Source organism: Schistocerca gregaria, chromosome 10 (genome assembly GCF_023897955.1).
Source record: "Schistocerca gregaria isolate iqSchGreg1 chromosome 10, iqSchGreg1.2, whole genome shotgun sequence".
In the NCBI taxonomy this organism is placed as follows: domain Eukaryota; kingdom Metazoa; phylum Arthropoda; class Insecta; order Orthoptera; family Acrididae; genus Schistocerca; species Schistocerca gregaria.
This window is the reverse complement of record NC_064929.1, coordinates 204,140,541-205,293,973: the sequence shown is the minus strand read 5'-3', so window position 1 is coordinate 205,293,973 and position 1,153,433 is coordinate 204,140,541. Positions and strand designations below refer to the sequence as shown.

General features: G+C 43.7%; 3 protein-coding genes, 4 non-coding genes and 2 pseudogenes across 8 annotated transcripts; 8 read left to right on the top strand and 1 right to left on the bottom strand.

Annotated features, from left to right (window-relative positions):
• Nucleotides 1-300,046: 300,046 nt before the first annotated feature.
• Nucleotides 300,047-879,941, top strand: LOC126293535 (neuropeptide F-like). The gene is made up of 5 exons (XM_049986803.1): nucleotides 300,047-300,145; nucleotides 673,209-673,402; nucleotides 858,533-858,682; nucleotides 876,754-876,805; nucleotides 878,653-879,941. The coding sequence occupies exons 2-5, from the start codon at nucleotides 673,209-673,211 to the stop codon at nucleotides 878,701-878,703; spliced, it is 447 nt and encodes a 148-aa protein (XP_049842760.1). The 5' UTR covers nucleotides 300,047-300,145; the 3' UTR covers nucleotides 878,704-879,941.
• Nucleotides 485,861-485,934, top strand: Trnat-ugu (transfer RNA threonine (anticodon UGU)). The gene has a single exon. It is a non-coding gene; the product is annotated as a tRNA-Thr (tRNA).
• Nucleotides 596,548-596,622, top strand: Trnas-cga (transfer RNA serine (anticodon CGA)). Its single transcript has one exon. It is a non-coding gene; the product is annotated as a tRNA-Ser (tRNA).
• Trnam-cau (transfer RNA methionine (anticodon CAU)) lies at nucleotides 609,892-609,965 on the bottom strand. The gene has a single exon. It is a non-coding gene; the product is annotated as a tRNA-Met (tRNA).
• On the top strand, nucleotides 722,215-722,332 carry LOC126293879 (5S ribosomal RNA; annotated as a pseudogene).
• On the top strand, nucleotides 802,508-802,625 carry LOC126293798 (5S ribosomal RNA; annotated as a pseudogene).
• A 120,930-nt stretch (nucleotides 879,942-1,000,871) lies between the features above and the next one.
• LOC126293609 (epidermal growth factor-like protein) lies at nucleotides 1,000,872-1,091,326 on the top strand. 2 transcript variants are annotated; one of them, XM_049986893.1, is made up of 3 exons: nucleotides 1,000,872-1,001,167; nucleotides 1,081,147-1,081,266; nucleotides 1,090,935-1,091,326. In XM_049986893.1, the coding sequence occupies exons 1-3, from the start codon at nucleotides 1,001,031-1,001,033 to the stop codon at nucleotides 1,091,116-1,091,118; spliced, it is 441 nt and encodes a 146-aa protein (XP_049842850.1). In that variant the 5' UTR covers nucleotides 1,000,872-1,001,030; the 3' UTR covers nucleotides 1,091,119-1,091,326. The 2 variants fall into 2 exon arrangements, with proteins under 2 accessions (XP_049842850.1, XP_049842851.1); XM_049986894.1 differs by lacking the exon at nucleotides 1,000,872-1,001,167 and adding an exon at nucleotides 1,074,273-1,074,399.
• A 13,548-nt stretch (nucleotides 1,091,327-1,104,874) lies between these two features.
• Trnat-ugu (transfer RNA threonine (anticodon UGU)) lies at nucleotides 1,104,875-1,104,948 on the top strand. The gene has a single exon. It is a non-coding gene; the product is annotated as a tRNA-Thr (tRNA).
• Nucleotides 1,104,949-1,122,232: 17,284 nt separating this feature from the next.
• LOC126293472 (epidermal growth factor-like protein) lies at nucleotides 1,122,233-1,130,641 on the top strand. Its single transcript, XM_049986714.1, has 3 exons — nucleotides 1,122,233-1,122,413; nucleotides 1,127,646-1,127,765; nucleotides 1,130,218-1,130,641. The coding sequence occupies exons 1-3, from the start codon at nucleotides 1,122,292-1,122,294 to the stop codon at nucleotides 1,130,384-1,130,386; spliced, it is 411 nt and encodes a 136-aa protein (XP_049842671.1). The 5' UTR covers nucleotides 1,122,233-1,122,291; the 3' UTR covers nucleotides 1,130,387-1,130,641.
• Nucleotides 1,130,642-1,153,433: the final 22,792 nt, after the last annotated feature.

Here is a 1,153,433-nt window from a genome sequence, read left to right as displayed (position 1 = left end):
TGAATTGTGCAGGAAGAGAGGACAAGGCCAGAGACACTGAATTTGACACTGGATACAATACATATCGGGCACCGCGCGCCGCGGAATTTGAAACCGTGCCTCACGGCATCGTCTTCGAAGATCCCTAGAATTCTGTGCACCATCGCGCTGTAAGCCTCATGGCCTGCTTTTAGTGTGGGGGCGCCACTGTGGAACACGTGGTCCCAGCGGCCAATAGCGGCGCCCCCGATCATGTATTTAAGCGCCTACCTCTCGCTCAGCCAGATACCTCATCATTTATGGCCATCCTATCCACCTCAGTCCTGCCCTCAAATAGCTTGGGCTCACAATCGACTACCGCCTCACCTGGACTCCCCATCTCCTTACCTTCCAAAACAAAGCACACAACAGACTCCGCCTCCTGAAACTCCTGTCCAGCCAGACATGGGGTCTGCATCCTTCCACCATCCTTCACACCTACGGATCCTTGATTTGCCCCATCCTCTGTTATGCCAGCGTAGCTTGAATTTCCGCCCCTCCCAGGTTCTATAAATCCCTCCAAATCCTCAAATGCCATGCTCTCCACCTCGCCTTCCACATCCGCCTTTCATCCCCCATGCACATCGTCTATGACCTCATCCCCTTCCCCTACCTTCTCCTTTTCCTTGAACACATCCGCACACCACATATATTCTGCCCCCTTCATCCCCCTCACCCCCTGGTGTCTCCCTTCCTTTCCACCCCCAGCCCATTGCCTCACCTTTACCATTGTGTCCCACCCTCTCTCCATCTCCACACCCTCCACTTCCTTTCCCAACACAACTTCCACCATCTACCCCTCCTGGATGAGCTTTGCCCTGACATCTACTCTTCCTACCAACTCTAACCCCATCTTCCTCCATCTCTTGTGCTCCCTTCAGTGTCTCTGCACTCCCTCCTGCCTTGTCTTCCCCCTTCATCTCCTGCCCCACCAGTCTCCTGCCTCTTAGTCTACCCACTGATGCCCCTACTCTCTTCATCCTGCCGCTTCCCCTGCTGCCCCATGCTCTCCCCTTCTTTTCCATCCTCTGTCATCTCCCTCGGCAGGTCCCGCCTGGCAGTTTTATTCTTCATTGTGTGTACTCCAAGTGGGTTTTAAGTGTGTTGTTATGGAGTGTTTTTAATACAGTGGCCAACTCTTAACGTGTGCGTGTGCCTTCAGTGTCTTCTTTGTGTTTTTTTATCGGTATGTCAACTTTTTTAATTGTCCTCCCACGAACGTTTCCATGTCAGTGTATTTTTACCTCCATTATCTCCCCTTACTCTGTTTTATCTTCCCCTTCTTTATCACCTTATATATGTAACATTTTATTCTTGTCTTAGTTGTCATGTCACTCAGCTGAAGAGAAGGGGATTGTGCCGCTGACAGCCCTCCCCTGCCCATTTGGGTCATGGGAATGAAATCACAATAAAGGGAAAAAAACAGCTCACGCAGTCAGTCTAATCTTTGCATGCATCTCTTGACATATCGCCTCGACAACAGACAGCGTGTTTACCGTTTTCATTACTAGTGGACGTCTTGGATTCGTTTGGTTGTCCCTGTCACCTTGTTGCTTCTTGCGTATCGTCGTCGTGAGGTCTCGCTCGATCATCCGTCCCTGTTTCGTGTCCGTCCTTTCCATTCGTTTGTTTGTTCACGGGCCACGGTCTGTTTGGTCCCACTGTGCTTTCCCAGCCACCCTGCAACCGTTCTGGTCACGATTACAACAACATAGATGGAAGAAAACATAATAAATGTTGAGTAATGAAAGCTCGCAAATACATCTAAGTAACATATTTAAGATTACAAGATCACAGGTTAATGTAAGTGCGAGATAAGCTATTGCAACTGTGCAATGCTGTTACATTAATAGCCAGCGTAATCGGCAGACTGTTGAATGCAAGCATGCAAACGTACCGTCATTGTGTTATGCAGTTGCCTGATGTCAGTTTGTGGGCTGCAGTTCGATGCCTGTTGCTGTTGTCCCATCAACGCAGGGAGGGTTAACACAGGATGTGGATGACAATGGAATTGTCGTCTAATGATGTCCCATATGTGCTCAACTGGAGACTGATATGGTAGTCGAGCAGGCCAAGGCAAGACGTCAACACTGTGTAGAGCATGTTGGGCCACGAGAGCGGTGTACGGTCTAGCGTTATCGTGTTGGAAAACTGCCTCTGGAATGCTGGTCATGGCAACACAGTAGGTCGAATTACCATACTGACGTATAAATTTACAGCGAGGGTGCGTGGGGTAACCAAGAGAGTGCTCCTGCTGTCATATGAAATAGCATCCCAGACCATAACTCGAGGTGTAGTTCCAGTGTGTCGAGCGTGTAGACCAGTTGGATTGTAGGCACACACTTGGCGTGCTCCTAACCAACACACGGCCATCGCTGGCACCAAGGTGGAACCGGCTTGCTTCAGTCCGGAACTGCGCTGCTGCTATGGTCGCAGGTTCGAATCCTGCTGGGGCATGGATATGTGTGATGTCCTTAGGTTAGTTAGGTATAAGTAGTTCTAGACATGTACTGAGGCATCAAGGGATCACCAATTTAGTATTGGACGGCAGAGTGGTGGGTAAAAATCGTAGAGGGGGACCAAGAGATGAATACACTAAGCAGATTCAGAAGGATGTAGGTTGCAGTAAGTACTGGGAGATGAAGAAGCATAGAGAGCTGCATCAGACCAGTATCAGGACTGAAGACCACAACAACAACAAGTAGTTTTAAGTCTATCGCACTGATGACCTCGGATGTTAAGTCCCATATTGATTAGATCCATTTGCGCCATTTGGAACCGGCTTACATCAGAAAACACGACAGACCTCCACCCTTCCCTCCAGAGAGCTCTCGTTTGACACCGCTGACGTCACAAATTGATGGTGATTTGGGGCCAACGGGATACACGTTACTGGGCGACTGGCTCAGACCTGTCCTTGCAGCAGCTGATTCGTAAAAGTTCGTCGTCTCACTCTGGTGCCAACTGCTGCTCAGATTGCTGCTGCAGATGCAGTACGATGCGCCAAAGGCATACACCGAGCACGATGGTCTTCCCTCTGGGTACTGCCATGTGGAGCCCCGTTCTCTTGCTACTTTAAATTCTCGTGATCACCGCTGCCAGCAGTCATGGACAGTGGCTACTCTCTTTGTCCAGTATCGCAGGTGGAACACTCAGCTTCTCGCAGCCCTCTTACACGAGCCCGTTTTATCTCAGTGAGGCGTTGATAATGGCGTCTTTGTCGCCTTAAAGGCATTCTTCACTAACATCAGCTCACCACTTCCAATCTCTAACTAATGCTCACGACTATTACTGCGTGTATTTAAAGTAAACCTCATTCACATCTTCATAGTGGCGCCACTAGCGAGTGGCGCGAAATTTCAACAGACGTCATCTTTCAGATGTAAAAACACGCCTACCAACTTTCATTTATGTCGCTCAACTCCTCCTTGGTAGTACGATTTTTTGCGTCATTGTACATACAGTACATACAAAGGCGAAGAAATGTAGTACCGTTCTACTAAACCATCGCTGGAGACAGTAGCTGCCGTATAAATACCTTGGAATGACCAACCTAAAGCGGAACAGGTACATACGGCAGAAACAGTGCCGAGCTGAGAAAAATGTACTTCATCCACGAAAGACGTGGTTTCGAAAACACTGCAACTGATAAAATAGCGTTACATGTTTGGTTGTGGCTAACCTGCAAAACATTACTACATGTCGGTACTAAGATGGTGGTAGGTAAGTACTATCCATTAGAATACGTTACGGAGAATTCTCGGGGAATAACGACGCGTTTCTAGCGAGACAAAATAGGCATTATAGGAGTAAAGCTGTATAAAAAATGGTTCAAATGGCTCTGAGCACTATGGGACTTAATTTCTGAGGTCATCAGTCCCCTAGAACTTAGAACTACTTAAACCTAACTAACATAAGGACATCACACACATCCATGCCCGAGGCAGGATTCGAACCTGCGACCGTAGCGGTCGCGCAGTTTCAGACTGTAGCGCCTAGAACCGCTCGGCCACTCTGGCCGGGAGGGCTGCATACCGCAGCTGTAATTATTAATTTCATTAATTTCATTACCTTTCAATAATACAAATGTATGATAGTTTTTTTACCTGTCAAAACGAGTACTATACACTGCGCCACGTGTGTGGAACGAATTACCATTGGATACCCTCTGCACTAACGCTCATTTCTTGAGACATATGTGGGAGGAAGTCACGTCACCCACATTGTTGGGGATCCATGGCGCGAACATCCCGATCGAGCTGGTCCCACAGATTCGCAACTGGATATAAGACAGGGGAGTTTGGTGCCCAGAGAAGCACGGTAAACTCAGCCTGATGCTCTCTGAACCACGCAACCACTGCGAGCTGTGTGACACGTAGCGTTGTCCTGCTGGTAGGTGTCACCGTGCCGAGGGAAAACAAACTGCATGCAGAGGTGGCCACGGTCGCCAAGTATGGATGCACCCCTGTGTTGATCAGCTGTGTCATCCAGAGTCGCGAAATCACCAACGGAATGCGACGTAAGCATTCCTCAGATCAAACTACAACCTTCGTCGCAGATGGACAGAAGTCAGTACAACCTGGCGCCTGCTGCGGAGTCACATATGTGACAACCTTCGCCAAATAGTCGCTGAGGAGTTTCTGTTTGTAGCACCTTGGTTCATCTGCGCTGTCATTTGCTCATCACGTCTAGTCGCCCATACATATCTCTGCAGCCGTCATTCTCCTGTGTCATCTACGGCCCATTGTGGACCACATTTGCCCCATCGCCATGTACCGTCCCCAGTGAAATACTAAGAAAACACTTAAAAACAGTATTTGTAAAGAAGAGACATTTAAAAATTGAATAATAAGTGTAGACTAGCTCTCAGGCGAAAGTGTATTTTTCTCATGTATCCGTATTATAATAATTTCTCTGTTTAAGTTTCAAGGGCAAATAAATATAAAGATGCACTCGAAACAAAATGATGTAAAGAGACCACAAGATGCACTCTTTTCTTTCGTCATCTTCATCTTGTCTCTTGTCTTGGCTGTGTGTAGACGGACATCTTGAGAGTGCTGGCAAATGTAAACATATTTGTACTAATTAAGCAGATAATATATTGATTTAATATTATTGTTCACTTTTAATTTGTAAGAGGTGATCCCGATTTCATGTCCGCCTTCCTCGAGTTAACCTGCATTCCAGTAATTTACAACGCAGCATCTGATGAAGCCAACGACGCCATTACGTGGCGATATTAACTCAAAATTTAGGGGAAGCGGAAAACTTGCCCGCTATTAACATAATATACATTTTCCTCCACAGACGCCCGACGTTGCAGAAAATACATAGCTTTAAGATTCTTATTTTCGGTACAACAGCCGAGAGCCACAGCCAGGACTCCGACTACAATGCAATGGTTAACAGACTCTCACGCGTGTGTGGGCTGCAATTGTAATTAATAACTGAAGATTTTTTGCTTTAAAGTGAACTGACTAGCCGAGGAAATTAATATGATAAGTTTATTTCATTGTTCAACTTACATGCTCATGTTTTAAGATTCAGCGAGTCTTACGTTCATTAATGTAACAAATCATTTCCACTGAAGTTGTTGAAAAAAAGAGGCAACTTCACAAAAGCATTTAATTGCAAATCAAAATTAAATGAAATATCATTTTGATTAAGGTCCAGCACATAAGTTGGCAACAATCACCATTACAAATCAATTTGTGTTGTAAATAATAAATTAAATTGCAACGGCCAACGGACGCGAGAGCCGGTTTCGGGTAGCGCCATTTCGCCACGCACGGTAAACCTTAACCACAGCGGAAAGCGAACAGTTTAAGAACTTAGCCGTTTCGGAAATGCGTCCATTCTTGTCCCTTTTGGACGCCGATAAATCTTTCCCTTGACAGATTATGACGAAGACTGCACTGGTTTCTGGGTTCCCTCGACGGGGTTTGTTTACCATGTACTGCTATTGCTGCCATCTGTGAGTGGTTGTTTCACTCTGACGTCGATCATAGGCGATCGTCATATTAATGTGACCAGACCGTGTATAAAGAATACATAAACAAAACTAAAGACAGGCTCTCCACATTTAGTATTGACGTTGTGAGGCTTAATAGTTTTTACTTCAACTGCTGAGTGAAATTGAATGCAAGTGAACCTTCTGTCTCTTTACTTGTTTTTATCAGTTCAACACTGACCTACAGAATTTGCCCTCACGAACAGAACTCAAACATTTCCTATTCATTAATTACTCACAATATTCAAAGATAACGCGATCTGACTGCTTTGAAACCGATAACCTAACTTCAAATAATTAATACAAAAGAATGGCACTGAATTAGTAGAAATCCTAACAATAACCCATACACATCATAAGTCACTTACCTCACAAAAATCTTCATTACACGAACTACTGCAATACAGCAAGCACCAATACTGCCAGCTGAATAAAAGATTCCAACTACTGAAGGCTCTAACTACTGATGGGCATGTGGTTAGCAAAGGAAAGATTTTGTTGCAGAGCAAACAATGCATTTACGAAATTTTACCTTAATCAAGTGACACCCAGTTCAATATATATATATATATATATATATATATATATATATAATAAATCTCCATGCTCCAACACTGCTAATTATTAACCTCTTGAGAGGTGGCATGAGCCCCCTCTCATATTTCTCTGAGTAATTCGATCTTCCTATCTAGTTGTATGCGGCGAAATGTCGCTATTCCTTCACACGCGGACTTCCCATGCAGCCTCTCTCGTCACCCGGGTGGTGCAGTGACAGGTGGGCTCTGCTGATCTTCAAAGTGTTAAGCCAATAGGTGTGAGCGAGTTGACTGAATGCTTTCCAGACGTCGACATTGTCATAACAGCGGCGAGGACACGCCCACAGGGGCCTGACGGAGTGGCTGGGCTAGAGATTCCGTTACTTCAGAGACTTAGTGAAAACCGTTTCTGTCGGGCTACCAGCGAGGCTTGGGAAGGACTTTTGTTCCCAGGCAGTCTTGGCGGGCAAATTTCCGCGTTTTCTGCAAAATCCTACCTGTGATTGGCTTGCTCAGGGCATAGCTCCGTGACGTAGCAAAATCGACGCAGAAATTGGCGCCAAGAATCTCCATTGGTAGAAAGGTAGTGCTTCAGCAATAGAGTGGAATTTTCCGCCAGTTTTCGAGTTGCTGATTGGAACGTTTAACCACGGCCGCTGTCGTGGGGGCGGGAATGCTCTGTGTTCGGTTTGTACGGGTGCTGTTGAGAGAGTCGGCTCTGGACTTTTGGTCGGAGTAGGTTACAAGACTGAGCTCTCGCTGCTCTGGACAGCCTGCCTTCCGCTGGCTGTCTAACATACTTTTATTTGATTGTAACTGTTTAACGAAGTTGCTGAAGTTTCAGCTTCAATGTAACTTTCCGAGTACAGTTGGCAATTGAGCGTTCTGCGTACAAGCGGCCTATGTCTTGGGCAGTTTTGGCTAAAGTTGACTGTATCGAAGTTACTGTGTGACTTCGCTTCTTAAAATCAATCACTGTACCGTCAGTGATTGTGTGGTGAGCTTTCTTCGTCTCCCTCAGAGGCGCATTTGTATTGCTAGGAAGTCTTTAGTCTGGAACAACCAGACCAGGATAATTTGTGTTGGGCAATACTCGCGACATTATCATCACCACGACGGGACGTCAAAGAAATCAGCCATTGCCTTCGGTACGCCAGATCGTGTTCGTGCAGTTAAGAAGACAGCTTTGTAATGTATGTCCGCAGCACCGGCAGATTAGTGATTTTCCTAGGTGATAATCAGAGCTCAGCAGAGCGCGCCTGTTCGTCTTTTACTAACTCTGTTCTGTCTTGGGTGTTCATTGTCTGAGTTCTCATTTCTGTATCAGCAATTAATTGTTGGGTTGTCTGTGTGTTTCTCTTAAGATTTGAGTTGCAAGGAATTGGCTCCACATACCACTTCGTCATAAATGTAACAATCTAGTTTAGGGACAACTTCACCTTCACAGCATTTATTTGAGTATCCAAAATGAGCCAATTTGATGTATTGTAAATGTTTCATGTGTTTTGTTTATTATTTTGAGTTTACTCATAATAAATCATATTATTATTCTGTTAATCAGTAGAGCAACCCTTTCATTTCTCACTACGTTAATGAAACTTCCCTTTATTTAACTTATTTATCAAATTAATTATTGAAGGTGCCAAACTCTTTTCTACTCCACTTGCAGGGTCGATTACAGTCAGTTCGCGTTTGTTTTTAGTCCATGTGCAACAGAAAAAGGTGGAGTCAGAATAGGGGGGGGGGCTTAGAGCTTCATTTATTTATGATGATTCTAGAAGAATTTAGTGTTAAATACACTGCCAGCCCCGGCATCTCGCACTCTAACCCCCATCACTGCTGACTACTCACTCCAAACTTCCACCACTGCTGGCTTTCACCTCCAACTTCCATCACCGGTGACAGGTTAACTTACAGCTGCTAGTGCGACCAGCCACAGACTCTCTTACAGAGTGCGCACAGCACTGTCAGAGATTTTGATATAGTCTGCAGCGCTGCCAACATACAAACACATACACAGCCTACTTACACTTGGAGAAAATCAAGCCTTAATGCGAGACACAAGCACTAATATTCAGAGGCAAAAAATGACTCTACTTGAGCGTCTAGAAGAAAATATAAGTGCAGACATATTTTCCACAAAAATCCAAATAGCATCCTAAATGAAGAAACAGAAGTGGACAAATAAAACACACACACACTCACATGTATGTTGTTGTTGGTGTGATCTTCAGTCCAGAGACTGGTTTGATGCAGCTCTCCATGCTATTCTATCCTGTGGAAGCTTCTTCATTTCCCAGTACCTACTGCAACCTACATCCTTCTGAATCTGCTTTCTGTAAACATCTCTTGGTCTCCCTCTCCGATTTTTACCCTCCACGCTGCCCTCCAATGCTAAACTGGTGACCCCTTTATGCCTAAGAACGTGTCCTACCAACCGATCCCTTCATCTAGTCAAGTTGTGCCACAAATTTCTCTTCTCCCAAATTCTATTCAGTACCTCATCATTAGTTACGTGGTCTACCCATCTAATCTTCAGCATTCTTCTGTAGCACCACATTTCGAAAGCTTCTCTACTCTTCTTGTCGCCACTGTTTATCATCCATCTTTCACTTCCATACGTGGCTACATTTCATACAAATACTTTCAGAAACGACGTCCTGACACTTAAATCTATATTCGATGTCAACAAATTTCTCTTCTTCAGAAACATTTTATTTGCCATTGCCAGTCTACATTTTATATCCTGTCTACTTCGACGATCATCAGACAATTTTTTCGGCAAATAGCAAAATCTCATTTCGTAATCTAATTCCTCCAGCATCACCCGATTTAAGTCGATTATATCCCATTATCCCCGTTTTACTTTGGTTGAAATTCATCTTATATCCTCCTTTCAAGACACTGTCCATTGCATTCAGCTGCTCTTCCAGGTCCTTTGCTGTCTCTGACTAAATTACAATGTCGTCGGCAAACCTCAAAGTTTTTATTTCTTCTCGATGGATTTTAATTCCTACTGTAAATTTCTTCTTTGTTTCCTTTACTGCTTGCTGCTATATACATATGAGAAAATAAAATCCGCGTCAATGGCAGATAATTCAGAACAAAAGACAATCCTAATTTTATGTATGATACAAATCAATTTTCATTAAAGGCAAAGATTTAAAGCAAGTCACATCTATGCGACATACATCGATAATGTAATAACGATGCACGGAAGTTCATCGTATATTTTAAAAAACAGCGTAAGTGAAAAATAATTGTAATTCAACAAAATATTAGACACACACACACACACACACACACACACACACACACACACACACACACACACACACATATATATATACGAGTGTGAGTCAAACAAATCTAAATTTCATGCCACTATCCTGTGAGTTGCTAAGCGTGTTACAAACAGCGTGCAGAATGGCCTGTAGGTGGCAGCTTACTGCAGATGCACACATACCATCGCAGTATCAGTGTAAAGGTGACCGCCCCACTTGCGACTTGCGCCAGGGAAGAGTTTTGTTATTCGGTTTTTGCGTAGTGAAGGTGTGAAACCTATTGAAATGAAGGTTCAGTACTGTGATGCATAAATGTCACAGCAGCAAGTCTACGAATGGAGTAGGACGTTCGCAAATGGTGTGACTACAGTCGAAGATTTTCCTCGTCCAGGTCAGGCACAGTGAGTTATGACTCCACAGAACATTACAGCAGTTGTTTGGACCACTCAAAGACGCAATGGGAGGGAAGAAGTTCCGTTCTGATGAAGAGGTACGCCACGCGGTGCATGAGTGGTTGCGCCGACTACGAAAAGAATTTTTTTCTAAAGGAATTTGTGCACTTTGTAAGGGCTGGAGGACTTGCATTGAGCGTGGGGGAGAGTATGTTGATAAATGATACAGCTTTGTACCACTTCTGCACAATAAATAATACTTTTTTTTTAAAAAAAATTAACGTTTTCATTTGCCTCTTGTGGCATATGACAACAATGCATTTCATACTTACAAGTTCGTTGATATGAGAAAAAAGCAGTCATGACATGTAGTGCAACATTCTGAGCAACTGTATGACATATTTAGAAACAAAGTTATTAAAAAAATAAGAATTCGTCTGTTTTTACTATGTGATTCACAAATAATCCTTATTACCTTATCGAGGATTGTTTTCTACAATTTCCATTGTTACACTTGTTTCTGTAGGTACTGGATGGTGTGAAAAGCTACTACTGTAAAATATAGAAATATTTTTTTTTGTTTTCCAATGAGGAGAGGATTTTTTTTTTTTTAATTTAACTCTGGTACAGAATCGTCTGCTCATATAATTTGTTTATATCAACATATTTTCAGTTAGTCGTCTATTCAGAGATATCGGTAGACGCAGACGCTTTGCAAGAAATCGTTAAACACGATTTCTCATCTGCAGAGAAAATGACTTAGTGGGCAGCTCGTGATGGACGAACATGTGGCCTCAATCACGAACGACTGCGCTAAGGAAGATCACAATTCAGCAGAAATGAGTGCTGAATGTCGATCGGAGGACAAAAGACTGCAGCATGCTGTTCTAACAAAGTACACTGCTGGCCATTAAAATTGCTACACCACGAAGATGAAATGCTACATGGGCATAATTTAACCGACAGGAGGAAGATGCGGTGATATGCAAATGATTAGCTTTTCAGATCGTTCACACCAGGTTCAAAAATTGTTCAAATGGCTCTGAGCACCATGGGACTTAACATCTACGGTCATCAGTCCCCTAGAACTTAGAACTACTTAAACCTAACTAACCTAAGGACATCACACAACACCCAGCCATGACGAGGCAGAGAAAATCCCTGACCCCGCCGGGAATCGAACCTGGGAACACGGGCTTGGGAAGCGAAAACGCTACCGCACGACCACGAGATGCAGGCGCACACTACGTTGGCGCCGGTGGCGACACCCACAACTTGCTGACATGAGGAAAGTTTCCAACCGATTTCTCATACACAAACAGCAGTTGACCGGCGTTGCCTGGTGAAATGTTGTTGTGATGCCTCGTGTAAGGAGGAGAAGTGCGTACCATCACGTTTCCCAGTTTGATAAAGGTCGGATTGTAGCCTATAGCGATTGCGGTTTATCGTCTCGTAACATTGCTGCTCGCATTGGTCGAGTTCGAATGACTGTTAGCCGAATATGGAATCGGTGGGTTTAGGAGAGTAATACGCAACACCGTGGTGGATCCCAACGGCCTCGTATCACTAGCAGTCGAGATGACACGCATCTTATCCGCGTGGCTGTAACGGATCGTGCAGCCACGTCTCGATCCCTGAGTTAACAGATGGGGACATTTACAAGGCAACAACCATCTGCACGAACAGTTCGACGACGTTTGTCGCAGCATGGACTATCAGCTCGGAGACCGTGGCTGCGGTTACCCTTGACGCTGCATCACAGACAGGGGCGCCTGTGATGGTGTACGCAACGACGAATCTGGGTGCACGAATGGCAAAACGACTTTTTTGGATGAATTCAGGTCTTGTTTACGGTATCACGATGGTCGCATTCGTGTTTGGCGACATCGCGGTGAACGCACATTGGAAGCGTGTATTTGTCATCGCTATACTGGGGTATCATCCGGCGTAATGTTATGGGGTGCCATTGTTTATACGTCTCGGTCTCCTCTTGTTCGCATTGACGCCACTTTGAACAGTGGACGTTACATTTCAGATGTGTTACGATCTGTGGCTCTACCCTTCACTCGATCCCTGCGGAACCCCACATTTCAGCAGGATAATGCACGACCGCATGTTGCAGGTCCTGTGGGGCCTTTCTGGATACAGACATGTTCGACTGCTGCCCTGGCAGCACATTCTCCAGATCTCTCACCAATTGAAAACGTCTGGTCAATGGTGGCCGAGCAACTGGCTCGTCACAATACGCCAGCCACTACTCTTGATCAACTGTGGTATCGTGTTGAAGCTGCATGGGCAGATGTACCTGTACACTCCATCCGAGCTCTGTTTGACTCAATGCCCAGGCGTATCAAGTCCGTTATTACGGCCAGAGGTGGTTGTTGTGGGTACTGATTTCTGAGGATCTATGCACCCAAATTGCGTGAAAATGTAATCACATGTCAGTTGTAGGATAATATATTTGTCCAATGAATACCCGTTTATCATCTGCATTTCTTCTTTGTGTAGCAATTTTAATGGCCAGTAGTGTAGTAGCTCAGTCACTAAGTTACCGAGTTTCACAGTACGTGTTGTGTTTGCATGTGACCGGAGGCACACTGAGTTATTCCAGGTTCACAGGTTCACCCATGCAGACTGGTCTCCAGAAATTTCGCCGACAGCTCTCGCTCTCAGACCGGAAGCAATACGCGACGTCCCGGCTGGATTATCGGGGCTAATTTGATTGTGATTGCTGCCTACAGAGCTTCCCTTCCCCCAACTCTCTTACCTCCCCCCCCCCCCCCCTCGCAACTGCATGTCCTTACGGAGCAGGTCGGGCCTCACTTCACCCCCGCCTCCTCCCTCCCCCCATCCCATTCTCCTGGCGGCATCTGGAATCCAACTTCTCTGCCGTGGCGACGTGGGGATGGGGGGGAGGAGGGGGGACGACAACTTTTTTTTTGTACCTGTTGGGACGACGCTCAGGCATACAAATAGCCCTGATCGAATGGGGCGTCCCGGATCTTTGCTGCAGTGCAGCGGAAGGCCTCACCGCCCAAAGGAAACTGGAGGAACGCGAATCTCAACCACATACTGTTTTGACAGTAAGCTATGTAAGGTTCCTAGCTTATTTTTAGTATTCAGGAAAAATGTGGAGGATCTGTATCCATTGACTGCGTCAGTACTTCATATGTGTATACTGCATATTTTTCGGACAGATGTTTCAGGTGGCATCATGTTACGTCACAGAGGTTCTTAGTATGAGCAATGTTATCTTTGGTTGTGCCAGTAGCATTGTCGTAGCTGTAAAATTCTAAGAGAAGCTAATGAGTGAGTGAGGTGTTCGTCATGCTATTGAGCAGTGTGGAAGTAGTAGAGAGATAAAGGTACGGAGCATGTGTGGTGGAGATTAATTTGCGAAGTGCAGGTTTTCAGGTAGTGCTTGCTTCCTTGTAAATGTGTGGTACGTTCGGAAAATGGCGAGTCTTAGTCTGTATTGCTTTGAATTACTTAGTTCCAGTATTCAAACGTGTTTAAGTTGTCAGTTTACATGCCTTACACTCACAAGTTACCAGTGGTGACACGTGCGTATAAATTCTGGATGTTCACAAATTTTTAGATTCAGATAAATTTGAGACTGTGAAATTAATAGCATCTGTTGTGTAGCAAAATGCTTTAAATGTCTCTGAGCACTACGGGACTTAACTTCTGAGGTCATCAGTCCCCTAGAACTTAGAAGTACTTAAATCTATTTAACCTAAGGTCATCACACACGTCCATGCCCGAGGCAGTATTCGAACTTGCGACCGTAGCGGTCGCGCGGTCCTAGACTATAGCGCCTAGAACCGCTCGGCCTCCTCGGCCAGCGCCGTGTAACTGTTATGCTTAACAAGTTTATAAAACTACAGTCACTGTCAATAATAATAATAATAATAATAATAATAATAATAATAATAATAATAACAACAGTTAATAACAATAATAGTGATATGATGATAACAATAATAATATGCATAGCTTAACTGACGAAAGAAAGAATGGTTTTCTGGAATTTTGTTGTTATGTACATAATGTAGTACAGAATAGGACAATAACGAAATAATGCGCAAGCTTTCGCAACTCTCCGTTACGCATTTTTGTGTAATCGAGAGTTCTCGTACTCTTCCATTTTTTCGGACAAACGTACAAGATCCCCAACAGCTGTATTAGTCCACGGTTTTACTTTCGGGCTGAAAATCAGATAGTGTTACGCTGCACGCACACAGTAACTTGTGCTACGTGTACACTTCCTTGTTAAATGTTCGCTTCTAGATACACTTACTTACTTTCGTCACTCTCTCTATCAAAGGATGTGTTCTCGGAGGCCCTAGTTCCTTTGCGGCTACCTTTTTCTGGTAACTTACTTTTCAGTTTCCACAGTGAGATTTTAACTCTGCAGTGGAGTGTGCGCTGATGTAAAACTTCCTGGCAGATTAAAGCTGTGTGCGAAACCGAGACTCGAACTCGCGACCCTTGCCTTTAGCGGACAAGTGCTCCACCGACTGAACTACACGACTCACGATCCGCTCTCACAGCTTTGCTTTTCTGGCAGCATTTAAAATAGATTCAACGTAGTTCACGTTTACACTGCACACGAAAGCCGATTCCTGCACAGTACACAACCAACTCCCAACACAAAGTGTCATTTGTGGAAATAATTAAAGTGAAGTAGTAATGTCTACCGACATTGTCACTTGACTAGAAAGCAAATGGGGTACAGAGATCCATAAGGACATAACGCAAACATTTAAGTGAATATCAGAAACCAGTGATACAGCTTTTCGTGACTTATCATGTGTACAATGTGGGCCTACAGCACAGATAAACCTGACTCACCATAAGATCGACAGATTTCACAAGCATCAATAACTGCTGTAATCTCACAATCGATGGTGACGTTCGATAGGCTCTTTACGATTCTCAGTTCCTCAATTGGATTACTATATGATAAAATTTATAACTTAGTATACTATAGCTCACTCAGAAACCCACAAATTATGTTTAGTATCAGTACAACCTTAACATATACTGACGTCAAATATAATTTTACTACGGTATGTAGTATGTGAATTACCATATCTGAGGAATGTGCTATCATCAGGATTTATGCTGAGCGTACGGGCAAAAAGTCTGCCACAGTGTGCTGCTACCTGGTGGAACTGGTATAAACTTCCAATTGAGTGGCATGGACTAGCTGCGCACATTGTGAACCGTGCATGTCGGGTATCAAATCCGTATGTATTTGGCCCGTAAGGCAATTACGTCACGCCAGTTGCACAGGCGCAAAACGTCCTTATACCTTGCACAACTGAAACTGTGCTTGCGTCCCTGAGGCCACGTTTCATGGAGTTTAGATGAGCACTAGTGCGATAGATTTCATTGCCGTGACTTTAAGATTGTAGCATCTATGTTACCTCCAACAGCATTCAAAGAAACTTAGGGTGTTCACGTCCTCTTGTGCTCTTCCACAGCAGCCGCCACTGGAAGTTATAAAGAGTATTCAGAAATTCCCAAATGTCTGCGAATTCCTAAGGAACCAAACTCTTTAGATCATCGGTCCCTAGACTTACACACTACTTACACGAACTTAAACTTACTTATGCTAAGAACAACACACACATCCATACCCGAGGGAGGACTCGAACCTCCGGCGGGAGGGGCCGCACAATCCGTGACATGGCGCCTCAAACCGCGCGGCCACTCCACACCCAGTAATTCTCCTTACAAATTTCGAGGACTTGTAGAGGGGAGCGAATACGTAATACACTACGTTTCAAAAAGGACTTTACAACTTTGGAGCCGCGCAAGATTAGCCGAGCGGTCTAAAAATGATTCAAATGGTTCTGAGCATTTTTTTTTTTTTTTTTTTTTTTTTTTTTTTTTTTTTGTGTGTGTGTGTCATCAGTCTGACTGGTTTGATGCGGCCCGCCACGAATTCCTTTCCTGTGCTAACCTCTACAGTTCCCTCTAGTACCATGGAAGTCATTCCCTCATGTCTTAGCAGATGACCTAACATCCTGTCCCTTTCCTTATCAGTGTTTTCCACATATTCCTTTCCTCTCCGATTCTGCGTAGAACCTCCTCATTCCTTACCTTATCAGTCCACCTAATTTTCAACATTCGTCTATAGCACCACATCTCAAATGCTTCGATTCTCTTCTGTTCCGGTTTTCCCACAGGCCATGTTTCACTACCATACAATGCTGTACTCCAGACGTACACCCTCAGAAATTTCTTTCTCAAATTAAGGCCGGTATTTGATATTAGTAGACTTCTCTTGGCCAGAAATGCCTTTTTTGCCACAGCGAGTCTGCTTTTGATGTCTTCCTTGCATCGTCCGTCATTGGTTATTTTACTGCCTATGTAGCAGAATTCCTTAACTTCATTGACTTCGTGACCATCAATCCTAATGTTAAGTTTCTCGCTGTTCTCATTTCTACTACTTCTCATTACCTTCGTCTTTTTCCGATTTACTCTGAGCACTGTGGGACTTAATATCTGAGGCCATAAGTCCCATAACTTAGAACTTCTTAAACCTAACTAACCTAAGGACATCACACACATCCATCCCCGAGGCAGGATACGAACCTGCGACCGTAGCGGTCGCGCAGTTCCAGACTGTAGCGCCTAGAACCGCACAACCACCCCGGCCGGCGAGAGGTCTAAGGCTCTGCAGTCATGGACTGTGCGGCTGGTCGCGGAGGAGGTTCGAATCCTCTCTCAAGCATGCGTGTGTGTGTTTGTCCTTAGGATAATTTAGGTTAAGTAGTGTGTAAGCTTAGGGACTGATAACCTTAGCAGTTACATCCCATAAGATTTCACACACATTTCAACATTATTGAACAGCTTTGGAAATCCATATGAATTAATTCATCGTACCTACAGGGGTGTAGGGAAATGCATCAAGTTTTGTCTCGCGTAGTTAGCTAGTGTCGAATCGCACCGTAAGGAGCGCTAGCCACAGTTGCTTTAAAGATGGCTGCCTTCACTTAACCCGAGCGTGCTAGCAGTGTTTTTTGGTTTGAAGAATCGAAATCGGCAACAACAGTTCAGTGTATTTTCCGTATCAAGTACGCTAAAGATCCTCGTAGTGGGCCTACAATTTATGAGTGGCGTAAATGTTTTGTAGAAACAGGGTGCTCGGTAAGACACGAGAAATCATCACGGGTCCGCATCTCGTGGTCGTGCTGTAGCGTTCTCGCTTCCCGCGCCCGGGTTCCCGGGCTCGATTCCCCGCGGGGTCAGCGATTTTCTCTGCCTCGTGATGACTGGGTGTTGTGTGATGTCCTTAGGTTAGTTAGGTTTAAGTAGTTCTAAGTTCTAGGGGACTGATGACCATAGGTGTTAAGTCCCATACTGCTCAGAGCCATTTGAACTTTTTTTTTTTTTTTTTTTTTGAATCATCACGGGATCATGACGGGGTAGTGTAACTGGATATGTTGCAACAATTTTTGATACCAGAGATCGATGAGGATGACCAAGAACGAAATATTTACTTCATGCAAGATGGTGCACCATCCCAGTACCTGGCTGACGTCCAGGATTTTCTTAGTGACCGCTTTCCAGTCAATGGATTGGTCCTGATGCGCCACTGCAAGGCCCCCACGTTCTGGAGACCTGACACCACTCGATTTTTTTTATGGGGACTCATCAAGGATATCATGCTTATAACCTCCTGTGCCGGTTTCTCTACTGAACTTGGAGCAACAATTCACGCCGCCACTGAGCAAGTTACACCTGCAATGCTACAGCAAGTTTGAGAAGAAATTGACTTCCGATGGTATGTGTGCAGGATAAGCCGCACACAACATCTTTAGTTTAAGGTAAAACAATTGATGTGTTTCCCTACAAAATAACACTAAACCCAGTCTGTATCTTCTTTCTTTCTTTAAATTTATATGATTTTTTAAAGTTACAAAGTCCTTTCTGAAACACCCTGTATTTTGGATAGGAACCCCTGTCCAGAAACGTCATCTAACGACGCCAGAAAGTGTGAAAGCTACAGGCGCCGACGCCTGTAAATGTACGTATATACATGGTGATTCCGTGATGGTGTTACAGACTTTCTAGGGTGATGGAGGGTGATAAATGTATCGATTTGAGGCAAGGGCTCCTTTACCGGAAACGAACCATTCAAGAAAGTTGCAAGCGAAAAGCATTCTGATACCTCTGTCAGTGGAATACATGTACTGGTACTGTTGTTGCTATGATTATAGGGTAGACCACTTTCAGAGGTGGTAGTGTGGACCCAAACTAGGAAAAATGTCCACACTTGACGAGCCTTTGCTATTGAACAAGTGCTCATAGCTCATACGGTATACAGTTTAGAGCCCAAGTTTATTAGATATTTTTTCTTGTCTTGGACCACACTACCACCGTGGAAAGTTGCATACCATACAGACTTAGCACAACAACAGCACCGGTTCATCTATTACACTGACGGAGGTATCAGAACGGTTTTCGCTTGCAACTTTCCACTCTTTCATTTCCAGTACGGGAACGCGTACATTAAGCTTTCCGGTCACGAATTATTTTTTTTCCTAAAAAAAAAATCATGGCTTTGCTATCCAGTTCTTCGAACTAAATTATGATTTTTAAGATGTATAAAATATTCCGAGGGGCCCCTAAGGGGGGACAGAACGCGTCCCCAATTGTGTTCAAGTGGGTGCAGTATAAGCCGAAAACTCAAAGTATTTTTTTAATCAAAATTACACAAATCTTACTTAATGATTGTATAAATAAACTGTGGTACACTTACGAAGAATGATAATCAAAGAAACATTTCTTTTTCTATAGAGACGTAAGTGAATGTTACATTTTACACAATAACATTTAGTTTTGCCTTTGCAACCTTTCTTCTTGCACCTTGTCAAATGGTTTTTTGTCACTGACCACTGGAAGATGCCCAACGTTGTCCAAACGAACGTCAGCTTCTGGACGAACTTCTGCATTGACTCGTTTTCAAGTACTTGGAGATGGCATTGGACTCTCGCTAGTGGGACACCCCCTTTTCGTGGCAGTTGGATTATCTATGTTTGTCAGTACTTTGACCTCAGTTTCCCTAAAGTGAATCAAATTAAGTGTCTTATTCTTACGAACTCCTGTGACGCGTTTTTCTTGTACTAGTGCATTTACACAAGCAACATTAATTGCATGAACAGATATGGCTGTCCAGAATCGTGTTCGGTTTCAAAAGCAGCTAACTGCATGTTGTCTTCGGGTGGAAAGCCCGCTAAATGCCCAGTAGGCGTGGCTGTGGTTCTGCTCTGTCCGGACGCAAAGCACGTGAACAGACATCAGACTTACCAATCCGGACATTCAAAGCTACTTTTCAAGCTGTTACGATTAAAATGGGTATCTTTCTTATTCAGCTTTAGGTTGGCTGTGCTGTAACAAATTAGTACGCAGCAATAACATTATCGCTGCCAAGGCATTGTCGTTTGGATGGGAAGAGTGTTTCGTGATTATCTTAGTGTCACTTATTATGCAGTTGAAGGGGTTTGCGTCTAGACTACTCATCTTACAGTATACCGAATGGTATAAAACATCTAACATTACTTCCATCATTGTCCCTTGTTCAAAATTATAGCCAGGATCATGGAATAGATTGTCATTTTCAGATGAATAAAGGAGCTCTATAATTTCTTCTTCTGTAAGTGGCCTCCGTCTATCTTAGCAACAGCGAAATAATGTCCTAAATTTCTATGCTGTTATAACCTTTCAATCACAATGTCCTCATTTGGAGACATGTATAAAGTTATAAATATGTCACTTACCTTACGTTCTGAAACACGCCAGTAGTTTTCACCTTTAAGAATGCACCTTTCTACGCACAAATATTTTTTTTTACCTTAACTCAGAAGATATTAACCAGCTGATGGAAGGTACAAAGATTACTGGTAAGCATCCGTATGACTGAGCAATAAGTTTTGTTTTGTGGTAACACAGATTAACAGATTTCGACACTGTTCTCAAACTCTCTGCTTGTGACGATACGAGGACAACAATCACAAATGGTAAAATTTAACGAATTTTAATATACCAAGCATTTATTTGGTATGTCCTTATATGAGGACGCCATGACCGAAAGGGTTAAAATGATACATGTTTTCTCCTCTGTCGTCCTAGAAAGTTCGTAACATCATCAGGAATCACCCTGTGTATACATACCGGCGCTTATATCTTTGAAGCTTTGCAGCGTCGTTGGATGACGTTTCTGGACAAGGGTTCCTGTCGGAAATATACATTCGCTCCCCTCTACAAGGCCTAGAAATTTGTAATGGGAATTTCCAAACACGTTGTAGAGTTACCACTCCTTTACCATTCCAATAATTAATTTCGTCGAACAGTAATTTTTGTAAATAGAATTGTAATATCGAAAAAGTGACTTTCCTTATTTAAAAAAATGTTCAAATCTGCGTGAAATCTTATGGGACTTAACTGCTAAGGTCATCAGTCCCTAAGCTTACACAATATTTAACCTAAATTATCCTAAGGACAAACACACACACACCCATGCCCGAGGGAGGACTCGAACCTCCGCCGGGACCAGCCGCACAGTCCATGACTGCAGCGCCTTAGCCGGCCCGGGTGGCCGAGCGGTTCTAGGCGCTACAGTCTGGAACAGTGCGACCGCTACAGTCGCAGGTTCAATTCCTGCCTCGGGCACGGATGTGTGTGATGTCCTTAGGTTAGTTAGGTTTAAGTAGTTCTAAGTTCTAGGTGACTGATGACCACAGAAGTTAAGTACCACAGTGCTCAGAGCCATTTGAACCATTTTGCAGCGCTCTAGGCCGCTCAGCTAATCCCGCTCGGCCCTTCATTCACAAAAGGTTAGTTTCTTTTCAGTCATTTAACAAGTTTAAATTTTACCACCTTCTCCTCGCGGAAATTTATTTTCCGTTTACGTGTGTCGTCACACTGCACTTCTAGGAACACAGAGGCTGAAACTAAAGCATGGTGTGCTTTGAACAGTTGCACGTTCTTGCATTGCACTGCTCAAGACTTTCTTTCCATTTTCTTACTGTGTTGGTGTCCTGTTTTTTTTTATGTTCCTCACTTCGACCACAACCGAGTTTCCGTTGTCACGTGTAAGCTATTACATTTGTTAGGGCCAGTTGTTTTCCTCATTTGGGAAACAGTAAGATCATTCAGTGTTAGATGTTGCATTTCAAAATTATTATCCTGGTCAGGTTAAGTAAAGTTCGTTTCAGATCTCATTTCTTATGCAGACAGCACAGTGGCACAGCTCAGTGTGTGTCATTTCGTCTTTGGAGATTTGTTTAGTCAGTTTGCTGTTCGCAAAATTACAGGGCGGTTTCGCAGAAACATATTCGGTTATTTATTCCTCCACAATTCGTTTCGTAATTTGCATGTAGCATGTTTCGTTCTGTACGTTTTGTGGGTTGGCAAGCGGCGTACTATGACGTGATGCATTGTAGCGCTGTTCGCCGCCCTGCACAAGACACAGATTCAGAGGAGAACTTATTTAATATACAGTAAATATTAATTCAAAACCAGCTACACAGCTTGAGATAGTTTTGCGACTCATTTTACTAGCTACTGCTTCGTAATAACACCGTTTGCATCGTTCGGGATGACAACAGAGACACACGAAGTTTGAGATAGGAAATAAATTAAGGATTAGTACACAATATCAAATAAATATTTTTTATTCAGAAAAGTTACTACTGCAGCCACTTTTATACCAGCTGTTTCTTACTGTCCGCAAAGCAGTTATAAAATTTTATTGTAATCAAATAGGAAACGTACAAGAACATCATTTTTCGACATAGTCTCCTTGCGTTTCAACGCACTTGGTCCATCGTTGTACAAGCTTCCTGATGCCCTCATAAAAGAAGGTTCTTGGTTGAGCTACGAGCCAGGAATGCACCGGTTATTTTCGTAAAATAAAGAACAAACCGCCTTCAGTCACAAGTTGCATTTATTTATTGCACTATGCATTTCGAGCCCTGGAGGCTCATCTTCAGGTGCTTTTTAGTGACTTTATTTCATGTGTTTTAGTTGTTTGCCTGTTGATATTACATTTTTGGTTACAACATGGTGTATTGTAAATATAAGTTTGACAGCGTTAATAATATGAAAGTAACTTACAGTTAACATTGTATACTGTCTGCTTCCGTTGTCCAGTAGGTATACACAATACACATCTTTAATTTTACGGTACATACTGGTATATATAGATATTCACACACTTTTTTGCACATTGTGTTAGCAGAACGTAAACATGCCAAAGATTCTCGTTCATACAGATATTCTACTTCTAAATATAATCGATTTTTAGTACACAGGTAGTATTAAAATAATTATTTGGTACCATGTTGTAGGTTGTCAACTGTTTGTACTATTATAGATTTGATTCCTTAGGAAAAAATAAACTTTTGAAGGTGTAGAAAAAATTGTGGCTGTTAAACTCTGTTTGTTCATTCAACAAGTTTTGAGGATATTTTTCTTTGTGTAGCATTATTTCTAACTGTTCTAGTAGGCTAAGTTTTTTACTGTTGGGTTCTGTGTGAAGTACAGTTAGGCTGTTGTGGATGTTGTCAAGTCTGTGTTTATTAACATACATGTGGTTAGCTATTGTAGATTTTTCAAAATGGTTTAGTCGAAAGGCGTCGGTGTGTTCTTTATACCGTGTGTGGAAGGTTCTTCCAGTTTTTCCTATGTAAAATGCAGGGCAACTGTTACATCGTAATTTATATATTCCACTGTGTTGTGTTATTGGCTTGTTTGTGTTCACTGTGTGAGGTAAGTGGTATCCAAGTTTGCTGTTTGTGGAGAAAGATATTTTAATATTGGTTTTTTTGAATAGGTTAGCTATTTTTTGTGATACTGTGCCTAAGTATGGAATGCTTGTGAAGATTTGTTTTGTGTCGGTAGTTATCTTTTCAGTGTTTTTGTGGATGATGTTGGTCTGAATTTTTTTAGATAGTTTATCGATTGATTTTACAGAGTAACCATTATTTACTGCAATTGTTTTGATAGTATCTATTTCTTGTGTTAGTGCTTTGGGTTTTAAAGGTAATGTATGTGCCCTGTTCAACAATGATCTAAATGCAGCATACTTATGTGTGTTCGGGTGGTATGAAGATTCATGTATTGTTATGTCAGTATAGGTTGGTTTTCGGTAAATGTACAAGTTATGTTCTTGTTGTTCATTCACAATTGTGAGGTCTAAGAAATTTATGGATTGATTAGTTTCATGTTCTATTGTGAACTTTATTTTATTGTGGAGTGAGTTGAATGATGTGAGGAGTTCTTCAAGTTCATCTTTAGTGCCATCAAATAAGAGTAGAGTGTCATCTACATATCTCTTGTAATATACAATTTTTTGAAAATTGTATATTACAAGAGATATGTAGATGACACACTACTCTTATTTGATGGCACTAAAGATGAACTTGAAGAACTCCTCACATCATTCAACTCACTCCACTTCCATTTTGCGTAACACTTGTGCGTCTATCCATTCCGGAGTAAAGTAGTTTTTAACAATCACGTGGACAAAGACACAGATGAACAACTAAGTTATCCCGTGAGGGTACCGTTTTCACCGACGGAGCTACGGATATGACAACAAGATATGCGTAACTAAATTCACTGAAGCTATGGTTTTGACAACCTGCTTGGAGCTTGAACGTTCGCTTATTGTTATAAGCAAATATGGACCAAACTTAAATATGCACGTAAGTGTTAATCTTGGTATTATGGAATGAAGTGTCTGATGAACAAAGAGTGAAAAACTTTGTTTTGAATAATGATAAATATCTGAAATTTTTTTATAAATGTAATTTCAATTTATGTACTTAGTACGCCAGTAACATTATGTAAATGTCACACCAAAACTCACGAATATCTCATGAGGACATGAGGATCGAGGTAATCCTTCGGCATTCCCTCTATCCTCATGGGAGGCGCTGTGATATTCGCTATTTTTGACTTCATTAAATCAGCAAATAGTTAATACCTTCAGCCACAAGGCAAATACTTGTTTATAAAGAGCGATTAATGTATAATAAGGCGTCGCATATTGATGGTGGAATTTTCTAAATAATGTAATTCGTCGACTTTGGGCGGCAATATAAATAGAAAAATACGAATAGATATGCGATCCTTCACTATTTTGTTGGCTCCAGAACAAATGAAGCCTTGAGCGCTAAAGACTTGTACTGTTTCTATTAAGTAAGACGGACGCAGATTTGTGGCAGTCTGATCTAATTTTTACTAAATGTATAAAGACGTGTTGTGCCTAAGTTTGAGTGAAGTGTAAAAAGAACTGTTATAACTTATCGTGACGGCGCACGAGCGACTCAAAGAGGACAATGCCTATATAAGAGAGCGCTCAATGGGCATGAAACGGACATAAAAATCTACCGCCATTGTATTAGTAAGGTTAAGGTACGACATATGTTTTAGTTACAATAAATATTTGTTCTGGGAATAGTGAATCAATTAGCAGTCCTCATTCCTATCATCTACTCAGTACTATTTTAATTTTAATTATGCATTTTGCTAAGATTACAGACACCAAGATCAGCAGTGCAATGTGCGTGTTACGTTGATAAAAAGATAACTGTTTGATCGTCTTCTTGCAACAGCTTTAAAATTGAATTTTCCCTTTTGTGTGATGTTACAGTTGTTTTTGCGCCCTTAAGAACTTTCTGGTCCCTTAGGAAATTGTTTTATCATAACAATAACTTCACAACCGTGTATGACCGTACCTGCGATCATGAAGTAATTAGATAGACGATAATGTAATTTCTTAATCAATAGCACGCTAGCTGTGACTGCTTCAAGCCACGCGAAGCTGCAAGTAAAGACTATTCACATCTCATAATGCAATATTTTATGACAATGGTCAATCCGTGATTCTTACGCCAATTGTGATTGATAAAACAGTAAGCGAAATCTCAAACTCTTAACTTTTCAATTGAATAACAACATCACTTTCATTTTGTAACGTCACAATCTCCACGTTCATAAGTAAGAGAACATAGTGCAGGTGCATGTAAAACTCTAGCACATGGTTTGATAACTTACGACTCCTCTGTTTTTCTTACCTTTCTCAGCCGTACCTTGCAACACGAGTACTACTGCCAAGTTTACAAGCCCAATTCGACTCGCGGCAGTACGGAACTGACTAACTCGTTTCATTTCTCGGATAATCTCCGAGAGGAAAACTCCTCCCTTCTAGGCCACGGGGAAACAGAATTACTGTTGTCTCTTTTATGCGGTCGTGAGCTGCGGCACCGCTTCACAAGATGAGTGGTACCGGGGAGTAACTACGTTAGCGACCGCCGACATGCGTCCCCACAGCCCCCCTTCAATCTCGCAGCTTTCCACCTCACTCCGTGCTCCACCTCCGACTGCTCGCGCCACACCAACCTACGCCCTTCCGCTTTTAATTCCCGACTCCCACTGCGCTCCCGGTTGCCAGGCGTCTGTAGAGAGCTCCTTCAGGTCAGCAATTACACTATACGGGTCTTACAAAAAACCTATTCCTTATCCACAATTTCGTTCGTCTTTCCGACGATGTAATTCCACTTTTTCCTATTTACAGTTCAGCAGCTCATTTTTACGTACAGAGGGCGTTCAAAAAGTTTTGCACAGTTTCTGAGGTGTGGGGTTGATTTGCTATTCTGTTATTCTGCGCAACGGATTAACCTGAGATGTGCCCTGTACCCTGTGGCTCCTGCAAGATGCAATTTACACCCCCACACTACTACAGAAGTCAGACAGACGCTCCTAACGTTCTAAAGAGGAATGACTTTTAGCAACAAATATCTTCTGGAGTCGTCCGCTGTAAGGAAATGACACAAAAATTCACAAAATTTCTTACGTATCTAGTGGGATACTTGGGTACTGGGGTATTGAAACTAGCGAAAGTTATTATTTACGAGGGTCGGTCAAAAAGTAATGCCTCCCATTTTTTTCTACTTAAAAAAATTAAGTTAAGTGAAAAATTTGAATTTGGCGCCATTCCTCCAACCTTCTTCTGCAATCCACTGCAGTAGTAACTTTCTGTGTCAACAGGTGGCAGCACAGCAGAAGTTTGTAAGACGGCCGACATCGATGTTCGTTTGAGACAGCGTTGTGTGATTGAATTCTTGAATGCAGAAGGTGAAACGCCCATACGCATTCATGAAAGACTGAAGAAGGTGTATGGTGTTGTGACAGTGGATGTCAGCACTGTTAGACGATGGGTTCGTCGTTGTAAGGAAGCTGAAGGGCAAACACCGTTGACTGACGAAAAGCGGAGCGGCAGGCCGGTGAGTGCAGTGACTCCACACAACATTCAGCAAGTTGATGACATCATTCGTGGTAACCGTCGGGTGACTGCAGATGAAGTGTGTCGCATTATTTCTCTTAGTAAAGGCAGTGTGATCACGATTATTAAACAATTGGGGTACTCAAAAGTTTGTGCACGGTGGGTTCCAAGAATGTTAACCGATCAGAATAAAGAGGCAAGGAAAACAATAGCCTCCCAACACTTGCAGCGCTTCCGTTTGGAGGGAGATGAGTTTCTGAAAAAAATTGTGACCGGGGACGAAACATTTTTTGAACCCGAATCAAAGAGGCAGTCAATGGAGTGGCGTCACACAAGCTCGCCGAGGAAGAAAAAATTCAAAACTGTGCGATCGGCAGGGAAAGTTATGGCAACAGTTTTCTGGGATACAGAGGGTGTGATTCTGGTTGATTTTTTGGAGCAGGGATGCACAATAAATTCTGTTCAATATGTCACAACCCTAAAAAAACTTAAAGCACGTCTTCAGCGAGTTCGCCCAACAAAATCAATGGCAGATGTTCTTCTTTTGCATGACAATGCAAGACCACACACCAGTGTCACACCTCTGACGAGATTGTCAAAATTGGATGGGAAGTTTTGCCTCATCCCCCATACAGCCCTGACCTGGCACCATCAGACTTCCATCTGTTTGGGCCACTAAAAGAAGCTCATCGTGGGATTCATTTTGAAGATGAGGAGGCCGTCAAAACATCCGTGCGTCAATGGCTTAGGAAGTAGAGCTGTGATTTTTACCGTGCTGGGATACATGCCCTTGTTCAAAGACGGACCAAAACTGTAGAGATGGGCGGAGATTACATTGAAAAATGACAAAATGATCCTCAATGTTGTGGTTTTCAACCTATGTAATTGCATTTAAATTTCCTGACAATTAAATGCAGAAAAAAAAAATAGGAGGCATTACTTTTTGACTGACCCTCGTATTTAGCAAAAATTCTGAGAAATCACAATGACACTTTTAGTTATGAACTGAACAAGTTTTTTTTCGGAATGTGAAGTTACCTTTCAAGGATAGGATTCTCTAATGAAATTCCTACACAAAGTTTAAGATGGTTGTTAACTTGGCAGAATGGCTGAGAACCGCGCCTACTCAACTCGAATAATTATCCTTTAGAGTGTTGCTAGGTACGGTCGAGGCTGCCGCGTGTCAAATGCAGTGAAGTGTACTGTTGTGGAGGAAATATGGCGCTCGCAAGGGCTGTAGCGCACAATACCGTAAGCTGCGATGACTGCTCTCTGTGCTGCTCGCTGCTGACAAATAAGATAAGTCTCGTTCTATCTGGACTGTCCTTCGCCAGTCAAACTCTCCCTATGCCTTGTTGAAGTCAAGGATTCCTATTCACCCCTAGTCTAACTATTTGCGTGGTACACCGGTCTGATAACCACTCCACCGAGATGCCACTCAAAATTCGCTCGGAGGCGTTTAACTATAGCTCTGTCCGTTCACACCGCACAATAAGTGTGTCGGCCAACACAGTGAACAACGCTTAATCGCAAGGACTCAATATAGAGTCGCCCCTTGATTCGCTCTCGACAGAGGTGCTCTCCCAGTGAAGTACTGAGGAGAGACTTGTTCCTCGCTCTTTTGAGTACAGGTACGAGCGCGCACGGTCTCGTTACGTGTTCTCGCTCCAAGAGCGGCAACGGAATCGCTCCTCTCCACGCCAGACGTGAAGGGGTACATCTTTCAGTCTCTTCCATTACTGCTTCTGCTCAAGCTGTCAGAAATATCGTCTGCCAATCAGCATTGCTCTTCTAAAACGGGAGAATGACGTTTCGTTTAAGGCGACCAATCTGAAAGCTTGTAGCTTTGGTGTTTGCTGTCTCCCTGTGAAAATCTCTGGAACTGCGTGCTATGTGTAAAGAATGCTTGGTCTGGCCGCTCCCACACAATGTAGCGGAATTTGATTTTCAGCCGAACACGGGGTTGTTCCCCTGTTTCACTCGGGCCCACGCTGTCCGCTACACGGGCGGTCACGGGCCGACATGGGCCGGGTCGTCCTCTGAAGGGCCAGGCGTCCCGCTGTGCGGCCTCTCTCCGGAACAAAAAGCCTCTGTGACCGTCGTGTCTGGAATGTACACTCCTGGAAATTGAAATAAGAACACCGTGAATTCATTCCCCCAGGAAGGGGAAACTTTATTGACACATTCCTGGGGTCAGATACATCACATGATCACACTGACAGAACCACAGGCACATAGACACAGGCAACAGAGCATGCACAATGTCGGCACTAGTACAGTGTATATCCACCTTTCGCAGCAATGCAGGCTGCTATTCTCCCATGGAGACGATCGTAGAGATGCTGGATGTAGTCCTGTGGAACGGCTTGCCATGCCATTTCCACCTGGCGCCTCAGTTGGACCAGCGTTCGTGCTGGTTGTGCAGACCACGTGAGACGACGGTTCATCCAGTCCCAAACATGCTCAATGGGGGACAGATCCGAAAATCTTGCTGGCCAGGGTAGTTGACTTACACCTTCTAGAGCACGTTGGGTGGCACGGGATACATACGGACGTGCATTGTCCTGTTGGAACAGCAAGTTCCCTTGCCGGTCTAGGAATGGTAGAACGATGGGTTCGATGACGGTTTGGATGTAGCGTGCACTATTCAGTATCCCCTCGACGATCACCAGAGGTGTACGGCCAGTGTAGGAGATCGCTCCCCACACCATGATGCTGGGTGGTGGCCCTGTGTGCCTCGGTCGTATGCAGTCCTGATTGTGGCGCTCACCTGCACGGCGCCAAACACGCATACGACCATCATTGGCACCAAGGCAGAAGCGACTCTCATCGCTGAAGACGACACGTCTCCATTCGTCCCTCCATTCACGCCTGTCACGACACCACTGGAGGCGGGCTGCACGATGTTGGGGCGTGAGCGGAAGACGGCCTAACGGTGTGCGGGACCGTAGCCCAGCTTCATGGAGACGGTTGCGAATGGTCCTCGCCGATACCCTAGGAGCAACAGTGTCCCTAATTTGCTGGGAAGTGGCGGTGCGGTCCCCTACGGCACTGCGTAGGATCCTACGGTCTTGGCGTGCATCCGTGCGTCGCTGCGGTCCGGTCCCAGGTCGACGGGCACGTGCACCTTCCGCCGACCACTGGCGACAACATCGATGTACTGTGGAGACCTCACGCCCCACGTGTTGAGCAATTCGGCGGTACATCCACCCAGCCTCCCGCATGCCCACTATACACCCTCGCTCAAAGTCCGTCAACTGCACATACGGTTCACGTCCACGCTGTCGCGGCATGCTACCAGTTTTATAGACTGCGATGGAGCTCCGTATACCACGGCAAACTGGCTGACACTGACGGCGGCGGTGCACAAATGCTGCGCAGCTAGCGCCATTCGACGGCCAACACCGCGGTTCCTGGTGTGTCCGCTGTGCCGTGAGTGTGATCATTGCTTGTACAGCCCTCTCGCAGTGTCCGTATCAAGTATGGTGGGTCTGACACACCGGTGTCAATGTGTTCTTTTTTCCATTTCCAGGAGTGTATGTGTGCACGCCAGCCTCGAGTATTTCAACCACGGTGCGCTCACTTGTCAATTTCATATAATTTACATGAATTCATACAACATTGACTTTATCTTATCGAATTTGGGTTCGAATGAAGCGTCTTGATGTGCGGAATATGATTGTGAGGGCGGAATATGTAAGCAATGGTCAGGAGACCGCGACATCTTAGAAGTAGTCTCTAATTTTTTTATTTTTTGCAGGAGAAGAATGAAATTTTTTGTGAACATGCTTGGAACATTTAGCTATACGCTGGTGTATAAAAGTATTTTCTTTTATTTTCAGGTGAGCCATGATGGACCGTGAAGTAGATGTCAGGTTGCGACAACGGTCCTCTTCAACAATGGCATCTAGTGTTATAGATTTTGCTATTCACTCACATTTAATCAAATACAACAGTAAGGATGATAATGTCTAGCAATGTTTGCCGACAAGATAAAGACTGCAACCTGTAACACTAGATTCCGTACCCACTGCAGTTCTGCTTTGCCGGTTTTGATACGACTTGGAAAGAGAGAAAAATTCACGTATGATCGCCGATGCGTCGGTTCTCGATTCAGGAGACGTAAGGTTTGATTACGCGAAGGCGGTTTAGTGACTGACCTTTGACCTGGATTGCCTTCACGCTATCAGAATCTTCGATGAAAATACCTAAGGGACCTGTTTGAATTATAAAGAAATGGAAATGAAGGCAAAACACTGATTGTTTGTAAAAAGTTATCAGACTGGAAGTTGAACACATTAATGTCCTGAATACGATACCGTGATGAAAAGCGAACCTGTAACAAAGATCGCATACATTGAAAAATCATGGTGAGTTTAAAGAAAAGAATAAGCAGAGATTTTCTTTAAAGTGAAGCATAGGCTAGTAGGATAAATTAGATGCATCTTAATAACAGATTTTAGAGAAAGATATACAATAACCAATACTTAGACATAGGTAGTAACTGAACAATAGAAGACTAGAGATCCCTGTAGTGGTAGAGTAATTAGAAGTTTTACCTGTAGTGTAGAAACAATAGCTGCAGAAATGTAAAGTATGAAATTAGGACCCACTAATGTATTTAGGTAGTGGGGTAACGTGTATAATTACAATAATTGAATAAAGAAATAAAAAAAATAAAAAAAAGTGAAGCATAGATATATTCTCAAAGAACAAAGGCGTTAAACTAATAGATATTAACAAATATACAATGAATACAAAACTTACATTTTTATGTTTCTCTCATACATGGAGAAGTTCAACAATCGCTTTTTTGTCTGTCCGAGATTTCTTGAAAATTAAATGTTCTGGCGTGCGCGTAAGTACGTTTTGGCGTCACACGGTTTACCGAAGCGTTTTGCTTGCTGATTTACATGGTTTTTGACACTAAATAAAATATAACGTGTAGCGGTGCTACACAACACGTCTCAACAAGTCGACGACCAAACATAAAAAAGGTAATGAAGTCCCTAGAACATTTCTTAACAAATGATGGATTGTTCTTTCAAATGTTTCACAGCTTACTCCTATCGAGCGCTGTGGAAATGATTTAAATATCTGCGCCCAGCGCGTCATAGTGTTTATTTGAAAAGTTTTAAGGCTGGGCGCGCGTCTTGGTGTAGACGCACATTACGAAGCATTTCGTCTCTTTACAGATGCGCTGTGATGCTTAATATCTTTACGAACTACAGCCCGATACATGGTCCTTTCTTTTATGACAAATATCTCATTTGCAAAGTGCCTGAAATCCAATAATATTACAACCGGCGATGACTCTGCCACATAGAGTCACAGGAAATCACTCCCTGTTTATGGGTAGGACACAGTGGATCGCAGCAGTATCCAGCGGTGCTTGCAGAGTTTTAAAGAAGGCGATTTCTGTCTACTGGACAATCCGCTATGCGGTAGACCATCGACGGCCGTCAGTGATGTGAATAAGGAGACCATTGATCAAATCATCCAAAATGACAGATGTGTGACGACACGACAGCTTGCTGAAATGACTCGTTCGTCATTGGGTAGTGTGGTATCACTGGTACAGTCCGCCCCCGTTGGCTAGGTGGTCAGCGGGGCGGAATGCAACGCCAAGAAGACCGGGTTCGATTCCCGGCCGGGGAAGGAGATTTTCTCCGCTCAGGGACTGGGTGTTGCGTTGTCATCATTTCATCCCCATTTCCGAAGGGCAAGTCGCCACATGTGGCATCGAATGCAATAAGTGCTTGCCCTCGGCGGCCGAACTTCCCCGAATGGGGTACTCCCAGCCCACAATGCCGTACGCTCATTTCCATTTCACTGGTACAGTCACTAGCGTACAGAAAAATCTGTGCACGTTGGGTGCGTAGATTATTGACAAGAGAAATGAAAACTATGAGGAACAATGCGTGTGAGGGTCTCATGAAGACCTGTACTGAAGAGTGGAAAGAGTGTTTTGACGGCGTCATTAGCCAGGATGAAACATGGTTGTTTTTGAAACTTCCTGGCAGATTAAAACTGTGTGCCCGACCGAGACTCGAACTCGGGACCTTTGCCTCTCGCGGGCAAGTGCTGTACCAACTGAGCTACCGAAGCACGACTCACGGCCGGTACTCACATCTTTACTTCAGCCAGTATCTCGTCTCCTACCTTCCAAACTTTACAGAAGCTCTCCTGCGAACCTTGCAGAAGTAGCACTCCTGAAAGAAAGGATATTGCGGAGACATGGCTTAGCCACAGCCTGGGGGATGTTTCCAGAATGAGATTTTCACTCTGCAGCGGAGTGTGCGCTGATATGAAACTTCCTGGCAGATTAAAACTGTGTGCCCGACCGAGACTCGAACTCGGGACCTTTGCCTTTCGCGGGCAAGTGCTCTACCATCTGAGCTACCGAAGCACGACTAACGCCCGCGAAAGCCTTGTCCCAAGTTAGAGTCTCGGTCGGGCACACAGTTTTAATCTGCCAGGAAGTTTCATATCAGCGCACACTCCGCTGCAGAGTGAAAATCTCATTATGGTTGTTTTTGTTCGAACCTGAGAGCAAAAACCAATCCATGGAGTGACGTCATCCGGGTTGCCCTCGGAAGAAGAAACCAAGACTTTCACGAACAGCAGGCCGAATGGTGATGGCCTCCTTCTTCTGGGATCAGTGTGGTGTCATTTGCATTGAGTTTTTGGAACCTGGCTCCCCAATTAACCGCGACCGTTACTGTTTGTCACTGGACAAGCTGCGACGTGCCATCAAGACCCACAGACCACAGCTTCAGGGTCAGCTCATCATACTACACCATGACAATGCCAAACCCCATACTGCCCTTACGACGCCGGAGAAAATCAGGAAAATCGGTTGCCGGCCAGGGTGGCCGAGCGGTTCTAGGCGCTACAGTCTGGAACCGCGCGACCACTACGGTCGCAGGTTCGAATCCTGCCTCGGGCGTGGATGTGTGTGATGTCCTTTGGTTGGTTACATTTAAGTAGTTCTAAAATCTAGGGGACTGATGTCCTCAGAAGTTAAGTTCTATGGTGCTCAGAGCCATTTGAACCACTGAAAATGGGTTGGAAAAATGTTCCTCATCCTCCTTAAATTTCGGACTTTATCTCTTTGGCCGTCTGAAAGCCGACCTGCGCGGTAAAACATTTGATAAAGACCTTACTTCCTATGGCAAGAGACGGTGTAAAAGTCAATCCCCAGTATTTTACCAAAGTGCATTTACATCATGGAAAGAAATTGAGCCAGATGCGTCACAGCTCATGGAGGCTACATTGAGTAAGCTCAATGTATAGCTAAATGTTCCAAGAACGATCATAAAAAATTTCATTCTCCTCCTGAAAAAAAAAAAAAAAAAATTAGCGACGACTGTGCAAAACTTTTTGAACGCCATTTGTTCGTACGAGGTCTGTTCAAAAAATTCCGGAACATTAGTAATTTCGCGAACTGCGGCTGGCATCCCTGCACACGCGTGTCCTTAATGTGTAACTGCCGGAGGTTTCATTGTTGTATCTCTGTTAGTTATTGTTGAGTGCTGTATTGAGAGAATGTTGTGTCGCTCACTTTCGCAAATTTCGGCATGGCAGAGTTCGATGAGCAACGCGCCTGCGTTATATTTTGCATGAAACGCAAGAAAGACTTTACAGAGACACACCAAATGATGCAGGAAGCCTACGGTGATGAATGATTAAGCCGTACTCGGTGTTACGAATGCTTCAGACGGTTTAGAAACGGCCGGACAGAAGTTAAAGATGAGCCTGGTTCAGGACGCCCTTCGACGTTTACCGACGACGCTCATTTCAGCAACCTTAACGAAACTGTGTGTGCCAATCTAAGACTGACTCTCCGAGAGATCGTGGAAGAATGTAACATACGAGTTGGATCAGGTCGTGAAATCCTGACACAGCATCTTGGACTGCGCCGTTTTGCCGCCACGTTCGTCCCACGGCTCATGAGTCAAGACCAGAAAGACTTTTGCCTCGTAGTTTGTGAAGAGCGTCTGGATCTCGCAAATGAGAACGAGGTGTCAAGGGAATCGTAACTGGTGGTGAGACGTGGATCTCCGGTTATGATGTTGATACCAATATTCAATCTTCACAATGGGTCGCGAAAAGTTCACCGTAAGAGTTAGAGCAATGCGTGTTCACCCGCACAGAAGAAGAACGTCAATGGCCGGTTAGCCTTAACTACACTCCTGGAAATGGGAAAAAGAACACATTGACACCGGTGTGTCAGACCCACCATACTTGCTCCGGACACTGCGAGAGGGCTGTACAAGCAATGATCACACGCACGGCACAGCGGACACACCAGGAACCACGGTGTTGGCCGTCGAATGGCGCTAGCTGCGCAGCATTTGTGCACCGCCGCCGTCAGTGTCAGCCAGTTTGCCGTGGCATACGGAGCTCCATCGCAGTCTTTAACACTGGTAGCATGCCGCGACAGCGTGGACGTGAACCGCATGTGCAGTTGACGGACTTTGAGCGAGGGCGTATAGTGGGCATGCGGGAGGCCGGGTGGACGTACAGCCGAATTGCTCAACACGTGGGGCGTGAGGTCTCCACAGTACATCGATGTTGTCGCCAGTGGTCGGCGGAAGGTGCACGTGCCCGTCGACCTGGGACCGGACCGCAGCGACGCACGGATGCACGCCAAGACCGTAGGATCCTACGCAGTGCCGTAGGGGACCGCTTCCCAGCAAATTAGGGACACTGTTGCTCCTGGGGTATCGGCGAGGACCATTCGCAACCGTCTCCATGAAGCTGGGCTACGGTCCCGCACACCGTTAGGCCGTCTTCCGCTCACGCCCCAACATCGTGCAGCCCGCCTCCAGTGGTGTCGCGACAGGCGTGAATTGAGGGACGAATAGAGACGTGTCGTCTTCAGCGATGAGAGTCGCTTCTGCCTTGGTGCCAATGATGGTCGTATGCGTGTTTGGCGCCGTGCAGGTGAGCGCCACAATCAGGACTGCATACGACCGAGGCACACAGGGCCAACACCCGGCATCATGGTGTGGGGAGCGATCTCCTACACTGGCCGTACACCTCTGGTGATCGTCGAGGGGACACTGAATAGTGCACGCTACATCCAAACCGTCATCGAACCCATCGTTCTACCATTCCTAGACCGGCAAGGGAACTTGCTGTTCCAACAGGACAATGCACGTCCGTATGTATCCCGTACCACCCAACGTGCTCTAGAAGGTGTAAGTCAACTACCCTGGCCAGCAAGATCTTCGGATCTGTCCCCCATTGAGCATGTTTGGGACTGGATGAAGCGTCGTCTCACGCGGTCTGCACGTCCAGCACGAACGCTGGTCCAACTGAGGCGCCAGGTGGAAATGGCATGGCAAGCCGTTCCACAGGACTACATCCAGCATCTCTACGATCGTCTCCATGGGAGAATAGCAGCCTGCATTGGTGCGAAAGGTGGATATACACTGTACTAGTGCCGACATTGTGCATGCTCTGTTGCCTGTGTCTATGTGCCTGTGGTTCTGTCAGTGTGATCATCTGATGTATCTGACCCCAGGAATGTGTCAATAAAGTTTCCCCTTCCTGGGACAATGAATTCACGGTGTTCTTATTTCAATTTCCAGGAGTGTATATATGAAGATGGTATCTGTTCTTTCTGACACGTCTTAACTTTATATATTAACTAGATATTCAGACAAGTCCGAATCAAGCACTAAGGGGGTAAAATAGTGGTTGAAAGTGTTTTTAAAAGTAACTAATTACTAAGGAGCTATTAAAGGATTTTGAAGGCTACATCTATGACATCTGCTTCTTGACTCTTCGGTTATAAATAAAAAAATACGTGTTTCAGTGGTTCTGGAAATTCAACCCATAAGGGTGTACAATAGGGGATGAAAAATTTTAAGGAAATTTTTCGTTACATTAAAAAACTTTAACGCTGAATTTATAAAAATTGGTAGTTGACTTTTGCGTTTGATAAAAGGCAATATGTGTTGGGGAAATGAAAGTTGCTACGGAAATATCACCACAAAAACTCAGAAGGCATGATTAACGAAAACTCTGGACTCCTGCTGCCAAAATTGCTTTTTGGAGAGAAGTGCATGCGAAAAAGATCGTGGTTACACGGTCTTAATTATCGCGAAATGCTTAGAAGATGTTGTAATTTGTAAACAACATAAAAATTCGATTAAACAGAAAATATCCTTGCAGGCCATATAATCTACCTGAGCAAAGCAGCGGGCATAAGCTATTTCTTCTGTAGAAAGTAAATACGTGACCTATGTTAGCAGCAATGTACATAACAGAACATACATTCCAAGATGATTTATGGACGCCACTCCATCTAGAATTAACTAGGCCTATACTATAAGATAAAATATCATAGTATTATTACATAAACGTAGAATAAAACAAGATAAAAATGTAATAATAACAGGACCACTTGATAGTGGTACAAATGCGGAAATAAGCTTGTCGTGAACTTATGTGATCAATAAGAAATAAACAATTTGCAGCTAATTTTGTCGAAAATATGAAGGAGATGTGAGGTTATGCATAGAGTTTACAAACGTATCGGGATCATATGTAATGAAGCTGACTGGGATAGATATTAGTGTTATAGACCTTGAAGAAGCTAACATAAATGGCATGGGAATGAAAGCATCAACAACAGGCACCTTTCAAGGTAACCAAATGTACAAAATAAAACATAGGCATAAGGCAATCTTCAGCTGCTAAATGCATACATTTTAGTCAGAACATTGGGCGTAAGTCAATCACGAACTGAATCACGCATATATTTTCGTTACAGCAATATTCAGTATCTGGTGCGCACTTTTCTTCTTCGTCTCTGGCCACACATCGCTGCGAGTCCTCCCTTAGTAAGGCTATTATCAGCACACAGTGTGTGTATGTGTGTGTGTGTGTGTGTGTGAGTGTGTGTGTGTGTGTGTTAGAGAGAGAGAGAGAGAGAGAGAGAGAGAGAGAGAGAGAGGGAGAGCTGGAGGCAGAGCTGGTGAAAACGGATTACGTCCAACAGGTCAGGGAAATGGCTTCCGGATGTGGAGAGGGACATTTAATCCGCGCTCCTGTTTAACTGAGCCGAGTGTAAAACAATTACTCCCCACTTGACGCTCTTATTCAGCCCTGACGCTCGGCACGTGCCACTAATGCAACAAGTTAGATTCTTCAATAATCGCATTAAATTGGAGTCCAGTTATGTATATAGTAATCCACTTGAAGGCGAAAGGTCAGGGGTTAAATCCTTGTGCAGTACACATGACCATGTAAACTGGACTCTTAAGTATGAGGCCGTTTTACTGCCAAATAACCAATATTTTTTATGCGCAGTTCCGTTTGATAATGAGGCATTGGCACTAACATTACTACGGAATTTTTTGTGTTGTGATAGAGTGAAATCTATATTCCTTTGCGTCGTTCTCTCATAGGAGAGACAGCGAATACAAACTGAAAATGCAAACAGCTTCTAACAACCCTACCACAACAAATGTCAAAATTTTAATAACTATTGTGGTGTTGCTCACGCTGCTAAATACTTCATTATCGGGCAACAACAGTCATATTATGTGGCAGGTGTCATTAGAGCACAGTTAATAGTCATTTCATGTAATAATGAAAAAACTAGGCACTCATCTTTTTGCGTTTCCCACGCAGGTCTCGTCGTAAAATCATGGCTCAATCGTTGAAAATCTAGGTGGTTATGATTCCAAGCTCGGATGCAAAGAGACCTAGGTTTTATCCTGCTATATTCAAAAGTTTTGTAGATGCGCTTCACAAATCATTCGTGAAGATTACACTTTTACAGGGCAATGGTGATGTAAAAAAAGCAATCAGCACTCCGAATTTAAGTTACACTTCCTTTTAATTGCAATGTCACGTAAACACAAAACATCACTTCACAATACAAAACATACTTGAAAACATCTTCCTCACAGTCACTGTTAAAGTTCACATTTTGTAAGTTCACTACAATATGCGTCTTTCCTACATTACGTCCAAGACTTGATTTTTTCAAGGACCGACTCTCTCACAACTTAACAACTAACTAACTATCGCTTACGCGCCAAAAATCAGAGTTACAAGTACGTCAAAGATCATAGTGACAAAAGAAAGAATACACATAAGAATAATACCATTGCAATATAAACATATCGATGTATCACAAATGAAATCAAATCTGAATGTTGTCTCAGAAATATGTTAACTACTTTACAGAAACACGGTAGAATATTACTGGTATCGAGAGGTTCAGGAGAGGTACCGTAATGGTTGCGTAATTCAAGTACCATTCACAAGGCAAAAAATTAACTAACAGAGACTTCTGCGTGGCTCATAAGGAATTTTACGTCACAAATCACAACACTATTTAGGAACAAATTAAAATTGATGGCACTAAAAGAAAAGTAATAACTGTTTTACTTTATAAGTAATTAGTAGAGAGCAAAGAGTCAAATCGAGAGCTTCAGTTAGTGTGGAAATAGTCACCTTCTGCTTGTGAGAAAGTAGCTACTTGTATACCACAGGGTTCAATGTTGAGTCCAATATTAGTCTTATAGTATGTAGACGACTTCGCAACTGGTTCGCAATGAACATAAGTATTTCTTATTACTGGCGATACACGTGTGGTAGATAATTTCCAACAGATGCGGACCAGTACGAGGAATCGTACAGTGAAATAGCTGATTCGTTTTCCGTAAATTAACAAATGCTTAACGTAAAAAAAGCGCATTCCATACAGTTCTGTATGACTGTAACACTAGAACACCAAAAAAGGGCAGTACATGAAGAAGAATGTACCAAGCTTCTCCTTAATAAGAACGTTGATAAAATTAGAATTTCTAACCATTTTGTACAGACCATTTTACGTGAGTTACTTTAGGAACCTTTCAACTGCATGTGGTTGCCGAGTTTGTTTTATTATTAGCTACCAACTGAAGAGCTCGTTTAAATTTGTGTAGCACTAATTTTCTTCTTTTCCTGCCAAAAAGTCTTCGTTCTGTTTCATGTTCCATTATTGCGTCCATTGTGTAGGTTGTCGAAAATGCGTCTTGAGTATTTAGTGCTTGTTAATCGTGGTTTCCAATTTTCTTCCGTCTTTAATAATTACCCCATGGATGTCAATTTAGTGTAAGTCCTAATGAACTTCTGCTAGACAATTTTTTTCTTTGTTCGTCGATAATCTTACGATCAGAATTTTTTTTTTTGGTGACCTGTTTTTCATTCTGTGTAGGAGAACATGAAATTGCAGTGTCCGTTACCTGATCACTTTTTCTGGGACTTGATAAATTTCCTTTAATTTCTTCTTCATCCAAATTCCGTTTAGGTGTTTTGGTTGTATACTATGTGATCGAAAGTCTCCGGACACCTTGGCCATTATGCCTTGAACTCGGTTACGATGCACTTTCAGTCAAGTTTCTGAATGTCTGTGGGAGAGTGCCAGCTTATTTTCCTCCAACAGACGAAACTACAGAAGGTAGCAATTTATTTATTTATTTATTTAGTTAATCTTCATAATTACATCCTAATATCTCAATAGCTGGAATAGGCGATACAAATCACATTTTCTCTAGGTAATTGTAAGTTGTATGTGAACTATTTATTTCGGATACTTAATTTAAAGAAAGAGAGCAAAAAAACAACTACTTCTACTACTACAAAACTACGAATACATTACAACCCTTAACCAATTACCCATCTAGTAATCTATTACACTACAGAATTTGTTCTCTGTTTGTTTATTTATTATGGTGCATTTAACTTGTAAACTGCTGGCCATTAAAATTGCTGCACCTCGAAGATGACGTGCTACAGACGCGAAATTTAACCGACAGAAAGAAGATGTTGTGATATGCAAATGATTAGCTTTTGAGAGAATTCTCACAAGGTTGGAGCCGATGGCGACACCTACAACTTGCTGACGTGAGGAAAGTTTACAACCGATTTCTCATACACAAATAGCAGTTGAGCGGCGTTGCCTGGTGAAACGTTGTTCTGATGTCTCGTATAAGGAGGAGAAATGCGTACCATCACGTTTCCGACTTTGATAAAGGTCGGATTGTAGCCTGTCGCAATTGCGGTTTATCATATCGCGACATTGCTGTTCGTGTTGATCGAGATCCAATGACTGTTAGCAGAATATGGAATCGGTGGGTTCAGGAGGGTAATACGGAACGCCGTGCTGGATCCCAACGGCCTCGTATCACTAGCAGTCGAGATGGCAGGCATCTTATCCGTGTGGCTGTAACGGATCAGCCACGTCTCGATCCCTGAGTCAACAGATGGGGACGTTTGCAAGACGAGAACCATCTCCACGAACAGTTCGACGACGTTTGCAACAGCGCGGACTATCTGCTCGGAGACCGTGGCTGCGGTTACCCTTGACGCTGCATCACAGAGAGGAGCCCCTGCGATGGTGTACTCGACGACGAACATGGGAGCAGGAATGGCAAAACGACATTCTTTCGGATGAATTCAGGTCTTGTTTACAGCATACGTGTTTGGCGACATCGCGGTGAACGCACATTGGAAGCGTGCATTCGTCATCTTCATACTGACATATCACCTGGCGTGATGGTATGCGGTGCCATTGGTTGCACGTCTCTCGGTCACCTCTTGTAACGTCCAGTTTGAACAGTGGACGTTACATTTCAGATGTGTTACCATCCGTGGCTCTACCCTTCATTCGATCCCTGCGAAACCTTACATTTCAGCAGGATAATGCACGACCGCACGTTGCAGGTCCTGTACAGTCCTTTCTCGATACAGGAAATGTTCGACTGCTGCCCTGGCCAGCACATTCTCCAGATATCTCACCAACTGAAAACGTCTATTCAACGATGGGCGAGCAACTGGCTCGTCACAATACGCCAGTCACTACTCTTGAAGAACTGTGGTATCGTGTTGAAGCTGCATGGGCAGCTGTACCTGTACACGGCGTCCAACCTCGGTTTGACTCAATGCCCAGGCGTATCAAGGCCGCTATTACGACCAGAGGTGGTTGTTCTGGGTACTGATCTCTCAGGATCTATGCACCCAAATTGCGTGAAAATGTAATCACGTGTCAGTTCTGGTATAATATATTTGTCCAATGAATACCCGCTTATCACCTGCATTTCTTCTTGGTGTAGCAACTTTAATGGCCAGTAGTGTAGATGGTTGTTCCTGCTACTGGATCCAGCCGCATACTACCCGGTCAACAGCCAGATTGTGCTGGATTCCGTTGGCGTTGGGCAGCCCATCAGGAAGGTTTCCACTGTAGTGAGTGCTCTCACGCACCACTGTGACTTCTTAAAGTCCGCACTTCCGTGATCAGCCGCAGCATCGCTCTGTAGATTCCTGGGACTCTATTCCATTCAATGGTAGCCGGCCTCAGTTAGCTTCTCTCCACCTACACAGGTTGCTGACTAGCCTGGATGGCGGCATGCTGACGTCTGGCTGAATGCCTCGTGAAGTCTTGCTCGGCCTCCCTGCATACTGCGGCTGCCTTATCGTCCGAGATGCGCCAGGGCTACTCGCTCCTTAGAGCTGCTTTGAGATCCAACATTCTTAATACCTGGAGTCCATTACCCGCCACAGCTTCGTAGAACGCGCGGTCCCCCAATGTGTGTTCTCGTCGTGCCCACACTGCTGCAGACGCGGCTATCATTCATCTGTCTTCTGATTTTGTATAGATACCTGGCATAAAAGCCATGGCCAGTCAGGTAATGTATCAGTACAGTCGATGGGTTAAAAACTCTCATTTTGAAGTCCTCTCTGATGTTAGGGAGAAATTCGTATGTTCTCCTCCCTGTGGCTGAAGCGTCCCATTTATTTTGCTACAGCTGTAATATGCGACCTTTTATCGTCTTTTTGGTACTGGTCTCAGTTCCATGCACCCTTCGTCCTTCCATTTGATTGCCTTTCTTTAACCAGTGATTTCCAAGTGCAGTGGGCATGTACCTAGAACTACTAACAAAGACAACATTCGTGATAACACAGTAGGCGCCCGTTAATGTTAGTAGCACACATCGTTGAACTCTTCTCGCAACTGACGCAGGCTTCACTAACTTCAAATACAGAGAGATGTAAACAGCCAGAATATGACACTGCGATCGGCAACGCCTTTTAAGACAACAAGTGTCTGCAGCAGTTTCTAGATCGGTTACTGCTGCTACAATGGCAGGTTATCAAGATTTAAGTGAGCCTGAACGTGGCGTTATAGTCGGCGCACGGGCGGTGGGACCCATCATCTCCGTGGTAGCGATGAAGTGCGGATTTTCCCGTAGGAACATTTCACGGATGAGCCGCGAATATCAGAAATCCTCTGAAACATCAGATCTGCGACATCGCTACGCCAGAAAAAGATCCTGGAAGAACGGGACCAACGACGACTGAAGACAATCGCTCAGCGTGACAAAAGTGCAACCCTTCCGCAAACTGCTACAGATTTCAGTGCTGGCCCTTCAAATAGTGTCAGTGTGCGAATCATTCAACGAAACATCATCGATATAGGCTTTCGAAGCCGAAGGCCCACTCGTGTACCCTTGATGAATGCACGACACAAAGCTTTACGCCTCACCTGGGCCCGTCAACACCGACATTGGACTGTTGATGACTGGAAACATGTTGCCTGGACGGGCGAGTCTCGTTTTAAATTGTATCGAGCGGATGGACGTGTGCGATTATGGAGACAATCGTATGAATCCGTGGACCCTGCATGTCAGCAGGGGACTGTTCAAGCTGGGGGAGGCTCTGTAATGGCATCGGGCGTCTGCAGCTGGGGTGATATGGGACCCCTGATAGTCTAAATACGCTACTGGCCATTAAAATTGCTACACCAAGAAGAAATGCAGATGATAAACGGGTATTCATTGGACAAATATATTATACTAGAACTGACATGTGGTTACATTTTCACGCAATTTGCGTGTATAGATCCTGAGAAATCAGTACCCAGAACAACCACCTCTTGCCGTAATAACGGCCTTCATACGCTCAAACAGAACCGGGATGGCGTGTACAGGCACAGCCGCCCATGCAGCTTCAACACGATACCACAGTTCATCAGGAGTAGTGACTGGCGTATGTGACGAGCCAGTTGCTCGTCCACCATTGACCACACGTTTTCAGTTGGTGAGAGATCTGGAGAATGTGCTGGCCAGGGAAGCAGTCGAAGATTTTCTGTATCCAGAAAGGCCCATACAGGACCTGAAACACGCGGTCGTGCATTATCCTGCTGAAATGTAGGGTTTCGCAGGGATCAAATGAAGGGTGGAGCCACGAGTCGCAACAGATCTGAAATGTAACGTCCACTGTTGAAAGTGTTGTCAATGCGAGCAAGAGGTGACCGAGACGTGTAACCAATGGCACCACACACCATCACGCCGGGTGATACACCACTATGGCGATGACGAATACACGCTTCCAATGTGCGTACACCGAGATGTCGACAAACACGGATGCGACCAGCATGATGCTGTAAACAGAACCTGGATTCATCCGAAAAAATGAAATTTTGCCATTCAGATGTTTTATGACTTGTAGCTCTATCCTTCATTGAATTCCTACGAAACCCTACATTTCAGCAGGATAATGCACGACCGCATGTTTCAGGTCCTGTACGGCCCTTTCTGGATACAGAAAATGTTAGACTGCTTCCCTGGCCACCACATTCTCCCGATCTCTCACCAACTAAAAACGGGTGGCCAATGGTGGCCGAGCAACTGGCTCGTCATAATACGCCAGTCACTACTTTTGATGTTCATCTTATATACTCCTTTCAAGACACTGTCCATTCCGTTCAACTGCTCTTCCAAGTCCTTTGCTGTCTCTCACAGAATTACAATGTCATCGGCGAACCTCAAAGTTTTTATTTCTTCTCCATGGATTTTAATACGTACTCCGAATTTTTCTTTTGTTTCCTTCACTGCTTGCTGAATATAGAGATTGAATAACATTGGGGAGAGGCTACAACCCTGTCTCACTCCCTTCCCAACCACTGCTTCCCTTTAATGTCCCCTGACTCTTATAACTGCCATCTGGTTTCTGTACAAATTGTAAATACCCTTTCGCTCCCTGTACTTTACCCTGACAAAATGGCTCTGAGCGCTATGGGTCATCAGTCCCCTAGAACTTAGAACTACTTAAACCTAACTAACCTAAGGACATCACACAAAACCCAGCCATCACAGGCAGAGAAAATCCCTGACCCCGCCGGGAATCGAACCCGGGAACCCGGGCGGGGGAAGCGAGAACGCTACCGCACGACCACGAGATGAGAGCTAGAAATAAAACCTTTGAGGTTCGCCGATGACATTTTAATTCTGTTAGAGACAGCAAAGGACTTGGAAGAGCAATTGAACGGAATGGACAGTGTCTTGAAAGGAGGATATAAGATGAACATCAACAAAAGCAAAACGAGGATAATGGAATGTAGTCGAATTAAATTGGGTGATGCGGGGGAATTAGATTAGGAAATGAGACAAAGTAGTAAAGGAGTTTTGCTATTTGGGGAGCAAAATAACTGAAGATGGTCGAAGTACAGAGGATATAAAATGTAGACTGGCAATGGCAAGGAAAGCGTTTCTGAAGAAGATAAATTTGTTAATATCGAGTATAGATTTCAGTGTCAGGAAGTCGTTTCTGAAAGTATTTGTATGGAGTGTAGCCATGTATGGAAGTGAAACATGGACGATAAATAGTTTAGACAAGAAGAGAATAGAAGCTTTCGAAATGTGGTGCTGCAGAAGAATGCTGAAGACTATATGGGTAGGTCACATACGTAATGGGGAGGTACTGAATAGAATTAGGGAGAAGAGAAATTTGTGGCACACCTTGACTACAAGAAGGGATCGGTTGGTAGGGCCCAGCTTGGAGGGTAAAAATCGTAGAGGGAGACCAAGAGGTGAATACACTAAGCAGATTGAGAGGGATGTATGTTGGAGTAGGTAGTGGAAGATGAAGAAGCTTGCACAGGATAGAGTAGCATGGAGAGCTGCATCAAACCAGTGTCTGGACTGAAGACCACAACAACCGATCACTGAAAACCATTCAATTAAACTCATACATCTACTATAATAGTACTCGTGGAAGTGGCACAACTTGTCCTAACATCTTTTGTTCGTAGAGAGGGGTGGTTCCAAGTAATTTATACGGCGTGTGTCGATGACGCAGTCGCGACGGCGTGCCTCGTGAGGGTTCCGCGTTAGCGGAAGTCTCTCCAGCGAGTTTCCAGCTAGCGCGCTGGAGCGATGATCGACCCCCGGGTTCGCGGGTCGCGGGAGGCGTCTGCGCCCCCTCGACGCGACAATGGCTCTGCGCGACGCGCGATTAGCTGCGCAGATTACATTGTGTGGCGTAGCGGGGGCGGCGGGGGGCGGCGGGGGCGGCGGGGGCGGCGGTCAGCCCCGGCTACGAGCGCGGCCCGGAAGCGATGCGTGGCAGGGGAATTCCCTGGCTCTGCGGCAGGACGTACAGCCGACGCGGGGCTATCGAGAAATACGGGCCCCACAACGGACCTGTGACGTCACGCCAGTCGGCTCGTGCGACACACTTTGCCATCGCTCGGCTGCGCTGGGTGATTGGTTGGCCGGTTTGAGGGAGAGCACCAAACAGCGAGGTTGTCGGTCCCATTGGATTAGGGAAGGATGAGGGAGGAAGTCGGCTGTGTCCTTCCAAAGGAACGGTCCTGGCATTTTCCTGAAGCAATTCAGTGAAATCACAGAAAATCTCGCGGCCGGCCATCCTGATTTAGGTTTTCCGTGATTTTGGCTAAATCACTCCAGGCAAATGCCGGGGTGGTTCCTCTGAAAGGGCACGGCCGACTTCCTTCCCCATCCTTCCCTAATCCGATGAGACCGATGACCTCGCTGTCTGGTCTCCTTCCCCAAACAACCCAACCCAACCCAACCCCCACAGAAAATCTAGATGAGGATGGATGGATGCGGATTTGAACCGTCGTCCTCCCGAATGTGCTAACCACTGCGCCACCTTGGCTCTGTGCAGGGAACACGGGAAATCAGTATTTAACTGAACGAGTGACCACTAATGGTCTTAACTTTGTTGTATGCCGTCAAGAGCTTGCATGCATTTAAACACACAGTCAAGATTTACAACTCTGACCCAAAATATTATGACCACCTGTTTACTAGTGTGTTGGTCCACTTTTAAAACACAATATAGCAGCAGTTCTGCTTCGGATGCGTTCTGCAAGTCTTTCGTAGGTTTCCTGAAGCGGCTATAGGCGATGAGTCACAGGTATCAAGTACATTTAACAATCGCTTCTTGGATATGGTAGCAAGCACAGGCACAAACAATTGAAGAGCACAATCACAGCAGTATGTTGAAAGTGTAACTTTCACAAAGTTCAGTCATATGAACGTGTCAGCAACTTCTCCTTCTAAAATTAGGAAAATGACTCTAAAAAGTAAAAGCTCATCTGGGTTTGCTGATGTTTCCGATAGAGTACTACAAATTTTTTCCCATGTAATGAGCCCAGTCTTATCTGAAACATGTAATGAATCATTGACTCAAGACATTGTTCCAGGGAGACTGAAATACGTCGTTGTTCTATAAAGGCACACTTGCATGCCGTGAGTGAGTTTCCTCGGAAATGCGAAATCTTAATTAAATAATTAACCTCTGACAAATAAACAAAGCCTATGGCACAGAACTGCAGCGCTATGCCGCTGATAAAACAAAATGCAATTACGACACTCTTGTGTTTCATTAAGAAGAAGTAGGTCTGGAGAATAGCTGGTGCGGGAAGAACGTATATTTCATTAACGGGCACACCGCCATATTTGATGTTCTATAAGAACACAGCGAGTTGCAATCTCACTAGGCACTCGACTCTGTAAAGATTCTATATTTATGAAAGTAAGTTGAATTATTTAACTGTAGGCTTATTCTTTGAATATATCTGATTTAACTAACTGTGTAAACTGTTTAGTAGACAGTCTCCTCTGTACGACGTATTGACATGGCTGCCAAATTATTCTAATATTGAGATTTTGAGTCCGCACCTACCGCAGCAGTCTCTGGAAACGATTTAAATACGAAGTCCGATTATTTGAGTTACATTTCACGGTCAACTACGAATAACATTGCATTACGAAAAAGCCATTGTCAAGCGTCTGATACCAAATAATTAAACGTCCACGTTCTAGATAAGCAAATATTAATTACAACGAATCACTGTCATACATATACAATAATTAATATTTTATTTTATTTTTTTATTTACTTATTTTATAGTTCAACCCCTATTTAAGAAAGATGATAAGAGAGATTTTAGTAATTAGCGACCTGTTTCACTGCTGACATCATTCTCTAAAATTTTTAGAAGGTGATGTATTCTAGGATAGTATCTCACTTTAGCAATAACAGTGTCGTCAGCAAATCACAGTATGAGTTTCAGAAGAGTTGCTCTGCAAAGAGTGCCAATTACATCTTCACTCACCAGGTTGTAAAAAAAAAAAAAAAAAAAAGCACTCCGTCATCAGGCCACGAGTGGCCTACCGGGACCATCCGACTGCCGTATCGTCCTCAGTAGAGGATACGGATAAGAGGGGCGTGGGGTCAGCGCACCGCTATCCCGGTCGTTATGATGGGATTCTTGACCGAAGCTACTACAATTCGGTCGAGTAACTCCTCAATTGGCATCACGAGGCTGAGTGCACCGCGAAAAATGGCAACAGCTCATGGCGGTCTGGATGGTCATCCATCCAAGTGCCGACCACGCCCGACAGCGCTTAACTTCGGTGATCTCACGAGAACCGGTGTATCCACAGCGGCAGGGCCGTTGTCCCACCAGATTGTAAAGCATTAAATAATAAAATATCACCAGTTGGTTTTCTCTACGACCTGTCTAAGGCATCTCCTGGATACATTAACACTTTATGGGATTGGTGGTACAGTCAAGCGATAGGTAATGTCATATCTAATCAAAAGAATGCAGAAAGTTGTACTTAGTAATTGAAGCAATATAGTCCAGGGACATAATTCTTAATTGTTAAGCCGTAAAATCAAGCGAGGACACGCCAACCGGGAACGTTAGAGCAGAAAGGGCTGTGAAGAAGACATCAGCCAATTGCACGCTGACTGACCGACCACTCTCCAGGATGATAACGCGACAGCACTGGACCCTATGCGAACTGGTCGCAGTGTCAGTTCTGCAAGACTGAAAGACCAGTGACTTGAATAGAAGTGTCAGAGCTCATTACTTTAGCTCGTACGTTTTATATAGCTCAGACATGGAATTACACTACTGGCCATTAAAACTGCTACACCAAGAAGAAATGCAGATGATAAACGGGTATTCATTGGACAAATATATTATACTATAACTGACATGTGATTACATTTTCATGCAATTTGGGTGCATAGATCCTGAGAAATCAGTACCCAGAACAACCACCTCTGGCCGTAATAACGGCCTTGATAGGCCTGGGCATTGAGTCAAACAAAGCTTGGTTGGCGTGTACAGGTACAGCTGCCCATGCAGCTTCAACACGATACCACAGTTCATCAAGAGTGGTGACTGGCGTATTGTGACGAGCCAGTTGCTCGGCCACCATTGACCAGACGTTTTCAGTTGGTGAGAGATCTGGACAATGTGCTGGCCAGGGCAGCAGTCGTAAATTTTCTGTATCCAGAAAGGCCCGCACAGGACCTGCATTATCCTGCTGAAATGTAGGGTTTCGCAGGGATCGAATGACGGTGAGAGCCACGGGTCGTAACAAATCTGAAATGTAACGTCCACCGTTCAAAGTGCCGTCAATGCGAACAAGAGGTGACCGAGACGTGTAACCAATGGCACCCCATACCATTACGCCGGATGACAGGCCAGTATGGCGATGACGAATTCACACTTCCAATGTGCGTTCACCGCGATGTCGCCAAACACGGATGCGACCATCGTGATGCTGTAAACAGAACCTGGATTCATCCGAAAAAATGACGTTTTACCATTCGTGCACCCCGGTTCGTCGTTGAGTACACCATCGCAGGCGCTTCTGTCTGTGATGCAGCGACAAGCGTAACCGCAGCCATGGTCTCCGAGCTGATAGTCCATGCTGCTGCAAACGTCGTCGAACTGTTCGTGCAGATGGTTGTTGCCTTGTAAATGTCCCCATCTGCAGACTCAGGGATCGAGACGTGGCTGCACGATCCATTACAGCCATGCGGATAAGATGCCTGTCATCTCGACTGCTAGTGATACGAGGCCGTTGGGATCCAGCACGGCGTTCCGTATTACCCTCCTGAACCCACCGATTCCATATTCTACTAACAGTCATTGGACATCGACCAACGCGAGCAGCAATGTCGCGAAACGATAAACCGCAATCGCGATAGGCTACAATCCGACATTTATCAAAGTCGGAAACGTGATGGTACGCATTTATCCTCCATGCACCAGGCATCACAACAACGAGTCAACAGGCAACGTCTGTGAACTGCTGTTTGTGTATGAGAAATCGGTTGGAAACGTTCCTCATGTCAGCACGTTGTAGTTCTCGCCACCGGCGCCAACCTTGTGTGAATGCTATGAAAAGCTAATCATTTGCATATCACAGCATCTTCTTCCTGTCGGCTAAATTTCGCGTCTGTAGCTCGTCATCTTCGTGGTGTAGTAATTGTAATGGCCAGTAGTCTGTAATACTGAAGAGATTTCTCATTTTGTCTGTCGCCCTTTGTTTGCTTCACATTTGTAATAAAACTCACTGATACGATTTGTCTGAATGTCATCTAGCTATTCGAGAAAGTAGGTTTCCCAGACACTTGACATTCGACGATCAGGCAGGACTGAACAGAAGTCGTATATGGAGTTCCCCAAGGTTCCATCTTACTGTTCTTCGTATATCTAAACGATCTTCCGTCTAGTATACAAAAAGCAGATTTAGTTCTTTTTGCAGATAACACTAATACTGTAAGCCGGCCGCTGTGGCCGAGCGGTTCTAGGCGCTTAAGTCCGGAACCGCGCTGCTGCTACGGTCGCAGGTTCGAATCCTGCCTCGAGTAAGGTTGTGTGTGATGTACTTAGGTTAGTTAGGTTTAAGTAGTTTTAAGTCTAGGGGACTGATGACCTCAGATGTTATGTCCCATTGTGCTTAGAGCCATTTGAACCATTTGAACTAATACTGTAACCAATCCAAGCAAACATACAGAAACAGAAGAAAAGGCAATCTAAATTCTTAAAAGTATCATTGAGTGGTTTTCCTCGAATGGTCTCATCTTTAATTTTATTAAGACTCAACTTACTCATTTCTGCACGTCTAGAGGTACTACACCAGTGGAAACGCATGGTGATGAAATAAAAAAAACAGAGTGTTAACTTAAAGCTCTTAGGGGTCATATATATGAGCATTTAAATTGCAAAAAACACATCTTGGAACTCTTAAAATAACTTAATTCTGTCACATTTGCGATTAGAATCATCGCTGATCTTGAAGAGAGACAAAAATCAATACGTTGACATATTTTGAAGTCAATAATATCATGTGGGGGTAAGGTTGTGAGGTAATTTATCTTTAACAAAGTCTTTATTGCGCAGTTGTGAGGTAATTTATCTTGAAGAAAGTCTTTATTGCGCAGTTGTTGGGTAATTTATCGTGAAGAAAGTCTTATTGCGCCAACAAGTGCTGTGAGGATATTATATGGTGCTTACCCCCTATCATCTTGTAGACACGTGTTAAAGGAGGTGGCCATCTGACTACTGCTTTACAGTGTATTTATTGTCTCATGAAGTCTGTTGTAAATAGTCCACTACAGTTCAAGTGAACAATGAGGTACGTAACTGCAATACCAGAAGGAAAAAAGACATTCATTACTCCACATTAAAGCTGTCTTTAGCAGAAACAGGAGTGCGCAATGCGGCAACAAAAGTTTTTGACCATCTACTGAGTGGTATAAAATGTCTGACAGATGTCAAAAGAAAGACAGAAAAGGAAAAAAAAAAACAGTTAGATATGTTTTCAGAATGTAACCGTACATACAAATTAATTTGCGGTGTGAATGTGTAATGACTCGCTCCACATCATTACCATCTATCATGCAAAATGAGCCATTGAATATGTAAATAACTAACTAAATGTGGCACCAGATGTCTGTGGACAGGTCACGGAATTCCCTCAAATTACGGGACGGTCATTTGTGGGCGCGCTGCAATCGCCTGATATGTGTTCCAGTGGGTAGAGATCAGGGGTATTTGCTGGCCAAGTCTTCAGTGTCAGTTGACTATGGCGGCCGGGGTGGCCGAGCGGTTCTAGGAGCTTCAGCCCGGAACCGCGCGACTGCTACGATCGCAGGTTCGAATCCTGCCTCGGGCATGGATGTGTGTGATGTCCTTAGGTTAGTTTGGTTTAAGTAGTTCTAAGTTCTAGGGGACTGATGACCACAGCAGTCAAGTCCCATAGCGCAAAAAAAAAAAAAAAAAAAAAAAAAAAAAAAAAAAAAAAAAAAAAAAAACGACGCAGGCGGTCCGCAATAGTGTTCATTCAATTCACTGCTGTCATTATGACCGCCATAGATCTCCTGGAAGCCCAACTGAATGTAAACCATGGCATAACTCAACACTCATCGGCATGTGTGTGTGGCGTGGTGCATATTTCGTGAATTTGGCAGGGTTTTAAAGATCCAAACATTGACCGGATATAACCAGAAACTCAATCCATTCGGCAGGCGACATCTACATCTACATGATTACTCTGCAATTCACATTTAAGTGCTTGGCAGAGGGTTCATCGAACCACAATCATACTATCTCTCTACCATTCCAGTCCCGGACAGCGCGCGGGAAAAACGAACACCTAAACCTTTCTGTTCGAACCCTGATTTCTCTTATTTTATTTTGATGATCATTCCTACCTATGTAGGATGGGCACAACAAAATATTTTCGCATTCGGAAGAGAAAGTTGGTGACTGAAATTTCGTCAATAGATCTCGCCGCGACGATAAACGTCTTTGCTTTAATGACTTCCATACCAACTCGCGTATCATATCTGCCACACTCTCTCCCCTACTACGTGATAATACAAAACGAGCTGCCCTTTTTTGCACCCTTTCGATGTCCTCCGTCAATCCCACCTGGTAAGGATCCCACACCGCGCAGCAATATTCTAACAGAGGAAGAACGAGTGTAGTGTAAGCTGTGTCTTTAGTGGACTTGTTGCATCTTCTAAGTGTCCTGCCAATGAAACGCAACCTTTGGCTCGCCTTCCCCACAATATTATCTATGTGGTGTTTCCAACTGAAGTTGTTCGTAATTTTAACACCCAGGTACTTAGTTGAATTGACAGCCTTGAGAATCGTACTATTTATCGAGTAATCGAATTCCAACGGATTTCTTTTGGAACTCATGTGGATCACCTCACACTTTTCGTTATTTAGCGTCAACTGCCACCTGCCACACCTTACAGCAACCTTTTCTAAATCGCTTTGCAACTGATACTGGTCTTCGGATGACCTTACTAGACGGTAAACTGCAGCATCATCTGTGAACAACCCAAGAGAACTGCTCAGATTGTCACCCAGGTCATTTATATAGATCAGGAACAGCAGAGGTCCCAGACGCTTCCCTGGGGAACACCTGATATCACTTCAGTTTTACTCGATGATTTGCCGTCTATTATTACGAACTGCGACCTTCCCGACAGGAAACCACGAATCCAGTCGCACAACTGAGACGATACATCATAGGCCCGCAGCTTGACTAGGAGTCGCTTGTGAGGAACGGTGTCAAAAGGTTTGCGGAAATCTAGAAATACGGAATCAACTTGAGATCCCCTGTCGATAGCGGCCATTACTTCGTGCGAATAAAGAGCTAGCTGCGTAGCACAAGAACGATGTTTTCTGAAACCATGCTGATAACGTATAAATAGATCGTTCCCTTCGAGGTGATTCATAATGTTTGAATACAGTATATGCTCCAAAACCCTACTGCAAACCTACGTCAATGATATAGGTCTGTAGTTCGATGGACACGTTTCAACTGATCCAAGGTGAAAGCTCGGTGATGCTGTGCCCACTGCTATCGTAACTGACGGGGTCGTTGAGTCTGCACAGCAACGCACAGAGATCGAGTGCTCATTTTCAACAATGGCATTTGAACGCCGTGCTCCGAAACGCTTGTGCCTGGACCAGCATAGCGCCCTGTCGTCAGATGTGCCACAGATCGCTGCCGATCCTGTATTACACAGCGGCATTTCCTCCAATTTCTACATTTTGTGATGGGATGTGGACGTCCAATACCATACCGCCTACTCGTTATTTCACCGTCCAACAACCACTTCCCACAGATGCTCACGAAAGTAGCACGTGAACAGTCAACGAGGTTCGCCGTTTCAGAGATTCCCGTTTCCAGCCGCCGGGCGATAACAACGTACCCTGTGTCAAAACCGCTCATATCAGTTGGTTTCCGAATCTGCGTCCCGTTTCTTCGCTATTGTGACTGGCCATTCGTATCTCTTCCGCTTATTTCTTTTTTCACTGCGTTACGTGGCCGCAACACCAGCAGGAGGCATTCGATTTCTTGGTGGGCAGTGGTCGTAATGTTTTGGCCCATCAGTGTATCAAACTGCTACTCTCTTCTTGACGGATACTATAAAATATAAAATGACTTTTATCTTAATAAAATGTATATTAAAAAACGGAGGCACAAAGGCCAAGGAAAGAACAAATTTGAAGTGAAATGTTTAGCCGTTGCGGATGATATGGCATTGACAACTGAAAAGCGAACAACGCAACAATTATGCTTGATCTGTTACACGAGATTGCAGAAAAGACTGGGCTAAACATGTCCTATGAAAAAACCGAGCATATAGAACACAAACATAATACAGAAAAGTTTATGAAAACGAAGTATGGAAAAATTAAAAGAGTTGATAGATTTAAATACCTGGAGGAGTGGATCCAAGCCAATGGACTGGATAACACAACAAATAAACAAAGAATAAAAAAGTTAGAATTTGCATATAAATTAACACAAAAGTACTACAATAAGAAATTAGTATCCATACAAGCAAAGATTAAACATTATAATTTAGTTATTAGGACACAAGCAACATATGGATCAGAGTACGTAACATTGAATAAGGAAGGCGAATTAAGAGAACTAGAAAAAAGAGAGAGAAAAATATTAAGAAAAATTCTAAGTCCTGAGAAGAATAAGGAAAATGGGTGGATTAAAAGGAGAAATGAAGACCTATACAAAAATACAGAAAAGATCGCAGATACAATGAGGAAGAGACGGCTAAAATTTTATGGACATTTAAAAAGAATGGGAGAAACACAGATTACAAAGAAAATTTTTAATTACGTTAGTAAGCTGTAAATAACTGTAGGATGTATAGAAGCAGTAAAGAAAGACGCCAACAAAATATGTGTTACAGAAGAAATAATATGTGACAGGAATAACTTTAGGCTACTTATAGAAAACACAAACTATGAAGAAGATGAGCCAAAACCTCGACCCAAGAGAGTGTAGACAGATGAGCAGAGACGAGCAGTTGGCGAGACAATGAAGAAGTACTGGGAAGAACGGAAGAAAAAGAAACACCGTAAGTCTTAAGTTGTATGCGGTCCATAGCTGGCCAAATTCATAAATAAAAATATATATGTGTTTGGAGAGAGAGAGAGAGAGAGAGAGCGAGAGAGAGAGAGAGAGAGAGAGAGAGAGAGAGAGAGAGAGAGAGAGACAGACTGATTTTTTTATTGAGATTTTTACTTTAAGTCGTAACTGGTACCTGAATTTTGGTTGCTGCCTCGTTGAATGAACAGCCTCTGCACCAGTTGGTCACGTATTATAATTATAATTTGGAGCAAGTTATTGTTCTTTAAGGTTTAATATACGACTCTGATAGTTACTTGGCCGTATTGCAGATAGCTTGGAACCCAAGTTTTCGTAGCTTTTCATACCTAAGGGACCACTGTTGTAAGTAAATAAGATCAAACAGCAATCTGCTTTTCGTGAGAAAAGGAGGTTCCTTGGCGCACAAACTTCTTTCAAACTACACGCCCTGCTACATCAAAATTGGTCAGTGGAGTTCAGCACCATACTATTGTACAAGAATATAATCCAATTACTGTAATTAGGAAATTATGAGAGGTTGTTACTTACTGAATGAAAACTGTAGAGAATGCATTTTTTGAAACGTCCCCTTAGAAAAATTATTGAATTACTGTGCTAATAAACCTCTTACGTTATTTCATTTCCAAACAGCTGAGCAAAACTGAACGTACTCAGACAGTTTTCTCTTTACTTATTCTGATCAACAATAAACTGACAATCTCACTTTCAAAAATCCCTACAAAAGAATGGTCCTGACTAACAATAACCTATACCTTCCATGAATCACTTACCTCACAAAAATCTTCATTACTCGAACCTCTGCAGTACAGCGAGCGCCACTACTGTCAGCTAAATAAAAGATTCAAACTACTGAAGGCACTAACTACTGGTAGGCATAGTTAGCAAATGAAAGATTTTAATAGAGAACAAACAATGTATTTACCTTAACAGTGTTCAAAAGTCATAATATATATATCAGTTCATGACAGCCAGTCTTACAAATTTACTGTCTCTGACGGACACACATCCAGATCTTCCGCTCTCGAAACTCCTCCATCTCTCTCCCCACACCCACCACTGCTGTCGGCTCACCTCCAACTGCGCAACGCTACGCGCTGTTCACATCCAACTGCCCAACACTACAATGGTGAATATTACAACAATGCTAACGAGTCACAGACTGCACACAGCACAGCCAGTGAGTTCCATACAGAGCGCTACGTGTCGTTACCTATATAAAAAACCTAAACAGCCTACTTACAATTTCTTTTCCTGCGTTTTAGTGAATTTCGTGCACTTACAATTCTGTCGATTGCTAGACGGCGATGACAATGAAGTTCACCTCCTTTTCCAAAAACAAGATATTTCTATTCTTCACTTCCAGAAAATTTGTATACATAAATGTTTGGTAAATCTTACACATACTTTACTCGGTTTTATCACTAAAATATAAATTTTCATTAAATGTAACAATACGTTCTGAGCGACGGCCTCACGTCCTCTTTCTACAAGATACAGATTAACAGTCCTCTTTTTTTTAAATAAATCATTTTATTATTATTATTATTTTGAGAGTCCATACTCAAAGATTCACAACTACTATAGTTGCGAGGATTGCGCGCTAAAGAGTTCTTGCGGTCCAGCTGCGCTTCACTTCACTTTAACAACTTTTTGAATCACATTTACATTTACGCTCTTTACATACATTACTGAGCTTCTCACAGTAAATTCAGGCACAAATTAGTTAGAAAACAAAGCAGTGTGGCACACATAACATTGACAAACTGCCTATTGGCTTCTGTCTCGGGTTCTTCAGCCGACGTTCATCTAATGATTTTACTGACGTTTCGCCAGCACGAGTGGCTGGCATTGTCAAAGCTTCACCCTCCATTGCCGGTGGTGAACTGGAGCCGAGCTCGCGGCCACAAACTGTGTGCGGTTCTCCTCTTGCTACCTGCGACGGTCGTTCGCTGCAGTACGGGAAGCGAGGATCAGTTTACCTTAAGGCTTTCTTCTTTCTTGTTCAAACTGTCCGCGTGTTTTTGTATTTCTACAGCTTCTCTGAACAAGCGCGTGTGATAGTGCTTCTCTACAGCCAGAACTTCCGTGTCGGCGAATTTTATTACGTGGTCGGTCTCACTCAGTGCGTGCTCTGCCACGGCCGATTTCTCCACCTGCCCCCCAACCTGCAATGTCGCTCATGCTCTTTGATCCTGGTGTTAATTGATCGTCCAGTCATTCCGACATAAACTTTTCCGCATATGCATGGTATACGGTATATTCCCGACTTTGCAAGTGGGTCTGTTTTCTCCCTCGCCGATCTAAAACACTCTTTGATCTTCCTTGTCGGTTTGAAAATCGTCTTTACGTCATGTTTGCGCAATATACGGCCGATTCTGTCCGTCACTCTGGGAATGTATGGCAGAAAGGCCGTACCCGACATTCCTTTTTCTGGTTCCTTACTTCGCCGAGTGTTTGGCTCTGTTACACTTCTAATATAATTTGTGGAGTGCCCATTGCTCCTCAGGACAGTTTCCAGGTGTTGCATTTCTGGTTTGAGGTGTTGCTGCTGACATATTCGTCCTGCTCTCGTTACGAGGGTACTAATCATGCCTCTTTTCCTGGCTCGGGTGGTGGTTTGACAGTTTGTGCAGGTATCGGTCCGTGTGTGTCGGTTTCCGATACACGCCGTGTCCCAAGTTTTCGCCGTCCCTCGTGACCAGCACATCTAGAAACGGCAGTTTCTTGTCCTTTTCTACTCCCATGTTAAATGTTATGTTGGCATAGAGGCTGTTCAAGTGTCTTAGGAAGCCACCGAGCTGTTCTTCACCATGGCTCCACACCACGAAAGTATCATCGACGTACATTACAAGACGGCTACTGGCACCAGTAAGACCTGCAGTGTCACGTGACCAACTCTCCCGCATTTACTGGGCTCTCTCGTATTACAGCAATATTTTTAAAATCCTCTTGGTACCCTTATAGAGCGCTTGTTTAACGATTAATCCGGCAAAGTACTATAAATAGTTCAGCTTCCCTGACCGACAGATCTCTAAAAGTTTTCTTACAGTATCTGATACTAATGTCAACATGTAATCCTTTTTACTTTCGTGTTTCTACAGAAAGCAGACTGTTGGTCTCAAGGCAATGCGAGGAGAGGAGAACGAATGATATAGCCTACACGACTAGAGGGATCGTGAGGGGGTGAACGTTTATTTGTTTCTCGCTCAGCAGCTATAATACGAGGATAAGTGAATTATTATCAGCAAAGCAGTTATAAAATGTTATTGAAATCAAGTAGGAAACTTATAAGAACATCATTTTTCGACATAGTCGCCGCACTTCGTCCATCGTTGTGCCAGTTTCCTGATGCCCTCCTAAAAGAAGGTTCTCGGTTGAGCTGCGAGCCAGGAATGCACTGCTCTTTTCGCTGCTACGTCCGAGTCAAATCGACGGCCCCTTAATGCCTGTTTGAGTGGACCAAACAAGTGATAGTCAGAAGGGGCAAGGTCGCGATTATATGGAGGATGATCCAGGACTTCAAATTTGAGTTTCTGGAGCATCTTAGCAGTGTGGGCAACAGTATGCGGACTGGCATTGCCGTGCAACAGCATATAAAATAAATAAATAAATAAAAAATAAAATAAAATAAAATATTAATTATTGTATAAGTATGATAGTGATTCGTTGTAATTAATATTTGCTTATCTAGGACGTGGACGTTATTTGGTATCAGACGCTTGACACTAGCTTTTTCGTAAATGCAGTGTTATTCGTAGTTGACCGTGACATGTAGCTTAAATAATCGGACTTCATTTTTAAATAGTTTCCAAAGATTCAAATGGCACTATGGGACTTAACATCTATGGTCATCAGTCCCCTAGAACTTAGAACTACTTAAACCTAACTAACCTTACGACAACACCCAACACCCAGCCATCACGAGGCAGAGAAAATCCCTGACCCCGCCGGGAATCGAACCCGGGAACACGGCCGCGGGAAGCGAGAACGCTACCGCGCGACCACGAGATGCGGTAGGTGCGCACTCAAAATCTCAATATTAGAATAATTTGCCAGCCATGTTAATACGTCGCACAGAGGGGACTGTCTACTAAACATAAAAAAGTTTACACCGTTAGTTATATCAGATCTATTCAACGAATAAGCCTACAGCCAAATAATTCAACTTACTTTCATAAATATACACTCCTGGAAATTGAAATAAGAACACCGTGAATTCATTGTCCCAGGAAGGGGAAACTTTATTGACACATTCCTGGGGTCAGATACATTACATGATCACACTGACAGAACCACGGGCACATAGACACAGGCAACAGAGCATGCACAATGTCGGCACTAGCACAGTGTTTATCCACCTTTCGCAGCAATGCAGGCTGCTATTCTCCCATGGGGACGATCGTAGAGATGCTGGATGTAGTCCTGTGAAACGGCTTGCCATGCCAATTCCACCTGGCGCCTCAGTTGGACCAGCGTTCGTGCTGGACATGCAGACCGCGTGAGACGACGCTTCATCCAGTCCCAAACATGCTCAATGGGGGACAGATCCTGAGATCTTGCTGGCCAGGGTAGTTGACTTACACCTTCTAGAGCACGTTGGGTGGCACGGGATACATGCGGACGTGCATTGTCCTGTTGGAACAGCAAGTTACCTTGCCGGTCTAGGATTGGTAGAACGATGGGTTCGATGACGGTTTGGATGTACCGTGCACTATTCAGTGCCCCTCGACGATCACCAGTGGTGTACGGCCAGTGTAGGAGATCGCTCCCCACACCATGATGCCGGGTGTTAGCCCTGTGTGCCTCGGTCGTATGCAGTCCTGATTGTGGCGCTCACCTGCACGGCGCCAAACACGCATACGACCATCATTGCCACCAAGGCAGAAGCGACTCTCATCGCTGAAAACGACACGTCACCATTCGTCCCTCCATTCACGCCTGTCGCGACACCACTGGAGGCGGGCTGCACGATGTTGGGGCGTGAGCGGAAGACGGCCTAACGGTGTGCGGGACCGTAGCCCAGCTTCGTGGAGACGGTTGCGAATGGTCCTCGCCGATACCCCAGGAGCAACAGTGTCCCTAATTTGCTGAGAAGTGGCGGTGCGGTCCCCTACGGCACTGCGTAGGATCCTACGGTCTTGGCGTGCATCCGTGCGTCGCTGCGGTCCGGTCCCAGGTCTACGGGCACGTGCACCTTCCGCCGACCACTGGCGACAACATCGATGTACTGTGGAGACCTGACGCCCCACGTGTTGAGCAATTCGGCGGTACGTCCACCCGGCCTCCCGCATGCCCACTATACGCCCTCACTCAAAGTCCGTCTACTGCACATACGGTTCACGTCCACGCTGTCGCGGCATGCTACCAGTGTTAAAGACTGCGATGGAGCTCCGTATGCTACGGCAAACTGGCTGACACTGACGGCGGCGGTGCACAAATGCTGCGCAGCTAGCGCCATTCGACGGCCAACACAGCGGTTCCTGGTGTGTCCGCTGTGCCGTGCGTGTGATCATTGCTTGTACAGCCCTCTCGCAGTGTCCGGAGCAAGTATGGTTGGTCTGACACACCGCTGTCAGTGTGTTCTTTTTTCCATTTCCAGGAGTGTAGAATCTTTACAGAGTCGAATGCCTAGTGAGATTGCAACTCGCAGTGTTCTTATGTAACATCAAATATGGCGGTGTGCCAGTTAATAAAATATACCTGCTTCCCGCACCAGCTATTGTACAACGCCTACGTCTTCTTAATGAAACATAAGAGTGTCGTAATTGTATTTTGTTTCATCAGCGGCATAGCGCTGCAGTTCTGTGCCATAGGCTTTATTTATTTGTCAGAGATTAATTATTTAATTAAGATTTCGCGTTTCCGAGGAAACTCAGGCACGGCTTGCAAAAGTGCGTTTGTAAGCAGAACACCTTTTGACAGCAATCCTCGGCGTTAGCTTAGGCTTTAGCCTGGCAGTAAGCGTCTCACTCTAACGTACACTGTTTATTGTTGTTCCCCTTTCCCCATAATGCTCCAGTACTGGACCTTGTGAGTCCCAAAAAACCTTAAGTATCAGTTTTCCTGCAGACGCTTGGGACTCGAACTTTATCTTGCACGGCGAATTTGGATGTTTCCATTCCGTACTCTGCCGTTTGCTCTCCGGCTCGTAATGATGGATCCACGTTTTGTCACCAGTAACGATCCTGTCTAAGAAGTTGTCCCCTTCGTTACCATAGCGATCCAAATGTTTGTTGCAGATATCCAAGAGTGTTTGTTGTCCCGATTTTCGGCACGATTGTGTTCCGGCCGCGAGTCTTAAGGTCGATATTGGCCTCGCCAGAGATACAGGGGCGCAGAGTTGGCGGAGAGTGTTTCTGTGGCGGCGAGGGGTGGAGGAGTAAACAGTACCGAGCGGGGAGGACAGAACGGCAGGGTGTTGGGGTCCGGAGGGTCCGAATTGTGCATCACTCATTTTGGCACTCTGTGGTTGTGGACTGATGGTGAAACCGAGACGCTTGGGAATTCAACGCCGCTTTGGAACGATAAGGCGTGGGCTCTGCAATTGTATGGACGCAATTACGCCGAGCTGTGGCCGATGTCGTTTGTGGGTGTTTTGCCACGGCAGATAAAACAAGACTGCTTTGGTCCAACCTGAACACGCTGTGGTGTAGCGTGTTCGCCCACAATAAGGATGTCATGATATTGGAGAAGGAAGCAGGGGAATACGGTACGTGTATTAACCTTCAGTGACTTCTACGGTGTTAGTCTGTTTAAGTGTATGGAGATTGAGCAGTAACTGTCACTTTACAAAGGAGCTGATGCGTGTGTAAAGGCGTGGCCAATGGCGGATAAGCGTTGTCGTAAAGTTACTATATTTCTTATTTGTGAACATAATTTTGTTATCAGGATTACTCATTGGGCAGATTAGAAATTCAGTGCTGCGCTGTAGTTCAGCTAGTTATAAATAGTGAAATTTACAATATCTGCTAACTGTGAGTTTTGTATATGTTTTTATATCTGCGTGTTAAAGCAAAGCCGGCCGCGGTGGTCTAGCGGTTCTAGGCGCGCAGTCGGGAACTGTGCGACTGCTACGGTCGCAGGTTCGAATCCTGCCTCGGGCATGGATGTTCGTGATGTCCTTAGGTTAGTTAGGTTTAAGTAGTTCTACGTTCTAGGGGACTGCTGACCACAGCAGTTGTGTCCCATAGTGCTCAGAGCCATTTGAACCATTTTGTTAAAGCAAAGTTAATTTTGAAGTTTGAAAGGTACCTTTCTATCATTACGACTCTGTAAGATTTTATTTGGAAGTGTTGTTGTTTGATGTTATTGGCTGAGAATTTATTACCCAAAGGAACAGTTATTTAAACAGTCTTTTATGAAGTCTTTCAAGATTTGTTTTTGGTGAACTATTGCTGATAAATTACGTAAATTAGTAATGTTGTGTAACCAGTTATGGAAGCCACCCATCCCCATTAGCCAGTCAACCATGGCCAGTTGGGAAGGGCCATTGATGTCACATTAGGGAACTAGAGGCTGTTGGCAACGCTGTTGGCAACGCTAATCCTGTTGTTTGTTGTTACTGTGCACATTGCTTATGCAAGCGTGTGAGTTGTTTTGGGACCCATATTGCACGACCTTTATGAAACCCAAGTCTGTTGTGGATGATTTCGTAGGCAGAACCGTGACTAATTTGCAGACGATGTGCCACTTCGAACACAAGCAAACATTGCTGGCGACAGAAAACATTGCTGCCGACGTAACAGTGTGACCGTAAGCCCCAGAAAATCGGTTCGCCGACTAGCTCAACAATTAAATTTACTACCAAGTTCACTACATGAAATTTTTTCAAAAGATCTGATAGTACAGACATACAAGATTCAACTTACAGAAGAGTTGTAGCCTGCACATCATGGAAAGAGACATCGATTTGCTCAATGTATCTTGGCTCGCCAAGCGGACAGTGAGAACTTCACAAAAACAGTTAATTCCCTCAGATGAGGCGCACTTCCACCTCAGTAGGTACGTCAATGAGCAGAACTGCAGAATATGGGGTGACGAAAATCCGCGAGTGACTGTGGAAGATGTATGTACAACGCTGGACTGTGTGGTGTGGGTTCTGGGCAGGAGTGATCGTCCTGTACTTTTTTTGGAAATGATGAGGGAGCTGCTGTTTTCAATAAATTTTGTATGTTCTATTGTACTTTAATATTCGTCCCAACTTCCTGGACACCCTCCAGTTAGCGCGTAGGGACCGAGAGGATACCAAGCTCTCGCCTGTGTTTTACGAATGCCAGCTAGAACATTTCGGGTAGCATGAAACGACAGTGGTAGCGGCACCTGAATAATCCTTCATACCCTTTGCACAGAAACCAGACTGTGTATGTAAGTCTCGATGAAAATCAAAGGGAAGCAGTGGTTGCGAAAAGAGCTAGATGGGGTTCTATCGTATCCCCAATGTCATTCACTCTATTAAGCAGGGAGGAAAGGAAACTAGGAGAAATCGGGAAAGAAAGTTAATGTTGGGGAAAAGAAATGAGGAATTCAAATTAGAATAAATCCCTTTGACCTTCGCATATAAACTTTAAAGTTTATTGATGACTCTTTAATTTTTTCATAAGCAAACGACTGGCAGGATGAGCAGTTGCACGGAATGGATGGTGCCTTTACATGAGGTTAAAAGATAAACGTCAGAAAAAGTGAATTAAGCATTTTTATGGAGGATACTTTGTTATATTGCAGAATGTCATGATTCTAAAAACAACAAAATGGTTCAAATGGCGCTAAGCACTATGGGACTTAACATCTGAGGTCATCAGTCCCCTAGAACGTAGAACTACTTAAACGTAACTAACCTAAGGACATTCGAACCTGCGACCGTAGCAGCAGCGGGGTTCCACACTGAAGCGCCTAGAAGACAACAAATATGATTCTTTGACAACTGCTGTTTTGCGGGTTTATTGTCGTGTGGTTCGTTCGATTTACTCTAATACTGTGCTTATACTGTGGGTATGGGAAAACGAATTTGGCTAGAGAACATTCCCCAGGTCTGACTTTTTACGATTTTAAACCGTTGTCAATGCCTAAATAACGTTAAGATTGATTTAGAAGTCCATTTGACGAAAAATCCCCATCTAAAGCAACAATTTATAAATGATACAGCGAATTCAAAAAGAGATCGGTTATTGCATAGTGAAGAATTTCGTAAAGGACGCTGAAGAAGTGCTGTTTCAGATGAAAATAGTATCACCGATCGAGCAAAGCTTGATTAAGATCAACTGACATCGTATGAATTTATTCGGGTAGCACTGAGTGTGGGCATGAGTTGAGTTCAAGGCTCCAACAGCTAGACAGGAGAAAACTGTGTTGTCGATGGATTCCATAAACAGTTACTTTCCATCAAGAACTACAACACATTGACTGGAAAAAAATACCGTTACTGACTACAAATTTTGGATGTATGTGTACGATCGCCTCGTGATGACTGGGTGTTGTGTGATGTCCTTAGGTTAGTTAGCTTTAAGTAGTTCTAAGTTCTAGGAGACTGATGACCATAGATGTTAGTGCTCAGAGCCATCTGAATCATTTTTTTGTACGATCCTGAAAAGAAAGGTCAATTGGCTCAATGCGTATTTCGAACGGAACCTATCCTAGAAAACTCCGACGAATTCGCGGCAGTGGTAAGAAGATATTTTTCCGTAAAACGTGCCATATTATCACCACAGCGTTAGAAAACAGACCTACGGTTACTGCATACTGGTACACAAATGCATCTTTATTTTTGAAAAACTCACTGAAAACCGCCAAATAGAAAAAAATAATTTTACATCGTCAGATATAGAAAAACTAACAACTGTGTGCAATAGATTAGATTAGAGATTAGATTAGTACTTGTTCAATAGATCATGAACACGTCACTTCCCTAAAAGAATCTTTTTTCTTTTTTTTCCCTCAAAGACTCATTTAGGGAAAAAAACATGTGTCCACTTTCAAATTTAAACAATGTTTATATTGTAATAGAAGCTCCTTGTGTTTCAATTTTCATTATGTTATGTCTGTTCTTTAATAACATACTGTGAAATCAAACAATCTGTATATTGGAATATCTCTGATAGAGAACATCTCTGGCACTGTTGTGTTTGTAAACCTTCAATCTTTGTGTCAACACATGTGGCAAATACTTTTAGGTGTGTGTGTCTTACTTTGCACAATATGGTCATTTGCAAATCAAATAAGTGCCGCATATACTATACAATATTTGAAAAATGCAATCCTGCAACTTCGCAAAAAATTTCCGCGGAATTTTCGATCTAAGTACTGTAACCACTTAACCTCACATATTTGTTTACTCTGTATTTCATCGTTTGGAGGTTAGTATGTTCACATAGGACGCTTATAACACTGTTTTCTACCGTAGGCCGCCAACACACCAAGAATATTTCGCTGCAGTGGAAGCATAAATATAAAAAACTGATAATTATGTAAAGTACGTCTTATAAATATTGTGAACAGCCGTCTGAAGATGAACTTCTCAGTTCGAAACCGGTTACGGCGCTATTTACTTAAATAAATAGCAGTATTAATAGTGGCTGGTTGCTGTTTTCTTCTTTGTAAGAATCAACCTACGCAATAAACAAAGTTTGAGGGAAAATTGTTTATAAAATTCAAGAGAAAATTCATGACGTAAAGAACGGCACTATATAATAGTTTGGGTGGCATCACACGTATTTTAAACTAGTTAAGTTATACTATACACTTAACTAGCAATAGTTTTCATGGTTTGCAAATTATTATTAACATTTATCGCCCATAATTAATTAATTCTTATACATATGCAGATTTTGAGCAGCGCAATGTGTAGATCGCTGTAGATTACTTCTAAAAACGGTGCTGTATGGAGTTCCATGTTAAAATTTTGCAGCGAAGATGTAAACAAACAAATCTGCGCTAAGTAGCGAAATTTTGCAAAAACTAAAACTTGATTGACGGGTTCAGAATAATCCTAGAAATTAATGTGAAATAGAACGTAAGATGTACTATTTAGCGCGGGTCCGGAAGCGTACCTACTTCTGTCGAGGGATGTATGTACCAAAATTTGTAACCTTAACTGGTGAGACTGGTACTTCAATAACCAGGAGTTTGGACATCCGAGCCTACATAAGCGAGCGGCCATCTTGGCCAGGGGTCAGTCGTTGGACAGACGTTTTGGAGTGTGGGTGGCGAGCAAGGCTCGCTTGAGGGTGGCCCATGTGGTCGTTTGAGAATTCTTTTTCGCGCCGATTTACTTCGACAAAGAGTATTGTTCAATAGTACAAGTGTGCAAGCATATGTTTGGTGAACTGGAAGTGCTACGATTATTTGTGTGGGTGCGATTTACGAGATATACATCGTCGTAAGTGAACATGTGGCGAACTGGGATTTCGCGCCAAATCTGCTGGAACAAAGAGGACAGCGGGACTTGAGGTTCTGTTCGTATTATCTGGACAAATTTCGTTTATAGCAACCTACATTACTGCTATTGGGGGCTCGGAGTCAAATTATTATTAAAGTAAAACTGTAAACCGTCTCACCATAGCTAATTTCATTGTGTGAAAGAAAAGGACAACGCCAATAAATAGTGACTGAACAGTGTCGTGAAAAACTGATTTTAGTGTAATAATCTCCTAATTCTTGTTCCCTAGCATAAACTGTACTTACATCTGAGTGAATAATTAATTCGGAAACTATAACAAATGCTCGGCTGTGGAACTGTACTAATGCACCAAGTGTGGAAATCGTCCCATGAGACTTACGTGAGAGCCAAAATTTGCAGTAACATTTTTCAACCAACGTTTGTATATGCACATTTCGTGGCAACTCTCCAACTGCACTTCTTCTTTATTATTTTACCGCCCCGTCGCAACATTCATTGCCCACTTACATGCAAGTAAGAAATTCTGGTGCGAAAGTTTGTCTTGCTGGCAGGTCAGTATGAAGCAACTCCTGAATGTGGGTAATTTTGTACGGACAGTAATGCAGTATGTGTCATAGGATTTTATGCACTGTGCTTGTAGGCATGTTCAACGTTCGGGTAATTCCTTGTACGGTGGCTGTTTCCAAACCACTGACCGATCGCTCCTGCAATGCTGTGATGACGTCTTCGGCTGATGCAAAAAAAAGGGCCAATTGTACCGACCGGCCGCCATGTCATCCTCAGTCCTTAGCCGTCCCCAGACGCAGATACGGAGGAGCCTGTGGTCAGCACACTGCTGTCCCGGCTGTTGTCAGTTTTCGTGACCGGAGACGCTACTTCTCAGCCTCACAGGGGCAGAACGCAACCCGCATGCCAACAGCAATCGCCAGACCCGGTCGGCAACCCACCCGAATGCTAGCATAAGCCTGACTTCAGTGATTTGACGGGAACTCGTGTTGCCTCTGCGGCGAGGCCGTTGATCTTCGAGTAATGTCGGATCGTTTTCATCTCTCAGCTACACTATGCTTCAAACGAAGCAGTCATTTCGAATTTTGTAATCGTTTACTCAAGACCCTTAGCAAAACATCAGACGAATGCGTCGTTTCATACACTCGATTGTCCGCAACACTGCACAGGTACTGTCGCACAGTCACCATTCTTGTGAAAGACAGCACGCGATCCTTAATCGAGACAGCCACGCTGGGTGTTCTGGACGCAAACACAGGAACTGAAGCACGGTGCGCGTCTGTTGGCGTACATATTCTGTCACTTACAGCGCCACCTATTGGTCACATTTTCGATAGTTTTACTTGTGCTCCATGACTTCTCCCATTGCATCAGTTGTATGCTGTTCAAATCTGACAGTCATTCTGAGTAGCGCTTGTGTATCTGCAGCGTTTAGAAACTGGAACTTTAATTATGGGCACCCCATGTATAGAAACAGGAAGCAGTCATTTAGATTGCATACAGGTAAAATTTATTATTTCGAAGGCAAAGATACGTCGATGTTTTCTGTGAAAAAAAAGGGCCGATTTAACACGTTTACGTAAATACACTAAGATGACGTGCTACAGAAGTGAAATTTAACCGACAGGAAGAAGATGCTGTGATATACAAATGATTAGCTTTTCAGAGCATTCACACAACGTTGGCGCCGGTGGCGACACCTACAATGTGCTGACATGAGGAAAGTCTCCAACCGATTTCTCATACACAAACAGCAGCTGACCGGCGTTGCCTGGTGAAACGTTGTTGTGATGCCTCGTGCAATGAGGAGAAATGCGTACCATCACGTTTCCGACTTTGATAAAGGTCGGATTGTAGCCTATGGCGATTGCGGTTTATCGTATCGCGACATTGCTGCTCGCGATGGTCGAGATCCAATGCCTGTTAGCAGAATATGGAATCGGTGGGTTCAGGAGGGTAATACGGAATGCCGTGCTGGATCCCAACGGCCTCGTATCACTAGCAGTCGAGATGACAGACATCGTATCCGCATGGCTGTAACGGATCGTGGAGCCACGTCTCGATCACCAGGTCAACAGATGGGGATGTTTGCAAGACAACAACCATCTGCACGAACAGTTCGACAACGTTTGGAGCAGCATGGACTATCAGCTCGGAGACCATGGCTGCGGTTACCCCTGATGCTGCATCACAGACAGAAGCGCCTGCGATGGTGTACTCTACGACGAACCTGGGTTCACGAATGGCAAAACGTCATTTTCTTCGGATGAATCCAGGTTCTGTTTACAGCATCATGACGGTCGCATTCGTGTTTGGCGACATCGCGGTGAACGCACATTGGAAGCGTGTATTCGTCATCGCCATACTGGCGTATCACCCGCCGTGATGGTACAGGGTGCCATTGGTTACACGTCTCGGTCACCTCTTGTTCGCATTGACGGCACTTTGAACAATGGACGATACATTTCAGATGTGTTACGACCAGTGGCTCTACCCTTCATTCGATCCCTGCGAAACCCTACATTTCAGTAGGATAATGCTCGAGCGCATGTTGCAGGCTCTGTAGGGGCCTTTCTGGATACAGAAAATGTTCGACTGCTGCCCTGGCCAGAACATTCGCCAAATCTCTCACCAATTGAAAACGTCTGGTCAATGGAGGACGAGCAACTGGCTCGTCACAATAGGGCAGTCACTACTCTTGATGAACTGTGGTATCGTGTTGAAGCTGCATGGGCAGTTGTACCTGTAAACGCCATCCAAGCTCTGTTTGACTTATTTCCAGGCGTATCAAGGCCGTTATTGCGGCCAGAGGTGGTTGTTCTGAGTACTGATTTGTCAGGACCTATGCACCCAAATTGCGTGAAAATGTAATCAAATGTCAGTTGTAGTATAACACATTTGTCCAATGAATACCCGTTTATCATCTGCATTTCTTCTTGGTGTAGCAATTTTTATGGCCAGTAGTGTAGATGAGGAATCAGTTTGTACTCCAGAACATATTGTTCAAAAGGACTTGTTACTCCTTGGGGTACGAGTTGCAGATTAGGAGACATCTTTTTAAAACATGATATGTTTGACTTAATGTAGTACCAAACAAGCCAAGTTCATCAGTTTAATATAGTTCCAAACATAGTATTTTTTTGAGAAACAGAATAAAAAAGACACAATTAATGGAATATTTTTAGCTTTTGTGTTGATTAACATCGTTAATGAAATAGATAAATTTTGCTTCTTATTCTCCCAGTGGAAAAGAGATTATGAGATTTACCTTATTCTCTACAAAGCCCAACAAATAGAAAAAAAATCAGATTAACGAGATGTTTCTATTTACCTCTCTCTGTGCAGTGAATGGAAACGCCAAATTTTTATTTTCATATGTTACAAAAGCGTGATCTAGGCTTCAAATCTAATTATAAGTGTGAAGTTAGTGACCCCATGACCTATAGTTCCATGTGATTTTGAGTTCCATATTTGTTTTTAAACATATTGGCTTTCTTCTTTTAAGTTGTTAACTGTTTCTATTCACCCAGTTTTAGGGTTTCTCGATGCCCAAAAGATAAGCACCGCAGACTTTCCACCAGACCAGCCCTGATCTAGTAACTCCTGATTTTTTTTTGTTTACAAACATTAAAGATGAAGTGCATGGAATCAGTTTTTAGTCATCAGACGATTGGATAGCTGTATGCAAAACGTGAAACAAATATGTAGAAGCAATACATTAAAACGCCACGCTTGGTCTGGAGTTTTGCTGCATTAACGGCAAAAATGTAACCAGGAATGAAGGTTTTTTACTTTCATCATTTTGTGGCAGGTGTCAGCGAGAAAAAGTATGGTGAAAGTTTGGCATTGTAAGAAACAGTAAAATGGAAAAGAGACAAATGGAAGAAAGTAAGTAAAATGTTTATTTAGTTGCCGTCTCTGTTAATACGAAGGTCGTTCAATAAGTAATGCCCCACATTTTTTTAAAATGACGCCTTTAGTATACACAGACAAACGTCCTTGTTGATGCTTCACATTTGACGTTTGCTCTATGAGTCGGTGAAGTTTCGGACCGTTCTGGCAGATGGCAGGACCGTATTACAGCGTCAAAATGGCGTAAAAAAACTATTATAATGGAGACCAACCAAATACCGATAAATACGGTTATCAACAGCTAAAATAACGGTATCAGTTTTAACCGCTGGGTTTATCCCATCGCTAACAAAACGGTGTTGTCTCGGGAAACTCAAATCTCGTAGCAATTCGTCGTTTTACAATGCTATTCAGGCCCACCTTCTATCAAGGAATCTGCAGTGGCCTCATCCTGACATTTTCCCACGTGATGACCAAGGTTGGTGGCTGGTGGTAGATTGGGGGGGGGGGGGGGAGAAATGTGGGTGGAAGTGGGTGTCTCCTAGAGGAGCTCTGGCCACGCAAGTGACCGAACTTCGACAGCCAACCGGCGTCATTAAAAACGGATTACCGCCGTGGCGACACGAAGTTGGCAGCACTGTTTACGACAACTTGGGCGGGGAACTACCGCCCGTCTTCTCGCTCCTCAAGTTCTGATTGCGTGGGCGAACTGCGGGGGAGGGGAGGGGGAGGAGGTAAACAAGTGTTGTGTGCTCTTGAGATACCTGCCTGATAGGTGCGTGCAGGACAAAAGTGTACTTGGGTTCGTCAGCGGCTACAGGCGAAGGAGGCAGATTGCAGCTAGCATTCCACGCCCTAATCACAATTGAATTACGGCTAAAGACGAAAAAATATAAGGTGGGGGGAGGTGGAATCTCCTGTGGCTTATGATGCAACTCATATTCCAAAACTGAAGATGTTAATGTTTTTTAGGATTAGGTACGGCAAAACGACGAGTTAAGATCGACGCACACTACACATAAGCAGAATAGAAGCGTAGTCTACATCACCATGCAGTGCAGGTCTACTCATAACAGACCGAACGCCTACACAGTACACTTCCCTCCCGTCGGGGTCAGGGATTTTCTCTGCCTCGTGATGGCTGGGTGTTGTGTGATGTTCTTAGGTTAGTTAGGTTTAAGTAGTTCTAAGTTGTAGGAGACTGATGACCATAGATGTTAAGTCCCATAGTGCTCAGAGCCATATGAACCATCTGAACTTCCCGCAGCCCACTACCACACACTTATAAGATACTGTCTGTCATTCAAAAAGTCGTAATATCTGCACTGAAGCGCCAAAGAAACTGATACAGAGATATGTAAACATGCAGAATACGGCGCTGCGGTCGGCACCGCCTATGTAAGAGAATAAGTGTGTGGTGCAGTTGTTAGATCAGTTACTGCTGCTACAGTGGCAGGTTATCAAGATTTAAGTCAGTCTGAACGTGGTGTTACAGTCGGCGCACAAGCGATGGGACACACCATCTACGAGGTAGCGGTGAAGTGCGGATTTTCCCTTATGACCATTTCGTGAGTGTACCATGAATATCAGGAATCCGGTAGAACATCAAATCTCCTACATCGCTGAGGCCGGAGAAAGATCCTGCAAGAACGGGACCAATTTCGACTGAAGAGAATCGTTCAGCGTGACAGAAGAGCAACGCTTCCGCAAATGTCTGCAGATTTCAATGCTGGGCCAGCAACAAGTGTCAGCGTACGAACCATCCAACAAAACAACATCGATCTGGGCTTTCGTAGCAGAAGGCCCAATCGTGTACCCTTGATGACTGTACGATATAAAGCTTCACGCCTCGCCTGGGCCCGTCAACGCCGACATTGGACTGTTGCTAACTGGAAACGTGTTGCCTGGTCGGACGAGTCTCGTTTCGAATTGTATCTAGCGGATGAAGGCGTACTCGTATGGAGACAACGTCATGAATTCGTGGAACCTGCATGTCAGCAGGGGACTGTTCAAGCTGGTGGAGGCTCTGAAATGGTGTGGGGCGTGTAGAGTCGGAATGATATGGGACTCTTACAGGTGACAGGTAGGTAATCATCCTGTCTGATCACCTGCATCCATTCATGTCCATTGTGCATTCTGACGAACTTGGACAAATCCAGCAGCAAAATGAGACACCCCACACGTCCAGAATTGCTACAGAGTTTATCGAGGAACACTCTTCTGAGTTTAAACATTTCCACTGGCCACCAAACTCCCCAGACATGAACATTGTTCAGTACATCTGAGATGCGTTGCAACGTCCTGTTCAGAAGAGATCTCAACCTCCTCGTACTCTGACGGATATATGGACAGTCCTTGAGAAGTCATGGCGTCACTTCCCTCCAGAACCACTTCAGACATTAGTCGAGTTCATTGCATGTCGTGTTGCGCCACTTCTTGCGGGGGCCTACACGATATTAGGCTGGTGTACCGTCGTCTGTGTCTCTTCATTGTATATACAACATCGTCTCATTGTTTACCTTCTTCAGACAGTAATAAAATATGTACAGTGAGTTATACATGACCCCCGCGTACCCACAGTTAAAGTACTGACCGTTGTGTTTACATGCAAACGGTATGTTAACAGTTACAGAAAGTGCTAGTAGTTAGTGTTTTGGTACACAAGCAAAGAGTGTGAGAAAATAATTTCTTTTCTTTCTTTTCCTTTTGGAAGTAAAACTGTGTGCCTGATCGAGACTCGAACTCGCCCACGAAAGGCATAGTACCCGATTTCGAGTCTCTGTCTTGTAAGGTGTCAGGCAAATCCAACACCTTCCATGAAAACCCTGACATGATAAGCAAATCCAGTAGTATGTTACATAGCTCTGAATAAACCGTGACATTAAATTAACCAAAGTAATACGAGTAACGAGTGAGCAAATGGAATACCACAGAGTAACACAAGAATGCCTAAATGCATGTCATACCTTCCCACCGTGAGACAGACGCAGTTCCGAAGGGAGAAACGAGAACAGAAGCCGAGAGCAGAACCGTGTTAAGCTAGAAGGCCCTACGATAAGGGACGGACTGGACACCCACGTCGCCAGCTAACCACTAGGACAACGCCAGCTGCAAGTTTTTAGCGTGAGACTTTTTCGCGTCTCTGTTATGTCAAGGACCACCCCCAGCCCATGTTAAAAGATAGAGCCCTCCAGAAGAACAGTATAGATCCTACGATAACGCTAAAAGGACCACACCAGCTGCAAGTTTTAGCGTGAGACTTTTTCGCGTCTCTGTTACGTTGCAAACTTTAAAAACATTGCCCCACCACGAAAAGTATAACGTTTCTCATTGGATAGACAGAATTTTTGCAGGCGGAGCTTAAGGTTAACATTGAGACCCTGATTGGTCAGATGAAAACACAGCCAGATAGTTTTTTTTTTAAACCAATTTCGGTAAATTGTAGTAAGGAGAAGTTAGGAGAGGAGTTGCTTCCGAGATGCCGAGGTGAGCGGAGCTGTGGTGCCCGCCGCCATCCTGACGCTGCCTAAACACCGACAAGGTAATGAACGCACGCGATGCCGCATTTTTGAGCGCATAAGGCTTCACTCAGAACTGCAGAAGTCTGATCTGTTACACCCCCTTTTTGCGTAATACTAGTGTCGATCGTCAATTAAAGCTCATGGTGTTCACATTTGCCACTTGAAGTAAAAATCTGAAACGCGATGATTTTTCATTTATATAGTTATTGAGAAGCCACATCAGCCACTGTAATTTACGACAAGTTAGATAAGTAATTAAAGATAATTGAGGGTCACTGTAGACCATTTTGATAGTTTGCTCTTTTGTGAAACTTAATTTAAACCTAGATTATAGATGTGATATGGCATAGGTCATTCTTCGATCCATTTTAGAACTTGAAAACCCACTCAGGGAATATTCGTTCACATTTTTGTTGAACGCAGTTGGTTTTTACGATCCTGTATTAAAACATTTCCTTTTATCAATAGTGCAATTTATAAACAATGTTTTGTGAGTAGAATAAAATTACCATTGGTAAACTTAACTGCTTTTTCGACGTTATTTTACCAGCTAACTAAAAATAGGAAAACCTTGAACCTCTTCCACTAAATTTAGTTAGTATTAAGATTCTTTTGCAGGGAGTGCAGTGGAGCTGACGCTGAATTCTTTAAGCATTTGGTTCTATCATCGCTAGTCTCACTGAACTCTTCTGAATTCTACACGTCATGTGTGGCCTGGCGTCTCCTTACCAGCAACAGGTCCCAGGTTCAAACTAGTCAATTCCCTAAAAAACACGCTCGGAGCGTCGTTGCGCGAAAGTGGTAGGGAGACACGATACAGAACAAACAGACACCACCCAGAATGTTAGAGCCTGGCACACAGTTTTAAATCTGCCAGGAAGTTACGTCTAGATAATAGTCAAGCTTTATCAACGAGGCAATACGAGATCACATTGTCCGTGCTGTCCAGTTACACCTCCACCCAGAGGGTATGAGAATGTTCTCCAGGTGTCCCACCAACTGAAAACATGTGGTCACGATTTTCCATCCCAGATTTGGCGGCTCTGCGTACAAATCTTCGTTCCTCGCCACCTACAAATCTGATCGTGTATAATTGCCACTCTTGCATTCCCACAATATGTTATTTGTGGTGTACACAGTGTTACTGAGTAGCAGTTTATTTCCGGCTGATCCTGTATGGGTAGACAAACAGCAAGCTTCCAGCAGTAGTAAAAGCGTGCCCGCCTATGGACTGCGATCGGAAGTACTTCAGTTTGCTATACTGGCAACGTGGAGTCTCTGTTTGCGTGGATAGAGAGACACATTCCGCGCTGTTTGCGTATCACGTCGGCCGACGGCGGAAACGAGAATCGTATTTCTGGGAACGTCCCTAATGGCAAACATTTCACTGTCCCGACTCTTTTGCGCCTGCACTGTTAACAAACACACTCAGTCGCCTTTCTCGGAAAGAAAAGCGTTGCCCTTCCGAGTCTTGTACTCGCATAAGGTCAGCGGTAACGTCTTCGTGGCCGTGTTTAAACACAACTCCCGACATAGCGAGAAGCAGTGAAGGGAGTCCGCTTTCCTAGGAGTTCTGTAAGACATCCAATAAAACCACAAACCACTCCCAGAGCCCTTTCTCATTCATGCAAACTAGTTTGAATTACTCCAGGGGAAACCACCACCGTTAAAATGGTTTTTGCGTAAATGTTCTGGAGGCGCATAAAAGGAGATTTCATTGTTTTATGCAGCGAGAAAATTTCGCCGGTCGCTGGTGGCCGAGCGGTTTAAGGCGCTTCAGTCTGGAACCGCGCGACCGCTACAGTCGCAGGTTCGAATCCTGCCTCGGGAATGGATGTGTGTGATGTCCTTAGGTTAGTTAGGTTTAAGTAGTTCTAAGTTCTAGGGGACTGCTGACCTGAGATGTTAAGTCCCATAGTGCTCAGAGCCATTTGAACAATTTTGAGAACATTTCGGAGATTAATACGCGATTATTTCTGAATATTCTAGTACAAGAGATCTTCGGACTACAGTCACAGAATAATCGCGTTTTCTTTGATTTCTTGCCTCCGTTCACCTCTGCATCGATATTGTACTGAAAAGTCTCGAAATCTGGCGAAAAATCCGAAGGCATTCTTTCATATGTAAGTACACTAGCGGGAAGACACCATCAGTACCTTCACTGCGCGATAGCAATGGTAATGTTACCGATGACAGTGTCCCTAAATCGGGGTTGCTAATCACGTCTTTCCGAAATTCTCTCACCAAGGAAGGTGCAGTAAACATTTCGCATCAACAACTGTTGCCAACGTAAGTAATCTAGAGGTAGATGCCCCGGTGCAGCGAAGGAACTTAAGTCGCTTAATAAAGGCAAGTATTCCGGCCAAGATTGTATTCCAATTACGTTCGGAGTATTCTGCCGAAATAGCACCATTCTGATCAGTCACATACAACTGCTTTCTACACGAAACATCCGTGCGTTCAGACGGAAAAGATGCACATGTCACACCGCGACACAACACAGAATCCTCTGAATTACAGACCTATACCACTGACGTAGATTTTCCGCAATATTTTCGACTATATATTGTGTTCTAACATTATGAATTACCTATAAGAAAACAACCTATCGACACACTGTCTACGCGGAATCTGAAAATATCATTCTCGTTGGACACAATTAGCTCTTGCGAAGTAATGAATGCTATAGACAGGGGATCCCAAAGCGATTCCACACGTCAAGGTTTCCAGAGAGCTTTTAGCACGGTTCCTCACAAGCGGACTGTAATCAAATTCCGTGCTTGCGGAGCATCGTCTAACGGCCGCAATTGGATACATAATTTCCTGTTAGAGGGGTTGCAGTTCGTAGTAACTAAAGTCATTGAGCAAAACAAAGGTCATATCTGTTGTTTCCCCGACGAAGTATTACAGGCCCTCTGTTGTTCCTTACCTACACTGAAGCGATAAAGAAGCTGGTATACGCATATGTATTAAAAATACAGAGATATGTAAACAGGCAGAATACGGCGCTGCGGTCGGCAACACCTATATAAGACAAGTAAGTGTCTGGCGCAGTTGTTGCATCGGCTACTGCTGCTACAATGGCAGGTTATCAAGATTAGTGAGTTTTATGGGGTGCTATAGTCGGCGCATGAGCGATGGGACACAGGATCTTCGAGATTGTGACGAAATAGGGATTTTCCCGTACGACCATTCCACTAATGTACTTTGAATATCCGGTAAAACATCAAATCTCCGAAATCTCTGTGGCCGGCCCGCATCTCGTGGTCGTACGGTAGGGTTCTCGCTTCCCGCGCCCGCGTTCCCGGGTTCGATTCCCAGCGGGGTCAGGGATTTTCTCTGCCTCGTGATGGCTGGGTGTTGTGCGTTGTCCTTATCTTAGTTAGGTTTAAGTAGTTCTAAGTTCTAGGGGACTGATGACCATCGATTTCAAGTCCCATAGTGCTCAGAGCCATTTGAACCATTTTTGAATCTGTGGCCGGAAAAAGAACGGTACCAACGAAGACTGAAGAGAATCGTTCAGCGTGACAGAAGTGCAACCCTTCCGCTAACTGCTGCAGATTTCAATGCTGGGCCATCAACAAGTGTCAGCGTGCGAACCATTCAACGAAACATCATCGCCAGCCGTTGTGGGCGAGCCATTTAGCCGCTTCAGTCCGGAAGCGCGAGGCTTTGCAAAGCGACATGAAATGGAACGAGCTTGTGAGAACTGTGGCAGGGATGAAAAATAGTCGCCTTCGGTTTATTGCGAGAATTTTTAGAAAACTGTGGTTTACCTGTGAAAGAGACCACATATACAATACTGGCCATTGAAATTGCTACATCACGAAGATGACATGCTACAGACGCGAAATTTAACCGACAGGAAGAAGATGGTGTGATATGCAAATGATTAGCTTTTCAGAGCATTCACACAAGGTTGGCGCCGGTGGCGACACTTACAACGTGCCGACATGAGAAAAGTTTCCAACCGATATTTCATGCACAAACAGCAGTTGACCTGCGTTGCCTGGTGAAACGTTGCTTTGATGCCTCGTGTGAGGAGGAGAAATGCGTACCATCGCGTGTCCGATTTTGATAACGGTCGGATTGTAGCCTATCGCGATTGCGGTTTAACGTATCGCGACATTGCTGCTCGCGTTGGTCGAGATCCAATGACTGTTAGCAGAATATGGAATCGGTGGGTTCAGAAGGGTAATACGGAACGCCGTGCTGGATCCCAACGGCCTCGTAACACTAGCTGTCGAGATAAAAGGCATCTTATCCGCATGGCTGTAACGGATCGTGCAACCACGTCTCGATATGTGAGTCAACAGATGGGGACGTTTGCGAGACAACAACCACCTGCACGAACAGTTCGACGACGTTTGCAGCAGCATGGAGTATCAGCTCTGAGACCGTGGCTGCGGTTACTCTTGACGCTGCATCACAGACAAGAGCGCTTGCTATGCTATACTCGACGACGAACCTGGGTGCACGAATGGCAAAACGTCATTTTTTCGGATGAATGCTGGTTCTGTTTACAGCATCGTGATGGTCGCATCCGTGTCTGGTGGTGGTGGTGGTTAGTGTTTAACGTCCCGTCGACAACGAGGTCATTAGAGACGGAGCGCAAGCTGGGGTGAGGGAAGGATTGGGAAGGAAATCGGCCGTGCCCTTTCAGAGGAACCATCCCGGCATTTTCCTGAAACGATTTAGGGAAATCACGGAAAACCTAAATAAGGATGGCTGGAGACGGGATTGAAGCGTCGTCCTCCCGAATCCGTGTCTGGCGACATCGCGGTGAACGCACATTGGAAACGTCTACTCGTCATCGCAATACTGGCGTGTCACCCGGCGTGATGGTATGGGGTGTCGTTGGCTACACGTCTCGGTCACCTCTTTTTCGCATTGACGGCACTTTGAACAGTGGACGTTACATTTCAGATCTGTTACGACCCATGGCTCTACCCTTCATTCGATCCCTGCGAAACCCTACATTTCAGCAGGATAATGCACGAGCGCATGTTGTAGGTTCTGTATGGGTCTTTCTGGATACAGTAAATATTCTACTGCTGCTCTGGCCAGCACATTCTCCAGATCTCTCACCAACTGAAAACGTCTGGTCAATGGTGGCCGAGCAACTGGCTCGTCACAATACGCCAGTCACCACTCTTGATGAACTGTGGTATCATGTTGAAGCTGCACGGGCAGCTGTACCTGTTCACACCATCCGAGCTCTGTTTTTGGTTCAATGCCCAGGCGTATCAAGACTGTTATTACGGCCAGAGGTGGTTGTTCTGGGTACTGATTTCTCAGGATCTATGCACCCAAATTGCGTGAAAATGCACTCACATATCAGTTCTAGTATAATATATTTGTCGAATGAATACCTGTTTATCATCTGCATTTCTTCTTGGTGTAGCAATTTTAATGGCCAGTAGTGTAAATACACTCCTGGAAATTGAAATAAGAACACTGTGAATTCATTGTCCCAGGAAGGGGAAACTTTATTGACACATTCCTGGGGTCAGATACATCACATGATCACACTGACAGGACCACAAGCACATAGACACAGGCAACAGAGCATGCACAATGTCGGCACTAGTACAGTGTATATGCACCTTTCGCAGCAATGCATGCATTGACATTTTTTCCTTGTGTTGGTCCTTGCCACCACCTCTGAAAACATGGAAAACAGAGGGCTTGCAGTAGAAGAGACTTGTGTCACAATGCCGAAGATGACGAATTGTTCATAGCTCTTTAAGAATGCACTGTAGAGCCCATATGTACTAGACGTCCGCGTCCGGCCACCCTCTTCTAGGTTTTCCTTGATTTGCCTAAATCGCTTCAACCAAATGCCGGGATAGTTCCTTTGAAAGCGCACGGCAGACTTCCTTCCCTACCCTTCCCAAATCCGATGGGACCGATTGCCTCGCCGTTCGGTCCTCTCGCACAAAACAACCAACCAACCAACCAACCAACTTCTGTGTTTCGAAAAACCTTTTCAGGCGTACCCCTGAATATCGATCGTTCCTCCAGGAATTCCCTGTATATTTTCCAGTGCCTCTTACTAGTTCATTGTGACTGATGCGAGTGTAACATCTATGATGCTTCAGAAATAGCGGTAGTCGCAGAAATCGTGTTTCAACGTTGGTAAGTCGCGGATGTATGTATGTTGTGAATTCGTCAACTGCCATTTTAAACACTGAGAAAATCGCAACTAATAATCGTTCTTACGGAAACTTAACATTCAAAGAAATCACTGATGTCGGAAAGTCACTGTATAACCGACCCCTATAGGAGAAGTGCTCAAGACGTTTAAATGTCGGTCGTTCGGCGTGATGAAGCCATGTAAGACAGGCAAAATTCCGATTTTAACGTTGGTAGTATTCGGAGTGATAAAAATTGTGAATTCACGAACTGCTGTTTAAAATTGTGCGAAAAACGCGACTAAAATTAGCAGAAATCAATAATATTGGCGCGCGACCGCTACGGTCGCAGGTTCGTATCCTGCCTCGGGCACGGATGTGTCTGATGTCCCCGGGTTAGGTTTTAGTAGTTCTAAGTTCTAGGGGACTGATGACCTCAGAAGTTTAGTCCCATAGTGCTCAGAGCCATCCGAACCCAATAATATCAGAAAGTTACAGATTAGCTCCTCTCTATACGAAAAATGCAGAAGACATCTAAATGGTTGGTCGTTCGCCGCGATGACGCCATGTTAGGCGGGCGAAATTCCGATTTTAACGTTGGTAGAACGCAAAGTGTTGCAAGTTGTGTGAAATCCTTAACTGGGATTTTAAACTGTGACAAAATTGCAACTAATAATTGCAGTTACCGAAAAGTAACATTCACAGGAATCACAGATACCGGACAGTGACAGTTTAGCCCATCCCTGTATGAAAACTAGAGAAGACGTAAAAACGGTCGGTCCTTCGGTGTTGTTGTTGTTGTTGTTGTTGTTGTGGCCTTCAGTGCAGAGACTGGTTTGATGCAGCTCTCGATGCTACTCTATCCCGTGCAAGCGTCTACATCACCCAGTACCTACTGCAACATACATCCTTCTGAATCTGCTTAGTGTATTCATCTCCGGGTCTCCCTCTACGATTTTTACCCTCCACGCTGCACTCCAGTACTAAATTGGTGATCCCTCGATATGTCCTACCAACCAATCCCTTCTAATAGTCAAGTTGTGTCACAAATTTCCTTTCTCCTCAATTCTGTTCAATACCTCCTCATTAGTTGTGAGATCCACCTATCTAATCTTCAGCATTCTTCTGTAGCACGACATTTCGAAAGCTTCTGTTCTTGTCTTGTCTAAACTATTTATCGTCGACGTTTCACATCCATAGATGGCTACTCTCAATACAAATACTTTCAGAAACGACTTCCTGACACCTAAATCTATACTCAATGTTAACAACTTTCTCTTCTTCACAAACGCTTTCCTTGCCGTGGCCGATCAATATTTTATATCCTCTCTACTTCGACCATCATCAGTTATTTTGCACCCCAAATAGAAAAACTCATTTAATACTTTAATTTTCTCATTTCCTAATCCAATTCCCTCAGCATCACCCGACTTAATTCGACTACAGTCCATTATCCTCGTTTTGCTTTTATTGATGTTCATCTTATATCCTCCTTTCAAGACACAGTCCATCCCATTCAACTGCTCTTCCAGGTCCTTTGTGGTCTCGGCAAACCTAAAAAAAAGTTGTTATTCCTTCTCCATGGATTTTAATTCCTACTCAGATTTTTTTAATTTCCTTTACTGCTTGTTCAATGTACAGATCGAATAACATCGGGGAGGGTCTACAACCCTGTCTCACTCCCTTCCCAACCACTGCTTCCCTTTCATGCCCCTCGACTCTTGTAACTGCCATGTGGTTTGTGTGGACATTGTAAATAGCGAATGATCCAGTCCACATTGTAAAAAGCTTTCTCTAAGTCTACAAATGCTAGAAACGTAGGTTTCCCTTTCCTTAGACTATTTTCCAAGATAAGTCGTAGGGTCAGTGTTGCCTCACGTGTTCCAACATTTCTACGGAATCCAAACAGATCTAGGTAGGCGTCTAACAGTTTTTCCACTCGTCTGTAAAGAATTTATGTTAGTATTTTGCAGCCTTAACTTATTAAACCGATAGTTCGGTAATTTTCACATCTGTCAACACCTGATCTCTTTGGGACTGGAATTATTATATTCTTCTTGAAGTATGAGTGTATTTCGCCTGTCTGATACATCTCGCCCAGCAGATGGTAGAAGTTTGTCAGGAACGCCATATTAGAAAAGTTAAATTCCGTTTTCGACGTTAGCAGAGTGTGGATCAACACAAGTTGTAAATTCATGAACTGCTATTTCAAACTGTGCAAAAATCGCATCTAATAATCTCACTAACCGAGAAGTAACACTGACAGGAATCACTCATACTGGACAGTCACAGTTTACAGAATGAGATTTTCACTCTGCAGCGGAGTGTGTGCTGATATGAAACTTCCTGGCAGGTTAAAACTGTGTGCGGGACCGAGACTCGAATTCGCGACCTTTGCCTTTTGCGGGCAAGTGCTCTACCATCTGAGCTACCCAAGCACGACTCACGCTCCGTCCTCATAGCTTTACTTCTGCCATATCAGCGCACACTCCGGTGCAGAGTGAAAATATCATTGTGGTAACATCCCCTAGGCTGTGGCTAAGCCATGTCTCTGCAATATCCTTTCTTTCAGGAGTGCTAGTTCTTCATGGTTCGCAGGAGAGCTTCTGTAAAGTTTGGAAGGTAGGAGACGAGGTACTGGCAGAAGTGAAGCTGTGAGGAGGGGGCGTGAGTCGTGCTCGGTTAGCTCAGGTGGTAGAGCACTTGGCCGCGAAAGGCAAAGTTCCCGAGTTCGAGTCTCGGTCCGGCACACAGTTTTAATCTGCCAGGAGGTTTCAGTCATAGTTTAGCCCATTCCTTTCCGAAAAGTGGGGAAGATGTCTAAATGCTCGGTCTTTCGCGGCGATGGCCGCCAGGTCGTCACCATGTTAGGTAGGCTGAATGCCGATTTCAACTTCCGCAGAGTGCGGAGTGATACAAGGTGTGAAATCGGAGGACTGTGATTTTAAACTGTGGCCAAATCGATACTAAAAATCGCAGTTACCGAAAAGTAGCATTCACACCACGCACTCATACCGGAAAGTCACGGTTTAGCTCAACCGCATATGAAAGATGGAGAATACGTCGTAGTGGTCGTTAGTTCGCCGTGACGGTCGCCAGATGGACCCAGCGTTACCCAGGCGCTGCACGTACGTGATTGGAGGATTTCACTCCTACGCACGGACTGATGGTCCTCCACGTGTTGCGTAAACATGTCCCCCGATGTCTGGCAGCGCCGTACGCACATGCGTGAACTTGTCCACGCAGCGTCCAGATTTCCCACGGGAGCACTGCCAACTCGCGAAGCGACGCAGAAAATTCCCGTCCCTCAGTAGGGTAGGCAACTAAAGTTACCTCTACCGGGTGGCGGCTCCGTAAATCTGGCGAATGCTGGCCGTTCCTTATCTCGCAAGTTTACTCTCGAAAGTGTTCGCGTTTTCATCTGAATCTTGTTGTCCCTTTCGTCCTACTGTGTGGCACAAAAACAACGGTTCAGTTTTACGGGAACACTAATCGGATCTACTCCGCTTCCACAGGTCTTTGAGATGCTCTTGCAGAGGAAGGAATAGCCATTGTTCACTGCAGACTTCTACATCTACATGGTTACTCTGCAATTCACACTTAAGTGCCTGGCAGAGTGCTCATCGAGCCATTTTCATACTACTCCTCTACCATTCCACTCTCGAATGGCGCGTGGGAAAAAGGAACACCTAAATCTTTCCGTTTCTATCAGTACCACCACTTGCAAAGTAGGTTAGAAATCACATTAATAATGTTGCTGATGCAGCATATGTTCGCTTTATCGGGCAATAACAGTTATTGACTGTGGATGGTATCGTCAGAATGGAAATAATGAAGTCACCGTAAAAACGTCATTAATTTTGACACTTATCTTGAATGTATTCCCACGTAGTATTCGTCGAAGCTGTTATGGCTCATCTGTTTGATTGTAGGGAGATTCCACTTTGACTGCTAGAAGGTCCAGATCTGTATTTTAGCAATATTTGAAGACCTAACAAATGAGTTTTTCAGGAAACTATTAATGATCAAACAATACCAGTTCAGAACAATGGTAAGATAGAAATAATTTTTGACTTGGTGCTCACGATACAGATTTTTATTAAACTTCTTGTAAATTCACATATAATTCTTCTTAATTGTCACATCATAAAAAAACAGATTTTGTATCAATCATCATAAATTTAATTTCCACTTTAACCAAACACAAGACTTGACTGTTCTTTTACAAAGCGGAATAACAACTTAACTTCTGCAAAGTGAAACAAAGACTGCTCTGTGCGCATTCGCGCCAAAACGGTTACAAGTAAGTCAAAGATTATGACAGTCTCACAGAAATGAATACACACAAGAACCGTATCACTGATATATATCGATACATCGGAGTAACTATACATTAATAAAACCAAATGTGAATATTAGCACAAAAATATGTCTGTTACTTTGCAGAAAATTAGTACGATATTACTGGTATCGAGAACTGGGGTTGGAGTGCCGTAATGGTCACGTAAATAAAGAACCATTACACGTTTGACGTCTGACTTCTCTTATTTTATTATGACGATCATTTCTCCCAACGTATGTGTGTGTCAACGAAATTTTTTCGCATTCGGAAGAGGAAATTGGTGACTGAAATTTCGTAAATAGATCTCGCCGCAAAGAAAACCGCCTTCGTTTCAGTGACTGCCACCCCAACTCACGTATCATATCAGTGACACTCTCACCCCTACTGCGCGATAACACGAAAAGAGCTGCCCTTCCTTGCACTTTTTCGATGTCCTCCGTCAATCCTACCTGATAAGGATCCCACACCGCGCAGCAGTATTCCAGCAGAGGACGGACAAGTGTAATGTAGGCTTTCTCTTTAGTGGGATGGTTGCATCTTCTAAGTGTTCTGCCAACAAAGCGCAATCTTTGTTTCGCCTTCCCCACAATATTATCTATGTGGTGTTTCCAATTAAGTTGCTCGTAATTGTAATTCCTAGGTATTAAGTCGAATTGGCAGCCCTTAGATTTGTCCGATTTATAGTATGTTTGTTGTTGTTGTCTTCAGTCCTGAGACTGGTTTGATGTAGCTCTCCATGCTACTCTATCCTGTGCAAGCCTCTTCATCTCCCAGTTCTTACTGCAACCTACATCCTTCTGAATCTGCTTAGTGTATTCATCTCTTGGTCTCCCTCTACGAGTTTTACCCTCCACGCTGCCTCCAATGCTAAATTTGTGATCCCTTGATGCCTCAAAACATGTCCTACCAACCGGTCCCTTCTTTTTGTCAAGTTGTGCCACGAACTCCTCTTCTCCCCAATTCTATTCAATACCTCCTCATTAGTTATGTGACCTACCCATCTAATATTCAGCATTCTTCTGTAGCACCACATTTCGAAAGCTTCTATTCTCTTCTTGTCCAAACTATTTATCATCCGTGTTTCACTTCCATACATGGCTACACTCCATACAAATACTTTCAGAAACGGCTTCCTGACACTTAAATCTATACTCGATGTTAACAAATTTCTCTTCTTCAGAAACGCTTTCCTTGCCATTGCCAGTCTACATTTTATATCCTCTCTACTTCGACCATCATCAGTTATTTTGCTCCCCAAATAGCAAAACTCCTTTACTACTTTAAGTGTCTCATTTCCTAATCTAATTCCCTCAGCATCACCAGATTTAATTTGACTACATTCTATTATCCTCGTTTTGCTTTTGTTGATGTTCATCTTATATCCTCCTTTCCAGACACTGTCCATTCCGTTCAACTGCTCTTCCAAGTCCTTTGCTGTCTCTGACAGAATTACAATGTCATCGGCGAACCTCAAAGTTTTTATTTCTTCTCCATGGATTTTAATACCTACTCCAAATTTTCTTTTGTTTCCTTTACTGCTTGCTCAATATACAAATTGAATAACATCGGAGAGAGACTACAAACCTGTCTCACACCCTTCCCAACCACTGCTTCCCTTGCATGTCCCTCAACTCTTATAACTGCCATCTTGTTTCTGTACAAATTGTAAATAGCCTTACTATCCCTGTGTTTTACCCCTGCCACCTTCAGAATTTGAAAGAGAGTATTCCAGTTAACATTGTCAAAAGCTTTCTCTACGTCTACAAATGCTAGAAACGTAGGTTTGCCTTTTCTTAATCTTTCTTCTAAGATAAGTCGTAAGGTTAGTATTGCCTCACGTGTTCCAACATTTCTGCGGAATCCAAACTGATCTTCCCTAAGGTCCGCTTCTACCAGTTTTTCCATTTGTCTGTAAAGAATTCGCGTTAGTATTTTGCAGCTGTGACTTATTAAACTGATAGTTCGGTAATTTTCACATCTGTCAACACCTGCTTTCTTTGGGATTGGAATTATTATATTCTTCTTGAAGTCTGAGGGTATTTCGCCTGTCTCATACATCTTGCTCACCAGATGGTAGAGTTTTGTCAGGACTGGCTCTCCCAAGGCCGTCAGTAGTTCTAATGGAATGTCGTCTACTCCCGGGGCCTTGTTTCGACTCAGGACTTTCAGTTCTCTGTCAAACTCTTCCCGCAGTATCGTATCTCCCATTTCATCTTCATGTGCATCCTCTTCCATTTCCAGAACATTGTCCTCAAGTACATCGCCCTTGTATAAACCATTTATATACTCCTTCCACCTTTCCGCCTTCCCTTCTTTGCTTAGAACTGGGTTTCCATCTGAGCTCTTGATATTCATGCAAGTGGCTCTCTTTTCTCCAAAGGTCTCTTTAATTTTCTTGTAGGCAGTATCTATCTTACCCCTAGTGAGATAAGCCTCTACATCCTTACATTTGTCCTCTAGCCATCCCTGCTTAGCCATTTTGCACTTCCTGTCGATCTCAGTTTTGAGACGTTTGTATTCCTCTTTGCCTGCTTCATTTACTGCATTTTTATATTTTCTACTTTCATCAATTAAATTCAGTATTTCTTCTGTTTCCCACGGATATCTATTAGCCCTCGTCTTTTTACGTACTTGATCTTCTGCTGCCTTCACTACTTCATACCTCAGAGCTACCCATTCTTCTTCTACTGTATTTCTTTCCTCCATTCCTGTCATTTGTTCCCTTATGCTCTCCCTAAACTCTCTACAACCTCTGGTTCTTTCAGTTTATCCAGGTCCCATCTCCTTAAATTAGCACCTTTTTGAAGTTTCTTCAATTTTAATCTACAGTTCATAACCAATAGATTATGGTTAGAGTTCACATCTGCCCCTGGAAATGTCTTACAAGTTAAAACCTGATTCCTAAAACTCTGTTTTACCGTTATATAATCTATCTGATACCTTTTAGTACTTCCAGGATTCTTCCATGTATACAACATTCTTTTATGATTCTGGAACCAAGTATTAGCTAGGATTAAGTTGTTTTCGTCTCCCTTCATTACTTGAATAATTTTTTTTATCTCATCTTACATTTCCTCAATTTCTTCATCATCTGCAGAGCTAGTTGGCATATAAACTTGTACTACTGTAGTAGGCGTGGGCTTTGTGTCTATCTTGGCCAAAATAATGTGTTCACTATGCTGTTTGTAGTAGCTTACCCGCACTCCTATTTTTTTATTCATTATTAAACCTACTCCCGCATTACCACTATTCCATTTTGTATTTATAACCCTGTATTCAACTGTCCAAAAGTCTTGTTCCTCCTGTCACCGAACTTCACTAATTCCCACTATATCTAACTTTAACCTATCCATTTACCTTTTTAATTTTCTAACCTACCTGCCCGATTAAGGGATCTGACATTCCACGCTCCGATCCGTAGAACGCCAGTTTTCTTTCTTCTGATAACGACATCCTCCTGAGTAGTCCCCGCCCGGAGGTCCGAATGGGGGACTATTTTACCTCCGGAATATTTTACCCAAGAGGATGCCATCATCATTTAATCATACAGTAAAGCTGCATGTCCTCGGGAAAAATTACGGCTGTAGTTTCCCCTTGCTTTCAGCCGTTCGCAGTACCAGCACAGCAAGGCCGTTTTGGTTGTTGTTACAAGGCCAGATCAGTCAATCATCCAGACTGTTGCCCTGCAACTACCAAAAAGGCTGCTGCCCCTCTTCAGGAACCACACGTTTGTCTGGCATCCAACAGGTACCCCTCCGTTGTGGTTGCGGCCATCTGTATCGCTGAGGCAAGCAAGCCTCCCCACCAACGGCAAGGTCCATGGTTCATGGGGGGCGGGGGGGGGAATTTATAGTATACCCAAAAACTTATTTTACACTATAGGCCATTAAAATTGCTGCACCACGAAGATGACGTGCTACAGACGCGAAATTTAACCGACAGGAAGAAGATGCTGTGATATGGAAATGATTAGCTTTTCAGAGCATTCACACAAGGTTGGCGCCGGTGGTGACACCTACAACGTGCTGACATGAGAAAAGTTTCCAACCGATTTTGCATGCACAAACAGCAGTTGACCTGCGTTGTCTGGTGATACGTTGTTTTGATGCCTCGTGTGAGGAGGAGAAATGCGTACCATCACGTTTCCGACTTTGATAAATGTCGGATAGTACCCTATTACGACTGCGGTTTATCGTATGGCGACATTGCTGCTCGCGTTGGTCGACGTCCAATGACTGTTAGCAGAATATGGAATCGGTGGGTTCAGGAGGGTAATACGGAAAACCGTGCTGGATCCTAACGGCCTCGTATCACTAGCATTCGAGATGACAGGCATCTTAACAGCATGGCTGTGACGAATCGTGCAACCACCTCTCGATTCCTGAGTGAACAGATAGGGACGTTTTCAAGGCAACAACCATCTGCATAAACAGTTCGACGACGTTTGCAGCAGCATGGACTATCAGCTCGGAGACCATGGCTGCGGTTACCCTTGACGCTGCACCACAGACCGGAGCTCCTGAGATGGTGTACTCTACGACGAACCTGGGTGCACGAATGGCAAGACGTCATTTTTTCGGATGAATCCAGGTTCTGTTTAGAGCATCACGACGGTCACTTCCGTGTTTGGCGACATCGCGGTGAACGCACATTGGAAGCGTGTATTCCTCATCGCTATTCTGTCGTATCACCCGGCGAGATGGTATGTGGTGCCACTGATTACACTTCTCGGTTACCTCTTGTTCGCATTGACGGTACTTTGAACAGTGGACGTTACATTTCAGATGTGTTACGACCGGAGGCTCTACTCTTCATTCGATCCCTGCGAAACCCTACATTTCAGTAGGATAAAGCACGAGCGCATGTTGCAAGTCCTGTACGGGCCTTTGTGGATACAAAAAATGTTCAACTGCTGCTCAGGCCAGCACATTCTTCAGATCTCTCAGCAATTGAAAACGTCTGGTCAATGGAGACCGAGAAACTGGCCCTTCACAAAACCCCAGTCACCACTCTTGATGAACTGTGGTGTCGTGTTGAAACTGCATGGGCAGCTGTACCTGTACACGCCATCCAAGTTCTGTTTGGCTCAATAACCAGCCGTATCAAGGCCGTTATTACGGCCAGAATTGGTTGTTATGGGTAATAATTTCTTAGGATCTGTGCACCCTAACTGTGTGTAAATGTAATCACATGTCAGTTCTAGCAGAATATATTTGTCCAATGAATACCTGTTTATGAACTGCATTTCTTCTTGGTGTAGCAATTTTAATGGCCAGTAGTGTAGTACCTATGTGGATGACCTCGCAGTTTTCTTTGTTTAGTGCCAATTGCCACTTTTCGCGCCATACAGAAATTCTCTCTAGATCATTTTGTAATTAGAATTAATCGTCTGATGATTTTACTAGTCGGTAAATTACAACATCATCTGCAAACAATGTAAGGGGGCTGCTCCGATTTTCACCTAGATAATTTATGTAAATCAGGAACAGCAGAGGGCAAAAGACGCTATCTTTCGGAACGCGAGATATAACTTCTGTTCTACTCGATGATTTATCGTCTTGGCAGTAAAACATTTGAGAAGTGAGTTGTATCGTCGAAGGTAAAAGTACCAGAAAGAAATATAAGGCTTCCTGTCAAGAAATTCAGAGGAAAAGGAAGTGCATTTGATATAGAACGTCTTGGAACCATGAACATCTGAGAATGCAGTCCAGAACATTGAGGTGGTCGCTGAAGTGACACCACGCGCTTCTGTTAGTCTGTTGAGCCACGAGGTGAAGAGTACGTGATCCACTCTCTCGCGTACTCTCTGGTCTACGCTGAAGAGGACGACGTACCACACCCAGGTAACATACATATCTCCTGGAGGAGAAATGCACTGCCGCCCATATGGAAATGTGTTGTGACCTTTCAGAGGCTGCGGAAAATGAGAACCAGTTAGGTATGTTCCCACGCTCATACGTGCCCGTGTTTCACACACGTGGTTTTGTTAACAGCTTCTGGATACGAACCGTTAACAGTTCTCATGCGGTGCAAGAATAGGGAACAGCCCCAAAGTGTGGACGTACAATGTTGACCGGAAACCTTATGACCAGCTACTTAATAGCTTGTTTGACCGTCTCTGGAACGAAATACATCACTAGTTGTGTCTATTAGGGAGGCGATAGATTTTTGGCAACTTTGCGGAGGTATGTGGCTTTGGACGACTACGCACAGGTCACGTGATTCGCGTAAATACCGGGCCACTGATTTACGTACACGGTGATGGCGCTCGACAGCGACCCAGATGAGTTCCACTGGATTTGCGTCAGGCTAATTTGGTCGCCGAGACATCAACCCGAGTTCACTGTAATGCTCCTCGAGCCAGTTTAGCAGGTTCTGTCTGCGAGACACGAACACTAATAGTGGTCACAGCCGTCGGTGAAGAGATCAATCGCGAAGGGATTGAAACACCTCCCGCTATGTCTCTGATTCGGTGTTGCGTGGTTTACCGAAGAGGCCAAACAATTAATTATTATCATTATATGACCGTATGCTTAATGGATGAAAGGGCATCTGTTTTTTCTGCTGCGGTTTCTGGGGTATTTCAACCGAGTATGGCTATTCTGAGAGGGAATCGTTAATAATTGAAAGTCTGTCCATTATTAAAGACCATAAAGGTTGCGATGTATAAACTGATGACAAAATAAAAAATGGCTGACATCGAAATAAGTGTCCTAGGAATAGAAAAGCTTCTGAAATCACTCAACAGAGGGAAGTCAACTGGGTCTGACGGGATAGCAATACGCGAAAGAGCTTGCCCCCCTCTAACAGCCGTGTACCGCAAGTCGCTAGAGGAACGAAAGGTTCCAAATGATTGGAAAAGAGCACAGGTAGTCCCAGTCTTCAAGAAGGGTCGTCGAGCAGATGCGCAAAACTATAGACCTATATGTCTGACATTGATCTGTAGTAGAATTTTAGAACATGTTTTTTGCCCGCGTATAATGTCATTTCTGGAAACCCAGAATCTACTCAGTAGGAATCAACATGGATTCCGGAAACAGCGATCGTGTGAGACCCAACTCGCTTTATTTGTTCATGAGACCCAGAAAATATTAGATACAGGCCCCCAGGTAGACGCCATTTTCCTTGACTTCCGGAAGGCGTTCGATACAGTTCCGCACTGTCGCCTGATAAACAAAGTAAGAGCCTACGGGATATCAGACCAGCTGTGTGGCTGGATTGGTGAGTTTTAGCAAGCAAAACACAGCACATTGTTGTCAATGGAGAGATGTCTACAGACGTTAAAGTAAAGTTAAGGGAGTGTTATGGGACTATTGCTATTCACTATGACCTAGTAGACAGTGTCGGAAGTTCCATGCGGCTTTTCGTGGATGATGCTGTAGTATACAGAGATGTTAAAACATTAGTGAATTGCAGCGAAATGCAGGAAGATCTGCAGCGGATAGGGACTTAGCGCAGGGTGTGGCAACTAACCCTTAACATAGACAAATGTAATGTATTTCGAACACATAGAAAGAAGGATTTTTTATTGTATGATTATATGATAGCGGAACAAACACTGGTAGCAGTTATTTCTGTAAAATATCTGGGAGTATGCGTGCGGAACGATTTGAAGTGGAATGATCATACAAAATTAATTGTTGGTAAGGCGGGTGACAGGTTGAGATTAATTGGGAGAGTCCTTAGAAAATGTAGTCCATCAACAAAGAAGTTGCCTTACAAAACACTCTTTCGACCTATAATTGAGTATTGCTCATCAGTGTGGGATCCGTACCAGGTCGGGTTGACGGAGGAGATAGAGAATATCCAAAGACGAGCGGCGCGTTTCGTCACAGGGTTATTTGGTAAGCGTGATAGACTTAAGGAGATGTTTAGAAAACTCAAATGGCAGACTCTGCAAGAGAGGCGCTCTGCATCGCGGTGCAGCTTGCTCACCAGCTTTCGAGAGGGTGCGTTTCTGGATGAGGTATCGAATATATTGCTTCCCCCTATATACCTCCCGAGGAGATCACGAATGTAAAATTAGAGAGATTGGAGCGCGTACGGAGGTTTTCCGGGTGTCGTCCTTCACTCGAACCGTACGCGACTGGAGGTAATGACAGTGGCACGTAAAGTGCCCTCCGCCACACACCGTTGGGTGGCTTACGGAGTATAAATGTAGATGTATATATGTTTTTTCATATGACACACAGATTGTGAGGCAGTTGCTACCTTCGCCTTTCACGTCTAACTACGGTCATATCTTTTATTGGTTGCTGACGTCAGGTACTTCGTCCCACGGAATAATGATGGTTAACATTCACAACAATTCTCACAGCAACCCGTGGTTGTTGCTGGTCGACGCGGTTGACGCGAATTACGTAATTCGGCACTTGTCACTTTCTGTTTCATATCACTCGCGAGTCAGTATTAGTGAGGGTCAATCCCACGACGCTCAGGGGGGCGCGCTCATTTGTCATATCCCGGTGATTTTACCGTTTACTACTTACTCACTCACTAAAAATTTGTTAACGCCGAGTATAGACTTAAATGTCAGGGAGTCGTTTCCTGAAGTACACTCCTGGAAATTGAAATAAGAACACCGTGAATTCATTGTCCCAGGAAGGGGAAACTTTATTGACACATTCCTGGGGTCAGATACATCACATGATCACACTGACACACCCACAGGCACATAGACACAGGCAACAGAGCATGCACAATGTCGGCACTAGTACAGTGTATATCATCCTTGCGCAGCAATGCAGGCTGCTATTCTCCCATGGAGACGATCGTAGAGATGCTGGATGTAGTCCTGTGGAACGGCTTGCCATGCCATTTCCACCTGGCGCCTCAGTTGGACCAGCGTTCGCGCTGGACGTGCAGACCGCGTGAGACGACGCTTCATCCAGTCCCAAACATGCTCAATGGGTGACAGATCTGGAGATCTTGCTGGCCAGGGTAGTTGACTTACACCATCTAGAGCACGTTGGGTGGCACGGGATATATGCGGACGTGCATTGTCCTGTTGGAACAGCAAGTTCCCTTGCCGGTCTAGGAATGGTAGAACGATGGGTTCGATGACGGTTTGGATGTACCGTGCACTATTCAGTATCCCCTCGACGATCACCAGAGGTGTACGGCCAGTGTAGGAGATCGCTCCCCACACCATGATGCCGGGTGTTGGCCCTTTGTGCCTCGGTGTGGCGCTCACCTGCACGGCGCCAAACACGCATACGACCATCATTGGCACCAAGGCAGAAGCGACTCTCATCGCTGAAGACGACACGTCTCCATTCGTCCCTCCATTCACGCCTGTCGCGACACCACTGGAGGCGGGTTGCACGATGTTGGGGCGTGAGCGGAAGATGGCCTAACGGTGTGCGAGACCGTAGCCCAGCTTCATGGAGACGGTTGCGAATGGTCCTCGCCGATACCCCAGGAGCAACAGTGTCCCTAATTTGCTGGGAAGTGGCGGTGCGGTCCCCTACGACACTGCGTAGGATCCTACGGTCTTGGCGTGCATCCGCGCGTCGCTGCGGTCCGGTCCCAGGTCGACGGGCACGTGCACCTTCCGCCGACCACTGGCGACAACATCGATGTACTGTGGAGACCTCACGCCCCACGTGTTGAGCAATTCGGCGGTACATCCACCCGGCCTCCCGCATGCCCACTATACGCCCTCGCTCAAAGTCCGTCAACTGCACATACGTTTCACGTCCACGCTGTCGCGGCATGCTACCAGTGTTAAAGACTGCGATGGAGCTCCGTATGCCACGGCAAACTGGCTGACACTGACGGCGGCGGTGCACAAATGCTGCGCAGCTAGCGCCATTCGACGGCCAACACCGCGGTTCCTGGTGTGTCCGCTGTGCCGTGCGTGTGATCATTGCTTGTACAGCCCTCTCGCAGTGTTCGGAGCAAGTACGGTGGGTCTGACACACCGTTGTCAATGTGTTCTTTTTTCCATTTCCAGGAGTGTATTTGTATGGAGTGCAGCCATGTATTGAAGTGAAACGTTTACGATAAATAGTTTGGACAAGAAGAAAATAGAAGCTTTCGAAATGTGGTGCTACAGTAAAATGCTGAAGATTAAATGGGTAGATCACATAACTAATGAGGAAGTACTGAATAGAATTGGGGAGAAGAGGAGCTCGTGGCTCAACTTGACTAGAAGAAGGGATCGGTTGGTAGGACATGTTCCGAGACATCTAGGGATCACCAATTTAGTATTGGAGGGCAGCGTGGCGGGTAAAAATCGTAGAGGGAGACCAACAGATGAACACACGAAGCAGTTTCAGAAGAATATAGGTTGCAGTAGGTACTGGGAGATGAAGAAGCTTGCACAGGATAGAGTAGCATGGAGAGGTGCGTCAAACCAGTCTCAGGACTGAAGACCACAACAACAACAACTCACTCGACCACCATTCTTGCCCGTCTCTCCAGTACCACTGCTCTCTCGACACTCATCACACTGCCCCCTGCAGCATTCGACTATCGACTCCTGTCTGCTATCGACCTGGGTGTCGGAGACTAGCATCTATGTTCATGGGATCACGGATCCCTTACAGGATGCAGGTGGTTTGCAGCTGTCAACGTGTCTTCCATTTTTATCACAGGTCCCATGGAGGTGAAGGAGGCTGTCTCCCATAGCATACTACTGCTCCCAGTAGATTCTGTGCCGCACTGCACTGTTCGAGCGCCGGTTCACCTCGGTGAAGCCATTTGTGGAGACGACCACCAACCTGGTGTAGCAAAAATGTGATTGGCCCGAAGAGCCTACACGTTCCAGTTGATCGATGGTCGAATGGCCATCGTCACTTGCACACTGCATTCGTAATTAACGATGCTGTTGCGTCATCATGTGAGCACGTATGGGTGTTCTACTGCGGAGCTCCGCATTCTACAATGTACGGTGAACGGTGTGCTCTGAAACACATGTGTCTGCACCAGCATTGTGCTCTTTCGGCGGAGATTTCACAAATCAGCATCTGCCTTACTTTACGGAACAGACAAGCTTCCGAATCCCACGTTCTGTGAGGAGTCGTGAACGTCCAACCACTTAGCGGCTAGTGGTAGCTTCACCGTCTTCCTACCTCTTTCCGCACATGCTCACGGCAGTAGAAGCGAAATTGAAACGGCTTCGCCGTTTACGAGATACTCGTTCACAGATTCTGCGTAGTAAGAATCTGCCTTTTCTCGATTATCTCAATGGATTTCCCCATTTCCATCTCATATCTTTGCTAGGGTGATCAATATTCCGTGTCTGCTCCCTTTACATTACTTTTGTTACACCGTCACTTGCCCGCAGCAATGGTCATAATGTTTCGGCGTATGGGCGTAGAGACGACCGAGAATAACTTCTACATCTACATCTACATCTACACTCCTGGAAATGGAAAAAAGAACACATTGACACCGGTGTGTCAGACCCACCATACTTGCTCCGGACACTGCGAGAGGGCTGTACAAGCAATGATCACACGCACGGCAAAGCGGGCACACCAGGAACCGCGGTGTTGGCCGTCGAATGGCGCTAGCTGCGCAGCATTTGTGCACCGCCGCCGTCAGTGTCAGCCAGTTTGCCGTGGCATACGGAGCTCCATCGCAGTCTTTAACACTGGTAGCATATCGCGACAGCGTGGACGTGAACCGTATGTGCAATTGACGGACTTTGAGCGAGGGCGTATAGTGGGCATGCGGGAGGCCGGGTGGGCGTACCGCCGAATTGCTCAACACGTGGGGCGTGAGGTCTCCACAGTACATCGATGTTGTCGCCAGTGGTCGGCGGAAGGTGCACGTGCCCGTCGACCTGGGACCGGACCGCAGCGACGCACGGATACACGCCAACACCGTAGGATCCTACGCAGTGCCGTAGGGGACCGCACCGCCACTTCCCAGCAAATTAGGGACACTGTTGCTCCTGGGGTATCGGCGAGGATCATTCGCAACCGTCTCCATGAAGCTGGGCTACGGTCCCGCATACCGTTAGGCCATCTTCCGCTCACGCCCCAACATCGTATCAGCCCGCTTCCAGTGGTGTCGCGACAGGCGTGAAGGGAGGGACGAATGGAGACGTGTCGTCTTCAGCGATGAGAGTCGCTTCTGCCTTGGTGGCAATGATGGTCGTATGTGTCTTTGGCGCCGTGCAGGTGAGCGCCACAATAAGGACTGCATATGACCGAGGCACACAGGGCCAACACCCGGCATCATGGTGTGGGGAGCGATCTCCTACACTGGCCGTACACCTCTGGTGATCGTCGAGGGGACACTGAATAGTGCACGGTACATCCAAACCGTCATCGAACCCATCATTCTACCATTCCTAGACCGGCAAGGGAACTTGCTGTTCCAACAGGACAATGCACGTCCACATGTATCCCGTGCCACCCAACGTGCTGTAGAAGGTGTAAGTCAACTACCCTGGCCAGCAAGATCTCCGGATCTGTCCCCCATTGAGCATGTTTGGGAGTGGATGAAGCGTCGTCTCACGTGGTCTGCACGTCCAGCACGAACGCTGGTCCAACTGAGGCGCCAGGTGGAAATGGCATGGCAAGCCGTTCCACAGGACTACATCCAGCATCTCTACGATCGTCTCCATGGGAGAATAGCAGCCTGCATTGCTGCGAAAGGTGGATATACACTGTACTAGTGCCGACATTGTGCATGCTCTGTTGCCTGTGTCTATGTGCCTGTGGTTCTGTCAGTGTGATCATGTGATGTATCTGACCCGAGGAATGTGTCAATAAAGTTTCCCCTTCCTGGGACAATAAATTCACGGTGTTCTTATTTCAATTTCCAGGGGTGTACATACATACTCCACAAGCAAACGGAGTGTGGCGGAGGGTACTTTGAGTACCTCTATCGGTTCTCCCTTCTATTCCAGTCACGTATTGTTCGTGCAAAGAAAGATTGTCGGTATACCTCTGTGTGGGCTCTAATCTCTCTGATTTTATCCTCATGGTCTCTTCGCGAGATATACGTAGGAGGGACTCTTGCAGAGTCTTCCACTGGAGTTTGTCTATCATCTCCGTAACGCTTTCGCGATTACTTAATGATCCTGTAACGAAGCGCGCTGCTCTCCGTTGGATATTCTCTCTGTCTTCTAGCAACCCTATCTTTTACATATCCCACACCGGTGAGCAGTATTCAAGCAGTGGGCGAACAAGTGTACAGTAACCTACTTCCTTTGTTTTCGGGTTGCATTTCCTTAGCATTCTTCCAATGAATCTCAGTCTGGCATCCGTTTTACCGACCATTAATTTTAGCTGCGCAGGATTAGCCGAGCGGTCTAGCTACTGCAGTCATGTACTGTGCGGCTGGTCCCGGCGGAGGTTCGAGTCCTCCCTTGGGCATGGGTGTGTGTGTTTGTCCTCAGGATAATTTAGATTAAGTACTGTGTAAGCTTAGGGACTGATGACCTTAGCAGTTAAGTCCCATAAGATTTCACACACATTTGAACATTAATTTTATAGGCCATTCCAGTTTAGATCACTCCTAATGCCTACTCCCAGATAATTTATGGAATTAACTGTTTCCAATTGCTGACCTCCTATATTGTAGCTAAATGATAAAGGATCTTTCTTTCTATGTATTCGCAGCACATTACACTTGTCTACATTGAGATTCAACTGCCATTCCCTGCACCATGTGTCAATTGGCTGCAGATCCTCCTGCATTTCAGTACAATTTTCCATTGTTACAACCTCTCCATACACTACAGCTTCATCCGCAAAAAGCCTCAGTGAACTTCCGATGTTACCCACAAGTTCATTTATGTATATTGTGATTATCAAAGGTCCTACGACACTCCCCTGCTGCACTCCTGAAGTCACTCTTACTTCGGAAGAATTCTCTCCATTGAGAATGACATGCTGCGTTCTGTTACCTAGGAACTCTTCAGTCCAATCACACAATTGGTGTGATAGTCCATATGCTCTTTGTTCATTAAACGACTGTGGGGATATGTAACAAACGCCTTGCGGAAGTCAAAACACACGGCATCTACCTGCGAACCCGTGTCTATGGTGCTCTGAGTCTCGTGGACGAACATCGTGATCTGGGTTTCGATCGTCATTTTCGAAACCATGCTCATTCCTGCAGAGTAGATATCTACTCTCCAGAAAAGTCATTATACTGTAACATAATACGTGTTCCAAAATTCTACAATTGATAGACGTTCGAGATATATGTCTATAGTTCTCCACATCTGTTCGACGTCCTTTCATGAAAACGGGGATGACCTGTGGCCCTTTTCCAATCCTTTGGAACGATACGCTCTTCTAGAGACCTACGGTACACCGCTGCAAGAAGGGGGGCAAGTTCCTTCTCATACTCTGTATAAGATCGAACTGGTATCCCATCAGGTCCAGCGGCCTTTCCTCTTTTGAGTGATTTTAATTGTTTCTCTATCCCTCTGTCGTCTATTTCGATATCTACCATTTTGTCATCTGTGCGACAATCTAGAGAAGGAACTACAGGGCAGTCTTCCTCTGTGAAACATCTTTGGAAAAAGACATTTAGTATTTCGGCCTTTAGTCTGTCAACCTGTGTTTCAGTACCATTTTGGTCACAGAGTGTCTGGGCATTTTGTTTTGATCCACCTACCGCTTTGACATAAGACCAAAATTTCTTAGGATTTTCTGCCAAGACAGTACAGAGAATTTTACTTTCGATTTCATTGAACGCCTCTCGCATAGCCCTCCTCACACTATATTTCTCTTCGCGTAATTTTTGTTTGTCTGCAAGGCTTTGGCTATGTTTATGTTTGCTGTGAAGTTCCCTTTGCTTCCGCAGCAGTTTTCTAACTCGGTTGTTGTACCACGGTGGCTCTTTTCCATCTCTTACGATCTTGCTTGGCACATACTCATCTAATGCATATTGTACGATGGTGTTGAACTTTGTCCACTGATACTCAACACTATCTGTACCTGAGACAAAATTTTTGTGTTAGCCGTCAAGAACTCTCAAATCCGCTTTTTGTCACTTTTGCTAAACAGAAAAATCTTCCTACCTTCTTTAATATTTATATTTACGGCTGAAATCACCGACGGCGTAACCGCTTTGGTGATCGGACGAGAACAGCTACGAATTAGCTTAACATACTTCAGAGTTTCCTTGACCGGACTTTGGAAGGTTGACGGAATTCTGAGTTTCGTTGTGTACCAGCAGAAACGAGGCTTCTCCCCATTTTGTTACCACTGTTCGGGATTAACTTGACCACGTGTTCCCTGGACGGTGGATAAGTAGAGGTTCGGCGCATACGCAGATTCCAAGGTCAACTGACTTACACCTCTTCACGTGGGGCTACCTCGACTCCCATGTGAACAGGTCTAAAATCAATAACCCGCGTCAGCTGTGCGGTCGAATTGTACAGATGGTTAACAGCATCACACATGATCTACCAGCAGGTTGCTGTGGCCTAGCGGTTCTAGGCGCTTCAGTCCAGAGCCGCGCTGCTGCTACGGTCGCAGGTTCGAACCCTGCCTCGGCCATGGATGTGTGTGAGGTCCTTAGGTTGGTTACGTTTAAGTAGTTTTAAGTCTAAGGGACTGATGATCTCAGAAGTTAAGTCCCATAGTGCTCCGGACCATTTGAATCATTTGAACCTGATCTACCATGTTACGTGTTCTGGGATGTGGTGGAAAGGTGGTCCCTCTTTGTTGACTTGCAGGATAGCCACGTTGGACTATAATCATTTCTAATCTTTCATGTGTGCCGTTGTAGTATAGTTATATGTGTTCTAGTTAAACACTACCTAAATACGTGCATTGCAGGAATGTATTTATTACACTCTTCTCCCTCTCTCTGTCCATTTCCTCCAGCCCCCTCCCCCCTCTTTGTCATATTTTACCACCTCCTACCCAACAGGACTTGCTACTTCTCACCTTCACAGTATTTCTTTCCAGGTAGTCAGTGCTGATGATGATAAACGGAAGGGCGGAATTCCAATCCTAGCTTTCAAAAACTCGTTTACGGTAGAGGACTGCAGCACCATTCCCACTTTCAATTATCGAACAAACGAAAGGATGGCTGACATAGTGTTTAGTGTATCTGGGATTGTAAAACAGTTAAGATTATTAGACGCCAGGAAGACATCTGGCCCAGACGGTATCCCCGTAAGATTATATGTTGACTATGCTACAAATACAGCACCATTCTTATCCATCAGCTTTCAGAGATCATTGGAACAGAGGAAAGTTCCACGGGACTGGAAGAAGGCCCAGGTCATAGCAGTCTATAAAAAGGGTAGAAAATCGAATGCCCATAATTACCGGCCAATTTCACTGACACCGATTTGTTGTAGAAGCAGGGAGCATATTTTGTGTTCCGACACAATGACCTTTCTACTCCCTGAGAAGCTCATCTGCAGAAACCAGCACGGTTTTAGGAAACAGTGGTCATGCGAGACACAGCTAGCCCTCTTTGTGGATGATACACAACAGGCTCTAGATACCGGCTCCCAGGTTGATGCCGTATTTCTCGACTTTCGAATGGCGTTCGACTCAGTTCCGCACTGTCACTTGCTAAAAAAAGTGCGCATTTACGGTCTATCCGATGACATGTGTGGTTGGATGGAAAGTTTTCTAACAGACAGGGAGCAGTATGTCGTCCTGAACGGGGTGACTTCAACAGAAACAAGCGTAGCTTCAGGATCGCCCCACGGCAGCGGAATGGGTTCTCTGCTTTTTACGATTTACATAAACGATCTGGTTGATGGTATTGACAGCGGCCTTAGACTGTTTGCCGATGATGCTGTAGTCTACAGGAAAGTAGTATCACAAAGAAGTTGTGAACAAATCAATGAAGATTTGCAGAAAATAAATGTGTGGTGTAATGACTGGCAATTATCTCTCAGTATTAATAAGTGTAACCTACTGCTTATAACAAGGCGAAAATCCCCATCAATGTACGAGTGCAAAATGAATGCCCAGCCTTTGGAAGCGGCAACATCCGTCAAGTATCTGGTTGTATTATTCGAAATGATCTCAAATGGAATGATCAGATTACACAAGTAACGGGTAAGGTTTATTGGTAGAATCCTGAAGCGATGCAGTCCTTTAACAAAGCAAATTGCTTACAATACGTTAGTTCGTCCAGTCTTGGAGTACTCTTCGTCTGTATGGGGCCCTTACCAGTTGGGTCTGATTCAAGAGATTGAGAAGGTCCAAAGAAGAGCGGCAAGATTCGTGACTGGTGCATTTAGCCATCGCCAAATCTCATGGAAAGTCTGAAGTGGGACACACTTGCAGATAGACGACGCGCTAAACAGAAGGGGCTGCTCACTAAATTCTGTATTCCGATGTTCACCGAGGATGTATATTCTTACCACTAACTTTCAAATCGTAAAATGATCACGATTCAAAGATAATGGAAATAAGAGCTCGTACTGAGGCGCTCAGACAGCCGTTTTTCCTTCACGCGATCCGCGAGTGGAACAGAGGGGGGAGGGGGGGGGGGAGACTTTACTTTGGCGAGAATTGTGCCCTCCGCTTGGTTATATACACTCCTGGAAAACTAAATAAGAACACCGTGAATTCATTGTCCCAGGAAGGGGAAACTTTATTGACACATTCCTGGGGTCAGATACATCACATGATCACACTGACAGAACCACAGGCACATAGACACAGGCAACAGAGCATGCACAATGTCGGCACTAGTACAGTGTATATCCACCTTTCGCAGCAATGCAGGCTGCTAATCTCCCATGGAGACGATCGTAGAGATGCTGGATGTAGTCCTGTGGAACGGCTTGCCATGCCATTTCCACCTGGCGCCTCAGTTGGACCAGCGTTCGTGCTGGACGTGCAGACCGCGTGAGACGACGCTTCATCCAGTCCCAAACATGCTCAATGGGGGACAGATCCGGAGATTTTTCTGGCCGCGGTAGTTGACTTACACCTTGTAGAGCACGTTGGGTGCACGGGATACATGCGGACGTGCGTTGTCCTGTTGGAACAGCAAGTTCCCTTGCCGGTCTAGGAATGGTAGAACGATGGGTTCGATGACGGTTTGGATATAACGTGCACTATTCAGTCTCCCCTCGACGATCACCAGAGGTGTACGGCCAGTGTAGGAGATCGCTCCCCACACCATGAAGCCGGGTGTTGGCCCTGTGTGCCTCGGTCGTATGCAGTCCTGATTGTGGCGCTCACCTGCACGGAGCCAAACACGCATACGACCATCATTGGCACCAAGGCAGAAGCGACTCTCATCGCTGAAGACGACACGTCTCCATTCGTCCCTCCATTCACGCCTGTCGCGACACCACTGGAGGCGGGCTGCACGATGTTGGGGCGTGAGCGGAAGACGGCCTAACGGTGTGCGGGACCGTAGCCCAGCTTCATGGAGACGGTTGCGAATGGTCCTCGCCGATACCCCAGGAGCAACAGTGTCACTAATTTGAGGGGAGGTGGCGGTGCGGTCCCCTACGGCACTGCGTAGGATCCTACGGTGTTGGCGTGCATCCGTGCGTCGCTGCGTTCCGGTCCCAGGTCGACGGGCACGTGCACCTTCCGCCGACCACTGGCGACAACATCGATGTGCTGTGGAGACCTCACGCCCCACGTGTTAAGCAATTCGGCGGTACGTCCACCCGGCCTCCCGCATGCCCACTATACGCCCTCGCTCAAAGTCCGTCAACTGCACGTACGGTTCACGTCCACGCTGTCGCGGCATGCTACCAGTGTTAAAGACTGCGATGGAGCTCCGTATGCCACGGCAAACTGGCTGACACTGACGGCGGCGGTGCACAAATGCTGCGCAGCTAGCGCCATTCGACGGCCAACACCGCGGTTCCTGGTGTGCCCGCTGTGCCGTGCGTGTGATCATTGCTTGTACAGCCCTCTCGCAGTGTCCGGAGCAAGTATCGTGTGTCTGACACACCGGTGTCAATGTGTTCTTTTTTCCATTTCCAGGAGTGTATTTAGATGTAGATACTATGTGTCTCAAGTTTGGTTGAATCAATTCTGGGTTTTAGGAGGAGCTTTTTATCCGCAGCTTTGCTCGCTTGTGCAGATGTCACATGTTGTTGACATGTTTCACTCATATTTGTACACATATTTTACCTGTATCTTCAGCGAAATTCACTCTACAGTTTCGTTTTGACGTAGCTCAAGGTTTACCACGTTGTATCGCATCAGCTATGTGTCGTACATAGTTTTGCAGGTACATCCAGTGGTATTTGTAAATATTGTCTGTAAAAGTGTCGCGAATACAATTAGTACTAAAGAAGTAATAAGTTAAAACGTCATACCTGACGCTGCAGTTTTACTGCATGAACAGCGAAAATGAAGTAAGCAATAAACTTTTATCCTTTCATCATTTTGTTGCGGATGTCAGCGAGAAAATATATCGTAAGGGTTTGAAATTGTGTGTAAAATTTGTTGCAAATCACTAAGTGCTCACATTCTGAAACACTGGATGCATAAATTCTGGGTATTCGTGCCCACACCTTTTATAGGTGGGTGGTACTTACCCCAGAGCAGATCTTTCCAAACAGTAAGGAATGTGTGTACCAAATTTAGCTGAAATCGGTCCAGGTGTCTAGGAGTAGATGTGGATCGTACAGACAGTTGTGCCGTCTTTAAATGTTTCTCTCGCTCGTCTCGGAATTGCATAGTAATCAGAATTTTCATTTGCATTGACGTGCTGACTAAATTTTTCGTAATAGTAAGATGTTAGGCCTTTCTCTTGTACAATCAATTCTAGAGGGAAACGCTTCAACACACACACACACACACACACACACACACTTAAGTGCTCGCAGTAACGTGACTTTCATCGGGTGGCGCCTGGAAGAGACTTAGCGACAGCTTAACGGCGTGTGACGTGACGTGCAGCTTAAGACACCCCTCCCTCTCCCCTCTCCCCCCGTCACCTCCCGCCAACCGTCTTATAAAGTCGTCCAGCCATCACACAGGAAAGCTGGCGCATCGACAGAGTTCCCTTCTCCCCCCCCCCCCCCCCCCCCCCCCGTATCAACCCAGGAACTTACATCCGCCCTCGGCGAAAGTCGCTACTTGTCTGCTACGTCACGGGAACTTCTCCCGATGCGATTCGCGGGCTTGCGCTACACTCTAGGGATGAACCTGTCGCCGCGGAAAGCGCGGTGGGCCGAGACAGTGGCTAAGGTAGTGCTAAGGACACTGGACTCGCTTTGTAGAGGACGCCGGTTCAAATCTGTCTTGCTTCAGAGCACTGTTGGCTACGTAGCTGCAAAATCAGGGTGGATACGTTGCGCTCATCACATTCCTGAATGTGGAACAGTGCTCTGCGTAAGAATGCATACACAACACAGCATGCTGTTCTCAATGGACAGACGTCTACAGACGTTACAGAAACCTCTGGCGTGCCACAGGGAGGTGTTATGGGACCATTGCTTTTCACAATATATATATAAATGACCTAGTAGATAGTGTCGGACGTTCCATGCGGCTTTTCGCAGATGATGCTGTAGTATATGCAGCATTAGAAAGCTGCAGCGAAATGCAGGAAGATCTGCAGCGGATAGCCACTTGGTGCAGGGAGTGGCAACTCACCCTTAACATAGATAAATGTAATGTATTGTGAATACATAGAGAGAAGGATACTTTATTGTATGATAATATGATAGCGGAACAAACACTGGCCGCAGTTATTTCTGTAAAATATCTGGGAGTATGCGTGCGGAACGATTTGAAGTGGAATGATCATACGAAATTGGTAAGGCGGGTGCCAGGTTGGGATTCATTGGGAGAGTCCTTAGAAAATGTAGTCCATCAGCGAGGGAGGTGGCTTACAAAACACTCGTTCGTCCTATGCTTTATTGTTACGGATATATTTAGCAAACTCAAGTGGCAGACTCTACAAGAGAGGCGCTCTGCATCGCGGTGTAGCTTGCTGTCCAGGTTTCGAGAGGGTGCGTTTCTGGATGAGGTACCGAATATACTGCTTCCCCCTACTTATACTTCCCGAATAGATCACGAATGTAAAATTAGAGAGATTAGAGGGCGCACGGAGGCTTTCAGACAGTCATTCTTCCCGCGAACCATACGCGATTGGAACAGGAAAGGGAGGTAATGACAGTGGCACTTAAAGTGCCCTCCTCCACACACCGTTGGGTGGCTTGCGGAGTATAAATGTAGATGTAGAATCCACTGTATCTTGTTGAAGGTCTACAAACGCCTTCTGTTTCATACGCGCCGTGTTGAAATGAAATATGGCTCGTGTGCACCGCACAAGTGTGACAACATGTACTAGAAACACGAGGAAACACTCTTCAGTGTTGTACCCTGGGGTTAGTGAACCGTCTACAGCTCCGCTACCGCTCAATCGAATGGCCATGTAAAATTCTTCGTTAAAAATCATTTGCTCGAAACGGGAAACAAACCGACGCTTTCTGTCTGCACTGGACACCTGTTGATAGACTTGATGAGAAGAAGGTGCTTAGGCTGGGTCCAACTGCACCCTACAAAAAAGAAACTCCAAATATCTGACTAAATACCGGAGAAAATGCGCGTGACGACCCAAGGGAGAGACTCTCTCTCTCTCTCTCTCTCTCTCTCTCTCTCTCTCTCTCTCTCTCTCTCTCTGATCGTGATCAGGCCAAATATCTCACGAAATAAGCGTCAAACGAAAAAACTATAAAGAACGAACCCCCATTTTTATTACATATTCGTGTAGTACGTAAAGAAATATGAATGTTTTAGTTGGACCACTTTTTTCGCTTTGTTGAAGGTGTCGCTGTAATAGTCACAAACGTTTAAGTACGTGGTATCACGTAACATTCCACCAATGCGGACGGTATTTGCTTCGTCATACATTACCCGTGTTAAAATGTACCCTTCACTAATTGCGGGAAAGGTCGGTATCGTGTTGATGTATGGCTGTTGTGATCAAAATGCCCAACAGGCGTGTGCTATGTATGCTGCTCGGTATCCTGAACGACATCATCAAGTGTCCGAACCGTTCGCCGGATAGTTACGTTATATAAGGATACAGAAAGTGTTCAGCCACACATGAAACGTCAACCACGACCTGCAACAAATGATGATGCCCAAGTAGGTGTTTTAACATCTGTCGCGGCTAATCCGCACATCAGTAGCAGACAAACTGCGCGAGAATCGGGAATCTCAGAAACGTCGGTGTTGAGAATGCTACATCAACATCGACTGCAGCCGTACCATTTTCTATGCACCAGGAATTGCATGGCAATGGCTTTGAACGTCGTGTACAGTTCTGCCACTGTGCACAAGAGAAATTACGAGACGATGACAGATTTTTTGCACGTGTTCTATTTAGCGACGAAGCGTCATTCACCAACAGCGGTAATATAAACGGGCATAATATGCACTATTTGGCAACGGATAATCGACGATGGCTGCGACAAGTGGAACGTCAGCGACCTTGGCGGATTAATGTATGGTGCGGCATTATGGGAGGAAGCATTATTGGCCCCCATTCTATCGATGGCAATCTAAATGGTGTAATGTATGCTCATTTCCTACGTAATGTTCTACCGATGTTACTACAAGATGTTTCACTGGATGACAGAATGGCGATGTACTTCCAACATGATGGATGTTCGGCACGTAGCTCGCGTGCGGTTGAAGCGGTATTGAATAGCATATTTCATGGCAGGTGGATTGGTCGTCGAAGCACCCTACCATGGCCCGCACGTTCACCGGATCTCACGTCCCCGGATTTCTATCTGTGTGGAAAGCTGTAGGATATTTGCTATCGTGATCCACCGACAACGCCTGACAACATGCATCGACGCATTGTCAATGCATGTGCGAACATTACGGAAGGCGAACTACTCGCTGTTGAGAGGAATGTGGTTACACGTATTGCCAAATGCATTGAGTTTGACGGACATCATTTTGAGCATTTATTGCGTTAATGTGGTATTTACAGGTAATCACGGTGTATGAGTATGTGTTCTCAGAAATGATAAGTTGACAAAGGTACATGGATCACATTGGATCAACCGAAATGAAATATTCAAACGTACCTAAGTTGTGTACTTTAATTTAAAAAACCTACCTGTTACCAACTGTTCGTCTAAAATTGTGAGCCATATGTTTGTGACTATTACAGCGCCATCTATCACAAAACGAAAAATGTTGTCCAACTAAAACATTCATATTTCCTTACGTATTACACACATATGTAAAAAAAAATGGGGGTTCCTATTTAAAAAAACGCAGTTGATATCCGTTTGACCTATGGCAGCGCCATCTAGCGGGCCAACCATAGCGCCATCTGGTTTCCCCCTTCAATCTAGACAAGTTTCGTTCTTTGTAGGTTTTTCATTTGACGCTTATTTCATGAGATATTTGGCCCTGTCACGATCAATGGACCTCCCTAATGGACAGAGGAACAGTTTCAATAGGTTGTAAGGGTGTTGCATGGTAGGTGGTGCTGATAAATAATTGTTAAGAAAAAAATTCGATACATTGCACTATTTCCGACTTAATCAGCACTGGAGTTATCCAATGAGGTTGTTGTGCATTGAAATTCAGCAGCCTGCTAGAGACAATCTTACCAAACGTGTTCTTCGTTTGTTTCCTAACTTAAATTTAATGCTTACAAAAAAAGCACGTGTTAACTGGCAATGAGCATTTGACCTAGTGGTAACTCACGGACTCACAGTCCTGACTGGCTAACTTCAACGCTAAATAACTCGGAAATGGCGCAACCTATCAATTTTTTTTAACAATTGTTTGTCAGTGTAACCACCCTTGCAACATCCTTACAGGCTTTCAGGCTGTTAATGATCATCCATTATATATATCGTGTCCCATTTGTCTTGACCACCCTAAATAACTGTTTGTCCAGATGCAAATTACAAAATGTTTCAAGCAAATGTTCTTTAGCCGTCAGGGGAACATCAATCAGCATGATAGCCTTCGTTGTAGCTTTGTATTTTACAGAGATATGAACAGCGGTATGCCTTTTTTTTAAATGGCACCCTGTATTTTTTATTCGGTAATTTATTTCCTCTCCTAAAGACCTATTCAAAAATGTATCACAGTGTACCATTCACTAAAACACAACGTTATTAATTACATAACACAACACTGACGTAGACGCTCCCAGCGCTTAGTGCAGCTACTCGGGGTAATGAAACACATCCACGTGCTGACATTGACAGAGGACAAATGTAAACATAAGTAGGATGCACACCCGTCATTCCGTCAACGATCGTCAGTTGAAGAGTTGTGTGAGTAGAACGTACACCAACGTAGAAATTCTACTCATCTATGGGGAATGTAAGTTAGCAGAACAATAATTGCAATACTCTTTCCTTTTGCGCGGGTACATTTAGTACAGTATTTAGCCCTTCTAAATACTGTAGCGCAGAATAGGCTTACAGTAAAGGCTGTCCTTTCTACAAACTGCATCAACATAACGTTTCTTTGGTTGTTGTTGGATGTTGGTGAAATGCTACGGAGGCAGCGGAACTGTACACAGAGCGATATCCTGACAAGAACCCACCTCCCCGAAGGATGTTTTCGCGTCTTCTTGCGACGCTTCGGGAAACGGGAAGTGTCAACCCATAACAACGCAATCGTCGTAGCACTCGCACGGACGAAACTTCCGTTGCTATGAATCCACATGTGGGCACACGACAGCTCAAACACGAGATTGGCATTCCTAAAACCAGTGTACATCGTATTCTTACGAGTCACCGGTTCCATCCTTACCATGTACACCTACATCAAGAATTGCATGGGAATGATTTCCAGAATCGTGTATAGTTCTGTCAGTGGGCAGGGCAGCAAATCTTCGCCAACTCGAACTTTGCAATGTTCTATTTACCACTGAATGTTCTTTCTCAAACAAAGAACAGGTAAATACAAGGGACAAGCGACAACCCACGACGGCTTAGACAGGTGGAACACCAGCGTCAATGAAGACTTACGTCTGGTGTGGGATGCTTCGTACAACAGTTATTGGCCCTTTATTTCATCAATGGTAGTCTAAACGGCACAGCGTATGCCAACTTCCTCAGACGAATTCTTTCTCCTCTTCTGGATGAAGTGGTGCTAAGAACCAGAATGCTTATGTGGTATCAACACGATGGATGTCCAGCACATAATGTCTTGCATGCACGTCGTGTTCTGAACCGAAGGTATCCTGCCAGATGGATTGGTCGTTAAGGAACAGTTACTTGCGCTGCTAGGTCTCCTGATTTAAATCCTCTGGACTTTTGTCTTTGGGAATGCATTAAAGACTTTGAATATCGCGATATTACAACTCCAAAGGACATGCAGGAACGTATGGTGCATGCTTTTAATACTCTTCAGCAGGCAACACTGGAAGTAGTAAATAATTCTTTCATTCAACGAGTGCATCAGTTTATCGGTGTCCAGGGTCACCACTTTGAGCACCTGTGAATGTTCTACTCCCGGGCAGTGGTACAGGAGAGTCAAAGTCAATTTTGTATTATGTTTTTACTTGGTTTTCATTTGTTTCCTGACGAGTTTGTGATCCCAGTCACTACTGGCCATTAAAATTGCAACACCACGAAGATGACGTGCTACAGACGCGAAATTTAACCGACAGGAAAAAGATGCTGTGATATGCAAGTGATTAGCTTTTCAGAGCATTCACACAAGGTTGCGCCGGTGGCTACACCTACAACGTGCTGACATGAGGAAAGTTTCCAACCGATTTCTCACATACAAACAGCAGTTGACCGGCGTTGCCTGGTGAAACGTTGTTGTAAGGAGGAGAAATGCGTACCATCACGTTTCCGAATTTGATAAAGATCGGATTGTAGGCTATCGCGATTGCGATTTATCGTATCGCGACATTGCTGCTCGAGTTGGTCGAGATCCAGTGACTGTTAGCAGAATATGGAATCGATGGGTTCAGGAGGGTAATACGGAACGCCGTGGAGGATCCCAATGGCCTCGTATCACTAGCAGTAGAGATGACAGGCATCTTATCCGCATGGCTGTAACGGATCGAGCAGCCACGTCTCGATCCCTGAGTCAACAGGTGGGTACGTTTGCAAGACAACAACCATCTGCACGAACAGTTCGACGATGTTTGCAGCAGCATGGACTATCAGCTCGGAGACCGTGGCTGCGGTTACCCTTAACGCTGCATCACAGACAGAAGCGCCTGCGATGGTGTAGTCAACGACGAACCTGAGTGTACGAATGGCAAAACGTCTTTTCTTTTCGGATGAATCCAGGTTCTGTTTACACCATCGTGATGGTCGCATCCGTGTTTGGCGACATCGCGGTGAATGCACATTGGAAGTATGTATTCGTCATCGCCATACTGGCGTATCACTCGCCGTGATGGTATGGTTCGCATGGACTGCACTTTGAACGGTGCACATTACATTTCAGATGTGTTACGACCAGGTGGCTCTACCCTTCATTCGATTCCTGCGAAACTCTACATTTCAGTATGATAATGCACGACCGCATGTTGCAGGTCCTGTACGGGCCTTTCTGAATACAGAAAATGTTCGACTGCTGCCCTGGCCAGCACATTCTCCAGATGTCTCACCAATTGAAAACGGCTGGTCAATGGTGGCCGAGCAACTGGGTGGTCACAATACGCCAGTCATTAATCTTGATGAACTGTGGTATGGTGTTGAAGCTGCATGGGCAGCTGTACCTGTACAAGCCATCCAAGCTCTGTTTGACTCAATGCCCTTGTGAATCAAGGCCGTTATTACGGCCAGAGGTGGTTGTTGTGGGTACAGATTTCTCAGGATCTATGCTCCCAAATTGCATGAAAATGTAACCACATGTCAGTTCTAGTATAAGATATTTGTCCAATGAATACCCGTTTATCATCTGCATTTCTTCGTGGTGCAGCAGCTTTAATGGGCAGTAGTGTATAATTAACAACGTTGTGTTTCAGTGAATGGTACGCTATGATACATTTGTGAATCTGTCATTAAGGGAGGAAATGGATTATCGGATAAAAAATACAGGGTACCATTAAAAAAAGTCATACTGCTTTCCTATCTTTGTAAAAAACAAAGCTACAACGAAGGCAAACGTGCTGATTGATGTCCCCCTGACGGCTAAAGAACATTTACTTGAAAAAGTTCGTAATTTGCATCTGGACAAACAGTTATTTATGATGGTCAAGATAAATGGGATGTGTGTGTGTCCGCGCGCTTGTGTGTTTATATTGGACTATGATATGTAGGAAGTATGTGGTGTGTTTGATTGTATGTATGCATAAATATTTTAATTCATTAAACAAGAATTCAACTGTTTTGTTTGCATAGGGTGAACTATGTATGTTTCCGTTTGAAGTGTGAACTGACGCATCATACTTTTACCACCAGGCACTTTTCCCTGTATGGAGCAAATTTGCATCTCAACACTCCACATTACTTTTTTTTCGCCTCCCACCATCCACAGTATTACAAATCACAGGTTTGTTTGAGATCATCTCATTCCAAGATTCGCCCTATGACTAATACACTACAACAGCAAGATCGAGTACTCGACTTTTTTGGTACATCACAGTTTTCCTCTTTTGCATGCTTCTGTAGCACAGAATGAGGTGATGTGTAGGAAGCAGCCACAGAGCTCCTGTTCTCAGACTCTCATAACTATGGCGGGAAGCCAGTACAGCGCTGATGTAACTGAGGCGCCTTGATTTCTAACTTATGCAACCCTCAACACTGGACTCGTACTTGGCTGGTTAGTTCGTCAAAATCTTGAGCTGGCTTGAGGGCCCTGCCCTGGTACTCCAAATTTTCGCAACAGGGGAGAGATCTGGCGACATTTTGCTCGAGGTGGGGTTTGACAAGCGCGAAGACAAGCAGCAGAAACTCTTTATGTGTGCGGGTGGGTATTGCCTAGCTGAAATGTAAACCCAGGATGGCTTGCCTTAAGAAGCAAAGAAACAGGACCTGCTGTAAAGGTGCAGGTGTGACAACCAAAGGGACACTGCTATGAAACCCCACACCATCACTCGAGACTGTTGGGCCATATGGCAGATATGTCTTTGCACTGGAATATCATTGACTGGAGTACTGTCTTCAGTGATCAGTCACACTTCAAACTGAGCCCCGATAACCAGTGAAGACATGTCTGGAAATGGCCCAGACGGTGGTCAGATACCAACCTGACTGTTACCCATCATGTGTCCCAACTACTAGGAGTGAAGGTCTGGGATGCCACCACTCTTCAAAGCATGAGCCCTTTTGTTGTCATTCGCGACACCCTTACACCACAGTGGAACGCCGATGACATTGCATCCCCGTTTTACTGCCCTTGATGCAAGCCATTCTAGGTTTACATTTCAGCAAGAGAAATCCTACCCGTAGATGGCGAGAGTTTCTTGTTTTTGAGCTTCCCAAACAGTACCTTGGTCTGCAAGGTCACCGGATCTCTCCCCATTTGAGAACGTCTACAGCGTCATGGGTAGAACCCTCCAACCAGCTCACGATTTTGACGATATAACGCGCCAATTGGACAAAATTTGAGATGATATCCATGAGGAGGGAATCCAACAATTCTATTAATCAATGCCAAGCCGATTAATTGCTTACGTAAAGACCAGAAATGGACCAATGGGTTAATGACTTACTAGATTTGAAACGAATGCAAACGTCTAAAAAATGAGATTGACAGTAAATGCAAAATGGCGAAGCAGGAATGGCTAGAGGACAAGCAAATGTCGCCAGGGGAAAGAATGATACCGCTTACGGGAAAATTAGGGAGACCTTCGAAGCAATTTGTATGAATATCAAGACCTCAAATGGAAAACAAGCCATGAGGAAAGTATGGAAAGCTGAAAGGTCGAAGGGGTATTTAGAGGGTCTGTACAAGGGCAATATTAGAGAAATGAAAAAAATGCGTAGATGAAGATGAGGTAGGACATACGGTACTGAGTGAATAATTTGACAGAGCACTGAAAGACCAGAGTCGAAACAAGACGTGGGAGTAGACAACATTCAGTTAGATTTATCGATAGTTTCGGGAGAGCCAGCCATGACAAAAATCTTCCAGCTAGTGAGCAAGATGTATGAGACAGGCGACTATCCTAGAAGGTAGTGACAGATGTGAAAATTCTGTCAGTTTAATCAATGATGGTTGCGAAATACTAACACCAGTTCTTTACCGAAGAATGGAAAAACTGGTAGAAGCTGACCTTGGGGAAGATTTATCTGGATTCTGCAGAAACGTAGCAACATGCAAGGCAATACTGCCCCTACGACTTATCCTAGAAAATAGGTTAACGAAAGGCAAACCTTTATTTCTAGCATTTGTAGACTTGGAGAAAGCGTTTGACAATGTTGACTGGAATGCTCTCTTTGAAATTCTAAGGGTAGCAACGGTAAAATTAAGGGAGGGAAAGGCTGTTTATGATTCGTACAGAAACCAGATGGCAGTTATAAGAGTCGAGAGACATGAAAGGGAAGCAGTGGGGCTGGCCGGTGTGGCCGTGCGCTTCTAGGCGCTTCATTCTGGAACCGCGTGACCGCTAAGGTCGCAGGTTCGAATCCTCCCTCGGGCATGGATGTGTGTGATGTCCTTAGGTTAGTTAGGTTAACGTAGTTCCAAGTTTTTTTTTTTTGAGCAATGGTTGGGAAGGGAATGAGACAGCGTTGTAGCCTATCCCTGATGTTAGTTAGTCTGTACATTGAGCAAGCAGTTAAAAAAAAAGTGTGGAGAAGCAATTAAAGCCCAGGGAGAAGAAATAAATACATTGACGTTTGCCGATGACATTGTAATTCTGTCAGAGACAGCAGAGAGCTTAGAAGAGCAGTTGAACTGGTTGGATGTAACATGAACAGTAACACAAGGAAATTGAGAATAATAGAATGTAGCCGAATTAAATCACGTGATGTTGAGGCAATTCGATTGGAAATTAGACACTGATAGTAACTGATGAGTTTTGGTATTTGGGCAGCAAAATAACTGATGGTGGCGGAAGACTGGCAATGGCAATAAAATGTTTCCTGAAGAAAAGTAATTTGTTGACGCTGAATATCGACTTAAGTGTCAGGAAGTGTTCCCTGACAGTATTTGTATGGAGTGTAGCCGTGTATGGACGAGAAACATGGGTGATAAACAGTTTAGACAAGAAGAGAATAGGAGCTTTTGTAGTGTGGTGTTACAGAAGAATGCTGAATATCAGAGGGGGAGATCACGTAGTTGATGAGGAAATGGTTCAAATGGCTCTGAGCACTATGGGACTTAACATCGATGGTCATCAGTCCCATATGCCGGCCGCGGTGGTCTCGCGGTTCTAGGCGCGCAGTCCTGAACCGTGCGACTGCTACGGTCGCAGGTTCGAATCCTGCCTCGGGCATGGATGTGTGTGATGTCCTTAGGTTAGTTAGCTTTAAGTAGTTCTAAGTTCTAGGGGACTGATGACCACAGCAGTTGAGTCCCATAGTGCTCAGAGCCATTTGAACCATTTTTTTTTGGTCATCAGTCCCGTAGAACTTAGAACTACTTAAACCTAACCTAAGGACATCACACAACATCCAGCCATCACGAGGCAGAGAAAATCTCTGACCCCGCCGGGAATCGAACCCGGGAACCCGGGCGTGGGAAGCGAGAACGCTACCACACAACCACGAGACGAGGGTAGTTGATGAGGAAGTACGCATCACACAGTGTGATTAGGAGAAGGGATTGTTTGGTAGGACACATTTCGAGACGTCAAGGGATCACCAATTTAGTACTGGAGGGAAACGTGGGGGGTAAGCTGATTCACAAGGACGCAAGTTGCAGTAATTACTCGAAGATAAAGAGGCTTGCAGAGGATAGAGTAGCATGGAGAGCGGCATCAGACCAGTCTTCGGACTGAAGGCCACAACAAGAATTTTGCAAGGCTCTTTCTACTGAATTAATCAATCAATTTTTCTGAAATTGTAATGATCTGTTTGTGTGTGTAAGTACACCCCGATTTGCACCACATTCGCATAATTCCTATGTGGTGCATTGTTTTATTTTGTGTTAGAGTGCACTTACACAGTGGCCTCATGACAGTACACGTGTTGCATTAATGATGAACGCCGTGTAACATCCTGCTTGTTTCATGGTATAGCATTTGTCAATTGTTAATTTTTAAGCGGTTGCAACGTCCTAGGCGGACATTTTCCGTTTGGCTCCAAGCATCGTGTCTTTGTTCATTAGGAGTAAGCTAGCGGCAGGTATCAACCGACATGGTGTCCTGGGACGTGCGTGTCCAGGTGACAGCTCCGAGTATTAATGTTGGCCGCACTCATACCACAGTCGGTGTGATTACGTTAGGGTTTCTATTAGCCGCGATGGGCTTCTAGCTGTGCGGCCTCATTTCCCCTGCTGTTCACCTTTTTGTGATCTCGAAGTAAAACTCCCACCCATACCTTGTCGTTTGTCCCCATGGTACCAACTGACGCATTACCATGTTTTCTTCAGTCCTTACGTGCTAAATTACAGGCTTCTAGTGTTTTTTGCGATTTTCAAAAAACGTTTATGGCGTCAATCACATCATATTTTTTTGAAAAAATTTGAAGTTCGAGGAATCACCTGGAATGATGTGCTTGTGCATAGCGAACGAATGCGGTTGGCAAAAAACTAAGTGCGGTATCCCCCCAAGTTTCCATAGACGCTAATTTTGTTTAGTTTTCAGCTTATACAAAGATTCTAACTAACAGCAGCAAATCTATACTAGGCCTACTTTGTAAAGAAAAGTTGTGGTTTAATGTTGTTACCAAAAATCTCGAAAATTTCTTGACCAATTTACTTCACTTTTTTTTACACTATACTATAATAAACGTTCGAGCGACCATAGGCTACACACTTTTTGGTGTATGCGATGTATAAATATAATATACATATTCTACAAAGTTGAGAGCCTTTGGCAAAAATCGCTCTAAGTTCTTGATACATTTACCTCGCATTTTTACACGAAACTTTAACAAAACTTCGCCCGACGTGAGCTGTAATTTTTAAATATATACGGTATATATGTATAAAATTGCTTCTACAAAAGTTGTAGTTTAATGTTGTTCCCAAAAATCTCGATGAGTTCTAGACGGATTTACTTGAAATTTTTACACGATGTTCTAATAATTGTGCAGACGGGCATACACACCTGGCCATTAAAATTGCTACACTAAGAATAAATGCAGATGATAAACGGGTATTCATTGCACAAATATATTATACTACAACGACATGTGATTCCATTTTCAAGCAGCTAGTGTGCATAGATCCTGAGAAATCAGTACCCAGAACAACCACCTCTGGCCGTAATAACGGCCTTGATACGCCTGGGCATTGAGTCAAACAGAGCTTGGATGGCGTTTACTGGTACAGCTGCCCATGCACCTTTAACACGACACCACAATTCATCAGAGTAGTGACTGGTTTATTGCGACGAGCCAGTTGCTCGGCCACCATTGACCAGACGTTCTCAATTGGTGAGAGATCTGGAGAATGTGCTGGCCAGGGCAGCAGTCGAACATTTCCTGTATCCAGAAAGGCCCGTACAGGACCTGCAACATGCGGTCGTGTATTATCCTGCTGAAATGTAGGGTTTCGCAGGGATCGAATGAAGGGTAGAGCCACGGGTCGTAACACATCTGAAATGTAACGTCCACTGTTAAAAATGCCGTGAATGCGAACAAGAGGTGACCGAGACGTGTAACCAATGGCACCCCGTACCATCACACCGGGTGATACGCCTGTATGGCGATGACGAATACACGCTTCCAATGTGCGATCACCGCGATGTCGCCAATCAGGGATGCAAAAGCGCTCCTGTCCGTGATGCAGCGTCAAGGGTAACTGCACCCACGGTCTCCGAGCTGATAGCCCATGCTGCTGCAAAGGTTCGTGCAGATGGTTGTTGTCTTGCAAAAATCTCCATCTGTTGACTCAGGGATCGAGACGTGGCTGCACGATCCGTTACAGGCATGCGGATAAGATGCCTGTCATCTCTACTGCTAGTGATACGAGGCCGTTGGGATCCAGCAGGGCGTTCCGTATTACACTCCTGAACCCACCGATTCCATAGTCTGCTAACAGTCATTGGATCTCGACCAACGCGAGCAGCAATGTCGCGATACGATAAACCGCAATCGTGATAGGCTACAATCCGACCTTTATCAAAGTCGGAAAGGTGATGGTACGCATTTCTCCTCCTTACACGAGGAATCACAACAACGTTTCACCGGGCAACGCCGGTCAACTGCTGTATGTATATGAGAAATCGATTGGAAACTTTCCTCATGTCAGCACGCTGTAGGTGTCGCCACCGGCGCCAACCTTGTATGAATCCTCTGAAAATCTAATCATTTGCATATGACAGCATCTTCTTCGTGTCATTTAAATTTCGCGTCTTTAGCAAGTCATCTTCGTGGTGTAGCAATTTTAATGGCCAGTAGTGTAGATAATATCCTCTGAGGAATGGGTCGCAGAGGTTATGAAACTTACAGCGTGCACCTTTAGTGCTGAAATCAACGTCACTTAACCAAGTACGAAAAACAGAGTGGCGGTCCGGATGGGGGTGGTTTGCAGTAAATCCAAAATACCAGCGGTTTCTGGAGCACCTGGAGCTGTCAACACGCACTGTCAATTACACCCTTCTATGCGAAGGAAAACGTGAGGGTTGGAGTCTCCACAACTTTTCACTTTTTCCGGAGACGTTCAATTTGAAGAGGAACGTCTGCATCACGGAAGAAAAGTGTAAAAAAATAATTCTCTGGGCTGTCATTATCAAAGCGGCCGCTCCTTAATCAGATTACTGGAGGTCCTTGCCTGCTCAAAATTCCAGCACGAATCTGTCCACAGCGGGAAGTAGTACTTTTTGAAATCTTCCCCCTCTTATGCCTCGAGATGTGACCGGAATACCGGAATCGTTACATTCTCGTCTGGCTTTGCTTCGCCCCTCTGTGTAGTATAAAAGTTGTCAGTAAGTCACGTTTGAAGACCTCGGTTGTAAACAATGGTAAGAGACAGTTGGCGTTAAACGGAGTTATCTGTATATATAAAAGGCATTGTACTGTTTCACTGATTCTTCATCGCCCAGTCCAAACAGGTAAGGATAGAATCTTGAAATTTGGAGAGGGTGGTGATCTCATACTTTCGGCGTCGTTGCAGAAGGGATTTTTGTAAATTTCGTCATTGAGGTGGTGAAATAGGGGATAAAAGGATTTATGAAAATATATCGCTGTTAAGGTAATTTTCCTCCCCCCATGAACCATGGACCTTGCCGTTGGTGGGGAGGCTTGCGTGCCTCAGCGATACAGATGGCCGTACCGTAGGTGCAACCACAACGGAGGGGTATCTGTTGAGAGGCCAGACAAACGTGTGGTTCCTGAAGAGGGGCAGCAGCCTTTTCAGTAGTTGCAGGGGCAACAGTCTGGATGATTGACTGATCTGGCCTTGCAACATTAACCAAAACGGCCTTGCTGTGCTGGTACTGCGAACGGCTGAAAGCAAGGGGAAACTACAGCCGTAATTTTTCCCGAGGACATGCAGCTTTACTGTATGATTAAATGATGATGGCATCCTCTTGGGTAAAATATTCCGGAGGTAAAATAGTCCCCCATTCGGATCTCCGGGCGGGGACTACTCAAGAGGATGTCGTTATCAGGAGAAAGAAAACTGGCGTTCTACGGATGGGAGCGTGGAATGTCAGATCCCTTAATCCGGCAGGTAGGTTAGAAAATTTAAAAAGGGAAATGGATAGGTTAAAGTTAGATATAGTGGGAATTAGTGAAATTCGGTGGCAGGAGGAACAAGACTTCTGGTCAGGTGACTACAGGGTTATAAACACAAAATCAAATAGGGGTAATGCAGGAGTAGGTTTAATAATGAATAGGAAAATAGGAATGGTGGTAAGCTACTACAAACAGCATAGTGAACGCATTATTGTGGCCAAGATAGATACGAAGCCCACACCTACTACAGTAGTACAAGTTTATATGCCAACTAGCTCTGCAGATGATGAAGAAATTGAAGAAATGTACGATGAAATAAAAGAAATTATTCAGATAGTGAAGGGAGACGAAAATTTAATAGTAATGGGTGACTGGAATTCGAGTGTAGGAAAAGGGAGAGAAGGAAACATAGTAGGTGAATATGGATTGGGGCTAAGAAATGAAAGAGGAAGCCGCCTAGTAGAATTTTGCACAGAGCACAACTTAATCATAGCTAACACTTGGTTTAAGAGTCATGAAAGAAGGTTGTATACGTGGAAGAACCCTGGAGATTCTAAAAGGTATCAGATAGATTATATAATGGTAAGACAGAGATTTAGGAACCAGGTTTTAAGTTGTAAGACATTTCCAGGGGCAGATGTGGACTCTGACCACAATCTATTGGTTATGACCTGTAGATTAAAACTGAAGAAACTGCAAAAATGTGGGAAATTAATGAGATGGGACCTGGATAAACTGAAAGAACCAGAGGTTGTACAGAGTTTCAGAGAGAGCATAAGGGAACAATTGACAGGAATAGGGGAAAGATATACAGTAGAAGAAGAATGGGTAGCTCTGAGGGATGTAGTAGTAAAGGCAGCAGAGGATAAAGTAGGTACAAAGACGAGGGCTGCTAGAAATCCTTGGGTAACAGAAGAAATATTGAATTTAATTGATGAAAGGAGAAAATATAAAAATGCAGTAAATGAAGCAGGAAAAAAGGAATACAAACGTCTCAAAAATGAGATCGACAGGAAGTGCAAAATGGCTAAACAGGGATGGCTAGAGGACAAATGTAAGGATGTAGAAGCTTACCTCACTAGGGGTAAGATAGATACTGCCTACAGGAAAATTAAAGAGACCTTTGGAGAGAAGAGAACCACGTGTATGAATATCAAGAGCTCAGATGGCAGCCCAGTTCTAAGCAAAGAAGGTTTATACAAGGGCGATGTACTTGAGGACAATGTTATGGAAATAGAAGAGGATGTAGATGAAGACGAAATGGGAGATACGATACTGCGTGAAGAGTTTGACAGAGCACTGAAAGACCTGAGTCGAAACAAGGCCCCGGGAGTAGACAACATTCCATTAGAACTACTGACGGCCTTGGGAGAGCCAGTCATGACAAAACTCTACCAGCTGGTGAGCAAGATGTAGGAGACAGGCGAAGTACTCTCAGACTTCAAGAAGAATATAATAATTCCAATCCCAAAGAAAGCAGGTGCTGACAGATGTGAAAATTACCGAACTATCAGTTTAATAAGCCACGGCTGCAAAATACTAACGCGAATTCTTTACAGACGAATGGAAAAACTGGTAGATGCAGACCTCGGGGAGGATCAGTTTGGATTCCGTCGAAATGTTGGAACACGTGAGGCAATACTGACCTTACGACTTATCTTAGAAGAAAGATTAAGAAAAGGCAAACCTACGTTTCTAGCATTTGTAGACTTAGAGAAAGCTTTTGACAATGTTGACTGGAATACTCTTTTTCAAATTCTAAAGGTGGTAGGGGTAAAATACAGGGAGCGAAAGGCTATTTATAATTTGTACAGAAACCAGATGGCAGTAATAAGAGTCGAGGGGCATGAAAGGGAAGCAGTGGTTGGGAAAGGAGTGAGACAGGGTTGTAGCCTCTCCCCGATGTTATTCAATCTGTATATTGAGCAGGCAGTAAAGGAAACAAAAGAAAAATTTGGAGTAGGTATTAAAATTCATGGAGACGAAGTAAAAACTTTGAGGTTCGCCGATGACATTGTAATTCTGTCAGAGACGGCAAAGGACTGGGAAGAGCAGTTGAACGGAATGGACAGAGTCTTGAAAGGAGGATATAAGATGAACATTAACAAAAGCAAAACGAGGAAAATGGAATGTAGTCAAATTAAATCGGGTGATGCTGAGGGAATTAGATTAGGAAATGAGACACTTAAAGTAGTAAAGGAGTTTTGCTATTTAGGAAGTAAAATAACTGATGATGGTCGAAGTAGAGAGGATATAAAATGTAGACTGGCAATGGCAAGGAAAGCGTTTCTGAAGAAGAGAAATTTGTTAACATCGAATATAGATTTATGTATCAGGAAGTCGTTTCTGAAAGTATTTGTTTGGAGTGTAGCCATGTATGGAAGTGAAACATGGACGATAACTAGTTTGGACAAGAAGAGAATAGAAGCTTTCGAAATGTGGTGCTACAGAAGAATACTGAAGATAAGGTGGATAGATCACGTAACTAATGAGGAGGTATTGAATAGGATTGGGGAGAAGAGAAGTTTGTGGCACAACTTGACTAGAAGAAGGGATCGGTTGGTAGGACATGTTTTGAGGCATCAAGGGATCACAAATTTAGCATTGGAGGGCAGCGTGGAGGGTAAAAATCGTAGAGGGAGACCGAGAGATGAGTACACTAAGCAGATTCAGAAGGATGTAGGTTGCAGTAGGTACTGGGAGATGAAGCAGCTTGCACAGGATAGAGTAGCATGGAGAGCTGCATCAAACCAGTCTCAGGACTGAAGACAACAACAACAACAACAAGGTAATTTTGAAGCTAGACCTAAGCAAATTATCATTTGTTTTCTCAGTGAGAAATAAATACGTGTTTAAGCATTTTAGGAAATTTAACTCATGTGAAGGTGCAATAAAGGGTGACCGTTGTTTGAAAATAAATCATTGTTAAGGAACTACTAAATCGTTTTTAGTGCTACTCGTACATCTATGAAAACTGGTATTTGACTTCAGGGTTGGAAATTTTTAGACAATGTCAGTACATCGGAAAGCCAGCCAAACTAACAAATTTCAGTTGCTTTTGTTTACTCGATAACCATTGTCGCGTTGATATCCATTTTCAGACGAACCGGATAGTCAGAACGGTGCCGTCCAGGGTGGCCGAGCGGTTCTAGGCTCTTCAGTCTGGAATCGCGCGACCGCTACCGTCGCAGGTTCTAATACTGCCTCGGCATGGGTGTGTGTTATGTCCTTAGGCTAGTTACGTTTAAGTGATTCTAAGTTCTAGGTGACTGATGACCTCAGATGTTAAGTCCCATAGTGCTCCGAGCCATTTCAACCATTTCAGAAGGGTAGTTTCAAAAATACGAAAACCATGTCTAAAATGTTTTAGTATTATGAAGTACAAATGAATAGTTACAGCACATACAGATATCCTACACGATATTAAGCAGGCGTACCAGTTTCTTTGGCTCTTCAGTGTTGAATGACATCGCAATGTAAACACATTATTACGTGCTGCAACGTCATAATTTAATATGAACAATTTTTATTAGTGAAATGACTGACACTGTGCGATGTAAGTAGGAACCAAAGACGCTATAATCTTGCAGAGAGACACGAACAGTAGTGTCATCTCTGATTTACATATAATTTTTGTTATCTTCCTGCTACTGTGCCTCGTTAAGATTATCGTGAAACTACTACAGCTTTATAGATATATTGCATTGTGTCAGAAGAAATAAGAGCTCATCTCAAATGATTAATAGATGAGACTCGAAATTCTTTATTCTTCTACAATTACATTCCCATAAATATCCAGAGAGATCCAGATATCCACGTCGACGTTGAAACATCCCCTTTGAAAAATTAATGGTTCAAAAGGCTCTGAGCACTATGGGACTTAACATCTACGGTCATCAGTCCCCTAGAACTTAGAACTACTTAAACCCAACTAACCTAAGGACAGCACACAACACCCAGCCATCACGAGGCAGAGAAAATCCCTGACCCCGCCGGGAATCGAACCGGGGAACCCAGGCGTGGGAAACGAGAACGCTTCCGCACGACCACGAGATGAGGGCTGAAAAATTAATGATTACTGTGCTCTAATGACCAGTTATGAGGAAAACAATGAGAGAATTGATGAAGCCACGCTTGCGGATGAATCTCGTTGACGGAATTCTTGAATGTTTTGAATTTACGTGTAGTAATAAACAGCTTATAATCAAAATCAAAAATCATAATGTTGGCGAATCGCATGTCGGTCATTATTACGTCGTTTCGGCGGTTTCATCTCAAAATACGGTGTACCTTGCCAATTTCTTTCATAATTTCCGAAGTGCCCTGTGTTATTATTTTGTGGCTGTTCCGTATTTCTACGTCCCTCTTCCCGTATTGAAGCGCGAGTGTTCTCTGAAATATGTAATTCTTGTATTACCTGTGTCAACTGATCTTGTTCTTCCCGGATTTCTCTTTTGTACTGTGTATTGATTTGATTCTGATTTTGGTTGAATTTTCTAATTTGTTCATACTCTTCTGTGTCAGTGAAGGATACCGGTGTTGTGTCATTCAGATCATCATCTACATTTGTAGATAAGTTAGTGAATTGATCCGAAAGTTCGGCTACTTTCTCCGATAATGAACTGATTTCCTCAGTGTGTTTTTCTGAACCAAGTTTCAGAGTGTCCATTTGTGCAGAAAACGTACCTACTATGTTTTTGAAAGTTGCGTAACCGAAGAGGTAGATGCAATTGTGTCAATTTTAGCTTGCAAGGTGTCGTGATTTTCATGAACAATAGTTTGCAGTTCCTTTATACCTACTTCGTGATTCTGTAATGGATTTTCATGACTCGAAAAAATAGGTTGAAAATGCTCACAAATTTGTGTTTTTACGTAATTACAGACTTTTTGACATTTTGATTCGATTTTAAGTAACTCAGCAGTTAAACCTTCACGTGTTTGTTCAAGCGTGGTGTCTAACTTTTGAACATTTTGTTCCATTGTGTCTAACTTTTTCTGTGTTTGTCTCTGATTTTATTTCATTTGTTGCATTAATTGCAATAATGATGTATTAGTGTCTGGAATCTGTTCCTCTATCCTTTTCGGCAGTGCATTTGCACCGGCAACATTCACATTATGACAAGTAGGAAATGTGTTGACTCATTTGAGAAAACGGCGAGGACCCAAAACCTGAATCTGCAGTATTTGCAAAATTGTGTCCTGTTATTTCGGATTCCTGAGGCGAGCTGTTGCCGACCGATCGATCGATAATGCTTCCCTGTTCACTAATTGTTTCACTGTCTACACCATCATTTGCCGCCCGCTCTATTTCCCTATGCACAATTACCAAGAAAAAAATGGTTCAAATGGCTCTGGGCACTATGGGACGTAATATCTGAGGTCATCAGCTCCCTAGAACTTAGAACTACTTAAACCTAACTAACCTAAGGACATCACACACCCATGGCCGAGGCAGAATTCGAAACTGCGATTCCAGCGGTCGCACGTTCCAGACACAATTACCAAATTACTACGTTGAATGTCTGTTAATTCATTACACGGTGATGCTGATAAGCTACGCTCGTCGTCATTATCATTTCTCAATTTATTTTGGAGCCTAGTGTTACTTTCTTCACACGGCATAATTATCACGTATTTCACACGATAATAAGAAAAGCACAATGTGAAGAGCAAAAACAAGAAAACACATTAGCATAGCACTGAAAATAAAATCACGTTAATTACAAGCGCAGATGCGAAATACTTGGTACAAATCTACATGCATGCCACAACTGTTTTACTGTACAACAATGAAAAACTACAACTACAAAGGAAATCTTTCTATAATTACGCGCTAGCAATAAACAATAGCTACACTAATTACACAAACTACGAGAAAAAATCAGAAGATTCCAGTGAGGTATCCTTGGCTAAGGGTCGCCATATGAAACATCCCCTTTGAAATATTTATGAATTACTGTGCTGATAAACCTCTATGTTATTTGATTTCCAAACAGCTGAACAAAACTGAACGTAGTCAGACATTACTCTCTTTCTGATGGACACACGTCCAGATCGTCCGCTCTCAAAATTCTGCCCTCTCTCTCCCCACATCCACCACTGCTGGCGGCTCACCTCCAACTGCGCAACGCTACGCGCTGTTCACATCCAACTGCCCAACACTACAATAGCGAATATTCCAAGAATGCAAACCAGCCACAGACCTCACACAGCAGAGACAGTGATTTTCATATAGAACGCTACGTGGCGTTACCACCATAAAAACCTAAACAGCCTACTTACAATGTGCATTTGGAGAGATGCTGGAGACGTGGCGAACGAACCTGCAGTGGCATGGAGATTCTTTACAGCTTCGAGAACCCGCGGTTGTATAGTGTTAACAGCGCTTTACCAAGATTTCGTCACTCAGCACGTAACGCAAACTACGAGTTTAGTTCGCAGTACATCAATTGTAAGCCAACAGTATAAATCAAAATCTCGTTCAAGTAATATTTCAGCACAAAATAAAACACCACAACCAATGAAATTGTATGACAGTATGTCAGGAGGAAGCAAGCAGGGAGTGAGTGATACAAGAAGTCAAAAGCAAGTTGATGCTCTACACTCACCTCTCGTCCATGGCTGGCTCTGACAAGACCTTCATCCATCAGCTACCGCAGACGTCGTTCCGTGTTATTCCGCATCTTCGCTCCCTTGTCGCTCCTCATACCCCAAGTGTCAGCGAACGCACAAATTATCCATCTCTAGGGCCATGACGCGACCCCGTCTATGGAGAGAATTAGCGTGTCACATTTTTCACGACACTCTCCCCGCTTTAGTCAGGGGACTAACGCTGACACGTTGCCTAGCAACTGCATCTTCCTCAGCAACAAACACGCAGTTTGAATTACATTCGCTAAATACGACGGCATGCTGAAAAGTATTGCGTCCAAATTATCAATGTCAAATTTCTTAAAGCTTTTTGGTCTAGGTGGTCAGGAACAGTTTGAAAAGCTTGTAAATGTGTTGCAGGGTAGGTTTTACTGAGAAATTATTGTCAAAAAATTCGATGCGATGTGTCGTTTCCGAGTTTATTAGCACTGACCTTATCCAATCAGGCCGATCGCGCTTGTAAATCAGTGTTCCGCCAGATAGAATTAGCGTTAGTGGTTCTCGTAGCGTAGGTGACAGCGCACGAGACTGCTCAGCCTTTGGCTCTGGTTCGATCCTTACTGCAATTCCATGTCCAGCTTTTGTATCGCTCTCTTATTTGGTTTCAGCAAACCAGACGGTGAAAAGTTTGGCGACAGCTTCTCTGCGGGTCCGCTTTCATTGGCGCTCGCAAACGACCTGTTTGGCTATCTTCAGTGCTAGTCAATTCGGAAACTACGCTACATATCGAATATTTTTTTCTTTATACACTACTGGCCATTAAAACTGCTACACCAAGAAGAAATGCAGATAAAAAACGGGCATTCATTGGACAGATATATTATACTAGAACTGACATGTGATTATATTTTCAAACAATTTGGTTGCATAGATCCTGAGAAATTAGTACCCAGAACAACGACCTCTGGTCGTAATAACGTCCTTGATACGCCTGGGCATTGAGTCAAACAGAGCTTGGATCGCGTGTACAGGTACAGCTGCCCATGCAGCTTCAACACGATACCACAGTTCATCACGAGTAGTGACTGGCGTATTGTGACGAGCCAGTTGCTCGGCCACCATTGACCAGACGTTTTCAGTAGGTGAGACATCTGGAGAATGTTCTGACCAGGGCAGCAGTCGAACATTTTTTGTATCCAGAAAGACCCATACAGGACCTGCAACATGCGGTCGTGCATTATCCTGCTGAAATGTAGGGTTTCGCAGGGATCGAATGGAGGGTAGAGCCACGGGTCGTAACACATCTGAAATTTAACGTCCACTGTTCAAAGTGCCGTCAATGCGAACAAGAGGTGACCGAGACGTGTAACCAATGGCACCCCATACCATCACACCGGATGATACGCCTGTATGGCGATGACGAATACACGCTTCCAATGTGCTTTCACCGCGATGTCGCCGAACACGGATGGTTCCATCATGATGCTGTAAACAGAACGTGGATTCATCCGAAAAAATGACGTTTTGCCATTCATGCACCCAGGTTCGTCGTTGAGTACACCATCTCAGAAGCTCCTGTCTGTGATGCAGCGTCAAGGGTAACGGCAGCCAAGGTGTCCGAGCTGATAGTCCATGCTGCTGCAAACGTCGTCGATCTGTTCGTGCAGATGGTTGTTGTCTTGCAAACGTCCCCATTTGTTCACACAGGGATCGAGACGTGGCTGCACGATCCATCACAGCCATGCGGATAAGATGCCTGTCATCTCGTCTGCTAGTGATACGAGGCCGTTGGAATCCAGCACGGAGTTCCGTATTACCCTCCTGAACCCACCGATTCCATATTCTGCTAAGAGTCATTGGATCTCGACCAAGTCGAGCAGCAATGTTGTGATACGATAAACCGCAATCGCGATAGGCTACCATTCGACCTTTGTCAAAGTCGGAAACGTGATGGTACGCGTTTCTGCTCCTTACACGAGGCATCACAACAACGTTTCACCGGGCAACGCCGGTCAACTGCTGTTTGTATATGAGAAATCGGTTGGAAACTTTCGTCATGTCAGCACCCTGTAGGTGTCGCCACCGGCGCCAACCTGGCGTGAATGCACTGAAAAGCTAATCATTTGCGTATCACAGCATCTTCTTCCTGTCGGTTAAATTTCGCGTCTGTAGCACGTCATCTTCGTGGTGTAGCAGTTCGAATGGCCAGTAGTGTATTTCACAGAACAAACTAGCCTGTAACAGCCTTACAAGCTTCTCAGTGAGTTTCTGGTCACCCTCTATAAAGCAAACTTTATTAAGTCTCCATTTTAATTCTTCATGTCAACATATTCATTTTTCAGCATAATCAGTTTGGCATTGAACACATTTCTCCCAAGGGGGAGAGGTTCTTTGATAGCGCGACGAGATAGTCTGACTTGGTTCATGGAGCCGCAACCTCTACTCTGCTTGCACTGCATCATCGCTATCAAAGGGAAGTCCTCAAACGCGTTCTCTAAATTGTGGAAACAGATGAAAAACGTATGTGGCCGAGTGGAGATTGCGCGTAGGATGACCGAAGACAGTAAGCCCAAGGTGTCGGATTGTTGCAGATGTCGAAACGCTGGTGTGTGCTCTGGGGTTGTCGTGCTGAAGGACAGGGTGCCCCGTGTGTGACACGTTTTCTGCAGTTAGAAACTCGGTTACAGTACGATGTTTCTTACGCCTCGACAAAGTTACGTCACACATCGCCACGTTGAACGCTGCAATTCGGGGCCCTCTAGCGCAGAAGCCTGCAAATACGTAGCCATTAAGAATAAACCTGTAGAATGTTAATAAAGTTTGCTTTATTTAAGAAGCTTTAAGAGCTTTCTCATTAGATATTGAGAGGCATCGTATTGTCGTGATGCTGTTGCACTGTCAGTCGTTTGTCGGAAAAGATGGCTTTTAAGCTTAATGAAGAATATATATTATAAAATTATGTCTATAATGTGTGTGCCGCCGAAACTAACAACTGCCGCAAATGCCGAAATACGCCGACTTAAAGGAATTTAGCAGAAGACAGATTGTAGAGGTCCAGTCTATGAGAGCGAGCATTTCGTTAATGGTGGAGGTAGTCGCCTGTTTGAGTGCTACTGTCGTGAGCGTCTTCGGAAAGCGGTTGAAGAATGCTGAAAACACGGGTAGGCGACGAGAATTTGGACATTCGTACCTCATCGCAGAACATAGGGGTCGAAGGCTTGACCGCTCTCTGAAGCAGGATATGTGGCGACCTCTGGCGGATCTGGCGACAGAGTGCAGTTCTGGTGCAGGCACAGGTGTTTTGGAGCATAACGTCCAGCGCACAGTGTTGACCCTGGTGTTCCTTAGCTGAGGTCCCCTACGTGCACCCATGACCCAACAACATCGTCAGTTATGATTATAGTGGGCACGGGGTCATCGACATTGGACCGAAGATCAATGGAATCCTGTCGCCTGGTCAGATGAATCCCGTTTATTGTTAACCCAGGTCGATGGTCGTGTCCGGATACGTCATCATCCAGGGGAATGGCTGCTGGAAACATGCAGCGCGCCACGGAAGCAGGCCAGTTGGGGCAGTGGTATGTTATAGGGGTTATTCACATGGGCTTTCATTCGGCCTGCGGTATTAGTCGAAGGCAACGTGATAACTGTGCACTATGTGAACATTATTAAGGACCCCCTGTAGCCCCTCATGCATGATGTCTTCCTCAACAACGATGGCATCTTCCAACAGAATAACCGTTCGTGTCACAAGGCCAGAATCATCCTGCAGTGGTTCGAGGAGCATGACAGTGGACTCACGTTGATGTTTTCGCCATCAAATTCGGCTTATCTGAATCCCATGAAACCCAACTGGTACGATATCGGACACCAGCTCTGCGCCCACGAACCAAGCGCTCGTAAATTAAGGGGAGGCGTGTGACCTATGCGTATGTAGCTTGTGCCGCAAACCTCTGGAAACGTGTCAGGTAGGAGTCATGTGTCGCCTGGCCACTAAGAGCTTTTGCATAACGATTTGACTCACGGATCCAATTATATGGCTTCTTCCATGAATAGTGATTTGACGCCTATGACATGTGGGGCCTGAAGATGGCATCAATGTAATGCCGAAACTGGTAGCAGATAAGTAGTTCATAAAATAAATTTCTGCAGTACATACAGCTGTTAGTAAATTATTGCATCAAGAGATCTCAGGTAGTTGTCGAATCCGTGCCACTCAGAATCACAGCTGAATTGCATTCCAGAAGTGGATCAACGTGATTTTAAATGGGTGGTTATAACGTTTTGGCTCATGAGCGTGGACTGCGTCAGTCAGATGATGGGGGCTTGCACAGGACACAGTGGCTTGAACAGCTGCATGAAAGCAGTGTTCAGGGTGAAAGCCACAACAGCAACAGGAATATATGGCAATTTCGTCCATGAGACACACATAAATAATAAAAATCATTGTTACGTCTGCCACACACGGCCACTGCCAGGCAGACTACACTCAAGACACCCCTGTGTACCATATAACATACACGAGGCCTTGCAGGCGCAACCAGGAGGTAAACAGTTCTTCACAACTTGCTGCAGACTAATGCGAACCTTTTTTCTGCAGAGGTCGCCTCACCGGCTTTGTAAGGCCAGCTCAGCAGCAGTACAGCCAGTTCTTTGCCGAGCTGTGACCAGCTCCGACGGACCTCACCGACACCCTACAAGTTTGTTTTTGTGTGTATGTAGTGATTGTTCGAGAAGTGTAGTTGAGTTTAAATAAAAGACATTATACTGAGTGTTCTACAATAGTGAGTATTCTCCAATCATCATCATCATCATCATCATCATTTTCCTTTCAAGCATTAGACTGTTGCCTGTTCCGAACACACAAACAAAATCATTCCCATCTTTTTCGGGCTCTTTCACTATCTCTGTTTCCATTGGGCTTGTAGATCTGGTCCTTCCGAGGAATGGACTGTCATTCTCATGTGGTGCTACCTCTAATCTTCTCGATATTTTCCAATTTATTGTTTCAAAATATTTAATTCTGTTCTAATATCTTCGTTTGTAATCATATCTCACCTTGTGAAGCTCTTCGTCTTTCTTAGGAACTACATTTCTCCTGTTTGAATTTTATTTTCTTTCTCTTTTTTTTTCGTGGCAACTCAGCTTCCATAGTATAACACAGGAATCACCATTACTTCATAGAATTTCAGGATGGTTTCTTTTTGTAGTTTATGGTCTAATGTTCTGCTAACAGTACCACACACAGCTAGCAATTTGTGTACTTTTTTTTCAGTATCAGAGTCGAAATCAGAACCAATAGCAGAGCTTGAATAGTAAACCTGAGAACTTGTTCTAAATTCTAAAACTGAATAATTCAAAACAGTTTTTGCTCTGACTGGATATTTTCCTCGCAATACTGTTTATTTTCTGCTAGAATTTTAAAGTTGTACTTCTTACAAATTTCCTTCAGCAGGTCATCTTCATTCTTTTGAATAAGAACAATGTCATCAGCAAACAAAAGTACATTCAGGTATTCCTTTGTATACTTTACATTCCCATTTTCGGATAATGAAGTCAGTGTAAATACACTCCTGGAAATGGAAAAAAGAACACATTGACACCGGTGTGTCAGACCCACCATACTTGCTCCGGACACTGCAAGAGGGCTGTACAAGCAATTATCACACGCACGGCACAGCGGACACACCAGGAACCGCCGTGTTGGCCGTCGAATGGCGCTAGCTGCGCTGCATTTATGCACCGCCACCGTCAGTGTCAGCCAGTTTGCCGTGGCATACGGAGCTCCATCGCAGTCTTTAACACTGGTAGCATGCCGCGACAGCGTGGACGTGAAAGGTATGTGCAGTTGACGGACTCTGAGCGAGGGCGTATAGTGAGCATGCGGGAGGCCGGGTGGACGTACCGCTGAATTGCTCAACACGTGGGGCGTGAGGTCTCCACAGTACATCGATGTTGTCGCCAGTGGTCGGCGGAAGGTGCACGTGCCCGTCGACCTGGGACCGGACCGCAGCGACGTACGGATGCACGCAAAGACTGTAGGATCCTACGCAGTGCCGTAGGGGACCGCACCGCCACTTCCCAGCAAATTAGGGACACTGTTGCTCCTGGGGTATCGGCGAGGACCATTCGCAACCGTCTCCATGAAGCTGGGCTACGCTCCCGCACACCGTTAGGCCGTCTTCCGCTCACGCCCCAACATCGTGCAGCCCGCCTCCAGTGGTGTCGCGACAGGCGTGAATGGAGGGATGAATGGAGACGTGTCGTCTTCAGCGATGAGAGTCGCTTCTGCCTTGGTGCCAATGGTGATCGTATGCGTGTTTGGCGCCGTGCAGGTGAGCGCCACAATCAGGACTGCATACGACCGAGGCACACAGGGCCAACACCCGGCATCATGGTGTGAGGAGCGATCTCCTACACAGGCCGTACACCTCTGGTGATCGTCGAGGGGACACTGAATAGTGCACGGTACATCCAAACCGTCATCGAACCCATCGTTCTACCATTCCTAGACAGGCAAGGGAACTTGCTGTTCCAACAGGACAATGCACGTCCGCATGTATCCCGTGCCACCCAACGTGCTCTAGAAGGTGTAAGTCAACTACCCTGGCCAGCAAGATCTCCGGATCTGTCCCCCATTGAGCATGTTTGGGACTGGATGAAGCGTCGTCTCACGCGGTCTGCACGTCCAGCACGAACGCTGGTCCAACTGAGGCGCCAGGTGGAAATGGCATGGCAAGCCGTTCCACAGGACTACATCCAGCATCTCTACGATCGCCTCCATGGGAGAATAGCAGCCTGCATTGCCGCTAAAGGTGGATATACACTGTACTAGTGCCGACATTGTGCATGCTCTGTTGCCTGTGTCTATGTGCCTGTGGTTCTGTCAGTGTGATCATGTGATGTATCTGACCCCAGGAATGTGTCAATAAAGTTTCCCCTTCCTGGGACAATGAATTCATGGTGTTCTTATTTCAATTTCCAGGAGTGTATTAAAAGGCGTAGGTGATTGTCCACACCCTTTTCTAACACCTTGGTTAATACTTTTTTTCTGTAATTGCTTCCTATCTGTGTTGGTTACAATGCGTGTAGTGTTGTAAAGCGTTTTCACTACTTCTACACACTAAATAAAAGCCGTCCGGTTCTAGGCGCTACATTCTGGAGCCGCGCCACCGCTACGGTCGCAGGTTCGAATCCTGCCTCGGGCATGGATGTGTTTGACGTCCTTAGGTTAATCGGGTTTAAGTAGTTCTAAGTCCTAGAGGACTGATGATCTCAGAAGTTAAGTCCCATAGCGCTCAGAAGTTGGACCATTTTTAACCAAACAAAGAAATTGCGCATATTTGTTCAGCGAGCACTAAAGTGACTGTACATAAGAACAAATGTACGTACATAAGACGTAAGCACTGACAAAAAATAGAAGAATACAATTATTAGCTCCTGTTGTGCCTTCGTTCGTCGCGGACCTGGTGTGACGAGTGCAGCAACTGGGGCGCACTGCACACTGGGTAATACGACGTAAAACTAATAATTTTAAATTGATGCACGCGAACAAGCCCATATCGGCCGTAATGCGCGTTATATCGCTCCAAAGCGCTTTTAGCGGGCCTAGTTGATCAATGATTACCGAAAAGCTCTGCCTCATCTCTTGCCAAAATGCCAAACAAGCAGTGAGGATTTTTTTGATGTGTTATTTATGTAAAGTACTATTACGATATCCGTCACGCTGTGTGTAAATCGCCAGCCGGTGACATGTATTAATAAAATTTGTTTCTGTTTCTCAATTACTGTATGAAACAGTAAGCATTTGTTGTGCATCGGTATTTCTCTTGTCCGGTACAGTATACGGTTGTTAGTGGCTGGATTTCATCAGATACACTGTTTGATTGTTCACTTTGTTTATCTTTTTCTCTTTTTCGTCAACTGAAATCACTCAACAGAGGAAAGTCCACTGGACCTGACGGGATACCAGTTCGATTCCACACAGAGTACGCGAAAAAACAGCCGTGTACCGCAAGTCTCTAGAGGAACGGAAGGTTACAAATTATTGGAAAAGGGCACAGGTAGTCCCAGTCTTCAAGAAGGGTCGTCGAGCAGATGCGCAAAACTACAAACATATATCTCTGACATCGATCTGTTGTAAGATTTTAGATCATGTTTCTTCCTCACGTATCATGTCATTTCTGGAAACCCAGAATCTGCTCTGTGGGAATCAACATGAATTCCGGAAACAGCGATCGTTTGAGACCCAACTCGCTTTATTTATTCATGGGACCCAGAAAATATTAGATACAAGCTCCCAGGTAGATGCCATTTTACTTGACTTTTCGATACAGTTCCCCACTGACACCTCATAAGCAAAGTAAGAGCCTACGGGATATCAGACCAGCTGTGTGGCTGGACTGATGAGTTTTTAGCAAGCACAACACAGCATGTTGTTATCAATGGAGAGACGTCTACAGACGTTAAATTAACTTCTGGCGTGCCACAGGGGAGTGTTAAGGGACCATTGCTTTTCACAATATATATAAATGACCTAGGAGATAGTGTCGGAAGTTCCATGCGGCTTTTCGCGGATGATGCTGTAGTATATAGAGAAGTTGCAGCATTAGAAAATTGCAGCGTAATACAGGAAGATCTGCAGCGGATAGGCACTTGGTGCAGGGAGTGGTAACTGACCATTAACATAGACAAATGTAATGTATTGCTGATAAATAGACAGAAGGATCCTTTATTGTATGATTATATGATAGCGGAACAAACACTGATAGCAGCTACTTCTGTAAAATATCTGTGAGTATACGTACGGAACGATTTTGTTCAAATGGTTCAAATAGTTTTGAGCACTCTGGGGCTTTTCATCTGAGGTCATCAGTCCCCTAGACTTAGAACTACTTAAACCTAACTATCCTAAGGACATCACACACAACCATCCCCTTAGCGGTCGTGCGGTTCCATACTGTAGCGCCTAGAACCGCTTGGCCACGTTGGCCTGAGGAACGATTGGAAGTGGAACGATCATATAAAATTAATTGTTGTCAAGACGGGTGCCAGGTTGAGATTCATTGGGAGAGTCCGTAGGAAATGTAGTTCGTCAACAAAGGAGGTGGCTTACAAAACACTCGTTCGACCTATACTTGACTGTTGCTCATCAGTGTGGGATCCGTACCAGGTCGGGTTAACAGAGGAGATAGAGAAGGTCCAAAGAAGACAGGTGCGTTTCGTCTCAGGGTTATTTGGTAAGCTTGATAGCGTTACGGAGATGTTTAGCAAACTCAAGTGGCAGACTCTGCAAGAGAGGCACTCTGCATCGCGGTGTATGCTTGCTGTCCAGGTTTCGAGAGGGTACGTTTCTGGATGAGGTATCGAATATATTGCTTCCCCTACTTATACCTCCAGAGGAGATCACGAATATAAAATTAGAGAGATTCGAGAGCGCACGGACGCTTTCCGGCAGTCGTTCTTCCCCCGAACCATACGCGACTGGAACGGGAAAGGGAGGTAATGACAGTGGCACGTAACGTGCCCTCCGCCACACACCGTTGGGTGGCTTGCGGAGTATAAGTGTAGGTGTAGATGTAGACATGCAAGGCATGACTGGTTCCTGCAAAGTGTTATTAGACCCGTTCTTTTGGCGTTGTTGCAGCAAGTAGGTGATGTGCTGCTCCAACAGGATAACGCTCGCCCATATACTGCCAGTGGCACGGGCAACAATTTCCTGGCTAGCACGATCTCTGGACTCGTCTCCAATCGAGCACGTGGGATCTGATGGGACGAGAAGTTACTCGTGCGGTTCGTCAACCGATAACTCTTACAGAACTACGTGAATAGGTGGAACTGGCATGGCATGACGCATCCCAGGACGGTATTCGCCATCTGTACTACAGTGGGGATGCCAGAGTCAGCGCCTGCATTGCGGCTCGTGAAGGCTACATCTACATCTACATGGATACTCGGCAAATCACATTTAAGTGCCTGGCAGAGGGTTCATCGAACAACCTTCACAATTCCCTGTATTTCCAATCTCGTATAGCGCGCGAAAAGAACGAACACCTATATCTTTCTGTACGACCTCTGATTTCCCTTCTTTTATCATGGCGATCGTTTCTCCCCTTGTAGGTCAGTGTCAACAAGTTATTTTCGCATTCGGAGGAGAAATTTGGTGATTGGAATTTCGTGAGAATATTCCGTCGCAACGAAAAACGCCTTTCTGTTCATAATGTCCAGACCAAATCCTGCATCATTCCTGTGACACTCTGTCCCATATTTCGCGATAATACAAAACGTGCTCGCTTTCTTTGAGCTTTTTCGATGTACGCCGTCAGTCCTGTCTGGTAAGGATCCCACACCGCGCAGCAGTATTCTAAAAGTGGACGGACAAGCGTAGTGCAGGCAGTCCTCTTAGTAGGTCTGTTACATTTTCTAAGTGTCCTTTTAATTTAAGTTGTTCGTAATTGTAATACCTAGGTATTTAGTTGAATTTACGGCTTTTAGATTAGACTGATTTGTCGTGTAACCTAAGTTTAACGAGTTCCTTTTAGCACATATGGATGACCTCACACTTTTCGTTATATAAGGTCAACTGCCACTTTACGCACCATTCCGATATTTCTTCTAAATCGTTTTCCAGTTTATTTTGATCTTCTGATGACTTTATTACTCGATAAACGACAGCAAACAACCGAAGGCGGTTGCTCAGACTGTCTCGCAAATCGTTTATATAGATAAGGGCCTATAACACTACCTTGGGGAACGCTAGAAATCACTTAAGTTTTATTCGATAACTGTCTGTCAATTACTACGAACTGTGACCTCTCTGAAAGGAAATGACAAATCCAGTCACATAACTGAGACGATATTCCATAGGCATGCAATTTCACTACGAGTCGCTTGTGCAGTACAGTCTCAAAAGCCTTTGGGAAATCCAAAAATACGGAATCGACCTGAAATCCCTTATCAATAGCACTCAACACTTCATGTTAATAAAGAGCTAGTTGTGTTTTACAGGAAGGATGTTTCCTAAATCCGTGTTGACTGTGTGTCAATAGACCGTTTCCTTCGTGGTAATTTATAATGTTTGAACACAATATAAGTTCCAAAATCCTGCTGCATATCGACGTTAACGATATGGACCTGTAATTTAGTGGCTTACTCATACTACCTCTCTTGAATATTGGTGTGACCTGTCCAACTTTCCAGTCTTTGGGTATGGATTTTTCGTCGAGCGAATGGTTGTATATGATTGTTAAGGTTGTATATGATTGTTAAGTATGGAGCTAATGCATCAGCATACTCCGAAAGGAACCTAATTGGTATACAGTCTGGACCAGAAGGCTTACTTTTATTAAGTGATTTAAGTTGCTTTACTACTCCGAAGACATTTACTTATACGTTACTAATGTTGGCAGCTGTTCTCTATTCGAATTCTGGAATATTTACTTCGTCTTCTTTTGTGAAGGCATTTCGGAAGGCTGTGTTTAGTAACTCTGCTTTGGCAGCACTGTTCCATACTATCTCCATTGCGATCGTGCAGTGAAGGAATTGATTGTTTCTCACCGCTAACGTATTTCACATACGATCAGAATCTCTTTGGATTTTCTGCCAGGTTTCGCGACAAAGTTTCGTTGTTGAAACTGTTATAGGCACGTCGCATTGAAGTCCGCTCTAAATTTCGAGCTTCTGTAAAAGAAAAGATCTTGGGGATTGTGTCTGTTTAAATTTGGCATGTTTGTTTCGTTGTTTCTGCAACAATGTGCTAACCCGTTTTGTGTACCAAGGGGGATCGGCTCCGTCGTTTGTTAATTTTTGATATAAATCTCTCAGTTGCTGCCGATACTATTTCTTTGAATTTAAGCCACATCTGGTCTACACTTATATTATTAATTTGGAGTGAGTGAAGATTGTCTCTCAGGAAGGCGTCAAGCGAATTTTTATCTGCTTTTTTGAATACGTATATTTTTCGCTTACTTTTCGAGGATTTGTGGATTACAATAGTCAGTCTCGCTACGACAACCCTGTGTTCACTAATCTCTGAATCGATTTTGATGCTCGTTATTAACTCAGGATTATTTGTTGCTAGGAGGTCAAGTGTGTTTTCACAACCGTTTAGTATTCGCGTGGGCTCATGAACTAACTTCTCGAAATAATTTTCAGAGGAATGCGTTTAGCACAATTTCGGATGATATTTTATGCGTACCTCCGGAATCAAACACGTATTTTCGTCATCATATGGAGGGTAAATTAAAGTCACCACCAACTATTATCGCATGAGTCGGGTACGTGTATGAAATCGTTTATGCGTACCTCCGGAATTAAATACGTATTATCGCCAACATATCGAGGGTACATTAAAGTCACCACCAACTATTATCGTATGAGTAGTAATGTGGGTGTTTCAGTATAAGTCGATACCTGATACCTCGGAACGGCTTGTGCTATTGATCTTCAAATGTAATCACTTCATGTACTCCATACGCATTGATGCAACAATAAATCATGATTGAATGGAAATCTATAAAAGAATGCACTAATTTGTTTCCGGCGCTGTATTTGGAATGCCCTGGATTAGCTGCTTTGCCCTATATAATGCACAGGCTGTCTACGGTACCTTCGCTTTGCGTATCTTGTTTCTTATGAGTTCGCGCGTCGCTATCATATTCCCACAAAATGCCTGAGGGATGCCTGTTCGATCTCTGACGACGTATTACAAGCAAGCGCGTTTGCGCCCGCGCACACACACATGCTCACACACACAAACCAGACAGACAGACAGAGAGAAACGGTGATGAGCTGTAATCAAAAACGGCGCCTGGGGGTTTCATCACCTCATTCCCTCTGTCCCCCCTACTCCACCCACCACCCTCCCCCACATCGGACAAAGCTTGTTCTGCTCCTGACGCAAGGCCATTAAAATCCACGACAAACTTACAGAAATAGGGATTCGTCTGACGCCATGTGTATCTATCACGAGGTAGCACTATCGCTGACGAAGTAACGAAACTATGATAGTGTGGCGTACCGAACGAAATGTGTGTCTCCTCTCAGGAGATCTTCCAACGTAATACGCATTTTGTTGTCTTGAGTAAAGAATCAGCGGCAGAAGTAAGAGGGAGTGTGTCGGGATACGCAGTGTTCATAATGTATATTAAATAACTGGCAGATAATATTAATAGCAACCTCAAGCTTTTGTAGACGATGTACTTATCAATAATGAAGTACCATCTGTGCAAACATCCTGAAGATGTTAAAAAGACCAGCAGTGTTGAACAAGTAGCACACCACTCTTTTTTCCTCGTCCAATTTGTGTTGAGAAAATGTGGAATTCGTTGTCGGGCATCGCGGAGTGTTCACGCGTCAAGCCCTATAGTTAAACTAACGTCCGGCAGGTGGCAGGGTAGCCTCCAGAATAGTGTTTGTGACCGAGGTGCATTTCAAACAGAGGGCTGCCACTGAGTTTCTTTTGGCAGAAAACCAAAGCATGGCGCTAATTCATAGGCCCTTGGAGAATGTCTACGGAGACCTGGTGATGAACAAAAGCACGGTGAATCGTTGGGCGAGGCGTCTGTCATCATCGCAACATGGTCGCGCAAACCTGTCTGGTCTCCGCGTCCCGGTCGGCGGCACACAGTTGTGACTCCGGCAATGTTGGAACGTGCGGACACACTCATTAGATTTGATCGGCGGATCACAGTCACGACTGGACGTCTCTGTTGGTAGTGCTGGCACAATCGTCCATGAGCTGAGGTACTCAGAGGTACACTACTGGCCATTAAAACTGCTACACCAAAAAGAAATGCAGATGATAAACGGGTATCCATTGGACAAATATATTAAACTACAACTGACATGTGATTACATTTTCACGCAATTTGGGTGCATAGATCCTGAGAAATCAGTACCCAGAGCAAACACCTCTGGCCGTAATAACGGCCTTGATACGCTTGGGCATTGAGTCAAACAGAGCTTGGATGGCGTGTACAGGCACAGCTGCCCATGCAGCTTCAACACCATACCACAGTTCATCGTCTGTAGTGACTGGCGTATTGTGACGAGCCAGCTGCTCGTCCACCATTCACCAGAGGTTTTCAGTTGGTGACAGACCTGGAGAATGTGCTGGCCAGGACGGCAGTCGAACATTTTCCAGAAAGGCCCGTACAGGACCTGCAACATGCGGTCTCACATTATCCTGCTGAAATGTAGGGTTTCGCAGGGAACGAATCAAGGGTAGAGCTACGGGTCATAACACATCTGAAATGTAACGTCCACTGTTCAAAGTGTCGTCAATGTTATCAAGAGGTGACCGAGACGTGTAACCAATGGCACCCCATTCCATCACGCCGGGTGATACTCCAGTATGGCGATGACGAATACACGCTTCCAATGTGCGTTCACCGCGATGTCGCCAAACACGGATGCGACCATCACGATGATGTAAACAGATCCTGACGTTTTGCCATTCGTGCACCCAGGTTCGTCGTTGAATACACCATGCAGGTTCCTGTCTGTGATGCAGCGTCAAGGGTAACCGCAGCCACGGTCTCCGAGCTGATACTCCGTGCTGCTGCAAACGTTTTCGAACTGTTCGTGCAGATGTTTGTTGTCTTGCAAACGTCCCCATCTGTTGACTCAGGGATCGAGACGTGGCTGCACGATCCGTTACAGCCATGCGGATAAGATGACTGTCATCTGGACTGATAGTGATACGTGGCCATTGGGATCCAGCACGGCGTTCCGTATTACCCCCCTGAACCCACCGATTCCATATTCTGCTAACAGCGCATTTCTCCCTTCTCTATCTCTATCCATCTCCTCCTCCTCCAATCTATCTCGTCCTTCCCTCTAGCTGTCTGTCCCCTCATCCCAATAAGAGCCTGTTGCCGTTACCTCCACAGAATTTTTCTGCATTGTAACTAGTTGTGTACCAAAATTGGACTGAGATCGTTCCAGGGGTTTAGAATGAGCTTCTTGCCTGTGGCTTTGCTGGCATACTCAGATGTCAGATATATTTAACACATATATAACATATTTAATGCGTTTTTACACATATTTCTGCTGTATGTCTTGCGAATTTGGCCCTGCAGTTTCATTTTAAAGCAGCTTAACGTTAATGAAGTCGTATCTCCTTAACTATGTGTCGTACGATAACATAATTCTGCTGGTACATCCATAGGTATATGTGCCTACTGTCTACTAAATGTGTTGTCAACAGAGTTAGTAGTAAAGATCTAATAAATGCAAACATCGTGCGTCACGTGGCAGATGTACTGCATGAACAGGTAAAATGTAAGAGGGTGAGTCAAATGAAAACCTTAAATTTCTAATAACAAATCTAAATTTCGAACCGTTATCCTGTAAGTTGGTAAGCGTGCTACAAACAGCGTGCAGAATGGCCTGTACGTGGCAGCATAGTGCAGATGCACACATACCGTCGCTGTATCAGTGTAAAGATGGCCGCCCCACTTGCGACTTGCGCCAGGGAAGAACAGCGTTGTGTTATTGGGGTTTTGCGTAGTGAAGGTGTGAAACCTACTGAAATTCATCGACGAATGGAGGTTCACTACGGTGATGCATGTTTGTCACAGCAGCAAGTCTACGAATGGAGTAGGAAGTTCGCAAATGGTGTGACTCCAGTGGAAGATGCTCCTCGTCCAGGTCAGGCACAACGAGTTGTGACTCCGCAGGACATTGCAGCAGTTAAAGATATATTGAAAGAAAACCGCCGACTGAAACTGAATGACATTGCAGCATGTTTACAGATTCGTCACGGGTCAGCAAACAACATCGTGCATGATGTGCTCCAGTTTCACAAAGTGTCTGCAAGATGGGTGCCACGGAAGCTGACTCCTGAAATGAGAGAACGACTTGTTGATGCTTGTGAAGAACTTCTTCGGCGCTTTAAACGAGAAGGTGGTGACTGCTTTCCAAGAATCGTTACTGGGGACGAAACCTGGGTTCACTTCCACCAACCGGAAACGAAGAGAGCGAGCAAGGAATGGCGCCATCCCTCATCAAAACCAAAAAAGTTTCGAACAGAACCATCATCAGGGAAGATTATGCTGACTCTCTCTTGGGACGAAAAGGCATCATTTTGGAGCATTACATGCCTAGAGGAACCACTGTAACCAGTGTATCATACACAGATCCCCTAAAAAGTCATATGTGCCCTGCAGTCAAATCAAAGCGACGTGGATTGCTGTCAGCAGGTATCCTTTTACAACATGACAAATCAAGGCCCCACACTGACCGTACAACAGTTGCAACAATCACAGACCTGCATTTTGAGTGTCTTCCTCGTCCACCATATTCACCAGATCTTGCCCCAAGTGATTTCCATATGTTTGGACTACTCAGAAACGCAAAGGGAGGGAAGAAGTTCCGTTCTGATGAAGAGGTACGCTACGCAAGTGGTTGTGCGGACTACCAAAAGAATTTTTTCTAAAGGAATTTATGAGCTTTGTAAGCGCTGGAGGACTTGCATTGAGCGTGGGGGAGATTATGTTGAAAAGTGATACAGGTTTGTCCAACTTCTGCACAATAAATAATATTTAAAAAATATTTAAGATTTTCATTTGACTCACCCTCGTAGTAAGCCATAAACTGTTTTCTTTCATCATTTTGTGGGGTCGTCAGCGCGAGAGTGTTTCTTACAAGTTGAAAATAATGTGCAAAGCTTGTTGCAAGTCTCCAAGTAATTTCATTCTAAAATATTGGATGCCTAAAGTATGGGTATTTTTGTGTATTGGGGTACACTGCTTTTTCACCCCCACCCTTGGGTAGATAAGTCGTTGTGAACAACACAGTGATTTTTTCCACACAGTAAATGATATGTGTACCACGTTTCTTTCAAAGAGGTCCAGTGGTTTAGGAGGAGACATGTAACACACACACGCACACACACACACACACACACACAGTGTTTCCGTAAGCGTATGCAAAGAATGCTTGTAGGTATGATTATATGATAGTGGAACAAACACTGGTAGCAGTTACTTCTGTAAAATATCTGGGAGTATGCGTGCGGAACGATTTGAAGTGGAATGATCATATAAAATTAATTGTTCGTAAGGGGGGTACCAGGTTGAGATTCATTGGGAGAGTCCTTAGAAAATGTAGTCCATCAACAAAGGGGGTGGCTTACAAAACACTCGTTCGACCTATACTTGAGTATTGCTCATCAGTGTGGGATCCGTACCAGGTCGGGTTGACAGAGGAGATAGAGAAGATCCAAAGACGAGCGGCGCGTTTCGTCACAGGGTTGTTTGGTAAGCGTGATAGCGTTACGGAGATGTTTAGCAAACTCGAGTGGCAGACTCTGCAAGAGAGGCGCTCTGCATCGCGGTGTATTTTGCTGTCCAGGTTTCGAGAGGGTACTTTTCTGGATGAGGTATCGAACATATTGCTTCCCCCTACTTATACCTCCCGAGCAGATCACGAATGTAAAATTAGAGATATTCGAGCGCGCACGGAGGCCTTCAGACAGTCGTTCTTCACGCGAACCGTACGCGACTGGAGGTAATCACAGTGGCACGTAAAGTGCCCTCCGCCACACAACGTTGGGTGGCTTGTGGAATATAAATGTAGATGTAGATGTAAATGTAGCTGTAGGTAGATGTAGATGCTCCATTGAACAGTTTAAGGTAGGGTCAGAGAGGCCAGCTTAAGGAGATAATACTAATAACATCGCAGTACTATGTATTTTTTTTATTTTCATGAGTTACAGTTAACAGCAAATACCACTATTGAAACAATGAACATATAATTTGTACCGCATCTTACAAAATGTACTGAAAATGACGGCTATCAACTTCAATGCAAGCGTGACATCCGTCAACCAGATTCTAACGCACCCTGACAAATATCCCTGGTGTATTTCGAATCATATCACAGGCAGCTGCAGTTGTGTCAGCTAATTCCATCTACGCTTGCACTGGGGTCTCACACACAAGTAGTATTAGATATCCCCGTAGGACATAATCAAGTGGATTCAGCTCATGTGACCTCGCAGCCCATGGAATAAGATCTCCACTTCCAGTCTACCGACTAGGAAATACTGTACCAGTACTGCTCCATCGTATTGTACTGTACGTCTCTGAATAGCTTTGGGTAATGAATGGGTGTGTAGTTCATAGCACTGCTAAGGTCGCAGGTTCGAACCTTGCCTCCGACATCGATGTGTGTGATGTCCTTAGGTTAGTAAGGTTTAAGTAGTTCTAAGTTCTAGGGGACTGATGACATTCGATGTTAAGTCCCATAGAGCTCAGGGCCATTTGAACCATTTGAAAACCAGATTTGTACACAAACTATTAATCTCAAGATTCAGCAGCAAACATTTTCTATGAACATGCAATATGGAATATTAATTAATATTTATGATTGTAATTGTTGTTGATGTTAATCAAGACATTTTCGATGTTTACGATGGTCCTCGTTATCATCATTTTCATTAAACACATTCTCTGGCTTGGGATTCAGATAAAACCGCAGATACACCTCCTATTACAAACTACTGCTCCTACATACATGACGTAGACACTAACTTATGTAGGAAATCCTAGATAACAATTGACCAGAGCATAGTTACAAAATTATGCTTTGTGCTTGAGGCTCATATGGAAAAATCTGAGAAATTGGTGAGACAACTTTTCGTGAATGTTCGCATATACAGCGTGGGCCTACAGATATAGATGCACATGACTCATCATAAGATCAACACTTGTCAGTAGCATGGACAGACTCGCAAGTCTCACAATCGATGGTTGTCTGATTTACACCCTTGTAGTCCTGGACGCCTCGGTTGTAAGGCTTTGTAATAGTAGTACAGTAGTTATTGAAATACAAAATTCAACATGTCCAATATTAAAATGTGTATTTGTTACTTTTGTAAGTAACTGTCTCAGAAGCAAAATTGCGTAGTATGATAGTCTACTTACAGGGAAGTGAATATTGAGTGTGCTCACACTTTTGTTCTTCTTTCACTCTCCTCTTTCCAAAAACAATATTTCTTCAGGTCAAGGGCATATCATTCGCAGAGGGGGATAAAATAAATCCCTAGTTAATTAAAATAATGGCCCTGACTAATAATCTCCACTTCACTGTTTTAAATTAAAGTTCACCCTACACACGATTTTAAAAGCTTCAGTTCTTCAACAGTTTTTAGAGTTTCCCAGGAATAAACGTTTAGCATCGCTGGTTACTATTTTTCACGCACCGAATTATATGAAACTGTTCAGTGCTAAGCTTCTATCAATAATTACTGCAAAATACTACCACTTTAGTAAAATTAAAATTGGGCATCACAAGAGGATAAATGCAGACACGCGTTGGTGCGTATATTCTGAAAAACACAACTGACACGTTATGCGCCGTTAATTCTCTCACTATACTCTAAATAATTCAGTATAAGTTAATTTGAATGAAAAACGGCGCAAAATCTTGGCTTGGCGCAATGTAAGTGGATTACGCCGGTCAACCGAAAATCCCATTTCAGCGGTGACCGAGTGTACATCGTTTCAAATTATTTTTCACATCCACCACCAGTGGCGTCCGCTGTTCTTCGACTGCCGGTACATTGTCGCCCTCCTGTCTGTGCTCTCTCACACTCTTGCTACGTGACGTCATACTCCCCAGCACTTCTGGACTCGTTACAATAAATAAACTCCTGCATAGTAGGTAACGGAGATAAATCCACCACTCATAGTTTCGCCTGGCCACTCTCCGATATTTCTTTGTGTTAGGATGGTGCATAAGTTAGTATTTATTATCCCTAACTATAATGAACATAGGAATGGTAAGACATGGATCCAGGAACCAGGTTTTAAATTGTAAGAAATATCTAGCGGCAGATGTGGACTCTGACCACAATCTATTGGTTATGAACTGTGGATTAAAACTGAAGAAACTGGAAAAAGGTGGGAATTTGAAGAGATGGGACCTGGATAAACTGAAAAAAAACCAGAGGTTGTACAGAGTTTCAGGGAGAGCATAAGGGAACAATGGACATGAATGGGGGAAAGAAATACAGTAGAAGAGGAATGGGTAGCTTTGAGAGATGAAGTAGTGAAGGCAGCAGAGGACATAGTAGGTAAAAAGACGAGCGCTAGTAGAAATCCTTGGGTAACAGAAGAAATACTGAATTTAATTGAAGAAAGGAGAAAATATAAAAATGCAGTAAATGAAGCAGGCAAAAAGGAATACAAACGTCTCAAAAACAAGATCGACAGGAAGTTCAAAATGGCTAAGCAGGGATGGCTACAGGACAAATATAAGGATGTAGAGGGTTATCTCACTGGGGGAAAGATAGATACTTCCTACAGGAAAATTAAAGAGATCTTTGGAGAAAAAGAACCACTTGTATGGATATCAAGAGCTCAGACGGGAACCCAGTTCAATGCAAAGAGAGGAAAGCAGAAAGGTTAAAGGACTATATAGAGGGTCTATACAAGGGCGATGTACTTGAGGACGATATTACGGAAATGCAAGAGGATGCAGATGAAGATGAAATGGGAGATATGATACTACGTGAAGAGTTTGACAGAGCACTGAAAGACTTGAGTCGAAACAAGGCCCCCGGAGTAGACAACATTCCACTGGAACTACTGACGGCCTTGGGAGAGCCAGTCATGACAAAACTCTACCAGCTGGTGAGCAAGATGTATGAGACAGGCGTAATACCCTCAGACTTCAAGAAGAAAATTATAATTGAAATCACAAAGAAAGCAGATTTTGACAGATGTAAAAATTACCGAACTATCAGTTTAATAAGTCACAGCTGCAAAATACTAACACGAATTCTTTTCAGACGAATGGAAAAACTGGTAGAAGCCGACCTCGGGGAAGATCAGTTTGGATTCCGTAGAAATGTTGGAACACGTGAGCCAATACTGATCCTACGACTTATCGTAGAAAATAGATTAAGGAAAGGGAAACCTACGTTTCTAGCATTTGTAGACTTAGAGAAAGCTTTTGACAATTTTGACTGGAATACTCTCTTTCAAATTCTGAAGGTGGCAGTGGTAAACACAGGGAGCGAAAGGGTATTTATAATTTGTACAGAAACCAGATGGCAGTTATTAGAGTCGAGGAGCACGAAAGGGAAGCAGTGGTTGGGAAGGGAGTGAGACAGGATTGTAACTTATACCCGATGCTATTCAGTTTCAATCTGTATATTGAGCAAGCAGTAAAGGAAACAAAAGAAAAATTTGGAGTAGGTATTAAAATTCATGGAGAAGAAGTAAAAACTTTGAGGTTCGCCGATGACATTGTAATTCTGTCAGAGACGGCAAAGGACTTGGAAGAGCAGTTGAACGGAATGGACAGTGTCTTGAAAAGAGGATATAAGATGAACATCAACAAAAGCAAAACGAGGATAATGGAATGTAGTCAAATTAAATCGGGTGATGCTGAGGCAATTAGATTAGGAAATGAGACACTTAAAGTAGTAAAGGAGTTTTTCTGTTTGGGGAGCAAAATAACTGATGATGGTCGAAGTAGAGAGGATATAAAATGTAGACTGGCAATGGCAAGGAAAGCGTTTCTGAAGAAGTGGAATTTGTTAACATCGAGTATAGATTTAAATGTCAAGAAGTCGTTTCTGAAAGTATTTGCATGGAGTGTAGCCATGTATGAAAGTGAAACATGGACGAGAAATAGTTTAGACAAGAAGAGAATAGAATCTTTCGAAATGTGGTGCTACAGAAGAATGCTAAAGATTAGATGGGTAGATCACATAACTAATGAGGAGGTATTGAAGAGAACTGGGGAGAAGAGAAGTTTGTGGCACAACTTGACTAGAAGAAAGGATCGGTTGGTAGGGCATATTCTGAGGCATCAAGGGATCACCAATTTAGTATTGGAGGGAAGCGTGGAGGGTAAAAATCGTAAATATCGTAGAGGGAGACCAAGAGAGGAATACAATTAACAGATTCAGAAGGATGTAGGCTGCAGTAGGTACTGGGAGATGAAGAAGCTTGCACAGGATAGAGTAGCATGGAGAGCTGCATCAAACCAGCCTCAGGACAGAAGACCACAACAACGACACTGTCGCTGCTCTCGCAGACTCTTGCTTGGTGACGTCACACTTCCCAGCACTTCCGGAGTCGTTACAATAAATACACTCCTGCAACATATTTCTTACAAACATTAACGCAGATAAACCCACCGCTCGTAGTTTCGCCTGGCCACTCTGTAATGTTTCCTTGTCTTACGATGGTGCGTAAGTTCGTAGCGTTTATTCCTAACTCTAATGAACATAAGAGTTACACATAACAGAGACTTGAGTCACCGGTAATATATTCTCCTTCACTATTTACAACAGTCTGCCAACGCGGGGTAGCTTTTGGAATTTGCGACTGCCGACATCGCGTGCTTTTGAGGCGAAGGACTCGTCAAGCCATCTTCGGAGGGCAATTTCATCCGGAAAGGAAGTTCCCTGAAAGTTGTCCAGTCGGGAGCGAAAAAGTGAAAGTCAGTGGCGTGTGATCAGGTGAATAAGTTGGGTGCGGAATAACTTCCCACTCAACTGCTGTAAAGTGTTTTTTTTTTGTCAGTCTAGCATAATGTGGGTGGGCGTTACGGTGGTGTAACGTCACTTCACTTTCTCCTAATCGCTCTTCTCGGACTGCGTCTCCAAGACGTCTTAGATGTTGACACTAGGTGTCAGCAGTGATGGTCACACCAGGGGGAGACAATTCGTAGAACAACACACCGTCGCTGTTTCACCAGTTGCAGAACGTTATTTTTCGTGGATACGCGCACGTCTTTATATGGGGAGTCGCTGCTTTGTTTGGGATCAAACATTCCTTTCTTTTCTTATGTCACCACAAAGACGCCATTTCTGTCACCACAAACGATCGGAATGGTCGGTGTTGTTCACGAGCCAATTGATGACGACGCAGCAGAGGTATGGCCACCAGCTGATTTTTGTGATTTTGGTTTACAGCATGTGGTACCCATTAAATGCAATTCTGTAAGGGAAGGTACCATACTATGTGCTTCTACATGAAATTATGCCACGAACTTTGAGATTTTTCAAAATCAAATTAATCACAAACGTCTGCCAAGGTTTCTTCAAACTGAAAACCTGTGTACAGGGTGTCCCACTCACACCTCCCTCATTTCAAACACCCAGGAGAGAAATACCACAGTAGATACGACAGTGAAAAATACACCACATTGTAGAAAATCTTTAGGAATTTATATTCCCGCATCAGAAGTGACAAGTATCGTCACCAGAGTGCAGCATTGTCGCATGAAGTGGAAATGGCGACTCCACAGCAACGCGCGCAAGCAGTAATGTGGTTTGCAGAAACAAAATCGCCGATTACTGTGCAAAGAAATTATCGTCGTGTGTACGAATGTGATCCACGTATTGCGAAAACAATTAAGGATGGGAATAGGCAGTTTCTGGCAACAGGAAGTGTTCTGAAACATTCTGGCGGTGCACGTTAAGGAGTTTCAGAAGAGACAGTGGAGGACATCAGACAAACGTTTCTCAGAAGTCCACATAAGACAGTTCCTCAAGCATCTAGGCCGCTTGATGTACCTCGATCAACACTGCATCGTGTAGTTCACCAGAATCTTCGTATCTGTACTTACAAAGTGCACTTTCTACAACATCTGACACCGAACGACAAACCACGCCAACAACAATTTGCTGTGGACATGCAGCCGTGGCATTGATTCAAAGAAATGTTGGATGTCATCCTGAGGGATATCGGCCCATATACGGTCCATTTGGTACGTAACATAGTCCAAATTTCGAGGGCCCTGCCCATAATGTTCCAAACGTTCTCAGGCGGTGAGACATTGGGCGACCTTGCTGGCAAGGTAGGGTCTGGCAAGCACGAAGACAATCGATAGAATCCCTCGTCGTGTGCCGTTAGGTCTTACCTTGCTAGACTCTAAATCCAGGATGGAAACAAAACTTGGCGCAGAATAGCGTCGACGTGATGCTCTGCGGGCGGAAAGGAAGGCAGGTTGGGTTTAACGTCCCGTTGAGATCGAGGATGGAGAAGGAAATCGGCCATGCCCTTTCAAAGAAACATCCCGGCATATGCCTGGAGCAATTTCGGAAAATCACGGAACACCTGAATCTGGATGGCCAGTCCCGTCGTCCTCCCGAATGTGATTACAGTGTGCTAACCACCGCGCTACCTGTCTCGGTGTCGCTGTGCTGTAGGTGTGCTGTGGATGACAACCAGAGGCAGCCCAGACCATGACACATGGTTGTCGCGCGTATGGCGGGCCACAGTCAGATTAGCTGCCCGGATCGCCTGCAGACACATCTTCACTGCTCATCCTGGGCTTACATTTCAGCAAGATAATGCCCGCCCGCACTCGGCGAGACTTTCTACTGCTCGTCTTCGTGCTTGTCAAACCCTACCTCAGCCAGCACGGTCACCGGATCTCTGCCCAATTGAGAAAGTTTGGAGAATTATGGGCAAGCCCCTCCAATCAGCAAGGGATTTTGTCTACGTATCGCGCCAGATACACAGACCTTTGCACGATATCCCTCAGGGGCACATCGAACAACTCTTATCAACCAATGACAAGCCGAATAACTGATCGGATAAGGGCCAGAGGTGCCCAACACGTTACTGACTTCCTCAATTTGTGATGTTTTTCTCTTGAACCAATCATACAATTTTTCAGAAATTGTAAGCATTTGATCGTCTGTACATGTGCATCCTGTCTATCTGAATCGGTCCCGTTCGGATAATTTCTTCAAGGTGCGCCCTTTCCTCTGCTTCAAACTGTGTGTACGTACTGTGGAAACGTGCTCTTTGGTTTTCCACCCCGCACTTGGTTTTAACGATAGAAGGGCATTTGCACAACTAGAAAATAATTTTTGCTTAGTCAGTTACATGTTGCCTTCCGATAAATTGTTAGTTCACAAAACGAGTTGACGCCGTTACCACACAGTATCCAAATAACAAAAAAAAAAAAAAAAAAAAAAAAAAAAAAATGTACATTCTGAAATTTTGTCGTTCCACTGTGTACAAAAAACTGAAAACGATGTGTAAAACATTAAAACACCAAAAACGATAACAGAGGAGTCTTTTTCATTAATATTCTAAACTATTCACTTATATTTTCAATACCATAACTACACATTCCAATGCCAAAGAAAGAAGGTACTGGCAGGTGTCAGTTCTTGTTGTGGCCTTCATTCCAGAGACTGGTTTGATGCAGCTCTCCAGGCTACTCTATTCAGTGCAAGATTCTTCATATCCCAGTAACTACTGCAGTCTACATCCTACTGAATCTGCTTAGTGTATTCACCTCTTGGTCTCCCTCTACGATTTTCACATTCCACGCTGCTCTCCAGTACCAAATTGGTGATCCCTTGATGCCTCCGAAACATGTCCTACTAAGCGATCCCTTCTTCTAGTCAAGTTGTGCCACAAACTCCTCTTCTCCCCAATTCTATTCAATACCTCCTCATTAGTTATGTGATTTACCCATTTAATCGTCAGCATTCTTCTGTATCACTACATTTCGAAAGCTTCTATTCTCTTCTTGTCCAAACTATTTATTGTCCATATTCCATTTTCATACATGGCCACACTCCATACAAATACATTCAGAAAGCACTTCCTGACACTTAAATCTATACATGATTTTTACAAATTTCTCTTCTTCATAAGCGCTTTCCTTGCCATTGCCAGTCTACATTTTACATTCTCTCTACTTCGACCATCATCAGTTATTTTACTCCCCAAATAGCAAAACTCATCCACTACTTTACGTGTCTCATTTCCTAACCTAAATCTCTCAGCATCCCCCGATTTAATTCGACTTCATTCCATTATCTTCGTTTTGCTTTTGTTGATGTTCATCTTACATCATCCTTTCAAGACACTGTCCATTCCGTTCAGCAGCTTTTCCATGTCCTTTGCTGTTTCTGACAGAATTACAATGTCATCGGCGAACCTGAAAATTTTTATTTCATCTCCACGGATTTTAGTTCCTACTCCGAATTTTTCTTCTGTTTTCTTTACCGCTTGCTCAGTATACAGTTTGAATAACGTTGGGGATAGGCTGCAACCCTGTCTCACTCCTTTCCCAACCACTGCTTCCCCACCATGCCCCTCGACCCTTATTAGTGCCATCTGGTTTCTGTACAAATCGTAAATAGCCTTTCGCTCCCTGTATTTTACGCCTGCCACTCTCAGAATTTCAAAGACAGAAAACCACTTACCATTGTCAAAAAATATTTCTAATTCTACAAATGCTAGAAACGTAGGTTTGCTCTTCCTTAATTTATCTTCTAAGATAAGTCTTAGGGTCAGTATTGCCTCACATGTTCTAACATTTCTACTGAATCCAAGCTGATGTTCCCCAGGGTTGGCTTCTACCAGTTTTTCCATTCGTTTGTGAGGAATTCGCGTTAGTATTTTGCAGCCATGACTTATTAAACTGATAGTTCGGTAATTTTCACATCTTTCAACACCTGCTTTCTTTGGGATTGGAATTATTATATTCTCCTTGAAGTCTGAGGGTATTTCGCCTGTCCCATACATCTTGGTCACCAGATGGAGATTTGTCAGGACTGGCTCTCCCAAGGCCGTCAATAGTACTAATGGAATGTTGTCTACTCCGGGGGCCTTGTTTCTACTCAGATCTTTCAATGCTCTATCAAACTCTTCACGCAGTATCGTATCTCCCATTTCGTCTTCATCTACATCCTCTTCCATTTCCGTAATATTGTCCTACATCTACATCTACATCCGTACTCCGCAAGCCACCTGACGGTGTGTGGCGGAGCCCTTGTATAGACCCTCTATACTATATACCTTCCTGTTTTCCTTTCTTTGCTTGGAACTGGGTTCCCGTGTGAGTTCTTGATACTCATACAAGTGGTTCTCTTTCCTCCAAAGGTCTCTTTAATTTTCCTGTAGGCAGTGATGTATGTCTCTACATCCTTACATTTGTCCTCTAGCCATCCCTGCTTAGCCATTTTGCGCTTCCTGTCAATCTCATTTTTGAGACGTTTGTATTTCTTTTTGCCTGCTTCATTTACTGAATTTTTATGTTTTGTCCTTTCACCAATTAAATTCAGTATACCTTTGTTACTCAAGATTTCTAGTAGCCTTCGTCTTTTTAGCTACTTGATCCTCTGCTGCCTTCAGAATTTCATCTCTCAAAGCTACCCATTGTTCTCCTACTGTATTCCTTTCCCCCGTTCTCGTCCATCGTTCCCTAATGCTCTCCCTGAAACTCTCTACAACCTCTGGCTCTTTTAGTTCATCCAGGTCCAATCTCCTTAAATTCCCACCCTTTTGCAGTTTCTTCAGTTTTAATCTACAGGTCATAACCAATAGATTTTGGTCATAGTCCACATCTGCCCCTGGAAATGTCTTACAATTTAAAACCTGGTTCCTAAATCTATGTCTTTCCGAACTACCAGTTCAATAAGTCATGGCTGCAAAATATTAACACGTAATCTTTGCAGAAGAATGGAAAAACTGGTAGTTGGCCTCAGGGAAGATTAGTCTGGGTTCTGCGACTATCTAGGGACACGAGAAGCAATTGTGACCCTGCAACTCATCTTAGGAGATAGCTTAAGGAGAGGGTAACCTACGTCTGTAGTATTTGTAGACTTGGAGAATGCGTTGAGTGGAATACTCTCTTTGATATTCTGAAGGTAGCAGTGGTATAATACAGGGAGCGAAAGACTGTTCACAACTCGTACAGAAACCAGACGAGAGTTTTAAGAGTCGAGACGCATGAAAGAGAAGCAGTGGTTGAAAAGAGAGCGGGACAGGGTTGTAACATATCGCCGATATTATTCAGTCTGTAGATTGAGCAAGCAGTGTGGGATCCGTACCAGATAGGGTTGATAGAAGAGATAGAGAAGATCCAACGGAGAGCAGCGCGCTTCGTTACAGGATCAGTTAGTAATCGCGAGATGATAGATAAACTCCAGTGGAAGACTCTGCAGGAGAGACGCTCAGTAGCTCGGTACGGGCTTTTGTTAAAGTTTCGAGAACATACCTTCACTGAAGAGTTAAGCAGTATATTGATCCCTCCTACGTATATCTCGCGAAGAGACCATGAGGATAAAATCAGAGAGATTAGAGCCCACACAGAATCATACCGACAATCCTTCTTTCCACGAACAATACGAGACTGGCATAGAAGGGAGAACCGATAGAGGTACTCAGGGTACCCTCCGCCACACACCGTCACGTGGCTTGCGGATTATGGATGTAGACGTAGATGTAGAGGTAGAAACAAAAGATAAATTTGGAGTAGGAATTAAAGTCTATATAGAAGAAATGAAAACTTTGAGGTTTGCCAATGACAATGTAATTCTGTCAGCAACTGCAAAGGACTTGGAAGAGTAATTGAACGGAATGGACAGTATTTTGAAAGGTGGATATAAAATGAATATCAACAACAGGAATACAGGGGTAGTGGAATGTAGGCGAATTAAATCAGTTGATGATGAAGGAATTAGATTATTAAATGAGTAGTTGAGTTTTGCTATTTGGGCAGCAAAGTAACCGATGGATAGTTTTTCATTATGTTTTGTGTTTATTTTTTCTTCCATTATTTCTTTGTGTCTATGTTTAATGCTAATACAGGGGTAGTGGAATGTAGGCGAATTAAATCAGTTGATGATGAAGGAATTAGATTATTAAATGAGTAGTTGAGTTTTGCTATTTGGGCAGCAAAATAACCGATGGATAGTTTTTCATTATGTTTTGTGTTTATTTTTTCTTCCATTATTTCTTTGTGTCTATGTTTAATGCTAATTGTTTTATAATGGCTAACTGTTTCTGGTAATTAGAAGTGTTTAGGGGGATCCTCTACAACCAGTTTAACATGAATCTGATTGCTGCTTATTTCACTTCTCGCTCCTCAAAATCCCTCCGCTATTCCTTCTCTACTCTTATACAGTACATAAATACACAGAAACATAATGAAATAGAATTACACACGTACAATAATTTAATTTTTTTAAAAAATGTTGTAGGTGAAACACAAAGTAGTGGACAAGTTACGTTGGCAACTCTACAAAAAACACAAACAACAACACATACTTGAAGTATCAAAGCCAAACAGAATACAGTGATGTGCATAAAAGTGTGTTGTGAAAAACGTAAGAAATGCATTGTGCTGCACAAAATCTAAAAATTAGACCAAAGTTATCAGTGTCTAACACAGAAAGACAATGACGTGCGAACAGACGGTATTTTCCGATGTAAATAAGAAATCAGCGGAAAAATCGCCGTAATTACAAATCAACCTATTCTCAACGAACTGTTTTTCGATCTAAAAGCAAATCGAAATGTAAATAATTAAAGAACACTGATGATGCTTTACCTCAATAAAGCGAAACGCGTCTGATGAAAAAAATCACGCATTTTTGTAGTTGCAACGACAGAACAAAAATACCCAAACGAGTTATAAAGCAACTACGGACACTATAACCACACAAATGAAGAAGCATCATCGATACGGGCTTTCGGAGGCGAAGGCACACTCGTGTGCCTTTGATGATTGCAATACAGAAAGCTTTACGCCTCGCCCGGGCCCGTCGGCACCGACCATGGACCGTTGATGACAGGAAACGTGTTGCCTGGTCGGACGAGCCGCGTTTCAAATAGTACTGAGCGGATGGACGTGTGTGGGTATGGAGACAACCAAACGAATCCGTGGACCGTGCATGTCAGCAGGGGACTGTTCAAGCTGATGGAGGCTCTGTAATGGTGTGAGGCGTGCTCAGTTGGAGTGATATGGCACTTCTGATACGACTCTGATAAGTGGCATGTACGTAAGCATCCTGTTTGATCACTTGCACCCATTCATGTCCATTGTGTATTACGAAGGACTTGGGCAATTCCAGCAGGACAATGCGACAAGCACCAAGTCAAGAGCAGCTGCAGAGCGGCTCCAGGAAAGCACTTCTGAGTTTGAACACTTCTTCTGGCCTGACACGCACATTATTGAGTATATCTGGGATGCCTTGCAATATGCTGTTCAGAAGTGATCTCCATCCCCTCGTACTCTGACGGATTCATGGACAACCCTGCAGGGCTCATAGTGTCAGTTCCCTCCAGCAGTACTTCAGACATTAGGCAGGTGTAACTGTGCCGTGTGCTCCTGAGATTTGATTGTTCCGGTGTAGTGTGTTCGAACTCTTTCGATTCGCTTTGCGGTGCGCGGGTTGGTGCGCCCTCTGGGATTCCGTGCTGGATGCCGAAAGGGAGTCTCGGAGAGAGAGAGAGAGAGAGAGAGAGAGAGAGAGAGAGAGAGAGAGAGAGAGAGAGACGAGCGGGTCTGGGCGGAGCGACGCCGGAAGATCACGGAAGTCGCGTCGGCAGGTGGTGTGAGTGTGGCAGCTGCATTGGGGCCGGCCGAGCAGCGGAAATGTAGGTGCTGCAGTGACTCGCTGTCGTTCGTCCTGTTTACCAGTTCAGCCTTCCGCACTCTGGTGTTATTCAGGTCATTACGTTATTAGCGGCATTTGCATTAATATTGTTAAAGGTGAGCTATTAGTCTGCTGCATCTTCATCTAGTGGAGTTACAGCGAGGCTTCTTTCTGTCGTATTCTGGCTTGCGCTGCTGAGCAGTGAGTGTTCCCACGTCGCTTGTCGAAATTCTGACTTGTGCCCCGGTTGATTTACGTATGAACTGGAGTACCTATGTGGGCATGTTTGCTTAAATTGTTCATGAAGTGTTTCACAATACCCTTACGTGAGTGTCTTTAAATTGCATTTCCAGTTTGTTACTCAACTTATGTCAGTTGAGGGACGCCCACATTGTCACGCTCGTCAAGTTAAGTTTAAGTCTACCGTGACACCACTGTTTACCTGTCGGCCTACGACAATTGATGGATTTTTGTGGTAAAATTCAAATGGAGACACCGTCTTGTTAACTTGTCGGTACTGAATGTGCTTGCTTTCTAAAGCAGTTCATTACTGATTATGAGTAGTTTAATCAGTGGTAGGGCACTCGTTATTCTGGACCAGACTGTACTTGGCATTAATGGCATTGTCTTGGTAAATCGGTGTGCTACGTAACATATTGAGCAAGCAGTAATGAAAACAAAAGAAAAGTTCGGAGTAGGTATTAAATCCCATGGAGAAGAAATAAAAAACTTTGAGGTTCGCCGATGACATTGTAATTCTGTCAGAGACAGCAAAGGAGTTGGAAGAGCAGTTGAACGGAATGGACAGTGTCTTGAAAGGAGGATATAAGATGAACCCCAACAGAAGCAAAACGAGGATAATGGAATGTAGTCGAATTACGTCAGGTGATACTGAGGGAATTAGATTAGGAAATGAGACACTTAAAGTAGTAAAGGAGTTTTGCTATTTGGATAGCAAAATAACTGATGATGGTCGAAGCAGAAAGGATATAAAATGTAGACTGGCAATGGCAAGGAAATCGTTTCTGAAGAACAGAAATTTGTTAACATAGGGTATAGATTTAAGTGTCAGGAAGTCATTTCTGAAAGTATTTGTATGGAGTGTAGCCATGTATGGAAGTGAAACATGGACGATAAATAGTTTAGACAAGAAGAGAATAGAAGCTTTCGAAATATGGTGCTACAGAAAAATGCTGAAGATGAGATGGGTAATTCACATAACTAACGAGGAGGTACTGAACAGAATTGGGGAGAAGAGAAATTTGTGGCACTACTTGACTAGAAGAAGGGATCGGTTGGTAGGACATGTTCTAAGGCATCAAGGGATCACCAATTTAGTACTGGAAGGCAGCGTGGAGGGTAAAAATCGTAGAGGGAGACCAAGAGATTAATACACTTAGCAGATTCAGAAGGATGTAGGCTGCAATAGGTACTGTAAGATGAAGAGGCTTGCACAGGATAGAGTAGCATGGAGAGCTGCATCAAACCAGTCTCAGGACTGAAGGCCACAACAGCAACAACAACAACAACGTAAGATTATGACGCAAGCGCCATTGTGGGTAACATTTAACATTTAACTATATGAGGTTACGTAAGACAGTGCTGTAGTGGACAGATATTGCTATACGTGCAGCGCGGGATTAGCCGAGCGGTCTGGGGCGCTGCAGTCATGGACGATGCGGCTGGTCCCGGCGGAGGTTCGAGTCCTCCCTCGGGCATGGGGGTGTGTGTTCGTCCTTAGGATAATTTAGGTCAGGTAGTGTGTAAGCTTAAGGACTGAAGACCTTTGCAGTCAAGTCCCATAAGATTTCACACACATTTGAACATTGCTATACGTTGGTGATATTATTCACTGTAAGCCATTGTGCCCATTAGGTTATGTAAGGCTTAAATACAGTGACCAGTTTGGTAATTTTTCTGTGTTTTGTAATAACATTTTAAAATCATTATAACTTTTTGAAAGGTTTAAATCTCATATTTGCTGATTATTTGATATTACATACCTTGTTGATGACTCCTGTTAAATCAGCTGATGTACATTTAAATTGAACAAGTTATACGTCAATATGTTGTTACCAGTACCTTGCACAGCTTTTCTTGGGCAATAAATTAAAATTTATATTCTATCCTCAATTTGTTGCTCAACCTTCCACTCCAGCAGCACCTGTATCCTGCTCTCAACCATATTAGTAACAGTTACTTTGGCTCTTCCGTGTATTTTCTCCGCCCTGTACCAACAATGCCATTTCGACGTTTGTTGCACACCACCTTTATGGAGTAGCTACTTTCTAACATTCATGGTGGTGTTCTTTTACGTGTCTCCCTACCACTTTCGCGCAACGACACTCTGAGCGTGTTTTTTAGGGAATTGACTAGTTTGAACCTGGGACCTGTTGCTGGTAAGGAGACACCAGACCACACTTGACATGTAGAATTCAGAAGAGTTCAGTGAGACTAGCGATGATATAACCAAATACTTAATGATTTCAGCGTCAGCTCCACTGCACTCCCTACAAAAGAATCTTAATTCTAACTAAATTTAGTGGAAGGGGTTCAAGGCCTTCGTATTTTTAGTTTGCTGGTAAAATAACGTCGAAAAAGCAGTTAAGTTTACCATTGGAAATTGTATTTTAGTCACAAAACATTGTTTATAAATTGCACTATTGATAAAAGGAAATGTTTTAATACAGGATGATAAAAACCAACTGCGTTCAACAAAAATGTGAACGAATATTCCCTGAATGGGTTTCCAAGTTCTACAATGGATCGAAGGATGACCTATGCCATATCAAATCTATACTCTAATTTTAAATTAAGTTTCACAAAAGAGAAAACTATGAAAATGGTCTACAATGACCCTCAATTATCTTTAATTACTTATGTAACTTGTCGTAAATTACAGTGGCTGATGTGGCTTCTCAATAATTATATAACTGAGAAATCATCGCGTTTCAGATTTTAACTTACATAGCAAATGTGAATAGCATGAGCTTCAATTGACGATCGACACTAGTATTACGTAAAAAGGGGGTGTAACAGATGAGACTTCTGCAGTTCTGAGTGAAGCCTTATGCGCTCAAAAATGCGGCATCGCGTGCGTTCATTACCTTGTCGGTGTTAGTCAGGGGTGGCGGCCGGTGCAGCTCCATACAGCTCGCTATCTCTCCCCTAACTTCTCCTTACTACAATTTACTGAAGTTAGTTTAAAAAAACTATCTGGCTGTGTTTTCAGCTGACCAATCAGGGTCTCAATGTTAACCTTAAGCTCCGCCAACAAAAATTCTGTCTATCCAATGAGAAACGTTATACTTTTCGTGGTGGGGCAATGTTTTTAAACTTTGCAACGTAACAGAGACGCGAAAAAGTCTCACGCTAAAATCTGCGGCTTATGTGGCCCTTTTAGTGTTATCGTAAGATCTATACTGTTTTTCTGGAGAGCTCTACTTTTAAAAATGAGCTGGGGGTGGTCCTGGTGGTTAGTTGGAAGCGCGGGTGTCCGTCCCTTATCATAGGGCATTCTAGCTTAACACGGTTCTGCTCTCGGCTTCTGTTCTCGTTTCTCCCCTCGGAACTGCGTCTGTCTGACGTTGGGAAGGAATGACATGCATTTCGGCATTCTTGTGTTAGTCTCTGGTATTCCATTTGCTCACTCGTTACCCGTATTACTTTGGTTAATGTAATGTCACGATTTATTCGGAGCTATGTGACAACATACTACTGGATTTGCTTATCATGTCAGGGTTTTCATGGAAGGTGTTGGATTTGCCTGACACCTTACAACTTTAATGGCCAGTGACGTAGAAGAAAAGCCCTTTTCAGCCAAGTGTATCGCTGACACTTGGTTAGTTCGCGTTCGCTGGTTCACCTGATCGTCTGATCGAAAGCTGCGTACCCTGTCGGCCATTACCGGCGCGGCTAAACTCGCCATCCTACGAGTAGCGGCCAGGATCTCCCCGATTATTGGACACAATGGCCGCAGGTGCCAATTAGCGGTGGTGGATTTGTGTAGCGCCGGCCGGCCGCCCCCGCTACAATGCCGCCATATACACCCGCTGGGATTACACCACCTGTGCTGTAGGGATCACCACGGCGATCCATTATTAACCGCAGGAGAGGTACCAGGGAGGGGGAGTAGGGGAGATTCCTAGAGCAGTCTGCCGTATCACTACAGTTAGCACTTCCTCTGAGGACAGCATCTGTAGCGTCCTATCAAACAACATTTAGAATACGACACTTTACGGAGAGCACATATCATATCCGTGGTCTGGCAAGATATTCCCGCTTTATTAGAGACAGTGAGGGGAATTTAAATCTCTCCTTCTCTCGCAGACGTAAATCTCGCAGAAGAAGAGGAAAAGTAACATAACTACCTTTTGAGCTATTATACTGATATGGCGCAAATATTTGTCGAGTGATGCTCCAAATCCATGGTTTTGAAGGTATGGCAAAGTAATTTTATATCATGCTTTACATGAAACTATCATTTACTGTTAAGTTCCTTGAGTTTTATATATTCAACTTCTAACAACCCTACCACAACAAAGGTCAAAAATTAATTATAATTGTAGTGTTGCTCACGCTACTAAATATTGCATTTTAGAGCAACAACAAAGTTGCATTATGTGGCAGGTGTCATTAGAGCACAGTTAATAAAGTCATTTCATGAAATTATGGATAAACTAGGCACTCATCTTTTCGTATTTCCCACGCTGGTCTCGTTGTGAACTCATGGCTCGATCGTCGAAAATCTAGGTGGTGATGATTCCAAGCTCGGATGCAAAGAGGCTTAGGTGTTATTCTGCGATATTCAAAAGTTTTATAGATGTGTTTTATAAACATTCTTGAAGATTAAACATTTGCAAGTTAGCACAATGGTGATGTAAAAAAAGTTATCAGCACTCCGAATTTCCGTTACACTTCTTTTTTATTACTTTTGTTGCAATATCACGTAACTCACAAAACATCACTTCACAATATAAAACATACTTGAAAATATCTTCTTCACTGTTAAAGTTCACATTTTATAGACTGACTACAATTTGCGTCTTTTCAACATGACGACCAAGACCTGACTCTCTTTAATAACCGCTTACGACCCAAAAAATCAGAGTTACAAGTACGGCAAAGATCATAGTGACAAAAGAAAGAATCCACATAAACCTATCGATGTATCGAAGTACCTCTACATTAATAAAATCAAATTTGTATGTTGTCTCAGAAATGTGTTTACTACTTTAGAGAAACACAGTAGAATATTGCTGGTATCGAGAGGTTGAGGTGAGGTGCCGTAATGGTTACGTAATTCAAGTACCATTACAAACTTTTTATGGAATTAAAAGCATAATTTTCAAAAAGTAATACATGTACCTTTTCCTCAGAAACAATTTTTTAGATTTCTAATAAATTTTCACTGTGTAATCCCCTTGCATATAGTAAACTCCTCTCTTGAGTTTTATTTTAATATATCGAATAGGATAATTTTAGTAATTTTTAAATTATAACTCTGTAAGTATAATATAAAACCAATGCATAATTCCAAGCACTTTGCGCCATGTCTCAAGTTACACTAAGAATTTCGAAATTTACTCTTGAGACAATACAGGGTGAAGCAGTAGTCCATCGACAAATTTTCGGAGGTAATAGTATGGACGAAAAGAAGAAAAGAAATATCTAGCAGACATGCGCTCGGAAATGCATACTTTAAGAGGTACGAGCGCTTGTTCATTATTGATACTGTGAAACACATCTCTTCCATTAAAAGCTCTTTGCTTTATGTGTTTTGGGAGGTGGTAGTAGCAAGACGAAATTTTCCAGTAAACATGAACTCCAAAATGCATACCTTATGTGTTCAGTAGAAAATATGTGTTTCACAGCAGAAAAGATGAACAAGTGCTCATACCTCTTAAGGTATGCACTTTTTTGTCTATTTTGTCTTGTTTTGGTCCGGTCTACCACTTCTCCAAACATAAAAAGCAAAGAAACTTCAGTAGAGGAGACGTGTTTTGCAGTAGCGAAGATGAACAAGTGCCCGTAGTTGTAGAGGTATGGATTTTGTAGCCAACTTTTACGAGACCTTTTTTCTTCATTTTGTTCATATTATCACCTCTGAAAGTTTGTCGGTGTACTTATGGTTCACCCAGAATTTATTGCATTCACAGGAATAAGTATACAAAATTTTATGATTTTAATCTTCGTAAGCTCTGAGAAAAAGGTACATAAACTTAAGAACATATAATTTTCAGGAAATGCAATTTACAGCTCAACCGAACCTTTTTTTCTTATGCCACCTCTTCAGAAGGCCCCAGATTTGTACTCACGGTCAACTTTCCCTTCAAAGATCCTCCTTTGGTTTCTTGTTTTCTGCCTTATTTCCTTTATGAGGTCATGAACTGGCTTTTCAGTTGCAGAGAGGCGCTGTAAATCCATGTTTGTCAACATGTTTTGAATGAAATTTCTTATCTTAAAGCCCATTCTCTCTAGTACTTTCACCTTCCCTTTGTTACCATAATTAAATACAAGAACTGGATCATAAGTTGCAATTCCGAGAACAAGGGCAGGTGAAAAGTGGCAAAAAAGCTGCTTCTACACAAACAAAGTAGCTGGTTTTCTTAGATAAGGAACAGAGCCTCAGATGATCTGCAAAACCAAACAGTTTATATGACAATGTTCTAGATGTTCTCTGTGCAAATTTGCTTGAAAGTAATCCACGGAATCAATGTTGACAGAGCTAGTATTGAAAGGTTGCTTCGAAAGGTGGGCATGGCAGGAAGATCGCATCACAGATTTCATTAGTTTTCAGTCAATTCAGATTCGATTTCCTTGTTGAAACTATGGAAACTTATTGTCCATGAGTTCTACTAATAAACAAATAGTACGTTGAAAATTGACATTTTCAGTCACTTTCATGAATGTCGCCTCATAAGTCCCCATACTGCACACAAAGAATAAATACACCTTTATATTCTCTGCCTCGTGACGACTGGGTGTTGTATGATGTCATTAGGTTAGTTAGGTTTAAGTAGTTCTAAGTTCTAGGGGACTGATGACCTCAGAAGTTAAGTCCCATAGTGGTCAGAGCCATTTGAACAATTATAATCTCTTTTATATATATATATATATATTAAAAACAAAGATTCCAAGACTTACCAAGCGGGAAAGCGCCGGCAGACAGGCACATGAACAAAACACACAAACACACACACAGAATTACTAGCTTTCGCAACCGATGGTTGCTTCTTCAGGAAGGAGAGGGAAAGACGAAAGGATGTGGGTTTTAAGGGAGAGGGTAAGGAGTCATTCCAATCCCGGGAGCGGAAAGACTTCCCTTAGGGGAAAAAAGGATATGTGTGTGTGTGCGAGTGTACACCTGTCCTTTTTTTCCCCTAAGGGAAGTCTTTCCGCTCCCGGGATTGGAATGACTCCTTACCCTCTCCCTTAAAACCCACATCCTTTCGTCTTTCCCTCTCCTTCCTGAAGAAGCAACCATCGGTTGCGAAAGCTAGTAATTCTGTGTGTGTGTTTGTGTGTTTTGTTCATGTGCCTGTCTGCCGGCGCTTTCCCGCTTGGTAAGTCTTGGAATCTTTGTTTTTAATATATTTTTCCCATGTGGAAGTTTCTTTCTATTTATATATATATATATATATATATATATATATATATATATATATATATATATATATATATATGTGTGTGTGTGTGTGTATATGTGCTTGTAGCTCGTACTCTTTAATCCCTTACTATATAGACTGCCCTGCACAACTGCCTTATCAACTTGCCTTACATCAGGGGTAAGAAACAGATTCCAGCCCTGACATGTAGAATTAGCAGCACAACGGGCGTGTTGTGTTGGAGTAGTATTGTCCTGATTTGCATGGCAGTCTACATTTGTTAGGAAAAAGGGGTTTCCAAGCCCTTGGCATGTAGACAGTGTTGCACAAGAGGCGTGTTGTGGGAGTAATGCCAGCCTCCTCTGTCGAGCTATTTCACAGTTGGTACATGTGTCGATCGGGATGCCTGAGGGAAGGCCGAGATGGAAGAAAAACTGGAGAGAGACTGGGCTGGAGAGGCTTGTTGGAGTGAGAGGAGAGTAGGAGCGGAATAAAAGGGAGAGAGGGGGGCATGAGGGGTTGGGAAAAGAGAGCGGGACGGACGACATGGACAGTGAGAGGGGAGGGCAGAGAATATGAACTGGAAGGTGGAAGGGCGACAGACAGGGAGGTAAGAACGTGATAGGAAGACAGGGGTGGGGGGAGACGGACTAACAGATGTGTACAATAGCGATCTAAGTCATTGGATCAATTTCAACCAAACTTTGTACACATATTCCTTACCATCTGTATAGGAGCATTGTTGGTAAAAAGGTGCTGACACACACACACACACACACACACACACACATATATATATATATATATATATATATATATATATATATATATATATATATATATATATATATATACTCCTGGAAACTGAAATAAGAACACCGTGAATTCATTGTCCCAGGAAGGGGAAACTTAATTGACACATTCCTGGGGTCAGATACATCACATGATCACACTGACAGAACCACAGGCACATAGACACAGGCAACAGAGCATGCACAATGTCGGCACTAGTACAGTGTATATCCACCTTTCGCAGCAATGCAGGCTGCTATTCTCCCATGGAGACGATCGTAGAGATGCTGGATGTAGTCCTGTGGAACGGCTTGCCATGCCATTTCCACCTGGCGCCTCAGTTGGACCAGCGTTCGTGCTGGACGTGCAGACCGCGTGAGACGACGCTTCATCCAGTCCCAAAAGATGCTCAATGGGGGACAGATCCGGAGATCTTGCTGGCCCGCATACGACCATCATTGGCACCAAGGCAGAAGCGACTCTCATCGCTGAAGACGACACGTCTCCATTCGTCCCTCCATTCACGCCTGTCGCGACACCACTGGAGGCGGGCTGCACGATGTTGGGGCGTGAGCGGAAGACGGCCTAACGGTGTGCGGGACCGTAGCCCAGCTTCATGGAGACGGTTGCGAATGGTCCTCGCCGATACCCCAGGAGCAACAGTGTCCCTAATTTGCTGGGAAGTGGCGGTGCGGTCCCTTACGGCACTGCGTAGGATCCTACGGTCTTGGCGTGCATCCGTGCGTCGCTGCGGTCCGGTCCCAGGTCGACGGGCACGTGCACCTTCTGCCGACCACTGGCGACAACATCGATGTACTGTGGAGACCTCACGCCCCACGTGTTGAGCAATTCGGCGGTACGTCCACCCAGCCTCCCGCATGCCCACTAAACGCCCTCGCTCAAAGTCCGTCAACTGCACATACGGTTCACGTCCACGCTGCCGCGGCTTGCTACCATTGTTAAAGACTGCGATGGAACTCCGTATGCCACGGCAAACTGGCTGACACTGACGGCGGCGGTGCACAAATGCTGCGCAGCTAGCGCCATTCGACGGCCAACACCGCGGTTCCTGGTGTGTCCGCTGTGCCGTGCGTGTGATCGTTGCTTGTACAGCCCTCTCGCAGTGTCCGGAGCAAGTATGGTGGGTCTGACACACCGGTGTTAATGTGTTCTTTTTTCCATTTCCAGGAGTGTATATTACAATTCTATGAACACCTATACAGAATGCCATCACACAGACTGACCAAACAGATCTTTGACTGGGTAACCACTAGAAACAACAAATGGGTGGCAGAGGTAGAAAACGACCTGAACCAACTCGACATAGCAGCAGACACAATAAACGACAGAATAAAATTCAGAAACATCATTAAGAAGAGTAAACTACGTGAGATACAATGTGACAAACGAACAGGCGTAAAATCGACCGAAGAACGCAAGCAAGATCACAGCCAGAAGATGAAAGAAATATGGGCAAGCAAAAAGGCAATCAAGATGAAGACGAAGACACAAAGCGGACAAGAAGCATGGACAGAGGACCGGAAACAGAAACACAGCGAGCGAATGAGGGAAGTTTGGGCAGCAAGGAAGGCAGCAAAAGGAACTGGCCATGTAGTTTAGTCCAAATGCGCTCTTTAAGGGCAAAACACTGAACTGGAAAAGAAACTGCTATAGACAGGTGTATTAAAATGCAGAGATATGTAAACTGCGCAATACAGCGACAACGCCTATATAAGACAACAAGTGTCTGGCACAACTGTTAAATCGGGCACTGCTACTACAGTGGTAGGTTATCAGGACTTAAGTGAAACTTCCTGGCAGATATAAACTGTGTACCGGACCGAGACTCGAACTCCAGACCTTTGCCTTTCGCGGGCAAGTGCTCACCAACTGTGCTACCCGAGCACGACTCACGACCCGTCCTCACAGCTTTAATTCCGCCAGTACCTCGTCTCCTACCTTCCAAACTTCGCAGAAGCTCTCCTGCATACCTTGCAGCAGTAGCTCTCCTGGAAGAAAGGATATTACGGAGACATGGCTTAGCCACAGCCTGGGGGATTTTTGCAGAATGATATTTTCACTCTGCAGCGGAGTGTGCGCTGATATTAAACTTCCTGGAAGATTAAAATTGTGTGCCAGACCGAGACTCGAACTTGCCCGCGAAATGCAAAGGTCCTGAGTTCGAGTCTCGGTCCGGCACACAGTTTTAATCTGTCAGGAAGTTTAATATCAGCGCACACTCCGCTGCAGAGTGAAAATCTCATCCAGGATTTAAGTGAGTTTGAACGTGGCGTTATAGTCGGCGCACGAGCGATGGGCACAGCATCTCCGATGTAGCGATGAAGTGGGGATTTTCCCGTACGACTATTTCACGAGTGTACTGTGAATATCAGGAATCAGGTAAATCATCAAATCTCCGACATCACTGCACGCCGGAAAAAGATCTTGCAAGACCGAAACCAACGACGACAGAAGAGAATCGTTGAAAGTGGCAGAAGTGCAACCCTTCCGCAAATTAATGCAGATTTCAATGCTTGTCCATCAACAAGTTTCAGCGTGCGAACCGTTCAACGATATACCATCGATATGGGCTTTCGGAGCCGAAGGCCCACTCGTGTACCCTTGATGACTGCACGACACAAAGCTTTACGACAACATTGGACGGGTAATGTGTTGCCTCGCATGACGAGTCTAGTTTCAAATTGTATCGAGCGGATGTACGTGTACAGGCATGGATACAACCTCATGAATACATATGGTAAATGAAGATGGTATCTGTTCTTTCGAACATATCCGAAAGAACAGATACCATCTTACCGGCCAATGATCTTCTTCAGTGCGGAACTACTACGGGAATCGGTAGATTGCCTGCCGCGAGTAATGAGAGTAGACGTCAGGAGCACTACGAACGTATTGTGTGGACAGTAAACAACCTACATTTACATTTACATCTACATATACATTTATTCTCCGCAAGCCATTCAATGGTGTGTGGCGGAGGGCACTTTACGTGCCACTGTCATTACCTCCCTTTTCTGTTCCAGTCGCGTATGGTTCGCGGGAAGAACGACTGCCGGAAAGCCTCCGTACGCGGTCGAATCTCTGTGATTTTACATTCGTGATCTCCTCGGGAGGTATAAGTAGGGGGAAGCAATATATTCGATACCTCATCCAGAAACGCACCCTCTCGAAACCTGGACAGCAAGCTACACCGCGATGCCAAGCGCCTGTCTTGCAGAGTCTGGCACTTGAGTTTGCTGAACATCAAATAACCCTGTGACGAAACGCGACGCTCTTCTTTGGATCTTCTCCATCTCGTGTGTCAACCCGACCTGGTACGGATCCCACACTGATGAGCAATACTCAAGTACAGGTCGAACGAGTGCTTCGTAAGCCACCTCCTTTGTTGATGGACTACATTTTATAAGAACTCTCCCAATGAATCTCAACCTGTTACCCGCCTTACCAACAACTAATTTTATATGATCATTCCACTTCAAATCGTTCCGCACACAAACTCCCAGATACTTTACAGAAGTAACTGCTACCAGTGTTTGTTCCGCTATTATATAATCATAAATACAGGATCCTTCTTTCTATGTATTCGCAATACATTACATTTGTCTATGTTAAGGGTCAGTTGCCACTCCCTGCACCAAGTGCCTATCCGCTGCAGATCTTCCTGCATTTCGCAATTTTCTAATGCTGCAACTTCTCTGTATACTACATACAGCATCATCCGCGAAAAGCCGCATGGAATTTCCGACACTAACTACTAGGTCATTTATATACATTGTGAAAAGCAATGGTCCCGTAACACTCCCCTGTGGCACACCAGAGGTTACTTTAACCTCATATGGTAAATGAAGATGGTATCTGTTCTTTCGGACATATCCGAAAGAACAGATACCGTCTTCATTTAGATAAGGCACACCAGGCAATGATCTCCTTCAGTGCGGATGCACTCACATTGCCCGGACTCTTACGGGAATCGGTCGATTGACTGCCGAGAGTAATGATTGTAATGGACAGGGGTACTACAAATGTTTTGTGTGGACAGTGAGTTGGAAATGTGGGTTTCACGGGGAGTGTGCTAGAGGTAAGTCCCTGCAGCCGCGCTATCGTCTCTGTTTCTCGCTGGCTCAGTCGCAGCTCCGCTTCGAGTGCCGAGCGGGAAGGTTCTTGTTTATTCCACTTGCCGCAGCGTCGCTTGTGTGGAGCTTTCCTAGTCAGTGTTGTTCTTCCTGCCGAGTGACTCGTAGCGCGTCCTCTCCGCCCTAGTGTCTGTGTTCGTCTTCGACCATAAATATAGTAGACTGGCCCTGACGTCATTTTCGTGGCTCCAACATCTCTAGGCTAAAGTCACGTGAATGTTGGCAAAACATGGTTGTTTCGTGTTGCACTTACGGCTGTACTCAGAGCTTTGTCGGGGGGAAATGGCATTACATTTCATGTGTAAGTGTTTCTATGATAGTGCAGATGCGTTTATTCAAATCTGATGAAGTGACTTTTATATGTTTTTTACACTTGAAATAGAGTATCACGTAAGATAAAGTGTTGAAAGTGATGCCTGTAAAGTCAGACTCATATTACATTTTGGAAAGTATCTGCGATAATTCGGTTACAGAAGCAATTATAATTGTTTCTCGCTCCTACTCATAGGTTCCCTAAGGATGAAAACCGAAGGCAGCTTTGGATACAGACCCTGAAACGGAAAAACCTTAAGTCATCTTCACGTACGCGCCTTTGCTCGATGCACTTCGCGGAGAAGTGTTTTGATAGGTTAGTTATTATTTACAATGTATGTTTATAATTTATATTTACAGTGTCTGTCATTTTTAAACCTAGGCTCTAAAGTTATTTTCTGGAACTTCAAAGTTTCACCTCGCATCTAAAATATCATTTTTTTTTTAAACTGATAGTTTAAACTTTTGTAAAAATAGTGGAAACTGAATCTTTGAAGTGCACCTAAAATTGATACTCTAAAATGGACCTGCTCCTAAAGCCGACAATTTTAGCACCTATAGTTGACATAATTGCCATATCCCATTTTCTTTTATAAGTGACTAGAGCTCAAAACGCGGCGAATCCAATGTTTAAAGTTTTGACACGAGCCCACTCTTACTGTTTAAAAGGATTTTAACGACATTTTACTTTAATTGATAGTTTATAGTAATTTCGTCCCGCTGCCCACCAGAGTAGCGTTCGATGTATTTGTTAGATTCTATAAATGGTACTGTGAACAAATCCAGGTCAAATGTAGTTCTGGGATAATTTTTCGCAAATATAAAAGTAATTTTTGTTGGAAGCGTTTGGTAGTCAATTGAGAAATGCTGGTAAAATACGATACAAACATAGGATGGCACACCGCTGATTTGAAATCACGCCACGTTTTGCCAACAGTCACGTGGTTTATGTTGGAGCCACACCACCCCTATAGGTTCTGCACAGCAAGGCCAGTCTACTAGTACCTATGGTCAAAGGTGTTCGTCTACTTGTAGAGGCGTCGGCCGCTCCGTTATGGCTACCATGGTTTCCACGTCTACTATACGGAAAGGTACTGTGAGCCTCACTTTCGATAAAACAACGTGACATGTGCAGCCCGGGTCTCTAGAAATCCACGATTGTCTCGTCGATATGTGAACTCTAATCAGCTGCACACCGCTTATTTTGACGCACACGAGTACGTGTTTTGGTTCAAATGGCTCTGAGCACTATAGGACTTAACTTCTGAGGTCATCAGTCGCCTAGAACTTAGAAATAATTAACCCTAACTAACCTAAGGACATTACACACATCCAAGCCCGAGGCAGGATTCTAAGCTGTTACCGTAGCGGTCACGTGGTTCCAGACTGAAGTACGTGTTTCATTTGACGTTTATGGATCCCCTTCACTTTGAAAGATTATTGTCGCGACATGGTTCTCAAGTTCCCTTAAAGCATCGCGATAATTGTGTTAGCATGGTGTCACTGAGCTGGCCGGAGTGGCTGAGCGGTTCTAGGCGCTACAGTCTGTTCTAAGTTCTAGGGGACTGATGACCACAGCAAAGTCCCATAGTGGTCAGAGCCATTTGAACAATTTTTTTGGTGTCACTCGCAGATGCTGAAATTTACTATACCTATGTTCGAGTGTTCAAACTCCCGCCGGAGGTTGACTCCGTGGAAATGCATGTCAAGCGCAATATTTACTGGTGTGTAGTTATCGCGTTCGTGTCATGTATACTGGTCAATAGGGAACCTGCTTCCTGTGTAATGAAAGTGGAAACGTAAAACTTTGAACATAGCTGCTAAGGTTCAGTGACTGTGTCAGAATTATATTGTAACAAATAAGCCGCCGCTCACAAATATTAAGTCAAAATTGACCTGGTTTCGACGCTACTATGAGCGTCGTCTTCAGAATTAGACTAAATGCAATAAAAAATTAGGTATATAGTACATTAATAAAATTAAAGTTTGCAACCCTTGTTCACAGTACGAGCAGCCCTTAGCGACTCGATATCTCAGAACTGTTCATGACGTCGCCTTTCCGGCTCAGATCTTTTTTAATATGTGACTTGTAGGTACTGCATCTTTTCGCGTCAGTACAAACTTTAATTTTATTAATGTACTAGATACCTAATGTTTTAGTACAGCTAGTCTTATTCTGAAGACGACGCTCATAGTAGCGTCGAAACCAGGTCAATGTTGACTTAATATTTGTCACCGAGGACTTATTTGTTGCAATATGAAAGTGGACACGTTCGGTCTAATTGCCTCCGGGGTGTTTATTAAAGCCGTCATTGATGCAGTGTTGCAAATTGACGGTTTCTGACCATGTCCCTTCACTCCCGACGTCGGACCTACTTCTGCTACAGATCATAATGAACAAAAAGTCAGTCATGATAATCGTGTAACTGAATTTCCGCCTTTACCTCCGCGAGCGGTTCAGAATGCTATTGCCCCCAGGATAGAACCCATAACAGTGACAAACAAGCGACGTCGCACTAAAGATGGTGAGGGTGAGGGTGAGGGTTTGGCTGTGCCTTCTGCTGCAACCTCCTCCGCGTCGACTGCGTCCCCTGCTCCTCTCGGTGCTACGACACCTCCAGTTCGTGGTGCGGTGAGTGGCGCAGAAGTTATCTCCAGCATCCCTCCTGCTCGCGAGGTGTGCAGAGGGAGTGGAGCCCCCCCTCCCCCCCTCTCCTTCGTCTTTGTGTACTTCGTTACAGTCTGAGACAACGCAAAGTCCTCCTGTTCCTTCGTCTTCAAACACCGACGGTTTCCCGAATTCGCCGCCTACAACTCCTGAGGAGAATAAAATTAGCGACCAGGTATCACCTGTTGTATTGGTTTTGTTGTTGTGGTCTTAAGTCCTGAGACTGCTTTGCTGCAGATCTTCATGCTACTCTATCCTGTGCAAGATTCTTCATCTCCCAGTAGCTACTGCAGCCTACATCCTTCTGAATCTGCTTAGTGTATTCGTCTCTTGGTCTCCCTCTATCATTTTTACCCTCCACACTGCCCTCCAATGCTAAATTTGTGATCCCTTGATGCCTCAGAACATGTCCTACCAACCGTTCCCTTCTTCTAGTCAAATTGTACCACCAACTCCTCTTTTCCCCAATTCTGTTCAATACCTCGTCATTAGTTATGTGATCTACCCATCTAATCTTCAGCATTCTTCTGTAGCACCACATTTCGAAAGCTTCTATTCTCTTCTTGTCCAAACTAGTTATTGTCCATGTTTCACTTCCGTACATGGCTACACTCCATACAAATACTTTCAGAAACGACTTCCTGACACTTAAACCAATACTCGATGTTAACAAATTTCTCTTCTTCAGAAACGCTTTCCTTGCCATTGCCAGTCCATATTTTATATCCTCTCTACTTCGACCGTCATCAGTTAGTTTGCTCCCCAAATAGTAAAACTCCCTGCTTTAAGTTTCTCATTTCCTAATCTAATTCCCTCAGCATCACCCGACTTAATTCGACTTCATTCCATTATCATAGTTTTGCTTTTGTTGATGTTCATCTTATACCCTCCTTTCAAGACACTGTACATTCCATTCAACTGCTCTGTCAAGTCCTTTGCTGTCTCTGACAGAATGACGATGTCATCGGCGAAGCTCAAAGTTTTTATTTCTTCTCCATGGATTTGAATACCTACTCCGAATTTTTCTTTTCTTTGCGTTACTGCTTGCTCAATACACAGATTGAATGTCATCGGGGAGAGGCTACAACCCTGTCTCACTCCCTTCCCAACCACTGCTTCCCTTTCATGTCCCTCGACTCTAATAACTGCCATCTGGTTTCTGTACAAATTGTAAATAGCCTTTCGCTCCCTACATTTTGCCCCTGCCACCTTCAGAATTTGAAAGAGAGTATTCCAGTCAACATTGTCAAAAGCTTTCTCTAAGTCTACAAATGCTACAAACGTAGGTTTGCCTTTCTTTAATCTTTCTTCTAAGATAAGTCGTAGGGTCAGTATTGCCTCACGTGTTCCAACATTTCTACGGAATCCAAACTGATCTTCCCCGAAGTCGGCTTCTTCCAATTTCTGCATTCGTCTGTAAAGAATTCGCGTTAGTATTTTGCAGCTGTGACTTACTAAACTGATAGTTCGCTAAATTTCACATCTGTCAACACCTTCTTTCTTCGGGATTAGAATTATTGTATTCTTCTTGAAGTCTGAGGGAATTTCACCTGTCTCATACATCTCGCTCACCAGATGGTAGAGTTTTGTCGAGGCTGGCTGCCCCAAGGCTGTCAGTAGTTCTAATGGAATGTTGTCTACTCCCGGGGCCTTGTCTTGTTGTATTGGTAGTTTCACAAAGTACTTCCGCCTTAGTGACTGGACCTGTAGTACATGATCCTTGTTCTGAGGGACAGGAGGCTGTGCCTGTAACACCTTTCACACCCCCGTCTGCAGAGGCCGCTATGCCGTGTAGCAGACAGAAACAGCGTATACAACCTGATCGTGCGATGACACTTAAGAAATTTATGAAAAAAGGTTGTGATGATGGGGGTTCTGTTCCTTCGATGTCTGATTAATCTGTGTACTCCGCAATGGACCTTGACGCTCACCTGCCTACTTAATTCTCCTTAATACGTTCCGTACATCCCTGTATAGCTGTGATCAATGACCCAAGCCTGCACATTCCTTGCCTTAAATGTTAATCGTGTGGAATCAGAATTGCGATTGGCTTTGCTGCGTCAGTTCATTTATGTGCGGACATAGTTTTCTTACAAGAGGTGTTATTTAGTAATTTCTCCTTACCTGGTTTTCGTATGTTCTTGAATGTAGCACGCGAGTATTCTACGGGGACCGCCCTATTCTTTCACGAAGGCATTCCTGTTGCTGAGGTGGAAATGTTGGATTCTGACAGGGGCATAGGTTTTGAACTTTTTGATCTTACCTTATTTCCTATATATACCCCTTCTGGCACTGGTCGCTCAGTGGATCGTTCGCGTTTATACAAAGAGGATAATGTTTATCTGTTGCGTAAGAAAATGGCTCTGAGGCCTGTGGGACTTAACTTCTGAGGTCATCAGTCCCCTACAACTTAGAACTACTTAAACCTAACCAACCTAAGGACATCACACACATCCATGGCCGAGGCAGGATTCGAATCTGTCGCGCGGTTCCAGACTGAAGCGCCCAGAACCGCTCGGTCACTGCAGCCGGCTGTTGCGTAAGAGTCCTCCGAGTATTCTGTTGGGTGGTGATTTTAAGTGTGTATTGCAGCCTGCAGATCAGTCTCCAAATTTAAATTCTCTCCCAAATCACATGAATTGGTTAGCTCCTTACGCCTAAAAGAGGTCTGGATATGTAAACACCCGACGTTAGTTAAATTTACCCACCTTACTGCGACTCCTAGTAGCAGGTTACAAACGTTTTATTTATCAGACTGCCTGAGCAATAGTATTTTTAATGTTGAAGTCGTCCCAGCTTCCTTTACGGATCACTGTACTATGACCTCAACTCCCAATCTTGAACGGCAACCAGCCAAATTGTTTCGCCCTCCGTGGAAGCTAAACGACGCTCTCCTCTCTGACCCCTCTCTCGATGACGTGATGCGAGTCGTGTGCGAGCGTACTCTACGATCGTCTGGGAAATACTCTTCCACTCTTGACTGGTGGGCACAGCTAGCAAAACCGAGGCTCAGGCAAACTTTCGTAGCAAAGGTTGAAAATACCGCTTCGGTTGTAAATAACTTTATTTTCACACGACCAGTTTCGGACTGTTATGAGCCCATCCTCAATAGTCGTAACTGTGATGTCCACGAGCGCCTGGAGTACCAGGCGCGGTGTGCTGCTTATGACCGCAGAACACGGAGTCCTTGATGATACCGAGATGATACCAAACTCTGATACTTTTCTGTGCTGCCAAAGAGAGACACTTTCGGAGAATTTATGAATATTGCTATTCCATCCTGTGTGAACTTCATACTGCTTCGGATCACGTATCTCTGTGAATTTGCGGATGTTAGGCGTGTAAAGACGGAATTTTTGACCTTGAAGAGAATACAAATGGAAGGGTTGAAAATCCGATCGAAGCCGTGTTCGCTGGTTACGGAAGAACTGACTTCCTCATATCATTTGCTTCGGCATCATTCTCTCACGACAAATGATGTATCGTAATGGCGCAAGCTGAGAAGTTGCAAAGGTGGTATTGAGGCTTTTGACAGGTTCTCACTTTAACGTGATGGACGGCGTATTTGACGAAAGAGAGAGTACAGGGAGCTGAGAAGGTTTCAGCTTTTCCTCTGGCATCTTCAGGATATAATGCCTACACTGCCGACGTTGTCCGCAAACAGGTGGGCACTTCTCCACCTGCCGCTCCCACCGACCAGCTCCACGTCCGCCTTGCACACAGCGCCCTCTTGTGGTGGGTGGGGTGTCACAAGACCGGTCCACCACCTCCAGTCTGACACACCACCCCTCGTCTGAGACAGCGCTATCGGTAGCGGCGTCCCACTAATGGATGGCGGCGTAATTGATCTCCTTGGGAGCCAGCAGCGATTCAATAGCGACTCTTAAGGGGACTCTGTACTCATCGCCGCAACGCGAACTATCGATAATTTCTGGCGAAGTGTGGCTTCTTGCTAAGCGACAAGCTCTACACTAATTTCTCATCACACACCATGTCTACTGCAATCTCTTTTAATGTGTTACAGGTCATGAAACCGTCGTTTTGGTTACGTAATGAATGCCATGTTATTGTGTTTCTTTGAGACATTAACGGAATATGCGGCGATATGTTGACATAATACACTGTGGCAGCGGAAACAGCACTTAGTGCATGGAGTGGCAACTGACCCTTAACATAAACAAATGTAATGTATTGCGAATACATAGAAAGCAGGCTCCTTTATTGAATGATTATATGATAGCGGAACAAACACTGGTAGCAGTTACTCCTGTAAAGTATCTGAGAGTATGCGTGCAGAACGATTTGAAGTGGAATATTCATATAAAATTAATTGTTGGTAAGGCGGGTACCAGGTTGGGATTCATTGGGAGAGTCCTTAGAAAATGTAGTCCATCAACAAAGGAGGTGGCTTACAAAACACTCGTTCAACCTATACTTTGAGTGTTGCTTATCAGTGTGGGATCCGTACCAGATCGGGTTGACGGAGGAGATAAAGAAGATCCAAAGAAGAGCGGCGCGTTTCGTCACAGGGTTATTTGGTAACTGTGATAGCGTTACGGAGATGTTTAGCAAACTCAAGTGGCAGACTCTGCAAGAGAGGCGCTCTGCATCGCGGTGTAGCTTGCTCGCCAGGTTTCGAGAGGGTGCGTTTCTGGATGACGTATCGAATATATTGCTTGCCCCTACTTACACCTCCCGAGGAGATCACGAATGTAAAATTACAGAGATTCTTGCGCGCACGGAGGCTTTCCGGCAGTCGTTCTTCCCGCGAACCATACGCGACTGCAACAGGAAAGGGAGATAATGACAGTGGCACGTAAAGTGCCCTCCACCACACACCGTTGGTTGGTTTGCAGAGTATAATGTAGATGTAAATGTAGTTGAAACAATAGGTCTATGTCCGCCAGCTTTCCCCTCGCAATACCAAGCAGGGGTACTATATGGCCACTTTTTGAAACTATTGTAAGCCAGCCTATTCTTTAAAATTTTTCAGTAAAACGTAACCCAAAAATTTAAGTCTTACTAGTGAAAGTGACTTTTCACAGAAAGTGTCATATTCATATTTTCAGTTTCAGAATCCTCCTTGTACGTCTATATAACTTTAAAAAGCATACTGTGAATAAAAATTAACGAAATCAGTGTTTAAAAAAAATTCTGTTAGCTATAAAGCATTCGTGCTCTTGATATACACGTTACAGAGAACGCGTTTGTATTTCTTAGACTGTGCCAAAACACATTTTGAGATTCTGGGCCCATTTAATCTACATCTGCATCTACATCTACATGTTTACTCTGCAATTCACATTTAATTGCCTGGCAGAGGGTTTATCGAACCATTTTCACACTACTTCTCTACCATTCCACTATCGAATGGCGCGTCGGAAAAAGGAACACTTAAATCTTCCCGTTCGAGCTCTGATTTCTCTTATTTTACTATTATGATCATTTCTCCTCACGTAGGTGGGTGACAAGAAAATATTTTCGCATTCAGAAGAGAAAGTTGGTGATTGAAATTTCGTAAATAGATCTCGCCGCAAAGGAAACCGCATTTGTCTCAGTGACTGCCACTCCAACTCGCGTATCATACTACTGACACTCTCACCCCTATTACGCGATAACACGAAACGAGCTGCCCTTCTTCGCACTTTTTCGATGTCCTCCGTCAATCCTACCTGGTAAGGATCCCACACCGCGCAGCAGTATTCCAGCAGAGGACGGACAAGTGTAGTGTAGGCTGTCTCTTCAGTGGATTTGTCGCATCTTCTAAGTGTTCTGTCAACAAAGCGCAGTCTTTGTTTCGCCTTCCGCACAATATTATCTGTATGGTCTTAACAATTTAAGTTCTAATTGCTATGTATTTAGTCGAATTGACAGCCCTTAGATTTGTGCGATTTATCGTGTACCCAAAATTTATCGGATTTCTTTTAGTACCCATGTGGTTGACCTTGCACTTTTCTTTGTTTAGTGTCAATTGCCATTTTTCGCACCATACAGAAATTCTTTGGATCATTTTGTAATTGGAATTGATCGTCTGATGATTTTACTAGACGGTAAATTACAGCGTCTTCTGCAAACAATGTAAAGGGGCTGCTCAGATTATCACCTAGATCATTTATGTAAATCAGAAACAGCAGAGGGCCTATGACACTACCTTGCCCGAACGCCAGATATCACTTCTGTTCTACTCGATGGTTTACCGTCTGTCACTACGAACTGTGACCTCTCTGTGAGGAAATCACGAATCTAGTCACAAAACTGAGACGATACTCCATATGCACGCAATTTGTTTAATAGTCGCTTGTGAGGAACGGCATCAAAATCCTTCTAGGAATATGGAATCGATCTGATATCCCTTGTCGACAGCACTCATTGCTTCATGGGAGTAAAGAGCTAGCTGTGTTGCACAGGAACGATATTTTCTGAATCCGTGTCGGTTATATTTATTTATTTATTTATTTAACCTGATCAGATTAGGGCCATCAGGGCCTCTCTTACATCGGACCAGTGTTCCACACATGCAGCATTTCACACATCAGAGTTACATCATGACCATAGTTTAAATAAGAAAATTAGCTTACTCTAGTGACAATATGAATAAAGAGTAGTGACTAAGACCTAATAAAGTAAATGCGGTAGTATTTTTACAACAGTTGCTTTACATACAGATTATGATAAAAGCAATAATAATAACAGTAAAAAAATGTAATGATAAACATGACAAGACTTAATAAATTAAATGCTGGCAGTATTTTTACAGGAGGTGCTATACATACAGATTATGATAAAAGCAATAATAATAACAGTAAAAAAATCAAATAATAATGACAAACATGAGAGGAATTGGCAATAGTAATGAAGGTTTGTGCAGATGTACATAATATCTTGGTGTGTAAAGTAGATGTTTACTAGTTTAGCGTGTTTTGGGGAATGGAGATTTAAGGAGGGGGAAAGAGGGAAGTAATGAGGTGAAGTGCATTCATGTACAGAGGAAGGCGTTACTGTTGCTTAAGTAGATACGTCATTAACTGTTTTTTGAAGCTGGACATGTTTTTAAGTTCTCTAACATAACGAGGGAGGTTATTCCAGAGTCGGGTTCCCGCTACTGTAAAGGACTTGGAGAAGGTGACTGAGCGATGCAGTGGAACGGAGAGGATTTTATTACAATGGGAACGTGTGTTTCTGTCATGTTGTTCCGACATGAGCGTTAGGGACGAGGAGAGATATGAGGGACAGTTTACATTTATAAGGCAGTAGATGAGACAGAGTGTATGGAAATTTCTGCGTTTGTCTCCACGCAGCCAGGACAATTTTGCATATGCTGGTGAAATGTGATCAAAAAGTCGAACGTCACAGCGCAGGCATTCATGACCAATTCTAGACGTCGGAAATTTTCCTGAGAGAGGTCTTGTAGGATAATATCGCTGTAGTCAATGATTGGGAGTATAAGCGTTTGTACTAATTTCTTTTTCAGATCGAAAGGGAAGAGTTTTTTATATTTTTGTAGGACATGAAGGGATGCTGATGCTTTTTTGCACACTGAAGTTACGTGCTCTGTCCAATTTAGATTTTCATCTATTATTACTCCCAAACTCTTTGCTGAGGGAGAGAAGTTAATATTTGTTCCATTTAGGATAAGAGGTGGTAAGGATATATATCAATAAGCCATTTTCTTCAAGGTGATTCGTAATGGTCGAGTATAGTATATGCTCCAAAATCCTACTGCATATTCTTAATAAAATTAACAAAAACTGAAGAAATTTGGTTTTTTATAATTTTTTTGTGCTGGAAGTACCCTTTGGTATTGCATGTTATCGAAAATGCAGTGTAGCAATTTTACAATTTGTAAACAGAAGTCTGTGCTGAAAAGAAATGTCTCCAAATTTTTATGTGAAAACTCTTAGAGCTTTTTAAATATTAACATCATGCGTCTTTATTCTTCTTGTCTGCATGTTTCCTCCGAACTGCAACGTGTAAAATGGCGATGTGTAATTTAACTATATCGGTGACTGAGAAACAGACATTCGAAGAATTCGTGCACGTATGTCACACCCCAATGAGCGCTGAGGCATCTCCCACAATCCGACGCCTCGGCTTCAACCTCATCGGTCATCCTCCACACGGTCCCGACTTGGTCCTATACAATTTTCATCTGTTTCCCCAACTTGAAGAACACCATCGAGGACTTCACTTTGATAGTGACGAGTCGTTGCAAGCAGAGGTGGCTCCGTCAACAGCGTCAAACATTCTGCATACCGTGACGTTATCAACAGACCGGTCTCTCGTTGGGAGAAATGTGTTCGTCGCCAGCGTGGGTATGTCAGGAAGTAAAGATGTAGATATGAAGAATAGAGGTGTAGAATATAAATAAAATCTGTTTCATTTAAGAAAGCTTCTAGAGAGTTTTCACATAAAAAATTCTGAGGCATTACTTTTCAGCACGAATTCGTATTTGACCATGAAAAGTGCTATTTTACCTGTTTGTGAAATGCAGAACGTGTTTGATGTATATGCCAGAAGTTCCGATTGACGAAAAATATGACAATGTGGCGAACATTTTTCGGGTCGATGTTTCGTCGCATATATTGTGTCTAAAATAGTTTTATCACAATTTATCTCAGTGCATTGTGAGTGTCCACAACTATGCAAACGACGTTCACGGATAAAAACAAACTAGTACTGGCAGTTAGCAAAATAGTAGCCGTGTTCCATCTCTTCTAGCCGTCTTTCCGTTGATGACAAGCTTAAAACACATTGACCTTTGCGCGCTTAAATTTTTTTGGAAATCCTCTATTTTGCCGTATCGTTCCACGAACTCGAATTTTCTTTTCAAGTAACTTCTCTGGAAGTTCTACATTCTTATAATAATTACACATGTAGAGGTCATGCCACTTTCCATCAGAAGGTGTCAATAGTTCCATCACTGTTTTTGCTAAAGGTTGTCCAGCGCCGGAATATATCTTGAACGAGGAAATGTATCCCGTACTCGAATCACACAGCATCCGAATGAGTACGCCATATTTCGTAATTTTCGGCGGGTTGTAAACTTTAAAATTTAACTGACCGCGCCACGGCATCATTCCTTCAACAATTGAGATGTTTTGACTTAGATTAAACGTTTCTTTAAACTTTTTGGAAAAATAATCAATTACGAATTGCACTTTGAAAAGCCGGTCGCCCACGCCCGGGTTCCCGGGTTCGATTCCCGGCGGGGTCAGGGATTTTCTCTGCCTCGTGATGGCTGGGTGTTGTGTGCTGTCCTTAGGTTAGTTAGGTTTAAGTAGTTCTAAGTTCTAGGCCTCACAGTTTAAGTCCCATGGTGCTCGGAGCCATGTGAACCATTTGAACCTAATCAGCCAAGTCTTCCGGAACGTCAGACATGATGTCCGCGCATTCGTCGTAAATAATCGTATCGTCTCTTTCGTCTGCCGCCAGGAAAGTGCACAAGTACTTATAAAAACAAAAACACTTGTTGACGTTTGAAACTTACAAAACACGAGCAGAATCAAAAAGATACTAAAGTGCTGCCACTCGCCATTGCACGATACTATGTACACGACACCAGATTGCTGTCGCCGGCCGTTGAGCGCTATTCCTCCCAAAACTGCACTGTGGTGTCGCCGGACGGCAAAGTGTTAAGCAGGAAAGGGTTAAGAAGAAAATAAATTTCCGCCTATAACATACAAACAACAGTGCAATCAAATAAATAGAATCGAACTTCTCCTGTTCTTCCACAGACGATGTGGGCTATGTGTTCCCACTCTGTGGTATTTTAACGAACTAACTTTAGAGGACAAAGTAGAAGCGAATAAATTTCCACACACTCGTGTCATCTTTTCCATGTGAGGGTGGAGTAATTGTAAACATGATATTAAAAGTTTCACTGTCCATTTGCAGAAAGCTGATGTACTCGTGAGGTTCCGGTGTATCATTTCCTTTAACAGGTTATCTACATCTACATCTGCACGGATACCCTGCATATCACATTTAAGTGCCTGGCAGAGGGTTCATCGAACCACCTTCACAATTCTCTATTATTCCAATCTCGTATAGCGCGCGGAAAGAAGGAACACCTACAACTTTCCGTACGATCTGTGATTTCCCTTATTTTATCGTGGCGATCGTTTCTCCTATGTAGGTCAGCGTCAACAAAATATTTTCACATTCGCAGGAGAAAGTTGGTGATTGAAATTTCGTGAGAAGATTCCGCGCAGCGAAAGACGCCTTTCTTTTAATGATTTCCAGCCCAAATCCTGCATCATTTCAGACTCTCTCTCATATTTCGCAATGATACAAACCGTGCTGACCTTCTTTGAACTTTTTCCATGTACTCCGTCAGTCCTTTCTGGTAAGGATCCCCCACCGTGCAGCAGTATTCTAACAGAGGACAGACAAGCGTATTGTAGGCAGTCTCATTAGTAGATCTGGTACATTTTCTAAGTATCCTGCCAATAAAACGCAGTCTTTGGTTAGCCTTGCCCACAACATTTTCCCATTTAAGTTGTTCGTAATTGTAATTCATAGGTATTTAGTTGATTTGAGCATTTAGATTTTTATTGCGTAACCGAAGTTTAAGGACTTCCTTTTAGCAATCATGTGGACGACCTCACACTTTTCGTTATTTAGGGTCAACTGCCAAGTTTCACACCATTCAGATATCTTTCGCAAATCGTTTTCCAATTTATTTTGATCCTCTGATGACTTTATTAGACGGTAAACGAGAGCGTCATCTGCAAACAACCTAAGACGGCTGATCAGATTGTCTCCCAAATCGTTTATATAGGTAACACTACCTTGGAGAACGCCAGAAATGACTTCTGTTTTATTGGATGACTTTACGTCAGTTACTACGAACCGTGACCTCTCTGACAGGAAATCACAAACTCAGGCACGTAATTGAGACGATGTTCCGTAAACATGGGATTTCACTACAAGCCGCTTGTATGGTATAGTGTCAAAAGCCTTCCGGAATCCAGAAATATGACATCGATCTGAAATCCCTTGTCAATAGCACTCAACACTTCATGTGAATAAAGACCTAGTTGTTTTTCACTAGAACGATGTTTTCTAAGCCCCTGTTGACAGTGTGTCAATAGACGGTTTTCTTCGAGGTAATTCGCTATGTTCGAACATGTTCCAGAATCGTGCTGCATATCGACGTTAACGATATGGGCCTGTAATTAAGTGGATTACTCCTACTACATTTCTTCGACATTGGTGTGACATGTGCAACTTTCCAGACTTTCGGTACGGATCTTTCGCTGTAACGGAGTTTTGTTTTCTTCTTCAAACACCGTGCCAGAGCCAATGTTAGAAATCCTTTATCTGCATTTGTAACCATTCTGTCTAGAGTCAAAATACAACATACATGAAAATCGTCTGATTCAAAAGTAAGGTTAAATTGCCAAAGTTTGTACGTGTATACACATGTTTGACACATCCGTGGCTAGATAAAAAAGAATTTCACAAACAAGTTCATTCTTTTGCGAGAGTTTCGCTCTCCATTGCAAGGAAGCTGATGTAATGAACGCGTTCTGAACATATACTTTAGCAGATTTTCATGGGTAAATCTACCATTTAAAGAACCAGCGTTTGGTTTTAGTCTTCTTCTTTCAGCACAGTGCCAGACTGAACGTTACAAATGCTTTGTCTGCGACTGTGGCTAACATTACTTCTGTTAAAAAACTTATGAACACGCTTGCTTCAAAGTGACATTAAAATGACGAACTTCGTACGTGAGGGCTTGTTTGGCAAACCTGTGGCTGCACGAGGGGCTATGACAAATTTTGTGTTAGCAGAAGAGCCAACAGCGTGTTACGAGTGGAGACCGAAATGCACGCGTTTAGCTCACGCAGGCTGGCGTGAGAACAGAAGAATCATACTGACGTGAGGTCTGGAACACGACAAGGAATGAGAATTCAGAAAGCGCACGTAATTAGTTTCATACTTAACTTTATTCAATTATAGATGAACGTCGCTGTCGCTGATGACGGTACATGATTCACAGTATTATCTGTTCAGAATACATTCTTGAAGTAATTATAGTAACGGAATATGGTGCCTCGATAGGTCGTAGCTGAAGGCTTTTCTAAACTGTCGCCTCTGCAAATGAGAGCGTATGTAGTAGTGAACCATCGCTAGCAAAGTCGGCTGTACAACTGGGGCGAGTGCTAGGGACTCTCTTTAGACTAGACCTGCCGCGTGGCGGCGCTCGGTCTGCAATCACTGATAGTGGCGACACGCGGGTCCAACGTATACTACCGGACCGCGGCCGATTTAAAGGCTACCACCTAGCAAGTGTGGTGTCTGGCGGTGACACCACAACAAACACGTTTGCTGGTTTCTGGGGCCTTTACGCTGTGTTGGTCCAGCTTTGGAACTCAATACGCCTGCGACGTCTGCGTAGCATGGATTTTGCAAGTCCTTGGTACAGTGCCAGAGGTACACGTCAGTATATATATCTGGACAGCTCACTCAGTCCGCGTAAATTAAGGGCCGTTAGTTTGTGTGTGCAGAGATGTCACCTGATCCATAGGACCCACACTGGGCGGATTTTGCACCCACGACGTCACCGACATTTCACTATAATGCTCCTCGAGCCATTGTACCTCGATTACAGTCGTGTCACAGGGACAGTTATCATGCTGGAAGATGTCCTCGCCCTCGAGGAAGGCACAAAGTACGAAAGAGTGCAGTGTGTCGTAATACGTATGAGACCTGGGTTCGAATCCTGTTCCTGGTAAAAATTTTCATGACAGCATAGTTCACAGATGTCATGGTGTCTTCTGTTCCTGAATGTTCCTGACCTACTCTGTCTCAGATGAGCCACTCGTCTCACTGTTTCTTCGATGGTCTGAGTTTCGAATTGTGACTCCAGTGATGTCTCCAGCACTTATCGTCTCTCCTCGTCACATACGACTCCATTTTCCCCTCAGCCTGTCTACTGTGGGATTATCTCTCTGCACTTTCATTATGTTTCAACCTTTGTTCATGTTCCGCTCCGTTTCTTCGAGCCTTTCGTACCTCTGTGCTTCTGGAATCTCTTTTTCACCTGTTCCTCCAAGCAGACGAAGATTGACAGGATGGTGACTATCAAGTCGCAGCTGTCAGGGGTCGCATCCCTAGCACCAGATTACATTATCTGACTGGTGCCTGTCTCTCGAGCATGGGTCTGGAGGACTGTTGTAGAATACTCATCTGCCGAGTCCACTTCTCTTTCGTTTCGCTTCTTGGTATCATCTCCAAGTGGTGTCGTACCAGGATGTTATATTGCACCACTCAGTGGTATATATTGTATCTACCATTCTCCTGTCCTCAAACTAGCCTTTGGTCTGAGTCCAGCTCACCACGGTGTGTAGATTGGCGACTCCATGGAGTGCGGTGTGCACAACCACCATATATGTTAAATTAAAAGGAAGGTCAGCGTTGGCCGTAATATTGATGTTTTATTGATAGCATAATCGATTTTCTATCACATACTGATCATCTTCAGTGATGTACAAATTAAACTCAGACACTGACATCAAGCTATCAATAACCAAAACTGAGAACCGATCACAATAATTTGTACAGCACTTAAGATGATCACTATGTGATCGAAAATCGATTACGCTAACAATAAAACATCAATATTACGGCCAACGCTGACCTTCCTTTTAATTTTAAGATGTGTGTAGCCTCCTCGGGAACGATTATCCTTTACGGAAGGGTGACGCCCGACGAACTGCCTCACTTCAGTCAGCAGAACAAAAACAGTGTACTTGTGGTTCAACCTTAAATACGGATTTGTTCAACCAAGAAGTAATGGATGAATCCATAAATAGAAAAATAAGATAATTTATTACTGACATTAGTAATATCGTTACAGCACGGAATTTCTGTAACACACATGTATGAAAAGGCCGCACTCAGAATCATGGTTTGGAGGGGGGGGGGGGGGGAGTCTTGGTGCTCGGTTCCTACACTACTGGCCATTAAAACTGCTACACCAAGAAAATGCAGATGATAAACGGGTATTCATTGGACAAATATAGAACTGACATGTGATTACATTTTCACGCAATTTGGGTGCATAGATCATGAGAAATCAGTACCCAGAACAACCACCTCTGGCCGTAATAACGGCCTTGATACACCTGGGCATTGAGTCGAACAGAGCTTGGATGGCGTGTACAGGTACAGCTGCCCATGCAGCTTCAACACGATACCACAGTTCATCACGAGTAGTGAACGGCGTATTGTGACGAGCCAGTTGCTCGACCACCATTGACCAGACGTTTTCAGTTGGTGAGAGATCTGGAGAATGTGTTGGCCAGGGCATCAGTCGAACATTTTCTGTATCCAGAAAGGCCCGTACAGGACCTCCAACATGCGGTCGTGCATTATCCTGCTGAAATGTAGGGTTTCGTAGGGATCGAATGAAGGATAGAGCCACGAGTCGTCACACATCTGAAATTTAACGTCCACTGTTCAAAGCGCCGTCAATGCGAACAAGAGGTGACTGAGATGTGTAACCAGTGGCACCCCATACCATCACGCCGGGTGATATGCCAGTATGGCGATGACGAATACACGCTTCCAATGTGCGTTCACAGCGATATCGCCAAACACGGATGCGACCGTCATGATGCTCTAAACGGAACTTGGATTCATCCGAAAAACTGATGTTTTGCCATTCGTGCACCTAGGTTCATCGTTGAGTACACCATCGCAGGTGCTCCTGTCTGTGATGCAGCGTCAAGGGTAATGACAGTCCCTGAACTGTTCGTGCAGAGGGTTCACATCTGTTGACTCAGGGATCGGGACGTGGCCGCAAGATCCGTTACAGCCATGCGGATAAGATGCCTGTCATCTCAACTGCTAGTGATACGAGGCCGTTGGGATCCAGCACTGCGTTCCGTATTACCCTCCTGAACCCATCGATTCCATATTCTGCTAACAGTCATTGGATCTCGACCAACGCGAGCAGCAATGTCGCGATACGATAAACCGCAATCGCGATAGGCTACAATCCGACCTTTATCAAAGTCGGAAACGTGATGGTACCGATTTCTCCTCCTTACACGAGGCATCCCAACAACGTTTCACCAGGCAACGCCGGTCAACTGCTCTTTGTGTATGAGAAATCGGTTGGAAACTTTCGTCATGCCAGCACGTTGTAGGTGTCGCCACCGGCGCCAGCCTGGTGTGAATGCTCTGAAAAGCTAATCATTTGCATACCACAGCATCTTCTTCCTGTCGGTAAAATTTCGCGTCTGTAGCACGTCATCTTCCTGGTGTAGCAATTTTAATGGCCAGTAGGGTATTTGAGCTAGAGACACGAGGTAGAAGTTCTTGATTTAGTCTGTAGGTGCAAAAACAGGTTTTTCTGGGACGTTTCTGAAGAGCGCCGCTTCTATACTTTAACCCACTAAGTGCCAGTGTCCTATTTTGAGGACAGAGCACATATTTATTTATAAATACACAATAAATAATCAATTTGCAACTATTACTGTTCTACGTCATTTATTGATGATTTTTATAACAAATGTATGCTTACAGGAAACTAAAAGCAAAAACTCATACCATTAATTGATTATTGAATACTAAGGCACACTTTTCGTTATTACAGGTATTTACTTTATCGATTAGTAATATTTGAATTATGTGGCAAAGATCTTTTTGTGATTATTTATAGTCAACAATGTGTCTTTTAAACAACTTGCATTGTTAGCTCAATTGGAGTTATATTCATTGCTTTCCATTGTTATAAAATTTGATTTGGTGTACTCGAAATAGGACACTGGGACTTGGTGGTATCCTTTCAGTTATTTGTATTGCTGCACACTGTGCTACTGCTGATGTGTTAGCTTTTTAGAATGTGGTAATTTTACCAGATTTTGTTGCTGAGGTAAGTAACGACGCCTCTTATATATATATATATAAGTTACTTTGAAATTTGCACCGTATTATGTGAGTATATTTATGAATATGTTACCCATTAGTAAATAATAGAGTTCCAGATGGACAGAGGTATTTACACATTCCCTTTTCTGTAGTTTGTGCTAATGTGTTAAATGTGTTATTCTTTCATTTCACTTTATTTTATTACATTTTATTTCATTTCATTTTATATAGATTATAATGATCAAGAGTAGTCCTAAACATGCTGGACTGCATTGAAAAACCCGAGAATCATTGTGTTTAGTTTGACAATTTCGTCACTAGTAGAGATCTTCTGATTCATCTGAGAAATTTGGGTTTTCGAGCAACTGGGACTGTCAGAGGGAATCGAGTTGGTGACTCTCCACTACTGAGCAGCAACCAACTGAAAAAGACAGTTCGAGGAAACTACGACTACCAGCTCGACAGGAATGTTGAAGTCTTATTTGTTCGATGGCCACGACAACAGATGCGTTACAATTGGTTCACATTTTGATCAAGTTGAACCTTTGGGAGCAGCTACGCGGTACAGTAGACAAGCAAGTAAGAAGACGCAAGTGCAACAACCTGCCGCCGGCCGCGGTGGTCTAGCGGTTCTAGGCGCTCAGTCAGGAACCGCGCGACTACTGCGGTCGCAGGTTCGAATCCTGCCTCGGGCATGGATGTGTGTGATGTCCTTAGGTTAGTTAGGTTTAAGTAGTTCTAAGTTCTAGGGGAATTATGACCACAGATGTTGAGTCCCATAGTGCTCAGAGCCATTTGAACCATTTGAATTTGAACAACCTGCCGTTTTGAAGTCGTATAACGCGTACATGGGAGGTGTTGACCACCGTGACTGGTTAGTTGGAAAATGTGCGACGGTAATTAGAGGGAAAAATGGTACTGGGTCCTATTTACACGTACGTTGGAAGTGGCCCTCGTAAATGCCTGGCTCTTCTACAGACTAGTACATGGGAAAAATGCACAGGATTTACTGGATTTCAGACGTGCTGTTACAGTTACATACCTGAAATTGGACACTGGAAGACCGAATATTAGACGTCCAATGGAATACCCATCAAGTCAGTTGAGAGTGATACGAGACATCAGGTTTCATGGAATTGATCATATGATTGACAAAAGAAGCACGCAAAGAAAATGTGTAAGAGCTAAATGACACGGGAAACCAAAAACATATTGTGTTAAATGCCGTGTAACACTGTGTGTGAAGTGTTTTGTACCATTTCACAAGAAATAAATAGTTAAGACCTGAATACAGTTTAGTATGCTGTACGATACTGTTAGATCCCAGCGTCCTACTTTCAGGACGGCCATTATATCAGTATGTATAAACATTCTTTGGGTATTTTTGTACTTACTGTGGCTCATACACTATGTACATTATAATTAAGGAACAAAAAATTCAATTAAAAATAATTTGGCACTTAATGGGTTAAATTTGAACAAATCAGTTCAAACTTTGAACGAGGGTTGCTACATGGATGAAGTCAAAACGAAACTTTTTTACCCAATAACCTTTATCCGTTATGGAGATACGATGGTTTAAAGTCGAGCTCAAAGTAGCCCGTAAAGTCGTTCTTACCTGAGCCGATTGCGTGGGAAGGTTTAAAGTGAATGAATGTGCACGTTAACACCCTCGCATGTACCCCAAATATAATTATGTAGGAAATGAAAAACACCTACAGGCGTCCTTATGAGGTCATTTATTGTACGGCTACCGGTTTCGGTGCTTTAGGCTTGTATGCATAAAAAGTAATAATTTCATCATCAGATTACTCACCACACAATACAATGACGGATTAAAAACAGAATAAGAATCAAGGACAAGACTCTAGAAGTGAATTTACAGTAATCATTTGATAAAACGCACAGGTTCATTCATTGTCACATACCTGAAGTATACCATAAAGAATTTCCTCTCTGTACATTGTACAAATATACCATTTATTAATAACTTCATTAATTAAGTATTCCATGATTATTATTGGCCAGTTGGACTATACATTATCTGCGCAATCCTGAAATAAAGCACTAAAAGACAAAAATAACTGTGGAAAATGATAAAAGTATGGAAGAAAGTACAACCTAAAGTTGTGCTCGTAGTGCTGGCACAAGGACACCACAAGATATGAAATGCAATACTAAAAAACGAATTCAGGCACATTTATGTCATATGTATAAAATGAATGTCCAAAACCGAAAGTGTCAAGAGACCAAATGTAGAGAATCACCTATGTCATTTCATACACTGAATGTATACAACTCAAAGCAACTGGAATCACTCAACAGAGGAAAGTCCATTGGACCTGACGGGGTACCAATTCGATTCTACATATACGCGAAAGAACTTGCCCCCCTTCTAACAGCCGTGTACCGCATGTCTCTAGAGGATCGGAAGGTTCCAAATGATTGGAAAAGAGCACAGGTAGTCCCAGTCTTCAAGAAGGGTCGTCGAGCAGATGCGCAACACTATACACCTATATCTCTGACGTCGATGTGTTGTAGAATTTGTAGAACATGTTTTTTGCTCGAGTATCATGTCGTTTTTGGAAACCCTGAATCTGTTGAAATTAACATGGATTCCGGAAACAGCGATCGTGTGAGACCCAACTCGCTTTATTTCTTCATGAGACCCAGAAAATATTAGATGCAGGCTCCCAGGTAGATGCTATTTTTCTTGACTTCTGGAAGGCGTTCGATACAGTTCCGCACTGTCGCCTGATAAATAAAGTAACAGCCTACGGAATATCAGACCAGCTGTGTAGCTGGATTGAAGAGCTTTTAGCAAACAGAACGCACCATGTTGTTATCAATGGATAGACGTCTACAGACGTTAAAGTATCCTCTGGCGTGCCACAGGGGAGTGTTATGGGACCACTGCTTTTCACAATCTATATAAATGACCTAGTAGATAGTGTCGGAAGTTCCATGCGGCTTTTGGCGGATGATGCTGTAGTATACAGAGAAGTTGCAGCATTAGAAAATTGCAGTGAAATGCAGCGGATAGGCACTTGGTGCAGGGAGTGGCAACTGACCCTTAACATAGACAAACGTAATGTATTGCGAATACATAGAAAGAAGGATCCTTTTTTGTATGATTATATGATAGCGGAACAAACACTGGTAGCAGTTACTTCTGTTAAATATCTGGGAGTATGCGTGCGGAACGATTTGAAGTGGAATGATCATATAAAGTTAATTGTTGGTAAGGCGGGTACCAGGTTGAGATTCATTGGGAGAGTCCTTATAAAATGTAGTCCATCAACAAAGGAGGTGGCTTACGAAACACTTGTTCGACCTGTACTTGAGTATTGCTCTTCAGTGGTAAGCGTGATAGCGTTACGGAGATGTTTAGCAAACTCAAGTGGCAGACTCTGCAAGAGAGGCACTCTGCATCGCGGTGTAGCTTGCTCGCCAGGTTTCGAGAGGGTTCGTTTCTGGATGAGGTATCGAATATATTCCTTCCCCCTACTTATACCTCCCGAGGAGATCACGAATGTAAAATTAAAGAGATTCGAGAGCGCACGGACGCTTTCCGGCAGTCGTTCTTCCCGTGAACCATACGCGAGTGGAACAGGAAAGGGAGGTAATGACAGTGGCACGTAAAGTTCCCTCCGCCACACACCGTTGGGTGGCTTGCGGAGTACAAATGTAGATGTAGATGTAGAAGATAATGTTCAGGATGAACGACATATAGACATCTGTGAGAAAGTAGCCCTTGCTGCAAGAAAACCTCAACAAAAACTAAATGTCAGTATCGTAAGCTCTCAAAAAGACAATATAAACAAATCTATGTGTCATTCCAAAGAATAAAATGCTGAGGTGTAAACCATTAATGAGAATACTTACATCATATACATAAAATGAATGTCTAAGACGTGTCAGAGGACGAAGTATAGGACACCACGTATAATCATAACATATGGAGAATATATGACAAAACCTTTATATAATACAGCAATTCTTCTAGCTTCAGGAGTAATTGTAACATGAGCACACCACAGACTTGTAAATCTAATCACACCCAAGCATTACAAGGGCTCGTCTATCAACATCTACACGAAACTGTTCTTGGTGAAGAACGCTCATGCGCTGAAGAACCCAAGGTGGTAGCCATACAATAAATGGCATCATAAGGACGGCTGTAGGTGTTTCATTTCCTTGCATAAATGAACGGCCAAAGTCTCCCAGACCTCAGGTCACAAGGATCGACGTACAGAAGCCAAATATAATTACACACGAGACACAGGCCTTATAAGGCATATAAATGATGTAATAATGTGCGCAAGCAGATAACTACATAACTGAGTAAAGACATAAATGACTTTTGTTCGTATGATTTGCAATGTATGGATGCAGCTTTAGATATTAATTCACAAGAAAACTATACAAACACTTTACTACAGCAGTTCAACAATATCAAGAATGACGTTTCACATGCTCGCTATCGCACAGTCACATAAATGTACTTAAACTACGGCATGCGACGCGAGATTACACTGTTTAATTGGCGAACGAAATATGCAAATTTACCTGATTAGAAACCCTTTTTGATTTGTTTCTCCTTTCAGGGAAGAATGGAGAAACTTTATCAGAGCATCCACACCATCCTGCAGTTCCTCATTTGAGGAATGCATTTTACTGTCTCAACCACCGCACACGTTACGAGTATAGGCAGCCCAATTTGTGGCACTTACTACTGTTTACATGCACCTCGCCGCTAGCTAGAATCTAAATTTCGAGCCAGAGCTGCTGTTGCTCGGATTATTGTCGAAGTTTCAAGTAATAAGACCAAGTAACATCATTTAATGTGTTTCGAATGCAACTACTGTTACCATTGCTCGAAGGACACACCCATCCTTGTAGGCAAAGGATCTCTTTCAGTAAAGCTGGAAGTTCGTTTTCGAGATATTGTGTCGCTGATAGGTTTGCGGAGACGTATCGCTTCACGGTGGGTAATTAATGTCTTCCGCGCCAAATTTATTTTCTAAAACTGTTGCACTGATGCAAAATGAGAATGAAACAAAATTTACATTTCTTTTAGTTGCTGCGGCGAAGAACGTGGGGGAGAAAAGTACGAAACACGATAACTGCTCCGGGTGATGCACCCTTATGATGAATGTCGTTTACGGATGAACTTTAAATTGAGTTGAAATTCTATTTCGCGATTATTTTATTCGCAGGTTAAACACAGAGACACTGCATGTCGGTGAATACCACTTATTTTGCCTTTCACTACAGCATCTGTGTCTGGTAGCACTTTGTGAGCGCTGCTAATTCGAAGATAAGCTTTTGAATTGAGGTCTGTCAGTGAGCTTCGATGGCAGATTTCGTTCTCTTCATTGCACACAGAAGTATATCACACAGATGTGTGGGTCCAAATGTGGACGTAATCGTAGCTGCAAAATTGTGAAGATGTACAAATTTATGTTAAAGGAAAAAACATTCAAACGAGTCTGCAAAACTTATTTCATCGTGTAACTTAACACTCAGCTGCGTTTCTCAACGGAGGACTATAAGTTATAACAGCAGATAGGCGTCCTGTCCTGGCGTGTTATAAATTCATACTGCTGCACCTGACCTGCGCTTTGAAGTTCATAACCCGGCTATAATCCTAGTCTCCGTCGATTTAGAAGAGCCGCTCTCCACTTTAAGTGCAGCGCCATTAAGTATATACACTTGCGTTTAAAACTACGGCGAGCTTAACATGTCGTCATTCCTGTGAATGCACTTCCCCTGCGCTACGTAACGACGTCTGACAGCTATATTTCGCAGTGAGCCTAGCCGCCCCCTGAACAGAGCTGTTCTCATTCATTTCCACGTTCACATGAAATATGACCTCTGGGAACAGCACCATTCCCAAGCAGTTTCTGCAACCACGAGTGAACACTCTTGAACCTGGTACTCAGCTGTTAGTAAACCGATAGTGGCTGGGGTACCAACATCTGAAATGAAAACCTGCCTCTGAAAGCGGCTGTATCTCTCTGAACCATTAAAAACTGGACATATGTTATTTGGAATGTTGTAGCTAAACTTCAATGTCCTAAACTATTTACTGTTCTCCCCAAAAGATTAGGTATATAAAAATCTTCTTGTGCATTTACTAACGTCCCATTGTCTGCTGTATACATTACCCTGATTTATCGCTTGAGCCTTGTCCCGCAGTGACGCAGGCTCAGCCATGGTTAATCGGATTTGGCATGTTAATGTTTAAGAGGTGGCCAGATGCCCTTTCTGCCACCGCCCGGAATTTGTGTACCCCAACTGTCTGTGTCGAGTGTAATCCATGGAACTGTGCGAATGTGCATGCATCTATCTGTGGGACCATGTGCACCACTACATGCACTCGGCTTTTTCTCGGCATGATGGCATCTACCAGCATGACAATGCAACGTGTCACACAGCTCGCAGTGTACGGGCGTGATTCGAAGACTACCAGGATGAGTTTACTACCCTGTTCCAGTAAACTTCCCAGGTTCCAATCCAATCGGGAATCTGTGGGAATACCTCAATCGGACTATTCACACCATGGACACCAAACTGGGAACCTAGCGCAGCTGGTCAAGGTTCTCTAGTCCCCAGGTTCCAATTCAGTCAGGAATCAGTGGGACTACCTCAATTAAACTATTTGCGCTATGAACCCCCAACTGGGATCCTAGAACAGGTGGTCAAGGTTCCATAGTCCCAAGGCTCCAATCCACTCAGGAATCTGTGGGACTACCTTGATCAGACTGTTCGCACCATGGACCCCCAACTGGGAACCTAGCGCAACTGGTCAAGGTTCTGTAGTCAGCACGGCTCCAAATCCTTTTCAGTCTCTTCCAGAACCTCTTTGACTCTCTTCCTGGACGTCTGGCGCAGCGAAAGATGTTTATTCAGGCTATTGATAGGTGTTCACGTTAAGGTCACTGGACAGTGTGTAACGGAATTTGCGGTACCGTAATTTGCTTGCCAACTATGGTATTAGCACTGAACACATACGAGTAAAAGCAAAACTTAAAACTATGACAATGAACAGCTGCTATCAGACATTATGTGTCAAGATAAAGTATTACTCTGAGAAATGATACACTTTACCATCAATGCCACCAACTTAAAATATCTAGAATCTTTAATCGAAGATATATCTCCGCAAACCTATTAGCGGCACACTTTTTAGAAAACGACCTTCCAGCTTTATTGAAAGAGATCCTTTGCCTACAAGAATGGGTGTGTCCTTCGAGCATGGCGGAACGTTTTAATCGTCGGTGACACGTCATCTGAATATAGAATTCTCCGGAATATGGACCTACAGAAATCATAAAGTCTCTTGACCACCTATGTTTCCGCACATTTGCATCTACATGGCTGCTCTGCAGATCACATTTAAGTGCCTGGCAGAGGGTTCATCGAACCATTTTCACGTTAATTATTTGTTATTCCACTCTCACACTCTCGAATAGCCCGTGGAAAAATCCTAGATCTTTTCGGCCGAGCGCTCATTTCCCTTGTTTTATTACGATGATAGTTCCACCGTACGAAGCTCGGCGTCAACAAAATATTTTCGCATTCGGAGGAAAAAGCTGGTGATTGAAATTTCGTGAGAAGATGCCACCGCAACGAAAAACTCCTCTGTTTTAATGATTTCCACCACGAATCCTGTCTCATACACATAACACTCCCCCCCCCCCCCCCTCTATAATACAAAACATGCTGCCCTTCTTTCAACTTTATCAAAATACTTCGTCAGTTACACCTGGTAAGTATCGTACATCGCGCAGCGGTACTGCAAAAGAGGATGAACTAGCGTAGTGTAGGCACTCTCTTCAATACATCTGCTAGATTTTCTATGTGTTTAGCTAATAAAACGCAGTCTTTGGTTGCCCTTCCTTTCAATATTTTCTGTGTGTTCTTTCCAGTTTAAGTTGTTCGTAATTATAGTTCCTAGGTATTTAGTTGAATTTGGGCCTTTAGATTTGATCGATTTATCGTGTAACAGAAGTTTAACGCATTCCTTTTAGCACTCATGTGGATGACCTCACACTTCTCGTTATTTACGATCAATTGCCAATTTTGCACCATAGAGATAACTTTTCTAAATCGTTTGGCAATTTGATTTGATTTCCTTATGACTTTGCGAGACAATATACGAGAATATCATTTGCAAGAAACCAAAGACGGCTACTCAGATAGTCTCCTACATCGTTTATATAGATAAGGACCAGCAGAGGGTCCTTAACTGTGCGTTGGGCAACGCCAGAAATCACTTCTGTTATGCTCGAAGACCTTCCATGAATTACTTCGAACTTTGACCTCTCTGAGAGAAAATCGCTAATCGAGTCACATTACTGAGACGATACTCCGTGAGCACGCACATTCACTACAATCCGCTTGTGTGCTACGGCGTCAAAAGTCTTCCTGGAATCCAGAAACACGGAATCAATCTGACATCCCTTGTCAGCAGTACTCAACTCTTCGTGCGAGTAAAGAGCTAGATCCGTTTCACAAGAACGACGTTTTCTAAATCCATGTTGACTGCGTGTCAATGGACCGTTTTCTTCGAGGTAATTAATAATTTTCGAATACAGTACATGTTCTAAAATCTTGCTGCATATCGACGTTTATCATATGGGCCTGTAATTTAGTGGATTACTCCTATTGCCTTTCTTCAATATTGGTGTGACCTGTGGAACCTTCCAGTTTTTGAGTAGGGATCTTTCGTCGAGGATCCTTAAGTGTGGAGCTAGTGCATTAGCATACTCTGAAAGGAAAATAAATGTTTACACTCTGGACAGGAAGACTTGTTTTTGTTAAGTGATTTTAAGTTGCATCATTACTCCGATGTTATGTCCTAAGTTTCTCATGACTTGCAGCTGTTCTTGATTCGAATAATGAATTTTTATATCCTCTTCTTTTGTGAAGGTATTTCGGAAGGCTATGTTTAGTAACTCTGCTCTAACGGCACTGCCATCGATAGTACTCTCATTGCTATCGAGCAGAGAAGGTATTGACTGTATCTTACCGCTAGCATACTTTACATACGACCAGAATCTCTTTGTAATTCTGCCAGGTTTCAAGACAGTGTTTCATTGTGGAAACTATTATAAACATCTCGCACTGAAGTCCGCGTTAAGTTTCGTGCTTCTTTCGCATTTTAGTTTTATGCCAGGGGGGATGGTGGTATGGTTGAAAGGCGAAATCTAGAAAGAAACAATAAACACGACGTACGAATTGAGGGTTCTGATTGTAAATAATTCTGATCCTATCAAAGATTGTCGAGAAGACCTCATAACAGCCAGACCTTGTGTTGTCACGAGAGTTCTGAAGTCCAGGGTGAGTGAAAAAGAACTTTACAACTTTGGAATTGTATAGAAATTAAGTGAGATAACATGCAGAATTCTCAAGTGTGTGATTTTGCAGCAAACAAAAGTTCTTCGTAAAAGCGTCAAGCGTCATTTTAGTTCGTGTGACTACCATTTGTAAGTGGTAGCCTGGTGATCTGTTTCATCTCACACTCACTGCATAAAATTGGGCATAACTTGTGCGACAGCAGTGTACAGCCGATTTTTCAGGTCAGCTAAACTGTTTGGTAGGGGAAGAACATACAGACTTTACTATAACCCTGGAGAAAGGAATCCAGTGGTTCCAAATCTGGGTAGTGAGGCGATCACGAAACTCGTCCTTAATGGCCAATCCAACGACCTGCGAAGCGATTATCGAGGAAACCTCGAATTTCCGCGAGGAAATGAGATGGTGCAGCGTCTTGCTGGTAGAAAATCATACTACCGAGGTTATCTTCATCGATATGCAGAAGTTTTCAGGCATATCGTGGTACGCAATAGCAGTGACAGTTTTCTCCATGAAAAAGAAAGGGTCGTACACTTTCAATTACCTAAAAAAAGGTTCAAATGGCTCTGAGCACTATGGGACTTAACTTCTAAACTCATCAGTCCCCTAGAACTCAGAACTACTTAAACCTAACTAAACTAAGGACATCACACACATTCATGCCCGAGGCAGGATTCGAACCTGCGACCGTAGCGGCCGCGCGGTTCCAGACTGTAGCGCCTTTAACCGCTCGGCCACCACGGCCGGCTTCAATTAGCTAACTTTGGGGCTATCACGATAGTGTTCCCGCGTTGCATGTGGATTTTTACTGCCCCAAATTCTGCAGCTGCGGGAATTTCTACATCTACATTTATATTCTGCAAGCCACCAAACGGTGTGTGGCGGAGGGCACTTACGTGCCGCTGTCATTACCTCCCTTTTCTATTCCAGTCACGTATAGTTCGCGGGAAGAAAGACTGCCGGAAAACCTCCGTTAGTAATCTCCTCGGAAGGTATAAGTAGGGGGAAGCAATATATTCGATACCTCATCAAGAAACGCACCCTCTCGAAACCTCGACAGCAAGCTACACGGCGGTGCACAGCGCCTCTCTTGCAGAGTCTGCCACTCGAGTTTGCTGAACATCTCCGTAACGCTATCACGCTTACCAAATAACCCTGTGACGAAACGCGCCGCTCTTCTTTGGATCTTCTCTATCTCCTCTATCTCCTCTGTCAACCCGACCTGGTACGGATCCCACACTGATGAGCAACACTCAAGTATACGTCGAACAAGTGTTTTGTAATCCACCTCCTTTGTTGATGCACTACATTTGCTAATACAGCATCAACCGCGAATAGTCGCATGGAACTTCCGACACTATCTACTAGGTCGTTTAAATATATTGTGAAAAGCAATGGTCCCATAACACTCCCCTGTTTCACGCCAGAGGTTACTTTAACGCGTGTAGACGTCTCTCCATTAAGAACAACATGCTGTGTTCTGTTTGCTAAAAACTCTTCAATCCAGCTACGCAGCGGGTCTGATATTCCGTAGGCTCTTACTTTGTTTATCAGGAGACAGTGTGGAACTGTATCGAACGCCTTCCGGAAGTCAAGGGAAATAGCATCTACGTGGGAGCCTCTATCTAATATTTTCTGGGTCTCATGAGCAAATAAAGCGAGTTGGGTCTCACACGATCGCTGTTTCCGGAATCCCTGTTGATTCCTACAGAGTACATTCTGTGTTTCCAGAAACGTCACGATGCCCGAGAAAATAACATGTTCTAAAATTCTACAACAGATCGACGTCAGAGATAGAGGTCTATAGTTTTGCGCATCTGCTCGACGGCCCTTTTTGAAGACTGGGACTGCCTGTGCTCTTTTCCAAGTATTTAGAACCTTCCGTTCCTCTAGACACTTGCGGTACACGGCTGTTAGAAGGAGAGGGGGGGGGGGGGGGGGGAGCGGGCAAGTTCTTTCGCGTACTCTGTGTAGAATCGAATTGGTATCCCGTCAGGTCCAGTGGACTTTCCTCTGTTCAGTGATTTCAGTTGCTTTTCTATTCCTTGGACACTTATTTCGATGTCAGCCATTTTTTTGTTTGTGTGAGTATTTAGAGAAGGAACTACAGTGCGGTCTTCCTCTGTGAAACAGCTTTGGAAAAAGGTGTTTAGTATTTTAGCTATATGCGTGTCATCCTCTGTTTCAATGCCATCATCATCCCGGAGTGTCTGGATATGCTGTTTCTAGCCACTTACTGATTTAACGTAAGACCAGAACATCCTAGGATTTTCTATCAAGTCGGTACATAGAATTGTACTTTCGAATTCACTGAAGGCTTCACGCATAGCCCTCCTTGCGCTAACTTTGACATCGTTTAGCTTCTGATAATGCTGAGTCATCGTTGACCATTACTGTGTTCAGGAATGTCTCGTCGTCCTCTATCGGATGCAACATTTCTACACATTATTCCCCATGAGGAATGTTATCTGCATCACCAATGTGCTGTACCAGTGTGAATCTGTACCGTTTCAGGTGTAAACGTCTACTAGGTATTCGCCAGTCTTTTGTGGAATGCCAGTCTCGCGAGACGCAAATCGCGTTGATTTTTGTCGACTGCTATGAAAGCTTTCCCTGCCCTGTTCTACGTAATCATGAACAGGCTGGCGACCTGGTGATTTATCATGTCCCAGTGAACAACCTGTCTCAACAAAGTAGCAATTTTAACATCGCACTACGCCGGCGTTTCTGGTGGGCGAATGGGCCACTGATGCTCTACGTGAATATAACTTGAGTCTGTTTGCCACAAAATAACACACCCACCGATTCTGTAATTTATCTGAGTAAATTTATGTATTATTTCAAAGTCAAGTAGTAAAGTCCTTTTTGACTCACCTTGTAGATTGAGGTTGAATTTATCAAAACATCTCCGAATTTAATCATTTGCCTTTGCTCAACACCATTTGTGAGTAGTCGTTTGGGGGCCATTCCAAGGTCTGTGACCCATACAAATGCATAAAAAAATGTGAAGCAAACGAATTTCTGTTAGCCTCATACCATGTACAACTATATAAAGTCTCAAACGAATTTCTGTTAGCCTCATACCATGTACAACTATATAAAGTCTCAAAAATATATTGAAGTATAGAATTCGTTTTATACAAACAGCACATGCTGCTGTAGCAGGTGGAAGAAGGGAACTACTGAAAAAAAGCGGTTACGTTTCCTGTTTAAAAGACAGAAAAATATTCATTCCTCCCATCGTACCAAAACTTTTGGCATGCTAACATATTAGCGCTTTATGTACGGAAAGCGAGTACAAGAGAGACAATGATGGTGGAAGAAAGATGAGTCTATGTGAGAAAGAGAAAGTGATGCTGGAAGAGAAAAAATGGCAGTGAAAAAGAAAAAGAGATGAATGGAGGCAATAGTAGTGAGAGCAAATGAGAGAGGAGATATTGATGCTCACTGAGAGACAATCGCAGCAGATGGGAAAGACAGATGTGTGGAGATACATGCAGTGGGAGCAAAACGAAGAGGAGACAATGGAAGTGAAAAACACAGGAGACCATACATAGGCTTGTAAGCTGTTGACCCTCGCAAACCAGCGAGCTTTAACATGTACCTGTAGGGGAGGGCACATTTTGGATCGAAATTTTTTAAGTCATAGGTGTAGTGGAAAAATACATTGGACGCTAAGTTCTGGTCAACTTGATTTACACTACCGCCTCATAAAAACATTTACCAGTTTTCCTGAAATACAGAGATGCCCAAAATTTATTAACCATACTACAGTGTTTATTTTGCACATAAATTTGAGATGGTCAGATCAAAAGAGACATGGTTAATTTTCTGTTTCCTATAGGTATACTTTCAGACATTTGTGAACTGACATCATGAATACAGTTATAATTTAGACAGTTCAATACAACAACAAAATCATCGAATATTGTAATTATGTGTGTGTTGATTTTACTTCACTATGCCTAACTTTTCGTAATGGTTTCTAAGTGTGTTGAGAGGCGGCATGCCACTCTCTCACTTTAAGAACATTGTCACTCAAATTACTCATTATACTTTAGGTCAAGATCTCGGTGTTCCACAGTACTACATTTGTTATGTGTGGTTTATGACTTTTTTACACGAGGAAATTGAGGGCTGAATGTTCTTATAACTGATTGTGTAACCTGTGGAGGAATTGCATCGAGACGCCGTAGTAGAGGCGATGGAGAACAGGGGGAGAGAGGAATTGGGGTCCATAAATATTGAGTCCATCGACTTGGCTGTGTCAGTGATTTTGGGAAGCAGCGCTTCGTGGATCATATCTGCAAAGGGACTTCTGTCAGAAGCCCTCTATTCCTTTCCGTTTAGGATCAGCCAGGAGGGCCCCAGTTGACAAAAAATTTTACTTGAGCCAGGTGGAAAGTGGGTAGAGGAAGCCATTTATGAGAGACTGCTGTAAACAGAGCCCTTGTGCCAATGGTGTGAAGGTCTAAACATTCATGGTGGTGTCTATTTGTTCTATATCGTGTCTCCCTATCACTTTCGCCCAACGGCGCTATGAGCGTGTTTTTTAAGGAATTGACTAGTTTGAACCTGGGACCTGTTGCTGGTAAGGAGACGCCAGACCACACATGACATGTAGAATTCAGAAGAGTTTAGTGAGACTAGCGATGATATAACCAAATACTAAATGATCTCCACTGCACTCCCTGTAAAAGAATCTTAATACTAACTAAATTTAGTGGAAGGGGTTCAAGGCTTTCCTATTTTTAGTTAGCTGGTAAAATAACGTCGAAAAAGCAGTTAAGTTTACCATTTGAAGTTTTATTGTACTCACAAAACATTGTTTATAAATTGCACTGTTGATAAAAGGAAGTGTTTTAATACAGGATGGTAAAAACCAACTGCGTTCAACAAAAATGTGAACGAGTGTTCTCTGAATGGGTTTCCAAGTTCTACATTGGATCTAAGGATGACCTATGCCGTGACCCTCAGTTATCTTTAATTACTTATCTAACTTGTCGTAAATTACAGTGGCTGATGTGGCTTCTCAATAACTATATAACAGAGAAATCATCGCGTTTTAGATTTTTACTTCAAGTGGCAAATGTGAACACCATGAGCTTTAATTTACGATCGGCATTAGTATCACGCAAAACGGGAATGTAACAGATGAGACTTCCGCATTTCTGAGTGAAGCCTTATGCCCTCAAAAATGCGTTCATTACCTTGTCGGTGTTTAGGCAGCGTCAGGGCGGCGGCAGACAGCACAGCTCCGTTCACCTCGCCATCTCGGAAGCAACTCCTCTCCTAACTTCTCCTTACTACAATTTACCGAAGTTGGTTTAAAAAAACTATCTGGCTGTGTTTCCATCTGAGCAATGAGAGTCTCAATGTTAACCATAAGCTCAGCCTACAAAAATTCTGTCTATCCAATGAGAAACGTTATACTTTTCGTGGTGGGGCAATGTTTTTAAAGTTTGCAACGCAACAGAGACGCGAAAATGTCTCACGCTAAAACTTGCAGCTGGTGTGGTCCTTTTAGCGTTATCGTAAGATCTATACTGTTGTTCTGGAGGGCTCTATCTTTTAACATGGGCTGGGGGATGGTCCTAACGTAACAGAGACGCGAAAAAGTCTCATGCTGAAACTTGCGGGTGGTAGTGGCTCTTTTTGTGTTATCGTAAGATCTATACTGTTTTCTGGAGGGCTCTAGCTTTTAACATGCGCTGGGGGGTGGTCCTTGATGTAACAGAGACGCGAAAAAGTGTCACACTAAAACTTGCAGCTGGCGTTGTCCTAGTGGTTAACTGGCGACGTGGGTGTCCAGTCCGTCCATTATCGTAGGGCCTTCTAGCTTAACACGGTTCTGCTCTCGGCTTCTGTTCTCGTTTCTCCCCTCGGAACTGCCTCTGTCTCACGGTGGGGAGGTACGACATGCATTTAGGCATTCTTGTGTTAGTCTGTGGTATTCCATTTCCTCACTCGTTACTCGTATTACTTTGATTAATTCAATGTCACGATTTATTCGGAGATATGTGACATACTACTGGATTAGCTTACCATGTCAGGGTTTTCATGGAAGGTGTTGGATTTGCCTGACACCTTACAAATGTCATGAAACTCCGTGCATTCTCATTTTAGAAGCTGGGACGATGTGGACTGAATAACTCTTGTAGATGTTTAGTGGAGGCAAGACAACAACCCCCCTACCCCTAAACACAGAAAGTCACCAGGTTCTTCTAGTGAAAGGAAAAAAAAATCACAGGCATGACTGACTGGGAAGCTTAACAGCTTTCTTTCAGAAATTAGAAATTGGCAGCCCAGAAAGGTTAGATCTCTCCGTGAATGAGGGACTGTGGTCCGTCTATGTAGAAGGTTAGATCTCTCCGTGAATGAGGGACTGTGGTCCGTCTAGGTAGATGTGTTATGCCAAAACAAGGCCATGCTTATTGTGAGAATGACGCCTCTCTACTCCAAAATCTTATTTTTTCAGGCAGGAGAGGTTAGGAGTGGCTGATTGGTTCTTCTCAGAATATAGAAAGTGGAGGCTCGCTCCCCTAGCATGGGAACGACAGAGCTGCGCCTAGGCTGACTACCAGGCCAACACAAGAGAGGAGATTCAGTGCAATTGTGCAATCACGACATCAACACAGAATTTCTGTGAACGTTTGGGCAGGCATTATTGGTGATGTCTCGATTGGGCCCCATGTTCTTCCACCTACGCTCAATGGAGCACGTTATCATGATTTCATACGGGATATTCTACCTGTGCTGCTAGAACACATGCCTTTACAAGTACGACACAACATGTGGTTCATGCAAGTGGTCGTACGCTTCTCAACAACAGATTCGGTGACCGATGGATTGATAGAGGCGGACCAATTACATGGCCTCCACGCTCTCATGACCTCAACCCTCTTGACTTTAATTTACGGGTGCAGTTGAAAGCTCTTGTCTACGCAACCCCGGTACCAAATGTAGAAACTCTTCGTGCTCGTATTGTGGACGGCTGTGATACAATACGCCATTCTCCAGGGCTGCATCAGCGCATCAGGGATTCCATGCGACGGAGGGTGGTTGCATGTATCCTCGCTAACGGAGGACATTTTGAACATTTCCTGTAACAAAGTGTTTGAAGTCACGCCGGTACGTTCTGTTGCTCTGTGTTTCCATTCCATGATTAATATGATTCGAAGAGAAGTAATGAAATGACCTCTAACATGGAAAGTAAGCGTTTACGGACTCATGCCCACATAACATATTTTCTTTCTTTGTGTGTGAGGACTTTTTCCTGAAAGTTTGGCCGTACCTTTTAGTAAGACCCTATATACACTGTCGGAAGAAAAAAATCGCAACACCAAGAAGGAGATATGCGACATAAACGTAAGTTGGTAGGCGTGTTTCTACACTCCTGGAAATTGAAATAAGAACACCGTGAATTCATTGTCCCAGGAAGGGGAAACTTTATTGACACATTCCTGGGGTCAGGTACATCACATGATCACACTGACAGAACCACAGGCACATAGACACAGGCAACAGAGCATGCACAATGCCGGAACTAGTACAGTGTATATCCACCTTTCGCACCAATGAGGGCTGCTATTCTCCCATGGAGACGATCGTAGAGATGCTGGATGTAGTCCTGTGGAACGGCTTTCCACGCCATTTCCACCTGGCGCCTCAGTTGGACCAGCGTTCGTGCTGGACGTGCAGACCGCGTGAGACGACGCTTCATCCAGTCCCAAACATGCTCAATGGGGGACAGATCCGGAGATCTTACTGGCCATGGTAGTTGACATACACCTTCTAGAGCACATTGGTTGGCACGGGATACATGCGGACGTGCATTTTCCTGTTGGAACAGCAAGTTCCCTTGCCGGTCTAGGAATGGTAGAACGATGGGTTCGATGACGGTTTGGATGTACCGTGCACTATTCAGTGTCCCCTCGACGATCACCAGAGGTGTACGGCCAGTGTAGGAGATCGCTCCCCACACCATGATGCCGTGTGTTGGCCCTGTGTGCCTCGGTCGTATGCAGTCCTGATTGTGGCGCTCACCTGCACGGCGCCAAACACGCATACGACCATCATTGGCACCAAGGCAGAAGCGACTCTCATCGCTGAAGACGACACGTCTCCATTCGTCCCTCCATTCATGCCTGTCGCGACACCACTGGAGGCGGGCTGCACGATGTTGGGGCGTGAGCGGAAGACGGCCTAAGGGTGTGTGGGACCGTAGCCCAGCTTCATGGAGACGGTTGCGAATGGTCCTCGCCGATACCCCAGGAGCAACAGTGTCCCTAATTTGCTGGGAAGTGGCGGTGCGGTCCCCTACGGCATTGCGTAGGATCCTACGGTCTTGGCGTGCATCCGTGCGTCGCTGCGGTCCGGTCCCAGGTCGACGGGTGCGTGCACCTTCCGCCGACCACTGACGACAACATCGATGTACTGTGGAGACCTCACGCCCCACGTGTTGAGCAATTCGGCGGTACGTCCACCCGGCCTCCCGCATGCCCACTATAGGCCCTCGCTCAAAGTCCGTCAACTGCACATACGGTTCACGTCCACGCTGTCGCGGCATGCTACCAGTGTTAAAGACTGCGATGGAGCTCCGTATGCCACGGCAAATTAGCTGACACTGACGGCGGCGGTGCACAAATGCTGCGCAGCTAGCGCCATTCGACGGCCAACACCGCGGTTCCTGGTGCGTCCGCTGTGCCGTTCGTGTGATCATTGCTTGTACAGCCATCTCGCAATGTCCGGAGCAAGTATGGTGGGTCTGACACACCGGTGTCAATGTGTTCTTTTTTCCATTTCCAGGAGTGTATATCTGAAATACGACGTCTGTTTTGGTTTCATGCTAGTCGCATAAGATTGGTTTTAGTATCGCTGCTGTGAGGATAGAAATCAGGTTTGCTTTAAATGCACGCTGTAACGGTTGTGAGCGTTACTCAACAATGCCTTTAAGACGACGAAAACATTGTTATCAACAACTTACTGAGTTTGAACGAGATTGTGTCGTAGGACTACGAGAAGCTGGGCGTTTCTTCTGCGATACTGCACAAAGACTTGGCAGGAATGTAGCCACCGTTCATGATTCATGGCAGCGATTGTCATCAGAATGTACGCTTGCAATAAGATCGGGCGGCCATGTACCACTGTAGAGAGGGAAGACAATCGTGATCGGCGTATGGCTCTGGTGCAGCGTACTGCACCTGCGCCAGAAATCTGAGTACCACAGTGACACAATGAACTGCTACAAAACCGTTACTTCAAGAACAGCTCCGAGCCAGACACCCTGTAGCGTGCCTTCCACTGACCCCAAACCACTGCCATTCGCGGCTTCAGTGGTGCCAACCTAGAGCTCGTTGTAGGGCACGGCGGAGGTCTGTTGTGTTATATGTCGAAAGCTGGTTCCGCCTCTGTGACACTGATGGTCGTGTGTTGGTTAAGAGGAGGCGAGTTGTGGGCCTGCAACCAGCCCGTCTGCACGCTAGAGGCATTGGACCAACACCTGCAGTTATTTACTATCAAAAACAGTCTTGAATTTATTTATTACGGTGACCGGTTTCGACCCCTAGTGTGATCATCTTCAGACCAATGAGTAAGGACCTCCTCCTGCTCGAGAATCACCTGCAGTTATGGCCTGGGATGCGATTTTTTATGATGGCAGGAGCTCTTTTGTGGTTATCCCATGCACCCTGACTGCAAATTTGTACGTCTGGTGATTCGACCTCTTGTGCTGCCCTTCATGAACAGCATTCCAGGGGATGTTTTACAACAGGATAACGCTCGCCCACACACCGCCGTTATAAACCAGCACTTTCTACAGAGTGTCGCCATGTTGCCTTGGCCTGCTCCATCACCAGATCTGTCTGCAGCCGAGCTCATACGGGACATCTTGGGACGACAACGCCACTGCCATCCACAACCGTCCCCGTATTGATCGACCAAGTCCAACAGGCACGAAACTCCATCTCACGAACCGACATTGCATGCACGGTTGTATTATTGTTTGAACATTCTAACGGTTACGCATTACACATTAGCAATCGCTTATCTCGCAGACAACGGCCTTGCCGGAGTGTTAACACCGGTTCCCGTCAGATCACCGAAGTTAAGCGCTGTTGGGCTGGGCTACCACTTCTATGAGTTCTAACATTCTGCGTGGTCTCTGTTGTTTTGTATCGTGTCTCGCTACCACTTTCGCGCAACGACGCTCTGAGCGTGTTTTTTAGGAAATTGACTAGTTTGAACCTGGGACCTGTTGCTGGTAAGGAGACGCCACACCACACATGGCATGTAGAGTTCGGAAGAGTTCAGTGAGACTAGCGATGATACAAGCAAATACTTAATAATTTCAACGTCAGCTCCACTGCACTCCCTGTAAAAGAATCTTAATACTAACTAAATTTAGTGGAATGGGTTCAAGGCTTTCCTATTTTTAGTTAGCTGGTAAAATAACGTCGAAAAAGCAGTTAAGCTTACCATTGGAAATTTTATTCTACTCACAAAACATTGTTTATGAATTGCACTGTTGATAAAAGGAAGTGTTTTAATACAGGATGGTAAAAACCAACTGCGTTCAACAAAAATGTGAACGAATGTTCCCTGAATGGGTTTCGAAGTTCTACAATGGATCGAAGTTTCACAGAAGAGAAAACTATCAAAATGGTCTACAGTGACCGTCAATTATCTTTAATTACTTATCTAACTTGTCGTAAATTACAGTGGCTGATGTGGCTTCTCAATAACTATATAACACAGAAATCATCGCGTTTCACATTCTTACTTCAAGTGGCAAATGTGAACACCATGAGCTTTAATTTACGATCGACACTAGTATTACGCAAAAAGGGGGTGTAACAGATGAGAATTCTGCACTTCTGAGTGAAGCCTTATGCCCTCAAAAATGCGGCATCGCGTGCGTTCATTACCTTGTCGGTGTTTAGGCAGCGTCAGGGCGGTGGCAGACAGCACAGCTCCGTTCAACTCGCCATCTCGGAAGCAACTCCTCTCCTAACTTCTCCTTACTACAATTTACCGAAGTTGGTTTAAAAAAACTATCTGGCTGTGTTTTCATCTGAGCAATGAGAGTCTCAATGTTAACCTTAAGCTCCGCCTACAAAAATTCTGTCTATCCAATGAGAAACGTTATACTTTTCGTGGTGGGGCAATGTTTTGAAAGTTTGCAACGTAACAGAGACGCGAAAAAGTCTCACGCTAAAACTTGCAGCTGGTGTGGCCCTTTTAGTGTTGTCGTAAGGTCTATACTGTTCTTCTGAAGGGCTCTAGCTTTTAACATGGGCTTGGAGGTGGTCCCAGCGGTTAGCTGGGAACGTGGTTTTTCCGTCCGTTATCGTAGGGCCTTCTAGCCTAACACGGTTCTGCTCCCGGCTTCTGTTCTCGTTTCTCCCCTCAGAACTGCGTCGGTCTCACGATGGGAAGGTACGACATGCATTTAGGCACTCTTGTGTTAGTCTGTAGTATTCCATTTGCTCTCTCGTTACTCGTATTACTTTGGTTAATGTAATGTCACGATTTATTCGGAGCTATGTGACATACTACTGGATTTGCTTATCATGTCAGGGTTTTCATGGAAGGTGTTGTATTTGCCTGACACCTTACAGAGTGACCATCCGATCTGCCGAGCGCTGTTGGCAAGCGGGGTGCATTCAGCCCTTGTGAGGCTCACTGAGGAGCTACTTGACTGAGAAGTAGCGGCTCCGGTCTCGGAAAATGACATTCGGCCGGGAGAGCGATGTGCTGACCTCATGCCGCTCTATATTCGCATCCAGTGACGATTGTGGTTTGAGGATGACACGTCGGCCGGTCGGTACCCGTTCGACCTTTTGAGGCCTGTTCGGACGGAATTTAGTTTAGTTTAAACGCATATGTCGAATTTACTTTAACCTGTGATCTTGCAGTGTTAATCAAATATGTTTCCAAGACTAATGTATTCCCTAAAGTTCATTACTTTAGATCAATTATTGTTTGGTGTTGCAATTTTTTTCCGTCGACCTTTCTGCTTTGTTATCTTTGCTTTGCACTGGATTACCATGTGAGTTCTTGCTGTTCGTAGTGTTCCTGAGATGCTAGATGGGCTATTGAATGGCCTACCTTCTTACGACATGCTGTGTGGCGTGTCAATTTTCATACCTCTTTCACGCAGAATGACGGAATTGGGTTTTTGCAGACTAGCAACTAATTTCTTGCCCTTATTTTGCTACAAATCTGAATGAATCCATCTCTCTCTCTCTCTCTCTCTCTCTCTCTCTCTCTCTCTCTCTCTCTCTCTCTCTTCCCCCTCCCTCCCTCCCCCTCTCTCTCTCTCTCTCTTCCCCCTCCCTCCCTCTCTCTCTCTCTCTCTCTCTCTCTCTCTCTCTCTTTCTTTCCCCCTCCCCCTCCCTCCCTCTCCCTCTCCCTCTCTCTCTCTCTCTCTCTCTCTCTTCCCCCTCCCTCTCTCTCTCTCTCCCTCTCTCCTCCCTCTCTCTCCCCTCCCTCTCTCTCCCCCTCCCTCTCTCTCTCTCCCTCCCTCTCTCCTCCCCCCCCTCCCCCCTCTCTCTCTCTCTTTGTGAGACCGATACCCATACGGAGTGCTGGAACGTAAAAGCGGAGATTAAGAAGTAAAATCAGTTGCGTAGCAAGTGTTTTCATTCACTGCGAATTTGGCGGTATTTGCGTGGCCCCTGCAACATCGCTGGCAAAAGAAAAAAAAAAACGAATGAAAAACGAAAGAAAAGTAAGGAAGGAATGAAGACGAAGTAAAAGTCAGCTCACTTGGCATGCAAATTGCGGGGCCCATCTGCAAGTTTGATAAGGCGGCAACAGACGCAGGAAGCACGCGCTTCCTAAGCGGATGTCAGGGCGTAACGCAGCGGAGGAGAGACTGTAACAGTACGAAGAAGAGTACACGCAGCTCGTAACGGCGGTCAACGAGTCGAAAAAGCGGGCAGCCGGTAGCTACTGTACTGACTGTATCGCTGAAATATCGACCTTGCGGGCTTTCAAACATTATGAAATGACGTGATGGCGTGGTGGTTCTGAACTACGTACCCTCCGACTCAGTGTTGAAATGTTAAAAGTTTTGGCTGGTTTCGTTGTCTAGGGGCTGGGGTACGAAGTTGGCGCATTACAGGTAAAATACTGCTGAGTCTACAGTATACGATAAGAATACAGACATGAATCGAATGGTCGAAGATTTCTATCACTCGGCAATTGCAAATTATAAAAGTAACATATAAATTTATAAATGGAAGATCTCAATTAAATAAAATTTGTAGGCACTGTCGAAACGAGTTTAAATTATAAGTACGGTTGTGGTTGGCAAGAGAGCCAACACCGTGTTACTAGAGGAGGCCGAAATGCACGCGTTTTATCTCACGCAGGCTGGCGTGAGGTCTGGAAGAGGAAAAGGAAACTAGAATTTAGAAAAACGGACGTAGCTGGTGGAATACTTAATTTTAATCCATTAATGACGAACGTCGCTCTTGACGGTACATGATTCACAATATCAATAGTAGCCTTGCTAGGTCGTAGCAAATGACGTAGTTGAAGGCTATGATAAACTATCGTCTCGGCAAATGAGAGCGTATTTTGTCAGTGAACCATCGCTAGCAAAGTCGACTGTACAACAGGGGCGAGTGCTAGGAAGTCTCTGTAGACCTGCCGTTTGGCGGCGCTCGGTCTGCAATCACTGATAGTGGCGACACGCGGGTCCGACGTATACTAACGGACCGCTGCGGATTTAAAGGCTACCACCTTGCAAGTGTGGTGTCTGGCGGTGACACCACAAGTAATTAGTGGTGTCGATGATCCAGCAATTAAATAAAATAGAAGTTGAAAAAGAATGTTCAAATGTGTGTGAAATCTTATGGGACTTAACTGCTAAGGTCATCAGTCCCTAAGCTTATACACTACTTAGCCTAAATTATCCTAAGGACAAAAACACACACACACAGACACACACACACCCATGCCCGAGAGAGGACTCGTACCTCCACCGGGATCACTATAAGTTGAATAACAGGAGAGCAATAGATTCCTACTGCACGTAATTAGTTATGAACAACGCAGCTCGCGAGATATTCACTTCTAAACGCATACTGCGACTTCACTGCAGAAGCCATGGAAATCAGACTCCACTGTCCATTTTTTTTTTCCGCTGACTGTGCATCCGTCGCGCTGTAGTGTCCGTATCCAGCACTTACCCCCGTGTGTCGTGTGCCGTGCTGTCCAGAACAGCCACCCTGCTCAGAACTCCCGAAACCGATGGTCGCCACTTCCATACACTCTCTGCACGTGTCTTCTTTTTGCAACGATCGCTGTGGTTGGCTAGAGCGCTGCCGCCCTGTCTTCAAACCAACGCACACTCACAAACATAGTGAAACATGTTCGGAATACTGGAACTACGTTTAAATACTTCAAGTTAAATAAATATTCCTACGACTGGAACATAAAAACGCTCTAACACAAATAATTAAATGCATAAACAATTAAATATACATATATCAAAGGAACAGTAAGCAAATATATGCTAGAAAGCCTAATGTGTCTGTGCTTTCTAAAACACAGTAAATTATTGACAAGTTTCTTCACGAATAGCATATATCGGATATTAACAAAGACATGGATGAATAAATATATTTACAAGCATGCAGATATCGCTTTTTCGTGTAGCTGTGGAGAACTTATGGCCTGACGCGATAGATATTAATCGACCACTTTGACCTCCAATAACACATTTAGGGCCTACTGTTTAAGTTACATGCCTGTAATTCATACCAATTTAGGTTTACATAATAGCTTTCTAAACACAGGGCGATCGACAAAATCGGATGACCTGTTTACATTTTGGAAATTCTTTGCTGGGTGTAATTTCCAAGGATGACTGCCTATCGAAGTCGCTCGCTACAAACGATACATATCGAACGTGTGATCGGAAACCGAACATGCGACTCTAGTGGCGGGCGTTATGAGTGTGTTTACGTTGGTCACTACAGCAACGACAAAAGAAGAGCGTTACAAAAATACTTGTAATTGGTTTACATAATAGCTTTCTAAACACAGGGCGATCGACAAAATCGGATGAACTGTTTAGATTTTGGAAATTCTTTGCTGTGTGTAATTTCCAAGAATGATTGCGTATCGAAGTCGCTCGCTTCAAACGATACATATCGAACGTGTGATCGGGAACCGATCATGCGACTCTTAGTGGCGGGCGTTATGAGTGTGTTTACGTTGGTCACTACAGCAACGACAAAAGAGCGTTACAAAAATACTTGTAATTGCAAAGGAGACGTCTTACCTTAGTCGTCGGTGTTGTCGTCAGGTGAAGGTCCAGTACGGTGGCGTGGATGGATAATTTTGAAGAGACGAACCACGTATTCTTCCTGATACTCGTTCGTTTTTCCCACTGTCCGAAATGAAATTGTTACGGTATTTCAACATCGAAATTGTTCTTACCAAGTTTTACACACTTTGCACCACCAAAGTCTATACAGTCCCTTCTTTCCTCGTCCGGTAGTACAGTGTAAGACGCCTGAGTTGTGAGGGAAGTGGGGGGAAAGGAGGAAGCAAGCATTGGCTGGCGAGGGATGAGGAGCCGTTGTTCGTAAACGAAACTGAAATCGTCACGTACATTAAAATCTATAAATATAAAAATGAATGTATGTATGTTTGTCTAGTATGCGCTCACAAACCATTCATCCGATTGCAATGAAACTTTAGTGAGTTGTTCTCGAACGCCCAAAAAGAGTAATGAACAATGCTTCAACAATCAGGTCATAGTAGCTTGCGTAGCGCAATTGATTAGGTATAGGCTTGTCATACACCGGACCCAGGCTCGATTCCTACTGCTCGCAATGTTTTTTACAGTTAATTTCATACCCCGCAAATTTTAAACTATTAATTATAAAATTTAAATATACTTAAACAGGTCATATAGTATAACGTAACTGTCAATCTCTATATATAAAAATGAATGAATGTATGTCTGCCCTCTGTGCGTTCCCAAACCATTCATCCAGTTGCTATGAAATTTTGGTGATTTGTTCTCCGTACGCCCACGAAGGTTCCTAGCCGAAAAAAAAGAAATGACACATTCTTGAGGAGATATGACGTCATAAACAATGAGATGCCACCGCGGGAAAATAACCAGATTTATGCATCCACTATTTGAGAATGAGAGCATTTAGCGACTAGCAACAAACGTTACATACAATTTCCTCGCTGACCCCCCACTAAATAATGAAAGTAAAAAAGGTTGTCGCTTACCACATTTTCTCAGTACATACTGTAAATCTGCCGCAGTAGGCATGACGTTTTAATGAATTACTTCGTTACTATTAACTCTAATCTCAACATATTTCCCATACAGTATCCACATATATCAGTAAACGCGCAGGCAAATTTATGTCTCTTTACGACATATACATTCCTGGAAATGGAAAAAAGAACGCATTGACACCGGTGTGTCAGACCCACCATACTTGCTCCGGACACTGCGAGAGGGCTGTACAAGCAATGATCACACGCATGGCACAGCGGACACACCAGGAACCGCGGTGTTGGCCGTCGAATGGCGCTAGCTGCGCAGCATTTGTGCACCTCCGCCGTCAGTGTCAGCCAGTTTGCCGTGGCATACGGAGCTCCATCGCAGTCTTTAACACTGGTAGCATGCCGCGACAGCGTGGACGTGAACCATATGTGCAATTGACGGACTGTGAGCGAGGGCGTATAGAGGGCATGCGAGAGGCTGGGTGGACGTACCGCCGAATTGCTCAACACGTGGGGCGTGAGGTCTCCATAGTACATCGATGTTGTCGCCAGTGGTCGGCGGAAGGTGCACGTGCCCATCGACCTGGGACCGGACCGCAGCGACGCACAGATGCACGCCAAGACCGTAGGATCCTACGCAGTGCCGTAGGGGACCGCACCACCACTTCCCAGCAAATTAGGGACACTGTTGCTCCTAGGGTATCGGCGAGGACCATTCGCAACCGTCTCCATGAAGCTGGGCTACGGTCCCGCACACCGTTAGGCCGTCTTCCGCTCACGCCCCAACATCGCAGCGACGCACAGATGCACGCCAAGACCGTAGGATCCTACGCAGTGCCGCAGGGGACCGCACCACCACTTCCCAGCAAATTAGGAACACTGTTGCTCCTGGGGTATCGGCGAGGACCATTCGCAACCGTCTCCATGAAGCTGGGCTACGGTCCCGCACACCGTTAGGCCGTCTTCCGCTCACGCCCCAACATCGTGCAGCCCGCCTCCAGTGGTGTCGCGACAGGTGTGAATGGAGGGACGAATGGAGACCTGTCGTCTTCAGCGATGAGAGTCGCTTCTGCCTTGGTGCCAATGATGGTCGTATGCGTGTTTGGCGCCGCGCAGGTGAGCGCCACAATCAGGACTGCATACGACCGAGGCACACAGGGCCAACACCCGGCATCATGGTGTGGGGAGCGATCTCCTACACTGGCCGTACACCTCTGGTGATCGTCGAGGGGACACTGAATAGTGCACGGTACATCCAAACCGTCATCTAACCCATCGTTCTACCATTCCTAGACCGGCAAGGGAACTTGCTGTTCCAACAGGACAATGCACGTCCGCATGTATCTCGTGCCACCCAACGTGCTCTAGAAGGTGTAAGTCAACTACCCTGGCCAGCAAGATCTCCGGATCTGTCCCCCATTGAGCATGTTTGGGACTGGATGAAGCGTCGTCTCACGCGGTCTGCACGTCCAGCACGAACGCTGGTCCAACTGAGGCGCCAGGTGGAAATGGCATGGCAAGCCGTTCCACAGGACTACATCCAGCATCTGTACGATCGTCTCCATGGGAGAATAGCAGCCCTCATTGGTGCGAAAGGTGGATATACACTGTACTAGTGCCGACATTGTGCATGCTCTGTTGCCTGTGTCTATGTGCGTGTGGTTCTGTCAGTGTGATCACGTGACGTATCTGACCCCAGTAATGTGTCAATAAAGTTTCCCCTTCCTGGGACAATGAATTCACGGTGTTCTTATTTCAATTTCCAGGAGTGTAATTCAGGAGATATGACATGGTAAACATCGAGATGCGTGAAAAAGTGCCGCGTCAGGCATGACGTTTTGTTCTAATATTTCTTCACTATTATTTCTTCACTACTAACACTATTCGCAACACGTTTCGCAAATGTGTTAAAAAAATATATAAAACCACGGGCGTATTCCTAAAAAATTCCCGCATCTCGTGGTCGTGCGGTAGCGTTCTCGCTTCCCGCGCCTGGGTTCCCGGGTTCGATTCCCGGCGGGGTGAGGGATTTTCTCGGCCTCGTGATGGCTGGGTGTTGGGTGTTGTCCTTAGGTTAGTTAGGTTTAAGTAGTTCTAACTTCTAGAGGACTGATGACCATAGATGTTAAGTCCCATAGTGCTCAGAGCCATTTGAACCTAAAAAACGTTGTGCCAAAATTTTAAATCAATTGGTCAACAACTTTCCGAGATTTCTTCCGTTGCGAAGCATGGGAGTACAACAGATGGGCCAGCAACTGCCTCTTAACTTATTTTGATAATGTTTAGCGCGACTGCACAATAAAAATACGCAGAACAGTGCAGCGCAAAACAATAACGAAGCTGACGACAACGGCTACCATGCCATGTTGGCAGCAGTTGAAACTGCGTGCCTACCGAAGCCTTCCGACGTTTACCGACTTCTACCGATTCAGGACTAGGGAGAGGTCTGCATCTAAAAGTTTACACACTGTACTCCATATTTACGACAAAAAGTAAACAATTGTCTACGATGGTTAAACGTGGAATTAGATTCTATCATGTGAGAGAATCTCATTGTTGATGTCCGTTAGTTATTGCTCAGTGCTATATTGCGTAGAGCGTTCTGTCGCGCAGTTTGCGAATTTCGAGATGGCAGAGTTAGAAGAGCAACGCACGTGCATAAAATTTTGCTTAAAGCTCAAGAAAACCTTTATAGGGACATGTAACTCCTATCTACATAACGGCAGGAAACTATCAGACAGGAGTTACTCCACCAGCAGTCGACCAATGGTGTAAACGCCCAGAATATGACGCCTACGTCGGGTTGAAACCGGTTGGCGGTATAATAATAATAAATGCGATTAAGAATGTTTTTGAATAATTGATTAATCATACCAATCGCTGCCTCATCTCCACAACCATGTTGTCCAAAAATTAATGTCTGATGTTAGTTCGTCGCCTGCTCCTGTTTTACCATTCTGCTCAACCTACGACATCTGACATCTGTAAAGATGGGTAGCCATCCAGTCTCACGACATCTGGACGTGGTCTCACCTTGGTTTCGCCAAGTGTTGAAGACACTCCCCACAGCACTCGACACCCGACAAGTGGTGCAGTTAAAAATGCTCGTGCCGAGCCTCTGGGCCAGCACAATCTGCCCTCGGTCACACTCAGGCAGATCACAGGCCGTCCCCGCTCTACATGCAGACAGCACGCTCGCCGGTACCACATGCACTGTGCCGATCTCTAAGCAGCAGCCATTCCTCGCCAGGAGACGCTGCTATAGCTTGGAGGGGTTTATATCGACAGTGAGTTGGTGATCACAATGTTCTGGCTAATCAGTGTAGACACATTGAATAGTCCGCTGCGAAACACCAACGAATCCAGCAACTTCACACATTATACAGCCTTTGGCAAGTCTAATAACGGTGGTCCCTTTCTGCCACTCTGTCACGTCCTCACATTTACCCAAATTTACGTACGTTGTCCGCTTGAAACATAAATGTCTCACTGATCGCTGCTGCCTTTTGCTTACGTAGAGGGAGTGCGAGCACTGTGGAGCACGTGACGCAACTGCTGTGATGGCTTAACGATTCGTCTCTGGGTGCGCATTCATGTGACTAATCTTTTGTGCGTTGTGCTTGTGTATCTTTAAAATCTTTCCGCGCAAAAAACACAGCCGTAATCTGTTTCGACGGAGAAGAATAACGAAACGTGGTGTTCAAATACTGGTCAACACCATTAATATTCATCTGTTGCATATGTAGTTCAAATGGCTCTGGGCACTATGGGACTTAACATCTGAGGTCATCAGTCTCCTACAACTAAGAACTACTTGAACCTAACTAACCTAAGGACATCACATACATCCATGCCCAAGGCAGGATTAGAACCTGCGACCGTAGCAGTCGCGCGGTTCCGGACTGAAGCGCCTAGAACTGCTTGGTCATCGCGGCCGTGTTTGCAGTTATTTAACAGGATGTAGGTTCCGCATTTTTTCAAACACACTTTCTCTTTTTACTCAAACATGTTTCAGCACCTCTGTGCCATCATCAGTAGGTTTTTATTTAGTGAAAACTTCAAAAAGTGAACATACTTTAGGTCTAAAGTGACACCTAAATAAAGTTTTTGTTCGTTTTGCTTCGGCCCCCATCTCGTGGTCGTGCGGTAGCGTTCTCGCTTCCCGCGCCTGGGTTCCCGGGTTCGATTCCCGGCGGGGTCAGGGATTTTCTCTGCCTCGTGATGGCTGGGTGTTGTGTGATGTCCTTAGGTTGGTTAGGTTTAAGTAGTTCTAAGTTGTAGGGGACTGATGACCATAGATGTTAAGTCCCATAGTGCTCAGAGCCATTTGAACCATTTCGTTTTGCTTCCTACCGTAATTGTACATTACCTGGTTTTGCAGGATCAACTGTATGCTGTCGTGCACTGCATCTGCAAACGAAACGATGTAAATTTGAATTTCACCTGTGATTTTTGCGACTGATTCTTCTTCTTTTGCGTGCTGAGCTCACTGCACTGTACTTTGTGTAATTTCGTTCTTTTATAAATGCCTATTTGTTCAGAAAACACGGTGAGCACTATATTGTTGTCTTTCCTATCCCCATCGGCGTTCATTTGCTCCCGAAGGAGTTTGGCGCAAAATTGGAAATTAGTTTGCATTCTCTCTCTCTCTCTCTCTCTCTCTCTCTCTCTCTCTCTCTCTCTCTCTCTCTCTCTCTCTTTGTGTGTGTGTGTGTGTGTGTGTGTGTGTGTGTGTGTACGCCGCAAACTGACAACAGAAGTGAACTTCCGCATAGAAGAGTCTACAGCGGAAGGTAAACAAGTCTTAAATGAAAACTGTACAGTATGTAAAGGTACGTTATTTAACACTTTAAAAGAACTTTACAGAAAAGGCAGCACAAATAGCTAAGGCAGCTTACACACACACACACACACACACACACACACACACACACACACACACACACACGGAAGGAGAGAGAAAAAGAAAATAAAATTCAGCTTCGGCGCGAAACTCTCTCGGGAACAAATGAAAGCCGACGAATTTGGGGAACACAATAAAATAGCGCTCACTGAGTTTTGCGAAGTAAAAGGGCGTTTATAAAGAAAGAAATTGCACAGACTACATTAATACGTGTGTGCAGCGTTCTCTGAATCGCCGCGCGGTCTTGGGCGCCTTGTCCCGGTTCGCGCGGCTGTCCCTTCCGAGATTCGTCCTCCCTCGGGCATGGGTGTGTGTCGTGTTCTTAGCATAAGATAGTTTAAGTAGTGTGTATGACTAGGGACCGATGATCTCTGCAGTGTGGTCCCCTAGGAATTCACACACACACACACACACACACACACACACACCACACACACCACACACACACACACACCACACACCCTACCACAGTTTTGCAATGTTTCCTCTGAACCAAAAAGCAGAAGAATCAGCAGCGACGAAACTTGAGTAGCAAAAAATAATCACGCAAAACAGTTTGATAAGCCTAAATCACATCATCTTAAAAATGAACATGCGTCATCTCGCCAATGAAAATTGTATTTACTTCGTTTGGTTTGCAGATGACAAGCAAAACCAGATAATGTAATATCACACTAAGAAGCAAAACGAAAAAAACCTTTCCTTAGGCCACACTTTGTTAGATCAGTTACATCCTAAAATCTGTTCACTTTTTACTGTTTTCAGTTAACAAAAATCCACCGATGATGGCAAGGAGGTGCTCAAATCCGTTTGGGTAAAAAGAAAAAAAAATGGGGCTTGGCCAAATGCGGAACCGTATCCTATAAAGATATTAATGTTCCAAGAAGGACAGAACCTTTGCAGAGGCTGTTCGTTTAAAATTTTGGTGGTGTACCAGTCAGTTGCGGCACAAGTAACTGTAACACTGATTCTTTAAAGAATTAGACTCTCGTGTATAGATCAGGTTAAAACGTCTGATTACCTTACAAATGCCTTAAATATTTCGTGTTAAGCATGTAAAACCTTTATGGTTGATGACGAAAACCCCTAATTATGTTTGCTTCATTCGTTTCGAAATATTCACCCGCAGAGTAATTAAAACTTCGTTGCAACACCACTAGCGCAGAAACTGTTAGAGCCGTATGTGATGCTCCTGTACATTCATTACATTCATTACTGGCAAAGGGACCGCGCCTACCCGTCTAAATTTATGGTTTATGCAGGACTTGGCAGGAAATGACAGTGGGATCTCCAGATGAGCAAGCATTTAGAAAAAAGAAATCATTCTAGGCATGGGTTAGGCAGGTCATGAGCCACCTACACTGAAGAGCCAAAGAGGCTGGTACAATAGCCTATCATCGCGTAGAGCCCTCGCGAGAACGCATAAGAGACGCAACACGACGTGGTATGGACTCGACTAATGTCCGATGTAGTGATGGAGGGAACTGACAGAGCTGTCCATAAATCAAAACGAGTACGAACGGGTCGAGATCTCTTATGAAGAGCACGTTGAAAGGCATCCCAGATACGCTCAATAACGTTCATGTCTGGGGAGTTTAGTGGCCAGTAGAAGTGTTTAAACTCAGAAGAGTGTTCCTGGAGCCACCCTGCAGCAATTCTGGACGTGTGAGGTGTCGCATTGTCCTGCTGGAATTGCCCAAGTCCGTCGGAATGCACAATGGAGATGAATGGATGCAGGTGATCAGACAGGATACGTACGTGTCACCTGTCAGAGTCGTATGTAAACGTGTCAGAGGCCCCATATCACTCCAACTGCACACGTCCCATACCATTACAGAGCCTCCACCAGCTAGAACAGTCCCCTGGTGACGTGCAGGTTCCGTGGATTCATGAGGTTGTCTTCATAGCTGTACACGTCCATCTGCTCGATTCAATATGAAACGAGACTCGTTCGACTGGGCAACATGTTTCCAGTCATCAACAGTCCAATGTCGGTCTTGACGGACCCCGGCGAGGCTTTAAAGCTTTGTGTCGTGCAGTCATTAAGGGTACACGAGCGGGCCTTCGGCTCTGAAAGCCCACATCGATGATGTTTCGTAGAATGTTTCGCACGCTGACACTTGTTCGTGGTCCAACATTGAAATGTGCAGCAATTTGAGGAAAAGTTGCACTCCTGTCACGTTGAACAATTCTCTTGAGTCGTCGTTGGTCCCGTTCATGTAGTATCTTTCTCCGGCCGCACCGACGTCGGAGATTTTAATGTTTCATAGGTTGTTCACATTCACATACAGTCGTGAAATGGCCACATGGGAAAATCCCCACTTCATCGCTATCTCGGAGATGCTGTGTCTCATCGCTCGAGTGCTGACCATAACACCACATTAAAACTCACTTAAATCTTGTTAACCTACCCTTGTTAACCGATCCAACGATTGTGCCAGACAGTTGTTGTCTTACGCATAGAGTAAATTTCTCTGGAGTGAGCATTCACATGCGCAGAACAGATTTTGTGTTGTCAACATACATTGCAGGCCTGGTCACGTGTTCTCGGGACGTCGTGTTTGTCCGTATAGCGCCCTGTATATTTAGAATGTCACTACATACCTAGTACAGACGGATTCTTTTCGTACGTGCCGTGGATTATTTACATATGTTGCGCAGACTTTTTTACAGTGTCCCATTTGATACCGGGAATGAACCAGCTACGTAACTTTTAAGGGCAAGTGATACTATCTTCTGCTTCTTTGCGATAGGTGTCACAGTTCAGATGCACTCGATTTTTGGTAGTTTTCCGTATGATACGGCACTTCATAGTATTACAGAGCCTGACGTACATTTTTGCAGTGATAGCCCTGCAAAAAGACTTGACAGTTCGATAGTACTTTTGCAAGTGTCCGAAAAACACCGAATTTGCCACACATTAGCGATTATATCCCTGCTAATTCGTTCTTTTTTCTTGTTTTTCTGCGTATTTATTTTCTCGTTTTTGCGACCTAAAGCACAATTTTTCTTACTGGTGGCACTTTGAGATATTTATTTAACGCACTTTAAGTACTTGCTCCCAGTTTATTAAATAAATAGTAGACTGAGTAATCTGTATACATAATCGACAAGTCACTGATAAATGCATGGAGGATAGTATTTACTGAAACAACTAACCAATCCCTTTCCTGTTCCACTAGCAAATTTACGAGGCGAAGCGATTGTTTGTAAGCTGTTATATAATCATAAAATCGTAGAAAAGTAGGTCTACAGAATGAAGCCTTAATTACAAGGCGTCTTGAAATATTTTAAACATATACATTGTCTCCTACTAATATGATAACTACATTCCTGGAAAGAACACATTGACACCGGTGTGTCAGACCCACCATACTTGCTCCGGACACTGCGAGAGGGCTGTACAAGCAATGATCACACGCACGGCACAGCGGACACACCAGGAACCGCGGTGTTGGCCGTCGAATGGCGCTAGCTGCGCAGCATTTGTGCACCGCCGCCGTCAGTGTCAGCCAGTTTGCCGTGGCATACGGAGCTCCATCGCAGTCTTTAACACTGGTAGCATGCCGCGACAGCGTTGACGTGAAAGGTATGTGCAGTTGACGGACTCTGAGCGAGGGCGTATAGTGAGCATGCGGGAGGCCGGGTGGACGTACCGCCGAATTGCTCAACACGTGGGGCGTGAGGTCTCCACAGTACATCGATGTTGTCGCCAGTGGTCGGCGGAAGGTGCACGTGCCCGTCGACCTGGGACCGGACCGCAGCGACGCACGGATGCACGCCAAGACCGTAGGATCCTACGCAGTGCCGCAGGGGACCGCACCGCCACTTCCCAGCAAATTAGGGACACTGTTGCTCCTGGGGTATCGGCGAGGACCATTCGCAACCGTCTCCATGAAGCTGGGCTACGGTCCCGCACACCGTTAGGCCGTCCTCCGCTCACGCCCCAACATCGTGCAGCCCGCCTCCAGTGGTGTCGCGACAGGCGTGAATGGAGGGACGAATAGAGACGTGTCGTCTTCAGCGATGAGAGTCGCTTCTGCCTTGGTGCCAATGATGGTCGTATGCGTGTTTGGCGCCGTGCAGGTGAGCGCCACAATCAGGACTGCATACGACCGAGGCACACAGGGCCAACACCCGGCATCATGGTGTGGGGAGCGATCTCCTACACTGGCCGTACACTTCTGGTGATCGTCGAGGGGACACTGAATAGTGCACGGTACATCCAAACCGTCAACGAACCCATCGTTGTACCATTCCTAGACCGGCAAGGGAACTTGCTGTTCCAACAGGACAATGCACGTCCGCATGTATCCCGTGCCACCCAACGTGCTCTAGAAGGTGTAAGTCAACTACCCTGGCCAGCAAGATCTCCGGATCTGTCCCCCATTGAGCATGTTTGGAACTGGATGAAGCGTCGTCTCACGCGGTCTGCACGTCCAGCACGAACGCTGGTCCAACTGAGGCGCCAGGTGGAAATGGCATGGCAAGCCGTTCTACAGGACTACATCCAGCATCTCTACGATCGTCTCCATGGGAGAATAGCAGCCTGCATTGCTGCGAAAGGTGGATATACACTGTACTAGTGCCGACATTGTGCATGCTCTGTTGCCTGTGTCTATGTGCCTGTGGTTCTGTCAGTGTGATCATGTGATGTATCTGACCCCAGGAATGTGTCAATAAAGTTTCCCCTTCCTGGGACAATGAATTCACGGTGTTCTTATTTCAATTTCCAGGAGTGTATAATTAGAGCTACATGGTACGTACCCATGGAATGTTACTATCCCCCCTTTCACATATTTTTATTTGCATCTGTAGCAACAACATCAATTCACCCTCGCTACTACACATCAACAAGCGGTGAAACACAACAAAAACTCTTGATATTATAAACTTAAAACGCTGCAGAAAGCACACACGCACAGCGAAGTCCCGAAAACACATGACAATCCTGGTTTAATGTTGACAACATGCGCAGAACGCAATGCTCACTCCAGAGATATTTACTCTATGGTCTTACGTAGGTGTTGCCAAACGCAGCGCTGTATTCTGCCTGTTCATACGTCTCTGTATGTGAATACGCATGCCTATACCAGTTTCTTTGGCCCTTCAGTGTATGTCGGCATATTCTGCAGGCAACGGTTCGGGCAGTGTAAAGAAAACTGCACGGTAGTCACAGGTTTGACTGGACCACTAAAGATACCAAAGAAACTGAAAGGCAGACGTTTGAAGACATGGCCAGTTGTCCCGCGAAAGCCTGCTTACGAAGTTTGGAGAACCATTAACAGGGTTTAAGTGAAGAATATACGATATTCAATATACTATATTCAATAAGTAATGTCACAGGTTTTTCCCTCGGAACATTTCTGTTGAAAAAAGTTCGGAATTTGTTGTGGTACAGCTAGGAGTATTCACGCTTCAACCCCTACAGTTTTTGAAGAAAAAAGAGTGTGGAATAATATCGGGTATGGGAATCCTGAATGAAACAAACCTGCCTTCAGAAAAAAAATGTGTTGCATTACTAATTGAAAGCCTATTGTACGTTAGCGTCTCTGTATCACCCCTCATATCTTTATTTGACGACGTAGCTCTGTAGCAGTTAGTTTTGCCTTAATGCCAGTGGTATTTTCATTTTGTGAACTAATACCTCTTACCAGATAGATACCTGTAGTTATATTGTTATAGATTTATTAACAAAATGCTGTCTGTCCCCGGTAGCTGAGTGCTCAGCGCCACAGACTGTCAATCCTAAGGGCACGGGTTCGATTCCTGTCTGGGTGTTGTGTTGTCCTAATCATTATCATTTAATCCCCGTCGACGCGCAAGTCGCCGATGTGGCGTCAAATCGAAAGACTTGCACCCGGTGAACGGTCTACCCGCCGGGAAGCCCTAAATCTAAATGTATGTGTATACTCTGCAAATCACATTAAAGTGCCTGACAGAGGGTTTATCGAACCACCTTCGCAATTCATTATTATTCCAATTTCGCATAGCACGCAGAAAAAACGAACTCCTATATCTTTCCATGCAACCTCTGATTTCGCTTATTTTATTGTGGTGATCGTTTCTCCCTATGAAGGTAAGGGTCAACAAAATATTTTCGCATTCGGGAGAGAAAGTTGGTGATTGAAATTTCGTGAGAAGATTCCGCTGCAACGTCGACTTGCTGTGTTAAGATTCGTTGCTTTCTTGTGTCAGCAGCGGCTCAATTAAAGTAGTAACGATAGGAAATGATAAGATCTACATCTACATCTACATGGTTACTCAGCAGTTCACACTCAAGTGCCTGGCAGAGAGTTCATCGAACCATTTTCATACTACTTCCCTACCATTCCACTCTCGAATGGCACGTGGGAAAAAGGAACAGCTAAATCTTTCCGTTCGAGTCTGATTTCTCTTATTTTATTATGATAATCATTTCTCCCTACGTAGGTGGGTGTCAACAGAATATTTTCGCATTAGGAAGAGAAAGTTGGTGATCGAAATTTCGTAAAAAGATCTCGCCACAAAGAAAACTGCCTTTGTTTGAGTGACTGCCACCCCAATTTGCGTATCATATCAGTGACACTCTCACCCCTATTGTGCGATAACACGAAACGAGCTGACCTGATTTGCACCCTTTCGATGTCCTCCGTCAATCCTACCTGGTTAAGGATCCCACACCGTGCAGCAATATTCCAGCAGAGGACGGACAAGTATAATGTGAGCTGTCTCTTTAGTGTGTTTGTCGCATCTTCCAAGTGTTCTGCCAACAAAGCATAGTCTTTGTTTCGTCTTCCCAACAATATTATCTACGTGGCCTTTCCAATTTAAGCTGCTCGTAATTGTAATTCCTAGGTATTTAGTCGAATTGACAGCCGTTAGATTTGTGTGATTTATCGTATACCCAAAATTTATCGGATTTCTTTTAGTACCCATGTGGATGACCTCGCACTTTTCTTTGTTTAGTGGCAATTGCAACTTTTCGCACCATTCAGAAATGCTCTCTAGATCATTTTGTAATTGGAATTGATCGTCTGATGATTTTACTAGATGGTAAATTACAGCGTCATGTGCAAACAATATAAGGGGGCTATTCAGATTGTCACCTAGATCATTTATATAAATCAGGAACGGCAGAGGGCCTATGACACTACCTTGCCCGAACGCCAGATATCACTTCTGTTCTACTGGATAGTTTACCGTCCATCACTACGAACTGTGACCTCTCTGAGAGAAAATCACGAATCCAGTCACATTACTGAGACAATACTCCTTATGGACGCAATGTGATTAATAGTCCCTAGCCACAGGACGAGCGAGATTCACAAAATGCTGACATGAGTGACTACTCTACGATTCTTTCAACTTTATTAACTGACCATACGTTCTTTCATCACCAGATTTTATAGGCTGACGCAATTTCTCGACAAATAACAGTTTATGGGCTCCCAAGAACAGTGTTTTTTTTGTGGAAAAATAGTTATGTATTAAACAATATGACCAGAATTCCAGTTTCATTGTATGACCATACACTATTTTATACTCAGATTTTAAAACGTTGTCATAATTTCACCACAAGTAACGGTGTATTGCTTCCAAGTACTATTGTCCTTTCATTGAACATGTCTGTGTTACTAGCTTTTTGTTGGCAACTTATAGTGAAAATTGTACTGGCGTCACTTCAGAAGACACCATCCTGATTATCTGTGACAGCTGTGATCGACTTAGGTCGCTATGGTAACACATGGCGTCCAAGATTAATATCTTTGATACATGCCGACCATCTTAGAACGAGGTCTCCATCGGCTATTTAATCAATAGATAAAATAGCCGACGCTATGGATATATTATAATGGTTAAATAAATAATTTCCGACAGATGGTACTACAACATATAAGAGGAATAATTTTTAAATAACACAGGGTGTCCCAAAATGAATGACCCAATTTTAAAAAGAATTATTTATTAGGAAGAAGGCCTTAACACCAACAAATTGCATACTAAATTACTCAGAGAAGACAGAAGTATATAAAAATCCATCATAAATGTTCAATATGTCCTCCATTGGCTGCATGGACGACATCTAGCCGATACCAGAATTCATCCCAACCTGGGGGTAAGGTGTTTTCTGTCTCTGAAGTTACAGCAGCTGTTATTCTGGTTTTTAGCTCATCAGTGTCACGAGGTTAGGGAGGAATGTAAACACATTTTTAACGTATCCCCACAGCAAGAAATCACATGGTGTTAAGTCAAGGGACCTAGGAGGCAAAGAGTGTAAAGCCTGGTCTCGCAGTCCTGTACACCCTATCCAATGTCGAGGCACGTTGGTATTGAGGGAACTGCACACGTTGTTGTGCTCCAACTTGCTGATAGAGAAATTGTCAGAGTCACGTTGTGGGAATAACCAATTCTGTAGTATTGCAAGATATGATTGTCATGTTACGATTTCTTCCTCAAAAAACTAGGGTCCATAAACCTTGCTTTGCGAAAGCGGAAAAAAAATTCACTTTTGGTGAATCACCTTCGTGTTGAATTGCTTCATGAGGATTTTCGAGCCCCCAATATACCCATATTATGACGGTGAATCTTACCGCTAATATGGAAAGTTGCCTCATCGCCGAATATCAACTGTGATCTAAAAGTGTCATCTTCCATGTCCTCAAGAATAGCATTGCTAAAGTCCACTAGCCTCACTTTGTCACTATCTCGAAGAGCTTGTACCACTTGTAGTTGGTATGGTTTGAGGGCTAAACGACGCCGTAACACACGCCACACTTTCATGCGCGGTAACGCAAGTTCTCGGCCGGCACGACGCGTAGACTTGCGATGTGTCCTCTCAAATGCTCGTCGGATTTGTTCCACTGTTTGTTCAGGAACGTGTGGCCGGTCAGGACTTTTGCCTTTACAGAGGCACCCTGTTTCTTCAAATTGTTTATACCACCGTCAAATGTACTTTGGCGATGGTGGTTTAGCACGAAATCGAATACGAAACGCTCGCTGAACTGTTATCACTGTACGACTAATTCAATAAGACATTTCGCATTCTGTTACGCGGACGCCATATTGCGCGAGACTGGATGCACGCTCTTGGTCAGCGCTCAAAGAGACATCTAGCGGATTTTTTCTGACGCTCTAGACCACGCCGATTACATCTAGCGCTGTTTCAGTTACCTAGTGACATTTGTCTCAATATTGTTACATTTTTAACAATCTGTTCTGTCCTATAGGCTCTACTTCTTATACTTATTCGCTTAAGATAAGCTGTATCTTCAAATGATCTGTAATTTATGTAAATAGTTGCTCATTGGCTGACGTTTACGTCATACAGGGCAAACACGCCCTTACCAGATATATACAGTGCAGTGGCGCCTAGGCAACAGCAGCAGTTTCAGCGACTGAGATCTGTTGACTATTCTGGACAAAGTCAACTTCCGATTACGGATAACGACTCTCGATTTTAATAAGCATAAATTACTTTTTTTAAGTCACTGAGTTCTTTATCTAACTGGCACTATTTCTATCCGTCACAGTGCTGTTCTGAAGACGGCGTAGGGCTACGCGATGGCGATCTAGCTGTTTTTTTCACTAATTTTAGTTAGAGGCAATTTAGAGAAACGAATACACTCTACGACTCCTCCTTTGGTTATTATTGCATAACAACAACATTTGTTATCTGTGATGGGGACATACACTGGTGTGCAAAACTTCAGGAAGAAAGTAAATCTCGCCTGACGTGTGACTGCCAAGTAACATAGCTCGATGAAACCTTGAACCATGCGTAGAAAAAACTTCTACACTACAGTAGAGGATGTACACTACTGGCCAATAAAATTGCTACACCAAGAAGAAATGCAGATGGTAAACGCGTACTCATTGGACAAATATATTTTATAGGACTGACATGTGATTCCATTTTCACGCAATTTGGGTGCATAGATCCTGAGAAATATGTACCCAGAACAACCACCTCTCGCCGTAATAACGGCCTTGATACGCCTGGGCATTGAGTCAAACAGAGTTTGGATGGCGTGTACAGGTAGAGCTGCCCATGCAGCTTCAACACGATACCACAGTTCATCAAGAGTAGTGACTGGCTCATTGCGACGAGCCAGTTGCTCGGCCACCAATGACCAGACGTTTTCAATTGGTGCGAGATTTGGAGAGTATCCAGAAAGGCCCGTACAAGACCTGCTACATGCGGTCGTGCATTATCCTGCTGAAATGTAGGGTTTCGCAGGGATCGAATGAAGGGTAGAGCCCCGGATCGTAACACATCTGAAATGTAACGTGCACTGTTCAAAGTGCCGTCAATGCGAACAAGAGGTGACCGAGACGTGTAACCAATGGCACCTCATACCATCACGCCGGGTAATACGCCAGTATAGCGATGACGAATACACGCTTCCAATGTGGGTTCAGCGCGGTGTCGCCAAACACGGATGCGACCATCATGATGCTGTAAACATAACCTGGATTCATCCGAGAAATGACGTTTTGCCATTCGTGCACCCAGGTTCGTCGTTGAATACTCCATCGCAGGCGCTCCTGTCTGTGATGCAGCGTCAAGGGTAACCGCAGCCACGGTCTCCGAGCTGATAGACCATGCTGCTGCAAACGTCGTCGAACTGTTCGTGCAGATGGTTGTTGTCTTGCAAACGTCCCCATCTGTTGACTCGGTGATCGAGACGTGGCTGCACGATCCGTTATAGCCATGCAGATAAGATGCCTTTCATATCGACTGCTAGTGATACGAGGCCGTTGGGATCCAACACAGCGTTCCGTATTACCCTCCTGAGCCCACCGATTCCATATTCTACTAACAGTTATTCGATCTCGACCAACGCGAGGAGCAATGTCGCGATACGATAAACCGCAATCCGGATAGGCTACAATCGGACCTTTATCAAAGTGGGAAACGTGATGGTACACATTTCTCCTCATTACACGAGGCGTGACAACAACGTTTCACCAGGCAACGCCGGTCAACTGCTATTTGTGTATGAGAAATCGGTTGGAAACTTTCCTCATGCCGGCACGTTGTTGGTGTCGCCACCGGGGCCAACCTTGCGTGAATGCTCTGAAAAGCTAATGATTTGCATATCACAGCATCTTCTTCCTGTCGGTTAAATTTCGCGTCTGTAGCACGTCATCTTCGTGGTGTAGTAATTTTAATGGCCAGTAGTGTAACTCAAAGGAACACATCATGAGACCAACACTAATTGCACTTTTATTGTATGATGATAATGACACTGAAGTCACCTTGATTCGTGATGGTAACCTGGACATTACACAAGGCGATACAGAGTTCTTTATATGGTGTGTGATCGCCACGGTAGTGCATGCTTCTATGCTAGCCACAAACTTGACAAGAAGTTCCTATGCTATGGCGTTGCCTTCCTCTACCAGCTCTGGGTGGTTCTTCCTGCACGTGGAAGTGCTACAATGCGGCTCCCCAACGCACTGCACACGTGTTAAATAGGATTTAAGTCGTGAGGAACTGGCAGACCAATCCATTCGAAGAACATCATCTCGTTTGAAGAACTTGTCCACTTGCGCTGTTCGAAGCGGTCGCAAATTGTCATCCATTAAAGCACTAGGGGAAGGAAAACAGTGTCAAAATAACGCTGACCGTGTTCAAAGATTCGGGGGTCACTACGCCCGTGGAACGCTAGACCACCGAAACGATCATGTTCGACAATATTGCAACGTACTCTCATATTCCGAGATGTGTGAACACGTTGTGCAACCAGGAACATTATCGAACAAAAACTCCTTGCCAACTAAGTTTTGTACACCAGTCTGTTTATTATTCGTAGTTGCAAACTTGCCAGTTGGAGTCTTTGCTTGGATGTCTGTACGATGTCTGTTCAAAATACACTCCTAGAAATGGAAAAAAGAACACATTGACACCGGTGTGTCAGACCCACCATACTTGCTCCGGACACTGCGAGAGGGCTGTACAAGCAATAATCACACGCACGGCACAGCGGACACACCAGGAACCGCGGTGTTGGCCGTCGAATGGCGCTAGCTACGCAGCATTTGTGCACCGCCGCCGTCAGTGTCAGCCAGTTTGCCGTGGCATACGGAGCTCCATCGCAGTCTTTAACACTGGTGGCATGCCGCGACAGCGTGGACGTGAACCGTACGTGCAGTTGACGGACTTTGAGCGAGAGCGTATAGTGGGCATGCGGGAGGCCGGGTGGGCGTACCGCCGAATTGCTCAACACGTGGGGCGTGAGGTCTCCACAGTACATCGATGTTGTCGCCAGTGGTCGGCGGAAGGTGCACGTGCCCGTCGACCTGGGACCGGACCGCAGCGACGCACGGATGCACGCCAAGACCGTAGGATCCTACGCAGTGCCGTAGGGGACCGCACCGCCACTTCCCAGCAAATTAGGGACACTGTTGCTCCTGGAGTAACGGCGAGGACTATTCGCAACCGTCTCCATGAAGCTGGGCTACGGTCTCGCACACCGTTAGGCCGTCTTCCGCTCACGCCCCAACATCGTGCAGCCCGCCTCCAGTGGTGCGACAGGCGTGAATGGAGGGACGAATGGAGATGTGTCGTCTTCAGCGATGAGCGTCGCTTCTGCCTTGGTGCCAATGATGGTCGTATGCGTGTTTGGCGCCGTGCAGGTGAGCGCCACAATCAGGACTGCATACGACCGAGGCACACAGGACCAACACCCGACATCATGGTGTGGGGAGCGATCTCCTACACTGGCCGTACACCTCTGGTGATCGTCGAGGGGACACTGAATAGTGCACGGTACATCCAAACCGTCATCGAACCCATCGTTGTACCATTCCTAGACCGGCAAGGGAACTTGCTGTTCCAACAGGACAATGCACGTCCGCATGTATCCCGCGCCACCCAACGTGCTCTAGAAGGTGTAAGTCAACTACCCTGGCCAGCAAGATCTCCGGATCTGTCCCCCATTGAGCATGTTTGGGACTGGATGAAGCGTCGTCTCACGCGGTCTGCACGTCCAGCACGAACGCTGGTCCAACTGAGGCGCCAGGTGGAAATGGCATGGCAAGCCGTTCTACAGGACTACATCCAGCATCTCTACGATCGTCTCCATGGGAGAATAGCAGCCTGCATTGCTGCGCAAGGTGGATATACACTGTACTAGTGCCGACATTGTGCATGCTCTGTTGCCTGTGTCTATGTGCCTGTGGTTCTGTCAGTGTGATCATGTGATGTACCTAACCCCAGGAATGTGTCAATAAAGTTTCCCCTTCCTGGGACAATGAATTCACGGTGTTCTTATTTCAATTTCCAGGAGTGTATTCCGGAACATTCGTAATCACACGCCAATGGTGAGTTGGAACGAAATGCGGTTGGCATCCCTGCACACGCCTGTGTTTAATGTGTAACTTCCGGACGTTTCATTGTTGTATGTCTGTTAGCTATTGTTCAGTGCTGTATTGAGTAGAACGATGTGTAGCACAGTTGCCGAACATCGAGAGGGGATAGATAGAGGAGCAATGCGCCTGCTACAGATTGTAGTTGAAACTCAAGAACTGGACTCGCATTCGGGAGGACGAACGTTCAATCCCGCTTCCGGCCATCCTGATTTAGGTTTTCCGTGATTTCCCGAAATCGCTCCAGGCAAACGCCGTGATGGTTCCCTTGAAAGGGCACGGCCGACTTGCTTCCCCGTCCTTCCTTAATCCGATGAGATCGATTACCTCGCTGTCTGGTCTCCTTCCCCAAAAAACAACCCAACCCAACACACTCAAGAAAATCTTTACACGACACACAAAATGATGCAGCAAGCCTAGGGTGATGAGTGCTTAAGCCGTACTCGGTGTTACGAATGCTTCACACAGTTTAAAAAAGGCCGGACGGAAATGACGATGCTCATGTTAGAAAGGTCAACGAAATTGTGCGTGCCATTCGGAGACTGACTGTCGAAGAGATTTCATAAGAATTCAGGATTTCAGATTGATCACGTCACAAAATCCTGACTCAGCACCTTGGCGGCCACGGTGTTTCAGTCACGTTCGTCCCAGGGCTCATGAGTCAACACCAGAAAGACTTCGCCTCGAAATCTGTGAAGAGGTGTTGGATCGCGCCAATGACAACGAGGTGTTCCATAAGTGAATCGTAACTGGTGAGGAGACGTGGATCTACGGCTATGATGTTGAGAACAGGGTTCAATCTTCACAATGACAAACAGAACACAGCACGTTGTTTTCAATGGAGAGACGTCTACAGACGTTAAAGTAAACTCTGGCGTGCCACAGGGGAGTGCTATGGGACCATTGCTTTTCACAGTATATGTAAATGACCTAGTAGATATTGTCGGAAGTTCCATGCGGCTTTTCGCGGATGATGATGTAGTATACAGAGAAGTTGCAGCATTAGAAAATTGCAGCGAAATGCAGGAAGATCTGCAGAGGATAGGCACTTGGTGCAAGAAGTGGCAACTGACCCTTAACATAGACAAATGTAATGTGTTGCGAATACATAGAAAGAAGGATCTTTTATTGTATGATTATATAATAGCGGAACAAACACTGGTAGCAGTTACTTCTGTAAAATATCTTGGAGTATGCGTACGGAACGTTTTGAAGTGGAATGATCGTATGAAATTAATTGTTGGTAAGGCGGGTGCCAGGTTGAGATTCATTGGGAGAGTCCTTAGAAAAAGTAGTCCATCAACAAAAGATGTGGCTTACAAAACGATCGTTCAACCTATACTTTGAGTGTTGCTCATCAGTGTGGGATCCGTACCGGGTTGGGTTGACAGAGGAGATAGAGAAGATCCAAAGAGCGGCGCGTTTCGTCACAGGGTTATTTGGTAAGCGCGATAGCGTTACGAAGATGTTAGCAAACTCAAGTGGCAGACTCAGCAAGAGAGGCGCTCTGCATCGCGGTGTTGCTTGTTGTCCAGGTTTCGAGAGGGTGCGTTTCTGGACGAAGTATCGAATATTTTGCTTCCCCCTACTTATACCTCCCGAGGCGATCACAAATGTAAAATTAGAGAAATTCGAGCGCGCACGGAGGCTTTCCGGCAGTCGTTCTTCGCGCGAACCGTACGCGACTGGAAGAGGAAAGGGAGGTAATGACAGTGGCACGTAAAGTGCCCTCCGCCACACACCGTTAGGTAGCTCTTGTATCACGCACGCATCCATCCCTGCTGGTGCCTGACTATTGCACTAAAAAAAAAAAAAAAAAGAAATCAGTGTTGCTGCTTCATCCAAAGCTGGAAACCTCGTTGGAAGGACGAAGTTTTGAAACGAGATAAAAGAAAATTCGCAGATGTCACTTCGTGCGATGCAGTAAGAGTCTTACCAAGACTGCTTCCGGAAGTGGAAACAGCGGTAGGAGCCGAGTAAAAATACTGTGGAGGTGAGTATTTCGAAGGAGACCATGCGCAATAAGTAAAAGGTAAGCGCAGAAAAATATTTGTGCACTAATATCCGGAATGTTTTGAACAGAACTCATCTGAGTTCAAATGGCTCTGAGCAGTACGGGACTTAACATCTGAGGTCATCAGTCCCCTAGAACTTAGAACTACTTGAACCTAACTAACTTCATGACATCACACACATCCATGCCCGAGGCAGGATTCGAACCTGCGACCGTAGCAGTGGCGCTGTTCCGGACTGAAGTGCCTAGAACCGCTCGGCCACACCGGTCGGCCTCATCTGATTCCACTTACCTTTTTTTTAAAATCTGTATGTCTTCTGAACCGCAATAATTCTTGCATTTATTTAGTAGCAGAATTTCTGATATTGAGAATTTCTGATGCCAGATGTCTTAGACCTGTACACTTCGGAATAGATAAAACTACTCATGGAAACGAATGTAGTTTGCAGGCAAAATAACCCGTCTACGGTCAATTTTAGTTTTCGTCATTAAAATCATGTTGCTTATAGAAAATATTTCCAATCAGTGGTTATTACATGGCGAAAAGGAAGCACAATCCTAGTGTGGCACAAGAAGGTATGATATCTCCTGAAACTTCATTTATGTCTGATAGTGGTCCGGAGGTAGAATCCGAAACTGAAATCCTAACATACGTCAATGACTCTGTTCTCGCCTACATGTAGCCTTTTCGTTGTAGGAAATCTGGCATTACGACAGAACAACCACATACGGGACCAAAAAGTGACACTGTTCATTTTGAAGAAACTAATGCTGCAGTGTTGGATACTTCGTCTCGTACTTCGGGCTGTGACTGAACTAAGCGCCAGGGGAAGAAAAAATTCAACCGTAGTGTATAAGTACGTAAAACATGACATCTCTTCAGACTCAGACGGAGCAAGAGATTTCGCTGTTAGACTGTGTTAGCGGTGCACCAGTGCAATACTTCAAGTAGTTCTTAGACTGTGTACCAATGGAGTCAGTACTTGACGGACAGGTCAGCAGACATCATCTGATAATTTGAGTAGAAATGAGGCGGGACACCAATATTTTTGTACCAGCTTAGCAACCGCTGCTTCGCTCGCCTAGATTGGATAATCCGCTCAGATTTTCTTCGATTTTTTATGATGTTCACAAACTACAACACCTTCTAAATTTTTCGCGCTAATTAAGGCCATAGAAAGGATGGTCTTCTCCGAATGTAGTTCCGTTCAAAATGGGATTCTAGTAGCTAGAGTCAAAAGGTTTTGTTCATCATGCCTTTTGCGTTCTTGTAAAGAATTTCCGTAGTAATTTCGAACCCCTAGCAGATATTTATTTGTTAATTCACTGAAAAAATACGGCAACCTTTAAAAAGTGGCTGATTGCCGTATTTTTTCATTGAAATATCATTATCCACGGCCACGGAGCTCAACAGTCTAAATAAAATGGACAAATTGTTATTTATTTGTATCTAACCGAAATGTGAAATATCAAGTTTCGTAAATTTAGCTTTAAATTTTTTTTAATATAAGGAAATACTTTCCCAAATTTTTCGTCCCCTTAATATAAGAAAATATTTTCACAATTTTTGCATCCCCTTATGGATTGAACTTGCAGAATGTGTAAAACACATTCTTTTAAATTTCTAACAGAGAAGCCAAATTCGAATCTAATAGTTTTAGCTTTAAAAGTGCTTTTACAATGAAATAGTTTCGTAAGACTTATCATTCCTTCTTTCGCTGCCTTAAGTGCTTTAATTTAAAAAAATGGAAACACGAATTTTTTATTTCTAACCGACAAGGCAAATACCAATTTTTATAGATGTAGCTTTAAAAACACTCTAGTACTTTCTTTAATAGCGATTTATTTTTCAAAAATACTTTCACTCGTGTTACCCCCTTAGTGGATGAATCTCCAAAAATATCGAAACACGTGTTTTTTATTCCTAACTGGGAGACCAAATACATTATTTAGCAGTTCTAGCTTCAAAGTGCCCTTAACAGCGACAAATTAAAAAAAAACACTCATCTCCTATTTAACCCTTCCTAGTAGTGGAATTCTGAGGAATCCGTTCTTAAACGGTGCCTACAAAGTAAGATCCACACTCTCCCCAAATTTCAAGTTTCTATCCTTAGTGGTTTGAGCTGTGGATCTCGTGTCAAGTCAGTCAGTTATTCAGTCGGAAAACCATCGTTTATATATCGAAATTGCGATGAGAAGGAAGACTTAGTGTTGTTGCGGTGTATGGGTATGATAAGCACCTCATATTGGCAATGTTCCTTATAACCAGCATCATGCATTTTCGAAAAACAGAAACTGCATTGCAAAAAAATCTTATGACATTGTTCAGACGACTAAACAGTGTGTTTACGTGAGAGCGTGCAAAAGTGTAACGGGACACGGAGAACGCTCCACTGAATAATTTGAGGTACTGAACCTGGGGTCGGAGAAACCAGTATAAGAAGAGATGGAAGTAAACTTATCTACCGCTTTGTCTTGCATTACTCTTTTCCATGTTAGGAGAATCTTCCGTCGGTTCTTGGTAGAACAGCATTATAATAAATGAAAAGCACCAGTTTGTTTTTGTTCCGGAGTATTACTTTTATTGTGTTAACCGGTTTTCGGCTTACAACGCCATCTTCAGACCTTTACTTTTACCAAAGAAGTTACAATGTTTGCAAACAACATTGGAAGAGAAGTAACACGTCTAGACTGAAGCAGAAACATACAGTAAGTGACATCTTGGACAGTGTGGTGGTAATTCAATGAAAAGTAAAAAATTGAACAGTAAATAAATAAAAATAGGGTAGACAGTAAAAACATTAACACAAAATAGGAACAGCATGCCTATGTAACAGTATCTATTAGTAAACCAAACTAATAAAATAAAATTAGTATTTAACAAGGCTACATCAGGAGATACAAAACATCGAGAGTGATACACAAACCAATTAATACAAGAAACAGTTATCAATGTAACTACAAAATACATAAGGAAGTTAAGCAAGATCAGTAAGATAAATAGAAATAAACAATTGCAGGAAAATAGAGGAGTTTGAAGGAACATACAGAAATGCAAACTTACGTTTCTAGCATTTGTAGACTTAGAGAAAGCTTTTGACAATGTTGACTGGAATACTCTCTTTCAAATTCTAAAGGTGACAGGGGTAAAATACAGGGGCCAAAGGCTATTTACAATTTGTACAGAAACCAAATGGCAGTTATAAGAGTCGAGGGTTCATGAAAGGGAAGCAGTGGTTGGGAAGGGAGTGAGACAGGGTCGTAGTCTCTCCCCGATGTTATTCAATCTGTATATTGATTAAGCAGTAAAGGAAACAAAAGAAAAATTCGGAGTAGGTATTAAAATCCATGGAGAAGAAATAAAAACTTTGAGGTTCGCCGATGACATTGTAATTCTGTCAGAGACAGCAAGGGACCTGGAAGAACAGCTGAACGGAATGGACAGTGTGTTCAAAGGAGAATATAAGATGAACATCAACAAAAGCAAAACGAGGATAATGGAATGTAGTCGAATTAAGTCGGGCGATGCTGAGTGAATTAGATTAGGAAATGAGACACTTAAAGTAGTAAAGGAGTTTTGCTATTTGGGGAGCAAAATAACTGATGATGGTCGAAGTAGAGAGGATATAAAATGTAGAGTGGCAATGGCAAATAAAATGTTTCTGAAGAAGAGAAATTTGTTGACATCGAATATAGATTTAAGTGTCAGGAAGTAGTTTATGCAAGTATTTGTATGGAGTGTAGTCCTGTGTGGAAGTGAAACATGGACGATACATAGTTTGGACAAGAAGAGAATAGAAGCTTTCGAAATGTGGTGCTACAGAAGAATGCTGAAGGTTAGATGGGTAGATCACGTAACTAATGAGGAGATATTGAATAGGATTTGAGAGAAGACAAGTTTGTGGCACAACTTGACCAGAAGAAGGGTTCGGTTGGTAGGACATGTTCTGAGGCTTCAAGGGATCACCAGTTTAGTTCTGGAGGGCAGCGTGGAGGGTAAAAATCGTAGAGGGAGACCGAGAGATGAATACACTAAGCAGATTCAGAAGGATGTAGCTTGCAGCAGGTACTGGACGATGAAGAAGCTTGCACAGGATAGAGTAGCATGGAGAGCTGCATCAAACCAGTCTCAGGACTGAACACCACAACAACAAGAACAAGTACATTCAAAAGTGTGGCTTTGTAACAGTTTGCATTAAATAAATAAACCAAGTAAAATATAAACAATATTTGATGAGGCAAGAAAGCCTTAACTATTAAAACTACAGTCCACATGGAATGCATAGACAACTTCAATAAAATAAAAGAACTTAATGAATGCAGGAAAATGGGAATATGTAGGACCAGACAGTGTGGGAAATAATGAACAGGAAAATGGGAATATTGTTCATTATTTCCCACACTGTCTGTTCCTACATATTTCCATTTTCCTGCATTCATTAAGTTTTTTTTCGTCTATTGAAGTTGTCTATGTATTCCATATGGACTGCAGTTTTAATAGTTCGGGCTTTCTTTTAACTGCCACTTGTATTACTGTCCATGTTTAACACCTCTTGTAGTTGTCTCATTAAATATTGTTTATATTTTACTTGGTTCATTTATTTAATGCAAACTGTTACATAGCCACAGTTTTGAATATAATGTTAATGTTAAGATGCAGTGCCACGACACTCTCAAAGATTGCAATTACTGTATGTTCCTTCAAACTCCTACATCTTCCTGCATTTCTTTATTTCTGTTTATCTTATTGATATTGTTTAAGTTCCTTGTGTATTCTGTAGTTACATTGATAACTGTTTCTTCTTTTAATTGATCTGTGTATCACTCTCCATGTTTTATACCTCCTGCTGTAGCCTTGTCAAGTAAAAATTTTACTTTATTTTATTACTTTTGTTTATTAATAGAAACTGTTATGTAGGCATGCTGTTCCTATTTTGTGTTAAAGTTTTTCCTGTTTACCCTATTTTTATTTATTTACTATTCAATTTTTTACTGTTTCATTGCATTACCACCACACTGTCCAACATGTTACTTACTGTATATTACTGCTTCAGTTTAGACGTGTTATTTCTCTTACAATGTCGTATGCGAGCATTGTAACTTCTTTGGTGACAGTATTCAGTAAATGTCTGAAGATGGCCTTGTAAGCTGAAATCCGGTTAACACAATAAAAGTAATACTGTGGAACAAAAGTAAACTGGTGCTTTTCAATTATTACTCTTTCCCAACTTATTTACTACTAACATGCGTACAAGTTCACAGGTACTGTGCTGTTTATTTGCAAGTACATTCATAATTTCCTGCAAGGAAACAAGGAGACCGAACCTGATTACTAGGGGGGTACCTGGCCGTCTCGATGGCCTTCTATACGTGATGTTCGTCAAAAGAGTTGTACTTGAGTTGTTGGCTGTTCGTGAGAGGATGTGGATACAACATGGCGTTGCACCATCTCATTTCAGCGTGGATGTCCGCAACCATCTCTGTGCTGTGTTTCTTGGTAGATGGATTGGAAGGAGAGGTCCTATTTCATGGCTTCCGAGGGCACCTGATTGTTCCCTATGGGGATATCTAAGGTCACTTCTGTATGGGGTCCCAGTGGATATGGGGATGAAATTACTTGCCAGAATTATAGCTGACTGTGATGTGATCCGAGATGGACTGGGTGTATCTTTGAGGGTGCCTCAGAATCATGCTCACCGATTTCATTCTAGCATTGCGGTTGATGGCCGTCAGTTTCAGCACATTTTGTAACATGCAGTGCAAATAATACGTTAATTGTGTCAATGATGGTATCTGTAGTTAACTGTAATTAATGAGAATAAAAAGGTATACAGTAACGTGATTTTATTCCTATTATTTCCTTAAGCTGGCTTCTCCAACCACAGGTTCCCTACATCAAATTGTTCAGTGGAGCGTTCTCTATGTCCTGCTGCAATTTTGCACGCTCTTATGGAAACAGCCTGTGTACAGTCGAAATAACTGTCTAATTAGTTTCTCAGATGTATGGTTTTGTGTTTGCTAAATATAAGTTTGGGGACCGCGAATAGAATAATACACTATTCATAGGACGCACGGAAACACGTAGACAGTGATTTTTTCCGCACTCTGCACACTTCTGCAACGCGAAAAAACATCAAGAGATAGTACACGGGACCTTTGCCACGCGGTTCGCAGAGTTGAGTTGAGTTGTTTGGGGGTAGAGACCAAACAGCGAGGGAATCGGTCTCATCGGATTAGGGAAGGATGGGGAAGGAAGTCGGCCGTGCCCTTTCACAGGAACCGTCCCGGCATTTGCCTGGAGCTATTTAGGGAGTTCACAGAAAACCTAAATAAGGATGGCCGGACGCGGTATTGAGCCGTCGTCCTCCCAAATGCGAGTCCAGTGTGCTTCGCAGAGGTTTACATTCTATCTACACTGTTATACGCGCAGAAGTAGAAAGGGAACGATTTCCTAACCTGAAAACAAGTACAATCCAAAACTGTAAGAAAGCACTAATTAAAATTCCATTATGAGATTTTCACTCTGCAGCGGAGTGTGCGCTGATATGAAACTTCCTGGCAGATTAAAACTGTGTGCCCGACCGAGACTCGAACTCGGGACCTTTGCCTTCCGCGGGCAAGTTGGTAGAGCACTTGCCCGCGGAAGGCAAAGGTCCCGAGTTCGAGTCTCGGTCGGGCACACAGTTTTAATCTGCCAGGAAGTTTCTATAGTTCAATTATAAATCGAATTAGCAAGCACTAACGCACAAAACACCGTTATCCAATTTATTATTCAGCAGTTATTCATTTTAAAACGTAACAGTTCATTTAGAGAGACTGAATTTCGTTTCCACTGACGTAATGCACGTGCCGTAAATTTTTTTAATTTCACATGTAAATTCTCCCCACGTAGCATATTAATATTTCTCGACTAAATTAATATAACTGATTATATTTCACGCTGTGTTGACACAGATATCGAAACACTGTAAAGTATTTGTCACAGTCATCTGGCTAATCACTGAGAAAGCAAACAGAAATATAATTATTAATCAACACATTTTATTATTTTAACGTAGTTTTAAAAACCTATGCTTTATTGACCACAGTGTAAACGTCAGCCATACTAAATTTTTGACTTAATCGCATTCTGCCAGCGATATTTACGAATGTTTAGGCACGTGCCTTCACATCAGTTGATGTGAACTCATCCTGGGCAAAGCAGCCGTGTACTAACTTAGGTCGCTGTGTACCGTAGTGAGGTTCGTGTCCGACAAGTCCACTGAAGTTCACTTCGGTCGTTACGCAAATCCAGAGACAGCAAACTATGACACATAAAGAAAAAGTACACCTATCGGCGTACATTAATATGGACTACGTCCACTCAGTCTGTATATTGAGCAAGCAGTAAAGGAAACAAAAGAAAAATTCGATGTAGGTATTAAAATCCATGTAGAAGAAATAAAAACTTTGAGGTTCGCTGATGAAATTGTAATTCTGTCAGAGACAGCAAAAGTGTCTTGAAAGAAATGTATAAGATGAACATCAACAAAAGCAAAACGAGGATAATGGAATATAGTCGAATTAAGTCGGGTGATGCTGAGGGAATTAGATTAGACACTTAAAGTAGTAAATGAATTTTGCTATTTGGGGAGCAAAATAACTGATGATGGTCGAAGTGGAGAGGATGTAAAATGTAGACTGCAATGGAAAGGAAAGCGTTTCTGAAGAAGAGAAATTTGTTAACATCGAGTATAGAGTTAAGTGTCAGAAAGTCGTTTCTCATGTATGGAGTGTAGCCATGTATGGAAGTGAAACATGGACGGTAAATAGTTTGCACAAGCAGAGAATAGAAGCTTTCGAAATGTGGTGCTACAGAAGAATGCTGAAGGTTAGATGGGTAGATCACATAACTAATGAGGAGGTATTGAATAGAATTGGGCGGAAGAGGAGTTTGTGGCACAACTTGACTAGAAGAAGAGATCGGTTGGTAGGGCATTTTCTGAGGCATCAAAGAATCAGAATGGTTCAAATTGGCTCTGAGCACTATGGGACTCAACTGCTGTGGTCATTAGTCCCCTAGAACTACTAAAACCTAACTAACCTAAGGACATCTCACACACATCAAAGGATCACCAATTTAGTATTGGAGGGCACCGTGGAGGTTACAAATCGTAGAGGGAGACCAAGAGCTGAATACACTAAGCAGATTCAGAAGGATGTAGGTTGCAGTAGGTACTGGGAGATGAAGAAACTTGCACAGGATAGAGTAGCATGGAGAGCTGCATCAATGATAACAACGTCCACTCTTTGCCTCTACGTTGACTTGAACTCTGCTAGGGACGCTTTCACTGAGGCTGTAAGTAGGCTGTTTAGGTTTTTTTATTGGTAACGCCGCCGCCACGTAGCGCTCTGTATGAAAATCACTGGCTGTACCGTGTGCAGTCGGTGGCTGGTTGGCATTGTTGTAATACTCGCCATTGTAGTGTTGGGCAGCGGCAGCTAGATGCTAACAGCGCGTAGCGTTGCGTAGTTGGAGGTGAGCCGCCAGCAGTGGTGGACGTGGGGAGAGAGATGGAGGAGTTTAGAAATTTGTAAGAATTGGTGTCATGAACTGATATATATATTATGACTGTTAAGGTAAATACATTGTTTGTTCTCTATTAAAACCTTCCATTTGCTATCTGTGCCTCAGTAGTTAGTGACTTCCGTAGTTTGAATCTTTTATTTAGTTGGCAGTAGTAGCGCTCGCTGTATTGCAGTAGATTGAGTAACGAAGATTTTTGTGAGATAAGTGATTTGTGAAACGTATAGGTTAATGTTAGTCAAGGCCATTCTTTCGTAGGGATTTTTGGAAGTCACATTGCTTTGCGCTAAAAATATTGTGTGTCAGTTTAAGCACAGTCTTGTATAATTGTTCAAAGGGGACGTTTCATAAGGTGTTTGAATATCTGCTGAGGAATGGGTGCCCATTTTTCTGAAGGGGCTCCGGAAAGCTTTAAAATCATCAAATGTTCAATTTTTACTTTTCTTGCGTTTTAATAATCTACAGGCTTTCCCCTTTCAATTGATATATAATTTATTCATTCAGAAAACTACAATTATTTTTAAAATATTTTTGAAATAGTCTCTGCATGGGCATGATTAACTTTGACACTGTTAAACTGCTGTCGAATGTTGTACTCGTGAATCTACAAGCTCATCACGTACAGTTTAGTGATGTTAAAGAAAATAAGCGTCACAAAATATGTGTTGTGGCTAAGCTGTGATAGGTCGACATCTATCGCTATCTCAGTTGTCGTGTGTTTCATGTTCGTTTATTCTTTTCTAATCCTCAATATATTCGTAGTGAATTCTGTTCATTGACGTCTCTTTTTTATTGATGGATAATCATGGGTGAACGTAAAGTGAGTAGAAATCGTCTGAATGTTTTTAAGAAAAGGAAAATGTTGGAAAGCTAAAAGTAGATGTCATAACCTTAAGCAATAAAGACGATAAGCAAGTGTGTGAGCATAACCTTGCCCATGGCAATGAAAGTGAGAAAGAAAGTACTTTCTCAGAGGAAACTTGACTCAGTGAAGAGTATGAATGCTTGAAAGGTGGCTACACTGAGCCACAGCGCCAGAGATTGCGCCAAAGAGTATTATTCAGCCGCCTCCACTGGCAGTGCTTGTTGAGAAGTTGCTGAGGGCAGTTGTAGTTCTGAGGTAGGCGTGATGTGTGCTTGTGGAGACGTCGATAAAGTAGTAGTTGTTCTGTTGGGCAAGACACCATATGTTATTCGATTAGGGATGTTGTAATGATCAAATGTGTATTTTTCGTCAATATATATGAAGGCAGAGAAAATTTTTTATTTTAGACGTCCTAAATAACAATGCCTCTTGGTCACAGGTTGAGTCAAAAAAGCATCTGGCTCGTGTTCTTGTATTTGACTGTAATTCTGGTTTCTATGTGCAATCATAGTATTTCTGGTTTTTTTAATTACTTCATTGTAAATGGCGTTTAAACCATCTTGTCGTATTGAGGAAGAACAGTGCCAGATGTGTACGTTGAATCACACTTCCACACACAGAACAGTTATACTTGTGCTTTGTTGTTTCGTAGCTTTTATAGTTGCTGGGGACTTAATTAATTAATTGTGTTAATACAAAGTTACTTTCATTCTTTGTTGTTGTTCTATGCAGTCATATTGCAGCGCAATACTAATATTATTCAGGGCCAAACGGTTACGAGAGTGCGTAATCGGACAAACAGCGACTAAAATTAAAATTATTAGCATTCAATTTAATTAAGCCCTCATGCATGCTTTATGGGAATCGTATGTGAATGAAATATTTGATATGTAGTTCTCAACAGAATTTTTCCAAACTGTATAAAATGTACTGGTCTGGAACTTTCTATAAAAAAAATAACGAAGGACTTGTCAGTGAAACGGAACTGAAGTGTGGTAGGTGTTTATATGTGGCCAGCTTTTGGAAAAGTGTTGCAGTAATCCTAATGAAGAAAATGGTAAGAAAATCTATCAACACAACGTTATATTTGTTTTTGCCTTGCGTACAGTTGGTAAGGGTCCTACTGCAGGTAGGATCTTTCAAATCCTCCAGTCAGGTTCACAAACTATAATAGATTTATGGGGTATAAAGTAGAAGATTCCACGCCGCTGCAGAGTGAAAATCTCATTCTGGAAACATCCCCCAGGCTGTGGCTAAGCCATGTCTCCGCAATATCCTTTCTTTCAGGAGTGCTAGTTCTGCAAAGTTCGCAGGAGAGCTTCTGCAAAGTTTGGAAGGTAGGAGACGAGGTACTGGCAGAAGTAAAGCTGTGAGTACCGGGCGTGAGTCGTGCTTCGGTAGCTCAGCTGGTAGAGCACTTGCCCGCGAAAGGCAGAGGTCCCGAGTTCGATTCTCGGTCGGGCACACAATTTTAATCTGCCAGGAAGTTTCAAAGTAGAAGATGTCTTTATAGAATCTATGAAGACAAATGGGGACACACATATCTTAATGGTGTAGCATTTGCCATCAGTATGTGGACAGAGAGAGTTTTAGATGTAGCAATAATATCTAAATATTGTACTTGTACACAAAGAAATGAAAGTGCACACGAAAATAATTGCTCTGCTAACTATAGTGGCAGTAGTGGAAGAATGGATGTTGCTGGTGTTGCTAGTTTGTTGGGTGTGATAAAGTGCGATATGTGAATTACCTTGGCGACGGTGATTCTAAAATCTCAGACATATTCAGGGGCTGCCCTATGGTAACGATCTTGTAGTGCAGAGTCTGTTGGATACGTACAGAAACGAATAGGATCAAGACTTTGGCGACTCAAAGCGTCGTACAAAAGAAAAACAAAAAATCTGTGATGGTAAAGTATTGTATGGGAAGGGAAGGTCAACTGACAGTGTAATTGACGAGGGTTGGCACCTTAACAGTGGCAACTATTTGTTTACAGCTCGTACAAAATACATACGTGTTCCAAAGTTTTACTGACCTTCAAAGTAGTCACCAGTGTTGTGTGTAAGCTGGTCGTTGGTTGTGTTCCAAAAACGAACAGCACAGAGACAGAAGTGATGACACTTTCTCCAGGACCTCACCATCTTTTTTTTTTTCAGGACAACGATCAAGCACGTACAGTGCAAGCAGTTACTGATTTGTTTGACTGATGGGGCTGCTAGGTGCTATACCACCTACTGCACTCCCCAGACTTAATCCCTCCCGTGAGTTCAACTAGATTTCTAAACTGAAACAAACACTTCACGGCATTCGCTTCAGAACTGATACAAATTCATCGGACAATAGACCGCTCCGCTCGAACTGTCAACACAACTGGCACTGCTAAGATTATCCAACGACTTCCACATCGCTGGCAACGGGCTATACACAAATCTGGTGACTACTTTCAAAGTCTGTAAAACTTTGAAACACGTATCTATTTTGTACGAGCTGTAAATAAATAGTTGCCACTATTAAAGTTCCAACCCTCGTGTTCTACAGGGTGCTACAAAAAGGCACGGCCAAACTTTCAGGAAACATTCCTCACACACAAAGAAAGAAAATATGTTATGTGGACATGTGTCCGGAAACGCTTACTTTCCATGTTAGAGCTCATTTTATTACTTCTCTTCAAATCACATTAATCATGGAATGGAAACACAGAGCAACAGAACGTACGAGCGTGATTTCAAACACTTTGTTACAGTAAATGTTCAAAATGTCCTCCGTTAGCGAGGATACGTGCATCCACCCTCCGTCGCATGGAATCCCTGAAGCGCTGATGCAGCCCTGGAGAATGGCGTATTGTATCACAGCCGTCCACAATACGAGCACGAAGAGTCTCTATATTTGGTACCGGGGTTGCGTAGACAAGAGCTTTCAAATGCCCCCATAAATGAAAGTCAAGAGGGTTGAGGTCAGGAGAGCCTGGAGGCCACGGAATTGGTCCGCCTCTACCAATCGATCGGTCACCGAATCTGTTGTTGAGAAGGGTACGAACACTTCGACCGAAATGTGCAGGAGCTCCATCGTGCATGAACCACATGTGTCGTACTTGTAAAGGCACATGTTCTAGCAGCACAGGTACAGTATCCCGTATGAAATCGTGAGCGTAGGTGGAGGAACATGAGGCACAGTCAAGACATCACCAACAATGCCTGCCCAAACGTTCACAGAAAATCTGTGTTGATGACGTGATTGCACAATTGCGTGCGGATTCCCGTCAGCCCGCATATGTTGATTGTGAAAATTTACAATTGGATCACGTTGGGATGAAGCCTCATCCGTAAAGAGAACATTTGCACTGAAATGAGGATTGACACATTGTTGGATGAACCACTCGCAGAAGTGTACCCGTGGAGGCCAATCAGCTGCTGATAGTGCCTGCACACGCTGTACACGGTACGCAAACAACTGGTTCTCCCGTAGCACTCTCCATACAGTGACGTGGTCAACGTTACCTTGTACAGCACCAACTTCTCTGACGCTGACATTAGGGTTATCGTCAACTGCACAAAGAATTGCCTCGTCCACTGCAGGTGTCCTCGACGTTCTAGGTGTTCCGCAGTCGCGGGTCATAGGCTGGAATGTTCCGTGCTCCCTAAGACGCCGATCAATTGCTTCGAACGTCTTCCTGTGGGGACACCTTCGTTCTGGAAATCTGTCTCGATACAAACGTACCGCGCCACGGCTATTGCCCGTGCTAATCCATACATCAAATGGGCATCTGCCAACATTGCACTGACTGCAAAACCACGTTCGTGATGAACACTAACCTGTTGATGCTACGTACTGATGTGCTTGATGCTAGTACTGTAGAACAATGAGTCGCATGTCAACACAAGCACCGAAGTCAACATTACCTTCCTTCAATTGGGTCAACTGGCGATGAATCGAGGAAGTACAGTACATACTGACGAAACTAAAATGAGCTATAACATGGAAATTAAGCGTTTCCGGACACATGTCCACATAACATCTTTTCTTTATTTGTTTGTGAGGAATATTTCCTGAAAGTTTGGCCGTACTTTTTTGTAGCACCGTGTAGAATGTGTGTATCATGCTGTTGTTACTTTCAGTGATGGCAACGTTGTAAGGTGCAAAGTATTTCGAAATATGGGAATGAAGATAGCTTTAAACATGGTACGAACGATGCTTGCTTTAGACAAGGAACGTCTTCGGGCTGCTGAGAGGGCTGTAAGTAGCCTAGAAATACATGCCAAACACGAGGAGGACAAAGAGGTGAAATGATCGTATGACATTGTTGGCCGGGACGCCCCGTCCGGGGAAGTTTGGCCGCCGGGGTGTAAGTCTTATTTCATGAGACGCCACGTGGGGCGACTTGCGTGTCGATGAGGATTAGTTGGTGACGAGGACAACACAACACCCAGTCCACGGGCGGAGAAAAATCTCCAGCCGCCCCGCTAATGGAACCCGGGCCCGCTGTGTGGGAGACTAAGCATGTAACCACTCAGCTAAGCAGGCCGACTATGTACCTGGAATGCAATAATAAGGTAATCCAAACTTCGTCGCTCGATGCCGAAAAGTATTATTTTTTTCATACAATTTACATGTTTTCTCAGGATTTACAGAACCAATTCGCTCCAGATTTTCAGAAAATGTTACACAGTCCCTTCTGGGCAACTTAACACAGCCTTTTTCCCCCAAAAACCTGTATACTGTTGAATGTACAAACAAAAATGCCACAAAAAGTAGCGAACTTTCATTAGAGGAGAAAAATTAACCTCTATCAACTGAATTCAAATTTTTAAAAATCCCTGTGTCAATACTCTAATAAATCACCTGTAAGAATTGCAATTTCCTAGCTCAAATACTTTCTGGGAAAATACATTTATAAGCGCTATTTTAATATTGGAAAAATAGGGATTTCCAGAGCCCCTTAACAGTCCAAACCAGAGAACGTAGTGATTTTGGACGCTCGGGTCTGGAGCTCTAAGTCACTCCACTGGGATCAGGTCGGCATTCTACAACGTAGCAGGTCAGCAACTGGAAGCAGTCAGTTCCACAAATCATCTGAGCCGGCCGGAGTGACCGTGCGGTTCTAGGCGCTACAGTCTGGAACCGAGCGACCGCTACGGTCGCAGGTTCGAATCCTGCCTCGGGCATGGATGTGTGTGATGTCCTTAGGTTAGTTAGGTTTAACTAGTTCTAAGTTCTAGGGGACTGATTACTTCACAAGTTAAGACTCATAGTTTTCAGAGCCATTTGAACCATTTTTTTTACCAGAGAGTAGGCATTAGGAGTGATTTAAAATCGTCGGTATAGCAGATGCCAGACTGAGATTCATTGTTTCAAATGGTTCAAATGGCTCTGAGCAGTATGGGACTCAACATCTGAGGTCATCAGTCCCCTAGAACTTACAACTACTTAAACCTAACTAACCTAAGGACATCACACACATCCATGCCCGAGGCAGGATTCGAACCTGCGACCGTAGCGGTCGTGAGTTTCCAGACTGAAGCGCCTAGAACCACTCGGCCACGCTGGCCGGCCGAGATTCATTGGAAGAATCCTAAGGAAATGCAGTCCGAAAACAAAGGAAGCAGTTCACAGTACACTTGTTCGCCCACTGCTTGAATGCTCCTCAGCAGTGTGGGATCCGTACCAGATATGGTTGATAGAAGAGATAGAGAAGATCCAACGGAGAGCAGGACGCTTCGTTACAGGATCATTTAATAATTGCGAAAGCGTTACGGAGATGATAGATAAACTCCAGTGGAAGACTCTGCAAGAGAGACGCTCAGTAGCTCCGTACGGGCTTTTGTTGAATGAAGTTTAGAGGACATACCTTCAGCGAGGAGTCAAGCAGTATATTGCGCCCTCTTACGTTTGTCCCGCGAAGAGACCATGAGGATAAAATCATAGAGTTTAGAGCCCACACAAAGGCATACCGACAGTCTTTCTTTTCACGAACAATACGAGACTGGAATAGAAGGGAGAACCGATGTACTCAGGGTACCCTCCGCCACACACCTTCAGGTGGCTTGCGGAGTATAGATGTCGATGTAGACGTAGATGTAGATGTAGACGTAGACGTAGACGTAGACTTCATCGCTACCTCGGTGATGCTGTGTCGCATGGGTCGTGCGCTGACTATAACACCACGTTCACACACTCTTGATAATCTTTCATTGTAGCAGAAGTAATCTATCTAACAACTGCACCAGGTCCTTGTTGTCTTATATAGGCGTTGCCGACTGCAGCGCCGTATTCTGCCTCTTTACATATCTCTGTATTTGAATAGGCACGCCAATATCAGTTTCTTTGGCGCTTCAGTGTACATGTAGTGAAGGATGCGGGCATGATTCGGAATTGCTAAGTATGTATGGGAACTGGACATACGTCCCAGTCTCCTTCTCCCCCCCCCCCCCCGCCCTTCTATGTCCATTTTCCCCTCCCCTCCACGTCCTCTGCCTCGCTGCCTGTGGCCAAGATCCTCGTTTATTCTTACTGCCAACGAAAGCCTGATTGCGAATTCAAGTCGCTTAAAATGATGGGACATATAGGTTGGGATCATTTGTTTACGGGATATGAGAGAGACCTCTCGAGTTGCTACATCTGTAAGGGTACTACCTTCAGTGACAGAATTTCACGTAGTTTTAAACTGTGTGTCGGCAGGTTTTCAATTTCGGATCGTTTACATACCGTAGAAGTATTCTAATCTCAAGCAGATACGCCATAAATACAACTTTCCCTTTTTCTCTTTAAACCGACTGCGAGAAAGAAAACGAAAGACCACATTGCTATTTTCACAATTTTTGCATAGAAACGGATACAACATATATCAGGTAGACTTGGCCACTGTTTCTATGTTTCGATACAGTGTATCGATACGTGGAACTGTCTCAGTGTTTCGGTACGGCTGTGGTTCACTGTTTCGAAACAGTGGTGTTTCATTCCGCCCCTGTCTCGGATAACTGGACCAGATTCGATCTCGAGCCAGACAGAGAAACTATACTCCTGGAAATTGAAATAAGAACACCGTGAATTCGCCGGCCGCGGTGGTCTCGCGGTTAAGGCGCTCAGTCCGGAACCGCGTGACTGCTACGGTCGCAGGTTCGAATCCTGCCTCGGGCATGGATGTGTGTGATGTCCTTAGGTTAGTTAGGTTTAAGTAGTTCTAAGTTCTAGGGGACTGATGACCTAAGACGTTAAGTCCCATAGTGCTCAGAGCCATTAGAACCATTAGAACACCGTGAATGCATTGTCCCAGGAAGGGGAAACTTTATTGACACATTCCTGGGGTCAGATACATCACATGATCACACGGACAGAACCACAGGCACATACACACAGGCAACAGAGCATGCACAATGTCGGCACTAGTACAGTGTATATCCACCTTGCGCAGCAATGCAGGCTGCTATTCTCCCATGGAGACGATCGTAGAGATGCTGGATGTAGTCCTGTGGAACGGCTTGCCATGCCATTTCCACCTGGCGCCTCAGTTGGACCAGCGTTCGCGCTGGACGTGCAGACCGCGTCAGACGACGCTTCATCCAGTCCCAAACATGCTCAATGGGGGACAGATCCGGAGATCTTGCTGGCCATGGTAGTTGACTTACACCTTCTAGAGCACGTTGGGTGGCACGGGATACGTGCGGACGTGCATTGTCCTGTTGGAACAGCAAGTTCCCTTGCCGGTCTAGGAATGGTACAACGATGGGTTCGATGATGGTTTGGATGTACCGTGCACTATTCAGTGTCCCCTCGACGATCACCAGAGGTGTACGGCCAGTGTAGGAGATCGCTCCCCACACCATGATGCCGGGTGTTGGCCCTGTGTGCCTCGGTCGTATGCAGTCCTGATTGTGGCGCTCACCTGCACGGCGCCAAACACGCATACGACCATCATTGGCACCAAGGCAGAAGCGACTCTCATCGCTGAAGACGACACGTTTCCATTCGTCCCTCCATTCACGCCTGTCGCGACACCACTGGAGGCGGGCTGCACGATGTTGGGGCGTGAGCGGAAGATGGCCTAACGGTGTGCGGGACCGTAGCCCAGCTTCATGGAGGCGGTTGCGAATGGTCCTCGCCGATACCCCAGGAGCAACAGTGTCCCTAATTTGCTGGGACGTGGCGGTTCGGTCCCCTACGGCACTGCGTAGGATCCTACGGTCTTGGCGTGCATCCGTGCGTCGCTGTAGTCCGGTCCCAGGTCGACGGGCACGTGCACCTTCCGCCGACCACTGGCGACAACATCGATGTACTGTGGAGACCTCACGCCCCACGTGTTGAGCAATTCGGCGGTACGTCCACCCGGCCTCCCGCATGCGGACTATACGCCCTCGCTCAAAGTCCGTCAGCTGCACATACGGTTCACGTCCACGCTGTCGCGGCATGCTACCAGTGTTAAAGACTGCGATGGAGCTCCGTATGCCACGGCAAACTGGCTGACACTGACGGCGGCGGTGCACAAATGCTGCGCAGCTAGCGCCATTCGACGGCCAACACCGCGTTTCCTGGTGTGTCCGCTGTGCCGTGCGTGTGATCATTGGTTGTACAGCCCTCTCGCAGTGTCCGGAGCTAGTATGGTGGGTCTGACACACTGGTGTCAATGTGTTCTTTTTTCCATTTCCAGGAGTGTATATCGTTGTTTCAAAATAAGGCTGCTTCAGTCCATCTGTGCTTCGAACGGCTAATTGTATCGAAACAGTGATGTTTCATTCCGGTCTGTGTCGGACGAGATTCGGGCTCGGTACAGGTACTGAAACACAACATACCACATCATAAAACACTTTTAAGAGTGTCGAAATCTTTTTGACAAGCAATAGCATAACGCTTAAGATATCCAAAAATAAAGCTTCGTTTCTAGCTGACTATCCTATTCTGAAATGGCGTAACATCTGCTTTATAAACACTAACCAAACAATAAAACGACTCATACTATTCACATTCAAAAATAATAAATATGTGAACATCATTCAGTTAAATTACACTTTTTTTATAACATACACTTCTCTGTTCATGTACCGTAATCATATTAAGAAACGCAAGTAAGCCTACAACATTTTGAATAAAAAAGGGCATAGAGTGACAGTTATTAGACATATACATATATTTGATGTAGGTATAATTGCAAAAATGGTTCAAATGGCTCTGAGCACTATGGGACTCAACTGCTGAGGTCATTAGTCCCCTAGAACTTAGAACTAGTTAAACCTAACTAACCTAAGGACATCACACACATCCATACCCGAGGTAGGATTCGAACCTGCGACCGTAGCGGTCTCGCGGTGCCAGACTGCAGTGCCTAGAACCGCATGGCCACTTCGGCCGGCGTGTAACTGCAAGCAAACTGTTTGATATATCACTGATAGTGTAATGGTGAACGGGAAGGGCTGGGAAGCATGGTGAATTTATAGTAACGGGTTGAAACACCTTGAAAGACAAAATTTTTTCTGTTCTATTTTGTCATACATACGAATTATTTGGCGTTATTTGTGAGTCTATAGTCACTGTGCCTATTATCCATAATGATTTCCTTTGTGTGCATGGAAATTAGCAGGATGGGTATGTTACACATATTAACGGAATGTGGGAATCCCAGTAGCATATCCGTTGTCTCTGCAGTTTGCTCCCACCTCCGGTTCCGTTCGTGGTGGTTCTTCTGTCTTCATCCAATTGAAAAGTATGAAAGCAACGCATTTACTGCAGGAAATACGAAACTGTCAAGACGCGTAAGTGATAGTATCATACTTTCTGCGACATGATTAGCGCTCTCGCACCTCATTTGTGTTAATATTGGCAAACTTACATAGAAGACATTGAATGTGATAAAATGTGTTGGTTTACTCGATTTCAAAACACGAACTGTTTCACTATTTCGAAACCGCGTATGAAAACATTTCGTTGGACTGTGCAATCTATTCCGAAACAGTTATTTTCAGTTCGCTAACTTTCTCGCGATTTTAAATCCCCGGTATCGTTAAAACTGACTGCGGGAAAGAAAAAGAAACGGCCGTACAGAAGATACCGTCGCCGTTCCAAACAGAAAGTGTACAAAACTATCGAAAACATGAAGTTTGCTACAACATCTGGAGACAAGGAGAATCGTATGCCAGTCAAGTCTGTCGCTGCTCAAGCCTTGCTGGACGGACCTTCAGTTTTCTGTGGTTGCCGACTCAATTTTAGCTTAGATATTAATGATTCATTTGGTCATGGTAACGGATGGTTCACTGTAGCCATTGTTCGTGGAGGTTCTGGAGTACCAAATGTTCCTGGACTCGAAAGTTTTGTTGACAGAGACATTATTGCATTTCGCACCTACCATATGGCCGAACTTGCTATTAAAGACTTTGGTAAATCTGTTTATACGTCCACATCGGCTTTGTCTTTGTATACTCGTTATAGGAGGAAAATATCTGTAAATGAGTCTGTATTCATTTGGGTAAAAGGTAAAGGAGTTTGTGAATATGAAAAAAGTTTGTTGGTGATTGTACTGTATATTTTCATAAATAAATTATTTGCAAACTGATCTGTAGCGTAGCTGAGAACCGGACAAGGGTACATCTAGAACCGGGTGCTCAAGGATGTAACAGCATGTTACGCCTACTAAGGCGGCTAGTAAAAATGGCATTGGGACAACAGAAAGCGTTTTGTGTTCTACGTTTTGCACAGTGCAGGTGAGCAATAACTGTTCAGTGTGACTTTCGGACAAGGTATTGTGTGGATCCTCGTACAGCACGGAGCATTAGACGATGGGGTGAACAATTCCGAGAGACAGGTTGTTTGTGTAAAGGCAAATGACCGGGCCGTCCCCGAGTGTCTGACACAGACGTCGAACGCGTCGGCCGTAGTTTTACAAGGAGTCCGCAGAAATCCGTTCGCCGTGTGGCTCGATAGCTCCTCGATGTCCGTCTGGCGTGTGTTACGTCGACGTTTGCACGTGAAACCGTACAAAATTCAGCTACTCCAAGCTCTTATTGAACGTGACAAACAACAACGTGTGCTATAACTTCCTTCTTGGCAAGATGGAGGTTGACAGTTTTCTTCCACTTGCGCTGTTTAGTGACGAGGCAGCATTCTGTTTAAATGGCGAACCGCCATAATGTGTGACTATGGGGTACGGAACAACCACACGAAGTTGTACAACATGAGAGGGACTCTCCAAAATTTAATGTGTTTTGTGCATTTCCCCTAGGAAAATGTGTATGGTCCATTTTTCTTTGCCGAGAACACTGATACATGAAGCACATATCTCGATATGCTTGAGAACTTTCTTTTCTCACAACTGGAGACTGCTTGGAATGATTTCATTTACCAACAGGATGGGGCACCGCCACACTGGTAGGGAATCTTTAAATCAAAACATTACTGAAAGATGGTCGCACTGGACAAAGTGCTTGAGCCGTACGTTACTGACCTTCAAGGTCACCGGACCTGACTGTATGTGATTATTTCTTGTGGGGGCTTATAAAAACCTCTGTTTATGTGCCTCCGTTACCAGCGACAATGAATGAACTGAGACTTCGCATAACAGCAGCTGTGGAAGCTGTAACTCGAGACACGCTCGCTGCAGTGTGGGATCAATTTGAATGGCGCACTGATGGACGCCTTGCATCTCAAGGGGGGCATATTGAGCATCTACGAAAAGGTATCAAGAGATAAAAATCACTGTATATGTTTATTAGTTTCAGAAATACAAACGTGCCAAATCGGATGATTGTTTTATATACAACCTGTAACATACAGCCTGTATCCGTCTGTATGTTTATTGAAGTATTGTGTAAAAATTTTGAAGTAAATCCGTGAAGTAGTTTTCGAGATCTTCGCCAACAACATTTTCCTATTGCATGTTACGTATGTGTTTATGTATTATGCATCTTAAACAAATATAAAGTCTGTGTCTGCCTGAAGGTTTATTAGAGCATTGTGTAAAAGTATGAGATAGACTGGTGAAAAACGTTTCGAGAGTTTTCCCAACAACGTTTCTCGGTTATGTATTGTACATACACTACTGGCCATTAAAATTGCTACACCACGAAGGTGACGTGCTACAGAAGCGAAATTTAACCGACAGGAAGAAGATGCTGTGATATGCAGATGATTAGCTTTTCAGAGCATTCACAGAATGTTAGCGCCGGCAGCAACACTTAAAACGTGCTGACATGAGGAAAGATTCCAACCGATTTCTCATACACAAACGTTTTTGTGATGCCTCGTGTAAGGAGGAGAAATGCGTACCATCAGGTTTCCGACTTTGATAAAGGTCGGATTGTAGTCTATCGCGATTGCGGTTTATCGTATCGCGACATTGCTGCTCGCGTTGGTCGACATCCAATGACTGTTAGCAGAATATGGAATCGGTGGGTTCAGGAGGGTAATACGGAACGCCCTGCTGGATCCTAACGGCCTCGTATCACTAGCAGTTGAGATGACAGGCATCTTTTCCGCATGGCTGTAACGGATCGTGCAACCACGTCTCGATCCCTGAGTCAACAGATGGGGACGTTTGCAAGACAACAACCGTCTGCACGAACAGTTCGACGACGTTTGCAGCGTGGACTATCAGCTCGGAGACCGTGGCTGCGATTACCCTCGACACTGCATCACAGACAGGAGCGCCTGCGATAGCGTACTCGACGACGAACCTGGGTGCACTCATGGCAAAACGTCATTTTTTCGGATGAATCCAGGTTCTCTTTACAGCATCACGATGGTCGCATCCGTGTTTGCCGAAATCGCGGTGAACGTACATTGGTAGTGTGTATTCGTCATCGCCATACTGGCGTATTACCCGGCGTGATAGTATGGGGTTCCATTGGTTACACGTCTCGGTCGCCTCTTGTTCGCATTGACGGCACTTTGAACAGTGGACGTTACATTTCAGATGTACTACGACCCGTGGGTCTACCCTTCATTCGATCCCTGCGAAACCCTACATTTCAGCAGGATAATGCACGACCGCATGTTGCAGGTCCTGTCGGGCCTTTCTGGATACAGAAAATGTTCGACTGATGCCCTGGCCAGCGCATTCTCCAGATCTCTCACCAATTGAAAACGTCTGGTCAATGGTGGCCGAGCAACTGGCTCGTCACAATACACCAGTCACTACTCTTGATGAACTGTGGTGTCGTGTTGAAGGTGCATGGGCAGCTGTACCTGTATACGCCATACAAGCTCTGTTTGACTCAATGCCCAGGCGTATCAAGGCCGTTATTACGACCAGAGGTGGTTGTTCTGAGTACTGATTTCTCAGGATCTCTGCACCGAAATTGCGTGAAAATGTAATCACATGTCAGTTCTAGTATATAATATATTTGTCCAATGAATACCCGTTTATCATCTGCATTTCTTCTTGGTGTAGCAATTTTAATGGCGGGTAGTGTATTAAAAATATATAGCCAATGTCTGTCCAAAGGTTTATTACAGAAACACGGCGTTCCGCAGTTATTTATTTATAGCTGTGTGTCCAGGCCTATACAACGCAGCATCTGGTGCTATGCTTAATGTTCATAGAGACATATCTCCTGAACTATGTATCGTACAGCGGTATAATTGTGTAGGTACATTCAGCGGCATATGTGGATACTGTCTGAAATTTATTGCGAATGGAGCAATTAGCAAAGACGTAATAAATTTAGACGTCAGGCGTGGTGCGTCAGTTTTACACGCATCTCAATGTTTATGACGTGAAACCCCTGAGCTTTTTGGCGCCAAGGTGTATAATTTTGCTGGTTCATTCGTGTGTGTGCAAAGAGTGTCGCACTAGTAAAGAAGTAGTAAATTAAAACGCCATGCCTCAGGCTTATCTCACTAGAGGTAAGACAGATACTGCCTACAGGAAAATTAAAGAGACCTTTGGAGAAAAGAGGACCACTTGTATGAATATTAAGAGCTCAGATGGAAACCCAGTTCTAACCAAAGAAGGGAAAGCAGAAAGGTGGAAGGAGTATATAGAGGGTCTGTACAAGGGCGATGTACTTGAGGACAATATTATGGAAATGGAAGAGGATATAGATGAAGATGAAATGGGAGATACAATACTGAGTGAAGAGTTTGACAGAGCACTGAAAGACCTGAGTCGAAACAAGGCCCCCGGAGTCGACAACATTACATTGGAACTACTGACGGCCTTGGGAGAGCCAGTCCTGACAAAACTCTACCATCTGGTGAGCAAGATGTATGAGACAGGTGAAATACCCTCAGACTTCAGGAAGAATGTAATAATTCCAATCCCAAAGAAAGCAGGTGTTGACAGATGTGAAAATTACCGAACTATCAGTTTAATAAGTCACAGCTGTAAAATACTAACGCGAGTTCTTTACAGACGAATGGAAAACTGGTAGAAGCCGACCTCGGGGAAGATCAGTTTGGATTCCGTAGAAATGTTGAAACACGCGAGGCAATACTGACCCTACGGCTTATCTTAGAAGCTAGATTAAGAAAAGGCAAACCTACGTTTCTAGCATTTGTAGACTTAGAGAAAGCTTTTGACAATGTTGACTGGAATACTCTCTTTCAAATTCTGCAGGTGGCAGGGGTAAAATACAGGGAGCGAAAGGCTATTTACAATTTGTACAGAAACCAGATGGCAGTTATAAGAGGGACATGAAAGGGAAGGAGTGGTGGGGAAGGGAGTAAGACAGGGTTGTAGCCTATCCCCGATGTTATTCAATCTGTATATTGAGCAAGCAGTAAAGGAAACAAAAGAAAAATTCGGAGTAGGTATTAAAATCCATGGAGTAGAAATAAAAACTTTGAGGTTCGCCGATGACATCGTAATTCTGTCAGAGACAGCAAAGGACTTGGAAGAGCAGTTGAACGGAATGGATAGTGTCTTGAAAGGAGGATATAAGATGACCATCAACAAAAGCAAAACGAGGATAATGGAATGTAGTCGAATTAAGTCGGGTGATGCTGAGGGAATTAGATTAGGAAGTGAGACACTTAAAGTTGTAAAGGAGTTTTGCTATTTGGGGAGCAAAATAACTGATGATGGTCGAAGTAGAGAGGATATAAAATGTAGACTGGCAATGGCAAGGAAAGCGTTTCTGAAGAAGAGAAGTTCGTTAACATCGAGTATAGATTTAAGTGTCAGGAAGTCATTTCTGAAAGTATTTGTATGGAGTGTAGCCATGTATGGAAGTGAATCATGGACGATAAATAGCTTGGACAACAAGAGAATAGAAGCTTTCGAAATGTGGTGCTACAGAAGAATGCTTAAGATTAGATGGGTAGATCACATAACTAATGATGAAGTATTGAATCGGATTGGGGAGAAGAGAAGTTTGTGGCACAACTTGACCAGAAGAAGGGATCGGTTGGTAGGACATGTTCTGAGGCATCAAGGGATCACCAATTTAGCATTGGAGGGCAGCGTGGAGGGTAAAAATCGTAGAGGGAGACCAAGAGATGACTACACTAAGCAGATTCAGAAGGACGTAGGTTGCAGTAGGTACTGGGAGATGAAGAAGCTTGCACAGGATAGAGTAGCATGGAGAGCTGCATCAAACCAGTTTCAGGACTGAAGACCACAACAACAACAACAACATGCGGTACTTTTACTGCACGAACAGTGGAAAGTATTAAGCAATAAACATTTTTCCTTTCATCTTTTTGTATTAGATATCAGCTAGAAAACATTTCGTAAATGAATGAATTCATAAGTGAAGTCTTTTTCAAGCCGCTAGTATACTGGATGAATAAAGTTGGGTATTCAAGCGTGGCGGGTTACACTTCCACCTGTCCCCAACCCTATACCCGTATGATAGGTACGTCGTTCTTACCTACACACCAACTGTCGCTTGACACACACACACACACACACACACACACACACACACACACACATACACAATTATTTTTATAATATGCATGGATTGTGTAAAACTTTAAAGTAAATTGGCAAGAAACATTCGAGATTTTTCGTAACAACATTAAACAATGTCTCGTCTTTACACCGTAATGTAGATAAAATTAGTATCTGTGTCATGGAAATCTAATTGTACGGGCCGTTAAAAAAGTCTCTCCGCAGTGCCGTATGATTGTTAGCCGCGCGTAACGTATAATTGTTCGTCTGCCTGGGTTATCTCGCTTCCGTCGTAATTTAATGTATTATTATTGTTATTATTATTTTTTGATTGTTGCCGACTTACGTGGTGCGCCTTAATAAAAATGATATTTCATTTAATTTTGATTTACGATTAAGTACTTTCCTGAAGTTCTCCTTTTTAACAATATTAATTTCAAATTATTTGTAACGTTAATCTATGCTAGACGTACTGAATCTTAAAACACGGGTATATAATCTGAACAATGTAATAAACTTCTCATATTAATTTCCTCGGCTAGTCAGCTCACATTAAAGCAAAAGATCTTTAGCTATTACTTACAATTGCGGCCCACACACGCGCGAGAGTATTTTTTGTCTTACCTCCGTTAACCATTGCGTTGTAGTCGGAGTCCTGACCCTGGCTCTCGGCTATGGTACTGAAAATACGAATCTTAAAGCTACGTATTTTCTGCAGCGTCGTGCGGGTGTGGATAAAAATTAATATTATGTTAATAGCGGGCGAGTATTTCGCTTCCGCTAATTTTTCTTAAGTTAATATCGCCACGTAATGGCGTCGTTGGCTGCATCGGCCGCTGTGATTGTTGAACCGTAAATTACTTGAATGCAGGTTAATTCAAGGAAGGCGGATATGAAATCGGGATCACCTCTTACTAATTAAAAGTGCACAATAAGATTAACTCAATATATATTATAATTTGCTTAACTCATACAAATATGCTTACATTTGCCAGCACTCGCAAGATGTCCGTCTATATACAATCAAGACGAGAGAAGAAGTGAAGACGACTAAAAAATTGACAGAAGAGCGTATCTTGTCACCTCTTTAGATCATTTTGTCATAAATTATTTCTTTGCAATCGAAACTTACATAGAGAAATTATTATTTTACGGCTACATGATAAAAATATATTATTCAATTTTTAAATGTCTCTTCTTTATAAGTACTGTTTTTTAAGTCTTTTCGTAATATAGCACTGGGGACGCTGTAGTTACTTTCCTTCAAGTGGACTCTCCCAACATTCCACTGTTTCGTTTATCTCAGCTAGCGTTCCGTGTTGACGTGAACGTTTAAGTTTAGTTCCTTTGTTCGTTTGTTTAGTTTTTTGTCACTGTTAAAATGCTAACTATTATAGAACGTGTGTTTAGTCGAACAAATGTTCAAAGCGAGCGGTAAATACACAGTTTCAGGTCGCCAAACATTTAATTCAGTTTCCCCAGAGGCAACACCCCCACATCGCGATAATTTTCGATATTTGATTAACAAATTTCGAAGTACGGGTTCAGTGACAGATGCACCGAGAAGTGGTCGCCCTAGCGTTTTTTCTGAGGATGAACTACTCGATATTTCCGATAAAATGTCCATGGGTTCTAACACGTCAGTAAGAAAATTCGTCCAGGAAATCGATGTTAGTGTCGGAACGGCCCACACAGCTGTAAGGAAAAACTTTTCCCATTCAAAGAGACATTATTGTCCACGGTTCAAAAATTTTGTTCAACGAAATGGAAGGAATATGATTAATGAAGCGTTTTTCACTGACGAGGCGTGGTTTCATTTACCAGGGTACATAAACTCGCAAAATTCTCGTGTGTGGAGTGCTGCAAATCCATTGTGTATTCACGAAGAACGACTTCATTCTGTGAAAATAGTTTGGATTGCAATTTCTAGGCGTCGGATTGTGGGTCCGACATTTTTCACCGAAACAATAAACGCACAGCGGTACTGCAGTGATATTGTGCACCCACTCATAGGAGAACTTCTGTTAAGTGAAATCCTGAACGGTTATTTTCAAGAAGATTGTGCAACCGCACATACAGGTCGCGTTTCAGTGTCACTGCTTACTGATGTTATTGATGATCGCATAATTTCACAGGGACTTTAGCCTCGACGATCGTCTGACGTAACACCACCTGACTTTTTCTTCTGGGGTGCAGCGAAAGCTACTATCTATAAAAGTGGCTCTGAGCACTATGGGACTTAACATCTGAGGTCATCAGTCCCCTAGAACTTAGAACTACTTAAACCTAACTAACCTAAGGACATCACACACATCCATGCCCGAGGCAGGATTCGAACCTACGACCGTAGCGATCGCGCCGTTCCAGACTGCAGCGCCTAGAACCGATTGGCCACTTCGGCTCGCAAACTGTCTATAAAAACAGTCCAAAATCCATCTCTGAATTGAACAGTGGATTATCCACTTTCACTGCTTCTGTTACACAAGAAATGTTAGGGCTTGTGTTTGGAAACATGATTAGACGAATTGAATTGTGTATTCAACAACGGGGGGGGGGGGACACTTTCAACATTTAATGTGATAATTTGAAAGTAAAAATTAATAATCAATAAATTAATAGCTTGTATTTCACTGGGAGTTTCATTTTGGTATGTGCACTGCATCGTACAGCACTAGCTGCTAACAATCATACGGAACTGCGGAGAGACTTTTTTAACACCCATATGTTGCTACTCAGTTGTAATGGCTGTATTGCTTGTTACAAGAGGACAGTAAAATTAAATTGAAAAAATAGATATACTGCTGGCGTTCCATCTTTTGCAACCGAAGTGATGGGGTACATAGACAGACAAAATGACGGATGTGGTAGGTGGATATTTCCTGGTGCATCACCGAGAGTCATAAGTGTTCCGAATGAGCGTGGGAGGATCCTATGTGTGTGTGTGTGTGTGTGTGTGTGTGTGTGTGTGTGTGTGTGTGCGCGCGGTGGGGGGGGGGGGGGAGGGAGGGGTACTTTTGGGGAGCGATCGACGCAGGGGCCGTGAAGTGATAACGCGACTGTAACAGACGACCGAATGTGACGTCAGGGGGGCGACCTCTTTCGGCGCCGCTAATGTTGCGTCAACATGGGGAGGACTGAGGGTCCGAAAGTGAGTTAGAGGGACAGAGCGGTAGGGGGGAGGGGGGAGCAGGTCATGCATGTGTGCAAGCGTGCACGCTCCCCCGACGTTTACCTCTCGCTTCATCACCGCCGTCACAGATAAAAGCTGCAAACCGACTATTTCCATTCCGGCTATCTGACCTTGCCGTGTTTGTTCAGCACACACTCGAACTTCTTCTCTCAGTTCCGAGATTTTGTTTCACTTCTCGTGTGGCCACCAACCGATCTTGCTGTCATTACTGGGCGACATTACATTTCTGTTCAGAGAAAGAGCACTTAGCTATTAATTCTCCAACCGTTACACTGAGGTGACAAAAAAAATGCGATGTCTCTTAGCCGGCCGTTGCGGCCGAGCGGTTCTAGGCGCTTCAGTCCGGAACCGCGCTGCTGCTACGAGCGCATGTTCGAACGCTGCCTCGGGCATGGATGTGTGTGATGTCCTTAGGTTAGTTAGCTTTAAGTAGTTCTAAGTTCTAGGGGACTAGTGACCTCAGAATTTAAGTCCTATAGTGCTCAGAGCCGTTTGAACCATTTTTAAACGGTAATGGAAAAAAAATATGGCCGTGCGAGGTAGCCGCGCGGTCTTAGACGTCTTGTCAAGGTCCGCGCTGCTCGCCCCGTCGGAGGTTCGAGTCCTCCCTTGCGCGTGGGTGTGTGTGTCCATACCGTTCAAATGGATCAAATGGCTCTGAGCACCATGGGACTAACATCTGAGGTCATCAGTCCCCTAGAACTTAGAACTACTTAAATCTAACTTACCTAAAGACATCACACACATCCATACCCGAGGCAGGATTCGAACCTGCGACCGTAGCGGTCGCGCGTTTACAGACTGAAGCGCCTAGAACTGCTCGGCTACACTGGCCGGCGTCCATAGCGTAAGTTAGTTTGATTAAGTAGTGTGTAAGCTTAGGGACCGATGACCTGAGCAGTTTGTTCCCATAAGACCTTACCACAAATTTCCAGTTTACAATGTGGAAAAATATGGGGCCCTTAATGATGTAGGTTGTATAATAATTATGCATAATAATTACTTGTTATTTATGGTTGTTCAAAGCAGAAAAATACGCAAAGACTTTTTATAGGTTAAGTGAGCATTTTAGAGACTCTGACACGTTAAGCCACAATATTCGGAAGCGGCAGCAGTGGAACAAGGAAGGCCAGCACGTGGGTGAGAGCCGGCCGGAGTGGCCGTGCGGTTCTAGGCGCTACAGTCTGGAGCCGAGCTATGGTCGCAGGTTCGAATCCTGGCTCGGGCATCGATGTGTGAGATGTCCTTAGGTTAGTTAGGTTTAAGTAGTTCTAAGTTCTAGGCGACTGATGGCCTCAGAAGTTAAGTCGCATAGTGCTCAGAGCCATTTGAACCATTTGAACGTGGGTGACATTGGTCACGTTTCTGCCCAACGCGAGATGGCCGATGACCAGCGGAGTTTATAACGTCTCAGTCTGGATAACTAGCGGTAGAGCTGTATATGTTGACGTTATATAAAAAATCTATTTCGGCTGCGCTGAAATCCCACGGAGTGGGTACTATTTGTCTCGATCAGGTCAAGCAATTAGTTGCTCACCGGCGTATTTAAACACAACTACACGTAGGGATATATCAGTTCCTATCTCGGTATTAATCATAGCTTCATTACATGTACAACAACAATACCTCCACTAAAGTTTTTCAGTTTACTAGAGCCTGATAGTTCCTATCAGAGCGATAATTTGTTAATGCGGCAGAAAGTACTTATGCACGCCGCGTTCCTTGGACAATCAGTGTCGTCGCACAGATAATTATTTGCTGAGTACACAATACTGAATGGCTTGAAAGAAGTTATTAAAGCAATAATAACACTGAATGCTGGTTTATTGCACTATTTTCACATCCTAACATTGCCGTAAGAAAGTAGCTTTTCATATCCGGGTGGAGTTAATTATAATAAGCACTCCGTCTTCAGGCCACGAATGTCCTCGGGGGCATCCGACCGCCGTGTCATCCCCAGTGAAGGATGTGGATGGGAGGGGCGTGGGGTCAGCACACCTCTCTCCCGGTCATTATGATGGTATTCTTGACCGAAGCCGCTACTATTCGGTCGAGTAGCTCCTCAATTGGCATCACGGGGCTGAGTGCATCCACGAAAAATAGCAACAGCGCATGGCGGCCTGGATGGTCACCCATCCAAGTGCCGACCACGCCCGACAACGCTTAACTTCGGTGATCTCACGGGAACCGGTGTATCCACTGCGCCAAGGTCGTTGCCGGCTGGATTTAATAACGTACCGGTATACTTCAGTCCAAGATATTATGTGAATTCCAGAGTCCATTAACTGATTTTACGAAAGTTAATTCTTTCTCATAATTCGATTTCAAAGTTTGATCGCTATACCGGACCATCATTGATATTTTCGAACTTTGAGTAATGTCCAGTCTTTTATTGAAAACAATTATTTTAAGACAATTTCGAATCTTTCACTATCTGGGTCCTACGTGTATCCTATTTGAAGTTGCTGATTTACTTGTTACAATTTCAGTGCTTCGTAGTAGATCGCAAATCTTTAGCGTTCAAAAAAAACAATCTTGTCGCGCCCATGTACACGAGCACATGCTGGGGTACGACTTTCTCCAGCAAACTCTCGGAACACGGTAACAGTACATGGCTCTTTCTTAGGTCTTCTGAAAGAGTACTCATCAGGAGTATTCTTTGTGTTCGTTCGTCCTACTCCGTGATTTCTAATTACGGTACTTCGCGATCTAGTACCATTTCATTTCGAAACTAATGGGATTCTGTCTTTTTTCTTTCTTTCTTTTTCAAAACACTAAGCTACTTGGTACTGAATTTCTTTTCTATCTAGGTGTTACTATTCAAGAAACGTTACTCCAAAAGGGACTTTGTTTTTTTCTTTTTTTCATGAAATTTGGAACTTGATTTTTGAGACTTTTGGACTTGGGGCTACAATTTTCATATTCTTCATTTTTCGCCCAAAGCAAGCGGCATTACAAGTTTTGCGCAACATTAGTCAAAACTTCGACGGATGAACGAGCGAGCAGACGGGCAATGCTTCCAAGGAGTACATCGAGCAACGTTACTCACTCATAAGAGGTCAATGCTCCGGGAAGTGTCAGCATAACGAACTCTCCTGCCTGACGTATCTGGCGATGCGGAGGAGGGCGAAAGGGTGGTCACCGAACGCGCCAGCATAGAGAGGTAAGACAACGGAAAACTGACACGTGTGTCGACGTCGGTCACGCTTCTGCTCAACGTGAGAAGCATGGATCAACGACCGAAGAGACAGTCGCGGCCATAGAAACTTCGCAAAATTGGCAGAAACACTGAATAAATACCTCTGACAAACGAGTGTGAAGTGGTCGTTCGAGGAGGTCCTTTGAGAAGGTCCTTCGAGGAGGGAAAGAAATCACGAAGAAACATCGCCTGTAGGGTAGGACCGATAGTTAGTCAGCGGGTGTCCTACTTCGCTACAACGACTCAGCCGCCACGCCGCTCCACAGAAGAAGATCTACATTTATACCCCGCAAGCCAGCCAACGGTGTGTGGGGGAGGGCACTTTACTTGAAATTGTCATTACCTCTCTTTCCTATTCCAGTCGCGTATGGTTCGCGGGAAGAACGACTGCCGGAAAGCCTCCGTGCGCGCTCGAATCTCTCTAACTTTACATTGAAGATCTCCTGGGGAGGTATAAGTAGGCGCAAGCAATATATTAGATACCTCATCCAGAAACGCAACCTCTCAAAACCTGGACAGCAAGCTACACCGCGATGCAGAGCGCCTCTCTTGCAGAGTCTACCACATGAGTTTGTTAAACATCTCCTAACGCTATCACTCTTACCAAATAACCCGCGCCGCTCTTCTTTAGATCTCCTCTATCTCCTCTGTCAACGCGACCTGGTAGGGATCCCACACTGATTATCAATACTCGAGTATAGGTCGACGAATGTTATGTAAGCCACCTCCTTTGTTGCTGTATTGCATTTTCTAAGGGCTCTGCCAATGAATCTCAACCAGGCACCCGCCTTACCAAGAATTAATTTTATATGATCATTCCGTACGCATACTCCCAGATATTTTACAGAAACGACTGCTACAAGTGTTTGTTCTGCTATCATATAATCATACAATAAAAGATCCTTCTTTCTATGTATTCGAAATACATTACATTTGTCTATGTTAAGGGTCAGTTGCCACTCCCTGCACCAAGTGCCTATCCGCTGCAGATTTTCCTGCATTTCGCTGCAGTTTTCTAATGCTGCAACTTCTCTGTATACTACATCATCATCCGCGAAAAGCCGTATGGAACTTCCGGCAACGTCTAATAGGTCATTTATATTTATTGTGAAAAGCAATGGTCCCATAACACTTCCCTAACTTTATTTTTAATGCCTGTAGACATCTCTCCACTGAGAACAACATGCTGTCTTCTGTTTGCTAAAAACTCTTCAATCCAGCCACACAGCTTGTCTGATATTCCGTGGTCTCTTACTTTGTTTATCAGGCGACAGTGCGGAACTGTATCGAACGCCTTCCGGAAGTCAAGGAAAATGGCATCTACCTGGGAGCCTGTATCTAATATTTTCTGGGTCTCATGAATAAATGAAGCGAGTTGGGTCTCACACGATCGCTGTTTCCGGAATCCATGTTGATTCCTACGGAGTACATTTCCAGAAATGACATGATACGTGAGCAAAAAATATGTTCTAAAATTTTACAACAGATCGATGTCAGAGATATAGGCCTATAGTTTTGCGCATCTGCTCGACGACCCTTCTTGAAAACTAGAACTACCTGTGCTCTTTTCCAGTCGTTTGCGGTACACGGCTGTTAGAAGGGGGGCAAGTTCTTTCGCGTACTCTGTGTAGAATCGAATTGGTATCCCGTCAGGTCCTGTGGACTTTCCTCTGTTGAGTGATTTCAGTTGTTTTTCTATTCCTTGGACACTTATTTCGATGTCGTTGTCGTTTATGCGAGGATTTAGAGAAGGAACTGCAGCGCGGTCTTCCTGTGTGAAACAGCTTTGGTAAAAGGTGTTTAGTATTCAGCTTTACGCGTGTCATCTTCTGTGTCGGTATGGCGCCAATAGGACAACGCAAAAGATGCCATCCCAGATGTTTTCAGAAAGACGTAGCCGCCTAACCAAATGGGCCTACCTGTGAGCCTAGATGTTGATAAACTCCGCCAGAAGACAGCGAACCTGAGGGTCGCTGGTTCGATTCCGGGATGGAGCACTCGACGCCACGCCGCTGCCGCCGGCGCGCTGCAGCAACACGAACCGTCGGCGCATCAGCTGTCACCGGCGCCTTCACGCTACGACTCCCGCCGTTGCGAGGAATTGAGTGAGCTAAAACACATTGTACTGTGCTGTTTGTTTAAAGGGCGTTATCTCTCAATAAATGACTGTTAGTGGAACCTCCAATGTGTCTCTCACACCTCATTCACTGAGGCAAGGAAAGAACCCACTCCAACGCCCGCAAAGTGTCGCTGCCTTCCCGCCATCCCTGACAAAATTACGACCTTTGCTCTCCTCTGTCACTGACGCCCAGTATCTTGCGTCACTAAACCCCGACCCGCTATAATGCGCATCCCGAGCAACACACACCACGCACTTATTCTCTCCGAGTGGAAAGGTTCTTCGTGCTGACTGTGGTGGTTGTCCGGCGATCAGTATCTGTAAATCTGGGAATTTACATAACCAGACAAATGAAACCAGGCCTCATCTGACATCAAGTAAAGCTAAGCAACCGCTCGCAATTAATGTTAACAGCCAATTACAATAATAAACTCTCTTTTTTTTCTGATCCTCAAATTTCAACTCAAACGTTATGCTTTTAAATTCGTATCTCTCAACACTCGATGACACGATGTACGAGATACGCCGACCTGCTGCCATGACCTCCTTACCGACTTGCGGGGACTTTCGTTTTTCTGTGTATAAAAGCAGCCATATGCCATCCAACGAACGTGAGTACACGAATAGCTAAGTACACACCAAATAACTAGTTTCCACAACACTACCACAACCCCAAGTTGCTGACATACGACCGTTCACCTTTTAGTATTTTGTTTACTAACAGCCGCTCACATGATTGCAAATGACATGATGTACGCTAACTTAAAAAACAGCAACTGAAGAAAAGAGCACAGAAAACATGTCCAAAAGCAGCGCCAATAATTGCTTAAAACATGCTGTGCCATACAATTAATAATGTGGTGTGAAAGTATCCATAGAAAACTATATTCCAAAAGACGAATAGTAAAAATGTAATAATGTACTACTGTGTTTGCATAACCATGCTATTTTCTGCATGTTTTAGTTTTAAAAAACCCACTGATGATGGTGAAATTTGTCGCCGAAACTAGTTAGGGATGATAAAGAAATAAACGAATAACTAAGTGTTTTGCATTAAGGTGGACTCACTTTCTGATATTACTGTTTGACTTGTCGTAATGTACCTGCGAATTCTGTCTGTAGTTTCCGGGGTCCTTACTGTCGCTCGTCTAGTTCTGTGTAGATTCTGAATGGGGATCTTTAATACTGCTGGTAGTGGGGAGTTTACTTCCAGGTTACTTCGCATGTACTATTTCTTTACATTCCTTAATGGAACCTGTATTTATGTTACACTCTGCAATATCAGTTCGCCGTTCTAAAGCAAACTGCCCCGTTTCTGGAACAACTGAATAACACGAGCTTCTCGCAACAAGTGACGCACCAACACACAGCTGCATTCAACTTTCCGATAATATGTAGTGTAACCATCTTTCGAACAGCGTTCACAAGCAATTCGACTAGAGATGATTAACCGGTACATGAGGCGTACCTGTTTGACTTGGGACACCCTATATATATCAAAATAGTCAGCAAATTCTATAAAATTTAACAACGTAACAAGAAAATTCCATTTTTCCATCATTAAAAGTTCGAATAATATCGAGCACACAGATGTGAAATATGATACATCCAATTAAAATACGAGGGTAAGCCAAATGAAAACCTTAAATTTGTAATTACAAATCAAATTTCGCGCCGTTATCCTGTAGGTTGGTAAGTGTGCTACAAACAGCGTGCAGAATAGCCTGTAGGTGGGAGCATAGTGCAGGTGCACACATACCGTCGCAGTATCAGTAGAAAGATGGCCGCCCAACTTGCGACTTGCACCAGGGAAGAACAGCGTTCTGTTGTTTTGTTTTTGCGTAGTGAAGGTGTGAAACCTATTGAAATTCATCGATGAATGAAGGTTCAGTACGGTGATGCGTGTTTGTCACAGCAGCAAGTCTACGAATGGAGTAGGAAGTTCGCAAATGGTGTGACTTCAGTGGAAGATCTTCCTCGTCCAGGTAAGGCACAACGAGTTGTGACTCCACAGAACATTGCAGCAGTTGAAGACATAGTGAAGGAAAACCGCCGAGTGACGCTGAATGACATTGCAGCATGTTTACAGATTAGTCATGGGTCAGCACACTACATTGCGAATTATGAGCTCCAGTTTCACGAAGTGTCTGCAAGATGGGTGCCACGGCAGCTGACTCCTGAAATGAAAGAACGACGTGTTGATGCTTGTGAAGAACTTCTTTGGCGCTTTGAACGAGAAGGTGATGGCTTCCTTGCAAGAATCGTTACTGGGGACGAAACCTGGGTTCACTTCCACCAACCAGGAACGAAGAGAGCGAGCAAGGAATGGCGTCATCCCTCATCACCAAAACCAAAGAAGTTTCGAACAGAACCAGCAGCGGGGAAGGTTATGCTGACTCTCTTTTGGGACGAAAAAGGCGTCATTTTGGAGCATTACATGCCTAGAGGAACCACTGTCACCAGTGCATTATACACGGACCTCCTAAAAAATCATCTGCGGCCTGCAATCAAATCAAAGCGACGTGGATTGCTGTCAGCAGGTGTCCTTTTGCAACATGACAATGCAGGGCCCCACACTGCCCGTACAACAGTTGCAACAATCACAGACCTGCGTTTTGAGTGTCTTCCTCATCCACCATACTCACCAGACCTTACCCCAAGCGATTTCCGTTTGTTTGGACGTCTCATAGACGCGATGGGAGGAAAGAAGTTCCGTTATGATGAAGAGGTACGCCACGCGGTGCATGAGTGGTTGCGCGGACTAAAAAAAATTTTTTTATGAAGGAATTTATGCTAGAGTACTTGCATTGAGCGTGGGTGAGATTATGTTGAAAAGTGATACAGCTTTGTACAACTTCTACACAATAAATAATATTTAAAAAATATTTATGTTTTCAATTCATTCACCCTCGTATAAACCTCACATCACCTTCACTGAATAGCAGAAAGAAAGTAGAAACTTTACTGCTTCATAGGACAGACCTGTTAGAGTGCTTCTACTGCGTTCCCGACTCCATTTCCTGGATGGAAATAACGACTTTGTCGTTTATTAGGAATGGTTTCCCCAGGTCTCAGAGAAGCATGGTAAACAAGAAGTTAATAATTCCTGTTTAATAACGTATACTGGAATCCCGTTTGTAAAAGCGGTGTGCGGCATTTTATCTGACATCGCACAAAAGGGATAAATAAGTCCATCATCGCGGGCGACCATTCGATAGTCGATCACTAATTGAATCTGGCCCACGCAGTCGCGGATTTAATAACGAGCAGGACACGTACACTACTTTTTTAATTTTTTTTTCCCTCTGCACTCCATCGTCCACTTATCATTCATTTCTGCTTCCGCATTACGGAATTCAGCCTGTGTTCTGTGCTTTTGTTTCGGCGACTGACGTCACCCAATAACACGCATCCGCGTAAATACGAAGCTCACGTGAGGTCGCAAATGTCTTGTTCCCTTTGACAACAGAATCACTCGCTGCATTCCCAATATCACGGTTTTACCTCAAATTTTTATCTCCACTAATCCAGATTTCATAAACTTCATTGGAATGTACGTGAAAGTTTTTTTTTAAATTTCTGCTTTCATATTTGCGTAGACTAATACATTACAATGCCAGCTTTTGTTTTTCGTCAGCCATCTGACTGATCCGATGCAGTCCAACTAGACTATGCCATCCTCTTCATGTCACTTTGTACATGACGCAAGCAGTAATTCGTCACATGCATTTCAATTTTCTACAGTTTTTACCGTTTCCGGCTCCATCTAGCACCATAGAAATTAACTCTCGATGTTTCACCTCTATTATCCTGTCCCGTCTTCTTCGCCGTGCTCTTCAAATGTTGGTTGGTTGGTTGGTTTGAGGGAGGGGACCAAACACTGAGGTGATCGGTCCTATCACATTAGGGAGGGATGGAGAAAGAAGTCGGAGATGCCCTTACAAAGGAACCATCCCGACATTTGCATGAAGCGGTATAGGGAAATCAGGGAAAACCTAAATCAGGATGGCCCGACGCGGGATTGAACCGACGTCCTCCCGAATGCGAGTCCAGTGTTCAAGCCTCTGCGCCACCTTTCTCGGAGCTCTTCACATGTTCCTTTTATCTCCGATTGTGAGGAGCACCCCCGCATTTATTACTTTTACGCTCCACGAAATTGTCAACAACCTTCTATAGCACCACATCGCAAACTCTCCAATTCTCTTCACATCCGCGTTTCCCACGGTCCGTAATTCACAACCATACAGGTCAGAAATATTGAGCCATGCTGCATCTATAGCCGACCATATTTGACATCAGTGCAAGATTTTGTCCACGAACAGACTTCTCGATAAATCTCATAAATGTTTGATGGAATCCATCTCGGGCGATCTGGGTGGCCAAATCATTCCATCGAACTGTCCAGAATCTTCTTCAAATCAGTGAAGAAACAACTGTGGCCCTGTCACACGGCGCATCCATAAAAATTCCATGTTGTTTTTGTGGTCTTCAGTCCTGAGACTGGTTTGATGCAGCTCTCCATGCTACTCTATCCTGTGCAAGCTTCTTCATCTCCCAGTACCTACTGCAACCTACATCCTTCTGAATCTCCTTAGTGTATTCATCTCTTGGTCTACCTCTACGATTTTTGCCGTCCACGCTGCCCTCTAATGCTAAATTTGTGATCCCTTGATGCCTCAGAACATGTCCTACCAACCGGTCCCTTCTTCTTGTCAAGTTGTGCCACAAACTGCTCTTCTCCCCAGTTCTATTCAATACCTCCTCATTACTTATGTGATCTACCCATCTAATCTTCACCATTCTTCTGTAGCACCGCATTTCGTTAGCTTCTATTCTCTTCTTGTCCAAACTTTTTATCGTCCATGTTTCACTTCGATATATGGCTACACTCCATACAAATACTTTCAGAAACGACTTCCTGACACTTAAATCTATACTCGATGTTAACAAATTTCTCTTCTTCAGAAACGCTTTCCTTACCAATGCCAGTCTACATTTTATAATCTCTCTACTTCGACCATCATCAGCTATTTTGCTCTCCAAATAGCAAAACTCCTTTACTACTTTGTGTCTAAATTCCTAGTCTAATTCCCTCAGCATCACCCGAGTTAATTCGACCTCATTCCATTATCCTCGTTTTACTTTTGTTGATGTTCATCTTATACCCTCCTTTCAAGACACTGTCCATTCCGTTCAGCTGCTCTTCCAAGTCTTTTGCTGTCTCTGACAGAACTACAATGTCATCAGCGAACCTCAAAGTTTTTATTTCTTCTCCATGGATTTTAATACCTACTCCGAACTTTTCTTTTGTTTGCTTTACTGCTTGCTCAATATACAAATTGAATAACAATCGAGGACGGGGCGGAAGAGCAGCTATTATATTCCTTAGTTGTTTGGGAACAAGAAGTCCATGAACGGTTGCAAATGCTGTCTAGCTACCCTAACATAACCATCTCCAGTCAATGACTGGCTCAGTTGGATCAGAGAACGAAGTTCATTCCATGTAAACACTGTCCACACCATTACGGAGCCACCGCCAGCTTGCCCAGTGTCTTTTGACAACGTAGGTCCATGGTTTTGTGGCGTCTGCGCCACACTCGAACCCTACCACCAGGACTTACCAACTCACATCTGGGATTACCTGACCAGGCCACGTTTTTCCATTAGTGTAGGGTCCAGCCGATCTGGTCACGAGCCCAGGAGAGGCGCTGCAGGCGATGTCGTGCTGTTAGCGAAGGCACTCGCGCCGGTCATATGCTGCCATATGGCCAATGGCGGTGCACTGCCTAACGGATACATTAGTCGTACGTCTCACATTGATTTCTGCTGTTATTTCTCACAGTCTTGCTTGTCTGTTAGCACCGACAACTCTTCGCAAACGCCGCTGCTGTCGGGCGTTTAGTGAAGGCCGTGGGCAGCTGTGATGTGTGTGGTGGGAGGTAATGCCTGAAATGAGGTATTCTCAGTTAAGTCTTGACATTGTAGACCTTAGAATATCGAATTCCCGAGCGATTTCTGAAATGCAATCTTGCAACTACCATTCTGCGTAGAACGTGCTGCCATATAAGCATCGGAGACCTTTTCACGTGAATCACCAGAGTACAAATGACAGCTCAGCCAATGTGGTCTGCTTTTATATCTTGAGTACGCTATAATGCCGAAATCTGAAAATGTGCATGTCGCTATCCTTTGACTTGTATTCACGAATTCTTCTTCTTTTGCTTCTGCCATTGTCCCGCACCGCGTTCAGGGTCGGCATGGTTAAGTACGGATGTTGCATCCTTAATTTTTAAGGGGTGGCCCGATGATCTTCCTGCCGCCACCCCAAACCTCCCGGGATGGAAGAAGTGTACCCCATGTGTCCGTGTCAAGTATAAATAATGAAACAGTGTGAACGCATTGCAAATGTCTGTGACTCGTGTAACTGAGGCGGGACGTGGGGACCAGCCCGGTATTCACCTAGTGGTATGTGGAAAACCGCATAAAAAGCACATCCAGGCTGGCCAGCATGCTGGCCCTCGTCGTAAGTCCGTCGGGCGGATTCGAACCGGGGCCGGCGTTCCTACCTGAATCGAGGAAGCAGTGCATTAGCGCTCTCGGCTAATTCGGCGGGTTCTTGCACTCAGGAATTATGCTACTAAAACAAGATTTGTTAAACCAGGACTTAGACCTGGTGGTCAAGCAAGGCAGGATTCGTTTACGATTGTGGACGGGGCCGTAATCAGTTACTATTGGTTGGCTTTTCTTTTAATCACGCACAATTTCTTTAAAATCAACAACAAATTAAAATAATGGCAATAATTTAAGAACTGTTTCATGGCTGAAGGCTTTCATGGCAATAAATTAAGAATTGTTTGTCTCGTTGCAACTTTCAAACTACAGTTATTAAAATATTGAAAACAAATCTCCAAGGTGTTAAAGGTTAACTGCTAGAATACAATTGCCACATTAGAATTTTAAGACAAGTAGAGACAGTATACTGATGGCCTTAAACGCCAAGAATGGCAATTATTTAAAAAAATTAATAACACACTGTCACACAGCAAGGCAACAGCAAAAGTTAATTTTAAAAAAATGCAAATGTGTGTGAAATCTTAAGGGATTTAACTGCTAAGGTCATCTGTTCCTAAGCTTAACACTACTTAACCTAAATTATCCTGAGGACAAACACACACACACACACACCGACGCCCGAGGGAGGACTCGAACCTCCGCCGGGACCAGCCGCATCGTCTATGACTGCAGCGCCTTAGACCGTTTTTTTAGTCTCATTTTGTTTGTTTTTTTGTTCGTTGCATGTGCTCGTGGCGGACGTCGTAAGACACCCGTTTTCTTTTCTTTCATTTTGTTCGATATAGTTCGTTGCGTTTTGTCTGGGCGGACGTCACAAGGTATTCGTTCAAGTTGATCGTTGATTCTTTGACTTAGTTTTTTTTATTACAGAGCGCACACAGCCATCTGACCGAACACGCTGAGCTACCGTGCCGGCATTCCGCTCGGCTGATCCCGCGCGCCACTGAATTTAAAAGATAGGCGACTGTTCACCAAGAAGGTGAGACAAAACGATAGTAAAGTTGGTAGCGCAATGCCATCTGCTAGCACAGCATTTCTCGATGTAAGCGAGAAATCAAGTGAATATCACCGTTAGCACAAATCAACATGTTCTTAACGAAATGTTTTTCGATCTAAATGCAAATCAAAATGTAAATAATTTAATTACAGACCACTGATGACGCTTTACCTCAATAAAGCGAAACGCGTCTGGTGAAAAAAAATCACACGTTTTTTGTAGCTGCGTTGACAGATTAAAAATACCCTAAAAAAGCACGCAATATTTCTGAAACTGTCACCGTGTGTCTGTCTATACATGTAAATTAAATTCGGATAGTTCCTGGCGGTGCGTGCTTTCCTTTTATCTTAGAATGTATTTACAGTAAAAAACTAAAAAGAAAATTATTATAATCATAATGAAATAAAAGGTACCTTTACAGTATATGGTAGACTGTTCTGTAGTAATATGAACCTCAGGAAGCTCACACTTTCAATTTCAATACTTTTTAATCCATTTCGTCACTTCGTAAGATGGTGTGTTACTTTATTACAAATAACTGACTTCTAATAATTTTTTCACACTGCATGGCCACAGTCATAATATATTTCTTTAAAGTCAGTACCGTCATTAGACTGTTGTTTATTTACAGTGTTACATTTACACGTACGCAATCATTGAGTAAGTGTAAATGTAACACAGTAAATAAACAACAGTCTAATGGCGGTACTGACTGTAAAGAAATAACTGACTGTAACTCGTTTCTGAATGCTAGAATGATACTCTTTTCGTACCTTTAAAGAACGCTGTACCAATTCATAAAGCATTTGTTTACTTTGTTGAAGACTTAGCAAACTACTTTGGCATGACCCTAACGTTCCACGTACGTAAACAAATGATTGTAGATCTGTCCTGTCGAACGAAACAGCGCAGAATCAGACCAGAGCCATCTATCGGAAATTGCTGAAGCTCCTAGGGCGTAGTGGGGGAGGTAACATAAAGCAAGAGAGTAGACCGGCTTTCATCTTCCATAATGTGTAACTTGCCATAAGTGTGTGCAAGCAGGGTGTTTGCACATGTAAGCTGTATTACGCGACGAGTGGTGGACGAATGAACGTGTAAGAAATTCATGCCTGTGGAAACACTCCATCATACAGTCACTTTCTCGAAATCCTATGTAGCAGGAACCCGAGACCGCAGTAACTTCCGAGAGCATATTAGAGAACTGAATAACATCTCCAGCCTTAGAAAACAGTTACTAACATATTCATTAAAGGAGCAATAACGATTATTATTGTCTCTGTACTGACTTGTTACCCCTATACATCCTTTTCCGACTTATCTTCCTCTTTTCCCAGTTTCTTAGCCGATGTAGTCTCCATAAATTTCTTTTCCCCTAACTCGCTATATCTGCAGACGTGTACTTTGTGCACCTGTAAATTGTTGTTACATCTGCCACAATTGTCATTAATGCTGTCGCAATTACTATCATCATTATTACGAGACTCATTCAATAATCTAGATGAAAAATGGTTTATTATTTACAAAACAATACTTTTTCTACTTTTCAACATAATCCCCTTGAACATATGTGCACTTGTTCCAACGGCTACAGTTTTTTATTCCGGCTGCAAAGAACTCTTTATCTTGATGTTTGAACCCATTTACCACAAACATTTTCACGTTCTCGTTCTGCTGGAACCTCTTCCCACGTAATGCCTCCTTCAGTGCATGGGAATCACTAGGTGCTAAGTCAGGACTGTAAGGGAGATGAGGCAGTACTTCCCAGCCCATACTGTCGATGTTTTCACAGGTTAGTTGTGCTCAACAAACCCGTCACTGAGTCGCGAGGACTTGCGTTGTCTTGCTGGCGAATCACGTCTCTGCTCTCAGATCCACGACTTCTCTCTCTCACGGCTGGCTTCACCTTGTTTAAAAGCAAATCCGAGTAGTATTGGCTGTTCATTGTACGCTGCTCCTCGAGATAATCACGAAAACTGGAACTTCAACATCCAAAAACGCCATCATCATAACTTTTGCTGCTTATGCTTGGGTTATGATTTTTTTCTTGACGGTTAAGTTTGTGTGCTTTGCCTTTTTGATTCTGGATCATAATAGTGAACCCAAGTTTCATTACAAGTCAAAATTTTGTTGAGGAAGTGCTCACCTTCTCTTTCATAACGTTCCTTTAGCTCTGTGCACACTCTCGACCTTGTTTCCTTCTGTACCCGCGTCAACTCCTTTGGGATCCATCTTGCACATGTTTTGCGGTACCTCACCTTGTTACAGATAATGTTATGAACTGTACCAGCACTAACTTGAAACTTATCAACTGCTATCATTTCCACAGTCACACAGCGGTCGGCACGAATAATGTCATCAATTCCATTTTGAAGTGAGCGAGTTGAAACTGCAACCACCCACGGTCATCCTGCAGACATCTATTTAAGGATCTAGGGATCCTCACAGTAACCTCACAGTATATATATTCCCTTATGAAATTTGTTGATAATAATCCAACCCAATTCAAAAGTAATAGCAGTGTGCATACCTATAACACCAGGAGAAAGGATGATCTTCACTATGCAGGGTTAAATCTGACTTTGGCACAGAAAGGGGTAAATTATGCTGCCACAAAAGTCTTTGGGCACCTACCAAACAGCATCAAAAGCCTGACAGATAGCCAACTAACATTTAAAAATAAATTAAAAGAATTTCTAGATGACAACTCCTTCTACTCATTGGCTGAATTTTTAGATATAAAGTAAGTAAAAAAAAAAAAAAAAAAAAAAAAAAAAAACCTTAATCATTAGTGTCATGCAATATTTTGTGTAATGTAATTTCTTGTACAGACATCTTTTATTAACCTGACACGTTCCACATCATTACGAAGTGTCGTATTCATGATCTATGGAACAAGTATTAATCTAATCTAATCTAATCTAATCTACTGGTCGGCCAGAATGGTGTTCGTCAGTCATTGAGCCGCGACGATTTTTGAACTGCTCTACCCACGTGTAAGAATTTGCATGATTCACACAACCTCCACCGTAAACTTTAGACATTCTACAGTATATATATATTCACTGGTTTCTCGCAGGTAGCAAGTAAAAAACGAATAACAGAACGTTGTTCAACTAATGTTGACGTGTCACCAACTTGAAATGTATTTCTGAGGTTATGAACAAAACAATGTTGACACATAAGCTGATCAGGGCTCATCCCAGTGATGCCAACTTAAAAGCTATAAAAGTACAAAACTTGCCATACTAACAGTTTTCTCCCCAGACCAGTTTGTCTCTTTAATTACTGAATGACCCTCGTATTATTCCGTTATCAATGTGAACGGCTGCAGCTGCTGTAGCACAAGTACTGCCAGTATTATCTTTACTGGATCATAATCAGTATAATTTACTCACACTGCCACTTCAGAGACGCAGATTATTTAAATACTGTTTATCACATTAAAATAGTTATTTCGTAAGCAGCTATCATGTAGAAAAGATACTGTATGTGAGAAAACTGGGCTGATGTAGGACACGGTCTGATGGCCGGGTTAAACGAATGAATAAATAAATAACTATAGACAATTTCCCTCTAAGCATATACTCAAAGAGACATCAGTGCATGGTCATGACAGCTTTGTGTGTGCTCGGCGCTGGCCTATGGGCTATGTTCAGCCTTCTGTTCTTTGGGGTCGTTTGGTGGGAAGAAATTACGTAAAATCACTTACTTGATTAACAAGAAGCAGAGTTCTGGCACTGCCCAGGATTGTTTTCATTCCAATTCTATCAATCCATCTTCTCCTCCTCCCTCTCTGTCCACCTCGTCCTCTTCTCTTTCCCTGCCCGTTTCTCTCTCTCATTCTGTCCAACTTCTCCTCCACTCTCTGTACGTCTCCTTTGCTGCCTCTTTTCACCTGCTCCTCCCTCCCCTCTGTCTATGTCCACTTTCTCCTCTTCTCTGTCCAACTTTTATTCTTCCCTTCCTCTATTCATATCTTTCTCTCTCTCTCATTGGCCATCTCCTCCCCTGTCCACCTCTTCCTCTGTTCAGCTCCTCGTTTGTCTGTCTACTCCTTCCACCACCTCCTCCTCTTTCCTTTCTCTGCCTGTTTCCCTCTCGACCTCCCTCTGTCTTCTCCTCCAACCTCTCTGTCACCATGTCCTCCTCTTCACTTCCTCTGTTCATATCATCCTCCACCTCTCCATGCCCTCCTTCTCCTCTTCTCTGTCCATATCCTCCTCCTCCCTTCTCCTATCCATATCTTCCCCTTTGTCTGTGTGTCCTGTTCCTCCCCCTTTCTGTCCACCTCCCCTTTGTCTGTGTGTCCTGTTCCTCCCCCTTTCTGTCCACCTCCCCTCTGTCTGTGTGTCCTGCTCACCCCCCTTTCTGTCCACCTCCACTCTGTTCCACTACCCCCTCTCTTTCTCCATCTCCTCTTTCCACCTCTCTGTCCACCTCCTCCTCCTCCCTGCTTATTTCCCTCTCCACTTCCGTCTGTCCAACTTTTCCTCCAACCTCTCCCTCACCATCATCTCCTCTTTGTTCAGATCCTTATCCACCTCTCCATGTCCATGTCGTCCTTCTTCTCTTCCTTGTCCATCTCATCCTCTTCCCTTCTTCTATTCATATCCTCCCCACTCTATCTTTATCCTTCTTGTCCCCCCTTTCTGCCCACCTCCTCTCTTCCCTTCCTCTGTTCATATCCTCCTCTTCCTCTCTGTCGACATCCTCGTCCTCCTCTGCTATATCCTTCTCTACCAGTTCCTCTATTCGTATTGTTCCCTCTCTCTCTTCATCCATGTCCTCCCACCTTTCCGTCCACCTCTTCCTTTCCTTAGTTAATATCCTTCTCTCCTTCTACTTCTTTCCACTCATTTTCCCCTGCTCTACTCTTTGTTCACCTTGTAAGTAGGCTGTTTAGGTTTTTGTATTGGTAACGCCCTGTAGCGCTCTGTATGAAAATCACTAGCTGTGCTGTGTGCAGTCTGTGGCTGGGTTGCATTGTTGGAAATTGCTATTGTAGTATTGGGCAGCTGGCTGTTAACAGCGCGTAGCGTTGCACAGTTGGAGATGAGCCGCCAGCCGTGGGGAGAGAAACGGCGGAGTTTTGAGAGCAGATGATCTGGACGTGTGTCCATCAGAGACAGTAAATTTGTAAGACTGGATGCCATGAATTGCTATATATATATATATATATATATAATGACCTTGGAACACTAGTAAGGTAAATACATTGTTTGTTCTCTATCACAATCTTTCATTTGCTAACTGTGCCTATCAGTAGTTAGTGCCATCAGTAGTTTGAATCTTTTATTTAGCTGGCAGTAGTGGCGCTCGCTGTATTGCAGTAGTTCGAGTAACGAAGATTTTTGTGAGGTAAGTGATTTGTGAAAGGTATAGGTTAATCTTAGACAGGGCCATTCTTTTTTTAGGAATTATTGAAAGTCAGATTGCCTTGCGCTAAAAATATTGTGTGTCAGTTTAGTGTTGATCAGAATAGGTAAAGAGCGAAATGTCTGAGTACGTTCAGTTCTGCTCAGCTGTTTGAAAAACAAATAATGTGAGAGGTTTATCAGCACAGTAATTCATTACTTTTTCTAAGGGGACGTTTCATAACCTGGTCCTCTCCCAATTCTTTCTCCATGTTATCACCCCCACCCAAGTAGGAGATTACTGGTTCTTATACCCACAGTACTTCTTTCCACATAGTAAGCACCACTTGGAGCAAGTTTGCTTGAAACCGATTAACAGGTTTAGGAAGAGCTATTTAACCGCAGCCCAGCCCCCATATGCACATGATAGCACGTCTGTCACAGCGGACCTCGTGACTCCCGCCATGTTGGCGGAAGTCTGGCAGTGAGGCCTGACGCAATTATATAAGTAGTGGGACGCTTTGAAAAATCGATCATGACGTTTACTGTTCGCCGGACGTAAATGAACAACGTAATCCACGCAGTCGCAATCCAACCGCCGACCGCGTAAAGGCCAGTTCACTCTTGCCGTCGCGTCACGTCTCAACTTTCCACAACGCATTCCAGATGGCAGCGTTAGCGGCCTTTACACGGGCGGACGTGACTGCTCGCGCCCGCCGGCCATCAGGAACTTCAGCAAAACAGTAGCGTGCCGTGTAGAGTGGCAGACGGGCCGTTCTGCGAATAGCTACACCCCGTACCTGGCGTTTCGAGCGCTCCGACTGTTGTTCGTAGCGCGTTGTCAAGTCAGATCGTTGCAAGTCCGGAAAAAGCGCGTTCGTGCGAATGCTACGGCTGGAATGTGCGTAGCACCTATAGCAAGCTGAGAGGAATCAAAGCACTTTCTTTGGGTAAAAGAAGACACACACTGTAACAGTTATTTGCCTTTAATTTGCGAACTGGGCTATAATTTCCCCGCCAGCCGGATCGCTACGGTCGCAGTTTCGAATCCTGCCTCGGGCACGGATGTGTCTGATGTCCCCGGGTTAGGTTTATGTAGTCCCAAGTTCTAGGGGACTGATGACCTCAGAGCTTAAGTCCCATAGTGCTCAGAGCCATCTGAACCATCTATAATTTCCCGGGTGATTGTAAAAACTACATTTACCATTAATGAAATGTTACAGGCTATTACGCCGTGATCGAATGGAGTTCACCTTAAAACCCAACGAGCCGGTGAAATCTTTTTCCTGTCATTCATTAAGGACGTTAGTGACCCCATAGGAAAAATATTGAAAAAGCGCAACATCGCGGTAATTTACACACCTATACTCAAGATATAAGATTACCTAAAATTGGCCAATGATGCTCGTCAGCTGCTGGAAAAAAGCTGGAATTTGTAGGATCCGTGTAGTTTTGGGGTACCACAGTAATAACGCTACAAAGATTTGTAGAAGGGCACAAGGACAATTGCAGAAGGGGGGAGATGGACAGATCAGCTGTTGCGGAACATGCTGTGTATCCTAGAGACCACCACATTCATTTGGATAGAGCTGAAATAATGACAGCGACAAGCGGATACCATGAAAGGTTATTCAGGGAGGCCGTGTAGACTGTAGAAAACCCTCAGGAATTTCTGTAAGAAGGAGAGGAGGAGAACGTGAAATTGAATATTTGGATTCCGGTACTGAAAAAAGATATCTTCCACCATGGGATGGCAGCAACAGCGGACGACACCACTCGACAGTGGCACTCAACACACGTGACGTCACCCCACTGCGCGGAAGATCCCGGAAGCAGAATTTTGCTGTAGACAATAGGGAGCCAGTGTGTGAATCGGACAAAGCAAGAAGCTAACATCCCCCTTGAAAATGTTCTCCGCAGCTGACGACGAAACGTTTGCTTTTAAGGTGAGAGCCATTCGACCACGGCCTAATAGCCCGGCATGTTTTATTGATTGTGACATTTTCAGCAGTGAAAGTATATATAAAAAAAACACCACACTGCACAAAAGGAAAAAAAAAAATTCTCTGAGCACTATGCGACTTAACTTCTGAGGTCATCAGTCGCCTATAACTTAGAACTAATTAATCCTAACTAACCTAAGGACATCGCACACATCCATGCCCGAGGCAGGATTCGAACCTGCGACCGTAGCGGTCGCTCGGTTCCAGACTGTAGCGCACAAAAGACAAAAGAACTAAACAATCACTTTTGACGAATGCGCGTAAACCTGCTAGACGACAATGGTGTATGGAACGAATTCACTGGGGACAGGAATGGCATGAGATAGTGTTTTAAGACGAATTCAGATTCTGTTTATTTCAAAATGACGGCCGCATTTTAGTTGGCCGCAGACAGGGCGAATGGCACCGCAGTGACTGCATTCGCCCAGGACAGCGGCAACTCAGGGCCTTAAGGTATGGGGTGGTGCACGGTACACCCACGCATCACAGCTGGTGAATGTCCAGGCCACAGTGACATCCAGCCACCCGTAGCCACAACCTTCCTGCACAACATCCCAGGCGCCATTTTTCAGCATGACAATCCACGACCACATGTTGATGCACAAACACGCGCCTCCTTGGTGTCACAGGATGTCAGTCTATTGCCCCGCTCCACCAGATCACCAGACTTGTCACCAATCAAAAATTAGTGGTATATGGTGAACTGATAGCTGCAGCGGTGTGATCCAATGCCAAACACCACAAATGAACTTTGAAACGAGGCGAATGCAACATGGTGGCTATAACACAGGACGCCATTCACGCCCTGTACGCGTCGACGCTATCAAGTTTGGAACAAGTTATCAGGGCCCATGGCGGACCTTGTACCTACAAGGCAAGAGGACACATGCGGAACCGAGGCGACTGAAACACTAATCATTTGTGCAGAACACACCAATGTACATCTGTGAAGATGAACGTCCTGTCTCTAGTGGTTCAAGATCTTCTGTTTTTTTCTGAACGTGAATGTTTTTTATCCCAATCTTCTGTTACTCCATTTCCTCCTCGTCCTCTCTCTTTGCTCATGACCTGCTTTCTCCTCTCTCCCTCTCTCTCCACTTTCTCTACCCCACTCTCCGTCCATTTCCTCTGCCCCTTTCTTTGTTTATTTCCTCCATTCCACTCTCTGCATCCAGTTGCTCCCATGCTTCTTCTGTCCGTCTCCTCTACCTCCCTTCTCTGACCTTGAGCCTTTTGTTTATTTTTATTGCAATGTCAGACTGTGTAGTAGTATTCTATCGCATCCATAAGCCAGAAATACAACTTGTCTGTGAAAACTGTCGTTAGAGTATCGCGTAAGAATTTGAGGGGAACTGATCAAGAATTTTGTAGAACTTTGGTTAAAACGTTTCCCTTTGTATATCAGAAATATTTTTACATATTGCTCCAAAACGTATATAAAAACACGCTTGTATTCGAATGCAACGTTGTGTCAAAATTACAAAGGAATTGGTGGAGAACTTTCGGAGATTTTGATTTTGAACAAACGAATATTTATAGTTTTATTTTTGCGTAGATATAAATGTTCATTTGTTCAACATCTTAAATCTTCGAAAGTTCTCACCGATTCCATTGTATTCTTTTCACAACGTTGCATTGGAATACGCGCGTGTTTCTGTATACCTGCTGGAGAGCTGTATGGTATATCGATACATATTATAAAGTTGATTTCTGATTATGTGTGTGTAACTCCTGCTTGGGGGTTTTCTCTGTCCGGCAAGTGGGTGTCTGTGTTGTCGTCCTCATTTTATCATCATGATAATGATCATTCATGATAGTGGCTCGATTGGATTGTGTAGAAATTGGACTGTGTAAACATTAGGATTTTGTACAGGCACTGATGACTGCGCAGTTGAGCGCCCCCCACAAACCAAACACATCACCATTGATGTGCATGCAAGCATGTGTGTGTGTGTGTGTGTGTGTGTGTGTGTGTGTGTTCCATATCTCCTTCCAAACCACCGGACCGATTTCAGCCAGACTTGGTATATTTTTCTATCAGGCAACAATCGTTGTATAGGTAAGAACCACCTATCTACCAGAAGCTGGAGTGGTGGTGGGAGGGGGAGGGGGGAAGAAGCGTTGCCCACGACGCCCCAATTCCCAGATTTTATTCTTCCAGTATTTGAGAATGACGATACTTAGCAACATCCAACAAACTTGTCGCACAGTAGCAAGCCTTTAAGAGACTTTTTTTCTCGGAAACAATCCCTATAAAGCGATGAAAGGACAAATGCTTATCACTTACTGCTTTTCCGCTGTACGTGCAGTAAAAGCAATGCATGAGATATGACGTTCTAATTTATTACCTCTTTGCAACTGACTGTATTCGTGACATCTTACAGACTGTATGCACATATACCGTTTAATGTAAGAACAAAAAGCAGGCCTTTGTGGCCGAGCAGTTCTAAGCGCTTCCGTCTGGAACCGCGCGACTGCTACGGTCGCAGGTTCGAATCCTGCCTCGGGCATGGATGTATGTGATGTCCTTAGGTTAGTTAGGTTTAAGCAGTTTTAAGTTCTACGGGACTGATGAGCTCAGATGTTAAGTCCCACAGTGCTCAGAGCCATTTGAACAATTTGAACCATTTATTAAGTGCAAAATTCCATCGTCATAAACAATGAGATGCGTGAAAAACTGCATCATCCACTACTTTTAAATTCATTACTTATTTGCTGCTGGGTCTATTTGCAATATATTTCTCAAACAGTCTACGTACGTAACTCATTGTCCAAGACAGAGTTCAGTTTTTCTTTTCTTTATTGATTTTCAATTCCCCCCAAAGGGGGGAGGGGCAGGTTGGCAGCAGCTGAGTACACTGCTCTACAGCCTACAGACTTTTTTTTTAAGAAAACGAAGAAGAAAGAAACAAGGATAAATAGGCGAAAATGATGACTTAAAGTGTAAAACGGCGTAAAAATGCGGACAGTTAAAACAGAAAGCAAAAGGGGTTGGCAACGTTGATAAAATACACAGGAATAAGACAAGTAACATAGTAGACACACAATTAAAAAACGTGGCGACAGCCTGGTTTCTGTTTGAAGGAGATAAAAAATCACACCCAGCGACAGTATGATGGCTGTTCGCTACACTTCCCTAAAGACACAACACGGAACACTCACTGTAAAACACTGCACGAAAATGGCGGCACAAATACGACACTCCCGAGCCAAAGGTAGATGGGGGGGGGGCGACCTGCAGGAGGGGGAAAAACAAGGAGGGAGGAGAGGAGAAAACGAAAGGGGGGGGGACCAAGGAGGGAGAGGACTCATAAGGGGGGAGAGGGGCAGGGCAGACACGAGAGGGAATAAGAAGAGGCAGAGGAGGGAGATGCAAAAGGAGTCGGGGGAGAGAAGGGGGCAGAGAGAGGGGAGGTGGGGAAAAAAGATGAAGGAAGGGGGGGGGGGGGGAGAGGAAGCCCAGGAAAAGGACAAAGGAAAGGACGGGGAGTGAGGATCAGAGTTAATAGGAGGGATAAATGGAGGAAGAGAGGGCATCATCCGGGAGGGGGAGGTGATGGAAGCCACTTTGGGAAAGGAGATGAAGAATGTAGAGATGGAGGGTAGGGGGGAGACAACAGTGAAGACGTGGCAGGGGGCGGGGATGGGAGAGGAGAGGAGCAACCAGGGGGTGAAGGGGTTCAAGGCGGCGGGAGGTGTAGAGGATGCGGATATGTTCGTGGAATAGGAGCAGATGGGGGAAAGGAATGAGGTCATAGGGGATCCGCGTGGGGGACGGGAGGCATATATGGAAGGCGAGGTGGAGTGCATGACACTCAAGGATCTGGAGGGACTTATAGAATTTGGGGAGGGCAGATATCCATGCAGGACTGGCATAACAGAGGATGGGACGGATTAAGGATTTGTAGGTGTGGAGGATGGTAGAGGGGTGCAACCCCCATGTCTGGCCAGAGAGGAGTTGGAGGCGATTTGGGCTTTGGATTGGATGGAGCGGAGATGAGGGATCCAGGTGAGGCGACAATCAATGGTGAGGCCAAAGTAGGTGAGGGTGGAGGTGAGGCGCACAGGACACAGAGTTCAGGAGACGTGACATCATAACTATTAAGCACAACTCCAGACATGGTACAACTATCGACGGACATATATAAATAAATACCTGGAGAACGCCTCGTTTCTCAGATGGTTAATATATAGGGTGGTCCATTAATCGTGACCGGGCCAAATATCTCACGAAATAAGCGTCAAAAGAAAAAAAAGACTACAAAGAACGAAACTCGTTAATCTTGAAGGGAACCAGATGGCGCTATGGATGGTCCGCTAGACGGCGCTGGCATAGGAAAAACGGATATAAAATGCATTTTTAAAAAATAGGAACCCCTATTTTTTATTACATATTCGTGTAGCACGTAAAGAAATACGAATGTTTTAGTTGGACCACTTTTTTCGCTTTGTGATAGATGGCGCTGTAATAGTCACAAACATATGGCTCACAATTTTAGACGAACAACTGGTAACAGGTAGGTTTTTTAAATTAAAATACAGAACGTAGATATGTTTGAACATTTTATTCCGGTTGTTCCAATGTGATACATGTACCTTCGTGAACTTATCATTTCTGAGAACCCATGCTGTTACAACGTGATTACCTGTAAATACCAAATGCAATAAATGCTCAAAATGATGCCCGTCAACGTCAATGCATTTGGCAATACGTGTAACGATATTCCTCTCAACAGCGAGTAGTTCGCCTTCCGTAATGTTCGCTCGTGCATTGACAATGAGCTGACGTATGTTGTCAGGCGTTGTCGGCGGATCACGATAGCAAATATTCTTCAACTTTCCCCACCGAAAGAAATTCAGGGACCTCAGATCCGGTGAACGTGCGGGCAGTGGTATGGTGCTTCGACAACCAATCCGCCTGTCGTGAAATATGCTACTCAGTACCGCTTCAACCGCACGCGAGCTACGTGCTGGACATTCACCATGTTAGAAGTAGATCGCCATTCTGTCATGCAGCGAAATATCGTGTAGTAACGTCGGTAGGAAATCAGCATACATTGCACCATTTAGACTGCCATCGATAAAATGGGGACCAATTGTCCTTCCTTCTCTTTGTAGTTTTTTTCAAATGGTTCAAATGGCTCTGAGCACTATGGGACTCAACTGCTGTGGTCATTAGTCCCCTAGAACTTAGAACTACTTAAACCTAACTAACCTAAGGACATCACACACATCCATGCCCGAGGCAGGATTCGAACCTGCGACTGTAGCAGTCGCACGGTTCCGGACTGCGCGCCTAGAACCGCGAGACCACCGCGGCCGGCTATAGATTTTTCGTTAGATGCTTATTTCGTGAGATACTTGGCCCAGTCACTATCAATGGACCACCCTGTACATGTTTTGTTGCTGTGGTCTTCAGTCCTGAGACTGGTTTGATGCAGCTCTCCATGCTACTCTATCCTGTGCATGCTTCTTCATCTCCCAGTACCTACTGCAATCTACATCCTTCTGAATCTGCTGGATGTATTCAACTCTTGGTCTCCCTCTACGATTCTTACCCTCCACGCTGCCCACAAATACTAAATTGGTGACCCCTTGATGCCTCAGAACATGTCCTACCAACCGGTCCCTTCTTCTTGTCAAGTTGTCCCAGAAACTGCTCTTCTCCCCAAGTTATGCCACAAACGTCTCTCCAATCCTATTCATACATCCTCATTAGTTATGTGATTACCAATGTAATCTTCAGCATTCTTCTATAGCACCACATTTAAAAAGCTTCTATTCTCTTCTTGCCCAAGCTATTTATCGTCCATGTTTCACTTCCATACATGGCTACACTCCATACAAATACTTTCAGAAACGATTTCCTGACACTTAAATCTATACTCGAAGTTAACAAATTTCTCTTCATCAGAAACGCTTTCCTTGCCATTGCCAGTCTACATTTTATATCCTCTCTACTTCGACCATCATCAGTTATTCTGCTCCCCAAATAGCAAAACTCCTTTACTACTTTAAGTCTCCCATTTCCTAATCTAATGCCCTCAGCATCTCTCGACATTACATTATCCTCGTTTTGCTTTTGTTGATGTTCATCTTAGGTCCTCCTTTCAAGATGCTATCCATTCCGTTCAACTGCTCTTCCAAGTCCTTTGCTGTCTCTGACAGAATTACAATGTCGTCGGCGAACCTCAAAGTTTTTACTTCGTCTCCATGAATTTTAATACCTACTCCAAATTTTTCTTTTGTTTCCTTTACTGCTTGCTCAATATACAGATTGAATAACATCGGGGAGAGGCTACAACCCTGTCTCACTCCCTTCCCAACCACTGCTTCCCTTACATGCCCCTCGACTCTTATGACTGCCATCTGGTTTCTGTACAAATTGTAAATAGCATTTCGTTCCCTGTATTTTGCCCCTGCCACCTTCAGAATCTGAAATAGAGTATTCCAGTCAACATTGTCAAAAGCTTTCTCTAAGTCTACAAATGCTACAAACATAGGTTTGCCTTTCCTTAGTCTAGCTTCCAAGATAAGTCGTAGGGTCAGTATTGCCTCATGTGTTCCTATATTTCTACTGATCTTCCCCGAGGTCGGCTTCTACTAGTTTTTCCATTCGACTGTAAAGAATTCGCGTTAGTATTTTGCAACCGTGACTTATTAAACTGATAGTTCGGTAATTTTCACACCTGTCAACACCTGCTTTCTTTGGGATTGGAATTGTTATATTCTTCTTGAAGTCTGAGGGTATTTCGCCTGTCCCGTAGATCTTGCTCACCAGATGGTAGAGTTTTGTCAGGACTGGCTCTCCTGAGGCTGTCAGTAGTTCTAATGGAATGTCTACTCCCGGGGCCTTGTTTCGACTCAGGTCTTTCAGTGATCTGTCAAACTCTTCACGTAGTATCGTATCTCACATTTCATCTTCATCTACATCCTCTTCCATTTCCATAATATTGTCCTCAAATACATCGCACTTGTATAGACCCTCTATATACTCCTTCTACCTTTCTGCCTTCCCTTCTTTGCTTAGAACTGGGTATCCAACTGAGCTATTGATATTCATACAAGTGGTTCTCTTTTCTCCAAAGGTCTCTTTAATTTTCCTGTAGGCAGTACCTGTCTTACCCCTCGTGAGATAAGCCTCTACATCCTTACATTTGTCCTCTAGCTATCCCTGCTTAGCCATTTTGCACTTCATGTCGATGTCATTTTTGAGACGTTTGTATTCCTTTTTGCCTGCTTCATTTACTGCAATTTTATATTTTCTCCTTTCATCAATTAAATTCAGTATACCTTTGTTACTCAAGATTTCTAGTAGCCTTCGTCTTTTTAGCTACTTGATCCTCTGCTGCCTTCACTACTACACCCCTCAAAGCTACCCATTGTTCTTATACTGTATTTCTTTCCCCCATTCCTGTCAATTGTTCCCTTATGATCTCCTTGAAACCCTGTACAACCTCTGGTTTAGTCAGTTTTTCCAGGTCCCATCTCCTTAAATTTCCACCTTTCCCTAGTTTCTTCAGTTTTAATCTACAGTTCATAGCCAATAGTTTGTGGCCAGAGTCCACATCTGCCCCTGGAAATGTCTTACAATTTAAAACTTGGTTCCTAAATCTCTGTCTTACCATTATATAATCTATCTGAAACCTGTCAGTATCTCCCGGCTTCTTCCATGTATACAACCTTCTTTTATGATTCTTGAACCAAGCGTTAGCTATGATTAAGTTGTGCTCTGTGCAAAATTCTGCCAGGCGGCTTCCTCTTTCATTTCTTACCCCCAATCCATATTCACCTACCATGTTTCCTTCTCTCCCTTTTCCTACTACCAAATTCGTCATCCAGGACTATTAAATTTTCGTCTCCCTTCACTATCTGAATAATTTCTTCAATTTCTTCGTCATCTGCAGAGCTAGTTGGCATATAAACTTGTACTACTGTAGTAGGCGTGGGCTTCGTGTCTATCGTGGCCACAATAATGCGTTCACTCTGCTGTTTGTAGTAGCTTACCCGCATTCCTATTTTTTTTATTTGTTATTAAACCTACTTCTGCCTTTCCCGTATTTGTCTTTGTATTTATAAACCTGTATTCGCCTGACGAGAAGTATTGTTCGTCCTGCCACCGAACTTCACTGATTCCCACTATATCTAACTGTAACCTATCCATTTCCCTTTTTAAATTTTCTAGTCTACGTGCCCGATTAAGGGATCTGACATTCCACGCTCCGATCCATAGAACGCCTGTTTTGTTTCTCCTGATAACGACTTCCTCTTGAGTAATACCCGCCCGGAGATCCGGATGGGGGACTATTTTGCCTCCGGAATATTTTACCCAAGAGGATGCCATCATCATTAACCATACAGTAGAGCTGCATGCCCTCGGGAAAAATTACGGCTGTAGTTTCCCCTTTCTTTCAACCGTCGCAGTACCAGCACAGCCGTTTTGGTTATTGTTGCAAGGCCAGATCAGTCAATCATCCAGACTGTTGCCCCTGCAACTACTGAAAAGGATGCTGCCCCTTTTCAGGAACCACATGTTTGCCTAGCCTCTCAACAGATACCTTTCCGTTGTGGTTGCACCTACGGTATGGCTATCTGTATCGCTGAGGCACGCAAGCCTCTCCATCAACGGCAAGGTCCATGGTTCATGGGGGGCCCCTGTACATATATATTAAAATATTTGCATATATTCGTGAATCACCCTCGTCAGTGATATATATAATCGAATCCTTGCAGATCCTATTGTTCCTACATGGTACACGATATTACGTTATTCTACCATTGTCGCCTGCTCTCTTGTATTACTAACATTTTTCATGTGTTTTGTAGTTGCTAACTGCGGCTAGGCTCTAAAAGACGGTAAAGTTTTTATTTTTCTGTTGTACAATATATGTATCATACTTTCTATTAGCTTTTATTTAGTAGTGTTTTCAGTGCTGTTTTGTTGTTTTGCTTTTCCTGACCTGTTGCTGATTGCTCTCGTCTTTTGCTTTGAGTTTGGACTTCAACATGTAACGATGTTTAGTGTTAATTGAAAATTCATATAATGATAACTCAGTTACTGAGTAATACTGTATAAACTTCATTTCTGTACTGAATATTCGTTCGTTACCATGGCACCCTACATGTCATGCATTCATCTCAACTCATTTCAGTTTCCTTTCTTATCAACCGACCCCGTTTTTGTGGTAGTTATTTGTTGATCAGAACAATTTTGTCGCCATACGTTTTGGTTGTTTGTACGAAAACTTGTAAGTATTCTGTTATTTTGCTTCTTTATTGTCCCCGACTCCTTTTTCTCTCGCCTGTTACTTTCCCTTCCCATATCGACCGTAACTGTACTTTGTGTGTCTTATGCCCTGATGTGTACCCGCTCGTTTTTTACAGTGTATATTTACGTTCATACTATTTAGCTATCTGCTCGTGTTTCTATAATATTTTTAATTGCTCAAAAATTTTAGTAGGCGCAGATAGCGTCACTGTACCAATAGAGTCTAATAGCGTCTCTCCGCTTGTTGGCAGTTTCTAGTAGGTAAGCTATGTAAAGCCGTCCCTCCATGAGGTGAGAACTGATTCTGAAAACTGACATATGTTAATCCATACATTGTGTGAAGGATTTTCTTTTTGATATGTCTACTTTTTGCGGTTCCGCACCTTAGTCGGTGGAAAAGCAATACTTACAGGGTAGCTTAGTTCTGCATCGGCCTGTCTCTCTGTCTGTTACACTGTTAAAAACTCGTTTTATCAGGAACGCATAGATATATCAAGTTGGAATTTATGTAACATACTAAGGTGTACGGCCCCTTGGCAATGTAATAAATGTAAGCTTCTAAGTCATACAGTGAAAATATATGTCCACATATGTCACATGTTTTGATACTCACAATCTTTAAAACCTATTGGGTATTTCACCGAGAATCATGAAATTTGGGGAGAAGCTGGGTTTCACAGTACAAGTAAAGAAAAAAAAATCAGAAAATTGTTAAACTGTAGTTATATCACACTAGGAAATATTTACCTTCTCGTTTGTTAATAGACTTCAGAATTAAAATTAAAACACTCTCGAAAGTATTGAAATTCCCAGAACCGATATCTTGCCAGTAACAATACCCATAAAAATACCAGAAAAAATTATCGAGATTCTTTATTTCCGGAATCCATGAACTGTCTACATACATAATTAAGTTTGTAAGAAACCCTCAGTGCGGGGATCCTAGACCCACTTTGTCAATTTTTGAATGTTCTTGGCATTCTTAACATCTGCTGGCACTGTATGATCTTTCTGAGGATCGAAACCACTTCCTTGCCACTGTGAAACAATGCATCCTTTAATTCATATTATTTTTCTAATTTGCTAAAGAGACTGTCTACGCTGCGCTTGTCCGTCCTCTTTCGGAGTACAGCTGTGTGGTTTGGGATCCGTATCAGATAGGCTTAATGGAGTACATCGAGAAAGTTCAAAGAAGGGCAGTACGTTTTCCATTATCCACAAATAGGGGACAGAATGTCAGTGACATGATATAGGATTTGGGGGTGGAAGTCATTAAGACAAAGGCGTATTTCGTTGCGGCGGAACCTCCTCACGAAATTTCAATCGCCAAATTCCTCCTCCGAATGTGAAAATATTTTTATTTTTTTAGGAGAAACCACATCACAACAAAATAAGGGATATCAGAGCTAGCACGAAAAGATATGGATGTCTGTTTTTTCCGCGCGCTTGTTTAGACCGGAATAATAGGGAATTATTGTGAAGGTGGTTCAATGAACCCTCTGCCAGGCACAAGTGTGATTTGCAGAGCACTCATGTAGATGTAATTCCCTCCAACTATTAACACTCGTAGCCTGAACACTTTTCTTAGGCTTAGAATAAATAATAAACGCAGAACGATTCTTCCCATTATAGGGTTTCCAAACAATACCTATAGATTCTAATCCTTGTGAGAGGAAAAAGGGCCATATTCATTACTAATGGCAATTCTTGGTTTCTCTATAGTTACTTACTCTTCTAATAATTTCTCACTAGCTGCATCACCATTGGTAACTCTGTCAACACGCCCATGAATGTTGTAAAAATATACCTTCACCTTATTAACGACCACGTTAACGCAAATGTTACAGAAGAAAAGCATTTACTCACCTAATTAAAAAAAACTGAAATTTCTGGTAGAATCTTGGTAACAGTATCAAAATTATCCTTATTACCATAATAAATGTTACTGATAAAAGTGTTCGTAAATTTGGTAACCATCTCGGCATTGAACCTAAACGAGGTGCAGGTATCTTTAAGCCCGTATTCATTATGAAGGCTTCTTAAGCGACGAACTCGAGACATCAACAAACGAGGTCGAATCACTCACCTGCGAAGTGTCCTTCCTCTCTGCCTTCACACAAATGCGGTGTGTTACATGAGACGACATTTAGCCGGATATGAAACTTCCTGTCAGATTAAAACTGTGTGCCGGACCAAGGCTCGATCTCGGGACCTTTGCCTTTCGCGGGCAAGTGCTCTACCATCTGAACTACCCAAGCATGACTCACGCGCCGTCCTCACAACTTTACTTCTGCCAGTACCTCGTCTCCTACCTTTCAAACTTTACTGAAGCTCTCCTGCTAACCTTGCAGAAGTAGCACTCCCGAAAGAAAGGATATTGCGGAGACATGGCTTAGCCACAGCCTGGGGGATCTTTCCGGAGTTTGAGTCTCGGTCCGGCACACAGTTTTAATCTGCCAGGAAGTTTCATATCAGCGCACACTCCGCTGCAGAGTGAAAATCTCATTATGGAAACATCCTCCAGTCTGTGGCTAAGCCAGGTCTCCGCAATATCCTTTCTTTCAGGAGTGCTGGATCTGCAAGGTTCGCAGGAGAGCTGTAAAGTTTGGAAGGAGACGAGGTACTGGCAGAAGTAAAGCTGTGAGGGCGCGGCGTGAGTCGTGCTTGGCTAGCTCAGATGTTAGAGCACTTGCCCGCGAAAGGCAAAGGTCCCGAGTTCGAGTCTCGGTCCTGCAGACAGTTTTAATCTGCCAGAAAGTTTCATATCAGCACACACTCCGCTGCAGAGTGAAAATCTCATTCTGGACATTTAGCCGATTTATTCGAGTCTCATCACCAATATGAACTCATTCGCTTGAAATATAATTAATTCACTGTGCGTAATTGTTAGGTCGAGTTTAATTTTTAACATTGTCACCAGCGTAATTTCAGCAACATGTTTCAAAGTAGCTGCATATTGCCTCCAATAATTCGAATCAAACTGCTTTGTGAAGGTTTGACTATAACCGCCAAATACAAACTCCTAAAAATACGGCATATACACAAACTGCTAGCTACTAACAAGATTATCAGTTAACGTTGTTTTACCTACATTTGTAGCGCCATATGAGTACAAATGCGGTTTCCTCGCCGTCGTTGATCTGAGAATGTTAATTACACCAGGCAACGACCTGGCGGGTCCAGCCACCACCTAACAAATCGCTCTTCGTAAGAACTGTAAGATGCTTCAGTTTTATCTACACTCCTGGAAATGGAAAAAAGAACACATTGACACCGGTGTGTCAGACCCACCATACTTGCTCCGGACACTGCGAGAGGGCTGTACAAGCAATGATCACACGCACGGCACAGCGGACACACCAGGAACCGCGGTGTTGGCCGTCGAATGGCGCTAGCTGCGCAGCATTTGTGCACCGCCGCCGTCAGTGTCAGCCAGTTTGCCGTGGCATACGGAGCTCCATCGCAGTCTTTAACACTGGTAGCATGCCGCGACAGCGTTGACGTGAACCGTATGTGCAGTTGACGGACTTTGAGCGAGGGCGTGTAGTGGGCATGCGGGAGGCCGGGTGGACGTACCGCCGAATTGCTCAACACGTGGGGCGTGAGGTCTCCACAGTACATCGATGTTGTCGCCAGTGGTCGGCGGAAGGTGCACGTGCCCGTCGACCTGGGACCGGACCGCAGCGACGCACGGATGGACGCCAAGACAGTAGGATCCTACGCAATGCCGTAGGGGACCGCACCGCCACTTCCCAGCAAATTAGGGACACTGTTTCTCCTGGGGTATCGGCGAGGACCATTCGCAACCGTCTCCATGAAGCTGGGCTACGGTCCCGCACACCGTAGGCCGTCTTCCGCTCACGCCCCAACTTCGTGCAGCCCGCCTCCAGTGGTGTCGCAACAGGCGTGAATGGAGGGACGAATGGAGACGTGTCGTCTTCAGCGATGAGAGTCGCTTCTGCCTTGGTGCCAATGATGGTCGTATGCGTGTTTGGCGCCGTGCAGGTGAGCGCCACAATCAGGACTGCATACGACCGAGGCACACAGGGCCAACACCCGGCATCATGGTGTGGGGAGCGATCTCCTACACTGGCCGTACAGCTCTGGTGATCGTCGAGGGGACACTGAATAGTGCACGGTACATCCAAACCGTCATCGAACCCATCGTTCTACCATTCCTAGACCGGCAAGGGAACTTGCTGTTCCAACAGGACAATGCACGTCCGCATGTATCCCGTGCCACCCAACGTGCTCTAGAAGGTGTAAGTCAACTACCCTGGCCAGCAAGATCTCCGGATCTGTCCCCCATTGAGCATGTTTGGGACTGGATGAAGCGTCGTCTCACGCGGTCTGCACGTCCAGCACAAACGCTGGTCCAACTGAGGCACCAGGTGGAAATGGCATGGCAAGCCGTTCCACAGGACTACATCCAGCATCTCTACGATCGTCTCCATGGGAGAATAGCAGCCTGCATTGCTGCGAAAGTTGGATATACACTGTACTAGTGCCGACATTGTGTATGCACTGTTGCCTGTGTCTATGTGCCTGTGGTTCTGTCAGTGTGATCATGTGTCGTATCTGACCCCAGGAATGGGTCAATAAAGTTTCCCCTTCCTGGGACAATGAATTCGCGGTGTTCGTATTTCAATTTCCAGGATATGAAGGTAGCACCTGTTCCCGGAAGAACATATACCATTGATGACGGTGCAGCTTCTCTAGAATGAAATGATAATTAAATCGACACCCTGACTTCAAACAGGCGTTGGTATACATAATTGGGGACATGTTAAAAACGTATGCCCCCATCGGGACTCGCACCCTGGATCTCCTGCTTACATGGCAGACGCTCTAGCCATCTGAGCCACCGAGGGCACAGAGGATAGCGCGACTGCAGGGACTAACTCGCGGACGCCTCCCGCAAGACCCACATTCCCAACATGTCCACACCACTAAGTTCGTAGTGTGCCTAATAGGTGTTTGCCCGTCACACTCATTACTCGTTGCAGATTAATCTGCCAAGTCCCGTACGATTTGGGCATAGCGTGTGCTTTCGCACAAGAAGGTCAGTGGCCGGGTAGCCTGATTTTAACTATTATATAGTTAGTACTTGCTCCCGAAATAACAGACACCATTGATGGTCGTGCAGCTTCTCTAGAATGTAATGACAATTAAATCGACACCCTAGCTGCATACAGACGTTGGTATACATAATTGGGCACACGTTAAAAATTTGTCATATTTTCAACATGCCCCCAATGATGTGTACCAACGTCTGTTTGCAGCTAGGGTGTCGATTTAATTATCACTTAAGTTTTATCCCTAAAACTCTCAAACTACTTCTTGATAATGCGCAACTTATTCCAGTTTTTACCGACGTACGCTTGAACCACAAATGTAAACAAACAATAAATGAGAATTCACTTTCATTGGACGCCTGCGACCATGACTTAAACGTGAAGTGAGTAACGACATTGATGAATAGATTGCTGAAGAGGACCTTCTTCAGAATGTCTGCCAAACACGAAATCCACAGTCTTAAGTGTAAATGGCGAAAGTACTATGGTTATGGTGTTATGAGCCTAATGTTCAAGCGTTGGTGGAGGAGTTTAGAGAAGCGTGCACACATTCTTTACGTATACATATTAGTGGAAGGTGTCAGCACCGTTATTTTGCTATTAGAGTACGACATACCTGTATGAGACCACTTTGATGCAGTTATTGGAACCTCAACAAGTGGAAACCTCTAAGTACCGCTCGGAGTTACCTCACATTGAAAGTGAATGTAGACAAAACCTGTTATGGATTTTTGGTAGTGTTAACGGTTGCTATACGTCCAGGCTTGCAGATCATGTAAATCTACTCTGACATTTTTTGCAAATTATAATCCAAAGTCTGGGTATGAGAATGAAGACCGGCTGCTGTGACCGAGCGGTTCTAGGCGCTTCAGTCTCGAACCGCGCGACCGCTACGGTCGCAGATTCGAATTCTGCCTCGGGCGTGGATGTGTGTGATGTCCTTAGGTTAGATAGGTTTAGTTTAAGTAGTTTTAAGTTCTAGGCGACTGATGACCTCAGATGTCCCATAGTGCTAAGATCCATTTGAACCATTTGAGATTAAGGCTTAGCTACAAAGGGAGACTGAATACAAGGATTTAGAATTTTCTGTGTTAAAAGGGCGCATTGGCCTCCTTTGTGCTCCAGCAGGGGTATTTTCCCGCTGATCTGGTAATGGAGGGAAGGTTAGAGGGTAAAAGTTGTAGAGAGCAGCCAAGGTTCTCGTACAGCAGTTTATCAGTATTAATGGATGTAAAGGGTGACGATTATTGAACTTTACGAAAGGAAACGTAAATTAGTTGCAAACTACGGAGTGCACACACTTCGTTAAACACGTAAACGTCACTACAGATAGAATGAAATTTTCACTCTACAGCGCAGAGTGCGCTGATATGAAAGTTTCTGGCAGATTAAAACTGTGTGCCGGACCGAGACTCGAACTCGGGACCTTTGCCTTTCGCGAGCAACTGCTCTACCAACTGAGCCACCCGAGCACGAATCAACGCCCCCTCCTCACAGCTGTAATTCCACCAGTACCTCGTCTCCTACCTTCCAAACTTCAGAGAAGCTCTCCTGCGATCTTTGCAGAACTAGCACTACTGGAAGAAAGGATATTGTGGAGACATGGCTCAGCCACAGTCTGGGGGATGTTTCCAGAATGAGAGCACTTGCTCGCGAAAGTCAAAGGTCCTGAATTCGAGTCTCGGCGTGGCACACAGTTTTAATTTACCAGAAAGTGTCACTAAAGATATTCGGATATGGGTTATGACATGTTCGATAAGCCTGCCATCATTGGCGATGGTGTGGCGCAGACGATTAGCGAAATTCTGCGTGACCCACTGAAGTGTCTGAACATCGATGCTGTCGATGACCTTCTGAATGGCTGTTTTCAGCTCAGCGATGGTGTTTGCCGCTATTGCTCTACACCTTGTCTTTAATACAGCGCCACAAAAACGAGTCGCATGTTTTCAGATCCGGAGAATATGGCGGCCAATCAAGGCCCATACCAGTGGCCTCTGGGTACCCCCCAAAATGCTCCTCCAGCGCATCACTCTCCTGCTGTGATGGGGCCGAACTCCGTCTTGCATGAACAACATCTGATGAAATCGGGATCACTTTGGATAATGAGAATGAAATCATTTTTCAAAAAACCTCCACGTACTGTTCAGTAGTTACTGTGCCATCAAGGAATATCGCAAACGACTACTCTGTAACTGGACACTGCACACCACACAGTTACCCGATGATGTTGAAGAGGCCTCTCGATCGCGAAATGTGGGTTGTCAGTCCCCCAAATGCGCCAGTCTTATTTGTTGACGAAGCCGTCCAAATGAAGATGGCGTAGGAAAACGCTGAAACTGGTAGCCAAATAACATAAGTTTGGAAAATAGATGGCTGAAAGGTGTTTGATTTGACATCCTGTATCGAACAACCGAGTCCGGCAACCGTCTCTAAAAAAACATTCAAATGAAAGTAGGCTCCGTCGCTATACTAAAGCACTCACTCACATACTAATTCCCACCATGCCCCCTCGGCCACCTGTGGCGTTTGAACGTCGTAAAGAAAACTGTTCAGACGTTATGATGAATATACATGGTGATCAAAAAGTCAGTATAAATTTGAAAACTGAATAAATCACGGAATAATGTAGATGGAGAGGTACAAATCGACACACATGCTTGGAATGACAAGGGGTTTTATTAGAACCAAAAAAAATACAAAAGTTCCAAAAATGTCCGACAGAGGGCGCTTCATGTGATCAGAATAGCAATAGTTAGCATAACAGACAAAGCAAAGATGATGTTCTTTACAGGAAATGCTCAATATGTCCACCATCATTCGTCATCGATAGCTGTAGTCGAGGAATAATGTTGTGAGCAGCACTGTAAAGCATGTCCGGATGTATGGTGCGGCATTGGTGTCGGATGTTGTCGTTCAGCATCCCTAGAGATGTCGGTCGATCACGATACACTTGCGACTTCAGGTAACCCCAAAACCAATAATCGTACGGACTGAGGTCTGGGGGCCTGGGAGGTCAAGGATGACGAATGTGGCGGCTGAGCACACGATCGTCACCAAACGACGCGCGCGAGAGATCTTACACGCGTCTAGCAATATGGGGTGGAGCGCCATCCTGCATAAACATCTTACGTTCCAGCAGGTGTTTATCAGACAGGCCGGGGATGATGCGAATCTGTAACATATCGGCGTACCTCTCACCCGTCACAGTAGCAGTTTTGCTGTGCAGCGCCATCTGCCGAACATTTTGTAAACTTTTTTTTTGTTCTAATAAAACCCCATGTCATTCCAAGCATGTGTGTCAATTTTTGCCTCTCTATCTACATTATTCCGTGGTTTATTACGTTTTCAAATTTATACTGACTTTTTGATCACCATGTATTTAATATAGTTCAGGACCTGTCAACCTGTATGATTTACTAGTAATCCAGACAAGAAGAGTCTTGCACAAGATATCCCTCTCCGAACCGAAGACATGAAAAAGCATAACAGGTGTTGCCGTGTTCTGTGTCTCGATCATCTGTAACGAAGTGAGACCAGCACGTAAGTGCGTTTTTTTCTCGGATGTCGGAACGCAATGGGCCGCTGCCCCTGCTAGCCGATTACCCGCGGCGCACGTCGCCGGCGACTTGTTGCCCGGTCCAGGCAGGCCGACGCTGTGGCGGAGAGGTGGGCGTTCGTGGTGGGGGTAAGAAAGAGGGGAGGCGGGCCACCAAGGTGGGGGGCGCGCCGGCTATATAAGCGGCGCCGCGACGCCGCCTGCGGACAGACGCCGCCCGCCCGCCACAGCCACAGCAGCGACTCCGCAGACCGACCGACCCTCTGCTACTTCCGCTACTGCCCGTCAGTCGCCCGTCAGATCGCAAAGGTAGGAACCCGCTCCGCTCTCTCGCTGTCCAGCCCAACAACCCTCTCTGGCGGGACACGTCTTTCCTCCTAACACCTGCACCCATTTATTATTGCTTTTAAAATTTCAATCTTTTTCCTCAAAGTTGTTGTAACTGAGGAAAAACGAACAGGCCTATAAAAATACGATTTCCTGGGAGATCTTAGTCTCTTCCTAATACCTGCACTGATTTATTACAGCTTCTACAATTTCAATATTTCGCCCCAAAATTCTTGTAACTGAGAAAAAACAAATTTCGCCAGATGATTAAAAAAATAATTTCCAGGAGATTTTTCAAAACTTAGTCAGCCACGATATGCAAACTGAATTGTCTGAAATAACTCCTCCCTGCCCCACATCACCCCCCTAATATTTCAAAATTGTAACATTTCTTGAAGGTTTGCAGGTATCGAAGATACTTCATTATATGCTCACACTGCAGCACTGTACTTTCTTTTTTTGTTTTTGACATCCTAGTCAGTCAGTTTTAACACTGCTCGCAGGAAATCTGTGCCAAATGAAACCACCACTATAAAAACATTTTATGGCTAGGTGGCATTCAACAGCCACTAAGTAACTGAAAAAAAAACGAATTTTAAACATCAACTGCTCTTATTTGAACCTTTGTATCTACCAGTCTGGATCGTGGGACATCCTCACCGCATTCAAGGCGAAAACAGATTGGATGAATACATCAATTATTTCCTTTCCTGACCCATACAAAATCGAAAAGTCATGACAGGTATAAAAAAAGAACACATGTTCCAACAGCTAACTGGTGATACACCTCCAGTAAGCTTTTGTGGAACATGTTGTGCTCTGTTCCTATACCTGTTATGACATTTATGATTTTTTATCAACCAGGAAAGGAAATGATTAATATAAATCACCTAATACATTTTCGTCTTGTATCCTGTGAAGATGGTCCACTACCGAAACCAGCAGATATTAAGGTTCAAATAAAAACAACTGACGGCTAAAGTGCGTTTTTCCACGTTATTCGACACGCAGTCGATACAAATTCATGCTCATACTTTCATAAAATGTAATTATCTGAGCATTATACATTCATTAAATGAAACTTAGTATGTTATCTAGTTTATTACTTGTAAGTATAATCAGAACATTGCTTTAATACAGTATTTTATAACAACAGATTTGCTTTCAGCTTTTGGTATGGTAGTTTCATTACGCACAGGTAACTAGGAGATGATCTTAATACAGTACTAAATCGTTTGTTAAAATAAGGAACGATGAAAGTTGTGTAATCATATAAGGCTTAACAGATTTGACAGTTGATTGGAGATATTAAAACAATGTTTTTACCAAACGGTATTACTTAAGTGGGCAAGAATTTAGAACACTATTAATACTTGAAAGAGCCCGTAGTACAAAAGAAGTCATATATTTTTCTATCTACGAAACTATGTACTGCCCCTAGAGAGCGTAGGTACTGTAATTTATTACATGGCGCCTTTCACAGTGTAATTTTTCACACAAGTTATACTAATGAACAAAATAGAAGGCCTAAATCTACGACCATAGCGTTATTTTATTTCCACTTTCTTGTAAACACACCCTACCAGCATATAACGTACGCTGTGGTGGCACATTTTTGGTCTGATCTTTAACGAAGTATATTGTCTGTTGGAGAATTTTTACTGTTAACACAGACAAGAGTTATATCTTTCTGTTCCCCTTTTCACGCATTATATAGTGCTATTAAAAGCTATAACATTCTTAAAAACCATTCAAAAGCCAAGATCGCATAAAAAAATTTTTTTATTTAAGACCCCCAGTTTCAACAGTCATTGCTTTCAATGTAATGACTGTTGAAACCGGTTGTCTTAAATAAGGAAATTTGTTATGTAATCTTAGCTTTTGAATGGGTTTTAACATCTAAAACAGATTGCCCTTCAATAAACAGCAATATCTGCATCATGATACCTGTGGATAAAAAATCGGATCTGGCTTATTATCATTTGCCAAATTCAACTAGATATATCTTGAAAATATTGGGGGTCCTATGGTTACTTCATTCTGTTCAGCTTGAAGTATCCTCACACACTTTCACTTTGAAGGGGTTACAACGTGCGTTACAGATGAATTGTGAATACCTGCAATAATTGAAATTTTTCCTAGATAAGAGCATTGTAATTCTGTTACTATCGCATTGCTCCCAGTAATCGATGTGAAAATGATTTCTTGTAATCCACGCAAAACTATGTGGCTCTTTCCGAAAACTTGACAAAAGTGCAAACTATGAAGATAATTACATCAAAAATTTTACATGAACGACAACGTTATCTACTCACATGGACTATCTTCCAAGCTTAACAAATTATTAGTTTCTACTTCAAGACGCACTTTCGATTCCGTTATCATCATGTGTTGACGTGCGAAGTGGGAGAACTCACTTTACGCTGGTGATAGGCGAGGCGAGTTTACTGCTGTGTTGCACAGGGTCGCCTACAATTCTAGGGGCCAGAAGAATTTTTCTATGACCGCTGTCAATTAACATCGTCGTGATTATACTACACATCCTTTGTAGTCATATTCCAGATGTTGGTCTGACTGTTATAGTATTTTCCATTTTCGTTATCGAATGACAGATTAAATTTCACTATTTCAATGTGAATTTGCGCTTCACTAACCGTAACAAAAGATGTACTACGTAAAGTCCACGGGAAATACTGAACACTCACAAGTCTCTAGAGGTAAATGGTAGATAATTGAACTTTCTGGATGATAAGAGGCTGTTTGTATGATATCCCTTCGTTTTTTATGATTCAGGACGTTTCCGACGTCCTGTCGCTTTATCATTGCCGCGACTGTAGTATTCTCAGGGCCGCCGTATATTATTACCTGCAGATATATCGCTGTTGGAGTAGCAAGTTGATTACTATTAAAAATAGTTTTCACCATTAATGATTTTAGAACAATTCCGATAGGATCCGACCAATGCTCCAAAATTTGACCAATGCTCAGTTCGAAATGTAAAGGTAGGTAAAGACATGACTGAAACATTGCAGCAGGAATACGTGTTGTGGCTATGTCAAATAAATCTAAAGAACTCCTCAAGTTTGTAACTAAGTCAATTTTGTGCAAACGAGATTCTCTTCAGTTTTATCATCAGTGATATTGTGTAGTTGTAGTAGTAATCGTCTAAAAACTGAATTTTGTGGAGATTAACAGGAAAAAATTGGAACACACACAACTGATTTCGGCTTTAAATCCATTTCAGTACGCATGCTGGTTCCAGCATTGAGTAGGTTAACAATTCATTTTGTAGTTCCTCCCTGTAGAACTATTTTAAAATGTAGTGATTAGTTTGCCTATGATGTAAACTTAAGATTTTTGGATCACATAATTTTTTAAAAATTTTATGATTTGTGTAACATATAAATGTGATTTTACAGAAGACTGAAACGCAGATAACGTTTCCCCCAATTTTTAAACAGAATGATGGACCACATAAGCGTCCACTATAGAGTTAAAGGCTAATATGCAAAAAAATTACATTTGTAAAAGTTATTGATTAGCATAAAAAGTTTTCTAATAAGACTTCTACCGATAATTAGCAGAAATGGATTCTATTAATTGTCAGTCATCCTTAGATGTTATTTATGAAATGCTGGACATGCATCAGAAAAAATCGGAAGGCGGACGTACGTTTTTCGTTTCTATTGCTCATGATCGACAAATCGTAACTTAACAACAAAGATACGTCTGCAGTACGACATACCGCCAATATTTCATAAAGCAAAAATTATCTAAAGTTTTTTAGGTAGTTTGATTTGTATAATATGTACTAATGATTATATAGCTAACTGTGTGAAGAAATAGATACTTCAGAAATTTTAAACCTGGCAGTGAGTGACGATTTTGATGTACTAGCTCAGTTTGAACAAAATACATAGAAGGATTCCATTATCATATTTATTTTCAGTAAGCGTTTCTATGGTATAGTTTGGTTGCTAAACTGCCACTGCCTAACGACATAAACCTTAATTCCCAAAATGCCTCACATTTTCTTCAAGTCAAAATAATATACCGGTATTTTAATTGACGTTCATAATTTCCGAAATTACCGTCATGAATGTGTAATTAGTTGTAATTCACGTCTTATTCTCACAAATTTGCTAAATGGCAAGCAATACTTCGCAAATTATGATTTCAAAGTTGAAAAATTTAATAAAGTACTATTCCCCATATCCATGCTTGTCCTTGCTTTTACAAAGCCCTATTTCTTTTATATTTCCTGAAGCACAGTCCAGTCAAAAGATATATGACAGTTTAACGCTAGTCTGATGCCAAGGTACTAAGTAACATTTTTTGTCAAGGTACAATTTCTTCCACGCTAACTTAATTTCATTTCATGAATATCTCGAATAAATCTAAAATCATGCTTTCTAAATTTACAGCTAGGAAGAAGTTACTCAGAGCGTAATATGTATCACTATTTGTCAAAGAGTAGTTTTGTTTTTCTTATTTCGTAGCTTCTGTTTGTTAAATATAATGAAATCTGTAGACTATGAGATCTGCTTATAATAAAGTACTTGCAAAATTTTTCATCAGTCCGTACCTGACTTATAGTTTATAAAACTTTTTTTCTACTTTCTTTAACAGAGCAAGTAGAGTCTCATCGGGTTGGATTCCATTGCGACTGTTGTGCACAGCGATTGATGATGATAGATTTCCTTAATTTTTTGCAATGGTCTCACGTATCTTCATTGCAAAGTCGAAACGGGGACGTTGTAGCTTAATTTTCTTATTTTTTTTCACTGAACCTCAAGCTCTCAACAGGTCATTTTCAATATTGACATTTCATGGTAGATTTCCACTGCAATTTATACTCTACCGTTTGATATCACTAAGTTTTCTCTCTTTTATACTGCCATAACAAGATTTTTTAAATATCTTCCTTGGTATTTCGCTTTTGCTACAGACACTGCGCCGCCCTCTGATTTCATATAATGAGAACTGATTCAACTCGCAATTACTTTAAAATATTTAAAATATGATTTCCGTTCACAGTGCAGGAATATTTTGTGCGGAGGAAAAACTGCATTTTTTCTGTGTTCTTAGTTGTTACAGGCATGGCCGCTATCGGCAAGAAATTATCAAGCACAAAAGGTAATAGCTAAGCCCATCAAAGAAATACAATCATTTACCACAAACGATGTCAACGAAAGGGGGCAGAAATCTTGAATTGTACGCTTAAAGAGTTCATTTACACACTAATACAGTCATACAATACAGCCTTTTGACCACTGTATAAAACCCTGAGACGACTGATGTCGAAAATATCAGCCTGATTTTGAAAATGTGTTAAGAATATGTAACGAAAAAGAAGTGGTAGAATTGCTAGCAGGTTTCATACTGAGTGCACTGCTCCAAACAGAGCTTCATTTAATAGCGACATTCTTTCACTCTGATAGGCCAAAAAGACATGTCTGTAATCCTACTTATGAGAAGGACAAGGGAACACAGTATCAGCGACACATCATGAAACATGTTCTGTGTTGAAGTGTACCTATATTAGCTAATTAGGAAGACATTAATTCATAAAAAATGTCTTCAGACGTAAAATAAACACAAGGGAGCGTGATAGATTCATTACTTTTCACGATATACTAGGTATCCCGCAAATGTTACAACAGACTTCGAGGGTTCTAGAGGGCATCTTGCGAAATTAAATGAGGATAGAGACCTGTATACAGAAATGTCGTTCAACGATGCTACAGAGTGTCGAAGTTTCAGGCACCAATACCTGTAAATAGGACACTTCTTCGGCAGGAAACGTGACTTTGTATGCTGACGGACCATAAGCGGAACGTGTCTCAATGTTGTTTGCTACACAGTAATCGTGACTGATTGCAACGATCTCCAATGGAGAAGAAATTCATAGCTGTACCATACACAGGGCTTGTCTCCTTTGAATGTGATGCTCTGTTGAGCTGGCGGATGACGATATTGGACATGTGTTTCGATCTGGAATTTATTTTTCACATGTATACTGAAAACATTGTAGATTGTACGAGGTTACAGGAGAAAAATAAATTTTATGTGGAAACTCGTGTCCAAACCCTTCATCCACCGAGGAAGCAGGCCATTGCATTCGTAGGAGTCAAGACCTATCTAAGCAGCAACTAGCTCCATCGTCTCCACTGGCGATCACTGAATAACAAACCTCGTTGAAAGAAGTTCCCACTACTGTCCGTCAGGGTACTAGATCGCATTTCTACATCTACGTATACGTCCATACTCCGCAAGCCAACTGACAGTGTTTGACTGAGGGTACCTTGAGTACCTCTATAGGTTCTCCCTTCTATTCCAGTCTCGTATTGTTCGTGGAAAGAAGGATTGACGGTATGCCTCTGTGTTGGCTCTAATCTCTCTGATTTTATCCCCATGGTCTCTTCGCGAGATATACGTAGGAGGGAGCAATATACTGCTTGACTCCTAGGTGAAGGTATGTTCTCGAAACTTCAACAAAAGCCTGTACCGAGCTACTGAGCGTCTCTCCAGCAGAGTCTTCCACAGGAGTTTATCTGTCATCTCCATAACGCTTTCGCGATTACTAAATGATCCCGTAACGAAGCGCGCTGCTCTCCGTTTGATCTTCTCTATCTCTTCTATCAACCCTATCTGGTACGGATCCCACACTGGTGAGCAGTATTCAAGCAGTGGGCAAACAAGTGTACTGTGACCTACTTCCTTTGTTTTCGGACAGCATAGCCTTAGGATTCGTCCAATGAATCTGAGTCTGGCATCTGTTTTACCGACGATTAATTTTATATGGTCATTCCATTGTAAATCACTCCTAATGCCTACTCCCAGATAATTTATGGAATGAACTGCTTCCAGTTGCAGACCGGCTATATTGTAGCTAAATGATAAAAGATCTTTCTTTCTATGTATTCGCAGCACATTACATTTGTCTACACTGAGATTCAGTTGCCATTCCCTGCACCATGCGTCAATTCGTTGCAGATCCTCCTGCATTTCAGTACAATTTGCCATTGTTACAACCTCCGATATACTACAGTATCATCCGCAAAAGGCCTCAGTGATCTTCCTATGTTATCCACAAGGCTATTTATATATATTGTGAATAGCAACGGTCCTAAGACACTCCCCTGTGGCACACTTGAAATCTTATTTCGGAAGACTTCTCTCCATTGAGAATGACGTGCTGCGTTCTGTTATCTAGGAACTCTTCAATCCAATCACACAATTGGTCTGATAGTCCGTATGCTCTTACTTCGTTGATTAAACGACTGTGGGGAACTGTATCGAACGCCTTGCGGAAGTCAAGAAACACGGCATCCACCTGGGAACCCATGTCTATGGCCCTCTGAGTCTCGCGGACGAATAGCGCGAGCTGGGTTTCACACGATCGTCTTTTTCGAAATCCATGCTGATTCCTACAGCGTAGATTTCTAGTCTCCAGAAAAGTCCTTATACTCGAACACAATACGTGTTCCAAAAAGTCTACAACTGATCGATGTTAGAGATATAGGTCTATAGTTCTGCACATCTGTTCGACATCCCTTCTTGAAATCGGGGTTGACCTGTGCACTTTCCCAGTCTTTTGGAACGCTACACTCTTCTAGAGACCTACGGTTCACCGCTGCAAGAAGGGGGGTAAGTTCCTTCGCGTACTCTGTGTAAAATCGAACTGGTATCCCATCAGGTCCAGCGGCCTTTCCACTTTTCAGTGATTTTAATTATTTTTCTATCTCTTTGTCATCTATTTCGATATCTATCATTTCCTGTCGAACGGGTGGCCTAGCTGCAGGCGCCGGCGCCTGTAACTTGTCGCTCTGTAGCGTCGTTGAATTACGCTTCTGGATGTGGTTCCCTATCCTCAGTTAATTCCGCAAGACACCTCTACAGCACCTCTAAGCTCGTCAAGACATCCTCTACAAATTCTTCGAAATCGGTCCTAATATTCCTGCATATACGACTTAGTAGATAACGTTTTGAAGTTGCGTGATGCTTTTTGCGGATGATGCTGTCATATACAGAGAAGTCGCAACGCTGGAAAAATTGTAGCGAAATATGGAAAGACCTAGAGATGATACACACTTGGTGCAAGGAGTGCTAACTGACGCTCAACATAAACAAATAAAAAGTAGCCGTAAATACCTATCAGTGCTCGATTACAGGATTTCAGAACAACTTTTGGAAGCTGTTACTTCCACAAAACATCTACAAGTATGCATATGAAGCGATCTGTAGTGGGACGACTGCATAAAACTAATCACAGGAAAGGCAGATGCGAGACTGAGATTCATTGGAAGAATCTTCAAGGAGTGCAGTCCATCAACAAAGAAAGGCCGGCCGGAGTGGCCGAGCGGTTCTAGGCGCTAAAGTCTGGAATCGCGAGACCGCTACTATCGCAGGTTCGAATCCTGCCTCGGGCATGGATGTGTGTGATGTCCTTAGGTTAGTTAGGTTTAAGTAGTTCTAAGTTCTAGGGGACTGATGACCTCAGAAGTTAAGTCCCATAGTGCTCAGAGCCATTTGAACCATTTGAACAAAGAAAGTGGCTTAGAAAACACTCATTCGACCAGTACGTGAATACTGTTCCTCAATCTGGGATCCATACCAGATTGGACAGGTAGCACAAATAGAGAAGATCCAAAGAAGAGCACCACATTTCGTTAGAGGTTCCATTTAGTAAGCTTGTAACCATCAAGGATGTGATAAGCCATCTCCTGTGGCAGACGTTGCAGGAGAGGCTTTCTGCATCACGGTATGGTCCATTGATAAATTTACGAGTGTTGGCTCCTATAACAGTCAACCAATATGTTGCTTACTCCTACTTACATCTCGTGAGAAGACAATCAAGATAAAATCAGAGAGATTGAGGGCCACATGGAGACTTATCTTCCCACAAACCATTCGCCAGTAGAACAAGAAAAAGGGGTGGCGCTGGTGCACAAAGTGCCCTCCGCCACACATCGTAAGGTGGCTCTTGAGGTATAGATGTGGATGTACCTGCACGTATAAGAAATGGAAAGATCACACTGTCACAGACAAAGCAGGTGGCGGATATTGATTCATTGGTTAAATCCTAGGGAAATTAAATCAGTGTAGAAAGGAAATGGAGAAAATTGTTTACTAGAACTACTGTGACCTATCTCGTAAAGCTACTAATCTCTGCAGTACCTGTACAAAATAGGCTGCGTGGCGTACCCACGCGGTCTCAGGGCACCTTGCCAAGGTTCGCGCGGCTAACGCCCCCCCCCCCCCCATCAGATATCAGATATTCGAGTCGTCCCTCGGGCATGGGTGTGTGTGACCTCGACGCAAGTTTCTTGAAGTTATATTAAGCAGTAAGTCTTGGGACCGATGACGCCAGCAGTTTGGTCCCATAGGAACTTAACACAAATTTCCAAAATTCTTCCAAAGTACGCCTAACAGGGGATACTGAATAATACAGAAAAGAGCAGTATCAATGGAGACAGGACCATATACAAGTTACTCAGTATCGTCCTACGTCTTCAGACCCCGAAAAAGACCACTGTAGCCGTGACCGAAACTTTGGTGTCCCCAGTGTAATTTTTTTTTTTTACATTAAGATGCGGTACCATACTCAGAAAATTTTATGTCAACTGACTCTGGAAGCCGAAGCCTATACAGTAGTTACATGGAGAGAGATTCGTTCAAATCACGTAAGAAGACCGTGGTAATGCTGAAACACCTAGACTGAAGACGTTAGCTGTTCCACTAAGAGCTGCGTACAAAACTTATGAATTCAACTGAGTGATCTATAAATACGCTACATCGTCGTACAGAAAAAATTAGATGAGTTATTGCATGCATGGAGACATTCGAGCAGTGGTTCCTCCATACGCGAATGGATCGAGAAAAAGACGCTAATACACTGTACAGGGGGAAATACCCCCCAGGCGCTTCACAGTGGGTTGCAGAGATTGGGTGCTGAAGTCGATTATCCACCGTTTCCCACTTACTCACTTATATCGCGCTATGCTTGATGTTCTTAACAACGGTTCGCTGCAGAATTCTAAGTTCGAATCTAACGAATTTCGAAATTTATTCGCCAGCTGCGATTAGTTGACGTTAGCTGTATTAGATATAGATGAATCACCTATTGGTAACACAGGAAAATTTGTGCTAGACCTTGAATCGAACCCAGACTTCCCTCCTTATTGCCTCAACAACTTCGGATATCCGTGCACGCTTCATGAGCCTAGCCAAACCTCCATCTGCCACGATGTCTACGCCGCTACTGCTCACATTACATGGATACCTGCAACAACTTTAATCAAACAAAGTAGTTCAATGTCAGCACAATAAACAATTTTCCTCGTCTACGCCCGTCTAGGAACAGACACGCTGAAATAAATAATAAATTTCCTTGAGGCAGAAAAATTTCTGTCCATAAATCAGGTCGGATTTAGAAAGAATTGCTCATTCCACAATCCAGCGTGCCCCACTTCTCACATGGTATCCTGAGAACCACCGATGAATGGCAACAGACAGGTTCCATGTTTCTAGGTTTACAGAAGGTGTTCGAGACAGTGGCCCACTGCCGACTGTTAGCGAAGGTCCTACCATGTGGAATAGGTTCCCAGGCGTGTGGGTGGGTCGAAGCCTTCTTAGGTGATAGAACACAGTGTGTTGTCATCGACGGGGAGTGCTAATCAGAGACAAGGATATTGTTAGGAAATCCGCAGGAAAGTGTGATATGACCGCTATTATTGTATATACACTATGTGATAAAAAGTATCCGGACACCTGGCTGAAAATCACTTACAAGTTCGTGGCGCCCTCCATCGGTAATACTGGAATTCAGTATGGTGTTGCCCCACTCTTAGTCTTGATAACAGTTTCCGCTCTCGAAGTTCAGTCAGGTTCTGGAACGTTTCTTGGGGAATGGCAGCCCATTCTTCACAGAGTGCTGCACTGAGGAGAAGTATCGATGTCGGTCGGTGAGGCCTGCACGAATTCGGCACTCCAAAACATACCAAAGCTGTTCTATAGGATTCAGGTCAGGACTCTGTTCAGGACAGTCCATTACAGGGATGTTACTGTCGTGTAACCACTCCGTCACAGGCCGTGCATTATGGACAGGTGCTCGGTCGTGTTGAAAGATGCAATCGCCATGTCCGAATTGCTCTTTAACTTTCGGAAGCAAGAAGGTGATTAATACATAAATGTAGGCCTGTGGTGTGATAGGGCCACGCAAATCAATAATGAGTGCAAGCCCCCTCCATGAAAAACACCACCGCACCATAACACCACCGCCTCCGAATTTTACTGTTGGCACTACACATGCTGGCAGATAACGTTTACCGGGCATTCGCCATACAGGCACCCTACCATCGGATCGCCACGTTGTGTACCATGATTCGTCACTCCACACAACGTTTTCCCACTGTTCAATCGTGCAATGTTTACGCTCTTTACACTACGCGAGGCGTCGTTTGACATTTACCGGCGTGGTGTGTGGCTTATGCACAGCCGCTCGACCATGAAATCCAAGTTTTCTCACTTCCCGCCCAACTATCATAGTACTTGCAGTGGATCCTGATGCAATTTGGAATTGATCTTTGATGGTCTGGACAGATGTCTGCCTCTTACACATTATGACCCTCTTCAACTGTCGGCGGTCTCTGTCAGTCAACAGACGAGGTCGGTGGAGAATACTCATTATTCTAGAACACTCAGTATAATGTCGTTTATTGAAACTGAACTACACTTCTGGAATAATCACTATATACACACACCAAAAAAAAAAAAATTGTAGACGACCATTCATCAAGAGCGTCGGTGAGGTCCGTCAGAGTTGTTCCTAGCTCGGCGAGGAACTGGCTGTACTGCTGCTGCGCTGGCAGAGGCCGGCGGAGTACTCATACTTTCCCTGTACCTGTGAAGCGACCTCTGCATAAAAAGGTTCGCATTAGTCTCTAGCAAGTTCTGTGTGTTTTGAAGAGTTGTTTTCCTCTTGGTTGCGCCTGCAAGTGCTTGTGTATGTTGTATGGTACACAGGGGTGCCTTGAGTGTAGTCTGCCTGGCAGGGGCCGTCTGTGGCAGCCTGTCCGCTTTTGTGCTGTATGTGTCCCTTGACGTTTCCACTTCACTATCACATCGGAAACAGTGGACCTAGAAATGTTTAGGAGTGTGGAAATCTCGCGTGCAGACTTATGACAAGTGACACCCAATAACGTGACCACATTTGTAGTCCGTGAGTTCCTCGGAGCGCCCCATTCTGCTGTCTTACGATGTCTAGTGACTACTAAGGTCGCTGATATGGAGTACCTGGCGGTAGGTGGCAGCACAATGCGCCTAATATGAAAAACGTATGTTTTTGGCGGTGTCCGGATACTTTTGATCACATGGTATTCGTAAATGTTCAGCGGGACTGGGTGGGAAGTATTTTACGGCTGATTGATAATGATGATGCTGTGGTGTACGGGAAACGGTCGTCATTGAGTGACTGTCTGACGACTCATGAAGGTTTAAGAATTTCAAAAAATGGTTCAAATGGCTCTGAGCACTATGGAACTTAAAATCTATGGTCCTCAGTCCCCTAGAACTTAGAACTACTTAAACCTAACTAACCTAAGGACATCACACACATCCATGTCCGAGGTAGGAGTCGAACCTGCGACCGTAGCGGTCGCGCGTTTCCAGGCTGTAGCGCCTAGAACCGCTGGGCCAACCAAGTCGGCTAAGAATTTCATTTTGGTGTGATGACTCGCAGCTTATCTACGGACTGCAGCAGGCAAAGCGGATAAGTCATTTCGGTTTATTTTGAGAAGACTAGAAAAGTGTGCCTCATCTATAAGGGAGACGATGTACAGAACAGGGGTTGCGACCCATTCTTGAGTACTGCTCGACTGTTTGGGATCCATTTTAGTGATGGGCTGCTAGATTTGTTCGAACAAAACGTGAGTGTTCCGGAGGGACTTCGGGTCTCAAACGGGAGTCCCTGGAGGGGAGGAGACGTTGTTTTCGAGGAGGACTATCGAGAAAATTTATAGAACCGTCAATATGAGGCTGACTGTAGAACGCTTCTACTGCCACCAACGTACATTTCGCGAAACAACTACAAAGATAAGAGACATTAGGGCTCGTACGAAGGTGTTCTGAAAGTTGTTTCTTCTCGACCGAAACCAGAAAAGAAACGACTGGTACATCTATATCAACACCTATATCGATAATCCGCAGTCGACCTGACGGTGCGTGGCGGAGGGTACCCTGTACCATTACAAGCCATTTTCATTCCTGTCCCACTCGCAAACTGAACAAAGGAAATATGCGTCCATATGAGTCCTAATTTCTCGAATCATATCTTCGTGGTACTTACGCGCAGTGTATTTTGACGGCAAGATGATCGTTCTGGAGTCAGCTCCAAATTCCGTTTCTCTAAATTTTCTCAGTAGTTGCTCTCAAAAAGAACGTCGCCTTCCGTCTAAGGATTCCAATTTAGGTTCTCGAAGCACCTCTGTAACACTTGTGTCTTGCTCTAACCTATCAATAACAAATATAACTGCTCACCCCTGAATTGCTTCAATTCGATACGACATGGTAAGTATCCCAAACGCCCGAGCAGTACTCAAAAACATGTCGCACCAGCGTCCTATATGCGGTCTCCACTACGGATGAACTACCCCTTAATTCTCCCAATGAACCGAAGTCGACCATTCACCGTCCCTGCCACAGTCGCCACATGCGCGTTTCATTTCAAATCGCTTCTCGACGTTACGCCCAGATATTTAAACGACGTGACTGTGTCAAGCAGGAGACTGTTAAGGCTGTATCCGAACATTACGGATTTATTTTTCCTTCTTACCTGCATTAACTTAAATTTTTCTACGTTTAAAGCTACAGGATAAAAATTACTGAACAATATGAAGAAAAAACGTAAGTTAGTTACAAACTACTGCGTGCACACACTTTGTTTTTGTTGTTGTTGTGGTCTTCAGTCCTGAGACTGTTTTGATGCAGCTCTCCGTGCTACTCTGTCCTGTGCAAGATTCTTCATCTCCCAGTACCTACTGCAACCTACATCCTTCTGAATATGTTTAGTGTATTCATCTCTTGGTCTGCCTCTACGATTTTTACCCCCACGCTGCCCTTCAATACTAAATTGGTGATCCCTTGATGCCTCAGAACATGTCCTACCAACCGATCCCTTCTTCTATTCAAGTTGTGCCACAAATTTCTCTTCTCCCCAATTCTATTCAATACCTCCTCGTTAGTTATATGATCTACCCATCAAATCTTCAGCGTTCTTCTGTAACACCACATTTCCAAACCTTCTATTCTCTTCTTGTCTAAACTATTTATCGTCCACGTTTCATTTCCGTATATGGCTACACTCCATACAAATACTTTCAGAAACGACTTGCTCACAAATCTATACTCGATATTAACAAATTTCTCTACTTCATAAACGCTTTCCTTGCCATTGCCAGTCTACATTTCATATCCTCTCTACTTCGACCATCTTCAGTTATTTTGCTCCCCAAATAGCAAAAGCCATTTACTACTTTAAGCGTCTCATTTCCTAATCTAATTCCCGCAGCATCACCCGATTTAATTCGACTATATTCCGTTATCCCCGTTTTGCTTATGTTGATGTTCATCTTATATCCTCCTTTCAAGACACTGTCCATTCCGTTCAACTGCTCTTCCAGGTCCTTTGCTGTCTCTGACATTGGCGAGGATGTAGCGCAGACGAATAGCGAAATTCTGTACGACCCGCTGAAGTGGCGATGCTTCGATGACCTTGCTGTACACCTTGTCTTTAACACTTTGCCTGTACACTTTGTCTTTGACCCCACAGAAAGGAGTCGCATGTGTTCAGATCCAGAGAACTTGGCTGCCAATCCGGGCCCATGCGATTGGCCTCTGGGTACCACAGAGCGAGAATACGGTTCCCGAAGTGCTCCTCCAGGACATCAAACAATCTCCTTCTTCGATGGGTTCGAGTTCCGTCTTGCGTGAACCACATCTTGTCGAAATCAGGGTGACTTGGGAAAATGGGGATGAAATCACCTACCGTTCGGTAGTCATCGTGTTATCAATGAATATCGCACCGATTACTGAGTGACTGGACATTACACACCACATAGTCACCCGTTGAGGGTGAAGAGACTTCTAGATCGCGAAACGTGGGGGTCTCAGTCCCCCAAATGCGCCAATTTTGCTTATTGCATCCAAATGAAAGTGGGTTTTGTTGCTAAACCAAACCATGCATTCGCATTCTAATTTCCATCATGCCCCGCGGCCAATCGTGCAGTTTCAAGATCGTAACGCAAACCGTTCAGAACTTATGACGATTTTATCTCATATAGTCCAATAATTGTCACCCTGCAGCTGTTATTCATCATACCAACTAGAAATTTTGTCTAAGTTATCTTTTATCCTCCTACAGTCACTGAAATTGGACACCTTCCCGCAGACCACAACGTTATCTGTAAATAACTGCAGATTCCTGCCCACCCCGTCAGTCAGATCATTTATATGCACAGAGAATAATAGCGGATCTGTCACATATCCCTGGAAACTCCTCATCGTTCCCTTGTCTCTGATGAACAATAATGGTACAAGGTACCCTCCGCCATACACCATACTTTGGCTTTCTTAGGTTGTATATATATGTAGATGTAGATAGAGAGAGATATAAATTTTATGTACTGCGGGAAATCAGACATAAGTTCTCAAATGTGTTTAACATAAGTACAGTGTGATGCGGTTATAGTTTATGGAAATTGAGGCGCTGTCATCAGATTGCTAAATCTGCGACTCGCGTGGATATCGTTCGTTATCTTGTGGAAGTATGGTTGCCCAATTTGCAAGTCCACAGCTTCATATTCAGATGTTTCTTTAAGTTTGTAAAAAAGGAAAGAGAAGCTTTTGCTTGATTTTTGTTTACTTGGGTTTCAAAACAGAAATATCTACATCTACATCCATACTCCGCAAGCCACCTGGTGGTGTGTGGCGGAGGCTACATTGAGTACCTCTATCGGTTCTCCCTTCTATTCCAGTCTCGTATTGTTCGTGGAAAGAAGGATTGACGGTATGCCTCTGTGTGGGCTCTAATCTCTCTGATTTTATCATCATGGTCTCTTCGCGAGATATACGTAGGAGGGAGGAATATACTGCTTGACTCCTCGGTGAAGATATGTTCTCGAAACTACAAGGAAAGCCCGTACCAAGCTACTGAGCGTCTCTCCTGCAAAGTCTTCCACTGGAGTTTATCTTTCATCTCTGTAACGCTTTCGCGATTACTAAATGATCCTGTAACGAAGCGCGCTGCTCTCCGTTGGATCTTCTCTATCTCTTCTATCAACCCTATCTGGTACGGATCGCACACCGGTGAGCAGTATTCAAGCAGTGGGCGAACAAGTTTACTGTGACCTACTTCCTTTGTTTTCGGACAGCATTTCCTTAGGATTCTTCCAATGAATCTGAGTCTGGCATCTGTTTTACCGACGATTAATTTTATATGGTCATTCCATTTTAAATCACTCCTAATGCCTACTCCCAGATAATTTATGGAATTAACTGCTTCCAGTTGCAGACCTGCTATATTGTAGCTAAATGATAAAAGATCTTTCTTTCGATGTATTCGCAGCACATTACATTTGTCTACATTGAGATTCAGTTGCCATTCCCTGCACCATGCGTCAATTCGTTGCAGATCCTCCTGCATTTCAGTACAATTTGCCACTGTTACAACCTCCGATATACTACAGTATCATCCGCAAAAAGCCTCAGTGATCTTCCTATGTTATCCACAAGGCTATTTATATATATTGTCTCCTGCAAAGTCTTCCACTGGAGTTTATCTTTCATCTCCGTAACGCTTTCGCGATTACTAAATGATCCCGTAACGAAGCGCGCTGCTCTCCGTTGGATCTTCTCTATCTCTTCTATCAACCCTATCTGGTACGGATCCCACACTGGTGAGCAGTATTCAAGCAGTGGGCGAACAAGTGTACTGTAACCTACTTCCTTTGTTTTCGGATTGCATTTCCTTAGGATTCTTCCAATGAATGTCAGTCTGGCATCTGCTTTACCGACGATTAATTTTATATGATCATTCCATTTTAAATCACTCCTAATGCCTACTCCCAGATAATTTATGGAATTAACTGCTTCCAGTTGCAGACCTGCTATATTGTAGCTAAATGATAAAAGATCTTTCTTTCTATGTATTCGCAGCACATTACATTTGTCTACATTGAGATTCAGTTGCCATTCCCTGCACCATGCGTCAATTCGTTGCAGATCCTCCTGCATTTCAGTACAATTTTCCATTGTTACAACCTCTCGATATACTACAGCATAATCTGAAAGAAGCCTCAGTGAACTTCCGATGTTATCCACAAGGTCATTTATATATGAAATCACTCTTACTTCAGAAGACTTCTCTCTACTGAGAATGACATGCTGCGTTCTGTCATCTAGGAACTCTTCAATGCAATCACACAATTGGTCTGATAGCCCATATGCTCTTACTTTGTTCATTAAACGACTGTGGGGAACTGTATCGAACGCCTTGTGGAAGTCAAGAAACACGGAATCCACCTGGGAACCCGTGTCTGTGGCCCTCTTGAGTCTCGTGGACGAATAGTGCGAGTTGGGTTTCACACGATCGTCTTTTTTCGAAACCCATGCTGATTCCTACAGAGTAGACCGGCGAAATGCCACAAGCTGTCGCGCTACATCAGTTCTGCCACCTTCACACTGAGAAAAAGCAATCCCGCGCCTTTAGCTCTCGGAGTGTGAGGTTGCTACATCTGTAGATAGCGTGCGAATAAGTCACACCACTATTGCTTGTTTTTTATTCTTGGGGCTGATGACGTCATTTCAAATGCGTCAGCTCAGTCAGATACGCCATTATGTCAGAACTGCGGCAGGTGATTTGGATCAGATTAAGTTTCATATACATGTTCCAGTCACGGTGACGGCACAACTGGCTATGTTCGATGTCAACGTGCAGTAACCACTCACAGACTGCACGTGGCAGCATTATCCGTGGAGGGTGTATAGAGCGTGTCGGGGAGACGTGGTAAAACAATGCATCCATTGTCGTAATGTGGATACGTAGCGATTTGTTTGATGTGCAAAAAGACGTGATCATTGACTTTCGGGCCAAGAGTGGAAGCATTTCCGAACTGGCTAAGTTTGTAAACTGTTATCGTGCTGCCGTGGTATGGCAAAATGGTATCATATACAACTGCTAGCTTGACGAAAGGTCCGTACCCAAAGACTGTAAAGTTGCACAGGTCACACCAATATTTAAGAAAGGCAGTAATCCACAAAATTACAGGAAAAACTAGTAGAAGCCGACCTCGGGGAGGATCAGTTTGGATTCCGTAGAAATACTGGAACGCGTGAGGCAATACTGACCTTACGACTTATCTTACAAAATAGATTAAGGAAAGGCAAACCTACGTTTCTAGCATTTGTAGACTTAGAGAAAGCTTTTGACAATGTTGACTGGAATACTCTCTTTCAAATTCTGAAGGTGGCAGGGGTAAAATGCAGGAAGCGAAGGCTATTTACAATTTGTACAGAAACCAGATGGCAGTTATAAGAGTCGACGGACATGAAAGGGAAGCAGTGGTTGGGAAGGGAGTAAGACAGGGTTGTAGCCTCTCCCCGATGATACTCAATCTGTATTTTGATTAAGCAAAAAACGAAACAAAAGAAAAGTTTGGAGTAGGTATTAAAATCCATGGAGAAGAAATAAAAACTATGAGGTTCGCCGATGACGTTGTAATTCTGTCAGAGACAGCAAAGGACTTTGAAGAGCAGTTGCACGGAATGAACAGTGTCTTGACAGGAGGGTATAAGATGAACATCAACAAAAGCAAAAAGAGGATAATGGAATGTAGTCGAATTAAGTCGGGTGATCCTGAGGGAATTAGATTAGGAAATGAGACACTTAAAGCAGTAAAGGAGTTTTGCTATTTGGGGAGCAAAATAACTGATGATTGTCGAAGTAGAGAGGATATAAAATGTAGACTAGCAATGGGGACGAAAGCGTTTCTGAAGAAGAGAAATTTCTTAACATCGAGTATAGATTTAAGTGTGAGGAAGTCATTTCTGAAAGTATTTGTATGGAGTGTAGCCATGTATGGAAGTGAAACATGGACGATAAATAGTTTGGACTAGAAGAGAATAGAAGCTTTCGAAATGTGGTGTTACAGAAGAATGCTGAAGATTAGATGGGTAGATCACATAACTAATGAGGAAGTATTGAATGGGATTGGGGAGAAGAGGAGTTTGTGGGACAGCTTGACCAGAAGAAGGGATCGGTTGGTAGGACATGTTCTGAGGCAGCAAGGGATCACCAATTTAGTAATGGAGGGCAGCGTGGAGTGTAAAAATTGTAGAGGGAGACCAAGAGATGAATCCACTAAGCAGATTCAGAAGGATGTAGGTTGCAGTAGGGCTGGGAGATGAAGAAGCTTGCACAGGGTACACTAGCATCGAGAGCTGTATCAAACCAGTCTCAGAACTGAAGACCACAACAACAACCATTAACATCGATATGCAGCAGGATTCTGGAACGCATATTGTATTCGATCATCATGAAATGAAGTGAACGGTCTGTTGACACACAGTTAGCACGGATTTCGAAAACATCGTTCTTGTGAAACACAAATAGCTGTTGACTCACACGAAGTTTTCAGTGCTTTCGACAAGGGATTTCCGACTGATTCTGTGTTTCTAGATTCTCAGAAGGCTGTACTACTCAATCGGCTTGCACTGAAATTGCGTGCTTTTTAAATGCCGTCTCAGTTATGTGTCTGGACTCCTGTCAGAGAGGTCACAGTTCATAGTGACTGACGGAAAGTCATGTAATAAAATAGAAGTGATTTCTGCCGTTCCCCAAGTTAGTGTTATAGGCCCTTTGCTGTTCCTTTCTATATAAACGATTTGGGAGACAATGTGAGCAGCCGTCTTACATTGTTTTTGCAGATTCTGTTGCCGTTTATAGTCTGGTAAAGGCTTCAGAAGATCAAAATAAATTGCAAAACGATTTAGAAAAGATATATGTACATACATTACTCCTTGTTTCATAGAACATGAATACGACATATCGTAATGATGTGGAACGTGTCACTTTAACATAAGTTTTCTTTACACAAATTAATTAATTAATTAATTAATTTTTTTGCAGTTACTATTTCATATCTAAGAATTCATCTATTGAGTAGAAGGGTTTGTCATTCAGAAATTCTTTTAATTTTCTTTTAAATGTTGGTTGGCTATCAGTCAGACTTCTATTTTTGTGGCATCATAATTCACCCCTTTCTCTGCCAAAGTGAGATTTAATCCAGAATAGTGAATATTATCCTTTCTTCTAGTGTTGTAGCTGTGTACTTCGCTGTTATTTTTGAATCGGGATGGGTTACTAATGACAAATTTCGTAAGTGAATATATCTACTCTGAATATCCCGAGTTCTTTAAATAAATGTCTGCAAGGTGTCTGTATCGTGCGAAAATTGGAAATTGACCATAAATAGTGAAAAGTGTGAGGTCAAACACATGAGTGCTAAAAGGAATCCTTTAAACTTCGGTTACACGAGAAATCACTCAATTCTAAAGCTGTAAATTCAGCTAAATACCTAGGATAGTTTGGAAATTGGTGGTAAGGTCTTATGGGACCAAACTGCTAAGGTCATCGGTCCATAAGCCTACACACGCAATAATCTAACTTAAACTAACTTTACGCCAAGGACGACACAGACGCACACACATCCATGCCCGAGTGAGGACTCGGGAGCCGCGAGGACCGTGACAAGACACCCGAGACCGCGCGGCTACCCTGCGCGACTAAATGCCTAGGAATGACAATTACGAACAACATAAATTGGAAGGAACACGCAGAAAATGTTGTGAGGAAGGTGAAGAAAAGACTGCGTTTTTTTGGCAGAACAGTTAGAAGATGCAACAGGTTTATTAAGGAGAATACGTACACTACGCTTGTCCGTCCTCTTTTAGAATACTGCTGTGCGGTGTGGGATTCTTACCAGATAGGAAAGACGGAATACATCGAGCAAGCTCGAAGAAGGGCAACACGTTTTCTGTTATGGGGAAATAGGGAAGAGTGTGTCACAGACGTGATGTAAGATTCGTGGTCCAGATCATTTTAACAAAGTGTATGGTATCGATAGCTACGATGCCATGGCATAGGTACGAGTACTTAGGTTGTCACTATGACACAGACACCGACGTCAGCGCCCTCTAGCCAGCGCTGTGCAGCTCTACGAGCGCCGCTCCGGATTCAGCCCATTTCATTCCGAGGAGACGACCTAGCAACATTGTTTCTACTTCATAGGGGGCCATTACAGACTTTGTTACTTCAGTTACTTCAATGATAGTTTGTGCAACTACTAGTAGCAGTTAACGTCGATACCTGTACGGCTTTGCACCTACGTACTCATCTCAGCCAAAGTTAAGTAAAACCACTTTTAATAGCAGTACCAAGTGTTCTACATCACCTGTTCCTCCTAGCTTTCTACACTCCTGGAAATGGAAAAAAGAACACATTGACACCGGTGTGTCAGACCCACCATACTTGCTCCGGACACTGCGAGAGGGCTGTACAAGCAATGATCACACGCACGGCACAGCGGACACACCAGGAACCGCGGTGTTGGCCGTCGAATGGCGCTAGCTGCGCAGCATTTGTGCACCGCCGACGTCAGTGTCAGCCAGTTTGCCGTGGCATACGGAGCTCCATCGCAGTCTTTAACACTGGTAGCATGCCGCGACAGCGTGGACGTGAACCGTATGTGCAGTTGACGGACTTTGAACGAGGGCGTATAGTGGGCATGCGGGAGGCCGGGTGGACGTACCGCCGAATTGCGCAACACGTGGGGCGTGAGGTCTCCACAGTACATCGATGTTGTCGCCAGTGGTCGGCGGAAGGTGCACGTGCCCGTCGACCTGGGACCGGACCGCAGCGACGCACGGATGCACGCCAAGACCGTAGGATCCTACGCAGTGCCGTAGGGGACCGCACCGCCACTTCCCAGCAAATTAGGGACACTGTTGCTCCTGGGGTATCGGCGAGGACCATTCGCAACCGTCTCCATGAAGCTGGGCTACGGTCCCGCACACCGTTAGGCCGTCTTCCGCTCACGCCCCAACATCGTGCAGCCCGCCTCCAGTGGTGTCGCGACAGGCGTGAATGGAGGGACGAATGGAGACGTGTCGTCTTCAGCGATGAGAGTCGCTTCTGCCTTGGTGCCAATGATGGTCGTATGCGTGTTTGGCGCCGTGCAGGTGAGCGCCACAATCAGGACTGCATACGACCGAGGCACACAGGGCCAACACCCGGCATCATGGTGTGGGGAGCGATCTCCTACACTGGCCGTACACTGATCGTCGAGGGGACACTGAATAGTGCACGGTACATCCAAACCGTCATCGAACCCATCGTTCTACCATTCCTAGACCGGCAAGGGAACTTGCTGTTCCAACAGGACAATGCACGTCCGCATGTATCCCGTGCCACCCAACGTGCTCTAGAAGGTGTAAGTCAACTACCCTGGCCAGCAACATCTCCGGATCTGTCCCCCATTGAGCATGTTTGGGACTGGATGAAGCATTGTCTCACGCGGTCTGCACGTCCAGCACGAACGCTGGTCCAACTGAGGCGCCAGGTGGAAATGGCATGGCAAGCCGTTCCACAGGACTACATCCAGCATCTCTACGATCGTCTCCATGGGAGAATAGCAGCCTGCATTGCTGCGAAAGGTGGATATACACTGTACTAGTGCCGACATTGTGCATGCTCTGTTGCCTGTGTCTATGTGCCTGTGGTTCTGTCAGTGTGATCATGTGATGTATCTGACCCCAGGAATGTGTCAATAAAGTTTCCCCTTCCTGGGACAATGAATTCACGGTGTTCTTATTTCAATTTCCAGGAGTGTATAATCGGCCTATGCTTCAATTTTCAGGAGCAGACCCATCCGCCGCCTCCCAGGCGGGATACGAAAAAGGGGTTTCTCGATGCGGCATGATCATGTCGCGAAATTTCAAAACATCGACGTTCTCCTCTGAATGCACAAGTAATTTGTTGACGCCGACCTACATAGGGAGAAACGATCATCATAATAAAATAAGGAAAATCAGAGCTCGCACAGGAAGATATAGGCATTCTTTTTTTCCACGTGCTGTTCGAGAGTGGAACAATTGAGAATTATTTCGAAGGTGGTTCCATGAACCCTTTGCCAGGCTCTTCAGTGTGATTTTCTGAGTGTTCAAAACGGTGCGTCTTGAAATACCAAGCATTTCGGTGACATCGGTTTGGGAAGCACCGTTCATAAGAGCACCACAACCAGATATAAAGGTCATTATTCGCAGTGTTGAGAATGGCTGTGCTGTGGAGTCTGAGTGGTGTATGGCCAAGTGGGGGGTGCCCCAGGGGTCAGTGTTGGGACCACTCCTGTTCCTTATTTATATAAATGATATGACTTCCGGTATTATGGGTAATTCTAATATATTTTGTTTGCTGATGACACTAGCTTGGTAGTAAAGAATATTGTGTGCAATACATGATATAACTTCATAGTAGTAGTGGTAGTAGTAGTAGTAGTAGTAGTAGTAGTATGGTATTCTGCCTTACAGCAGGTCTTGTCATGGGTGAAGCCTCTTCCACTTTCGTCTGTCCATAGCCAGTTTTTTCATTTCTGAATATTTGCCTCCTTTGGTATTGTCCTGCATTTGATATCTTCTTTTTCCCCTTTTAATTTTTCCCTCCACCGTTACTTCTATTCGTTCCTTCAATAAAGTCTCTCCTCAAACAATGCCCAATCCAGTTCCGTTTTCTCTTTCTGATAACATTCAGCATGTTTCTTCCTTCTCCAAGTTTTCTTAATACTTCTCCATTCCTTACTCGGTTCTGCCATTTCACTTTTTTCATAGTTCATGGCTTACAGAAAATAAACTAATTCTAAATCACAATAATACTCAGTTTTTACAGTTTCACAGACAATCCAACAAAACCCGCCGTTTTAATTTCAGGGAATGGGCATATAATTAGTGAAACTGAACAGTTCAAGCTTCTAGGTGTTCAGATAGACAGTAAGCTGCTGTGGAAATCCCACATCCACGATCTTGTTCTAAGACTTAATACTGTCACCATTCGAACTCTTCCCCTTTCTAAAACGGTTCAAATGGCTCTAAGCACTATGCGACTTAACATCTGCCGGCCGCGGTGGCCATACGGTCCTAGGCAGCGATCTATCGAACAACCTTGAAGGAACTTTTCCTATGAAAACTAGCTCCGAACGTGGCGCGACGAGTTCTTCGTCTTAAAACCAAGCGATTTCGACAGTCCAGGAAACGAGTGTTGGCAGACTGTGGTAAATTGCGTAGAAGAATACATTACTGACGACTGAAGTCTCTGCTATGTGTACCTGTTGTTGATTTAACACACAGAAAAACTCTATTGACTTACACACTAACGCAGTATATACAAACGTAGCCCTATTTCAAAAGGATTCTTGTACTAGAAGCGACGTTTTCAAATGGGGTTGAGGAACTACTAGCATGATACGACAGCGAAATATCAGTAGCTGTACGCAATGGCCTCTCAGAGTCAAAACAGAGTCCTATCGGTCGTAATTAGTGTACGTTGTTTCTGTCTCAGTAACACAACAGCACGACCGTTGTGTACACAAACAGTTACTCCGCCGCCCCTGCGGCCACAGAAGCTTGCGTAGTGATTCTGCCTTTGCATTTACAAGAGGAATCGACGGAGGGAGTCGGACTTACAGTATTGATGGCGAACAGAAATACTCGTCTCCAGTCGCTGTACTGCGAACGTTGGCTGGATGTGAAGCCTCCAGCGAACTGGTCAGGACTTATCCTAAGAAGCTTCATGGGTTGCCAGGGAATGCACTGCTACACGCAAAGTAACGTGTTTATTCAATTTTTTTTATCATACTCGAGCGTTTTTAGCAACATAATTGGAATGAGTTACGAATGACTATCCAAAAATTATATAAGACTGTAAAATTAGTTGTTTTTTTTCTTTGATATGTAACGGTGTGGAGAAATGAGACGCTTAAAGTAGTAAATGAGTTTTGTTATATGGGGGGAAAAATAACTGATGATGGTCGAAGTAGAAAGGATATAAAATGTAGACTGGCTATGGCAAGGAAAGCGTTCCTGAAGAAGAGAAATTTGTTAACATCCAGTTTAGATTTATGTGTCAGGAAGTCATTTCTGAAAGTATTTGTATGGAGTGTTGCCATGTATGTAAGTGAAACATGGACGATAAATAGTTTTCACAAGAAGAGAATAGAAGCTTTCAAAGTGTGGTGCTACAGAAGAATGCTGATGATTAGCTGGATAGATCACGTAACTAATGAGGAGGTATTGAATAGAATTGAGGAGAAGAGAAATTTGTAGCACAACTTAACTAGGAGAAGGGGCATATTCTGTGACATCAAGAGATCACCAATTTAGCTTTGGAGGGCAGCGTGGAGGGTAAAAATCGTAGAGGGAGACCAAGAGATGAATTGACTAAGCAGATTCTGAAGGATGTAGGTTGCAGTAGGTACTGGGAGATGAAGAAGCATGCACAGGAGAGCTGCATCAAACCAGTTTCTGAAGACCATAACAACAACATGTGGATATGGATTGTAGAAACATGTGGTTCTTAGCCAATGAGGTTGAGAGATGCTTTTAATTTATGTGATGAATTTAATCGAAAATTAGCCGGATTCTTTAGCACTTCTTATGGTTTGGATCAACTGCTTTTTGCTCCATAGAGATTAATTAAAAACTTAGCCAGAACAGGCCTTGGAAGGCCCCTAGGTACCGACCGGCCGCCGTGTCATCCTCAGCCCACAGGCGTCGCTGGATGAGGATTTGGAGGGGCATGTGGTCAGCACACCGCTCTCCCAGCCGTACGTCAGTTTACGAGACCGGAGCCGCTATTTCTCAGTCTAGTAGCTCCTCAGTTTGCCTCACAAGGGCTGAGTCCACCCCGCTTGCCAACAGCGCTCGGAAGACCGGGTGGTCACCCATCCTAGCGCTAGCCCCGCCCGACAGCGCTTAACTTCGGTGAACCGACGGGAACCGGTGTTACCACTGGGACAAGACCGCTGGCTGCTCCACAGAGATATCTAGTCAAAATCACTCTGCAGTCGTTTTTACTTTCTGATGATTTTTACTATACGGTAAACGAAAGTATCATCTGCAGACACACTAAGAAGGCTGCTCAGATTGTCTCCTAAATCGTTTATATTATTCTTAATTCGTGAGGTAAGAGTAACACTAAATACACGGTCCAGCCGGATTAACGTGACCACTCCTTATGTTCCAGGTCAATAACCACTTACAGATGGCAGGTGGCGGTGCAGGGTACATAAAGCATCCTGCCTCGGGCATGGATGTGTGTGATGTCCTTATGTTAGTTAGGTTTAAGTAGTTCTAAGTTCTAGGGGACTCATGACCTAAGCAGTTGAGTCCCATTGTGCTCAGAGCCATTTGAACCATTTTTGCTGACATGAGGAAAGTTTCCAAATGGTTGAAATCGTTCAAATGGCTCTGATCACTATGGGACTTATCACCTATGGTCATCAGTCCCCTAGAACTAAGAACTACTTATACCTAACTAACCTAAGGACAGCACGCAACACCCAGCCATCACGAGGCAGAGAAAATCCCTGATCCCGCCGGGAATCGAACCCGGGAACCCGGCCGTAAGAAGCGAGAACGCTATCGCACGACCACGAGAAGCGAGCGGAAAGTTTCCAACCGATTTCTCATACACAAACAGCAGTTGACCAGCGTTGCATGGTGAAACGTTGTTGTGATGCCTCATGTAAGAAGGAGAAATGCGAACCATCACGTTTCCGACGTTGATAAAAGTCGGATTGTAGCCTATCGCGTTTGCGGTTTATCATATCACGACACTGCTGCTCGCGTTGGTCGAGATCCAATGACTGTTAGCAGAATATGGAATCGATCGGTTCAGGAGGGTAATACGGAACTCCGTGCTGGATCCCAACGGCCTCGTACCACTAGCAGTCGAGATGGCAGGCATCTTATCCGCTTGGCTGTAACGGATCGTGCAGCCACGTCTCGATGCCTGAGTCAACAGATGGGGACGTTTGCAAGACAACAACCAACTGCACAAACAGTTCAACGACGTTTCCAGCAGCATGGACTATCAGCTCGGAGACCATGGCTGCGGTTACCCTTGAAGGTGCATCACAGACAGGAGCGCCTGCGATGGTGTAATCGACGACGAACCTGGGTGCACGAATGGCAAAACGACATTTTTTCGGATGAATACAGGTTCTGTTTACAGCATCACGATGGTCATATCCGTGTTTGGCGACATCGCGGTGAACGTACATTGGAAGCGTGTATTCGTCATCGCCATACTGGCATATCACCCGGCGTGATGGTATGGGGTGCCATTGGTTACACGTCTCGGCCACCAGTTGTTCAGACTGAAGGCACTTTGGACAGTGGACGTTACATTTCAGATGTATTACGAACCGTGGCTCTACCTTTCATTCGATCCCTGCGAAACCCTACATTTATGCAGGATAATGCACGACCACATGTTGCAGGTCCTGTACGGGCGTTTCTCTATACAGAAAACGTTCGACTGCCGCCCTGGCCAGCATATTCTCCAGATCTCTCACCAATCGAAAACGTCTGGTCAATGGTGGCCCAGCAACTGGCTCGTCACAATACGCCAGTCACTACTCTTGATTAACTGTGGTATCGTGTTGAAGCTGCATGGGAAGCTGTACCTGCACACGTCATCCAAGCTCTATTTGACTCAATGCCCAGGCGTATGAAGGCCATTATTACGGCCAGAGGTGGTTGTTCTGGGCACAGATTTCTCAGGATCTATGCACCCAAATTGCGTGAAAATGTAGTCACATGTCAGTTCTAGTATAATATATTTGTCCAATAAATACCCGTTTATCATCTGCATTTCTTCTTGGTGTAGCAATTTTAATGGCCAGTAATGTACAGCGAGAGAAAAACGACTTTTTGTATGCCTCAGTATGAACCATAATTTCTCACATGTTCGTGGTCCGTACGCCCAATATACGTTGGCGCCAGCAGAGTTGTTCTGCAGTCAGCCTCAAATGTAGGTCCTCTAAATTTTTTGACTAGAGCTCCTTGAAAAGAACGTCGCCTTCGCTCGAGACATTTCCATTTGAGTTCCCGAAGCGCCTACGTAACCTTTAGGTGTTGTTCGAACCTACCAGTAACAACCCTAGCACCCGTCTCTGAACTGCTTAGATGTCTTCCATCAATCCTACCTGCTACGAATCCCATACACGCTAGTAGTACTGAAGCGCAGGTCGCACCGATGTCCTATATGCGGTGAACCAGTCTTTCCCACAATTATCCCAATAACCAGAAATCGACCATTCGTCTTCTCTACCACAGTACTCACATGCTCGTTCCATATCATATACTCCTTAGGCACTTGATGCGTTAAGAAACCGTTTTCGAGAAAATGTGTCTAAAGCCTTAATGCATCTAGAAATATGAAATCAGCTTGAGATCCTCTGTCGACAGCACTCACTGCTCACTGTATCGTACGAATAAAGTGTTACCGATGTTCCACAAGAACAACAACCTGATTGCAAACTTTTAAGATTCTTTTTCTCGCTGCCACTCCACAGAAATGGATGAAAGGAAAAAAGGTTATCGATGACTGCATTTTCACTGTCCATGCAGTAAAATTTTAACATGGCTTTTTAACTTGTTACTTCTTTAGTACTAACTCTATTCGCAGCACATTTTGGAGACACTAGCGACCTGGGACACTGCATGTACATGCAGAATTATATCATTGCAGGACACATGAATCAGAAAGCACGACATCATAAAAATTGAGGTGGCTGAAAACGTAGTTTGTGCTTAGAACGGATCGCAATTTACCCGTACTATAACCATTCAGTCTTTGATATTGAGAGCACTTACGGAATTCCAACGGACTTTAAAAATAAATTTTTTAACTCTTTTCTCGCCTGCAGCCGCATAAAATAAATAAAATGTCCATTCTCATTGTGCTACAAGTTCAGCATCAATACGACGTTTCAGTTTATTTCGATTTTTGTCTTCTTCATCCCAAAGCCAAAACTGGAGCTATAAGAACTTAACTGTATCTGTAAATAGGACAAAGACATCGCCTTTCAAGAGAAAGAGCCAGTCAGATGGAAAATACTAACAAGAGAGAAGATTTTAGAACGAGTATCCACTTCAGCAATCCAGGATTTAATATTAGTTTTGACTACGACAAGACATTGAGCAGAAAATTAATAAATATCAAGCTATCTGCAGAGCAATTGGAAGAACTTTGGCATGAAATAAATATTAAATTCTATAAAGTTATCGTTGTACGTACTCTTGTATAAAGTTCCGAGTTATGGACAGTAACGAAAAAAGAAAAACCACAGTATACAAGCAGCAGAGACACATATGTAAGAGACTGTAATAAAATGGATAAAGTAAGGAATGAAATAATATGATCAGATTCAAGAACATTTTCAGTTAATGGCAAGATAGGAGAAAATAGAATGAAATGGGAGGATCATGTTGACAGAATAACAGAAAGGTTGCCAAAAAAATGTAACGAATTATCAGCCGACTGGAAAGGGAGGACTAGATAGATTTCGTAGGAGATGAAACAGCTGATTACGAACCTAACGCGTGGAAGGAATGATGATGATGATGATGATGATGGTGGTGGTGGTGGTGATGGTGGTGGTGCTGGTGGTGGTGGTGGTGGTGATAGTCACTTTTTCTCTGTGGGTGAATAATCCGTAACTAATAAAGCCAGTCTAATTGGAGGTTTTCAACCATAATAGTTTCAGATGCTTAAAGGAAAATATTAAACACATTAACTAATCTGAAAAGAAATCAGATATTTTGAAGCTGCGGAAATTCGATCAATTTCTGATCGTTTCTTGCAGTCGCCTTTGACGCTTTCTTGGGATTGTTAAAGATCTATGGTACATGAGTAATTTATAACTGCAATTGCTACTACATTATGTGATCAAACAAACGTTTTTCACATCGTGCTGCCACCTACTGCCAGGTACTCCATATCAGCAACCTCCGTAGTGATAAGAAATCGTCAGAGAGCAGAATGGGGTTCTCTGCGGAACTCACGGACTTCGACCGTGGTCACGTGACTGGGTGTCCTTGTGCCACACTCGTAAACATCCCTAGGTCCACTGTTTCCGATGTGATAGTGAAGTGGAAAAGTGAAGGGACACGTACAGCACAAAAGCGTACTGACCGACCCTGCCTGTTGACTGACAGACACCGCCGACAGTTGAAGAGGGTCGTAATGTGTGATAGGCAGACATCTATCCAGACCGTCACAGAGGAATTCCAAACTGCATCAGGATCCACTGCAAGTACTATGACAGTTGGGCGGGAGGTGAGAAAACTTGGATTTCATGGTCGAGCGGCTGCTCATAAGTCACATATCACACCAGGGAATTACAACCAACGCCTCGCATGGTTTAAGGAGCGTAAACATTGGACGATTGAACAGTGGAAAAACGTTGTGTGGAGTGACGAATCACGGTACATAATGTGCCGATTCGATGGCAGTGTGTGGGTATGGCGAATGCCCGGTGAACGTCATCTGCCAGCGTGTGTACTGCCAACAGTAAAATTCGGAGGCGGTGGTGTTATGGTTTGGTCGTGTTTTTCACGGAAGGGGGTTGCACCCCTTGTTGTTTTGGTTGGCACTATCACAGCACAGGCCTACATCGATGTGTTAAGCACCTTCTTGCTGTTGGAGAGCAATTCGGCGATGGCGATTGCATTTTTAAACACAAGCGAGAACCTATTCGTAATGCAAGGCCTGTGGCGGAGTGGTTACACGACAGTAACATCCCTGTCATGGACTGGCCTGCACAGAGTCCTGACCTGAATCCAATAGAACACCTATGGGATGTTTTGGAACACCGAATTCGTGCCAGGCCACACCGACCGAAATCGATACTTCTCCTCAGTGCATCACTCCGTGAAGAATGGGCTGCCATTCCCCAAGCAACCTTCCAGCACCTCACTGAAGATATGGCTGCGAGAGTGGAAGCTGTCATCAAGGCTAAGGGTGGAGCAACACCTTATTCAATTACAGCATTATTGATGGATGGCGCCACGAGCTAGTATTTTTCAGCCAGGTGTCCGGATACTTTTGATCGCAATGTGTAGGTTACCTGTTGCTTTCCGAGCGCGTAAATCATCCCGTACAACGGAATCGACCAAGTAACCAGTGAATGCGCTTACTATTTCACCTCATGGCGTTGATTCATTTGTCCCAAAAACCGGAACAGAATCCTTGAAAGCACCAGTCTGCTTACAGCTAAAGTACATTTCCGTGTGAATCTGGAGCTATATCGATTATGTCGGTAACATACACAGAGCAGTAGCGTATCTCCAGCCTTATCGGGTTAATCGCCGTGTTTATGGAGATTACCCGGTATTTATCTGCAGCGCGGTCAGCTGTTGGTCGATAGACTCAGCGAAAACACGCCAAGTGGGCGCTCTTGGCGGGAAGGCTCGGAATGACGTGTTTAAGGAGGGTCGCACCGCCGCGAACGATGAAAATTGTAACACTGCTTCCATTAGTGAGCTGCACTAGTTGCTGGCATAGTTCTGAGGCGGTACTGAACCATGAATCTTGCAGCGCTGCCCACTGTTGTATGTGGGAACCAGGTATTGCTGTAAAACAACGGGTCTATCGCTGTAAAACATTTTATTTCGGAAATGTGGATATTTAGCTACACTACTGGCCATTAAAACAGCGACAGCAAGAAGAAATGCAGATGATGGACGTGTATTCATTGGACAAATATATTACACTAGAACTGACATGTGATTACATTTTCACGCAATTTGGGTGCATACCTACTGAGAAATCAGTACCCAGAACAACCACCTCTATCCGTAATACGTGCCTTGATACGCCTGGGTATTCAGTCAAGCAGAGCTTGGATGGCCTGTACACGTACAGCTGCCCATGCAGCTTCAACACCATACCACAGTTCAACAAGAGAAGTGGCTGGCGTATAGAGACGAGCCAGTTGCTCGGCCACCATTGACCAGACGTTTTCAATTGGTGAGAGATCTGGAGAATGTGCTGGCCAGGGCAGCAGTCGCACATTTTCTGTATCCAGAAAGGCCCGTACAAGACCTGCAACATGCGGTCGTGCATTATTCTTCTGAAATGTAGGGTTTCGCAGGGTTTTAATGAAAGGTAGCGCCACGGGTCGTAACACATCTGAAATGTAACGTCCACTGTCCAAAGTGCCGTCAGTGCGAACAAGATGTGACTGAGACGTGTAACCAATGGCACCCCATACCATCACGCCCTGTAATACGCCAGTATGACGATGACGAATACACGCTTCCAATGTACGTTCACCGCGATGTCGCCAAACACGGATGCTAGCATCATGATGCTGTAAACAGAACCTGGATTTATCCGAAAAAAAAATGACGTTTTGTCATTCGTGCACCCAGGTTGGTCGTTGAGTACCCCATCGCAGGCGCTCCTGTCTATGATGCAGCGTCAAGGGTAACCGCAGCCACAGTCTCCGAGCTGATAATCCGTGCTGCTGCAAACGTCGTTGAACTGTCCGTGCAGATGGTTGTTGTCTTGCAAACGTCCCCACCTGTTGACTCAGGGATCGAGACGTGGCTCCACGATCCGTTACAGCCATGCGCATAAGATGCGTGTCATCTCGACTGAAAGTGATACGAGGCCGTTGGGATCCAGCACAGCCTTCCGTATTACTCTCCTGAACCCACCGACTCCATACACACGCTGTTTTCACGCTTTTACCCCACTCCTGAGTAAAAACACATGCAAATGTTCCCCGCAGATGACGCTGCGGTTCTCCACGAAACCCATTCGAGCACTATTACAGTGTGTAATATTTTAATATCAGTAACAGTTTTATTTAGTTATTTTTAGGTAGCTAATGAAGATCTGGACTTCTAATTCTGCAGTAAAGTGCATCAAATAATCTGTTCTTGACGAGGTAAAACATTATGGCTATCGCCCACTGCGGGTCTGAATAGCGCCAGGTGGTGTGGTTGACATGTGTCGCGGCAAATTATACAGAATGTTACATATATATGTTATATAAAAGGATATATTTTTAATGGCGTCTCAGACAGCGTACTGAACAACATCACTTCAGTGTTTGTCATTTGCAGTCTAATAACTGTAGTATGTTTTTAGGTTGATCAATATTTCAACGTACACGTGACTCCTTTCATGCGTCTTTTGATTGGTTTTATGCAGCCAGCTACGAATTCCAATTACAGGCCACATGTCCTGTGGCTACATTTCAAGTGTCTCTAATTCAGTGGTTTCCATTACCTTCTACATTCTCATATGGCTGATTATCGCTGATACTTCCACCTTTAGGGGCAGTTTCCCACCCCCAAAAACAACAGAGTCCGCTGAACCTCTGTCCGCTCCTCCACCTTCATTGACAAAGCCGTTCGCACACTGACATTCTCATTATTAGAGACTTTCCTACATGAACGGGTATACAGAGTAAAAGGCATATTACCATAAACAAAACTAGGTCTACTTTGCGTCTTCGGGTCGATTCCACAGTGCCATGTCTTGTAGGCGATGACATCTCGGCTGGCGAAAGATTCCAGTCCAGGTATGGACGCGTTCTCACAGCGGACACTTCATTGACAAAGCCGTTCGAAGACTGAGAGTAATTTCTTATCCCGCATATCTTCGGCCGCCAGTGCTTAGTATTAATGAAAATTTAAGCGTTGGTGGGTTTTGAACCAGGGGCCCAGGAATGTTTTGACTGCTAGCCACAGAATCTACCCCCTTTTTTGGTTTATCAGAGTGACTTGGTACTACCATGAAACTCCAGCAGACTATAGTCATATCATGATGCTAATGGGAGAAAAAATTAAATATTGAAACAGAATAATAAATAAAAGGAGACAAACCGAGAACATAGCCGAAAAACCACCACCAAGCTCTCATGACGTGTATAAACAATATATATATAGTTTCTTAAATTTTTAGTTATTTTGTATTTTTAAAGACGCATATATATATATATATATATATATATATATATATATATATATATATATATATACTCTAAAAGACAGGTAGATCAGATTATATGCGAAATAGTGAAGCAAGAAAAATTCAAAGTTGACTTCAAGTGTTGTATACGTTCATGTGTATTTGCACTTTATCTATACACATTGTAGAATAAAACTGGAGCGATACTGAGTCAAAACACAAAACAAAACGAGCAGATAAACTATGAGAGAACAAGCCGAAGCAAATCAGATGGGAAAAAGAAAACAAATCTGATGATAAAAATGAAACTAACCAACACCTTGCCGACGGAGAACAAGAATCCACTTGTTGCCAAAGAGGTCTCGGTATCGAGGCATTCGCAAGCATGTCCGATACGCCGTGATCATATACTGCATGAAGTACATGTGATCTTCCCCCTCGCCTCCAACTACATAATGAACAAGATGTCCCAGCAACCACATAACGGGGAGGGGAGCCGAATCTCGCTTTCTTCCTTCACTAGATCCCGTAACACTGATACACCCTTCTGCTCTCACGCTCCGTCGAGCCCAGTATGGATGAAATTTAGAGATGCCAGCGGGGACAGTACGTGAGCTGTGAGGGACGCATGTGGTGCTCTGATCCACCCACTACACTCCACCCGTGCCGTAGGCCGTGCCTGGCTGGAGTGACCTCGCGACCTCCGACTGCCGCGTCATGCGATCCATTGAGCTGCATTATTTAAACGGGCCTCCCTGGGGCCGGCCCGTGCGTAGGCGGTGCTGTCGCTCCACGCGCCAATTCGCTCCCCCTCTCCAGGGACGGTGGCTGGGCGAAAGCTGTCAAACAGCCTGCTTCTCACTTCAAAAATAATAACTACTGTTTAGCTTGCCAACTATTCCGTATACCCCGGGAAGTCCAGTATTGTGGCTGTCTTTAGGGTTCCGCACACCACTTTGTTGTCCGTCGGTCTGTCCGACTATTCAAAAATCTTTTACTCAGAAACGGGTAGAGGCACCAAGTTGACATTTGTGTCACACATTAAGGCCTACGTTCCCTTGGCGCTGTGAAAATTAGAAGCTTGTGAGTCAATGGAATCGAAAGACACGGCCATATGTGTTACACTACTGGCCATTAAAATTGCTGCACCAAGAATAAACGCAGATGATCAACGGGTATTCATTGGACAAATATATTATACTAGAACTGACATTTGATTACATTTTCACGCAATTTGGGTGCATAGTTCCTGAGCAATCAGTACCCAGAACAACCACCACTGGCCGTAATAACAGCGTTGATACGCCTGGGCATTGAGTCAAACAGAGCTTGGATGGCGAGTACAGGTACAGCTGCCCATGCAGCTTCAACACGATACCACAGTTCATCAAGAGTAGTGACTGGCGTATTGTGACGAGCCAGTTGCTCGGCCACCATTGACCAGACGTATTATGCTGGTGAGAGATCTGGAGAATGTGCTGGCCATGGCAGCAGTCGAACATTTTCTGTATCCAGAAAGGCCCGTACAGGACTTGCAGCATGTGGTCGTGCATTATCCTGCTGAAATGTAGCGTTTCGCAGGGATCTAATGAAGGGTAGAGCCACGGGTCGTAACACATCTGAAATGTAACGTCCACTGTTCAAAGGGCAGTCAATGCGATCAAGAGGTGACCGAGACGTGTAATCAATGGCACCCCATACGATCACGCCGGCTGATACGCCAGCATGGTGATGACGAATACACGCTTCCAATGTGTGTTCACCGCGATGTCGCCAAACACGGATTCGACCATTATGATGCTGTAAACAGAACCTGGATTCATCCGAAAAAATGACGTTTTGCCATTCTTGCGCCCAGGTTCGTCGTTGAGTACACCATCGCAGGCTCTCCTGTCTGTTTCATAGTCAATGCTGCTGCAAGCGCCATCGAACTGTTCGTGCAGATGGTTGTCGTCTTGCAAACGTCCCCATCTCTTGACTCAGGGATTGAGAAGTGGCTGCACGATCCGTTACAGCCATGTGGATAAGATGCCTGTCATCTTGATGCTAGTGATATGAGGCCGTTGGGATCCAGCACGTCGTTCCGTATTACCCTCCTGAACCCACCGATTCCATATTCTGCTAACAGTCGTTGGATCTCGACCGATGCGAGCAGCAATGTCGCGATACGATAAACCGCAATCGCCATAGGCTACAATCCGACCTTTATCAAAGTCGGAAACGTGATGGTACGCATTTCTCCTCGATACACGAGGCATGACAACAACATTCCACCGGGCAACATCGGTCAACTGCTGTTTGTGTATGAGAGATCGGTTGGAAACTTTCCTCATGTCACCACGTTGTAGATGTCGCCACTGGCGCCAATTTTATGTGAATGCTGTGACAAGCTAGCCATTTGCATATCACAGCATCTTCTTCCTGTCGGTTAAATTTCACGTCTGTAGCACATGTTCGTGGTGTAGCCAGTTTAATGTCCAGTAGTGTACTTCCTCCGATTTTTGTATGTGTCGAAACTCTTATTTTTAAATAAAACAGCTATAGGGCTCTAAACTGCAGCTTGTAATACGGCTGTGTGTAAGGTTACTGCGTCGGTGCGTGAGAAACGGAGCGCAGTAATCGAGTTTCTGACGGCAGAAGAGTCCGTCCACACAAAGCACACCCCCTCTTCAGCATGACAATCCCAGAGTGCTGCGAGATCTGCAACAATCCGACGCCGTGGCTTCGCTGTCATCGATCATCCTCCACACGGTCCCGACAAGGTCCCATCCGATTTCTGTGTGTTTCCAAAAACTTAAAGAACCATTCAACGACGCCACTATGACGGGGATGGGGCGGTGCAGGCAGAGGTGGTGTGTGGCTCTGTGAACAAATTAAACATTCTACAGTTTCTCTCTAGTTGGGAGAAATGTGTTGGCCGCGAGGATGACTACGTTGACAAATAAATACGTAATCATGAAGAATAAAGAAATGTATTGTTTGAGACGCCCGCTATTTCCGCTGGGCAGTACAGGTAATAGGATTGTGGAAAGGGCCAATGGTTGAAGTCAGTTCCTGCTTCTACTTGTCATTTATTGTAATTTAGCAACTCTTTCACGGCTGAAGGCCTCCAACAAGAAGTCTTAACAAGATAAAAATCCAACTAAGATAGCAACAAAATAATTCAATTGTATTGCAAAGTGCAATACAAATGGCTGAGGCCAAAAATTAATTTCCAAAATTTTAGAATATATTACCATAGACTTTTAAAGGCAGAAGGCCAAGAAATTTAAAAAAGAAAAAACATTTGAATTAAGGGTGGTAGGACGTCAAACGGACTACTTGGGGCAGCAGAGACACCACAGGACATATTAACTTCCCCTGTCTATACTCTTAAAAATAAATTCATAAAACGTTGTCAGAATGACCAGAAAGGATTCAGGATTTACACTTCTAGTGGTGGAAGTTCAAAAATATAAGAAAATATTTTTTTTTACATTTGTATTTCACCTTTTTTTCACTTACCATTGGCTGCATTTGTTTTTATAGGTACAGTTTTCTTCATAAGTAAGGGAGATTCTTCGATGAATTTTGCACAGCATACAAACCATACTTACAGGTGTATGAAACTCTAGAATTTTCCAAATCTACTAAAAACTGCCGTAAAAATTCAGATTATAAACTATAGATTTTGACCTTCTTTCTAAACATGGAGTTTAAAATATAACAGCTCATTCAAACTAAAGAAATTCTAGTGTTTCATACCCCTGTAAGTATGGTTTGTATGCTGTGCAAAATTCATCGAATAAACTCTCCTGTTTATGAAGAAAAGTGTACCTATATCAACAAACGCAGCCAATAGAAGTGAAAAATGATGAATTTTCACACGTAAACAAAAAATGCTATGTTTTTGAACTTCCACTGCTATGATTGTGAAACCTGAATCCTTCCTGGTGATGCTGACAAAGTTTTATGAATTTATTCGTGAAAGTATAGGCAGTGGAAATTAAAATGTCCTGTGGCGCCTCTCCTGCTCCAAGACGGCCCCTTTGACGTCCTACCCCCCCCCCCCCCTTAAGATAGAAAAAAAAATAATTTAAAACCCAAAAGGTAACACAAATGGCTGAGGGCCACAATTAAATTTCAAAACTTCAGAAGATATTACCGTAGACCTTTAAAGGCAGAAGGCCGCAGTGTTAAAGCTTGAAAGATAAATTTAAAAATTAATTTTGCAAAATTTTAAGAAACCAAACGAATAACCAGGTGGTGAGCCCAACTACTCTTGATCCGTCGGAACCCAACCAGGGGACAGCCACGCACCGACCGACAAACTGCTTGCTGCTGCGAAAGAGTACATGAGAATTCAGACCAGACGTTACGACCCTCACTGCCCACAACCAAATACATGCGTGTACCAATCTGCCAAAACTACACACCATGTTGGACAGCAGCAACAGGTGAGGAAAGGACACTGCCTGAAATTACATTAGCGGCCAGGGCAGGTAACCAGAACACTGACGGCCAGAAGGCAGAAAATATTCCACTGATGCACTTGAACAATAGTAAACTAATTTGATTAATCCCACCTGACGGTGGCTGCTTCGACCACTTCAAACACTCGTTGTTGCTCACAGGGAAACCCCGCAGCAACAGACCGCCTAGCCGCAGAATGCCGACAACATCTAGAATAGTCGTCAGTAGAAATATGGACAACTACAGAGACAACCTGACAAACACTTGCCCGAAGACCTGAACGATACCCAACAGTAACTAAGCACGCACGAAGACAAATCAGGAGGCGATGCACACACACACACACACACACACAGCCGACTCATGAGCGATCGGCGAGGCAAAACACGTCGTCCAATAGGACGACCGACCGACGATCCACCAAGACCGTGGTCTGGGTCAGGTGATGCGTGGCGACAATACTTGGGCGAGCCATGTCGACGCAGACCTCACGGCTGCTCCAACCCGACTGCTCCAGTGCCGCATTGCAACTCCCCGATCAGCATGTCCCGACTGCGCTGCAGACACGTTCAAACTGACTGGCATCCCGAAGTCGCAACCCGAACTCCCGACGAACTGGCTCGCCTACGACACACAAGACCGGGAAGTAAGAGCCTGTCATCTCTGTATTACCTGGATGTTGAACTTCAGCTGTCTGATCGTGCCAGTCATAGATGCTCATACTTCGTTTCTTGCCAAATTACAACATGGCTGGTAGGATGCGTCACGAAAACACGAAAAGAAAATACTTTTCGGTTCCGCTCCCATGTCAACCTAATACATCACATATCGACATAAACTTCAACATAATTAATCAGTCTGCAATTCTTCGTCACGTACAGACCGATGGAAATTAGTTTGCCAAACTAAAACGTGGCGGACGATGCAAAGCACACGTGTCTGCAGACACGCTCCAGTCCTGTACTCACAGACCAGACTTCTACATCCAGGACCGAGCGACGTGGCGCAGTGGTTAGCACACTGGACTCGCATTCGGGAGCACGACGGTTCAATCCCGTCTCCGGCCATCCTGATTTAGGTTTTCCGTGATTTCCCTAAATCGTTTCAGGCAAATGCCGGGATGGTTCCCTTGAAAGGGCACGGCCGATTTCCTTACCAATCCTTCCCTACCCCGAGCTTGCACTCCGTCTCTAATGACCTCGTTGTCGACGGGACGTTAAACACTAACCACCACCACCACCATCTACATGCAGGATGTATAGAGATCACTGGTAATATCAGTCGAGCAAAGATAGTACGAGAGGGAATATATCGATATGCGCTGCTAACGCCGCTGACCGTCAAGGAAAGCAGCAACTCAGTGACACTAGTAATTTAAATTAACATAGTGAGGTTAAAAAAAAACCGGGTGTAAAATAGATGATGGCGGGAATACGAGCCAAGCACTGCTCATTGTTAATAACGTTTGTTTCATTTCAAAAGTTTTAATAGTTCACGTGAAAACTTGAGAGGCATTACTTTACAACAAGCCCTCGAAATTAATCTCTACTGAAGAGGAATGGCGGAATCTTGGACGGTTGGGCGGAATGCGAACTGCCGAAATAAAGACGTGTCCGGCCGGTCTAGCACTGCCAACTTCCAGGGGAAAAAACGCTCAGGAGAGACGCAATTAAAGGATGTCCAGCGCCGAAATTTTTTAATAAGCGACCGCTTGCCGAATGGCAGTCTCAGAGGGGGCGACTTGGGGAACTTCAGTTCGCAGAAATTGACTCCCCTCCCCCCCCCCCCCCCCCCGGCCCAACCACCTATTCCCGCCCCCCTCTACGCTCTTCCACAAGCTGGCCACGTGATCCGATGACGCAGAAGTGGTTCCCTCTCGATTTTTCCGTGACGTCCGCACGGCATCTCATCTGTTACAACCCTACTTTTAATGATTTGGGTTGGTGTGTAGGTTCGTAGCGTTTCCGTTTTGCGTGTTGGTATTCCGCTTCCTTTGTGTTTACTCATTGGTTGTCATTTTTTATTTACAGTTCACTATTCGAGTTTTCGTATTGTCATTTTGCCATCTGGAGATACTAAGTGGACCTGTGAATGCTAGGAAATGAAGTACCAAGTGGAGAAATCGCAACGCTACCAACATATCCTTCTGTTTGAGTTCATGCAGCCAGAAACATTTCCGCCGTGTATGGGATAACTCCGTTAGACAGAGCATGACTATAAAATTGTTTGCTAGTTTTAAGGGGGATCGTTTTGACATTAGGGACTCTCCACCTTCAGGAAGACCTTCGGCGTTTAAACGCTTTAAGGGGAGGTTTACTATCTTTGGCCTGAAAAAAGCAGGTTCTTTGAGAATTTTTTTTCTCTGGGTGTGTTGTAGATAACAATGTAAAATTTTGTCAAAATGCTTATTGACATTTCCTCTACAAACTGCAATTTTTTCGACCGGAAATGTCGAAGAGCAAAGGCGGAAGTGCCATCGGAACGAAACAAAATTTCGGTGTAGACTGCCACGCTCGGTATGTCACAGGTCAGCCGGCTCGTCTGAAATCAAAACTGAGTTGACGTTAGCGAAGTATATAAGATTCTTTATGAGTTCTACCTCGCTTAATTTATTTCGTCCATAGGAAACAAAATGGGGCCATTTGACAAAAAATAGGGTTTTCTTCATCCATTTTTTGACTTCGTCGGCCAAGTAAAAATATTTATAGTTGATGGATCGGAATAAAAGTGATACAACTCCTAGACAACTTCGTCGGAAACAGAGAATCATGCCAATTCGTTCAGAAGATTTGAAGTTACCATACCGCGCGAAATAAAAACCACATTTCGAGAAAAACGCGTTTGAAGTTTTGACTACGTATAAATGCAATATTATGTAACGTTCGTTCAATCTGCTTTTCCGGGTCCATAAACTAGTCCTTCCTCTTCCTCACAGAGGGCGTTCTGCTCGATCTGGGCCATCCTGCGCTGCTCCAGAGCCACACGTACGGCCGGTGACCAGCGGTTTTCGGCTGCTTGAATCCGGTGGTCGTCCGAATGCTCGGTGAAATGCGTCGAACAGAGTCCCTGGGTGACGTCCATCGTTGTCATGGTCTTCAGAATTGCTGAACACCCTTCGTTGAAGCTGCTCACTGCCAGGAAATTCGCCAACTCCACAGCCTTCGCACCAGAATGCAAATGCTTGGGGGCTATCTTCCAAACACACGCGTTCAAACTTTCATTTGAATTCTGTGTGTTTCCTCTCAAGCACCGGTAATATAACTCGTCCTCCGAAAGAAAAAAACTGGTGCCTGAAAAAAGGCCGATTTCAGGCAGATGCTTTTTTTGTTCAACCGCGAATTACAAACACTTCCTTTCCTTATTCGGAAAAACCGTTTCAGGGGTGGATTCTAAACACTTTTATGGATAAAAAATGCAATTTAAAACGATCGATTTTCCCCTTAATCCATTTTTATCCACGCCACTGTACCCGAGGACTGGCCAAAATGATGAACTGTGATCATTCCACAATCGTGCGACACTTCCGTGCAATGGGGAAAGTTCAGAAATCGGGTTTACGTGCACCGCATGCTCTAGCCAAAATCACAAAAATCAGCATGTGGCCCTTTGTGCATTTCTGCTTCTCGTCATCATTTGGTTAGTGGACAACACCGATCATTAGTATCCTCCATCGTTACTGATGACGAGGAATGGTGTCTTTATGCTAACATAAGGACAAGAAAGGAATGGTTGAGCCCAAACAAAGCACCAGTTCCCCACATAAGGACCTGCGCGCATCCACAAAAGATGATGTTATGCATCTGGTGGATCGGCGACGGAGTAGTGTGTGAAGGGCGTTTGAGATGTCCGCGCAAAAATAAAAACTAATTACGTGTTTGCGGTAAACCTTTTTTATTTTTCGACATTATGCACTTATGCACTTCGTCCAACGCTGTACTAACTTGTTGATCCCTTCCTAATAATAGGAAATGTCCACGTCCACAAAGTAGCTACTAGTTGCTGCAATCACCTCCTCGTTTGAATAACATCTTTGTCCCACCAGCCATTTTTTTCAAATTGGGGAGCAAAACGTATTCTGAGGGAGCCACGTCTGGAGAATAGGTGGGATGTGGAACGAGTTGGAATCCTATTTCCATTAATTTTGCGATCACAACTGCTGAGGCGTGTGCTGGTCTGGTGCATTGTCGTGATTGAAAAGGACTTTTTTTGCGGTCCAATCGTCGACGTTTCTCTTGCAGCTCGGTTTTCAAACGGTCGAATAACGATGAATAATATGCATTTGCAATAGTTTGACCCTTTTCCAGACAGTCGATGGGGATTATCCCTTGCGAATCCCAAAAGACAGTCGCTGATGGTCAACATTCAAGATACGACAGGAATGATCATTCGGAACAAAAAAAAGGCAAGTAAACATGGGGTCTAAAACTCATATTTTAAGAGCTATGAGCAATTCTTGATCTTCGATGCCGTGAAACAAATCTCTTGTACTGCAAACTCTTTGCTTTCCATATTTCAGGAAGTGGTAGTATCGACTAAAACAAGAAAAAAGTCCAATAAACGTTTTACAACAAATTTTTACTGGACTTTTTTGTTTGTTTTGGTCCACACTAAAAAATGGTTCAAATGGCTCTGAGCACTATGGGACTTAACTTCTTTGGTCATCAGTCCCCTACAACTTGGAGCTAGTAAAACCTAACTAACCTAAGGACAACACACATATCTATGCCCGAGGCAGGATTCGAACCTGCGACCGTAGCGGTCGCGCGGTTCCAGACTGTAGAGCCTAGAACCAGTCGGCCACCGCGGCCGTCTCTCACGCAGCCCTCTGGCTCCTCGTAGATCAATGTTCTTGAGTTGTAGGCGTGGTGTTTTCGTGTGCTGGCCACCCCATTTTGCTTATAGGATCATCGACAGTGTAAGGCAGTTGCTGGTAACCCCGTCTGCAGCGGATGTTCCGGTATCCCGTCATGCCTTCAGTACTAGCCGGTCAGGCGCAGCTGTAGGCCACCCAGCTGCCTCCACTGCTGTGCGGGCAGCAGACTTTGCAGGCGCTATTTCGGGCGACGGGCCAACTATGAGCGAAGTTCTACGACAGGGCCTGAACGAGATGCTGTGTAGACCCTTAGTGCAATCGCCTTTTGTACCGAGTTCGTCTTCTGCGTCCCGTTTTGACAACTAGGTCATTACAAAGGAAATTTTATTTTAGCCTACACGACTAGCGGTCAGAAAAGCTCACGTTCGTCTAAAAGAAAATAAGAATTTGATATTAGCTGCAGAAAAAAAACTGCATCTTATCTAAATGGTAGATGGTGCCTTTAAACAACGTAACTTTTTTTTTACTGGTGATTGTGATGGCTTCCAATATAGAAGTATTTTAGACGAATTCCTTACCGAGCGAGGTGGCGCAGTGGTTAGCGCACTGCACTCGCATTCTGGAGGACGACGGTTCGAACACAATTCCGGCCGTCCTGATTTAGATTTTCCGTGGTTTCCCTAAACCATTTCAAGCAAATACCGGGAAGGTTCCTTTGAAAGGGCACGGCCGCTACCTTCCCCATACCTAATCCGACGGGACCCATCTCCCCAAATTAGTCAATCAACCAAATCTTTATTTTAAGTTTCTAATGTCACCTCAAACGACAGCTTGAAAAGTGGTAGAAACTCACTTGTTGCTCTGTGATTCTCTTCCTTGATTTCTCAGGTAAATTCATTTTCTTACGTGAACATATGAATGAACAGTTGAACTAAACAGTTTCCAAATTATTTCTCGATCTGTGATTTCCTTGTCATCAGCTGTAATAGTTCGACCTACAAAGTTTTCAATAAATGTCTGGGGAACCTGCAAGCAAGAAAATATCCAATATAATGAAAACAAAGTTAGGTTTATGTATAGCATACGTGCTACTGGAAATGTGTTTGCAGCAGGAAACAATTTTATGTGCCCTTATGAAACTGTGCAAGACTTTTTACAAAATTTCAGAAATACGGAATGTAACGGGTATAAGTGCTTTAAGGGTACATACATCAGTGTGCTGGTTTTTTTTCTGTGTCTAACAGTCACAGACTTTACGATTTGGCATTTATTGCGCGGTCTTACTGCACCACTAATAAGATTACTCCTGTCAATATAGACTAAGCATAAATGGCTTGCTCTTGTCACCCGAACTTGGAGGCACTAACAGACCTAAAAGTATACTACTTTTAATGGTTATAATTATTAGTCTGCGAATGACGTAAATACTGATACAGTGTCCTTCAGTACATCGTCCTCAGTCACTAATAGAAATAGCTCCTTACAGACAGGAACGTATATGTGGCTCTAAATGAGTCTTGCCGGATTATCACGGGTTGCTTAAGACCTACTCCTGAGGATAAACTCCATTGCGTCGCTGGCATAGCTCCTCCTGAAATCAGACGAGAGGTAGCAGCGACATATGAGAAAAGTAAGGCTGGAACGAAGGAAGCCCATCCACTTTATGCTCATCCTAGGCTGAAATCAAGAAAGTGCTTCTTGACAACTACTGAGGCTCTGATCGAGAATCCACATACGGCAAGGATCTCGCGATGGGAGAAAGGGAAACCTTCTGCGCAAGAGTAAGAACTATCTAGAGCTTCCATGAGAAAACGACGAAAAAGACAGGCACAGTATGGTGAGGAGAAAGAAAGGGAAAACATTGACGAAGAACGAAAAACTACTGGTATATAGATAGAAGAAAATAAACAAGACAGAAGTTATTTCATGTGGTATGTAGTAGGCCAAAACAATAGAAAAATGCCAACAAAGCTGATGATGACGAATCGAAACAAGGAAAGTTAATCTTATGGAGAACAGAGTTTAGCGTTAAATTTCTTTAACCCTTGAAACATATTCCAGTCATGGAATTCACTGAACTTTTGTCCCTTTAAGAAGGGAAACTACTTCCTTAATAAGATTAGATACACAGGGTGATCGGAAAGTTGCTGTGCAGTTGCGTCGTATGTTGAAAATGACGTCCGCGAGCGGATATACAACTCTGAACCCGCTTAATTTTATTTTCAAACACTTTCTGCAGGTCTAATTGTGACACACTTTCCACTTACTCAGTTGTTGTACTTTTAAAGTCACAAAGAGTGCGTCGGAGAATGCGAAGCACTACAGATTTCGGTGCTCCCCAAAAGAGAAATGTCTACTGGAATAAGGTCCGGCGGTCGATGGAGGCAGTGGTTTCCATGAGATGACGCGTTCCCCAGAAAACTCTTCCATGAGACACACGCAACTTTGCTTACGGTAGCGCCGAAGCAGTGAGTACTTGATTACGTCTTGCTACAGGTGGCCAATGAAATCGTGGATTATGCACTGTTCACCCTTTCTTCAAGAAATAAGAGTATAATAATGCGACGTCTGGACACTGATACCCACGCTACAATTTTCTGAGCAGGCTACGGTGTTCCAGGGATAGCACGAGGATTCTCGGTTGACCTTAATCGTCAACCGTGATTTGTGCGTTTACACACGAAGCCTCGTCTGTTATAAGGAAACGTCAAGAATATCTGTATGTTCCTCTCAATAAAAAACATGAACCATATGCAGTAACAGGGGATCAGTGTCCTTCAATTTTGCTGTCACTCTACACGGGAACAATTTGAGTGTTCGTCTAACCGCTTTATGCCATTTTTTCTTGTGCCAGCTAGCGCGACGATTTTGCTCGGCAACAGGTCTAAAGTACACTACTGGCCATTAAAATCGCTACACCAAGAAGAAATGCAGATGATAAACGGGTATTCATTGGACAACTACATTATACTAGAACTGACATGTGACTACATTTTCACGCAATTTGGGTGCATAGATCCTGAGAAATCAGCACCCAAAACAAACACCTCTGGCCATAATAACGGCCTTGATACGTCTGGGCATTGAGTGAAACAGAGCTTGGATGGCGTGTACAGGTACAGCTGGCCATGCAGTTTCAACACGATACCATAGTTAATCAAGAGTAGTGAATGGTGTATTGTGACGAGACAGTTGCTCGGCCACCATTGACCAGACGTTTTCAGTTGGTGAGAAATCTGGAGAATGTGCTGGCCAGGGCAGCAGTCGAACATTTTCTGTATCCAGAAAGGCCCCTACAGGACCTGCAATACGCGGTCGTGCATTATCCTGCTGAAATTTAGTGTTTCCCAGGGATCTAATGAAGGGTAGAGCCAGGGATCGTAACACATCTGAAATGAAACGTCCACTGTTCAAAGTGCCGTCAATGCGAACAAGAGGTGACCGAGACGTGTAACCAATGGCACCCCATACTAACACGCCGGGTGATACGCCAGTATGGCGATGACGAATACACGCTTCCAATGTGCGTTCACCGCGATGTCGCCAAACACGGATTCGACCATCATGATGCTGTAAACAGAACCTGAATTTATCCTAAAAATGACATTTTGCCATTCGTGCACCCAGGTTCGTCGTTGAGTACACCATCGCAGGTGCTCCTGTCTGTGATCTAGCGTCAAAGGTAACCGTAGCCATGGTCTTCGAGATGAGAGTCCATATGCTGCAAACGTCGTCAAACTGTTCGTGCAGATGGTTGTTGTGTTGCAAACGTCCCCATCTGTTGACTCAGGGATTGAGACGTGGCTGCACGATCCGTTACAGCCATGCGCATAAGAAGCCTGTCATCTCGACTGCTAGTGATACGGGGCCGTTGGGATTCAGCACGGCATTCCGTATTACCTTCCTGAACCCACCGATTCCATATTCTGCTAACAGTCATTGGATCTCGACCAGCGCAAGCAGCAATGTCGCGATGCGACAAAACCGCAATTGCGATAGCCTACAATCCGACATTTATCAAAGTCGGTAATGTGATTGTACGTATTTCTCCTCCTTACAACAACGTTTCACCAGGCAACGCCGGTCAACTGTTGTTTGTGTATGAGACATCGGTTGGAAACTTTCCTCATGTCAGCACATTGTAGGTGTTGCCACCGGTGCCAACCTTGCATGAATGCTCTGAAAAGCTAATAATTTGCATATCACAGCATCTTCTTCCTGTTGGTTATATTTCGCGTCTGTAGCACGTCATCTTCATGGTGTAGCAATTTTAATGACCAGTCGTGTATTTTATAAAATTCATTTTAACCATGAGCTGCTTATTTGTGCCGTTAGTCACCTACCGGTTTTGGTTATAACCATCATCAAAGATGACACTTCCTGACAGATTAAAACTGTGTGCCGGACCGATATTGCAACTCGGGACCTTTGTCTTTCACGGGCAAGTTCTCTACCACCTGGGCTAACGAAGCACGACTCACGCTCCGTCCTCACAGCCTTACGTCTGCCAGTACCTCTTCTCCTACTTCCCAAAGTCCCGAGTTCGAGTCTCGGTCTGGCACACAGTTTTAATTTGTATGAAATTTTCATATCAGCACACACTACGCTGCAGAGTGAAAATCTCATTCTGTAATCGTCCAAGATGTCTATCAATATCAACATTGAAGAAATATGGGAGTACAATGCACAGAAAAATAGCAAAATGCAACCAAAATATGAGTGCAAAATTCAATCTGTGTACTTATAGGGAACAGCAGATTAGTTAAAAGCATCCTATATTCCTGTGAAGCTGAACGATTTAGAAATTACCCAGTGATATTGTACAGAAGCCTAATGTAATTCATCTTTGAATACTGACAGTCATATGTCATGTCAAATAGACAGACATCATAGGAAAAACGAGACGGGCAGTTACTGGAAGAAAGATAGTACATTTGTAATGCATAGGTAACTTAACAACATACTTTTGCATCAGTGATAAAGTGAAGGAACGGATCCTTACCAACACCTCTGAGTGAACGTTCCAAAAACAGAGAAACATTAATACTGAACGTTACAGTAAGAATAGTCTCAAGATAAAAGTGGAACCACGTATCAGTGAAACCAGATATGTTTGCCTCAGAAAATGTGTGCATCTAATTCGGGGTGCAAAACAAATTAAGTAATAAAAGCAATAAATTTGATCTAAAATGTAACATCGAATTTTCAGTGGTATTTCACTTGCAGCAACACACTTTATGGAATCATACATGTCAGACAGGTAATGAGTTCAGAAGCTTCTAGTCTCTTTTTATTATCTAAATTATATTTTTCAAAAGAGGCTGTACCTAACGTATTAAATTAAAACAAACAGTGGTATACAATTGTGGACATCGTTTCGAGATGATCAGTTATGTACTTCCAAGTAGTGTAATAACTAACTTTAATATGAAATTATGCAGTGACAATCCTAAAATCTCATACTTTAAGGGCTGCTCATAAAAGTCAGAGCACTATCATTACATAAGTAAATGGAGATTGCAAAGTGGAGACATGTAAAACAAATGATATAAATGGTTCTTAGAAGACTAGTAATCCATACGCATGATATAATTGTTATATTAACACTCGTTGGTAATCGGAAACAATATGTTGCTCGGTGTGGTACAAATACAGTGCCAAAAACCTCCTAGGCGTCAGGTTACAAAAAAAAGTGTTCAAATGTGTGTGAAATCTTATGGGACTTAACTGTTAAGGTCATCAGTCCCAAAGCTCAAACACAGTACTTAAATTATCCTAAGGACAAACACACACACCCATGCCCGAGGGAGGACTCGAACCTCCGCATGGATCAGCGGCACAGTCCATGACTATAGCGCCTCAGTCCGCCCGACTAATTCCGCGCGGCGTCAGATTATGCATTACAAATCGTTATTAACTGTGACGGATATACAGAAGAGTAATGATTATGGAATATCACAGATGTCCATTTTGATAGGCTCTGGTGCATAGAGCCAGAAATATCGAACAACATGTCTGTCTTTAGTTTAGGTGATTTTCAGTCCGTTCGGATTCTTAACATCGAGCCTGTCTCTCTAAATTTATCAGTAACTCGACGAATCACATTACAATGAGATGCATCTGTTTACGGATTAAAAAAAAAAAAAGTTTCAAATGGCTCTGAGCACTATGGTACTTAACTTCTGAGGTCATCAGTCCCCTAGAACTTAGAACTACTCAAACCTAATTAACCAAAGGTCATCACATACATCCATGCCCGAGGCGGGATTCGAACCTGCGACCGTAGTGGTTGCGCGGTTCCAGACTGTAGCGCTCGGCCACTCCGGCCGGCAGGTTTTCCAACAAATGTCTCCTACACTAAATGCTTGTAACTATCGTCCTGTACAAACACACGTTACCAAGAAGGAGAACGTTCATATGATGAAAGCGCTGTAATTACAAAGGAAACTGAACATCTAGCCACTACACACCCTATCAATAGCTGTCACCAACTGAACCAAACAGATAAATGCTGTGCAACAGTAGAACGAATTTAAAGAACAGTCGTGTATCTATGAAAAATACGGTTCAGCCAACTCGTCTTCTCCAAACATCTAACGTACTCTACATCCGTGGTCCATAGTCCAGCGCAAAGTGACTTTCCGAAAACACGGGAGGTTTTGTTTCACAGTGTGCAGATTCTCAGGGATGTAAAACAAGTTAGAAAACGAGAATACACAATTTATATTTGTAGCAAAAGAAGTAGATCTGTTAATGTATCTTTCACAGATTCCAAGTGAAATGATTCTCATGGATCTTGAAAGAGTCAAGGAAATTTTCTTTTACAAGATCTAACATTCATGGTGGTGTCTGTTTGTTCTGTATCGTGTCTCCCTACCACTTTCGCGCAATGACGACCTGAGCGTGTTTTTTAGGGAATTGACTAGTTTGAACCTGGGACCTGTTGCTGGTAAGGAGACGCCAGACCACACATGACATGTAGAATTCAGAAGAGTTCAGTGAGACTAGCGATGATATAACCAAATACTTAATGATTTCAGCGTCAGCTCCACTGCACTCCCTGTAAAAGAATCTTAATACTAACTAAATTTAGTGGAAGGGGTTCAAGGCTCTCCTATTTTTAGTTAGCTGGTAAAATAACGTCAAAAAAGCATTTAAGTTTACCACTGGAAATTTTATTCTACTCACAAAACATTGTTTATAAATTGCACTATAGATAAAAGGAAGTGTTTCAATACAGGATGGTAAAAAACCAACTGCGTTCAACAAAAATGTGAACGAATATTCCCTGAGTGGGTTTCCAAGTTCTACAATCGATCGAAGGATGACCTATACCATATCGTATCTATAATCTAGGTTTAAATTAAGTTTCACAAGAGATAAAACTATCAAAATGGTCTACAGTAACCCTAAATTATCTTTAATTACTTATCTAACTTGTCGTAAATTACAGTGGCTGATGTGGCTTCTCAATAATTATATAACAGAGAAATAATCGGGTTTCAGATTTTTACTTCAAGTGGCAAATGTGAACACCATGACCTTTAATTTACGATCGACACCAGTATTACGCAAAAAAGGGGGGTGTAACAAATGAGACTTCTGCAGTTCTGAGTGAAGCTTTATGCGCTGTTATGCGGCATCGCGTGCGTTCTTTACCTTGTCGTTGGTTAGGCAGCTTCAGGGGGACAGCGGCCGGAGCAGCAGCCATCCAGCTCGCCGTCTCTGAACTGACCAACGTCTTCTAACTTCTCCTTACTACCATTTGCCGAAGTTGGTTTAAAAAAACTATCTGGCTGTGTTTTCATCTGACCAATCAGAGTCTCAATGTTAACCGTAAGCTCCGCCTACAAAAATTCTGTCTATCCAATGAGAAACGTTATACTTTTCGTGATGGGGCAATGTTTTTAAAGTTTGCAACGTAACAGAGACGCGAAAAAGTCTCACGCTAAAACTTGTGGGTCATGTGGCCCTTTTTGTGTTATCGTAAGATCTATACTGTTCTTCTGGAGGGCTGTCACTTTTAACATGGGCTGGGGGGTGGTCCTTGACGTAAGAGAGACGCGAAACAGTCTCACGCTAAAATTTGCGGGTTGTGTGGCCCTAGTGGTTAGCTGGCGACGTGGGTGTCCAGTCCGTCCCTTATCGTAGGGCATACAGCTTAACACGGTTCTGCTCTGGGCTTCTGTTCTCGTTTCTCCCCTCGGAACTGCGTCTGTCTCACGGTGGGAAGGTATGACATGCATTTAGGCATTCTTGTGTTAGTCGGTGATATTCCATTTGCTCACTCATTACTCGTATTACTTTGGTTAATTTAATGTCACGATTTATTCGGAGCTATGTGACATACTACTGTATTTGCTTATCATGTCAGGGTTGTCATGGAAGGTGTTGGTTTTGCCCGACACCTTACAAAGGTAGTAACGATATTTTCACGGAACAGGTAAAAGCACAATACACTGAAATGCATATGATCATTCTTATGCGACTGTAACCAGGTATCATCAAAGAAAAAATTAAGTTTACAACATTTAGTTCAATTAAATACATTAAAGCAGTGAAGACCTATAGAAATCAGGTTTTATGTAACATTAACGCCGTTTGAAAATATTAATAATATATACATCAGTCGTTTTTGCTAAGAAACTCGTCAGTGGTTTAGAAGCAGCTGAACACCACTAAAGTCTTGAAGGTCCTTTTAAAATTCACTTTATTGGTAGTTTAACTTTTTACTGCTGCCGGCAAGTTATTAAAACGCATAGTCCTCGATAAGGGACGGCTTTATGGACCATAACAAGTGACATTAAATCTGTGTGAATATTGATCTTATTTCTCGCATTAATTCCGTGATCTGAACTGTTGGTTAGAAAAAATGATTTGTGTTATTTATGAGAATTTTCATAAATAATTGAAAATTTTGGGAGTCAGCATTTAACATTCCCAGTTCCTTGACAATTCCTCTGAAGAACGTTCTTGAATTCACATCACAAATGATTCGTATTGCACGTTTCCTGACTCGGAAAACTTTAGCTTTCCGTGATGTGTTGCCAAAGAAATGATCCCGTATTACATTACATAGTTTCTTACTTCAATATCGCCTGTAATTTGCACTATCCATATTTGTTTAGGTGCTTGAGCTGTTGCGTGCTATGTTGCTCCCACATGAACTGATTATCTGGTTGCAGTGCAAGAGTCTATCACTGTGAACTACTTCTGTCAGCTTGTTCGCTGGGTGTTGTTCTTGTTATCTTCAGTCCGAAGACTGGTTTGATGCAGCTCTCCATGCTACTCTATCCCATGCAAGCCTCTTCATATCCGAATAACTACTGAAACCTACATCCTTCTTCTGAATCTGCTTAATGTATTCATTTCTTGGTGTTCCTCTACGATTTTCACCATCGACACTTCCTTCCAGTACTAAATTGGTGTTCTCTTGATGTCTCAGAACGTTTCCTACCAATTGATATCTTCTCTTAATCAAATTTCACCACGTATTGCTTTTCTCCACAATTCTGTTCAGTAGCTACGCATTGGTTATATGATCTAACCATCCAATCTTCACCATTATTCTGCAGCGTCACACTTCAAAAGTTTCCATTCACATCTTGTCTAAACTGTTTATCGTTCACGTTTCACTTGCATTCTCCATACAATATACTTTCGCAAAAGGCTTCCTGACACTTGAATCTATACTAGATGCTAGCAAATTTCTTCTGTTCAGAAGTGCTTTTCTTGCCATTGTAAGTCTACATTTTATATGTTTTCTGCTCTGACCATCATAAGTTATTTTGCTGCTCAAATAGCAAAACTCATCTATCACTTTAGGTGTCTCTTTAACTAATCTATTTCTCTCGGCCTCACCTGATTTAATTCGACTACATTGCATTATCCTTATTTCGCCTTTGTGAATGATCATCTTAGAACTTCATCCTCAACTGCTCTTCTAAGTCCTTTGCTGTCTCTGAGAGAATTATAATATCGTCAGCAAACCTCAAAGTGTTTATTTCTTCTCGTTGAACTTTAATTTCTACTTCACATTTTTCATTGGTTTCCTTTCTTGGATGCTCAATATAGATACTGTATAACATGGGGGATAGGATACAGCCATGTCTCACTCCCTTCCCAACCACTGCTTCCCTTTCATGCCCCTGGACTCTTATCACTGGCGTCTGGTTTCTGTACAAATTGTAAATAGCCTTTGCTCCCTGTATTTCATCTTTGCTGCCATCAGAATGACAAAGACAGTATTCCACTCAACATTGTCAAAAGCTTTCTCTAAGTCTACAAGTACATCTACGTAGGTTTGCATTTTCTGAAAGTATCTGCTATGAGGAGTCGTAGAATCAGTATTGCCTCGCGTGTTCTTACATTTCTGCTGAATCCAAACTGATCTTCCCCGAGGTCGGCTTCTACCACTTTTTGGATTCTTCTGTAAAGATTTCGTGTTAGTATTTCGCAACCATGACTCATTAAAACTATTAGTTCGGTAATATTCACACCTGTATGCACTTGGTTTCTTGACAATTGGAAATATTATATTCATCTTGAAGTCTGAGACTATTTCCACTGCCTCATACATCATACTCACTAAATGGAAGAGTTTTGTCATAGCTGATTCTCCCAAGGCTAACAGTAGTTCCAACGGAATATCGCCGGGGCCTTGTTTCGACTAAGGTCTTTCAGACATCTGTCATATTCTTCACGCAGTATCAAATCTATCATCTCATCTTCACCTACGTTCCCTCCCATCTCTGTTCTATTGTCCTCAAGTACATCTCCCTTGTATAGAGTTACTATATATTCCTTCGACCTTTTAGTTTTCCCTTCTCTGCTTAGGACTGGTTTTCCATCTGAACGTTTGATATTCATACAGGTGGTTCTCTTTTCTCCAAAAGGTCTATTTCATTTTCCTGTAGGCGGCATCTATTTTCCCCTAGTGATATATGCTTCTATGCCCTTACATTTGTTCTCTAGCCCCCCCCCCCCCCCCCCCTTGCTTAGCAATTTTGCATTTTCTGTCAATCTCAACTTTTAGACGTTTCAAAGAGGGTCAAGAAGACGTTGAAGACCGTCTTGGACGCCCCAGAATATTGACGACAGTTTGGAAGAAGTAAAGAAAATGGTTCTGGAAAATCGTCGAATGGGCGACATTTTTACAGATGTTGTTGTCCAAAAATGTTTAGCAGCAAAGTTCGTTCTGAAATCGTTGGATTTCGATTAAAAACACATAGACATCGCTCAGGAACTGCTGGATGAAGTCGACAACGGTCCAGAACTTCTAAAGAATGTTATGATGGGTGACGAGGCATGGGTATACGGGTCATCATCATCATCATCATTATCATCATCATCATCATTTAAGATTGATTATGCCTTTCAGCGTTCAGTCTGGAGCATATCCCCCTTATAAAATTCCTCCGTGATCCCCTATTCAGTGCTAAATTGGTGCCTCTTCTGATGTTAAACCTATTACTTCAAAATCATTCTTAACCGAATCCAGGTACCTTCTCCTTGGTCTGCCCCGACTCTTCCTACCCTCTACTGCTGAACCCATGAGTCTCTTGGGTAGCCTTGCTTCTCCCATGCGCGTAACATGACCCCACCATCTAAGCCTGTTCGCCCTGACTGCTACATCTATAGAGTTCATTCCTAGTTTTTCTTTGATTTCCTCATTGTGGACTCCGTCCTGCCATTGTTCCCAACTGCTAGTACCTGCAATCATCCTAGCTACTTTCATATCCGTAGCCTCAACCTTGTTGATAAGGTAACCTGAATCCACCCAGCTTTCGCTCCCATACAACAAAGTTGGTCGAAAGATTGAACGGTGCACAGATAACTTAGTCTTGGTACTGACTTCCTTCTTGCAGAAGAGAGTAGATCGTAGCTGAGCGCTCACTGCATTAGCTTTGCTACACCTCGCTTCCAGTTCTTTCACTATGTTGCCATCCTGTGAGAATATGCATCCTAAGTACTTGAAACCGTTCACCTGTTCTAACTTTGTTCCTCCTATTTGGCACTCAATCCGTTTATATTTCTTTCCCACTGAAATTACTTTCTGTTGGAGATGCTAATCTTCATACCATAGTCCTTACATTTCTGATCTAGTTCTGAAATATTACTTTGCAAACTTTCAATCGAATCTGCCATCACAACTAAGTCATCTGCATATGCGAGACGGCATATTTTGTGTTCACATTTTTTAATCACACCCAGCCAGTCTATTGTTTTCAACATATGATCCATAAATAATTCGAACAACAGTGGAGACAGGTTGGAGCCTTGTCTTACCCCTGAAACTACTCTGAACCATGAACTCAATTTACCGTCAACTCTAACTGCTGCCTGACTATCCATGTAAAGACCTTTAATTGCTTGCAAAAGTTTGCCTCCTATTCCATAATCTCGTAGAACAGACAATAGCTTCCTCCTAGTAACCCGGTCATATGCCTTTTCTAGATCTATAAAGCATAGATACAATTCCCTGTTCCAGTCATAACACTTCTCCACTATTTGCCGTAAGCTGAAGATCTGGTCCTGACAACCTCTAAGAGGCCTAAACCCACACTGATTTATACAGTATACGGGTACGACATCAAAAGTGGGGCCTAATCGTCCCAATGAAAACTGCCTAGAGGGCCAAGACCGAAAAAAATTCAACAAGATCAATTATACTTGAAGGTTGTTCTCACTGGTTTTTTCGATTACAATGCTACACTGCATCATGAGTTCCTGCCTTTTGGTCATGAAGTTAGTGCAGAATGCCATCTGGAAGGTATGCACTGCGTGCGTGAAGCAATCCGAAGAAATCGATCACAACTGTGGTAAAACCTGTCGTGGAAACTGCATCACAATAACACTCCGACTGAGACCTCATTACTTGTTCGCCATTTTTTGGCAAAAAAAGCCACAGTATTCTCCAAACTTCTTTCTGCCGCAAAGCTGGAGAGAACTGTGAAAGGGCGTCCTTTTGCCACCATTGACGAAATAAAAACAGTATTGCTGAAGGAGCTAAACACCATCAACGAAAGTGAGTTCCAGAACTGCTGGGATAAGTGTATTATATATGAGGGGGGCTACTTAGAGGGGGACAAAGTTTATGTTCATGAATAAATAAAGTTTCTTTAATGAAAAGAAAAAATCCTTCTCACTTTTTGATCACGCCTCCTCTACAGTGTGCCTTGCGAAACTGTAGTAAAAAACAGTTAGCCATGTATATTTATTAACGTTCATGAAAATTTTGCCAATCGATTTTTCTGAAGCTATACGTAAATTGTTATTTATGTCGGTATGTTGTGGGTCTTACCTACGAACAAAATTAATTTGGTATTTCGTAACGTTACTGATCAAAGTTCACTAACATGCACTATTGGACATTAAAATTGCTCCACGAATAAAAAATGCAGATGATAAACGGGTATTCATTAGACAAATACATTTTGCTAGAACTGACATTTGATTACATTTTCATGCAATTTGCATAGATCCAGAGAAAACAGTACGTACAACAACCACCTCTGGCCGTAATAACGGCCTTGATACGCCTGTGCATTGTGTCAAACAGAGTTTGGATGGCGTGTACAGGTACAGCTGCCCATCCAGCTTCAATATGATACCACAGTTCCTGCAGAGTAGTGAGTGGCGTATTGTGACGAGCCAGATGCTCGGCCACCATTGACCAGACGTTTTGGTGAGAGATCTGGAGAATGTGCTGGCCAGGGCAGTAGTCGAACATTTTCTATATCCAGAAAGGCCCGTACAGGACCTGCAACATGCGGTCGTGCATTATCCTGATGAAATGTAGGGTTTCGCAGGGATCGAATGAAGAGTAGAGCCACGGATCGTAACACATCTTAAATATAACGTCCACTGTTCAAATTGGCGCCAATGCGAACAAGAGGTGACCGAGACGTGTAACCAATAGCACCCCATACCATCACGCCGGGTGATACGCCAGTATGGCGATAACGTATACACACTTCCAGTGTGCGTTCACCGCTATGTGGCCAAACACAGATGTGATCATCAGAACCTGGATTCATCCGAGAAAATTACGTTTTGCCGTTCGTGCACACAGGTTCGTCGTTGAGTACACCATCGCAGGCGCTCCTGTCTGTGATGCAGTGTCAACGGTAACCGCAGCCATGGTCTCCGAGCTGATAGTCCGTGCTGCTGCAAACGTCGTCGAACTGTTCGTGCAGATGGTTGTTGTCTTGCAAATGTCCCCACCTTTTGACTCAGGGATCGAGACGTGGCTGCACGATCCGTTACAGGCATGCGGATAAGGTGCCTGTCATCTCGACTGCTAGTGATACGAGGCCGTTGGGATCCAGCACGGCGTTCCGTATTACTCTCCTGAACCGACCGATTCCATATTCTGCTAACAGTCATTGGATCTCGACCGACGCGAGCAGCAATGTCGCGATACGATAAACCGCAAGCGCCATAGGCTACAATCCGACCTTTATGAAAGTCAGAAACATGATGGTACGCATTTCTCCTCCTTACACGAGGCATCACAACAACGTTTCACCAAGCGACGCCGGTCAACTGCTGTTTGTGTATGAGAAATCGGTTGGTAACCTTCCTCATGCCGGCACGTTGTAGGTGTCGCCACCGGCGCCAACCTTGTGTGAATGCTCTGAAAAGCTAATCATTTGCATATCACAGCATCTTCTTCCTGTCGGTGAAATTTCCCGTCTGTAGCACGTTATCTACGTGGTGTAGCAATTTTAATGGCCAGTAGTGTACATACCTAAAAGTAAAGGCCCTAAGATGGAACCCTGTGGGGCACCACATGGGAGAAGTTCGCAGTTGGATGATGACCGATATCTTGATGCATGTTATAAAAGCAGCGTGCCACGGAATGTTTCTTTCAGACAGAACGCCGAAGTATCGCCTGTCTGTATTGAGGTAAACGCTAGTCTCTAGTACGTATTTATACTGTGCCTATCCGCTCTCTCTTGCCTCGCCGTACCAGTCGGATGTGAGCTCACCTGCCATGAGAAGCGAAATCCTTAAGATTGGCACCCGAGCGTGAAACGAGCTGCTCCGTGTCTCGCGGCCGACCGGTGAAAAATCGCGGGTGATATGCGCGCCAGATCACGTCTCTCCGCGGAAAGACGAATCTGTGGAAGCTACGTTTGCCGTTGGCGGCTTTCTAAAGCCGGATAAAGTTTGCCGTTCTGAGCGGCGTTTAGCGTGGGCGATTTCGTGAGCGTAGTTTTTCATTCTCCGGATAGATAGAAAAGGGGTAGGATAAGGATCGAATGGAGGAAATGCCAGTCTGGAACACACACGTTTTCTGACTGAAGCCCGCTGTGTAAATGTAGAAAGGATATGTGCTAATACTTAAGGGGTCATAAACCGCTCGTAAAATAGGGAGCGAAGTAGTTTAATAGAGATCTAGACTGTACTTAGCGAAAAACAGTAAGAACTTATCGATTATCTGACAAGATTGAGCTCAACACGTCGCTCTTAACGGAAAAAAATATACAGATGGAAAGGTAAATTCCGGAGTACTCCAAATGACGTGTGATACGACCGTTTCTGTTAACAATGTAGAGACAAGATATAGTAGAAAGCGACGGAAGCTTTTTAAAACTGTTCGTAGAAGGTGCAGTTGTCCTTAAGAATGCAGCTTCACCAGAAGATAGTATGGATTTTCGCGAAATGAGCTACACAAGACTGATGAATGGTGCAGGCTAAACGTGAATAAATGTAATATATTTCGCATACACAGGGAAAGAAATTATCACGGTATAAGTGTATATTTTTTATTTTTATAATTATATATATTTTATTATTTTGGTTGGGGTGGCTTTAAATATTGTGGGCTAGCAAGAGACTTTTATTAACTTATACCTCGATAACACTCTTACGGACATTGGCTGCCCCGAAATTTAGAAAAGAAATATGCGTAATCTTACGCCAACTGTAATTATTAATATGGGTCTCAGGGGCTCCTGGTTATTTATGTGCAAAATTACATAAAGATAAACTGAGATATAGCGGAATGTAATGATTTTGAATATTTCTTATTCATTATTTGAAAGGCAAAACTGGAGACAATCTCGTCTGCCGTTAGGCGGCCAAAATGAAACATACTGAACTCACTCAGTATTCTAAATATCAATGAACGAAATCTATTTTGACTCTTTTTAACTTTGAAATTAATGAAAGATCAAAACTGAGAAGTCTCTCGCATTTACATTTAATATTATGACATGATATTTTAATTAAATAATACAGTCAGCGTAATGGCCGATTAAATCCTGCTAGGGGAGATGACCTCCCTGTACTGCGAAGTTCTGTAAAAACTTTGTTAATTATAATTGATGGTTGTGATCATGAGAGGTGACAACTATGTCAATTAACACACACTTTCTAATGACAATTTCTATTATATTTTTCAAAATACAGATAAAACTTACGTTAATTATCAGACAGCACTACAATGGCGGCCTACCGCTAGACGAAACAGGAGAGCTAGTTCAATCAAAGCACTGTCTGTAATCTTCATGGCCTACGTTACACAGAGATTATAAAAAAAACTGTGTTTTGTTAATGACATCGATATTTGTGTTTTGATAATAATAACTTAGGTTCTTTACTATTTGTTGTACATCGCCCACACGTAAACAGTCTTGAAATAATTTATAATTCACACGTCTCATAACAAAAACTTCCTTTGCCTTTCTCCAAATGTCCGTGTATGTGACGTACCGTCAGAAAATCCACTACAGTACTCTAAACTATTGATGACAAATTGCTGGAAAGAGTAACTACCGTAAAATATCTAGCGTGACTATCCAGATCGACCTTAAGGGGAATGATCACATAAAACAAACAGTGGGAGAAGCTGCTCTGATAGTCATAGGAAGAACGTTAATGAAATTTGGCTCATCTACGAAGGAAGTGGCTTAGAAGGCGCTTGTCCAACCGATTCTAGAGTATTGCTCATCTGTTTGGGATCCTTAGCAGGTAGGACGAATAGAAGACAGTGGAGATACAACGAAGACCGGCGCCTTCCCACACGGGACCGTTTGGTCGGTATGAGAGCGTTGCGGAAATGCTCAACGAACTCCATTGGCAGACTTTACAAGAGAGGCGTTGAGCATCACACACAGGTCTGCCGTTGAATTTTCGCGACGTAACTTACCGGAAAGAGTCGTACTTCGTCTCGAGGAACGAGCAAAATGAGAAACCTTGACAAACCAGAGCTAATACTACAGCAGTTTATCGACAGTAATTTTTCCCACCCACCATTTGCGAGTGGAACAGGCGAATAGGGTCACCGGTACCGGAAGCACCCTCCACCACATACCACCATGTCTCTTCTGGAGTACAGGTGTACATGTATTCCCGTATGAAGGGCATAGTGACAGACATCCCTGGGGTTGTGAAGGATCTGAATGGCTTGAAAATAAATAAATCGCCAGGTCCTGATGGGATTCCAGTTCGGTTTTACAGAGAGTACTCTACTGCATTGGCTCCGTACTTAGCTTACATTTATCGCGAATCTCTTGCCCAACGTAAAGTCCCGAGCGACTGGAAAAAAAGCACAGGTGACGCCTGTACATAAGAAGGGTAGGAGGACGGACCCTCAAAATTGTAGACCAATATCGGTTTGTTGCAGGATTCTCGAACATATTCTCAGTTCGAATATAATGAATTTTCTTTGAGATAGAGAAGTTGCTGTCCGTACATCAGCACGGCTTTAGAAAGCATCGCTCCTGCGAAACGCAACTCGCCCATTTTTTCACATGATATCTTGTGAACCATGGATGTAGGGTATCAGACGGACGCCTTATTCCTAGACGTAGGGAAAGCATTTGACTCGGTGCCCCACTGCAGACTCCTAATTAAGGTACGAGTATATGGGATTGGTTCCCAAAAATGTGAGTGACTCGAAGACTTCTTAAGTAATAGAACCCAGTACGTTGTCCTCAATGGTGAGTGTTCATCGGAGGTGAGGGTATCATCTGGAGTGCCCAGGCAAGTGTAGTAGGTCCGCTGTTGTTTTCTGTCTACGTAAATTATCTTTTGGATAGGGTGGATAGCAATGTGCGTCTGTTTACTGATGATGCCGTGGTGTACGGGAAGGTGTCGTTGAGTGACTGTAGGAGGATACAAAATGACTTGGACAGGATTTGTGTTTGGTGTAAAGAATGGCAGCTAAATCTAAATACAGTTAAATGTAAATTAATGCAGATGAATAGGAAAAAGAATCACGTAATGTTTGAATACTCCATTATTAGCGTAACGTCTGACACAGTCACGTCGATTAAATATTTGAGCGTAACATTACAGAGCGATATTAAGTGAGACAAGCATGTAATGGCAGTTGTGGGGAAGGCGGATAGTCGTCTTCGGTTCGTTGGTAGAATTTTGGGAAGATGTGGTTCATCTGTAAAGGAGACCGCTTATAAAAAACTAAATGCGACCTATTCTTGAGTTTTGCTCGAGCGTTTGGGATCCCTATCAGCTCGGATTGAGGGAGGACGTAGAAGCAATTCAGAGGCGGGCTGCTAGAATTGTTGCTGGTAGGTTTGATCATCACGCGACTGTTACGGAGATGTTTCAGGAATTCGGGTGGGTCTCTGGAGGAAAGGAGGCGTTCTTTTCGTGAATCGCTACTGAGGAAATTTAGAGAACCAGCATTTGAGGCTGACTGCAGTACAATTTTACTGCCGCCAACTTATATTTCGCGGAAAGACCACAAAGATAAGAGATTAGGGTTCGTACAGAGGCATATAGGTAGTCATTTTTCCCTCGTTCTGTTTGGATGTGGAACAGGGAGAGGAGATGCTAGTAGTGGTACAAGGTACCCTCCGCCACGCACCGTATGGTGGATTGCGGAGTATGTATGTATGTAAATGTAGATGTAGATGTAGATGTCGATGTAGCACCCCTATACGTACTTTGATCATTAGGCACTGAAATTGTGAGGATCGTATCTCTTCAGGAACCATTTAGTACTTTTTGCGTAATATAGCACGCAGAAGTGACGCTCCAAGTTTGTTCTTTCCTGTGGCGGCATGTGTTGTAATCTATCGATATGCAGCGAAAGTTGGTAGAGTTGCGCCCATTGGTGAAATCCAATTTTTGCCTATCGCCAGTGTGTCATGGTTTATCGCCGTTGTTCGTCATAGAACATGAATACATAAGGCTTGACCATAGTGCACTGGACGTGCCGCCAACATGAAACAGAAGTAGCCGTCACTTAAGTAGCTCTTTGTTTGCCATTTGAGATAAGACTGAACATACTTACCCCGGTTTTATACATTCATTTATGGGTAACATGATCCGTGAGTAATACGAAGGTTGGAACTTTAATACTGGCAACTATTTATATACAGCTCGTACAAAATAGATACGTGTTCCAAAGTTTTACTGACCTTCAGAGTAGTCACCAGCATTGTGTATAACCCCTTGCCAAGGATGTGGAAGTCGTAGGATACTCTTAGCGGTGGTGTTGACAGTTCGAGCGGCATGAAATGCACACTATTTTTGTTAAAAAATCCTTCTTTTATTCTACATGTCTGAAAGTTTTACAGTGGGTAGATACATCCTTTAGGAACTATATTTTCATTTCTCCACATAATTTCCATCCCTCTCAACTGTTTTCCGTCATTTTGGAGCCAGCGCCTGTATACCTGCACGGTAAAATTCTAGACCTACCTGTTGGAGCCACTGTTTGGCAGCTTGCACAAGGGAGACATCATCTTCAAACTTTGTTCCATGAAGAGAGTCTTTCAGTTTCCCGAAGAGATGATAGTCACATGGAGCCAGGTCAGGACTATAAGGCAGGTGTTTCAGTGTTGTCCAACCGAGTTTTGTGATCGCTTCCATCGTTTTTTGACTGACATGTGCCCGTGCATTGTCGCGCAACAGCAAAACATCCTGCTTTTGCCGATGTGGTGGATCACGGCTCATCCGAGCTTGAAGTTTCTTCAGTGTCGTCACATATGCATCAGAGCTTATGGTGGTTCCACTTGGCATGATGTCCACAAACAAGGGCCCTTCGGAATTGAAAAGTACTGTAGGCATAACTTTTCCAGCAGAAGGTGTCGTTTTTGAGTTTTTTTTCTTGGGTGAATTTCCATGATGCCACTCCATTCATTGCCTCTTCGTCTCTGGTGACAAATGATGGAGCCATGTTTCAACACCTGTCACAGTTCTTCCAAGAAATTCATCTCCACCATTCTCGTATTGTTCCAAAAGTTCGCTTCGTACCGTTTTTCTTGTTTCTTTGTGAGTCATTGTCAACATCCTGGGAACCCGCCTGGCACAAACCTTTGTTAACGACAACACTTTCAGTATTCTGCAAACACTTCCTTCCCCCAACTCAAATAGCGTGACAATTCGTTCACTGTGATGTGTCTGTCAGCAGTCACCAATTCGTTAACTCTCTGCACATTGTGTGGAGTGTGTGCAGTACGAGGCCTGACGCTGCGAGGACAATTCTCAATATTGCCTTGCCAGCTTTCATCACGTAACCTGCTTGCCCACCGACTAACTGTACTGCGATCGACAGCAGCATCTCCGTACACCTTTTTCAATCCCTTGTGGATGTTTCCCACTGTCTCGTTTTCACAACACAGGAATTCCACGACAGCACGTTTCTTCTGACGAACGTCAAGGGTAGCAGCCATCCTGAAGACAAGCTGTTGACGGCGCCACTCACGGGGTTGAACGAAGTTTGAAAACAAGCGGGAAGGATGCGTCTACACACGGTAAAACTTTCACACGGTGTGACCCTTGTAATTCCCATCATTCCCCGCCTCCAACTGTGCAGTTTGGACGTCCTAACGCAAACCGTTCAGAAGTTATGAAGATTTAATTTCATATAGTTAAATAATTGTCACACCGTATCTGCACTTATACGCCTATGCGTCCATAGGACCGATTATTGGAACGTCCTGAAAAAAAAATTGAAATTAGTCTGTCAAGAACATTTCACTTCTCTTGGCAAGGAAGTTAAGCAGATCTTGTGTTTATGCAGTACTACGGATTTTATTAGTTTTTATTTTCATAAAAGCGGGGCTGTAACATATTTTGTACGGAGCACTAGTTGAAGCTATGTAGTGCTCAGTTCACTCGTGCAACACGGGCTCGTTTAATTATCCAGTACTAGTGTTTTGTTTAGAACAACAACCGTGTACAAACCCTCGGAGGACGAAATGTGACGCGCAGCTGTGTGTGTGGTATTCAGAACGCAAGCGTCAACCATTATATGTGCGGAACAAACAATGGTACACTTTGGTCCGCTGTTAATTACATCGCGTCCCCTGGGAATCTGCGGCGTATCCCACGCCAGACGTTTCGTATGCGTCGCTTTTCTTCGGCGAGAGTGGTTAACCTCCATAGTACATCGCGTACTGCCAATACTTCACGGTCTGTGCCCACCAGTGTGCACCGGCGATGTTCGTTAGGACACTAAGAAATTAAAAACACTATAATCTTTGTTTTTGTAGATTGAGGAAACGCTTTTGACAATGCTGATAGGAATAGGTTGAAGACGGAAAATCGTTATAAATAAAAATTACACTATTGGCCATTACATTTGCTATACCAAGAAGAAACGAACATGATAAACGGTTATTCATTGGAGAAATATATTGTACTACAACTGACATGTGATTACATTTTCACGCTATTTGGGAGCATAGATCCTGAGAAACAGTACCCAGAGCAACCACCTCTGGCCGTAATAACGGTCTTGATACGCCTGGGCATTCAGTCAAACAGAGCTTGGATGGCGTGTACAGGTACAGCTGCCCATGCAGCTTCAACACGATATAACAGTTCTTCGAGAGTAGTGACTGGCGTATTGTGACGAGCCAGTTGCTCGGCCACCATTGACTAGACGTTTTCAATTGGTGACAGATGTGGAGAATGTGCTGGCCAGGGCAGAAGGCGACCTGCAACATGCGGTCGTGCATTATCCTGATGAAATGTAGGGTTTCGCAGGGATCGAATGAAACGTACAGCCACGGGTACTAACACATCTGAAATGCAACGTCCACTATTCAAAGTGCCGTCAATGTGAACGAGAGGAGTACGAGACGTGTAACCAATGGCACCTCATACCATCACGTCGGGTGATACGTCAGTATGTCGATGACGAATACACGCTTCCAATGTGCGTTCACCGCGATCGGCCATCATGATACTGAAAACAGAAACTGGATACATCCCAAATAATGACGTTTTGCCATTCGTGCACCCAGATTCGTCGTTGAGTATACAATCGCAGGCGCTCCTGTCTGTGATGCAGCGTGAAGGGTAACCGCAGACACGGTCTCCGAGCTGATAGCCCATGCTTCAGCAAACGTCGTTGAACTTTTCGTGCAGATGGTTGTTGTCTTGCAAAGGTCCCCATCTGTTGACTCAGGGATCGAGACGTGGCTGCACGATCCGTTACAGCCGTGCGGATAAGGTGCCTGTCATGTCGACTGCTAGTGATACGAGGCCGTTGGGATCCACCACGGCGTTCCGTATTACCCTCCTGAACGCACCGACTCCATATTCTGCAAACATTCATTAGATATCGACCAACGCGAGCAGCAATGTCGCGATACGATAAACCGCAATCGCGATAGGCTACAATCCGACCTAATCAAACTCGGAAACGTGATGGTACGCATTTCTCTTCCTCACACGAGACATCACAGCAACGTTTCACCAGGTAACGCCGGTCAACTGCTGTTTGTGTATGAGAAATCGGTTGGAAACTGTCCTCATGTCAGCACGTTGTGGGTGTCGCCACCGGCGCCAACCTTGTGTGAATGCTCTGAAAAGCTAATCATTTGAATATCACATATCATCTTCTTCCTGTCGGTTAAATTTCGCGTCTGTAGCACGTCATGGCCAGTAGTGTATTAAGAGGACAGTCATTAAGTGATAACATGGAGCTCGATAACACAACTTCAGTTGGAGTTAGTTGCCCACCTAATGGATTCCAGAGGCACCAAAAAACTTGATTTTCTATATTTGATGTAATTATTGACCAGATTTAAAATGCTGTCGTAATTTACTCATCAAGGGAAATAATCTTATGTCATAGTTTTAACACGGAAAAACAGTCAAACTGTGTATATAACTTAATTTAGCGTTACGCACTGGCCAACGGCCTTGCCGCACTGGTAACACCGGTTCCCGTCAGATTACCGAAGTTCACTGCTGTCGGGCTGGGCTAGCACTTGGTTGGGTGACCATCCGGCCTGGCGAGCGCTGTTGGCGAGCGGTGTGCACTCAGCCCTTGTGAGGCAAACTGAGGAGGTACGGCCGGGAGAGAGGTGTGGTGACCGCACGCCCATCCGCGTCCAATGACCCATCTGAGCTGAGGACGACACGGCGGTCGGTCGGTACAGTTAGGATCTGTTCGGACAGAGAGGAGCATAACTGTCGGTGCGAAAATACCCGGACTATATCCATCCAGTATTTGAGAATGAGCGACCTTCACGTATTTTCACACATTCAAGAAACTTGTTCTCGCTGACAATTCCCACAAAACAGTGAAACGGAAAATGTATGTCGGTTACTACCTTTTCGTTGTGGGTACTGTACAAATTCCGACTCAGGTACGACGTTTTCATTTACCGTATTACTTCCTTACTGCTGCTACTACGGGGTTTAAGACGTATAAATGTTTACGTGCGTGAAAACGTAGCTTTTGATTGAAACTGAGTTCAAATTACTCACACTATCCCTCTCCACTGTCTGATAATGAAAGCAATTAGCGACTCCCACCGAATCTTGAACAGAAATTCAAACTTTTTCTAGATTTTTATTTCTTTCACGCTTAAAGTCAAATAGTTAACAAATTAACCAACTTGTAAAGAGATCACAAGTTTTGAACTGTTTTATACAGCGCAATTCGCTTCTTTACGTTTACTGGGTTTTGCTATGCGATAAACATTTGAGAAAAGAGAATTTAAATAGCAAATTTTTTATAGATTTTTAAAAACATGTGACATGGTTGCACAGAGAGACATTGTGGAAAATTATGGAAAAACGTGGAGACCCAGGTGACTTACTAAACTGCAGCAAGAGGCTGTATAATGGAACCTATTTTGTATTCGATGTCTCCAGTTACACAGGGGAAAAAATTCAACAAACCAAGATGTGAGCCGAAGGTATACGTTATCACCTACTCTTTTTAATATTCTCACAGAAAATGCCATCGAAAAATGGAAAGAATGAGCGCCTGATGAGATATATATAATTATATAAACAAGAATAAACATATTCTACATCTACATCTACATCCATACTCCGCAAGCCACCTGACGGTGTGTGGCGGAGGGTACCCTGAGTACCTCTGTCGGTTCTCCCTTCTATTCCAGTGGAAAGAAAGATTGTCGGTATGCTTCTGTGTGGGCTCTAATCTCTCTGATTTTTATCCTCATGGTCGCTTCGCGAGATATACGTAGGAGGGAGCAATATACTGCTTGACTCCTCGGTGGCGGTATAACTTCAACAAAAGCCCGTGCAGAGCTACTGAACGCCTCTCCTGCAGAGTCTCCGGGTTTATCTGTCATCTCCGTAACGCTTTCGCGATTACTAAATGATCCTGTAACGAAGCGCGCTGCTCTCTGTTGGATCTTCTCTATCTCTTCTATCATCTGTATCTGGTGCGGATCCCATACATCTGAGCAGTATTCAAGCAGCGGGCGAACAAGCGTACTGTAACCTACTTCCTTTGTTGTCGGATTGCATTTCCTTAGGATTCTTCCAATGAATCTCAATCTGGCATCTGCTTTACCGACGGTCAACTTTATATGATCATTCCATTTTAAATCACTCCTAATGCGTACTCCCAGATAATTTATGAAATTAACTGTTTCCAGTTGCTGACCTGCTATTTTGTAGCTAAATGATAAGGGACCTATCTTTCATTGTATTCGCATCACATTACACTTGTCCACATAGAGATTCAATTGCCATTCCCTGCACCATGCGTCAATTCGCTGCAGATCCTTCTGCATTTCAGTACAATTTTCCATTGTTGCAACCTCTCGATACACAACAGCATCATCTGCAAAAAGCCTCAGTGAACTTCCGATGTCATCCACCAGGTCATTTATGTATATTGTGAATAGCAACGGTCCTATGACACTCCCCTGCGGCACACCTGAAATCACTCTTACTTCGGAAGACTTCTCTCCATTGAGAATGACATGCTGCGTTCTGTTATCTAGGAACTCCTCAATCCAATCACACAATTGATCTGATAGTCCGTATGCTCTTACTTTGTTCATTAAACGACTGTGGGGAACTGTGTCAAACGCCTTGCGGAAGTCAAGAAACACGGCATCTACCTGTGAACCCGTGTCTATGGCCCTCTGAGTGTCGTGGACGAATAGCGCTAGCTGGGTTTCACACGACCGTCTTTTTCGAAACCCTTGCTGATTCCTACAGAGTAGATATTAATACACGGGTACTACTATATGCCTTCGACACTGGATTAATGGCCAGTTCTGAAGACGAACTACAAAAATATATCTATTGCTTAAAATTTGTTGGAAAGGATTGTGATTTAAAGCCAGTAGCAAATAAAACTAAGAGAATGGCATTCCTTGGGAAGTACTCAAAATTGTAAGTGGACATATGGTTCAAATGGCTCTGAGCGCTATAGGACTTAACAGCTATGGTCATCAGTCTCCTAGAACTTAGAACTACTTAAACCTAACTAACCTAAGGACAGCACACAGTCACCACGAGGCAAGTGGACATAAGATTTTGGAATAAAGTCAGAACTCCAGTCACCTGGGAAGCTATATTACTTATAACGAAGATGTAGGTATTAAATTTGAGATATCAGAGAGTATATGTGTCATATGGTGCCATAAGCAGAATACTAAGAAATACTCGAAAAGGCAAGAAAATTAAATTCTGCAAGGTATCTGTTTTTGTGTACGGTAGTCAATCCTGGTTTATGAAGAGTAAGATTCTAACCATCTTCAGGGGGCTGAAATGAAATTTTTCCGCTTAGCGAAAGCTTGCGCTAAGATTCCTAACGAAAACCGTAGAAAGTTAACATTTTTTGCAGCACATGACAAAATAGATGAACATAAGCAAAACCGGAACGAATATCAGGAACGAATGGAAGCAACAAGGATTGCAAAAACAATATTAAAATACACGCCCAAAGAAAAGACGGACATGAAAATGTCAGTAGCAAAATTAAAATGAGCCCACAAGAGTTTAGTAGGCCTAATTTGTGAAAAGCCGAAGAAGAAAAAGATATAATGCAGGAAGATGAAATGTGAAACTTAATTATTCGACAGAGGATTGGAAGTCGAGGCAAATATCGTAGAGTGGACGACGTTCCGTGAGAAATTTTCATATCCTTACTGACCACTTATGATTAAGATATTCCGTCTGGCGTGTAAGAAATAGGCTCACACTTTTAGATCCCTGTAATAATTTTAATTCCAAAGAAGAAACGTGCTCGCAGATGTCAACATTACCCAACCTTCAGTTTAACACTTCGTGGCTGCAACATCTAGAAGAACGACAAAACTGGTTGTGGTTGACCTCAGGAGAGATCAATTTGGACTCTAGAGAAGTGCAGAGGCTATGTTGACTCTACGGCTAATCTGAGAAGCTAGGGAAACGCGAATCTACGTTTATCACATTTGCAATTTTGGAACAAGCTATTACGTTGTTGACTGGCCTACAGTCTTTGAAATTTTGAAGGTAGGGGTAAAATACAGGGCGCGAAAGATTATTTACAGCTTGGACAAGAACCAGATGACAGTTATAAGGGTCCAAGCATATGAATCGAAAGACATGATTGAAAATGAAATGAGACAGAGTAATAGCCTATCGCCCATGTTACTTCATCAGTATACTGAGCATATACAAAGGAAGCAGCAATATTCTGTCAGAGACAGTAAAGAGGTTAAAAGAATACGTAGTCGAATCACATGGGGTTGGACCAAAATACTTAAACCCCATGATAAATGCGTTCTTGAAAATAAAGATGCCGGTCGCTGTGGCCGAGTGGTTCTAGGCGCTTCAGTCCGGAACCGCGCTGCTGCTACGGTCGCAAGTTCGAATGCTGTCTCGGGTATGGATGTGTGTGATGTCCTTAGGTTCGTTAGGTTTAAGTAGTTCTAAGTCTAGGGGACTAATGACCTCAGGTGTTAAGTCCCATAGTGCTCAGAGCCATTTGAACCATTTGAAAATAAAGAGTATGCACCTCAACCATCGCTACTAAAAAAGAAACAAGAATTTAATTCTGTTACCTTTTTTTACCGCGATGTGGTATTTTCCAGGAAGAGTGGTGTAAGATTCCCCTGAAAAACATGCAGGTCTTATTTCGGAAAACACTGTTTTACATGTCTGGATGATTTGAAAACGACTACAGCTAACTCGAAACTAGTCATCAATTAATTAAAAAGTGAATTTTGTAGCTTTGACTGTTACCGTATCGCAGACACAGGACCTGTATACGTCCATTCCGAGACAATTGTAAGGTGTTCAAGTGCTAACGAGTTTCCTACACCATAACAGGCGTGGTAATGTTGTTGCTGTGTCCATATTATTGTCCATTGTATATCAGTTGATGTTGGGGAATTAGATTAGAAATGAGAATGCAGGTAGTGGAGAAGTTATGCTACCAGAGCCACTAAAATAGCTGACGACAAAGAACTGAACTGAATACGAAAAAATGGAATTCTGTGGTAAGGTCTTATAGGACCAAACTGCTGAGGTCATCGGTCCCTAAGCCTATACACTACTTAAACTAACTTACGCTATGGACAACACACACACCCATGCCCGAGGGAGGACTCGAACCTGCGACCGTAGCAGCAGCGCGGTTCAAGACTGAAGCGCCTAGAACCGCACGGCCATCCCGGCCGGCTGTAACGTAGCAAATTATTACGAGTTGTCGCCTTGCAATGAAAGCGTAAGCTTGGAAGAGAGCAGATTTTTGGTTTCCACATCTGATGCTGGCTATGGACCAGGCGAGCCGTGTACTTGCAATGCGTTGCTTATATTCTGTATGAATCTGAAGTAGTACTATTAAATATTAATTGATCTTTTTCATACTTAGTATACCAATAAAACAACCATACAATTCAAACTACAAACCAATAGTTTCAATACTTTCGGTGATATAAGTCTCGTATAACAGATAATAACCGTGCTGCCTTTGTGAACCTAAGTGTGAATTGTAATGTATTCTTCTAGTAGCAATTGAAACTACAACCAAGAGAATAGGTTCATAAAATTTTATTTTCTGGAAGTTTTTTTAAAAATTCATTACCATAGATTTCCGACTTAATTAAAAGTTCTTTATGAAAATTATTATTTGAAAGTGTTTTGGATGTATGAGTATTTTGGGGAGACAGAGAGCGTATGGAGGTCATACGAAAAGCGAGAGTGTGATATTTTACTAAACCTATTTGACTGGAATACTCTCTTTCACATCCTGAAGGTGGCAGGGGTAAAATACAGGGAGCGAAATGCTATTTACAATTTGTACAGAAACTAGAAGGCAGTTATGAGTCGAGGGACATGAAAGGGAAGCATTCGTTGGGAAGGGAGTGAGACAGGGTTGTAGCCTCTCCCCGATGTTATTCAGTCTGTATATTGAGCAAGCAGTAAAGGAAGTAAAAGAAAAATTCGGAGTAGGTATTAAAAACCATGGAGAAGAAATAAAAACTTTGAGGTTCGCCGATGACATTTTAATTCTGTCAGAAACAGCAAAGGACTTGGAAGAACAGTTGAAGGGAGTGTACAGTGTCTTGAAAGGGGGATATAAGATGAACCTCAACAAAAGCAAAACTAGGATAATGGAATGTAGTCGAATTAAGTCGGGTGATGGTGAGGGAATTAGGTTAGGACATGAGACACTTAAAGTAGTAAAGGAGTTTTGCTATTTGGGGAGCAAAATAACTGATGATGGTCGAAGTAGAGAGGATATAAAATGTAGACTGGTAATGGCAAGGAAAGAGTTTCTGAAGAAGAGAAGTTTGTTAACATCGAATATAGATTTACGTGTCAGGAAGTCGTTTCTGAAAGTATTTGTATGGAATGTAACGATGTATGGATGTGAAAAATGGACGATAAATAGTTTGGACAAGAAGACAATAGAAGCTTCCGAAATTTGGTGCTACAGAAGAATGCTGAAGATTAGGTGGGTAGATCACATAACTAATTAGGAGGTATTGAATAGAATTGGAGAGAAGAGGAGTTTGTGGCACAACAGGACTAGAAGAAGGGATCGGTTGGTAGGACATGTTCTGAGGCTTCAAGTGATCACCAATTTAGTATTGGAGGGCAGCGTGGAGGGTAAAAATCGTAGAGAGAGGCCAAGAGATGAATACACTAAGCAGATTCAGAAGGATGTAGGTTGCAGTAGGTACTGGGAGATGAAGAAGCTTGCACAAGATAGAGTAGCATGGGGAGCTGCATCAAACCTGTCTGAGGACTGAAGACCACAACAACAAGAACATGTAATGGTATGTGTGAAGAAGTTGTGCAATAGGGGAATCTGGGACGTGTGTCCGAGTGAGCTTGATTTTGTAAAAGGCAGCCAGAAGGGTCGCTGAGTATTAAATTTATTAGTAACTTTCTTTGTCTAAGGAAACCATATCCTGTTTTCATTAAATTTTATTTAGTTTAAGAATTATGAAATTTCTGCTTTCAATTGCTAGTGGTAATGTGATTCTTTGACATTAGGAGTACCGCGTGAATGGAAGTGCTTAAGATGATCTGATTGGCTGATGGAATTCAGCATTTCCTGTGCGTTTTAGTAGGGCTTTGTGCCACAGATCTATGAGTAGATATATTCGCTCGGGAGCCGTCTTTTGCCAAACACCTATGCTGAACCGCGGTGATCAAATTTGTTCCGAAATGAAGAAATCCCCGCGTTTGATCGGCTCTTGTGTCGTTGATGAAGAGCGACTACAGTGTTGAGTATTTTCTGAAAGTTTGAGCTTTGTGAGTGGTTTATTTTAGGAGATATTCGCTTGTGAACATTCCATATCGTACATAAACACCGCGCGGTTTGTTTCGTACAAATTATGAGACATTGTGGCAAGTACTTCTTTACAAGAAGCCTACTGAAAGACTGAATGTGTCAACTCGCAAGTAGTCTAGGGTCAGTGACTGTTTCGGACGTTTGGAATACTAGTCGGACTAAATATTATATGGCTGCTTTCAGGTGTGAGCTTTTGTAACAGAAATAGTCGCTAACATTGCAAAATTAATGTCGGGATATGGACTTGATAGCCTTTTTCCGTGTCTTAAGGACAATAAAGGAAATTTTAGACTTTTTTTTTTTTCAAACGAGTCATGCAAGAATATCGAACGCTCGATAGTTTAACTACCTTTAAGCTGTTGGCCATGGATTGGAGTTAGTTGACCTTTGCGTCGTAGGTATTTATTCGAAATTTCATCAACGCTGCTTTTGTCGGTTAAAAAAGTTTCCATCATCGCTGAGTGAAGGGGCAGACAACCTAAAAACCTTCCAGGTAGGTAGACATACGATAGTGAGAAACCAACCTGCCCCACCGAAAGGGGGTCTGTTTGCCGGTCGCTATGGCCGAGCGGTTCTTGGCGCTTCAGTCTTCAACCGCGCTGCTGCTACGGTCGCAGGTTCGAATCCTGCCTCGGGCATGGTTGTGTATGGTGTCCTTAGGTTAGTTAGGTTCTAAGTCTGGGAGACTGATGCCCTCAGATGTTAAGTCCCATAGTGCTCAGTGCTATTTTAACATTTTTTTTGCGGTCTGTTTCCCTTTTAATAGGAAAGTATTCATATCATCTGCTCCACATATTCGTTCACTTCCTCATGAAACCTTTCCGGCGAGACAACCCTAAAATTTTCTCACAACCTTCGTAAAAAGTGTTCGTACCGTGTCGGACGTAATCTCCGTTGATTGCTTATTCATTAAAAGCATATTAGCTCTGGATGCGAAATTGCTGATTCGATATTGTTTCTATACGGAAGCAATCGCGTAATACGAGGTTGCGTTCCTTCCGGGCGAAACCGCGTTTATGTAATCTAAGCTTCATCAAAAAACGATCACCCAAAATGGCGCACCGGAAGAATATACGCGGTGATGGGAGCACAGTATCCGCTCCAGAAAGGAATTTAGAGCTGTTTTATTTCTCTTTCCGGAACTTTACGATGATGCCAAGTAGAAGTGCCTATCCACTCTCGGTTACAATAAAACATCAGTTCGTTTCAGACGTATGCATTTACTATAGTAATACGTATCATTAAAGACTCGGTAATGGGGAATTGCTTTTGTAGCACACATTCACTTTCTGTAGCAACTGCTTTTAAACACACGAAATATATTTTATGCCCTCCTGTATAAGATTGTACGTAGGTACTCCCCAAGCGTATAGCGTGGAAGGTAACTTGTACCAGAATTACCTATTTTCTGTCTTCCCAGTAATACACAGGAGAATGGAAAAGAAAAGCGACGAACTGTTAAGTGGTCAGTCTGGTTTTAGGAACAGCGCCAGAGAGACAGTTCAAAAGTTTCAGCTGATGATGGACCCAAGACTTGAGAAAAATCAAGACACGTTGATGAAACTGAAACTGAGATTTGAAGACAATGTGGAGGCATTCAGCAGACTGGTACGGCTGAAAAGGCAAAAGCGTTCATCTTCGGGAGAGTGTTGTATCTGGAGGATGGTAAATCTAACAACTCGAGACTTTTTTTACCGGAACTTCCGTCTAGTGTGTTGATGAACTGACGCACACTCTAGATTATGATAAGTAGTTTCGGGTATTCTCTACACTTGTTGTTGTTGTTGTCAGACGTGAGCTTCAGTCCAGCGAATGTAAATATTTCACATTCGATTCATTTTACGTACTGTATAATACATTAAAGCTAAATTCTTCAGGTACAGAAATTTCTGATGTGTATAATGCTGTACATAGAACTGTTTGTGTAACTAATGGTTAGTTGAGCGACATTTCGTCGGGCGTGCATTTCCTTACACCCTGAAACAGGAAAAGAGCTTTTATTGTGGAGCATGTGTTACTTACAAATGAACTGTGTTTCTCTAATCTCTTAACGATTTCACTCGTCTTGAAAACGGAAATTTGTGTTGGCTTCCAGTAGCTTCTATGTAAAAATGTATTTAAGGTGTAACTGCTATTTACAATACGTCTACATAATTTGATTTAAGTTGGTGATTGTATTGCGTTTGTCTGGAATGTGGCGCTCTACGGAGTAGAAACATGGATCCTGAAAATGGCTGAAATGGCTCTGAGCACTACGGCACTTAACATCTGACGTCATCAGTCCCTTAGAACTTACAACTACTTAAACCTAACTAACCTAAGGACATCGTACACATCCATGCCCGAGGCACGATTCGACCTGCGACCGTAGCGGTCGCGCGGTTGCAGACTGAAACTCCTAGAACCGCTCGGCCACGCCGATCAGCTCAAGAGAAGTTTTACGCATCTGTTACGTAATTCATGTATGTGTGCGAAGGTGCCGGACGTAAGAAGTCGTTGGGATCGCCTGGCAGACGGCACGGTAGCTCAACTTCTTCGGTCAGAGGGTTGGCTGTCCTCTGTAATAAAAAAGAAACTAACTGAATGGATCAACGATGGACTTGAACGGGTGTCAGGGGACGTCCGCCCAGGAATGCATCGAAGAATAACGAACAAAATGAGGTTAAATAAAGAAAATGTGGTTGCCTTCCGCGCTTTCCCAGAACAACGTGGAAAAGGTGGCGGCCGGAATCCCGCTAACGCTTACTTTTTTATCCAAATTTTTTTCAGCGCTGGTCATATTACAGACACTATTGGCCATTAAAATTGCTACACCACGAAGATGACGTGCTACAGACGAGAAATTTAACCTACAGGAAGAAGATGCTGTGATATACAAATAATTAGCTTATCAGAGCATTCACACAAGGTTTGCGCCGGTGGCGACACCTACAACGTGCTGACACGAGGAAAGTTTCCAACCGATTTCTCATACACAAACAGCAGTTGACTGGCGTTTCCTGGTCAAACGTTGTTGTGATGTCCTGTGTAAGGAAAGAGAAATGCGTACCATCACGTTTCCGACTTTTCCGGATAGTAGCGTATCGCGATTGCGGTTTATCGTATCGGGACATTGCTGCTCGCGTTGGTCGACATCCAATAACTGAATATGGAATCGGTGGGTTCAGGACAGTAATACGGAACGCCGTGCTGGATCCCAACGGCCTCGTATCACTAGCAGTCGAGATGACAGGCATGTTAACCGCATGGCTGTAGCGGATCGTGCAGCCACGTCTCGATCCATGAGTCAACAGATGGGGACGTTTGCAAGACAACAACCATCTGCACGAACAGTTCGACGACGTTTGCAGCAGCATGGACTATCAGCTCGGAGAACGTGGCTGCGGTTACCCTTGACGCTGCATGACAGACAGAAGCGCCTGCGATGGTGTACTCGACGACGAACCTGGGTGCACGAATGGCAATACGTCATTTTTTCGGCTGAATCCAGGTTCTGTTTACAGCATCATGATGGTCGCATTCGCGTTTTGCGACATCGCGGTTAACGCACACTGGAAGCGTGTATTCGTCATCACCTTGCTGGCTTATCAGCCGGCGTGATGGTATGAGGTGCCATTGGTTACACGTCTCGGCCACCTCTTGTTCACAGTGACGGCAGTTTAAACAGTGAACGCTACATTTCAGATTGTAAGTAGGCTGTTCAGGTTTTTTTTATTGATAACGACACGTAGCGCTCTGTATGAAGATCACTGGCTGTGCTGTGTGCAGTATGTGGCTGGTTGGCATTGTTGTAATACTCGCCATTGTAGCGTTGGGCAGCTGGATGTTAACAGCGCGTAGCGTTGCGCAGTTGGAGGTGAGCCTCCATCAGTGGTGGATGTGGGGAGAGGGATGGCGGAGTTTTGAAATCTGTAAGACTGGATGTCATGAACTGCTATATACATTATGACTTTTGATTACTATTAAGGTAAATACATTGTTTGTTCTCTATCGAAGGCTTTCATTTGCTAACTATGCCTATCAGTAGTTAGTGGCGTCAGTATTTTGAATCTTTTATTTAGCTGGCAGTAGTGGCGCTCGCTGTATTGCAGTAACATGAGTAACGAAGAAGATTGTGAGGTAAGTGATTTGTGAATGGTATAGGTTAATGTTAGTCAGGGCCATTCTCTTGTAGGGATTACTGAAAGTCAGATTGCGTTGCGCTAAAAAAAATAATGTGTGTCAGTTTAAGCACAGTCTTGTATAATTGTTCCAAGGGGACGTTTCAAGACGTGTTACGACCCGTGGCTCTACCCTTCATTCGATCCCTGCGAAACCCTACTTTTCAGCAGGATATTGCACGACCGCATGTTGTAGGTCCTGTACGGGCCTTTCAGAATACAGAAAATGTTAGACTGCTGCCCTGTCGAGCACATTCTGCAGATGTCTCGTCAATTGAAAACGTGTGGTCAATGGTGGCCGAGCAACCGGCTAGTCACAATACACCAGTCACTACTCTTGATAAACTGTGGTATCGCGTTGAAGCTGCATGGGCAGGTGTACGTGTACAGGCCATCCAAGCTCTGTTTGACTCAATGCCCAGGTGTATCGAGGCCGTTATTACGGCCAGAGGTGGTTGTTCTGGGTACTGATTTCTCAGGATCTATGCACCCAAATTGCGCGAAAATGTAATCACATGTCAGTTCTAGTATAATATATTTGTCCAATGAATACCCGTTTATCATCTGCATTTCTTCTTGGTGTAGCAATTTTAATGGCCAGCAGTGTAATTTATATGACATTTGAGAGATAATTTAATGAACGAAAAAAACCTGTCATGCAATCGTCACCCCATACACGCACGTTCGTCTTACGAAGCTCAATCACTGACCACTCCATTTTTTCGGAGCCGCCCCCCCCCCTCCTTTTTTATTACTGAGGGCAGCCAACCCTCTGACCGAAAGCCCTGAGCTACCGTGCCGGCAACACTTGGTCACCATGAACTGTAACGTCCAGCACCTCCGTAGATACATATACCACTCAACAGAAGGGTATTGCCAGAGTAGTGCACTTTACTACCTACACATTACGGTGTTTTGATGGCCCACTAAAGGGGTACAAAGACTGAAGTAAGTCTGTGATCCCAGCGTGCGAGTGGGGCAGCTCTGGCAGCGTTTCTGGGCACCTCTCGACACGCTGACACTCAGAGCCGGGATTTTCCGACCAACGGCCCAGAACAAAATCCTCTTACCATAAATTGAGGGAGACTTTTAATTTAAGCACAGCCGCATTAAACACTGCCCGGGCCATGTTAATGAGAAAACCGGCGGAGTCTGCTGGCGGTGTTTAAAGTAAGCCCGAGTGTCGTCAAATGCGCCCCCTGCGGATGTCCCTGGCCCACACGACGAGAGGTGTCGTATTGCATCGTGAGTGCTGGCGAAGAATGCTCTGGTCCTTTATTGCGCACTAACCGCTGCGTGTGATTCATTTCAAACAACAATAACACTTGTGGTGGGTAGTTAAACCGCTGAGACCAAAAAAAAAAAAATAATACGTTTAGGAAATTTTAAGGAAATGTATGGTCAATAAGGGCAACGGCCTTGCCACAGTGGATACACCGGTTCCCGTGAGGTCACCGAAGTTAAGGGGTGTCGGGTGTGGTCGGCACTTGGATGGCTGACCATCCAGGCCACCATGCGCTGTTGCCATTTTTCGGGGTGCACTCAGCCTCGTGATGCCAATTGAGGAGCTATTCGACCGAACAGTAACGACCAGGAGAGCGGTGTGTTGTCCACATGCCCCTCCTATCCGCGTCCTCAACTGAGGATGACACGGCGGTCGGGTGGTCCTGGTGGGCCACTTGTGGCCTGAGGACGGAGTGCTTTACGGTCAATAAAATAGCAGGAATCGATATTTTCAGACGGCAGTGTTAAGTTCAAAGGCATTGTAAGGTGGAAGCAGTGAGGGAACAGGTGTGAAATGCTCTGAAGAAAGACAAAATTATGATAGGGTTTTAAAAAAAAAGAAAGAATTCACTGTTTGAGGGATAAAAAATGCGAAGCAGCCAAAGGACATGGTCGGATGGCAAAGTAACTCCACGCATGCTCAAGTCGGTACGTAAATAATTGGAGTTGAAATTCTGGTGACAAATAAATTGGCCACAAGGAAGCCTTACTGATGTTAGTATGTAGTGCTCTTACCAGTCCTGGTAGGGCATGTAAGAGGCGAGGTCAGCTCCATACGCTGACTGGTCACTTTCAAGATGAAATATATGCACTCGTTTGAAACAGGATTATCAAGATCTGACAGACTTTCATAGGGGAACCATTTTTCCTTTTTTTACTGTTTTGATGCGACCCAATACGAATACCTCTCCCGAGCCAGCCTCTTCACCTCAGCCGGCCGGGGTGGCCGAGCGGTTCTAGGCGCTACAGTGCGGAACCGCGTGACCGCTACGGTCGCAGGTTCGAATCCTGCCTCGGGCATGGATGTGTGTTATGTACTTAGATTAGTTAGGTTTAAGTAGTTCTAAGTTCTAGGCGACTGATGACCTCAGATGTTGTCCCATAGTGCTCAGAGCCATTTGAACCATTTGAACCTCTTCACCAGAGTAGCACTTGCAACTTAAATCCTCAATTATTTGCTTCCCCTACAGTTCTTATCCTTTATACCTCCCTCTAGTACCACGGAAATTATCCCCTGAAGTATTAACACGTTTGATATTATGCTCTTTCTTTTTCTTATGGGCATTTTTCATATATTCCTTCCCCTGCCGATCCTGCACAGATTTTCCTCATTCCTTACCTCATCAGTCCATCTTATATGCAACATTTTTCCGTAGCACCGCACATCAAATGATACGTTTCACTTCTGCTACTGCATTCCCGCATTCCATGTCCTCCAAACGTACATTCTCAAAAATTTCTTCCTCAAATTAATGTCCGTGTGTGATACTAGTAGACTTTTCTTCATCTGCAGTGGCACTTACGCCAATAATAGTCTGTTTGTTTACACGTCAATCGCCACGACCATTGCCCACCGAGAGCTAGGATGCCGCCTCGTGGCGTTGCGGGCACGTCATACGGTAACAAAAAGCGAAGCAGACACGGATGGGGATCACCCAGGCGGAGGTATGGGGCGCAAATGGCGAAATCAACTGAGATAAGCGACTTTGTCAAAGAATACACTACTGGCCACTAAAACTGCTACACCAAGAAGAAAAACAGATGATAAACGGGTATTCATTATACAAATATAGTATACTGGAACTAACATGTGAATACATTTTCACGCAGGTTGGGTGCATAGATCCTGAGAAATCAGTACCCACGACAACCACCTCTGGCCGTAATAACGGTCTTGGTACGCCTGGGCATTGAGTCTGTTTGATGGCGTCTACAGGTCTGCTTGGAAGGCGTGTACAGGTACAGCTGCCCATGCACGATACCACAGTTCATCAAGAGTAATGACTGGCGTATTGTGACGAGCTAGTTGCTCGGCCACCATTGACCAGACGTTTTCAATTGGTGAGAGATCTGGAGAATGTGCTGGCCAGGGCAGGAGTCGAACATTTTCTGTATCCAGAAAGGCCCGTACAGGACGTGCAACATGCGGTCTTGAATTATCCTGCTGAAATGTAGCGTTTCGCTGCGATCGAATGAAGGGTAGAGCCACGGGTCGTAACACATCTGAAATGTAACGTCCACTGTTCGAAGTGCCGTCAGAGAGGTGACCGAGAGGTGTAACCAATGGCACCCCATACCAGCAAGACGGGTGATAAGCCAGTGTGGCGATGACGAACATACGTTTCCAATGTGCGTTCACCGCGATTTCGCCAAACACGGATGCGACCATCGTGATGCTGTAAACAGAACCTGGATTCATCCGAAAAAATGACGTTTTGCCATTCGTGCACCCAGGCTCGTCGTTGAGCACACCATCGCAGGCGCTCCTGTCTGTGATGCAGCGTCAAGGGTAACCGCAGCCACGGTGAAGAATAACTGTCACGATTCTTGAAGCATCCGTATTCCATCCACGAGCATATCAGATTTACTATGCAAGTGTAGAATGGTTGCTGTCTGTTATCTGTGGGCGTCCTTCCCAGACGGAATGTCGACAGATCATTGGGACATTCCGTCTACCGTAAGCCCACAGATTCAGACCTGCAATTCCAGGCGTCTAGCTGCCACCAGCAATCACAAAGTACGGGCATCCTTCGAACGCTGGTGCACCGGGCACATGCTGCGTCTGACGAGACAGTCTTGAGAAGGAGCTAGAACACCTACAGTCAGTTTTATAGTAAATTTTTTAGTAAATTAGTATCATTGTCGTTTCAGATCTGAAGATGGATCTAGAGGAACCGAAACCGGTCATGTGAATAAACGTTTTTGCAATCAAGACGGATTATAAGTAACGTGGTATAACCAGTGATTGCGGCAGCCCATCAGACATAATGTCTGGTTTTGCAATGTATACAGTCAGTTTTCAAAGGTAATGTGTGTTCTAAATATCAAATCTGCACAGCTTCAGGGAGGAAGAAAACGCGACTACCCTCAAGGTGAAGAGGAGAAGCAGCGGTTCAGGTCCAGGACGTTCCTCCCATACATCGGCAAAATTTGTCGAAACTAGACAGAATGTCAAGAAAAAATCAAGTCAAAGTAATCTTCCGCCCACCTACAAAAACGTGTGCTGTTTTCTGTTCGGCAAAGAACGATCTGGGACTGCGGAAGACTGAAATCTACAGAATATCTTACCAGTGTGGCGAACCCTACATTGGTTAAGACGTGAAAGATGCGTAGGTCATGCTCATCACACTCGCCTTTCGCAACGAAGCCAGCCAGCCCTAGCAGGGCATTCTATCTCCACAGGGTATTCAAGGACTATATTACCCTCGGATGACTATGTTATTAAGGAATCGTTGGAAATACACTTAATGCAAGATCTTATTAATCGTGATGGTGACTTGCCACTGAATGAAGTCTGGGGTCAGGCGATTTCTGTAATTTCTTCGAAAAGAAAGCGTTTTGTGACCAATGAAACATGTAGCGTAATTTAATTTTATTGGTTCTGACACCTGAATTCGCGAGTGAGCATTCCGACAGAGACGGCACATTCAGTTTCACCATTACTCATGTACCTGTTCGCCACTGCTGGAGCAAAATTCGGAGAGGACGCGAAACTCGACAGAGGTCGCTCACGTAGCGGCATGAGTCTTTGCGCCAATTTATTCGTATAAAGGTAGCGATGTGAATTAGCAATCTCGAGTGCAAATCACTCACATGAATATGCCTGAACGGTTGTCAGCCGAAATATCGTGGCAAGAAGTCGACACTATCTTCCTTCAATCCCGAAACTTCTTGGAATAATTCTTAAAAGACATCATAGTCGCCGTTGACTGTATGAAATATTTATTATAATAAATATTTCATATATAATAAATATTTCATACAGACAACGGCGACTATGATGTCTTTTAAGAATTATTGTATGACTGTGAATACCAATGATGAGAAGTTCGATAGGTAATAGGTATATTTCGGCCAAGCGCCTACGCTGCGGGCCACCTGCACAACAGATTCGTCAGGCGGCTTCCGAAACCGGTAGGGGCCAGCCTTTCGGCCGCCACGCAGATTCCGCCACGAGGCGTCAGACACGTCGCTAATGGTCGCGAAGAACACGGACTAGTTTATTCCGCACATGATCGAAAATAGTACGCGGACATGATATTTAAACCCGCGCACAGACTACAGATCGTCCTTACTGCACACTTTCTCTCCAATCACCAGCAACATCAATTCCCGTGCCTTCTAATCTACTGCAGAAGTGCCCCAAGGTTTCGTCTCTTCCCTCCCCTGTACCTCGCATACACTGCCGATATGTCCAAATCGCTTCCTCCCATATACCTTCTTCAGTATGCTGATGACACCGCTTCCCTCGCCTTCTATCCTACGCTCCAGAAATCCCAACGATCCCTCTAAATCCACCTCTGTCAGTTAACCTCCGCGTGTAACCAATGACTTCCTCAGATTAATACCTTACAAAACTCAGTCAGTAATTATAGATCGCAACTTTCACCTGCACGACTTCCATCTCACCATTTACAACCATCCAATCCAGCTTACTAACACACTAAAATACCTTTGTGTAACATTCGACTAACAACTAACGTGGCAACCTACCTATCAATCTTACAACAGAAAGCCCAGAGTAGGCTAAAAGTTGTCAAGCTACTCTCTGGTCAAACTTGGGGCCACGGCTCGTAACACATCTGAAATGTAACGTCCACTGTTAAAGTGCCATCAGTGCGAACAAGAGGTGACCGAGACGTGTAACCAATGGCACCCCATACCATCACGGCGGGTGATACGCCAGTATGGCGACGACGAATACACGCTTCCAATGTGCGTTCACCGCGATGTCGCCAAACACGTGTGAGACCATCATGGTACTGTAAACAGAAACTGGATTCATACGAAAAAATGACGTTTTGCCATTCGTGCACCCAGGTTCGTCGTTGAGTACACCGTCGCAGGCGCTCCTGTCTGTGATGTAGCGTCAAGGGTAACCACAGCCATGGTCTCCGAGCTGATAGTCTACGCTGCTGCAAACATCGTCGAACTGTTCGTGCAATTGGTTGATTGTGTATGAGAAATCGGTTGGAAACATTCCTCATGTCAACACGTTGTAGATGTCTCCACCGGCGTCAACCTTGTGTGAATCCTCTGAAAAGCTAATCATTTGCATATCACAGCACCTTGTTCCTCTCGGCTAAATTTCGCGTCTATAGCACGTCATCATCGTGGTGTAGCAATTTTAATGGCCAGTAGTGTACCTTTGACCGAGGGCAGGTTGTAGTGGCCTGGGGGCTCGGCATGAGCATTTCGGAAGCTCCACAGTTTATTTGAGGAGTGCTGTGGTGAGTGTCCTCCAAACGTGACGAAAACAAGGTGACACCAGAGGTCGTGGGGTATGTCGTAGGCTGGGCAGACTGGTAAAACAGTACAGGCGGCGAAGTTTGGCGGGGCTAACATCAGACTATAATACTGTGCAGAGTACAAGCGTGTCTGAACACACAGTGCACCGAACACTAATAACGATGGGCGTTTCCAGCCGACGACCAATGCATCAGCCAGTGTTAACACTACGACATCGGCAACTCCGATTGAAACGGGCAGTGACCATCGGCGCTGGATGTTGGCACAGTAAAAGTTTTTGTTTATTTATGGACGCAATCACATTCTGATGACACAGTAATAACCGGTTTTGGCCATACGTTGGACAACGCATTAACCTTTGATCAGTGTATGCCGCCTTTAGACTCGGAAGATGGTCATTGTATGGCCGAAACCGGTTATGACTGTGTGATAAGAATGTGATTGCTTCTACAAATAAACAAAAAAATTTACAAAATATTCAATCATGCAGTCCATTCGAAAAATGTCGTTTTTTCCAAAATGGTTGACACAGTGGCACAGCGCTGCATGGTCTGACGAACCCCTACGCCTTCTTCATCGTGCCGATGGGCCGACGCGAATACGTCGTCTTCCAGAGGAACAGTTCCTTGACACCTGTACTGCGGAAGGAGACAAGCCGGCGGAAGCTCCACTATGCTCTGCGTCACATTCACGTGAGAATCCGTGAGTCCCGTGTAGCTCACCCAAAGCACCGTGACGGCAAAGGAGTATCGTACAGTGGTTGCATACCATATACACTCCTTCAATACGATCATGTTTCCCGACGGCACTGGCATTTTTCAACAAGATAATGCGCCATGTCACAAGGCCAGGAGTGTGATGGAGTTGTTCGAGGAACACAGTGGAGAGTTCCACTTAGTGTGCTGGCCTCTCAACGCGCCAGATCTGAACCTGATCGAACACATCTGGGATGTGATAGAATGTGGTGTCAGAGCTCATCGCCCTCCTTGGCGGAATTTGCGAGAGTTAGGTAATTCGTGTATGTATGTGTAGATATGATGACAATAGACAACATGATCAACATAATTCACCAGATCTGGAAAACAAAGAAGTTGGCAGAAGGATGGAAGACTGCAATTGTAGTACCAATCTATATCGGAAGGGGGACAAGAGAGATGCAAACAACTACAAAGGAATATCGCTACTAGAGGTCGGACGCAAGGTGCTGTAAAAACTATTGCTCAAGGTAGTAGAAGAATAGGTAGAAAGTACAGTTGGCGACTACCAAGCGAGATTCAGGAAGGGAAGAGGTTGTATAGAACAGATATTTATTCTAAAGCAACTGATAGAACGTAGGGCCTTAAAAAACAAAAAGACAGTAATAACCATCGTGGACTTCACAAAAGTATATGACTCCATCGACAGACTGACTCTTGTTAGGATCCTGAAGAGCAGAGGATTTGACGGAACTACACAAGAACTCATAAAAGAAATTCTGACAGACACAAAAGCAAGGGTGAGATTCAGAGGAGCACTGTTAGAAGAATTTGAGATCAAGACTGGTGTTAAACAGGGAGATGGATTGTCACCATTGTTGTTCAGTATAGCACTGGACGAAGTGATCAGGCAGTGGAGAGCAATAAACGAGCAAATGGGAATACCAAAGACCCATGTGGGGGACAAAGAGGACAACAGGGCTCAAGTGGACTGCCTAGCCTTTACAGACGACATAGCAATAGTGAGTGAGACGGAAAAAGACGCAAAGACACAACTCGACAACTTAAGTAAGGCAGCCAGAAAGGTGGGACTGAGGATCGCCTATAACAAGACAAAGACATTAAACACCATTGCAGACTGGGAAACACCGGAGTGCACTGTAAAAATGGTGGACAAATTTAAATACCTGGGAGAATTTATAACAGGAAAGAACAGGAGCAAGGAGGGAATAACAGAGAGGATAAAGAAGATGAGGTCAGCCCTCTGTATGACGAGACAGATATACAATAGAAAGAATATATGCACAGAGGCAAAGATAAGCCACTACAAGGCAACAGTGAGGAATGCAGTATTATATGCTGCTGAGACGATGACACTGGGAAGAAATGGGGCAGAGAAACTAGAGAAAGAAGAGAGTAAAATACTGAGAAAAATACTAGTTCCCGAAAGAGGTGGAGAGAGATGGATGCGAAGACCTAGGGAAGAACTGTACCGGAACATGAGAACAATATCCGGGGAAATCAGACTCAAAAGTACAAGACTTGCTGGGCATGTAGTTAGGATGAGTATGGATAGAATGACGAAGACAGTGTGGGAAACAACAGGGAGGACAAGGGGAAAAGACAGGAACCTAGTGGGTTGGAATTGCGGATCAAGGTCGAAGGAAAGGAAAATTGCAGGAACAAATATACACCGACCAATATGCCGGAGATCAATGACAGAGAAGAATACAGAAAAAGATTAGAGTGTCACCAGTGGAGCAGACCGGAGAAACGGACACTGAAGATCTCGGAAGAAGAGCGGGAGACAAGAAGAGAAAGAACGAAGAGGTTCTGGGAGAAGAAGAGGAGAATGCAGTCCAAGAAGGGTCTACCCGTGGTCCTACAGAGGCCGTAACACAATAAGAAAAAGAAGAAATGATGCCAACGCCCCCCTTCCCCTCCCGGTGATCTACTGAGGTCTCATTAGTTTCATGCCATGACGCGTCGCCGCTGTTGCCCTCTGTCCTATTAGGTTAGCGGCTACATTGTTCTGGCTGATCAATGTAATAAGCATTTTATATGAAACTTCCTGGCAGATTAAAACTGTGTGCCGGACCGAGGCTCGAACTCGGGACCTTTGCCTTTCGCGGGATAGTGCTCTACCAACTCAGTTTTAATCTGCCAAGAAATTTCATATCGGCGCACACTCCGCTGCAGAGTGAAAATCTCATTCTGGAAACATCCCCCAGGCTGTGGCTAAGCCATGTCTCCGCAATATCCTTTCTTTCAGGAGTGCTAGTTCTGCAAGGTTCGCAGGAGGGCTGTAAAGTTTGGAAGGTAGGACGGGAGGTACTGGTAGAAGTAAAGCTGTGAGGACGGGGCGTGAGTCGGCTTGGGTAGCTCAGTTGGTAGAGCACTTGCCCGCGAAAGGCAAAGGTCCCGAGTTCGAGTCTCGGTCCGGCACACAGTTTCAATCTGCCAGGAAGTTTCATATCAGCGCACGCTCCGCTGTGTAGTGAAAATTTTATTCTAAGTCTTTTATGTATCGCTAATTTGTCGATACGAGTTTGGAGGCTTGAGGAAATTTTTAAACGTTACCTTTATCTATTTGCATACAGCTATATATTTTTGGAGTATAAATACTATCAGCGGACTTTATGAGTTATTCAGGCGTGCACGGCCTTTGTAAACGTCGAACCCTGCGTCATAGCGGAATTCGTCAATACTTGTTGGACAAGGCGGTGAGAGCAAACAGCAGTAATTAGCACGGCCGCAACTGCGACCGCGGGCGGAGCTTCAAAAGAAGCGCCGGTAGCGGCTGCGTGGGCGTAGCGCGGGGGCGGCCATGTTTACACGTCATTAATTCCGCTGCCGCCGGTGTCACGGGGATTCCGTGTCCTGTGACTGCGGCACGCCGCGGGGCGTTTTGTTTAGCGGCAGGGCAAACAGACGCGACAGAGCAGAGTCGGTGCCGAGTTCTCTAGCGACGGTCGCTTTGATTGACCCGTCTCGGTCAGTTTGTTTGCACAGCACTTTATGAAAGTTCAATAAAGACTTTTACGTAGAAGATTTCGAAACCACGACGCCTTGTATGGAGATGGTAAATGTCAGTTTGGTTCTTCTAGATCTATGTGATTACTCTGCTATTCGCAATTAAGTGCCTGGCACAGGGTTCAATGAACCATCTTCAATCAGTCTGTATACCGTTCCGCCGCGTGTGATTGGCCGAGCGGTCTGGGGCGCTGCAGTCATGGACTGTGCGGCTGATCCCGGCGGAGGTTCGAATTCTCCCTCGGGCATGGGTGTGTGTGTTTGTCCTTTGGATAATTTAGGTTAAGTAGTGTGTAAGCTTAGGGACTGATGACTTTAGCAGTTCAGTCCCATAAGATTTCACACACATTACATTACTCTCGAACGGCGAGCGGGAAAAACGAGCACTTTAATTTTATTTTATCGTGATGATCACTTCTCCCTATGTAGGTGGGTGCCAACAGAATGTTTTCGCAATCGGAGGAGAGAACTGGTGATTGAAATTTCGTGAGAAGATCCCGTCGCAAAGAAAAACGCCTTTGTTTTAATGATTGCCACTCCCATTCACGTGTCATGTCTGTGGCACTGTCTCCCCTATTTCGCGATAATATAAAACGAGCTGCCCTTCTTCGCACTTATTCGATGTCATCCGTCAGTTCCACCCAATACTCCAGAATAGGGCCGACAAGCGTGGTGTAAGCAGTCTCTTTAGTAGACCTGTTGCACCTTCTAAGTGTTCTGCCAGCGAATCGCAGTCCTTGGTTTGCTCTAGCCACAATATTATCTATGTGATCTTTCCAATTTAGGTTATTCTTAGAAGAAATAAGACCATAAAAATGTTCAAATTTGTTTGAAATCTTATGGGACTTAACTGCTAAGGTCATCAGTCCCTAAGCTTACACACTACTTAACCTAAATTATCCTAAGGACAAACACACACACACACATGCCCGAGGGAGGACTCGAACCTCCGCCGGGACCAACCGCACGGTCCATGACTGCAGCGTTAGGCCATAGATGATGGGATTAATGACAATGAGGTATACCTCCTAATATCGTGTGACAGTTCTTTTTTCTCCAGCGTAGTGTAGCAATTCGACGTGGCACGGACCCAACAAGAAATATTGAGACATGGTGCCTCCATAGCCTTCCGTAACAGCGAAAGATGCTGTCGGTGCAGGATTTTCTGCACGCATTCACCTTTCGATTATGTCCCATGTCGGACGCACTGGGTCGGAGAGTCATTCGCTCGAACTGTCCTGAACGTCATTCTTAACCAATCGCGAAACACTTTGTCCCGGTTATATGGCGGATTGTCATCCATAGAAATTCCATCGTTTTTCGGGAACATGAAGTCAATGAATGGCAGCAGGTAGCCGAACATAATGATTTGCGGTCAAATATTGGTTCAGTTAGACCAGAGGACCCAACCCGTTTCATGTAAACATGGCACATTCTGGTCACTACCAGCTTGCAAATGGCCTCGTTGACAACTTTTATCCTTGGCTTCATGGGCTCTGCTTCGCATTCGAACCCTACCATCAGCTCTTATCCACTAAAATCAGGATTGTTTTCCAGTCATCTAGTGTCCAATCGATGTGGTCACGAGTCCAGGAGGGTAGGCGAGGAGGTGCTGTTAGCAAAGGCACTCGCGTCGGTCTTCTGCTACCATAGTCCGTCAACTCCAAATTTCGCCGCATTGTCCTAATGTATACGTTCGTCGCACGTCCCACATTGATTTCTGCAGTTATTTCACGCAGTGTTGTTTGTCTGTTAGCACTGAAAACTCTAAGCAAACGCCGCTGCTCTCGGTCGTTGAGTGAAGGCCATCGGATACTGTATTGCCTGAAATTTGGTATTTCCGGCATACTGTGATTCTCGGAGTATTGAATTCCCTAACGATTTCCGGGACAGAATGCCCTACGCGTCTAGCTCCAACTACTATACAGCGTTCAAAGTCTGTTAATTCCCCTGCATATCGCTATCCCACGACTTTGTCACCGCGTGTATGTTGTGGCTGTTATTGAATATAAAATGTAAAGAGGAAATATTGTTACCAAACATCTCGAAAGGCACTTGAACGATTTACTAATAAACCTTTCGATATATATAAGTCCATGGAGAAGAAATAAAAACTCTTAGGTTGGACGATGACACTGTAATTCCGTCAGAGACAGCAAAGGACTTGGAAGAGCAGCTGAACGGCATGGACATTGTCTTGAAAGGAGGATACAAGATGAACATCAGCAAAAACAAAACGAGGATAATGGGATGTAGTATTAGATTAGGAAATGAGACGCTTAAAGTGGTAAATGAGTTTTACTATTTGGGGAGCAAAATAACTGATGATGCTCGAAATAGAGCGGCGTTCCTGAAGAAGAGAAATTGGTTAACATCGAGTATAGTTTTAAGTGTCAGGACGTCGTTTCTGAAAGTATTTGTATGGAGTGTGGCCATTTATGGAAGTGAAACGTGGACGATAAATATTTTGGACAAGAGAATAGATGCTTTCGAAGTGTGGTGCTACAGAATAATACTGAAGATTAGATGGGTAGATCATACAATTAGGGAGAAGAGAAATTTGTGGCATACCATGACTAGAAGAAGGGATCGGTTCGTAGGACATGTTCTGAGGCATCAGGGGAACACCATTTAGTATTGTAGGGCAGCGCGCATGGTAAAAATCGTAGAGGGAGACCAAGAGATGAATACACTAAGCATATTCAGAAGGATGTAGGTTGCCGTAGGTACTGGGAGATGAAGAAGCTTGCACAGTATAGAGTAACATGGAGAGCTGCATGAAACCAGTCTCAGGACTGAAGACCACAACTGGATTTTCTTCAAATCTAATAAACATTTGTGCAAACATCTTCACATTTGAAACTTTAGACTGCATATCTTACTGCTCGCAAAACGTGCAAAGTAGTTGATCGATTGGTTTGAAGTTTAGACACAACTTCGTTTATGCGTTATTAAACATATAGCAGACATACACGTATATATTGCAAAAATCTCATAATCTCATGTCCGTTTGTTGGAAAATCCTAAATCTCCGAAATCTTTTTACTGGTTGATTTGAAATTTTGGCACAATATTCCATGCGAATACGCTGGTGTTCTTACATACCTATTTTTAATTATTAATAATTCATAAATAAACATGTAATATATAAATAGGTAACGTTGTTACCAACTACCACGAAAAGTTCTTTAGCTACGATACTCTGAACATGTGGATGAAACGTAAAGGGGAAACAGTGTTACCAAAACTCTCGAAAGGCACTTGAACGATTTACTAATTAACCTTTCTATGAAGTTTTTCGATCAGCTTTATTTATTTAATGTTTGCGAAGTAATTTCCGCCACACTGAATACACCTCTCCATCCTCCGAAACCAATCCCTAAACGGGTTCTGCCAAATTTTTGTAGGGAGTGGGGCACACTCGTTGTCCTAAGCCCTCAGGAGGTCCTCATCACTTGAAACCTGCACTCCTTTCAGCTTCATTTTCATACGTGGTAACAGTGCAAAGTGGCAAGGACCAAGGTCTGCACCGTAAGAAAGGTGCTCAATAAGATTCAGTCCTGTACCCCACAAATATTCGGTACATGCTTTGGAGCGGTGAACTGTGGCGTTGTCGTGGTGGAGGTACCGAGCGTCCATTCTTGACTTAGGTCGCAGATTCTTCAGTGATTGGATAACTTTTGGCAGGCACTGTTCAGTGTATCGCTTAGCTCTGGCTGTCTTCTGTGTGTCCCAAACAACACGCTGCGCCATTCCACTCTATTTTATAAAAAACAGCTATAACTTTCTTCTTTACTGGTCGGAATTTTCTGTGAGGTACGACGTCGCTGCGGCCTGGAAAAGATCCTCCAGGAACGGAACCAACGACGACTGAAGACATTCGTTTAACGTGACAGAAGTGCAACTCTTCCGCAAATGCTGAGGATTCCAATCAACAAGTGTCAGCGTGTGAACCATTCAATGAAATGTCATCGACATGGGCTCTCGGAGCCGAAGGCCGACTCGTGTACCCCTGATGACTGCACGGCAAAAAGCTTTACGCCTCGCCTGGGCCTGTCAACACCGGTAGTGGACTGACGATGACTGGAAACACGTTGCCTGGTCGGACGAGTCTCGTTTCAAATTGTATTGAGCGGGTGGACATGTACAGGTTGTATATACAAGGTTACTAAAGCATTTAGGTTCACATAATTTGCTGTCAAATGTACAGTTTGATTTTAGAAATGGTTTAACAACTGACAATGCTATATTCTCTTTTCTCTGTGAGGTTTTGGACGGATTAAATAAAAGGTTGCGAACGCTAGGTATCTTCTTTGATTTAGCGAAGGCTTTTGACTGTGTTGACCACAAAATTATACTGCAGAAGTTGGACCATTATGGAGTAAGGGGAGTAGCTTACAATTGGCTCGCCTCTTACTTTAAGAACAGAAAGCAGAAGGTAATTCTACGCAATATTGAGAGTGGTAGTGATGTTCAGTCCTAATGGGGCACTGTTAAGTGGAGCGTTCCCCAAGGGTCGGTGCTGGGGCCACTGCTGTTTCTTATTTATATAAATGATACGCCTTCTAGTATTACAGATGATTCAAAAATATTTCTATTTCCTCATGACACCAGCTTGGTAGTGAAGGATCTTTGTGTAATATTGAAACAGTATCAAATAATGTAGATCACGAGATGGGTTCGTGGCTTGTGTAAAACTATTTGATGCTAAATCACAGTAGGACTCAGTTTTTAACTCACAATTCAACAAGAACCGATATTTTGATCAGACAGAATGGGCATATTATAAGCGAGACGGGACAGTTCAAGTTCCTAGGCGTTCGGATAGATAGTAAGCTGTTGTGGAAAGCCCATGTTCAGGATCTTGTTCAGATACTCAATGCTGCTTTATTTACCATTAGAACAGTATCTGAAATAAGTAACAGTTCAACACGAAAGGCAGTGTACTTCGCATATTTTCATACGTTTATGTCATATGGTATTATTTTTTGGGGTAATTCTTCTGATTCGAAAAGGCTATTTTTGGCTCGAAAACGGGCTGTTCGAGCGATGTGTGGTGTATGTTCGAGAACCTCTTGTCGCCCCCCTATTCAATAGTCTGGGAATTCTGACATTGCCCTCACAGTATATATTTTATTTAATGTCGTTTGTTGTTAGCAATATTAGCTTATTCCTAAGGGTTAGCAGCTTTCACTCAGTTAATACTAGGTAGAAATCAAATCTGCATGTGGAATGCACTTCCTTGACTCTTGTGCAGTATTCTGCTGCATCCATTTTCAATAAGCTACCACAAGAACTCAAAAATCTTAGCAGTAGCCCAAACTCTTTTAAGTATAAACTGAAGATTTTCCTCATGGCTCACTCCTTCTATTCTGTCGAGGAGCTCCTGGAAGAGCTGAAAAATTAAGCTAATTCCAGTGTTAGATTGTTGATTTCTTAATTTAAACTTAAGAATTGTCGCCTGAATGTGTTACTTATATTTCGTTTTATCTGTTTCTACTATCGTGTTATATTTCATGTATTGACTCGTTCCATGGCCATGGAGACTTCTCCTTAATTTGGTCCCACGGAACAATAAATAAATAAACGGGTATGGAGACAACCTCTTGAGTCTATGGGCCCTTCATGGCAGGAGGGGACTGTTCAAGCTGGTGAAGGTTCTGTGATGGTGTGGGGCGTGTCCAGCTGGAGTATTATGGGACCCCTGATACGTCTCCAGACAACTCTGACAGATGACAAGTACGCAAGCATTCGGTTTGGTCACCTGCATCCATTCATGTCCATTGTGCATTTCGGCGGACTTGGGCAATTCCAGCAGGACAGTGCGACACCCCACACGTTCCGAAGTGCTACAGAGTGGCTCCAGTAACACTCTGCTGAGTTCAAATACTTCCGTTGGCCGCCAGACTCCTCAGACATGAACATTAATGAGCATATTTGGGATGCCTTGCAACGTGCTGTTCAGAAGAGATCTCCACCTCCTCGTACTTCTAAGGGTTTACGGACAGCCCTGCGAGGTTCATGGTGTCAATTCCCTCCGGCACTACTTCAGACATTAGTCGAGTCCACGCCATGTCGTGTTGAGGGTCGTCTGCATGCTCTCGGGGGCCCTACACGATATTAGGCAGGTGTACCAGTTTCTTTGGCTCATCAGTGTATATCTAATAACACAGATGCGCCGTGAAAATGTGCTGTTTTGTTTTCTTTCTTGCAGCCGATTTTAAATACGATACCAGAGCATTTAAATAATTAATCAAACCTTTCGCATGGTCAGTTGTCAGTTCGTATTTCTCACACTGGTAGTTCAGAAAAGAAGTTTATAAACTCACCACACAGTGTCCAAAAAGTGAGAAATGTCATATAATCTGAAGTTTTTAATTGTACTCTATACAAATAAAAGGCCATCAAGTGCAAAAACGGGAAGAAATCAGTCTTCATATTCCTTATGATTTGTTATACTTTCGGGCTCCATACTTTCAAATATAGGACAGTGGCAAACAGAAGCTGAAATTAGCATCATGGCACAATTCCCAGAGATGCTCCAGATTAGGACGCACATATCCAGTTCTCGTGGATATTTAGCAATTGTGAAGTATTTACGAGGTCGCTGGAGATAGATACAGTCTGAGCATTCAATAATTGTGAAACACTGTTCTCTTTTCACGACTTAGCGAAATTCTTCTTTCTCAAGCTTTAGAAGCGCATTCATAGAGGGTTGAAGCTAAGACAAAATGGAACTATAAAGACTTTGATTACGAGAATTAGTAAGAAACATGATGGATAACTTCAAAGTGTTGGATGCCTGAATGATCTTGGACATTCTGGACTCTCGGTTCAGCTATCTTCTAGAAAATGTAAGTGTTGTGAATGAGGAAAAGGGAGGAAGGTACCACCAACACAGTAAACAAACGGAACGGGGCAGCCAGAACCGATCGGATGTCAGAATGGCAGGTGACTATTGTTACAGACCGAGTGTCCTCAATCAGCGCTCAGATAAAAAAGAAAGGGAAATTTGAGCGGAGAAAGAAGAGACACGATTTTGAATTTGACCTGAAGAACATCATACTTCATTATAATGTTACGCGTGCTTTATTATCATGTACCTTTAATATATTTTTAATGTACGTTTTTGTACGAATTTTCTGGACCTCAATCATTAAATTGTGATTGACGGAGACACTTTGTATGTCTGCTCTTATCATATCAAAAGATATAGAATTACCTAAAATGATTTAGAAAAAAAACCTGAAAAATGGCAATTTGTAAGCCTATGTTGTAGAAATTTTCTTCCATGTCAAGTTTTGCTGCTAATGGCAATATTCTCTGTTCCATAAATGCCGCTTCATAAGAGTGTACCTATGATACACTCCACCGATATTTTACGAACGTCGCCTCTATTGTTCAGAAAAAACTAATTTACAGAATTGTCATTTTGAGCTGTGGTACCAAGGGAAACACAGGCTCCCTGCGGTACAGCAATGTCATTTGGGTTGCCTACCGGGCAGGCGTTGTGCGACGAGGTACAAATTTCCCTGCCTCTACCTCTCTCTCTCTGGTCGCCTTCTATATACAATTTGCTCTCGCAGACGTATTCACCAGCGCGGGAACACTACCCCTTCATACCACAGCGTACATTACAGATGTAATTCCCGGAAAATGAGTTTAATTTAAGGCTGTGCAGTTACGAAGCGAGTACTCGCGCTTTGCGTCATTTTGACGGGAACACAGAGCCCGGGGCAGAGACGACGCGCACGTTGGAAATCTATTTCCGCTGAGCACCGCTCACGTCCCATTACAATTCCCCCCCTCCCTCTCCTCCTCCCACCTCCCGCCACGTGCCGTTACCCCCACCACCTGCACCGACATCAGTCGTGATTGGGTGCGCTACAGAGCTCCGCTTTTCGCCTTCGCAACAGGTGTTCGCCCCAGCCCGAAGCGCCGCCAGTGAAATGCAGTGTTGCACTTCGCGGCTTAGACAAGCGCTGGGCATGCACGAACTGTGACGTCGAATTCTTCACAACAGTTTTTTTAGGAAGGGGGGAAGGTGTTCACCAACCTCCTTATCTCAGAGTAGCACTTGCGTCCAAGTATACATATTACACTACTGCCCATTAAAACTGCTACACTACGAAGATGACAGGTTACAGACCAGAAATTTGACCGACAGGAAGATGATACTGTGATTTGCAAATGTTTAACTTTTCAGAGCATTCACACAAGCTTGGCCCCGGTGACGTCACCTACAACGTGCTGACTTGATGAAAGTTTCCAACCGATTTCTCATACACAAACAGCAGTTGACCGGCTTTGCCTGGTGAAATGTTGTTGTGATGCCTCGTGTAAGGAGGAGAAATGAGTACCACCACATTTCCAACTTTGATAAACATCGGATTGTAGCCTATCGCGATTGCGGTTTATCGTATCGCGACATTGCTGCTCGCGTTGGTCGACATCCAATGACTGTTAGCAGAATATGGAATCGGTGGGTTCAGAAGGGTAATACGAAACGCAGTGTTGGATCCCAACGGCCTCGTATCACTAACAGTTGATATGACATGCATCTTACCCGCATGGCTGTAACAGATCGTGCAGGCTCGTCTCGATTCCTGAGTCAACAGATGGGGACGTTTGCAAGACAACAACCATCTGCACGAACAGTTCGATGACGTTTGCAGCAGCATGGACTATCAGCTCGGAGACCGTGGCTGCGGTTACCGTTGACGCTAGATCACAGACAGGAGCGCCTGCGGTGGTGTACTCAACGACGAACCTGGGTGCACGAATGGCAAAACGTCATTTTTTCGGATGTATCCAGGTTCTGGTTACAGCATCATGATGATTGCATCCGTGTTTTGGCTTCATCACTGTAATGGTACGGGGTGCCATTGGTCACACGTCTCGGTCACCTCTTGTTCGTATTAACGGCACTTTTAACAGTTGACGTTACATTTCATATGTGTTACCACCCGTGGCTCTACCCTTCATTCTATCCCTGCGAAACACTACATTTCAGCAGGATAATGCACGACCGCATGTTGTACGTCCAGTACGGGCCTTTCTGGATACAGAAAATGTTCGACTGCTGCCCTCGCCAGCACATTCTCCAGATCTCTCACCAGTCGGGAACGTTTGGTCAATGGTGGCCGAGCAACTGGCTCGTCACAATACGCCAGTCACTACTCTTGATGAACTATGGTATCGTGTTGAAGCTGCATGGGCAGCTGTACCTGTACACGCCATCCAAGCTCTGTTTGACTCAGTGCCCAGGCGTATCAAGGCCGTTATTACGTTTTTCTGGACATCGATTTCTCAGGACCTATGCACCCAAATTGCATGAGAATGTAATTACATGACAGTTCTAGTATAATATATTTGTCCCTATTAATAGTCGTTTATCATCTACATTTTTTGTTGGCGCAGCAATTTTAATGTCCAGTAGTGTACTAAAAGGGTAATGTTGTGCATAATCACCCGGTTCCAGTTGCGGGATACCTATCTAAAGGCTTCAGAGGCTAACAAAAATTTGGTTTTCCATATTTCATGCAGTTACCGATCGACTTTAAGAACGTAAAATGCTGTCAAAATGTGCTCCCTAACAGCTATACACTAAAGTGACAAAAGTCAAAGAGCACTTCATAATATCGTGTTGGACCCCTTTCCCCCAGCGTAGTGCAGAAACTCGACGTTACATGGATTCAACAAATCTTTAGAAGTCTCCTGCAGGACTATTGAGCCATGCTGCCTCTATAGCCGTCCATAATTGCGAAAACATCGCCGGAGCAGAATTTTGTTCACAAACTGACCTATGAATTATGCCCCATAAATACTTTTTGAGATTCACGTAGGACCATCCGGGTAGCCAAACCATTCACTCGAACTGTCCAGAATGTTCTTCAAATCGATAACGAAGAATTACGGCCTGCTGACATGGCGCATTGTTATCCGTAAATATTGTTGTTTCGGAACTTGAATACCATGAATGGCTGCCTATGTGCTCCAAGTCACCAAACATAACCATTTCCAGTCAATGATCGGTTCTGGTGGTCCGAGAACACAGTACATTTCATGTCCAATACGAGCCCCACCATTATAGATCCACCTTGTTGATAACGTAAGTTGATGGCTTCGTAGGGTCTGCGCCACACTCGAATCCGACCATCTCTAATCGTCCGACCAGGTGGTGGTGGTGGTGGTTAGTGTTTAACGTCCCGTCGACGACGAGGTCATTAGAGACGCAGCGCAAGCTCGGGTTAGGGAAGGATTGGGAAGGAAATCGGCCGTGCCCTTACAGAGGAACCATCCCGGCATTTGCCTGAAACGATTTAGGGAAATCACGGAAAACCTACATCATGATGGCCGGAGACGGGTTTGAACCGTCGTCCTCCCGAATGCGAGTCCAGTGTGCTAACCACTGCTCCACCTCGCTCGGTCGTCCGACCAGGAGACAGTTTTCCAGTAGTCTACGGACCAGCCAATATGGTCATGAGCCCAGCAGAGGCGCTGTAGGCTACATCGTGCTGTTAGCAAATGCACTCTACATCTACATCTACATTTACACTCTGCAAGCCACCCAGCAGTGTGTGGCGGAGGGCACTTTACGTCCCACTGTCGTTACCTCCCTTTCCCGTTCCAGTCGCGTATGGTTCGCGGGAAGTACGACAGCCGGAAATCCTCGGTGCGCGCTCTAATCTCTCTCATTTTTACATTCGTGGTCTCCTCGGGAGGTATAAGTAGGGGGAAGCAATATGTTTGATACCTCATCCAGAAACGCACCCTCTCGAAACCTGGAGAGGAAGCTACACCGCGATGCAGAGCGCCTCTCTTGCAGAGTCTGCCACTTGAGTTTGCTAAACATCTCCGTAACGCTATCACGCTTACGAAAGAACCGTGTGACGAAACGCGCCGCTCTCCTTTGGATCTTCTCTATCATTCGTGTCGGCCGCTTTCTGCCGCAGCCCATTAAACCCAAATTTCGCCGCACTGTCCTAACGGATACGTCCCACATTGATTTCTGTTGTTATTTCACAAAGTGTTGCTTGTCTGTTAGCACTGACAACTCTACTTAAACCCAACTGCGACTCCCGTGGTGAGAGGTAATGCCTGAAATTTGGTGTTTTTGGCACACCCTTACACTGTTGATATCGCAATACGGAATTCCGTAACGATTTGGGGTATGAAGTGCCCCATGCATCTAGCTCCAACTGCCATCCGGCGTTCAAAGTCTGTTAATCCCCGCTGTGCGGTCATAAGCACGTCGGTAACCTTCTCACATGATGTTTTTTATTCCAGTCTCTGATCGCAATATCTTTAGGCGATGACCGGTTTCAGTCGGTAATGACAATCCTCATATTTTGAATCAATTGAATATAAATGACAGTTCCGCCAACGCACTGCCCTTTATAAATTGCGTTCGTGATACTGCGAAGATATGACAATGTGCATATCGCTATACAACGACTTTTGTCACCTTAGTGTAATTTTTCGAGAGCGTGCTGAAAAGCAATGCCAGCGAATTTTTTAAATTCTGTTCTGAATATCGCTTAATGTAATACTAGTCATGTGTATTACTCGTTCGACTTCCACGCTTCGCTGAAACAAGCAACGAAACCTGCCGCTAGAGGGCTCCGGAGTGTAGGGTCAGCTTAGTGTAATTTTTCGAGGGCGTTCTGGAAAGTAATGCCAGCGATATTTTTTACTCTGTTCTGAATATCGGTCGACGTAGTACTAGTCATGTGTATTGCTCGGTCGACTTCCACGCTTCACTTCTGCAAGTTGCCAACCCTCACCCATTAGGGGGCTCCCGATTGCAGGGTTTAACATGACGATGTGTAACGTAACTATGACGGTGCGTAAGAAACAGCTCGAGTTTAGATTTCAAAAAGTTCGTCCACACATGGAGCATCCTCTCTTTCATCATGATAATGCCAGACCACATACGATCGCTGAGACATCTGCTACACTCCGACGTCTCGGGTTCACTGACATCGACCATCCTCCACAGAGTCCCATCAGTTTTTCATCTGTTTCCAAAACGTCAAGAACACCTACGAGAACTTCACTTTGATGGTAAAAAAGCGATGGAAGCAGAGTGGTGGTGGCTCAAATGGCTCTAAGCACTATGGGACTTAACATCTGAGGTCATCAGTCCCCTAGACTTAGAACTACTTATACCTGACTAAGGATATCACAAACATCCATGCCCGAGGCAGGATTCGAACTTGCGATCGTAGCAGCAACGTGGTTCCGGACTGAAGCGGCTAGAACCACTCGGCCACAGCGGCCGGCGCAGAGGGATGAGGTTGTGACTCCATCAACGAAGTCAAACATTCTACAGTGATGGTATCAACAAACTGATCTCTCGTTGTGAGAAATGTGTTCGTCGCCAAAGTGACTATATTGAGAAGTAAACATGAGATGAAGAATAAATGTGCAGAATGTTACAAAGATGGTTTTATTTATAATCATTAACAGTTTTCACATACAAAGTGCGGAGGCAATACAGTGCAGCATATTATCGTACTGTATGCTTCTGGTTTAAAGCAAAAAGGTAAGCATTATGCTTAGAAACTGTATTTACACAGTGCGTAAAATACACAGAATTTATTCATCCAGAATTTTTGACTGTGACTACTTCTACATCTACATCTACATCCATACTCTTCAAGCCAACTGACGGTGTGTGGCGGAGGGTACCTTGACTACCTCTATCGGTTCTCCCTTCTATTCCAGTCTCATATTGTTCGTGGAAAGAAGGATTGTCGGTATGCCTCTGTGTGGGCTATAATCTCTCTGATTTTATCCTCATGGTCTCTTCGCGAGATATACGTAGGAGGGAGCAATATACTGCTTCACTCCTCGGTGGAGGTATAACTTCAACAAAAGCCCGTGCCGAGCTACTGAGCGTCTCTCCTGCAGAGTCTCCGGGTTTATCTATCATCTCCGTAACGCTTTCGCGATTACTAAATAGTCCTGTAACTAATCGCGCTGCTCTCCGTTGGATCTTCTTTACCTCTTCTATCAACCCTATCTGGTACGGATCCCACACTGTTGAGCAGTATTCAAGCAGTGGACTGTAACCTACTTCTTTTGTTTTCGGATTGCATTTCCTTAGGATTCTTCCAATGAATCTCAGTCTGGCATCTGCTTTACCGACGATCAACTTTATATCATCATTCCATTTTAAATCACTCCTAATGCGTACTCACAGATAATTTCTGGAATGCACTGCTTCCACTTGCTGACCTGCTATAATGTAGCTAAATCATAAGGTATCTTTCTTTCTCTGTATTCGCAGCACATTACACTTGTCTACATTGAGATTCAATTGCCATTCCCTGCACCATGCGTCAATTCGATGCAGATCCTCCTGCGTTTCAGTACAATTTTCCATTGTTACAGCCTCTCGATATACCACAGCATCATCCGCAAAAAGCCTCAGTGAACTACCGATGTCATCCACAAGGTCATTTATGTATATTGTGAATAGCAACGGTGCTTCGACACTCCTCTGCGCCACACCTGAAATCACTCTTACTTCGGAAGATTCCTCTCCATTGAGAATGACATGCTGTGTTCTGTTATCTAGGAACTCTTCAATCGAATCACACAATTGGTCTGATAGTCCATATGTTCTTACTTTGTTCATTAAACCACTGTGTGGAACTGTATCGATCGCCTTGCGGAAGTCAAGAAACACGGCATCTACCTGTAAACCCGTGTCTAAGGCCCTCTGAGTCTCGTGGACGAATAGCGCGAGCTCGGTTTCACATGATCGTCTTTTTCCAAACGTATGATGATTCCTAAAGAGTAGATTTCTAGTCTCCAGAAAAATCATTATACTCGAACATAATACGTGTTCCAAAATTCTACAACTGATCGACGTTAGAGATATAGGTCTATAGTTCTGCACATCTGACCGACGTCCCTTCTTGAAAACTGGGATGACCTGTGCCCTTTTCCACTCCTTTGGAACGATACGCTCTTCTAGAGACCTACGGTACACCGCTGCAAGGAGGGGGGCCACGTTCCTTCGCGTACTCTGTGTAAAATCGAACTTGTATCCCATCGGGTCCAGTGGCCATTCCTCTTTTGAGCGATTTTAGTTGTTTCTCTATTCCCCTGTCGCCTATTTCGATACCTACCATTTTGTCACCAATCTAGAGAAGGAGCTACAGTGCAGTCTTGCTCTGTGAAACAGCTCTGGAAAAATACATTTAGTATTTCGGCCTTTAGTCTGTCATCCTCTGTTTCAGTACCATTTTGGTCACAGAGTTTAGGTTAAGTAGTGTGTAAGCTTAGGGACCTTAGCAGTTAAGTCCCATAAGATTTCGCAAACATGCAGCGCTGTTTGTTTTGATCCACCTACCGCTTTGACAGAAGACCAAAATTTCTTAGGATTTTCTTCCACGTCAGTACATAGAACTTTACTTTCGAATTCATTGAACGCCTCTCGCATAGCCCTCCTCACACTACATTTCGCTTAGCGTAATTTTTGTTAGTCTGCAAGGCTTTGGCTATGTTTATGTCTGCTGTGAAGTTCCCTTTGCTTCCGCAGCAGTTTTCTAACTCGTTTGTTGTACCACGGTGGCTCTCTTCCATCTCTTTCGATCTTGCTTGACACATACTCATCTAACGCATATTGTACGATGTTTTGAACTTTGTCCACTGATCCTCAACACTATGTGTACTTGAGACAAAACTTTTGTGTTGAGCCGTCAGGTACTCTGAAATCTGCTTCTTGTCACTTTCGCTAAACAGAAAAATCTTCCTACCTTTTTTAATATTTCTATTTACGGTTGAAATCAGCGATGCAGTAACCGCTTAATGATCGCTCATTCCCTTTTCTGCGCTAACTGTTTCAAATACTTCGGGTCTGTTTGTCACCAGAAGGTCTAATATGTCATCGCCACGAGTCGGTTCTCTGTTTAACTGTTCAAGGTAGTTTTCTGATAAAGCACTTAAAAAATTTCACTGGATTCTTTGTCCCTGCCATCCGTTATGAATGTTTGAGTCTCCCAGTCTATATCGGGCAAATTAAAATCTCCACCCAGAACTATAACATGGTGGGGAAATCTACTCGAAATATTTTCCAAATTATCCTTCAGGTGGTCAACCACAACAGCTGCTGAGCCCGGGGGCCTATAGAGGCATCCAATTACCATGTCTGAGCCTGCTTTAACCGTCACCTTCACCCAAATTATTTCGCATTATGTCTCCGTCAATTTCCTTCGATACTATTGCACTTCTCATCGCTATAAACACGCCTCCCCCTTCACTGTCCAGCCTGTCCTTGCGGTATACATCCCACTCTGAATTTAGAATTTCATTAGTGTTTACATCTGGTTTCAGCCAACTTTCTGTCCCTAGTAATATGTGGGCATTGTGACAGTTTATTAATGAGAGCAGTTCTGGTACCTTTCTATAGACACTCCTGCAGTTTACTATTAGCACATTAATATTGTTATTCCTTGTTGCATTTTGCCTACTCCTGCCTTGCCGCGTCTCAGCAGGCGTCTTGTCGGGCCTAGGGAGGGAATTCTCTAACCTAAAAAACCCACATGTGCACTCCACACGTACTCCGCTACCCTTGTAGCCGCTTCCGGCGTGTAGTGCACACCTGACCTATTAAGGGGGACCCTACATTTCTCCACCAGATAGCGGCGGTCGAGAAATTTGCAGCCCAGATCTCCGCAGAATCGACTGTGCCTCTGGTTTAAGCCTTCCACTCGGCTCCAAACCAAAGGATCGCGATCGGTTCTGAGAACGATACTACAAATAGTTAGCTCAGATTCCACCCCGCGAGCGAGGCCTTCCACCTTCACCAACTCCACCAACCGCCTGTACGAACTGAGGATGACCTCTGAACCCAGACGGCAGGAGTCATTGGTGCCGACATGAGCAACAATTTGCAGTCGGGTGCACCCAGTGCTCTCTATCGCCGCCGGCAGGGCCTCCTCCACATCTCGGACGAGACCCCCCGACAAGCAGACAGAGTGAACACTGGCCTTCTTCCCCGACCTTTCCGCTATTTCCCTAAGGGGCTCCATCACCCGCCTAACGTTGGAGCTCCCAATAACTAATAAACCCCTCCCCCCGTGTGCCTGCTCAGACCTTGCTGAAGGAGCGGCCACATGTCCACTCACAGGCAGAGCGGGCGATGCCACACGGCCAGCCTCCACATTGACCCTCCGCCTCGTGCGCCGCGAACGCCGCTGAACCCGCCACTCCCCTTGGGGAGAGGGTGGCCCAACCGCGCCCGGTACCCGCGAAGATGTCTCGACAGCAGGGACAGTGGGTGAAGCATGTAACACCTGGGGTGTGCCATGCGACGCACCAGACTCCCCACTGCCGCTACACTCCGAGGCAGCAGCCTGAAGACGGCTGACCGCGGCCATCAACACGTTCAGCTGTTCGCGAGAACAGTGGCCAGCTCCTCCTGCGTCCCTGACTTAGCAGGGGAGGGGGGGGGGTGTAAGACGTCAAAAATTTAAAAAACATTAGTTTTTTCAAAAATATGATTGTTTTGTAGTGCAGATGTTCCTGAATAGTTTGATGTATAAAACACGTATTTTATAAGGCCCATTATTTGGTCTTAAGTGAACCAAGATGAAACACCACGTCCCTTTGCACAGCATTCTTGTCATTTCTAGCTGTAGAATTCGAATGTTCATGTTTGCTCCAGAGAATGTCATACGTGAAACAAAGGAAGCCCTCAAACCTATATTCAGGGACCTTGCAAATGAAAACTTACTGAAGAACTGTCTTCATGGCGGTACCCAAAACCCAAACGAAAGTTTTACAAATGTGTATGGGATAGCTAGCCAAAAACATTTTCGTGGGAGCAAATGTACTTGCTATTGGTGTTTATGACGCAGTTCCATGTTTTAATGATGGTGCTGAAAGCAGGCGATATGTTTTAGAGAAAATGGGAATTAAGCCAGAAGTGCATCAATGCTTAGTATGCGATGGACAGAGATCGTGTAGTGATATCGGATAAATCATTTCTGTAGGTGAGAAAACCGAGAGCAGTGCATCATAGGAATATCAAAAGGAAGAAAACTCATTTAGGAAATGAAAAAGAACGTGCTTATAGTGCTGGACCATCCTAAAAGAATGTCAAATACAAGCAGAAACTTTAATGACCATTTTCCGCAAAACAGAAATTTCTGTTCAAAAATGGTTCAAATGGCTCTGAGCACTATGGGACTTAACGTCTGAGGTCATCAGTCCCCTAGCACTTAGAACTAATTAAACCTAACTAACCTAAGGACATGACACACATCCATGCCCGAGGCAGGATTCGAACCTACGACCGTAGCGGTCATGCGTATAAGACTTGGCTAGGCTTGTTTGGGGAAGGAGACCAGACAGCGAGGTCATCGGTCTCATCGGATTAGGGAAGGACGGGAAAGGAAGTCGGCCGTGCCTTTTGAAAGGATCCATCCCGCCCAGATAAGAGAAGGAGTGCTGCAGGTCGTACTATCGTTACTTAGTTTGAAAATCAGTTTAACCTTAACTGACAAGCAAAGGAAAGATTGTTTGAGGATGAAGAATGGATACGATATGCCTCAGGTGAGGCAAGGCCCAACACAAACACTGTCAAAGCTTTGATTCAGGTTTCCCGTAACTTACTTTTCGCCTATCTGACAAATCACTGACTTTATACTACTTCAATTTGGCATACCATTGGTCAGTACTATAATGAAATATTCAGAGGAAGGGATGTTCATTTACTATGATAGTAAGACATCTATGTAGGAGTAAAACTCTGGGATTTGGTTTCTTTTTTGCTGAAATTTGGAGAGCTATAAAAAAATTAGCAAAAGAAGATGCCAGTATTCCGTCCAACAGATATTTCTAATAATGATGTATTCGAATTTGTTCGAAAATACATTAATTTCGTTGTCACAGATTTCTTAAAAAAGGAAAGTTTGTAGTCAACCTGTTGGAAAAAATTGAGTTGTTTATAATTAAGCAGTCATGGACTGTGCGGCTGGTCCCGGCGGAGGTTCGAGTCTTCCCTCGGGCACGTGTGTGTGTGTTTGTCCTTGGTGTAAGTGGGCTGTTTAGGTTTTTATGTTGGTAACGCCATGTAGCGCTCCATATGAAAATCACTGGCTGTGCTGTGTGCAGTCTGTGTCTGGTTTGCATTGTTGAAAAATTCTCTATTGTAGTGTTGGGCAGTTATATGTGAACAGCGCGTAGCGCTGCGCAGTTGGAGGTGAGCCGTCAGCAGTGGTGGATGTGGGGAGAGAGATGCGGAGTTTTAAGAGCGTATGATCGTATGATCTGGACGTGTGTCCATCAGAGAGAGTAAATTTGTAATACTGGATATCATGAACTGATTATATATATATATATATATATATATATATATATATATATATATATATATATATATATATATATATATATAATGACTTTTGAACACTTTTAATGTAATTACATTGCTTGTTCTCTATCAAAATCTTTCATTTGCTGACTATGCCTATCATTAGTTAGTACCTTTCGTAGTTTGAATCTTTTATTTAGCTGGTAGTAGTGGCGCTCGCTGTATTGCAGTTGAGTAACGAAGATTTTTGTGAGGTAAGTGATTCGTGAAAGGTATAGGTTAATGTCAGTCAGGGCCATTCTCTTGTAGCGATTTTTGAAAGTCAGATTGCATTGTGCAAAAAATATTGTGTGTCAGTTTGAGCACAGTCAGTGATTTCCATAAAGAGCGCTACATTGCGTTAGCAACATAAAAACCTAAACAGCCTACTTACATCATGATAATTTCGGTTAAGCCGAGTGTAAGCTTAGGGATTGATGACCTTAGCAGTTAAATCCCATAAGATTTCACACACATTTGAACATTTTTATAATTAAGCTTAACATGCATGAAAACGTATGCGTGTATCCATATAACACTCCTTAACAATGGTGCCAAATTTAGTTACACTGCGTTGAAAACTTTGGACTTTATAAGGTTTCCTCAAGTACTGTAACTTCGCATGCATCGCCCCTGAAGTGCAAAAGTGAGAGAACAGAAAGACAGGAACGACGACGGGCAGAGAAGACAACAGATGCCACGTTCTCGCTGCTGCCTATGGCGGCTAAAAGTCGGTGCGCTATCTCCCTCGCCAGAGATAAAACTCAAGCGCGGCTTCCGCGGAAGTCACTTCTCTGCTTCCGCGTGCGTCCCACCTCCGCAGGGCGCCATTCGCGACCTCTCTTGGCAGCGACTCGGTAAGCGACTCGCAGGGCTCCCCCATCAAGCGGCCAGTGACTCGCTTTAACGGGCCACTAAAGAAAATCCCGCCATATTAGCGTCTCCAGCTGCTCAGGGCATTCTGGACGGGATGCCGAACTCAGTCATTGTGTGGCGTAGCACTTCACATTTTGTATTTAAGTAAGAGAAGGTAGGGGGAACACAGCTTGAGACGATCAGTCATGGAAAGATACGATGTTTTGTTGATAGCCACAAGTACACTACTGGCCATTAAAATTGCTGCACCAAGAAGAAATGCAGATGATAAACGGGTATTCATTGGACAAATATATTATACTAGAACTGACATGTGATTACATTTTCAAGCAATTAGGGTGCATAGATCCTTAGAAATCAATACCGAGAACAACCGCCTCTGGCCTTATTAACGGTCTTGATACGACCGGGCATTGAGTGTACAGGTACAGCTGCCCATGCAGCTTCAACACGATACCATAGCTCATCAAGGGTAGTGACTGGCGTTTTGTGACGAACCAGTTGCTCGACTACCATTGAGCAGACGTTTTCAGTTGGTGAGAGATCTGGAGAATGTGCTGACCAGGGCAGCAGTTGAACATTTTCTGTATCCAGAAAGGCCCGTACAGGACCTGCGACATGCAGTCGTGCATTATCCTGCTGAAGTGTAGGCTTTCGCACGGATCGAATCAAGGGTAGAGCCACGGGTCGCAACACATCTGAAATGTAACGTCCACTGTTCAAAGTGCAGTCAATCCGAAGAAGAGGTGGCCGAGACGTGTAACCAATGGCACCCCATACCATCACGCCGAGTGATACGCAAGTATGGCGATAACGAATACACGCTACCAATGTGCGTTCACCGCGATGTCGCCAAACACGGATGCGAGCATCATGGTGCTGTAGACAGAACCTGGATTCATCCGAAAAATGACGTTTTGCCATTTGTGCACCGAGGTTCGTCGTTGAATACAGCAACGCAGGCGCTCCTTTCTGTGATGCATCGTCAAGGGTAACCGAAGCCACGGTCTCTGAGCTGATAGCCCATGTTGCTGCAAACGTCGTCGAATTGTTCGTGCAGATGGTTGTTGTCTTGCAAACGTCCCGATCTGTTGACTCAGGGATCGATACGTGGCTTCACGATTCCTTACAGCCATTCGGATACGATGCCTGTCATCTCGACTGCTAGTGATACGGGGCCGTTAGGATCCAGCACGGCTTTCCGTATTACCCTCCTGAACTCACCGATTCCATATTCTGCTAACAGTCATTGGATCTCGACCAACGCGAGCAGCAATGTCGCGGTACCATAAACCGCAATCGCGATAGGCTACAAACCGACCTTTAGCAAAGTCAGAACGCGGTGGTACGCATTTCTCCCCCTTACACGAGGCATCACAACACCGTTTTACTAGGCAACGCCGGTCAGCTGCTGTTTGTGTATGAGAAATCGGTTTGAAACTTTCCTCATGTCAGCACGTTGTAGGTGTAGCCACCGGCGGCAACCTTGTGTGAATGTTTGAAATGCTCATTATTTGCATATCACAGCATCTTCTTCCTGTCGGTTAAATTTCGGGTCTCTAGCACGTCATCTTCGTGGTGTATCAATTTTAATGGCCAGTAGTGTAGTTAACTATCGTGGTTGAAAGGTGTCAGCAGCGCAGTTCCTTTTTCCTTTTTTAAGTCTTTTTCTGATTGGTTTTGGTATATTCCGCATGAATTCCTCTCCTGTGCCAACCTCTTCATCTCAGAGTAGCAGTTGCAACCTACATCCTCAATTATTTGCTGGATGTATTCCAATCTGTTTCCAGATACGGTTTTTGCCCTCTGCAGCTCCTTCTAGTACCAAGGGAGTTATTCTCTGATGTCTTAACAGATGTCCTATCATTCTGTCCCTTCTCCTTCTCAGTGTTTCGTAGTCGTCCCTTGTCTATTACAGGTTCAGACGTCTTTGTTGTCATAGCAGATATTATTTGTAAACCTAGACGCAGCTGAAACAGCACACAGTTTTTAAAACTGTGCCGAGGAAGGGGTGCTTTTGAATTGCGAGTCCCAGAGTGTGTACTAAATAATCCGCTTGCGTGTGATGGTAGGCTACTGGCGAATGCAATTGCAGAAAAACTTGCTCTGGATAAAAGAATACACTCCACCTACGTTTTGCACACAGCTCTTCACATCTAAAATGTAAGCGCGTGAGACCACTGTAGCGGATATTGTGCTACTCTCCGCTGGGGAAGGGGAAACGTTTTTATTTAGAAGCGATCACGAAATACTAAACGGCAGATTTCAGTTAGCCGGCTTGAATACAGTAGTTGGAGGTACCATAGGGTTCCGTCCTTGGCCGAAAAGCGGCCTTTGCTAAATATCAATGTCCTGTTGCACAATGTGACTACTGATCCCAACTTTCATCTGTTTGTAAATGGCACAATCGCCTTAGAAGCTCATGCATAAAAGCTGCTGACAAGTATATAATACACATGAATGGAAAATAAAATGCCGACCGCTGTGGTCGAGCGGTTCTAGGCGCTTCAGTCCTTTACCGCACTGCTGCTATGGTCGCAGGTTCGAATCCTGGCTCGGGCATGGATGTGTGTGATGTCCTTACGTTAGTTAGGGTTAAGTACACTATTGTCCATTAGAATTGCTACACCACGAAGATGACGTGCTACAGACGCGAAATTTAACCGACAGGAAGAAGATGCTGTGATATGCTAATGATTAGCTTTTCACAACATTCACACAAGGTTGGCGCCGGTGGAGACACCTACAACTTGCTGACATGAGGAAAGTTTCCAACCGATTTCTCATACAAAAATAGCAGTTGACCGGCGTTGCCTGGTGAAACGTTGTTGTGATGCCTCGTGTAAGGAGGCGAAATGCGTTCCATCGCGTTTCCGACTTTGATAAAGGTCGGATTGTAGCCTATCGCGATTGAGGTTTATGGTATCGCGACATTGCTGCTCCCGTTGGTGGAGATCCAATGACTGTTATCACAATATGGAATCGGTGGGTTCAGGAGGGTAATGCAGAACTCGGTGGTGGATCCCAACGGCCTCGTATCACTTGCAGTCGAGATGACAATCATCGTATCCGAATGGCTGTAAGGAATCGTGAAGCCACGTCTCGATCCCTGAGTCAACAGATGGGGACGTTTGCAAGACAAGAACCATCTGCACGAACAGTTCGACGACGTTTGCAGCAGCATGGACTATCAGCTCGGAGACCATGGCTGCGGTTACCCTTGACTCTGAATCACAGACAGAAGTGCCTGCGATGGTGTACTCCACGACGAAGCTGGGTGCACGAATGCCAAAACGTCATTTTTTCAGGTGAGTCCAGGTTCTGCTTACAGCATCGTGATGGTCGCATCCGTGTTTGGCGACACCGCGGTGAACGCACATTGGAAGCGTGCATTCGTCATCACCACACTGGCGTATCACTGGCGTGATGGTATGGGGTGTCGATGGTTACACGTCTCGGTCACCTCTTGTTCGCATTGACGGCACTTTCAACAGTGGACGTTACATTTCAGATGTGTTACGACCTGTTGCTTTACCCTTCATTATATCCCTGCGAAACCCTACATTTGAGCAGGATAATGCACGACCACATGTTGCATGTCCTGTACGGACCTTTCTGGACATAGAAAATGTTTGACTGCTGCCTTGGCCAGCACATTCTCCAGATCTCTTGCCAGATGAAAACGCCCGGTCAATGGTGGCCATGCAATTGGCTCGTCACTATTCACTGGTCACTACACCTCATGAACTGTGCTATCGTGTTGAAGCTACATGGGCAGCTGTTCCTGTACACGCCATCCAAGCTCTGTTCGACTCAATACCCAGGCGTATCAAGGCCGTTAGAACGGCCAGAGTTGGTTGTTCTGGGTATTGATTTCTCAGGATCTATGCACCCAAATTGCGTGAAAATGTAATCACATGTCAATTCTAGTATAATATATTTGTCCAATGAATACCCGTTTATCATCTGCATTTCCTCTTGGTGTAGCAATTTTAATGGCCAGTAGTGTAGTTCTGAGTCTAGGGGACTGATGACCTCAGATGTTAGTTTCCATAGTGCTTAGAGTCATTTGAACGATTTTTGAAAAGAAAATCGAGGACCTGTTAGATGATCTGTTGTATTTTGGGAAGGTAAAGGCAGCAGAGTCTCAGTTCGGATGATGTTGTTCGTAATGGAAGCAAGGCTGACAGACTTGAAGCTGTGCTTGGGCAGCTCACTTGGTAGAGCACTTGCCTGCGTAAGGCGAAGGTGCCGAGTTCGAGTCTGGGTGCAGGGCACTGACTTAATCTGCCAGGACGTTTCAAGACTAAAGAAAAATCCAGACACATTTATAGGAGTTGCCAAATGGCGTAAAATGTTCGAAATTCTAAGAATAAGAAGAGTAAGCTGTAGAGAAAGACACAATATGTTCAAGAACCAAAAGGCAACAATGAGACTGAAACACCAACAACGAAGTGCTCGCATTAAAAAGGGTGTAAGAGAGGCATGTAGTCTTTCGCCCCTACTGTTCAATCTACACATCGAAGAAGCAATGATCGAAAAAAGAAAAGTTCAAGAGTGGCTGTGTTTACATGGAATGGGCTAGGTCCTCCCCATGTTTGGCTAGTTGGTGACCATTTGTAGCCATTCATTTACTTCCTGTTCACAAACAACGAAACAATTTTTATGGATGACAGTGCGCCACAATTGTTGGCTATTAGTTTGAAGAACATGCTGCAGAAATCGAGCGAATGATTTGGCGACCCAGATAGCCCGACGTGAATTCCATCGAATATTAACGGACATTATCGAGAGTTCAGTTCATGCACAAAAATTTTCGGAATTATGGACGACTATAGAGACAGCATGGCTCAATATTTCTGTAGGGGACTTTGAACGGCTGGTTGAGTCCATGACACGTCGAGTTTCTGCACTACACCGAGAAAAAGGTCCGACACGATATTAGGAGGTTTCCCGTGAAACCTTATAGTATTGTGAAGGTAAATGGGCCTGTGACGCCCCATTGCTCTACACCCGAAGTTACTTTTATTTATTTATTTCATTTCAAAAGCACTGGTTGTATTCTGTGTGCTAGAAACGGTTCAGATAACACAGCTAGTCTGATGTTCTACAGGCGCAAATGCGGATCTATATCGAACGTTTTCCAGAGGTCAACGAACATGGAATGAGCGCCCATATCTGCTGATTTCTGTGTCTCGCGTGTGAACAGAGCGATCTAGCTTTCACGCAATTTATGTTTGCAGAATCCACGTTGATTCCTGTAAAGGCGATTTGCAATCTCCACAAACATGATAATATAAGAGAGTAAAACAGATTCCAAAACGCTGCTACGACTCTTCTTGACGGAACTATTGTCCAGTTTGGACGTGTCTCTGAGGCAGAAATGCACAATTGGTCTGATAGTCCATATGTTCTTACTTTGTTCATTAAACCACTGTGTGGAACTGTATCGATCGCCTTGCGGAAGTCAAGAAACACGGCATCTACCTGTAAACCCGTGTCTAAGGCCCTCTGAGTCTCGTGGACGAATAGCGCGAGCTCGGTTTCACATGATCGTCTTTTTCCAAACGTATGATGATTCCTAAAAAGTAGATTTCTAGTCTCCAGAAAAATCATTATACTCGAACATAATACGTGTTCCAAAATTCTACAACTGATCGACGTTAGAGATATAGGTCTATAGTTCTGCACATCTGACCGACGTCCCTTCTTGAAAACTGGGATGACCTGTGCCCTTTTCCACTCCTTTGGAACGATACGCTCTTCTAGAGACCTACGGTACACCGCTGCAAGGAGGGGGGCCACGTTCCTTCGCGTACTCTGTGTAAAATCGAACTTGTATCCCATCGGGTCCAGTGGCCATTCCTCTTTTGAGCGATTTTAGTTGTTTCTCTATTCCCCTGTCGCCTATTTCGATACCTACCATTTTGTCACCAATCTAGAGAAGGAGCTACAGTGCAGTCTTGCTCTGTGAAACAGCTCTGGAAAAATACATTTAGTATTTCGGCCTTTAGTCTGTCATCCTCTGTTTCAGTACCATTTTGGTCACAGAGTTTAGGTTAAGTAGTGTGTAAGCTTAGGGACCTTAGCAGTTAAGTCCCATAAGATTTCGCAAACATGCAGCGCTGTTTGTTTTGATCCACCTACCGCTTTGACAGAAGACCAAAATTTCTTAGGATTTTCTTCCACGTCAGTACATAGAACTTTACTTTCGAATTCATTGAACGCCTCTCGCATAGCCCTCCTCACACTACATTTCGCTTAGCGTAATTTTTGTTAGTCTGCAAGGCTTTGGCTATGTTTATGTCTGCTGTGAAGTTCCCTTTGCTTCCGCAGCAGTTTTCTAACTCGTTTGTTGTACCACGGTGGCTCTCTTCCATCTCTTTCGATCTTGCTTGACACATACTCATCTAACGCATATTGTACGATGTTTTGAACTTTGTCCACTGATCCTCAACACTATGTGTACTTGAGACAAAACTTTTGTGTTGAGCCGTCAGGTACTCTGAAATCTGCTTCTTGTCACTTTCGCTAAACAGAAAAATCTTCCTACCTTTTTTAATATTTCTATTTACGGTTGAAATCAGCGATGCAGTAACCGCTTAATGATCGCTCATTCCCTTTTCTGCGCTAACTGTTTCAAATACTTCGGGTCTGTTTGTCACCAGAAGGTCTAATATGTCATCGCCACGAGTCGGTTCTCTGTTTAACTGTTCAAGGTAGTTTTCTGATAAAGCACTTAAAAAATTTCACTGGATTCTTTGTCCCTGCCATCCGTTATGAATGTTTGAGTCTCCCAGTCTATATCGGGCAAATTAAAATCTCCACCCAGAACTATAACATGGTGGGGAAATCTACTCGAAATATTTTCCAAATTATCCTTCAGGTGGTCAACCACAACAGCTGCTGAGCCCGGGGGCCTATAGAGGCATCCAATTACCATGTCTGAGCCTGCTTTAACCGTCACCTTCACCCAAATTATTTCGCATTATGTCTCCGTCAATTTCCTTCGATACTATTGCACTTCTCATCGCTATAAACACGCCTCCCCCTTCACTGTCCAGCCTGTCCTTGCGGTATACATCCCACTCTGAATTTAGAATTTCATTAGTGTTTACATCTGGTTTCAGCCAACTTTCTGTCCCTAGTAATATGTGGGCATTGTGACAGTTTATTAATGAGAGCAGTTCTGGTACCTTTCTATAGACACTCCTGCAGTTTACTATTAGCACATTAATATTGTTATTCCTTGTTGCATTTTGCCTACTCCTGCCTTGCCGCGTCTCAGCAGGCGTCTTGTCGGGCCTAGGGAGGGAATTCTCTAACCTAAAAAACCCACATGTGCACTCCACACGTACTCCGCTACCCTTGTAGCCGCTTCCGGCGTGTAGTGCACACCTGACCTATTAAGGGGGACCCTACATTTCTCCACCAGATAGCGGCGGTCGAGAAATTTGCAGCCCAGATCTCCGCAGAATCGACTGTGCCTCTGGTTTAAGCCTTCCACTCGGCTCCAAACCAAAGGATCGCGATCGGTTCTGAGAACGATACTACAAATAGTTAGCTCAGATTCCACCCCGCGAGCGAGGCCTTCCACCTTCACCAACTCCACCAACCGCCTGTACGAACTGAGGATGACCTCTGAACCCAGACGGCAGGAGTCATTGGTGCCGACATGAGCAACAATTTGCAGTCGGGTGCACCCAGTGCTCTCTATCGCCGCCGGCAGGGCCTCCTCCACATCTCGGACGAGACCCCCCGACAAGCAGACAGAGTGAACACTGGCCTTCTTCCCCGACCTTTCCGCTATTTCCCTAAGGGGCTCCATCACCCGCCTAACGTTGGAGCTCCCAATAACTAATAAACCCCTCCCCCCGTGTGCCTGCTCAGACCTTGCTGAAGGAGCGGCCACATGTCCACTCACAGGCAGAGCGGGCGATGCCACACGGCCAGCCTCCACATTGACCCTCCGCCTCGTGCGCCGCGAACGCCGCTGAACCCGCCACTCCCCTTGGGGAGAGGGTGGCCCAACCGCGCCCGGTACCCGCGAAGATGTCTCGACAGCAGGGACAGTGGGTGAAGCATGTAACACCTGGGGTGTGCCATGCGACGCACCAGACTCCCCACTGCCGCTACACTCCGAGGCAGCAGCCTGAAGACGGCTGACCGCGGCCATCAACACGTTCAGCTGTTCGCGAGAACAGTGGCCAGCTCCTCCTGCGTCCCTGACTTAGCAGGGGAGGGGGGGGGGGGGGGTGTAAGACGTCAAAAATTTAAAAAACATTAGTTTTTTCAAAAATATGATTGTTTTGTAGTGCAGATGTTCCTGAATAGTTTGATGTATAAAACACGTATTTTATAAGGCCCATTATTTGGTCTTAAGTGAACCAAGATGAAACACCACGCCCCTTTGCACAGCATTCTTGTCATTTCTAGCTGTAGAATTCGAATGTTCATGTTTGCTCCAGAGAATGTCATACGTGAAACAAAGGAAGCCCTCAAACCTATATTCAGGGACCTTGCAAATGAAAACTTACTGAAGAACTGTCTTCATGGCGGTACCCAAAACCCAAACGAAAGTTTTACAAATGTGTATGGGATAGCTAGCCAAAAACATTTTCGTGGGAGCAAATGTACTTGCTATTGGTGTTTATGACGCAGTTCCATGTTTTAATGATGGTGCTGAAAGCAGGCGATATGTTTTAGAGAAAATGGGAATTAAGCCAGAAGTGCATCAATGCTTAGTATGCGATGGACAGAGATCGTGTAGTGATATCGGATAAATCATTTCTGTAGGTGAGAAAACCGAGAGCAGTGCATCATAGGAATATCAAAAGGAAGAAAACTCATTTAGGAAATGAAAAAGAACGTGCTTATAGTGCTGGACCATCCTAAAAGAATGTCAAATACAAGCAGAAACTTTAATGACCATTTTCCGCAAAACAGAAATTTCTGTTCAAAAATGGTTCAAATGGCTCTGAGCACTATGGGACTTAACGTCTGAGGTCATCAGTCCCCTAGCACTTAGAACTAATTAAACCTAACTAACCTAAGGACATGACACACATCCATGCCCGAGGCAGGATTCGAACCTACGACCGTAGCGGTCATGCGTATAAGACTTGGCTAGGCTTGTTTGGGGAAGGAGACCAGACAGCGAGGTCATCGGTCTCATCGGATTAGGGAAGGACGGGAAAGGAAGTCGGCCGTGCCTTTTGAAAGGATCCATCCCGCCCAGATAAGAGAAGGAGTGCTGCAGGTCGTACTATCGTTACTTAGTTTGAAAATCAGTTTAACCTTAACTGACAAGCAAAGGAAAGATTGTTTGAGGATGAAGAATGGATACGATATGCCTCAGGTGAGGCAAGGCCCAACACAAACACTGTCAAAGCTTTGATTCAGGTTTCCCGTAACTTACTTTTCGCCTATCTGACAAATCACTGACTTTATACTACTTCAATTTGGCATACCATTGGTCAGTACTATAATGAAATATTCAGAGGAAGGGATGTTCATTTACTATGATAGTAAGACATCTATGTAGGAGTAAAACTCTGGGATTTGGTTTCTTTTTTGCTGAAATTTGGAGAGCTATAAAAAAATTAGCAAAAGAAGATGCCAGTATTCCGTCCAACAGATATTTCTAATAATGATGTATTCGAATTTGTTCGAAAATACATTAATTTCGTTGTCACAGATTTCTTAAAAAAGGAAAGTTTGTAGTCAACCTGTTGGAAAAAATTGAGTTGTTTATAATTAAGCAGTCATGGACTGTGCGGCTGGTCCCGGCGGAGGTTCGAGTCTTCCCTCGGGCACGTGTGTGTGTGTTTGTCCTTGGTGTAAGTGGGCTGTTTAGGTTTTTATGTTGGTAACGCCATGTAGCGCTCCATATGAAAATCACTGGCTGTGCTGTGTGCAGTCTGTGTCTGGTTTGCATTGTTGAAAAATTCTCTATTGTAGTGTTGGGCAGTTATATGTGAACAGCGCGTAGCGCTGCGCAGTTGGAGGTGAGCCGTCAGCAGTGGTGGATGTGGGGAGAGAGATGCGGAGTTTTAAGAGCGTATGATCGTATGATCTGGACGTGTGTCCATCAGAGAGAGTAAATTTGTAATACTGGATATCATGAACTGATTTATATATATATATATATATATATATATATATATATATATATATATATATATATAATGACTTTTGAACACTTTTAATGTAATTACATTGCTTGTTCTCTATCAAAATCTTTCATTTGCTGACTATGCCTATCATTAGTTAGTACCTTTCGTAGTTTGAATCTTTTATTTAGCTGGTAGTAGTGGCGCTCGCTGTATTGCAGTTGAGTAACGAAGATTTTTGTGAGGTAAGTGATTCGTGAAAGGTATAGGTTAATGTCAGTCAGGGCCATTCTCTTGTAGCGATTTTTGAAAGTCAGATTGCATTGTGCAAAAAATATTGTGTGTCAGTTTGAGCACAGTCAGTGATTTCCATAAAGAGCGCTACATTGCGTTAGCAACATAAAAACCTAAACAGCCTACTTACATCATGATAATTTCGGTTAAGCCGAGTGTAAGCTTAGGGATTGATGACCTTAGCAGTTAAATCCCATAAGATTTCACACACATTTGAACATTTTTATAATTAAGCTTAACATGCATGAAAACGTATGCGTGTATCCATATAACACTCCTTAACAATGGTGCCAAATTTAGTTACACTGCGTTGAAAACTTTGGACTTTATAAGGTTTCCTCAAGTACTGTAACTTCGCATGCATCGCCCCTGAAGTGCAAAAGTGAGAGAACAGAAAGACAGGAACGACGACGGGCAGAGAAGACAACAGATGCCACGTTCTCGCTGCTGCCTATGGCGGCTAAAAGTCGGTGCGCTATCTCCCTCGCCAGAGATAAAACTCAAGCGCGGCTTCCGCGGAAGTCACTTCTCTGCTTCCGCGTGCGTCCCACCTCCGCAGGGCGCCATTCGCGACCTCTCTTGGCAGCGACTCGGTAAGCGACTCGCAGGGCTCCCCCATCAAGCGGCCAGTGACTCGCTTTAACGGGCCACTAAAGAAAATCCCGCCATATTAGCGTCTCCAGCTGCTCAGGGCATTCTGGACGGGATGCCGAACTCAGTCATTGTGTGGCGTAGCACTTCACATTTTGTATTTAAGTAAGAGAAGGTAGGGGGAACACAGCTTGAGACGATCAGTCATGGAAAGATACGATGTTTTGTTGATAGCCACAAGTACACTACTGGCCATTAAAATTGCTGCACCAAGAAGAAATGCAGATGATAAACGGGTATTCATTGGACAAATATATTATACTAGAACTGACATGTGATTACATTTTCAAGCAATTAGGGTGCATAGATCCTTAGAAATCAATACCGAGAACAACCGCCTCTGGCCTTATTAACGGTCTTGATACGACCGGGCATTGAGTGTACAGGTACAGCTGCCCATGCAGCTTCAACACGATACCATAGCTCATCAAGGGTAGTGACTGGCGTTTTGTGACGAACCAGTTGCTCGACTACCATTGAGCAGACGTTTTCAGTTGGTGAGAGATCTGGAGAATGTGCTGACCAGGGCAGCAGTTGAACATTTTCTGTATCCAGAAAGGCCCGTACAGGACCTGCGACATGCAGTCGTGCATTATCCTGCTGAAGTGTAGGCTTTCGCACGGATCGAATCAAGGGTAGAGCCACGGGTCGCAACACATCTGAAATGTAACGTCCACTGTTCAAAGTGCAGTCAATCCGAAGAAGAGGTGGCCGAGACGTGTAACCAATGGCACCCCATACCATCACGCCGAGTGATACGCAAGTATGGCGATAACGAATACACGCTACCAATGTGCGTTCACCGCGATGTCGCCAAACACGGATGCGAGCATCATGGTGCTGTAGACAGAACCTGGATTCATCCGAAAAATGACGTTTTGCCATTTGTGCACCGAGGTTCGTCGTTGAATACAGCAACGCAGGCGCTCCTTTCTGTGATGCATCGTCAAGGGTAACCGAAGCCACGGTCTCTGAGCTGATAGCCCATGTTGCTGCAAACGTCGTCGAATTGTTCGTGCAGATGGTTGTTGTCTTGCAAACGTCCCGATCTGTTGACTCAGGGATCGATACGTGGCTTCACGATTCCTTACAGCCATTCGGATACGATGCCTGTCATCTCGACTGCTAGTGATACGGGGCCGTTAGGATCCAGCACGGCTTTCCGTATTACCCTCCTGAACTCACCGATTCCATATTCTGCTAACAGTCATTGGATCTCGACCAACGCGAGCAGCAATGTCGCGGTACCATAAACCGCAATCGCGATAGGCTACAAACCGACCTTTAGCAAAGTCAGAACGCGGTGGTACGCATTTCTCCCCCTTACACGAGGCATCACAACACCGTTTTACTAGGCAACGCCGGTCAGCTGCTGTTTGTGTATGAGAAATCGGTTTGAAACTTTCCTCATGTCAGCACGTTGTAGGTGTAGCCACCGGCGGCAACCTTGTGTGAATGTTTGAAATGCTCATTATTTGCATATCACAGCATCTTCTTCCTGTCGGTTAAATTTCGGGTCTCTAGCACGTCATCTTCGTGGTGTATCAATTTTAATGGCCAGTAGTGTAGTTAACTATCGTGGTTGAAAGGTGTCAGCAGCGCAGTTCCTTTTTCCTTTTTTAAGTCTTTTTCTGATTGGTTTTGGTATATTCCGCATGAATTCCTCTCCTGTGCCAACCTCTTCATCTCAGAGTAGCAGTTGCAACCTACATCCTCAATTATTTGCTGGATGTATTCCAATCTGTTTCCAGATACGGTTTTTGCCCTCTGCAGCTCCTTCTAGTACCAAGGGAGTTATTCTCTGATGTCTTAACAGATGTCCTATCATTCTGTCCCTTCTCCTTCTCAGTGTTTCGTAGTCGTCCCTTGTCTATTACAGGTTCAGACGTCTTTGTTGTCATAGCAGATATTATTTGTAAACCTAGACGCAGCTGAAACAGCACACAGTTTTTAAAACTGTGCCGAGGAAGGGGTGCTTTTGAATTGCGAGTCCCAGAGTGTGTACTAAATAATCCGCTTGCGTGTGATGGTAGGCTACTGGCGAATGCAATTGCAGAAAAACTTGCTCTGGATAAAAGAATACACTCCACCTACGTTTTGCACACAGCTCTTCACATCTAAAATGTAAGCGCGTGAGACCACTGTAGCGGATATTGTGCTACTCTCCGCTGGGGAAGGGGAAACGTTTTTATTTAGAAGCGATCACGAAATACTAAACGGCAGATTTCAGTTAGCCGGCTTGAATACAGTAGTTGGAGGTACCATAGGGTTCCGTCCTTGGCCGAAAAGCGGCCTTTGCTAAATATCAATGTCCTGTTGCACAATGTGACTACTGATCCCAACTTTCATCTGTTTGTAAATGGCACAATCGCCTTAGAAGCTCATGCATAAAAGCTGCTGACAAGTATATAATACACATGAATGGAAAATAAAATGCCGACCGCTGTGGTCGAGCGGTTCTAGGCGCTTCAGTCCTTTACCGCACTGCTGCTATGGTCGCAGGTTCGAATCCTGGCTCGGGCATGGATGTGTGTGATGTCCTTACGTTAGTTAGGGTTAAGTACACTATTGTCCATTAGAATTGCTACACCACGAAGATGACGTGCTACAGACGCGAAATTTAACCGACAGGAAGAAGATGCTGTGATATGCTAATGATTAGCTTTTCACAACATTCACACAAGGTTGGCGCCGGTGGAGACACCTACAACTTGCTGACATGAGGAAAGTTTCCAACCGATTTCTCATACAAAAATAGCAGTTGACCGGCGTTGCCTGGTGAAACGTTGTTGTGATGCCTCGTGTAAGGAGGCGAAATGCGTTCCATCGCGTTTCCGACTTTGATAAAGGTCGGATTGTAGCCTATCGCGATTGAGGTTTATGGTATCGCGACATTGCTGCTCCCGTTGGTGGAGATCCAATGACTGTTATCACAATATGGAATCGGTGGGTTCAGGAGGGTAATGCAGAACTCGGTGGTGGATCCCAACGGCCTCGTATCACTTGCAGTCGAGATGACAATCATCGTATCCGAATGGCTGTAAGGAATCGTGAAGCCACGTCTCGATCCCTGAGTCAACAGATGGGGACGTTTGCAAGACAAGAACCATCTGCACGAACAGTTCGACGACGTTTGCAGCAGCATGGACTATCAGCTCGGAGACCATGGCTGCGGTTACCCTTGACTCTGAATCACAGACAGAAGTGCCTGCGATGGTGTACTCCACGACGAAGCTGGGTGCACGAATGCCAAAACGTCATTTTTTCAGGTGAGTCCAGGTTCTGCTTACAGCATCGTGATGGTCGCATCCGTGTTTGGCGACACCGCGGTGAACGCACATTGGAAGCGTGCATTCGTCATCACCACACTGGCGTATCACTGGCGTGATGGTATGGGGTGTCGATGGTTACACGTCTCGGTCACCTCTTGTTCGCATTGACGGCACTTTCAACAGTGGACGTTACATTTCAGATGTGTTACGACCTGTTGCTTTACCCTTCATTATATCCCTGCGAAACCCTACATTTGAGCAGGATAATGCACGACCACATGTTGCATGTCCTGTACGGACCTTTCTGGACATAGAAAATGTTTGACTGCTGCCTTGGCCAGCACATTCTCCAGATCTCTTGCCAGATGAAAACGCCCGGTCAATGGTGGCCATGCAATTGGCTCGTCACTATTCACTGGTCACTACACCTCATGAACTGTGCTATCGTGTTGAAGCTACATGGGCAGCTGTTCCTGTACACGCCATCCAAGCTCTGTTCGACTCAATACCCAGGCGTATCAAGGCCGTTAGAACGGCCAGAGTTGGTTGTTCTGGGTATTGATTTCTCAGGATCTATGCACCCAAATTGCGTGAAAATGTAATCACATGTCAATTCTAGTATAATATATTTGTCCAATGAATACCCGTTTATCATCTGCATTTCCTCTTGGTGTAGCAATTTTAATGGCCAGTAGTGTAGTTCTGAGTCTAGGGGACTGATGACCTCAGATGTTAGTTTCCATAGTGCTTAGAGTCATTTGAACGATTTTTGAAAAGAAAATCGAGGACCTGTTAGATGATCTGTTGTATTTTGGGAAGGTAAAGGCAGCAGAGTCTCAGTTCGGATGATGTTGTTCGTAATGGAAGCAAGGCTGACAGACTTGAAGCTGTGCTTGGGCAGCTCACTTGGTAGAGCACTTGCCTGCGTAAGGCGAAGGTGCCGAGTTCGAGTCTGGGTGCAGGGCACTGACTTAATCTGCCAGGACGTTTCAAGACTAAAGAAAAATCCAGACACATTTATAGGAGTTGCCAAATGGCGTAAAATGTTCGAAATTCTAAGAATAAGAAGAGTAAGCTGTAGAGAAAGACACAATATGTTCAAGAACCAAAAGGCAACAATGAGACTGAAACACCAACAACGAAGTGCTCGCATTAAAAAGGGTGTAAGAGAGGCATGTAGTCTTTCGCCCCTACTGTTCAATCTACACATCGAAGAAGCAATGATCGAAAAAAGAAAAGTTCAAGAGTGGCTGTGTTTACATGGAATGGGCTAGGTCCTCCCCATGTTTGGCTAGTTGGTGACCATTTGTAGCCATTCATTTACTTCCTGTTCACAAACAACGAAACAATTTTTATGGATGACAGTGCGCCACAATTGTTGGCTATTAGTTTGAAGAACATGCTGCAGAAATCGAGCGAATGATTTGGCGACCCAGATAGCCCGACGTGAATTCCATCGAATATTAACGGACATTATCGAGAGTTCAGTTCATGCACAAAAATTTTCGGAATTATGGACGACTATAGAGACAGCATGGCTCAATATTTCTGTAGGGGACTTTGAACGGCTGGTTGAGTCCATGACACGTCGAGTTTCTGCACTACACCGAGAAAAAGGTCCGACACGATATTAGGAGGTTTCCCGTGAAACCTTATAGTATTGTGAAGGTAAATGGGCCTGTGACGCCCCATTGCTCTACACCCGAAGTTACTTTTATTTATTTATTTCATTTCAAAAGCACTGGTTGTATTCTGTGTGCTAGAAACGGTTCAGATAACACAGCTAGTCTGATGTTCTACAGGCGCAAATGCGGATCTATATCGAACGTTTTCCAGAGGTCAACGAACATGGAATGAGCGCCCATATCTGCTGATTTCTGTGTCTCGCGTGTGAACAGAGCGATCTAGCTTTCACGCAATTTATGTTTGCAGAATCCACGTTGATTCCTGTAAAGGCGATTTGCAATCTCCACAAACATGATAATATAAGAGAGTAAAACAGATTCCAAAACGCTGCTACGACTCTTCTTGACGGAACTATTGTCCAGTTTGGACGTGTCTCTGAGGCAGAAATGGGCAGAAACAGTCGAAAATATGGACTTTAGCCACTCGGGTAGGAAAGCAGAGAGTCTTCTGAGAAAACTGGGAGGAAGTGCACCAGCATGCAGAAAAAATTCCGATGTAACACCAGACCAAATTGCTTCCAACAACGTTATTACCTCAAGAGTACCTCCTGACAAGATACATACAAGATATATCAGACGACAGCTTCGTGACCTGAAAAAGGCGGCATCTCAATCATCTGAGTATACCCAACTCTTCACGGTTTCAGACATTGCCTCTGGACTCTGGACTGAAGAACCTCAAACCTCTTAAGGCTCCTGGATTCGATGGTACCGATCAAGAACTCCTGATCCATATGGGAAAAAAACTAAGAAACGGCTGGCAGAGTTCTTCACTGACATCCTGCTGAATGGTCAACTTCCAAGGTAGTTTAAAAAGGCGAAGATAATATCTGTTATGAAACCAGGCAAACCCAGAAACATGGCAGAAAGCTATGGCCCCATTGCATTACTTAGCTGCTGTTACAAGCTTTTTGAAAGGCTAGCATATAACAGAATAAGTAGCGCTATCCTAAAGAACGCTCCAGTTGATTAGGCTTCAGACCAGGGCGTAGCTGCTGCGACCAAGTATCGTCTCTCACATCCTTCATAGAGTGAGGATACCAAATGAAGCGGAAAACATCTGTGCGCCTTCGACACTGTGTGGAGGGAAGGCCTTATCTACAAATTTCTCCGCATCATCTCCTGTAGAACAATGATTCGACTGATTAACAGCGTGCTAAGCGATCGGAAGTTCCAGGTAATCACTGGAAGCAACATAAATAAGGAGGGGAAGCTGAACAATGGATTCCTGGAAACATATATGATCTGCTCTTTTTTTCCAAAGACTTCGTTCCTTCAGTGATATATAGTACACCGCTCCCAGAAGAGGAGCGAATTATTTCATAAACGCTATGGAAAATCGTACATGTACCCTATTATGTCCAATCGCCGTTGTTTTGCAATAATTTCTATCCAGTGGTCAGTCATATCTTGTCACTTTGACCATTTAAAGCAGGAAACTGAGTACGATATTCCTTAGTGAAACTATGCTGGGAGAAATGATTTAATGTTTCGGCCCTTCATCCGTCTCCCTCATGTTCTGGCAGTGCTCGTACATATAATTGCATTGAGTAGAAAAGGCGGGATACAGGTTTTGTAGCGGATGACGTAGGTGGAAGGCAGCAGTTTGTGTACCACACCTCAAGTTGATATTTAATAATGATGTGGCTCACCGCAGCGGCCAGGTAGGTACATATAAACTTCACGCGTGTAGTGCAGTGTGAGAGCAGCGACTGTGATGTATAGAACAACCCTCCCCCCTCCCCCCTCGCAGGCAGCGTGACGGGGCTGTGAGCGATGAGACCGCATCGCTGTCGACACCCCGCCACAGATATTAGTGGTGGCACTGGGCAAAGATATTACTCGCGTAAACACTGCCGGGGGATTTCCCGCTCTGCCGGTACTGCGGCAGGAGAGACAAGCGCGATTGTCGCCTCACAGCTACCGCGCTACCTACGGGACTTCCTGTTACAGTGTTCTGCTTATCACAAACGACGATATTCATACAGATATTCCACATTTGGGTTTTCTGTACACAGTTTTGGGGAAAAAATTGTTTTGTGGAAAGTTATGGGCAAAGGGAACGATTGTGGAAATTTTTGGGAGATAAAATGTCGGTACTTGGGAAATTGAGAATGTATTTTATCTGCCTAGCCTTGCTGTTAATGGCATCTGTGATATTTTAGCTCCAAGAACTCATAGGTTACCCAAATGTCACTGCAGAACACTGTTAACTGTAGGAAGTGAATAAGTGCTCCAATGAAAACTGTTAGTAACATGTCGGTTATTTTTGTCGACATCAGGACGACACTAATTTAAAAAAAGTTATTACGATTTCTGTTTTATTATTTATGACATAAATGGAAGAAATCAATGACTAATACAAATTTTATCACTTTTTAAAAGTTTTATTAATCTTTAAAATAAAAGAAGTGTTCCATCAAAGTACAAGAATCCTCTAAGTGTTCCAGGAGAGGAAAAGTTTACGAATCCCTGCTCTACATGTCACTCTCTCTTCAAATTAATGAATACACCTCTAGTTTTGTGGGAGACGATAGGCTCACCACAGTGTGACGTAACTATGACGTGGATATGCCCACTTTCAGCCTTTTGTGATGTCTACTGACTTTCGTGGTCACATCGAGTTCTGAGGAGTCGACTTGTTGGATTTTGTGGTGTTAGTAGAAGCTTGTATTTGATGGGTTTTATATTAACGCGTTTATGCTATGAATATATGCTTTTACAAATACTGAGAACATCTCGAAAAGGCATCAGCATTGGTATGATTTACTATAATTTAATGTAAGTAGTGACACATTGGTGGTTAACAAAATTCAGGAGGTGTAAATAAAAAACACAGGCGTTGACTTTTGTGTGTTCACAATTGCGTAGTGGATACAGCTGTCAAGTTGAAAAAAATGGTTCAAATGGCTCTGAGCACTATGGGACTTAACATCTGTTGTCATCAGTCCCCTAGAACTTAGAACTACTTAAACCTAACTAACCTAAGGACATCACATACATCCATGCCCGAGGCAGGATTCGAACCTGCGACCGTAGCAGTCGCGCGGCTCCGGACTGAGCGCCTAGAACCGCGAGACCACCGCGGCCGGCAGAACTGTCGAGTTGCGAATTGATGTGATAATGGTGAAGCAAAAGAACAATGAAAATAGTGTGAGAGGTGGAAATGTGGCGCCCTCAGAGCAGGTTTTCTTCATTGTTCTGGTCAGGCTAGGTGCTGTTACTTACAAATTAAAGAATGTGGCTTACGTACTTTAATATCATATATGTAAAACTATTTTACGAGCCTGAACACAATTTCATCTCTTCAAGTTGCAAACACTGATAATAGATAAGAGTTTAAAGGTATAGGTAGATTTAAGACATTTAGGAGAAAATTGGAAAATTGGTATTATTACGAGAATTTTTTGTCTGGTATGGGGAATTTCGAAAACTTGATATGGAAACGCTGCTTTCATAGTTCGGTTCACATTGGAGAATATTTTTTCGGTAAGAAATGTGGTGCAAATTCAGAAATATCTTTTAATCTTGAGTGGTGTACAGTTTTGTTGTATGATGTATGCTGAAGGCCACTTTTCGCAAATAAACGTCGAAAAAAGATATTAATACTGATTTTGTTTTATTTGTTCAAACTTTTATAGTGGTACAGTTCTGGGCATATCCGTCCATGATCTGAGGCTGCATAATGTACGTCAACCTAAATATTATCGGCAACTTCTTAATTTCTTGTTGGTTCACATTTCGAACGTTAGCACAGCATCGATTCGACATGGCACGGATTCGACACGTACCTCGTAAATTTACGGAGGTACGCACTGGTTAGCTAAAACGTTATGACCACTGCCCTTCGTGACGCTCAAGTGTTACTACAACACGTGCCACTGTCTACCACTGAGTGCCATCCTGATATGTGTCTACCATAGCACAATATTGCCCCCACTCACCTGTGTCTGTCCCGCAACGTGTCTGGATGACGGGGTTTCTGTACATGAGCATCGGCCCGGTGTAGCAATAAAAATATCTTCATTTATCCACTGTCCAATCCTGCAATCGTAATATCGTTGGGCCAACGTAGCAACACATATGGGTCATCTAGGGTCGAGCCCCATGTAACGGGTGTGCGGAAAGTAAGGACGAATTAGAATTTTGAATCATTTTGTCATATGACGTTTGGCACCCGTGGCTTTTTCGTTTGTTATTGGTGTAGAGAGCGTTGTTGTTCGATGCTTATTTTCGTCATGGAGCAGATGAACTGGCAACGTATCCAAGTCATGAAAACTTATTACAAAAACAGTGAGAGTCCCGCTGCAGTCGTTCGTGGACTGCGTGTGACACTTGAGCGTAACGCTGCTCCAACCGAATCATCAGTTCGGAAGTTGATCCGGAAGTTTGAGACGACAGATTCTGTTTCAGACGGTAAGAAGACAGGACGACCGCGTTCTGCTCCAACACATGAAAACATTGTCGTCCGTGACAATGTGACCGTAAGCTCCAGAAAATCCGTTCGCCGATGAGCTCAATGATTGAATTTATCACCAATTCTATATCTAGATATGGGTTAAACAGTGTGCTCCAAAACGCTTGTGCCACGTACACGACTTTCGCCCGAGGGGATCGGCAACCCGTCAGGCACTGCAGCGTTACGTGGTTGCATATACACAAGGCGTTCCCTACTTTCAAAAGCTCTGAAAATGCAGACATGCAAGATTTAGCTTACACAAGAGTTGAAGCCCGCAGGTCATGGAAAGAGACATCGAACTGCTCAATGGGTCTTGGCTGGACAAGCGCAGAACGAGAATTTCACAAAAAGAATAATTTCCTGAGACGTTGCGCGCTTCCATCTCAATGGGTACATCAATAAGGGGAACTGTGGAAGATGAGGTGAATCCACAACGCACGACTGTGTGGTGTAGCTTCTGGCCAGGAGCAGTGATCGCTCCGTACTTTTCTGAAAATGATGAAGGAGCTGCCGTCAATACGCTCGTTGACCGTTACCGAAACGTGCTTCCTTATTCGTTTTTCCCTCTTATTGATGAAAACGTCGATTTTTGGGTTCAACGAGATGATGCGACATGCCACATATCCCTTGAAACGATTCCTGTGTTGAATGAAAAGTTAACTCAGAAATTCTGTGCGTGGTAAACAGTAATGGCCTGCCAGATCATGTGATCTTACGCCTCATGACTCTTTTGTGGGAATTTTTTGAAATCAAAAGCATACATGAACAAACCACAAACAATAGCGCCAATCGAAGGATGAAACTGAAAGGGTTATTAAAGGCATCCTACCAGATGTTGGTGAAGGCGTCATCTAGAACTTCAATCAACGCATTCATCGTTGCCACCCAGCCTTGGATGATCATATGTAGTATATAGTGTATCATACACAAATGGAAAAGGTTACCTAATGAGTTTGCAAAACAGATATTACATTTTAAATAAATTTTGTATGTTTTAAAGCACTTGAATATTTTTCTTTACTTCCCGGGCACTCTCTAGATATGGGCTAAACAGTGTGCTCCGAAACGCTTGTGCCATGTACACGACTATCGCCCGACGGTATCGGCAACACGCCAGGCACTGCAGCGTCACATGGTTGCATATACACAAGGCGTTCCCTCTCCGGACCGCGCTGATCACGACAAGGACAGGACAAGCGCCACCATTGGTCCTCCAGGGAGGGTCCTACCTCCTCCGTCGCGTCATGTGTGCGAAACTGGAACGACACGAATTCCTCCGCGCCCCGTCTATATACGGCGGTGTAAGGCAATACGTCGCACATTCGAGAGAAGACAAGGCGTCTCTATGACAAAATGGATGCTTTGTGCGACTCAAAACCTTGTCACTACCATCCCGTTCCTCTCACCATCCTTGAGGAATCAGATTCTGACCATGGCTAACGATAGCCTTGGTACGGCCACTAATCAAGGGTGAGTGCTGAAATAACCACTTGATGTGTGTCGACCATCACAAGCCACAAATGTTGATACCTAATGCAGTTGTGTTACCTATTGCCTGGATCTTGAACTTCGGAGGGTGGTATGGGACGTCAAGTCCCACCGCCACACCTTCAACATGCACCCAAATGATGTCCTTGGAATGACATCATTGTAGGGTAGAACAATATAACCGTCCACAAAGAGAAAGACCGTGACCCAACGGTGACACTGCATTTCAACGTATCACAAAAAAGAAAAAGAAAGCAATACGTCGTCAGTTCGCTCCACCGGATCTTTCAACCAATTTATAGCTCCAGCTCTAAGCAGCCCATCAGTCCACAGCCGGATCGGAAGCCATTGCAGCTGGACCTACGACTTTCCAGCGGCTACCTAGGCCGAACGCTCCACCTCCATCATTATGGATTAACAGTGGCATAGCCTTCACGTCCCATTACGTTTATTGTATTCCAGGCGTATCCGTGTTAGTGTTATTATTTTTAATTAACAAGGAGAGGACCCAAGCGGTGCCACCGAATTTTTAAAATTACCTATACTGTGATACAGGTTAACACCCCAGGTATTTCATACTGCAGCCATTGACCCTGCTGGGCCCTCGTTTGCGATCAATTGCAGAAAATAAATTCTTAATTTTGTGCGACACTTAATAGAGTTAAAGAAGTGGCGTTATTTAACCTGATTGTGTAGTATAATGGATAAGATACCAGCCTCATATGTAGGAGATTGTGGATTCGAATCCCTTAGAATATAATTTTTTTTTATCTTCAAATCTTTATCGGTATTACTTCGATCATTATTTTGATTCAGTTAATTGCTTTAAACATAATTTTTTATATCTACTCCTTAATCACATTATTTGTCTCACTTTGTGATTAATCATTCTTTTTCCAATCGGAATTATTGTGAGTATGAATATATTGTTAAAATATTGAGTTATTTCAAAATTCCGATTTATCAGTTAAAAAAACAAAAGATGAAATAATTAATTTAAATTTGTGCAGTGGTGTGAAGAATTGTATATTTGTCACCAGACGTGCGAATTTTTTGCACAGTAATCGTCATATATCCATTTAAAACATAACCTAAGCACCTGTTGCACTATGGACGAAATAACGCAGATGAAAATTTAAATGAAAGACAGATATATAAGTAAAACGAAATACAAGCAAACTGAGAAACAGACAGATTGAGCGCAAGACCTTGGACGAGAAAACAGGATGATAGAATAATAGAGCTTAAATCGGAATGAGTAGATATGGAGAAAAAAATGGGAAGAAAAATTAGTGCAAATGAAGAAGTTGGCATTATGTTTAAATTATGTGACTAAGAATGGAATTAAAAATTGCATTTGCATCAATTAATTGAATAAAACTGATGCTCAAAGTCATTTGATAAAGATTTAAAAATAAAAATAAAACTTGTGGCACCCGACAGGATCCTAACCCAAAACTCCCTGCATGAGAAGCTGTTATGCTATCCATTACACCACGCAACCCCAACACGTATTGCAGCTTTTTAACGCTTCTGAGTGTCGCACAAAATTCCGATTTTTTTTTCGTCAGTTACTCGCATACATGGACACGTTAGGGTGAATGGCTACAGAGCTTGATACATGGGATCTTAATCTACATCATAGTACAGATAGTTTCGAAAAGTCCATCGCACACCTGGGGACCTTTACGTATGAGAAAAGTTTCTTTTGGTATTAAATCTCTCTACTATGGACGTAATAGACCTCTGTTTTTGTTTAACTGTGTCTTACTGTTGCTTCTTCACATTTTTTGTGAAGAGCACCGGACCATCAGTCTAATTTCTCATGCTGCTAAAGTCTTGCTGAGAGTGTTGAATAGAAGGTTATATGGCAAGCTGGATAGAGGAATTGCACAGGAGCAGTTCGGATTTAGAAGTGGAAAAGGAACAACAGATGCTATTGGCCTGCATTGGATGAGGTGTTAGTCAAGGTTGTTGCCTTTCCCCACCGTTGTTTAACGTATACCTTGAAGAGATGTTTTGTCTGGCGTGTGCATTATATGGGACAGAAACATGGCCACTGAGACGAGAGGATGAAAAAGGTTAGAAGCATTTGAGACGTGTATGTGGAGGAGAATGGAGAGAATAAGCTGGGTGGAAACAGTGAGTAATGAAAGAGTATTGGAAAGGGTTGGTGAGAGAAGATGTCTGCTGAAGGTTGTAAGAGAAAGGAAAAAGAACTGATTGGGACATTCATTGAGAAAGGAGTGCTTGCTAGTAGATACTTTGGAAGGATTGGTTTGTGGGAGAAGACTGAGAGGAAGAAGGAGATACAAGATGATAGACGACATAAAGAGAAGAGGAAATTATGCAGACCTGAAGAGGATGGAAGAAGACTGGACAGCCTGGAGAACTACCGTGTGAAAACCTGCCTTTAGGCAGAACACTGATGATGATGATACTGTTGCTTATCAAGCACCTCCCCATTGGGAGATGTAGCAACTGCGTCAGTATTGTACTTTGAGGTCTGCCACAGATCACCGCTTATCCTGCGAGTGGAGAAGCCTCTGATCTCTACGTTCAGCGGCAGCCATCGATGTCCAACATGTTGTCATCTATTTTTGGTTTCAGTTCCGATAGATGATAGCGACAGTACCACGCCAACAGCCGACTAGCTTCGCCAGTCTGAGACGATCGAACCCAGGAGCGTGGGCAAACAACAATACAGCTTTCAAAAACGTCGATTTTACTCAGTGGATTTCCCTGTAAACGACCCGTATCATCGCTAGAATGATTCCCCTTTGCTCTCTGTCCTGCTTGTACACTTTCCTCGCCGCATGACGTGACGCAGGTCCACCCGTCGATGTTCAAGCTTGTGATGGGCAGTGCTCATTAGTCTACCTGTATGAAGAGCAGTCAAATGAAAGTTGAAGACCGGCCACAATGCGAGCATGGAACAGTTCCATGGACCCTGCATGTCAGCAGTGGACTGTTCATGTTGATGGAGCACTGTAATGGCTTAGGGCGTGTGCAGTTGGAGTGATATGGGACACCTGTTATGTCTAGATACGAGTCTGACAGGTTACTCTTACGTAAGCATCCTGTCTGATCACCTTCGTCCATCACGTTCATTGTGCATTCCAACTGACTTGAGCAATTCCAGCAAGACACTGCTGTGACACCCCAAAAATCCAGAATTGCCACAGAGTGGCTCCAGGAACACTCTTCTGAGTTAAACACCTCCGCTGGCCACCGAGCTCCCCAGAGATGAACATTATTGAGCACATCTGGGATGCCTTGCAACGTACTTTTCAGAAGAGAACTCCACCCCCTCATACTCTTCGGGAGTTATGGACAGCTCTGCAGGATTCACAGCGTCAATTCCCTCCAGCACTACTTCTGACATTAGTCGAGCCCGTGTTGCTGCACTTCTGCGTGCTCGCTGGGACACTACGCGATATTAGACAAGTGTCACTGTTTCTTTGGCTCTTCAGAGTAAGTTACACCATTGGGCAGTTAGCCTCTACTTAGCATCGTGTTACTGTGAGTGTCCGAAAACCTTGCGATGAACGTCAATTTCGTTTTTTCAATCGGCGCATTTATTGCTAAAGATGGGCCATCTACCACTGTAGATGGTTCGAATAAGAGCGAAATGCATCTGGCCAAAATACGACTTCCATTACAGTCCCAAAGTCCTGTACTTGTTATGAAATTACGACAGGGGAAAGAGACGTCTGAAAAAAAGGAAGCGACAACATATAAATCTGGTAGTGGAAAGAGTTTGTGGAATGCAGTCTACACATTGCGATGTACATTGGACGGCTGCCGACGTCGAGGATGCAGCGCACGCTGTGTCCGTGTTGTGACCACCGAGCTTTAAATAAATTGCGTTCCACGCGCGCTGATTGGCTGCTCGATGAATAATTGCCGGCGCTTGCAGCGGGTCGCCGCTCGCTGATTGGCCGCCGCGGCTGCCGGCAGTTGTCAGCGGTGGTGGCGCGTTCTGGGGCTGACACGCGACACTAGCGCCCACGTGAATTACTTAACAGCTGCTCTCACATCGCCCAGTGTCCGGTTGTCATGGTCTGCTGCCGTGTGGCTCATTAGTCATCATCTTCCACATTCAGTCTAACCCACCTCCATTGGAATAACTTAATATGAAATACGTTGCAGATAATGGAGTGACTGTATCAGACCGGAATTGTGATTGCATTCACGACTTCCTTGCATATAAGGGCCGACATTTCGCTCTTTAGGGAACAAAATCGGCGAATGCAAAAGCTGTTTCAGGAGTACCACAAGTGACTTTTATTTGGGTACTACCGAAGTCGACAATGTTTCACAATTGCTAAATGTGCATGAGTATTATCTATACCTCCAAATATGGCGTATTCCTGGAAATTAGGATGGAAATATTGGCTCCTTGTGGTGTCTTACATACACTCCTGGAAATGGAAAAAAGAACACATTGACACCGGTGTGTCAGACCCACCATACTTGCTCCGGACACTGCGAGAGGGCTGTACAAGCAATGATCACACACACGGCACAGCGGACACACCAGGAACCGCGGTGTTGGCCGTCGAATACCGCTAGCTGCGCAGCATTTGTGCACCGCCGCCGTCAGTGTCAGCCAGTTTGCCGTGGCATACGGAGCTCCATCGCAGTCTTTAACACTGGTAGCATGCCGCGACAGCGTGGACGTGAACCGTATGTGCAGTTGACGGACTTTGAGCGAGGGCGTATAGTGGGCATGCGGGAGGCCGGGTGGACGTACCGCCGAATTGCTCAACACGTGCGGCGTGAGGTCTCCACAGTACATCGATGTTGTCGCCAGTGGTCGGCGGAAGGTGCACGTGCCCGTCGACCTGGGACCGGACCGCAGCGGCGCACGGATGCACGCCAAGACCGTAGGATCCTACGCAGTGCCGTAGGGGACCGCACCGCCACTTCCCAGCAAATTAGGGACACTGTTGCTCCTGGGGTATCGGCGAGGACCATTCGCAACCGTCTCCATGAAGCTGGGCTACGGTCCCGCACACCGTTAGGCCGTCTTCCGCTCACGCCCCAACATCGTGCAGCCCGCCTCCAATGGTGTCGCGACAGGCGTGAATGGAGGGACGAATGGAGACGTGTCGTCTTCAGCGATGAGAGTCGCTTCTGCCTTGGTGCCAATGATGGTCGTATGCGTGTTTGGCGCCGTGCAGGTGAGCGCCACAATCAGGACTGCATATGACCGAGGCACACAAGGCCAACACCCGGTATCATGGTGTGGGGAGCGATCTCCTACACTGGCCGTACACCTCTGGTGATCGTCGAGGGGACACTGAATAGTGCACGGTACATCGAAACCGTCATCGAACCCATCGTTCTACCATTCCTAGACCGGCAAGGGAACTTGCTGTTCCAACAGGACAATGCACGTCCGCATGTATCCCGTGCCACCCAACATACTCTAGAAGGTGTAAGTCAACTACCCTGGCCAGCAAGATCTCCGGATCTGTCCACCATTGAGCATGTTTGGGACTGGATGAAGCGTCGTGTCACGCGGTCTGCACGTCCAGAACGAACGCTGGTCCAACTGAGGCGCCAGGTGGAAATGGCATGGCAAGCCGTTCCACAGGACTACATCCAGCATCTCTACGATCGTCTCCATGGGAGAATAGCAGCCTGCATTGCTGCGAAATGTGGATATACACTGTACTAGTGCCGACATTGTGCATGCTCTGTTGCCTGTGTCTATGTGCCTGTGGTTCTGTCAGTGTGATCATGTGATCTATCTGACCCCAGGAATGTGTCAATAAAGTTTCCCCTTCCTGGGACAATGAATTCACGGTGTTCTTATTTCAATTTCCAGGAGTGTATACCAGGTGATCAAAAAGTCAGTATAAATTCGAGAACTTGATAAACCACGGAATAATGTAGATAGAGACATAAAAATTGACACACATGCTTGGAATGACATGGGGTTTTATTAGAACCACCCCATATTGCTAGATGCGTGAAAGATCTCTTGTGCGCGTCGTTTGGTGATGATCGTGTGCTCAGCCGCCACTTTCGTCATGCTTGGCCTCCCAGGTCCCCAGACCTCAGTCCGTGTGATTATTGGCTTAGGCGTTACCTGAAGTCGCAAGTGTATCGTGATCGACCGACATCTCTTGTGATACTGAAAGGCAACATCCGACGCCAATGCCTCAACATAAATCCGGACATGCTTTACAGTGCTGTTCACAACATTATTCCTCGCCTACAACTATTGTTAAGGGATGATGGTGGACATATTGAGCATTTCCTGTAAAGAACATCATCTTTGCTTGGTCTTACTTTGTTATGCTAATTATTGCTATTCTGATCAGATGAAGCGCCATCTGTCGGACACCGTCGGATGATGTTCTGTCTGACACCGGCAAAAACCCCAGAAGTATCCTGAACTGATCATACTGTTGCTACTATCCAGACTACCAGATCCTCTGCTGATGCAACAGGAGTTGCGTAAACAAGGTTGCCCATCTCTCCCCACACAAAAAAGTCCAGAGGATAGATATCTGGAGATCGATCAGGCCACGGTACAGGACCCCCTCTGCGAATGCATGTTTTGGGATCCGTCGGTCCAGGAATCGACGCAAACAACGACTGAAATGTGCCGGCGCCTCGTTATGTTAGAACCACATGCGTTGTCTTGTAGAGAGCGGGACGTCTTCTAGCAATCCTGGCAATGCTCTGGAGAGAAAATTATCATAGTGCCTGCCATTTAATGGCCTAGGTAGCAGATACGGGCAAATTAAATGGTCCCCAACAACACCGACATTAACGAAGAACCGCACTTGATGAGCGCTAGTAACTGTGGCATGTGGGTTATCCTCACTCCAAACATGCCAATTGTGCATGTTGAATACTCCATCACACCAGAACGTTGCTTCATCGGTAAACAACACAGAGGATGGAAATGTAGAATACATTTCACACTGTTCCAGGTTCCACTGCGAAAACTGTGCTCTGGATGGATAATCAACTGGTTGCAGGTTGTGGACACGCTGTAAGTGAAATAGACGTAACAATTGCTCTCCAAGGACTGTTCTTACATTCGTCTGATTCGTCGCCATGTTACTTGCAATTACACGAGTGCTGATTGAAGGATCGTTGCAGGACAGCTTCCTCAAATTGCAGCGTTCTTACCGCGCGACGGCGTCCCTGCCCAGGTAATCTGCTAAATGACCTGGTCTCACACAGACGTTGGTACACAACGGCAGAGGTCGTATGATGCGGGATACGGCGATTAGGATATTGTTGTTGATAAACCTATGCGCTATGTAGTACGCACCAACCATATCAGTGTACTCACTCCAGGTGTATCGGTCCATTAGTAAACAGAGACAATGCACTACTACACTGGTGGAGAGCAATACGCCCTCTAACAACTGAAGAGCGTATTACGGCCTCCAGCGATCTACATAATCCTCGTAGGAAAAAATGACATTAGGGATAAACATTTGTTTTGATGTCCCCTAATACCTCCCAGAGTTTTTCGCTTTAAATACTTTTCACCCTGTACATAGGAATTTAATCCAACTGCGCAGAAGTCAATCTTTTATTAATTTTGGTTAGAGAGCTACAAATGTTCAAAAACAGTAGGTACACGCTGAAGGACATAACTTGTCGACATACGCGATTTCGTACTTAGAAGTGGGAGAAATCGTGTGCTGTGAAATTTTAAGATCGGCAATCTACTGAAATGTTAACGTTTTGTTAACTGATGGGATTGACAGTTAAATGTGTCAATGTTCGCCTAGTGTCAGTAGTGTAATGTGAAATGTGGCTATGATGAGTGCGAGCCCATCCTCGGGAAGTTTGGGCGCCGAGTTGCACGTCTTTTCAGGTGACACTTGTGGACGATAATGATAAAACGATAATGAGGACAGTACAGTACTCAGACACGACCGGAGAAAATCTCTGACCTGACTGGGAATCTAATCCGTCTCTGTGACATGGCAGTCACATGTGCTGACCACTCAGCTAATGGCTGATGTGTCAGTAATGAGTCTCATGAAGTTCTACTAAGTCTAATATATATATATATATATATATATATATATATATATATATATATATATATCGTGTGTGTTGTTTAATAGAACCTGAACGTGGGTTTTTATTATTTATTTATATTTTATTTTTAATTTGGCTTTGGTTTCACTGCAAAGATATGCGAATGCGCGAATTGTTCCTAGATTTTACTGACACAAAAATGTAGCGTGGGGTCCTGTATAATTACTGAAGTTACATAGAAGAATCCTTGCTCAAAAACAGTTTATCATTATAGGCTATATACACTACTGGCCATTAAAATTGCTACACCACGAAGATGACGTGCTACAGACGCAAAATTTAACCGACAGGAAGACGATGCTGTGATATGCAAATGATTAGCTTTTCAGGGCATTCACACAAGGTTGGAGGCGCTGGCGAAACCTACAGCGTGCTGATATGAGGAAAGTTTCCAACCGATTTCTCATACACAAACAGCAGTTGACCGGCGTTGTCTGGTGAAACGTTGTTATGATGCCTCGTGTAAGGAGGAGAAATGCTTCCGATAAAGGTCGGATTGTAGCCTATCGCGATTACGGTTTATCGCATCGCGACATTGCGAGTAAAGCTGCGTGCCCTCGGGAAAAATTACGGCTTTAGTTTCCCCTTGCTTTCAGCCGTTCGCAATACCAGCACAGTTAGCCTGTTTTGGTTAGTGTTGCAAGGCCAGATCACTCAATCTTCCAGACTGTTGCCCGTGCAACTACTGAAAAGGCTGCTGCCCCTCTTCAGGAGCCGGCCGAGGTGGCCGAGCGGTTCTAGGCGCTACAGTCTGGAACCGCGCGACCGCTACGGTCGCAGATTCGAATCCTGCCTCTGACATGGATGTATGTGATGTCCTTAGGTTAGTTAGGTTTAAGTAGTTCTAAGTTCTAGGAGACTGATGACCTCAGAAGTACAGTCCCATAGTGCTCAGAGCCATTTGAACCATTTGAACCCTCTTCAGAAACCACACGTTTGTCTGGCCTCTCAACAGGTACCACTCCGTTGTGGTTGCACCTATGGTACGGCTATCTGTATTCTTTATAATAGCATTACTCCTTGACTTTGCCGGCTGGTGTGGCCGACCCATTCTAGGCACTTCAGTCTCGAACCGCGCGACCGCTATGGTCGCAGGTTCGAATCCTGCCTTGGGCATGTGTGATATCCTTAGGTTAGTTAGGTTTAATAGTTCTAAGTTCTAGGGGACTGATGACCTCAGATGTTAAGTCCCATAGTGCTCAGAGCCATTTGAACCATTTTTTTGAACCTTCAGTTTCAGTAGTGTTTCCTTTACATATGACAAATCCAATAATTTATAGTTCTCCTAATCTGGGCCATGGGACGTCATATAAGCGCGACGAATGTTGTGTTTCTAACTTGCTCCAGTACTCCCAAGCAGGAAGCACCATTCCTATCTCCAGGTAGTCATGAACGAATTCACTATGTGAGAGAGTGTTATGGCTTGCCAGATGGAGATGAAAGAATACGATATGAGGGAGCAAGCTGTCACGAGGCTCCCCAGTATCAGAGGGAGGCTGAGGTTCCAACCGAAGCAAAGAAACGCATCCTGAGAGACCGGCAAACACCTGCTACGGCAATAGCGCCTCTTGGCGAAGTCTCGTGTGGTGCAACACTCTCTGTGTGTGTTGGCAGCACTGCGGACAATGGGTGGAGGGGGCGGGGGGGGGGGGGAATACCGAGGGGAGGGGGAGCGATCCGTGCACAGGAGGGGAGGGTGGGGTAAATCCCTGGAACCTTGCGGTGGCTATCCAATATTTGGCAACAGTGTTGGAGAGGGTGCGCGGGAAGGCGCAGCGAACAGGTAGAGTGAGGGGATGGGAGAGAAGATTACAGAATGGTCTTGTGTGAGTGTGAAATGGAGCAGGGGCGAAGGGCTCCGACCGAGTTCGTATCTGGGCGCTTCTGTTGTCTGCAATGGCGACGACGAACTCACGAAAGTATTTTCGAAAAACTGCTCCCGCCTGTGATGAGATACGGCCATCACTAGCATCAAAATTAGAGTTTCTGTACTGCAGAAACCACGCAGTATAAAACACCCGTACATATCAACGTTTTCGTTTAAAATGATCATTTCTGACTCAGCCCGAAATACGACTCTTCTCTTCTGGGACGACATAAAATTAAAAAAAAATGCTTACAGCAAAAGAATATTTGCATCTAAATTTCGAAAGCAAGTAGAATTACTTGTTGCCATTGCTCTCCCGCATTTTTTAGCATTTCACAGGGCCTTTTAAAGAGCAATACGCCGAACTTGATTTTCTGTAACGAATTATTTCTCCTGTAGATCATATTCACCACAATATTATGATGTGGAACGAATCGACAGGACATAGATAGAACACTCACACACACAAACTCTACACGCGCAAACCTGTACGACTTTAGAACAGGAGAACTAATGTACTGACTCATCATCATATTTCATTAACAATGAACTACGAAAGGCAATGCCTTACTCACTGCAGAAACCCTTCCCTGTTTTGTGTTGTCCTTATTTATCGATAATCTAGACGTTTTAAAACTACATCGGAGGAAGATGCCATACTTTTTGCTTCTATATGAAAAGGTCATGGGAATTTTGAGATTTTCAAAACGAAATTAATAACACGTATATCGCAAGTTTTTTCAAGCTGAAAACCAATGTCTACGATAAAATGATAACTTTCGTATCCCATAATATTTTTTAATTTTTTAATTTTTTTTATTTTGTTACGAGTTGAATTGCCTATCATCTCACTTGGAACATCGGAGTAAGATGGCAAAACAAATTTGACGCCATCACAAATTGCGTTCCGGCCATACTTAAGCCCTCCTTTAAGCCATTTATCCAAGCGCAACGGCACGTCTCCTTCTCTCTACCGTCTATGTTTGACTGTCTCTTCTGTGGAAAAATTTAAATTAATTCGCGCTGAGTGTTTATAGATAAAGTGACACCTCTTCGTACCTTAGCAATTGTCGCACTCTCGTATTTAAGTGCGTGTGAGATCTTTTAGGGGCGTACGCTTACATCCCTTTGCGCCGTAGGAAACAGAAACAAATGCACATTCGGAGAATATTCTCCTCTAACTCTGAACAGGCGTTTACGCTGGCGGGAGCGGAAGACAACGCAAGATAACCGACTTAGCCCTTGAGGGGACTTTATTATTTTTTGGTACTAACAATCGGCATACAGGGAAATATACTGTATAGATAGAACCACGAAGAAATGTTTTGAATTCTCAGATTATTATTTTTTGGTACTAACAATCGGCATACAGGATGCACTACTGTATTGATAGAACCACGAAGGAATCTTTTGAATTCTCAGAGGATTATTTTCATCTAGAGCACTATTTTTGCCGAAGTAACATAACTTGCTCTCTCTCTGACGCGCACATCGGTCAAAAATCAATATGCGGTGTCCACCTTAGAAGGTCTTTAGTGAATTTTCAACATGAAACATCACAACATATACGCCAACACATTCTCATTTGTCTAGTTTCAACGAAGTATCTGTTGCTTTCCGTTTTGTGCTTACGTGGTCCATCCATCTTTTAATGATTTCTTCGTCCTTCTCACGGGCTCAGCTAGATCTCAGAATGCTTTGAGGATTTTCGACCAATCGAGCTTGTTTTGCTTCGGAATTTGATCTGTGCATGCCTTAGATACCAGTATCGAGTATGATTTCTGTTGTAGATGAATAAGCACCATCACATTCTCTTGGGATTACACCATCGCTGACTCTCATGTCATCAACAGCAGAAGCAAACAAAATAGTCAGATGAAATATTTCTCTGCTGCTAGAGCCGAAGCGTAGAGAACAGTAGCTCCCTTTGGTGGTTAGCTAAAATACTGGGAAGCAACGGAACATGAGCGAAAGGTAGCGAATGCGTACCGAACACGATCGTATGCAGTTCGCTCCCACTTGTCTACAGTTTACACCATTGGGAATTCTCGTACGCCGCTGAACGTACACTTCTGTTCACTTCGGTACTAAGGGAGCTATCTACATCTACATCCCCATCTACATGGATACTGTGCAAATCACATTTAAGTGCCTGGCAGACGGTTCATCGAACCACCTTACAATCTCTATTACTCCAATCTCTCGTATAGCGCGCGGAAAGAACGAACACCTATATATTTCCGTACGATCTCTGATTTCACTTATTTCATCAAAAAATGGCTCTCAGCACTATGGGGCTTAACATCTGAGGTCACCAGTCCCCTAGAACTTAGAACTACTTAAACTTAACTGACCTAAGGACATCACACACATCTACGCCCGAGGCAGGATTCAAGCCTGCGACCGTAGTGGTCGCGCGCTTCCAGACTGAAGCGCCTAGAACCGCTCGGCCACTCTGGCCGGCACTTATTTCATGGTGGTGGTCGTTCCTCCCTATGTAGGGAGGAAATGTATGTAGGAAATATTTTCGCATTCTGAGGAGAAAGTTGGTGATTGGAATTTCGTGAGAAGATTCCGTCGCAACGAAAACGCTTTTCTTGTAATGATTTCCAGCCCAAATCCTGCATATTTCAGTGACACTCTCTTCCATATTTCGCGATAATATAGAACGTGCTGTCTTTCTTTGAACTTTTTCGATGTACTCCGCCGGTCCTATCTGGTAAGGATCCCACACCGCTCAGCAGTATTCTAAAAAATGACGGACAAGCGTAGTGTAGACAGTCTCCTTAGTAGGTCTGTTACATTTTCTAAGTGTCCTGCCAATAAAACATAGCCTTTGGTTAGCCTTCTCCACAACATTTGCTATGTGTTCTTCCCAATTTAAGTTGTTCGTAATTGTAATTCCAACGTATTTAGTTGAATTTACGGCTTTTAGATTAGACTAATTTATCGTGTAACCAAAGTTTAACGAGTTCCTTTTAGCACTCATGTGGATAACCTCACACTTTTCGTTATTTAGGATCAACTGCCACTTTTCGCATCATTTAGATATTTTTTCTAAATAGTTTGTTTTGATCTTCTGATGATGACTTTATTAGACGATAAACGACAGCGTAATCTGTAAACAACCGAAGACGGCTGCTCATATTGCCTCCTAAATCGTTTATATAGATAAGGAACAACAAAGGACCTATAACACTACCTTGGAGAACGCCTGAAATCACTTCTGTTTTAATCGATGACTTCCCGTCAGTTACTACGAACAGTGACCTCTCTGACAGGAAATCGCAAATCGAGTCACATAACTGAGACGATATTCCATAAGCACGCAATTTCCGCTATATGGCGGATCGATAAAGATATAGAAACGCTGCAACATAACCATGCCTAATACGGTGTAGGGAAATCTTTGTCATTCAAAACAGCTTGCAAACGTCTCGCAATGGATAAAAATACATACCCTGTACGGTTTCGGCAGTAACTACGCCATTCTTCCCGTAAAATAGTAACAAGTTGAGGTAACGACGTTGGAGGTGAATAGTGATCACGTATCATTCTTTCTAAAGTAGGCCACAAAGACTCAGTAATATTGAAATCTGGTGACTGTAATGGACACGGAGTATGCGAAAATTTACTGTCGTGCTCATAACAACCAGTAGTGGGTGACGTGACCTGTCTGAACAGGGCTCCTGTGGTGTTGGAACACAGTATCGCCACATGGGAACAAATATTGTACTATGGGATGTATCTGATCAGCCGAAACAGCCAGCTACTCCGTGGCAATAATGCGACCTTGAAGAGTAACTGTGAGGTCCATGAAATACCACGATGTGGCTATCCAAACCACAGCCCAACCTTTGCTATGTTTCACTCTCGAGAAAAGCTCGGCCAAAGGTTGGAAACAGCATATAACAGGTCTAATCCGACCAAAAGACTCTCTTCTATTACCCCACAGTGCTGAATATACGTCTTCGGCCCTACGGTTTCCTATTAAGGGCATTTACTTGCATGACTGATATGTGTTTTTGGAATTCTAGTTCGGCCTCCATTTCCCCACTTCTGGAACTCCCTTGGTGCTCTTTTGGTACTGACAGGACTCAGGAGAGCGACATTCAGTTTTTGGAGTGAGTTTTGCTGCTGTCGTCCTCTTATTTTTCATAACAATCCTCTTCAATGTTCATCTGTTACGATCAGTCATCACACACTTTCGATTGCGTTGTGATTTTCGGAATGATTTTTTGTTGTTATTGTTGTCAGTCTCCTGACTACTTTGATGTGGCTGTCACGAATTCCTCAGCTGTGCCAACCTCTTCATCTCAGAGTAGCACTTGTAACCAACGTCCTTGGACTTATTCCAATTTCTGTCTTCATTCACAGTTTTTACCCTCCACAGTTCCCTCTAGTACCATGAAAGTTATTCCTTTACGTCTTAACTGATGTACTACCATGTAATCCCTTCTTCTTGTCAATATTTTCCATACATTCTGCGGAGAACCTCCTCATTCCTTATCTTATCAGTCCACCAAATTCTCAACATTCTTTTGTTGCACAAGGTCCCAAATATTTCGATTCTCTTCTGTTCCGGTTTTCCCACAGTCCTTGTCTCACTATCGTACCATTCTGTGCTGCAAACGTAGAACCTCGGAAATACCTTCCTCAAATTAATATCCATGTTTGATTCTAGCAGACTTCTCTTGGCCAAGAATGCCCTTTTTGGCAGTTCTAGCCTGCTTTTCATGTCGTCCTTCTTACGGCCGTCATGGATCATTTTGTTGCCTAGGTAGCAGAATTTCTTAACTTCATCCACTTCGTCATCACCAGCCCTGATATTCAGTTTCTCGCTGTTGTCATTTTTGCTACTTCTCATTACTTTAGTCAATCTTCGATTCAATCCATATTCTGTAGTCGTTACGCTGTTCATTCCGTTCAGCAGACCCTGTATTTGTACTCCACTTTCACCGAGGATAGCAATGTCATGGAATCTTATCATTGGTATCCTTTTATCTTGAATTTTATTTCCGCTCCTGAACCTTTCTTTTATTTCCATCATTTCTTCTTTCACGTATTAATTGAACAGAGGCGACCAAAGACTACATCCCCGTCTTACACCCTTATTAATCCGAGTACTTAATTTGTGATCTTCCAATTTTATTGTTTCCTCTTCTTTCTTGTGCGTGTTGTATATTATCCGTCTTCCCCTACAGCTTACCCGTATTTTCATCAGAATTTCTAACATCTTGCACCATTTGACATTGTCGACTGCTTTTATCAGATCGACAAATGCTATGGATGAGTCTTGATTTTCTTTAGTCTTGCTCCCATTACCAGCTGAAACGGCAGTACTGCCTCTCTAGCGCCTTAACCTCTCCTAAAGCCAAACTTATTGTCATCTAGCACATCCTCAACTTTCTTTTCCATTCTTCTGTATGTGAATCTTGACATCAACATGGATGTATGAGCTGTTAGGCTGACTGTGCGACGGTTCCCGTATTTGATAGGTCTTGTAGTCTTCGGAATGGCATGGATGAGGGTCAGATGGTGTACCGCTAGTCTTATTCTACACACCAACGTGAATACTCGTTTTGTTGCCACTTGCCCCAGTGATTTTAGAAACTGTGATCGAATGTTATCTATACCTTCTGCCTTATTTGATCATAAATCTTCCGAAGCTCTCTTAAATTCTGTGCCGGATCCTCTATCTCTTGTAAACCGACTTCTGTCTTCTTCTCTCACATCATCAAACAACTCTTCTTACTCATAAACGCATTTGATGCACTCTTTCCACCTGCCACCTTTCTGTTCTGCATTTAACCGTGGAACTCCCATTGCACTCCTAATGTTACCAAATTTGCTTTCAGTTTTATAGAAGGTTATTTTGACTTTTCTATTTGTTGAGCCAGTCCTTTCCATAGTCATTTCTTTTTCGATTTCTTCACATTTCTCGTGCAGCCATTTCATCTTAGCTTCCCTGCACTTCCTATATAGTTCACTTTTCAGTGATTTGTATTGATGTATTCCTGAATTTCCCTGAACATTTTTTTACTTCCTTGTTTCATCGATCAACTGAAGTACTTCTCCTGTTGCCCATGGTTTCTAGACCGTTACATCCTTTGTACCTATGTTTTTTATTCCTGCTTCTGTGGTTGCCCTTTTTAGACATGTCCGTTCCCCTTCTACTGAACTGCCTACTAAGCTATTCCTTATCTTAGTATCTGTAGTCTTGCAGAACTTCAAGCGTAGCTCTTCATTCCTTAGTACTACCGTATCCCATTTCTTTATGCATTGCTTCTCCCTGATTAATCTCTTAAACTACATCCTACTGCTGATCACTAGTAAATTGTGATCAGAAGTAGGCTGAAGTTTAAGAGATCTGGTCAGGAAGAACAAATGTGCAAAGAAGTGGGATACAGAAGTACTAAGTATGCTTGAAGTCTCCAGGGCTGCGGATACTGTGGTAAGGAATAGCTCAGCCAGCAGCTTAGTAGAATAGGAATGTGGTGTAAGTTTTAGATATGGTGACTCTTGAGCACCATAACTTTGGAAATCTTCATTATGGAAACACCAACAACTGGCCATGGTTGAAGTGCTCCAAAGTAATGGACTCACAAACATGCAGGACTCTGTGAATAGTCTTCATGGGTTTGCCACCGGGTGACGTGCAAATTCCAAACTGCGCAATGCATATTTTCTCAGAACAACTATCCGACATCTTGAGTTGGTTGAATCTTGCTGGATTCAAAGTTCAGCCAACGGAAGACGTCAGACAGTTGCTCTGAGGGAATTCTGTGTAATTTGCAGAACGTCATCAGAGGGCAAACCCGTGGGACTATTCAGGATACATACGTCGGGAAAGCTTGAAATGTCATGTTTGGAAATCGATTCTGACTATGACATCCACTTGGAACGTTTTGAGGACATAATACCGGTGCTGTTGGTCGACAAATACCACAGCGCCACCTGCAGGCTTGGCCAGCGCCCACATTACTGAGCAAGGATGGATTTCTGGTGGTGTTTCCATATTTTTGTCCAACTCTTGCAGATGTAGGTCTACCGTCAGAGTTTCATTGATCGTCTCTCTTCTGCCTGACCATGGAATCTGATTGAGGTGGGATACTCATGCACATGTGAAAGCTCTTGCTACCTTATTTATTGTAGCGATGCTGTTTTCACTGTGGCGTGGCGACGTTTACGAGCACGCCTTACAGTTGCGACATTCTCGCCGTGTGTGTGTGTGTGTGTGTGTGTGTGTGTGTGTGTGTGTGTGTTTTGTCGCTCCCATTGTGTTCCCAAGTACCGCTACAGGTCAGCGAGGAGATAGGCCGGAAATACTTGAGTTGTTGTGGGTGTCCCACAGGAGATTTGTATGGGTTTTTAGAGGAAATTCGGCGTGACATTTTGAGAAATAAACGCCCGGCTTCCGCCAACAGGATCTCAGAAGAACTGGCGGCTCAGGAAATGGCCCCGCAAAGTGGCGTTGCTAGTTCCGTCTGTCTGCCGACAGGGGTCAGGCGAGTTCAGTACCGCACCACTTGTTTGCACACACGGCAAACTGCGGCGGCAGGCACTGCGCTACTCGCAAAATTTATGGAAATGGCGCTACAGTTGTGTTTAGAACTTTATTTAGTGCACTATTACTTTCGGACTTTTTTTTTTACTTAAGCCATTCTCAGTGGATTTGAAACTCCCATACATATGATAGATGTACACACGCATAGCATATAACTGAATATGTAAGAACAAGGTTTAGATATGTTTTATGGGTGTCTGCCACCGCGTTTTTGGTAACTTCTTTAAAGTTACTCCGCAAATTCACAGCCGTCCATCGATGTTTGTAAACATGCCATGCAAGCAGTGCGCGATGGCTCGAAGCTATACTAAAAAACAAGTTATGCTAACATCTAATCTGTCCTACCAACCTCTACAGTTCCCTGTAACGAAACTTTTGCACACTAGAACGGCAATGATGCACTTGCCCTGAATGCCCCATCCATCTACGTTTCAGTTTTATTACCGAGCAAGGTGGCGCAGTGGTTAGCACACTGGACTCGCATTCGGGAGGACGACGGTTCAATCCCGCGTCCGGCCATCTTGATTTAGGTTTTCCGTGATTGCCTTAAATCGCTCCAGGCAAATGCCGAGATGGTTTCTTTGAAAGGGCACAGCCACCATCCTTCCCTAATCCTATGAGACCGATAACCACGCTGTTTGGTCTCCTCCCCCGACCAATCAACCAACCAGTTTTATTGAAGAAAAAGAAACTATTCCAGCCTCTTACTTTTACAAGAACCAAACTCAAATACTCGAAAACGTAAATCTTTATAAACCCTAAGAAAAATTGTGAGGTAGGAGGCCCAAATCGTGTCACTTCAGTACGTTGAGACCCGTATAAGTCCTGAAATGTTACAAAAACGATACAAATTGTGTTATATACTCATGAATTTGTGCTACACTTGAAGGGAAGTTACAATTAAATTCTTGGAACATACGAAAGCGAGTATTTGATGTAGAAGTTAACACTGAAAAAATAAAAATTAAAAAAAAAAATATTCGTGACTTTGTCCCTCACAAAAATTCTATAAGTGCAATCCATTTAAGGTTATTGATCCATTCTAACATACCAGGCAGTTTCACTACAATGAATCAATTGAATGTCATGAACGAACAATCTCTAGACACAAAAATTCACATGGTACACATCTTTAGATGCGTAACATATGAATTTGTATGTCTGTAGAGATAAGCAGCATGTTTCGTGATAACAAATTAAGCACTTCATGCAAAGTAATAAAATAATACATCATGCCAGTTGTCGCAGTTTTACTGCATGAACAGTCAAAATGTAACAATGGATAAGCTTTCTTCTTTTCACCATTTTGTGGTGGGTATCAGCGAGGAAAAGTTTCGAGCAGGTTTGAAATTGTGTGTAAAGCCTGTCGCGGGCCACCAAGAATCAACGAATGAAATCTGAGTAACTCGCGCGCCTCGGCTTACGCCGTCTACAGAAATATGAACAGGTACTTTCAGTAATACTTCACTTATTGTGTTGAATTATTAACATAAGAGTGCAGCTCTTAATGAGTAGTTTATGCATTTTAAATTCTTAAGTTATGCCAATAACTTTATGAAATATTAAAAATCAAATTTTCGTTGCCCCTGAAAGTCGTTAGACAGGGAACCTGCAGCTAGATTTGGGTGACTATACCCCAGGTCAGTCATTTGATAACATACATACTTGTATGTAATGTAATATACTTAGTACATACACGGTGTTCGAAAAGTTCCTTTACAAACTTCTAGGACTTGAAGAGGGCCCGGCCGCGGTGGCCGAGCGGTTCTAGGCGCTTCAGTCCGGAACCGCGCGAATGCTACGGTCGCAGGTTCGAATCCTGCATCGGGCATGGATGTGTGTGATGTCCTTAGATTGGTTAGGTTTAAGTAGTTCTAAATTCTAGGGGACTGATGACCTCCGATGTTAAGTCCCATAGTGCTCAGAACCATTTGCACCATTTGAACTTGTAGAGGGGAGTAAGTACATAATATTTTGAACCCATGTCCAGAAAGTGTTCCAACGACGCTACGTAGCCTCAAAGTCGTAGGCGCCGAAGCCTGTAAATGTACGTATATATACACGGTGATAACGTGATTATGTTAAAAACTTTCAAGGATGTTGGAGAAGAATAAATGCATCAATTTGAGGTACCGCTCTCTGTGCCAGAGGCAAATGAGCCGAAAGTTATGGCGAAAGCAGTTCTGATGCCTTTGACAGTGGGATACATGTACCACTAATGTTGTTCCTAAGATTTTAGGGGGTAGGCATCTTTCAGAGGTACTAGTATGGACGAAAACAAGTAAAAATGTCGAATGAACATGAGCTCTGAAACGCATACCTGATGAGATACGAGCAGTTGTTCAGGAGTGGTGATGTGTTTCACAGTAGTGAAGATGAGCAAGGGCTCAAGGCTCCTCAGGAATGTATTTTATAGCCCATCTTAACGGGACATTTTTTCCTAGTTTTGATTCACATTACCACCTCTAAAATTTTCCTACCACACAATGTTAGCAACAACAGTACCTGCCCATGTATTCTACTGTCAGAGGTATCAAACTGTTTTCGCTTATAACTTTAGACTCTTTCGTTTCCGAATCACGGAGTCTTTCCTCGAATTGATATATTTATCCTAGAAAGTTTGTGATATATGCTTGCCACATTACGTACACGCATATAAACATGCTCTGTCATTTTACTTTAATTCAAAGTCTTACGTCAAGGCTGTACAGTTACAACTAACAGTTCGCTGTACTATCACTGTTGGCTAAAACTGAAATACATATAGATGAGTAACTGAATGAAAGGGTGAGGTATGTAGAGAGTGTGCTGGTCAGGGTAACAGCCTAAATCCCTTTCTGTGTCGAGATAGTTCAGGACAGGACAAGCAACGTGCAGCCTTGTATTATCTTGTTGAAAGACTTCTTCACTGAGACACGAAAGCTGGGCTTAGTCACCAGCCTTAACGTATCAGAAATATAACGACTGCTCTCTGCATGACAGACTGTGTATCGGGCATCACCCTATGCAATAATACCAGGCGATGATGAATGCCCTTTTCTCACTGAAGATGCCGTACGTGATGTGACTTAGCGATAGTTCTTGGTTTGACGAAAAACATACCTGGTCTCTCGGGATCTAGTCGCGTGGAGTCATTTAAATCTCTTTAACCCATAGATTCCATAATCCTTCGACAGTGGTGGAATTCCGACCGATGCGAGCAGCAATTTCGCCGAACGATAAACTGCGTTCTGAATAGCCTGAAATCTTACCGCTGATGAACTGCTGCTTCTTTCACGTGACACATCACTATCTTCTCACAAGCAGCCGACACTCGCTTGCTATTTTTGGGCGTGAAACCTGTCACACAATTTTTCCTTATTTGCATAACGTATGTAACGTTACCCCTGTGTACTTTATGATGTTTGGCTCAGATGCTAATAATTTGCATATCCAAACGAGCAACACACTTGATGACGTATTTCACTTTTTCTGCATACCAGCAACCTTAATGTCCAGCATGGTGCATGTTCCCAGCAAACTGTGAAATCTGGCATTTTATGGAATACCTAGGCAGCATACACAATACCAAAAATCGTTAAGCAGGGTATGATATGTATCTTATTTGGTACTAAATTTTTTGGCTGTTACCAGATCCACAGACATCAGTATTCTTACAATTTCAGTCCAATTCAGCTGGAGTTAAACTGTGTAAGAGTGTCACTTTCGCTAAAATTTACAAGAACTTACTCTTGAGTCATTATTTATTAGACTTGTGTAATTATGGTTAAAAACTGTTTTTCAATATTGTTTATTACGTATCAGTAGTTGTTAAAAAACTTTTAAAATACATTTTCATTGGGATAAGCCCTTCTTCAGACATACACAATTATTATAATTTAATTTAACGTTCATTAGATATACACTATGTGATCAAAAGTATCCGGACATCTGGTTGAAAACGACCTACCAATTCGTGGCGCCCTCCATCGGTAATGGTCGAACTCAGTAGGTATTGGCCTTAGCCTTGATGACAGATTCCACTCTTGTAGGCATACGTTCAATCAGATGCTGGAAGGATTCTTTGGGAATGGCAGTATATTCTTCACGGAATGCTGCACTGAGGAGAGGTATCGATGTCGGTCAGTGAGGTCTGGAACGAAGTTGGCGTTCCAAAATATCCCAAAGGTAATCTATAGCGTTCAGGTCAAGACTCTGTGCAGGCCAGTCCATAACAGGGATGTTACTGTCGTGTAACCACTCCGCCACAGGCCTTGCATTACGAATAGGTTCTCGCTTGTGTTTAAAAATGCAATCGCCATCGCCGAATTGCTCTGCAACAGCAAGAAGGTGCTTAACACATCGATGTAGGCCTGCGCTGTGATAGTGCCAACCAAAACAACAAGGGGTGCAACCCCCTTCCGTGAAAAACACGACCAATCCATAACACCACCGCCTCCGAATTTTACTGTTGGCAGTACACACGCTGGCAGATGACGTTCACCGGGCATTCGCCATACCCACACACTGCCATCGAATCGGCACATTGTGTACCGTGATTCGTCACTCCATACAACGTTTTTCCACTGTTCAATCGTCCAATGTTTACGCTCCTTAAACCATGCGAGGCGTTGTTTGTAATTCCCTGGCGTGATATGTGACTTACGAGCAACCGCTCGACAGTGAAATGCAAGTTTTCTCACCTCCCGGCTAACTGTCATAGTAGTTGCAGTGGATTCTGATGCAGTTTGGAATTGCTGTGTGATGGTCTGGATAGACGTATGCCTATTACACATTACGACCCTCTTCAACTGTCGGCGGTCTCTGTCAGTCAACAGATGAGGTCGGCCTGTACTCTTTTGTACTGTTCGTGTCCGTTCACGTTTCCACTTCACTATAACATAGGAAACAATGGACCTAGGGATATTTAGGTGTGTGGAAATCTCTCGTAGAGACGTATGACACAAGTGACACCCAATCACCTGACCAAGTTCGAAGTCCGTGAGTCCCGCGGAGCGAACCATTCTGCTCTCTCAGGAAGTCTAATGACTTCTGAGGTCGCTAATATGGAATACCTGGCAGTAGGTCGCAGCACAATGCACCTGATATGAAAAACGTATGTTTTTGGGGGTGTCCGGTTACTTTTGATCATATCGTGTATAAAGTTCTGGTTTTAAAATGTTATTTCATTTCCAGTTTCAAACTTTGCCTGTGCCCATTTCGCATTTTATAGAATAGCTAGGTAGTTTATCCATGTTCTAGGAAAAGTATTAAATTAAAATACACCCCTTGCCAAAAAGTTCTACGCATTCTATACAGGGTGATAAGCTGCCCTACCGATGTCGTTTTATGCAACCCGCAATGTTATACAGCTGCCTTCATATTCGCTCGGTCACAATGTGCGAACTATTGGTTCCTACCGAAAAAAAGAACGGAACGTTTTTGTAGGAATTTTAATTACTTAAATTTTGTAGTGGGTCTACGCTTTAACTAGTGGTCGGAGTTTCTGAGCTGTTCTAAAAATATGTACAAAAGTGAACTTCAAACGGACTGTTCCTCCCACACTCAGCCGCTATTAGTCAGGACTTCTAGTATGTTGTTTATAGCACTGCTTCCTAGCACTGTAAGGATATTTTCGAGTGCACGAAACGTTTCCCACATTCGACCTTTTTTCTTCTTCATTGACTGGCCTTATGTCGTCACCAGCTTAGTGGGCAGTTTGGTTAATTTTAACAGCATAAAATAAACAGCTACGAAACTGCTGTGCTTGTAAGGGTTAAGTCTGGATCCAAAAGTCACCGTAATTAGTTTTTGCGTGACATTTATAAAAGCCATTATTCTTTCATTATCTTTTCAGACATGAGTAAAAAATGTCTCTGAGCACTTTGGGACTTAACTTCTGAGGTCATCAGTCCCCTAGAACGTAGAACTACTTAAACCTAACTAACACACATCCATGCCCGAGGCAGGATTCGAACCTGAGACCACAGTGATCGTGCGGTTCCAGACTGTAGCGCCTAGAACCGCTCGGCCACCCCGGCCAGCTAGGTATGTGTAAATTAGAATGTTAACGCAATAGCCAGTTACACTAGTGGCGTAATACACCAATCGAGAGAGATCAAAAGAGGTCGAATAATGGGAATAGTTTGTGTAGTCGGAAATTTTTGTTTAATGGTAGGACGGATTGCCACGAACTGACTAGTGGGAAATGGGGGTGGAGGGGCCTCTGAAGATGACTTTTGTACGTTTTTCTTGAATAACTCGCAAACCATGACCCCCAGCGAAAACATATCACAGTGCAAAATTTAAAACTGCAAAATTTAAAACTGCAAACAGGTCCCGTTAATTTTTTGTGTTGGACTAATAGTATATGCGTAGCTATCGAGAGAACAAGAAAATCTCGCGTCTGGTTTTTGAATGTCACATGTAACATTGCGGGTTGCATAAAATGACAGCGGTAGGGGTAGCTGACTCAACCTGATTATCGCCTAGACGCTGCACGAGTATACAATGCCTTGATTTGACATTTCGCCGGCAACACAAATAAGTGGCTAAGCGCGCATGGTATGTTCAGCACAAGAGCACAAACAAGCCGTGTGCATTGTTTATGATGCAGAACTGCAACCCTCAGTCTCGCGCAGCTTTCCCCCCTGGTCGCCTGAGTTATTTATTGCACCCTTGACTCGGGCACGCTCCCGTGCTTAACGCAGTGGAATCAACGACGGGCCCTCTCAAGGCGTGATTAACGCGTCCATCAGTCTTAATGCGTGTCTCAGCGCTAAAGCGGGAGCTTTACAACCCCTCAGCAGCTGCAGCAGTCGAATGCCGTTCTGCCCGCCTTACGCACAAGCCCGGTAACTACCTGCCGCTTGCAGCAGTACACAGTTAACAGAATGATGTAGTGGCCTCTACAGTAAGCAGTTCTACAGTTTTTAGGGAAACGCCACAGCCAGTGCTGTTTTATAGCCTTTTACAAGGCACCTGACATAAATAGTGAAGCGCTCGGGGGACATGATTCCACGTCAGCGTAAGTTCATACACGTACACACCATTGGTGGGTATGTAAATGACTATAGAGTTGCAACTGCTTGTGACTGGTAGAACTGTCAACAGAAAGCATTTGTGCTGTTCGTATTTATTGATGTTAGCAGGCGTGGTAGGGTATACAACGAACGTGAACAGTGTCAGATGTTCAGTGATCACTATGAAGGAAATGCCGGGTACTCGTACGAGACAGCGTTATTAACACTTCACAGAATTTGACAGGTGCATCATTGTAAGTCTCCAATTGGCCAGCTGGTCTAATTGTGCAATTTCCAGATATCTGGATCTGTGGGGCATTCTGATGTTGTACATATATTGGCCAAGACATCTTGGTAGATGTTTATGGGTTGCATTTTTTCATATGACTTGTCAAGGCAATGGCAGCACGACATCTCTGGCCGCAGTTGTCACAAGTGTATCTGGCTACTGTGGCAGGAGCAGTGGTATCATTGCGAAGCCTTTTCTGCCTTAATCTGTCTAACAAGCCTTCATCGTGCTTCGACATTCCAGATGATACATCATCACGCCACTCTGGTCTCGTGCTAGCCCGTGCCTCCCGTCTGTTTGAGTCGATTCCAAAGCTCTCCATATCTGGTTTACAGGAGTCCTTGAACCTCAATACAGGACGTCCTACAGGTCTTTTGGCTATAGAGATCTCTCCAAGCATCACCTCACGTGGTAATCTGTCAGGATCCATACGGTGGACGTGTCCCAGCCAGCGGAGTCGTCTCTGCTTCAAGATAGCTGAAATACTGCTGCAATTAGTTTTAGATAGCACTGCTTCGTTGGTCACTCGGTCCTTCCACGTTACTTCGATGATGGATCTCAGGCACCGCATGTGGAAAGCATTAAGGCGACGTTCTTGTTTGGCATAGGTAGTCCATGTTTCCGATGCATACAAAAGGATGCTGAGGACGCAAGTTTGATATACAGTTGCCCCATCCGCCAAGCATATGCACCGTACCAGAGATCTCCTCCTCCACCGCAGCTGCCATTGGGCTAGGGTCCTACATCAAACCCCTCAGACTGGGGTCAGAGGGATAGAAAACTGAAGGACACCCGACACCCTCAGGCCTCGAAACCTAATACCATTGGGGTCGAAAACAAAGAGTTATATATATATATATATATATATATATATATATATATATATATATATATATATATATATCCACTTAAATGTTGGGCTGTTACAACATCGGAATGCCCCACAGATCCAGATATCTGGATATTGCACAATTAGACCAGCTGGCCAATTGGAGACTTACAATGATGCACCTGTCAAATTCTGTGAAGTGTTACTAACGCTGCCTCGCATGAGTACACAGCATTCCCTCCATAGTGATCACTCAACATATATATAAGTATAGATTAACCATTTTGCATCCTTGTATCCACATTTCACTACCTGACCTGCTGCCCAGGGGAAAATGAGCGTTGATGGCTTCGTCTCGCAAAACATTCTTGGAGATACTAACCAACATAAAAACGTATGAGTTTGATAGCTATAATTACTTCTCTGCACATGAAGTAAATACTGATATATTATTCGGTACACTGTGCTCAGTCACCACTAAAATTAGTTTTACCAGTTTTCTAATAGAAACTAAAACAATAACGGAACGTGTTTGTAGTGTAATATCGCGGGTGGTTTGTGCGCGCTAGACTCAGCTGCTTTGCGTGTCTTCAACGCGATTTTGTCAGTGTCTCTATGGCAACCACTCTCACAGCTCTATAGGCGACGGCTATAGCTCTACACTTCGCAGTTACAACAATCAAAAACGCTGTCACGTGTCAGGAATTTCCATAGGTTGACTCGACTGTAGGAATGTCTGAGCAGTAAAAAGTAAATGAAATAAAACTTCATGCCTGTAGCGGCACTGTTTCACGCACATCAGTGTTCAGGACGTCATATCGTATAGATATACAGTCGTGTAGGTACACTCAATGGCGTATGTAGATATGTCAGCAAAATGCGCTGCGAATAGGGTTAGTAGCACAGAAGTCATAAATTTAAATATCATTCATGATGCAACAGTTTTTTACGTATCTCATTCTTTATGACGTCATACCTTTTGAACTATGATATATATTATGGTTCATACCCCCAACTGCGATTATTTTCAGATACTAAAGGATATGTGCACCAAGTGTGGCTTAAATTGATCCAGTGGTTTAGGAGGACGAGTGGAACACACACACACACACACACACACACACACATCCATCAATTTCTATAATATGTATGCATTCCGTACAACATTCTTTTGTGGGGGTGGTGTAATTGTAAGTAGGCTGTTTAGGCTTTTATGATCGTAACGCCACGAAGCACTCTATATGAAATCACTGACTGTGCAGTGTGCAGTCTGTGGCTGGTTGGCGTTGTTGGAATATTTGCTATTGTAGTGTTGGGCAGTTGGATGGGAACAGCGCGAAGCGTTGGGCAGTAGGAGGTGAGCCGGCAGCGGTGGTGGATGTGGGGAGAGAGATGGCAGCGTTTTGAGAGCGGACAATCTGGACGTGTGTCCGCCAGTAAGAGTAAATTTGTAAGACTGGATGTCATGAACTGATATATAATATGGCTTTTGAACATTATTAAGGTAAATACATCGTTTGTTCTCTATCAAAATCTTTAATTTGCTAACTATGCCTATCAGTAGTTAGTGCCTTCAGTAGTTTGAATCTTTTATTTAGCTGCCAGTATTAGCGCCCGCTGTATTGCAGTAGTTCGAGTAACGAAGATTTTTGTGAGGTAAGTGATTCATGAAAGTAAGAGAAAACTGTCTGAGTAGGTTGAGTTTTGCTCAGCTGTTTGAAAAGCAAATAAGGTAGAGGTTTATCAGCACAGTAATTCATTAATTTTTCAAAGGGGATGTTTCATGATTTCTGATCCCACTCCTACATTCACCCATCCCTGCCCCCTTACCTCTATATCTACGTCTGCATTGATACTCTGCAAATCACACTAATTAAGTACCTGGCAAAGAATTCATCGAACCAGCTTCACAATAACTCAATATTATTCCAGTCTCGAACAGCCCGCGGAAAAAACAAACACATATATCTTTCCGTGCGAGCTCTGATTTCCCTTATTTCATTAAGATGATCCTTTCTACGTATGTCGGCGTCAACAAAATATTTTCGGATTCGGAGCAGAAAGTTGGTGATTGAAATTTCGTGAGAAGATACCGCCGCAACGGAAAACGCCTTTGTTTTAATGGTGTCCACCTCTAATCCCGTGATACTCACTCCCTTGTTTCTTGATAATACAATACGTACTGCCCTTCTTTGAATTTTCTAAGTATACTCAGTCAATCCTGTTTGGTAAGGATCCCACATCGCGCAGCGTTATTCTGAAAGTCGAGGGACAAGCGTAGTGTAGACAGACTCTTTAGTAGATCTGTTACATCGTCTAAGTGTTCTGCCAATAAAATGCAGCCTTTCGTTCGTATTCCCCGCAATATTTCCTTTCCAATTTAAGTTGTTCATAATTGTAATTCCAAAGTATTTAGGTGAATTTACGGCCTTTAGATTAGACTCGTTAAGCGTACAACCGAAGTTTAACCGATTCCTTTTAGTACTCATGTGGATGACCTCACACTTTCCGCTATTTAGAGTCTGTTGCCAATTTTCACACCATACGGATATTGTCAAAATCGTTTTCCAATTGGTTTCGATCTGACGACTTTACCAAACGATCATCTTCACTCTAAGACATCTGCTCACACTGTCCCTTAAATCTTTTATATACACTGAAGCGTCAGAGAAACTGGTACAGGCTTGCGAATTCAAATACAGTGATACGTAAACAGGCAGAATACGGTGCAGTGATCGGAACCGCCTACATAAGACAACAAGTGTCTGGCGCAGCTGTTAGATCGGTTACTGTTGCTACAATGGCAGGTTATCAAGATTTATAGAAGTTCCAGCATGGTGTTATAGACAGCGTACTAGCGGTGGGACACAGCTTCTCCGACCATATCAAGAGGGCACCGTAAAACATCAAATCTCCGACATCGCTGTACAGGAAAAAAGATCCTGCAAGAACGGGGTCAACAACGATTGAACATAATCTTTCAACGTGACACAAGTGCAACACGTCCGCAAATCGCTGCAGATTTCAATGCTGGGCAGTCTAGAGGTGTCAAGAACGAAACATTATCCAAATGGGCTTTCGGAACCGAAAGCCCTCTCGTGTACCCTTGAAGACTGCACGACACAAAGCCTTACGCCTCGCCTGGGCCCGTCAACACCGACATGGGACAGTTGATGACTGGAAACATGTAGCCTGGTTGGACGAGTCTCGTTTCAAATTGTATCGAGCGGTTCGACGTGTACAGGTATGGAGACAACCTAATGAATCCATGGACCCTGTTCAACCCGGTGGAAGCTCTGTAATGGTGTGGGGTGTGTGCAGTTGGAGTGATACGACCCTGGCAGGTGATACGTTCGTAAATATCCTGTCGGATCACCTGCATCCATTCATGTCAATTGGGCATTCCGACGGACGTGGGAAATTCCAGCAGGACAATGCAACACCCCTACACGTCCAGAATTTGTACAGAATGACTCCAGGAACACTCAAATAAATGGTTCAAATGGCTCTGAGCACTATGGGACTTCTGAGGTCATTAGTTCCCTAGAACTTAGAACTGCTTAAACCTAACTAACCTAAGGACGTCAAACACATCCATGCCCGAGGCAGGATTCGAACCTGCGACCGGTCCCGCGTTTCCAGAGTCAAGAGCCTAGAACCCCTCGGCCACACTGGCCGGCTCAGAACTCTCTTCTGAATTTAAACACTTCCGCTGCCCACCACACTCCCAAGACATTTGAACGTTATTGAGAGTATGTGGGATGCCTCGCAACGCACTGTTCAGGAGAGATCTCCTTCCTCAGTTACTTTCGCTCTTCAGAGTAGGTAAGGAAGAGTACAGGGTTTGTAACACTACATTGGAGAAACCCAGAAATGTGTTTTATTTGATGTCTTTCCATCAATCTCTACGGACTGTGACATGTCTGACAAGAAATCACGAAACCATTCGTATAACTGAGACGATATTCCATAAGCACTCAATTTAATTACAAGCCGCTTGTGTGGTACAGTGCTAAAAGTGTTCAGGAAATCTAGGAAAGAAATACGGAATCACTTTGAAAAAAAAGAAAATGGTCCAAATGGCTCTTAGCACTATGGGACTTAACATCTGAGGTCATTAGTCCCCTAGAACTTAGAACTACTTCCCTAAGGACATCACACACATCCATGCCCGAGGCAGGATTTGAACCTGCGACTGTAGCGCTCGCACGGTTCCAGACTGAAGCGCCTAGAACCGCTCGGCCACATCGGCCGGCGAATCACTTTGAAATCCCTTGTCAATAGCAGTCAACGCTTTATGTGAGGTGAGAGCTAGTTGTGTTTCACAATAACGATTTTCTCAAAATCCGTGTTTACTGTGGGTTAATAAATTGGTTCTGTTTGACGTAGATCATAATTTTGGAACACGATAATGTTCCAATATCCTGCTGCACATCGACATTAATGATATGGGCCTGTAATTTATTGGATTACTCCTACCGACTTTCTTGAATGTTGGTGTGACCTGCGCAACATTCCAGTCTTTGGGTACGGATTTTTCGTCTAGCGACCGATTGCATATGATTGTTAAATTTGGAGCCACGATTTGGGAGATGTCAGGTCTACACTACAGGCCATTACAATTGCTACACCAAGAAGAAATGCAGATGATAAACGGGTATTCAGCGGACAAATATATTATACTTGAACTGACATGTGATTACATTTTCACGCAGTTTGGGTGCATAGATCCTGAGAAATCAGAACTCAGAACAACCACCTCTGGCCGTAATAACGGCCTTGATATACCTGGGCATTGAGTCAAACAGAGCTTGGATGGCGTGTACAAGTACAGATGCCCATGCAGCTTCAACACGATACCACAATTCATCAAGAGTAGTGACTGGCGTATTGTGACGAGCCAGTTGTTCGGCCACCATTGACCAGACGTTTTCAATTGGTGAGAGATCTGGAGAATGTGCTGGCCAGAGCAGCTGTCGAACATTTTCTGTATCCAGAAAGGCCCGTACAGGATCTGCAACATGTGGTCGTGCATTATCCTGCTGAAATGTAGGGTTTCGCAGGGATCGAATGAATGGTAGAGCCACAGGTCGTAACACATCTCAAATGTAACTTCCATTGTTCAAAGTGCCTTCAATGCGAACAAGAGGTGACCGAAATGTGTAACCAGTCGCCATTCGTGCACCTAGGTTCGTCGTTGAGTACACCATCGCAGGCGCTCCTGCCTGTGATGCTGCGTCAAGGGTAACCGCAGCCACGGTCTCCGAGCACATAGTCCAAGCTGCAGCAAACGTCGTCCAACTGTTTGTGCAGATGCTTGATGTCTTGCAAACGTCCCCATCTGTTGACTCAGGGATCGAGACGTAGCTGCTCGATCCGTTAAAGCCATGCAGATAAGATGCCTGTCATCTCGACTGGTAGTGATACGAGGGCGTTGGGATCGAGCACGGCGTTTCGTATTACCCTCCTGAGCCCACCGATTCCATATTCTGCTAATAGTCATTGGATCTCGACCAACGCGAGCAGCAATGTCACGATACGATAAACCGCAATTGCGAGAGGCTAGGCCGGCTGGAGTGGCCGTGCTGTTCTAGGTGCTACAGTCTGGAACCGCGAGACCGCTACGGTCGCAGGTTCGAATCCTGCCTCGGGCATGCATGTGTGTGTAGTAGTTCTAAGTTGTAGGGGACTCAGTAGTTAAGTCCCATAGTGCTCAGAGCCATTTGAACCTACATGCGATGGCTACAAACCGAGTTTTATCAAAGTCGGAAACGGCATGGTACGTATTTCTCCTTCTTACACGAGGCATCACAATAACATTTCACCAAGCAACGCCGGTCAACTGCTGTTTGTGTATGAGAAATCGGTTGGGAATTTTTCTCATGTCAGCACGTTGTAGGTGTCGCCAGCGGCGCCAACCTTGTGTGAATGCTGTGAAAAGCTAATAATTTGCATATCACAGCATCTTCTTCCTGTCGGTTAAATTTCGCGTCTGTAGCACGTCCTCTTCGTGGTGTAGCAATTTTAACGGCCAGTAGTGTAACTGAACAAGACTCAGTAAGGTGATGCGATTTCCTGTGTGTCGAAACGTGGCGATATTAGCTGCTCCGTAAATCTAGTGCTCGTAGCTACAATGTCTATTCAGAGCCTGTTTTACGCGCTCTATTGGGGGAAAATAATATGAGGAAATCGGACGGGCGCTTTTCAACTCGTTTAGCCGTGACGTGAATACCCGCGCGGTTACATATAACGCTGCCAGGAGCCACCAAAATGGGGGGACATGCGCTGCGGTGCGCCGAATAACGTGTTTTGCAGGACGTCAAAGGATCTGCGAAACTAATTAAGGGGGCACGTACGCCTCTGTGTTACCGCACCAACTGAATCACCGGCCGTGCATCCCCAAACAAATGGACGCGCTTTTGGCGGCTCGAACTGACGGCGACAATGCGTGAAGGGCCGGTTTTTTTTCTCGTCGCGTGACTGGGTCAGTGGCGAATCGTTTTCGATTGAGGTCAACACTTTTAGCCGCGCGTGAAATCGCGATTTTTCCTGAATGAGTCTTTTCGCATCTGCATCTAGCGATGTTCCCATACAACTAAATTAGTTATTGGTGCATACAGCCCGCTCTCAAATTATTAGACGCACTGCACATTTTTAATGTTACTTCTAATAGTTACGTGTTGAGTGCTATATTTATTGCGATTAATAGGAAAATTTGTGACAGTTACTCAGGGCACTTATTACATTGTTGAATTTTGTATCTATTGTTGTTACGTGACATTTAATTGTTGACTTATTGTAGGTAATGGAGATGGGCAAACTGAAACACGTAACTGTTTCGAAACAAATGAAACAGTACACTGTAATATTTCGATACTCTGTTTCGAAACAGTGAAACAGTTTGTGTTTTGTAATTTAATAAACCTTCAAATTTTTTCATCTTGAATGTCTGCTGTATAAGTATGTCCATATAAACACAAATGAGGTGCGAGATCGCTAGTCATATCGCATGAAGTATGAAACTATCACTTAGGCGTCTTGGCAGTTTCGTATTTCCTGCAGTAAATCCACTGCTTTCGTCTCGTGTGACATTCATACTTTTCAATTGGCTGAGGACAGCCATAGCTGAAGACAGAAGAACCACCACGAACGTAACTGGAGGTGGGACCAAACTGCAGAAACAACGGATATGCTACTGGGATTCCCACATTCCGTTAGTGTGGGTAATATACCCATCCTGCTAATTTCCATGCACATAAAGGGAATCATTGTGGATAATAGGCACAGTGACTATAGACTCACAAATAATGCCAAATAATTCGAATATATAACAAAATAAAACAGAAAAAAATTTTGTCTTCCAAAGTGTTTCGAACCGTTACTATAAATTCACCATGCTTCCCAGCCCTTCCCGTTCACCATTCCACTATCAGTGATATGTCAAGCAGATTGCTTGCAATCAAATTTGTATATATGTCTAATGACTTTCATTCTACTCCTTTTTTTATTCCAAATGTTGTAGGCTTACTTGCGTTTCATAATATGATTACTGTACATGAACAGAGAAGCGTATGTTATAAAAAATGTAATTTAACTGAATGATTTTCACTACTTATTATTTTGAATGTGAATAGTATGCGTTGTTTTATTGCATGGTTAGTGTTTATAAAGCAGATGTTATGCCATTTCGGAATAGGACAGTCAGCTAGAAACTAAGCTTTATTTTCTGATATCTTAAGCTTCATGCTATTACTTGTCAAAAAGATTTCGACACTCTTTAAAGTGTTTCACAAAGTGGCATGTTGTGTTTCAGTACCTGTGCCGAACCCGAGTCTTGTCCGACACAGAGCGGAATGAAACATCACTGTTTCGATACAATTAGTCCGTTCCAAGCACAGGTGGACTGAAACAGCCTTATTTTGAAACAACGATACAGTTTCTGTGTCTGGCTCGAAATCGAATCTGGTTCAGTTATCCGAGACAGGGGCGGAATGAAACACCACTGTTTCGAAACAGTGAACCACAGCCATTCCGAAACACTGAAACAGTTCCACGTATCGATACACTGTATCGAAACATAGAAACAGTGGCCAATTCTAGCAGGTAACAATGTGCAGAGTACAGCTTAGAGAAAAGGGCCTGTTCAGAGGTGTTCCCGCGTGTAACTTGTGTAATACTTTGTTCGCTTCGATTATCAATTTCGTAATATCGACATCACAATTGATTGTTTAACAGCCAGGTATTACTAACTGTGACGTTTAAAAATGGGTAAAACAGGGGACATTTCACCACGTAGAAAAGCTTCAGTCAAAGCCTTCGTTAATACGAAAATGTATTCCAATCTGGAAATTTGACGAAGGTCGAAAATGTTAGACGCATAAAGAAGAAAACTGATTCGTCGTGCTGGATACGGAAGTTGCTGCATGTCTTGCAGATCGCACCGAGTTTCGCGGTCAGTGTGTGGGCGAGCGTTATTTTGTTGGAAAAATACATCACCTTCCTGTTGCATGAACGGTAAAAAAAGGGTCTAACAAGGTTCTGAGCTTACCGATAAAGGTCTTGTTTTTTGAAAAATGTCACTATTAATGCAATTTTTAAGCTAGCTCTATGAAAATTGGCATTTCTCAGTCAGAAATAGAGAAAAACGTGTTTCAGAATTTTTGTAAATTTAACCTTGCGGGGATGGAATAGTGGGGGAAACCTTGTTTGAAAATATTTCATTATTAAACAATTACTAAAGAATTTTTAAAGCTACGTCTGTGAGCATTGGTATTTGACTTCTCGGTTAGAAATTAAAAAAAAAAAGTTTCAGTGTTTCGGAAAATTCAGCCCCTAAGATGGTGAAACAGGGGAAGAGATTTTTAAGAAAATATTTTATTATCAAAGAATTTTAAGGCTAAATCTCTGAAATTTTAAATTTTCCTTCTCATTTAGAAGTAAAAAAAAACTACGTGTTTCACTGTTTGCCTGAATTCAACCCCTAAGACGGTGAAATGAGGAATGAAAACTTTTATTTCATTGTCCATGAATTTTTGAAGCTTAATCTGTAAAAATTTGTATTTTCGTTCTCTGTTAGAAATAAAACATACGCATGTCACTGTTTTCGGAAGTTCAGCGCCTAAGATAGTGAAATAGGGGTTGAGATTTTTTAAGAAAATATTTTATTATCAAAGCATTTTAAGGCTAAATCTATGAAAATTTAATTTTGCCTCCTCATTTAGAAATAAAAGAATTATGTGTTTCATTGTTTTTAGGAATTCAATCCCTTTGACAGTGAAATGGGTAATGAAAATTTTTATGGAAATATTTCATTGTGCAAGCATTTGTGAAGCTAAATCTGTCAAAATTTGTATTTTTCTTCTCTGTTAGAAGTAAAACACACGCATGTCACTGTTTTTGGAAGTTCAGCCCCTAAGGGGGGTGAAATAGGGTCACACTGATTCACTGACTCATCTTCGCCCAGCCCAAACCGCTAAGGGTAGAAACCAGAAGTTTGGAGAGGGTGTGGATCTCATGCTATAGCCATCGTTTAAGAACGGATTGTCCGAAATTCCACTCTTAATGTGGTGAAGTAGGGGATGAAAGCCTTTTTGAAAGTATATCGCTTTTGAGAGAAATTTGAAGCTAGAGCTTTGAAAAGTGGTATGTGTTTTCTCAGACAGGAAAATAATACGAGTTTCAGCATTTTCGGAAACTGAACCACTAAGGGGGTAAAACAGCGGGTGAAAGTTACTTTCGAAATAAATAATTATTAAAGATCTATTAAAGAGTTTTTAAGGCAACATCTGTGACAACTGATATTTGACGTCTCGGTTACCAATTTAAAAAATACGTGTTACAGTGTTACTGGAAATTCAGCGACTGTGGGAGAATAATATGAGTCGAAACTTTTGTGACAATTTGTTCCAAGGCTAAAATAAACATGCAAAAGTGCATCGGTTACAAGATGTTTATAGTCAGGAGAAGTTTCATGCGCTTACCGTGATCGCCTCTATGCCATAGAAACGCCGGCTAAGACCCAGTTGTATGAAATAGCGAACCAATTTCTGTGTACTATCGTCATTGAGGCAGTTTGTTAAGGGATGAAATCTGAAATGGAAATATCGCCATAAGAATGCCAAAAACTTTGGACTCCAGCTTCCAGAATCGCTTTTTGGTCAGAAGTATACTGGGAAAAGACCATGCTTATATGAGCTCAATTAGCGTGAAAAGTTTAGCAGGTGCTGCAATTTGTGAACATAGTAAAAATTCGATTAAATAAAAAAAAATCTCTGCAGGCCATACAGTCTACGCGAGTGAAGCAGTGAGCGTAAAGCTGGTCACTTTATGGAAAGGGCGAAAGAGGTGATATACAAAATTAACGGTTAGTTTGTTTGCTACCAGTGTTTAGATAAGTTTTTATGAAAGCAATGTATAGGAGAACAATGGACATAATATTCTTCCAAACCCACTGCATGGCTTCAGGAAAGGAATGTATACATTTTTTTTTGTAGCACCATTGAAACCAAGCGATGGATTGAGGATTGTAGACATTTTATTGTATTTAGAAGGAAGCATTTGATTGTCTGACCAAGCAGCAGCTGTGCATTACGTGATTAGGATGAAAAGCTGCGAATCTGGTGGGAATCATGCAATGCGTTGGGTATTACGGTGTTGTTCTCTGGATTCGTATGTTGTCTTGATATACGTAGCAATAATCCATATATATTTAAAAAGGTATGTAGCATGGGTGTATGTGTGTATGTTCCACATCCTCTCCTAAACCACTGAACTGGTTTGAATTTGAACCATACTTGGTACGCATATCCCATACTGTCAGGCAACAATTTCTGTGGAACTAAGAAACACCTGCTTACAATAGTTCAGAAAATATGAGGTCATCGACACTGAGATGGGAGACAAACCAGCGTCTGCTTAAAACGAAGACTACATCCATCTAGTGTTTGCGACAAACTTTAAAAGTAACTTCAAACTTTTTGCGAACTTTTTTTCCTTCAGTTACTGTTTCAGTTGTGTCTGTGTGTGTTTGGGCCTTATGGTCGCTCACCGGCGAGGTTATGAGCGCCCTTACATACACTAAAATAACCGAATGTGGAGATAATTTTTAAAGTTATTGCATGCGTGTCTCCGTCAGATATTGAACGCATTAACTGGTAAAGTAAAAATAAGTCTGAAGGTGTTTTATACATGGGAGTTCGTTTCTTTAATGGGACAAAAACGAGAAAATGCAATTGTACATACAAGCTTCTACTATTTGATAGCTAATTGAGCCAAATTTTGCTCACATTATCAGTACGTTATTCCCTATAATCTAGATTTATTCAGTTTTTTGGCAAATAACTTGACCAGGATGCTCTCAGAGCATATGCTGTAACATGGGGAACCTTTTCTCTAAGGTTTCTTCACTTATCACTTTCAAGACGTGGTAGGCTATTCTTAGTGATTAGGTAAAGAAATCCGTGTACCAGGTTTTTAATATCAGTCTTAGAACGCTCGCACATGTTTTGCATTTACGTGTATAACACATGATAATTTTTATTCCACAAAAATTTAAATAAATTCTACAGGAATGCGCTTTGAGAAATTTTGTACCACAGAAATTGTAATATAGTATGTACAATGCCTGCAGAAAATATCACATTTTTATCTGCAATGGTTCAGCGAATAATGTTCCTTATGCATGGGAAAACTGAAGTAGCTGGAAATGCAGAAAAAAAGATTTTATTACTATTTATGTCAGAAACAAATACTTTAATGTTGGCTGTAACCATACATTTGGTCTTTTTGGAATTCATGTACATCTTTTGTTCTATTCTGACCCTTCTGGCATTCCGTCTTCGGCAACATCCATCACTTACACTTCACAACTAGCAATACTCATATCATCAATCTTCTTCCAAAAGTTTTCGATGAAGCAACCTCCATGAAATCCTAGTCACGTATGGCTCCTTATTCCTCGAGTGTTACCGGCATTGAACACCAGACAAGCGTCAGATGAGAAAAATTTAAGAACAGTAGATGAGCGAAATTTTGTCTTTCTGTCTCTGTTGTAAGTCATGTTATTAAAGCTGTCGATCGGGTTTTGTGTTCCACCTTGTGTGCATTTCTTTAATAAATCGTAATGAATCGCATGTTACATGGGCTCACAGGCTTTTGTACTCTATAGATGTCTTCTCTGATGGCAGGAAACAATAAAATATCGCAAACAAGGGCAGAGTCGTGTAGAAAACGGCTCCTATCACTGTGCCACTGTCTGAAACAAGATGGTTTTACATCACTTGTAGCATGAATTACACTCTGAAAATAGGAAATAATATTTCTAACGTGCTACAGAATTATCAGGCAGTAACAAAACAAAACAAAATAAAACAGTAATCAGAATTTTACATACATGCCCCCTTAAAGAAACGCGTCTTTTACTGACTGTGTAGATCCGTCTTTTTGACGGACATAGAGCCACAGTAACTGAGGCAATAAGAGCTAAATAGTCGGGCCGACATTACTAGGCGACTCTAGGACAGCTGGTAGGATCTCGTTTGCTGTTGAAAGCAAACGGGGCTTTATCTGGCTACCTGCCTACGAATGGGGTGCAGTATGAGACGCCTACCTACGTCAGTTCCACCTCCCAGAGAGAATCCTTCCCAAGTCCAGAAGAGCCGAGCCATGCATTTCGTCCACCGCCGCAGAATCCCGCGGAGAAGACGTAGGCGTCAGAAATCGCAGCGCCGCGTAACAATGTCGTTGAGGGGATGGCGGGAGGGATCAGGAGGTAGGGGAGGAGGAGGAGGATACCGGGAGGGGGATGGAGGGGGTGGAGATATGAAGACACGTGAGCGGCGCGATGCGGAGAGCTGGTAGTCGCGAGATGCATGTTTCATGAGGACCGACTGCGCGAACTGATCGCTCGTTTGGCCAGTCTGCGGAGAGCAGGGGGTGTTGCGAGGGGTGTTACGGGAGAGATGACGTCACATCGGGGCATTGTCCCAGGGAAGGGGCCCAAGGTAAGTGCCGGTCTTTGTTTATAATACTGGCGTCATTGCTCTGTCGGTACCAGCAAACCCCAGAGTCTTCAACCAATCAAACTCTCACTTATCAAACAGCTTCAAACGTGTGATATCCTTTACAAATTAGCTAACGTTTTAGATTAAATATTTCAATTGATCGACTAAAGAAGAAAGTAAGAAAACTTTCAGGGATAGACGCGAATACAGCAATATACTCGGAGTGACAAAAGTCCCGAGATACCTCCTAATATTCAGTCCTAATGGGACACTGTTAAGTGGGGCGTTCCCCAAGGGTCTGTGCTGGGGCCACTGCTGTTCGTATTTATATAAATCATATGCCTTCTGGCATTACAGGTGATTCAAAAATATTTCTGTTTGCTCATGACACCAGCTTGGTAGTGAAGGATCTTGTGTGTAATATTGAGACATTATCAAATAATGTAGTTCATGAAATAAGTTCATGGCTTGTGGAAAACAATTTGATGCTAAATCACAGTAAGACTCAGTTTTTACAGTTTCTAAGTCACAATTCAACAAGAACTGATATTTTTATCAGACAGAATGGACATATTATAGGCGAGACGGAACAATTCAAGTTCCTAGGCGTTCGGATAGATAGTAAGCTGTTGTGGAAAGCCCATGTTCAGAATCTCACTCAGAAACTAAATGCTCCTTTATTTACCATTAGAACAGTATCTTAAATAAGTAACAGTTCAACACGAAAAGTGGTCTACTTCGCATATTTTCCTTCGCTTATGTCATATGGTATAATTTTTTGGGATAATTCTTCTGATTCAAAAAGGGTATTTTTGGCTCAAAAACGGGCTGTTCGATGTGGTGTAAGTTCGAGAACCTCTTGTAAACCCGTATTCAATAGTCTGGGAATTCTGACATTGCCCTCACAGTGTATATTTTTTTAATGTCGTTTGTTGTTAGGAATATTAGCTTATTCCCAAGAGTTAGCAACTTTCACTCAGTTGACACGAGGCAGAAATGAAATCTGCATGTGGAATGCAGTGCCTTGATTCTTGTGCAGAAAGGAGTGCACTATTCTCCTGCATCTATTTTCAATAAGCTACCACAAGAACTCAAAAATCTTAACGGTAGCCCAAACGGAAGAGTTTCCTAATGGCTCACTCCTTCTATTCTGTCGAGGAGCTGCTGGAAGAGCTGAAAAATTAAGCAAATTCCAGTGTTACATTCTTGATTTTGTTTATTTAAACTTACGAACTGGCGCCTGAATACGTTTCTTGTATTTCATATTATCCGTTTCTACTATCGTTTTATAATTTCATGTATTGACTCGTTCCATGACCATAGAGACTTCTCCTTAATTTGGTCCCACGAAACAATAAATAAATAAATAAATTTGGTTGGACCTGATTTTGCACAACAGTTCGACGTCCCATGGAATCAACAAGTTTTCGGTAGTCCTCTGCAGAAATACTGAGTCGCGCTGCCTCTGCAGCCTTCCGTAATTACGATAGCGATTTCGGTGCAGGATACTGTGCACTAATTGCTCTCTCGATTGTGTCTCATAAATGGACTCATGTTGGGCTATCAGACTGGTCAAGCCATTCGCTCCAGTTGTCCAGAACTTTCTTCAAACCAGTCACGAACAATAGTGGCGCGATGACACGGCACATATTCATCCGTAAAAATTCCATAGGTTTTTTTCGGAACATAACGTGGATGAATGGCTGGAGATGGTCACCATGCAACCGAACATAACCATTCACAGAGAATGATCGGTTCGGATGGACCAGACGACCCAATCAGTTCCATGTAGACACAGCCCACACCATTATCGACCCACCAGCAGCTTGCACAGTGCTTTGTTTGGACAACTTGGTTCTGTGGCTTCGTGGCGTCTACGCCACATTCTTACTCACCATCAGCTTAGAAGAGGAGCTGCAGGCGATGTCGATCTGTTATCAAAGGCTCTCGCTTCGCTCGTCTGTTCCCATATCCCATAAACATCAGATTTCGCCACACTGTCCTAATGGATATGTTCGTCGTACATCCCACATTCTTGTCTGCAGTTATTTCACGCAGTGTTGCTTGTCTGTTAGCACTGACAGCTCTATGCAAACGCCGCTGCTCTCGGTCGTTAAGTGAAGGCCGCCAACCACTGCGTTGTCAGTGCTGAGATTGGGTTGGATCGGATTGTTTGGGGGAAGAGAGAAAACAGCTAAGGCCAGCGGTCTCAGTTGATTAGGGAAGGACGGGGAAGGAAGTCGGCTGTGCCCTTTCAAAGGAACCATCCCGGCATTTGCCTGGAGCGATTTAGGGAAATCACAGAAAACATTAATCAGGATGGCAGGACGCGGGATTGAACCGTCGTCCTCCCGAATGCGAGTCCAGTGTGTTAACCACTGCGCCACCTCGCTCGGTCCGTGCTGAGAGGTACTGACTGAAATGTGGTATTTTAGGCACACTATTGACACAATGAAACCCGGAATATGAATTTCCTAACGATTTCCGAAATGCACAAACGACAGCTCCTCCAATGCGGTGCGCTTTTATACACTGTATACGCAACGCTACCGCCATCTGTATATATGTAAACAACTATCCCACGACTTTTGCCGTCACAAGGTAGATCCGCTATAGAAATAAATAACAAATGCAGGACACGCGAAGCGAAATGGATGCACGAAAGATGTGAAGAAATTAAAAAATTAACAACCGTCGGGGAGGACTGATTCAGTATTTAGAGAATCAAAACAACTTTCGTTAAAATTAAAAGCTTGGGTGACAACGTTAAGAGTGCAATGGGAATTCCACGATTAAATGTAGAAGAAAGATCGAATAAGTGGAAAGAGTACAACGAAGACCACCATGAGTGGGAGATCTATGATGATGTGATAGAAGAACGAATTGTAGTCGATAGGGCTCAGGTAGGGGTATTAAAGTCAGAATTTGAAAGAGCGTTTTAAGACTTGAGATGAAACAAGGCAGAAGTAATAGCTAATGGTCCCTCGGAATTTTTCGGGTTACGATTCAAATGGTTCAAATGGCTCTGAGTACTATGGGACTTAACATCTGAGGTCATTAGTCCCCTAGAACTTAGAACTACTTAAACCTAACTAACCTAAGGACGTCACACACATTCATGCCCGAGGCAGGATTCGACCCTGCGACCGTAGCAGTCGCGTGGTTCCGGAATGAAGCGCCTAGAGCCGCTCGGCCACGCCGGCCAGCTTGCGTTAGGGTGTTGAGTCTACGAGATGGGCGGAAAATTCCATCCACACAATTCCGATGATAGTAGGGGCAGATAAGTGGGCAGATCATCTCACAATATAATTAACGGCTCATGCATCCAAGCAGCTGACAAGAATAATGTACGGAAGACTGGAAAAAAAGTTGACGATGTGTTAGATGATTAGTTTAACTTTAGGACAGGTAAAGGCACCAGAGATACAGCTCTGATTTTGCGGCTAATAACGGAAGCAAAATAAAAAAAAAAAAATCAAGACACACTCGCAGCGTCCGTCGACCTCTAAATAGCTTTCGACAGTGCAAAATGGACCAAGATTCTAACGCAAGTACTCAGCGAGAAAACTCTGTAAACGCGTCATATACGAGCTGTGTAACTGAGACAGTTTACGAGAAGCGAAGGGTAGCACGTTGATGTGGTTGTCACATCACACCATCTGTACACATGGAGTGTGGCGTGCGTGCAGTCAAATTTCCGTAAAAGCGTAATTTTTCTGAGAGCCGTCTTTCCCTCCATTATCGATGTGGCTGGATAATTACTAGCTGCTTCGGTCCTCAGAAACTGTATTTCCACATACACTCAGTCGCAAAAGTATTCGGACAGTGGGAAGTTTCGCAATGAGTACTCGAGAAACACTGACTATGAAACCCAAACATATTTATTAGTAATATATATGCGTAACAATATTAATTACAAAAGAATTATTGTATAATTTCGTTTCCAAAACATAAATAACAGAAAAATTAACAACAAAAATGAAACATCCTGCACACCCTGCTGCTACAAAAGTATTCGAGCACTGTCCAATAAACTTTCATAAGTTGTACGAGGAAAATGTCAATACCTTGTGGGTCCACCTTTCATTTTCAATACCTCCTCCAATCTACTAGGCATACGTTCCATGAGTTTTTTCCTTGAAATCTGGGCCTATATTTGCCCATTCTTGGCGCAGTTTCTCTTTCAAGGTCTCCTTCGTATAGATGTTGTCCGCGCGGAGGGTCCGTTTCAATTTATCCCACAAATGTTCGATTGGGTTAAGGTCTGGTGATTGGGGAGGGGGTGCAATACTTTCGGGCAATTGAAGAGCAACCACATTTGTAAAATATGCACGGTATGCTTGGGATCATTAACCTGATAAAAATGAAAGTTGTTCGCAATACCTAGATGTCGTGCACTCTGCTTCAAATGTCCTCGCAGTATATTCAAATACGCTTCCTTGCTCATCGTATCATCAATGAACACCAAATCACCCGCACCATTGCCAGATATGCATCCCCACACCATGATGCTCCTACCTCCAAACTTTACTGTTGGTTTGAGGTTCCTGGGATTCAGCTCTTCATTGGCCTTTCGCCACACGTTTGCCTTTCCGTCGCTTTGCCATAATATAAATTTACATTCGTCGCAAAATATCACCCGATTCCACCAAGCCTGATCGTATTCGGCGCATTCCCTCTCAAACTGCATACGTTTCTTCTGGTTCAATGCATGTATGAATGGCTTTCGCGGTGCCACTCGACCATGACACTGCGATCGTCGCAATACTCTCCGCACCGTTTCGGGATGAACTTTTTACCAAGGTCTCCCTCCACCTCGCTTGCAAATCGTGTGGCAGATATTTTCGGATTCTGTCGTACCTTTCGCACAATCACACGTTCATCTCTCTGTGAAAATGTCCGTGGCCGTCCTGTACTGCAACGGAATCCCAATCGGTCTTCTTTCTCGAACCGTTTAATAATGTCTTGAACTGTACTTTTCTTCATGTTCACTATTGTGGCAATTTCCTTGCAGGTTTTCCCCTTCGCGTCATGATAAACGACAAGTTGCCTTTGCTGGAACGTAGAACACTTCCCCCTGCGTCCCATCGTCGACCTGCACAGGCTCGCGATAAGTGTTTACTAATCATCGCTATCGTCTCGCGGAAATGTCGGATACACTGCAGTCGCTTCACCCTCTGTGCGTCTCGGAATGAACTATTCTCTCACGTTGTCCGCTTTTGTCCGAATATTTTTGTTGCACCTTCCCATGCCCTTTTCAGGAAATATTACGTAACAGACACATGTCCGACAACAATTCTTCGTATTTGACGCGTGTTTCACGTTGCGTCATCGTACCCAGAGTCCCAAATACGTTACAAAGTGCAATTTCTGTATTTCTTCATGCGTCAAACTGCAAAATTATGCGCCGTTACGTGCTGTCCGAATACTTTTGCGACTGAGTGTATTCCTGTGTTGTGTTCAGTGATACCTTCAGTACAAAAGCCACGTTACTGATATAATACAATACTGTCCATTAAAATTGCTACGCCACGGAGATGAAGTGCTACAGATGCGAAAAATAACCAATAAGATGCTGTGACATGCAAATGATTAGCTTTTCAGAGCATTCACACTAGGTTGGCGCCGGTGACGACACCTACAACGTGCTGACATGCGGAAAGTTTCCAACCCATTTCTCGTATACAAACACCAGTTGACCGGCGTTGCCTGGTGAAACGTCGTTGTGATGCCTCGTGTAAGAAAAAGAAATGCGTACCATCACGTTTCCGACTTTGATAAAGGTCGGATCGTAGCCTATCGCGATTGCGGTTTATCGTATCACGACATTGCTCCTCGCGTTGGTCGAGATCCAATGACTGTTAGCAGAATATGGAATACGTGGATTCAGGAGGGTAATACGGAACGCCGTGCTGGAGCCCAACGGCCTCGTATCACTAGCAGTCGAGATGACAGGCATCGTATCCGCATGGCTGTAACGGATCGTACAGCCACGTCTCGATCCCTGAGAACAGATGGGGACGCTTGCAAGATAAGAACCATCTGCACGAACAGTTCGACGACGTTTGCAGCAGCATGGACTGTCAGCTCTGAGGCCATCGCTGCGCTAACCTTGACGGTGCATCACAGACAGGAGCGCCTGCGATGGTGTACTCGACCTGGGTGCACGTAATTTTTTCGGATGAATCCAGGTCCTGTTTTACAGCATCACGATGGTCGCGTCCGTGTTTGGCGACATCGCGGTGCACGCAAATTGGAAGCGTGTATTCCTCATCGCCATACTGGCGTATCACCCGGCGTGATGTTCACCTCTTGTTCGCATTGACGGCACTTTGAACAGTGAACGTTACGTTTCAGATGTTTTACGACCCGTGGCTCTACCCTTCATTCGGTCCCTGCGAAACCCTACATTTAAGCAGGATAATGCACGACCGGATGTTGCAGGTCCTGATTGGACATTTCTGGATACAGAAAATGTTCGACTGCTGCCCTGTCCAGAACATTCTCCAGATCTCTCACCAATTGAAAACGTCTGGTCAATGGCGGCCGAGCAAGTGGCTCGTCACAATACGCCAGTCACTACTCTTGATGAACTGTGGTATCGGTGTTGAAGCTGCATGGGCAGCTGTACCTGTACACGCCATCCAAGCTGTATTTGACTCGATGCCTAGTCGTATCAAGGCCGTTATTACGGCCAGAGGTGGTTGTTCTGGGTACCGATTTCTGAAGATCTACGCACCCAGATTTCGTGAATATGTAATCACATGTCAGGTCTAGTATCATATATTTGTGCAATGAATAGCCTTTTATTATCTGCATTTCTTCTTGGTGCAGCAATTTTAATTGCCAGTAGTGTAGATTTTCCGGGACAGTGTCAGAATTAGCAGACACATTGAAGCTGCCAGTTTGTCTCCTGTAAGCATCAATTTCTGCTTAGTCAGCTCATTTTGAGTTAATTAGAGGACATTCCAGTACTATAGTGCGGCCGATGAACTTAGTAATTTGTCCCCCCTGTTGATCCACACAGGAGGGGATTATTGTTTGTGTAGAAACTTCCTTTAACCACATTCTTCCTCTTCACACGTGCTCCCGGGTGCTGTGTGCTGTCATGGAGGAGGGTGGTTGACCCGGAAGTAATTGACACCATAATTTGCAGAAAATTTTACACGCCAAGCCTTAACGACAAAATGAGGTTTAATGTGGGCTTCATTATCTAGAACGCAGTGCCACAGCGCGTTACATCAGCATCGAATCCCGGAGATTCGAGGGCCTTTCATGTGTACCTTGTTAAGTGAGTGCTCGAACATAGTTTGTGCTGTTGTTATTGTGATCTTTAGTGTGAGGACTGCCTAGATGCGTATCCTGTGCAAGTCTGTTAATCACTGAATGACTACTGCAACCTATGTGCGTCTGAACCTGGCACTCATGCCCTGGTCCACCTCAACATTTTTTATCCCTCCCCCAGCCCCTCACGTACTTTGCTCCATTATCAAACTGACGATTCAGCGATGCCTTGGTCCTAGTTTACCGACTAACCATCTGATATAAACAATTATTTAGCAGAATCCAAAACTTTTATTCGTATCTTGTCTAACTTTCTATTGTTCGTTTCACATCACTGTGAGTCTACACTCCATACAAATGTGTATCGCTATCTGATGTTTACAATTATTCTGCAGAATTCCATTTGAGAAGCTAGTATTCTTTTCTTGTCTAATATTTGCATGATCCATTTTGCACCACTACAAGAGTAGACTCCAGACAAATGTGTGTCACTATCCAACTTTTACAGTTATGTTGCAGTATTAAGTTTGCAAAGCTAGTGTTCTTTTTTTCTGCGACCTTTGTGTCAATCATTTCACATCACTATCAGACTACACTTCAGATAACTGTGTATCACTATCTGACCTTTAAAATTATTCTGCAGAATTCCATTTAAAAAGCTAGTATCCTTTTCTTCTCTAGTCTTTTTATCGTCCATTTTGCGCCTCTACAAGACTACACTCCAGAGAAATGTGTATCACTGTTCAACTTTTACAGTTATGCTGCAGTATTCAGTTTCTAAAGCTAGTGTTCTTTTCTTGTGTGATGTTTTTATTATACATTTAACATCACTGGGAGACTACACACTAGATAAACGAGTACCATGACGTGCTGAATTCCATTTGAAAAGCTAGTATCCTTTTCTTTTCTGATCTTTTTATCGTCCGTTTCACATAGCACTGAGACTATGCTCCAGACAAATGTATAACACTATCTAACCTTTGCAGTTGCTCTGTAACCAATTTGCAGAGCTATTACTTTTTTCCAGTCTAATCTTTTTATCATCAATTTCAAATCACTACGAGATTGTATCCAAGGCAAATATCAATCACTATGTAATGTTTACAATTAATCTGCAGAATTCAATTTGGAAACCTACTATTCTTTTCCTGTCTAATTTTTTATCGTTCAGTCCACATCACTATGAGGCTTTACTCCAGACAAATGTATATCACTATCTGAAATTTACAGTTATTCTGCAGAATTCAGTTTGAAAAGCTGGATTATATGAAATCCATTAGACATGCCCCCACAATAGGTTCTGAGGATAGGTAGTTTCTTTTCTTGTCTGATTTATTTATTGTTAGTTTGACGTCACTATGAAACTACACTTCTGACACTGCTAAAACAGTCGTCCAGTCACATCAGTTGCACGTTGCCTAATTAATGTTGTAGGCTGCGTAATTAATGGCTTGCAGGGCCAAATTTATATAATCAATAACCAAACTTAAAAATTTAAAATGCTGTCATAATATGTTCATTAAGTGGTATGATATCACGTTACACATTTAACAGAATAAGACAAGTATTAAAGTTAACGACTGTGTCTAAGTCTTGGATGATGATGTATAAGTGACAATGAGTGACAGCAACATGTTAAAAAAAGCCGCCCACAAAAATTCGATCGTTTGTTGCGTCGTCTCTACGCTTCTGTTTATTACGGAGGTAAGCGGGTCTAGTGGTTTCGACAGCCCTTAGCTTAGTGGCCATTTGCATAGCTACCGGAAGAATGGGCATACTGTAGCTATCTTACAATACAGTGTCAAAATTTAGACATTACTCATATCCTTCATCCCAAGAAAATTGAGCAAATAGTTTTAGCTTTATTCTTTCGCAGTGCGTGTGGTCTAGGGAGGACATCAGGCAACTTATAAAGGCACCATTTGTTTGCGGATGGTTCCTGAGAATACCCTCACAAACCTTAGGCAGCTTATAAAGGCACCATTTGTTCTTGGGTGTTTCCTGAGATTATTCACAAAAACTTAGGGCAACTTATAAAGACACCATTTGTTCTCAGATGGTTCCTGAGAATACCCTCAAAAACCTTAGGCAGCTTATAAAGGTACCATTTGTTCTTGGGTGCTTCCTGAAAATACCACCAGAAATCTTAGGCAACTTACAAAGGTACGATTTGTATTTGAGTGTTTCCTGAGAATACCTGTATTCCCAAAAACCTTGGGCAACTTATAAATGTACCATTTGTTCTTGGGTGGTTCCTGAAAATACCACCAGAAATCTTAGGCAACTTATAAAGGCCCCATTTGCTATCAGATGGTTCCTGAGAATACCCTCAAAAACCTTAGGCAGCTTATAAAGGTACCATTTGTTCTTGGGTGTTTCCTGAGAATATTCCCAAAAACTTTGGGCAACTTATAAAGGCACCATTTGTTCTTGGGTGGTTCCGGAGAATACCCCCAAGAACCTTAGGCAGCTTATAAAAGCACCCACCATTCGTTCTTGGGTGGTTCCTGACAATACTCCCAGAATATCTTAGACAACTTATAAAGGCACCATTCGTTCTTGGGTGGTTCCTGAGAATACCCCCAAAAAGTATGATGTTTGTATACCAACAGCACCAATTGTGGGATCGCCACTTCTATTAATTTCTGTTTATGGAAATTCGTCACTATTTTTACCTACGTCCTTAAGATGATTTTCTCGGGGAACTTCGAAATTTTTTGCGATATTACTATCCGTTACCGACGTCCAGAAATTCAATGTTACCTTACTTACAGATAAAACAGCAAAAGCCGGCTTTTTGCCGCTTTTGCGCTATTAGCCGCTATTATCTAAATAATTAACCGTAGAAAATGGTTCAGTTTTTGACTGTACACTCCTTAAGCTTATATCTAGAAGCTCCATTACCCCGTTTTCGAAAATTTGTATGCGTTATGTAGATGGAACCGAAAAACCAAGATTTTTGAGTACCAATTTAAGAAATGCCACCTCTGTTATTTCTGATCATGGCAAATCTTCGACCTTTTTTACCATCTAACATTTTTTGATCTTGCTATTCGTTACCGGCATCAAGAGGTACAAAGTTATCGTACTTACGCACATTAAATATGTACGTAATATCCAGTCTGCGGCAGTTATAACTGAAGTACAGAGCACATGGAAAGGGATGTAGGGTTATCGCAAGAGTTCTGAGGTTAACAAACTACGTTTCTAGTCAGTGTTTTTTCAGCAATTAAATTTTATGACGCGCTACGGCTGTATTATAGGTACTTCGCACCTACACGTATGTGCCGAAAGTGGTACTTCAATTGCGACTTTAGGTCGCATTGACAAGAAATAATTATCTGGACCTGAAGGACAAATTATCTATTCAATTCGTCCTTTAATTACTTTTATTATTAAGTAACCTGAAATAGTATGTAGACGCGAGGGTTATTTTTTAAGTAAGGGCCGTTTTTATTTTAAAAAAAGATACAAATAGTTTTGTAAAAAAATTTATTTTCTGATTCTTCACACTCTTACCTATTTTTCTACATAGTTGCCTTGTTTATTTAAGCACTTGTCATACCGTACAACTAAGTTTTTAATTCCCTCTTCAAAGAATTCGGCCGCCTGCTCCGACAGCCAAGAGTTCACGGCCGCTTTCACTTCATCGTCGTCATTGAAGCGCTGCCCGCCAAGATGGTGTTTCAGGTACCGGAGAAGGTGAAAATCGCTAGGAGCGAGGTCGGGGCTGTATGGTGCATGGCCCAAAACTTCCCAGCCCAAAGAATGAATCAAATCCCGAGTGTTTTGAGAGGTGTGAGGCCTAGCGTTACCGTGCAGGAGGAAAACTCCTTTTGTCAGCATGCCGCCGCGCCTTTTGTTTTGAATTGCTCTGCGGAGCTTCTTTAGCGTTGCACAGTAGGCATCTGAGTTGATTGTCGTTCCTCCTGGCATAAAGTCCACTAGTGAAACACCGCGCCAGCCCCAGAACACAGTTGCCATAATCTTGCGCTTTGACAGCGTCTGTTTGGCTTTGACCTTGACGGGTGAGGTTGTGTGTCGCCGTTCCATCGATTGTCGCTTGCTTTCGGGAGTGGTAATGGGATACCCATGTTTCATCTCCAGTGACAATTTGACTCAACATGTCATCCCCTTCTTCCTCGTAACGAATCAAAAAGTCCAATGAAATGGCAAATCTCTTCCCTTTGTGGTCCTCTGTGAGGAGTCTGGGTACCCACCGAGAACACAGTTTCTTAAAGTTTAGCTTTTCAGACACAGTTTTGTACAAAACCGATCTTGAAACTTGTGGAAATTCCAAAGAAAGAGTGGAAAGTGTGAATCTTCTGTCCTCACTAATCTTTCTTTCGACTGCAGCCACCAAATCATCAGTGATCACACAGCGTTCTTCGTCATGGACGCTTTGACGGCCATTTTTAAAGTCTCTAACCCATTGACGCACTTTACCTTCACTCATTGCATTCGAGCCATAAACTTCTGTTAACTAACGATGAATTTCTGCAGCTGATAGGCTTCTCGCGGTCAAAAAACGTAACACTGACTGTATCTCACACGTGGCGGGCGATTCAATAATCGTAAACATTATAAAGGAGCACAGCGGTGCGTACACGTCAGCTACAGAGCTGCAACTTGCATCAGTGTGAACGGGAAGGATGCTGGCAAGTGGCGCGGTGGCTTGTTGCGGCGTCCGCGCGAACTACGGGACTATACGGGCGAACGGTTCAAAAAATGGTTCAAATGGCTCTGAGCACTATGGGACTCAACATCTGAGGTCATCAGTCCCCTAGAACTTAGAACTACTTAAACCTAATTAACCTAAGGACATCACACACATCCATGCCCGAGGCAGGATTCGAACCTGCGACCGTAGCAGTCGCGAGGTTCCGGACTGAGCGCCTTAACCGCGAGACCGCCGCGGCAGGCATACGCGCAAACGGCCCTTACTTAAAAAACAACCCTCGTATATTCAACTTGAGCGTGATGGGGCCAGAGAAAACCGTGCTGTAACGGTCTATCAATGAGTTACGAGTAATCCTTGACTAAGATGGGTGTACCTCTGATCTGAGCTCTTCCTGTTGTTGTTGTTGTTGTTGTTGTTGTTGTTGTTGTTGAGTCCAGGCAGACGTCACGGACTGTCAGTAGTGAGTTGTCAGTTAACAAAGCAGTATGGAGCTGGGAGGCAATGTCACCTCATATTATGAGTAATTCCAGTTGTGGGTTGTGTTCTGAAACTAAAGTTAAAAGTGAAGAAGAAAAAAATGCGTAACTAAAATTATTTCAACTAGTGTCTCAAAAGAGCCTTACAGAAAAAGAAGTCTGCAGTAGGAAAATGTAGTGCGTATAACTGCAAGGCGACCTAAATTCTACATAGGATCCGATGAACAATTCATACATCATCGTATCTTAGACAAAATGAGAGGTTCAAGGTACTGTCATAACTGACTTGCAAAACTTATAACAATAGAGAACAATTCTGTACATAAAAAAATACTCTGAAGCAAGCCACTTAATTACGGGATTTAAGTTGTATTGTAGGACTATATCCACAGATATCACAACTTCAGATGCAACACATTTAAAAATAGACGCATACTCTCATTTATATAATTAAATGACATATCTTTACTACTCAGTTCTTTATAATGTAATTACGTTTTTTTTTATTAGATCCTGCTACATATTTCAGTGACAAAAAACGGGCTAGCGTCTTAAAATTTCCGAAAAGAAGTTGTAAAGACTGCCAATAATCATGTAAGACTGGAAAGAATACAAATTTAGTAAGATATTTTGAATAACATTTTTACTCTTGCTCCAAATAACAATAGTTCTTGAGATCCAAAAGAACAGTCTGTACTCCGTCATTACCCCGCCAGATGCTGTGCAACATTTTTCATAGCATTGCTGGTTTATCTCGAGTAATATTAAAGGAATAGCAGCCCTCGGTCGCAAAAATTAAGTCTTTTGACCTAGGTTTCGGCGCTACTATGAGTGCCTTCATCAGAAGTAAAACAGTCAAACTGGTCTGTAACATAAGTACAAAAATTATGAGAATTTTTTTTATAGAAGTATAAGTACTGACTAACAGTACAAGAAAAAAACAGTACTTACATGTCACGTATAAAATAAATATCAGGCGATAAAGCTTTAGTAACAAAATTTTGAAAAAGAATATATGGCAGGCAAGCCGCTATGGGCTGTTCACACATGTCAAACTACAGGTAACATCAGACTGAGGCACCCGCGTTAGCAATTGCGTGGAGGTGAACATTACACCAAGAGAGCCATCTAGCAGCCGCAAATACAAACAGGCTACTTAACATTCAAAATATAGACAGACGAATATTATGATGAACGTTATTTAGTACATCAAGTAAAACACAATATTTTATCTGACAACAGCAGACATGGTAATATTTTGTCAACGTACTAGCTTAGAAATACAGTTTAAAGGCTGAAATTGTCATTATGGAATTACAAAGGGAAACTGAAAAACTTAGCGTGTAGAAAAACCAGATAACATGAAATGCAGCCAATATAAATTATTTAATGAACAAAAAATAATGAGTCGACTTAGGTAGAAAAAACGTTTCGGAAACTGCACGAAGGAACACGAAATCAAATATCAAGTTACGGCTTTATAATGCTCAAGAAGCTTCTATTACGTAATTGTAGCTGCTCATTAAGAATGTGGCCATCATTTCGAGAAAGATGTTTAAAAAATTTCTAATTCTTCGAGGATATCTACTCTGCGCCCTTTCTTCTAGGTGTGCAAAATGTTGATATCATGAACAACTTCAGACGTTTGACCTGTAATCAGAAGTAGGTCGGCAAAAGACGAATTTTGAGTGCTAGTCCTATTTTTTCTTAAAAGATGTTCTTTGTATCTGACTCTAATGGCATGTGCCGTCTGTCCTATGTAGTAAGAAGAGCAGGTGTCGCAGAAAATCTAACACATATATCAAAAAAAGTTTTGCATCACCTCAGTTCCGAGAGTTCCGGAACCTGTACAGAAAATTGGAATAGAGATTAACATAAACACCATTTCCGCCCTTTTTATTGCTCATGAAAACCACACATTTCATGTTGTACCACCTCACAGCGAGACCTTCAGAGGTGGTGGTCGAGATTGCTGTACACCGGTACCTCTAATACTCAGTAGCACGTCCTCTTGCATTGATGCATGACTGTATTCGTCGTGGCATACTATCGACAAGTTCATCAAGGCATTGTTGGTCCAGACTGTCCCACTCCTCAACAGCGACTTGGCGTAGATCCATCAGGTTGGTGAGTCACATCCTCCATAAAGAGCCCTTTTCAATCTATCCTAGGCACGTTAGATGGGGTTCATGTCTGGAGAACATGCTAGCCATTCTAGTCGAGCGATGTCGTTTTCCGGAAGGAAGACACTCACATGATGTGCACCACGGGGACGCGATTTGTCCATGAAGACGAATGCCTCGACAATATGCTACCGATATGGTTACCAGTTTCTGTTTTCACTTATCGTACAGCCGTTACGGCGTCTTCCATGACCACCATCGGCGTACGTCAGCCCCTCATAATGTCACCCCAAAACAGGAGGGAACCTCCACCTTGCTGCACTCGCTAGGCAGTGTGTCTAAGGCGTTCAGTCTGCCTGGGTTTCCTCCTAACACGATTGTCTGGTTGAAGGCATAAGCCACACTCATGCTCAGCGGTCCATTCGACATGTTGTTGGGCTCATCTGTACCTCGCTACATGGTGTCGTGGTTGCACAGATGGACCTCGCAATGTACGTCGGGAGTGAAGTTGCGCATTATGCAGCCTATAGCGGACAGAATGAGTCGTAACACGACTTCTTGTAGCTGCCCGAAAAGCATTATTCAACATGGTGACGTTGCTGTCAGGGTTCCTACGAGCCATAATCCGTAGGTAGCGGTCATACACTACAGCATTAGTCCTTGGATGGCCTGAGCGAGGCATGTCACCGACAGTTCCTGTCTCTCTGTATCTCCTCCATGTCCGAACAACATCACTTTGGTTCACTCCGAGACGCCTGGACACTTCCGTTGTTCAGGTCTCTTCCTGGCACAAAGTAACAATGCGGACGCGATCGAACCGCCGTATTGACCATCTAGGCATGGTTGAACTACAGACAACACGAGCCGTGTACCTCCTTCCTGGTGGAATGACTGGAACAGATCGGTTGTCGGACCCCCTCCGTCTAATAGGCGCTGCTCATGCATGGTTGTTTACATCTTTGGACGGGTTTAGTGACATCTCCGAACAGTCAAAGGGACTGAGTCTGTGATACAATATCCACAGTCAACCTCTGTCTTCAGGACTTCTGGGAACCGGGGTGATGCAAAACATTTTTTGATGTGTGACAGAGGGGAACGTTGTTGTTGTTGTTGTTGTTGTGGTCTTCAGTCCTGAGACTGGTTTGATGCAGCTCTCCATGCTACTCTATCCTGTGCAAGCTTTTTCATCTCCCAGCACCTATTGCAGCCTACATCCTTCTGAATCTGCTTAGTGTATTCATCTCTTGGTCTCCCTCTACGATTTTTACCCTCCACGCTGCCTTCCAATACTAAATTGGTGATCCCTCGATGTATCAGAACATGTCCTACCAACCGATCCCTTCTTCTAGTCAAGTTATGCCACAAGCTCCTCTTCTCCCCAATTCTATACAATACCTCCTCATTAGTTATGTGACCTACCCATCTAATCTTCAGCATTCTTCTGTAGCACCACATTTCGAAAGCTTCTATTCTCTTCTCGTCTAAACTATTTATCGTCCACGCTTCACTTCCATACATGGCTACACTCCATATAAATACTTTCAGAAACGACTTCCTGACATTTAAATCTATACTCGATGTTAACAAATTTTTCTTCTTCAGAAACGCTTTCCTTGGCATTGCCAGTCTACATTTGATATCCTTCTTTCTCCTGATAATGACGTCCTCATGAGTAGACCCCGCCCGGAGATCCGAATGGGGGACTATTTTACCTCCGGAATATTTTACTCAAGAGGACGCCATCATCATTTAATCATGCAGTAAAGCTGCATGTCCTCGCGATAAATTACGGCTGTAGTTTCCCCTTGCTTTCAGCCATTCGCAGTACCAGAACAGCAAGGCCATTTTGGTTAGTGTTACAGTCATTCAAAGTGTTGCCCCTGCAACTACTGAAAAGGCTGCTGCCCCTCTTCAGGAAACACACGTTTGTCTGGCCTGTCAACAGATACCCCTCCGTTGTGGTTGCACCTACGGTACGGCTATCTGTATCGCTGAGGCACGAAAGCCTCCCCACCAACGGCAAGGTCCAAGGTTCATGAGGGGAAAGTGCTGGTTTTAAATTATGAATAAAATTTTTGCGACCGAGGGCTGTTATTGTTTTGATTTTATCTCGAAAAACTTCCAGTCTTACCCAGTTTGCTAACTTTCCGCTCGCTGTACAGCGCCATTTGAACCATTTTTGAACCCATGAACTGTTCTCCGCTCCAATGTGAATTCTTCTTATCCCAAGGGAGGTGCGTGCAACCCTTACGACTTCGTAAGCTACCTATTTACTGTTTTGCTCGCTACCTCGACATGAGGCATCGCTTCCACAGAAAACTGGTGGCCCTAATGAGGCAGCAGCTTGCCTCGTAATGCCATGTCGCCATAGGGTTGAGTCCAATTGCAGGTGACACTAGGTGCCAGACATTCGCGGCGCCCCACATGGCTTCGCTGCTCATCTCTCATTTTCACATCGATCGCCGCGGAGCTCAATTTGTTAAGTAATTACTCCGCAATTCCCATTACTGCCCTGCCGCTCTGTCACTGGTATTAAATTCCGCGCACACACAGTGGCGTTCTCTCACCGACGAATTTTACGAGCCGCCACGAACAGCGAAAACCTACATCCCCCCGCGGCCTTCTTGTCGGTGTCAATAAACCTTTCTTGCCGTTCATGTAGCCTTGTTTTCTGACTGGATTCCTGTGGCCCTCTGATAAATTGCTCTCCCGTGCCGGTCTCTTCATCTCAGAGTAGCACTTTCAGTATGTGACCAAAGTATCCAGACAGCTAATATGAGGTTAAATGAAACCCTCAGCTGCCGACAGGTGTTGTTGATATACCTCGATGCAGACAGCCGAAAATGTGTGCCCCGAACGGGGCTCGAACCCGGTATCTCCTGATTACATGGCAGATTCTCTATCCGACTGAGCCACCGAGGACACAGACAAAAAGCGCGACTACAGGGGCTTATTCGTTGCACGCTTTCCGTGAGACCCACATTCCCAACTGTCCACAATCTACATACGTAATGTACCTAATAGGTATTTGCCCATCCACTCATTACTCGCGCACACTAAGGTCACGATTCCCGTAAGATTTCGGGTAGCCTGTGCGAATTCGCACAGACAGGCTGGGAAGCCTTTAACTAACGGGAATCGTCACCTTACAGTGTGCGAGTAATGAGTGGATGGGCAAATGTCTATTAGGTACATTACCTATGTAGATTGTGCGCAGTTGGGAATGTGGGTCTCACGGGAAGCGTGCAAGGGATAAGTCCCTGCAGTCGCGCTGTTCATCTGTGCCCTCGGTGGCTCAGATGGATAGAGCGTCTGCCATGTAAGCAGGAGATCCCGGATTCGAGTCCCGGTCGGGGGACACATTTTCAGCTGTCTCCATCGAGGTATATCAAGAACACCTGTCGGCAGCTGAGGGTTTCAATTAATTATCATTCATTCTACAGAAGCTTCCCGGTCGTCAATAGTATCTGTTCTTTCTAGAAAAGCTACTATCTTCATACATAATATGAGGTGCCTCCACCCTTCACCTGTATGGGGGCTGGAACTCCGCTGGCGAAATTTTCAGTGAGGTGTCTGAATGTCTGTGGAGAAATGGTAGCTCATTCTTCTTCAAGGGCCGAAACCAGTGGAAGTAAGGATATTGGATGCTTGAATCTGGAGCGTAGTAGACGCAAACTCACTGGTTCGGAAATTGGCATAATTACCCCACCGAGAGGTAAAATGAAACTTTCCGAGGGGTAAAAACTAAACGAATCTAAGAAACTAAATTATTTTCGAAACATCATTACTATTATCACAACTCTGTGAGACTCTGATACTGACTGTGTAAGGTATTAATGATTACTTTTGCTCAGTTCGTAGCATTAACGGCGCGGAGGTTACAGGTTCCTCACATAGCCCACCCACTACACACATATGTTGTCCTTTGCCCCGTACATGGCTGATGATAAAAGTGAGACATATACGTAGAAAACTTTCTGGCGGATTAAAGTGTGTGCCGGACCGAGACTCGAACTCGGGACTTTTGCCTTTCGCGGGCAAGTGCTCTACCATCTGAACTACCCAAGCAAGACTCACGCTCGCTCCTCACACCTTTAATTCCACCAGTACCTCGTCTCCTACTGTCCAAACTTCAAAGAACCTGCGAACCTTGCAGAACTAGCAGTCCTGGAAGAAAGGATACTGCAGAGACATGGCTTAGCCACAGCCTGGAGGATGTTTCCAGCATGAGATTTTCACTCAGCAGCGGAGTGTGTGCTGATGTGAAACGTCCTGGCGAATTAAAACCTTGCGCCTAACCGAGACTCGAACTCGGGACCTTTGCCTTTCGCAGGCAAGTGCTCTACCATCTGAGCTACCCAAGGTCCCGAGTTCGAGTCTCGGTCCGGCACACAGTTTTAATTTGCCAGGAAGTTTCACATCACCACCCATTCCGCTGTAGAGTGAAGATCTCATTCTGAACCAGATCTCAGTATTATTCAATCTTTACGCTCTACTTTGGAGAGAAGGGTGTGTCATCGCCATCCGCCTCCATCATCGTTATCTGCACCTGCCATTATTTTACAGGAGCAGTGGTACAAGATTGCCTTGAAAACCATAGAGCACCTGTATTTTTCAGTTCCGAAAAAAATGGAAGCTGTTTTGAATGCCAACCAGTTTCCTCTACCGTACTAGGTATGCCTATGAACTGCGTTAGCGGCGTTTTCATACTTTTGTCGGCCCGCTATGTATGTCAGGAGTGATGTCCCGGAAGTATGAAAACACCCACTTTTGAATTGTCAGCGCCTTACGTTGGCTATATTTTTTCCCACGATATCTCGCGTAGCTCGGACGAACGGCAAGAGCCAGTATCCGTAATGTTACAGTTCCGGAAAGGTTTTGACACGGTCTCCTTCTGCAGAGTGTTAACCAAGGTACGAGCATACGGGGTAGTTTCCCAGGTATTTGAGGGGTTCGAAGACTTTTCAGTTAATAGAACCTAGCATGCTGTCTTCGACAGCGAGTTTTCACCAGAGAGAAGAGGATCTTCAGGGGTGCCCCAGAAAAGTGTGATACGACCGCTCCCTTGTTCTGTACTCATAAAGAAGGTGACTGAAACCCACTAACCGCCCACCAGAGCGTTGTTTCACCATGTATCAGCATTACCCTTAATTTGTGAGCATGAGTGTACATATCCTGTGCATATGAACGTCATATCTCTTGTCGTTCAAGGTTTTTCTTTCTGAATATGAGTCAACATAGGTACTGCACAAGCCAACATACGGCGCATGGCCGAGGGTACCTTGTATCATTATTAGTCATTTTCCATTCCTGGTAGACTCACAAATAAACCGAGAGAAATAGGCTATTTACATACGTCTGTACAAGCCCAGACTTTTTTCTTCACTTTTTTCGCTGCAGCAGTAGAAATTTTCTGAAGTTTGCCTCAGATGCCTGTTCAACAAATTTTTGCAACACTGCCTCGCAAAGGAAGCGTCTCATTTTCTACAGGGGTTCCCATTTGAGTCCCAAAGCGCATTCTTCCCGAAGCGCCGCTCTCCGTTGGATCTTCTGTATTTCTTCTATCAACCCTATCGGGTACGGACCCCACACTGGTGAGCAGTATCCAATCAGTGGGCGAACAAGTGTACTATAACCTACTTCCTTTGTTTTCGGACTGCATTTCCTTAGGATTCTTCCAGTGAATCTCAGTCTGGCGTCTCCTTTACCGACGATTAATTTTCTATGGTCATTCCATTTCAGATCACTCCTAATTCCTACTCCCAGATGGAATTAACTGCTTCCAGTTGCTGACCTGCTATATTGTAGCTAAATGATAAACGATCTTTCTTTCTATGTATTCGCAGCACGTTATACTCGTCTACATTGAGATTCAATTGTCATTCCCTGCACCGTGCGTCAATTCGTTTCAGATCCTCCTGCATTTCAGTACAATTTTCCATTCTTACAACCTCTCGATATGCTACAGCATCATCCTCAAAAAGCCTCAGTGAACTTCCGATGTTATCCACTTGGTCATTTATAAATATTGTAAATAGCAGCGGTCCTACGACACTCCCCTGCGGCACACCTGAAATCACTCTTACTTCGGAAGACTTCTCTCTATTGAGAATGAATGCTGCGTTCTCTTATCTAGGAACTGTTCAACCCAATCACACAATTGTTCTGATAGTCCATATGCTCTTACTCTGTTCATTGAAAGACTGTGGGGAACTGTATCAAACGTCCTACGGAAGTCGAAAAACAAGGCATCTACCAGGGGAACCCATGTCTGTTTTCTGTCGCGAAGGTCAGCTGTTACGTGCAGCAGAAAGCCTCGATCGTCCGCAATAACTGCGGCTCGACACAGAACGCGAGACTCTTGCCTTGAGACATCCAACACCAGCGCTTGTGTGCTACGTTACGTCACGGTCGCCGAAACGCCGCAAAGGCGTCCCTAGCCCAGGTATTGGGCCCCTCGAGTGACGCAACAACTCTCGCCGTGGCAAGCGGGAACCTGATATGTGTACACACACACACACACACACACCGAACTCTTACAGATATTGCTTCGTCTTTTGCGCCTCCCTCAGTACGTATTAAGAAGCGGACTGCACTCTTGAAGGAACAGGGAGGTAACTTTGCCTCAGCAGGCTAGGCACTCCTTTGTTGTTTATTTGCCTGATCTATTTGCCCTCGAGAGTCTGTATTTAGGTTATATTACATTCTTAGATTTTCATGTTAAAACATTTGCAACAATGAATTAACATTTATTACGCGGTCTTTTCAGCTCGGCTGCATACGGGATGTCGTAGGCATAAATGCAGATATTTTTGTTGGTGACTGAGAACTGAGTACTGAAATACATTGCATCAGCACTTACTTAATAATTACAGCTCTTAGGAGTAATATTTTTTAGGTCGATTAGTACCTCCAAGTACAAGTGCAGAAAGCAAGCCATTAATGTTTATTTTCTCCTGCGCAAGTCAGGTGCTGCAGTTTGGATGCATGTACGCAAAACTGTTAGTCTATACTGACAGGCGTAGTCCACTTAGTGGTGCAGTTACAACCACACAGGAAACATAAGGCAGTACATTGTGTGGCGTATTTGTAGGAAGACTGTTAGATGCAGAGAAAAAAAAATTAATACACGGAAGTGGGTACATATTATCTCACTACCTGCACTTATAATGTGACACGTCTCTCGTGCGGCGAGTATAGCACAACGTTCAAACTCACTTACAACTGGATAAACTGCCATTGTAACCGATTAACGACTGCGCCATACACTTCTAGTGTTAAATAGGCGTTGCCGACCGCAGCGCCATATTCTGCCTGCTTATATCTCTTTGTACACTACTGGCCATTAAAATTGCTACACCAAGAGGAAATGCAGATCATAAACGGGTATTCATTGGACAAATATATTATACTAGATACATGTGATTACATTTTCACGCAATTTGGGTGCATAGATCCTGAGAAATCAGTACCCAGAACAACCACCTCTGGCCGTAATAACGGCCTTCATACGCCTGGGCATTGAGTCAAACAGAGCTTGGATGGCGTGTACAGGTATAGCTGCCCATGCAGCTTCAACACGATACCACAGTTCATCGAGAATAGTGACTGGCGTATTGCGACGAGCCAGTTGCTCGGCCATCATTGACCAGACGTTTTCAGTTGGTGAGAGATCTGGAGAATGTGCTGGCCAAGGCAGCAGTTGAACATTTTCTGTATTCAGAAAGACCTGTAAAGGACCTTGTGTGGCGCAGAACCCCACGAAGTCATGGACACAGGTTTTCAACATTGCACTGTCGGTCCATAATGGTTTGGGTTATTTACACATAGATTGAACTGGGTCCTCTGGTCCAACTGAGGTGATTGGAAATGATTATGTTCGGCTACCTGGAGACCATTTGCAGTCATACATGGACTTCTTCTTCCCAAAAATGTCACTGGGCCACAATCGTTAGCTACTTTTTTGACGAACATACTGGAGTATTTGGCTACCCAGATCGGCCGACATGAACACTGTCCAACCTTTATGGAACATAATCGAGAGGCTCAGTTCGTGCACAACATCCTCCACTGGCAACGTTTTCGCAGTTATGTTATGCTACACAGGCCTCATGGCTCAGTATTTCCGCAGGAGTTCAAACCACTTGATGAGTCAGTGCCACGTCGAGATGCTGTGCTATGTCGGGCAAAAGGAGTTCCGTCACGATATCAGGAGGTAGTCTTTCATTTTCGTTACCTCAGTGTGCGTTCACGCTTGTCAGATCGATTTTTAGCAAGTCACCGTCCAAAAATTCAACATTCTCTACATCTTTATCTGTGTTCTCAGACCTCACTCAGTTACTTCTCACAGAGTGCTACAGCAGCGACACTGCTTGTACTCAAAACGTCTGTGGTGTAACATATCGACTATTGAAATTTTGTTGTTGTTGTGGTCTTCAGTTCTGAGACTGGTTTGATGCAGCTCTCCATGCTACTCTATCCTGTGCAAGCTTCTTCATCTCCTAGTACCTACTGCAATCTACATCCTTTTCAATCTCCCTAGTGTATTCATCTCTTGGTCTCCCTCTACGATTTTTACCCTCCACGCTGCCCTCCAGTACTAAATTGGTGATGCCTTAATACCTCAGAACATGTCCTACCAACCGATCCCTTCTTCTTGTCAAGCTGTGCCACAAACTCCTCTTCTCCCCAATTCTATTCAATACCTCTTAATTAGTTATGCGATCTACCCATCTAATCTTCAGCATTCTTCTGTAGCACCACATTTCGAAAGCTTCTATTCTCTTCTTGTCGAAACTATTTATCGTCCACGTTTCACTTCCATACATGGCTACACTCCATACAAATACTTCCTGATACTTAAATCTATACTCGATGTTAACAAATTTCTCTTCTTCAGAAACGCTTTCCTTGCCATTGCCAGTGTACATTTTACATCCTCTCTACTTCGACCATCATCAGTTATTTTGCTCCCCAAATAGCAAAACTCCCTTACTACTCATTTCCTAATCCAATTCCCTGAGCATCACCAGACTTAATTCGTCTCGACCCATTATTCTCATTTTGCTTTTGTTGGTGTTAATCTTATACCCTCCAATCAAGACACTGCCCATTCCGTTCAACTGCTCTTCCAGGTCCTTTGCTGTCTCTGACAGATTTATAATGTCATCCGCAAAACATAAAGTTTTTATTTCTTATCCATGAATTTTAATTCCTACTCCAAATATTTGTTTTGTTTCCTTTACTGCCTGCTCAATATACAGATTGAATAGCATCGGGGAGAGGCTACAACCCTGCCTCAGTCCCTTCCCAACCACTGCTTCCCTCTCATGCCCCTCGACTCGTAACTGCCATCTGGTTTCTATACAAATTTTAAACAGCCTTTCGCTCCCTATATTTTACCCCTGCCACCTTCAGAATTTGAAAGAGAGTATTCCAGTCAACATTGTCAAACGCTATCTCTTAGTCTACAAATGCTCGAAACGTGGGTTTGCCTTTCTTAATCTAGCTTCTAAAATAAGTCGTAGGATCAATATTGCCTCACGTGTTCCAATATTTCTACGGAATCCAAACTGATCTTCTCGGAGGTCGGATTCTACCAGTTTTTCCATTCGTCTGTGAAGAATTTGCGTTAGTATTTTTCAGTTGTGACTTATTAAGCAGACAGTTCGGTAATTTTCACATCTGTCAACACCTGCTTTCTTTGGGATTGGAATTATTATATTCTTCTTGAAGTCTGAGGGTATTTCGCCTGTCTCATACATCTTGCTCACGAGCTGGTAGAGTTTTGTCAGGACTGGCTCTCTCAAGGCTGTCAGTGTTTGAAAAATATCGAGAGCACAGATGTGAAGCACGACATATCGAATGAGGATAGATCTCACACCACTCTCACCGAATACCTGAAATATACTGGAAACCTTACGCTGTAACTCTCGGGTGGGGTTGCCGTCTTCTCGTGCACACACTTGACTCCCCCACGTGTTCCACCTCGAGCTGACGCCGACACAAAGACGCCGTTAATTAGCCTGCACGGCAATTACAAGCGCTTGGAGGGAAGTGGCGTGGGAGTGCGAGGGTGGGGGGAACACTGTAGGCCAGATAACGAGGCCGTGTCTCATCCCCCGTTCTCTCCTGTCCTTGTTTGATTTCGTTATGCCTGACCTCAAAGGACCTGTTGCCGCGATGTACAGGGTAAGACAGGTGAACGGGCAAGACGCCCAAAAACTGGTGATTTAAACAAATTTTATCAATTTGCCTTAATCTAGTGTGCAATGGCGAAAAATTAATAGGTAATTCTGAAAGTTATAATTTTTACGGTTCGGTATCTCACTTGGTTGAAACGGCAGCCTTCTTGGATTATTTTGTTGTCCATCTGTCTGTCTATCCTAATTTTGAGACGCCTTATTCTCGTGAATGAGGTAACAAGTTGTAGTGGTCCAAAAATCTTCTAAGTCCAGGCAACCAAAGACAGGTCCATTTACGAGGGGCGCTTGAAAAGTCCATGCAAAGTCCGAGAGATGGCACCACCGAGGTCATGTTTAGTTAGTAGGATCTTTGAAAAGAACCTACACCAAGTGTCAGTCATATTGGTCTATTTCTTCGTGTTTGGCATTCGTCTGAATTAATGAAGTCGAGTGATTGTCAAACAATTGACGAAAAAGAATTTTGTGTGGTGATTAAACATTGCTTTATGAAAAGCAAAACGCCTCAGGAGACTACAGAGAAGCTTGATAAACATTACGGTGACTCTGCACCATCGATTAGAACAGTTCATAAGTGGTTTCAAAGTTTTCGGAGTGGCCATATGGGCACAAGTGATGCTGAACTTTCTGGACGCCCTGTGGAGGTTACGACTCCAGAAATCATTGATAACATGCATGATACGGTGATGGATGACAGCAGAGTTAAGGTGCGCGAGATTGCTAGTGCTGTTGGCATCTCTAATTAACGGTACATAATATTTTGCATAGATATTTGGACATGCGCAAGCTATCCGCAAGATGGGTTCCGCGATTGCTCACGCTTGACCAAAAACGGAACCGTGTGAAGAGTTGCAAGGATGGTTTGCTGCTGTTCAGGAAGAATCTTTAGGACTTTACGCGTCGTTTCGTGACTGTGGATGAATCATGGATACATTACTATACTACTGAGTCCAAAGAACAATGTAAACAGTGGGTTACCAAGGGAGAATCTGCACCAAAAAAGGCGAAGAGCATTCCTTCTGCCGGAAAGGTTATGACGATTGTCTTTTGGGATTCGCAAGGGATAATCCTCACCCACTATCTGGAAAAGGGTAAAACTATTACAGGTGAAAGTTATTCACCGTTATTGTACCGTCTGAAAACCGAGGTGCAAGAAAAACGCCGGCGATTGGACTGCAAAAAAGTCCTTTTCCATCACGACAAGGCACCAGCACACACCTCAGCTGCTGTGGTCGCAAAATTAATGGAAATAGGATTCCAGCTCGTTTCACAACCCCCCTCTTCTCCAGACTTGTCTCCCTCGGACTACTATTTGTTCCCCAATTTGAATAAATGGCTGGCGGGACAAAGATTTTGTTCAAACAAGGGACTGATTGCAGCAACTAATGACTATTTTGCAGACCTGGACAATTCCTATTATTCGGAAGGGATCAAGAAATTAGAACAGCGTTGGACAAAGTGTAAAAGTCTAACAGGAGACTAAGTCGAAAAATAAAAAAGGTTTACCCCAAACAAATAAGTAGTTTTTACTTTTGCACGAACTTTTCAAACGCCCCTTGTATGTCAGTGATTTTGCTACTAACAAACTCACTCATGAACTTCCCCTTGACCTAGAATTATGAAATTCGACAAGAACCAATGTTCAGGGCAGAAACAAAGGAAAAATATGAAAACTGTTAACCTGTAATTATATCACGTAAGAATCCATTATAGAGGAAGCTGTTTACTTGTGAGAATATCCTAAATTCATTAGATAATCAGAGGCTACTGGCATTTTCTGTCACCTGTCAAAAGTTTTTGACTGTGTGAATCACAGTGTTCTCTTAAGCAAATTAGAATATTGTGGTGTCATCAGCAGTGCTGCAAAATGGTTTGAGTCTTACTCAATTAACGGGAAACAAAAAGTATCGTTGTGAAGCACCTGTGTAATTAGCAACGAGCCTTCACCTGATGAATTAATTACATGTGGCGTTCCTCAAGGTTTCATTTTGCGTCCGTTGCTTTACCATGTGTACATTAATGACAATAATTGCCAGATGGAAAGTTGGTTTTTTTTGCAGATTATACAAACAATGCAATAAGTAGCGAGTTAAGTACAGATTTACGAACAGCTGCCTATCAAATTTCGACTGAGATTAAGAAATGGGTTAAAGCTAATTCACTGTCATTAAACTTTGAAAATCCCACTATATGAAGTTGTTCATAACCTGCAAGTTATTTCCTTCCAGCGTGTGTGTAACATAAAAATACATGCAGATTGAAGGGGTTGACATTTTTAAAATTCTGGAATTACAGCTCAATAATAAATTCAGATGGGAAGGGCATACCACAGAATTGCTGAAGCACCTAAACAAGTCTATATTTTCAGGGAGAATCATTCACATGTGGCAGATATAAACATAAAAAAATATTTTCGTTATATTATGTCGTATGGAATCATATTCTGGAATAATTCGTCAAACTCAGCAAAAGGTTTTAGCGTGCAGAAGAGTGTAATAAGACTCATTTGTGTCGTAAATTCAGGGACATCATGTAGAAACCTGTTCAAGGAACTTTGTATTCTAACCAAAGCTTCATAGTATGTTTATGCCTTAATTAAATCTGTTACAGTAATATGTCTCTGTTTCCAACCAATAGCTCAATACATATTATCGATACTAGGAATAAGAACAATCTACATAAAGACCTAAAATCATTTACCTTGGTCCAAAAGGAGATCAGATATTCAGGAACACACATTTTCAATAAATTGACAGCAACCATTAAAAGATTTATTTAAGATAAAAGAGAGTTTAAATGGTTCAAATGGCTCTGAGCACTATGGAACTCAACTGCTGTGGTCATCAGTCCCCTAGAACGTAGAACTACTTAAACCTAACTAACGTAAGGACATCACACACATCCATGCCCGAGGCTGGATTCGAACCTGCGACCGTAGTAGTCGCACGGTTCCGGACTGCGAGCCTAGAACCGCGAGACCGCCCCGGCCGGCAGAAGAGAGTTTAAACAGAGTTTGAAAGTCTTTTTGATAGGCCACTCCTTCTACTCTATAGATGAATATCTTAGAATATCTTAACAGCGACTGTTATACCAACTTAGGTAAAAACGTCTGTTAGAATTCAGTTTTGGCAGCATTTGATCACAACAGTCAAGGTTAGATATTTTGTGTGTGATAAATTTATTAAAAGTGCATAACTATGTTTCACTCTGACAGAGTATTAATTCTGTAAATCAGGTCCTGTTCCCTGTAGTATTCATATATTTTGACAATCTGCTGACAAAGGATTATAGTAGTGAGTATTACATTCAGATGCTTTATGTTTTTTTTTTTTAATTTCCGATTTTCTGACATTCAGCACCCACGTGAATCATCTCATTTTTGGGTCTATGGAAAGAAAGCTAAATGTAATCTCACCTAATTTTAGGCAATTACTGTTCGACCATCTGTAGGTCTGTCCGTCCGTTAAGAGCACTTGTTCTCAAGTTGATATCAAGTTGAAATGCATGGCACATGTTTCCAGTCATCGACAGTACAATGTCGGTGTAGACGGGCGTAGGCGAGGCTTAAAGCATTGTGTCGTGCCGTCATCTAGGGTACACGAGTGGCCCTTCGGCTCCGTAGAATGCTTCGCACGCTGACTCTTGTTGATAGCTCAGCATTAAAATCTGCAGCAATTTGCGGAAGGGTTGCGTTTCTGTGACGTTGAACGATTCTCTTCAGTAGTCGTCAATCCTGTTCTTGCATGGTCTTTCTCCGCCCGCACCGATGTCGGAGATTTGATGTTCTACCGGATTCCTGACATTTATGGTACGCTTGTGAAATTGCCGTACGGGAAAATCCGAGAAATTAGGCTTACCGGCAATCATTCTTCCCATGCCGCATTGGGGAGCGATAGTTATTTATTCGTTACGGCAATATACAATTGGGAGCCATGTCTGAGATGAAAATACTAGGGTAAATGCTGAAAATGTGTCTGATGGAGGACCTCTAACTGAAAAGGGGAAAAAATCTTTTACCATCATAACAATGCACTTGTCCATAAAACTGATTTATCAGCGGAAAAACGGAGAGATCCGATGGCGTGATTACTGTGCAAGTCGCCTACAGCAGTCCCGATTGAAATACACTGGATGCATCGTCTGGTATTCAAAACAAGACGTTTTTAGGTAGAAAAATGCTCTTGTCTACAGCAAGTACTTTGGAAGCACATAGAGTAATCTGAAGGGTAGACTTCTAGAGCGATGTTGATGAAACTGTGCTTGCATGCCACTGGATTGAAATGAAAAATCTTTTCCAGTATGCCAACGCACTTGTCCACAGAACGCCTGTGGCAGCACAAAACAGAGGGACCTGAAGCGCAGAGACGCATTGGCCAATCATCGACAGCAGTACTGATAGATATACACTTATGAGGCAAAATGTTGTGACCAACTGCTTAATAGCTTGTTTGTATCTCTTTGGAACGAAATACATGACTGATTCAGGGATCGGACAGTGTGTTGATAAGTGTGTGGAGGTTTGTGATATTGGACATCTACGCACAGGTCATGCAATTCGCGTAAATAACGGTCCGCTGATTTGTGTATGCGGTAATATGAGTCTGGCATTGACGGACAGGAGGCCCCATCCGGTGAAGTTCGGCGGCCGAGTGCGAAACGTCGACGCCACGATGGGCGACTAGCAAGCCGGTGATGAGGATGAAGTGATGATGGGGACAACACAACGTCCAGTCCACGAGCGGACAAAATATCCAACCCGGCCGGGAATCGAACTCGGGCCCGCTGCAGGGGAATCAAGCACGTTAACATACAGCTACGCAGGCGAACTGTGTATGTGGTGATGGCGCCCGATAGCGACCCTGATGGGTTCCATACGATTTACAACTGGTGAATTTGGACGCCGGGATATCAACGTGAGTTCACTCTAAAGCCCCTCAAACCACTGTAGCACGGCTCTGGCTCCGAGACGCGGACATTTTATATTGCTGCAAGACGACATCTCCGTCGGGGAAGACATAAAGCATGAAGTGATGCAGGCGGTTCGCAGCTGTCAGCGTGTCTTAGAGTACTACCACAGGTCCCATGGAATTGCAGGAGAATGTCTCCCATAGCATAATACTGCCTGTGTCCCTTACGCGCTGTACATTTCGAACCGCCGTTCACCCCGATGACGTCTTTTGTGGAAACGACCATAGACAGTGTTGCAAAAATGTGATTCACTGGAAAAGCCGACACGATTCCATTGATCGATGTTCGAATCCCGATGCTCTTGTGCCCACTGCAATCGTAACTGACGATGTCGTTAGGCCAACATGTGAATACGTAGGGATAGTCTATTCCGGAGCTCCATGTTCAACAATATACGATGGACGGAGTGCTCCGAACCACTTGGGCGTGCACCAGTACTGTGCTCTTTCGGCAGAGATGCCGCGTATCACCATATATCGTACTTTACGGGGCAGAGAAGCCTCCAAATCTCACGTTCAGCGAAGGGTCGTGGACTTCCAACCATTTGGCGCCTAGAGGCAGTCTCACAGCCCTTCGATCTCTCTCCGTAGATGCTCAAGACAGTAGCACGTGAACATTCGATCAGCTTCGCAATTTTCGAGACACTCGTTCAGAGGCTGTGCATAATAAAGACATATGCTTTGCCAAACTCCATTATCTCAATGGGTTTCCCCTTTTACATCCCATATATTCGATAGTTTGATCCCCCTACGTGTCTGATCCGCTAACATACACTACTGGCCTTTAAAACTGCTACACCAAGAAGAAATGCAGATTATAAACGGGTATTTATTGGACAGATATATTATACTACAACTGACATGTGATTACATCTTCATACAGTTGGTGTGGATAGATCATAAGAAATCAGTACCCAGAACAACCATCTCTAGCCGTAATAACGGCCCTGATACGCCTCGCCATTAAGCCAAACAGATGTTGGATCACGTGTACAGGTACAGCTGGCCATGCAGCTTCAACACGATACCACAGTTCATCAAGAGTAGTGACTGGCGTATTGTGACGAGCCAGTTGCTCGGCCACCATTGACCGGACGTTTTCAGTTGGTGAGAGATCTGGAGAATGTGCTGGCCAGGGCAGCAGTCGAGCATTTTCTGTATCCAGAAACGCCCGTACAGGATCTGTAACATGCAGTCGTGCATTAGCCTGCTGAAATGTATGGTTTCGCAGGGATCGAATGAAGGGTAGAGCCACGGGTCGTAACACATCTGAAATGTAACGTCCACTGTTCAAAGTGCCGTCAATGTGAACAAGAGGTGACCGAGAGGTAACCAATGGCACCCCAACCTACACGCCGGGTGATACGCCAGTATGGCGATGACGAATACATGCTTCCAATGTGCGTTCACCGGGATGTCACCAAACACGGATGCGACCATCATGATGCTGTAAACAGAACCAGGATTAGTCCGAAAAAACGACGTTTTGCCATTCGTGCACCCAGGTTCGGCGTTGAGTACACCGTCGCAGGCGCTCCTGTCTGTGATGCAGCGTCAAGGGTAACCGCAACCGTGGTCTCCGAGCTGATAGTCCATGCTGCTGCAAACGCCGTTCAACTGTTCGTGCAGATGGTTGTTGTCTTGCAAACGTCCCCATCTGTTGACTAAGGGATCGAGACGTGGCTGCACGATCCGTTGCAGCCATGCGGATAATCAACCGCCTTTAGTGAATTAGCAGTCTAGTTAAAAGTTGATTAACACTCAATAGTAAATTGATTTCTTAGGATGGATAGGATGTGTGGCTGCTGTGTACGGACTCAGGAGGAGCTGGCCACTCTTCGCGAACAGCTGAGCGTGTTGATGGCCGCGGTCAGCCGTCTTCAGGCTGCTGCCTCGGAGTGTAGCGGCAGTGGGGAGTCTGGTGCGTCGCATGGTGCACCCCAGGTGTTAGATGCTTCACCCACTGTCCCTGCTGTCGAGACATCTTCGCGGGTACCGGGCGCGGTTGGGCCACCCTCTCCCCAAGGGGAGTGGCGGGTTCAGCGGCGTTCGCGGCGCACGAGGCGGAGGGTCAATGTGGAGGCTGGCCGTGTGGCATCGCCCGCTCTGCCTGTTAGTGGACATGTGGCCGCTCCTTCAGCAAGGTCCGAGCAGGCACACGGGGGGAGGGGTTTATTAGTTATTGGGAGCTCCAACGTTAGGCGGGTGATGGAGCCCCTTAGGGAAATAGCGGAAAGGTCGGGGAAGAAGGCCAGTGTTCACTCTGTCTGCTTTCCGGGGGGTCTCATCCGAGATGTGGAGGAGGCCCTACCGGCGGCGATAGAGAGCACTGGGTGCACCCGACTGCAAATTGTTGCTCATGTAGGCACCAATGACTCTTGCCGTCTGGGTTCAGAGGTCATCCTCAGTTCATACAGACGGTTGGCGGAGTTGGTGAAGGTGGAAAGACTCGCTCGCGGGGTGGAATCAGAGCTAACTATTTGTAGTATCGTTCCCAGAACCGATCGCGGTCCTCTGGTTTGGAGCCGAGTGGAAGGCTTAAACCAGAGGCTCAGACGATTCTGCGGAGAGCTGGGGTGCAAATTTCTCGACCTCCGCTATCGGGTGGAGAAATGTAGGGTCCCCCTGAATAGGTCAGGCGTGCACTACACGCCGGAAGCGGCTACGAGGGTAGCGGAGTACGTGTGGAGTGCACATGGGGGTTTATTAGGTTAGAGAATTCCCTCCCTAGGCCCGACAAGACGCCTCCTGAGACGCGGCAAGGCAGGAGTAGGCAAAATGCAACAAGGAATAACAATATTAATGTGCTAATAGTAAACTGCAGGAGCGTCTATAGAAAGGTCACAACGTCCATATAGTACTAGCAACAGAAAGTTGGCTGAAACCAGACGTAAACAGTAATGAAATCCTAAACTCTGATTGGAATGTATACCGCAGAGATAGGCTGGACAGTGAAGGGGGAGGCGTGTTTATAGCGATAAGAAGTGCAATAGTATCGAAGGAAATTGACGGAGATTCGAATTGTGAAATGATTTGGGTGAAGGTCACGGTTAAAGCAGGCTCAGACATGGTAATTGGATGTCTCTATAGGCCCCCGGGCTCAGCAGCTGTTGTGGCTCAGCACCTGAAGAATAATTTGGAAAATATTTCGAGTAGATTTCCCCACCATGTTACAGTTCTGGGTGGAGATTTTAATTTGCCGGATATAGACTGGGAGACTCAAACGTTCATAACGGGTGGCAGGGACAAAGAATCCAGTGAAATATTTTTAAGTGCTTTATCTGAAAACTACCTTGAGCAGTTAAACAGAGAACCGACTCGTGGCGATAACATATTAGACCTTCTGGTGACAAACAGACCCGAACTATTTGAATCAGTTAATGCAGAACAGGGAATCAGCGATCATAAAGCGGTTACTGCATCGATGATTTCAGCCGTAAATAGAAATATTAAAAAAGGTAGGAAGATTTTTCTGTTTAGCAAAAGTGACAAAAAGCAGATTACAGAGTACCTGACGGCTCATCACAAAAGTTTTGTCTCAAGTGCAGATAGTGTTGAGGATCAGTGGACAAAGTTCAAAACCATGGTACAATATGCGTTAGATGAGTATGTGCCAAGCAAGATCGTAAGAGATGGGAAAGAGCCACCGTGGTACAACAACCGAGTTAGAAAACTGCTGCGGAAGCAAAGGTAACTTCACAGCAAACATAAACATAGCCAAAGCCTTGCAGACAAACAAAAATTACGCGAAGCGAAATGTAGAGTGAGGAGGGCTATGCGAGAGGCTTTCAATGAATTCGAAAGTAAAGTTCTATGTACTGACTTGGCAGAAAATCCTAAGAAATTTTGGTCCTATGTCAAAGCGGTAGGTGGATCAAAACAAAATGTCCAGACACTCTGTGACCAAAATGGTACTGAAACAGAGGATGACAGACTAAAGGCCGAAATACTAAATGTCTTCTTCCAAAGCTGTTTCACAGAGGAAGACTGCACTGTGCTTCCTTCTCTAGATTGTCGCACAGTTGACAAAATGGTAGATATCGAAGTAGACGACAGAGGGATAGAGAAACAATTAAAATCGCTCAAAAGAGGAAAGGCCGCTGGTCCTGATGGGATACCAGTTCGATTTTACACAGAGTATGAGAAGGAACTTGCCCCCCTTCTTGCAGCGGTGTACCGTAGGTCTCTAGAAGAGCAAAGCGTTCCAAAGGATTGGAAAAGGGCACAGGTCATCCCCGTTCTCAAGAAGGGACGTCGAACAGATGTGCAGAACTATAGACCTATATCTCTAACGTCGATCAGTTGTAGAATTTTGGAACACGTATTATACTCGAGTATAATGTCTTTTCTGGAGACTAGAAATCTACTCTGTAAGAATCAGCATGGGTTTCGAAAAAGACGATCGTGTGAAACCCAGCTCGCGCTATTCGTCCACGAGACTCAGAGGGCCTTAGACACGGGTTCACAGGTAGATGCCGTGTTTCTTGACTTCCGCAAGGCGTTTGACACAGTTCCCCACAGTCGTTTAATGAACAAAGTAAGAGCATACGGACTATCAGATCAATTGTGTGATTGGATTGACGAGTTCCTAGATAACAGAACGCAGCACGTCATTCTCAATGGAGAGAAGTCTTCCGAAGTAAGAGTGATTTCAGGTGTGCCGCAGGGGAGTGTCATAGGACCGTTGCTATTCACAATATACATAAATGACCTGGTGGATGACATCGGAAGTTCACTGAGGCTATTTGCAGCTGATGCGGTGGTGTATCGAGAGGTTGCAACAATGGAAAATTGTACTGAAATGCAGGAGGATCTGCAGCGAATTGACGCATGGTGCACGGAATGGCAATTGAATCTCAATGTAGACAAGTGTAATGTGATGCGAATACATAGAAAGATAGGTCCCTTATCATTTAGCTACAAAATAGCAGGTCAGCAACTGGAAGCAGTTAATTCCATAAATTATCTGGGAGTACGCAGTAGGAGTGATTGAAAATGGAATGATCATATAAAGTTGATCGTCGGTAAAGCAGATGCCAGACTGAGATTCATTGGAAGAATCCTAAGGAAATGCAATCCGACAACAAAGGAAGTAGGTTAGAGTACGCTTGTTCGCCCAATGCTTGAATACAGCTCAGCAGTGTGGGATTCGCACCAGGTAGGGTTGATAGAAGAGATAGAGAAGATCCAACGGAGAGCAGCGCGCTTCGTTACAGGATCATTTAGTAATTGCGAAAGCGTTACGGAGACGATAGATAAACTCCAGTGGAAGACTCTGCAGGAGAGACGCTCAGTAGCTCGGTACGGGCTTTTGTTAAAGTTTCGAGAACATACCTTCACCGAAGAGTCAAGCAGTATATTGCTCCCTCCTACATATATCTCGCGAAGAGACCATGAGGATAAAATCAGAGAGATTAGAGCCCACACAGAAGCATACCGACAACCCTTCTTTCCACGTACAATACGAGACTGGAATAGAAGGGAGAACCGATAGAGGTACTCAGGGTACCCTCCGCCACACACCGTCAGGTGGCTTGCGGAGTACGGATGTAGATGTAGATGTAGATGTAGATGTAGATAAGAGGCCTGTCATCCCGACCGCTAGTGATACGGGGCCGTTGCGATCCAGCACGTATTACCCTCCTGAACCCACCGATACCATATTCTGCTAACAGTCATTGGATCTCGCCCAACGCGAGCAGCAATGTCGCGGTACGATAAATCGCAATCGCGATAGGCTACAATCCGCCCCTTATCAAAGTCGGAATCGCGATGGTACGCATTTCTCCTCCTTGCAGGAGGCATCACAACAATGTTTGACGAGCCAACGTCGGTCAACTGCTTAATAATAATCTATCCTTTGTCAAAGTCCCTTATCTCAGTGTATCTCCCCATTTGCAGCCCATATCTTCGATAGGATGATCCCCTGTCCGTGTCTGCTCCGCTAACATTCTTTTGTTACCTCGTCACGTGCCCTCAACGTCACCAGACGGGATCCAACGTCGGAAATGGGAGCGGTCTTGATGTTTTGCCTTGACAGTGTATACAGAACATGAGGTATAGAATTCAAAAGAAGATATCATTTTTCAGTATGACAATGCGCTTATCAGTAAAAAATGATTTGCCATCACAGAAAGTACGTGACCTGAAATACTAATAATTGAGATAGCTACACTCGCCACCTTCTATCCCATATCAGAAGAAATTTGGCAATGGGAAAATGTTATGTTGGAGACGAAGATATTGCAGTCAAGGCGAGTGTTTTACAGACATTCACGAAATCGTATTTGGAAAGGGAAATTAACTCACTGCGTAAGATAAAATACACACGCATATGACCTTATTTCACCTCCATCTACATCTACATCCATACTCCGCAAGCCACCTGACGGTGTGTGGCCGAGGGTACTTTGAGTACCTCAATCGGTTCTCCCTTCTATTCCAGTCTCGTATTGTTCTCGGAAAGAAAGATTGTCGATATTCCTCTGTGTGGGCTCTAATCTCTCTGATTTTATCCTCATGATCTCTTCGCGAGATATACGTAGGAGGGAGCAATATACTGCTTGACTCCTCGGTGAAGATATGTTCTCGAAACTTCAAGAAAAGCCCGTACCGAGCTAATGAGCGTCTCTCCTGCAGAGTCTTTCACTGGAGTTTATCTGTCATTTCCGTAACACTTTCGCGGTTACTAAATGATCCAGTAACGAAGCGTGCTGCTCTCCACTGGATCTTCTCTTATTCTCCCTCTCTTCTATGAACCCTATCTGTTACGGATCCCACACTGCTGAGCAGTATTCAAGCAGTGGGCGAACAAGTGTACTGTAACCTACTTCCTTTGTTTTCGGACGGTATTTCCTTAGGATACTTCCAATGAATCTGTCGGGGATCTGCTTTACTGACGATTATTTTCTTATATGGTCATTCCATTTTAAATCATTCCTAATGCGTACTCCCAGATAATTTATGGAATTAACTGCTTCCAGTTGCTGACCTGTTGTATTGCAGCTATATGATAAAGAATCTTTCTTTCTATTCGCAGCACATTACAGTTGTCTACATTGAGATTCAATTGGCATTCCCTGTACCATGCGACAATTCGTTACAGATCCTCCTGCATTTCAGAGAATGACATGCTGCGTTCTGTTATCTAGGAACTCTTCAATCCAATCGCCATTAAACGACTGTGGGGAACTGTATCAAACGCCTTGCTGAAGTCAAGAAAGACAGCATCGAAACATTTGTGCATTATTGCTATTTTGCTGACGAGTACAGAAACTTTCTCTTTCGAAAACTAATTACGATCGATTACGTATTCACATTTTGACAAGCCACCACGTTGCTTCACTTAAAATGTGAGAGAAAATTTAAAAAAGTTCCTGGTTGTCAGGCTCTTTTTCGTCTAGCGGCTTGTGGACAGCCAGCCCCTAATAACACGTGTGACACAAGATGGACAGTCCATGAGAGGAGACCATATCGACAGCGAAGATCGATTGTCCACTTTTGGAGACAGCTCGCGTCACGTCACCTGCCAATTAAAAGCTACTGAATTTACGTCGTCAAATTGGCCACCCTCCTCCCGCGACGCTAATACATCAACTTTGGTGCTTTTCCCTGCGTCACCCTGGCAAGTGGATATTAGCCATCACAATTTATCGCCTGCCGGCAGGATTACATAGTCATCTACCAAACGGTGCCATTGGCACCGAGAGATAAAGTCCAAATCTTTCGCTGCACCAGAAAAAAAACTAAATATGTATAGCACTGCATATGATACAATAAACTTTAGTAATGTGTGGAGACTGTACATCGACATATCTATACGGCCATTGCCCAAAGCGAGATTGAATGTCATCTGGTAGTGAATCGGGCATGTGACATGATAAGGAAAATGTACACTGAAGAGCCAAAGAGACTGGTTCACCTGCCTAATATCGTGCAGCAGCACGCAGAAGTGTCGCAACACGACGTGGAATGGACTCGACTAATGTCTGAAGTAGTGCTGGAGAGAACTGGCACCTTGAATCCTGCGGGGCTGTCCATAAATCCATAAGAGTACGGAGGGTGGAGGTGTCTTCCGAACAGCACGTTGCAAGGCATCACAATATGCTCAAGAACGTTCATGTCTGGGGAGTTTCCTGGCTGGTGGTAGTGTTTAAAAAAATGTTCAAATGTGTGTGATGTCTTACGGGACTTAACTGCTAAGGTCATCAGTCCCTAAGCTTACACACTACTTAACCTAAATTGTCCTAAGGACAAACACAAACACCCATGCCCGAGATAGGACTCGAACCTCCGCCGGGACCAGCCGCACAGTCGGAAGTGTTCAAACTAAGAATAGTGGTCCTCATGTCACTCTGTAGCAATTAGAGACGTGTGGGGCGTCGCATTGTCCTGCTGGAATTGCACAAGTCCGTCGGAAAGCACAATGGATGCAGGTGAACAGACAGGAAGCTCACATACGTGTCACCTGTCACAGTCGTATGTAGACGTATCAGGGGTCCCATATCACTCCAACTGCACACGCCCCACACCATTACAGAGCCTCCATCGGCATCAACAGTCCCCTGCTGACATGCAGGATCCATGGATTCATGAGGTTGCCTCCATATCCGTACACGTCCATTCTCTCGATACAATTTGATACGAGACTTGTCCGATCAGGCAACATGTTTCCAGTCAATAACAGTTGTTGATGGCCCACCATTGAAATCTGCAGCAATTTGCGGAAAGGATCCACTTCTGACACTCTGAACGATTTCTCTTCAGTCATCGTTGGTCCCGTTCTAGCAGGATCCTTTCCCGGCCGCAGTGATGTCGGAGATTTGATGTTTTACCGGATTCTTGATATTCACGATAGATTCGAGAAATGGGCATATAGGAAAATCCCCACTTCATCGCTATCTCGAAGGAGCTGTGTTCCATCGCTATAACACCACGTCCAAACTCAGTTAAATCTTGAAACTTCCTGGCAGATTAAAACTGTTGCCGGACCGAGACTCGACCTCGGGACCTTTGCCTTTCGCGGGCAAGTGCTCTACCTACTGAGCTACCCAAACACGATTCACGCCCCGTCTTCACAGCTTTACTTCTGCCAGTACCTCCTTTTATTGCCCGCGAAAAGCAAAGGTCCCGAGTTCGAGTCTCGGTCCAGCACAAAGTTTTAATCTGCCAGGAAGTTTCATATCAGCGCACACTCTACTGCAGAGTAAAAATCTCATTCAGTAGCAGGAGTAATCGATCTAACAATTGCGCCAGACATCTGTTGTCTTACATAGGCGTTGCCGACCGCAGAGCCGCATTCTGCCTGTTTACATATCGCTGTATTTGAATACACATGCCTACAGTACTTTCTTTGGCGCTTCAGTGTATAAGCAGAGTGGGGACGAATGGGAGATCAGTGTAATCATATGGGGAAATGCGCAGAAGCTTTCGACCCATTACTTTATTTCAGTGTATAAGGAAACCGTACAAACTAAAAACACGAACGAAATTAGTATTTTATCTCTCTACCATTAAGTATAATACCATATGCTTCAGATTTTAGCCTGTTCGAGGTAATTACCCTTTACCCTCACAACAGCAGAACAAACTCTTGTTATTCTGGAAGTGAGATTTTATAGTGTCATCGCAGATACTGCCGTCCAACACATGTGTATATCTTCTTCTCTGTATAAAAAAGGCGATGTCCTCACCGACTCATCATCGCCCAGCCAAAATCGCTAAGGATAGTAAACTGAAATTTGGAGAACGTGAGGCGTCGTTTAGTAAGCGATTTCTTGAAATTCCACTCTTAAGGGGGTGAAATAGGGTAGGAAAGGCTTTTTGAAAGTTTAAGGGAGTTTTGAAGCTAGAACTACGAAAATTGATAGTTTCGTTTCTCAGTCAGAAAATAAAAAAAAGTTTCAGCATTTTTCGCAATTCTACCACTAAGGGCGTAAAATAGTGGGTGATTTTTTTTAAATAAATAATTACGAAGAAACTAGTAAAGGATTTTTAACGCCACATCTGTGACAGCTGGTATTTGACTTCTCGATTAGGAATTTAAAAAAATACGTGTTTCATTATTTCTGGAAATTCAACCCCTAATGGAGTCAGAAGTGAATGTAACTTTTCGAGAAAGTATTTCGTTGTATCAAAAAACATAGTAAAGCTAAATTTATGAAAATTATTATTTTGCTTCTCTGTTAGATACAAAGAAATAGGCCTGTTTGTTAGGGATGGAAGTTGTTAAGGAAATAGGCTATGTAATCAGAAGTATCCGGGCACCCCCAAAAACATGCGTTTTTCATATTAGGTGCATTGTACTACCACCTACTGCCAGGTACTTCATATCAGCGACCTCAGTAGTCATCAGACATCGTGAGAGAGGAGAATGGTGTGCTCCGCAGAACTCAAGGACTTCGTACGCGGTCAGGTGATTGGGTGTCACTTGTGTCATACGTCTGTACGCGAGATTTCCACACTCGTAAACATCTCTACGTCCACTGTTTCCGATGTCATAGTGAAGTCTAAACGTGAATGGACACGTACAGCACAAAAACGTACAGGCCGACCTTATGTGTTGACTGTTAGAGACCGCCGACAGTTGAAGAGGGTCGTTATGTGTAATAGGCACACATCTGTCCAGACCATCACAGAGGAATTCCAAACTGCATCAGAATCCACTGCAAGTACTATGACAGTTAGGCGGCAGGTGAGAAAACTTAGATTTCATGGTCGAGGGGTGCTCATAAGAAGCGTAAACATTAGACGACTGAACAGAGGAAAAACGTTGCGTGGAGTGACGAATCACGGTACACAATGTGGCGACCCGATGGCAGGGTGTGGGTATGGCGAATGCCCACAGCACACGCCTACATTGATGTTTCAAGCACCTTCTTGCTTATCACTGTTGAAGAGCAAGTGGGGGTTGGCGGTTGCATCTTTCAACACGATCGAGCATCTATCTGTTCATAATGCACGGCCTGTAGCGGAGTGGTTACACGACAATGACATCTCTGTCATGGACTGACCTGCACAGTTCTGACCTGAATCCTACAGAACACCTTTGGGATGTTTTGAAACGCCGACTTCGTGCCAGATCTCAGCGACAGACATCTATACCTCTCCTCAGTGCAGCACTCCGTGAAGAATGGCTGCCATTCCCCAAGAAATCTTCCAGCACCTGATTGAACGTATGTCTGTGAGAGTGGAAGCTGTCATCAGTGTTAAGGCTGGGCAAAACCATTACCGATGGATGTCGCCACGAACTTGTAAGTAATTTTCAGCCAGGTGTCCGGATATTTTTGATCACATAGTGTATCTCTCCAAGAACGCAAAAAGGCATGGTTAACAAAAATTTTGTGCTCCAGCTACCGGAATCGCTTTTTGGTCAGAAGTACATCCGGAAAAAGCAATGCTTATAGGGCCTTAATTAACGTGAAGAGTTTAGAAGGTATTGCAGTCTGCTAACAACGTAGAAATTCTATTACATAAGGAAAAAAATCTCCTGAGGCCAGTAGATGGCGTAAGTTAGTGTCTGTATTAAATTGCAAAGTTACATAAGTACAATACAATAAGAGGTCAGTTATTTAAAAGGGGCGAAGAAAAACAACACACCTCCCTTAATGAATTGACTATAAATGGTTAGCCGTTTACGTTGTCACCTTGGCCCAGTCTCCTCTCTGATTAGAAAGACAAAGGGAAACGCAGCTAAGGAAGCCCACAGAAAAGATGAGAACACCATATTTCAGGTTCTTGTACACACCCGCCTTTTCTATTATACGGGTACGTTATTATTCAAATGTCACTTGTTGCCCAAGTACTAATGTTTGTGCAAGTTGCCGCATATACGCTGAATAAATGACTGAGCCCCTCTTATCTCTTGTTTTGCAGGTAAGATTTCCACCTGATGCACGCACTTCACACTGTAGCGCCATCTTTCAGAACTGGAAGGTAAGGGACTACGATGAACGAAGGCTTCCAGAACATTTTCTTCAACAATTCATAGTTTGGCATGCAGACACTTATTGTACCTGTCCTCACAGTAGAAACTGTATGTTTGAATTTACTTCTCTTACTTTACCAATCACCATAGAGGTGTGACAGTAGATACTATTTATTGCAGCGTAGGTGTTTCGTGTCTACCCTTCACGGGTAGACAGTGAGACTAAATGGTTGCTCATGTGTCTCTACAGGAGGCGACAATTTATCATTGCTCTTTCAACAAGTTCTGTACGTAAGTGGCTGAAAAATATTCGACCATTCCCCCATGTACGGTAATTTTCGAAATTTATGATGGAGGTACGAGATTTAGAAGGGGGAAGATAGATACCGCCTACAGGAAAAACCTTCGGGGAAAATAGATGCAACTGTATAAATATCACTGGGAAATCAGTACTAACAGAAGAAGGAAAAACTGAAAGGTGGAAGGAGCATGTAGAGGGTCTATGCAAGGGATATGAACTTCAATATTGTAGAAAGGAAACTGGACGTAGATGAAGATGAGATACGATACTCTGAAAAGAAATTGACAAAGTTCTGAAAGCTCTAAGTCGAAAAAAGGTCCAGAGAGTAGATGTAATTCCGTCAAAACTACTGTTAGCTTTGGGAGAGTCAGCCATGACAATACTCTTCCATGTATGAGGTAGGCGAAATACTCCCCGACTTCAAGACGACTGTAGTAAATCTAGTTATGAAGAAAGCAGCCTCTGACGGGAGTGAATATTCCTAAGTATCGCTGTTGCAAAATACTAACACGACTTCATTACAGAAGAATGGAAAAACTTGTAGTAGTAGATCTCGGGGAAGATCAGTTTTGATTCCGGAGAAAGGTAAGGTAGAAGAAGGCAATCCTACATTTACAGCATTTGTAGACTTAGAGAAAAGTTATGACAATGTTGACTGGAACACTGTCTTTGAAATAATGAAGGTAAAATATAGGGAGCGAAATGCTATTTACAATTTGTACAGAAACCAGACGGCAGTTATAAAAGTCGAGGGGTGTGAAAGAGAGGCAATGGTTGAAAAGAGAACGAGACAGGGTTGTAGCCTGTCCTCGATGTTTTTCAATATGTACATTGAACAAACAGTAAAAGAAACAAAAGATCAATTTGGAGTAGGAATTAAAGTTCAGGGAGAACAAATAAAAGCTTTGAGGTTTGCCGGTGACACTGTAATTCTGTCAGAGACAGCAAAGGACTTGGAAGAGCAGTTGAACGGGGTGAACAGTATCTTAGAAAGGAGGGTATAAGATGAACATCAACAGAAGCAAAACGAGGATAATGGAATGTATTCGAATTAAATCAGGTGATGCTGAGGAAATCAGATTAGGAAACGAGACACTTATACTAGTAGATGCATATTTGGGCGAAAAATAATTGATGATGGCCTAAGTAGAGAGAATATAAAATGCAGACTGGCAATGGAAAAAAGTCATTTCTCATGAAGAGAAAAATGTTACCATTTAGGGAAGTGAAACACGGACGATTAACAGTTTAGATAAAAAGAGGACAGCAGTTTTCCAAACATGTTACTACAGAAGAATGCTGAAGAGTAGATTGTCGTTCAAGTAAATAACAAGAAAGTACTGAAAAGTTATTGGGGAGATATATTTGAGTTTTTATTTAGAGTATCTGCCATTTGAGATTTATTATGTTCGTCATTCGTTTCGTATTTCCTTTGCTTCTTCGCCTCCTTATTTTTTTTAAATTTTTTGTAATCTTTGTAATTTTTGTTTAAATAAGAAATACACCAAGAAAAATAGGTATCGTACTATAATCCCACGTGAAACTGAAGAAGAAATTACAAGGCCTGTTGAGTGGAATGATCGGTCTAACGAGCACAAACTGTAGATTAAGAGTACATAGAAGAAAGACGAAAGTTTCCTAATAAAATTCAGTTTTCAGTTACACAGTTATTTTTATTTCGCTTTTCGCGTTTCGGCAAATTAATTTGCTACCTTTGAAAGTTTAGTATTATTTTAGAGAATGTCAGTGTCATTTTCACACAAGTGGAATGCCGTGATATTGCCAATAATGTTCCTATTATATACGATTATTGAAAACAAGAATGACAGAGTGATTAGTTACCATAAACTAATCATATCGATGTACATGTCAAGATAGCGCAATAGCTTTACATGATGCTGAAAAATAGCAGCTAAGAATAAAGCAATAAAGATGAAAGTACGGAGGAGTAGCTGAAATGAGAGTAGCGAAAAACTTAACATCAGAATTGGGGAAGACGTGGTATACGAAATGAAGAAATTCTGGTACTTTGCAGGCAAAAACCCCATCACGGACGAAGCAAAGAGGACATAAAAAGCAGACTAATACAGACAAAAATGTCACTCCTGAGCAACAGAAGTGTACTAGGATCAATCAGCGGCTTTAATTTGAGGAAGAAACTACTGAGAGAATGTACGTTTGGAACACACCAAACAACGCTTCGCTTGGTGTAAGGAGCGTAAACATCGGACGATTGAACAGTACAAAAACGTGATACGGAGTGACGAATCGCGGTACACGATGTGACGATCCGATGGCAGGGTGTGGCTATGGCGAATGCCCGGTGAACATCTCCTGCCAGCGTGTGTGGTGCCAACAGTAAAATTCGGAGGCGATGGTGTTATGGTGTGGTGTTATGGTATGGTCGTGTTTTTCATGGAGGAGGCTTCCACCGATTGTTCTTTTGCATGGCATTATCACAGTACAGGCCTTCTTTGATCTTTTAAGCACCTTCGTGCTTCCCGCTGTTGAAGAGCAATTCGGGGATGGCGATTGCATCTTTCAACACGTTCGAGAACCTGTTCGTAATGCACGGCCTGTGGCGGAGTGGTTACACGACAGTAACATCCCTGCAATTGACTGGCTTGCACAGAGTCCTGACCTGAATCCTAAAGAACACCTTTGCGATGTTTTGGAACGCCGACTTCATAACAGGCCTCACCGACCGACATTGATACCTCTCCTCAGTGCAGCACTCAGTGAAGAATGGGCTGCCATTCCCCAAGAAACCTTCCAGCACCTGATAGAACGTATGCCTGCGAGAGTGGAAGCTGTCATCAAGGCTAAGGGTGGACCAACGCCATAATGATTTCCACAATTACCGATGCATGGGCCATGAACTTGTAAGTCATTTTGTGCCAGGTGTCCGGATACTTTTGATCACATAGTGTATATTGAGGTACCAAAAGTCACGTGATATACCCTACTATGGTTCGGACCTCGTTTTGCCAGATGCAGTGCAGCATATTGGAAGTTAAACGGTTAGATGCCTTTCACTGTTCATTCGCTTCATGGTTTCGTGGAGTCAAGTAGTACTGTAGTGAATGTTTTATTTTTAATTGTTGAAAATGTTACTTCGAATCTTGTTGATAGACTGTCCGTCTTGATCCACATCAGACAACTACTGATACTGAGGGTGCAGCCAAAACAGACAGAGTTGAAAAAAACATTGTTTAATACAATTAGTATGTTGTTGTTGTGATCTTCAGTCCTGAGACTGGTTTGATGCAGCTCTCCATGTTACTCTATTCTGTGCAGGCTTCTTCATCTCCCAGTACCTACTGCAACCTACATCCTTCTGTATCTGTTTAGTGTATTCATCTCTTGGTCTCCCTCTACGCCGGCTGGAGTGGCCGTGCGGTTCTAGGCTCTACAGTCTGGAGCCGAGCGACCGCTACGGTCGCAGGTTCGAATCCTGCCTCGGGCCTGGATGTGTGTGTTGTCCTTAGGTTAGTTAGGTTTAAGTAGTTCTAAGTTCTAGGCGACTGATTACCTCAGAAGTTGAGTCGCATTGTGCTCAGAGCCATTTCTCCCTCTACCATTTTTACCCTCCACGCTGCCCTCCAATACTAAATTGGTGATCCCTTGATGCCTCAGAACATGTCCTACCAACCGATCCCTTCTTCTAGTCAAGTTGTGCCACAAACTTCTCCCCAATCCTATTCAATACCTCCCCATTAGTTATATGATCTACCCATCTGATCTTCAGCATTCTTCTGTAGCACCACATTTCGAAAGCTTCTATTCTCTTCTTGTCCAATCTATTTATCGTCCATGTTTCACTTCCATACATGGCTACACTCCATACAAATACTTTCAGAAATGACTTCCTGACACTTAAATCTATACTCGATGTTAACAAATTTCTCTTCTTCAGAAACGCTTTCCTTGCCATTGCTAGTCTACATTTTATATCCTCTCTATTTCGACCATCATCAGCTATTTTGCTCCCCAAATAGCAAAACTCCTTTACTACTTTAAGTGTCTCATTTCCTAATCTAATTCCCTCAGCATCACCTCACTTAATTCGACTACATTCCATTATCCTCGTTTTGCTTTTGTTGATGTTCATCATATATCGTCCTTTCAAGACAATTAGTATATCAACTGCAAAAGTTACGTCGTATCTCTTTTTTTCTTTAAAATAAAATGTTGTTCCAATAGTAATACTTTAATTTATTGATCTACGAAATCAGTTCCAACATATTTAAACGTATCGTTGCCCCCACATCCTCGCTACAGCTTTTCTGATTCTTTGTAAAAGAGTACCCACACATGCTCCGACTGATTTAATGTGTTAATCATGCTTTGCAGGTTCTGATTTCTTGTGTATTAGTGTAGTAAATAAATATTTTGCTAATGGAGCAGATTCGCAAACGGCCTTTATACAGCTCGTGCGTGAACGGGAGGAGTTACTCCATAGTATGTAGACTGGGACACTCAGATGTTTAGGACGGGTGGTAGGGACAGAGCATCGAGTGACATTATACTGAGTGTACTATCCGAAAATTAACTCGAGCAATTAAACAGAGAACCGACTCGTGGTGATAATATCTTGGACCTACTGATAACAAACAGATCCGAACTTTTCGACTCTGTAAGTGCAGAACAGGGAATCAGTGATCATAAGGCCGTTGCATCATCCCTGAATATGGAAGTTAATAGGAATATAAAAAAGGGAGGAAGGTTTATCTGTTTAGCAAGAGTAATAGAAGGCAGATTTCAAACTACCTAACAGATCAAAACGAAAACTTCTGTTCCGACACTGACAATGTTGAGTGTTTATGGAAAAAGTATAAGGCAATTGTAAAACGCGTTTTAGACAGGTACGTTCCGAGTAAAACTGTGAGGGACTGGAAAAACCCACCGTGGTTCAACAACAAAGTTAGGAAACTGCTGCGGAAGCAAAGAAAGCTTCACTCCAAGTTTAAACGCAGCCAAAACCTCTCAGACAAACAGAACCTAAAAGATGTCAAAGTTAGCGTAAGGAGGGCTATGCGTGAAGCGTTCAGTGAATTCGAAAGTAAAATTCTATGTACCCACTTGACAGAAAATCCTAGGAAGTTCTGGTCTTACGTTAAATCAGTAAGTGGCTTGAAACAGCATATCCACACACTCCGGGATGATGATGGCTTTGAAACAGAGGATGACACGCGTAAAGCTGAAATACTAAACACCTTTTTCCAAAGCTGTTTCACAGAGACAGGCCGCACTGGGGATCCTTCTCTGAATCCTCGCACAAACGAAAAAATGGCTGACATCGAAATAAGTATCCAAGGAATAGAAAAGTAACTGAAATCACTCAACAGAGGAAAGTCCACTGGACCTGACGGAATACCAATTCGATTCTATACAGAGTACGCGAAAGAACTTGCCCCCCTTCTAACAACCGTGTACTGCAAGTCTCCAGAGGAACGGAAGGTTCCAAATGATTGGAAAAGAGCACAGGTAGTCCCAGTCTTCAAGAAGGGTCGTCGAACAGATGGGCAAAAAAAAACTATAGACCTATATCTCTGATGTCGATCTGTTGTAGAATTTTAGAACATGTTTTTTGCTCGAGTGTCATGTCGTTTTTGGAAACACCGAATCTACTCTGTTGGAATCAAAATGGATTCCGGAAACAGCGATCGTGTGAGACCCAACTCGCTTTATTTGTTCATGAGACCCAGAAATAATTAGATACAGGCTCCCAGGTAGATGCTATTTTTCTAGACTTCCGGAAGGCGTTCGATACAGTTCCGCACTGTCGCCTGATAAGCAAAGTAAGAGCCTACGGAATATCAGACCAACTGTGTGGCTGGATTGAAGAGTTTTTAGCAAACAGAACACAGCATGTTGTTATCAATGGAGAGACGTCTATATACGTTAAAGTAACCTCTGGCGTGCCACAGGGGAATGTTATGGGACCATTGCTTTTCACAATATATATAAATGACCTAGTAGATAGTGTCGGAAGTTCCATGCGGCTTTTCGCGGATGATGCTGTAGTATACAGAGACGTTGCAGCATTAGAAAATTGTAGCGAAATACAGGAAGATCTGCAGCGGATAGACACTTGGTGTAGGGAGTGGCAACTGACCCTTAATATAGACAAATGTAATGTATTGCGAATACATAGAAAGAATGATGTTTTATTGTATGATTATATGATAGCGGAACAAACACTGGTAGCAGTTACTTCTATAAATATCTGGGAGTATACGTGCGGAACGATTTGAAATGGAATGATCATATAAAATTAATTGTTGGTAAGGCGGGTACCAGGTTGATATTCATTGGGAGAGTCCTTAGAAAATGTAGTCCATCAACAAAGGAGATGGCTTACAAAACACTCGTTCGACCTATACTTGAGTATTGCTCATCAGTGTGGGATCCGTACCAGATCGGGTTGGCGGAGGAGATAGAGAAGATCCAAAGAAGAGCGGCGCGTTTCGTCACAGGGTTATTTGGTAACCGTGATAGCGTTACGGAGATGTTTAGCAAACTCAAGTGGCAGACTCTGCAAGAGAGGCGCTCTGCATCGCAGTGTAGCTTGCTCGCCAGGTTTCGAGAGGGTGCGTTTCTGGATGAGGTATCGAATATACTGCTTCCCCCTACTTATACCTCCCGAGGAGACCACGAATGTAAAATTAGAGAGATTTGAGCGCGCATGGAGGCTTTCAGACAGTCGTTCTTCCCGCGAACCATACGCGACTGGAACAGAAAAGGGAGGTAATGACAGTGGCACGAAAAGTGCCCTCCGCCACACACCGTTGGGTGGCTTGCGGAGTATGAATGTAGATGTAGATGTAGCACATTAAACGTATTCGCAATTGTGAATAATGTAAGTAGGCTGCTCAGATTTTTATGTAGGTGACGCCACGTAGTGCTCTGTGTGAAAATCGCTGACTGCGCTGTGTGCAGTCTGTGGCTGGTTGGACTCATTGTTGGAATATTCGCTACTGTAGCGTTGGGTAGTTAGATATGAACAGCGTGTAGCGTTGCGCAGTTGGAGGTGAGCCGCCAGCAGTGGTGGATGTGGGGAGAGAGATGGCGGAGTTTTGAGAGCATACTATGAGCTGACGATCTGGACGTGTGCCCGTCAGAAAAAGGAAATCTGTTTAATTGGATGTCACTATATAATGACTTTCGAACGCTATTAAGGTAAAGACATTGTTTGTTCTCTATCAAAATCTTTCATTTGCTAACTGTGCTTATCAGTAGTTAGAATCCTTTATTTAGCTGGCAGTATGGGCGCTCGCTGTATCGCAGTAGTTCGAGTAACGAAGATTTTTGTAAGTTATTCATGAAAAGTGTAGGTTATTGCTAGCCAGGGCAGTTCTTTTGTAGGGATTATTGAAAGGCAGATTGCGTTGCGCTAAAAATATTGTGTGTCACTTTAGTGTTGATCAGAATAACTAAAGAGAGTAATGTCTGAGTACGTTCAGTTTTGCTCAGCTGTTTCAGTATAAAATAACGTAGAACTTTACCAGCACAGTCATTGTTTACATTCAGAGGGGAAGTTTCAATAATTATGGAATGACGACAATGTAAATTTGTACTAGACCGGGACTCAAACCCAAAAAGAACTTTGCATCGTCCGCAGCTCGTGGTTGTGCGGTAGCTTTCTCGCTTCCCGCACCCGGGTTCCCGGGTTCGATTCCCAGCGGGGTCAGGGATTTTCTCTGCCTCTTGATGACTGGGTGTTGTGTGATGTCCTTAGGTTAGTTAGGTTTAAGTACTTCTAAGTTCTAGGTGACTGATGACCTTAGCTGTTAAGTGCCATAGTGCTCAGAGCCATTTGAACTTTGCATCGTAATCAGAATAACACAGGCACTGCAATATCATATTACTCCATAATGATGTGGGCTCTGTTTACATGGTATGGACTGGATCCTGTGGTCTAACTGGACAGGTGACTGAATGGAAATGGTTATGTTCGGCTACTTGGAGACCATTTGCACCCATGCATGGATCTCAGTTTGTATGGGAGGCAATACGCTATCTCACCGGACTGCTTTGAACAACATTCTGGACAATGCGATCGAACAATGTGGCCAGCCAGACATTAACCCCATCGAACATTTATGAGACATAATCGAGAAGTCAGGACGTGTACAAAATCCTGCATCGGCAACACTTTCTCACTTGTGGACGGCTATAGACGCAGCATGGCTCAGTATTTCTGCATAGGTTTTCCAACAGCTTATGAAGTCCGTGCCACGTCGATTTGTTGCAGTGTGCCCGGAAAAACGAGGTCCGACATCATATTAGAATGTATCACATGGCTTTTGTTACCTCGGTATATTTACTTTTACCTCATACCCCCATGGCTATTCGCTGTACTACAGGCTGTATCGAAAAGAATCATCCGATATGGCACCGTCTATATTTCTGAAACTAATAAATATATACAATGAACTTTGTTTTTTGATGAAAGGGGAAACTCAAAACGTTTTTTTTTCATACGCTTTTATAGGTGTTCAACATAGCCCCCTCGAAATGCATAGCATATGTCAATGCGGTATTCAAATTGTTCCGACACTTCAGCGAGCATGTCTTGCGTTACAGCTTCCACACCTGCTGTTATGCGATATCTCAGTTCACTCGTTGTGAACGAAGGCACATAAAAAAAGTCTTCTATAAAACCCCACAAGAAATAATCACTGAAAATCAAGAGAACTGTTATCTTCCATCTTGCGGAGAACTAAGTTACAGAACTCCACACGTTGTTGTTTGTCACCTTCACGAAGAGTTTGCAGAAACTGAATTTTGTATGGTATCATGTGTAAATGTCGAAGCAACACGCGCCACACGGACAGATGGGACACATTGAGGTATCGATCTGCAGGGAGAAAGGATTTCTGTAGACTCCTTGTGTCAGACACTCGCGTACGGCCTGGCGATATGCCTTTACACAAACACCCTGTTTCTCGGAATTGTTCATGCCATCGTCTAATGTTCTATTCTGTAGTAGGCTCCACACCATACCTGGTACGAAAGTCACGCTGAACAGTTATCACCGACCCGCACTACGCAACACGTACAATACAAAGTGCTTTCTGTTGTCCCGACACCATTTTTACTAGAACAGAATTGGGCGCACACTGCTGCTACCTAGCGGGAACCACGTAAAACTCGAGAGATCGCTCTTTCCAACAGTACATTGTTCACGCACATATCTGAAATAACATAACAATCATGATTTTTTAAAAAATCGGTTCATTCTTTTTGATACATCCTGTACAATGACCTCACGCAGGTTCTGACGTTACGTTTCATCTTACGACGTCTTGAAGACTTCTACCGCTAATATATCATTATCGAAGGTTTTGTTATAACAAATTATAGTGGCAAACTGTCAAAAGATGCACTTTAAGGTATAATACGTAAACAACGGGGTACATAAAACGAATATGGCGTCTCGAAAAAATTCTTCGTTTGTCGACTGCTAGTGAGTGTGGTGCTCGTATCGCGTTTAAAGGAAGACACGTCATTTTCGCGTCACTGCCCAAAAAGGATCGGGTAAAGTTAGTTTCCCCCCGTGCGTGAACCTATCATACGAGGGTGAGTCAAATGAAAACCTTAAATATTATTTATTGTGCAGAAGTGGTACAAAGCTGTATCACTTTTCAACATAATCTCCCCCACGCTCAATGCAAGCCCTCCAGCGATTACAAAGTGCAGAAATCCCTTAAGGAAAAAAATTCTTTTGGTAGTCCGCGCAACCACTCATGCACAGCGTGACGTACCTCTTCATCAGACGGGAACTTCTTCCCTCCCATTGCGTCTTTGAGTGGTACAAACGTATGGAAATCACTTGGGACAAGATCTGGTGAGTATGGTGGATGAGGGAAACAGTCAAAATGCAGGTCTGTGATTGTTGCAACTGTTGTACGGGCAGTGTGGGGCCTTGTATTGTCATGTTGCTAAAGGACACCTGCTGACAGCAATCCACGTCGCTTTGATTTTATTGCAGGCCGCAGATGATTTTTAGGAGATCTGTGTGTGATGCACTGGTGACAGTGGTCCCTCTAGACATGTAATGCTCCAAAATGACGCCTTTTTCGTCCCAAAAGAGAGTCAGTATAACCTTCCCTGCTGATGGATCTGTTCGAAACTTCTTTGGTCTTGGTGATGAGGAATGGCGCCATTCCATGCTCGCTCTCTCCGTTTCCGGTTGGTGGAAGTGAACCCAGGTTTCGTCCCCAGCAAACGACTCTTGCAAGGAAGCCATTACCTTCTCGTTCAAAGCGCCGAAGAAGTTCTTCATAAGCATCATTTCAGGAGTCACCTGCCGTGCACCCATCTTGCAGACACTTTGTGATACTGGAGCACATCATGGACAATGTGGTGTGCTGACCCATGACTAACCTGTAAACATGCTGCAATGTCATTCAGTGTCACTCGGCGGTTTTCCGTCACTATGGCTTCAACTGCTGCAATGCTCTGTGGAGTCACAACTCGTTGTGCCTGACCTGGACGAGGAGCATCTTCCACTGAAGTCACACCATTTGCGAGCTTCCTACTCCATTCGTACAATTGCTGCTGTGAGAAACGTGCATCACCGTACTGAACTATCATTCGTCAATGAATTTCAGTAGGTTTCACACTTTCACTACGCAAAAACAGAATAACAGAACGCTGTTCTTCCCTAATGGAAGTCGCAAGATACAGCGACGGTATGTGTGCATTGCACTATGCTGCCACCTTAAGGCCGTTCTACACTCTGTTTGTAGCACTCTTACCAACTTACAGGATAACGGCGGGGAATTTCGATTTGTTATTACAAACTTTTCATTTGAGTCACCCTCGTAAATAGTCTCTGTATCTCCATCTTTTCAGAGGTGGTTAAGGGACTTTTTTGTGCGATAAAGGTTGTAAAATTAAACATCTATCAGCCCCCAAAGTTCCAACCTTAGTTTATTTGACAAGCAGTTTCAGCCTTTTACTACGCCATCTTCAGGCCCCTGACCGACGTGTCGGACGAATGTACCTCGGTTGCGATCAAAACAACAGGTGGTGGTTGAAGTGGTCACTATAGCAAGTAGATATGTAGTAATACCAGTATTGCTGGCCTCTGTTTTGTCACAGCCGAGGTAAACTCTTCCTACACGTCGGCCAGGGGCCTAAAGACTGCGTTACTAGGCGGAAACCGGTTGCTACATAAAATAAGGTTGGAAATTTTGCCGGTGAAAGGTGTTTAATTTGACCTCCTCAATCATTAATATGCTTTCCTTTTATCGGTCGAATGCAGACCGCACAGCATTTGAGCTTAACAGTTTGTGTACGTGTGTTTGGTACTGGTCTGTTTGCAATGTTAAGCGAGAGGACTGGGTTGGGCACGCCAGTGTATTTCGAGTGACTGATTACATTTGCATACATATTATTCAACAACACTGGTACTCCCGAGATAGTGTGGCGACAGTAACGCACTGTGTTAGCATTTGGTGACTCTGCGTTGAAAATAACGTCTCCCGATTCGTTATCTGTGCGGTGTTTGAATTACTCGACACTAGCGAAATTATGCATTACATTCGTGTTTTCAGTGTCCTATCCCGTGGCAGCCGTGAAACAGTTTCTGTTCAGTGAGCAACACGTGACACCACAAGACGTGTTCGCATCAAAGCATATTCCCCGAAACGTAAACTGTTTTCGTGTTCACATCTTTCAGCAGCGAACCATCGATTTGAGTCTTTGCCCTCGCGAGAAGTCTGATTTCATGTACGAATGAAACACCTGCGCCCTTTTCGCAGTTAACTGAACAGGAATAATCGTCTTTCCCCAGTTCACATCGATACGACGCACATACCACTTTAAATATTTTATTCTTGTCTTTACACAAGGAGAACAACAAAATGTTCAGATGCGTGTGAATTCCTAAGGGACCAAACTGCTGAAGTGATCGGTCGTACACTAGAGACCCGGTCCGGCACAAATTTGCATTGTCGTCATTCTACTAACTTACGGTAAGGACAACACACACACCCATGCTCGAGGGAGGACTCAAAACTTCGGCGGGAAGAGCCACGCAATCCGTGACGTGGCAAAAACAACACAGCCACGCCATCACGTCAACAATGAGTGTTCTCCTGCTCAGCGGGCTCCAGCTGCCACTGTATTGTTTTGCTCCGATAGTCGAAAACAGTGTCTAAAGATATACATGGTAGTCAGAAAGAGTTCGGAAAGTTTATAATGGAGTTGCAAGGGAAGGCTGTGTTGACAAATCGTTGTTAAGAAAAAAAAAATTCTCAATGTGGCCCTGTTTCCGAGTTAAGCAGAGGTCAAACATAAAGTGATCACTTTATGTTTGACGTCTGCTTAAGACAGTATTACTACTCAGGGCACACATATTGGTTGAAAGCACCGAAGATGGCTGTTAATAGGTTGAAGTCGATTTGCAAAAGTGAATAAATAAAACATGATTTTGCGACTTGTTGCTGTAATTTTATGCTCAACAATGTTCATACCTGGGGAATTTGGTGGCGAGCGGAAGTGTGTAAACTCTGAGGAGTGTTCCTGGAGCCACTCTGTAGCAGTTCTGGACGTGTGGGGTGTCACATTGTCCCGGTAGAATTGCACAAGTCAGACGGAATATGCAATGGACATGAATGGATGCAAGTCATCAGACAGGATGCTTACGTACGTGTCAAGTGTCAGAGTCGTATCTCGACGTATCACAGGTCTATCCCTCCAACTGCACATACCCCAGACAATTACAGAGCCTTACAATTGAAGACATAAAGCCTGAAAATGAGTTCATTATCATATTTTTGGCACTTTATTTTAGAGGTCCGTACTGATCTCATAATTTTTTTGTACGTTTCACTATGAGCGGTTTCGGGCACTGCCATCTTCAGATCCGTTACAAAAACCAAAATCAGTGTGTAACCAAGTAAGTTAGTTCGCTGACGCTGGATCTATAAAAGTCCTGGTGCTACATAAGAAAGATAAAAAGTTTACATGATTAACAGCAATGGGTAGCAGCCATGTTGTTGTTGTGGTTTGATGCACCTCTCAATGCTACTCTATCCTGTGCAATCTTCTTTCTCTCCCAGTACCTACTGCAACCTACATTCTTCTGAATCTGCTTGGTGTATTCATCTCTTGGTCTCCCTCTACGATTTTTACCCTCCGCGCTGCCCTCCAATACTAGATTGGTGATCCCCTGATGCCTCAGAATATGTCCTACCAACCGACCCCTTGTTCTAGTCAAGTTGTGCCACAAATTTCTCCTCTCCGCAATTCTAGTCAATACCTCTTCATCGCAGCCATACATACCATAAAATATTCTAGTGTAGTATCAACGTCAAGCTAAACATGTAGGTACATAGTAAATGCTGGTGATGATCAGAATGCATCTGGTATTTATACAAAGAAACGGAGGTCAGCAGAGGGCACTATAGCTAGGCTACATGATTAACTAGTATCGCAAGGGTAATGGTTAAAATGTGGTATGCGTGGTCATTAATTAAAATTACTTCACATGGATGAACGAGCGTCTGATAATAAAACACGACTGACATACTCCACGTGGAAATGTATCTATAGTTAAAATTCACATAAAAAGTGTGAATATTAATAATGTGAAGCTAATAGCCTGGCAAGACAAAACATACAGTCGTATGAAAGCCAGTATGAAAAGTATAAGATTAAAAACACCTATAAAATAAAATCTTCCAGCCTGACAGATCATTTACCATAAACGTAATTGTTAGGCAACTAACGAAGCAGTGACTATTAATTAACAATTAAAAAATCGATAGTCGATAATACATCCGGTGTGTGGTCTCAATGGCGGCGCATCGTGGCTTCTCTGTTTTACTGCGGCGCAACTTATAGACAAGGGAACCTCCACATCGCACCCCCCCTCAGATTTAGTTATAAGTTGGCACAGTGGATAGGCCTTGAAAAACTGAACACAGATCAATCGAGAAAACAGAAGAAGTTGTGTGGAACTATGAAAAAAATAAGCAAAATATACAAACTGAGTAGTCCATGCGCAAGATAGGCAACATCAAGGACAATGTGAGCTCAGGAGCGCCGTGGAGTCTTGGTTAGCGTGAGCAGCTTCGCAACGAGAGGTCCTTGGTTCAAGTCTTCCCTCGAGTGAAAAGTTAATTTTTTTTCGCAAAGTTATCATCTGTCCGTTCGTTCATTGACGTCTCTGTTCACTGTAATTAGTTTAGCGTCTGTGTTTCGCGACCGCGCCGCAAAACCGTGCGAAAGGACGTGCCTCTCCAATGGGAACCGAAAACATTTGATCGCAAGGTCATAGGTCAACCGATTCCTCCACAGGAAAACACGTCTGATATATTCTATACGACACTGGTGACGGCATGTGCGTAACATGACAGGAATATGTTGTCGACCCACCTAACTTGTACACCTGACGAATTGGTAAAAAGATTCTTCTACCTTGCCCGATTTAGGTCTCCTTGTATATGTGACAATCATTCACAAAAAAGTGATGAAAACATAAGAGTTTGTCACATAAACTGCAACAAATGAATGCAACAGTTTCACAGTCGCACAGTTTTCCCTGTGCTCTGTCAAAACATATGTTTTCAACGTTTTCAAATTTTTCCGTGTGTAGACCGTCAAATCCTGCATATGTCCAAGCAAATCTGAACATGTCCTGGAATTTTGGAGAGCGAAGTTGATTATGTGTGAGTGCTTGAACTTTGATAATTGTCTGATAATAAATAATAAGACTTTTCACTCGAGGGAAGACTTGAACCTAGGACATCTCGTTCTGCAGCTGCTCACGCTAACCACGGGACCACGGCGCTCCTGAGCTCATAATGTCATTGATTTTACCTATCTTGCACATGGACTGCTCAGTTTGTATATTTTGCTTGTCATACTTCCACACAACTTCTTCCTGTTTTCTCGATTGATCTGTGTTCAGTTTTTCAAGGCCTATCCACTGTGCCAAGTTATAACTAAATCTGAGGGGGGTGCGATGGGGAGATTCCCCGTGTGAGGAAGGCTCAGACTCGGCGTCGCCGGCGGCCGGCGTTGCAGCCGCTAGTTCAGAGATGTGTGGTCTGAATATCGCCACTGCGTGGTTGAAACTATAACAACGCAGTTCCTAAAATTCTGGATATTTCTGCCGGCAGAAACAGATGTAGTAATGTATAGTAATAAAAGCTGAGAAACGGAACTGCAATTAGGCAGCGCCTACGTTATTTAATGCGTTACTCAGAAGTCAAAAAATACGTATGTAGTCGTCTTCAATTCTCGTTGTTGTGGTCAGGGTATGATTCTTTTGAGCACTTTATCTTCTCGATATTAAGAAACGATATTAAACTTTTAGTGATTGATCGTGGTACATCATTCCTGAAATCACTTCTGCGAGTAACAGGATTCTATTCAATTCCACAAAGATGTGACTCGAAGACTTTTGAAACAAACACTCTTTTTAGGTTGAAAATTAAATGGCTCTGAGCACTTCGGGACTTAACATCTGAGGTCATGAGTCCCCTAGAGTTAGGACCACTTAAACCTAACTAACCTAAGGACATCACACACATCCATGACCGAGGCTGGACTCGAACCTGCGACCGGACTGAAGCGCCTAGAACCGCTCGGTCTCAGGAACCCGCTTTTAGAGTGACTTTTTACATATTTTATCACACACAGTTGCAGAACGTTTCTTGACTTAGACATATTTGATCGTAATCGAATTACCACAAGCAAATATCACATAAAATTTCCTGGCAGATTAAAACTGTGTGCCCGACCGAGACCCGAACTCGGGACCTTTGCCTTTCGCGGGCAAGTGCTCTACCATCTGAGCTACCGAAGCACGACTCACGCCCGGTCCTCACAGCTTTACTTCTGCCAGTACCTCGTCTCCTACCTTCCAAACTTTACAGAAGCTCTCCTGCGAACCTAGCAGAACTAGCAGTCCTGAAAGAAAGGATACTGCGGAGACATGGCTTAGCCACAGCCTGGGGGATGTTTCCGGAACGAGATTTTCACTCTGCAGAGTGAAAATCTCGTTCTGGAAATATCACATAGTTAAAAACGGAGGCAAGACCGAGACTTAGCTCCCCACTTCCAGTCTTATCCACCACCTCGCATGGACTTCGCAAGATTAGTTATTTCAAAGATGTTGCATTACACTGGTAGAAACAGTTTGTTAGACGATACTACAGGAAGTCCGCGATAGCCTCTCCTATATGGAAAATGTTATTTGGAACAGAGCCGGCCGGAGTGGCCGAGCGGTTCGAGGTCTTACGTCTGTAACCGCGCGACCGCTACGGTCGCAGGTTCGAATCCTGTCTCAGGCATGGATGTGTGTGGTGTCCTTAGGTTAGTTAGATTTAAGTAGTTCAAAGTTCTAGAGTACTGATGAGCTCAGATGTTAAGTCTCATAGTGCTCAGAGCCATTTGAACCATTTGGAACACAAATATGTTACGTAGAGACTGAATGATTAAATAAATATACCTTCTACAAAGGATTTTTGAATTTTAATTTTTGAATTTCCAAAAGTAAGAGTATCCGTCGGAAAGTGGTAAAAGAAACAAATCTGATTTCATAGGTTAATTACCGATTTCAGAGATAAGGCGAAAATGTAAAAAAGTAAGTTCCCAAAATAGAATATAAAACATAAAAAGGTGAATGAAACATCGTATAAAGATGACCAAACAGCATAGTAATCCCGATGGCTTCCTTTTAAACTAAATCCATGCAAATTTGAAAGCAACATCATCTGACTCTGAATAGTATGGAAAGGTTCATGTGACACCGATGCATCTTCATTTATTATTGAAGAGGCGTCACAAGGTACAGATTCATTTCAAGACGAGAAAAAAACTTTTGGAAGTATTCAATGATTAGTGAGCGTGACAAACAACTTATCGCCTGCCGTTGTGGCCGAGCGGTTCTAGGCGGTTCAGTCCGGAACCGCGCTGCTGCTACGGTCGCAGGTTCGAATCCTGCCTCGGGCATGGATGTGTGGTCTGTCCTTAGGTTAGTTAGGTTCAAGTACTTCTAAGTTCTAGGGGACTAATGACCTCAGGTGTTGTCCCATAGTGCTTAGAGCCATTTGAACAAAACAACAATCGGAGCACGTGGTTGATCAGTCTTCTAGCTGGTTTGATGTGTCCCGCCACGAATTCTCCTGCGTCAACCACTTCATCCCAGGGTAGCGCTTGCAGCCTACGTCCTTATTTATTAGTTGGATCTGTTCAAGCCACTGTTTTCCTCTACAGTTTTCACCTTCTGCAGTTCCCTCTAGTACGATGGAAGTTATTCCCTGGTGTCTTTTCTTCTTGTCAGTGGTCCCCACATATACCCTTTCGCGCCGATTTTTCGGACTGACTCCTCATGTCTATCAGTCCACATAATTTTCAGCACCCTTTCCTACAACCACTTCTTTAACAAAAAAATGGCTCTGAGCCCTATGGGACTTAACATTGTAGGTCATCAGTCCCCTAGAACTTAGAACTACTTAAACCTAACTAACCTAAAGACATCACACACACCATGCCCAAGGCAGGATTCGAACTTGCGACCGTAGCAGTCCCGCGGTTCCGGACTGCAGCGCCTAGAACCGCATGGCCACCGCGGCCGGCCTTGTTTAACACTACAGTTCTTTTGTTTCCCGCTTCTCATGCAGTCCATGGTTCACTGTCAGACAATGCTGTGCAGCAAACGGGTATCCACAGAAATTTTTTCCTCAAATTAAAACCGATCTCTTTCTATGGCTTCCTTTCTTCGTCTCCATGTCTTGTTTTGCATCCAGCTTTGAAGTTAAGTCTATCGCTAATCTCATTTTAGCTACACCTCATTACTTTTGCCTTTTTTTGGTTGATTCCAACTCCATAGTTCCATTCATCAGGTCCCGTAATTCTTCATATTTAAACTGTCAAAAGAAATTTTATCGCGCAGTATTACTGATATCCTTTCACTCAGATTTTTTATCGCACTTATTTCTGTTATTGGTTACTTGATGTATAGATTCAGTACTAGGGCGAAAAGACTGCATTTATGTTTCACACCCTTTCTAATCCGAACACATCGTTCTTGGCCTTCGTTTCTTATTTTTTCCTTTTCGTTCTCTTACAGTTTGTATAACTTATTGCCCGTCTGTCCTATACCTTTCACCTGTTTTTCACGGCATTTCGAGCATCTTCACGAACGCCTTTTTTGGGGGAACAAAGTTGTATGAACATGCAAGGGCACACTGATGGTCTTTATGTCAAAAATCGGTTCGTTGTAAACAAATGTAACTTGAACAAAGTGCAGTTTGTTTGTTTTTCAACCTTAAGAAATTATTTGCGGAATGATCTCCCGTTAACGAAATAGTGTTTTATCTCGTGTCGCTTCCCGCGCACAGGGTCCCGGGTTCGATTACCGGCGGAGTTACGGATTTTTCCTGCCTCGAGATGACTGGTTGTTGTTGTGTCGTGTTCATCGTCATCATTCATCCCCATTACGGTCGGAGGAAGGCAATGGCAAACCCCCTCCACCAGGACCTTGCCTAGTACGGCGGTGCGGGTCTCTCGCATCGTCCCCTACGCTCCGCGGAGTATGGGTCATCATCATCATCATCATCATCATCATCATCATCATCATCTAGAACACAATTATGTCGAAGACTTGACTATCAAGTTTCCCTTCAAATTTGGCAGTTTTTAATGGGCATCTGTATTGCTCCATTTTGGCCACAGTGAAAGCAGTTCTGCTGAAAACCTATCTATACGTCCTATGTAACCCCCTTCTTGTAGTGGAAATTGGTGTAAGTCAGAATCGAATGTTTTCCGAAAACCTAATGTACCTTGCGTCAGTCAGTTGCTCCAAAGACATAATGTGTCAATAAGTTTCTGGCTGTCTCTTTCGTTCTTATTCCGAACCGGTTTAGCGGCTACAGTCATTCGTAACTTCTGCCTGCACAGCCACTCCAACGTGACTACCCTCAAACTCACGAACATGTGTCTCGCACACGAGAAAGCTGATGATTGACTTTCCTGAAAAGATCTCGCCCCAACGGAAAAATCTTTGTTTTAATGGTTACCATACCAACTCGTATACCATTTCCATGGCACTGTCTCCCATACTTCACGATAATACAAAAGGACTGCCCGTCTTTGACGTTCTTCGATGTCCTCCTCCAATCCTGTCTGATAAAGATCTCGTACAGAACTGCAATACTCCAACAGAGAACAGACAAACTTAACGTAGAAAGCTTCTTTATTGAAGTTGTTGCATCTTATAAGTTTTCTGCCATAAAACAGACTATTTGGTTCGCCTTCCACTAAACATTATCTATATGACGACTCCAATTTACGTTGATCGTAATTGTAATCGTTAGATGTTTAGTTGAATCTACAGCCCCGTCTATAACGCTTCTTTTGGTAATTCCAGGTATAACTTCGGTTTCACTACTTTCAGTCAGTTATAACGGCCTGCGACCTTTCTGACAGAAAATCAAGGATCCATTCACAGTTTTTGAATAGAAGCCGCTTGGGAGGAATCTAGAACTAAAGAATCAGCTTCTAACCCCCTGGCGATAACGCTTACTACTTCGCGTAAATAAAGAACCAATTGTGTTTCAGAAGAATGATATTTCGTGAATCTGTAACTGGTTTTTTGTCAAAAGATAGTATTCTTTGAGGAATTTCATAATTTTGGAAAATGGCATATGTTCCAAATTACTGCTACAAAACGATCTCAGTGAAATGGATCTACAATTCAACGGATTCCTTTGTTGTGTTCTGGTGTGACCTGTGCAACTTTCCAGTCTACAGGAACGTATCTTTCGTCGAGCGAGCACTTGTGCGTAATCGCTCAAAATGGAATTTACAAGAGTTGCGTAATAAAAAGGAAAAAATAAACAAGAAAGATGATAAGTTAAATATATGGTGCCGTGCACACATTATCACTGCCACACTAATCAACCAGTGCAAAGGATCTGTTTGCACAGTTCACGCAGAATAAAAAGAAAATACCTGCCTTATTTTCCTTTTGTAGTTCCACCATGGATTCCAATAAATCTGCTCTGTCTCTCTTCATTGTCGTGTTTGACATTCGTTTCGGTTTAATAACGCCCCCAAAGCAAATACAACAACGCCAGTTACGTGCAACAGACATCTCTACACAAAGTACAATATTTTATATGCATTCCATTTGTTTGTGGACAAAACGATCTGCGTATTTGGGTGCTTACTGTAATTATCAACGGTTAAAATTCTACCCTCCCACTACGTTTATTAGGTTTTTGTCGAGATAATCAGAGCAAATATGCTGCCTGCTATAGAGGAAAATTAAAATCTGACGTGCAGTAAAGGCGAGATCAATAGTAGAGTATAACACACATATAAAGGGTGGTTGTAATGTGTGCATGAAAATAAGAATAAAATGTTAAATAAGGTTTTGTCTGAAATTGGTTTATTTTCGCGTTATGATGCATAATGTCGTTTGTAGTAGGTTTTATGTCATGAACCAGTACAGACTTTTGGTGTGCCGTGTTCGCCTGCATATCGAGTGATGATGCTTCGTACACTCTTCTACACTGCTCGGTTGATCCTGGTATGAAATACCTGTGTTTATATGACTTCGGTGTAGTGTGTTGTACTGCATGACACTGTTGTAGCGGTACCACACCTACCACGTACATTCATTAGATTAGATTAGAGATTAGATCAGATAAGTTTTTCACTGCCGGCCGCGGTGGTCTCGCGGTTCTAGGCGCGCAGTCCGGAACCGTGCGACTGCTGCGGTCGCAGGTTCGAATCCTGCCTCGGGCATGGATGTGTGTGATGTCCTTAGGTTAGTTAGGTTTAAGTAGTTCTAAGTTCTAGGGGACTAATGACCACAGCAGTTGAGTCCCATAGTGCTCAGAGCCATTTGAACCATTTGAAGTTTTTCACTCCATATATCCGTGCTGAGGAGATCCTCGTGGATGTGGAAGATGCAAATTTTTTTTAGCTGAAATAACAATAATAATAGTATGAATGTATACAATACATCATTTGTGTCTATTAAAAAATTAGTCAATGGAGTAGAAGGAGTTGGCCACTAGTAAGTCTTTCAGGCTCCTTTTAAACTGATCTTTATTTGTAACTAATTTTTTTATGTTAGCTGGCAAATTACTGATGATGAGTTTACCTGAGTAGTGGACCCCTTTTTGAACTAAAGTAAGTGCTTTTAAGTCCTTGTGAAGATTATTTTTTCCCCTGGTATTGTATGTATGAACTGAGCTGTTTGTTGGAGAAAAGAGATATATTATTTAGGACAAATTTCATTAATGTGTAAATATACTGAGTTGGAGTAGTTACTATAGCCAGTTCTTTGAAGAGGTTTCTACAGGACGCCCGTGAATTTATTCCACAAATAATACGTATTATGCGCTTTTGGACTCTGAAAACTTTCGTTTGACCTGAAGAGTTACCCCAAAATATTATACCATATGACACTATGGAATGAAAGTAGGCAAAGTATGCAAGCTTTTTCATTTTGTGCCGCCTATGTCAGCTGACACTCGAATTGCAAATACAGATTTGTTAGGGTATTTCTGCAGTTCTGTGGTGTGCTCCTCCCAACTGTATTTATTATGAAGTTGTAATGCCAGGAATTTATGACTGTCTACCTCTTCTATCTGCCCTTCTTCATAGTATATGCATATGCTGGGTGGAAACCACTTACAGGTTCTGAATTGCATATGGTGAGTCTTTTCGAAGTTTAATGTCAGTGAGTTGGCTTAAAACCATTTATTAATATCCATGAACTACACTCAACATACTATTTATTGCAACACTTGTGTCATCTGCAAACAAAACGAACTCTGCTTCTGGCAGTGTAACTGATGAGAGAGCATAATGTACACGAGAAAAAGCAATGGCCCTAAGATGGATCCTTGTGGGACACCACATGTAATTTCTTCCCATTCTGATGATGACTGATGACTTAATTGACTAGTCCCTTGTGCGGACACCCTTTGTTTCCTGTTAGCGAGGTATGACTTGAACCATTTTGCAGCACTGCCCGTGACACCATAGAATTCTAATTTATTTAAAAGTATGTTGTGTTTCACACAATCGAATGCCTTTGACAAATCACAGAAAATACATGCTGCCTGTAATTTCTTATTTAATGAATTAAGTACATTTCCACTGTAGGTGTAAATAGCCTTCTCGATATCAGAACCCTTCAGAAATCCAAACTGTATTCTTGATAATATGTTATTTGTGATCAGATGGTTGAGCAGCTGCCAGTACATCGCTTTTTCTAAAATTTTTGAGAATGCCGGTAATTCATACGTGGCAGTCGTGTGCAGTACGATGGCGCACTTAAACGGTGAATACGCAGATATGCACCTTCTTTATGGCACCTGAAGGTAATGCACGAGCAGCAAGACGGCGATATATTGAAATGTTTCCAAACAGAAGAGAACAAAACTATTAGTTTTTCACAGCTGCGGATAGGCGTTGAAGGGGATCTGGCATTTATGATGCGTCACGGTTACATCGGGTGAAGTGGGTGTTGAGAACATACGGTGTTGGTAGATGAAGATCTGATCTATTGAAGCCGGCCACTGTGACCGAACGGTTCTGTGCACTTCAGTCCGGAACCCAGCTTGCTGTTACGGTCGCAGGTTCAAATCCTGCCTCGGGCATGGATGTGTGTGATCTCCTCAGGTTAGTTAGGTTTAAGTAGTTCTAAGTCTAGGGACTGATGGCTCAAATGATTCAAATGGCTCTGAGCACTATGGGACTTAACATCTGAGGTCATCAGTCCCCTAGAACTTAGAACTACTTAAACCTAACTAACCTAAGGACATCAGACACATCAATGCACGAGGCAGGATTCGAACCTGCGACCGTAGCGGTAGCGCGTTTCCAGACTGAAGCGGCTAGAACCGCTCGGCCACAGCGGCCGGCAACAGCTTTCAACTACGATGCGCAAACGGCTATAGACGAAAACAACAGCCGTCTGTAGAGCTATGAAGAGGTGTTCCCAAAGAGACGTTCACAGTATCGTGTTTTAGACACGGGACGCAGCTGAACGTAGCGTACAGAAACTGTACACTACAAACGCAGCTCATTCTATGTTTTCTACATCTACATCTACATCTACATCCATACTCCGCAAGCCACCTAACGGTGTGTGGCGGAGGGTACCCTGAGTACCTCTATCGGTTCTCCTATTACTGTCTCGTATTTTTTGTGGAAAGAAGAATTGTCGTTATGCAACTGTGTGGGCTCCAATCTCTCTGATTTTATCCTCATGGTCTCTTCGCGAGATATACGTAGGGGGGAGCAATATACTGCTTCACTCTTCGGTGAGGGTATGTTCTCGAAACTTCAACAAAAGCCCGTACCGAGCTACTGAGCGTCTCTCTTGCACAGTCTTCCACTAGAGTTTATCTTTCATCTTCGTAACGCTTTCGTGATTACTAAATGATCCTGTAACGAAGCGCGCTGCTCTCCGTTGGATCTTCTCTCTCTCTCTTCTATCAACCCTATCTGGTACGGATCCCACACTGTTGAGCAGTATTCAAGCAGTGGGCGAATATGTCTACTGTAACCTACTTCCTTTGTTTTCGGATTGCATTTCCTTAGGATTCTTCCAATGAATCTCAGTCTGGCATCTCTTTACCAACTATCAGCTTTATATAATCATTCCATTTTAAATCACTCCTAATGCGTACTCCCATATAATTTATGGAATTAACTGCTTCCAGTTGCTGACCTGGTATATTTTAGCTAAATGATAAGGGATCTTTCTTTCTATGTATTCGTAGCACATTACACTTGTCTACATTGAGATTCAATTGCCATTCCCTGCACCAAACGTCAATTCGTTGCAGACCCTCCTGCATTCCAGTACAATTTTCGATTGTTACAACCTCTCGATACACCACAGCGTCATCTGGAAAAAGCCTCAGTGAACTTCCGATGTCATCCACAAGGACGTTTATGTATATTGTGAATAGCAACGGTCCTATGACACTCCCCTGCGGCGCACCTGAAATCCTTCTCACTTCGGAAGACTTCTCTCCATTGAGAATGACATGCTGCGTTCTGTTATCTAGGAACTCTTCAATATAATCACACAATTTGTCTGATAGTCCATATGCTCTTACTTTGTTCATTAAACGAATGTGGAGAACTGTATCGAATGCTTTGCGGAAGTCAAGAAACATGGCATCTACCTGTAAACCCGTGTCTATGGCTCTCTGAGTCTCGTGGACGAATAGCGCGAGCTGGGTTTCACACGACCGTCTTTTTCGAAACCCATGCTGATTCCTACAGAGTAGATTTCTAGTCTCCAGAAAAGTCATTATACTCCAACATATTTTAGGTTGTAACAGATAGTGGCAAAATGAATACGCGATCAATGCCGTGTTTGTCTATATTTCTCATCAAGCGTGAACTATTGATTTCCATCTTTACTTGCTCACTTCCGTGGCAATTAACTTCTCAGACACGGGCGAGCTGCAATTTCGACCAGAGGACAGCAAATTGTGGTAACAAGTTTACGACTATTTCCAGGTTTCTCTTGTAAGTAATTCACAGAAGCGTGGATGAACACCATTTTTAGGTACCGACATCGAAAAAGAAATCGATTACCCCCCATCCAATAAGTCGAAGTTATCTTTCCGGTACACGGGGGGCGTTCAAAAAATAACCATTACATTTTATCCTTGGCCAGTTTCGGTTGAAAAATGCGGAATTTGTTGTGGGGCATCGTTCAATGTTCCGATAATTCAGTGAAATTCCGGTAGGTGGCGACGCTATACGTATCCTTCAAAACAGCGTCAGTAACAGAGGTGCGTTCCAAGCAGTGAGCTGTCGATTAATTTCTTTTGGAAGAAAGCCAGAGACTCACAGATGTTCATTGGCTCATGCAGAATGTCTACGGAGACCTGGCTGTGAACAAAAGCACGGTGAGTCGTTGGACGAGGCGTCTCCCATCAATACAACAACGTCGCTTAAACGTGTTACCACTTGCCAGCCAGCTCACACAGATGTGATTCGTGCAGTCTCGGAACGTGCAGACACTCTCATACGAAATGATCGGCCGATCACAATCAAACACCTCGTTGCACAGCATGGGAGGTCATTGAGCAGTAACACTGTGGCTCCAGAGGCGACCAGTAGAGTAGTACCATGCCACCCGGGCATACAGGCCCTGCCAGGAAGGTGGGGTAAGATCTAGCAACTGGACAGAGGTTATGTTGGAAAAAAAGAGAAAGAGAACGGTTTTGTAGCAAGAAGTGTGGGTAATAACATGGTGTATCGGAATCTTGAATAAAACTTATATGCTTCCAGAATAAATGCGTTGCATAACTTCTTAATGAAATAGGAATTATGGGTATTTAGCTCATTGGCTATGGTCTATAAAATTTTCTACTAAAACTCGTCACTCCTGCTCCTATTACGAACTATATAGTGATTCTAAATGAAAGGGAAAGCGATCCTGTGTAGTATGTGCATGCGTCCGTGGGCGTGCCTGAGTGTTTCGGGACGGGGCTTAAAGGAATCAGCAGGGATCGTGTAATGGAGTCTGAGAGGAAATGAAGCTTGCTTCGGGGAGAGCCAGGTTGTCGTGTCGTGGGCCAGACATTAGCATTTCACGTGCCGCTGCCTGCCACCGGATTTGGAATGAGGACAGAGAAGTTGGCAGTGGAGTGTGTCCCAAATCAGAGTGAAACTGGAACGTTCACAAAAGCTAATATATGGCATGTAACAAATGCTCTCGTTTTACTCTGTAATTTTTTTTTGAGTCGTCACAGTCTTCTGAATGGTTTCATGCCACCTGCCACGATTTCTACTCCATGTTAGAGTAGCACTTGCAACCTACGTCCTCAATTATTTGCTTCACGTATTCCAATCTCTGTCTTCCTCTACAGTTTTTGCCCTCTACAGCTCCCTCTAGTACCATGGAAGTCATTCCCTCATGTCTTAGCAGATGTCCTATCATCCTGTCCCTTCTCCTTATCAGTGTTTTCCACATATTCCTTTCCTCTCCGATTCTGCGTAGAACCTCCTCATTCCTTACCTTATCAGTCCACCTAATTTTCAACATTCATATGTTGCACCACATCTCAAATGCTTCGATTCTCTTTTGTTCCGGTTTTCCCACAGTCCATGTTTCACTACCATGCAATACTGTGCACCAAACGAACATTCTAAGAAATTTCTTCGTCAAATTGTGGCCTATGTTTGATGCTAGAAGACTTCTCTTAGCCATGAATGCCCTTTCTGCCATTGCTAGTCTGCTTTTGATGTCCTTCTTACTCCGTCCACCATTGGTTATTTTACTGCCTAGGTAGCAGAATTCCTTGAGTTCATCTACTTCGTGACCATCAATCCTGATGTTGTCTCTCGCTATTCTCATTTCTGCAACTTCTCTTTACTTTTGTCTTTCTGCGATTTAGTCTTAATCTATATTCTGTACTCATTCGACTGTTCTTTCCATTCAACAGATCCCGTAATTCTTCTTCACTTTCACTGAGGATAGCATCTCATTAGAAAATCTTATCATTGATATACTTTCAGCTTGAATATCAATGCCACTCCCGAATATTTATTTCATTTTCGTCATTGCTTCTTTGATGCACAAATTTAACAGTAGGGGCGAAAAGTTACATCCCTGCCTTACACCCTTTGTAATGTGTGCACTTCGTTCTTGGTCTTCTACTCTTATTATCCCCTTTGGCTCTTGTGTATATATTGTATATTATTCGTCTTTCCGTATAGCTTACCCCAATGTTTCTCAGATTTTCGAACATCTTGCAGCATTTTATATTATCGAATGCTTTCTCCATGTCGATAAATCCCATGGACGTATCTTGATTTTCCTTCAGTCTTGCTTCCATTATTAACCGCAACGTCAGAATTGCCTCTCTCGTGCTATTACCTTTTCTAAAGCCAAACTGATCGTCATCCAATAAGCCCTAAATTTTTTTTTCCTGTCCTTTGTTCTTGTCAGTAAGACGCATGAGCCATTAAGCTCATTTTTCAACGTCTTCTGTCTTCTAAATAGTAAGGATGATGTTTTTCCGAAAGTCTGCTGGTATATCGCCAACCTTATACATTCTGCACACCAACGTGTTGGACGTTCCCCCAAAAGATTTTAGAAATTTCGGTGTAATGTTATCTACCCCTTCTGTTTTATTTGATGTCAAGTATTACATAGCTCTTTTAAATGATTATAGTACTGTATTCCCTACACTACTAAACTGCTAACGCGCTTCATGGTGCAAGTTCCCAGTTTAGGATGGCTATCCAACGGCTCCCAGGCACGATAAAAATTCTATTTTTATTCTTTCATCTGTCGATGCATGGCATTGCAGGCCATCAATATGTTGTGAAAGGTGAGCTCGAAAACGTGATTTTTCGGGGGATGATAACTCGGGTTCTGTTGATTGCAGAGATAAGGGGTTAAGCCTTTTGGATAGCTCTTATCCTAGCGGCCAGATGTAGTATCTATCGGAAGAACTGTCGTATTGTAGCCACCCTCCAGAACTGTTCGACATTTAAACATCACACACATCCTTCAGTTGATACAATTTCATCAAATCCGTTGCTTCCTTTGCATTAGGTGTGGTCTAGGGTGGGCTGTAGGCAGATTATAAAGGCTATATTCATTCATTGGCAATTCCTGAGAAAACCCCAAAAAGCAAGTTGTGAAGATGGCCACTTCTGTTATTTCTATTCATAGCAAATCGTCGAAATGTTTACCAGCTGCTCTTAAGATGGTCATCTCGGAGAATTTTTAACCTATTTTCGATATCATTATCTGTTATCAAAATCCAGAGATTGGAAGTTACGGTACTTACGCCAAAAAAATAAGTATTTAATATCCGGACTGAGACGTAAATATAGTTTTAACTGACGTAGTGAAGACATAGTAAGGGATCTAGGACCATTGAAGGGTTCTGAGGCCAGAAAACTATGTTTTTAGTCAGAATTTTTTCCTCCATGCTGTGTCTGTACAATGGGCTCTCCATGCCAGAGCGGTTCTGCAATGAACAAAAATCGGCTAAAAAAAGGTCTTAAGATTGTTGAAAAGTACCTCAATTACTGCTAAAAGTTGCGTGAAGCTCAAACAATGGCAAATTCAGTAAAATATTTCTCATAACACCATTAGTCTTTTAAGATAAAAGGCATAATGTGGACTTTTTCGATGAATTGCGTTCGATGAAGCAAATCATGCAGAAAAGAGTATAAAGCTAAGGATTGTGTGATAACCTTACATTATGCGTACTTATTTCTTCTTTGTATATGTCGTAGTATATAAATGTGTCCAGCTATGCAAATAATCCGTGAAAACATTGCTTTGAGCACAAAAAAAAGAAAAGAAAACGCGAATATGTCCTTCTTTAAAAGAACCAAACAGAAAAGTAGGGATCCAGCTGCCTCCGACCTCATTCTGCATCTACATCACATCAGATTCAAGTGCCTGGCAGAGGGTTCATCGAACCACCTTCACAATTCTCTGTTATTCAAATCTCGTATAGAGCGCGAAAAGAATGAACACCTATATCTTTCCGTACGAGCTCTGATGTCCCTTCCCTTATTTTACCGTGGTGATCGTTCCTCCCTATGTAGGTCCGAGTCAACAAAGTTTTCGCATTCGGAGGATAAAGTTGATGATTGGAATTTCGGGAGAATATTCCGTAGCAGCGAAAAACTCCTTTCTTTTATTGATTGGAATTTCGTGAAAAGATTCCGTTGCAACGAAAAACGGTTTTAATTATTTCCAGCTCAAATCCAGTATCATCTCTGTGACACTCTCTCCCATATTTCGCGATAATACAAAACGTGCTGCTTTTTTTTGAACTTTATCGATGTACTCCGTCAGTCCTCTCTGGCAAGGATCCCACACCGCGCAGCAGTATTCTAAAAGAGGACGGACAAGCGTAGTGTAGGCAGTCTCCTTAGTAAATCCTGTAGTGTCTTGGCAATAAACGCATTCTTTGGTTAGCATTCCCCATAACATTTTCTGTACTAGTGGAAGTTCAAAAACATAACAAAATAATTTTTTTTTACATGTGATATTTCGTCATTTTTCACTTACTGTTCGCTGCATTTGTTGCTATAGGTACACTTTTCTTCATAAGTAAGAGTCTTCGATGTCTTTTGCACAGCATACAAACTATACTTACAGGTGTATCAAACTCTAGCATTTATTTAATTTATGAAAAAATGAATGAGCTCTTACATTTCATATTTAGAAAAAACTCAAGTTTTATACTTAATTAGCTAAGTTTTTACCACAGTTTTTAATGGATTTGGAAAATGCTAGAGTTTATACACCGGTAAGTGTTCTTTGTATGTTGTACAAGTGTACCTATAGCAACAAATGCAGCCAATACTAAGTGAAAGAATGCTGAAAATTTACGTTTTATTTTATTTAATTTAATTTTTGGACTTACACTGCTGTGAGTGTGAATCCTGACTCCCTCCTGGTTACGCTGACAAAGTTTTATGTATTTATTAGTAAAAGTATAGACAGCGCAAATTAAAATGTCCTGTGGTGCGTCTCCTGCTCTAACTCGGCCCGTATGATGTCCTAACCCCTCCCCCCTCCCCTCTAATTTAACGGTACTGTAAGTAACACTGAATGTACCTGCGAAAATATATCTGAACGACAAACGGATTATAAGATATGACCCCATAAACATTGAGATGCGCCAAAAACTAGCTTTTTTTGAAACGGAGAGCTAATGAAAGAGACAATGCTCATCTGGCGTTTGGTAATACTGGGGGCGCTGAGGTTAGTGGGGAGTAAATACAGGGTGTCCGAAAAGTCTTTCCCATATTACATAAATTGATAACTCAGGCTAGAAGCAAGATACAAATATGAAACTAGTGTCTAATTGCATACAAATTATCAAAGTTTTTTTCACGCATCAGTAACCGTCCACATGAGCACCCTTGGTAACACATAGCACAGCTAGGCGATATTCCATTTCCGTCCACACATTAGCCAACATCACTGGAGGGATCGATTCAACGACTGTGGAAATCCGTTGCCGCAGGGTTTTAAGATCTGGTACACGTGTTCGGCACACCTCGTCCTTCACATAACCCCATAAAAAAAAGTCTAATGGGGTTATGTCAGGAGAGCGTGGAGGTCAAATCGTTGGCCCATCACAACCAATCCATCGCCCAGGAAAGGTCATATCGAGATACATCTACATCTACATCTACGTGATTACTCTGCAATTCACATTTCAGTGCTTGTCAGAAGGTTCATCGAGCCACAATCATACTACCTCTCTACCAAGGATCCCACACCGCGCAACAATATTCTAACAGAGGACGAACGAGTGTAGTGTAAGCTGTCTCTTTAGTGGACTTGTTGCATCTTCTAAGTGTCCTGCCAATGAACCGCAACCTTTGGCTCGCCTTCCGCACAATTTTATCTTTGTGGTCTTTCCAACTGAAGTTGTTTGTAATTTCTACAACAAGGTACTTAGTTGAATTGACAGACTTGAGATTTGTACTATTTATCGAGTAACCGAATTCCAACGGATTTCTTTTGGAACTCATGTGGATCACCTCACACGTTTTGCTATTTAGCGTCAACTGTCACCTGCCACACCATACAGCAATCTTTTCTAAATCGCTTTGCTACTGATACTGGTCTTCGGATGACCTTACTAGACGGTAAATTACAGCATCATCTGCGGACAACGTAAGAGAACTGCTCAGATTGTCACCCACGTTATTTATATAGATCAGGAACAGCAGAGGTCCCAGGACGCTTCCCTGCGGAACACCTGATGTCACTTCAGTTTTACTCGATGATTTGCCGTCTATTACTACTAACTGCGACCTTCCTGCCACGAAATCACGAATCCAGTCGCACAACTGAGACGATACCCCATAGGCCCGCAGCTTGATTAGAAGTCGCTTTTGAGAAACGGTGTCAAAAGCATGGACGTCCAAACCACAATGAGGCGGTGCACTGTCTTGCTGAAACAAGACATCGGGGTGATACTGAAGCAGCTGAGGAACAGCAGACAGTTGCAACATGTCCAGATATACTGCAGGTGTGATGGTAGCCTCAGCGAAGGAAAATGGCCCGATAATTCGATCGTACAATAGCGCGCACCAAACATTCACATTTGGACTGCCTCTGGTGCACTCCATGACCTCGCCAGGGGATTGTGAACCCCAAATGCACACATTATGGCGATTCACTACTCCACTGACAAAAAAAGGTCGCTTCGTCGTAAAAGGCAGTTCGTCTGAGTTAACCATCATCGTCCTCAATACGAGATAGCATTTCGACCGCAAAGTCAAAACGACGTGTACTGTCACTGGGCGACAATGGAAGTGGAAGTTTACTGATGTGTGAAAAAAAACTTTTGATAGTTGGTAAACAATTAGACACCAGTTTCATATTTGTATCTTACTTCTTGCCTGAGTTATCAATTTATGTAATCAGGCAAAGACTTTTCGGGCACCCTGGAGTAAATCATCGACACAAACGTGGGACTGCGGTGTTTAATAATTACAGAAGTGTCTGCACAGTTTGGCGACGGCTGTCTCATCCACGCTTAAAACGCTGGAGATGGTAGAGCTGTACACAATCCCGGGTACTGACCGCATCGCTAACTACCAGCGCGAAAAACAAATTTATAGACCCCTGACCGCGAGGGGACCCGTTCGCGCTCTCACCATACATTATTTATACTCCACTAACGAGCCCAACCTCCGCCCAATTTAAATAACGCAGTTTGCACCGGCGCTGTTTAGCATACGCGGGCGTCAACCGATGGACCGGATTTTCCGGCCGACATGAATTCAAAATAAAACTGCCGATCGCTTTTTCGCGTCTGTACCGGTTATGCCCTGCGGCAGTAGGTTAACAAACTCCCAGGCTGCGCTCTCTGGTCATGTACACGGACGGAAAGGAACAGGTCAACGGAACAGCGGTGTATGTGTGTGAAATCTTATCGGACTTAACTGCTAAGGTTGTCAGTCCCTAAGCTTGCACACTACTTAACCTAAATTTCCCTAAGGACAAACACACACACCCTTTGCTCGAGGGAGGACTCGAGCCTCCGCCGGGACACAGCGGTGTATGTCTGTCTCTGATACGGTAGGGAAGTGTTCAGCACGAATACTGGTACTTACTAGATATTCTCGGCCGGCCTGATCGGTGGTATGTTTCTGATTTCGTCTCGTATTTTTTGCGTTAAAACCGGGGCCCACGAAGTAGAGGAGGGAATTCAGCTTCATTTGTAGAAAAAAAAAAACACATGAGTGTCAAAGCATAAAAGAAAGGACATAAATAGCAGACTGGCAGAGGCAAAGGGGGCAGTGCCGACTAAAAGAACCTACTACTCCCATTTGTTGTTGTTGTGGAGGAGGTGAGGAAAGACAAAAAAGGTGGGAGGTAATGGTGGGATGGGACACAGAAAAGGGGGTGGGGTAGGATGAACTCGAGAAGGAGTGTGGAAGGCAATGGAGGGGAAAATAAAAAGAACTCAGGGGAGAGAAAGGAGTCAAACAGAAGACGATAATGATGAGGTCCCATAGTCTGAGGAGGATAGGGGACAATGTGGGAGACCCACACTGCCGATTAGGCAAGGTCCTAGTGGAGTAAAAAACAGAATTGGGGGGGGGGGAGGGAGAGTGAGCCCAGGGAAGGGACAGACGGACAGAGGGGGGGGGGGGGGTATCGAAACTAATAGGAGGGATGAATGGAGGGACAGAGGGCACCACCTGAGAAGGGGAGATGACAGAAGCCACCTTGGGAAAGGAAGATGTAGAGATGGAGGCTATGGGGAACACAATAGTGAAAGTGCAGCAGCAGGTGGGAGTTGGAGAGGAGAGGAGCAACCAGGGGATGGGGCCGGGATCAAGTTGGTGAGAGGTGTAGAGGACTCAGAAATGTTCGAGGAGAAGGAGCAAATGGGGGAAGGTGAGGCAGAGTTTATGGTGATTGAGGACCTGAAAGGACTTTTAGAATTTGGTGGGTTGGATATCCAGATTGGACTGGCGTAACAGAGGATGGGATGGATTAAGGATTTGTAGGTACGGAGAATGGTAGAGGGGTTCAACCCCCATGTACAGCCAGAGAGGAGTTTAAGGAGGTGGAGGCAGTTGTGGGCTTTGGATTGGATAGAGTGGGAAATGAGGGATCTGGGTGAGGTGACGGTCAATGGTGAGTCCAAAGTAGGTGAGGGTGGGATACGATTGTATGTATACTGCATGGCAACCTGTACTGTCCCTACTACATGCAATACGTGCCAGGATTATCAGCAGCAGATTTCCCTGTACTGGAAGCATTTTCTTCGTGGTTTTTGCACCAAACCATCAAAGTTATGGGATTTCTGTTATCAGTCCTCTTTACCGATGAAGCCAACTTTACCAGAAGTGGCATCATCAGTGTGCATTGTCGTCACCAGCGGGCTAAGGACACTGCACGTGGTCACCCGGAACCTTCACGAGCAGCCCAATCTACTGTGGCAATGATGCATTTCCAGACACATCTTCACAGGACCTTTCCCCCAATTTACAATCAGGAATCGTCCCTGCAGTTTGTCGGTTTTATTAATGTTCACCCTTTATTATATGTAGTAATATATGGCTTAAAAGGTTTCCATGGGTATATTTCTCCCTCAATTCCATCCATTCGCCAGATGAAGACCTCGTTTCGTTTTTCTGACTTAAACACTGTGCCACAGTCAACGCAAGAAATAATTTGTCTGAATTGGTAGCCATGCCGACCACTGTCAAAATATTTTAAATTTGACAAACTTTATTCCTATATTTGTGCCCTTGTTTGACAAATCTGTGGCTAGGAAACGGCGAATCTGGCAAACAACTGTGACCGTTACCGGTGGTCTGGAGTAAGTACTGAAGCTACAGTCTACATATGAGCTTTGCCACAGCGTAATTCAGTGCTTGAAAATCACGCAGACTATACTCATTCAGCACTTGGGATGTGAGAGCCGTTATGATCTACCAAAAGATTCACATATAATTTGAAACCTTTACGAAACTTTTTCTCGCCAACATCCCCCACAAAATGAGTAAAGGAAAAAAAAGTATAACCATTCCTACATTTTCGCTGTTCATGAAGTAAAAACAGCCGCATTTGGCGCGGCACCTTGATTTATTATTCCTTTACTCCTAACTCTATTCGCAACACATTTTGCAGACGGTTTTCACATGTACCACTGAATGTACCCACAAAATTAAAACATGGTACGGCACGTAGATCAGCAGATGTGACGTCATAAGCATTGATATGCGTGGAAAAATTAGCAGAGTGCTGATTACGCAGACTGTACTAGTTCGGTGCCTCATAATTATACGCAGGACTTCTATTGTTTAAAGAAATTAATTGGAAATTTGTGGTATGCTCTTATGGGACCAACGTACTTAGGTCATCGGTCCCTAAGCTTACACACTACTTAATCTAGTTTAAACTAGGTTACACTATGGACAACACACACACACACACACACCCATGTCCGAGGGAGGACTCGAACCTCCCACGGAGGGAGTCGCACGGACCGTGACAAGGCGCCCTAGACCTCGTGGTTATCCCGCGCGGCGTAAAGAAATGAGAATCGGGTATGGGAGTGTAACTATTTTACCAGAATTGGTGCCACTAAAATACACGGTGGTGGCAAAAGTCGTGGGATACCTTCTGATATCGTGGTGCACCTTCCTCTGCCCAGGGTACTGCAGCGAGTGGACACAGCACGGAGCCAGTAGGTCGCTGGAAGTCCCCTGAACAAGTATTGAGCCACGTAATTGTGAGCGGATTTTGAGCACGAGCTGACCACTCCATTATGTCCCACAAATGCTCGATGGCATTCATATCGTGTGATCTGGGTGGGAAAACCATTCTCTCGAACTGTCCAGAATGTTCCTCAAACCAGAAGTAAACAATTGTGGCCTGGTGACATGGCGCGTAGTTGTTTGGGACCGTGAAATCCAAGAAGGGTATCAAATGCTCTTCAAGTAGCCGAACAAACACAGTTTCAGTCACTCATCTTTTCACCTAGATCAAATTAGCCAGTGTACCCAATGTGAACACAGGGCGCAGCTTTATGGATCCACCAGCAGCTTGCACAGTGCCTTGTTGACAACTTGCGTCCGTGGCCTCGTGAAGTCTCCGCCACACTCGAACCCTACTGTCAGCTCTGACCACCTTAAATCGGGAGTCATCTGACGAGGCCACGGTTTAACAGACCTCCACTGTCTACCCGATATGGTCACGGTCCAAGAAGAGGCGCTGCAGCTCATGTCGTGGTGTCAGCAAAGGCACTCGCCTCGGTTGACTGCTGACACAGCCCATTAACGCCACGTTTCACCGCACTGTCCTAACGGATACTTCCTCGTCCGCCTCACTTTGATTTCTAAGGTCGTTTCGCGCGGCGTTGCTTGTCTGTTAGCACTGACAGTTCTGCGCAAACGCCGCTGCTCTCGGTCGTTAAGCGACTGTGTTGTCTGTGGTGAGAGGCAATGCCTGAAATTTGGTGTTCTCGGCGCAGTCTTGACCTGTGCATCTCGGAATACTGAATCCCCTACAGATTTCTGAAGTGGAACGTACTATCCCCGTCTAGTGGCCGTAATTACATCGGAAACATTTCCACATGAATAACCCGAGTAAAAATGACACCTTTCATTCACTACTGGCCATTAAAATTGCTACACCACGAAGATGACATGCTACAAACGTATAATTTACCCGACAGGAAGAAGATACTGTGTTATGCAAATGATTAGCTTTTCTGAGCATTCACACAAAGTTGGCGCCGGTGGAGACACCTACAACGTGCTGACATGACGAATGTTCCCAACCGATTTCTCATACACAAACAGCAGTTGACCGGCGTTGCCTGGTGAATCGTTGTTGTGATGACTCGTGTAAGGAGGAGAAATGCGTACCACCACGTTTCCGACCTTGATAAAGGTCGGCCGGCCACTGTGGCCGAGCGGTTCTAGGCACTACAGTCTGGAATGGCGCGACCTCTACGGCCGCAGGTTCGAATCCTGCCTCGTGTATTCGTCATCGCCATACTGGCTTATCACCCGGCGTGCTGGTATGGGGTGCCATTGGTTACACGTATCGGTCACCTCTTGTTCGCATTTGCGGCTCTTTGATCAGCGGACGTTACATTTCAGATGTGTTACGACCCGTGGCTCTACCCTTCATTCGATCCCTGTGAAACCCTACATTTCAGCAGAATAATGCACGACCGCATGTTGCAGGCCCTGTACGGGCCTTTCTAGATACAGAAAATGTTCTACTGCTGCCCTGGCCAGCATATTCTCCAGAGCTCTTACACATTGAAAACGTCTGGTCAGTGGTGGCCGAGTAACTGGCTCCTCACAATACGCCAGTCACTACTCTTGATGAACTGTGGTACCGTCTTGAAGCTGCATGGGCAGCTGTAGCTGTACACGCCATCCAAGCTCTGGTTGACTCAATTCCCAGGCGTATCAAGGCCGTTTTTATGGGCAGAGGTGGTTGTTCTTGATACTGATTTCTCGGGACCTATATATATATATATATATATATATATATATATATATATATATATATATATATATATATGGAACAAATGTTGCATAATATGACACTGGTTTTCGCGTCACAGATATGAAGGTCAACTTTCTTCTTTTTTTTTTAATGGGATGCTATAGATTGGTACTTATTTTCGGATAGCAGTCATCGAGACGAATCCAAGTATATGTAACTGTAAGGGCTTTGAAGGTCAACGAAGGTCACAAAGGTGGAATGAACGTCTATTTACAGAAAGTGTTCAAAGTGGTGACCATTGGTATCAATGCAGTACTGCAATCTTCTTATCATGGATTGCGTGGTATTCCTTATCCCTTCGACACTTATCGAAGCACATGCTCTGACGATTCTCTATCGCATATCTTCAGGTATAATTCGTACATCTTTATAAAAACTGCCTTTTACGAACCCCCACAAGAAAAAATGTAGAAGCGTCAAGTCTGGCGAACGATCCGGCCACAACACATCTCCTCCGCGTCCTGTCCAACTATTTGGGAATTGTCTCCGCAACTCATTTCCAGCGATCAGCGAAAAATGTGCCGGGCACCCATCGTGTTGATACCATATTCTGTTCCTTGACCCTAAAGGTACTTCTTCCAGTAGCAGACCTAATGTTTCTTGCAGGAATGTGATGTACTTCCTCCCATTAAGATTTAATTCGGTGAAATATGAGCTTGTAATTCTGTCCTCCAGAATCCCGATCACGGCTTTTGGTGTCCAACTTGCCGCAGCCAACATGGATTTTCAGTTGCCGAATAATGCATGTTACGCAAATTAACATTTCCGTGGTTCGTGAATGTAGCGTCATCAGTAAATGAAATCAAATTAATAAGTGTGTTATCCCTCTGAATCTGAAACTGAACTCATCGGCAGAATTCGATGCGACGCGTACAATCCATACCAGTTAATTCTTGGTGGGGACTGATGTGGTGAGGATGATGTTTATGGCGATGCAGAACAGGAACAACACTACTCTGGCTCATGCCAGATTTCCTTGCGATTTGACGCGAACTAACGCAAGGATCTCGATCCACAGTGGCAAGAGAACCAATTTCCGTTTACTCTTTAGTAACTTTCCTTTGCCGGATATGTTACCGATGCGTTAAAGATCCAGTTGTTCTCAATTTATCGTACACATGTTCAAATGTACGACGTGTAGGATATCTTTCAGCGTTTAAGTCTGTAACTCTCACTGGATATGCCTCCATAAATGAGAGGCATATCCACTTGTTCTTCAAAGGAATATATCATTCACATTCGCTTGGTTCGACGAAACCGTATTGCGAAACCGTCGAATGGCATTCTCCGTATACTGTGAATATTTACTGTTTGCACGATACACGAGAGAGAATTGTCAGAACATGTGCTTCCATAAGTGCCGAAGTAATAAGGAATACCACTCAATCCATGATAAGAAGATTGCACACTGCATTCATACGAATAGCCATCACTTCCAACACCTTCAGTAAAAGGACGTCCATGCCATATTTGTGACATCCGTTGACCTTGAAAGACCATCACTGGATTCTTCTCGATAGCCGCTATCAGGAAATAAGTACAAAACTATAGCATGCCATTAAAAAAAAAAAAAAAAGTGCCCTTCATATCTGTGACTCGATCCCACCTAGCAACAAAAAGCCAACGTCATATTATGGCCCCCGTTGTCCCATGCAACATTTGTCCGACGAACTTTTCGTTCGACAGAACGACGGTTCAAATCTGCGTCCGGTCGTCCTAATTAGGGGTTTCGGCGATTTCGCTAAATCGGGAATGCTCGGATAGTTCCTTTGGAAGGCACTGCCGACTTCCTTCCCCATCCTTCCCTAATGTGCTGTTTGGTTCCATCCCCCAGATCAACGAATATATGTATGGCTTTATTCACCTTACATGTCCGGACTTCTACAGACTCTTCTTTTAAGTAGTGTAACTATGTTCAAGATAAAAAGACAACAGGCGAGAGTTTTAATTACGTATTCGTTGCCACCATCTAGAATGGTTCTCAGTGCATTAGGTCATCCAGCCTGTTTCCATACGAGGGTGTATTCAGGACTGTCAGACATGACCGTCTTGGTGGTCCAGATCTTATGGTGTGGCGAGGCATAATGCTGCATGGATGTACTGACTTCCAAGCCTTTGAACATGGTACACTCAGTGATCAACTATATAGTGACTCCGAACTCCTTTGCCATGTGTGTCTTTACGAGGGTCATTGACCCCTGACTTTATTTTTATGGATGACGGTGCAAGACCGCATCGAGCAGCGCAGACGGAGGAGATCTTTGAACAAGAGGATATTCGGCGAATGGTGTGGTCTGCCAGTTGCCCCGACTTAAATCCCATTGAACACATGTGCCAGTCCATAATGATCACACACCCTATTAGAAACCACTTACCGTCTTTTGTAATGTCCAGAGGACCATCATTAATCGCTGCGACTTCAATGGGATTATTGTCTTTAAATAAAAGTGTCATTTTTCTTCGTCTCACAGCGTATTTCTTTCTTGTATTTGTTTGTAGTATACTGTAGAAGTGCATCGAACTTTGTTGGAAGTGACAGATCGTATAATAGTTAATTTCGTCCTTAATTATATACACTCCTGGAAATTGAAATAAGAACACCGTGAATTCAGTGTCCCAGGAAGGGGAAACTTTATTGACTCATTCCTGGGGTCAGATACATCACATGATCACACTGACAGAACCACAGGCACATACACACAGGCAACAGAGCATGCAAAATGTCAGCACTAGTACAGTGTAAATCCACCTTTCGCAGCAATGCAGGCTGCTATTCTCCCATGGAGACGATCGTAGAGATGCTGGATGTAGTCCTGTGGAACGGCTTGCCATGCCATTTTCACCTGGCGCCTCAGTTGGACCAGCGTTCGTGCTGGATGTGTAGACCGCGTGAGACGACGCTTCATCCAGTCCCAAACATGCTCAATGGGGGACAGATACGGGGATCTTATTGGGCAGGGTAGTTGACTTACACCTTCTAGAGCAAGTTGGGTGGCACGGGATACGTGCAGACGTGCATTGTCCTGTTGGAACAGCAAGTTCCCTTGCCGGTCTAGGAATGGTAGAACGATGGGTTCGATGACGGTTTGGATGTACCGTACACTATTCAGTGTCCCCTCGACGATCACCAGAGGTGTACGGCCAGTGTAGGAGATCGCTCCCCACACCATGATGCCGGGTGTTGGCCCTGTGTGCCTCGGTCGTATGCAGTCCTGATTGTGGCGCTCACCTGCACGGCGCCAAACACGCATACGACCATCATTGGCACCAAGGCAGAAGCGACTCTCATCGCTGAAGACGACACGTCTCCATTCGTCCCTCCATTCACGCCTGTCGCGACTCCACTGGAGGCGAGCTACACGATGTTGGGGCGTGAGCGGAAGACGGCCTAACGGTGTGCGGGACCGTAGCCCAGCTTCATGGAGGCGGTTGCGAATGGTCCTCGCCGATACCCCAGGAGCAACAGTGTCCCTAATTTGCTGGGAAGTGGCGGTGCGGTCCCCTACAGCACTGCGTAGGATCATACGGTCTTGGCGTGCATCCGTGCGTCGCTGCGGTCCAGTCCCAGGTCGACGGGCACGTGCACCTTCCACCGACCACTGGCGACAACACCGATGTACTGTGGAGATCTCACGCCCCACGTGTTGAGCAATTCGGCGGTACGTCCACCCGGCCTCCCGCATGCCCACTATACGCCCTCGCTCAAAGTCCGTCAACTGCACATACGGTTCACGTCCACGCTGTCGCGGCATGCTACCAGTGTTAAAGACTGCGATGGAGCTCCGTATGCCACGGCAAACTGGCTGACACTGACGGCGGCGGTGCACAAATGCTGCGCAGCTAGCGCCATTCGACGGCCAACACCGCGGTTCCTGGTGTGTCCGCTGTGCCGTGCGTGTGATCATTGCTTTTTACAGCCCTCTCGTAGTGTCCGGAGCAAGTATGGTGGGTCTGACACACCGGTGTCAATGTGTTCTTTTTTCCATTTCCAGGAGTGTATTTATGCAATCTCCCTTGATCATAATTTATCGCGCCACATATTACCGTATAATCAGTCTCAATTACATTTTGAACGTCGTATAAGCCGTAATGGCCATCGCTAATCCATTGTGCTGCACGCCACCATCCATCATCATCCAGCACAGAAGTGCACAGTATTACAGACACTGGTGCATTGTCCAAGAGTAATACCAGACGACGATAACCTGCCCTATGAATTGAGCCCCCTACGCAAGGATCGCAGGAATAACGGCTACAGCGCCCATCAAGTGAAAGAAGTGATTTCTGGGAAATGTCAGAATAAGACCACCGACGAAGAGCAGGAAAATAAACGTGCTTTGCTGCCGTTCTGTGGCTCTGTGTCGGTCAAGACAAGCCGTCTGTTGAAAAGACGCAAGATCAAATCAATCTTCAGGCCTCTAACGAAAATCCGTCCACTACTGTGATCAGTTAAAGACGCAGTAGGTCTCAGAACACCTGGAGTCTACGGAATACCTTGTGAGTGTGGCCAGAAGTACGTCGGACAAACAGAGCGCACTGTGGAACAACGCAGGAAAGAACACGAGAGGTATTGTCGCCTACGCTATCCAGAGAAATCTGCGTTACCTGAGGATGCGTTGGAAAACGGTCACCACATAAAATTTGACGATACCTCTGTCGTGACTCGCACTAACGCTTTCTGGGACAGCTTAATGAAGGAAGCTATTGAAATAAAAATTATCGCAGAAACCCTGAATAGAGACGGTGGCTTGCAGCTCAGCGCTGCGTGGGATCCAGCGATCGCGCGGTTGAAGAGGGCACATCGAACGCCGACTCAAAACGTGCCCATATATGGCAATGGGACGGGCACCAGTGACGTCACAGCCGGCAGCTAGCGTATATAAGGTCGCACCAACAGCCCACTGGCATAACACTTGACAATGGCCAAGGAGTGCTTGGCCGAAAGCTCGTGTAGCTTTAACCAATTGACGTGGTTGGAAACCCGAGAACATTTTATTCAAAATGGTTCAAATGGCTATGGGACTTAACTTCTGAGGTCATCAGTCCCCTAGAACGTAGAACTACTTAAACCTAACTAACCTAAGGACATCACACACATCTATGCCCGAGGCAGGAGTCGAACCTGCGACCGTAGCGGTCGCGTGGTTCAGACTGTAGCGCCTAGAACCGTTCAGCCATAACATTTTATTCAATTAGTTTATTCTCGCGTACTGGTTTCCAGTACGGTTCTCTATACATTTTAATTCCCAGTTTTCTCATTAAATATTAGCAGCACTTGGTCTTGTGGTTGCCGTTGCCTTTCAATCACGGGGGTCGAGGTTCGATTCCTGGCCGGGCCCTCAATTTTCTCCGCTCAGGACTGCAGGCGTGTGTTGTGCTCATTTCGCCATCATCGACGCAAGTCTCCCAACTCTGCGTCAACTGAAAAGACTTGTAATCCGGCGGTGAAACTCACCGCACACTAACTCCATACCTACATTCTATTTGTTTCCCATTAAATAAATATACACAATTAAAAACATTAGTACAAGTAATCCATGTAGAGACTAATCGTTTCGCGTAACTGTGGAGAACACATATATAGTGGTACATTGATCGTGACGGGGCCAGATATCTCACGAAATAAGCATCAAATGAAAAAACTAAAAAGAACGAAACTCGTCTAGCTTGAAGGGGGAAAACAGATGGCGCTATGGTTCGCCCGCTAGATGGCGCTGCCATATGTCAAACAGATATCAACCGCTTTTTTTTCAAATATGAACACCCATTTTTTATTATATATTCGTGTAGTACGTAAAGAAATATGAATGTTTTAGTTCGACCACTTTTTTCGCTTTGTGATAGATGGCGCTGTAATAGTCAGAAACGTACGTGGTATCACGTAACATTCCGCCAGTGCGGACGGTATTTGCTTCGTGATACATTACCCGTGTTAAAATGGACCGTTTACCAACAGCGTAAAATGTCGATATCGTGTTGATGTATGGCTATTGTGATCAAAATGCCCAACGGGCGTGTGCCGTGTATGCTGCTCGGTATCCTGGACGACATCATCCAAGTGTCTGGACCGTTACGTTATTTAAGGAAACAGCAAGTGTTCAGCTACATGTGAAACGTCAACTACGACCTGCAACAGATGATGATGCCCAAGTAGGTATTTTAAATGCTGTCGCGGCACATCAGTAGCAGACAAATTGCTCATTTTATAGCTCATTTGAGGCGCTAACAGACAATGCGTCGTACGCACTTGTAACGTGTCTGCAGCTTTTGTTACTGATTAACAACTTCACATACAACTATTAATAACTTAGCTGTTAAGTGTGGAATAAGCTCGGTAATAATTGTGTAGCAATCATGTCTTTATTTCGATTTCAACCTTGTACTTGGAATTTCTGTAGCCCTTGCTCAGGTGGTTGTAGGGTTTCTGGTGAATATACAATGTGTTCCTCCCAAGAGGTGGTCAGGTGAATTTTCTGGGTGGGCGTTTCGGCAGATACTTGCTTTTTCTAGGGGGACATACTGAAGTTTTCACCTCGGCTGCTTTACCACAACTAGTCACTATACATGTTGCACGATTGACAGTTTCAGCTTCACAGCCCATTTTCATGCGCCGTAGGTGTCGAAATGTTGTACAGTTATTTTGCGTATCGACGAATACGACGTGCGACAATAAAGTAACGAGACCGATGTGAAAAAATTGTTACTTACCGTTTTAGTCAAGTTTAGTGTTCTCTTCTTCAAAGTAGTTCCCTTCTGATTGCACAAACTTTTTCCACCGCTTCTGCCATTGATGGTAACATTTCTGGAACTCATCTTCTGTAGTATCCTCCAAGACCCTCGTCACAGTTTTTTGGGCATCTTGTGTTGTTTGAAAATGGTGTGCCCTGTCAGTTTTGACTCTTGGAAACAGAAAAAAATCGCACGGAGCGATATCTGATCTTTACGGTGGCTGTGGTAGTACTGAAATTTGTTTTGAGCTTAAAAAAATGGTTCAAATGGCTCTGAGCACTATGGGTCTTAACTTCTGAGGTCATCAGTGCCCCAGAACTTAGAACTACTTAAACCTAACTAACCTAAGGACATCACACACATCCATGTCTGAGGCAGGATTCGGACCTGAGACCGTAGCGGTCGCGTGGTTCCAGACTGTAGCGCCTAGAACCGCTCGGTCACTCCGGCCGGCTTTGAGCTTGAAAATTGCTGTACTGACAGAGCAGTACGGGATGGCGCATTATCGTGACGCAGAATCCAATTATCAGCAATGTTGGCATGGACACAAGGAACACTTTTTACGAAGTCTTTCTAAAATTTCCTTGTAGTTAACTGTTTGTGCAGGAGGCACCCACTCTTTATGAACACCCTGGCCATGTTGACATCTGTCTGTGAGGTTGATGGTCGTCCATTGTGGTCTTCATCTTAAACATTCGTTCTGCCTTCACTAAACATTTTATGCCAACGAAAAACTTGAAGTCTTGACATAACCTCCTCTCCAAAAGCATTCTGAAGCTTACCGTAAGTTGTCGTCGCGTTTTCACTTAATTTAACGCAAAAAGAAATGGCATACCGCTGCCCAATATTATGCAGTTCCACTTCCATGACGAGAGACACAAACACGTGTTAACTTCTTACAGCGCAACTCACGACTCAGTAGTAGCATCGATGTGCCGCTTGCACTAGAAGCAGCTTATAGGCCAAGGTCAAAGATATTGCGCCTACGCAAGCCTACAGGGTTGCACACCTTGCAAAGAAAATCTGTCTCATTACTTTACTGTCGCACCTCGTATTCGGCTATGGTGCCCGTATGAATAAAATGGTCGATCTGCTGCTATTTCGTTTTCGCAGCGGGTGACTGATATCAAGCCGGTGAAATACCACTCAACATATCTTTCATCCGCTACCCAGCGTCCATGGAAAGCGAGGATTTGTTTCCCAATTTAAAAAAAAATTAAAGCAAAAGCCAAATGAGCAAAATGTTACGCACGTACTTGATAGGGCAGTCCCACGTACACGCAGTGCGCTATAATTTTTACCGCTCTGTGTTAACTGGGAGAGTAAAAAACGAAACATTGCCAGTACTTCAGCACCGCCCTTTCGATGCTGACTCCTACCACCAAACACCAAGGGTGCACTACTCGTAAACAACCTGCACTGGAACCTAGTCCGTACTGAAGACGCAAAGTCCGGCGCGACACGTGCGTTTCCTGCGTTGTTGGCCACCAACACCAACCATCAAATTACTACCACTGCTCGCACTATTTTGCCTGTCCCCTGTACGTTCAAGGAGTCTGCAGCAAACTCATGTTAGCGATACTGGCCTTTAACGGGTCCATTCTTATCCGATTGTTATACACAGCAGTCACCGGAGCTTTATTTTTGTTGTTGACTTTTGGCGCTTCGGGTGCTACTTTAGACTAGGGCGCGAGCTTTGTCAGTCGCCGCAGCGTAGCACCCCGGTACAGGAATTGTTAGCGCTAAGATTTCACCCGGAACAAATCCAGCCCACTCACCTCCGGTTTTCCCGGTGTTTGTTCGGAGCCTGGGCTTCGCTTCAGTTGACCCACGTGGTTTACCGATTTCGGCTGCACTCGGAGTGAATGTTAAACTAATATCTTGCTAGGTCTTAAATTTTGCCTGATAGTTAAAGAACACGTTACAAAAAACGTGCAAAATTGGCCTCAGCTGTGCCAGGTACATCCACAGCAAACATAAGAGAAAACAATTTAGCTCTGAATTGTTTACATACGAGAACTCAGTATTCAGATGAATAGCCTATGAAATAACTTACTTCTGTGTGAGAAAAAGCGCCCAAAGCAACAACAGGAAAAACCTACCCTCAACAAATAGTTCGCTTGGAGAAAGAGGAGCCTCAATATAATTAACACTTAAGTTTTAGAACTCAGAGAGTATTTACCGAAAACCAACCTATACTGACATAACAATACATGAATCTTAATACCATCCGAACACACATAAGTATGCTGCATTTAGATCAATGTTGAACAGGGCACATACATCACCTTTAAATCCCAAAGCACTAACACAAGAGATAGATACTATCAAAACAACTGCAGTAAATAATGGTTAATCTGTAAAATCAATTGATGAACTATCTAGAAAAATTCAGACCAACATCACTCACAAAAACACTGAAAAGAAAGCTACCAACCCAAAACAAGTCTTTACAAGCATTCCATACTTAGGCACAGTATCACAAAAATAGCTAACTTATTCAAAAAACCAATATTAAAATATCTTTCTCGACAAACAGCAAACTTGGATACCACTCACCTCACACAGTGAACACAAACAAGCCAATAACACAACACAGTGGAATATATAAATTACAATGTAAAAGTTGCCCTACATTTTACACAGGAAAAACTGGAAGAACCTTCCACACACGGTATAAAGAACACACCGGCGCCTTTCGACTAAACCATTTTGAAAAATCTACAATAGCTAACCACATGTATACTAATAAACACAGAGTTGACGGCATCCACAACAGCCTAACTGTAGTTCGCACAGAACCCAACAGTAACAAATTAATCTACTAGAACAGTTAGAAATAATGCTACACAAAGAAAAATATTCCGAAAACGTGTTGAATGAATGAGTTTAACAGCCACAATTTTTTCTACACCTTTAAAAGTTTATTTTCTCCTGGGAAATCTAATATATAATAGTACAAACAGCTGACAATCTACAACATAGTGCCAAATAATTATTTTAATAATACCTGTGTACTAGTAATACTATATCATATTATCTTCTGCGAAACAAGAAAATCGGGTATATTTAGAAGTAGAACATCTGTATGAACGAGAACCTTTGACATGTTTACGTTCTGCTACTACAATGTACGAAAAAGTGTGTGACAATGTATATATCCCAGTATGTACTGCATATTGTGTATACCGACTGAACAACAGAAGCAGACATCATACAATGTTAAACTGTAAGTCAGTTTCATATTATTAAAGCTGTTAAACTTATATCTACAATACAGCATGTTGTAACACAAAAATGTAATATCAACAGGCAAACAACTGAAAAACCTGATGTAAACCACTAAAAAGCACCTGAAGATGAGCCTCCATGGCTCGAAATGCACCTTGCAGTAAATAACCGCAACTTGTGACTGAAGGCGGTTGTTCTTCATTTTACGAAAGTAAAACAGTCGCGGACGAAACACTGAAAATTAAGTCAGACAGAATTTGTGAAACAAGCACCAATGTTCACAATACTTCCAGATGGCAACAAAATTACTTTGTTCTTGCTAGATCGATCCAAGCTGTTTTTGCGTGTTATTCACTGAATAATGTTGCTGAAAAGTTTTAGGGGGGGGGGGGGGAGGGTGAAGAAGAACTAGCACAGCATCAAGGACGTTTTACAGCCGTGAAACACTGTAGCATTTATTTCCTCCATATCTGGTCTGTAGAAAACATACAAAATCAAATGTCTCTGACCACTATGGGACTTAACGTCTGAGGTCATCAGACCCCTAGAACTTAGAACTACTTACACCTAACTAACCTAACGACACCACACACATCCATGCAAGAGGCAGGATTCGAACCTGCGACCGTGACGTGTTTCCTGATTGTATTGCCTAGAACCACTCGGCCACCCCGGCCGGCGACAAACATACACATCATATTTATAATTTTTAAAAAATGGTTTGAATGACATTTACGAAATTAATAAATCTTGTGGTTAAAACAGACAGGACAAAGAATAACGACATATTATTTTCCTGAGACGTTTGCAACAGCATGTAGGACACTAATCACACAGAAAGAGACAAAATTCTTTATAACCTCTTTTTTAATGCGCAGGTGTGGCACTGGAATAATTTACAAGTTAATATTCACTCATTGCCCATGCAAATACTAACGAAATATGGCATAGAAGCAAATATTTTACTGCTTTCATTAGGCATTTCTACTTTATGGCATTCTTATATTCTTTAATTTTTGTGAGCTACTATGAGAGCGTACATAAACAAAACGACTTTCACTAATTTCTATATAACGTTCATTTTAGTCAACAGAGTTAGTCGACTGCATCCGTGGCTTTACTACAGACATGACAGATTCAACACCATTGTTTTTCCACTGTATGTTTGCTCTGCTGTTTCCCTCAAATAGACGTATTATAATAAGTGAATAAGTTAATGAAAATTTATTAATGAAAATTTTAAATTTCTTGTTGTTGTGATATTCAGCCTTGAGACTGGTTTGATCCAGCTCTCCACGCTACCCTATCCTGTGCAAGCTTCTTCATATCCCAGAACTTACTGAAACCTACATCCTTCTGAATCTGCTTCGTCTATTCATCTCTTGGTCTCCCTCTATGATTTTTACTCTCCACGCTACCCTCCAATGCTAAATTGGTGATCCCTTGATGCCTCAGAACATGTCCTACAAACCGGTCCCTTCTTTTTGTCAAGTTGTGTCACAAACTCCTCTTCTCCCCAGTTCTATTCAATACTTCATCATTAGTTATGTGATCTACCATTCTAATCTTCAGCATTCTTCTGTACCACCACATTTCGAAAGTTTCTATTCTCTTCTTGTCCAAACTATTTATCGTGCATGTTTCACTTCCATACATGGCTACACTCCATACAAATACTTTCAGAAACGACTTCCTGACACTTAAATCTACACTCGATGTTAACAAATTTCTCTTCTTCAGAAACGCTTTCATTGCCATTGCCAGCTACATTTTATATCCTCTCTACTTTGACCATCATCAGTTATTGTGCTCCTCAAATAGCAAAACTCCTTTACTACTTTAAGTGTTTCAATTCCTAATCTAATTCCCTCAGCATCATCCGACTTAATTAGACTACATTCCATTATCCTCGTTATGCTTTTGTTGAAGTTCATCTTATACGCTCCTTTCAAGACACTGTCCATTCCATTCAACTGCTCTTCCAAGTCCTTTGCTATAACAACAACTTGTTGTTGTTGTTGTGGTCTTCAGTCCTGAGACTGGTTTGATGCAGCTCTCCATGCTACTCTATCCTGTGCAAGCTTCTTCATCTCCCAGTACCTACTGCAACCTACATCCTTCTGAATCTGCTTAGTGTATTCGTCTCTTAGTCTCCCTCTACTATTTTTACCTTCCACGCTGCCCTCCAATACTAAATTGGTGATTCCTTGATGCCTTAAAACATGTCCTACCAACTGGTCCGTTCTTCTAGTCAACATGTGCCACAAACTCCTTTTCTCCCCAATTCTATTCAATATCTCCTCATTAGTTATGTGATCTACCCATCTAATCTTCATCATTCTTCTGTAGCTTCTATTCTCTTCTTGTCTAAACTATTTATCGTCCATGTTTCACTTACATATATGGCTACGTCCATACAAATACTTTCTGAAACGACTTGCTGACTCTTAAACTTATACTCGATGTTAATAAATTTCTCTTCTCCAGAAACGCTTTCCTTGTCATTGCCAGTCTACATTCTATACCCTCTCTACTTAGACCATCATCAGTTATTTTGCTCCCCAAATAGCAAACCTCCTTTACTAATTTAAGTGTCTTATTTCCTAATCTAATTCCCTCAGCATCACCCGACTTAAATCGACTACTTTCCATTATCCTCGTTTTGCTTTTGTTGATTTTCATCTTATACGCTCCTTTCAGGACACTGTCCATTCCGTTCAATTGTTCTTCCAAGTCCTTTGCTGTATCCAACAGAATTACGATGTCATCGGCGAACCTCAAAGTTTTTATTTCTTCTCCATGGATTTTAATACCTACTCCGAATTTTTCTTTTGTTTCCTTTACTGCTTGCTCAATATAGAGATTGAATAGCATCAGGAAGACGCAACAACCCTGTCTCACTCCCTTCCCAACCACTGATTCCCTTTCGTGTCCCTCGACTTTTATAACTGTCATTTGGTTTCTGTACAAATTGTAAATAGCCTTCCGGTCCTGTATTTTACCCTGCCACCTTTAGAATTTGAAAGTATTCTAGTCAATATTGTCAAAAGATTTCTCTAAGTCTTGGTTTGCCTTTCCTTAATGTTTCTTCTAAGGTAAGTCGTAAGGTCAGTATTGCCTCACGTGTTTCGTTATTTCTACGGAATCCAAACTGATATTCCCCGAGGTCGGCTTCTACCAGTTTTTCCATTCGTCTGTAAAGAATTCGCGTTTGTATTTTGCAGCAGTCACTTACTTAACTCATAGGTAATTTTCACATCCGTCAACACCTGCTTTCTTTGGGATCGGAATTATTATATTCTTCTTGAAGTCTGAGGGTATTCCGCATGTTTTATGCATCTTGCTCACCAGATGGTAGAATTTTGTCAGGAATGGATCTCCCAAGAGCGTCAGTAGTTCTAATGGAATGTTGTCTACTCCCGGGGCTTTGTTTCGACTCAGGTCTTTCAGTGCTCTGTCAAACTCTTCACGCAGTATCCTATCTCCCATTTCATCTTCATCTACGTCCTCTTTCATTTCCATACAATTGTCCTCAAGTACATCGCCCTTTGTATAGACCCTCTATATACTGCTTCTCCCTTTCTGCTTTCCCATCTTTGCTTAGAACTGGGTTTCCATCTGAGCTCTTGATATTCATACAAGTGGTTCCCTTTTCTCCAAAGGTCTCTTTAATTTTCCTGTAGGCAGTATCTATCCTATCCCTAGTGAGATAAGCCTCTACATCCTTACATTTGTCCTCTAGCCATCCCTGCTTAGCCATTTTGCACTTCCTGTCGATCTCATTTTTGAGACGTCTGTATTCCTTTTTGCCTGCTTCATTTACTGCATTTTTATATTTTTTTCCTTTCATCAATTAAGTTCAATATTTCTTCTGTTACCCAAGGAGGTCTGCAAGCCCTTGTCTTTTTACCTACTTGATCCTCTGCTGCCTTCATTACTTCATCCCTCAAAGCTACCCATTCTTCTTCTACTGTATTTCTTTCCCCTATTCCTGTCAATTGTTCCCTTATGCTCTCCCTGAAACTCTGTACAACCTCTGGTTCTTTCAGTTTATCCGTGTCCCATCTCCTAAAATTCCCACCTTTTTGCAGTTTGTACAGTTTTAATCTACAGTTCATAACCAATAGATTGTGGTTAGACTCCACATCTGCCCCTGGAAATGTCTTACAATTTAAAACTTGGTACCCTAATCTCTGTCTTACCATTATATAATCTATGTGAAACCTTTAAGTATCTCCAGGGTTCTTCTATGTATACAACCTTCTTTCACGATACTTGAACCAAGTGTTAGCTCTGATTAAGTTATGCTCTGTGCAAAATTCTACCAGTTGGCTTCCGGCTTCCTCTTTCATTTTTAGCCTCAATCCATATTCACCTACTACGTTTCCTTCTCTTCCTTTTCCTACTGTCGAATTCCAGTCACCCATGACTATTAAATTTTCGTCTCCCTTCACTACCTGGATAATTTCTTTTACCTCATCATACATTTCTTCATCATCTGCAGAGCTAGTTGGCATATAAACTTGTACTACTGTGGTAGGCGTGGGCTTTGTCTCTATCTTGGGCACAATAATGCGCTACTATGTTGTTTGTAGTAGCTTACCCGGACTCCTATTTTTTATTCATTATTAAACCTACGCCTGCATTACCCCTATTTCATTTTCTACTTATAGCCCTGTATTCACCTAACCAAAAGTATTGTTCCTCCTGCCACCGAACTTCACTAATTCCCACTATATCTAAGTTTAACCAGTCCATTTCCCTTTTTAAATTTTCTAAGCTACCTGCCCGATTAAGGGATCTGACATTCCACGCTCCGATCCGTAGAACGCCAGTTTTCTTTCTCCTGATAACGACGTCCTCCTGAGTAGTCCCCGCCCGCAGATCCGAATGGGGGACTATTTTACCTCCGGAATATTTTACCCAAGAGGACGCCATCATCATTTAATCATACAGTAAAGCTGCATGCCCTCGAGAAAATTTACGGCCGTAATTTCCCCTTGCTTTCAGCCGTTCGCAGTACCACAACAGCAAGGCCGTTTTGATTAGTGTTACAAGGCCAGATCAGTCAATCATCCAGACTGTTGCTCCTGCAACTACCGAAAAGGCTGCTGCCCCTCTTCAGGAACCAGACGTTTGTCTGGCCTCTCAACAGATACCCCTCCGTTGTGGTTGCACCTACGGTACGGCTATCTGTATCTTTGAGGCACGCCAGCTCCCCCCCCCCCCCCCCCCCTGCCCTTCCCAACGGCAAGGTCGATCGTTCATGGGGGGTTAAATTTATCATTACTGAATCTCATCAGAATGTAACATGTGTTGGACTGTGACGATAACAGCTTTGATGTAGCTTCCAGTTTGCGGAACTGGCTGCCGTTTAGAGGAGGGCCTTACACTATGGTTAGGCATGGAGGGGGGTGAATGGGCGGGACTTGTTCCGGGTGAAATCCTAGCGCTAAGGGCGCGTCCCCCGTACGGGATTTCCGAGACTCTAAGCTGCTACCCTAGGAGGCGAGACGAGGCGACGTCGAGCACCGGGGCCGACACCTGGCAGTGGGGAGGGGGAGGGGGGGGGGTTCTTTGAGACGACAGTGACGGAGTGCCGGCCCGGGGTCGTAACCCCGAGGATCTGAGGCAGGGCGGCGCGCGGCGGAGGGTTGTTTGCACGTGGCTTCCTTCCGGCTCTGCAGCCTGAGGGGTGGGCATCGAGTTTCGCGCCCGGCCGCTCTTCCTGTGTTCCCGACTGCCTGCCCGCCTGCCTGTGCAGTGGCCGCGTGTACCCCAGCCTGTGCCGACCCCAGGGGTCGCGGTCGGTCAGCCGTGCGCGCCTCTGCACACAGAGTGAGTTCGCCAGGGGGCGTTGTCCGAGGAGACGCCGGCCGACCACGCAGGTTTTACAACGCGCAGGTTGTGGCGTGCAGGGAAAGCCGAACTTGATACCATATTGTGCTGTACCGCGCTACCGAGCAACGGAACTGGCTGCTGGAGGAGCTTGTGTGGAGGGTGTAACGAAGAGTTACGACCAAGCTTTCATGAAATATTACTCACACATCTACACTAATAACAGACATGTAGAACTGTCTGTTTGCCTGTTGTCAAGTACATCGCCCTTGTGTAGACCCTCTGTATACTCATTCCACCTCTCTGCTTTCCCTTCTTTGCTTAGAACTGGGTTTCCATCTGAGCTCTTGATATTCATACTTGATACTCATACTTCTGACCATTACTGAATCTCATCAGAGTGTAACATGTGTTGGACTGTGCTGTTAACCACTGTTTTGACTTCGTCATCGTCTTGAAGACGCTGACCGCCCAGGTGTTTCTTCAAGTGCAGGAACAGATAGTAGTCACTGGGCGCAAGTTCGGGGCTGTACGGAGGATGGATTCCGGAAACAGCCATCGTGTGAGACCCAACCCGCTTTATCTGTTCATGACACGCAGAAAATATTACATGCAGGCTCCCAGGTAGATGCAATTTTTCTTGACTTCCGGAAGGCGTTCGATACAGTTCCGCACTGTCGCCTGAGAAACAAAGTAAGAGCCTACGGAATATCAGACCAGCTGTGTGGCCGGATTGAAGAGATTTTAGCAAACAGAACACAGCATGTTGTTCTCAATGGAGAGACGTCTACAGACGTTAAGGTAACCTCTGGCGTGTCACAGGGGACTATTGCTTTTCACAATATATATAAATGACCTAGTAGATAGTGTCGGAAGTTCCATGCGGCTCTTCGCGGATGATGCTGTAGTATACAGAGAAGTTGCGGCATTAGAAAATAGTAGCGAAATGCAGGAAGATCTGCACCGGATAGGCACTTGGTACAGGGAGTAGCAACTGACCCTTAATATAGACAAATGTAATGTATTGCGAATACATAGAAAGAAGGATCCTTTATTGTATGATTACATGATAGCGGGACAAACACTGGTAGCAGTTACTTCTGTTAAATATCTGGGCGTATGCGTGCGGAACGATTTGAAATCGAATGATCATATAAAATTAATTGTTGGTAAGGTGGGTGCCAGGTTGAGATTCATTGGGAGAGTCCTTAGAAAATGTAGTCCATCAACAAAGGAGGTGGCTTACGAAGCCCTCGTTCGACCTATACTCGAGTATTGCTCATCAGTGTGGGATCCGTACCAGATCGGGTTGACGTAGGAGATAGAGAAGATCCAAAGAAGAGCGCCGCGTTTTGTGAGGGTGCGTTTCTGGATGAGGTATCGAATATATTGCTTCCCCCTACTTATTCCTCCCGAGTAGATCACGAATGTAAAATTAGAGAGATTCGAGAGCCCACGGAGGCTTTCAGACACTCGTTCTTCCCGCGAAACATACGCGACTGGAACATAAAATGGAGGTAACGACAGTGGCACGTAAAGTGCCCTCCGCCACACACCGTTGGGTGGCTTGCAGAGTATAAATGTAGATGTAGTAGATGTAGATGTAGATCACGCCTCTCCAAAACTGCCACACGACTTTCCATTGCGTTTTCGCAGGTACGAGGCGTGTTTTTCAAGTAACTACCGTTTTGAAATTAAGAAAAGACGTGCTAAGATATCTCAATAGTTTTTACATGAAAGCCTGTACCTTAATCTACTTTTCAACTTAATTTCCGTCAATATTGAGGCACTTGTCATAACGTTGTACCAGTTTTTGAATACTCTCCTCATAGAAGTCTGCCGCCTGACTTGTTAACCACTGCACCACCAATGTTTAGACTTCGTCATCGTCTTGAAGACGCTGACCGCCCAGCTGTTTCTTCGAGTGCAGGAACAGACGGTAGTCACTGGGCGCAAGATCGGGGCAGTACGGAGGAAGATCTCGAGTTTCCCATCGAAAAGATGTGATGAGACCTTTGGTCTCATTCGCCACATACGGACGGGCATTGCCTTGTAGCAAAACGATGCCCTTGCTCAACTTCCATGGACTGTTGCGTTGATTCTGATGTGACGTAGGCCACCCATGTTTCATCGCCCGTAACAGTTTGGCTTGAGAAACCATCACCGTCGTTGTGTTACCGCTCAAGGAAAGTCAATGCACTGTTTAAACATTTTGTGCACATCCGGCAACATTTTCGGTACCCAACGTGCGCACAATTTTCGGTAATTCAAGTGCTCGGTCACAGTGGCATACAAAACACTACGAGGAACATTAGGAAAGTCATCCCGCAAGGAGGAAATCGTAAGGCGTCTGTTGTCTCTCACCTTATTGTCCAGCACCAAACTTTCATTAACAACCGAAGGACGCCCACTCCGTTGTTCATCATGCACATTTGTGCGGCCATCTTTAAATGCTCTCATCCACTTTCTTACCATTCCATCAGTCATAATGTTTTCTCCGTAAACTGCACAGATCTCACGATGAATATCGATCACTTTTAGGCCTTTAGCACTAAGAAATCTTATAAGAGCCCGTACTTCACAGTCGGCGGAAATCAAGATTATCGGAGGCATCTTAAGCACTTAGTATACAACGTAAACAAGGAAGAATCAGACTGTAATGGCGTCAGTGCGTAGATTAAGGTACAGGCTTTCATGTAAAACTAATATTATTGAGATATCTTAGCACGTCTTTCTTTAATTTCAAAACGGTACTTACTAAACAAAACTCGCCTCCTACCCTGAGCATAGCTTGGGGCAGAATACAATGTGGTCCACTGATCGTGACCGGGCCAAATAGCTCACGAAGTAAGCGTCAAACGAAAATACTACAAAGAACGACACGCGCCTACCTTGAAGGGGGAAACCAGATGGCACTATGGTTGGCCCACTAGATGGCGCTGCCATAGGTCAAACGGATATCAACTGCAATTTTTAAAGTAGGAACCCCCATATTTACTACATATTCGTGCAGTACGTGTACAAATACGAATGTTTTAGTTGGACCATTATTTTCGCTTTGTGATAGATGGCGCTGTAATAGTTACAAACATATGGCTCACAATTTTAGACAAGCAGTTGGTAACAGGTAGGTTTTTGAACTAAAATACAGAACGCAGGAACGTTTGAACATTTTATTACGGATGATCCAATGTGATACATGTACCTCTGTGAACTTATCATTTCTGAGAACGCATGCTGTTACAGCGTGATTACCTGTAAATACCACATTAATGCAATAAATGCTCAAAATGATGTCCGTCAACCTCAATGGATTTGGCAATACGGGTAACGACATTCCTCTCAACAGCGAGTAGTTCGCCTTCCGCAATGTTCGCACATGCATTGACAATGCGCTGACGCATGTTGTCAGGCGCTGTCGGTGGATCACGATAGCAAATATCCTTCAACTTTCCCCACAGAAAGAAATCCGGGGAGGTCAGGTCCGGTGCACGTCCGCGCCATGGTATGGTGCTTCGACGACCAATCCACCTGTCATGAAATATGCTATTCAATGCCGCTTCAACCACACGCGAGCTATGTGCCGGACATCCATCATGTTGGAAGTACATCGCCATTCCGTCATGCAGTGAAACATCTTGTAGTAACATTGGTAGAACATTACGTATGAAATCAGCATAGATTGCACCATTCAAATTGCCATCCATAAAATGGGGGCCAATTATCCTTCCTCCCATAATGCCGCACCATACATTAACCAGCCAACGTCGATGGTGTTCCACTTGTCGCAGCCATCGTAGATTTTCCTTTGCCGAATACGAGATGCCGGTTTACGTTACCGCTGTTGGTGAATGATGCTTTGTCGATAAATAGAACACGTGCAGAAAATCTGTCATCGTCCCGTAATTTCTCTTGTGCACAGTGGCAGAACTGTACACGACGTTCAAAGTCGTCGCCATGCAATTCCTGGTGCATAGAAATATGGTACGGGTACAATCGACGTTGATGTAGCGTTCTCAACGCCGACGTTTTTGAGATTCCCGATTCTCTCGCAACTTGTCTGCTACTGACGTGCGGATTAGCCACGACAGCAGCTAAAACACCTACTTGGGCATCATAATTCGTTCCAGGTCGTGGTTGGCGTTTCACATGTGGCTGAACACTTCATGTTTCCTTAAATAACGTAACTAACCGGCGAACTGTCCGGACACTTGGATGATGTCGTCCAGGATACCGAGCAGCGTACATATCACACGCCCGTTGGGCATTTTGATCACAATAGCCATACATCAACACGATATCAACCTTTTCGGCAATTAGTAAACGGTCCATTTTAACAGGGGTAAGTATCACGAACCAAATACCGTCCGCACTGGAGGAATGTTACGTGATGCCACGTACTTATACGTTTGTGACTATTACAGCGCCATCTGTGACAAAGCGAAAAAATTGGTCCACCTAAAACAGTCATATTTCTTTACGTACTACTTGTATATGTAATAAAAATGGGGGTTCCTATTTAGCGAAACTCAGTTGATATCCGTTTGACCTATGGCAGCGCCATCTAGCGGGCCAACCATAGCGCCATCTGGTTTCCTCCTTCAAGCTAGACGGGTTTCGTTCTTTGTAGTTTTTTCGTTTGACGCTTACTTCGTGACATATTGGGCCCGGTCAATATCAGTGGACCACCCTCTATAGGCTCCATTTCATCTTACTACGGAAAAAAGATATCGCAATTGAAAATGTTGCCCCTACTAACATCACATATAAATGCGAAAGTAACCCTGTTGTATAAATACAGCATCAGACTTTTAAAACTGTCGGAATATTTGGCGAAATACACATCGAGTTAAAAAAGAAAAGTGGTAATAAATGGTGTTCGCTTCGAAGAGGGACATCCATTAACATAACGCTCGCCTTCCCTGTACCACACTTGTTGGCGGGAGGGGGAGAATGATTTGGAAATCTTAAATAGGAACCCTTATTTTTCATTGCAGATTTGGATTCTCCGTGAAAAAATATGTACCTCTTTACAAAACATTTGTTTCGTTTCTTGATAGATGGAGCTGTAATCGGCAAACATTGGAAATGACGTGTCAGTTGTTGCAAAACGGTACTATCTCAAACAAATACACATGCGATTAAGACTTCTTTGGTATTTTTTAAAATTCTATTATGCGACACCTCCCACAGTCCAATGAAGCGCAGACTGTGATCATGCTCTCATTTCGCGGTCGGACTGTGCATGTCACTTCAGTGATTCACACTGTACACACCTCGTCGCAATAGTTCCATAGAGGGTCGATATCATTGCCGCGTACTTTGAGTCTCACAGAAGCATCATCGTTTGCCGATGACATTGTAATTCTACTAGAGACTGCAAACGACTTGGAAGGGCAGCTGAGCAGAATGGACAGGGTGTTGAATGGAAGGTATAAGATGAACATCAACAAGAGCAAGGTCGAGCGTAAAGGAATGAAGTGGAATTAAATCAGGTGATGCTGATCGAATTAGATTAGGAAACGAAACATATAAAGTAGGAGACGAGTATTGCTATTTGGTCAGCAAAATAACAGATGATGGCCGAAGTAGAGAGGATATAGAATTTAGACTCGAAAGGGCAAGGAAAGCGTTTATGAAAAAGACAAGTTTGTTAACATCCAATATAGATTTGAGTGTAAGGAAGTCTTTTACGACAGTATTTGTATAGAGTGTAGCCACGTATGCAATTGAAATATTGACGACAAATAGTTTATACAAGAAGAGAATAGAAGCTTTCGAAATGTGGTGCTACAGAATAATGCTGAAGATTAGATAGGTAGAATACGTAACTAAGGAGAACATACTGAACAGAACTAGGGAGAAGAGGAATTTGTGGCACAACTTGACTAGAAGAAGGGATCGGTTGGCAGGACACTTTCTGAGGCATCAACCCATCAACAATTTAGTACTGGAAGGAAATGTGGAGGGTGAAAATCAAAGAACGAGACCAAGAGATGAACACACTAAGCAGATTCAGAAGTATGTAGGTTGCAGTAGGTACTGGGAGATGATGGAACTTGCACAGGATAGAGTAGTATGAAGAGCTGCATCAAAGCAGTCTCTGGACTGAAGACAACAACAACTACAACAACAAGAACTTCAGTCTGCAAGAAGAGGATGGTATTAACATTGTGCGCCAGGTCAAAAACATGCAACATCGAAACATTTACCTGCTGTATGGCAGAAGTTACTTCTACATCTGTAAATAACTCTCCATGCAAAGTAAGATGATGCTTCCTCCCTATGATGAAATTGTCAATAGAGTCACAAATTTTGCTTCATACGAGAAATGATCGTAGCTTCGATAATCAAACTACTTCGGCATCTACATGGATACTCTGCAAATCACATTTAAGTACCTGGTAAAGGGTTCATCGAACCACCTTCACAATTCTCTATTATTCGACTCTCGTATAGCGGGAGGAAACAATGAACACCTATACCTTTCCGTACGTGCTCTGATTTCCTTCGAATTCCGAGGAGAAAGTTGGTGATTGGAATTTCGTGAGAAGATTCCGTGGGAACGGAAAACGCCTTTCTTTTAATGATGTCCAGCCCAAATCCTCTATCATTTCAGTGACACTCTCGCCCATATTTCGCAACAATACAAAACGTTCTGCCTTTCTTTGAATTTTTCGATGTACTCCGTCAGTGCTATCTGGTAAGGATCTCACACCGCGCAGCAGTATTCTAAAAGAGGACGGACAAGCGTAGTGTAGGCAGTCTCTTTAGAAGACCTGTTACATGTTCTGTGAGTCCTAACAATAAAACGCAGTCTTTGGTTAGCCTTCCTCACAACATTTCTGTGTGTCCCTTCCAATTTAAGTTGTTCGTAATTGTAAACCTAGCTATTTAGTTAAATTTACGGCTTTTAGGTTAGACTGATTTATCTCGTAACAGAAGTTTAACGGATTCCTTTTAGCACTCAGGTGGATGACCTCCCACTTTTCGTTATTTAGGGTCAACTGCCACTTTACGCATCATTCAGATATATTTTCCAAATCGTTTTGCAGTTTGTTTTGACCTTCTGATGACTTTATTAGTCGATAAATGACATTGTCATCTGCAAACAACCAACGACGTCTGCTGAGATTGTCTCCCAAATCGTTAATATAGATAAGGAACAGCAAAGGGCCTGTAACACTATCTTGGGGAACGTCAGAAATCACCTCTGTTTTACTCGTTGTCTTCCGTCAGTTACTACCAACTGCGACATCTCTGACAGCAAATTACTAATTTAGTCACATAACTGAGACGATATTCCATAAGCATGTGCCCGCATCTCGTGGTCGTGCGGTAGCGTTCTCGCTTCCCGCGCCCGGGTTCGATTCCCGGCGGGGTCAGGGATTTTCTCTGCCTCGTTATGGCTGGGTGTTGTGTGTTGTCCTTAGGTTAGGTTTAAGTAGTTCTAAGTTCTAGGGCACTGATGACCATAGATGTTAAGTCCATAGTGCTCAGAGCCAGCCATATGCATGCAATTTCACTACGAGCCGCTTGTGTGGCACAGTGTCTCATTTCCTAGTCTAATGCCTTAATTCGACTACATTCCATTATCCTCGTTTTGCTTTTGTTGATTTTCATCTTTATCCTCCTTTCAAGACACTGTCCATTCCGTTCAGCTCCTCTTCCAAGTCCCTTGCTGTCTCTGACAGAATTACAATGTCATCGGCGAACCTCAAAGTTTTTATTTCTTCTCCATGGATTTTAATTCCTACCCCGAATTTTTCTTTTGTTTCCTTTACTGTTTGCTCAATATACAGATTGAATAACATCGGGGAGAGGCTACAACCCTGTCTCACTCCCTTCCCAACCACTGCTTCCCTTTCATGTCCCTCGACTCTTATAACTGCCATCTGGTTTCTGTACAAATTGCCGCGCGGGATTAGCCGAGTGGCCTAGGGCGCTGTAGTCATGGACTGTGTGGCTGGTCCCGGCGGAGGTTCGAGTCCTCCCTCGGACGTTAGTGATATAGGCCTGTAATTCAGCGGATTACTCCTACTTCTTTTTTGGGTATTGTTGTGATTTGAGTAATATTCCAGTCTTTAGGTACGTATCTTTCTGTGAGCGAGTGGTTGTATATAATTGCTAAATATGAAGCTGTTTCATCTGCATACTCTCAGAGGAACCTGACTGGTATACAATCTGTACCGGAGGCCTTGCCTTTATTAAGTTATTTAAGCTGCTTTGTTACACCGACGATATCTTCTTCTATGTTTCTCTTCTTGGCATTTGTTCGTGTTTGGAGTTCAGGAATATTTACTTCGTATTCTTTGGTGAAACAGTTTCGGAAAACCGTGTTTAATATCTCTGCTTTAGTGACACTGCCATCAGTGTCAATGAAGGACGCCGCAGTATAAATGTTCAAATCTGTATTAGTACTTTATGCGTCTTCGGCAGCTGTGTGTCCATTTGTTCGTAGGCTTACACGGCCATGGTCATTTTCGATAAAATAATTTTGGGTATTGAGTCTCGTCATTGTAGACTACTAAAGCAAATTAACTGCCAACGTTTGGACAGACCAAAATTATTTTATTCAAAATGTATGTATATTTGTTCAAAAATTCGGCAACAGTGGCATTAAAGAAATTTTATTTCCTGAACGCTTTCAACCACCTATTACCCTTCTCCAAGAGACTATACAGAAAAATATACCACAGATGGGTACCAGATCGTTAGTGACACTGAAATTCAAGAAACAAATGGTTGAAACTTCCTGGCAGATTAAAACTGTGTGCCCGACCGAGACTCGAACTCGGGACCTTTGCCTTTCGTGGGCAAGTGCTCTACCATCTGAGCTACCGAGGCACGACTCACGCCCGGTACTCACAGCTTCACTTCTGCCATATCAGCGCACACTCCGCTGCAGAGTGAAAATCTCATTCTGGAAACAAAAGTTTGAAATTTAAAGACAAACACATGGTACATACGAGGGTTGGAACTTTAATAGTTGCAACTGTTTATTTGCAGCTCGTACAAAATAGGTACGTGTTTCAAAGTTTTACTGACCTTCATGTAGTCACCCGCATTGAGTATAGCCAGTTGCCAGCGATGTGGAAGTGGTAGGATGCTCTTAGCAATGCCAGTTGTGTTGACAGTTCGAGCAGCGCGGTCTATTGCCCGACGAATTTGTAGTAGTTCTGAAGTGAATGCCGTGATGTGTTTTCTTCGGTTTAGGAATCTAACTCAATAGGGCTTAAGCCATGGGAGTGCAGTAGGTGGTATAGCACTTCGCAGCCCCATCAGTCAAACAAATCAGTAACAGCTTGGATTGTACGTGCTTGAGCATTTTCCTGCAAAATGATTGTCAGGTCCTGCAGAAACTGTCATCACTTCTGTCTCTAAGCTGTTCATTTTTGAAACACCACACCCAAACTTCGATATGTTAGCGTTGCGTCTATGACTTCTACTCGAACATCCACTATGTACAGGGTTATTACAAATGATTGAAGCGATTTCACAGCTCTACAATAACTTTATTATTTGAGATGTTTTTCACACACATACAAAAACTCAAAAATCTTTTTTAGGCATTCACAAATGTTCGATATGTGCCCCTTTAGTGATTCGGCAGACATCAAGCCGATAATCAAGTTCCTCCCACACTCGGCGCAGCATGTCCCCATCAATGAGTTCGAAAGCATCGTTGATGCGAGCTCGCAGTTCTGGCACGTTTCTTGGTAGAGGAGGTTTAAACACTGAATCTTTCACGTAACCACACAGAAAGAAATCCCATGGGGTTAAGTCGGGAGAGCGTGTAGGCCATGACATGAATTGCTGATCATGATCTCGATGATGGAAGTGCGGTGGAGCACCATCCTGTTGGAAGATGAAGTCGGCGCTGTCGGCCTCCAGTTGTGGCATGAGCCAATTTTCCAGCATGTCCAGATACACGTGTCCTGTAACGTTTTTTTCGCAGAAGAATAAGGGGCCGTAAACTTTAAACCGTGAGATTGCACAAAACACGTTAACTTTTGGTGAATTGCGAATTTGCTGCACGAATGCGTGAGGATTCTCTACCACCCAGATCGCACATTGTTTCTGTTCACTTCACCATTAAGAAAAAATGTTGCTTCATCACTGAAAACAAGTTTCGCACTGAACGCATCCTCTTCCATGAGCTGTTGCAACCGCTCCGAAAATTCAAAGCGTTTGACTTTGTCATCGGGTGTCAGGGCTTGTAGCAATTGTGAACGGTAAGGCTTGTGCTTTAGCCTTTTCCGTAAGATTTTCCAACCCGTCGGCTGTGGTACGTTTAGCTCCCTGCTTGCTTTATTCGCCGACTTCCGCGGGCTACAAGTGAAACTTGCCCGCACGCGTTCAATCGTTTCTTCGATCACAGCAGGCAGACCCGTTGATTTCCCCTTACAGAGGCATCCAGAAGCTTTAAACTGCGCATACCATCGCCGAATGGAGTTAGCAGTTGGTGGATCTTTGTTGAACTTCCTCCTGAAGTGTCGCTGCACTGTTATGACTGACTGATGTGAGTGCATTTCAAGCACGACATACGCTTTCTCGGCTCCTGTCTCCATTTCGTCTCACTGCGCTCTCGAGCGCTCTGGCGGCAGAAACCTGAAGTGCGGCTTCAGCCGAACAAAACTTTATGAGTTTTTTCTACGTATCTGTAGTGCGTCGTGACCATATGTCAATGAATGGAGCTACAGTGAATTTATGAAATCGCTTCAATCATTTGTAATAGACTTGTATATTACCGTACAGGTCAGACGTTGTACTTGAAAGTAGCTCGCCCGAAATCGGCAAATAAATAAAATATTGCAGTGCCTGTGTTATTCTGAGTACGATGCGAAGTTGCTTTGGACATGACATGCGAAGCTCCTTTGGATATGCAGGCATGTCCAAAAGAACTTTGCATCGTAATCAGATAAACACAGGCACTGCAGTATGGTACTGAAAAAGAAACTTCGCCACGAAACGTTCTGGTCGTTCTGCACATTTGCAGAAGTCTGCATGACGTGTGTGTGAATTTCTATTCCTTATAATATACCACGTCTGAGGCTGTCAATAACATTCTGAAGACGGCAACACGAGCGCCTGTAGCAATTACGTGATATCGACGTAATAAGTAAGGCGACTGTCATCTCCTCGGTGCCCTTTCTGAGACAAGTGCGTAATGTGTTTCGACGAACGCCATGCCACTGATAAATGTAATTACTTCTAGGCTGATGCCCCAATCAGTCTTTGCCCACAGCGGATGACATCCCATGCGACACGTGATCAGACTGTATGCCAGTTTGTCCTTCAGAGTGATGCTTGCGTAAAAAAACCGCAATGAAAAAAATTGTCACTAGAGTTCTATTGAGGCACGGAATGCCCTTTCTTCGTATTCATTTTCATTACCACCATCAGTAGCAGCGATTTGTCACTCAGTGACGGACAGAATCATGATAGCAGTGTTCCACTTTTATTATTATCTCTCTCCATGCATTTTGTTTCATCCAGACGGATTAGGACGCTTAGGCCCTCCCGTAATTCTAACCAGACATCCTTAGTGCGTCAGCAGTCATGTAGGACCACCTTACTGTGATGATAATCATTGCAAACTGAGACAGTATCACGTTAGATTTCGGAAAGGAAGATACTACACAGAAAAGATTTTTAGCTTAAAATCAATGATTCACAACAAAATATGAAAAAGATGACGTAAATAGTATATGTTATAGCTTTCAAAAAATCATTTTATTTAGTAGACACAGAAATAATATTTTAGAGTATTACTGTGATGTTAGAGGAAAATTAGCAAACACAATTTGTGAAACTCTGACAAATACGATACGTAATGTTAAATTTATGACAGAAGTATCTCAGTCATTTGAAATAATAACTGTTGTTACTCAAGGAGGTGACTTGTCACCTTTACAGTTTAACTGCGTTTTAGATGAAATTGTAAGCATTTGAAATTGGAACTAAAAACGTAAAATTGGTCGAATATTTCTGGGAAGGAAATCAAATGCAATAGTTTTGGAAAATCTAATTCAAGCAGTGGGAGGGAAAGAGAGAGGAGACAGCGATGGTGGAAGAGAGAAACAGAGGAGGATCAAAACAATAGCAATGGGATCCGCAGAGGGAGGAGATATTGATTGTCAGTGACAGACAATGGCAGTAAAAGAGACGGGGTGGAGTCAGAAGCAGCGAGACCAAAATAGATACGAGACAGCGGAAATAAAAAAAATGATTGGAGACCGTAAATAGGCTTGGGGGAGGTTTGGACCTCCTACCTCCCTCCACCCCCACTGACCGGGGAACTTTGACATGAAAGAGTTTGCCAACTTTCCTCCGTTCCGTATACCTACGTGCTAAAGTTTCCCTGTCAAGTGGTCGAAACCTGTCTTGGGGTCAAGATCGTGGGCGAGGACATGTGTGGGGAGGATTCAATGGTGGTGAAGAGGAAAACAGCAGACAGTAAGCTGAAAGGAGAAAGACAGTGGCAATGGGAGATAAAAAGAATGGGGCAAAGACAATGGCTGTGCGAAAGAGACAGCGAAAGTGGCAGAGGAAAAGGCAGTGGTAAGGAAGAGCGAAAGGAAGGGATGAAGACATTGATAGTGGGGGAGAGACAGGAGGAAATGGCAATGGGAGAAGAAAGAGACGGTGGAAGGGGGCAAATACAGTCAGCGGCAGTGAGAGGGAGATGCTGAGTGTGGAGACTTAGCTACAAATAGACACACGGGAAAAAAATGTAGACTGTTGTGTGTTAAAAGAGCGCCATTATATTTGCATGCCAAAGTTTTGGTGAGGAAAGCGGAATAAGTCTTGACGTAGCTGGTTCCCCACTTTTCTGTCAGAGTCAATCAATTACTAGGGTCATTCAATAAGAGACAAATTGGTCTGGATAGAAAAGCTTTTATTTTTACAAAAAAAAATACACTTTTCTACTTTTCAACATAATCTCCTCGAACATTTATACACTTGTTCCAACGGGCTATAAGCTTCTTTATTCCGGCTGCAAAGACCTCCTTATCTTGATGTTTGAACCAATTTCTCACAAACTTTTTCACTTCCTCGTTGTCGTGGAACCTCTTCCCACATAAAGCCTCCTTCAGTGCACCAAACCAACGGAAATCACTAGGTGCTAAATCAGGACAGTAATTGGGATGAGGCGGTACTTCCCAGCCCATTTTGTGGATGTCTCACGGGTTAGTTGAGCAATATGAGGACGTGCGTTGTCTTGCTGAAGAATCACACCTCTCCTCTGAGATCGACGACGTCTCCCTCTCATGGCTGGCTTCACCTCGTTTAAAAATAGATCCGAGCAGTATTGGTTGTTCACTGTAAGCTGCTCTTCGATATAATCACAAAAAACTGGACCTTCAGCATCCCAAAACACCGCCAACTTGTCTTTTCCTGTTGACGCTTGGATTCTGAATTTTTTCCTTGACAGGTGAGTTGGTGTGCTTCCACTCCACACTTTGTCTTTTTGATTCTGGCTCATAATAGTGAACCCAAGTTTCATCACAATTTAAAACTTTGTTGAAGAAGTGCTCACCTTCTCTTTCATAACCTTCCTTTAGCTGTGTGCACACCGTCAACCTTGTTTCCTTGCATAGCAGCGTCAACTCCTTTGGGATCAATCTTGCACGTGTTTTGCGCTACTTCAGCTAGTTATAGATAACATTATGAACTGTATCAGTACTAACGTGAACATTATCAGCTATCATTTCCACAGTCACACGACGGTCGGCACGAATGATGTCATCAATTCGACTGTCAGGTGAGGGAGTTTAAACTGCAACTGCTCGGCCAGAACGGTGTTCGTCAGGCACTGAGTCGCGACCATTTTTGAACTGGTCTACCCATTTGTAGAAATTTGCACGATTCATACAACCTTCACCATAAACATTGTACAGTACATATTCACTGGTTTCTCGCCTTCAGCAAGTAAAAAACGAATAACACAACGTTGTTCAACTAATGTGGACGTTTTAAGATCTTGAAATGTATTTTTGAGGTTATAAACAAAACAATGCTGATATATCAGCTGATAAGTGCTCACCTCAGTGATGCCATAAAAGTACCTAACTTGCCCTACTAATAGTTTTTTCCCCAGACCAATTTGTCGATTTAATTATTGAAGGACCATAGTGGAAAAGTATTCGCCTTTGTTGGATTCCGAAAGGAGTATTTCTCATCTGGTGTACATATGCATTGTATACACGTCCTCAGTCCTATCTGTTCTGAAATTTTAACCACTTGCATATCCAAGCATACGTGCACTTCATGGCAATCTGACGGTCGTCGATTGCTGCCTTCGAGTGTTAATGGACAACGGTATAGGAATAGCACGCACTATCCCCTCATACACAGGCATCCCGCTTGACCCTGCGACCTATGCGGCTGCCTACGCTGCAGGGGCAGGCCTGCGGGCTCTTTGGTGCGGCCAGGGTGCTCTAAGCAGAGCGGGCGAAACCCCGCTGCCTGTAATTACGTTTGGAGGCCCTTCACTGCCCCTCAACAGCCAACTGAATGCTCACCTCCCGCAACTGCAATAATGTACTATTGTTTCCACCCAGCACACAGCATTCTAATTGTTTGTCTACGTGCGAGAATCTCTGAGCTGGACTCCCACTACTATAACCAACTATTTGACCTGCAAATAACTGCAGGATTTCCGCTAAAATGACGTACGTTCTGCAAAGACATACAGTTACCTCTCTACAAAATTACGGAAATCCTGTACACCAACACGATACTATATTTTGAGTATAGTTAAATTGTAAGCTTTGCATTAAATACAGTCTGTATGTAAGGAAACTGAATATACTGATTTCAAAAACTTTCTGCTCAGATATCGTGTTCAGTTTCTGAGCAAAACTGATTGTTTGTTGGCCCTGTGTCACGCATGTGAACACTGTCGTGAAATAAAAACTTTAAACTTCATGAAATGCAATATTTGAAATAAAAAAAATAAATTTAATTAACGGCCAACAAACGAAGTGTGCGCTCAGTGGAAAATATATAACTAAAACTCAGGAATGAAGTAAATTTTGAGCGTTACTTGATACGAGGTGCAATGTTTAACTAAGAATATCCACCAAACCAATTACTGCCCTGCTCGGAATAAAATCACTGTTTGAAATTACCAACACTGTTCACTGAAAATAAATATGCTTGCTAGCACGACACCTGACGATTCCGACTACACTCTGTTTGCTCAAGAATGGAAGGTGAGAACAGTCCTGAAATAAAACTGATTTACCTCTTGCTCTGCATGTTGTTTTTTTGTGTCTGGTGTACTGACATTCTCGAAAGCAAATGCAAATCAGCATACGCAGCAGGTAAGGGAAAATAAACTACTCACTACAAGTTTCTTTCTTTTGACTTGTCAGAAACAATGTGTGACGTCGTGCGGGGCAATGTACAATGCACAAACGACAAAACGTTCTAAATCTTGGAGCTGGATTTAAAGAAAATCGTTCTTGAGATATCAAACTGTGATTATTTAGAAAAATACAGTACAACGCAAGAAGATTCTAACAATTATAATATTCTCTCAGAACAAAAATTACAAACACACATCTAAATTCCTCCAAAATCTTCTCCATCAATATAAGGAACAAGAAACTGTTATAAACCAGGTTTCATCTGCAAAATAAAGCATTCCAGACAGTTTCTCTCACAATAATCGATAACAGATCTCTTTCTCTGCAACTTAACTGCCCCCTACTGTGCCTCAAATAAGGGTGTCCGGCGCTGCACAACTGACTAGCAATTAAACTACAGATGCAAGTAAACACAGAGTCAAGGGCCTTATTCGTTACTCGTGGAGTGCGCGGATTCATCTTTACCTCAGTACAGTAAAGGTAAACTATTTACAATAGCAACAAATCTATAAGAACCTTAGAAAACATTCACTTACATGGCACGTGACGTGGAGCGTGTTAATTTAGATAACATTCAGTTAATGAATATTTTGATATTTGAAAAACTTCAAGATTCACCGCCAAGGAGTGCTGTTAAAAATTTTTCTAATATAGTACTAGCTCCGATTAGTAGACCATTATCAGGCGTCCTATGTACCAACGGAAACAGCGCAGAAAAGTATTGCAACTTGAATTGTAAGTAAACCGCAAATATTAAAATTGCAACATAACGAAGATGACGTGCTACAGACGCGAAATTTAACCGACAGGAAGAGGATGCTGTGATATGCAAATGATTAGCTTTTCGGAGCATTCACACAAAGTTGGCGCCGGTAGAGACACCTACAACGTGCTGACCTGAGGAAAGTTTCCAACCGATTTCTCATACACAAACAGCAGTTGACCGGCGTTGCCTGGTGAAACGTTGTTGTGATGCCTCGTGTAAAGAGGAGAAATGCGTACCCGACGTTGATAAAGGTCGGATTATAGCCTGTCATGATTGCGGTTTATCGTATCGCGACATTGCTGCTCGCTTCGGTCGACATCCAATGACTGATATCAGAATATGGAATCGGTGGGTTCAGGAGGGTAATACGGAACGCCGTGCTGGATCCCATCTGCCTCGTATCACTAGCAGTCGAGGACCTGTAACAGGTCAGGTGTATCGTGACGTCATTATGCACCAGTATGTCCACCTTTTCAGGGGTGTAGTGGGCCCCACCTACCTCCTGATGGATGATAACGCACGGTCCCACCGAGTTACCATCGTGGAGGAGTACCTTTAAAAAGAAGATATCAGGCGAATGGAGTGGCCTGCCTGTTCTCCAGACCTAAACCCCATCGAGCACGTCTGGGATGGTCTCGGTCGACGTATCGCTGCACGTCTTCAAACCCCTACGGCACTTCAGGAGCTCCGACAGGCACTGGTGCAAGAATGGGAAGCTATACCACAGCAGCTGCTCGACCACCTGATCCAGAGTATGCCAACCCGCTGTATGGCCTGTGTACGTGTGCATGGTGATCATATCCCATATTGACGTCGGGGTACATGCGCAGGAAACAGTGGCGTTTTGTAGCACATGTGTTTCGGGACGGTTTTCTCAACTTATCACCAATACCGTGGACTTACAGATCTGTGTCGTGTGTGTTCCCTACGTGCCTATGCTATTAGCGCCAGTTTTGTGTAGTGGAACGTTGAGTGGCACAACATTCTGCAATTGTCCTTAATTTATGAGCGTGAGTGTAGAAAGCAACAGCGGTCCCATCACGCTTCCCTGCTGCACTCCTGATAATACCCTTGTCTCTCATGAACACTCGTTGTCGAAGACAACATACTGGGTTCTGTTATTTGAGAAGTCTTGAAGCCACTCAGATATATGTGGACATATTTCATATGCTAGTACCTTCGTTAACAATTGGGCACCGTGTCCGATGCTTTAAGTTTGTAAAACTTAAAGAAACCCTTCACTTTGGTAGTGAGACTGCAGCTCCGTTAACATGCATTGTACAGTGACGGTGTCAACAAACTGGTCTCCACGGGCGGCTCCCCATCGTCGGAGGTTCAAGTCCTCCCACAGGCATGTGTGTGTGTGTGTGTGTGTGTGTGTGTGTGTGTGTGTGTGTGTGTGTGTGTGTGTGTTGTCCTTAGCGTAAGTTAGTTTAAGTCAGATTAACTAGTGCTTACTCCCATGTACCGATGACGTCAGCAGTTTGGTCCCATAAGGCGTTACCACAAATTTCCAAGGTTTTCCAAACTGGTCTCTTCATGCGAGAAGTATGTCAGGAGGTTGACAATGTTGAGAAATAAATATTTAGGCATGAAGAATGTTGTTGTTGTGGTCTTCAGTCCAGAGACTGGTTTGATGCAGCTCTCGATGCTACCCTATCCTGTGCAAGCTTCTTCATCTCCCAGTACCTACCGCAACCTACATTCTTCTGAATCCGCTTAGTGTATTCATCTCTTGGTCTCCCTCTATGATTTTCACCCTCCACGCTGCCCTCCAATACTAAATTGGTGATCCTTTGATGCCTCAGAATATGCTCTACCAACCGATTCCTTCCTCTAGTCAAGTTGTGCCAAAAATTTCTCTTCTCTCCAATTCTATTCAAAACCTCCTCATTAGTTATGTGATCTACCCATCTAATCTTCAGCATTCTTCTGTAGCACCACATTTCGAAATCTTCTATTCTCTTCTTGTCTAAACTATTTATCGTCCGCGTTTCACTTCCATACATTGCTACACTCCACACTAATACTTTCAGAAACGACTACCTGACATTTAAATCTATACTCCATGTTAACAACTTTCTCTTTTTCAGAAACGCTTTCCTTGCCATTGCTAGTCTAGATTTTATTTCCTCTGTACTTCGACCATCATCAGTTATTTTGCTCCCCAACATCTCATTTACTACTTTAAGCATCTCATTTCCTAATCTAATTCCCTCAGCAACACCCGATTTAATTCGTCTACATTCCGTTATGCTTGTTTTGCTTTTGTTGATGTTCATCTTATACGCTCATTCAAAGACACTCTCCATTCCGTTCAAGTGCTCTTCCAGGTCCTTTACGGTCTCCGACAGAATTACAATGTCATCGGCGAACCTCAAAGTTTTTATTTCTTCTCCATGGATTTTAATTCCTACTTCGAATTTTTCTTTTGTTTCCTTTACAGCATGCTCAATATACAGATTGAATAACATCGGAGAGAGGCTACAAACCTGTCTCAGTCCCTTCCCAACCACTGCTTCCCTTTCATGCCCCTCGACTCTTATAACTGCCATCTGGTTTCTGTACAAATTGTAAATAGCATCTCGCTCCTCTGTATTTTACACCTGCCACCTTCAGAATTTGAAAGAGAGTATTCCATGCAGAATAAGAATGTAGAATTGTATTTAAGAAAGCCTTAAGAGTTTTCTCATACAAAATTCGGAGGCATTCGTTTTCATGGCGCCCTCGTAAATTACTTCACTGGTATTAGTTGTAAGATAAAAAAACAGCAGCAGCTGGTACAGTTTAAAGTATTGACCATGTAAATTACATTGCTATGGAGATATTGATGGGGCTTTCGTGGGTCTTTGTGGTAGTAATCGAAAGCACTATGACAGCTGTGGATTACGTGAATATTACTGCAGAGCACCTGCATCGATTCATCTACACTTTCGGCGATGGCATCATCCAACAGGATAACAGTTCCTGTTGCAAAGTCAGAATCGCAGCATCATGCTACCGTGTTTTGAGTAGCTTGGTAGTGACCTGACGGTGATGTCTTGTCCGTCGAATTCGCATGTTGGAAACCTGAAATCAGTCATCTTAGGCACTATTGGATTCCAACATGCACTCACACATACCAGTACCTCAGGGGATTGCGTGGTCCAATAGCGTCTGGAGCCACACCTCTCCGTAAACCAGTTGTCGAATACATGCAAAGTAGAATCCATGCTGTACAGCTTTCCAAAAGCGCAACAGCATACTGTTAAGCGGCGGTAAAAACGTTTCGGCTCGTTATCGTATATGAAACGTACTCTACTGGCCACTATATTTGCTACAAATGCTGATAAACGGGTATTCATTGGACAAATACATTATACTAGAACTGACATGTGATTACACTTTCACACAACACAGAACAACCACCTCTGGCCGTAATAACGGCCTTGGCACGCCTGGGCATTGAGTCAAACAGAGCTTGGATGGCGTGTGCAGGTACAGCTGCCCATGCAGCTTCAACATGATACCACAGTTCATCAAGAGTAGTGCCTGGCGTATTGTGACAAGCCAGTTGCTCGGTCACCATTGACCAGACGTTTTCAATTGGTGAGAGGTCTGGAGAATGTGACGACCAGGGCATTTTATGTATCCCGAAAGGCCCGTATGGGACCTGCAACATGCGGTCGTGCATTATCCTGCTGAAATGTAGGGTTTCGCAGGGATCGAATGAAGGGTAGAGTCAAGGGTCGTAACATATGTGAAATGTAGCGTCCACTGTCCAAAGTGCCGTCAATGCGAACAAGCGGTGACCGAGCCGTGTGACGAATGGCACCCCATACCACCACGCGATGACGAATACAGGCTTCCAATTTGCGTTCAGCGCGATGTCGCCAAACACGGATGCGACCATCATGATGCTGTAAACACAACCTGGATTCACCCGAAAAAATGACGTTTTGCCATTCGTGCACCCAGGTTCGTCGTTGAGTACACCTTCGGAGGCGCTCCTGTCTGTGATGCAGAGTCAAGGTTAACCGCAGCGATGGTCACTGAGCTGATAGTCCATGCAGCTGCAAACGTCGTCGAACTGAAAAGCCCCCACCTGTTGACTCAGGGATCGAGACGTGGTTGCACGATCCGTTACAGCCATGCGGATAAGATGCCTGCCATCTCGACTGCTAGTGATACGTGGCCGTTGGGATCCAGCACGGCGTTCCGTATTGCCCTCCTGAAACCACCGATTCCATATTCTGCTAACAGTCATTGGATCTCGACCAATGCGAGCAGCAATGTCGCGATGCGATAAACCGTAATCGCGATAGGCTACAATCCGACCTTTACACGGGGCATCACAACAACGTTTCACCAGGCAATGCCGGTCAACTGCTGTTTGTGTACGAGAAATCGGTTGTAAACTTCCCTCATTTCAGCACGTTGTAGGTGTCGCCACCGGCGCCAGCCTTTTGTTAATGCTGTGAAAAGTTAATCATTTGTATATCACAGCAACTTCTTCCCGTCGGTTAAATGTCGCGTCTGTAGCGCGTCACCTTCGTGGAGTAGCAATTTTAATGGTCACTAGTGTAGTTAGTTCTTGCCATGTCGCTCGTCACTGGGAATTTTTCTGTGTCTGGCGATGGATTTGCTTCTACGATTCGGTGTTACTGTTTTTCTGGCAACAAAGGTTCACACCTGTTGCAAACCAGGTCATATCTCCAGTAAGAACTTGTTTATTTTGTTTTACATCAATGTCAGTGAATAGTTGAATCGAAAGGCTTCGTAACAAAATATCATCTTCGTATCTTTGGCTCTATCGATACCACTGTGTGTGTGTGTGTGTGTGTGTGTGTGTGTGTGTGTGTGTGTGTGTGTGTGTGTGTGTGTGTTGAAGTATTACTATATGTTCAAAATGTTCAAGGGTGTGTAAATTCCTAAGGGACCAAACTGCTGAGGTCATCGGTCGCTAGACTGACACACTACTTAAACTAATTTATACCAAGAACGACACACACACACACACACACACACACACACACACACACACACACACACACACACACACACATATGCCCGAGGGAGGACACGAATCTCCAGCGGGAGGCGCCGCGCAGTCCGTGACATGGCGCCTCAAACCGCTAGGCCACTCCGCGCGGCTATTACTGTATGTAAAGTTGTTGCTTGTCTAGGAATTTTCGGCAGGAGCCAGTTTCTTCTGCTTTCTTTTATTTGAAATTCAAGAACCATCTAATGTAAAAGTAATCTCAAACGAAAATCAGCAATATAAAATCACCCTGTGGTTGAAACAAGAAACTTGTGTAAAACTGTGTGTCGCTTGCCTTTTTGTAAGTACGTAGCTCTGTTTTTCATATGTCTTCTTCCTCGGTCAGTCTTAGCAAGCAGATGCATATTGTAGTGAGTTCGTTTTACGTTTGCTGGTTCTGATCTTATTAACTTCGATTAAATTGCAGAGCGATATGAAGTGGGACAAGCATGTAATGGCAGTTGTGGGGAAGGCGGATGGTTGTCTTCGGTTCATTGGTAGAATTTTGGGAAGATGTGGTTCATCTGTAAAGGAGACCGCTTATAGAACGCTGATACGACCTATTCTTGAGTACTGCTCGAGCGTTTGGGATCCCTATCAGGTCGGATTGAGGGAGGACGTAGAAGCAATTAAGAGGCGAGCTGCTAGATTTGTTACTGGTAAGTTTGATCATCACGCGAGTGTTACGGAAATGCTTCAGGAACTCGGGTGGGAGTCTCTAGAGGAAAGGAGGCGTTCTTTTCGTGAATCGATACTGACGAAATTTAGAGAACCAGCATTTGAGGCTGGTTGCAGTACAATTTTACTGCCGCCAACTTACATTTTGCGGAAAGACCACAAAAATAAGATAGATTAGGGTTCTTACAGTGGCATATAGGCAGTCATTCTTCCCTCGTTCTTTTTGGGAGTGGAACTGGGAGAGAAGATGCTAGTTGTGGTACGAGGTACCCTCCGCCACTCACCGTGTGTTGGATTGCGGAGTATGTATGTAGATGTAGATCCATGTAGAGCAAATATAAAACAATCTTCGTAATTATTCTTATAGTAAGTGCTCATAGCGTTGGATATTCACATGTTTGTGTATTAATTAATACTGTTTCAGATATTTTGCTAGAAATGGTGAAGTCTGCAGACAATGTCATTGCGTTCAATCATTGATTATTTACTACTAATAGCAAACCGCGTCCCTGTGATTATATATGGATCATTTTAATGCGCGTTGCGCTTATTACGCGCAAGAAATCACCACGAATCATTCGGTCAGTCGTCTCTGAGCAGTGATTCTGCCAGGCTTCGATTCTGTGAGATGCCAGCCACACTGAACAATACTGACGGATGTTGGTTCATAAAAACTAACCCAATACCCGTTACTAAGCATGCTACGTGGTCATACCACACTCAATAGCGTTGCGTTATTAAATCTCTCTAAAAGATGTGTTGATCTCGTTGGCAGTAGTTGCATTATTGTTGAAGAAATTTCATTTAGGTTAGTTACCGTTAAATTGAACTGACCGTCACATTTGGAGAACGTTACGCTCAGCCAAAACTGTTATCAACCATTACAGAGAGCAACGCATCAGTATGCGTGCGTGTGTACGTATGTATGTGTGTGTGTGTGTGTGTGTGTGTGTGTGTGTGTGTGTGTGTGTGTGTTTCTTTTTTCGTGTTTCAGTGTGCAGAAGACGTGTAACAATTATCAGTACAGACCGGTTCGTATTGGCTCCAAATGGGAAACTTCATTAAACATGAAATGTGTGGGCTGGCATTATAATTACCCGAGACTGCCCGCCCACAATGCACTACCAACTAACATTTCGCAACATTGCTGACGTTCCCACGAAGTTATGTAAATTTTTTGCTACGAATTAATGTGAGCATAAGGTCACGGGTTCATACATACACACACACGCACGCACACACACACACACACACACACACACACACACACACACACACACACACAAACGTACGGTAGAGTGAGAAACATTTTCCGGCTATTTGACGGTTGAATAGTGGGAAGCACAGTTCCGCTGCACTTCGAGAGCGTTAGCAGCTAATGAAGCTCTTGCAGCATTAGTCTCTCTCCGCTCTACACCAGTCACGTCCGAGGTAAAGGAAAATGATTGCCTGTTCACGTCCTTATTGATTACTGAACAAGTATTCGAAGCAGTTACACCCGTTAAATATCAGAGAGTATTCGTACGGAGTGGTTTGAAATGGAACCACCACAAAAAAGTAATCACAAAAAGCAGAAGATTGGCTTTAACGTCCCGTCGACATCGAGATCATTAGAGACGGAGCACAAGTTCCGATTACGTCACGTATGGGGAAGGGAATCGGCCACGCCCTTTCAGTGGAACCACCCCGGCATTTGCCTGGAGCGATTTACGGAAATCACGGGAAAACTAAATCTGGATGGCCGGACTCGGGTTCGAACCGCCTTCCTACCGAATGCGAGGCCAGTGTGATGACCACTCCGTCACATCGCTCGGTGATAAAACGAATCGCAGGCAAGACAGACGCCTGGTTGAGATTCATTGCACGAGTCGTGACAATGTGTAGTCCACTCACAAAGGAGTTAGCTAAGAGCACCCAAGTTGGGTCCATGTTCGAGTATTGGTCCTCTTTCTGACACAGGACTGATAGATGAGGTGAAGAAGCTCCAAAGAAGAGTGGCACGTTTCGTCACGGTATTGCATAGTAAGCACGAAAGCGTGACGGAGATATTCAGGTAACTGTAGTGGCAGACGCTACAAGAGATGCAGCTTCATGATGTTGTCTACTGTTGAAAGTTCTGAGAGCGTATGTTTCTAGAAGAGTCAACCAATATGTTGCTTCTTCCTAAGTACAGCTCGCGGAAGGACCACGATGGTAAGACTAAAGAGGTTTGAGATCAACAAGGAAAAGAAAAGTAAAATTCATGAGTGGGATTAAAACTCAGGGTGTAGATGTGGCCAGACGTGGCACCGCGTTCAGTATATAGCGGGCAGGCAGTTGTAGAGACCACATTACCACGATTGTTCGAGAACAAGCTTCACGTCGATTACTGGAAGAAGGCTATGTATATTGAAATTCGCTCGTAATTGGATGAAGAGCCTTTTATCTAATACTGTTGTCCCCAAACCATTACCCTGTCGCAACAGCGGTTCCACCTTATAGCAAGCTGTGCCGTTTTATATGCTTAGAAATGTAAAAGAATGTTGTTGTTGTTGTTGTGGTCTTCAGTCCTGAGACTGGTTTGATGCAGCTCTCCATGCTGCTCTATCCTGTGCAAGCTTCTTCATCTCACAGTACCCACTGCCACCCACATCCTTCTGAATCTGCTTCGTCTATTCATCTCTTGGTCTCCCTCAACGATTTTTACCCTCTACGCTGCCCTCCAATACTAAATTGGTGATCCCTTGATGCCTCAGAACAAGTCCTACCAACCAATCCCTTTAGTCATGTTGTGCCACAAATTTCTCTTCTCCCCAATTCTATTCAATACTTCCTCATTAGTTATGTGATCTACCCATCTAATCTTCAGCATTCTTCTGTAGCACCACATTTTGAAAGCTTCTATTCTCTTCTTGTCCAAACTATTTATCATCCATGTTTCACTTCCATAGATGGCTATACTCCATACAAATACTTTCAGAAATGATTTCCTGACACTTAAATCTATACTCGATGTTAACAAATTTCTCTTCTTCAGAAACGCTTTCCTTGCCATTGCCAGTCTACATTTTATATCCTCTCTACTTCGACCATCATCAGTTATTTTGCTCCCCAAATAGCAAAACTCCTTTACTACTTTAAGTGTCTCATTTCCTAATCTAATTCCCTCAGCATCACCCGACTTAATTCGACTACATTCCATTATCCTCGTTTTGCTTTTGTTGATGTTCATCTTATATCCTCCTCTCAAGACACTGTCCATTCCATTCAAGTGCTCTTCCAAGTCCCTTGCTGTCTCTGACAGAATTACAATGTCGTCGGCTAACCTCAAAATTTTTATTTCTTCTCCATGGATTTTAATACCTACTCCGAATTTTTCTTTTGTTTCCTTTACTGCTTGCTCAATATACAGATTGAATAACATCGGGGAGAGGCTACAACCCTGTCTCACTCCCTTCCCAACCACTGCTTCCCTTTCGTGCCCCTCGACTCTTATAACTGCCATCTGGTTTCTGTACAAATTGTAAATAGCCTTTCGCTCCCTGTATTTTACCCCTGCCACCTTCACAATTTGAAAGGGAGTATCCAGTCAACATTGTCAAAAGCTTTCTCTAAGTCTACAAATTCTTGAAACGTAGGTTTGCCTTTCCTTAATCTATTTTCTAAGATAAGTCGTAGGGCCATTTTTGCCTCACGTGTTCCAATATTTCTACAGAATCCAAACTGATCTTCCCCGAGGTCGGCTTCTACTAGTTTTTGCATTCGTCTGTAAAGAATTCCAGTTAGTATTTTACAGCCGTGACTTATTAAACTGACAGTAATTTTCACATCTGTCAACACCTAATTTCCTTGGAATTGAAATTATGATATTCTTGTTGAAGTCTGAGGGTATTTCGCCTGTCTCATACATCTTGCTGCCCAAGTGGTAGAGTTTTGTCAGGACTGGCTCTCCCAAGCCTGTCAATAATTCTAATGGTCTGTTGTCTACTCCGGGGGCCTTGTTTCGACTCAGGTCTTTCAGTGCTCTGTCGAACTCTTCACGCAGTATCATATCTCCCATTTCATCTTCATCTACATCCTCTTCCATTTCCATAATATTGTCCTCAAGTGCATCGCCCCTGTATAGACCCTCTATATACTCCTTTCTGCTTTCGCTTCTTTGCTTAGAACTGGGTTTCCGTCTGAGCTCTTAAAATTCAAACAAGTGGTTCTCTTTTCTCCAAGGGTCTCTCTAATTTTCCTGTAGGCAGTACCTATCTTACCCCCAGTGAGATCAGCCTCTACATCCTTACATTTGTCCTCTAGCCATGCCTTCTTAGCGCGTATTTAAAGCAAACCTGATTTGCCCTCTCATAGTGGCGCCACTAAATTTCACTAGCCATCGTCTATCAGATATAGAAATACGCATACCAACTTTGGTTTATATTGCCCAGCTTTCTTTTGGTTTAGCGATTTTTCTTCTGTCACTGTACATTTTTGACAATGCCTTTACAGCTGAAATCAAGATTACGAGAAAAAATGTTAATAGTAATTTACAGTAGAATGGCGGAAATTTTCCTCCATAAATTCTTCTTCAAAGAAGGAAGAGGTATTAGAAGTCGCACAGTTTTGCCTATTCCACTGATGATCGACAGCGCTTTGAACTTGCTATTCAGGAGTGGAAGAAGTAAGGGAGAATCAGTTAATGGCAGCATCGGGTGGTTTGCTGAGTGCTGATGCAGGTGGGTGATTTACACGTGACCTCCACGTGGCAGAGTGTGACCGCTCTCGCCCCTACACGCTACACTGTCGTAACGCTGGCGACGTAGTGGCAGCCGTCACCCCAGTTACGACTCTCAGGAGGGAACTCGAGCCGCAGTACGCCTCCAGACCTGCGACACAGGCACACGTGTCAGCAGTGCGGATCACAAGCAGGGAAATGGCACAGGAGAGTCAAAGTCAACTTTGTGTTATGTTTTTACATGGTTTCCATTTGCTTTCCGACAACTGCAGCAAGTGGACCCGTTTCTGATCCAATTCTCAAAGTGTTGTGTGCGTACTGTAAGACCTTCGGTACACACACCATCAGATTATATGACTTGTCGCTCTAGCGAAGTAGGCGAGTGTCAGCAATATGTCTCGTGGTCTTATCGTGGCGTGTTTATCTTCTGCCATTAGGTCAGACGATAGAAATGCCACTTGCACTCTTAGAGCAGCAGATTGACGGTGACCAACTTTGAACAGAACTTCATTAATTTTCACACACATGTATTAAAATAATAACAATCATAAACCTTACTTAACTTGATTCTGGGTGCTATTTTCAATTGACAATCTGAAGTTCCTTTGGTCTTGGTACGTTAATCTTATTCACACATATCTCTGATACTTGACAAAGTCTCTAGTCATTTATCTTCATTGCCATGTACAGGAATATGGTAATCTTATTAAGCACAGACTAAAACTTGACTATAGACTGGTATAGACTAATGCAGACTGGTACAGACTGGTGCAGACTAATGCAGACTGACTAATCTGAGGTCTGTACACTCGTTATAATACATCGCGTGTTCAGGTATCACTGCGCGAGTGTGATCCGCGAGGAGAAAAGGTTCTACATAAGCAGCAATCTCATTGGCTGCATTACATATTAATAAGCGGATCGGCGGAAGCAGAATTTGGTCCGTCTCTATGGCAGCGCCATCTCGTAGTGCGGAGAAGGACGAGCGCTGGCCTGCGCTGTTGTGCTTAGCGGGGCGCGCTCTAGTGGGAAAGTTGTGTACGCGCTGACTACGCGCAGCTATGTACACAACACAAAGTCAGTGTTGTGTTATGTAACTAATTAATAACGTTCCGTTTCAGTGAATGGTACACTGCGATACGTTTTTGAATATGTCTTTCGGAGAGGCAATGAATTACCGAATAAAAAATACAGGGTGCCGCTGTTCATATCTTTGTAAAAAAACAAAGCTACAGCGGAGGCAGTCATTCTGATTGATGTCCCCCTGACGGCTAAAGAAGATTTGCTAGAAACATTTTGTCATTTTCATCTGGACTAACAGTTACTTAGCGTGGTCACGATAAATGGAACACCATGTACATTGTTTTTGTTGTCGTCTTTAGTCCTGAGACTGCTTTGATGCAGCTCTCCATGCTATTCTATCCTGTGCAAGCTCCTTCATCTCCCAGTACCTACTGCAACCTACATCCTTCTGAATCTGCTTAGTGTATTCATCTCTTGATCTCCCTTTACGATTTTTATCTTCCACACTGCCCTCTAATGGTAAATTTGTGATCCCTCGATGCCTCAGAACATGTCCTACCAACCGATCCCTTCTTCTAGTCAAGTTGCACCACAAACTTCTGTTCTCCCCAATCCTATTCAATACCTCCTCATTGGTTACGTGATCTACCCACCTAATATTCAACATTCTTCTGTAGTACCACATTTCGAAAGCTTCTATTCTATTCTATTCTTGTCTAAACTATTTATCGTCCACGTTTCACTTCCATACATGGCTACACTCCAAACAAATACTTTTCGAAACGAATTCCTGGCATTTAAATCTATACTAGATGTTAACAAATTTCTGTTCTTCAGAAACGCTTTCCTTGCCATTGCCAGTCTACATTTTATATCCTCTCTACTTCGTCCATCATCAGTTATTTTGCTCTCCAAAATAGTAAAACTCCTTTACTACTTTAAGTGTATCATTTCCTAATCTAATACCCTCAGCATCATCCGACTTTTTCGACTACATTCCATTATCCTCATTTTGCTTTTGTTGATGTTCATCTTATATCCAACTGTCCATTCCGTTCAACTACTCTTTCAAGTTCTTTGCTGTCTCTGACAGAATTACAATGTCATCGGCGAACCTCAAAGTTTCTATTTCTTCTCCCTGGATTTTAATACCTACTCCACATTTTTCTTTTGTTTCCTTTACTGCTTGCTCAATATACAGATTGAATAACAACCCTGTACATAGGGTGACTTTTTCCACCGTGGTCAAACTCTAGGGATTGACCGATGATGATATGATACGAAACAATAATGTCTAATGAATGTCTGGAAATGTATCGTTTCGATGCTGGAGACCATTTATTCGATCGTACACTGTTACAGACACTGTGGTCTAATACTCGCTGTACAATGCAGCCACAGTCACAGTATGCATGGTTTCCTGCTAGAGGATGTTACTGTTGTAAGTAGGCTGTTTAGGTTTTTATGTTGGTGACGCCACGTAGCGCTCTGTATGAAAATCACTGACTGTGCTGTGTCCAGTCTGAGGCTGGTCGGCATTGTTGGAATTTGCTACTGTAGTGTTGGGCAGTTGGCTGTATACAGCGCGTAGCGTTGCGCAGTTGGAGGTGAGCCGCCAGCAGTGGGGAGTGAGATGGGGGAGTTTTGAGATGGGATAATCAGGGCGTGTGCCCATCAGAGACAGTAAATTTGTAAGACTGGATGTCATGAACTGCTACATATATTATGACTTTTGAACACTATTAAGGTAAATACATTGTTTGTTCTCTATCGAAATCTTTCATTTGCTAACTATGCCTATCAGTAGTTAGTGGCTTCAGTAGTTTGAATCTTTTATTTAGCTGGCAGTAGTGGCGCTCGCTGTATTGCAATAGTTCGAGTAACGAAGATTTTTGTGAGGTGATTCATGAAAAGTATAGGTTATTGTTAGTCAGGGCCATTCTTTTGTAGGGATTTTTGAAAGTCCGATTGCGTTGCGCTAAAAATACTGTGTTGCAGTTTATGCACAGTCATTTATAATTTTTCTAAGGGGACGTTTGACTGTTCCTCATAGGTCGTGCCATAGTGCGCTCTCCTGCCGCAGTAATTGGTAATGTCGTGTCCGGTTCACTTCTCTTACTTCTTCAAGGAGCTAGGCACTTTAAGTGCACCGTCACTGTACACATTTTCGCTAACGAAATTCGTCATAAATAATCCATCAAAATTTGAAAAGAACAGTGATGTACGTACCTACAACACTAGAGGGAAAAATGACCTTTATCAACCACTGTTACGGCGATCAGTGGCTCAGCGAGGAGTTAAATATATAATAATAAATTTTTTTATGGAATGAGATTTTCACTCTGCAGCGGAGTGTGCGCTGATATGAAACTTCCTGGCAGATTAAAACTGTGTGCCAGACCGAGACTCGAACTCAGGACCTTTGCCTTTCGCGGGAAACTGCTCTACCAACTGAGCTACCCAAGCACGACTCACGCCCCGTCCTCAGAGCTTTTCTTCTGCCAGTACCTCGTCTCCTACGTTCCAAACTTTACAGAAGCACTCCTCCGAGCCTTGCAGAACTAGCACTCCTGAAAGTAGGATATTGCGGAGACATGGCTTAGCCACAGCCTGGGGGATGTTTCCAGAATGAGATTTTCACTCTGCAGCGGAGTGTGCGCTGATATGAAACTTCCTGGCAGAGTAAAACTGTGTGCCGCACCGAGACTCGAACTCAGGACCTTTGCCTTTCGCGGGAAAGTGCTCTACCATCTGAGCTACCCAAGCACGACTCACGCCCCGTCCTCAGAGCTTTTCTTCTGCCAGTATCTCGTCTCCTACCTTCCAAACTTTACAGAAGCACTCCTCCGAGCCTTGCAGAACTAGCACTCCTGAAGGAAAGGATATTGCGGAGACATGGCTTAGCCACAGCCTGGGGGATGTTTCCAGAATGAGATTTTTCACTCTGCAGCGGAATGTGCGCTGATATGAAACTTCCTGGCAGAGTAAAACTGTGTGCCGGGCCGAGACTCGAATTCAGGACCGCTGCCTTTCGCGGGAAAGTGCTCTACCAACAGAGCCACCCAAGCACGACTCACGCCCCGTCCTCAGAGCTTTTCTCCTGCCAGTATCTCGTCTCCTACCTTCCAAATTTTACAGAAGCACTCCTCCGAGCCTTGCAGAAGTAGCACTCCTGAAAGAAAGGATATTGCGGAGACATGGCTTAGCCACAGCCTGGGGGATGTTTCCAGAATGAGATTTTCACTCTGCAGCGGAGTGTGCGCTGATATGAAACTTCCTGGCAGAGTAAAACTGTGTGCCGGGCCGAGACTCGAATTCAGGACCTTTGCCTTTCGCGGGAAAGTGCTGTACCAACTGAGCTACCCAAGCACGACTCACGCCCCGTCCTCAGAGCTTTTCTTCTGCCAGTATCTCGTCTCCTACCTTCCAAACTTTACAGAAGCACTCCTCCGAGCCTTGCAGAACTAGCACTCCTGAAAGAAAGGATATTGCGGAGACATGGCTTAGCCACAGCCTGGGGGATGTTTCCAGAATGAGATTTTCACTCTGCAGCGGAGTGTGCGCTGATATGAAACTTCCTGGCAGAGTAAAACTGTGTGCCGGGCCGAGACTCGAACTCAGGACCGCTGCCTTTCGCGGGAAACTGCACTACCAACTGAGCTATCCCAGCACGACTCACGCCCCGTCCTTAGAGCTTTTCTTCTGCCAGTATCTCGTCTCCTACCTTCCAAACTTTACAGAAGCACTCCTCCGAGCCTTGCAGAACTAGCACTCCTGAAAGTAGGATATTGCGGAGACATGGCTTAGCCACAGCCTGGGGGATGTTTCCAGAATGAGATTTTCACTCTGCAGCGGAGTGTGCGCTGATATGAAACTTCCTGGCAGAGTAAAACTGTGTGCCGCGCCGAGACTCGAACTCAGGACCTTTGCCTTTCGCGGGAAAGTGCTCTACCATCTGAGCTATCCCAGCACGACTCACGCCCCGTCCTCAGAGCTTTTCTTCTGCCAGTATCTCGTCTCCTACCTTCCAAACTTTACAGAAGCACTCCTCCGAGCCTTGCAGAACTAGCACTCCTGAAAGAAAGGATATTGCGGAGACATGGCTTAGCCACAGCCTGGGGGATGTTTCCAGAATGAGATTTTTCAGTCTGCAGCGGAATGTGCGCTGATATGAAACTTCCTGGCAGAGTAAAACTGTGTGCCGGGCCGAGACTCGAACTCAGGAGCTTTGCCTTTCGCGGGAAAGTGCTCTACCAACAGAGCCACCCAAGCACGACTCACGCCCCGTCCTCAGAGCTTTTCTCCTGCCAGTATCTCGTCTCCTACCTTCCAAATTTTACAGAAGCACTCCTCCGAGCCTTGCAGAAGTAGCACTCCTGAAAGAAAGGATATTGCGGAGACATGGCTTAGCCACAGCCTGGGGGATGTTTCCAGAATGAGATTTTCACTCTGCAGCGGAGTGTGCGCTGATATGAAACTTCCTGGCAGAGTAAAACTGTGTGCCGGGCCGAGACTCGAATTCAGGACCTTTGCCTTTCGCGGGAAAGTGCTGTACCAACTGAGCTACCCAAGCACGACTCACGCCCCGTCCTCAGAGCTTTTCTTCTGCCAGTATCTCGTCTCCTACCTTCCAAACTTTACAGAAGCACTCCTCCGAGCCTTGCAGAACTAGCACTCCTGAAAGAAAGGATATTGCGGAGACATGGCTTAGCCACAGCCTGGGGGATGTTTCCAGAATGAGATTTTCACTCTGCAGCGGAGTGTGCGCTGATATGAAACTTCCTGGCAGAGTAAAACTGTGTGCCGGGCCGAGACTCGAACTCAGGACCGCTGCCTTTCGCGGGAAAGTGCTCTACCAACTGAGCTACCCAAGCACGACTCACGCCCCGTCCTCAGAGCTTTTCTTCTGCCAGTATCTCGTCTCCTACCTTCCAAACTTTACAGAAGCACTCCTTCGAGCCTTGCAGAAGTAGCACTCCTGAAAGAAAGGATACTGCGGAGACATGGCTTACCCACAGCCTGGGGGATGTTTCCAGAATGAGATTTTCACTCTGCAGCGGAGTGTGCGCTCATATGAAACTTCCTGGCAGAGTAAAACTGTGTACCGGGCCGAGACTCGAACTCAGGACCTTTGCCTTTCGCGGGAAAGTGCTCTACCAACTGAGCTACCCAAGCACGACTCACGCCCCGTCCTCAGAGCTTTTCTTCTGCCAGTATCTCGTCTCCTACCTTCCAAACTTTACAGAAGCTCTCCTCCGAGCCTTGCAGAACTAGCACTCCTGAAAGTAGGATATTGCGGTGACATGGCTTAGCCACAGCCTGGGAGATGTTTCCAGAATGAGATTTTCACTCTGCAGCAGAATGTGCGCTGATATGAAACTTCCTGGTAGATCAAAACTGTGTGCTGGGCCGAGACTCGAACTCAGGACCTTTGCCTTTCGCGGGAAAGTGCTCTACCAACTGAGCTACCCAAGCACGACTCACGCCCCGTCCTCAGAGCTTTTCTTCTGCCAGTATCTCGTCTCCTACCTTCCAAACTTTACAGAAGCTCTCCTCCGAGCCTTGCAGAACTAGCACTCCTGAAAGAAAGGATATTGCGGAGACATGGCTTAGCCACAGCCTGGGGGATGTTTCCAGAATGAGTTTTTCACTCTGCAGCGGAATGTGCGCTGATATGAAACTTCCTGGCAGATTAAAACTGTGTGCCGGGCCGAGACTCGAACTCAGGAGCTTTGCCTTTCGCGGGAAAGTGCTCTACCAACTGAGCTAACCAAGCACGACTCACGCCCCGTCCTCAGAGCTTTTCTTCTGCCAGTATCTCGTATCCTACCTTCCAAACTTTACAGAAGCACTCCTCCGAGCCTTGCAGAACTAGCACTCCTGAAAGAAAGGATATTGCGGAGACATGGCTTAGCCAAAGCCTGGGGGATGTTTCCAGAATGAGATTTTCACTCTGCCGCGGAATGTGCGCTGATACGAAACTTCCTGGCAGATTAAAACTGTGTACCGGGCCGAGACTCGAACTCAGGACCTTTGCCTTTCGCGGGAAAGTGCTCTACCAACTGAGCTACCCAAGCACGACTCACGCCCCGTCCTCAGAGCTTTTCTTCTGCCAGTATCTCGTCTCCTACCTTCCAAACTTTACAGAAGCTCTCCTCCGAGCCTTGCAGAACTAGCACTCCTGAAAGAAAGGATATTGCGGAGACATGGCTTAGCCGCAGCCTGGTGGATGTTTCTAGAATGAGATTTTCACTCTGCTGCGGAATGTGCGCTGATATGAAACTTCCTGGCAGATTAAAACTGTGTGCCAGGCCGAGACTCGAACTCAGGACCTTTGCCTTTCGCGGGAAAGTGCTGTACCAACAGCTACCCAAGCACGACTCACGCCCCGTCCTCAGAGCCTTTCCTCTGCCAGTATCTCGTCCCCTACCTTCCAAACTTTACAGAAGCACTCCTCCGAGCCTTGCAGAACTAGCACTCCTGAAAGAAAGGATATTGCGGAGACATGGCTTTGCCACAGCCTGGGGGATGTTTCCAGAATGAGATTTTCACTCTGCAGCGGAATGTGCGCTGATATGAAACTTCCTGGCAGATTAAAACTGTGTACCGAGCCGAGACTCGAACTCGGGACCTGTGAGGACGAGGCGTGAATCGTGCCTGGGTAGCTCAGTTGGTAGAGCACTTGCCCGCGAAAGGCAAAGGTCCCGAGTTCGAGTCTCGGCCCGGCACACAGTTCTAATCTGCCAGGAAGTTTCACTTTCCTTGACAGTTGTTACTACCCTTACCACTCACAGCGTTTCCAGTGCGTGCTGGCAACAGACTCTCCACACCGGGAACAGATTTGTCACTGGTTTCTTCACCAGGCAGCCACGATTCCGGGATTCGTGCCATTCATCCTATACACAGACGACGCCACTCTGACTCGGAGTCGTATCTTCACCTTTCATAATGGTCATCTGTGAGCTAGTACGCACAATCCCCATGGTACGATGACAGCATTGGTGCAGCCGGAATGTGCGGGCCGGGATAAATGGAGGCCGCGTTTTGAGACCAGTCTTCCTTGCACGTCGCCAAACAAGCCGGATCTATCGGCGTTTCTTGCTGGCGACTTTGCCTCCCCTGCTGGAAGAAGTGCCAGTGACGATTCGAAGGGTCATATGGCGGCTACATGATGGTGCTCCAGCCCTCTTCCCCATGGACGTCCGGACGCATCTCAGTCGTGTCTTTCCTGGTCTAGGGATCGGACAAGGGTTCCAGCTGCATGCGCTGCTCGTTCACAGGATCTCCACCCGTGCGATTTCTGGTTATGGGGCCACCTCAAAAGGTATCGTGTATGCAGAGCCCATTCCACTGGAGCAGCGTATTCATGTCGCGTCTGACACTGCTCAGATGCAGCCTGACCGATGTGAACGTGTGAGATAGCACAAGCTACGGCGCGTACATGCCAACCATCGAGGCACATGGAAAACATTTTCACCACATACTAACTGTGGCTGCATGGTACAGCGCGTATTAGACCGCAGTCTCTGTAACAACCTATGATTGAATAAATGGTCTGTAGTAATGAAACCATGCATTTCTAGAGATAAATTCGTTAGACCGTTTATGTTCCGTATCTTCTCATCAGTCAGTAACTAAAGTTCGTACTCGGTGGAAAAAATCACTCTGTATTTATACACTACTGGTCATTAAAGTTGCTACACCACGAAAATGACGTGATACAGAAGCGAAATTTAACCGACAGGAAGAAGATGCTGCCATATGCAAGTGATTAGCTTTTCAGAGCATTCACACAAGGTTGGAGCCGGTGGCGACACCTACAACGTGCTGGCATCAGGAAAGTTTCCAACCGATCTCTCACACACAAACAGTAGTTGACTGGTGAAACTTGGATGTGATGCTTCGTGTAAGGAGCAGAAATGCGTACCATCACGTTTCCGACTTTGTCGGATTGTAACCTATCGCGATTGCGGTTTATCGTATTGCGACATTGCTGCTCGAGTTGGTCGAGATCCAATGACTGTTAGCAGAATATGGAATCGGTGGGTTCAGGAGGGTAATACGGAACGCCGTGCTGGATCCCAACTTCCTCGTATCACTAGCAGTTGAGATGACAGGCATCTTATCCGCATGGCTGTAACGGATGGTACAGCCACGTCTCGATCCCTGAGTCAACAGATGGCGACGTTTGCAAGACAACAACCATCTGAACGAACAGTCCGACGACGTTTGCAGCAGCATGGACTATCAGCTCGGAGACCGTGGCTGCGGTTAGCCTTGACGCTGAATCACAGACAGGAGCGCCTGCGACAGTGTACTCAACGACGAACCTGGGTGCATGAATGGCAAAACGATACTTTTTCGGATGAATCCAGGTTCTGTTTAGAGCATCATGTTGGTCGCATCAGTGTTTGGCGACATCGCGGTGAACGCACATTGGAAGTGTGTATTCGTCATCGCCATACTGCCGTATCACCCGGCGTGATGGTATGGGGTGCAATTGGTTACACGTCTCGGGCACCTCTTGTTCGCATTGACGGCACTTTGAACAGTTGACGTTAAATTTCATATGTGTTTCGACCCGTGGCTCTACCCTTCATTCGATCCCTGCAAAACCCTACATTTCAGCAGGATAATGCACGACCGCATGTTGCAGGTCCTGTACGGGCCTTTCTGGATACAGAAAATGTTCGACTGCTGCCCTGGCCAGCACATTCTCCAGATCTCTCACCAATGGAAGACGTATGGTCAATGGTGGCCGAGCAACTGGCTCGTCGCAATATGCTAGTTACTGCTCTTGAGGAACTGTGGTATCGTGCGAAGCTGCATGGGCAGCTGTACCTGTACACGCCGTCCAAACTCTGTTTGACTCAATGCCGAGGTGTATCAAGGCCGTTATTACGGCCAGAGGTGGTTGTTCTGGGTAGTCATTTCTTTGGATCTATGCACCCAAATTGCGTGAAAATGCAATCACATGTCAGTTCTAATATAATATATTTGTCCAATGAATACTCGTTTATCATCTTCGTGTAGCAACTTTAATGGCCAGTAGTGTATATAGGGACTGTTTTCAAAGTACCTATATATTACACGACAGACAACATCAAAACTTCCATAAAGCCTTTTGTGAATGATGCTGTTGTGTATAGAGATGTCGCAAGGGCAGAAACTTGTCGCAATGGAGGAACACTTGCAGACAATCGACGCTTCGTGCGTGGACTGGCAACTGACTCTCAAAATAAACAAATGTAGCTTACCACCTATACACAGACAGACATACAAGGTATTTTACGATTGAACGCTTGCAGAACAATCACTGGAAGAAATTACCTCCATAAAATATCTAGGAGTGTACACACGGAGCGACTAGAAATGGTTTAATCACATACATCCAATCGTGGAGTAGGCAGATCCCATACACAGATTCAGTAAAGAATCCTCAGGCTATGCAGTCCATCAACAAATGAAGTAGCTTAAAGAACACTCATTCGACCATTACTTAAATACTGCTCCTCAGTCTGGTACCCATACCTGATAGGATAGATAGAAGAAATACAGAAGATCAGAAGAAGAGCTGCACCATTCGTTACGGATTCATATAGTAAACGTTAAAGCGTCAAGATAATCCCCAGCCAGTTACAGTGGCAGAGGCTTTCCGCATCGTGGTCCGGTCTACTGTTAAAATTCCGAGAGCGTACGTTCCTAAAAAAAGTCTACATATATATTTCTTGCTCCTACATACATCTCGCGGAAAGACCACGATGATAAAATTGGAGAGGTATTCGAGCCCACATAAAGGCTTAGCGGCAATCGTTCTTCCTCTCGTGATTGGACGAGGGTATGGGTGCAACTGACACTGGTACACGAAGTGCCCTCCGCCACACACATCTAGGTGGCTAGTTGCAGATGTAGCGTAGCTTCGACTTTTTTTTAATTGGTGTATTAAATTGGTTACAAGAGCAGAAGAAGTGCTTCACAGAACAAGAAAAGAAGTTGATATGCTACATTGACGTGCTGTATTGACGACCATAACAATCCATTAGTAAAGCCACTGCGAGTATAGCATTCGAGTTTAAAGCGAATCCGGCGTCGTCAATCAACGACTAATTGATTGCAATTACGACAAATCGCTATTGCTTACCTTAATCACACTAGCAACTCTCTTGAGCCACACACACAAACAGACACATTTACACACAACCAAGTCTCGCTTACAATTTAGCACCGCCATCGACGGGGAAAAGAGTATCCGGAAACATATTTTTTTTTCCTTTTCTCTTTTTTTATGCGGATTATATTTTGCGTGTCCTATTAACAAGCGACAGGCAATTAAGCCGTGACTCGTGTAGCGGGAGTGCTAATTATACACAGTTTCGCAGCAATTCAGCCGAAAACCTCGTTTTGGATATTTATTTTTCAGTTGTTATAATTGTTTTCCACTTTTAGTGTGACACCGTGAAATCAGGGCAAACGAAATTGTGGGCTGTGCCTCCACGACCCCCGCTTAACGCTCCAATATTTCTGTTGCCATAACGCCGACCTACTGTTTTGTCTCAAGGACATATGATACTCTTACGACTGTATTTTTTTTTTTTAATTTTGCTGCTGAAATTTAGGACTTATACAACTGTCAACCTCTTACAAACATGGAAGACAACGGAATCAGGAAAACGAAATGGAGAGACAACTACAGTATGGAGAACAAACCCGAAAGTAGGGGAGGTAAATTAGTCTAACTCTCGTCGACAGCGATGTCATTAAGAGACGGAACACAAGGTCATATTCATCCAAGGATGGAACGATATCGGACGAGCCCTTTTCAAGGGAATTTGCGTGGAGGAATTAAGGGAAATTACGAAAAACCTAAATATGTTAGTAGGCTGTTTAGGTTTTTATGTTGGTAACGCCACGTAGCGCTCTGCATGAAAATCGCTGACTGCGCTGTGTGCAGTCTTTGGCTAGTTGGACTCATTGTTGGAATATTCGCTATTGTAGTGTTGGGCAGTTGGATGTGAGCAGCGCGTAGCGGTGCGCAGTTGGAGGTGAGCCGCCAGCAGTGGTAGATGTGGGGGAAGAGATGACAGAGTTTTGAGTGGTTACTATAGGCGGAAAAAAAAGTAAAGATGGTTGTTATTAATTGATAGATACATATGATGACTTTTGATCATCATTAAGGTAAATACGTTGTTTGTTCTCTATCAAAATCTTTCATTTGCTAACTATGCCTATAAGTAGAGCCTTCAGTACTTAGAATCTTTTAATTAGCTGTATTGCAGTAGTCCGAGTAACGAAGATTTTGGTAAGGTAAGTGATTCATGAAAGATACTGGTTAGTGTTAGTCAGGGCCATTCTTTTGTAGGGATTATTTAAAGTCAGATTGTGTTGCGCTAAAAACATTGTGTGTCAGTTTAGTGATGATCAGAATAAGTAAAGAGACAAGTGTCTGAATACGTTCAGTTTTACTCAGCTGCCTCTGTATCAAGTAACGTAGAAGTTTACCTGCACAGTCATTCATAATTTTTCTAAGGGGACGTTTCAAACCAAGATGGCCTGAACTTGCGTCCACTGTGCAGACCGCAGTGCCATCTCGCTGGGTAACTCGTGAACCTGTTGCCACCCACGCACAGCGAAAATGATCTTTATCGCACGTTTAAACTTTCTCGAAATTATTGCTTCTTCTGATGTTTGAATGGAACGTTCTTCACACTAAACAGTACTACATGCGCTACGTAATCCATACGTACCGGTCGCAAGTTCGAATCCTGCCTCGGGCATGGATGTGTGTGATGTCCTTAGGTTAGTTAGGTTGAAGTAGTTCTAAGTTCTAGGGGACTGATGACCTAAGCAGTTGAGTCCCATAATGCTCAGAGCCATTTGAACCATACGTACCATAAAAGTGCCCTCACCATCGGGCAACAATCGCAGTGGGGATAACAACCACCTAACTATGATATTTCAGGAGATATGACGAGATCGACCATGGTATGCGTGAAAGATTGCCGCGTCATGCATGACGTTTAATTAGTTCTGTGTTTCTAAATGGTCGTACGGGCAAGTCGCTACCTCGGAGATGCTGTGTCCCGTCGCTCGTGCACCGACTGTAACTCCACGTTCAAATCCACGTAAATCTTGATACCCTGCCATTTTAGTGACAGATCCAACAACTGTGCCAGACACTTGTTTTCTTGCACTGGCGTTGTGGACCGAAGCGCCGTATTCTGCCTGTTTACGTATCTCTGTATTTCAATACTTATACCGTCCGGCCCCGGTAGCTGGTGGTGTGTATAAGGGGATTGCACAGTGGCCGCTGTTGAGTGATCATTGTGATTTAGGGCAGACTTCAGTGCGAGATGGTTATAATAGTCTAGACCAGTGGTTCGTAACAGGTGCTCCGCTATGCCAGAGGAGTCCGCAAGATGCTACTAAAATAAAAAATATATTAATTGTATTTCGTATGATAACAGATTTTCTTTTGTTTGGCCGCATCCTGCTTGAGCAGAGCTTTAGCGAACGACAACTTCTGCGTCTAGCGTCTTCCTAGAGCCAACTGACACTGGCACATTCTAGCGCAAAACTAGAATTAGATAGAGGCAAATAGTTCTGCTGTATGACGCTAGACTGCGCGCGCTGCCTCTTTGCAGCTGACAACTGACAGTCACTTTAGACAGAAACTCGTATTTCAGACGACAATCGGCCGTTGTTAAATTATTGCCACTGCTTTCACAGGCCGTGTTTTTACATAGTCAATATTCTGTATCAAAAGAGTAGTGTTTGTAAAGCGTTGTTCTTCGCGGAGGCTACAATTCGCGTAGTTAAAAATGGACCGTTGGTTTCAATTCATACTCAGTTTTTACTTTTTTTAAGGAGTTTGTTATACTAAACACCCAGATTTGAAGACGAAGATTTTGAGCAAATAATCAAAAATTTAACAATAACAATGATGACTAAATGGAAAAACTTTTAAGCTCAATATTTTTTCAATAATGAATATGTCAGTGTTTTTTTCGAAGAACCAAAAATAGAAAACGCATAAAAAGACTCTTGATTTGACTTTTTAAGGTACCTGGTATTGTGATATGACAAGGTACCAATCATGCTCGCTGAGGGGGTCCTCGAGAAAATTTTGTTGGGAGCGCCTGGTCTACACCAAGACACGTTTCTCGAAACCTGGCAGAAGATCCAGAGAGATTCTGGTCGTAAGATAATATCAAAGACAGTGCTGCCAAAGTAGAGTTACTAAACACAGCCTCCCGAATTACCTTCACAAACGAAGACGAAATGAATATTCCAGAATTCGAATCAAGAACAGCTGCCAACATGAGTAACGAGAAGTAAATATCCTCGGAGTAGTAAAGCAAATCACTTAATAAAAGCAAGTCATCCGGTCCAGACTATATACCAACTACGCTCTTTTCAGAGCATGCTGATGCATTAGCTTCATACTTAACATTCATATATAACCGTTCGCTCGACGAAGGACTGGAAAGCTGCATAGGTCACACCAATATTCAAGAAAGGTAGTAGGAGTAATCCAAAAAAGTCGATATGCAGCAGGACTTAGCAACATATATTGTGTTCGAACATTATGACATACCTCAGTTGTGTGACTAGATTTCTGATTCCCTGTCAGAGAGGTCACAGTTCGTAGTAATTGACGGAAAGTCACGGAGTAAAACAGAAGTGATTTCTGGCGTTCCGCAAGCTAGTTTTATAGTCCCTTCGCATGCTCCTTATCTATATAAATGATTTGGAAGACAATTGAGGAGTCGTCTTAGGTTGTTTGCAGATGAAGCTGTTGTTTATTCACTGGTAAAGTCATCAGAAGATCAAAACAAATTGCCAAACGATTTAGAAAAGATATCTGAATGCTGCGGAAATTGGCAGTTCACTCTAAATAACGAAAAGTGTGAGGTCATCCACATGAATGCTAAAAGGAATCCGCTAAACTTCGCTTACACGATAAATCAGTCTAATCTGAAAGCCGTAAATTCAACTATATACCTAGGTATTACAATTACGAACAACTTAAATTGGAAGGAGCACATAGAAAATATTGTGGGGAAGGCTAACCAAAGACTGCGTTTTATTGGCAGGACACTTGGAAAATGTAAGAGACCTACTAAGGAGACTGCCTACACTACGCTTGTCCGTCCTCTTTTAGAATATCCTTACCAGATAGGACAAACCGAGTTCATCGGAAAAGTTCAAAGAAGGGCAACACGGTTTGTATTATCTCGAAATATGGGAGAGAGTGTCACTGACATGATATAGGATTTGGGCTGGAAGTCATTAAAAGAAAGGCGTTTTTCGATGCGACGGAATCTTCTCACGAAATTCCCATCATCGACTTCCTCCTCCGAATGCGAAAATATTTTGTTGACTCCGACCTATATGGGGAGAAACGATCATCACGATAACATAAGGGAAATCAGAGCTCTTACGGAAAGACATAGGTGTTCGTCCTTCCCGTGCACTGTAGGAGATTGGAATAATAGAGAATTGTGAAGGTGGTTCGATGAACCCTCTGCCAGGCACTTGTGGTTTGCAGAGTATGCATGTAGATGTAGATGTAGACCACCAGAAGGGAGGATCTTCGTATCGTTCTTCAAGAACTTCGCATCCGCAGCTATTACTTGATAAGGAGTAGTGGAATCCCGGCAACCTTGTGTGTGATTCCGCTTCCTTAGTCAGGGACTATGAGCAACCAGACTTGAGAATTACCGTCCCACATGTAGGCTGGCGGTAACATCACAACGCAAATGGCTCCGCTTGGAGTGGTTAGTGTACCTGTCACCTGAGAGGCAGAAGTGGCTTCGAATCGTGGTTCAAATGGCTCTCAACACTATGGGACTCCACCTCTGAGGTCGTCAGTCCCCTAGAACTTAGAACTACTTAAACCTAACTAACCTAAGAAACAGCACATACATCCATGCCCGACGCAGGTTTCGAACCTGCGACCGTAGCGGTCGCGCGGTTCCAGACTGAAGCGTCTAGAAGCACACGGCCACACCGGTCGGCTCGAATCGTGGCCTTGGTAAAAAAAGTTTCACACTTCACTTCAGTCTACGTATGCACATCATAGAGGTTTGAGAATTGAAAAACTCTCCAGAACTGTATATTTTCATTTGTTTGAGGGTCCTCTGAAGGTACAATGGGACGTCAGAGACATCCTGTGTCCTTTTATGCGACTGTATCACTGAGGCATTTTTCAACAGGACAATGCCGTGGCCGGAAAGCATGAATGGCGTTACACTGTGTTTAATGATGAATCGCTGTTCTACAGCACGCTGGACGACCGTCATGGGTGAATGTGGAGACAATCTGGGAAGAGGTGCAGTGTTTTGGAGACTCACAGCGGTATTACTCCTGGATTCGTGGAGTAGAGAACCGTAGGGTATTTCTTCACTGGCCGCGCGGGATTAGCCGAGTTGTCTCAGGCGCTGCAGTCATGGACTGTGCGGCTGGTCCTGGCGGAGGTTCGAGTCCTCCCTCGGGCATGGGTGTGTGTGTTTGTCCTTAGGATAATTTAGGTTAAGTAGTGTGTAAGCTTAGGGACTGATGACCTTAGCAGTTAAGTCCCATTAGATCTCACACACATTTGATTTGATTTCTTCACGGCACAGCCATTAATCATGGAGGGAGGCAGTCTTCAGTAGTCTGCTCAGCTGTACAAAGCAACAGTGCCAGAGTGGCGAAGTTGTTATCCCGTCTGCCTAATAGTCAGAAGACCCAGTTTCTAGTGTCGCTGGTACTAATTTTCGTTCCTCACTTCAGTCTGCATATGGACATCATAGACAATTGAGACTTGAAAAGGTGTCTGGAACTACAGAGTTTCATCTGATTCAAGCACCAATGAATGGGTTTCAGGCAGCACACCCCGTTTCTTTCGATGCCGACGTGCTAATCCAATACAGCTGGAAAGCCTCAGCAGTACTGTTCGAATTTAGGGGGAATACCAAATGGGCTGAAGAGTGGTTGGGGATTTGGATTGAGGAGGGAAGCGTGCTAGGGTACTTGGATTTTTTTTCGGGGGGGGGGGGGGGGGGGGGAGGGAGCGAGCAAACAGCGACGTCATCGATCTCATTGGATTAGGGAAAGATGGGAGAGGAAGTCGGCCGTGCCCTTTCAAAGGAACCATCCCGGTATTTGCCTGGAGCGATTTAGGGAAATCACGGAAAACCTAAATCAGGATGGTCGGACGCGGGACTGAACCGTCGTCCTCCCGAATGCGAGTCCAGTGTGCTAATCACTGCGTCACCACGCTCGGTGCTAGGGTAGTCTGCCGAAACTGATCGAAACCACTGTGCCAGGGTGGCGTAGTGCTTAGCGCACCTGCCTTGAGAATGGGAGAAGTGGGTTCGAATCCTGGCCTTGTTAAAAAAATTTCATTCGTCACTCCAGTCTGCATATATACATCACAAATGTTTGAGACTTGAAAAACTCTCCAGAACCACATATTTTCATTCTTTTTTTTAAATTTGTGGTAAGTTCCTGTGGGACCAAACTGCTGAGGCTATCGGTCCCTAGGCTTACACACTACTTAATCTAAAACTAACGATAAGGACAACAAACACACCCATGCCCGAGAGAGGATTCGAACCTCCGACGTGGGGAGCCACGCGAACCGTGACAGGGCGCCCTAAACCGTATGGCTGCCCCGTGTGGCCATTTATTTATTTATTTTTCCTTTTTAGGAAACTCTGAAGGCACAATGACACAGACACCCTGCGTTCTCATGTCTTACCTCTGATTCGACTGTATCATGGTGCCATTTTTCAATAGGACAGCCGGCTTCTGTGGCCGAGCGGTTGTAGGCGCTTCAGTCTGCAACCGCGCCACCGCTACCGTCGCAGGTTCGAATCCTGCCTCGGGCATGGATGCGTGTGATCTCCTTAGGTCAGTTACGTTTAAGTAGTTCTAAGTTCTAGGGGACTGATGACCACACATGTTAAGTCGCATAGTGCTCAGAGCCATGTTGAAACTTTGGTTAGAAGTCTGACTACCTTGCTGTATTGTTCCTATTTTAATGTTTCGCTTTATTGATCCTGATCCTAAGCTATGGAAGAGTATAGGACATTTTAACTGTGAGAACTTTAAGGTTTAGTTACCTTCCATTTTGCTTAGTAGGAAGATTTTTAAAAATAGGAGTGACATATGTGTATGTTGTTTTAGCTCATGAGTACGGCACGTTATTCCACGTCGGCTTATGCGCTCCCAGTAAATTAAAATTTGCATCCCACTCACCGAAAAGACTCAAGACCCCGTCTCCCAGTTAGAAGTTTTACTACCGTTCTGTACTGCCCCTGTTCCAATATGTTCCTTTACCACTCTTAGCGCTTAACATGCAACTTTTCTGTAACTTGTTTTCGTTTTGCATGTAGATCACTAACTCAAATGAAACGATAATTAAATCGAGACCCTACGCTCTCGAAAGGCGTTGATATACATCAACGGGGACAGTTGATAACGTGTGCCCCGACCGGGACTCGAACACGGGATCTCCTGCTTATATGGCAGACGCTCTATCCGTCTGAGCGAACGAAGGCACAGAGGATAGCGCGACTGCAGGGATTTTTCCTTTGCTCGCTCCCCGTGAGACCCACATTCCACACACAACATTCGTAGTGTCCCTGTCCATTACACTCATTACTCGCGACAGACAATTTTACCGAGTCCCAAAGGAGATCGGGCAATGCGTGTGCATCCAGCACAGAAGAAGAAGAAGGTCACTGGCCGGTTAGCCTTGACTATGTGGAGATGGTATCTGTTCTTTCTGACATGTCCTAAAGAACAGATGCCGTCTTCATACTAATTCAGATTGTAAGCGGCCGGGCCTTTTGGCCTCGCGTTGTTCTGCTCGTCAACAGATGGCAGTACTTTTGCCACTCTGGTTCACCGGTTTCGTTCCCCATTCGCGTTCGCTCCTCCGTGCTCTGCGCTCGCCCGTGTTACACCGCGTCCTGTGCTCGTTCACCGCGGCGCTCGGGGTCACAGCACAAAGCGTAAGTGTCCTGGTGTTCGTCCCATACCTTACGAACTGGCAGCATGCCGGAGTAAATGTCGCTGAACAACTTCTCCTAATCAGTAAACCGAAAAACCAGTTCAGAGTCGCAAATTTTACTTTGTTTTCATTCACTCGGTGACTAGTTTCGGGCTGAGACCCGTTTGCATATGGTCCTAACATAGTCAAAAATGGTATTTCCGAAGATACGAAAACCATGTCAAAAATGTGCAACGAACAGTTACAGCGCATATACCATTTTTGTCTATTTATTAACATTTATATGCAGCGACAGCAACTGATATTGTTTATATAAGAACACACAGCCTACAGTTGCAGGTTAATTTTACCGTTTATATAGGTTTCAACGTTAGTGATAACGTCTTCTTCAAAACCTGCAAAAAGTTAATATTATAATATGCTAGTAAATTATATTAGATATGGTCATCCTACAACGTGTAGTACTTACATAAAATATTATTTAAATGTTTGCCTGAAACAAGCCATGTGCTAAGTCAACTTATAAAACTTGATGCATAACCCTAAGGTTACTGTCACTTCTATTGAACAAGCTGTAGCAAAATCACTTTAAGCCCGTTGTATGGGCCTCGTCGTGTGACTTTACACTGCGGACTGCGAGAGCTTCGCGGTCTGCCTCACAGAGGGAAGCGTTCGTGCGCGAGACGTATAGAATCAAACTCTTTATTACGCACGCTCCAGGTAACATTTTTGCTATCAATTAATTTTATACTTCACTATTGTAAGTTAATTACAGTATCCAGCATAACTACGTTTTACATTCTACTACAGAGCCTTATAAACTGACCAACAAATACTCGTATGAACATCTGTAGGAAAGGTTCTGTTATAACAGAAACTATAATGGTCACATGCATTATGAATTACTGTAAAACCTAATATAGGCTGGAAGCCTTCGAAGTATGCCCTATTTTTTAGATACAGTTGATCGTTCAGTAAATTGCCTCTACCTGTAATTAGGTGTGCATAAATTTGCAGTTCCTCAAGCGTGTCGAGTCTGTAGCCCTTGACTTCATGATGTAGTAGCTCTATATCACGTAAAGGTCTAGGTGTATGAGCCATTTGCACCAGATGTTCCGCAAAGGCTGACCCCCGTGTTCATACGCCCTTTATTGGAAGATGTTCTTTAAACCTTACTGCTATAGCTCTGCCTGTTTGACCTATGTAATAATATGGGCAATCATCACACATAATCTTATATACGCCTGATTTCGCTGACTTATCAACGATAAAGTTAACCTGCAACTGTAGGCTATATATTCCTATATTTTTGCCTATTTTACGATTATTTGAAAAGTGGTTCAAATGGCTCTGAGCACTATGGGACTCAACATCTGAGGTCATCAGTCCCCTAGACTTAGAACTACTTAAACCTAACTAACTTAAGACATCACACACATCCATTCCCAAGGCAGGATTCGAACCTGCGACCGTAGCGGTCGCGCGGTTCCAGACTGAAGCTCCTAGAACTGCTCGGCCATCGCAGCCGGCGATTATTTGAAAATGGGTCTCAGCCAACAATTAGTCATTGAGTGGATGGAAAAAAACTAAAATTTACAACTTAGCACTGGTTTTTCGGTGTACATTCCACGCTTCTTAACCCAGGCAGTCTTCCGTTGTAGCGTTTGGTATTGCTCTGCCATTGACTTTGTTTTAGAGCTGTTTCCTAAAATGTTATAAAGTACTTCTTTTTTGTTATCTCATGAGTGTTACTGCGTGTAAAATTTGATGACTTCGGTCTCTTGCCTACTTTCAGTACCACAGTTGATGATGGGCATGTAACAGCGTCTAAGTACTGAAAAATAATTTTTAAAAAAATGAAGATAGTAACTGTTCTCGAAAGAACAGATGCCATTGATGACTGTGCAGCTTATCTAGAATAAATGATAATTAATTGAAACCCTTCAAGCTACCGACAGGTGTTGTTGACATACCTTGATGGGGACAGCTGAAAATGTGTACCCCGACCGGGACTCAAACCCGGGATCTCCTGCTTATGTGGCAGACGCTCTGTCCATCTGAGCCACCGAGGTGACAGATGAATAGCGCGCCTGCAGGGACTTATCCCTTGCTCGCTTCCCATGAGACCCACATTCCCAAGTGTCCACCATCTACGTACGTTATGTTCCTAATAGATAGATTGCCCATCCACTAGGAACATTACGTATATGGACAGTTGGGAATGTGGGTCTCACGGGAAGCGTGCAAGTGATAAGTCCCTGCAGTCACGCTATTCATCTGTGTCCTGGGTGGTTCAGATTGCCGGCACTGTAGCTCAACGTGTTCGGTGAGAGGGTTAGCTGCCCTCCGTAATAAAAAAAACTGAGTTAATTGATCAACAATGGACTTAAACGGATGTCTTGTGGCGTCCGCCCCTAGCAGATGCAACGAACGAAAGCGAACAAAATTAGATTTTTTAAAAAAATGGATAGAGCATCTGCCTTGTAAGGAGGAGATCCCGGGTTCGAGTCCCAGTTGGGGCACACATTTTCAGCTGTCCCCATCAAGGTATATCAACAACACTTGTCGGCAGCTGAAGATTTAATTAATTATCATTTTTTTTTTAATTCCTTCAACCGAAGTGGTGGTTTCTCTTTTATAATGTTCAGTTGCGGATGTTCCTCCGGCAATATTGTCTGTGCTATAGATAGGGTTCAGAGTTAATCGAATAACTTCCATTGTAGTTGAGAGTGGAAAATTATCAGCAAATAACTGGGCAAAAGCGTTATTATGACAAAGAGAAGCTGAAAAAAGTGCTTAAAATTGAGTCTCAAACTTAACCACATCATTTACAAAGACAGACGTAATGTCCGATGGGATACCGCAATCACTGGTTATACAATGTTACTTACAATCCGTCTTGAGTGCAAAAAAAATTTTATTCACATGTAAATAAATATTTTTGCAACCAAGACGGATTATAAGTAACATTATAAACCTCCACAGACGCACAGGTTTATGCATACAGATATCTCCCTTCGATATTCTTTGTGAAATAAGCGTATTAGAAGTATGGTAGCTTGTAAGAAGGAATCGCCAGTAGCGGTGTACACACAAAGATGCCGACTGGCTTTTTTTTAGTTTTTTCTGGGGGAGAGGTGAAGGGAGAGGTTCAATTACTGATTCTCGTTAATGAGCGCCGCTAATAAACTCGGAATCAAATAAATGAATAGCATTGTTTCCGGAGCCCTCACGGCAGTGATCAAACTGGTAATTATGTGACATTTGCAGGACACGTGTTAAGGGCCATTCACCCCTCGTCGTATAAATAAAGCCTGGAGCTTTCAGCGTTCCTGACTGATCCAATTACGTAGCACAATTGGTGGGATAGGATTTGGGAGGGGGGAGAGGGGGGAGGAGTGAGGTAGGGGAGGGGAAAATGGGATATCGGTGATTATCACTGCCCTGATATCTGCGTCCCGAGTTTTGCGGAGAACAGAATTTCTGCTACAGAGGAGTTGGAAAGCAAACGTTGATTTACAGCTTTCTCGGAGTATTAAAACATTTATTCGCGAAGCGTTTTAGGCAGAATAAAGCTTCTACATCAGAACTGTCCCTCAGATTTCTGCATCACAGGTGCATCTACATTCTGCAAACGTCTGAAAAGTGCTTTTTCTATTTATTTATTTTTTTATTTTTTTATTTGTTCCACCAGTCTTCTGCTGCTAGTCGGGAACTCCTCACCTGTGCAATCTCTTCACGTCAGAGCAGCACTTATACCTTCTACCCAACGTCCTCATATATTTCTTCGATACACTCTATAGTGGAGAGCGGTGGGCTGTAATGGAAAGAAGATATGAATTTCTGGCCAGACGAACATAGGTTAATATCAACAGCAGAAAATGTTGCATCGGATATGTGATTAGTTACGAATAGGGAAAGTATACGTGACAACGTGTTACTGTGATACCATTATTCACATCAGAATCGTCAGCGAACCAACGCCCACTAAAATAGTTCACGCACATTTGGCTGGTGCATACCTTCTACCGTTTTACCGTACGGTTAACGAACACAGGTCTCGTTTAAAATTGCTTCGAGCCCGTGGAGGTGTACAGGTATGGAGACAACCTCATGAGTCCATGGACTCTGCATGTCAGCATTTAATGGTGTGGGGCATGGGCAGCTGGAGTGATATGGGACACCTGATAGGTCGAGATACGAGTCTGACAGGTGACACGTACGTAAGCATCCTGTCTGATCGCCTGCATCCATTCACGTCCATTGTGCATTCCGACGGACTGGGGCAATTTTAGCAGGACAATGCGACACACCCCACACGTCCAGAATTGCCACAGAGTGACTCCAGGATCACTCTTCTGAGTTAATACACTTCTGCTGGCCACCGGATTCCCCAGACACGAACATTATTGATCGTATCTGGGATGCCTTGCAACTTGCTATTCAGAAAAGATCTCCACCCCGTCGTACTCTTGCGGATTTACGGACAGCCGTGCAGGATTCGTGGTGTCACTTCCCTACGGAACTGCTTCAGACGTTAATCGAGTCCACGCCACGTCGTGTTTCGGCACTTCTGCGTGCTCGCGGGGGCCCTACACGATATTACACAGGTGTACCAATTTCTTTGGCTCTTCAATGTACACTCCTAGAAATGGAAAAAAGAACACATTGACACCGGTGTGTCAGACCCACCATACTTGCTCCGGACACTGCGAGAGGGCTGTACAAGCAATGATCACACGCACGGCACAGCGGACACACCAGGAACCGCGGTGTTGGCCGTCGAATGGCGCCAGCTGCGCAGCATGTGTGCACCGCCGCCGTCAGTGTCAGCCAGTTTGCCGTGGCATACGGAGCTCCATCGCAGTCTTTAACACTGGTAGCATGCTGCGACAGCGTGGACGTGAACCGTATGTGCAGTTGACGGACTTTGAGCGAGGGCGTATAGTGGGTATGCGGGAGGCCGGGTGGACGTACCGCCGAATTGCTCAACACGTAGGGCGTGAGGTCTCCACAGTACATCGATGTTGTCGCCAGTGGTCGGCGGAAGGTGCACGTGCCCGTCGACCTGGGACCGGACCGCAGCGACGCACGGATGCACGCCAAGACCGTAGGATCCTACGCAGTGCCGTAGGGGACCGCACCGCCACTTCCCAGCAAATTAGGGACACTGTTGCTCCTGGGGTATCGGCGAGGACCATTCGCAACCGTCTCTATGAAGCTGGGCTACGGTCCCGCACACCGTTAGGCCGTCTTCCGCTCACGCCCCAACATCGTGCAGCCCGCCTCGAGTGGTGTCGCGACAGGCGTGAATGGAGGGGCGAATGGAGACGTGTCGTCTTCAGCGATGAGAGTCGCTTCTGCCTTGGTGCCAATGATGGTCGTATGCGTGTTTGGCGCCGTGCAGGTGAGCGCCACAATCAGGACTGCATACGACCGAGGCACACGGGGCCAACACCCGGCATCATGGTGTGGGGAGCGATCTCCTACACTGGCCGTACACCTCTGGTGATCGTCGAGGGGACACTGAATAGTGCACGGTACATCCAAACCGTCATCGAACCCATCGTTCTACCATTCCTAGACCGGCAAGGGAACTTGCTGTTCCAACAGGACAATGCACGTCCGCATGTATCCCGTGCCACCCAACGTGCTCTAGAAGGTGTAAGTCAACTACCCTGGCCAGCAAGATCTCCGGATCTGTCCCCCATTGAACATGTTTGGGACTGGATGAAGCGTCGCCTCACGTGGTCTGCACGTCCAGCACGAACGCTGGTCCAACTGAGGCGCCAGGTGGAAATGGCATGGCAAGCCGTTCCACAGGACTACATCCAGCATCTCTACGATCGTCTCCAAGGGAGAATAGCATCCTGAATTGCTGCGAAAGGTGGATATACACTGTACTACTGCCGACATTGTGCATGCTCTGTTACCTGTGTCTATGTGCCTGTGGTTCTGTCAGTGTTATCATGTGATGTATCTGACCCCAGGAATGTGTCAATAAAGTTTCCCCTTCCTGGGACAATGAATTCACGGTGTTCTTATTTCAATTTCCAGGAGTGTATTTACATAACATCAAATATTACAGAAATTATTTGTGTTAATATCATGGGAAAGTCCCACAATCGTTTAGAAACATGTAGATGAAAAAAAAAAATTCGTTTACAGCACGACACCAACTGCCTGCCAAATAAATCTCAGTTCAATGACGTGGCGCTTTAAACGACTGCGCTCTGATACGAAACCGACTCTAACTACCACGTACTTTATATTGCGGTTTTCTAAAGGCTTCAATCGCTGAAATGTTATTGCCTGACATTTAGTTATAAGAAACCCTAACAAGAACGACACGTTTTCATCATTCTCCCATGGATCGTTTTAATCAGTAGAAAAATGAATTTGACAACAAGAGAGAAGGCGGTACATCATATAAGAACAAACCAAAACTGCAGTTACAATTAACAAGTCCAGTGATCCGCAGCGTCGATGAATTCCTGCCGGCCGCGGTGGCCGTACGGTTCTAGGCGCCACAGTCCGGAATTGCGCGACTGCTACGGTTGCAGGTTCCAATCCTACGTCGGCCATGGATGTGTGTGATGTCCTTAGGTTACTTAGGCTTAAGTAGTTCTAAGTTCTAGGGGACTGATGACCTCCCATAGTGCTCAGAACCATTTGATGAATTCCTGGACCTCAGAGTCATGCTCGAAACCATCTTCTTCACGTATTCACATTGAAGAGACCTCCAAATGGGTCCAATTTGAGTTGATCAGCTGTTTCTAAGTTAATTTTGTTTGCGCTTGAGGCAACGTTAAGAATGAGTTACCCGACAAATAAGTTAATAATCATTTTGTACATTTCTGGAGTCACTTTACCGACTTTCTCACGTTCTTCAAAGTCACCCACGTTTTTAACCAATTAATGGCATATTATCGTGTTTTGTACAAATGACTTTAATTTCTCCATATATCTAGACGCAGCGGCATGACTCATTTTTGGATCTTCAGTGTGGCTACAGAGAAACACAGTCTCAAAAGACGAGGTAGAAACTGCAATCTTCGTCTCATGAAGAATTCAGATAAATTTTTATGCACATTTTATGAAGGATATAGGTTCCCTCTCTTCGGCTGTGGAAGAAGTACGTCTATATCTTATACGGTCGGTGTGTAATGCCAAACGCGCTCTTCCGTAACAGACACTATACGGAAAAATATTAATAAAATCGACAAACTGCAGTGGCGTATTCCTAACTGGATGTGAAAGAAGAAATGTTCTATGAACGTGTTTCTGAAAATGTACGGTGTGCGTGCAACGACAAAAAATCGTTCCGGAACAACCTACAGAGCTGCATCGCGTCCACGTCACAACAGATGTTGAATTCGTTGCAGGCGGTAGCGATAGTACACTACTGGCCATTAAAATTACTACACCAAGAAAAAATGCAGATGATAAACGGGTATTCATTGGACATATATATTATACTAGAAGTGACATTTGGTTACATTTTCACGCAATTTGGGTGCATACATCCTGAGAAATCAGTACGCAGAACAACCACCTCTGGCCGTAATAACGGGCTTGATATACTTGGGCATTGTTTCAACAGAGCTTGGATGGCGTGTACAGGTACAGCTGCCCATGCAGCTTCAACGCGATACCACAGTTCATCAAGAGTAGTGACTGGCGTATTGTGACGAGCCAGATGCTCGGCCACCACTGACCAGAAGTTTCCAAATGAATGGAGATCTGGAGAATGTGCTGGCCAGGGCAGCAGTCGAACAATTTCTGTGCCCAGAAAGGCCTGTACAAAACCTACAACATGCGGTCGTGCATTATCCTGCTGAAATGTAGGGTTTCGCAGGGTTCGAATGAAGGGTAGAGCGACGGGTCGTATCACATCTGAAGTGTAACGTCCACTATTCAAAGTGCCTTCAATGCCAACAAGAGGTGACCGAAACGTGTAACTAATTGTGCCCCATACCATCACGCCGGGTGATACGCCGGTATGGCGATGACAAATACACGCTTCCAATGTGGGGTCACCGCGATGTCGCCACACACGGATGCGACCATCATGATGCTGTAAACAGAGCCTGGTTTCATCCGAAAAAATGACGTTTTGCCATTCGTGCACCCAGGTTCCTCGTCAGGCTCCTGTCAGTGATGCAGTGTCATGGGTAACCGCAGCCGTGGTCTCCGAGCTGATAGTCCATGCTGCTGCAAACGCCGTTCAACTGTTCGTGCAGATAGTTGTTGTCTTGCAAACGTCCTCATCAGTTGACTCAGGGATCGAGACGTGGCTGCACGATCCGTTACAGCCGTGTAGACAAGGTGCCTGTCATCTCGACTGCTAGTGATACGAGGCCGTTGGGATCCAGCACGGTGTCTCGTATTACCTTCCTGAACCCACCGATTCCATATTCTGCTAACAGTCATTGGATTTCGACCAACGCGAGCAGCAATGTCGCGATACGATAAACCGCAATCGCGATAGGCTACAATCCGACCTTTATCAAAGTTGGAAACGTGATGGTACGCATTTCTCCTCCTTACACGAGGCATCACAACGACATTTCACCAGGCAACGCCGGTCAGCTGCTGTTTGTGTATGGGAAATCGGTAGGAAACTGTCCTCATGTCAGCACGTTGGAGGTGTCGCCACCGGCGCCAACCTTGTGTGAATGTTCTGAAAAGCTAATCATTTGCATATAACAGCATCTTTTTCCTGTCGGTTAAATTTCGCGTCTGTATCACGTCATCTTCGTCGTGTAGCAATTTTAATGGCCAGTAGTGTAGCAGTTGCCATGCAGGAAACACATAATCGTACTTCGGCTTGTAACGTGTGGGAGGGCCACTTGGCAGCTGTTACTAGGGTTCCTCTGAAAATCCTGTGGATATACTTTCCGCCATCTCCCTGCAACTTAGTCTATGTGAAAGGTCCCATGACCTCACAAACGCCCAAAAAGGGCTTGAATATCTGTTGCGATGTCGTTAGTGTCCATGTGGGTACTTGTTTTGGTGCAGCAGTGCTGCCTCTCGGCCGTTTCCATCTGCTTGCCAGTAGAGAAACACGATCTCGGCTTGTTTACGGCATGAATACCGGACCGTTCTACTGCGTCAATCGCACAGCCTGCAACATACAAGAAACACACGGCACGTGCTAAGAGAAACTGTCATTCGTCAGCGCCATCTACAGTGGCAACGATGCACTCCCAGACACAGGTTCATAGGACCTTTCTCTGACTATTTCCAGTCAGGAAGTCGTACTGTATTTGTAGGAAGTTGCATGAAGCTCTTTGCAGCTTCCGTATGTCTCGTTGGCCCCTAATGGCTAGAAGTGACTTCACAAAATTCGTAGAGAGCCATGTTAGCTTTAGCTACACTCGTCCCGTGTGCCGACGACTTTACACTGGTACAGCGCTATTTGTCATGCTGCTGGGAGACTGTGAAGGAAACTGCAACTCCCCTCCTGGGTTGCCCGAGCCCCGCAGCCCATCAGAATAACTTGCTTAACTTGTTCTGTCGCGCAGCCCTCAGGATGGAAGTGCATCCCGCGGCCGGAATATCAAGGAGGCGAGATGTGCCACCTCATCCACATACGTCTATATGACTACTCAGCAGTTCAGCCTCAGGTGCCTTTCAGATACTTCATCGAACATATTCTGCACTATTTTTCTACCTTTCCACTTTCCGACGGAGTGCGGGAAAATGGAACGCTTAAGGGGACCACACCATTCCTGTATAACCCATGTTAATTTAGGCAAGTATTTGACCCATTTCTGAAAAAAACTGTTTGATACAAAAAATGGTTCAAATGGCTCTGAGCACTATGGGACTCAACATCTATGGTCATCAGTCCCCGAGAACGTAGAACTACTTAAACCTAACTAACCTAAGGACATCACACAACACCCAGTGATCACGAGGCAGAGGAAATCCCTGACCCCGCCGGGAATCGAACCTTGTGATTACATTTTCACGCAATTTGGGTGCATAGATCCTGAGAATGCTGTGATATACAAATGATTAGCTTTGAGAGTTCATACAAGGTTGGCGCCGGTGGCGTGCTGGCATGACTAAAGTTTCCAACCGATTTCTCATACACAAACAGCAGTTGACTGGCGTTGCCTGGTGAAACGTTATTGTGATGCCACGTATAAGGGGGAGAAATGAGAATCCGTACCATCACGTTTCCGACTTTGATAAAGTCGGATTGTAGCCTATAGCGATTGCGGTTTATCTTATCGCAACGTTGCTGCTCGCGTTGCTCGAGATCCAATGACTGTTAGCAGAATATGGAATCGGTGGGTTCAGGAGGGTAATACGGAACGCCGTGCTGGATCCCAACTTCTTCGTATCACTAGCAGTTGAGATGACAGGCATCTTATCCGCATAGCTGTAACGGATCGTGCAGCCACGTTTCGATCCCTGAGTCACCAGATGGGGACGTTTGCAAGACGACAACCATCTGCACGAACAGTTCGCCGACGTTTGCAGCAGCACGGACTATCAGCTCGGAGACCATAGCTGCTGTTACCCTTGACGCTGCATCACAGACAGGAGCGCCTGAGATGGTGTACTCGACGACGAACTTGGGTGCACGAATGGCAAAACGTCATTTTATCGGATGAATCCGGGTTCTGTTTACAGAATCGTGATGGTCGCATCCGTGTTTGGCGACATCGCGGTGAACGCACATTGGAAGTGTGTATTCGTCATCACCATACTGGCGTATCACGCGACGTGATGGTATGGGGTCCCATTGGTTACACTTCTCGGTCACCTCTTGTTCACATTGACGGCATTCTGAACAGTGGACGTTACATTTCAGATCTGTTAAGACACGTGGCTCTACCCTTCATTCGATCCCTGCGAAACCCTACATTTCAGCAGGATAAGGCACGACCGCATGTTGCAGGTCCTGTACAGGCCTTTGTGGATACAGAAAATGTTCGATTGCTGCTCTGGCCAGCACATTCTCCAAATCTCTCACCAACTGAATACGTCTGGTCAATGGTGGCCGAGCAACTGGCTCGTCTCTATACACTAGTCACTACACTTGATGAACTGTGGTATCGTGTTGAAGCTGCATGGACAGCTGTACATGTTCACGCCAACCAAGCTCTGTTTGACTCAAAGCCCAGGCGTAACAAGGCTGTTGTTACGGCCAGAAGTGGTTGTTCTGGGTACTGAATTCTCAGGATCTATGCACCCAAATTGCGTGAAAATGTAATCACAAGGTTCGATTCCCGATGGGGTCAGAGATTTTCTCTGCCTCGTGATGACTAGATGTTGTGTGATGTCCTTAGGTTAGTTAGGTTTAAGTAGTTCTAAGTTCTAGGGGACTGATGACCATAGATGTTAAATCCCATAGTGCTCAGAGCCATTTGAACCATTTGTTATCACAAGTCAGTTCTAGTATAATATATTTGTCCAATGAATACCAGTTTATCATCTGCATTTCTTCTTGGTATAGTAATTTTAATGGCCAGCAGCGTATTACCAAAAATATAAAGTTATTTGTGCAGAAAATATTTTTTGTGAACTTCCTGACGGGGGAATACTAATGAATGTAGAACCAGTGGAGGCTTTTTATGTTATGTGGCGTCTCTGAAAATTTCATTCATTTGTCTATGATAGTGTCTGATATAATGGGGCATATGTACTGAAAATTTTGGTTTGCGGGAAATTGACTTTAAAGAAAAAACTTTTGAAATTTGTTACTTCCAGTTAACTAAAACTGTCCTGCTGCATATGTTGGCCCTTCTTTGGCCTCTAGCAGGTCTTCCAGCTTCCTTTTCACCTTCCTGAATGTTTGTTTTGCTTTCTTGGCATTTTAGATGCACACCTGTCTGCGTCTGCTATCCTCATTTTGTCGCAATGTTGCAGTCGAATGATCATATTTTCACCAGGATTAATTCCCAGCTTTTTCAGTAACCCACACTTTCCACTATTACCACAATTGAATGTAATAACAGCGTCATTAACTCCTAGATTCATTTATGCATGCCTACAAATACAGTTTTACGATGGCGGTTCAAAATTATGCTGTTGAAACATTTATATGGGTTCTGTGTCTGCCCTTGCAGACATTTCCTTAGAAGGTCAGGATGATCCAAGTGTCTGAAAATAGGTTTCATTGCTGTAATAACAGCAGCAGGAATACTGTTGAGAATAAGATTCTCCAATTGCCTGAGCCCTATTGTATTTGCACCACGAATTTTCTCCTGATGGACATAATCCACGACATGGCTTATCATCGGTACAGGACTAATTAAAGAATATGGCCCAAACATCTCTCTTCATTGCCTCCAGATTTTCTCTATTTGCCTAATTGCCTGCCCATAGTATACCTGCAAGTTTTCTATAACAACTACTTGCAATCAAACTTAAACAAAACTATACCGCGTGTTTGATAGCGTGTTGTTTACCAACAGCAGAAAAAAAAAGAATACCGACCGTTGCATTCCAAGGCTAGCCAACACACTCGGGAGTAAAATAAAATCCCTAACCTAGGGGATATAAAGATCTAAAATAGATGCAGAAAAGTGGGTGACAGAAAATGGGCGTGGCACACAAACACGTGGCAGGAAAATGCTCTTTAAATGCTCGAAAAAAAAATTCAGAAAAATCCTTTTCACAGTGCTTAAATAAAACTTTAATCTATGGAAATATGATCGAAACCGAAAATTGATTTTTTTCAACCTGACCTACGGAGTGGTCCCCTTAAATCGTTCCGTGCGGGCTCTGCTTTCTCTTATTTTATTACGATGATCATGTCTCCCTATTTAGGTGGGCGTCGACAAGGTACTTTCATATTCGGAGGAGAAAGATGCAAATTGACGATTCTTGAAAAAATCTCGCCGAAACGAAAAACGCCTTTATTTTAATGATTGCCATCTCGGCTCCCGTATCGCATGTGTGGCACACTCTCCCCTATTTCATGATAATACAAAACGAGCTGCCCTTCTTTCGGATTTTCCAGTCTTCTACATCACGCTATCTGATGCAAATCCCACACCGCACAATAGTCTAGCAGAGAGCGGAAAATCGTAGTGTAGACAGACTCTAAGTATTCTGCCGCGCAGGGTATCTGCGCGGTCTTGGCGCTTTCTCACGGTTCACGCGGCCCTCCATGTCGGAGGTTCGATTCCTGCCTCGGGCATGGATGTGTGTGTTGTCCTTAGCGCAAGTTAAAGTTAGATTTGGTAGTGTGTAAGCTTAGGGACCGATGACTCGGCAATTAGGTCCTATAGAACTTACCAGAAATTTCGCAAAAAAATTTGTAAGTGTTCTGCCAATAAATCGCAGTCTTTGGTTCACTTGCCCCACCTCTGCGTCTACATCAACCTGATTACTGTGCAATTGACAATTAACTGCCTGCCAGTGTGCCCGTCGAACCACCTCCAAGCTGTTTCTGTACCATTCCACACTCTAACAGCACGTGGCAAAAACGAATGCATGAATCTTTCCGGGCGAGCTCTGATTTCTCTAATTTTATGATGATGACTATTTTTCCCTATGTAGGCGGTCGCCGACAAAATATTTTCACGCTCTGAGGAGAAAGTTGGAAATTTCGTGAGAAGATCTTGCAGCAACGAAAAACGCCTTTGTTTTAATAATGGCCACCCCAACTTCACAGTAAAACGAAACACGCTGCCCTTCTTTAGATTTTGTCTGTATCCTTCGTCAACCCTATCTGGTGAGGATTCTATACCGCTAGGAATACTCCAGAGGAGAAAGGAAAAGCGTAGTGTAGGCAGTCTCTTTAGTAGACGAGTTTGTAAGGTTTCTTTTTTTTTTAACATGTCTTTCCACGTTCGGATCGCTGTATATAACGAAACAAGTTGAGCACTCACGTCGTCGAAAATCCTGTTGCATTTCCGCCATACCTTGACCATTTTTAAAATTTGCTCTCATGCGACCTCTCGATCAGCGGAAGGCGATTTTGATGACCAGTAATGTTCATCCCCACCAATACCTAAAATCCTCTCGTTTCGCTGACGAACCCTCTATTATTAAACAATCGTGTGACGTTTAAAGTGGCTGATTCGTTTTGTTGTATGGTAATGTATAGTTACATTTACTGGTATTTTGTCTGTACGGTAATGTGAAGTTGAACGCGTGATTACAGAAACAGTTAAGCTGGTATTTAAGTTCATAAGAAATCTCATAATTTTTGAAAAGTGATCAGCAGTGCAAGAGCTAATCAGAAATGCAACATTAAACTGTTCACTGCAATGCTCCTGGTGGGAGTGCAGTCCGTTCTGTTAAATTATATAAAACTGTCGCGTTAGCAACAATGCAAGGAATCTAACTGCGAGAAAAGTATAAAATATAAACTAGGAAAAACTCCCTGACTGAAAGTTATATCACTGTCGAAATATTAATTGTATCACATGTAAATTATAGGCCGGCCGCGGTGGTCTCGCGGTTCTATGCGCTCAGTCCGGAACCGCGGGACTGCTACAGTCGGAGGTTCGAATCCTGCCTCGGGCATGGACGTGTGTGATATCCTTAGGTTAGTTAGGTTTAAGTAGTTCTAAGTTCTAAGGGACTGATGACCACAGATGTTAAGTCCCATAGTGCTCAGAGCCATTTGAACCATTTTTTGTAAATTATAGATGGCCTACCAGTTTGCACAATAAATACATGCTGTGCTGCTACTTTCTCCAAACTACTCCGGCTGCTTTTGCTATGGCACTTACAAAATAAAAATTTAAACTACTTGCAACGCAATTTGCAACGCGTGCTTTAAACTATACACACAATCACAAAACTTCTGTGTTAATAAATGTCATTACTGTAATGATCATGGTCAATTAAAGTTCTGTTACTGAGAAACTCGGGAAAGTAAAATTATATGTGTGGAGTTTGAAACGTTGTAACGCAACCTGATTGGCTGAGATGTTGCCCGCCGTTACCCAGATGCTATAGAAACTTTGCTTTCCCGTGCGACATCCAAACTATTGCCAAAATTACAACTTTCTGCTTAAAACTTAACCTTTACAATGTCGTTATTAGTCACACAGCAACTCAGATCTCTGAATCAGATCAGGATACGGCTTCCCTTACTTCTTCTTACTTAGTAATTTTGTGCACTCTTTATTAAAGTGACTGTCGAAAAGCCACCTTCATGCCATCAGGATTTTGTAAATGAAATTAATGTTCGTTGAGCTTTACCGCTGAGTAGCAGATGTTCATGTTTCACTAACAGGTGTAAATCATGAATTACCACACCGCCAATTTGGTATTGAATATATTGTCTCAGGACAACTCGGCAACATATTCTCTTTCTAAGGGAATAAATTTTGATGTAGCTTTGACTACCACATGAGTCTCGAATACATGGGAATTCTTTGGCATAGCTCATTTGAAGACATTTTTTATCATTCGATAAGGTGTGAAATGTGGTCTTTAAAACTGACTGCATGTTCCAATAAAAAACAATTTAATTACAGTTTTCAGAGTAGACCAACAAGGGAAGATAATAATCAATATCGCCTTCTTAAAAAAAAATGGCTCTGAGCACTATGTGACTTAACTTCTGAGGTCATCAGTCCCCTAGAACTTAGAACTACTTAAACCAAACATCACACACATCCATGCCCGAGGCAGGATTAGAATCTGCGACAGTAGCGGTCGCTCGGTTCCAGACTGTAGCACCTAGGACCGCTCGGCCACCACGGCAGGCGTCTTCTTCTATTTCTCTTTTCTAGAGCTGTAATGCTGTTCTAAAAGCTGAAATATTTCAATTTTATATTCGTGATGTTTCTAGATTGCAAACATATCACAAAAGTATTCTAGTTCGATTAAAAGCTTCATTCCCGCAAAGTGTTTGGAATCACGTGTTTATTTTCAAGAAAAGAGTACAGTTGTTGCGGTCAGTGATATGTAGAAGTAAATACATTATCACAAGAGCGGAACAGTACGACTGATATGTTTATTTGCCTCCCATATACATCGGAATTAACAGAAAGAATATTGGAAAATTTGTTTTTTACTAAATACGTAATAGTTTTTTTCATACGTTCCGCACCTTCATAGATGTGTTTGGTATGGGCTTACGGAAAGAATTTGATTCTATCTAATCTAATAGAAACCACACACGACACTATCTTTTGAAGCTGTAAAGCGTTTTTTTTTTGCATGCAGAAATGCGGCGTAAGTAAAGTGTTCTGAATAAACTTGTGTTGATTGGTGTCTATACTGTTACTTACGGGGAACGCATTATTACCGGAACACGAAATAACGATCAGCCGGAACTGCAGCGAGGAGGAAACGAAAAAAGTGTTTGAGAACCCGAGCTTTTATACACTAAGGGCGTTTTCTGAGGAACGTGAACGAAGACTACGGGGTGCAACACATGCAAATATAGTGAAAGAGGGTACTCTGCCAGATTATTGCGCAACTGAATAGTAATACACAGGCCTTCTTTAGGAATAGCCTACTATGAACAATTCGTATTAACTTCAGTACAAAGCACAGTCCTGTAATGAAGAAGCGTTCTGGAATAACCACGCATGGTTGGGTTCCCCGCAGAAGAGTACCTGCCCTACTTGAGTTTCCGGATACCTTCGCACGTTGCCCAGACAATTTCTGATGCCTGGCGCAAAGACATACGCTTAAATCTCTACAACCAGCAACCAAAGTATGAACTCCTCTTCATATTGGCAAGTTAACCGAATCTGTGGACTGGACGTGAAAGGTGTCGCAGCCACTTTGCATCATTCTATAACGAGGATACGGGCAAATGTCAATGCGTTCTGGAGAAGTTCTTCAGAGCTTTGGGTTCATATCAGCTAACTCAGATGAAAGATTTAAGGGGCGGTATTATCACAGTAACAGGTCGGCAAGACCACTCCAAAGCTGAAGACAGAACTTAAATACGAACCTCTGGACCCCACGTGAGGTTATTCTAACAGCTGCGCAGAGAAGACAAAGGAGACTAAGGTGCAAGAAAAATTCCTCGAGATACGGTATGGTTACGATCAGGCAGAGATTCCGAAATCAGATGTTGGATTGTAAGGCGTATCCAGGAGCAGGTATGAATACGGATCACAATTTAGAAATAATGAAGAGTAGGTTGAAGTTCAAGAGGCTCGTCCGAGATCACCAGTGCGGAAACACTGCAGTACTCACGGAAGATGAGACGCGTTTGAAGTGCTCTGAGCATGTAGATATTACAATAATGAACACCTCAGAAGCCAGTTCAGCTGAAGACGAATCAACGTCTCTGAAATAGGCGATTCCAGAATCTGAGCCGACAAACATAGTCATATGAAAGATACATGCGGAGAAACATTGTATAAAAGAAGAAACTGGAAGCCAAAGTGAAATGGCTGCCAGAAAAGTGTGAAGAGCTAGATAAAGAAAAGTCAAAACGATCATCGATGAAATTAAAGTCAAGGCCACCGACATTAACAGTGGAATGTAATTCCACGGTTAAGCTCTGAAGAGGGAGCTCCTAGGTGGAAAGAGTACATTAAAAGCGTCTATGAGGAAGTTTTGCCTCATGACTTTATAAAAGAAGGATTTTCATTCGATACCGAAGACATAGGGGATCCAGTATTACAGTCAGAGTTTAACAGACCTTTGGAAGACTATGATCAAAATTGGTAGAGCGCACAGAATTTCTAAAGTCACTGGGGAAAGTGGAAACAAAGCTACTTTTCAAGCTGGTGTGTAGAATCTAAGAGACATGCAAAACATCACCAAACTTTTTCAATGCAGTCCATCAATTCAGAAGATAGCAACGGCAGATAAGCGCGAGTATTGTCGCACAATCTTAACTACTCATGAATCGAAATTACTGGCAAGAATGATAGACAGAAGAATGGAGAAGAGGATTCTGTATGTGTTAGGGTTTGGCTTTAGGAAAGGTAAGGGCACCAGAGATGCAATTCTGACGTTGTGTTTGACAATGGATGCAAGAATAAAAAAAAAAAATCAAGACACATTCATAGAATTTACCGACTTGGAGAAAGCGTTCGATTATACATAATGGTGCAAGGTGCTCGGAAATCTGAGAAAATCGGGGTTCGCTATTGAGAAAGACGGGTAATGTACAATGTATACAACAACCAAAAGAGAATAAAAAAAGTGTGGAAGACGAAGAACGAAGTGAACGGATTAAACAGCCTGTCAGGAAGGGGTGTAGTCTTTTGCCCTTACTGTACAATCTATACGTCGAAGAAGCTGAGGGAAATAAGGTTCAAGAGTGGAATTAAAATTCGAGGTGAAAGGATATCAATGACACGACTGGCTGATGACTTTTCTATCATCAAAGAAAGTTAAGAACAACTGTAGGGCGTGTTGAAAGGAATGGACAGTATAATGATAACAGAATATGTAGCGAGAGTAAACCGAAGAAAGCAATCAAAGTAGCAGAAATGAGATTAGCGCTGTACATCAAAACATGAAGTAGAACTACACTACTGGGCATTAAAATTGCTACACCAAGAAGATGATAAACGGGTATTCATTGAACAAATATATTATACTAGAACTGACATTTGATTACATTTCACGCAATTTGGGTGCATAGATCCTGAGAAATCAGTGCCCAGAACAACCACCTCTGGCCATAATAACGGCCTTGATACGCCTGGGAATTGAATCAAACGGAGCTTGGATGGCGTGTGCAGGTACAGCTGCCCCTGCAGCTTCAACACGATACCACAGTTCATCAAGAGTAGTAACATTTTCCGTATCCAGAAAGGCCCGTACAGGACCTGCAACATGCGGTCGTGCATTATCCTGCTGAAATGTAGGGTTTCACAGGGATCGAATGAAGGGTAGAGCCACGGGTCGTAACACATCTGAAATGTAACGTCCACTGTTCAAAGTGCCGTCAGTGCGAACAAGAGGTGACCGAGACGTGTAACCAATAGCACCCCATACCATCATGCTGGGTGATACGCCGGTTTGGCGATGACGAATACAAGCTTCCAATGTGCGTTCACCTTGATGTCGCCAAACAAGGATGCGACCATCATGATGCTGTAAACAGAACCTGGATTCATCCGAAAAAATGACTTTTTGCCATTCGTGCACCCAAGTTCGTCGTCGAGTACACCATGTCAGGCGCTCCTGTCTGTGATGCAGCGTCAAGGATAACCGCAGCCGTGGTCTCCCGAGTTGATAGTCCATGCTGCTGAAAAATTCGTCGAACTGTTCGTACAGATGGTTGTTGTCATGCAAACGTCCCCATCTGTTGACTCAGGGATCGAGACGTGGCTGCACGATCAGTCATGCGGATAAGATGCCTGTCATCTCGACTGCTACTGATACGAGGCCGTTGGGATCCAGCACGGCTTTCCGTATTACCCTTCTGAACCCACCGATTCCATATTCTGCTAACAGTCATTGGATCTCGAGCAACGCGAGCAGCAATGTCGCTATACGATAAACCGCAATCGCTATAGGCTACAATCCGACCTTTATCAAAGTCGGAAACGTGATGGAACGTATTTCTCCTTCTTACACGAGGCATCACAACAACGTTTCACCAGGCAATGCCGGTCAACTGCTGTTTGTGTATGAGAAATTGGTTGTAAACTTCCCTCATTTCAGCACGTTGTATGTGTTGCCACCAGTGCCAACCTTGTGTGAATGCTGTGACAACCTATTCATTTGCATATCAGAGCATCTTCTTCTGACCGGTTAGATTTCGCGTCTGAAGCACGTCATCTTCGTGGTGTTGCAATTTTCATGGCCAGTAGTGTAAGTAATGGAATCCTGCCAGCTTTGGAACACAGTAACACATTACGGACGAGGGAAGGATGACATGAACAGCAGACTAACCTAGCCAAAAGAAATAGGCTTCTATCACGTATCAGCTTCAATCTGATGGCGAAATCTCTGCGAATGAACGTCTGGAGCACACAATCGTGTGGTAATGATTCACAGTGGGTAAGCAGCGAATCGAAGCGTTTGAGATGTGATGCTGTGAAGAATTTTGAAAATCAGTTGGACTGATAAGGAATGAGGAGGTTCTCCGCAGAGTCGGCGAAGAAAGGAAGATATGGAAAACGCCAACGAGAAGAAGGGACAGGATGATAGGACATACGTTAAGGTGTCAGGGAATTACTCCCATACTACTAGGAGCTGTAGAGGGTAGAAACTGTACGTAAATACAGAGACTGGAATGTATACAACAAATAATTGAGGACGTAGGTTGCAGGTGCTACTCTGAGATGAAGAGAGGAATTCGTGGCATCCATATCGAACATGACCGATGACACAGAAAAGAAGATCGCATTGGTAAAATGTACACTCACTCAAGGGCTGTAAAACGGCAGCGTGGGTTTTACTCTGCATCCAGCGTTTTCGAGCTCCAATAAACTGTTTTTGTCCCCTGCGTGCATCAATCACTGCACCACGCGTGCCCGTGTAGATGGACTTTCTGTGTTATGTCTACACTCTCGTGTCGTCTCACACGAGGTTAAATCGAAGCCGTGATATGTGCTTTTCGTGCAGCCACAGGACGTCGTGTTACGACTCACACAGTGCGCAGTAGGCTGCATGATGCACAACTTCACTCCCGATGTCCATGGCGAGGTCCATCTTTGCAACCATGACACCACGCAGCGCGGTACAGATGGGGCGCAACAACATACCTAATATACTGCTCAGCATTGGCATCACGTTCTCTTCACCGACGAGTGTCGCATATGCCCCAAACACAAAAATCGTCGGAGACGTGTTTGGAGGCAACCCGGTCAGGCTGAACGCCTTAGACACACTGTCCAGCGAATGCAGAAAGGTGGAAATTCCCTGCTGCTTTGGGGTGGTATTATGTGGGGCCGACGTTCGCCGCTGGTGGTCACGGAAGGCGCCGCCGTAACGGCTGTACGGTACGTGAGTGACATCCTCCGACCGGTAGTGCAACCATATCGGCAGCATATTGGCGAGGCATTCGTCTTCATGGACGATATTTCGCGCCCCCATCGTGCACATCTTGTGAATGACTTCCTTCAGGATAACGCCAGCGTTCGACTAGAGTGGCCAACATGTTCTCCAGACATGAACCCTATCGCCTGGGATAGATTGAAAAGGACTGTTCATGGACGACATGATCAACCAACCAGTCTGAGGGATCTATGCCGAATCGCCGTTGAGGAGTGGGACAACCTGGACCCACAGTGCCTTCATGAACTTGTGGATAGTATGCCACGACGAATACAGGCATACATCAATGCAAGAGGACGTGCTACTGGGTATTAGAGGTACCGGTGTGTATCACTCCCTTTGAAGGTCTCTCGATATATGATGGTACAACATGCAACGTGTGGTTTTCATAAGCAATAAAAAGAGAGGAAATGATGTTGACCTCTATTCCAGTTTTCTGTACAGGTTTCGGAACTCTTGGAACGGAGGTGATGCAAAACTTTTTTTAATGTGTGTATTTAGGGATTACAAGTGCGATTAATTTATATTGGAACAAACAGGTAGTGTTGTGGGGAAGGCGAACCAAAGATTGCGTTTTATTGCCAGAACAGTTAGAAGATGCAACAGATCTACTACAGAGACTGCCTACACTACCCTTGTCCGTCCTCCTTTGAAGCATTGCTGCCCAGTCTGGTATAGTTACCAAATAGGATAAAGGGAGCACATCTAGAAAGTTCAAAGAAGAGCAGCCTGTTTTACTTTATCGAGAAATAGGGGAGAGTGTCAAGGACATGATGCAGGATTTGGTGTGGATATCACTAAAACAAAGGCGTTTCTTGTTGCGATAGGATCTTCTCTCGAAATTTCAATCACCACTTTTTTTCATCGAATACGAAAATCTTTTTTGACGCCGACGTACATAGGGAGAAATGATCATCACATGAAAACAAGAGAGGTCAGAGCTCGCACTGGAAGGTATAGAAGTTCTTTTTTTCCGCGTGCTGTTAGATAACAACAATACAGAATCATTGCGAAAGTGGTTCGATGAACCCTCTGCCAGGCACTTAATTGGGGTTTGACGAGTACCCATGTAGATGTAGATACAACAGGTCTATCAAAGAGACTGCTTACGTTACGCTTGTCCACAGTGTTCTGGAATATTGCTGGACGGTGAGGGATCCGCATCAGATGGGAGTAACGGAGGACTGTGAAAAGACCAGAAAGGGACAGTTCTTTTTGTATTATAGTGAAATAGGAGACAGTGTGCTACGGACGTTGACACGTGAATAAGGGTGCTAATAATTAAAGCAAAGGCGTTTTCGTTGCGGCAGCATATGGTCGTGAAATTTCAATCACAAACTTTATCCGCCAACTGAAAAGTATTGTGTTGGCGCCCACCTACATAAGGAGAAATGAACGTCATGATAAAACAAGACAAATCAGAACTTTCACAAAAAGATATAATTGCTCGTTTTTCCCGTGCGCCATACGGGAATGCAGCTGTAGACAAATAGCTTGAAGGTGGTTAGATAACACCTCTACCAAGTTCTTTTCTGTGATTTGCGGAGTAAAGACGTAGATGTAGTTGTAGAGATATTAATAAAGTTAATGTCAGTGACTGCCATATCTAAGAACCAAAATTCCATGTTATTTTCTTCTTCTGGTATACTTGGTCGCTGGGGTCTGGTGTGAAGTCGACGTTCTGACTCAGCCGAAAGGTGTTCTTCCGGTTCAGGTACGGAATTTGGGCAGGCCTGTACATTTCTGGAATGTTATTGGTTCAAATGGCTCTGAGCACTCAACTGCTGTGGTCATTAGTCCCCTAGAACTTAGAACTACTTAAACCTAACTAACCTAAGGACATCACATACATCCATGCCCGAGGCAGGATTCGAACCTGCGACCGTAGCAGTCGCACGGTTCCGGACTGCGCGCCTAGAACCGCGAGACCACCGCGGCCGGCCTATAATTTACAAGTGATACAATTAATATTTCGACAGTGATATAACTTTCAGTCAGGGAGTTTTTCGTAGTTTATATTTTATACTTTTCTTTCAGTTAGATTCCTTGCATTGTTGCTAACGCGACAGTTTTATATAATTTAACAGAACGGACTGCACTCCCACCAGGAGCATTGCAGTGAACAGTTTAATGTTGCATTTCTGATTAGCTCTTGCATTGCTGATCACTTTTCAAAAATTATGAGATTTCTTATGAACTTAAATACCAGCTTAACTGTTTCTGTAATCACGCGTTCAACTTCACATTACCGTACAGACAAAATAACAGCGGCCGGCGGGAATGTTATTGTCCACAAACCGTAGCCTCACTGATGCTGCTTTATGACAGGATCCGTTGTTACCCGGGTACAATCGTTACCTCCGATCTGTTCCTCTAGTGTACGCAGTACACAATTCTGTAGGATGTGTTCGTTTTCTTCCGCATATTAGCGTTTTGTTAATCGCAATAACGGAACACTAACAGGCGTGTTTCGGGTGTCCCCTACCATGACACCAACCCGCAACGTCGCACCGCTATGCGGGTCATCGCTCTCAAGGTCCGCAGGCGCACCGGCTAAAGTCAGCTGAATTTCGTGTGGCCTGCAGGAAGCAGGCTAGTTCCGGAGGCGAGCACAAGAGCAGTAGAGGTCGCCACATATACCGACCTTTTGATGCATCATCCGCGGCATTTTCCTCAGCTACTCCGAGCCCAGATAGCTAGACCCGTAACTATCTGGTAGTCATCGGCCCCGTGGGAATAACTCATGGGGTGTCATATTGGCTTCCTGCGCCACGAGGCTATGGTTGTATTGGTTGCGTATCAAGTACCACCGGGCTGTGCCCGTGTGACTTCAGAGATCTACGTGGAATTGAGGGATTGGGGCTGTGTGCGTGTTTTCTATGTGTAGGCTTGTGTTTGGTGTGTGTGTGTGTGTGTGTGTGTGTGTGTGTGAGAGAGAGAGAGGAGAGAGAGAGAGAGAGAGAGAGAGAGAGAGAGAGAGAGAGAGAGAGAAGAGAGAGAGAGAGAGAGAAGAGAGAGAGAGAGATTGGTCCCTAAAGAGGCGTTTAAGGGTTAATTTTTGGCGTTCGTGAGAAGCTTGTGGTCGTTCGTTTTCTAAATTTTGAATGAGAACGTGGGGCAAAATTCGTGTTGTTTTATAAAATTTTGTAGAATTTTCTTGAATAAGCGTGTAAATTTTGGTTTGGCCTAGGAAGTCTCTTATGTGTTTTTGTGTTGGGAACGTGTCTGCCAGCGCCTGAGATGACACAGAAAACTTTGTTCTGGAGACGTCGCAGTCGGGTTATTGCTGTGTCTGACATCATTGACCATACCTCAGGGCTATACAGGGTGACTGAAAGTATTAGGTGGCTCCAGAAGAGAAGTTTCCACTGGATGATTACGCTGTCGCCTTTCAACAGGGGATGTAGTCTACAGAATACGCAGCCTTTGTTCGCTGCGATAGTGAGGTCCCTGATCCATGTTAGACGTCGATCTATTTCGAGGCGCAGGTAAATAACTGACTTTCTCGAAGTTAACTCACTGCCGCCAATACCGAGTTGACGATCGGGGAGCTTGATTTTAAAGGTGGAATAGATCGCCTGCCACTTGGTAGGGTTGATGTTTATTTTCCAGTGGTTCTACCACTGCGTTACCTTCTCGAGATGTCGCTGGAGGTGGAGGTGTATATGGAGGCGGGTGCGACTGCTTCTGTATATGGCGGTGTCATCCGCATAGAGAGCAGTCTCTCTGCCATCTGCCTAGGGATCTCATTCGTATATATGGAATAAGGACAGGACCTAAGACGGAACCTTGTGGGACTCCTGCAGAAATCTGTCGAATTTGGCTGCACTTATCTCAGTTCCTTTCGAAGAAGTCGATGGTCCAGTTTATGTGACCTGGCCACCCAATCTCATCTAGTTGCTTCTCGCTTCGTGTATTCCTAATGACGTCACGTCATTAGGAATACACGAAGCGAGAAGCGGCAAGTGCGAACACTGGGAGGGCGTCGTTAATGCAATCAAATTGCAAGCCTCCTTTCTTCTAACTCTACATCTACGTGATTACTCTGCTATTCACAATAATGTTCAATGAACCACCTTCAAGCTGTCTCTCTACCATTCCACTCTCGAACGGCACGTGGGAAAATCGAGTACTTAAATTTTTCTGTGCGAGCCCTGATTTCTCTTATTTTATCGTGATGATCATTTCTCCCTATATAGATGGGTGCTAACAGATGGTTTTCGCAATCGCAGGAGAAATACGGTGACTAAAATTTCATGAGAAGGTCTCGTCGCAACGAAAAATGCTTTTGTTATAATGATTGCCACTCCAATTCACGTATCATGTCTGTGACACTATCTCCCCTATTTCGCGGTAATACAAAACGAGCTGCCCTTCTTTGTACTTTTTCGATGTCGTCGGTCAGTCCCACATGATGCGGATCCCACACCGCACAGCAATACTCCAGAATAGGGCGGACATGCGTGGTGTAAGCAGCCTTTTTGGTAGACCTGTTGCACCTTCTAAGTGTTCTGCCAATGACTCACAGTCTTTGGTTTGCTCTACCCACAATATTATCAATGTGATCGTTCCAATTTAGGTTATTTGTAATTGTAATCCCTAAGTATTTTGTTGAATTTACAGCTTTCTGATATGTGTGTGTTATCGCGTAATCGATAATTAGATGATTTCTTTTAGTACTCATGTGAATAACTTCACACTTTTCCTTATTAAGGGTCAATTGCCACTTTTCGTACTATACAGATATCTAAATCATTTTGCAAGTCGGTTTGATTGTGTGATGATTTTACAAGACAGTAAATAATAGCGTCATTTGCAAACAATCTAAGACAGCTACTCAGATTGTCTCCTAAGTCGTTAATATACATCAGGAACAATAGAGGGCCTACAACACTTTCTTGGGGAACGTCGGATATTACTTCCGTTTTACTCGATGACTTTCCGTCTATTACTACGAACTGTGACCTTTCTGACAGGAAATCACGAATCCAGTCGCACAACTGAGGCGATACTCAGTAGGCAGGAAGTTTGGTTAGAAGACGCTTGTGAGGAACGGTGTCGAAAGCCTTCTGGAAATCTAAAAATATGGAAGTCGATAGCACTTGCCACTTCATGAGTATAAAGAGCAAGTTGTTTTTCACAAGAACGATATTTTCTGAATCCGTGCTGTGTGTCAATAAATCGTTTTCTTCGAGGTACTTTATATTGTTAGACTACAGTACCCTCCTGCAAAAACGAAGTTAGTGATATAGGCCTGTAATTCAGCGGATTACTCCTACTTCCCTTTTTGGGTACTGGTGTGACGTCAGGAATTTTCCAGTCTTTACGTACGGATCTTTCAGTGTGCGAGTGGTTGTATATAGTTACTAAATATGGAGCTATTTTATAGGCATACTCTGAGAGGGACCTGACTGGTATACAATCTGTACCGGAGGCCTTGCCTTTATTGAGTGATTTAAGCTGCTTCGTCACTCTGAGGATATCTACTTCTATGTTTCTCATCTTGGAAGTTGTTCTTGATTGGAATTCAGAAATATTTAATTCGTCTTCTTTGGTGAAGGAGTTTTGGAAAACCGTGTTTAATAACTGTGCTTTAGTGGCACTGCCATCAGTGACTTCACTGTTGTTATCCCGCAGTGAAGCCATTGATTGCGTCTTCCCATTGGTGTGCTTTATGGTTGACCAGAATTTCTTTGGAATTCGAGACAAAATTGAAATAAATAGAATTCACCCACATGTTAGCTATTCTTATTGCTGGCTGTTTTGTAGTAATAGGAAAGTAGAAGCCATTGTGCTATTTCTGAATGGAAAAATTCTTCACATGAATCTGCGGATGTCGTTTATCAACAATTTCCTAAAGATAGGGATAAACATCGCAAATGGGTGTCACGCTCTTAAGTATCTGGCGCTGCTAATGTTAATAATGCAAGGATATACTTTCAAAACAAGTAACAGGGTCCTAAGTGTTCGAAGTATGTAGTGGAAGTAAATAGATGTGCTTCATATGCAATAAAACAACAAATTAGAGATAATATAAAAAGCATTCTGACTCTGTTTCACACCAGACTAGTTTCAATCTGGTCAGGAATAAAAAGTGAGTGGATGGAGCCCGAAAGATTTTGCTAAAGCTCTCATCTTAAGAGCTTTCTCGCCAATAACTTGTAGCTAGTTGAGGAAAAATACCTGTCTTTTTACTTGCCTGTTAACACTTCAGAAATGGACCAAACAATTCAAGTGCAGACCTGGAATTCTCAAAGGAGTGCTGGATCTTACGAAACGTCCTGGCAGATTAAAACTGTGTGCCGGACCGAGACTCGATCTCGGGACCTTTGCCTTTCGCGAGCAAGTGCTCTACCAGGAGAGCTTCTGTAAAGTTTGGAAGGTAGGAGACGAGATAATGGCAGAAGTAAGGCTGTGAGGACGGGGCGTGAGTCGTGCTTGGGTAGCTCAGTTGGTAGAGTACTTTCCCGCGAAAGGCAAAGGTCCCGAGTTCGAGCCTCGGTCGGGCACACAGTTTTAATCTGCCAGGAAGTTTCATATCAGCGCACACTCCGCTGCAGAGTGAAAATCTCATTCCGGATCTTACGAAAACCTGGATCGAACACATGAAAACGCTTTCTTGAGGGGACTCTGCACGATATTAAGCAGGTGTACCAGTTTCTTCTGCTCTTCAATGTGTTATGTTTTCATCATTCCCTTGGGTGTGATCACATTTATATTCGTACGAACATCTAAAACGAGCAAGGGAGGCATATGTAACTCTCTTAAGAGACATATAGATTAGGTGCGTCGATAAGAGATTTCTGCCATATGACACACGTATTGTCACTGATGCCGTGTGTGACACACAAGACGTGTTTTCCGGTGGAAGATTCCGTTGACTTGTCATCAAAGAATTGCGGTTGCCATTCAAAAGCCACTTCACCTCGGCTGCTAATAGAGTAGTTGTGCAAAATCAACTGTCATTAGAGGTCCCTACCTTACTCCTCGCTGTTGAAAGCGACACAGACACAAATTTGAATATGGCGAGAAAAAAGTAAGATATTAGGGCGAGGGAGTTTCGAACACGGCTCGCCCGCATTACAGGCCAACACCGTTACCCCTTTTTTCTCGTAGATCGAACGCTAACAACTTTTTTATCTCATATTGTTCGTTATTGTTCGTTAAATTTGTTCGGGGCGGACATCCCATGATACCCGATGAAGTTCATCGTTGAACCTGTCACTCACTTTTTTTACCTGAGTTTTTTTTTTTTATTATACGGGACTGCTAATCCTCTGACCGAACACTCTGAGCTACCATGCTGGTATTTAACAACGACACCGTTGCTCTTCTATATTGCTCTGTGTTGGCATTGTGCTTCAACCGTGCACTATTTTTATTTTGCTTTTTCCCACCTTTCGGTACACCTTCTTCCTGTTTTCATGCTTGATCTGTGTTCAGTTTTAGACGGGCTGTCAACCAGGTCCTCAAGCCACTAAATCCGAGAGGGGGGGGGGGGGGGGGGAGAGGCGATGCCATGGGGAGCTTGTTGTCAGTGGGCATACAATGACTACTCACGAAGTACGAAATAGCTTGTGTTGTTAAGAAATACTATAGCATCATCATATTTCTTAATAACAGTCACTGCTAATTCGTATTCATTCTCCAATACCAGGCCGTCCACTCTCAATAAACGAGTTCTTCGTTGACGGGAATATATGTAACTTATGAGTACTCATTGTGACACGTCGACGACGACATATAAGTGTGGAAGTTCGGGTCTGTCCGTGATTTGTGCACGGATTGCCGAAGCGGTTAATCCGGATTCGTTCTATCTTTCATGTTCGCCACGGCAAATACATTTCCAGTGTGCAATTTTCACTATGCATCGGAGTGTGCGCTGATATGAAACTTCCTGGGAGATCAAAACTGTGTGTCGGACCTAGACTCGAACTCGGGACCTTTGCCTTTCGCGAGCAAGTGCTCTACCAACTAACCTACCTAAGCACGACTCGCGACCCGTCCTCACAGCAAAGGTTCCGAGTTGGAGTCTCGGTCCGGCACACAGTTTTACTCTGCCACGAAGTTACACGTTTTCTACATCTACATCTACATTTATACTCCGCAAGCCACCCAACTCGCGACCCGTCCTCACAGCAAAGGTTTCGAGTTCGGATCTCGGTCCGGCACACAGTTTTACTCTGCCATGAAGTTTCACGTTTTCTACATCTACATCTACATCTACATTTATACTCCGCAAGCCACCCAACGGTGTGTGGCGGAGGGCACCTTACGTGCCACTAACATTACCTTCCTTTTCTGTTCCATTCGCGTATGGTTCGCGGGAAGAAAGACTGTTGGAAAACCTCCGTGCTCGCTCGAATCTCTCTAATTTTACATTCGTGATCTCCTAGGGAGGTATAAGTAGGGGGAAGCAATATGTTCGATACCTCATCCGGAAACGCGCCCTCTCGAAACCTGTCGAGGAAGCTACACCGCTATGCAGAGCGCCTCTCTTGCAGAGTCTGCCACTTGAGTTTGCTAAACATCTCCGTAACGCTATCACGGTTACCAAATAAGCCTGCGACGAAACACGCCGCTCTTCTTTGGATCTTCTCTATCTCCTCCGTCAACCCGATCTGGTACGGATCCCACACTGATGAGCAATACTGAAGTATAGGTCGAACGAGTGTTTTGTAAGCCACTTCCTTTGCTGATGACTACATTTTCTAAGGACTCTCCCAATGAATCTCAACCTGGCACCCGCCTTACCATCAATTAATTTTATATGATCATCCCACTTCAGATCGTTCCACACGCATACTGCCAGATATTTTACAGAAGTAACTGCTACCAGTGTTTGTTCCACTATCATATAATCATACAATAAAGGATCCTTCTTTCTACGTATTCGCTATACATTACATTTGTCTATGTTAAGGGTCAATTGCCACTCCCTGCACCAAGTGCGTATCCGCTGCAGATCTCCCTGCATTTCGCTGCAATTTTGTAATGCTGCAACTTCTCTGTATACTACAGCATCATCCGCGAAAAGCCACATGGAACTTCCGACACTATCTACTAGGCCATTTATATATATTGTCAAAAGCAAATGTACCATAACACTCCCCTATGGCACGTCAAAGGTTACTTTAACGTCTGTAGACGTCTCACCATTGAGAACAACATGCTGTGTTCTGTTTGCTAAAAACTCTTCAATCCAGCCACACAGCTGGTCTGATATTCCGTAGGTTCTTACTTTGTCTATCAGGCGACAGTGCGGAACTGTATTGAACGCCTTCCGGAAGTCAAGGAAAATAGCATCTACCGGGGAGCCTGTAAGTAATATTTTCTGAGTCTCATGAACAAATAAAGCGAGTTCGGTCTCACACGATCGCTTTTTCCTGAATCCATGTTGATTCCTACAGAGTAGATTCTGGGTTTCCAGAAACGACATGATACGCGAGCAAAAAAAAATGTTCTAAAATTCTACAACAGATCGACGTCAGAGATATAGGTCTCTAGTTTTGCGCGTTTTCAGTGACTATTCCACTTTCGAAGTCACTGGTCTCTCCTGACCGACCAGTTCTTCTGTTACTGCCTCCTTGCTGACAAATGAGCACTCTCCACCCTTCGCGGTATCTGGTGGTCAATTCCGCATTTTATAGGGGTGCCCACACATTTGATCATCCAGCGTAGGTCAGCGCTGTAATAGGGAAGGAAATGCGTACCTTCCGCTGCCGGCATCGACCTCTAAACGAGTCATTTTCTGGAACTGGTAGCGTAGTCAGCGCCATAAAACTTTTAATTCGTGGAGCGGGTGCGCGACCAATAAAGCCACTGACCCTATAACGAAGGCAGCGCATCCTAATGCGGCCAACAAGCACCTGTCCTCCCCACAGTGCCCTGAGGATGCTACGTATCAACCTGCCGAAACGTCGCCGTCGGCACACTCACTGTCAAATACTACTGCCAGATAGTACTCTCACGATATTTGCTCCAACAATGACACTTAGGTTGCAGTGTATTTGCACGTAAGCGGGTCAGTCTAAGGCGCGCGGGTTCTAGACGAACAGGCTTTGCTTACCTCTCCAGAGTCCGACTATCTTCGGCTGTACTTAAGTTCCTGACGGAAGCAGTCATCTTCACTGTAGAAGTTCTTGTAGTTAAGGAGACCCGTTGATATGCGTCAAATATGTTCAAATGCATCCCTGTTGTTACTGTTTCGAGGAGTGCAGTCGAGAACCTGGAATGGCAGCAGTTGGGCTCCAACACCAACAGTAATCTCCTTGTTGTAGTTAATCCACTAGTGTGGAAACTAGAATAAGATGCGACGTCCCCACTATATTTGTTTCTGTATGAAATGTAGCTCAGCTTTACCTCCCATTCCATAAAAGTCTACCTATTGCCACAACTGTATCAATAATCGGCTGTGCTTCAAGATTTCTCGTGCCGCAGGCATAAGTTATTCGACACTTTCTTTGAGTTGTCAAGGCTGTACGCCTGGTTGGTTAGGAAGGAGTTAAAGTTTGTGATGTCTGAAAATGGGTGTAATCTCGTGTTCTAATAAAAGAGTCAATTGAACATCTCATGACTTTATTGCGATTGCACAGCATTGGTTGCCAATTATTAACATAAAAATCATCGCAGGCTTCAGTCGAGATTTTATGTCCTGTATGTTGTTGTTGTTGTTGTTGTTGTTGTGCTCTTCAGTCCTGAGACTGGTTTGATGCTACTCTATCCTGTGCAAGCTTCTTCATCTCCCAGAACCCACTGCAACCCACATCCTTCTGAATCTGCTTAGTGTAGTCATCTCTTGGTCTCCTTCTACGATTTTTACCCTCTACGCTGCCCTCCAATACTAAATTGGTGACCCCTTGATGCCTCAGAACATGACCTACTAACCAATCCCTTCTTCTGGTCAAGTTGTGCCACAAACTTCTCTTCTCTCCAATCCTATTCAATACTTCCTCATTAGTTATGTGATCAACCCATCTAATCTTCAGCATTCTTCTGTAGCACCACATTTCAAAAGCTTCTATTCTCTTCTTGTCCAAACTAGTTATCGTCCATGTTTCACTTCCATACATGGCTATACTCCATATAAATACTTTCAGAAATGACTTCCTGACACTTAAATCTATACTCGATGTTAACAATTTCTCTTCCTTGCCACTGCCAGTCTACATTTGATATCCTTTCTACTTCGACCATCATCAGTTATTTTGCTCCCCAAATAGCAAAACTCCTTTACTACTTTAAGTGTCTCATTTCCTAATCTAATTCCCTCAGCATCACCCGACTTAATTCGACTACATTCCATTATCCTCGTTTTGCTTTTGTTGATGTTCATCTTATACTCTCCTTTCAAGACACTCTCCATTCCGTTCAAGTGCTCTTCTAAGTCCTTCGCTGTCTCTAACAGAATTACAATGTCATCAGCGAACCTCAAAGATTTTATTTCTTCTCCATGGATTGTAATACCTACTCCAAATTTTTCTTTTGTTTCCTTTACTGCTTGCTCAATATACAGATTGAATAACACCGGGGAGAGTCTACAACCCTGTCTCACTCCCTTCCCAACCACTGCTTCCCTTTCATGTCCCTCGACTCTTATAACTGCCATCTGGTTTCTGTACAAATTGTAAATAGCCTTTCGCTCCCTATATTTTACCCCTGCCACCTTCAGAATTTGAAAGAGAGTATTCCAGTCAAGATTGTCAAAAGCTTTCTCTAAGTCTACAAATGCTAGAAACGTAGGTTTGTCCTTCCTTAACCTAGCTTCTAAGATAAGTCGTAGGGTCAGTATTGCCTCACATGTTCCAATGTTTTACGGAATCTAAACTGATCTTCCCCGAGGTTGGCTTCTACCATTCTGTAAAGAATTCGTGTTAGTATTTTCAGCTGTGACTTATTAAACTGATAGTTCGGTAATTTTCACATCTGTCAACACCTGATTTCTTTGGGATTGGAATTATTATATTTTTCTTGAAGTCTGAGGGTATTTCGCCTGTCTCATACATCTTGCTCACCAGATGGTATAGTTTTGTCAGGACTGGCTCTCCCAAGGCCGTCAGTAGTTTCAATGGAATGTTGTCTACTCCGGGGGCCTTGTTTCGACTCCGGTCTTTCAGTGCTCTGTCAAACTCTACACGCAGAATCGTATCTCCCATTTCGTCTTCATCTACATCCTCCTCCATTTCCATAATATTGTCCTCAAGTACATCGCCCTTGTATAGACCCTCTATATACTCATTCCACCTTTCTGCTTTCCCTTCTTTGCTTAGAACTGGGTTTCCATCTGAGCTCTTGATGTTCATACAAGTGGTTCTCTTATCTCCAAAGGTCTCTTTAATTTTCCTGTAGGCAGTATCTATCTTACCCCTAGTGAGATAAGCGTCTACATCCTTACATTTGTCGTGTAGCCATCCCTGCTTAGCCATTTTGCACTTCCTGTCGATCTCATTTTTGAGACGTTTGTAGTCCTTTTTGCCTGCTTCATTAACTGCATTTTTATATTTTCTCCTTTCATGTCCTGTATATCAAAACTATATCCCCCCACAATCTGTTATCCAACTTAAATTCGTATACTAACCTTTGACTAAACAGACACTTATTTGGACTGAATAATAACTGATCTGAATGCAACTTGTCTTTATACACTGAAGCGCCAGAGAAACTGGTTCAGACATATCAAATACAGAGATATGTAAACAGGCAGAAAACGGCTTTGCGGTCGGCAACGCCTATATCAGACAACAAGTATCTGGCACAGTTATTAGATATGTTACTGCAAAAAAAAAAAAAAAAAGGCTCTGAGAACTATGGGACTTAACTTCTGAGGTCATCAGTCCCATGATTGATACATGAATAGAGCCGTAAACTCGCCAACTCTGCATTTAATCCACTACATATTTTCTAAGAGTGCACCTGTGGCCGCAGGACACACGTCCAAGCGGTAGTAAAGTTCCTTCCATAGTCTATAGATGTAAATGCCGTGTGACAAGGATCTCACGTCGGGTAGACCGTTCGCCGGGTGCAAGTCCTTCGATTTGACGCGACTTGCGCGTCGATGGGATGAAATGACGATGATTAGGATAACGCAACACCCAGTCCCTGAGCCGGCCCGTGTGGCCGAGCAGTTCAAGGCGCTACAGTCTGGAACCGCGTGACCGCTATGGACACAGGTTCGAATCCTGCCTCGGGCATGGATTTGTGTGATGTCCTTAGGTTAGTTAGGTTTAAGTAGTTCTAAGTTCTTGGGGAGTGGTGACCTCAGAAGTTAAGTCCCATAGTGCTCAGAGCCATTTGAACCATTTGAACCCAGTCCCTGAGCGGAGAAAATCTCCGACTCTGGCGGGAATCGAACCCGGGCCCTTAGGATTGACATTCTTTCGCCCTTTCCACTCAGCTACCGGGCGCGGACTCCATAGCCTTTGAAACAGCATCACGTCAATGACATCGGAACAGCATTCATGCGTTCTCTGAGCTGTTTCAGTGTTCTTGACAGTATGAGTACGTAGACACGGTCCTTAATGCACCCCCAAAGGAACAAGTCTCAAGGCATTGTGTCTAGTGACCCGGGGGGGGGGGGGGGGAGGGGTAATACAACAGAGACACATCGTCTTCACCCGTGTGCTCAAACCAGTGATGCGGAAGTTCATCGTGTAGGTAGCAAACGAACATCGATGCTCCAATGAGGCACGTCTTGTTGGAAGACGAAATTCTCGAAATCATCACTCAGTTGTTGGAGAACATAAACGGTCCACACAGCTGCATCTGTGACATTGCACAGAAAGACATTAACCTGCGGCGAATCTCGTTTATGCGCCACAATTTCGTGAGGATTTTCAGTGCCCTACACTCCAGTACTGTTGCGATTTACCTCCTCGGAAATATGGAAGGTCACTTCGTAGCTGAATATCAACATGGAGACGAAATATTCATTCTTAGGTACTTCCTGCACAATGATGCAAAACTGAAGGAGCCGACCATAAACTCCCAATTTTATTTGTTGGACGAACTGCAGACGATACTGTTTGAAATGCAACCACCGCCGTAAAATCTTTCACACAATTTACTACGGTATTCCACGTGCGTTGCTTCCGCAGAACAATGATTTTTTTTTTCTTGGACTGCGTACGAAAGGTTCCCTCACCCCTCCACGGTTGCATCTCGCACACGTGGTAGGCCGACACTCTTTCGTTTACACAGACAACCAATCTCCTCAAATTTCTATATCAACGCACAGTGCACTGTTTACCGTTCTTTATATGCATCAGTTATATTTGAGCCTGTAAGACTTTGATACACACAGAACTTTGGAAACAAACGAATTATTCGTGAAATCTTCTCGGCCTATCAGCAGAGTGGCGCCGTCTTGTCGCAACGTTTCAATGAGTTTCGTACCCATCATCATCTCCAGGCGATTAATGTGCCTTTTATAGTGTTGTCCCTTTTAGTTGCTGTTTTAGCCTTGTGCCTCGCAGTGCATTCATAAATTAGTCTGGGCGCTAATGACCACTGCAGTTGCGCGCCATAAAACCACCAAAAAAAATTTTCAGGCGAAGATGATCGGTAGGAAACACATAGGAACGTTGCGACAAGACAATGCTACCACACGGCTGATCAGACGAGATGATTGCGTCATTGGAATAAGCCGAGAAATCCGGCATGCACAATTATTAACAGCAGCGGTATATTTTATCGCTCTGTTCGATAATTTTATCCTGAAACTCTTCCATCCGTCCGTGTTTGCATACAATTGCAATAATATTGCATTGTGAGTCTGCCTTATTGTGAAACACGTTTGTTATTAATTTATTCCCCCAAACTTGTTTCAGCGACACCTCTCGCCATTATCAGGGCGTCTTTGATTTTAAAATATGCAGAAATGGGATACATATCAAACATTGTAAAATATTATTATATGTATACTGTTTTCTTCCAAATATTGTTTCTGTGATTAATTTCATAATACCTTATTTGCTATTCGTCACATCATGACTTTACAACTGTCCAACGGATGTGAGTGCATGACAAATTACGTAACAACCTAGTACACACCGAAACTGTACACACAACGCACCGCAATTACAAATATGTAGCTCTAACATACATTAGATCATGTTTTAGTATTTGTCAGTCATACAGCCGCAGATGACATGATGTATGCCCAGAAAAACAACAACAAAAAATGCAGAAAATATGCCGGAAACAGCGGCAAAGATCGTCATGCTGAAATTATTAACAGAAACAGTATTTGGGACAAAAGCAGTGCACATATATTATTACACAACTGGCGATTAAAATTGCTCCACCAAGAAGAAACGCAGATGATAAACGGGTAATCATTGGACAAATATATGATACTAGAACTGACACGTGATTACATTTTCGCGCAGTTTGGGTGCATAGATACTGGGAAATCAGTACCCAGAACCACCAACTCTGGCCGGAATCACGACCTTGATACGCCTGGGCATGGAGCCAAACAGAGCTTGGATGGCGTGTACAAGTACAGCTGCCCATGCAGCTTCAACACGATACCACAGTTCATCAAGAGTAGTGACTGGCGTATTGTGACGAGCCAGTTGCTCGGCCACCATTGACCAGACGTTTTCAGTTGGTGAGAGATCTGGAGAATGTGCTTGCCAGGGCAGCAGTCGAACATTTTCTGTATCCAGATAGGCCCGTACAGGACCTCTAACATGCGGTCCTCCATTATCCTGCTAAAATGTAGGGTTTCGCAGGGATCAAATGAAGGGTGGAGCCACGGGTCGTAACAGATCTGAAATGTAACGTCCACTGTTCAAAGTGCCGTCAGTGCTAACAAGAGGTGACCGAGACGTGTAACCAATGGCACCCCATACCATCACGCCGGGTCATACGCCAGTATGGCGATGATGAATACACGCTTCCGATGTGCGTTTACCGCGATGTCGCCAAACACGGATGCGACCATCATGATGCTGTAAACAGAAGCTGGATTCATCCGAATAAATGACGTTTTGCCATTCGTGCACCTAGGTTCGTCGTTGAGTACACCGTCGCAGGCGCTCCTGTCTGTGATGCAGCGTGAAGGGTAACCGCAGCCACGGTCTCCGAGCTGATGGTCCATGCTGCTGCAAAAATTGAAATGTTCGTGCAGATGGTTGTTGTCTTGCAAACGTCCCCATCTGTCGACTCAGGGATCGAGACGTTGCTGCACGTTCCGTTACAGCCACGCGGATGAGATGTCTGTCATCTCGACTGCTAGTGATACCAGGCCGTTGTGGTCCAGCACGGCGTTCCGTATTACCCTCCTGAACGCACCGTTTGCATATTCTGCTAACAGTCAATGGATCTCGACCAAAGCGAGCAGCAATGTCGCGATACGATAAACCTTAATCGCGATAGGCTACAATCCGACCTTTATCAAAGTCGGAAACGTGATGGTACGCATTTCTCCTCCTTACACGAGGCATCACAACAACGTTTCACCAGGCAACACTGGTCAACTGCTGTTTGTGTGTGAGAAATCGCTTGGAAACTTTCCTCGTGTCAGAACGTTTAGGTTTCGCCACCGGCGCCAACCTTGTGTTAATGCTCTGAAAAGTTAATCATTTGTATATCACAACATCTTCTTCCTGTCGGTTAAATTTCGCGTCTGTAGCACGTCATCTTCGTGGTGTAGCAATTTTAATGACCAGTAGTGTATTGTACAATGTTTCATAATAATGCTATTTTTGTATGTTTTAGAATCATAGAGCCCACTGCTGATAGCGATATTTGCCGCTTAAACTAGCTTGCGGAAATAAATAAATAATATCAAGGCTGTGATTCTTGAGTTTCTCCCGGCGTATTTGATAATCATGATGGCGACATGTATGATCACCGAAATATTGTGCCCGTTGGACACTGTAGACCGGCAGTACACCCGTGGATATTTTGATTAACATAGAGGCTGTCCTATACTCCCATGACGTTGTCCCTCTATTCATCAAACTCATTATTGTAATTTCGGCCGCGCAGAAGTTTCCAAGTGGAGTTAGCAAAACTTTGTGCTTCAGTACAGGTCAGAAAAGGGTATATTAAATATGACATGCATGTACAGAATGAGAAGCATATGATGTGACCCCCGTTTTATTTCGCGAATATATTGCACGGATTCCGCGCCTGGCTGGTTTTGTAACACCTGCAACAGTGTATGAAAGAAGGGAACTGTAGCTTGAGTACACATCACACAACCCACGTGAAAAGTAAATGACGACGAAGCGTGGATAACAACCCTTCAGACAACAGCCAGTCTTTTTTAATAATTCTTCCGACATGAGCTTCTCAGTGTGGCGTAACCACTTACGACCAACCAGTGTTCATATTCAAACTAAAGGCACGTGCAGCTATTGCCTCTCCTTATGTTGTCAGCATTTGTTTCGTGACAATGAATTACAGCACTGTGAAATGCTTATGCATCGTGTCGCAAAAAATTCAAAGAAATACAAGAACATACCGAATTTATCACTTAATTTCACTGAACAGTACATAACTTTTTCGACCTCCTATTTCGGTGACCATTATAAGACAGCTGATGGTACACAGAACATATCAGGTGTTACCAAAGAGAAGGAAGAGATGCCAAAGTTATTAAACACATAAGATGTTGGATTGGACGCGTATTTGAGATTTTGTGACCATCACAGGAAAGCGGTTGGCACATCCGCTATTTTAACTGGTACTGAACCGACGGAAACGAGGACTGGAGATTTGAATTTAACCTGCCGTCGATGACGATGTCATTAGAGACAGATCAGAAACACTCCTTGGTTAATGAAGGGGCAGATAATCGGATGTGTTCTTTCCGAACGTTCATACCGGTGTAAGAGCTTTGTGCTAGTACTGTAATCTGAACTTTGCATTAGAGAGGACATTTCAATTCGGAGAATATTTAGGATACACATTTTTACGGATTGCGTGCAAATTTGTATCCTAAATATGCCCTGAATTGAAATGTCCTCTCTAATGAAATGTTCACATCCCATTTCGCGTCATTGTATCAGACTACTACTTTGTCACTTTCGAACACGCCATCCACCTGTAACTAACCCCTTCATAATCAGACTACTGGACTGCAATATAATTTTACTTTACTTGGAGTAATACTCAAAATTGCAAATCCGTTAAGGCTCTGTTACGCAATTCAAGAATGAACTGTTACTGAGGCAGTAAAATTTAGAATGAAACAGGTCATTAGCAAACAAATAAAACTGGCAGTACACAGTCAATCAATTTTTATATTTTTACGACATTCGGTGATTGCGTGGAAAGGGAAAAGACTGTTCTTGGTAAAAATGTCTGAGGACAATGACAACATGTTGCCCCACAAGTTTTAATTACTGCAGGTTATTATTCAAGAAAGGTAGCCAAAGTCTGTGTAAGAAATGCCCCCGGCTAATAGCTGTACAATATTACGGGGGTAGTTCAATAAGTAATGCTCCATTTTTTTCTCGAAACATTTGTTGTTAAGAGTCAGAATTTGGTGACAATGTACATAGACTTGTACATCGTCTAGTTCATGTCCTATTTTTATACGTAGCCTCCATCACGTTCTACGGTCGTACGCCAACGTTGTGGAAGAGCATGTATTCCCTTCTGGTAAAAACCCTTGTCCTGTAGGCGTAGCCATCTATTCACTGCTTCACTGACTCTTGCCATATTCAAAGTGTGTTCCCCATAGAAAATCTTTAAGCGGCGTAAAGAGATGGAAGTCCGAGGGTGACAGATGTGGACTATAGGGTGGATGAGGCAATGGTGTCCAACTCAATTTGGCGAAGGCTCCCCAGCTATTCATGATATCTGCATTACAATTATAATCAATTATATATATTCAGAAATAAGTATACTATTACATTCCTTAAGTAATAAATATAGTTTTTGTAATAAAGCTTACAGATTAAAACCTAGAAGTACAGTACAATATACCGACAATCCTTCTTTCCACGAACAATACGAGACTGGAATAGAAGGGACAACCGATAGAGGTACTCAGGGTACCCTTCGCCACACACCGTCAGGTGGCTTGCGGAGTATGGATGTAGATGTAGATGTAGAAGTCATCAACGCATATTATACGGTGAAAAATTTTGAGTGGTGCAGAAGGAATTTTACGTGCATTTTCGGTGTTACACACAGTTCCTCCACAGTAGGTCTACATCTACATCGATACTCTGCTAATCACACATAAATGTCTGGCAGAGGATTCATCGAACCACCTTCACAATTCTCTATTATTCCAATTCCCTATAGCGCGCGGAAAGAACGAACACTTGTATCTTTCCGTACAAGCTCTGATTTCACTTATTTTACCATGGTGATCGTTTCTCCCTATGTAGGTCGGCGTCAACAAAATGTTTCACATTCGGAGGAGAAAGGTGGTGATGGGAATTTCATGGAAAGAGTGCTGCGCAACGAATAACGTCTTTGTTTTAATGATGTCCATCCCACATCCAGTATCATTTCAGTGATATTCTCTCCCCTATTTCACGTGCTGCCCTTCTTTGACGTTTTTCGATATACTCCGTTAAGGATCCGACCCTGCACAGCAGTATTCTATGAAGAGAACGGACAAACGTAGTGTAGTCAGTGTCTTTAGTAGCTCTGTTACATTTTCTAAGTGTCCGCACAACATCTTCTGTGTGTTCCTTCCAGTTCAAGTTCTTTATAATTGCAATTCCTAGGTTTTTAGTTTGGGAATTAGGAATTACAATCGTAATTCCTAGGTTTTTAGCAGCACTGAAAGACCTGAGTCGAAACAAAGCCCGGGGAGTAGACAACATACCATTAGAACTACTGACAGCCTTGGGAGAGCCAGTCTTGACAAAACTCTACCATCTGGTGAGCAAGATGTATGAGACAGGCGAAATACCCTCAGACTTCAAGAAGAATATAATAATTCCAATCCCAAAGAAAGCAGATGTTGACAGATGTGAAAATTACCGAACTATCAGACTAATAAGTCACGGCTGCAAAATACTAACGCGAATTCTTTACAGACGAATGGAAAAACTAGTAGAAGCCGACCTCTGGGAAAATCAGTGTGGATTACGTAGAAATGTTGGAACACGTGAGGCAATACTGACCCTACGACTTAGCTTAGAAGCGAGATTAAGGAAGGGCAAACCTACGTTTCTAGCATTTGTAGACTTAGAGAAAGCTTTTGACAATGTTGACTGGAATACTCTCTGTCAAGTTCTGTGGGTGGCAGGGGTAAAATACAGGGAGCGAAAGGTTATTTACAATGGCAGTTATAAGAGTTGAGGGATATGGAAGCAGTGGTTGGGAAGGGAGTGAGCCAGAATTGTAGCCTCTCCCTGATGTTATTCAATCTGTACGTTGAGCAAGCAGTAAAGGAAACAAAAGAAAAATTCGGAGTAGGTATTACAATCCATGGAGAAGAAATAAAAACTTTGAGGTTCGCCGATGACATTGTAATTCTGTCAGAGACAGCAAAGGAGTTGGAAGAGCAGTTGAATGGAATGGACAGTGTCTTGAAAGGAGGGTATAAAATGAACATCAACAAAAGCAAAACGAGGATAATGGAATGTAGTCGAATTAAGTCAGCTGATGCTGAGGGAATTAAATTAGGAAATGACACACTTAAAGTAGTGAAGGAGTTTTGATATTTGGGGAGCAAAATAACTGATGATGGTCGAAGTAGAGAGGATATAAAATGTAGACTGGCAATGGCAAGGAATGCGTTTCTGAAGCAGGGAAATTTGTTAACATCAAATATAGATTTAAGTGTCAGGAAGTCGTTTCTGAAAGTATTTGTATGGAGTGTAGCCATGTATGGAAGTGAAACATGGACGATAACTACTTTGTACAAGAAGAGAATAGAGGCTTGCGAAATGTGGTACTACAGTAGAATGCTGAAGATTAGATGGGTAGATCATATAACTAATGACGAGGTATTGAATAGAATTGGGGAGGAGTGGAGTCTGTGGCACAACTTGACGAGAAGAAGGGACCGGTTGGTAGGACATTTCTTGAGGCATCAAGGGATCACCAATTTAGTATTGGAAGGCCGCGTGCAGGGTAAAAATCGTAGAGGGAGACCAAGAGGTGAATACACTAAACAGATACAGAAGGTTGTAGGTTGAAGTAGGTACTGGGAGATGGAGAATCTAGCACAGGATAGAGTAGCATGGAAAGCTGCATCAAACCAGTCTCAGGACTGAAGACCACAACAACAACAACAACAACAACAGCTTTTAGTGGATTTTGCTGCCTTTAGGTTTGCCTGATTTATAGTGTAACCGAAGTTTCACGGATTCCTTTTACCACTCATGCGGATGACTTAATTGTGATGGCAATTTCGATTGAAAGTTTGCAAAGTAATATTTCAGAGCTATATCAGAAATGTAAGGACTAAGGTATGAAGATTAGCATCTCCAAAACGAATGTAGTGTCAGTGGGAAAGAGATATAAACGGATTGAGTGCCAAATAGGAGGAACAATGTTAGAACAGGTGGACGGTTTCAAGTACTTAGGATGCATATTATCACAGGATGGCTTACATAGTGAAAGAACTGGAAGCTAGGTGTAGCAAAGCTAATGCAGTGAGCGCTCAGCTACGATCTACTCTCTTCTGCAAGAAGGAAGTCAGTACCAAGACTAAGTTATCTGTGCACCGTTCAATCTTTCGACCAACTTCGATGTATGGGAGCGAAAGCTGGGTGGATTCAGGTTACCTTATCAAGAAGGTTGAGGTTATGGATATGAAAGTAGCTAGGATGATTGCAGGTACTAGTAGATGGGAACAATGGCAGGAGGGTGTGCACAATGAGGAAATCCAAGTAAAACTGGGAATGAACTCTATAGATGTAGCATTCAGGGCGAGCAGGATTAGATGGTGGGGTCATGTTACACGCATGGGAGAAGCAAGGTTACCCAAGAGACTCGTGGGTTTCTGCTGTAGAGGGTAGGAGGCGTCGGAGCAGACCAAGGAGAAGGCACCTGGATTCGGTTAAGAATGATTTTGAAGTGATAGGCTTAACATCAGAAGAGGCACCAATGTTAGCACTGAATAGGGGATCACGGAGGAATTTTGTAAGGGGGATATGCTCCAGACTGAACGCTGAAAGGCATAATCAGTCTTAAATGATGATGATGATGATGATGGTGATGTGGATGACCTCACGCTTTTCGTTAGTTAGGCTCAGTTGCCAATTTTCGCACCATACAGATATCTTTTCTAAATAGTTTTCTATTTGGTTTGAGTTTCTGATCACTTTACCAGTCGATAAACAACAGCGTCATCTGCAAACAACCTAAGATCCCTCCTCAGATTCTTCCAAATCGCTTATATATATAAGGAACAGCGAAGCGCCTATAACACTACCTTGGGGAACGCCAGAAACCACTTCCGTCAGTTAATGGGAACTGTGACGTCTCTGACAGGAAATCACGAATCCAGTCATATAACTGAGACGATATTCCATAAGCACGCAATTTCATTGCAAACCGCTTGTGTAGTACAGTGTCAAAAGCCTTCCGGTAATCACTCAACACTTCATTTGGATAAAAAGCTAGTTGTGTTTCACAGCAACGATGTTTTCTAAACGTATGTTGACTGTGTGTCAATGGACCGTTTTCTTCGAGGTAATTTATAACGTTTGAACACAATATATGTTCCAAAGTCCTGCTGCATATCGACGTTAATGATATGGGACTGTAATTTAGTGGATTACTCCTACTACCTTTCTTGAATATTGGTGTGACCTGTGCAATTTTCCAGTCTTTGGGTATGGGACTTTCGTAGAGTGAACGGTTGTATATCATTGTTAAGTATAGAACTATTGCATCAGCATACTCTGAAAGTAAACTAACTGGTATACGGTCTGGACCAGAAGGCTTGCTTTTGTTAAATGATTTAAGTTGCTTCACTACTCCGAGGAAAAGTAGTTATGAGTTACTCATGTTGGTAACTGTTCTTGATTCTAACTCTGGAATATTTACTTAGACTTCAATTGTGAAGGCATTCCGGAAGGCTGTGTTTAGTAACTCTGCTTTGGTAGTAGTCTTCGACAATATCTCTATTGCTATCGCGGAGAGAAGGCACTGATTGTGTTTTGCCGCTAACATAACTCACATACGACCAGAATCTCTTTGGATTTTCTACCAGTTCGCATTGAAGTCCGCGCTAGATTTCGCTCTTGAATCTCACTACCCTCTCGGCATTAGAAACTGTGTCTTCCGACCACCTTAATGAACGCGCCAGGAACATCTGTGTTTTCAGATATCTATGGCTCCGTACAGGATACATACGGTCCGTGTACCTGCGGGTTAATAACATGCGACTTTATCTCGGAAGTGAAATTTGTGAATATGACACTCACCTTTCAGAGGTTTTTTTCTTATGGGGAGGTTTACTGTCTTTTTGTTTAAAAAATCGATTTTTGATTCCAATTTTGGATACATAATAGTGTTTAAAATCCACGCCTGAAACGGTTTTTCCGATAAGGAACGGAAATGTTTGTATTCGCAGTTGAACAAAAAAATGCCCCTGCCTGAAATCGGCCTTTCTCATGCACCAGTTTTTTTTTTTTTTTCTTTCGGAGGAAGAGTTATTGTACCGGTGCTTGGGAGGAAACATACAAAGTTCAAATGAATGTTTGAACTCGTGTCTTAGGAAGTTAACCCCCATGCATTTGCATTCTGGTGCGAGGAGTGTGGAGATTGCGACTTTCCTAGAAGTGAGCAGCTTCAACGAAGGGTATTGAGCAATTCTGAAGACCATGACAAAGATGGACGTCGCCCTGGGACTCTATTCGACGCAGTTCGCCGAGCATTCGGACGACAACCGCTTGTCACCGGTCGTACGAGCGGCTCTGGAGCAGCGCAGGATGGCCCAGATTGAGCAGAACACCCTCTGTAAGGAGGAGGAAGGGCTAGTTTATGGAGCTGGAATAGCAGATCGAACGTACGTTCCATAATATTGCATTTATATGTAGTGAAACGTCCCCTTAGAAAAGTTAATGAATTACTGTGCTGATAAACCTCTAAAATTATTTGATTTTCAAACAACTGAGCAGAACTGAACGTAGACATTTCGCTCTTTTCCTATTCTGATCAACACTAAACTGCGACACAATATTTTTCGCGCATCCCAATCTGACTTTCAATAATCGCTACAAAAGAGTGGCCCTGACTAACATTAACCTATACCTTTCACAACTCACTTACCTCCCAAAAACCTTCGTTACTCGAACTACTGCAATTCAGCGAGCGCCACTACTGCCAGCTAAATAAAAGATTCAAACTACTGAATGCACTAACTACAGATAGGCATAGTTAGCAAATGAAAGATTTTGATAGAGAACAAACAATTTATTTACCTTAATAGCGTTCAAAAGTGATAATATATATATATATATATAGCAGTTCATGATATCTAGTCTTACAAATTTACTGTCTCTGATGGACATACGTCCAGATCATCCGCTCTCAAAACTCCGCAATCTCTCTCCCCACATCCACTACTGCTGGCGGCTCACCTCCAACTCCGCAACGCTACGCGCTGTTAACATCCGCCCGCATCTCGTGGTCGTGCGGTAGCGTTCTCGCTTCCCACGCCCGGGTTCCCGGGTTCGATTCCCGGCGGGGTCAGGGATTTTCTCTGCCTCGTGATGGCTGGGTGATGTGTGATGTCCTTAGGTTAGTTAGGTTTAGGTAGTTCTAAGTCCTAGGGGACTGAAGACCATAGATGTTAAGTCCCATAGTGCTCAGAGCCATTTGAACCATTTTGTTGTCAGCCAACCGCCCAACACTACAATAGCAATTGTAACAATGCAAGCCAGCCACAGACTGCACACAGCACATCCAGTGATTTTCATACAGAGCGCTACGTGGCGCTACCAACATAAAAATCTAAACAGCCTACTTACAGTAGTCAACCCTTCAAACGCTTTTTTCTCGAAATGACTTTTTTTTTTATCGCGCGGGTTGGTAACTTCAAATGTACTGAACCGATCGGAATGTTTCTTTGTTTCCAACGAAGCTAACTTAATTGTCTAGGAGTTTTACCACTTTTATTCCGATCCATCAACGATAAATATTTTTACTTGGCCGACGAAGTCGAAAAATCGATGGAAAAACCCTATTTTTTCAAATGGCCGCCATTTTGTTTCCTATGGTCCAAATAACTTAAGCGAGGTACTACTCCTAAAGAATTTTATATGCTTCGCTAACATCAGCTCAATTTTGAAATCAGACGAACCGGCTGACCTGTGACATACCGCGTGTGGAATCCTACATCGAAATTTTGTTTCGTTCCGACGGCACTTCCGCCTCTGCTCATCGACATTTCCGGTCGAAAAAATTCCAGTTTGTGGAGAAAATTTCCATAAACAATTTGACCAAATCTGACATTGATATTTATAACACATCCCGAGAAAAAAATTTCTCAAAGAACATGCTTTTTTCGGGCCAAAGATAGTAAACCTCCCCTTACGCACTTGAATGAAACTGTGAAGAACCTAAATCTGGAGGCGCAGACAGGGGTTTGAACCCCGCTCTTTTGGAGTGAGGCTCCAGTGCCTCGAAGGAGTAGCAGCGACGATCGGTGAGGGGTCGGTGACACAGCCCTGGAGTCACCCTGCCGACTCCAGCGCTCAGTCCAGATACAGGCGGCCGTATACCAAGTACAGTCGATTCGAGTTGCGTGCGGCGGCGACGTTTGTCACGGGAGACCAGTACACAGCGCGGCCGACTGCGTCGCTCTCTATCGCCTGCCGTGCATCTCGAAGCTCGGATTGTTCGCTGGAAGTCAACGCGCCATTCCTGAATAACAGCCGGGGCGTTGTCCCAGTCTCGTATCGAGTCGTTCGGGATTCCCAGACTGCCGCGATTGTACGACTCGGTAAGTTGGAAATACCGAACTTACCGATACCACTCGTCTGCTTCGACTTACGATATCAGCATCTGATTTTCCGAATTTCACTGCCGGCTGACTGGGATTTTAAGTTGCCATGAAAGCCTGATTTGGACGCTCTCTTTGATCGAATCTGACTCCAAATGGGAGTGGTTTAGATTACGTAATGATAAGACGATCTTACAACTGTATTAAGGGAGGATGTAATGGTTTTTGGTCCAAAAAATCGAGTTTTCAAATATATTATTTCCTTGATCTACACAGTTTAATCTATGCTGTGTGTGAATTTTATCGTCATAGCTGCTTCAGAGATGCCTTTAAATTGTTAATCCGATGAAATGGCTCTGAGCACTATTGGACTTAACATCTGAGGTCATCAGTCACCTAGAACTTAGAACAACTTAAACCTAACTAACCTACGGACACCACACACATCCATGCCCGAGGCAGGATTCGAACCTGCGACCGTAGTGGGCACGCGGGTCCAGACTAAAGCGCCTAGAACTGCTCGGCCACGGCGGCCGGCGTTAAACTGATTAACTCTTAACTAGCGGCCACTCCGACCTCTTTCGACATTTGGGAAACTGCTTGCTTCAGCGGAATTTTTGTCGGTGTGAAGGCTATTTTCTTACGATATCTTTGGCTGACATCTATACATCTGGCTTCTAATAAAGTACAAAATGTAAAACAGAGAAAATGAGATTCAAAGATCTTCTTCTCATAGTTACCTCAATTTCAAAACCCTCCATACTGATACCCCTCATCCTCCACATTCCTCCTCCAATCTGCCTGGCCTGTATTTGCAGGTAAGACACTGATCTGTTAGCTGTCTTGACCCGGCTCTCATCAATGGTGTCAAATGCTTTTGTTGTAAAGACACCACCATAAAAAAAAAGGTTCAAATGGGTCTACGCACTATGGGACTTAACATGTGAAGTCATCAGTCCCCAAGATTTAGAACTACTTAAACCTAACTAACCTAAAGACAACATACACATCCATGCCCAATGCAGGATTCGAACCTGCGACCGTAGCAGTAGCGCGGTTCCTGACTGAAGCGCCTAGAACCGCTCGGTCACAACGGCCGGCTACCAGAATCCATACCAACTCTCTTCAGCACTTCAATGCTTCCAATAATCCAGTTATTGCAACATGAAACTCATTACCAGAACCTGTTATGAATGGAATTAAGCCCACATTCAGCTTTCTCGCAAACCCTGATTTACTGACGAACTGTCTTCACGGAAAGACAAAATGGAAAAAAAACCTCAATAATTTAATTTGGATTAGGTGCTCAAAAAAGGACATTCTGTTGACCTGAAGTACTCAAAATACTTGTCTATGATGCAGTTTTATATTACAATAACGGAAATAATCGCAGAATTGTAGTTCTGAATAGGGTTGTAGAGATCCTAGTGTGTATACAACGAAATCATTTCCATATACTACATTTCTGCTAGATAATATTGATCTGGGCCTCCCAATGACCTTCCTTCCATTGATGTATTTTGTATTCGAAGCCTTTTTTTTTTCTTTTGTTACTTGGCTAAACTTGTGAACGCTGTGACTACAATTCTTTCATGGACTTTTATTAGTTATCCCAAATTTTCTTTACCTATAGTTTTCGAGCCTTTTATGAAAATACACTGAAGAGCCGAAGAATCTGGTACAACTGCCTAATATCATGTAGGGCCCCCCGCTAGCAAGTAGACTTGCTGCAACACGACCTGGCGTGAACTCGACTAATGTCTGAAGTAGCGCCGGAGTGAACTGACACCACGAATCCTGCAGGGCTGTCCATAAATCCTTAGGAGTATGACGGGGTGGAGATCTCTTCTGAACAGCACGTTTCAAGGCACCCCAGATATGCTCAACTATTCATATCTGGGGAGTTTGGTGGCCAGTGGAAGTGTTCAAACTCAGTGTTCCTGGAGCTGTTCTGTAGCAAATTCTGGACGTGTGGGGTGTAGCATTGTCCTGCCGGAATGGCCCGAGTCCGTTGGAATGCACAATGCTCATGAATGGATGCAGGTGATCAGATAGGATGCTTACGTACGTGTCACCTGGCAAAGTCGTATCTAGACGTGTCAGGGGTCCAGTATCACTCCAACTGCAGACGTCCCACACCATTACAGAACCTCCACCAGATTCAACGTTCACTGCTGATGCGCAGGACCCATGGATTCGTGAGGTTGCCTTCATAATCGTACGCGTCCATCCGCTCGATACCGTTTGAAATGAGACTCGTCCGACCAGGCAACATGTTTCCAGTCATCAACAGTCCAATGTCGGTGTTGACGGGCCCAGTCGAGGCGTAAAGCTTTGTGTCGTTCAGTCATCAAGGGTAGACGAGTGGTCCTTCGGCTTCGAAACCCCATGTCGATGATGTTTCCTCTAATGGCTCGCACGGTGTCAGTTGTTGATGACCCAGCATCGAAATCGGCAGCAATTTGCGGTAGAGTTGCACTTCTGTCACGTTGAACGATTCTCTTCAGTCGTCGCCGGTCCCGTTCTTGCACGGTCTTTTCCCGGCCCCAGATTTGATGTTTTGTCTGTTTCCTGATACTCATGTCACACATGTTATATGGCCATACGGGAAAATCAATTCATGGCTACCTCGGATATGCAGTGTCCAATCGCTCGTGCGACGACTATAACACCACTTAAATCTTGGTAACCTACCATTGTAGCAGCTGTAACCGATCTAACAAGTGCCCCAGGCATTTGTTGTATAATATAGGCCTTCCGACCGCAGCGCCGTATTCTTCTTGTTTACGTATCTCTGTATTTGAACATGACTGCCTAGACCAGTTTCTTTGGCGCTTCGCTGTCTTAATACACTACTGGCCATTGAAATTTACACACCACGAAGATGACGTGCTACAGAAGCGAAATTTAACCGACAGAAGGAGATGATTTGGTATGCAAATGATTACTTTTTCTGAGCATTCACACAAGGTTGGAGCCGGTGGCGACACCTACAACGTGCTGACATAAGGAAGGTTTCCAACCGATTTCTCATACACAAACAGCAGTTGACTGGCGTTGCCTGGTGAAACATTGTTGTGATGCCTCGTGTAAGGACGAGAAATGGGCAACATCACGTTTCCGACTTTGATAAAGGTCGGATTGTAGCCTATCGCGATTGCGGTTTATCGTATCGCGACATTGCTGCTCGCGTTGGACTGTTAGCAGAATACGGACTCGGTGGGTTCAGGAGGGTAATACCGAACGCCGTGCTGGATCCCAATGGCCTCGCATCCCTAGCAGGCATCTTTTCCGCATGGCTGTAACGGATAGTGCAGCCACGTCTCGATCCCTGAGTGAACAGATTGGGACGTTTGCAAGACAACAACCACATGCACGAACAGTTCGACGACGTTTGCAGCAGCATGAACTATCAGCTCGGACACCGTGGCTGCGGTTACCCTTGACGCTGTACCACAGACAGGAGCGCCTGCGATGGTGTACTCAGTGACGAACCTGGGTGCACGAATGGCAAAACGTCATTTTTTCGGATGAATCTAGGTTCTGTTTACAGCATCACGATGGTCGCATCCGTGTTTGGCGACATCGCGGTAAACGTACATTGGAAGCGTGTATTCGACATCGCTATACTGGCGTATCACCCAGAGTGATGGTATGGGGTGCCATTGGTTACACGTCTCGGTCACCTCTTGTTCTCATTGATGGCACTTCGAACAATGGACGTTACATTTCAGATGTCTTACGACCCGTGGCTCTACCCTTCATTCGATCCCTGCGAAACTCTACATTTCAGCAGGATAATGCACGACCGCATGTTGCAGGTCCTGTACGGGCCTTTCTGGACACATAAAATGCTGCTCTGGCCAGCACATTCTCCAGATCTCTCACCAATTGAATACATCTGGTCAATGGTGGCCAAGCAACTAACTCATCACAATACGCCAGTCACTACTCTTGATGAACTGTGGTATCGTGTTGAAGCTGCATGGGCAGCTCTACCTGTACACGCCATCCAAGCTCTGTTTGGCTCAATGTCCAGGCGTATCAAGGCCGTTATTACGGTGGTTGTTCTGGGTACTGATTTGTCAGGATCTGTGTACCCAAATTGCGTGTAAATGTAATCACATGTCAGTTCTAGTATAATATATTTGTCCAATGAATACCCGTTTATTATCTGTTTCTCTTCTTTGTGTAGCAATTTTAATGGCCAGTAGTGTAATACAACAAATTCACCGCTATTTGAGTTTATTTCCAGTGTACGTAACGTAAATCTTGAAAGTAAAGAAAAACGTCCACATAGGGTCCCGACCCCACGACTTTCTGATTTCCGTTCTGTACTCTTCTTGCTGCGCAAATCGTTGCTTGTAAGCTACCCTTCTATGGCTCATGCCTCACCCGACGCGGGCCGAAACTGCGGTTGTCGTTTCTAAACTCTTGGCCATCCAGAGCCTCAATTCTGTCACTTTCCTTACTTGTCATACCCTGCACAGACCGAAAATTTGGGCCAAATCGGTGTAGACGATAGGGGGCAGTCCTCTTCGCTTCGTCCCTACGTTCTAGCAAACTACTGTGAACTTGCCCTTGGCTACAAAATACTATCACATCCGCTTCCTATTTGGCTTATTTGTATGTGCTTGCTGGTGCTACCGTGCCATTCGTAATCAACTCCTTTTACACACTAATTATATGCACGTTGTTTGCTTTGCAGTTTGTCAACCACAATTTGTGAAATATGTGGCGATAAATTAGTTGAAGCCACGCTAAAGGCGCGACGCAAAGCATGCTGGGATTCGCCTTACCTCTGCTCCCAGCGCATTTATACGCCACCGACATTTTAGCGGCATTTTAGGATTTCGCCGCCGCGGCCACATCAAAGCGCTGGACCCTACTCTCACGTCACTGCGAAGCTCATATTAAATTCTCAGCTTGCGACGTCTGCTGGCGTGCGAAATTAACGGCGCTGACTGTGGTGGACATAGGACACGACATACACCATCTCCACACGTGTTTACTGCGTCATCTAGTCTCTCTCTACCTTCATACGTCTCTCTCTCTCTCTCTCTCTCTCTCTCTCTCTCTCTCTCTCTCTCTCTCTCTATCCCTCTATCTCTCTATCTCTCTCTCCAACAGTTGCTATTCGTTTGCCAGGGGCATAATTAAAATATTACCACAGTCGTATGACCTGACACCACAATACAACCTCCCAGCGTTCTTCTCCTTTTTATAAACTGCTTCAAAATATTGCCGCAGCTCATTCACATCTGCGATCGTGTGTCGGATTGGATTCAAGGGAAGCAAGTATTGTCCGTTCACAATTATTTTTACTTGCATGTCTCAAAGAACAGATCTTGTTTGACGATGAACAGCTGTGCGAAATCATTCGAAATTTATCCGCTAACTGCTAATTCTTCGACATCAATGGTGTTAGGTATGAATCTACTACCTATTAGGGACAGACCGAAAATTGGTGCCGGACCAGGTCGGGTTGGCGGAGGAGGAAGAGAAGATCCAGAGAAGAGCGGTGCGTTTCGACACAGTGTTATTTGGTAAGCGTGATAGCGTTACGGAGATGTTCAGCAAACTCAAGTGACAGACTCTGCAAGATAGGCGCTCTGCATCGCGGTATAGCTTGCTGTCCAGGTTTCGAGAGGGTGCGTTTCTGGATGGGGTATCGAATATATTGCTTCCCCCTACTTACACATCCTGAGGAGATCACGAATGTAAAATTAGAGAGATTCGGGCGCGCACGGAGGCTTTCCGGCAGTCGTTTATCCATCGAACCATCGAGACTGGAACACGTAATGTGCCCTCCGCCACAAACCGTTGGATGGCTTACGGAGTATAAATGTAGATGTAGATGTAGAGCAGGCTTTCCCGCTTTTGGGAGCAGTCGCCTTTAGGGAACCAGAAAATGAAAATCCCTCCAAATAACGATTTTTTTACTGTCTTACCTAATACCCCAGTCATTGCTTAACAAGGATATGTATAATTTTCGTGTGTTTGGTGTATATTGACAGGAAAGAGAAAGTACTTTCTAAACAACAAGACGCTCTTTTAGTGAATTCAAGTGTGTTTATCCCGACTGTAGTAGAATTTATGGCTTTACTCTATTCTGTGACCATTGCTTTTCAGTTCGGTCATCCCCGTGATAAACGAGTGCAATTAATAGCTGAACATCAGCTCAGCGTTCTGTTTACGTTTTAACGGCGGTAGTGACTTGTAGTCGCTTGATTTCAAGTAGTAATCTTATTGCGTTTACAGTTGTATTTTATTCATCTACAGGGTGAGTCACGACGTCTTCCCCGGGAGCTCGAGGTTATTCCTTAGGTTATTTGGAATACAAAATGTAAATACAGTAATGTGATCAGATCCATAATTAAAGAGCTGCAACAGACATCCGATCCACGCCAAGGTGTATGGAGCGCTACACTTGTGTTCGCAGGACACACGATCAGTGTTAAGTAGACAAGTTCAGCGAGTGGTTCGTCTGCGTAACAACCACGTTGTTGATATTGAAGTCAGTGTTTACTGTTATTGTCTGCTGTGTACAGTACAATTTGCGATGCCGTACAAATTTTCATCGCAGGAGTATGGAGAGAGGGTGTACATTTAGGGCTTCTGTGATAGTAATGCGGCATCCTGATCGTAGGGAAGGGAGGGTATCGTGTACAGCTACTAGTTAATTTCTTTCCTGTTGCACTCACAAACAGAGTGAGGGAAAACCGTGAAGTGAGACTGGTTCACTAAGGAGCCACAGTGAAATCACACAGTACATAAGCTAAGCGGCCTCTACATCGTATAATGCGTCGTAAGTTTAAGAAAAAATGTCAATAAAAATAAGTTTTATGTTTTGTCGTTTTCATTAACAACATTTAAAAAGATCCCCCTTAACTCTATACTTTTTCATGAAACAAATACGTCACAATTGTTAGAATAAAATTTAGGATACTCGCACTAGAGGAGTTAGCGATTGACTATGGCTTTGAATGCACTTAATATGAAGCTAACGTATACGAAACTTCACAATATTTAGGTTGCAGGCTTAATACAAAGCAGTATATAATAAAGCAGTTGAAGGTTAACACACAGTTAAGAAACTTTCCTTTTTAAGTTTTATCCGCTATTACACGGTGGAGGAGATCGAAAAGGCGTTGATGACAGCTCGTTACCTGCCCATTTACCAAAAAATTCATAACCTCTTGATAGCTCACCTCCAAAATATTTAGGATCGAGTCTTTACTACAATAGTGCAGCATAGACAAATCATAGTTCATGCTTCGTAAGCAATGTGTGAATTCTCTTAGACGGTCCCCTAATGCACTACCATTACTAGCATATCCATGCTCCGAGTCTGTCCGATGTAATGTTTCGCACACAAGCCAATGTTGATCTTGCATACTCCTGCTCTGCTAAGCTTATTAATCGATGACTTCAAGCTGCGTCGCAGTATTTCGTCCAATTTATTATTTATCTGGAAACAGAGAGTAACGTTGACTTTGCGGAACGCATTAGCAATTTTATCTTACACAGGACCATCGTAAGCTCTCTTTAGCTACAATGATGTCTGTGTTTTCTTCAAACTTCAAACGGCACATCACCTAAACGTGACATTCCCCGGAAGATCGATCGTCGCCAAGCATCTTATACCTTACCCGTTCAGGTTTTTTTCCTGAGGGGTATGGCTGGAACAAGAAGTCTACGAAAAAATTTTACACCAAGAAGACAAATTGATCGTTAGGATTGTGAATAGTGCTGTCCTGACAAAAGATCGCTGTCCTGACAAGAGAGGTGGAAATCGCCCTGAAGTTGTGGGTGGAATTTATGAAACACCCAACCACTAGCTGCCATCGTCCAATTCAGAAGGGCCGCGATTAAGTAAATAGCTAATGCCTCCTGTAAATGTATTCGTCGGTAGGTGAGTGTATTTCTAGATCTCCAGTCATTTTTTACTTTTATTTAAATTTAGTTTTTACTAATAGCCGGCCGCGGTGGTCTCGCGGTTCTAGGCGCGCAGTCCGGAACCGTGCGACTGCTACGGTCGCAGGTTCGAATCCTGCCGCGGGCATGGATGTGAGTGATGTCCTTAGGTTAGTTAGGTTTAAGTAGTTCTAAGTTCTAGGGGACTAATGACCACAGCAGTTGAGTCCCATAGTGCTCAGAGCCATTTGAACCATTTTTTTTTTACTAATAAATGGAAATTTTTACTTACACACCGATGGTTGGCAATGAAAACCTCGTAACTCCATTTCGTAGAATTTTGCAGGTGAAACAAAAATGGTTTCTTAAACAATAACGTAAAATGATACAAAATCTTAAATATGACTGCGAAACATCAATCGTGTAATGCAGAATATTCATCTATTCTAAAATGATACAGAAAGTTGCTATATGGGTAACAGACTAGTTATTGATAGACAAGAGAAATCCATGCTCTTACAAACCTGACTTTGATGACGGAGTTACTAGTTACCGAAATTATGAGTTTCCAGAGACACACATCAAGTTACGAGGTTTCCATTACCTACCATCCAAATACTGAACAATGACTTCGTTGGTAGAAGTAACATACTCTAATTTTTAATCGCTAGTTGTATGAAAATGAATTAAAATTTGATCCAGACGTATAAAATGCTTTTATGGCAAACTGAAACAATTCTATACATCAATAATGTTTAGAAACAAAAAAAATATTTTATTATCTACTTCATGCTTTTTTTGCACCAAATTTTAGTTCATGCTGTTAATAGTCGCATATGCACCGTACTCGAAACAGCCTTGCCAACATTGCCGCCCCAGAAGTTTCACTGGAGCCGTAACACATCCTCCATACACTCCCGGTCTCTCCCCAACAGATTTCCATATTTTTGGAGGCCTGAAAAAAAGACATTCGTGTTCGTCTATTTCCTTCAGCCAAAGAGATGCACTTCTGGTTACACTCAAGAATACCTAGGCAGCCGCAAACATTTGTCAATGAAGGCAACGACCATCTTGTCTCCTAGCGGGATAAATGTAAACAGTTGTGGCGATTCCTTTCGAAATGTTAAACAGTTTACTTACTTCTTTCCATCTACCTCGTTGTTTGACTGTCCCTTAGAATTAAAATGGAAAAATTCTATTTTCCTTAAAGGAATCATTCAATATGAGTTAATTAAGTTTCCATAAGTTAATGAATATGAAAGTTAAATATTGGTAAAATAAAAAAGTTCCTACACTCGAGATTCAAACTACCTTCTTTAGGACTACACTCCTACTACGCAACGCTGTCATCTATCCGCGAAAACGTTAATAAATCAAATATGCTTTGCACTTAAAAATTTTCGCGTCTGCAAAGTAGATTTTTTCGATTTTTTATTTAACTGTGTGGTTCTGTGCTGTGAAATTAATGTCCGGACATTTTCCCAATCTTATAAAAGTGAAGACAGTCGAAGAATCTGTATGGTCACCTGGTGAATCGACAAACTATAAGTGGAATATTTGTTCAGATCGACGGTAAATACATCAGCACATGCTGCAATGGGTAAATTGTCGTGAAAGTACTACCCATACGTAGCAGAAGAGACAATGACGTGAGCGCTAAGCGAGATACAGTTAACTTCACCGCCCGTATCTGAAATTACATCTACACGTCAACTCTGCAGTTCACAGGAAAGTGCGGGGCAGCTATTATGCCATTACGTTGGTCGCATTCCACGGAAACCGAGGGTAGTGGCTTCTGACATGTACAAACAAGCCAGTGCTGTACACTTTATGCAATAGCAATACAATGTAATGACTCCTGTTGTTGTCGCTGTCTTTAGTCTCATAACTAGACTACTGACCATTAAAATTGCTACACCACGAAGATGACGTGCTACACACGCGAAATTTATCGACAGGAAGAAAATGCTGTGATATGCAAATCGTTAGCTTTTCAGAGCATTCACACAAGATTGGCGCCGGTGGCGACACCTACAACGTTCTGACACGAGGAAACTTTCCAACCGATTTCTCATACACAAATAGCAGTTCACCGGCGCTGCCTGGTTAAACGTTGTTGTGATGCCTTATGTGAGGAGGAGAAATGCGTACCATCACATTTCCGACTTTGATAAAGGTCGGATTGTAGCCTATCGTGATTGCGGTTTATCGTATCGCGACATTGCTGCTCGCGTTGGTCGAGATCCAATGACTGTTAGCAGAATATGGACTCGGTGGGTTCAGGAGGGTAATACGGAACGCCGTGCTGGATCCCAACGGCCTCGTATCACTAGCAGTCGAGATGACAGGCATCTTATCCGCACGGCTGGAACCGATCGTGCAGCCACGTCTCGATCCCTGAGTCTGCAGATGGGGACGTTTACAAGGCAACAACCATCTGCACGAACAGTTCGACGACGTTTGCAGCAGCATGGGAGACCATGGCTGTGGTTACCCTTGACGCTGCATCACAGACAGGAGTACCTGCGATGGTGTACTCAACGACGAACCTGGGTGCACGAATGGCAAAACGTCATTTTTTCGGATGAATCCAGGTTCTCTTTACAGCATCACGATGGTCGCATCCGTGTTTCGCGACATTGCGGGGAACGCACATTGGAAGCGTGTATTCGTCTTCGCCATACTGGCGTATCATCCGGTATGATGGTATGGGGTGCCATTACTTACGACCGTGGCTCTACCCTTCATTCGATCCCTGCGAAACCCTACATTTCAGCAGGATAATGCACGACCGCATGTTGCAAGTCCTGTACGGGCCTTTCTGGATACAGAAAATGTTCGACTGCTGCCCTGGCCAGCACATTCTCCAGATCTCTCACAAATTGAAAACGTCTGGTCAATGGTGGCCGAGCAACTGGGTCGTCACAATACGCCATTTACTACTCCTGATGAACTGTGGTATCGTGTTGAAGCTGCATGGGCAGCTGTACCTGTGCACGCCATCCAAGCTCTGTTTGACTCAATGCTCAGGCGTATCACGGCGGTTATTACGGCCAGAGGTGGTTGTTCTGGGTGTTGATTTCTCAGGATCTCTGCACCCAAATTGCGTGAAAATGTAATCACATGTCAGTTCTAGTATAATATATTCATCCAATGAATATCCGTTTATCATCTGCATTTCTTCTTGGTGCAACAATTTTAATGGCTAGTAGTGTAGTTTAATACAGTTCTCGATATTAGTCTATGATGTACGAGCCTCTTCACCTCAGCATAACTGTTGCAAGCTACACCATTTTGAACCTGGTCACTGCCGTCAGGCATTTCGCCTCCATCCTCAGTTTTTGGCTTTCACACCCGTCCCCTATACTTGCTCCATTGCCAAACTCACGAATATTGTCGATACTGTCCAGATTATAATATCTGATGTTTTTAAAATAATTACAGTTGGCAGAATTAATGCAATTTCTACATTCAAGATTAGAAAAATTACACCGATTATAAAGAATCATAGGGAATTCCCAGGTCATTCAGGATGTACCCTTACTATTCTTTGTGCCACACATTTATAATTTCCATATTCGTTTTAGAATTTCTCCATTAGTTATTTGATCAAACCACCTACCCCTCAATCTTTCTACTGTAGGATCAGGTGTCAAAAGTTCGTGTGCAATTTTGTCTAAACTGCTTACTGTTAATGTACGACTTCCGTCCGAGGCTACACTACAGACAGATAACTTCAGAAAACACATACTAACACTGAAATTTGCAACACATTTTTTTCCTCGGCCACTTTCGATTGAAAAAGTGTGTGTGTGTGTGGGGGGGGGGGGGGGGGGGAGGCTTGTATGTTACTGCCAGGATATACCGTATCAAAGCGAAAAGTCTGGCAGATCTTCGTGAGAGGATTGAAGATAAAACTGGCGCATTAATGCCACAGATGCTAAGGAATACCTGAAGAGACTATCGATTATGCACCTTCTACGCCAATCGTGGGGCTCATGTTGAAATGTGTGACAAAAAAAAAGTAAAACTTAAAAACATTGTGTATTCATTGTTGTTTGAACCTTCTGTAGGTACTGAAAGCATGTTGTATTAAAGATATTTCAGTTTGGGGCGTTTCGTTTCGCATACCTGTGTACACTTCTGGAAAAAATATGAAACACCCTCAAAGACTGTGTTTAGTGCCACCAGAATATGATATACCGGGTGATCAAAAAGTCAGTATAAATTTGAAAACTGAATAAATGGCGGAATAATGTAGATAGAGAGGTACAAATTGATACACATGGGGTTTTATTAGAACCAAAACAATACAAAAGTTCAAAAAATGCCCGACAGGTGGCGCTTCATCTGATCAGGATAGCAATAATTAGCATAACAAAGTAAGACAAGGGAAAGATGATGATCTTAACAGGAATATGTCCACCATCATTCCTCAACAATAGCTGTAGTCGAGGAATAATATTGTGAACAGCACTGTAAACCATGTCCGGAGTTATGGCGAGGCGTTGGCGTGGGATGTTGTCTTTCAGCATCCCTAGAGATGTCGGTCGATCTCGATACACTTGCGACTTCAGGTAACCCCAAAGCCAATAATAGCACGGATTGAGGTCTGGGAGCTGGGAGGCCAAGCATGACGAAAGTGACCGCTGAGCACACGATCATCACCAAACAATGCACGCAAGAGATCTTTCACGCGTCTAGCAACATGGGGTGGAGCGCTATCCTACAGGTGTTTAACAGCCAGGCTGCAGATAATGCGATTCTGTAACATATCGGCGTACCTCTCACCCGTCAGTTACGAAACCGAAATCACCCATTTCCTCGAAGAAAAAAAAGCCCTATAATGGTAGATGTGGTAAATCCAACCCATACAGTGACTTTCTCGTCGTGCAATGGAGTTTCAACGACAGTTCTAGGATTTTCGGTAGCCCAAATTCTGCAGTTGTGGGCGTTGACACACCCTCGGAGCGTGAAATGAGCATCGTCGGTCCACAACACGTTACTCAACCAATCGTCATCTTCCGCCATCTTTTGAAACGCCCACACCGCAAACGCCCTCCGCTTCAGTAAATTTCCAGGTAACAGTTCATAATGTCGATGGATTTTGAACGGATAGCATTGGAGGGTACGCCTAAGTGCCAACCAAAGAGTAGTGTAAGGAATGCCGGTGCGACGTGCGACTGCACTTCCCCGTGCATAGACAAACCCGCTACGGTCTCCATGTATTATCACGTAATAGGGGAGAGAGAGTGGCAGATATGATACACGAGTTGGGATGGAAGTCATTACAGCAAAGACGTTTTTCGTCGCGGCGAGACCTTTTTACGAAATTTCAGTCACCAACTTTCTCTTCCGAGTGCGAAAATATTTTGTTGAGCCCAACCTACATAGGTAGGAATGATCATCAATATAAAATAAGAGAAATCAGAGCTCGAACAGAAAGGTTTAGGTGTTCGTTTTTCCCGCGCGCTGTTCGGGAGTGGAATAGTAGAGAGATAGTATGATGATTGTGGTTCGATGAACCTTCTGCCAAGCACTTAAATGTGAATTGCAGAGTAGTCATGTAGACGTAGATGTAGATGTCTTCCTGAACTGTCTCAGCAGCATTACGCCTTGTGCTCGGTCGGTCACTACGGGGTCTATCGTCTAAACAACCCGTGGCTTCGAACTTCGAATCATTCTCGCCACAGCTGCATTTGTCAACGGACCTTTGCCCGTTCGAATCCCCTTCCTATGGCAATAGGATCGTAACGCTGAACTAGCACATTCCCCATTCTGATAATACAGCTTCACTAAAAGCGCCTTTTCAGATAACGTCAACATGCTGCAACTGCTGGCGCATCTGATTCTCTCTCTCATTACAGCTCCTTTTATACACGATTGTCATGCGCAGTCACTGACCTTTTGCCGTTCAGCGCCATCTGTCGGACATTTTGTGAACTATGTTTCTTTTTCTGTTCTAATAAAACACCATGTCATTCCAAGCATGTGTGCCAATTTTTACGTCTCTATCTACATTATTCTGTGGTTTATTAAGTTTTCAAATTTATACTGACTTTTTGATCACGTGGTATATATATTGAGTGGTGGCAGTGTCCATGATTCATTTGTGACAGTGATCAGTCATCAGATGGCATCTAGGAGGTCTGTCTGCATGCCCTCTGCTGTAGGCGCCTGTGCTGAGTTTGGAGGTGAAGAGCGTTTGAAGCACTCATTCTAGGGAACAACCATGCCCCACTGGTTGATATGTACTCATGTTCTGCAGCCATTTTAATGGCGCCGCATTTTGGGCCCTTCTGGTAGCTGGTTGGGCATGGCAATGATATGCTGCATATGTTGGCCACAGCATTGTTCTGTGGAATATTCAACCAGAATCTGAGTGTCCACATAGCACAGACACTGATGGGTATGCAGTGTAAGCAGCAGTGGCCGGCTGATCATCATCCAGGGACGAAAAAATGGTTCAAATGGCTCTGAGCACTATGGGACTTAACATCTGAGGTCATCAGTCCCCTAGAACGTAGAACTACTTAAACCTAACTAACCTAAGGACATCACACACATCCATGCCCGAGGCAGGATTAGAACCTGCAACCGTAGCGGTCGTGCAGTTGCAGACTGAAGCGCCTAGAACCGCTTGGCCACACCGACCGGCCATCCAGGGACGAGATCCAGGCACGTGTTGCGCCTGCTGTTTGTCCATGGACAATTGAGAACCATCTGCTTACAGCAGGGTTAAGGTAACATTTGCCTCTGGCGAGGCTACCATTGACAGCACGACACTCCCAACGGAAGGCTACTGTGGTGTCTGAAAAAGTTGACTGGAGAGTTGAATCACACTCCTGGTGAGCTGTGTAGTCCAGAGTGCATTCGCCAACGATAGACTGGCCCCACCACAGGGTCTAGGTGTGAGAAGAGGCCACCATTAATAACTCGCATTCATATCTGGCGTTTTTACAGAATAAGACAATCAGTGCACGCTACATTACACGAGCTGCTTTCCCTGTGCTACTGCCGTACTTTGACAACAAGGTGGTGGGGTTCTTTTTCTCAGGACAATGCACGTGCACATACCACAGCTGACGATGGAACGTGGTCTTTGTGGAGTACAACTACTGTTCTGGCCAGTGAAACCGCGAAATCATTGACGGCAAGTGTTCATCAGAGACAAGGATAATTCAGGAGAGCCCCAGGGAAGTGTGACAGGACCGCTGGGGTTCTCTATATACATAAATGATTTGATGAACAGGGTGGGCAGCAGTCTGCGATTGTTTGCTGATGATGCCATGGTGTATGGTAAAGTGTGACTGTATGAAGACATAACATATCCTAAAGTTTCCAGTTGGTGTGATGAATGGCCGCTAGCCCTAAATGTGGGGAAATGTAAGTTAATGCGGATGAGTAGGAAAATCAAACCTGTAGTGTTTGGATACAGTATTACAGTGGCATGCTTGACACAGTGAAGTCGTTTACGGTCATGTTCGGAACGTTGCAAAGCGATGTGAAATGGAGCGAGCGTGTGAGAATTGAGGTAGGGAACGCGGATGGTCAACTTCGGTTTATTGGGAGAGTTTTGGGAAAGAGTGGTTCACCTGTAAAGGAGACGAGTGGTGTGAGCTATTCTACTCGAGTATTCGGAATCTGTACCATGTCGGATTGAACGTATTGAAGGGCGACACTGACGAAATTCAGGGGGAGGGCTGCTACTAGATTTCTTACGGATAGGTTCGAACAAGCCGTGTTACAGAGATGCTTCAGGAAATAAAACGAGAATCACTGGAGAGAAGGCGACGTTCATTTTGGGGAACACTATTGAGAAAACGTAGAGAACTGACATTAATTAAAACTTCCGGGCTGAATTGCCGTGTTCCATACATAAAACTACCTCTCCTTCCTGACGTTTCGGTGCCTACTGCGGGCAACATCTTCTGAGGTGAGTCGGCTACTGGCTGTTAGGCGCTGGATATTCCGCTTATATAGAGCGCTTAGATGCCGCCACCACTCATCACGTGCTTTCGACTTTAAAACCATCTCTGGTTAGTGCCATCTCTCTCGATTATAGGTAATCGATAGTCACTTCGTTGGTACAAAGTCGAACGCCATATCTTGTCTAGTTTTAATCCTTCTTCTTTTCTATTCAAATTATTTTCGTACTTGTAGATCTCTGTAGCTTCTCTATACATGCGGGTATAATCATGTGATGTCCTAGCTATCATTTCGCCTCACTAAATTTCATTTCGTGATCACCGTCTTTGAAAACGTGTTCCGCTACAGCTGATTTGTCAATTTGTCCCAATCTATAGTTCCTTTTGTGTTCCGTTAGGCGGGTATTAACACTCCTTTTAGTTCTTCCAATATAAACCATGCCACAGCTACACGGACATTTATACACACCTGGGGTAGCTAAGGGGTGTCATGCTTCACCGATCTCAAACTTTCACTAATTTTCTTGGTAGGTCGAAAGATTGTCTCCACTTGAAACTTGGCCTAAACTTGTGGCTGTCGTGAATTTTCGGACACTTTTCTTCTAGGGTGGAGTGCTCGAAATAGATCGATGGCACTAGCCAGAGATGGTTTTAAAGTCGAAAGCACGTAATGAGTGGTGGCGCCATCTAAGCGCTCTGTATAAGCGGGACCTCCAGCGCCCAGCAGCCAGTCGCCGACTCACCTCAGAAGATGTTGCCCGCAGTAGGAAACGAAACGTCACGGACGAGAAGGAGTTTTATATATGGACCACGGCAGTTCAGCCCGGAAGTTTTAATTAATGAAGACGCCGGCCGAGAAAGCTTACATATTACGATTAGAGAACTGACATTTCAAGCTGGTTGCCAAACAATTCTACTGCCGAAACCATAAATTGCGCTTAAGGGCACAAAGATATGATACGAGAAATTCGGGCTCATATGGAGACATAACGACAGTCATTTTTCCCTCCATTTATTTTTGAATGGAACAGGAAGGGAAAACACTAGTACTGATACAGAGTACCCTAAGGCACGCACGTATGGTTGCTGGTCTCTACGTAGACGTAGATGTAGATCTTCTACCAAATGACACGAAAACAGGAAACCATTGCCAAGTTTCAACAAAAGGTGCATTATGCTCTTGACGATCTATCACAGAATATCATTTAGCACCTTTACTATCGTTTGCAAGTGAGAATACGGCAGCGGGGTAGGAGGGAACATCGTGTATTTAAGTGTTCTGGTATCTGTTACTATGATGCATGTATTCCATCTGGCCTGCATTTGTTGTCGTATGCTCTTACGGTGATGAACTCTGTCACTTTACTTGTCAATAAAATGACCTTCTCTTTGAAACTATTGTATTTTATTTTTTTCTGATAGCATATATGAGAAACAAGCAATGATAGAATTATAAGCTTATTTTAGATAAGGATATAAGCTGAAATATTGAATTAAAATTTGTGCCACACCCAGAATTAGAACCCAATTCCCATAATGACTGACAGATGTGCTAACCAATACACCAGCGTAGTAATGCCTTTCCTAAAACAAAAGCCTCTATCCACATCTTCAGCCCATTTTTCCCTTCTTAAATCGCCAGTACTGCTGAAGATCTCCGATATTGAAATAGAGCACCAGTTTTATACGTTACAGGGAAACCCTGCCTGTACGTCAGGAATAGGTGCTCCATTGATCTGATAAAAGGAGTCTCAACTTTGTTTCACATTACTTCAGCTTCCATGCTCATCGAAGATAAAGTTGAGGCTCATATGTCCCTGTTCTTGTTGTGGTCTTCAGTCCTGAGACTGATTTGATACAGCTCTCCATGCTATGCAAGCTTCTTCATCTCCCAGTACTTACTGCAACCTACATCCTTCTGAATCTCTTTAGTGTATTCATCTCCACGATTTTTACCCTCCACACTGTCCTCCAATGCTAAATTTGTTACCCCTTGATGCCTCAGAATATGTCCTACCAACCGGTTTCTTCTTCTTGTCAAGTTGTGCCACAAACTCCTCTTCTCCCCAATTCTATTCAATACCTCCTCATTAGTTATGTGATCGACCCATCTAAACTTCAGCAGTCTTCTGTAGCATCACACTTCTATTCTCTTCTTGTCCAAACTATTAATCGTCCAAGTTTCACTCCCATACATGGCTACACTCCACACAAATACTTTCAGAAACGATTTCCTGACACTTAAACCTATACTCGATGTTAACAAATTTCTCTTCTTCAGAAATGCTTTCCTTGCCATTGCCAGTCTACATTTTATATCTCCTCTACTTCGAACATCATCAGTTATTTTGCTCCCCAAATAGCAAAGCTCCTTTACTACTTTAAGTGTCTCATTTCCTAATCTAATTCCCTCAGCATCACCCGACTTAATTCGACCTCATTCCATAATCCTCGTTTTGCTCTTGTTGGTGCTCATCTTATATTCTCCTTTCAAGACACTGCTTCCAAGTCCTTTACTCAGTACAAGCTTGTTGACAGACTGAGTTAGTGTACCTGCTGTTCTGTCATGCCCACTGTTTTCCAGTCTACTTGAAGGATGAGGATAGCTTCTGGAGCCCGTTGTGCTCACTGAGCTGGACTGAGGCTAACCACACCTTCCCCCTTTGGCCGTGCTGCTGCAGATGTCGCAGTCCCGCCCTCTGGCGCTCCTGGTGCTGTCCGCCGCCGTGGTCGCCCTGCTGCTGGTGGTGGCCGCCCCCGCTCCCGCAGAGGCGCAGCAGGCCGCCGCCGACGGCAACAAGCTGGAGGGACTGGCCGACGCCCTCAAGTACCTGCAGGAGCTGGACCGCTACTACTCTCAGGTCGCCCGCCCCAGGTCAGTCACACACACTGTGCGCTGCACTCGGCACTGTGCATCGGCCTACCCTCGAGTACGGTCCTTCACTGCAGGCAGGGGCTCTCCTCTTAAGAGGCATGAAATCTGATTCAATCACAAGCTCAGTGCATTAAAAAAGCATTTTGATGTAAATATATTGCATTAGAAACTCATTACATTAGCAGCAAAAAGCATTAGAAACCTGTTAGACATCTGGTACATAGCATTACAAATACTACTGATGGTTTCTATTAGAAACTCATTACATTACTGACACATTGTATTAGAAACCTGTCACACTTGGCATTAGAAACAACCTCCATTAGAAACCAAAAGGATTAGGACCCAAATGCATTAGAAGGAACCATCATTAGAAACAAAGTGTATTAGAAACAAAGTGCATTAGAAATCTGTTGAAATAGAAACTACTGCTGAACAAAGCATTCTAATACAAAATAATAAATTCTATTACCATGCAAACTATTGTGTTAAAAATTTGTGGTATTACAAATACATTAACACTGGACTCGCATTCGGCAGGACGACGGTTAATCCTGATTTAGGTTTTCCGTGGTTTCCCTAAATCACTCCAAGCAAATGCCGGGATGGTTCCTCTGAAAGGGCACGGCCGACTTCCTTCCCCTTCCTTCCCTAATCCGATGAGACCGATGACCACACTGTCTGGTCTCCTTCCCCAAACCAACCAACAAATACATTACATAAAATAAGCGCATTGGCACTGAAAGCTGATTTATTACAACGCCATAAATAGTTGTCAAGACACAAAGGAATTTGTGGCATCACCTGCCAGTGCACATTGATTTAAATCAATGGGGAAAGTCGAAAATTTCTGCTGGACCAGAATTCGAACATAGGCAGACAAGTTGACCACTATGCCGTGCAGACACAGTGGCCATTGCAACTGCATCGACTACCCTAGCATGCCTCCTATGAGACCCATATTCTCAATGTATCCACACACTACTGATGCAGAGCCCCTTACCCACTATCCTCCTCACTCAGGGCATCTCGGCAATCGCCGTAAGTGTTTGAATTTGGTGTGGCTCTGCTCTGAAGTCATCAATGGTCCTCCCCACCTTAATTATATACTGCGTGATCAAAAAGTCAGTATAAATTTGAAAACTGAATAAATGGCGCAATAATGTAGATAGAGAGGTACATATTGACACACATGCTTGGAATGACATGGGGTTTTATTAGAACCAAAAAAAAATACAAACGTAGAAAAAATGTCTCACAGATGGCACTTCATCTGATCAGAATAGCAATAATTAGCATAACAAAGTAAGACAAAGCAAAGATGATGTTCTTTACAGGAAATGCTCAATATGCCCACCATCATTCCTCAACAATAGGTGTAGACGAGGAATAATGTTGTGAACAGCACTGTAAACCATGTCCGGAGTTATGGTGAGGCATTGGCGTCGGATGTTGTCTTTTGGCATCGCTAGAGATGTTGGTCGACCACGGTATACTTGCGACTTCAGGTAACCCCAAATCCCAATAATCGCATGGACTGAGGTCTGGGGACCTGGGAGGCCAAGCATGACCAAAGAGTTGGCTGAGCACACGATCATCACCAAACGACGCACGCAAGAGATCTTTCACGCGTCTAGCCATACTTTTTTTTTGTTCTAATAAAACCCCATGTCATTCCAAGCATGTATGTCAATTTTTACCTCTCTATCTACATTATTCCATGGTTTATTAAGTTTTCAAATTTATACTGGCTTTTTGATCACCCGGTACATCGTGTCTGTTCGTTCAGAGACGTTTTGAGTAATGAGGATTCTAGGCAAGTGTCGCTACATTAGTAGTGTGTGGATAAGTTGTGAATTTGCGTCTGACGGTTGGCGTTCTAGGATAGTTCATGCAGTTGTGATGACCACTATGTATGGATTGGATGGTGTTGTGGTCAGTGCAACTTCCTACCAAAGCAGGAGGCTCTGCTCCGAATCCCAATCTGGCACAAATTTTCTGCTTTCGCCATTGATTTAAACCAATGCCCACTGGCAGCTAATATCATTAATTCCTTTGTGTCTTGATTCATAGTGGCTGCGGGAACAAAATGGCGTCTGTTCAAAAAATACACACACCATACACATAAATGAATAAATGACACACAAACTGGCACCTAGCAAACATATTTCTATGAAAAACTATTGTTATGGCAATGAATAAAGGGGAAAGCTATTCCTATACAAACACATTCTCAGTTGACTTTGTGGTAACAGTCCTTACTATATAAAACATATATTACACAATCAAGTATTTGGATAGACCTTTAGTCATCCACCTTAAAGAAGTGAGACATCTCACGCATACCATTAGAAATCCATTTCAGTAGTGGTACACAGCACTATGAAGCATGGGGATTAAACGAAGAGTATGAGAATGATATTTTAAAAAACTATTACTGTACATTAGTATTCATGTAAAATATATCGTCATGGGAGCTAATGGCATATAAGTTTGTAATACAATACACCCATATCATTTATTTACAACAGAAGATTATTGTACTAGAAATGTATTACATAAAATCTGGGTCATAAGAAACTCATTGCCATCTCTCACAGTTGTACACTGTATCACATTGTAAAATGACCCTGCAAAGTTGTGTGTTGCTCATTACTTGCAACAGTTAGTGAAACATTCATACATTTTAAAACATGTGTTATACCATTCATAAATATCGTGAAACAGCCATTAAGGAAAATAATTAAAATGGAAATCTATTGCCAGGGATAGTTGTTAAAACAGAGATACATTCTGACTTTTATTTTTCTGAGTCAAGAATCCTCATTGTACATGACAGATATTAGGTGGGCAGATAGCTCAACACACCTGTTGTTCTCCATGTCAATAAAGCTGGACATCTAACCAAGACTCTGCCGACCATTCCTTGGTCATAATATCATTGTTAAATATTCAGTGAAGAATTTCAACAGATTTGTAATGCACTGATCGTATATTCTCCTCTGATTTTGGTTGACACTTGTTTCTGACATTTAGTGCGAAATTTTTTTGCCTTGTAGCTGACACATAAGACCACCCCAAGCGTGTTCTTTGGGTTCTTAGGGTTTCAGTGGTGATAGTGGAATAAAATCACCGAATTTGTTTTTCGTTTACTATATAGTGCTGCTTACTGTACAGAAACAATAGTTATCACAATAATACAGGAACACAGCCTATTTCGACTTGTTGTCACGTTTAGAACACCATGCGACTATCTACTTTTTTCATAAATATCAGAATTTGTTTTGACATCATCTGCAATTAATGATTCTGGTACTAAAAACAAGTAAAAATTCAGTATCTATTTATGAGCTGGACATATGAAAGCAAAATACATTTACCATAACTTTTTTTATAGCTGACATATTGTCAAGTTGAAGTATGTCACCTTATAAATGTTCATATAGTTACTTGTTATGTATGATCGCCTGTTTAGTACAGCAATCACATTACTTGTTTCAGTATGTTATTGCCATCTTCAGACGTGATAAAAATCCGTAAACATATTTGTCAGGCTGTATGAACTCTAGTTACATCCGTAATGAACATCATTAAAATGGCATAAAATATTTTATCATCATATTCGATATCATTTTTTTGATGTTTCGTTTGTGTAGAACTAGAGTTTATGGCTATGACAACAGCATTTGTGGATTTATATCTTGTCTGAAGACGGCATAGTAACGATAAGCTGGTAATGAGTGTGTTTGTAGTAATTAAATCATGTTGACGTAGTAAATTATTATATTTTGAATACTTGTAACGAAAAATAGATGAGGCACAAGAGATATTGGCTACAGGCTACCTAGCTGTGTCTGACCATAGAAACTCACAATAGAGTGAGATCCTCTAAAGCCTTCTGGAAGGACCGTACGTTGGTGGCTCTGCTGGTAAGCAAGAGAAGTGAAGGCAAAATATATTTTTTGTCTCGTCGATAGTTGATTGATGTTCAAAATACAGGTACAAAACTCCACTGTCAAAATGTGAAGGACGAGCAACCCATCCATGAAGCCTTCATATTGCAGGTAAGTGATCATCACTTATCAACATCACCTTCAACAGCGACCTCTGCAAGTCGTCAGCGACGGAACAGGTAAAGTTGAGGTCTCGCTTGCAGATGGGTATTGAAAGATGTGACACACCTTTTGTAGCCGCTGAGTGGATCATCACATGATGATGTATGCCAAAGGATGTCTCCATCAACTGTACAGAGGCCGTATAGATGCAAAAGGATCAATCTCTTATGCGGGTCCTAAACAAAATTTTGTGATAAATAAGTTGCAGAAATAACATGTTAAACGGCTTTCCGCTCTGAAATGTAGTGAAATGATCTCATGGCAGTATTCGGGAGGAGACACCATATGGGTTTGTTCCGCCCCTGGCCTTGTAACTTTTTACTTGACGCTGGTTCGGCGACTTGCTCGTAGATGGATATGAGATAAATGATGGCAACACAAACACCTAGTCTACGAGTGAAATAAATTTTCGCTCCAGCCTGGAATCGAGCCCGGGACCCTGGAATCTAGATGTAGCAGCCTAACCACTAGAACACGATCTGACGACAACTTGTGCCCTAAAAGCCTACAACGGATTTTTATTTAAGTTTATTCCATTTTACTACAAATTTTTGATTTTATAAAATGTTGTGTCGAAGAAAGCAAAAAGGACTGAACTCGTCAGTATATACGAGGATGGTCTGATAAGTCTGGTACAAAAGGAAGAAAATATGTTTCCTAAACAACTCACCTTACTTCTCTACATCACGTTGAGGGATTTTCACTGGCGTCAACGGTCCTCCAGCTTTTTCACCCCATTGAAAAACAGGTTCTGTCAAACTCTGAAAAACACTCGTTAACTGTAATTATCACTTCCTCAGTTGATAAAATTTTCTTGCCAGCAAACCAAAGTTTCAGGACAGGGAACAGGAAGAAGTCACTTGGGGCTACTTCTGCTGAGTAGGATGGATGAGGAACCAATTGGAAAGACATTTCATGCATTTTGCCATTATCAGCGCTTGTCTGTGGGACGGTGTATTATCCTAGTGAAATAACAATGTTTTTGTGACAAGCCTGGTCTTTTTTCACCCATCGAAAGTTTCAAACGATCCAAGAATGAATCATAATAAGGCCCACTCATGTTTCCGCCTTTTCCCAAATGATGTGTGATCACCATTTCTTGGGAATCTGGAAAAACACTGGCCGTCGCCTTACCAGCTGACATAATAGCCTTTGCCTTCTTCGGCGCACTTCACCAGCCTTCGTTCATTGTTTTAATGGCCGATTTGACACTGGTGCGTAACGATAGTCAGGTTTCATCAACAGTCACAAATCGGTGCTAATAGTCTCGTGGATTTCGAATAAACAACGCCACACATTATGTTGAAATATTAAACTGGACACGCTTGTGGTCGACCGTGACCAATCTCGGCACGCGCCCCGCAGATTGTTTCTTCAACGCCGATTCTCCGTGCAGGTTGTTATGCACTCGCTCAGTTGAAATGCCTATAGTCTCAGCAGTCCCACGAAGTTTTATTCGCCGGTCTTGCGTTACCATATCATGGATTTTTTCAGTGGTGGTGGCATCAACTGGGAGGCCGGAGCGCGGTTCTAATTCGGTGCTTCTCCGTTTGTTTTTAAATTCGTTATCCAAAAGTGTATGGTCTTCAGCGATGGCGTATGGTCCGCGTAAACTTCATCCAGCTCTGGTTTGACCTCTGCTGAAGTCCAGCCCTTCAAGTGAAAAATTTGAAAACAGTACTGAACCTCGTTTTCACCTTTTTGAGTCGCAGTCGACAAACTGGCCAATTCAGACACTGTCGCAAAGAACTATACACTTCTTCATCTCCCAGTACTTGCTGCAACCTACATCCTTCTGAATCCCTTTAGTGTATTCATCTCCACGCTGCCCTCAATACAAAACTGGTGATCCTCGATGTCTCAGAACATGTCCTACCAACCGATCCCTTCTTCTAGTCAAGTTGTGACACAAGCTCCTCTTCTCCCCAATTCTATTCAATACCTCCTCATTAGTTATGTGATCTACCCATTTAATCTTCAGCATTCTTCTGTAGCACCACATTTCGAAAGCTTCTATTCTCTTCTTGTCCAAACTACACTCCTGGAAATGGAAAAAAGAACACATTGACACCGGTGTGTCAGACCCACCATACTTGCTCCGGACACTGCGAGAGGGCTGTACAAGCAATGATCACACGCACGGCACAGCGGACACACCAGGAACCGCGGTGTTGGCCGTCGAATGGCGCTAGCTGCGCAGCATTTGTGCACCGCCGCCGTCAGTGTCAGCCAGTTTGCCGTGGCATACGGAGCTCCATCGCAGTCTTTAACACTGCTAGCATGCCGCGACAGCGTGGACGTGAACCGTATGTGCAGTTGACGGACTTTGAGCGAGGGCGTATAGTGGGCATGCGGGAGGCCGGGTGGACGTACCGCCGAATTGCTCAACACGTGGGGCATGAGGTCTCCACAGTACATCGATGTTGTCGCCAGTGGTCGGCGGAAGGTGCACGTGCCCGTCGACCTGGGACCGGACCGTAGCGATGCACGGATGCACTCCAAGACCGTAGGATCCTACGCAGTGCCGTAGGGGACCGCACCGCCACTTCCCAGCAAATTAGGGACACTGTTGCTCCTGGGGTATCGGCGAGGACCATTCGCAACCGTCTCCATGAAGCTGGGCTACGGTCCCGCACACCGTTAGGCCGTCTTCCGCTCACGCCCCAACATCGTGCAGCCCGCCTCCAGTGGTGTCGCGACAGGCGTGAATGGAGGGACGAATGGAGACGTGTCATCTTCAGAGATGAGAGTCGCTTCTGCCTTGGTGCCAATGATGGTCGTATGCGTGTTTGGCGCCGTGCAGGTGAGCTCCACAATCAGGACTGCATACGACCGAGGCACACAGGGCCAACACCCGGCATCATGGTGCGGGAGCGATCTCCTACACTGGCCGTACACCTCTGGTGATCGTCGAGGGGACACTGAATAGTGCACGGTACATCCAAACCGTCATCGAACCCATCGTTCTACCATTCCTAGACCGGCAAGGGAACTTGCTGTTCCAACAGGACAATGCACGTCCGCATGTATCCCGTGCCACCCAACGTGCTCTAGAAGGTGTAAGTCAACTACCCTGGCCAGCAAGATCTCCGGATCTGTCCCCCATTGAGCATGTTTGGGACTGGATGAAGCGTCGCCTCACGCGGTCTGCACGTCCAGCACGAACGCTGGTCCAACTGAGGCGCCAGGTGGAAATGGCATGGCAAGCCGTTCCACAGGACTACATCCAGCATCTCTACGATCGTCTCCATGGGAGAACAGCAGCCTGCATTGCAGCGAAAGGTGGATATACACTGTACTAGTGCCGACATTGTGCATGCTCTGTTGCCTGTGTCTATGTGCCTGTGGTTCTGTCAGTGTGATCATGTGATGTATCTGACCCCAGGAATGTGTCAATAAAGTTTCCCCTTCCTGGGACAATGAATTCACGGTGTTCTTATTTCAATTTCCAGGAGTGTATTTATCGTCCATGTCTCACTTCCATAAATGGCTACACTCCATACAAATACTTTCGGAAACGACTCCCTGACACTTAAATCTATACTCGATGTTAACAAATTTCTCTTCTTCAGAAACTCTTTCCTTGCCATTGCCAGTCTACGTTTTATATCTTCTCTACTTCGACCATCATCAGTTATTTTGCTCCCCAATAACAAAACTCCTTTACTACTTTAACTATCTCATTTCCTAATCTAATTCCCTCAGCATCACCCGACTTAATTCGACTACATTCCATTGTGCTTGTTTTGCTTTTGTTGATGTTCATCTTATACCCTCCTTTCAAGACACTGTCCATTCCGTTCAGCTGCTCTTCCAGGTCCTTTGCTGTCCCTGGCAGAATTAAAATGTCATCAGCGAACCTCAAAGTTTTTATTTCTTCTCCAAGGATTTTAATACCTACTCCGAATATTTAAATAGCAACTGATAAACCGTGGATTATAAACGATTTAATTACGACGTTCGGTGAAGTAAATATCTCTCACAAGCTGCAAGTTCAGTTTTTCAGTGCTATGTTTGTAACGTCGATACCGATACATAAGAAATAACATTGCTGTACCGCTGAGTGTTTAGCCAAGACAGAAGATACGAAGGACGTTACAACATGTTGGCTTTTGATTCGAATCCTGGAATATTTACCCCCATTTTAGTATTGTAGATTCCCGTACCACATTCACTCTTCAACCTTTTCCGCAAACTGTGATTTATCATAAGGTCTCTTTACTCTCTGACTAGATGGCTTGTTCTGTGCACTTGTATAGCTATTTCGGATTTTGTGTGTCTATCGTTTAGCCAGGAATTGACGCGTTCCGTTGTATTTTCGACAGGTCGGTGCACTGCAATTAGTAGTATGCCTATTATGAAAACGCAACAAGTTTCGCGCGGATGTTGGCGTGACTTGGCGATTAATGAGGTGAGCGCTGAACACTCGCACGGGACAATACGTGGCTGAGCTAGGAACCGCGGTGCGGCTAAGTGACTTTATCCGCTCTCCGCGGCGGTGGGTATTACAGTCGCGCTGCCGGCATGGCAGTAAAACCAAATCATAGCGGCTTATCCGGCTCACCTCGCAACCCAATCACAAAGTGATCCTCGCTCCATCGCTCCATTAAGCGCGTAATGCGCGCTTCGCGTAGCTGTGGGTATCAGGAACGCATTGATTGTTCTGACGCCGTTCACGTGCCGATATTAACTGTACGGCTTTCGCTCACACTTCAATACTCGATAAAAAATTGGGTCTAACATTCTTAACGTGGCTTTCTTGATAGAAAAAACCATAATAAGTACACCGCACAAGAACGTTAATGGATCAGAACCCAGTTACAGAGCACACAATACGCAATGATCTGCATTCAGAGGGCCCTGTCCGGATCCTAAACTAGCGCTTTGTATTGCCACGAATATAGGACGGGCTTTGAATAACTAAAGCAGGTTGGTTTTAGCCATGATTCCGATACACTGTATTATTGCCAACTCTTCTGGCTACAAAACCATATTTTTCTGCAGAATGTCAGTGCAATGCGACGGACTCCACCACTTTACTGATGGAGGGGTTGGGGGGGGGGGGGGGGGGAGGCTGTATGCCTGCATTGTCACTCTACTGCCAGACGTCGGAACCTTGCTGCATGGCCGGCCGCAGTGGCCGAGCGGTTCTAGGCGCTGCAGTCTGGAACCGCGCGATCACTACGGTCGCAGGTTCGAATCCTGCCTCGGCCATGGATGTGTGTGATGTCCTTAGGTTAGTTAGGTTTAAGTAGTTCTAAGTTCTAGGGGACTCATGACCTCAGATATTATGTCCTACAGTGTTCAGAGCCATTTGAACTTTGCTGCATGAGTATCGTCCCCATCATCTACATCTACGTGACTACTCTGCTATTCACAATACAGTGCCTGGCACAAGGTTCAATGATCCACTTTAAAGCTGTCTCTCTACCGTTCCACTCTCGGGAGGCACGCGGGAAAAACGAGCAGTTCCTTTTTTCTCTGCGAGCCCTGGTTTCCCTGATTTTATCGTGATGATTTCTCCCTTTGTAGGTGGGTGCCAACAGAATGTTTTCGCAATCTCAGGACAAAACTGGTGACTGAAATTTCGTTAGAAGATCCCGTTGCAATGAAAAACGCCATTGTTTTAATGATTGCCACTCCAATTCACGTATCATGTCTGTGCCACAGTCTCCCCTATTACGCGATAATTCAAAACGAGCCGCCCTTCTTTGAACTTTTCCGATGTCATCCGTCAGTCCCACCTGGTTCGGATCCCACACCTCACAGAAGAACTCCAGAATAAGGCGGAAAAGCGTGTTTTAAGCAGTCTCTTTAGCAGACCGGTTGGGCGTTTTGAGCGTTCTGCCAGTGAATCGCAGTCTTTGGTTTGCTCTACCCCCGACATTATAGTTGTCATCGTTTCAATTTAGATTATTTGTAATTGTAATCCCTAAGTATTTAATTGAATTTACAGCCTTCAGGTCATAATGCTACCCGCGGAGCCGGTCGGAGTGGCCGAGCGGTTCTAGGCGCTACAGTCTGGGACCGCGCGACCGCTACGGTCGCAGGTTCGAATCCTGACTCGGGCATGGATGTGCTTGATGTCCTTAGGTTAGTTGGGTTTAAGTAGTTCTAAGTTCTAGAGGACTGATGACCTCAGCAGTTAAGTCCCGTAGTGCTCAGAGCCATTTGAGTCCTTTTTGAGCTACCCGCGGAGTGCATCGTTCATTGGGCCAAAGGGATGGGAGTCGGGGAGGTGAGAGACCCTAGCTGTAAGATGAAAGAGGAAGAACAGTCCATTTAAGTTTTCTTTGCTCCTCTTGGGTGCGCAGACACGTGTGGGACCTTGTGTTGTCGTAGATAATGAGAAATTCCTTTCCATTTTTGAGACGATAACACGCTGAAGTCGTTTCTCCAGTTTCCTGAGGGTAGAACGATACACTTCTCAGTTGATCGGTGCACCATGAGGGAGGACATCAAACAAAAGAACCACTTCTAGCCACGAAAGGCCATCGGCATGACTTGTGGCTTCGAACTTTTTCTTCAGAGGAGAGATAGTGTGGCCCTTCTCCACGCATTGTTTTTCTGTTTCCGATCCTAGTGATGGATCCATGTTTCACCGCTTGTGCTGATTTTCAACAAAAAGCTGACACGATCAATCCCATACAGAAGGTCCTTCGTTGCTCTTTATTGTCATTTTAAGTGGTTCAAATGGCTCTATGGGACTTAACATCTGGAGTCATCACTCCCCTAGACTTAGAATTTCTTAAACCTAACTAACCTAAGGACATCACACGCAAGACATCCGAAGCAAGATTCGAACCTGAGACCGTAGCAGCAGTGCGGTTTCGGACTGAAGCGCCTAGAACCTCTCGGCCACAGCGGCCGACCTTGTTGTCTTCTGTTATGCGGGCACACACCTTACGATACCCCAACTGCTTGACGAGTGTCTCAACACTACCAACAAAGACCTTCAGTTAGGCAGCTACGTGTGTGGTTGTGATCCGCATATCACCTCGAATGAGAGTGTCTGCACGTTCCAACATTCCAGGAGTCACAGCCGTGTGCGGACGGCAGGAAGGCGCGGATCTTACAAGTTGCGCGACCTCGCTGCGATGACGACAGACGTCCAGCCCAACTGCTCGCCGTGCTTTTGTTCACAGGTCTCCATCAACATTCTTCAAGCACCCATAAAGATCTGCGATGCTCTGGTTTTCCCTCAAACGACCCCGCCTATTTGGACGTCATGAAACTACAGAGACCGAAGCAGGAATATTCAGCGATGTCCCGCAACAAGTTCCGTTTTTTTGTTTTTTTTTTTTTTTTTTTTTTTTTACCGAAAGTGGCCAAGAAAAAGAATGTGCTGGATTACTTACAGAACGCCCCTCATAGACAGACCTTCGGGTGACTTCGATAGTATCTGACAACACTGTGTCAGGTACGAGTGTGGGCGTAATTGCCGAAGAGATGGAGAACGCAGTGTCGTACAATGGCTAGCGAAGAGATAAATAACTGCCGCTGCCCTCTGTATACGCGCCGCGTAAGCTACGTAATCGCTTTGCGTTGTTTTTTCCTTTTCCATAGCTCTCGACAGAACACAGCATGTCATTCTCAATGGAGAGAAGTCTTCCGAAGTAAGAGTGATTTCAGGTGTGTCGCAGGGGAGTGTCGTGGGACCGTTGCTATTCACAATATACATAAATGACCTGGTGGATGACATCGGAAGTTCACTGAGGCTTTTTGCAGATGGTTTTGTGGTGTATCTAGAGGTTGTAACAATGGAAAATTGTACTGAAATGCAGGAGGATCTGCAGGGAATTGACGCATGGTGCAGGGAATGGCAATTGAATCTCAATGTAGACAAGTGTAATGTGCTGCGAATACATAGAAAGATAGATCCCTTATCATTTAGCTACAAAATAACAGGTCAGCAACTGGAAGCAGTTAATTCCATAAATTATCTTGGAGTACCCATTAGGAGTGATTTAAAATGGAATGATCATATAAAGTTGATCGTCGGTAAAGCAGATGCCAGACTGAGATTCATTGGAAGAATCCTAAGGAAATGCAATCCGAAAACAAAGGAAGTAGGTTACAGTACATTTGTTCGCCCACTGCTTGAGTATTGCTCACCATTATGAGATCCGAACCAGATAGGGTTGATAGAAGAGATAGAGAAAATCCAACGGAGAGCAGCACGCTTCGTTACAGGATCATTTAGTAATCGCGAAAGCGTTACGAGATGATAGATAAAATCCTGTGGAAGACTCTGCAAGAGAGACAATCAGTAGCTTGGTACGGGCTTTTGTTGAAGTCTCGAGAACATACCTCTACCGAGGAGTCAAGCAGTATATTGCTCCCTCCTACGTATACCTTGCGAAGAGACCATGAGGATAAAATCAGAGAGATTAGAGCGCAGACAGAGGCATACGGACAATCTTTCTTTCCACGAACAATACGAGACTGGAATAGAAGGGAGAACCGATTAAGGTACTCAAGGTACCCTCAGCCACACACCGGCAGGGGCCTTGCGGAGTATGGATGTAGATGTAGATGTATTCACTCGGCTCTGGAATTTTTAGACTTACTGGATTCATTTGCACGCGACCTTTCCTCTGAGTTGCGTATAATGTAATACCGCTCATATTTACGATTCACGTTCCATTATTTTGTAATTTTCTATTTAATATCGAGTGTCGCTTATATTCTGGCAAATATTTTTACTGTCGCACTTTCGGTCCTAGTAGTGTTAGCAAGCTGTTCAGAATGACACCCGAGTAAATGTCCAAGCTACACGCGTTTGCACGCTATGCTGATTTATAGCTTTTGCGCAAATGTAATTTCTAACAGTCCCGCTCATGCGTCTGCATTGGTACCATGACGTCACACGGAAAACAAATGCTGCACAACAAGCACTTACAGACGTGTGTGTGTGTGTGTGTGTGTGTGTGTGTGTGTGTGTGTGTGTGTGTGTGTGTGTGAGAGAGAGAGAGAGAGAGAGAGAGAGAGAGAGAGAGAGAGAGAGAGATTATCAGTGCCCATAACTACAGACATTGTCTACCCGTTGTGGGGTCAGCCTCTCTTTACAAAGTTTTAGTGTCTTAGTTATCAACGATTCGATTACCGCATCATTCTGTCGTGCAATGAAATTTGACTGACGAGCGAATACAGGTTTTACGTTAGAAATAGTAGTATCCAGAAGAGGAAACTTAACGGCCTACAAGGGCGAACGCATATTGGACGCTTGTGCGACCTGTTCTCGAGTATCGCTAGGGTGTTTGGGATGCGTACCAGGTCGGGTTGAAGGACGTCGTCGAAGCAATTCACAGGCCTGCTGCTAGATTTGTTACTGGTAGGTTCGAACAACACGCAAGTGTTAGGTGGATGCTTCAGGAACTCAAAAGGGAATTCCTGGACGGAAGACGACAAACTTTCCGAGAAACCTTACTGAGAAAATTCAGAGAAAGACATTTGATGCTGACTGGCGGATAATTCTGCTGCCACCAACATGCATTGCGCGTAAGGATCACGAAGAGAGATATATGAGACATTAGGGCTCATACGGAGGCATATAGAAAAAGTGGTAAAGGAAAGGAAATGATTGGTAATAGTACAGGGTACCCTCCGCCACGCACCTCACGCTGGCTTGCGGAGTATCTATGTAGGTGTAGCACATTTAAACGTCATTTTATTTCAGTGATTGGAATATCGAGAAAAATTTACAAAACCCTTGACAGCATAAGCCCACTTTTCGGTATGACTTTGCATCCCCTTTGGTCGGGAACCAAGCACTGTTTCAGTCTAGAAGGGTCTCATAGAGCTGTTGTGTCCTCCCCTGAACCATGGTGGCCAACAGCTGTGGTAACTGGTGCTTGATATCGTGGATACAGCCACTGGTACACAGTTGACTCCTGAGCTGGTGCACCACATGTTCCATTGAGGACACATATTCAGAGTACTTCACAATCACGCAGACAATTCATATAGACATGTTCCATGTGTGGAGGAGCATTGTCCTCTTGAAAAATACCACCACAATACTGTCATATGAAAGGTACGACATGGTGCAATATGTCTGTGACAAATCATTGTGACTTAGCATTGTGACTTACCATTGCGACTTAGCATTGCGACTTAGCATTGCGACTTAGCATTGCGACTTAGCATTGCGACTTAGCATTGCGACTTATCATTCTGATGGCTGAATCCCCCAAGACTGCCTAAGTTTCACGGAAGCTCGAAATTTAGTGCGGACGTCAATGCGAGATGGTTTTAATAGTTTCCACAATGAAACATTGTCTCAACATATGGTAGAGAACCCAAAGAGATTTTGGTCGTATGTAAAGTACACCAGTGGAAAAAAAAACAGTCAATACTGTCACTATGCAATAGCGATGGAAATGTTACCGATGATGGTGCCATTAAAGCGGAGTTACTAAATACAGTTTACCGTAATTCCTTCACGAAAGAAGACGAAGTAAATATTCCAGGATTCGAAACCAGAACCGCTGTTACCATGAGTGGCATATAAAAAGATAAGTTAGGTGTTGCGAAACAACTCAGATCACTTGAGAAAGGCAAGTCTTCCGGTTCAGATGGAATACCAGACAGATTCCTTTCTATGCAGACACAATAGCGCCTTTCTTAGCAATCATATACAACCGCCCACTTGGCGAAAGGTCTGCTCCTAAAGACTGGAAAGGAGCACAGGTCACATCGATATTCAAGAAGGTAAATAGGATTAACCCATTGAATTACAGACACATATCACTGACCTCAATTTGCAGCAGGATTTTGGAGCATATACTGTACTCTAACACTATGAACCACCTTGAAGAAAATGACTTATTGATACGTAACTAACATGGATTCAACAAATAGCGTTCTTGTGCAACAGAGCTAGCTCTTTATTCCCATGAAGTAATGTGTGCTGTCGACAAGGGATCTCAGATCGATTCCATATTCGTACATTTCCAGAAGGCGTTTGATACTGTTCCTCACAAGCGACTATTAATCAAATTGCGTGCATCTGGGGTATCGTCTCAGTTGTGTGACTGGATTCGTGATTTCCTCTCAGACAGGTCACAGTTCGTAGTGACAGACTGTAAACCATAGAGTAGAACAGAAGTGATATCTGGCGTTCCGCAAGGTAATGTCATAGGCCCTCTGCTGTTCCCCATTTATATAGATGATCTAGGTGATAATCTGAACAGCCCCCTTAGATTGTTTGCAGATGACGCTGTAATTTTCTGTCTAGTTAAATCATCAGAAGATCAATTCCAATAACAAAATGATCTAGAGAGAATTTCCGTGTGGTGCGAAAAGTGGCGATTAACACTAAACAAAGAAAAGTGGGAGGTCATCCATACGGGTACTAAAAGAAACGCGATAAATTTTGGGTATACGATAAATGGCACAAATCTAAGGGCTGTCAGTTCCACTAAATGCCTAGGAATTACAATTACGAGCAACTTAAATTGGAAAGACCACATAGATAATATTGTGGGGTTGGCGAAACAAAGACTGCTCTTTGTTGGCAGAACACTTAGGTGCGAAAAACCCATTGATGAGATAGCCTACATTACACTTGTCCGTCCTCTGCTGGAATATTGCTGTGTGGTGTGGGATCCTTACCAGGTAGGATTGACGGAGGACATCGAAAAAGTGCAAAGCCGGCAGTCCGTTTGGTGCAATCGCGCAATAAGGGTGAGAATGCCACTGATATAGGCGAGTTGGGGTGGCAGTCACTGAAACGAAGGCGGTTTCCTCTGCGGCGAGATCTATTTACGAAATTTCTCTTCCGAATGCGTAAATATTTTGTTGACACCCACCTACGTAGGGAGAAATGATCATCATAATAAAATAAGAGAAATCAGAGCTCGAACGGAAAGATTTAGGCGTTCCTTTTTCCCACGCGCCGTTCGAGAGTGGAATGGTAGAGAAGTAGTATGAATTGCAGAGTAACCATGTAGATGAAAAAATAGTTACTGTACATCTCGGACATTTTAGTAATTAGTTACAAAAATCACACCCTTTTTAATGTCCAAATTTGGGGACGTTAATACGGACAGGGCGGATAGTGTGACGTCACAAGTTCGTTGTGGGAGGAGGAGGGGGGTGGGCGTCTTTCTCGTGGTTCCTGCGAGTTCAGATACGACGTCGTACGATCTGCTGGCGCGTTTAAGGCGAGTATAGGGAACTCATTTCTGGTCTCTACTTGCCATGCGATTACTTTCACTCCACCGCGAACGGGCTGCTAGCCTACGGAACAGAGCTACCGATCACTGGGTCTCTCTCGTACCACGGGAGTAACGATTTCGCCAGAGATCCACCACTCTTCTGGCAGCTCGACAGCAGAGGTCGCCCGTGCATCGCCAGCAGGTCTGTCCCCACAGGGAAACTCATAACGAACCACACGTCGGTCGGCAATCCCCGTGCGTTTGCACAGCTTGCGGCACGATAAGCCCGCCGCTGACGAAGCTTCGTACTCGGACCGCTCATAAATCGCTCTGACACTATTGGACGGCCGTCATTTCTCTCGCTCGTGTCGCTTTTTTTATCGTTTATTTCCGATTTTTTTTTTTTTTTTTTTTTTTTTTACAACTGTGCAGTGAGCTTACAAACTAAACGTCCTCCGAGCTGATCACCGAGGGTAAAAGCGGATCATGTGCGGTAAACAGACCTCGACATCTGCAACACTGCCTGTCATTGACTGTCGCTTCGAAAGCGTACTTAAAAATGCTTCATTATCAATACCAGTAGCGCAGTGTCGCAACCCTGATTCGTTAGAGTCCAATTCGCATGTATAAAACAGCTTCAGACGATTGATTACTTGAGAAATTAGTGTGTTTAATATATGACGTTAAGCACGTAAAATCTATATGGTTTTGTTATTTTCGGATTATTCATCTACAGACCACTGAAAAATTCAAAAGCGAAGCTGCTAACCAAGAAACACTCTCATCTCTTCATGGAAGACCTTCTTGGCAAATAGTTCATACTGCGAAATAGCAAGACCAATGATCATTTAGTAAGCGATAAAGTGTTTGCTTACCATTACATTGCGAGGCTGTAAGCCAGAAAGAGCTTACAAAAGGTCTGAAGTAATGTTTTAAGCTTGTTGGAAGTCCCTAAGTGCTCTCATTGTCAAAGTGGTTTGCTCTATTTCAGTAAAAGCTACTTTTCAAGTATATTAGTGTTTATGACGTAATATCACCTGAACTATATAAACCAATAATATAATTTTGCAGGTATATTCGGTGTTGTATATGCATAGTGCCTGCTAAATGTGTTCTACATAGAGTCAGAAATGGTCTGAGAAAAGGTACGGCCAAACTTTCAGGAAACATTCCTCACAGCCGGCCGCGGTGGTCCTGCGGTTCTAGGCGCGCAGTCCGGAACCGTGCGACTGCTACGGTCGCAGGTTCGAATTCTGCCTCGGACATGGATGTGTGTGATGTCCTTAGGTTAGTTAGGTTTAAGTAGCTCTAAGTTCCAGGGGACTGATGACCACGGCAGTTGAGTCCCATAGTGCTCAGAGCCATTTGAACCATTCCTCACACACAAAGAAAGAAAATATGTTATGCGGACATGTGTACGGAAACGCTTTCCATGTTAGAGCTCATTTTATTACTTCTCTTCAAATCACATTAATCATGTAATGGAAACACACAGCAACAGAACGTCCCAGCGTGACTTCAAACACTTTGTTACAGGAAATGTTGAAAATGTCCTCCGTTAGCGAGATTATATGCATCCACCCTCCGTCGCATAGAATCCCTGATGCGCTGATGCAGCCCTGGAGAATGGCGTATTGTATCACAGCCGCCCACAATACGAGCAAGAAGAGTCTCCAAATTTGGTACAGGGGTTGCGTAGACAAGAGCTTTCAAATGCCTCCATAAATGAAAATGAAAAGGGTTGAGGTCAGGAGAGCGTGGAGGCCATGGAATTGGTCCGCCTTTACCAATCCATCGTCACCGAATCTGTTGTTGAGAATCGTACGAACACTTCGACTGAAATGTGCAGGAGCTCCATCGTGCATGAACCACATGTTGTGTCGTACTTGTAAAGGCACATGTTCCAGCAGCACAGGTAGAGTATCCCGTATGAAATTATGGCGGTGAATCGAGGAAGTACACTACATACTGACGAAGCTAAAATGAGCTCTAACATGGAAATTAAGCATTTCCGGACACATGTCCACATTGCATATTTTCTTTATTTTTGTGTGACGAATGTTGGCCGTACCTTTACGTAACACCATGTGTATGTAGGTTGTTTCACATTTCATGTTGCACACTTACAGACGTTACAGTTTGTAGAGGGGACTTTCTACATTATGTTATATGTATATACCCACTGCTATCTGACGAGGTGTTGTATTGGTATGTAATAATCTCCTTCCTAACAGTTCATATACTGGCAATGCTGCAAGTCCTCGGTTATCATTAAGAACTCCTGTCCTCACCCAGAAAATGACTTGGATGACGAGTTGTCAGTCAAACGGGCACCGGCAGAAACTCCGACCACACGGACGCAGCCAGTTTAGAAATAATGTCATAGGATCCGGTGACTATTTTATAGCGAGCATACGGCAGTTCATTTCTGCTCTCTAGCTATACGCAAGCTTTTGCGGCGCGTGACGGAAAACACACGGGCCCTGTATCTCGGCGAAGTGTATTCGCACGAGGATTTGTGCTGGATCCGATTCGGTTCTTCTAGTAGCGGCGCTCTTGAGCGGTCGCTCACCCTTCTGTAATGGACGACGGAGATCAGCAGCTGGCGTAAGCCACGGCGATGTCCAGAGCTAAGTGTCTTCTCACCCCCACAGCCGCCCTCCAGCAGAAACATTCGAACGCTCGCAGTGTTTTCCGATCGCCATCGGATATTGCCCCGGTCTCCTTGTGTTCCTCCCCTTTCCCTGCCGCACTCTCATTGGCCAGAACGGCGGCCGGTGTCCCGTGGCAAAGAGCACGCGCTTAGAAATCCAAGCGTCCCCTCTTGCCTTTAGCAGAACTCGCCGCCGTCTTCTGCCGCCCCGCTGAGAGAAGGGATTTCGCCGGATTCTCCAAATCCCTCGCCACCCAGATCAGTATTCTCCGAGAAGGCACTCGCTGGCTGCGAGGCGAGAAAACTAGCCTCGACTTGAGTCCACGCCCTCAACTCTGACCCTTCCGAGAGTATCTCTGTGAACTTCATTAGCGGGCGAGAGTCTTACAAATTCACTCGCTCGAGTACCGGATTTTTGTCACATTTGACAATCATTTCAAGACTGATACTAAATAACCGCACACAACCGTGATGTTGTTGTGGTCTTCAGTCCTGAGACTGGTTTGATGCAGCTCTCCATGCTACCCTATCCTGTGCAAGCTTCTTCATCTCCCAGTACCTACTGCAGCCTACATCCTTCTGAATCTGCTTAGTGTATTCATCTCTTGGTCTCCCTCTACGATTTTTACCCTCCACGCTGCCCTCCAATACTAAATTGGTGATCCCTTGATGCCTCAGAACATGTCTTACCAACCGATCCCTTCATCTAGTCAAGTTGTGCCACAGACTCCACTTCTCTCCAATTCTATTCAATACCTCCTCATTAGTTACGATCTACCCATCTAATCTTCAGCATTCTTCTGTAGCACCACATTTCGAAAGCTTCTACTCCCTTCTTGTCTAAACTATTTATCGTCCACGTTTCACTTCCATACATGACTACACTTCATACAAATACTTTCAGAAACGACTCCCTGACACTTAAATCTGTACGCGATGTTAACAAATTTCTCGTCTTCAGAAACGCTTTCTTTGCCATTGCCAGTCTACATTTTATATCCTCTCTACTTCGACACACCAGTTATTTTGCTCCCCAAATAGCAAAACTCCTTTACTACTTTAAGTGTCTCATTTCCTAGTCTAATTTCCTCTGCATCACCCAACTTAATTCGATTACATCCGTTTATCCTCGTTTTCTTTTGTTGATGTTCATGTTATATCCTCCTTTCAAGACACTGTCCATTCCGTTTAACTGCTCTTCCATGTCCTTTGCTGTCTGACAGAATTACAATGTCATCGGTGAACCTCAAAGTTTTTATTTCTTCCCCATGGATTTTAAGATCTACTTCTAATTTTTCTTTTGTTTCCTTTACTGCTTGCTCAATACACAGATTCAATAACATCGGGGAGAGGCTACAACGGTGTCTCACTCCCTTCCCAACCACTGCTTCCCTTTCAATCCCTGTATTTTACCCCTGCCACCTTTAGAATTTGAAAGAGAGTATTCCAGTCAACATATTCAAAAGCTTTCTCTAAGTCTACAAATGCTAGAAACGTAGGTTTGCCTTTCCTTAATCTTTCTTCTAAGATAAGTCGTAGGGTCAGTATTGCCTCACGTGTTCCAACATTTCTACGGAATCCAAACTGATCTTCCCCGAGGTTGGCTTCTACCATTCTGTAAAGAATTCGCGTTAGTATTTTGCAGCTGTCACTTATTAAACTGATAGTTCGGTAATTTTCACATCTGTCAACACCTGCTTTCTTTAGGATTAATATTATTATATTCTTCTTGAAGTATGAGGGTATTTTGCCTCTCTCATACATCTTGCTCACCAGATGGTAGAGTTTTGTCATGGCTGGCTCTCCCGAGGCTGTCAGAAGTTCTAATGGAATGTTGTCTACTCCCGGGGCCTTGTTTCGACTCAGGTCTTTCAGTGCTCTGTCAAACTCTTCACGCAGTATCATCTCTCCCATTTCGTCTTCATCTTCATCTGCATCCGCATCCTCTTCCGTTTCCATAATATTGTCCTCGAGTACATCGCCCTTGTATAGACCCTATATATACTCCTTCCACCTTTCTGCTTTCCTTTATTTGCTTGGAACTGGATTTCCATATGAGCTCTTGATATTCATACAATTGGTTCTGCTTTCTCCAAAGGTCTCTTTAATCTCCCTGTAGGCAGTATCTATCTTAGTCCTAGTGAGATAAGCTTCTACATCCTTAAATTTGTCCTCTAGCCATCCCTGATTAGCCATTTTGCACTTCCTGTCGATCTCATTTTTGAGCCGCTTGTATTCCTTACACAGGCTGAATAATACTGAACTTATTTACGGTGTTACAGTTGTGCACCTGTATGAAATAAAATCGTCATAGCGTATGAGCAGTTTGTGCTAGGACGTTGAAACTATACGGCTGGCCGCGGGGCATGATGGGAATTCGTATGTATATACATGGTTTTGTTAAGCGACGAAGCCCATTCTCAATTTTATAGGTTAGTCATTAAGCAAAATTGGCGCATTTGGGGGACTGAGAATCCGCATTTCGGTATCGAGAATCCTCTTCACCCTCAACAGGTGACTCTACAGTGTCCAATGTCCAGTCACAGCATAACCGGTGCGATATTCCTCGATAGCATGGTGACTACCGAACGGTGCGTGAAAGTTTTTGAAGGTGATTTCATCCCAATTATCCAAAGACCCTGATTTCGATAGATGTGGTTCATGCAAGACGGAGCTCGACCTCATCGAAGCAGGAGAGTGTTTGATATCATGGAGGAGCACATTAGGGGGCACCATTCTGCATCTGGGGTATGTAGAAGCCATTGCCATGGACCTAGATTGGCCACCATATTCTCCGGGTCTGAACACATGCGACTCCGTTTTGTGGGGCTGTATTGAAGACAGGGTGTTCAGGAATGACCTCAAAAACATTGCTGAGCTGAAAACAGCCATTCACGACGTCACCGACAGCATCAATGTTCCGACACTTCAGCGAGAAATGCTGAATTTCGCTATTTGTGTCCGCCACGTCACCGCCAATGATGGCAGGCATATTGAACATGAAATCCGAATATCTGTAGTGTCATATGTTGAATAAAGTTTGTGCAGGTTGTAGTTTGTAACTAATTTACGTTTTTTTTCGTATATTTCAATAAGTCACCCTGTATAATACGAATTAACTGACTATTTATGTATTTTTTTGGAAACTAATGTGGAATTATGCGACAAAAAAATATTATGAGGACTCAGAAACCTCATGTTTCTAGTCATGAACGTTTGATAGATGTTACGGGCTAAGGGTAAAGAAGCTTATTGCTGAGCAAATAACACAGACTTATAATCTTGCAGTTTAGTCCCTTTAACCTACAAATCGACCAATCAAGAGAGCTACAGTCAATGAAGTAACGTGTAGACAAAAAGAACCTTTTCTATTAGTGAACAGAGGAGCTTTGTTCACTACATTTGTCTCAGGGCTTGGCGTTCAGCAGTAATGTTCATATTCACAAAAAGTCGAGATTAGCACGGGAAGGATTCGTGCCCCAAAGGTTCTGTACGTAGTTAATTACATACGCAGACAGTTCATCCGCCCCAAATGAAAATCTTGATAGTTTTTGCGTGTTACCGATATCGAGACAGCCAGGATATCAAAATATGTGACACAAATGGCCGTGTCTTTTACTGCATTGACTTATAAGCTTAAATATTTTACACCACCAAGAGACCATAAACTTTATTGTGTGACATAACTTTAAACTAGAAACGTATACACGTTCCTGACAAAAAAGTAGTCTTAACAGACGGACAGCCGGCCGCGGTGGTCTCGCGGTTCTAGGCGCGCAGTCCGGAACCGTGCGACTGCTACGGTCGCAGGTTCGAATCCTGCCTCGGGCATGGATGTGTGTGATGTCCTTTGGTTAGTTAGGTTTAAGTAGTTCTGTTCTAGGGGACTAACGACCACAGCAGTTGAGTTCCATAGTGCTCAGAGCCATTTGAACCATTTTGAACAGACGGACAGACAGTCCGAAAACAAACAACAAAAGAATTACTTCCTTGTGTAATTTAATTATAAAGTAACAGTTTAAGGACTTTTCTTTTACTTATACTAAGGAATGCTGCCTGTCCATTTTCATGATTCTAGCTCAGCAGGAAATACCCTACAAGTTTTGATGGCTGAGTGTGCAAATGTCAAAATGTGTTAGATAAATGACCGTATCTTTTGACTGCATTGAGGTAGAAACTTAATGTTTTTACATATCAGAAGGGACACGAATTTCAACTTGGTACGACTACCCATTCCTGAGAAAAAGCGTTCATACCATTCGGACTAACAGACAGACAGACTGATCGACAAGGAAGTGATCACATAAGGGTTCCGTTTCTACCGACTGAGGGGCTGAATTCTAAAAACCACTATTTTGTAAAATTAATTGGCATGATACGCTTCAGCAACATGTCGTCAACCCATTACATAGCTCATTCATGAAAAAGACAGCATATTGTGCATAATTCAATAAGTGCAGTCAGATGCAATTTTTGTATACTTGGAGAAATCATCACTGTAGTTCCACAAGGTTCAATACTAGGTCCACTCTTCAGTCTCTCGTATTCACTCAGTGGATATGTTCATTTTTGCAATGGACACTACTGTTACAGATAAGAATTACAACAACAAAAACAGCACCCCAGGAAATTGTATCCATTCCGTCTTAAAGAACTGTTCTCTGGTATTCTGCATATGTACTGTCATTTATAATAATGAAACAAGAAAAGAACATTTCACATTCTGTTCTTCTCATCGAAATATATAACACCAATCATGAATTCGAAGCTTAGGCAAAAATGATAAGGAATATGTAGTTACCTGTGTATAGTGTTCGTATATTAGGTAATTTTAAATTATAAAAAGAACATCTAAATATTTGTAAATATATTCTTCTTTTCAGTGGCTCTATCTACTTCCTGTCACTGTGTCGCTGAAATGCTTCCACAGAAACAAACCTGGGTGTTAACCTAAGTCGTTCACTCTTAATGAATACTTTTCAATTTAATCATAATCAGAAGTGGCTATTGCTTCAATGAAACCCCAAATTGTACAATAGCGCATATTACGAACAACAAGCGGCATTCAGCGCCATTCATCTTCTAGACAAGTGCCTATGGAGTTTGGAATTTACAACTGCAGTAATAAGACACATATTCCCTGAATTTGGGTCAATGGAAGCGTCCGATTCCACCTGTCTGCTTTGTCCTGTGATGTAAGAGTGGTGTTGTGTGTGACGTCATTACAGGGCGGAGTTTATGAGCTGAACGTGTTTGTAGATGTTGTTTGATAATGTGGTGGTGGTGGTGGTGGTGGTGGTGGTGTGTGTGTGTGTGTGTGTGTGTGTGTGTGTGTGTGTGTGTGTGTTTGTGAGTAGCCCATGGTACCACGATTGTAGATATTTAGGCATTCAGAAGACAAACTCCACCCAAACAGTGCTTGGAAGACCACAGGCGTCGCTGGATGCAAATATGATGGGGCATGTGGTCAGCACACCGCTCTCCCGGCCGTATGTCAGTTTACGAGACCGGAGCCGCTACTTCTCAGTCAAGTAGTTCCTCAGTTAGCCTCACAAGGGCTGAGTGCACCCTGCTCCCCAACATGCACCCATCCGAGAGCATTTACTGGCCTGGAAGTTGGATGGGTGGCAATATGACTAGGACACTACCTGTCCTGAAACTGAACTGTGGATGAAGCCCAACCAACAGGCATTACATGCATTGATCAAAAATGTTAGTACATTGAGAATGATAGTTTGTAGCTGAAATCTAGATTTGCCAATAAAATTTCAAAAGGACAACTGACAACTGAAATATATTATTTACAAGTATATATATATATATATATATATATATATATATATATATATATATATATATATATATATATATATATATATTTGTTGTGGTGCAGCTTTCCGTGCTACTCTATCCTGTGCAAGCTTCTTCAACTCCCAGTACGTACTGCAACCTACATTCTTGTGAATCTGCTTAGTGTATTCATCTCTTGATCTCCCTCTACGGTTTTCACCCTGCACTCTGCCCTCCAATACCAAACTGGTGATCCCTTGATGCCTCAGAACATGTCCTACCAACCGACCTCTTTAGTCATGTTGTGCCACAAATTTCTCTTCTCCCCAATTCTATTCAATACCTCCTCATTAGTTATGTCATCTACCCATTTAATCTTCAGCCTTCTTCCATAGTACCACAGACTGGAAGCTTTTATTCTCTTCTTGTCCGAACTATTTATCGTCCATGTTTCACTTCCATACTAATACTTTCAGAAAAGACTTCCTGACACTTAATCTATCCTCGATGCTAACAAATTTAGATATGCTTTCCTTGCCACCCTACATTTTATATCCAATCTACTTCGGCCATCATCAGTTATTTTGCTCCCCAAATAGCAAAACTCATCTACTACTGTAAGTGTCTCATCTCCTAAACTAATTCCCTCAGCATCACCTAATTTAATTCGACCACATTCCATTATCCTCGTTTTGCTTTTGTCGAATGTAGTCGAATTAAATCTCTCTCTCTCTCTCTCTCTCTCTCTCTCTCTCTCTCTCTCTCTCTGTGTGTGTGTGTGTGTGTGTGTGTGTGTGTGTGTGTGTGTGTGTGTGAGTGTGTGTGTGTGTGTGTGTGTGTGAGAGAGAGAGAGAGAGAGAGAGAGAGAGAGAGAGACGTTAAAGAAGAAAGAATGCTATGGCCAACCACACAGGCATGCATAGATACAAGAATGCCAAGGCACGCCCATACCATTGTGAGCGATGTAGTATAGTGCAGCAACAATAGGTTTTTAAATGGACATAGTTGTAACTAGTCGGAAAACTTCGAGTTACTCTGAGGTTCCCAGTAACAGATCTACTAATACAAGCTGAAAGTGATTCACTTCCAAGTTCAGTTAATTCATATTTTATTTATTCTTATTTTCAGTATTCTGTTTTATTTCTACATGAATTTTAGCAATAACTGATATTAACACAATTTGTTACTACATATGTACTGTAAACATTGCATGTCTTCATGATTAATGAATATTTATACTTCTCAGATAACAAGTCTAAAATTGCTGGCAGTAAACTGAACTGAACTGAAAATTGAGTTATCCTTCTTTCCGTATACTTTTCGTCCCATAGCAACCTATTTGATACGTATTCTACAACCTTCACACTATTATTCCAATTTTACGCGACACAGGCCTCGTGTAAACAGTACAGAGCTGAAATTTCCCCTGTCAATAAATCGGTAGCTCCAGTTCTGAAACAGTGGCGTTCAGTGTTGAGAGAGCGTTCAAATGAATTTCGACGACACTCTACTGAAAACCAATGCTGCTACGAGCTAATAATGCCACGTGCCGGGGTCTGCGCTGTTGTATTCAAGCGTGACACAGGTCGAGTGAAAACAGAGCTACGGAGAGCTGCGTAAACTGTTTGCTGCTGCGCCAGGAGTGGTGGTACAAGCGACCCAATCACGCGCGCTGCCGCCGCTGTCTGCAAACATTTGGTCGCCACTGTACACCCTCCACCCCAAAGGCGATCGCGTCTCAGCTGTTAGCGCGGGACCCAGCAACGAGCCGTGTGGAACCACCCCATCTGCCAGCGGCGACGGCGGGGGTGATCGTCCGCGTGCTAAACACAACTCGCTTCGTGGCGGGAGCAACGAGGGGACGTCAGCTGTCTCGTGCTAATAGACGAATACGCAAAATAAGTGACGTTAATGACTCATGTTTGAATGTAAAACTATGCTTCAGATCAGCCCCGTATTTACGATATTTCCGAACTGGGACAAATAATTGATAGTGGCTCCCCCGTTTCCCCTCCCCAGCGTTTGATATAGGACGTCAAAAATTTAAAAAAAAAATCATTTTTTCAAAAATATGTTCATATTGTAGAGCACATCTTTCATAAGAGTTTGGTGTATGAAACATATACATCAGAGGAAATGTACGACATGTCATTTGATCATAAGTGTGCCAAAGTGTTGTGTCATGCATTCTTCTGTTGCATGTCACTGCATTTCTCTCTGTGGAATTCAGATGTAATAGAAGCCATCAAACCTGTACTCAGGACAGTGGAAATTAAAACGTTGTGTGGTGCTTCTCCTGCTACCAGTCGGCCAGTTTGACATTCAACCCCCTGTTAAAATAATAATAATTATTATTATTATTTCATCATCATTATTATTATTATTATTATTATTATTATTATTATTATTGGCCAAACAACATAGAAGATACAAAAAAGTGAAAATAGAAGGAAACAAAACCAAACATTCAACACAAACCAAAAGAAATTTTATCAGACAATAGATAACACACACATTAAAATAGATAACCCACCAAACATAACAGACATGGAACACTTCTGGAGCAACATATGGTCAAATCCGGTACAACATAACAGGCATGCACGGTGAATACAAGCAGAAACACACACATACAAGATGATTCCACAAATGCCCGAAGTGATAATTTTACAACATAAAGTCACCCGAGCAATTAATTCTATGCGCAATTGGAAAGCCCCTAGAAAAGATAAAATAGCAAATATCTGGCTAAAGAAGTTCACGTCAACACATTCACATCGAACTAAATTATTTAACAGTTACATTGCAGACCCATACACGTTCCCTGATACACTTACACATTGAATAACTTATCTGAAACCTAAAGATCAAGCAGACACAGCAAACCCAGCAAAATATCGCCCCATAACATGCCTACCGACAATATACAAAATATTAACTTCAGTCATTACACAGAAATTAACGGCACATACAACACAGAACAAAATTATAAATGAAGAAAAAAAAGGCTGTTGCACAGGAGCACGAGGATGTAAAGAGCACCTGATAATAGATGCAGAGGTTACATATCAAGCTAAAACTAAACAAAGGTCGCTACACTACGCATATGTTGATTACCAAAAGGCTTTTGATAGTGTACCCCACTCGTGGTTACTACAAATATTGGAAATATACAAAGTAGAGCCTAAATTGATACAGTTCCGAAACATAGTAATGAAAAATTGGAAAACCACACTTAGTATCCAAACAAATTCAAATAATTTCACATCACAGCCAATACAGATTAAGCGTGGAATATACCAAGGAGACTCATTAAGTCCTTTCTGGTTCTGCCTTGCTTTGAACCCGCTATCCAACATGCTAAATAATACAAATTGTAGATACAATATTACTGGAACATACCAACACAAAATCACACATTTGCTGTACATGGATGATCTGAAACTACTGAGAGCAACAAATCAACAACTCAACCAATTACTAAAGATAACAGAAGTATTCAGCAGTGATATAAATATGGCTTTTGGAACAGACAAATGTAAGAAAAATAGCATAGTCAAGGGAAAACACACTAAACAAGAAGATTACATATTGGATAACCACAGGGACTGCATAGAAGCAATGGAAAAACAGATGTCTATAAATATCTAGGATACAGACAAAAATAGGAATAGATAACACAAATATTAAAGAAGAACTAAAAGAAAAATATAGACAAAGACTAACAAAAGGACTGAAAACAGAATTGACAGCAAGAAACAAAACAAAAGCTATAAATAGTTACGCTATACCAATATTGACCTACTCATTTGGAGTAGTGAAATGGAATAACACAGACCTAGAAGCACTCACTTACACGATCACAATGCCACAAATATAGAATACATCACATACATTCAGCAACAGAAAGATTCATATTAAGCAGAAAGGAAGGAGGAAGGGGATTTATCGACGTAAAAAACCTACATTATGGACAGGTAGACAATTTTTTCTAGAACGAGCAGAAACTAGCAAAATACACAAAGAAAAGCATCAGGATAAAGTTGACATCATACCAATTATACTATCAACTACAGGAGTCATACCACACAATATCCACCAGTACATCAACGCAATACAGCTACATCCAAACGTATATATACAACTACAGTAATCTGTAATTATTGATACATGTTCAATCACCCGAAAGTTCCTAAATGCAATATAACATATACCGTACAGTTAAATGGGAGTCACGCTTGATCAAGGTCCGGGTCACTTTCCATTTTTAACCAGACATAACGTCTGAGACAGGAAAAAGAAATAATAATAATAATAATAATAATAATAATAATAATAATAATAATAATGCCGAATACGATTACTTATGACTGGGAGAATAACAGCTGTTCAGAAAATTTGCGCTCTTTATTGCCTATTATCTAATAACTTTTGTGTGACATAAAATAAAGTAATTTTACAGTTTCTAACTCACAATTCAACAAGAACCGATATTTGATCAGACAGAATGGGCATATTATAACGAGACGGAACAGTTAACGTTCCTAGGCGTTGGATAGATAGTAAGTTGTTGTGGAAAGCCCATGTTCAGGATTTTGCTCAGAAACTAAATGCTGCTTTGTTTACCATTAGAACAGTATCTGAAATAAGTGACAGTTCAAAACGAAAAGTAGTCTACTTCGCATATTTTCATACGCTTATGTCATATGGTATTCAAAAAGGGTATTTTTGGCTCAAAAACGGGCTGTTCGAGCGGTGTGTGGTGTAAATTCGAGAACCTCTTGTCGACCCCTATTCAATAGTCTGGGAATTCTGACATTGCTCTCACAGTATATATTTTCTTTAGTGTCGTTTGTTGTTTGCAATATTAGCTTATTCCCAAGAGATTGCAGCTTTCACTCAGATAATACTAGGCAGAAATCAAATGTGCATGTGGAATGCACTTCCTTGACTCTTGTGCAGAAAGGAGTGCAGTATTCTGCTGCATCCATTTTCAATAAGCTACCACAAGAACTCAAAAATCTTAGCAGTAACCCAAACACTTTTAAGTCTAAACTGAAGAGTTTCCCCATGGCGCACTCCTTCTATTCTGTCGAGAAGCTCCTGGAAGAGCTGAAAAATTACGCAAATTCCAGTGTTACATTGTTGTTACGAATTGTCGCCTGTATATGTTACTTATATTTCATTTTATCTTTTTCTACTATCGTGTTATAATTTCATGTATTGACTCATTCCATGACCATGAAGACGTCTCCTTAATTTGGTCCCACGGAACAATAAATAAATAAATAAATAAATAGGAAACACAAAAACCGTAAATAAAAGAGACAAGTAAGACTACACATTTCTTCAGTCCTTAGGTCCCAGCTTTATATGGCGTGCTCTCCTTTCCGCGGAAGACTCTATTACCACATCATGAAAGTTCGTCAAACTTTTTGTTACATGAAAGATTAAAACGTCGTTGTCTAATACCGAAAAAGCTGTTAATACGAATAGTACCCAAGACTGTCGAGGCTTTTCGATTTCATTAAGTCTATTTTGTCACTGTCTGCCAGATATAATGAAATACGCCTACTAATACTGTAGCAGTTGTAACACACGCCAAATAAGCGAGTCTGTTTTGGCACAAATGGTCATTTCCATCTACCACATTTACATAAACAACACTGCGGAATATAATTCAAGAAGTAGCAATATGACATACCTTTTAGCCGACTTGCGTGTAATTTCTAACTTTTTTGTTTTGTTTTGCGTTGTCTTCCTAGCGCGAGTAGAGACAAATTTATATTGTTGTATGAAAAGGACAGACTGCCTATGAAATCAGAATTTGTTTTTAAGGTTTGGTGTCTATATATAAAATGTGGGAGGATTAAAAACCATTGTAATTCGAAGGAGCTTATCTTGATGAATAAACGGCGAATATAATCATCATCAAAGACAACGAAACAGGAAAAGGTAATTCATCCTTTTAAAAACCCTACACTTCACATTGGAAATTATACATGTCTAAGTTTTACCAGCAAGATTTACATCCCGTGGCGAAAATAATTTCAAGAGCCTGCATCGAATTTATATTAAGGGGAGGTTTACCATCTTTTGGTTCAAAAAATCGATTTTTTTAAATTGCATTTTTGGACCCATAAAAGTGTTTAGAATCCACCCCTGAAACGGTTTCTCCGAATACGGAACGGAAACGTCTGTTATTCGCGGTTGAACAATACAATGCACCTGCCTGAAATCGGCTTTTTCACGCACCAGTTTTTTGCTATCGGAGGCCGAGTTATATTACCGGTGCTCGGGAGGAAACACACAAAATTCAAATGACAGTTCGAGGGCGTGTGTTTGGATGCTAGCCCCAAAGCATTTGCATTTTGGTGCGAAGACTGTGGAGATTTAGACTTTCCTAGCAGTGAGTAGCTTCAACGAAGGGTATTGAGCAATTCTGAAAACCATAACAACAATGGACGTCGCCCTGGGACTCTATTCGACGCAGTTTGCCAAGTATTCGGACGACCACCGGATTCAAGCGGCCGAAAACCGCTTGAGACCGGCCGTACGAGCGGCTCTGGAGCAGCGCAGGATGGCCCAGATCGAGCAGAACGCCCTCTGTGAGGAAGAGGAAGGACTAGTTTATGGACCCGGAATAGCAGATTGAACGTCCGTTGCATAATATTGCATTTATATGTAGTCAAAACTTCAAAGGCGTTTTTCTCGAAATGACTATATTTATCGCGCGGTATGGTAATTTCAAATCTACTGAACCGATTGGCGTGATTCTTTGTTTCCGACGAAGCTAACTAAATTGTCTAGGAGTTGTACCACTTTTATTCCGATCCATTAACTATAAATATTTTTACTTGGTCGACGAAGTCAAAAAATCGATGAAAAAAACACTATTTTCTTTCAAATGCATTTTGCTATCTACGCTCCAATTAACTTATGCGAGGGACAGCTCCTAAAGAACCTTATATACTTCGCTAACGTCAACAAAGTGTTGATTTCAGACGAGCCGGCTGAACTGTGACATACCGGGATTGCAAGTCCAAATCGAAATATTGTTTCGTTCCGACGGCACTTCCGCCCTTGCTCTTCGACATTTCCGGTAGAAAAAAATCCAGTTTGTAGAGAAAATATCAATAAACATACTGACCAAATTTGACATTGATATCTATGACACGTCCCGAGGAACAAATTCTTAAAAAAATATTGATTTTTCGGGCCAAAGATAGTAAACCTCCCCTTGATGGCGGGCGCACACGGGAGACTTACTGTCGCGCAACCATTTCGTCTTTGTTGCTTTCCTGTTGCTTCGGTTTTTAAGAACCCGCACGCGATGAGAAACTGTTTCCTGACAGCGGACCCATTTTCAAGAGTTTTCGTAGTATAGTCGACCAGTGTACAGAGATAGATTGTTTTGAGACTGCAGTGGCTTGTGCCCACATCATTCGACAAAGGACAAAACAATGGAAAAGGAATTGTTGGATTCACCCGCTTATGCCTGAAAGACTAAATCAAGAGAAATTCACGTTACTACACTCCTGGAAATTGAAATAAGAACACCGTGAATTCATTGTCCCAGGAAGGGGAAACTTTATTGACACATTCCTGGGGTCAGATACATCACATGATCACACTGACAGAACCACAGGCACATAGACACAGGCAACAGAGCATGCACAATGTTGGCACTAGTACAGTGTATATCCACCTTTCGCAGCAATGCAGGCTGCTATTCTCCCATGGAGACGATAGTAGAGATGCTGGATGTAGTCCTGTGGAACGGCTTGCCACGCCATTTCCACCTGGCGCCTCAGTTGGACCAGCGTTCGTGCTGGACTTGCAGACCGCGTGAGACGACGCTTCATCCAGTCCCAAACATGCTCAATGGGGGACAGATCCGGAGATCTTGCTGGCCAGGGTAGTTGACTTACACCTTCTAGAGCACGTTGGGTGGCACGGGATACATGCGGACGTGCATTGTCCTGTTGGAACAGCAAGTTCCCTTGCCGGTCTAGGAATGGTAGAACGATGGGTTCGATGACGGTTTGGATGTACCGTGCACTATTCAGTGTCCCCTCGACGAACACCAGAGGTGTACGGCCAGTGTAGGAGATCGCTCCCCACACCGTGATGCCGGGTGTTGGCCCTGTGTGCCTCGGTCGTATGCAGTCCTGATTGTGGCGCTCACCTGCACGGCGCCAAACACGCATACGACCATCATTGGCACCAAGGCAGAAGCGACTCTCATCGCTGAAGACGACACGTCTCCATTCGTCCCTCCAGTCACGCCTGTCGCGACACCACTGGAGGCGGGCTGCACGACGTTGGGGCGTAAGCGGAAGACGGCCTAACGGTGTGCGGGACCGTAGCCCAGCTTCATGGAGACGGTTGCGAATGGTCCTCGCCGATACCCCAGGAGCAACAGTGTCCCTAATTTGCTGGGAAGTGGCGGTGCGGTCCCCTACGGCACTGTGTAGGATCCTACGGTCTTGGCGTGCATCCGTGCGTCGCTGCGGTCCGGTCCCAGGTCGACGGGCACGTGCACCTTCCGCCGACCACTGGCGACAACATCGATGTACTGTGGAGACCTCACGCCCCACGTGTTGAGCAATTCGGCGTTACGTCCACCCGGCGTCCCGCATTCCCACTATACGACCTCGCTCAAAGTCCGTCAACTGCACATACGGTTCACGTCCACGCTGTTGCGGCATGCTACCAGTGTTAAAGACTGCGATGGAGCTCCGTATGCCACGGCAAACTGGCTGACACTGACGGCGGCGGTGCACAAATGCTGCGCAGCTAGCGCCATTCGACGGCCAACACCGCGGTTCCTGGTGTGTCTGCTGTGCCGTGCGTATGATCATTGCTTGTACAGCCCTCTCGCAGTGTCCGGAGCAAGTATGGTGGGTCTGACACACCGGTGTCAATGTGTTCTTTTTTCCATCTCCAGGAGTGTATTTCAAGAACTAGGATGTTACCCAGAGAAACTCTTCAGCAATTTCCGCATGAGTGTAACGTCATTTGACGAGCTAGTCACAATTCTGGGACCTGCCATCACCTACCAAAATACAAATATGCGACTGGCGATCCCACGAGAAGAGAGGCTCGGTGTTACATTAACGTAGCTTTCATGAAATTACACACTTTTTAGTTAATTTAATATTATTTATTATTCGGGAAAACCAGTTTCTAACAGTAATCGTTACATTTTGTATAAAATATGTCCAAAGCAACTGATTGAAACGGCAGAAAAAGAATGCAGGTAAAAAATTCAGACAGTGTTGCGTGTAGTGACATCGTACATAGTTTCTGATCCGTCTGAAGGCACAGAAAAATTCACACGAGTTCACACTGTCGCAATCGTGAGGAAAAGTAAGGACTGTGCACGGTCTGTTTCCAGCAGTAGGTTGATTGTCAGACACAGACGTTGCAGCAAACTCTCGTGCAGGGGTGGAGAAGGTAGAATAGCGAACGCCACTGAAGAATCTCAATTTGTGCATCGATCATTCGGTGTGTGGGTATTGCCTTCAGCATAGGTTCAAGAGACCGTGCAAAATGTGTTGCAGGGTCATCCATTGATGAAGCAGTTTCTTTCTCCTATCGAAGTATATCGAGTAAAGTTTCTTCATAACTCTTTCTTCTTATTTGCGTTGTAGGAGGTATGTCGAGAACGAACAATGGGTGGCCTTCGAACGTTCTGTTTCCTCCGGTTCCTCATTATTTACTACTGTTTCACGTGGTGGGTAGAAGAAATAAAAGTTGATCGTAAAATTCGTGCTTTCGGCGCTTTCCGGCTGGTTGTCCTGACATGGCTCTCGCAGTTCTCTTGCAAAGCATGTCCTTAGATTTTTCCATCGTCGTTGTACTAGCTTTTCTAGGAAAAGGAAGACAATAAATTGAAACGCTTGACATTGTAGTCGATTTTAATTTATTTTCATAAAATATAAATGAAAACTATTATAATACAATTACTTTAAATCATTTACGAAATTTTATAAATTATTATCACCTTACTTCACGTATTTAGAAACTGTGTACGGTGGCAACGGCCTTGCACCTTACATGTGTCCATTTAACGTGACACTTCAGTTTTTGTTGGAGTAATACTCTAAATTACGGTGTAGGAAATCTATGTGGAAACGCATCGGCACGCGAGAATTGCGCGATTTTGTAATTATAAGATTTTGCGGAAAGGCGGTACGCAAGACAAAGCTCGGCTACCTCCCCGCCTAGCCCCAAAAGCCCACAGCCTAACGGTAGGAACGGTGAACCGGGGGATTTCTGTAATCCGTTTAGAGAGGCAACAGCGGCCGCCAACCTCTGAGGGACGCGCGGCTGCAGGTGTTCAAGTGTTTACCAAAACAGAGCAGTGGATAGCTGGACGGGCTTTCCTGTGCGTTCTCTCGCCTATGTCCCACTAATTTTATACCTTTGAGTAACTCAAGTGGGGCAGGCCAGGAGTTCCGAATAACAAACTTTCAATGCAAGAATCTGTGTCCACAACGACGGGGAATCTTGACGGGAAAATCTCGAGTGGTCTCTTGAGAGAAAATTTCCGGTAAACGTGTTATTGCCCACAGCTGTGATTCTTCCTAGCCGGCGAGGGCGGAGTTGTGAAATTTTGTAGAAATAAAAGAATGGTGGAAAAGAGTTCTGTTTCCAGGCCGTACATTGGTCGGCACTGGCAAACAGGGTATTTTGAGAGCTTCTAGTGATGTGAATCGCTCGGTAAAAGTTGAGGGGAGAAAACAAAGGTGAAGAGCGATCTTGCTGGACTCTCGGTAATGGTCTTCCGTTCAGGGCTCTCGTACTGAGAGGACGTTACCCAAGTCGTCTCCCGTCTTGGTTTTTTCGTTCTGAGTGGACGTTAGCCGCTGCAGCTCTTTGCTGCCGGGAAGATCGTTGCAAATAGAGAAGCTTATGGACAGCGGTCTGTTGTCCGAGTAGTGTAGGAGTGTACTTTCCGAGACGCCACACGCCAACCGCACAGCCGCGCCGTCGACGTCGCAGACAGCCGCTGCAACAGTAACATCACGGTGAGATCGCTCCCGCTTCGGCCTGTGATGGGAGTAACGTTAAATAGTTGGATCACGTGCAATTGCTGTTTCCGCAGAGGTTTCACGGTACTTTGGGGTATAGTGGTTCTTCGTATTTTACGTTTTGTGTCGATGTCAGCCGGTCAGCCAAGTTGTAAGAGATCGGGTTTGGGACCAATTTTAACACAGTCCACTGCCAATGCCAATCAATCAGGAGGATAATTTGTAAATTGTTCACTGTGTTTTATTCAGCATTGATCAGAATGTTTCAATAAAATTATTGTGATTCAGTAGAGCCTTTACTTTCAGTAGTTGATCCTGAATTCACCCTTTTGCTTTATTTTATTTTTGTGTGTGTGTCTGATGTCATTGAACACCCTAAGTATTCGTGATCGTTAATGTTTGTAAGTAAAAACAGGTGTGATTTATCGTCAATGCTACCACTGCAGATTAATTAGGGGTGACAGGGCCACATTTAAATCCAGGGTTATCCATTTTTGCGTACAGTTTCACTCCTAATTTCTCTGTAAGTTGTTTGTCAGTGGCGAACACATGTAAAAAATCGAACAAGCAACGGGTGGGATGTTACAACTGGATCAAGTTTCAATGATCTTTCATACAAAAGCCGCAAAATATTGAAAGCAACATGCACTTAATATATGCAATGTATTGCAACCCATGGTTACGCCAGAAATTTGTGAAGAAGAGTGGTTGCACATTGCTCAACAGTTCTGTAAAAATACCCATTTCCCCAACGTCATAGGTGCTATAGACGGAAAACATATTCGAATAATACATAAGAGTTCTGGCTCAGAATTTTTTTAATTACAAAAAATTCTTTTCCGTGCTGTTGATGGCGTGGGTCGATGCTGAATATCAATTTGTCTCTATAGATGTTGGTACAAGTTGAGCAGCAGGTGATTCCTCAGTTTTTAATAATTCGAAGGTGGGCAAAAAGCTGCAACATAACCTTCTGAACGCACCAGACGACGGAACGTACCGAAGCACCGAACGTAGCGAACGACCGAAGATAGTGAACGATCGAACGATCGCGAAGGCAAACCAATGCCTTTTTGTTTGGTTGCTGATGAAGATTTTGGTTTATCGAGGCACAGTTTGTGCCCATTTGCTAAAAAAAGCGTTAACCCCATTAAACAAAATTTTCAGCCGTAGGCATACAACTACATGTCGTGTGGTTGAACGCATTTTTGGTATAATGCCAAACAAATGGCGTATTTTCCGTAGGTCTCTTGATGCTACCATCGATTTCTGCGGTACAGTAATCAAAGCACGTTGTGTGCTCCACAATTTTGTGTGCAGAGGGGATGGAATCAACTTTACATAAATGTTGTCGGGTTGTATGTCGGGCGAGAGTCAGGTTGGTATCCCACCGTTGTCCGGAGCTTCCCCAGACACGTCGTGGCTGTTCATCGGGACTCTGTTCTTCATCACTGAAGACAAATCTACTCCAGTCATTGACCCGCCATACGACCTGACAACCCCGACTGATGGCATAGGACGCCAACCAGTATTTGAGGATGAGAGAATTTAGCGACTTTCAACAGAGTTTACGCCTAACTTCAGTCTCATACGAAACATTTTCTCGCTGACAGCAACCGCAAAATGATGAAAAGAGCAAAGTACACTACTGGACATTAAAATTGCTACACCAAGAAGAAATGCAGATGATATACGGGTATTCCTTCGACAAATATATTATACTAGAACTGATATGTGATTAGATTTTCACGCAATTTGGGTGCATAGATCCTGACAAATCAGTACCCAGAACAACCACCTCTGGCCGTAATAACGGCCTTGATAAGCCTGGGCATTGAGCCAAACAGAGCTTCGATGGCGTATACAGGTACAGCTGCCCATGCAGTTCCAACACGATACCACGGTTCATCAAGAGTAGTGACTGTCGTATTGTGACAAGCCAGTTGCTCGGCCACCATTGACCAGACGTTTTCAGTTGGTGAGAGATTTGCTCGCCAGGGCATCAGTCGAACATTTTCTGTATCCAGAAAGGCCCGTACAGGACCTGCAACATGCGGTCGTGCGTCATCCTGTTGAAATGTAGGGTTTCCCAGGAATCGAATGAAGGGTAGAGCACGGGTCGTATCACATCTGAAATCTATCGTCCACCGTTGGAAGTGCCGTCAATGCGAACAAGAGGTGACCGAGACGTGAAACCAATGGCACCCCATACCATCACACCGGGTGATAAGCGAGTATGGCGATGACGAATACACGCTTCCAATGTGCGTTCACCGAGATGTCGCCACACACGGATGCGACCATCATGATGCTGTAAATAGAACCTGGATTCATCCGAAAAAATGACGTTTTGCCATTCGTGCACCCAGGTTCGTCGTCGAGTACACCATCGCAGGCGTTCCTGTCTGTGATGCCGCATCAAGGGTAACCGCAGCCGTGGTCTCCGAGCTGCTGCAAACTTCGTCGAACTGTTCGTGCAGATGGTTGTTGTCTTGCAAACGTCCCCATCTGTTGACTCGGGGATCGAGACGTGGCTGCACAATCCGTTAGAGCCATGCGGATAAGATGCCTGTCATCTCGACTGCTAGTGATACGAGGTCGTTGGGATCCAGCACGGCGTTCCGTATTACCCTCCTGAACCCACCGATTCCATATTCTGCCAACAGTCACTGGATCTCGACCAACGCAAGCAGCAATGTCGCGATACGATAAACCACAATCGCGATAGGCTACAATCCGACCTTTATCGAAGTCGGAAACGTGATGGTACGCATTTCTCCTCCTTACACGAGACATTACAACAACGTTTAACCAGGCAACGCCGGTCAACTGCTGTTTGTGTATGACAAATCGGTTGGAAACTTTCCTCGTGTCAGCACGCTGTAGGTGTCGCTACCGGCGCCACTCTTGTTTGAATGCTCTGAAAAGCTAATCATTTGCATATCATAGCATCTTCTTCCTGTCGGTTAAATTTCCCGTCTGTAGCACGCCACCTTCGTGGTGTAGCATTTTTAATGGCCAGTAGTGTGTATCACTGACTACAATTTCGCTCTTCATGCAGACTTCCGCACTTAACATGTCTGAATTGCTTACTCCTTCACTACCGACAGTATAGGCAATTCATTTTGCAGTCAGTATCTACATACAGGAGATAGGCAAAACAATGTGAACCAGTGGTAGTAATGGGATGGTTGTGTTTGACGGTCAGGAACGCAGGTAAGGCACGTGTCGCGCTGGATTGTGCGTGTTCAGCACGGGCTAGGCATCAGTGCACGTTGTTAACTAATACTGAACCCTCCGTATTTGCTTTCAGAGGCCGAGGTCGACGAGCAATGAAAGACCTAACAGAGTTCCAAAGAGGGCAGATTGTGGGGGCCCGATTAGCTGGAGCATCAGTAACCAAGCCAGCCAAGTTATTGGATGTTTAAAGAGCAACTGCTTCAACAGTCATGACAGCCAACATAAAACGTGGAAAAACATCACCGCGTAAACGTGATCGTCATCATAAACAGAAGGCTTTGCCTTGTCGATTTAGCCACGTCCCTCTCGCCATTGTCATCCTCTTCAATTCTTCATACGATTTTATCCCCATATCTTCTTTGATGTTATTAAAATACATTGCTCTTGGCCTGCCTCTTGGTTTTCTCCCTAAAACTTTTTCTTCAAATACATTCTTTAGGAACTGGTTGTGTCCCATTACGTGCCCTATCACTTTTTTATTTTCTTCTTCCTACACAACTTAGCAGCGTTCTGTTCCCATTCACTTCTCTTAAGACCCGTTCATTACTTTTTCTATCTACGCAGCTTGTTTTCGTAATTCGTCTCCATATCCACATTTCCGCTGCTTCCAGTCTCTTTTTCTCTGCCTTTCCCAGAGTCCACGCTTCACATCCGTATGTTAAGACACTCCAGACAAACGTTTTGACAAACTTTTTCCTACTTTCCAGGCTCATATGATTGTCTGTTAGTAAATTCCTTTTATTTTGGAAAGCTTGCTTTGGCAAGGCTATTCTTCTCTTTACACCTGTGATACATTTATTGCTCTTCAGCGATTGTGCTCCCCAAATAACAGAAGTTCGCAACCTGTACTAGAGAACATCATTTTCTAGTTTAATATTAACTTTGCCATTTTCTTTTGTCTTTCCTACTACCATAGTTTTTGTTTTCTTCTTATTTATTTTTAGATTATATTCTCTTAGGATTTTGGCAAATTTTAGCAACGTATACTCCATTTCCTTTACAGAGTCAGCAAGTACTACTATATCATCTGCAAAACGGATACAGTGTATTCATTCCTCGTTAATTGTAATTCCTTTAGCTATTCTTTTCAATTTTTCAATATTTTCTTTAATTAATAAGTTGAACAAATATGGTGACAATGGGCATCCTTGCCTTACTCCCCTCCTTACTTTTGCTTTCTTCTTCACACCATTCACTTCTATCACTGCTTCCTGTCTTTTATACATGTTCCAGATTGATCTTCTGTCCCTCCAATCAATATCTATTTCCTTCATTGTTCGTAAACGTGATAGTGGGAGCAAATCGAAACTAAAATACAGAGGTCGTCGTACGCTAACACAAATTGTGTCAAAACAACACAAAACTTCGGCGGCTAAAGTGACTACAGAGCTCAGTGGCCATCTTCGACACCCCGTATCTATCGGTACTGTAAGCCTAGAACTCCAAAAAGCGAATATTCATGGACGAGCTTCTGTACCGAAACTATTCGTGACGACAACCTACGAAACACAAGGGTAAAACATGGTGTCAGGAGCATAAATACTGGACTGATGACCAGTGGAAACACGTCGTGCAGTCCGACGAGTTAACGGTTTCGTTATTTCCAACATCGGGCCGGGTTTTCATCTGGAGAACGCCAAAAGAAGCCTATAATCCTGATTGCCCGATGCCAACGGTTAAGCGTGGAGATGGAAGTGTGATAGTGTGGGCAGCTATATCATGGTGTTCTTCTGGTCTCATCATTACTCTCAAAGGCCGTGTTTTAACCAACGATTGTGTGAACATTTTACGTGATCTGGTGCCCATCATGATTCAAATGTTGTTCCTCAACAACGATGCCATATTTCAGGACGATAACGCACCCATTCACACACAGGCCGGCCGGTGTGGCCGAGCGGTTCTAGGCGCTACAGTCTGGAAACTCGCGACCGCTACGGTCGCAGGTTCGAATCCTGCCTCGGGCATGGATGTGTGTGATGTCCTTAGGTTAGTTAGGTTTAAGGAGTTCTAAGTTCTAGGGGACTTATGACCTCAGAAGTTAAGTCCCATAGTGCTCAGAGCCCACCCGTTCACACAGCCAGGACGGTATAATCGTAGTATGAGGAGCATGCAACTGAATTGCAGCGTCTTCCCTTGCCAATACGCTCCCCGGGCTTGGATATTATCACCTTGAATAATATACCCTTGTGGGCGGTATTGAAGCGCAGACTTCGGAGCAGATATACGCCTCCCTCGCCACTACAGAAGAGGTTCTGATCGAAGAGTGGCCTAACATTCCACTGGAGACTATACAGTATACCAAGAAGAATCAGAGCTGAGGTAGGGCAAATGGAGCTCCAGCCTCTTACACTCCTGGAAATTGAAATAAGAACACCGTGAATTCATTGTCCCAGGAAGGGGAAACTTTATTGACACATTCCTGGGGTCAGATACATCACATGATCACACTGACAGAACCACAGGCACATAGACACAGGCAACAGAGCATGCACAATGTCGGCACTAGTACAGTGTATATCCACCTTTCGCAGCAATGCAGGCTGCTATTCTCCCATGGAGACGATCGTAGAGATGCTGGATGTAGTCCTGTGCAACGGCTTGCCATGCCATTTCCACCTGGCGCCTCAGTTGGACCAGCGTTCATGCTGGACGTGCAGACCGCGTGAGACGACGCTTCATCCAGTCCCAAACATGCTCAATGGGGGACAGATCCGGAGATCTTGCTGGCCAGGGTAGTTGACTTACACCTTCTAGAGCACGTTGGGTGGCACGGGATACATGCGGACGTGCATTGTCCTGTTGGAACAGCAAGTTCCCTTGCCGGTCTAGGAATGGTAGAACGATGGGTTCGATGACGGTTTGGATGTACCGTGCACTATTCAGTGTCCCCTCGACGATCACCAAAGGTGTACGGCCAGTGTAGGAGATCGCTCCCCACACCATGATGCCGGGTGTTGGCCCTGTGTGCCTCGGTCGTATGCAGTCCTGATTGTGGCGCTCACCTGCACGGCGCCAAACACGCATACGACCATCATTGGCACCAAGGCAGAAGCGACTCTCATCGCTGAAGACGACACGTCTCCATTCGTCCCTCCATTCACGCCTGTCGCGACACCACTGGAGGCGGGCTGCACGATTTTGGGGCGTGAGCGGAAGACGGCCTATCGGTGTGCGGGACCGTAGCCCAACTTCATGGAGACGGTTGCGAATGGTCCTCGCCGATACCCCAGGAGCAACAGTGTCCCTAATTTGCTGGGAAGTGGTGGTGCGGTCCCCTACGGCACTGCGTATGATCCTACGGTCTTGGCGTGCATCCGTGCGTCGCTGCGGTCCGGTCCCAGGTCGACGGGCACGTGCACCTTCCGCCGATCACTGGCGACAACATCGATGTACTGTGGAGACCTCACGCCCCACGTGTTGAGCAATTCGGCGGTACGTCCACCCGGCCTCCCGCATGCCCACTATACGCCCTCGCTCAAAGTCCGTCAACTGCACATACGGTTCACGTCCACGCTGTCGCGGCATGCTACCAGTGTTAAAGACTGCGATGGAGCTCCGTATGCCACGGCAAACTGGCTGACACTGACGGCGGCGGTGCACAAATGCTGCGCAGGTAGCGCCATTCGACGGCCAACATCGCGGTTCCTGGTGTGTCCGCTGTGCCGTGCGTGTGATCATTGCTTGTACAGCCCTCTCGCAGTGTCCGGAGCAAGTATGGTGGGTCTGACACACCGGTGTCAATGTGTTCTTTTTTCCATTTCCAGGAGTTTATTAATAAACCATTCCCAAGTAAGTGCACGTGTTCACATTATTTTGCCTATCCCCTGTATATCACTGAAAAATTATATCATGGTACGACATGGTATGACGTCACAGACATTTAGCTAGCTTCTGCTTAAAATAGTGCACAGTGATATTTCAACACCAGGCATGACGTTATAATTTATTATTTCCTTACTACTAACTTTAATCCCCACACACTTTGCACACGCGTTTGTAACGAAAATATGCACGGGACGAAATTTCATCAGAGAAATTATTGTACTGTTATTAAGAAAGGACTGGGGCTATTATACGCCTGAATGCGTAAATATTGGCTCATCCTGTACATAAACTTATTCGTTGATGGTTTATATCAGCCAAGGTCCTGCTCTTATGTAAATATGTACTGGTGATATTTCGATGACTCAAAACCCCTGTGAATCAGTGCTCGATGTCTCGTAAGGAACTGTACAAGCACCTGCTTTCGAATACCAGTGAATCCGGATTGAGATGCTCATTCTTCCGAAAATTTTCACTCGTCACTTTAGATGTACAGTAGTGTTTGCATCATAGCATCAACATGATCGCCAATTCCTTCACCTACATTAACGGGGGTAGGACGTCAAACGGGCCGACTTGGAGCAGGAGAGGCATCACAGGACGTTTTAATATCCAGTGTCTATACTTTTACAAATAAATTCATAAAACTTTGTCAGCATGATCAGGAAGGATTCAAGATTCACATTCATTGCAGTGGAAGTTCGAAAACAAAACAGAATAATAAAAATTTACGTGTGAAATTTCATCATTTTTTCACTTACTAATGGCTGCATTTGTTGCTATAGGTACACTTTCCTTCATAAGTTAGAGAGATTCTTCGATGAATTTTGATCATCATACATACCATACACACAGGTGTATGAAACTCTAGAATTTATTTAATTTATGAAAGAACGAATGAAGTGTTATGTTTTAAACCTCATGCTTAGGAAAAACACAAATTTTATATGATTCTTGAGTTTCTCCCTGCGTATTTGATAATCAAAATATCCAAGGGTGTACTGCCGGTCTATAGTGTCCAACGGGCACAATATTTCGGCGATCAAACATGTCGCCATCATCAGGTGAACTGACGGACTGAGCTCCTGTGAACGTGCCGGCACGGAGATCCGTACGCTATGGCTGCTCAGGGGGAACTGGATTCGGTTGCGGCGGCGGCCGATTTAAATACCCTCCGCCCACGGCGCGCTCCCTCCGCCGTCCGCGCCCCGCGCCACGGTAGCGCGGTGGAACAGATTGCGACGGCGTCTGAGATGACGTCGGTGTGATGACTGTCTGCCGTGGTCGTCACAACTATGCGTTTGCTCGATTTACTCTTGATTAACCCAATCGCTGGTTCCCAAGCCTTGCTAAGATTATAGCCACAGTCACGGTTTATGAGGTCGTCATTGGTGCGAATTTCGATGGCCTCTCTAACAACGCTGTCCCAGTATCTCGACGTCTGTACCAGAATCCTCGTGCGGTCATACTCCATAGCGTGATTTTCCGACAAACAATGTTCAGCGACCGCCGACTTGCTCGGATACATTAGTCGAGTGTGCCTCTGGTGTTCACGGCATCGATCCTCGACAGTACGCATCGTCTGACCAATATACGACTTGCCACATTGACACGGAATCTGGTACACGCCAGCCTTCCTCAAACCGAGGTCATCTTTTGCGCTCCCCACCAGTGCACGAGTTTTATTCGGAGGACAAAACACAGTTCTGACACGGTGTTTCTTCAGAATGCGAGCGATTTTCCCCGAGAGTGCGCCTGTGTATGGAATAAATGCAGTGCCTACCTCCTCCCTCGTGACTTCATCCAACTCAACAGGTTGTGCTGCAGTGATTGGGCGGAGAGCACGTTGGATCTGCCACTCTGAGTACCCATTCTTTCGAAACACAGTTCTCAGATGTTCCAATTCCTGGGGTAGACTCTCTGTGTCAGAGATAGTGCGCGCCCTATGTACTAGAGTTTTAAGTACCCCATTCCTCTGTGAAGGGTGGTGGCAGCTGTCTGCGTGCAAATACAGATCAGTGTGTGTTGTCTTTCGATACACCCCATGACCTAGGGTGCCGTCAGCCCTTCTCCTGACCAAGACGTCAAGGAAAGGTCATTTACCCTCCGTTTCAGTCTCCATAGTGAATTTGATGTTGGGGTGTATGGAGTTTAGATGTGTAAGGAAGTCAACGAGTTTATCCATACCATGTGGCCAGACCATGTGGCCAGATGACGAACGTGTCGTCCACGTAACGGAAAAAGCAAGTAGGTTTCCATTCGGATGACGACAGGGCTTCCTCCTCGAAGTTCTCCATGTACAAATTCGCTACCACCGGTGAAAGTGGGCTACCCATGGCGACTCCCTCCGTTTGTTCGTAGTATTCTCCATTAAAAAGAAAATATTTTGATTAACAAATTTTATAGTTAATTACCTCAATTTTTACCACAGTGTTTTTATAGATTTCGAAAATTCTAGAGTTTCATGCACCTTTAAGTATGGTTTGTATGCTGTGCACAATTCTGAATCCTTCCTTGTCGTGCTGACAAAGTTTTATGAATTTATTTGTAAAAGTATAGACAGTGGAAATTAAAATGTCATTTGGTGCCTCTCCTGCACCAAGTCGGTCCGTTTGACGTCCTAACCCCCCTTAAGAAGTCTGGTAAATTCGTATGATTTTATTACCAGACCTGTAAGTTGTTAACATGTTCTCCATATTTTGTCCGACCGGCTGCTCAAGACAATGTGGGTGGACGCGGATAACGTAAACCGGTAGAAAATCGGGGTCTGTATCGAGACGCAGCCACGGTTTCAAGCGATCGCAGTTGGGGAAGACTAGTGGAGAACGCTTTGTTCCTTAATTAAAAAATTTACCGGACCCGGAATTGAAAGGCGGCTTAAAGTTCACAGAACGTTTGCAGGTAGCAGCAGCTGCCAAATACATCCGGGAGTCTGGAGATGGAAATTAAGCAACAAAAGAAGAGCAAATAGCGTCCGAGGAAGTGACGTCAATCGGAAGTCCGTCCGCTGCCGCCTGCAAGCCCTGTGGACGGAATTCCCGGAAGGCGGCTCAAGGGGTGAAAAGATTCCGGCTAATTTGGGGGTTGGTTATTTATTCTGACGGCCCGCAATCCTGTTCGGCACTTCCCTCACACTCTCAACAACAGCTAGGTCGGAGGCGTGGGCAGCTGGAGTCGGACAGAGCTTTGGAAGACTTGCGTCCAAAAAAAAGGTGGAACACGTACATTTTTGTCTGAAAGCACGTTGGTTTTATTCGTGATTCCAGTACACCGTATTATTTCCCACTCTCTTGGCCACAAAACCCTATTTTTCACAATAATATCTGTTCAATGGGACGGCTTTATATCACCTTCCTGGGAGGACCTGTTTGCCCACATGATACTACTCTACTGGTAGAAGTCGGAGACAATGTCTTGCTGGATCAATAACCTCCACATCATCCACATACTGCTTTCCGCAAAGTGCATCCTTCGTTAGACCAAAAAGATGCAAGTTTGAATGTGCGGGATCCAGGCTGTAGGATTGGTGAGGAAGAACAGTCCAATGAAGTTTCGTGAGCTCTTCTACGGTGCGCATACACTACTGGCCATTAAAATTGCTATACCACGAAAATGACGTGCTACAGACGCGAAATTTAACCGACAGGAAGAAGAGGCCGTGATATGTAAATGATTAGCTTCTCAGAGCATTCACACAAGGTTGGCGCCGGTGAGGACACCTACAACGTTCTGACATGAGGAAAGTTTCAAACCGATTTTTCATACACAAACAGCAGTTGACCATCGTTGCATGGTGAAACGTTGTTGTGATGCCTCTTGTAAGGAGGGAAAATGCGTACCATCACGTTTCCGACTTTGATAAAGGTTGCACTGTAGCCTATCGCGATTGCGGTTTATCGTATCGCGACATTGCTGCTCGCGTTGGTCGAGATCCAGTGACTGTTAGCACAATATGGAATCGGTGGATACAGAAAGGTAATACGGAACGCCGTGCTGGATCCCAACGGCGTCGTATCACCAGCAGTCAAGATGAGAGGCATATTTTCCGCATGGCTGTAACGGATCGTGCAGCCACGTCTCGATCCCTGAGTCAACAGATGGGGACGTTTGCAAGACAACAACCACATGCGCGAACAGCTCTATGACGTTTGCAGCAGCATGGACTATCAGTTCGGAGACCCTGGCTGCGGTTACCTTTGATGCTGCATCACAGAGAGGAGCGCCTGCGATGGTGTACTCAACGACAAACCCGGGTGCACGAATGGCAAAACGTCATTTTTTCGGATGAATCCAGGTTCTGTTTACAGCATCGAGATAGTCGCATCCGTGTTTGGCGACATCGTGGAGAACGCACATTGGAAGCGTGTATTCGCCATCGCCATACTGGCGTATCACCCGGCGTGAAGGTATGGGGTGCCATTGGTTACACGTCTCGGTCACCTCTCATTCCCATTGACGGCACTTTGAACAATGGACGTTACATTTCAGACGTGTTACGACCCGTGGCTCTACCCTTCATTTGATTCCTGCGAAACCCTACATTTCAGGAGGATAATGCAGGACCGCATGTTGCAGGTCCTGTACGGGCCTTTCTGGATACAGAAAATGTTCGACTGCTGCCCTGGCTAGTACGTTCTCCAGATCTCTCACCAATTGAAAACGTATGGTCAATGATGGCCGAGCAACTGGCTCGTCACAGTACGCCAGTCACTGCTCTTGATGAACTGTGGTATCATGTTGGAGCTGCATGGGCAGCTGTACCAGTACACCCCATCCAAGCTCTGTTTGACTCAATGCCCAGGCGTATCTAGGCCGTTATTACGGCCAGAGGTGGTTGTCCTGGGTACTGATTTCTCAGGATCTATGCACCCAAATTGCGTGAAAATGTAATCACATGTCAGTTCTAGTATAATACATTTGTCCAATGAACAGCCGTTTATCATCTGCATTTGTTCTTGTTGTAGCAATTTTAATGGCCAGTAGTGTACTTGTGTGAGGCATTACATTGTCATGGAGAGGGAGACTGTCCGCACGCTCCAATATTGCGCGAGTCACAACTCTGTGCGGCCGACCAGCTCGCGAAGATCTTGTTGCCAAGATGTAAGTTGTCTCGCTCAACGACTCAGTGTTCTTTTGTTCACTTTCACATCTCTGTAGCCATTCGCCTATGAATATCTGCGATGATCTGGTTTTCCTCCAAGAGAAACTCAACGAGAGCGCTCTGCTTGGAACGCATATCCGTTAGAGACGCTATTTTGAAGTCTACGTATAGCGCGACCACATATCAGAACTTCATGAGACTCACAACAAATTATGCATTTCTTAAACCGAGACAGAACGAGAAAAAATGTATTGCATTACTTACAGCACTTTCCCCGTTTTCAGCATTCAATTCGAACCTTGTAAAAATCACTGGGGAAGTGGCAGCGAAACGATTATTCTGAATGGTATGTGGTATCAAAAAGACGGGAGATAAACCGCCTGTTGGCTTCTGTGTCGGGTTCTTCGGCCGACGTTCATCTAATGATTTTACTGACGTTTCTCCAGCACGAGTTGCTGGCATTGTCAAAGCTTCATCCTCCATTGCCAGAGTGTGAAGCTTTGACAATGCCAGCCACTGGTGCTGGCGAAACGTCAGTAAACTCATTAGATGAATGTCGGCCGAAGAACCCGAGACAGGAGCCATAGGCAGTTTGTCAACAAGTGGCCACGAAAGCCTTAACAATTTTGTAGACGGGAGATACATTATCAGACGTTCGGAAAAATATCATCCACACAATCCAGAAGATAGCAAGAGTAGATTAGTGTGAGAAATGGCACAAAGTATGCATATCAGCTCATGCATCGAAGTCGCTGCTAAGAACAATATACAGAAGAAAGAAAAATAACATTGAGGATCTGTTAGATGAGGGTCAGTTTGGCTTTACGAAAGATTTGGCTACAAGAGAGGCAGCTCTGAGGTTTATGAAAAAATTTCTTCTGCTTCAAGTCACTTGGCAGCGGCCTTGCCGCAGTGGATACACCGGTTCCCGTGAGATCACCGAAGTTAAGCGCTGTCGGGCGTGGTCGGCACTTGTATGGGTGACCATCAAGGCCACCATGCGCTGTTGCCATTTTTGGGGTGCACTCAGCCTCGTGATGCCAATTGAGGAGCTACTCGACCGAATAGTAGCGGCTTCGGTCAAGAATACCATCGTAATGACCCAAAGAGCGGTGTGCTGACCCCACACACCTTCTATCCGCATCCTCAGCTGAGGATGACGTGGCGGTCGGATGGTCCCGTTTTTTTATTATTATTTTTTTTAAGTTTATACTAAAACGTAACCAGCACGACGTGCTTCGGCAGCGATTTGCCATCGTCAGTTGTTAAATATCTTTAACATTTCGCGGCCCTGTCAGCAACTCTGTATATATTAATTTTCATTTTAATAATTAACAGCCTCAGTCACACCGTTTGCTTAGAATTTACCTATGTTTCAGTCGGGATAACCTAACCTTCTTCAGAATGACAGTAACTACCGTCTTTCCATGGTGGACATCGTCAAGTTAAAACTACAAATCCATAAACTATTATCAGGCAAATGCCTGGATGGTTCCTGTGAAAGGGCACGGCGGACTTCCTTTCCGATCCTTCCCTAATCCGATGTGATCGATGACCTCGCTGTTTCGTCCTCTCCCGAAAGTCAGACATATCTTTTAGTCTTTGGAGTATCTCCCTTCCCTCCATCAATTGATGGAAAACTGGCGTTTTCATGTCAGTCGGTAACGAAGGACAACATCATACACCAGTGAAGTTTTCCTTGAGAAGTCTGAAAGAGTGCGAGGAGCCAAAGCTTTCATTGCGCGCGATAGTTTAGTTAGGACACTGATTCGGGTGTCGCAGTGAAGAGCCTGCGGACCACTTCTAGGACCTAAAGTTCGATAGCAAAAATATTCGCCAGAAACAAAGTGAAGATCGATATTAAATTCAAAATTACAAATTATGAAAGCTGTCTTCTCGTACGGCTCGTAAATACCGAGAAATTATAGAGAACGCAAGTCAGAGAAATTTCGCGTCGAAAGCCACGAGTGCTACAGCTACGGCAGAGTCGAAAAGGTAATGAAGAAACGGCACAATTCGATTACGTAGTAGTAGTAGTAGTAGTAGTAGTAGTAGAGCATACAGCATGCCAATGGCCCGAAGCGATTTACGGAAGTAACGGAAAACCTAAATCAGGATGGCCGAACACAGGTTTCAACAGTAGTCCCACAGAATGCGAGCCCAGTGCGCCACCTCGCTCGGTCGAAAAGGTATGATGAGAACTACTTATTGCCAGGTTTCACGAAAATCACGATGAATGACGAATAACGCCCCCAGCGTGTACTCTGTTTAACCATTTTAGCTGCTGATAGCATGAAGCGTAACAAATTGAAGAGATTTCTTAAAACCAAACAGCCTGAATAACGGGAAAACCAAAAGATTTTTTGTCAGGAAACTAAATGTTTTATTGTCTACCCAGAAGCGCTTCGTTAAAACGATCAATGAGATTTCCGAGGCAAAAGCCTGTTACCCTACCTCGCACAGAATTGTTAAATGCGAGAATGCACACACGCTTACAGAAAGCCTGGTTTTATTACCAGCGATTCGTATACTACAAACAATGTTTGGTGACATCATGGAAATGAATGCTCCAAACCAAGTGCATTACGTAATTTTTTTTAACATTTTGCACGACAAGCCTGTCTCGGCATATTGCCTTTATCAAGTGACGACGATATTGCATCTATAGTAGTCTTTCTGTCATGTCTCGATAAGTATAATAGATCTCGTAGTTACGAAACGCAAAAATACGTTTTTGTCATATATTTTGACACTTCAGTTTTGATAGTTATTAACTATAATGCTATATGCCAGAACTGAACTGTCAAAATATGTCACAAAAACGTATCTTTACGTTTCGCAGCTACAAGAACTATTATACCTACCGTGACATGACAGAAAGACTTTACTATAAATGCAATATGGACGTCACTTGATAATGGCAATAATCCAAAACAGGCCTATCGTGTAAAATATTAGAAAACATACTACCTTATTGCGGCTGGTTTGGAGCATTCACTTTTATAATGTCTTATACATATTATGCTGCGGGCCCAGCAGAGCTTAGAAAAACTGTTTGGTGCTTTAATTGTTCAACAGCTGAAAAGTATTCCTAATCTATGACACGGTGTACGAAGAATTTCAGGCATTTGTCTGTTTACACGAGCAGTTAATCGATAAATTGCGTAAAAAATAATTTGCACCTCATGTGGACGAAGCGACTGATATTCATAAAGATGCTCATTTGATTGCTTATGATCGTTTCGTTGACGAGTTTCACATTCGAGTGAAATTAATTTTCTGGAGTCGATACTGAAAGCAGCTACAGCTGAATATTGCACATGGCCAATACTTTTTTTAACCGGGGTGGGGGGGTTCTCAGGGAATATGTGCAATTGAGTATCGATACGTGGAGCTTTTCAGTGTTGCTTGGTGGCTAAGAAGAGTGTTTGAACTGAGGAATTTTGAACATATATTGTGTTCGAACATTATGAATTACCTCGAAGAGAACTGTCTGACACACAGTCAACAATTATTTAGAAAACATCGTTCTTGTGAAACAAAGGTAGCTCTTTACTCACACGAAGTTTTGAGTGCTACTGACAAGGGATTTCAAATTGGTTCTCTCTTTCCTGATTTCCGGAAAGCTTTTGACACTATAGCACGCAAGCGGCTTGTAGTTAAATAGTGTGTTTATGGAATACCGTCTGTTATGTGACTGGATTCGTTATTTCCTGTCAGAGAGGTCACAGTTCGTAGTAATTCATCGGAAGTCGGCGAGTAAAACAGAAGTGATTTCTGGCGTTCATACGACCGAGCGAGGTAGCGCAGTGGTTAGACACTGGACTCGCATTCGGGAGGACGACGGTTCAAACCCCGTCCGGCCTTCCTGATTTAGGTTTTCCGTGATTTCCCTAAATCTCTCCAGGCAAATGGCGGGATGGTTCAATTCAAAGGGCACGGCCGACTTCCTTCCTCGTCCTTCCCTGATCCGATGAGGCCGATGACCTCGCTGTCTGGTCTCCTTCCCCAAACAACCCAACCCTCTGGCGTTCACCGAGGTAGTGTTAAAGGTCCTCTGTTGTTCTTCATATGTTTAAACGATTTAGGAGACAGTCTGAGTAGCCGTCTTAGGTTGTTTGCAGATGATGCTGTCATTTATCGTCTAGTAAAGTCCTGTCATTTGCCCTTATGAATGGGACTGGAATGTGTTTGATCGGTTTTTGCTTTTTTGGTTAATGTGTTTACTAAGTGTTTAGGATAATCATTGATTATAGGTAAATTTCGGAGAAAATCTAGTTCTTTGTTATTTTCTTCTTTTTCCAGTGGCAAGTTGTTTAGTCTATGTAACATAGAATGAATATAGGGGAGCTTATGTGCTCTCGGGTTGCATGATTGGTTGTAGATAATTATGTCTGTTGCCGATGGTTTACGAAAAATGTCGAATATGTGTTCAGATTTTTCGTTCGAAATTTTTGGATCCAGAAATATCATGTTCTTATTTATTTCTCTTTCTATAGTGAAATTAATTTTTGGATGCAAACTGTTGAATCGTGAATGTATGATGTGACTCTTATCTATTGTGCCATCTAACAGGATTAAAATGTCATTGACAAATGAATTGTAATAAAGGATTTTTTTTGGCTGTTTGACTGAACTTGTTAAAAATGTTCCTACATCAAAATCACAAGTGTAACTAATATATCCAGTGCATAATGCTTTCGTTTTAGATATTTGTTCGATCGCACATGAAATAAAGAGAATGGCAGCTGAAGGCATCATGAAATCGTTTTAAAAAAATACTATTTCAACATAGAACAGTAGCAGTTACTGACCTTGATGTGGAAATACAAATTTTCCTTACCACGTCAGAAGAACGTAGGTAGTTTATAAGTGAGTGGGAGTATGTCTCAGCGGGAAGCAGCCCTTGAGAAGTACGTACCGCAAGCAAACATCCGCAAAGCGTGAGAAAATCGGATAATTAGAGGGGTTTCGTTTTGACTGAGAGCGTAGAATTTGATTCCCCTGCCTTTTGCTCCTCGTCACCTGAAAGGAACCGCAAGAGCTTCCTGTGATGCGAAAAAGGAAATTACGAAATACTGCTTCAGTTAACTCCTAACCGTCGAGGGAGCGTGTTGCGCGGCGAATTCCTGAGAACGAGCAAAAAGGCATTAAACACGCGAGCATCGTTGAAGCATTTATCGCTTCAAAGATTCTAATTAAGAACAGCTCACCTGCGTAACATCTCTGGAGACGGTGCTGAGCGATCGTTTTCGATTGCCTTTTCGTTACTCCCTTTCAAAACTTCGTGGATCCCACGACTCGAATTTCTTCACGCCCGAGAAGACGTAAAGAGCGGTGGAAACTTTTGCAAAGCGCCTTTAATGAGAAAACTGACGCCTCCAAGAAAGAATTATGTCTCACAAACGGAGAGCTCGATCAGTAGTGCCAGAAACATTGACACAGCTGCTATTAAACTTGTTCGCTTTATTTCCTCCACTTATTATACAGAAGGCGTCTGAGCGTGCGACAAAGTAGGTCGCGAAAGCGTTGTAGCGTCAAGTTTCTCTCTACGTTAATTACATCGCTCTGGAACCATAGATTGTAAATGTGATACAAGAAACAGGGTTATTTGAAAACCGACCATTTCACAGCTCCCAAAGGTGTTATAGCTGCTCTTTTCTATTCCCGTAATTCTTTACCACGGCAGTCAAGTATTAAATTTACTCTGGTGCTTTAAAACCTGTACAATCAGTTAACAAACCTAAACATCAACTCTAGGGATGTAACTACATAAAACGTCGCCGTCTGTAGCTTATGAGTTGTCAATGAAGATGGCTTGAGGCTTCACTTTCAATATTTTTTCCTTTTTCTTTAAATCTGAACGTCTTTCCGTCCAAGACTGCCGAGAAATGTATCTGTGATCTTTCTAAATCTCTAAAAGAGTTGATTAGCATGTGACTTGGTTTTCAGTCCTTCCGTGTGTGTAAAAATTTTGTGGGTAAAGCATATTGCAGGTAATCTGTGCATATGTCCATAAAATTTTTACCTTTACTTCGTGTGACTGTCTTGAAGTTTGACAATTTATCTGCTTTTTTATGGGATTTTAGTTTCTAGGCATCTTCCGTTTTGCGCCGAGAATCTTTCTCTTACATTTGTGTTTACAACGTCAACTAAATGGTTCAAATGGCTCTGAGCACTAAGCGACTTAACTTCTGAGGTCATCAGTCGCCTAGAGCTTAGAACTAATTAAACCTAACTAACCTAATGACATCACACACATCCATGCCCGAGGCAGGATTCGAACCTGCGACCGTAGTGGTCGCTCGGTTCCAGACTGTAGCGAGTAGAACCGCACGGCCGCTTCTGCCGGCAGGCAACGTCATCCATTATCTTCCATTTATTTCTATTAAACTTCAAGTTCCGGAGGACCAAATTGAGGAGCAAATCTCCAAGCTCATGGAACGTGTCCGTACATGAAATTACAACATAAAAGTAGTTACAGACAAAAATGAAATGTTTATGAACCCAAAAAAGTGAAGCCATAAATTTAAGTAAGCGCAGGTTTAATATAACATATGGATCAGCTTAATGATTCAATGAACTCCTCAACATAATTGGAGTGGTTCATGAGAGAACTTTTCGGTTTGGATTTGATAGCGCGTGGGTTGATATTAGGTTTTTTGAATTCTTGTGGTAGCTTATTAAAAATAGGTGCAGTAGTATACTGCAAGCCTTTCTGCATAAGAGTTAAGGAAGTCCGATCCAAATGCAGGTTGGATTTCTGCCGAGTATTAACTGAGTGAAAGCTGCTTATTCTTGGGAAGAAGTTGATATTGTTAACAAGAAACGACAGTGAAGAATATATGTATTAGGAGGCCATTGTCAAAATACGCCACTTATTGTCCGAACGGCCCGTTTCTGAGTCAAAATATACTTTCAGAATGGGAAGAGTTATCCTAAAATATAATACCATACAAAATGAGCGAAGTATACTAAGTTTCTTGTCGAACTGTCATTTACTTCAAATGCCGATCGAGTAGTTAAAATGGCAGCATTAAGTCTTTGAAGAAGATCCTGAACGTGGGCTTTCCATGACAGTTTACTATCTATCTCAACACCTAAAATTTTGAACTGTTCAGTTTCACTAATCATATGCCCATTCTGTGAAATTAAAACGTCTGATTTTCTTGAATTGTGTATTATAAACTGTAAAAACTGAGTCTTACTGTGATATAGCGTTATTTTATTTTCTACAAGCCATGGACTTATGTCGTGAACCACACTATTTGAAACGGAGCCCATGTTGCACACAACGTCCTTTACTACCAGGCTAGTGTCATCAGCAAACAGAAATATTTTAGAGTTAGCCATACTACTAGAGGGCATATCATTTATGTGAATAAGGAACAGGAGTTGCTCCAACACTGATCCCTGGGGTACCCCCTCCCCCCCCCCCCCGTCCCCCACCCCAGATATGAAGTGTGCGAGTTTCGTTGTCACACAGGCCTGCTTAGGTATTAGGTAACAGGTGAACTGCAAATATTTTTATAGGAGGTACCTTAATATGTACACACATCAGTGTGCTGGTTGCTTTCTTTCTGCATCGAACAGTGTTCCCACAAACACATAATGTAAATTACTGCCTGATGTTTACTGCATGGTTGTAACTGCCCAACTAACTGGGCTACACCTGTCAGTACAGGCATCCCCACGTCCACACTTCAACACATGACTGGCTGTCCACATGCCACATGCAACTGGAGGTACTAATCAACCCAAAAACATATTACTCCTATTAGCTACAATTATTACCCTGCAAATTAAATAAATGATGATGTAATGTTGTTGCGTAGACTGTTCTCAGGCACCAATAAAAATATGTCCATTTACACCCATTACACCTAATGTACACTGGGTCTCGCAGAAGAAATGGTCAATATTCAAGGATTTGACAGGTAAGGTCTTCCAGCGAGTTCTAAACGTGTTCTGTATAACGCATACTGTAATGCTGTGGACACCTCATCCTTCTACTGTGAAACAAATCTCTTCGACTGCTAGAAACATTGTTTTCTGCATTTTGGTAGAGTGGACCTTATCAAGAGAAAATTGTCCAGTAAAGCATTTGTCCAAATTCGCTACTTTGGAACATATCTCTCCTAGTGAATGAGAACTCACAGCTCTTAATTATACACGTCTTAGAGCCCATATTTACTGGTAGATAACGATCACACACCCTTCTTTCCAAAGCAGACCATAAAGGTTCAGTGATATGTGCTGACTTTGGTGGCAAGGGAGATGTGACAGCTCATTCTCGTGCTCACAGAACCAGTCCTGGATGATGTGAGCTGTGAACAGGGGCCGTGTCGTCTTGGAACACAACATCACAATTTGGGAACAAACACTGTGCCATGAGACGGACCGGATCAGCCAATATGGTCACATAATCCATGGCAGTAGTGCAACTTTGCAGAATAACCACGTGGCCTCTAGAATTTCAAGATATGGCTGCCCAAATCAAGTACTGTGAAACAAGACTCATCCTATCATATGACTTTCTTCCATTCCTCCTCATTCCAGGTTTTATGGGTTCAGCACTTCGTTTTCCTGTTACGAGTATTGACATCACTGATGACCTTCCCCACAACTCCAGTCTCAGCTCTCCCTTTAATTCCCAGCTTATGAAGTTTCCTAGGTATTGTTTTCGTGCTGACAGGCTGAACGAATGCGACATCCAGTTCTGCAGTGACTTTTTCAGCTGTCGTACTCTGATTTTTTCTTCACTAACGTCCTTAACGTGACGGTCTGTCAAGATCACTCAACACACACTTTCGTTCGCATTGCATTTTAACGGGTGATGTTCTTCCTCTTTCACTGAATGTGGTATAAATTTTCGATACCATGCCTCTCGAAACACTTCGGCTACCTTTGTTATGGAAGTATCCACCATACAAACACCAACAATTTTCACTTGTTGTTGTTGTTGTTCTTGTTTTTGTTGTTGTCGTCGTCGTCGTCAGTCCGAAGACTGCTTTCATGGAACTCTTCATGCTGCTCTACTCTGTGTGAGCCTCGTCATCTCCAAATAACTACTACAACCTACATCTTCCTGAATCTGCTTACTGTCTTCATCTCTTGGAAACCCTTTCTGATTTTTCCCCAAAACTTCCCCCAAATCCGAAACTGATGATCCCATAAGGTCTAAGAATGTTTCCTATCAACCAGTCCCTTCTTTTGGTCAAGTTCTACCATAAGTTTCTTGTCTCCTCAACTCTTTTCAGTTCCACCTCATTAGTTACGTGACCTACCCATTTAATCTTCAATATTCTTCTGTAGCATCACGTTTCCAAAGCTACTGTTCTCGTCAAAAGTCATTATCATCTATGTTTCTCTTTCATACATGGCTACATACCAGACAAATATGTTCAGAAGTGATTTCCTAACACTTAAATCTATATTCGATGTTGTTGTTGTTGTTATTGTTGTTGTCTTCAGTTCTGAGACTGGTTTGATGCAGCTCTCCATGCTACTCTATCCTGTGCAAGCTTCTTCATCTCCCAGTGCCTACTGCAACCTACATCATCCGGAATCTGCTTAGTGTATTCATCGCTTGGTCTCCCTCTTCGATTTTTATCCTCCACGCTGCCCTCCTATACTAAATTGGTGATCCCTTGATGCCACAAAACATGTCCTACCAACCGATCCCTTCTTCTGGTCAAGTTATGCCACAAACGTCTCTTCTTCCCAATCCTATTCAATACTTCCTCATTAGTTATGTGATCTACCCATCTAATCTTCAGCATTCTTCTGTAGCATCACATTTCGAAAGCTTCTATTCTCTTCTTGTCCAAACTATTTATCGTCCATGTTTCACTTCCATACATGGCTACACTCCATACAAATACTTTCAGGAACGACGTCCTGACACTTAAATCTATACTCGATGTTAACAAATTTCTCTTCTTCAGATACTCTTTCCTTGCCATTGCCAGTCTACATTTTATATCCTCTCTACTTCGATCATCATCAGTTATTTTGCTCCCCAAATAGCAAAACTCATTTACTACTTTAAGTGTCTCATTTCCTAATCTAATTCCTTCAGCATCACCCGACTTAATTCGATGTTAATAAATTTCTCTGCTTCAGAATTGCTTTTCTTGCCATTGCCAGTCTACTTTTTACATCATCTCTACTTCGACGATCATCAGTATTCATCTGCCCAAACAGCAGAACTCATCTACTACCTCTAGTGTCTCAAATGTTCAAAAAATGTTAAAATGTGTGTGAATTCTGAAGGGACCAAACTGCTGAGGTCTTCGGTCTCTAGGCATACATATTACTTAAACTAACTTATGCTAAGAACAACACACACCCATGCCCGAGGAAGGACTCGAAACTCCGGATGGAGGGGCCGCGAAATCCGTGACATGGCGCCTCAAACCGCGCGCCAAATCCGCGCGCCAGGCTCAAGTGTCTCTAATTCCCCCCCCCCCCCCTCCCCAATCATCTGATTTAATTCTCTTACATACCGTTATTATTCTTCTGCTTTTGTTGATGTTCATCTTATATCCTCCATTCAAGATAGTGACCATTCCGTTCAACTGCTTCTACAAGTCCTTTCCCCTCTTTGACAGAACAACAATGTCGTCAGCAAAACCTCAAAGTTGTATTTCTTTTCCCTGAACTTTAATTACTACTCCAGACTATTCTTTGGTTTCCTTTACTAGTCTAATTAAACACTGGAAACCAAATGTATGTTTCTCTGGAAGTCGTTAGGGTAGCAACTTGCAACTAGAATAGCATACGACCAACCGGATGAGGCGCTTAGAAATGTAAATAACAAGGATCTTTTAAAAATTATTTGGTTTCATGACCTAGCAGAAATGAATTCTTTTGCTTTTATCTCTCAGAAAATTTCAATTTACTTCCCGGACTGGGAATCATCGGCTCAGAAGATCGGGGAACAGTTCTGAATGGTAGACGAGCCGTTACTTGGCACGACTCATCAATGAAATAAAAAAAAAAGCAACCGAAAGCGTCTGTCCTTCTTCATTATAGCAATTTGGGCGGTGTGCGTTGCAAAATGTGTTTACCTTTTCCAGGCACGTGACCGTAGGTTACAGAGCGAAAAGGCAAAAGGTAAGGCAGCGAAGATACTCAGCGATGCGGAAACAGCCTTCCATTGTAGTCAAGATAAGCCTTGCGCAGTCGCGTCCCTGGAGGGAAATTATCTTTCAACTTCCGGTTATTATTTTTCAATTTTCCGCTCGCCCTACCGTCTTTATCTTATCTCCCCCGCCGTTCTGTACTACAGTACAAGAGCGAACGCACGCACGCACACACACACACACACACACACACACACACACACACACACACACAAAGAGAGAGATGAAGAGCGCACGTGGACACGGTTACGTTTAAACCATACGAGACCGTTATCAGCGACTTCTTTATACAAAATTCCACCAGCCACACAGTTCCGTTGTCCACAGCTTGGCATTGGCTGGCGAAGTCTTTTTGTCATATTTCAGGTATCTTCTTACGCTCGTCCTAGACGGTCAATAGTATTGTGCAATATTTCCTGATACGCAATAACTGAACTTGTAGGGGTGAGATTGAGAGAATTTTGAAATATTGCGCTTACACTTTTGAAATATGGTGCTATCTGCGGGCTGTATTGACAATATTATTGGTAGTCTTTCTCGTGCTACAGACGGTGGATATCTTTGTATTCAGTGCTAGTCTTTGTTTGTGTTGAAAATGGGTTCAAACCACGACAAAAGAGCATTTTGATTGGAATCCATCGAAATATATAAAAAGTTGCCGGCGTTATGGGATATTGGGGCAGATGGGTAAAAAGATAATACTGTTAAGAATGAATTGTATGGGTTGTTGTTCAGAAGATACAGGAAACAGTCACGAAGGATAATGTTTATTTAATTAATGTAGAATTGTGAAAAAATGTTTATTTCCAGTAATTGACTGTTCCGTCGATTCTTGGTAGAATATTTTATGAGTTGGGAATGAAATACACACAACACTGGTTTAACTTTCTACAATACTTATTATTTGTTACACTAACCGAATTTCAGCTATTACGCCATCATCAGGTATGTGGAGCGATGAAATTTTGTTCGATCAAAGATTTTAAACTAGTGCTTGTACAGAGTATCTCCATTTCCAGATAAGAAAAATGTTAATGTTAGAATTAGGAATAAAACAAGGAGCGTTATTTCACTGTAAATGCGATGTGAGATTATATACCTAAGATATGGGACACATTAACTAATGAACTATAGACAAATTACAACAGTTATAGATAGAAGAGAGTAATTCAACAATAAACTTTGGTGACATGTGACTGACCCATGTAATGTTGTCTTTAATGGGTCCTAAATGAGAAACAGATAAGATATAGTAGTGATATTGAGCAGGTGAGTGAAGCAGCAGTGATAATGCGAAGTAAAATACTTTTAACACAACGAGAGAAATTATAGTAATTGAAACAAAGGAAAATGAGGCAAGTGAGTAAAAGGCGTATTTACAACATGGACTGGGTGGGATTGGGAGCAGTATCTGCAGTTAGGAATGGCGAATAAGGTAAATGCGTCTGGTCATTCAGTACTAAGCTTGAGTTGAGTGGTCACATGTATTTGATCTGAAACTTGACGACGAATTCGCCTGCTTGCACCTTTCCTTCTAGTCCAACCATAGGCCATGGTCATACCCAAATGTTCCACAAAATCTGGACTTTGCACGATTCGACCAGTCGGTCAAATGGAGACCAACATTGCGGGGCATTTCAGACTTTGTCAGGTGCTGACAACGCTGTCTCACACGACTACGTGGTATCTGTGTGCCCTTCACAGCGATTACTCACCACCTGATGCTGTTCATGACCCTTATGTACGCTACGAACCTAGTAGGGTGTAAACTTACATTGCTCAGCGAAATATAACACGAGGTAATCAAATACGGGCCTAGTCCGGCAAAATCCGAATGAATGGCAACATGTCATGTGAGTCAACGGATATTTTACACGAACCTCGTGCTACACTATTAACTGTAGTGCAACACGATAAACAAGCATTTTGGCAGCGCTAATGAAGAACCTCTCAAAACTCAAAGCTTGTATGTGGAGCTAACTTCGGCGTACCCAATATGTTTGTGTGTCCTTGTGTGTGTGTGTGTGTGTGTGTGTGTGTGTGTGTAATCAAGAATACTCTCAGTCTAGCATCAATCTGGTAGCAGCGAGATTGCGAATGAGCAACGCGGGGAAGGTCTCTGAAACCCCCGTCTCTGTGTTAGACACCAAGTAATTACGGAGCCCTGGGCACTGTCTTTGATTCCACTTCATCACACAACGTACACTGTTTGTGATGCGCGACAGAGAGGGATACAAAGGAATGACGTCAGGCCTGGTGACAGCTGAATTACAGCGTGGGAGTCTAAGAGGTCTGTCTGTCATGCATACAAACAGTGAACTGTGCCTTCGGAAGAATGGGCCATAAGTCGAGTACGCCAACTAATTCAGGATATTACACAGGGTGTGGAAAAATACTCCGTATTTTGAGAGGTTGTAGTGCAGACCAGCACAAGACAAAAAGTCCAGTAAACGTGTGCTCTAAAATCCATATCTTAAAAGCTATGAACACTTGTTCATGTTTGCTACTGTGAAGCACATGTCTTCTATACTCATGCTCATAAATTAAGGATAATGGTGATACATGGTGAAACAACGTTCCTGTGGGCTGTTTGCCACCTCGGGGTATGACCGTGTGGTGCATTTGACTTGCGGTCGTCGCACGGTAACGCTGGCAGCAGTCCACATACGCAGACGTGTGTTGGTGCATGTCAGAGTACGGTGCAGCGAGTAAGTGTGCAGACGTTTTGTGTCGTGCTAATGGTGACTGTGTGTTGAAAATGGCTCAAAGAACACATACTGATGACGTTATGAGGGGTAGAATACTAGGGCGACTGAAGGCTGGTCAAACACAGCAGGTCGGAGCACGGGCCCTCCGTGTGCCACAAAGTGTGATCTCAAGATTATGGCAACGATCCTAACACACAGGAAACGTGTCCAGGCGCTACAGTACGGGACGTCCACAGTGTACAACACCACAAGAAGACCGATATCTCACCATCAGTGCCAGCAGACGGCCACAGAGTACTGCTGGTAGCCTTGGTCGGTTCCTTACCACAGCCAATGGAACAGTTGTCTCCGGACACACAGTCTACAGGTGACTGAACAGACATGGTTTATTCACGCGGAGACCTGCTAGGTGCATTCCACTTACCCCTGGTCACAGGAGAGCCCGTAAAACCTGGTGTCAAGAACACAGTACATGGTCATTGGAACAGTGGTCCCAGGTTATGTTCACGGACGAGTCCAGGTATAGTCTGAACAACGATTCTCAACGGGTTTTCATCTGGCTTGAACCAGGAACCAAATAAGAATCCCTTAATGTCCTTGAAAGGAACCTGTATGGAAGTCGTGGTTTGATGGTGTAGGATTATGATTGGTGCACGTACACCCCTGCATCTCTTTGAAAGAGGAACTGTAACAGGTCAGGTGTATCGGCACGTCATTTTGCAGCGGTATGTCCTCCTTTTCAGGGGTGCAGTGGGTCCCACCTTCCTTCTGATGGATGATAACGCACGGCCCCACTGAGCTGCCATCGTCTGGAGTATCTTGAAATAGAACATATCGGGCGAATTGAGTGGCCTGCCTGTTCTCGAAACTTGAACCCCATCGAGCACGTCTGGGATGCTCTCGGTCGACGTATCGCTGCACGTCTTCAATCCCCCACGACACTTCAGGAGCTCCGACAGACACTGATGCAAGAATGGGAGACTATACACCAGCAGCTTACGACCACGTGATCCAGAGTATGCCAACCCATGTTGCGGCCTGTGTAAGAGTGCATGGTGATCATATCCCATATTGATGTCTAGGTACACTCGCAGTAAACAGTGGCGTTTTGTAGCACATGTGTTTCAGCACGGTTTTCTCAACTTACCACCAATACCGCGTGTTCCCTGTGTGCCTATGATATTAGCGCCAGTTTTCTGTAGCACCACATTCTGCAATTACCCACAATTTATAAGAATGAGTGTACTTCAAACTCTTTGGTATTACTAACTACCAACAGAAGCTAATTAATGAAGAGAGATTCCTCTCCGTGGATACAGCTTGCAGTGAACACGTACTTGTGTTACTGTAAAACGTACTCGTGAAGGAATCAGTTTGTGTTTAGTTTGTGAAATCCGATAGTCTCTGGAAAAGACGGCTGAATAACTGTGCAGATGGTAGGTGTTCCGGGGTTCTGGATATTTTTCAGCAGATGGTTCCTTCCGTTTGTGTGAGCCTAGTAATAGATCATGTCTTCCACTTACCGTGTGAAATAATAGGCTTACATCATGCTGATAAGTGCAAAAGAGACTACTGTGGAAAAGCATTTCAGGAGTTTAGCAAAACAGAAACTGATTCTATTATAACTCATGTATGCGCTACAACTATGCAGAACTGTGAATACTGTTTACAGTAACAGCGCTAACAGATGTATACCGTGTCTTGTGTCCATTGACAATAACAGAGGAATGTGTCCACTCTTGTGTTCTGCTTTCTATAGGTCATTTGTAACAGGTAAGAGCCGGCCGGAGTGGCCGTGCGGTTCTACAGTCTGGAGCCGAGCGACCGCTGCGGTCGCAGGTTCGAATCCTACCTCAGGCATGGATGTGTATGATGTCCTTAGGTTAGTTAGGTTTAATTAGTTCTAAGTTCTAGGCGACTGATGACCTCAGTAGTAAAGTCGCATAGTGCTCAGAGCCGGGTTTTTTTAACAGCTAAGTGCTTGTAATAGTTGAAATGTGTTTCACAGTAGGGAAGATGCATGAGTACTCACAGCTCACGGCTCACTTCGAATGGTCATTTCTGTCATATCCCTGAATATTCACGATTCTTCCTGAGATGCCATATACATATAGATACCATATATACAGGGTGGTCCATTGATCGTTACTGGGCCAAATATCTCACGAAATAAGTGTCAAACGAAAAAACTACAAAGAACGAAACTCGTCTGGCTTGAAGGGCGAAACCAGATGGTTCTATGGTTGTCCCGCTAGATGGAGCTGCCATAGGTCAAAAGGATATCAACTGCGTTTGTTTAAATAGGAACTCCGATTTTTTATTACATATTCGTGTAGTACGTAAAGAAGTATGAATGTTTTAGTTTGACCACTTTTTTCGCTTTGTGATAAATGGCACTGTAATAGTCACAAACATATGGCTCACAATTTTAGACAAACAGTTGGTAACAGGTAGGTTTTTTAAACTGAAATACAGAGCGTAGAACGTTTGAACATTTTATTTCGGTTGTTCCAGTGTGATACATGTACCTTTGTGAACTTATCATTTCTGAGAACCGGCGGAGGTTCGAGTCCTCCCTCAGGCATGCGTGTGTGTGTGTTTGTCCTTAGGATAATTTAGGTTAAGTAGTGTGTAAGCTTAGGGACTGATGACCTTAGCAGTTAAGTCCCATAAGATCTAAAAAAAAAAAAAAAAAAAAAAAAAAAAATTCTGAGAACGCATGCTGTTACAGCGTGATTACCTGTAAATACCACATTAATGCAATAGATGTCCACAATTATGTCCGCCAACCTCAATGCATTTGGCAATACGTGTAACGACATTCCTCTCAACACCCAGTAGTTCACCTTCCGTAACGTTCGCACAAGCATTGACAATGCGATTACGCTGTTGTCAGGCATTGTCGGTGGATCACGATAGCAAATATCCTTCAACTTTCCCCACAGAAAGAAATCCGGGGACGTCAGATCCGGTGAACGTGCAGGCCCTGGTATGGTGCTTTGATGACCTATTCACCTGTCATGAAATATGCTATTCAATACCGCTTCAACTGCACGCGAGCTACGTGCCGGACATCCATCATGTTGGAAGTACATCGCCATTCTGTCATGCAGTGAAACAACTTGTAGTAACATCGGTAGAGCATTACGTAGGACATCAGCATACATTGCACCTTTTAGATTGCCATCGATAAATTGGGGGTCAATTATCCTTCCTCCCGTAATGCCGCACCGTACATTAACCCGCCAAGGTCGCTGATGTTCCACTTGCCGCAGCCATCGTGGATTTTCCGTTCCCCAATACTGCATATTATGCCGGTTTACGTTACCGTTGTTAGTGAATGACTGTTCGTCGCTAAATAGAACGCGTGAAGAAAATCTGTCATCGTTCCGTAATTTCGCTTGTGCCCAGTGGCAGATCTGTACACGACGTTCAAAGTCGTCGGCATGCAATTCCTGCTGCATAGAAATATGGTACGGGTGCAATCGATGTTGGTGTAGCATTCTCAACACCGAAGTTTTTGAGATTCCCGATTCTCGCGCAATTTGTCTGCTACTGATGTGCGGATTAGCCGCGACAGCAGCTAAAACACCTACTTGGGCATCATGATTTGTTGCAGGTCGTGGTTGACGTTTCACGTGTGCCTGAACACTTCCTGCCTCCTTAAATAACGTAACTATCCGGCGAACGGTCCAGCCACTTGGATTATATCTTCCAGGAGACCTAGCAGCACACAGAGCAAACGCCCGTTGGGCATTTTGATTACTATAGCCATACGTCAACACGATATCGATCTTTTCCGCAGTTTAAACGGTCCATTTTAACACGGGTAATACATCACGAAGCAAATACCGTTACATGATACCACGTACTTATACGTTTGTGACTATTACAGCGCCATCTATTATAAAGCGAAAAAAGTGGTCCAACTAAAACATTCATATTTCTTTACGTACTACACGAATATGTAATAAAAAATGGGGGTTCCTATTTAAAAAAAAGGTGTTGATATCCGTTTGAACTATGGCAGCGCCATCTAGGGGTCCAATCATAGCGCCATCTGCTTTCCCCCTTAAAGCTAGACAAGTTTGTAGTTTTTTTCGTTTGACGCTTATTTCGTGACATGTCTGGCCCGGTCACGATTAATGGACCGCCCTGTATATACACTCCTGGAAATTGAAATAAGAACACCGTGAATTCATTGTCCCAGGAAGGGGAAACTTTATTGACACATTCCTGGGGTCAGATACATCACATGATCACACTGACAGAACCACAGGCACATAGACACAGGCAACAGAGCATGCACAATGTCGGCACTAGTGCAGTGTATATCCACCTTTCGCAGCAATGCAGGCTGCTATTCTCCCATGGAGACGATCGTAAAGATGCTGGACGTAGTCCTGTGGAACGGCTTGCCATGCCATTTCCACCTGGCGCCTCAGTTGGACCAGCGTTCGTGCTGGACGTGCAGACCGCGTGAGACGACGCTTCATCCAGTCCCAAACATGCTCAATGGGGGACAGATCCGGAGATCTTGCTGGCCAGGGTAGTTGACTTACACCTTCTAGAGCACGTTGGGTGGCACGGGATACATGCGGACGTGCATTGTCCTGTTGGAACAGCAAGTTCCCTTGCCGGTCTAGTAATGGTAGAACGATGGGTTCGATGACGGTTTGGATGTACCGTGCACTATTCAGTGTCCCCTCGACGATCACCAGAGGTGTACGGCCAGTGTAGGAGATCGCTCCCCACACCATGATGCCGGGTGTTGGCCCTGTGTGCCTCGGTCGTATGCAGTCCTGATTGTGGCGCTCACCTGCACGGCGCCAAACACGCACACGACCATCATTGGCACCAAGGCAGAAGCGACTCTCATCGCTGAAGACGACACATCTCCATTCGTCCCTCCATTCACGCATGTCGCGACACCACTGGAGGCGGGCTGCACGATGTTGGGGCGTTAGCGGAAGACGGCCTAACGGTGTGCGGGACCGTAGCCCAGCTTCATGGAGACGGTTGCGAATGGTCCTCGCCGATACCCCAGGAGCAACAGTGTCCCTAATTTGCTGGGAAGTGGCGATGCGGTCCCCTATGGCACTGCGTAGGATCCTACGGTCTTGGCGTGCATCCGTGCGTCGCTGCGGTCCGGTCCCAGGTCGACGGGCACGTGCACCTTCCGCCGACCACTGGCGACAACATCGATGTACTGTGAAGACCTCACGCCCCACGTGTTGAGCAATTCGGCGGTACGTCCACCCGGCCTCCCGCATGCCCACTATACGCCCTCGCTCAAAGTCCGTCAACTGCACATACGGTTCACGTCCACGCTGTCGCGGCATGCTACCAGTGTTAAAGACTGCGATGGAGCTCCGTATGCCACGGCAAACTGGCTGACACTGACGGCGGCGGTGCACAAATGCTGCGCAGCTAGCGCCATTCGACGGCCAACACCGCGGTTCCTGGTGTGTCCGCTGTGCCGTGCGTGTGATCATTGCTTGTACAGCCCTCTCGCAGTGTCTGGAGCAAGTGTGGTGTGTCTGACACACCGGTGTCAATGTGTTCTTTTTTCCAATTCCAGGAGTGTATATGGAACTTAAATAGTGGCAACTATTTATTCAAAACCGATTCAAGAGAGTTACATGTTTGCACCTGTTACTTTCCTTGAAAGTAGTCACCAGCGATGTGGAAGGCGTAGTATACCGTTAGCAGAGCCTGTTCTGTTGATGGTGCGATTGGAGCGGTCTAAAGTTATGGTGATTCTCGTGTAGGACTGTGACAGTGCTATCATAATGCATTACGTTCTTCCACGGCAGACCGTCGATTTACACTTTCTGCGCAACCCACCCATCATTTTGCACGACAATGCGCGAGCGCATACAGCGCAAGCTGTGGCTGCTCTCTTCGGTCGATGGGACTGGGAAGTGCTGTACCATCGACTATACTCCTTGCGACTTTGATTTGATTCTGAAGATGAAGGAACCACTCCGTGACATTCGCTTCAGAACTGTTCCAGAGATTCGACAGGAAGGCGTTCCAAGGCCTGTACGGACGTAGTTCAGCTTTTTGTTTTTGAGCATGGTTATGAGTAGGACTGCAATAGTGTGTTCATTAATGTTGACGCTAACCATGTGCACCTCTCCTGCACAATGATTCTGCCTATGTCATTTCGATGATGGAATCGTTCAAATGATATATGGAACTTGGGACTAAATAAGTAATTGAGATACTTGCATAATCGTCGCTGTATGTAACCTCCCGCCCACTTATCGACCTTAATGACAGCGAAAAATTAAACCGCGTGTACCTAATGGAAATTTCGGAAAAGTAATCGTCACCGACGTTAATCTGTCGGTAAAGAGGGAGGAAAGGGTTACATCTAAATGAAAGGAAAAATGCAAATGAAATTGGCAGAAATTAATATTGAAAAGAGGTAAAGTTAATAAAGAAAGTAAATGTGCGGTCGTTAAGTTAACAATTAATTGGCGTTAATTAATTATTCGAGATTTGGGGAAAATTACGGTCGCCAGTCCTATGGACAATTACTATAGTAACTGAAAAAGAAGGGTTATTGCACATATAATTAGCACTAAAAGCGTGGCAACTGGAGGTTGACACACGTTGTGTGAAAACTGAATGTTTGTTAGAAGTAATAAATTTCGCTGCAATCTGACTTAATTTAGCAAAAGAATTAGTAAAACCGGAAAATTGAAAGTTAATTTAGTGACTGAAATTAATAGTGAGCTTTGTTTCTGAAGCACTACGAAATTCAGTAAAATAAGGTTAGCATTGGGCTACCTCAACGATCATTTCAAAAGCTACTTGAATCTACGCAATTTAGAAATAAGAGATTTAACTCTGAACTTGAATTAAATGATTCAGAACAATTAATAACAGTAAAATTTTCTACGTACCAAGCTGAGCTGCAGTCACAGGTAAGCTAAAATACAGTAACAAAACTCGCACTCTTAATTTGTTGTTGTGTTTTCTAAATATTGTAGCCAGCTATGAATATTTTAACTGAACTTTGAAATTAAAGCAGTGAAATGGAATGGTATTACTTTAACGCTGGAGTTTGAATTTCAACGACACTCGGCTTCATTCCGGAAAAGAATGGGACCCTGCTTGGTAATGCAATTCGGATAATCAGCAACATGCTAAGTTGCTGTAATTTTGTGAGGCAAATTGGGCAATTTTAAAATCTGAGGTCTGCCATACAGTTCTAAAACTTTTCGTGCTTCCAGCCTTCCTTGTTGGTTGATTGAAGGTTTGAAGTTGTCAGTCGAGGAGGTGGCGACAACCACTCATTGTCGGCCGTAGCTGTTGCAGAAGCTGGATGTTGGCGCGCCTTCTTCTCGACACTGTCACCTGGAGAACGGGCTCTTGATGTGCGCCAGCTAATGCTTCCCGTCCGCAACGCCGTGTCAGAAACTGTCATAGCAAGTCGAGTGCAATTACATATTGCCAAACCCCGAAAGCGCGGCACCGCCCTACTCCAGCCAGACTCTCTCTGCCCGTGCTCCATGCGGCAGAGCTAACACTACCAAAGATCCTGAACACACTGGTTCTCCACACGACATATCGATGTAATCGTTCGACAGCATAGTTTTCCCTACGGAAGACCCAGCCTAAAAATACAAATAGTATTTACAAAACAAACCAATTATACATCCACATAAATGCATATATATATACAAATAGTAAAACAATTACAATATATCAAGACACAGAAATGTCATATGTTCAGGTAACAAAATAAGGAAAAAAAAGTATAGTACAAAAGATGGAAATAGGAGGAGATGCATTTCCGGCGTTACATGTAGTATTTATGGCGGATCAGCTCTCGCAACCTCTATCATAACCGACGGCGGAGCTTATTTCGCCGTGTTCACCCCTGACATTATAAAGCAGGAAGAAAAAAAATGTAGTACTCCACGTAGAGCGTCATTGCCCTGCTGTTACCAGTACCGGGCGGTAGGATGTACACAGTATATGACGCCCTGCCTCCGAGGCAAGCGGCCGCATGCGGTTCGGTGAATCACCCCTGGGGGAGTCCCAACTAATAGGCAGCTCGCCCATAGAGCGGGGAGTCGCCGAACAAGCGAGCGCTAATCTGGCCCCTGGACATGGCGGCACGCCGCCGAGAGGTGGCCATTACCTGCTGCTTGTGTGTGCGCCCTGTGTAACCCCCGGCGATGGCGTCACACCCTATCGGCCAATTCATCTCAAGTCAACCAACGCGCTGCAAAACAACACGAGGAGGAATTTATTGACCCGTCACCTTTATACTGTCTCCTTCATAAGGTAAAGGATGCAGAGGAAACTGGAACTAAGTTGACAATGTTTACCGTGGACCATGTCAAAACGTTAATTTCTTCTCATACACTAGTGTCACCGAGAAAGTAGACCCCCGCATTTTTTTTCCCTCAGCTGACAACAATGCTGTGAATGCGGAACGTTCGGAACGAATTGTCTGTAGCGAGTAACATACGCACCCTCCCAAACACGCTTCTTTGAAGAATCTAACGACCCTTTTGAGGAGTGTAGGAAGCCAAACGGACCGTCATCGAGCAGGGAAATACCACAGGACATTTTAATTTCCACTGACTGTACTTTTACAAATAAATTGATAAAACGTTCTCAGTATGACCAGGAAGGATTCAGGATTCCACACTAATAGCACTGGAAGTTCAAAAACTATCAATTTTTTATATATTAAATTTCATCATTTTTTCACTTATCAATTGGCTGCATTTTTTGCTATAGGTACTCTTTCCTTCATAAGTAAGATTCTTCGATGAATTTAGCACAGCATAGAAACAGTACGTACAGTTGTGTGAAACTCTAGAATTTATTTAAATAATATAAATGCGTGTGAAATCTTATGGGACTTAACTGATAAGGTCATCAGTCCCTAAGCTTACACACTACTTAACCTAAATTATCCTAAGGACAAACACACACACCCATGCCCGAGGGAGGACTCGAACCTCCGCCAGGACCAGCCGCACAGTCCATGGCTGCAGCGCCTTAGACACCTCGGCTAATCCCGCTCGGCTAGAATTTATTTAATTTATGGAAAAATGAAAGAGCTGTTACATTTTCATGTTTGGAAAAAACTCAAATTTTGTTGTTAATTATCACAGTTTTTACCACAGTTTTTAATAGATTTCGAAAATTCTAAAGTTTTATACACGCATATGTATAGTTTCTATGCTGTGCAAAATTCATTTAAACTCGCTTACTTATGAAGAAAAGTGTACCTATAGCAACAAATGCAGCCAATAGAAAGCGAAAAAATTATGAAATTTCACATGTAAAAAAAATTAATTTTGTTATGTTTTTGAACTTCCGCTGATATGAGTGTGAAACCTGAATCCTTCCTGGTCATGCTGACAAAGTTTTATGAATTTATTTGTAAAAGTATAGACAGTAGACGTCCTAAGCCCCTTAAAACACTTTCAAAAGTAATTACAGTAAGGGAAAAAAATCGCAACACCAAGAAGCAATTGTGTGAATTAACGTTGGTAAGCCAGTTCCTACATGCGAAAGTTGGCGTCCCTTCAGATTTCATGCCCGTCGCATAAGAATGGCTCCACAAGCGCCACCATGAAGATGCCAATCAGGATTGCTCTAAATACACGATGTGGTCAAGAGCTTATTTACCTTTGAGATTGGACGTTGTGAGTTGATGTTAGTCGAGAATGCCTTTAAGGCGACAAATACGTTATTATCAACACCTCACAGAGTTCCAACGAGGTTGTGTAATAAGCCTGCGAGAAGCTGGGTGTACCTTCTGCGATACTGCAGAAAGAGTTGGTAGGATTGTAGCCAGTGTACGTACACTACTGGCCCTTAAGATTGCAACACTAAGAAGAAATGCAGATGATAAACGGGTATTCACTGGACAAATATATTATACTAGAACTGACGATTACATTTTCGCGCTCTGGCTATAATAACGGCCTTCATACGCCTGGGCATTGAGTCAAACAGAGCTTGGATGGCGTGTACATGTACAGCTGCCCATGCAGCTTCAACACGATATCACAGTTCAGCAAGAGTAGTCACTGGCGTACTGTGACGAGCCAGTTGCTCGGCCACCATTGACCAGACGTTTTCAGTTGGTGAGAGATCTGGAGAATGTGCTCGCCAGGGCAGCAGTCGAACATTTTCTGTATCCAGAAAGGACCGTACAGGACCTGCAACATGCGGTCGTGCATTTTCCTGCTGAAATTTAGGGTTTCGCAGGGATCGAATAAAGGGCAGAGCCACGGGTCGTAACACATCTGAAACGTAACGTCCACTGTTCAAAGTGCCGTCAATGCGAACAAGAGGTGACCAAGACGTGTAACCAATGGCACCCCATACCATCACGCCGGGTGATACGCCAGTATGCCGATAGCGAATACACGCTTCCAATGTGCGTTCACCGCGATGTCGCCAAACACGCATGCGACCATCATGTTGCTGTAAACAGAACCTGGATTCATCCGAAAAAATGACGTTTTGCCATTCGTGCACCCAGGTTCGTCGTCGAGTATACCATCGCAGGCACTCCTGTCTGTGATGCAGCATCAAGGGTAACAGCAGTTAAGGTCTCCAAGCCGATAATCCGTGCTGCTGCAAACGTCTTCGAACTGTTCGTGCAGATGGTTGTTATCTTGCAAACATCCCCAACTGTTGACTCATGGATCGAGACGTGGCTGCACGATTCGTTAAAGCCATGCGGATAAGGTGCCTGTCATCTCGATTGCTAGTGATACGAGGCTGTTGGGACGCAGCACGGCGTTCCGTATTACCCTCCTGAACCCACAGATTCCATATTCTACTAACAGTCATTGGATCTCGCCCAACGCGAGCAGCAATGTCGCGATATGATAAACCGCAATCGCGATAGGCTACAATCCGACCTTTATCAAAGTCGGAAACGTGATGGTACGCATTTCTCCTCCTTACAAGGCTCCTGTTTGATTTATGTCAGCCCTGTTGACAGCGACTGCCCACTGCTTTCGTCTCTCTTCATTGCGTGGAAATGCTAACATGCGAATTCCACCTTCGCCTCTATTGTAACAACCAAATGCAGCACAAGCTGGCATCGTTTACGAACGTCTGCAGAACGAATTACAGATGTCAAAAACAGTACTGTACAGTTACTAACGTGTTTACTTCAAACATGTAGGCCTACCGACTTCATCACAAAACGCTTCATTATTTTTTAGTGTCAGTGTCGCCCTAACCGCCGTCTGCTTCACGTCTGCTGTGCAGCGAGCTACCTTAATTTAAGTATTATCTGTATTTTTCTTACTTGTCACTTCTTCTTCTGCGTGTTTTTGCTTTTAGGAAGCTTTAATAGTAGAGTGCTATTAAGTGTTCCATAGATCTCGTGTTTCTTTTGAATACAGTCAGAGAGTCCCTTTAGTCAGCCATAGTGCTAGTAGTGCTAGTGTTTGTTTTCAATACCGTCCAGAGACAGGTAGTGCTATTTTCCTTGTTTCTACAAGAAGTGGTTAGCAATCACAGTTTAGTCAATAATCAACCGCCTTTAGTGAATTAGCAGTCTAGTTAAAAGCTGATTAACACTCTATAGTAAATTGATTTCTTAGGATGGCTAGGATGTGTGGCTGCTGTGTACGGACGCAGGAGGAGCTGGCCACTCTTCGCGAACAGCTGAGCGTGTTGATGGCCGCGGTCAGCTGTCTTCAGGCTGCTGCCTCGGAGTGTAGCGGCAGTGGGGAGTCTGGTGCGTCGCATGGTGCACCCCAGGTGTTAGATGCTTCACCCACTGTCCCTGCTGTCGAGACATCTTCGCGGGTACCGGGCGCGGTTGGGCCACCCTCTCCCCAAGGGGAGTGGCGGGTTCAGCGGCGTTCGCGGCGCACGAGGCGGAGGGTCAATGTGGAGGCTGGCCGTGTGGCATCGCCCGCTCTGCCTGTGAATGGACATGTGGCTGCTCCTTCAGCAAGGTCCGAGCAGGCACACGGGGGGAGGGGTTTATTAGTTATTGGGAGCTCCAACGTTAGGCTGGTGATGGAGCCCCTTAGGGAAATAGCGGAAAGGTCGGGGAAGAAGGCCAGTGTTCACTCTGTCTGCTTGCCGGGGGGTCTCATCCGAGATATGGAGGAGGCCCTACCGGCGGCGATAGAGAGCACTGGGTGCATCCGACTGCAAATTGTTGCTCATGTCGGCACCAATGACTCTTGGCGTCTGGGTTCAGAGGTCATCCTCAGTTCGTACAGGCGGTTGGCGGAGTTGGTGAAGGTGGAAAGCCTCGCTCGCGGGGTGGAATCAGAGCTAACTATTTGTAGTATCGTTCCGAGAACCGATCGCGGTCCTCTGGTTTGGAGCCGAGTGGAAGGCTTAAACCAGAGGCTCAGACGATTCTGCGGAGAGCTGGGGTGCAAATTTCTCGACCTCCGCTATCGGGTGGAGAAATGTAGGGTCCCCCTGAATAGGTCAGGCGTGCACTACACGCCGGAAGCGGCTACGAGGGTAGCGGAGTACGTGTGGAGTGCACATGGGGTTTTTTTAGGTTAGAGAATTCCCTCCCTAGGCTCGACAAGACGCCTCCTGAGACGCGGCAAGGCAGGAGTAGGCAAAATGCAACAAGGAATAACAATATTAATGTGCTAATAGTAAACTGCAGGAGCGTCTATAGAAAGGTCCCAGAACTGCTCTCATTAATAAACGGTCTCAACGCCCATATAGTACTAGGAACAGAAAGTTGGCTGAAACCAGACGTAAACAGTAATGAAATCCTAAACTCTGATTGGAATGTATACCGCAGAGATAGGCTGGACAGTAAAGGGGGAGGCGTGTTTATAGCGATAAGAAGTGCAATGGTATCGAAGGAAATTGACGGAGATTCGAATTGTGAAATGATTTGGGTGAAGGTCACGGTTAAAGCAGGCTCAGACATGGTAATTGGATGTCTCTATAGGCCCCCGGGCTCAGCAGCCGTTGTGGCTCAGCACCTGAAGAATAATTTGGAAAATATTTCGAGTAGATTTCCCCACCATGTTATAGTTCTGGGTGGAGATTTTAATTTGCCGGATATAGACTGGGAGACTCAAACGTTCATAACGGGTGGCAGGGACAAAGAATCCAGTGAAATATTTTTAAGTGCTTTATCTGAAAACTACCTTGAGCAGTTAAACAGAAAACCGACTCGTGGCGATAATATATTAGACCGTCTGGTGAGAAACAGACCCGAACTATTTGAATCAGTTAATGCAGAACAGGGAATCAGCGATCATAAAGCGGTTACTGCGTCGATGATTTCAGCCGTAAATAGAAATATTAAAAAAGGTAGGAAGATTTTTCTGTTTAGCAAAAGTGACAAAAAGCAGATTACAGAGTACCTGACGGCTCAACACAAAAGTTTTGTCTCAAGTGCAGATAGTGTTGAGGATCAGTGGACAAAGTTCAAAACCATGGTACAATATGCGTTAGATGAGTATGTGCCAAGCAAGATCGTAAGAGATGGAAAAGAGCCACCGTGGTACAACAACCGAGTTAGAAAACTGCTGCGGAAGCAAAGGGAACTTCACAGCAAACATAAACATAGCCAAAGCCTTGCAGACAAACAAAAATTACGCGAAGCGAAATGTAGTGTGAGGAGGGCTATGCGAGAGGCTTTCAATGAATTCGAAAGTAAAGTTCTATGTACTGACTTGGCAGAAAATCCTAAGAAATTTTGGTCCTATGTCAAAGCGGTAGGTGGATCAAAACAAAATGTCCAGACACTCTGTGACCAAAATGGTACTGAAACAGAGGATGACAGACTAAAGGCCGAATTACTAAATGTCTTCTTCCAAAGCTGTTTCACAGAGGAAGACTGCACTGTGCTTCCTTCTCTAGATTGTCGCACAGTTGACAAAATGGTAGATATCGAAGTAGACGACAGAGGGATAGAGAAACAACTAAAATCGCTCAAAAGAGGAAAGGCCACTGGTCCTGATGGGATACCAGTTCGATTTTACACAGAGTACGCGAAGGAACTTGCCCCCCTTCTTGCAGCGGTGTACCGTAGGTCTCTAGAAGAGCGAAGCGTTCCAAAGGATTGGAAAAGGGCACAGGTCATCCCCGTTTTCAAGAAGGGACGTCGAACAGATGTGCAGAACTATAGACCTATATCTCTAACGTCGATCAGTTGTAGAATTTTGGAACACGTATTATGTTCGAGTATAATGTCTTTTCTGGAGACTAGAAATCTACTCTGTAGGAATCAGCATGGGTTTCGAAAAAGACGGTCGTGTGAAACCCAGCTCGCGCTATTCGTCCACGAGACTCAGAGGACCTTAGACACGGGTTCACAGGTAGATGCCGTGTTTCTTGACTTCCGCAAGGCGTTTGACACAGTTCCCCACAGTCGTTTAATGAACAAAGTAAGAGCATACGGACTATCAGATCAATTGTGTGATTGGATTGAGGAGTTCCTAGATGACAGAACGCAGCACGTCATTCTCAATGGAGAGAAGTCTTCCGAAGTAAGAGTGATTTCAGGTGTGCCGCAGGGGAGTGTCATAGGACCGTTGCTATTCACAATATACATAAATGACCTGGTGGATGACATCGGAAGTTCACTGAGGCTTTTTGCAGATGATGCTGTGGTGTATCGAGAGGTTGCAACAATGGAAAATTGTACTGAAATGCAGGAGGATCTGCAGCAAATTGACGCATGGTGCACGGAATGGCAATTGAATCTCAATGCAGCGAAGTGTAATGTGATGCGAATACATAGAAAGATAGGTCCCTTATCATTTAGCTACAAAATAGCAGGTCAGCAACTGGAAGCAGTTAATTCCATAAATTATCTGGAAGTACGCAGTAGGAGTGATTTAAAATGGAATGATCATATAAAGTTGATCGTCGGTAAAGCAGATGCCAGACTGAGATTCATTGGAAGAATCCTAAGGAAATGCAATCCGACAACAAAGGAAGTAGGTTACAGTACGCTTGTTCGCCCAATGCTTGAATACTGCTCAGCAGTATGGGATCCGCACCAGGTAGGGTTGATAGAAGAGATAGAGAAGATCCAACGGAGAGCAGCGCGCTTCGTTACAGGATCATTTAGTAATTGCGAAAGCGTTACGGAGATGATAGATAAACTCCAGTGGAAGACTCTGCAGGAGAGACGCTCAGTAGCTCGGTACGGGCTTTTGTTAAAGTTTCGAGAACATACCTTCACCGAAGAGTCAAGCAGTATATTGCTCCCTCCTACGTATATCTCTCGAAGAGACCATGAGGATAAAATCAGAGAGATTAGAGCCCACACAGAAGCATACCGACAATCCTTCTTTCCGCGTACAATACGAGACTGGAATAGAAGGGAGAACCGATAGAGGTACTCAGGGTACCCTCCGCCACACACCGTCAGGTGGCTTGCGGAGTACGGATGTAGATGTAGATGTAGATGTAGAACTCGTATTTAAGATCGCAAACGCTAATTACTTACTAAAAACGATATACAACTAAATCGAACATGCATGCACAACGCATAACAAGTCTCTCAATAATTCAAATACCTTTTAATCGTTTCCAAAAGTCCTCTGAACTCAAAAACACGGTGAACATATGAAGCGTGAGAGACGTTTGGCGCCATTTTTCTGCCAAAGCTAATCAACCAATCACGGGCAACTTCACCTATGGCCACTCTCTCCCTAAACGGGCTCTCTACCCTGTAAAAAGGCGGTGTGCAATGTAACTACACCGGTAAGTGAGAAAAAGCGTGCTGTAATCGAGTTTCTAACGGCACAAGAGTTCGTCCACACATTAAGCACCCTCTCATCCAGCACGACAATGCCGGACCACACACGAACACTGCAGCATCTCCAACAGTCCGACATCTTGTGTTTACTGTCAACGATCATGCTCCATACAGTCCCGGATTGACGCCATCCGAGTTTCCAAAACTTACGGAACCCCATAGAGGCCTTCATTTCGATAGTGATGAAACGGTCCAAGCAGAGGTGAGGTTATGACTCCGTCAATAATGTCTGACATTACTCAGTGACTGTATGCACCAATTGGTCTCTCGTTGGGAGCAATGTGTTTGTCGCCAGGTTCACTATGTTGAGGAAGAATTACAGAGGGGTTCAAAAACATATATCCACTGTTTAAAAGTCCATAACAGGCAAACTAATTGACAGAGTTGTCTCATCTTTCGTAGTGTAATAGTTTCTAGTTCCGGTAATCGCCACACAAGCGTTGTATTGCGTTGTTTTGTTTTGTCAGATGACAGTCGCCAGATAGTCAGTGTTTTGTTCTTAGTTGCACCTAATTACTCGAGCAAACATGGCTGGCGCAAGGCTTATATTCGATGAAAGGAAGTCAGTTTTCAAGTGGTATTTTAAGTACGAAAACATTAATGAGGTTCAACGGAAATGGCGAAATGAGAATCAAACAGAGCCACTGATACGTTTAACAGATTCGTTGCATTACAGACAAATTTGGAGCCGAAGGTTGTGTTAAAGATGCACACAAATAACGATCTGGACGACCTGTAACAGTAACAAGTCCAGCTAACTCCCGTCGTGTGTTAAAACAATTCACTCGCTTACTACAGAAGTCTGTGAGACAGTGTGCCCGTGAAACTGGACTGAGTCGCTCAAGTGTTCGGCGAATTTTGAAGACAGAAAAGTGGAAATGCTACATCCCACGACTGCTACACGCAATGAACGAGGACGACATGGTGCGCAACGATGAAGAGTTTGCAGAGATGATTCAAACTCAGTGGTACAGTAAATCGCCACAATTGCATCTACTGGGCGGCTGAAAGTCCGAACGTCCACGTAGACAAAGCCGTGAATTTGCCAGAAGTAAATGTGGGTGTGGGTTGTCTTACCGGAGCTTGATTGGGCCATTCGTGTTTGACGGCACAGTTACCGGTGAGGTGTACCTTCAGAACCTTCACAAGCTTCAGACATCCATTTTACCTGCCATCCGAGACTTGTATGGAGACGGAAGAGTTTACTTTCAACAAGATAGTGCCCCAGCCCACTACCAAACTCGTGTTATGTCGTATCTCGACTAAAATCTACCAGGAAGATGGATAGGCCGTAGAGGTGCTGTGGAGTATCCACCACGTTCCCCAGACCTAACTCCTCTGGACTTTTACCTGTGGGGAACACTAAAGGACGTCGTTTATCGACAAAAGCCACGCACAGTGGATGAACTTCGAGAATCCATCGTACATTCATGTGCAAATATCCAACTGAACACTTTGCAGTCAGTAGTTCGTGCTGAGGTATTTCGAACACCTACAACGATATCTTTAAGTTGGACTTTAAGCTACACTTTCACCATAAATGAGAACTCCGTCAATTAGTTAGCAAGTTATGGATGCATTTTTGGGACCCCCTTTGTATGTTACAAGAAGAATGAACATGTAGAATGTTATTAACATTTGTCTTATTTCAAAAACTTTCAGATCTCTCACATGATAAACTTAGGCGGCACTACTTTTCAGCACGTCGTCACATTATTCCACATTGATTCTAGTACGTCGGCTCTTTCTGTAATTTCTCACTTTTGATTCATTTTGTGCGGATCTGAACGTGGTGATAACTGTCAGAACTGGTAACCACTTGTACTAAATACCAGCTATGACTGAAATAAATAACCAGCTATAATTATGTTTTATATACGGGAATATTACCTTACTTTATTTATTTATTTATTTACATGTCACGTTCCGTAGGACCAAATTCAAGAGAAAATCTCAAACGTCATGGACCGTGTCAGTACATGAAATTACAACATAAAAGTAATAACAGATAAAGTTAAATGTTTATAAACCCAGAAAAAGTCGATATAAGTTTAATTAAAAACAATTAGCAATATAACAGAAGAATCAGCTTAATTTTGCAAGGAACTCCTCAACAGAATATAAGGCGTGACCCATGCGGAAACTCTTAAGTTTCGATTTGAAAGCGCTTGGATTACTGATAAGATCTTTGAAGTCTTGCGGTATACCGCAAACCTTTCTACACAAGAGTTAACGAAGTGCGATACAATTGCAGGTTGGATTTCTGCCGAGTAGTAACCGAGTGAAAGCTGCTGATTCCAGGGAATAAGCTGATATTATTAACAATAAATGACAGTAAAGAATTATTTATAATTTTCATGTCGAACGGTCACTTACTTCAGATACCGTTCGAATAGTAAAAATGGCAACATGAAGTCTTGGAACAAGATCCTGAACGTGGACTTCCCACGACAGCTTACTATCTGTCCGAAATTTGAACTGCAGTTCACGCTAATCATGTGCCCATTCTGTGAAATTAAAACGTCGGCTTTTGTTGGATTGTGTGTTAGAAACTGTAAAAACTGAGTCTTACTGTGATTTAGCGTTAGTTTATTTTCTACAAGGCATGAACTTAGGTGCTAAACTGCGCTATTTGAAACCGAGCCAATGTTGCACACAACATACTTTACTACCACGCTAGTGTCATCAGCAGACACAAATATTTTAAAATTACCCGTAATACTAGAGGGCAATCATTTATATAAATAAGTAACAGGAGTGGCCCCAACACTGATCCCTGGGGCACCCCCCATTTGACCCACTCAGACCCGACATCACAGCCATTCTCAGCACTGGGAATAATTATGTTTTGCTGTCTCTTGCTAAAGTAAGAGGTGAACTATTTGTAAGCTACTCCCCGTATCCCATAATGGTCCAACTTCTGAAGGAATATTTTGTGATCAACAGAATGAAACGTCATAGTTAAATCAAAAAATATGCCCAGCGTTCGGAACCTTTTGTTTAACCCTTCCAGTACCTCGCAGAGAAAAGAGAATATAGCATTTTTTGTTGTTAAACGACTTCTAAAGCCGAACTGTGCATTTGATAGAAAATTGCGTGATATAAAATAGGCACTTATTCCTATATACACAGCCTTTTCAATAATTTTAGCAAACACTGATGGGATAGAAATAGTTACACAGTTAAAAAAATATAATTTTGATTACAAAAGTGGTTAGGTTACTCATGCGCATTCAGTCACGAAGTAAAAGAATGAAGACCCTTAGTAAGTAATTGACCGTATAGTGTAACATAAATGCTGACAAGTTAATATCATAACTACTAGTGGTAACAAAAATAATATAAACGGTTTTGGGGATGTGAAGTTTCATCACTCTTGTGTAATCACATACGAGGAAAGTAGTCTACCATCAACGTTTAGGAATTACGTGACTTCCCTTGCTGCAAATTTCAGCGTCAAACGGTGACTCCAATATTAGAACAGCAAGACTTTAGAGGAAAGTTTTGCCCTTTTAGCGCTGTAGCTACGCGCCTGTGAGTGTGTGTTTGTATATATCTATCCTGGTGAGCATCAAAGGCTGCTGTGGCAAGGTAAAGCGAAACAGCGCTCCGCAGACAATGCAATAGGGAGCAGTTGAACAAGTTTGCTGCTTTAATATATCCGGCCCAGGTATTCGGTGAACTCCACACGCTTTCGTGCCGAATAACAAAAAAGGCAGGAGAGGGATGGGAGAAAGGGCGGGTTGAACGAAATTACATCGCGGAACTCATCAAACGATGGCACTTTGCGTGTGCCCCTCCGCTGCGCGTTATTATCATAGAGAAATCCTCTTTATGAAAATGACGCAAACGAAGCACTCAGTATTGCCGTAGCCTCGCCGTCGAAATTCGTTGTTGGTAATTTATTATTACTCGGAGGTCAAAGTGTAATGCGTCCCGTTCGCAGAATCGCACAATAAGCCCTGACGCCATTAGGGTAGTATTCGAAAACCATCTCGCAAAAAACTGTGTGCAAACTTCCAGTCTAATAATCCAAAAATTCCATTAATGGACTGGGGCATAGAGAGAAGTGATTTAGTTTACAGAATGTAATTGTACATCGATATCGCATTGCTTTATATTGGTGCATACGTTCGCGGCATTTTACTTTTTTTTTTTTTTTCCTCTCGCGGCTTTCCCCGTTGGAGGTTCGAGTTTTCCCTTGGGCGTGTGTGTGTGTGTGTGTGTGTGTGTGTGTGTGTGTGTGTGTGTGTGTGTGTGTCGTCCTTAGCATAAGTTAGTTTAAGTTAGGTTAAAACGTGTGTGTAAGTGAATTTAAAATCTTCTGGGTTATTAGGCTGCGTCATGATTCTTCTAAAATGTTCGACGTTTCGACCCCTCTGCTGGGATCTTCCTCAGGATCTTATGGTGTCCACTATTGCTAGAAGCTGTAAGCTTAGGACCCGATGACGTTAGCAGTTTGGTCCCATAAGACCTCACCACAAATTTCCAAATGTTTTTCGTAGCTTTTTTGTTTTGCGATCTGGTATTCCGGATGCTACGGGTTTATTTACAATTGTCATTCTGTCACCTTGAGATAGTGAGTGTGACTGTGGACGCTAGAAAATCGAGTGTCAACTGGAGAAATTGGAAGAATTCCAACATATTCTTCAGTTTTAGTTCAGTAGAGGGGTGAAAGCGAACTTCCTTGCCGCTGTGGTAACACCTGTTCCTGTCAGATCACCGAAGTTAAGCGCTATCGGGTTGGGCTAGCACTTGGATGGGTGACCATCCGGTCTGCCGAGCGCTGCCGGCAAGCGGGGTGCACTCAGCCCTTGTGAGGCAAACTGAGGAGCTACTTGGTTGAGAAGTAGCGGCTCCGGTCACGAGAACCGACGTACTGCCGGGAGGACGGTGTGCTGACCACATACCCTTCCATATCCGCATGCAGTGAGCTGAAGGTGACACAGCTGCCCTTGGTACCTTTGGGCCTTCCGAGGCCTGTTCGGACGGAGTTTAGTTTAGAGGGGTAAAAGCAGCTCAGGGCGCCAGAAACATTTGTGCCCTGTATGGGGATGATGATATTGGACAGGGCATGGCAAGAAAATGGTTTTGTCGTTTAAAGGAGGATCCTTTTGACATTAGTGGCTCTCTACGTTTATGAAGACCTTCGGGGTATGTTGAATATCGTTTAAACCCAGTAATCCGCAATGATCCACGTGAGTGTGCTCGAGAATTCACGAATGTTATGAACTGTGATTAATGCACCATCGTACGACATTTGCATGCAATGGGGAAGGTTCAGAAATCGGGTATAAGGGTACCGCAGGCTCTAAGCCGAAATCGCCGTCTTCGGTGGCCGTACGGTTCTAGGCGCTGCAGTTCGGAACCGCGGAACTACTACGGTCGCAGGTTCGAATCCTGCCTCGGGCATGTATGTGTGTGATGAACCATTTTCTAAGCCGAAATCACAAAAACTGGCAAGTGGCCTTATGTGCATCTCTGCTTGTTCATCAACTAGTTCGTGAACAACATCGAATATTTTCATAATGTATCGTTACTGGTGATGAGACGGTTCGAATGGTTCAAATGGCTCTGATCACTATGGGGCTTAACAGCGGAGGGTCATCAGTCCCCTAGAACTTATAATTACTTAAACCCAACTAACCTAAGGACATCACACACATCCATGCCCGAGGCAGGATTCGAACCGACCGCAGCGGTCACGCGGTTCCAGACTGAAGCACCTAGAACCGCTCTGCCACAACGGGCAGGTACGGGTGATGAGATACGGTGCCTTTATGAAGACATCAGAAAAGGAAGGAAATGGTTGAACCCTAACAAAGCAGCAACTTCCCGTACAAAGAGCTGCGCTTCGCGCATGCAAAAAAAAAAAAAAAAAAAAAAAAAAAAAAAAAAAAAAAAAAAAAAAAAAAAAAAAAAAAGGCCGGTGTGGCCGTGCGGTTATAGGCGCTTCAGTCTGGAACCGCGCGACCTCTAAGGTCGCAGGTTCGACTCCTGCCTCGGGCATCGAGGTGTGTGATGTCCTTAGGTTAGTTAGGTTTAAGTGGCTCAAAGTCTAGGGGACTGATGACCTCAGATGCTAAGTTCCATAGTGCTCACAGCCATTTAAACCATTTTTTTGCAAAAAAAAAAAAATAAATAAATAAAAAATAAAAAAAGATAGCGACAATGTCGTTGGTGTACGACGAATTCCTTCCCCGAGGTGTAACCATGACTGCTGAATTTATTGTCAACAACTGACGCGTCTTGCAGGTGCAATAATAGAACAAGGAGGAGGAAGATTCCATAAGGTGACGTTCCTACCCAATAACGCCCGCCCGCATTCTGCTAGACTGACAATAAACAGTATACGGGTGTTGAGTTGGGAAATCATTCCCCACTAACATTATTCGCCTGATCTTGCACCTTCAGATTTTCACCTTTTCCTACCTCTATCAAACAATCTTCCTTTCCCGATATAAATGTCCTACAAACATGGCTTGACGACTTCTTCGCCTCAAAATCACGTGATTTTACACTCGCGAAATCGAAAACCTACGTCAGCTTTGTGTGACGGTACGTCACATAAATATTGACATTTTTATAGGTTGTAAACCGTAGTTAACGTATTTTATGAATATAATTAGTATAACAGATACAGTTGATGTTCTTGAAACAATGGACATGCGGTGATAATGTAAGAGTAGCATCTTTATTTAAAACATGTCTATGAAAATAAAAAAGGATCGAAGAGAGACGCGTTTGTACGGCCGACGAGGAAGGACGTACTTGTATGGTAGACACACTATTTTCTTTCGCGGTACGGAAGGCAGCCATTGAGCAGCTACACATATTTTATTTATGTAATTCGGTATTCTGCTAAAATAAACTAATTATTGTTATCACAAATTGAATTTCATGTAATAGTTTGTCACCTCAAATGGTCGCAGCGGCTACTCACTTTTAATAAGCATTTTTTCAGTAATTTGCGCTGCGGGAAGCTCATCTTTCGATGCAGCCTCTGGTCGGCCATTACGCGCCGAAGTATTAATTTATTTTTCAAAATGTTAACACTAACTGTAAATGCGAGACATTTCGTTGTAAGAACCTTTCTAAATTACAACAGATAATTAATTTACGTCAAACTTCATCTTTTAAATTATACAGATCCCATGAGTTCAGTAAGTTTTATCTTGGCCGCTCCACGGCAACAATCGAAATTCTCTCGAGTCTTGCTTTTCAATCAATAAATAGAAATTAACAAAATTACATTCAATTCAGTTGACGGCAACTATATTTTATTCATCACGTTCAAAATCTAAAGTTGGTACATGAATAACAGCGGCCCTTCTAGAACACGTTTCATATTTACTTATGCACGTAAGTAAAAGTGATAAGAAAAGATAATATTCCTGAGAGAAAGAATCATTCTCTAACAATGGAAAAATTCGTAACAAATGGCGAACGTAACAGTTGGCAGACTATTATAAATAGTGAAGGAGAACATATTATTGACGACTAAAGTCTCTGTTATGGGTATCTGCTGTGATTATTAAACCTATTGAAAAAGGGTACGAACTAATGGACCAACCGAGTACTTTCTTTTCTATCAAACGATATGATCATTTTTGATCATATGCCCAATAACATAAAGTGTGTGGAAGGTAGCTAACCTAAAATCATTTCTCCCGCAGAGCTCCTTCCTTTCAATGGACGACTATTTCTTTAAAACCAGATATCACTGAAAAACACCACTTTCTTTTTAGGCTATTTGCATCAGTGTGACTAGAAATAATGTACTCGTTAATTTTAACACTAATTATACAGTACTGGCCATTAAAATTGCTACACCACGAAGATGACGTGCTACAGACGCGAAATTTAACCGACAGGAAAAAGATGCTGTGATATGCAAATGATTAGCTTTCCGGAGCATTCACACAAGTCTGGCGCCGGTAGCGACACCTACAACGTGCTGACATGTTTCGAACCGATTTTTCATACACAAACAGCAGGTGACCAGCGTTGCCTGGTGAAACGTTGTTGTGATGACTCGTGTAGGGAGGAGAAATGCGTACCATCACGTTTCCGACTTTGATAAAGGTCGGATTGTAGCCTATCGCGAATGCGGTTTATCGTATCGCGACATTGCTGCTCGCGTTGGTCGAGATCCAATTACTGTTAGCAGAATATGGAATCGGTGGGTTCAGGAGGGTCATACGGAACGCCGTGCTGGATCCCAACGGCCTCGTATCACTAGCAGTCGAGATGCCAGGCATCTTATCCGCATGGCTGTAACGTCTCGATCCCTGAGTCAACAGATAGTGACGTATGAAAGACAACAACCATCTGCACGAACAGTTCGACAACGTCTGCAGCAGCACGGATTGTCAGCTTGGAGACCACGGCTGCAGTTACCCTTGACGCTGCATCACAGACAGCAGCGCCTGTGATGATGTACTCAACGAGGAACCTGGGTGCACGAATGGCAAAACGTCATGTTTTCGGATGAATGCCGGTTCTGTTTACAGCATCATCATGGTCGCATCCGTGTTTGGCGACATCGCGGTGAACGCACGTTGGAAGCCTGTATTCGTCATCGCCATACTGGTGTATCACCCTGCTTGATGGTATGAGGGTGCCATTGGTTACGCGTCTCGGTCACCTCTTGTTCCCATTGACGGCACTTTGAACCGTGGACGTTACATTTCAGATGTGTTACGACCCGTGGCTCTACCCTTAATTCGATCCCTGTGAAACCCTGCAGGGCTGTCCATAAATCCGTAAAAGTACGGCGGGGTGGAGATCTCTTATGAAAAGCACGTTACAAGGCATCCCAAATATGCTCAATAATGTTCGGTCTTGGGAGACTGACGGCCAGCCGAAGCGTTTAAACTCAGAAGAGTGTTCCTGGAGCCACTCTGAAGCAATTCTGGAGTTTTAGGGTGTCGCATTGTCCTGCTTTAATTTCCCAAGTCCGTCGGAATGCACAATGGACATGAATGGATGCAGGTGGTCAGGAAGGTCCCATATTCCTCCAACTGTACACGCCCCACCCCATTACAGAGCCTCCACCAGGTTGAACAGTCCCCTGCTGACATCTAGGGCCCATGAATTCATGAGGTTCCACCCATACCTGTAGACGTCCATCTGCTCTATACAATTTGAAACGACACTTGCCCCACCTAACAATATGTTTCCAGTCATCAGTAGTCCAATTTGGGTGTTCATGGGCCCAGGCGAGGCATAAAGCTTTTTGTCGTGCTGTCATCAAGGGCACACGAGTGGGCCTTCGACTCCAAAAGCCCATATCGAACATGTTTCGTGGAATGGTTCGGACGCTGACACTTATGGATGGCGCAGCACTGAAATCTGCAGCAATTTCCGGGAGGGTTGCTCTTCTGTCACGTTGAACGATTCTCTTGAATCGTCGCTAGTCCCGTTCTTGCTGGATCTTTTTCTGGCCGCAGGGATGTGGAGTATTTAATACACTCCTGGAAATTGAAATAAGAACACCGTGAATTCATTGTCCCAGGAAGGGGAAACTTTATTGACACATTCCTGGGGTCAGATACATCACATGATCACACTGACAGAACCACAGGCACATAGACACAGGCAACAGAGCATGCACAATGTCGGCACTAGTACAGTGTATATCCACCTTTCACAGCAATGCAGACTGCTATTCTCCCATGGAGACGATCGTAGAGATGCTGGATGTAGTCCTGTCGAATGGCTTGCCATGCCATTTCCACCTGGCGCCTCAGTTGGACCAGCGTTCGTGCTGGACGTGCAGACCGCGTGAGACGACGCTTCATCCAGTCCCAAACATGCTCAATGGGGGACAGATCCGGAGATCTTGCTGGCCAGGGTAGTTGACTTACACCTTCTAGAGCAAGTTGGGTGGCACGGGATATATGCAGACGTGCATTGTCCTGTCGGAACAGCAAGTTCCCTTGCCGGTCTAGGAATGGTAGAACGATGGGTTCGATGACGGTTTGGATGTACCGTGCACTATTCAGTGTCCCCTCGACGATCACCAGAAGTGTACGGCCAGTGTAGGAGATCGCTCCCCACACCATGATGCCGGGTGTTGGCCCTGTGTGCATCGGTCGTATGCAGTCCTGATTGTGGCGCTCACCTGCACGGCGCCAAACACGCATACGGCCATCATTGGCACCAAGGCAGAAGCGACTCTCATCGCTGAAGACGACACGTCTCCATTCGTCCCTCCATTCACGCCTGTCGCGACACCACTGGAGGCGGGCTGCACGATGTTGGGGCGTGAGTGGAAGACGGCCTAACGGTGTGCGGGACCGTAGCCCAGCTTCATGGAGACGGTTGCGAATGGTCCTCGCCGATACCCCAGGAGCAACAGTGTCCCTAATTTGCTGGGAAGTGGCGGTGCGGTCCCCTACGGCACTGCGTAGGATCCTACGGTCTTGGCGTGCATCCGTGCGTCGCTGCGGTCCGGTCCCAGGTCAACGGGCACGTGCATCTTCCGCCGACCACTGGCGACAACATCGATGTACTGTGGAGACCTCACCCCCCACGTGTTGAGCAATTCGGCGATACGTCCACCCGGCCTCCCGCATGCCCACTATACGCCCTCACTCAAAGTCCGTCAACTGCACATACGGTTCACGTCCACGCTGTCGCGGCATGCTACCAGTGTTAAAGACTGCGATGGAGCTCCGTATGCCACGACAAACTGGCTGACACTGACGGCGGCGGTGCACAAATGCTGCGCAGCTAGCGCCATTCGACGGCCAACACCGCGGTTCCTGGTGTGTCCGCTGTGCCGTGCGTGTGATCATTGCTTGTACAGCCCTCTCGCAGTGTTCGGAGCAAGTATGGTGGGTCTGACATACCGGTGTCAATGTGTTCTTTTTTCCATTTCCAGGAGTGTATTTTACCAGATTCCTAATATTCACGGTAACTCGTGGAATGGTCATACGGGAAAATCTCCACCTCATCGCTACCTCGGAGATACTGTGTCTCATCGCTCGTGCGCCGACTGAAACACCACGTTCAGAGTCACTTATGTGTTGATTATCTGCCACTGTAGCAGCAGTAACTGATCTAACATCTGCGCCAGACTCTTATTGTCTTGTATGGGCGTTGCCGTTCGCATCACCGTATTCTGGCTGTTTACATACCTCTACATTTGAACACGCATGCCTATACCAATTTCTTTGGCGCTTCAGTGTATTAGTGTAATATATATTTTGTATCAGTATGTTATCGAAAACTAAGGATAATAACGCCATTTTCGTTTCAGTGGCAGTCAAATTGCAAACCTTCTGTCCGAGCATAAGCTATGTCTTGTAAACAAATTTCCTGCTCCCTTTCTCTGCTTATTAACGAACTGCCGCTATGTTTCATTAGGGTAGGGAGTAGAGGTGGGGGTGGTTTGTCTGCGGCAGTCTCCAATATCCGGCCCTAGGTTTTCGCCTCACTGGGCCGTAATAGCCAACATGGCGATTTCTTGCGGATGAAATCACGAACCTTCCCCGTTCTCTGAACAAGACTGCTTATTATACGGAACATGCGACTTAAGCTCTCACTGCAATTGACAGGCAGGTTACACGCCGTTGATAGCATCATTTTTGAAAAATGCCATACTGTCTACAAAAACTATGGCTCGACCTTGTAGCTTACATAACATTTAAAATTACATTAATAACACCAAAGAAATGAAGCATTGTCCTGAAAAATGGTCAGATTCTGGAGAAAGTGTCGTCACTTCTGTCTCTCAGGTGTTCATAGGTTGTGTTCCAAAAATGAACAGTTTAGAGACAGAAGTGATCACACTTTCTCCAGGACCTGACCATCATTTTGCAGGACAATGTTCAAGCACGTACAGTGCAAGTTGTTACTGATATGTTTTACTGATGGGGCTGCTAAGTGCTATACCACATACTGCACTCCCCTGACTTAAGCCCTCGTGGGTTCAACTCGATTTCTAAACTGAAGGAAACACTTCACGGCATTCGCTTCAGAACTGCTACAAATTCGTCGGGCAATAGACTGCGCTGCTCAAACTGTCAACACAACTGGCACTGCTAAGAGTATCCTACGACTTCCACACCGCTGGAAACGGGTTATACACAATGCTGGTGACTACTTTGAAGGCCAGCAAAACTTTGAAATACGTACCTATTTTGTACAAGCTGTAAATAAATAGTAGCCACTAATAAAATTCCAATCCTCGTATGAATTATCTTTTTGAAACATTAGATTTTTCTCCCTTAGATCCTCATACACTCTGGTCACTTCTGTCTTCAGTGTACACATTAGATTTCATTCTAGTGTTCAAAAAAATGGTTCAAATGGCTCTGAGCACTATGGGACTTAACATCTGAGGTCATCATTCCCCTAGAACTTAGAACTACTTAAACCTAACTAACCTAAGGACAAAACACACATCCATGCCCGAGGCAGGATACGAACCTGCGACCGTTGCGGTGGCGCGGTTCCAAATTGAAGCGCCTAGAACCGTTCGGCCACACTGGCCGGCCATTCTAGTGTTACGCCGGGCAATGCGTGATAAAGGTTTAGCGCAGAAGGTAGGCAAAACCGTAACACTTCCACCACAAAATTGCTGCTCATTCTTACCTGCTGGTCTGTTCTCAGATCATGCCAATTATGTTCAAACCAATCCGACCTATATAAATTAAGCTACTTCTCATTACTGAAGATAACTTTGTCCCAGTCTGAAGTCCATGACGTACGTTTTAGAGCAAAGTGCAATCTAGTCTGTTTATGTTTAGGTATCAGAACAGGTTTCTGGATTCTCGAACGCAAGATGTTTTTAGATTGACAAAGTTTGCCGTATAAGTCTGGCAGTTAGTTTCAACTGTAAATTAGCAACAAGCTGAGAAGAATAACGGTTTGTGGCCTTTGTTTCAAGCAGAAGTCACTGTTTCGATGCCTCATATAATTTTCTACTTTGCCCATGTGTTCCGTTCTCTCCACTCAGTCTAACTAAATTGCCAATCGCTATACTTGAACGGATCACTTTGGCACTTTGACAATTAGCGAGTCTCATTTCCTTGTACGCACCGATTTTTGCTTTTTCATGACATGATAACGGTTTTCCACGTGCCTTTGTCACAGTTGATGTTTATGTACACGGCACGCACTGTAACTAATGGTATATCCTATCTGCAGTAAAGCAGGTACACACCGCTCACATCAGACTGGCTTTATACTGAGTTCCACCCGCTACCACCTGAGTTGTTGTCTTGTTATACACTGTACTACCTACATCAAACGCGATACCATTTGACTGCATTTGTCGGGGTGCTATGCTATTGTGTAAACACTATGCGCAACTATCCCAATCGACAATATTGATTCTCCTACAGATATCCATGCCTGTATATTGATTTCCCCTATTTTGACATTCTACAGTCAACAGTAAAATTTACAAACCCGTTAATGTTCGTATACTCTTATAACCATGTTCTTCCTATTCGTGTCGTGGCACTACACACACTGTCGTACCAATACCATCATTGCAATTGTCACATTACGTGCCCCGAAATACCTAGAATCGTGTATACGAGGGTATCTGTCTATGCCAGTATATGTGACGGTGTTGTTTCGTTGGAGTCTGTTATCTGTCATAGCCTACGTAGGGCGCAGGGCAGTGACAGGAAAGCTAGGAGGACAAAATAATTTCATTACACATGACGCATCTCATTTGTGTGACGAGCACCACCCTGGAAAGTAATTAACTTTTAAATCAGACACGTGAATTCACTTCTGACCCAGTTGTAGCCTCGGACAAATTACGGGGCGGTATAAATCGAATCAGGCATTTTGCCGCAAGTGAAAATGTCATCTGCACTTGTCACGTTTAATTTCCAGCTCTGGAGCGGTAGACGGACAGCCGTGCCACCAAAAGCGTTCTTTGACATCTGAAGATCAAATCTGGAAGTTTCCCGTGTTGTCAGTTTTCACTCTTCGAAGTGATAATACGTAATTTCCGTTCTGCCTCCTCTGCAAAGGAATATTCCCAGACAAGATACCGAATTAGAACTTACACACCCTCCTCTTCTTGGCATACATGTGAGGGTTGTCCAGAAAGTAAGTTCCGATCAGTCGCAAATTGGAAACCACTGGGAAAATCCGGTAAAGCTTTGCACAGATGTGTTGGGCAGTGTCTTTAGTATGCCCGTCGATCGTGACGCGTCGGTCTTTTCAGTTTATAGTGAACAGTGAGCACGTAAATATGCTTACGGAATAGCTTCTCCCGCCAAGTATGAAGGCCTGGTTAGAGATTTCGCCTGTGTCATGCAACCCACATAACACAACTGTCGAGCACTTCCTTCTTCATACCAATTCTCGGCCGCACACTGAAGGGGCAATGAAGGCGCTCCTGCAGTGTTTCCGATGAGAATTGTGGATGCAGAGATCGTTTAGCGCACACATCGGTAAAAACGATTGTTACAAATTGCAAAGAATTATGGTACGTTGGCTGGAGACACAATGTGCTTTTATATCATTCTGATTTTAATAATTATGATGGTTTTTTTGTAATTAAGTCTCAGAAACAATATGTTAACATGTCCAGATGGGACGAATGAGATGTGTGTGTCATCATGTCGTTAAATACGATAAAAAATTGTTAGTCGGCACCCTTCAAAAAATTTTATAAATTTTTTTATAAAGGATATTGTGTTTCATGACATTTAGACCTGTTAAATCGTAGCGTATAGTGTATAATCACCATTATTTATGTAGTTCACTTCTTGGTATCAACGTAATATTTTATGTAAATTAATAATTTTGAACCTCTGACTTCTCACGTCAGATGGCTGTTACTGTGTTATGACAAATTCTGTTATATATGATATCATGTTATTTGTATATTTTTCTTTTTTACAGGACCTGTAATGTGGCACCTTATAATTTATCTGTTGATTTTTTATTCTTGCATGTCTCTTTTTAAGTCGCTTTGAAAATAACACGCCAGTGTATGTTGGCAAGATGTGCATTTCCCCCTTCGTTTTTGCTATGCGTTTTCAATGTACAATTTTAAATTTGAAATATTCAATTAATGATTTTCAACTGCACATCTGGTATTTTGTGGTAATCTCTTGCCAAATAAAGTAATATTAAGTCTTCACGTGACACATGGCACATAGAGTGCGTTCTAACTCCCTGTCATACCGAGATCGGCTGTATAGGTGAATGTAAACAGCGGATTCAGTTATTGTGATCGTTTTATAGCTTCTGTTACTGCTAATAACAAGACACCAGTGCCTACGACCTTTAATTTGTAAAGGTATGTTCTTATCAACAGTTGGCTTATACTCAGGTGTATTTGTGGTCTTCTGTTTCTTATTCACTGATCGCTGTGTGAAATGTTTAACTTCCAGCACTGAAGATGATCATCATGCGATCGAAAAACGATTTTGCTTTTAATAAATCATAAAAATTACTGCCAGTGCTGACCTTCCTTCTAATTTTATTTGTCATAATGGTCGTTGTCCACACAGCACTCTACGGTGTCTCCAATCAATAAGATTGATTAACATGGGGTACAGGCCACAACCTTGTCTGACACCCTTCTCAACCGCTGCTTCCCTTTCATGCTCATCGAACCTCATACCTATCGTCTGGTGTCTATAGAAGTTGTAAATACTCATCTGTTCCCTATATTTTATCCGGGCTGCTACCATCAGAATTTCAAAACTATATTCCAACCCCCATCGTCAGAAACTTTCACTAAGTCTATAAACGTAAGTTTACCTTTTTTTGATCTGTTTTCTAGCATAAGTGGTAGGCTCAGTATTTTGCACCCATAACATGTGAAGCTAATGGATCGGTAATATCCACATCTAAATAGATACTCCGCAAGCCACCATACGGTGCTTGGCGGATAGTACCTCGTACCACTACTTGTTGTTGTTGTTGTTGTTGTTGTTGTGGTCTTCAGTCCTGAGACTGGTTTGATGTAGCTCTCTATGCTACCCTATCCTGTACAAGCTTCTTCATCTCCCAGTACCTACTGCAACCTAAATCCTTCTGAATCTGCTTAGTGTATTTATCTCTTGGTCTCCCTCTACGATTTTTGCCCTCCACGCTGCCCTCCAATACTAAATTGGTGATTCCTTGATACCTCAGAATATGTCCTACCAACCGATCTCTTCTTCTAGTCAAGTTGTGCCATAATTTTTTCTTCTCCCCAATTCTATTCAATACCTCCTCATTAGTTATGTGATCTACCCATCTGATCTTCAGCATTCTTCTGTAGCACCACATTTCGAAAACTTCTATTCTCTTTTTGTCTAAACTATTTATTGCCCACGATTCACTTCCATACACGGACGGCTACACTCCATACAAATACTTTCTGAAAAGACTTCTTGACACTTAAATCAATACTCCATGTTAACAAATTTCTCTTCTTCAGAAATGATTTCGTTGCCATTGCCAGTCTACATTTTATATCTTCTCTACTTCGACCATCATCAGTTATTTTGCTCCCCAAATAGCAAAACTCCTTTACTACTTAAAGTGTCTCATTTCCTAATCTAATTTCCTCAGCATAATCCGATTTAATTCGACTACATTCCATTATCCTCGTTTTGCTTTTGTTGATGTCCATCTTCTATCCTCCTTTCAAGACACTGTCCATTCCGTTCAACTATTCTTACAAGTCCTTTGCTGTCTCTGACACAAGTACAATGTCATCGGCGAACCTCAAAGTTGTAATTTCTTCTCCATGGATTTTAATTACTACTTCGAAGTTTTCTTTTGTTTTCTTTACTGCTTGCTCAATGTACAGGTGGAATAACATCAGGGATAGGCTACAACCCTGTCTCACTCCCTTCCCAACAACTGCTTCCCTTCCATGCCCCTTGACTTATAACTGTCATCTGGTTTCTGTACAAATTGTAAGTAGCCTTTCGTTCCCTGTATTTTACTCCTTCCACCTTCAGAATTTGAAAGAGAGTATTCCAGTCAACATTGTCAAAAGCTTTCTCTGAGTCTACAAATGCTAGAAACGTAGGTTTGCCTTTCCTTAATCTTTCTTCTAAGATAAGTCGTAGGGTCAGTATTGCCTCACATGTTCCAACATTTCTACGGAATCGAAACTGATATTCCCCAAGGTCGGCTTCTACCAGTTTTTCCATTCGTCTGTAAAGAATTCGTGTTAGTGTTTTGCAGCCGTGGCTTACTAAACTGATGGTTCGGTAATTTTCACATCTGTGAACCCCTGCTTTCTTCAGGATTGGAATTATTATATTCTTGTTGAAGTCTGAGGGTATTTCACCTGTCTCATACATCTTGCTCACTAGATGGTAGGGTTTTGTCAGGGCTGGCTCTCCCAAGGCTATCAGTACTTCTAATGGAACGTTATCTACTCCCGGGGCCTTGTTTCGACTTAGGTCTTTCAGTGCTCTGTCAGATCATTTACGCGGTATCGTGTCTCCTATTTCATTTTCATCTACATCCTCTTCCATTTCTATAATATTGGCCTCAAGAACATCGCCCTTGTATAGACACTCTATATACTCCTTCCACCTTTCTGCTTACCCTTCTTTGCTTAGAACTGGGTTTCCGTCTGAGCTCTCGATATACATACAAGTCGTTCTCTTTTTTCCAAAGGTCTCTTTAATTTTTCTGTAGGTGGTATCTATTTTTTCCCTAGTGAGATAAGCCTCTACATCCTTGCATCTGTCCTCTAGCCATCTCTGCTTAGCCATTTTGCACTTCCTGTCGATCTAATTTTTGAGACGTTTGTACTGCTTTTTCGCTGCTTCATTTACTGCATTTTTGTATTTTCTCTTGTCATCTATTAAATTCAGTATCTCTTGTTTACTTACCATTTCCTATTCCTCTCGCAAACAGAGAGAGGGAAAAACAGCTGTCTGTATGCGCCCTAAAAGCACTAATTTCACGTGTAGTTGATTCTTACGCGCATTGTATGTTGGCAGCAGTCACCTTGACAGCGTTTCTGAAAAAGAACATCGCCTTCTCTCCAGGGATTCCAATTTGAGATCCCGGAGCATCTCCGTAACACCTACGTGTTACTCGAAACTACCTGTAACAAATCTAGCAACCCGCCTATGAGATGCTTCAATGTATTCCTTCAGTCGGACCTGGTATGGATCCCAAATACTCAAGCAGTACTCAAGAATAGGTCACACCAGCGTCCTATATGCGGTCTCCTGTACAGGTGAACCACTCTTTCCTAAAATTCTCCCGATATACCGAAGTCGACCAATCGCCTTCCCTACCACAGTTCTCACATGCTGGTTACCCCTCATATCGCTTTACAACGTTACGCCCAGGTATTTAAACGACTTGACTGAGTCAAGCTGGACACTAGTAATACTGTATCCGAACATTACAGGTTTGATCTTCCTACTTATCATTAACTTACAGTTTTCCACATTTAGTGTTAGCTGCCATTCATCATACCAACTGGAAATTTTGTCTACATCATCTTGCATCTTCCTACGGTCACTCAACTTTGACATCTTACTGTACACCCCAGCATAATCAGCAAACAAAGTGCAGGTTACTGACCACCCTATCTTGTGCATATAGAGAACAACAACAGACCTATCACACTTCCCCGAGGCACTCCGGACGATACCTTCGTCTCTGATGAACACTCGCTGTCAAGAATTTGGGGATCTTACTGGCCAGAGCAATTGCTGTACGCCATAAAGAGCATGTCCCATCAACAGCAGTGGTAAGACGACGTGCATTGTCCTGCTTAAAAAGCACACCACCTTGCCGAAGATATGCCAGTAGCATGGGAAAACAGCTCATGCAATGTAGTGTGCAGTGGTTACCTTACTCTGTAAAAACTCCAAATATTCCTGCGAGTTATTGATGATGGCCTCTCACAGCAAGAAGCCTTTGGTGGGACATCTATCGTTTGGCAAAGACTCTCTGGACTAAACAGCTCACCAGGTGTGCCATTCCACTCTCCAGTCGACTTTTTCACGACACCAGAGTATCCTTCATTGGGAGTGTCGTGCTTTAATGGTAGCCTCGCCAGAGGTATATGTTACCTTAAACCTGCTGCAAGCAAATGGTTCCCAATGGTCAATGACGAAACAGCAGGTGCAGTACGTGCCTGGATTTGGTCCCTGGATGATGATCAGTCGGCCACCGCTGCTTGCACTGCGTACCCATCAGGACGTGTGTGTGTGTGTGTGTGTGTGTGTGTGTGTGTGTGTGTGTGTGTGTGTGTGTGTGTGTGTGTGTGTATACTATGTGGACATTCAGATCCTGGTCTATAGCGGTGTGCACGTTCCACAGACAAATGCTGAAGCCAGCAGCACGCCACCAACACACTGAGGCCAATATATGCAGCATCCCATTGACACATCCATACAACTAAAGAACAGATCCACCAGCGTCCTATATGTGGTCTCCTTCACAGGTGAACCACACATTCCGAAAAATTCTCTCAATAAAACGAAGGCCACTATCCGTCATCCCTGCCACAGTTCTCACAAGCTCGTTCCATTTCATGTCGCTTTGCAATGTTACGCCCAGATAAGCAGGACACTTGTAATTCTGAACCCGAATTTTACAGGTTTGATCTTCCTACTTATCATTGACTTACATTTTTCCACATTTAGTATTAGCTGCCATTCACAACACCGACTGGAAATTTCATCTAAATCATCTTGCATCTTCCTACGGTCACTCAACTTCGACACCTTACCACACACCACGACTTCATCAGCAAATGACCTCAGGTTGCTGCCCACCCTGTCAGGAAAATCATTTGTGTATGTTGGGAGCAACAGCTCGCCTAGGCCACTCCCGACTGTTCCTTTGTCTCTGATGAACACTCGTCGTCGAGGACAGCAACTTCCTTGCACAGCGATGGGAATGGTGGTTTTACTCACCGAAGTGCGAGAGTGTTATCGACATTTTAAAAAAAATGGTTCAAATGGCTCTGAGCACTATGGGACTTAACTTATGAGGTCATCAGTCGCCTAGAACTTATAACTACACTCCTGGAAATGGAAAAAAGAACACATTGACACCGGTGTGTCAGACCCACCATACTTGCTCCGGACACTGCGAGAGGGCTGTGCAAGCAATGATCACACGCACGGCACAGCGCAAACACCAGGAACCGCGAGGTGGACGTCGAATGGCGCTAACTGCGCAGCATTTGTGCGCCGCCGCCGTCAGTGTCAGCCAGTTTGCCGTGGAATACGGAGCTCCATCGCAGTCTTTAACACTGGTAGCATGCCGCGACAGCGTGGACGTGAACCGTATGTGCAGTTGACGGACTTTGAGCGAGGGCGTATAGTGGGCATGCGGGAGGCCGGGTGGGCGTACCGCCGAATTGCTCAACACGTGGGGGGTGAGGTCTCCACAGTACATCGATGTTGTCGCCAGTGGTCGGCGGAAGGTGCACGTGCCCGTCGACCTGGGACCGGACCGCAGCAACGCACGGATGCACGCCAAGACCGTAGGATCCTACGCAGTGCCGTAGGAGACCGCACCGCCACTTCCCAGCAAATTAGGGACACTGATCCTCCTGGGGTATCGAAGAGGACCATTCGCAACCGTCTCCATGAAGCTGAGCTACGGTCCCGCACACCGTTAGGCCGTCTTCCGCTAACGCCCCAACATCGTGCAGCCCGCCTCCAGTGGTGTCGCGACAGGCGTGAATGGAGGGACGAATGGAGACGTGTCGTCTTCAGCGATGAGAGTCGCTTCTGCCTTGGTGCCAATGATGGTCGTATGCGTGTTTGGGGCCGTGCAGGTGAGCGCCACAATCAGGACTGCATACGACCGAGGCACACAGGGCCAACACCCGGCATCATGGTGTGGGGAGCGATCTCCTACACTGGCCGTACACTTCTGGTGATCGTCGAGGGGACACTGAATAGTGCACGGTACATCCAAACCGTCATCGAACCCATCGTTCTACCATTCCTAGACCGGCAAGGGAACTTGCTGTTCCAACAGGACAATGCACGTCCGCATGTATCCCGTGCCACCCAACGTGCTCTAGAAGGTGTAAGTCAACTACCCTGGCCAGCAAGATCTCCGGATCTGTCCCCCATTGAGCATGTTTGGGACTGGATGAAGCGTCGTCTCACGCGGTCTGCACGTCCAGCACGAACGCTGGTCCAACTGAGGCGCCAGGTGGAAATGGCATGGCAAGCCGTTCCACAGGACTACATCCAGCATCTCTACGATCGTCTCCATGAGAGAATAGCAGCCTGCATTGCTGCGAAAGGTGGATATACACTGTACTAATGCCGACATTGTGCATGCTCTGTTGCCTGTGTCAATGTGCCTGTGGTTCTGTCAGTGTGATCATGTGATGTATCTGACCCCAGGAATGTCTCAATAAAGTTTCCCCTTCCTGGGACAATGAATTTACAGTGTTCTTATTTCAATTTCCATGTGTGTACTTAAAACCTAACTAACCTGAGGACATCACACACATCCATGCAAGAGGCAGGACTCGAACCAGTGACCGTAGCGTCTAACAACCCTACCACAATAAAGGTTAGCATTAAATAACGATTGTGGTGTTGCTCACGCTGCTAAATACTGCACTTTCGGGCAACAACAGTCATATTATGTGGCAGGTGTCATTGGAGCGCAGTTAATAGTCTTTTAATGTAATAATGCAAAAACTAGGCACTCATCTTTTTGTGTTTCCCACGCTGGTCTCATCGTAAAATCATGGCTCAATCGTTGAAAATATAGGTGGTTATGATTCCAAGGTCGGATGCAAAGAGGCCTAGGTTTTATCCTGCTATATTCAAAAGTTTTGTAGATGCGCTTCACAAATCATTCTCGAAGATTACACTTTTGCAGGGCAATGGTGATGTAAAAAAAAGCAGTCAGCACTCCGAATTTAAGTTACACTTCCTTTTAATAAAGTATCACGTAAACACAAAGCATCACTTCACAATACAAAACATACTTGAAAACATCTTCCTCACAGTCACTGTTAAAGTTCACATTTTGTAAGTTCACTACAATATGCGTCTTTCCTACATTACGTCCAAGACTTGATTTTTTCAAGGACCGACTCTCTCACAACTTAACAACTAACTAACTATCGCTTACGCGCCAAACATCAGAGTTACAAGTACGTCAAAGATCATAGTGACAAAAGAAAGAATACACATAAGAATAATATCATTGCAATATAAACATATCGATGTATCACAAATGAAATCAAATCTGAATGTTGTCTCAGAAATATGTTAAGTAGTTAACAGAAACACAGTAGAATATTACTGGTATCGAGAGGTTCACATGAGGTGCCGTAATGGTCAAGTAATTCAAGTACCATTACAAGTGGTAGCGCGGTTCCAGACTGAAGCGCCTAGAACCGCTCGGCCACATTGGCCGGCTATCGACATATTACAGCTGGCTTTCAAATCTGTGCAGACTTACCACTATGTCCGACATTTTCATGTCTGTGCGAGTATCTAACGTGGGAACTACAGAATTTAGCTACTCCGGCATTAGATTTATTCCCGATTCGGTACTATTATGATCGGTGAGCAAGTTGGAACAAGGGAGGGACACCTAGTGTGTCGAATTTGCATCGTACGCGAGGTGCTTGTGTTTGCAGTAGTAATCTGTTCTTCAAGAGGGGTCGACACTATCAGCGAGAGGGTAAATATTGATCTGCGAAATTTGCGCGGAACATGGAGAGCAGCAAGGGGGGCGTGTGGCAGCGTATATCTCCCCCCCCCCCCCCCAGTGAGCTGAGGCGGTGGAGGGGAGGGAGTAGAGGGGAGACGTAGGACAAAGTTTGGCGCGAGCTTTTGTGACGGTGGTTGAGGACCCAAAACGACCACGAGATACCCACTAGTCTCGACCGCCAGGGAGGACAAAAATCGACGCACACGGGTAGTCTCTTTAAGTTATATAAAAAAGTCGAATGTTTTGTAAAACGATACCTCTAAAACAAAGAGTAATTGATTGGGCACTCTTTTACTGTAACGTGCGTTTCATTTGGTCTGAATTTGTGATCATGTAGTCCTACAACGATACAACGGTGAAATGCCTGTCAACTCGCTAGCCAATAAAATAGCCTTTTCCTTGAAGCCATTGCATTTTTTTCAGCACTGTATTTTCTACTCCATATTTATTTTGACCACGTACTTACCTTGTAGACGTTTGCTATCCAGGCAGCTCAGGTTGCTGCTTTTATTCGAGTGTGACGTCAGTCACGAAGTGTCAAACGAGCCTGTTTCATCATTACGGCTTGTATTACGACTCAAATTGAGTTTCGTGTAATTTTAAGCTGTACTAATGGCCAGTTATACAGTTAATTCAGAGCATCCATATGACATTGGTAGTGCCTCACAAATTGCCGGTTCAGATAGCATGCAAATGGCTTTTATAATATGGTGAGTGAACCGTAATAAAGGGAGTGGACGGGCTGAAAACATTCACAAAAAAATCACTCGAAAAACGCCAAAATAAAAATCAAACAGAATCTTGTTGTGCTGCATATCAAACGATTCAGCTTAGCCATACAATTACAAAACTGAATTTTATATAGGCACAGTATTACGAAAGTTATTGAAGTATGTTCATTGGCATTTTAGCTAATCAGTAATACTTCAACCATCTTCGTTTATGTGAAACTAGTTTCCAGAAACGAAGTATATTGACCTCGTACTTCAATACATCATTAGCAGCCGGCCGGAGTGGCCGAGCGGCTCTAGGCGCTGCATGTTGGAACCGCGCGACCGCTACGGTCGTAGGTTCGAATCCTGCCTCGGGCAAGGATTTCTGTGATGTCCTTAGGTTAGTTAGGTTTAACTAGTTCTAAGTTCTAGGGCACTGATGACCATAGATGTTAAGTCCCATAGTGCTCAGAGCCATTTGAACCATTTTGAACCATCATTTGCATTTAAAGGAAAAGGAAACAATAACAGTGTTCTGGTGATGCACTGACAGAAGCCATCCTCCATAAAAGCGATTATATCACTGCAAATAAGAGGCGGTTCAGATTTCATGTAGATGTTGGTAAATCTGGTGATAATTTAGAAAATAAGAAAAACCTGCACCAGATGAAGAAAGCTGATAAAGGAAATACAAAGACCATTTTTATTTCAATGTCCAATCGGTTGCGAAATAAAAGCCACAATGAAAACTCGATTCAGCTTTGCACGGATGTGTTGCACATATCTAGTACGCCTGTCCATCACATCGAGTCGTAGTCTTCCGTTCTCAGCACACAGATTGGAAAATTGCGCAGGTCGCACCAGTGTTCAAGAAGGGTAGTAGGAGTAATCCATTTAACTACAGACCTATATCATTGACGTCGGTTTGCAGTAGGGTTTTGGAGCATATACTGTATTCAAACATTATGAATCACCTCGAAGGGAACGATCTATTGACACATAATCAGCATGGCTTCAGAAAACATCGCTCTTGTGCAACGCAGCTAGCTCTTTATTCGCACGAAGTAATGGCCGCTATCGACAGGGGATCTCAAGTTGATTCCGTATTTCTAGATTTCCGGAAAGCTTTTGACACCGTTCCTCACAAGCGACTTCTAATCAAGCTGCGGAGCTATGGGGTATCGTCTCAGTTGTGCGACTGGATTCGTGATTTCCTGTCAGGAAGGTCGCAGTTCGTAGTAATAGACGGCAAATCATCGAGTAAAACTGAAGTGATATCAGGTGTTCCCCAGGGAAGCGTCCTGGGACCTCTACTGTTCCTGATCTATATAAATGACCTGGGTGACAATCTAAGCAGTTCTCTTAGACTGTTCGCAGATGATGCTGTAATTTACCTTCTAGTAAGGTCATCCGAAGACCAGTATCAGCTGCAAAGCGATTTAGAAAAGATTGCTGCATGGTGTGTCACGTGGCAGTTGACGCTAAATAACGAAAAGTGTGAGATGATCCACATGAGTTCCAAAAGAAATCCGTTGGAATTCGATTACTCGATAAATAGTACAATTATCAAGGCTGTCAATTCAACTAAGTACCTGGGTGTTAAAATTACGAACAACTTCAGTTGGAAGGACCACATAGACAATATTGTGGGGAAGGCGAGCCATAGGTTGCGTTTCATTGGCAGGACACTTAGAAGATGCAACAAGTCCACTAAAGAGACAGCTTACACTACACTCGTTCGTCCTCTGTTAGAATATTGCTGTGCGGTGTGGGATCCTTACCAGGTGGGATTGACGGAGGACATCGAAAGGGTGCAAAAAAGGGCAGCTCGTTTTGTATTATCGCGTTATAGGGGAGAGAGTGTGGCAGATATGATACACGAGTTGGGATGGAAGTCATTACAGCATAGACGTTTTTCGTCGCGGCGAGACATTTTTACGAAATTTCAGTCACCAACTTTCTCTTCCGAATGCGAAAATATTTTGTTGAGCCCAACCTACATAGGTAGGAATGATCATCAAAATAAAATAAGAGAAATCAGAGCTCGAACAGAAAGGTTTAGGTGTTCGTTTTTCCCGCTCGCTGTTCGGGAGTGGAATAGTAGAGAGTATGATTGTGGTTCGATGAACCCTCTGCCAAGCACTTAAATGTGAATTGCAGAGTAGTCATGTAGATGTAGATGTAGATGTAAAGATGCCTAAAATAATAGTCTCCTGTCAAGTGTGAAGTGGTTGCTGTCACTCCATTTCTTCATTCGGAGGAGTTCTGCCTGATTTTATGCACCCCTCATAACGTATGTGTCACTCTTGAGAGCAGAGCATGGCAACGGGACAGGCACTTTCAACAATTTTAGGAAAGAGTGGTTCACCTGTAAAGGAGTTTGCATATAGAACGCTGGTGCGGCCCATTCTTGAGTACTGCTCGAGTGTTTGGGATCCAAACCAGGTCGCACTGAAGGAAGACGTCGAAGCAATTCAGAGGCAGGCTGGTGGATTTGTTACCAGTAGGTTTGAGCAACACATAAGTGTTACAGAGATTCTTTGCGAACTCAAATGGGAATCCCTGAAGGGAAGGCCATGCTCTTTTCGAGGAACACTATTGAGAAAACTTAGACATCCGGCATTTTAAGCTGACTGCCGAACGATTCTACTGCCGCCAACATATACTCCCCGTACTGTTCGCGAGTGGAACAGGAAAGGAAATGGCAAGTGGTGTTACAAGTTATCCTCCGCCATACACTGTACGGTTACTTGCGGAGTATCGATTTAGATGTAAATGTACAAGCACGACGTACAGACGTTCACAATGCAGATGTTGAAGGAAGCAAACAGTTGTCAACTGACGATCTTGTTCAGCTATTGGATGTGGCCATTCGAGAAAATTGTCTTTGAAGAGCGATTCCCAACAAGCGAAGAGGAATGGTGACATCAGGCATTGCCCTTCTTAATGACAGCCCTCGGCTGCAAAATCCAGGGCAACGAAAACGTTGCTGCAGCGTTTTCGATGTGAAGTGTTTGACCATTCACAGTACAGCCTATAGTTTGCTCTCTCACTTTTTCAGCCCGTCGCATACATGAAACGCTGGCTATGAGGACAGCATTTTGGTACAGACAGATTGCTGCAGACCAGCATAGAGGAGTGAGAGGAATCATTTGTGGCTCTCTCGTATGATGGGGGTTCTGGCAAGTTGGGACAGCGCTGCGACAGGTGTTAAGGCAGAGTGGCGACTATACAGAGAAGTAGCGGGAAGGTATAAATAATTGTTCCAAATACAACATGTTTCAATTTCGCTGTGGCTTTCATTTCGCGACCGATCGGACCTTGAAAAAGAAACAGCCCTCGTGTAAGTAACAACAGATAATCTGAGGTGAAAGTGTCTGTTGCGTTGCGTCCGAACCAATTTTTGCTACGCCGAATTTAAGTTGTAATGAACAAAGTAGTTTTTATTTGTATGACATTCACTGATGAGCAAAATTTAAGGATGAAAATAACTTTTACAAGATGCGCTACTGCAAAGTAACAAAGTGCGATGAAGCTTGGACCACACATGGAAAGAACTACTACAGTGGAGTGCAGAGGATAACTAAAAGAAACTGTTCACGAGACGAAAAGAAATGACACTTTTATTCAAAGACAGTAAGTACGCTGTAGCCACCGTGATACACGATCATCCTGTGGAGATTACAATAGGTGCGACGTGGTTCTTAAAATGTTGTGTGATCACCACAGACAACAATTCGTGATCTGCGTGGTATTCGCATACTGGCCACAAGTCTGGTAAGGGGCTAGAACGTGTTAGCATACTGGTCACAAGTTTGGTAACAGGTTCTCGTGGTAGGGACTTCCAGTCTCAACCAGCGATGCTGACAAGTGCTGGGTGGCAGGTGGTGTGTGTAGATGGGCTGCGATGTGTGTCCCCAGTGCATCCCACACGTGTTCGATGGGATATAATCGAGGAAATGGGCAGGACAGTCCATTCAGCGAAAAACCTGTCGTTTCAAGAGCTCTTCAACTTTGTCTGTTCCATCTGGTCACGCATAAAAGTGGTCAATGCACCCTTGAAAAAATGCATTTAGGGAACTAGTTCAGTATCACAATTACGTTGATCGGTAAGTGTACCATTTTAAAAGATTTCGAGGTCAGTACACTGATGCAGCTTTGTCTCCGCATGCCACAGCACCTCTATCACCGAAACGATTATGTTCGAAATGTTCCTCCATTTTTTATTACTCTCTCACAAAAACTCGTTCTACAATGAATGACGTTTCACACAGTTGGTTTGAATCATACTTGATATGGAGGATGAAAAATTTTACGCTGAATAATTTACAGTGCTGGAAAGGTAGAAAATAGTAGTGACTGGGTTAAAATCTCGAAGGTGGTCCCACATGGTTCAATTTTGGGCCCACTTATATGCCTTATGTATGTGAATTGCCTTACACTTTACATTCAGAAATCAAAATTGCTACTTTTTGTAGATGATACTAGTGTTGTAATAGGTCCTATTAAAGAGAAAGCAACAGAAGAGTTAGTAAACGATATTTCTTTTTTAAATAATTAAGTGGTTCTCTGAACTGAGACACTCGCTAAACTATGAAAAAAATACACTATGTAAAGTTCTGTAGAACAAGTAGTCATACCAACAACAATGCAGAATGTAAACATCAATCAGTAAATAGGGTACAATGCTCAAAATTATTGAGTATACATACCGATGAAAACTTGAACTGGAAGAAGCATATTATTAAGCATCTCAAACAACTGAGTTCAGCTACTTTTCTCTTCGTACAGTTACTAATCTTAGTAACAAACGTATCAACCCCCTAACATATTTTCTATATTTACACTCAATAACGTCATACATAACAATTTTCTGGGGTAACTCATCACTTACGAAGAAAGTATGCCGGCGGAGTGGCCGAGCGGTTCTAGGCGCTTCAGTCTGGAGCCGCGCGACCGCTGCGGTCGCAGGTTCTAATCCTGCCTCGGGCATGGATGTGTGTGATGTCCTTAGGTTAGTTAAGTTTAAGTAGTTCTAAGTTCTAGGGGACTGATGACCACAGCAGTTAAGTCCCATAATGCTCAGAGCCATTTGAACCATTTTTGAAGAAAGTATTGATTATGCAAGAGGAGCACTAAGAACAATATGTGCTGTTCGCCCACAGACGTTATGTAGGTACCTCTTCAAGGAGCTAGGCATTTTAACTGTGCCGTCACAATACATATTTTCTTTATTCAAATTCATCATAAAGAATCCATCATAATTTGAGAAGACCAGTGATGTACATACCTACAACACTAGAGCAAAATATGACATTATTACGTTTGTTGCCCAGTTTTAGAACTGTCAGTGGCTCAGAAAGGATTTCAGTACGCTGCAATAAAATTTTTTGATCGTTTTCCCGACAATATAAAGTGTCTCACTTGTATGGAAGCAAGTTCTAAATCTAATTTAAATCATTTCTCCTGGACAACTCCTTCAATTCCACTGATGAATTTTTACTTGAAAACTTGTAGCCAGTAAAAGGCAAACTTGATTTTAAGTGTAGTTGCATTAGCAGAGATAAAATAATGTGTTCAATAGTGTTAGCACTAATCAAGTGTAGATATTCTGTAAACTGACTCATTGCACATCATTTCGGTGATCGAATCGTTCAAATGATCTCTGGAACATGTAACTAACGAACTAACTGAGTGAGCGCATTACGTGTGCCCGGCTCCCGGCGTATGAGGGTGTGCTCAGAATTGCTACTCAGGCTGAATCTGCCCTCATCCGAGAAGAGCACGTGACCTCAATCATCATTGCTCCAGTCCCTACGCTCTTGGCGCCGTTGTGCTCCGTAACGTCCAAATTTCTGTGCACGACTGGAAGATCTCTGGAACATACTCCCATACTTTCATTTAATTTCCACGGGTGGTATGTATGTTGTGGTAGTCTATCATCTCGCTCTGAAGTTCTTTAGATCAGTTCATTTTCTGTGCAAGTTCTATTTTTTCCACGCTGAACAAAATATTTTATTGTTATGTTACAACCTTTTGATCTGATACGTGAATTTTCGAGTGGCAGATTTCAAACTAAAAGCATGAAATAACCAATGTAGAGCCGTGCTCGGTCAACAAGTGTTTGTAAAGGCGCCTGCGGAGTATTGGGCACTACACTTACAAGGGTACCACCGACTTCGAATGCTCGGAACCACACGAGACCATGCATAGAATAACACTCATTATGAAAACAACACTAGCAGTGTCATTTACATGCAAAATGTTGCAGTGTACCACAAGTGACTTTTCAATAGATAAAAACAAAGTAACAAGATATCAGTACCATAGGAGGAAAATTATACGTAATTCAATGACGCCACTGCCTCATTACATTTTCAATCAACAGTGCCAAAAATCTTCTGCTTAAATCAATTGTAACAGCGCAGAACGCACACATACCATATGCACCTGATAGTGCTAATAGTGGAGATACAGGATTTCCTTGCAGTGGTTAAACAGAGTGGAAGAGAACACACTGCACACGTCACTAAAGCCACGTTTTTACGTTCAAAATCACTTTCACATTCGAGCAGTCCCGTATTAAAAGCCACACTGCTTACGTTTTCAAGTGATGATATATCAATGCGTGCCTTCCGCCAAGCACACTGATAACTAGAAGTATACTTTGGCGCGGAAAATTGACCATAAATCCCAGAGTGAACTTAAAAGAAGAAACTACGATAATACATTTTCACTTGTTGTTTGGCACATTGTTTTCAAAAAAAATCAGCAATACTTCTGACATAGAGCTTGTAATGCCGAAAGAAGTAGACATCAATGGAATGGGCAGTATTTTGTTGTTTCCGGTGGCAATACCTTCAGCATAAAACAACCTGGCCAGGAATAGCACAGCAATAGGCTCTTTTCATTTGTTACATGTTCATCAAGGACTGGAGCTGCAAAACGTTTAATGTGTTGTTGAGTTATTTTCCACCTTTGCTTACCTCGATATGAATTTTCTGTGAGCAGGTAAGTTTCTTTGAAGTATTTGGGCCGAAAATGTCTTGTGTCTCTTGGAAACGGATGTATAACTTGTCTCCTAGTCTCCCTGTAAGAGATAAAGGCACACCAATTGCGTAGCTGTGGGTAGATCCAGGTACAGATTCCAACACACTAGTTGCAGTTTTCTCTCCTCTGTGAGACAGTGTTGATGACGAAGGCATCTCATACTGGAATTGACGCTGATCACTTTTCCAGACGTTCGCTTTCTCCACACCTTGCTCTGTCATAAACAAGTTCGCTTCGTCCATAAACTGTTCTACCTTCTGGCATGTACTGTTATCGTCTTGCATGTCCTTAAGTGCGGCAGGTGCAGTAATATGCCAGGATGAGATGCCATATTCAGACTTAGGATTGTCAATATCGAAGTTTTGAAATTGTCCAGGACAACAATTTTAGACACTTCCAGTGACTAGATTCGCAGATGCTGAAGTGGACTGTAGGTCCATACGACCTTGCTCTACCAACTTGTGATTTTACATGCTCCTCTTTTTCTTGTAATTGCGACAGTCTGTTTCCTTTGAAACAAGCTCCTGCTCATCTTTTGCTAGACAGATTATGTAGAATTAATCTCCAATGTGATTTACGTTTAATGCACTTACAGCTCCTCATTAGTTTGCTATACTACGCTGTCGTCAGTATCTTCTAATACACTGGGCATCGACAGTTCAGGTGGAGGCAGCTCGTATTCACTCCAAATGGACTGTTTCTGTTGCTATGAAAATGAACATCGTGTACAGCTTCAACAGCTACCTTCAGGTTCAGGATCGTCCTGTCTTTCAAAATCTATCCAGCATAGCATCACGTATTTCTGTTTCATCTACATCTACATGACTACTCTGCAATTCACATTTAAGTGCTTGGCAGAGGGTTCATCGAACCACAATCATACTATCTCTCTACTATTCCACTCCCGAACAGCGAGCGGGAAAAACGAACACTTAAACCTTTCTGTTCGAGCTCTGATTTCTCTTATTTTATTTTGATGATCATTCCTACCTATGTAGGTTGGGCTCAACAACATATTTTCGCATTCGGAAGAGAAATTTGGTGACTGAAATTTCGTAAAAAGCTCTCGCCGCGACGAAAAACGTCTATGCTGTAATGACTTCCATCCCAACTCGTGTATCATATCTGCCACACTCTCTCCCCTATAACGCGATAATACAAAACGAGCTGCCCTTCTTTGCACCCTCTCGATGTCCTCCGTCAATCCCACCTGGTAAGGATCCCACACCGCGCAGCAATATTCTAACAGAGGACGAACGAGTGTAGTGTAAGCTGTCTCTTTAGTGGACTTGTTGCATCTTCTAAGTGTCCTGCCAATGAAACGCAACCTTTGGCTCGCCTTCCCGACAATATTATCTATGTGGTCCTTCCAACTGAAGTTGTTCGTAATTTTAACACCCAGGTACTTAGTTGAATTGACAGCCTTGAGAATTGTACTATTTATCGAGTAATCGAATTCCAACGGATTTCTTTTAGAACTCATGTGGATCATCTCACACTTTTCGTTATTTAGCGTCAACTGCCACCTGACACACCATACAGCAATCTTTTCTAAATCGCTTTGCAGCTGATACTGGTCTTCGGATGACCTTACTAGACGGTAAATTACAGCATCATCTGCGAACAACCTAAGAGAACTGCTCAGATTGTCACCCAGGTCATTTATATAGATAAGGAACAGTAGAGGTCCCAGGACGCTTCCCTGGGGAACACCTGATATCACTTCAGTTTTACTCGATGATTTGCCGTCTATTATTACGAACTGCGACCTTCCTGACAGGAAATCACGAATCCAGTCGCACAACTGAGACGATACCCCATAGCTCCGCAGCTTGATTAGAAGTCGCTTGTGAGGAACGGTGTCAAAAGCTTTCCGGAAATCTAGAAATACGGAATCAACTTGAGATCCCCTGTCGATAGCGGCCATTACTTCGTGCGAATAAAGAGCTAGCTGCGTTGCACAAGAGCGATGTTTTCTGAAGCCATGCTGATTACGTGTCAATAGATCGTTCCCTTCGAGGTGATTCATAATGTTTGAATACAGTATATGCTCCAAAACCCTACTGCAAACCGACGTCAATGATATAGGTCTGTAGTCAAATGGATTACTCCTACTACCCTTCTTGAACACTGGTGCAACCTGCGCAATTTTCCAATCTGTAGGTACAGATCTATCGGTGAGCGAGCGGTTGTATATGAGTGCTAAGTAGGGAGCTATAGTATCAGCGTAATCTGAAAGGAACCTAATCGGTATACAATCTGGACCTGAAGACTTGCCCGTATCAAGCGATTTGAGTTGCTTCGCAACCCCTAAGGTATCTACTTCTAAGAAACTCATGCTAGCAGATGTTCGTGTTTCAAATTCTGGAATATTCCATTCGTCTTCCCTGGTGAAGGAATTTCGGAAAACTGCGTTCAATAACTCCGCTTTAGCGGCACAGTCGTCGATAACAGTACCATCGGCACTGCGCAGCGAAGGTATTGACTGCGTCTTGCCGCTTGTGTACTTTACATACGACCAGAATTTCTTCGGATTTTCTACCAAATTTCGAGACAATGTTTCGTTGTGGAACCTATTAAAGGCATCTCGCATCGAAGTACGTGCCAAATTTCGCGCGTCTGTAAATTTTAGCCCATCTTCAGGATTTCGCGTTCTTCTGAACTTCGCATGCTTTTTCCGTTGCCTCTGCAACAGCGTTCGGACCTTTTTTGTGTACCACGGGGGATCCGTTCCATCTCTTACCAATTTATGAGGTATGAATATCTCAATTGCTGTTGCTACTATATCTTTGAATTTGAGCCACATCTCGTCTACATTCGCATAGTCAGTTCGGAAGGAATGGAAATTGTCTTTTAGGAAGGCTTCTAGTGGCACTTTATCCGCTTTTTTAAATAAAATTATTTTGCGTTTGTTTCTGATGGATTTGGAAGAAATGGTATTGAGCCTAGCTACAATGACCTTGTGATCACTAATCCCTGTATCAGTCATGATGCTCTCTATCAGCTCTGGATTGTTTGTGGCCAAGAGGTCAAGTGTGTTTTCGCAACCATTTACAATTCGCGTGGGTTCGTGGACTAACTGCTCTAAATAATTTTCGGAGAATGCATTTAGGACAATCTCGGAAGACGTTTTCTGCCTACCACCGGTTTTAAACAAGTATTTTTGCCAACATACCGAGGGTAGGTTGAAGTCCCCACCAACTATAACCGTATGAGTGGGGTATTTATTTGTTACGAGACTCAAACTTTCTCTGAACTGTTCCGCAACTGTATCATCGGAGTCTGGGGGTCGGTAGAAGGAGCCAATTATTAACTTAATTCGGCTGTTAAGTATAACCTCCACCCACACCAATTCGCACGGAGTATCTACTTCGACTTCACTACAAGATAAACCACTACTGACAGACACCAACACTCCACCACCAATTCTGCCTAATCTATCTTTCCTGAACACCGTCTGAGACTTCGTAAAAATTTCTGCAGAACTTATTTCAGGCTTTAGCCAGCTTTCTGTACCTATAACGATATCAGCTTCTGTGCTTTCTATTAGCGCTTGAAGCTCAGGGACTTTTCCAGCGCAACTACAACAGTTTACAACTATAATTCCGACTGTTCCTTGTTCATCGCCGACTGTTCATCGCCGTTATAGCCACGCAGCTTCCCCCGTCGAAGGTTCGAGTCCTCCCTCAGGCTTGGGTGTGTGTGTGTGTGTGTGTGTATTGTCCTTAGCTTAAGTTAAATTAAGTACTCCATAAGGCTAGGGAGTGATGATCTCAGCAGTTTGGTCCCATAGGAACTTACCACCACCACGTTATATTTCCAAGTTGTTACGTTATATAGTGTGAACATTGGTTAAACTGACAAACTGTAGTGATGGACTCCTGATTCGAAATGGAGGGGGAAAAAGCCGATATCAACATGTATCCAGAAGTTGCATTGCACCTACGTCACAATAGATTGTGAAAGGGACCTCCAGACATAGTAGCGGTTGTCATGCAGGATACAAATAATCGTACTTGGCTTATACCATGTTGTTGGGCCACTTGCCAGGAGCTTGTACTAAGGTCCATCTCAATATCCTGTAGAACCTGGTCTGGTGTACACACAGTCCACTGCCTTCCCGCACCTTCGTCTGTGTGAAAGGACCTACAAACACGCAGACGCCCAAAAACGGCTTGAAATGTTGTGTGATGTTGTTGGCATGTGTGAGGGTACTTGTTTTGGTATAGCTGCGCTGCCCCTCGACCATTTCCATCTGCTTGTTACCGACACGAATACAAGACCATTCTGCTGCTTACAGTACGCTGCGTCAATCATACAGCCAGCAACACACAGGAAACACAAGGCACATGGTCAGAGAAACTGTCATTCGTCAGCAACATCTAACATGCCACGATGCATTTCCAAACAAGTTCTTTTTTTTTCTCTATGTCCAGTAAGGAATCCGTCCCTGTGGATCGTCGGTTTCATTAATGTTCACCCTGTATCATATATCCACAAACTGTTAGTCCTAAACCCCGATTTTGTTTCCATATTCAGCATATCGCAGTATTGTCCCTAATATCTAGATCACATTCGTAGGATTAATTCTCTTCAGGACATTGAAGTAGGCAGTTTACACAGTAACCCTCACGCGCACACTCCAAAAGACACGTTGTTACTGCAGCTATACCATTCACGCGTCTCGAGCACTTGCTAGTGCAGCTACAACATGTCACCGTCTAATGGCCGGTAGCAGGCATGCTCGGAGTCTTCAATGGGAATGACTCAGACTACTTGTTTTTACGATCGAGTATTAGTGTAAGGGCTTTCGAGAGTTCGAGGTCAAAGGCGTCCCTTGCGAGTAGAAGTGGGCGCATTGGAAGCGGCTTCCCTCACATTCGTGCCCGCACAGGGGAGCAGCCAATGCTCGCTCACACACACACACACACACACACACAAGTACATACAGGGGAGCAGCCGACTCTGTGCGAACGCGACGCGGGGCAGTATTTCTCATTTCCTCCGCCCTGCGCCCAACTCTTTCCGCTGTGCTGCGGGCGTTCGCCGTTCCGCATCCACACACATACACACACACACAGAGAGAGAGAGAAGCGGGAATTAATTAGCACTCTCAACCGGGGTCCGCACTGTTAATGCCCACAGCCGAAACCTCCGCGAAGCCATAAAAGCACAAGCTACGAGCATTCCGCACTCTGATCTCATAACACATTTGCCTTCCGTGCAACGGCTATAAATCGTTCTTAGTATTAATTTGTTGGAGAATCTTCCAAACACACCTCTATAAGGTACTGTTGTCTAGACAAAGCTAATGGCAAGACTCGTAATGAATTCGCGGAACAGTCCTCTCCCCTTTGTTTCTCATTAAATTTTGATTTCCTCGTTTCCTGCTGCTTTAAATATATCTTGTAAAGTATTTTCTTTGTGTCGAAATACGAAGAGCAAATCAAACTGCTGTGCGTTACGTCCATCTTGTTGTTAATGACGTCGTCTCCAGTTTGAAGACTCGCACGTTCATCTGTGTCCGCATTGTTACTGAAACGTACGTTCACTTCGACTTGTTTACTGTAGTCCATCCCTGGACTGCCTTCACAACGTTTCTTGCTCCCCCCCCCCCTCCCCCCCACACAGACACACCCTACCCTAAAACAGCAGTTCATTCTTCCATGATACAATGGAGGGCTTTATAAGCAGTTGTCTTGGTTGCTGCTCCATCTTCTAGTTACGTGGTCGTGGTGCATGAAATTTACTTCTTCCCGACGTTTCGTCCACAGCTGTGTTGGACATCTTCAGTCAGGAAACGATGAAGTGAAATTTTATCTATCTTGACAATTATCTACGACTGTGCAGAGAAGCTGTTGAAATATACACTCTCCAGACACATAAACACGACCACCTGTCAAAAGCCTGAACAACGGCCTTTTGCATCACGAACCGTTGCGAGACGAGCAGGCAGAGAATCAGTGAGGAACGTACTGATGGTCATGTGGAGCCATGTCGACTCTGGTGCCGTGTCCAGCTGCAGTAGGTTTTCCAGCTGAGGCTCCAGGTCGCGAACACCGGGATCGAGATAGTCCCGCACTCTCGGCTGCTTTCCATAGCGCCGTTTTGCCATGCACGGTATACGTTAACCACGACAGTACACGAACAGTTTATAAACCTAGCTATTTCGGAAATGCTTCCACCCTTGTCCATAAAGCCAATGACCATGTCATTTTAAACGTCAGCTAAACCGCTCCGTTTCTACATTACAATAATTACACTGTTTTTGTCGTCCCCAGAAACTCTTTAAGGAGAGATTTACTATCTTTTGGTTAAAAAAATCGATCTTTTAAATTGCATTTTTGGATCCATGACAGTGAAACGGTTTTTTCGAATACGGAACGGAAATGTTTCTTATTCGCGGTTCAGAAAAAAGATGCACCTGCCTGAAATCGGCCTGTGATGTTTTTTATATGTATGTGACGATGCTGGTGCTGATTACGCATTTAACATTTGACGATGCCACTATGGCTGCAGTACATTAGGGCTTTGTTTTTATGAAACAGATCTGATGATGGTCATTAAAGACGGAAACCGATAATCTGTTAAACAATGATATTGTGACTATAGACGTAAATTAAAGGAAACTTATTACATATACTGGTCACTGCGTTTTTTCGTGACGATGTCGTAGCTTGTGAAATTATGTATCAGAGTTGCCGGCAAGGATAGAAAAATAAAAGGATGACAAAGAAAACTGAGGAACAGTTAGAGGATGAGCAGTTTGGCGACAGGAGCGGTAAGTGCTCCAGAGAAGGAATGCTGACATTGCACTTGACAATAGAAGCAAGCCAAAAGAAAAATCCAGAACTCGGCAAGACTCGGCACAACCAGGAGCACCTCCGAAGACGTTCAACGTAGCCTTGGAGGAAAAGTCAAGGACTGAAGAGTTCCATGGAACCACGCCTATACAACCCGGAAGATTTCTCAGCAGCTGAAACATCCGGTCGTGAAAGCCTTCATTGTATGAAAATTCCAGATAGTACCTTGAAGGGAAAAAAATATGGAAACACCAAGGAGGAGGTGTGTGACATAAACGAAAGTTGGTAGGCGTGTTTCTACATCCGAACGGTGACGTCTATTCAGATTTCTCGCCAGTCGTATAAGAGTGACGCTAGAAGCTCCACCATGAGCGAAAGGCTATTTACAATTTGTACAGAAACCAGAAGGCAGTTATAAGAGTCGAGGGACATGAAAGGGAAGCAGTGGTTGGGAAGGGAGTGAGACAGGGTTGTAGCCTATCCCCGATGTAATTCAAACTGTATATTGAGCAAGTTGTAAAGGAAACAAAAGAAAAATTCGGACTAGTAATTAAAATCCATGGAGAAGAAATGAAGAATGTTCGCCGATGACATTGTAATTCTGTCAGAGACAGCAAAGGACTTCGAAGAGCAGTTGATCGGAATGGACAGTGTCTTGAAAGGAGGATATAAGATGAACAGCAGCAAAAGCAAAACGAGGATAATGGAATGCAGTCGAATTAAGTCGGGTGATGCTGAAGGAATTAGATTAGGAAATGAGACACTGAGAGTAGTAAATGAGTTTTGCTGTTTGTGTCGCAAAATAACTAATGATGGTCGAAGTAGAGAGGATATAAAATGTCGACTGGCAATGGCAAGGAAAGCGTTTCTGAAGAAGAGAAATTTGTTAACATCGAGTATAGATTTAAGTGTCAGGAAGTCGTTTCTGAAACTATTTGTATGGTGTATATACCTTGTATGGAAGTGAAACACGGACAATTAATAGTTTAGACAAGAAGAGAATAGAAGCTTGCGAAATGCGGTGCTACGATTAATAATTTAGATAAGAAGAGAGTGGTGCTACAGAAGAATGCTGAAGATTAGATGGGTAGATCACATAACTAATGAGGAGGTATTGAATAGGGTTGGGGAGAAGAGAAGTTTGTGGCACAACTTTACTAGAAGAAGGGATCGGTTGGTAGGACATGTTCTGAGGCATCAAGGGATCACCAATTTAGTATTTGAGGGCAGCGTGGAAGGTAAAAATCGTAGAATACACTAAGTATATTCAGAAGCATGTAGGTTTCAGTAGGTTCTGGGAGATGAAGGAGTTTGCACAGGATAGAGTAGCATGGAGAGCTGCATCAAACCAGTCTCAGGACTGATGACCATAACAACAACAGACAAACGTATTCTCGAAAGTACTATATTTTGGTGTTGTGATTTTTTTCCATGAGTGTTTTACACGATTGGGTGACTTAGAAAAGCATTCGACAATGTAAAATGGTGCAAGATGCTCGACATCCTCAAAAGAAATGGTGTAACGTATAGAGAAATAACTGAGAATGAACAGTAAGAATGGAAGGCTAAGAATGAAGTGTCCAGACGAAAAAGAGAGTAAGAAATGGATAGAGCTTTTCTTTCATAATGCACAATCTGTACACTGAAGGAGAAATGACGAATGACGGAGCTAATAGAAATTTTAAGGACTGGCATTAAAATTCAGGGCGAGAGAATATCAGTGATAATACTGGGTGACTGCTATTCTCAGTGAAAGCGGGGATGAACTGCAGGAGGTACTGAATGGGATGAACAGTCTAGAGATCATAGAATATGGATTGACAGTAAACCAAAGAAACAAATAATGAGGAGTAGCAGAAAATGAGAGTAGTAAAACTGGGAACCACGAAGTAGACGTAGTGAAAGAATCCTCTTACTTTGGAAGTAAAATAGCGTGTGAGACATGAAGCTAGGAGATCAAAAAAATAGACTAGCAGAAGTCATGACGGGTTTCCTGGCAAGGAGAACTATGCTACTGTTCAGCATAGGCCTTAATTTGAGGAAGAACGTTCTGGAAATGTTTATCTGGAACACAGCATTGTATGGTAGTGAGTCTTGGACTGTGGGGAAACTGCAACAGAAGAGCTTGCATGCGCCTGAGTTGTGGTGCTATAGAAGACTGTTTAAAGCTAAGTATACTGGTAAGGCGAGGAATCAGGCGATTCTCCACAAAACTGGAGAGGAAAGGAATATATTGACAACACTGCCAAAAGGAAGAGACAAAATGTTAGGAAATTTGTTACGATGTCACGGAATAAATTGAATTGTACTAGAGCGAGTTGTAGAGGATAAAAACTATGGGTGAAGACTGAGATTGGAACATACTCAACAGCTGACGGGCATGGGAATGGAAATATCACGAGAAATGAATTAGTGGTGGGTCACGTGTACCAATCAGAAGAGTGATGAATAATAATTAAAAAAACGTACTTCATCACTTCTGAGTATTCTCATTTCGGCCTTCCTTTCCACATTTGCTCTTCCAGAAAAATTCTGTTGCTGTAGTGTAAATGGAATCTATATGCCCTAGAATGAGATTTTCAGTCTGTAGAGGAGTGTGCGCTGATATGAAACTCCCTGGCAGATTAAGACTGTGTGCTGGACCGAGACTTGAACTCGAGACCTTTGCCTTTCGCGGACAAGTGCTCTACCAACTGAGCTACCCAAGCACGACTCACGACCCGCCCTCACAGCTTCATTTCCCTCAGTACCTCGTCTCCTACCTTCCAAGCTTCACACAAGCTCTTCTACATGTTCTACTCGGTACACCTAACATTGCAATATCCTATTTCAGAAACGTCTTATGGACATGATATGATCCAAAAGGAATCATGCATGTCTCTGGGCCTTCTCCAAGTCCACCACGTCTTGCTGTAATTATTTTCAGCAGTCTAATCGCTATTAGTAATTGAAGTTTGTAATGGAACTCAAGTAGCATTTGTCATTTTTCAGTCTTAGTACCAAATTTATATATTACCATCACTTAGTCTTCTATTTTTTCCCTTAGTACAAGGTTTGAATTCCCCAACATTAAAAGTTTCTCTTTTTAATTTGCAATGTGCTGCAACCTACCGACAGGTGCTCCATATCAGCGACCTCAGTAGTCATTAGACATCGTGAGAGAGGAGAATGGGGCGTTCTGCGGAACTCACGTACTTCGAATGTGATCAGGTGATTAGGTGTCACTTGCGTCATAGGTCCGTACGGGAGATTTCCACACTCCCTAACATGCCTAGGTCCTCTGATTCCGATGTGAAGTGACACGTACAACACAAAAGCGTTCAGGCAGATTTCGTCTGCTGACTGATAGAGATTGCCGACAGCTGAAGAGGGACGTAATGTGTAATAGGCAGACATCTAACCAGAGCGTCACACAGGAATTCCAAACTGCACCAGGATCCACTGCAAGTACTATTACAGTTAGGCGGGAGGTGAGAAAACTTGGATTTCTTGGTCGAGCGGCTGCTCATAAGACACACATCACTCTGGTAAATGCCAAACGACGCCTCGCTTCATGTAAGGAGCGTAAACATTGGACAACTGAACAGTGGGAAAATGTTGTGTGGGGTGACGAATCACGGTACACAATGTGGCGGTCCGATGGTAGTGTGTGGGTATTGCGAACGCCGGGTGAACGTTATCTGTCAGCGTGTGTGGTGCCAACAGTAAAATTTCGAGGCGGTGGTGTTAAGCTGTGGTCGTGTTTTTCATAGAGGGGATTGCACCCTTTGTTGTTTTGTGTGGCATTATCAAAACAAAGGCCTACATTGATGTTGGAAGCACCTTCTTGCTTCCCACTGTTGAAGATCAATTCGGGGATGGCGATTGCATCTTTCAACAAGATCGAGCACCTGTTCATAATGGACGGCCTGTGGCGGAGTGGTTGGACGACAATAACATCCCTGGCCTGCACAGAGTCCTGACCTGAACCCTACAGAACACATTGGCGATGTTTTGGAATGCCGACGAAGTCCCAGGCCTCACCAACCGACATCGCTACCTCTCCTCATTACAGAGCACTCCATGAAGAATGGGCTGCCATTCCCCAAGAAACCTTCCAGCACCTTATTTAACGTATGCCTGCGAGAGTGAAAACTGCCATCAAGGCTAAGGGTGGGCCAACACCTTATTGAATACCAGCATTACGAGCGGAGGACGCCTCGAGATTTGTAAGTCATTTTCAGCCAGGCATCCAGATACTTTTGATCACATAGCGTATACTTCATTACCCATTCCGTACTGTCATATTTGCCTTTCCCCATGGCTTCTCCCTTGTATGCATCTGATGCGTGTTTTGATCATACCACCTCTGTCCTTTTCATCTCCTTTTGTCTTTCTCCATTTCCCCTATCCATCTTTCTAACCATATCTTCCTCCTTGTACCCTTTGACCATATCATCCTCTCCTCCCTCTCTCTTTCCATGCTTTCCACCTGCCCACTGCCCCTCTACACCTCATCCATCTACCCCTCTGTCTGTTCATTTCCCTCTTTCCTTTGCCTAACCCTCCTCTATCCATCTCAACCTGTCACTGGGCTCACCCATTGGCACACACAGTCCCTGCAATACAGTTCAATAAATCAGCATGATAGGTGGATACTATATCTGTAACAGACCTCTTGTGCAGGGCAGACTACACATCAGCAGATTGAAAATCTCTTATTTACCCCTGGCAGCACGCCACCATGCAAGGCAGGTCGACAAGGAAGGCTGATATTACTTCAACACAACAGCTGTCATGCAGGTCAGACTACCAGCTGGAAAACCATTTCTTGAAAATGTAAAGAAGGTTGATTTGGAAGGCTGACAGAGTTCCCAGACAACATGCTCGTCATGCAAGACAGCCTATATGTCAGGGGCAGGAAAAAGACGTTTTCGCCTGCATCTGCTCTCCTATTGGAGCTAGGTGGTTATAAACTGCATAGTGCTAGTACTTGTGTGGCCTGCTGCTTCTGTGACAAATATACTTTAAATCGATCCTGATGTTTGACAGGGGATGCCAGACATACAAGCATACAAGCATACAGTCTGATTTATCTATTTAATGGAAACTTTGCCTATTTGTTCGTCTTCTGCTTGTGAAATCGGCATTTTTAACTGAACTGTTGGTGTTAGGGGTGATTTGGTGTCGATCCTGATGTGAATGATCCTATCACTGAACAGTCAGTGGTAACTCATTCTCCATCCTACTTTCCTTTTCGTAATGAATACTACTCCTGTTATACGACTTTAAGGTGCTGTTGATATTGCCCTATACTCACCCGAGCAGAAATCCTCACCTTCTTTCCATTTCATTCCACTCATCCCCACTATGGAATACATCCAACAAATAATTGGGAAGATAGAGTGCAAGTGCTGCTCTTAGAGGAAAAGTTTTCTGCAGAAAAAGCCGTTGTAGAGAGGCACATCAAATCGGTGAGAGGAGTGGTAAGCCAAGGAAAATAAGACAGCCAGCATTTTGTCGGTATTTTGTACAATTAAGAAGTCCGGTGCCGTCGACGTCATGGTCATTAGCACAAGAAACTCTTCCCTCTCTGAGAATTCTTCAGTACTCATGAATTTCATTTCCTCTCGCGCGCGAGGCGCTGCCTCGAGTGCTAATTGGAATGCGCCACCTGTGAAGTCCTCCCTGGCGACCTCGCTAGTTAGCTTTCCTTAATTTGCCACTCCGGAGCCGTCCCTGTGTCGCATTCTTCCAGCGCTCCTCCAGACCAGACGGCGGCAGATGGGGCGCCGACCACACCTACTCATTATGGAGAGGAGTGCGGCCGAGGGTGACAATTACACCGGCCGCTGGACAGGCACTTCCGTCTCCTCTGTCTGGGAGCTTTCACGGGCCTCGGTCAAAGGTGGCGGCCGGAGCAAAGAGTTCCCGCCGGATAATTGGAGTCCGACAGCTCGGCGGCCATTAGCACTATTGGCCTCGCCCACTCCTCGCCGGGCTCACGCGTCTGCCGAGTCTTTCATCGTGACGCCTTTGCAAGCTCGGCCACTCACTGTTTGCTGGCGCCCGTCCAAGGCAGCGCGAGAGACACCTGTCACATCACCCATCGCGTACTTCTCTGTTTGTCCGGATGCCCTTCCCTGCTGTAAGGGATCCACGGCCACGTGGCTCACGGCAGCACCACATGGGGAGAGCTACAGTGCTGGCCATTAAAATTGCTACACCAAGAAGAAATGCAGATGATAAACAGATATACTATACTAGAACTGACATACGATAACATTTTCACCCAATTTGGATGCATAGATCCTGAGACATCAGTAACTCACGGATTACCATTTTTGCCGATTTGTGATAAATCGATGTTTTTTGCTTATGACAATGTTCGACAAAAAATTGTCAGAATGAGCCTTGTAACGCGCAAGCAATTCCGCACAGACGGTCCTTCGTTGCTCTTCTTCTGTTAAGCAGTGGGGTGTTTGACTACGTCCCGTAGATCACTTCCAGTGAGAGTGTACGCACGTTCCAACATTCCATGCGTCATAGCTGCGTGTGGCCGGCCGACACGTGTGAGACTGGACAGTTTTGTGCGACCTCTCCCAACGAATCACCGTGCTTTTGTTCAGTACCTCTCTTCCTAATAAAAAGTTCAAAGCCAGCACTCTCAGCAGGTATAGTCCCAGTGACGATTTTCTGGGACTCTGAAGGGGTACTGATTGATGTCCTCCCTCATGTTGCAATTCTGAAGTCTTTGTGCTAGCCTCAGAAATTTGGAGAAACGGCTTCAGCGTGGTTGTCGCTAAGACAACTTCTCGTACTCAATGGCAACCCAAGGCTTCAATCAAATCTGCGCAACCGAGAAGAGGTCACAAAACTTCACTGAACTGTTCTTTGGCCGGTCGCTGTGGCCGAGCGGTTCTAGGCGCTTCAGTGTGGAACCGCTACGATCGCAGGTTCGAATCCTGCCTCGCGCATGGATGTGTGTGATGTCCTTAGGTTAGTTAGGTTTAAGTAGTTCTGAATTCTAGGGGACTGATGACCTTAGATGTTAAGTCCCATAGTGCTCAGAGCCATTTTGAATGCACACCGCAGGGATCAGTGCGCGAAGGATGAGGAGGTTATTGGTGTAACAAGAAGTTGGCTCCGACATTGACCACTAGTGCTGCAAAATGCGGCCATACACACCCTCCCAAAAAGGTGGCGTAAGTCGGTTGCACTGAACGGAGACTATGTCCAAAAGTAGGGATTTGCACCCAAAAGTATGCGGAATAACAAAGTGTGTTGGGATCCCGAATAAAACCAACCGGCTTTCAGAAAAATATGTCGTATTAGTTACTGAACGCCGCTCGTATGACAGTATCACCTTGCAAAAAGCCTCTTTTTCTTCATTCGTCTCCCCCCCCCCCCCCCCCTCCTATGCAGTACGCTGAATCAATCATTTCTTTGTGCGTTGTTCATTTCTTAGGGCCCAGTATTTCTTCATTTTTTTCTGATCTTCTTTTCCTCTCTTCTTCAGAGATGAAGGGTTTGGACTTTTGTGTAGGTTTGTCCTGGAACCTCATGCTTACATCTTTAGTAATTAATTTAGCTGTTCGATCAATAACTGAATTTTATGAAATCTTTAATTCTACAAGGTCTTTCTCAGTTTCTTTAAACCAGTTGCGGTTACGGAAAAGTCAAAGATTTATTTAGTTAATCTGTTGGTAATTCATTCTGAGAAGATGACCATAAAAATTTATTCTCCTTTTTCGCACAGTATCTGAAAGTTTTTCAATTTTCTTGTAAAGAGTTTCATTTTTCATGTATATAATCTTATTGTCTTGAAATTTTGGCCCTAGGATTTTTCTTAAAATTTTTCTTTCCTTTAGCTCAAGTTTCTCCATTTGGCCTTTGAAATTCATGTTTAGTGTTTCTGCTTCATACAATGCTTCTGGCTTAATCACTGTCTTGTAATGTGTAATTTTGGACTCCCACGAAAGGGATTTTTTGTTGTATGTATTTTTTGTTAGTGTGAAGCCCAATTTAATTTTTCTGGATTCCATTTGCTTTGCTTTCTCCAGCATTCCAACTAATCCATTCTCCGAGATATTTGAATTATTTTGCTATTTCAATCTTCTGTTCTTGATCTTTGAGGTATTTACATGAGTGCTTGATGTTTGTCAGTATCTTAGTTCTTCCAAAGGAGATGTGAAGACCTATTTTAGCTGCTTGTTTCTTTAGTTCAATGATTTGCTCCCTTGCTTCTTCCATTGCTTCAGCGATGGTTCTTCTTTTTACAGCCCAGTCTTTGGAACACAAATATTAAGTAGTCAGAGAATGGAACACAAATTTTTTCTCTGTCTTCTTTCTCAAGCGCACAATTGAACAGCAACGGTGAGACCCCAACCCCCTGTCGCACTCCCGTTTTAATTTCAAAGGATTCCGATAGTTCGCCCACAAATTTAACTTTCGAAAATGTATTTGTAAGGGTCGCTTTTATAATATTAGGTGTTTTCTTATCCAAACCCATTCCTTCCAAGACTCATCATAGAGTTTCTCTATCAATCGAATCATATGCTTTTCTGAAATCAATGAAGGAGATTACGTATGTCTTTGCCCTTGATTTTTGGTATGCCATAATGTTTTTGAGGTCTATTAATTGTTCCGAACATGATCTACCCTTTCTAAAGCCTCCCTGGTATTCCCTGATTTGCGGGTCCAATTGCGGTTCTGCCCTGTTCAAAAGGACTTTAGAAAGAGTCTTGTATGTTACATCCAGCAGTGATATTCCTCTGTAATTGTTGGGGTCTGCCTTCAAACCTTTCTTGTGGATAGGACGAGCGGTTCTAGGCGCTATAGTCTGGAACCGCGCGACCACTACGGTCGCAGGTTCGAATCCTGCCTCGTCCATAGGCGTGTGTGATGTCCTTAAGCTAGTTAGGTTTAAGTAGTTCTAAGTTCTAGGGGACTGATGACCTTATAAGTTAAGTCCATAGTGCTCCGAGCCATTTCAACCTTTCTTGTGGATAGGGTGTATGAGAGCTGTTCTCCATTCTGTGGGGGGTCTCTTCTTCTTTCCACTTAATTGTTAAGCCCCATACTGCTTCCAGTGTTTTTTACATTTACACGGCGTTATGAATAACAGTGGGGTTGCAGAAGAAGATGCAAAACGTTAAAAAATGAAACGTAACAGCAAAAAAATTAATTCACATTAAAGGTGATCAGTATGGGCATCATTTGTGACGCAGTCGTCAATACGGGCGAAGGAGAGGGTGCTTGCAATTCGTTGAAGCCACAGATCACAAGGGAGGCGCAACTGCAGCAACCCGCTTCGGAAAGCTGTTCGTTTGGTTGCCTAGCTATAGGTGCGGGCTAATTCGATAAGAGAATGCTGAGTGGATGATCCGTGCACATCAGGCCCAGCCAGTGCGCCAAACTGCACGCCAACCGGATGTTTGGGCCGCGGGCAGTCTGAGGCTCGAACTGTCTCAGCTTTACTCGGTACAAAGTGACATCTATTTAGTATTGCGGTCGGCACAACTCTCTTCATTTCGGTAGAATCATGGTGTCACCGCTGACTACACTTACCTGTTTCTTTGTGATGTGGACATTTTTCACACAATGCTTCTCCAGCTCATTCACCTGCAGAGTTGCAGCTGTCAGCTGATTTATTCAGCAGGGCGTACGAACGATTTGGTCTCTCGATCAATAATCCAAAGGCAAAGGTGATGGCGCAGCCAACTCCTGGCTCCTCCGTTCCTGATTTCAGCACACCCTTGGAACAAGTGGACCATTTCTTCTACCTAAGAAGCATACTGTCATCTAACTGCTCACCTGGAAAAGATGTGGAAAATAGATTAAGTGCTGCCCATGTAGCATTTGGACGTCTTGCAAAGCGAGTCTTCCTGAATAAAGACCTAACACTGTACACCAAACTGATGGTGTACAAAGCTGTAGTCATTTCCACCCTGCTATATGGTTGCGAAACCTGGATGCTGTGATCTGAAGAAACTAGAACGCTTCAACCTACAGAAGCTAAGCTACATCATGAACCTGAAATGGCATCACTTCATATCCAACACGGCTGTTCTTGAGAAGGCAAAAATTTATAGAATGGAAGCTCTTATCATTGGGCATCAACTCAGATGGGTCGGACATGTCCAGCGGATGGAAAATGACAGACTTCCACGCCAAATGCTGTACAGCGAAGTGAGCACAGGTAAAAGGACACGAGGTGTCCCTCTCAAATGTTATAAGGATCAGTACAAGAAAAATCTGAAAAATTTGAACATCGATCCAAGTAACTGGTCAGCAATAGCAGAAGGTCGAAGTCGCTGGCGCTCAGTTACCTCAAATGCTCTTCAAAACTTGGAGCTGGAACGTCGAAGAATGGAGAATGACAAACGCCGGAGACGTAAACTCCTCCAGGCTCAGCCAAGTCCTCCACTTTCCATCAGCTGTAATGTCTGTGGCCGCCTGTTCCACTCTAGCATTGGATTGCTAAGCCATCAACGGCACTTCCACGCCTGAAACGTGACAAAGGAAATCTCAGGAGAGAAATGAAAACTCGGATACGAGTATCAGCCGACGACGACGACGACGGACTTTTCACACCTCCACCGGCCGTTTGCACAGAAAACAGCAGTATCGGGTTGTATCGAAACAAGCCTTTGAAAATGAATGGCGGTGACAGGAGAGAAGGATGAGAGTTTTTAATATCTACTCTGGTGAAAATAAATAGCTGAAAAAATTAATTTAGAGTAATGAAATGATTAACATTGCAAGATCACTGGTTAACGTAAGCCTGAGATAAGTCATTTCAAACGTGAAATCCTGGTACATTAATAACCGTTGTAACTGTCAGAAGCCGACCCTTGTGGCCGAGCGGTTCTAGGCGCTGCAGTCTGGATCCGCGCTGCTGCTACGGTCGCAGGTTCGAATCCTGCCTTGGGCATGATAATGCTTGGAGCCATTTCAACTGCCAGAATGTTGAATATAGAGGCGATTACAGTTATTTGTGAATGATGTCGCATATGTGTTCGACTGGAGAAGGTTCTGGTGACCGAGCAGACCAAGGTAACATGACGAAACTCTGCAGGGAATGTTGGCTTACAACAGCGGTACGTGAGTGAGCGTTATCCTGTTGGAAAACACAACATACATTATCCTGTTGGAAAACACAACATACAATGCTGTTCATTAATCGCAACTCAACAGGTTTAATCACCAGACTGACGCACAGTTATGCAGTGATGGTGCGTGGGATAACCACTACAGTGCTCCAGCTGTCACACGAAGTCGCATCCCAGATCATAACTGCAGCTGAAGGTACAGTGTGTCTAGCGCTCAGACCGTGTAGTTGCAGGTCCTCAGCCAGCCTGTTTCTAACCAACACACGGCCATCACTGCAACCGAAACACAACCAGATTTCATCGGAAAACAAAATAGACCTCAACCCTGTCCTCCAATGAGCTTTCGCTTGACGCCACTGAAGTAGCAGATGCCGGTGCTTTGGGCAGTGAAATGCACGGCTCTGAGCTGTCCATGAAGCAACTGATTTGCAAGAGTTCGTTATCACTAGGTTCCGAACTGCTGCTGAAATTTCTGGTGCAGATGCAGATGCAGTACGATGCGCCAGAGCTTTACACCAAACACTACGGTCTTCCCTCTCGGTAGTGCAAGGTAGCCGTCTCTAGTCCGGTCTCCTTGCGACCGTACATTCTCGTGACCATATCTATATCTACATGGATACTCTGAAAATAGCATTTCAGTGCCTGGCAAAGGGTTCATCGAATCACCTTCACAATTCTCTAATATTACCATCTCGTATAGAGCGCGAAAAGAACGAACACTTATAGCTTTCTGTACGAGCTCTGATTTCCCTTATTATATCGTGGTGATCGTTTCTACCTATGTAGGTCAGTGTCAACAAAATATTTCCGCATTCGGAGGAGAAAGTTGGTGATTGGAATTTCGTGAGAAGATACAGTCGCAACGAAAAACGTCTTTGTTTTAATGATGTCCAGTCCAAATCCTGTATAATTTCTGAGACACTCTCTATCTCATGTTTCGCGATAATACAAAACGTGCTGCCTTTCTTTTAACTTTTTCGATGTACTCTGGCAGTCCTATCTGGTAAGGATCCCACACCGCGCAGCAGTATTCTAAAAGAGGACAGACAAGCGTAGTGTAGGCAGTCGCCTTAGTAGGTCTATTACATATTCTGAGTGTCCTGCCAATAAAACGCAGTCTTAGGTCAGCCTTCCCCACAACATTTTCTGTGTGTTCTTTCCAATTTAAGTTGTTCGTAATTGTAATACCGAGGTATTTAGTTGAATTTACGGCTTCTAGATTAGACTGATTTATCGTGTAACCGAAGTTTAACGAGTTCCTTTTAGCATTCATGTGGATGACCTGACACTACTCGTTATTTAGGTTGACCTGCCAATTTTCGCACCATTCAGATAGCTTTTCTAAATCGTTTTGCAATTTTTTTGTCATCTGATGACTCTATTAGTCGATAAATGACAGCGTCATCTGCAAACAACCTAAGACGTCTGCTCAGATTGTCTCCCAAATCGTTTATATAGATAAGGAACAGTAGAGGGCCTATAACACTACCTTGGTGAACGCCACAAATCACTTCTGTTTTACTCGATGACTTTCCGTCAATTACTACGAACTGTGAGCTCTGACAGGGAATCACAAATCCAGTCACAGAACTCACACGATATTCCACAAGCACGCAATTTCACTACGAGCCTCTTGTGTGGTACAGTGTCAAAAGACTTCCGGAAATCCAGGAATACGGAATCGATCTGAAATCCATTGTCAGTAGCACTCAACACTTCATGTGAATAAAGAGCTAGTTGTCTTTCACAGGAACGGTATTTTCTAAACTCATGTTGACTGTGTGCCAACAGACAATTTTCTTAGAGGTAATTCATAATGTTTGAACGCAATATGTGTTCCAGAATCCTGCTGCATATCGACGTTAACGATATGGGCCTGTAATTCAGTGGATTACTCCTACTACCTTTCCTGAGTATTGGTGTGACGTGTGCACTTTCCAGAGTTTGGGTACGGATGTTCTGTCAAGCGAACGGTTGTATACCAGCTAATGCATCAGCATACTCCGAAAGGAACTTAATTAGTATACAGTCTGGACCAGAATACTTGCTTTTATTAAGTGATTTAAGTTGCGTCACTACTACGAGGATATTTACTTCTACGTTACTCATGTTCTACATCTACATCTACATACATATTCCGCAATCCATCATACGGTGCATGACGGAGGGTACCTCGTACCACAACTAGCATCTTCTCTCCCTGTTCCACTCCCAAACAGAACGAGCGAAAAAATGACTGCCTATATGCCTCTGCATGAGCCCTACTCTCTCTTATCTTTGCAGTCTGCAGTCAGCCTCAAATGCTGGTTCTCTAAATTTCCTCAGTAGCGACTCACGGAAAGAACGCCACCTTTCCTCTAGAGACTCCCACCCGAGTTCGTGAAGCATTTCCGTAACACTCTCGTGATGATCAAACCTACCGGTAACAAATCTAGCAGCCCGCCGCTGAATTACTTCTAAGTCCTCCCTCAATCCGACCTGATGGAGATCCCAAACGCTCGAGCGGTACTCAAGAATACGTCGTATTAGTGTTTTATAAGCGGTCTCCCTTACAGATGAACAACATCTTCCCAAAATTCTACCAATGAACCGAAGACGACTATCCGCCTTCCCCACAACTGCCATTACATGCTTGTCCCACTTCATATCGCTCTGCAATGTTACGCCCAAATATTTAATTGACGTGACTGTGTCAAGCACTACACTACTAATGGAGTATTCAAATATTACAGGATTCTTTTTCCTATTCATCTGCATTAATTTACGTTTATCTATATTTAGAGTTAGCTGCCATTCTTTACACCAACCACAAATCCTGACCAAGTCATCTTGTATCCTCCTACAGTTACTCAACGACGACAACTTCCCGTACACCACAGCATCATCAGCAAACAGCCGCACATTGCTATCTGTCCTATCCAAAAGATCATTTCTGTAGGTAGAAAACAACAGCGGACCTACCACGCTTCCCTGTGGCACTCCAGATGATGCCCTCACCTCCGATGAACACTCAAAATCGAGGACAATGTTGGCAGCTGTTCTGTAATATAGCAGAATCGTCATCCAGATTCTCGTACCCCTCTTGCACGATCGCGTTCACAATCAGTCAGGTGTTGATAATAGCGTATTTGTGGCCATAAAGGCATTCTTGACTAACACAACCCAAGACGCCCAATCTTATAGGTAACTAACGCTCACTGCCGTTACTGCGTATATTTAGAGCAAACCTGTTGTATATCGTTGGCAACGGCCTTGCCGCAGTGGATACACCGGTTCCCGTCAGATCACCGAAGTTAAGCGCTGTCGGTCGTGGCCGGCACTTGGATGGGTGACCATCCGGTCCGCCATGCGCTGTTGACATTATTCGGGGTGCACTCAGCCTCGTGATGCCAATTGAGGAGCTACTCGACCGAATAGTAGCGGCTCCGTGCACAGAAAACCATCATAACGACCGGGAGAGCGGTGTGCTGACCACACGCCCCTCCTATCCCCATCCTCAGCTGAGGACGACACGGCGGTCGGATTGTCCCGATGTGCCACTTGTTGCCTGAAGTCGGAGTGGCGCTTCTAGCGCGGCAGTTTCCACCACAGTGACACAGCGAACTGTTACAAATCGGCTACTTCAAGGAGAGCTCCGAGTCAGATGACCTGTAGCGTGCATTGCACTGACTCCAAACCACCGCCATTTGTTTCGGCAGTGTCAAGCGAGAGCTTACTGGAGGCCACCGTGGAGATCTGTTGTGTTTTCTGATAAAAGATGGTTTTTCTCGGAGTTGGTTATGAGGAAGGCAACTGAGGGCCTGCTATCAACCAGTCTGCATGCAAACACACATTGAGCCTACACCTGGAGTTATGGTCTCGGGTGCAATTTCGTATGGCAGCAGGAGCACTTTCATCGTTATTCCACGCACGTTGACTCCAAATTATTACATCAGTCTGGTGGCTCGACCTCTTGTGAACATCATTCCACAGGGTGTTTTCTAACAGGATAATGTTCACCCACATGCTGTTGTTGTAACCCAACATGCTCCAGTTCTGCACATATGGAACATCACTGTACAACTCCAGCGCCATCCACAATTGCGTTAAGCGTCCCAATGTTGACCGAAGAAGTGTAACAGGCATGGAACTCAGACCCGCATTTGGCTTCTGTACATCACAATTCATCCACCATTGCACTTTTGCATTCACGATTTTGGCTGTTATACCGTTATTAATGTACCAGCATTTCACATTTGGAATGGCTTACATCGCGCTTACGTTAACCTCTGATCTTGCAGTGTTAATCACTTAAATATTTACACTACTGCCCATTAAAATTGCGACACCAACAAAAAATGCAGATGATAAACGGGTATTCATAGGACAAATATATTATACTAGAACTGACATGTGATTACATTTTCACGCAATTTGGGTGCATAGCTCCCGAGAAATCAGTACCCAGAACAACCCCCTCTGGCCGTAATATCGGCCTTGATACGCCTGGACATTGAATCAAACAGAGCTTGGATGACATGTACAGGTACAGCTGCCCATGCAGCTTCAACACGATACCATAGTTCATCAAGAGTAGTGACTCGCGTGTTGTGACGAGCCAGTTGCTCGGCCACCATTGATTAGGCGTTTTCAATTGGTGAGAGATCTGGAGAATATGCTGGCGATGGCAGCAGTCGAATATTTTCTGTATCCAGAAAGGCCCGTACATTATCCTGCTCAAATGTAGGGTTTCGCAGTAATCGAATGAAGGGTAGAGTCACGGCTCGTAACAAATCTGAAATGTAACTTCCACTGTTCAAAGTGCCGTCGTGTCAATGCGAACAAGAGGTGACCGAGACATGTAACCAATGGCACCCCATACCATCACGCCGGGTGATACGCTAGTATGGCGATGACGAATACACGCTTCCAATGTACGTTCATCGCGATGTCGCCAAATACGGATGCGACCATCATGATGCTGTAAACAGAACCTGGATTCATCCAAAAAAATGACGTTTTGCCATTCCTGCACCCAAGTTCCTCGTCGAGTACACCATCGCAGGCGCTCCTGTCTGTGATGCGGCGTAAATGGTAACCGCAGCCACGGTCTCTGAGCTGATAGTCCATGCTGCTGCAAACGTCGTCGAACTGTTCGTGCAGATGGTTGTTGTCTCCATCTGTTCACTCAGAGATCGGGACGTGGCTCCACGATCAGTTACAGCCATGCGGATATGATACCTGTCATCTCGACTGCTAGTGATACGAGGCCGTTGGGATCCAGCACGGCGTTCCGTATTACCCTCCTGAACCCACCGATTCCATATTCTGCTAACAGTCATTGGATCTCGACCAACGCGAGGAGCCATGTCGCGGTACGATAAACCGCAATCGCTATAGGCTACAATCCGACCTTCATCAAAGTCGGAAACGTGATGGTACGCATTTCTCCTCCTTACACGAGGCATCACAACAACGTTTCACGCCGGTCAACTGCTGTTTGTGTATGAGAAATCTGTCGGAAACTGTCCTTGTGTCAGCACGTTGTAGGTGTCGCCAGTGGCGCCAACCTAGTGTGAATGCTCTGAAAAGCTAATCATTTGCATATCACAACATCTTCTTCCTGTCGGTTAAATTTCGCGTCTGTGGCACGATATGTTCGTGGTGCAGCAATTTTAATGGCTAGTAGTGAATTCCCGAAATTACATTAATCTACATTAATCATTTTTTGGTGTTGCGGTATTTTGTCGTCAGTTTATTTGTCGATCGTTCCATCCTCGAACAACTCGCAGGAAAAATGAGGAGTAAAATTTTTCAGTGCGAACTCTGATTTCCCTTTTTTATTACGATGGTTATTTCTCTCCATTTAGGTGCAAATCAGCAAAGTATTTATGCAACCGAAGAAGGAAGTAAGTGATAGAAATTTTGTGAAAAGATCTCATTGCAACGAAAAAGTCTTTAATTATTGCCATTGCAACGCGCACATCATATCGGTGGCACTCTCCCATCTGTTTTTGATGCCACAAAACGAGCTGCCCTTCTTCGATGTTATCCGTAATTCAGTAATGTAGCGTAGGACGAACAAGCGTAGTATAGGCAGTCGGTTTGGAGGGTTTTTTTGTCTCTTCTGAAGTGGCCAATAAGTAACTTGGTTAGCCTTCCGCACAACATTTTGTATGTGATCATCCTGGTGCCAGAGCATTTAGTTGAAACGACAAGAGCCGGCCTAGGTGGCCGAGTGGTTCTAGGCGCTACAGTTTGGAACCGCGCGAGCGCTGCGGTCGCAGGTTCGAATCCTGCCTCGGGCATGGATGTGTGTGCTGTCCTTAGGTTAGTTAGGTTTAAGTAGTTCTAAGTTCTAGGGGTACTGATGACCACAGCAGTTGAGTCCCATAGTGCTCAGAGCCATTTTTGAAACGACAAGCTTCAAATCGGTATTATTTATGGTGTAGCCCAAATTTAAGTTTCTTTTTAGAATTCATCTGTACGGCATAATTATTACTTTTGATGGACAAGTGCCACATTTTGCACCTTACAGATGCCTTGTCAAAATGATTTTGTAAGTGACACTGAGTTTCTTATGAATTTAGTAGGCTAAATGGCAGTAACATCTGCAAAGAATCCAAAAGGCTTTTATAGATTCACCACAAGTAGCCGTACGGTGCGTGGTGGAGGGTACCCTGTACGACTACTAATCATTTCCTTTTCTGTTCCACTGGGAAATATGGCGACTGAAAAAGGACTATCTGCATGCCTCTGAATGAGCCCTAATTTCGCGTATTTTATCTTTTCAGTCCTTACACGCCATTTATACCGGTTTTCTAAATTTTGTCGACAGTGTTTCTAAAGAAGAACGTCACTTTCACTCCAGGGACTCCCATTTGAGGCCCCTAAACATCTCTCTAATACTTGGGACCTGGCCGAACCTGCCTGTAACAAATCCAACAGCCCGCCTCTGAATTGCTTCGGTGTCTTCCTTAAACCCGAGCTCATGGTGATCCCAATTACTCTGCCAGTACTCAATAATGGGTCGTACTAGCGCTCTACCGGCCATCGCTGTTATAGAAGAGGTACTCTCCCAGTAAAGCGCTGTCGATCATTCACCTTGCTGATTACGAACCTGACGTGCTCGTTAGGTTTGATATTTCTCTGCTACGTTACTCCTAGATATTTAGTGGTGTATCCGGTCATTATGAGTTTGTTTTTCCTTCCGATCCTCATTAACGCTCTCGTGCTCATAAACTAAGGAGAATGCTGATACACGGTGAAACAAGTCTGGTGGGCGGTTTTAGGGTTTAAATCGCCTCGGGATATGACCATGCGATGCGTTTACCTGCGGCCGTCGCACGGTGGCAGCAGTCCACATACGCAGAGATGTGTTGGTGCATGTCAGAGTACGGTGCAGCGACTAAAAACATGGCTCTGAGTACTATAGGACTCAACTGCTGAGGTCACAAGTCCCCAAGAACTTAGAACTACTAAAACCTAACTAACCTAAGGACATCAAACACATCCATGCCCTAGACAGGATTCGAACCTGCGACCGTAGCGGTCACGCGGTCCCAGACTGAAACGCCTAGAACCGCTCGGCCACTTCGACCGGCGCAGCGAGTAAGTGTGCAGACGTCTTCAGACGTGCTAATGGAGAGTGAGTGTTGAAAACGGCCCAGAGAACACACATTGATGACGTTATGAGGTGTAGAATATTAGGACTACTGGAGGCTGGTCAATCGCAGCAGGTTGTAGCACGGGCCCTTCGTGTGCCACCAACTGTGATCTCAACATTATGGCAACGATTCCAGCAGACAGGAAACGTGTCAGGGTGCTACAGTACGCGACGTCTACAGTCTACAACACCACAAGAAGACCGATGTCTCATCATCAGTGCCAGCAACGGCTCGGAACCCTACCGCAGCCACTGGAACAGTTGTCTCCAGACACACAGTCTACAGAAGACTGAACAGACATCTTTTATTCGTCCGGAGACCTGCAAGGTGCATTCCACTGACCCCTGGTCACAGGAGAGCCCATAAAACCTGGTGTCAAGAACATAGTACATGGTCATTGGAACAGTGGTCCCAGGTTATGTTAACGGACGAGTCCAAATATAGTCTGAACAGTGATTCTTGCCTGGCGTGAACCAGGAACTAGATACCAACCCATTAATGACTTTGAAAGGGACCTGTGTGGAGGTCGTGGTTTGATGGTGTGGGGTGGGATTATGATTGGTGCACGTACACCCCTGCATGTCTTTGATAGGCGAACTGTAACAGGTCAGGTGTATCGGCAGGTCATTTTGCACCGGTATGTCCGCCTTTTCAGGCGTGCAGTGGGTCCCAACTTCCTCCTGATGGATGATAGCGCACGGCCCCACCGAGCTGCCATTGTGGAGGAGTACCTTGAAACAGAAGATATCAGGCGAATGGAGTGATCTGCCTGTTCTCCAGACCTAAACCCCATCGAGCATGTCTGGGATGTTCTCGGCAGACGTATCACTGCATTTCAAACACCTACGACACTTCAGGGGGTCCGTCACGCACTGGTGAAAGATTGGGAGGCTATACCCCAGCACCTGCTCGATCACCTGATCCAGAGTATGACAACCCGTTGTGCGGCCTGGGTACGTGTGCATGGTGATCATACGCCATATTGGTGTAGGGGTATATGCGCAGGAAACAGTGGCGTTTTGTAGAATATGTGTTTCGAGACGGTTTTCTCAACTTATCAGCAGTGCCGTGGCCTTAGAGATTTGTATCGTGTGTGCTCCTATGCTATTAGCGCCAGTTTTGTGTAGTGCCACGTTGTGTGGCACCACATCCTGCAATTATCCTTAATTTATGGGCATGAGTGTACATTGAGGGCAAGTTCCCATTCACCACACCAACTGGAAATTTTGTCCAAGTCATCTCGTATCCTTCTACATTCACTCAACTTCGACACCTTGCAACACACCACAGCGTCATCAGAAAACAGCTGTAGATTGCTGCTCACCTTATCCATCATGTCATTCATGTATGTAGACAATAACAGCGGTCCTATCACATTTTCCTGAGGCCCCCCTGACGATACCCTTGTCTCTGATGAATACTCGCCGTCGAGGTAAACGTACTGGATTCTGTTACGCAATTCTTTCAGAGCATCTACGTACAACTGTGTGGATTAATTTTACTCTGTCTTAGCTGCAACATAAGTATTTTCGCCAATGTAAGCCTGAGGTACACATTTGTGAAAGATCAACCTCTACATCATGAGCAAGTGCTGCCAACTGTTGGGAGACACTATGAAAATATCAGTAAGTCATGACCACCAAAACACACGGATTTGGTTGATTCGCCATATTCCGCTGTATTATTGAATATTGTTATTTTGCATGGTAATTACTGAATAATCATTTTACTGTTTATTAAAGTGGAGAATATTTCGTAATTATTTATTTTAGCCCACAATAGCAGTCCAAGTGTACGATGTATGTTTGGAAAATGGATGCATATTTTTGTACAAATCCTGCATCTGAAATCATAAAAAAATCACGTAAAAGGATTGCCACATAAAGAAAAACTCTCCTTCCTCCACAAAAAAATTCAGGTCTGAAAGGGCTAAAAGGTCTTTGAACCATTCATGTAACTGGGAACCTAATCCGTATACTTGGGCATTCGTCGATACTCTGCAATGTGGCACAATGTCGAACACTATCCGAAAATCTAGGCATGTGGAATCTGCCTAACCCAATACATTAAAGAAGTTACTGATATTGATAATCTGTCTATTACTACGAAGAGCGGAGTAGGTGCGGAAGTTATTCCTCATGGTCCTTCAGTGTTTTGTGGATGATTTTACACTTACTAATGCTGACGCTAGTGCACATGCTAATGGGTTCCTGTGGCTGTAGTACGTGGTGGTAAAGTGGAGAGTGCACCAGTGCTGGAGACTTTTAACAGCCGAGAAGTTATTGCTTAACGTACATTTCAGATATGTGAAGTGTGTAACAGAGATTTTGGTTCATCATACTATTTGTCTATAATGCCGTTGGTTCTTACGACAATGAATAGTCGTAAAGTAAATGAATCAGTCTCTGTGTCCGTATGGTTTAAAGGTGCACTGAATTGTGCAAAGATTGAAGTTGCTGGTGATGTCACACATTATTAAAGAAACTGAAATAAAGTACTTGTCCTTTCCTTGAGAAAATAAATAAATATAAAAATTAAGAAAAAAATTAATATTACACTACAGCAAAAAAGAAAACTGTTGGGTTTTAACTTCTCCCATAAATGAAGTAACGCGACATCAGTGTGGGAGCCATTTCTGCGATCGCTGTTGTTGTTGTTGTTGTTGTTGTTGTTGTTGTTGTGGTCTCCAGTTCTGAGACTGGTTTGATGCAGCTCTCCGTGCTACTCTATCCTGTGCAACCTTCTTCATCTCCCAGTACCTACTGCAGCCTACATCCTTCTGAATCTGCTTATTGTATTCATCTCTTGGTCTCCCTTTATGATTTTTACTCTCCACACTGCCCTCCAATACTAAATTGGTGATCCCTTGATGCCTCACAACATGTCCTACCAACTGGTCCCTTCTTCTTGTCAAGTTGTGCCACAAACTCCGCTTCTCCCCAATCCTATTCAATAACTCCTCGTTAGTTATGTGATCTACCCATCTAATCATCAGCATCCTTCTGTAGCACCACATTTCGAAAGCTTCTATTCTCTTCTTGTCCAAACTACTTATCATCCATGTTTCACTTCCATACATGGCAACACTGCATACAAATACTTTCAGAAACGACTTCCAGATGCTTAAATCTATACTCGATGTTAACAATTTCTCTTCTTCAGAAACGCTTTCCTTGCCATTACCAGACTACATTTTATATAGTCTATACTTCGACCATCATCAGTTATTTTTCTCCACAAATAGCAAAACTCCTTTATTACTTTAAGTGTCTCATTTCCTAATCTAATTCCCTCAGCATCACCCAACATAATTCGACTACATTCCATCATCCTCGTTTTGCTTTTGTTGATGTTCACCTTATATCATTCTATCAAGACACTGTCCATTCCGTTCAACTGCTGTTCCAACTCCTTTGCTGTCTCTGACAGAATTACTATGTCATTGGCGAATCTCAAAGTTTTTATTTCTTCTCCATGGATTTTTCTTTTGTTTCCTTTACTGCTTGCTCAATATACAGATTGAATAACATCGGGGAGAGGCTACAAGCCTGTCTCACTCCCTTCGCAACCACTGTTTTCGTGTCGTGTTCCTCGACTCTTATAACTGCCATCTGGTTTCTGTACAAATTGTAAATAGCCTTTCGCTCCCTGTATTTTATCCGTGCCCCTGCCCTGATCGCTATGTTACGTAAATGAGGATGGCGTCGAAAAAGGTAAGGACAGCTTTCAATACAAAAGGCACAGTGTTTCGACTGGCAGGCCACGAAATTGTCAGCCTGCCGCCTTGACGTGTTCGGAGCTGCAGCTGGCACAGACAGCCAGCCGGCAGTCCGCGGAAGGAACAATTAGGCGAGTTCTCCGCCGTGCAGACGACAGTAGCTTGGCAGGTAGCGAGCGCCTAGCCCCGTGCGCTCAGCAAACGCCTGTGGCGACGCCTTTCCCATACGTGAACGTGTAACCGACGCGTCAGACTCTGCAGGCGGCGGGTAACACCCCAGCTCCGCAGTAATCATTGCAGCGGACGCATTAATTTCAGACTCATCCCCGCGGCATCGCTTTTTCTCCGGCCCTGCTCTGAATGCAACCCCCTCCCTCCCCTCTCCACTACCCCCCGCCCTCCCACCACCACCCACGCACCTGTTGCTGTCACTGCCAGCCCGCAGACGGCACCCACTCCCACAAAAATCGGTCCCTCCACGGCTGGAGTGCCAGCGAGCCTGACACCTCTTCGCCCACTAACGCTGCTAAAATGCGTCCAACAGCCGGCCAATTTGTCCGTTCGTGAGACGTCCTTCCCGAAGAGGGCATTCCCGTCGTCTACCGAAACGTTTTCTAATCACGATTTCTATCGGATGATCAAAAAGTCAGTATAAATTTGAAAACTTAATAAACCACGGAATAATGTAGATAGAGAGGTAAAAATTGACATACATGCTTGGAATGACATGGGGTTTTGTTAGAACCAAAAAAAAGTATTGCTAGACGCGTGAAAGATCTCTTGCGCTCGTCGTTTGGTGATGATCGTGTGCTCAGCCGCCACTTTCGTCATGCTTGGCCTCCCATGTCCCCAGACCTCAGTCCGTGCGATTATTGGCTTTGGGGTTACCTTAAGTCGCAAGTGTATCGTGATCGACCGACATCTCTAGGGATGCTGAAAGACAACATCCCGACGCCAATGCCTCACCATAAATCCGGACATGCTTTACAGTGCTGTTCACAACATTATTCCTCGACTACAGCTATTGTTGAGGATTGATGGTGGACATATTGAGCATTTCCTGTCAAGAACATCATCTTTGCTTTGTCTTACTTTGTTATGCTAATTATTGCTATTCTGATCAGATGAAGCGCCATCTGTCAGACATTTTTGAACGTTTGTATTTTTTCGGTTGTAATAAAACCCCATGTCATTCCAAGCATGTGTGTCAGTTTGTACCTCTCTATATACATTATTCCGTGATTTATTTAGTTTTCAAATTTATAGTGACTTTTTGATCACCCGGTACAATATTGCACCGAACAATCCCCCTGCCCCCACAGACTAACAATCAAGATAATTTTAACTTCTATCCCCATTGAACTAAAGTTAAATTATGACCACTCAATAATATCTAGTTACGTGAATGACAACTTTCGGTTGAGAGAAATCGCTTCCTCAATATTTTAACACAAGTGCCTCCCACGCTCCCAGGTACAACTTTAATTCCCGTTCCAATTCTCTATAAAACGAAATGATTAGGCAGTTGAAAGTCGTGAGCTCTATCTTCTTATCTCGTGTCTTCTACTGAAAATCTCGTGCTTGTACTCTTGTTAACTTTACTGTTACAGAGATCGCCTAAACTCTATTTTATTTTATTGGTCCTGTGCGCAACAAATAACTTACTTGGTGTTTCTGCTACCAGTGCTTGATCTGCTGCGTTCCATTATTTAACAAAAACATAAGAAACCTGTTATTCGTGCTGAGTGCAATGCATGTTCTGCATGGCGGCTCCTGCTGTTGCTGTGGCTGCTGCTGCTTACTACAGCTACATATAATTCAAGAGAAAGGGTTTCGTCAAATCTAAACTCGACAAATGGTAACCCAAACAAGTAATTCCTTTTTTCAAAAACTATATTCTGAAAGCGATTCTTTCTCATTCAATTAACAAAAGGCTAGAAGCTCTTTGAGCAATCGCTTCGTAAGTAAATCTGCCTCCAGTGGCATTAAAGCAATATTACAAATTAATCAAACTCTTGAGACAGACTGAAATACTTCTCAATTAAATATATAGTGGAACAATTCCCTGACAATTACAAAAGAAATGAATTACAAAAATCAATACTTAATCTATTCGCCTAACAATGGTTTCCCTTAAGAATTCACCTCCTATCATTATCAACATTACCGTTTGCTGCTACGCACATACACAAACCCTTTTCTTTAAATTAATAAGCGCGCTGCAAATTATAAAAAATATCAACTAAATACCAAATCCTGTGTCGCTGCTGGCGGACACGGCAGTACGGCAGCTCGGCGACGACCCCTCGCCCAACACACGTACGCACCACAGCAGGCGGGCTCCTACACTGGCCTCCAAACTGCCACCAGTTAATCCGTGCGCTGCGAGGCGCGACAACAATATATTAGATTCCAGAGCTTGTGTATGCGCGCTGTAGCCAACCTTTACATCCTAAGAGAGTATTGCCAACTCTCACAGTTACTTCGTAATCATACTCAATCTGCCCCTAAAAGTCGAAGTCAGCAACTGGAATAAAATTTCTGTGGCACTGCGGAATTTCGACGATCGCCGACTCTGAAAATTTTAAAAATAATCAGAGGTACAATCGCACGGCGTGGGGAAGCCGTATTGTGTGCTATGACTTTCTGTGCAGCATGTTAATCAGTGTCCAAGTTGAGTGTTAATTTCGATAAAAGTACAGGAATTAAGCTCTGAGAATAGAGCATAAATGACAGTGATGCACACTTCGCTGATCTCCCAGGATAAGAAGTTCCCTACGAGTTAACAAACACAAAATAATATTCCGAGCGCAAGACAAGGGAGAAGTTAAACTAACGAAGGAATTAAACATACCTTTTCCATTGAGATTTCCACTCTGCGCTGATTTGAAACTTCCTGGCAGGTTAAAACTGTGTGCCGGGCCGTGACTCGAACTCGGGACCTTTGCCTTTCGCGGGCAAGTGCTCTACCAACTGAGCTACGCAAGCAAGACTCACTCCTCGTAATCTCAGAAGTAAAGCTTTACTTCTGAGAGTACCTCGTCCCCTACCTTAGCAGGCGAGCTTCTGTAATGTTTGGAAGGTAGGAGACGAGGTACTGGCAGAAGTAAAGCTGTGAGGACGGGGCGTGAGTGGTGCTTGGGTAGCTCAGTTCGTAGAGCACTTGTCCGCGAAAGGAAAAGGTCCCGAGTTTGAGTCTCGGTCCGGCACACAGTTTCAACCTGCCAGGAAGTTTCAAGTTGCACACCTTTTCCATTTATGATATTACGGTTTCCATAAACGGTCTTCATAGCTACAGTTCAGGATATATCATCCTCTTTATGTGGTGAAATGTTATCATAATTAATCAATTTACATTTCGTATTTAAAATGTCAGCTTCCAACGTTGCCGCTAATTATGGTTTCGCCGCGATCATACTCTCCGCAATTACTAAATCAGCAGTAAGTCAGTCCCTAGTCACGTAATTTTCTATACTATATCCACAGCGTTTTTATAGCACGAGGCAGATATTCTCTCTCTCTCTCTCTCTCTCTCTCTCTCTCTCTCTCTCTCTCTCTCTCTCATAATCGTAATGAGTCTTTGATCCGTGTAGACCACTTGCGCAGTTACGTATAAACATTTGCACTAAAAGCGAAATAGTAACAGGGGATTGGTGATACTACATAATAATAATAATAATAATAATAAGAAATTGAAATTAAAGTTTTTGTGACGTTTCCGTGTGAACTGATGGACCTATAAACGTGGGCAGTTAATAGTGAGAACGACGATTGCAGCTAGTAAATTAGACTCTACCTGTGCTTTATCAGCCGAGTGATTTAATTACGGGAAATTGAAAAATTATCTCTCTAAATAATTTTTGGGAAGGCAAGAATAAATATCTGTTACTATTATGAACTTCCCTTCGTGCGTTTACTAGTGGATATTGCACTTTCAGTATAAAAATGGCTCTGAGCACTATGGGACTCAACTGCTGTGGTCATCAGTCCCCTAGAACTTAGAACTACTTAAACCTAATTAACCTAAGGACATCACACACATCCATGCCAAAGGCAGGATTCGAACCTGCGACCGTAGCAGTCGCACGGTTCCGGACTGCGCGCCTAGAACCGCGAGACCACCGCAGCCAGCCCTTTCAGTATATCCTTCATGTCAAGTCAAAATATCGTGATGTTAGGAATTATTATTCTGAGATCATACATGTATTATAAAGGTGGAAGGAGTATATAGGTCTATACAAGGGCGATCTTCTTGAGGACAATATTATGGAAACGTAAGAGGATGTAGATGAAGATGAAATTGGAGAGATGATACTGCGTGAAGAGTTTGACAGAGCACTGAAACACCTGAGTCGGAACAAATCCCCGGGAGTAGACAACATTCCATTAGAACTACTGACGGCCTTGGGAGAGCCAGTCCTTACAAAACTCTACCATCTGGTGAGCAAGATGTATGCGACAGGTGAAATACCCTCAGACTTCAAGAAGAATATAATAATTCCAATCCGAAAGAAAGCAGGTGTTGACAGATGTGACAATTACCGAACTATCAGTTTAATAAGTCACAGCTGCAAAACAGTAACGCGAATTCTTTACAGACGAATGGGAAAACTGGTAGAAGCCGACCTCAGGGAAGATCAGTTTGGATTCCGTGGAAATATGGGAACACGTGAGGCAATACTGACCCTACGATACAACGAGAACAGCAGAGGTCCCAGCGCAGTTCTCTGGGGCACAGACGAATTCAATTCTACAGGGTGATTCAAAAAGAATACCACAACTTTATAAATGTGTAAATAATGAAAGAAACATAATATAACCTTCTGTTATACATCATTACAAAGAGTACTTAAAAAGGTTTTTTTTTTTTCACTCAAAAACAAGTTCAGATATGTTCAATATGGCCCCCTCCAGACACTCGAGCAATATCAACCCGATACTCCACCTCGTTCCACACTCTCTGTAGCATATCAGGCGTAACATTTTGGATAGCTGCTGTTATTTCTCGTTTCAAATCATCAATGGTGGCTGGGAGAGGTGGCTGAAACTCCATATCCTTAACATACCCCCAAAAGAAAAAATCGCAGGGGGTAAGATCAGGGCTTCTTGGAGGCCAGTGATGAAGTGCTCTGTCACGGGCTGCCTGGCGGCCGATCCATCGCCTCGGGTAGTTGACGTTCAGGTAGTTACGGACAGATAAGTGCCAATGTGGTGCCGCTCCATCCTGTTGAAATATGAATTGTTGTGCTTCTTGTTCGAGCTGAGGGAACAGCCAATTCTCTAACATCTCCAGATACTGTAGTCCAGTTACAGTAGCACCTTCGACGAAAAAGGGACCAAAAACTTTATTGGCTGAAATGGCACAGAAAACGTTCACCTTAGGCGAGTCACGTTCATACTGAGTTGTTTCCCGCGGATTCGCAGTGCCCCATATACAGGCATTGTGACGGTTGACTTTCCCGTTAGTGTGGAAAGTTGCCTCATCACTAAACACAATCTTTGAAACGAAAGATTCATCTGTTTCCATTTGAGCAAGGATAAAATCACAGAAATCGATTCTTTTAATCTTATCAGCTGCAGACAGTGCTTGAAACAATTTCAGACGATAAGGTTTCATAACTAACCTTTTTCGTAGGACTCTCCATACAGTTGATTGTGGAATTTGCAGCTCTCTGCTAGCTCTGCGAGTCGATTTTCCTGGGCTGCGAACAAATGCTTGCTGGATGCGTGCTACATTTTCATCACTCGTTCTCGGCCGTCCAGAACTTTTCCCTTTGCACAAACACCCATTCTCTGTAAACTGTTTATGCCAACGTTTAATACACCACATATCAGGAGGTTTAACACCATACTTCGTTTGAAATGCACGCTGAACAACTGTCGTCGATTCACTTCTGCCGTACTCAATAACACAAAAAGCTTTTTGTTGAGCGGTCGCCATCTTAGCATCAACTGACGCTGACGCCTAGTCAACAGCGCCTCAAGCGAACAAATGTACAACTAAATGAAACTTTATAGCTCCCTTAATTCGCCGACAGATAGTGCAGAGTTTTAAATTCCTAAAGTTGTGGTATTCTTTTTGAATCACCCTGTATAATTGTCGGTTGTCGTCGACTGAAATAACATGCTGCATACTCCATGCCAATAAACGCTAATACCTGTCATACGTGTCGTTTAATTGTAGCCTTGTTTCTAGAGAGATAGCATCCGCTACCTTAGAGCGCTTAAGAGTCGTGGACTGTCGCCGTTAATCCGTCGCCGTCAAGTTTCCTACAACGCTGCAGAGGCGCCTGACTAGAATTCTGTGCGACGAGCGAAATGCCACGGGAGGGATTACGGAGGGATTATGGGAGGTATCCGCCGAAGGCGGACTTTGTGAAAGCGGCAGAAGTTGTTTTTACAGACCTCTGAGGTAGCTTAGCGGGGGCCGATAGCACGAGGGAGAAAGTGGTGGCCTCAGTTGAATTTTTCTGGACAGCATAATAGGATGGAGATTACGTTCCTCCTCCATTCTGCCGTCGACAGCTACCTGGTTAAGAGTGCGCTGCACTAAGCGGTCCACTGTTTCGGCTATTCCCAATGTTTACGTTTAAAAAAAATGTTCAAATGTGTGTGGAATCTTATGGGACTTAACTGCTAAGGTCATCAGTCCCTAAGCTTACACACTACTTAAGCTAAATTATCCTAAGGACAAACACTCACACCCACGCCCGAGGGAGGACTCGAACCTCCGCCGGACCAGCCGCACAGCCCATGACTGCAGCGCCTTAGACAGTTTACGTTGAAACTGGGCTCTGATACAGAATTAAAGTTGATCAGTTAGGGCCGACCTGCCAGTGAGGTCTTACGATATCAGTGGGACTGAGACCTCCGCTCTCACAGTGACATGCTGAGTTTCATTAAACAATGTAGTAGCTCAGATGGTAGAGCACTTGCCGGCGAAAGTCAAAGGTCCCGAGTTCGAGTCTCGGTCGGGCGCACAGTTTGAATCTGCCAGGAAGTTTCAATGTAGTTACATCTTAGGAAGAAAATTACACAGCATTTCAATTTTTACCGCTAGCTTAGTCCATTGTTTTCTTAGCAGATCTTGGGATGCGTTTCTCAGCAGACGACATTCAGCAATGAATGATGTATGATTGTCGTTTGAGCTACGCAAGGCCGTATGGAAGAGGTACTGGAAGTACGAAGACATGATGGCGGTACAACGGCAATGGTGTAATGTGTACGGAACTCATCATATTCAGGATAAAGCCGACGGTACTGTTCAGGCCTACCAGAAATATCAACGAGTGCAGCTTGCAGCGCTGCTCTGTTGCAACATTTTACTGGGTCATCTCAGAAATCTGAGAAGCAGGGCGCACTTGAAAGCGGGGTGAGCCGATCAAGGGAACGACGAATTCTGAAGGCTGCAAAGTGGAAAGTGTACATTCCAAGATCTCTGCACGCTATGAGGGAGGAGAACCCGGACGGATGGATGGAGTACTACGAGTCGTCTGAAGGTCAGCTTGGAGAGGATGAACCGTTCGCATCTGGTCTGACGAGGTGCAATTCAAACTGGACGGTACTGCAAACCGCCGCAACTGTGTGTTGAGGGCTCCTGAAAATCCTCACGTTCAGGTGGAGAAACAATTCAAAATGGTTCAAATGGCTCTGAGCACTATGGGACTTGACATCTGAGGTCATCAGTCCCCTAGAACTTAGAACTACTTAAACCTAACTAACCTAAGGACGTCACACACATCTATGCCCGAGGCAGGATTCGAACCTGCGGCAGTAGCAGTCACGCGGTTCCAGACTGAAGCGCCTAGAAGCACTCGGCCATTCCAGCCGGCGAAACGTGTTAGTCTACCGGGTGTTACTGTGTGGTGTCGTCTGCCATCGCGCGGTTTGATTAGCCCATTCTTCTTTGAAGGTACTCCAACTGGTGAAATGTATCTTCATATGCTGCAAACATAAATTTTAACCTATATTAAGATAGCCCTCCGCCTCACTATCACAGAGATGTCAGGACCTACTTGGATGAAAATTTGTCCGATGGATAGATCGAAGAGGAGGTGTTACCAACCCCTTGACTGCCACCTAAGGAGAAACTTGAAGTTTATCAATAGAAGCCAGCTACACTGAACGATATATTGATAATTTTTACTTATGGACCGTCTGATAGCAACTGAATAATACTCAATTTTAGTACCATACGCGTTACGCCTTTATTTTCTTCAAGGCATCATCAGTGGCAAGTTGGATGGACAATTTCTTACATATTACGCTCCTGTTGCATTTTTGGTGTTGTTCTTGTTCTAATGAATGCCAATTTACGGTTTTCCTCCCACATTCCACAGCACTATGAACTGAACGCTTGTTTTAATGCAATTTTTAATTCCATCAAAACAAGTGTTCATAGCATTTTGAAGGAGATTTCGAAGTAAAGCCCTGAATTTGAAAATATTGAATCTGACATTTATTATGGAATGTGATATCTACTACTTAGATTTTTAAGTTCACATTAACAGAAAAACTTTTAAACATTTATAGGATTTGGTGCAAGAATTCATTAAAAACAATAAAGATTATTTGCAAAAATTTTAAACTATGAGGTAACTGCCTAGATTACAGTATTTTCCAAAGGTGGGCATAAAGTGACATACCTTTGATAGCGCTACGGTTGATGACAAAAAACATGTATATTTTATTATAAAAAATTGCGAATCAGTATTTTTTTACTAAAATTTTCATATATTTTCGAATATAGAATCTATACGACTAATCGTCTGAAGCAGTGCATATCTCCATTTCCTCTAACGTGTTCCAGCGAGAAAAAAACCTGATTTTCAATCCCTCACATAACTGTTTACCGAATTTAAAAGTTTAAAATTGTGACATTATCTACTCATTGAGAGCTATCATCTTCCGCCAAGGGCTAAACACAACGAGTCGAGTACTTAAATCAGAAATTCTTTATATGTTTTGAGGCGATGTGACTCCGGCGCGCGAAATACCCACATCATACTGGGCCAGCATTTGAGAATGAAAGTACTCAGTTGTAATAAACAAACTTCGAACATACTTTCAAACCTACTGGCAAAACTTTCTCATCCATACCTCGCACAAAATAATGAGAGAAAGAAACAACTTTATCGCTTACTACATTTTCGCCATTAATGCAGTAAAATTTCAGCATCAGGCATAACATGTTAATTTATTACTTCTTTTCAACTATATTCGAAACATTTTACCAGACGATATCCATATATACCACTGAATATACCTACAAAATTATATCATCGTACGACACATCTACTGAAGTGACAAAGAAACTGGTGTAGCCATGCCTATTCGAATAGAGAGATATGTAAACAGGCAGAATACGGCGCTGCGGTCGGCAACGCCTGTGTAAGACGACAAGTGTCTGACGCAGTTGTTACGAGGGTCGGTCAAAAAGTAATGCCTCCCATTTTTTTTCTACTTAAAAAAATTAAGTTAAGTGAAAAATTTGAATTTGGCGCCATTCCTCAAACCTTCTTCTGCAGTCCACTGCAGTAGTAACTTTCTGTGTCAACAGGTGGCAGCACAGCAGAAGTTTGTAAGATGGCCGACATCGATGTTCGTTTGAGACAGCGTTGTGTGATTGAATTCTTGAATGCAGAAGGTGAAACGCCCATACGCATTCATGAAAGACTGAAGAAGGTGTATGGTGTTGTGACAGTGGATGTCAGCACTGTTAGACGATGGGTTCGTCGTTGTAAGGAAGCTGAAGGGCAAACACCGTTGACTGACGAAAAGCGGAGCGGCAGGCCGGTGAGTGCAGTGACTCCACACAACATTCAGCAAGTTGATGACATCATTCGTGGTGACTGTCGGGTGACTGCAGATGAAGTGTGTCGCATTATTTCTCTTAGTAAAGGCAGTGTGATCACGATTATTAAACAATTGGGGTACTCAAAAGTTTGTGCACGGTGGGTTCCAAGAATGTTAACCGATCAGAATAAAGAGGCAAGGAAAACAATAGCCTCCCAACACTTGCAGCGCTTCCGTTTGGAGGGAGATGAGTTTCTGAAAAAAATTGTGACCGGGGACGAAACATGGGTGCATTTTTTTGAACCCGAATCAAAGAGGCAGTCAATGGAGTGGCGTCACACAAGCTCGCCAAGGAAGAAAAAATTCAAAACTGTGCGATCGGCAGGGAAAGTTATGGCAACAGTTTTCTGGGATACAGAGGGTGTGATTCTGGTTGATTTTTTGGAGCAGGGATGCACAATAAATTCTGTTCAATACGTCACAACCCTCAAAAAACTTAAAGCACGTCTTCAGCGAGTTCGCCCAACAAAATCAATGGCAGATGTTCTTCTTTTGCATGACAATGCAAGACCACACACCAGTCGTCACACCTCTGACGAGATTGTCAAAATTGGATGGGAAGTTTTGCCTCATCCCCCATACAGCCCTGACCTGGCACCATCAGACTTCCATCTGTTTGGGCCACTAAAAGAAGCTCATCGTGGGATTCATTTTGAAGATGAGGAGGCCGTCAAAACATCCGTGCGTCAATGGCTTAGGAAGCAGAGCTGTGATTTTTACCGTGCTCGGATACATGCCCTTGTTCAAAGATGGACCAAAACTGTAGAGATGGGCGGAGATTACATTGAAAAATGACAAAATGATCCTCAATGTTGTGGTTTTCAACCTATGTAATTGCACTTAAATTTCCTGACAATTAAATGTAGAAAAAAAATAGGAGGCATTACTTTTTGACTGACCCTCGTAGATCGGTTACTGTTGCTACAGTGACAGGTTATCAAGGTTTAACTGAGTTTGAACGTGATGTTATAGTTGGTGCACGAGCGATGGGACACAGCATCTCACAGGTGGCGATGAAGTGGCGATTTTTCCGTACGACCATTTGACGAGTGTACCGTGAGTATCAGGAATCCGGTCAAACGTCAGGTCTCCGATGTCGCTGCGGCCGGAAAAAGATCCTGCAACAATGGTACCAACGACGACTGCAGAGAATCGTTCAAGGTGACAGAAGTGCAACAGTTCCGAAAATTGCTGCAGATTTCAGCGTAGCGCCTTCAACAAGTGTCAGCGTGCGAACCATTCAACGAAGCATCGATATGGGCTTTCGGAGCCGAAGGCCCACTCGTGTACCCCAGATAACTGCACGACACACAGCTGCACGCCTCGCCTGGGCCCATCAACACCGACACTGGAGTAATGATCACTGGGAACGTTTATCGAGCGGATGGACGTGTACGGTTATGGAAACGACCTCATGAATCCATAAAACCTGCATGTCAGCAGGGGACTGTTGAAGCTGGTGGAGGCTCTGTAATGGTGTGGGGAGTGTGCAGTTGGAATGATATGGGAGCCCCGATACGTCTAGATACGACTCTGACAGGTGACACGTACGTAAGCATCCCGTCTGGTAACCAGCTGTCCATTGTGCTTTCCGACGGACTTGGGCAATTCCAGTAGGACAATGCGACACCTTACACGTCCAGAATTGCTACGGAGTCGCTCCAGGAACACTCTTCTGCGTTTAAACCGTAGCGGTCGCGCGGTTACAGACTGAAGCGCCTAGAAGCGCTCGGCCACAGCGGCCGGCCTTTGGCTCTTCAGTGTAGCTGAGGAGATCTGACGTCATAAACACTGAGATATGTGAGAAACAAGATATACTTAAAAAGGATCACAAATTACCCAGACAATACTCACCCGGTGTTGGATAATAAGGCCACGTAACGACAGCCAACAAACTTTAAACCATTTTTTTAAATAAATTTCATCTAGTTCCTTCCATCAGGAACGTGAAATGTACTCAACGACTTTGATACGACTTTAAAAATTATGGTGAACAGCATTTGGTCGTCATTTCCTTTCGGGTTTTATTAAAGCATCTCTAGATTTCGGCTAATAACTAGCCATTATCGATGCACTATTTCAGAGTTTTAATACATGCCCTAGTACGTCAATCCCCTCTGTTCGGGCTCCTGTCACAGTTCAATCAAGACTACTAATAAATTTTATAAACTTCCACTCAGTTACACTACACAAAACAATGGAATGAAAACGACTTATCGTTTAGTACATATTCGTTGCTCAGCTGGTAAAACTTCAGTGCCATGAATTATAATTTAATTTGTTATTTCTTTACGTCATACTTAAGAGTTCGATTTCATAATGAATGGTGGGTTTGGGAGGGTCATAAATTGCTGCTTCAAAGGTCATGGTGATTTCAGGACTGTTACGATACGTATTCAACTAGCAGAGGTTCCTTTGATATCAACCACATATTTAGTTTTTGACACCGCTAGAAAATCTTCTAACCGTTGGAGGCATTTTTTCCAAGTCTTTTTTGAAAATTTCGTTGTACTGCTTTAGGCAATTTGTACTCGGAAACGTATCTTGAAACCTCTTCAGCATGAACGAAATCTCTCTGGGCCACTTTGTAAAACCCCCTTGCAAGATAAAACTATTTCACATTTTGTTATATCTTGCTGTCTTTGTTTTGTCTACTACAGCTATTCGCCTTCACTCACTATCATGTAACACTTTCTCTACGCGTCTTCCACAGTTAATGATTGTGTAATCCACGTTACTTATTATATGTCATTCTCCAAGGAATTGTTAAAAGTCCTCTGGTATTTTTAGTCCACATAAACGATCTAGGAGATTGTTTGGGCAACCGCCTTGCATTATTTGCAATTGATGGTGTCGTTTACCGTCTAGTAAAGTCATCGGAAGATCAGAATCAATTGCAAAACGGTTTACACAAGATATCTGCATGGTGTGAAACGTACATATCGAGCCTGAACACTAAAGAGTTTGAGATCCTCCTCATGAATAGTAACAAAATTCCGTTACTTTTAAGTTGTATAACAAATAACACAAATTTACAGGTTCTAGATTCAATTACTTGATATTACAGTTACGAACAACTTAAATTGGAACGATCACATAAAATATGGTTTCGAGGAAAGCGAAAGACTGCGATTTATTGGCAGAACACTTGGAAGATGCAACAGGTCTACCAAAGAAACGGCATATACTGTGCTTGTCATCCCCTGTTGGAATATTAATGCTTGGTTTCGAATCCTTGCCAAAGAGGATTGACGGAGGACGTCGAAAAGGTACAAAGAAGAGCAGCTCGTTTTTTATTATAGCGAAAACAGGAAGAAAGTGTCACGGATATGATTCGCGAACTGGGGTGGCAAACATTTTTCGTTGCGGCGAGGGATTTCCACGATATTTTAATCACTATGTTACTCCTCCAAATGCCAAAATGTTTTGATGGGTGCCTCCTACAGAATGAGAAATTCCCATCTTTATAAAGTAAGGTTAATCAGACTTCGTCCGGAAAGATTTATTTTTTCATGATTTAAATAATGAAAACTGCACCAGTTACTTATTAGATGCTACTTTGCGCAATGCGTTTCGAGAATTTATTCTCATTCTCAGTTGCATTTGTGAATTTGTTTAAATGATTACGTTTGGTGACGTTTGCGTGTACGATTTTCTGCCCCTCGTGCGTCTTTTCAAATTGGACTGCAATCGGAAAATCGAACAAAATGAATTTCTGAGTATTTTTAAATCCTAATGTTAGAAATAGATTTTTCGTTAATTTACTTAAAGGTATTGCGCCTCCTCCGTTATAGAGAATATCACACACACGCAAATCGCCACTTATACTGTTTTTTTTTTGCAAAACATACTAGAAAGAGTTTATGACACTATGGCTTCACAAAGACTATATATAAAACCACAGAGTGGTTAGAGTGTTAGGGTCGTAATATCTTCGGAGTTTGTTTTGTAAACAAACAGTGTAAATGATGATTTACGTATGTGCAATATTCTGTAATATTTTGTAATACCTGTAAGTAAACAAACAAACAAAAATAACATTTCTAACATAAGCATTTAAAACCATCAAAAATTCGTTTTGGCCGATTTTCCGATTGCAGTCTAACTTCGAAAACGCGAAGAGGGGCAGAAAATCGCACATGCAATCATCACCAAACATATTCAGGTAAACAAATGCTCAAATGCACTATGAAGTGAGGATAAATTCTCGAAACCCATTGTGATAACCAGTAAAATAACAAGTAACTACAGCAGTTTTTATTATTTGAATCGTGAATGACACAGTTACATGCTTTCGCAAAACATCTAATATGATAAACGAAATCAATTTAATTACTTTCTCATTTTCTCCACTTGTTACTAGAGACTGAAACTATTGAGCAATAGTCTGAAGGTGATAGGTTCTAAGCAGCCTCTGCCAAACACGTACACTCCTGGAAATTTAAACAAGAACACCGTGAGTTCATTGTCCCAGGAAGGGGAAACTTTATTGACACATTCCAGGGGTCAGATACATCACATGATCACACTGACAGAACCACAGCCACATAGACACAGGCAACAGAGCATGCACAATGTCGGCACTAGTACAGTGTATATCCACCTTTCGCAGCAATGCAGGCTGCTATTCTCCCATGGAGACGATCGTAGAGATGCTGGATGTAGTCCTGTGGAACGGCTTGCCATGCCATTTCCACCTGGCGCCTCAGTTGGACCAGCGTTCGTGCTGGACGTGTAGACCGCGTGAGACGAAGCTTCATCCAGTCCCAAACATGCTCAATGGGGGACAGATCCGGAGATCTTGCTGGCCAGGGTAGTTGACTTACACCTTCTAGAGCACGTTGGGTGGCACGGGATACACGCGGACGTGCATTGTCCTGTTGGAACAGCAAGTTACCTTGCCGGTCTAGGAATGGTAGAACGATGGGGTCGATGAAGGTTTGGATGTACCGTGCACTATTCAGTGTCCCCTCGACGATCACCAGAGGTGTACGGCCAGTGTAGGAGATCGCTCCCCACACCATGATGCCGGGTGTTGGCCCTGTGTGCCTCGGTCGTATGCAGTCCTGATTGTGGCGCTCACCTGCACGGCGCCAAACACGCATACGACCATCATTGGCACCAACGCAGAAGCGACTCTCATCGCTGAAGACGACACGTCTCCATTCGTCCCTCCATTCACGCCTGTCGCGACACCACTGGAGGCGGGCTGCACGATGTTGGGGCGTGAGCGGAAGACGGCCTAACGGTGTGAGGGACCGTAGCCCAGCTTCATGGAGACGGTTGCGAATGGTCCTCGCCGATACCCCAGGAGCAACAGTGTCCCTAATTTGCTGGGAAGTGGCGGTGCGGTCTCCTACGGCACTGCGTAGGATCCTACGGTCTTGGCGTGCATCCGTGCGTCGCTGCGGTCCGGTCCCAGGTCGACGGGCACGTGCACCTTCCGCCGACCACTGGCGACAACATCGATGTACTGTGGAGACCTTACGCCCCACGTGTTGAGCAATTCGGCGGTACGTCCACCCGGCCTCCCGCATGCCCACTATACGCCCTCGCTCAAAGTCCGTCAACTGCACATACGGTTCACGTCCACGCTGTCGCGGCATGCTACCAGTGTTAAAGACTGCGATGGAGCTCCGTATGCCACGGCAAACTGGCTGACACTGACGGCGGCGGTGCACAAATGCAGCGCACCTAGCGCCATTCGACGGCCAACACCGCGGTTCCTGGTGTGTCCGCTGTGCCGTGCGTGTGATCATTGCTTGTACAGCCCTCTCGCAGTGTCCGGAGCAAGTATGGTGGGTCTGACAAACCGGTGTCAATGTGTTCTTTTTTCCATTTCCAGGAGTGTGTTTGTGAACAGTGCCATAGTCATGCAAAAGTAAATTGTTCAGTTTCCATAAAAATTCTTCTCAGAGAATATAACTAACTTCATGTTTCATACATGAAACTGAAGTCAATAAAGTCAGGATATAGCTAGAGCTAGCTGTCTGTTCGTGACACAAACACAAATGCAATATAATGCGACTAAACACCAGATATAACCTGAAAATATCGTATTAGAGCAATAAAGGTAAACGCCTCGGCCTTGTCACTTTGTTTAAAGTCGTCGAGATAACTTTGTGCAACGGTTTTGTGGATAATGGAGCGCTGTGGCCGTTACGGAAATGAATTGGCAGATAAAGCTTGAAATGACGTAATAACAACAGCTCGTCAAGAACGTTACGGGATATTATGTTCCGTACGAACTGCTGTACTCAAAAATCAGCTGAGAACGGGAGGTGATGAACGAAAAATGCGGCCGCAAACTCACTGTAGACATTAGGGGAAGTACGGTAGGAAGCGCATGGAAAACAATGGCGAATATCCCGCAGCTGTTATACTGAGTATTGAGATGATCTTGCTGGTCACAATTCATGTTTTAGCAACGAAAGATTAAATAATATTCAAACTCATCATGCAATGGGTCAGCGAACCATCACGGACGTTTCTCCGATACGATACTTTTATCATGGCACTAAGAGCCCGCTGCTTCGCTCGCCCAACACATATGGTCTGCCGCAGATTTTTTTTCTGTGATCGATTTTTTATGTTGTTCATAAACTGCAACACCACCTAAACTTTTCACGCTAATTACGGACACTGAAGCATGGTCTTTTCCGAATGAACTTCTGACCAAAAAGCGATTGTTTTAGCTGGACTCCTAGGTTTTTGTTAATCGTGCCTTTTACGTTCTTATGGACGTATTTCCAGAGACATTTTCCTCCCTAACATACAGTTATTTACATCAAACCAATAGACGAAATTCCAATTTTCATAGATTTTGCTTTAAAAAATTTTTAATACACAGAAATATTTTTTTTAAAACTTTTCAACCCCTATTTCACCCCTTAAACGGATAAATATCCAAAAACAGTGAAAGACGAATTCTTTTTATTTCTTCCTTAGGATTCAAATACCAATGTGGTATTTACAGGTAATCACGCTGTAACAGCATGCGCTTTCAGAAATGATAGGTTCACAAAGGTACATGTATCACATTTGAACAACCGAAATAAAATGTTCAAACGTACCTACGTTCTGCATTTTAATTTAAAAACCCTACATGTTAGCAACTGTTCGTCTAAAATTGTGAGCGATACGTTTGTGTCTATTATAGCGCCATCTATCACAAAGCGAAAAACGTGGTCCAACTCAAACATTCATATTTCTTTACGTACTACACGAATAGGTAAAAAAATGGGGGGTTCTCTTTTTAAAAAAAAACGCAGTTGATATCCGTTTGACCTATGACAGCGCCATCTAACGGGCCAACCATAGCGCCATCTGGTTTCCCCCTCCAAGTTAGACGTGTTTCGTTCTTTGTAGTTTTTTTATTTGATGGTTATTTCGTGAGATATTTGGCCCAGTCACTATCAATGGGTCACCCTGTTCAAGAGAGTAGTTTGCAAACGATTCTCTTCTTAATGAGTCCTGTTCGAATAATTCCTGCTGTTAATGTTAATATTTATTAGTGTTGATACTAATAATTATTGGTGTTAATGGAAAAAGTGGCGTCACCTACTAAATCCGCATCTTGTAGCATGCCGAGTGTTCTCGATTGTAATGCACGCAATGTGATTCCTAATTTCAGTTCTGGCAAAGGGCTTCATGCATTACAGTATCCTTATTCCTTTTCGCAAAATTAACACTGTTTAGAAGAAACGTGAACAGATATGGTGACATTCTAAGATAATTAAAAGAACTTCTTGGGTCTTCTAGTACAAATTATTTCAGCAAGAATGCTGAGCAACCGAGATGACGTCTTTTCTTCATCCAGTCACGAATCGAAACACGTTTCTTATTTTCTTCTTATGCAACGATTCCACGCAACAAGCTTTAACTCCATCACAAATCGTGCGACGTGCAGCTGCCAAAACTTTCATTTCAGACTAGGCTTAGGAACCCACAAAACGACGAAAGTGAAGTGTAGACTGGCTTCACCGTGTCTACACTCAAATATGAATCCATTTGCGTGCAACTCATTCCACGCAACGAGTGGCACAATCCAATGTCGTCGTGTAAACTAGGCTTAAGATTATATCTCTTAATGACTTCATTATGACACCATTTTTAATTTTTAAATTCCTGTTAATAATCTTACAAAATACTGAAAATCAAGTTTTTATTGCCCCGGGAAACCGTTTGTTAGGCTACCTGCAACGGAACCGTGAAATCGTTGCAGCCATTTATTGGTATCGATCGGAATATTTTTCCTATTGACAGCACAGTGATAGCTGATTCCAAGCATTTACAGCGAACGACAGTAAAAAATTTTATGCATCCTTTTATAGCTTGCTGCACGGCTCGGCTTTTTCCACACGATGCTCGCGCCGCGCGGAGAATTTGCTAGGAAACACTCCGACAATGAAATTCCTCGTGCGCGATGAAGCTGACACATCAGGATGTTTGCGGCTTTTGAGGTTGTATATTGAGCAGATAGCATTGGCCGCGAAGCTGGAAGTTCGTAACAGGCCGCAAAAGCGGTTTATAACGAGTGGCCGAGTCGGTGACGGATGCAACGGATTTTTCGCCGCCATAACGGTTAACAGCTTCAAGCGTAGTAGCCAATGAGCGTAGCGCAGCTGCCGGCAAAGATATTATTGTCACGCTTGCGCCACGAAATGTAATTCGCACGGACATCTTTGTTAGTCGCATGTGCATTACTTTTATTTTTCGCTCCGCAGCGAGTCCACGAAAGATAAAAATGCTAGGGATGTGCTGTACTCCCAATATTAGACGCCATATATTTCTAAATTACGGGAGAGAAAAGGAGTTCAGATATTACCACCTAGCGATTGTTCGGGAAAATCAGTTTTGTTGTTGCCACAACAGTCCGTATTTGTCCCCTCCCTCATGTCTTCTGTTATAGGAAACGTGGTGGATAATCTGAATGTGAATATGCGACATTTCCAAAACATTTTCACTTCATAATCCATAAAACCTAATTCGCCGCTGAACACGATGCAACCAAACTTCCTAGACACGACACAGCTTCAGACGTGGTCTTTTGTGTTGCGGCTTTACCGGTGCCGTATTTTACGGACTATAAGACGCTATGGACCATAAGACGCAACATAATTTCTAAGCAGTTTTTTAAAAAATACCTTTCCTACCATTTTCATTATCAGGCTGCAAATCCAGACTTTAAAAAATTCTTAGTGTAACCGAACGCACCATTAAAATCCCTGAAAGTCATCGCCTGAACTACTTGTTTTCCCCCTTCTTCTTCCTTTTCGTCTTCTTCTTTTTCCCCTTCTTCTTCCTTTTCATCTTCTTCTTTATCTCCTTCTTCTTCCTTTTCATCTTCTTCGTTTTCGTCATCGTTGTCCTGTTCATAATATAAGGTGGTCTTCACTACCACCGAGAAAGTTTCTCTAGACCACTACTGTTTTATCCACTGGCACACCTGTTAAATTGCCGACCGCGGTGGTCTCGCGGTTCTAGGCGCGCAGTCCGGAGCCGTGCGGCTGCTACGGTCGCAGGTTCGAATCCTGCCTCGGCCATGGATGTGTGTGATGTCCTTAGGTTAGTTAGGTTTAAGTAGTTCTAAGTTCTAGGTGACTAATAACCACAGCAGTTGAGTCCCATAGTGCTCAGAGCCATTTTGAACCAGTTAAATTTTCAGGTCGTTCTAAAGCTCCGTTCGGCATGAATTCGTGTTGGGCTTCATCCATTATCCAGTTGTTCTATTCCTCTGTCACGTCCACGGAGCTTCATAAACCTACAGCACCAGCGAACACCACCTTTAACGTCAGTTACGTTCCACTGTAGCGCTAGCTTACGAGCGTGTATTTGAATCACGTTTGTGCTACACACACCAAAAAAAGTTTTACGTCACCTCGGTTCCTGAACAGAAAATTGGAATAGAGGTCAACATAAACATCATTTCCGCCCTTTTTAATGCTCATGAAAACCCCACATTGCATGTTGTGCCACCATACAGCGATAACTTCCAGACTGCTGTACACACCGGTACCACTAATACTCAGTAGCACGTCTTCTTGCACTGGTGCATGCCTATATTCGTCGTGGCATAATATTCAGAAGTTCATCAAGGCACTGTTTGGTGAGTCACGTCGTCCATAAACTGGCCTTTTCAGTCTATCCCAGGCATGTTCGTCAGGGTTCATGTCTGGAGAACATGCTGGCCACTCTAGTCGGGCGATGTCGTAATCCTGAAGGAAGTCATTGTGCAGGATGCGGGCGCGAACTGTCGTCCATGAAGACGAATGCCTCGCCAATATGCTGCCGATACGGTTGCACTGTCGGTCGGGGGATGGCATTCACGTGTCGTACAGCCGTTACGGCGCCTTCCGTGACCACCAGCGGGGTACGTCGGACTTACATAATGCCACCCCAAAACAGCAGGGAAACTCCAACTGGCTGCACTCGCTGGACAGTGTGTCTAAGGCGTTCAGCCTGACCGGGTTGCCTCCAAACAGTTTCACTTTATTTTCTCACATTGTGTGTATAAACTGATAAGCCAAAGTATTATATCCACTGCCCACCGCGACAATGGATGCTTTGCGGGCACGTTACGTGGTCCGCCCTCGGCTGGGTTTACCGCTTGGGCCTTCCTTCTTTGTCGTGTCTACCGCGTTCCCTCCCCAACAACCGCCCCCCCCCCTCTCTCCTTTTGTTAGTTCCTCGGCTCCGGATTCGCTTGGATCTCCGCCGAGGTCACAAACATTCCGTTCCCCCGATGGTGTTCCATTGTTTTTTCTGCGGAATTTTGTGAGAGTTTCGGGATGCTGTTCAGTCCCAACTCAACCGCGTTTTGTTACGTACGAACTCAATGAGCGGCCTTGATGCTATTGATCGGTATTTTTTCCGCCATCCCTTGGTCTCGGCCATCCGTTACCGTCTCGCTGATCTTCACCATGCTAATGTTCGTGAACTTCCTTTGGGTCCCTCACCATGTGGGTATCCCAGCTTGCTGATCGTTTGGCTGGGGGAGCATCAATTACCCCCCCCCCCCTTCACTGTAACCCCTCCTGCGGCGGATTTACGGCATCATATCAAATCCCACTTCGCGCAACCATGGGCCAACTGTCTAACAAACTCCGTGTGATTAAGGTGACACCTGTCCCGTGGCGTTCTTCCTTCCGCCTCTCACTAAAGGACCCGACCACCCTGTGCCGTCTCCACATCGGCCATACCAGGCTGACCCATGGTTTTCTTTTGCGTAATGAGCCACCCCTGTTTTGTGGTTGTGGAGCCTTCCAGGCAGTAGCCCACATTTTGGTGGAATACCCCCTTCTTTTGGCTCTGCGTACTAAGTACAGACTTCCCCGCACTTTACCTTTAATATTGGTAGACGATTCCCGGATGCTTGAACTGGTTTTCAGTTTCCTCCGTGAAAGTGGCTTTTATTTTCAGTTCTAAGGTTTTTAATCTCTCTCTGGAGTAGGGCAGGGCGGTGAGGGTTGGGGTATCTCCCACTGTAAGCTGTGTTTGGAGATTCCTGAGTCCCCTCCCTGGCCAAGATCCTCTTTTCTCTCTATTTTTACTTGGGTTTTATCGTTTTTTTTTTTTAGCTTTGCTTAGTCTCCTTTATAATACGCACTTTCATATTCTAGTGGTTGAACGCTTTTGAATAGCAGGCGGTCCTGCCTGTACTGCATCAGAGGTGGGATATTTCCTGCCTCTGGCATAGCCTTGGGTTTGTCCACTTGCTGAATTCCCTCCTTTTGTTTTCACCATTGACAACAGAACTGCACTTTTACGTTTTTTAGCTTTTTACCTTTTATCGTTACGACTCTTCTGAGGTGTAAATCTGTAAGAATCTACCACGTTTGAAACAAGGGACTAATTACCTTGCTCTTTGGTCCCTTCAATCCCAACCAAACCAACGTTACGTCGTAACAAAAGTACGTAAGTGGAGCAGACACTGATGGGGGACCACTCTAAAGAAGATGTAGATTCCGAATGGGGAAATCCATTGAGATAAGCGACTTTGACAAAGGTCAGGTCATTATTTCTCTCAGCCTGTGAACGAGTGTCTCGAAAGTGGCGAAGCTGGCCGAATGTTCACGTGCTACTGTCGACAACTCTACAGCAAGCGGTAGAAGGACTGTGAAACCAGCACTAGGCGCAAATTGGTTGGACGTCCACGACTCTTCACAGAACATGGGGTTCGGAGGCCCGTCTGCTCTGTAGAGTAGGATAGATGGCCATCTGGGGCATCTCTGCCAAAAGAGCACAACGCTGGTGCACGTGCCAGTGTTTCGGAGCACGCTGTATATTGCTGAACACGGAGTTCAGTACCAGACCACCCGACGTGTTCACATGCTCACGCAACGACATCGTCAGTTAAGACTGCAGTGGGCACGGTGCCATCTGGCTTCGACTGTCGATCAATGGAAACGTGTCGGTTCTTCGGATGAATCACGTTTTCGCTGCGCCAGATCTATGGTCGTCTCCACAAACGCCGTCATAGAGTCGGACGGCCGTGCAGGGCGCCACGGGCGCAGGGTGGTGGGAACAGTGTTATGCTATGAGAGACATCCGCCTGCGCTCGCATGTGACCTGTGGTAGTAATCGAAGACACGCTGACAGCTGCGAACTGCCTGCATCCCTTCATGCTGATGTCCTCCCTGGCGTTGATGCCACCTTTCAGCAGTACGATTGTCCGTGTCTCGGAACCAGAGCCGTGTTTCAGTGGTTTGAAGAGCATTACACTGAACTCACATTGATGTCTCAACGACCAAACTCGCCTGATGTAAATCCTATGAGACCCACCTTGGTCGTTATCGGATGGCCATATCAGCGGCCCATTACTTACGCGAGTTACATGACGTGTGAGTAGGCATCTAATCCACAAACCTACCAACAAACTATCGGACCCATGATATGCAGAATCTGTAATGCATTTCGGTGATCAAAATGTTTCCGCTCGTCAGTGTAAATACCACAGGGTGTTTCAGAATTTCTATTACTGGGTTGTAGGGGCTTTAGAGGGCTTTCAGTAACTAAAGTTTTGATAAGTAACTCATTTAGGTAGACTGGACCACCACAGTCAAGCTTTCGAATTGCGAATGTACCAGTTTCTCACAGCCATTGCTGTAATCGGGCAAAAATGGTATGTTATCGACTGAGGTGATGTTGAAAACGTTCTCGATACATGTCTTGTGCAGATTCACCGTAATGAGTACAACGTTTACACAATCTGTTACATGTTTAATGCATACTTTCATTCTAATGTCACGGACAAAGCCGTCATATATTAGCTGCTGATCGTCATGCGTTTTATATATGACCTTGAAACAACCCTTCAAGAACGAAAAACAAGAAATCCTCAGCAGTAAACGCAAAAGAGGGAAGTTATCATCATTTATATATCTGAAACTTCCTTGCAGATTAGAACTGTGTGCCGTACCGAGACTCGAACTCGGGACCTTCGCCTTTCGCGTGCAAGTGCTCTACCATCTGAGCCACCAAAGCACGACTCACGCCCGTCCTCATAGCTTTACTTCTGCCAGTTCCTCGCCTCCTTCCTTCTAGACTTCACAGAAGCTCTCCTGCGAACCTTGCAGAACTAGCACTTCTAGAAGAAAGGATATTGCGGAGACACGGCTTACTCACAGCACGGGGGATGTTTCCAGGAAGTTTCATATCAGCGCACACTCCGCTGCAGAGTGAAAATCTCATTCTGGAAACATCCTCCAGGCTGTGGCTAAGCCATGTCTCCACAATATCCTTTCTTCCGGGAGTGTTAGTTCTGCAAGGTTCGCAGAAGAGCTTCTGTGAAGTGGAAGGTAGGAGAAGAGGTAATGGCAGAATTTAAACTGTGAGGACGGGTCGTGAGTCGTGCTTGGGTAGCTCAAATGGTAGAGCACTTGCCCAGAAAAGGCAAAGATCCCGAATTCGGGTCTCGGTTCGGCACACAGTTTTCATCTGCCTGGAAATTTCATATCACCGCACACTCCACTGCTGAGTGAAAATCTCATTCTGGACTTACATCTAATCTAAATGTTTTCAAGGTCAATGTAAAAGTTTTCTAATTCCTGATGATGAACAAATTTTATATGTGTATATTAAAACTGGGTTAAAATGCGTTTAGCGTTGCTGTTTCAGAATCATGAATCCACAGTTGCCATTCCTGCCCTGGCACGTATTTTTTTTCTGGTCACTTTCGGACGGGCGCGTTGTCGTCATCGTCATTTTATCATCATCAATGTGGAAGTTACTGAAGTGGCATCAGATAAAAAGACTTGAGCAAAGCTTCCAACATCCCAGGTGGGGTCTCCTAGCCAATAAAGGCATGCTCACATTTCATTTCATTTTACTAGTACACGAGTGCAGCTGCGGGTAGCAGAATACAATGACTATACAATCCTGAACATATTTAATATCATAAACGCGAAGGCAACTCTGTTAAGTTTTTGAGTCTAAACCGTTGGACGTATAGCCATGAAAATTGTGAGATACCGTGAACCCTAACAAAGTGTGTAGGACAAGATAATAACTGATTTGAAAACTACTATGAAATTAAGGAAAAATTTTACCTTTTGAGAAAGCTAATTACTCTTTCATTATTGAACTTCATCATATTTGTGAAAATACATCTGCATCTACATAGATACTCTGCAAATAGCATTTAAGTGCTTGGCAGGGGGTTCATCGAACCACCTTCACAATTCTCTATTACTCCAATCTCGTATAGCGCACGGGAAGAACTAGTACCTATATATTTCCGTACGAGCGCTGATGTCCCTATGTACATCGGTTTCAACAAAATGTTTTCGCATTCGGAGGAGAAAGTTGGGGACTAGAATTTCGTGAGAAGATGCTGTTGCAACGAAAAACGCCTTTCTTTTAATGATGTCCAGCCCAAATCCTGTATTATTTCTGTGACACCCTCTCCCACATTTCTCGATAATACAAAACGTGCTGTCCTTCTTTGAACTTTTTCGATGTACTCCGTCAGTCCTAGTTGTTAAGGATCCCACACCGCCCAGCAGTATTCTAAAAGAGGACGGACCAGCGTACTGTAGGCAGTCTCTTTAGCAGCTCTGTTACATTTTCTAAGTGTCCTGCCAATAAAACACAGCCTTTGGTTAGCCTTCCCCACAACATTTTCTTTGTGTTCCTTCCAATTTAAGTTGTTCGTAATTGTAATACCTAGGTATTTAGTTGAATTTACGGCTTTTAGATTAGACTGATTGATCGTGTAACGGAAGTTCGAGTTCATTTTAGCACTCATGTGGATGACCTCACACTTTAGGTTCAACTGCCAGTTTTCGTACCATTCAGATATCTTTTCTAAATCGTTTTGCAGTTTGTTTTGATATTCAGATGACTTTATTAGTCGATAAACGACTAATTTCAAAAAAATACTCCGTCGTTGTTAGGCCTGTATTACAGCCAGATTGTGTAACATCCCATACTGACCACATTAACCAGCTGTCAGAGTGCGCATGCAAATCCGAACACGAACATTTCTGTGTTCTTTACATTGTTTCTACTTTACTATCACTTGTTTACACTGTTTTGTGAGATGCTAAACGCAATCTTGCAAAATTTCCGTTTGTTGCTTTAATTTTAGACACCACTGCATATGTAGTGGAGACACGATTGGCCAATAGCAAGCGAGGACGCTGTTCCCAGGTGGATGACTCCATGGCACGTCAGCAAAATGCCACACTGGAATTTCGGCGCATCCTTCTGCCCAGACTGTAAGACTTGTGATATATTGCACCATATTACGAACATTCGATATTCGTTTTTGCATAGATGTTACAATGTACTGAATTGAGTCGGATAGCAAAGAAATTGACTAACTGCAGGGATCAGTTGATAGGAGACATCCTCAGGTACTGAGGAATAGTTGATGTGGTAATGGAACGAAAGATGAAGTGTAACAACAGAAGAAGGAGCTTAAATCCTGAGATGAAGAGTCTTGCACAGGACAGTGTGGAGAGGGTGAATCGCTCCAGTGATACATTAAATGATCTCACTAAAATATCTTTGTGTTTGGCCTCCATTTACTGTGAACTTGTTTCCAGGAACTCGACTGGTGTTTACGTCCAGAGCAGTGTGAGTATTTCCCTAAGTCACTCCTCAGTTTTAGTCAGATGTTCCGGGTTTCGAGTTTTGCACAGACACAGGAAGCACTCAGCCGGTACCAATTCGCCTGCCTACGCAGATTTCGCCGGCCCAGGTAAGACAGGTTGGTATGCGCGACAAAGCGTAGTCATTTGTCTCGTCTTACACAGTGCCTAACCTTGCACGTTAGAGGTAAGGCGGCAGTCTGTACATACCGTAGCCGTACTGCATGTGCCATGTGCAACGTGTGGCTATGTGCCTCGTAGTGGCGTGCGTAACTTCCATGTGCATGTGCTTGTGTCGCTTGCGAGCTGCTCGTGTCGGTCTAGTTCACATTGCAACCGGACCACGTCACAAGGAGTTTAGAAAAGTGTGTAAAAGAAGTAAAAAGTAAAAATGACAGGGATCGGAAGGCGACATATGGACAGGAAGCGGTTCTAAATACACCCACTCCCCACCTCACACCACAAATAATGCTGCAGAATAAAGTTAGAGTCGGTTTTCGAAGGAAATTCATTCTCTTAACAAACTTTAGTCATGTTACAAGAAAGACAGGCAAGAATATATCCCAGTCCTCTCCAAAAAGAGTCACTTTTTACTTTGAAACTGTACCATGCTGTAAAGATTTTGCAATAGATGTATTAAAAAAATTAACTGCGAAAGAAAGAAAATGAACAGCTGCGAGATAATATTATGGTAAATATTAAACTTCCTGGCAGATTAAAACTCTGTGCCCGACCGAGACTCGAAATCGGGACCTTTGCCTTTCGCGGGCAAGTGCTCTACCATCTGAGCTACCGAAGCACGACTCACGCCCGGTCCTCACAGCTCTACTTCTGCCAGTATCTCGTCTCCTACCTTCCAAACTTTACAGAAGCTCTCCTGCGAACCTTGCAGAACTAGCACTCCTGAAAGAAAGGATACTGCGGAGACATGGCTTAGCCACAGCCTGAGGAATGTTTCCAGAATGAAATTTTCACTCTGCAGTGGAGTGTGCGCTGATATGAAACTTTCTGGCAGATTAAAACTGTGTAAAGTTTGGAAGGTAGGAGACGGATACTGGCAGAAGTAAAGATGTGAGTACTGGGCGTGAGTCGTTCTTCGGTAGCTCAGTTGGTAGAGCACTTTCTCTCGAAAGGCAAAGGTCCCGAGTTCGAGTCTCGGTCGGCCACACAGTTTTAATCTGCCATGAAGTTTCATATCAGCATACACTCCGCTGCAGAGTGAAAATCTCATTAAGGTAGATATTGTTACTCACAAAGCTGTCCTTCACCAACAACAGTGGTAAAAATGAAATAAAAAGAACGTTTAGGCTCAGGTTTTGATAGAATTGTCGAATAAACTTCTTTCAGCCGAAACATTTTTAGGAGATGGAGGAAATGTTAAACAGACAGGAATGCAACTTATAGAGTTTGCAGTTTTGACACACGCTAATAGATATAACGTACATAACAGTATTCCTGCACGTTTCGCCAGTATACATTGTCCCAAACACTGCTTCGAAACCACACCAGTGCCCCAGTTCAGTTTCTGGGCGGTTTCCTCCAGTTGTAAGACAATTGCTGATGCTGCTACTCCCTTGCATCTCTGATGCATTCCTAGATGACTTGGACTTGGCTGGAAAGAACCGTTTCCAAGAATGATCGTGTTCTAAAACAGCACGTTCTGTTCCTCCTGGGTCAGAATCAGACACAGATATAGAGAAATCCGGAACAAATCACAGTGATCTCTCAAATCATAGGGCAATGAGTAGTGAGACAGTGACAGTACTGCACAGAGGTCATAAAATGTGTATGGTTAACATCGTCTTCCCTGAGTTTATACTGTCTCTTTATTTGGTAGTCATTTTCTTTTCTTACATTGTTACATATCATTCACTTCCGTTATGTGAATGTGAGAGCATCGTTCCTCGTCGCCAATGGCAGATATCCACAGGAATGAGATAGGAAGGAGTTAAAAGTGTGAACCGTAGAGTCCCACACAAAGCAGGTTGGCCATTTCTGTACAGATGCCACGATACGTGAGTGGACATGGACAATCTTGGTGATTGCACTGTGTGCAGCCATTGTCCTGAAAGAGAAGTGCAGTTCAACAGCCCAAGCCTACTCGTGTCCAGTGATTCTACAAGGCCAACTTGGAGTACTGAATAGGAAAATCGGCACATAAACTGAGATGGCGAAACACACACCTCAGCAGGTGACAGGTAACTCAGATTGCCACCGCATTGGAACAAACATGTGGACTTGTCCAGTGCAGAGAACGAGAATGCGTTTCTGCATGGGTACTAAGACATTCTGCACAAGATTTACAGAGCTCCGTACCATTTACACTCCATTTTGTGCTCACTGAGTAGTGGAATAGTGCCAGTACTGGACCACAGTTGCGATCTGACCCACAAAGCTGTATGACGTCACTAATTGCCCATCTGCAGCTATTGCTCATAACAGTGCTCCATGCTCCCTGTCTGCCAGTACGTGACGACTGCCTGACCAGCTGTGGTTATTTCTTAGCGTTGCACTTCATGAGTGTGTCACTAACAGTCGAGCAAAGACGCTGGGATACTTTGGAAGGGTTGAAATTTCGCTGATGGATTTGTTACTCAAGTGACATCCGATGTCCAGTTTCCTAACTCTCATTGCTCTTCTACTGACAACACAATACTCCCCACCTTCTTCTGTACAGGCAAAACTGTCTCATGACATTAAGCAGTTAATTCCACATTACATACTGATACATTCGATTAAATGGTTTATGCCCTCGCCCATTATTCTATCAAACTGATCTGGCTCATATGGTCCGACAGTGGCTGATAGATTAATAAATAAACGTTCATAGAAAACCTTTGATGGTGAGATCTAACATGAATCCAGTATGGGTTCTGATAATCCCAGATGCGATTGCATCGAATTTGTCATATAACTGACACACCGCAAGAAGCAGTTATCCATGAAGAACATCAATATTTCTGACGCAACCAAAGCCACACACTGGATTCTCATTTGTGAGACTGGTTCAAAATGGTTCAAATGGCTCTGAGCACTATAGGACTTAACATCTGAGGTCATCAGTCCACTATAACTTAGAACTACTTAAACCTAACTAACCTAAGGACATCACACACATACATGTGCAAGGCAGGATTCGAACCTGCGACCATATGTGAGACTGGTGATTCAGATCCTCCTCATATGGTCTTCCACAGCTAATTTTGTTCGCCAGACGCCGCCAAACTGAACTTTTGGTCCATCTCTAATTTCATCAACATTGGTAGCTTCTTAACCTGAATCCACATTTCTTTGGAATGTAGCATCATTAGCATTTTCCATGAAGAAATCACTCAACAAATGTGATTCCTGTTCCCAATCAGATAGCCCCAGTGCCTGCACTGTTCAATGATGGTGTATGAGCAGGCTGTAGTGCCACCACAACTGATATTTGCCCAATGCTCATATTCTCAAGCCAGAACTGTTTGAAGGGTGATTGCTAATTCTGTTTTTGATGGCACTGTCAGATAATGACCTCCTTGACTCCCAGCTTTCTGACAGTTAAACATTACGATATTTAGCAGCAAAGCTACTGTCTTGCAGATCTTCAGTCAGGAAATCAATGTCTGTAGATACAAAAATATTTTCTTGTGTTGGCACCTCAGTTCACTCTATTACACACTAACTTCAGTAAGCTCACACAGTTTTTTCCACTCACTGGATTTCATTTGTAAACAGCATCAGTTGTCAAGTGGCAGTGTACATTTTAAAACAGAACGACAGCAGCTACAAGTTGTTGTGTATCATGATTAAGCTGCATCAATCATGAACATGATACATAACTGAAAAGTTTAATAGAATGCTATCCTGAAAAAAATGGCTTTCTGTGTGTGACCTATCATCCTTCAAATTTACAAGTCAGGTAATAAATCGCCTAGTAGTTTCTGAGCCATTTCACATGTACAAGGAGCGCAAAATGAAATTCACCGGAAAATATTTTTGCACCGTAACACAGACGACCCAACTGACATCATTTGACCTGATGTGAATTGGGCTGCCTATCTTACAGTGCATGAAAAAGTTCCCTGGGCAGTTTTCTTTCACCCACGCTGTATTAACCTGTACACAGACACAGGTAATATGTAGGATAAGTGACCAACTTGCAGCTTGCACTAAAAAATGAAATTGTTTAAGCTCAACAGCAAAATAATTGTGTTATTGTACACCAGCTTTCAGGCAGATGGTGGAAACGATTCTGCATGACAGTTTTTAGTATGGTAGGTCCCTGAAGTTTCGATCGAGTTGTTATTAATGTACCTAGAGATGACAGTGTCATTATGGTCTGGTGTAATGATGTCACGAAGCTACATGCTAACTTTGGACTGTGCTTTTGTCGTCTTGAGTATCACAGTCTGTTCCTTGTTGAGTTTAAGTCTGTTAGTGACATGAGCCAGAGCAGAACTTACTGTGCGTGAATGTGCATCCATGTCATGTCCTGTGAATATGAGTTACAATTGTCGATTAAATACTTGTGGTGCCGTTATCGGTCGTGGAGATGTGTGTGTCCAGCTGTTTTTGCTATCACTGAAATGAACTGTTTCGTACATAAAAAGTCTGCTGCATAACGTTGCTGTCTGTATGTAAAGTCCTGGTCGTGTAAGCTGTTCAGGTGTTGAAGCTCTGCCTCTACCACTTTCAAAGAGGCTTATACTACTTTTATCAACTATTTTTACGTTTTCATTTCACTGCTCCAGTAAGGAGACTATGGTACGTCAGTGAAACTGTCTTCAGTATTAAGAATTTGTAAAATAGATGAGATATTAATAAAATTGGAAACACTTACACTTTTTGATTCTATTAAATAATTTAAAAATGGCTGCAGGTTCTTTTAGGTATAGTCAAATTATGTTATTGATGATGCATTGATTCTTGATGTTGCTGCTAGAGATGATGTGTGATGTGGGTATAGTCCTAATGCCAGCTGACATTCACATATCATAAAGTAATTAATGTCTGGAATTAGCTAGGGTAGAGTAAATGGATTGTAGAGATAGTGGGTCATAACTTTCAGTGGTAATGGAGTTGGGTGTGCACAGTTAGATGCAGTTGTATGATTCTGAGTATGATGAACTGTGAAGGATAATGTTGAGGGAGGTAAGGTAGGATAGTCTCCATCTGAGCAGGCCTCTGAAGGGATGATGATGATAATGATGATGATGATGATGATGATGATGATGATGATGTTTGGTTTGTGGAGTGCTCAGCTGTGCGGTTATCAGCGCCCATACAAATTTCCAATCTTCGTTCAGTCCAGTCTCGCCACTTCAATGAATGATGATAAAATGACGAGGACAACACAAACACCCAGTCATCTCGAGGCAGATGAAAATCCCTGACTCTACCGGGAATCAAACCCGGGACCCCGTACTTGGGAAGCGAGACCACTAGCTGCAGACCCTCTGAAGGGAAACGGTACTGACCAACCGATAGACATCACTGGAGGCAGATATGGAGGGTCTGTTGTCAGCACACTGCTCTCCCAGCCATTGTCCGTTTTCATGACTGGAGCCGCTATTTCTCAATCGTTTAGTTCCTCAGTTGACCTCAAAAAGACTGAGTGCTACCCTCTTGCCAACAGCTTTCGGCAGATGAGGACAGTGACCCACTGAAGTGCTAGCCAAGACTGACAGCGCTTAATTTTGGTGACCTGACGAGAATGGGTATTACCACTGTGACGACTTGAAATTCGTAGTCGAACCTTCAGCTCTCATTTAGTTTGCGCAGTTCGCTACTAGATTCGGTCAGTGACCATTATCAAGCTTTTCTGGCATAAACGGAAGGAAGTTACACCAAAGTGTGAACAAAAGTAACTTGCCAAGCTTGATAATGGTCATTGACCAAATCTAGGAGCTAAATGTGCAAAATAAATGATAGCTGAAGGTTTCACCATGAATTCCAACAGTTATTTGGCAGCTGAAAAACCCCACCTGCAAACATACACAGTGGCAAGGCCGTTGCCGTAGTAGGGATAGGGCGGAGAGCATCCCTAAGTTGGATGGAAGGTGGGCTCTAGAGAATATGTGTCAAACCTGTCATTGATACTAAAATTGGGCATTGCGAATGTCTGGTATAGTATGGGACTGACAACTGCGTATTCTGATCGATAATGATCAGACTGGTACAGTAGGTATAAGTACTACTGTCGTGTGAAATAGAACCTAAACAGAGTTGTTGAGATGGTGGGCCAAATCTGTGATTCATACGGCTTTTGGACCTATGTAGTGGTATGGGACAGTGTGGATCTGGGCATGCTTTTCTGTTAGGGGAAAACTGCACCTACATACTATGGGTGCTTCACAAATTTTGTTGCGCTGTACTGTGAAGGATATTGATGAGTGTAGAGCATTATATACACCTGTATACACAATGTTTTTCACACATTCTATTATGCTGCTCTGTAAAGGATGACTATGAAAGGTAAACACTGCGTCAACAGGTATGCAAAACTTAATGACGAAAGTAACTTTCGCATTATATGTCACTGCCAAGTAACTGAGCTAGATGAAATTTGGACCATACATATAAATAACTGCTACATTATGGTACAGAAGGTAATTAAAAATAATACGTAGTGTTGGTAGGGTGTGCGATCACTATGGAGGGCTGTTCATGCTCTGCAACGCTCATACATGCTGGTCACAAGCTTGGTAAGGAGTACTTGCTGTATGGCATTCCATATGTCCACCAGCATGGTTGACATATGGATGTCGTACGTCACCCCACATATTCCACACACGCTCCATGGGATTTAAGTCTCTGGAGACTTGTCGTAGGAGAGGATTTAATGGCTCTATGACACCTTTCGCACAGGTGGCACGCTGGTTAGCACACACTCAGGAGGACAACAGTTCAAGCCAGCGTCCGGCCATCTTGATTGAGGTTTCCTGTGATTACCCTAAATCGCTTCTGGCAAATGCCAGGATTGTTCCCTTGGAAGAGCACGGCCGACTTCCTTCCCCATCCTTCCCTAATCTGATGGAAGCGATGGTCTCGTTGTTTGGTCCCCTCTTCCCAGATCGACCAATCAATTAACCAACACCCTTCGCAACCGAATCTACACGCATCCAGGCCAATGGGGGTGCAACTTCATACTTATGAGTGGCCTAATACTGCTAACTTCTTTTAAAATTGGACTCACTATAGTAACATTACACACGCTGTTAAGCCCTGAAGATAGGTTCCCTACACCACTTCTAGGTGTTTCACTTTTCATGTCAGGAAGTTTATTTCTCACCAAGTGAACGATAATTTACAGTGCAAGTGCAGTTTTTGTATACAGAGCCGTTGTCGTAATATGTAAGAAATATCGAAGTTACTATGAGATTAAATACGTGAGTAGCTATTGTTTTTCTCATAATACGGAAATGCTCCTAATGTGAGTTCCTATGTAAGACATTACTCCACTGTGTCCCAGTGTGACCACTAGAAATGAGTAATAGAAATTGAAGTAACCCTGTGCAGTTTTTTTCTTCTGTTAGTCATGACATTACAGTACAGGAATGTACATCATTCGCTTTCTGTAGCGCTGTATTCGTTTACTAATAAATAACTACATAAATCTATAGCCACAGCTGGTCGCTGACAGGTCCCATACTAAATCAGGCCAAATAAAAGTACGAATATTCTGTCCATTTCATATCAGACAGTTCTAGCGACAATCCCATACCGTTAACAGTTCACTCCGAATGTGTACTTCGCTATATGATGATCGTCACATAACATACCATGCTTACCCGAAAGCAAGTCTAAGGATTTCGACAAACATTTGGTCGAGTTTTCTTTCTGAGTTTCAGCTTGATGTAGTAATGAAATGCGCAGAGAATGGGTAAGGGTTGGTTTATTCAGTACGACGCTGCTAAGCCGCGAAGTGACACCTCACGCCACGAAGATATGAAGATTTCACAATAATGCACTCTTTAGTCGCTTGCTGGTCGGCCATTTTTTCCTCATGCACATAATGTTCCTTTTTTATTCTCAATCTCACATCACGACTTTTCATGCAATAAACCACTTTACCTTAAAGACACTTTTATTACGCATGGTCTCTCATTCAACAGTCAAGAACTACATCACTTTTTTTGCATTTTTAATCGCAAAAACTTCTGCACCAATTGTACAGTAACATGTTTATAACGCAAGCAACTGTGATGCAGGCTACTTTGTTGATTTCTCACTGATTTCTTTTGTTAACTCAGTGGTGCATATTCTGAGGATTTCATTTAATTACGCTACTCATTATTCTGTAGCTTGCGAAGTCATGTCCGGTGTTTACTCCGGAGGTGTCTTGCTGGAATTCCAATAGTGAAATTAAACAAAAAAAACACCAAAAAACAAATAAGACTCTTAATTACTAGATCAAATACATATGAGGGAAAGTACTGCCAACTTTCTAAAATCATTCTGTCATTCTTGCTGTCAGTCATCCACTGGTTGCTCACAGTTAGCAACACTCACTCTGCACTGTAGTATTATCTCAGCATATGGCACACATACAGTGGGTAGAACGAGAACTGGCAGTCATTGGGTTGAACATCACCACTTCTTTTTTTTAGCAGTTTGTGGATGATTCTTTCACGCAAGCTTCGTCATTTCACATCCATAAAACACGAGTGTCATTGTATTACCGAGGTGACAAAAGCCACAGGGCAACAATATGCACACATACAGACAGCGCTAGTTTCGATTTCTTTTTTTTTTGGGGGGGGGGGGGCTATAGTTTGATACGGTCCATCATGAATTCCTCTTTTTCGCCAACCTCTTCATCTCAGAATAACACTTACAACCTACGTCCTCAATTATTTGCTGGATGTATTGTGCTCTACAGTTCCCTCTAGTACCACGGAAGTCATTCTCTGATGTCTTAGCAGATGTCCTATCATGCTCTACCTTCTCCTTATCAGTGTTTTCCAAATATTTCTTTCCTCTCGGATTCTGCACAGAACCTCTTGTTTCCTTGCCCTATCAGTCCACCTAATTTTCAACATTCACCTGTAGCACCACATCTCAAATGCTTCGATTCTCTTCTGTCGCGGTTTTCCCACAGTCCATGTTTCACTCCCATACAATAATGTGTTCCAGACGTACATTTTCATAAATTTCTTCTTCAGACTAAGGCCTATGTTTGATACTACGAGGGCAGGAGCTTAAATAGTGGAAACTATTTATTCACAACCGATACAAAAGAGTTACGTGTTTGCATTGCACCTGTTACTGTCCCCCAAAGTAGTCACCAGAGTTGTATAGAACCCATGGCCAGCGATGTGGAAGGCCTACTATACCGTTAGCAGAGCCTCTTCTGTTGATGGTGCGAATGGAGCAGTCTACTGCCTGTCGAATCTCTGGAACAGCTCTGAAGCGAATGCCGCGAAGTGGTTCCTTCATCTTACGTCCGGGGAGTACAGTCCTGGAAATTGAAATAAGAACACCGTGAATTCATTGTCCCAGGAAGGGGAAACTTTATTGACACATTCCTGGGGTCAGATACATCACATGATCACGCTGACAGAACCACAGGCACATAGACACAGGTAACAGAGCATGCACAATGTCAGCACTAGTACAGTGTATATCCACCTTTCGCAGCAATGCAGGCTGCTATTCTCCCATAGAAACGATCGTAGAGATGCTGGATGTAGTCCTGTGGAACGGCTTGCCATGCCATTTCCACCTGGCGCCTCAGTTGGACCAGGGTTCGTGCTGGACGTGCAGACCGCGTGAGACGACGCTTCATCCAGTCCCAAACATGCTCAATGGGGGACAGATCCGGAGATCTTGCTGGCCAGGGTAGTTGACTTACACCTTCTAGAGCACGTTGGGTGGCACGGGATACGTGCGGACGTGCATTGTCCTGTTGCAACAGCAAGTTCCCTTGCCGGTCTAGGAATGGTAGAACGATGGGATCGATCACGGTTCAGTGTCCCCTCGACGATCACCAGAGGTGTACGGCCAGTGTAGGAGAACGCTCCCAAACCATGATGCCGGGTGTTGGCCCTGTGTGCCTCGGTCGTATGCAGTCCTGATTGTGGCGCTCACCTGCACGGCGCCAAATACGCATACGACCATCATTGGCACCAAGGCAGAAGCGACTCTCATCGCTGAGGACGACACGTCTCCATTCGTCCCTCCATTCACGCCTGTCGCGACACCACTGGAGGCGGGCTGCACGATGTTGGGGCGTGAGCGGAAGACGGCCTAACGGTGTGCGGGACCGTAGCCCAGCTTCATGGAGACGGTTGCGAATGGTCCTCGCCGATACCCCAGAAGCAACAGTGTCTCTAATTTGCTGGGAAGTGGCGGTGCGGTCCCCTACGGCACTGCGTAGGATCCTACGGTCTTGGCGTGCATCCGTGCGTCGCTGCGGTCCGGTCCCAGGTCGACGGGTACGTGCACCTTCCGCTGACCACTGGCGACAACATCGATGTACTGTGGAGACCTCACGCCCCACGTGTTGAGCAATTCGGCGGTACGTCGACCCGGCCTCCCGCATGCTCACTATACGCCCTCGCTCGAAGTCCGTCAACTGCACATACGGTTCACGTCCATGCTGTCGCGGCATGCTACCAGTGTTAAAGACTGCGATGGAGCTACGTATGCCACCGCAAACTGGCTGACACTGACGGCGGCGGTGCACAAATGCTGCGCAGCTAGCGCCATTCGACGGCCAACACCGCGGTTCCTGGTGTGTCCGCTGTGCCGTGCGTGTGATCATTGCTTGTACAGCCCTCTTGCAATGTCCGGAGCAAGTATGGTGGGTCTGACACACCGGTGTCAGTGTGTTCTTTTTTCCATTTGCAGGAGTGTATGTTTCAACAGGACAACACTCCGACACTAGGAACGAGAGAGAAGAAAGATCAGTCGAGTTTTGCAATAAATTTCAAAACGTAATAACGAAAACTCTGCTCCAGAATGACGACAGGTACACTTGGAAGATACAGGTCGATACGGGAAGGTTGCAGTTGGATTCCATCGTGGTCAGAGATTCCCAGATGACATGTTGGACTGCAAGGCACACCCAGGTGCACAATTTCCCAACGTTGGGGAGTAGACTAAAGTTGAAGAGACTCGGCTGGAGAGATCAGTGTGGAGAGTCCTTAGAAAATGTAGTCTATCAACAAAGGAGGTGGCTTACAAAACACTCGTTCGACCTATACTTGGGTATTGCTCATCAGTGTGGGATCCGTACCAGATCGGGTTGACGGAAGAGATAGAGAAGATCCAAAGAAGAGCGGCGCGTTTCGTCACAGGGTTATTTGGTAACCGTGATAGCGTTACGGAGATGTTTAGCAAACTCAAGTGGCAGACTCCGCAAGAGAGGCGCTCTGCATCGCGGTGTAGCTTCCGCGCCAGGTTTCAAGAGGGTGCGTTTCTGGACGAGGTATCGTACATATTGCTTCCCCCTACTTACACCTCCCTAGGAGATCACGAATGTAAAATTAGAGAGATTCGAGCGCGCACAGAGGTTTTCCAACAGTCTTTCTTCCCGCGAACCATACGCGAATGGAACAGAAAAGGGAGGTAATGTCAGTGGCACGTAAGGTGCCCTCCGCCACACACCGTTGGGTGGCTTGTGGAGTATGAATGTAGATGTAGATGTAGAAGGGAATTGGTATGAAATACTGAGCAATGAAGAGACACGTTTAAAGTTCGCCATGGATGTGGATACTGCGATCAGGAACACCAGAGTAGGCAGCTCGGATCTGATGTGTGTGAATTCCTATGGGACCAAATTGCAGAGGTCATCGGTCCCTAGACTTGCGCACTACTTAAGCTAACTTATGGTAAGAACAGCACACACACCCATGTCCTAGGGAGGACTCGAACCTCCGGCGGGAGGCGCCGCGCAATCCGTAACATGGCGCCTCAAACCGCACGGCTAGGCAGCTCATTTGAAGAGCAGTGGACACATCTAAAACGGGCAAATCACATGTGTTGGAGAGAAGCACAGGTACAAGGAAGTTAACAGAGAAAGAATCGTACGTAACAAATTAAATACTTCATTTGATCGACGAAAGTAGTTCATGCACGATGTTCAGAGAATGACAGGAATACAGCAGCATGAATTATGCAGGAATGAAATTAACAGAAAGTTCAAAAAATGGCTCTGAGCACTATGGGACTTAACATCTGAGGTCTTCGGTCCCCCAGAACTTAGAACTAGTTAAACCTAACTAACCTAAGGACATCACACACATCCATGCCCTAGGCAGGATTCGAACCTGCGACCGTAGCAGTCGCGCGGTTCCGGACTGAAGCGGCCACCATGGCCGACAAACAGAAAGTGCAAGAAAGCCAAGACGAAATGGCTAGACGAAAAATGTGAAGAAATCGAAAAAGAAAAAGGAGAACCGATTCAGCGTATAGAAGAGTCAAAGCAACCTTGTGTTGTCAGATGTTGATGCTCATCCAGGGCGTTTTCTCTCAGCACATTTCCTCTGACTTTGTTGAATAGACCGCTGATATATATCCCTGTTTGTGGCCTTATTCCATATCTTCGACTCTTCAACGGTACTGGTCATACACTTTCTTGCAGGTTTTTCCACCAAACCTCCTGAAATCGATGGCTATGTCAAAGACCTGTGACAGAAGAACTGATTGTACTGAGGTCAGGTTCTCATTCAAATTAGCAAAAATAGGCAAAGTTTAGAAAGTGGAAGTTAGTACGTTTTTATTTTATGCAGTAGTCTGGGGCACCTACTGTTAGCCAATCAACAGATTCTAATAGTACTTAGAAAGTGTATTTCTTATGCAGATATACCCTTTTTAAGTGGATCAATGCCTATTGTCATTGTTGTTGTGGTCTTCAGTCCAGAAACTGGTTTGCACATAGTGCTTAGAGCCATTTGAACCATTTTTTGATCTCTTGATGCCTCAAAACATGTCCTACCAAACGATACCTTCTTCTAGTCAAGTTGTGCCACAAATTCCTCTTCTCTCCAATTCTGTATAGTACCTCCTCATTAGTTACGTGATCTACCTATTTAATTTTAAGCGTTATTCTGTGGCACAGCATATCGAAAGCTTCTGTTCTCTTCTTGTCTACACTGTTTGTCACTATTCTCATGAAAGAACTAAAAGTGAGGTAACTTAGAATGTCAGTGGTGTTTGCTGCAGGATTCTAGTGCGAGTCGGTAACGAGGTATCGTATTTTGAAAAGTTCCCACACCGACACTTGAGCAATACCTGTGGTAGCAGACAGTAAAGAACACCACGTGTGCAAACACTAGTTATATGGGTACTGACCAGTAACGAGACAACTGACCATCACAGGTTGTGTTCAAAATGACCACCGGCAGTGATAATTCACGATTCCAGTCTGATATGGAGCGACGGCTGCACACGTGCTAGCAATTCAGTGGAGATGTCCGAGCAGGCTGTAGTAATACATCGTTGCATATGTAGTTGGTATGCCGTTGCAGACAGTGTCTTTTCAGCTTTCCCCACAGAAAAAATTCTACAGTCGTCAAATTCGGAGAAGGGGCCGGCCAAGGCACAGGTCCACTGCGTCCAATCCAACAATTTGGAAACAGTTCGTGAAGACATGCTGTAGTAATTCGTGCACTATGGGCTGGGCACCCATCATGTTGGTACCACAGGTCCTTCCTAATCTGCAGAGGAACGTCTTCTAGCATCCATTGTAGATGGTCTGTCAGGAGGCTGAGATACTTGTGCGCGTTCAGTGTTCCGTCTGAGCTGATGGTTTACTATCCGAGATCACACGTTTACACTCCACGGACGGTGACATTATACCTGACGAACCCAACAAGGATCGTCAACAGACGGTAGTGCATGTTTCGGTGATTTGCCTGGCCATGATTAGTCAAATGGTTCAAATGGCTCTGAGCACTATGGGAACCTGGTTGAAGAGTATGACAAATAATTGCAGAGATGGTGAACGTGTATTAGGATATCTTGGCGCATACACCGTACAAGAACGAATTGCATCCTTCCGCCAGAAGGCCCCGTTCGATTTTCTGTAGTGCTAATAGTTGCACATAGCGAGTGAGAGAATATGAAAATCTTTGGTGTGGTATTTGAAGGTGTTGCAGACTGCACAAAATCCAGAGATGGGGGCAGTTGGTCGCCCCTATTATAATAGCTTGATTATATTCAGATAGTGCTTGAAAATCAGTGATGGTCGAAACCGGTAGTATTAAATAGAACGTCAATAGAAGATAAATAAAAAGCAGCTCTAGTGGAGTATCATTATAGTGCATTTAAAACTTGTCTATTATTTTCACTAAAGCTATAAAGGTGGCTTGCAAACTACAGATATACATAGATCATTCTAAAAGTAAAGACCATTTGTTTTTCGAACATTATAATTCAGCAAAATCAAGGAAAATTTCCTCTGGACGTAATAACGGCCTTGATACGCCTGGGCATTCAGTCAAACACAGCTTGGATGGCGTGTACAGGTACAGCTGCCCATGAAGCTTCAACACGATACCACAGTTCATCAAGAGTAGTGACTGGCGTATTGTGACGAGCCAGTTGTTCGGTCACCATTGACTATACATTTTCAATTGGTGAGAGATCTGGAGAATGTGCTGGCCAGGTCAACGGTCGAACATTTTCTGTATCCAGAAAGGCCCGTACAGGACCTGCAACATGCAGTCGTCCATTATCCTGCTGAAATGTAGGGTTTCGCAGGGATCGAATGAAAGATAGAGCCACACATCTGAAATGTAACGTCCACTGTTCAAAGTGCCGTCAATGCGAACAAGAGGTGACCGAGACGTGTAACCAATGCCACCCCATACCATCACGCCGGGTGATACGCCAGTATGACGATGACGAATACACGCTTCCATGTGCGTTCACGGCGATGTCGCCAAACACGGATGTGACCATGATGATTCTGTAAACAGAACCTGGAACCTTGGGGAAACGTCCCCATCTGTTGACTCAGGGATCGAGACGTGGCTGCGCGATCCGTTACACCAATGCGGATAAGACGCCTCTCATCTCGACTGCTGGTGATACGAGGCCGTTGGGATCCAGCACGGCGTTCCGATTACCCTCCTGAACCCACCGATTCCATATTCTGCTAACAGTCATTGGATCTCGACCAACGCGAGCAGCAATGTCGCGATACGATAAACCGCAATCGCGATAGGCTAAAATCCGACCTTTATCAAAGTCGGAAACGTGATGGTACGCATTTCTCCTCCTTACACGAGGCATCACAACAACGTTTCACCAGGCAACGCCGGTCAACTGCTGTTTGTGTATGAGAAATCGGTTGGAAATTTTTCTCATGTCAGCCCGTTGTAGGTGTCGCTACCGGCGCCAACCTTGTGTGAATGCTCTGAAAAGCTAATCATTTGCATATCACAGCATCTTCTTCCTGTCGGTTAAATTTCGCGTCTGTAGCACGAAATCTTCGTGGTGTAGCAATTTTAATGACCAGTAGTGTACATAATGATGTTATATCTCAGCCATTTTTCTATGTAGTCGCAGTTCACCTTTAAAAACTTGTAGCAGAGCTCCACAAGCTTTCCCGTGTCTTCTTCAGACTCACTTGCCACTAACGTGTTGAACCAGTCACTAAGGTCTGCATTCAGTTCGTTGTTGTTTTCGGAATGCTTTGCGCCAAAAAAATTTCTTCTATCAGTCCGGGCCAAGTATGCGCTATACGGTGGATTCTAGAAAAGTTAAACTGCCGAAGGAGATCTTTCGTGAACGCAGCAGAATGCGGGCGACCGTTGACGTGAAGAGGTACAATTATGCCGTTGAACAACCACCCAGTCCGGTTGTTTTGATCGGCGCGCCACAGTCGATGGTAGCATTTATTTACGGTGTCTCCTCTACGCATAAGGTCCCTCCCAAAACTCTGTGACCAAAATCTTTTTTGGTGTTCAGAATATCTTTTGCTTGTATTTTAACTGATTCATGCTTTGTTTTGTGGAGTTTTATGCGAAACCATCGTTTGGTCACCAGTAACAATGTGGTTCAAAAAGTCCTCGAGTAAGAAAAGTCAGTGCAGCTCCCATTCGTTATTATTTTGTGTTCACCTGCCATAAACTTTTCCATAGCCGAAACCACCATAAACAATTTGATAAAAGACTGATAGTGGCATATCAGGGAAGCATAAATATCGATAGTTAAAGAAGTAAGTGTAGGCTTCCACGGGCATTGTCACAGTCGATAAAATTATTCTGGGTATGTGTAAAATTCTCCGACAGGTGTTTTGTTAGTTTGCAACAAAGGCCGAAACGTTGAAGAATTCATTGCACTCATACATCCAGAAGAATAGCGAAAACGTCTGTCCAGTTGAATTTGGTCTCTTAAGTCACTAACTTCATTAACTTCATTCGTCGGTTACAACAGAAGGTATCCTCGATCGTTCTTGATCACGAATATTCTTTCGTCCACAATTAAACATGACGCACCAGCTTTTCAATGAAGTTTCATTCATCACATTTCCATAAACACTGTTCATCTGTTAGTAAATTTCGACTGGACGGCCTGTTTTGCATTCAGAAAACGTACTGCCACACACTTGGCGAAATGTTTCATTCCGTCGCACATTTTTCAATTCCACAAACAGATAGTAAACGGTCGATCGTTTCTGGTCGCTGTTAGCGAGGGAGAGTTGTGCGGCTCATCAAATCAAAATATTCTTTACACTCGTAGACTATAGTCTGTTGTCCTATTGCACCACGATGTACGTGCAATTGTAGTTTGGACTGGTAGGCGAAATGTCGAACGAGTATTCCGAAGGGAAGCTCTGATTTCAGACACACTTGTAGATAATTCCATACAAATCAAATTTTGACAATCCTAACAAAGAAAACTTCTCTTTTGTAATTTCAGTTTGCCTTTATACGATTGCCGTTGTCCGGCCAACAATGTGAACTTCGCCGGCACAGCGAAAGAACCCGCGATCTCTTTCAGATTTCAAACTTTAAAAAAATATATATTTTTATTGTTGTTACTGCCCTGCGTCTTGGCGTTGAGTGTTCTCACTTTTTATTAAGAGGTGCGCTCGGAAATTCCAAGCTTCTGGTATTTCCAAACCTTGACACTATATTCCTTATTTCTTCACAACTAATAAAAAGTAAAGGTCCAAAATACGTGTTTTGGTATATCTGATTCGAATCTCCATCACTAGTTACAAAGTAAATACTTAACATTTTCTGGCTACACTTGAATTTGTCCAGAGAACTAGGATCCGGTTCAATATATATTCGCCATTAAAATTGCTACACCACAAAACTGACGTGCTACAGACGCGAAATTTAACCGACAGGAAGAAGATGCTGGGATGTGCAAATGATTAGCTTTTCAGACCATTCTCATTAGGCTGGCGCCGGTAGCGATACCAACAACGTGCTGACATGAGGAAAGTTTCCAAACGATTTCTCATACACAAACAGCAGTTGACCGGCGTTGCCTGGTGAAACGTTCTTGTGATGTCTCGTGTAAGGAGGAGAAATGCGTACCATCACGTTTCCCACTTTGATAAAGGTCCGATTGTAGCATATCCCGATTTCGGTTTATCGTATCGTGACATTGCTGCTCGCGTTGGTCGAGATCCAATGACTGTTAGCAGAATATGGAATCGGTGGGCTCAGGAGGGTAATACGGAACGCCGTGCTGGATACCAACGGCCTCGTATCACTAGCAGCCGAGAAGACAGGCATCTTATGCGCAGGGCTGTACGGGTCGTGCAGCCACGTCTCGATCCCTGAGTCAACAGATGGGGACGTTTGCAAAACAACCACCAACTGCACGAACAGTTCGACGACGTTTGCAGCAGCATGGACTATCAGCTCGGAGACCGTGGCTGCTGTCACCCTTGACGCTGTATCATATACAGGAGCGCCTGCGATGGTTTACTCGACAACGAACCTGAGTGCACGAATGGCAAAACGTCATTTTTTCGGAAGAATCCAGGTTCTGTTTACAGCATCATCATGGTCTCGTCCGTGTTTGGCGACATCGCGGTGAACGCACATTGGAAGCGTGTATCCGTCATCGCCATACTGGCGTATCACCCGGCGTAATGTAATGGGGTCCCATTGGTTACAAGTCTCGGTGACCTCTTGTTCGCATTGACGGCACTTTGAATCGTGGACGTTACATTTCAGATGTGTTACGACCAGTGGCTCTACCCTGCATTCGATCCCTGCAAAACCCTACATTTCAGCAGGATAATGCACGACCGCATGTTGCAGGTCCTGTACGGGCCTTCCTGGATAGAGAAAATGTTCGATTGCTGCCCTGGGTAGCACAGTATCCAGACCTCTCACCAACTGAAAATGTCTTGTCAATGGTGGCCGAGCAACTGACTCTTCACAGTACGCCAGCCACTACTCTTGATGAACTGTGGTATCGTGTTGAAGCTACATGGGCAGCTGTACCTGTAAACGCTATCCTAGCTCTGTTTGACTCAATGCCCAGGCGTATCAAGGTCGTTATTACGGCCAGAGGTGGTTGATCTGGGTACTGATTTCTCAGGATCTATGCACCCAAATTGCGTGAAAATGTAATCGCATGTCAGTTCTGGTATAATATATTTGTCCAATGAATACCAGTTTATCATCTGCATTTCTTCTTGGTGTAGCAATTTTAATGGCCAGTAGTGTACAATTGAAATTCTGTTTAAACCTAGATTTTGTTCGACAGTTGTTCATTCCACAACATTCTGACATACCAACGCCGTTCTCTGTCACAGACTTAGCAATAACAGGAGAATTAAACAAGCGCAATGACTGTGGATGTACGACCTATAGAAAAACTGCCTTCGAAAACCAGCTTAGTCAAAACTGTTGTTATATCCTCTGAAGAGCTGCTAAGTGACAGTTGCACCAATCAGCCATTACAAATCTATAAATAGCTCGAGCGGAGGAAAATTATCCACATATATCGGATAGCATGGGGATAAACCCATCACTATTTCCGCTAGGAGGGAATTTTCGTTTCAATTGTTGTTTCAACTGTAACACAACTCCATGTTACGTTTTCAGAGCGGAAATGGTAGACCCACAATCAGACCTTGAACTTAACAATGGAAGTGCACTGCCACAATTATCTGTTGGGCATCTCCGCACAGCGAAACAATCCGTCGGTAAACACACTGCAAACCAACGTGCATTGGTAGTGCCTGATAACATACAGAGCGCCTTCAACATTGGCTCCCAATGTTATAAGATTCCAGGCTGGGTGGAGAGACACACACTAACAGTCACTAACACAGTTTTCAGTGTACAGAAGGGAAGTTTGTTACAACTGAATGTCTCTTTGTTTATTAAAAAAGGGAGAAACGAAAGAATTTCGGTGTAGTACACATTAACGTATTAGATGAAATGGTATACACTAAACACAAGTAAATAGATAATAATGACAATAAAAGATGACTTCTCCTGTCGGATTATCAAAAGTTTGCAATATTTTTTTCCCCTTTGCTACTGTAAACACAGACCAAATTCTACTGCAGGGAAATGTATTCTAGTGCCGATTAATTCAGAAGAAATTCAGTGACCGACACCATCAAAATAAGTAAGTCACTTACAATTCTTGACAATGACGTTAGAATATTGAAACCCTTGCAGGATAAAGATACAATATGAATATGAAAACTTCGTACAAGTTTGCAAAAAAAATTAGAATTACCAACTGGGCCTTAGTATAGATAGGATATTAACTGATTCTTCCGTCGCTTCTTATTGGAACGACATAGTAATTACAAATGAAAAGAACAAAATTGTATATTTTCTACAGATTACGTATTTATAACGTGGACAGAAGGTTATCTACAAGATCAGGCATTATTTTTGGTCAGGAGAGAATGTAGTCCTGCGGAAAAAATGTGCAGGTCCACTAATATTATGATAAACAAAGAACACATTAAGTGGAAATGTACTGTCAGAGCATCAAAACTAGTAACATTTTTGGTCTTTTACATATTTCTTAACAAGTCCCGAATTTCTCAGCAAATACGTATATTCCACTAAATAATAATTCAACAAGCATTTAGGATCTGAAAGACAGTATGTCAGCCGGCCTTGGTGGGTGAGCGGTTCTAAGCGCTTCAGTCCGGAACCGCACGACTGTTACGGTCGCAGGTTCGAATCCTGCCTCGGGCATGGAAGTGTGCGTTGTCTTTAGGTTAGTTAGGTTTAGGTGGTTCTAAGTTTTAGGGGATGTGATGACCTCAGATGTTAAGTCCCATAGTGCTCAGAGCCATTTGAACACTATGTCAAATGCAAATTCAAAAGTTCGAAGGAAATATGTCTCCTTGTTTGCTGGTGGGCATACAAAAGCTTGGGGGAAGCTTGCAGATTTTTTAGTCTCCCTCCTTTGGTGCCAATTTTTGACCACAGAGGCAGGAGGTTTCCCGCAAAGTGATAAACCGTTTTCGATTATGTAAGACTGTAGTCCTTGAGAAACACCGTGAGCATTAATTTAATATTACTTTAATAAAGATGGCGCTGTTTGTAGCATTTTGTAAGCCTTCTAAAATGTGGATGTCTATTGAAAATACCGTCTGAAGCGTACTTTATATACGTTTTTGTACGTTTTTGGAATAAAAAACTCTCAACTGTTTCAGCCTATGATATTTTTGCAAACAGAAAAATTGCCTCCAAAGAAATGGGTTCCACTGCCCCGTAATTTACCGGACTTTCATTAATTGAAATACAGTGAGTCGAATGTTAGTCTTTGGCAAGGGACTCTGTAATTTTCGAATGCTTGAGGATAACTGGCTCTTGATAAAGATACTGGTGGGAAACACAAAAACCTCCAAAACATCTGCAACATTTTTAAGCCTTTTAAAATGTGGATATCTATCAAATATACCCTCTAACATGCACTTCATAGCTATCCACTGAACACACATGCAGTTGTAGGACTGAACAAAAATAAAAGCTCTTCAAAAACTCTCAATGATATTTTTATAAACGACCGCTGCATTCTGCTCCAATAATTCAACAGATATTCATGTACTCAGATACAGTTAGTGAAATAGAATTATACTCAATCTTCAGACGAAGATGCTGGATACCCAGTCCATTGAAACGTTGTGACTAGAAGGCGACGTCACTCGGCTGATAACCCGTGAAGATATCATAGCTGAAATAGAATTGTTTAAAAAAGGTAATGGAAGTTTTGAAAGCTTGGTGATAATTGGCTGGAAAGGTAGGCAACACGAAAGCTTGGGATATGTTTGCAGCGTTTTTAAGCCTTCTAAAATGTGGATGTCTACTGAACACACCCTCTGACGTGCACTTTACAGTCACTCACATAAATGGTGTGTTTTTGTAGAACTGAAGAAAAACTCATCAGAAAGTCACAACAGTCTTAGTCAATGACATTTGTGTAAATGAACTCTGAATTCTATTCCAATTAAATATGTTTCACAGTCCAGTAATCCACCAAAAGTTCATTCTCGGTTATGATGGGTGAAACATCATTATCTGAAAAATTCAACGTTATTTTAGAAAGCTTGAAGATAACTGGGTTTTGATAAAGCTGGGCAACATGAAAGATGGGGTGTATTTGCAGCATTTTTAAGCCCTCTAAAACGTGGATGTCTATTGAACATAGCCTCTGATGTGGACTTCACAGTCATTCACAGAAAACATGTGTTTCTGTATAACTTACCTGAAATAAAAACTCAACAAAAAATCACAACAGTTTTAGTCAATGATATTTATATAAATGAACACTGAATTCTATTCCAAATAAATTTGTTCCACTGTCCAACAGTTCACCATACATTGATTACCTGAAATATAGAGTGTCAAAATTATCTGCCAAAGGTTCTGGAATTTTCGAAAGCTTGAGGATAATTGGGCTTCTGATAAAGGTGGGCAACCCGAAAGCTTGAGGGGTGTTGGCAGCATTTTTAAGCCTTGTGAAGTGTAGATGTGACGTGGCGGCAGTTGCGATGTGAACTGACGACTTCCCCAGCCCTCGCAGCGGGGGTGGCGCGTCGCTGTCGGTGCGCTCCCCCCTGGACACGCTGAACATCGCAGAGCACCTGCGCGGCGTCGAGAAGATGGTCCGCATGCTGCAGCTGCAGGAGTACGACCGCATGTACACGCCGCGCAACAGGCCCAGGTACGTAGCCCGAAGAGCGGCCGCCATACAGCCTGTGCGCCACAGCTGGATACGTATGGCGACACCTAGTGCTCACACAATGATAGTAAACATTCTGTGGCTGTAGGCAGAGACAATGGTAGCTGCCAGTTGTACATGTATACTGCTATCGCCTACGCTAGTACAGTAAGAAAAGAAATTTTGTTGCCTACACAGTTTACCCACCCACACATGGTTGTGGGTTGGGTCACGGTGCGTGGCAGTGGGTGAGTGTGACGAGCAAAATTTCGAGAAATACAGGGCGATCAAAAAGTCAGTATAAATTTGAAAACTTAATAAACCACCGAATAATGTAGATAGAGAGGTAAAAATGGACACACGTTTTGTATGCCTTATCTGAACATAACTCTGAAAATGCTCGAAAGATAGTTAAATACAGTAGAGAGGAGTTTCATAATGTATGACATATTGTCATGAGAGGTGCCACAGGTGTGTATCCTTAAAAATATTTACTGTCACAGTATCAGTTCCGTATTTTCACAAATTATAAATAGTTCTGTTCACTTAATGATGATCTTAAGACCTATACATCTCTATCTATACACAGAAGGCTTGTATGTGTATGTACTGACAAACTTTTCTCCATGATCATCCACTGACACTCACTTGTGGTTTTTGTGGTACGTAGCCCTTGGTTTCATGTTCTTAATAACCGAGTTTGGTCGCGGTGTGTGGCAGTGAGTGCGCGTGGCGAGCAAAAACCAGCAACGTATGTAGCAATAAATACTCTTAGGAAAAGGTATACGCTATGTTACTTATGTACTTTGCTATACTCGTACATGTGAAAAAACCTTTTTTTTTTTTTTTTTTTTTATTCATTCGATTCATTCGTCCGACATACTTCGATGCTTGTGCAGTTACGTCATTCAGACTATAACAACAACTTGTAACACCAACTAGATCAGTTTTTAATCTCTCAGCCCATTTTCGCCAACCCCCCCCCCCCCCCCCATGCTTATATGCAATTAAAAGTAAATGCCTCATGAGATAAAGTTAGTTCCATTTCTTTCCACATTCATTTGAGTACTGTTATTTTAAGGCAATATTACGAAACTAGCATTGGCCCCCATTGTGCTACCTGCGGTTAAATGAGGCTGCATAACGCAATGTTAATGCTAGTATAGATGAAACACGGCGATGACTGTATAAGCAAATTTATTCACTAGTACAGTAAAGCTCAAGAGTCGTAGAGAATATAGCTTTTTCTGAAAGAACCAAGTCTTCCACATCACGCATTATTCTGAGATATATGCCAACCACAGTTACCCTCTTCCAACATCCTCAGTGAGGATGAAATGCGTTGAAGACTCTTACCACCATTACATTGCGTCGTGAATGAAACAATAAACACACTTTCACACACACGGTAAAGTTCGTAGGTGATATATATTTTAGCTTTACCTAGGAGTATTTATTGCTCGTGTACTTTTGCCCACGACACTCACCCCCTGCCATCCACCACGTCCAAATTGGGTCACTAACAGGATAACCACATTCATAATATTCTTAATGAGACATACATATGTATGCATTTTGTATCTAGAATAGTACTCATGCCTTCTCTCATGCCACATATTCTAACCTGGGGAACACTAGGTCTCTCAGTTAGTAAATTATTATTATTATTAAGTGTGTGGCAATTACACATTGCTTTCACAATTACTTTCTTGTGTCTTTATCTCGAATCTGTGCAGAGTCGGAATGATAATAAACGAATTTGCCATGGTCAGTTTCAGGAATGAACCAATGCTCTTCCTGACGCTACCACATTAACACCCCCCGCTCCACCTCCCCCCCCCCCCACCCTCCCCGGGATCCACAAAATGTATACCCCAACTGCCTGTGTGTAGTCTTGTTCAAGTCTAAGTGAGCGAAAGTTTCTTCTAAATGTTTGTGAATCGTATAAATGGGATAGAAATTGGGTGCCAGCCCAGTATTCACCTAGTGGGATGTGAGAAAACACCTAAAAACACGTAGATCCTCAGGCGGACTCGATCTGGGGCCAGCTTACTTCCCTATCCCAGGAGCGGTGCTTTAACATCCATGGCACTTTGGTAAAATGTATAAATAAATTATCATTATTAATTGTATGGCAATTACACATCATATATGCGATGTCTGTTCTACAGACGTGTCCATAAGAACAGACATATTTGGATCCCACTGCCGTTATGAATCAATACACAAAGGAATTAATAACATTTGCTCCTAGTGAGTATTGATTTAAATTAACGGAAAAATTTAAAAATTAGTGCCAGACTGGGATTCGAACTCGGTTCTCCAACATACTGGAGATGCACTGACCACTACGCCATCTGGACACTGTGATTATCACGGCTACACTGACTACCCTAGCATGCGTAGGGGCACTACATCAGTAGTGTGTGGATAAGTTGAGAATTTGCATCTATTGGGAGGTGTGCTAGAGTAGTCCGATCAGCTACGATGACCATTGTGTACAGATAGCTGGAAAGCAGGAGACCTGGGTTTGAATCCAAATCCAGCTCAAACTTTACCAGCCGATTTAAATCAATGCCAACCAGCAGCTAATGTCATTAATTTCTTTGTGTCTCAATTACACATCACTTTGGAAACACAAATAAAACAGGTACATTATTTACAAATTTATATTCGTATTTACATAGTTCATTACAAATGTTAGTGAGGTGTTTCAGGGTACGAATTTGAGGGTACTCTTCAAAAATATATCTGACAGTGTGTCTTGGGAATCCACAGCTGCACTCAGCAGTGGTAGTCTCTGGAGATTTGTGTATTAGGTCACCACATCTCCTTTGGTTAGTCCAGATCATGTTGAGCATACACAATGTCCTCTAGGGCACATAATGCTAAAATGGTTTGTTGTTGGTTTGGAGAAAGCTGTGGAGCTGGTGTGGAGTGTTGTTATACCATTCTTGCATCCAAACTTAGTTAAGACTGAAGCCGTGACCCACCAGGTTGGTAGATGTTCTGTGTGGAAGATGTCTCGCGCAAAGTCTGTTAATTTGGACAGCAGATATGTCGTCATGGCTTGGCAGCTGCAGATCATTGAAGATTTTCGTATATACCTTGAGAATATTATTCTTTCTTCTCGGGTTAGGTGGCGGAATGCATTTCAGAGCAGGTATCCAGATTAAGTGGAATCATCTGTGGCAATAACAATCAGCTTTGTTTGATTTAGTTATGTATCTTGCAGCTTCGTTTGGCTGCTGTCATAGAGAATGACTGCAAAATTTTACTGCACAGTAGACAAGGCTGATTCTTGACCTTAGTTTGGTTACAGTCCATATTAGATGGTGTTCAAATAATGTGTCAAGTGTAACTCCAAGATACCCTAGATATTTGTTATGGGCCAGACAATCATCCTAGAAAAATATGTCCAGTTCGTAGTTTGTTAGGATATTACTCAGATGAAATCAAGTGAATTCAGTTTTGTTCGAGTTCATTTGAAATACCTGTTTATGAAACTAATGAAACATTACACTTATGTCCTTTATTAATATATCCTCAGTGACCGCAATTTGTTTGTACTTTGTTGCTATCACCCAGCCATCAGCACAACCAAGCTTCCTGGACTGAGTGGATGTCAATTCTACAATAATTATAGTGTTGGAGCTAAAAAAGACCCTTCAGGTAGTCCATTGTCAAGGGTCTTCTGGTCACTACTGGTATTGCCTATGATTACCTTAAATATTCAGTCAGTCACCATAACACTGTAACAATTATAAATCATCAATAATTATCTAATTTAGTACATAACATGGATTGAAAACAATTAAACTAGTAAATTCTTAAAATTATACCTGACTAACGAACCTGGCAATGTTTTGAAATTGCTAAACATGTATGAGAACTGGACACACATACCACTCTAGGGTGTTTCTGGGAACTGTCTTAGGATGCAGATTTGGGCTCCTCATTGAGACTTTGCACACTTTGAATGTATGGAACTCGAAATTATAATAAATCATGTGCAATATGAATGAAAGAGACTCATTTCTTTTCGCTTTTGTTTTTAATTGATTTTATCATTTTTAATGTTTTGTACATAATACAATCAAAAATTTTTGAGAGCTGTGTGGTAAGCAAATAAATAGGTTCTCAAAACCACCAGTTCATGAAACTGCACCATAAAATTGACCACAACAAAAAACATAAAGACACTCTGATCTAAATCAAATATACCATAACTGGATATGAGACCATCAGCCTTTTTCACAGTTATCGCACACAGAGCATTGATTGGGAACTGAAGTCACTTAAAATGAACGGATAAATCGGACGAGTTCATTGTTAAGTGGTCGCTCCAGCTGCTCAACTTGTGAGCTAGTCGCTTCAGTGACATTTCTTCTTATGGTTTTAATCTGAAAACGGGTATCTTTACAAAGTTTCAGATGTCCGAGATAGTGTAGTGGTGTTACCAGAATGCTGACTTCAAGCCTCAAACTGTGTGGTGGAAAAGCACTTTGGTTAAGTGAAGTTAAGAATTGTTGTGGATATTGAACTACATCTTCAGTTGTCACTACAGTATCAATTGTCTAGTATTCATTGTGTTCTCCTATTACTTATTTTCAAAATTATCTTGTTTATTTCTTATGCAGGAATGTTTTGGGGTGTGACTGCTCTCTCGCAAAACCAACGGTATGGATTCTGTCAAAGATCCTTTACATTGGGATATACTTCAGAAACTGAAGAATCAGTTGTTGGTATAGTATTACCAAGTTTCTCACACGTATATAGCAGTGCTCATGTGATATTGTTCCATTTCCAACACTGAGTAAGTGTAATGGGAATTTAATATGACCAGATTCAAAGTGTACTATCGTGCTAGTTCTTAAATTCAAATTAATAATAAATGTCCATACAGAGCATTATTTAAGAAGGCTTTAATAAGATCAGCCCTTATCCGTTTAGATGTAATTGGGGAAGTTTCCCAAAGATCACTAGCAAATATAAAAACTGAGCCATCCATCAATTCATTGCCTGATCTAAGATCGATAACTTCAACATGAGCTCGATATACCACTGTGCATTCACCCCTAATAATTTCTTTGATTTCTTGAAAAGTTCAGGAAGAGGGCTGTTTTCCCCTATGAAACGCAATGATTCTTGGGCACAGGATACATTTAAGGCTAATTTCAAAGTGTAACGAGCAGTTCTACCATACGATAGAAGTGTAGCGGTGATTTCCAATGATACTGCACCGATAGCTAAACAAGTGTATGCGAGGAGGAGCGTTTACTCGTCATGATCAAGCACAGCTCCCAGTCAAAGCTTCTGTGGAAGAACCGCCCGGAAATATGTATTAAAATATATTTGTCAGTAGTGAATTACAGAGTTTAAATAATGAGGACGCATTTCGAATATTTTTCTCACAGATTTAAATAATAACAGTCAGTGTTTTTGTAACTGTTGATACAGGGTGACATTTAGGAAACAAGTAGTAACTAGATTTGCTTAAATTGAATGGGTAAATCAGTGGGAGGTGTGAGACCTCTGCAGGTGCTGAATCTGCGAGTATAGTGACTGCAATGACATTTTTTGCATATTTTTAATCTGCGACGGCGTACCATTACAAAGTATCGGACAATTCAGAGTGTGTAATAATAATCTAATCATAAGCCGATAAAACCCATAAGTACACTTCCCTAGTATACAGATTTTCTGTAAAACCGGCTGCGAGGAATAAAAGAAAACACTATATTGTTGCCTATGCAACTTTCGTGTAAAATTATGTATACAAAATATATGGGAGACACTATCTGCCTTGGATTTAAATTCCCTGTAATCGTAGTTGAAACTAACTTCGAGAAAGAAAATGAAACCATATATCTTCACAGCACAGTATTTTCATCCACGCAGTCGGTTTTAACGGAAAATCTACACGTTATTGTTTAAAAATGATGCAGCCTGTGACTGCTCGAAAGTTTGTTATGGCCGTTGTTGTTGTCTTCAGCCTAAAGCCTGGTTTGATGCGATTCTATCCCGCGTAAGGCTCTTCATGTCGAAATAATTACTGCAACTGACATCCTATGGAATCCGCTTACTGTATTCATCTCTTGGTCAAACTCTTCAATGTTTACCTTCACTCCCCCCCCCCCCCCTCCCTCCCACACACACTTCACTCCAATAATAAACTGCTGATCCCTTGACGTCTCATAATGTGTTGTATAAACCGATTCCTTCTTCTAGTCAGGTTGTGCCACAAATTTCTTTTCTCCCCAGTTGTATTCCGCACCACCTTATTAGTTATGTGATCTAGCAATCTAATCTTCAGCATTCTGCTATATCACCACAGTTCAAAAGCTTCTAATCTCTTCTTGTCTCAACTATTTATCGTCCATGTTTCACTTCGATAGATAGCTACACTCCATACAAATACTTTCAAAGAAGACTTCCTAACAGCTAAATCTGTGTTCGATGTTAACAAATTTCTCTTCTTCAGAAATGCTTTTCTTGCCATTGCCAGTCTGTATTTGATACCCTCTCTACTTCGGCCATCATGAGTTATTTTGCTGTCCAAATACCAAAACTCATCTACTACTTTAAGTGTCTCGTTTCCTAAACCAAGTTCCTCAGCACCACCTGATTTCATTTGACTACAATCCATTACCTTTGGTTTTTTTGTTGATGTTCATCTTCTATCCTCCTTTCAAGACACTGTCCACTCCGTTTAATTGCTCTTCCAAGTCCTTTGCTGTCTCTGACAGAATTACAATGTCATTGGCAAACCTCAAAGTTTGTATCTCTTCTCCCTGAACTATAATTCCTAGTCGTGATTTTTCTTTTTTTTCACTGCTTGCTCAATGCACAGATGGAATAACATCGGGGATGGCTACGACTAGATCTCAGTCTGGACAGTACAGATTCATGTCTCGTGGACGCTGGATAGGATGGTGGGGGAAGTTGGGGGGAGAGGGGGGCGGGTTAGTGGCTAAACAGCTAATCATCACCATCTTCTTCTTCTTCTTCACTTTGTGCAGTAGCCTGTTCCGACAGCCTTCTAGTCCTCAAGAGACCGACATTTCCCTGTTGAGTAGTTCTTGTACTTCATGACGATTCTAGGCAGACTCTTTTTGCTACAATCTTTTAAAATGGTTCCTCTGGTTGACTATATGTTTTTTAGTTTTGTTTTCTAGATCGAAAATTTGTACCTCTTGTATTTCTGTGATTCGTCATTTGTGTGTTGGTGTGCAGCCTTTGACTTATCTGAGAAATGTCATCTCATCTGTCGTAATTTTCCTTCTGTCTTTGCTTTGAGAGTACCCATGTCTCATTTCGATAATATTACCACCGTGACCATCTGTTTCTATACTAACATATAAATAAGAAACGTTGTTAGAAAAAATTTTGAAAAGTTCTTTAACTATTTACTCCAAAGTTTTACATAATACTTTCATAAATATTGGACGGGTAGAGCATCTATATCGTTTTAAACAATGTATACATTTTCTGCTGTTGGCGAGTATCGACCACAAAAAACATCATTTGTGACTTGGACTTCCCGACTCTTGGATAGAAGATCTTCGATATGTTTGTCGTTGCACGGTTCTTCTCTCGAATGTTCGCACTGTGTGTTTATATGCTACGCTTATTTAATGAAAGTGTTCTTCAACGTACAGTGTGATGGTGATTCCTTCGTTGCACAAGTTAAGGAAGAGAATTACCACACTTCTAAAACTGTCTGAGACGAAGACAATGCTGTGTTTGTTGCGCTGTAAAAGTATGCAGTTCCTTTTTATTTCTCGACGTCCGATATAATCACGATAGGAGGCGCATTTAAATCATTTTATAATTGTTCCTCCACGAATATAATTTTAGACAAAAATTGTATACACAACAATGTGCTGTTTTGATTTCTTCCTCGGAGCCGATTAAACAGAAGACCTATATTAGATAAGTTATATTTGTGGTTTATCGGCTAATGATTAGAATACTACTTCGCTGTATGAATGGTACGAAACTTTGTAAAGCTACCTATTTAGGGAACGAAACTAAGCGATATACTGAGGTTCATATGATATCAGTCCTTTCAGCCCCAGCAGCTTTAGAGGTGTCTCTCATAACTCATGCCAGTGACGCCAACTGATTTACGCATTCATTTTAAGCAAATCATGATTTCGTTTCGAGTGACAATAAAGAAGGCTTAAGGTCCTTGGAACTAATTTAGGTTCAGATGGTATCTGCCATGTTCAGTTACATGCGTACATTCACGACTACTACTGTATAGTATTCCAATAATTAAAACTATATTGTACACTATAGGGATGATGTGTGTGTGTGTGTGCGCGCGCGCAGGGTATTTAAACAATTAGACAAATTTTTTCACTTCTCATTACCGCATGTTGCTTATCACGAACTGATAATTCAGTAGAGCACCCCATGCTCTTGCCACAGAGCACCCAAAAAACGAAAAGTGGTGTATATTCTTAAGTTCTGTAATGGTGTTGTGTACAAAAAATGAGACCTTGAAAACAGTAAAAAGCAATAAGGAAACAAAGGAGTATTTTTTCAGTCATAATCTACATACGAATACTTTCGAAGTGGACCAAAATAGCAGCGAGGAGCCGAAACTTCCATCTTGACGCAATTGTCAGTGACACGCCAGATTAGAACATATACCCAATTTCCACACTTATTTAACAATAATGAGGCATTGCCGAGTGGTTTAGTTGTTGTATTAAAGTTTCAGTTCAGTTTCGTTTTTAGTTTTGTCTTCCAGAGAATTACGAACTGTCTGACAAGTACCTTTAAATTTGCAATGTTTTGTTTCTATGTCGTGATCTCTTGTTGGGAACATTTCACATCCAAGATACGTAAAGGTGGGCACCTGATCCAATATATTTCCATTAGTCCAAATTTAGAACCTTATCGTGCTTTTTTGCCAGAAATGCAATCACTTTTATTCTGCGTGGAGATGATATCAGTTCATATTCTCTGTTATATTTCTTAAGCTGTATAGCCTCGTCTGTAATGTAACTTCTGTCTATTGCACAGTTGCAACATCCTCTGCACACAAAACACTACTTGCTCTGCACTAAGGAGAGAGAGCATTATACGACCTTTGAAAATCTGATTCTATCTTACCATGCCCTCGTCCACGAAGATATTAACAGTGATAAGGAGAGGAAGCAATCTTGTCTTACTCCCTTATTTTTTTTTTACTAATAGCAAATAAATGTGGAATATTATAACGAAAATTTTGTCTAAAACATCTACCAAAATTCATTTAAAACTGATGACAAGTGCATCTGTACGACATCGAGCATAATGTAGCAGTGTAATGACGTGGTGGGTACAACTGAATGTTGTCACGAGTTTGCAACAGAGCCATTATTTTACAACTTATGAGGACCAATTTTCACAAAAAATGGCTTTTCATCACTTTTCATTAATGAAAAGTAATTTTAAAAATTTTCAATTTTAAACATTTTAATTTTTTGTTACCTGCTTGTGTAGATACTACCTAATGTTTTATTTTTATTGATAGTGCTGACAAATATTATTAATAAAACATTTCGTATTACACACACATTGTTTTACAATACCCGTAACGGATATGTTTAATTCTGTGAACAATTTTGCGATTTCCTTTTGTGCAACTAGTGTTGTATGAGAAGGTATATAGTGCGTACCTACTAGGAGGGTGCGTTTGATGGCGGTTGGGGGGCAGGGAGGGGAGCGGAAGTGTGCAACAATAGATCGCTGAAGACACGGACGTTGTTAAAATTCTTCAGATGGCATGAATGTTGGACAGCCTTAATTGTGCACGCCAAACAGTACGAAAACAACTTCTGTTCTGTGAAGGACCAGTTGCACCTGTGGCTTCCCACGCATTCTGCTACACACTTCGCACAAAGCCAGCACTCGAAACTCGCAAATGAAGCTATGAAGTGCGTCCCTTGTCATGTTCCAAGCACTTGAATCTGAAGCGGGCTGGTCAATGAACTTTGGACTTCATCCTGTTAATTGGAATAGGTAACAGTGAAACATTGAGATACGACATGTCCGAAAACGGTAGAGGAGAAAACAACAAAACTCACGTGTAATGGGTCTAATATAGACTATACAAACTTAATGGGGACCTGAAACTTCCTGGGCGATTAAAAGTGTGTGCCGGGCCGAGGTTCGAACTCGGGGCCTTTACTTTCGCAGGCAACTGCTCCACGAAAGGCAAAGGTCCCGAGTTCGAGTCTCAGTCCGCCACACAGTTTTAATCTGTCAGACAGTTTCATCTCTGCGCACACTCCGCTGCAGAGTGAAAATTTCCCTCTGTTACTGAGGACCTTTCATGTAATCGCTTCCTTGAGAGTCTCAGGCTGTGTAGGTTGTAACTGGCACTCCACTTTCTTGTCTGGAATTTGTAAGTGCTCTCCTAGGTCGTAAGGTATACACAACAAATATCCGTTGCCGCAAGGTTAGCTGAATGGGGCCCAAACGACATGTTTGTACTTATCTTTCGTTGTGCTGTTTTTCTGCAATTGTGGAACTGCATTGTATATTTACGGATTCTAGGTTCCATGTAGATTCACTTTTAATGTCGTGTGTCACCTCTCGATGTATGAAACCCCCTTTAGAAATGGATGAAGGCCTGCTTGCTGCGGTCTAACTTGCCTGCGTCCTGGTACAACAGTTACCAGAGAACTTTGAGGGAGTGCGGGCAGAACTTCGTGCGCTGTTGCCATGCATGCATTGAGACAGGCAGTTTGAGCAATTACTATGAGCTACATTGTTCCGAAACCTTTTGTGTTACATTGAAATAGGTGGTAGTGGGCCCACAACCGATTATAACGAGATAGCGAACAAACGTTCAGGAGTGCATATTTATTATATTATGGACATACACAGAGTTTACCATAGAACGGACTGGGATCCTTACCAGATAGGATTAACGGAGTACATCGAAAAAGTTCAAAGAAGAGCAGCACGTTTTGTATTATCCCGAAATAGGGGAGAGAGCGCCACTGACATGATACAGAATTTGGGGTGGACATTATTAGAACAAAGACGTTTTTCGTTGCGGCGAAATCTTCACACGAAATTTCAGTCACCATCTCCCCCCCCCCCCCCCCCCCCACCAATGCGAAAGTATTTTGTCGACGCCGACCTATACAGGGACAAACGATCGTCATAATAAAATAAGAGCTCGCTCGGAAAGATATAGGCGTCCGTTTTATCGAAGCGCTGTTCGAAATTTGAGGAACCCTCTGCCAGGCACTTAAGTGTGATTTGCAGAGTATCAATGTAGATGTGAGAAAAACTAAAATCTAACGTTGATTACCAGGGAAATTTACACTTTATGAGTCCCGTGTTCAGCAATCAGAATGGCACGGTTATTTCCTGCAAGCAACGCTCCCATGTCTCAGGGTCGCTCAGGTTACTGCAGACCACAAGCGTTAAAGAGTCTTGCCTTACCCCACATTCACAATATTCATCATCACTCACGTCTTCAAATAAGTTTTGCGCCTTTTCAACCCTGTTCTTAACCTGTTGAGGATCTTCTGCTGTCCACAAACCTCCAGTAGACTTCGATCACCACAACTCGGTTCGGCGGGCTTCTGTTGAACTTGGAATTAGTACAGTTGTAGGTAGGAAGCTTCTTCTGGGTTTCAGTCTTCTCTACTGAAAACTCAATACTCTCCGTCTCCTTTTATGGCGAAATCTAGTGGTCTATTTCGCGTACTTTTGATCACATAAGATACGAAATTTTTCTTATATGTACATGCAGAGCTCCACAGTATACACAAAGCGTTAGCGTTTCCACCGTGTTTACTACCGAGCGCATTTTACGCATCTGCTGCTTAAGAAAAGAGCTGATCTTTGCCACAACCAACCCCACAGGTGGGTCCTTTTTCTCTTTCACATTTCAGAGCCACCAATAATCGTATCATGTCATTTCTGGAAACCCAGAATCTACTCTGAAGGAATCAACATGGATTCCGGAAACAGCGATCGTGTGAGACCTAACTCGCTTTATTTGTTCAAGAAACCCAGTTCCGCACTGTCGCCTCATAAACAAAGTAAGAGCCTAGGGAATATCAGACCAGCTGTGTGGCTGGATTGAAGAGTTTTTAGCAAACAGTACAAAGCTTGTTGTTCTCAATGGAGAGACGTGTACAGACGTTAAAGTAACCTCTAGCGTGCTACAGGGAAGTGTTATGGGACCATTGCTTTTCACAATATATATATAAATGACCTAGTAGATAGTGTAGGAAGTTCCATGCGGCTTTTCGCGGATGATGCTGCAGTATACAGAGAAGTTGCAGTATTAGAAAATTGCAGCGAAATGCAGGAAGATCTTCTGCAGCGGAATGGCACTTGGTGCAGGGAGTGGCAACTGACCCTTAACGTAGACAAATGTAATGTATTGTGAATATATAGAAAGAAGGATCCTTTATTGTATAATTATATGATAGCGGAACAAACACTGGTAGCAGGTACTTCTGCAAAATATCTGGGAGTATGCGTGCGGAACGATTTGAAGTGGAATGATCACATAAAATTAATTGTTGGTAAGGCGGGTACCAGGTTGAGATTCATTGGAAGAGTCCTTAGAAAATGTAGTCCATCAACAAAGGAGGTGGCTTACAAAACACTCGTTCGACCTATACTAGAGTATTGCTCATCAGTGCGGGATCCGTACCAGATCGGGTTGACGGAGGAGATAGAGAAGATCCAAAGAATAGCTGCACGTTTCGTCACAGGGTTATGTGGTAAGCGTGATAGCGTTACGGAGGTGTTTAGCAAACTCAAGTGACAGGCTTTGCAAGAGAGGCGCTCTGCATCGCGGTTTAGCTTGCTCGCCAGCTTTCGATAGGGTGCGTTTCTGGATGAGGTGACGAATATATTGCTTCTCCCTACTTGTACCTCCAGAGGAGCTCACGAATGTAAAATTAGAGAGAATCGAGCGCGCACGGAGGCTTTCCGGCAGTCGTTCTTCCCGCGAACCATACGCGACTGGAACAGGAAAGGGGGGGGGGTAATGACAGTGGCACGTAAAGTGCCCCCCGCCACACACCGTTGGATGGTTCGCGGAGTATAAATGTAGCTGTAGAACTGGTGATAACATGAAATTCATCTTTACTCCGGAAGCGACCTTATGGTATGTGATTGACGATGGTTTGTTTATCACCGTCGTTCTCCACCTCCCCCCCCCCCCCCACCCCCACCCCTCCCCTATTGCCGTTCCAGTCGCGAATGTTTCGTGGGTTGAACGACTGATGGAAAGCATCTGTGTGAACTGGTATCTATATAACCCTACCTTCATGGTCTTTCCATGAGATATATGTAGTAAGAAGCAATATATCTGCTGACTCTTCTAGGAAAGTACACTCTGGGAACATAAACAGTAGATCATAATGTGGTGAAAAACGTCTCTCTTGCAGGGTCTGCCAATGAAGAAGGCTGAGCATCTCCGTGACACTTTCGGGCTTGCTAAGTGAACCTGTAGCAAAATGCACTGCTCTTCTTTGGACCTTCTCTTTGTCCTCGATCAGTACTATATGGTACGGATTCCATACTGAAGAGCATTATTCAAGTATTGGTTGAACGAGGGTTTTTCTATCGCCTTTGTGGGTAGACTCCACTTGTGGAGGTTCTCCTAATGAATATCAGTCTGGTATATACTCTACCTTCAGTTGATTTTAGGTGGTCGTAATGATTCAAATTGCTCTGTATGCATGCTCCTAGATATTTTGTGGATTTGTCTACTTCCAATCATTGTTTTTGAATTATGTATAAAACAACAACAGCTATTTACATGTAGTATTATATATATATATATGAGGCGTGTTTTTTAAGTAAGTGCCATTATGAAATTAAAAAAGGCGTGCTAAGATATCTCAATTTTATTTTTACATGAAAGCCTTCTAACATTCTGCATGGTGTCTGTTTGTTCTATATCGTGTCTCCCTACCACTTTCGCTCAACGACGCTCTGAGCGTGTTTTTTAGGAACTTGACTAGTTTGAATCTGGGACCTGTTGCTGGTAAGGAGACGCCAGACCACACATGACATGTAGAATTCAGAAGAGTTCAGTGAGACTAGCGATGATATAACCAAATACTTAATGATTTCAGCGTCAGCTCCACTGCACTCCCTGTAAAAGAATCTTAATACTAACTAAATTTAGTGGAAGGGGTTCAAGGCTTTCCTATTTTTAGTTAGCTGGTAAAACAACGTCGAAAAAGCAGTTAAGTTTACCATTGGAAATTTTATTCTACTCACAAAACATTGTTTATAAATTGCACTATTGATAAAAGGAGATGTTTTAATACAGGTTGGTAAAAACCAACTGCGTTCAACAAAAATGTGAACGAATATTCCCTGAATGGGTTTCCAAGTTCTACAATGGGTCGAAGGATGACCTATGCCATATCACATCTATAATCTAGGTTTAAATTAAGTCTCACAAAAGAGAAAACTATCAAAATGGTCTACAGTGACCCTCAATTATCTTTAATTACTTATCTAACTTGTCGGAAATTACAGTGGCTGATGTGGCTTCTCAATAACTATATAACAGAAAAATCTTCGCGTTTCAGATTTTTACTTCAAGTGGCAAATATGAGCACCATGAGCTTTAATTGACGATCGAAACTAGTATTACGCAAAAGGGGGTGTAACAGATGAGATTTCTGCAGTTCTGAGTGAAGCTTTATGCGCTGTTATGTGGCATCGCGTGCGTTAATTACCTTGTCGGTGTTCGTCAGGGGGCGGCGGGCAGCACAGCTCCGCTCACCTCATCGTCTCGCAAGCAAGTCTCTCCTAACTGCTCCTTACTACAATTTACCGAAGTTGATTTAAAAAAAAACTATCTGGCTGTGTTTTCATCTGACCAATCAGGGTCTCAATGTTAACCTTAAGCTCCGCCTACAACAATTCTGTCTATCCAATGAGAAACGTTATACTTTTCGTGGTGGGGCAATGTTTTTAAAGTTTGCAACGTAACAGAGACGCGAAAAAGTCTCACGCTAAAACGTGGGGGTTGCGTGGCCCTTTTTGTGTTATCGTAAGATCTCTACTGTTCTTCTGGAGGGCTCTAGCTTTTAACATGGGCTGGGGATGGACCTAACGGTTAGCTGGCGACGTGAGTGTCCGTCCCTTATCGTAGGGCCTTCAGCTTAACACGGTTCTGCTCTCGGCTTCTGTTCTCGTCTCTCCCCTCGGAACTGCGTCTGCCTCACAGTGGGAGGGTATGACATGCATTTAGGCATTCTTGTGTTAGTCTGTGGTATTCCATTTGCTCACTCGTTACTCGTATTACTTTGGTTAATTTAATGTCACGATTTATTCGGAGCTATGTGACATACTACTGGATTTGCTTATCATGTCAGGGTTTTCATGGAAGGTGTTGGATTTGCCTGACACCTTACAGCCTGTACCTTATCTACTGTTCTACATAATTTCCTTCAGTATTGAGACACTTGTCGTAACGTTGTACCAGTTTTTTTAACACTCTCCTCATAGAAGTCTGCCGCCTGACTTGTTAACCACTGCACCACCACTGTTTTGACTTCGTCATCATCTTGAAGACGCTGACCGCCCAGGTGTTTCTTCAAGTGCAGGAACAGATGGTAGCCACTGGGCGCAATATCGGGGCTGTACGGAGGATGATCTAGAGTTTCCCATCGAAAAGATGTAATGAGATCTTTGGTCTCATTCGCCACATGCGGACGGGCATTGTCTTGTAGCAAAACGATGCCCTTGCTCAACTTCCATGGACTGTTGCGTTGATTCTGATGTGACGTAGGCCACCCATGTTTCATCGCCCGTAACAATTTGGCTTGAGAAACCATCACCGTCGTTGCGGTACACCTCAAGGGAAGTCAATGCACTGTCTAAACGTTTGGTTTTGTGCACATCCGTCAACATTTTCGATACCGAACGTGCGCACAATTTTCGGTAATTCAAGTGCTTGGTCATAATGTCATAGAGAACACTACATGAAACATTAGGAAAGTCATCCCGCAAGGAGGAAATCGTAAAACGTCTGTTTTCTCTCACCCTATTGCCCACTTCCTGCACCAGACTTTCATTAACGACCGAAGGACGCCCACTCCGTTGTTCATCACGCACATTTGTGCGGCCATCTTTAAATGTTCTCACCGACTTTCTTACCATTCCATCACTAATAATGTTTTCTCCGTAAACTGCACAGATCTCACGATGAAAATCGATCGCTTTTAGGCCTTTAGCACTAAGAAATCTTATAACAGCCCGTACTTCACAGTCGGCGGGACTCACGATTATAGGAGGCATCTTAAACACTCAGTACACAACGTAAACAAGGAAGAATCAGGCTGCAATGGCGTCAGTGCGTATATTAAGGTACAGGCTTTCATGTAAAAATAAAATTATTGAAATATCTTAGCACGTCTTTTTTTTAATTTCAAAACGATACTTACTTAAAAAACATATATATGCGGAGGGTCAGTTGCCACTTCCTGCAGCAAGTACACCAAGTGTCAATCCTCTGCAGGCCTTCCTGCGAATTTCAACAATTTCCTAGTGTTGTGACTTCTCTCTATAAAACATCGTCATCCTTGGAAAGCCTCACAGAGCTTCTGGGATTGCCCCTCTACCTTCTGTATATAATGTTTGAGAACAGATATTTCTGTTCCTTTCAGAGGAAGGTATTCTAAACATTACAGTAGTATTTACCACATTTGCAATCTAATACTCAATAGGAGTAGTATGTTTTTAGGTTGGTTAGTAGTTCCTAGTACATGTGGCAAGAACAAGCCATTAATTCTTATTTTCCCCCCTGGGCAGCTGGTCACGTGTTGAGGTGTTGACACGTGGATGCAAAATGTTTAACCTACACTGACAAGCGTAGCCCACTTAGTGGTACAGTTAAAACTTTGCATGGAATATCAGGTAGTAAATTGTGATGTGTCTGTGGCAAAACTAGCACAGACGAAAAAAAACAGCATACTGATATGTGTACATGTCAAAGTACCACATATAAAAATATCTGTTCGTATGTCCATCACAGCCTGTATACTGTGAAGGGTATTGTTTCTGTACCACTCTATTGCAGTACAGCTGAAGTTACTTTTATATCTGAAGATTTCTCTCTCCTGAGAGTGACAGGCTGTCTCCTTTATTGTACGAACTCTTGAGTCAAATCACACATCTAGTCTGATACTCCATACGCTCATGTTCCGTCCATTATGTGGTGGTGTGGAATGGTATCAAACGTCTGCTGGTAGTCAAGTAACACAGCATTAACCTGTGCACCAGTATGTACTAATCTCTGAGTTTATTATTCAGGTGTACAGATGATGGCACTATACAGAGATTGATTACCTGTATCAATATATTTGCGCTCTACTGATCCACCTATATGCTAGCACAATGCTACAGTGGTTTGGGGAGACACGGTGGCTCTCCAATTTTCCCAGTCGATTAACGACGACGCTCAGTGTGCTGGGCAGCCTGGATATGGTTTTTAGGCGGTTTTCCACATCCCACAAGGTGAATGCTGGGCTGGGTGTCACGCACTGCATCAGCTACACGATTGCAGACTCTTAAAAAGCACTCGCATACATTGACATGGAACAACACTAGATGCAGGCAGATGGGGTTCACAAATTCCTTCCCAGAGGGTGGGTGGGAGGGGGCACTACCACTAACATTGCTAAATCCTATAATTAACAAGCCGCCCTGCGAAAATTTGGGATCTACGACTCGGAAAAGAAGAGGAACAGTACGTTTTACTAATGGCTGTACAATGTACTTTACTCTTGACGTATGATAGCTCTAATTTAATTTGATACCACAGTAAGAACGATCTCAAACAGGGACTTATAAAAATTTTTACGACAGCTAAAGTTCGATTGAATGAAAAATTGATCGGTAGTTAATAAAAATTTACTTAATGAGCAGTTCCAGGTCACTCTAAAATATGTCACTTTTCTTAAGAGTTTGCTGGGCTGGATTTTTTCCTCGCTGTTCTTTACCGAGTGCAGCTTGAAAAACGCACATCTCGTGACATGTAACCACACATGTGTTCTTTTGTTTCTCTGTTACAGATTCGGAAAGCGCTCCGAACTCCGACCGGATGTCGTCGATGATGTCATCCCGGTAAGTTTCAGATAAGAAGTGTCCGAAAGGAACCATGTTGACTTGAGTGTACTTAGCGTACACGCTCAGAGAGTTGTCGCTATAGTGTTAGAAATCAAGAGAGGTTCCGGATTTGTGTGGTACGTTATGGATAACTAGAGCAGTGCACGGTGAATTTGAAGGAGCATGTTTTATGGTCACAGATGGATCTCCATTTCCGTTCCTAGCCACTACATGAGACTTTTTTGTGACTGATGAAATTGAATATCGAGAGGCCAATAAATATTCAGGAGAAATTATACATCTCATTAATAATTAGCTTCATCGCTGGGGGATAAAATATTAGTTCCAATTTTGGCCACCAGGTGCAAATCTGGTGCTGCACAGCATCTCGTCGACATCTCCACCGTTCTCATAAAATCAACATTATGCGTTTCTCACTTGGTTATCCCACCCTGACCGCGCGCTGTTCATAATCCGTTACGTATGGAAACGTTTCTATACGCCTTTCTTGCATTCACAGCGCCAGATACGCACCTCGTGGCCAAAATTAAAACTAATTTTTCTTTCCAGCGTAGATCGGTTCCACGTTAACGTATTAGCATATCTACCAAGTTTCGCTGGCATATGATAATTACAACCCACACCGGGGCTGTATGAGTAGATGCACTTTGTTTGTAACCACCCCGTATTTCTCTCGATGGCATAGAGGTAGACATGCTGTTAATACTTGTAGCCAGCCTCTCCCAGCTGCTGCGTTGACGTTCTGTATCTTTTACATAAAAACTAACATTATTCGCAATTTCAAACATAAATGTACTGCTGGTTTTAAGAAAAATGTTAATATAATAATTACTTCAACGCTTCTTATTAGCTTAGTCAAACTTTACCGAATACTATACATTAAGTTGAAGAAATATCTTAAAAGGGGACCCTCCATACTGTAAATCACGGATTTTGAGGCGCTTCAAATATGTTGTAGAGGTACTTACCCTGAGTACCCAGCTAACCAGTGTTTTTAGCGACGCGCCGTCGTTTTTGAGAAAATCGATTTTGAAGTTCATTGCACGATTTGTAAGCTACGGGAGACCTGAGTCACAGATCTGACCGTATCTGTATTAGTGTTTACCATATCTGGATGAACTAGTGAAAACCATATGTATTCTCTTCACTCTCAAGCAGTCTTTTTTGTGTTTTGTTTTTTGTTCTCCTCTTAGGTTAAACTTATTTTCAAACTGAGCTAACAGTAATGTTAGCTGCATCAGTTTTATTGTTATTGATTCCCTTTAATATAGACAGTGTGAAAACACCTGGATCAAATCCCACCCTCTGCAGAGTCCGTAGTCTGCCAAAATTACACAGTTAAAAACTAAACCAGCATTATACGCTGCAACTTCATGAGCACTTGTGGAAATAAATGTTGCCTTGTGGCGTGGTTTTCCTATCAGAGAGACTTTCATTACAATTTTTAGACGTTCCATGCACACACTTCTCCAGAAGTTCTGGATCTGCTGAACACCGAAATATTCCCCACCTTGTGTCTGCATAAAAGTGGAAAAAACACCGCGACAATGAATGATGTGAGGAAATACAGAACAAAAAAGGGGCGTTGCTCCGTGCAAGCTTTTCTTATTTATTGTTTTTATCTCACTTACGAGTGGAATTGGAACGTAATATTCAGGAACTGAAATTTTAATACCATGTATTAAATGAAGATCCAATAACAAAATTTTCAAAATTTTGATCTCTCTCAGGTACATCCCCCCTTAAATCCGTGTCATGATTGACTAATTATCTTCTTCTACAGCTCAATCAACACGATTAACGACGAGTACATTAGCACACATCTAACACTTTTTGTGTTGCAGGAGGAAACGAGTGCCGACAAGTTCTGGCGGCGTTTCGCCCGCAGGAGGTGAACCATCTTCAGGACAGAGACGACTGCGTCGCTGGTTCCAGTACTCCCACCCTCTAACACCCTGGAAACCCTGCAGACCCATAAGGTTTTCTCCTGGACTACCGTCTGCAATCAACATTCCTAACAACGAATGTTCAGTATTCCATTGTTTCATTGTCTCAGTAAACTGTTTTGTCTTTAGCGTCTTTCATGACCTATTGTAATTATTGAATTGTATGGAATATAATATTATCTACCAAATTTTGTTAAATCGGAACATCATGTTTTCGTTTACCATTATGTAAATCACTTCGAAATGCAAAATGCTCTGTGCACATTTCCTCAAAGACTCACCATCAGGTATATCTGATGCTTGCTATGTATTACGCTACCTCATGAAGACAACAGTAATTTATTCTGCAAAGCGTTTTTGTCACATTAAACGATTAATCAATTGCAGAATGCAAATACCTTTCTCAATAGTTACACATTTGGCAGAGCAAGAATCCACACAATAATTTTTTACCCAGCGAGAAATTAATACGAAAAAAACTCTTTGATTCCTAAGGTTTATGTCCATTACATTATGGTCACTATACTTATTTATAAATTTGTTTGTATCTGGTGATTTTATGTGGAGCTAAGATACGAGTTGATCAAATTCGTTACATTTCCTACTTTCATTGAACACGCATACACATTAGCTACGACACATTCAGTCTTGTACAATAGAAAAAGATTGGAAGGAATCAGTCAATTAAAATATCTTCTACTTGTGTTCACCATTTCATAGAATGGCGTCGCAAATGAAATATTTCAGAGTCATAATAAAAATGTATTTCCCCTTGCTTAAGAAGATTGTGAACCACTGAAAACTTTTCGAGAACAGTGTTTTTAGTTATTAATGTCCAGGAGAATTCCCTTAGATGAAATATCTGTATACTATGTTCCCTATTAGATAAGACAAAAGTATTAATTACCTGTATTAGAATACTTAATAAACCACCACTAGTGGCTGTTATTGTTTATACCCAATGTAACTGTGTCAAAAAACTAATAATAATAACAATAAAAATAAAAATGAAATAATGTAGCCAACCTAACCTGTTGATCAGCGATGCACGAAGTCGCCTATACGTAAATTTTACCCTGTTTGTGGTGGTTATATGTTATTCTGAAATTATAGAACTGTGTTACTTTCATCAGCAGCATGTGTATTGACATGTGTATTTAAGAAAATAAAACAGTATTTATTGGTAACTCGGCATCAGCTGTGCTTTGTTTTTTTCCATTGGCCCTTCAACACTCCCTGACAGAAGTTTGCACTCAGTTATTTCTTTTTATTTTGTTTTCTGGACTGAGTCCTTTTGCCTGTCAACTAAAAGAGGTAGACATGAGAAACTATTTCTGCAGGCTTCACTAACAATTATCACTACACAGCTGTACTAAATGTTTCCATACACAGATCAGAATGAACACAGCAAAGGTAATAGAAAAGAGTTTAATTTTACAAAAGCTTGCGGCTCTTCAGTTTAGATTTTGCTTAATGACGGCACAAATATATATAATTATGTAATATATATATATAATAAAAATAGTCATGCTGGGAGAATGGAGGTCAGCTGAAAACGAACATTGTTACATGTCCTTACGTTAATGTGAATTTGTCGTTTTTCACTTTAAATAGACAATTTTTAGAAAAAGTCACAAATAAGACAGTTTCAGTTACATTTTGAATCTGCAGATACCCCATATTTCTTGTACTAGTTCTGCCAACACCTCGTTAGTTTCACTTACGATTTGAATCTGCAGATATTCTCAATCTTGTGGTTCACATCTGCCAGAAGTTAGTTGAAGATTTTAGCGCGAGAACACAGAACTCCACTCTGAAACCAATGACAAGAAAGTCTACGCGAAAACTGTGCATATATACGAAAGAGAGTAGGAATAAGAGACTGTGGAAGTTGTTGAATGTGGTAGGTATATAAATGCCGAAAGATTATCATAAGGCTCAGAGATATGGAGAACACCAGTAAAGCAATCAACACAGAGAAGAATTAAAAAGACCGATGCGCCAAAGAATTAAAAAACGGATGCATCTCACAATGATCCATTACAAACAAACAACTACACTCACACAGAGTCTTTGTCTGTTTATCTGCTTTTTACCTACAGAAAATTTTGATGTCCTAAGTAGGAAAATATTTATAACTGCACACAATAATACAGTTACTTACACGCTGAAAACTGGAACAACAGAAAATCTGGAAAGAAAACCAAATAAATAGGAAATTAATTCACCTGGGCTCTGTATGCCAAAATTGAATTTCATAATGAGGGTCTTAGCTCAAAAATATGAAAGGAGTTTCATATCATCCAGACTTTAGGCAAGTGATTTCACAGTAAGACATGCTGTTCTCAGAAAGTATACTGTTGCTTGACAAAGGTGTTTTATTATTCATTTATATTACATACTTACCAACCACCTACTTCATATCATCTAGATAAACCATTATAAAATATGTATTATTAAAGAACTATGATGTAAATGCTTTTTACGTATTGATTGTAGTTACCTATTTAATCTCCTTGGTCAGTTTATTGTGCAGTTCGTTTTCTTGTCGGTGTTTTGAACTTCCATACACCTTTCTGTTTCTAAATTAAGTTAGGCAGGCTCTTGCTCGACAGTCAACGATATCGGTAAGTGTAATAATTACTCAAATTTATTCTCAGTGTGCGTAATTGACTAAAATAGAAGATTCACTCCGACAGTGTAGTCACAGATTGCTACATTCAGGCTAACTTCTGTTTTTAGTCGTTATTCCAATGTAATTTTTTATAGTTTGAAAATGGGTAATTAACAACTCAAATAATACTAAAAACACGCAGAACACACGCATGTGAGCTGCACACAGTGGAAGGGGGAGAGCAGCGTACGTTGTTCGAATGCAGCTCCAAATACAGGTAAGAATTTCCTGCATTCCAAAATCCAAAGAGCAATTAAGTACTTTTCTGAATGACACAGCACCTAATCCAGCAAAATGGAGCAATATAAACTGACATTAACTTGCACATTTGTCCGCCTCCGGTAGCTGAATGGTCAGCGTGACGGATTGTCAATCCTCTGGGCCCGGGTTCGATTCCCGGCTGGGTCGAGGAATTTTCTCATCCCAGCGATTGGGGTTGTGCTATCATCATCATTATCATCATCATCCTATCACCCTCATAGATTGCAGGTCGCCGAAGTGGCGTCAAATTGAAAGACGGGCACCTGGTGAACATACTGCCATACGATTAAATAAATTTAAATAAAACTAACACACTGGTACATACTCTTGAAGCTTTCATTCAGTGTTGTAATTTAACTTAGCTCTTTCCATAAGTGTGTTTTATAAACACGTGATTTCAAATTCCAGTTTAAGACAATCGTTATTGAAATGGAAAACCCTGACACATGACTATGGCTGTCATCAGAATATCTCCTCACTTTCAAGATAATTTGATGAAAATATGTAAATGCTTGAAAAGATATTTAATATGTTAGAAATCTGTTTACTGCACTCACACACAAACTAATCCAAACTATCACTGAGAAAATGGAAAAATTCTGCGAACTCAATCACCTTGACCCACTGAGAGGTGGTAAGTTGTCACAGAAAATTCACGTCCTATTCTGGCAACCTGCAGATCCAAGTTTCTAGCAATGCATTCACACCTGTCAATGAGAGACAACCTAATACTTGTTGCGCCCTTGGCAGTGCAAATGGCGGACGCAGAGTGAGCTGACTGAAAGTTTCATTATTATCAATTCTTACTATGGTAACAGATAAACAGAAATGTGTAAAGCTCTATCTCTGACAATATTATCATTAGCTATACTCTTCTCTGTAAATTGCTAGGCTGCCTAGTGAAACGTGATTATCGTTATTATAAAAACCCTTATTCCGACATGTCAATACTCAAAAATTTTCTGAAACTTCCTACTACCGGTGAATTCAGTTATCTGCTAAAGAACAAGAAAACAGAAATTAATTACTTTTGCTATAAATCGTGAAAGATAATTCTCTTGTATCTGACTGCGATTTCTGAAATATTTTCTAACATCTCCTAACAATTACACAGTAATGCTCCTGCATTCAACAGGGAAGCCGACCAGTGTAGCCGAGCGGTTCTAGGCGCTTCAGTCTGGAACGGCGCGACCGCTACGGTCGCAGATTCGAATTCTGCCTCGGGCATGAATGTGTGTGATATCCTTAGGTTAGTTAGGTATAAGTAGTTCTAAGTTCTAGGGGACTGATGACCTCAGATGGTAAGTCCCATAGTGCTCAGAGCCATTTGAGCCATTTTTTTTTTCAACAGGTAACTTACCTCGTCTTGCCGCTGCAACTGCATGAATACCCTGCATCCAGCAACATGCTAAAGTAATTCAAAAGATATACTGTGATCCATGCAGATTGAAATGCATAGTCACAACCACTGACTCAGTTTTCCATTGTTTCTTTCTAATTGAAATTAAATGATCAGGAGTGTATTATTCAACAAGCCTTAAGCGGTGAAAAAGATGAAAGGAATCAATAAAATCTTTTAATTTACTATATTCTGAAAACTGACGGTTCAAAAAGTGACAAACGTTTCTCAGACCTTTCTTTTCCTTGGACAGTTTCATTAGCAGAAATTTTAATTATTCCACAACGCCTTTAATCATTAATCACGTATAACACAACAAAGATACGAATATTACTTTCAATGTATGCATACGCAAATATGACAAAATCCCTTCGGAACGCAAGCTAGCAACTACAACTTCAGATACCGTAAAGACAAATTGCCAAAAATCTCCTCCGGCGCCATTAGCACGGGCAGGGCAGGCTGCGTCTTCTAACGTCGCTCAGCTTCTCCCCACGCCAGGATGCGTCTGACAACTCTCAACAAATGTTCGCTCGCTACCAAGCGCGATAATAATATCGCAGACTCAGAGTTTGTTTACGCACGCAGCAGCACAATCAACAGCCAAATCACCAGAAAAAGATATAAACATCCAAATTTCAGTGTTTAGAAAAAAAGCATTGTTATAGTTTCCGCAGAAACACGGATAAATTCTAGTGTCCGATACCACACGTTGGCTTTGACCAATGACGTCATACGTGAGGCAAAGACCATCTATGAATGTAACGGATCATACTCTTAAACAAACGAATGTAGCATGCCATAAAATAATACATTTAACGCGACTATTATTTCCGCGCGAATTTCATTGAAACGAGTTGAAGATGACTGAAATAAATAAGAACACGAGAGCAATTACGAGTGCATATATTATATTTTCCTTGCGTACTGCATAAAACGATCTAAATAATGAACCGTCGAATAGCTGGGATCGGTAACTAGAAGAAAATTATGTAGGAGGTCATTTCTAGTTACTGATTTGAATATTACTGTTTGTTGCGCAAAAATCTTATGACATATCAGAAACGTGCTTAAAAAATGATCTTGTTAGTGAAATACAGAATACAACAAGACTTTCAAAAGATGAACATCTTTACACACATTACTGTACACGCAAAGAAATAAAAGACAAAAATGACCAAACCTTGCAACCGATAACTATACTACCTACACGAATGTCACAACAGCTACAGTAGCTCCAAATAACACTCAGTAAAACTGATACACCCGGAGTGACAGTAAAAATAAGAGAAGCGTATTAGAAACATCGAAAAGGAAAACATAAAAGTGCCTACATAAAAAGATACTTACCACATGTGACCTTCCAAAGGAGTCAAAGATCGAGGCTGATAAGAACGAAATAAGGACATAACAGGAAATAATAATGTTAGAAGGTCAGGCTGTAGCGAAAGAAGCAAAATACGGAATAACTAATGAAAAAAGAATAAGAAAGACAGACTGCCAGACATGAAGGAGGTACCACCCAAATCAGTGCTTCCCTACCATCCGCCCTCAATCAGACGCAAAATTTTAAAATAGTAAAAAAATGAAGCCACGAGTCAATAACATAAACCCTCCGGCAAAGACACAGCAATACCCCTCGGCGTACCATTGTAACGAAAAAAATATTAAAACGACAGAAAAACCTTCCTCCAGAGAAACCAAAAAAGTAGCACTCGCACAATACAGTAACATAAAAAAACGCAACGTAAAACAAGAAAAAAAGTATCAGACCCACCAACACCTAACTAACAAAACGAGGCTTCTACATTTTGCTGAGTAGTTTCATAAATGCAAGAAATAAACAATAACCTTTAAGAATACTCTTCCTCTAACACTATTCATCTAAATGGCCTTGCAACACAGAAATTCTTCTCTTTCGCCGCCCGACAACAGTTTTTACAGCCCCCCAATACCCGTCGACACTATTAGTACATGCCCCCTTGTTATAATTTTTAAACTGTACATTGTGATTCACGACCAAATGATGATAACCCCTTTCACCCAACCCTTTGTACGAAGCAAACCCATCCGACATAAACACAGTTCTTCCACGTATTCTTCTATTAAAGACGTCCAGACTTCCTTTGTCCGATTTGGTACAAGCTTACATACAACATCAGCACAATCTCCTCCACAAACTACTACTCCAAAAATCCAAAGCCCAACAACCTCGTGCCCCCTTTCGTACTTTCTCGTTCCAAAATGTGACTCATCCCCTTCAACTATAACCCATGCCCCCTCCCCCCTCCAATGACCCCTACTCTTTATAAATTCTCCGCAGACTTCTCAACAAAACGAGAACCAGTCGACTACAGTGCCACAAGAAACCCCTGCTTCGTAGATGACAGATTTGCAAGAATATTCATAGCAAAAGTAGTAGTTTGCATGATAATTATTTCTAAATCCAGCCTCTATCTTTCGAACCACGTCCCCTTGCGTATGGATCTCCATATGTTATTTTTTCTGCACCTCCACACGATTTCGTCGGAAGTTCCTGATCACGCAACCTTCGTCAAAACCATATAATTTCCACAGACACTGCACTTGCAAAATTCAGCAAGGACGCCCAATGATTGCAAAAATTTTATAGTTGATTTACGGTCACTCATTTTCTGAAGGAGGATTTTCGCAGTAAACACAACTGACTCATCCATAACGAACAACGTCAGAAATCAAAACCTTATAAATCGCGACTACTTTCATTAACAAAAGATGCCGAAAACAAATTACGAGATGAAAACAAAACAATCTACGTCGAATTTTTAATATACGAGCGTAACGAGGACATACTGAGAAATCATTTAATGTTCATCGATAGCAATCTGCGGCACAGACAAAATAACATCACACGTTACGTCACTGGTCAAAGCCGACAGTTGGTATCGGACACTAGAATTGACCCAAAAACATATTTATACGGAGAAATTACACCTCATAAGCACCGTATGAGGACACAACCACATAAAAGGGCAGAAAAACACTTATAGAAAAATCGGGTCTACTGAAGAACGGGATACAGCCCGTCAGCTTTGACCAAAGACGTCAGACTTTGCCAGAGATAATTTATTACACAAATGTAACAGCTGGGATGGGTGTTCAGAAACAAATGAATACAGGAGAGAAAAGATCAAGGCGAGTAATATTTCTATCCTAATGATATCGCTTGTTTGTGTCCTAGTACGTCTGTGGAAAATAAAGTGAAAAAAAAGGACAAAAGTAGCGGTAGCATACAGTACCTAACGTCACTTATACGCGTTGGTCCATTGATACTGACCGGGCCAAATATCTCACGAAATAAGCATCAAACGAAAAAACTACAAAGAACGAAACTCGTCTAGCTTGCAGGGGGAAACCAGATGGCGCTATGGTTGGCCCGCTAGATGGCGCTGCCATAGGTCAACGGAACACAACTGCGTCTTTTTAAATAGGAACCCCCATTTTTTATTACATATTCGTGTAGTACGTAAATAAATATGAATGCTTCAGTAGGCCCACTTTTTTGCCTTTGCGATAGATGGCCTGTAATAGTCACAAACGTATAAGTACGTGGTATCACATAACATTCCGCCAGTGTGGACGGTATTTGGTTCGTGATGCATTACCCGTGTTAAAATGAACTGTTTACCAATTGCCGAAAAGGTTGATATCGTGTTGATGCATAGCTACTGTGATCAAAATGCCGAACGGGCATGTGCTATGTATGCTGCTCGGTATCCTGGACGACATCATCCAACTGTCCGGGCCGTTTGCCGGATAGTTACGTTATTTTAAGAAACAGGAAGTGTTCAGCCACATGTGAAACGTCAACCACGACCTGCAACAAATGATGATGCCCAAGTAGGTGTTTTAGCTGCTGTCGCGGCTAATCCGCACATCAGTAGCAGACAAACTGCGCGAGAATCGGGAATCTCAGAAACGTCAGTGGTAAGAATGCTATATCAACATCGATTGCACCCGTACCATATTTCTATGCACCAGGAATTGCATGGCGACGACTTTGAACGTCGTGTACAGTTCTGCTACTGGGCACAAGAGAAATTACGGGACGATGACAGATTTTTTGCACGCGTTCTATTTAGTGACGAAACGTCATTCACCAACAGCGGTAACGTAAACCGGCGTAATATACATTCTTGGGCAACGGATAATTCACGATGGCTACGACAAGTGGAACATCAGCGACCTTGGCGAGTTAATGTATGGTGCGGCATTATGTGAGGAAGGATAATTGCCCCATTCTATAGATGGCAATCTAAATGGTGCAATGAATGTTGATTTCCTACGTAATGTTCTACCGATGTTACTACAAGATGTTTCATGCACGACAGAATGGCGATGTACTTCCAACATGATGGATGTCCGGCACATAACTCGCGTGCGGTTGAAGCGGTATTGAATAACATATTTCATGACGGGTGGATTGGTCGTCGAAGCACCATACCATGGCCCGCACGTTCACCGGATCTGACGTCCCCGGATTTGTTTCTGTGGGGAAAGTTGAAGGATATTTGCTATCGTGATCCACCGACAACGCCTGACAACATGCGTCAGCGCACTGTCAATGCATGTGCGAACATTACTGAAGGCGAACTACTCGCTGTTGAGAGGAATGTCGTTACACGTAGTACCAGATTCGTTGAGGTTGACGGACATCATTTTGAGCGTTTATTGCATTAATATGGTATTTACAGGTAATCACGCTGTAACAGCAGGCGTTCTCTGAAATGATAAGTTCACAAAGGTACGTGTATCACACTGGAACAACCGAAATAAAATGTTCAAACGTACCTACGTTCTGTATTTTAACTTAAAAAACCTACCTGTTACCAACCGTTCGTCTAAAATTGTGAGCCATATGTTTGTGACTATTAGAGCGCCACCTATCACACAGCGAAAAAAGTGATCCAACTGAAACATTCATATTTCTTTACATACTACACGAATATATATAAAAAATGGGGGTTCCTTTTTAAGAAAACGCAGTTGACACCCGTTTGACCTATTGCAGCGCCATCTAGCGGGCCAACCATAGCGCCATCTGGCTTCCCCCTGCAAGCTAGACGAGTTTCTTTCTTCGTAGTTTTTTCGTTTGATGCTTATTTCGTGAGATATTTGGCCCGGTCAATATCAATGGACAAACGCGTATAAGTGACATGAGGTACTGTATGCTACCGCTACTTTTGTCCTTTTTTTCACTTTACTTTCCACAGAAGTACTAAGACACAAACAAGCGATATCATTAGGGTAGAAATATTACTCGCCTTGATCTTTTCTCTCCTGTATTTATTTGTTTCTGAACATTCCTCTCAGCTGTTACATCTGTGTAATAAATTATCTCTGGCAAAGTCTGACGTCTTTGGTGAAAGCTGGCGGGCTGTATCCCGTTCTCCAGTAGACCCGATTTTTCTATAAGTGTTTTTCTGCCCTTTTATGTGGTTGCGTCTTCATAAAGTGCTTATGAGGTTTAATTTCTCCGTACAAATATGTTTTTGGGTCAATTCTAATGTCCGATACCAACTGTCGGCTTTGATCAGTGACGTAATGTGTGATGTTATTTTGTTTGTGCCGCAGATTGCTATCGGTGAACGTTAAATGATTTGTCAGGATTTCCTCGTTACGCTTATTTAGTATTTGGCCCGGTCACGATCTATGGACTACCCTGTATATGAGTTCTATGTCGAAAGTCAGTCTAGCTGTATACGTTAACTGCACTGAACCGTGACGAAATGTCACGGTCGGTTCTCTGCGTTTCCTTCTTTTCTGTAGCGCGTTCCTTTTGAAATTCCCGTTTCGTGCTCTGCTTTTTCCTTACCCTAGCCAGAGGGCGCTGTGGCGTTGCTGCCTGCCGTATTTGCCGGATTGCGTCTGCCAGGAGGAGGAATTCTGATTGCGGACGTCTGAGAGCGTTCAGAAGGCCAAGCCTTTCCGTTGATTGTTTGGCGCGAGTCGTGTCATGTGTGATGCATCGTTAAAGCCATGATAGCAGCCAATTTTGCTGTCTTGGGCGCAGGTTAATCCAAGGGAATGAGGCCTAGTTGTCCGCTGAAACTCCTGTCCTACGGATGTCATCGGACTTAAAGTAAGACGTTTTCACCATTATTTTCATTTGCAAGCAACTGGGGATTCCGGTGTCTGCAGTAATTCGGCGAAAATTGTTTGTTTCGTCGGTGTGTAAATGACTGAACAAGGAGCAGTTTATTTAATGCTCACATTATGCTCGTGTTCTGCATGTGCTGCTTGCGAGCGTAAACTTGACTCTCACCTTTGTCTGTTGATTTTAAGCACGTCGTCAAATACTGAATCCTAGTAGTGACTTTCAATTAATTGGCTGGATTGTTTCTTTCCTCGTCGCGACGCGTGTCAAATAGCAAAGTAGAAATGTAGATCTTAACTCGTTACCTCATTTGCGTGGCATCAATAACAGAGTCTAACCTGTTAACTAATTAAGGCTTGTGGTAAACAAAGGTATTTAAGTATGATGTTTTAAAATATTATCTGAAATGTGTCTGTGATTTCGGTTGCGCTAGTTGATTCTGTGGTATGAACGCAAGTGTTGACACGTCTGCTGTGTAAGGGAATCGTGCTTGTTTTGATTGTTTTGGAAACTTTAAACGAGTGACAATCTAGTGTGCTTTAGTCCTGCCTAGGGTTAAGGCATTTTTACTGCAAGCTGCAATAGCATCCTGTTGTTTCATGGCTGTTTTGTTCCCAAATTATGTGTTACCGCTAAACATGTTTTGGGGCGGGCGTTTCGCCCCTCACCATTATACATGGATTTCAGCTGAGTGTTAAGCCTATTGAGTATCCATCGTAAGCCACATCGGTAACTGCCACCCTGTCATCGGTTGATTTCAGTGCTGCAGTTAGTTGTAAATTAGTACTGGTTTCATTACCTTCTGCCCAGGGTTCTTTCTCGACGCTTATCTTTAAATACGCCGCTAATGAGGTTAGCGTATGTTGTGGCTAGCTTAAATTAATCACTGCTTAATAGCCCAGCACAGATTGTCGGCTGCCAGAAGCCGTGGGTATGTTGTTTATTCCTTTAGTCTAATCAATCTATAAGCATGCTATTCTTAATTTCGTTTCAATGGGTATCGATTTTTAGGGTGTTTGTATGGAGTGCGGCTCATTTAAATATATATTTGTCAATTTCCAGTTTAGTGTTTTTGCACCTCAAAAATCATAATATTGAAATCAGATATTTATCCACTGTGGTTTGTACAAATAGCATAGGTTATTGGTCAGCTATAAAATCTGTTGTAGGGAGCGTTTTCGTCAACTGCAGTACGTAATACAACTTTTGCAGCTGTTGCTCTTCTTCCCTTTCCCGCCACTAGTATCAGCATGATTTTTGAGTCTATACTAGCACTACTAAACGCGAAAAGACCGACACATGTAAAATTTGTAACGCGTACTTCAGTTGGCGTATAAAGGTACTGTTACTACCTAGACGAAAAGAGCGAAATATGTAACATTGATGTGATTTACCTACCAGGTGATCAAAAAATCAGTATAAATTTGAAAACTGAATAAATGACAGAATAATGTAGATAGAGAGGTACAAATTGACACACATGCTTCGGATGACATAGGGTTTTATTAGAACCAAAAAAATACAAAATTTCAAAAATGTACGACAGATGGCGTTTGATCTGATCAGAATAGCAATAATTAGCATAACAAAGTAAGACAAAGATGATGATCTTTACAGGAAATGCTCAATATGTCCACCATTATTCCTCAACAATAGCTGTAGTCGAGGAATAATGTTGTGAACAGCACTGTAAAGCATGTCCGGAGTTATGGTGAGACATAGGCGACGGATGCTGTCTTTCAGCATCCCTAGAGATGTCGGTCGATCACGATACGCTTGCGACTTCAGGTAACCACAAAGCCAATAATCGCACGGACTGAGGTCTGGGGACCTGGGAGGCCAAGCGTGACGAAAGTGGCGGCTAAGCACACGATCATCACCAAACGACGCGCTCAAGAGATCTTTCACGCGCCTAGCAATATGGGGTGGAGCGCCATCCTGCATAAACATCGTACATTCCAGTAGGTGTTTATCAGCCAGGCTGATTCTGTAACATAACGGCATACCTCTCACCCGTCACGGTAGCAGTTACAAAACCAGAATGACGCATTTCCTCGAAGAAAAAAAGGCCGATAACTGTAGATGTAGTAAATCCAACCCATACCATGACTTTCTCGTCGTGCAGTGGAGTTTCCACGACAGTTCTAGGATTTTCGGTAACCCAAATTCTGCAGTTGAGGGCGTTGAGAGACCCTTGGAGCGTGAAATGAGCTTCGTCGGTCCGCGACACGTTACTCAATCAATCGTCATCTTCCGCCATCTTTTGAAACGTCCACACCGCAAATGCCCTCCGCTTCACCAAATCGCCAGGTAACAGTTCATGATGCCGATGGATTTTTTATGGATAGCATTGGAGGATACGCCTAAGTGCCAACCAAACAGTAGTGTATGGAATGCCGGTGTGACGGGCGACTGCACGAGCGCTGACTTCCCCGTGCGTAGACGAACCCGCCACAGTCTCCGTTTCTTCTTGAACTGTCTCAGCAGCATTACGCCTTGTGCTCGGTCGGCCACTACAGGGTCTATCGTCTAAACAACCCGTGGTTTCGAGCCTCGAACTCATTCTCCCACAGCTGCATTTGTCAACGGACCTTTACCCGTTCGAATCCCCTTCATTTGGCGATAGGATCGTAACGCTGAACTAGCACATTCCTCATTCTGATAATACAGCTTCACTAAAAGCGCCTTTTCAGGCCACGTCAACATGCTGCGACTGCTGGCGCATCTGATTCTCTCTCTCATTGCAGCTCCTTTTGTACACGATTGTCATGCGCAGTCACTGACGGTTTGCAGTCCAGCGCCATTTTTCGGACATTTTGTGAACTTTGTTTTTTTTTCTCTAATAAAACCCCATGTCTTCAGCATTCTTCTGTAGCACCACATTCCGAAAGCTTCTATTCTCTTCTTGTCCAAACTATTTATTGTCCATGTTTCACTTCCATACAAATGCTTCCCGAAATGACTTCCTGACACTTAAATCTATACTCGATGTTAACAAATTCCTCTTCTTCAGAAACGCTTTCCATGGCATTGCCAGTCTACGTTTTATATCCCCTCTACTTCGACCATCATCAGTTATTTTGCTCCCCAAATAGCAAAACTCCTTTACTAATTTAAGTGTCTCATTTCCTAATCTAATTCCCTCAGCTTCACCCGATTTAATTCGACTACATTCCATTGTCGTCGTTTTGCTTTTGTTGATGTTCATCTTATATCCTCCTCTCAAGACACTATCCATTCCGTTTAACTGCTCTTCGGAGTCCTTTGCTGTCTCTGACAGAATTACAATGTCATCGGCGAACCTCAAAGTTTTTATTTCTTCTCCATGGATTTTAATACTTACTCCGAATTTTTCTTTTGTTTCCTTCACTGCTTGCTCAATATACAGATTGAATAACATCGGGCAGAGGCTACAACCCTGTCTTACACCCTTCCCAACCACTGCTTCCCTTTCATGTCCCTCGACTCTAATAACTGCCATCTGCTTTCTGTACAAATTGTAAATAGCCTTTTGCTCCCTATATTTTACCCCTGCCACCTTTAGAATTTGAAAGAGAGTATACCAGTCAACATTGTCAAAAGCTTTCTCTAAGTCTACAAATGCTAGAAACGTAGGTTTGCCTTTCCTTAATCTTTCTTCTAAGATAAATCGTAAGGTCAGTATTGCCTCACGTGTTCCAACATTTCTACGGAATTCAAACTGATCTTCCCCGTGGTCGGCTTCTCCCAGTTTTTCCATTCGTCTGTAAAGAATTCCTGATGGTATTTTTCAGCCGTGACTTATTTAACTTATAGTTCGGAAATTTCTATAATTAAAACGTTATTACTAAAAAATTTCCACAATAAATGACCCAAATAACTGTCTTAATATCAAAGTTACATATATAAGTTAATTTTGGTCGAATCGCATGAATACTAAAATCAAATGTTCCTAAAGAATTTTCAGGTTTACTAAAAATCGGAACTTGTAGCCCCACTCTCTCCTAAGTCTATGGAAAAGTAGGGTTGTGTAATGGTGCGCCAAGGGGTGAAGCTGCTTCCAGATAACGCACGTCCCCACACCGAAAATATCGTAACCCAGTATCACGCCCATTTCATCTTCATCTACATCGTCTTCCATTTCCATAATATTGTCCTCAGATACATCGCCCTTGTATAGACCCTCTATATACTCCCTCCACCTTTCTGCTTTCCCTTCTTTGCTTAGAACTGGGTTTCCATCTGAGCACTTGATATTCATACAAGTGGTTCTCTTATCTCCAAAGGTCTCTTTAATTTTCCTGTAGGCAGTATCTATCTTACCCCTAGTGAGATAAGCCTCTACATCCTTAAATTTGTCCTCTAGCCATCCCTGCTTAGTCATTTTGTACTTCCTGTCGATCTCATTTTTGAGACGTTTGTATTCCTTTTTGCCTGCTTCATTTACTGCATTTTTATATTTTCTCCTTTCATCAATTAAATTCAATATTTCTTCCGTTACCCAAGAATTTCTACTAGCCCTCGTCTTTTTACCTACTTGATCCTCCGCTGCATTCACTACTTCATCCCTCAGAGCTACCCATTCTTCTTCTACTGTATTTCTTACCCCCATTGCTGTCAATTGTTCACTTATGCTCTCCCTGAAACTCTGTACAACCTCTTGTTCTTTCAGTTTCTCCAGGTCCCATCTCCTTAAATTTCCACCTTTTAGCAGTTTCTTCAGTTTTAATCTACAGGTAATAACCAATAGATTGTGATCAGAGTCCACATCTGCCCCTGGAAATGTCTTACAATTTAAAACCTGGTTCCTAAATCTGTCTTACCATTATATAATCTATCTGATACCTTTCAGTATCTCCAGGGTTCTTCCATGTATACAACCTTCTTTTATGATTCTTGAACCAAGTGTTACCTATGATCAAGTTGTGCTCTGTGCAAAATTCTACCAGGCGGCTTCCTCTTTCATTTCTTTGCCCCAGTCCATATTCACCTACTACGTTTCCTTCTCTCCTTTATCCTACAACCGAATTCCAGTCACACATGACTATTAAATTTTCGTCACCCTTCACTATCTGAATAATTTCTTTTATTTCATCATACATTTCTTCAATTTCTTCGTCATTTGCAGAGCTAGTTGACATATAAACTTGTATTACTGTAGTAGGTGTGGGCTTCGTATCTATCTTGGCCACAATAATGCGTTCACTATGCTGTTTGTAGTAGCTTACCCGCATTCCTATTTTCCTATTCATTATTAAACCTACTCCTGCATTACCCCTATTTGATTTTGTGTTTATACCTCTGTAGTCACCTGAACAGAATTCTTGTTCCTCCTTCCACCGAACTTCACTAATTCCCACTATATCTAACTTTAACCTATCCATTTCCCTTTTTAAATTTTCTAACCTACCTGCCCGATTGAGTGATCTGACATTCCAAGCTCCGATCCGTAGAACGCCAGTTTTCTTTCTCCTGATAACGACATCCTCTTGAGTAGTCCCCGCCCGGAGATCCGAATGGGGAACTATTTTACCTCTGGAATATTTTACCCAAGAGGACGCCATCATCATTTAATCATACAGTAAAGCTGCATGCCCTCGGGAAAAATTACGGCCGTAGTTTCCCCTTGCTTTCAGCCGTTCGCAGTACCAGCACAGCAAGGCCGTTTTGGTTATTGTTACAAGGCCAGGTCAGTCAATCATCCAGAATGTTGCCCTTGCAACTACTGAAAAGGCTGCTGCCCCTCTTCAGGAACCACACGTTTGTCTGGCCTCTCAACAGATACCCCTCCGTTGTGGTTGCACCTACGGTACGGCTATCTGTATCGCTGAGGCACGCAAGCCTCCCCACCAATGGCAAGGTCCATGGTTCATGGGGGGAGGATGACATGGGGTTTTATTAGACACTTAAAGTAGTAAAGGAGTTTTGCTATTTGGGGAGCAAACTAACTGATGATGGTCGAAGTAGTGAAGATATAAAACGTAGACTGGCAATGACAAGAAATGCGTTTCTGAAGAAGAGAAATTTGTTAACATCGAGTATAGATTTAAGTGTGAGGAAGTCATTTCTGAAAGTATTTGTATTGAGTGTAGCCATGTATGGAAGTGAAACATGGACAATAAATAGTTTGGACAAGAAGAAAATAGAAGCTTTCGAAATGTGGTGCTACAGAAGAATGCTGAAGATTAGATGGGTAGATCACATAACGAACGAGGAGGTATTAAATAGGATTGGGGACAATAGAAGTTTGTGGCACAACTTGACGAGAAGTAGGGATCGGTTGGTAGGACATGTTCTGAGGCATCAAGGGATCACCAATTTAGCATTGGAGGGCAGCGTGGAGGGTAAAATTCGTAGAGGGAGACCAAGAGATGACTACACTAAGCAGATTCAGAAGGATGTAGGTTGCAGTAGGTGCTGGGAGATGATGATGCTTGCACGGGATAGAGTGGCATGGAGAGCTGCATCAAACCAGTCTCAGGACTGAAGACCACAACAACAACGACCCATGTCATTCAAAGCATGTGTGTCAAGTTTTACCTCTCTATCTACATTATTCCGTGGTTTATTAAGTTTTCAAATTTATACTGACCTTTTGATCACCCGGTATATAGATCAACTGAAGAGCAGGATACAAATGTTATGTATGGCCCTGTTTTCCGTCTTCCGTAGCACTGGTATCCTGTTCTTAAGTTGACATACGTAGGTCAATTAAAGTACAAAATACGCATGTTATATATGACGTTATTTCCTGTTCTCTAGTAATGCTATTCCATGCTCCAGTTGACCTATATAGCTCGTCGCTAGCAAGACTATAACTTGCAGTCGATACTATTAGCGTCCAAGACAAAAAATTGTACCTCATATTGAAATACGGGATACAAATTTGATGCGTGTCGTCTTCTTGCGCCTTCTCGAAGTTAAAGTGAGATACAAGTTGCCAATGTAACGTACGTCAATTTCCTCGTTTTCCCGTACTGAAGTGTGGGATGCAAACATTATGTGCATAGATCTTCGCGAAGTCGGTAGTACGACTATCTACGTAAGAACAGACCTATATAGTTAAACTGAACAACACGATACTAATGCTAACAAAAACGAAGAAATCGACGTACGTTTAATTTGTATCCCGTACTGCAGTTAACCTATACAGCTCGACTGAAGTTCGAGAAACTACTCATAGATATGTGAAGTGAGGTAATGTATGCTATCGCTACTTCTATCCCTTTATTTTCCACACAAGTAATTGGACACAAACAAGTTATATCCTTAACATTAAAGTCTAAATATTACTGGCCTTGATATATACCTACCATACACTTTCTCTCCTGCATTCCTTTGTTAATGAACACTCCTCCCAGCTGTCACATTTGTGTAATAAATTATCTCCGGCAAATTCTGACGTCATTGGTCAAAGCTGACGGGCTGTATCCCGTTCTTCAGCAGTCCCGAAAATTCGTGTTAATTTTAAAAATCTACAAATAGCGAGAGACAAGAATTTTGAAGACCACAGAATGGTTCAAATGGCTCTCATCACTATGGGACTAAGTTTCTGAGGTCATAAGTCCCCTAGAACTTAGAACTAATTAAACCTAACTAACCTAAGGACATCACACACATCCATGCCCAAGGCAGGATTCGAACCTGCGACCGTAGTGGTCGCGCAGTTCCAGACTGTAGCGACTAAAACCGCTCGGCCACCGCGGCCGGCTGACCACAGAATATGAGATATTTAAAAAAGAGGGTACACTTGGTTGGGCGTGGCGTTAAAGCACCGCCTGTAACTATGAACATTTCTAATCATTCCTGTTGACAGTTATTCAAATAATAAATTTGGCCATATAAAAATTGCAGATTTGTTAACAGAATGATTTGACAGATTATTAAGCGGGAGAGAGAGCTTCCTATCATACACTGTTTTATTTTTAATCACTTTTTTGTAAATGTGATCGGCGCTACACACAAGTCTATTTGTATCTTACGAAACTACTATTCCGGAACCTAATACCAGTTGCATGTTGCATATCTACCGTCTTCCAAGGGGTAACAAGTTTGATTTTCAGTACATTATGTAATTGTCGGCGTAATTTAGATATTTAGAATGCTGTCATAATCTAATTTTTCAGATGTGCTGGCTTATGTTAAAGTTCTAACACAAAAATTGTAGTTAGAAACTATGTATATATCTAGAGTCAGCTCCACTCACCATGGGTGAAAATACCCAGATTAGCCTTCATCCGTTCAATATCTCAGAATGAGACCAACTACTGACATCCAACAAACTTTGAACGTAATTTCAAGCTGTAACAATAGTTTTTCTGCACTGACCAAGCAGAACATTATAACCACCTACATAATAGCCAGTATGTCCACCTTTGGCACAGATATAGCGGCGACGCGTTGTGGCATGGAAGTAATGAGGCCCTGTGAGGCGCTGAAGGGAGTTGGTACCACATATGAACACGCAAGCCACCTAATTCCTTTACGTTCCAGGGAGGGAGGAGATGAGATCTGACGCCATGTTCAATCACATCCCAGATGTGTTGGATGAAGTTTAGATGTGGCGAGTTGGGGGGCCAGCACATCAATTGTAACTCGCCACAGTGTTCACCGAGCCACTCCATCACACTCCTGGTTTTGTGATATGGCGCATTATCTTGTTGAAAAATGCCAATGTCTTCGGGAGACATGATCGTAATGAAGGGGTGTACATGGTCTCCATCCAATGTACGATACTCCTCGGCCATCGTGGTGCCTTGCAAAAGCTCCACTGGACCAATGAACGCCAACGTGAATGTTCGCCAGAGCATAATGGAGCCGTCGCCAGCTTGTCTCTGTCGCGCAGTACAAGTGTCAAAGAGCTGTTCTCCTGGAAGACGACGGATTCACGCCCTTCTATCGGCATGATGAAGAAGGTATCGGGATTCATCAGACCACGCAACGTTCTGCCACTGTCCCAACGTACAGTGCCGATAATCACGTGCCCATTTCAGTAGTACGACGGTAACCCCAAAACTAAGGTCTCCTATTATTTTATAAGTACAGAATTGTGTGACAGTTGGTCACACTGTTATGAAGAGTGCTTCACGCGCTGTGTGTAAACATGCGCACGCCGCGCTGAGGCGCTCAGTCTTGGCTTTTAAGCCGTTGAGAATGGAGCTCCCGTTGGATGTTACCGCCAAGTGGGAAATGCTCGCAGTTATTCGGTTTTTGAACTCAAAAGGTACTGCGCCGATTGAAACCTATCGCCAATTGACGCAAGTGTATGGTGAGTCGTGCATGGATGTCAAAAATGTTCTTAAGTGATGTAGAGAGTTTTCAGCTGGTCGGACCGAAAATCACGACGAACAAAGGAGTGGGAGATCGTCAGTTTCTGAGGAGACAGTGTTGAAGGCTGAGCAAACCATGCGTGAATATCGGCGGATCACCGTGGATGATCTCTGCACGTTGGTTCCTGAGGTTTCCCGAAGTACCGCTTACAGGATTTTAACGGAAACATTGAACTACCGGAGGGTGTGCGCAAGATGGGTGCATGCTGACTGAGGACAACATGCGGCAACGAATTGATACTTCCCGCGTATTTCTTCACCGCCTTCCAGCCGAACAGGACAACTTTCTGGACTCAATTGTCACGGGTGACGAAACCTGGGAATATCACTTTACACCTGAGACCGAGCAACAATCACTCCAGTGGCGGCATCCTTTTTCGCCAAATCCGAGGAAATTCAAACAAACACAGTCTGCCGGTAAAGTCATGGGATCGGAAAGGGGTATTTTTGGTCGACTTTATGCCAATTGGGACCACAATTAACGCTGACAGATACTGCGAGACTCTGAAAAAACTCGAACGGGCCATTCAGAACCGGAGAAGAGGAATATTGAGCAAGGGCGTACACATTCTCCATGAGAACGCTCGCCCACACATCGCGCGGCAAACCGTTGCTCTCCTACGACAGTTTCAGTGGAACATAATCACCCACCCACCCTATAGTCTTGACTTGGCGCCCTGTGACTATCACGTGTTCCCTACGTTAAAAGAACATTTGGGCGGAAAGCGATTCAGCTCCGACGACGAGGTGAAAGAAGAGGATCATAACTTTCTGAACAGCATGGCGGCGCGCTGGTGTGACATGGGCATACAAAAACTGCCACAGCGTCTACAAAAATGCATCGACAGAAATGGGTATGTGGAAAAATAGCTAAATGCTCAAGCTGTGAGCTGATGTAGGGGAACTCGGGGTGGAACGAGATACTTAGTGTTTCTTATTTTAGAATCATTTATAACAACACATTTTACATTTTTTTACAATTTTTCGAAGAAAGTCTTACGTATTTCCCATTCCGCCCCACCCACGCGGCAGAATTCTATAAGGCTATTTTTTTGTTAAATTATTGAATGAACGTTGAATTTGAATTAAGAATATCGTATTAAACTATGACAGAATGTTGTATAAAAGGCAATTCAGACTAAGGAATGTGTAATTTGAACATTTAAAAAGTCATTCTTCCAAAAAGAGTATATTTTAATGTCAATTTGAAAAATGTACAATGCTTAATAACCACCAAACCAATAACTACTAGCCCTTTCGACAATAGTCACAAGTCAGTATTTCCTCTTCATCTTCACTTTCTATGCCAGCACATGAATTTTGTGCCCACTCTGGCTTGCGACCCAGCCCTCATTAGAAACGGAGTAGAAGTCCCACAGTTGAGACACTCAGCATCCTCTCTCTTCTCCATCATCTCCTCCCTTTCATTTTTCTTAAGGTCTTTGATGTCCTCTGTTTCTTTACAGTTTGATATTTTTGCCTTGAGTTGCATTGCACCTGACGTCTCTGTCCTGACATTGTTCGTATTTGTGCACCCTCCTCCTTTCTGTAGGCCTACTTTACGTGCGACAGCATTTTGTGCTCAGAGCCTGCCAGAGAGTGTAGGATGTCTCGTAATAAATCCTTTAACCCAGTCTTGTCCAGCTAAACAAGTTTGTCACATCTGTGTGGTAAGCCATTTCTTTCGGCTAGTTGATAGGCTAGTGACCTGAGATCTTTCATTGTTAGGCCAAAACGTCTGCTTTCCATTGACTTGAGATATGTTACCAGCTCATGTTCTTGTTCTGCAGTGAACAACTTTTTAAATTTCCCATCTGATTTGTCAGTTACGTAGTCAGGATTATTCGTAGCTTTAAGCACATATCTTTCCAATGTTGATTTCGGTACGTTGAACTGCTTACACGCTCTTAAAAACCCCATTTGGGAAGATGAAACGGCTGAAACTGCCATTTCCATCGCTTTTACGTCCCATTGCTGTCTATCGGTATTTTTCATGTACGTTCGCACCATCTGGAACAGCAACCGGGAAAGAAAAAAGAATACAGTTGGCTTTCTACTTGCATCAAAATATGACGGGGCAGAACGGGACACTATCCCATTCTGCCCGTCCCGTTCCACCCCAAGAGCACTTTTGAGGTTAACAACTTTTATGGAGTGTATTAACTGACGTATTTAAACGCATTAAATAACTAAAGTATAACAATTGCCATGCACTTTAAGGGAATGTGTCATTTTAGGATATACAATTAACAATTAACAGCTTACTTGGCGTTGAAATTCCCCAAACGTAACAACAACGCATGCGGTAACGCGACGGACAATAATTCACTTAGGTCTCGCACTTCAAACTAAATAAAAATGGCTGCCCCAACTTCCCTTCGATTCGGAGAAATAGCTACATGCCCATACAACAGGTTGCAGCACTGTGTAGTCTAGAAAAGAGAAATTTCCCGTTGTACTCCGCTATCCCGTTCTGCTCCGTGTCCCTCTAAACCATCGTAGAAATAAACAGGTGCACGTTCTTATAAAAAAATAGGAGACCTTACTTTCTGGATTACCCTCGTAGTTGGCGATATCGTGGTGTTAACATTGACACATGTATGGGTCGTGCTGTGCGGAGGCCCGTCGTTAAGTGTGTTCTCTGCACTGTGTGTTCAGACACACTTGCACTCTGCCCAGAGTTGAAGTCCAACGTTAGTTCCGCTACAGTTCGTCGACTGTCCTGTTTTACCAGTCTGCACAGCCTACGACGTCCGACATTTGTAATGAGGGGTGGACGTAGTTTCTCCTTGGTTGCGCCCCCTGTTGAAGACATCACAGCGCTCCGCGAACACCCGAAAAAGCCTACAGTTTCCGGAATGCTCTTGTGTCTGACTATTAATCATTCCCCGCCAGGTGACGCTGCTATCACCTGGACGGTATAATATCAATGGTAAGCCGGTGGTCGTAATGTTCTGGCTGATCAAAGTAGCTGACGCCGCCACAAAAGGAGGAAAAGAGAAACAGTTTATGACTTACTAGATTTTCGCTTCTCGCTGACTCTGTTCATAACACACTTTGCTGGCAGAGTTTACGTACACTACAGAATGTACCAGCTACACTGTGTACGACACATTGTACGACACACAGTTCAGGACATAGGATGACACAAAAATTTGAGGCGCATAAAAATTAACTTTTGCTTAAATGTAAGTGCATATTACCCACATAATCCTCATCCAGTGGTTGATAATTCATCTACATCTACATGGATATTCTGCAAATCACACGTAAGAGCCGGACAGAGGACCTCCTTCACAATAATTCCGTATTATTCCAATCTCGATCACCTATACAGGGTGTTACAAAAAGGTACGGCCAAACTTTCAGGAAACGTTCCTCACACACAAATAAAGAAAATATGTTATGTGGACATGTGTCCGGAAACGTTTAATTTCCATGTTAGAGCTCATTTTAGTTTCGTCAGTATGTACTGTGCTTCCTCGATTCACCGCCAGTTGGCCCAATTGAAGGAAAGTAATGTTGACTTCGGCGCTTGTGTTAACATGCGACTCATTGCTCTACAGTACTAGCATCAAGCACATCAGTACGTAGCAACAACAGATTAGTGTTAATCACGAACGTGATTTTGCAGTCAGTGCAATGTTTACAAATGCGGAGTTGGCAGATGCCCATTTGATGTATGGATTAGCATGGGGCAATAGCCGTGGTGCGGTACGTTTTTATCGAAACAGATTTCCAGAACGCAGGTGTCCCGACAGGAAGACGTTCGAAGCAATTGATCGGCGTCTTACGGAGCACGGAACATTCCAGCCTATGACTCGCGACTGTGGAAGACCTAGAACGACGACAACACCTTCCATGGACGAGGCAATTCTTCGTGCAGTTGACGATAACCCTAACAATATCAGCATCAGAGAAGTTGCTGCTGTACAAGGTAACGTTGACCACGTCACTGTATGGAGAGTGCTACGGGAGAACCAGTTGTTTCCGTACTATGTACAGCGTGTGCAGGCACTATCAGCAGCTGTTGGTCCCCACGGGTACACTTCTGCGAATGGTTTATCCAACAATGTGTCAATCCTTATTTCAGTGCAAATGTTCTCTTTACGGATGAGGCTTCATCCCAACATGATAAAATTCTAAATTTTCACAATCAACATATGTGGGCTGACGGGAATCCGCACGCAATTGTGCAATCACGTCATCAACACAGATTCTCTGTGAACGTTTGCGCAGGCATTGTTGGTGATGTCTTGATTGGGCCCCATGTTCTTCCACATACTCTCAATGGAGCAGGTTATCATGATTTCATACGGGATACTCTACCTGTGCTGCGAGAACATCTTCCTTTACAAGTACGACACAATATGTGGTTCATGCACGATGGAGCTCCTGCACATTTCAGTCGAAGTGTTCGTACGCTTCTCAACAACAGATTCGGTTTCCGACGGATTGGTACAGGCGGACCAATTCCATGGCCTCCACGCTCTCCTGCCCTCAACCCTGTTGACTTTCATTTATGGGGGCATTTCAAAGCTCTTGTCTAGGCAACCCCGGTACCAAATGTACAGACTCTTCGTGCTCGTATTGTGTACGGCTGTGATACGATACGCCGTTCTCCAGGGCTGCATCAGGGATTCCATGCGACGGAGGGTGGATGCATGTATCCTCGCTAACGGAGGACATTTTAAACATTTCCTGTAACAAAGTGTATGAAGTCACGCTGGTACGTTCTGTTGCTGTGTGTTTCCATTCCATGATTAATTTGATTTGAAGAGAAGTGATAAAATGAGCTCTAACATGGAAAGTAAGCGTTTCCGGACGCATGTCCACATAACATATTTTCTTTCTTTGTGTGTGAGGAATGTTTCCTGAAAGATTGGCCGTACCTTTTTGTAACACCCTGTATATATCCGGGCAACCTCTGATTTACTTCATTTTATTATGATTGTCGTTTTTGCCTATGTAGGTCGGCGTCAACAAAATATTGTCGTATTCGAAGGAGAAATTTGGTAACTGAAATTTCGTGAGAAAGTTCCATCGCAACCAAAAGCGACTTTATTTTAATGGTGCCCACCCCAAATCCTTCATCATATCCGTGACTCTCTCTCTCTCTCTCTCTCTCTCTCTCTCTCTCTCTCTCTCTCTCTCTCTCTCTCTCTCTCCTGTCTCTCGATAACAGAAAACGTGCAGTTCTTCTTTGAACTTTTTCGATGTACTCCTGTAATACTATCTGGTAAGGATCCCAGACCGCGCGGCAGTACTCCAAAAGTGGACGGACGAGCGAAGTGTAGGCAGTCTCTCTAGTAGACATGTTACATTTTCTGAGCGACGTGCAAAAAACGCTTTCTTTGGTTACCCATCCCGACAACATTTTCTGTGTGTTCTTTCGAATTTAAGTTGTTCGTAATTGTAATTCCTAAGTATGCAGTTGAATTTACGGCCTTCAGATTTGACTGATTTATCGCTTAACCGAAGTTTAAGATATTCCTTTTTAGCAGTAGTGTGGATCACCTCATGCATTTCGTTACTTAGGATCAAAATGGTTCAAATGTCTCTGAGCACTATGGGACTCAACATCTGACGCCATCAGTGGTCTAGAACTTAGAACTACTTAAACCTAACTAACCTAAGGAGATCACACACATCCATCTCCGAGGCAGGATTCGAACCTGCGACGTAGCGGTCGCGCGGTTCCAGACTAGACCTAGAAACGCTCGACCACTCCGGCCGGCTATTTAGGATCAATTGCCAAATTTCGCACTATACATATATCTTTTATAAATCTTTTTGCATTTTGTTTTGATCTTATGATGACTTTTAGTCGATAAACGACAGCGACATCTGCAAACAACCTAAGACGGCTGCTCATATTGTCTCCCAATAAGGAACAGCAAATGGCCTATAACGTTACTTCGAGGAACGCCAGATATCACTTCTGTTTTACTCGATGACTTTGTCAGTTACTAATAACTGTGACATCTGTGACAAAGTCATGAATCCAATGGCATGACTGAGACGGTATTCCGCAACCACGCAATTTCACTACAAGCCGCTTGTGCGGTACAGCGTGTAACAGCACTTTGCGACTTCCAGCAAACTTAACACAGTTTCAAACGTTTTCTACATTTTTTCACGCTTATGTGCTTATCGTCTAATATTTAATACATCAACGCATTTCTAAAAAAAAAAAAAAAAAAAAGGTTCAAATGGCTCTGAGCACTATGGGACTTAACATCTATGGTCATCAGTCCCCTAGCACTTAGAACTGCTTAAACCTAACTAACCTAAGGACAGCACACAACACCCAGCCGTCACGAGGCAGAGAAAATCCCTGACCCCGCCGGGAATCGAACCCGGGAACCCGGGCGTGGGAAGCGAGAACGCTACCGCACGACCACGAGATGCGGGCCTCATTTCTAAAGTAATCACATATTTGAAGCTGTTTCCTATATGAGAGTTCAATTTTTTAAAGAATCGGGCGTAGAACTGAACAGGTGAATACATGATTTGATTATAGACGATTCACAGCAATAGCTCGAAAGGCTCCTGCGTACCGTTCAAACACGGATTACGGGCAAATGTTGTTGTTTTTGTCGCTGTTGTTGTTGTTGTTGTCTTCAGTCCTGAGACTGATTTGATGCAGCTCTCCATGCTACTCTATCCTGTGCAAGCTTCTTCAGCTCCCAGTACCTACTGCAACCTACATCCTTCTCAATCTGCTTAGTGTAGTCATCTCTTGGTCTCCCTCTACGATTTTTACGCTCCACGCTGCCGCCCCCCCCCCCCCCCCCAGTGCTAAATTGGTCATCTCTTGATGCCTCAGAACAACCGATCCCTTCTTCTAGTCAAGGTGTGCCACAAATTTCTCTTCTCCCCAAATCTGTTCAATACCTCCTCATTAATTATGTGACCAACCCATCTAATCTTCAGCATTCTTCTGTAGCACCACATTTCGAAAGCTTCTATTCTCTTCTTGTCCAAATTACACTCCTGGAAATTGAAATAAGAACACCGTGAATTCATTGTCCCAGGAAGGGGAAACTTTGACACATTCCTGGGGTCAGATACATCACATGATCACACTGACAGAACCACAGGCACATAGACACATAGACACATGCACAATGTCGGCACTAATACAGTGTATATCCACCTTTCACCGCAATGCAGGCTGCTATTCTCCCATGGAGACGATCGTAGAGATGCTGGATGTAGTCCTGTGGAACGGCTTGCCATGCTATTGCCACCTGACGCCTCAGTTGGACCAGCGTTCGTGCTGGACGGGCAGACCGCGTGAGACGACGCTTCATCCAGTCCCAAACATGCTCAATGGGGGACAGATCCGGAGATCTTGCTGGCCAGGGTAGTTGACTTACACCTTCTAGAGCACGTTGGGTGGCACGGGATACATGCGGACGTGCCTTGTCCTGTTGGAACAGCAAGTTCCCTTGCCGGTCTAGGAATGGTAGAACGATGGGTTCGATGACGGTTTGGATGTACCGTGCACTATTCAGTGTCCCCTCGACGAACACCAGAGGTGTACGGCCAGTGTAGGAGATCGCTCCCCACACCATGATGCCGGGTGTTGGCCCTGTGTGCCTCGGTCGTATGCAGTCTTGATTGTGGCGCTCACCTGCACGGCGCCAAACACGCATACGACCATCATTGACACCAAGGCAGAAGCGACTCTCATCGCTGAAGACGACACGTCTCCATTCGTCCCTCCATTCACGCCTGTCGCGACACCACTGGAGGCGGGCTGCACGATGTTGGGGCGTGAGCGGAAGACGGCCTAACGATGTGCGGGACCGTTGCCCAGCTTCATGGAGACGGTTGCGAATGGTCCTCGCCGATACCCCAGGAGCAACAGTGTCCCTAATTTGCTGGGAAGTGGCGGTGCGGTCCCCTACGGCACTGCGTAGGATCCTACGGTCTTGGCGTGCATCCGTGCGTCGCTGCGGTCCGGTGCCAGGTCGACGGGCACGTGCACCTTCCGCCGACCACTGGCGACAACATCGATGTACTGTGGAGACCTCACGCCCCACGTGTTCAGCAATTCGGCGGTACGTCCACCCAGCCTCCCGCATGCCCACTATACGCCCTCGCTCAAAGTCCGTCAACTGCACATACGGTTCACAAATGCTGCGCAGCTAGCACCATTCGACGGCCAACACCGCGGTTCCTGGTGTGTCCGCTGTGCCGTGCGTGTGATCATTGCTTGTACAGCCCTCTCGTAGTGTCCGGAGCAAGTATGGTGGGTCTGACACACCGGTGTCAATGTGTTCTTTTTTCCATTTCCAGGAGTGTATTTATTGTCCATGTCTCACTTCCATACATGGCTACAAATACTTTCAGAAACGACTTCCTGACACATCTATAATCGATGTTAACAAATGTCTCTTCTTCAGAAACGCTTTCCTTGCCATTGCCAGTCTACATTTTCTATCTTCTCAACTTCGACCATCATCAGTTATTTACGCCCCAAATAGCAAAACTCATTTACTACTTTAAGTGTCTCATTTCCTAATCTAATTCTATCAGCATCACCCGACTGAAGTCGACTACATTCCATTATCCTTGTTTTGCTTTTGTTGATGTTCACCTTATATCCTCCTTTCAAGACACTGTCCATTCCGTTCAACTGCTCTTCCAAGTCCTTTGCTGTCTCTGACAGAATTACAATGTCATCGGCGAACCTCAAAATTATTATTTCTCCTCCATGGATTTTAATAGCTACTCCGAATTTTTTTGTTTCCCTTACTGCTTGCTCAATATACACGTTGAATAACATTAGTTAGAGGCTACAACCCTGTCTCACTCCCTTCCCAACCGCTGCTTCCTTTCATGCCCCTCGACTCTTATAACCGCCATCTTGTTTCTGTACAAATTGTAAATAGCCTTTCGCTCCTTGTATTGTACCCCTGCCACCTTCAGAATTTGAAAGAGAGTATTCCAGTCAACATTGTCCAAAGCTTCTCTAAGTCTACAAATGCTAGAAACATAGGTCTGCTTTTCCTTAATCTTTCTTCTAAGATAAGTCGTTGGGTCAATATTGCCTCACCTGTTACAGTATTTCTACGGAATCCAAACTGTTCTCTCAGTATCAACATGTTGTTTGGCATGGCGATGTAGTTATGGCGGTAGTGGATTGACATCTTTGAGTCACTCATCATGGTAGTTCATTTTTTTGGCGATTAGCACCGTACTCTGTCTAGAAGGTGCCTCCAATATCAGTTTGACGTTAATGTCATTCTGCCAGATCGAAAGCTATATTTGACTATCATGTGTGTCAAATCAACTCTTCATGACAGCCTCTACCTCATGTCCTGATATGAAATACCCACATCGGTGATTAATATGAAACTACACCAAGTAGTGTGTTTGACCACTTGTAATTCTACGCTAAGGTTATTGCAAACTCTAGAATATACTACTCAATGCGTGTCGAATATATTCCCCAATGTGGGCATGAGGGGGAATGAATTTCCCTGCACATTTTCGTACTTCTTTCTTTCGTCGATCAACTTAAGTATTTCTTCTGTTAGCCATTGTTTCTTTGGAGTTACTTTTCTTGAACCTATGGTTTTCTTTCTAACTTCTGTGACTGCCCTTTCTGGATGTGTCCAAAACTGAGCTGCCTATTAAGCTATCCATTACAGTAGTATTTATAGCTTCAGAGAACTTCAGGCATATCTCTTCATTCCATGGTACTTCTGTATCACACTTCTTTGCTCATTGTTCTTCCTGACTAGTCCTCAAACTTCGGCCTACTCTTCATCACTACTACATTATGAATTAAGTCTATAACTGCCTCTGGGTATGTCTTACAATCCAGTATCGGATTTCGGAATCCCTACCTATCCATGATGTATTCTAACTGGAATCTTCTCGTATCTGCCGGCCATTTCCAAGCATACCTCGTCCTCTTGTGATTCTTGATCAGAGTATTCGCTACTGTTAGCTAAAATTTACTGTCGCTATTAGATTTTCATCTTTTGTTAGACACTGAATTATCCGTTCAATATCATCATATACCTTCTTTGTCTCTTCATCTTCTCCTTGCGAGGTCGGCATGTTTACCTGAAGTATTGTTGCCATTGTTGGTTTGCTATCGATTCTGGCGGGAATAGCTCTATCGTTGAACTTTCAAAGTAGCTGAATCTCTGCGCTTCCTATTCATAACGAATCCTACTGCCGTTGTACAATTTTCTGGTGCTGTCGATATTACTCTCTCCTCCTCTGACCAGAAATCCTGGTATATTCCTAATTATGTACAAAAAAAAGACAAAAACATTGTTCCTAGGAACTGACAAGAAAAGATGAAAGAGTATAGGCTATGGAAAGTACAAAAACACTACAGCTCTATTAAAAGAAACGTCTAAGTACAGATATTAAATATGTATTTCTCCAAGGCAGCTCCACAAAAAGAAACAAACATTATGAAAGAATAATTGTCAATTAAAGTATATGGAATACTTGATTCTACAGTTCAAAAGAAGAAAGTCGTCATCTTTGATCACTGAATAGTTTACCTTAATTCAGACTCATATCACTACAATATCTAAGTCATGAAGTAGTTGACCACATATATTCACTTTTACGCTAAACATCATCCAAAAATTTCAACTTCAAAATGTGTAAATCAAAATGTCTCACCTCTTGTTTCACTTATTGGTAGTTAATTACCTCCAACGTTATTATCAACACCTTACCAAAACTCAATAAGTATAGAGAGCTATCTTTGTATTTACGTATGTTCCGCATTACATCTCTTTAAACGTCATTTGTCGCCAAATAAGGTCTCATTCAGTTAGTTCTGTGGCGGCTACACTTCATCTTTCATTGATCATCTGTACTTATGCACATGACGAACGTATTGTAGCCCCTCTTACTGTATAAAATAAATACACATTATTTTTATTTCAAACTTACAATGATATGTAGGTCCTGGATCCTAATGTGGCTTAAATGGCAAAGTGAGATCTTTCATCCTCAAATAATCAACAATGCTTCAGACAATAAATAGGTTGGAGTGCATCTGGCACCAAATAAATCTCATTATAGGACATAGCGCGATTTTATCAGGCACTGGCAATCATCAAAACAATCCCTTTTTCAATCGCCAAGTCATAATTCAAGAAAAACGCTAAGTACTGAATAGTCTCTTGGACTACTGCCACATTCTGACCAAGGATAATTTTAGTTTGTGGGGGTTATCATCGTTGTACCTCTTATTATTCCTCAACAAAAAACACTTGATCACTTGTACATTTGGAGGGAATCCATAAATCACGATCATATCAAATAATCTCAAACAGTAATCAGTACATGTAGAAGTAAAATAACATCATTCCCTTCAAACAATCTTAAACAGCAATCTGGAGAAACTATTACAAATCATTATCAAATACCACTAGAGCAGCGTCCATACCAGATCAAAATCACAGCTACTTCTTCATTGACACAGCTTATCACAGCTCAGACAATCTGAATTTATACATTCACTTTCATTCGAAATGGAGTTACACATTCTCACAGATGACTTAAGTTTGTGCACAACTATCACAGCAAGTACTCTGATAATAAAAGCTCTCTCTACACACACACACACACACACACACACACACACACATATATATATATATATATATATATATATATATATATATATATATATATATGGCAGTACAAGAGCAGGAAACACTAAAGAAAATAAGATGAAATATTCACTGTGTTACGCAAACAGACCCTGTGTTCTTTATGCTCACCATATGCAATAATTGTACTATAATCCCTCCTGGGTTAAAATAGGAACCCCACTTCATAGCAATCATCATCAGTCAATTCACACTGATTCATAAATATGGAATTGGTATCATATCCTTTGTATCAGTTACACATATCTCACAGACCAAAAGACAACCTGTCACAAAACCCATGTTCACTTGTCAATACACAAGGACAGGATCATCGCTACATCAAAACAACTACGTAACCATGCAGCAAGAATAGAAAACAAAAGAAAATTAACGTCCACAAGATGTCAGATCATGGATACCCATATGCTGAATAAGCGTCTAACACAGAAGATTGTCACTCATTCATAGAAAAATCACCATGAAATAAAAAAGCCGGTAAAGGCAGAAGATAGCGGACATAAATCGTATTACACATTTTGCACCAAACCTCATTGCATATAAAATATTCACTAATGATCACATATTGTAATCCCAGATTCACAATAAACAGAAAACATCATCTATCATTATATTATACAACATTCAGACAATCAGTGCCCCTACATAAAAATATTTACCAAAAATACTTGAATCATGAGGAGTAAGTAGAGACAACTCAGAACTACATATGAAGTATATCACTCAAAATGATATTGCAAAAATCAAGTAGAAAATCGCCTTATCAATGAAGAAAATGAATCTAAGAAAACATAAATTCGACATGTGTAAGTGTACTCTTAATGAAACTATCACACCCAAGACCACTGTACACTGTTTTCTCAATCCCTTGATTGAAAATCATTAAATTCCTCGTCACACCATGCTGCCCATATGAAGGTAACAAACTTAACATATGAGTGAGACCTTACTATTAAAAAAAATCTTATTGCATGAAAAATATGCACAAAAGACAAAAGTTTGCTGTCTAATCATTAAAAAAGCTGATAATTAGTACATAAGCAGATACACTAAATATTGTGCAGTTGATTAACATCAAAAAGTATGGTAGCTTCACATTCCTCACTCTTAAATTTGCACTGGATCCACTGTAGATCTTACAACATTCATACGTCACATTCTTCCATTTGGGTTCTACATGTGGTACCACATAACCTGACACATGAGGACATGTTGGATACCTCTCCCATCAACTCCCAGACACATAGGAACTAAAGTTTTCCTGGCATCACACAAATAATTCAAATGGGACACTGTATGAGACCCGTGTGGCAAAACAAACACAGTCAATTTTTGAGCAATTACATGACATGACTGGAAGCTTTACCCTTTGTTGTCTCAATATTTACAAAACCCCACTCATTTTTAACAAAAAACAATACCACCTGTGAACTCACGTTGCCTCACCAAAATATGATCCAGTATTTCCTGACTTACAAATACTTAATTTTCAGTACCGTGCCTGACAGGCCCTATACCTGGTTCATCTCGTTCCTCTACAATGACATTAAGAGATAAATTTAGACATAGATTTACTGTAAGTACTCTTGGTTCATATTCTGCCCCCGTCATAAGCAACTTAAGCCCCTCTCTCATCCTGAACATCTGTGATTTCCACTAAATCACAAACACCAGCTGTCTCTATGCCATCACACCTCGGCTCAGAACAAACACTAACGTCCAGTTGTACTATGGCAGTGTCAAATTCATCAACGTTTGTAACAGATTGCTGTACCTTTGTTTGCTCCTGTAATTCATTCATCTCATCTTTTGATTGCTGTTTTGCTCCCATTATTGACACCTGCATGTTAATGCCTAACTGTTCATACTTTTCTCCTAACATTTTATTCTTCAGTATGAGGCTCTATTTTTACTGTTATATCTATTTTATCAGTTAATATCTCAAGTATCTAAACTAAACTGAACGCCATCTGAATAGGCCGTGGTAGGCCCATCGGTACCGACCGAACGCCGTGTCATCCTCAGCCCACAGGCGTCACTGAAAGCGTATATGGAGGGGCATGTGGCCAGCACACCGCTCTCCCAACCGTATATCAGTTTACGAGACCAGAGCGGCTACTTCTTACTCAAGTAGCTCCTCAGTTTGTCTCACAAGGGCTGAGTGCACCCCGCTTGCCAGCAGCACTCAGTAGACCGGGTGGTCACCCACCCAAGTGCTAGCCCAGCCCGACAGCGCTTAACTTTGATAATCTGACGGGAGCCAGTGTTACCTCTGCGACAAGGCCATTGGCAATATCTCAGTATCACAGTATCAGCCGTCATTAATTTTATTAATTCCATCGTGTTAGGTAACTGTGTTGCTATAAATGACCTCGATAAACGTCCGCCCTCGGTGGCTGAGAGGTCAGTTAGGCAGAATCTCAATCCTAAGAGCCCGGGATCGATTCCCGGCTGGGATGTAGATTTTCTCCGCTCAGGGACTGGGTGCTGTATTGTCCTAATCATCATCATTTCATCCCCATCGACGCGGAAGTCGCCGAAGTGGCGTCAAATCGAAAGACTTGCACCCAGCAAACGATCTACCCGATGGAAGGCCCTAGTCACACGACATTTACATTTTACCTCAATACACGGACCTGCTTTATCCCGACATAGTGCAGCGGCCCGAGGTGGCATGGACTCAACAAGTAGTTGGAACTTCCTGTCAGAGTAAAACTGTGTGCCGGACCGAGACTCGAGTTCCTTTGCCTTTCGCAGGCAAGTGCTCTCCAACTGAGATACCCAAGCATGACTCACGGCCCGTCCTCGCAGCTTTACTTCTGCCAGTACCTCGTCTCCTACTTTCGAAACTTTACAGAAGGTGTCCTGCGAGCCTTGCAGAACTAGCACTCCTGAAAGAAAGGGTATTGCGGAGACATGGCTTAGCCACAGCCTGGGGGGTGTTTCCAGAATGAGATTTTCACTCTGCAGCGTAGTGTGCGCTGATACGAAACTTCCTGGTACATTAAAACTGTGTGCCGGACCGAGACTCGAAATCGGGACGTTTGCCCTTCGTGGGCAAGTGCTGTACCAACTGAGCTACCCAAGCATGACTCACGACCCGTCCTCACAGCTTTACTTCTGCCAGTGCACACTCCACTGCAGAGTGAAAATCTCATTCTGGAAGTCGTTGGAAGTCCCCCGCAGAAATATTGAGTCATGCTCCCTTTATAACTGTCAAAGTGTTAATAGTCAGGATCTTGTGAGGAAGTGACATCTAGATTTCGTACCATGTCAGGCGAACAAGGTGGCTAAATAATTCGCTCGAACTGTCGTGAATGATCTTCAAACCAATCGCAAACAACTGTCCCCCAATGACATGGCTCATTGTCATTCACAAATATTCCATCGTTGTTAGGGAGCATGAAGTCCATAAGTGGCAGCAAATGGTCTCCAAGTAGCCGACTACAAGTATTTCCAGTCAATGGTCGGTTCAATTGGACCAGAGGTCCCAGTCCACTCCATGTAAACACAGTCCACACCATTATGGAACCGTTAGTGCCTTGACAACAACTTCGGTCCCTGATTTCGTGGCGTCTACGACACACACTAACCGTACCATCAGCTCTTACCAGCTGAAACGGAGACTTATCTGCCCTCTCGTTTGGTAATGGCTATTCAGGAGTCCCTCCATACTCTGTGGACCCCAGGTCATGCAAGCATCCCGGGAAATGAATGTATTGGCACGCTGGCCAAACAGGCTGTCGGTGCACCAGCCTTGGAGATTGACCTTTCGGAGAGTCACCTCAGACAGTTTTGCGGCAGAAGATACTTCACACCTGGGGTGAAGAATGGCGCGTCCTGCCTTCACCCGACAAACTTCAGGCCATCGAGGTGCTCCTCCTTGCGGGTCTCTCGCAGGGACTCTGTTGTCGCCTGCTGGCTGCGCATTGGCCACACCCGGATGACGCACAGCTATTTATTGCGCCGCGAGGAACCACCCTTATGTCGCTGAGGGTCAGCTTTGACGGTGGTTCACGTCTTGCTCGACTGCCCGCTTTTAACTCCGCTCAGGCAGACTTTTGCGCTGCCTGATACGCTCCCTCCATTTTTATCAAATCACGTTGCGATGGCAGATTTAGTTTTGGGTTTTATTCGTGCAGGGGGTTTTTATCGCTTAATCCAAGTGTTTGTCCTTTTCTTTGCGTTGAGTCTGGCCTTCGGCCTACGGTTTTAGACTGGGGTTTTTAGTGCGTTTCTTGGTAGTTGGCTTTTCCTTTTTTGGTTCTAGGTGGACCAACCACTGTCACACTCGGTGTGAACGCAGCACGTCATCCTCAATGGAGAGAAGTCTTCCAAAGTAAGAGTGATTTCATGTGTCCTGCAGGGGAGTGTCGTAGGGCCGTTGTTACTCACAGTATACATAAATGACCTTGTGGATGACATCGGAAGGTCACTGAGGCTTCTTGCAGATTATGTTGTTGCTATTCACAATATACATAAATCACCTTGTGGATGACATCGGAAGTTCACTGAGGCTTTTTGCGGATGATGTTGTGGTGTATCGAGAGGTTGTAACAATGGAAAATTGTATTAAAATGCAGGAGGATCTGCAGCGAATTGACGCATGGTGCAGGGAATGACAATTGAATCTCAATGTAGACAAGTGTGATGTGCTGCGAATACATAGAAAGAAAGATCCCTTATCATTTAGCTACAATATAGCAGGTCAGCAACTGGAAGCAGTTAATTCCATAAATTATCTGGGAGTACGCATTAGGAGTGATTTAAAATGGAATGATCATATAAAATTGATCGTCGGTAAAGCAGATGCCAGACTGAGATTCATTGAAAGAATCCTAAGGAAATGCAATCCGACAACAAAGGAAGTAGGATGCAGTACGCTTGTTCGCCCACTGCTTGAATACTGCTCAGCAGTGCGGGATCCGTACCAGATGGGGTTGATAGAAGAGATAGAGAAGATCCAACGGAGAGCAGCGCGCTTCATTACAGGATCATTTAGTAATCGCGAAAGCGTTACGGGGATGATAGATAAACTCCAGTGCAAGACACTGCAGGAGAGACGCTCAGTAGCTCGGTACGGGCTTTTGTTGAAGTTTCGAGAACTTACCTTCACCGAGGAGTCAAGCAGTATATTGCTCCCTCCTACGAATATCTCGTGAAGAGACCACGAGGATAAAGTCAGAGAGATTAAAGCCCACACAGAGCCATACCGACAATCCTTCTTTCCACGAACAACAAGAGACTGGAATAGATGGGAGAACCGATAGAGGTACTCAAGGTACCCTCCGCCACACACCGTCCGGTGGCTTGCGGAGTATGGATGTGGAAGTAGATAGATTTTGCTTCCTTTTGTTTGGTCTCTGTGTCTTTCTTGTCCTGTGTCGTATCTTGTCATCTCCATTGTTTGTTTCTGTGCCATGTGGGGGTTTAAAGTTCATGGAAAAAGGGACCGATGGTCCTGGTAGTCTGGTCCCTTCAGTCCCACAAACCAACCAACCAACCAACCAACCAACCAACCAACTAACCAACTTACCTGCTCTGGCCACCGTTTTGCAGCCGTGTAGGGGGCCATACGATATGGTCCCAAGCCCAGGAGAGTTGCTGCAGGCGATGTCGTGCTGTTAGCAAAGGCATTAGCGTCGTTCGTCTGCTAGCATGACCCATTAACGAGAAATTTCGCCGCACTGCCTTAACTGATACGTGCGTCGTACGTTCCACATCCATTCCTACAGTTACTGGACGCAGTGTTGCTTGTCTGTTAGCACCGACAATTGTACACAAAAGCCGCAAGTGTCGGTCGTGAAGCAAAGGCCGTCGGCCACTGCGTTGTTCATGGTGAGAGGCGACGGCTCTTATTTGGTATTCTCGGCAAACTCTCTACACTGTATATCTCGGAATATTGAATTCCCTAATGATTTCCGAAATGGAAGGTCCCATGCGTCTAGCTACAACTACCGCTCCACGTTCAAAGTCTGTTAATTCCCGTCGTGCGACCATCATCACGTCGGGCACCTTTTCACGTGAATCAGCTGAGTAGAAACGACAGCTCCGTCAGTGTACTGCCCTTTTATACTCTAAGAATGTGGTACTACTACCCTCTGCATATCGGTATATCACTTCAGTGTAATGCACTCAGTTCATTGTAGAATGCAGTACTCTCAAAAGGTAAAAATATCAGCGTGTGTACTCATTTGCTGAAATCCAAAAAAACTACAAGAAAATATAAAAAATATAAAAATTAATCTTTGTAACAGTCCTAATCTCAACAGTCAAAGCCGAAGAGTACTTCACATCTATTTATGTCACAAATTTATTTTAAATCCAGTATACACTTTTCGTGAGCAAATAAATGCCCGCATCTCGTGGTCGTGCGGTAGCGTTCTCGCTTCCCACACCCGGGTTCCCGGGTTCGATTCCCGGCGGGGTCAGTGATTTACTCTTCCTCGTGATGGCTGGGTGTTGTGTGATGTCCTTAGGTTAGTTAGGTTTAAGTAGTTCTATGTTCTAGGGGACTGATGACTGTAGATGTTAAGTCCCATAGTGCTCAGAGCCAGCAAATAAATTTATCAAAATCATCAAAAGCCTGCGTTGTAATATATTTATGACCATTAAGTCATCTGAAAATGAAACGTCCTGGCAGGTTAAAACTGTGTACTGGGCCGAGACTCGAACTCGGGACCGTTGCCTTTCGCGTTCAAGTGCTCAACCACTTTCTTTCCTTTTTTTTTTTTTTTTTACCAGTTCAGCTACTCAAGCACTACTTACATCCCGTCCTCACAGATTTACTTCTGCCTGTATCCGTCTCCTACCTTCCAAACTTTACAGAAGCTCTCCTGCGAACCTTGCAGAACTAGCACTCCTGAAAGAAAGGATACAGCGGAGACATGGCTCAGCCACAGCTTGGGGAATGTTTCCAGAATGAGATTTTCACTCTGCAGCGGAGTGTGTGCCGACATGAAACTTCCTGCCAGATTAAAATTGTGTGCCGGACCGAGACTCGAACTCGAAATCTTTGCCTTTCAAGGGCAAGTGCTCTACCTTCAGGCGTGCTAGTTCTGCAAAGTTCGCTGGAGAACTTCTGTAAAGTTTGGAAGGTAGGAGACGGATACTGGCAGAAGTAAAGCTGTGAGGACGGGTCGTGACTCCTGCTTGGGTGGCTCAGTTGGTAGAGCACTTGCCCGCGAAAGGCAAAGGTCCCGAGTTCGAGTCTCGGTCCGGCACATCGTTTTAATCCGCCAGGAAGCTTCAATGTTACTCGTATTACCGCTCTGTAGTTGAACTGTTGCAACAATTTATGATTCCCAGTAATGCGCCTCATTACAGGTACCAGTATTACCAACTGGCAGTAGATAAACTTCAAATCCATATGAAAACTAAACTACACAGATAGAACACCAATCAATCAGGAATGAAACCTTTGAGCCTTCATCCCCTAGCACTGCCTGATAAATTTTGCATTCAGAGCTTCAATACAGTTTTCCACGTTGCGCTTCCCGACAATAAAAATACACCTCCCAGTTACAAAATAAAAAACCAATATGTGCTATTTTATTGCATGCAAAGCTTGTTTTCATTCTACCTGACCAGAATTTACGAACCAATGTCAGCAATATTACCCAGAAAGAAAATCAACCCCTACATATCCATTATTCCCCAACACACATTTTCAGACATCACTGTTACCATAAAGCCTGAGAACTCTCATAAACTATTCACTGTTCCAAAGTAAACCTCTTTTACTACCATACATGCACAAGAATTGTAAATATCGCCAAACAGATCAAGAATCTCAACATGAATCACAGAATCTACAGTTCACCTGAGAAAATCTGCAGGTTATTTGAGAAGAGAACACATGAAGCTGAATCAGTCCTTGCTGAACACTAGAAGAACGCAAGAAAATAGTTCAGTAAACTCTTAAAACTCCAGTATTTATTGTCTCAAACCTGGTTTCCTGAAATCAATCCAACACACAAGGAATCACTAACAGTAACTCCCCCTCATGTGAAAAGGCAATGGTTCTCCTAAAGGACAAAAACGAGAGCTTTATGAACCCACAAACAGTGTCACTAAACAAACACGAGTATCAAGAGATGTGGCAGTAATGATTAAGGAATAACACAGCATAAGAAGCAATCATTGGAGTAAAAACTAAGGCAATTAAATGCAGTATTGCCCACTGGGGTATGTTTTCAAGGTACATTGTTATTAATGCAGACCCATTAAAGAACGAAACATCAGTAATGGACACTGCTGGCCATAGCTCCAATATCCACCTGATATACCAGAGGCAAGAGTATTAACTGTTCTACATATTGTAACATTACAGGACATATTGGGACATATTGAAGTATTCGATACTGTAGGCTTTTAGGGGATGTCGATACAGATATGCAAAATGTAAAGGGAAACTTTGGTGATGTTTAAATATTGTACTGTGTCAATATTAGGACATTTTGCACAGAAAGAACAAAAATAAAATTAATGTAAATATATATTAGTGTTAGTAACCTATTTTCATTCAATTTTGTAATTATATTTCATTTTGTAAAAGAAAGACTCACTGTTTGCTGTAGCTCTGATTAATTGTATAAATTATCAGTTTTGAGCTAAATTATTTCGTATAATATGGACAAGATACTTTTAAAAACTCACCAGCTAAAGAGAAAGTCTGTATATGAACGTTTAATGCACACTTCTGGAACTTTCGATGGAGAAATTCTATATTATGATCGCAAAAATACGAAAACTTGTGAAAACTGTTTCATAACCTAATTTCGAAAGACGATTTGTATCAACAAATATTGCTAAAAAGATTTATTTACGTTTTGAAACACGATTTAAATCATTTTACATATAAATAGTTGTTCTAAATCACTCAAGAAATATCCAGAATCAAATGTGAAGATATTTCTGGAAACATCGGTACAAATCTGGTGAAGGTTATCCAGAAGCTGGTAGAAAAATGTTATAAAATCTATTTGGAAATTATGCTTGTAAGAATTTATATGTAGTGATCCTTTTACTTACTTTAATCTGTACTAAAATTCTGTAATGTCTAATTTAGTTTTAAGTCGTGAATTGCTATCGTATTGTAAACAAAATATTGTCAAAGACTCTCATTGTTTGGAAAGTTATTAGTACACCTAGGAGTTGTCAGTTGCCAGTTCTGATATGCAGTGCGGTTAGCTCGGAGAGTCAGTTGTTGAGTGTGTGAAGTCTGTCAGTTCTGTTTGTAAATAAACGTCTGTAATGAAGAATTACTTGTTGTCGTCAATAGGAACTCAAGACCTTTTGCACGAAGCAGACACCTCCTAATGCAACGTTTTAATTTGGTGTTGAGGAGCTGAAATGTTATAATTTGTAGGAAAAAGTCCCCCAAATTCACCACTTTTTGCACAGAAAGACAGTAATTAACTTATGCGATACAGACATCTTTTAAAACTCTGATATATACGTATACAGCGCGTTCATTAGAAAACATGAAATGGTATAAGAGTCACGACCGCACTTAACAGCTCACACAATACCCGATAATAAGTGCAACAGAAGTTGAAACTTGCAGCTGAGTATCACAGGAAGTAATTCTCATTGCAGCCAAGCAAAGACCACTAAAATACATAGAATATGATTCAGTATGCAATGAAATACAATGCAATGCAATGCAATGCAATCAGATAAGACTATCAGATATGAAGTAGTCACTGATCCTAAGATAACTGAACAGTGTGCTCATGTATAAGAAATGCTGTTTACGCCATCATCATGTTCCCTTGAAGTATTAGGGTTTTTCTGTAGTGTTACAGTACTCGTTGCTTTCTTGGTCTTCTTCCACTTATATTCCCAGCTGGCTTAAATATTCCTATCTGGATAACTAATCTTTCCCCACTTAGTCTTTCAAGATTTTCATTCCAGTTTCTCCTATTTTCTTGTATTTTATTGAAGCTGTTAAATGCATTCAGTTCCTCCCAAATTTCCGAATTTTGAAAACTGGTGGCTCTTCTGCGTCTCGTCACTGCTCTTGGAAACCTCATCTCTGTTGCTTGTATGAGACTTTTTTTGCCGATAACCCGCGATTAACTTACGTACATAGGCTCGGGAACTTCCATTCTCTTATAAAAGTTCAGTTTTGTTTCTTTCCCAGTTTTGTATATTACACATCTATTGTTCTACATGTACGAGATATGGGAGACAAGTAACTGCAATGATTTTTTATGCACCAAAGTTTCAATTTTTTTTTTCCAAACAGCAATATTTTCCCCTTCAGAGTAGTTGCCTTCGGCAGCTGTACACAGGCGGAGTCGTTGGCAGTGTTGTCACCAGCGCTGAAAGGTTTCGACTGCCAGGGCCTTTAACAAGTCGGTCACATTTGTGGACTGTTCTCTATAGTCCCAAAATGACATCTTTTTAAGACATTTTCCAATTTCTGGGGAAAAAAAGTCGTAAGGACTGAGATAATGATCATTTGAATATGGGGGGGGGGGGGGGGGGGGAGGGAGGAGGAATGCCTTCTGAGGTCAAAAATTCCGTGATGAAAGTTGCTGTGTGACATGGGGCGTTCTCATGATTCAGTATCCAATTGTATGCAGTGTCAAGTTTCACTCGATTCACCCTTTTCCTGAGCCTTTCGTGAACAACTTGGCATCGCTACTGTCAAGAAAGAAAATCTGCGTTGCTTTGATCTTTGATTTGCTCATTCGAGAGAATAAAGGTGTCTCAGTGCATCCTCACTTTGTCGCTGTGTCTCAGGATCGTACTCAAAATTCCAGGATTTATCCCCTGTCATCGCCCGACTGTACAATTCGTGGTCGCTGGCAGTCCTCTAAAGAAGGTCAACAAGCAACTTTCTTCGATTTTCTTTCCGGTCAGTTGTGAGGTGTTTCGGCATCATTTTGTCAAAAACCTTTCGCATGTGCAAATCTCCGGTCAAAATTTGAGATACGGTGAAAGTGTTTAACATCCTAACTTTTAAACGTAAGTCTGATCTCACAAGAACGCGCACACATACGACATTTTCGTCAGTTTTCAAAGTTGACAGTCTCCCTGAGCGAGGTTCGTCTTCATCGTGTTCTCAGCCTTAACGTCGCTCTAAATTCCACTGATCCATTTACGTAAAACACAAGAAAAACACTAATTCACTAACAGCGTTCTGAAAATTGTGTCGTGGCTGTAAGGCGTTGAAACTCGGACTTATAATCTGGAATGGATGAACACACCGGCCTACACAAGTAGAACATGACCTTGCCTGATCACTGGCAGTGTTGTAGTCTCATTAATTTTCTCACGCATCTCGTCCTGCAAAATTTTGCTAATTTCTTCTCTGTCATCGTTACTCATACGTGGCTTTGCAACGTAAATAGTTAAATTAAAATGTCTTACCTGTTCTAGTGTTGTGTTGTTAATCGGAATTTTTGCCCGTGCAGAATGTTTTCCTTTTTAGAGCTGTTGATTTTTACTGCTTATCATTAATCATCAAATGGTACTCATCACAAACCTTACCTTATAAACGTGTTTGCCTTTGTAGGTCATGTTCATTCACAGCCAGCAATGTGGTGTCGTTTAAATATAGAAAACAATTCTAGCAGAGAGAAGGCCGAAATACTGAATTCGGTCTTCCGAAGTTGTCTCACCACGGAATATCATAACACTGTCCCTCCTTTCAATCGTCGTGCTAACGTCGAAATGGCAGATATTGAGATAACTGAACACGGTATTGAAAAGCAGCTACAATCGCTTAGTAGTGTAAAGGCTTCAGGACCAAATGAGATACCTATATGAAGATTATGAGGAAGAACTTGCTCCCTTTCTAGCAGTAATTTATCGTAGATCGCTTGAGCAACGACTGGAAAAAAGTGCAGCTAAGACAGATCCACACAACTATAGACCTATATCATTGACGTCAATCTGTTGTAGAATTATGAAACATGTTTTATCCTCAAGAATTATGACATTCTTAGAAAATGAACATCTCCTCTATAAAAATGAGCATGGATTCCTCAAACAGAGATCCTGCGAAACTCAGCACGCTCTGTTCCTCCATGAGATCCACAGTGCAGTGGACAACGGCGCTCAGGTTGATGCCGTGTTCTTTGATTTCAATAAGGCATTCGACACCTCCCCGAATTGCCGTTTAGTGAAAAAAAAAAACGAGCTTATGGAGTATCGGAGCAGACCTGCGATTGGATTCAACACTTTCTTACAGATACAACACAACACGGCGCTCATAACGGAACTAAATCGACAAATGTAAAGGTAGTATCCGGAGTACTACAGGGAAGCGAGATAGTACCGTTCCTGTTTACACTGTATACAAATGATCTAGTAGAAAGCGTCGGATGCTCTTTGAGGCTATTCGCAGATGGTGCAGTTGTTTATACCAAAGTAGCAACGCCGGAAGATAGTAAGAATTTGCAGAACGACCTGCAGAGAATTAATGAGTGGTGCAGAATCTGGCAGTTGGCCCTGAACGTAAATAAATGTAACAGGTTGCGCATACATAGGAAACGAAATCCACTACTGTACAGCTACACTATTGATGACAAACAGCTGGAGATGGCGTCTGCAGTAACATACCTAGGTGTAATTATCTAGAGCGATCTTAAGTGGAATGACCATATAAAAGAGATAGTGGGGCAAGCAGACACAAGACTCGGATTCATCGGAACAATCTTAAGGAAATGAAACTTATCCAAGCAAGAAGTGGCTTATAAGGCGCTTCTTCGCTCGATTCTTGAATATTGTTCACCTATCTGGGATCCCTAGCAGGTGGGACCATACAGGAAATAGAGAAGGTCCAACGAAGAGCGGCACGTTTCGTCACGGGATCGTTTAGCTGGCGGGAGAGCGTTACGGAGATGCTGATCAAACTCCACTGGCAGACGTTACAAGAGAGGCGTTGTGCATCACGGAGAGATTTACTATTGAATTTTCGGGACAGCACTTTACAGGAGGAGTCACATAACATGTTACTTCCGCTCACATACATGTCGCGTATTGACCACGAGGAGAATATTAGAGAAATTAGAGCCAGTACAGAGGCTTAGCGACAATCATTCCTCCCACGCACTGTTCGTGAGTGGAACAGGGTTGGAGGGATCATATAGTGGTACCGAAAGTACCCTCCGCCACACACCATCAGGTGGCTCATGGTGTATGATGTAGATGAAGCAAGAATTTCTGTGAATCTTCATTCCCCCCATTAAGTCTCCTTCCATTTGCGAAAGCCGGCCGTAGTGGCCGAGCGGTTCTGGGCGCTGCAGTCTGGATCAGCGCGACCGCTACGGTCGCAGGTTCGAATCCTGCCTCGGGCATGGATGTGTTTGATGTCCTTAGGTTAGTTAGGTTTAAGTAGTTCTAAGTTCTAGGCGACTGATGACCTCAGAAGTTGTCACATAGTGCTCAGAGCCATTTGAACCACTTTGCGAATAGCGTTATGTATAAAAATATTAATAAGTGTTGGTGAAATGTTAGACCCTTGTCTAACTCATTTGTTTGTGGATACAGGCTGTGTTAGAGAGACATTTATATTTAAAATTGCAGTCATGTGTTTGTACTGACTTCTTAAAACGTTTGTTATGCAGTGTGGAAGTCCTAGATTCCTCACAATTCTCCACAGTTTATTTCTACCAACATTATCGAATGCTTTCGTAAATTCAGTGAATGTTAAATGGATTTCCCTATTGCACTATAGCTGTTTTTCGATTATTTGCTTAATTATAAAGACTGCGTCTATTGTCGCCCTGCCCCTCCAAAATCTCATTTGTTCCTCGCCTAACAAACTCCCAGCTCTAACCCTTAAACCCTTGTTCACTATTCTTGCATGATATTGTACGCTGTGGCAAGTAAGCTTATCCCTCTATACTTCTCGCAGATGTTACTCTTTCCTTTATTAAATAATACTGCTACCTTTGCTTGTTGCCATGTTTCTGGAATAGTTACATTTCTCCAGCACATATTAAATATAGGTAGTAATCTCTTTTGTAGCAGCGTGCCTCCATATTTTTAGCTGTTCAGCATTTATGCCGTCTATACAAGTAGCTTTTCTGTTCTTTGTGGAGTTGAGGTTTCATCTTCATTTCTCTATACATCAATCCTTTACACATCCTATTTCAATTTCAGCCTCTGTATTCTCTGTGGAGCAAGTTTGTTCATGCAACAAGTTCTTGTAGTGTTCTATCCATTTTGCTTGTTGGATATCACTTATTTGAGCAACTTCATCTGTTTGATTAAGCATTTTAATTGTTTTATTAGTTATCATTTGCCTTCGGCGAATACAGGCTTCTATTACGCTTAAAAATATACTGCTTTTCTCTTACGTTTGTAAGTCTGATTATTCTCTTCTGTCGGTTCATTGATATAAGATTAGCCGCTTGTTTTTTATTTATAACTTCATCTAATTTTTGTTTCCAAATTTTTAACGGTTTCTACATTTTTATCTTTTTCTTTCTTCCTAAGGCTCCTTCATCTGCTTTCATAACTGCGGTTTTACATTTTTTTATTCCTTCTCTCTTTTTTCCACTTCTTTCTGCTAGAGTTCCTCATCAAGTCTCCTCTGGAATAGATCTCATGTGCTGTTTTCATTTAGTAGATATACTTTCATCTTTTCTTCTGTCAACTTCCACTTCTTTATCCATTTGGTGCTTTCTACATTGAACTGAAAACATGAAATAATAAAAATTGCGGTTAAGCTACTGCCCCTATAAGAATCTTTATAAGCAAGAAATCCAGTTCGAGTGAATGATTTGGCTGCGCAGATCGCCTGACATGACTCCCATCGAACATTATGGGACATAATCAAGAGGTCATTTTGTGAACAAAATCCTACATCTTCGCAACTATGGACGGTTATAGAAGCAAAATGTCTCAATATTTCTGCAGGGGACTTCCAAAGACTTATTGGGTCCATGAGACGTCGAATTGCTGCACTACACTGGGCAAAAGGACGTCCGTCAAGGTATTAGAAGGTATTCTGTGACTTTTGTCACCTCAGTCTACAATATGTTGCAGCTGTTTGAAAGAAATTGTTAATGCTTTAGTCACATTGTTTTATGGTACATGTTGTATTTGCGAATAAACTAAGTTTCTTTAATGTCTTAACAATTACATCTCGAAAATTGGAATTTCTATTATTTTAAAATAGCTTTAGGAAGCAACCTTGATAAGCATAAATAGTAGGGTTATTCGGAAACTAAGAAATGAGCAGGCGCAAAATGGAAAATACGGTGAAAATCTGACAAAGCTTTGCTCCGGTGCATTGTGCACTGTGTCTAGTACACCCGTCAGTCGCATCTTGTTGCTCTTTTCAGTTCTGAGCTCACAGTGAGAATGTAAAGATGGCTAGAATTTAGCGCCTCCCGCCAAGTATGGGGACCTGGAAAGATTTCGCCTGAAGCTATGCAATCTACGTGACATAACTGTCATGTGGTTCGTTCTACATGTCAACTCTTGGCCGCACTCTGCAGGGGTAATGAAGATGCTCCTGCAGCGATTTCGATGGGAAGTGTTTGGTCAGACACAATACAGCCTGTAATTGGCTACCCCTGAGGTTCATCTCTGCTCAAATGAACTGCTGGCTATGAAGACAACATTTTGACACCAACAACGAGCTGCAGTCCAGAGCAGAATACTGTCGAAGAGAACTGGCGGCTGTCTTCTATAAAGAGGGAATTGAAAAGTTGGTAAACTCTACAACAGATGTCTAAGCCTGAGCGGCGTCAATGTAGAGAAGTAGCTGGAGGGTGTTGCTAAACATTGCAAATAAAACTGTTTTGATTTTCGCTGTGGTTTCTATTTCGCGACCTATCGTTCCTTACTTTCCTAATAGCGTTCGTAAATGATAGTTTGAGTGTGTTGTGTGTATTGTGTTGTGTTGCTGAACAATGCTAGTGGTATAATTACAAAATGCTATTCGATAAAGAGAGTCGTCGAAACTATCTGCAAATGAATGACTGTATTTGAAAAAAATCTTCTTCCAAATTAATTAGAAAAAGTAAAATTTTATACCTAAGGAGCTTTCCTGTGAAACTCTGTATTGTGCAGTGCTGTGGACGGTCCTAGAATGCATGACATCACTATATGTGACTACCTGTTTCAACACTCAAAACTAGCAGAGTAATAATGTTACATAAAATTACAGATTGAATTTTGAAAGAATAAATAAGCAGAATAGTTCTGTGAAAATGCCCTATGATTCTACACACATAAGCTGACTAAATAATATTACGTACATTTCTGATGCATACACAAATGTGACATTGCACTGTAAGAATAAGCCTGTCTCCATATGAAATGAAATATGGAACGAACTGCAGCCAAACTTCACCTGACAATAATTCTGAAAGCGAAAGCCAACTGGAAATGATTTTCTTTTTCGTTTTGACTTGATGTTAAACTGGTCTGCGCTAATTTTTGTGGCATAACTGTGGCTACCGAAACTCTGTACTGCTCGGCAGTGATTAAAATTACAGCACAGTAGAAAATCAGTTAAATAATAAAAGAAAGACTTGTGTAATGTGATGCAACGAAGTGCAACTACTCGAAGCTGATAATGCTACAGTTTTAGCCGCTGCGTTCCGCTCAGTGCAGTACTGCGACACACATAACCGGAAAGTAAGCTTCCGTGAAGAGACGGTGGAGGATATTGCCTGAGTAATGTAAAAAAGCCATCATTTAAAAACTCTGATACCATCTTCAGCGCTTACAGCCATCTTTACAAAGCCTACTACCACATTACAAATATGACTCTGCTACTTCCAAAATTCAACATCCTCTGCGTCTTTGTTTGCTCAGATAGCTATTTCCAGACCGTTCAGTAGCGTACTGAACACCCCACTCACTCACTTGTTTTTCAGAGAAAGCTAGTGGCAACGACAATCCTACTGACAACCAAAGAGCACATTGCCTGCAATCAGAATCTCTGTGGCGTACCATATCGATAGTTAAAAACTACTGTTTGAAAAATATGCAGAGAACAGATATGAAATATGACACATCGAATTACACTAGATCTCACGTAATTGTCATTGCATACAAAATAATAAACTAAAAACTTACAAATTTCAAATTGTTTTAACCTGTAACTGGTTTGTAATAGTACTTATTCTTAATTTGATTTCATTTGCTGATATTGGTGCGTAGTAGAGTAATAATGTAACGCATATGAGGTGTGTGAAAAGAGTAATTAGACTGGTTTTTACCTATCAATTTTTTTTTCCTGACAGTATTCTCGTATTCAGAGTATTTCCTTTCGGCAGCTATACTTCAGCAGAGTCGTTATTCTCAGCCATTGCAGTAGCGCAGAAACGCTTCAACTGGTAGGGGCTTTGACATGTCGGTCACAGTGTTTTGAATGTTCTCCAGAGTCTCAAAATTACGTACTTTTAAGACTTTTTCAATTTAGGAAAACGACAAAAGTCGCAAGGACTCAGATCAGGTGAATATGGGGGCTGTGGAACAACAGGTCAAAAATTCCGTGATGGAAGTGGCAATGTGACATGGGGCGTTGTCATGATGGAGCAACCACTTGTCTGAATGTCCAGCTTCACTCGATTCGCCCCTCAGCCTTTCAGGGACATCTTTATAAAACAATTCGTTGACAGTTCGTCCTACAAGAACAATTGTTTATGCACGACATTCCTATTGTCCAACAAAAACCTGCACTGTTTCGATCTTTGATTTGCTCATTTAATGTCACGGTGTGTGACTGCTCACTTTGCCACTTTGGCTCAGGGCCATACTAAAATCTAGGATTTATCACCTTTAATCACATGACTGACCCATTCGTGTTCATGGGCAGTCCTCTCAAGATGACCAACGCCCACATGTCTTCGATTGTCCTTCAGTTGTGATGTTTTTGACACCATTCCAGGATGAAATTTTCATGCATGCAAAATTTCAGTCAGAATTTGATGTATCTGATAAGGGAATGTACACATTCGACACTTTCGTCGGTTTTTGAAGCGCCTCATCTTATATGCTCTTGGCCATAAAAAAAAGTTTTGTGCCAGCGAGCCAGCCGGAGTGGCAGAGCGGTTCTAGGCGCTGCAGTCTGGAACCGAGCAACCGCTACGGTCGCAGATTCAAATCCTGCCTCGGGCATGGATGTGTGTGATGTTCTTAGGTTAGTTAGATTTAAGTAGTTCTAAGTTCTAGGGGACTGATGACCTCAGCAGTTAAGTCCCATAGTGCTCAGAGCCATTTGAACCATTTGTGCCAGCGAAAAACTTGTACTCTTGATAAGAAGCGTTCCCTATAGACCTGTTTCAACTTTTCAAAGGTCGCACTCAAGGACTTCCCAAGTGTAACAAAAAACTTGATTACATAACGTTGTCTAAATTCAGCTTTTCAGTCTTCATAACACACAACAAAAATACAACTTCACAGACGGTGTTCTCAAACATCAGGTGATAGCTGTATGCAGCTGACACTCGGACTGAACATGTTGAGGGGACGAATACAGCGGTCTATTCAAGTGGAACAACACAGCATTGCCAGATTTCTCGCAGTGTTGTCAGTCTCTACTTTTCTCTTACACCTCGTTTACTATTAAACACAGTACTGAGAGATTTTTCTCGGCAACACATTTAATTTGAATAGATACGTTAGTTTCTAGGTACATGACTATGTTGTAGGTCACAACAATTATTCACGTTTGAAACAAACTTATATTTGTGGAGCAGTTTTTTGTATTTTCAGAGAGACTATGGGACACACAAAGTGAACACTATCATTTCAAATTACAGAGGTGACCAGGGGCTAATGTCTGCAAAGTCTTCGAAGCTGAAAGACTCTCCCCTGCTCAAAACTGGTTGAAACTTGCTGGCTGGTATGTCTGTTAGACATTTTCTTGCCATAGAGCGAGTAGTTTGTAAAGTTAGTTTCCAACTGAAACACACTGTATAACACATTTGTGACCCAGTACAATACACGAAAATTACTCTTCTGAGGGACAGCTTTTTCAAATCGTCACCCTATCACGTAGATTACATACAGGAAATGTCTATTAACAAGTCCTTTGTGAGACGGTTAAACCATTTTCCTATAGATACGACTCTGTTACAAGGGCGGACAAAAATATGGAAATACCAAAGACGCATTACCGTGCCTAACACGGTGCAGGAAAACCGTTCGCATTCAAAATAACTTCCAGCCGTCTCAGAATGGATAAACTGATGTCCTGTACGGTTCTCGAGGGAGTCGTATACCATCCCACTTGCAAAATAGTGACACATACAGTTAACGATGATGGGCGTGGAGAGCGATCAGTCAAATTTCTCTCCAAATGGGATCATAAAAGCTCAATAATATTGAGGTCTGTTGATTGTGGTTGACATGAGAGATAATGTAATTCATCCTCATGTTCACTAAACTAGTCCTGTATAGTACAAACAGTGTGAAAAGGTGACCTTGATACACAGCACTTACCACTGAGGAAGAACCGTTATACTCTGTAATTGATCCCATCAGCCAAAACGGTCACATAACCCTTGGCAGTAATCTGACCTTGTTGAGTAACAAAGGGGCCTATGTAATATCACGTGATGTCTGGCCAAATCATCACTGAACCCTCTCAGATTTCACTCTTGGGACGTGAAGTTGGCTAGAAGCTGTAAGCAGAGTGAAACAAGACACATCCAACCAAAACAATTTCTTCCATTGCTCTGTAGTCCAGGTTCCGTGGGTTTAGTCTCACATTTTGCTGCTCTAGGCATTTGCAGCAACAGTGATGAGTTTGTTCATTTTCAATTCTGTGAAACACATCTCTCCTACGTCAGAGGCTTTGCTGTTACGAGCGACCTGCAAACTGCAGCAAATAAATGAGTAAATGAATGAGAACATATTATATTGTCATTGTGAAAGAGTAGAGCTTCTTATGTAATGTTCTTGCTGTGGTATACTACCCACACCTGTGAGCTGCCGCTATAGGACGTGCACAATGTGGCGTCTCCATACATATTTAGCAATTCATAAGCACTGTTAGGTTTCCTAGCTAAACTGTGCACAGAATAACGTGGCCGGTAGATGAGCAGTTGGTGGGGAACACACAGGGATAGCAGTAGTGGTGAGGGCTGCGGGAAGGTGCTGTAGGGGAAATGCTGAGCACTCGAGGGGAAGTGACGTTCTAAACTGAAGCCTACACTCACATTTCTTTGTAAATATTAAGTGGAGCTCCTGCATGGCTATTCTTGCACGGTGACCATTCAAATAGATCTACTGTCGCATGTGATTTAGCGAGCGTCTGAAAAGAATTCCACTGAAAATGCAACAGCGATTTATTTTCGCTTGAATTTTTAACCATTTCTAGCTTTCAGAGAAGCATCGTGGGTTTTTGCCATGTTAAAATTCGATTCTTTTACCAAAAGAGTAGAGTTCACCCAATGGTACCTCATCCTAACATGCTGTGCAGACTCAATGGCGAGAAAATTCTGAAGCAGTGATTTATTAATTTGATAAAGTGAGGAGCTGAAGAAAAGTAAGGTCAGTATCTTATGAATCCTCGGTACAAAAATAAACGTGTAAAGTCTTTATTTATGTTGTCCCAATATTCACAGTATTTCTCGTCTTACCAGTTACCGGCGGCCCTTAAAATTGCATTTTTCCTTCGAAAAAGTCTGTATTTAGTGAAATAACATGGCAGACAGTGAAGTTTTGCATAATAACCATACATCAAAATATTCTCCTCTTTGAGTGCTACCATTTGCCCAAATCACATTTCCATGTCTCAGATCGTTTATGAAATATGAGGATTGTTGTGAATATTTTACTCCGGCTTTATCACTGGTGCGCGCACAAACACAAATGAGAGCTCTACATCTGATCAGTTTTCTCGAGACTGGTGGCAGTTAGAGGCCTCCAGCCAAGTGTAAAGAAAAATTTAATATGTTTGCTAATTCAATATGCACTGACATATTATGTTACATTATGTCATTATGGAAACACTCGTAGAAGCCGACCTCGGGGAAGATCAGTTTGGATTCCGTAGAAATGTTGGAACACGTGAGGCAATACTGTCCCTAACAGTCATCTAAGAAAATAGGTTAAGGAAAGGCAAACCTACGTTTCTGGCATTTGTATACTTAGCGAAAGCTTGTGATAATGTTGACTGGACGACTCTCTTTCAAATTCTGAAGGTGGCAGGGGTAAAATACAGGGAGCCAAAAGGCTATGTACAATTTGTATAGAAAACACATGGCATTTGTAAGAGCCGAGGGACATGAAAGGGAAGCAGTGGTTGGGAAGGGAGTGAGATAGGGTTGTAGCCTATCCCCGATGTTATTCAATATGTATATTGAGTAAGCAGTAAAGGAAACAAAAGAAAAATTCGGAGTAGGACTTACAATCCATGGAGAAGAAATAAAAACTTTGAGGTTCACAGATGACATTGTAACTATGTCATACAGCACAGGACATGGAAGAGCAGCTGAACGGAATGGACAGTGACTTGAAAGGAGGATATAAGATGCACATCAACAAAAGCAAAACGAGGATAATAGAATTTAGTCGAATTAAATTGGATGATGCTGAGGGAATTAGATTAGGAAATTAGACGCTTAAAGTAGTAAATGAGTTTGGGGAGAAAAATAAGTAATGATGGTCAAAGTAGAGAGAATATAATATGTTAACTGGCAATGGCAAGGAAAACGCTTCTGAAGAGAAATTTATAAATATCGAGTATAGATTTAAGTGTCAGGAAGTCGTTTCTGAAAGTATTTGTATGGAGTGTAGCCATGTATGGAAGTGAAACGTGGACGATAAATAGTTGGGACAAGAAGAGAATAGAAGCTTTCGAAATGTGGTGCTACAGAAGAATGCTGAAGATTAGATAAGAGATGAACACACTAAGAAGATTCAGAAGGATGTAGGTTGCAGCAGTTATTGGGAAATGAAGAAGCTTGCACAGGATCGAGTAACATGGAGAGCTGCATCAAACCAGTCTCTGGACTGAAGACCACAACAACGACATATCATGTAACATGCACTAAACACAAAACCATAGCACCCCTCATTTTTCTTCGCAAACTTTTTCAAACTTCCGGCAATGCCTTACTTAAATACAAATATCACAATATCTATGACCACTAACGACATGTTGGGCAAGAAGCTGACATATAAAGCTATTAGTAATGCAAAAATGATTTTTGTAAAATCGTTTGGGAAAGACTGCAGGCCTTACGCCTAGGTTCTGTCATCGCCTTCCGGACAAACGAATGAACTCGCCCACCTCCTTGGACGAAACCCGATCACTCAGCATCGGTCACCGTATAGTGCATGGACTCCCATTGTAATGTAACTAGTTTGTGTTTTGATAAGTTTGTGAAATGCTTTTAGGGTGTTTATCATCGTACTAATCAGTAAAACGGTGTGAATTCAGAATATGGTATACTTCTGTGCTACGTCTTAGGCAATCACTCTCTGGAAAAGTCCAGACTGGTCACTGATGACGTGTCCCTGTGGTGGTTTACCTCATTAGTGTTGTTTGCATGCACCAAAGATTTCGACTGCCACTACAAACAAATATCCAAGGAGATGAGAAGGGTGAAGGAACTGGCCAATGTACGGGACCTCCCCGAGCAATCCATTCACCATTTAACGGTAAAACCACTGTAGAATCTTCTTTTTTATTATTGGCTTAAAATGTGCTCTGAACCTTCTAAAATATGAGGCAAGTAGTGTAATCCCTTCAATTCCGCTCCTTCTCTAGCACCTAGGATAACCCGAAACGGCGTACCTGTGCCAATTCGATACCCCCTTGTAGTGTATGGGTATAGTTAGCAGCATTTCAAAACAATAATATGATAATCAAAATATCCACGGGTGTACTACCGGTCTATAGTGTCCAACGGGCACAATATTTCGGCGATCAAACATGTCGCCATCATCAGGTGAACTGACGGACTGAGCTCCTGTGAACGTGCCGGCACGGAGATCCGTACGCTATGGCTGCTCAGGGGGAACTGGGTTCGGTCGCTGCGGCGGCCGACTTAAATACCCTCCGCCCGCGGCGCGCTCCCTCCGCTGTCCGCGCCACGGTCGCGCAGTGGAACAGATTGCGACGTCTGAGATGACGTCGGAGTGATGGCTCTGTCCGCCGTGGTCGTCACAACTATGTTCTATTTACTCTTGATTGACCCAATCGCTGGTTCCCAAGCCTTGCTAAGATTATAGCCACAGTCACGGTTTATGAGGTCGTCATTGGTGCGAATTTCGATGGCCTCTCTAACAACGCTGTCCCAGTATCTCGATGTCTGTACCAGAATCCTCCTGCGGTCATACTCCATAGCGTCATTTTCCGACAAACAATGTTCAGCGACCGCCGACTTGCTCGGATACATCAGTCGAGTGTGCCTCTGGTGTTCACGGCATCGCTCCACGACGGTACGCATCGTCTGACCAATATACGACTTGCCACATTGACACGGAGTCTGGTACACGCCGGCCTTCCTCAAACCGAGGTCATCTTTGGCGCTCCCCAGCAGTGCACGAGTTTTATTCGGAGGACAAAATACAGTTCCGACCCGGGGTTTCTTCAAAACGCGGGCGATTTTCCCCGAGAGTGCGCCTGTGTATGGAATAAACGCAGTGCCTACCTCCTCCCGAAATACTGTGCCCGTTGGACTCTAGACCGGCAGTACACCCGTGGATATTTTGATTATCAAATACGCCGGGAGAAACTCAAGAATCACAATAATATGATAGTTTAGCCTCAACAAGCGTCAGTACATGTAGGAAAGAGACAATAAATTCTTTCGCTTCGAATCTTGATTATTGTGTGCAGTATTGACTTGTAACAGTTCGTGACCTTACAGTACACAGTTTTGCCTTTCAAATAAATATGAATGGTAATAAACTGTACTCAGACAGAAAAGGTATGAAAACATCGTATGCAATGTCGCGTCGAAGCAGTATGTCATCAAAGCGTCCAAAGAATAAATATGAGGCTGACAGCTGATTGGTAGCGTCAGTGCCTATGCTAAGAAATTGAAAGACCGTAACTAGGATTTTGATGTGCACTACGAATTGAGCTATAGGATAATAAATTTTATTTCTGTTTTCATTGTAATTTTTCAACACGTGAAATGTAAAACGTGTAATGCAGACATAGCATTGCATCAACGAAGTCCTCTAGGCTTAGGCTTCGTAATAATTATTGCTTTTCCAAACCGCCCAGAAGTTGTTACACCAAGTAACAAGTTTATACGGAACGCATATGAGACCAACGGTCGAATCGCTCTGGCAATGCGCCTCCTTGGAATAGGGCTAACCGGAATTTTGTAATTTGTGCGTTCAAGGAATTGCCACGACCGATCTTTCAATCTTTCTACGTTAAACTAGTGGATATGATTTCTGTCCCAACGGTATCACAGCCGTAGCATGTTAACGGAAAGAGTTTTTTAAAAGTAGAATTTTTCCATTTCTTCGTGTCCATAACTCATTTCAAAGCTTCAAACGCATTTTTTGCGGAACATGATTTTTCAAAATGGCGCGCGCCACAATGCCAACAATCTTCACTCTTTTTATTTGACAATGTATCCACAGCTTTGAAATAACATTTCAAAATGAATCACGTAGGGAATTTTCGATTAGTTAATTTAAACGATATTTATTAACGAATGACTGTCCTTTTTGGTAAAAATTGAACTACTTTATTCAAACGCTCGCCTGTTACACAAGAATTTGCATTTCTTAAATATTCTTGGTGGTTCACTAACTACACTCATGTAGATTACATAGATTTTTTTCTTTCCCTTTTTTTTCTAGATTCAAATTGGCACCTGTTATAGTGCGTGGTCCAGATCACCAATAATCCAACATGCCTCGTGAGAATTGCTGCAGTGTCGTCATCTTGTAATATTTTCCGACAATATTTTATGTTACATACTGAAACATACAGTCAATAATCATCTCAAGTATTATTTCTCTATCACCTTTCCTTCTGCTCAAAAAAATTATCAAAAATGCTATTTTTAGGCCACTACAGTGGTCTTACCCCTTAAATGTCTGTTTGAGATTTTCTCCGACATTTCGGAGGGAACGTGTTTATGCTAAATCATGCATGAATCACATCTCCATCCGTTGTTGGAGCTACGGGGCTAAAATCGGCAGGTCACTGGAAAAGACGGCTGTGTAACTTTGTAGATATACAGGGTGAGTCACCTAACATTACCGCTGGATATATTTCGTAAACCACATCAAATACTGACGAATCTATTCCACAGACCGAACGTGAGGAGAGGAGCTAGTGTAATTGGTTAATACAAACCATTAAAAAATGCACGGAAGTATGTTTTTTAACACAAACCTACGTTTTTTAAATGGAACCCCGTTAGGTTTGTTAGCACATCTGAACATATAAACAAATATGTAATCAGTGCTGCTTGTTGCATTGTAAAATGTTAATTACTTCCGGAGATATTGTGACCTAAAGTTGACGCTTGAGTACCACTCCTCCGCTGTTCGATCGTGTGTATCGGAGAACACCGAATTACGTAGGGATCCAAAGGGAACGGTGATCGGCCTTAGGTATAGGAGAGACTGGAACAGCACATTACATCCACATGCTAACCCTCTTATTGGTCTTTTTCACTGACGCACATGTACATTACCAGATGTACTGCGGCGTGTACGACATTCATTACGCCAGAGATTGCAATTGTGTGCAGCAAATGATGGCCACCACATTGAACATCTATTGGCCTGACATGTCGGGACACACTCTATTCCACTCCGTAATTGAAAACGGAAACCACGTGTTTACGTGTACCTCACCCCTCATGGTAATGTACATGTGCGTCAGTGAAAAAGACCAATAAAAAGGTGTTAGTATGTGGACGTAATGTGCTGTTCCAGCCTCTTCTGTACCTAAGGTCCATCACTGTTCCCTTTGGATCCCTACGTAATTCGGTGGTCTCCGATACACACGATCAAACAGCGGATGAGTGGTACTCAAATGTCAACTTTAGGTTACAATATCTCCGGATGTAATTAACATTTTACAATGCAACAAACGGCACTGATTACGTATTAGTTTATATGTGCAGATGTGCTAACAAAACTAACGTGGTTCCATTTAAAAAAACGTAGGTTTGTGTTAAGAAACATACTTCCGTGCATTTTTATGGCTTGTATTAAACAATTACTCTAGCCCCTCTCCTCAAGTTCGGTCTGTGGAATCGATTCGTCAGTATTTGATGTGGTTTACGAAATATATCCAGCGGTAACGTTAGGTGACTCACCCTGTATATGAAGACAGTAACTTGTTCTCGAAAGAACAGTCACTGTTGATGACCGTGTAGCTTTTCCCTGGAATAAATGATGACTAACTGGCAACCTCAGCTGCCGACAGGCGTTGTTATTATACCTCGATATGGTACCATGCCTTCCGGATATTTTGCACCATACGGGGCATGGACTCTATTGTTGCTTTCTTTTTTCAGGCCATAACAGAAGACCATATCTTTCATTTGCTATGCGGAGTAATAGGCACTCGTTTTGCTGGTAAGCGCACATATACGACCACCATACACAAGCATTTCACAAACACAAACACAAATCAGTTACATTATAACTTACTAGCGAGGCCGAAAATGCTTTGCAATTGCTAAATTGGATATGCGGCCTGATCTTCTCCCCGTATCTATCTCATTTCTTTGTTCATCTCCTCCTCATCTCCCTCTTTTTGACCCTCACCTCCTACACATCTGTTCATCTCCTCCGCTTCACACCTCTTTTCATCACCTCCTTCCCAACTTTGTCAATCTTCTCTTCTCTTCTCTCTCTCTCTCTCTCTCTCTCTCTCTCTCTCTCTCTCTCTCTCTCTCTCTCTCTTTCCATTTCATCGCCCCCCTCCTCTCAGTCCATCTCCATTTATCCCCCTCTCTGTGGCCATGAATCTTGGTTATCGTTGCTGCAAACGATACCTTGATTAGGAATTGAGATCGCTTAAAAACAGTGGGTAAATAGATTGGCATCATTGGTATTCAGAGATATGAGAGAGAACTTTGCATCTCTGGAATCTGGGGGGTGTAGCAGCTTCAATGACAGTATTTTGCATGATTTTAATCTGTGAATGGGTAGCATTACAGAGTTTCGGACGAGTCATATTTCATAATAGTGATCTAAACATAAGCCGATAACCCATAAACACAGCTTCCGCTGTTTTCTGTTAAAACCGACTGCGAAGAACAAAACAAAATAGCACATTGTTGTTCATACAATTTGCGTTTAAAGCTATGAGTAAGGAGAAGGAATATGTTATATGGTAAACAATTTGTCTGACGACTTAGATACCCTTGGCTGCCAATCTTCTTATTTGAAAATTTAACAACAGCTATATATATATATAGACAGATAGAGGCTCTATTTTAAACTACAAGTTTTGAAGGTTTTTGGTAACAACATCAAGCATTGGCTTGTCTTTACTCATATGTAATAATATAATTTTAAATATATTTTATATACGATATATGCTTGAAAATATCTTTCCTATGCCCATGTGTGTGTTTATTAAAATAACATATAAAAATTGGAGAAAATTTGTTAATAACTTATCGAGATTTTTGTTAGTAATGTTAAAGAACGACTTGTCTTTATATAGCAGAATATATTTATGCACTGCACTTAATCAGAACTGAGAATACTGTTCACAGTAACAACAGTAGCAGAAGTTTACTGCGTGCTGTGTCCATGGACAATAACAGAACAATGTCTCCTCAGCTTTTTACTACATTTTGTAGGTCGTTCGTAACGTCAGAGTTTTCAGTAATCGAGGCATTATTCATAGTGTCGAATATGAACAAGTGCCAGAAAGTAAAGGAGTGCTCTTAGCTCTCAATTTACGTATCTTAGAGCCGCTGTTTACTGCCCGTTTCCGTCTTGCTTTTGTCGGTACTATCGCCTTTCAAAATATGGAATGCTTCTTTTTTAACACCTTGTATGTACATAGTATGAGATATTTCCAACTGGAATAATTACCATGGACTATGAGTGATGCACATTCTTGCAATATGCTGGTGCGACTGCTTTACTAAGTTACAACAAAAAGACTCAGGTGAATACTGGAAAGGCTAAAACCCTTAATAATAGAATTACAGAGAGTCACGGATTCCTAATCATAAAATATGTATCTGCAGTGAAAGGAAAGCAGAAAGGTGGAAGGAGTATATAGAGGTTCTATACAAGGGCGATGTACTTCAGGGCATTATTATGGAAATAGAAGAGGACGTAGATGAAGATGAAATAGGAGAAGAGTTTGACAGGGCACTGAAAGACCTGAGTCGTAACAAGGCCCCGGGAGTAGACAACATTCCATTAGAACTACTGATAGCCTAGGGAGTGCCAGCCCTGACAACTCTACCATCTGGTGAGCAAGATGTATGAGACAGACAACATACCCTCAGACTTCAAGAAGAATATAATAATTCCAATCCCAAAGAATGCAGTTGTTGACAGGTGTGAAAATTACCGAACTTTCAGTTTAATGAATCACAGCTGCAAAATACAAACACGAATTATTCACAGACGAGTGGAAAAACTGGTAGAGGACGACCTCGGAGAACAGTTTGCATTCCGTAGAAATGTTGGAACACGTGAAGAAATACTGACCCTACGACTTATCCTAGAAGAAATATTAAGGAAAGGCAAACCGACGTTTCTAGCATTTGTAGACTTAGAGAAAGCTTTTGACAATGTTGACTGGAATACTCTCTGCCGGCAGCGGTGGTCTAGCGGTTCTAGGCGCGCAGTCCGGAACCGTGCGACTGCTACGGTCGCAGGTTCGAGTCCTGCTTCGGGCATGGATGTGTATGATGTCCTTAGGTTAGTTAGGTTTAAGTAGTTCTAGGGAACTGATGATCACAGCAGTTGAGTCCCATAGTGCTCAGAGCCATTTGAACCATCTGATCTGGAATACTCTGTTTCAAATTCTGAAGATAGCAGGGATAAAATACAGGGAGCGAAAAGCTATTTACAATTTGTACACAAACCAGATCGCAGTTGTAAGAGTCGAGGGGCATGAAAGGGAAACAGTGGTTGGGAAGGGAGTGAGGCAGGCTTGTAGCCTATTCCCGGTGTATGTTGAGCAAGCAGTAAAGGAAACAAAAGAATAATTTGGAGTAGAAATTAAAATCTATGGAGAAGACATAAAAACTTCAAGATTCGCCATTGACATTGTAATTCTGTCAGAGACAGCAACTGAAGATTAACGAAATGGACAGTGTCTTGAAAGAGGTTGTTGTTGTTGTTGATGATGATGATGATGATGATGATGATGTTGTGGTCTTCAGTCCTGAGACTGGTTTGATGCAGCTCTCCATGCTGCTCTATCCTGCGCAAGCTTCATCTCCCAGGTAAGGTGAAAATCAACAAAAGCAAAACGAGGTTAATGGGATGTAGTCGAATTAAATCATGTGATGCTGATGCAGACAAAGCGAAAAATGTGGTCCAACTAAAACACTGATATCTCTTTACGTACTACACGAATATGTAATAAAAATGGGGGTTCCTATTTAAGAAAACGCAGTTGATATCCGTTTGACCTATGGTAGCGTCATCTAGCGGGGCAACCATAGCGCCATCTGGTTTCCCCCTTCAAGCTAGATAAGTTTCGTTCTTTGTAGTTTTTTCGTTTGACGCTTATTTCGTGAGATATTTGGCCCGATAACGAGCTATGGATCTCCCTGTATATACGCGCGCGCGCGCGGGTGTGTGTGTGTGTGTGTGTGTGTGTGTGTGTGTGTGTGTGTGTGTGTGTGTGTGTAAATGTTGTTAGCAAAATTGTCGAAAAATTTTTGACCGATTGCATAATACCCTAATAAATATTCAGTTGTAGATAGGCTATACATTTTTAAACAAAGTAAATGCTTGGCGTATTGTAAAAATGTTTCCTTTGTCACTATCTACGATACTGGGTATCTGAAACATAGGATAAATTGTTTCTCTTACATGTGTTCCTTCTCTTTGTATATGATTTTGAATAAAAATTGTATACGCAACGATGTGCAGTTTTCCTTCCTCAGAGTCTCTCTGTGAAATGGAGATTGGGATACTGGCTTTTGTAATTCTGGAGGGATTTTTGGTATCCTGGTCTAGCGTTAAGCTCTTATAGAGTATTCCGTCTCGGACAGTGTTGCTTTTATTATTGAAGTTTTAGTCTGTCCCTGTACGAAACTTGCTTTTTCCCGCGGTTCTCCCGCTAATCACATTGGGTTTAGTAATTACCGGTTCCCGTAGTATTTGTATTTTTGAGGGTGTTATGATCAATGTCCTAGTCCCCTCGTTGACTATGCTGGAGATTAGGTTTCTCGGCATTGTGACATCACTGCTCAAAGCAAACGGTGGCAACTCAGTCTCCGATTATCCCGGGATGAGGAAATTGGCAGTGAAAGGAAGAATGAGATAAGGAAATACATCCAATTCCCGTACATATTTAGCAATTGCGAAAAATCATGGGGTTCGCCAGTAGGGATACAATATCAGAAGCACATAGCAATCATCAGCGTTTTGCAAGGAAGAAAAGAGTGAAACTACGCTACTATTTTTGGAGGCTGAATCACAGGAAAGGAAGCAGGAAATTCGCACGACTCTTTCCACGTATTCAAGACGGGATGTCACCATGTGCACGATAAGAATTAAACCGCGATATCCCGTATGTTCGCTGAGTTCCGCGTGCAAAGGAAGGAAGCAAGATTGGACGACAAAGTCATCACATGCAGAAGACAAGCTCGAATTTCGATAAGGCGGCGAACGTAAATCGGCAGTGAGCTTTTTCAAAACCACCGACGTGGCGTCAGCCTTAAGTAGTTTACAGAAGCTGCGTAAAATCTAAAACGTAGCTGTTGGACGAAGATTTGAAAGCCCTTCCACGATATGATGTTTCCAGTGCAGTAAAAAGAACGAGAAGACGAACTTACTGTTTCGAAATATGCAAAGGAAGACCTTAATTTCTGTTCTCTGTTGTTGACAAGGAAATGAATGACTCGCAAGGAAATGTCAGATGGGGAATCAGAGTTACAAAGGAATACGTTACTGAGCTAAAGTTTTAGTTTATCTGTGAAAGGCTCTTGTCAACAGCACTGTTACATCGCTAACAGCACAATACAATCAGATCACAAATTGTCAACAGCTGACGTTGCATTGCATCAGTATTATAACAATGAACGTCTGGCAAGGGCCTTGGCAACCCCATCACAGTTGCAGATGGCCTATCCAACGGCTTGCAGGCGCAACAAATTCTGCTGTTTTCAACATTCCACACTACTACGATCGAATGAAACTATATGGCTCCATAGACATTTTCAAGTCTAAAATAGCTACGAAGTATATATGCAGACTAAGGCAACGAATGCACATTTGTAACAAGTCCAGGGGTCGAACCCAGACCTTCTGCTCACTAGGCAGATGTGCTGCACGGACAACGTTGCAGCTGTGCAGTGGCATAGTGATTAGCGTCCCAACCTAATGAGCAGAAGACTTGGGTTCGAATCCTGACTTTGTTACGAATATTCGGAGCCGTCCAGAGCCAGGGCGCTGCAAATAGGTAGACATCAAGAATGAGGATGTAGAATGGTTATAATGTGTCTTTTATTGAAAAAGCTTCAAAAGTTTTCACATAAAATAAATTTGCAGGTATTACTTTTCAGCATAGCCTTGTATTTGTAACATTATGGACCCGAGAGAGAAGCAAACAGGCAGTTTGTCAAAGGAACATAAATTTAATCAATACCTGTGTTTAAATCCAGGGTCGAATAGAGATCTTACGTGTAACGCGGAAAAGGAACTACTGCATGCTGTAACAGAAAATAAATTTCATTCAGGCAGATCGGTACTTATCGTCAAACAAGAGTCTAAATTTCATTTTACGCCAATGAATCTACCCCAGACGGAAGGAAATCAGTTCTATGGATACTTCCAAAAATAAATGGAAAGAGACATCTATACTGTCAGCGGAACTAATTTGTATTATCTCAGCGGTTACTAATAATTTGTGAAACAATATTATCTCTAGTTTCGTCCTTCATTAGATGAAGCATTTCACAGCATATATTGAGTAAAATCTGATGTAACTGGGAATCAATTTGCTTCCATGCACAGCGAGGAAAAAAAAAACAACTACAAACAACTACCGCGTTTTGAACTTTGTAATGTAGGAAATTATATTGCGAATTGAGCTTATTCTTTACACAAGAAGCCACAACAGTACGTCAGCAAGTGACAAATGCTAGTTGAACACGCAACCAGCTCTCAATATAGGGAGGAGCCATCGTTATATTTATCTATCATTATTTACTTGATAGGTGATACCTCAAGCCCACCAGCTTGTTGTTGTTGTGGTCTTCAGTACAGAGACTGGTTTGATGCAGCTCCCCATGCTACTCTATCCTGTGCAACCCTCTTCATCTCCCAGTACCTACTGCAGCCTACATCCTTCTGAATCTGGTTAGTGTATTCATCTCTTGGTCTTCCTCTACGATTTTTACCATCCACGCTTCCCTCCAGTACTAAATTGGTGATCCCTTGATGCCTCAGAACTTGTCCTGCCAACCGAACCCTTCTTCCAGTCAAGTTGTGCCAGAAATTCCTCTTCTCCCAATTCTGTTCAATACCCCCTCATTAGTTATGTGACATACCCATCTAATCTTCAGCATTCTTCTGTAGCACCACATTTCAAAAGCTTCTATTCTCTTCTTGTCTAAACTATTTATCGTCCACGTTTCGCTCCCATGCGTGGCTAGACTCCATACAAATATTTTCAGAAACGACTTCCTGACACTTAAATATACACTCGATGTTAACAAATTTTTCTTCTTAGGAAACGCTTTCCTTGCCATTGCCAGTCTACGTTTTATATCCTCTCTACTTAGCCCATCATCAGTTATTTTGCTCCACAAATAGCAAACGTCCTTTACTACTTTCAGTGTCACATTTCCTAGTCTAATTCCCTTAGCATCACCCCACTTAATTCGATTACATTCCATTATCCTCGTTTTGCTTTTGTTGATGTTCATCCTTTCAAGACACTGTCCATTCCGTTCAACCGCTCTTCCAGGTCCTTTGCTGCCTCTGACAGGACTACAACGTCTTCGGCAAACCTCAAAGTTTTTCCTCTTCTCCATGGATTTTAATTCCTTCACTGCTTGCTCAATATACAGATTGAATAGCTTCGGAAAGAGGCTACAACCCTGTCTCACTCCCTTCCCAACCACTGCTTCCCTTTCATGTCCCTCGACTCTTATAACTGCCATCTGGTTTCTGTACAAATTGTAAATAGCCTTTCCCTCCCTGTATTTTACCACTGCCACTTATAGAATGTGAAAAAAAGTATCCCAGTCAACATTGTCAAAAGCTCTCTCCACGTTTACAAATGCTAAAAACGTAGATTTGGCTTTCCTTAACCTGTCCTCTAAGATAAGTCGTAGGGTCAATGTTGCCCCGCGTGTTCCAACATTTCTACGGAATCCAAACTGATCTTCCCCGAGGTCGGCTTCTACCAGTTTGAAAAGCTTTCATGTTAGTATTTTGCAACTGCGATTTATTAAACTGATCGTTCGGTAATTCTCACACCTGTCAGCACCCGTTCTCTTTGGGATCGGAATCATTATATCCTTCTTGAATTCTGAGTGTATTTCTCGCGTCTCATACATCTTGCTCACCAGATGGAACAGTTTTGCCATGGGCTATCAGTAGTTCTAATGGTTTGTTGCCTACTCCCGAGACGTTGTTTCGACTTACTGGTAGGTCTTTCAGTGCTCTGTCTAATTCTTCACGCAATATCATATCTCCCACTTCATCTTCATCTACGTCCTATTCCAGTTCCAATTTTGCCCTCAAGTACATGGCCTTTGTACAGGCCCTCTATATTCTCCTTCCACCTTTCTGCTTTCCCTTCTTTGCTTAGGACTGAGCTCTTGATATTCACACAGGTCGTTCTCTTTTCCCTAAAGGTCTCTCTAATTTTCCTGCGGGCAGTATCTATCTTACTCCTAGTGAAAAATGCTTCTACATACTTGTCTAGCTGTCCCTGTTCAGCCATTTTGCGTTTCCTGTTGATCTCATTTTTGGGAAGTTTGTATTCCTTTAGGCCCACTTCATTTACTACATCTTCCTAAAACACTCCACAGCCTCTGGTTCTTTCAATTTATCCAGGTCCCCTCTCTTTAAATTCCTACCTTTTTACACGTTCTTCAGTTTTAGCCTATAGTTCATAACCAATAAATTGTGGTCAGAGTTCACATCTGGCCTGGAAATGTCTTACAATTTAAAACCCGGTTACTAAACCTCTGTCTTGCCATTATATAATCTATATGAAACGATACAGTGTCTCCGGGCCTCTTCCACGTATACAACCTTCTTTCATGATTCTTAAGCCAAGTGTTATCTAAGATTAAGTTATGCTCTGTGCAAAGTTCTTCCAGGCGGCTCCCTCTTTCATTCCTTACCCCCATTCCATATTCACTTCTTACTTTTCCTTGCTTCCTTTTTCTGCTAGCGAATTCCAGCCCCCATGACTATTAAATTTTCGTCTACCTTTACTATCTGAATAATTTCTTTTATCTCGTCATACATTTCTTCAATCCCTTTGTCATCTGCGGAGCTAGTTAGCATATAAACTTGTAGCGCTGTGGTACACGTCGGCTTCGGGTCTGTCTTGGCTACACCAATGCGTTAGCTATGCTGTTCGTAGTAGCTTACCGGTATTTCTCTTATTCATTATTTAACTTATTCCTGCACTCCCCTTACTTGATTATGTATTTATAACCCTGTATTCACCTGACCAGAAGTCGTGTTCCTCCTGCCACCGAACTTCACTAATTCCCGCAATATCTAACTTTAACATATTCATTTCCCTTTTTAAATTTTATAATCTACCTGCCCGATTAAGGGACCTGAAATTCTACGCTAAGATCCGTAGGACGTCAGTATTGTTTCTGCTAAGAACGACGTCCTCCTGAGTAGTCCCCGCCCGGAGATCCGAATGGGGGATTGTTTTACCGCCGGAATATTTTAGCCAAGACGACGCCATCATCATTTACCCATACAGTAAAGCTGCATGCCCTCGGGGGAAAATTACGGCTGTAGTTTCCCCTTGCTTTCAGCCGTTGGCAGTACCAGCACAGCAAGGCCATTTTGGTTAGTGTTACAAGGCCAGATTAGTCAATCATCCAGACTGTTGTCCCTGCAACTACTGAAAAGGCTGCTGCCCCTCTCCAGGAACCACACGTTTGTCTGGCCTCTCAATAGCTACCCCTCCGTTGTGGTTGCACCTACGGTTCGGCCATCTGTATCGCTGAGGCATGCAAGTCTCCCCACCAACAGTAAGGTCCATGGTTCATGGGGGACGTACAAGCTTAGAAGCATAAAAATGGTACATCAGAAAAACTATAGTGAACATGTTAACATTAATCGGAAAAGACGAGAACCGAAGCATTTGAGATGTGGTACTGTAGAAGAATATTGAAATTTAGGTGGACCGCTAAGACGAGGAATGAAGAGACTCTATGCAGAATAGGCGAGGAAAGGGATATACGGTAAACACTAACAGTACGAAGGGACAGGATGGCAGGATATCACGGAATAAGCTTCATGGTATTACAGTGGGCAAAAACTGTAGAGGAAGAAAGAGATTGGAATCTAGCAAATAACTGAGGACGTAGGTTGCGTTTGGTGTTCGGGGGTGAAGAGGTTGAAACAGGAGAGGAATTCGTGGCGGGCTGCATCAAACCAGTCAGGAACTGATGATTTAAAAAATTGATACTAATTACTATGGATTGTTTCTAATAAATATAGTAATAAATGGGATTTAGTGGCCCAGTGGGCAACACAATATACCTAGAACGCCGCACATAGTACACTAGCATATCGAAGATATGTATCGTAGCAACTGGGAGCAAATGAATATATATATACAGGGTTAATACAAATGATTGAAGCGATTTCACAGCTCTACAATAACTTTATTATTTGAGATATTTTCACAGTGCTTTGCACACACATACAAAAACTCAGAAAGTTTTTTTAGGCATTCACAAATGTTCGATATGTGCCCCTTTAGTGATTCGGCAGACATCAAGCCAATAATCAAGTTCCTCCCACACTCGGCACAGCATGTCCCCATCAATGAGTTCGAAAGCATCGTTGATGATAGCTTGCAGTTGTGGCACGTTGCTTGGTAGAGGAGGTTTAAACACTGAATCTTTCACATAACCCCACAGAAAGAAATCGCATGTGCTTAAGTCGGGAGAGCGTGGAGGCCATGACATGAATTGCTGATCATGATCTCCACCACGACCGATCCATCCGTTTTCCAATCTCCTGTTTAAGAAATGCCGAACATCATGATGGAAGTGTGGTGGAGCACCATCCTGTTGAAAGATGAAGTCGGCGCTGTCGGTCTCCAGTTGTGGCATGAGCCAATTTTCCAGCATGTCCAGATACACGTGTCCTGTATCGTTTTTTTCGCAGAAGAAAAAGGGGCCGTAAACTTTAAACCGTGAGATTGCACAAAACACGTTAACTTTTGGTGAATTGCGAATTTGCTGCACGAATGCGTGAGGATTCTCTACCGCCCAGATCGCACATTGTTTCTGTTCACTTCACCATTAAGAAAAAATGTTGCTTCATTACTGAAAACAAGTTTCGCACTGAACGCATAGTCTTCCATGAACTGTTGCAACCGCGCCGAAAATTCAAAGCGTTTGACTTTGTCATCGGGTGTCAGGGCTTGTAGCAATTGTAAACGGTAAGGCTTCTGCTTTAGCCTTTTCCGTAAGACTTTCCAAACCGTCGGCTGTGGTACGTTTAGCTCCCTGCTTGCTTTATTCGTCGACTTCCGCGGGCTACGGGTGAAACTTGCCCACACGCGTTCAATCGTTTCTTCGCTCACAGCAGGCCGACCCGTTGATTTCCCCTTACAGAGGCATCCAGAAGCTTTAAACTGCGCATACCATCGCCGAATGGAGTTATCAGTTGGTGGTTCTTTGTTGAACTTCGTCCTGAAGTGTCGCTGCACTGTTATGACTGACTGATGTGAGTGCATTTCAAGCACGACATACGCTTTCTCTGCTCCTGGCGCCATTTTGTCTCACTGCGCTCTCGAGCGCTCTGGCGGCAGAAAACTGAAGTGCGGCTTCAGCCGAACAAAACTTTGAGTTTTTCTACGTATCTGTAGTGTGTCGTGACCATATGTCAATGAATGGAGCTACAGTGAAAGTATGAAATCGCTTCAATCATTTGTAATAGCCCTGTATATAAACAAAGATGGGTGCACAGCTCCTCCCCCCCCCCCCCCCCACCATTGCTATGGCTCCCCCCTCTGAGATGTCAGTGTCTGTTGGTGAATCAGTATCTGGATCACTTGCGATGGGCATATACCATGACCCAATAGGTTTCTTTTTTGCTGTTGTGTAATATTTATTATTATTTTTTATTTTCTCAAGGAAAGGACAGGTACTTTATTTCAGTTTCTATAGTAATCTGTTAAATCACCAACTACTTTAATCTTGGCACAATTCAGTGAACCTTTAACCCACACGGACACAGACTCTGATTCATTTACTTTACGACGATTTCTTGTCCTAAGAACCAACGGCATTGTACACACATAGTAAGATGAACCACGATCGCTGTTACACATTTCACTTAAAAGGTTATACACTTCACTTAAAAGCTTAAAAAACCAAATTTCCCTATATAAAACAGCTTCACACGTCTTATTACATTACACACGAGTGATGTGTTAAATAGTTGATGTTAAAGACGTGAGTGAGAAAACAGTTCGGAAGTCGCCATGTACCCTCATTATCAAACATTGAATGAGTATAGTCTGGGTAATTAAGGATGTGCTTCAACCAAAAGCTAGTTTCCCATACATCTCAAACCTGAGATGTATGACATGACGTCATATCCAGTGACATGTGAGTCGTACTATTATACAGGGTGTAAATTTTAAGTTGACAAACGAGAATAACTCGAAAAATAAGCTTCACACGACAAAACGTGTAGAATGCAAAGTTTATTATTTTCGAGAATGACATCTGCTGGTGCTAAAATTAGCCCGCCACGCCAGTCCCCTGGCTGACCCAAATACCTGTATTAATTTTTACCGCAGATTCGGATAAGTTTTTTCTGTAAAACTCTAATTCCTATGTCTCTCATACCCCACCCTATGGGGAGAGATGGAGAGTTTTAGTTTTAGCGAATCAAAATTTACGAAGTAAATAAGTATTTTTTATTTGTCTGTAACCATTTTCCACGCAAAAATGAGAACATGGATTTTCTTGAATTACAGCGCCAACTATCAAGAATCATGACGAATGTTTAAGACAAAATGTACGTAGTTTCTTATGTAGAAACCCCACAGGGGGCTAGGGTGGCGGGCTAATTTTAGCACCAGCAGATGTCCCCCTCGAAGATAATCAACTTTGGATTGTACACATTTTTTCGTGTGAAGCTTATTTTTCGAGTTATTATGGTTTGTCAACTTAAAATGTACACGCTGTATAACTTTGCAGGTTGTATAACGTTGCAGGTACGTTCAATGATGTATGTCGATGCTGTCTGAAAATTGTATTGGAGATAGAATTAATACAGAAGCTCTATTCAGTGAAAACGTCAGGTCTGGTGCTGAATTTTTACCACACCTACAGCGAAAACGTAGTAAGTGATAAACTTTTATCTTTCATAATTTTCTGGGGTTTGACAATGAGTAAAAGTTTCGTAAACTTTTGAAATTATGTATGATGTTTATTGGAAGTAAATAAGTGCTGTAATTTTCGAATTCTAGACGAATAAAGCCAGTGTGGCTTGGGCACTACGAGTCCCCCAGTCGCAAGACATACACACAGATTCTAAACTTGTCTTACGGTGTTGAACCTTTAACCTTCAAATGGAGTTGCTGCTTCCTGGTATCATAAATGGTGTTGTGGGGTCGAGAAGTAAACCACGTTGTTTTAGCTGTGAACAGCAATTTATTTTACTTTCAGCACCAGTATTTATTAATAAATTTCGCATTTGCATATAATGAAAGACAAAACATCAGTTAACAGAGGACACTCAAAATTAATGACAAAAGGAAAACAAGCTCATATGAGGGCTGTTTGGAAAGTAAAGAACGATAGGTCGCGAAATAGAAACCACAGTGAAAACCAAAACTTTTGTATTTGCAACAGTAAGCTACAAGTTCCAGTTACTTATCTCCATAGTCGTCGATCTGACTTAGACATTTGTCGTAGCGTTGTACCAACTTTCCAATTCTCTCGTTATAGAAGGCAGCCCACCAGAACTTTCCGCCAATTCTCTACGCTCTCCTATAGCTCGTTGTGTATGCCAAAATGTTGTCTTCATAGCCAGCGGTTCATGTGAGCAGAGATGAAACTCAGAGGGAGACAAGTACGGGCTATATTGTGGGTAATTAAACATTTACAATTGAAAACGATGCAGGAGCATCTTCATTGCCCCTGCAGAATGCAGCTGAAAATTGTCTCGAAAATTAAAACACACGACAGTTACGTAATGTTGGCTGCATAGCTTCAGGCGAACTTTCTCACCAGGCCCTCCTACTTGGCGGGAGACACTAATGTTCTAGGTATGTTTATGTGCTCCCTGTGTGCTCAGAACTAAAAAGAACGACGTAATGCGATCAGCGGGCATACTAGAGACATTTCCCAAACCAGTTGTGCAAAACTTCATCGGATTTTCACTGTGGTTTCCATTTCGCGACCGATCGTTCCTTACTTTCCGAATAACCCTCGAACAACACTGCATAACAGTGAAGTGAAGAGGGACATAAAAATTCAAACCTGTTTTTTGTGTAATGATGGGAAAAAGTTGCAATTCCCTTCTTGGTAAATGACATAAACAAAAGTTGGCAAGCGTGTTTCTACATCTGCTGAATGATATCTATTCAAATTTCAATCCAACGGCAGAAGTTTGGAGCCTGTAGCGCCACTGTGAGGCCATAAATCATGTTTGCCATAAATACACGCTGTAATGGCTGTGAGCCTTAGTTACGTTCGAAATTGGACGAGGTGGGTTGATGTTGTAAGGTGGCGTGGTCTCCTGACCTTAATTTCTCACATATTCCGACGTCACCATCGTATTCTGCGTATCAAGATGTTTCATTCGAGCCCAAACTCGATAGGGTAGAGTCAATTTTACATATTTCCATTTAATCGATATGCAAATCTAATAAATAAATCGCAAGTGCGTACCGAGATTAAAAAGTCGAGGCCGGCATACACAAACATTCAAGACACGACGGCCACAGGAGTTTTTGTTCGGAGGAGGCAACCAGCCCACTGGAAACACCGTAGGTCGACAGCCCAGGAACTAAAACAGTTTTTGCAAAAGAAAAGGGATAATGACCTGCTTGTTCACCTTAAAAGCAAAACCCAATGTATTGTTTGGGAGAGCCCCAGCATACTCATTTTTGACGGACCTAGTGCGCAGTTTGAGTTCTCTCAGGTGGACAGTAAATGCCTAACGCTATATATTTAGATTGGTCGGCTTAAACAGAGCGCCATTCTCCCGTTTGTAAGAGTAACGTTAATTGGCGGCCTGTTTCAGACGCAATGAGCTGGAGGAGTGAGGGAAAGACAGCGGATGATATACCATTTCACTTTTTTCGTGGAGAGCGGTGGTTCTGGTGATAGCCTTGAAGAGGGAACACGTAGCGGGAGCGAGTGCTCTCGTGTGTGTACGCAGAGAGCGAGGAACAAATTCTCTACTCAGTACTGCACCGAGAGAGCACCTCTGTCGCTAGCGAATCGGAGTGATACTCTATACTGAGTCGCTCGGCTCGCGATGAAGTGTTTGTTCGCTGTGTTGGCCGCGAATATAGACAGAGTATTAGTTAGCGCCTGCGAGCGAACATTGAGTGGCATCGCGGTGGACTGGCTATCTGACCGGTGTACCACGCCAATAGTTAGAGTAGGGGCAGATAGGAGTCCTTCACTCCATCAAGGCGCAGGTAGAGTTCGATTGGCGAAGGTCAATCCAGATAGAAAGAGACAGTGGTGTTGTTTTTCAGCGGCGAACGACGCAGGCAGCAGTCGTCGCAGCTCACGGTATCGTGCTACAGCGCAGGCGGGCCCCGTCTTTCCTCTATTAGAAATGACATACTTCATTCATGTCACTGCATTACGTTACTCACGCAACAGCCTCGAGCGTACTTAGAAAAAAATCAATCGGATAACTATTCAAGTTGAGTAGGCGCGGCTCTCAGCCATTCTGCCGAGTAAATTACATTCTTAAAGAAAAGGGATACAAGAGCTTTCCCAAACTTTGTATATAAATGTCATTAACAGGATTCCTATCCATAAGAAGTAGCCTTCTATTCCGAAAAGAACCCGGAAATTTTTCTATCAGTTTATAAATAAGTTTCACTTGATTTTCTCGGATTTTGCAAATAAATAATATTTTCCGTTCGTTTAATGTTTTTTTTACACTAACTAGCAATACTCCAGTACCCAAGTATCCCACTAGTTACGTAAGAAAATAGAATATTTTGGTGTCTTTTCCTTACAGCGGACGACTCTAGAAGATATTTATTGCTGAAAGTCTTTCAGGTATTTCCTTTTGGTACGTTAGGAGCGTCTGTCTGACTTCTGTAGTAGTGTGGGGTGAAAATTGCTTCTTGTAGCAGCCAAAGGGAACTTATCAGATCAATCCGTTGCGCAACTCGTCAAAATAACACCTACACTCGTACAATGTGAGTCACGAATGCCTATAATGTGACAAAGAAGTCATCATCAACACCCTGATGACAAAATTTACATCATTCTGATGATCCGACCTGTTGTGCTGTCATTCATGTATAGTGTTCAAATGGCTCTAAACACTATGGGACTTAACATCTGAGGTCATCAGTCCCTTAGACTTAGAACTAGTTAAACCTAACTAACCTAACGACATCACACACATCCATGCCCGAGGCAGGATTCGAACCTGCGACCGTAGCAGCAGCGTGGTTCCAGACTGAAGCGCCTAGAACCGCTCGGCCACTGCGGCCGGCATGTATAGTATTCCAGGAGGGATTTCCAATAGAATAACGCTCGACAACGTAACGTTGTTGTAACCCAATATGCTCTACAGAGTACCGACAGGTTACCTCGGCCTGCTAAATCACCAGATCTGTCTCCAATCTAGCACGTACGGGACATCAGCGGACGACAGCTCCAGCATGATCCACAGCCAGCGTTAACCCTCCCTGTATTAACTGGCCATGTGGAACAGGCATGGAACTCCAGCCCACAAACTGCCAACCGGCATCTGTACAACACAATACATGCAAGTTTGCACGCTTGCATTCAACCTCCTAGCACTTACACCGGTTATTAATGTACCAGCATTTCACATTGCAACGGCTTTTCTCGCGCTTACATTAACCAATGATCCTACAATGTTAATCACTTAAATATGTTACCTAGACTAAAGAATTCCCGAAATTTCACTGCTCTACATGTACTATTTTACGGTGTTGCAGTTTAGTTTTTCATCAGAGATTAAAAATTCCTGGAAACAGAAACAGATTGCCGTAATTTTAACATAGATTCCCAAAAGGAAAACTACATATCTACATATGAGTTTCCCTTACGAAGTGATACTTTTTTTTTTTTTTTTTTGTTCAGTATTCACTCAGATTCGCATTCTTTTACACATGAGTGAGCGACAGGTTTGGGAAATTGGACGTGGTCATCATGTACACTGTTGAACTGTTGGAAGGCCTTTTATCTCGCTGACACGGGATCGCAGGGCACACTGCCTCCTCTTTGAATCCAGAATTGGCATTTGCGATTTTGGGAGAGGTTTCTTCAAACCTCGAACGACTGTTATTCTTAGTGCGGAAGCACGTGAGTCGTTGCTCGAAGCCAGAGTGACACTGCAAATATATTAAAACACAAATTCAAACCCAAAATAAAATATCTAGTTCATAAGTAACTTTTAGGAAATGAGACACTTAAAGTAGTAAATGAGTTTTGCTATTTGGGGAGCAAAATAACTGATGATGGTCGAAGTAGAGACGATATAAAATGTAGACTGGCAATGGCAAGGAAAGCGTTTCTGAAGAAGAGAAATTTGTTAACATCGAGTATAGATTTAAGTGTCAGGAAGTCATTTCTGAAAGTATTTGTATGGAGTGTAGCCATGTATGGAAGTGAAACATGGACGATAAATAGTTTGGACAAGAAGAGAATAGAAGCTTTCGAAATGTGGTGCTACAGAAGAATGCTGAAGATTAGATGGGTAGATCACACAGCTAATGAGGAGGTATTGAATAGAATTGGGGAGGAGTTTGTGGCACAACTTGACTAGAAGAAGGGATCGATTGGTAGGACATGTTCTGAGGCATCAAGGGATCACCAGTTATGTATTGGAGGGCAGCTTGGAAGGTAAAAATCGTAGAGGAAGACCAAGAGATGAATACACTAAACAGACTCAGAAGGATGTAGGTTGCAGTAGGTACTGGGAGATGATGAAGCTTGCGCAGGATAGAGTAGCATGGAGAGCTGCATCAAACCAGTCTCTCGACTGAAGACCACAACAACAACATTTTGACGGTATAGGAAACAGAAACACCTACGATGTTGTGGAATCAACAATGTCACCAGCCAAACTTTACAAATGCGCACTGAGAAAGTGGACGAGTCATCAACGCTTCTAGTTTGCACGTTGGTTATCAACTGGCGGCCGGGTATGTGGAACCGCCAACAACAGAATGCCCAAGATAGGAAACGCTAATGGTTTTCAGTTCCCTTGGTATCGAAGAAGAGCACACGACTCCGACTGCGGCTTAACACAAGATTATAAGTCTTAACGAGTAGATTACAACAGCAATTTAAATTTATAAATTTGGTCAATAGTTACACGAAGTACTGAAAACTCGAAATTCTGTTGGCTCTGGAATCCATTAAATAGGCAACCTGCAATGGTACTGTGCCAGGGATGGAAATTATCACTAAAACAAGCGCTTTTCGCTTCTATCTTTTTTTCCCCCACAGCATTGTTAAAATCGCTCAAAATAACCAGTTTCTGAAATAACCGATTTTCGGTTTTTTTATCCCTGTTATTTCGTGTAACAAATGAGGACATCGAACAAAGATTGAAAATTTTTGACTCTCTCAGTTTCAAGGTACAGAGAACCTAAATACTGTATTAAATAAGAAACTAAAAGAAAAGTTAGTTCGTCCACTTTCCTCTGCTTTTCTCGAAAAGTGATAAGTGGTTGAATACTATGAGAATCGTTCAATAAGCAATGCCCAACATTTTTTTTAAAAGCCGTTAATATACATAGAGAACCGTCCTTGTTGGTGTTTAACATTTGTTCTGTGCGGCGGTGAAGTTTCGGACCGTTCTAGCAGATGGCAGAGCCATAGTACAGCGTCAAAATGGCGTCTACATGCGACTCACGTTACAAGCAGCGTGCAGTTATTGAATTCTTGTGTGCAGAGAAAGAAACCCCGATGAACAACCACAATCGTTCGTGTGCAGTGTATGGCGATGCTGCAGTTTATAGTACAGTTGGGTAATGGGTAAAGAAAATTACTGACCCAGGAAATGCAGAAACAGAACTCCACGATCAGCCACGCTCGGGACGTCCTGTCACAGCCACTGCTCCAGACGTGCTGAATCGTGCGGATGCCATTATTCATGCCGACCGGCGCATCACAACTCGACAATTGGCTCTACAGTTGTTGGTCAGCATTGTAAGTGCGTCTGAAATGACAGAGACTCTAAAAATATACAAAAAAAACTGCTCACGATGGGTTCCGCGAAAGCTCACAGCGGACCACAAGATTCAAAGAAAGTCCATTTCATCTGAATTGCTGGGGCGTTTTGAGACCGACGGAGAAGCTTTTCTGTCACGGATCGTTACGGGGATGAATGCTGCGTGCACCACTTTGAGCCGGAAACAAAAAGGCAATCTACGGAGGGGCTCCTTCCTCCTTCACCACAAAAGCAGAAATTCAAGACAGCTCTCTCTGCTGGGAAAGTCATGGTGGCAGTATTCTGGGATTGTGGTGGCATCATTCCCGTGGGTGTGAGGTGAAGAGAATCGACCATCAGTTCAGAGGCATACGTGAAGACACTCCCTAAACTCAAGAACAGTTTCCGACCTATTCCATCGGACAAGAATCCAGCAGAAATCTTGCTCGAACCCGATAATGCCAGCCCACACACACAAGTCTGAGAAACCGGGAACACATGGCCAAATTGGGCTGAGCATCATTGCCTCATCCACCCTACAGTCCAGACCTGGTACCCTTCGACTTCGACCTCTTTGCGCCGCTTAAAGATTCTCTACGGGGAGCAAACTTTGAAGATGACGAGAGTGTCAGTCATGCAGTGTAAACATGCTCTTCCACAACTTTGCGTGCTGCCATAGAATATGACGGAGACTACGTAGGAAAGAGGACATCGACAAGACACGTTGACATATATTGCCATCAAATTCTGATTCTTAACAGTAAATACACTCCTGGAAATGGAAAAAAGAACACATTGACACCGGTGTGTCAGACCCACCATACTTGCTCCGGACACTGCGAGAGGGCTTTACAAGCAATGATCACACGCACGGCACAGCGGACACACCAGGAACCGCGGTGTTGGCCGTCGAATGGCGCTAGCTGCGCAGCATTTGTGCACCGCCGCCGTCAGTGTCAGCCAGTTTGCCGTGGCATACGGAGCTCCATCGCAGTCTTTAACACTGGTAGCATGCCGCGACAGCGTGGACGTGAACCGTATGTGCTGTTGACGGACTTTGAGCGAGGGCGTATAGTGGGCATGCGGGAGGCCGGGTGGACGTACCGCCGAATTGCTCAACACGTGGGGCGTGAGGTCTCCACAGTACATCGATGTTGTCGCCAGTGGTCGGCGGAAGGTGCACGTGCCCGTCGACCTGGGACCGGACCGCAGCGACGCACGGATGCACGCCAAGACCGTAGGATCCTACGCAGTGCCGTAGGGGACCGCACCGCCACTTCCCAGCAAATTAGGGACACTGTTGCTCCTGGGGTATCGGTGAGGACCATTCGCAACCGTCTCCATGAAGCTGGGCTACGGTCCCGCACACCGTTAGGCCGTCTTCCGCTCACGCCCCAACATCGTGCAGCCCGCCTCCAGTGGTGTCGCGACATGCGTGAATGGAGGGACGAATGGAGACGTGTCGTCTTCAGCGATGAGAGTCGCTTCTGCCTTGGTGCCAATGATGGTCGTGTGCGTGTTTGGCGCCGTGCAGGTGAGCGCCACAATCAGGACTGCATACGACCGAGGCACACAGGGCCAACACCCGGCATCATGGTGTGAGGAGCGATCTCCTACACTGGCCGTACACCTCTGGTGACCGTCGAGGGGACACTGAATAGTGCACGGTACATCCAAACCGTCATCGAACCCATCGTTCTACCATTCCTAGACCGGCAAGGGAACTTGCTGTTCCAACAGGACAATGCACGTGCGCATGTATCCCGTGCCACCCAACGTGCTCTAGAAGGTGTAAGTCAACTACCCTGGCCAGCAAGATCTCCGGATCTGTCCCCCATTGAGCATGTTTGGGACTGGATGAAGCGTCGTGTCACGCGGTCTGCACGTCCAGCACGAACGCTGGTCCAACTGAGGCGCCAGGTGGAAATGGCATGGCAAGCCGTTCCACAGGACTACATCCAGCATCTCTACGATCGTCTCCATGGGAGAACAGCAGCCTGCATTGCTGCGAAAGGTGGATATACACTGTACTATTGCCGACATTGTGCATGCTCTGTTGCCTGTGTCTATGTGCTTGTGGTTCTGTCAGTGTGATCATGTGATGTATCTGACCCCAGGAATGTGTCAATAAAGTTTCCCCTTCCTGGGACAATGAATTCACGGTGTTCTTATTTCAATTTACAGGAGTGTATAGTCTGAGAAAAAATCTGTGGGGTATTACTGATCGATCCTTGTACAAAAGATTACTAGCATTCTAATGTTTTGAACCAAAAATGTTGTAATCGTGGATCATACCATTATTTGGGCATTGGGAATAGCTAGTGCTGAAGGTTGACGACTGAGGTTCAAGAACTCTTGTCTTTAACTATTTCAAAGGCTGCAAGCAGACAGAGGCATATTATTTAGACACAGGAAGCAGATCAGCTACTTTAAATTTCTTTGTGCGTTATGAATGAATTGTTGTCAATTTTTTAGTTTATTGCTGTTACCACTAAGTCGTACCGACTCGCATGATTTGCTGGCGCCACGGCCGACCGCGACCCATTGATATCCGGCCACTATCGATCACCGCGCCCCTCCATAAGGCTCGTTGATGGGGATTGGGACACTTGTGAGGAGCGACATTTGTGAGGAGACCCAGCCGAACAGGTAGCGGGCGGTCTACAGGGACACCAAACAGGTAGCGCACCTCAGTTCAGTACTGCTCTGGTGACCAACCACCAGAAACAACGTAGTTCAATTTCTTCTGTTTACGCCGAAGAAGTAGAGCCTCTGTTCAGTCAAGGATACGACATCGTCACATCACTGCCGTCACACAGGAGTGCAAAACGATCGCTGCAACGCATCAGGCAAAAACGCATGAGATCTACACAAGATCTGACAGATGCTGCAGGAACATTTCTGCAAGAACATCATTTGCTAATGAATGATGGGAGCAAATTTTTACTTGCAGCTGACGACAGAGGACGAAAGGATAGGATATTCGTGTTCGCTAGCGAAAGGGGAAACTTCTGTTTAACAGACTGCAATTCGTTCTTTGTCGATGGAACGTTCAAAGGCTCCAGCAAGCAGTTTGGACAGTTATTTTTTGTTCATGCCGATATTTATAGTTCTGGGGAAGAATAAGACACAGTTCAAACCGTGTATGCCTTGCTACCCAATAAAAAGCTAGAAACGTACGATCGCTTTTTCACAGCTGTTAAGAGCAACGTACCTGGATGGAATCCTATAGCTATCATGATGGAGTTTGAAGCTGCAATCATCCAATCAGCAAGATATTTATTTCCTGATGCAAAGCTTAATGGCTGCAACTACCATTTCAGTCAGTGCTTGTGGAGGCAAGTGCAGAATTGCGGCTTTGTTTCTGCCTACAAGAAAAACGAAGAAATTCACTTTCACTTAAGATTGTATTACCCTTAGGCTCACATTCCCCTCGACATGTTAGATGATGAGATGATGGGTGGCTATGTATTCAGGAGAGCACGCCAGATAATGAAAAACTGCAGGATTTTTATGACTATTTTGTCGAACAATGGCTGGACAATGAAGACATGCCAAGGGATATATGGAACTGCACAGGAAGGCGTCACCGCACCAACGATGTTTCGGAAGGATGGAATCTGAGGATAAATACATTAATTTCGAAGGTTCATCCACACGCTTACTCCTCAGTAAAAGTTCTCAGAGAGGACGCGGAATATCATGGGCACCAATTTGACCGACTAGTTTTAAATCTAGGTGGGAAAAGAAGAAAGAAGTCCGCAATTACGGCAGATGGCATAGTTTCTAAGGCCCTTACAAGACTCCAAGTTGACGGCAATATAAAATCATTTCTTACTTGCGTCACCAAAGCACAGAAATTGCAATGGAAAGGAAATGGCTGAAGCTACAGCAACACTTGTAAATATTGAAAAGGGGTTCAGATCACGCCGATCGCCCTATTGTAAAAATTGTAAATAAATAATCATCCTGTAAATAAATATAATGGGGGACGAAGAGAGACTACCTCCTCGTGGTGTTCTCTGGAAACGACACTAAGTCGGCTAAATGTCTCTTGCAAATTGTAAAAGATTCACTAATGAAGTCTGAAAAGTCATAGCTTTCCTAACAATCACAATTAGTATTTTTGTGTATAGAATGTTAGAAACAATGTCTGTCTGAGTGGGCGATGAATACATCTTGTTTCAAGACGTAAACGGCATTCCTTAACGCTAATTGCTAGCATGACTCACATTAGACCTCAGTACACTTCCCTGCGTGGTGCGGGAAAATTGAGGTTTATTTGGAAATAATTAAAGAAAAAAGTTTCTACTCGGAACCAAATTCTTTAGTTGGCTCCTCTTAATACATGGTAAAAGGTTGCCACTCCTATCATATCAGATTTTGGGTGAGGGTTTGAAAGATGGAAAACATTTGCGGTTTCTATAGTTTCTGTAAAAGACATCGTTAAATATGAGGTTGAGCGAAAATTATGCCCCGTGTAAGATTCATAACAACAATGAAAAAGGCCTTACGCACAACTGTGCTGCAACTAATGGTTGACATGATATCGTGGGGGCAAAATCAGCTCCGATTTCTAATTTAACTTGAGCAAAAAAATTCTGCAATAATGTAACCTGGCTGCACTGGAGGAGTGTGAAAGTCCCTCTGCAGCTGCCCGGGCTGGCACAAGGCGAGCGCTCAGTCACACCAAGCGGTAGCAGGTAGTGGCACAGCATTTGCTACGCACCCTGTGGCGGTCCCCCAGCATCCCGGATTTCTCACAAGTGTCGCCACATTCCAGATTCTCACAAGTGTTGCTTCTCACAAGTGTTGCTTCTCACAAGTGTTGCTTCTCACAAGTGTTGCTTCTCACAAGTGTTGCTTCTCACAAGTGTTGCTTCTCACAAGTGTTGCTTCTCACAAGTGTTGCTTCTCACAAGTGTTGCTTCTCACAAGTGTAGCTTCTCACAAGTGTAGCTTCTCACAAGTGTAGCTTCTCACAAGTGTAGCTTCTCACAAGTGTAGCTTCTCACAAGTGTAGCTTCTCACAAGTGTAGCTTCTCACAAGTGTAGCTTCTCACAAGTGTTGCTTCTCACAAGTGTTGCTTCTCACAAGTGTTGCTTCTCACAAGTGTTGCTTCTCACAAGTGTCTACAACTCCTTTGACGAGTGGGTTTGGCGCCCATTTTTGGGAGTTGAAATACCGGATGCGAAAGCGCGGTGGGCAGTTGGACGATGGGGCAGTTTTGGGGCGATGGTTTCCGGTAGTGGAATTGACGCTACGTATGCGAGCTATCAGCGACAGGACGGAAATTGGTCGTCAACGTCACGAGGCTGGAGGCCGATTGTCCAACTACTATTGTTAGTGGACGGAACGGCTTCGAGAATTTGTGCACCTTGGCTTGTCAAAGTTTCTGGATGCTGGAAAGGAAGCTGTGAGCAAATTCTTTTGGTGAGAGGAACTGAAAGCGTAACACATTCATCTATTGGATCAGCAGCTCTTGTCGTTCTTTCCGTGTTTGCAGTTAAGTTATTGGCTATAGATCCCGCCTTTTATGGAAGTTTCGGCACCTTCGTGCCATCATCAGTGGGTTTCGTTTATTCAAAACTGTGAAAAGTGAACATAGTTTAGGTTGAAACTGATCTAAAAAAGTGAAGCCTAAGGAAAGTTTTTGTTCGTTTTTTTCTTACCGTTATTTTACATTATATGGTTTTCCAGGACCATCTGTATGGTGTCCTGCACTGATAAGTTATCATCTGCAAAACCGAATCATGTACACGTGAATTTCATCAGCGAGTTAACACATCCCTTGATTTTTTTTAAAAAAAAAAACGTTATTTTAGTGTGGCAGAATGTTTTGCATATGTATTTGCTATTACTTGCATTTTGTTGTGACTGATCCTTTTTCTTCTGCGGTCTGAGGGCACTACATAATGGTTCAAATGGCTCTAAGCACCATGGGACTTAACATCTGATGTCATCAGTCCCCTAGACGTAGTTACTTAAACCTAACTAACCTAAGGACATCACTCACATCCAAGCCCGAGGCAGGATTCGAACCTGCAACCGTAGCAGCAGCGCGGTTACGGACTGAAATGCCTAGAACAGCTCGTTCACTGCGGCCGGCTAGGGCATTACACATATATATTTATGTACGAAATTACACAAAGTACATTAATACGTGTTCAATTAAAAAAACACTGATGATGCCGAAGCATGTTACGATAACAAGAGCCGTCAGCGGTGGTGTAGCGATTCAGGCGCACAGTCCGGAACCGCGCGACCACTATGGTCGCAGGTTCGAATCCTGCCTCGGGCATGGATGTGTGTGATGTCCTTAGGTTACTTAGGTTTAAGTAGTTCTAAGTTCTAGGGGACTGATGACCACAGCTGTTAAGTCCCATAGTGGTGGTGGTGGTGGTGGTTAGTGTTTAACGTCCCGTCGACAACGAGGTCATTAGAGACGGAGCGCAAGCTCGGGTTAGGGAAGGATTGGGAAGGAAATCGGCCGTGCCCTTTCAAAGGAACCATCCCTGCATTTGCCTGAAACGATTTAGGGAAATCACGGAAAACCTAAATCAGGATGGCTGGAGACGGGATTGAACCGTCGTCCTCCCGAATGCGAGTCCAGTGTGCTAACCATAAGTCCCATAGTGCTCAGAGCCATTTGAACCATTAGTGCGCTTGGTTAAGCGATAACATTGTTGGACTGATTGTTAAAGTATCCGGTGGTATAAGTGAAGTACTCTCTGTTGTTTAAATGGTATGCCATATCCAGGTTAAAATTTGGCGGTCGTAAATACTGCTGTTTTAGAATTGGGTGGTGAATTCTCAAGTGACTGCGGATAAAGATAATACTTCACTTGATGCGAGTCACCTGATGGGGTAGGATATTATTCTATTCCAAGACGGGTATGAATAAGCTAAGTGCACTTGAAATTTGTTTTGCTTCACTACCCCTGTCTTCTACGGTCAATTGTCATAATCTGTAGGTACAGGTTGATGATTATTGAACTATATGAAAAAGCAACGTAAATAACTTTCAAACTACGGCATGCACACACTTCATTCGACATGTAGACGTCACTACAAATATTCCGATTTTTTTTATGACATGCCATCACTGGCTACGATGTGGCGCAGACGAATAGCGAAATTCTGCACGACCCGCTGAAGTGTCGGAACATCGATGATGTCGATGACCTTCTGAATGGCTGTTTTCAGCTCAGCGATGGTGTTTGCCGTTATTGCTGTACACCTTGTCTTTAATACAGCCCCCCGAAAAGGAGTCGTACGTGTTCAGATCCGGAGAATATGGCGGTCAATCGGGGCCCATGCCAGTAGCCTCTGGGTACCCCAGATCCACAATGCGGCCTCATAGTACTGCTATAGTCACATATTCAGGGTAAAGAGATTTCTCGATCGCGAAATGCAGATTCTCAGTCCCCAAAATGCGCCACTTTTGCGTATTAACGAACCCATCCACGTGAAAGTGGGCATCGTCGATAAACGAAATCATACAGTTCCCATCATGCCTCGCGGCCAACCGCGCAGTTTGAACGTCCTAAAGCAAACCATTCAGAACTTACGACGATTTCATTTCATACAGTTCAATAATTGTTACCCTGTAATTGTCTTGCACTTGTATAACCCGCTCGTCTGGAGCGTGTGTTCTAACAATTTATGTGCAATAAAATTTTCAATTCTAAACAACCCCATAAAGTAGCTTGACCTCCAGTGCGGCCTTCTATCTCAAGCCTCACTCAAGCCGCTGTGTATCTCTCATTCTGCACTGTGAGATACTTTGTTATTCATATAACTGTATGCCGGTTGTAAAATTGTATTGTACTTCCCTATTTCCCTGTGTTACGCCAGCGCCACACGGGTTCTCGTCCGAGATCTTGAGCTTATTTTAGAACGTGTTTCCGGGTATCCTGTATGTTCCGATGGTCTGTGACTGGACCAATGCCTGTGAGGAGTCCGTGCTCGAATGGAATAATCCATATTCCGACGAATAATGAAATAGCTACACTTTCTGAACAATAGTATCCGGAGACCTGGCTGAAAATGACTTAAAAGTTCGTGGCGCCCTCCATCGGAAATGCTGGAATTCAGTATGGTGTTCGCCCAACCTTAGCCTTGATGACAGCTTCCTCTCTCGCAGGCATACGTTCAATCAGGTGCTGGAAGTTTCCTGGGAATGGCAGCCCATTCTTCACGGAGTGCAGCACTGAGGAAAGGTAGCGATGACGGTAGGTGAGGCCTGGCACGAAGTTAGCGTGAAACGTCCCCTTAGAAATAATTATGCACGACTGTGCTTAAACTGACACACAATAGTTTTAGCGCAACGCAATCTGACTTCCAAAAATCCCTACAGGAGAATGGCCCTGACTAACATTAACCTATATGTTTCACAAATCACTTACCTCATAAAAATCTTCGTTACTCGAACTACTGCAATACAGCGAGCGCCACTACTTCCAGCTAAATAAAAGATTCAAACTACTGAAGACACTAACTACTGATAGGCATAGTTAGCAAATGAAAGATTTTAATAGAGAACAAACAATGTATTTACCTCACTAGTCATAATATATATAGCAGTTCATGACACCAATTCTTACAAATTTCAAAACTCCGCCATCTCTCTCCACACGTCCACCACTGCTGGCGGCTCACCTCCAACTGCGCAACGCTACGCGCTGTTAGCATCCAGCTGCCGCTGCTCAACACTACAATGGCAGACAACAATGCAAACTAAACACAGACTGCGCACAGCACAGCCAGTGATTTTTCATACCGAGCTCTAAGCGGCGTTACCAATAAGAAAACCTAAACAGCCTACTTACAAGCGTTCCAAAACATCCCAAAGGTATTCTGTAGGATTCACGTCAGGAGTCTGTGCAGGCCAGTCCATTACATGTTATTATCGTGTAACCACTCCGCCAAATGCGGTGCATTATGAACCGGTGCTCGATCGTGTTGAAAGATGCAATCGCCATCCCCGAATTGATCTTCAACAGTGGGAAGCAAGAAGATGCTTAAAACATCATTGTAGGCCTGTGCTGTGAAATTGCCACCCAAAACAAGGGGTGCAAACCCCCTCCATGTAAAACACGACCACACCGTAACACCACCGCCTCCGAATTTTACTGTTGGCACTACACACGCTGGGAGATGACGTTCACCGGGCATTCGCCATACCCACACCCTGCCATCGGATCGCCCCATTGTGTACCTTGATTCGTCACTCCACACAACAGTTTTTCTACTGTTCAATCGTCCAATGTTTACGCTCCTCACACTAAGCGAGCCGTCGTTTGGTATCTACCCGCGTGATGTCTTGCTTATGAGCAGCCGCTCGACCATGAAATCAAAGTTTTTTTCACCTCGCGCCTAACTGTCATAATACTTGCGGTGGATCCTGACGCAGTTTGGAATTCCTGTGTGATGGTCTAAATCGTTTCAGGCAAATGCCGGGATGGTTCCTTTGAAAGGGCACGGCCGATTTCCTTCCCCATCCTTCCCTAACCCGAGCTTGCGCTCCGTCTCTAATGACCTCGTTGTCGACGGGACGTTAAACAACACTAACCCTAACCCTGTGCGATGGTCTCGATGGATGTCAGCCTAGTACACATTACGGCCATCTTCAAAAGTCGGTGGTCTCTGTCAGTCAAGACACGAGGTCAGCCTGTACGCTTTTGTGCTGCACACGTCCCTTCACGTTTCCACTTCACTACTACATCGGAAACAGTGGACCTAGGGATGTTTGGGAGTGTGGAAATCTCGCGTAAAGACGTATGACACAAGTGACCCCCAATCACCTGACCACGTTCGAAGTCCGTGAGTTCCGCGGAGCGCCCAATTCTGCTCTCACGATGTCTGATGACTACTGAGGTCGTTGATATGGATTGGCTGCACAATGCTCCCAATATGAAAAACGTATGTTTTTGGGGGTGTCCAGATACTTCTGATCACGTAGTGTAAATCTAATCGACTGTAACTACCGCCAATTGTGGTGTCATTGTAAGTGCATATTTCTTTCTTAACGGTTTTGTAGCCCATAACTTATTAAGCCAGAACTGTGTTATAGTTGTATTTATTAAAATTTTGAGGGAAGCTTTAATCAGTTAACTGACTTTCTGAGGGTACATTATCTCTAGAGTCTATCCTTTCATTTATCGTCTCCGTATTACTTGATTGATCCGAGCCTTTGGTCACATCTCGTTATCGTACATTTGTTTTCTAATTGTTTGTTATTAATTACATTAAATGAAAAGCAACAGTTTGCTTTTGTTCTACAATGTTACTTTTATTGTAAACATTTACATGTCTGAAGATGGCCTTGTAAGACGAAAATCGGTTTACAATAAAAGTAATATTGTAGAACATAAGCAAACTGGTGCTTTTCATTTATTATAATGTTGTTCTACTAAGAACCGACGGAAGGTTCTGTTAATATATATTAATTATATATTGAATCGCTAATATAGGTCTACAGGGCTGCCGTAATGGACGTAATTTATTAAATTACACTTTGTATAGCTGTCTGCGACATTATATCAGATGTATGCCAATGTGATTCACTAATTTCTATTTTTTTTCTTTAACTGGCTCTGATTCTGCCTTACTAAACCTATTTCAAAATCAAATAACATTGCATAGCTGCCCAGAGTGGAAGTTTTCATTTACCTTACCAGTGCTTTGCCTCAGTAATTGATCAATATTAAATTTTCGCTGCTTGGCTTTCATTTCTGACGTGATGATTTTTTTTCTCAGAAATTAAAAAAAAACTACTCATTGTAAGTTAATTAATGCCTTTTAATGGTTGCAGTGACTACCTTAGGTACTTGCTGCATTTAATCATTCATTGTTTCTCTCTTACTGGTGTTATCATAAAGTACTGTGAACGAAGTTTGAGAAAATTTCTCTTTACACCTTGGGGTCCGGTGTTCACACTCAGCAGTCGATTGCACTAACGCCAAACCGGTGTGAGGTTTCGTCCACAATTTCCTTCCTCTTTCATTAAATCATAGAAATTGCAGGCAAATCTTCAACTTTTTAAATCAAATGAAGCATTCTACTTCATTCCTACGTCACTTCCTGAAACATTTCCAGATTAGAGTTGGCGCCAATCTGCAGGTCGACGGATGTCTGGCGACGATAGCGAGTAACTACGGCATCGTTCAGGTAGGGGCAAATATTGCGCATCGCAGGTACTCGCGTACCGTAAACCACGACACACAGCAACAGGAACATTGTTGGTTCAGCAACGCTGTACCACTTCTAATGCAATGTGTTTGTTGCTCGTTGCTGTCGGCATTTCTATCAATATAGCTCCGATCGCTTTTTCCGTTTTCTATAACAGCGCAATATTTCAAACCAACATAAATTTTACGAATGTCCAAAAACATACATAGGCCAAACAGGTAGAAGCTGCAACATACGTTTTCGAGAACACATGGATGCTGTTCGTTTAAAAAACTTAAATAAATCCACATTTGCCCAACATATAGCAGAAGAAGAACATAAAGTCATATCCCATAACCTATAATTTCTCCACCTAGCCAATAAAGGAAAAAGAATGAACCTCCTAAAAGAAATCGAAATTTATTCGCATAAACATGCATCCCCTTCTGACATACTTACCGACCACATAGTGTTACCAAACCGAATGTTTCTGAAAAACTTCCACACTCTACTTATCAAACCACTTACTACGCACAATCAAGAAATAACATAATGTAATATAAACTCAACAAATGCATGTAATAATATACAACATAAAATATCTTTCTTATTTGTAAATGTATGAATTACTGCTTTGTATAAATGAGTCATGTTAGTTATTATCTTCAATACTACCTACGTAAAAAAAAGGAAAGAAAAAACTTAGTATACATCGTACTTAGAATATTTCTATCACCCAAGTCAGTGTTTAGTAAAGAGTAGCTTAACTAGAACCTCAAAACTTTCATAAGATAAACTGCTTGTATGTAAAAAAAAAAAAAAAAAAAAAAAAAAACCCTCTGTCGACAACATGGCGGATAACGTAGTGCGCCTGTGTAAAATACGTGACAAAAAGTGTTTGTGCTGTTACAAAAAAGAAGAAAGGCCAGGAAAAAACAAGGAGAGGAAAATGTAAGTAAAATGAACAACTGATAGTGGGTAACTTTAAACTCGCGAAATTGAAGTAAATGATTGGAATCGTTGCTTTTGCACAGGCCAGCTGCAGCATCCAAACTGCTATCGATATTCTACTACTGTAGAAACTCAAGATACATGTAATTTGCCAGTTGAAGATGGGTGCAAAACCGAAATGCATATTGGCATAAATAAAACGCAATAAAAAAAGTGGGTGCTGGCTGTATTTTTATAGTAAAACAGAATAGAGATTAATCATTTTTTAAAAAGAATTATTTAAAAATAAATATTTCTTCGCTGGAAACAAGAGATTCCTGAATGGCGACGACATCGATATTGTTGTCCAGCAAAAATTTTGACAGGTAGTTACACTTTGCCCTGCTAAGGCTTTCAATATTCAGTTGAAAGAGTCTGATAGTTGGTCCGATGTTTCTTGTTAATGTGCTCTGAAAAGAACTGTTTCTGCTATTTAGTTGATATGTCATTGCCAGGAGATCCTATGGATGGTCTGGCTGCCTGTAATCTACGCAGATGTACTGCCGTTATCAGAGAATTCCACAAGATGTCTAGGAATTCTAACCTACCCGTGCATAGCGACCTGCCACTTTTAAATCGCAAGAGACTGAAATCACGCCATCCAACTCTGTGCGATGCTGCTGACATGGTTGCTAAGGATTTCAAACCTCTAGAAGAATGGAAAAGTCGGTGGGAAGCAGACTTGCACCTGCATAACATCTTCTCAGGTGCTAAACTTCCAAGTTGATTCGACCTACCACGCAATACCTGGACTACTCTCAACAGAATCCGTACCAGCCATGGGCTATGCAGGGATTCTCTCTTTAAGGGGAAGAAGCTGCCTGATCCAGCCTGTGACTGCGGGGTACAGTGAAAGCAGGATTCGAGCCTATCACGGCGCCAAAGAGGACTTCCTGCTAGCAACCCCAGATGCAGTGCGCTGGATTGAAGGACTGGATATTCAGTTGTAAAGACAAATTTTAGTTTCTTGTGTGCCAATATGTACATATGTATATGTAATTTAATTTCATGAGATGTCTGTATTAGCCATACGCTAAATAAATAAATAAATAAAATGAAATCTAAAACTGAAAAATTTTAGCACAGCTACATGTCTCATTGATATTTCGGTTTGTTTACTCGGTTATTAGTAAAAATAAAAAAAGCACCTGTTATAAGCGATACCAAACAAATAACGAAAAATACCGATGTTTCAGAATTAAAATTCCGGTACCGGTTTTAGCCCGTTGGTTCTTTTCCGTCCCTATGCTGTGCGCAGAGTTGACCGTTTAGGAATGTAGATGTATACGAGACATCTCGCCCTCCCCCCCCCCCCCCCCCCCGCCCCACCAATGTGCGCTTTGTGCTTTTACCAGTGGGAGGGGGGATGTCTTAGGGGGTTAGTATAATTATATATGTTACTAGCGTGGACCGTGGCGTTACCCATGGTTAAACAGTTACTTATAAATAGATGTTAATGCCGAATCTCACCATCCACGCGTATGCACTATCAGAAAAGCCATCCCTTGTTATACCTTTAAAAGTACATTATACGTAAAGCTTATTTACAAAATCATCTACATACAGGTTGTTGTTGTTGTTGTTGTCTTCAGTCCTGAGACTGGTTTGATGCAGCTCTCCAACTCTATCCTGTGCAAGCTGCTTCACCTCCCAATACCTACTGCAACCTACATCCTTCTGAATCTGCTTAGTGTACTCATCTCTCGGTCTCCCTCTACGATTTTTACCCTCCACGCTGCCCTCCAATGCTAAATTTGTGATCCCTTGATGCCTCAAAACATGTCCTACCAACCGATCCCTTCTTCTAGTCAAGTTGTGCCACAAACTTCTCTTCTCCCCAATCCTATTCAATACCTCCTCATTAGTTACGTGATCTACCCACCTTATCTTCAGTATTCTTCTGTAGCACCACATTTCGAAAGCTTCTATTCTCTTCTTGTCCAAACTATTTATCGTCCATGTTTCACTTCCATACATGGCTACACTCCAAACAAATACTTTCAGAAACGACTTCCTGATACATAAATCTATATTCGATGTTAACAAATTTCTCTTCTTCAGAAACGCTTTCCTTGCCATTGCCAGTCTACATTTTATATCCTCTCTACTTCGACCATCATCAGTTATTTTACTTCCTAAATAGCAAAACTCCTTTACTACTTTAAGTGTCTCATTTCCTAATCTAATTCCCTCAGCATCACCCGATTTAATTTGACTATATTCCATTATCCTCGTTTTGCTTTTGTTGATGTTCATCTTATATCCTCCTTTCAAGACACTGTCCATTCCGTTCAACTGCTCTTCCAAGTCCTTTGCCGTCTCTGACAGAATTACAATGTCATCGGCGAACCTCAAAGTTTTTACTTCGTCTCCATGAATTTTAATACCTAATCCAAATTTTTGTTTTGTTTCCTTTACTGCTTGCTCATACAGGTATACGAGGGGAATTCCAAAGGTAAAGGCACATTCGTGAAAAGCTGTACTTATTCTGATGATAGAAACTGAAACATGCGTTATTTTTCTACGTAACCTCCCTGGACTTCTCTGCAGTTTTCCGGAGTTTTACGAGTTTTTTATTTCATCAGAAAATATGTTTATCGGTTGCATCTGTAACCAATTTTGCACCGCAGCAAATGACGTCTTCATCACTTTCAAATCTTCTTCCCTGTAGTGCTTCCGTTAAGGGTCCAAACACGTGAAAATCGCTTGGAGCCAGGTCTGGACTGTATGGTGGATGTTCCAGCACCTCGAATCTCAACTCCTTTCCGCTACGGTCGCAGGTTCGAATCTTGCCTCGGGCATGGGTGTGTGTGTGATGTCCTTACGTTAGTTAGGTTTAAGTAGTTCTAAGTTCTAGGAGACTGATGACCTCAGATGTTAAGTCCCATAGTGCTCAGAGCCATTTGAACCATAAACTCCTTTATTGCGTCGGCTGTCCGTTTGGCAGAATGTGGGCGGGCGTTATCTTGCTGCAAGACGACACCTCTTCACAGTTTTCCACGACGTTTGGATCTGATTGCGCGTTTTAGTTTCGTACGCAACACATCACATCCACCATACAATACAGACCTGGCTCTAAAGCCTCGTTTACGCTGGAGCGACGTCTTGCAGCATTGTGGCATGCTACGGAAATGTGGCGCGCGTCAGCTTGTCACTTAGTTCTAAATGTTTTGAAATGCTTAACTGCTACATAACACTTTTTCAAAATTAATAAGCGAACATATTAATAGAATTAATAGTAAACTTTCAGTGTTCGGCTCCACAAACTAAAATTATATGTAAAGTTTTACTCCAGTGCGTGGGAAATAAACATCCCAGGTTGGGGTGCATAAACTAAAAACAGAGGAGGGGATGGTCTGATGCAGAGGGGGGGAAAGCTCCCCCATCCCCCTGCAAATCGCACATTGCCCCCCCCCCCCCCGCCTTACCGACTTCCACAGAATAGTTCAGAAAAGTCTGGCCCAAGTTTTACGACTCCGGCGTCTGTTTGCCAGCTGTGTGTCGCAGAAGCACGCACCGGAGCGTAATATTTTTCTTGCTGCCGCGCGTGCGCGGTAAGTACACACACACACACACACACACATTCTACAGCTACACGCCGGAAAAGTTCTTACGCGTCACTCAATATTTACGATCCCCGAGCGAAGGAAGCATCTCCGGTGAGAGGACACTGCCTCCGGCTACAAAAAGGAAAAGAAACCACTTCTCCTCTCCCCCCCCCCCACCCCACCCCCCCCCATCCCCGCAAAAGACAGCGCGTGGCTCAGGTTTGACGACCGCGTAGCGTGCTCCACAATGCCAGGGGAACCACCTGTGGCCTGCCCCAGGCTCTCCAGTTTATTACGCAGCAGGGCTGCCACCCGCGCGGAAAAAATTGCCCTCCCCGTCCTCCGTCATAGGCGCCCAGCGCCCCCAACCCACGAGGTTCGCCAACGCGGCGCTGTGCCGTAATGACGCATTCCTGAGGAGCCGTATAATCCCCGTCGTTGTCCTTTCAGGAATCTGGCGGAGCCCTCCGTCCTACGTAGGGCCTATTGAGATCCGCTCGCGCGACAAATAGGGCCTCGGGAACCAGAAGGCCTTATTGGATATCTCGCGCCGCGCTTCTCCCTCGCACAAAGTGTTTATTGTCCAGCACGTGCAGAGGGGTAACTGTGTAAACACTAGGGCACCAGAGTAAGGAGAGCCATACATCTGCACTGAGGGTCGGAATGGGCGGCACTCCGTAAGCGACAAACTGGAAGACCAGGCTCTCATACACTTATTCCTCCATCGTGTTAACAGCAACACATAACACGAAAAGCGATACCATCCATCGTACAGACTTCCAGTCTGTAGAATGCGGGATTAGTCACCAGACCAGAATGGAATTCCAAATCGGTTTTATAGACAGTACTCTGCGTCGTTGGTTCCCTTACATAGTTTGCAGTATGTAAATTCATGGTGGAGCGGGCAGAAAGGAAAGAAAAGGGGAGTATTGATGTGAACTGCATGGGGACTTTATGAGGAATCAGTGCCGTCGAATGAAAATTAGTGCCGGATCGGGAGTAGAACCCAGTACCTCCTGAATACTAGGCAGTTGCGTTACGGTATTTTACGGACTATAAGATGCTACAGACTATAATACACACTTCATTCTAAGCAGTTTTTTAAAAAATAATATTTTCACCTGTATATCATTAGACCGCAAAGTCAGACTACAAAAGGTTCTCACTTTCTAAAAGCGAACTGAACATTAATACCTGAAAATCGTCAAGTGGACTTTCTCCTCCTCCTCCTTCTCCTCCTCCTCCTCCTTCGTCGTCATCGTTATCATCATCGTCGTCCATTTCGTACATAAGATGATCTTCACTGCCATCAAGAGCGTTGCTTCTGCCGCACTTCTTGAAAGATTTAACATTTATTTATTTATTCGTATGGCTCCCATGCAGTTTAAAATTACAGGCATAAAACATAAGTAATTCTATATATACAGGGAGGTCCACTGATAGTGACTGGGCCCTATATCTCACGAAATAAGCACCAAACGAAAAAAACTACTAAGAACGAAACTCGTCTAGCTTGAAGGGGAAAACCAGATTGCGCTGCTAGATGGCGCTACCATAGGTGAAACACGTTTTTTTAAAAAATAGGAACCCCCATTTTTACTACATATTCGTGTAGTACGTAAATAAACATGAATGTATCTGATGTGACTTCTGAAATTTTCCCAGCGTATTTGTTCTTCTAATAATTTCCGGGTATGCAGCCGGATCCCGTCGACATTCTGCCACGATATTTCGGCCCAGAGACGTCCGGCCATCATCAGGTGAGTACACAACTACTGAAGAGCCCAGGTGCAGTCGCGGTATTTATAACGATTCTCGCGCACGTGTTGACGTGCGCGGCATAGCCGAGTTGTACGTGCTGCCCTCGGTGGTGAAAGTAAAAGATCATCTAGTCATAGAGTATCGAATGACGCTGTCTATTCCGCTGTGAATGTATAACTTTTATAACAGGATTCCAAGTTTTATCCAGTTGAAAGCCGTTGTCACGATTTATAAGATTATCGGCAAGACGTATTTCCACTGATTCCTTGATTACGGAATCCCAAAATCCGGAAACCGGAGCTAAAATTTTTGTTCCATTGTATTCCATTGAATGTCCCAATGAAATACAGTGCTCTGCTACTGCCGATTTTGACGGTTGCCGCAGACGGGTGTATCTTTCATGTTCTGTACACCGTTCATGGACAGTTCTTGTCGTCTGGCCAATATATGCAGAGCCACATTCACAGGGAATTTTGTAGACGCCTGCTTTCTTCAGTTGTAAATCGTCTTTAACGGATCCAACCAGGGCCCGGTTCTTTGCTGGTGGACGGAAGATAACCTTGATTTTATTCTTCTTCAGTAATCGGCCTATTTTCGACGACACATTCCCGGCGTATGGAAGAAACGCAGTTGATTTAAAGTCGTCATCAGCGTCCTCAGTGCGCTGCTTCTTGTTATGACAGTTGCGCATGGCCTTTCTTATTTGGCGTGAAGTGTAGCCATTCTCTTTAAAAACCTTCTCCAAGTGTTCTAATTCTGCGTGGAGGTTTTCATCGTCCGATATTACATGCGCTCGATGTATTAAGGTACTGAGAACGCCGGCTGTTTGTGCTGGGTGGTGGCAGCTTGACGCCTGGAGATACAGATCTGTGTGAGTCGGTTTCCTGTACACAGAATGTCCTAATGACCCATCATTTTTACGGCATACTAGCACGTCTAGAAACGGTAAAGTGCCATCTTTTTCAATCTCCATCGTGAATTTGATGTTCTCATGTAAAGAGTTTAAATGATGGAGGAATTTCTCCAGTTCCTGTCTGCCATGAGGCCATACAACAAAAGTATCATCTACGTACCGCCAGAAGACCGTAGGCTTTAAGACAGCAGACTCAAGTGCTTTCTCCTCAAAGTCCTCCATAAAGAGATTAGCTACCACAGGGGACAAAGGGCTGCCCATGGCGACGCCGTCTGTTTGTTCAAAGAATTCGTCATTGAATAGAAAGTACGTTGAGGAGAGTATATGTTCAAACAAGGCCGTCATTTCTGCACTGAATAAGTTACCAATAAGATGTAACGATTCCATTAAAGGCACTTTGGTAAATAGTGAGACCACATCAAAGCTGACTAATAAATCCGAACTGCTAAGCTTAACTTCCTTCAAGCGACTGACAAAATCCTCGGAATTACGTATATGGTGGCAACACTTACCCACATACGGCTTTAGTAGTGAGGCCAGATATTTTGCTGTAGAATAGGTGGCAGCACCAATATTACTCACTATTAATCGTAGTGGGGCACCATCCTTGTGTATCTTGGGAAGACCGTAGAGTCTTGGTGGTACTGCATTGTGTGGTCTCAATCTCTTGATAATTTGTTCAGGTAGAGAACAGTCGTTCAAAAGGGTAGCAGTTTTCCTTGATATTCGGCTTGTTGGGTCCTTTTCAATTCTGCGGTACGTGGAATCATTTAGCTGACAATATATCTTCTCGTTGTAGGCTTCCCTTGTCAGAAGAACTGTGGCGTTACCCTTATCCGCAGGTAGTACGACTGTGCTAGTATCTTCTCTGAGGCTGCGGAGAGCAGCTCTTTCAGCTGGCGAGATGTTACTCCGTTGTGGCGCACATTTCAACAACGTTCGGCAAGATTCACGTCGAATTTCGTCTGCATTATCCGCAGGGAGACGTCTAATAGCTTCCTCAATGGAACTGATGAAATCCGTTAAAGGCAGTGAAACAGGAGTAGGGGCGAAGTTTAAACCTTTCGCAAGCACTGACATCGTCGCATCGTCAAACGATTTCTCCGTAAGGTTCACCACGGATCGTCCAGAGATAGCTTCTTGCGGCTTTCGTGTTACGAGTTGGCTAAACTTCGCACTTTGCCTGTTCGTACTGTTCCTGTGAGCCCAGTCTGCCTTGGCCCAAGATACACCGTCAATCCAGTCCCAGCTAAGGGAAGAACATCTTGCTGCAATCTTCAGATGTAAATAATATAAATTCCTGGCAACAGTGTCTAACTCACGACGCGTATAACGGATTCGTTCTCTTAATAAAGCCAGACTCGCCTTGCGTTTTATATTGTTGGCGGCCACACTATTAATAAAATGAACAACTCTGGCGAAAGTTGGAATCAAGTTATTGTTTCTACATTTCAGTAAAAAATTTAGTGAACACAGCAACCTGGCTCTTTTCTCGCGTAATTTATCCAGTACGTGGATATCCTGAACCATCTCCTCCCCGTAAAGGTATTTGATGTGACTTCTGAAATTTTCCCGGCGTATTTGTTCTTCTAATAATTTCCGGGTATGCAGCCGGATCCCATCGACATTCTGCCACGATATTTCGGCCCAGAGACGTCCGGCCATCATCAGGTGAGTACACAACTACTGATGATGGCCGGACGTCTCTGGGCCGAAATATCGTGGCAGAATGTCGACGGGATCCGGCTGCATACCCGGAAATTATTAGATGAATGTATCTGTTTGACTACTTTTTTCGCTTTGTGACAGATGGCGCTGTAATAGTCACAAACGTATAAGTGCGTGGTATCACGTAACATTCCGCCAGTGCAGACGGTATTTGCTTCGTGACACATTGCTAATGTTAAAATGGACCGTTTACCAATTGCGGAAAAGGTCGATATCGTGTTGAAGTAGTTACGTTATTTAAGGAAACAGGAAGTGTTCAGCCACGTGTGAAACGTCAGCCACGACCTACAACAAATGATGATGCCCAAGTAGGTGTTTTAGCTGCTGTCGCGGCTAATCTGCACATCAGTAGCAGACAAGTTGCGCGAGAATCGGGAATCTTAAAAACGTCGGTGTTGAGAATGCTAAATCAACATCGATTGCATCCGTACCATATTTCTATGCACCAGGAATTGCATGGCGACGACTTTGAACGTCGTGTACAGTTCTGCCACTGGGCACAAGAGAAATTACTGGACGATGAAAGATTTTTTGCACGTGTTCTATTTAGCGACGAAGCGTCATTCATCAACTGCAGCAACGTAAACCGGCATAATATGCACTATTGGGCAAAGGAAAATCCACGATGGCTGCGACAAGTGGAACATCAGCTACCTTGGCGGGTTAATGTATGGTGCGGCATTATGGGAGGAAGGATAATTGGCCCCTATTTTATCGATGGCAATCTAAATGGTGCAATGTATGCTGATTTCGTACGTAATGTTCTACCGATGTTACTAGAAGATGTTTCACTGCATGACAGAATGGCGATGTACTTCCAACAATGTGGGTGTCCTACACATAGGTCGCGTGAAGTTGAAGCGGTACTGAACAGCGTATTTCGAGGCAGGTGGATTGGTCGTCGAAGCACCATACCATGGCCCGCATGTTCACCGGATCTTACGTCCCCGGATTTCTTTCTGTGGGGAAAGTTGAAGGATATTTGCCATCGTGATCCACCGACAACGCCTGACAACAAACGTCAGCGCATTGTGAATGCATGTGCGAACATTACTGAAGGCGAACTACTCCCTGTTGAGAGGAATGTCGTTACACGTATTGCCAAATGCATTGAGGTTGACGGACATCATTTTGAGCATTTATTGCATTAATGTGGTATTTACAGGTAATCACGCTGTAACAGCATGTGTTCTCAGAAATGATAAGTTCACAAAGGTACGTGTATCACACTGGAACAGCTGAAATAAGATGTTCAAACTTACCTACGTTTTGCATTTTAATTTTAAAAAAACTACCTGTTACCAACTGTTCGTCTAAAATTGTGAGCCATATGTTTGTGACTATTACAGCGCCATCTATCACGAAGAGAAAAAAGTGGTCCAACTAAAATATTCATATTTCTTGACGTACTTCACGAATATGTAATAAAAATGGGGGTTCCTATTTAAAGAAACCCAGTTGATATCCGTTTGACCTATGGCAGCTCCATCTGGCGGGCTAACCATAGCGCCATCTCTTTTCCCCCTTCAAGCTAGACAAGTTTTGTCCTTTGTAGTTTTTTCGTTTGACACTTATTTCGTGAGATATTTGGCCCGGTCACGATCAATGGACCACCCTGTTTAACAGGAATATGAAAATACAAAACCACGTGTAAAACAAACTACATGTCAATATCTATGTTCCTAATCCATATAAGAGCCTTACCATCAGCTTCCATGACGTCGCTCCAGATCCCCTGGTAGGGGCATTCGTCTCTAATGTGCTTGACTGTCTGTTACGGAGCCCCACACTCACAAACCGGAGATCTGTAGAACCCCATTTGTGAAGAGAGTCTACGCATCGTCCACGCCCAGTGCTAGCTCTGTTCAATTTGACCCACAGTTTCCTGCCGAGTTCTACCCAAGCTGTATCGCAATTAATCTTTCGGAACATTCAGGCTCTTCAGGTTTTTCAGTAAGTTCACAGCTTTGGTACCACATGTCTCTCACCCCGGCATTACTGGTATCTAGCTGTTCTGCTTGTCGTAATGGTGGGCTCCTTGAAAGGAGTCTGTTTCGCCGTAAACTTGGTATGTCCTCCTGTATGGGTGATTCCAGGTTCTCTTGTATTTTGCGGTATTCCCTAAGCAAGGCCTTGCTCTTGCGGATGCGGGTGGATAGATGTTAGTCAACAGAGGAAGCCAATAAATCGGTGCTGGTCGCATTGCCCCAGTTATTAACCGCATATTGTGGTTCAACTGGTCGTCGATCAAATTGGTGTGGCGGCTGTTTAGTCTCACTGGAGCCCAGTACTCGGCTGCTGAGAAGACCAGCGCAATGGATGATGTGCGCAAGGTACCTGCTGAAACTCCCCACGTCATTCCACACCACTTTTGAATAATACTGCTACGAGTTTTTATCCTGGCAGCAGTAATTTCAAGAAGTTTTCTGTATGAAATGGTGCGTTCAAGGGTGACACCAAGGTACTTGGGGAATAGACAGTCGGATCAGATATTGGATTTCCTGGCTGCAGACATGCAGACAAATCAAAATCAAAGATTTAACAGCAATGTCTTCATTCACTCTAGATCACGACTGTTTTATACACTGTCGCCCTTATTCGATTGTAGATCGTCTTAAAGCTCCCTTCGGTGTGAATCTATATTGGATTTCATCCATTTGATACATGCCTCTCTCTTATATACTTCAAATGGTTTATTTATCGAGTCATCAGGAAGTTGCAGTTGTGAAGGAAATCCTCCAGATATAACAGCAAGCTTTGTATATCCCTCTCTCTGTTTCTCTTTCACAGAATTTTTCAGAAGACTAGTAAACTGATGTAGCACACTTCTTGAAAATGAAGCATCTTTTCTCCCTTCCCACATTCTGTTAGTCCATAATTTCATACCAACCTCGTCCATCCAACACTTGTCATGTACGTGATGTGGTGTTATTTCAAGTTTTGGCGCTTGAAAATGATCAATGGATTAAGTTTAGTACCATCAGCACAACATGAGAGAACAACAGTCTAGAGCATTTTTTTCATGTACTCTTGTTTTTATAGTTACCGTTTCAGCACCTTTCACGGCAACATGCCTGTTATACTGCACATCAAATGAAGGACTTATTTCAACAGTGGTACAAGTCTATTACCTCCATTTTTCTGCCTATAATGCTTCAGAAATTAATGATACAAACAAACAGAAAGAAAGGTTCATCTCCAGCAAAAACCCATATGCTTGAATAATTCTGGTATCTCAACTGCAGATTTTTCAGCGCTCATTTAACTTTTGGACTCTGTATCTTAAAATGCATAAAAATGGACTTGTACCACTATTGAAAGAAGCCCTTCAAATTCACTGTTGGGCTTAGTTTCACAATCTTTTTTTTATATTAAATAATAAAACAATAGAAAGATAATATTTCTTCTTCGTAATCTTGCAGCATTTTCTGAGGTATTTTTGTTTTGGTTCGCATGCTAAGTCCATGACGCTTCATAAACCTGTTGCACCAAACAGCTCCACCCTTAAGGGATGTTAATTTCCACTGTAGTGCTAGCTTATGTGCGTGTATCATTTCCGTATTAATTCTAATGTCATCTTAATTGTGTCCTTGAGTCCGCATCTGTAGCGTAGCGGTAGCGTTACTGGCTACCACGCAGGGGGCCCGGGTTCGATTCCCGGCAGGAGACTGGGTGTTGTGTGTCCATGAAAATATCATTGACTGGCAAGTCGCCGATGTGGCGTAACTGAAGAGGACTCCCCTGCATGGGCCAACAATGCCATACGATCATTTCATTTCATTTGTGTCCTTGAATCGATGTTGATACGTCACCTTCTAGTTTTGACTACTTTCCATTCAATCCCGTATTTCCACATTTAATCTTCCTGGGTTTTTTTCAGTTCCTCTTTACTAGCCCGCCTATCGCGAATGGTTCTTTTTGTTGGTGGAGGGCCGAAATGCCGCTCAACTGCTCTGTTCCCATGTTCTTCCTCATATACCATTACCTTCAATTTACAGCCTGCATCATATGAATACTTTTTTTCCAGTTACGACAATACAGGTTTCCCGTTGCAACGAATATATGGACCCTTCTAAGACGAGCAGGAATGTTAAATCAAATACTGGACATTTTTATATTACGAGTGTCACTCCATAAGAAATGCACACTATTTTTGTAAAAATACAGTTTTCATTCTGCATGTGTGAAGGTTTTAGTGTGTAGATACATCCTTCCCGCTTGTTTTTAAACTTAGTTCAGCCTGTTCCCGTGAGTGGCGCCGTCACAGCGTGTCTTCAAGATGGCTGCTACACTTGACGTTCGTCAGAAGCAACGTGCTGTCATAGAATCCCTGTGCTGTGCAAACGAGTGGTAAACATCCACAAGAGGTTGAAAAAGGCGTATGGAGATGCTGCTATCGATCGCAGTACAGTTAGTCGGCGGGCAAGCAGGTTACATGATAAAAGCGGGCACGGCGGTATTGAGGATTGTCCTCGCAGCGGCAGGTCTCGTACTGCACACTCTCTAGACAATGTGCAGAGAGTTCAGGAACTGGTGACTGCTCACAGACGCATCTCAGTGAACGAATTCAAGCTCGACTGACAAGGGGAAGGCCTCAGACACGGCTCAAATTTGCCAGGTCGCTTGTGTACAACCTGAAACGAAGGACTCTAAGATATTTTGGGTGAACACCCCCACGTTTTTGAGAAAATCGCCCCTAAAGGTTGTGACGAGAAATCGACTCAAAATTGGCGGGATCGATAGATAATTGTAAATAGAGCATTTTTCTTCATCAGGTATGGGGTCTGAAAACGCATACTTTTCCAGAAATGGAGGTAAGAAACTGTTAAAACTGCCACTTCTGTAACCACATGGTAAAAACATTTCGCCGACAGCGCCGATAGCGCAACGGCTAAGGTAATTGGCTGGGAATCGGAGAAACCTAGCGGGTGTTACTCCAGGTCACTTTACAATGGCTCTTCCAGTCACTGTTTCGCGTCCTCAATTTTCTTCGAACAACTAGATGGATGGTACTTGTCATATAAACATTCGAAACAAATATACTCACGGCACGAAGAACATCTAATAAAAGCAATCTTTCAACAGCTACACTGTCCCTTCCAAAGAGTCGGTGGAAAACAAACTTGGTTTACATTTAAAAATATGTCATTTTCGGGAATTAATTTTGATGCGTACCAAGCATACGATATCATTGCCTCAAAAATCGGTGCTGAAAGTTGGTTATGAATTGTGGTGTGAATAGTTATTGCATCCGCGCGGTAGTGCAATTCCCGCTGGTTTTACAGAAGCACACTGCAATTCTGAAGCCTGGAAATAAAGTTTTTAACTTCGCGACAGAAATAAACATCACTACTTATAACTTCCTGCTTTTCTATATTAAAAAACTAAAAACCCGCCTGGATTGCTAAAAAAGCAGCTAGTGTTAAGTGTTAAACCAGGTTTCACCGTAGATAACTATACCTTTATGGCGGGTCATGGGCCATCGAACGTAGGCCGGTGTGAGGTAGAGCGTACACCATTAAGTTAAGTAGTGGTTTTGACATGTACTGTTTGTGTTTGCCTTTTCTTTTTCTTTTATAAATGTATAGCTAAGATGTTCTTTTAACCATTGACAAAGGTCTTCTTAGGCACTTGTGGGTTTTATTGTTGTTCTGAAGAAGATGTACTTATCTACGCCGAAACCTGGGTTAACACTTAACCCTAGGTGCTTTTTTCGCAATGGAGGTGGGTTTTTAGTTTCTTAATATATTAGCCAACGATTGCTGACGCGCTGCGAAGTTAAAGGTTCTTCCTGCTAGGAGGAAGCAATATTTCGGTGCCCGAAAAAAAAAATGTATGCACTTTTTTATAGCGCATAGCTATAATACCTCTTTTTTCGTTTTTCAGGTGTGGCAGCATGAAAATTGGCTGAAGGCAGGTTGAACCTTGAGCAAAGAAAGACCATTCTTAAGTGCTAATCGAAGACTGAGAATGGAAGTGTAGTGCAAAGTGCAATTCCAAACTGCAGATGTGGTGCCAAATCTCTCCAGCCACATACCAAGGTCTCGTTGTTTCCACGCCACGACGCTTTGCCGCTGTTGTACATGCCCGCTATTAGGTAGGTAGTCATAGTGTTCTGGGTGATCAGGCTATTATGTTAAAATTGACAGTGATAAAGAAAATGCTGTGCTACGAAAATGTGGAATTTCGTTTTCTTTCTCACAGTAGAGCATTTTATCTAATACAGGAATTGTTACTTCTATATATACTTATCCTTATGTATGACAATTTTAATCAGAAGTCGGTAACAATGTTCTGTTTAACGCAATACGGAAAAGTTGTATACATGAGTTATCGGCTTACGATCAGAATACTACTGCAGAGTGTGACTCGCCCGAAACTTTGTAATCCGATCCATTCGCAGGTTGAAACCATGTAAAATTCTGTCGTTGGAGCTACTATCTTCACAGATCCAGCAACTAGAGGGATGACAGTCACATCTCATGTACGAGTGGACCCAAACGATATACCCATTCAATAAAGCGACTTCAATTTCCGATCAAGATTTCGTTGGCAATAACAGTAAACTAAGCTCAAGGCCAGGGGGAGCGCTGAATAGAAGATAGACAGAGGGAGGGGAGGAGAAAGAGGAAATGAACTGGGGAGGGGGTGGGAGAGAGGAAATGAACATATAGACGTGAAAGTGGGCGGCAGGCAGACAAAGAGGCAGGAGGAATACTCGGACGTGTATCCCATTTACATACATTTTTAGCAATGCCGACGCATCGCTGGATTCGCTATAATAATATAAAATGATGTAAAATATTTTAACAAATTGTAAGAACTTGCCATTAATGTGTTTCTTTATTTATTTTTTTGAGCCATCAGTCTTCTGACAAGTTTGATGAGGTCCGCCACGAATTTCTCTCCAGAGATAACCTCTTCATCTCAGAGAATCATTTGCAACCTCAATTGTTTGATGGCTGTATTCCAAACTCTGTCTTCCTCCACAGTTTTGGCCTCTGTAGCTCCCTCTAGTCCAATGTAAATAATTCCCTGATGTCTTAACAGATGTCCTATCACCCTGTCCCTTGTCGTTGCCAGTGTTCCCAACATATTCCTTTCCGATTCTGCCCAGAACCACCTCACCTTATCAGTCCACCTAATTTTCAACATTCGCCTGTAGCACCACAGCTAAAATACTTCGATTCCCTTCTATCCCGTTTTTCCCACTGTCCACGTTTCACTACCGTAGAATGCTGTGCCCCAGATGTACGTTCACAGAAGTTTCTTCCTCAAATTACGGCCTATGTTTGATACTCTAGGCCAGGAATGTCCTTTTTGTCAGTACTAGCCTGCTTTTTATGTCCTCTTTGCGCCCGTCATTTGTTATTTTGCTGCCTAGGTAATAGAATTCCTTAACTTCATCTATTTCGTGACCACCAATCCTGACGTTAACTTCCTCGTTGTTCTCATTTCTGCTACTTCTTATTCCTTTCGTCTTTCTTCGATTTACTCTCAGTCCCTATTCTGTACCCATTAGTGTGTTCATTCCGCTCAGAAGATCATGTAATTCTTCTTCACTGACACTCAGGATAGCAGTGTCTTTAGCGAATCGTATCATTGATATCCTTTCACCTTGAATTTTAATCGCACACCCGAACTTTTGTTTAATATCCATCATTGCTTCTTCGATGTACAGAGTGAACAGTAGGGGCGGAAGACTGCATCCCTGTCTTAACACGCTTTTCAAACCTGCACATCGCTCTTTTTTGTCCACTCTTATTATCATCTCTTGGCTCTTGCACATATTGTATGTTACACTTGTCTCCCTATAGTTTACCCCTATTTTTCTCAGACTTTCGAGCGTCTTGCACCGTTTTACATTGTCGGACGCTTTATTTAACGAATTGTCCACTATTTTTAATGTATTTCAAATTTCTTTTAAATATGAATGACATTTGGCTGAAAAGCTGTTACATCCGATGCCAGTCCGCCCCTTTGTGAGGAACTGAAATAACAATAAAGAAAAAGGAAACAAAACAGATCGTGAAACCTGCTTGACATCACAAAAGTCGGAGAAGCCGTTTGTGGCTATGTTAATCCAATAACAATTTTGGATAGCTATTTGGTAGTACGGAACTTACGGAGCCAGAGTGACGAAGCTGTGGGCACAGTCTAATTTCTACGTCGACCACGGGGACGCGACACAGTTTGCCTCTGTGCGCAGTAAAGTGCTCAGCGCGAGTCTAGATTACCTCGGGCACACTTATGCTGTGTGACCACAGAATACGAATGAGACAGGAGCATTGCGTTTGCAAGTAGGCTGCTATTTCACGGGAATGGACTACCAACGCAGGTAGTAATTATAAGCCCTGATTTAGTGAACCTATGTCTTGTTAATGATAAACGTATGATCGAGTTGACAATTTCGTAACGCTGTTCCATGTTTAAACATGAATAAGAAATTAACTCAATTCTCACTATCACAAAAAGTCCCGCAAGTAGAAAAAATGCAAGCGTAGCTTGTCTAAATTAACATGAAAACAGAGTGAAAAACATTGGCAAGATTTCATTGCGTATACAGTTTTTGGATGAAATTATATACATGAGCAGAAAGGATATATTGGAGAAACAATTTGTCACATCGTTTAAATGCCCTGCTATCGTAGTTAATACCCACTGCCAAAAAGAAAAAAAAGAAAACTACATCTTAGATTTTCACAACAAAGCAGAACACAGCATTTTCTTTCTCACAGTCTTTTTTTTGTCATCAGTCTACTGACTGGTTTGATGCGGCTCGCCACGAATTCCTATGCTGTGCCAACCTCTTCATCTCAGAGTAGCACTTGCAACCTACGTCCTCAATTATTTGCTTGACGTATTCCAATCTCTGTCTTCCTCTACGGTTTTTGCCCTCTACAGCTCCCTCTAGTACCATGGAAGTCATTCCCTCATGTCTTAGCAGATGTCCTATCATCCTGTCCCTTCTCCTTTTCAGTGTTTTCCACATATTCCTTTCCTCTCCGATTCTGCGTAGAACCACCTCATTCCTTACCTTACCAGTCCACCTAATTATCAACATTCGTCTATAGCACCACATCTCAAATGCTTCGATTCTCTTCTGTTCCGGTTTTCCCACAGTCCATGTTTCACTACCATACAACGCTGTACTCCAGACGTATATGCTCAGAAATTTCTTCCTCAAATTAAGGCCGGTATTTGATATTAGTAGACTTCTCTTGGCCATAAATGCCTTTTTTGCCATAGCGAGTCTGCTTTTGATGTCCTCCTTGCTCCGCCCGTTATTGGTTATTTTACTGCCTAGGTAGCAGAATTCCTTAACTTCATTGACTTCGTGACCATCAATCCTGATGTCAAGTTTCTCGCTCTTCTCATTTCTACTACTTCTCATTACCTTCGTCTTTCTCGATTTATTCTCAAACCATACTCACAGTTTACATCTACATATACAGGGTGGTCCATTGATCGTGACCGGGCCAAATATCTCACGAAATAAGCGTCAAACGAAAGAACTACAAAGAACGAAACTTGTCTAGCTTGAAGGGGGAAACCAGATGGCACTATGGTTGGCCCGCTAGATGGCGCTGCCATAGGTCAAACAGATATCAGCTGCGTTATTTAAAATAGGAACCTCCATTTTTATTACATATTCGTGTAATACGTAAAGAAATATGAATGTTTCAGTTGGACCACATCTTTCGGTTTGTGATCGATGGCGTTGTAAAAGTCACAAACTTATCGCTCACAATTTTAGACGGACAGTTGGTAACAGGCAGGTTTTTTAAATTAAAATACAGAACGTAGGTACGTTTGAAGATTTTATTTCGGTTGATGCAATGTGATACATGAACCTTTGTGAACGTATCATTTCTGAGAACGCATGCTGTTGCAGCGTGATTACCTGTAAATAACACATTAATGTAATAAATGCTCAAAATGATGTCCGTAAACCTCAATGCATTTGGCAATACGGGTAACAACATTCCTCTCAGCAGCGAGTAGTTCGCCTTCCGCAATGTTCGCACATGCATCGACAAAGCGCTGACGCATGTTGACAGGCGTTGTCGGTGGATCACGACAGCAAATATCCTTCAACTTTCCACACAGATAGAACTCCGGGGAAGTCAGATCCGGTGAACGTGCCGGCCATGGTGTGGTGCTTCGACGACCAATCCACCTGTCATGAAATATGCTATTCAATACCGCTTCAACCACACGCGAGCTAAGTGCCGGACATCCACCATGTTGGAAGTAAATCACCATTCTGTCATCCAGTGAAACATCTTGTAGTAACATCGGCAAAACATTACGTAGGAAATCAGCATACATTGCACCATTTAGATTGGCATCGATAAAATGCGGGTCAATTATCCCTCCTCCATATAATGCCGCACCATACATTAACCCGCCAAGGTCGGTGATGTTCCACTTGTCGCAGCCATCGTGGATTTTCCGTTGCCCAGTAGTGCATATTATGCTAGTTTACGTTACCGCACTGAGGTGGTATTGAATAGAATTGGGGTGAAGAGAAATTTGTGGCACAACTTGACTAGAAGAAGGGATCGCTTGGTAGGACATATTCTGAGGCATCAATGGATCACCAATTTAGTATTGGAGGGCAGCGTGGAGGGTAAAAATCGCAGAGGGAGACCAAGAAATGAATACACTTAACAGTTTCAGAAGGTTGTAAGTTGCAGTAGGTACTGGGAGATGAAGAAGGTTGCACAGGAGAGAGTAGCATGGAGAGCTGCATCAAACCAGTCTCTGGACTGAAGACCACAACAACACGATATTTGACCAATTGGAGGACAGGTCCTCCCACCTGATCGCTGTCATACTTGCTAACGACAGTCATTTGGGATATGGCAGAGTCGCGGTTCGCTGCTGAACACAACACAACGCGACGCCATTCACCAACAGTCCGGTCGCGGCACCACTCGAAACGCAGCCTACGCATGGCACAGTCACTCTCTAGTCCGGGGTTTGCTAGTCTCCTACCAACAGTGCTGATTGACAGGTAATACTGCAGGGAGCCCATTACTTCTTCTCGGACGGCAGCAGCATACACTGATAGGCCAGAATAGTATGACCGCCTACCTAAGAGAAGGTATGTTCGCCTTTGGCACGGATAGCAGCGGCGAGGCCTTTGTAGGTCGATGGAGGGGAGTTAGCAACACCTCTGCACACACACAAGTCACCCAATTCCCGTAAATTCCGGGGAGGGGGCTGGCTTCAGATTCAATCACATCTCAGGTGTGTTCGACAGGGTTCAGATCTGGCGAGTTTGGGGTCCAGGACATTAGCTGTAACTCGCCACTTTGTTCCTAGAACCATTACGTGGCACTCCTCGCCTTGTTACATATTATCTTGATGAAAAATGCCACTGCGTCGCTGCTGTTATCCCTGCCAAAGGCGGACATACCTTCTCTTAGGTAGGTGGCCATAATGTTCTGGCCCATCAGTGTATGCTGACAAACAAAAATTACACGAAGCGAAATGTAGTGTTAGGAGGACTATGCGAGAGGCGTTCAACAAATTCGAAAGTAAAATTCTATGTACTTAGCTGGCAGAAAAAACTAAGAAATGTTGGTCTTATGTCAAAGTGGTAAGTGGATCAAGTGTCCAGACACTCTGTGACCAAAATGGTACTGCAACAGAGCATGACAGACTAAAGGCCGAAATACTAAATGTCTTTTTCCAAAGCTGTTTAACTAAGGAAGACTCCACTGTAGTTGCTTCTGTAGAATTTCGCACAGATGGCAAGATGGTAGATATCGAAATAGATGACGGGTAGAAAAACAAAATCGCTCGAAAGAGGAAAGGCCGCTGGACCTGATAGGATACCAATTGCCGGCCGGAGTGGCCGTGCGGTTCTAGGCGCTACAGTCTGGAGCCGAGCGACCGCTACGGTCGCAGGTTCGAATGCTCCCTCGGGCATGAATGTGTGTGATGTCCTTAGGTTAGTTAGGTTTAAGTACTTCTAAGTTCTAGGCGACTGATGACCTCAGAAGCTAAGTCGCATAGTGCTCAGAGCCATTTGGATACCAATTCGATTTTACACATAGTACACGAAGGAACTTGCCCTCCTTCTTGCAGCGGTGTACCGTAGGTCTGTAGAAGAGCGTGGCGTTCCAAAGTGTTGGAAAAGGGCACAGGCCATTCCCCTTTTCCAAGAAGGAAAGTCGAACAGATGTGCAAAACTTTAGAACTATATCTCTAACGTCGATCAGTTGTAGAATTTTGGAACACGCATTATGTTCCAGTATTTCTGGAGACCAGAAATTTACTCTGTAGGAATCATCATGGGTTTCGAAAAAAACCAGCTCGCGCTATTCGTCCACGAGACTCAGAGGGCCATAGACACAGGTTCCCAGGTAATGCCGTGTTTCTTGACTTCCGCAAGGCGTTTGAACATTTCCCCACAGTCGTTTAATGAACAAAGTAACAGCATATGGACTATCAGACCAATTGTGTGATTGGATTGAAGACTTCCTAGATAACAGAACGCAGCACGTCATTCTCAATGGAGAGAAGTCTTCCGAAGTAAGAGTGATTTCAGGTGTGCCGCAGGGGACAGTCTTAGGACTGTTGCTATTCACAATATACATAAATGACCCGGTGGATGACATCGGAAGTTCACTGAGGCTTTTTGCGACGTGTTGAAGACACTCACCACAGCACACCCAACATATCGCGCAGTTTTAGAAATCCTCGAGTTTCCGGGCCACCACATTCTGCCCACGGTCAGGTAGATATTGCGTCTTCCCCATTCTACAAACTGATACTATAGACCGATCCTCGAACAATGGCGGTTCCCGCATGTCGGACCACGGACGGGGATGGCATTGTTGACGATGCCAAGACAGTAGCAGACCGCGCATGCGCGTACTTTGCGCGCGAAGAAAGCGTGTATCCTGCAAATTACGTCTTAGTTATGCGGAATTTGTCACTTATCGCCACAACCAACGATGACAACTCGCAGCAAATGGAATCGAAATTCACCAAATAACTCGCCACGATCACGTTTCATGCTCCCATTAGCTGCGGCATTTACAGTGGAGTGCTAAGAACACTACTGAATGTCAGTAATTCTTCCAATCCACCTGTGCCATGAATCAGCAAACCAGAGTTTAATTGTATTCGTTGAGAACAGTCTTGGTTGCAATTTTAGGGTTTTTAATTTATGAGCTACGCGTTTCACCTTAATTAGGCATCTTCAGGCTGATCTACATAGAAAACAGAGAACAAATACATCTATTTAAGAATCGCGATCGTGTGGCGCATACCTGGATAACCTAAAAACATGTATAAACAGATCAAATACTGAAAAAGCAACTACCTTAATTTGGCATTTCCTTAGGATGATCCTTTAGACAGTGTAGCTAAGGGCATCGTCGAGTACCGCAGGCCAACGTCGCCTTCGTTAACGTTAGTAAATACTAAAAATATAAAATAGTAAAAACGGATAAGAGAATTGACCAGTGATCGGACACTCAGAAATGCAATCATAATGCCGAAGCTTTATGATAAGGCCTTACCTTTCTAGATGGACGTGAGATGTCGGCCTGATGTACTCGGCGATGCCCTTTAGTTACACTGTCTAAAAGATCGTCCTAAGGAAATGCCAAAATAAGGTAGTTGCTCTTTCAGTATTTGATCTGTTTATACATGTTTCTAGGGATGGTTCCTCTCAAAGGGCACGGCCGACTTCCTTCCCCGTCCTTCCCTAATCCGATGAGACCGATGACCTCGCTGTCTGGTCTCCTTCCCCAAAACAACCCAACCCAACCCCATGTTTTTAGGTTATCCACGTCTGCACAACGCTATCGCGATTCTTAAATAGATATAACTCTTCTCTTTTTTTCTGTGTAGATCAGCCTGAAGATGCCTAAATAAGATGAAATGCGTAGTTGACAAAAAAAGGTAAAATTGCAACCAAGACAGTTTTCAACTAATGCTACTGAACTTTCATTGTCTGTCGGAGAATACATGACGTAGGTGCACACAACAACCCTAAACTCGACTCCTTTCGTGACTCCAACTACACTCCTGGAAATGGAAAAAACAACACAATGACACCGGTGTGTCAGACCCACCATACTTGCTCCGGACACTGCGACAGGGCTGTACAAGCAATGATCACACGCACGGCACAGCGGACACACCAGGAACCACGGTGTTGGCCGTCGAATGGCGCTAGCTGCGCAGCATTTGTGCACCGCCGCCGTCAGTGTCAGCCAGTTTGCCGTGGCATACGGAGCTCCATCGCAGTCTTTAACACTGGTAGCATGCCGCGACAGCGTGGACGTGAACCGTATGTGCAGTTGACGGACTTTGAGTGAGGGCGTATAGTGGGCATGCGGGAGGCCGGGTGGACGTACCGCCGAATTGCTCAACACGTGGGGCGCGAGGTCTCCACAGTACATCGATGTTGTCGCCAGTGGTCGGCGGAAGGTGCACGTGCCCGTCGACCTGGGACCGGACCGCAGCGACGCACGGATGCACGCCAAGACCGTAGGATCCTACGCAGTGCCGTAGGGGACCGCACCGCCACTTCCCAGCAAATTAGGGACACTGTTGCTCCTGGGGTATCGGCGAGGACCATTCGCAACCGTCTCCATGAAGCTGGGCTACGGTCCCGCACACCGTTAGGCCGTCTTCCGCTCACGCCCCAACATCGTGCAGCCCACCTCCAGTGGTGTCGCGACAGGCGTGAATGGACGGACGAATGGAGACGTGTCGTCTTCAGCGATGAGAGTCGCTTCTGCCTTGGTGCCAATGATGGTCGTATGCGTGTTTGGCGCCGTGCAGGTGAGCGCCACAATCAGGACTGCATACGACCGAGGCACACAGGGCCAACACCCGGCATCATGGTGTGGGGAGCGATCTCCTACACTGGCCGTACACCTCTGGTGTTCGTCGAGGGGACACTGAATAGTGCACGGTACATCCAAACCGTCATCGAACCCATCGTTCTACCATTCCTAGACCGGCAAGGGAACTTACTGTTCCAACAGGACAATGCACGTCCGCATGTATCCCGTGCCACCCAACGTGCTCTAGAAGGTGTAAGTCAACTACCCTGGCCAGCAAGATTTTCGGATCTGTCCCCCATTGAGCATGTTTGGGACTGGATGAAGCGTCGTCTCACGCGGTCTGCACGTCCAGCACGAACGCTGGTCCAACTGAGGCGCCAGGTGGAAATGGCATGGCAAGCCGTTCCACAGGACTACATCCAGCATCTCTACGATCGTCTCCATGGGAGAATAGCAGCCTGCATTGCTGCGAAAGGTGGATATACACTGTACTAGTGCCGACATTGTGCATGCTCTGTTGGCTGTGTCTATGTGCCTGTGGTTCTGTCAGTGTGATCATGTGATGTATCTGACCCCAGGAATGTGTCAATAAAGTTTCCCCTTCCTGGGACAATGAATTCACGGTGTTCTTATTGCAATTTCCAGGAGTGTATATATGCACAGTGTGTGTGTGTGTGTGTGTGTGTGTGTCTGTGTGTGTGTGTGTCACAACTGTATGTGAAGTGGTTGCAATGTGTTGGTGCGGTGATCCTACCTCGTGGTGATTAGACGTGGTCAACCAGAACGAGGATAACTGCCCTTAGGTTCCCAATGAGGCCAATATCAGGCCGCTATCACAGTTAAAAGCTCCACGAAGCTGTATGTGTTGCACGATTCGACCAGTGGGTCAAAGGAAGATCCTAAATGAGGCCCCCTTGAAACTCTGTCCGGCGCTGACAACGCTATCTCACACGATACACGGCATCCCCGTGTTCCTCACAGTGAGTGCTCGATATGTGGTGCTGGTAAGAGCACTAAACACGAAGTAGAGCATGTCCTTTTGATTTTTTAATAGTTATCGATGTGCATGTCAGAGATAGAGCAAGTTATGTTACTGTTGAACAATATTTGGTCCTGTTGTGGCACAGTCTTTGCCTCTTCTCAGTCTTCATACATTCGCAGCTGAAGTGTGGTAGGTGATGGGTATGCTCAGTGCCGCTGTGTTGGTTTGTGATTGCATCTGTTAGATGAAAAACGATTTACTGTAAACAACGGCAAAGATGAATGATGTATATATTGCAAGTCGAAAATAATATAAATTTTGGATAACTTTTCCTTTTTTTAAAGAGAAGAAGTTTGAGGTAAGACTGCCACAGTACTCAGCTAGTTTATCGTAATGATTATTCTCGGCTATTTAACTCAGTTGCTGAGTGAAAGACCACCCGCACTTCCCTCAGTTATGCATTAACATATGAACTGATTAAGTGACATAGTTTTTATAGACACCTTCTGTTAACGTTGGACCCTATGTAAATCATTGTTCACTTTGTTAAGCATAGTATTGTTCAAACCAATGTCATTTATGAAGATCGCGTGAAGCTCTACTGTCTGAAGCTCTACTGTCTTTTTGCATACATACTTGGTTCCAAAATCGTGTTTTGTAATATCATTCCATAGGAATAGTTACACTCTTCACTCCACTGTTTAAAGAAGGTTCATAATTACGCATTGCCACATTGCAGCACACGGTATGCTACAGTTTCAATTTTGTTCGGAAATTTTACTTACAAAAATTGAAATTTATCTTAGCCACTGCCTTCTTGCTGCCGCCCTCTCTAGCCGAGCGGTTCTAGGCGCTTCAACCCGGAACCACGCTCCCGCTACGGTCACAGGTTCCAATCCTGCCTCGGGCATGGATGTGTGTGATGTCCTTAGGTTTAAGTAGTTTTAAGTCTAGGGCACTAATGACCTCCGAAGTTAAGTCCCGCAGTGCCTAGAGCCATTTGAACCATTTTTTTGCCTGCTTACTGTTTGCTTGTTGTGCTTTCGAGAAATCTGCGACAGTGTTTACAACACATGAGGCAAGTGCAAATTTTGATTACGGCCAGATAATGGTTTTAAATCAGTTGTGCAATAAATTTAAAGACAAGTTGTATTCAGATCAGTTACAGTTAGATTCAAATTCGGTTCTGTTTATTGAAAGGTTAGCATACGTATTTAAGTTGGTTATTAGTTTGTGGGTACGTAATTTTGATAATACATAGACCTTTTGTAGAGTGGGAGGTAAATTTGGGCTAAATTCCGTACAGAAACAAATAGTGGGGAACTTATACACTGATGCAGCTGGCGGAAGTTCTACCAGTCACGCGGAATTACAACTCCAATCATTTACACATGTGCTGATGGTGAGTACATGTATCTAGTTACAATGATATCCAACTATGTTTTCTGGATGCCGCACTTTTTCACAGGTAGTGTGTATTGAAACTGATTGTTCAAAATTTTTGCCGGCCGTTGTGGCCGAGCGGTTCTAGACGCTTCAGTCTGGATCCGCGCTGCTGCTACGGTCGTAGGTTCCAATCCTGCCTCGGGCATGGATGTCTGTGCTGTCCTCAGGTCAGTTACGTTTATATAGTTCTAAGTCTAACGGGCTGATGACCTCAGATATTAAGTCCCATCGCGCTTAGAACTATCTGAACCAATTTTTCAAAATTTCTGTGTCCACATACTGATCAGAACTTGAAACTGCAATCACGTTTTATAGATCCACTCAAATACTTGAATTCAGTAATGTTTACTAAGAGGGTAACTGCTGATTTTGATAAGGAAACCTCTAGAACATTCCCTATCTTGCCTTACTTGAATTCGCTGATGTCATATGGAATAATATTGGTGAGCTATTCCGACCATGGACACAAAGCAATTAGTGCACAGAATTGTGCTGTAAAACTGGAACTTCTGAAAGTTTCTTTTTTAAATATGTACACTTAAATCAGGCTGGTAACTCAAATTCTCTTTTGTGAAGTTTGTTGGGATGAATCAGGCAAAACTTAATAATAAAAGTATCGCTGGTAGATATAAGAGTAGGAGCAGAAGTATATAGCAAGATTCCCAATTTAACCTTATTCTCTTCGAGGAAGCAGCAAAGTATGCTTCCGTAGAAATACTTAAACAACTCCCTTGCGAATTAAAGATACCTGCACATTCTGAGAATTTAAAAACAAATTCAAATACTTGTACTTGAAATACGTTTTACTATAAGTAAGTTTGTAAATAGATAGTTCGTGTATGATCGGACTGCAGTAAAAAGATTTTATAGATGAAGAATTTTTTTAAAAAATTCATCAATGTGAATCACTAGCGCGAAACAATGTTCTTACAGAGAAAATGTACGGGGTCTGTTCAAAAAATTTCGGAACGTTTCTAATTTTTCACAACTGGTGCGTTGGAGCGAAATGCGATTGGGATCTCTGTACACACGTATGTTTAATGTATAACTTTCGGAAGTTTCATTGTTGTATGACTGTTAATTATTGTTCAGTGCTGTACTGAGCAGAACGTTGTGTTGCAAAGTTCGCGAATTTCGAGATGTCAGGGTTAGAGAAGCAACGCGTGTGCATTAAATTTTGCGTGAAACTCGAGAAAACTGTCACAGAGACATATCAAATTATGCAGGAAGCCTACAGTGGTGAGTTCTTAAGCCGTACTCGGTAATTATGAATGGTTCATACGGTTTAAAAATGGCCGGACGGAAGTTAAAGATGAGCCTCGTCCAGGACGTCCTTCGACGTGTACCGACGACGCTCATGACAGCAACGTCAACGAAATTGAGCGTGTCACTCGAAGTCTGACTGTGGGAAAGATTGCAGAAGAATGGAACATTTCACTTGGATGATGTCATGAAATCCTGACACAGCATCTTGGAATGCGTCGTGTTGCCGCCAAGTTCTTTCCACAGCGCATGGGAGAGAACTTAGCGTCGCAGTCTGCAAAGACCTTTTGGATAGCGCAAATGAGAGCGAGATATTCCTCGAGAAAATTATAACTGGCGATGAGTCGTCGGTCTACAGTTAAGACCAAGGTTCAGTTCATAGTGGATAGGAAAGATTCTCCAAGATCATAAATATCTCTTCAGGTCAGGTGAAATGTCAGAGCCACGCTGGTAATTTTATTTGAATCTGAAAAGTTCATCAGGAATTACTGGCACAGAGACAAGCTGTTGATCGATGGTGCTATTGCGACGTGTTGCGACGCCTGCGAGAAAATGTGAGAAGGAACCGTCTTGAAATGTGATGAGACAATTCATGGATCTTAGCACCACAATAACGCACCCACACATTCGTTCCTGTTGGTGCGCGACTATTGCACACAAAAAAAGAAATCATTGTGCTACGTCATCCTTTGTACTCTCCAGACCTGGCCGCTGCGGACTTTTATTTATCATTTGCAAAACCAGGTTCAAAGGACGAGGATTTGCAACGATACGCGAGATAAAAGAAAATTCGCAGGTGGCAAAAAGAGGCGTAACAACATTGCTTCGCCAAGTTCATACGGCAGTGGGAGCTGTGTGTGAATTGCGGATTGGAGTATTTCGAAGGAGACCTTGCACGATAAGGAAAAGGTAAGCGTAAAAAAAGATTGTGCACAAAGTCCCGGATTTTTTTGAATAGACCTCGTACGTCGTTTGTTAACCTAACAACGTGTTCCATATAAGGCAAAGTTGTCAAAAAAATACGGTCCATGAAAAAAGTAATTTAAATAAGTAAACTAAACTCAAAGCAGCGTTATGGCTTCACGAAATGTATACACAGATTGTGAGTGCGATATTACATCAGCTGCATGGTCTACTATACATATTTGAATCTGTGCAGCGCCGAGACTCGAATCCGAATTTCCGACTTACCACCAGCTTTCATCTTAACAACTTCGGCTAGCGGTGCACGCATCCTAGACCGATCCAAACTTCCATATGTTAGAGTATCAACGTCCCATAGTGCTGGGACACCGTGTGATTCCCGCATAGGGAGAGGCAGCGTTTTTGTCGTTAATTTGCCTTCCTTTCCCATGAATATAGTTAGTGTAGTGTCTGTATTTGACAGTGATTGTACGGTTCGGCGCAAATATCCTTCAGACATGCATGTGTATTCGAAGGGCATTTTTATCGTACTACAGGGATACTGTCAAATACCAACGCTGCACCAAATGTTACCACTTTAGTTTCGTTCAAACAGAATTATTCTAAAGTCAGAAAGAGCATTTCGGCGATTCTAAAGCAACTCTCTGCTGAGACGACGCCTCGGAAAGCCAGAACGGAAAAATTATTCGCGTTACCGTCCCCTGCCGCTTTTGCGAACCTCCACAGCTACAGTAAGGATCTGATCCTTGCCTTTAATAAAGCGACTTGCCCCCGCGGAACCAAATGAACTCAATATCCCCTCCCAAGCGTGAATTTCATATTCTTTCCACTGCGTTCTCATTCCTCGTTACCTCTTTATCAGTCTCTGCCTTACGCTTACGCTCTGTTCCACCTCCTCGGTACCCTGTTGCGCTGGTAAAATAAATCAATGCAAGTTTAATATCTTCGCCGCACAAAAGGTTCGGGCAACAAATTACTAACTTTTGTTCTCATCTCGCAACTACGCGGATCCCGTTCGTTTCACTCGACTCATTCTGTGGAGTGACGTCAAAATGACGTTCCACATTCGTCGAGTGCTTACAGTTTTCGGGGACGCATGTCGCATCGAAATTAACACAAAATTCTCCACCTGATACTATATGTGACAACTAAGAATACTGTTGCCATTTCTCCTCTCTTCTAAAACTCTGCCCGAACAGGCTATAAAGTCCCAATGGTACCGACCGGCCGCCGTGTCATCCACAGGATGACATGCGGATATGGAGGGGCATGTGCTCAGCACACCGGGAGGGTCGTATGTCAGTTTCCGAGACCGGAGCCGCTACCTCTCAACCAAGTAACTCCTCTATTAATCTCACAGGGGCTGAGTGCACCCCGCTTGCCAACAGCGCTCGGCAGACCGGATGGTCACCCATCCACGTGCTAGCCAAGCCCGACAGCGCTCTTTTCCTATCGTAAAAACGCGACAATTCAGAAATAAACACCCAAATGTTCAGATACCTCACGGGCATCTAGACGTGTGACGTAGTCCATTTTTCGTCAGGAGCACATCCTGGCATTTTCAAGGCATACCTGCAGCAAGTAAGCTTTATACAAGCCTATTTAAAACTTTTCAGAGAATCTCCGTAAACACACACAAACACACACACACACACACACAGTACATATCAGTGTGCAGTGCATTCAAATAACAAAAAATGGTTCAAATGGCTCTGAGCACTATGGGACTTAACATCTGAGGTCACCAGTCCCCTAGAACTTAGAACTACTTAAACCTAACTAACCTAAGGACAGCACACACATCCATGCCCGAGGCAGGATTCGAACCTGCCACCGTAGCGGTCACGCGGTTCCAGACTGAAGCGCCTAGAACCGCTCGGCCATACCGGCCGGCATTTAAATAACAGATTATGGAATCACACTCTACAGTACAGCCATCGTAAAGCAGAAGAACGTTATCATACCGAAATCATTGGCCGGCCGATGTGGCCGAGCGGTTCTAGGCTCAAGTTTGGAACCGCGCGACCGCTACGGTCGCAGGTTCGAATCGTGCCTCGGGCATGTCCTTAGGTTTAAGTAGTTCTAAGTCTAGGGGACTGATGACCTCAGATGTTAGGCCCATAGTGCTCAGAGCCATATGAACCATTTTGAACCTAAATCATTTGACGAATTGCTGATATTCTGTTTGCTATTGAGCATCCGTCTGATGATACCATCCTTTACCTACCTAGATCTGACCATCATTGTGAAAGATAACCTTTTTTTTCTTTTGCTATTTGTAGGAAGGCCTCTATTACTGACTTCTTCATCCACTCTTCTTCCAACCGTCCCATGAGTTAGACAAAAAAGCGGCGTTCAGAGCGTTCATACGTCGCCTTCGCAACGTTCCACTCTACCCTGAGGCTTTTAGAAATGAATCTGATACACTAAAGCGCCAAAGAAACTGGTACAGGCATGTGTATTCAACTACAGAGATATGTAAACGGGCAGAATACGGCGCTGCGGCCGGCAAAGCCTATGTACGACAACAAGAGTCTGGCGTAGTTGTTACATCGGTTGCTGCTGCTACAATGGCAGGTTATCAACATTTAAGTGAGTTTGAACGTGGTGTTATAGCCGGCGCACGAGCGATGGCGCACATTGTCTCCGAGGTAATGATGAACTGGAATTTTTACCGTACGACCATTCCACAAGTGGACCGTGATTATTAGGAATCCGGTAAAACATCTCCGACATCGATACGGCCGGGAAAAGATCCTGCAAGAACGTGACCAACGACGACTGAAGAAGTTGTTCAACGTGACAGAAGTCCAACCGTTCCGCAGATTGCTGCAGATTTCAGTGCTGAGCCATTAACAACTGTCAGCTTGCGAACCATTCAACGAAACATCATCGACGACTGCACGACACAAAGCTTTATGCCTCGACTGGGCCCGTCAACACTGACATTGAACTGTTGTTGACAGGAAACATGTTGCCTGGTTGGATGAGTCTTGTTTCAAATTGTATCGAGCGAATGGACTCGTACAGGTACGAAAACAACCTCACGAATACGTGGATCTTGCATGTCGGCATGGGACTGTTCAAGCTGCTGGAGGCTCTGTAATGGTGTGGGGCATGTGCAGTTGGAGTTGGACCCGTGATACGTCTATATGCGACTCTGACAGGTGACATGTACATAAGCATCCTGTCTGATGGTCTGTATTCACTCGTGTCCATTGTGCATTCTGATGGACTTGGGTAATTCCAGGGGGACAATGAGACACCCCACACGTCCAGAATTGCTACAGAGTGGCTCCAGGAACCCTCTTCTGAGTTTAAACTCTTCCGCTGGCCACCGAACTACACAGACATGAACGTTATTGAGCATATCTGGGATGCCTTGCTGTTGAGAAGAGATCTCCACCCTCTCTTACAGATTTATTGACAGCCCTGCAGGACTCAATTCCCTCGAGCACTACTTCAGACATTAGTGGAGTCCATGCCACATCGTGTTGCGGCACTTTGCGTGCTCGCGTGGCCCTACACGATATTGGGCAGGTGTACAAGTTTCTTCAGCTCTTCATTGTACTATTGCCCACATTGCTATTTCCAACGGATATAACAGCGATTTTTTCGGTGTGTTAACAATGAGATTGTCAAAAGCAAGAAGTAGTTCCTCCCCACGACAGTCAGAGTTCTCCAAAGTATTCCATTTACACTTTGACCCTCCCGCGGTCAGGTATCACCGCATGCCGTGTTACGGGCGTGTGCCAGAACCCATAGGCTAAGACGTGAGAATGAAGGGTATTATACCCTCATTTTTAATTCTTTGTAATGTCGAAACTCGATATAGACATACAGAGTCATGTGACACCAACTTGTATAAGAACCCTGGGATTTATGCCATAAAGAGTAATATCAGGCCACATACGAGGGGCCTTTGAAAATTCCATGAAAAAAATAACAATTACTTAAGTCTTTTGGGTAAACCTTTTCTTTTATTTTTCGACATAGTCTCCTTTTAGACTTACACACTTCGTCCTACGCTGTTCTAATTTGTTGATCCCTCCCAAATAATAGGAATTGTCCAAGTCTGCCAAATAGCTATTAGTTGCTACAATCACCTCCTTGTTTGAATAAAATCTTTGTCCCGCCATGCATTTCTTCAAATTGGGGAACAAATAGTAGTCCGAGGAAGCCAAGTCTAGAGAATAGGGGATGTGAAACGAGTTGGAATCCTGTTTCCATTAATTTTGCGAGCACAACTGTTGAGGTGTGTGCTGGTGCATTGTCGTGATGGAAAAGGACTGTTTTGCAGTCCCAATCGCTGGTGTTTTTCTTGCAGCTGGGTTTTCAAACGGTCCAATAACGATGAATAATATGCATCTGTACTAGTTTTACCCTTTTCCAGATAGTTGGTGAGGATTATCCCTTGCGAATGCCAAAAGACAGACGCCATAACCTTTCCGGGCGAGGAAATGGTCTACGCCTTTTTGGGTGCAGATTCTCCCTTGGTAACCCATTGTTTCGACTGTTGCTTGGTGTCAAGAGTATGATACGTATCCAAGTTTCGTCCACAGTGACTAAATGATGCTTAAAGACCTGCGGATCCTTCCTGAACAGCTGCAAACCATTCTTGAAACACTTGACACGATTCCGTATTTGGCCAAGCGTGAGTAACCCATCTTGTGGATAGCTTTCCCATGTCCAAATGTTTATGCAAAATATTATGTAGCCATTCATTTGACATGCCCACGGTACTAGAAGTCTCACGCACCTTAACGTTTCTGTTATCCACCACCATATCATGGATTTTATCAATGATTTCTGGAATCTTAACCTCCACAGGGCGTCCAGAACGTTCAGCATCACTTGTGCCGATAAGGCCACTCCATTTTGAAACCACTTATAATCCGTTCTGATCGACGGTCCGGAGTCACCATAATGTTTATCAAGTTTCTCGTTAGTCTCCTGAGGCGTTTTGCCTTTCATAAAGTAATGTTTAATCACCACGCGAAATTCTTTTTCGTCCATTTTTTGACAATCACTCGACTTCCTTGATTCACGCGAATGCCAAACCCAAAGCAATAGACCAATAAGTCTGAGACTTAGTGTGCGTTTTTCCAAAGATGCTACTAACTAAACATGACCTCGATACGCGCCGGTGGTGCCATCTCCCGGACTTTTCTCGGACTTTTCAAACGTCTTTCGTATAAAGGTCAAAACTGTAGAGGTTTTTGTACGCTGTTTAAGGAACATGTCAGTGTGAATAACCCAAGGTCCGTCATGTCGTTGCATCTGAGGGAATTGGGACATTTGGTAACGAGTGAAGGTAACAACCTTGTCATTTTAAACACTGAGAATAAAGGAACAGTGGTACATATTTTAGAAGAGATAAACATTTTTAGGGCTATCAAGGAGTCCCCTTTACAGATACTGAACAACCAGTGGATGTAAGACATCGAGGTCTGTTATTTAATATTGTCTACTTACAAAAACAAAAAGAAATTGGTTCAAATGGCTCTGAGCACTATGGGACTTGACATCTGTGGTCATCAGTCCCCTAGACTTAGAACTACTTAAACGTAACTAATCTAAGGACATCACACACATAAATGCCCGAGGCAGGATTCGAACCTGCGACCATAGCAGCAGCGCGTTTGCGGACTGAAGCGCCTAGAACTGCTCGGCCACAGCGGCCGGTGACTACTTACAGTCTCCTCACTACTGGTGGGGTCCATGTGTGTTTCCATTCATCCTGGATAAATAATTTATCCTACAGCCTAAATCCAGATCTCCTACATTCCTTCTCTATTCTCAACCACGTCCCTTCTCCCCCCCCCCCCCTCCTCCCCACCGCACCGACGGATTTTTTTGGACGATTTAGAGAGGTTAGTTTTCGGAGGGTTTTGGTCTGTGAATTTGTCAGCTCTGATCTACTTTCATTAAGATATGCTCTCTACCGTCTCCATGTTAATTTGGACTGTTTAAAAAGATAGCGGTCGACTTTTATGTTTGGTCTAGCATTACTTAGCACCATTTTAAATATTTTGTTCTTTATATTTTTATACTTCACATATTTTTAATATTTTTATAGGTTTAACAGACATGTCCATGAAGGCCTAAGTCTCCAGTTGGGTTCTGTCATCTTGTTGTGGATGTAACGATGTCATTCATTTTGCATGGCTGTACGTTATTTATAGTGTACCTTACTTCGCATAAGTATAATTTTTAATATTTCCTGTCTCTTCTAATGGATTCTTATTTAACACTGAAATCCATTTTGTTACTGCGCTTTCGGAGGACCAGTCTGCATGTCCTTTAGTTTGGTCTCTACCGCTAGATGTCGCTATCTTCAACCTGTGATGCAGTGGCGCCTGCTTCACTTCACAGTATTCAGGGTGTGGCTATCGCAGTAGCGTGCAGTTCTCTTTGATGCCTCCCAAGGATTGTGCGTCCTTTAACTCTGTCTCGCCGGCGGATTTTCACGATGGTAGCTTTCTTCTCTAATATACTCTACCAACACCGCGAGCTGTGTTTTAATTTACATTACGTTCACTCTGCAATGTTTTGTGCTGATATGTCTCGTCCTATCATACGTGGATTGTCATGTGCTGTCTGCGCTCGTCTTTGACCGCTTTTGATGTGTTTTATTGGCCATGCATGGCTCAGATCGGGTGCCCACCTGCCGTTTCATCCAAGGTTTCACCGCGCAGTTGCACCTTAGAAGTCGTCGCACATGGACTGTAAGTTTTGTGTGTACATTGCTTTACTGTCTACTTTGTACTGTGTTATGTTGACTATAAGCGCTTTTGTTTATGTAGTGTCGTTCTGTATGCAGATACAACCTGACGATACACCTACATGATATCAAACCGGTCATCGTACAGTGAAACTAAACAGGTGTTAGCGGATTTGGACTGTCACTCAGTTCAATACAGACTATTTTACCATGTCTGATTTTAAATTGTTTCACTATCTTCACATTGTGTATAGTGCGTGCATAACGCCGTGTCCGCTAGATGCGCAGTCGGATGGGTAAGCATGGTTGCGAGCGGCAAGGGGGGGGGGGGGGGGGTAAACGCTCAGAGCTGGACGGGGAAGTGCCTTTCTAAACTGAAGCCTACGCTCACATTTTTTGTAAATATTAAGTGGTGGGGCGCGAGCCCCCGGACTCCAACCGCGTGCTGGTGTAGTCGACGCCGTACAGCTGCTACTGCCACAGCTCTCGCGACTGAGTAGAGACACGATGCGATAAAACGTCAGTCCCCGTAGATTAACGGGAGAAAAAAACCTGAAAAACTTGCGAAAAGGCGTTCCTCGCGTAGTCGTTGTATCTCAATTACAAGTCAGCAGAGTTTCCACTTATGCGAAGTCGTATAATTGATGATTTTTTATTATTAATATTGTATTGTTAATTGCCCAGATTTGCAGTAGTTAATGATTCTTCTCTCGTTCGCATAGCACACACCACTGATTGCGAGGAAATATTTTAGTTAAGTTTTTTCTTACGCTGTTGTCTCGTTGTTGTGCTGGTATGCAGCGAGATCCAGAGATACTCTTCGATTCAGTCTCTGTAAGATTGCGTCGTAATACGAAAATATTTGAAAGTTCACTTCTCAACTAATGACGTGAATATTTGCACTTCAGTAAAATGGTCTTTCATGAGTAGTCGTTGATTTTTGCCATTTATCAAACTATTTAATGATGTAGTCCACACCAGGTATTTAACTGGTAACGGACAGTTTGTTATTTTGTCACTAAATACTTTATAACTCCCGCACCACACGCACACGGAATAGTTTAGTTAAGTCAGTCCGATTGAGTTAGAGTTTCTCGGCAATTACCACAACTCAACACTTCAGCGCAGTTGTTTTATCTTCGTGATGTCGTGAACTTGGATCCTACTCAAGACTAATTGCGTGTATTCTTTCATAGAATGTTCACTTCTCCTTGAGGTCCAACTAATTTAAAGTCAAGTATAATGTTCACTAATTCCGTTATTAGATTTCAATTAACAAGAAGTGCACGGTTAAATGTGTCTATCTGTTCCTGTCTCAGTTCATAAAATCAGTTTTTCAAGCCGTGATTCCCGTCATGCAACAAACACTTCTAAACTCGAAAACAATCTCGTCATGAAACTTCCTGGCAGATTAAACGACCGAGACTCGAACTCGGGACCTTTGCCTTTCGGGGCGTGAGTCGTGCTAAGGTGGCTCAGATGGTAGAGCACTTGCCCGCGAAAGGCAAAGGTCCCGAGTTCGAGTCTCGGTCGGGCACACAGTTTTAATCTGCCAGGAAGATTCACATCAGCGCACACTCCGCTGCAGAGTGAAAATCTCATTCTGGAATCTCGTCATGATTCGCAATCTCAATAATTCAGATCAGAACTGCTCTCGTACGTCTGCACTGGATGAGTTCTAGCAAGCGACTTCTGTGGAAGAGCATCGTAGGCGCATTGAATTTCTTCGTTGTGCTTACAGCTCTCTTCCACATAAAAGTTATCTCTGATGACATTACTTTGGACTTAACTTCTGAGATATTAATTTCACATTTGTCACAAGGATATTTGTCCATTACTGAAATACGATGTTTCTTCTTTCTCTTTCGCTAACAAATATGCTAGGTAGTTGTTGACAGGTAATGTGTATCCACAGGACATGTGGCCTGTAGTTGAAGAAGTGTCATGATGATCTCTCCATTGGCAAAAGATTCCGGAATAGTCCCCCATTCGGATCTCCGTGAGGGGACTGCCAAGGGGGAGGTTACCATGAGAAAAGGATTGAATAATCAACGAAAGGATAACGTTCTACGAGTCGGGGCGTGGAATGTCAGAAGCTTGAACGTGGTAGCGAAACGAGAAAATCGGAAAAGGGAAATGCAAAGGCTCAATCTAGATCTAATAGGGGTCAGTGAAGTGAAGTGGAAGGAAGACAAGGATTTCTGGTCAGATGAGTATCGGGTAATATCAACAGCAGCAGAAAATGGTATAACAGGTGTAGGATTCGTTATGAATAGGAAGGTAGGGCAGAGGGTGTGTTACTGTGAACAGTTCAGTGACCGAACGATCAGAATCGACAGCAGACCAACACCGACAACGACAGTTCGGGTATACATGCCGACGTCGCAAGCTGAAGACGAACAGATAGATAAAGTATATGAGGATATTGAAAGGGTAATGCAGTATGTAAAGGGGGGCGAAAATCTAATAGTCATGGGCGACTGGAATGCAGTTGTAGGGAAAGGAGTAGAAGAAAAGGTTACAGGAGAATATGGGCTTGGGACAACGAATGAAAGAGGAGAAAGACTGATTGAGTTCTGTAACAAGTTTCAGCTAGTAATAGCGAATACCCTGTTCAAGAATCACAAGAGGAGGAGGTATACATGCAAAAGGCCGGGAGATACGGGAAGATTTCAATTAGAATACATCATGGTCAGACAGGGATTCCGAAATCAGATATTGGATTGTAAGGCCTACACAGGAGCAGATATAGACTCAGATCACAATATAGTAGTGATGAATAGTAGGCTGAAGTTCCTGACATATTGGTCAGGAAGAACCAATACGCAAAGAAGTGGGATACGGAAGTTCTAAGGAATGACGAGATACGTTTGAAGTTCTCTAACGCTATAGATACAGCAATAAGGAATAGCGCAGTAGGCAGTACAGTTGAAGAGGAATGGGCATCTCTAAAAAGGGCCATCACAGAAGCTGGGAAGGAAAACATAGGTACAAAGAAGGTAGCTGTGAAGAAACCATGGGTAACAGAAGAAATACTTCAGTTGATTGATGAAAGGAGGAAGTACAAACATGTTCCGGGAAAATCAGGAATACAGAAATACAAGTCGTTGAGGAATGAAATAATAGGAAGTGCAGGGAAACTAAGACGAAATGGCTGCAGGGAAAATGTGAAGACATCGAAAAAGATATGATTGTCGGAAGGACAGACTCAGCATACAGGAAAGTCAAAACAACCTTTGGTGACATTAAAAGCAACGGTGGTAACATTAAGAGTGCAACGGGAATTCCACTGTTAAATGCAGAGGAGAGAGCAGATGGGTGGAAAGAATACATTGAAAGCCTCTATGAGGGTGAAGATTTGTCTGAAGAAGAAACAGGAGTCGATTTAGAAGAGATAGGGGATCCAGTATTAGAATCGGAATTTAAAAGAGCTTTGGAGGACTTACGGTCAAATAAGGCAGAAGTGATAGATAACATTCCATCAGAATTTCTAAAATCATTAGGGGAAGTGGCAACAAAACGACTATTCACGTTGGTGTGTAGGATATGAGTCTGGCGACATACCATCTGACTTTCGGAAAAGCATCATCCACACAATTCAGAAGACGGCAAGAGCTGACAAGTGCGAGAATTATCGCATAATCAGCTTAACAGCTCATGCATGGAAGCTGCTTACAAGAATAATATACAGAAGAATGGAAAAGAAAATTGATAATGCGCTAGGTGACGATCAGTTTGGCCTTAGGAAAAGTAATGGCACGAGAGAGGCAATTCTGACGTTACGGCTAGTAATGGAAGCAAGGCTAAAGAAAAATCAAAACACGTTCATAGGATTTGTCGACCTGGAAAAAGCGTTCGACAATATAAAATGGTGCAAGCTGTTCAAGATTCTGAAAAAAGTAGGGGTAAGCTACAGGGAGAGACGGGTCATATACAATATGTACACCAACCAAGAGGGAATAATAAGAGTGGATGATCAAGAACGAAGTGCTTGTATTAAGAAGGGAGTAAGACAAGGCTGTAGCCTTTCGCCCCTACTCTTCAATCTGTACATTGAAGAAGCAATGATGGAAATAAAAGAAAGGTTCAGGAGTGGAATTAAAATACAATGTGAAAGGATATCAATGATACGATTCGCTGATGACATTGCTATCCTGCGTGAAAGTGAAGAAGAATTAAATGATCTGCTGAACGGAATGAGCAGTCTAATGAGTACACAGTATGGTTTGAGAGTAAATCGGAGAAAGACGAAGGTAATGAGAAGTAGTAGAAATGAGAACAGCGAGAAACTCGACATCAGGATTAATGGTCACGAAGTCAATGAAGTTAAGGAATTCTGCTACCTAGGCGGTAAAATAACCAATGACGGACAGAGCAAGGAAGACATCAAAAGCAGACTCGCTATGGCAAAAAAGGCATTTCTGGCCAAGAGAAGTCTACTAATATCAAATATCGGCCTTTATTTGAGGAAGAAATTTCTGAGGATGTACGTCTGGAGTACAGCGTTGTATGGTAGTGAAACATGGGACTGTGGGAAAACCGGAACAGAAGAGGATCGAAGCATATGAGATGTGGTACTATAGACGAAGGTTGAAAATTAGGTGGACTGATAAGGTAAGGAATGAGGAGGTTCTACGCAGAATCGGAGAGGAAAGGAATATGTGGAAAACACTGATAAGGAGAAGGGACAGGATGATAGGACATCTGCTAAGACATGAGGGAATGACTTCCATGGTACTAGAGGGAACTGTAGAGGGCAAAAACAGTAGAGGAAAACAGAGATTGGAATACGTCAAGCAAATAATTGAGGACGTAGGTTGCAAGTGCTACTCTGAGATGAAGAGGTTAGCACAGGAAAGGAATTCGTGGCGAGCCGCATCAAACCAGTCAGTAGACTGATGACCAAAAAAAAAAAAAGTTGTTGATAAAAATCTTTCGTGTTAGCTCATCGGCAAAGTTGTCGTAAGTGCCAAGATAATTTTCCCTACTTCATGTTCTTTCTTAATTGACTTTTAGATGGTCGTTGGGGCATTACAGAGGGGCTGCTGCACGCCCACACTTGCATGGTGACCATTCAAAAAGAACAACTTTCATCTCTGCTTGCGTAAGGATCTAAAAGGAATTCGTCTGAGAAGGCAGTGCCTGGCTTGTTGACCGATTGTAACTTTCAGAGAAGCATCATGAATGGCTGCTTACTTCTTTTGCCAAAACACAGCAGTGTTCCACCTCACTAACGTGTAGACACAACTGCGAAAGAATTCGGAAACATTGGTTTATTAGGTTTATTAAGCGAGGAACTGAGGAAAAGTTGAGTAGCTTATGAAAAAGCAAAAAACGTATAATGTCTTAACATACGTTGTTCCAAAAACCACAACATTTCTCATTACAAAAAATGTTCAAATGTATGTGAAATCTTATGGGACTTAACTGCTAAGGTCCTTAGTCCCTAAGCTTACACACTACTTAACCTAAATTATCCCAAGGACAAAGACAGACACACACACACACACACACACACACACACACACACACACACACACACACTCACACTCACACACTCACGCCCGAGGGAGGACTCGAACCTCCGCCGGGACCAGCCGTTTCTCATTACACCAGCTATCGATGGCCTTTTAAATTTGCATTCTTTCACTGACAAATTCTGTAGTTACTGAAATGACATGGTAAATAATGAAGTTTTACATAATAGCAATACGGCGAAATTCTCTCCTCTTTGCATGGTATCATTTTCCAAAATCTCACTTTAACATCCGTAGCCGTTAATGAAACGTCTGGAATGTTGTGGATATTTCACTCTGTCTTTATCGCTGGCGTGGCGCAATCGCTAATCAATGTGCTACATCAGATTAATTTTCTAGAGATTGATGAACCAAGTCTGACAAAAAATTCAGTAAGTTAGCAAAATTTCAACCACGACAACATATTACGTAATATGCACCAAACACAAAATCATAGCAACCTTTATTTTCCATTACACTCTTTTCCCGAATTACGCGCAGTGTCTTACTTCCATACAAATATCAAAATAAGTAAGACGATTAAGCCTACGTCGGTCGCTGTTCTAGTCGCTTCAGTCTGGAACCGCGCGACCGCTACGGTCGCAGGTTCGAATCCTGTTTCGGACATGGATGTGTGTGATGTCCTTGGGTTAGTTAGGTTTAAGTAGTTCTGAGTTGTAGGGGACTGATGACCTCAGATGTTAGGTCACATAATGCTCAGAGCCATTTTGATTAAGCCTAAGACGATTAAGGGGTGGTTCACTATGTCTGGCCCGAAAACAAGCATGTTCTTTCAGATTTTTTTCTCGGCGTGTCTCATAGATATCAATGTCAAATTTGATCCAAATGTTTGATATTTCCTCTACAAACCGGAAGTTTTTCAACCGGAAATATCGAAGAGCAAAGGCGAAAGTGCTGTTGCAACGAAACAAAATTTCGATGTAGACATCCACGTGCGGAATGTCACAGGTCAGCCGGTTCGTCTGAAATCAAAATTGAGTTGACTTTAGCGAAGTATATGAATCTTTAAAAGTGGTACCTCGCTTAAGTCATTTGGACCGTAGGAAACAAAATTAGGCCCATTTGAAAAAATAGGGTTTCTTCATCGATTATTCCACTTCGTCGGCCTAGTAAAAATATTTATAGTTGAGGGGTCTGAATAAAAGTGGTACAACTCCTACATAATTTAGTTAGCTTCGTCGGAAACAGTCATGCCAATCGGTTCAGTAGACTTGAAGTTACCACACCGCGCGATAAAAAGAAGTCGTTTCGAGAAAAACGGGTTTGATGATGTTTAGACTACATTTAAATGCAATATTATGCAACTTACGTTCAATCTGCTATTCCGGGTCCATAAACTAGTCCTTCCTCTTCCTCATAGAGGGCGTTCTGCTCGATCTGGGCCATCGTGCGGTGCTCCAGAGCCTCTCGTACGGCCGGTGACAAGCGGTTTTCGGCCGCTTGAATCCGGTGGTCGTCCGAATGCTTGGCGAGCTGCGTTTAATAGGGTACAAGTGAAGTCCATCGTTGTCATGGTCTTCAGAATTGCTGGATACTCTTCGTTGAAGCTGCTCACTGCCAGGAAATTCGCAGTCTCCACAGTCTTTGCACCAGAATGCAAATGCTTGGAGTAACTTGCAAACACACGCGTTCAAACTTTCATTTGAATTTTGTGTGTTTCCAAGCAGCGGTACAATAACTCGTCCTCCGAAAGAAAAAAACTGGTGCATGAAAAAGGCCGCTTACAGGCAGGTGAAATTTTTTTTTCAACCGCGATTAACAAACATTCCCGTTCCGTATTCGGAAAAACCATTTCAGGGGTGGATTCTAAACACCTTCACGAATCCAAAAAATGCAATTTAGAAAATCGAGTTTTTGAACCAAAGATAATAAACCTCGCCTTAACGAACCTGACATAAAGGTGTAAATAAAGCAAAAATGATTTCTTTTTACCGAATAGTTTCCGTAAAATCATTTGACAAAGATTGCAGGGTGCGCGTCCCAATTATGTCATCGCTGACCGCCTGAAAGGTGAAAAACTCTAATAGGCCGTCTCCTTCCGAAATTTCCCAGTGCTTTGGACGAAAACTGATCGTTGCACATCGACCACCGTATCCTGCGCGAGCTGTACAGGATCTTCAGCGGTGGTTGCCCGACCTATAAGGTTATTTGTAGTGTCATCATCGTGCGAAGAGTATTATGGTGAACTCACGTTGATGCTATATGAATGCGCTGTGTGTCAGAAATAACCGACACCGCGCAGCTGTGAAACATTATACAAGTTGACACAGAGAAACGGGAACATTTCCGCAATCCAATAAAACTAGAAGTGAGGAAGGGAAGAAATTGCATTCATAGTAACTGAAACCTCACAACTTTGCCATTTCCGAAACATTGATGGTATTTATCATTTTTTAAAATTACGTCCTCTAGATTGCGTCCTCCTGCACGGATACATTCGTGAAATCTGCTGTTGAGATTCCTCATTGACCGCTGCAACATCTCAGCTGGGATACTGTGAATTGCATCCCGAATTCTCTGTTTTAACTCAACCAGGGTTCTTGGTCGAGTCGTGTAGACCTTGCTCTAGAAGTAGCCCCACAAGAAAAGATCACAAATGGTTAAATCTGCTGATCTAGAGGGCTTAAAATGTTACCAAACCGTGAGATCACACGGTTGCCAAACAATTTTCGCACATGTGACATTGGCTGCCGTGCAGTGTGTTATGTCGCTCCGCCCTGTTGAACGTTTGGAGAGTTATTCAATGCAGGTGTAACGAAAGTTCGGAAATCTCCGCTTAACGATCGGCATTGACAGTTATTGCTTTTTTCCACGCTCATTTGCGAAAAAGACGGTCCGATAATCCCATATGATGAAACACCACGCCATACTGTCACATTACTAGCGTGTAAAGGGCGCTCATGAATCTCATTAGGATTTGTGTTTGTCCAGTAACGGTAGTTCTGTTTATTCAGTTAACCTGTGAGATGAAAATGTTCCTCATCTGACATCCACGACGTGTTTAGAAATTCATCGTCATTGTTTATTTCTGTTATTTGTTGACAAAATCGTAATCGTGACCTGTGAAACCTGTCTCCTCTATACCTCTTTTGTTAATGATAACCTTCCCTTTTACAATAAACTATGAAACCTCTCCTTAGGATTTCTATCTCTTGCTTAATAATAACAAATGAAATCTTCCCTTTGAAATTTATTCTCTTTCTCTATCTTAGCATAAAAATTTAATTGCTGCTTTCTAAAAGTGACCTTCGGATTATTTCGACGAAACATAGAATGTGTTGTCGTCGTCGTCGTGGCCCTCAGTCGTTATCTGCAATAAATCACAACTGTTCCTTATCTTCCTTTACTGTTACTGGATCGCCATCCGACTGCTACATCGAACTGCGACGTGAATATACTTACTCTGTTTTACTATACTCTAGTAGCTGCTGGTGGGCTTTCATAATAAGTAGCTGCATTTATTATCAAAGCTGACATTATTCTTTAATTAATTTGACTGAAGTTACGTAATTCGTTGTTAAACTTTTTCTTGACAACAATAAAATTTTGCAAAGTTTTACGTTGATTGTTTTTAGGACAGATTATAATTAGAAATGCAATATTGCTGGCAAAAGTTAATTATATTCTGAATGTAATGATTTCACAAACGTTCAAATGGGACTCACTTTCTACAATAATCTTACGACTAGCAATGCGCAAACATACCTTCAGTAGTATTGAGTTTCTCAAAAAATTAATTCAATATTAGTTCCTCCTATGATAATAGTTAGCTGATATCTCTGAACACCCGTTTATAATCTCGTGTAAATCATAGCTGGTGGCTGGCAGGCACACCGCTTCTCTCAACCTCTCGCTTCACACCTGCTACCGACTCGCTTCACTTCTCGCTTACTACTGACTTCCTACGAACGCTAAAGTGCGGTCTCTGCTGCCAACAATGCTTTCTGGTGCAGACAATCCCTGCTACCATTACAAAATGTATCAATGCGCAGTCTTTCCCGCTCTTTTTCTTAAAATGTATCCCTACGCGGTTTCTCCCGCCCTTTTTAAAGTTATATCAACAATACTTTGGTGCAGATATTCCCGGCTACCACAATTATTTCCAACATAACAAATATTAATTATTCCTACTTAATCCCATTAATAAAATATAAACATCTTTCATAAATTGTGATTTGATAACAGACAATAGCAATATACACGTCTTACACCGGTAATCGTTGTCCTTTAATTGATGCACCATAAATGGTTCAAATGGCTCTGATCACTATGGGACTTAACATCTGAGGTCATCAGTCCCATAGAACTTACAACTACTTACACCTAACTAAGAACATCACAAACATCCATGCCCGGGGTAGGATTCGAACCTGAGACAGTAGCGGTCGCGTGGTTCCAGAATGAAGCGCCTAGAACCGCTCGGCCACACCGGCTTGTTGCACCATCTGTAGTTCGTACGGATGAAATTTAAAATCAAGATAAAGAATTCTGCAAACACCCTCCCGGAATTTTCCAACCACTGCTGTTTGCTTACGAATTGAACGCCATGGGCTCCATTAAGACAGCCTCGCGTACAACATTAGTGTTCGCTGAAGAACGCACACTGCTTGGTCGTCCTGTTGGTTTCTTCTTCGAGGGCAGATCCAGTCACTTCGAAGTTATTTATTCCACATTTTGTCGCGTGTTTCGAAGGAACGGCATCATGACGTCCTAATAAAAATGTCTAAACTCCCTCTGCACTGATATCAAACTATAATATACCGGGTGATCAAATAGGCAGTTGTTGTTGTTGTGGTCTTCAGTCCTGAGACTGGTTTGATGCAGCTCTCCATGCTACTCTATCCAGTACCTACTGCAACCTACATCCATCTGAATCTGCTTAGTTTATTCATCTCTTGGTCTCCCTCTACAATTTTTACCCTCCACACTGCCCTCCAATGCTAAATTGGTGATCCCTTGATGCCTCAGAACATGACCTACCAAACGATCCCTTCTTCTGGTCAAGTTGTGCCACAAACTTCTCTTCTCCCCAACCCTATTTAATACCTCCTCATTAGTTATGTGATCTACCCATCTAATCTTCAGCATTCTTCTGTAGCACCACATTTCTAAAGCTACTATTCTCTTCTTGTCCAAACTACTTATCGTCCATGTCTCACTTCCATACATGGCTACACTCCATACAAATACTTTCAGAAATGACTTCCTGACACTTAAATCTATACTCGATGTTAACAAATTTCTCTTCTTCAGGAACGATTTCCTTGCCATTGCCAGTCTACATTTTATATCCTCTCTACTTCGACCATCTTTAGTTATTTTGCTCCCCAAATAGCAAAAATCCTTTACTACTTTGTCTCATTTCCTAATCTAATACCCTCAACATCACCAGACTTAATTCGACTACATTCCATTATCCTAGATTTCCTTTTGTTGATGTTCATCTTATATCCTCCTTTCAAGACACCATCCATTCCGTTCAACTGCTCTTCCAAGACCTTTGCTGTCTCTGACAGAATTACGATGTCATCGGCGAACCTCAAAGTTTTTATTTCTTCTCCATGGATTTTAATACCTGCGCCGATTTTTTTTCTTTTGTTTCCTTCACTGCTTGCTCAATATACAGATTGAATAACATCGGGGATAGGCTACAACCCTGTCTCACTCCCTTCCCAACCACTGCTTCCCTTTCATGTCCCTCGACTCTAATAACTGCCATCTGGTTTCTATACAAATTGTAAATAGCCTTTCGCTCCCTGTATTTTACCCCTGTCGCCTTCAGAATTTGAAAGAGAGTATTCCAGTCAACATTGTCAAAAGCTTTCTCTACGTCTACAAATGCTAGAAACGTAGGTTTGCCTTTCCTTAATCTAGCTTCTAAGATAAGTCGTAGGGTCAGTATTGCCTCACGTGTTCCAACATTTCTACGGAATCCAAACTGATCTTCCCCGAGGTCGGCTTCTACCAGTTTTTCCATTCGTCTGTAAATAATTCGTGTTAGTATTTTGCAGCTGTGACATTAATCTGATTGTTCGGTAATTTTCACCTCTGTCAACACCTGCTTTCTTTGGGATTGGAATTATTATATTCTTCTTGAAGTTAGGAGGTATTTCGCCTGTCTCATACATCTTGCTCACCAGATGGTAGGGTTTTGTCAGGACTGGCTCTCCCAAGGCCGTCAGTAGTTCCAATGGAAAGTTGTCTACTCCGGGGGCCTTGTTTCGACTCAGGTCTTTCAGTGCTCTGTCAAACTCTTCACGCAGTATCGTATCTCCCATTTTATCTTCATCTACGTCCTCTTCCATTACCATAATATTGTCCTCAAGTACATGGCCCTTGTATAGACCCTCTAAGTACTCCTTCCATCTTTCTGCTTTCCCTTCTTTGCTTAGAACTGGATTTCCATCTGAGCTCCTCCTCTGAGCTTCCTCTCTCGTACCCCCAATCCATATTCACCGACTACGTTTCCTTCTCTCCATTTTCCTACTACCGAATACCAGTCGCCCATGACTATTAAATTTTCGTCACCCTTCACTATCTGAATAATTTCTCTTATTTCATCATACATTTCTTCAATTTCTTCGTCATTTGCAGAGCTAGTTGACATATAAACTTGTATTACTGTAGTAGGTGTGGGCTTCGTATCTATCTTGGCCACAATAATGCGTTCACTATGCTGTTTGTAGTAGCTTACCCGCATTCCTATTTTCCTATTCATTTTTAAATCTACTCCTGCATTACCCCTATTTGATTTTGTGTTTATAACCCTGTAGTCACCTGACCATAAGTCTTGTTCCTCTTGCCATCGAACTTCACTAATTCCCATTATATCTAACTTTACCCTATCCATTTCCCTTTTTAAATTTTCTAACCTACCTCCCCGATTAAGGGATCTGACATTCCAAGCTCCGATCCGTAGAACGCCAGTTTTCTTTCTCCTGATAACGACATCCTCCTGAGTAGTCCCCGCCCGGAGATCCGAATGGGGGACTATTTTATCTCCGGAATATTTTACCCAAGAGGACGCCATCATCATTTAATCATACAGTAAAGCTGCATGCCCTCGGGAAAAAATTACGGCCGTAGTTTCCCCTTGCTTTCAGCCGTTCGCAGTACCAGCACAGCAAGGCCGTTTTGGTTATTGTTACAAGGCCAGATCAGTCAATCATCCAGACTGTTGCCCCTGCAACTACTGAAAAGGCTGCTGCCCCTCTTCAGGAACCACTCGTTTGTCTGGCCTCACAACAGATACCCCTCCGTTGTGGTTGCACCTACGGTACGGCTATCTGTATCGCTGAGGCACCCAAGCCTCCCCTCCAACGGCAAGGTCCATGGTTCATGGGGGAGGAAAAAGGCAGTATAAATTTGAAAACTGAATAAATCACGGAATAATGTAGATGGAGAGGTACAAATTGACAAACATCCTTGGAATGACATGGGGTTTTATTAGAACCGAAAAAAAAATACAAACGTTTTAAAACAAGTCCGACAGATGGCGCTTCATCTGATCAGAATAGCAATAATTAGCATAACAAAGTAAGACATAGCAAAGATGGTGATCTTTACAGGAAATTCTCAATATGTCCATCATTCCTCAACAACAGGTGTAGTCGAGGAATAATGTTGTGAACAGGAATGTAAAGCATGTCCGGAGTTATGGTGAGGCATTGGCGTCGGATGTTGTCTTTCAGCATCCCTAGAGATGTTGGTCGATCACGATACACTTGCGACTTCAGGTAAACCCAGAGCCAATAATCGCACGGACTGAGGTCTGGGGACCTGGGAGGCCAAGCGTGACGAAAGTGGTGGCTGAGCACACGATCACCACCAAACGACGCGCGCAAGGGATCTTTCACGCGTCTAGCAATTATGGGGTGGTTCCAATAAAACCCCATGCCATTCCAAGCATGTGTGTCCATTTTTACCTCTCTATCTACATTATTCCGTGGTTTATTAAGTTTTCAAATTTATACTGACTTTTTGATCATCCGGTATATCATTGTTTTTATAAAACATTTTAAGGCTAGCGCACGCTGTTATCCGTTCCACTGATTCATGATTACTGAAATGGCGGGCTGTTTACTCGCTATCTGTCACGAACCCGCAGTGCTGCCACCTGCTCATGGCTGCCACTACTCATTTCGAACATTCCCGTTATTCTGTGTCGCCCTGTACATAAATTAAAGAGGGATCATTATTGTCAGCTACAACGTGACATTAAACGAAACGACGAGCGGAAATGTGTACTGGACCGGGGATTCGAACTCTGAGCAGCGAAAGGTGTACAGTGAACAGCGACTGTAAATAGGTGGCGCTCGGTGGGAATTTGGATCGGATGTGAGGGTGTGCCGAGATAGTCCGTGTAGTGGCGGTAACACGGAGCCCCGGATGGCAAAGTGGGTACCGCGACTGCCTTGTGAGCAGGAGATCTAGGCTTCTAATCTTGGTCCAGTACACATTTTCGCTCGTCGCCGCTGATTTCGCTTAATGTCCCAATGCAACAGATTTTTCATTTTTTGCTAAATTTATATACTTCGTTGGTCTCTTGACGAGCAAATTCGCCTGATGTAAATGCTATGGAACACATCTGGGTTTCTATCGGGCGCCATCACCGCGTGCACAAATCAGCGCCCAGTTGTTTACGGGGATTACACCATCTGGGCGTAGACATCTAATGCCACATACCTCCACGAACCTACCAACAAAATGTCGGCTACCTGATACCCAGAATCAGTGACGTATTTCGCTCCAGAGATAGAGGAACAAGCTATTGAGCAGGTCGTCATATAATGTTTTGGCTCGTCATTGTTGATGTATGTAGATGGTTCAAATGGCTCTGAGGACTATGGGACATCAGAGGTCATCAGACCCCTAGCACTTAGAACTACTTAAAGCTAACTAACCTACGGACATCACACACATCCATGCCCGAGGCAGAATTCGAACCTGCGACCGTAGCGGTCGTGCGATTCCAAACTGTAGCGCCTAGAACCTCTCGGCCACTCCGGCCGCCCGATGTATGTAGAAACTGCTATTTAAGTATTCTGAAGGTCATCTTTCTATTTAGGAAAAAAAAAGCAAAAGGAATCATGTGTGATAGTTGTTCTACTCGTGGTGTAAGCACAAGATGTTTCAGTTAATTTTTTATCCAGAGGTAACTGAGACTTTAAACAAATTTTATGTCGAAGACACTAGTCTCTCACGGGCATCATTGTAATTTTCTGCCGGCCGGTGTGGCAGAGCGGTTCTAGGCGCTTCAGTCTGGAACCGCGCGACCGCTACGGTCGCAGGTTGGAATCCTGCCTCGGGCATGGATGTGTGTGACGTCCTTAGGTTAGTTAGGTTTAAGCAGTTCATAAGTTTTAGGCAACTGATGACCTCAGATGTTAAGTCCCATAGTGCTCAGAGCCATTTCAACCATTTTTGTAATTTTCTCGCAATGTGGTAAAACCCTGTGAGTGTCCGGCCTTGGTGATAGTGGTTTCCAGGAATTAATTATGATGGTTTTCTGACGAAGTTTCTGATATTATGTAACATCTGTGGCTCTCCAGTAGATATTGTCAGTAATACTAATCCGGCGCCATTTGCCGCTGTATGCTGCGTGGCGGTTGTGAACCCAGCCTGTGTCAAAAGAAATTTCCTAATCCTTGTCAAGTGTTGGCAACTTACTGCAACCTTAGAGGTTTATTAATCCTACGTTATTGCGTCACTTCATGACTTGCTTTCATTGCCAGGTGTACGAAGTGTAGACATAAATTGTAAAAAAAAGTTTCAATTATTATTTAATGGATGGCAGAAAATTGTGCATGTTATACTGAGTTGGGTAAATGATTATCATTTTACGGTTTTTCGGATCAAGTACTGTCAAGTAAATTTTATAAGTTCTCTAATATGGGTTTCTGTATGGAATTCAGCCAAAATTTACGTCCCACTCTATAAAAAGTCTACGTATAACCAAAACTATGAAACCAAAAACTGTTATTCAACTTAAACTCGTATGATAACCTTTAAATAAATAACACCTAATTTGAATTGTACTAGAACTGGTCTGAATACACATTGCCTTTATATTAAATGCGCAATTGAAGTAAAATATATTTCTGGCGCTAATCAAAATTTCCACTTACCTCACGTCTTGACAACACTGTCGCAGATGTCTCGAAAGCACAACAGAAAACAGCAAGCAAGTAACAGCTACGTTAGCTTTCTATTTTTTAAATAAAATATCCAAACGGTAGTCAAGATGTTACATACCATATGGTGCAAGGTGGTAATTTGTAATGAGTAACCTTCTTTAAACATCTGGAGTATTCCCATGGAATGATATTCCAAGACAACGGTTTTAGAATAAAGTATTTATTCAAAAAAGACAGAGTAAAACTGCATGTGATCTTCACATATAACATTGGCCAATACTATGGTTAACAAAGTGAACAAAGATTTAAAAAGGGTATAGTCTTAACAGAGAACTTCTGAAAAGCCAGACAGCTTGATATCTTGATGCATAACTCTGGGAAGTGGGGTGGTCTTTCTTTCAGCTCTTAGCAAGCGAACAAAGTTAACTAGCTGACAATAATCATTCCGAGAAACTAGATGCACCGTACTGTAGTCTTACCTGGAACTTCTTCCCTTTAAAAAAAAAAAATTATTCAAAATTTATATTATTTTCCCCTTTCAATACGTACATGATATTCATCCTTGCTGTCTTTTGAAGTAAATACTTCTTCATCTAACAGATGCAATCATAAGTAAACACAACACTTCTGAATACGTCCATCACCTACCACACTTCAACTAAGAATATATCACACTGCCCAGAGGCAAAGACCAAAGATTGTCTGTGGCGAGCACATCGATAGCCCACGTAAATCAAAATGACTTGCCTACTTTACAATATTAAGTGTGCAAATGGTCATAATGCTTTACGGTTTTTGCTTAATTAATATCAAGTAAACTAAAATTTTAAAGGGAAGTAGTGCTATTTAGTTGCGAGTTTCCATGGATTATTTAACTGAAAGATTTTTCCTAAATACCCACTGGGACGTACAACCACCAGAAGGTGTGCCCAAAAAGCAAGATTGTGATTAATGATTTAACAATTTGTAATCAGGGGTGAATGTTTAGGTTCAACAAAAATTTGAAAGTGTCAGTCCGCCTTTGTAACAACTAGTCCTCGTCTCATATTACCTTCTGGTTCATCGCTAATTATCGTTCCGTTTTGAAATTTTTTCGCAATTGCAGCGAGAAGTCAGCGGAAAGCGTAAACAGAGATTTGCGCAAAATTTTGGACTGATTCCAAGGAAATTTGAATATCCAATTCGGTGTTAGCTCGACGCATTTCACACTTAAGTACCATTTCCTTCCCTATGTCATTTTGCTTACTTCGTCAAAAACAGTGTCCTCAAAATGCAAAATAATCGTCTCTAAGTATCAAAGTCCTGCATCGTGGCTGTAACTTTCGTATTTTACAGACTATAAGATGCTACCATAAAAAGCACATTTTTTTAAAAAAATTCTATTTATATTATTAGATTGCATAGCCAGACTAGGAAAAAAGTTCTTAGTTTATAAAACCAAACTGCCCTTTAAAATCCCTAAAAACTGTAAACTTCAATTTTTGGCCATTTTGCATTCAGTCCTCTATTTGCGCATTTAGTCTCCATTTTTTCAGTTCTTCTTTACTAACCCGCCAATCGTGAATGATTTTCCTGCTGATGTAGAGCCGAAATGTCGCTCACCTGATCTGTTTCCTTGTTCTTCTGCATAATGCATTACTCTCAATTTAAAGCCCGCTTCATACGAATACCTTTCATTTTTGTCCAGTAAGAAACTAAACTAAAACTACTCCTGAACAGGCCATCAAGATCCCAACAACAGTACCGACCGGCCGCCATGTCATTCTCAGCCCATAGGCGTCACTGGATGCGGATATGGAGGGGCATGTGGCCAGCACACCGCTCTCCCTGCCGTATGTCACTTTCCGAGACCGGAGCCGCTACTTCACAGTCAAGTAGCTCCTCAGTTGGCCTCACAAGGGCTGAGTGCACCTTGTTTGCCAACAGCGCTCGGTAGATCAGATGCTCATCCATCCAAGTGCTAGGCCAGCCCGACAGCGCTTAACTTCGGTGATCTGACGGAAACCGGTGTTACCATTGCGGCAAGGCCGTTGCCATTAAGAAACTAGCTACTAAAAAAAAAAAAAAAAAAAAAAAAAAAAATGTTGAGATCTACTTTCAGTAGATTATTTATAATTTCCTTCTTTGAAGAACCTTTTACCAATCACATTTAAGAACACCACATTATACGTGATATCGACTCCACTGTATCAATATATCTGAATTACACTCTCATACTTCCGAAAATGATACATATATATATTCACACTAGATACCAATTAAATAGACTGGAAGGTTTCCTTTAACCCCAATAAAATTGGATTTATTTTCCCTCTAGGTATCTCAATACACGTTGGTTATCACCAGTGTAAGAGTGCCAGCAAATATATTATCAGTCCCCACAACACGCAAACAAGTAACAAAAAAAAAAATCCTAAATGTCACCGCCACTTTTCAACTAACCTTATGTTACAATTTGAAAGAAAATCTTGACCTCTTCAGGTGTTGACCACACGCGACCTGCTAAGTTCCCTAACATTTAAATCGGCCACTCGTCACCTTGATGAATCAAGTCTTGGTGTAGCAACGTGTAGCTCGTTAAATGGTTCCTTCAATTTACTATCGCTTGTGTATTCAGTGATACGTGCACACCATCACCGTATAGTGAAACAGTTCGTCGTTCTATGAGCCAATTCGCTGTCAGCTTCAAGCTAGTGGTCTTGAAAATACTACTACCAACACGTGTTCGAGGCTTTCCCTTCTCGATACACACACGCACAATACCCAAACTACCTCAATAAAAACAAGCTTCGCGACCAGTCAACATACAATGCGGACGGGATATCGGTCACACCGATTCCACAAAACTCACCACCAAACAAAGCAATCTCTCAATTAAACCAGGCTCACGCGGGACTCACCCCAGCAAATTTTACGAACGAAACTGTTCCCACAACTGTAATCGAGAAAACTCCGTGCACTCTCCCAGATTTAGGTGTCAACTGAGTAGCCTCACTACACCACGCAGTGAAACGCTGTAAGACCGGACGTGATATACACCACTACCACCACTTGGTCTGTGAGAGGTCTATCCGGCAACTGACTAACCCTTTTCGTTGTACAATAGGAACCATTAAAAACGAACAAACACGCAACGCCACGCCAATTCTTAACAATTAATGTAATAATCATCGATGCTGTCGATTCTTCTCAATAGCTGCTGGCTGCTGCGCGTCGCTCAGGCGGCATCTCTGGACGCAGCGAGGGCGAGGTGGTATATCGGTGCATTCGCGCATGCTCGCCACCTGCTATTCCGTAGACGCTCTCATATCATCTACAACACAATCTGATTTTCGTTTTACCACATCATACACGTATATTATGAGGACCACCAGGTGTTGTCATTGATTTATCACGCAGGAAGCTCAGCACCAGTAAGGGCGAACTTACCCCGTGCGTTTTGACACAGCACAGAGGATTCACCACGACCACACTGTTCGCTGTATAGCCATGTAGGCGGTGTTCCCTGTTGATGTGGCGACTTGAGACGTGCGTGTAATTGCTCGTTTACTAGCCCCATCCATCACAAATGGCGGGGAGGGGGGGAAATGGGTTGTGCCTGTCATGAATCACGAACCCGTGTTTTCTACCGACAGCCAATAACAGCCAACAACAGACGCAAAAGTGAAAAGTGTGAGCGGTAATTGTGAGTGACAATTCTGATAAATGTTCTGCTCCGCTCGCTGCGTATTCTGCGAAAATCAAATACGTGTCTCCCGGCGTTTGGGAGACCTTAGTCTGACAAATCTGCCCCACCTCGTATCAAGGGTCCGCAGCGATCTTACGTGGAATGATCACGTATAAGAAATTGTAGGTATTGGTTAAGAACAGTCTTGGATGCAATTTTTGTTTTATTCTTCAACGACGCGTTTCGCCTTATTTAGGCGTCTTCGGGTTATCTTAATTTGGCACTTCTTAGAAGAATCCTTTAATCAGTGTAGCCAAAGGGGCTCGTCGAATATATCAGGCCAAATTGCCTTCGTTAAACTCAGTAAAAGCTATCCTAGATGGACGCCAGTGACAAAAAGATCTGCATAACGCCCTTTGGCTAAACTTACTAGTGGATTCTTCTAAGAAATGCGAAATTAAGATAACCTGAAGATGCTTTAATAAGGCGAAACGCGTCGTTGAAAAATAAACTAATATTGCAACCGTTTTTAACCAATACTGTTATGTACTGGTTTGCTGGATTGGAAGAAATTGTAGGAAAAGCAGATGCGAGACTGAAATTCATAGGATGAACATTAAGTCCACGTTCTCATTCAAATGAGTGAGAAACAAACCAAGTTTTGTGCTTATTTATTTATTTATTTTGAGGCTATGGAAAGACATACAAAGGATATGTTTGAGGATTATGGTTGATCATACTTTCAACTTTATTTTAGATTTTCCGTGGAAAAAACAAAATGGTGCCCATGATTATGGTTTGATCAAGGGATATTATGTTCGATGTGCAGAGACTGCGTGCAGTGTAGCCCCCTCACGAGTTATCTGAAATGAAGAATGGATAACATCAGGCAATACTGTTACGGCGTGGCGTAAAGTCAAGCGCCGGAACCCCAGTTGCGAACGATGGAGCAGATAGGGCAGTGACAAGATGTCAGCCAATGGCACGCTGACCGGCCCCTCTCCAGGACGACAACGCAACAGCAGCGGCCTCTACACGAAGAAAATATAAACGCCGCGCCCGACTATCTGCGGCCCAGTTCTACGAGAAGTTTCAAGACCGGTGACCTGGATAGAAGTGTCAAAGCTCATTACTTTGTTCATGCATTCTACATAGCTCATCCTTGGAATTGTTATAGTGAAGAACATTTCTGCCGCTCTTTGCTTGCGAGACATCTGTTTAACACAGAATTAAGTACACCTTGTACACTACTGGCCATCAAAATTGCTACACCAAGACGAAATTCAGATGATAAACAGGTATTCATTGGAAAAATATATTATACTAGAACTGACATGTGATTACATTTTCACGCAATTTGGGTGCACAGATCCTGAGAAATCAACACCCAGAACAACCACCTCTGGCCGAAATAACGGCCTTGATACGCCTGGGCATTGAGTCAAGCAGAGCTTGTATAGCGTGTACAGGTACAGCTGCCCATGCAGCTTCAACACGATACCACACTGTTCATCAAGACTAGTGACTGGCCTATTGTGACGAGCCAGTTGCTCGGTCACCATTGACAAGACGATTTCAATAGGTGAGAGATCTTGAGAATGTGCTGGCCAGAGATGCAGTCGAACATTTTCTTTATCCAGAAAGGCCTGTACAGGACCTGTAACATGCGGTCGTGCATTATCCTGCTGAAATGTAGGGTTTCGCAGGGATCGAATGAAGGGTAGAGCCACGGTCCGTAAAACATCTGAAATGTAACGTCCACTGTTCAAAGTGCCGCCAGTGCGAACAAGAGGTGACAGAGACGTGTAACCAATGGCACGCCATACCATCACGCTGGGTGATACGCCAGTGTGGCGATGAGGAATACACGCTTCCAATGTGCGTTCACCGCGATGTCGCCAAACACGGATGCGACCATCATGATGCTGTAAACAGAACCTGGATTCCTCCGAAAAAATGTTTTGCCATATGTGCACCCAGATTCGTCGTCGAGTACACCATCGCAGGCGCTCCTGTTTGTCATGCAGCGTCAAGGGTAACCGCAGCCACGGTCTCCGAGCTGATACTCCGTGCTGCTGCAAACGTCGTCGAACTATTCATGCAGAAGTTTGTTGTCTTGCAAACGTCCCCATCTGTTGACTCAGGGATCGAGACGTGGCTGCACGATCCGTTACAGCCATGTGATCTCGACTGCTAGTGATACGAGGCCGTTGGGATCCAGCACGGCGTTCCGTATTACCCTCCTGAACCCACCGATTGCATATTCTGCTAACAGTCATTGGATCTCGACCAACGCGAGCAGCAATGTCGCGATACGATAAACCGCAATCGCGATAGGCTACAATCCGACCTTTATCAAAGTCGGAAACGTGATGGTACTCCTTTCTCCTTCTTACACGAGGCATCACATCAACGTTTCCAGGCAACGCCGGTCAACTGCTGTTTGTGTATGAGAAATCGGTTGGAGACTTTCCGCATGTCAGCACTTTGTAGTTGTCGCCACCGGCGCCAACGTTGTGTGAATGCTCCGAAAAGCTAATCATTTGCATATCACAGCATCTTCTTCCTGTCGGTTAAATTTCACTTCTGTAGCACGTCATCTTCGTGATGTAGCAATTTTAATGGCCAGTAGTTTATTTTTTCCTTTTCATAATAACACATTAATATTATTTCCTTGAATTGTCGTCTAGCGATCCGAGAATGCAGGTTTCCTAGACACCCCATATTCGTCGACTAGGCAGGATTCAACAGATAGTACATAAAATTTTTGGGAGCTTATAAAATACCCATAAATTTAACGATATGGTGCTAACTCTAACTTTGAGTTAGATTTTTAGGCGTTTTCACTCTCTATGGCTTTACAAAAAATAGTTAAGTAGCAAATTTCATATATTAGTGGTACAAGGTCCCAAGAAAAGTGTTTAATTTTCGGGGGTCAAAAGTAGGAGTTAATATGTTGAACCGCTTTTGTTTCATGCTACACGCAGTTTTGAAAAACCATTTCAATGGAAAAACCTGTTTAAAGCTTAGAGAAACCTTTTGTATGTATTATTAGTTCCATTTCCATAAAAACTGCATATTATTATATATTCTTGATATGGCTGAACACAAATCCGAAGCCAGATTTTCAAAATTAAAATTGGCTAATCCAATATGGTGGACCAACAATTGACCAATTTTGACCGAAATTTGATAGAAAAGTGTTTTTGATACTTACCTTTAGTCTGCAATTCCAGGACGGTATATCAACCCCTCCTCTTACTGTAATTGTTCCTGGAGAGCAATTCCCTCGTTCTTCTTGGCGAGAAAAGCCGATCTGATTGCGCTGGATATGCTGTGTTCGGCAGCCGGGACACGGTGTTCTTCAGCTTTTTCGGCCAATATGTTTGCACGCATATTGCAGTATAACCATTTTGTGAACTCAGCGTCACAGCAGGACAAGTTTTCCTCCTAAGCCAGGCGTCTCCGGCTAAGAGCGTCACACGGCAGCCTTGACACTGCTTCAAACAATTGGCTGTAGAAACTTTTGTAACGCACGGATTAAAAAACCTCTTCATTCCAATATTCTAGACACACATACCTTTCAAAAATCCAATAAAAGTCGAATTTGAGACCATTTTGAATGAGAACCTGCCGTAAACGGCGTGCGGCTACGTGGTTATCCAGGCGATCGGCACTGCCACAAGGATGTTGGCCAACTGGAGTAGCATTATGCTACGAGGGACGGTCACGTAGGCTCTTGTGCACCTGCGGAATGGCCAACTTGATTAGTTCAAGCCTGATGTCTTCCCCAGTGGCGATGGGTTGTTCCAGCAGGATAACTACTTCACAAAACCAGAATTTTGGTAAAGTGTTTGGAGCAGTGAAGGAGTGGTTGACAAGGCACTTGTTCGAAAGATTCGTGAGCATTTTTCATCATTCTGGAACCCTTACCAGCTGCGACTGATAGGAGAAAAACACAAACACAAACACAAACACAAACACACACACACACACACACACACACACACACACACACACAGACAGAGAGAGAGAGAGAGAGAGAGAGAGAGAGAGAGAGAGAGAGAGAGAGAGAGAGAGAGAGAGAAAGAGAGAGAGAGAGATTTATTTTCAAAGAATATTCTTAAGAATTTATTTTATTTACTAGCGATTCATATGCAGATTGAATAGCATCGCGGATAGGCTACAACCCCTTATCACTGCCTTCCCAACCACTACTTCCCTTTCGCGTTCCTCGACTCTTATAACTGCCATCTGGTTTCTGTACAAGTTGTAAATAGCCTTTCGCTCCCTGTATTTGTCCCCTGCCGCCTGCAGAATTTGAAAGAGAGTATTCCAATCAACATTGTCAAAAGCTTTCTCTAAGTCTACAAATGCTAGAAACGTAGGTTTGCCTTTCCTTAAGCTTTCTTCTAAGATAAGCCGTAGGGTCACTATTGCCTCACGTGCTCCAATTTTTCTACGGAATCCAAACTGATCTACCCCGAGGTCGGCTTCTACTAGTTTTCCCATTCGTCTGTAAAGAATTCGCGTTAGTATTTTGCAGCCGTGGCTTACGAAACGGATAGTACGGTAATTTCAACACCTGCTTTCTTTGGGATTGGAATTATTATATTCTTCTTGAAGTCTGAGGCTATTTCGCCTGTCTCATAGATCTTGCTCACCAGATGGTAGAGTTTTGTCACGACTGGCTCTCCAACAGCCGTCAGTAGTTCCAATGGAATGTTGTCTACTCCAGGGGCCTTGTTTCAACTCGGGTCTTTCAGTGCTCTGTCAAACTCTTCACCCAGTATCATATCTCTCATATCTCCCATTTCATCTTCATCTACATCCTCTTCCACTTCCACAATATTGCCGTCAAGAACATCGCCTTGTATAGACCCTCTATGTACTCCTTCCACCTTTCTGCTTTCCCTTCTTTGCTTGCATATTCATGCAAGTGGTTGTCCTTTCTACAAAGGTCTCTTTAATTCTATCTTACCTCTAATAATATACGCCTCTACATCATTACATTTGTCCTCTAGTCATCCCTGCTTAGCCGTTTTGCTCTTCCTGTCTATCTCACTTTTGAGACGTTTGTATTCCTTTTTGCCTGCCTTATTTACTGCATTTTTGTATTTTCTCCTTTCATCGATTAAATTCAATATCTCTTCTCTTATCCAAAGATTTTTATCAGCCCTCGTCTTTTTACCTTCTTGATCCTCTGCTGCTTTCACTATTTCATCTCAACCCATTCTTGATCTACTGTGTTTCTTTTCCCCATTCTTGTCAATCGATCCCTAATGCTCTCCCTGAAACTCTCTACAACCTCTTGTTTCAGTCAGTTTGTCCAGGTCCCATCTCCTTACATTCCCACCTTTTTGCAGTTTCTTCAGTTTTAATCTACAGGTCATAACCAATAGATTGTGGTCAGAGTCCACATCTGCCCCTGGAAATGTCTTACAATTTAAAACCTGGTTCCTAAATCTCTGTCTTACCATTATATAATCTACCTGAAACCTTCTAGTATCTCCAGACCTCTTCCATGTATACAACCTTCTTTTGTGATTCTTGAACCAAGTGTTAGTAAGGATTAAGTAACGCTCTGTGCAAAATTCTACCAAGCGCCATCCTCTTTCATTTGTTACCCCCATTCCATATTCACCAACTACTTCTCTTGCTTTTCCTACTATCAAATTCCAGTCACCCATGACTATTAAATTTTCGTCTCCGTTCACTATCTGAATAATTTCTTTTATCTCATCATACATTTCATCAATCCCTTCATCATATGCTGAGCTAGTTGGCATTTAAAATTGTACTACTGTAGTAGGCGTGGGCTTCATGTCTATCTTGGACCCCATATGCGTTCGCTATGCTGTTTGTAGTAGCTTACCCACATTCCTATTTCCCTATTCATTATTAAAACTACTCCTGCATTACTCCTATTTGATTTTGTATTTATAACCTTGTATTCACCTGACCAGAAGTCTTGTCCCTCCTGCCATAGAACTTCACTAATTCCCACTATATCTAACTTTAACCTATCCATTTCGCTTTTAAATTTTCTAAGCTACCTGCCGGATTAAGGGATCTGACATTCCACGCTCCGATCCGTAGAACGCCAGTTTTCTTTCTCCTGATAACGACATCCTCCTGAGTAGTCCCCTCCCGGAGATCCGAATGGGGATGACTATTTTACCTCCGGACTATTTTACCCAAGAGGACGCCATCATCATTTAATCATACAGTAAAGCTGCATGACCTCCGGCAAAAATTACGGTTGTAGTTTCCCCTTGCTTTCAGCCGTTCGCAGTACCAGCACAGCAAGGCCGTTTTGATTAGTGTTACAAGGCCAGATCAGTCAATCATCCAGACTGTTGCCCCTGCAACTACTGAAACGGCTGCTGCTCCTCTTCAGGAACCACACTGTTGTCTGGCCTCTCAACAGATACCCCTCCGTTGTGGTTGCACCCAAGCATCCTCACCAACGGCAAGGCCCATGTTTCATGGGGGCGAGGGGGGGGGGGGGGGGGAAGAATTAAAATACTCTGGTACAATTCACTTCTTTGCGGAAGTACGTGAAAAACACATTAAGCTATATTCCGTGTATGAAACAGAAACCTCTGCTACATCACCAGGGGCGCCCGATCGACGCCTCGGCAGCCACTGGCATTGCCGGCTAGCATCGTATCGTCTTTCCAGTTGTCGAGTGGCTTCTACATACCGTGTGCGAGTACGTAATTTGAAAGACGTAAGTGAGAAAATGGACGTGATTGTTAGCGAAACACCAAATAGCAAAAGGAAAGTATGAACCAAGCGAATTTTCCTTACATTTAATTAGAATGAAACACCTTTCCAAATAATCATAGTTAAAATAAAAGTTTTGAAGATTCTAATTGACTGAGCCAAACGTAACACCGATTCCCTGCAGATCACCAAAGTTAAAGCACTGTCGTGCTTGGCTGGCAGTTGGATGGGTCACCGTACGGGTCTGCTGAGGGCTGTTGGCAAGTGGGGTGCGCTCAGCCCTTGAGAGGACAATTGAGGAGCTGCTTGATTGAGAAGTAGCGGCTCCAGTCACGGAAACTGACAACAGCTTGTAGAGCAGTTTGCTGACCAGTGCCCTCCCGTATCCTCTTCCCGTGACGCCTAAGGTCTGAGGATGACACGGCGGCCGGTCGGTACGGTAGGGCCCTGAAGGCCTGTTTGGACGGTGTTTGTTTGTTTTATTGACTAACTCTCCTCCTGTTTAGCTAAGTGGTAACGTGTTTGGATACCATGCAGCGGGCCTGACTTCGATTCCCGGCTGGGTTGAAGAATTTCTCTGCTCGTGAACCGGGTGTTGTGTTGTCCCCATCACCACCGACGTCCAAGTCGGTCCATGTGGAGTCACCTGAAATAAAGACTTGTAACGCTGCAGACAAACTTCCCCAGATGGGGCCTCCTGTTTATGAATGCCATACGATCATTTCGGTAACTAACTGGCTTGTATTTGTAAGTGGATATCAAAAAGTTTCTGCTCGATGGCCGTACAGTCCAGAATCGGTGTGCCAATCAGGCAAAATACCTGTGGTCGGTGAGGCAGTCACGCAACCGAAGCAACCAGGTTGAAGGTACCTTTCGTGAAAGTCCCCAACTGCCTGCTACACATCCTCGTCCGACCCTCACAGGCCTTTTTAAGGGAAGGAATGTGTGATACTGGGTTACAATATTTTCGTTGTGGGGACGTGCATTATCCTGGAGCAGCTTCACCCCTTGGCGCCCCATTACACAACCCTAGTTTTCCATAGACTTAGGAGAGAGTGGGGCTACAAGTTCCGATTTTTAGTTAACCTGAAAATTCTTTAGGAACATTTGATTTTAGTATTCATGCGATTCAACCAAAATTAACTTATATATATATATAACTTTGATATTAAGACAGTTTTTGGGTCATTTATTGTGGATCTCTTTCAGTAATAACGTTTTAATTATAGAAATTACCGAACTATAAGTTAAATAAGTCATGGCTGAAAATTACCATCAGGAATTCTTTACAGACGAACGGAAAAACTGGTAGATGCGGACCTCGGGGAGGATCAGTTTGGAGTCCGTCGAAATGTTGGAACACGTGAGGCAATACTGACCTTACGACTTATCTTAGAAGAAAGATTAAGAAAAGGCAAACCTACGTTTCTAGCATTTGTAGACTTAGAGAAAGCTTTTGACAATGTTGACTGGAATACTCTTTCAAATTCTGAAGGTGGCAGGGGTAAAATACAGGGAGCGAAAGACTATTTACAATTTGTACAGAAGCCAGATGGCAGTTGTAAGAGTCGAGGGACGTGAAAGGGAAGCAGTGGTTGGGAAGGGAGTGAGACAGGGTTGTAGCCGGTCCCCCATGTTATTCAATCTGTATATTGAGCAAGCAGTGAAGGAAACAAAAGAAAAATTCAGAGTAGAAATTAAACTCCATGGAGAAGAAACAAAAACTTTGAGGTTCGCCGATGACATTGTAATTCTGTGAGAGACAGCAAAGGACCTGGAAGAGCAGCTGAACGGAATAGACGGTGTCTTGAGAGGAGGATATAAGATGAACATCAACAAAAGCAAAACAAGGATAATGGAATGGAGTCGAATTAAGTCGGGTGATGTTGAGGGTATTAGATTAGGAAATGAGAGGCTTACAGTAGTAAATGAGTTTTACTATTTGGGGAGCAAAATAACTGATGATGGTCAAAGTAGAGAGGATATAAAACCTAGACTGGCGATGGCAAGGAAAGCGTTTCTCAAAAGAAATTTGTAAATATCGAGTATAGATTTAAGTGTCAGGAAGTCTTTTCTGGAACTATTTTTTTATGTAGTGTAGCCATGTATGGAAGTGAAACAAGAAGAGAATGGAGGCTTTTCGAAATGTGAAGATTAGATGGGTAAGAGGTAATGAATAGAATTGGGGAGAATAGAAGTATGTGGCACAACTTGACTAGAAGAAGAGATCGTTTGGTAGGACGCATTATCAGGCACCAAGGGATCACCAGTTTAGTATCGGAGGGCAGCATGGACGATAAGTCTCTGGACTGACGACGACGACAACACCAACAACAACGTTTTAATGTTTAAAGTCGTAAATTAACAGCTTACTCGACTCTGAGCAAATTGTTAACAAGCGGGATAAGTTGTAACCATATTTGTTAAAGCTACAATCTGTGAAATAAAAAACAATAAATGATTAAACCATGTCTGTTTATTTAAGTAATAATCAACGATGCCGTACAAATCATTAGGTACAAATTTATATGTTGTATAACAAGTAACTATAATGGGTGTTTAAGTAGTTATTAACCCTTTAGTAATTCACAGCTTATCATATAAGATGTAACTACTCATGATAATTCAGTCTTCAGTCATATTGGCTTTATCTTAGGCTGAAAAGATCTATCAAATTACCGTCATAGGTAGAATACATATAATTAATTAATCATCAGAAGATACATCACAGTGATATTTTGGGTGAGGTTATTAAGGCTTGATTCTGCCTAATATACTTATAATTAATTAATCATCAGAAGATACATCACAGTGATATTTCGGGTGAGGTTATTAAGGCTTGATTCTGCCTACATTTCGAATGGGCAGAGTTCTTACATTCTTGACACTGAACCCAATCTTCCCCAGAACGTGAATAAGAGTAACTGACACAGCGCACTAGACAATCATACTCTAAACTGCCCTCTTCACTCTGAGACCTTTTACTACTCGTTTGTAAAACCTGTCGTTTAACAGACGTCCCCTACCCTTTGCCTTTTCCTTATCCTTTTCCTTGTGTTGTTTCACCTTTCTTTTTTCTCACCAACTGCGACAATGTGGCCTATTCTACACCTATGTGACGATGCTGTGCTGATCGTTTTGACGATGCCATTATGGCCTTACCACTTTAGGACATGGTGTAAAAAAGATCTGAGGATGGTCATTACGGACTGAAACCATTCATCGTCTAAAGAATTGATATTGTGATCATAGACTGGAATAAAAAAACATTTTCCTTTTATTTTCTCACTTTTTGGTTGTTGTTCACTTTCCTTTTCTTGCTTTGCTCTCCTGCTAAGGTTTCTTTCACTAGAGTGCGGTTGAAATAGCAGATTTTCTAAGACGTCTCTTGTTTGTTCCAATCCTTGGCGGTGCCTTCGGAAAAGGACGTACTGTTTCTGGAGAGAAAACGACCTGTTCTCTGAGTTGTTCTTCTATGACCCTAGAAGATTGAGGTACATTAACAACCTCTGATGGCTCTGGCGCATCAACGATTTGTCATGTATATGTACTAATGTTTACAATTTCAGGTTCATGAATTGGGGCAAGTTGTTCCGAGGTCACAACGTGCCCCCAAAAAACGGAACATCTAGCCCAAATCACACATGTTGAAATAAAAGCAAGATATTGGTTAGGTTACGAAACATAGGTTACTTACGCACTGTGTACAAAAACAGTACACACATCCTTAAAATAAAACACTGCAACACTAAAGGCTACTCGATACAATTCGTGAGATAGGTCAAAATTATCAAATACGAAAAATGTTTACTTACTTGAACCAGCGACGCACGCGTTGTTTCCGGTTTTCCGGGGAGCACTAGCCTGTTTACGATGGCTGTGGCGTTTACTTTCACGACGTGTTTACTTCATATTCATACATTTTTCCCTCGCGGAGTTATTTCAATCTGAACAGCTTACATCGGTAACTTCTAGACCAGCTCTCTCTTATCGCCGGCCGATGTGGCCGAGCGGTTCTAGGCGCTTCAGTCAGTAACCGCGCGACTGCTACGGTCGCAGGTTCGAATCCTGCCTCGGGCATGGATGTGTGTGATGTCCTTAGGTTAGTTAGGTTTAAGTAGTTCTAAGTTCTAGGGGACTGATGACCACAGATTTTAAGTCCCATAGTGCTCAGAGCCGCTTTAACCATTTGTCTCCCATATCGCCGCACACACATTCCTCATTCTCCAATGAATGTCAACCAATGTTTCTCCTTCGGCAGCCAAGAAAATAACAGCAGCACGTTGGTCCTGTTTGGATGCATTTGGTAATAACGTCGCCATAGTTCATGTTTCCGTATTTATCACAAGAGTTTCGGAAATACACGAATGCCAAACTGATTCCTTGTCTACGTGTCGGTGCTTGTATATCCGCATCGCAGCCGCGCTACTTAGTATATGCACTGATCAGCCAAAACAACGCGATGTTGGGTGACGCCTGGTGACGATGTGTGCACGTGACGCGGTAACAAAAGCATGTACGAGGGGTGTTTTTTAAGTAAGTACCGTTTTGAAATTAAAAAATGTGCTAAAATATCTCAATAATTTTATTTTTACATGAAAACCTGTACCTTAATCTACGCAGTGACGCGATTACAGTATGATTCTTCCTTGTTTGCGTTGTGTACTGCGTGTCTACGATACCTCCGATAATCGTGAGTCCCGACGACTGTAAAGTACGGGCTGTTATAAGATTTCGTTGTGCTAAAGACCTAAAAGCGATCTATATTCACCGTGAGATCTGTACAGTTTACGGAGAAAACATTACGAGTGATGGAATGGTAAGAAAGTGGGTGAGAGCATTTAAAGATGGCCGCACAATTGTGAGTGATGAACAATGGAGTGGGCGTCTTTCGGTTTGGTGTAGGAAGTGAACAATAAGGTGAGGGAGGAAAGACGCCTTACAATTTCCTCCTTGCGGGATGACTTTCCGAATGTTTCTCGTAGTGTTTTGTATGGCATTGTGACCGAGCACTTGAATTACCGAAAATTGTACGCTCGTTCGGCACCGAAAATGTTGACGGATGTGCACAAAACCAAACGTTTAGACAGTGTACTGACTTTCCTTGAGCGGTACCACAACGACGGTGATAATTTCTTAAGCCAAATTGTTACGGACGATGAAACATGGGTGGCCTACGTCACACCAGAATCTAAGCAACAGTCCACGGAAGTTAAGAAAGGGCATCGTTTTGCTGCAAGACAACGCCCGTCAGCATGTGGCGAATCAGACCAAAGATCTCATCACATCTTCTCGGTGGGAAACTCGAGATCATCCTCCGTACAGCCCCGATCTTGCGCCCGGTGACTACCGTCTGTTCCTGCACTTGAAGAAACACCTGGGCGCTCAGCGTCTTCAAGATGATGACGAAGTCAAAACAGTGGTGGCGCAGTGGTTAACAAGTCAGACGGCGGACTTCTTTGGGGAGGGTACTCAAAAACTGGCACAAAGTTATAAAATTGCCTCAATATTGACGGAAATTGTGTAGAAAACTAGATTAAGGCACAGGCTTTAATGTAGAAATAAAATTATTGAGATATCTTAGCACGTCTTTTTTAATTTCAAAACAGTACTTACTTAAAAAAACACGCCTCGCAAGAGGAGTAGGCACCCTATCGAAGATATGGGCTGCAAATGGGGAAATCCATTAAGGTAAACCACTTTGTCAAAGGACAGATTATTACTGCTCAGACCCTGTGAACGAGAACCTCGAAAACGCTGAAGCTAGTGGAGTGTCCACGTGCTACTATCGTGAGCATCTACAGAAATAGGAGGAACAGTGAAACTACTACTAGGCGCTAAACGGTTGAACGTCCATAACTTTTCACAGTACATGGGGTTCTTAAGCTTGTCTGCTTTGTGAAGTTGGATAGATGGTGATCTGTCATCTCTGCAGAGAAAGTATAGCGCTGGTGCACGCATACGTGTTTCAGAGCGCACCGTTGCTGTATATTGTTGAACATGCAGCGAATTGACGCATGGTGCAGGGAATGGCAATTGAATCTCAATGTAGACAAGTGTAATGTGCTGCGAATACATAGAAAGATAGATCCCTTATCATTTAGCTACAAAATAGCAGGTCAGCAACTGCAAGCAGTTAATTCCATAAATTAGGAGTGATTTAAAATGGAATGATCATACAAAGTTGATCGTCGGTAAAGCAGATGCCAGAGTGAGATTCATTGGAAGAATCCTAAGGAAATGCATTCCGAAAACGAAGGACTTAGGTTACAGTAAGCTTGTTCGCCCACTGCTTGAATACTGCTCAGCAGTGTGGGATCCGCACCAGATAGGGTTGATACAAGAGATAGAGAAGATCCAACGGAGAGCAGCACGCTTCGTTACAGGATCATTTAGTAATCCTTGAAAGCGTTACGGAGATGATAGATAAACTCCAGTGGAATACTCTGCAGGAGAGACGCTCAGTAGCTCGGTACGGGCTTTTGTTCAATTGTCGAGAACATACCTTCACCGAAAAGTCAAGCAGTATCTTGCTCCCTCCTGCGTATATCTCGCGAAGAGACCACGAGGATAAAATCAGAGAGATTCGAGCCCACACAGAAGCATACCGACAATCCTTCTTTCCACGAACAATAGGAGACTTGAATAGAAGGGAGAACCGGTAGTGGTACTCAGGGTACCCTCCGCCATACACCGTCAGGTGGTTTGCGCATTATGGATGTAGATGGAGCTCTACAGTTACGATTGGAGTGAGCACGGGACCATTGGGATTAGACTGTCGATCAATGTTATTGCGTCAGCTTTTGGATGAACCACATTTTTTCTACAACTAGGTCGCTGGTCGATGTCCTGTGTGAATACTGTGTGGTTTGGATCCCACATCACCAGAAGAGGATGGACAAGTGCAATGTAGGCAGTCTCTTTAGTAGCCCAGGTGCATCTTGTAAGTGTTCTGCATATAAACAGCAGTCTATGATCCGCTTCGCCCACAACATTATCTGTGTAATCGTTCCAACTTAAGTTATTTGTAATTCTGATCCCTAAGAATCCAGTTGAAATGACAGCTTTTCGGTTTCTGTGATTAATTGTACAACCTAAATTTAGTGGATTCCTTTAATAAAAGGATTGGAGCAAACAAGAGACGTCTTAGAAAACCCGCTATTTTAACCGATACTCCAGTAAAACAAACCTTAGTAGAAGAGCAAAGCAAAAAAAGGAAAGTGAACATCAACATCAAAAAGTGAAAAAAATAAAGGAAAAGGGAAAGGTAAAACAACCCAAATAAATGGAAAAGGCAAAGGCCAGGGGAAGTCTGTTAAACTGTAGGTTTTACAAACGAGTAGTGAAATGTGTGAGTGAAGCGAACGGTTTAGAGTATAATTGTGTAGTGTGCTGTGACAGTTAGTTACTCTTAATCACGTTCTGGGGAAGAGTGGGTTCAGTGTCAAGAATGTAAGAACTTGGCCCTTCGAGATGTTGGCAGAATCAAGCCTAATTAACCTCACGGGAACAGTCATTCTGATGTATCTTCTGATGTTTAGTTAATGATAAGTATAAATATGTTTTCTGCCTATGACGGCAGTATGATAGGTATTTTCAGCCTAAGACAAGGCCAGTGTGATTGAAGACTGAATTATCAAGGCTGAGCAGTTGCAAGTTATTTTGATAAGCTGTTAATTACTAAAGGGTTAATAACAGTTTAAACACACATTCATGTGGGCGACCTCACACTTTTCATTATTTAGTCAGTCAGTTAGTTCGTTACTTACTTACTTACTTTCATATTCCTTCCATCATTCTCCACGATAAATCGTCATGATGTGGAACGACTCATGTCACATTCACATTGAAAATTAATTTGTACATCTATTTGTGGTCTAAAGATCACCATATAATTCCATTTTTTCTCCCCAAAATGAAAACAAGATATACAGATTGAGTTAGCAATTCCTACCCACCACCTTTTACAAATTACAAACACAGCAATTCTACGGAATAGGATGAGTTGTCAAGGAGAAACGTTTTCAATTTATTTTTAAATTTTACTTTACTGTCTGTTAGATATTTTATATCACTGCGTAAGTGGTAAAATATTTTTTTGTTGGAGCGTTGTGCACCCCCTTTCTCTACTAAAGACAACCTTAATGTTGAGTAATGAGTGTCACTTTTTCTTATAGTATTGTAATTAAGTACCTCATTGTTCCTTTTCAACTGTAGTGGATTATTTACAACAAACTTCATGTGGGAATAAATATGTTGTGAAGCAGTAGTCAGAATGCCCAACTCCTTAAACAGATGTCTAGAACATGATCCCACGTGAGCACCACATATTATTCTTACAGTACGTTTTTGGGCAATGAAGACGTGCTTTCTTAAAGATGGGCACCCTAGAATATTATTCCATATGACATTATTGAATGAAAATAAGCAAAATGTCAACTTACTGATTTCTCTCTCCCCAAAATTTGTTATGATTCTAATAGCACATGTGACCAAACCAAATAGTTTTAGGAGTTCCAAAACGTGTTTTTTTTTTTTCAATTTAAATTCTCATCAATATGGACACCTAAGCATTTCGATGTTTCCACCCTACGTATTATTTTATCGCCATGTTTTATGCTTATCACTAGTTTCCCTAGAGGTGCAGAACTGAATATGATATGTCTTTGTGAAATTCAGGGTGATACCATTCGCAGAAAACCGGTCAATGATACTTTTGAGAACTTTCGACATTCCTCAGCATGCAGTTGCCTCGTCTAAGTAACTCATTTTCTAACTGGTCTTGATCTTCTGGTGAGTTTAATAGACGGTAAATGACAGCCATCATCTGCAAACAATGTAAGAGAGCTCCTCAGATTTTCTCTTAAGTCATTTTGTATAGATTAGAAACGCCAGAGAACCTACAACACTTCCTTGAAGAACGTCAGATATCACTCCAATTCTGCTCGATGGCTTTCCACCACTCACGCCAAACTGCGAGGTTCCAGGCAAGAATCCAGTCGCACGTCTGAGACGATACTCCACTGGAATGCAGTTTGATTAATTTTTATAAGCCGGTAGAGAGGATCTGTGTCCAAACTTTGTGAATATCTAGAAATGTGGAATCAATTTGAAATCCCCTGTTGACAGCACTCAGTATTTCGTGTGTATAAAGAAAATATTGTCTTCCGCAATAACAATATTTTCTGAATCCGCACTGACCGTATATCAATAGATCGTTTTCTTCGAGGTAACTAATAACGCTCGAATGCAATATATGTTGAAAAATACTAATTTTTGAATATTACCGTTTCTAACTGATATGTAGTATCATAAGTGACCGTGCATCTTAGATCCAGATCGATATTAATGTCTTTAACGCTTTGTGATTCCTTACGAAATGTGATTGGAAAGTTTTAAGAATGGACTTGTAATTGTACAATGGTGGTACTTACCTGCTGCTGTGATGCATCTACTTCAAAGTAGTCCCCTTCTGACGGAACTCACTGACTCCAACAGTGTTTCCACTTTTGGAAACATCCCTGGAGATTTCTTTCCTGAAGTGTGTTAAGGATGCTGTCCATATTTGCCTGGATGGCAAAGTAAGAGCATATGGACTATCAGACCAATTGTGCGATAGGATTGAAGAGTTTCTAGATAACAGAACGCAGCATGTCATTCTCAATGGAGAGAATTCTTCCGAAGTAAGAGTGATTTCAGGTTTGCCGCAGGGGAGTGTCGTAGGACCGTTGCTATTCCCAATATACATAAATGACCTTGTGGATGACATCGGAAGTTCACTGAGGCTTTTTGCGAATGATGCTGTGATACATCGAGAGGCTGTAATAATGGAAAATTGTGCTGAAATGCAGGAGGATCTGCAACGAATTGACGCATGGTGCAGGGAATGGCAATTGAATCTCAATGTAGACGAGTGTAATGTGCTGCGATTACATAGAAAGAAAGATCCTTTATCAGTTAGCTACAATATAGCAAGTCAGCAATTGGAAGCAATTAATTCCATAAATTATCTGGGAGTAGGCATTAGGAGTGATTTAAATGGAATTATGATATAAAGTTGATCGTCGGTAAAGCAGATACCAGACTGAGATTCATTGGAAGAGTCCTAAGGAAATGCAGTCCGAAAACAAAGGAAAGCGTTACGGCGATGATAGATAAACTCCAGCGGAAGACTTTGCAGGAGAGACGTTCAGTAGCTCTGTACGGGCTTTTGTTGATATTTCGAGAACATACCTTCGCCGAGGAGTCAAGCAGTATATTGCTCCCTCCTACGTATATCTCGCGAAGAGACCATGAGGATAAAATCAGAGAGATAGAGCCCACATAGAGGCATACCGACAATCTTTCTTTCCACGAACAATACGAGACTGGAATAGAAGGGAGAACCGGTAGAGGTACTCAGGGTACCCTCCGCCACACACTGCCAGGTGGTTTGCGGAGTATGTATGTAGATGTAGATGGCTTCAATCGAGTCAAATCGCTTCCCTTTCAGTGAAAATTTCAGTTAGGAAACAGCTAGAAGTCCGCAATTGCCAAATCAGCAGAATATGGCGGTTATGGAAGCACAGGAATTTTGAATTCGGTCAAAAATTCAATAATGGAGAAGCTCGATGAGCCGGAGATTGTCGTGGTGTAGCAACCAACTCCTGTCTTCCCACAATGCAGGCCTTCTCTTCCACACCCCTTCGCGCAAATGGTCAAACACAAATTTGCAAACCGAGCGACGTGGCGCAGTGGTTAGCACACTGGGCTCGCATTCGGGAGGACGACGATTCATTTCCGCCTCCGGACATCCTGGTTTAGGTTTTCCGTGATTCCCCTAAATCGCTGCAGGCAAATGCTGGGATGGTTCCTTCGGAAGGGCACGGCTTACTTCCTTTCCCGTCCTTCCCAAATCCGATGATATCTATGACCTCCATGTTTGGTCTCTTCCCCCAAATAACCCAACCCAACACATTTGTAGTATTCCTGATTAATTGTCTGTCCTCCAGGGGTAAATTCATAATGCACAATACCGGTTGACTCACCAGCATTGCCTCCACCTTCGGCCGACTTTGCCGTGCTTTTTTCGGTCGTGGTGAGCCTGGAGTCTCCCACTGCAAAGACTGCACTTTTGTTTCAGGATCACATCCATATACCCACGATTCGTCACCTGTAATTAACCTGTTTAACAATTCTGGGTCTTTTTTAATCTGATTAATCAGTTCTTGGCACTCTTCAAGTCGGAATTGTTTCTGGTCACTTGACAATACTACACTGATGGAAATTGAAATAGGAACACCGTGAATTCATTGTCCCAGGAAGGGGAAACTTTATTGACACATTCCTGGGGTCAGATACATCACATGATCACACTGACAGAACCACAGGCACATAGACACAGGCAACAGAGCATGCACAATGTCGGCACTAGTACAGTGTATATCCACCTTTCGCAGCAATGCAGGCTGCTATTCTCCCATGGAGACGATCGTAGAGACGCTGCATGTAGTCCTGTGGAACGGCTTGCCATGCCATTTCCACCTGGCGCCTCAGTTGGACCAGCGTTCGTGCTGGACGTGCAGATCGCGTGAGACGACGCTTCATCCAGTCCCAAACATGCTCAATGGGGGACAGATCCGGAGATTTTGCTGGCCAGGGTAGTTGACTTACACCTTCTAGAGCACGTAGAGTGGCACGGAATACATGCGGACGTGCATTGTCCTGTTGGAACAGCAAGTTCCCTTGCCGGTCTAGGAATGGGAGAACGATGGGTTCGATGACAGTTTGGATGTACCGTGCACTATTCAGTGTCCCCTCGACGATCACCAGAGGTGTACGGCCAGTGTAGGAGATCGCTCCCCACACCATGATGCCGGGTGTTGGCCCTGTGTGCCTCGGTCGTATGCAGTCCTGATTGTGGCGCTCACCTGCACGGCGCCAAACACGCATACGACCATCATTGGCACCAAGGCAGAAGCGACTCTCATCGCTGAAGACGACACGTCTCCATTCGTCCCTCCATTCACGCCTGTCGCGACACCACTGGAGGCGGGCTGCACGATGTTGGGGCGTGAGCGGAAGACGGCCTAACGGTGTGCGGGACCGTAGCTCAGCTTCATGGAGACGGTTGCGAATGGTCCTCGCCGATACCCCAGGAGCAACAGTGTCCCTAATTTGCTGGGAAGTTTCGGTGCGGTCCCCTACGGCACTGCGTAGGATCCTACGGTCTTGGCGTGCATCCGTGAGTCGCTGCGGTCCGGTCCCAGGTCGACGGGCACGTGCACCTTCCGCCGACGACTGGCGACAACATCTATGTACTGTGGAGACCTCACGCCCCACGTGTTGAGCAATTCGGCGGTACGTCCACCCGGCCTCCCGCATGCCCACTATACGCCCTCGCTCAAAGTCTGTCAACTGCACATACGGTTCACGTCCACGCTGTCGCGGCATGCTACCAGTGTTAAAGACTGCGATGGAGCTCCGTATGCCACGGCAAACTGGCTGACACTGACGGCGGCGGTGCACAAATGCTGCGCAGCTAGCGCCATTCGACGGCCAACACCGTGATTCCTGGTGTGTCCGCTGTGCCGTGCGTGTGATCATTGCTTGTACAGCCCTCTCGCAATGTCCGGAGCAAGTATGGTGGGTCTGACACACCGGTGTCAATGTGTTCTTTTTTTCATTTCCAGGAGTGTATTTGGAATGAATTTTGCGGACACTCGACGCATGTTCAGATCTTCAGTTAAAATTGACTGTACTGCATAGAAACTTGAATTAAGTTCATCAGCAATTTCCTTAATTATAAGTCTACGATCAGAGCGCACTAAGTCGCGAACTTTCACGACTTTTTATTCGTTTTTGCGGTGGAAGGACGGCTGGACTGTGGTTCATCTTCAAATGAATCCCGGCCATTTTTAAATCCGTTGAACCAGACAAAAACCTTTGACTGGCCCATATAATTATCTCCAAATGCTATTTTAATAGTTCGTAAGTCTCAGATGTTGATTTCCCGGTTTTAAAACAAAATTTCACACAAACTCGTTGCTCCGGTTTTACGTCCATTTTCACGCAGACAGAATCAGGCAAAAAGCTCTAACAGACCCGCACTCAACCAGCTGCCACAACGAACTGAATAAAGTAAACGCAGTTTCCTGTCAGAGGGCGTTCAAGGCGATGACTCACTCCCTACCCTCTGTGTACCTGCCCATCTAACCTGTAAGCAGTAGCAGAGCCATACTTAAAACTTTCCAATCACACCTCGTGTTTCGGTAAAATGAGGTCTGAAAGAAATTGGCTTGTTGCGAAATCTGGCTCACTTCTAATCGCCAAAATTCCGTTAGCCATTCTTTTAAAAATCTTAAGCAATTTTGTCAGCTGAAATACCACGCCATTGGCTGGACGCCACTGGGAACATGACGCGATTGGTTGAGGTATTTGAGAGGTGACTGCTGAGACTAAATCTACGTGATTACTCTGATAATCACAATAAAGTGCCTGGCAGAGGGTTCAATGAACCACCTTCAAGCTGTCTCTCTACCGATGCGCTCTCGAACTGCACGCGGAAGAAACGAGGTCTTAGTTTTTTTCTGTGCGAGCCTTGTTTTCTCTTATTTTATGATGATGATCATTTCTCCCTATGTAGGTGGGTGCCAACAGAATGTTTTGGCAATCGGAGGAGAAAACTGGTGATTGAAATTTCATGAGCACATACTGGCGCAACCAAAACCGCCTTTGTTTTAATGATTGCCACTCCCATTAACGTATTCACGTCTGTGACACTATCTCCCCTATTTCGCGATAATACAAAACGAGCTGCCCTTCTTTGTACTTTTTCGATGTCATCCGTCAGTCCCACCTGATGCGGATCCCACACCGCACAGCAGTACTCCAGAATAGGGCGGACAAGCGTTGCGTAAGCAGTCTCTTTGATAGACCTGTTCTGTCAATGAATCGCAGTCTTTGGTTTGCACTACCCACAATATTATCTGTGTGATCTTTCCAATTTAGGTTATTTGTAATTGTAATCCCTAAGTATTTAGATGAATTTACAGCCTTCAGGCTTGTGTGACTTATCGCGTAATAGAAATTTAGCTGATTTCTTTTAGTACTCATGTGAATTGCTTCACACTTTCCCTTATGTAGGGTGAATTGCCACTTTTCGCACCATACAGATATCTCATCTAAATCATTTTGCAAGTCACTTTGATCATCTGATGACTTCACAAGGCGGTAAATGAGAGCACCATCTGGTAACAATCTAAGACTGTTACTCAGATTGTCCCCTATGTGGTTAAGATGGATCAGGAACAATAGAGGGCCTATAACACTTCCTTGGGGAACGCCGGATATTACTTCTGTTTTACTCGATGACTTTCCGTCTGTTACTATTAACTGTGGCCTTTCTGACAAAAAACACGAATCCAGTCGCACAACTGAGGCGATACTCGGTACACATGCAGTTTGGTTAGAAGATGCTTGTGAGGAACGGTTTCGAAAGCCTTCTGGGAATCTAAAAATATGGAATCAATTTGACATCCCCTGTCGATAGCTATAAAGAGCTAGTTGTGTTTCACAAGAACGATGTTTCCTGAAATCATGTTGATTGTGTGTCAGTAAGTCGTTTTCTTCGAGGTACTTCATAATGTTCGAATACAGTATATGTTCCAAAACCCTACTGCAAATCGACGTTAGTGATATAGGCCTGTAATTCAGCGGATTACTCCTACTTCCATTTTTGGGTATTGGTGTGACTAAGCAGTTTTCCAGTCTTTACGTACGGATCTTTCTGTGAGCGAGTGGTTGTATATAATTGCTAAGTATGGAGCTGTTTAATCAGCATACTCTGAGAGGAACCTGACTGGAACACAATCTGGATCGGAGGCCTCGCCTTTATTAAGTGATTTAAGCTGCTTCCTTACACCTAGGATATATATTTCTATGTTTCTCATCTTGGCAGTTGTTCTTGATTGAAATTCAGGAATATTTACTTCGTCTTCTTTGGTGAAAGAGTTTCGGAAAACCGTGTTCAATAACTCTGCTTTAGTGGCACTGTCATAAGTGACTTCGCCGTTGTTATCGCGGAGTGAAGGTATTGATTGCGTCTTGCCACTGATGTGCTTTGTGTATGACAAGAATCTCTTAGGGTTTTTTGCCAGATTTAGAGACAGAATTTCGTTGTGGAAATTATTAAAAGCATCTCGCATTGAAGTACACGCCATATTTCGTACTTCTGTAAAACTTTGTCAATCTGGGGGATTTTGCGTTCTTTTAAATTTGACATGTTTTTTCGTTGCTTCTGCAACAACGAGCAATTCGCATTTGCTGTTCGCTAAGGAAACTCATCCAATAAGCACACACAGAATAATTACATCCACTTCTTGTGTCGTTATAAGAGGGCGCGTGCAATTTTCTTAATGCTAAGACTTTTTTTTTATTTTACCTTTTTATATGCAACCTTCGTGCAGCCCTGATCCAACAAACAAGTTGCTGTCGACAGATGTATTCCGCCATTACACACTCGTTAAGAATTCTGCAAAGTCCAGCACTCAGGAGTTCGCTACCAACTGCATACATTAACGTGAAACAGTGTTCTCGAAACATTATACAGCATCTGGAGGCTGAAGTCTGCGAATACATTTGCGAGCGTAAGCGTGTGTTGAAGGTGCAAGAAGTTAACGATAGCTGCAGACTGCCGGGGAAGAATTAACTTTTTTTTTTACTGCTCGTCTTCGAACATTAAGGTGTATAAACTTCGATATACTTACAGGCAAAGCAAACGCTTTATTCTGATATGGCAGGCAGGAGATTGTCTCTTCGCAGTTTTCTTTCACAGCTAGTTTTCTATCTACTGTCGTACTACATATCTGGCGCAAGTTTGGGTGAAGTCGTCAGCGCGAGGAAAGCTGCCATTGCATATTTTTTGTCGTAAATAGTGTTGCTGCTTCCCAAGAAATGGTCACAATACTTGTAACATACGAGGGCTGTTCAAAAAGTAAGATGACTTTTCAAATTGCGCGGGCAACGTACATAAGATTACCGATCTTTCTTTTTGTTATGTTTGTACACAAGTTCCGAAATATGTTCAGTTACAAGCGCACAGGATACTTAGTTTGTCTTTCACAGGTAGAAAGGTTAGACGTGTTTTAGTGTACTCAGCGATTTTAGATTATTACAAGCTATACCCGGCAAACTTCGGTCGGCCTCAGAAAATCTTTATACACTCCTGGCCATTAAAATTGCTTCACCACGAAGATGACGGGCTGCAGACACGAAATTTAACCGACAGGAAGAAGATGCTGTGATACGCAAATGATGAGAGCATTAACACAAGGTTGGCGCCGGTGACGACTCCTACAACGTGCTGACGTGAGGAAAGTTCCCAACCGATTTCTGATACACAAATAGCAGTGCACCGGCGTTGCCTGGTGAAACGTTGTTGTGATGCCTAATATGAGGAGCAGAAATGTGTACCATCACGTTTCCGACTTTGATAAAGGTCGGATTTTAGCCTATAGCGATTTATCGTATCGCGATATGGCTGCTCGCATTGGTCGAGATCCAATGACTGTTAGCAGAATATGGAATCGGTGGGTTCAGGAGGGTAATACGGAACGCCGTGCTGGATCCCGACGGCCTCGTGTCACTAGCAGTCGAGATGACAGGCATCTTATCCGCATGGCTGTAACGGATCGTGCAGCCACGTCTCGATTCCTGAGTCAACAGATGGGGACGTTTGCAAGGCAACAACTATCTGCACGAACAGTTCGACGACGTTTGCAGCAGCATGGACTATCAGCGCGGAGACCGTGGCTGCGGTTACCTTTGACGCTGCATCACAGAAAGGAGCGCCTGCGATGGTCTACTCAACGACGAACCTGGGTGCACGAATGGCAAAACGTAATTTTTTTTCGGATGAATCCAGGTTCTGTTTACAGCATCATGACGGTCACATCAGTGTTTGGCGACATCGCGGTGAACGTACATTGGAAGCGTGTATTCGTCATCACCCGGTGTGATGGTATGGGGTGCCATTGGTTACACGTCTCGGTCACCTCGTGCTCGCATTGACGGCACTTTGAACAGTGGACGATACATTTCAGACGTGTTACGACCCGTGGCTCTACCCTTCATTCGATCCCTGCGAAACCCTACATTTCAGCAGGATAATGCACGACCGCATGTCGCAGGTGCTGTACGGGCCTTTCTGGATACAGAAAATGTTCTGCTGCTGCTCTGGACACCAGATACTCCCGATTTCTCACCAATTGAAATCGTCTTGTCAATGGTGACCGAGCAACTGGCTCGTCACAATAGACCAGTCACTACTCTTGATGAACTGTGGTATCGTGTTGAAGCTGCATGGGCAGCTCTACCTGCACACGCCATCTAAGGTCTGTTTGGCTCAATGCCCAGGCGTATCGGAGCCGTTATTACGGCCAGAAGTGGTTGTTCTGGGTACTGATTCCTGAGGATCTATGCACCCAAATTGCGTGAAAATTTAATCACATGTCAGTTCTAGTATAATCTATTTGTCCAATGAGTTCCCGTTTATCGTCTGCATTTCTTCTTGGTGTTGCAATTTTAATGGCCAGTAGTGTATGTTGTAGCTGACCCGGAAAACGTTGTTTTGTCATATAAATTATCTCTAGGGAATATTTTGGTAGAAAAAGAAATAACTAACATTGTAAGTACATGATGATGTGGTATATGAGTGGAAGAGGCAGGGAGAGATGTGAACGATGAAAGGATATAATAATAACAAAACACCAAACATTTATTTTTTAATTTTTTTGTAATTTATTCTTTGGAATTATCTATATATCACTAATTATGACAATATTACTTAAAACAATATCTCTTAATGCAATAGTGTGTACAAAATTTTTTTAGCTATCCCATCTTTAGCTAACACAGACAAACTGGATGGTTCGCCCACTCTGGACCATGCCATGTATAATTGTGCGTGTGAAGAACATGGTGTGCTCAAACCTAAGCCACGGACAGACATCGTTTGGTCTTGAGACTTATTGATAATCATTGCAAATGCCAATCTAATTGGAAATTGAAAACGTTTTAAGTGAATTGGCACATCTGCGGGTATAATAGGGATTCGTGGTAGTAATATATCTTCACCTTGTAATTTGCCATTTAAAATGATGGCTTCGACAACGTTTTTTATTAGTTTGTTATTCATTTTTAATGAATAATCGCGTGTCGTTACACAATCTGGGTGGGTTCAAATTACGAAGCAAAATTACCAGAGATCCAACCGACAGCTGTAAAATTATACACGCGCTAAAAGAATTTGATCGTACGATATATTTCCGTACGATAAACCAAACAATTACAGAAACCGATGATGATTTCAGACAAAGAAGAAACGAAAGTGAACCGTGATCCTAAGTGGTCAATTAGTAAATAAAAAATACTGATGATAATAATAAGTGACAATAATGGCGTGGTATGGACTCGAATAATGTATGAATCATGCAGGGCTATCATTAAATCCGTAGGAGTACGAGGGAGTGGAGATCTTCTGAACATCACTTTGCAGGGCATCCCAGATATGATGAATGATGTTCCTATCTGGGGAGTTTGGTGGCCAGCGGAAGTGTTTAAACTCAGAAGCGTGTTCCTGGAGCCACTCTGTAGCAATTCTGGGCGTGTGGGGTGTCGCATTATCCTGCTGGAATTTTTGTGCTTCGGAATTCACAATGGACATGAATGGATGCAGGTGGTAAGACAGGATGCTTACGTACGTGTCCGCTGTCAGTCGTATCTAGACGTATCAGGGGTCCCGTATCACTCAAAGTGCACATGCCACACACCATTACAGCCTCCAACAGCTTGAACAGTTTCATGCTGACATGCAGGGTCCATAGGTTCGTGAGGTTGTCTCCATACTCGTACACGCCGATCCGCTCGATAGAATTTGGAACGAGACTCGTCCGACCAGGAAACATGTTTCCAGTCATCAACAATCCAATGTCGGTGATGACTGCGCCAGACACTTGTTGTCTTAGGTAGGCGTTGTCGACTGCAGCGTTGTTCAAAAAGTGGTTTAAATGGCTCTGCGCACTATCGGACCTAAATTCTGAGTACGTCAGTCCCCTAGAACTAACAACTACTTAAACCTAACTAACCTAAGGACAGCACACACATCCATCGCAAAGGCAGGATTCGAACATGTGACCGTAGCGGTCGCACGATTCCAAACTGAACCGCTCGGCCACGTCAACCGGCTGCAGCGTTGTATTCTGCATGTTTATATATCTATTTGGATACGCATGCCTAGAAGTTTCTTTGGCGCTTCAGTGTAAGAGGGAGTGCAGTGACTGAGAAGACTGTAGAGGAAACACATAGTATGGAAGTCTCTATACATTTCGGCACGTAGTCGATATTTCGCTAACTAGGTAGGGAAAAAAGTTCAAAACAAACAATCGTGTGGCATATGTGACTCAGCTAACGAATGACTTCCTTGCCACTAGGGGCGCTAGTGCATATTTAGCTATTAGACTGTAGCAGCTTTCTCAACAGTGAGTATCGCAATTACAGTAGGTAGAGAGGTACTGCCGGCAGCTGTTTTGCTAATGAGAGATCACAAGCGCGGAGAAAACCTTTGGCCTAAAACAGCGGCAATTAGAAGAGAGCGGGAGGGGGTAGGAGGTTAGGTTTTGACTACTGCAGTTAGCCAGACACGGGCCTGTTCTCACCTAATTAAAACAGGCTCCTGGGCACAATTTGCCGAACCCGTGTTTTACAGACCTGGTGACTACTTTGCTTACAAACTTGCACTACACCTAAGGACACCAGACAGGGGATTCAGCGCCACGTGTTCACTTCAGGCCACATCTAGAATGCAGCCCAGGGGGAAAAAAATTAAAATAGAAGAAAATGTCTTCATGTATCTTATGACGGTGGTGCACCAAAGCTCGTAAATATCATCAGCCGACACGAGCTGCTGTTAAAGATATAATATACAACAAAATAGCACCAGTTAGTGTTTTCTGTGCTTATCACAATAATTCTCTAGATAACAGGAGGTTCCGTTTGATTATAGCACCTATGCCTGGGTTTAGTCAGAATTCTCCATTCTGTTCCAATTTAGGGGAATACGAAGTGGAATGAGGTGTGAGTACGAATTTGGAGTGTGGAGGGAGGTTTGCTAGGATAACACGTGCAGTTGTGCAAATATAGTGCGCCAGGAGGGCGTAGTGGTTAGTGTGTCTACCTAGTGAGCTGGAGAGCCGGGTTCGAATCCTGTCCTCGGTACAAATTCTCATTCTTCGCTTGAGTCTGCATATACAGGGTGATTTTTTTTTTCCTGTGTAAAAACCCTAGAAACTGATCGATGAGAGGATGTGGAATAAAAAGTTCTACTGAACTTGTAAGGTGGCTATAATTTCGCACCTTCCACGCGCTCATCTAAATACTTTGCCATGAATTACATCCGGAATTAGGTGTCATTTGACAGGTTGTACATCGTATATATGAATATTTAACGGAAACTGACATTCTCATGTACACATTGTAAACAGTTGTTAATGTGTATTGCATGAAAGGTGATGGATTGTATTTATTATCAAAGCAGCATAATGAATGTTTGCCTATACTAGCAGAGGTTGGAACGCCAGTGGAAATGAAAAGGCAGGCGTAACTCAGGCCCTGGGTGGAAAAATCTGCACAGATGTGTTGGTCCTGCTTCACACAGGATGTAACCCAAGACGGGCGGTCAGGGAACCTGAGTGCTGAATCACAATACGGACGGCCGGTTTTGTAGCGAGGCCTGGAGGATAACCAGCTAATACTTCAGAGACAGTAAATCTTGGATGCAGCAGAGGAACGTTACCTCGGAAATCACTCAGGTTGGGTCTTTTCAGAGAGTTTTTTTCTCTGAGAAGCGTACCATTGTATGAATTCCTAGTTAACGGCAATAGGTATTTCCTCGCAAACTGGACGAGAAAAGACTAAAATATGGTTGGTCGGCGTTTGGAAGAATCTGTAGAGGGAGAAGATTCCGTGGTTTCGAGAATTGATGCGCCTTCTACAGTTACGAGGAAGGGGAGCTGAGCTTTGCTGGGAAGCTAGTGGTGGGGAGAAAGGGTTCTTTCGTTTTGAGCACCCATGTTTGACGGTCGCTTTTGTTGGTACAGACAGACTTGCCATCTTTGCTCTCAGATTTTATAGTTAGAACGGTTAGGGCACTATACTGTTGCAAACTTATACGATTCTGGACTTCGCCTCCGGGGAAGGAGTCTTTGAGTACGCAGCGTTGAGTGATTGAGAGCCCTTCTTTCGATACTCACGTTGAGACGTTATCTGAATTCTGCCCCTGTGGCTGGGAGATCGCGTTTCTTGTCTGTGGAACACAGGGAGGGGAGAGTATTATACTAGTCAGAGGATCACCTTCTGCTATCCCAGTGTTCGAATGAGTTTTTTTGTTTTGTGGCCGGAGTTCTTCCATCGTTACAGACCTGTACGAGAAGCATGATGCCGAAGCACTGGAAGCAGCACATATGGAGATGTTGCTAATTGCTTCGGCTTATTAGGGCTATAAGGCTAAACAGCTCTGATCACGTAAGTTTTATTTCCACTGAGGTTGCACACTAGTGTAGATCATCTGTGAAAGTATTATCTTCTAGTGTTTGGTACTTAGGTGATGTCAGTCATCTCGCGTTATTTATATTAGATTACATAGCCATAAAAAGGGGCAGATTTCGGCAATTAATCAGTAATGTTAGGAAATTCAGTTGTATCTCTTTATCTCCATTGGACATTGATATATAAACATTTGTAATATATAAATGGGTTTTAATCTACAATAAATGTATAAGCAGAAGCACAATTTATCACTTTGGAGTTACTGCTTCCCTTAATCATTTATGTTTGTTTTTAATTTACATGTTGAAGAGAGACGAGGAGGAAATAATATCACCATCAAGGATAAGGTGTACTTTTCCTGCTCAGTATTATGTAAAATTAAAGACCTATTTCCTTCAGGCACTGTTTATAATTTATATGTTTTACAGATTTTGTGTTGATATCGGGTAATGCAGCATACTTTCTAAGCAAATTAGAAGTATTTTGAATATTTTTGAAACTGCTTAGGGTCATTAAAAATAACGAAGAAATTGATGCAGTTTTTTTCAAATGCTTCCTCAAATTGAGGTACCATTTAATCCAAAGCTACACTTTTGACGGAGACCAGATTTTTACCAGATATGCATGACATGATGGCTGAGGTACTAGACCTGTTTAATTCCACCTATGTATACTACAAGGATAAATAATATCATCTCACATTTTAATTTTTTCCTAAAAAATGTTGTTTTTTCTATAATTTACATGATTCTGCAATAAAGCTTAGGTCTACTACATAAGTATGTACTACTGCAAGTTACAGAAAATAGAGAAATGCCTTATAAATTTCAGGAAATTTTTGTACCTTAATTCTGAAAATACAACTTGTGGATGAAGATATGAGTCCAATTAAACTATGTCTCAGAACAATACTGAAGCATACTCTTCATCCTGCAGCAGTCTTCATCTTCAAGCTTCCTCTTGGCCCCCCTGCGGGTCCAGTGGTAAGAACAGGCCCGAGGTATTCGTGCCTCTCCTAAGAGGCAACTAAAAGGAATCTCTCACGTTTTGGCCTTCATGTGATGGTCCCCTGTAGGGATTGACCTCCATTTTCCAAAATTTTCCGGAAGAGCGAGCCAGTTGGGGAAGGACGCCTTACATGGTGCTTCATGTCCATCGTGCATAGAGGCTTTCGTGGCCGTTTTCACTGAAGTTAAAATCTTCAGGCTTATTAGGCCACATCATGTTTTTTCTAAAATATTCGACGTTTCGACCCCTCTGCTGGGGTCTTCCTCAGGATCTTTTGGTGTCCACTACTACTAGAACACTGTCAGAGACGAGTGTCGCGTCCACTTATAAAGGGGTAGTTTTCTGGCGTGCGTGCTGGAGAAGTAATAGTTTTGGTTAAAGTTCATACGGCTACCATTGGTGGGCCATAGTCACTGGCTAATATTCCCGCTCTGATGCAGAAGCTCATCGCCCGTGGATACCATTGGCGGCCCATCGTCATTGGCTAGAACGGCACTAATTCACACTTATGCTGGAGAAGGGTTATTGGTTGAAATGCCTGCTACCGCTATTGGTTGGTCGTCATCAGTGGCTAGATTCGTAACGGACAGATCAAGAGAGGGGGAATGTTTACCCAAAATATTATTGTCCGCCGATGTGACTTGCAGCGCGTTGTTTATGCCGATCACACACCGCGGCCACGTGTTTACTTCCTTGATGGCGGGGAGGCAAGATGCCGGAAGCCTATAGCCGTTCTCTGTATTGAAATTAGACGAATTCTTAGAAATTTCAACCGCTTCTCGGGCCTTTCTTCTATAAATGTTTGTTTCTTTAGCCAGAACACGAACGTTATTAAAATCGATGCCAGAGCCACAGTTCTCATGATGTTCCGCTACTGCCGATTTTGAACTTTGTTTATCCGCATGTGCCGTTAGTGTTCCTTACTGCGTTCTTTATTAGTTCTTCCCGTTTCGCCTGTATACACTTTGCCACAGCCACATGACACTTGATAGACGCCTGCATTGTGGAGGCAATCAGGTGCACCCGTTTTCCGCCGGAAAAAGTCGTATTTTGGTTTGACTACAGAAGTCTGAATACCATTTTTATTTAAAATTCTGCCTGTGCGGTCAGTGGCCCCAGAAACGAACGGTAACCTGAGGGAGTGAGAAGGCGGTTCCCCGTCATTCTTACTAGCGGTATAAATATTCCGCCTAAAAGCCCTGCCGATTGAGTAACTGTCATACCCATTTGCCTTCAGTGTCCTCTTTAAAAAATTCAACTCCGATTCCAAGTTGTCGTCATCGCTGATACGGAAGGCACGTGAAGAGAGAGTGTTGAGTACTGCTTGCTTCTGGGCTGGGTGGTGGCGCGAAGTGGCATCTAAACACCTGTTTGTGTTAGTCAGCTTTCTGTACACTCTGTGACCTAGAATGTTATCAGATATTTTGTATACCAACACATCTAGGAACGGGAGGCCGACCTCACTCTCAACCTCCAAGGTGAATTTGATTTTGGGGTGAATTCCATCTAAGAAATTGTCGAACGCATGAAGTTCTTCTTGGCCGTACGGCCATACAACAAATGTATCGTCCACATAGTGGAGCCAGCAAGGCGGCTTGTTGCTCAAAATGTTCCACAAAAACGTCAGCTGCAATTGGCGAAATGAGTGAGCCCATAGCAAGGCCGTCAGCCTGTTCATAGAATTCACCGCTGTATTTAAAATAGCTCGAACGAAGACATCATTCAATTAAGTCACAAACATCTGGAACAACATTCTCTCTTATGATCTCCATTGTATCTGATACTGGCACGTTAGTAAATAACGTACGTGTACTGGCTAAAGAAACAAACATTTGTGAAAGAAAGGTCCGAGAAGCGGTTGAAATTTCTATGAATGGATCTAATTTCAATAGAGAGGACGGCTATATTTTATTTATTTATGCATTTATTTTACCTGGCAAGATTAGGGCCTTCAGGCCCTCTCTTACACCTAACCAGGCATACTCAGATTGAACGAGTTACAGTTTCTACATAACATTAAGGACATATAGCCTATTATGCAGTATTGATGTTAAAGAAAAAAATAGATATTATAACAGTAGTACAATGATAATTATAACAATAAAAAATAATAATAACAATCAATAATAATAATAGTAATAATAATAATAATAATAATAATAATAATAATGACTATGTATATGAAAGTAAACATACTTTTCTTTTCTGAATGTCAGTCTCATTGTTAGTTGGGAATTTTCTCGTTATGTTCTTGCAGCTTGTGAGTTATTCTCATCGAGCAGAGACATAAGACGATAGAATGGGGTGAAAGAGATATATAAGAGGTAGATAGGTTAGAGGAAGAGAAATAGAACGGTAAAATTCGAAGCTGTGACGGAGAGGAGAAAGAAAGAGATGGGAGGGGCACAAGAATGGTGGCTATACCGTCCCTAATATGTAAGTTTTGAGTTCCCTCTTGAATGTTGAGTAGTTCCGGATAAGACGCAGATCACAGGGAGCGCGTTCCATAGCCGTATGGCTGAGATGGAGAATGACACGGAGAAAGATTTTGTGTTATGTAAAGGTACAGATGATAGACGTATCCGATCTGGTGTTGCGATTGTGGAATGATGATAGGTGTTTAATGTGAGAAGATAAGTATTGGGGGCACCAGTGGTTAAGAAATCGATGAAGTAAGCACATCGTGTGGAGATCGCGTGCCTTATGTGGGCGTATCCAACCTAGCTGGGAGCATGAAGGACTGATATGATCATACAACCGAATATTGCATACGTATCTAACGCAAGCATTCATCACTAGCTCGAGGCATCTGGAATTTTCACTATTTGTGCCGTGTTGAACTACATCGCAGTAGTAAAGATTAGGCAAGACTAGTGTTTGGACTAATTTTTGTTTAACATGGGTTGGAAATATTTTTCTAAATTTTTGAATTGCATGTAGGGAGGAGAGCGATTTCCGGCAAGCTGTGACTGTTTGTTCTTCCCAGTTTAGGTGTTCATCCAAGATTATTCCAAGGTCTTTTACTGTTTTTTGGTATGGTAGTTGGGTACCATTGAGGAGTATTTTAGGGACTGTTTCGCGAAAGTACCGGCTGATTAACTTTGGATGAGATATAAGTATGACCCAGGATTTCTTGGGGTTTAGTTTCAGACCTAGGTTCTGTGCCCATCGAGAAACAGAGCAAAGTTCTGCGTTCATACTCGCTACTGCGCCAGCAATATTTTTGGGGCTTGCACTTATGTACAATTGGATGTCGTCGGCATAAAGATGGTAGTTGCAGGAGTGAATCACTGAAGAAATATCATTAATGTACAGTGAGAAGAGTAGTGAACCAAGGACGGAGCCTTGGGGAACTCCAGAGCGCACGCTTTTCCATGATGACTTTTCCGACCCACAAATGACTTGTTGACTTCTGTTTTTGAGGTAGCTGTCGAACCAGTGTATTGCGCTGTTTGAGAAATTCAGCCGTTTCATTTTAATTAGTAATATATCGAAGTCAACTGTGTCAAAAGCCTTGCTAAAGTCAAGCAGTGTTAGGATAGTAGCTTCACGTCTGTCCATAGCATGTTTAATGTTATCAGTTACTTTGATTAATGCGGTTGCTGTACTATGGTGCTTTCGAATGCCTGACTGATATTCGTCATGGATGTTATGAGTTTTGAGGTAATCCGTCAGTTGTTCATGGACGATGTACTCTAGGGCTTTAGAAATTGCAGGTAGTATGCTGATCGGCCTGTACTCACCTGGCGACTTAGGGTTGTCAATCTTGGGGTATAGGCTTAATTAAACTTTGCTTCCACTCAGTAGGGTATGTACTACTGACAAGAGACAGGTTGAAGATGTCTGTGATAACTGGAATAATAGTGTCTACGACGTTCTTAATCATGCCAATACTCACTCCATCATTTCCTACTGCCTCGGAAGAGATTCTCATAATTGCCTTGTGTACTGTGCCGGTAGTGACATGTTTTAGGAAAAACTTGTCTCTCGAGAGATTGATATCTTGGGGCTGGTAATTTGTCGCTGCGTGGCAGTTTGCAGCTGTTGAGAAGAAATCGTTTAATTCTTCTGCAGACGCTTGATAAACAGCGTCAGATCTTCGCTTCCCTATACCGAAACTACGCAGCTTTTTCCACAGTGCAGCAGGTTTTGATATGCCGCATACGACAGAGCGGGCATGTCTGATTTTGGCATTCCTCACGCTTTGCTTGGTTCTGTTTCGGAGTTTCCTATAAGCTTCGTACGCCTCGGGAGTTGGGTTACGTTTGAAGGCCCTATGTGCAGCATCACGTTTATTCATTAATTGGCGTAATGCAGTGGTGAGCCACGGAGCGGGAGCTCTCTTTCCTTAACAGTGCGTTGAGGAGCATGTTTATCATACAGTGCAATAATTTTGCGACATAATTGTCGAATTTTTTCGTCTAAAGTAGATTCATTGCTAATATCATGCCAAGGGATGTCTGAGCAATCCTTTTGAAGAGCGTCATGGTTAACATTTTTTAAGTTTCTGTAGGTTACCAGGTGAGATTTTTCTTTGGTAGTATGCATTGAGTAATTTAAGAATATCACGTCATGAGCAGAGTGTCCCGGAGCGGATGTCTGATTGGCGCGGATTATTTTATCTGGTCGCTTTGTTGCTATTATATCTATGATTGTGTGGCTGTGTGGCGTGTGATGAGTTAGGTCCAGCGGTGTTAAACTCATATCATTGGAGTGGAACAGTCGCCTTAGTTTTTCTGCAGAGGGAGATTTTAACTGTAAGTCGATGTTTGTGTCGCCCATAATGATTATGTGTTCATACTGTGTCACGAGTGAGGACAGGGCAGACTGAAAGGAGGACATGGCACCGACGTTTGGAGGTTTATAGATTACTCCAATTAGCAGTTTCTGATTTGATGTATTTATTTCGAAAAACAAGAACTCTGCTTCTCCTTCGCCCTTTGCATCCCATGTGCATAGCACAGTAGGTGTCAGATCAGAGCGAACATAGGCACCCACACCACCCCCGCGTCGTGTTTCACGATCTGCCCTTAGGAGAGAGTACCCAGCGATTTCCGGCATCGTGGCTCCCCGCCATTAAGGAAGTAAATACGCGGCCGCGGTGTGTGAGCGGCATAAACAACGCGCTGCAAGTCACCTCGGCGGACAATAATAGTTTGGGTAAACATTTCAGCTCTCTTGCCCTGCCCGCTTCGAATCTAGCCACTGATGACGACCAACCAATAGCGGTAACAGGCATTTCAGTCAATAACCCTTCTCAAGCATAAGTGTGGAATAGTGCCTTTCTATCCAATGACGATGGGCCGCCAGTGGTATCCGCAGCAGATGAGCTACCAACGCTCCTTCTGCATCAGAGCGGGAGTATCAACTTACGACTATGGCCCGCCAATGGTAGCCATATAAACTGTAGCCAGTACTATTACTTCTCCAGCACGAACGCCAGAAATCTCCCCTTTATAAGTGGACGCGGCACTCGTCTCTGACGGTGTTCTAGTAGTAGTGGACACCAAAAGACCTAACTAAGATCCCAGCAGAGGGGTGGACACGTCGAATGGTTTAGAAAAAAGATGACGCGGCCTAATAACCCAGAAGATTTTAACTTCAATCTTTAGCCCGCTTTCTCGTCATCGCATTTCAGTCCCGCCCATTCTCCTTCTCTTGGGCGAGGACACCTTCGTGGGTGCGTTTTCCACAATTCCTATGCAGTGTCACTTTATGTGCCGACAATGACCATGAACTTCTTTGCACCTCATATCCAGCACAGTAGCCAGTCCGTTGTGGGGCGACCGCCATGTAACCTGTTGTAGCCCCCTGACAACACAGGGATCGCTCTACTGATGCCTGCGCCGTTAACTCCCCACGTATGCCAAGGAGTAGATGCCCGTCACCCTGGGACTCCGGGCAATGGCCATCCTGCCAGGTGGTCTTTGCTGAGGCTGTGTGGCGCCCGTGGGGAGGGCCCCTGGTCGGTGGCATCAGGGCACACTACGTGCGATGAAGTGTACAACGTCATCACTCACTTGTGATCAAATTCCAACACTCTCTAAGCGTTCCAAGCCTCATTACAACGCAAGGAAGTATGATCTTAAATCGTTCCCCTCCCTTACCACACCATGGGAGGAACATCAGTCTAAGGATTGCAGTGTACCTTATTTGCCCCGGTACCCCATACATAAGAGAGCTGATGAGGACTCCTTTGTGCCGGCGGTGGAGGCCGAGCAGTTCTAGGCGCTTCACTCCAAGCAAGCTACCCAACGGTGTGTGGCGAAGGGCACTTTACGTGCCACTGTCATTACCTACCTTTCCTGTTCCAGTCGCGTATGGTTCGCGGGAAGAACGACTGCCGGAAAGCCTCCATGCGCGCTCAAATATCTCTCATTTCACATTCGTGATCTCCTCGGGAGGTATAAGTAGGGGGAAGCAATATATTCGATACCCCGTCCAGAAACGCACCCTCTCGAAACCTGGACAGCAAGCTACACCGCGATGCAGAGCGCCTCTTGAGTTTGCTAAACATCTTCGTAACGCTATCACGCTTACCAAATAACCCTGTGAGGAAACGCGCCGCTATTCTTTGGATCTTCTCTATCTCCTCCGTCAACCCGACCTGGTACGGATCCCACACCGATGAGCAATACTCAATTATAGGTCGAACGAGTGTTTTGTAAGCCGCCTCCTTTGTTGACGGACTACATTTTCTAAGAACTCTCCCAATGAATCTCAACCTCGTACCCGCCTTACCAATAATTAATTTTATGTGATCATTCCACTTCAAATCGTTACGCACGCATACTCCCAGATATTTACCAGAAGTAACTGCTACCAGTGTTGGTTCCGCTCTCATATAATGATACAATAAAGGATCCTTGTTTCTGTGTGTTCGCAATACATTACACTTGTCTATGTGAAGGGTCAGTTGCCACTCCCTGCACCAAGTGCCTATCCGCTGCAGATCTTCCTGCATTTCGCTGCAATTTTGCAATGCTGCAACTTCTCTGTATATTACAGCATCATCCGCGAAAAGTCGCATGGAACTTCCGACACTATCTACTAGGTCATTCACATATATTGTGAAAAGCAGTGGTCCCAAACACTCTCTTGTGGCACGCCAGAGGGTACTTTGTCTTTCCATTGAGAACAACATGCTGTGTTCTGTTTGCTAAAAACTCTTCAATCCAGCCACACAGCTAGTCTAATATTCCGTAGGCTCTTACTTTATCAGGCGACAGTGCGGAACTGTATCGAACGCCTTCCGGAAGGAAAACGGCATTTACCTGGGAGCCTGTATCTAATATTTTCTGGGTCTCATGAACAAATAAAGCGAGTTGGGTCTCTCACGATCGCTGTTTCCGGAATCCATGATGATTCCTACAGAGTAGACTCTGCGTGTCCAGAAATGACATGATACGCGAGCAAAAAAACGTGTTCTAAAATTCTAAAACAGATCGATATCAGAGGTATAGGTCTATAGTTTTGCGCATCTGCTCGACGACCCTTCTTGAAGACTGGGACTACCTGTGCTCTTTTCCAATCAATTGGAACCTTTTGTTCCTCTAGAGACTTGCGGTACACGGCTGTTAGAAGGGGGGGGGGGCAAGTTCTTTCAGCCTAACTAAAAAACTGTTATACGATAAGACTTCCCTTTTAAATTCTGATTATGCTTGCGTTTTAAGTTATTGGCTTTCAACCGTTTTTAAATTAAAGTAGTTTTCAGCCGTTAATTAAGTGCCAAAGATTAAAGCTGTGTGTTTAAAAAAATTGTTGGGCTCTTGTAATATTTGATCAAATAATAAAGTTGCATGGTCGAGCGTAACTGACAGCCCCATATTTTGGCCCCTTTCCACAATTTATGTTACCTGTCCTGACCTGCGAATAAGCGGGGCGTCTCATCTTTGTCTTAATAATGTTGTGGGGGGGGGGGGGAGGGGTGTCGGGGTTCTAACACAATCGTAAAAGATGTAGAAGTCACCAGTTTGTGTGGTCTGTGTCTTGCGTAACCAGAAGCGCAGGAGCGAAGACAAAGAACGCAAGACTAGAGAAGGCGGCGGAGCGACGTCGGCAAAGGGTGCGCTGATTAGGACCCCGCCACGACTGGAGCAGCACCTGATTAGATTAGATTAGATTAGATTAGATTAGATTATTCATTCCATAGACCCATAAAAGAGGGAATCCTCCTGGGTGTGGAACATGTCAGATAAACACATCACAAAAAGGTAATTACAAAAACCTGAGCTTCATTACTTTTAATGACCCTCAGTCAATAAACAGTAAAATTATGTACATGAATTGAAATTCAACTTCTAATATTTACAAGTTTAATCTGCTTTCATTAAAGCCATCATTGAGACATTTGCTAGTTTCTTAGCTATTACAACCAAGTATTGTCAAAAATTAAAGTAAATTATTCATTTCAGTGATCCTCAGTTAAGAACAGTCAGATTATGTACAAGATTTAAAATTAAACTTGCACTATTTACAGACTTGAGACTTACATCTGATTTTATACACCCATCATTCACACAGTAGGTAGGTACTTGGCTGTTACAACGAAGTGGTGTCAAAAATTAATAATAAATATTAATTAAAATGGTCTACTGCACTTGTTGAGAAACTCATGGATGGAGTAGGAGGAGATGGCCACCAAAAATTCTTTTAAATTGTACCTTGTCTGAAACTAAACTGTTAATCGTTGCTGGTAACTTGTTGATAATATGCGTTGCTGAATACTGGACTCCTTTCTGGGCAAGAGTAAGTGATTTTAAATTTTTATGTATATTGTTCCTATTCCTAGTACTCAAACTGAGTACTAAGCAGGTAGTTGGAAAAAGAGATGTATTATTTACAACAAACTTCATTAAGGAATAAATATACTGAGAAGCTGTGGTTAATATGCCCAATTCTTTGAATAGGGTTAGACATGAAGTTTTTGGATTTACACTACTCATTACTTATACGCTTCTGTACTCCAAAAATTTTTTTCTCTGTTTGTGGAGTTACCCCAAAATATGATACCATATGACATAATGGAGAGAAAATAAGCAAAATATGACAGTTTTTTATATTTATATCTCCTATGTCTGACATTCGCATTGCAAAGACAGACTTGTTTAGGGGCTTTAGCAGTTCCTTAGTATGTTGCTTCATACTGTATTTACTATCAAGTTGTAATCCCAAGAATTTTACACTCTCAACTTCTCCTATTTCCATGTCGTCATATTTTATACACACACGAGAAGTAAATCTCTTGGAAGTTCTGAGCTGCATATAGTGGGCCTTTTCAAAGTTTAATGACAGTGAATTGGCTATGAACCACTTATTAATGCCAGTAAAAATTTGATTAGCTGCCCTTTCTAAATTTATACACTCCTGGAAATGGAAAAAAGAACACATTGACACCGGTGTGTCAGACCCACCATACTTGCTCCGGACACTGCGAGAGGGCTGTACAAGCAACGATCACACGCACGGCACAGCGGACACACCAGGAACCGCGGTGTTGGACGTCGAATGGCGCTAGCTGCGCAGCATTTGTGCACCGCCGCCGTCAGTGTCAGCCAGTTTGCCGTGGCATACGGAGCTCCATCGCAGTCTTTAACACTGGTAGCATGCCGCGACAGCGTGGACGTGAACCGTATGTGCAGTTGACGGACTTTGAGCGAGGGCGTATAGTGGGCATGCGAGAGGCCGGGTGGACGTACCGCCGAATTGCTCAACACGTGGGGCGTGAGGTCTCCACAGTACATCGATGTTGTCGCCAGTGGTCGGCGGAAGGTGCACGTGCCCGTCGACCTGGGACCGGACCGCAGCGACGCACGGATGCACGCCAAGACCGTAGGATCCTACGCAGTGCCGTAGGGGACCGCACCGCCACTTCCCAGCAAATTAGGGACACTGTTGCTCCTGGGGTATCGCGAGGACCATTCGCAACCGTCTCCATGAAGCTGGGCTACGGTCCCGCACACCGTTAGGCCGTCTTCCGCTCACGCCCCAACATCGTGCAGCCCGCCTCCAGTGGTGTCGTGACAGGCGTGAATGGAGGGACGAATGGAGACGTGTCGTCTTCAGCGATGAGAGTCGCTTCTGCCTTGGTGCCAATGATGGTCGTATGCGTGTTTGGCGCCGTGCAGGTGAGCGCCACAATCAGGACTGCATACGACCGAGGCACACAGGGCCAACACCCGGCATCATGGTGTGGGGAGCGATCTCCTACACTGGCCGTACACCTCTGGTGATCGTCGAGGGGACACTGAATAGTGCACGGTACATCCAAACCGTCATCGAACCCATCGTTCTACCATTCCTAGACCGGCAAGGGAACTTGCTGTTCCAACACGACAATGCACGTCCGCATGTATCCCGTGCCACCCAACGTGCTCTAGAAGGTGTAAGTCAACTACCCTGGCCAGCAAGATCTCCGGATCTGTCCCCCATTGAGCATGTTTGGGACTGGATGAAGCGTCGTCTCACGCGGTCTGCACTTCCAGTACGAACGCTGGTCCAACTGAGGCGCCAGGTGGAAATGGCATGGCAAGCCGTTCCACAGGACTACATCCAGCATCTCTACGATCGTCTCCATGGGAGAGTAGCAGCCTGCATTGCTGCGAAAGGTGGATACACACTGTACTAGTGCCGACATTGTGCATACTCTGTTGCCTGTGTCTATGTGGCTGTGGGTGTGTCAGTGTGATCATGTGATGTATCTGACCCCAGGAATATGTCAATAAAGTTTCCCCTTCCTGGGACAATGAATTCACGGTGTTCTTATTTCAATTTCCAGGAGTGTATTTGATTTACTATTTATTGCATTGTGCAAGGAGTGAATGTAAGCGCCGCCTCCTGCGAGCCTCGGCTGCACATTAGTATTGGCACTGCCTGGCAGAGAGTGCTATGAGAACAGTTAGCAGTGACGTGCGTCACACTTGCAGGAACACTGCATGTAGCCAAGGACTCCGATTTATGTTGTACGTCGCCCATCGTTTACGACACCTTTGTAAATATAAGTTAAGTACTCTCAATTTGCTGTATTGAAGTAAAACTACTAATGTTGTTTGCTTGGATTGTTGTATAGCATTCCGAGAATGCAGCATCCCTTAGGCAACCTATACGAGACGAATGGGCAGGACCCAACACCCTTTAGCAGCTGAATTTTTATGTGGACACCTCAGACGAATTACGTCGGCATTCAACTTTCAAGCAGCACTCTCTCTCTCTCTCTCTCTCTCTCGGTTCAGACACGTAGACTTACGTGGCAGAATCACTAAGGCTTTTAAAAGAAATTCTGTTATCGGTTAGAATAAGTCCTGAACGAAAAAAATTACTCCTATGTGGTCACCAGAATTATACAGGTATAAGTTCGTACTGAGTCATATACCAGTTACCTGAATCAACTACTATAGTAAGAGAATTTTGCCTGATCCAATATTTACTATTACTAAACAGTTTAGTATCTACAAACAGTAAATATACACACCTCACAACAAGCCTACGAAAACGCACGCAGTGTAAAAGATACGGTCAATTTCCTTCTCCATCCTCCCTTAACCTGAGCTTTTGCTCCGCCTCTAATGACAAGATGTCAACTGGACGGTAGCCCATAATCTTCCTTCCATTCATTCAATGAAGATTCATCTGTCACCGAGTTAGAATTATTTTGTAGCACCATCTGGTACTGCCATTTTTGAAAGGAACTTCCTCCAAAATGTTAAATGCTCAGGAACAAAGCAAAACATCAGTGACTTTATCTAATGTAAAGGATAGGCTTTCCATTATTTAAGGGACGTAATAAAACGAATTTGTCATTACTGCAGTTGCTAGGTTTTGCAGTCTCTTCGTGAAAGTCGGCCGGAGTGGCCGAGCGGTTCTAGGCGCTATAGTCTGGAACCGCGCGACCGCTACGGTCGCAGGTTCGAATCCTGCCTCGGGCATGAATCTGTGTGCTGTCCTTAGGTTAGTTAGGTTTAAGTAGTTCTAAGTTCTAGGGGACTGATGAATTCAGAAGTTAAGTCCATTAGTTCTCAGAGCCATTTGAACCATTTTTTCTTTGTGAAAAATAAGTCAAAGATCGTGGAATAAGGTCCGTTTATTGAGTGTATAATTCACAGCCATGGTCAAGTTATGTTTTCAGTAATGTTTTATGCTGCTTTTTTGTCACATACATTTTCACTGCATTTTAACTCTAATCAAAGTACTCATAAAATGGTTTCATTCATCTGCACTAGTAACAGCAGCAGTGTGACATAAAGGCCATATCATCATAGAAATACCATTATTCATGCGGTATATAATTAGGTAAACGCTGAAGTTCTTGCATTCTGTTCTTGTCAATAGACACCCAGTTTAAGCCTTTTCAGAATTACAAAGCATAGACACCCCAAAAATACATTTTGCTTCTGTAATCCTATGTATTCAGAATCCACAGCGCCCGTCCATACGTCACTATGCTCAAAAGGCATGAAGAAACATGGTTGAAACCTAACTTTTTGGTATTTTGGAATATGTCTTCATTTTGAGATTCGTTCGACAATAGCCCTTCCTGTAGTATGTTGGCCACCGCTCAGAGAAGTTACAGATATCATCAGTTTCTAGAAGCTTTATGCTGAGCCTACAGTATTTGGAACTACCTGAAATGATTGCACAGTATTTTTTCACCGTTACACTCCGTGATAGCTTCTGGTTACCAGTTTCGACACGGAACATCTGTCACTTTATACAAATACCCACGAATAGGAAAAAACTGTTCCACTTTATAAAAAAAAGTTCAGTGTTCACCAAAGATGCATGTATTAGTATCTTACAATGACCCTTATTTTGCCCAGACCTAGAATACAGTTGTAGTTTTCATCATTTTACAGCTTGAACATTTAGCTATTTTCGACATATCACCATTTCTGCGACGCATTTTTGTAGACGCTGTGGCAGTTTTTGTATGCCCGTGTCGTCATACCAGCTAGCCGCCATGCTGTTCAGAAAGTTGTGAACCTCTTCTTTCACCTCGTCGTCGGAGCTGAATCGCTGGAACCACAGAAGAACCGGAGAAGAGCAATGTTGAGCAAGGGCGTACTTATTCTCCATGACAACGCTCGCCCATACATAGCGCGGCAAACCGTTACTCTCCTGCAATAGTTTCAGTGGAACATAATCACCCACCTACCCTCTAGTCCTGACTTTGCGCCCGGTGTCATTATCTCCAAAGTTAAGACCATTTGGGCGGAAAGCGATTCAGCTCCGACGACGAGGTGAAAGAAGAGGTTCATAACTTTCTGAACAGCATGGCGGCGAGCTGCTATGACGTGGGCATACAAAAACTGCCACAGCGTCTACAAAAATGCATAGACAGAAATAGAGATTATGTCGAAAAATACTTAAATGCTCAAGCTGAAAACTGATGTAAACCATTGTAGAAATAAACAGGTCTACGTACTTATAAAAAAATAGACATTATTTTTGGGATTACCATCGTATGCAGTCGAATCGGAAGTAGCACAGTTTTTATTTGCTCCTATCTTCACAACTCCTTCTCGGTAATCACGAATTACAGACTCATTATTGTTCATGTTATGCACACAATTTAGCAGCATCGTCCAACATATGACTTCATCTATGAGAACTGCAACGTAACGCATTGTGCATGAAGTATTCAACAGATAGCACAGAAAGATTACCGCCATTTATAGGGCATTATTCGAGGATTTACACCTTTTCAAAAACGATGTAGCTGTAATAAGGTAGAAAAAACGCATGTACAACGTCTGCAATAAAGCCCTGTTCATGAAGTCAGGTGTACCTGTGTGTATGGAATCTGATACTGTTCTTAACTCACTTTTCTTAAAATTTGGTGAAGCGTCCTTTGTAAAATGACTGTATCGTTTGTGTGCTTACTTCCATTGCTAAGCAGCCGTCAGTCAGAGGGGATAGGACTGTCAGAATGGGCGCAAAACAGGAGACATTGTCATGCCTTTTTTTTCTTCTCCTCTCTGTCTGCAGCTCCCCAGTTTTGCAGATTGTCGCTCATGCAGCACAATGATTTATAGCCTAGCGTCAGAACAGAAGGCGATCACAGCAACAGGAGCAGCAGCGCGTGGAGCAGCAGTGCGGCCATGTGTCACAGCGATTGGCGACCGTGTCAGGACATAACTCAAAACTCCCGCCCCCTTCTCCACTCGCACTGTTTTTCTCTCTCCAGCGTGTCTGGGGAACTGACCGTACAGCAGCCTCAGTTATGAAAATTATTTCTTCACACTTTAAATCTTTTGAATGTGTGTGTGTGATAATGTAGTCGCAGGTCTGGAGCCTAGTTTGGTGGAGTCCTTCACACTAGTCTCCACTGTCCATACATCTTCATCGCTGCATACTTACTGCAATGTACATCCATATGAATCTGTTTCTCCACTCTCTGTAACTATTATCACCCACACTTCCTCTCATTAGCAGATTACTTACTATGCTTCTTTGTTATTTTATTTAAATATAATGGCTCATAACTTTTTCTTTCATTCCAAATTATTCTGATACAACTGTGTAGAATGTTATTACATTCACAAATGATTGCCACATTACATCAATCATAGCACAACATTTTTAATTTATGTGTTCTTTGTGTAATCATTTAATTTAATGCTTTTCGACATTATTTAGTTTCACTAGTTTAAAATAAATACAGGCACGTATTTTCCTTTAATACTTTTGTTACTGTATTCTAGAATATTATGGTCTATAGCTGTTACTGTAGATCGAATGTACCTTAATAGACAATGCATATTTATAGCATGGGACTTCATCTATGTAGCGACATCTACTTCATTTACAGATGTTCGTAGGTCCTGCAATGGACACCGCCCAAGATTAGCGTCGTCTGTCTTAATAGTTACAAACTGCTGCGTTCATATATGGAAGGTCGTCTGCCGGATATCAGCTATCGACATTTACATACATCATTTTGGAAATCGCCCTGGCGTTACATCTTTGGTATGGCGTCTATCATCTCCATAGAAGTCAAAAACACCATAATTATTTTCCAGTATGCCCATAGAGGACAACCTATACACAACGAATGTGATATTTATTTATTTTCTTCTTTAAAGCTCTCAGTATATTTATTTGACAATAGCTGAGGTAACAAGTAGTTTCTTCTTTACTGTAAAAGTATTCTACTTAATTTTGACGTTTTATTCACTAATAAGTACATCTTTCAGTACACAGTTCTCTCGACTTATACCTGATTAGCTAACGCTGATGTTTGCTGTCAGCTGTAGGCGGTGCGTTACGTATTTGAGGAATATCTGTACTGCTCGCTCCAGCAGCTGACAATAGTCATTCAGTGGTTCCTGCTCCATGCACAGCTATTATCCAGCAATATGGGTAGAACTAAGTATTGCAACTTTATGGCTAATTTTAAGTCCTTTTAATGTAGCCATCCAATTTACATAATGTATTACGTTACAGGTGTAGGTCTGTTATCGACGCTGGTACTCAAAAATAGTTTACTATTTTCTAATGCCTCAGTTTGTGTCCTACCAGTATTTCTCCATGGCTCAGTGGTCAGTATACATGGTTGACATACGATGGACCCAGATTCGATTCCCAGTACTGCCACGCATTTTCCTTGATAGGAGGACTGTTACGGTATGTACTCAATCTCATGAGACCAACTGAGACCGCATAGTAGGATCTCCACAGTGTGGAAAGTCTGCAAAACGGCGGGGAGAGCGGTGTGGACCTCGCATGCCATTCCATACTACACTACTGGCCATTAAAATCGCTACACCAAGAAGAAATGCAGATGGTAAAAGGGTATTCATTGGACAAATATATTATACTAGAACTGACATGTGGTTACATTTTCACGCAATTTGGGTGCATAGATCCTGAGAAATCAGTAGCCAGAACAACCACCTCTGGCCGTAATAACGGCCTTGATACGCCTGGACATTGAGTCAAACAGAGCTCGGATGGCGTGAACAAGTACAGGTGCCCATGCAGCTTCAACATGATACCACAGTTCGTAGTGACTGGCATATTGTGACGAGCCCGTTGCTCGGCCACCATTGACCAGACGTTTCCAGTTGGTGAGAGATCTGGACAATGTGCTGTATCCAGTAAGGCCCGTACAGGACCTGCAACATGCAGTCGTGCACTATCCTGATGAAATGTAGGGTTTCGCAGGGATGGAATGAATGGTAGAGCCACGGGTCGTCACACATTTGAAATGTAACGTCCACTGTTCAAAGTGCCGTCAATGCGAACACGAGGTGACCGAGACCTGTAACCAATGGCACCCCATACCATCACGCCAGGTGATACGCCAGTATGGCGATGGCGAATACACGCTTCCAATGTGCGTTCTCCGCGATGTCGCCAAACACGGATGCGACCATTATGTTGCTGTAAACAGAGCCTGGATTCATCCGAAAAATGGTCACACATCGATATTCGTACACGTACCGACGGAAAATTAAAAATTGTAAACTTTGGCGGCCGTTGGATGAATGTGTGACGCTGCAGTGCAATTTCGCCGCTAAGCTGGCAAGGATAGTAAACAGGAGATATGCCGATGACAGGGTATAAAACATACGCGAATTTCATTTCGTGTGTTCAGCTGGACAGTAACTATGCCTCGCAGACAGGCGTGTGAGCGACATACGCAGATGTCAGCAGTTGAGTGAGATTAAATTGGGGTAACAACGTACAGCTCTTTACCGTTTTTAACTGACGGAAAGACATCGAGTATAACAGAAATGATTTCTGTCGTTTACCAAGGTAGTGTTATAGGCCGTCCACTGTTCCTTATCTACATAAACGATTTAGGAGACAATCAGAGCAGCTGTCTTGTTCGCAGATGATGCTATCGTTTATCGTCTACTGAAGTCATCAGAACATCAAAACCGATTTACGAAAGACATCTGTATGCTGCCCTAAAAGCTCGTAGCCTTCAAAAACTCGTTTACGGCAGAGGACTGCAGTACCATTCCCCCTTTCAATTATCGAACAAACAAACGGAAGGATGGCTGACACAGTGTTTAGTGTATCTGGGATTGTAAAACAGTTAAGATCCTTAGACGCCAGGAAGACGTTTAGCCCAGACGGTATCCCCGTAAGATGCTGACTATGCTACAAATATAGCACCGTTCTTACCCATCATCTATCAGAGATTACCGGAACAGCGGAAAGTTCCACGGGACTGGAATAAGGCCCAGGTCATAGAAATCTATAAAAAGGGTAGAAAATCGGATGCACATAATTTCCGGCCAATTTCACTGACTTCGATTTGTTGGAGAATCGTGGAACATAGTTTGTGCTCAGATATAATGACCTTTCTAGACTCTGACAAGCTCATCTGGAGAAACCAGCACGGTTTTCGGAAACAGCGGTCATGTGAGACACAGCTGGCCCTCTTTGTGCATGATATACAACAGGCTCTAGGTACCAGCTCCCAGGTTGATGCCATATTTCTCGACTTTCGAAAGGCGTTCGACTCTGTTCCGCACTGTCGCTTGCCCAAAAAGTGAGAGCTTACGGTCTATCCGATAACATATGCCGTTGGATAGAAAGTTTTCTAACTGACAGGGAGCAGTACGTCGTCCTGAACGGGGTGACTTCAACAGAAACAAGCGTAACTTCAGGTGTGGCCCAGAGCAGCGTAATAGGTCCGCTCCTTTTTACGATTTACATAAACGATCTGATTGATGATATTGACAGCGCCCTTAGACTATTTGCCGAGGATGCTGTAGTCTTCAGAAAAGTAGTATCACACGAAAGTTGTGAACAAATCGATAAGGATTTGCAGAAAATAAATGCGTGGTGTAATGGCTGGCAGTTATCTCTCAATATTAGTAAATGTAACCTACTGCGTAGAAGAAGCCGAAAATCCCCATTAATGTAAGAGTACAAAATAAATGCCCAGAAGCGGTAACGTTCCTCAAGTATCTGGATGTGACTATTCGAAATGATCTCAAATGGAATGATCAGATTACACAAGTAACGGGTAAGGCGAACTCTAGATTGCGGTTTATTTGTAGAATCCTGAAGCGATGTTGTCCTTCAACAAAGGAAATAGGTTACAATACGTTAGTTCGTCCAGTCTTGGAGTACTGTACGTCTGTATGGGACCCTTACCAATTGAGTCCGATTCAGGAGATTGAGAAGGTCCAAAGAAGTGCGGCAACGTTCCTGACTGGTACATTCAACCATCACGAGAGCGTTACAAATCTCATATAAAGTTTGAAGTGGGACACACTTGCAGATAGATGACGCGCTAAACGGAAGGGGCTGCTCGCTAAAATCCAATTTTCACCGAGGATGTAGAGCATATACTATTACCATCAACTTTCAAATCGCGCAATGATCACCATTCACAGATAAGGGAAGTTAGAGGTCGTACTGAGGCGTTCAGACAGTCGTTTTTCCTTCACGCTTGGGGGCTAGCGGAGTATATACGTAGATTTACATAATTGGCAATTGACCCTAAATAATGAAAAGTGTGATGTTATCCACATGATTGCTAAAAGGAATTAGTTAAATTTCGGGTACACGATAAACCAGTCAAATCTAAAGGCTGGGAATTACATTTATGAACAACTTAGACTGGAAAGAACACACAGAAAACGTTGTGGGGAAGACAAGCCAAAGACTGAGTTTTATTGGGAGAACACTTAGGAAATGCAACAGATCTACTAAAGGGACTACCTATACTAATCTTGTCCATCCTCTTGTGGAGTACTGCTGCGCGGTCTGGGATCCTTACCAGATAGGATTAACGGAGCACATCGAGAAAGTTCAAACAAGACCAGCACGTTTTTTGTTACCTAGAAATGATGAGAGTGCGTCACTGACATGATACAGGATTGGGGGTGGACATCGTCAAAACAGGTGTTTTTCGTTGCGGCGGAATCTTATCACGAAATTTCAATCACAAACTTCCTCCCCCGAATCCAAAAATATTTTGTTGACGCCGACCTACATAGGGAGAAACGATCGTCATAATAAATTACGTGAAATCAGAGCTTGCACGGAAATATATGTGTATTCGTTTTTTCCGCGCGCTGCGTAGTTTATAATGAAATACAATATTTGAGTACTAAAGCGTTTTAGCGTTAAAATTTGTGCATCATGATCTGAAAGGCCATTCACCCTTTTACTGACGGAATGCCCATCTAGTAATGAAGAATGAATAAAAATATTATCTATGGCTGTGCTACTTTTCCCCTGCACGCTAGTTGTAAAAAAAACATTCTGCGTTAGATCATATCAGTTTCGGAGATCTATCAACATCTTTTTTCTTGCACAATCATATACATAATCAATATTTCAGTATCCACATATAACTAATTCCTGGTACTTCCTACAAAGTGAATCAAGAACCCTCTCTAGGTTGAGCAGAAATGATCTGAAGTCGGAGTTAGGGGACCTATAAACAACAACAATTAGTAGTTTGGTTTCACTAAACTCAGCTGCTCCTTCACAACACTCCAATACCTGTTCAGTGCAGCGCCATGATACGTCTCTGACTCAAAGGGAATACTGCTTTTTACATGCATTGCCACTCCCCCACTCCACAAGGAAGTCCTCGAAAAACAGCCAGCTAATCTGTATCCTGGTAAAGGAAGCCTCTGAACTGTCAAATTATTAAGTGGTGCTCTGATATACCAATAATTTCAGAGTCAACATCTATAAGCACTTCGCTAACTTTATCTCTAATACCTCTTATATTTTCATGAAATATGCTAATTCCTCCATTGCTTGGAAACATGACGTCCTCTGAAGGTGATTCCTTAATTAGAGGGACTTCCTTTAAGCAGGATTGTATGCTGCCGCTGGAAACATTTGAGGGTTTTTGATCCACAGATTATTGGGCGAATAAGAGACACCTTTTGTTTTGGCTTCAAATGGCTCTGAGCACTATGGACTTAACTTCTGAAATCATCAGTCCTGTAGAACTGAGGACTACTGAACAGTAGCAGCTTCCGATGCACCACTGCAGGTTTACTGTAACCTTTGGAGCTTCACATTGACCAGGAAACACAGAAATTGCATCGGAATTGAATACAACAGACACCATGGCGACTTCTGTCCAGGGGAGAAAAACTTCAAACCGTCTGAGGTGCGCCTCTATCCTGGAAGTCCAGTAGCAGTTTCCGATGCACCACTGCAGGTTTACTGTAACCTTTGGAGCTTCACATTGACCAGGAAACACAGAAATTGCATCGGAATTGAATACAACAGACACCATGGCGACTTCTGTCCAGGGGAGTAACACTTCAAACCGTCTGAGGTTCGCGTCTATCCTGGGAGTCCAGTAGCAGTTTCCGACGCACTGTGAATTTTAATTCAAACTGAAAGCTATGTAAACTTTCACTGAATGGGTGAACTAGAGTGGGAATGAGTTACTGTTCACAGCTTTTAAAATAATGGAGACTTTTCATCTCAGCCACTAGAGATTCTATTCTGCACTTGTATATATATATATATATATATATATATATATATATATATATATAATCTCTCTCTCACACACACACACACACACACACACACACACACACACACACACAGTCTGTCCAAACAGGCCTTGAAGCCCCAATGGCACCGACCGGCTGCCATGTCATCCTCAGCCCTTAAGCGTAACCGGATGTGGATATGGATGGGTGCATTTGGTCAGCACACTGCTCTTCCAGCTGTTGTAAAGTTTTTGTGACTGATGTGCCACTACTTCGCAATCAAGTAGCTCCTCAACTGTCACTTTATGTGTAAACACTGTTTTTTGTACCTGAAAAGGAGTTCTATAGCGAACATAATCGGAGTTCATACTGATCTACCAGAATTTATGAAATGGCACTACAAATGTTGCTCACCATATGTACATCTACAAAATTCCCACTTCACAGTGGCTACTCAGACTTGGACTTCAATCTAAAAAAGGTCCAGTTCTAACACCAACTACTACAGAATTTTTCCATGAGTACCACCACCACCACCACCACCACCCCACTACACTGTCACCTATAAGCTTTACCATACCTATTGAGGTGCAGGCCATGCCTAGTGAATCCCGATTTACAGATAGACCCAACTGGCACCACTGAGATGTGACCCGTGCCATCTGCCATCAGCACCCTCCCTAGCCCCATGTTAACGCGCCTAATAGCCGTATTAAGATGAGGACGATCATGACGCTGAAACAGTTGCACTAAATGCCCAGTAGTGCCATCAGTTTGAGTAGCTATCTTCACCAGTCATCACCTACATCATACTCCCTTCCCTATCAAGACTCTTCCGTGCTCCACCTTCTATCACCACCTGATTCTCCTTCATAAAATTCCTACATAACTCCCCTATGCACTCAGTCACCTGAGCCAACCCTGCACTAGGCTTCACAATGCTGGTGACCTGGTATTCACTCCCCAACACTTCCTGCAATTGCTCGTGAGAACTACCTAGAGCAGCAGAACCTTCTTCTCTCTATTAGACCATACGATGCTATACTCCAGACGTACGTCCTCAGAAAATTCTTCCTCAAATAAAGGACCATGTTTGATGCTACTAGCTTTGTCTTGCCGAGAGATGCCCTTTTTGCCAGTGTTAGTCTGCTTTTGATGTCCTCCTTGATACATCAGTCATTGGTTATTTTGCTGTCTAGGTAGCAGAATTCCTGAACTTCATCTACTTCGTGTACATCAATCCTGTTGTTCTCATTTCTGCTACTTCTCATTACTTTCGTCTTCCTTCGATTTACTCTTAATCGTTACACTGTACTCATTAGCTTGTTCATTCCACGGAGCATGTCATGTAATTCTTATTTACTTTCACCCAGGATAGTAACGTCATCAGCGAATTGTATCGTTGGTATCCTTTCACCTTTAATTCCACTCCTGAACCTTTCTTTTATTTCCATCGTTGCTCCTTCAGTGAACTGGTTGAACAGTAGGGCGAAAAACTACATCCCTGTCTAACACCCTTTTTAATCCGAGCACTTCGTTCTTGGTCGTCCACTCTTATTATTCCCTCTTGTATATATTGTATATTACCCGTCTCTCCATATAGGTTACCCCTATTTTTCTCAGAATTTCGAACATCTTGCATCATTTTACATTGACGAACGAATTTTCGAGGCCAACAAATGCTATGAACTTGCCTTGGATTTTTCTTTATTCTTGCTTCCATTGTCAGTGCAACTAAGAATTGCCTGTCTGATGCTTTTACGTTTCCTAAAGCCAAACTGATAGTCACCTAGCCCATCCTCAGTTTTGTTTTCCATTCTTCTGTGTATTATTCGTGTCAGCAACTTGCTGTTACGCTGATTGTGCGATAATTCTCGCACTTGTCAGCTCTTGTAGTCTTCAGAATTGCGTGGATGATATTTTTCCGAAAGATGGTACGTCACCATACTCATATATTCTACACACCAACGTGAATAGTCGTTTTGTTGCCACTTCCCCAAATGATTTTAGACATTCTGATGGACTGTTATTGATCCCTTCTGCCTTATTTGATCATAAGTCCTCCAAAGCTCTTTTAAATTCCGATTCTAACATAGGATACCCTATGTCTTCTAAATCGACTCCTGGTTCTTCTTCTATCACATCAGACAAACCTTCCCCTTCATAGACTTTCAATGTATTCTTATCACCTATCCGCTCTCTCCTCTGCATTTAACAGTGAAATTTCCGTTGCACTCTTAGTGTTACAACCCCTGCTTTTAATGTCACCAAAGGTTGTTTTGACGTTCCTGTATGTTGAGTCTCTCCTTCCGACTATCATTTCTTTTTCAATGTCTTCACATTTCTCCTGCAGCCAATTCTGTCTTAGCTTCCCTGCACTTCCTACTTATTTGATTACTCAGCGACTTGTATTTATGTATTCCTGAGTTTCCCGGAACACTTCTGTACCTCCTCCTTACATCGATCAAATGAAGTATGGCTTCTGTTACCCATGGCTTCGTCGCAGTTACCTTCTTTGTACCTATGTTTTTCTTTCCAACTTCCGTGATTGCCCTTTTTAGAGCTGTCCATTCCTCAACAACTGTACTGCCTACTGAGCCGTAGAGAACCTCAAGCGTATGTCGCGATTCTTTAGTACTTCCGTATCCCACTTCTTTACGTATTGATTCTTCCTGAACAATGTCTTAAACTTCAACCTACTCTTCATTACTGCTTGTCTGTACAGTAGATAGTGTCGGAAGTTCCATACGGCTTTTCGCTGATGATGCTGTAGTATACAGAGAAGTTGCAGCATTAGAAAATTGCAGCGAAATGCAGGAAGATCTGCAGCGGATAGGCACTTGGTGCAGGGAGTGGCAACTGACCCTTAACATAGACAAATGTAATGTATTGCGAAGGCATAGAAAGAAGGGTCCTTTATTGTATGATTATATGATAACGGAACAAACACTGGTAGCAGTTACTTCTGTAAAATATCTGGGAGTATGCGTATGGAACGATTTGAAGTGGAATGATCATATAAAATTAATTGTTGGTAAGGCGGGTACCAGGTTGAGATTCATGGGGAGAGTTCTTAGAAAATGTATTCCATCAACAAAAGAGGTGCCTTACAATACACTCGTTCAACCTGTATTTGAGTATTGCTCATCAGTGTGGGATCCGTACCAGGTCAGGTTGACGGAGGAGATAGAGAAGATCCAAAGAGCGGCGCGTTTCGTCACAGGGTTATTCGGTAAGCGCGATAGCGTTACGAAGATGTTTAGCAAACTCAAGTGGCTGACTCTGCAAGACAGGCGCTTGGCATCGCGGTGTAGCTTGCTGTCCAGGTTTCGAGAGGGTGCGTTTCTGGATGAAGTATAGAATATATTGCTTCCCCCTAATTATACCACGAATGTAAAATTAGAGAGATTGGCGCGCGCACGTAGGCTTTCCGCGAGCCATACGCGACGGGAACAGAAAGGGAGGTAATGACAGTGGCACGTAAAGTGCCCTTCGCCACACACCGTTGGGTGGCTCGGGGAGTATAATGTACATGTACAGGTATATGTGCATGTGCACTGCTTGTCTGTACATGTACACTGCCTGTCTATACACGCACATGTACACTGCCCGTCTGTACATGAACGTTACTTTCTGCCGCATTCGGATAATTCCTTCGTGGTGAGTCTTTCCTTTTTTGCCTTAGAGTGTACTCCAAGATACTTTCATTTCTGAGGATGTGCTTCCAAGAAGGAAGACGCACCATGTCTCTTTAGCGCCTCCTCCACCGAATCGACTAACCATTCCAATATATCAATCCAAAACCGCGAAGTTTGTTTACCCAGCGAATCTAATCGGAACTTCCTCTCCTTCGCCGCTACCTGCGGAAGCGAACACAGACAGGAAAGGCGGGCTCTGCGGATAGAAACGTTTAACTGCGGTATCCGCAACAGCACTCTCAACCAGCCTTATGTAACGCTTTCGAGCTCTATAAAAATTACCAAGAGTCGTCCCATTGTCATGGGCAGACAGCCGCCGTAGGCCGCTGCTTCCTACTTACTCGCCGTCATGTCGCCGCTGGTAGTCTACGTCGTCGCCGTCACTGCTGCGTGCGTCGTAGCTCAGACCGCCGCCCGGGGCACGGTTGACTGCTACGATTCACACGGGTAAGTCACGGCACTGGATACGGTTCTGTTTCACATTTTATTCTCTAGATTGTCGCACAGATGACAATAGTAGATATAGAAATAGATGACAGAGGGATAGAAAAATAAATTAAAACCGCTCAAAAGAGGAAAGTCCGCTGGACCTGATGGGATACCAGTTCGATTTCACACACAGTACGTGAAGGAACTTGCCCCGCTTCTTGCAGCTTAGTACCGTGGGTATCTAGAAGAGCGTAGCGTTCCAAAAGATTGGAAAAGGGCACAGGTCATCCCCGTTTTCAAGAAGGAACGTCGAGCGTATATGCAGAACTACAGACCTATATCTCTAACGTCGATCAGTTGTAGAATTTTGGAACATGTATTATGTTCGAGTATAATGACTTTTCTGGAGACTAGAAAACTACTCTGTAGGAATCAACATGGATTTCGAAAAAGACGATCGTGTGAAACTCAGCTCGCGCTATTCGACCACGAGACTCAGAGGGCCATAGACACGGGTTCCCAGGTAGATGCCATGTTTCTTGACTTCCGCAAGGCGTTCGATACAGTTCCCCACAGTCGTTTAATGAACGAAGAGCATATGGACTATCAGACCAATTGTGGGATTGGACTGAAAAGTTCCTAGACAACAGAACGCGGTACATCATTCTCAATGGAGAGAAGTCTTACTTCGGAAGAGTTTTCTTTTTATTCGTGTCAGAAGCACCATGGATACAGGAATATAAAAAATGAGTAGTACACAGAAAAAAATTAATTACAGGCATATGAAAATATATATAAATATATATACAAATATGTGTGCACAGGAACAAAATGTTATAGGCATTTGGCCCATAAGCGGGCTACGTCGACAGCATTTGGGGTTGCCAACATCAGATCCTCTAAAGTTCAGTGTGAAGCACATTCAGGGCAGTTATACATGTGCTGGGTCGTCTGCACCTCTCCACAGTCGCAGAGATTAGATGTAGTAGAATATCCCCACTTCAGAAGGTTTTCTCTTGACCGTGCAGTGTTGGTGCGTAGCCTGTTTAGTGATCTCCAGACCACCCAGTCCTCATCGTAACCTGGTGCCAATTCTTCCTTTGGTTCCATCCAGTGCCCTTCTCCCGACCGCTTCCATCTCTCCACCCTAGATCCTGGTTGGTCGCTAAAATCTTCGGTTGCTCTGAGAAAACTGCGTCTAGATATTAAGCGTTTGGTGGTTGGCTGAGTTTTGTGGAGGAGGTGGCTCTCTGCCATCTCAGCCCTCGCTCTTTCACTATAGGCTGCCGCTTCTCTTCGCACTGCAGGAGGTGCAATCACAGCAAGATGGTCGAGCTTGTCTGTTGGCGTCGGTTTCAGACATCCAGTGACGAGCCTGCAGGTCTCGTTCAGAGCAATATCGACCTGTTTAGCGTGGGTAGAGTTGTACCAGACACTGCTTGCATATTCGCCTGCTGGGAAGCAAACTGCTAGTGCTGTGGTCCTCACTACCTCTGGCTTTGCGCCCCAGGAGGAGTTCGTTATTTTCCGAAGAATATTATTTCTGCCGCTCACCTTCATTTTGGTGTTAATACAGTGCTGTTTATACGTCAGAGCCCTGTCTAGGGTTACTCCTAGGTATTTGGGGTTAACGCAGTGTTCGAGGAGTGTGTCCTACCAGAAGATACGCTGCTTACGGGATGCCTGCTTGTTACGGAGATGGAAGGCGCAAACTTGTGTTTTGCTAGGGTTCGGCTTGAGTTGATTGTCGGCGTAGTACTGACAGAGCAAGTCTAGCGCATCCGTGAGCTTTGTCTCAACATCCTCAAAGGAGTCGCCCTGTACGGCCGTAGCACGGTCATCGGCGTAGATATAGTTTTCCGTACCAGCTGACAGTGGTTGATCATTGGTGTACATGTTAAAAAGTAAGGGTGCCAGTACGCTGCCCTGAGGGAGTCCATTTTCCTGGGCCCGCCACCTGCTATGCATCCCTTGGAACTCCACAGAGAACCTACGGTTCTCTAACAGACTTCTAACTGTGGATGTGAATTTAAATCCCCTGGTAATGGCATACAGCTTCTTCATTAGCAGACGTAAGTTGACGGTGTCATATGCGGCTGTCAAGTCTATAAAGGCGACACCGGTTATTTTCCGGTTCTCATAGCCGTCTTCAATCAGCTGCGTGAGGTTAATTACCTGGGCGGAAACCTGCTTGTTGGGGGATTAGGTAGGGTTCTATGGCAGTGGAGATGCGATCCTGGAGTATTCTTTTAAAGATATGGCAGAGAAGTGATACGGGTCGAAAATTTCTGGGGTCATCAGCATTTTTGCCTGGTTTTAACATGGCAATAACTTAGGCCTTCCTCCAGATTATGGGAATCTGACTTGTGTCCATGCAATTGTTAAACAGTTTCAGTAGCCATTGTTTAACGTTGGGACCGAAGTGTTTAATCTGTTCAACAAAAATCCCGTCCATGCCCGGGGCCTTCCTTAGCTTGCATTTCGCTATGGCTTTGTCCAGATCTGCCATTGTGAGAGGGGTGGTCAGAGTTGAATTTTCTTGGTGTTCAATCCTGTCTATTTTGGTCTCCGACTTCCTGATTTTGGTGTCGGGTTTCCCATTCTTGAGAAGCTGGTGGGCTATTTGGTCGGCTGTGACGGCAGCATGTCCCGGAGAGAAAGTCGGGTCATTGTTGAGACGTTTAAGGAGCGTCCAGGCTTTCTGACTGCTCCTTTTCATGTCCAATTCCTCTATTGTCCTCAGCCACTCCTCTCTCCTGGTTTTAGCTAGTGACTCGGTTAGCTGCTCGCCCGCAGTGATAGTATCCGCGGATAGAGGGTCTGCGTCAAACAGTGTCAGGTATTGCTGCAACTGGTCCTCTAATTCTGGCGTAAGGCCTTCAACGTAATTGCTTCTGCATCCTCTAGGGATCGATTGCTTGGAACACCACTGCACAGCCTTCACAAAATTGTCATAGAATCTTGGTTCAGGTGGTAGGTTGTTTACAGAATCTTCCATGAGGTTTTGAAAGGTTGACCATTCTGCTTTCTTAAAATTGTACCTACGGCGAAAAGGTACGCTATGGGGTTTAACAACAGATGTGATCTGGCACATTATTGGACGGTGCTGGGTGTTTGGTATTGGTGTGCAAACTCCTTTTGAGCATTGGGACGTTACTTGATGGCTAACGAAGATGAGGTCCGGGTTATAACCTCTCCCCCATCTGCCACTGTTGTAGGAAGCAGGCAGTTTATTGTCATGTATCAGTTTTAGGTTGTTTAGCTCAGCCCAGCAGATCACAGCCGTGCCATTGTCGTCGTCTTCTTGGTAGCCCCAGTGCGTACTGTGGCTGTTGAAATCACCGATTACAAAATTAATTCTGTCTTTATTAAAATTGTTTACGCTGGAGCTGGAAAAGTTCACAGTTTGTGGTTCGTGCACTGATGTAACAGTGTAGTCACTAAGTTCAATGGTTAGCACTTCAGTATCATTGATGTCGTTTATACTGCTTGAAAGGATCTGTATGTTTGGCCTGGTAAAGATTGCGCTGCCATACTGTCGGTGTGGCCTTTCAGCTACTAGTCGCATGCCGTTTATCTTGGGTCTTTTGAGTGTGCTATCTCTGTGACTTTCTTGTAGACACAGGACGTCACATTTCTCTTTTTGACAGAGGTCTTGTAGTAGACGTTCTTTGCATGCAGACATGCCTTCAATATTTACAGAGATAATCGTCAGTGCTGGGCCTGATAAGGTCCTTTTCTGTAGGATTGTCATGTTGCTTCTGGAGTGAAAGGACAATCTTACAGAGTGATTTCAGGTGTGCCGCAGGGTAGTGTCGTAGGACCGTTGCTATTCACAATATGTATAAATGACCTTGTGGATAACATCGGAAGTTCGCTGAGTCTTTTTGCGGATGATGCTGCAGTATATCGAGAGGTTGTAACAATGGAAAATTGTACTGAAATGCAGGAGGATCTGCAACGAATTGACGCATGGTGCAGGGAATGGCAATTGAATCTCAGTGTACACAAGTGTAATGTGCTGCGAATGTGTAGAAAGATCCTTTATCATTTAGCTACAATGTAGCAGGTCAGCAACTGGAATTAGTTAATTCCATAAATAATCAGTGAGTGCGAATTGGGAGTGATGTAAAATGGAATGATCATATAAAATTAATCGTCGGTAAAGCAAATGCTAGACTGAGATTCATTGCAAGAATCCTAAGTAAATTCAATCCGAAAACAAAGGAAGTAGCTAACAGTACACTTGTTCGCCCACTGCTTGAATACTGCTCAGCAGTGCGGGATCCATACGAGATAGGGTTGATAGAAGAAATAGAGAAGATCCAACGGAGAGCAGCGCGCTTCATTACATGATCATTTAGTAATCGCGAAAGCGTTACGGAGATGATAGATAAAATCCAGTGGAAGACTCTGCAGGAAAGACGCTCAGTAGCTCGGTACAGGCTTTTGTTGAAGTTTCGAGAACATACCTTCACCAAGGAGTCAAGCAGTACATTGCTCCGTCTTCTCGCGAAGAGATCATGAGGATAAAATCAGAGAGATTAGAGCCCACACAGAGGCATACCGACAATCCTTCTATCCACGAACAACACGAGACTGGAATAGAAGGGAGAACCGATAGAGGTACTCAAGGTACCCTCCACCACACACCGTCATTTGGGTTGCGCAGTATGGATGTAGACGTAGATGTTATTAATCATCTCATCTCCGCTGAGGTGACTAGTCATGGGATAGCTATATGCAAATGTACAGATGGCGGTGGTGACGCGTACACAAGGTGTACTGAGGTAATTCGAGTGAAAAGGTTTCCGACGTGACTACCGCCGCACGACGAGAATTAACTGGCTTTGAACTCGAAATGGTAGTTGGAGCTGCACGCGTGGAACATTCCACTTTCGAAATCATCAAATTCAAGAGTTTACCGAGAACACTGACGTTTGTGAATAGGTGTCAGTGCTAACAGACAAGCAACACCACGTGAAATAAAAGCACAAATCAAACTGCGGTGAACGACGAACGTATCTGTTAGGACACTCGTGCTAAATTTGGCGTTAATGGGTAATGGCAGCCTTTGCTAACAGCACCGACATCGCCTTCAGCTCCTTTCCTAGGGTCGTGACCATATCGCTTGGACCCTAGACGTCTGGAAAGCCGTAGTCTGGTCAGGTCGGTCCCGATTTCAATTGTTAACAGCTGATGGTAGGATTAGTGTGTGGCAGTCCGACGAAGCCATTGACCTAACTTGTCAACAAGGCACTGTGGAGCCTGGTGATGGCTCATAATGGTATGGGCTGTGTATCCATGTACTGAACTGGGTCTTCTGGTCCAACTGGAAATGTTATGTTTGACTATTTGGAGATGATTTACAGCCGTTCATGGAATTCATCTTCTCGAGACAATTCGACATGTCATCGGGCCTAAATTGGTAGTGAATGGTTTGACGAATATACAGGATAATTCCAACGAATGATCTGGCCACTCAGATCAGGGATCCCATCGAACATTTATGGGGTATGGCTGTGGGGACAAGGGTTGGGTAGCTCAGATTGGGGAGCACTTGCCCGCGAAAGGCAAAGGTTCCCTGCGCAAAGTTTCAATCTGCTGGGAAATTTCATATCACCATACACTTCGCTGCAGAGTGAAAATCTTATTCTGGAAGCATCCCCCAGGCTGTGGCTAAGCCATGTTCCGCAGTACCCTTTCTTCCATGAGTGCTAGTTCTGCAATGTTCGCAGGAGAGCTTCTATGAAGTTTGGAAGGTACGAGTCGAGGTATTGGCAGAAGTAAAGGTGTGGGGACGGGGCGTGAGTCGTGCTTGGTTAGTTCAGATAGTAGAGTACTTGCCCGCGAAAGGCAAAGCCCCCGTGTTCGAGTCTCGGTCCGGCACACAGTTTTAATGTGCCAGGAAGTTTCATATCAGCGGACACTCCAGTGCAGAGTGAAAATCTCATTCTGGAAACATCCCCCAGGCTGTGGCTAAGCTATGTCTGCACAATATCCTTTCTTTCAGGGGTGCTAGTTCTGCAACTTTCGCAGGAGAGCTTCTGTGAAGTTTCGAAGGAAAGAGTCGAGGTACTGGCAGATGGAAAGAAGTGAGGACGGGGGGTGAGTCGTGCTTGGGTAGCTCAGACTGTAGAGCACTTACTCGCGAAAGCAAAGGTCCCGTGTTCGAGTCTCAGTCCTGCAAACAGTTTTAATCTGCCGGGAAGTTTCATTTATGGGACACAATGGAGAGGTCAGTTGGTACAGAAAATCCTGCACCGGCAACACTTCCGCAGTTGTGGATGGCTAAATATGCAGCCTAGCTCAGTGTTTTTGCAGGGAACTTCCAGCGACTTGCTGAGTCGATGCCACGGCGATCTCCTGCACTGTGCCTGAATGATATGAGGAAGTATCCCGTAACTTCTGTCGCCTCAGTGTATAGTAGACTGTATCAGAGTCCGTAGATCTAAGTTAGATGCACTCGCATGATAAGGCTAAAATCTCCAGTGTTTGCTGCCAACTTACATTTCGCGGAAAGACAAGGGAGATTGTGGCTCGTACAGAGGCATACAGGCAGTCATTTTTCCCTCGTTCTGTTTGCGAGTGGAGCAGGGAGAGAAGATGCTAGTCGTGGTACGAGATACCCTCCGCCACGCACCGTATGGTGGACTGCGGAGAATGTATGGAGATGTAGATGTAGACCCTTACGACAAGTTGTACATGGAGTACAGCAGCAGCATCGAGGCGTGACTGAGTGTGTTGTCTACTTCTCCACCACAGGCAGCTGAAGCAGCCGCCGCCAACGGATGACCTGCTCAAGTGCAAGCCCTGGTGCCCTCCTGGTTGTCCACGAGGACGGTGCGTTCGCCACAACACGTGCAGCTGCGGCCGGGGTTACAAGTGAGTACCATTCGGACACTACTGCTACTACACATTACACGAGCTAAAATAATGTTTTCAGTGTCGATAATTACCTACTTATTTAGCTACTAGCTGTACCCTGCCACGCTTTGGTGTGACTCAGACTGCACAAATGGGAATGAAAGAATACACTCCTGGAAATGGAAAAAAGAACACATTGACACCGGTGTGTCATACCCACCATACTTGCTCCGGACACTGCGAGAGGGCTGTACAAGCAATGATCACACGCACGGCACAGCGGACACACCAGGAACCGCGGTGTTGGCCGTCGAATGGCGCTAGCTGCGCAGCATTTGTGCACCGCCGCCGTCAGTGTCAGCCAGTTTGCCGTGGCATACGGAGCTCCATCGCAGTCTTTAACACTGGTAGCATACCGCGACAGCGTGGACGTGAACCGTATGTGCAGTTGACGGACTTTGAGCGAGGGCGTATAGTGGGCATGCGGGAGGCCGGGTGGACGTACCGCCGAATTGCTCAACACGGGGGCGTGAGGTCTCCACAGTACATCGATGTTGTCGCCAGTGGTCGGCGGAAGGTGCACGTGCCCGTCGACCTGAGACCGGACCGCAGCGACGCACGGATGCACGCCAAGACCGTAGGATCCTACGCAGTGCCGTAGGGGACCGCACCGCCACTTCCCAGCAAATTAGGGACACTGTTGCTCCTGGTGTGTCGGCGAGGACCATTCGCAACCGTCTCCATGAAGCTGGGCTACGGTCCCGCACACCGTTAGGCCGTCTTCCGCTCACGCCCCAACATCGTGCAGCCCGCCTCCAGTGGTGTCGTGACAGGCGTGAATGGAGGGACGAATGGAGACGTGTCGTCTTCAGCGATGAGAGTCGCTTCTGCCTTGGTGCCAATGATGGTCGTATGCGTGTTTGGCGCCGTGCAGGTGAGCGCCACAATCAGGACTGCATACGACCGAGGCACACAGGGCCAACACCCGGCATCATGGTGTGGGGAGCGATCTCCTACACTGGCCGTACACCTCTGGTGACCGTCGAGGGGACACTGAATAGTGCACGGTACATCCAAACCGTCATCGAACCCATCGTTCTACCATTCCTAGACCGGCAAGGGAACTTGCTGTTCCAACACGACAATGCACGTCCGCATGTATCCCGTGCCACCCAACGTGCTCTAGAAGGTGTAAGTCAACTACCCTGGCCAGCAAGATCTCCGGATCTGTCCCCCATTGAGCATGTTTGGGACTGGATGAAGCGTCGTCTCACGCGATCTGCACGTCCAGCACGAACGCTGGTCCAACTGAGGCGCCAGGTGGAAATGGCATGGTAAGCCGTTCCACAGGACTACATCCAGCATCTCTACGATCGTCTCCATGGGAGAATAGCAGCCTGCATTGCTGCGAAAGGTGGATATACACTGTACTATTGCCGACATTGTGCATGCTCTGTTGCCTGTGTCTATGTGCCTGTGGTTGTCAGTGTGATCATGTGATGTATCTGACCCCAGGAATGTGTCAATAAAGTTTCCCCTTCCTGGGACAATGAATTCACGGTGTTCTTATTTCAATTTCCAGGAGTGTAGAAAAATCACTCGTTTGCAGTATGTATGGGAATCCTTCTTTCCCCTGTCTCTGTCTCCTCCTACTCCACCTCTCTATCCAAACTACCCCTCTGCGACGGGCCGGTAAATATTGAATAAGAAGTGCGGTTGCAGCGCTTTCACACGAAATATGCATATACAAATGTTGGTTAAAAATGTTATTGCAAATTTTGGCTCTCACGTAAGTCTCGGGGAATGATTTCCGCACTTCGTGCATTAGTACACTTCCACACCCGCACATTATAGTTTTTGAATTAATTATTCACTCAGACATAAGTACAGTTTAAACTAGGGAACAACAATTAGGCAGTCATTATACTAAAATCAGTTTTTGACGACACAGTTCAATCACCATTTATTGGCGTTGTCCTTTTCTTTCACACAATGAAATTAGCAGTGGTGAGACTATTTTACTTTAATGATAATTTGACTCGGAGCCCCCAATAGCAGTAATGTAGGCTGGTATAAACTCTAATTACTCAATTCGAACAGAACCACAAGTACCACTGTCCCCTTTGTTCTAACAATTTTGGCGCGAAATCACAGTTCGCCACATGTTCACTTACGACGATGTATACCTCGTAAATCGTACTCACACAAATAATCATAGCGTTCCAGTTCACCAAATACATGCTTGCACACTTGCACTCTTAAACAATACTCTTTGTCGAAATAAATCGGCGCAAAAAGAATTCTCAATCGGGGCTTGCTCGCCACCCACCTTCCAAAACGACTGACCAACGACTGACCCCCTGGCCAAGATGGCCGCTCGCTTACATAGGCTCGGACGTCAACCCCATCTCCCCCCCCCCCCCCCTCTCCCTTTGTTATGCAAGTACCAATCTCACCAATTAAGGCTACAAATTTTGATACATACATCCCTCGACAGAAATAAGTACACCATCGGAACAGCGCTAAAAAGTACATCTTATTTACCACATTACGTTAATTTCTAGGATTACTCTATCGCCCATATATCAAGCTTCGCCACTTAACGCAAATTTGTTTGTTGACATCTGTGCTACAAAGTTTTAATATAGAACTACGTATAGCACCGTTTATTAGATGTAATCTATAACGATCTACACATTGTGCTGCTCGAAATCTTCATATTCATAATAATTAATTAATTATGGGCGATAAATGTTAATAATAATTTGCAATGAAAACCATTGCAAGTTAAGTATATAAGTTACCTAGCTCAAAATACGTGTGATGCCACCCAAAATATTATGTAGTGCCATTCTTAACGTCATGAATTTTCTATTGAATTTCATAAACAGTTTTCCCTCAATTATTTATGAATTTTATATTGTGACTACGGCACTCGATCCGTTATGACGAAACGTTTTTAATGAGTGCTCGCTGATTCCTGTAAGTTGTTGTTTACGTATTCGTGATATTAACCGATTTTGAGATTCGTGTAACTTCTGCGTCTCGTGACTTGAAATAAAGATCGATCTTTCAGAAGGTGCATATTGCTGACCACAGTCCACTGCCGCATCCCTCTACACCGTAAGTTACACAGTTTTCGAGTAATGCGCGGCCAAACAATGCCCCAAGCTGCGGGCCACGTGGCCGCCCGGCGACAGAGACATCACACCGACCGTTGCAAATATCGCGCTCCATGTAGCGCGCTCCCTCTCCGTAAAGCAATGCTTGCATACTAGAAATATTCATCTAGCAATGGGAGTTTGTACCGTCACACCTCCCGAAGGTCATCATCTCCACCACTCTACCTCTCTCCATCCGCTCCTGGTCCCTTTCTCTCCCCTTCTCAGTCCATCACCTCTTTCTCTCTCTCCATCTCCTCCCTCTCCCTCTCTCTCTCTCTCTCTCTCTCTCTCTCTCTCTCTCTCTCTATCTCCTCCTTGCCGTTTTCTATGTCCATTTTCCCCCACACTCACGTTCACCTCCTCTTCCTCTTCTCTCTGACCGCAAACCATACTTACCATTATAGCAAATTCATATTCTGAAGTACTTTTCTAATCACAAACCAATAAGCCGTTACACAACTCTGTATTACATACAGTGTGATTCACGAAGATATCCAAATACTTTAATATGTTATTCTACAAGAAAAACTAAAGAGAAAAGTTCATATAAACATAGGTTCGCAAATGTTTGGTTACAGAGCAACGGCTAATAAAAGATTTTTGCCTGAAATTTAGCAACTCCTCTAATATGAAGCCATCGCAAAACTATAGGAGGTTAAAGCAAAGCACGATCTCAATATAATTTGTTATTGGTTTGGTGAATCTAATAAAATATGTACCAGAAACGTATCTGCAATAGTTTACCAGAACATCCAGAGAAGCAAAGATTATTATACGAGTAAGTTTGTTTACGTTCCATTAAGAGTATAGAAACGTCTATGTCATTCTTGGCAATCGCCACTGAATTTGTTTCAGTTGTTTCCTAACCTTGAACAGAGTTAGTTTTCTGTATTCAGTGAAAGAACACAATAGCAACAGTGCATTTAAATGTTACCACGTATTAACTGTAGTGGTTTGCAGATTATTTATGAAACAGGGATGGCTTTCAAATTTAAGACAGGGGAATACGCCGATATGGTGTTTATTTATGGCAAATGTGAAGGTAATACTAGGGCTGCAGTTAACGAATATCGCGTACCTTATCCAACTCAGAATGCATTAGTGGAGTATTTCGAATGTTACATGGGACTGGTTCTCTACATACCAAAATCAGTACGACCGCTCGATATGTGAAGACGATGATGAGGATATTATGGATGCTGTTCAACTTAGAGCAACAACCACAACAACAGCAACAACAAAGTAAATGGAAATGGTGCATTAACATAGTACAATTTTGCGATGGATCGTATTAGCCAACTTGCTAAATTTCAGGCAAAATCTTTTATTAGCTATAACTTCGTAACTAAACATTTGCGGACCTATGTTTATATGAACTGTTTTCTATAGTTTTACTTTTAGAATAACATGTGAACGTATTTGCATATCTTGGTGAAGAACCCTATACATATAGTCTAAATGTGTCTACGCCTTTGTCACAATAAGGTGTAAAAATTTGAGGAAAATCGGATAGGTAGATTTTGAGGTTTTTGGTAACAATGTTTTGCCATTATATACCATATTTATACAGATGTGTATTATTTGCATTAAAGATATGTTTATTAAAGAATTAGGACCCTAAAAAAAGCGTCCATACGAAAATTCAACGTCACATCAAAGTTTCAAAGCAATCGGCGAAGAGCTTTCGGAAATTAACGATTTTGAACAAACCAGCATTCACATTTTTTGACACATACCAGACGCCGTTCCAGTAAGTATATAAAAACATTAGAGTATTCGAATGCAGTGCTGTGTCAGAATTTCAAAGCAATCCATAAAGAACTTTCGGAGATTTCAGACTCTAAAGAAACAAACATCTACGACTCATATAAAAATTGTAAATGTTTCTAATCCCAAATCTTCGAAAGATTCCGTATCAATGCTTTGAAATTTTCACACAGCGTTGCACTGGAGTACGCATCTGTTACTGTATATCTGTTTTTACTATAAGTAATACAACATTTCTTATAAATTTACTAATACGGAAATCTTGTTGCAAACTAAACTAGAAACACACCTGTATTAGGATGCAAAGTACTGTGAAACTTTCAAAGCAGTCGGTCAAAAATTTTCGGAGATGCACGATTTTGAATAAACGAACACTTACACTTCAGTTCATACAAAATACCGTAGTACCATGGGGAAAATCACTTACAGTTCCGGGGAATGTTAAAACACGTGAGTAAATACTGACTACACGACTTTCATTAGAAGTTGGGTTTAAGGGGAGAAACCTATGTTTATAACATATGTAGATTTAAAAAAAGCTTTTGACAGTGTTTACTGGAAAACACTCTTTAAATTTCTTGAGGTAGTAGGGCTAAAATAGAGGGAGCAAAACGTTATTTACAACTTTCATGGAAGCCAAACGCTAGTTCTGAGGGTCAAGAGGCTTGAAAGGGAAGCAGTGGTTGAGAAGAGAGTGGGACAGAGTTGTAATTTATCGCCGATGTTATTCAGTCTGTACACTGAACAAGTGGTAAAGAAATAGAAATGAAAGTTTTGAGAAGAAATTAATGTTCAGGGAGATGATAGTCTTGTGAAAAAAGAATGTGAAGTGAACATTAACGAAAGGAAAACGAGGGTACTGAAATGTACTCAAACTAAATCGGGTGATCGTGTGAAGCTGTGAGAATTACATTAGGAAATGGAACAAGGATAGCAGTACATTACGTTTTGCTATTTCGGCGGTAAAATAGCTAATGATGACCGAAGTAGAGAGGATATCAATTGTAGACAGAGAATGGCAGGGAAAGTGTTTCTGAAGAAGAGAAATTTATTAACATCGAATAAAAATTTAAGTGTTAGGATGTCGTTGCTGATGGTATTTGCCTGGAGTGTTGCCATGTACGGAAGTGAAACATCAACGATAAACAGTTTAGACAAAAAGAGAATAGAAGCTTTGGAAATGCCATGCTGCACAATAGCGTTGAAGATTAGATGGGTCGATCCAGTCACTAATGAGGAGGTACTGAATATATTTGAGGGGGGAGGTGGGGGAGGGGCAAGAAATTTGTGGCACAACCTGACCAAAAGAAGGGATTGGTTAGTAGAACACATTCTGAAGCATCAAGGGATCACCAGTTAAGTATTTGAGGGAACTGTGGAAGGTAAACATAGCAGAGGGAGACCAAGAGATGAATAAAATAAGCAAATTCAGAGGGATGTAGGTTGCAGGAGTTACTCGGAGATGAAGAGGCTTGCACAGTATAGAGTAGCATGAAGAGCTGTATCAGACCAGTCTTCAGACTGAAGACCAAAACAACAACAACAACAATATGCCCATACGATTCTTTTACATGCGAAAACTACTCCAAAGTGAAATCAAGTGTACCATCAATGCCGTCAACAACATCCATAATGCCAGGGTCTGAAGTTATTTTCATAAAACTGTCCGGCATACCCTGGAATGAGATGCATTACCTACTTTATCTCCTGTAATTTTTAGCAGCGATATTGATTTAACTATATATGAAGATAGTAACTGTTTTCGAAAGAACACACCTAGTTGGCGCGAGTAATGAGTGGATGGGCAAATATCTGTTAGGAACATTACGAATGTAGATTGTGGACAGTTGGAAATGTGGGTCTCACGGGAAGCGTGCAAGGGATAAGTCCCTGCAGTCGCGCTATTCATCTGTGCCCTCGGTGGCTCAGATGGATAGACCGTCTGCCATGTAAGCAGGAGATCCCGGGATCGAGTCCCGGTCGGAACACAGATTTTCAGCTGTCCCCATCGAGGTATATCAACAACACCTGTCGCCAGCTGAAGGTTTCAATTAATTATCATTATATTGATTTAACATTTGAACATAAAGGTATCAAGAATACTGTTAGGCCTGGCGAAGATTCTGGGAGGCCTGCAGACTTTCGCTGAATATTTACTTGTTCCTAAATACTGAATAAGGTTTCGCCTTGGTTGCTTTTACTTAACGAAGTTCCAGCGTATTACCTTTGCTGTTGAGTATGTCATGCTTTCTGTTGACTATGTTCTTTCTGTAAAGGCGATGTACTCCAAATATTCTCTTGATCTGAAAAGGATGTTTCTCATTTTGGCTTGTTGGATGACCGTAATGTATATTCCACAACATTCTGTGGCTCTCAGTTATTAATTATAACTTAATGATTGTTATATAATGCAGCCGCTAATAATTATTATATGCTTAATGTACAACATTGTTACATTAACCTCAAAATGTCCGCTTTCAGTATTTTGTGGCAAACACACAAACATCAAGGACGTTCCTCTAGATACCATCTCTGTGACAACAGCATAACTTTTTAAACAATAATATACAAGAAAATTCACTCCTCGTAATTGCCGCTTAATTACTTACGTTTCAGCTGCAGTACGAAAACAAACAGAAAATGTGACATTCTTACATGGATTTTGTTCCATACTCCAAATCATTGCCACACGGATAAAGTAACTGGTAGCTGGTTCAGACCTCTCTAGACAACAATACTTTACGGAATGGAGTTGATTCTATTGTGCAAGATGTACAGTCAGTTCCACAAGAACGTGTAGCCATAATTTGAAATTTAACGTCCGCAGAGACATGTCTGGTAGTGGTCAAGAATCTGTACTCAATGCGCTTTTGCACAGTGTATAGATAAACAGTGTGAGAGCTGAATATTTCGTTTTGTTGGTTGCAGTTTTGGCTACTTGCACTTGCTTACAGCCAATTTAAATGCTGAAAACATGTGCAATATGCATCAAAAATGCCTTCAGAGATCCGTTAAGAAGCTATTTTATCCGAACGAGGCAAACTATGTGTTTCAAGAGGATAATGATCCGTAGCCATCTCTGTACATCGTCGAAACAAGACAGTGGGGTATCCATGACGGATTGGCCTGCAATGTCTCCGGATGCAAATCTATCTAAAATGTTGGGTCGTATATTAAGAAGCAGTTTAAGGGAAAGCCAATATATACTTTGAAGCAGCTTTCATATGAAATCAGGGCGATATGGAGATCGGAGAGAATATCCAGACAATCTCGTGAAAAGCATCCCAAAACGGTGCCAAGCTATAGCAGGTATAGGCGGCGATTCGATTAACTATTAGAGATTGTACAATTGTTAATAGCATGTATTTTCATGTGAGCATATATTTATAAACTAAAGAGCCAAAGGAACTGGTACATCTCCCTAACATCGTAGAGAGACCCCGCCAGCAAACAGAAGAGCCGCAGCACGACGTGGCATGGACTCAACTAATGTCTGAAGTAGTGTTGGGGGAAACTGACACTAAGCATCCTGCAGGGCTGTCCATAAATCCGTAAGCGTACGAAGGGATGGAGATTTCTTCTGAACAGCACGTTGCAAGGCATCCCAGATATGCTCAGTAATGTTCGTGTCTGGGGAGGTTGGTGGCCAGCGGAAGTGTTTAAACTAAGAAGAATGAGTCTGGAGCCATTCCGTAGCAGTTCTGGACGTGTGGTGTGTCGCATTGTCCTGCTAGAATTACCAAAGTTCTTCAAACGCAGAATGGACACGAATGAATGCAGGTGATCAGACAGGATGCTTACGTAGGTTGTCACTTGCCAGAGTCGTATCTAGACGTATCAGACGTCCCGTATCAGTCCATCTGCACATGCCTCACATCATTACAGAGCCTCCACCAGCCTGAACAGTCCCCTGCTGACATGCAGGGTCATTGGATTCATGAGGTTGTCTCCACATCCTTGCACAAGACTGGTCCGACCAGGCAACATGTTTCCAGTCATCAACAGTCCAATGTCGGTGTTGAAGGGCGCAGGCGAGGCGTAAAGCTTTGTGTCGGGAAGTCATCATATCGATGATGTTTCGTTGAATGGTTCACACGCTGAGACTTGTTGATGGCCCAGCACTGATATCTGCAACAATTTGCGGAAGGGTTGCCCTTCTGTCACGTTAAAAGATTCTCTTCAGTCGTCGTTGGTCCCGCTCTCGCAGGATGTTTCCCGGTCAGAGGGATGTTGGAGATTTTGTGTTTTACCGGATTCCTGATATTCGCGGTATACTCATGAAATGGGGAAATTGCCAGGTCATCGCTGCCTCGGAGATGCTGTGTCCCATTGCTCGTGCGCAGACTACACCACCGCGCTCAAACTCACTTAAATCTTGATTACTTGTAGCAGCAGTGACCGACCTAACAACAGCGCCAGACCCTTGTTTATATAGGAGTTGTCGACCACAGCGCAGCATTCTGCCTGTTTACGTATCTCTGTATTTGAATATAATTTTCTTTGACGCTTCAGTGTAATATTGTACTTTATTTCATACAGATAACGGCGTACACGTTCTTGTGGAACTGACTGTATTCCATCACAGTTTGCAGCAGAGAATGAGAAATCTGAAAAATGGTAGTTGGTTCCTAACTGCATAACTATGTCCAGTTTTTGCCTTTTTTTTTCATTCGTGGAAACCTGTGCATAAGATTGCGATATGCTGAGAAATGTGTTCGTATCTTTAGTACGTGTTGCCACTGTTTCTTCTCGCAGGGACAAGAGAACGTACTTCGAGGTGAGGTCCAAGGCCCCCATCCGCTGCAAGCCGGTGTGCACCTACGGCTGCATCAACGCGGACTGCGTGGCTCCGGAGATGTGTCGCTGCTGGGCGGGGTATGGCATGATGGGGGGCATCAGCAACATGTGCTTCTGGGGTGTGATGGGCGGCGGAGACTAAACGGGGAATGTGAACTAATTCACCACTGGCTTCACGCCTTACAGCAGCAGACCATCAAGATGGTGAAAACAACAGAGGACAAGGGTCTGACATGTGTGCTTATGTGCTTTATTTCAGAACTATAGCTCAAATCACCGTCAAGCACAAACACTTTACAGTGTGACAAAACAAAACCTCTGAAATGAAGTGTAATTGAATAATTAAAGTTTACTGGCTACTTACATTGTTTTTGTTTATTCACTACCCCTCTACCCACAGCCTCACCAGCCCACACGTCTCCCCCTCCCTCTCGACCCGCACGTCTCCCCCTTCCCCCTTCCCCCCTTTCCCCCCTCCCCCCTTCCGTCCTCCTTCACCTCCTTCCTCTCCTTCACCTCCTTCCTCTCCTTCACCTCCTTTCTCTCCTTCACCTCCTTTCTCTCCTTCACCTCCTTCCTCTCCTTCACCTCCTTCCTCTCCTTCACCTCCTTCCTCTCCTTCACCTCCTTCCTCTCCTTCACCTCCTTCCTCTCCTTCACCTCCTTCCTCTCCTTCACCTCCTTCCTCTCCTTCACCTCCTTCCTCTCCTTCACCTCCTTCCTCTCCTTCCCCCCCTTCACCTCCTCACCCTCCTTCACCTCCTTCCTCTCCTTCCCCTCCTTCACCTCCTCCCCCACCTTCCCCTCCTCCCCCTCCTCCCCCCCTTCTGGCTCCCTCTCGGCACGCACAATTCCCCCCTCCCCTCTGACCCCACACATCTCCCCCTCGCTCCCTCCTCACTCTCACCATCTCCTCATCCCCCTCACACTGTAGATCTCCTTCTGTCTGTCCACCTCTGTAGCACCCTCATCCCAATGGGAACTAGCTGGTTCTTATCCACACAGCGCTTCTTCCGCGACAATAAGGGTTCTTCGTGCCAAGTTTGGTCGAAACCGATGGGGAGGTTTAGGACTTTTGGAACATGCACGGCGGCGGTGAGCTGTGCTGGCCCGGGCTTAAGCGTTGGTTTAAACTTTGACTGTTACTCTGCGTTTGGTTTCCCGCGGTTAGTGCGGTTCTGCCGTGGTTCTTCCTCTTTCTACGTGTTGCAGCAGCGGTGTGTATCGATATTCGCGCCTTGTACTATCTTTGGCCTGGTGCTCATAGTTCCCGGCTTGCCAGTGTGCGGCAGCCGGTAGGTTGGTGTGGATCAGCCAGGAAATCGCTCGGCTCAGTGGGCCGGGCCAACACCGACTCAAAGGAAGGCCTCGGCACTTGTTGGTGACGTCACGCCAGCTAGGCACAGCGAACGCCAGGTCTGCTGCAGGCACAAACGCCTGGGCGTGCTTATCACTATAAATCTCTTATTTCTGGACAAAATGTTTGGTCTTGTTTTGGATTCTGCAGTTTTATTTAGATGAAAGATTTTCTTACTATCGTAAAGCTACAAATCAAGATCATAGTTCTGTATTACTGAATCCTGTCGAAACGAACGTAGATCAACATGAGAAGATGCTTTGCCCCATTGCAAGCTTCGGAAATTTTACATTCAAGTAACTATATTTACGTGATCCATTTTGTTATCGTAACTTACCCCAACGCCCTTACAATTAACTCGTTTCTTTTATTTATTTATTTATTTATTTTTGTTTTACATCGTCACTGGAAATGTGAACTAAATTACATGTGTAAATGTCCAACTGTTGCCGGTCATTAAATTACAGTCTTTTTCAGCTAAAGGAATTCTAAACAGGAAACAAAATAGCTTCATACATCGAAAATACTGCTCACATAGGGGCCCCTGCTGTCACGTTGTCATCCTGAAGAGGGGTCTGTCAGCATGCGATTGGTTGACCTTCTTCTCACAGCGTTCTCTTGTTTGTCGTTCCCGAATGGCGTGCTGGTTCTTGACTTTACGCTGTAACGTTTGTGGTGTTTTATTTGTGTATTATTGGTGCATGAGATGATGTAGAAGGGTTAATTTTGGGCAATTGTAAAAAGCTTCTGGTGGTTCGTGTCCTAAATTTTGAATAAGAATGTGAAGTTTGTGTTGTTTCGTGATTTTTTTTTTTATTTGTCCTGAATCAGTATGTAAATGGTGGGTTGACCTAAAAAGTCTCTTATGTGTGCCTGAAATGACACAGAAAACTTTGTACTGGAGACGTTGCAGTCGGGTTAGTGCTGTGTCTGACACCGTCGAGCATACCTCTGAGCCATACAAGATGACCAGAAGTATGAGCTGGCGCCAGAGGACAAGTTTGCACTGTAAGTTAATCCGTCACCTTTCAGCAGGGGATGTAACCTGTGGATGAGTGCATTCCTTTGTTTGCTGCAGTGGTGAGATGCCTGTTCTACATTAGGTGTCGACCTATTTCAAGGTGCAAGTAAATTGAGTTTCTCCAGGTCAATTCTCTGCAGTGGTGAGTTGATGATCATGGAGCTCGATTTTGGAGGTGAAGTAGAAATAGATTGCCTGGCATTTCGTGGGGCTGATTTTTGTCTCCCATCGATTACACCAATCTGTAATCTTGTCGAGGTGGTGTTATACGTGGCGGCCCATATCGAGGAGGCTGTGACTATTTCTGTATGTGGCGGCATCATCGGCTTAGAGTCTCTCTGCCGATGTGCCTAGGAATGTCATTCATGTATATGGTCTAAAGGATGGGACCTAAAACCGAGCCTTGTGAGACTCCTGCCGCAATCTTCCGTCCCTGGTTGGACTTGTCTCCGTTCTGTATGAATAACTGTCATCCTGTAAGGAAGGAGTCAATGATCAACGTTATGTGTACTTAGCACCCTGTCCGACCTAGCTTATAAACTAGGTTATCGTGCCAGATACAGTCAAATGATTCCTCTGACACACACACACACACACACACACACACACACACACACACACACACACCATACTTACATATATACATACTAATATTAATGTACTAGTATACAATATTAAAAATGCAAAAGTATCTCTGCTACGCTTTCACGACTAAACTTGGTATGGAGATAGCTTAACTCTGAGGAAGAACTTAGGCTACTTTAGAAACTCTGTAGTACAATATTTTATGTTGATTTGTAGAATATAACGCGAAATACGGAACAAATTACTCTTTGATAAGGTTATTTACACGTTGAATTTTGTACTTCATATATCTATGAAAATAAAACGAATACAGTGCATACACAATACTCGTTTAATCCATACTTCCGTAGTAATATCAGCCACAGGCCTGTTGCATTTTAACCGCTCAGCATCACACATCTCTTATAACTTCTGACACGCATGCAATTTTGTGTCAACACTTGTTGCTCGTGTGGGTCGACCTGCTGAATCTCGATCACGTGGTTCCTAGTTCCATTCCTGCCTAGACCGGATTTTATCTGCGCTCTCTCTCTCTCTCTCTCTCTCTCTCTCTCTCTCATTTTTCTGACGTGTAAGTGCAGCCGCGGTTGACGGCTAAAATACACACCGAGCGAGGTGGCGCAGTGGACTCGCATTCGGGAGGACGACGGTTCAATCCCGTCTCCAGCCATCCTGATTTACGTTTTCCGTGAGTTCCCTAAATCGTTTCAGGCAAATGCAAGGATGGTTCCTTTGAAAGGGCACGAACGATTTCCTTCCCAATCCTTACCTAACCCGAGCTTGCGCTCCGTCTCTAATGAGCTCGTTGTCGACGGGACGTTAAACACTAAGCACCACCACCAGCTAAGATACAATGCTTCTACAGTCCTCAACGTGTTCAATCTACACATTTCCAAACTTCCATACTAATCTTCTAAACGCGGATTAACTCCGTCTGTTAAGTTTTGCGACTAACTCGCTGAAACGATTTCGTTGAAATTTGGTATGAGATAGCTTGTGCCCTTACGAAGAACGTACGCTACTTCACAAAGTGTGTAATGCATTTATTGATTGAAGGCTATTACGCAACCTAGGGAAAAACATTTAGTCCTTCATAAAACTGTTTACTATATCACTTTTGAAATTTATTACACTTACGAAAATCCTTTTATTGATTATGTGTGAAACGTAATGATTCAGTGTTATCAGAACAATGCTTACACAATAATACCGTCCTTAATCCATACTTTCACACTAATACCAATATTATTAAATGCGAAAATAACTGTCTGTTTTCCTGAACCTACTGCTGAAAAAATGGTTCAAATGACTCTAATCACTAAGGAACTTAACATCTGAGGTCATCAGTCCCCTAGACTTAGAACTACTTAAAACTAACTAACCTAAGAACATCACACACATCCATGCCCGAGGCAGGATTAGAACCTGTGACGGTAGCAGCAGCACGGTTCCGGACTGCAGCGCCTAGAACCGCTCGGCGACAACGGCTGGCATACCACTGAACAATTCCGATCAAATGTGGTATGGATCATAGACTACTTCAGGAAGTTGTAGTATCTTTCTTACTATTGTAAGTAGGCTGTAGGCTGTTTAGGTTTCTTTCATTGGTAACGCCACGTAGCGCTCTGTATGAAAATCATTGGCTGTGCTTTGTGCAGTCTGTTGCTGGTTGCATTATTGTTTGCTATTGTAGTGTTGGGCAGTTGGCTGTTAACAGCGCGTAGCGTTGCGCAGTTGGAGGTGAGGAGAGAGATGGCGGAGTTTTGAGAGCGGATGATCTGGACGTGTGTCCATCAGAGAGAGTAAAATTGTAAGACTAGATGTCCTGAACTGATAAATATATTATGACTTCTGAACACTGTTAAAAAGGTAAATACATTGTTTGTCCTCTATCAAAATCTTTCTTTTGCTAACTATGCATATCAGTAGTTAGTGCCTTTAGTAGTTTGAATCTTTTATTTAGCTGGCAGAAGCGGCGCTCGCTGTATTGCAGTAGTTAGAGTAACGAAGATTTTTGTGAGGTAAGTCATTCGTGAAAGGTATAGGTTATTGTTAGTCAGGGCCATTCTTTTGTGGAGATTTTTGAAAGTCAGAAAAATATTCTGTGTCAGTTTAGTGTTGATCAGAATAGGTAAAGGACGAAATGTCTGAGTATGTTCAGTTCTGCTCAGCTGTTTGAAAATCAAATTAAGTAAGAGGTTTATCAACACAGTAATTCATTAATTTTTCTAAGGGGACGTTTCACTATTATTAACATTTTTAAATATGATATACGCGAGTGATATGCAGGCGACACTTGCACGACGAGGCAACATGTCTCCAGTCATCAACAGTCCAATGTCGGTGTTGGCGGGCGCAGGCGAGGCGTAAAGCTTTGTGTCGTGCAGTCATCAAGGGTACACGAGTGGGCCTTCGGCTCCGAAAGTCCATGTCAATGATGTTTCGTTGAATGGTTCGCACGCTGGCACTTGTTGATGGCTCAGCATTGAAATCTGCATCCATTTGCGGAACGGTTGCATTTCTGTCACGTGGAACGATCCTCTTCAGTCGTCGTTTGCCCCGTTCTTGCAGGATCCTTTTCCGGCTGCGGCGATATCGGAGATTCGATGTTATACCGAATCCTGATATTCAAGGTACACTCGTGAAACGGTCGTACCGAAAATCCCCACTTCATCGCCAGCTTGGAGGTGGTGTGTCCCATCGCTCGTGCGTATATTGCAACACCACGTTCAAACTCACTTAAATCTTGACAACTTGCCATTGTAGCAGCAGTGGCCGATGTAACAACTGCGCCAGACACTTGTTGTCCCATATAGGCGTTGCCGACAGCAGCGCCGTATTCTGCCTGTTTAAATATATTTGTATTCGAATACGCATGCTTACACTAATTTCTTTGGCGCTTTACTGTATATATTATTCGTTTTCCCTGTTGACGACCATATGGAATAATGTATGTCTTCTGTTTCTCCTTTCTTTCTTTCCAGTAGTTTTTCATTCCTTGCCTACATTGTTCTCTTGTGTCTGATGTCCACATTGCTCCTGTCTTTTTCTTCATATTCTCCTGGAAGTCCTTAAAACTTTACTTTCGTTATGTACTTTACTCTTTTTCTATTTCTTCTGCCGTTATTTTCAGTTTGCCCAGCACTGATGTGACCTCTTTGATCCACGTCATAGATGTTTTTGACTTTCTCTCACGAAGTTAGAAAGTTTTTTCGATATTTTTTTCTCGCCTAGCCTTTTTAGTTTTTCATGGAATACATCCGTTCTCTTCGTCTTCTGATTAATATTCGTGCTATTCTTTCATACAATTCTCCATCACTTTTTAATTTCCACTTCGTGCTGCCTTAAGTCCCAAGATTTTCCTAACTTTCGTTCCTTCTTTTCTAGTTCACCTATTTATTTTACTGTATTTAACGCAAGGCATTCTAAAGCGTAAAGGTGTTTTGCTCTAATGACAGTATTGTAGCCATAGAATTTTGCATCTATGGATAAAGATCTCTAGTTTTCGCCAATTGAAAAGCCACTTCCATTTTTTCCTTGCAAAATTAGCCCCTATCCCCTAAAGAATCCGAGTGTGTTGTTTCACATAGCTCTTTACATTTATTTTTATAGTATGTTTACATTCCTACGGTATAAACTTATTTATCTCAGTGACTGAGTAGAAAAATCTGCTAGGACAGTATACCTCTTGATTAAAATAAATATGAGAAATTAGTTTAACCATACTATGCCTGCTGCTAGAATTACGCCTGTTAACTGTCACGCTAACTTCGAAGTATGTTGGACAGACTGACACCAAAGCTTTTTGGCTTCTAATTGTAATTTCATTTCTTCTTATCAGAGGCATTCTCTTAAGCAAGCAGAGTTTAAAGGAAGAAATACGGAATAACTTTCTTTTATAAATATGAATTCTATACAGATATTTTGAAATGCAGTGAGCGAAAGAAGAATCAAATGTTCAAATGTGTGTGAAATCTGATGGGACTTCACTGCTAAGGTCACCAGTCCCTAAGCTTACACAGTACTTAGCCTAAATTATCCTAAAGACAGACACGCGCGCGCACGCGCGCGCGCACACGCACACGCGAGGACTCGAACCTCCGCCGGGATCAGCCGCACTACCCATGACTGAAGCGCGTTAGTCCCGCGCGGCGAAGAAGAATCGCAACACCAAAATATAAGCAATGTACAATAATTAAATTTCGCGAATACATTTGTCTAGGTGGCAAATTTCAGTGACTAACATGGTAAGATCACATTAATCACGTTAATGTAAGCAGGAGAAAATTCGTTGTGAATGTGAAATGCTGGTACAGTAATAACCGGTGTACCCGACAGAGCGCTGAATGAAGCACGCAAACATGCGTGCATTGTGTTGTACAGGTGTCGAATGTAAGTTCCTTGGCCGGCCGGACTGGCCGAGCGGTTCTAGGCGTTACAGTCTGGAACAGCGCGACAGCTACGGTCGCAGGTTCGAATCCTGCCTCGGGCATGGATATGTGTGCCGTCCTTAGGTTAGTTAGGTTTAAGTAGTTCTAAGTTCTAGGGGACTGATGACCTCAGATGTTAAGTCCCATAGTGCTCAGAGCCATTGGAACCATTTTTTTTTTATAGGTTCCTTGGCTGTTACACTTGGTCGGTCAATCTAGGGACGGCTAATGACGGCTATGGATGACGGTGGAGTTGTCGTCCGGTTACGTCCCATACGTGTTCCATTGGAGACAGATCGAGTGATCGAGCAGGCCGAGGCAACGTGTCGACGCTCTGTAGAGCAGATTGGGATAGAACATCGGTGTGTCGGTGAGCGTTATCCTGTTGGAAAACACACCCTGGAATGCTGTTCGTGTATGGGAGCACAACAGGTTGAATCACCAGACTGACGTACAGGTTTGCAGATTGCGTGGGACAGGCACGAGATTGATCCTGCCGTCATATGAAATCGCATTCCAGATCATAACTCCAGGTGGATGTTGTAATGGTACTTGAATTACGTAACCAAACGGCACCTCACCTCAACCTCTCAATACCAGCAATATTCCACTGTTTTTCTGTAAAACAGTTAACATATTTCTGTGACAACATTCAAATTTGATTTCATTAATGTAGAAGTACTTCGATACATCGATATGTATATGCTGCAATGGTATTATTCTTATGTGTATTCTTTCTTTTGTCACTATGATCTTTCAAGTACTTGTAACTCTGATTTTTGGGCGCGTAAGCGGTTATTAGTGTCAAGCTTTGGTCGTCATGTTAAAAAGACGCAAATTGTAGTCGGTTTATGAAATGTGAACTTTAACACTGAGGAACATATTTTCAAGTATGTTTTATATTGTGAAGTGGTGTTTTGGAACGATTTACGTGATATTGCAACAAAAGTAATAAAAAAGAAGTGTAACTTTAATTCTGAGTGCTGATTACTTTTTTACATCACCATTGCCCTAACTTGCAAAAGTTTAATCTTCAAGAATGGTTTATGAAACACACCTATAAAACTTTTGAATGTCGCAGAATAACACCTAGCCCTCTTTGCATCCGAGCATGGAATCATCACTACCTAGATTTTCGAAGATGGAACCATGAGTTCACAACGAGACCAGCGTGGGAAACACGAAAAGATGAGTGCCAAGTTTATGCATTATCTCAAGAAATGACTTTATTAACTGTGCTCTAATGACACCTGCCACATAACATAACTTTGTTGTTGCACGAAAATGCAATATTTAGCAGCGTGAGCAACACTAGAATCATAATTAATTTTTGACCTTTGTTGTGGTAGGGTTGTTAGAACGTGCAGCGTGTCTAGCGCGCGCACACATGTTGGCTGCAGGCCCTCAATGGGCCTCCTCCTAACCAACACACGGTCACCACAGGCACCGGGGCAGAACCAGCTTATATCAGAAAACACAACAGACCTCCACCCTACCCTACAGTGATCTCTCGCTTAACACCACTTATAAATGGCGGTGGTTTGGGGTCAGTGAAACTCATACTACAGGGTGTCTGACTCGGAGCTGTCCTTGAAGTAATAGATTCGTAACTCTTCTATGTGTGGTGTCAACTGTTGCTCAAATTGCTGTTGCAGATGCAGTACGATGCGCCAGAGCCACACGCCGAACACTAAAGTCATCCCACACGGTAGCGCCGCGTCGCCACCCAGAGATCTATCTTCTTATGACCGTACGGTCACGTGACCACGGCTGCCAGCAATCATGCACAGTGGCTGCATCCCTGCCACGTCTTCCTGCAGTATCGCGGAAGGAACATCCAACTCTCGTGGCACCGGTACACGACCTTGTTCAAACGTAGTGAGGTGTTGGTAATCGCCTCTTTGTCGCTCTAATGGCATTCTTGACTAATATTAACTGACAATGTCCTATGAGAAAGATAAATAACGCTCACGACCATTACATCGTTTGTTTAAGGCAAACCTGATTTGCATAGTGGGGCTACCAGCGGCACTCTTATGTGACTGGCGCGAAATTTGGATGGACTCACCCTTCAGATGTAGAATGTTAGTTTACGTTGTACAACCTCCTCCTTGTCTTGCGATTTTTTTCCATTAGTGTGTATAAAAAGCACTTTTCATTGACATTATTTAAAATAATACATAGGAATGACGTATGAAGTTCAGAAAAACAATAAGTAACGAGATAGTGAGAACATACACTGTATCATACAATGGCAATATAAATAGATGATATGACGATGATATGGCGTTATGGCATTATGGCAGTGATAGGACAATATGATGGTATCACGCATTACCTCTCGCAACGAAAAATGCAGTGACCGACGACAGTCACTTAACGACCGAGAGCAGCGCCATATGCGATGTGATGGTGATATGATGATATGATGATGTGATGGTGATATAATGATGTGATGGTGATACGATGATGTGATGGTGATACGATGACGTGGTGGTGATACGATGACGCGGTGGTACAATGACATGGTGGTGGTGGTGGTGGTGGTACGATGACGTGGTGGTGGTGGTACGATGACGTGGTGGTGGTGGTACGATGACGTGGTGGTGGTGGTGGTACGATGACGTGGTGGTGGTGGTACGATGACGTGGTGGTGGTGGTACGATGACGTGGTGGTGGTGGTACGATGACGTGGTGGTGGTGGTACGATGACGTGGTGGTGGTGGTACGATGACGTGGTGGTGGTGGTACGATGACGTGGTGGTGGTGGTGGTACGATGACGTGGTGGTGATGGTACGATAACGTGGTGGTGGTGGTGGTGGTACGATGACGTGGTGGTGGTGGTGGTGGTGGTACGATGACGTGATGGTGGTGGTGGCACGATGACGAGTGGTGGTGGTGGTATGATGATGTGTGGTGGTGGTGGTGGTACGATGACGTAGTGGTGGTGGTGGTGGTACGATGATGTAGTGGTGGTGGTGGTGGTGGTGGTGGTGGTGGTGGTACGATGACGTGGTGGCGATACGGCGGCGGTGGTGGTGGTGGTACGGCGGTGGCGATCAACTGGTGGTAGTGATGATCCTGTAAAAATAACTCAAACTTTTCAATGTGCCAAATAACAGACATTCTTTCGTGAGTTACTTGTTGTGAGTATGTATTATCTTAATAAACTGTACAGCTGATACTAATACACTATTCTTGTAAAAATGGTCGAGTTGCGTGCACTATTGAGGAGTAAGGAGAAAGGGGTTGGATTGGTCTTTTGAGTTAGTTGAGGTGTTAGGCAGATACTTGGTTAAGAATTGGTTGGGTTGTGAGGCAGGTGTATGTGGGAGAACGGTCGGTAGGAAAATGTGGGGTACCATCTTAGTATATACAGGGTGTCGCAGCTATCTTGTCCACCCAAAATATATCTGGAACAATAACAGCTGTTGGAAAACGACTTTCACCGGTATCAATGTAGGGCTGGGGCCCATGAATGTACATATTTGGAAACAGTCTAAAACGGAAGCATATGTGTTTTTTAACACAAACTTATGTTTTTTTTAAATGGACCTCCTATATTTTTTCTTCAGCAATCCATAGCATGACAAAGTACATAAACAATGGCGTTGATTGCATCGCAATATTCTGATTACATCCCGAGATATTAAGACGCGAAGTTGACGCTTGAAACACCCGAAACGTGCTGCTAGCGCACGTCCTGAGGCTCAGGCGTGAACCCCACGCTGCCCGTAATCGCGATGTGATTGACATGTGTAATCACACCTCCATACTTATCAAGAGGTCCAAAATGAATAATACGGTCTGCTGCCATCATGCATTAACGTCGTACATTGCAGCAGGTATTTATCCCATAGGCTAGGGGTGATGCGGTACTGTAACATATCTGTGTACCGCAACATTAGCCGCAAAGTTAACTTCGCTTATCGTTAATCCGTTACTAAAAAGGTAATGCCGTTCAACGTTAAAACTTTACTTTACTGTAGATCTAGTGCAAGTGACAGTTAATCATTCACTCGTAATAGTAAAATTCATGTTGATGGTTTTAGTGAAACGAGCAAGTGGACTAAAAGTTTTACCGTTGTTTAGGTAAAAATGTTTTGATTTGGGAAGTTCAGGTAGGACATAGAAATTGAATGTAACATGTTTAACCAATTAGTTTTATTATTACATATTTATCAATGTTATGTTTATCTAATGTGTTAAATGGCAAATTGTTGCAAACAAATGTTTCTTAACATCACTGGGTAAAATAGCCCTTTGTAGAAACTTCCACTGTGATACCAGCACTACATACTAAACATAGCGTTCACATCTCATGCTCAAAGTGATGCCCATTGGCTTTCATACATAGGGTCACTCTGCGGATGAAGGATGCCCTACTTCGTGCTACTGTTTCCTCTTTGATGGCTGTACAAGCATCAACAATGCGTTGCTTCATGTCCTCTGGTGTTGTTGGTTCAAGTTGGTAAACAGCATCCTTCACTGCTCCCCAAAGAAAATAATCCAGCGGTGTAAGGTCCGGAGATCGGGCAGGCCACCTAACTGGGCCACCTCGTCCAATCCACCCACCAGAGAACTTACGGTTCAGAAGTCGTCGTGCTCGTAAGGTGTTATGTGCAGGGCATCCGTCATGCTGATACCACATGACCATTCTCCGGTTCAGAGGTACGGTGTCCAACAGAACAGGAAGATTGTGTCGTATAAATCTGGATTATTGTCTGCCATTTTGGATGCCATTTATAAAGAAAGGTCCGATAATGCTATCTCCAATAATCCCACACCAAACGTTAACTTTCCACGGACGTTGATGGTCTACCTGACGGAGACATTTTGGATTGTCTGCGGACCAATAATGCATATTCCTCATATTGACAATACCTTTGTTGGAGAATGATGCCTCGTCGGCAAAGAGAACATCTGCAAAAAAATTTGGATTAGTCAGAACTTTTTGCTGAGCCCTCTGACAAAATGTTACCCTATTGCGGAAGTCACTTCCATGAAAATCTCGGTGCAAATGAACATGGTATGGATTAAATTTATGACGTTTAAGAATACGCTGTGCACTTGATTTCGCACACCAACTTCACGTTCAATTTGGCGTGTGCTAATTTGAGGATTCACAGCTATGGTAGCGAGCACAGCAACTTGAGCACGTTCATCTGTGCGTGTTCTAGGACGATGTCGAGGTCTTGGATTTAAGCTTCCCGTTTCAAGTAGACGAGATGTGAGACGACCAAACACCCGGCGCGAAGGAATCGTCTTCTGTAGAGTCGTTCTGCCTGAACAGCATTTCGACCACCTACAACAGGGGTACAGTACAGGTATGTAGAGTAGGGTAGAAAACAGACATATTAACTTAATAATCATAATGTTCGCTAACAGTACTATCAACAAACAAGCAATCTCATAACGTATTTACCGTCAACGTACATTCTCCATAGATTAGTAGTATTTCTACCAAATCTTCATGTGTGTACATTATACTGTACTGTATAAGTTCCACAACACAACGTTTATTCACAATGTGTACTACCTCCGTGCCGTCACTAGATTACTCTGATGTACGACTACACTGGCAAGCGGTGTACTGCAAGCCAAAGCCACAACAAATGGGATGCTCGGAGGGTGGTGGAGTAAAGGAGTTTGCATGAGTCGCAAATCATAAACAAGGCGAAGTGGTAACTGTGGCAGTAGTGGGAACTACGTTGGACACTTGACTAGGTAGAGCCAGGCCCTGCGCAACAGGCACAATGGATCATATAACGCATTAGATAAACCTTATTTTTGGTGTGCAGGATAAATAACACAACCTGACGGGTGTATACCGATCGGTACTGGTTCATATTGTGTACGTAGATACGTAAAACGTGCAGGAGGGAAACCATTATGTGCTTATGAGAGTTGATGGCAGCAGATAGTATTATTCCTTTCGGACCTCTTGATAAGTATAGAGGTGTGATTACACATGTCAATCACATCGCGATTACGGGCAGCATGGGGTTCACGCCTGAGCCTCAGGACGTGCGCTAGCAGCTCATGTCGGGTGTTTCAAGCGTCAACTTCGCGTCTTAATATCTCGGGATGTAATCGGAATATTGTGATGCAATCAACGCCATTGTGTATGTGCTTTGTCATGCTATGGATTACTGAAGAAAAAATATAGGTCTATTTAAAAAAACATAAGTTTGTGTTAAAAAACACATATGCTTTCGTTTTAGAATGTTTCCAATAGCTGTTATTGTTCCAGAGATATTTTGGGTGGACAAGATAGCTGGGACACCCTGTATATAGTTAAGGCTCACCGGCCACTTGACCATCTTCTTCTTCTGTGCGAATGCACAAACAGTGCCCGAACTCTTACGGGAATCGTCAATGAGCCGCTAGTAATGAGTATAATGGGCGGGGCCAATACGAATGTAGTGCGGGACAATACGTTGAGAATGTGGGTTTCGCGGGAGGCGTGCCAGAGATAAATCCCTGCAGTCGCGCTATCCTGTGTCCTCGGTGGCTCAGATGGATAGAGCGTCTGCCATGTGAGCAGGAGATCCCGGGTTCGAGTCCCGGTCGGGGCACACAATTTCATCTGTGCCCGATGACGTACGTCAACGCCTGTAAGCAGCTAAGGGTGTCCATTTCATTGTAATTTCATTCTAACGAGCTGCGTGGTCACTAGTATATATATAAAATTTCATATTGGCAGTTATCTGGTATGACAAAAACCTCCTATAACTTATTTATTTCCTAACGAACTCATTATTTTTTGCAGTGATGACGTAGGCAGCGTAACTTTGTGGTATCAGAATAACTTCCGAATTTCTTGGATACAAACAAGTTATGTACGGAAAGAGATCCATTGGTTTTTGATTTTCCTAAAAGATGTGTGATTCGGAACTGAGAACCTTTTCCAGTTCCACTCTTCAGACAGACAAAGCAAGGGGAGAATATAAAATAGTCTATCACAAGGAAAGGGGTGTAGCCGTGGTCAGAAGAGGTCAGCTAGTGTCACATATAGGCATCCGTTTGAGGAGGAACGCTCTGAAAATGTACGTTTCGTACCAGAATTGTACAGAAGTGAATCATGGACAGTGTGAAGACTGGATCAGAAGAGAATCAAAGCGTTTGAGATGTGGTGCTACAGAAGAGTCTTGGATATCAGCTGAACTGATTAGGTAAGGAATGGGGACTTCCTCCGTAGAAACAACGAAGAAAGGGAGATACGGAAAACACTGAAAAAAAGAAGAAAAGACAAGATAATAGGCCATCTGCTCAGACATCAGTGAACCCCTCCATGCTATTAGAAGGAGCTGTAGAGGGTGAAAACTATAGAGGAATGCAGAGATTGGAATAAATCCAGTAAATAATTGAGTACATAAGTCGCGAGTGCTACTCTGAGATGAAGAGATTGGCACAGGAGAGGAATTAGTGTCGGGCCGCATCAAACCAGTGACCTAAGAAATTGGCGAGACTCTCTCCTTACTTCGTATTAATGGGTTGCAAGTGTTACACCATTCATTGTACAGATATCGCAGTCCGCTTTGATATATCAGCAAATCAGGCAATTTCATTCCACCATGCGATCATGGGCACGTCGAAATATGGTTTCTTCGATTATGTCACATCTCCTGTCGATAGCCGGCCGTTGTAGCCGAGTGATTCTAGGCGCTTCGGTCCGGAACCGCGCTGCTGCTACAGTCGCAGGTTCGAATCCTTCCTCGGGCATGGATGTATGTGATGTCCTTAGGTTAATTAGGTTTAAGTAGTTCTAAGGCTAGGGGACTCATGACCTCAGATGTTAAGTCCCATGGTGCTTAGGGCCATTTCAACCCCTGTCGGTACATCTTAATGCGAGATTTTTTCGTTCTTTTGACTGTTTTGATGCGGGCGCCACGAATTACTCTCCTGCGCTAACCCCTTCACCTCACAGTAGCACTTGCAATCTACATCCTCAATTATTTACTGGATGCATTCCTGTCTCTGTCTTCCTCTACAGTTACTCCCTGACGCCGTAACACATGTCCTACCATTCTGTTCCTTATTCTTGTCAGTGTTTTCCATGCATTCCTTTCTTCACCTACATTCCACGAAGAATCTCCTCATCCCTTACCTCCTCAGTCCACCTGATTTTCAATCTTCTATAGCTCCACATCTCAAAGAGTTCAATTCATTTCTCTTCCGATTCTGATGTAATATCACATTTTATTACAGAAATAACTCTATCAAATACCGTACAATGTGTAGGTACCAAAGATGTTACTTCTTGCATGAGAAAAGCGAACATTATTGTAGCATTATCTCTGATTTTTTATTCTTTTTTTATTGTCTGTTTTTTATTGTCTCTGTTTTTTATACTGTCGCTGTTTTTTATACTGTCGCTGTTTTTTATACTGTCGCTGTTTTTTATACTGTCGCTGTTTTTTATACTGTCGCTGTTTTTTATACTGTCGCTGTTTTTTATACTGTCGCTGTTTTTTATACTGTCGCTGTATTTTATACTGTCGCTGTATTTTATACTGTCGCTGTATTTTATACTGTCGCTGTATTTTATACTGTCGCTGTATTGTTTACTGTCGCTGTATTGTTTACTGTCGCTGTATTGTTTACTGTCGCTGTATTGTTTACTGTCGCTGTATTGTTTACTGTCGCTGGATTGTTCACTGTCGCTGTATTGTTTACTGTCGCTGTATTGTTTACTGTCGCTGTATTGTTCACTGTCGCTGTATTGTTCACTGTCTCTGATTTTTTATTGTCTCTGATTTTGAATGTAATGTTAATGACTCCGAATTTGTTCTTGTTCTGATAAATATGTAAGGAACTTACAGGGTGTCAGATACTGAAGTATATGAAATAAATTCGTCGTACCTTCTGAACGGTTTGCGTTAGGACATCCAAATTCCACAATTGGCCATGCGGCATGATGGGAATTATTATGGCTTGCTTTAGTGATGAAGCCCAGTTTCGTTTGGATGGGTTCGTCAATAAGAAAAATTGGGAATTTGGGGAACTGAGAATCCTTTTTTCGCGTTCGGGAAGTCTCTTCACCCTCAACAGGTGACTGTCTGGTGTGCAATGTCCAGTCACAGAATAACCGGTGCGATATTCCTCAATGGCACGGTGACTTCCGAACAGTGTGTGTGTGTGTGAAGGTTTTGGAAGATGATTATCCAAAGTTACCCTGATTTCGACACGATGTTGTTTATCCAAGACGGAACTCAACCCCATCGAAGTAGGAGAGTGATGTTCTGGAGCACCACTTTGGGGACGGCATTCTGGCTCTGGGGTACCCAGAGGCCACTGGCATGTGCCTCGATTGCCCGCCATATTCTCCGGAACTGAACACTCGCCACTTCTTTTTGTGGGTCTATATTAAATACAAGGTGTAGAGGCAGTAACCCCAAAACCATTTCTGAGCTGGAAACAGCCGTACGAGAGGTCATCGACTGCATCGATGTTCCGACACTTCAGTGGGTCATGCAGAATTTCGCTATTCGTCTGCGCCACATTATCGCCAGTGATGCCAGGTGTATCAAACATGTCATAACCTAAATACGAATATTTGTAGTGCCGTTTGCATGTTGCATAAAGTGTGTGCACGCCGTATTTTGTAACTAATTTACCTTTTTTTCATATATTTCAATCCTCTATAGCACCACATCTCAAAGACTTCGATTGGATAATTGTGAATATTATGTATTACAAAGGGACAGTAAGAGTAAAAGTTGTATTCAAGGAGAAAATGAACGACTGGTCACCTATGATAAATAGTTAGGTGAGACTCAGGTGGAGTTGGAGAGACGCTGCGGAAATTGGCGAACGAACTTACAAATAAACACCGACTCAAGAGCACGCAACGATAAATTTGCCACACCTCGTTACAAATATATTACCACACGATAAAACTTACACACAAGGCGAGTTTAGTTTCAATGGAAATTTCAATACATCATTTGAAAACCAAGAATACACGCTAATCTTATCTATAAAGCCATAAAATACAGTAAAAATAACAATATATTGCCAAAGTCCATGATCTACGCCCATACAGTGCTGTGTTCCAAACGTACATTCCCAGAAATTTCTTCCTCAAATTAAGACCTATGTTTGATCCTAGTAGACTTCCCTTAGCCAAGAATGGCCTTCTTATCTGTGCTAGTCTGCTTTATATGTCCTCTTGGCTTCGTTTGTCGAAGGCTATTTCGCTTCCAAGGAAGCAGAATTCCTTAACTTCGTCTGCTTCATAACCAGCAGCTTTGATATTAAGTTTCAGTTCCACTACTTCTCATTATTTTTCTCTTTCTTCGGTTTACTCTCAGACCATATCCTGCACTCATTAGACTGTTCATTACATTCAATAAATTTCATAATTCTTATCCCCGTTCACTGAGGGACAGCAAAGTCATCACCGAATCTTATCAGTATAACCCTTTCACTCTGACTTTTAATCCTCGTTTCCATTTTTTTTTTTAATTTCCGTCATTGCTGGTTCCATGCATAGATTGAATGCTACGTGAGAGCTTGTAGACATGAAATCTAAACGGCTAACTCGGCCCAGAGTCATCTGTACGTGATTGCGGGATACCTATGAAACAGCTTGAAGAGGCAACAAAAATTTGATTTTAAATATTTCCTAGGACTATTGACCGAGTTGAAAATTTTAAAGTACTGTTGCAATCTACGTACTTTAGAGGTACAATGTCATGTTAAAGATGTGACACAGGACGAAAGATATTAACTTACACTGAAGAGCCAAAGGAAACGATACAGCTGCCTAATGTAGTGTAGGGCCTCCGCGAGCACGCAGAAGTACTGCAACACGACGTGGCATGGACTCGACTTATCTGAAGTAGTGCTGGAGGGAACTGACACCATGAATCCCGCAGGGCTGTCCATAAATCCGCAAGAGAACGAGGGGTGAAGATCTCTCGTGAACAGCACGTTGCAAGGCATCCCAGATACACTCAATAATGTTCATGTCTGGGGAGATGATGGCTAGTTTTTCAAACTCAGAAGAGTGTTCTTGGATGACTCTGTAGCAATTCTGGACGTGTGGGATGAGTCAAAGCGCTGCTGGAATTGCTCAAGGCCTTCGGAATGCACAGTGGACATGAATGGATGCAAGTGATCAGACTGGATGCTCACCTAGGTGTCACCTGTCAGAGTTGTATCTAGACATATCAGGGGTGCCGTATCAGTCCAACTGCACACACACTGCACCATTACAGAGCCTTGAACAACGCCTGCTGACATGCAGGGTTCGTGGCATAGTGGCATCCATACCTGTAGATGTCCATCTGCTCGATAAAATTTGAAACGACACTCGTCCGACCAGGCAACATGTTTCCAGTCATCAACAGTCCAATGTCGGTGTTGACGGGCCCAGGCGAGGCGTAAAGCTTTGTATCGTTCAGTCATCAAGGGTACACGAGTGGGCCTTCGGCTCCGAAAGCCCATATTGATGATGATTCGTTGAATGGTTCGCACGCTGACACTTCTTGATGGCCCAGTATTAAAATGTGCAGCAATTTGTGGATGGATTGCACTTCTATCACGTTGAACGAATCTCATCAGTCGTCATTGGTCCCGTTCTTGCACGCTCTTCTTCCAGCCGCAGCGATGTCGGAGATCTGATGTTTTACTGGATTCCTGATATTCATGGTACACTCGTGAAATGGTCGTACGGGAAAATCCCCACTTCATCGCTACCTCGGAGATGCTATGCCCCATCGCTCGTGCTCCGACTATAACACCAAGTTCACTTAAATCTTGATAACGTGTCATTGTAGCAGCAGTAACCGATCTAACAACTGCACCAGATACTTGTCTTATATAGGTGTTGCCGACTGCAGCGCCGTATTCTGCCTGTTTACATATCCCTGTATTTGAATACGCATGCCTATATTAGTTTCTTTGGCTCTTCAGTATGGAAACTGTGTATCCAGGATGTTCGGAAATTCTCCTCATAAAAAACTAGGACTTATACAGGGGAGTGAGTAAATTATATTCTGAATAGGAACCCATGTTCGGAAATGTACTCCATCCGCTCTACAACGGTTGCATTTCAGATGTGTAGCTCATCTGCTTCTGCTTGAGGAATGGAATTATGAGTGACGCAGTACCGTTACTAGGTAGCAATTCGAAAGGAAACATAACGAAACATCCACTTACCACTTACGCACTTCTGTTTGTGTTAATACTTAAATATTGCATATGTACACTATTCCAAAACAAAAAAAGAACCCAACGTACTGATAACTTCGTGGAAGATTAAAACTGTGTGCCGGACCGAGACTCGAACTCGGTACCTTTGCCTTTCGCGGGCAAGTGCTCTACCAACTGAGCTACCCAAGCATGACTCACGCCCCGTCCTCACAGGCACCCGCGAAAGGCAAAGGTCCCGAGTTCGAGTCTCGGTCCGGTTGTTGTTGTTGTTGTTGTTGTTGTTGTTGTTGTCTTCAGTCCTGAGACTGGTTTGATGCAGCTCTCCATGCTACTCTATCCTGTGCAAGCTGCTTCACCTCCCAGTACCTACTGCAACCTACATCCTTCTGAATCTGCTTAGTGTACTCATCTCTCGGTCTCCCTCTACGATTTTTACCCTCCACGCTGCCCTCCAATGCTAAATTTGTGATCCCTTGATGCCTCAAAACATGTCCTACCAACCGATCCCTTCTTCTCGTCAAGTTGTGCCACAAACTTCTATTGTCCCCAATCCTATTCAATACATCCTCGTTCGTTATGTGATCTATCCATCTAATCTTCAGCATTCTTCTGTAGCACCACATTTCGAAAGCTTCTATTCTCTTCTTGTCCAAACTATTTATCGTCCACGTTTCATTTCCATACATGGCTACACTCCAAACAAATACTTTCAGAAACGACTTCCTGATACATAAATCTATATTCGATGTTAACAAATTTCTCTTCTTCAGAAACGCTTTCCTTGCCATTGCCAGTCTACATTTTATATCCTCTCTACTTCGACCATCATCAGTTATTTTACTTCCTAAATAGCAAAACTCCTTCACTACTTTAAGTGTCTCATTTCCTAATCTAATTCCCTCAGCATCACCCGATTTAATTTGACTACATTCCATTATCCTCGTTTTGCTTTTGTTGATGTTCATCTCATATCCTCCTTTCAAGACACTGTCCATTCCGTTCAACTGCTCTTCCAAGTAGTTTGCTCTCTCTGACAGAATTACAATGCCATCAGCGGACCTTGAAGTTTTTACTTCGTCTCCATGAATTTTAATACCTACTCCAAATTTTTCTTTTGTTTTCTTTACTGCTTGCTCAATATAAAGATTGAAAACATCGGGGAGAGGCTACAACCCTGTCTCATTCCTTTCCCAACCACTGCTTCCCTTTCATGTCCCTCGACTCTTATGAGTGCCATCTGGTTTCTGTACAAATTGTAAATAGCCTTTCGCTCCCTGTATTTTACCCCTATCACCTTTAGAATTTGAAAAAGAGTATTCCAGTCAACATTGTCAAAAGCTTTCTCTAAGTCTACAAATGCTAGAAACGTAGGTTTGCCTTTTCTTAATCTTTCTTCTAAGATAAGTCGTAAGGTCAGTATTGCCTCACGTGTTCCAACATTTCGACGGAATCCAAACTGATCCTCCCCGAGGTCCGCATCTACCAGTTTTTCCATTCGTCTGTAAAGAATTCGCGTTAGTATTTTGCAGCTGTGACTTATTAAACTGATAGTTCGGTAATTTTCACATCTGTCAGCACCTGCTTTCTTTGGGATTGGAATTTTAATCTGCCAGGAAGTTTCATAACAGCACACACTCCGCTGTAGAGTGAAAATTCCATTCTAGTAACTCAACGTACTGTACGTAGAGAACAGTACTGGTGCGTTAAAGCAGCGGTTCGATGTAGCGACCACCAACGTTGTTCACAGACATTGTGCGTCCGAAGCATGTTCTGGTACACACTCTCCATCCCACCTGGTGTCTCTTCAGTTTCTAGTGCAGCGCCCAGAAGTCGCATCAGCAGATCTTCCTATGCGAAACTCGCAAATTAAACTTTCCAAGGTAGACGTTATGTGACATAGTCAGGCGACCGTCTGACTTGGCAAACGTCATACTGTCTACTCTACTGCGTACCAGGACAGATCACTCTGAGAATTTTCTCTTTCCCTCGGCAGACATGCCGCTGCCCATGGATCACGGGGTCCCGGGTCCGATTCCCGTCCGGGTTGGAGATTTTCTCTGCCCAGGAACTTAGTGTTTGTGTTGCCCTCATCATTTCATCATCATTCGTGACAGTGGTTAGATTGGAATGTGAAAAAATTTGAGTGTGTGAAAATTGGGACACTGTACGGAACTGATGACCGCGCACTTGAACGCCACGCAAACCAAACATCAGCAGCAGCAGCACTCACGGACGCGCCACACATCGGGATTTAAACTGTCGCAGAACGGAACTGGTAAGTTCCCAAACGTGGGTTTCTATTCAAAATACTATCATGTTCATAAATTAAGAATAATGCTGATACATGGTGAAACAACGCTCTGGTGGGCGGTTTGCGGCTTCAAATCACCTCAGTGTATGACAATGCGGTGCATTTGAACTGCGGTCGTCGCACGGTGGCGCTGGCAGCAGTCCACATACGCACAGGGGTGTTGGTGCACGTCAGGGTACGGTGCAGCAAGTAAGTGTGCAGAGGTTTTCAGTCATGCTAATGGTGACTGTGTGTTCAAAATGGCTCAAAGAACACACATTGATGACGTTATGTGGGGTAGAATACTGGGGCGACTTGAGGCTGGTCAAATACAGCAGGTAGTGCTACTACCTGCGGGCCCTCCGTGTGCCACAAAGTGTGATCTCACTGGAACAGTTGTCTCCAGACACAGTCTACAGACACGGTTTATTCGCCTAGAGACCTGCAAGGTGCATTCCACTGACCCCTGGTCAGAGGAGAGCCCGGTGTCAAGTACACAGTACATAGTCATTGGAACAGTGGTCCCAGGTTATGTTCACGGACGAGTCCAGGTATAGTCTGAACAGTGATTCTCGCCGGGTTTTTATCTGGCGTAAACCAGGAACCAGATACCACCCCCTTAATGTCCTTGAAAGGGACCTGTATGGAGGTCGTGGTTTGATGGTGTGAGGTGGGATTATGATTGGTGCACGTACACCCCTGCATGTCTTTCACAGAGGAACTGTAACAGGTCACTTGTATCGGGACGTCATTTTGCACCAGTATGTCAGCCTTTTCAGGGCTGCAGTGGGTCCCACCTTCCTCCTGATGGATGATAACTCACGGCCCCACCGAGCTGCCATCGTGGAGGAGTACCTTGAAACAGAAGATATCAGGCGAATGGAGTGGCCCGCCTGTTCTCCAGATCTAAACCCCATCGAGCACGTCTGGGATGTTCTTGGTCGACGTATCGCTGCACGTCTCCAAACCCCTACGACACTTCAGGAGCTCCGACAGGCAGTGGTGCGAGAATGGGAGGCTATACCCCAGCAGCTGCTCGACCACCTGGTCCAGAGTATGCCAACCCGTTGTGCAGCCTGTGTACGTGTGCATGGTGATCATATCCCATATTGGTGTCGGGTTGTACATGGGCAGGAAACAGTGGCGTTTTGTAGAACATGTGTTTCGGGACGGTTTTCTCAACTTATCACCAATACCGTGTACTTAAAGATCTGTGTCGTGTGTGTTCCCTATGTGCCTGGCACCACATTCTGCAATTATCTTTAATTTATGAGCATCAGTGTATTATGTACTCACTTCCCTCAACAAGTTCTAGAAGTTTGTAACGGGGATTTCCTAACATCCTGTATGTCATGAGTCAGTGTAACTCATGACGCGCAAATTATCCATACTCTGTTCACCCAGTAGTTGAAAATAAGAGTATTTAGCGACTTCCAATAAATTTTGCACCTAATTTCAAATCTTTACATAGCTTTTCCTCGCCGATAGCTCCACCACATGGTGAAAGGAAAAAAGTTTATGCATAACTACATTTCCGATATTTATGCAGAAGAATTTCATAACCAGGCACGACTTTTTAATTTAATACATCTTTACCACTGACTCTATTCTCACAAATTTTTCAGGCAGTAATCACGTAAATCAGGTAGTAAATGAGTTTTGCTATTTGGGCAGCAAAATAACTGATGGTCGAAGTAGAGAGGATATAAAATGTAGACTGGCAATGGCAAGGAATACGTTTCTGAAGAACAGAAATTTGTTAACATCGAGTATAGATTTAAGTGTCAGGAAGTCGTTCCTGAAAGAATTTGTATGGAGTGTAGCCGTGTATGGAAGTGGAACATGGACGATAAACAGTTTGGACAAGAACAGAATATACGCTTTCGAAATGTGGTGCTACAGAAGAATGCTAAAGATTAGATGTGTAGACCATGTAGCTAATGAGGATGTACTGAACAGAACTAGGGAGAAGAGGAATTTATTGCACAACGTGACTAGAGGAAGGGAACGGTTGATAGGACACGTCCTGAGGCATCAAGCGATGGACAATTTAGTGTTGGAGGGCAGCGAGGAGGTTAAAAATCGTAGAGGGAGACCAAGAGATGAATGCACTAAGCAGATACAAAAGGATGTAGGTTGCAGTAGTTACTCTGAGATGAAGAAGCTTGCACAGTATATAGTAGCATGGAAAGCTGCCATCAAACCAGTCTCTAGATTGAAGACCACAACTACAACAACAACAACCACATATACCATTGATTGTACCTAGAAAATTACTAGGTTGGTGCAAAAGATCGTAACGTTTTTGTTTTGCGTGTCGGTATTACAGTTGCTATGAGTTTATTTATGAAGTCTCATTTTTTATTTGTAGTTGACTTTGCTACTTGAGTTTACATATTGTCACTTTGTCATCTGGATATAGTGACTGGAGCTGTAGCGGCTAGAAAATGCAGTGCCAAATGGAGAAATGGGAACATTTTCGAAACATTCTTCTGTTTTAGTTCAATAGAAGCGTGACAGCAGCTGAGGTAGTCAGAAACATTTGTGTCTGGCTGAAACTGGCTGGCAAAAGCCTTTTGTGTACTGTGTGAGGATAACGCAATCGGACAGAGCGCGTCAAGAAAATGGTTTTCTCGTTTTGAGGAGGATCGTTTTGACGTTTGTGACGCTATACGATCAGGAAGACCTTCGGGTTTTGATAAAGATCGTTTAAAAGCATTAATCCACAGATACCCAGGTCACAGTACTCCAGTATTGGTATATGTGATGGTTCAAATGGCTCTGAGCACTATGGGACTTAACATCTGAGGTTATCAGTCCCCTAGAACTTAGAACTACTTAAACCTAACTAACCTAAGGACATCACACACATACATGCCTGAGGCAGGATTCGAACCTGCGACCGTAGCATCAGCGCGGTTCCGGACTGAAGCGCCTAGAAGCGCTCGGCCACAGCGGCCGGCATATGTGATGAACTGTGAGCATTGTGCCAAGATACGCATGCAGTGAGGAAGTTAAAATGTGGTGTGTATGGGGTACTGCATGCTCCAAGCCAAAATCAAAAATAATTAGCGGGTGGCCATATGGACAGCTCTGCTTGCTCAATCGTATCGTCAACAATACTGGCCATTCCTAAACTGTATCGCTACTGGTGACGAGAAATGGCGTCTTTGTGCTAACGTAAGGAAAAGAAAGAAATCGTTGAGCTCAAACCAAGCTGAAACTCCCCGTACTAAGATATGTTATGCATCTGGTGGAACAGCGAAGGTGTAGTGAATTGCTTCGCCGAAGTGTAATCATGACTGCTGACATTTACTGTCGATAACTGAAACGTCTTCCGCACGAAGTCGATGAACGACCAGGAAAACTCCGTCAAGTGATGCTAGACTGATAAAAAACATTATACAGAAGTTTGGTTGGTAAGTTACTTCGCACCCGGTTATTGAGCTGACCTTGCTCCCTCAGATTTTTTAAATTTTCCGCTCTCTATCGAATACCTTTCAAGGAACTTCCTTTCCTGATGAAAAGGTGCTCCGAAGATGTCTCGAACAGTTCTTCGCCTCAAAACCACGCGATTTCTACAGTCGCGGAATCGAAACGTTACGCCAGGGCTGACAGCCTGTTGTAAATAGCGAAGCAGAATATACTACTGATGACTAAAGTCTGTGTTATGTGTATTTGTTGAACTTGCGGAAAAACGCTACGAACTTACGCACCAAAGCAATACACACTGAAGCGCCAAAGAGACTGGTACAGGCATGCGTATTCAAATACAGAGATATGTAAACAGGCAGAATACGGCGCAGAGGTCGGCAACGCCTATATAAAACAAGTTTCTGGCACTGTTGTTAGATCGGCTATCAAGATATGAGTGAGTTTGAGCGTGGTGTTATAGTCGGCGTAAAATCCCTCATCAGTCTAGATACGATTCTGACAGGTGACAAGTACGTAAGCGTCCTGTCTGATCACCTGCATCCATTCATGTCCATCGTACATTCCGACGGAACTGGTCATTTCCAGCCGGCCGTGGCGGCCGAGCGGTTCTAGGCGCTTCAGTGCGCAACCACGCGGCTGGTACGGTCGCAAGGTCGAGTCCTGCCTCGGCCATGGATGTGTGTGTTGTCCTTAGGTTAGTTAGGTTTAAGTAGTTCTAAGTCTAGCGAACTGATGACCTCAGATGTTAAGTACCATAGCGCTTAAAGCCATTTGAACCACATTTTTGGGCATTTCCAGCAGGATAATACGACACCCCCACACGTTCGTAATTCCTACAGAGTGGCTCAAGGAACACTCTTTTGAGTTTAAACACTTCCGCTAGACACCAAACTCCCCAAACGTGAACATTATTGAGCACATTTGGGGTGCCTTGCAACGTGCTGTTCAGAGGAAATCTCCACCCTCTCGTACTCTTACGGATTTATGGACACCACTACAGGATTCATGGTGTCAGTTCCCTCCAATACTACTTGAGACATTAGTCGACTCCAGGCCACGTCGTGTTGCGGCACTTCTGTGTGTTCGGGGGGCCCTACACGAAATTAGGCAGGTTTGCCAGTTTTTTTGGTTCTTCAGACGCATAGTTGAGGAAGCATGAGGTCACAATCATTGAGATGGGTGGAAAATTTGTTTTTGCTCAAAACGGAGATCAGATCACCCAAATTATACTCACCCAGCGCTTCATAATGAGAGCAGATAGCGACTTCCAACAAATCTGAACCATAATTTCAAGGCTTTTTCAAACTTCTTTCCTCTCTTACGTGCTTAACGTCCAGTATTCAACACATTGTTACGTATGAGGCGGAACTATGGGCCTCATGGAAAAAGGGTGACCCGGCTGTCACGCAATTTGACTCTTAGTCTGATCACAAAGGGTGGCCATTGTTTCACGCGTTGATCAAGTAGCCTGACGTGACAATCAATGAACTATACTTGACGGGATGTATCGGTAACATCTTAGGTGATGAGAAGTTAGTAGACAGGAATACAATTAAATACCTAGCTTTAATTCAGCATCAGTGGTGAACGTCGGTCTTGACTTTGTACAATAATATTTACAAGTGCAGTTATAGACTGAACTGCGAATAAGTCTTTACAACTCTGATTGCTTCACACATACATAGATCAATTGTCAATGCATAAACTGTATGTGGCGCCTGGCTAGGTCGTACAGGGTGTCCAGAAAAGGACTCCCTGATTGCAAAATTAAATATCTCGAAAACAAAGATCGATGGAGGAATGCAGTAAACGATATGTTTATTGTGGAAGCTGTAAGAAGTTTATACAGCACTTTGAAATAATAGTTACAAAAGCTGCTAACAGATGGCGCTGTAATCGCCTTACGTAATGCCTAGTATATATAGTGATTCGAAGGCCACAGCGATCAGTTCCACTATTGAAACGTGAAAGGAGGTTAGCGTACGGAAGGAAGAGATTAAAACCATGTACTCCATTGAACAACACGTTTTTCTGGTGCTAGAGTACTACAGGTTAGAAGAGAGTCCTACGGCAACAAGGCGAAGTTTTCAAGCGCGATTTGATGTTCCATAAGGACCCGATGCTAAAACCATTCGTACGCTCTTCGCAAAATTTCAAAGAAAAGGCAGCGTAACTGATGATCTAGTGGGGCATGTTGGCCGCAAGCAAACCGCAGTTACGCCTGAAAATATCGCCACAGTTTCTGGAGTTATTCAGCGAAATCCAATGTCATGCGTCCGTAGAATTGCATCTGAGACTGGTTTGAAGCTTTCCAACAGGCAGAAAATATTGATAAAGAGCCTACACGTGTTTCCATTCAAAATTCAAACGCACCAGGCCATACCCGTACGAGCTGTGCAACAAAGGGTTGCCTTTGCTAATCAGATGCTCACAATGATTGATAGTGAAGGATTTGATGTTGGCTGCATCTGGTTTACAGATGAAGCACACTTCCACCTCAATGGATACGTGAATAAGCAGAACTTACGATTTTGGGCTTCCGAAAGGCCATATTGGTGTGAAGCGAAACCCCTATATTCTCCTAAAGTTAGTGTGTGGGCTGCAGTATACAACAGAGGTATTATTGGCCCTTTTTTCATTCGAGAAACGGTCACTGGTGCACGTTACGTTGTAATTTTGGAACAATTTGTCGCCACACAGTAAGCGTTAGAGGATCGACCAGGTACTCATTGGTTTATGCAAGATGGAGCCCGACCACATCGGACCGAACAAGTGTTTCGCTTTCTTGAGGAATACTTCGGGAATCGAGTCATTGCTTTGGAATATCCCAAATGTACTGGTGCAGGCATGGATTGGCCTCCATATTCGCCGGATTTGACTCCCTGTGACTTTTTTTTTGTGTGGCACAGTGAAAGACATGGTCTACCCGAAGCATCCCACCACGCTGGACGAGCTTGAATCGGCGATCTCTGTGGCACGTGAATCCGTTTCGGTTGAGACACTACGAAATGTGATGGCGAATTTCATTCTTCGTTTGCGCCACCTCTGCAGTGCCAATGGTGCACATTTTGAAAACATTGTGATGTTATTCTTTGCAAAGATTGTTTTCATACGATTATTTCACTTATGTATGCTGATATGAGCTGTACAGTGTACAGCGCCATCTGTTAGCAGCTTTTGTAACTATTATTTCAAACTGCTGTATAAACTTCTTACAGCTTTCACAATAAACATTCCGTTTACTGCATTCCTCTATCGATTTTTGTTTTCGAGATATTTAATTTTGAAATCAGGGAGCCCTTTTCTGGACACTCTGTTGCTACTGACTTAGCTGAAGGCGATGCTAACTAGCGTCTCTACAAATGAGATCTCTGAAGCTGTAACAAGTGAACTATTCCTATTAAAGTCGGCTGTAGAACTGGGCAGTGATCTAGTCAGTCTCTGAAAACCAGCCCAGTGGCGGCACTCGGTCTGCTAGCGTCGACAGTGGCAAATCGCGGGTCCGTTGTGTACTGACGCACCGCGGCCAATTTGAAGCCTACAATCTAGCAAGTGTGGTGCCTTGCGGTGCCTTGCGGTGACATCACACATTAACTCGTTCGTAAAGTAATTAGCAACAGCAGTTGAGAGATTCATACCTCATAAATTGGTAAGAGATGGAACTGATCCCCCATGGTACGCAAAACAGGTCCGAACGATGTTGCAGAGGCAACGGGAAAAGCATGCGAAGTTCAGAAGAACGCGAAATCCCCGTAAGATTGGCTAAAATTTACAGACGCGCGAAATTTGGCACGGACTTCAATGCGAGCTGCCTTTAATAGGTTCCACAACGAAACATTGTCTCGAAATTTGGTAGAAAATCCGAAGAAATTCTGGTCGTATGTGAAGTACACAAGTGGCAAAACGCAGCCAATACCTTCGCTGCGCAGTGCCGATGGTACTGTTACCGACGACTGTGCCGCTAAAGCGGAGTTATTGAACGCAGTTTTCCGAAATCCCTTCGCCAGGGAAGACGAATGGAATATTCCAGAATTTGAAACACGAACAGCTGCTAGCATGAGTTCCTTAGAAGTAGATACCTTACGGGTTGCGAAGCAACTCAAATCACTTGGTACGGGCAAGTCTTCAGGCCCAGATCGCTAAGTAGGGAGCTATTGTATCAGCGTAATCTGAAAGGAACCTAATCGGTATACAAGCATATACAACTGATCGCTCTCCGATAGATCTGTACCTACAGATTGGAAAATTCCGCAGATCGCACCAGTGTTTAAGAAGTAGGAGTAATCCATCGAACTACAGACCTATATCATTGACGTCGGTTTGCAGTAGGGTTTTGGAGCATATACTGTATTCAAACATTATGAATCACCTCGAAGGGGACGATCTATTGATACGTAATCAGCATGGCTTCAGAAAACATCGTTCTTGTGCAACGCAGCTAGCTCTTTATTCGCACGAAGTAATGGCCGCTATCGACAGGGGATCTCAGGTTGATTCTCTATTTCTGGATTTCCGGAAAGCTATTGACACCGTTCCTCACAAGCGACTTCTAATCAAGCTGCGGGCCTATGGGGTATCGTCTGAGGTGTGACTGGATTCGTGATTTCCTGTCAGGAAGGTCGCAGTTCGTAGTAATAGACGGTAAATCATCGAGTAAAACTGAAGTGATATCAGGTGTTCCCCAGGGAAGCGTTCTGGGACCTCTGCTGTTCCTGACCTATATAAATGACCTGGGTGACAATCTGAGCTGTTCTCTTTGGCTGTTCGCAGATGATGCTGTAATTTACCGTCTAGTAAGGTTATCCGAAGACCAGTATCAGTTGCAAAGCGATTTAGAAAAGATTGATGTATGGTGTGGCAGGTGGCAGTTGACGCTAAATAACGAAAAGTGTGGGATGATCCACATTAGTTCCAAAAGAAATCCGTTGGAATTCAATTACTCGATAAATAGTACAATTCTCAAGGCTGTCAATTCAACTAAGTACCGGGGTTTTAAAATTACGAACAACTTCATTTGGAAAGACCACATAGATAATATTGTGGGGAAGGCGAGCCAAAGGTTGCGTTTCATTGGCAGTACACTTCGAAGATGCAACAAGTCCACTAAAGAGACAGCTTACACTACACTCGTTCGTCCTCTGTTAGAATCTTGCTGCGCGGTGTGGGGTCCTTACCAGGTGGGATTGACGGAGGACATCGAAAGGGTGCAAAAAAGGGCAGCTCGTTTTGTATTATCACGTAATAGGGGAGAGAGTGCGGCAGATGTGATACGCGAGTTGGGATGGAAGTCATTAAAGCAAAGACGTTTTTCGTCGCGGAGAGATCTATTTACGAAATTTCAGTCACCAACTGTCTCTTCCGATTGCGAAAATATTTTGTTGAGTCCAACCTACATAGGTAGGAATGATCATCAAAATAAAATAAGAGAAATTAGAGTCCGAACAGAAAGGTTTAGGTGTTCGTTTTTCCCGCGCGCTGTTCGGGAGTGGAATGGTAGAGAGATAGTATGATTGTGGTTCGATGAACCATCTGCCAAGCACTTAAATGTGAATTGCAGAGTACTCATGTAGATGTAGATGTAGAACTTCGAAGCTTTTTTTATACCTGGGAGTTCGATTCTTTAAAGTATCGAGAGTTTACTGGTTGGCGAAGAAGGAAAATAACAACAGGGAAATGATGGCGCAACTTCCGCAGAGGGAAAATGAATGGATACGGAGGTATTGCCGCACAGAACTGGTAGCGGCAGCTCTTCCGTGTGAGCGACTACCTGTTCCGATATTTCACTCCCAAACTAGGAACTTGGTTCAGCCGGCGCCTGTGCGGAACTTCCTCGTTCTGGCCGCGAGCTGCGGTAGATAAAACTCAGACAGGAGGATGGGCTGTGTGGGCAGAAACGTTTTTATCTGCGGTATCCGCTCAGCACGAGGAACCGGCGTTAGTCAACGCTTTCGCACCGTATAAAAGAAGCCTAATGTTGTACTCTCGTTTCAGAGGTCCGACATTGGTCGGCTGAGCACAACTGGAACTCGCCGTCATGTCGTCGCTGGCAGTCTACGTCGTCGTCATCATGGCTGCCTGCGCCGCGGCTCAAAGCGGGGGCAAGGGTGTACCTGGACCTGCCGTCAGCGGTACGATCGACTGCTACGACGAAAATGGGTACGTCTCGGCAGTGGTAGAGCTCTGTTTCAGGTTTTCTCTTCAACTCATTCCTTATTCATTTCAGCCTCAGCCCTCAAAGATGTCTCTTTTCTGATTGAATTCCGCAGCTTTCACAAACTGCAAGAAAATGAAACACCTACAGTCGTTCTTACGATGTCATTGATTGTGTGGCTACCAGATTCGGCTCTTCAGTTGACCATCTTGTAACGCGGCAAGTTACTACGAGATGTCATTAGCTGCTGTAAGGCAAGCAGCCGTCTTGTACGGTGGCCGCAGGAGATATATACAGGGTGGTCCATTGATCGTGACCGGGCCAAATATCTCACGAAATAAGCGTCAAAAGAAAAAAAACTAAAGAACGAAACTTGTCTAGCTTGAAAGGGGAAACCAGATAGCGCTATGGTTGGCCAGCTAGATAGCGCTGCCATAGGTCAAACGGATATCAACTGCGTTTTTTTAAATAGGAACACTCATTTTTTATTACATATTCGTGTAGTACGTAAATAAATATGAATGTTTTAGTTGGACCACTTTTTTTGCTTTGCAATAGATGGCGCTGTAATACTCACAAACATATGGCTCACAATTTTAGACGAGCAGTTGGTAACAGGTAGGTTTTTTTTAAATTAAAATACAGAACGTAGGTACGGTTTGAACATTTTATTTCGGTTGTTCCAATGTGATACGTGTACCTTTGTGGTCTTATCATCTCTGAGAAAGCGTTCTGTTACAGCGTGATTACCTGTAAATACCACATTAATGCTATAAATGCTCTAAATGATGTCCGTCAACCTCAATGCATTTGGCAATACGTGTAACGACATTCCTCTCAACACCGACGTTTTTGAGATTCCCGATTCTCGCGCAGTTTGTCTGCTACTGATGTGCGGATTAGCCGCGATGGCAGCTAAAACACCTACCTGGCCACCATCATTTGTTGCAGGTCGTGGTTGAGGTTTCACATGTGGCTGAACACTTCCTGTTTCCTTAAATAACGAAACTATCCGGCGAACGGTCCGGACACGTGGATGATGTCGTCCAGGATACCGAGCAGCATGCATAGCACACTCCCGTTGGGCATTTTGATCACAATAGCCATACATCAACATGACATCGACATTTTCCGCAATTGGTAAACGCTCCATTTTAACACGGGTAGTGTATCACGAAGCAAATTTTGTCCGCACTGGCGGAATGTTACGTGATACCAAGTACTTATACGTTTGTGACTAACCAACGCACCGAGCGAGGTGGCGCAGTGGTTAGCACACTAGACTCTCATTCGGGAGGACGACGGTTCAATCCCGCGTCCGGCCATCCTGATTTAGGTTTTCCGTGATTTCCCTGAATCGCTCTACGCAAATGCCGGGATGGCTCCTCTGAAAGGGCACGGCCGACTTCCTTCCCCGTCCTTCCCTAATCCAATGAGACCGATGACTTCGCGGTTTGGTCTCTCCCCCAAACAACCAACTAACCAGCGCCATCTATCACAAAGCGAAAAAAGTTGTCCTACTAAAGCATTCATATTCCTTTACATACTACACGAATATGTAATAAAAAATGAGGGTTCCTATTTTTAAAAAAGCAGTTGATATCCGTTTGACCTACGGCAGCGCCATCTAGCGACCAACCATAGCGCCATGTGGTTTTCCCCTTCAAGCTAGACGAGTTTCGTTCTTTGTAGTTTTTTCGTTTCAAGCATTTTTCGTGCGATATTTGGCCCGGTCACTATCAATGGACCATTTATTTATTTATTTATTTTCGGTTTGCTCACAGCGCAGCTGACGCTGCATGCCGCGAGAACTGCATAGCGTAACATTCCGTCGACACGAAGTTTATTACCCTCTACGAATCTAAATAATCCTTATTACTTATTATCCGAATTTGTTAAAATTCGGAACACAGCCTTTTGTTACTAATGGAATAATGCTGTCAAAATTTCATATTTTTATTTATTATAGTTCTAGAGATAACGAGAATTACCTAAAACTCCTAAAACCAAATCTTATTTTTTGAAACCAAGTTAGGAACAATAATAGATTAACTTTCATTGTCATTTGAAGCCATTCCTAAGTTATCAGTGCAAAAAAATCAATTAATTAGAAAATTTCTTTTTTAAACAACAGTCACTGTGCGTGACGTAATACAAAAATCGGTCAAAATTATTTTATTATATTTTGCCATGTGAGTGCGTGAGAATGCGTAAGTGAGTGTATTCGTACACTACTGGCCATTATAATTGCTACACCAAGAAGAAATGTACATGATAAACGGGTATTCATTGGACGAATATATTATACTAGAACTGACATGTGATTACATTTTCACGCAGTTTTGGTGCACAGATCCTGAGAAATCAGTACCCAGAAAAACCACCTCTGGCCGTAATAACGGCCTTGGTACGCCTGGGCATTGAGTCAAACGGAACTTGGATGGCGTGTACAGGTACAGATGCCCATGCAGCTTCAACAGGATACCACAGTTCATCAAGAGTAGTGACTGGCGTATTGTGACGAGCCAGTTGCTCGGCCACCATTGACCAGACGTTTTCAGTTTGTGAGAGATCTGGAGAATGTGCTGGCCAGGGCAGCAGTCGAACATTTTCTGTATCCAGAAAAGCTCGTACACGACCTGCAACATGCGGTCGTGCATTATCCTGCTGAAATGTAGGGTTTCGCAGAGATCGAATGAAGGGTACAGCCACGGGTTGTAGTAACACACCTGAAGTGTAACGTCCGCTGTTCAAAGTGCCGTCAATGTGAAGTGACCGCAATCGCGATAGGCTATAATCCGACCTTTATGAAAGTTGGAAACGTGACGGTACGCATTTCTCCTCCTTACACGAGTTATCACAAGAACGTTTCACGAGGCAACGCCGGTCAACTGGTGTTTGTGTATGAGAAATCCGTTGGAAACACTTCTCATGTCAGCACGTTGTAGGTGTCGCCACCGGCGCCAACGTTGTGTGAATGCTCTGAAAAGCTAATCATTTGCATATCAAAGCATCTTCTTCCTGTCGGTTAAATTTCACGTCTGTAGCACGTCATTCTTCGTGGTGTAGCAATTTGAATGGCCAGTACTGTAAAAACGTAGGTTTGCTTTCCTTAAATTATGTTCTAAAATAAGTGTCGTAGTCTCAGTATTGTTTCGCATGTGCCCATATTTCTCTGGAATCCAAACTTATCTTCCCTGGGGTCGGTCTCTACCAGTTTTTCCATTCTTCTGTAAGGAATTCGTGTTACTATTTCGCAAGTGACCTATTAAGGGGAGGTTTACTATCTTTGACCCGAAAAAAGCATGTTCTTTGAGAATTTGTGTTATAGATACCAATGTCAAATTTGGTCAAAATGTTTATCGATATGTCCTCTACAAACTGGAATTTTTCGACCGGTAATGTCGAAGAGCAAAGGCGGAAATGCCGTCGGAACGAAACAAAATGTCGATGTAGACCTCCACGCGCGATATGTCACAGGTCAGCTGGCTCGTCTGAAATCAAAATTGAGTTGACGTTAGCGAAGTATATAAGATTCTTTAGGAGTTATACTTCGCTTAATCTATTTGGACCATAGCAAACAAAATGGCGGCTATTTGAAAAATAGTGTTTTTTCATCGATTTTTCGACTTCGTCGACCAAGTAAAAATATTTATAGTTGATGGATCGGAGTAAAAGTGGCACAACTCGTAGAAAATTTAGTTAGCTTCGTCGGAAACAAAGAATCATGCTAATCTGTTCAGAAGATTTGAAGTTACCATACCGCGCGATAAAAAGAAAGTCATTGCGAGAAAAAGGCGTTTGAAGTTTTGACTACATATAAATGCAACATTACGCAACGTACGTTCAATCGGTTATTGCGGGTCCATAAACTAGTCCTTCCTTTTCCTCACAGAGGGCGTTCTGCTCGACCTGGTCCATCCTGCGCTGCTCCAGAGCCGCTCGCACGGCCGGTGACGAGCGCTTTTCGGCTGCTTGAATCCGGTGGTCGTCGAATGCTCGGCGAACTGCGTCGAATAGTGTCCCAGAGTGACGTCCATCGTTGTCATGGTCTTCAGAATTACTGAATACCCTTCGTTGAAGGTGCTGGCAGGAAAGTTGCAATCTCCACAGTCTTCGCATCAGAATGCAAGTGCTTGGGGGCTAACTTCCAAACATTCGCGTTCAAACTTTCATTTGAATTTTGTGTGTTTCTTCCTAAGCACCAGTACAATAACTCGTCCTCCGAAAGTTCCTCGTAGATCGGAGGAATCATTTTTTGAACTTCTTTGCACAGCGGCTGTTCGTGTTGATATTCGTCCAGATGCCCGGTAGCCTCTGCAGTGCGCCACTTGCACCAACCAGTTTCCCCAGCCGGACAATTTTGGTGTTGTGGGTGGTCATCCGTCGTACACTTGTGGAAATATGTTGCACAAATTGCCTTCTTCATCTGTTCCACCCAACTGGAATGCCGTCGGATTGCCAAGCCGTAGTACGTCGTAAGATCCTTGATCACTTCATCAGTTTTAGCCATGGGCAAGCACATGGAATAATTTTTCGCGGCTGCAAAGTCGAAATACTCGAAAAATACTGGTGCGTGAAAAAGGCCGATTTCAGGCAGGTGCATTGTTTTGTTCAACCGCGAATAACAAACACTTCCTTTCCGTATTCGGAAAAACGGTTTAGGGGTGGATTCTAAACACTTTTATGGGCCCAAAAATGCAATTTTTAAAAAATCGATTTTTTGAACCAAAAGATAGTAAACCACTCCTGAAACTAATAGTTCGGTAACATTGACAGCTGTCATTACCAGCCTTCGGTATATTCGAAAAGAAAAACATTATAACGACCAGGAAAGCGGTGTGCTGAACACACGCCCCTCCTATCCGCATCCTCATCTGAGGATGATATGGCGGTCGGATGGTGGCCTGAAGACGGAGTGCTGCTGTATATTCTCTGAATTAATAAACTGACATGATATTTTCATTGCCCCCTTTTTAAATGGGATCTGGCGAGACTTTACCAGACCCCCCCCCCTCCCCCACTTTGAGCTCACATAATTTATGGACGCCCCCCCAAGCTCTTTGGAAATTTGACTCGATTTTGTAAACATTGCAATAACACCACAGGGCGTGGAGTTTCATGTTGTTTCGTTCTCTACATTTGGGTGTCTCACCTTTTCTTTGTCAGTAGTTGTACACCAAAAGCAGCAAGTTGCAAACATGTCCTCAAACGCAACATGTACCTCCATGCTGTAGGAAGCTGCGGAATCCACGACCGACGAGTAACCTGCTCAACTGCAAGCCGTGGTGTCCTCGAGGCTGTCCAGAAGGGGGATGCTTTCGTCACAACAGGTGTAACTGTGGCACTGGCTACAAGTGAGTACAAACTGACCGCTACCAGTGCTAACTCAGTGGTTGTCAAACATATGAATCTTCAGAGCTGTTGCGTCATTTTTAAATCCTGTGACCTATCAAAAGATACTAGAAGAGAAATAATAACTTTTTAAAGAATCTTACTTTGGTTTAGTGTGTATAAATTTACATTACTAGTAAATATTAAATATGTTTTAATTAAACTGTATACATGGTACCCCAGAAATGTTGCTATGAACTTCGAGGGCTTGCAGAGGGTGTCTTAAGGAACGAATGTAGGATAGGAACCTGCATCTGGAAACGTCATCCTCCGCTGCTACTGAGCATCGAATTTATAGGCGCTGGCGCCTACCACTAGGCAACCCCTTCGACAGCAAATGTGCCTCTACCCTGATGGACTGTAGGCTGAACAACTCGCCATGTTGTTCGCTATTCGGTGACAGCGATTGATTGCCATGATTTTCAGCTGCTTTTCAACCAGCTGCTGCATAGGAAGGCCATTTCTCCAACGAATGCAGTTTGTTGATACCTTGGTGGAAGACAATTTTAGGCACAGATTTTCATCGGCACTTTCTTTTTGTTCTGGAGTCCGCTAAAGACTTCATTGTCCTTCGGTATAATGGAGAAAAATAAACTGTGGATGGAAACCCTTGTCCGAAACTGTCATCCATCGAGGCACCAGAGTATCGCATTCGTGGGGAGAAAAGGCATATCTATGCACCAGCTAGCTCCATCTTCTCCACTGGCGATTGTAGCAACGATCACTGGATAGCAGACAACATTTGCGAGATGTTCCGCCTACGGTCCTTCATCGTAATAAGTCACAGTGGCTGCTGAAGGGGTGGCCGTCGATCCTCTGTAGCGTCGGTAGATGACGTCTCTGGACACTTTTCCTATCCTCGATTTGTACCCCAAGACATCATCTACAACCCTTGACATTTGTCGCACCATTTCTGGGACATGCTGTATAAGTAAAAACAACTGAAATGGAATTGTACATAAGAAATAAATTGAAGTTTATTTGGTAATGCGTTACAAATCTAAGAATACGTGTTTATACCAAACATATTAAATTGAATGAGAAGAATGACACTTTCTTTGTCATCAACAAGTTGGAGGATCAGGTAATGGCTACCATTCTAATACAGTTGTTCGTTTGTTCATCAGTCAGTCTGTTTCTGTAGATGGAGTTTGGATATTACAGGATACTATTTACTTATCTAGTTGTATCTCCAAATTCCACATAGTCTTAGCTCTCAAACAATCTTTACCACATAATTTAACTATTTGGCGATACGTTTTTGAATTCTTTTAATAGACTTTAAATTAGCCTACTAACAAAAAAGTTAAGAAAAGTTACACTTGCAGGTTAATATGGAACAGGGTTGTAAAAATGTGGGGAATAAAGTGAAATTGCGAATAATATATTTTATGTACATAAAATATATTCAGTCTCAAAAGAATTACTTTTCCATACAAGAAAGAAACGTTTTTTTCGAAAACAAACATGTTAATGTTATTAACCTAAAAAGAAAGTTTTGAAAAGTTGTTTGTTTATGTAGTACAGGTGATTCGTTTTGTATCATCCGTCTGTATAAGACGAGAATCTAATCTTTGTTCTCAGCACTTGCACAGTCAAATCGAATTTTAAGAAATATCACACATTCCATACAGCCGACATTCCATCTTTGAATTCACGATATAACGACAGAATCGACTGTAGTCATAGGCAAAAACAAAGCAATACATAAAGATCTACGTTTCTTTTATTTAATAAATTACTTAGTGTAAATAATTATCGCACTTTTTGGAAACTTACCTCCAAAAATTTTATAAAACTACCATACCAGTTTTTGTGTGCAGTAACTCACACGATGTCTGGAGACGAACTGGATTCGTTACAGCCCATCACCAAAACATTCAATCAAAACATAAAACAAAACCAAATGAGCTGATTGTTTTCCACCATCTGACAGAATCGACTGTTATCATTTGGTTGTTTCCATAGACTGACTTCACACAAAGGAATGAATGAATGAATAATTGAACTGTTACATGCAACTATACTCAATCTTTTGTTTTCATTCTGTTGTTGCCACAGGCTGGTATCACTCAAAAGAATGAATGGATAATTCAACCGATCCATTAAACTACAACAGAATGAATCGATGATTTTCTAGTAACCAAGTGAATCGATTGTTTTCATTTGATCATTCATCTCACTAGTACAAGGCTATACTTTAATCAAACAGTTTCAGGAAAAGATCATCCAACCTTCTTTAAATTTATATTTGACGTTCAGAACTTTCTCTATACCACGAACTCCTCTTTGCATTTTAAGTCCTTTCAGCTCTGGCCACTGTCAGTTATTTGCTTACTCAGATAAACAAAACTCGTCTGCTACTTTTAGTACTTAATGTGTGCCCATCTTTTAGACTCATTCCTTTCTCTGCAGGGACGCGAGAACGCGAGCTGAGATGAAGGCAAAGGCTCCCGTCAGATGCGAGCCCGTGTGCAGATATGGGTGTGTCAACGGGAACTGTGTGGCCCCAGAGACATGCGAGTGCTGGGAGGACTATATGAAGGACCCACACCGTATCAACACCTGCGTGTGGGGTGACTGACAGCATACACAACTGGCTTCCTACTTCACACCAGCCGATTCCGGGCGCAGCGATTATCTCTTGTCAGTACAAGTGTCAAACATCAGGATACGAGTATCATTTCACAGATAGTACAAACGTTCTTTTCCCAAGGTAAACATCAAATGTATCACTTTTTGGTGGCGCAAAGCCTCTGAAGGTCACTGTATCTGGATAATTAAAGTTGAATAACTGTATGTATTCTTTCAAAATAAATAAATGACTAATTATAAAATCCTTCATCTTTCTATTTCCTTATTTCTTTCATCTTTTTATGCTCGATTTTGTCCCATATGACGATATCTAATCATGCACTGTGCAGTCTGCTCTTTGGGGCTGGGACCAATGTAGATTTGATATCAATGAATTGGTACTCTGTGGGTGGACTTTGGGGTACACAAAAAATTTTCTTCACCAATAACGTACAAGAGGTACAAAACAGATTTTTAAGTGAGATCACCGGAGTTAAGCGCTGTTGGGCGAGGCCGGCACTTGGATGGGTGACCATCCAGCCGCCATGCACTGTTGCCATTTTTCGGGGTGCATTCAGCCTCGTGATGCCAATTGAGGAGCTACTCGACCGAATAGTACCGTCTTCGGTCAAGAATACCATCATAACGACCGGGAGAGCGGTGTGCTGACCCGACGCCCCTCTTATCCGCATCCTCCACTGAGGGTGACACGGCGGTCGGATGGCCCCGGTAGGCCACTCGTGGCCTGAAGACGGAGTCCCTTTTTTTGCTTATTTACTATCCTTTGAGCATAGTAATGTTCCAAGTATGTAATTCTTTAGTCATCGTGTTGGTAAGTATGCCAATTTGCTCTTTTATTAATTACGCTACTTGCAATGGCAGATTTAGGATAACAACACAGCTGATTACAAAAAGTCTTCCTGGTCTCAATAATGAAACAGGACTCCCTGGTCTCATCAGCATCTTCGAAAACACAGAGGGAAGAGAACGAAAAGGTGATGTAACCCACTGAATTGTATCCATGATTTCTAATGAGTCACACCAACTTTTGTGCAGTGATAGCAATTTTATATTCTGCAAATGTTTATTACAAAGCCATTATGTAGATTAGCATATGCATAGATGCTATGACATGTATATAATAACTCATCTTTTTTATACCATGAAGACCGTGCAATAGCAACAAACGTGTAGTAATGTCTATAGTACCATGTAAAGACAAATCGTTGTTCAAGGTTGTTATTAAAACTCTAGAAAACTTCTTGACCACTTTACTTCCGGTTTTTACATGATACTCTAGTAAACTATCGGACACAGTATATTGTTGAACATGAAGCTGCACAGCAGAGAACCTCTATGTGTTCACATGTTGACCCAAAGACATCGTCATTTACGGTTGCAGTTGGCATGGCATCATCAAGATTCGACTGTCGATCAATGGAAAACTGTTGGCTCTTCGGGTGAACCATATTTATGCTACACTAGGGGGATGATGCCAACGGCCTTGCCGAAGTGATAACACCAGTTACAGTCAGGTCACCAAAGGTAAGCGCTGTCGGGCTGGGCTAGTACTTGGAGGAGTGACCATCCAGTCTACTGAGAGCTGTTGGAAAGCCCTGTTGGCAAGTCCTTGTGAGGCAAACTGAGGAGCTACTTGACTGAGAAGTAGCGGCTCAGGTCTCATATACGGCCGGGAGAGCGGTGTGCTGACCACATGCCCCTCCATATATGCATCCAGTGACGCCTATGGGCTGTGGATGACACGGCGGCCTTTATGGCCTGTTTGCGAGGAGGTTAGTTTAGTTTTAGTTAGGGGGATGCTCATCTGTATGAACGCCATCATCGAAGTGAACGGAGGCTCGAAACGTGCAGGCCAGCCGGTGTGGCCGAGTGGTTCTAGGCACTTCAGTCTGGAACTGCGCGACCGCTACGGTCGCAGGTTCGAATCCTACCTCGGGCATGGATGTGTGTGATGTCCTTAGATTAGTTAGGTTTAAGTAGTTCTAAGTTCTAGGGGATTGATGACCTCAGATGTTGAGTCCCATAGTGCTCAGAGCCAGGGAGCCGAAACGTGCTGCACTCCACGAATGCAGGCTGGTGGGAGCAGTATTATGTATAGGAGACATTCTCCTGCACTTGCATGGGACCTGTGGTGGTAATAGAAGACACGCTGACAGCTATCAACCACCTGCCCGTCGCCATCCTGGATGCTTCCCCGACAGCGATGTCATCTTTTAGCAGTATAATAGTCCATATCTTGGATCCAGAAGCATGGTGCAGTGGTCTCAGGAGCATTATAGTGAACTCACATTGATGTCTTTGCAATCAAATTAGCCTGACGCAAATCCTGTACAACTCATCTGGCTCGCTATCGGGCACCATCAGTGCATACGCATATCAGCAGCCCGTTATCTACGTGAATTACATTACCTGTGCGTAGACACGTAATGCCACATACGTCCACAAACCTGCCAACAAACTGTCGGATACCTGATACCCATAATCAGCGATGCATCAGAGGGACAAACAACCCGTTAACAACGTGGTCATGATTGTTTGGGTCATCAGTGTAGATACACAACAAAATTGGCCAGGTGTGAGTACGGCTCACGCTGGGATGGTTGCGTACAACTTAATTACGCATATCCAAGGTGTTTCACAAGTCACGTTACACACCTCTAAAGGTTGTAGAGGGGACTTAGTGGATCAAGTTTTACACAGAAACCTATGTCCGGAAACGTTACCCATCAATACTATAGCGTTTAAAGTTATAATCGCCAGCACTTATAAATGTATGCATAGACAGGGTGATTGCCTAATGATGCTAAATACTTTTTAGGATGATGATGATGAAGGATAAATGTATCGATCTGCGGTAAGGGTCCCAGTACAGGAACCGAACGACTCGATAGTTATTAACGAAAACCTTTCTGACACTTAGGATATGAGACACTTAAAGTAGTAAAGGAGGTTTGCTATTTGGGGAGCAAAATAACTGATGAGGGTTGAAGTAGAGAGGATATAAAATGTAGACTGGCAATGGCAAGGAAAGCGTTTCTGAAGAAGAGAAATTTGTTAACATCGAGTATAGTTTTAAGTGTCAGGAAGTCGTTTCTGAAGGTATTTGTATGGAGTGTACCCATGTATGGAAGTGAAACATGGACGATAAATAGTTTTGACAGCAAGAGAATAGAAGCTTTCGAAATGTGGTGCTACAGAAGAATGCTGAAGATTAGACGGGTATATCACATAACTAATGAGGAGGTGTTGAATACAATACAGGAGAAGAGGAGCTTGTGGCACCCTGAGCTTCTGTGTTTTGAAAGTAAGAGACTGGCAGAATTAAAGCTGTGAGGACGGGGCGTGAGTCGTGCTTGGGTTGCTCAGTTGGTAGAGCACTTGCCCGCGAAAGGCAAAGGTCTCTAGCTCGATTCTCGGCCCGGCACACAGTTTTAATCTGCCAGGAAGTTTCATATCAGCGCACACTCCGCTGCAGAGTGAAAATCTCATACTGGAAACATCCTTTTACCCTGCAGAATGCTGCAACTCGACGTGGCATGGACTCAACAAGTCGATGGAGGTCCCCTGCAGAGCTACTGAGCCATACTGTCTATATAGCCATCCGTAATTGCGAAAGTGTTGCCGTATAGGATTTTGCGCACGAAATGACCTCATTATCATGTCTCATAAATGTTCGACGGGATTCATGTCAGCCGATCTGGGCGGCCAGATCATTCGCTCCAACAGTCCAGAATGTTCTTCAGGCCAACCGCGAACAACTGTGGTCCCATGACATGGCACATTGTTATCTACAAATATTCCATCGTCGTTTGAGAAGTCCATGAATGGCTGCAAAATGTCCACAAGTAGCCGAGCACAACTATTTAGAGTCAATGACCCATTTAGTTGGACCAGAGGACCTACTAAATTCCATGTAAGCACAGCCCACTCCATTATTGAACAACCACCAGTTTCCTCAGCGTCTTGTTGACAACTCCGCACTACGGCTTCGTGGGATCTGCGCGTCACTCGAATCCTATCGTCAGCTCTTGATATCTGGACTCACTGGACCAGGCTGCTGTTTCCCGTGCTGTTAGCAAAGGCACTTGCATCGGTCGTCTGCTGCCACAGCCCATTAACACCAAATTTTGCCACACCGTCCAAACAGATACGTTCGTCATACGTCCCACATTGATTTCTGCCGTTATTTCAAACAGTATTGCTTGTCTGTTAGCACTGACAACTCGACGCAAACGCCTCTGCTCTCGGTCGTTAACTGAAGGTCGTCGGCCACTGCGTTGTCCGTGGTGAGATGTATCCGCTGAAATTTGGTATTCTCAGCAGCCTCTTGACACTGTGGATCTCTCAATATTGAATTCCCTAACGCTATGACGAAGGCTAGTAGAAATCCTTGGGTAACAGAAGAAATATTGAATTTAATTGATGAAAGGAGAAAATATAAAAATGCAGTAAATGAAGCAGGCAAAAAGGAATACAAACGTCTCGAAAATGAGATCGACAGGAAGTGCAAAATGGCTAAGCAGGGATGGCTAGAGGACAAATGTAACAATGTAGAGGCTTATCTCACCAGGGGTAAGATAGATACTGCCTACAGCAAAATTAAAGATACCTTTGGAGAAAGGAGAACCACTTGCATGAATATGAAGAGCTCAGATGGAAACCTAGTTCTAAGCGAAGAAGGGAAAGCAGAAAGGTGGAAGGAGTAAATAGAGGGTCTATACAAAGGTGATGTACTTGAGGACAATATTATGGAAATGGAAGAGGATGTAGATGAAGATGAAATGGGAGATATGATACTTCTTGGAGAGTTTGACAGAGCACTGAATGACCTGAGTCGAGACAAGGCCCCGGGAGTAGACAACATTCCATTAGAACTACTGACAGCCTTGGGAGAGCCAGTCCTGACAAAACTCTACCATCTGGTGAGTAAGTATAATTACAATACCAAACAAAGCAGGTGTTGACAGATGTGAAAATTACCAAACTATCAGTTTAATAAGCCACAGCTGCAAAATACTAACGCGAATTCTTTACAGACAAATGAAGAAACTGGTAGAAGCCGACCTCTGGGAAGATCAGTTTGGATTCCGTAGAGATACTGGAACACGTGAGGCAATACTGAATTTACGACTTATCTTAGAAGAAAGATTAAGGAAAGGCAAACCTACGTTTCTAACAATTGTAGACTTAGAGAAAGCTTTTGACAATGTTGACTGGAATACTCTCTTTCAAATTCTGAAGGTGGCATGGGTCGAATACAGGGAGCGAAAGGCTATTTACAATTTGTACAGAAACCAGATGGCAGTTATTAGAGTCAAAGGGCATGAGAGGGAAGCAGTGGTTGGGAAAGGAGTGAGACAGGGTTATAGCCTCTCCCCGATGTTATTCAATCTGTATATTGAGCAAGCAGTAAAGGAAACAAAAGAAAAATTCGGAGCAGGTATTAAAATCCATGGAGAAGAAATAAAAACTTTGAGGTTCGCCGATGACATTGTAATTCTGTCAGAGACAGCAAAGGACCTGGAAGAGCAGCTGAACGGAATAGACGGTGTCTTGAAAGGAGGATATAATATCAACATCAACAAAAGCAGAACGAGGATAATGGAATGTAGTCGAATTAAGTCGGGTGATGTTGCGGGTATTAGATTAGGAAATGAGACAAAGTAGTAAAGGAGTTTTGCTATTTGCGGAGCAAAATAACTGAAGATGGTCGAAGTAGAGAGGATATAGAATGTAGACTGGCAATGGCAAGGAAAGCGTTTCTGAAGAAGAGAAATTTGTTAACATCGAGTATACATTTAAGTGTCAGGAAGTCGTTTCTGAAAGTATTTGTATTGAGTGTAGCCATGTATGGAAGTCAAACGTGGATGAAAAATAGTTTGGACAAGAAGAGAATAGAAGCTTTCGAAATGTGGTGCTACAGAAGAATGCTGAAGATTAGATGGGTAGATCACATAACTAATGAGGAAGTATTGAATAGGATTGGCACAACTTGACCAGAAGAAGGGGTCGGTTGGTAGGACATGTTCTGAGGCATCAAGTGCTCACAAATTTAGCATTGGAGGGCAGCGTGGAGGGTAAAAATCGTAGAGGGAGACCAAGAGATGAATACACTAAGCAGACATTTGGAAGTTTGAGAGTGGTTTAAGTCGTGAAAGGGTGCCCAAATGGAAAGGCCATAAGCGGGAAATCCCGGTTCGAGTCCCAGCCTAGCACAAATTTTCACTGTCTTCATGCTATTCTACAGCCTACGGTTGTCAATATTAGCAACTGCGAATACATTAAATGTATGACTTTGTTGACGGGAGCAGATGTTTGTATATTAATCAGTCCAGAAAATTTGGAAATTTGTGGTAAGGTCTTATGGGATCAAACTGCTGAGGTCATCGGTCCCTAAGCTTACCCACAACTTTTAACTTAAACTAACTTATACGCTAAGGACGACACACACACACACACACACACGCACACACACACACACACACACACACACACACACACACACACACGGGGGAGGACTTGAACCTCTGATGGGGGAATCAGTCGAGCTGCGTAAGGGTTTCGTTAATTCTGAAATACAATTATAATTATGAAATTAGCCTAAATCTCATATTTTAAATTCAAATTCGCACTTTCCATAAATCTGATCAGCTGTAGCACCAATTTCAACAAACAGTAGAACAGAGCAAGCGTGAGGCGTAATCCCAATGCCTATATGGAGGTCTTTAAACTAAATAATCTCATACCTCCATCTACACATATACTCCGCTAGCCACCAAGCGGTGTGTGGTGGAGGGCACAATTCGCGCCAAAGTCATATCCCCCCCCCCCTCCCCCTCTGTTCCACTAGCGGATCGCTCGGGGGTAAAACGACTGTCTGAACGCCTCAGTACGAGCTCCAATTTCCCTTATCTTTGAATGGTGATCACTGCACGATTTGATCCTCGGTGAGGATTTGTAACGCTCTTGCGATGGCTAAATGTACCAGTCAGGAACCTTGCCGCTCTTCTTTGGACCTTCTCAATCTCCTGAATCAGACGAAAATGGTAAGGGTCCCATACAGACGAACAATAAGACTGGATGAATTAAGTTATTGTAAGCTATTTCCTTTGTTGAAGGACTGCATCGCTTCAGGATTCTACTAATAAACCGCAAACTAGAGTTCGCCTTACCCGTTACTTGCCTAATCTGATCATTGCATTTGAGGTCATTTCGAATAATCACACCCAGATACTTGACAGACGTTACCGTTTCCAAAGACTGGGCATTTATTTTGTACTCGTACATTAATGGGGATTTTAGCCTTGTTATACACAGCAGGTTACACTTACTAATATTGAGAGATAACTGCCGGTCATTACACCACACATTTATTTTCTGCAAATCCTCGTTGATTTGTTCACAACTTTCGTGTGATACTACTTTCTGTAGACTACAGCATCATCGGCTAACAGTCTAACGCCGCTGTCAATACCATCAACCAGATCGTTTATGTAAATCGCATAAAGCAACAGACCTATTACGCTGCGCTGGTGCATACCTACGCTTGAAGTCATCCCATTCAGAACGCCATACTGCTCCCTGTCTGTTAGAAAACTTCATATCCAACCGCATATGTCATCGGATAGAGCGTAAGCGCGCACTTTTAGCACCAAACGACATGCGGAACTGAGTCGAACGCCTTTCGAAAGTCGAGAAATATGGCATCAATCTGGGAGCCGGTATCTAGAACCGAGCGAGGTGGCGCAGTGGTTAGCACACTGGACTCGCATTCGGGAGGACGACGGTTCAATCCCGTGTCTGGCCATCCTGATTTAGGTTTTCCGTGATTTCCCCATATCGCTCCAGGCAAATGCCGGGATGGTCCTTTTGAAAGGGCACGGCCGACATCCTTCCCTATCCTTCCCCAATCCGATGAGACTGATGACCTCGGTGTCTGGTCTCCTTCCCCAAAACAACCCAATCCAACCCCGGTATCTACACCCTGTTATACATCATGCACAAAGAGGGCCAACGGTGTCTCGCATAACCGCTGTTTGTTAAAACCGTGCTGGTTTATGCAGATGAGCTTCTCAGAGTCTAGAAAGGTCATTATGTCTGAACACAAAATATGTTCCATGATTCTACAACAAATCAGTCAGTTTTTCAATAAAAGAACATTTCTGCTAGCAGTGGATGAGTCACAAAGAACAGATTCTTTGATTATCAAACTATTTTCGTGTCAGGTAAGTCACTTCAAGAGCTTCGAGGTTATACATTAAGTTTTATGTTTACAGTTACATTGAAACGAGCTGTCATTTTTCAACTATTAAAAAAATAACATGGAATTCCACTATTATTCTTCTATAGATAGGTGACAAAAGCCATGCGATACATCCTAATATCGCGTATGTGGTATCGATAGCAACGATGCCACGGCGTAGGTGCAAGTTCATAAGTTGGCACTACGAGACACAGACGGACGAGAGCGCCCTCTAGCCGGCGCTGTGCAGCTCTACGAGCGTCGCCCCGGATTCAGCCCATTTGATCAAGAGCAGACGCCTTGGAAACATCGCTTCAACCTCAGAGGGTGTTGGCTTGCTAATGAGATATTGTACTACTTACGACGGATCTAGGACACACATTTCTCCTCCTTACACGAAGCACCACAACAACGTTTCACCAGACAACGCCGGTCAACTGCTGTTTGTGTATGAGAAATCAGTTGGAAACTTTCCTCATGTCAGCACGTTGTAGGTGTCGCCACCGGCGCCAACCTTGTGTGAATGCTCCGAAAATCTAATCATTTGCGTATCACAGCACCTTCTTCCTCTCGGTTAAATTTCGCGTCTGTAGCACGTCACCTTCGTGGTGTAGCAATTTTAAAGGCCAGTTGTGTAGTTCGCGCAGCTGCCATAACATTGTCCCGTATGGTGCAGTACTTAACGCGCCTGCCTAGTAAGTAGGAGATCCTTGGTTCGAATCCCAGTCCAGTACACGTTTTTCACTCGTCGCCGCTGACTCAGCGGAATATTCCGATGCAGGTGACAGCAGTGATCCCCTCCCTTCCTGTTAGTTCTTCCCCTCTCCGCCCTCAGTTTGCACACAAAGTTAGTTAGTTGCTGTGGAGTAGTTGCCAAAATAAGTTGCGTATGGCCACATATGGTCAAAGCTGGATGTGTCTTGTCCATTACGTCTAAACAACAATACTCAAAAGTATTTTTTCATAATTGCGAAAAGCGTTATTTAATATTTGTGAAATGATTACAAGAACACATCAATAAAGCAAAAACTGAAAACATGTTCATTGTTTTGATTACAATTTACACAACAAGATCAAACCCTTGAACTCGTGCAAATCCAAATATTTTGACAGTATTTTACAGGAAAGCGAAAAAGAAGACCCCTGGACGTGAACCACGAGAAACAACGAAGGAAAGTTTTATCAGCTAAGTACCAATTATTTTGATCAGTCAACATTTTTTAAACTTTCCGCCCTGTTCGCTCAGGGTGCTGTTACAAAGGGCGAAGTATATGTCCTGAAAATCAGCAGAGACAGAATTTAAATAATTAATTTCTATCAGTAATTCTAGCTTGGGAGGGGAGGGTGGGAGAACTGAAAGACAAATTCTTCTGTTCATCATTCAAACTAACTGTTCCAGGTGCAATTAACAACATCTACATCTTCATCTACATGAGTACTCTGCAATTCACATTTAAGTGCTTGGCAGAAGGTTCATCGAACCACAATCATACTATCTCTCTACCATTCCACTCCCTAACAGCGCGCGGGAAAAACGAACACATAAACCTTTCTGTTCGAGCTCAGATTTCTCGTATTTTATTTTGATGATCATTCCTACCTATGTAGGTTGGGCGCAACAAAATATTTTCGCATTCGGAAGAGAAAGTTGGTGACTGAAATTTCGTAAAAAGATCTCGCCGCGACGAAAAACGTCTTTGCTTTAATGACTTCCATCCCAACTCGTGTATCATATCTGCCACACTCTCTCCCCTATTACGTGATAATACAAAACGAGCTGCCCTTTTTTGCACCCTTTCGATGTCCTCTGTCAATCCCACCTGGTAAGGATCCCACACTGCGCAGCATTATTCTAACAGAGGACGAACGAATGTAGTGTAAGCTGTCTCTTTAGTGGACTTGTTGCATCTTCTAAGTGTCCTGCCAATGAAACGCAACATCTGGCTCGCCTTCCCTACAATATTATCTATGTGATCTTTCCAACTGAAGTTGTTCGTAATTTTAACACCCAGATACTTAGTTGAATTGACAGCCTTGAGAATTGTACTATTTATCGAGTAATCGAATTCCAACGGATTTCTTTTGTAACTCGTGTGGATCACCTCACACGTTTCGTTATTTAGCGTTAACTGCCACCTGCCACACCATACGGCAATCTTTTCTAAATAGCTTTCCAACTGGTACTGGTCTTCGGATAACCTTATTAGACAGTAAATTACAGCATCATCTGTGAACAACCTAAGAGAACTGCTCAGATTGTCACCCAGATCATTTATATAGATCAGGAACAGCAGAGGTCCCAGGACGCTTCCCTGCGGAACACCTGATATCACTTCAGTTTTACTCGATGATTTGCCGTCTATTACTAGGAACTGCGACCTTCCCGACAGGAAATCACGAATCCAGTCGCACAACTGAGACGATACCCCATAGGCCCGCAGCTTGATTAGAAGTCGCTTGTGAGGAACGGTGTCAAAAGCTTTCCGGAAATCTAGAAATACGGAATCAACTTCAGATCCCCTGTCGATAGCGGCCATTACTTCATGCGAATAAAGAGCTAGCTGCGTTGCACAAGAACGATGTTTTCTGAAACCATGCTGATTACGCATCAATAGATCGTTTCCTTCGAGGTGATTCATAATGTTTGAATACAGTATATGCTCCAAAACCCTACTGCAAACTGACGTCAATGATATAGGTCTATAGTTAGATGGATTACACCTACTACCCTTCTTGAACACTGGTGCGACCTGCGTAATTTTCCAATCTGTAGGTACAGATCTATCGGTGGGCGAGCGGTTGTATATGAGTGCTAAGTAGGGAGCTATTGTATCAGCGTAATCTGAAAGGAACCTAATCGGTATACAATCTGGACCTGAAGACTTGCCCGTATCAAGTGATTTGATTTGCTTCACAACCCCTAAGGTATCTACTTCTAAGAAACTCATGCTAGCAGCTGTTCGTGTTTCAATTTCTGGAATATTCCATTAGTCTTCCTTGGTGAAGGAACGTCGGAAAACTGCGTTCAATAACTCCGCTTTAGCGGCACAGTCGTCGGCAACAGTACCATCGGCACTGCGCAGCGAGGGTATTGACCGCGTCTTGCCGCTTGTGTACTTTACATACGACCAGAATTTCTTCGGATTTTCTACCAAATACACATGGTTGTAGTAAAGCTACGTTGGGCCTACAAAGCTGAGCAAATGAGAAACATCTTTTAGGGCAGTGATCCAAACTTTCGTAGACCATTATTCCTGAGTGTAATTAGACATTATCTGAAGCACTCTGTCTCCAGGCCACAAGTGGCGTACCGGGACCATCCGACCGCCGTGTCATCCTCAGTGGAGGATTCGGATAGGAGGGGTGTGGGGTCAGCACACCGCTCTCCCGGTTGTTATGATGGTATTCTTGACCGAAGCCGCTACTATTCGGTCGAGTAGCTCCTCAATTGGCATCACGGGGCTGAGTGTACCCCGAAAAATGGCTACAGCGCATGGCGGCCCGGATGGTCACCCATCCGAGTGCCGACCACGCCCGACAGCGCAGGACTTCGGTGATCTCACGGGGACCGGTGTATCCACTGTGGCAAGGCCATTGCCCATTGTCTGTAGGGCTTATTTCTATAGTGGTACAAGTCCATTGTTGTTGATTCTGAGATACAGAGTCCTAAACTTAAATGAGCTCTGAAAAATCTGGAGTGGGCATACCTTCAATATTCAAGTATATCGCTTCTTGCTAGAGATGAACCTTTCTTTCTGTTTGTTCGGACCATTAATGTGAGAAGCATTATAGACACAAAAGTGGAGGTAATGGACTTGTACCACTATTGAAATAAGCCCTTCATCTGTACTCCATTCATCATAAGGATAAATCTGATGTAGCCAAACACAAACGCGATGATTGGTTAGAAGCCGTAGCAGACGTACACTGGTGTTGTTACGCTCTTGAAAGTAGCTCCTACTTATGTATTAGATATATTGTTACTCAGTTAAGTTAAATGAAACATTAAGATATTCAAATGTATTAACAGCCATCAACGTTTTTGTTAATCACGCTTTTGCCACGTAGATTTTATTTCAAAAATCGTGTACAGGCACAGCCTCTGCGACGTTGTGCTCTGATTGTCGTGCTGTTAATGCGCAGTAAGAAAAATGGCTGAGGCTGCTTTCTGTTCGTAGTGAAACACGCGTGTGGAATACGGTTAAAAAGTGCCGAGAAATTGCCTGTTCTTAATGTTTTTCGTAAGTTTACGGCGATAATCGTCTTTGAAGTTTTCCCAGCAAGTGTATCACACACTTCGTAAATGTAGTGCAGTTGCTAGCGTAATGGAACTAGAGTCATTTTTTTTCCTCGTTCATTTTGAAATACCTACATCTCGTAATTATAAAATTCATCATTACTTTTTATGACTAATGCACGTCTTCTTGTTTCTAAATACATACTGCACGCGAAATTCCTGTTTTCATTTCAAATACAAATTCGTAAATATCGATTTCTTACCGAAGACTGTTCATAGAAGTTGCTTAAACTAAGAAAACATAACAATTTAATTTTTAAGGCAAAAATGGAAAACGAAGTCCTCTTTATTTGGAGTATGTCCATCGTGTTATACCACAGACGTAGATAAGTATCGCAGAAACATGAAAAACAATCGTTTTCGCAGCATCGAGCACACCGTACAAATGCTACATTTTTACATCTGCAAGCGTGCCATTGCAATATGAAACCAACAGAACTGACCTGGAGTCAAGGTAAGGGATTTGGCCCGAGAAATAACATGAGTCTTAAAGCTGCCAGACGTAGTGGAACTAAATGCACGCTGCTTTTTCACATGTCGCTGCCAAACGCTGGCTGGTTATACAACGGCATGCAATAAAAGGAGAGGAGAAAATGCCGCGCCTGGTTGGCTTCCATTATGATACTCGCTTGACCTGCACGCTGCAATCCCATTTAAAATCAGCCGAGTTCAAATGTGTGCCCTCCACCTACTGTTTGTAAATCACTTGATTGCTGTACTCCTTTCATCTGAACTGCCAGAAATTTGAAGACGTCATGCTGTTAATGTTTTATGTCTGGCCACAGCCAGTAATCCACTAATAACAATAACAATAGTAATACAATATACAGCACTATAGCAGACCTTGTGGAGTTAATGCTGTGTCATGCTGTTAATTAATGAATTTATCTGGTTTGAAGCGAGTAATGAAGCATTTTCTGGACTACTGCAGGTACTATTTACAATTTGGAGAATATATGAGGGTCATTCAACAATTAAAGAGAGAACTTGGACTGGGTAAAAACTGTTAATAGGGCAAGTTTGGTACTTTTATGGCTTGGCGTCACTGGAAAGGCGCTGATCAGCTGATGTATCAAAAATGGTTCAAATGACTCTGAGCATTATGGGACTTAACTTCTGAGGTCATCAGTACCATAGAACTTAGAACTACTTAAACCTAACTAACCTAATGACATCACATACGTCCATCCCCGAGGCAGGACTCGAACCTGCGGTCTTGCGGTTCCAGACTGTAGCACCTAGAACCACACGGCCACTACGGCCAGCAGCTGATGTATCAACAATGATTTGTTTATAACCTCAAAAATACATTTCAAGATGGCGAGTCCACTTGAAACGTTCACATTAGTTGAACAACGTTATGTTATTGGTTTTTTTACTTGCTGAAGACAAGAAACCAGTGAATATGTACTGCATAATGTGTAAATGGTGAAGATTGTATGAATCGTGCAAACTTTTACAAGTGGGTAGAGGAGTTTAAAAATGTTCGCGACTCAGTGACTAGCGAACACCGTTCTCGCCGAGCAGTTGCAGTTTCATCTCACTCTCTTGAAAGTCGAATTGATGACATTATTCGTGCCGACCACCGTGTGACTGTAGAAATAATAGTTGATAAGGTTCCAGTCAGTACTGGTACAGTTCATAACATCAACTGTAACACGCTGAAGTATCACAAAACATGTGCAAGATGGGTCCTAATGGAGTTGACGGCTACACGAGGAAACAAGGTTGAGAGTATGCACAGAGCTAAAGGAACGTTATGAAAGAGAAAGTGAGCACTTCCTCAACAAAATTTTAAATTGTGAGCATGGAGTGGAAACACACCAACTTACCTGTCAAGAAAAAATTCAAAACCTAAGCATCAGCAGGAAAAGTCATGTTGATGGTGTTTTGGGATGCTGAAGATCCAGTTTTTGTGATTATCTCGAAAAGCAGCGTACAATGAACAGCCAGTACTACTCAGATTTGCCAGCAAGACAACGCACGTCCTCATATTGCTGAACTAACCCGTGATACCACTGACAAAATGGGCTGGGAAGCACTGCCTCGTCCCCCTTAGTCCATTTGTTTGGTGCACTGAAGGAGGCATTACGTGGGAAGAGGTTCCAGGACAACGAGGACGTGAAAAAATTTGTGGGAAATTGGTTCAAACATGAGGACAGAGCTGGAATAAAAAGGCTTGTAGCCCATTGGAACAAGTGCATAAATGTTCAAGGGGATTATGTTGAAAAGTAGAAAAAGTATTGTTTTGTAAAAATAAATGCTTTTTTCTCCAGATCAGTTTGTCTCTTTACTTACTGAATTACAAGATCCTTATGATACAGTGTACAACACTATAGTAACCTTATGTAGTCAATGCAGTGTCATGCAATCAATTACCTCATTTATCTGTTTTGAAGCGAATAATGGAGCAATTTCTGGATTACTTACTGCAAGTACTGTTTACAACTTGGAGAATACATTTTCTTGTGATATTTAGCATTTGTTATGTATTTAGCACCTAGTGATTTCTATTTGTTTGGTGCACTGAACGAGGAATTACGTGGAAAGACGTCCCAGGACAACAAGGACGTGAAATAGTTTGTGAGAAATTGGTTCAAACAACAAGATAAAAGAGTTTTTTGCAACTGGAATAAAAAAGCTTGTAGATCATTGGAATAAGTGCATAAATGTTCAAGGGAATTATGGTGAAAAGTGGAAAAAGTATTGTTTTGTAAAAATAAATTATTTTTTCACCAGACCAATTTGTCTCTTTAATTATTGAATGACCCATATAATACAGTGTGCAACACTATAGTAACCTTATGTTGTCAATGCAGTGTCGTGCAGTCAATTGATTCATTTATCTGTTTTGAAGCGAGTAATGAAGCAATTTCTGGACTACTTACAGCAAGTTCTATTCACAACTCAGAAAATACATTTTCTTGAGATATTTAGCATTTGTTACATATATGCAATCATCAGCAATGTGTGTGGTGAATGGACTACATGAAGAATCTGTAACCTCCATTGCATTAATGCTACTAATTGAGAAAAAGATTTGGGGATTGATAATTTATATAGTCAATGTCAGAGTCTTACAATATAGTAATAATAGTAATGATCTTTCGAAACTAATTTACTTTCGTGACTGAAATAGAATCGAACTGTTTAGTCCCTCAGAAAATTTTATTTTACGCCTCAGGGGGTTTGGTAATTAACCCCCAGATTGGGAACCACTATTCTATGGGAACGTGAAGATGAAAGGACACATGCCTAATTATTTTGACTGCCTGCATTCCGTTTTTCTGGAAAGGTGTGATGATGTATATCATATTAATTTTAAAAACGATTTTATTAATAATAAATAATAGCGAGCGAGTGTCCCTCACGCTCGTGTTGCCGCCAGGGCCGGGGTCAGGGTAGCAGCCGACGTGAGGAGGTGGCGCGGAGCTGTCACCGCTAGCGCAGATCCCGGCTATATTGCGCATGCGCGAACCACCGCGCCACCTCCTCATGCCGGCTGCTGCCCTAGCCCCGCACGCTCAACTTCAGCGTCCCGCTGCCGCCCGGATCGGAGCGGGGACCAGGGCAACAGCCGACGTGAGGAGGTGGCGCGGATCTGTCACCGCTAACGCAGATCCCAGCTATACTGCGCATGCGCGGACCACCACGCCACCTCCTCATGCCGGCTGCTGCCCTAGTCCCGAACTTGGTAGTAGCGTGACGCTACTCGCCCGTCCACCATGGGTTGTTTCCAACTTATATGACCACAGACTACCGTATTTTATGGAAGATAACACGCACCTAAAATTTAAGCAATTTTCTTTAAATACCATTTTACATACGATGTTTATTTACTCTGCTTCCGTAGCGCAGTGGTAGCATTAACGCCCACGAGGCTAGGGGGTGTGTTGTGTGTCCTTCATTATTGACAAACAAGTCACCAAAGTAGCGTCAACTAAAAAATACGGTGGCCGAACCCTGGAGGGGATATTCTGGCCAATAAATACCAAACGTTCATTTCATTTACTGTTTTTGTTGCTAGGATGCAAAGCCTGGAAAGAATTCTTAGTTTAGAAAACCAAACTTCTTCCTATCCATCATCATCGTTGTCATATACACTGAAGCGCTAAAGAAAGTGGTATAGGCATGAGTACTCAAATACAGAGAGATATGAAAACAGGCGGAATATGGCGCTGCAGTTGGCAATGCATATTATTTATTTATTTCATTTCATTAACAGTACAAACCCACAGCATTGAAACTCATCGTTACAATCTTACTTGTATACAGTTGCTTTAAAATATATATATATATATATATATATATATATATATATATATATATATATATAAAGAACATAATATATAAAGACATCTCTGAGGTTACAGCAAATTGAATGCTTAACAATTGTTAAAATGATTGCATATAATTTATTACTACATAGTTGATGATAATTTATATAATGCAAGTGTCAAAGAAAACGCGTATGTAAGACAAGTGTCTGGCGCAGTTGTTACTGCTGCTACAATGGCAGATTATCAAGGCGTAAATGAGTTTGAACGTGGCGATATAGTCGGCACACGAGCGATGGGGCATCTCTGAGGTAGTGATGAAGTAGGGATTTTCCCATACGACCATTTCATGAGTGTACCTTGCATATCAAGAATCAGGTAAAACATCAGATCTCCGACATCGCTGCTGCCGGAAAAAGATACTGCAAGAATGTAACTAACGATGATTTGGGATCGTTCGACGTGACAGAAGTGCAACCCTTCCGCAGTTTGCTGCTGATGTCAGTGCTGGGCCATCAACAAGTGTCAGTGTCCGAACCATTCAACGAAATGTGATTGATATGGGCTTTCGGAGCCGGAGGCCCACTCGTGTACCCTTGATGACTGCAGGACACAAAGCTTTACGCCTCACCTAGTCCCATCAGCACCGACATTGGACTGTTGATGACTGGAAACACGTTGTCTGGTCGGACAAGTCTGGTTTCAAATTGTATTGAGCGGATGGACGTGTACTGATGTGGAGACAACCTCATGAATTCATGGACCGTGTCTGTCAGCAGAGGACTGTTCAAGCTGGTGGAGACTCTGTAATGGTGTGGGGTGCGTGTAGTTGGTGTGATGTGGGACCCCTGATTTGTCTAGATATGACTCTGACAGGTGACACATAGATAAGCATCTTGTCTAATCACCTGCATCCATTCATGTCCATTTTGCATTCCGACAGACTTGGGCAATTCTAGCAGGACAATGGGACACCTCACACATCCATAATTCCTACGGAGTGGCTTGAGAAACACTCTTCTGGTTTTAAACACTTCTGCTGGCCACCGAACTCCCCAGACATGAACATTATTGAGCATATCTGGGATGCCTTGCAACGTGCTGTTCAGAAGACATGTCCACCCCATTGTACTCATACGTATTTATGGACAGCCCTGCAGGATTCGTGGTGTCAGTTCCCTCCAACACTACTTCAGACATTAGCTGAGTTCATGCCACGTCGTGTTGCGACACTTCTGCATGCTCGCGGGGGCCCTACACGATATTAGGCAGCCGGCCGAATTGGCCGAGCGGTTCTAGGCGCTACAGTCTGTAACTGCGCGACCGCTACGGTCGCAGATTCGAATCCTGCCTCGGGCATGGATGTTTGTGATGTCCTTGGGTTAGTTAGGTTTAAGTAGTTCTAAGTTCTAGCGGACTGATGGCTTCAAGAGCTAACTCCCATAGTGCTCAGAGCCATTTGATTTGATATTAGGCAGGTGTACCAGTTTCTTTGGCTCTCTAGTGTGTAAAATGGTCTTCACTACCATTAAGAGCGTTATTTATGCCGCACTTCTTCAAAGACACATTTGTTTGATTGTAGGCCATTTTGAAGCTCCCTTCAACGTGAATTCATGTTGGGTCTCATCTATCAATCATTTGTTCAATTCCTCCCTCATATACACTTTAAGTGGTTTATTTATCGATACAGCAAGAGGTTGCAATTATGAAGTGAGTCCTCTCAGAATAACAGCAAGTTCTGTACTTCCCTCACTCAATTTCTCTTTCACGGGATTTTTCAAATGACTACTGAAGTGATCTATCACAAGAAGAGAACGCTTATTCAATAAAGCACCTTTCTTTCCCACACTCTGTTAATCCATAACTTCATTCCACCCTCGTCCCTCCAACCTTTGTCATGTACGCGAATACCACCAGCTGGCGGCATTTCAAAAGGTTTTAGCAGTGTTTTTCCTTTGAAAATAATCGTTGGATTAACTTTATAGTACCGTCAGCACATCACGAGAGGACAACAGTGTAGTGCATTTTTTCATTTCCCCTTGTATTTATAGTTACAGTTTTAGCACCCTTAATGGGAAAAGTTATTTTACTTGGCACATCAAATGTCAGAGGAGTTTCGTCCATATCCTCTATGTGGCTTAGTTCCACCCTGGTTTTCTTTCGATATTGAATAGTAAAGCGAAGGAAAGATAAAATATTCTCTCCAAAGTCTTGTGGCATCTTCTGAGATTTTTGACTTTGTTCGCATCCTAAGCCATGATGCTTCTGCCGAAAAAGGGTACATAAAAGAAACAGATGTACTTATTTGTACTCTAAATAACGTAATCTTCATGAATTCTTCCATAAGTAATTTATATATTGCTTCTAATGTTTTTGGAATAATATGTGACATGCTGTATTGTGGGATTAGAGTACTATAGTGCAAGATGGAACAGCTTCTCTCTGTCGTTGAGACGATCTTTAGCGGGAATAGCATCCAAGATTCAAATAATGAAACACCGCACCAGTTATGTATTTTCATGGTCAGCACGATGCATTCCGACAATTTATTGTAACAAACAAGTGCAAGTTACATGGGTAATTTATTCGAAGTTTCGGAAAATTGGACAATAGAAATCTGCCCGACTGCAGTAACACAAACACGACATAAAATACCTAAGTAAATATTTACTCTGGATAATGAGAATAAATTCTCGAAACGCGCCGTGTTAAGCAGAAAATGGATGGCACAGTTTCAGGCTTTCAGAAAACATCGACTGTGATGAACGAAATTACGAAGTGGCATTTCATTAAGATCTGAAGAGAATGGGTACCAGAGGGGCTTCCTCATTCAAGGAAGGATGAGGCAGAGTAGCGACAGTTCGGAAGACAGCCAATACGGTAATAATAAGAAAATCCGCGTACAGGGACTCCTCAGAGCTATAATCTTGCAAACCGATTTGTGTCTTAGATGCATTAGCTAATGTCTACAAGAGGCTGCTGTGCGATCGCTTGTAGTCAGACACAGTCCTTTGGGGCTTTGGCCTGCATCGATTTGGCTTTCATGAAGGAAAAATCAATCTATGACGCTATAAACACAGCAATTATAATAGTTTCGTAAACACCACAAAAATACGCATTTGCAAACCCTTAGATATTGCTCACGTCTTCGGTTATCTGTGTTGACCTTTAACGTTCACAAGGCTAGGAAATTGGAGGTACCTGAGGCCTTGCACTACAGTTTCATGGATTGATGTAGGGATGCCTCCATGTTTATACTGACACACATTGTGTGGGGAATACAACAGGCACGCTTATTGGTGCATTCACGGTGCTAGAAAAGTTCATCATACTTACTTGTACCTTTGGTGAATCGTGCAGTGTAGCACGTGCCGACTGCCTGTACATGTAGCCTGAAAACATCTCGGCAGGTGCTGTTGCCTACCTGAAATTTCGACTGAATTCTGATTGAGTAGCCTGAGTCTCTCCTTTCTTTCTTCTTCATGCAAGATCACCGCTCGTAGTTTAGATTCCAACACCTGACAGCTGGTAAACTGTTGTTGTTTCTAACTCCAACACCTGATAGATGGTAAGTAGTTGCAGATGGATGCCACATGAAGATTTTGAAGAGTGTTATATCATAATAGCACTTTGCAGTTGCATGCGAGTGTGCTGGAAGACAGCCAGTGATAGCATGTACTGACTCTCCACTGCTGGTTTGCCTGGGCATCCCATGTGTTAGGTCAAGGGGGAGGTGTGAAATCAGTGGAGAAAACCTGCATCTGAGATCATTTCGTAAATGTCTCTGACCACGAATTGCAATTTAAATTTCTCATGCAAATTGAGGTCCACAGTGCGTGTTGTAGTTCCAAACAGTGTAATGTATCATTTCCAGCATGCAGTTGGATGACAGGCATTGTATGTTGCTTCTGTGGCTGCCCACCACAAATAGTATGTTCACATCAGAGCAAGTTCTTATAAGGAAGTATTGATTTGCTGCTTGGTCTTAACACATGCAGTCTACCGATGTCACTTGTAGATGGGGCAAAACATGTTTGTCCCATATGCTCGAACTGTATTGGCTTTGGTGTGTGTGTGTGTGTGTGTGTGTGTGTGTGTGTGTGTGTGTAGAATAGCTGTGTGCCTGGTGTGATATTCCTGGCTGTGGCCACCAGTATTTTATTTTGTTAGAAGCTCGTTGCCTTGACGGGTTGGGCACTGTCCTCTCACACATAGCTTTGTATTATGGCGGGAGGATCCCTCGTTTTATGATGCTTGTGGCATGCACATCTCTGTCCGCCACATTTTAACAAACTGCATTTTATACCGTGATGCAAGGGCAAAAGCACAAGTTGATGGGGATCTGCCCTGTGTTTTAGCTAATGATGAGACATGTGCATCTAGGGTTTTAAAGTTTTGTGATGTGCCCAGACTCTGGCCTAAACTTTTAGGTTGGAGGGTTTAGTGTATTGCACAGTGGCTCGCTCCTCCCTTTTTCCTTGCAGTCAGCCAGCCACTTCCATCTGCTATATTGTTTTAGCTCCCTCTACCACTTTCTTCCTGTGTTGTCCATGTTTTACTGCTGGCGGCATGCTTCGTCCCATGCTTCGGCGTGGGTAGGCCCATATTTTTCCAAGCTCATTACCTGTGTTTTACGTTCTGTTTTATCTTACTGTTCTGAGACTTTTCTTGACACCCGCTGAAGACCTTGCCATAGTGCGCCCATACAACCCTGTCCATCCATCCTGCTTCACACATGTGAAGTAGCATATGGTACAAAAGTGGAGTGAGATACAAGCAACAAATGGTACTACAATATGTATCAGTCCCGTGGGAGAGTCCGCCAAATGATCTGAACTTGCTTCTGATTGGTTGGCACATTCGGGTGCTAGGCACCAAAATGCATAACTTCTCTTATTAATTATTTATGTACTGACCATTGTATTTACCGCAGTTTTTAGTATGACAATCTCTCATGGTTACCCTACAAGTCTTTCTTTATCAAATTTCACTAGTTTTGAGAAACATAAGAGGAACGATATTGCAATCGAAGTGCTTCTGACACCTTAGGATCCCTTTGGCATGCCTGGAAGATGAAGTATTTTGGCTGTGATAGTCATTCTGTTTTGGGCATTCCACAGAACTGCACATCGTACTCTATAGCAGAGGTTGGATGAAAAAAGTTACCATACAATTAAGAAAGCTATATCAAATGTTGCAAAAGACAGTGTAAAATATGTGAATATTTAAATAATAACCAAACACGATACATTAACACTTTCGTTGCGGCTGACGCTTATAAGAGTCACAACAAGCCACGAGCCAGTACAGCTGATGCTTATAAGCATCCACGCTCACTGTCGGATTCCTCAGTCTAGTTGCAGCGTCTAAGCTAGTATCAGAGCGTCTAAACTTTTGTTTTGTGTGGTCAGTTATCGAACGTATATTGTTGGTAATGGCGGCTCATGTTTCGACACCTGGACCTTCCAATGTGAAAAGGAGCAGGGAAAGTGTTGAATTGACAGAGGAACAGTTACTTAGTGTACTAGACGACAGTGATTTTCTGTGTAGTGAGGACGAGGCATACCACGGAGATTGTCATTTAGAGGCTGCAAAAGAAATGCAGAGTGATGATAGTGTGGAAGCACAGTTTCCGAATCTGTTTCGTGACAGTTCCGAATCTGACGATACGAATCACGACGATTGTGTGGAAATCGACGACGAAAACGAGCCCGACCTGTCACACAGAGATAATCCAGGTGAGTACTGGCATAAAGAATCACATAATATGCAGTATCACCCGTTTACGAAGGAAGAAGTTCTGCAAATTCATCCTGCTGGCAATTCTCCTATGGATTTCTTCAGATTATTGGTAACAGACGAATTGTTGCAACTTGTAGGTGACGAAACTAACGATAACGCAGTCAACATATTGCTGAACAAAAATACAAAAGAGGGATCTAGGATCTGTAAACGGAAACTTCTAAGTGTAGGCATCATCATTAAGTCAGTATAGAACATGATCGTACAGATGTTACAGGGGCTTGACGTCAGCCTGTAACTCAGGTGTCTTAGGAGCAAGTGTTGGCTCCGAGCGGTACCTGGCCTTTCAGAGTGTTAAGGGCCCGCACTCACATGTTGCCGGGTCACACTGGAGAGTTGCGTGCCTGCACTGATGCCGCAGCAAATGTCAGTACTACACATCTAGCCCTCTGTAGATACAGAGAGACTAACCTTGGCA

Coding starts and splice junctions, on each gene's coding strand:
- LOC126293535 (XM_049986803.1), top strand. CDS start 673,209: ATGTCGCAGTCCCGCCCTCTGGCGCTCCTGGTGCTGTCCGCCGCCGTG. Junction 673,403..858,532: donor TCTCAGGTCGCCCGCCCCAG/GTCAGTCACACA, acceptor CGACTTCCCCAG/CCCTCGCAGCGGGGGTGGCG. Junction 858,683..876,753: donor ACGCCGCGCAACAGGCCCAG/GTACGTAGCCCG, acceptor TCTCTGTTACAG/ATTCGGAAAGCGCTCCGAAC.
- LOC126293609 (XM_049986893.1), top strand. CDS start 1,001,031: ATGTGCTGTCTGCGCTCGTCTTTGACCGCTTTTGATGTGTTTTATTGG. Junction 1,001,168..1,081,146: donor GAAGTCGTCGCACATGGACT/GTAAGTTTTGTG, acceptor TCTCCACCACAG/GCAGCTGAAGCAGCCGCCGC. Junction 1,081,267..1,090,934: donor AGCTGCGGCCGGGGTTACAA/GTGAGTACCATT, acceptor TTCTTCTCGCAG/GGACAAGAGAACGTACTTCG.
- LOC126293472 (XM_049986714.1), top strand. CDS start 1,122,292: ATGTCGTCGCTGGCAGTCTACGTCGTCGTCATCATGGCTGCCTGCGCC. Junction 1,122,414..1,127,645: donor GACTGCTACGACGAAAATGG/GTACGTCTCGGC, acceptor TCCATGCTGTAG/GAAGCTGCGGAATCCACGAC. Junction 1,127,766..1,130,217: donor AACTGTGGCACTGGCTACAA/GTGAGTACAAAC, acceptor CTTTCTCTGCAG/GGACGCGAGAACGCGAGCTG.